Source organism: Dryobates pubescens, chromosome 9, assembly GCF_014839835.1.
Source record: "Dryobates pubescens isolate bDryPub1 chromosome 9, bDryPub1.pri, whole genome shotgun sequence".
Classification (NCBI taxonomy): Eukaryota; Metazoa; Chordata; class Aves; order Piciformes; family Picidae; genus Dryobates; species Dryobates pubescens.
The window spans coordinates 13,483,294-14,636,726 of NC_071620.1; the positions used below are offsets into that span (position 1 = coordinate 13,483,294).

The 1,153,433-nt window shown below is 43.1% G+C and overlaps 6 protein-coding genes and 1 non-coding gene across 22 annotated transcripts; 5 read left to right on the plus strand and 2 right to left on the minus strand.

Moving 5' to 3' along the window:
- The first annotated feature begins 2,546 nt into the window (after positions 1-2,546).
- ARHGAP28 (Rho GTPase activating protein 28) lies at positions 2,547-99,673 on the plus strand. The gene is made up of 15 exons (XM_009909929.2): positions 2,547-2,803; positions 54,789-54,991; positions 62,828-63,045; positions 69,382-69,469; positions 71,284-71,441; positions 78,182-78,347; positions 78,453-78,544; positions 81,637-81,714; positions 86,636-86,798; positions 89,650-89,732; positions 92,222-92,419; positions 93,287-93,430; positions 96,323-96,477; positions 97,086-97,150; positions 99,298-99,673. Exons 1-15 carry the CDS (start codon positions 2,679-2,681, stop codon positions 99,387-99,389), a joined length of 2,028 nt encoding a protein of 675 aa, XP_009908231.2. The 5' UTR covers positions 2,547-2,678; the 3' UTR covers positions 99,390-99,673.
- Positions 99,674-106,874: 7,201 nt separating this feature from the next.
- On the minus strand, positions 106,875-218,365 carry LAMA1 (laminin subunit alpha 1). The gene is made up of 63 exons (XM_009909928.2): positions 218,272-218,365; positions 200,597-200,767; positions 200,093-200,205; positions 191,423-191,665; positions 188,578-188,757; positions 185,773-185,862; positions 184,583-184,700; positions 182,953-183,131; positions 181,860-181,965; positions 180,806-180,966; positions 178,470-178,610; positions 177,357-177,530; positions 175,802-175,903; positions 173,780-173,991; positions 172,039-172,150; positions 170,732-170,842; positions 169,497-169,624; positions 168,764-168,850; positions 167,816-168,027; positions 167,213-167,319; positions 165,496-165,676; positions 163,977-164,113; positions 160,545-160,781; positions 159,403-159,546; positions 158,415-158,594; positions 157,557-157,742; positions 156,760-156,887; positions 155,386-155,506; positions 155,125-155,262; positions 152,854-152,975; positions 151,981-152,067; positions 150,887-151,080; positions 149,473-149,615; positions 147,843-147,941; positions 146,559-146,670; positions 145,610-145,772; positions 142,698-142,908; positions 142,359-142,475; positions 142,112-142,275; positions 140,862-141,000; positions 138,219-138,312; positions 136,145-136,261; positions 133,985-134,167; positions 133,499-133,653; positions 131,300-131,443; positions 129,895-130,028; positions 128,817-128,967; positions 128,181-128,305; positions 126,289-126,439; positions 124,321-124,465; positions 122,357-122,498; positions 120,454-120,568; positions 120,082-120,252; positions 118,885-119,036; positions 118,224-118,409; positions 117,583-117,745; positions 116,598-116,710; positions 115,325-115,514; positions 112,170-112,328; positions 111,120-111,273; positions 110,133-110,266; positions 107,914-108,136; positions 106,875-107,071 (listed from the first exon to the last, which is right to left on the minus strand). Exons 1-63 carry the CDS (start codon positions 218,348-218,350, stop codon positions 106,911-106,913), a joined length of 9,291 nt encoding a protein of 3,096 aa, XP_009908230.2. The 5' UTR covers positions 218,351-218,365; the 3' UTR covers positions 106,875-106,910.
- Positions 218,366-251,485: 33,120 nt separating this feature from the next.
- On the plus strand, positions 251,486-252,638 carry LRRC30 (leucine rich repeat containing 30). The gene has a single exon (XM_009909927.2). It carries the CDS (start codon positions 251,718-251,720, stop codon positions 252,612-252,614), a length of 897 nt encoding a protein of 298 aa, XP_009908229.2. The 5' UTR covers positions 251,486-251,717; the 3' UTR covers positions 252,615-252,638.
- A 131,276-nt stretch (positions 252,639-383,914) lies between these two features.
- Positions 383,915-898,727, plus strand: PTPRM (protein tyrosine phosphatase receptor type M). 16 transcript variants are annotated; one of them, XM_054164442.1, is made up of 36 exons: positions 383,915-384,160; positions 498,003-498,125; positions 537,432-537,697; positions 551,723-551,801; positions 557,207-557,322; positions 574,117-574,291; positions 584,526-584,819; positions 648,476-648,784; positions 650,511-650,620; positions 654,120-654,321; positions 657,886-657,988; positions 686,943-687,216; positions 688,937-688,973; positions 694,752-694,826; positions 715,656-715,788; positions 723,384-723,413; positions 781,290-781,441; positions 784,925-784,999; positions 785,231-785,257; positions 789,580-789,591; positions 790,344-790,531; positions 819,678-819,765; positions 828,392-828,468; positions 831,239-831,275; positions 852,766-852,863; positions 858,297-858,413; positions 869,116-869,232; positions 876,212-876,366; positions 877,199-877,334; positions 878,712-878,861; positions 879,358-879,531; positions 882,189-882,320; positions 885,384-885,509; positions 888,285-888,448; positions 891,594-891,729; positions 897,901-898,727. In XM_054164442.1, the coding sequence occupies exons 1-36, from the start codon at positions 384,088-384,090 to the stop codon at positions 897,952-897,954; spliced, it is 4,614 nt and encodes a 1,537-aa protein (XP_054020417.1). In that variant the 5' UTR covers positions 383,915-384,087; the 3' UTR covers positions 897,955-898,727. The 16 variants fall into 16 exon arrangements, with proteins under 16 accessions (XP_054020417.1, XP_009908227.2, XP_054020418.1 ...); XM_009909925.2 differs by lacking the exon at positions 858,297-858,413; XM_054164443.1 differs by lacking the exon at positions 789,580-789,591.
- A 36,256-nt stretch (positions 898,728-934,983) lies between these two features.
- RAB12 (RAB12, member RAS oncogene family) lies at positions 934,984-965,083 on the plus strand. Its single transcript, XM_009909949.2, has 6 exons — positions 934,984-935,476; positions 952,494-952,554; positions 960,357-960,495; positions 961,007-961,096; positions 962,655-962,759; positions 963,812-965,083. Exons 1-6 carry the CDS (start codon positions 935,233-935,235, stop codon positions 963,923-963,925), a joined length of 753 nt encoding a protein of 250 aa, XP_009908251.2. The 5' UTR covers positions 934,984-935,232; the 3' UTR covers positions 963,926-965,083.
- Positions 965,084-977,562: 12,479 nt separating this feature from the next.
- TRNAF-GAA (transfer RNA phenylalanine (anticodon GAA)) lies at positions 977,563-977,635 on the minus strand. The gene has a single exon. It is a non-coding gene; the product is annotated as a tRNA-Phe (tRNA).
- Positions 977,636-995,052: 17,417 nt separating this feature from the next.
- On the plus strand, positions 995,053-1,115,527 carry MTCL1 (microtubule crosslinking factor 1). The gene is made up of 15 exons (XM_054164119.1): positions 995,053-996,047; positions 1,009,940-1,010,164; positions 1,012,432-1,012,590; positions 1,066,397-1,066,456; positions 1,072,879-1,074,201; positions 1,075,240-1,075,395; positions 1,084,412-1,084,504; positions 1,087,406-1,087,636; positions 1,089,432-1,089,620; positions 1,094,743-1,094,910; positions 1,095,497-1,095,751; positions 1,099,638-1,099,943; positions 1,103,883-1,103,914; positions 1,105,761-1,107,321; positions 1,115,045-1,115,527. Exons 1-15 carry the CDS (start codon positions 995,160-995,162, stop codon positions 1,115,252-1,115,254), a joined length of 5,856 nt encoding a protein of 1,951 aa, XP_054020094.1. The 5' UTR covers positions 995,053-995,159; the 3' UTR covers positions 1,115,255-1,115,527.
- The last annotated feature ends 37,906 nt before the right edge of the window (positions 1,115,528-1,153,433 follow it).

Consider the following 1,153,433-nt stretch of genomic DNA (forward strand, 5'->3'; position numbering starts at 1 on the left):
ATCTACCACCTCTCTGGGCAACCTGGGCCAGTGTCTCACCACACTCAGTGGAAAAAAATTCTTACTTAGATCTAGCCTAAATCTTGCTCATTTATCCTAAATTCATCACCCCTTGTCCTGTCACAACAAACTCTGCCAAAAAGCCTGTTCCCAGCTTTCCAGTCTTCCCCTTTGAGTACTGAAAGACCACTAGAAGGTCTCCTTGGAGACTTCTCCAGGTTGCACAACTCCAGCTCTCTCAGCCTGTCCTCACAGCAGAGGGCTTCCAGCACTTGTACTGTTTTTGTGGCCTCCTCTGTCCCCTCTCCAACAACTCCATGCACCGAGAATGCCAGAGCTGGATCTAGCTCTGCAGGTGAAGCTTCAGCAGAGGGGCAGAATCCCCTCCCTCCACCTGCTGCCCAAGCTGCTGGGGAATGAAGCCCAGGACTGGTTCAAGTCTGCATGTACACGTTGCTGTCTCATGTCCAGCTTTTCATCCCATTATGTACCCTGCTGCACAGCAGCTCCCAGAGGGGCCTCCATGCTACCATGGAAGCAACCATTATTTTATCCTGGGAAACCTGGCTTTTTAAAATATTTAATCCAGGATATGTTAACAGTGTAGCAAGAGCCAGCCCAGAGGCTCTGTATGTTCAAATATTTATGCTTCCTGGGTGAGTCTGGCAAGAAGTGGTGCCAAGTGAGCTCTTATCAGCATGCTGTGCTGGCTAATTTAAAATTAACTTGGGCACTGCCTGCATGAGTCGCACCAACATATTTGACTGAAACTGTCCTGCCCCTCCAGGCAGGACACTGAGCTCAGTGGTGAAAAGGTGGAGATGAGATGAATCCTTTTTATGTCCTTCAAAGCCTGGGTGGCTTTGCTAGGTGGAGAGATGGACAGTTGAATTTAGGCAGCTTTGTACTAAGGAGAGCATCTTCACCCAAGGAGGATGAAAGAGAGGAGCCCGAAGGGCATTTTACACAGTACCTACACTGAGGATGCTGCTGAGGATGTTTCACCCATGTGCTCAGGGAGTTGAGGCTCATAAAATAAAATTATAGAATCACAGAATCATTAAGGTTAGAACAAGACCTCTAAGATCACATAATCATAGAGTGGTGGGAGTTGGAAAGGACCTCTGAAGATCATCTAGTCCAACCCCCCAGCTGAAGCAGGGTCAACTAGAACAAGTTGCCCAAGATTACAATGTCCAGGTGGGTTTGGAAACTCTCTGGAAAAGCCTGCTCCAGGGCTCCAGCACTCTCACAGGTAAGAAGTTCCTCCTTCATCAAGTCAAGCCATCAATCCAACCCTAGGGACATCCTTCCCATGATTTCATAACCAGGACAAAAGTTTTCTGGAATGGGCATTTATCAGAAACATTTCTTGTCATAAACCCCCCAAACACTGAGGAAGTGGGAGAAGAAAATAAAGGGCTGGGTGAGTTGTCTTCTTTTGTCTAAAGAATACTCTTTGAGCATTGCTCGAGCTGGACCCTGTGTCTCTGTAGTATCAAGTGACAGAATGAGAGGAAATTGTCTGAAATTGAATCAGGGGAGGCTTAGGTTGGATAGTAGGAACAATTTCTTTTCTGAAAGAGTGGTCAGGCTTTGGAACAAGCTGCCCAAGGAAGTGATGGAGTCAGCAGCCCTGGAGATGATTAAAAAAACATACAGACATGGCACTTTGGGACATGGTTTAGTGGCTGCGGTGTTGTTAGGCTAACAGTTTGACTCCATGATCTTAGAGGTCTTTTCCAACCATGATTCTTCTATTCTGTGATTTTGGCTATGACTGGTTTCCTTTTGAGAGAAAACCTTTCAATTAGCATCTGAATATCATACATGAAAAAAAAAAAACCACCCATCAGTTAGGAGTGTATTCACAGAATCACTTTGGCTGGAAAAGGACCCTCAAGATTGGGCACGGTGATCTTGAAGGTCTCTTCCAACCTGGTTTATTCTATGTAAGATCATCAAATCCTATTTATGGGATTGCTCCAGATGAACATAGAGTAACATAAACCCAATTCACGCATTTCCCAGTGCCCTCATAATTAGGTACCCAGGCAGAACCAAAGTTCATCAGCTTTCAGGAGAAACCAAGTCCAGTTCCCTGCCACAAAAATGCAGGAAATCAGGATTCCTGCTCCTGATCATTTAAACAGAGCAGAGTTCAGTTGGTTTCTGAACTCCTGTGGGCACTTTTAGCTCACTGTGCTCTGTCAGCCCACGTTTTGTGTTTGAGCAGCTCTCTCCTCTCACCCTGCTGCTTCACCAGCAAATAATGTTACTTGGTTGAACCTAAAGGGGAGGAGGATTGAGAAACTGGCACCTCAAAGAAAAGAAAAGAAGAAAAAAAAGTAAAGAAAACAAGCAAGGAAGGAGTTTTCCCCGCGGTCGTTCGGGTGCCGTGTGGGATTAACTCAGGTTTCGAGTTTCCTAGGTTCGTAGTAACTTCCCCGTTGGCTGTTGGTGGGCGGTGTTTTGGAATATATGCTAATCCAGTTTTCCTGACAGGGAGAGGAGAGCCCTGTGTCGGTTACACGGCTCTGCTGACAGCAACCCGTACCGAGAGGCTGCGACGGAACAGAGGCAGCCCATGGGCTCACGATCGTGACAGGAACTCTCTCACTTTCCCCATCGCCACCTCCCCGTCGGTTTTGTCACCACCGACATGTGCCTATGACACCATGGAGATGAAGGACTCGGGCAGCGTCGTCCTGACAGCCTACCATCCCCACAGCCCTGCCAGGATGGCGGGTATGGAGCAAAGCTTTGTGCAGGACATCCCCGCCGGCCGTTCGCCCACCAGCAGGTAAAGCCTGAGCGATGGGGACTGGTGTCATGTCTTGATGTTTAAGTGGTGTCACTTGTGGCTTTTGCTGGCTGTGTGTCAGCCTGAGAGTGCTTCCTGAGCACTTTAGGAGCACTTTGCTCTTGCAGGTTTCTTGTCTTCGGTGGGGAAGTGATTCAGCCCAGTGCTGCTGGTCAGGACTGGGAGGGGGAAATCCGAGGGCTTATTTTAAATCTTGTAAGTCAACAGATCAGGGCCAGTTTCCTGCCCAAGATACTCAAACAAGACAATCCCTAGGAAAAGAAAAAAGACAAAAAGGCAGCATACGAATGGGGCTTCTGTTTAGGGCTGTAATACAGAAAGTGAGGAGGTCGGAGCGACGGAGTCCGGCGCTGCAAAAGTTGATTCCGGCTTTGGTTGAGAGTGTTGTTTAATTCCTTCTCCATTCACCCACGAGGTCGGGACCAGGCTTTGCCTTTTGGTGAAGCAGCAGTGGCTGCTTTGCACACCCACACGCACACAATGGGAGATCGCATTGGTAGAGAGACCGAGTCTAAATAAGAAAATTCCTTTGGGCTTCAGGAAACTGAGCATTGTCTTCATTAACACAGCCCTGGGTACGTTCACCTCCCTGCTCTGTCAGAATGGGTGGATTTCCAGAGTTGTAAAAAACCAGCAGTTTGGGCGATTTCATTGTTTTGGAAAACACTGACCTTTCTCCTGTGTTGGAGTGTTGCACTTTTCTCCAAAAGACGTGGTGTGAAAGTTCAAATCGTGAAGAATTGAGGAGAGTAGGAAATGTTGACTGAAAAAAGAAAGAGGTCTGAGGAAACTCTCATTATCCCTGCATCCTAAAAAAAAAAAAAAAAGTAATAAAAAATGCTCTTTGCTTCAGATTGTTTATTTATAGCCTGGTAGCTATTTTGTTTTCAGTGGCATTATTTAGGTTAGCTGCATCTTCCTGTTCTTTGTGTATTTCCCCGGCTGTCCCATAAAGATAACTCCTTTGTTCTGCTCAACTCTTGGTGGAGAGCAGGACCAAAATACACAATTTCATGTTAAGAAAAGAAAGACACCCAGTCTGGCTTTTTAGGCGCTGCAAGAATGGCATTTTGCTGCTCAAAACAGAGCTCAGCGCTTCGGTGTTGGGTTACTGGGGAGCATGGCATTTCTTCCCCAAGGGAAAAAAATGCTCAACCAAATCTCCCTTTGAGTCTGGGAGCAAGAACAGAAATAGGGTGGGGTTTGCTCTTTTTTTCTTGTAGGTGTGCTAATTGTTTTGAAAGGCTCTTGAAATTTAAGCTTGGGGTGCTTGAAGGCTTAAATCATATATGGTTAAAAGAAAAAAAAAGAAAAGAAAGAAAAAAGCAGAAGTGCAGATTGCAGTTCCTGAATGAAAACAAACAAGTAAACAAAAAAGAGGATCCTGGTATTTTGATGAGGAACATATTTTGGAAGCTCCTGCCATGAGGCAAAGCCATATGTCTCTCCATATATCGACGTGTCCCTGAGATTTCTGGTCCTGTATCCCCTTTCTCGTCCTCAGCTTCCTGCAGCTGTCTGATAGCAACAGCCAAATCCTGCCATATGGGCAGCCAGTGACCGGCTGAGTTTCCAAAGCCTGTTCAAGAGAGGGATTTTATTAACCCAGCATGCAGCCCTCTGGAATGCAGAATCCATGAAGGCAAATGCTCTCAGCACTTCAGCAAATGGCAAAATAGGCTCTGGCTTAATCCCTACTTCATCTTCTAAAAACTCTTTCCTTGTCCGCCTTTTCTGTACCTGGGGGTGGTGGTTGACAGCCTGCTGAAGAAGAGCCAGTAGTGTGTCCAGGTGGCCAAAAAGGCTAACAGCATCCTGGCTTGGATCATCAATAATGTGACCAGCAAGACTAGTTCAGTGATTATCCCCCTGTATTCGGCACTGGTGAGGTTGCTTCTCAAATACTGGGTTCAGTTTTGGAGCCCTCACTCCAAGAAGGACACTGAGCTGGCAAAGGGTCTAAATCTGAGTAGCAGCTGAAGGAACTAGGTGTGTTCAACCTGGAGAAATGGAGGCTGAGGGGAGACGTTGTTCTCTACAATTACCTGAAAGGAGATTGAAGTGGCTCTTGGTCTCTTCTCTCCATTATGAAGTGATGAAACTAGAAGAAACAGCATCAAGTTGCACCCGGGGAGGTCTAGTATGGATATTAGGAAAAATTTCTTTCCTGAAAGAGTGGTCAGGCATTGGAGCAGGCTGCCCAGGGAGGTGATAGAGTCGCTGTTCCTGGAGGTGTTCAAAATACACATAGACATGGCAATCTGGAACATGGTTTAATGAGCATGGTGGTATTAGGTCAATGGTTGGACTTGGTGATCTTAAAAATGTTTTCCAGCCTAAATGCTTTTCTGTTTCCCCTGCTGCCATCCTAATGCAAGAGGCTTTGCTATAGACTCTTGCCTGGTGTTGCTTGACCCTTTGGGCAGCCACCCCGCACTACAGCATGCTACCTCCTTGACTCTCCAGGAGAATGATGTCAAAAAGCATGCAAGGAACAGACCTGGTGCCCATTTTTCATTTGAGAGCAAAAATAGTAGTGACCCAGAGCTTGACTTCCCACTGATTTCTGTTGAGTTTACTTAGATGTAGCTCTGATGAAGTCCACCCTTCAGATGTTTACCTATGAGAACAGAATCAGTCTTGGATATTAATCTTCAATTCGATAAACATCTAATCAGTTATTTGTCAGCTTAGGAATCAAGATCTTTCATCTTCTTTTCACTCACCAAAATTTGTCTCTTGCTTTGGAGTGATGCTCCCTCGGAATCGGAAGATTAGCTCCACACAACAGAGGCAGGCTTGCATGTGAGTGTCTCTCAGATAATGTTTTCTCTTGAAAACACTTCCACTTTGGAAAATTTCTAAGTAGAGGTTTCTCACAGAAAGGGGAAGCTAATGTAACCTCAGTTGGTATTGAATTGCTCTGCTTCCCACTATGCTGATAAAAAAGAAGGAAAGATGTAAGTAACTGTTGTGAACCTCTAAAGAAGTGAGTAATCTTAAACAGTCCTGCCAATCTAAACACAAAGCTGGGAAGTCCATGGATAGAATCACAGAATCACAGCATGATGGGGGTTGGAAGGGACCTGTGGATGTCATCTATCCAACCCCCCTGCTAAAGCAGGGTCACCCATAGCAGGATGCTCAGTATCACAATGTCCAGGTGGGTTTGGAATCTCACCAGAGAAAGAGACTCCACAACCTCTCTGGGCAGCCTTCCTCAGGATTCCAGCACCCTCACAGCATTTTCTCTTCATGTTCAGATGGAACCTCCTGGTTTCCTGTTTGTGCCCATTGTCCCTTGTCCTGTTGCTGGGCACCACTGAAAAAAGTCTGGCCCCATCCTCTTTCCCCATCCTCTTGCTTCCTACCCTTTAGCTTTTGCTGAGCATTGATATGATCCCCTCTCAGGCTGCTCTTCTCCAGGCTAAACAGCCCCAGGTCTCTCAGCCTTTGCTCCTCAATTAGATGCTTCAGTCCCCCCAGCATCTTTTAGCCTCCACTGGACTGTTCTTTGTCTCTCCTGAACCGGGAAGCCCAGAAATGGACACAGAACCAAAGTTTACACTAATAAAGCAATATCAACACATCAGACACTTGGATTCACATCCATGTACAGCTCTTGAAATGCCAGTCATGGAAGTATCCTACATGTGTGTCTATAACATACACCATCAGTATTAACATCAGAATTAAGTATAGAAGCCATAAAAGTCTTCATACCCAAGTCCAGTGGGAGGACAGCATGTATAAGCTGTTGTATTTTAGGGGATGTTAGCTGGTGGGCTCCAAGGGGGGACAGAAGAAGATGGGCTTTAGCTGCTTTAAGTGGAATATGATCAGAGTGCAATGAAGAATGGGAAATTCATGTGTAGTGAAAGTGGAAGCAGGGTGAAAGTTTGACTACATAATGATTGTAGAATCATGGAATGTCTTAAGGTGGAAGGGACCATAAAGATCATGTAATTCCAGTCCCACAGGCAGGGACACCTCTCACTAGACCAGGTTTCCTACAACCTCATCCAGCTTGATCTTAAACACTTCCAGTGGTAAGGTGTCCATAACTTCTCTAGGCAGCCACTTTCAGTGTCTCACCACCCTCATAGTAGAGAGCTTCTTCCTAATGTCTAACCTAAATCTAGCCTGCTCTAGTTTAAAATCATTGCCCCTTATTCATTGCCAATCTCCAAAACAGAATCCTTGCTTCCAAATTTGCTGTTGGATTACATTAGTAAATTGGTTAAGAAGATGGATCACAAATTCCAGTCATTCTTCAGACCAAGAAAGCATCAGGGCGACTAGAGATAGCTGTACATTAATGTCTTCTCTTCATTCCTTTCTATCTTTCTCTTTTTCTTCCACCTTGCAGACTTATTTAACTAGTTCCACACACTGGGTGAGTCCTGAACACTGAGGTGTTGAGCTCCGGGAGAATTTTCCAGCCAAATCTTCCCTTAATTCCATGAATGAAACTAGCAAGTCCACCTTCCATTTTACTCATGGGGCATCCAGGTCTCTTTTGCTTCACTTGTCCTTTGCTTTTCATGGCTGCAGTTGTTACTTGTGTCTTTTTTAAAATTATTGCTTTGAGAACAGTGTTGGAGAAATCTGTTTGCTTTGCTCAGTCATTAGAGTTACTCTCTGATGCATGAGTGTAGTGGAGAAAGTTCCTGTGCTTGCCTCACTGTTTTTAGTCCCATTTATGAGAGTTCAGGTGACAAGCACTGGTACCAAACATCCCAGAACATGCAGATACTCAGTTTGAGGGTGAAAATGATGATTTTTGTTATACAATGGTCAACTTTTCCATCCTCCTTTCAGAAAATGATGCACTTTACTTGTGTACAAATATTGCTTCTGGATTACAGAGAGGAAAAGTGGGACCTTGACCATATGGCTTCCTCAAATCTCCTTTTTCTCCTGCTAGGAGAAGGCAGGAGGAGTTATTCCTGTGCTCAGAGGAAACAGGCATGACCTCTTAGCCAAATGGCCAGTGAGCTCTCTACGGTAATTATGCAATTAGGGGAGTACAAAGCATTCCTAAGTGAGTCATGCCAAACTTTCCTAGACTCGAGCATGAGACTCAGCGAACAACTCAGCCCATTTGTTACCATATTTACCAGCCAGGAACTCATCCTGCACTGAAAATCAAAGATATTTCCACTGTAATGAGTGGCTTATGCTTACACAGGAGTAAGATAAGAATCAGAGGATAGTGAAAGCATGTTCACGGACTTTCTTCCTGCAGAATAGGGTTAGGACAGCTTTAAAGGGGCCATCAAACTGTTTATACATAGAGTAAATGCTTTTTAAATCAATATTCGTGCCAACCCAAAGCATTCTATGATTCTATATGTCCTGTATATACTGCCAAATCTAGGACCACAGTTAAAGGACAAAGCAGATTTCAACATCACTGAAAAACTCAGTCAATATCCCTTCTCAGCTTCTCTTCCAGCCAAGGGCAAGACTGGAAAATTCCAGTTGCTTCCAGGCTCCTCATGTTCTAGGATATATCCATCCTAAACTGTGGAGTCAGAAAAGAACAGGAAAAATCCTAATTTTTTTGTGTTGCCTTGAGTTACCTGTTTGATTGCTTTCAGGATCCCTGCTCTCCACTCCTAAGATTTGCAGATTTAGGGTCAGTCATAAAGTCATCGTGCTGGGCAAGCATGGCACCAGAGCCTCTTCTTCCTCTCAAGATACAACGGAGATATATTTGGGATGTCAGTGCTTATCAATATCTAAACAGTATGGATCAAGAGGATGGGGCCTGGCTTTGTTTGGTGGTGCCCAGTCACAGGACAAGGGGCAATGACCACAAACTGGAACCCAAGAGGTTCCATCTGGACATGAGGAGAAACGTCTTTGCTATGAGAGTGCCAGAGTCCTGGAGCAGGCTGCTCAGAGAGATTGTGGAGTCTCCTTCTTTGGATAGATTCCAAACCCACCTGGACATTGTGATCCTGGGTAGCCTGCTCTAGATGACCCTGCTTTAGCAGGGGGGTTGGACTGGTGATCCCCAGAGGTTCCTTCCAACCCCCACCACGCTGGGATTCTGTGATGCCATGGTGAGATAAAGTGTCCTGAAATAATGACTGAAAGAAAATGGGAAGAGGAGCCTTTACACCCCAAAATTTGGCTTGTTTTTGTCCCAACAGAAGCAGATTTTATCACACTGAAGTCAGGTCTGAATGTCCTGAGGCTGGGTGATCTGGGTTTATTTTCTGTCAGGGCTGACTGAGCAGCTCATCTGCTCAGTTGTATACAAGTGATGTCAAGAATGTCTTCTAAGTGATGCAGAATAAACAACCTTAACTCTTTTGGATGCTTATCTCCCTCTACAATAAACTTCCCCAGAAGACAAAACTAAAAAGGTGTCTCCTTTTCCACAGTAAATCTTTAAATGACTCGAGCCTCTTTGCAGTTAACTCAGACTCAAAACCTATACAATTAAAATTTTGTCATGTACTAAAAGTGGTAAAAGAAAACCTCACACAACAGTAGGCTAGGAAAAGATGGGGTTGGCAGACCTTGGGATTAAAAAAAGTCAACACATTTCATGGGGGGAATAAAAAAAGCCTTTTTCTTTTAATTTCTAGCAGCTTTCTATGATCTTTAAAGTATATTTTTTTGCAGATGCTAGGAATGATGATTATTAATAAAACACTTACTGGGAGGATGTGTATGAATAAGTCAGACAATAGTGGACACGTTTTTCCTGTAGGTCTTAGAAATACCTACAGAAAGTCCTCTGGGAGCCTCCCCGAGGAATGTCGTATTTATAGCCAGTTCCTCATGTTATGGTTGAAACTGGAGTTGGCTTCTCTGGTTTCTTTTTAGCTTGGTGCTCCCACTGCTGTCTCTGGTTCCTCCATCTGTAGGGCTGATGGAAAACATCTGGCACTGTCCCTTTGATCATTTTGTTTGGTCGAGCATTTAGCCAGCTGCTTCATTCATTTTTAACTAACTCACTTATCTCTGATTACATGAGGGTTGGAGATGACCACCAAAAACAGAGAAAGAGTAGGACCTGAGAGCTCTGAGTGCTCTATGCAGACACCTTCAGATTGCATCTGGCAGGCTGACAGCTCTGACATAATGAACCACCCGAAACCAAGAACCTGGGGGTGTTGAAAAAATTATTAGATATAGCATCTGGGGCCGTGGTCTAGTGGTCATGGAAGTATGGAGTGGAAGGTTAAACTTTATGATCTCAGAGGTCTTTTCCAAAGTTAATGATTCTATGAACCATAAAGTGTTGTTTTTGCATAGTAGGATACAAATAATTCAGTATAAATGCACAGAAAATGTGCAGTGTTTGGAACTGCAGGACACAACTATGGACTACAAGTGAAAGCTCTTGCTAAAAGCACCTGATTAGTGATGAACAAAATCAGAATCACATCCTGAAACAGTGTGAAGTATCCATAGCAAACCATCACATGGACATCCTGTATTTTGGCTAGCAACAGTCCTAGTAGCCATTTGTGGCCCATTATGGTGTTTTGCTATTCTTGGCCAGGCAGCACATCCAACATCATGGTGGGACTATGCCCTTTACAGCCTTCAGGTACCACCATGGTGGGACCATAGAAGGGAAACCAGGAGAATGTCCAGAGACATGTCCCAAGATGGTGATTGAAACTAGGGATCCTGTCTAGTATTTTGACCCTATTTTTGGCCTGCTCCTTTCTCTAGTGGTAGAAACAGTCTCCATCATGATCTTCCAGGTCCTGTTGTACATGCTAGTGACTTGGAAGAGGGAGGCAAAAGGACAGTGTGAGGGGGTGGAGGGAAGAGGGAAGCAAAGGAGGACGGGAGAAAGGAGTACCTGTGAAGGCCCACCTGAGTCTCCTCCTTGTGTGGAAATAAAAGGAGCTGGAGTGAGAAAAAGAAATGGCTCTTAAAGGATATGTAGTTGGGCCATTTACAGATGATCCCCAGGTCCCACCAGACAAATGAAATCATAGAACCATTTTACTTACAAGAGATCATTCAGATCATCCAGTCTGATGTGTCACATCAGGTTTTTTAATAGCTTTTAAGTGGTCATTTTGAAGTCAAAAGCTGAAATGGCTTAAAAGACACTGCCAGAGTCTCTGAGAAGAATGGAAGAAGCAATGGAGCAGGGAGTCCATATCAGCATGGTCATTTGAAGACAGTTATGGTTTCTTGTGTAGGATGCTCTGTGTAATACTCAGCCAGCAAAGGCCTGTGGGATTTTCAGATGTGCAAAATTGTCTAGATTAGGATGTACCTATGCTGGTTGTTTAGGCAGAAGGTGGCTGAACAAAGGACAGACAGAAATCTCCACTGCTAAGCATTGTCATAAAGATTTTCCACCTGAGGACTATACAAGAGTTTTATAACATCTTGTAGAATCACAGAATAATTTGGGTTGCAAGAAACCTGTCAGTGTCATCTAGTCCAACCCCCTGCAGTCATCAGGGACATCCGCAACTAGATCAGGTTGCTCAGAGCCCCAGACAACCTGACCTGCAATGGTTCCAGAGTTGGAGTATCTACCAGCTCCCTGAGCAACCTGGGACATGGTCTCACCACCCTAAAAGTAAAAGAATTTCTTCTCTCTAGTCAAATCCTCTTCCTTTAATTTAAACCCCTCATCCCTAGTCCTGTCACAACAGGTCCTGCTAAAATGCTGTCCCCATCTTTCTTATTGTCTCTTGCCACCAAGAAGAGGCTGCCCCTTCCTTGCTCCTACCTCCCTTCAAGTAGTCATAGAGAGTGATGAGGTCATCCTGGAGCCTCCTCTTCTCCAGACCCCCAGCTCCCTCAGACATTCCTCACAAGTCATGTTTTGTCAACAGCTTTGCTTACAGACCATGATCTGATTATTCAGTCTCTTGTCTCAGATGAAGTACACCTCCTATTTAATAGGATTCTTGCAGAATAAGACATCAGCATGAAGTCACAGATAACTAAAACATTATGATGGTCTGACCTATCTTTGTTTTGCAACATTTCCTGTCATTATTCTGAAGTTTTGAAGACTCAAGTACTAAATATTTGTCTGGATGTAGCCAAAACAAACACAACATCTCTGCTGTAGTCACAGATGAAACATGGAGAAGCATTCTCTGAAGGTATTTTGTGTGCTTGGGTGTCCTTGGCCAGTTCCAGGCCAGATGATGCCTATGCTTTGCTTGTAGTCAGGCACTGCAATGAGCTGCCCTGGTAGGTGGTGGGGTTGCCATCCCTGGAGGTCTTCAAAAAACATGTAGACGTGACACTTCAGGACATGGTTAATGGGCATGGTGGTGTTGGGTTGGTGGTTGGGCTTGATGATCTTAGAGGGATTTTCCAACTTTAATGATTCTATGATTCTTTGTGCAAGGAACTTGAAGGAAACAGTGAGGCTATCTTGATGAACAGAGACAAGGGAAGCCTTTTTACTCAGGATTCCACATTGGGAGTTCTCACTTTTTGGACAAGTGTGGGTAAAAGGAAGCAGGGACAGATAGCCAAACAAAGAGAAGGGTCTTTTAAAGATGTGGAAGTCTTTAGTCTCCTGCTGAAACAATTGTCTCCACCCTGTATAAGGTCCTTCTTCTATCTTCCACACAGAGGATGCATTTCCCCATAATACCCAGTGATACACTGCGATCTTTTGGTGCTTCCTTGCTTGCTTGCTCACTTGCTTCCCTCCTCTTCTCTTTCAATTAGCAAAAACAATGAAACCATGAGAACCTAAGGATAACTGTCCTGGAAATCTGAGATTTCTGGAAGCATTCCTTTATTCTTATTTACATTTGTGCATGTATGATATGTACAAATGGAAAGCATGAAGCTTAAGGCTACCCATGTGATATTGGCAGTTCACAGGGTATAATGGTCAGCTTAAAAAGTACTTATCTCACAGGTCAAATATTAACTGAAATCTTCAAGCATTCAAGCATTTCAAGAGTATTTCTTCAAGCCACTGGGGAGTTGGAGTAGGTGATATCCAGAGGTAGTTCCAAACCCCTACCTTGCTATGATTCTATGGTCTCTTGCCACTGACAAAGAGTGGCAATTAAAAATAAACAGAGGAACCTACTGTGTCAGCTTTTGAAAAAGCTTCTTCAACAGATAGTACATCCATGTTCTACATTTCTGAAGCACACCACAGACTTCAGACTGAAGCCAGCCCAGTGTGTAATCAGGTGGCCAAGAAGGCTAGCACCATCCTGGCTTGGGTCAACAATAGTGATACCAGCAGAATTAGGGAAGTGATTGTCCCCTTGCACTTGGCACTGATGAAGCAACACCTTTAGTACTGGTTTCAGTCTTGGACCCCTCACAACAAAGGCTATTGAGGTGCTGGAGCATGTCAAGAGAAGGGTAATGAAGCTAGAGAAGTGTCTGGAGAACAGAACACATGAAGAGTGGCTACAGGAACTGGTAATGTTTAGCTTGGAAAAAAGGAGGCTGGGGGAAGACTTTCTCACTCTCTGCAACCCCCTGAAAGGAGACTGTAGCCAGGTGGGGGTTGGTGTCCTCTCCCAAATAACAAGAGATTGCATGAAAGGAAATGGCTTATGTTTAGCAGAGGAGGTTTAGCTTCAATATTAGAACCTTTCTAGAGTGGCCAGGCACTGGAATGGGTTGCCCAGAGGGGTGATGGACTCATTGTCCTTTGAGGTGTTCAAGAAACATGTAGCCATGACAGTTTGGGACATGCTTTAATGACCATAGTGTCGTTACATTGATGGTTGGACTCAATGGTTTTCAAGGTCTTTTCCAGCCAAAATGGTTTTATGATTCTGACTTTTGGGAGGGGCATTGACTCTGAAGCTCTTTGGTGTGGTCAAGATGCATTTCATTCTTAATGGACTCCATCTCTTAGAGCTTTTTTAAACTACTGAATGTTTTTTTAGAAGACTTAGCTAAGGCAGTTCTGAAGTCAATTCAACAATGCAGTAAGACCACACAAACCAAACCAACTCGGCTCCATCTATGCTGAACACAAGTAAATCTGCAGTTAATTAGGTGTCATGCACCAATGAGTCGCTGTAGATTGATGTAATTGCCCATTTGTAAGAGGAGTTTATTGTCATAGGATGGCCTTGGAGGCTCATTTTCTCTTTCCAGATTCAAACATGGAGTATAATAGTCATGTGGGTAATGAGGATGGAAGTAATTAACACCATTATTGTGATCAAGAATTCCTCAAGGCACAGCAAGCCATCATTTCCAGAATTAACTTTCTCCTACTTGCAAGGAGACCTCCTGAATCAAGAAGGAGGTGTCTTTGTGTTTTACCTGATTCACAGGCTTTTGGGTTTGGCTTCCAGATGCAGGACACTGAAATCTATATACTGTTGGTATTTAAGACCCAGTTGTGATGTCTATATTCTGACACCTACAGAAGATCTGTATTACAGGCAGGAATGGACCAAAGAAAGCAACGGCAACCAGCTGAACATGAGACAGCATGTGCCCAGGTGGCCAAGAAGGATGAAAGTATCATGGCTTGGATCAGCAATAGTGTGGACAGCAAGACCAGGGCAGGATCATCCCTCAATACTCAGAACTAGTGAGACCACACCTTGAATACTGGATTCAGCCCCTCACTACGTTGAGGTGCTGGAGTATGACCAGAGAAGAGCAACAAAGCTGATGAAAGTTCTGGAGAATAGGCCTTGTGAGGAGTGGCTGAGAGACCTAGGGTTGTTTAATCTGGAGAAAAGAAGGCTGAGGGGAGACCTTCTCAGTCTCTACAACTCCCTGAAAGGAAGTTGTAGCAAGATGAGGGTTGGTCTCTTCTCCCAAGGAACAAGTGGTAGGAAAAGAGTTGCACCAGGGGATGTTTAGCTTGGCTATTAAGAACAGTTTCCACCCTGAAGAAATAGAGAAGCCTTGGAACAAGCTGCCCAGGGAAGAGGTGGAATCTCCATGCCTGGAGGAATAGACATGTAGATGTGTTGCTGAGCGACACGGTTTAGTGTTGGACTTGGCAGTGCTGGATTAACAGTTGGACCTGATGATCTGAAAGGTGTCTTCCAAGCTAAAAGATTCTATGATTCTATTGAAACAGTTCAAAAAACAGTCTAGTCTGACACTATAATGTTCAACAACAAGGTAATAAATCCATGGATTTAGTGAATTTCACCATTACCACGATTGCAACACAGAAGTTCTCAGTGATGATCGATAGCTACTGGATGGTGGGCAAGAGGATGGGGCCAGACTCTTTTTGTTGGTGACCAGCCACAGGACACGGGGCAACAGACACAAACTGGAACCCAGCAGGTTTCAAGCGAATGTGAGGAGAAACTTCTTTCATGTGAGGTTGCCAGTGCCCTGGAGCAGGCTGCCTAGAGAGGCTGTGTAGTCTCCTTCTCTGGAGAGATTCCAAACCAACCTGGACATTGTGATTCTGGGCAACCTGCTGTAGGTGACCCTGCTTTAGCAAGAACATTGCACTAAATGCTGTCCAGAGGTCCCTTCCAACTCCTACATTCTGTGATACCATTTTCTGGGGTGGCCATAAGCAAATCCAGCCTCTCTTTGTCTGTGTCCAGGAGCTGTACAGCAATGTTACCACAGCAGTTTGCCCAAGCCTTGCCACACCATCAGAGCTATGGGGATTCTGGCTGTGAGGAAGTGTCTCCAGCCTGCTGACACAGCTGTAGCTGGAAACCTGAAGGCTGGAATTCAAAGTGTTTAAAGTAATGTTTCAGGACTGATAAGGAAGGGGGGGGGGGGGGAAGTTTGTTATTTTCTGAGCAAGCCACTCTGCTAATGAATAGGCTAGGCTGGGTATTTTCAGGTCTAGGTGAGTAAAGTAAACAGATCTGAATTCATACTGGATTCTTACCAAATATTTTGGAGGGTGGAGGGGAAGCTTCCTCCAACTTACTTGAACCATGATAGCATAGTTCATTAGTTTGTGCAAATCACAGAATCATAGAATTGTTTTGGTTGGAAAAAACACTAAGATCATTGAATCCAACCATCAGCCCAAGACCACCATGGCTAGTAAACCATGTCCCAAAGTGCCATATCCACATGGTTTTTGAACACTTCCAGTGACTGTGGGCCTGCCATCCACCCTGTGCAACCCATTCCAATGCCTGACCATTTCTTCAGAGAAGAAAGTTTCCTAATATCCAACCTAAATCTCCCCTGGTGCAACTTGAGGCCATTTCCTCTTGTCCTATCACTTGTTATTAGGGAGAAGACACTAACCCTCACCTGACTGCACCTTTCTTTCAGGGAGTTGTAGAAAGCAAGAAGGTATCTCCTCAGCCTCCTCCTCTCCAAACTAAATAATCAGAGCAATGCACAAAGGAAAAGAGTGGTACTTGAGTGGTGAGACACTGAAACACATTGCCCAGGGAGATTGTGGATGCCTTCTTCCTAGAGGTGTTCAAGGCTGGATTGGAGAGGACTTAGAGCAGGCTGGTCTAGTGGAAAGTGTCCCTGCCCATGGCAGGGCTTGGAACTAGATGATCTTTATTGTGCCTTCCAACTCAAACCATTCTGTGATTCAATGATTCAGATAGAAAAGCTTGTTGTGATTCAATTCATCATCTGAATCCCTGTAGACTCCAGCAGATGAGTCAAAAGATACAATAGGAATCCAGAACTAGTCTTGATTAATAAATTGAAAGGAGATTTTTTATTTCAAGTTAGATTCCCCCTCCCCCCCATTTAGCTAATCCATGTGAAGCGTGGAATTGGTTTTCCTAGACAACAGAGCCCCAAACACCTTTGATTTCTTCAAGAATAGGCCAGTAATCATCTAAATATCCATCAGAATCTCTTTTCTAATTAAATCACATCAGCTGGCTCAGGAATATGATGACGTTCAGAGGTTGAATTGAGCAGCGTTCAAAGACCACAAATAAGGTGCAGAACCTTTATTCTTGAGCTGTTAGCTCAGCCTCTGGTTTCTGAATCATTTCAGGGCATTGAGCCAGGGCTTCAGTGATGCTGAAAAAGACACTGACCACTGCAGAAATGGGTGGAAAAACATCATTCAGCAGTTAGCTGGATATATCTGCTGAAAGTATGTCTGTAATTCTGTGGAGGAGGTGGTGTTACTAAGAACAGATTGGTTTCTGAGACTGCCTTGAACCCAGCCAGCTGGAGTTAAACCCTCCCAGGCTGACAAAGTGCATTCCTAATTATATCAGTGGAGTGGACAGCTAGATTCAGTTACCTCCTTTGGGACTGCTGGTGATGAGTTTCCATCACTGAGAGAGATTTTGTATTTCATCTGAACCAAAAGGGACCTCAGGCTGTGCAACAGTAGAAATGAACTGGTTACCAAAATAATGTAATGAAATTGTCAATGCCAACAAATATCTAAAGAGTGGAGGGCCAGAGAATGGTGCCTAGTGACAGGAGAAGAGCCAACAGTCACCAGCTGGGACCAAGGAAGTTCCACCTAAACATAATGAAACAATTCTTTCCTCTGAAAGTGATAGAGCCCTGGAGCAGGCTGCCCAGGGAGGCTGTGAAGTATTTTCATCTGGAGAGACTCCAAACCTCTTTGGTGCTGGGCAATCTGCTGTGGGTGACCCTGCTTGGGTTGGGGGTTGGACTAGATACCCCCAGAGGTCCCTTCCAACCTCCACCATGTTGGGATTCTGTGATTTGGTAATACTTGTCAGTAGGATCACCCTAAAGCCTGCAAGTTCATGTCCATAGAAGGGTGACAATGCTGGTGAAGGGTCTAGAACACAGGTCTTGTGAGGACTGACTGAGGGAACTGGGGTTGTTTATCCTGAAGAAAAGGAGGCTGAGAGAAGACCTTTTCACTCTCTGCAACCACGTCAGAGGAGGTTCAAACAAAGTGAGGATCAGTCCTCCCAAGGAACAAGTGAGATGAGAGGAAATGGCCTCAAGTTGTACCAGGGAAGGTTTAGGTTGGACAGTAGGAACAATTTCTTTCCCAAAAGGGCTGTCAAGGCCTGGGACAGGCTGCCCAGGGCACTACTGGATTTCCCAACTCTGGGAAGTATTCAGAAATTGTGTACATGTGATGCTGAGGGACTGGCAGTACTGGATTAACAGTTGGACTCAGTGGTCTTGGGGGCCTTTTCCAACATCAGTGACTCTATGATTCAAAGTAGCCACATCCCCTGAATTCACTGGACACAGCAGGAGAAATGACACTCAACAGATAATCTTTGAAGACTTCAAATAAATTTAAGCTTAGTGTTGGATTCATCTTTGAAATTAGGGAGAGCAGTCTGAATCAGGCACCAACAACTGCAAGGAAAATGATGGATAGTGGGAGGAATTTTTCTCATACCTTTAGAGAAAATGAGTCTTTTGGCCCTGGCCATCTTCACAGGGTCTTACAACATTCACTGACGTCAACATAATTAAGCAACTGGTATAGCTGAAGATAAGAAGCTCAGGATTTCTTATTCTGTGGTTTTCTGTGATGTGTACTTAACTAAAAAAACTTAATTCCACTTTTTCATCATCTGTGACAACCTATAGAATGAGTAATGTCCTACAGTCTGGTCACAGGAGAGTGAATTTAACAGGTTGGAGCAAGGAGGGAACCAGTATCTTCTCCTTGATGACAATGGTTACAAGCTGCAACAGGGGAGGTTTCGGCTGGATGCTAGGAAATATTTCTTCACTGAAGGAGTTATCGAACATTGGAATGGTCTGCCCTGGGCAGTCACCATCCATAGGGGTGTACAAGCTGCGTGTGGACCTGACATTTAGGGGCATGGTTTAGTGTTGACCCTTCAGTACTGGGTCAAAGGTTTGACTGGGTGATCTTTCAGGTCTCTTCCAACCAGATATATTCTGTGATCGTCTGAAAATCACTTGAAGGCAAGAAGTAGCTCTCAGGGATAAACAATGAATGACACATACTGATGGTCAGAAGAATTAAATGATGTGACAGAAAGGGAGGAAGCTTCTTAATCTTCATTATGAATTTCACACTTTGCTGTCACTGCAAAACTGCTGCTTGGTGTCTTATGGTTGAGAGATGTTGATCTTAAAAGTCTGTTCCAACCAAAATGATTCTATGATGTTTGCCTAAGCTAACATTTCTGCCACCGCTGGTCTTTCTCACATGTAAATCATGCTACCTAAAGCCAGAGACATGATACAGTGCTGTGTCATCAGTGCTGTGTGATACAGTATGTGCCACCTGGAAAACCCTGTTTAGAATTATGCAGTGTGATGGGCCCATCAGGTAAGTCCTGTCTGTGGAAAGGGCATGTTTGTTTGAACTGTGTAGGTTACAGAATTGAATCTTTGAATTACAAATGTAACTGACATCTCATAACGCTGCCTCTTAGCAGCAGTATGCTTTGGGCTTGTCTCTCAAGTTCTAGATGTCCCTGCAGCCAACCCTACATCCTTGACAGATGTTGCAGTACTTATTTTTGGTCATTTCACAGAATCATAAAATTGTTTTGGTTGGAAAAGACCTCTAAGGTCATAGAATCCAACTGTCAACCACCAACCACCATGACCATTAAACCATGACCTGAATTGCCATGTCTACAAGTTTTTTAACACCTCCAGGGATGGTGACTCCAACACTTTACCTGGGCAACTTGTTCCAATGCCTGACCATCCTTTCAGTAAAGAATTTTTCCTAATATCCAATCTAAAACTCTCCTAGCACAATTTCAGGCCATTTCCTCTTGTCCTATTACTTGACACTAGGGAAAAGAGATCAACTCCAACCTCCATTCAGAGAGCTATAAAGAGCAAGAAGGTCTCCTTTTCTCCCCTCAGCCTCCTCTTCTCTAGACTAAATAGTCCCTGCTCCCTCAGCCACTCCTCTTAAGACTTGTTCTCCAGGTCCTTCACCATATTTGTGCTCTTCACTCTTTTCTCTTATTTAAAACCTCTTAAATTCCTCACTGTGATGAATCAGTTATTGAATTTCTCTGTAATTTCATTTCTATTGAAACCACTTTGTACATTTGGGGAGGTTTGGATTGGATATCAGGAAAAATTTCTTGCCTGAACAATGGGAACAGGCTGCCCAGGAAAGTGGTGGAGGAGTCACCATCACTGGAGGAATTCATAAGACACAAAGTCATGGTACTTTGGGACATGGTTTAATGTCCACGGTGGTGTTGGGTTGATGGTTGGACTTAATCTTAGAGGCCTTTTCCAGCCTTTATGATTCTATGATTTATTGGACTTTGATGAAAAACAATGAAGCTATCCAAAAGCTACTGAACCACACAGGAAAAATAATGGAGTGGGGCAATTCTGTAATGGTCACTCCGGATGGAAAAAGTGAGCCAGTTCAATGGGATATTTTTCCTATTTAGTACACCACAGTCACTTTTTTTGGATTGCCCTCAGAGAAACACACTTAGGGCTGGAAATATTATCACAAGTTAACACTGGACCCCCCCAAATCCAAACAAAACAATGAAGCAACACAGACTTTCCTTCCTCTTCTGATTGCATCACTGGAACCGCTGCCGAATAGAGGGATTTGGTTTGAAAAAACTTCCTTCTGTGTTTTTTAGAGCGCTGGGTGTCTGCATTCCTGTTCATTTGTATGCTCGATTAGCTGGAATCAAACACAATGATGCAGATCTCCAAGCAGCTATAAAAACTCAGAAGGGAGCAATACTAACAGGGAGAAAAAAAAGCATTCTCCATTGAGACCTTCATGGGAATCGCAGGGCAGAAAGCAAAAGAGCTGACGCAAAATCATGTAGGTGTTTTTCCTTCATGTTATTTTGTCATTGTGCAACTGCTGTGAAGTTTGCTCCTAAGCAGGCTTCAAATAGCCATGTGGACAGGTAAAAGATGTAGTGGTTGTGTCTCTGCTTCATGCACAGTTCTCCTCTGGAAAAAAAAAGCAGCTATATGTTAATGAATCCTGTAAGTATCACGCTGTGTGATTTCTTTTTCCCTCTACCCATGATACTCTCTCTACTTCTGATATTCCTTCTGATTTCTGATGAGCTGTTCTATTCTGCAGGTTCATAATAAATCCTGTAGATTTTGAGGAAGGAGAAGGTATTTTGGTCTTTGCAGTTGATGTTGTACCTTCTAGGGATGAATCATTGAGTCAATTTTGATCTGAGGCAGCGGCTGAAGTGAGTATCAATGTAATTTCTAGGCGCCTAATGTAAGAAGACTGGGGGACATTTGTGTCATTTTATCCACGTTTGCAGAATGTTTAGCTTGTGTAAAGGCAAAATACAGTCAAAAACCTAAGCAAGGAATCTTCCAGTCATTAAAAGAATCAGAAGGAACTCTAAGGAAAGCTCCAAATTTAAGAATAAAGTGGGAAATTAGTCAAGGAAATACCTAAATAGGAAAGAAAACCTCTAAAATCTACTTTTATTACAATTGTGCTTTCATGTAAATGCTATTATTACTCAATCAAGATGGGGGGTGGGGGGGGGCGGGGGGGATTGCATTTGTCTTCTCATCAGACAAAACTTGACCAGCTATTCATTGCCATTGAGATGTGTGACAGCACTGAAAAGAGATCTTGCTGAGTAGATTGACTCTTCCATTACCAAGTAGTGAGGCATAGACCAAAACCATGATGAAAGCAGGAGAAAAATCATGCAAAATCCTTTAGTTGAAGCTTATTTTAAATGATTCTCAACCTGGTCATTTACTTTTGGTGTGGTGCTGTACTTAAATTACTGGTGTAATTGTGCACTTGTTGAAATCAAAGCTGCTGAAAAGGTCTGCAATCACGTTACGTGGAAATGAAAGTTTGTGACCAGAATATTCAATACTGATTGTTGAAATCAAAATAGTGACTCAGAAGTCTGAACAAGTAGTTGAAACACACTGATGTCACTAACCATTCCATCAAAGAAAGTGGAAGAAAATACACGTTCAGACCAGATGTCAGAGATGCTCTTGAAAGGTCAAGCATCTTTTTTGGATGCAACTCTTAAAATCCGTAAGGTGAAATTATTTATTATTTGAGGATTTGAGTTCTGGTTATTATGCTATACAATAAGTAAAGAGGCAAGTCCTACTTCCCTGGAAGTTATGATAAAGAAAGCAGTTTCTTGGTTAGTTGTGACCTCATGCTACGATCCAATGCTTGCCTGATGAAAATGAGATCAGTTTATTTTGCATGTAGAAGCCAACTAGATAACATCTGGAGTGGAAATTCTTGACTTATACCCTTCTACAGTCCGCACCATAGAAAGTTTTCTGATTTTCTCTGCCTCTAAGCACTCTCAACACCCTTTGGTGGACTGGATGCTTTTGACATGATAAAAAATGACCTCAGGTTGCCCCAGGGGAGGTTTATGACAGAGATGAGGAGCAATTTCTTCCCCAAGAGAGTTCTCAAGTCCTGGATGCCTTGGGCTGTGGTGGTCTCCATTCCTGGAGGGATTGAAAATCTGTGTAGATGTGGTGCTGAGGAACATGCTTTAGTAGTAATCTGGCAGGGTTGGGTTAATAGTTGGACTTGATGAGCTGAAAGGTCTCTTTCAACCAAAACAATTCTGATTCTGAAATGGGAAAGACACTAGAGAATTTTAAAATCCATGTGTCTCATACAATCTGGGCCATGGTAGTCATCAGTCAACTTCTTAAATGACAACACAGCATCAGACATCCTCACTAAAGTAAGTATTGAGAAAAGTTTGATTTATTATTGGCCATTTCACTGGCATTACCATTCCTCAAAGCAGGATCCATAACTTTAAGAAAGCTCTTTCAGAACATGTGCTAAGCTCATCTAAAAGTTCTCTCCAAAGCCAGGAGAACATTAATTCAGCCATGAAAGCAAAGACTTGGCAGCCCTTTCAGCTCCTTTTCCAGTTGCTCAAATGCTAAAATGATCACAGACATTTTTTCTTAAGTTTCCCTGCACAAGCCAAATTCATTCACAGCTACAGCACAAGTGACTGCTACAGCCTGTGCAGGAGAAATGCCCTTAATCTGCCTTAATTTAGGATCCCAGGCTCAATCTTGAACCCACAAGCCATGGCAGCAGTACAGAAGTGTAGGCACATGTCCCATCTTGGCTGTATCCCACCTCACCAAGCCCTCTCTGCAGAAAAGTGTCTCTAGCTAGGACAGCTTCCATCCAGGCAGCATTTGGTTTCAAAAACATGCATATAAACCCTGGCATCTGCACAAATCACAGGTGTGAGGAAGTTCTGGAGATAGCTGTAACTGTTCTGGAAAGGAAAAAGTGGAAATCCAGGAGCTGAACTTGAAAATACAGAGTCGCAACTAGAGTGTTGTTTGCTTCCTGTTGCCCACTGGCAGGTGACCTCAGTGGATGGATAAGTGCTGAGCACTACATGGCAGCAGTCTCACTTTACAGAATCTCAAAACCATTTTGATTGGAAAGTTGTCAAGCCCTGGAACAGGCTTCACAAGACAGTGGTGGAGTCCCAATCCCTGGAGGGATTAAAAAGATATGGAGATGTGGTGGTGACCTGGCATTGCTAGTTGAACCTTAAAAGTCTGTTGCAACTCAAATGATTCTGTGATTCTATCTGTAACCAGTCTGAAGACTATGACAGGAAAGCAAAGATACACTTTTTGCTGTCATGACAAATCTGCTCAAGGTTTTAATTTTGGGCTCAGTCTGATCATTATTCAATGCTTTAAAACTCTTTGAGGTGTCCATCTTCAGTCTGGTATCATGTCTCCGGTGCACCGCACCCATTTGTGCATCTATACAAGTGTGTCTTTCTGGTGGTTGTACCTGTAGTTCATCAGCTGAAGTACCCAAGTACTGACATCCAACATTTTAGCCATGTGGACCACCTCACCTCCCCAGGAACACCACCCTTGCTCACACTACACTTCTCCCACCACACAATTTTGCAACTACTGAAAACTTGTGGCCATCTTCAAATAGGTGCTGTGTTTTCTAAGCAGCCTGTCAGAAAGGAAACCAAAATAAAGGAAACCTTTACCTTTTCATCCTCAGTTATAAAACTGGCCTAGGGGATGAAGAAGACAAAGTATAGTTCTGAATAACTAATTAGGTTAAGGTCTTGTATGTCCATATTTTGCCTTGTAGGACCCAAGGCAGTGGCTCTGAAACTGCCAGGTAATTGAATTTGGGGAAAACTTTGACTTTTCAATATTATTGTTATGCTTTGCTTATAGCCCTACATTTATGAGTGTATGTAGTGATAAAGAAACAATATTCCACCTCTAAAATGTAGCTATCTTGGGCATATAAAACCACAACTTGTGCCTGAACTGCTGTCAGGACATGGCCATGGAACATAATGTTCAAGAACTGCAGGCTGTTGATGGTAAACACCATTTTTCAGAGTAGCTGGTACAAAGTACAGCACCCAGGAGGCTTCTTCTTTTGACTCACACCTTCAGTGCACCATCATCATCATTGGATCATTGAATCATAGAATAGTTTGAGTTGGAATGGAATTTTAAGGTCCTCTAGTCCAACTTATTTACACCAAAGATGGTGAGACACTGGCTCAGGTTGCCCAGAAAGTTGGTAGATGACCTGCAACCATTCCAGGTCAGGTTGTCTGGGGCTCTAAACAGCCTGCTCTAGTTGAAGATGTTCCTTCTGACTGCAGGTAGGTGGACTTGATGGCCCTTTCTTATTTGTTTCAAAATTGTAATACTATGGATATGAAGAGCTCTTAATCACAATGATGCTGTGGTGCTGAGGGACATGGTTTGACACCAGGCTTGGTAGAGTTAGATAATGGCGGGACTCAACACCTTAAACATCTTTTCCAACCAAAGTGATTCTATGTTTCTAACCTAAAACATTGTATGACTATGATTGACCACTACATAAATTAATGTTTCTTAAGTTAATTATAAGTTGCCCTCTCAAGTCATATGAATCTCCAGAAAAACAAGATCTCGGGCCACGTTAAACACTTTTCCATCAGAGCATCCAAAGATCATTGCCTGCAACTGCAACCCCTAGTACAGGAGGCTGTTACTGCAGTTCCAATGCTGCTGCCAAGAAAGCCTTTTGAAACACCACCTCTTACCAAATATCTTGATTTTCTCCCCAGTCTGATCCAACACTTTCTATTAGTCACAATCAGCATTTCTTTCTGTTTTGCCAGTGCTGAGGTCAGTGCCAGTTGGTGCACGGACAAGGAGCTGAAGATGTTTGATACAAGGGAGAGTGTTGCAAGAGGAAATAATTGTCAGATAATCATCTTGCAGGACCTGTGTGGAACCTGTGACATTGCCACATGGCTGATGTCCTCCCAGATGAATTTGTGCAAGGGATAGAGGGACTGAGAAAGAAAAGATGAAAGGGAAATGTGTGGACCGCTCTGCGGATGTGCACTTCTGTATGTTGTCCTTGATGAAAACCACAGCCTGGGTATATCATGTTTTGATGGGACTGCTGAAGCCAGAGATTTCTGAATCTTTATAAAAGCCTTGACCTTGAAAGCAAGCAGGAACTTCATTCTGGCTCCTGATGGCATTTGTATTTGACAAGGAGGATGTCCATGTCCCAAGCAGATCATAGAATCCAACCCTTCCACCATGAAGAGGTTGCTCAAGGCTCTCTCCAACCTGGCCTTGAACTCCTCCAGGGAGGGAGCACCCACAGCCTCCCTGAGCAATATGTTCCAGTGTCTCACCATTCTCATTGTAAAGAATTTCTTCCCAATATCCAGTTTAAATCTCCCCACTTCCAGCTTAAAACCATCTCCCCTCATCCTACCACTACAAGCCCTTGCAAAATGTCCCTCCCTAGCTTTCTTGTAGGCTCCCTTCAGGTACTGGAAGGCTGCCATAAGGTCTCCCTGGAGGTTTCTCTTCTCCAGGCTGAAGATCCCAACTCTTGCAGCCTATCTTTGCAGGGGAGGTGTTCCAGTCCTCTGATGATCTTGGCCCTCTTATCCTTGTCATTAGATATATCTTTTTCTCATATCTATTTCTGTTTGAAAGAATGAATGTTGGAGATGGGATGTGTGTAATTCATCAAACATATTCAGAGGCATAATTATGTATAGGAACCCAGAAAAAAGGTCTTTCTTCCTTTGTTGGTGTCCAACAGAATTTTCAGATGTGAAACTGATCTATTTAGGGTTTTTTTTAAGTCCTTTTACTGAAACACATTTCATGATTTACAGCCCCCCTCAATCAATATTGCTGATTAAATTAGCATTACCTAATGGGTGAAACTAGGAAGATATGGTCAGGCATTGGAACAGGCTGCCCAGAGAGGTGGTGAAGTCACTGTCCCTGCAGGCATTAAAAAAAATTTGTGAACATGGCACTTTGGGAGATGGTTTAACAGCCATGGTGGTTTTAGGGTGATGGCCAGACTTGATCTTAGAGTTCTTTTCCAACTAGAGCCATTCTCTGATTCTATGATGCATATTAAATCCTTTAAGGAGAAGTGAATTGGTTGGTAGACCAGTAAAGCTCAGCAAAAATTCATCCCAGTTCCTAAAATAAAGGTTACTGGACAAATTTGAATTTGGCAGCTACTTTTAAAGTCAGATTAGTGAAGAACATCTGTTAATACAAAAATATCTCTGATGCATCACAGTGGTTAAGCTGCAGTTATTTGAGCAGCACTTGGTTAACATCTAAGGGAGAATGTGGAAGAAATGTCTTATATTTGGCAATCAGTAATTCAAGGCTTTGCCTGGGTTTAGACAGAGTTCCTCTGGTTTTGCTCAAGCTGAGCAAAAAGCTGAGGTAATCCTTCAGTCCTTGATGTCTTGCATTCTGGGTTTTCTGTGCTCTTCATAACAATCAACAATCTTTGAGCCCTCAGCACACATCATCTGTTATCAATATTCTTGTTTTGGAGAAGAGAGGCAGGCAATCATTTTAGACTGCAGGAAACCTACCCCCTCACATTTCCCTGGGCATCAAAGACATGGAGCAACATCATGGAGATCATAGGAACAGAGAATGTTAGGGGTTGGAAGGGATCTCCAGAGATTATCAAGTCCAATCCCCCTGCCAAAGAAGGATCATCTAGGGTATTCCACACAGGAATGCATCCAGGTAGGTTTAGAAAGTCTTGAGAGAAGGAGACTCCACAACCTCCCTGGGCAGCCTGTTCCAGTGTTCTGTCACTCTCACTGTAAAGAAGTTTCTCCTCATGTTGAGATGAAACCTTCTATGTTCAGGTTTGTATCCATGAAGTAGAGGAAAGACCCATTTGGTTTGGGATGACAAAGAGCAAAACAGGGAAGAATCAAGGAAAAGGATGTCTTATAAGGGTCACATTTTCACTGCTCTTGAAGGATGATTACCAGCTCAACTCCTTCTTTCCAAGTGAGAACACACTGAAATTCAGAGTTACTAGCAGGTAATCATTTTCATCTTCTTGTGCAGTGGGTTGAGATTAACAGCTCAGTTGGAAGCAAATGGAATCTGTATTTACAAGCAATCTACAATGGAATGCAATGAATACGTACCAAATATACAGTGCTTACAATATTTTACAGATATTTACAATTAACAAACAACACAAAATCCTCCCTGGGCAAAAAGATCAGGGGAACTGTCCCTCTGCCCCCCCACCCCCTGTCCAAAAGGGGGAAAGGAGCAGAGAGAAAGGAGCAGTTAGACTTAACCAAAATAACCCAGCCAAGGTCAGGAGAAGCAGGTTAACCTCTCCTGAGTGAAACCAGCAGCGAAGAGAACCCCCCAGAATGTTTTGGTACAAACAATCTTATAGCAGATACTTCTCCAAATAAATTTGTTTAGAATTATCTTTAGTTTTCCTTTTTGCACCCAATGGTGATTTATTTACATTTTTCTACTTTTTCTGCTTGAAATCTGTAACAGATTTTAAAGGCATAGCCTAAAACTGCCATGTGTTGTCAGGTGACATATAGGGTTTGTTATTCATGCCTTACTCACTGACTCTTCCACCACAGAATTCCAGCATGATGGGGTGTGGAAGGGACCTCTGGAGGACATCTAGTCCAACCCCACTGCTAAAGCAGTGGCACCCACAGCAGGTTGCCCAGGATGGCAATGTCCAGGTAGTTTTGGAATCCCTCTGGAGAAGGAGAATCCACAACCTGTCTGGGCAGACTGCTCCAGGGCTTCAGCACCCTCATAGGGTGCTTTCATTCTTGGCCTTCTTGTTTGAGATGTGAGAGAAATAATAGCTCTAAGGGACAGTAAGTGTCTTCCTTAAGGAACTGTACTTTAAATCCTTGGGATTGGGATATATTGCAGATTCTTTATGAATCACAGAATCATGTTGGTTTAAAAAGACCTCTAAAATCATTGAAACCAACCATTAGCTAACTCTACCATGTCCTCTTAACACCACATCTACTGGTCTTTCAATGCCTCAAGGGACAATGATTCAACCACTTCCCCAGTGACCCTTTCCCCTGAAAGCATTTTTTGACCTTTTCAGTGAAGAGATTTCTTCTAACATCCAATCTCAACCTCTCCTGGCATCCCTTCAGGCCATTTCTTTTCCTATCACTTTTCTTTGGGAGAGAGATCAACCTCCTTTCAGGCAGTTATAGAGAGCAAGAAGGTATCATAGTATCAGTCAGGGTTGGAAGGGACCACAAGGATCATCTAGTTCCAACCTCCCTGCCATGGGCAGGGACACCCCACGCTAGATCAGGCTGGCCAGAGCATCATCCAGCCTGGTCTTAAACACTTCCAGGGACAGGGCCTCAACCACCTCCCTGGACAACCCATTCCAGGGCTTCACCACTCTCATGGTGAAGAACTTCCTCCTCATGTCCAGGTCTCTCCTCACCCTATATCGTTTTATGCAAGAAATAAGATAGGCTTTTGTTGTAGGGAATTGCTAGGAGAATCTAGTCCGAAGTCACCAGATGACTGGAAATTAGGGTGAGAAAATGTTTGTCCAAAGATCAAAAAGCAACCTGAGAAAAAAATGTCTGTGTTTGTAAATTCAGCACAACTCCCCAGTCACGTGGCTCCCCAGACTGTTTCCAGTGTACATATGGCCCTGGTTTGTGGCTATCACTGAAAAACAAACTCAGTCCCTTCCTGTTCACTTACTAGTGGAGGAGATTTTTCTTTTTTTTCCACCAGGCAAGTTCATTTTTCAAGGTGACCTCGGCAGCCAACACCAAGTTGATAAAGAGTGCCGACTCAGCGTATTTGTGGAGCCCGGCTCAGCGGCCGGCACAGCACTGTTGCCAAACAAACCCCTTCTGACCAGCACTGAGAGGGTTTCCCTGTTCCTACGTTGGCCCTGCACATTTTTCAATCCTTCTTTTGTTATGCTCTGTAAACCCTCTTCTCGTGCCTGACTGGTTTTATGTCTCAATGGTCTGGAGGTTAAGTAGTTTCATTTGAAAAACCTCCTATTCTGGAAATTAATGGTCTCCTAGGCAGGGCTGAGATCACAATTAAATCTTCATCGATCATAAGGGTAGGTAGGAAATGTGACAGACCAAGTGCCAAAGCTCAGAAAGAAGGAGCAGATCTCCAGAGACCTTCTTAAGGAAAAGTTTAATCTTTCATGGCATCTGAGGAGCTGATGGGAAGTCTGGACTGCTTGTCCATGAATGACTATCTTCTTCCTATCTACATAGTTGCTCTCAAACACATCACTTATTAAGTTTTAGGGTATTGCTGGGTTTCTACCACGAAAAACAAGACAGATTTGAAGCATGTGTGTTTAATGTATCCCAGTGTTAATGTAAAATCCAGCTTGGAAAAGAACCTCTGCTTTTAGCTCACTAACAGCTGGAAGAGATCAATATATAGAGTCCCTGGAAATAGCACTCAGGTTTCAGAAGAAACCACCACATGATTATGATCATGCCAGTTTAATTTCTGTGGAATAATTAATCTGATGATCATTCTTCCAGTTCCTTCCTTGTAGTTTTCTTTTCATGGTTGCCATATGGTATCAGTTACAGAAGTCCTTAAAGCTATTCCACAGCAGCAGTGACCTGTTAAAACAGAAGACTGCAGTTAGAATTCTATTTAATGGACACCATGGTGGTGTTGGGCTGACACTTGAACTTGTTGATCATAAAGTTCTTTTTCTAATGGAAATGAATCTATGATTCTAAGTGGGGGAAAAAAAAAACCCAAAACATTAAAACCTTTGGGTTTATCAGAAAAATTTGCAGAACTTTTAATTATTATTTTTTAATGTAAGAAAATACAGGCAAAACCCAGAAAAAGCTGAAGCATTTTGTTGAAACATCACCTAAATGTAGTGGTTTGTTTCTTATTTATGCAGACTTAACTTCAACAGAAAAGTGAAGCACACCTCTGAGATTCAACTGTTTGTTGTTGTTCTGAATTACTACAGAAAAAGATTACTGCCTTGTTACAAAATAACTTTAAAAAGGATCTTATTTAGGTTTGTTTTGGTTTGTTTTGGTTTGGGTGTTTTTTTTGCCTAAGACCTGAAAAATCAGTTATTTACACAGCTAGCTGTTCTGCTTCTTACATCCTGCTACAGTAAAAAGCTTAAACATTAGTCTTAAAGTAAAGAAAATCAATGTACGCAGTCATAAAAATGGGGTCAGCAGCAGGCCTGTTTTAATAGAACCATAGAATGTTTTGGCTTGGAAGAGATTTTAAAGATCATCTAGTGCAACTCCTCTGCAGTCAGCAGGGACATCTGCAAGTCAATGAGGTTGCTCAGAGCCCCGGACAACCTGACCTGGAATGGTTCCAGGGATGGAGCACCTACAACCTCTCTGGGCAGCTTGTTCCAGTGCTCTGTCACACTCAAAGTCAAGAAGCTTTATCTTGTGTTCAGATGGAACTTCCTATGTTCTAGTTTGTGCCTCTTATCCCTTGTCCTGTTGATGGGAACCACTGAAAAGGATCTTACCCTTTTCTTTTGACCCCTTCCCTTTGGCTTTTGCTAAGCGTTGAGAAGATCTCCTCTCAAGCTGCTCTTCTCCAGACTAAACAGCCCCTGGTCTCTCAGCCTTTACTCTTCACAGAGATGCTTCAGTCCCTTCAACATTTTTCTAGCCTCTGTTAGACTCTCTGGAGCCCAGAATAGGACACAATACTCCAGAAGAGTCCTGACTAGGGCATAGTAGAGGGGAAACAGAAAATTCCTTGACCGGCTGGTCACAATTGTCTTAATGCATTCCAAGACACCATTGGTCTTGCTGGCCATGAGGGCGCATTGCTGGCTCATGGTGACCTTGTTCACTGGGACTTTCAGGTCCTTTACAGAGCTGCTTTCCAGCAGGCCAACCCCTAACCTGAACTGTGTGATATGAACTAGCATCATTATACCATTTCAGGCAAAGTAATAATAGCTGCTAAGCAGTTTCTGGTCACCACCAACATCATGTAGATTTGTAACATGAATAATTCCACAGTTCACTACCATATTCCCAAGCCACTCTCTTCCCTGAAGTTTGTCCTTTAGAGTACAACCTCCCAGTCCCTAAACAGATCTATAGACAGTGGGAAGTGCCTGGAAGTTGATCAACTTATTCAAGGATTTTTGGAATCCTAAAAATTCACCAGAAGAATCAAAAAAATTACTTTGAACCAGTGTAAATCCTGAAGCAAACCTAACTTTAAGAAGAATCTCTTTGCCCCTCACATAGGCACATAACACTTATTGACTTCTATTCTGTAAAACCAAACCACTACTGGTTTTGCTCCTTTCTGTCCCCTTAGGAAATCTGTGTCTGGTTCAGGAAGTCCTTTCCCTTCTCTTTGCTTTGTTTTTGCCATTTTTTCCCCTTCCTTTCTGTGATTAACTAACAGCCTTTCTTTCCCCTTTATTCTGCTGGAGGGCTTGTGCCATGTCTTTGGAGGAAGTGAAGGATATCAAAAAGCTTATAACAAGAAAGTCAGCTTTTCCTCCCGCATTTCAGGCTGGAGGAATGGTGATGGGAGTGCTGCAGATTTGACAGATCAGTTTAAACATTTCAAAAGGTGAACAAAGCTTTGGTGGAGGGAGTAAAGCTTGACCATTGGATTAGCTTTACATGCTTAAGGGTATTTTAGAATCATAAAATCTAGATGTCCCTGCAAGGAGCTCTCTGTTCTTAATAGATGTTTCAGTTCTTTGTTTTGGTCATTTCATAAAATCATATGATCAGGAATCACAGAATTGTTTCAGCTGGAAAAGACCTCTAAGATGATTGAGTCCAACCACCAACCCAGCAACACCACAGCCATTAAACTGTGTTCCAAAGTGAAATGTCTACATGCATTTTGAACACCTCCAGGGATGGTGACTCCACCACTGCCCTAGGCAGCCTGTTCCAATGCCTGACCACTCTTTCAGGAAAGAAATTTTTCCTACTATCCCACCTAAACCTCCCCTGATGCAACTTAGGGCTGTTTCCTCTCATTCTATCAGTTGACATTAGGGACATGAGACCAACCGCCTCCTCACTTCAACCTCATTTCAGGGAGTTTTAGAGAGCAAGAAGATCTCCTCTCAGCCTCTTTTTCTCCAGGCTAAGCAATTCAAGTTCCTTCAACTGCTCCTCATAAGACTTGTTCTCTAGACACTTCACCAGCTTCATTGCCCTTCTCTGGACATGCTCCAGCACCTCAACATCCTTGGAGTGAGGGCCCCAAATTCAAACACAGGTTTCAAGGTGTGGACTTGCCAGTGACAAGTAGAGGGGGGACTACCACTCTGCTAGTCCTGCTGGCCACACAATGGCTGATTTTAGGTTTTGTTTGATGGCATTAGTGGTAGGGAATTTTTTGCACAGTGGGTGCATGGCTACAGCTCAGAATCACCCTCATATTGCAAGACTTTATCCAATTTGTGGCCAAACCCCAATTCTGGGCCACAGTTCACACAAAACCTGGTGCATGATTTTTCCAGCATTCATTGTCAGGCGTTGGAACAGGCTGCCCTGGGAAGTTCTGGAGTCACCATCCCTGAGGGTATCCAACAAATGTGTAGAGATGGTACTTTGGGACATGGTTTAGCGGTCATGGTGGTGTTGGGCTGGTGGTTGGACTTAATGAACTTAGAGATCTTTTCCAACCTTAATGGTTGTATGATTCTATCATCTAAGCCTCCTGCTGATGGTACCACTGCAAGAAAAGCCAGAAAGGCTTCTCCATAAATATTTAATTTCTTAACAGCTGTACTCTGGCTCACTTCTTCCATGCTGTCATTGTGCTCTGGGTGGAGCAGCCATCTCCATGCAGAGAGCTCTTCATTCATTTGCATCTGGTCATTTATGTGGTTTTTTTTTTCCCCTTGTGCTAATGGAAGGGTCTCATGTCATAGCAGAAAACACATAAACAGGCTTTGCCTTTCCCCAAGCCACCCAACTGGGACTCTTCTGAATTACAGCTCAGCTTAGTGCTGATTACTTTTTTATTTCTCCTCTTAGGGAAGGGATAAAAGGTTTTAAGTTCTGACACAAACAGGAAAACACACTAAGAGGATTTATCCTGAAGGCACAGACTCTTTAAATAGTGATGGAGCAGTGTCAGGCTGTTTCCCACAAGGGCCAGAAGCTCTTTGTTCCCACAAAGTGTATGACTAGAGGCAGAATATCCTATCAGAGGCTGTCAGATAGCTCCCAGAATATTGAATGTAGCGATTATATGCTGAGGGGGGGACTCATCGCCATGAGGAGTATGAAGAAGTTGGGCTTCAGAAGGTCTCTGCTTTACTCCTTAAAGGACAACAGCAAGGCTTTGTTCTGCTCCAAGGTAGGACTTGCAGAATTTATTAAATCAGTAACTTTCAGACCCTGTTCCTTCCCTCTTGTTTTCTTAAAGGAGGAGCGACAGGACAGGGAGCAAGCTGTCAGACTTATCACTAGTGGAATTTTCCAGCTTTACCAGGCAGGAAAGGGGGGCACAAAATAAAGATCCACCACAGAAAAACAACTGGGCATAGTGCAAAGGGAAGAAACTGTGGGATGAGCATGTGCATTGACCCAAACCATAGCAAAATGCACCTCAGGAATCTATTAACATGAACCTCTTTAAGGTTTTATTAACGTTATCAACATGAATCTGTATAAGGTTTTAGTAGCATGAACCCATTTAAGGTTTTATTAACATGAACCTGTTTAAGATTTTGTTAACATAAAGCTGTTTAAGGTTCTAGTAGCATGAACCTGTTTAAGGTTTTATTAACATACATTTGTTTAATGTTTTTTTAATATGAACCCATTTAAGTTCTTATTAACATGAACCTATGAAAGCTTTTGTTAACAACATTTGATTCTGGAAAATGATATTTTTTTTTTCCCCCCTCATCATTTATTCTGTTTTAAAAATATGGACTAACATTCCAGATGGAGCAGAATCTTTTCATCAATTTGGATTAATCACAATTTCCCCCCTTCTCTGTTCCATTTTATTTCAGGTCAGAAATTGGTCTTTTCCAACTTCTACCAACTGGTCTCATGTAGATGTTTACGATAATTCTGTGTATTTCAGCTCAGTGTCATGGCCAGACTCTAACTTGCACAAGCAGAGCTTTGTACAAACCTAAGAAAGAGGAAACTTAGGACTTACATCATTCCATGGGAGAAAAGCCAGGTCGGACAATTTAAGTGATGCCTTCATCCTGATTACATGGTTAAATGAGCTCAAGTGCTTCTACATGCACAAATATATTATCCTAATCCATGTTTTTCCAGTTGTCCTCAGACCTGCCTCGGTTCTACACACTTAGAAGACAGGGATTTGCCAGTAGGCTCTTTCTAAGGGCTACTTAGAAGTTCACACTGAAGGTGTTTATATCTTGTAACCAGATAAAAACCCAAGGCAGCAAGAGACTGGTGGTGAAGAGCAGCTCAAACTGTTTCCCTAGTAGTGAAAAATGGAGATATTCAAAGGAGCTGGGAACTAGGAATTGTCCATGTTGTTTTGAGAAAACTGGGAGCTACTTTGTCATGGAGGCTTAGGGACATGGTTTAGTGGTAGTGGATTTTCTGTAGTGGTGGGATTGCAAGCTCTAGGAGAGCTGCTGGACTTGATGATTTCAAGTGTCTCTTCCAACCTCAACAGTTCTATGATTGCATGGTTTATGTAGTCCAAATAAACACAAAAAATAGACCATCAACCTGGCACTTAAGGACAGGTTTTCTCATCCCTGATGGTGGGATTCTGGGGGATTTCTGTCCTGCTGGTTGATGCTTACAGCTCTGCACCCTCAAAGCAAACATCAGGAGTGTTTGAGGAGTCTGTTTTAGCAGTTCTTGCTCCATAGCAGTTTGCACATGCTGAAGTGGCCAGTGTAACCTTTCCTGTTCCAAAGTCCCCCTGCAGCAAAATATCAGCAGCCGGGGTCATGACCATCACCGCAAACAATGCTCCTTGCCTTGGGGGAAACTGTTCAAGGATTTCTTCCTTTGTTGTTGCCTTTGTAGGGACTGCCTGAGGCCTTCACAGGGGATCAATGGAAAAATCTGAAACAGGCATCAGATGCTGCAGGACAGCACAATATGATGGTCATGGTCCACTTGATGAGTACATAATGGCTTAATTGATTTTGATCAGGATAAAAGAGCAATTACTTTCTTTTTTCCCTTGTCCAACATTAGGAAGAAGTTCTTTACTATGGTAGTAGAACAATGGAACAGGTAGCCCAGGGAGGTGGTGGAGGCCTCATCCCTGGAGACAAGGCCAGGCTTGATGGGGCTCTGAGCAACCTGATCTAGTTGGGGGTGTCCCTGCTTACAGCAGGGGTGTTGGACTAGGTAACTTCTAGGCATCCTTTGAATCCAGTGAATTCTATGATTCTATGGACACTCACTAAAAGGAAATCTGGACAGCTCACACCTCTGGTGATAGCCAGATTCTTGTTTGATACGTTGAGAAAAGAGAGTCAGACCAGCAGGATTATTATGGCATTGCTACTGGGCAGTTCTATTCCTAGCACTACTAGAGTTTCTTCAGCAAGTTGAGTGCCCAGCAGTGCTCTGTCAAGATGGGCTCACAGACATAAATGATCGCTCAAACTGCTCTTTGTGTTTTTTTGTGACTCCTTTTTCATATGAATGGAAGAATGCTGAGGGATCTCCTCTCATTGCTGAGTTTGCTTCTCTTTGTTCTCACATCAGGGCAGGTTTAGGTTGGAGATGAGCAATTTCTTCACCTAAACACTTGTCAAGCCCTGGAACAGACTGCCTAGGGAAGAGGTGGAATCCTCATCCTTGGAAGTGTTGATGTAGGTGTGGCACTTAGGGACATGAGTTAGTGGACTTGATGATCTTGGAGGTCTTTTCCAAGCTAATGATTCTATGATTCTAAGATTATCGTAGTATCATCAAGGTTGGAAAAGATCTTAAGATCATGAAGTCCAACCGATCATCATGTCCAAAAGATGAAAATGCAGTTCAATCAGTGTGTTAAGGCTTTTTCAGGTGGGACATTTTCAGGCAGGTCTTTGCAGTGCAGCTTCAAAGTGGTTCCTAACTCAGAAAGTCTCTGATAGACAAAGAAGGGTAGATGTTTCTAGAAATCTAGAAATTCTCTGGGTTTGATGCTGTTTTAAGATAATGACCAAGTTTTGATAAACAACTCCAAGCCACACTGTATTTTCTTCAACTCTTTTAATGACTTCTCTGAAAGTCTCTTCAAATGCATTATTTTGAGGCACCTTAGGTGGTCAACTGTCCATAAATTATCATAATGATGTGACAGCCACCAGTGTGCACTTGCAGCCCAGAAAGCCAACTGTATCCTGGGCTGCATCAAGAGAGCATAGCCAGCAGATTGAAGAAGATGATTCTCCCCTTCTACTCCACTCTGGTGAGACCCCACCTGGAATGCTGTGTCCAGCTCTGGAGCCCCTGTTACAAGAAGGGTCTGGACATGCTGGGACATGTCCAGTGAAGGGCCACAAGGACACAGAGGTCTGGAACTCCTCTCCTATGGAGACAGATTGAGACAGTTGGGGTTGTTCAGTCTGGAGAAGAGAAGGCTCTAAGAAGACCTTATTGTGGCCTTCAGCATCTGAAGAGGTTCTAAAAGAAAGCTGGGGAGGGACTTTTCAGGGTGTTGGGTAGCAATAGAACTAGGGGTGGTGAGACACTGGAACAGGTTGCCCAGGGAGGTGATGGAAGCCCCATCCCTGGAGGTTTTTAAGGCCAGGCTGGATGTGGCTCTGGGCAACCTATGTAGTGTGAGGTGTCCCTGTCCATGGCAGGGGTGTTGGAACTAGATAATGTTTGAGGTCCTTTCCAACCCTGACAATTCTATGATTCTATTCTAATTATGCAGATTTTTCTCCTACTCAATTACTTTGAATAAACTCTGTTCCATTTTTTTATCTTGAATTACACTGCCATTAAGCAGCCAATTAGTGTTGATCCTGTGGTTCGTGCCGCACAAAACATTCCATTTTCTGTGTTATCTAGACTTTTTCACAAAGGGTATTAGGAGATTACTAAACTTCTCCCTCCCTTTGTTCCCACCTCTGCTGTGTATTCATACATATATTTATATGTGAGCACGAATTCATATGTATGTATATTAACCTTGCCCTTAGGATATTGTGTATTTATGTTATGAAAGAAAAGGAGATTAACGGCACAATGCAACACAAACATTCTGACTTCAAGGCAGCCTTGCAGGAACTCCTGCCAAGCAAAAGAATAAATAGCAGCTCTGTTAACCAAAGCCAAATGTAAAAAGATAAAGCTTGATTTTAGGTGATCAAAATCCCAGAAAACTGGGCAAGCTTAATGTTCACCAGAAAAAGAAGTCCAAGGACAAGTAGTGTGACTGTCTACAGTTAAGTTGAAGGCCCCTCTGAATTAAAACCCTAAGTCAAACCTGACTTTGAGTGCAGGAGCATTTAACCTTCCTGTAAGCTCATAAGATTTGTCCTCCTGAATCAGTGAAAGGCTGGCTCCTGGAGCCTTGTAGCTTTGTCTGGGTGGTCACAAGTGATTCCTTCTGGGTTTGAAGTATAGAATCATTATGATTGGAAGCAAACTTTAGGATCATTAAGTCCAACCAATGTCTTAGTTTTGTAGAATCATAAAACCACAGAATTGTTTTGGTTGGAAGTGACCTTTAAGATGAAGTCCAACTGTTAACCCAGCCCTACCAGGTCACCTTTAAACTATGTCCCTCAGGACCACATTTCCTCAGTTTTTCAATCCCTCCAGGGATGGGGACTCCACTTCTGGGGAAGAAATTATTGCTTATGTTCAACTTAAATCTCCCCTAGAGAAAGTTGAGGCAGTTTCCTCTTGTCATGCCTCTTGTTATGTGGGAGAAGAGACTGCCCCCTACCTTGCTACAATCTGCTTTTCAGGTAGTTATAGAGAGTGAGGTGTCCCCTCAGCCTCCTTTTCTCCAGGTTAAACAACCCCAGTTCCTTCAGCCACTCATCAGAAGACCTGTGCTCTAGACCCTTCAGTCTTTTCTCACATTGAGAGTTAGGTGCTTGGCCAACTTTGTCTTTTTGAAAGCATAACTTGTAGTCACCTGGAAGTCCAGAGAAGATACTCGTTCAAGTAGTGTCTGAATACCAATTCAAAACAAAGAACCAGCGGTACAAGCTTGATTATTCCCCTGTGTTACTGGAAAGCTGTGTATCATCTCTGGTTTGGTTTAAACTCATGAAGATGTGTCAGCCTGTTTGAGATCCTGTGGAAGCATTTTGAATCAATTGTAAGTAGTGTAAATATAGCCCTTGACTGGAAACCTTCCAGATCCAGAAAGCTGCAACAGTTCAGCCAAGATGCATGATAGCAAAAGCATGGATAAGTAATTTGGTGTCCTCCTGGGAAGGATAGCTTTACAGCTTCACAACATTCATAACATGCCTGCACAGTGAACAATCTAACACCATCGCTGAGAGATGGATGAATGCCCACTGAATCCTCACCTCTTATCAGGGATCATGGCTCTTATCTAGGCAGGAGTGGGAAGAGGAGCTTGTACTCACGATGAAAGCACATCAGCAGCTTAGTTGTACTCATTTGACATGAGCATGTGAGCTCTCAGACGTGAGTTACTGTGTTTGTATAGCAATACTGATTACCTTTTAGAAGGTATCCAGCCAAGAATACATCCAGGGTTTCTCAGACACTTCAGCCAACCTCTGTAGGACTTGCACAAGATTAGCAGCTCTGTTAGTCATGGTATATCGTAGCTTTAAGTCACAAACTAGCTCTTGCATTTTTAACCCTCTTCTGGGGCAAAATATCAGTGTGAGTTGAGAAATGACACTTCACCTCCCTCCTAATTCTTATGTGATGTCTCTGTGGTCCTGTTATGATGAATCTCTTGCCCACAGAGTTAATTAAATGCTGCAGGGAGTGTAGTTTGGGTGGTTTAGTGGTTACCAGATTCTCGGTTCTGCTGCTAACTATCCACCTCGTGGTGATTTGATATCTGGGTTCAGACTCCCAGTTGTGACTGAGAACAACTCAACAGAGATTAGAGGCAGTTCTCCAAAGTCCTCTTTCCATTCTCCCAAAACAACCTGGTGCAAGCTCAAAAGAGCTTAGAAAAAGCCAGAACAAACCAGTAAATATCAAAATAGCTAAGGATAATCACTTCCTCTAATACATCACCATCTACAACTAACTCATTGGAGCTGGGACTGAGGTAGGGTTTGGTCTCTTCTCACAAGTAACAAATGACAGGACAAGAGGAAACAACCTCAAGTTGTACCAGGGAAGGATCAAGTTGTATATTAGTAATAAATTCTTCACAGAAAGGGTTATCAGACATTGGGACAGGCTGCTCTGAGTGTTGGTGGAGTCACCATCCCTGGAGGTATTTCAAAGATATGTGAATGTGATGCTGAGGGACACGGTTTAGTGACAATGGTGGAATTGTGAGCTCCAGGCAAGTGTCTGGACTTAATGGTCTCAAAGGCCTCTTCTAACCTTGATAATTCTATGATTCTATGGTTCCGTTCTGTACACATCATTGACAAAATGTGCTGTAGAACTTCCTAGCATGGCTCAGGACCATCCAAAGTTTCTGCTACCCAGCAGAATATGAATGGGCATTTGGTGCCTATATTCAGATGCCTAAGATAATATTGTCCCTCTCTGTCTTGTGAGTCTCGAAACCTTCCTTCCAACAAGATAGACTTCCTCAGAGATTTCAAAGAGCTACATCTTACTCTCCCAGCATCACCATTAAGACATTTGAATTTCCAAAGAGTAATTTGGCTGGCTTCAGCAGGGCTGTTTGGATTCAGAATTACTCCCATCCCTGAGGAACTACAGACAAAAGCATTGTGTCTTGTAAATATTAGTGATCTCTGTAGCTCTCAGAGCTTCAGGAGCTGCAGTATGTTTGAAAAGCTAGCTTGGAAATATCTGGCAGTCTGCAGCCTCCTTCAGAGCACTCATGGATGAAATATCTGAGATAAACCTCAAAAATAAGCAAAAGGAAAAGGGTAGTTGAAGGAAATTGGGAAGCTGCTGTGCATCCATCCATATTAGTCCCATTTAAGAAGTGATTTTTCTTATTCTGTTATTTACTTTTTTTAATGGTCCTTGCCAAAGGAAAAGTGTAACTTAGTCAAACATGTCCAGCTCTCACTGGAGAGTGAGAGTGTTTTGGAAGCATTATGGATTCATTTGGCTCCTTGCCTAGAAAGGCCGTGTTTTTCACAAGCACATCACACTCACATTTGAAGACAAAGTAGGAAAATACCACTTGAAATTTAGGCTGTTGACTTGAGAATTCCCATGAAGATATTACCTCTATCTCTTTATCACAAGCCTAGAAATCACTTTCTTTTTTACACCACTGATTGGAATTGAATACCAAAGTATAAGAAAATGTACATTGTGTTTGCTGGTTTTTTTGGTGGTTTGTTTGGGTTTTGTTTTGTTTTGCTTTCCTTTTCCTTTCCCTCTTTGTTCCTCTGATGAAGACCTGAAAATATAACAAAATAAATCTGATGTTGTGGTCCATTGTTTCCTCTGAGAACTGGGATATCTGATCTTTGGAGAGCTGTGATTTTCTGGTTGGTGTTCACTGTCTGTTACGTTTTCCTCTGTTAAATACAATCATAGAAATGTTTGGGTTGGAAAAGATCTTTAAGATTTAGTCCAACCACTATCTAACTCTGCCAAGTCTGGTGCTAAACAATGTCCCTCAGCACCAGATCTCTGTGTCTTTTAAACACCTCCAGGGATGGGGATTCAATCACTTCTCTGGGGAGCTGGTTCCAGTGTTTGAGAACCCTTTCAGAGAAGTTTCTTCTCATGTCCAACCTAAACCTCTCCTGGTGCAACTGGAAGGCCATTTCATCTCGTTCTGTCTCTTGCTATGAGAGAGAAAATGTTGGCAGAATTTTAGCTTCTACTCTTTGTCTCCAGCTCTGCTCTGTCCTTTCTTCTGGTTACATTTCCCATCATTTGGAGAAGAAGAGACTAGGGGGTGACCTCATTCATGTTTATAAATATGTGAAGGGTGAGTGCCAAGAGGATGGAGCCAGGCTTTTCTCAGTGATGCCCAATGACAGAACAAGGTGCAATGGGTGGAAGTTGAGGCATAGGAAGTTTCATGGAAACATGAGGAAAAAGTTTTTCACTGTGAGGGTGACAGAGCACTGGAGCAGGCTGCCCAGGGGAGTTGTGGAGATTCCCTCTCTGGAGATATTCAAAACCTTCCTGGATGTGTTCCTGTGTGACCTGGTCTAGCTCATCCTGCTCTGGCTAGGGCGTTGGACTGGATGATCTTTTGAGGTCCCTCTCAGCCCCTAATATTCTGTGATTCTGTGATCTCCTCATGACCTCTCACAGTGCCAGCAATGCTTCTAGAGTCACCTGGCAACTCAAGAAGTTCTTGCCAATGTGTTTTTGAAAGTGTTCCAGATCAGTCTTCAATAGGAACCTTCTACTAGCTTGTGCTTTAAATTCAGTTTTATGTTAATTTCATCTTATTGATGTTCTGAATAGGAGAGGTCACCATAATATGCAGCTATTTAAAATGAGTGAAACCCAGTAGACCACCTTTCTTTGGTCTTTTTTTGACCAAAAATAAAAGGAGTGAATTTGCAAGAAATGAGTGGCTCATTGTTTCCCTCAAATATGTAGATCAAAACTCCATTCTAATACAGGTTGGTTTGTAAAGCTTGAAGGCGAAATGTGCACCTCTTTAGCAAAGTTCCATTGATTCAGTAGAACCAAGAGGATTTACTTCTCTTGCCTGGCTCCTTGGGAGTTTTTCAGTATTTATTTCTTCAGAGTGTAAAGTGCCCTGGTTAAAGTGCCCTGGTTACTTTGAGTCAGAGCTTTCTACAAATATTTAGAAGTGGATGGAAAGAAGGGCTGGTGAGTGACTTCATCCAGCCCCTCTGTGGTCAGCACGAACGAGAAGAGAAGAGAAGAGAAGAGAAGAGAAGAGAAGAGAAGAGAAGAGAAGAGAAGAGAAGAGAAGAGAAGAGAAGAGAAGAGAAGAGAAGAGAAGAGAAGAGAAGAGAAGAGAAGAGAAGAGAAGAGAAGAGAAGAGAAGAGAAGAGAAGAGAAGAGAAGAGAAGAGAAGAGAAGAGAAGAGAAGAGAAGAGAAGAGAAGAGAAGAGAAGAGAAGAGAAGAGAAGAGAAGAGAAGAGAAGAGAAGAGAAGAGAAGAAAATTAACCAGGTTGAAAAAGACCTTTGAGATCATAGGTTGCTCAGAGCCCCAGACAACCTGGTCTGGACTATTTCCCGAGATAGGATTTCTAGCACCTCTCTGGATAGTGTGGGCACTGTCTCTCCACCATTAATGTAATCTTTTTCCCTTCTTCTATCCAATCTAAATTTCCCTCTTTTAGTTTAATATTGTTACACTTTGTCCTATAATAATTGCCCTTCTGAAAAGTCTGTCCCCAGCTTTCTTGTAGGCTCCTTCAAATGCCAAAAGGCCACAAGAAGTTCTCCATGAAGCCTTCTCTTCTCCAGGCTGAACAACTCCAACTCTTTCAGCTTTTATTCCTAGGAGAGGTGTTCCAACCCTCTCTCCCTTCCAACCCAAAACACTCTATGATTCCGTGATTCTATGATCTGATAAGGCACTATGATGGCCAGATGCTGCAGGGAAACCTGTGGGAACATCCCCATCAGTGCAATTCCTGTGTGTTAGGTCCCCCCCATGCCACAGTGGTACCACCTTCTCTCTGCAAAGAACCTTTAGCAACTTGCCTCTTTGCTCAGCCTTGGATTTCTGAAAAAAACAAAAAGGGAAGGGAAAGAGGCAGAGTTCAGGGATGGCTGCAGATTAAAGGAGGAAAAGAGAGATAGAGGTACAGAGGAGGCAGCATGTTGCCTGAAATCATCCAGAATAAAGTCAAGCACTTTTCAGGACATTGACAAAAGAGATACCTCATCCCTGGAACCATTCCAGGTCAGGTAGTATGGAGCTCTAAGCAGCCTTAGTCTAAGTTGAAGAAGTGAGTTCTGACTGTAGGCCTGTTGGACTAGATGACTGTGAAGCATCATCTAACCCAATCTATTCTATGAATTTCTTCCCTGAAAGGGTTGTGAAGCCCTGGAACAGGCTGTCCAGAGAAGTGGTGGAATCCCCACCCCTGGAAGGATTTCAAAGCTATGTGGATGTGGTGCTGAGGGACATGGTTTAGTGGCAAACTGGCAGTGCTGGGTTAATGGCTGGACTCGATGATCTTAAAGGTCTTCTCCAGGTTAGATCTTAAAGGTCTTCAGTTGAAGACGCCCCTGCATAGGGGTTGGACTAGATGACCATGAAAGGTCCCTTCCAACCCAAATTGGTCTATCATTCTGTGATTCTCAGATTTTCCATGTTAATCTGTTTTCCATCAGTTTCCAGCTTATGTTTAATTGTGTTTTCTTCAGGTAAAAATAGGAACATGGTGCTTTGAGATGTTCTCCAAGACTCAGCTACATGGTTTTAGTCTTTTCATGTTCTTTATACTGTTTTATTAAGCATTCTCATTAACAAAAGAACTTGGGGCTCATCCCAAAGTATCTCATATGAGCTTCAGCAATGTGCTTGAATGGCAAAAAATAGAATTATGGGCATATATTCATATTTATTTGGCTATAGCATTTATTATTTTCGTGCCTTCTGACTGATTCATTACACCACAAAGTACAATACAGCATGGAAAATTCAAGCTGAGAGGTCAGAATTGCCTGACAGCCAACCGAGAGCGGTCGAGAAAAATCCAACTGGTGAGCAGTCCATTGGCTGATGACACTGTTGTGATTTGTAATCACTTCAGCATTCACAGAACTGCCAAGAAGGATGTTCTGAAGTTAAACAGAAGGGGTAGATTAAGCCAGCAGGGCTGTTGCAATTTATTGTTATCTGAATATCAGCTCCAGGATGATTTTTATAGTGACAATGTGACGTTGCTCCACACTCTGCTGGATGATTTTAAAGTATCTTCACCACATAAACTATTTTTTCAGTAAAATAGATTTAAAAGTTGTGTTCCTTGGCTTTAAAAGTTCAATGTACTCCTTTACATCAGCCCAGTCCTGTGAGTAATACTAAGCACAAAGTTCATGAATTGCAGAATAACACATACGGATTATTTGGTCCAGTTCTGGGCTCCCCAGTTCAAGAGACAAGAAACTGCCAGTGAGAGTCTAGAATAGAATAGAATAGAATAGAATAGAATAGAATAGAATAAACAAAGTTGGAAAAGACCTTTGTAGTAGAGGCCAGAAAGATGCTGAAGCACCTCTGTGAGAAGGAAAGGCTGAGAGACCTGGGGATGTTTAGCCTAGAGAAGAGCAGCCTTAGAGAAGATCTTCTCAATGCCCAGCAAGAGCTAAAGAGCTGGGGGGGGGGGGGGGGGGGGATCGGGTCAAGAGGATGTGTCTGAACTCTTTGCAGTGGTGCCCAGAAACAGGGCAAGGGGCAATGAGCACAAACTGGAACCCAGGAGGTTCCATCTGAACCTGAGGAGAAAATTCTTGGCTGTGAAGGGGATGGAGCCCTGGAGCAAGCAATGGTGGAGTCTGCTTCTCCGTAGAGATTCCAAACCTTCCTGGACATCGTGGTCCTGTGCAACCCGCTGTGGGTGATCCTGCCTTAGCAGAGGGTTGGACTAGATGATCTCTAGAGGTCCCTTCCAACCCCTACAAGTCTTGAATCTATGACAACTGATACCATTCATCCCCAAACTTTAAATCAATACATTAGAAAGTCTCCACATTCATGTTCTGCAGCTCAACCTTTGCCCTCCCATTTACATTAAAACACATTTAAAAGAAAACACAGTAACTCATGAAGATAAGCACTCATGAAAATAAGTACTGCTTGTTTGCTTAGGTCTTGGAGCCTTTGAGGAATATGTAATGGGTAGAATGATGACATTTACTTAAAAGGGTTCATTAATTATAGCAAGGGAGAAAGTAACAGCTGGATTTCAGCTAAAACTATGCACAAAGGAAACTTCAAAGACACGTTGCATGACTTTGAGCTCCTGTTTAGTTTATGTATTTACTCTCTAGAAGTATTTTCCTCCTCAGGAAGCTTACACTTGCAATGCATGGCCTCATTTTGCACCAGAGGAGGTTTTGCTTGGATCTTGGGAGAAACTTTTTCATTGAAAGGGTTTTCAAATACTGGAACAGGCTCCCGAGGGAAATACAAGGAGAACTTCTTGTTGCCTTCCATTACTTAAAGGGGCCAATAAGAAAGATAGGGGTAGACATTTTAACAGGGCCTTTTGTGACAGGACAGGGGGGCATGGTTTTAAACTAAAAGAGGGAGATTCAGACTGGAGAGAAGGAAGAAGTTTTTTACACTGAAGGTGGTGAAACCCTGCCACAGCTTGCCCAGAGAGGTGTTAGATGCCTCATCCCTGGAACTATTCTAGGTCAGGTTATTTGGGGCTCTGAGGAACCTGATCTAGTTGCAGATGTCCCTGATGACTGCAGAGGGGTTGGACTAGCTGAGCTTCTAACCCAAACCATTCTAAGATTTGTACCAAATGTGCAAAACACATCAAACATTTCCTTGAGGCATGGCATTTCCTAAGCAAAATCTACAAGACCCATGCGCCTGTGTGCCTTCTTGGAAAAGTTTGGTCTCTCCTAGACACATGAATTTGTTTCATATATAAAAAACAACTGGACTTAAAGAAGTACCAGCACTACAAAAGCACTTATCAGCTCCAACAATAAAAACATGTTGGAAATATTTCAGATGTTAAACTGTCTGCTCACAAGCAGCTTTGCCTGCTGTAGGCCATGTCTAGATGTTTCTTGCCCTGCCCGTGCTCCCTGAAAATTAAATCCAACATGCACTGCCATGATCTGCTCATGTCCTTAAGCCTTCAGCTTTCAGAACCAGTTTATCCTGCTTCCTCTTAATGTCTATGAAAAGAGCTCTTTTTCCAATTCATTTGGGGGGAAAAAAAAAAAGGGTTAACAGAAGATACTCTTGTTTAGTGTTAAACATTTGAGAATCCCTGCTGCCCTTTAGGAACTGCCTTCTTAGGAGAATGAAGACAAAATAAAGTCTCTTTCAGATGTTGACAGACACATTGAAGCCATGTAGTGCATCAGGCCAATACTGGACTGATGTGATTAACCAGTGTAGAGGAGAGGTCTGGGTCACGTCCCCAAAGGTCACCCTTGCCAGCAGGCAATACCTACGGAGTATGTTCCCTGCACTCCCCTAACTCAAAGACGTTGATTGTGAAAGCCCTCCACATTGAAACACACAGACAGAGAGAGATTCTTTTGCAATCCCCACGTTCAGCCACAGAGGGGTCACAATGTGGCCCTTGTCACAGGCAGGGGACTTCCTTACCACTCTTGAAAAGGTTGTGTAAGAGAAAGCTGAAAAACTCAAGGTGAAAAGCATTTTTAAAGGCTGGCAGGTAATGCTGGCATGCAAATCCCACAGCTGAACCTCCCAGTGCCTGTTAGAACCTTGCTGCATTGCAGATGACTTATAAATAAAGACATTAAAACCTTTAAAGATAAACAAATTATTTTAATGCCTTTAAATCTTATCAGTCTTTTCTCTTTCAAGTCTTGAAATCTTTAAGACTCATCAAACAACTCCTTTTGGTCCAAAACCTGTTTGTGGAGATGAAAAAGCATTTTTAGAAGCAAAGTTAATGGTTAACAGAAGCATGTTTTTGTGGAACACGTAGTTGGTGAAGATGATGGTGAAGGGTCTGGAGAACAGGGCTTGTGAGGAATAACTGAGGGAACTGGGGTTGCTCAGACTGGAGAAAAGGAGGCTGAGAGAAGACCTCCTTGCTCTTTACAACTTCCTGAAAGGAGGTTGGAGCCAGGTGGGGTCTCTTCTCCCTAGTAATAGATGATAGGACAAGAGGAAATGGTCTGATGTTATGCCAGGGAAGGTTTAGATTTGATATTAGAAGAAATTTCTTCACTGAACGGGTTCTCAAAAACTAGGACAGGCTCCCCAGGGAGGCAGTGGAATCCCCATCCCTGAAGAAGTTTAATAGATGCAGAGATGTGGTGCTGAGGGACATGATTTAGCATCTGACTTGGCAGAGTTAGATAATGATTGGACTTGATGATCTTAAGCGTCTTTTCCAATTGTTGTGATACTATGATTCTATGAATGCAAAGACATGTAAAATATTTAATCCCTGTGTTTTCAGGACTAGAACACACACTAAAATGATAACTTCTATTTTCAAACCTATCTTTGTAACAAAGCAACAGGATTCTTATGAATTTGGAGCTCTAATAGGCAACAAGATGAGAAAATGATGAATGAAATGAAGTCCTGTTCTTCTTCTCACTGCAATATTTCTGTTACAAGAGGCTGGATGACACTACCACAAAATCAATAAGGTCAAATATTTTCTGTGCTGATTGCTAGAGAAAGGAGGGGAAATGTAGGATCTAGTGTTTACCACTCACCTAACATTTGCAAGATAATCAGAAACAGAAGTGTGCAGAGGGAATTGGAGGGCTATTGTCTGAGATATACCTCTTTCTGTGACCAGAAGTCACCCAGCATAGAGAGAACAAAACAAATAGGCAGCAAACGGTGCTAGGACAGGGTCACCAGGAAAGAATCTAAAAAGAGAGATCTGGAGCAAGAGTGAACCCTGCTGTGAACTGTGCACAGAAATATGATTTCCAGTTACTGGGCTCTTCTTTTACCTGGAATTTGTACACATGTTACAAAACCACAATTCATTCCTAATAGTTAAGAACAGAGAAAAACATAGTTGTTAACAAAGGGGAATATTAATTTTCTTCCTATCAGTGCAAGCTATCATACCCATTTTCACATGTGGGAAGAGCTGAGCAAGGAGAGGATGGATGTTTGTTGCCAGAAGCTGGTGGACTGTTTTGATAAACTGAAAGATAGAAAGATAATTTTAAAGCACTGTGCTGTTGAAGTCTTCTTAATGTGTCTGAGATGGGCAAGGAAACTGGCGGAGTAGACAAGTCCTGTGAGGAGCAGATGAGGGAGGTGGGGTTGTTTAGCCTGGACAGAAGGTGACTGAGGGGGAAAACCTTCTCAATCTCTACACCTCCTTGAAAAGAGGTTGGAGTGAGGTGGAGGTTGGTCTCGTCTCCCAAGAAGCAAGTGATAGAACAAGAGGGAATTACCTCAAGTTGTACCAGGGGACATTTAGGTTGGATACGAAGAACAACTTTTTCCTCTAAAGTGTTGTCAAGCCCTGGAACAGGCTGCCCAGGGCAGTGGTGGAGCCCCAGTCCTTGGAGGGATTGAAACTACGTGGAGATGTGGTGCTGAGGGACCTGGTTTAGTGGTGACCGGCCAGTGCTGATTTAATGGTTGGACTACATGATCTTGAAGGTCTTCTCCAGCTAAAAATTTCTATGATTCTGTCTCAGTCCAGATCCTCTGCCACTACAAATGCACTCTGCATTTTCCAAGCACTGCTGGCTGGACTGGTGTAAGTGGACAGAAGACTGATCCTACTGAGAGAATGATTGTGCTGTGAAAAGATGTTCCTTTCACCTTCCCCATTCCTATAAACACAGCTAATTGTAGTGAAGCAGGTTCAGGACTTGCTGAATGACATGAAGCATCGTGACCTTAAAGAGTAAGATGTGCTGTCTCTGTGTAAACAAGGAGTAAGTGGTGGGTTTAATTACAAGATGGCTTTACTGTTCCTGTTTGTTTTATGGATTCTTTACTACCCATTAGTTGATTAAACTGAAAACACAAGCCTGATATTAATCAGCCTGTGAGCAATCATTAGGTGTCACTGAACCAGCTCCTCTTGTGGTCTGACAAAGCTTTGCTGTGGGGACAGGATAAGAATTGCTTATTGGATTTGGCTTTGCTTTCCTGAAATCAATGTCTGCTGTCAGACTCTGAACAGCACATTTCTGCACAACATACAGGACATCAACTACAGGGTTAATAGGTTTTAGTTCTGTGTTGCATCTCAACAGCTATATAAACCTATAACAAGGCAAAGCCAAAGTCATGCAGAGCTGAACCCACCTCCTTGTGCCCCATGGAAATACTCTGATTTCTACATTATGTAACCATGATTCTCCTTACTGGCACTCTTTAACCCTTTCTTCTCTGACCAATATCACAGAATCATGGAATGGTTGGGGTTGGAAGGGGTCTTTCAAGGTCATGTAGTCCAACAGGGCATCTTCAACTCTATGAAGCTGATCAGAGCCCTGTACAACCAGAATTGAAATGGTTCCAGGGCTGGGCCTTCTACCACTTCTCTGTGAAATTTCTGTCAGTGTTTCACCACCTTCATTTCAAAAAAATTTCTTCCTTATAGCTAGCCAAATCTGAGTCTTTTGGCATATCTGATATTACAGATGTTCTTTGAGAGCACTGGTTGCCCTAGGACTCTTTTCTCTCTTTTAATTTTCCCCCCCCCCCAAAGACTTCTGCATTTGTGGCTGTTTTGTTTTCATTCCATCTTGAAAAATACTCAACAGGTTCAACTGGCAATTTTTCCTTGGTGACTTAAAGTTCATCCTCCTCTCCCAGTATTTCATAGAATCCTAGAATAACATGGGTTGGAAGGTATCTCTAAAGATCTAGTCCAGCCACCCTGCAGTCAGCAGGGACATTTGTAACTAGATTAGGTTGATCAGAGCCCCAGGCAACCTGACCTGGCGTGATTCCAGGGATGGAGCATCCACATTTTCCATATAAGAACCCAAGATCCCATTTCATTTAAACAACAAAGGAGTTTCCTGGTTACTATTCATCTAACAGCTCTGGTTTTCAAATTTTTTCTAAGAAAATAGATTAGGCCCAGTGAAAACTCCTTTACTTTGATGGTGCTGAAGCCCTGGAGCAGGCTGCCCAGAAAGGTTGTAGAGTCTCCTTCTCTGAAGAGACTCCAAACCCACCTAAACATTGCTGTGCAACCTGCTGTGGGTGACCCTTCTTTAGCAGGAGGGATGGACTACATGGTCTCTAGAGGTTCCTTCCAACTCCCTCCATTTTGTGATTCTGTGATTTTATTCTTGTAAGCACCTCTAGAGACAGTGGAGAGAAAGAGCAAATAAGCCACAAAACCTGGGGGCTGAAAAGGGTATGAAGAACATAGGTGGGAAGGTATGGGGAACATCACCTAGGGGTGATGGGCAAACCTGGGCTTGTGGAACAGTTTCTGAGATAGGCAGGCAGCTTGCTGAGTCAGTGCTCATTCAGCATCCTTGAAAAACAAATCAAAAGTAGTGAAGAACATGCTCTGCTTCCTCAGTAGGGTTTTTTCCTTTTCTTTTCTTTTTTTTTTTTTTTTTCATTACTTTTTTTTTTTTTTCCTGAAGCTGTTTTGAGCAGCTTTGGCTGAAGGAAATGGAGACAACTGCCATTCTCACTTAAAAGCAAGACCACTTCCTCCAGGACAAAAGGCACAGGTAGACGGGTCAAAACAGCAGCTGGAGGTCTTTTCAAGCACACTGAGCTTTTAATAGGCATCTTTGGAACGGTTGCAGAAGGTTTGTAGCAGGCCACATGGACGCAAGCTTCAGCTTTTTAGGGCTGAAGCACCCCTGCCTAAGCTTTCTTGTTACAGGAATTTTACAGAGCTTGATTTAAGCCAGCCTGAGATAAGAAGCCTTCATGTACGAGATCCTCAAGAGATTTTGCTCAGCTGATTTTCCAAATAAGCTCCATACTTTTGAAATTGTTGTAAATGCACATTAATTACCCAGGATCCTCAGATGGATCTGGTGAAGCTGGTTGTCACAGCAGTTGTTGCCATGCTACGTGGTCTGTTTTGCATGTATTTCTTTTTGGCATGGTAATGTTGCAAAATAGCTTTTGGGTTTGTTTGGGTTTTTTTTGCTGTGGGGAGAGAAGAATCAACCCACCAAAGCTCCTGCTTCCAAATATGGTGAACTAAAAAAGGCTTGCTTTGAGCTTACTGAAGTGCTGATAGAGCCAAAGTCCAAGGATCGGTCTGGTGGGGTGCCTGAAGAGCACAAGGGTCATGGCCAAGATACATGCTGGGAGGGCAGGAAATGTTGAAATTCCCTGACCATGACTAAATGAAGGGAGCCAGGGATGCTAACAGGGAAAAAGCCCTCTTCTCATCCCAGCATGTGTTTGATTATGTGTGCTCACAGCCCAGAAGTCAACTGTGTCCTGGGCTGCAACCCAAGCAGCATGGGCAGCAGGTGGATGGAAGGGATCTGTACCTCTGCTCCACTCTGCTGAGACTGAATGGTGTCTGAGGTCTTTTCCAACCTTATTGATTCTGTGATTCTACGACCCCACCTGGGTCAGCGCTGGGTCCAGTTCTGGAGTCCTCAGCATGGGAGGGACATGGATGGGGCCACAGGAGGCAACAAAAATGATGCAAGAACTGGAACCACTCCGGTGTGGGAAAAGGCTGAGAGAATTGAAGTTATTCAGCCTGGAGAAGACTTCAGGGAGACCTTCTTGTGGCCTTTCAGTACTTAACATGGGCCAATCAGAAAGCTGAAGGCAGACATTTTAGCAGGGCCAAGGGGTGATGGTTTGAAACTAAAAGAATGAGATTTTTATTAAAAAGAAGGAAGAAATTTCTTATGCTGAGGGTGGTGAGACCCTGCACCAGGCTGCCCAGAGAGGTAGTAAGTGCCCCACCCCTGGCACCATTCCAGGCCATGTTATATGGGGCTCTGAGCAACCTGATGTAGGTTCAGTTGTCTCTGCTGACTGTAGCCGTGTAAGATTAGATGGCCTTTAGAATTCACTTCCAATCCAAACCACTCTATGATTCCAGACTGGCAAGAGCATTCATTCCTACTGTTGCTGGTGTGAGAACTCAGGGAAAAGGGGCCCCAAACAGTGTTAGAGTGCCAGGAAGTTTTGCCTTTTTCCTTATTTATGTTCACTATCACCTTTTAAACAAAGAGCGCAGCTTTCCACAGCACAAAGCAATTGGCAGGACCTGTTTCCCCTGTCCCCACCAGGTCCCAGCTGAAGGGATGACAATTTCTGGCTGCTTCTCAGGGGTTTAGCTTCTGCTGGTTGAAACCTCTGCTCAGGGAAGCTTTGTAAAATATTAACTCAAGATATTTAAGTCCTGAGAGAATTGCCTTTTTTTTTTTTTTCACTGCTGCTGAGGGGAAAAGAGATAGGCTGAGTCCATAAAACATCAGAAGCTGACATGTCTAGATACATAATTCCAGTAATTATGATTTATCTGCTCAAGTGAGGCCCCATTTGGGGTATTGTGTTCAGTTCTGGGCTCCCCAGTTCAAGAGAGACAGAAACAACTGGAAAGAGTCCAACAGAGGCCACAAAGATGCAGAAGGGACTGGAGCATTTCTGAGGAGCAAAGGCTGAGAGGCCTGGGATCATTTAGCTTGGAGAAGAGAAGGCTGAGAGGGAATCTTCTCAATGTTCAGCAAGAGGAAAAAAGTTGGGAGTAAGAGGATGGGGCCAGAAACATTTCAGTAGTGGCCAGAAACAGGACAAGGGGCAACAGGCACAAAATGGAAGCCAGGAGGTTCCATCTGAACATGAGGAGAAACTTCTTGGCTGAGAGGATACTGGAGCCCTGGAGCAGGATGCCCAGGAGGGTCATGGAATCTCCTTTTGTGAAGACATTTTCTTCCCTCAAGTAACAAGTGATAGGATGAGAGGACATGGCCTCAAGTTGGACCAGGGACTATTTAGGTTGAACATTAGGAACAACAATTTCTCCAAAATGGTTGTCAAACCCCAGGACAGGCTGCCCAGGGCAGTGGTGGAGACCCATCCCTGAAGGAGTTTCAAAGCCATGTAAATGTGGTACTGAGACACACGGTTTATTGGTGGCTTGGCAGTGTTGGGTTAATGGTTGGCCTTGATGATCTCAAAAGGTCTCTTCCAGCCAAAATGACTCTATGACTCTAACCAAGAAGGAATCCAGGTGAAGTAAGGCAACCCTTTGATGATAAGGGAGAGTGCAGCAGTGCAAGAAGCAGCACATTCAGTTGTCTTAATTAAATGGGATAATGTTTATACATCCACTATGAAAATGTTGACAAGGAGGGAAATACTGAAAAGGAAATATCTTTTTTTTTGGGGGGGTGGGGGAGTGTGGAGTAGAAATGTGGTTTTTAAACAAAGGCCTGTTGGCAGGAGGATGCCATAAAGAAAAGGAAGAGAAAGGGAAATTACTTTTGAATTCATTCAGATAACTGATGGCCAGCTGTCTCCAGCTGCAAGAGTCTGCAGTGGGAAAAGACATGAACAAAAGAGGAAGGAACTAACTTCTTTGTTTTGATTCTATCAGTGTATTTAAACCTAACTTGAAATTTGATTTTTAGTGAATCGTCACATTTTTCCTTAAATCTATGACCAAAACACTCTGTTCAGCCATAAAACATGGCTTGTATTAGGAAGAGTGTGGTCAGAAGGAGTAGGGAAGCAACTGTCTCCCTGCACTCAGCACTGGTGAGGCTGTATCTTGAATGCTGGGTTCAGTCTGGGGGCCCTCACTCCAAGAAGGACTGGAGTTAGTCCAAAGAAGGGCAATGAAGCTGGTGAAGGGTCTACAGAACAAATGTGAGGAGTAACTGAGGGAACTTGAGGTTGTTTAGTGTGGAGAAGAGGATGCTGGAAGGAGACCTCATTGCTCTCTACAGCTGCCTGGAAGGAGGTCATAGTGAGGAGGTAGTTGGTCTCTTCTCCCTAGTATCAGGTGACAGAGCAAGATAAAATGGCCTGAAGTTTTGCCAAGGAAGGTTTAGGTTGGATATTAAGAAAGATTTCTTTCCTGAAAGAGTGGTCAGGCACTGAGACAGGCTGACCAGGGCAGTGATGGAGTCACCATCCCTGGAGGTTGTCAAGAAACCTGTGGACATGGCACTTTGAGACATGGTTTAATGACCCTGGTTGTTGGCCTCAGTGATCTTAGAAGTCTTTTCCATGATTCCATGATATTGTTTAATTTCAAAGAAATTTTATTAAGATTTCTTTTATTTTAATGCAATGTAAGAAAAAAAAATCATGAATTATTTTAAAGGGTTTTCCAAGAACAGGCAATTATTTTTCTGAATTAAACCATTTGAAGTTTTGAATTGTTTTCTGGATCCAAGAAGGGTTTGTAAAGTATTTCAAGGTTCTGGAACAATTCTGATTATTTTTCCCCAGGGCAGTTTGCACTGAAGTGTTTCAGCCAGTAAGCACAACTGGAAGGGAACTGAGGCTCAAAGAAGTTAAAATACCTCTCAGTGTCTCATTAGATAGATAGCAGAGTTAGAAGTAGAAATTGCATCTTCTGAGTCCCTCCCTAGGATGAAAAGCACTAAAAGATGGTAAAGAGATAAATTGTTACTTGCAAAACAAATTTCCAGCTTTAAATGTTATAAGCAACAGAGATCACAGCATCATAGAATCATAGAAATATTTGGGGTGGAAGGGACATTTTAAGATCATCTAGTCCAACTCTCCTTCTCTGGAGACTTTTAAAACCTGTTGGCACATGTTTCTGTGCAAACTGTTCTAGGTGACAGGCCAGATGGTCTGTGGAGGTCCCTTCCAAGCCCCACCATTCTGTGAGTCTGTGTGATTCTGTGAATACCACTGCAAGATCATGAAGACCACCATAACTATGCACACTGTCTTCAACATCTTAGTCCCTGCAGCGTCTTGTTCCCTGGCCCATGGCACAGTCACACACGTGAAGCCCTCTTTGTGTGCTCTGGCAGCATGGTCCAAGTTAGCTTGAGAGATATTTTAGTTTTCATCAATATCTCTTTTCAGGAAGTCTGTGTCTCGGTGTCGAAGAATTAACAGGATGCTTTCCAACGAGTCAACATCTCCTCCTTCATTCAGTCGCTCCAACTCACAAGCCTCCATGGACAGCACCTCCATGGAAGACTTCTGGTGTGAAGTGGAGAGCATCAAGGAGAGCAGTGAAGATGCATCTGAAGAAGCAACACTATTGGAGTTCAAACCTGCTGATGGTAAGCACACAAATGCTACTTTGTCCACACACCTTGATTTTGTTTCAGCTCTTTAACCGTGTCCTGATCTTGCTTCCTCTTTTTACCCAGTATGCAAAAATACTAGGCTTGGCCTTAGGATCTTTATAGCTCCATTTCTGAACATCACAGTCAAAGTATGAGAGGTCACTAGAAAGAATAATTCGGTTTGTTTTGTTCACTGGGGCTGTTAACTGGCTTCTGAAGGAAGTTTTCTTGCATTGGTTTGACTTGTGCTTCAGGAGGACAGATATGGTGTCATTCAGGGGGAAAACAAAGAAAAGAAAAAAACAAGAGGTGCTAGATGAAAACTTCATCTCCAGCATAAAAGAAACTAAACCAAAACATATAAAAGGACCCCTAATCTGCTGGAAAGCAGCTCTGTGGATAAACACCTGAAAGTGCTGGTGGGCAACAAGTGCGCCATGAGCCAGCAATGTGTCCTTGTGGCTAAGAATGCAAATGGTCTCCTGGGGTACATCAAGAACGATGGCAAGCATGTTGAGGGAGGCACTCCTCCCCCCCTATTCTGCCCTAGTGAGGCCACATCTGGAGTACTGGGTCCAGTTCTGGGCTCCTCAGTTCCAGAGATACAGGGAACTACTAGAGTCCAGCAAAGGCCCCAAAGATGCTGAAGGGGAGTGGAGCATCTCTATGAGGAGGAAAGGCTGAGAGACTGGGAGTTGTTTAGTCTGGAGAAGAGCAGAGTGAGAAGGGATTTTCTCAATGCTGATCAATATCTGGAGGGTGGGGGTCAGGAGGATGGGGCCAGTCTCTTTTCAGTGGTACCCAGTGACAGAACAGGTAACGGGCACAAATTTGAACATAGGAAGTTCAGTCTAAATATAAGGAGGAACTTCTTTACTTTGAGGTTGATAGAGCCCTAGAGCAGGCTGGCCACAGAGGTTGTGGAATCTCCACCTCTGGAGTCATTCAAAACCAAAATGGACGCCACCCCTGTGCAGCCAGCTCTGGGTGAATCTGCTGTGGCAGGGAGGTTGGACTAGATGATCTGCAGAGGTCCCTCCCAACCTCTACCATTCTGTGTTTTTGTGACCAAAAAATTCATTTAGAATATTGGAATCTTCCATTTTCTGGCTTTTGGTAGGATGTTACAGATGAGTTATGTAAGTCTTGAAGCCCTTAGGACAAGATCATTTGGTGCTATCAGAAATTTCTCTGAGATTGCCCAGTTTAGGTATAACTCAATGAGACATTAGAGATAAATCTTAATATATGAAAGCCTGCATCATCTAGGTTCCTCACTTGTCAAGATTCATTCATTGCTTACACAAATGGTGCTGAAGGTATTAATACCAGAGAGCTGGTGGAGTCACCATCACTGGAGGTGTTTAAAAAGAGACTGGGTGAGGCATTTAGTACCATGGTTTAGTTGATTAGATGGTGTTGGGTGATAGGTTGGACTTACTGATCCCAAGGGTCTTTTCCAACCTGGTTAATTCTGTATTCTCTCTCATTCTGTTAACATTGCCCTCTCTCTTTTTCATAATGCAGTTGGAAAAACACCAACATGTTGCAATGCAGCTTCGTGTTAGAAGCTTTGATAACATCTAGAACATTGCTTCTCATTCTCCCCCCAGCTATGACCCCACTTACATTGTGCAACACAGCATACCAGGTGTTACTATAGGATGACACCAAATTTCTTTTGAGGTCATGACCCACTGATAACAGCTGTAACCCTTCTGTGGATCATGGCCACTGGTCTGGTAACTGCTGATCTTAAGATAGATTTTGAAACAATGGTGTGTTCTTTCCATACAATTATTAACACGTGTGACTATGTGTTTTACTTACCTTGACGTGCAATGGGATGTCATTACATCTGCTACCAGGAAAAAGAGGGAAAAGTGGGGGAAAAACCAACTTTATTAAGCAATCAATCATCATGAGTGTCCCACATAGACATATCTAGCTCAAACCATCTCCATGAGGAACACCTCCCACTCAGTAAGTCCTGGTAGGTCTCTCCTGGAAGCAAAAAGAGAAGACGTCCATTCACCAGATGTTGTGGTCTGCTACGATGGTTATAGTCTGGCTGCTTAAGTCCAAGCTGCACTTCTCTGTGCTGGCCTGTGGTCTCAAATAAGAGTAGGTTGAGGTGTAAAATGGAAACTTTAGGGTTACTTTTATGGGAAGACAGAAAATCAATCAGCCCTAATCAGTCTGACCTTCACAGGCTCACAGAATCAAAGGATGGTGGGGTTTCCTTAATGCAGCCCAAGCTGTCTTTCTTGGCCACAAAAGCACATTGTTGGCTCACAGTGAAGTCATCCACCAGCACCCCCAAGTTGTTCTCCACAAAGCTGCTTTCCAGCAGGTCATCCTCTAACCTGTACTATTGCAGGGGGTGGTTCCTCCCCAGGTGGAGGGAACCTTATTGGGAAAATTCCTGCCTGATCATAGAATCCTAGAATACACTGGCTTGGAATGGAACTCTAGAGGTCATCTATTCCACACACCCCACCCACCCATGCACACATTCCTCCCAGCCCCTGCAGTAAGCAGGGACATCCACAACTAGATCAGGCTGCTCAGGGCCTCATCAAGGTTGACCTTGAATGTCTCCAGGGATAGAGCCTCCACCACATCCCTGGGCAACCTGTTCCAGTGTTCCACCACCCTCACAGTAAAAAAGTTCTTCCTGATGTCCAGCCCTTTGTCCTAGTGCTCTTCAGCTTGGAGACCCCAGAAACAGAATCACAGAATTGTTTCAGCTGGAAAAATCCTCTAAGATCATCAAGTCCAACCATCAGCCCAAGACCGCCATGGCCATTTAACTATGTCCTGAAGTGCCATGTCCACATGTTTCTGGAACACTTCCAGGGATGAGACTCCACCACCTCCCTGGGCAGCCGGTTCTGATGAGGTGTGAACCTCTTGATGTCTCCTATAGACAAGTGTCAACATGAACTGGGTGTCCCTGACTTGTCCAGATGGTCAGAATAACGTCAGATATATGTGAGTTATTAAGATGGTTAGGTTAGTAAAACAAAGCAACACAGGATCCCATTTTCCATGTTCCCAGAAACTTTTGCATCTATTTGCTCACCACTGAGCTCAATCTTCACCACAGTGAACAATCTACAGCAGTCCCATGTTACCCTTTGTCTGATTACACCTCATTACCTAGAACTGGTTTTTTCCCCCTCTGCCCTGAATGAAAAATGAGAGTGGAAGGTACAATGTAACACATCTCCACACTTGATTTACCTTCATACTGTTGTTTTAAACACATATCTCTTGCACACACCCCAACACAGCCAGGCAGTGCTTGTCCTAGTTATTAACTTCAGGAGTATACTCAGTCTGGGATTATAAATCTTGGCAGGAAAAGTGAGTTCTATTAAACCTCTAATAGGATAATACTCCTTGCTGAAGATCAAAACACTGAAAATCAATGTGTAACTCCTCAGGGTTAAATAGATATAAATATTCATCATCTTTTTGAGGTGTTTTTGAGAGGAAGGGCTGCAGAATAACAGCCAGGTATCACTGGTAGTGTCAAAACCACAATCCCAGAATCCCAACATGGTGAGGGTTAGAAGAGACCTCTGGAGATCATCTAATCCAAACCCGCTGCTATGGTAGGGTCAGCCACATCATGTTGCCCAGCATTGCAATGTCCAAGTGGGTTTGGAATCTCTCTGGAGAAAGAGACTCTACAACTTTCATGGGCAGCCTGCTCAAGGGCTCCAGAACCCTCACAACAAAAAATTTTCTCCTCATGTTCAGTTCAAACCTCCTGGGTTCCAGTTTGAGCCAGTTGCCCCTTATGCTATCACTGAGCACTACTGAAAATCATCTGGCCCCATCCTCTTGACCTCCACCCTTTAGCTGTTGCTGAGCATTGTGGATGATCTTCTCCAAGCTAAACAGCCCCAGGTCTCTCAAACTTCAGAGATGCTCTATTTGCCCCAGCATCTTTGTGGCCTCTGATGGACTCTCTTTAGTAGTTCCTTGTCTCTCTTGAGCTAAGGAACCCAAAAAATGGACAAAATACACCAGATGTGGGCTCACTTGGGCAGAACAGAGCAGGTCCCACTCAAAAAAACCCCCAGTGGTGATTTTTACCAGACTACACATGCAAGGACATCATAAAATTGCTATGGTTGGAAATGACCTCAAGATCATTGGATCCAACCATTATCTAACTCTAACAGGGCCACTGCTACATCATATCCTTGAGCACCATATGTAGATGGCCTTTAAAAATAAATAAATAAATCTGCAAACTTACTCTTTTGTTGTCAGCAACTATGGTCAGGAAAGCAGAGAAGGTCATAGGAAGTCTACCAGGGATGAAAATAGAGGCTGAGAAACTCATGGAGCATTTCAGATGGCATTGGTGTGCAGAACTGTGTTAAATCTTGATGTCAGAAGGCTGGGATGCTGTGAGTTATCTGAGGGTAGTAAAGGAACACTTCTTTCCTAGCAACCCCTATGAGAAAAAAGAGAATTACCAACTAGAAGGGACCTTGTTAGAAAGGAGAGTGAGGGTGGCAGAACCATTTGTTCATGGCTTACCTGAGGCTATAAAAAGTGTGGCTCCAGTCTTCAACACCTTCATCAATGACCTGGATAAAGGTACAGAGTGTATCTTCAGCAAGATACTGATGATACCAAATGGGGAGGAGTGGCTGACACCCCATCAGGCTGTGCTGACATTCAGTGAGACCTGGACAGGCTGGAGAGTTGGGCAGAGGAGTACCTCATGAAGTTCAACAAGGGCAAGTGTAGGGTCCTGCACCTGGAGAGGAATAACCCCCTGCACTAGTACAGGTGAAGGGTTGACCTGCTGGAAAGCTGCTCCAAGAGAAAGGACCCAAGAATCCTGGTGGACAGCAAGTTCACCAGGAGCCAACACCGTGCTTCTGTGGAAAAGGCCAATGATACTTTGTGGTGCATTAACAAAAGAGTGGCCAGCAGGCTGAGGAAAGTTCTTCCCCACTCTCCACTCTGTCCTTGTCAGGCCACATCTGTGCCCTGTTCTAGACTTACCAGTTCAAGAGAGAGAGGGAACTACTGGAGAGAGTCTAGTGGAGGTGACAAAGTTGCTGAGAGGACTGGGAGTATCTCTGTGAGGAGGAAAAGCTGAGATACCTGAGGCTGTTTAGTCTGGAGCAGAGTAGACTGAGAAGGGATCTTATAAAGGGTGAAGGTCAAGATGATGGGGTTGGGCTCTTTTCAGTGGTGGCAATGATAGGACAAGGAGTACAAACTGGAAGACAGGATCTTTCACTTGAACTTAAGGTAAACCTTCTTTACTTTTAAGTTGGTGGAGCAGTGGAGCAGGCTGCCCAGAGAGACTGTGGAGTCTCCTGTGGAGACTTTCAAAACCCACCTGGACATTGTGATCTTGGGCAACCTTATGTAAGTGTACCTGCGTTAGCAGTGGGGTTGGACTAGATGATCTCCAGAGGTTGCTTCCACCCCCACCATTCTGTGATTTTATGAAAGAGTCAGAGTGGAGATAACATGTTTTATGTGACACAGGGCTGGCACAACCTTGTCTACCAGAAAGCAGGAATTTTACATGCAGGCCTTTTTGGAGAGCTTTGTAAAGAGAGTGGGCAACTGACAATGAAGTCAGTGATGGAATATGTGAGATGTTTTCATAGAATCATAGATTTGTTAGGGTTGGAATGGACCTCAAGGATCATCTAGTTCCAACCCCCTTGCCATGGGCAGGGACACCTCACACTACATCAGGTTGCTCAGAGCCACATCCAGCCCAGCCTTAATAAACCTCCAGGAATGGGACTTCCACCACCTCCCTGGGCAACCTGTTCCAGTGTCTCACCACCCTCTTGGGGAAGAACTTCTTCCTAACATCCAATCTGAATCTACCCACTTTTAGTTTTGTTCCATTCTCCCTAATCCTATCACTACCTGACACCCTAAAAAGTCCCTCACCAGCTTTCTTGTAGCTCCCTTCAGATAATGGAAGGCCATGATGAGGTCTCTTCAGAGCCTTCTCTTCTCCAGACTGAGCAGCCCCAACTCTCTCAGTCTGTCCTCTCCTAGGAGAGGTGCTCCAGCCCTCTGATCATTCTTGTGGCCCTTCTCTGGACATGTTCTAACACATCCATATCCTTCTTGTAACAGGGGCTCCAGAACTGGATGTAGTACTCCAAGTGGGGTCTCACTAGAATCACTTCCCTTGACCTGCTGCCTACCCTTCTCTCACCCCTATGGCCCAATCCTGTATTTTTCTCTTTGTGTATGTGTGTGTGTGTGTGTGTGTGTGTGTGTGTATCTAACTGGCGAAGTGCAGCAAACGGATATCAATCAACCTGTCTGCATTCCAGTGTCAAGAAGAGGCAATAAAGGGAGAGTGGAAATACCAACCTGCCATTAAAACCAGTGCTGGGACCAGAACAATAAGAGCATTGACTGGTTGTTTCACAGCAGATGAATCCATTTCCTGCTTGACATGTTTATCTGTAATACCCCTTCTTCAGTCAAAACTGGAATGCAACCAGTATCTGGTCTCAAGCAGCACACTGCTGAGCTAGGAATGCTAACAGAACTAGAATGAAGAACCTGTAAATGATGAATCTCAAAATAAGGAACCTCAAAATCTGCTATGTAAAGAGAGATTTTAAAAGACTATGACTTTAAAAAACAGATCAAAAAACAGCAATGGCATCAAAATTTAAAGTTATTAAATGATTTAGAGAAGGTAGATTGGGAGCTTTTCCCCATCCTCTAATGACAGGGAATATTCAGAATGAGAGAAAATTACCTTAAGTTGCACCAGAGGAGGTTTAGGTTGGCTATTAGGAAAAAACTCTTTCCTGGAAGAGTGGTCAGACATTGGAACAGGCTGCCCAGGGAGGTGGTGGAGTCACCCTCCCTGGAGGTGTTCCAGAGGTGTGTGGACATGACTCTTCAGGACATGGTTTAGTGGGCACAGTGGTGTTGGGTTGACTGTTGGCCTCGATGATGGTAGAGGTGTTTTCCAATCTTAATGGTTCTATGATTTAATGTTACAGGTAGTAAACTAAAAATTGGATTTGATGCCAAGGTTCTCAGGGGGGCTGCAGGTGATACTCTCTGGGAAGATCCAGGAATCTTCCTTCATGTTTGATAGAGCCAAGAAAGAAAATGATTTTTCACACAGCGGATAACCTCACTATGGAGTCGGTTGTGGTGTTGAACCAGTTGAGAAACATGTACTGAGTAGAATTCAAGCAGATATTAGTCACTAATCAAGGTATCAAGAAATGCTGGGGTGTGAAGTCCTAGCCAGTCCTTAATTATTACAAATCAGGATCATAGAATCACATAGTCACAGAATTGTTTTGGTTGGAAGAGGTCTTTAAGATCAAGCCCAACCATTAACCCAGCACTGCCAGGTCACCACTAAACCATGTCCCTCAGCACCGCACCTACATGGATTTTCAATCCTTCCAGGGATGGAAACTCCACCACTGCCCTAGACAGACTGTTCCAAGCCTTGACAACCCTTCTTGGGAAGAAATTGTTCCTAATGTCCAACTTAAACCTGTCTTGACATAACTTGAAGCCATTGAACTTGAACCATGCAAGGTTCAACCCATTGATCCATGCAAGGATGGCTGTTTCCACCTCTTCCTCCCTGACCTGATCCTTGCTCTTTAGTGAGCAGCTCTGGATCTAAATCATTGTGTTTTAAATAGGCTATTGGTCTATGAGAAAGAGTGGGAACAGAATCTTCTCAAAGTAAGGCAATGGTCTATCATGCCACCTCCACTCCCCCAGCCCCCTCTTCCAACCTCGCCAGGCCTGCTAACACATTCTCTTCCTTTGCAGAAGGAGAGCTGGAGGCAGAATGGCTGCAAGACGTTGGTCTGTCTACGTTGATCTCAGGAGCTGAGGAGGAGGATGGCCAGGCCCTGCTGTCCACTCTGACCCGAACTCAAGCTGCTGCCGTACAGAAGAGGTACAACACCTACACTCAGACCTTGAGGAAGAAGAACAAGCACACAGTCCGGGATGTGCGAGACATCTTTGGCCCCAGTGACTCTTCTGTAAGTAGCTAAGGCTTTTATGCTTCATTTTGATGGATTCTGCAGGTAGCTCATCAAAGCTCCTACCAGACAGAAGTCTTTTCTGCTGACAATGTACAGACAGCCAACAGCAGTTCCTGAGCTAAGTCCAGACCTTTAATGATGCATTACATGTTGAGAGGAAGAGAGGAAGCTGAATAAAATAGATCATGGAGTCATGAAATTATAGAATCATGGAATCATAGCATTGTTTAGGTTGGAAGGAACTTTTAAAGGATGACCAACTCCCCTGTATTGAGCAGGGACATGTGGTGCTTGAGGACACGGTTTAGCGGTAATGAAACCACTAAGCAGTAGTCATGGGTTTGTGAGCTCTAGGCAAGCAGTTGGACTCGATGATCTCAAAGGTCTCTTCCAACCTTGACAGCTCTGTGATTCTATGATCTTCAACTACAGCAGGTTGCTCAGAGCCCCAGACAACCTGACCCAGAATGGTTCCAGGGATGGGGCATCTACCACCTCTCAGGGCAACCTGGGCCTGGGTCTCACCACCCTCATTGTAGTAACTTTCTTCTATCTATCCAGTCTAAATCTCTTCCCTTTTAGTTTAAATCCTGTCACAACAGGTCCTGCTAAAAAAAATTGCCCCCAGCATTCTTATAGGCCCCCTTTAAGTACTGAAGAGCCACAAGAAGGTCTCCCTGGAGGCTTTTCCACACTGAACAACCTTAAGATAGGTGCAGTTTTGCAACTAACCTGTAATGTGATTTTGTACCCATTGCCAGCCCTCCTCCTGCAATCTCCTATCAGGACAAACATTTACTCCTTCATTTTATTTATTTATTTATTTATTTATTTATCCATTTGGAAACTGGTGAATTCCTCTTGGCAGCTCTTCAAACGTTTTTACTGGCTTCTGGGGACATTTGCTATTTACTCAGCAGCCTCAATGGTGAAGTAAAACTTCTCTAGTGAAGCAAATGGGGCAATTAAACAGTTGCCAGCACAATTGCAGCTGGTGCACTGGTGGTTATTTTGCAGTTCCATGGCGAATGAAAACCTATTAACTGTTCATTTGCTTCATGGCTTCAGAAATGAATCACAGAATCCAAACATGGTGAGGGTTAGAAGGGCCCTCTGGAAATCATTCAGTCCAACCCCCTTGCTAAAGCAGGATCACCCACAGCAGGTTGAACAGGATCAAAATGGCCAGGTAGTTTGGAACCTCTCCAGAGAAGAAGAATCCACAACCATTCTGGGCAGCCTGCTCCAGGGCTCCAGCACCCACACAGCAAGCAAGTTTCTCCTTAAAGTGAAGTGAGACCCCCTGGATTCCAGTTTGTGCCTATTGCCACTTGTTCCGTCACTGCGCACCACTGAAGCAAATCTTGCCCTGTCCTCATGACCTCTACCCTTTAGCTATTGATAAGCATTGAGAAGATCCTCTCACATTCTACTCTTCTCCAGGCTAAACAGCACCAGATGACTCAGGATTTCCTCCTCACAGAGATGCTCCAGACCCCTCAGAATCTTTTCAGTGGTTCCCTGTCTCTCTAAATGAGCATTACCTCTGGTGGTTTCATCCACTTCTCCTAGAGGATAGCTCTAAACTAACCAATTCCTGACTCAACACATTCTGGTTTTGGCTAATGCAGTCAACTGTGTGAGTTCAGTGTATTCTTCACAGGATCACAGAATTGTCAGGGTTGGAAGGGACTTCAAGTATCACCTAGTTCAAGCCCCTCTGCCATGGGCAGGGACACCTTACACTACATCAGGTTGCTCAGAGCCACATCCAGCCCAGCCTTAATAACCTCCAGGCATGAGGCTTCCATCACCTCCCTGGGCAACCTGTGCCAGTGTCTCACCACCCTCTTGGTGAAGAACTTTTACCTAACATCCAATCTGAATCTACCCACTCCATTCTCCCCAGTCCTATCACTACCTGACACCCTAAAAAGTCCCTCCCCAGCTTTCCTGTAGGCCCCCTTCAGATCATGGAAGACCACGATAAGGTCTCCTTGGAACCTTCTTTTTTTAACCCAGATTTAAGTATTGGGGTCTTTTTAACCTCTTGCTTGTGTCCCACAAATAGATCCAGATGATTTCTGTGGGTAGGCCTTCTTTCATGAGGAATCATTGCTCATGTTTGCACGAACCTTAAAAAACTGGTGGCACTTCTTGTTAGATGAGCTCACTTCTCCTGATTCCAAATACCTATAAACCTGAATGTTGAATATGTTTAAACAATATAATATACCTTAAACTTCCCAATAGATTTTTATCATCAGATTAATTGTTGTACCCATTCTTTTGCCTGGTCACATTATTGATCTGGTTTTAACCTTATTTTTCACCTCTTTTCAGGAACTTCAGAGACGTTGCCCTTCAAATCATTATTTTACCTCCCCTTAAATTCATATCACTTACTAGTTGTCCCTCATGAAAGCCCAAAGAAGTGATTAAGGCTTCTAACTCTCCTTCCCACAAAAATAGGTTGCTCTGCAGGGTGCTTACTTAAAGGTAAAACAAACACAGCTGCAGAGCACTCTACCTCCAATGGACTGCAGTCAGATTTTCTTTCTCCAGGCTCTCAAGGTTCTGAACACCCTTTTGGCGTTTCCACCTCTCTCTGCTGCTTCTTATCAGATTTAAAATCTTTGTCCTGATTATCAGGGATAAACACCCTGCTGGGGGGGGGGGGGAGGGAGGAGGAGTGTCTTGTGCAGGCCCTTATGCTCTACTGAGCAAGGAAGGACAAATCTTCTCTAAAGGCTGTTTGAAATAATGCAGAGGAGATTTTGCTTTCCCACCCTGCTTTTGAGCAGGGAAGGAAAGAAGTAAACATGTTGCAAATGGCAAACCAGCCTAAATTGCCTCCCATCACTCCATAATCCTCCTCATCAGGAGGATGGATTTACACCTTCTTCCCAGCAACCTAAGTGCAGAGGGAGCCAAGAGGGATGGGTCACAGGATGGATTACACTCTTCGGTGGCTAATGAGGAAAGAAAAGGTGATTAGCTCACTGGGGTCACTTGAGATGAGGTTTAGGTGACCACTGAAGAGGCATTAATAGCTGTCATCAGAGGGTGGGTAAGAGAGATTTGCCCTGGTTTCTTCTCTCTGTCCGGAAACATGGTAGATGGTAAATGTTTTGCTATTACTGCCTGCTGGCAAGTGTCTGTGTTCTGTGTCAATACATAGCAAAAGGATGCTTTTCCCTCCTCCTTCCTTGAGGTCCATCCCTTCAAGGGCAGGAGTGGACCCTCACCAGCCCAAATGTACTGAAAGAAAGGGAAAAGAAAGCATAGCTCCTTTTGTTGTTTGATGGTGGTTGGGGCTAATTATTCTGTAGCCCATGTGGGAAAGGTGCCATAATCCCTGGCAACAAAATGTAGTCCTGAGGTATCTTATTGCTCTGAGATGGATGTCTTGGTGGAGCAGCTGAGGTACTTCTGCTCTGCTTTAGACAGACCTACACACAGCAGTCATTCTACTGAGCTTGACATTCATAGTCATAGAATGAACTGGGTTGGAAGGGACCTCTAGAGGTCATAGAGTCAGAGAATTGTCAGGATTGGAAGTGACCTCAAAGATCATCTGGTTCCAACCCCCCTGCCATGGGCAGGGACACCTCACACTACATCAGGTTGCTCAGAGACACATCCAGCCTGGCCTTAAAAACTTCCAGGGCTGGGACTTCCACCACCTTCGTGGGCAACCTGTTCCAGTGTCTCACCACCCTCTTGGGGAAGAACTTCTTCTTAACATCCAATCTGAATCTACCCACTTCTAGTTTTGGTCCATTCCCTCTGGTCCTATCACTACCTGACATCTTAAAAAGTCCCTCCCCAGCTTTCCTGTAGCCCCCTTCAGATATTGGAAGGCCACAATAAGGTCTCTTCAGAGCCTTCTCTTCTCCAGACTCAACAGCCCCAACTCTCTTAGTCTGTCCTTATAGCAGAGGAGCTCCAGCCTTCTGATCCTCCTTGTGGCCCTTCTCTGGACACGTTCCAGCACGTCCAGATCCTTCCTGTAATAGGGGCTCCAGAACTGGACACAGTACTCGAGGTGGGGATGGTGATTCCACCACTTCCCTGGGCAGCCTGCTCCAATGCTTGACAATGTTTAATTTGGCCAAGTTACTGACACAGGTTTAATCATCCCCTTCACCACCATAATCCCACCTGAAATTTTAAAGTATTTTTTTAATGTCTTAAAACCTTTAAAGTAAAAATTATGGAATTTGATCATAAAAGCATTCTCCAGTTCTGGGGGGAAAAAAATAAAACAAACAAACAAACAAACAAAATCCTTACAGTCTCCTGGCAAAAGAAGTGCATGTGACTCAAACCCTGTTTGCTCTCAAGTTCACGAGCCATTGAGTGAACTCTCTGAGGAGAGATTTTATTCATGTCCCATTTGACTCTGTCACCCACATAGCTGAGAGGATAAGATTGAATAAAACAACTGCAACATTATTTCAGGCTCCCAACTGGAAGAGCAGCCTTGTCTCCCAAATATCTGGCATTTTTCAGCAGCCTGAATGCTGTTCCTGTGGATGCTCCTCAAGCGGGGAGGACAAAATTGCTGCCCTGAGGCATGGCTGCTTGTTGATAAACAGTCGATTTAGCAATTCAAAGAGCAATTTAAAGAGTAATTTAAAGAGCAATTTAAAGAGTGGCTATAGAGGGCTCAGGGGGCCCTCAGCTGAAGGTTTCACTGGAAAGTTGGAGCTGCTCCATCAGTTTGGGGTGGGGGGAGAGACTGCGGGGGGATGGGGGTGGGGGCGACTGTGGGGGTGTGTGCAGGGTGTGCGGTGAAGTTGCAGGTTTGGGAAAGGGGGTCTCCAAAGCCTCCCACCGGGATGCAAAGTACCACAGAAAAAAAGCAAGAGTGTTTTGGGACGTTGTGGTTATTTTCACTGAGTGCACTTCAGAGCAGTTTCTCCGTTAATGAGGTGGGGTTTTTTGTTTGTTTTTTTTACTCAAGAACATGTAGATAGCATCACGGAATGGTTTGGAATTCATCTAGTCCAACCCTCCCTGAAGTCAGCAGGAATATCTGAAACTAGAGCAGGTTGCTCAGAGCCCCAGACAACTTGACCTGGAGTATTTCCAGGGATGGGACTTCTAACCACCTCCCTGGGCAACCTGGGACAGTGTCTCACCATCTTCAGTGTTAAAAAATTCTTCCTTCTCTCTAGTCTGAATCTCCCTCTTTTAGTTTAAACCCATCACCCCTTGTTCTGTCAGAACAGCCTCTGCTCAAAAGTCTGTCCCCAGCTTTCTGATAGGACCCTTTTAAGAGCTGAAAGTCCACAAGATTTCCTTGGAGCCTTCTCTTCTCCAGGCTGAACAACCCCAATTTTCTCAGCGTGTCCTCACAGCAGAGGTGGGGGGTTCAGCTCTCACATAATTTAGCCACTTAGTCCAAACGCCCTACAGTCAGCAGGGATATCTGCAATTAGAGCAAGTTGCTTAGAGCCCCATTCAACCTGACTTGGAATGTTTCCAGGGATAGGGCATCTACCACCTCTCTGGGCAACCTGGGCCAGCATGTCACCAAACTCAGCATAAAAAAACCCCCACCTTTCTTAAATGAGCTGCTACTACCTCCTGTACTCATGAAAACTCCTAATTTGTCTTTACAAATCCCCAAACTGTAGGGAACAAGGGCAAAGCCACTGCCAGAGACATGGCAGTGCTTGAAACTACCCCCTTGCTTCCAAGCCCTTTCTCTTTTATGCCACACACACTTCCTCCATTTTCACACATTGCAGAATGGTTTCTGGAGCAGAAAGAAATCAATCTGACTGTAGGAAAAGTCTATTTTCCCCCTAAAACTGGATTTGCAGTTCACTGATAAAGTGTCAGCAGATAACCTACATCCAACCACTAATAATTTGCTGGTGCCCAAATCCCCAAAGGCAGCCAACAGCCTGATTCCTGAATGGGAATGTTTCTGAAAGGATGTTGATCATGTGTCTGAGAGTCCTGCAAAAATATTTGTGGATCAAAAGGGTTAAAATCACAGGAGGGACTGTAATCTGAGGAGGACCTTTTGCTTTGCACAGTGAAGTTCAGCAATTTACTTTGCTAATTTCACTTGTTACATAGGAGAGGACTCATTAGTTACAGCAATATGAGTGATCTCAACACAATCTATATCCTCACAGGCTGGGGAAGATGACTTCTCAGGTCAAGCCTGACTATGAAAAATTGACTTTGAGGTATCACAAGAGGGTGTTCAAACTTGTAAGCTGGGGGTGATAATGCTGTTCCTTGAACTGTAGCAGTTTCTCTTTATAGATGTTTACCTGCACTGCAGTCTGATTATTTTTCCTTGCCCATCAGCCGACATTTGAAACAGTTCCAGTGTCACCAGTTCCTTCTAATGGTATCCAGCTTCCTGGGCAGAAGCCAGTCTGGAAATCAGTTAGCTGTGAGTATGCCAACACATAACCAATATTCTCTTCCTTCTAGGAAAATGCTAGACAGAAAGATCCTTGTGTGGTTTGGAGATTAGTCCCCTCTTTCATGTTGCTTTTATTTCCTTATCATTGTTGCCAGTTTATGGTCATGCAGGACCCAAAGTTTCCCATTCAAGAGCATCAGTGTCTAAAAAGTTCTGGTGGCTGCAAGTTTGGGAATGTGAAAATGGATTCTGAACAATATGGAGCAGAATTTGCCCAAAATATATCAGAAATGTATTTTGCTCTTGCAAATCATGACAAGAAAGATGTAATTTTCCTTCTTCTCCAATACTGCAGAAACCATAGTATTAGAAATTAATATTTTTTGCTGGTTCTGCCCCATTATTCTGATCTACTAATGGTGTTATTTTGGACATCTCTGAAAGGCTTTGCCCTGACAGTGATTGGCTGAGCATCTGGGCAGCTGTCAGCAGCCTCCCAAGGGATTGTCCATCTTTAATTGGAAAGATTGGCCAGGGCTTAACTGATGGGATATTAATTCCCAAGTTTCCAGACTAGACCCTTAGATATTTACCTCTGGATATAGTCCCATTTATTTTCCTTGGTTGCAAAAGCTGCTGTGCTGATACCTCATCTCTGCAGGCAGCTGAGCAGATGGAGTACCAAACCAGACCATGGACAGCCTGTGGTCCCAAGTCCAAGAGTGAAAAGAGAGATGAAAAACATCCTAAACAGTTTGGCCATTAGATAACATCTAAGGCCACAGTTCAGAAGCCTTTTCATACCAGACATGGAAAAACAAAGGATGTTGCCAAAAACTGTTCAAGTCCTGTATCTGTAAAGGCAACAACTCAAAGCTCCTGGGCCCTGGACATGTTTGGAAGACATACAATGTTTTTAAGTCAACCCCATATTTCCATTAGTTTTGAATGCACTTGGGTGATGTTAGTCAACTCTTCTTCTTCTGCAGTCCTAGGGGCTGAAATTTCACTTTGTCTCCAATGAAAATTATGATTTTGTTCCAGTTGTGTCAGTGTGGGAAGGGAAAGCTTAAATTTGTCCCTGAGATGTGAGAGATCAGTCATGAAAGCTGGATCTCACGGGTGTTATCACACTGTGGACTCCATGACAATGGGGGGTGGGGGGGTGGGGGGGTTCTGAGCTTGATTGTATTGATTAAAAATATTTTCTTCTTGGCATCCACGAATTTCAGGAGGTGACTAGATTGTAGAGCAGGCCAGCAAGTCATTTTGCAGTGTCTACCAAAATATTCCCGTAGATTGAGTGCTTTTCAAACTGGAATATTGTACATTGTGTCCCGGTTTGGTGCTACACACCTAAACTAACAACTCTGAGAAACAAGTATGTGTCAGCAGATAAAAACACAGGCACCATGTCTTCTGATTTTCAAGAAGTCAACAGTGACCTGCAAAACTGTGCCAACAGCATTTTTCTGTCAGGAACTTTTTAATCACTCATCAGAGAAATGCCACCAGAGTTTGCTGGCCTGGGTAACAAGGATGGATTACAAAAAAACCTTGATGATCCCCTGATAAACAGGAAGCTCCAGCTTGCCTCATTTTTCCACAAAAAAGCAACAAGTTCAATAATCTAAACTGAAAGTTGAGGTTTTATTTTGGAGGGATGGTTTCCTCCAGACATAAGCAGGAACACACTGTGGTTTGCACTGAAATTCCTCTTTGAAACACTTCCTCTACAACTTTCTCAAGATTGTTGTCAGCTTGGTTCAGGGTTTGTTTTGATATCTGTGTTAAATGCAAGCACATGTCCAGCCCTCACATCTAATTTCCCTTGTTTTCAGCTAATAGCTGTCTAGACTGTGGACTAGATAAGGGCAGCCCATCCATAACAGAAGAGCTCTCCTATGAGGTCTCCTTCTCAGAATCCATTATGGTCCTTCCAAAACCTCAAGAATGGCCAAAAAACCAGAGGTTCAAAAAGGAAGACTCTGCTTTGCCTGTAAGTTTGTTCTCCAAGTGTTTCCTCAATTGTTTTTTTTAACAGATTTCCTGCTTTACATTTCCAGCACATTGGAATCTGCTAAGTTATGTTAGTTTCACAGAGACCACCCACTGTGTCTGCTTACCTCTGGTGGTCAACTCCCAGAGAGGCACCAAATCTGATCTGTATGTCCAAGCCTGTTTTTAACTTTGAATCATAGAATCACAGAATTGTTTTGGTTGGAAGAGACCTTGAAGATCATCAAGACCAGTCAACACTTCCAGGTCACCACTAAACCATGTTCCTCATCAACATGGCTTTTCAGTCCCCCCAGACTCCATCACTGCCATGAGCAGCCTGTTCCATGGCTTGACACCTAATGTCCAACCTAAACCCCTTCCAGTGCAACATGAGGCATTTCCTCTTGTCTAATCCATTGTTTCCTTGGGATAAGAGACAAACTCCTACCTCTCTCCAAATTCAGGAAGTTGTGGAGAGCAAGAAGTTCCTCTCAGCCTTCTTTTCTCCAGGCTGAACAACCCCAGTTCCTCAGCTGCTCCTCACAAGACTTGTTCTCCAGACCCTTCACCAGCTTCACTGCCCTTCTCTGGACCTGCTCTAGCACCTCAATGCCCTTCTAGGAGTAAGTGGCCCAGAAATGAACTCAGTATTGGAGATGGGACATCACCAGTGCTGAGTACAAGGGAACAATCAGAATTACAGAATTGCCAGGGTTGGAAGGGACCTCAAAGATTGTCTATTTCCAACTTCCCTGCCATGGGCAAGGACACCTCACACTAGATCAGGTTGCCCACAGCCCCATCCAGCCTGGCCTTAAAAATATCCAAGGATGAGGCTTCCACCATCTCCCTGGGCAACCTGTTCCAGTGTCTCACCACCCTCATGGTGAAGAATTTCTTCCTAACATCTAATCTAAATCTTCCCTCCTCTAGCTTGGATCCATTCTGCCTAGTCCTATCACTACCTGACATCTTAAAAAGACCTTTACCAGCTTTCTTGTAGGCCCCTTTTAAGAAAATGGAAAGCCACAATAAGGTCTCCATGGAGCCTTCTCTTCTTCAAGCTGAACAATCCCAACTCCCTCAGCCTGTCCTCAAAGGAGAGGTGCTCCAGCCCTCTAATCATCCTTGTGGCACCCATCACAGACACATGTATGTAACTTGGGCCAAAAATGCTGCATCAGCCACACATTTTTCAGGTAGACACAAAGAGGAGTTGATGCCACTAAGACTAGGAATAATTTTTATTCCTGGTCTGCTCTCCTATTTTATTTTCCAAGAATTATCTTCCTTTGTTAACACATGGATTTGAAATCTGTTCGCAGATGAAGGGAGGAAAGAAAACCTTAGTCCTGCAGCAGGGCTGATTGTCTCCAGTCAGTATTCAGGAGATGCTAAAGGCAATTTCATCATATCAGTCACCCAGACATACATACAGTGAGCAGTTGTGTCATCATCTGGAATTTTTTTCTGGAAGTCAAGAAGGTCAGGTTTCTATTTCCTCCAGCCCTCACAACTTCCAGTACTGAAAACTGGAGCATTAGGCTTGTGCTTCTGATACCAAACTTCTAGTGAAGGAAATAAAATAGTTGTTGTAAATTATTTGGATAATTTCCTGATTATTGTGATACCTTGTGGTCCTGAACTAATCAGAAGTTTTTACTATCTACACAGATAATTCTGAGAATTATCCATTTGTCCATCTCAGGCACCACCAAGGAGGAAGAACCTGAGATGTTGTTCAGTGTTCCTCACCTAAACTGCAGAGTTGAAAAGAAGGATAAGACAACAAGTAATTTATAACCAGAATGAATTCCCTGTTTGTTTGGGGTTCTTCTGTGGTGAGGATAATGTGATGTCCTGTGGTGAGCAAGAATATCTCTACATTCATCATGAGTTTGGCAAACCAAAGGTTCATCCTTGCTCCTTACAGCAGCAAACCTAAGACCCCAGCCCTCACTACAGTAAACACACACACAAATTGTTCTCTACAAAAGCTTGGACAACGTCCATCTGACAAAGAAGGAAAGCTGGTGACAAACATAGTAGAGAATATGGCACATTGAGTCTCATATACTTGTGCATGCACAATCGATTACTTTTAGAGAGGGCCAGCACTATGCTGGAGAGAAACTAATTTGCATGCAGGATATAATTTTGTGTGCTTGGAATAACACATGAGAAATCACAGAATCATATACACTGGTTTGGTGTGGAAGAGGCCTTTAAAGGGATGTTTTCAGTTAGATCAGGTTTCTCAGAGTCCCATCCAACCTGACCTGGAGTGGTTCCAGGGACGAGGCATCTACTACCTCTCATGGTATTTGTTTTACTTTTTTCCCCATAACACTTCAGATTGTAATGGGTCCCAGTAAAAACAAAACAAAACAAAACAAAATGAAACAAAACAAACCCCAAACCAAACCAAAATAAACAAAAGAAAACAAAAATCAAACCAAACCCACCCACCAACCAAAAAACCCACAAACAAACAAACAGAAATAAAAAAAACCCTACACACTTTTGTTCTGTTACACAGAGTTTCAAGTCACCTACACTCTGAGGGACTGTCCCTCCTTCTCCAAAGTGAGCCAACAGGGAAAAAGTGAGGTCTACACAACTTTGCTATGAAGGTTGGAACAGGCTGGCATAGAGGTCATGGAGTCTCCTTATCTGGAGAGATTCCAAGCCCACCTGGACATTGTGATCATGTGCAATCCTCTGTGGCTCACCCAGCTTTAGCAGTGGGGTTGGACTAGATGATCTCCAGAGATCCCTTTCAAGCCTCACCATGATGGGATTCTGTGATATGTCACAAAATAGCAAGCCCTCTGCATATCCCTGAAGAGCCAACTCAACACCACTGTCTGCAGAGGATTACATGCCATTGCCCCAACATGGCACCAGGATCTGTGTGACTTAGTGGAAGATACCTCAGAAACTAAGAGTCATTAAGTACTTCTAGGTAACTTCAGGACAGCACAGCCTCCTTCGGTGCTGCATTTTGTGACTCCATTGTTGGTAAGAAAAATCATTGGAAAATCATGACACAAGAAAGAAGAGGCTCAACCCCAAACCTTATATTGACACCACATCACATCGTCGTGACCCTGGGAGTCAACCAGCCACCATGGAAAACCTTTGTAGTTCTATTTTTCAAATTGGTTTAGGAGTATTTGTCATTTTTTTTGTTGACAAACATACTTTTTACTCAGAAAAATCTATGTATATAGTATTTTCTTTCTTTCTTTCCTTTCTTTCTTTCTTTCTTTCTTTCTTTCTTTCTTTCTTTCTTTCTTTCTTTCTTTCTTTCTTTCTTTCTTTCTTTCTTTCTTTCTTTCTTTCTTTCTTTCTCTCTTTCTTTCTCTCTTTCTGTCTCTCTTTCTCTCTCTCTTTCTCTCTTTCTCTCTTTCTTTCTTTCTTTCTTTCTTTCTTTCTTTCTTTCTTTCTTTCTTTCTTTCTTTCTTTCTTTCTTTCTTTCTTTCTTTCTTTCTTTCTTTCTTTCTTTCTTTCTGTCTGTCTTTTTTTCCAAGGTGATTTATTGTCTTTGACATCTTTGGACACTTTGCATCATTAGTACCAAAATAGATAGATATTCCTTAGTATTTTAAGTGTCTTACAAAGACTATCCTCCATGTAGTTGTTGTTACATTATTAAGTCTCAGCAGAAGTGGAATTTGTGTGTTCTAGAGGGGAAAGAATCTGGCTTCAATTAGTTATCCCATCCCCTGAACTCTTTTCTCCCCAATTATGATGAACCTTTATTGAAAGATCATGTGCAATGTGATTTAGGAAGTCCTAACCTACTTGATCTAGATGTCCTTTATTCTCCTTACTTTTGAAATCTGCTGTGAGTTTAATTCTTTTATTTTTGTTGTTGCTGTTTGCTTTGTTTTTCCCCTTAATGAGTTTGACTGGCTTCATCTAAAGATCAGTTAAGCCTCTTTAGTCCAAATTTGTTTAAAATAGGGAGAACTGGGCTGAAACCTCCAGAAGAAAAACATTATGAAAGGCTGGGATTTCACTCAGTTCCCCAAAGGGAGGAGATGACTGGTAACACTATTTATTTATATCTCCGACTAACAATTGCTGGTTTAAATTACAATTACATTAAAACCCCAACACACAATACCCAAGACCCACAGTTCTTTGAAAAGTGTGGGTTTCACCAGAACTTTCTTATTATGGCTAAAAATTGTGTTAAGAACTGCTGGATATTTGTTCTTTTTGACATTTGTTCAAATGCTTCTGTCATGACAGAACAGTCCTGGCTCTGGTCCATGGCACTGCAGTTTTGAAGATATGTAGACATCTTCACATGCCCCCAAATTACCAAGTGTCATCTAGGTCAAGTGTACTTGAATAAATTATTCCTTAGCTTCTGGGAACACTGTTTATAAGTCTAAATGCTTCTTGAGAAACACAAAATACCAGTACATTTTCAAGCTGGCATCATAGAATTATTTTGGTTGGATGGTCTAAGATCATCAGGTCCTAATGGAGGTCATTGAGTCCAATCATCAGGACTAAGTGATTTTTCTTCTGGGCTTTTTTTCAGATCTTTAGTTTGTTCTCTTCTGGAAGACCAAATAAATGATCAGTAATATGTAAAGCATATAGGTAGGTGGGTAACACCAAAAAGCTGAACTACACAGTTTAGTTGATTAGATGATGTTGGATGATGGTTGGACACGATGATCTCAAAGGTCTCTTCCAGCGTGGTCTGGTCTGGTCTATTCTATTCTATTCTATTCTATTCTATTCTATTCTATTCTATTCTATTCTATTCTATTCTATTCTATTCTAAAGCAGGCGTGGATTCATCCCACACATGATTGATCACAGAACCATAGAATCACAGAATCAGAACTAGGACGGGGGTTGGAAGGGACCTCTGGACTTCATCTAGTCCAACCCCCTTGCTAAAGCAGCTACTTTGACAGCATTCAAAGATTCTCTGGGAGAATCAGAAGCAGAGCAAGAGCTTGGTGAAACTGGGCACAGGTTTAGGTAGGATATATCTCAGTTGAGTACAGGCACCGAGATCAATACTTTTGCTCCAGCAAAAGTACTCACCAGTCCAGCTGCAAGGGAAGATGATGATGAAGCTCAGATTTAAGTTTCACAGAATCTCAGAATGGTGGGGGTTGAAGGGACCTCTGAAGATCATCTAGTCCAACCCACCTGCTAGAGCAGGATCAAATAGAGTAAATCACCCAGAACACATCCAGGTGGACTGTGAATGCCTCCAGAAACAGAGGCTCCTCAACCTCTCTGGACAGCCTGGTTCAGCACTCTGTCACTCTCAAAGTGAAAAATATTTACCTATGTTTACATGGAATCTCCTGGGTTCCACTTATCTCAACACACTAGGCCAATATTTAGAGTTGTAGTTCAGCTTTTTGGTGTTACCCACCTACCCTAATGTGACTTCCTATCTGTTACAGGTTTAAGATGAATGTCTTGATTGTAAATAAAAGTCTTTGCAGAGAATTTGAAAGTCCAGGGGGCTGAACAGAACATAAGAGATATCTTTATCCCATTCCATTGGTCTGCACAATTTCTATATAATCTGAAGCACAGATTGTTATTTCCTCTTCTTGATTCATTTCCCCCTTTCTCTTCTTCTGACCTTGCTTGCTTGGCTTGCTCACTTCTGTTTGGGTTATGGTAACAACAGTAGTGGAGACCAAAGAGATAATTTGTTAGCTGGCAACACCCCTCAGGGCTTTCTCCAGGCAGGGTCTGAGCGTTCTTGGGTTATATGTATGTATATGTATATGTTTATTACCTTCTGTATTTAGTTTACTTTGGTATTTAATCTATGTTTGTAAATATTGTTTTCATTTAACTTCCAAATTACGAGTGCCTGTGGTTATTTTACCCTTTTGGGGCAAATTCCCCATTCTGTCTGGTGTAAAACCAGCACACCATCTGTGGTAGTTTTAAGTTATGCCCTTAAATTTTTTTCACAGATCTTGAACAGAAAAGTAGTAAAATGGAAATAAATCACTATTGGGTGTAAAAAAGAAAATAAAGATAATTCTAAACAATCCCACTGGAGAGATAAGAAACTTTTTCTCTTCTCAATTTCATTTCTCTTCTCTTCTCTTCTCTTCTCTTCTCTTCTCTTCTCTTCTCTTCTCTTCTCTTCTCTTCTCTTCTCTTCTCTTCTCTTCTCTTCTCTTCTCTTCTCTTCTCTTCTCTTCTCTTCTCTTCTCTTCTCTTCTCTTCTCTTCTCTTCTCTTCTCTTCTCTTCTCTCTCTTCTTTCTCTTCACTTCTCTTCGCTTCTCTTCAGTTCTCTTCGACTTCTTCACTCTCAGAGAGATAGTAACTTGCTCCTGCTTGACCTTGGCTGCATTGTTTCTCTGCTTCTGTCTCTTCTCACTTTTATATAGGAGGATGGGGTGGAGGAGGTCAAGAGGGAAGAGCTCGTAGCTTCCCCTGGTCTTTGACCAGGGGGCATTCTTGTGCTGTTTATTAATTGTAAATATCTGTAAATATTGTATATTTGTACATATTAATTGCATTCCATTGTAGATTGTCATTTTCCCTGTAAACATAGTTTTCATTTGCTTCCAACTGGGCTGGTCTGGCAAATTAAATATTGGGGGGGAGGGGGAGGAATTTCAACCCACCACATTACACCATCATATGTAGGCATATCTTTCACAACAAAAAATGCACCTCCTGTAATACCTGTGCAAATGAAAGGCCTTTGTGCATCTCTGCCACAGAAATTCATTGTTCAGAAGAGCCGTTTTGGACTGACAGAGGTTGGAGACCTCTCTCCTGAAGACATGAAGAAGATTCGCTACCTCTCCCTGATCGAGCTCACAGCCTTCTACGATGCGCTGGGAGTGGAGTTGAAGAGGAACCGCACAGAGAGGGTGCGGGGACGAGGTACTGTCTCATGACATCCCTGTGGTGGACACCCAGGTACTGCTCAGAAGATGTGTATGAGGCTGTGTTTTCTCCTTCTCACATATGTTCTTTTTATCTTCTAAGAAAACGGTCTGTTTGGTGTCCCTCTCAATATCCTGCTGGAGAATGATCAGAAAAAGGTTCCTGGAATAAAAGTTCCCCTCATCTTTCAAAAAGTGAGTAAGACTCAGCTGCAAAGATTCACTTTTCTGTCAGTTGCATTGACAATCAAAAGAATCATACAGTCATAGAAATATTTAGGTTGGAAGAGACCTTTTGGATCTTTGAGTCCAACCATTAACCCAGCACTGCCAAATCACCACTAAACCATGCTCCTCAGCTCCACATCTACATGTTGTTTAAATCCCTCCAGGGATGGGAACTCCACCACTTCCCTGGGCAGCCTGCTCCAGGGCTTGATAACCCTTTTGGGGAAGACATTTTTCCTAATATCCAACCTAAACTTTCCCTGGTACAACTCGAGGCCATTTACTCTTAGGCCAAACATCACTTTGCTCCCACTGCCTTTCAGGGAGCCGTAGACAGCAGCAAGTTCTCCCCTGAGGCTCTATTTCTTCAGACTAAACAACCCCAGTTCCCTCAGATGTTCCTCATAAGTCTTGTGCTCTAGACCCTTCACCAGCTCGGTTGCCTTTCTTTGGACACATTCTAGCACCTACTTACCAGATAAAAGAAGATGCAGGCATTAAAGCCTTGAAGGTGTCTACAGGTCGTCTGTCCATATGTTCTAGTTTGAAAATCTTGTGACAAGGAGATAGAATTTGCTGCTTTTGTGTGTTTTAGCTATCCTGGGAACATCTTTTGATTTTTGTAATTGCATGATACCATGCAGAAAAATTCAGGAGACAAAGGTCTTGCTTTCTTTTTCCTTTTCTCATTAGACAGCTAGGAAAATTTGGGCTGAGGGTGGGGGGTGAGTACACAGAACTGGAAGAGATGAGTTTGTCTCAGGAGCTTTAATTTCACATGAATTCAAACCTATTACTTAGCTATCACTGGTATCTTCTCATTGAGGTCTGCATAAAAAGAGTCATTTATCAAAGTAATTTCATAGACTCATAGAATGTTTTGGGTTGGAAGGGACCATTGAAGGTCATCTAGTCCAACCCCCCTTGCAATCATCATCAACAGATCTTCATCTAGATCAACTAGATTTGAAGGTACAATGATATTGTCACAGAGTCATTTACACAGACACAAGCACACAGGCTTATATGGACTTGAAACTAAAACAAATTTCCCTATGGATACTGAAAAAATGGGAAGTGGTGTGCAGGGTCAGGGCCAAGACTGATACAACTTGAATATAGACATGACTTTGTAATCAGCTCCACAGCACCACTGTCAAGAGATCATGGGAAATTAGGAGGATCCAACACTGAGGGCATGAAGCAGACTGGTGGCAAAAATCCAGAGCTGTGTGAATAAATGCTAGGAAGTGACTGCATTTTTTTTCATCTTGTTCTAAATGATATTAAATCAAAACTCTTTTTTTTTTTTTTTTTTTTTTTTAAATAAAGATTTGGTATGAAAAGAAATTCCAAAGCAAAATACCTTGGAATCACTTTCCAAACTGAGTTCTCAGGTCCCAGAAATGCCTGTAATGCATATTAGCTATAGACCTTTGCATTGTGCTCCTCAAGGAAGGACTTTAACATTTCTCAGAGGTTAGTTTTCCCTCAAAATACCATTGTCCCCTACACAATCTATCTGCCCTGTTTCCAAATTAGTTGTTCTATAGCAGTGCCAAGCCTCAAATGAAGGGCAGAAAAGCCTAAACTTTGGAGTCCACAGCACAAAAGCACGGACCTGTTAGAACTGGGCCAGAGGAGGCTGCAATAACGTGGTGTGAGGGCTGAAGACCCTCTGCTATGAGGCCAGGCTGAGAGAGTTGGGGTGGTTCATCCTGGAGAAGAGAAAGCTCCTGTGGGCTTCCAGTACTTTAAAAGAGCCTACAAGAAATCTGGAGAGGGACATTTCACAGGGGCATGTAATGACAGGACCAGGGGTGATGGTTTTAACTAAAAAAAAGAAAAGAGAGATTTAGACTGAGTGCAAGGAAAAAGAATTACACTGAGGGTGGTGAGATACTGGCCCAGGTTGCTGAGAGCTGGCAGATGCCCCACTCCTGGAACCACCCCAGGGATTGGATAGGGCTGTGAGCAACCTGATATATTTGAAGGTGTCCCAGCTCGGTCAAGGAGGTTCAACCATATGACCTTTAAGTGTTCCTTCCCACCCAAACTGTTCTACGATTCTGTGATTCTAAAACATTCTCAGTTTTCCATACTCTTCATACTCCGTATTTCAGAATCAGGAATGTTGATCTACATTTTCCAAATTAGTTTCAAGAATACCTAGACTGAAAAATAGTTAATAGTATTTAAGGGGCAGAGATGCGGTGCTGAGGGATGTGGTTCAGCACAAGATTTGGTAGAGTTAGATGATGGTTGGATTTGGTGATCTTCAAGGTTTTTTGCAACCAAAATGATTCTATGATTCTATTTTGAAGTGCTTCTGGGTATTTTAGAATCATAGAATCAAAGAATTGTCAGGGTTGGAAGGGATCTCAAGTGTCATCTAGTTCCAACCCCCCTGCCGTGGGCAGGGACACCTCACACTACATCAGGTTGCTCAGAGCCACATCCAGCCTGGCCTTCAAAACCTCCAGGGATGAGGCTTCCACCACCTCCCTGGGCAACCTGTTCCAGTGTCTCACCACCCTCTTGGGGAAGAACTTCTTCCTGGCATCCAACCTGAATCTACCCATTTCTATTTTTGCTCCATTCCTGCTAGTCCTGTTGCTACCTGACACCCTAAAAAGTCCCTCACCAGCTTTCTTGTAGGTCCCCTTCAGATACTGGAAGGCCACAACAAGGTCTCCTCAGAGCCTTCACTTCTCCAGACTCAACAGCCTCAACTCTCTCAGTCTGTCCTCACAGGAGATGAGCTCCAACCCTGTGATCATCCTCATGGCCATTCTCTGGACATGTTCCAGCACATCCAGATCCTTCTTGTAATAGGGGCTCCAGAACAGGATAGGATGCAGTGCTCCAGGTGGAGTCTCACCAGAGTGGAGTAGAGGGGGAGAATCATCTCCCTTGACCTGCTGGCTATGCTTCTCTTAATGCCACACTGGATACAATTTTCCTGTGGTTTGGTGGTGTTTTTTGGGTTTGGTAGTTGGTTGTTGTTTGGTTGTTTGTTGGGGTTTTTTTAAACTTTTTCCCTTGATTCCCCTCCCCAGTTGCTGCTCAAGCTTGAAGAAACAGGTTTAGAAACTGAAGGAATTCTACGAGTGCCTGGATCAGCCTCTCGAGTCAAGGTGCGTGTTCCTGCCAGTTTTCTGTCTCCTGGACCGTGGACTCCATGGCAAATAACCCAGCACACACCCATTCACACTGCACATAAATACTGATGTGCATAGCTCAGCATTTCTATTTCTACCAGTGAAAGGTCAGGTTGGTTCTTGGGAATGAATAAATCATGGAATACATGCGCTAGGCTTTGTTAATGTCCCACATTAAGAACGGACTTGACATTGAGTCTAGTTTTCACTGCTAGATGTTGAGGGATCCTTTCAATTTATCTCTGTCATCCAAAAATGCTGTGATCTTATCTCTGGTCGAGTTATTTTTCAGAAATCCAGGGTTGCTAGACTGAGTGAACTTCAGATAATTATCTCACTCCATGTAATTTTAACCTCTGTGTCACTTTATATCTCATTTATCTTCCACGATCTTACAATTCCATGTTCCAAGTGAGAGAAATTTGGCTTGCATTCCCTGTTTGGCAGCCTCAACTACTGTATTTTCACAGGCTATGAACACAGGATGATTGGTACCCAACAACCTGACATTATGGTGCAGCAATGCTTGCATTGGTCTCTCTAGACTAACTTGATTCCAGGAGCTGGAAGTTTTTTCTGGGCTTAGTGTCTAGATACTTCCCAGATTTTTGTTTCTTTCTATTCTGGTTTAAGAAGCTTAGAATTGTAGAATTGTTTTGGTTGGAAAAGGCCTCTAAGATCATCAAGTCCAACTGTCAACACCACACCACCATGGTCATTAAACCATGTCCTGAGGTACCATGTCTACACATTTTTTCAACACCTCCAGGAATGATGACTCCATCAGCTCCCTGGACAACCTGTTCCAACACCTGACCACTCTTTCAGTAAAGAAAATTTTCCTAATATCCAACCTAAACCTCCCCTGGTGCAACTTGAGGCCATTTTTTCTTGTCCTATCACTTGATACTAGGGAGAAAAGGCCAACCTGGCTCCAGCCTCCCTTCAGGGAGGAGCAAGGAAAGTGCCTCCTTTTCTGCAGACCAAACAATCACAGTTCTCTCAGCCACTCTCCATAAGATTTCTCATAGTCTATGCCACTTTCTCATCCCCAAGAAATCCAGGCTTGTTTTCTGAAGATGGAGGTCTCAACATTGTGGCATCTATATCAATGCTGGGGATTGCCAAACACTGGAGAACATGAAAAAAGAAAAAACATCATTAGGTGAAATGCAGCAAGACGGGCAGTAGCATCCCAGCTATCTCAGACTCTGTGGTCCAAAAAAAGCTCCCAGAACCTTCTTACAGGAGGGAGCTTCTCATTTTTCCTGCACTTTGAAGCTTCCTTATTTTTTAAAATTGCAAATCCTTAAAGTATTATTCCACACAGTTTCTCCCTCTTCAGGGAGATTACACAGTAGCGTTGTTCTCTAATGAAATTACTTTTCCATATTCTTTCTATTTACTCTGTCTTGCTTACTTCTTATTCACAACATAGAATCATAGAGTCATTAAGGTTAGAAAAGATCATCAAGTTCAACCATCAACCCAACTCCACCATGTCCAATAGCATCATAAAATCATTAAGGTTGAATAGAACTTCTAAGGTCATCAAGTCCAACTGTCAACTCAACTTCACCATGCCCAATAGGATCATAGAATCATTAAGGTTGAAGAAGACTTCTACGACCATCAAGTACAACCATCAACCCAATGCTGCCATGCTTTCTAAACCATGTCCCAAATACCCACCTAGATCCAGAGAGCTGCTATGAGGTATGACTTGACATGTAGCTCTCCCAGACTGGGTGGTAAGTTAAACTGCCCATATGAAAGATTGAAATGATAGGAGGTTTGGCTTCATTAAAATCTCTCCAACAAGCCAACCATCAAGAGAGATATTTTTATTGCAAAGCAGATCCAGCTTTCATCCTTCAAAGCCTTTATATATTATGATGACATTAGGATTTGAGGGCATTCCAATCTTATTTCAGTCGTGTTTGGAGGACAAAAAGACATGTGGAAATGATTAAAAGTTACAATTCTATAAGACAAAGGACAGGAGAAATAAATACAAGTTTTCCTCTGTAATCTGCTTTGTAAGAAAAGGTCCAGAACCAAAACTACTTCATAGTCTGCTGCAGGATTAGTTGTGGTTGAAAAAATATATTGCTAAAATGTGTTTCAAAAGTACTTAGATGCATATATTTATGTATGTGAGCTGGGGGTGTATAAAATATATTTGTGGATATATATATGAAATGTTTAGGTTTCAAAAGTCTTGCTTTTGATTTCCATGGCTTCCCCTCCATTCTCAGCAGAAAAACAAGGAGTAGTTTTTCTGTCCTCTTGTGCTATTGATGAGGTGAGGATTCAATTTCCATAATTCCTGGTCAGGCACAAGGAGAGAATCTGATCCAGGTGTTTGGCTGGGTTACATGCAAAAGATGTGAATCCAGAAGTTCAGATAGCCCAGTTTACCACTAGCAAAAGCTGCTGGTAAAAATGAGATTGTAACATTAGATATGAACTCCTGAATGGCTTTCTATTTCCTTTTGTGTCCATTCCACTTCATTATGTGTGACCATATCTGAGATGTCATTTCCTTCCATTCAGAGGAGCCTGGCAAACAGAATTAATTTTTGAAAGCTTTTCTGTCTGCATGAACCAAACCTTTTTTCAGTGCAGCATTAAATCACATTTCCCAAAAACCTGATCTGAAAGGTGAATGCTTGCTACCATTAATTTTGTCATGAATGGTCTTGCAAAAAGCAGCAACAAATTTCCTATGGATCAGGCAGTGTTGGGTCAGTAATAATTATGAAGGCTGCCTTATTCACAGATTTATGGAACTTAGGGATAAAATTCTTTGTTATCAGGGTACTGGAGCCTTAAAGTAGGCTACCAAGAGAGGGATTTGGACTAGATCATCTCCAGAGGTCCCTTCCAACCCCCACCTTGTTGGTTTTCTGTGATTCTATGATATCTTCACACTGCAATACTGTCCTTCAGTTCTATTAACCCGACACATTTTTGAGGAGCTTGTATTTTCTAAACAGGTTTTGAAGCTAAATTCTGTTCCCACTAGCAACCTTACTGGTTATTTCCCACTCACACAAATCCCAGCACGGTGCGGGTCGGAAGAGACATCTGAGAATTATCTAGTCCAACCCCAATGCTAAAGCAGGGTGCCCACAGCAGGTTGACCAGGATCACAATGTCCAGATGGGTTTGGAATCTCTCCAGAGAAGGAGACTTCACAGCCCCTCTGGGAAGCCTGCCCCACTGCTTCTGCACTGTCAAAGGCAAGAAGCTTTTTCTCCTCTTCAGATGAAACCTCATGGATTCCAGTTTCTGCCCATTGTCCCTTGTCCTATCACTGGGTACCACTCAAAAGAACCCAGCCTCATCCTCATGAACTCCAGCCTTTAGATATTTATATGCATTTATAAGATCCCCTTTCAGGCTGCTCTTCTCCAGGCCACAGAGCCCCAGGTCTCTCAGCCTTTCTGCCTCACAGAGATGCTCCAGACTCTCAGCATCTTTGTAGTTTCCACTGGACTCTACAGTGGTTCCTTGTCTCTCTTGAAATGGGAGTCCAGAACTTCACCCAGGACTACAAATGTGGCCTGATTAGTGCAGAGTAGAGGAGAAAAAAGCTCCTCCTTTGACCTGCTGCTCACATTCTTCTTAATGCACGCCAGGAGACCACTTACCTTCCTGGCCTCGAGAATACATTGCTGGTTCATGATGAGCTTGTTGTCCACCAGCACTCCCAGATCCTTCTCCACAGAGCAGTTTTCCAGCAGGTCAACCCCTCACCTGTACCTGTGCAGAGGGTTATTCTTCCCCAGGTTCTGGACTCTACACTTGGCCATTTTGAAATTCATGGGGTTCACCTCTTCCCAACTCTTCAGCCTGTCCAGGTCTCACTGAATGGCAGTACAGCCTGATGTGGTGTCAGCCACTACTCAGAGTTTGCTGCTGCCACATACCCATGAAATACTGATTAGCCACCTTCCAGAACTAGATCAATCTAATCTGAGCAAAATGTTGACACTGTAGCACCCAAAGTGGTACAATCAATCTGTCTTAGATGTTTCTTGTTTGTTTTTTGTTTGGTTGGTTGGTTGCTTTTTTTGGCTTTTTTTTGGTGTGCATTAAGTGGGGGTTTCTGACAGTCACGGTTTGACACCTTTATTTTTCTGTTAAGTGATTCAACCTTATCATAGCTATAAAGATAAAATCCAATAATATCTCTCCTAAAGAAATACATCTTTCCAAAGACAGAAAGACCTTAAGGTAAAGCTGTTGTTAGGCATCGGAAGAGGTTGCCCAGGGAGGTGGTGGAATCAACATCCTTGGAGGTGTTCAAAAAAACATGTAGTCAATGGCATCCTGGGACATGGTTTAATGGCCATAGTGGCCATACATTGATGGTTGGACTCAGTGATCTTAGAGGTCTTTTCCAGACAAAACAATTCTATGATTCTGCAATTCTACTGAATTGCTCAAGGCCCATGGACTTGGATGCCAACAGACTGTCCAGCAAGTTTCCTGGCAGTGAGGAAGAACTGCCTCTCCTTTGTGATTTCAGGGTCAAAACCCCTAGAGAGTCTTTTAAATGAGAAGAACCAATCCTCTTTAACTGAATTTTCTGTTGCTAGCCCCAAGACATTGCACAAAATTGTCTTGCTTGAAAACGGTTCACATGGGTCACTGGCAGAAATTGAACTGTAGCAAACCAAATTCAGCCTGGGTGGAAAATATCTCCAGGAACTGAATTGATTGACCTGTTGTGAACTCCTCATGGTTGTACTTAAACTACTACTGGTTTTGAGCTCCTTTAATTCAGCCATGGTGTAAACCTGTTGTTTGTAATGAAGTTTCTGAAGTGATGTCAAACTGTTGGGTCAGAAGCAATGATTAAAGGTCAGATGTTCCTTTTCTCTTTCAGAATCTCCACCAAGAACTTGAAGCAAAATTTTATGAAGATGCTTTTGACTGGGACCAAGTACGAAACAATGATGCAGCAGGACTGCTGAAAATGTTTATAAGAGAGCTCCCAAGCCCGCTCTTCACAGTAGAATATCTACCTGCTTTCATCACACTGGTGGAAAGTAAGTGGGAATCAAGTTAGTATGGACTGAACTAGATAAAATTAGAGAAAAGACCTTCAAGACCATTAAGTCCAACCATTGACCCAGCACCACAGCTTTTCTGTCCCTCCAGGGATGCAGACTCCACCACTGCCCTGTGCATCCTGGTTTGGGGTTGACAACCCTTCTGGTGAATCAGTTGTTCTTAATAGCCAACCTATATATTCTGTATGAGAAGCAGGTGAGGGAACTGGGATTGTTTAATCTGGAGAAAGGGAGGTCATAGAATCAATAGTTTTGGAAAAGACCTCAAAGATCATCTGTCATCATCAACCTGTCACCCAACACCTCATGACTACTAAACCATGGCACCAAGTGCCACGTCCAATCCCCTCTTGAACACCTCCAGGGACAGTGATTCCACCACCTTCCTGGGCAGCACATCCCAATGGCAAACAACTCTTTCTGTGAAGAACTTTCTCCTCACCTCGAGCCTAAACTTCCCCTGGTGCAGCTTGAGAATGTGTCCTCTTGCTCTAGTGCTGGTTGCCTGGGAGAAGAGAGCAACTCCCTCCTGCCTACAACCTACCTTCACGTAGTTGTAGACAGCAATAAGGTCTCCCCTGAGCCTCCTCTTCTCCAGGCTAAACAATCCCAGCTCCCTCAGCCTCTCCTCGTAGGGCTTGTGCTCTCACCAGCCTCATTGCCCCTCTCTGGACATGTCCTTGAGGTTGAGAAGTCAGTTTCTTCTGCCTAGTATCAGGTGGTAGATGAGAAGAAATGGCCTCAAATTATGTTAGGAGAGGTTAAAGTTGGATATTAGGAAAAAATTCTTTACCGAAAGAGTGGTCAGGCATATGAACAGGATGCTCAGGGAGGTCATGGAGTCACCACCCCAGGAAGCATTCAAGAAATGTGTGGATGTGGGACTTTGGGACATGGTTTAATGGCCATGGTGGTCTTAGGTTGACAGTTGGATTTGATGATCTTAGAGGTCTTTTCCAGCAAAAACAATTCTATGATTCTATGATCCTAAACCTCCCCTGGTGCAACTTAAGGCCATTTCCTCTTGTTTTATCATTTGTTACTTAGAAGTACACAGGAAAAAAGGCCCAGTACATTGCCCAAACATTTGAATTTTCTGCAAACTTTCCTTTTTTCTATGGAAACCATTTCAGGTCAGGTTGGACAGGGCTCTGAGCAACCTGATCTAGCTGAATATGTCCCTGCTCAATGCAGGAGAGTTGATCTAGATGACCTATAAAGGTCTCTTGCAACCCAACTCATTATATTAGATCTGATTTACTTCTCTTAAGGCTTTTGCTGAGGTTAGAGTTAGAGTATTCATACAAAGAGATGTGTGACCACAGAAAGCACCAGGCCACTGGGTTTTGTTTTCAGTGTACATAACACTCTCTAGCTCAGTACAGTTTGTTCACTTCTCTTCCAGGAAGAACACAGTAGCACCTTCTCATTCTTCCTGATGCCATTGCAAATTCACTTCAGCGAGGACAGAGTGAAACCATCAGGATGATGAATTTGTTAGAAAAATTCATACAGAAAACTTAGGAATTTTACATAAGATTGCAGATAAGTTTTCAGTGTCTCCATGAGGTAAAGGGCACAACAAGGTGAATTCATACTTCAGCCATCACAGAATAGAATTATTCAATGGTGGTTTGGGTTGGAAAGGACCATTAAAGGTCATCTAGTCCAAATTCCTGCAGTGAGCAGGGACATGGGCAACTACAGCAGGTTGCTCAGAGCATTATCCAATCTGACCTGGAACACGTCCTGGGAGGGCTATCCACCACCCTTCTAGGCAGCCTGGGCCAATGTCTCACCACCCTCAGCATAAAAAAAAAATCTTCTTTCTTTCTAATCTAAATTTCCCTCTTTTATTTTAAACCCATCACCCCTTGTCCTGTCACAACAGGCTCTGCTCAAAAATCTGTCCCCAGCTTTCTGATCTGCCGCTTTAAGTACTGAAAAGCCATCAGAAGGTCTCACCAGAGTCTTCTCTTCTCCAGGCTGAGCACCCCCACCTTTCTCAGCCTGTCCTCACAACAGAAGGGTTCCAGCTCTTGCCTCACTTTTGTGGCCTCCTCTGGATTTACTCCACCAGGTCCATGTCTTCACATACCTGAGCATGCTCCTTATGAGTCCCAAGCTGCATGGAGTTAAAATTGCTCAGCTGCCTAGGGAAGACTGAACAGGAGGTGTCTGTGCAGAGTAAAGTAACTTTATTCCCTACTACAGAAACAAGATCCATAACTCACGTTCTGTTTCCTCCAAATGTCAGTTATTCCTCCTGTCTTCTCCACTCCATCTCTTTTAGTGAGCACTGGACAGTTATCAGCTGCTGAAGACATGACATTTTGTCGCTGACAAGAGGCTTTACATTGACCTAGAGTGCTAGATTTAAGACAAAAAATTTGAAGTGATAAGGAATCAATTTCCAATGGCACAAACACTCAGCAAATTATTAAAAAGGATTAATCCAAAACTTTTCAATTTGAAAGAAGTAAAATACTTAGTTTATGTTTATAACCCATTCTGTGGTATCAAGAAGAAACTGGCTGGTACTGAGACATATTGACACATTGCTTTTTTTGAGGTAGAATTTTATGGAGCCTTGTCTCCCCCCTGTGACAAAGAGCCAAAATGATGAGGGGAAGAAAAAGACCACAAAACCCCAACTTACTAAATTGATTTTGTAGTTGGGAAGAAGGCTGTGGTTAAGCACCACCTAAACATGCTCACCTCAACTGAGCAGTGGTTACTGTGCTTCCAGAACTGCTGACCAACAAGGGGTTTGGAACAAACCACTTGCAACTGGAATTTCACAAATACTCCTTCTTTGCATTCTTAGAAATCTCCAATATCAAGTTACAGCTTCAAGCTTTGCACCTGTTGATCATGCTGCTGCCTGAAGCCAACAGAGATACAGCCAAGGTAAGTGCTTCCTTTAGCATCACCTGCCATCTGTGATGCTTGTGATTTTTAAAAGAGAGAGGTGGGATCTTCCTAACAGTTGGTGATGAGACATTGCACTGTGAAAGGATTCATCTGTGTCTTTCATCATTTCCTTGAAAACATGTTCCAATTCCTTGGTTCTCCTTTCTTTTAAGAGCAGTTCAGAAGTAGATGCTGGAGGTGTCAGTATACAGCTCCAGACACCATTGATGGTGCAGCCCATTCCAAAGCTGGCTCATCTAAGTCCCCTCACAGCTCTGAAGGACTTCCAAGGCACTGGAGCAGGCTGGAGGAAGAAGTTCAAACCAAAAAAGCCCTATGGAATGTTCATCGCTAGTGCGAATGTCAGAACCTCACCCTCAGCTGGTTTGCCTCACAAGCCCATGCCCACACCCATGTACTACTTCCTGATACAGACATGGTGGCTATGAGCATTTTGGGTTTTCTTGGGATCTCCCAGATCTAGCTGCAGCTATGTCCTGACCCTAAGAGGCACCATATGCATCTTTGGACTTGTTTCCATGTAAAGGATGAACAAGTGACCTGGGAGCCTCCAGACATTTAACCAAGCCTTCTGCTCACCAGGACCCTGCACAAACCCCATCTCTGAAAGTCATAGAGTGGTTTGGGTTGGAAGGGACTTTAAAGATCATCTTGTTCCAAACCCTGTACTATCAGAAGGGACACCTCCCACTAGTCTCCCAGTTTAGATATAGCTTTATGAGACCAGGTGGCTTCTTCACCTGTATTTTTGCAATCAGAAGAGAAAAGAATAACATAGAATCATAGAATCAATAAGGTTGGAAAAGACCTCAAAGATCATCAAGTCCAACCTGTCACCCAAGACCTCATTACTACTAGACCATGGCACCAAGTGCCACGTCCAATCCCCTCTTGAACACCTCCAGGGACGGTGACTCAAGCTTCTTTGAAGCATTTAGAGGTCTGGCAATGCTCTGTGAAGGATATGAGCTACTTCTTCCACCAAAGACTATATAAGCATAGATCTTTATACATAAAACACACAGTAGATGAGTTGTCTTAATTATTACCAGGCTTCCACACCAAAATAGAAGTGATGACAAAAGTGAATCCATCTCCACTTCCTATCTATAATGAGATGTTAGAAATTTCTCCACCATAGTTCCTGTTTTGTAGTTCCTGGGCTTGTAAAAATGTTTCAAGAGCAATGTCAGGGTACAAAGACCGTGGTTTTAATGCAATGGTGTTGCAAAAGGATTCATTGGCAGCCCCCAGTTCCAACCACAGCTGCAATCCATCCTATTCAGTCACTCAAGGAAAAAACTGAATACAGTGCCCAAAAGGGAAAAGAGTTTCCTTTGACTCTGCCATGCATGTGCAGAAGTGATGTCAATGGACAACCACTGAGCTCTTCTTGATTTCATTATCCCAGCAGAAAAGTTTGGAGGTTGCTGCCAGAAACTTCTCAGATCTTAGAACCACAAAGTCATTTTGCTTGGAAAAGACCTTTAAGATCACTGAGTCCAATTCATTGTCTAACTACCAGTTCATATCACATATGGGACTGGTGTGCATTTGAAGAGAGATAGATTATCCTGGTAATTGCAATATGAAAAGCCTTGGCTAAACCATCAATATGGACACCTTGAAAACTAGGAAGAAATCAAAGGGACCTCTGGAGATCATCTAGTCCAAAGTTCCTGCTAAAGCAGGGTCATCCATAGCAGGCTGCCAAGGATCACAGTGTCCAGGCAGGTTTGGGGTCTCTCCAGAGAAGGAGACTTCACAACCTCTCTGGACAGCCTGCTGGCACCCTCACAGCAAAGAAGTTACTCCTGTTCAGATGGAACTCCTGGGTTCCAGTTTGTGCTAGTTCCCTCTAGTCCTGTTGCTTGGCACCACTGAAAACATTGTGGCCCTATCCTCTTGCCCCCTACCCTTTAGCTCTTGCTGAGCATTGATAATATGTCCTCTCAGGCTGCTCTTCTCCAGGCTAAACAGCCCCAGCTCTATCAGCCTTTCCTCCTCACAGAGATGCATAGCATCTTTGTAGCCTCTACTAGACTCTCTCCAGCAGTTCCCCATCCCTCTTGAATTGAGGAGCCCAGAACTGCACTCAGTGCTCTAGATATATCCTCAGTAGGGCAAAGCAGAGGGGGAGGAGAACCTCTCCTGACCTTTTGTTCCACTGCCACCTTTGTATATCTTTACACCAGGATTCAAACCCTTAGTGCAGACACTCAACTTAATGCATTCGGCATCATACTTTAGGTGGCAGATAATTGATAACAATAACTATTCATTTGTGATTGACATGTGGTTGTGCCAGCAAATATCAGAATTATCCAAATTAGGATGCAACACCCCCCCAATTTCATCTCCAAGTACAAACAGAGCAGGTGCAAGCCAGACAGGCATTTGAAGAGCCTGCAATTAAGAGGAAAACAATTTCCTGAGTCTCAGCATCATGAATCTCATTTTTCTAGGCCTTTCTTCAGTTCCTGAAGAAGGTGGTGGCTAATGAGGGGAAAAACAAAATGAATCTGTGGAATGTTTCTATGATTGTGGCACCAAACCTCTTCATCTACAAGGGGAAACGTGCAAACCAACAAGAAATGCAAGCAGCTGCCACCACGGCACACATCGTGCGGCTTCTGATTCGGTACCAGGACATCCTGTGGACAGTGAGTAATAATGGTTCCCTCTTCATGACTCCAGTACAGAGAAGTATTTTGCTGTCACAGAATACCAGCATGGTGGGCTTTCAAAAGGATCCCTTGAGATCATCTTGTCCAGTCCCACTGCTAAAGCAGGGTCACCCACAGCAGGATGCCCAGGATTGCAATGTCCTGGTGGGTTTGGAATCTCTTTAGAGAAGGAGACTCCATAACATCTCTGGGCGGCCTGTTCCAGGGATCTGACACCCTTAAACTAAAGAAGCATCAGCTCTGCAGAAATCAGAGTAAACTGAACTCCCTAGAAGAAAAAGTTAGCTATTCTTTGGATACTGGCTGGAGTCTTCTATAGCTAGGAGGAGATACAGTGACAAATAGTCCTGGAAGGAGATTTATCTCGACTAAGAAATCTATTGTAGCATGAATTGCCCTCTGGAGGTATTTTATCATAGAATCAAAGTAGTTTAGGTTGGAAGGGACCTTTAAATGTCATCTGGTCCAACTCTTCTGCAGTAAGCAAGGACATCTTCGAGTAGATCAGGTTGCTTAGACCCCATCAACCTGACCAACCCAGAACGTTTCCAGGACCAGTCTGGGCAATATGTCTAGTGTCTCACCAACCCCATAGTAAATATTTTCTTCCTTCTCTCTAGCCTGAATCTCCCTCTTTTAGTTTAAACCCATCAGCTCTTGTCCTGTCACAATAGGCCCTGCTCAAAAGTCTGTCCCCACCTTTCTGATAGGCCTTTTTAGGTAGTGAAAGGCCACAAGAAGATGTTGCTGGAGCATTCTCTTCTTGTGCCTAAAAGTTGCTCCAACACCAAATTTTATTTATTTATTTACTATATCTTCTCAATTCTGGTTTCCTCCCTTTAGGTCCCATCCTTCCTGATTTCCCAAGTGAGAAAAATGAATGAGGCAGCAATGAACAACAGCAAGAGGCAGCTGATGTTTGACAAAGGAGTGAGAAAACTTCTGAGGAGAAAGACCATGGAACGAGAGAGACCTGAAAGACCAGAGGTATACCAAACCCATCATTTTCCAGTGCACTTTTAACCAGCTTCCCTCTTCTCTTATCTCATAAAGTGACCACATGTGGACTGTCCTTGACAATGATCTGTAGAGTGTCAGCAAATGCATAAATTTGAGTAGTAGGATGGTCCATATGGAGTTTAATTGAACTTACCATTCCCTGGTCCAGGCCACTCATCATTCATCTTGTTAGCTTTAGTCTTACAGCTTTGCAGAAAAGAAAATCCAGTTTGGCCTATCAGAAACACCAAAATTGGCCTAAATCTTAAGTTTCTAATGAAATAGTTTGCATTGCTCTTCCTCATACAGTCAGAGGAGAGAGGTGGATAATTCCAAGGAACTCAATACTTCCGAGGAACTCCAGAGTTCCAGGTGCAGATCAGACTTAGGCAAGTCTGATACAGAATTCTTCTTTTGGATGTTGTAAAGCCACCAACTTTTCTCCACTGCCTAGATATGGAATTTGGGAATTTATCTGAAATTCAATAAACACTGAAAATTAACTTATGTACTGGGTGCAACATAGAATTTGGGCAACGAACTGTGTGCAGTATACAGTTTCTACCTTCTATGTAGCATTTTCATGCAGTAACAACCTTCAACAACCTGTAGAGAAAGCCTTTAGAGTCTTCTATGGAGGTTTGAAAGAATGGAGAGTGGTAAATTGGAAGAGGAGCAATCAAGAAACTGGTCAAGACCTCTACAGCCATTGAAGGAGTCTTGGAGAACAAAAGAAATAACAATTAGGAAGGAGTGATATTAAGAGATTGTGAGAACGAGCCACCTCAATATAGAGAAAACACAGAAGGGAACATCTGGCCAAAAACCCAGAAAGACAAATGACAGGCATCAATTGTGGATCTATGCTAATGCCAGCTTTTTGGAGCCTTCATTTGCCAGCACTGACTGAAATATATGGCTGGTAGGTGTGCTGCAGATGGAGACAGAGATGTTGTAAATCATGATGTAGCTGGCTGCACAACTGTGTTCAACCTGGAAGAAACAAAGCAAGAGCTTGTGATGAGTCCCTTAGTGCAGTCATTGCACCTCTGGGAAGACAAGTTCATTGATCATAGTAATTGTCTTTGCATCTAATAAAAAGGAGATTAGCAATGGCAGGTAGCTGAAATATGAGGGATAAATTGGAGACAAACTCTGTTTGGGCAACTGAATTGAATTTTCAGAGCACTTAACAGAGTGCCTGTGCCTCAGATGTTCTACATTACCCAGGGACAGAGATTGCAGAGACTCTTGTACTCTGCTCAGCACAGTATTAACTGGATTAGAACTGGAATGCAAACCTTGCTAATTGATTTATCCACCATTAATCATGGAAGAGTGCATAAACTTCTGAGATGATGGTTTGAACCCAACACAAGGTCAAAAATTAAGAGGGACCATATGGTACTGAGCTATTTTACTGGACATATGCTTTGATCTGGTTGAAGCTACAGCAGATGGAAGCAGAGAACTGGATCTTTATTCTTGAGGAGAATTCCACCTTTAAAAGGAAGAGCAGATATTCCTGATCATTTTAATGTACTTTTAAATAAGCAATTGGGTCACTGACCAATGCTGACAGAAATAACTGGGAAACAAAAAACAACTCAGATAATAAGTTGACTCAAGATCTCAGATAACAAAAACTTGACTCAATATCTCTGATAAGAAAAACTTGGCTCAAAATCTTAGCAGAAAGACCTCCTGACAACAAAAACTTGATTCAAAAATCTCACATAATAACCTGACACAAAATTTCAGAGAATAACTTGACTCAAGACCCCAGGCATCAACCTGACTCAGTATTACCCTAAGCAGTTAAAATTCCAGGGCTTTACTTCATGCAGTGATGTGATACTGACAGAGGAGTTAGTGTCTTTTCATTATGTCTCATTACACTATGTCTCATTACACTATATCCACAAATCTGCATTTCCATGACTGTAAATATAGATTTTGACTAATCAGTTAAATCCAGAATAGGGACATTTTGCAAGCAACTTCAGTGAGACTTGGACAGACTGGAGAGCTGGGCAAAGAGGAGCCTAATGAGGTTTAACAAGGATAAGTGCAGAGTCCTGCATCTGGGAAGGAAAAATAAACTGGACCAATACAGGCTGGGAGGTGATCTGTTGGACAGCAGCCCTGTGGAGAAGGACCTGGGAGTCCTAGTGGACAATAAGTTATCCATGGGACAGCGATGTGCCCCTGTGGCCAGGAAGGCCAATGGTATCCTGGGTGCATTAAGAAAAGTGTGTCCAGCAGATGCAGGGATGTTCTCCTCCCCCTCTACTCTGCCCTAGTGAGGCCCCACCTGGAATATTGCATCCAGTTTTGGGGTCCCCAGTTCAGGAGGGACAGGGATCTACTTAAGAGAGTTCAACAGCGGGCTATGAGGGTGATTAAGGGACTGGAGTACTGCCTTGTGAGGAGAGGCTGAGATCCCTGGAGCCGTTTAGTCTGGAGAAGACTGAGAGGGAAGCTAATAAATGTACATAAATATATGAGGGAGAGGACAGGCTCTTCTCAGTTGCACCCTGTAATAGGACAAGGGACAATGGATGTAAACTACAGCACAGGAAGTTCCACCTCAACATGGGGAAGGATTTTACTGCAAGGGTCACAGAGCACTGGAACAGGCTTTCCAGAGAGATTGTGGAGTCTCCTTCTCCAGAGACTTTCAAGACCTGTCTGGATATGTTCCTGTGTGACCTGTGCTGTATTCTATGGTCCTGCTCTGGCAGTGGGGTTGGACTCAATGGTTTCTGGAGGTGCCTTCCTACTTCTAACATCTGTGATCCTGTGAGAAGAGTTGTAGAACTGGACAGAGCTAGAGCAATGTTCACCTCAGACTGACTGTGCTGCATGTTTGATTTTTAGGGAAGTGTCACTTTTCCACCATACCTGCAGTCTGACATACCCGAGGGAGTGATAAGAGTTTATGCTCCTCTACATTCAAAAGTCTCTATGGCAATTCAACTCAACAGCCAAACAAAAGCCAAAGACATCCTGGCTCGGTTCCACTGCGAGAACAGGTGGGTAAAGCAGAATGTTTTGGATTTTCACTGGACAACATTGTCAGGACCATTCCTGAACAGATTATTCCCTCTTCAAGGCCTCCTTGTGCTGAGTAGAAAAAGACTTCTTGCAAAATCACTAATCTATGGTTACAGTTGTCAAAGAATATTTAAATACCAGTTTCATTTGTTATATTTCACTTGATAATTGGCTTCTCTGCAGAATCAATCCACCTTCTGCTAAGCCACAATTAAAACCATATCATTTATTGACTTGCCATGCAGAGAAACCAGATGGATTGTCTTAAATCTGCCCATGAAATGTTGATACTTTGATTTCTGGAAGGTAGCAATTATTAAGCATTGTGGGAAATGGTTAAATTCTATCTGCTAGTCTTTTCTGCAAAGTCTTCCCACGTTACTGCAAAATTCTACTCTTTACATGAAAAATAAATAGCAGCAGGTTCAGTGCTCTGTTAGGGGTCCTAGCCTTGGATAAATTAATTTCACAGTGGCAAACCCCCCCCCCCCCCCCCCCCCCCCCCCAATTTTTAGCTTAATCTAGATGGTGGCTGATAAAGCAGTGGTTGTTAACAGAATAAAGTGAAGTTGTTTTTCCATCCTAGCCATGGATCGTCACAGAACGTGAGGGGCCAGATCCAAAGTTTACATGAAATTGGAGGAAATATAGGTAGGTCTGATTTTTGACAATTCAGTTCTCAATGTCTTTAACCTCCTAAACCACCTTGGGGCAGTGCTGGGTACCTCTTCTTCTCCAGTATATATCCAGGAGAAGAGCCTGGCCTGCGTCCAGCTCTGGGCTCCCCAGTTCAAGAGAGACAAGGAACTACTGGGGAGAGTCCAGAAGAGGCTATAAAGATGCTGAGGGCACTTGAGCATCTCTGCGAGGAGGAAAGGCTGAGAGGCGTGGGGCTGTTTAGCCTGGAAAAGAGCAGTCTGAGAGGCCTGGGCTGTTTAGCAAGGAGAAGAGCAGTCTGAGAGGGAATCTTCTCAATGCCGATCAATATGTAAAGGGCGGGGGCAAGAGGATGGGGCCAGACTCTTTTTAGTGGTTCCCAGTGACAGGACAAGAGGCAATGGGCACAAACTGGAATCCAGGAGGTTCCATGTGAACATATAGAGAAACTTCTTTGCTGTGAGGGTGCTGGAGCCCTGGAACAGGCTGTCCAGAGAGATTGTGGAGTCTACTTCTCTGGAGGAGATTCCAAGCCCACCTGGACATTTTGGTCCTGGGCAACCTGCTGTGGTGACCCTGATTTAGTAGGGGGTTTGCACTAGAGGATTTCCAGAGGTTCCTTCCAACCCCCTATCATGCCAGGATTCTGTGCTCACAGACTTCCTTCAGCAGCAGTTAAGAAGCAAAGTCTTTATGACTGAAGAAGCCCAAAGCTAAATTTGATCAGTGATTTGTTTTGCCTGGCCAAAGAGGATGAGCAGGATGAGATCCTTAAGGTCTTGCAAAACAACTCCCCATATTCCCACCAATCTCATTCCAAATCTTGACTTTTAATGAGCATCTTCATTCAAGTATTTTTATAATCCTAGATGTTTCAGGGTACCTCAGTGCACTGACTGTGCACTAAAGCACTTATATTGCTTTCACTTGAATAAAATCATCAGGACCCCTGTAACTGCACAAAAGTGTTACCATAATCCTTTGTGTCACAGTAAAGTAACCTCACCAGTTAAGTGGCTTCATCTCCTGGCATAAATGCAATAAAATTCAACAAATCAACTTAACTCCAGAATTCATTGCTTTGTTACTCGATTAAGAGCCACCAAATGCCTCTTTGCATGACAAAGGCAGCAGGGACTCCCCAATATCAATTTCTTCTTCCCAGCCACCACCTAAGGAAACCCTTACATGGCCAGACTTCAGAGGACTCTTTCTTTTTATCCAGCAACTGCCAAAATCCTTGATATTTCTCTGTATCTCTATATTCTTTATATTTCTTTACAAGCTCCTAGACTGGTGAGAACAGATGGTTACAGAGCTACTTTTCCAGCATTTAAAAATAGTGTAGCACCAAAGCCAGAGAGGTTTAATTTCCAGCCCAGTACCAAAGAAATTAAAACCCAAGCCAGACTGTGGCACTTGCACTAACAGTGTTATTAATGCTTCTAAGGAAACTATATTTGGTCATTGTTTGACTAAATGCCTTGTCCATAACCCTGCCTGGAAGTGAATCCAAACAATTAGGGAATCCTTTTGGTTTGGAAAGACCTTCCAGATTATGAAGTCCAACCATTAACCAAGCACTGCCATGTCACCACTAAACCATGTCACTCAGCACCACATCTACATGGTTTTTCATCCCCTCCAGGGATGGGGACTTCACCACTGCCCTAGACAGCCTGTTGCAGGGCTTGACAACCCTATCGGGGAAGACATTTTTCCCAACGTCCAACCTAAACCTCACCTGGCACAACCTGAGGTGTTTTCCTCTTGTCCTCTCAGCTGTGACATGAGAAGAGACCAAGTCCCACCTTGCTCTATCCTCCTTTCAGGGAGCTGTAGAGAGTGGGAAAGTCTTCCCTCAGCCTCCTTTTCTCCAGGCTAAACAACCCCAGTGCCCTCAGCTGCTCCTCAGAAGACAGTCTCGAGACTCTTTGTCATAGCTCTCTTCAAGTAAAATCGCTGGCAAAGTAGCCAAAGAACCCTGCCTGTACCCAGGCAAGATGTGAGATGGGCCCACCAACCTAGGCTGGCCATAGGCAAGTTGGAGATACATTCAAGGATGTTCTAAGGTAGCTCTGTATCATTTACTGATCTGCTTAAACCAACCTATGATTTAAAGCTGTGTATTCCTGTTTCAGGTCAGCACTGTCTGGATCCAGATGCATACATGTTAGATGTTTACCGTGCAAACCCTCAGGCAGAGTGGGTGATAAAGCCAAAAGCAAGCTGAAGCTGAAGGCTGTGGCATACTGGACAAAAGCCAAATGGACAGTGGTGATGCCTGTCATTTTCAGAAGTCCTTAGCAGTGAGGAAACAAAATGGTAGCTACAGGACATGGTTCCTTCCTACTGTACTGTCCAACTGATGGTCTTCATGTACTCCTTTTGGTATAAGCTTTATCACTCCAGCTTCTGGACCATTGGAAAATATCCCATCAGCTGTGCTTTCATATGGATACACTTGTGCCAGTTGGCCCAGGAGTTAAGGAGGATGGACCAAGGTACGGTGCACAGAAAACAACCTGTCACATATGGAATCATTTTTTTTCTTGACCTGGTGTCAGAACATGAATTTTGGGGGAAGAATCCAGTGGCATCCAAGGATGCATGAAACACTACCGACCACAGAAGCATTGTGAAGATGTTCAAGAAGGTATCTGTCAAGTGTGGAAGAGCAGAGCTCAACCTGCTGCAGTGCCAAGACATGGCTGGGTGACAGAATCAAACCATTGTGCTGGAAGTAAACCTGTACAGGGTGCTTTACTGTGATATTTATGTCTCTCAGTCACTCCTCATGAGCAGCTGATGCTGGGGGAGGGAGAGAGGGAGTGAGACTGGAGGAAGAACTACTGTATAGGCAGCTAGACTGCTTGATGTATAGATCACAGTCTTCCAAAAGCATCTGTCTGGATCTGTTTGCTGTGTGCAAACTATTTTCTCCTTCCTTCTGCTGTCCCCACCACACAAGCTTCAAGAGACAAAAGCCAGGTGAGAAGGGGCACAGCTTCCCAGCTCTACCTTTTACTTGACGCACTCAGATTTCAGTCTGTGTAATGCCATAATGTTAATGATGCCACTTACAGCCAGCATTTCTTTTTCTTTTTGTTAACATTATATCTTCATTTTTAACCTAACTAATGTTCTTTTGTTTATTTTAGCTTTAATACATAAGCAACTTTTATACTATTTGGCTGCGTTGAGCAGAGAGATCTTGTATGATACAGCATGGAGAAGGCAAAGAGCTTCCAGTGAGCAGAGGGATTTAATCCTCTTGCTTAACATTTACACATTAATTACTCTTAAAACAAAAGCCAAACTAGGCCCAGTTGTGTTTGGGGCAGTTTACAAACACATCACAAAGTGCAGCTCTATCTACAGATAGTCTCTCGAAACACACTGGCTGACAAGAGAAGGCTGGGCTGTGATGGCTTTGGGAATGCAGCATGGCACATATAAGACCTGATCTTGTTAAAGATGATCAGCAAATGACTACACCTATTCTAGTTGCAGACATCCCTGTTGCTGCAGGGGGGTTGAACTAGATGACCTTTAAAGGTCCCTTCCAACTCAAACCATTCTATGGTTATGTCTCATTTGTCACAAGGATGAGCACCATTGTTCACCTCACCCTCTTGTTTTGGGCTAAAGTTTCTAGAACTGAAGTGTGTTTGTGGTGTAGGGAAATCTCACCAGTTTCTGGAAAACAGAGAATATTCTTTATATCTTCATATCTTACATAAACAAAAATGGGGACTTACGTCTTCAACTGCTCTGCAGTGTCTCCATTCTTGGATGGTGATATTGCACAATGAAGCCTGCTATGAAGAAAGGCTGAGAGAGTTGGGGTTGTTCAGCCTGCAGAAGAGAAGGCTCCAAGGAAACCTTCCTCTGGCCTTTCAGTAACTAAAGGTGTTGATAAGAAAGCTGGGGACAGACTTACTAGCAGGGTATGTTGTGACAGGACAAGGGGTAATTGAAACTAAAAGAGGGAGATTTAGACTAGAATGAAGGAAAACCTTTCTGGCACTGAGGGTAGTGAGACACTGTCCCAGGTTGCCCAGAGAGGTGGTATATTCCCCATCCTTGGAAACATTCAAGGTTGGGTTGGATGCACTCAGAGCAACATGATCTAATTGAAGATGCCCCTTTAGAGGCCACTTCCACCCCAAACCATCCTATGATTCTATGAATTTATCCACAGCCTGATTAGGGATTTATGCTCCTGCTCTGGATGCACCAGAAGAGGCAGAAGCTGGTGCCCTGTTTAAGAGGTACCCACACAGAATTATTCTGAACCAAGCCCTTCAGGAGAACACAAAGCACACCACTCTGCTGAGGAAGCCTGGGACTTGTGATGCTTTGCTGAAGCTGATGAAGACTTTTGACATCTGTAAACCCTGATTCTGGTTCAGAGCTAATCATGTTCTCCAGTAATTAAGGTTCATTATTAGTGCTCAGCAAAAGATCTCAGTATTGAAGCAGTAATTTTACTGATCAGTAAATCAGTAATTCCTAAGGAGGGCCAATCCCAATGTTTCTTTCTCACCTTCTTGAGCTAAAAATTGGTGAAATTTAACAACCATATCCTTTCATTTTCTTTAAACCAGTGTCATTTTAAACTCTCTTTTTTTTTTTCTTTCTTAACTCTAACACATGCATAATTGCAGCCAGGAAAAGACCAGGACAGCTGTCTTATAACATACATTGTTTGTTTTGACAACTATTTATTTAAAGTGTGTAAGAGCCAGTAGGTCTGTTTCAGTCATAAAACATCAACATTTTGTCAAGTGCTTTGTTCCCAACTCCGTTTTAGTTCCCTCTGTGGCAATAAATGACTCTTTCTATGCATTGCCCTTCTAAAACAGGACTAGTACTTTCCTTATAGAGGCAACAAGAGAATTAGATGAGTTAAATTCTGCTTTGGCCTGCAGCCAAACAGTTCCCTCAGCAGATCAGGAGTTCTAAACATCCATCTAGGAAGGACAAACTCAGCAAATGGGAATTGATGTGAGAAGGGCTTTGAATATGAAGAGCACCATATAAATGCTGAGCATTGTATTTATAGCCAAGGAAAGAGCTTTTATGACTGCAGAGAAAGCCTAAATATTAACCAGAGAGTCTGATATGTCATAGCAAATGTCATAGCAAATAACTTTCTACAGTACCTCCAGGTAAGCATAATGATCTTCTACTTCTAGGTCTTGCCCACTCATTTCACTCTGTTCTTAAGGAACAAGTTCTTTACCATGAGGCTAGGGGAACACTGGAACAGGTTGCCCAGGGAGGTAGTTGAGGCCCCATCCCTGAAGGTATTCAAGGTGAAGCTCAAGAGGGCTCTGGGCAGCCTGATCTAGTTGAGGATGCCCCTGCTTTTACTGCAGAGGGGGTTGGACTAGATGACCTTTGGAGGTCCCTTCCAACCCAGACCATTCTATGATTCTTGGTTCAGAGCATCCCATATGTTTGTGCTCCTTTCAGGGTCTGGCCCTTGAAATAAGGGCTTCATCAAAATAAGTCCTGAAATAGATCTTACTGTGTTTTGTACCAGATACAGGGGAGGAGGGGGAGTTGGAAGACTTTTACTACTTCACAACTTGTGAAAGCCAACTATGATGTCATAAAATCCACTCTTTTCTACTAAAATTAACTAATTTCTAAGACATGCATATTAGCAGATGAACTATTTTAAATCCAGCACTCAGCCTACCACAGCAGGGCCAAATACGTGCCGGCTCTGAGGCAGAAGAGTAAAATTCTTTGTGGATACAAAGGGAACTAACGACCCATGTGTACTGTGGTTAGTACTGTTACACATTCAGCTGGTTTGTGGCACACTTCTCTGGATTTAATATGCAGCAAGATGAACATGACTTTTGACGAGGAGGAATGGATCCAAGCTAGAGGAGGGGAGATTTGGATTAGATGTTAAGAAGTTCTTCCCCATGAGGGTGGTGAGACGCTGGAACAAGTTGCCCAGGGTGGTGGTAGAAGCCCCATCCCTGGAGGTTTTTAAGGCCAGGCTGGATGTGGCTCTGGGCAATCTGATGTAATGTGAGGTGTTCCTGCTCATGGTGGGGTGGGGGGCAGGAACTAGATGATCCTTGAGGTCCCTTCCAACCCTGACAATTCTGCGATTTTGTGGTTCTGTGACTGTAAGGTCTCAGCTTTAAGCCTCGTTTCAAAAGGCCGAAGCCTTGTTTGTCCTAACAGCAGTTGAAGGCAAACCCCAGTTATGATGGGATTGTCATCTAACAAAGTAACAAAAATTGGAAAGAAATGAATGAGAAAATGGCAGGGAGAAGCTCATTCAGCAAGATCCAAAGATGCTCTGGGCAGCCTGATCTAGGTGGGGATGCTCCTGCTGACTGCAGGGAGGTCAGACTAGATGACTTTTGGAGGTTCCTCCCAGCCTGGACCATTCTATGATTCAAGCATTTAAGTACTCCATGGTTCTACAAAGGCAGCATTTGGCGTAACAACAGAGAGAGGGTGTAATGGAAGCAGACTGGAATGCTCTGACCTGTTTATGCAGCCAATGCCATTCAAATGTGTGTGCAAATGTGTCTGTGTACAATATTAAACTACCTCACTCTGCATTTTGTAGGAACAAAACAAAAAAAAAACCAACCAAACAAAAAACCTGATTTTGGCTTTGAGGTTTACTATCCCCAAACTTCCTGTTAGCAACTTCCACTTTTCCACCAGGTAAAATGTTTCTCCTTCTAAGAGGCAAGATTTGGAAATGACCACTAAAATAAAATAAAGAGACGTGCTCTAGGATATGGCTGAAATTTGATCCAAATCACGTTGCCTCAATTCCTGCTTGTAATGTGAATCTGATCAGGTCAGACCTTGTGGTTAACAGACCACAAATAGAAACACATTGAATTTCAAGAGCTCTTTTTTTTTCCCTTCCAATGGCTTTCTACTGATGGGTGTCTCTTCTGGAAAATAATCCGATGCCACTACTCAAAGCAAAGTGTTTGTATGTCTGTTTCCATTCCAACCCTCCTTTTGTTGTGTGTTTTGTTGGAGTAAGCCCTCATGTACGTGTATTTGTACAGCAGAATGTGTCCATTGTATTTTATCTGTGGCAAAAATAAAACCAATACAACAAAGAAAGCTCTTCAAACCTGAACATGTGGGGTTGGCTTAGAAGCAGGTGATGGAACACTGCCAAAAAGCAGTGGGGAACCTGTCATCAAATCAGCAACACCCGAAATTAGCTACAAAATGAACCACCTTCTGCCATCCTTGCTCAAGAGGAGTGATTCTTTGTTCCAGGAAGTCTTCTCTTGGAGTGCCTCAATGCAAGGTACAAGATGACACTGCTTGGAATGGTTGGACTTGATGATCTCAAAAATCTCTTCCAGCCTCACCAGTTCTAGGATTTGATGAATCCTATCTCACTGAAATCAATGACAAACTGCTTTGGGGTTTCAGTGGATAGCAGCAGTTTTTCAAGTAGAATAAAACTGACTTTCAAATCACAGAATAAACCAGGTTGGAAAAGACCTTCAAGATCATCAAGTCCAACCTATCACCCAGCACCATCTAATCAACTAAACCATGGCACTAAGTGCCTCATCCAGTCTTGTTGTAAACACTTCCAGGGATGGTGACTCCACCACCTCCCTGGGCAGCCCATTCCAATGGCCAATCACTCTTGCTGTGAAGAATTTCTTCCTAACATCCAGCCTAAACTTCCCCAGCTTGAGATTGTGTCCTCTTGCTCTGAAACTTATTAAAAGAGGACAAAAGCCAAACAGAATTGTAAGGAGTAAACAAAAAATGTGCTAATTCCAAGGGAAAAAAGGAGATGGAAGTGACTTAGAGAGAATTTTGTTTATTACAAAGTTATATTAGAGTGAGGGTGGTGACAAAATGATCCAGGTTGCCCAGAGAGGTGGTAGATGCCCCATAGCTGGAATTATTCCAGGAGAGGCTGGATGGGGCTCTGAGCAACCTGCTTGCGTTAGGGATGTCCCTGCTGACTGCAGGGGGGTTGGACTAGATGGCCTTCGAAGGTCCCTTCCAACCCAAACCATTCTATGATCCTGAAGTACAAGACATGTCTGTTACTGCTCAATGACAAACAGATGTCCTTACTTGAATCAGATCAAGCACATGTTCCCCAAATTTGGCTCAAGCACAACTACTAGAAGACTCATTTCAAAACCAGAAGCAGGCACAGTGGGAAAAGCTAAAGATAGATCTGAGACTTTCAGGAATCACAGAACACCAACGGTGTTTCCAGGTGTCCTTTCAGAAATGCTACACTCCCAAGAAGGATAAATGAAATATTGTTGCCAAAAAACAGTTGTTCCCAAGCCAGACCCAAATGACTTCTTCACCCACACATGAAAGCACAAACAATCTTCCTGAGCTGCAGTGGGGGTCAGAAGCACTGAATATTAAGGCAGAAGGAAAAGGGATTTGAGCTACTAAATAAATAAGAAAATTCTATTCCTCAGAGTGAATCCAGAGTGTAGGGTCCTGCACCTGGACAGCAACAACCCCCTGCACCAGTACAGGTGAGGGAATGATCTACCAGAAAGGAGCCCCAAGGAGAAAGGCTTGCTGGTGGACATGAAGTTTACCATGAGCCACCAATGTGCCCTTGTGGCCAAAAAGGTCAATGGTCTCCTGGGGTGCCTGAAGAAGCGTGTAGCCAGCGGGTGGAGGGGGGTTCTCCTCCCCCTCTACACTGCCCTAGTGAAGACACGTTTGGAGTCCTGTGTCCAGTTCTGGGCTCCTCAGTTCAAGAGGGAGAGGGTACTACTGGAAAGTTTGACAAAGGCTACAAAGATGCCAAGGGGACTGGAGCATTTCTGTGAGGAGGAAAGGCTGAAACACGTGGGGCTGTTTAGCCTGGAGAAGAGCAGACTGAGAGGTGATCTGATCAATGCTCAAGAGCTAAAGGGTGGGGTGCAAAAGGATGGGACCAGTCTCTTTTCAGTGGTGCCTAGTGACAGGACAAGGGGAGATGATCTGCAAACTGCAACCCAGGAAGCTCTGCTTAAATAGGAGAGAAAACATCTTTGCTGTGAGGGTACTGGAGCCCTACAGCAGGCTGCCCAGATAGGTTGTGGTGTCTCCTTCTCTAGAGAGATTCCAAACCCACCTGTACACTGTGATCCCAGGCAGCCTGCTGTGGGTGATGCTGCCTTAGCAGTGGGGTTGGACTGGATGGTCTCCAGAGGTCCCTTCTACCATGCAGTGAGATTTTGTTATTTTGCAAACTGAGACCTTCTAATCCTGCCTTTAGTCTTCTGCTCCCTCTGCTGGACTTTACCCACTGGTACATTTCACTTCTTCGCCTCCTGGCTGGTTTTCCTCGAACTGAAATGCATGAACAACTGAAACTCCATGAAACAATGCAGTTTATTGTATTTATTATGTGGTCTAAAATTGTTGCCTTTTTATAAAATGACCAACACACAATAAAATGAAAAACACTGTCAAGTAATCAAAAGAAAACATACTGTAAACACTGATTAATAAAAATTCCCCCAAGACAAAAATGCCCAGTTAATGCCATTAAGGTTGCAGTGGAGGTATTTGTTGTTTCAGACCTTTGAGTTAAAACACAGACAAGGAGCTTCTGGCTGGGGGGATAAAAAATTACCTGAGTCGGGAAACAACCAGAAAAATCAGAGATGCAGGTTGTCACCAATTCTTCTTTTCATGAGAAACAACAGCTCAACAAAAAACCCTCTCTCTCTCAGTTCCAGGCAGGCTTTGCTGCAGGTCAGCGCTCAGCCCCAGGGCAGGAATGAGGGAAGACTCCGCGCAGGTCAAAAGCTGTGCTGAAGTCAAATAACTCTGCCTGTTGGCCCTTGGTCACCACGAGGTTCCTCAAGCAGCCACGGAATGAGCTCTTGCTCGTGAGGCAGTTTTGCTTCACGTCAGCTGAAAAACAAAAGTGAAATGTTTTGGATCTGCTTCCATGAACGGAAACAACACAAAGATCCAGGGTGCTATCCCATTGCTTCGTTTCCTTCCCAAATGAGATGGAACAATGCCTGAGGAGCACCACGTTCCAGTCACATTTGGATGATGTGGGATGTTCCACCATATGCTGTCAGCTCACCAACAATATGGAAAATGGAAACTAAAATGATCATTATCTTGATCAATGTTTGCAGAAGATGCAAGCTTGAGAAGTGGGTCTGGCATGAATCTTACAAGGTTCAACAAGGCCAAGTGCAAGGTCTTGCATCTCATCTGGGGCAATCCTTGGCATCAATCCAGGCTAGGGGATGAAGGGCTGGAGTGCAGCCCTGATAAGAAGGACCTGGAGATGCTGGACATGAGCTGGCACTGTGTGCTAACAGCCCAGAAATAACTTTTCTGGGCTGATCTCCAGCAGCATGGACAGTGGGTGGAGGGAGGGGATGGGATTCTGTCCCTCTGTTCTGCTCTGCTGAGACCTCATCTGCAGTTCTGGGACCAGCTCCGGAGTCCTCAGTACAGAAGCCCCATCCCTGGCATCATTCCATGTCAGGTTGTTTGCACCTCTGAGCAACCTGCTCTAGATGTCCCTGCTGACTGCATGGGGGTTAGACTGGATGAGCTTTAAAGGCCCCTTCCAACTCAAACTACTTAATGACTCTGTGATAACTCAGTCATGAACTTCAGGGATTGGCGAGTAAGGGGAGGAGGAGAGAAGACAGTGTATGTGTTAAGAGTCATTCTTATCAGACAGTGGAAGCAGGAGGGAAAGAAGGCAAAATAAATATTACTGCACCTACCAGGATAGCCTCCAACATAAATGGGATTGTTTGTATCTGCAGATGTTGACTGGAGATAGGGATTATCAGTCTGAACCAAATTCCCATCAATTATCAGCGAGATGCCATGTTTGCTCTTGCTGGCTTGAAGCTTGTGCCATTTTCCATCACACAAAGAGTTTGTGCCTCTTGGTTCGTAGGCAGCTGTTATTCTGCCAGCTCCGTTGTTGACATGAAACAAAACCTGTACAAAACCAGCCAGATGCCCAGAAGTCAGAACACCCCAATTAATTTGCCCAGAGAAAAGCACAACCAAGGTGGTGCAGAGATTTCCGTTTTCACAGATGTTTGGTAATTAGGCAAAGCTCGTGTTTACTTCAACAGAAACTGTGTCCTCACTGAACCATCTTTAAAATCTAAAGACTTCTGTTTAAGACTTCAGACTAAAGACTAAAACCTAAAAGACTTAGACCTCTCCATGTAATGGCTTGTTGGGTGAAGTTGGTGTGATTCAGTTGGGAAGTCAATGTTTTTTATAAACACAAATCAAGTCATTTTCTGACAGAAGGTGAGACTTCAGCTCTGAAAGGGCAACTAGAGCAGGGTAGATTTAGGTTAGACATTAGGAAGCAGTTCTTTACTGTGAGGGTGGTGAGACACTGGAATGGGTTGCCTAGAGGAGTTGTGGACACCTTATCCCTGGAAGTGTTGAAGACCAGGCTAAATGAGGCTTTGAACAACCTTGTCTAGAGGGAGGCACCCCTACCTATGGCAGGGGCAGTAGAATTAGGGGATCTTTAATGTCACTTCCAACACAAGCCATTCTGAAAAAAAATCCACTGTATCTAACTTCATGGAGAAGGACCTTGAAAGTCCTTGCAGACAATAAGTTGTCCATGGGACAGCAGTGTGCCCTTTTGGTTGAGAAAGAAAATGGTATGCTGGGATGCAGAAAGACAAGTGTGCCCAGCAGGCTGACAGAAGTTATCTTTCTCCTTCTACTCTGCCCAGTGAGGTCACATCAGGAGTATCATGTCCAGTTCTGGACTCCCCAGTTCAAGAGGGATAGGGATATGCTAGAGAGTGTCCAACAGAGATTACAAGGATAATTAAGGAACTGGAACATCTTTGACGAGGAAAGGCTGAGAGGCCTGGGGCTGTGGTCTTATTAATACTTAGATATATCTGAATAGTGGGGGTCAGGAAAAAGGGACCAGACACTTTTCGATGGCGTCCTGTGATAGGACCATGGGCAATGGATACAAACTGGAACACAGGAAGTTCCACTTCAATATGAGGAAAAAACTTTGTTGTGGGGGTGGTGGAGCATTGGAGCAGGCTGCCCAGAGAGGTTGTGGAGTCTCCTCTGGAGACTTTCAAGAGCTGTCTGGGTGTGTTCCTGTGTGACCTGCCCTACGTGACCCTGCTTTGGCAGGAGGGTTGGACTCAATCTCCAGATGTTCCTTCCAACCTCTACCATTCTATGATTCTGTGATAACTGAAGAGAAAGAGAGGACTGAAAGCGCTTGCCAGTGCCAGTGACATGTATTGACTTAGTTCATGTCCTTATTTTTCACAGCAGCAGATGTTGCCTCAACTCTTTGGTGAGGATTAATATGTAAATATTAACCCAGAAAGGATGTCCCAGAGGAACAGTGGTATTTCTTTTAGCTAGGAAGTTCTGAATAGAAAATGAGGCATTTCTGAGAAAAGGAAATACTTAAGAGCCATCAAGAATACATTTTTTATGCAGGAGATGCGTGGAGAACTCTGTATTGATTGTTAAATGGTTTCTGGAGCATAATGGCCAGTAGAAGTAGAGAGTGAGTTAATTGCTCATGAATATTGAGGAGGAGATTACAAAACAAGGTGCTTTGCACATGCAATGATGTGTTTATCAAGGACAAGTGTAGCTCTGTGACAGGAAAACCATTAAGCTACAAGAAATTTGATCTAGCATACAGGGTGTGTACTGCAGGTCACAGTGGCTGCAGACTACCATAAATTACACTAATTAAAACAGAAAAATGGCTTCTGCTAATCTCACACAACAGATGATGATGAGGAGGAAAAACCCTGAAACTGAAAATCTGCCCCAGGCTACTTCTGTCCTGGGAGGTTAGGACATTTTGTCTCCATCTCATTTTAATTGTGGCTATTTAGTGCTACCTAACAACAGTCCTAGCCTCCCAGTTTAAGCAAGCTTTGTAAAATGAGTGTGCCAACAGAGGGCAACCTACCTTGCCATTTACCATCTCCAGTCCAACAGCATCAACCTTAGCACTGCTGACCCCCAGCAGAACACCATGCAGGGCTGTGGTACGGAACTCCAGAGTGATGTTCACATCGGATCGGACTTTGTAACCTTCTCTGACTGAAAAGAAGTTAGAAGCTTCTAATAGAAGACTTGCAATCCACAGGACAAAGCAGAGCACAAACATTGTCCTTGTGAGGAAAAGCTGAGGGACCTGGCGTTCTTTAGCCTGGAGAAGAGCAGACTGAGAGGGATCTTCTCAATGGTGATCAATAGCTAAAGGGTGAGGGGCAAGAGGACGGAGCCAGTCTCTTTCTAGTGGTTCCCAGTGACAGTGCAAAAAGCAATGTGCACCAACTGGAACCCAGGAAGTTCCATCTGAATACATGGAGAAACAGCTTTGGTATGAGGGTGCTGGAGCCCTGCAGCAGGCTTCCCAGACAGATTGTGGAATCTTCTCTAGAGAGGTTCCAAATGCACCCGGACATTGAGATCCCAGGCAACCTGCTGTGCATGACTCTGTTTTAGCAGGAGGGCTGGACTAGACGATCCTCAGATGTCCTTTCCAACTCCCACCATTCTAGCCCCAAAATACCACTGCTAAAGCAGGGTCCCCCACAGCAGGTTGCACAAGGATGCAAGCTACTTCACAGGTGCCTTGTGTCTTTTATCTTCATGCTCTTCAACAGACCATAACTTAACATCATGAACATGGATATTCTCAGCCAAAGAGAGAGGTAGTTCATTTCTTCCCCAGTGCTGGAATCATTAGCTCTTTCATTTGTGGAAGGCAGCTCTTAAACGGCCACTTTTGGATGCATGGAGAGAAAGGGACTCTGAAGTACATACACAGGGCATACCCTCTGTGTGTGAGGAGTCAAAGAATGACACACAGTTCCAGCAAGACCCAAAAGGAGTATGCCCTCATTAACATTCATTCAGCAAGGCACAGCTTTCACTTCATGACACTTACCAAGAGCAGCAAAACCAGTCCCATCAAAGAAAGTCCCTTCCTGTGCTGTTACATAGCATTTGTTCACAGCAAAGATGGACAGAGGGCTCTCGTTGTCCAGTTGCTTGCTGTTAACTGTCATGTTACCCATGCAGGCAGGAATACTGTGAGTCACCTACAAATATGGAAATGATAGAGTTAAGGTACAGTATAAACTGCTGCAAAGATGTTTTGCAACTTCAACAAGGTCAAGTGCAAGGTCTTGCACATGGGCTGGGGTAGTATCAACACAGGCTGGGGGTGAAGGGCTGGGGAGCAGCTCTGTGGAGAAGGACTTGGTGTCAGGAGGTGAAAAGCTGGACGTGAACCAGCATTGTGCACTCACAGCCCAGAAACTAATCATGTCCTGTGCTGCAAGGGGATGATCCTGTCCCTCTGCTCTGCTGTGATGAGGCCCCACCTGCGGCTCTGGAGTCCTCAGCACAGCACTGTTGGAGTGGATCCAGAGGATGCCACAACACTGATGTGAGGGCTGGAACCCCTCTGCTGTGAGGTCAGGCTGAGAGAGTTGGGGTTGTTCAGCCTGGAGAAAAGAAGGCTCCATGGAGACATTATTGCAGTCTTTCAGTACTTAAAAGGGGCCCATGAGAAATCTGAAGAGGGAGTTTTCACAAGGGCATGTAGTGACAGAACAAGGGATGTTGTCTTTATGCTGTGAGAAGCTAGATTTGGATTGGATATTAGGAAGAAAACCTCATTGTGAGGATGGTGCAATACTGGCTGGCTCAGGGTGTCCAGAGTGGTGGTAAATGCCCCATCCCTGGAACCACTCCAGGCCAGGTAGACTGGGGCTCTGAGCAACCTGCTCTGGTTGCCAGTGTCCCTGCTGACTGCAGGGTGGTTGAAACTAGATGATTTTTAAGGTCCCTTCCAAACCAAACCAAGTGATGATGTTAAATACTTCTTTTTGTCCCTGTCAGACAGGGTGCTGAATTAAGTGGGTTTGATGCAGCCAACTTCTTATAGTCCTGCAAAATGTCTGGGACAGCACACAACTCTTAACACTCTTACATTCCCAAGATTCTTCGGCACATAGTCTAAGGGGAGTCCTCCCACGTAGAGCTTCCCTTCCACATCCAAAGTGCTGCCATCTCCCAGAGCACTGACTGCTACTGATTCCTGTCCATCCACAATGATTATACCTTTCCTTTTGACGTATTCTGTCTTTATCTGGGGAGAAAAAAAGAAAAAAAGGACAATGCAAACATCAATCAGTGAGCTGAAACAGCCACCTAGTCATCATCTGCCATAGAAGAAAGAAAGACAATTTGTGAGTGGTTACACTGCTTTGTCATACTGCACTGAGGCATCCTCTTGAAATAGGTTGAGGCCATTTCAGAATGCAACTGAGCAGCTAAACTGCTTCCTTGTCTCCTCAAGGCCAGCTGAATATGAGCCAGCTGTGCAGCCAAGAAGGCCAAGAGCATCCTGGCTTGGATTAGCAAGTGTGGCTAGCAGGACTAGGGAAGGGATCATCCTACTGTAATGGGCACTGATGAGGCTGCACCTCAAATATTGGGTACAGTTTTGGGCCACTCATTCCAAGAATTACACTGAGGTTCTGGAGAAGGTCCAAAGGAGGGCAATGAAAATGGTAAATGGTCTGGAGAACAAGTCCTGCAAGGAGCAGATGAGCGAATTGGAGTTGTTCAGCCTGGAAAAAAGAAGGCTGAGGAGAGGGAGTCTTTCTGGCTCTTCACAAGTCCCTGAAAGATTGGAGAGAGGTGTAAATTGTTTTGGTCTCTCAAGCAGCAAGTGAAACGACCAGAGGAAATGGCGTCAGGTTGCTCCAGGGGAGGTTTAGTTTGGAGATTAGGAACAATTTCTTCCCCAGAAGGGTTGTCAAGCCCTGGAACATGCTTCCTAGTGCAGTGGTAGAGTCCTCATCCTTTGAGAGACTGAAAAGTCATGTAGATGTGATACTGAGGGACATGGTTTAGTGGTGACCTGGAAGTGGTGGGTTATTGGTTGGACTTCATGATCTTAGAGGTTTCTTCCAATCCAAACTATTCTATGATTATTTAAAACTACTAGTTCATTGCCTTAGGATACATCAGTGAGTTTGAATGAGGGAGTACTGTGCTGGTCTGCTGCACACCAGTTGAGCCATCTCAGCTTTTGAAGCACACCCTCTTACACTGTAATTTTGTGATGGGCTGTCTTGAATTTACTGTGACCAAAAAGCTTCCCTCTTCTATCTATTTTGTTATTCATGCCCCTGTGCCTTAATTGCACTAAAGCCATGACTCACATGCAGGTGAGGGACTTTATTTGATGTCAGCCAGTCCAGTCATTGAGTCTTCTTTGGCCTACTTTTAGCCCCACTCAGAATCTTGATCAGGTTCATCTTGAGGTTTCATGAACATTTGGGTTGTTTAAGGGATAAAGTGGTGCAGGAGAGTGATAGCAGCAGATGGCAGAGAAGCATGGAAGTGCTGCTTTCAGCAGCTATACACATTAGCTTAAACTGATTGTAGAACTACTGCAACAATCTCCCCAGCTGCAAAGTGGCGTGACTCAACCTCAATTTCCCCAGAAACGTTCAAGCTTCTGGTTTTATGCCCTGGGTGGGAAAGGCAGATCAGCACTCACATAGAATCTGTTCACTTCTTTTTAAGAGGATAGTGTGAGCTGTAAATCCTGGAGTGTTCTTCCCTTCAGGGTAGTCAGCAGAGCTTAGCTGGGACCTGTCTCTCTGACAGAAGATCACATTAGCTAGGTTTTGCTGTATTTTTCTTCTGCTGATTATATATGAGCAGCAAAAAGAACATTCTGCTGATTATCAGGGTGCCTTGGAAAGGTGGCAGCTTTGTGACATTTTGTCCCACAGAAGCCACTTCTTGGAGTTAAGGCTTCACATGTGGAAAAAGAAAGGGAAGCTTCTCACCCTCACCTGACTTAAGACAAAGTAATGTGGCCAGAGTGGCTTTTAAAACTCATTTAGACATCAGAGTCACTTCTCTTGGAGAAAGCTGTGGTCAGCAAGAGGTGGCCTGCTCACAGTATCACCAAGGTTGGAAGAGAACTCAAAGGTCATCAAGTCCAACCTGTTACCACAGACCGCATGACTAGACCATGGCACCAAGTGCCACGTCCAATCCCCTCAGAACAACTGCTCAGAACAACTGGGCCAGCAGAGGCCCAGAAGCTGGCAGCTTTTGTACTGAAGGCCCTGAATGCTGTGTAACACCTGAAAGCTGTAGCCATGATTTGCCTTCAAACTCTTCTTAGGCCAAGTCTCCATTAATACCAGATGTCTACCTTTCCCATGTTGCATGAACCAAGGAAATGAGGAAGTGCTTCCTTACTAGCAGTGCTATGACATGCTCAGGTATTAAACAAATGGGAGAAAGGGAAAACTCTGTACCCACAAATCTCTTACACACTCAGTTGCAGATCTTTTATGACATAGTGCATAGCTGACCAGGAATCTCCGTCTTTGAAGAGATTCCAAACCTACCAGGACACTGTGATCCTGGGCAACATGCTATGGATGACCCTACTTTAGCAGGGGGCTTGGACTATAAGATCTCCAGAAGTTCCCCTTCTGACTCCAAACATTCTGTGAATGGTCTCTGTGAAAAAAGTCAGTTTCCAGACCTCTCTGCTGGGTTCTTCTCTGGCAAAGATGGCTATTAGCACAGAGTTGGTGAACTACTTTAATTCTAAATAATTTGAGATAGTTCACAGTAGTAGGATGCTGGAATCAATGCATAACTCTGATAGGACAAAGAGTGATGGATTTAAAGTGAAAGAGGGAGATTTAGACTAGAGAGAAGGAAGAAACTGTTTACACTGAGGGTGGTGAGAGACCAACATAGTTTTCCCAGATTGGTGGGAGAAGTCCCACCCACGGAAAACTTTCATGCCAAGTTGTCTGGGGCTCTGAGCAACCTGCTCTAGTTGCAGCTATCCCTGATGACTGCAGGGGTGTTGGATCAGATGACCTTTAAAGGTCCCTTCCAACTGAAAATAACCTGTGAGTCTGTGACTAATTAATGAACATTTTAAAATGAAGTAATTACACTCAAATCCAAGTTACTTGAATGCTTGCTTAAAACTTTGTTACTTTTGCAACACAAAAAACCAAAGATGAAAGGCAGAGAAAAGCCACCCCTGTAACTCCAGGGAAGGCAAACTGCAGTACAAGATTGGTGACTACCTACCGTATGCCATTTTCCGTCATGGATAACCGCAGGGTGAAAAGCCACTGCTTTGCCTTTGCCCAGATCAAATGAGAAGTAGAGCTGTCCCCCATGAAGCTGCAGGGCTGCATAATCAACCTGGTTTTGGTGAGCCATGTAATAAATCAGGCCACTGGAGGCAAAGGTTCGGATATTCAGCTGGATGGAGAGTCTGGAGAAAAAAACCCAACAACTTGGTGTTACTGAGAGATGTTCTGCACTGCTAAGTCTTACTATGAAAAGGAATTTATTATTACAAGAGCCAGAAACACAGGATTTGCATTGATATTAAGAAAGCATGATTTACTATGGCTTTCATGATAGAAATCAGTGCTGTACCCATCAAAGACGGAATAAATGCTTGGCACAGAGTGAGCTGGGCTTTAAGAGGGACTGGCTCAGCTGTTAGTGACCACAGGCTTGCCTACTGCCCCCAGGAAGGAATCAATTCCAGAATAATGAGATGGCATCCATTATTGTTAGCCAAGCTTGCTGGGGTATAATGGGCAGCCTGAGAACAGAGGGAGGCTTAAAAAGGTAGAGGAGCTGACTGAGCCATTTATTATAGAGTTATTAGGTTCAGACTACACAGCATCAGTCCTCTGCAGTGTCCTTATGTCCAATAGTTACAACAGAAGCTAAAAAGGTCCTTTTCTCAATGCCTGCAGAGACTTCCTCAGTTGAAATTACAACCTAAAAGATTCTGATTCCATGAAAGAACTCTAAGTGTTTTGCAGTCTGCATTTTGAAGACCTTGTTGGGAGCCTCTCAAACAAATAAGAGTGGCAGAAAGGTCACATTTTAAGTCTTAATAAAAAAGATTCTCTCAGGAGTCTCATCTCCTTCAGTGACCTGAAGAATGAAACAGACACAGAAGATGGAATTGCAGAATATCCAGTAGAGAGGGTGAGATGTCATCTGCATTCAAGGAACAGAGACCAGCTGGGTTCTGTATGTGGAAAACAGAAAGCAAAAAACATACAGAAGGGACACTGGGGCTCTCGAGTCTGTGGGGAAAGAAAGCAGAACTCTGACCATCAGTTAAACTCGTGATCACAAACCTGAGAAAGCCACATTAATGATATTGTGCTGGTTGTGATACCTTCTTCCACGAGGAACCCACAGAAACCTGAAGTTAGGGACGTGTTCAAAGCTGGTAATGCATGTAAAGCACGCATGAGAACCATTAGTGTGTTTCTGGTAGCTCAATACAAGATAACATACTCTGTGCAGGTATGATTTAGGATATACTCACTTCTTCCTGACAGTGGACTGATTGAAGAGCAGTGTTAAGTGGCTGCCTTTGGCAAGTCCAAACTGATGGGCACCTTGAACGTAAACAGGTAGCTCATCTTTTGCACAAACAACCTGTTAATGGAAGGACTTTATTAAGAATAGTGACGATGTGCCTATGCAGAATATCATAAGGAGCGAAACAAAGTACAGAGCAACATCAACCAGTTAAACTCCCATCCTGAGTTATCTTTAGGCTCAGAAAGCATAGAATCAGAGAACGGTTTAGGTTGGAAGGGACCTTTAAAGGTCATCTAGTCCAATCCCCATGCAGTTAGCAGGGATATCCATCAGGACATGGTTCCAGGGATGTGGGCATCTACTACCTCTCTGGGCAAACCGGGCCAGTGTCTCAACACCCTCATTGTAAAACATTTCTTCTTTCTCTGAAGTCTGAATCTCCTTCTTTTAGTGTAAAGCCATCACTGTTTGTCCTGTCACAACAGGCCCTGCTAAAGAGCCTGTCTTCAAAGATATTGAGATCCTAAAGTGGGTCCAGAGAAGGGCAACAAAGCTAGTGAAGGGGCTGGAGAATGGGTCTTGTAAGGAACAGCTGAGGGAACTGGGGTTGTTTAGCCTGGAGAAAGGGAGGCTGAGGAGAGACTGTCTTGCTCTCTACAACTGCCTGACAGGAGTGATGCTGTAAGGATGCAGGAGTCCCGGAGCAGGCTGCCCAGAGAGGTTGTGGAGTCTCCTTTTCTGGAGAGATTCCAAACCTGCCTGGACATTGTTATCCTGGGCAACCTGCTCTGGGTAACCCTACTTTAGCAGTGACTAGATCATCTCCAGAGGTTCCTTTCAATCCCCACCATTCTGTGAGTCTTTGAACCATATCATACACAAAGCAAACATGCACAGTCCATAGTTTGAAAATTCTCCACAAAGCTCAACTGCATCTTGCTGTTGAACTTTCTTGTAAGAGGCAAAAGCTTGCATGTAATACATACCTTTTTTGTGTCTGCAAGAGGTCTCAGGGGCAGTGGGAAAGCCTGAAGTTCATGGTGAATCTCGATGTCCTCTGGCCGTATGGCTGGTTTGGGCTTCTCTGACAAAAAGCAGCTGTCCAAATCCACGTGTTCATACTTCATGGAAGTGGTGAAATACAAAAGCCTGTGTTTAAAAAAAAACACAACACACCCTACATTTTAAGAATTGAAATCCTAAATCCCTAGAGTTCTCAAGCACAGGAGTATTTTACAGGGTCTTTCAGCAGTAAGAGGAGAAAGGAAAAGAAGTGGCACTGCGGGACACACAAAGATTGGGAAGTGGCAAATGATCTGTTCATGGAACGATATAAACAGACAATAGTTTTGGAAAAGCATTGTCTGTGAATGTAGATGAAATTATAGTAGAAAAAGTCAGACTTTCTGCAGTGTCTCTACACACATTAAAGACATTTTTAATGGTGATTGGAAATGTAGTTGGTAGCATCCATTTCCTGCCTGTTATAAGACCAGATCATCAAGTATCATGTTTGGGTTAAGTTAGAAGCCAGGCACATAGGCAGTGTCATGGAAGAGGTTACAAACTGCAATAATTAGCAATTATGAACGTTTTCCAAACCAGGGCAGCTACTCTTCTGACTTACTCTTTGTTAAAGATAAGGTTGCTGATACAGCCATGAAAGGAGCCAGCCATTTTGAGCCCTAAAATGCCCTCTCCTGCGGGAATGCCACCCGCGTAGAAGTTAGATATATTCATGGGGTTCATTTCTGCTGAAGAACCAAGCCTCAGTTCTGCAGGGTTACTCTCATCCACTTGAACAGTTATGATTCTGAAAAAGATAAAGTAGGAAAAAACATTCAAGGAGTGCCTCAGACACTCATTTGCAAATGAAAAGCATTCCTTTCAGCCTCAAAAACATCCTAAGAAATAAAGACTCCAACACTTTGATAATCCTTTCAATGTCTTAGAACTAGAAGATCTTCTCCTTAGATAATGTTTAGCATGTAGAGTATTGTCAAATGTATTTCTAAATCATTTTGATAGCTCTATTTGTCTCCAATACTATTTAGTATCCTTTACTCAAGTGGCCCAAGATGTTTATGAGAGCTTTTAACTACAGCTTCATCGGGGGCTGCATGCTGTATACAATTACCATGTAAATCAGAACATCTCCATTAACAGCAGAAAGACACAGCCCTGATTGTTCTGCCTAATGAGCTGGCAAGGGCAGTTCCTAGGGGAACAGCAAGCCGACAAAGGCACACAATAATTAACCAGGTAGTACTGTTCAGAGTCACATCTACCTCTTACTCCGGATCAGGATGACAGAGTGTTCTTGTCCATCACTGTATGTTCCATTAGCAGCCTGAAGAGTTACTTTTCTAGTACTTGCTCTATCTCCAGCATTAACATGCACGACAAGCTGGCCATCAATCAGCATGATGGAAAAGAAGGGCTGTGGATTTAAATCAGAAGGTTCGATTTTGACTATAACTTAATTTTCAGCCACTCAGGGTTTAACTAGAGCATACTTTGAACAAAAAACCACACAAAACAAACACAACAAGCAAACAAAACCCAAACACCTCCAAATGAGCTGTAAACAAACTTTTAAATGAAACTCAAAAACTAATAGTGATGTGTTGGTACCTCTGAGAGGGCAAAGCCTTCTAACAGAAAATATGAGAGTTGGGAATTTCTCTGATTGTGAGAAAAAAATCAGGTTAAATTGCAGGTTTTTATACCACCACCACCTCACTCCTCCACTCTGAGGAAGGAAGTAAGAAGGGGCAGATATTCCTTCAAAGACTTTGTCCTTGGATTCCAGGAGTTCTAAAAGTCTACCAGATATGAGAAAGCTGTTCATCTCAAACCCTTCAATGACTTCTTCAGACTAACAGAAATGGAAAACAATAGTCTTTGTGTGCTTCATATGCAGTTTTCCTCCCTGTTGCAAAAAACCAGTTTGAGTCCTAGCAACCATAATAAGTCCCTGTTAAGTGGTCCTTCCCTCTCCTCTGCTACAGCAAGTATCACAGAATGGGTTGGAAGGACATTTAAAGGTCACCTAGTCCAAACTCTCTGCAGTGAGCAGGACATCTGGAACATCTTCAACTACTTGATGGGGTGCTTGGTTGCACAGTTTAGTTGATTAGGTGGTGTTGGATGACGGGTTGGCCGCGATGATCTTGAAGGTCCCTTCCAACCTGGTCTGGTCTGGTCTATTCTATGCTATTCTATGCTATTCTATTCCATTCCATCCCATCCCATTCCATAGTAGATTGCTCAGAGCCCTGTCAAACCTGACCTGGAATATCTCCAGAGATATGTCTTCTACCATTACCCTCTATTCCCCAATTAGCCTCTGTATTTGAGCCTTCTTAAGCCAAATAATTTTTTTTCTCAGTTTTTGCAAGTTAATAGTCATAAAAATCGGACTTGATATTAAAAAATAAAGATGGCAAAACCACATCCAAAGAATTGTTGTTTTCAGTACTTGCCAAATGTGCCTGTCTACGTCGGCGCCTTCCCAGTCCCCTGCTGAGTCCAGCAAGGATGATGCCACTGCTGTTCTTCGTAGCAAAAGTTGCCATCAGTTCTGATTCTGGGCTTAAGGGCTTAGGTACCAACTCAATGTAGCCATTGTTCAAGATGCTCACACTACGAATAGGCTGTTCAGTGAGGAAGAAAAAGAATTACTAACTTGATCTGTATCTGCGACCCAGTAAGAACAAAATATTTCAAGGATAGATTTGATGGTCTTTGAATTTCTCAAGATATTTCACTTCAGCTCACTACATTTTACCACTAACATTATTATTCATTGTTCAATAACAATAAAGATCAAGTCACAAAGCTTAAAAGTCTCCTACCTCCAATACACAGCCTTTTCGTACTCCATAAGAATTTCTAAGCAAGTCAAATGTTGAACGGGATATTTCCAGGTTCTTGATGCATCCCACGTACATTCTACTACTAAGACCTTTCCTGCAACAAAAAAGAAGGCTTTTTTTTTTCTTTGGAATCTCCTGGGTGAAAAGCTAAAGTTGTCTTCACTAAGAAGCAGTGAGACCTGTTTTGAAGAATGCAGCTAGCCCAGTGCAAGTGAAAACAGAGGTAATTTGGGTTTTACTCTCAGCAGGCATGAACTCTAACCTTAAAAGAGTCAGATAACATCATCCCCAAATGGAAACACACAAGCTTGCAGTGCTGTGTGGCCAAGCCAGGTAATTTTCCGGACCTTTATGGTGATGCCTAATTGGGTTGCAGGCTTAAGTTAGAGAAATCCAATGCTGTCCCTGCCATAATCCCTTACAGGCTGCTCTGCCAGCAAATATTAATAAGTCTGCACCTCTGCTATAACTGCATGGAAACAAATATTGTCCTGGAATTTACCTTATTGTCAAGAGCATGCAGACAATTTAATTGGATTTTTTTGGCTATGCTTTTCCTTTCAAAGTGAAGCCACTGGAAGAAATGAGACACTGCAAGTTCAGCAGGGATGTGCTATGCGAAAGTTATAAACTAGAGACAGTCTGTAAAATATCTATTTCTACCTATTCTAAAATACCTGTATCTTCTTGTTGATCTGGTCCAAGTTTCCAAACTGAATTACAAGAAACCCAGCATGCTGGGGGTTGGAAGGGACTTTTGGAGACCATCTAGTCCAACCTCCCTGCTAAAGCTGGGTCACCAAACCTGCTGAGGATACTCTATCCCCTCATCCAGGTCATGGATGAAGATGTTGAACAAGACTGGATCCAGCACTGACCCCTGGGGAACACCACTAGCTACAGGTCTCTGACTGGACTCTGTACCACTGATCACAACCCTCTGAGCTCTGTTGTTTAGGCAGTTCATAATCCACCTCACTGCCTACTCTTCTAACCCAGACTTCCTAAGCTTGCCTACATATATAAGAGGCAGTGTCAAAAGCCTTGCTAAAGTCAAAGTGGACAACATCCACTGTTCTCCCTGTGCCTACCCATTCATTCACACCATCATGGAAAGCTATCAGATAAGTCAAGCATGATTTCCTTTTGGTAAATCCATGCTGGATGCTCCTCATAACCTTCTTTTATTCCATGTGCTTAGAGATGACCTTCAGAATGAGCTGCCCCATCACCTCTCCAGGGATGGATGTAAGGCTGACTGATCTGCAGTTTTCCTTCTTGCCCTTTCAGAAGACTGGAATGACACTGGCTTTCCTCCAGTCCTCAGGTACCTCTCTCATTTTCCATGATCTTTTGAAAATGGAGAGTGGTAGAGCAACCACATCAGTCAGCACGCTTAGCACTTGCAGGTGCATCCCATCAGGGCCCATGGATTTGGGGGTGTTCAGTTTGCTCCAATTATCTACAACACAATCCTCACTGACCAGTGAAGATTCTTCCTTCCATCAAGCTTTTCCTCTTACTTCCAAGCTCTGGGATTCATGAGGGCTGGTCTTAGCAGTAAAGACTGAAGCAAAGAAAACATTCAGTTACTCTGCTTTCTCTGCATCCTGTCACCGGGGCTCTCACCTCATTCAGGAGTGGGGCCACATTTTCCCTGTTCTTCCTTTTGCCATTTATGTATTTGCAGAAGCTCTTCTTGTTCTCTTTCACTTTCTTTGTCAGATTTAATTCCAAGAGAGCTTTGGCCATCCTTGCTGTGTTCCTACATTTCCTGACTATGTTCCTATAATTCTGCCACGTGACCAGTCCCTTTACCCACATATTATAAGCTTCTTTCTCCCACATGACTTTTCTTAGCAGCAATTAAAGGACACACTACCTCACAGCCCTTGATCTTGGCAGACCACCAATGAAGATTGGGTCCTTATCAGAGCGGTTCAGGTCTGAGGCGACCCCAGGAGATTCTCCTTGTTTGGTTTCTTTGTAATTAAGGTTATATGCATCTGTGACTACCAAAATTCCTGCAAAGAGAAGAAACTAAAGATCTGGAGAAAGACACAAATAGACAATCTTCTATTCTGGCAAGCTTGTCTTTAATAAAGGAAAATGTATTAAGTGACTCAAACATGTATGGACAATCTTTTTTTTTTAGAGTGAGTAATTTATTGTACTTCAATCTATTCTGCTAATGTCATTTGTGTTTCTCTGCCAAAACCAAACCTGGAGAGTTCTACAGGAAAAAAAAATAATAAAATCTGAGAACCTGTTAGAGCTATTAGCAAGTATTATTTTTAATGCATAGCTTCCCAAACATAGCCACCAAAATACTGTTTTACTAGGGACTATTAAAACTCAGGACAGAAAACATGATCCTGTGTCCAGAGAAGGGCAACAAAGTTGGTGAGGGGTTTGGAACACAAGCCCTATGAGGAGAGGCTGAGGGAGCTGGGGTTGCTTAGCCTGGAGAAGTGGAGGCTCAGGGGAGACCTTATTGCTCTTTACAACTACCTGAAGGGAGGTTGTGGACAGGCAGAGGCTGGTCTCTTCTCCCAGGCACCCAGCACCAGAACAAGAGGACACAGTCTCAGTCTGCACCAGGGGAGGTTTAGGCTGGAGGTCAGGAAGAAGCTCTATACAGACAGAGTGATTGCCCATTGGAATGGGCTGCCCAGGGAGGTGGTAGAGTCGCCATCATTGGAGGTGTTCAGGAGGAGACTTGATAGGGTGATTAGTTGCATGGTTTAGTTGATTAGGTGGTGTTGGATGATAGGTTGGACACAATGATCTTGAAGGTCTCTTCCAACCTGGTTCATTCTATTCTATTCTATTCTATTCTATTCTATTCTATTCTATTCTATTCTATTCTATTCTATTCTATTCTATTCTATTCTATTCTATTCTATTCTATTCTCTATTCTATCCTATCCTATCCTATCCTATCCTATCCTATCCTATCCTATCCTATCCTTGGATAAAAGATCATCATAGAATGCTGTAGAAAACCCTCAAAGAATAGGGATTCCACCACTATCCTGGGTAGCCTATTCCAGGGCTTGACAACACTCTAGAGGAAGAAATTGTTCCTAATATCCTGAAAGCATTCTACAATGACTTTCAGAGGTCATCTAGTTCAACCCTCCTGCAAGAGACATCTTCAAATAAAGCAGGTTGCTCAGAGCCCCAGACAACCTGACCTGGAACGTTTGCAGGGATGAGGCATCTACCACTTCTCTGAGTAACCTGGGCCAGTGTCTCACCACCCTCACTGTAAAAAAAAAATAATTCTTCCAAATCTAAAATCTAAGTCTGTCACTATTTACACTCTTTCAGTAAAGAAATTTATATACCTGCAGATCACAGAATCATAGAATGGTTTGGGTTGGAAGGGACTTCCAAAGATCATGTTGCCCAGAGCCTAGTCAAACCTGACCATGAATATCTCCAAGAAAGGGGCCTCAGCTACCTCCATGGGCAACCTGTTCCAGCATTCCACTATCCTCATGGTAAAGAGCTTCCTCCTAATGTCCAAACTAAATCTACTCTTCTCTAGTTTAAAATCATTTCCCCTCATCCTATCACCACAGGCCTTTGTAAGCAGCCTTCTTGCAGGCCCCCTTCCCTTGGAAGTAACCTTTCTAAATCTGCTTTTTGTATCACAGATCTGTGGGCAGTATCGTGAACAGTCTCAGAGAGGTTCTTCTAAACCATTTCCTCCCAATTCCATTATCCTGCTTGGTGTCCAATTAGTAAAATTAAAATTGTACCACTAAAGACAAGAGTCACTACATAAAATGAATACAGACAAATCTGGTTTGTTGGTTCTTTTTTCAGCCTGCAGCCTACCTTGTTTCTTGTTGCGACTGAATGAAATTTTATACCACGTCCCGTTGTTGTAACGATTTTCTGTTGTCAGAGCAAGAGGTCCCGAACCCAGGTCAACAGTCAGTCTCACTTTGCCATCAACAAGCTCAAGGGACAGGAAATCTCTCTGTGAGGAAGAAAAAGGAAACCAAAACAACAAAAAAAACCAACCAACATTGAGACAAACAGATTAAATTCCTGAAAGTAAGTTCTTCAGGTTTGGCCTATGGTGAAAGTAAAGTTTGGCAACTCCTGTACCTGGCCCAAGCTATGTTTAGGAAAATCAAGATACATCTACTTCCCAAGGCTGACTTTTGGGTTTGTTTTGTTGTTATTTTTACTTAAATGCATCATTGGTCTTGATTACTCAGCTGAGGAAGGTTTAAATAAATGCCACATTTGCCGTCTTTTTTTAGATGAAGTTGTGACTGTGGTTGGCATGTGATCAGACATGACCATGTTCTTTCTGCAAGAAGCAAAGAGCTTCTTCACACTGTATAAAAAGGCTTTCTCAATTTTATAAAAAAGTGTTCTCTCTGCAGTGTAAAACTTAAGTCAGGTGTCACAGAACCATAAAATTGTTTTGGTTGGAAGAGACCTTGAAGATCATGAAGTCCACCCGCAAACCAGTGCTGACAACTCCACCACTAAACCACTCTGCTCAGCACCAAATCTATATAGCTTTTAAATCCCTCCAGGGAGGATGTGGACTCCACCACTGCCTTGGGTAGCCTGTTTCAGTGTTTGAGAACCCCTTTGGGAAAGAAATTGTTTCTAATGCTGAACCTAAACCTCCCCGGTGAAATTTGAGGCCTCTTCCTCTCATCATATCACTTGTTGCTTGGGAGAAGAGACCAACACCCACTTTCCTTCAACCTCCTCTCAGGGAGTTGTAGAGAGTGGGGAGATCTCCTTTGAGCCTCCCTTTCTCCAGGCTAAACAGCTCCAGATCCTTTAGCTGCTCCTCAAAAGACTTGTGCTGCAGACCCTTTATCAGCTTAGCTGCCCTTCTCTGGACCCACTCCAGCACATCAATGTTCTTCTTGGAGTGAGGAGCCCAAAACTGAACAGTTATTTGGGGTGTGGCTTCATCAGTGATGAGTACAGTCACTGCCATAGTCCTGCTGACCACAATGTTGCTGATCCAAACCAGGATGCTGCTGACCTTCTTGGCCACCTGGGCACACACTGGCTCATCTTCAACCAGCTGCTGACCAACAACCCCAGGTCCTTTTCCACCAGGAAAGGTGGAAATACACCATGCAATGTATTCAGGCAGTTAGTACATACAGCAAAAGAATAATGCAGTGACTCAAAAAATTTGTACCTGATCAAAGTTTTGTCCTCCTTCAGGGAAGGACAACCACCAGCTATGCATGCAGTAAACTGCATGATATGGCACTGAAGGTCTGGAGATGGGTCTAGGTTATATTGCTGTTACAGAGAGTTTTATTTAATTAATTTCAATTCACTGAGTTCCCATCTTACAGATTTAATTCAACAGACCTCTTCAATACTACATTGTCCCCCTGAAAGCTCATTTCCAAAGATTTTATATCCTACCAAGTTGAACAGAACTAGCTTGTGGCCCCTGCTGATTGTTTTTCTTGCCTTCAGTTAAATAATCATGAATTTTAGTCTAGAATTAAAACAAATTATGAAGAATTCCTTTCAATGATAGTCTTGTCCTTTACTATACATAAAGATTTATCTCTGGGGTTCCTGTCTTTACTTCTTTTGCTTATGATGTCAGTGACAGGTGATAATCTACACAAAGACTTGCTTTAATATATGTAGGCTGAAAAAAACCCATGGAGTCATAGAATGGCATGGGTGGGAAGGGACCTCTGGAGATGGAGTTGAACCCCCAAAATAACAAAGAGCAAGAAAGCATCAAGTGATCTCAAAAAAGGGTTTTGTACAGTTTAAGGATCTGGTCTATTTCCTTACAGTGCCATTTGAAGCAAGATACAGAAGCAGCCCATTAGGTGAAAAGGTGCTGAAAAATATGATGATCTGAGTCACTGTTGAGCGAAGTGCCCTCTCCACAACGGAGTATCCACTGCCATCAAAATGGAATGAAGTATCCTCATCCTGTGGGCTACAGAAGCAGAAAACAAGAGTAAAAAATCTTAGCTTAAAAATTGCATTGGTTTGTGCAAGCCCCAGGCATTGAAATTAGAAAGTGTGGAAAGAGACTTGAATCCATGTGATGAATAACTGAACGACTCCAGCCAAAGGCCATTTTCATTACAGAATCTCACAACATCTGCTTTAGCATGCCAGGATTCTGTGAAGAAAAGGTAGCTTTGGGGAAGGATGTATACAAGATAAAAATCGTTCTTTCTGAATACATCAAAACTCCAACGATTCCTTAAGGGAAAAAGCAGTTGTTACAATACACAGAATCCCAGTATGGCAGGGGTTGGAAGGGACCTCTGGAAATCATCTAGCCCAACCAACCTGCTAAAGCAGGGTCACCTACAGCAGGTTGCAGACGATCACAATGTCCAGGTGGGTTTGGAATCTCTCCAGTGAAGAAGGCTCCACAACCTCTCTAGGCAGAGCTCAAGTACCCTCACAGCAAGTAATTTTTCCTTCCTGGTCAGATGGAACCTTCTGGATTCCTGTTTGTGCCCATTGCCCTTTGTCCTGCCCATGAGCACTGCTGAAAAGAGTCTGGCCTCATGCTCTTGCACCCCAACCCTTAGCTCTTGTTGAGTTTTGAGCAGATCCCATATCAGGCTGCTCTTCTCCAGGCTAAACAACCCTAAGTCTCTCAGCCTTTCCTCCTCACAAAGATGATTTAGTCCCCTCAGCATCATTGTAGCCTCCACTCAACTCTCTGCAGTAGTTTCCTGTCTCTAATGACCTAGGGAGCCCAGAACTGGTCCCAGGACGCCAGATGTGTCCTCGGGCAGAATAGAAGGGAAGAAAAACTTCCCTTCACCTGCTCTCCACACTTCAGTTAATGCACCCCAGAAGACCACTGGCCTTTTTGGCTGGCTCACGGTGAACTTGTCCATCAGTACTCCCAGGCCATTCTCCTTGGAGCTGCTTTCCAGTAGGCCAGCCCCTCACCTGAACTGGTGCAGGGGGTTATTCCTCTCCAGATGTAGGACTCCTCGCTGTTGTTGAAAATCCTCTTACTTAAAGCATGTGATGCTTTTATCAAACATGATCCACTAAATGTTTATCAGCAATATAATGCTTGGAAAAAACATCTCAGATAATCAAGCAGCACCATCTGCTGTTTACATGTGAAACATTCTGCAAAAGGGGATATGGTCCAGTATATTTCTTTGCAGTTCCTTCAACATGAAGCAAGTATAGCCTGTAATCCCCTTACAGGGGCTCAGTGGCTCCAGTTTTGTTATGGTTTTATTTTATTGTTTCATTATATTTTTTTACTTTAATTATATTCTATTCTGTTCTATTTTACTGTATTGTATTCTACTCCATTCCATTTTATTTTACTTTATTTTATTTTATTTTTTTACAAGTGCTTTACACTGCTTCTTGCCTTGGAAAGAATAAATTTGTGTTTCTGGAAAGCAAAAGAATTTGCTCCAAAATTGTTTGGTTCACTGGCAGTCCCTACTTTCAATGCATAAACCAGAATTCCTCTGACAAAGTGATTAATAAGTGATAAAATTCCATGAAGTGAAATAATTGACACTGCTGGCACGTGCAGATTAGCGTGTTCAGAACTGGAGCCTAATGATCAATGAAACACTGCAATTTTTCTTCGTTCATTATTTTTAGCTAGGACAGAAATTTATATTCCAGATGTAAATGATTCTAAATCTATGACAAAAGATAAAGAGAACGAGACGAAGTACCTTCCAAAACAGCCATTGCACTTGCCCTCTCTTTCCATGTAGTTCCAAAGACCGATGGATTTGCCATTCAGGGATGCTTCTCCCATGCACCCTTTGAAGTGGGTCACCTTAACAGCAGGAGATTTCTGCCAGACAAGAAATCCTTCATGAATATAATTAACAGCAAGAACTGAGTAAATTATGCTGCGTAATTTTTGCCTGCGTGTTTTCCTTGAACTCTAATGTTATTAGATATAAATCACAATAGAAGAACAACATGTTTTAGCATAACTATTAACAGTGGCCATTTAAATCATAATAAATTAGCTCTGCAGCAAGTAAAAAAGTAAAAATAATGATGTCCTTGACCTACTTAGATGCTTCATGGCATGAATAACAATAGGAAACTAAAAGAAACCATGGAAGAAGGAAAAGAAATCCATGTTCATTGTGTAATATCTATGGAACATGAATGAACACATAGCCTCTCATGGGAATTTCCAGGGAACATTAACTTTAGGATGCTAGAACATCCTTAGAGCATCTTTGCATCAGTGTGTCTTGTGCAACCAATTTGTGGAACTACTTTAAAGTCAAAAGTGTATCTCAAACATAGTAAAAAAAACATTTATAAGATGTCTGCTCTCAGGCTTTAACCTTGATTTGCCCTCCAAGCCCTCCAATAAACATGCGGGTTGATTTGTTAACGTCCAGGATGGTGGCCGTCCCTGGAGAGGTCCCAGACTTAGGTGAAGGCTTCTGGTTTGAGTTGGTTTCCTCTATGCTGAGGGTACCTGTTCTTCCAAACCTGCCAAGCACAATTAGTAATGAATACTTTTACAAATCACAGACTCGTATCATAGAATGATGAATGATTCCAACCCTCTTACCATGGGAAGGGATGTTGTTGTAGATTAAGGGCTAAGTGTTATACCATAAAGATGGAATTCCAGCTGGAGGGGTAGAATGGTTTGGGCTGGAAGGGACCTTAGAGATCATCTAGCTCCAACCCCACTACCATAGGCAGGGACACTGTTGTAGGTTAAGGGTTAAATGTTGTACCATAAAGATGGAATTCCTCCTGGAGGGATGGAAAGTCTGCCCCAAGCGGGAGGCACCAGATCATGTCATACATTATTCCCTTCCTTTTCCTGCAGCTTCACTATTTAAGAGACAGACTTTGCACTCAGCCTCTCTGTCTTGACTCCTGCTTTCGCTTGGGCTATGTGGGTGGGAGGCCCTGCTGGCAGGAAGCTGTTTTTCTGCTGCATAGTGGGGCTCAGTCCATGGGGAGGCCTCCTCCACTGCCAATTCTGGTTTTGTTTTACCTTACTACCTTTTGTACTTTGTTTGCTTTTGTAAATATTGCTGTTATTAACTTCCAATTATGTGCAAGTGTTTTTATCTACTCCTTTGGGGTAAATCTACATTCCGTCCCAAGCTGGAAACTCAACCCAGGACAGACTCCTTCCACTAGACCAGGTCACTCAAGGCCTCATCCAGCCTGGCCTTGAACACTTGCAGGAAGGGAGCATCATGATTAATCAACACATTCTTTTGGCTTCTCTTTATGGGCAATAAAGAAAACTTGTAATGGAGAACTTAGAAGATGGTTGGTGTTCTTTGCATGTTCACTCACTAAATACCTGAACATTTCTACAATACAGCCCTCATTAAAAAAACATTAATAATCCATTTTCCTAATCAACACTTACACCATCCTCATTGTAATTACCTGGTTGCATGTATTCTGTGCCATTTGTTGTTATTGATTTGAAAATCAGGGTATTCCACTCTTGTTGGTCCAGAGCCCAAGTCCCAAAGAAGAGCTACCTTACCGCGACGCATCTCCAGTGCAAGGAAGTCTGTCTGAAAAACAGCAGAGCTAGTTCAAACACACAGCACTGAACATGTAGCTTCTGTTCTGTGCAAATCTCTCCTCTCTTAGTTTAAAACCATCACCCCTTGTCGTATCACATTGGGTCCTGTTAAAAATGTTGTCCCCATCTTTCCTATAAGGCCTCCTTTAAATACCAACTGGCCACAAAAAGATCTCTTTGCAGTCTTCTCTTCTCCAGGCTGAACAACTCCAACCCTCTCAGCCTGTCCGCACAGCAGAGGGGTTCCAGCCCTCACATAATTGTTGTGGCCTCCTCTGGCCCCGCTCCAATAGGTCCATGTCCCCCCTGTGTTGGGGACTCCAGAGTTGGACTCAGTATTGCAGATGAAGTCTCAGCAGAGCAGAGGGGCAGAATCACATTTTTCCACCTGCTCCCCATGCTGCTGGGGATGCAGACTAGGAGACAGTTGTCTCCTCAACTGTGAGAAAACATCTGATTTATGTCCAGCTTTTCATCACCAGCACCCCAAGTCATTCTTCACAGAGCTGCTCTCAATCTCTTCATTCCCCAGCCTGTGTTAATACCAGAGACTGGCCTGACCCAGGCGCTGGAGGTTGCACTTGGCCTTGTTGAACCTCATGAAGTTCACACAGACCTACTTCCTGAGCTTGTCCATGTCCTTTTGAATGATATTCCATCCCTCAGGTGTGACAACCTCACCATTAAGCTTGGTGTCATCTGCAAACTTACTAAGGGTGTACTTGGTCCCACTGTTTATGTCACTGATGAAGGCATTAAACAACACTGGCCCCAGTACAGACCCCTGAGGGATGCCACTGGTCACCAATCTCTATCTAAAGATAAAACTGTTGACCACTACCCTCTTGGTATGATCATCCAATCAATTCACTAACCACCAAAAGGTCCACTCATCAGATCTATCTCTCCGCAATTTAGAGAGGAGGATGTTATAGGGCATAGAGCCAAACACCTTAATAGAAGTCCAGATTGATGACATCCAGAGATCTTCCTTTATCCACTGATGCAGTCACTCCATCATAGAAGAAGGATTCTCATGACATGGGCAAGAGGCAATGCTAAGGAGTCAGATTCCTCTATTTTCTACCTTTGAGGATTTCTGGAATCATCTAAGGGACACAGATATTTCCCCCCCTACTGAACACATTTGTCAGGGGCCTCAATCAGATATTTAGTTTCAAGTAGAAAAAAAAATGTATAAATGGTCATTTAAAAGATTTTATTATCATCATCTTCAGTACATGGATGCCAGAAACTTACCTTTCCATTGCTCCCCAGGTAGAAGAGAAGGTTATCTGGTTCAGCAGTTTTCATGTTGAGTGTCAAGGTGTTGTAATTGGTAGATGAAATCTGGGGTTGGTAGGCTCGAATGCAATCTCTGTCTGCTGACACTGCAACTTTAATCTGGGGGGAGAGGAGAAAATGGAATTTAAAGGAGTCTCAGTGTACACTTATTTCTGGAATACATCCTTAGTTTCTGACCAAGCCATTCGCTGAGATACTTTCATGCCAACTAATTATTGCTGCCTGGGTCAGATCTCCTAGGTTTCACTTGACAAAAAGATTCACAAACAGAGAAGAATGAAATCTGTCATAATTCACTCATTCAATTAGGAGATTTGAAGCTAGGAAAGCAAAACTAATTACAATAAATCTTAGGTCAGAACCCCATATATCACTACAAGCCATTGTAGAAGTAGCAGAAAATAAAGACTCAGAAAATCTATTGCTTTAAACTTTAGTCTTGAAGTGGAGAAATTCCTATTCCTGTTGTCATCCCACAAACTCCTTTGAGTATTGCCTAGGCTGTTGATAAGACATTGATCCAAATGATCTAAATGCAGCCAAACTTTGTATTGTAATAACAGAAAACTCTTTTTAACAAAAGAATTAAATCAATCAGATTCATCCAATATGCCTGGAACGAGTAAACACATCAAGCACACGCTTGCATAAAGGGCACAGGTATAGACAGTTTTTCCCTCTGCTCACAGTTTGATTTGGTTTTCTGTAAGCTCTCAAAATTGGAAAAGGGGATTTTGCTAATAATTTTTTTCACCCTGCCAGGCGCCTCTGTGGTTTATGACATGTCTGACAATACTCCTCCCTTTCTTCCGCAATGGATTCATTAAGCTTCAGTTGACTGTGACAGAGAAGCAATAACCATAAAATTAAAGAGATTTGCAGAAAGAACTGAAAGGTTTTTAATTTCTAAAACAAAAGCCTCCCTGAAGCTTACAATAACATCCTTACATTAAAGCCAAAGGCATACCAGAAATTACTGAGTGCAAAGTCATTTTCAAATTCCCCTCACAGTTTAATGAGGTCCATAGTACAGTTGATTCACTGTTGTAGCCTTCAAGAGGGGGAGTACAAATTTATAAACAAGGATATTTGTCTTAAAGTATTCAAGGAATCACTGAATTGTTTGGGATGAAGGGACATTCAAAAGTCATCCAAACCCCTTGTAGTGAGCATCTTCAGTTAGAGCAGGTTTTGGATGCACAGCAGCTTCTTGCAGGGAACATATGGACATGGCAAGGAAATAGATTATAAATTTATTGATAGAATCAATATTTTGGTAAAGGATGTGTAATGTTACTTGATTTTATACAGAAATATCCCACATCAATCTCTAAAATAAGCTTATAACCATCCTAACAGAATGGCAGCACCGCCTCCTCTTTTCTCTGACAGCAAAGTATCTCTGTGATTGCTTTTTGATGCCATGAATTTGGCTACTTTATATAGGAAGCAAAAGCAAATGGTAAATAAGTAACAAATTAAATCTGGAACTATAATATGTACCAAGAGCCAGTCCTCTTGAACTTCAGTGAGATCATTAAGATTGAGTGAGGGGCCAAAAACTGAACACAATATTTGAGGTGCGGTTTCACCAGTGTTGAGTACAGGGGAACAATCACTGCCCTGCTCCTGATGGCCAATCCAAACCAGGATGCTGTTGGCCTTCTTGGCCACTTAGGCACACTGCTACCTCATCATCAGCCAGCTGTCCATGAACACCCCCAGGTCTTTTCCCCTGGGCAGCTTTCCAGCCACTCTGCTCCAATCCTGGAGCATTCGTGGGGTTGTTTTGACCCAAGTCCAGGACGTGACTCTTGGCCTTGTTGAACTTCATCCCATTGGCTTCAGCCCATTGATCCAACCTGTCCAGGTCTCTCTGTAGAGCTTTCTTTACCCTCAAGCAGATCAACATATCCACCAAGCTTGGTGCCATCTGCTTGGTGCCTCAATCCTCTCGTCCAGATCATTGATAAATACTTTAAATAGAAGTGGTCCCAATACTGAGCTCTGGGGAACACCACCTGCAAACCCTCTAGGTTTAACTCCTTTCATCCCCACTCTTTCGACCTGGCCACTCAACCAGGTTTTTTTATCCATAACTTCTCTGCCAAAAGTGGCAATGAAACCTGTTAAGTCTGAGATGATGGAACTTACAGATGCTGCCTGCTTGCGTGCCTGGCTGATGAGCTCTTTAATTTCAGACAAGTTCCTGTTCAGGCCCTCCTCCAGTGTTTTCAAAGGTTTCAGCCTATCCAGCAAAAGACTTGCTTGTGCTTCAACTTCTTTAACTTGCTTCTCAGCTGTGATTGCTACCAAAACAGAAATGGGATGTTGAGGCAGGGTGAAGGAGCAAGGCAGTGTTCATTACTGAAAGGCTTGGCCAAGGTGGCCTGCTTTGAATCATTATTTACAATGACTTTAAACTTCAGTAAGGAAAATGCATCCTTAAGAGCATCCCACAGATACTATTAAACATCTAGAGCTCCTTCTAGAGGTCTTTTTAAAAAAGTAGCACATTTTAATGGCGTTAGGAGAAACTTTCTGAGTCTGTGAGACTCATATTTAACGTCCGCTCAAACAATATCAAACTGTTTCTGCAAGCAGTGACATTTCTAAAGAGCAATGAAGCAGCAAACTCACCAGCTTTTGATGAATCAGTTAGAAGTTCACTAGTTTTCCTCAACGTGTCATTAACTTGGGACAATGTAGAAGAAGCATTCAGCAGCTTTTGACTAAAAGCCCCAAAGTGACTTAAACTCGTCACACCGCTGATGTTCGAAGACACAGCCAGTTCTTTCATCTCAAGCATGTGTTGCCTTGTATCTGAAACAGTCCCCAAATTTAAAAATTAAATAAATACATATATCACAGTTTTCATAAATATTTGGCAATAATAAATGCTTGGCATAGCAATGAAGTTACAAACATAGAATCATAACATGGTCCGGGTGGGAAAATACCTCAAGGATCATTTAGTTCCACCCCCCCTGCCGTGGTCAGGGACACCTCACACTAACTCAGGTTGCTCAGAGCCACATCCAGCCTGCCCCTAAAATCCTCCAGGGATGGGGCTTCTACTACCTCCCTGAGCAGCCTGTTCCAGCATCTCACCACCCTCACGGTGAAGAACAACTTCTTAACATCCATCTTGAATCTACCCATTTCTAGTTTTGCTTCACTCCCCACAGTCCTATCACTACCCAAACACAGTGAAAACACTAGTGTGGTAGGTTGAAATTTCCCCCCTAAACTACCACACACTAGAAATGTTTCCAGTTATGTTCCTTTCACAGTAGAAAGTTCTGGTTTTGTTTGTAAAAACCTACAGCTTTGTTTGTATCCATGAGTCTAGGAGGGCAGCTCCAAACCAAGACCAGCAGTGTTCTTACTTTGCTTAACTGCTGAATACATCATGGCTTAGACTGGGAAGTTTATATAGACACATATATCAATAACAGAATTTGCAGCTATTTTAATTTCATTTTTGACAGAATCACAGAGTGGTGGGAGCTGGAAGGACACTCTAGAGATCATCTAGTCAAAAAACATAGTGAATTCACGTTTTTAATTGTAGGAAAACTGTTTAATTTTCAGAACCAGTTTGGAATACCATACAAAGACAGAGTGAAGTGATCTTAGAATCACAGACTGGTAGGGCTTGGAAAGCACCTCTGGAAATATCCTAGTCCAACCCCACTGATAAACCAGAGTCACCCACAGCAGGTTGTCCAGGATCACAATGTCCAAGTGATTTTAGAATCTCTACAGAGGAGACTCCATAACCTCTCTGGGCAGCCTTCTCCAGGGCTTCAGCACCCTCACACCAAAGAAGTTTTTCCTCATATTTCAATGCAACCTTCTGTGTTCCAGTTTGTGCCCACTGCCCCTTGACCTGTCCATGGGCACTGCTGAAAAGAGTCTGGCACCATCCTCTTGCCCTCCGCCCTTTAGCTATCAATCAGCATTGAGGTGATCTTCTCTCAGGCTTCTCCAGGATAAACAACCCCAGCTCTCAGCCTTTCCTCCTTACAGAGATGCTCCAGTCCCCTCATCATCTTTGTAGCCTCTACTGGACTCTCCCCAATAGTTCCCTGTCTCCACTGAACTGAGGAGCCCAGAACTGGACACAATACTTCAGATGTAGTTTACCTAGGGCTGACTAGATGGTGACCCTTCTTTGGCAAGGGGATTGGACTACATGATCTCCAGAGGTCCCTTCCAATCCCCACCATGCTGGGATTCTGTGAACTCTAGGTCTTGCCTTTATGCAAATCATAACTCTAGGTCTTGCCTTTATGCAAATCATTATAATAAGGACACAGGGCTGTTGGAGCAAGTCCAGAGGAGGACCACAAAGACGATGCAAGGACTGGAGCACCTCTGCTATGAGGACAGGCTGAGTGAGCTAGGATTGTTCAGCCTAGAGGAGAATCCAGGGATACCTTATAGCTACCTTCCAATACCTTATGGGATTCCACAGGAAGGCTGTAGAGAGACTTTTTGTAAGGGTGTCTAGCAATAGGACAAGGGAGAATGGTTTCAAGCTGAGGGAGAGTAAATTTAGACTGAATCTTAGGAAGAAGTTCTTCGGTACGAGCATGGTTAGTTTCTGGAACATGTTGCCCAGGGAGGCTGTGGATGCCTCCTCCCTAGGGATGTTGGATGAGGCCTTGAGCAGCCAAGTCCAGCTGAGAGGCATCCCTGCCCATGGCAGGCAGGCTGGAGTAGAAGACCTCTGAGGTCCCTTCCAACCTAAGCCATTCTACGATTCTATGAATCATATTCCACTATTCCACTTACCATTAGGCAGTGCTCTTAGTGGCCACAGGGAACCATTAAGCTGGGTAAGAAGTTTATGAGTACCTTCCTGCATCTTTTCTACCTTTTTGTTTAGCCCACTCAATCCAAACAGCAGACCTGTTGGGAGAAACAGTGCTGATTTTACTATGCATAAATAAATACCATACAACCCACACAAACCCTATGAATGGGAATAACAAGCAGTCACTTCAAGGATCCCTTTTTTTTTGGTGATTTTTGAACAGAAAAGGCATTTTACAAGCAAGGCATGTGAAATGAATGCAATATGGATAAACAGGCTCCTGTGAGAACTTGTTCCATTCAAAGTAATCCTTTTTGGCCAATTCTATCAGCCTGAATTTGTAGACAGACGGTAAAGGAAAGGTTAAAAATGAAAATGATTCCATGATTGTGGATTCTTATAATTTTATGAGTTTCTCCATGACAGTGGACTCTTATAACTCTTATGATGTTTCCTCTGTGATATCTGACAGGAGAGTCAAGTGTTTTGCTTTTACTCGTGATCTGTTTGTAGAATCCTCTCACTAGAGATAAAAATATTAGAACAGCAGGAACAAAAGAAGGTGTCTGGTGGATATAAGCTACATGAAATACGTGCATATTTGTAAAAGCCATTGATATTAAAATGAAAACATCATTTTACAGTTACAACTGATCTCTGAAATATTCACTTTTTGCCTAATTTTGTCCAAAATTCTGTCCCTTTAGGGCAAGCGCTGTTTCTACATAAAAACTGTGCTCAAAAAGCTTTTGAGTGGTGCAGACTTTAGTGCCTTGCTGATATTTTTAGAATAATAGAAAACCAAAAGGATTTGGGAATTTGTAGAGGGATTCTGGGCCAAAAGGCACTTTCTAGAGACATTAAAAAAAAAAGGTTCAGTTAGTTACTGTATTTCAGCCTCCTAGAAGAAACAGATAAAATTATTTAAGTTTATCATCCTACATATTTGTGTAATCTAGGATTCATTAGATAAAAATGGATGCATGGATTTTGCCTAGAATTATATTTGTTCTTCCTGTACAGCACAATCTGCAATGATTTAATTAATGAAATACGGAAAAAGAATCATTTAAAGCATTGCTTGGAGGTGATGTCTAGTGAAGGCCAACTTCTTACTTGAAAAAAGTAAAAAACTACATGGCTCCATAATATAATGATCTTAATTGTATGAAACAGTCATAAATATTTGCCCTGGGTTGAGCTAGAACTTAACTAACTCTGTTCAGTGCTGTGACTTCTCAGCTCAGGCTCTGCTCAGTGAGGGCACCTTCTGAAGTTCAGGACAGGTTTGCATAGAAAGTGGCTTCTTCTAGCAATGAGAATGCTGGTGGGGAGAGTTACTGCCAAAGGATGGGCTGCAGAAAGGCTCTGGCTTAGATTTGCTCCTGTGCACACCAAGGGCACTGCCACATTCTGTGCCCCACTTTGGGCTGCAGGAAGTCAGAGGTGGCATCTGCAGGTAGGACAGATGACCTTTGACTGAGCAACAAGGAATACCATCCCATGGGTGGCATCTTCAGGATCAAGCCAAAGGATCACTAGGGTCAAGACTCTTCTTCAATAGCAGGTATCCCAGGAGGACTCTGTCTCTTCTGCTTTTGATACCGACCCATGTTCCTTAATCCAGCTGCAGAATCCAGCTTCTGAATTCAGTTCTGCTGCTGAGTCCAGTCTGGGACTTCCCAGCATCAGTGGAGACAACAGTGAAGTCATTGCCATCAGAGGTTGTGTTCCATATTGGTTTGTATCTCCTTGTCTCTAGTTCAATGGATTGCTCTTTTTTCAATCACAGCTGGTTTAGTTTCTTTCCCATCCCATCAATCTCTCTCCCTTCTTCCCTTTGGGAATGGAGAAGGTTTCATGGAGAGCCTCTGGCACTTGTCTAGAGGTTGTCCCACCCCTAACCCTTGACAATAATCACCTGCAATATATTCCCTCAGCTTATGCTTATTAAAACAAGCAAACAAAGAAATCACAACATAAATGCTCATTAAAAATCCAGGAATACAGAAAAAGAAATAAAAACAGAAAAGTGAACTCAAAAGAACTGACCATTATTTTTTTTCTGCAGATTTTTAGCTTCACTTTGAAATTTGGCGGTAAGCAGAAGGGTTTCTTTTCCAAGAACACTGAGAGACTCATCTGGCTGAAAAACAGAGACAACTTGCCACATGGAAAGAACAGAAATTCATCTGAAAACATTTAAGTATCTGCAGATGTTTACTTTGAGTTACTGCATACTCTCAATATTTACATTAATTCACTTATAAGGCATCAATTAAAAAAATACAAGTTGCAAACAATTGTCCAAGAATGTGACACTGAATCTTTTTGAGTGAATACTAATAAAAACAAAACCAAAACCCCAACAACTGGGAAACAAAACCCCCTACCCAGCACTGAAGGGTCAACACTCAACAATGTCTCTATGCACCAGGTCCACACTCTGCTTGAACATCCCCAGGGATGGTGATTCCACCACTGCCCTGGGCAGACCATTTCAATATTTGATAACCTTTTCAGTAAAGAAATATTTCCTAACATCCAGCCTGAACCTCCCCTGGCACAGCTTGAAATAGTTTCCTCTAGTCCTGTCGCTTGACACCAAGGAGAAGAAGCTGCCCCTCTTCGTTCCAACCTCCCTTCAGGTAGTTCTTCATAGAAAGAGTGATTTGCCATTGGAATGGGCTACCCAGGGAGGTGGTGGAGTCACCATCACTGGAGATGTTTAGGAATGGACTGGTGGGGTGCTTGGTGCCATGGTTTCGTTGATTAGAGAGTGCTGGATGATATGTTGGACTCGGTGATCTCAAAGGTCTCTTCCAACCTGGTTAATCCTATTCTGTTCTATTCTATTCTATTCTATTCTATTCTATTCTATTCTATTCTATTCTATTCTATTCTATTCTATTCTATTCTCGGAGAGCAATGAGGTCTCCCCTCAGACTCCTCCAGACTAAACAACCCCAGCACCTTCAGACACTCCTTATAGGTAATATGCTCCAGGCCCTTCACCAGCCTCCTTGCCCTTCTCTGGACACATCTCAGCACCTCAATATTGTTTCCATAGTGAGGGGCCCAGAACTGAGCACAGTACTCAAGGTGTGTCCTCACCAGAGCTGAATACAGGGGAAAGATCGCCTCCCTGTTCTTGCTGGCCATGGCATTTCTCTCACAAGCCAGGATGCCATTGGCTTTCTTGGCCACTTGGGCACACTGCTGACTCATGTTCAGTTGACTATCAACCAACACCACCAGGTCCCCCTCCAAGCTGCAGCTTTCCAGCCACACATTCCTAAGTCTGTAAGTTACCATGGGGCTGTTCTGACCCAGGTGGAGGACCTGGCACTTGAACTTGTTAACCTTGATACAATTAGCCTTGGGTCATCGGTCTAACCTGTCCAGATTCCATTGTAAAGTTTTTCTACCCTCTAGCATGTCAACACAAGCACCCAGCTTGGTATCATCTGCAAACTTAATGAGGGTGCACTCAATTCCCTCATCCAGATAATTAAAAAAGATATTAAAGAGGACAGGCCTCAGTACTGAACTCTGGGCAGCACCACTAGTGACTGGGTACCAGCCAGATTTAATTCCATTCACAACCATTCTTCGGACCTAGCTACCCAGCCAGCTTTTTATCCAAGTCTTGTGCCAGGAGTTTCTGTAGAAGAATGCTGTGGGAGGCATTGTCACAGATGTATTTCTCCATACATAATGTAGATGACACTTGTGGAACATGGCCCATGCCACCCTTGGGTTTATAATCAGGAAAAGCAAAGAGATGAAAGAGGGGAAATAGAATAATATGAAAGCAATAACCCTAAACTGGTAATTGGTCAGGTCTTCTCAGTCTACCATTGCAAAACCAACATGCAAAGCCTCACAAAGCTAAAGAATGGCAGATGAAACACAAACTGGTTGTGACATGTCCTTGTCTAAGTCAGACCTGTATTTGGGAACAGTTAGATACATGGATAGGTCAGATAAAGAGATGACTGAATAGGAGATGACTCTTCAGCCTGGAGTTAAGAGCAGACTGAGAAGGGATCTTATCAACATTTATCAGTATTTAAAAGGCAAGGGGCAAGGGGGTGGGGCCAGTCCATTTTCACTGGTGCCTAGCAACAGAAAAGGGACAAAGGGCACAAGCTGGAATGTAGGAAGTTCCACCTTAACATGAAGGAAAACTTTTTTTCCTATGAAGATGAGAGAACCCTGGAGCAGTCTGCCCAGAGAGGTTGCAGAGTCTCCTGCTCTGCAGATGTCTCATTCCAAACTTACCTGGACATTGTGATCCTGGGCAACCTGCTGTGAGTAATTCTAAGGATGGAATGGAGTGGGAGGTTTGGAAATTTAAGTCCTATGGGAACATAAGTCAGATGACTGATAAAAGAGTCACGGAATGAAGTCCAGTCAGGTTAACCATACATGATACATTAAAAAAAAAAACAACAAAGAAATGGCAAAATGGTTCCATGGCGCAGAGAAAAGCAAGGTAAAGAAAGCATGAAACCTGATAACATCACTGCTTTGAGAATAGAGACTCAGGAGACAGTAGATCCTAGTTGGTAGAACAGGTTGATGTTCATGCCTTCATCAAGAAGACTCAAATTTCATCAAGCACAAACCAAATTAGAGCAAATATTGCAAAATGGGAAAGATGTTAATTAAAATACTGATGCTGATACTTACTATATCCAAGGGGCCACTGACAACTCTAGATGCATCATCTGCCAAACTCTCTGTTCTTTCAATCACGCTCCTCACGCTGGAGTGGGCGGAGAGAGCAGCAGTTGTGTTCAGAGTCACGTTTCGTACTTGAGACAGGCCACTAAAAAAGAGAATTAAAAAAATTCATCTGTTTTCATGAGAGTATTTTAAGCACAGAGTTCCCTGTCTTCACCTCCAACATGCACATCTTTCCTCAACACAAGATGCCCTCTGAAAAAGTGTTGCCTAAGGGGCTTTAAATTCATTATTTTGAACTGAAAACCAACAAAAATAAAATCAGTTCAAAGGCTTATGTTGATTTTCCCCTGTTTTATTCCTTCTTTTTTAACTGTTTAATTCCTTTTAACCTATTTTTTTCCCTATTTTGTTCCTTTTTTTTTTCCTGTTTCATTCCTTTTAATCTATTCCCTCCCCCGCCCCCCCCCCTTTTGTTCCTTGGTTTTCTGTTTAGTTCTTTTTCAGCTATTATCTTTTCTATTTTGTTCCTTTATGTTTATGGTCAGTTCTTCAATTTGTTGACTTAGGCATTTAAAACAAATAGAACGCATCTCAAGAAACAGAAGAGGAACAGGATTATACATGGAGCTCAAAACTTGTGGCTAGCAGGAGCAGGGAAGTCATTGTGCTCCTGTACTCTGCATTGGTTAGGCCGCACCTTGAGTACTGTGTCCAGTTCTGGGCCCCTCAGTTTAAGAAGGACATTGAGACACTTGAACATGTCCAGAGAAGGGCAACAAGGCTGGTGAGAGGCCTTGAGCACAAGCCCTATGAGGAGAGGCTGAGGGAGCTGGGATTGTTTAGCCTGGAGAAGAGGAGGCTCAGGGGTGACCTCATTGCTGTCTACAACTACCTGAAAGGTGGTTGCAGCCAGAAAGGGGTTGGCCTCTTCTCCCAGGCAACCAGCACCAGAACAAGGGGACACAGTCTCAAGCTGTGCCAGGGGAGGTTTAGACTTGAGGTGAGGAGAAAGTTCTTCACCGAGCGAGTCGTTCGTCATTGGAATGTGCTGCCCAGGGAGGTGGTGGAGTCACCATCCCTGGAGGTGTTCAAGAGGAGATTGGACGTGGCACTTGGTGCCACAGTCTAGTCGTGAGGTCTGTGGAGACAGGTTGGACTCGATGATCCTCGAGGTCTCTTCCAACCTTAGTTATACTGTGACCTGCTGGCTGCTATAAAATCTTCCCCAATTTCTTATTTCTTGAGCTTATCACCTCTCCAGTGCATCTGCAAGTCTTTGGAAATGGGCAGCGTGCTCCTCAGCTCTGTACACCAGGTCAAGCACTCCTCTCACGGACATCTGCATCACCAGCTCATCCACGTGGTGTCGCAGCTTGGTGCTCCATAGGACAAACTCATCCTGGTGGACCTCCAGCTTCTGCAAAACAAAATGGTTTCCTCTTACTTTTTTTCCCAGAGCAAAACACACCTGATGGCATTAAAGAGGATGTTAGAACTTACAGATGTCGAGTTCTTTACATCTTGGGCAAGAGCAGCAGCAGCATTCACTAGGACCTTCCCATCTTTGATGAGTGCAGTTGAGACTTCTTCACCTTCCTCGATGTTTAGTTTTTTGTCCTGTAGCATAAACCAAGTGTGCAAAATCAGCTAGTGCAGAGGAGTTCATATCACAATTTTCTGGGGTCTTTCTAAACAAGGGTCTGGTTTGCTTTCAGTTTAAGGAACTGCAAATACTAACATGTTTAAAGATGTATTATTTTAATGAAGTCTAAAAAGCAGCTTTTAAACCATTTTACACTTCACAGGTCTCATGCAACAACACTGATTATCCAGTCTTACATTTAACTCAGCCAGGTTGCTGGAGATAAGCGGTAACAAGCGACCGGTCTCCTTGATGTTAGTGACAGCCTCATTCACCAGGTCCTGGGCATCTTGCAGTCTGCTGTTTTGTTTTTCTAAGAGCTGCCTTGTATCCTTCTTTAGCTCCCCAAGCTCCTGCTGGGGTTTAAGATACTCCTTCTGAACCTGGATCAGCAAATTTTCTGAACCTCTGACAAAGACAGGAATCAGAAAATAAATGAGCAAAGAAGGAGAAATTTAGGCATGGATTTATTGGGGAGAAAATGGAATCATGTGAAATCCATGTAAATGCATCATCATGTAAAGGTCTGCAATGTTTCTCTAAAAGCATGCATATATATGGATGCTCATCTTACCACACCAAAAGAGACTGCCTGGGGGAAAGAGGAGTAATACAGATCATAAATCTTTGTATGTGGTGACTAGAGGGAAAAGGGATTAGTATCACAGAATCTCAATATGATGGTGGTTGGAAGGCACCTCTAGAAATCATCTAGTCCAACCCTCCTGTTAAAGCAGGGTCACCCACAGCAGGTTGCCCAGGATCACAATGTCCAGCTGGGTTTGGAATCTCTCCAGAGAAGGAGACTTCACAACCTTTCCAGGCATCCCGCTCCAGGGCTCCAACATCCTCACAGCAAAAAAGGTTTCTACTTATGCCCAGATGGAACCTCCTGGGTTCTCATTGCCCCTTCTCCTGTCTAAGGGCATCACTGAAAAGAGTCTGGCTCCATCCTCTTGCCCTATATCCTTTAGCTCTTGCTGAGCATTAAGAAGATACCCTCTCAGGCTGCTCTTCTCCAGGCTAAGCAGCCCCAGGTCTCTGAGCCTTTGCTCCTCACAGAGATGATTCAGTCCCCTCAGTATCTTTGTAGCCTCTGTAGCCTCTACTCTCTACAGTAGTCCCCTGTCTCTCTTGAACTGGGAAGCCCAGAACAGGACCAGGACTCCAGATGTGGCCCCACTAGGGCAGAGTAGAGGTGGGTGAAGAAACTCCCTTGACCTGCTGGCCACACTCTTATTAATGCACTCCAGGAGACCATATGCCTTCTTGAATATGGGGAAAATCTTCCTTCCTGTCAGGCTACTGGAGCCCTGGAGCAGGATGACTAGAGAGGTTGTGGAGTCTCCTTCTCTGGAGAGATTCCAAACCCACCTGGACATTGCGATCCTTTGCAACCCGCTGTGGGTGATCTTGTTTTATCAGGGGGATTGAACTAGGTGATGTCCAGAGGTCACTTCCAACCCTCACCAGTCTGTGATTATGTGAATGTTGCTTAACCTTATGTCATCTCCAGCTCAATCTGTTGTGAGCCATCTGGTAACTTCTGCTCCCTGCAAAATGGACCAGCAAGATGCCTCTTTTCACCAGTTTTGAATTTCCAGCTGCACTGCATGATAATTTCTGCCGAGCAAATGCTCTGATATCATTAACTCTCTTCTTCCATCTGTCAAAGGACACTTATCAGAGAACTTTCAGAAATTTCAATGGAGCCTATAATTGAGAAAGTTAATTTACAAATTCCTTGTGTAACAGCTCAGAAGCTGATGTTGAAAGTCAGAACATTCTGTTACTATGCAACAGTACATTTGGAGGCATATTTTAGTGCTACAAAAAAAGCTATTTGTAGTTCTTAATAAATGTTAAGTCCAAATGATACATTTCTAGTCTATTTTCATGTCCATTTAGCTACTATTTAATCTTCAGCACAAGGACAAGCAGAGGAGTCTGTTCAACAAAATCAGACACGCTAACAACATAAACATTCCACCCTGCCTAAGCACTTAGAGAAAAGTCTGAATTCCAGAATTATTCCACTCTGGTCTAAATCTTTTTCCCTTGAAGCCAGTGTTAACATGCTCACAGCTTTTGGTAGGCTAGGGCAAGCCTTAGTATTTCTGACGCTGGAACAAAAATATTGCTGACTGTTGCAACAGTCAATATTTTATACTGCCAACTCTGGCAATAAGCACTACTAATGATTACAACAGATTTACAGTTTTTAATAGCCTTGAACTGGGAACAAATCAAGACAATGGAACAAAATCTTAAAACAGCTCAGAATGTTAAAGGAAATGCTTTGTTTTCAAAGGATCACAGAACCATAGAATTGTTTTGGTGGGAAGAGACCTTTGAGATCATTGAGTCCAACCATTAACCCAGCACTGCCAGGGCACCACTAAATCATGTCCCTCAGCACCACATCTACACAGATTTTCAGTCTCTCAAAGGATGGGGGCTCCGCCACTGCCCTAGAAAGCCTGTATCAGGGCTTGACAACCCTTTTGGGGAAGAAAACGCTCCTCATGTTCAGATTGAACCTTTCCTGGCACAACTTGAGACCATTTCCTCTCGTCCTATCAGTTTTCACCCAAGAGAAGAGACCAACATGCACCTGGATGCAACCTTCTTTCAGGGAGCTATAGACAGTGAGAAGGTCTCCCCTCAGCCATCTTTTTCCCTAGACCAGTTCCTCCAGGCACTTCACCAGCTTCATTGCACTTCTCTGGACACACTGCAGCACCTCAACATCCTTCTTGCAGTGAGTGGCCTAAAACCGAACCTGGCATTCAAGCTGCAGCCTCACCAGCATTGAGTACATAAAGTTGGGGGTGGTTGATGCCCCTTCCCTGAGGATATTCAAGGTAAGGCTTGATGAGGCCCTGGGCAACCTGGTCTAGTTGAGGATGTCCCTGCTGACTGACGGGAGGTTGGACTAGATGACCTTTGGAGGTTCCTTTCGGCCTGGACCACTCTATAATTACTTTCATTTGCAAATCTTTGTGATACTTACTCAAGTGACAATAAATCTCCAGATCTCTCTCCAAAAGCAATATTGCATAGTAAATAGAGATGCAAAATGAGGTTTTCAGTAGAAGAGGACACTTACTTTAGGACACTGGTAGCATTGTAGTGATGCTGAGCAAAATCTTTCTTGCGCAATGCGTCCACAAAGGCAGAAATATCATCCTGCAGGCTCTGAGACGTAGCGTTTGACAGTGGGAGGTCCAGGCCCAGTGTTTCATTGAGAGACATGGCAACTTCAGCAAGCACTAAGTAGGAGAATAAACAATTTAGTCATAGCATTAAACAAAGGCATACATGTGAACTGTCTGCGCAAACTGCAGCACTTCCCATGTAAAGAGGTGTCATGGACAGATTGCTCTATTGCTCCAAAAGAGGCAAAAGAATAATGCTCACACAATGGATTGGATAGTGATGGAAAGTTTAAAAGGAAAGGCTATTCACAAACTACAATGCTACAGTTACATAGTGATGAGCATAGCAAAGTATATAAAATACAAAGAAATCCACAGTCTAGGCTTAACACACAAGCTCATTAAGCCAAAACTTTACACAAAGCTTCTTTTACACCAGGCAAACCAATTCAGAGCTAAACCTTCCTTCTCCTACCTGGGGTTTACCATAAGCCCCAGGGCTCTTTCTGCCCCCCAACTTCTAGGCTTTTTCAGGCTGGTCAGGCCTCAACTGCCCCTCCACATTTCTCTCTCCCAAAGTGCATCAGGGCTGCACTACACCCCTGCCATGCTGAGGCCAGAATGGTGCAGTAAAAATACCAGAAGATAAGAGAGGTGTCTCCCACGGGAGAAGAGAGGGAAGAAAGGGAAGAGAATAACTTTGCGGCCAGATGTATAGGGATGCAGGATTTATAGGAAGAAACACACTATTTCCTGTGTCCACCCCACTGGGCTGAACACTGTGGGTCTCAACTCTGTGGCCCTCTTAAAGGCAACCAGCCTTAAAGTGCCACAAGAGGTCTTTAAGAGCTGCAAAGGAAATAACCTTCTAAATGATGCAAAGTGGAATTATCTTCAAACCTTTGATGGTTGTATGTATGGTGTCAATAAATCCAGTCAGTTCTTGAGTTTTATTCCTGGTTTCCTGGGTCATTATGTGGAGCTGCCAAGCTTTTTTTAAAAATTGAGATGACTAGAATAAAATCAGAGACAATTTTTGACAGTTCTCCTAAAACACTGCTGAATTCATGACATTTAGCACTTTCCCCCCTCCAAATATTGTTTCCTCTCACAGAGTATTCTCAATGTTTTTCCATGAAGTGAGACCCAGATGATTCAGATATCTCTGATGCTTTAATTACATTGAAAGTTCCAGTTCAAGAATTATGTTGGCAATTATTTTTGTAGTCAAGATCATAATTATCACATTTACATATTTACCAATCACAGAGTTGTTTGGTTTTTTTTAGCTACAACCAAGGCATCTTAAGACAATCTCTTCTGGTTACATCACTATCAGTAATTACAACAGCTAGCAGATTACACACCCATGGTCAGAAGGGTTTAGCTACATACAGCCAGCAAATGAGATCTAACATTTGAAGCATGGTGCCAGTTTTCTACCTACAATTTAAATGTCATCTACTTTTCATGTGGATTTTCAACAGTTTTCTGCTGTGATCATTTTAAACAGGTATCAAAGACTCTTTTGGTGAATATACAGCTATTATGTAATTTAGAATAAACTCCACATGTTCAAACCAGAAGAAAGTATTTCCCTTCTCCAGTTTTAAAATCTTAAATGACAAAAAATCTTAAAGACAATAAGCTTCTGAACTTTAACAGGAACTAGAGAGCAGAATCACAGAATCGTTTTGGTTGGAAAAGACCTTTAAGCTCATCAAGTACAACCATTAACCCAGCGCTGCTAGGTCATCATTAAACCATGTCCTTCAGCCCTACATCTACACACTTTTAAACTCACTCAAAGGGTGGGGACACCACCACTTCCCTGAGCAGCCTGTTCCAGGGCTTCTCAACACTTTTGCGGAAGAATATTTTTCCTAATGTCCAATCTAAACCTCCCCTGGTGCAACCTGAGGCCATTTCCGCTTGTCCTATTGCATGCTACTTGTCAGAACAGACTGACCCCAACCTGACTACAAACTTTTCCTTGAAAATCTCCTTTAAAATAACATAAAGCACTCTACTTGACAGAATTCCACAGACATTAACTCCTCTCCTCAGAAAGACTACAGAATGGACTGAATTCTGTCACTGAACTCTACACTAAATAATTTCTAAGCAGCTCTCTGGCATTTATTTATCTCCAGAAAGGCTAAGAATAAAGCAGCCAACACTCACCTCTTCATGCAGTTGATCAATTCCTCCTGATAAACTCTGAAGGCTTTCTTTTGCAGTAGCTAATGAGTAAGTTGAATTTTCTTTAGGAACTAGAGACTTCTATAAGAAACAAGAAGAAACATACTGTAAAGACTTTGTTGTGTGTCCAGAAAAGTTCTGAGAAGAAAGAAACTATGCACATTCAGATTATTTAAATGTTTTTGAATGACTCACTTGCAAAACACATAAGAGAATATGATCTTGAATAAAAAGGATCCAACCATGCTGTACTTTCAATCAAGTAGAAGAAAGACTAATTTCTGCTTTCCTGGTTTCTCAATCTCTTCATCTCCACACTCTGGGTGGCACAAATTATAGAATCCCAGAGGTTGGGAGGGACCTCTGGAGATCATCTAGTCCAACCAACCTGCTAAAGCAGGGTCACCCACAGCAGGCTGCACAAGACCACAATGTCCAGGTGGGTTTGGAATCTCTCCAGAGAAGGAGATTACACAAGCTCTCTGGGCAGCCTGCTCCAGGACTCCAACGTCCTCACAGCACAGAATTTTCTCCTCATGTTCAGATGGAACCTCCTGGGTTCTAGTTTGTGCCTGTTGCCCCTTCTCTGTCACTGGGTACCAGTGAAAAGAGTCTGGTTCCATCCTCTTGACCTACACCCTTTACTTCTTACTAAGCATTGGGAAAATCCCCTCCTGGTCTGCTCTTCTCCAGACTAAACAGCCCCAGGTCTCTCAGCCTTTGAGAAGTTCCAAGGTCTATCAAACTAAAAGCTTCTGCACTGTTACACACCTGCGGCTCTTCCAGCAGCTTGTCTTGCCAAAACAGCTGCATCCAGGGAATATCTGTGAGGATGACCCTGGAGGGCTTTATTTTTCCATGTTAAAACCCAAGGCAGGGAACCCAGCAGTTCAGGATTTGGGCTCTCCAGACACAGTAAGGCAACAAAAGCAGCCCTGCAGATCTTCTTACCAATAAGAGAAGATAACAGGCTGTATTTGGCTTCATGGTCACCTTAGAACTGCTCTGTATGGCAGTAAAGAAGCCATCATAGACATGTGCATCATGTTTGAAGGCCTGCACTTCACTTTTCTCTACAGTTGCAAAGAAACTTTCAGTATTTCTGTCAAGGAGGGCAAACTTGTGAAAGGTTATTCTTAGATTTCAGATGTTTCAGAGCTAACACCATAATAAGTATGGTTTCCCTGCATGTTTTTAAAGGAGCAACACAAAGGATTATGCAGCAGCACTGTGTCAAATGGGAATTTCCAAGTTTTTTCTTCAGCATGAGGGAAAAACAAGTGAAAAAGTAATGGAAGCTGAAGCTCTTGAGCCTCTTGGGGTAAAGAACAGGAAATTTTCCGAGTTCAAAAACCCAGAATGGGACAACAAGTGTGTCTAACTATGTCAAGGAGTAAAGCAGAAAGCTTTTAAGTAGAAAAATCAGAACTACTGAAGTGCTTAGACCTTCTAGAACCATAAAAAGTGGTTTTTCATGCTTTAAGGGGAGGAAGAGCTGGGAAGGAAGGTTTGCCATAAGCAGCCCGAAAGTGTCCTCAGGACAAAAAAGGCAGGTAGACTGTTTCAGTGTCAGACACTTTCAGTATTTTTGGTATTTGTGAGTTTATTTCACCTTCAGATGCTTGGTTGCATTCTCCAGCTCTGACAATATTCCATAGGGTGCACGGGCAACACCTGTGAGGTTCACTGAAAGTATGGCCTTGCTGAGGTTATCCAAACTGGTTAAAAGGACTCCTGTGCAGTTGTCATCACAAGCTAAATAAACCATTTGAAGAGGAGGAAGAAACATTAGCATTAAAAGAAATCGCCACATCCTGACATTTATTTTGATTCACACAACATGTGCCTTCACCTTTTGAGTTACAAGAGCTTAAGTATAATTTTGAGTAGCCCCTTCATGCCCCCAAAGTGAACCTATTCCAAACATTCTCTTCAGGTTAGAACATATTCAAGCCTGATTGATCCTGCTGGCTATTTTACTGCTTACTATTTAGCTATATCATCAGAAATCCAGGGTGATGCCACTGTCACTCAAATGTTGGGAAGAAAGGACATTCAAGTCTTTAGCAGTGTAATTTCAGGTATTCCTTGGTATTATTTTTTTCACTTACACAAAGCAAAATCATCTAATTATAGAATTGTTTTGGTGGGAAGAGTCCTTTAAGATCATTGAGTCCAGCCTTTACCCCAGTACTGTCAGGTGACAATTGAATGTCTCTCAGCATCATATCTGCACCCTGTAGACTATTTAAGTCCTAAATTCCAATTAATTGTAAAAGCAGATTTCTCTACTTCCTGTGCCCTTCTGCTATCCAGCCCTATCCCAAACGGAATTACATGGCTAATTATTGATGCAGTGTAAGGAATTACATGACTAATTGTTGGTAGAAAATGACTAATTGTTGGTGGAATATGACTAATTATTGGTGGAATGGAGGTCTAGGCTAGAAGGTTGGACTTGATGGTCTTAAAGGTCTTTTTCAACATTAATGATTCTATGCTTCTAAGTCAGTGAAGAATGCCTACAGAACTGGGACAACTCTAAAAGTAGTATTATAGGAACCCCTCATCCAAAAGGTCAAGGACAGAAGGATTCAACACTTTCAAATGAATGAAGTTATGCTACATATGGCAAACAACAAATAAAATAAAATATTCTATTTCCTTACATTTGTCTGTAACCCTAAATAAGCCATTTTAAGGAGTAACTGCTTGTCTGACACCATGATGCCTCCTTGCAGTGACATCTTGATGCCTGCTGCAGTTTGACATCGTGATGCCTGCTGCAGTTGACATCGTGATTCCGGCTGCAGTTTCCTCTATGTTCACAACATGATTGAGGTTGCATCTCTAGGCCTTTCTAACCCCACCTCCTTATTTTACAGATATGGAGTCATTAAGATTTCTTACCTTTCACAGAAAGAACAAGGCCTGACATCATAAAAACATTCAAGGAATGTGCATGCAAATATCACTGGAAGAGACCAAAGCACATTAGGAAAGTAAGGAATTTAAGAGCCACCTACAAACACACTTGTCTTCCACCAGAAGATGTCTTGGCTCACACTCCTCACAGAGCTGTCCTGTCACACCTTGCTTACACAGGCACTGGCCAGTGGCACCATCGCAGTTCAAGTGAACAGAACCACTTGGATTGCACCGACATGGATGGCAGCTGCCACCAGGAACCTGAGGGTCACCATAATAGCCAAGGGAGCACCTACAGAGGGAGGAATGGAGAAGTGAACATCAGGAGAGATCACAGAATGTTAAGGGCTGGAAGTGACCTCAAAACATCACCTAGTCCAACCCCCCTCCTGCCAGAGCAGGATCACTTATACCAGATCACACAGGAATGCATCCAGGCAGGTTTTGAGTATCTCCAGAGAGGGAGACTCCACAACCCCTCTGGGCAGCCTGTTCCACTGTTCTGTCACCCTCAACAGAGACAACAGTGAAAAAAATTTCCTCATATTCACATGGAACTTCCTATGCCTCAACTTCCACCCATTGCCCCTTGTCCAGTCACTGAGCATCACCAAGAAGAGCCCGACTCCATCCTCCTGGCACTCACCCTTTACATTACATATTAATGAAGTCACCTCTCAGTCTTCTCTTCTCCAAGCTAATGAGCCCCAGATCATAAGGGAGATATTTCACTCCTTTAATAATTTTTGTGGCTCTATGCTGAACTCTTTCAAGCAGTTCCCTAAGGTCCTTCTTGAACTGAGGGGCCCAGAACTGGACACAAGATTCCAGATGCAGCCCGATCAGGGCAAAGTAGAGGGGGAGGAGAACCTCTCTCAACCTAATAATCACACCTCTTCTAATATACCCCAGAATGGAACTGGCCTTCTTGGCCACAAGAGCACATTGCTGGTTCATGGTCAACATTCCCATAGTCAACCAATCCACTAGGACCTCCAGATGCATCATGAAATAAGATACTATCTTTGAGACCACTGAGAGGTTTTTAATTGATGGCTTCTTAAGAGTAACAAACTAAAGTCTTTCAGGACTCACCCACAGATTTGCGAACACTGAATATTCTGGGTACAAATATGGCTCATATTAGTCAAACTGTCATTGGAAATAAAAGGAGACATCATGTGTGACTCACCTTTCACAGTACTGTCCTTCATATCCTGGGAGACAAGCATCACAGTGGTAATCTTGAGCACCTTTCAGGACACAAGTGGGACTAAAACTGGAGGAAGAAGCAACAAATATCTGCTAGAACATAAATGGAAGACCATACAAAGGCAGAGAAAACCTTCAGCTACAGGTTAAATACTGCAAACAACAACATCCTTTGCCCAAACTGATGTAGTGCTCTAAAATTCCACCTGAACATAAACAGTTACCTTGAGGGTTGGAACAGGCTGGCATACAGGTCATGGAATCTCCTTCTCTGGAGAGATTCCAAACCCACCTGGACATGGCAATCCTGGGCAATCTGCTGTGGATGACCCTGCTTTAGCAGGTTGATTAGACTAGATGGTCTCCAGAGGTGCCTTTCAACCTCCACCATGCGGGGGTACTGTGATTTGTACTTCAAATTTTTCTTAGAGTTTGCTTTCCCAGTGGGACCCCATCACTGCCTACCATGATCAAGCACCTTCTGGCCTTCCTTTTAAAAGGGAAGACAGTAAGATTTGAATGAGGAATGAGACCCACAAATGAAACTAAAACATGCCAGAGCAATTTACTGTATTATCTATAAAATATTCTATGAGGCTGATCTACTCTGGGAGAAAAAAAATATTTCTCTATTTAGATAATCTTTTTATTTTGCAACCTCAAGGAGTTACCATCAGCTGTGAACAATTCACCCATTTCCTAAAACAGGTAAAGTTCTAAAAGCCTTAAAAATTAAGGATGTGTATTGATAACTAACTCCTCTTTTCAGGGTGTTAGGGGAGGAGGAAGTGAGACACAGCACAACAATTTCAGAATGATAAAAGGTACATTGGATTTAGTAAACTTTGATTACCTGACAGGGTTGGCTCTGGGACAGGCACAAAGGGAGCAGTCGTTGATGGATCCAAGCACTCTCCCGTAGTAGCCTGGGGCACAAGCACTGCAGTAATCACCGACTGTGTTATCTCTGCAGTTCTGAGGCACAAAAGGGGATTCAGACAGTTTAAAATCACCACGAACAACAAGAAGAACTTTGTCTTCCCGGCCCCAGTCAATAAATGGATACAATTTCCAGTGATCATCACTGTGTGTCACTACACATTGCACAGCATCCTCTGAGTGGAAGAACCTTTTGTGCAAAAAAAGTAAGCAGAATTCAAGCATCTTTTCTTCTCTGTGAGTGCCCCCTCAGGCAAAGCTGACAGAAATTCTGTTCTAAATTTCCATTAAGGTTTATATATATCTGCTGCTATTAATCCAGGCCAGGAAATCACAGTGAAGAGCCAAAAATTCTCAAGCCCCACCCTCAAGCTAACAAAACCAAACTAACAAAACCAAAATAAACCCCACATAGAACAGCAAATAAGCAAACACACCAAAAGCCAGAAGTTTCAATATTTTAGCAAATGCATTTGAATGTGACAAAGCAAGGAACCTCCACAGTCAGAATTCACAGACACTTATTAATTTGTCAGCAGTACTGAGCTGCAAGCACCGCTCTTATGTTACACCACTAAATTGCAGCAAGAGGAAATGACCTCGGGTTGTGCCAGGGGTGGTTTAGGTTGAACACTAGGAAAAATTTCATCTCCAAAAGGGTTTTCAAGATCTGGAACAGGCTGCCCAGGGCAGTGATGGAGTCCCCATCCCTGGGGGGGATTGAAAAGCCAGTACAGATGTGGTGCTGAGGGATATGGTTTAGAGAAGATCTGTCAGTGGTGGGTTAATGATTTGAATTGATCTTGACGATCTTTACCAACCGATGTAGACCCTCAGCATCACATCTACAGGGCTTTTATTATGTCCCTTCAGGCATGGGGACTCCACCACTGCCCTAGGGCAGACCCTGACAGGGTTTGATAACACTGTTTGGGAAGAAACTGTTCCTTATTTCCAAGGTAAACCTCCCCTGGCATCTCTTCTGCCTATACTACTCAGCTGGAAATGTCAAGTAGTAATCTCAGCACATAGGTGACTTGTCACCCTACCACAAGCTGAGAGGAAGAATGACTGGTAGTCACTAGTGTGAAAGACCTTTGTGTTTTGGCCTTGGAGAAATGAGAACCAGAGCTGTTATTCATGAGATACAAACCTGACAGCGAAAGAATGGTTTTAAAAAGCCTGAAGGACTGAGGAATTCACTTTGAAAACTGATCTGAAGAATGAATTTAGCAGAAGCTGGCTTTGAACTAACCAACAGCACCGCAGAACCATCAACTCACTGGAAAAACAAAGCAACTGAAAAGACTAGGAAACAATACTGAGCCATGCCAGAGAGCAGACTTAATGTCCCTTATTTAGAGTTGAGAACTTGCCGTCCACAGGGCCATCAGCCCACAAGAGAGAGGCAATGTGTCAGATGTGGCCCCTCTTTGTATCCTTAGGTATAAAATGAGAGAGCTGAGCAAATTAACTCACCCGAAGTGTATCCTTATACTACTTAAATCCCTGGGAGTTAAAAGAGCTTCACTTAAAGTTACACAAAGAATTTGGCTTGGACCAAGTCCGTGGTATGGGTATGGCTTAACAGGTTCCTTTAGCTCCTCGTGGGACTAAGCAGACCTTTGCCAAAAGCCCAGAAAGTGATCACAAAGAAAGATAAACTGAACTTATACATTAATTATTTTAAAAGTGCAATTAAAACTTAACTAATTGATGATTTTGGAGATGTTTCTGCCCCAAAAGCTTGGTAACTTTACTGTATGGACCCGAAGGGAAATACTACTCAGATTTCCCATTTTTTAGAGTGTGTGTGTGTGTAAATTATACTTTATCCAAATAATCATAGAGTCATTTTGGATAGAAAAGACCTCTTAGATCATCAAGTCCAACCATTATCTAACTCTACCAAGTCTGGTGCTAAACCATGTCCTTCAGCACCACATCTCTGTCTCCTTTAAACACCCCTGGGGTTGGGGATTCCACCACCTCCCTGGGGAGCCAGTTTCAGGTTTTGAGAACCCTTTCAGTGAAGTAGTTTCTTCTAGTATTCAACCTAAACCTCCCCTGGTGCAACTTGTGGCCGTTTCCTCTCCCATATAATTCTTCTGGAAACTCCTTCCACAGTCTGCTGCCACTGTAACCTCAGGTGAAACCAGCAGAAGAATATCTAAATTGTACATACCAAGCACTTCCCAGTTTCCTGATCACAGGTTTCACTGTGGTTGTTGCACTGGCACGGCACACAAGGTGCTAACAGAGCATGAGGCTCTTTCACACCGAGCAATGTGTGCTTTCCTCTGTAGTATCCTGGAGCACAGCTCTGTTTGTAAAGGAGCAAAATTAAAAGATATATAATCACAGCTCTCAAAAGCTACAAACAGTTTTTAAGGCCATTTAAGTAACTTTTATGATCTTGCTATTAAACACACAGAAGATTCTGTACCTGACAGGACAATCCAGCATAACCAGTAGGACATCTACATTGCTCCACAAGGTGAGCTCTAGCTCTGTCCTGGTGAATTTCTTCAAACTTCACTGCAGTTTCCAGTGAGATATTTGTAATTCTACAAGACAGAAGCAGGAGAGAGTGTGAACATCTTAGAGAAGTCCTAGTACCAAAATTGAGATCCAAAATTGAGATCTAAAGTTGGCCCAGATGGCAAATCACATTCTGGGCTGCATCAAAAGAAGCATGACCAGTAGATCCAGAGAGGTGATTCTACCACTTTGCTCTGGTGAGACCTCACTTGAATTACTGCATCCAGGTCCGGAGCCCTCAATACAGAAAGGACATGGAGCTGATGGAGCAGCTCCAGAGGAAAGACATGAAAATAATTAGGAGGTTGGAGCACCTCTGCTACAAGGACAGGCTGAGGGAGCTGGGGTTGTTCATCCTAGAGACCAGAATGCTCCAGGGAGACCTAATCACCACCTTATAGTACATGAAAGAGGCCTTCAAGAAGGCTGCAGACAGACTTTACACACGCCTGCCGTCATAGGACTAGAGGCAATGGTTTTAAATTAGAGAAGAGTAGATTTAGATTGGATGTTGAGCACTGGAACAGGTTGCCCGGAGAGGTGGTTGAGGCCCCATCCCTGGAGATATTCAAGGTGAGGCTCGATGGGGTTCTGGGTGACCTGATCTAGTTAAGGATGTCCCTGCTCAATGCAGGGAAGTTGGTCTAGATGACCTTTAGAGGTCCCTTCCAACCAGGATGATTCTATGATTCTGTGCTTCAAGGTCAGGGCTATCACACATGAAACTCCGTCCCTGGTACCATTCCAGGTCAAGTTGGACAGGCCTCTGAGCAATAGAATCTAGCTGAAGACAACCTTGCTGAGTGTTGGGGGGGGTTTGACTAGATAACCTTTCAATGTCCCTTCCATGATGAATTATCTCTCAGGGCCCCCTTTTCCCCATGCAAATGTCCTAACAATATCCAAAGATTCTTTTCTTATTTATGGGATTTCAGGACCTTCAACAAACAAAAGCACATCAAATTAATAGGGGTTGATTCCCATTGAACTGCAAAATTTGATCATGCAAGAGTATTTCTGCCTCAGAAGCACTAGACAGAAATACATCTGCTTTGTCCCACAGATTTTTGGACAGAACTAACAAGCAAGTTGAGAGCTTCTGAATCAAAAATATCTCCAAATCTGGAGGTGGAACCAGAATTATTCACAGCAATTATAAAAGGGCATTTAGAAATTGCTCTGATTTGAGTGAAATCTTTACTGTATTGCTCAGCTGGAACTATTTCTAGGTTAAATTAAATGCAATATAAGAAGTAAATGCGATCAGAGATTGCTCTACCTGCTTTGCTGAAGTCCTTGGCCATAAGCTGCCTTGATAAGGATGTATTCCACATTGCTTAGCACAGACATGAAGTCAGAATGTAAGACAGGCTCTTCAGACACAGAGTTAAAATACTTCCAAGAATCCTAGGGAAATAAAAGACATTATTAAAATCATGAGTGTTAAAGCTAACTTCATAGAAAAGAGTCATAGAACTACTTTGATTGGAAGATACCTTTTAGATCATCACGTCCAACCATTAACCCAGCACTGCCAGGTCACCACTAAATCGTGTCCATCAGCACCACACCTACATGGCTTTTAAACACCTCTAGGGATGGGGTCTCCACCATGGCTCTGGGTAGCCTGTTCCAGGGCTTGGCAACCCTGTTTGGGAAGCAACTGTTTCTAATGTCCAACCTAAGCCCTCCCTGGTGCAACTTGAGGCTGTATCCTCTTGTCCTATCCCTTGTTACTTGAGAGAAGACATCAATCCCCACATCATGCACCTCACTCTGACCTCCTTTCAAGGAGCTGTAGAGAGCAAGAAGTTCTTTCCTCAACCCTTCCATCTGAACACAAGGAGAAACTTCTTTGCTGTGAGAATGATGGAGCCCTGTAGCAGGTTGCTCAGAGAGGCTGTGAAGCCTCCTTTTCTGGACAGATTCCAAACCTGCTTGGACACTGTGATCCTGAGCAACCTGCTGTGGTCAGCCCTGCTTTAGCCGGCAGGTTGGACTAGATGATCTCCAGAGGTCACTCTAACCCCTCCCATACTGAGGTTTTGTGATTTCCACATCAGTGTTTTGACTTACCTCCTTCATTTCTACTTCCTTGTCAGTTCTTACTCCATTTTCTGGAGAAGGGACATCTACATAGATAACCAACTTGCTGGTGTGACCTCCTTTCATCAGGATCTGTGGCTCAAAGTTTGATGTTCCAAAGCCATCCAAAGCATAAAACGCAGCAGTGTATCTCAGCTTCCCTCCATAGGCCATGAGCTGTTTGGATAAAAAAATTATTACTTTTATTTATTCCAAGGTTACAGTTACTCTCTGAAAATAATTCAGCATCAACAGAAGGCTTGAAAACTGTCAGTTCACTGAAGAATTGGCAATAAACCACAAAACCTGACTTGAACTCAGCAGTTTCTGCACCAAGGTTAAATGCATATTTCTAGAAAGTCATCTCAGTTTCCTCTTTTAGGCCCTTCCAAGGTGTGCACTCCATTTTCATTTAATTCTTAAGCAGCAGGGATTCCATGTTCTATCTACTGAAATCAGCATCAAGGTTGAAACCTCTTTCAGGATTCTAAATTAAAACAGAATACATCATCACTTGTTCCTCACCATACAATGTCTGCAGGGCAACATGGTAATTAAATGTGGGTGTTACCAATTTGCAGGGTCAGGAAAAACCTCATTAGGAAAGGGTAATGCAAAGCCATTGTTTGTGTTTGCTATAAATCACAGAATGCTTCAGGTTGGAAGGTGCCTTTAAATGTCATCTAAGCCAATCCAAATAAGATCAAGCCATTGAATACTTCTAATTGACCTACCAGAAGAGAACTAGCACAGAATACAGAGACAAAACAACTGTTATACAATAAAAAAGTGACTGCTAGACAATAAAGAAATAATCTACAAAGCATTCTAATTATTTAGTGATCTTACCTGGTCTCCCTGAAACTGCTCTGGTAACCTCCAGTAAAATGTTTCTGTGTTTAAATGTTTTCTGACTATGGCAGCATCCAGTAAAATATCAGGAAACTGAGAAAATACTCCTTCCACTGTTCCAGTCAGGTTACTCTGAGCTACCACATGCAGAATGGACTGATCTGGAGTTAAGGTTATCTACAACACAAAGAGTAAAAGAGACATTCAACAAAAATATTCTCAGTGTACTATAGAATCATAGAATGGTTTGGGTTGAAAGGAACTTCTAAAGCTCATCTGCAGTCAGCAGGGACATTTGGAACCAGGTGAGGTTGCTCAGAGCCCCAAACAGCCTGTCTTGGAATGGTGCCAGGGATGACATACCTCTTGGGGCAACCTGGGACATCATGCTCAGTGTACAAAGATTCTTCCTTCTCTCTAGTCTGAATCACCCTCTTTTAGATCAAAACCATCACCCCTTGTCCTGTCACAACAGCCCCTGCTTAACAGTCTGTCCTCAGCTTTCTGATTGGCCTCTTGAAGTACTGAAAAGCCACAAGGTTTCCATGGAGTCTTCTCCAGGCTGAACAACCCTTATTCTCTCAGCACGGCCTCACAGCAGAGAGGTTCCAGTCGTCGCATCATTGTGGCCTCCTCTGGCCCTGCTCCAACAGGTCCATGTTTCTCTTCTGCTGAGGACTCCAGAGCTGGACCCAGGACTGCAGGCAGGGTCTCACGAATGCAGAGTGGCATCATAAACACGCAAACCAAAAGACTGGGAAACATGTTTCATTGCATTTTGTTACAAAAAGCAAAGAGTGAAAAGCAAGGTTTCAAAAATCAGACTAAGACCACTTATCATCTGCTTTTCTTTTTGTTCTCCCATATGCCACTGCCTCTAAGGTAGTCATGAATCACAGCAGTGACCTTCGGCATATCACGGTGGCACCTGACCTGAGGGTAACTCCAAACTGTACCTTTATATTCATCATGTCACTTTACTTACAGGAATTCTAACATGATCTTCTAGTTCTGAACAAGAGGTGGATATCCCAAAACAGAAGCACGGAGTACAACCTAATGCATTGTCAGCAGACAGGGCAAAAGTTCCAGGTTTACATTCACTGCACTGTAGACCAAATACATTTTCCTGGAGGAAAGAAAAACAAACCACAGAACATCACACTTGTGTTACTTTGCTAGGTGAATAAGAGATGTTTCTTCTGGCAAGAAAAACTGGGTGCTATGTAAGATTCTTAAGAGCAAGTCAATTATTATAACTATTCTAAGTAAGATTCTCAAGAGGAAGTTAATGATTGTAACTACTCCCTTTTACTATGCAGTGCATTATTCTTATCGTTGTTTTCCAGTGCTGTTTGTTGGGGTTTTTTAATTACGAGCCACAGAACATTAAAGCTGAACTCATGGATCTGAGTTTTCTAGCAAATATTGACAGCTATACATTTCCATTTAAGACAGAAAAACCCGAGGGTTTTGGTTGTTCTGGGGCTTTTGTTTGTTGTAGGCTTGTTTGTTTGGGTTATTTTTGTTTGGGTTTGATTGGTTTTGGTGGTTTGTTTTTTTGTTTGGTGTGCTTTGTTTGTTGTTTTCTTGGGGAGTGAGGAGGAGAGGTTGGTTTTGGTTTTGTTCCCTCCTTTCCCATCTGGAAATGGGGCTCTGCAAGCCAAAGAAACTAGTCAGCATGAATAGGAATCAGGGAACCGATTCCCTGACCTGGCAGTGCTGGGTTAACGGTTGGACTTGATGACCTTAAAGGTTTTTTTCCAACCAAAATGATTCTATGAATGGGGGGTAGGAGAGAAATTGCCTGGTATAATCACAGGAATTTTTGAGGACAGAAATACCAATGGCATTTTGGTATCTCTTCTGCCAACAGCTGTGTTGTGTCACGACACTCCAAAGTGGGGAGCACTTTCCCACAGTTTTTAACCCCATTAAGTGACAGTTAGACCTGTTTAGAACTGACACAGGAAATCTAAGGGTGATTTAGGTGTACCCAAAAATGTCTCAAAGAAGGAATGAAGGCTGCCTTTTGAAGTCCTTTCCTCCATAAACCCTCCATGTTTTTTATGTGATAAAGTCCAGAAGACCCTAATGCTGTCCCCAAATGGTCTGAAACTTCAGTACCTTGCAGGCACAGATGCCAGTGTCTTCTTCACAACTACAAAGTTCTTTGGTGTCATCACACGTCTCTGCTTTGGTTCCACTCAAATCACAGTCACAGGCAACACAGTCTGGGTAGTCCCTGTAGCCAAAAGCACACTTGGAACAGTCTGGTCCTCCAAATTCAGCTCTGCACTGGCATTGACCCGTCAGTACATCACACTGGAGATCTGTTGAACCAGCGTGGCTACAGTTGCAAGCCTTGGATGAAAAGAAAATTCTTCATAAATAGCAGACCTTTAAAATCAATTCTGTTACAAGACAAACCGCATATTAAATTGAGAATGGCCCTTGAAACTCGATGTTTGTCAACAGTTACCATGTAAAATCAAAAGGGAAGAGCATCCACAAAGAAATGGGGCTATTTGGTTTGTGTTTGAACAAAAATATGCATTTCCAGTGTGTGGCAGAAAGAAGCTTGGTTGATTCCTAAATCTGGGCTGGGAATCCAAAGGAGTTGAAGGAATCTTGTTCCAGAGCAAAAAAAACCCAAAAATATCCAAAAGATTTTATTTTAAATGCTGAGTATTGAATACAGCAAGTAAATGAAAATACTGTTCTGGAAATGTTGGATGACAGAAATCTGTAAGAGCAGTAATTTAACAAATACAATAGATACAAAAATCTTTACCAGTGATTTTAAGATTTCAGGGAGGCTCTACACTTTACTCTAGCCTCATTTCCTATTTGACAAGGAAGCAAGAATCTCAGGGCATCCATTGTAGCTCAGTACCAAAGCAACACTGCTCCCTGGCAGAGCACATCATTCATTAGGCAATCAGTAATATTGCAAATATTTAAGGTTAAGGTGGATGTACTCAATTTGTCTATTTTGTTTTTTTTAGCAGAGTACATCTAATCTTCTGTCTTTATTTCAGATCTGTGGTTACTTAACAAGTCCAGTTTTGCCTTGTGGTTATTTTTAACAGTGCAGATACATTCCATCTATCACCACTTGACTGAACATTTCACCTGAGCTTTCTTTCCCCACTGCCTCTTTAAGATGAAAGGTTTTACCTTGTAAAGAACTCTACACAAAGACCCACAAAATCTCTTAGCATCACTATGGATGCTTTAGTGGTTTTCACAAATTTCCTGGTACTCTGTATTAAGCAGTTTTGTACTCAAGGACTAGGAACTCCACTGCCTGTTCCGATACACTTTGTGACCAAACAAGTTAACAATTTTGGTTCTCCAGTTCAAGAGACTGGAGAGAGGCCAGTGGAGCCATAAGTGGATAGGGCTACAGAGAAACTGAAGAGATTGGAGAGACCTGGGGCTGTTTAGCTGGGGGAAGCATAGCCTGAGGGGGAAATCATCTTAATGCTCATCAAGAGCAGGCTGCCCAGAGAGGTTGTGAAGATTCCTTCTCTGTACAGATTTCAAACCTACATGGACACTGTGATCCTGGGCAACCTGCTGTGGGTGGGTGACCCTGCTTTAGCAGGGCAGTTGAACTAGATGGACTTCTACAAGTGCCTTCCAACCCCCACCATACTGGGATTCTGTGGCTTCAACCTGCCACAGCTGATTACATTCAGTACAGTGGTGCAGCTGCTGAGACTGTGACCTGCAGATCACAGTATTGTTTGTTTCATCAAGAAAGTAACTCAACTTAGAGTCGTTCACATAATGATACACTGGTTTGGGTTGGAAGGGACCTTTAAAAGCCACCTAGTCCTACCCTCCTGTACTGAGCAGGGGCATCTTCAACTAGATCAGGTTGTTCAGAGCCCCTCGAACCTGACCTGGAATGGTTCCATGTTAATTACTGTGATGCTGTAACTAAAAGGAATGCTAGCCAACTTAGAAGTGAACAATTACATATTTGATTGATCTTGATCATTGGCAAAAACTGTGGAGTCACTCCATGAAAGGAACACTTCAAGGCAAAGTAGAGGGGGACCAGGACATTTTATTGGCAGAACATTAGGTGAGAATGATCCTGGCTGGTAGCTGACAGAGCAGTGGTTTAGGCTGCATATAAATTGCTATAAATTACTAAGACAGTAAACTCTGAAGAGATATATAGGTCTATTTTATCATCCTTACTCTAAAAGAGAAAAAAGAAAACAATTTCTCTGACTCTTGTACTTGTCAAGTACTTATCAACAAGCACTTTGTGTAATGACAGACCTTGTAAAGTTGATTATATTTGTGGTTTCTCCACTGAAATTACCCATTATGTTCCTGCAGGGCTTTTAAAATTTCACCACTTATAAAATAAAGATTGGCCCAGTGCCAGATCTGTCAGGATTTCACTGCATGAACCTAATTGCATAAGTGGTTGTTACCCTGAGTCAGCATTTTACTGCTTAATCATAAATACTAAGCTGAGACAATGGGAGTCACTGGTTTTATGTTCATGAAACATTAAACCCCCTTACACCATTTTAATTTTAAACATGCAGGAAAGAAGCATACAGTGACTTCCAAGACAAGCTAGATTTTTTGTGCTTAAAGCCATAACATCTTCACTGCTTGAATAGCACAAAAACCGTGTTCCTTGTTGCTAAAAAGCTGGCTCAGCATCATTATTTAAGCAATTAATAAATAAGTTGGAATGTGCTCTTCAAACTGTTAACATGACCTCTGCACCTATCCAGAATAGGTACCTGGATCAATATTTTCAAGACAGTTTTCTTAGATAGTTCCTCAAACACTTTAAAGTCTGATTTTGATGTGAAAATGTTGTACACTTTGAGAAAGAGAAAGAGAATCAAAACTGAGACTCAATACAAAATCATGGTATGGTTTGAGTTGCAGGGGACCTTGAAGATCATAGAATCATAGAATGGTCTGGGTTGGAAGGGACCTCCGAAGGTGATCTAGTCCAACTTCTCTCTGCAGTAAGCAGGGGCATCCTCAACTACATCAGGATGCCCAGAGCCCTGTTGAGCCTCACTTTGAATATCTCCAGGGATGGGGCCCCAGCTACATCCCTGGGCAACTTGTTCCAGTGTTCCACCACCCTCATAGTAAAGAACTTGTTCCTGGTATCCCATCTAAATTTGCTCTTCTCTAATTCAAAGCCATTGCCCCTTGTCCTATCCCCACAGGCCTTTGAAAACAGTAACTCTCCATCATTCTTGTAGACCCCCTTCAAGTACTGGAAGGCTGCTATTAGGTGTCCCCTGGGCCTCCTCTTCTCCAGGCTGAACAACCACAGCTCCCTCAACCTGTCCTCATAGCAGATCGTCAAGTTCCAACCTGCTCTCCACTGGTAGGGACACCTTCCACTAAATGAGATTGCTCAAGGCCCTTGTTCAACCTGGCCTTGAACATCTCTATGGAGGGGGCATCCACAAGAGGTTCTGAAAAAGAGATTCATTCTGACATTAATATAAAGTGAAACGCTTTCAACAGCCATGAATTTTTTTGGTCAGCCAACCATACCTTGCAGCCATGTTTAGGAGAGAGTCCCCAGTGATTTTCTTCACAGAGTTCACATTTTGGACCCTGAGTGTGAGGGGGACAGATGCATTGGCCAGAATCAGCATCACAGTTGTTCTGAGTATGAGCACAGTCACAGGCTGCAAGAGAGACAGGGTAAAATGATTAAATTTATCTTTGCTTTAGCTACAAACAAGAAACTTCAAGACCGCTGATAGAATCATAGAATGGTTTGGGTTAGAAGGGACCTTAGAGATCATCTAGTTCCAACTCTCCTGCATGGGCAGGGACACCTTCTACTAGACCATATTGCTCAAGGCCCCATCCAACCTGGCTTGGCATACTTTTAGGGTAGATAGTACTGTAGTTCTACTTTTCTAAGTTATCCAGTTGATCCATTCCACTAGGAACTCCCTGGCATCCCTAATCACTGAGACATAGATTAAGCCTACAGTGGCATTTCATCTTTATTGAGAGCCTTTTATTTCTTCTCTCTACAACCTGTTTGGTGGCTTACAAAGCATTTTCACAGTGAAGTCAAAGTTATTGTGGAGCTCAGTAGATTTGTAGGAAAAGAAAACTGTATTGTAGAGGATACAAAACTCTTCAGGAGATACAATAATGTTCTTAAGTAGGTGAAGGGATTAATCTCAGGAATTAATGCTTTTCAAGAGTGGCTTAGTGCATAATAGGGATGGAAAATTATATTTATAATTAACTGCTGGAGGAAGCACATATGTACTTAAGAAACTCAATATTATTCTTCCTAAAAACGCAAAAGTTCAGAAAAGTGGGTTGATGAATTGCTTTAATAACATGGTTCGTGGCCCAAGGGATCTTTGATTCTCAGTAAAGACACAGTGTATATGTTCCAACACACAATCCCAACACACAATCTCACTGCAGATCTCATATTATTTGAGGCATGAAAAAAAAGTGTTTGTGCCAGGTTGGAAAAAGGCCTAGACCTTATTGTGTTGAGAAGGGCATCGTGTTAAGATGATAAATTTGCCAGGTTTTGGATGGTATGCTCTCTGTTTGGATAAACATTTTTTTTCTGTACCATGACTAAAAATTGTACACACTCAGGTAATGGTGGGAAACATGTCAGTAATATCTTAAGACAAGGTATTTTATACTTTGATAATAGTTAAATGAAAAAAGGTAAGCATCTGTAAAAGTAGCTCTTTTGCTATTGCAAATAAAAAGTTTGTATTTTCTGTGAAGGACTGAAGGGTTTTATAAAAGAGACAAAGAAGCAATTGAGGAGGATGCAGCATTTCTCTGAGGCAACCTTTATGAGTTGTCATTTCCTAGTCACCTCCTATTATGAGGAACCACACAATAAGCTATCACAGAGATGTTTTGTTCCCTGGTTTAATCAAGGCATTAGGGGATCATTCTATGGATTTTTTTCCCCCACAGTCATCAAAACAATCGACCTCTGCCAGAGTTTAACATCAAATACATTGTGGAAAGAAATTCCTAACAAACCCTGGGAGGATCATGGGTTAGAGCTTACGTGTGCAGCCACCATCCTGGAATGCGTGAAAGCCGTGAGCGCAACGATCACACTTTTCTCCGGTCACTCCTGGTACACAGTGACACTGGCCATGATGGTCACAGTCCCCAGAGACAGAGCCAAACTGACTGCAGTTGCAGGGAATGCAGCCAATTCCAGTAAGCAGCCCATAATAACCATTCTGTTGGACAGGAAGGAGATACATTTGAGCTGTATTTCATACCTTTTTGGAAACAATGCACATTCGTCATTTCTCTCATTTACTTTCCCTGCATTAATATTGGCCAGCACTGTGTGACTGCTGTGGGAGGACTCTCAGAATCCCAGCATGATGGGAGACAGAAGGGACCTCTGGACATCAACTAGTCTAAACAACCTGCAAAAGCACCTAGAGTAGGTTGTCCAGGATCACAGTGTTCAGGGGTTTTTTGAATCTCTCCAAAGAAAGAGACTCAAAACCCACTCTGGTAGCCTTCTCCAGGGCTTCAGCACCTTTGCAGCAAAGTTTCTCCTCATGTTCAGATGGAACTTCCTGGGTTCCAGCTTGTGCCTGTTGCCCCCTTGTCCTGTTGCTGCGCACTATTGAGAGAGAATCTGCTCCCACCCTCCTGGCTTTTGTCATCCTCTTCACTGTTGGTCCTTATCTCTTCACAGTTCCCAACTATATACAAGCATGCACTGCGATGAAGAAGTGAACATTGAAATGTGTTGGCGATCCTCCATTTCAGTGAGAGTGCGTCTTAATACCTGAAGCTATTTTAATTTAAAGACTTCCACGAGGTGAGAGTAGGCTGGGCTGTGCTGATCATGCCCAGATTTCTCTGAATGTCAGTGAAGAACCAGAGCAGAGCAGGTCAGATACCTATGGGACATGTGGACTGAAAAGCATTGAGCTTGGCTGGAACAATGGCAGTAACTGGCACAGTTGTAGTCTCTGAGTACACTTAGCAAAGGCTGGAAACTGCTGCTTTGTACCACCACTGAACATCTACTCATTCTTATAAAAGGCCTGCCTTTTAGCTGAATCAATTTCTTGGGTGTTCAGCCACATGATCTGTTTGTTATCACCAACCACATTCATTTAGATCTTCCCACTCAGACTTCCTTTTAGAGAAGCAGGGCTAAGACCCCTTCAGGTTAGCAGTGTTCAGTTTGGCTTTTCAGTAAGCCAACACGATTGCACACTGCAAGTAAATCACAGAAGCATAGAATCATTTTAGTTGGAAGAAACCCTTCAGATTATCAAGACCAATCATTAAGCCAGCACTGACAAGTTCACCACTAAAGAACATCCCCCAACATCACACCTTCATGGCTTTTCAAGCTCTCTAGCAATGGAGACTCCACCACTGACCTGGACAGCCTGTTCAAGGGCTTGACAGCCCTTTGGGGGAAGAAATTGTTCCTCATGTCTAATCTAAACAGCCCTATTCTGAAGGGTTCTGAGTGAACTACAGAGCCTCTCATCTGCAAAGAGCACAGATCTGTCACTGCAAAAGCCTGTGCAGCAAACTTTGGACGCTGGTGCATCAAGAAGATCCCTCTCTCCCCTGAATATATTTGCTGCTATTCTCTGTATCTGCTCTAATCAGTATCCAGAGATAAATAAGGATGAAGACACAAGAAAATGTAGGTATCATAGACTCACAGAATGGCTTGAGCTGGAAGGGACCTTAATGATCATCTAGATAGAAGGAACAGGCAAATATTTGCTTACCAAGCACTGATCACATCTTTCTCCAACCACATTCAATCTGCACTGACAGGATCCTGTTTTATGATGACAAACACTTGACAGGGAACCATTCACATGGCAGGCACAGGCTAATGTTTGGACAAACAGAAATGAAATTAAAAAAATGATTAATTTATATTTATATGCATCATTATACAGAACTCCTAATTAGGTCTGCACTCTTTCACCACTCTATATCCCACAGATGTTAATAGGCTGTAGTAATAACTGCACTACGTATTTGGGCTGAAAGAGAAAAGAAAAAAAAAAAAAAAAAAAAAGCTTTGGGAATAAATAGATTTGAGACGTTCATTTCCTCCATCCCCAAATGTGACATTCAGAAGTAGGAAATGTCCACCGCAGGTCACTGGAAGGGACAGTGTGAAGCAAGAACAAAGAAGTTCCTGGGATATTAAGTGTCAGACCCTAGGACAACACATCCCTTTCCCAAGCCCATAGATTTCAGCCTGCTTTTGCCAACTCACAACTTGAAGTTTAGCTCTTTCAGCAAAGGACCATACCTCCCCATCCATTCTGCTACACATTTTTTTGTGTTAAGTTTTAAGAGTACCAATAAGAGCTTACCACGACAGTTTTTCTCAACCACTGCATCCCCATAAAACCCATCAGCACATTTTTCACAGTGGTGACCTGCTGTGTTCCCCAGACATTTCAGGCATTGGCCTGTGGAGGTATCACAGTGGCCATCTTCTTCAGGGTTTACATTGCCATTGCATTCACAAGGAGCACACGATTGTCCAGGAATGAGTGGATTTCCATAGTAACCATTAGCACACCTACACAAGAGATTAAGAACTTTATCAGCTGGAATGGGGTCACACCAACCACCCACCCCACCCAAGGGAGTATTTCCTATGGCAATTTTATCTAAAGTGTCTCCTGTTCTATATGCAAAGACAAAATGGAGAGGAAAATTTGATTAGGGATGTGCTCTGTGTGTGGTATTGACAATTCAAGAACAGTTACTTAGAATAGCATAGCATAGCATAGCATAGCATAGCACAGCACAGCATAGCATAGCATCCAATAGAATAGCATAGCATAACATAGCATAGCATAGCATAGCATAGAATAGAATCAAATCAACCAGGTTGGAAGAGACCTTTGAGATCATCGAGTCCAATCTATCACCCAACACCATCTCATCAACTAAACCATGGCAACAAGTGCCCCATCCAGTCTCTTCTTAAACACCTCCAGTGATGGAGACTCCACCACCTCCCTGGGCAGCCCATTCCAATAGCAAATCACTTTCTCTGTGAAGAATTTCTTCCCAATATCCAGCCTAAACCTCCCCTGGTGCAGCTTGAGACTGTGTCCTCTTGTTCTGTGGCAACCAAAGAATAGGTTGGGTTGGAAAGGACCTTTAAAGGTCATCTACTCCATCCCACTTTTAGTCAGCATGGACTTCTGCAACCAGAGCGGGTTGCTCTGAGCTCTGTCCAACCTGACCTGGAATGTTTTTAGGGAGGTCAATGATACAGATACAGTAGCCAAAGCTACGGTACATACCTTTCACACTGAGTACCAGTGTAGCCTGGAAGACAACTGTCACAGAAAATTCCACCTCCTTCACTCAGCTGGCAAGTAGGGCTGAAACTGTCAAGAACATTTATAGCAGTCAGAAGCAATACACAGAGTCACAAGACTTCTGCAAACATTCAGTATCACAGTATCCCAGCATGATGGGAGTTGGAGGGGTCCTCTGGACATCATCCAGTCCAGCCTCCCTGCAGCAGTGAGCAGGGTGCACAGGAACACAATGTCCAGGTGGGTTTAGGATCACTCTGGAAAAGAAGACTCCACAACCTCTCTGGGCTGAAAATAAACTTGTTTTCAAAAACTCTTCTTGACTTTTTTAACTTTAAAAGGAAAGAGCTATCTTCAAAGTTCTGGAGAACTTGGCCCTCTTTCTAGCAAACCTATCCAATTTCTACACCAAGCCCCCTCTTTCACATTGAACACACAGTTGTGTCCTTCTGTTGTTTCTTGAAACACCATGAAAGATAGCTGTGGTTTTGCTGCCAAGTACAAGGAGAATTTGAAATATCACTTTCAACCTTCATGTAGAAATTCTACCAGTCCATTCAGCCTGTCTTGGCTCAGCCTGCCTGGAAAAACAATGTTTCTGTGAGGGAGAAAAAAAAAGTCCTACACTTTCTCTCCTAGGTTTCATGGCATTTTTTCTTTCTCTTACTTTGATTTTGCTGAAAACGCAAAAGAAAATCTGACATAAGCATCTTACTTGTTTGCAGCTGAGCTCAGAGGACACGCACAGGGCTGGCAGTCCTCAGAAGTTCCTTGGGATGGATTTCCATAGAAGCCAGGCAAGCACTGATCACAGGAAGGTCCCGTTGTGTTGTGTTGACAAGCCTGTGAGGCATGGGGAGAAAAATAATAATCTTTTCATATTTCTCTTGATGGCTTCTCAGCCCCTGAGGGATCCCTGCAGGAGTCAGCATGGAGTATAACATTCAAGGAGAGAGCCATGGAGAACAGAGAGAATTTACAAAGTAAGTGGTTTTAGGGTTTTTTGATTTCCCCCCACCCTGAGCTGTATCAACAGATCCTAACTGTTTCTTTCCTACACTTCAGAATAGAATTTACAGCATTAAACCAGTCATGTTACTTGTGATAGAATCCTAGCATGGTGGGGGTTGGAAGGAACCTCTGGAGATCATCTAGTCCAACCCCACTGCTAAAGCAGGGTCACCCACAGCAGGATGCCCAGGATCACAACGTCCAAGAGGGTTTGGAATCTCTCCAGAGGAGGAGACTCCACAATCTCTCTGCTCCAGGGTTCTCACATCCTCACAGCTAAGAAGTTTCTCCTCATGCTCAGATGGAATTTCCTGGGTTCCAGTCTGCACCCATTGCCCCTTGTTCTGCTACCAGGCACCATTGTAACGAGTCTGACCCCTCTCTTTTAGATATTGCAGAGCATTGGTAAGATCCCCTCTCAAGTTGCTCTTCTCCAGCTAAACAGCCCCAGGTCTCTCAGCCTTTCCTCCTCACAGAGATGCTTCAGTCCCCTCAACATCTTTGTATCCTCTGCTACAAAGTAATTTCCTGTCTCTTTTGAACTGGGAAGCCCAGAACTGGACACAGTACTCCAGACGTGGCGCATACATCCAAATCCATATATTTCCCCAAACCACTGCCTAAGTTTGTTCCTTTCAGGAAGTTTTATTGTCATTTGCAGTAAATTTAAGGTTTTAGCATCCGGTATATGGTGACATTTTTACTTTACTCCTGATTGTTCCTCACATGAAATGATCAACTGAAACAAACCCTTTGTGGGAGAACATGTCAATGGAACCCCCTGAACATATTCTGAGGTAAAGAATGAAAAGGAAGAAATATAAACACTTGGTACCCATAGGCTGACATTTACCTATGCTATAAGCATCTCCCACAGCTAAAATGTTCTCCTAAATCCTAAACAGATGCTTAAAATAAACACCTTGAAGGGTGACTTACAAAGCAAACACCATGAATATCACACTCAGTTGCATGCCCATTGCACTTGCAGGGTTGACAAATGCCTCCAAAGAGTATTCCATCCACACGGTAGTAGCCAGGGAGACAGGACTGAGAAGAAACGAGGGGGGGGACAAAAAAAGGAATAGCTTTATGTGTGTTAAAAGTACACATTAAAAGGTTTTCCAGGAGCCCACTTCTGACCACCCACCATCTGACTCTGTGGTAACTGATTCTTCTTTTAACCCTCTTGATGTCACTGCAGCTCTGTTCTGGTGGAGGTGTTTAATTTAGTGCTGGATAAACGGGATAAGAGTTAACTCCATAAAACTTCCATTCAGCCCTTTGTTCCCCAGAGGCAAATAAAAAGTTAAGTTTTCTACAGCTGAAAATGTGAAGTTCTTTATTATGGGCCAATAAACCCCAGATAGCCTCCCCTGCAGAATCATTAATGATGTTGTGGCACAAGGCTTCAGACTGAAATGATATGTCAAAATAACTCCTGCTCTTCTGCTGAGGCTGCTCTGCCTCCCTAATCTTCCATTCACAGATATCTAATATCAACTTGCACAACACATTTGGCCCTTCTGAGATCTTCCAAAGGCTCCCTGCTAAGAGTGTCCTTGTTGCCTCCATAAACCTAATGATATTAAACCAGAAATCAACGGTATGTGATTCAGATCCAGGAAATAAAAGGCTAATACAGAATCTCAGCATGGTGGAGTTGGGAGGGACCTCTGGGAGATCATCTAGTCCAACCCTGTTGTTAAAGCAGGGTCACCCACAGCAGGTGCCCAGCATCACAATGTGCAACTGGGTTCAGAATCTCTACAGAGACTACAGCCTCTGTGGGCAGCCTGCTCTAGGGCTCTAGCACACTGACAGCAAAGAAGTTTCTCCTCATGTTCAGGTGGAACCTCCTGGACTGCAGTTTGTGCCCACTGCTCCTTGTCTTGTTGCTGGGCACCAGTGAAAAGAGTCTGACTCCATCCTCTTGCCCCCTACCCTTTAATTATTGATGGGTAAGGTAAGTTCCACAAAACTTCACAAAGCTTTTCCAGCTACTTCCTCTGCACCAGTGACTTTCTAAAGTGTATCACCATCTTTCAGTGTCACCAAGCAGCATTCAAGGAATGTTTAAAATTCCCATTAGTGTTTCTGGAAGAAAATACTCACAGCAATGTGCACAGTAGGCAACATTTCATCTCAGAACTTACTTCCATGGTGTTAAAATTTCAGACAGCTTGCCCTTAAACTATCTCCAGACAGAAGATTGTTTTGCATACATAAACCATTGTAGAAGTTACCTCACAGGATATCCCTGTGTAACCATGAGGACATTCACAGAATTCCACATCTGGTGCTGAAGAAATATCTATGACATTCCCACTTGCAGTATCCAGGGTCACGGAGTCCAGCCTAGGATCAAGCGTGAGAACATCACATCATTTATTTCCCCAAACTGGATTGGGAGCAGGAAGGTTTGCTTCTAGGTTAATGACACTGCTGAGTGCTGCTCCTTGGCAGTGACAGCTGAGGAACAGCTCTCTGTTGTAAAGGACTTTGATCAGAGTCTTACCACTACATTTGCAGTTCTGGGAGTAGATGTGGACTCCTCCTGTTACTGTGATTGTTACTACCTTTGTTTTTCTTGTGTAGAGGTCTAAAAAAATCCCTCTTTCCACTATATCAAAATGATTTAAATCTTTATAAGCAGTCCAAATAGATGGACACGTTGTCCGGAAACGGACATAAATGTCACCAAATCATCAAGGGCACAAAAGGGCACAGTGAATTTCATATTGAGTCCAGTGTTACTGACAGGAATCATAGAATCACAGAATTGCTATTGTTGGAAGAAAACTTCCAATATCATCGAGTCCAACTATTCAGCTAGCACTGCCAGGTCACCACTAAAACATGTCCCTCAGAGCACAGCATCTGCTCATCTTTTCAATCTATCCAGGGATGGCAACTCCACTGCTGTCCTGGGAAGCCTGTTCCAGGGCTTGAAAATGTTGGACAATGTCCAACCTAAGCCTGCCCTGGTGCAACTTCAGGCCATTTCCTCTTCCCCTGTCACTTGTTACCTGGGAAAGGGACCAATCCTCACCTCACTGCAGCCACCTTTCAGGTAGCTGTAGACAGCAAGATGGTCTCCCCTCAGCCTCCTTTTCTCCATGCTAAACAAACCCAGTTCCTTCCGCCACTCCTCAGAAGATTTGTGTTCCAGAGCCTTCCCTAGCTTCATTGCCCTTCTTTGCCCTTCTTTGGACATGCTGGAGAATCTCAAAGTCATTTTTGTATAGAAGTGATACCAAATTAGGGACTGAGGAAGAAAGACTCTTGGTGAGGCTAAGGGAATCAAGTAAATACATGATGAAGCACTGAAAATTATTCCCTTGAGAGCAATGTTTTGGAGAAGAGGTAAAACAGCCTCGTAAGATCTGATGCAGATGCAGTTAATACTGAGAAGACTATGGAATAGCCAGTTAATCCACTCCAGCCCAATTTTCCTACTGCTCATCTCCCTTAGAGACGAGTGTCAGTAACATTTCCAGACAGAGATGAAAACAAATTACAGCCAACGTCTTTCCTGGCAGGTTTTCAATAGTTAAGGATGGATTAACTTGCCATATACCAAAAGCAGCACACTGTTGAGAATTTCAGAGGCATTTCACTCTAACAAAGAAGCCACTGTAAGAAGCTTTTTATGCAGAGTTCTTTTAAAGGAGGAAATAGTGTCTCCGCTATCAGATATCTTTAAAATGAAAACCCTTTTCCACACATTCCACACGAATATATCTTGGGGATGAGACTGGTTTTGAGAAAATTCAATAAAAAGTGGGGACTTTTTTTAGATATTAACACAAAAGTGCAGGAATATTGCCATTGAAATGCACTTCATGGGCACAGAAATAATCACAGAATGTTTTTGGTTGGAAACAAAAATCATCAATTCCAACCATTAAGCCAGCACTGCCAGGTCACCATGTCCCCCAGCAAACAGAAATACATACATCAACTTGAATTTCTTCCCTCCCTCACCTGTACACAGCTCTTTTGGCAATGTTGTAGGTGGCCCTGATCAGAAGATGGGTCACATTTACCAGCACGGTCATCAGCCTCTCCCTGTCTATGGCTTTTTTGGTGTTGAAGTCTATGAAATTCTCCGACACAAGCCTGACTGTGTTTGAGTACTCCTCGTACGGCTGTAAGGACCAGCCTGCTGCTCTCGTACTCAAAATCTGCCCATTGCCCTGAAATGAAAAGAAAGTGAAACATTTTCCATATTTCCATGCAAATTTTATATAGTAATTACAGGTATTGTTAGATATAGGGTGGCAGACTCCTTTGGGTTGGAAAAGACCTTCAAGATTGGAAAAGACCTTCAAGATCATTGAGTTTAACTCTTAACCCAGCACAGCTAGGTCACCACTAACCCATATCACTTAGCACCACATCTGCATAGACTTGAGCCTTGAGCACAAGCCCTGTGAGGAGAGGTTGAGGGTGCTGGGATTGTTTAGCCTGGAGAAGAGGAGGCTCAGGGGTGACCTCATTGCTCTCTACAACTACCTGAAAGGTGGTTGTAGCCAGGAAGGGATTGGTCTCTTCTCTCTACCAACCAGCACCAGAACAAGAGGACACAGTCTCAAGCTGCACCAGGGGAAGTTTAGGCTCGAGGTGAGGAGAAAGTTATTCACTGAGAAAGTCATTCATCATTGGAATGGGCTGCCCAGGGAAGTGGTGGAGTCACCATCCCTGAAGGTGTTCAAGAGGGGATTGGACGTGGCACTTGGTGCCATGGTCTAGTCATGGGGTCTGTGGTGACAGGTTGGACTCGATCTTTGAGGTCTCTTCCAACCTTGGTGATACTGTGATACTGTGACTTTAAACACCTCCAGAGATGGGGACTCCACCACTGCCCTGCACAACCTGTTTGAGGGCTTAACAACACTTTAAAGGAAAAACTTGTTCCTCTTATCCAACCTAAACCTCCCTTGGTGCAACCTGAGGCTGTTTCTTGTCTTATTTGCTGCCTGGGAGAAGAGACCAACCTGCACCTCTCTCCAACCTCCTGTCAGGGAGCTGCAGAGAGTGAGAAGGTCTCTCCTGAGCCTCCTTTTCTTCAGGCTCAACGACCCCAATTCCCACAGCTGCTCCTCACAAGACCTGTGCTCTAGACCCTTTACTAGCTTTGCTGCCATTCTCTAGTCCTGCTCCAGCACCTCAATAATTTTTTTGTCTTTTTTATACATCCAGATCACAGAGGAGAAAAAAAAACAAACACCAAACCCAACAGTATTTAAATTAGATTTCTTGCACTACAAAGTAAGTAGACGGTCTATATTTTCCATGGCTTCAGAAGGGCCACAACCTCATTTCTCTTTTGCTTCAGAGACTGCAGAAATAACTGATTTTCTTTTGGAAAAAAGTTATATTTCACACCCCAAAGTCCTCTAAAAACCAGAATGTGTTGCCTCCTTTGTTCTGCTAAGTATGTATTTACAAAATACTGCTTTCCTGGAGGTTCTTGTCTTGAGCAGAGCTTTACTTTTCAACTGCACCACAAACCCAGAGAAGCAGTCAGCAAGAACGCTCATCTGTTTTACAAATCAAAGTCCTTCCAGCTTATTGCAGCACCTTCAGTAAATGGAGCGTTGTATGTTTGGTGATGAACTTCTCAACTCTTGACAGATAGTTTAAAATTTAGATATTTACCCTTTAAAACTAATCTCTTATACCTAAAATTGCACACAAGTGGATTGGAAAAATCAGAGAAATGAGTAGTAACAAAATCTTGGTCATGACTTTTAAGAAGGGACTTGTAGAAATATTATTAGAATATTTTTTAACCCCTTCATACACTTCTAATAACATCTGAATAGAATCAGAATTGTTTTGGTCAGAAAACATCTTTGAGATCATGGAGTCCAACCGCATCTTTGCTGCCAACTCTAGTACAAAACCATGTCCCTCAGCACCACACCTCCATGGCTTTTAAAAACCTCCAGGGTGCTGAATAGTTGAATAAAAGCTGAAAAAAAAGCAATAAAGTAAATCCACCTGAATGATGACATCCACGCTGGAGACTATATCACTGTCCACACTCTCCATAGGAATGTCATAAGATACTGTGTACTTCAGGTCTCCACCAAAAGCTGTGAGCTGAAATGACAGAGAGCAAAGTCTTACCAACACAATAAGCTCCAACCAACAAGAAGTGGTGACATGAGACAGTCCAGTGTCCAAATTACAGGATTATAGGGCTTACAAACACCACTTTCTGGGGAAAAGTTTCATGTGCTGTGTCTGTCAGCACAGGGACAAGTGCTGGCTTGATGCTGTGTGGGTGGGGAAAGGTAGCTAAAGGCTCTCCAGACTCATATAAATGCCCTCATTCAGTGATATACCTACAGGGCTTTCAACAAGCACCAGAGGTTCACACTAAAGCCATGGCCAAGAGGCACAGCATGTTGGAGTTACATTCACAGAAGCCCAGTGTGGTGGGAGTTGTAAGGCCCCTTCTCAAGAAGGTTCACATGAAGCAGGTTCATTTTCATTGCCTGTGTCACCATCCTAAGATAGAGAGCTGCACAGGCAAAGAGGCTGGATTGAAATTAAAGTTGAAGCTGAAAAAGTCTCTTTACTTGACAGTTGTTAAGTCCACAGCTGAAGTTCTGAGTTCAGTTCTGGGGTTCTTAGTACACAAAGAGATGGACACCCTGGAAAGAGCTCAGGAAAGGGCCACTAAGATGATTAAGAGCCTGGAACATCTTTCATATGAGGAGAGACTGAGAGTACAGGACTGTTCAACCTGAAGATCTCATCAATTTATATCAACAACTAAGGGCAAAGTGGAAAGAGGATGAAGCCAGGCTCTTTCCAGTGGTGCCCAGAGGCAGGACAAGAGACAATGGGCAGAAGAAGGTTCCCTTTGCACGTGAGAAAACATTTGTGAGGATGATAGAGCATTTGTACAGATTGCTCAGGGAGGATGTGGAATTTCCTTCTCTGGAGATATCTGACAGCCATCTGGACGTGGTCCTAGGTAACCTGCTCTGGGTGACCCTGCTTGAGCAAAGGGGTTGGGCTAGCTTCAAACTCAACTATTCCATGATTCTGCTGCAAAAGATGGGAGACCCAGAGCTTTGGGTAGTTACAAGAGCAAAATGTAAAGACAAATTAATTGCTTGGATACTGTTAAATGTGAAATGGGAGATGGCCAAGAGGCAGATAAGAGGAATTTAACAGTCCTATTACCTGTATTAGACAAGGTGTGAAGGGTCTAAGCTTTGGAGCCAAAGAGTATGGGGAAGTATGCTTGTTTATATGTGAGCACATAAATTGGGAACAGTCAAGAGAAAAAAAAACAAACCCCAAACCCAAACAAGATATTACATTGTGTCAAGAACAAGCAGAGAAAGAAGTAGGGAGATAAATGTGCTCAAAGAGTAAGAGAAAGGTACTGGCAATATCTGGCCAGGAACACTATGAACACTATAGATGGAGAAGTCTGCTAAAACTGGGCTTTATGTGCAATTTTTAATTACATATTTAGAGCAATATTTTATGAGGAAAACAGTGAAGAAGGAGCTTTGACTCTTAGCTGAGAGCTTACTTTGTTTCCTAGGTATGTCTCAGGTGCTGACCAGTAATAATTGCTTTTCAGCACTTTCACAGCCTCAGTGTTGTTGATACTTATTTGCTGGGGTCCATCAAACTGGCTTCGCTGAGGCTGTACACTCCTTGCATGATACAGGTCAACAACAAGCCATCCAGTCATGTCTGATATCTGCAAAGAAGAAATAGGAATATTAATGGAGTCAGGGTTTGTGTCACTGGGGAAGCAGTCACCAAACTTTACTCCTCTCCAGATACTTATTCAAACTGATGGTTCTGCAACACTTTCATTACCTCAGTCTGACACCCAATACATGCAACTAAAGCACTGCAGGCTTGGATTGTGGCTACCTCTGTATTACATGAGAACAAAAGTATGACTGTAATTTTTATCCTCTCGATAAAATTGTTATACTTATGACCATAGTCTTCTGAGAATTACACAACTTCAAGGGCTTTGAGGTCTCTCATCCCTATTTATAGATAGGGTTGAACTGGAGGAAAGCTAAATCCAGAGGCCCAGAAGAGGGAGCAAGATGACAAAACTGTTTTCTTCTTGCTCAGTTTCATACAAGCCTCTCAGAATTTTGGTCAGTTTGATAAGTTCCTCTCTTTTTATCAGCACACAAAACAGGGGACTAAAGTCTGACCAGTTGTGCAAAGATATAGAAGGAATTTGATACTATGATAATTTGGTGGAAAAATAGCATCCCCTAAGTCCCCTAAAGAAATCAAGTTAAAAGCTCTAATTTCAGAAGAAAATGGTACTTATAATCACTCTGTGCTCTACAAAACAGCACTGGAAATATTGCCAAGCCACTCTGGACTTGCCAGAGTGCAAGGAAACATGTTTGGGTTTATCTCGTCAATGCAAAGAAACAGCACCAGGTCAGAAAAAAATAAATGCTTTTTTCCAGTACATTATCACAGCCTCCACTGCAAACCAGTAGGGGCCAAAGGCTGCACTGGAATGACACACTGACTATGCTAAAGGACAGAGAAAATCCATTTCTCTGTTAGGAGACATGCCAGAACTTGAAGTTGGACACATGTCTAAGAGAACTACAGGACATTTTGCAGCTGCCTGAGGAAAGAATGGACATGGACATACCTGAGTGATGGGCCACGGTAGGCTGTCACAGACATCAGAAACCCCAAAGCAGAAACACTCTGTGCAGCCCTGAGGATTTCTTTCTTGTAAATTGTAGAATCCTGGTTTACAGAGATCACAGTTTTCACCCTCTACATTTTCCTGTCAATGGCATACAACATTTGGTTCGCATCAGCATTATTATGGCAACAAATGCAGAGGATTAGACAGGATTTAGGCATAACAACACTCAGAAGGTAATAAAAGAAAACAGATTTCAGCACAGCAGGATTATTGAATAAGACTCAGAGCTTTAAAGTAAAACTGACTGGAAAAATTCATCAGAATTTGCCAGCTCATCAAGATCTACACATGCTCTGGCAAAGCCTTCATTGCAGAGAGGTTTCAGCACATGGGCAGGGTTTGAAAAGGTTCTGCTAGCTTATCACTCCATTTGTCTGAAAACCTGGAATTTGTAGATTGATCTGGAGAAAAGTTGGCATGTTTACTGAAGGCAGATGCTCTACAAACAGCACAGCTCACCTTTAAGACCAGGCTCCTGGAGCAATCAGTCAGCTTCAAAGAATAGCAGCATGGCAGGACTTGAAGAGACACTCCTGGACTGGATAATCTCCAGAGGTCCCTTCCAACCCCTACCACTCTGTGATTCTGAGCACTTGCTTTCTCCTAGATTCAAGTTATGTCTGATATTTTGGTTCAGATAAATAATGCAAAAGGCCTAAGAAGTGTCAGAAAAATTGTCAAACAAACCATTTTTTTAGCTCCTCCATACTGCCTCCACTCTTGGCAACCAGTCCATAAATACCACCTAACATTTGGCTCAGAAAAGTAACTGTAACTGCTTTAAATACTGACACAGAACTTTGTAATAAAGTTCGGCAGAACCTACAGCTGCAAGAAATTTCAAGGGGTTTGGATAATTACCAAAACTAAAAGAATGCTACAAAAATGTTCTCAATTAAACCTTTCTTATAGTTTGCATTTTGTAATCAAATAATTAAATCTTATTTCGTATTTATATCTAATGCAGTTGTTCCAACAAGTCTTTCCAAACTCGTGTTATTTCTTCATGCAAAGCAGATGTTACAAACATATCCTTTCACAGAATCCCTGCAGGGTGGGAGTTGGAAGGGACCTCTGGGGATCATCTAGTCCAATCCCCCCTGCTAAAGCCACAGCAGGATTCCCAGGATCACAATGTCCAGGTGGGTTTGGAATCTCTCCAGAGATGGAGGCTTCACAACCTCTCTGGGCATCCTGCTCTAGGGCTTTGTCATTCTCACAGGCAAAAAGCTTTCCTTCATGTTTAGGTGGAATTTCCAGTGTTCCAGTTTGTGTCCTTTGTCCCTTGTCCTGGCCATGGGCATCACTGAAAAGAATTTGGCCCCATTCTCTCAAAACCCACCCTTTAGCTATTGATCAGCATTTAGAAGATCCCCTTTCAGGCTGCTCTTCTAAACAGCCCCAGGTGTCTCAGCCTTTCCTCCTCACAGAGGTGCTCCGGTCCCCTCAGCATACTTGTAGACATGCACTGGCCTCTCTCCAGTAGTTCCCTGTCTCTGCAGAACTGAGGAGCCCAGAACTGGAACCAGGACTCAGGATGTGGCCTCACTCAGTCAGAGTAGAGAGGGAGGAGAACCTCCTTCCACCTGCTGGCCACTCTCTTCTTTATGCACGCCAGGAAACCCTTGGCCTTCTTGGCCATAAGAGCATGTTGATGGTTCCTGGTGAATTTGCTGAACACCAGCAATTCCAGGTCCTTCTCCCTGGACCTACTTTCCAGCAGGTCACCCCCTTACCTATACCAGTGCAGGGGGTCATTCCTTCCCAGGTGCAGGGCTCTACACTTGCCCTTATTGAATGAACTTCAAGAGGTTCCCCCCTGCTCAACTCTTGTGTGGCCCATTATTGTGGAAAATAATGTATCAGTAATTAACAGAAATACTAATTTGAGGCTGAAGGGAGAAGAGGGGAAAGGAGGAAAAGAGAGGGGGGAAAAGAGAGGGGGGAAAGAGAGGGGGGGAAAAGAGAGGGGGGAAAAGAGAGGGGGGAAAAGAGAGGGGGGGGAAAAGAGAGGGGGGAAAAGAGAGGGGGGAAAAGAGAGGGGGAAAAAGAGAGGGGGGAAAAGAGAGGGGGGAAAAGAAAGGGGGAAAGAGAGTTATCATGCTTTTCAGTACAGAGAACAGTTAATCTGAAGCTTTAGGTCATGAGGTGCACAGTTATACCTGGCTACTTGCTACAAAAGAAGTGCTCTCTCTAGTTAATAATTCCCTTACTAAGGTCACAAATCAATACACAGATTCTATCTGACCTAAAAATGACAGTTTAGTACTCACTTTGCAAAGACAAGGCTCTGTGCATGGATCTTCATTAATGCTCCCAACCAGGCTGCAGTTACAACGCAAGCAGTTTGGAAAGCCCCGATACCCAAACGCACAGCGATCACATTTTTCTCCTGCAAAACCTTCTCTGCACTGACACTGACCTGGCCAAGTCCCTTGAAAAGTAAACACAGAGATACAAATTAAAAAGAACAGAGAAGGCAGTAGGATGGATTCAAGGTAATTTAGCATTCCTTTTTTAATCACACTCCATGTTATGTTCCACTCAGGCACATGGAAAACATCTCACCGCTTTTATGGCTTAGTGGTGGATTGTGTAGAGCAGGACAGTGGTTGCGCTTGATGATCTCGAAGGTGTTTTCCAACCTAAATGATTCTGTTTCTTTGTGGTTGACTACCAGCAACAGGACTAGAGGAAATGGTTTCAAGCTGTGCCAGGAGTGGTTTAGGCTGAATGTTAGGAAATACTTTGCTGAAAGGGTTGTCAAACATCACAATGGTCTGCCCAGGGTAGTGGTGGAGTCACTGTCCCTGTAAGTGTTCAAGCAACTTGTGGACCTGGTGTTTAGGGGCACGGCTTAGTGTTGACCCTTTGCAGGGTCAAGGGGTACATGGGACGGCCTTTGACACCTCTTGCAACCAGATGTATTCTGTGGTTCTGTACTGCTCTTCTTCGGACCTCCTCCAGCACCTTAATGTCCTTCTTTGAATGAGAGGCCCAAAACTGAACTCAATATTTGAGGTGTGGCCTCACCAGTGTCCAGTACAGAGTGACAATCACTGCCTTAGTCCTTTCCTACTGATAACCAACAAATATTGATCCTTCACATTGTTTCACAGAGTTAGAGCCCACAATCCCCACACAAGAACACATTCAGGGATCTAACAAACCTCAAATTCCTAGAAGTGTATGTCTCACCTCACCTTCCTTAATATTGTTTTGAAGTAGCACTTAACTGAGAGCCATTCACAGGCTCCCTCAAACCTCAGTGTCTAGAAATATACCCAGATGTGAATCTTAGAGGACAGGAGCTTCCCACTCCCTTACCACGCTGTGAGTCTGAATGGTGCTTGTCCTTAATGCAGTCAGAACTCATGGAGCCAAAGGGGTTGCAGCCACAGGGATAGCAGGGATGGTCATCATAGGGAGAAACCTGCAAAACAAATGTTCTCTGTCAAAGCCTCAGATTATTTCACTGGAAAAAGTAAAGTTACATCTGTTTCTTGTCCAGGACCAGCAGAATTTAACACTTCTCCTATGAGGACAGGAAAAGAAAACAGAGGTCATTTATCCTGGAGAAGAGAAGGCTCCAGGGACATCTTCTTGTGGTCTTTCAACACTCAGAGGGGCAGATCAGAAAGATGGGGTTGGACTTCTTATCAGGACCTGTTGTGACAGGACAAGGGGTAATGGTTTTCAGCTAAAAGAGGGAGATTAAGGCTGGAGAGAAGGTAAAAATTGTTTACACTGAGCGTGGTGAAACCATGGCCCAAGTCGCCCAGAGAGGTGGTAGAAGCTCCATCCCTGGAAACATCCAGGGTGGATATCCAGGAAATATCCAGGGTGGATAGGGCTGTGAGAGAGCTGCTCCAGTTGCAGATGTCTCTGCTCACAGCAGGGGGATTGTGCTAGATGACCTTTAAAGGTCCCTTTCAACCCAAACCATTCTAGGATTATATGAACTAATGAATGACGGCTGCAAAGGGTAACAGACATCCAACAGAAGTCCAACATGACCTGGAATGTTTCCAGAGATGGAGCTTCTACCACCTTTCTGGGCAACTTGGGCCAGGGTTTCACCACACTCAGCACCAAATTCTGCCTTGTCTCTAGCCTAAATCTCCTCTCTTTTAGTTTAAAAGCATCACCATTTTCCTTGTACATTTCCACACTAGACTTCAGGTTTCATCTCTTTTTTTTCCCTCCAATAACTTGACCCACCCCTCCATGAAACTGGGCAACCATTTCTTCTCTGAAAGTTTTGGCAGTGTCATCTATAAAAAAATATGAATCCTTTATAGATCTCATCTATCCTGCAACTGATAAAAAGGTAAATATTAATGACAATGAACTCAAATGTACATCATCACACCATGTTCTCATTCACCAAAGCATCAAAATGGCATTTTCCAGGTCTTACATTGTGTGGTCTGAAATATCCATCAGCGCATGTTTCGCAGTTGATCCCAGCAGTGTGTTGAGTACAGTTCAAACAGACACCACCTCCTATGTACTGTCCATGAATGTCCATGCTCCTTTTTTGCTCTGCAATGCTCTGGTTGTAATAACAATCTTCTGCTTTGTTATGACAGTTGCACTCTGAGGAAGAATGGAAAATAAACCAGATTTTTGTTATTATTGTTTACGTTGCATAACAATTCCTAGAACGCTAACATTCCTTAAAGTGGAAAATATAAGTAGAAGAGGCTATCAATTCATCTCAAAATGTGGTGGTTTGTTTTTTTTTCCCCTCCCCTTTAACCATGCTATAGAACTTGGCAGTCTTGATACATTTAATTTTCTAGCGAGTAAGCACATTTCAAAACCTCTGTCACTGTAACTGTTCTGCAGACCTAAAACAATCCCATCAGGCTTGATATCAATAATGATATGAGCCTTCAGCAATAATTATTCTTTAATTTTCTGTCCTCTGCATTAATCAGCCTAATTCTTCTCTTGGTTGTCTTATATACAAAAAAAATATGAGCAGTCAACAATGCCAGGACACAAGTGTGACACTGATTTAGATTAGAGGATACTTTGCTCCAGACAGTCATAGAGTGACACAGAATCATAGAATCATTTAGGCTGGAAGAGACCTTCCAGATCATCAAGTCCAAACATTGCCATGTCCCCACTAAACCATGTCCCTCAGCACCACATCTACACAGCTTTTCAATTCCTCCAGGAATGGGGACTCCACCACTGCCCTTTGCAGCCTGTTCAAGAGCTTGGCAACCTTTTTGGGGATGAAATTTTTCCTAATGTTCAACCTAAACCTCCCTCTCTTGTCCTCTCACTTGTTACATGGGAGAAGAGACCAACACCCACCTTGCCCCAGCCTCCTCTCAGGGAGCTGTAGAGAGTGAGGAGATCTCCCCTCAGCCTCCTTTTCTCCAGGCTGTGCAACCCCAGTTCCCTCAGCTGCTCCTCATGAGACTCCTGCTCTAGACCCTTCACCAGTTTTGTTGCTCTTCTTTGGACACAAAACATCTTATGGACATTCAGGCTTATGACAAGACCCCAACTAAAACCAACCTTTTTTTTTTTTCATTTTGGACTGTAGATTTAATCTATTAGGTTCTTAACTTTCTACAGCATGTGCATCAGCAGTACAAAGAGAAAGAACTAGCCCTAGAAATACCTTCAGCCATAATGGCACTGGTTAAATCAATCTGTCAGGTAATCTAGAAGCAAATGGCCAATAGTGTGTCTCTTTCACACCACCTGTGATCTGAACAGTGTGGCTATATAAAAGGATTAATCTAAATCTGATATTTTTTACAGGACTAAAATCAACCCCCAGGTCTCTTTGAAAATGAGATTCTGAAAACTTTACTACATGCTTGAAATGATCTATGCAGTTATGATAAGAAGTAGGTCCTCTACCTTCTACCTCATGAAAACACTTAATAGTTTGTAGATTTTCCTTGGCTACTGGTATAGACCTTTGTTTTTCTCCTTTGGTATTAGTGTAGATCTGTATAGAAAAGCAACCTCAAGCAAGAAAATAAGCATTTTGAAACATCTAAACTTCTGCACATACTTACTCTCACATTTGTTCCCAGCAGAAATGGTTCCTGGTCTCCAGGGTTTCTGGTGGTAGCCTGGACAGCACTTGTTGCAGCTCTCTCCACATGTGTTGTGCTCACACTGGCACTGCAATTTCTAACAATAAAAAAGGTCACTTCTTTAAGCTATCCATTAAAAAATATATATATTTTGATACATGCTGTCAAAAGTCTGCCTCCAAAAAAACCATCAGGAATCACAAATATCCCACAATCAGCACCGGACTGCTCAACCATGTTGTATCAGCTATCGGGAAGTAGTCTTTCTACAAAAGAAGAGACAAATCTCTGCTGCAAGACAGGTTGTTACTTGTTAAGCCTCTTAAATTGTTTCAATTTAATGCCAAATAAGAAGAACTTACTTCAAGAAAGTTATGTTACCAGAGAGCCAGGTAAGACTGCACAGAAAGGGAAGAAAACTATAGCATGCAATTTAGAATTATAGAATCCTCTTGGCTGGAAAAGACCTTTAAGATCATTGTGTTCAATCATTATCTAACTCTACCAAGTCTGGTGCTAACCATGCTCCTCAGCACCACATCTCCAGTTTTTAAACACCTCCAGGGATGGAGATTCAACCTCGACCATGGGGAGCCTGTTCCAGTGGTTGAAAACCCTTTCAGTAAAGAAATTCATTGTAATGTCCAATCTAAACCTCCCCTGGTGCAACCTGAGGGCACTTCCTTTTGTCCTATTACTTGTTACTGACTCCCACTTGGCCCCTTTCATGGAGCTACAGAGCACCAGAAAGTCTTGCCTCAGCCTCTTTTTCTCCTGGCCGAACAAGCCCCATTCCTTCAACTCCATCTCACAGGAGCTGCTCTCCACACCAGCTTCTCTTAAGACCTGCTCCAGCACTTCAGTGTCCTTGGAGTGAGGGGCCCAAAACTGAACCAACCATATCACAGAATGTTAGGGCTGGAATAAGTCTTGAAAGATCACATTGTCCAACCCCCCTGCCAGAGCAGGATCACCTATACCAGATCACACTGGAATGCATCCAGACAGGTTTTGAGTATCTCCAGAGAGAGAAACTCCACAACATCCCTGCACGGCCTGTGAAATATCTTTTAGCCTCCTCTGTCTCATCCTCCTTAGGCAAAATCATTTTTTTCCTTTTAATTAGAAAAGTTGCTTAGTGAAATTGAATTAATGAACTTGAAGTATACCTTTGTGACTTCATCCAGAGGACAGCTTCGAGCGTGGCCATAACAAATGCACATGCCACCAACAGAGATGTCCTTTATTGAATAGTAGTACTACAGAGGGGAAAAAAAGGAAAAAAGAGTTAAAAAATGGATGAATAAGAGACTTTCACATGCATTTACATCTTCCTACTTACTCTGGAAAACAAAATACCAGCATTTGACTATACTGTGTCTTAAAAAATAAAAATACCTGAAAACAAAAGAAGCTTTGACTTTCTGCCTCCTTGGGGAAAACTTCCAATTTGTGATTTTTATGTTGGCTTTTTTTTTTCCCTCTCACGTTTTTTAACTCACTTGTACAAAGTTGACTTTTAAGTAAGCATGCACAGCATCCTCAGCTTCAGGAAAGACCACCAAGTATGGCCTCAGCCAAAATTTACTTGTACAAAACTCCTTTTTCCACCCTCTGAGACACCATGAAGCATAACTAATTCATATATTCCAATTTTGGTCTGAAGAGTAAGAGTTTGTTTTCCTAAAATAGCAACTCTCCCTTCCCTTAAAACCAGTTTGTGCACTCACTTCCAGGGCAGCTCTTTGCCACCAGTGTGTTATTCTATCCAAATTCTTTGGTTAAAAAAAATCAGTGATACAGCGGAACAGAACCCAGGTGGTGAGCAACATACACAAGGATTTAATTTTCAAGGCAAGGAAGAGGCAGGAAATGACCATCTGGGTTCAGTTACAGCTGCAGTATCAACATAGTTAGCCTGTTGGGTGTCCTGGGAAGTATCTACACTACAGGGAGATGAAAAAGAAACGCTTTTTGAGGATACTTCTAAGGAAAGAGTTCAAGTCACTCTCAGACCTAATAACCCTACAGTCATCTGGTTCAGGGAGAGGAGATGGCCCTGGGTGGTCAGACATGCTGCCTCCCAGGCTGTTATTTCTTTGAAGGATCTTGAAGCTGGAGCAAACTACCTTCTTTGACTCCCTACTAAGTTTTTTCAATGTTTTTAAATTTATTATTTAGTGTTTTAATATTAATTTGTTTTCCTGTTATGGGCTTGAATGATTTGGAGACTTCTGAGCAGGAGGTCCTTAACTATGGAGAAGGAGGCAAAGTCTGAGAAAAGCGGGACAAAAGCAGAGCTCCATTTCTCACTGTGTTCTGTTCCCTGCTTCACCTCCTTTGCCTTGTTTTCTTAAAACTCAAAGTCTGGCTAACCGCAGCTGTGTGCAGCTTGAAGCTGAATGGGAGGCCAACACTAAGCAAATGCCTCACAGAAATAAATAAATAGAAGACAGAAAAAAAGGTGCTGCTAGAAAAGTTCTCTAGCAGCTCTTTTATAAGACTGTGTACAAGAAACTAACAAAGTGGGTACCAACAACAACTCAATGTGAAATCTTCAAAACACAACCTAGAAAGCTGGAATGTGGTGATCATGGTTGAAGATGATTGCACAAGACACAAGGTGAGATACCAGGATTTGGGAGCCCTGCCCAATAAGACTCACATCTTGAAGATGTGCAGATTTTCATGCAAAGCTGAACTAAGTAGTGCTTGGTGGGATAGTACTAAGCAAGACCTATATGGGGCATGCAGAACAAGCAGACCGTCCCTATTTTATGTTTCAGCTATGCTGCAGCTGAAAGGATAGTTCCATAACCAAGGTTAACCTTAAAAGTACCCACCAAACCCTGACCAAATCCCTGTTCCTTCCTCCTTTCTGCCCTCAGTAATCAGACCACATTGAAGCGTTGTCAACACACAAGGATCACGTATATCAGAGAAGTCACAAATTGCAAGAGCCCTGTGGCTGTACAAAGAGTTGGTTGTGGATGTTCTTTAAGAATAAGAGCTACAACTCATCAGAAAGTTCTGCCTTCTAGGAAAAAATGAAGGCACTGATGTCCTTATGAGTCTCAGGTAAATGAAGGCCAAGACAGCAAAACACCAAAGCAGAAATACTTCAGAGTACTTCAGTCTTGGTAGGTACTGGTATTAAGGGCTCCAACACTGAATTTCTGTGAGAGTTTGAAGAAGTCAGTTTAAGTGCCTACTGCCTCAGTTTTCTCAGTTTAAAAATCTGACAAGATCAGTCAATACTCTCAAAATTCTAATCTGGGTGTTTTACATTAGTTTACAGGCTTTAAAACAACTGACTGCAACAGACTTTAAAAAAACAAAAACAAACAGAAGAACAAAAAAAACCCTCATAAGACATCAAAAATCATAGCAGCAAAGTCAACACATCAAGTATTTGTATGAACCTTTGTGGTTAGAAGAGACTTCTAAGATTCTAGTCCAACCATTATGTAACTTTACCAACTCCAGTGCTAAACCATATCCCTCAGCACCACATCTCTGCCTCTTTGAAACAACTTCAGGGATGGGGATTCAGCCACTTGCCCTGGAGAGACTCTCCAGTCTTTGAGTAGCCTTTCATTGAAGAATTTTCTTCTAGTATGCAACCTAAACCTCTCCTGGTGCAACCTGAGGCATCAAAACTCATAAGAAAAATCAAAATTCACAATGGCACGGCTGCCAAATAGTTATTTTTATGAATCAGAGCATTGGGTCCTAAAATCCTTGGTATACCAGAAAAGGTACGGCAGTAGTTGAATGAAGAGCAACCTCAAGTGACATTTCCAAGAGCCAAATCACATTTATTTTGCTGACAAAGCATTATAAATAGCATAAGCAATTTACACAAGCAAATAAGGCAAAAAGCAACCAATTAAACAGTCTCTAAAAAGCATTTTTTGGAAGTTTTTTTCTGACAAAGTATCACACTGAATATCATTTATGAAGAATCCACTTACCCTTCTGGTGACAATGGGGTCTAGTTCTTTTGGATCATTATGGCTGAGAGTCATGAGGTCAGCATTAAGAGTTCGGATGCGCTGCAGTCGCAGGCGAATGTATCGTGCAGAAGTGAACTCCAAAAGCTTCTGTGAAGGATCATCAGCACTGGGCCTACCATTGATCAGTGATGTGTGAATCTAGAAAGAGAGACTGACTTAATCACAAACAGTATAGGTTGGGGACTGACCTGCTGGAGAGCAGTGCACAGGAGAGGCACCTAGGTGTCCCGGTGGGTAGATGGCTGACCATGAAGCAGCAATGTGCCCTTGTGGCGAAGAAGGCCAATGGCATCCTGGGGTGTATTAGAAGGGCTGTGGTTAGTCAGCCCAAAGACTTTCTCTTTCCCCTCTACTCTGCCCTGGTGAGGCCATATCTGGAATATTGTTTCCAGTTCTGGGCCTCTCAGTTCAAGAAGGACCTCAGGGAACTGCTTGAAAGAGACCAGTGCAGAGCCACAAAGATGATGTAAGGAGTGGAACATCTCCCTTATGAGGAAAGGTTGAGGGAGCTGGGGCTTTAGCTTAGAGAAGAGGAGACTGAGGGGTGACTTCTTTAATGTTTGCAAATATGTGAAGGCCAGCTGTTGGGAGGGCAGAACCAGGCTATTTTCAGTGATCTCCAATGATAGGACAAGGGGCAATAGGTGAAAGCTGGACCACAGGAGGCTTTACATGAACATAAGGAAAATATTTTTCACTGTGAAAGTGATAAAACACTCTAACAGGCTGCCTTCTCTGGAGATATTCAAACCCCACCTGGATGTGTTTTTTGTGATCTACTCTAGGTGATCCTGCTCTGGCAGGGATTTGCACTAGATGATTTCCAAGGTCCCTTTCAACCCTTAAAGTTCTCTGATTCTGTCTGCTAATTGTGATTAATTTCCAATAACAAACATCTTAGTGTAAGAATAAAACCCACAGAACTTCATATTGTTTTCCAACAACACAGCACAGTTAGTTAACATCTCATCTACTTGCAGTGTTCCCTCTGACTGCAGGAGGGGTTGGACTAGATGATCTCTAAAAGGCTTCTTTCAATCCAAAGCATTCTGATTCTATGATAAACTACCTGGAATTCTTCTCTTCCCTATCCTCTACCTGCAGGCAGAATTTCTGCTCCCTGACTCACACAGTTGAGAAACCAACACTCCTGGCTCATCATAGTCTCAAGTCTCCCAGACTTGTGAGGGGATTGCATGAAGAGAAAAACAGTATCAAGTTTGTCCTGAAGTTCCATGGTCTTCCTTCTTATGCCTTATTGAGATGGAACATGTAATTTTGTCCATAAGCAAAGGTTTTTCCCTTCAAGTATTCTTTAAAGGCCATCTAATCCACCCCCATGCAGTCAGCACAGACATCTGCAACTGCAGCAGGTTGTTCAGAGCCCCAGACAACCTGACCTGGAATGGTTACAGAGATGGGGCATCTACCACCACTCTTGGCAATCTGGGACAGCATCTCACTACGAACCACAGAAAAAAATACTTATTACACTCCAGTGTAAATCTCCCTCTTGTAGTTTAAACCCATCACCACTGTCACAACAGGACCTGCTAAAAAGTCTGTTTCCATCTTTCTGATAGGTCCCTTGAAGTACTGAAAGGCCACCAGAAGGTCTGCCTGGAGCCTCCTCTTCTCCAGGCTGAAAAACCTCAACTCTCTCAGCCTGGCCTCATAGCAGAGCCCATCACTGTTGTGGCATCCTCTGGCCCTGCTCCAACAGGTCCATGTCTCTTCTGTGCTGAGGACCGCAGAGCTGGACCCAGCACTGCAGGTGGGGTCTTAGGAGAGGGGAGCAGAGGGGCAGAATCCCCTCTCTCTTCCAGCTGCCCATGTTGCTGGGGATGCAGCCTAGAATACAGCTAGCTTTAGCCCTCCAACCCAAGGGTTTTCTGCTTTATGTAGAGAGACAAGTTTCTCTGTCTCTTCCTGATCTGTGGGGCATATATTTACATCACTGCAATAAACATTTGAATGGAGGGCATGGGACTTGATATTACTGAATTTCTTTGGCATTTTCTTGCTGAAATGTATTTTTAAGTTTATGTGAAGGTTTGACACACTTTAGCACTTTGCTGCATCCATTCCACCAAGGAATAAAAATATATTGGTTTCTATTAAGCTAAGTGTTACCAGCACGAGGTAACACTGCATTTATTATCACGGTCTTACATTATAGCATTCAGAGTAGAATAACTACTGCTTTTAATGTATCATTTCATTATGTGGCTGCCTCTGAGCAATAAATTACACAAGTACCATGAATAGAGAGTTGGTTAAAAGAAAGCACAACCCACAGAGAGGCTGCACAACTTGTAGCTCTTTTAATTATGCTCCATCCCTGAAACAATGCCAAGGCTTGTTTAGGAGTACCAGCTGTGCCCAGCACTTCTACAGTGTTCACACTTTATCTCACACAACCAGGTGTTCCCAGCACAGGGGGGTTCTTTATTACATCAAAAGCCTGGCAAAACAGAGCCACTCTTAAGAGTCTTTCTGGATAAAGCAACTAATAATTCACAGCTAATAGCTACTGTCAAATTATGCAAAGAGAGAGAGAGAGAGAACAAAGAGTTTAGTAACAGGGAATGTAGAGCCAAAGACATGTTTCATCCCAACATTTAAATGTTAGCTATACTGGTACATGATGCAAAGATAATATCCTTAAAGAGGAGTAACAGATTCTCTGGTAGTGTTGAAGGTGATCAGCTCTACCTGTAGCCCAAAACTGTTTGGATTGCAATTTTTCCATCACTATCACCCCATGCCCTTAGAGACCCCAAAAGTGCAAAACCAAACCCACCTCTCCGTGTTCCAAGGGAACCAATCTGGAATAGTAAGAGGTGCAGATCACTTCATCATCTCTCTTGTAGGTTGGTGGCCCAATTCTCGGTGTTATATTATAACGAGTTAAACATTCAGTGTCACTAATTGCATAGTACTGCCACGGTCTGAACTCGGTGCCGTCTATGGAGCGTTCCAAAATCCAGTTTCCAGGTCGTGGAGCATTAGCAGCTTTGATAATGACATAGGCCACTTGAAAGACCTCAAAAGAAAATGCAAGAAGAAGAATTTAACACTTCATTATGCTGCAAAATACCACTAGAAGCCAACTGGGTACTAAACTTCTATATTAAGTGCAGTTTATAAATGGTTTGCCTGGAGTTAAGGGTAAAATGTGGTCAATGTAGGCAAAATTTGGTGAATCTAGCTAAAATTTCTGCACAAAAAAGGGACAGTCTAATCTTTTACCAGCAGAAATGAGTATCATTTCTTGCCAAAACTCTGAACATTACAAGAAGACAAAACAAACAAAAAAGAAGATGAAATGTAGTCAGTGCATCACTTAAATATGTCCCTGAAAGGAGGGGCTGGACTAGATGACCTTTAAAGGTCCCTTTGACCTTTAAAGGTCCCTGCCAACCCCAACCATTCTATGATTCTGAGTTAATGCAATAGCTGAAATCTATATCCATATTGTACATTGAAGAATTATGTGGGTATCACATTCTTTCTATGGGAAATGTGGTATTTAGCTATTCTGAATCACTGAGTGCTTCAAAGAAGTGGGTTGTTGGGTTGGGGTTGGGTTTTTTTCCTTCTCAAAGCAGCTATAGCCCAAACAACTCTTTCTTTCACATTTTAGCTGGGAGCTTAATCCTCTAAGTAACAGCATTTCTGATAAGCTTTTTACATTAAAAATCTCTACATTCCATTCTGTGCTAAAGTTATTTTAGCAGAAGGTCATTTACAGACACTTCTGTAAGCACAAAATAAGATGAACATGAAAATTGTGAGCAAAAGGAAGCTATTTAAGAATAGTAGCTCTTAAGATGTGTACTCTCTAGCAGTTATCTTGACTAACTGCGACAATCCTGGGCCCCAAATTAAATCCTCATCCACTGTTCAACACTTCTGTGAGTAGGGAGGTAATGAACTTTGTATCTCTTTCTAAATGACCTTGTAGTGGTAGCTGGGTAACAAGCTACAGTATTAGACACCAGCACTGAAGTGCTCTTAATACAAAGCTGCTGTCCTCTTCCTTACCTAACACCTACTACATCACTTCACTTTAAAAGGCTGTCTCTAAAGATTAGTAAGATTTCTATAAAGGAGTTTTATGTTTTATAAGTACTACAGAACCATGGAATACCAGGATGGTGGGCATTGGAAGGGACTTCTGGAGATCATCTAGTCCAACCAGTCTGCTAAAAACTGGGTCATCCAGAGAGGGTTCCCCAGGATCATAACGTCCAGACAGGTTTGGAATCTCTCCAGAGGAGACTCCACAAATTCTCTGGACAGCCTGCTCCAGGACTCCAGCACCCTCACAGCAAAGAATATTCTATTCATATTCAGATGGAACTTCCTGGGTTGCAGTTTGTGCCTATTGCCCCTTGTCCTGTCTCCAGACAACACTGAAAAGCATCTGGTCCCATCCTCCTGCTCCCCACCCTTCAGCTCTTGATGAGCATTGGGATGATGCCCTCTCAGGCTGCTCTTCTCCAGGCTAAACAACCCCAGGTCTCTCGGCCTTTCCTCCTTACAGAGATGCTCCAGTCCCCTCAGAGATGTTTGCAGCCTTCCACTGGACCCTCTCCAGTAATTCTCTGCCTCTCTTGAACTGGGGAACCCCGTAGCATCAAGCCACACTTAAATAAAAAAGCTGTACTATTCTACCAGCTCAGGGGTTCATATCCCTACTTGAGCAGGCTTCCTTGTCAGCTGTGATACCTATCTCCATATGTAGTATTAATACTGTTGAGCTTCAGTTAGGCCACTATCAGTTCTTCCAGACATTTTAAACACCTTTTATTTTTACATTTGGGTGGATACGTTTTGTTTTTTTCTGCAATACAGATTAAAGGCAGAACAAGATTAGCACTTGACACATAAAATCAGATTTCAACCTTGTGAAACAGGTAAACAAATACAGAGAGATAAAAAAATAACTGTATTGTGCACACTGTTCACAAAACTATTTTGGAAAGGAAATGTTAAGTGAACAGAGCTTTGCTTAGGACATCTTGCAGACATGAGAAAGAAAAATAATTGGTGATATTTTAAAGTAATTCTTATTTATGAATTAAATATATAAATCTTATATATATTTATATATAAATATTAGTAAGTATTTAAGTAATACTTATGTTTAAATTACTAAATTTAACTGTCTTATTACCCATTAAATTTATTTACTTACTTATTAAATTTAACTATCTCAGCTTTCTATTAAAATCAGATGCAACTTAAAGCATGATATTCACTTGGTCCAGATTTATCATTTGAGAGATACAAATGGAACATTTCCATCTGTCCCAATAAATAGGAACACTTCCACAAACTGAGGATTTTGTCTGTGGTTCTATATGACATTCCATCAGTGCATAGCCTCACAGCCTTAGAGACAGAATTTCTCTGGGGTCTGTCATCCTCTGTTGTTCAGCACAATCTTAAAATGGGATGAAAGTGCAGTGAATATCGTCCTGGTTTGAGCTAGAGCAGAACCAGTTCTGGTCAGGGATCTGACTTCTCAGCCCAGTCTCTCCTCAGTGCCAACAGTACCTTCTGAAGTTTAGGGCTGGTTTGCACAACCAGTGGTGGCTTCTAGCAGAGAAAACACTGATGGGAAGAGTTCCTGCCAAGGGGTGGGCTGCAGAAAAGCTCAGGCTTATGCTTGCTCCTGTGCAGACCATGGGCAGTGCCTCATCTTGTGCCCCACCTTGGGTGTCATCTTCAGGATCAAGCTGAGGGATCACTAGGGTCAAGCCTCTTCTTCAATGGATGATGTCCAAAGAGGAGTCTGTTGTGCCTTTGATCCTGATCCATCTATTCCTGAATGCAGTTCCAGAGTCCATCTGCAGAATCCTACTGCTAAGTTCAGTCTGGAACTTCCCCAGTGCCTGACCCCAGGCACTGTCGTCAGTGATGACAATGGTGACAGTCACGGCCATCAAGGGTTGTGATCCATATTGGTTTGTATCTCTTTGTTTCTGTTTCATTGGATTGTTCTTCTTTCCATCCCAGCTGGTTTAGTTTCTTTCCCTGCCCATCTCTCTCTCCTTTATTCCCTTTCTTTTCCCTTTGGGAATGCAGAGTGGTTCACAGGCACTTGTTTGGTGGCTGGCCCTGCCCTGAGCCTTCAGAGTTTTCACTAAAAGAAGGCCCCTTTTAAATAAAACCTCCACCATGCCAGCTAAGTAATAACAATTTTAAAAAGGCTAAAATACCTGCTTTTCAAGAGAGGGGAACACAACTCAGACTCCAAGTCAAGCACCTGCATTCCCTACACAGAACCAGGATTTCACTGGTTCAGACAGTGGTAGCTGAGTTCTGTTTCTATTTCACACTGGGTTGTGCACAAGCAGAATCAGAGGTATCACCATTTATCTACCCCTAACCTGAAGACACTTGTAGGTGACAAGAGTCACTTCTATGGGGATTTTCTGTATCACAGAAAAGTACTTTCCTAATTTCAGTTTTATTGACTGAACTTAAGAACTGCTACATACCTCCAAGCTCTAAGTCAGACATTTCCCTTAAATACCAAACAGATGCAAGACTGGAACCTAATTTCCCCCCCCCCTATGTCATAGTAGAAAAGTCTCCTCAAACACCCATCGCTGTCTTTTATTTATTTCTTTTTCCTCTCCACTTGCTGCCATCAACTAAACTACTTCCCTGCTTATTACACAGTTGGCTGAACAACAAATGATCTACTTTTGATTACATTGAGACATTTTTTTCAAGACCTATTCAAGTCTGCAGCTGATGTAGCTGGTTTTAAATCCAGTTTCAACTAGTAACAATGAGCTATCCTTCATCACAAACTAACTGCAGCCACTGCTGCAGAAATAGAAGATAGCCATGAGAGTATGCAACTCAAATTCCTTCTAAATATCAAGCTTCTTTGTGAAGGGAAAAAAAAAAAACCAACAACAGTTAAACATAAAAATATTCAGTACAGCATTCCATAAATTAAATCTTTTCAAGTCCACTCGCTCCCCAGAAAAGCAGCAGTCATGTTTGGTATATATAGGGATTGATTTTTCCTGTGTGCATGCAGATAAGCAATGACTGAAAAGAAATCCTTGACACTATGAATGCAAACAAGGCATTCAAAAATCATTGAATGGTTCTATAAACATTCAAGTATGCAGAGAGTAGAAAAACATTGCCTTAGAAGCATAGGATAGTATAAGTTGGAAGAGACTTTTCAGATCATCAGGTGCAACCTCTAATCCAGCACTGCCAAATCAATCACTAAACCATATCCCTCAGCACCACATCTCCATCTCAATCCCTCCAGGGGAACCTGGGCAGCCTATTCCAGGCCTTGACAACTCTTTTGGGGGACAAATTCTTCTTTATGTCCAAGTTAAACCTCCTCTGATGCAACTTGTTCCTTGAGAAAAGTAACCAACCCCCACCTGGCTCCAACCTCCTTTCAGGGAGCTGTAGTGAGCAAAAAGGTCTCCCCTCAGCCTCCTTCTCTGAAGACTGAACAGCCCCAGTTCCCTCAGCTTCTCCTCACAAGACTTGTGCTCTAGACCCTTCACCAGTTTCTTTGCCCTTCTCTAGACCTGCTCCAGCACCTCCGTCTTCTTCTTGGAGTTAGGGGCCCCAAACCAAATCCAAACATCTGAGGTGCAGCCTCAGCAGTGCTGAGTATGGAGGTACATCTTTTCAGTGTCCACCAACCAGCCACCTGTTAAACTTGAGCTGTGTGGCAAGAGCTAATGATTTCTGCACTTTAATATGACTGTGGAGCTTTCCCAGAACTCACTTCCTTATTGAGCTACAAGGGTAAAAAGGTGAAGTCAAAGCCAGTTAGTAATTCCCAAGTAGCCATACATTAAAAGTGCCATTTTACAGGTGTTTCAACCCTGACTGTAAAGATCGACCAAATAAACTTGTATGGAAGAATCATCTCTTCATAGCAGCAATCACAGAATCATGAATCAGGTTGGTTTGGGTTGGAAGGGACATTTAAAGGTTATTTAGTCCAAACTCACAGCATTATTTAGTCCAAACTCACAGCATTAAGCAGGAACATCTGCCACTAGATAAGGTTGTTCAGAGCCCCAAACAACCTGACCTGGAATAGTTTTTCAGTACTTAAAGAGGTCAATAAAAAAGCTGCAGACAGGCTTTTTTGCAGGGCAGGGAGATTCACACTAGGGAGAAGGAAGAACTGCGTTATGTTGAGAGTGGTGAGACACTGTCCCACGTTGTCCATAGAGGTGACAGATGCCTCATTCTTGGAAAGATTCTAGGTCAGGGTGGACAGGACTCTGAGCAAGCTGATCTGTTTGAGTATGTTCCTACTCACTGCTGGGGGTTTGTACTAGGTGGGCTTTAAAGGTCCCTTCCAACCCAAACCATTCTGTGATCCTGTGCTTATCTAATCTTATTCTAAAGTCTGCACTATTTTAGATTGTGAATCGTAAAAAGGTTGATGAAACAACTGCTCTAATTCTCAGCTGTTTGTGCTCACTGCAGGGGGGTTGGACTAGATGACCTACAAAGATCCCTTCCAACTTAAATCATTCAGTGATTCTGTAAATAAGTACCAAAAAAAAAAAAAAAAAAAAAAAAGACCAGATAGTCAGTCTTCACATCACAAATCATAAAAGGGTGTGAATATAGTCTAAATTCTGGCAAGGAAAGGTAAATACATAGAATACATAGAATACATAGACAGTAAAGGACATCTTTGCTAAAGTACTTGACAGCTTTCATGCACAGAGCTTGACATGCAAACAGTGCTAAAGATACACTGCAGGTACTGACTTCCAGCAGGAATTTTGAAGGCCTTACAAGAGTATTTCAACTCATTCTCAAGGATATTTATGAAGTAAACAGTTCCTAAAATCACTAAGGTCCTTCAGAGACTTTTCTTTTGTTTTCATTACTTACGCTGACTGGCTTGAAGTCAGCACACCAAGTCAGCTCTAATAACTCATTGACTTGAAGCAGTCTCTATTAACCAAATCCTTTCTCACAGCACAGTAATTTACATTCAGTTTGCATAGCACACCCCCCCCCCCCCCCATGCCTTTTCTCTGGAACTCCAAGGAAAACACAGAAGAAAGGCCCCTTTGGGGTGGAAAAACTTTTCAAATTGAATTAGTGAAACTAAGCATGGGTCAGGGGAGGAAAGATATGTACTTGGTGAAACACAACAGCACTAAGCCTGGAGAAGGAAAGAGCTAGAGGGCACCTCAGCTGGTGTTTCCAAAGTGAGAATGTTCTAGGATAAAAACTAAACCTCTCCTCCTCTGTTTTTCCTTCCTGCTTGTCCACTTACAAACCAAACAACTCTTCCAACAGGAAGCTCCTATCCTAACCTTCTGTCTCTGACAAAGATTCCCTGTGATTATTTCCCTAATGGTTCTGCTTTCTAATTAAAGAGGAAACCTCATGCTTAATTTAACTTGCGCTTCATTTTACAACATGAAACTTAAACTTTCTGGCTTAACACATAAAATAACTTTCAGGCAGGGTCCAGAGATCTTGCAAAAGCTTGCTTCAAACTATACACCAAGTATTTCTAAGCAACAAGAGCTTCTTCCAGAGCCTGGAAGCATGCCCATACCAATGACATTGAGCTATGATTTTCAAACACTGGCCAACGCATAGGTCTTCTCAAAGATCAGTAAGGAAAAGCCAAGAAAAACACATCTTTTTCACAAATCATTTTGTCTTTTCTTGGAGCAGGGTGGGAGACTTCTGGTTCTTCCATGGCAAACAGACATACTAATAAATCAGCAAATATTTTGAACAGCTTAGCATCGTCCAGTGTAAGGATGAGGAAACCCTCCTAGCTTTACCATAATGTCCCAGGAGGGAGAAGCCAACTTCTGCCCAGACAGCTCCAGCCTGTCCAGAGTCAGAAATCACTGGTTTAGAGATATAATCCCTAAATATTCAGAACTGAGAGCAAAAATTCATAGGATACAATACAGATCATTTCTTCCCAGTGTTCTTTCCAAAAACACCATGCTCAGAATCAGTCAGAAGCACAGAAAGTGGCAAATCAACTTTACCCCATTTTTTGTGCACTTTTCTTATCCCTGAACTGAGGCAAGTCTGCTTCCAGGGTCCTGAAGATCCTGCAAGTGAACTTTCTGACATTTTATGTTTTAATCTCACCAATATTTTGCATTAGCAGCTTTACATATTTAATGCAAATATGCAAAAATAGTGAGACATTTAAAGAGAAGAGTTTAACTTAAGATCTACTGTGACATAACTGACGTGAATACAACAACCCTCCAGTTACTAAGCTCCTTCTCTCCTCCTCTAAAACTCAGTATCAGAGTTACAATACCTACGGATCAAAGGAGTTCGTATTTGGGAGCATAATGTGCTATGTCCTCCTAAAGCAAATCACAAATCTTTCTCAGTCACACACATACAACTGTTACTGTGCCATGAATTCCAACAACCTGGGGTCTATGAACTTATAGACACAGTCCCTTACACTCCAATCTGATTGGAATGTGTCAAGGGTTCAGGGCTGAGCTACCCATCAGATAAGTGCCAGAGGCTTTCTATGAACCCCTCTGCCATCTCAAAGGGAAGACAAAGGGAATCTCAGAGAGAGAGATGGGCTGGCAAAAAGATATAAATGAGATGGAATGGAAAGAAGAACAATCTAATGAAAGAGAGACAAAGAGATACGAATTATTGGAACCCAACTCCTGATGGCAGTAACCACACCACTGTCACCATTGATGTTGAGGGCAAGCACTGGGGGAGTCACAGACTGGACTCAGTGGCAGGATTCAGAAGTTGGATTCTGAAACTGTATTCAGGAACACATAGGTTAGGATGGAAGGCAGAAAGGACAGAGTCCTCCTGAGACACCACCCAGTGAAGAGGCCTCACCCTGATGATCCCTCACCTTGATCCTGAAGATGCTGTCCATGGGATGGAATCTCTTGTTGGCCAGTAGAAGGTCACCTGTCCTGTTCTGTCCTGTCCTCTCCTCCTTGCAGGTGCCTCTGACTTCTTGCCCCCCCCCTCCCCCAAATGGGGCACAATATGCGGCAGTGCCCTTGCTCTGCACAGGAGCAAGTTTAAGCCAGAGCCTTTCCGCAGTGCAGCCCTTGGCAGTCTCTCTCCCCATCAGTGTTCTCAATGCTAGAAGCAGCTGTGCAAACCTTCCCTGAACTTCAGAAAGTGTTGTCACTGAGCAGAGATTTAACTGAGAAGTCAAAGACCCTGGACAGAATTGGTTTTGCTCTAGCTCAAACCAGAGCAAAATGAAATCTTCAAGATGCTCTTGAATCATAACTGAAAAATATATCTGTTCAAAATTCAATTCATATTGGCTTTAACTACCCATGTGTAACTATGTGCTGCTAAATGGTTAACTTCTAAATACCCTAGCACAGAAGAACTGCAATCAATTGCACCAGTTTACATCCAACACAAAATAAATGATGCTCACCTAAATGTTACTCACCTGCCTTAAATCCAAGGTGATGGTGACCCAGTGGTACTGCCTCCCATTCTGAATGCTGGGACTTTGCCACCAGTTATTGGTACCATCGATTGCACTGGAAATTGGATGCTGCTCTGTTTTAAAGCAAAAATATAAACACCTTGTGAAAATACCTTATTTTCCCAGACCCAGAGGGTTTAGTTCACACTGAGCACAATTTCTTCCTATGATAAAGAATTAGAAGCTGAAATCCAGCCTTCAGACAAAAAGACTGGAGTTGACAAAGTCACTGACTGGACTTTGTGGTGCTCAATAGCAGCTGAAGGGGCTATGTCAGCTCCTTCCTCAAACAGTTTCACTCATGTAGGAGACAGACTTAAAAGTATTTGACCCCAGAAGACCCCATATTCATGAGGAATGGTCAGAAAGAATGACAGAACCACTGAAACAAACAAACAAACAAAAACAACTCCCCCCAAAAAAGAAAGAAACAAACAATAAAACCAACAACCAAATGAGACTTGCCTTTGGGATTGGGACTGCGGTGGTCGCAGACACGGCACTGGGCATTGCGGAGGGGCCGTCCCGGGACGTGCTCCACCAGTTTGCAGAACATCTCTGGTCCCTTCTCCCCACAGGTGGCATTGGTGGAAATGTGAGCATTGCTGGCCAGGTTCAAAATGGCAGGGAACAGGCCTTGAAGGAGATAAACCATTATCAGCCCCATCACAAGGTAAGCAAAATACAGACATGAGTGTGACAGACAGATCTCTGAATGTACGATATGATCATACCACATGGACAGCAGCACTGCAGTCCTGTCTGTCCCCACTCAAACCCAGGACTCTGCTTCAGCCTCACATGGGTCCCCCCACCTTGTACATGACCCCATTTCAATCCTTCCAGGGATAATCACCCCTGTCTAAGGGATGCTGCAACTGGGCTAATAATGGACCTGCTATTTCACTCCACCTTCACATTCTTCAATTAGATCAGGTTGTTCAGAGCCCCAGACAACCTGATATGGAACGGTTCCAGAAGTGGGGAATCTACCACTGCTCTGGGCAACCTGGGCCAGTGTTTTACCACCATCAGTGTCAAAGTTTTCTTCCTTCTCTCAAGTTTGAGTCTTCCTCTTTTAGTTGAAAACCATCACCCCTAGTCCTGTCACAACAGGCCCTGCTAAAGATTGTCCCTATCTGAGCCCCTTTAAGCACTGAAAGGCCACCAGAAGGTCTCCCTGGAGCCCTCTCTTTTCCAGGCTGAACAACGCCAGCTCTCTCAGGGCTTCCACCCCTCTTATCATTTTTATGTCGTCCTCTGTCCCTTCTTCAACAGGTCTGTATCTCTCCTGTGCTGAAAACTCCAGGACCAGACCCAGCACTGCAGGTGGGATCTCATCAGGGGGGCAGAATCCCCTCCTTCTACTTGCTGCCCATGCTGCTGGGGATGCAGCCCAGGATACAGCTGGGGCTGTGTAGCATGGGAAAGAGCAGCCTGAGAAGGGATCTCTTCTCAATGTTCAGCAAGAGCTAAAGGGTGGGGTTCAAGAAGGTGGGGCCAGACTTTCCAGTGGTGCTCACTGATAGGACAAGGGGCAACAGGCCCAAACTGGAACCCAGTAGGTTCCACATAAACATGTGGAAAAAATTCTTTGCTGTGAGGGTGCCAAAACCCTGAAGCAGGCTGCCCAGAGAGGTTGTAGAGTCTCCTTCTCAAATTCCAAACCCCTACAGACACTGTGATTCTGGGCAACCTGCAGTGGGGAATGACCCCCCTTCAGCAGAAGGGTTGGACAAGATGACCTCCAGAGGTCCTTTCCATTCTGTGATTAGCCACTGTAATGGCTATTTCTACTTTTTACATTTGGCTCTTCTTTTGAATCAAGTTCCATTTGCAAAAGCCTGCCAGAGCTGTAAAATAATCAGCAGATTATCCTAAAAGCGAGTGGTTAGGAGCCTTTAGCAAAAGAAATCTGTTTTACAGATAGCATGAGCTCATCTCAGGGTCTGGTGTGGAACAGACTTCTCTCTTATGACTGTTCAGGCTGCAGTACAACAGAAAAAAATGAGAGGTTTTTGTCTGTTTGTTGGTTTGTGTTTGTTTTGTTTAGTTGGGTTTGTTGTTGTCATTGCTGTTGTTGTTTGTTTGCTTGGGTGTTTTGGGGTTTTGTTGGTGGTGTGGGTTTTTTTTTAACCTTACTGTGTGATGGGAACCACACTCTAGTGCCCTGAAAAGAAAGTAAAACTTATTCTCAAGTGTGTTAACAAAACAGTCAAGTATTAAGACAAATTATTCTATTCAAGTTGATGCTGATGAGGGCTGAGGAGCTGCACTGCTGGAGAGATGCAAACTGCCAAGAATTCCCTGGGATAAGAGGCTTAGAAAATTGACTGTGGAAAGATTGAAAGGGTTGTTTACTCAGTCTGGAAAAGAGACAAAGAAGGGTGTGTGATAACAGCCTTTCAGGTAACCAAAAGTTATAATCAAGATGAGAGAAAATCAGGAATGCAGTAAAGAGGACTAAAAACATGTAACTTGTAAAGGGATAATGCACCAGAGAAGACTTGTCAGGGATTTTGAGCAGTATCCCACACTGGAAAGACTTTGGAAAAAACAAACTTCATAGGTTCTTTCATTGTGGACTTCTTTTATTGATAACTGTTTGAATTAAGCATAATATTCCCCAGATATAAGGCAGTAAGGGAGAAACAGAGAGTAGGTTTTAGAAGATAATCAAAGTGGCAATTACTGGGTCATGTACTTGTATCACAAGAACCCCATGAAATGTTCCAGACCAAGGGGAAGAGTGGCTGGAAAGCTGCCCAGCAGATCTTCTGAGGACAGTTGAGGGAACTTCTCCTGTCTAGCCAGGAGAAAAGGAGGCTGAGGGGAGACCTTCTCACTCTCTACAGCTCCCTGAAAGGAGGCTGTATCAAGGTGGGCAGCAGTGTCCTTTCCCTAGTAACAAGTGGCAGAATGAGAGGAAATGGACTCAAATTGCACCACTGGAAGTTTAGGTTGGATATTAGATGAGACTTCTTCAGTGGAAGGGTTCTCAAAAGATGCAGAGACACAGTGCTGAGAGATGGTTTAACACAAGAGTTACATAAGGGTTGGAGTTGATTCTAAAGGTTTTTTTCCAACCAAAGTATTTCTATAGTAGTGGACTGTCATGGCAATGAGGCTTCATTTTAATCTTAATTAGTTTAATCTGAACATTGCAGATGAAAGTTTGCAGTGGTTCTGCTAATAAAACCATGCTTCTTAACTAGCTCCTGTAAACTCTGTGCTAGCAGGAATTTTCCTTTCAGCAGGGCTAGAGAAAAAATTGTGATCAGTTCTCCAGACGATTCCTCTTGGCTTGTTCTAAGCTAATTGTGAAGCTTTTAAAGGGGTCCATGATGCAGCATATTTTTAGGCAGTGTCTCCACAAAGTGCATTATAATGCAGTTTGAGTGCTCTATTCTAGTTTTCTTGCTGACTCTAAGAGAAGGGAGTTAGCGCTCAAATAGCTGCTGTTAGAGTTCAGCCGTTCCAACCCTTTCATTTTAGGGAAATCAACCTGAATTTTCATTGGGATTTTGATGCAAGTGTGTAGAAAAGGTTAAGATGGGGACAACTGATGTTAAAGTATCTTGAAGGTGAATCTATTGAGCAGGCAAGGAATCTGAACACAAGCTTGATATTTAGTAAACTCATTTAATCCCAAACATGAATAAGACAGAAGAATTAAGCCAAATCTGAACACAGAAAGCCCATTGTTGCTGCACACATCAGCTCTTTATGTTGGAAATCACATCTACTTTGTTCACTGCTTTATTACACTCAGAAAAGAAAAAAAAAAAAAGGCAAAAATACTTAGGGGTGGAATCAGGCTGTTGCTTTGCTGAATGCTTCCAAGTTGCTCAAAGAAATTTAGTTGGGAGTCTTGATGGGGTACACTGATATACAATCCAGAAAATGTTGTGACACCTTCTGGCCACAGTGCTTGGCTTGCTTCGGATAATATTCTGTCTTTATTTCCCAACAGCTTTTGTCTCCTGATTTCTTAAAAATCCATCAAACAGAATCCCAGCACAGTGCATGTTGGAAGGGACCTCTGGAGATCATCTAGTCAAACCTTCCTAAAGCAGGGTCACCCTCACAGGTTGCCCAGGATCACAATGTCCAGGCAGGTTTGGAATCTCTCCAGAGATGGAGATTTCACAGCCACTCTGGGCAGCCTGCTCCAGGGCTCTGACATCCTCAGAGGTCCCTTCCAACCCCATCACTCTAGGATCCTGTGGTTCCAAGACCATCTCTTCCTCAGAACTCACAAACACACATCATATAGTGACTTTGTGGAGTATCCTCTGAAGATTTTCAAAACCCACCTCAATGTGTTCCTCTGTGACCTGCTCTAGGTGACTCTGCTTTGGCAGGGGATTGGACTAGATAATCTCCAGAGATCCCTTCCAAGCCCTGACGTGCTATGATTGTCACAAGACACATTCTCACACTGGCAGTAGCAAGGATAAGGATGCAAAGACATGAGTCAGTGTGCAAATACCTAACACTGAAGGAGCTTGAGCAACTGATTTGCAGCCTTATCTGGAGATTCCTACAAATGAGCTATCTTGCTTCCCCAAGGAGTGCACATCAGCCATGACAGCCTTCCACTGAACTTCTAACACTAGCTTTTACAATTTGGTATAAAAGGTGTGGAATTTGTGAATTGTGGAACAGCCTAGGTTGGAAGGGACCTCAGAGATCATCTACTCCAACCTTCCTGCCATGGGCAGGGACACCTCTCAACCAGATTTGGTTGCCCAAGACCTCAATACTCTTTATCATGCCTTTTCAAAATATAAACATAGAATGGTTTGGGTTGGAAGGGCCCTCCAAAAGTCATCCAGTCCAACTGCCCTGCAGTGAGCAGGGAAATCCTCCCACTGGATCAGATGACTCAGAGCTTTGTCAAGCCCGACTTTGAATATCTCCAGGGATGGTGCTTCAGCTACCTCCCTGGGCAGCCTGTTCCAGTCCTCCACCACCCTCACAGTAAAGGCCTTGTTCCTAACATCAAATCTAAATCAACTCTTCTCTGATTTAAAACCATTGCAGGCCTTTGTGAATGGTTCCTCTGCAGCCTGCGTGAGCCCCCTTCAGGTACTGGAAGGCTGCTCCCCCAAGCCTTCGCTTCTCAAGGTTGAACAACTCCAGCTCCTTCAGCCTGTCCTCATAGCACAAGTGTTCCAGCCCCCAGCTATGTTTGTGGCCCTCCTCTGGACCCACTCCAACAGGGTGCCCCTTATCCTATGACTGTGTGAAGTCTGTCTGCAGCCTTCTTGCAGGCCTCCTTCAGGTACTGGAAGGTGGTGTTTAGGTCTCCTCAGAGCCTTCTGGTCTGCAGGCTGAACAACTCCAGCTCCCTCAGCCTGTCCTTGTAGCAGAGGTGTTCCAACTTCCTGATTGTTTTCATAGCTCTCCTCTAGACCCACTCCATCAGGTCCATGTCCTACCTGTGTTGAGGGTTTCAGAGCTGGATGCAAAACTCCAAGTGAGGTCTCACCAGAGCAGAATCAAGTGGCAGAATCCCCTCTCTCAATTTGCTGGCCACGCTTCTTTTGATGCAGCCCAAGACACCATTAGCCTTCTGGGCTGCAAGCATACATTGTTGGCTCATGTTCAGCTCCTCATCTACCAGAACTCTGAAGTCCTTTTCTGCAGGGCTGTTTTTTCTCACCTCACCCCCAAGCCCATATTGATACTGAAGTCTGTGTATCTTTTCCATCAAGTCTTCTTCCAAGGATTGATTTTTTTTTTCCATCCAGTGTTGGCCTGCTCAAGAATTCACATCAAAATTGTCACACCAAAGCAAAAGAGCCACAAGTTGACAGATGGGCAGGCTGCCAAGGAACAACAAACCTGCCAGAGCATGAAATTAGGTCATTCTTGTTCACCCAAAGCTTTTTGCCCATGTTGAAGAGTCTACATTGTGGTGTTTGTTGGTTTGGGGGTTGTTTTTCTTCTGTGAACTCTGAGATTGCTTCACCCCTTAAAGGGTAGGAGGCATGAGGATGGGGCTGAGCTGTTCTCAGTGATCCCAGTGACAGGACAAGGGTAGTGGGCACAAACTACAACCCAGGAGATTTCATTTGGACTTAAGGAGGAACTTTTCAGGGTGCTGGAGCACTGAAATAGCCCAGGTTGGTCATGGAATCTCCTTCTCTGGAGAGATTCCAAACCCACCTGGATAGTGTGATCCTGGGTGACCTGCTGTGGGTACCCCTGCTTTAGCAGGGAGGTTGGACTAGATGATCTCCAGAAGTCCCTTTCAACCCCTGCCATTCTGATTCTATGACCTGGGCTTGCAAAGAATTTTAAAGGTTTAGTGGTTTAAGCAACTTCTGCAGTACAACCCAGTATCACAACCAAACAAAAATGTTCTTTTCCCAAGCAAAACTTAATTTTCCCATGTAAGTATAAAGGGCCTCTTGACACAACCAGCATCTCCTTGGGATCATAAATGAAGTATTACAGCAATAGCTGCCCTACAAAGGAACTTTGAAATGCATTTTTCACTTGATTCATTCATGCTCGTTATTCACCAGTCATCTCATAGAATCATAGAACAGCTTAGGTTGGCAAAGACCTTTAAAATCAAGTTCTCACTACAAGAAGGACTTTCAGGTGCTGGAGCAGATCCAAAGTAGGGCAACAAAGCTGTTAAAGGGTCTGAAGCACAAGTCCCTTGAGGAGCAGTTGAGGGAACTGGAGTTGTTTTATCTGGAGAAAAGGAGGCTCAGGGGAGACAACCTTGCTTTCTATAACTCCCTGTAAGTAGGTTGGAGCCAGGTAGGGGTTGGGCTCTTCTCCCAGGGAAAAAGCAGTAAGACAAGAGGAAATGGCCTCAAGTTGCTGCAGGGGACATTTATGTTGAATATTAGGTACAATTTCTTCCCCAAAAGGGTTGGCAAAACCTGGAACAGGCTGCCCAGGGCAGTGGTGGGGTCCTCATCCCTGGAGGTATTTAAAAGCTTTGTAGTTGTCACACTGTGGGACATGGTTTAGTGGTAGATTTAACAGTGCTGGGCTAACATTTGAATTAGCTTCAAGGTCTTTTCCAGCCTAAAAGATTCTATAATTCTAAGTCCAAATATTAACCCTGCACTGCCAAGTTCACCACTAAACTGTCCCTCAGCATCGGATCTGCACATCTTTTAAATACCAAATCAAAAGTTATTTCACTTCCCTCATTCCAAAAACTGGGTGGTTTTTCTTTCCACTTTCCTAATATAAATGAACTGTCTAAATATCACAAATTGCAGCTGCCTTAGATGAAGTTCAATTTATATTTAAAATAAGTGGAATTTTCAGCATGGGTTCATTAATGGAAAGTGTTTTTGACACAGCAGGGCTACCAGCTCTCTTATTTTACATTTTTTTTTCCTCAGACACAGCAGAAAAATGTTCTCATTCCAGCAGGCACAAAGCCATTATCAGGGCACACACAACCCTGTATTACTGCCAGATCTTCCTAGGGAGGAGGAGGGAGCAGCTTGAATGGAGCCTGAATGGAGCTGAAAGGATTTGCAACTGTGTACACCAAAGACATGCAAAACCTGATCATTCCCTTATCTCTACTGACAAGATTTTGCAATCTGATTTCAATGGTTAATTGGGAAGCAACCTCTGTAGAGTTTTTCTGCTCTATTTGACAGTAAATGCCTTCATGAAAGCCAAAGGCATTTGTGTCCTAAGGTAAAGTCCTGAAAAAGTATGATTCTTAAGGACACAGAAATAAATAGGGGGGAAAAAACACCAAACTGAAACAAAACACAATCATTACTGCAAACCTTGTTAGAAGATCTTTTGTATATTGCCCACCACTGCTGCATAACTCAGGCAGCAGCATGGGACTTTAATCAAGTGTCTTGAAAGTATTTTGCCTTTGGCCTGAAAACAAGAATTTTGCATTTCAGCCCAAAGGGCAAATTTTAAAGAAAAGTCTAACAGAGCAGGACTGAGAGTTCAAGTAATTTCAGATCAAATTCAGCAATGTTACAGTACTCAAAAAAACCCCCAACAAACTCAAAACCCAAATCCCACACAGAAACACACCAAAAAAACCAACCAAAAAAACCCAACAAACCAACAACCAAAAACCAAACAACCAGAACTACCGAAAAGAAAAAGCCAAACTCCCACAAAATACTGAGAGAGACATTTAGTATCCTACCCTGAAACATCTCAAACCTTTTGGCTTAATGACATTCATCGTCCTTACGAAAAGGTAAGGAGGAGCTGCTCAAGTTTCACAGCTAGATTGTATCATCATCACTTTTCCACGAGGAAAAACTTCTTTGTTGTGAGGGTGCTGGAGCCCTGGAGCAGGCTGCCCAGAGAGGTTTGGAGTCTCCTTCTCCAGAGACCTTTAAAACCCAAGTGGATGCAATCCTGGGCAGCTTACTTTCTGGGCCACCCTGCTTTAGCAAAGACAATCCCCAGAGGTCCCTTCTAACTCCCATCATGCTGGGATTCTGTATCATCAATTGATGCTATGTGGTACATAGAAGGGTTTCTCTCCTTTGGGGCAAGCATCCTGACCTCTTCTCTGCCACTGCACCACCGAGATGCTCTTTCTTACCCTCACTGCAGCGGGATTTTCAGCCTTCCAGAGATACTGAAGCTTGGATTTGTCCATTTACAACCATCAGCTGTGGCAGGACAGCAGTAGCAGATCCCTTACACCAAATACCCATGAGTAGAAAGCTTTTGAGCAATCTGACAGTGGAATAAGCTGCTCAGAGAAGTGGTGAAGTCTCCATCTCTAGAGGGATTTAAGAGTCATGTGGATGTGGTGCTGAGGGACATGGTTTAGTGTTGATCTGACAGGGCTGGGTTAATTTACCAGAACAAGAGGACACAGCCTCAAGCTGTGCCCAGGGAGGTTCAGACTGGATGTTAGGAAGAAGTTCTTCATAAGAAGAGTGATTGGCCATTGGAATGGGCTGCCCAGGGAGGTGGTGGAATCACCATCACTGGAGGTGTTTAGGAAGAGACTGGATGGGGTGCTTGTTGCCATGATTTAGTTGATTAGATGGTGTTGGGTGATAGGTTGGACTCGATCTCAAAGGTCTTTTCCAACCTGGTTAATTCTATTCTATTCTAATGGTTCAAATCAATGATCCTAAAGATCTTTTCCAACCAAAACAATTATGATTCTGTATCACTGCAGCTAAACATCAGTGTGGCAACCTCTGACCCATGCCAAGCAATCATGAGTTGTATCTGCTGCTTCATCACCATCTTCAGATCATATGCCATCATTCATTGCTATAGAAATATCTACTCTCCTTTAGTCATCACAAAATTCATCTTGAAGTTCCAGTCACATACAACTATTTCTCAGAGCTTGAAATAAAGCAGCCTCCTCCACCTCACAGAAAACCCGCACCCTGTTTTATAGAATCATTTCTTCAGTTAAAAGTGTCCCCATTACAATATTATCCAACATGCAATGAAACTGAGATGTCCCTTGGGTGACCACTCTCCAGTGGCCATCCATTTGACTAGTATTTGCATTCACTACATGCCTTTAGGAGTCACAAACTCACTATGGAGGACATTGCCAAACACATTGTAAACCAACTTCAAGGAATATAAATCAGGATAGGGCTTTGAAGAATTTATTCCTGCGAGTTTTAGCTTAAAATTCATGTTTACTTCTAAAGCCCACTTCAGTAACCAGTTCACAGCTGTGCACTAGCAAGATAAATTTAGTGTTTCCAAAAGTCCTGGTCAACTTTTTGTGAGGTTTATTCTTAATATAAAAATAACCCCAAAATAAAACAATCCCTTAAACACTTTAGAAACAACTGTACAAGCTAAAGCTAGTCCTGGACTGTCATGGATTCAGTGGCCAGATACTCCTAGATGGATCTGGAATAACTCTGAGAAGTCAGTGAAGACTGGCCAGGTTCCATCCAGCCTGGCAGCAGTTCTGCCCTGTGGTGGGAGTTGTGGAGGAGAACCAGGCTCAGCCAGGCTCTCCAGCCTACCATCAGCCAGGGCATCCAACTCATCAAGTTCTCTCGCTAACCCAGCACTGTCAAGTCCACACTAAATCATGTCCCTCAACACAGCTACAGGGCTTTTATTTTTTTCATTTCATCTTCCTCCAGGGATGAAGACACAACCACTGCCCTGAGCTGCCTGTTCCAGGGCTTGACAGCCCTTTTTGGGGAAGAAATTGTTCCTAATATCCAGCCTAAACCTCCTTTGGCGCAATGTAACTTTGGTGCATCTTCTTACCTTATTACTTGCTCCCTGAGAGAGAAGACTAATCCCCACGTGGCTCCAGCCTCCTTTCAGGTAGTTGTAAAGAGTCAGGTCTCCCCTCAGCCTCCTTTTCTCATACCTAAATAAGTCCAGTTTCTTCAGCTGCTCCTTACAAACCCAGTTCTTCAGACACTTCACCAGCTTCATTCTCCTTCTTTGGGCACACACCAGCACCTCAACACCCTTGGAGTGAGAGTGTCAAAACTGTACATGCACCCAGCTTATCCACCACCATGGGCTGTGATTGAAAAGCTTTGTCTTGCTCACATCCATGTAAATTAAATGAGGGACAACTCAGGTCTCTGCTCCAGGCCTCCCTGGCTAGGCAGGTTCAGGCCACAAACTGTTCCAGAAGCACCAGTCACTACTGAGTTTGTTTCCTCCTTCCCACCCAAACAGTTCTTGATCAGGTGATTTGTGACAGAAGACAAAATGCCTGCTGTGCTTTCAGAAAACAGAATCCAAAAAAATATCAATAGTCATCTAAGTGAACATCACTGCTGGCTCCAATGTCCATTTATGCTTAATGGAGCTTAAATGGTTGAACTCCAAGGTTTATTATAGTCAGCAGGACTTGTGCTTTGTGAAGAGGGACATCCCCAACTAGATGAGTTGGGGATGTCCCTGCTTACTGCAGGGGGACTGGACTAGATGAACTTTGCAGGTCCCTTCCAAACCAATGCATTCTATGGTTCTAAGAGCTATGATCTTGCTATTAAAGACTTCTTGCTTCATCAAGGTCACAAAGGAAAAGAATAAAAGTATAATCCAATCATTAAATCAAGACTGTAGAAGATGTTTTGAATTGCCCATATGAGTTCTGCATGATCCTCTTAAAGCTTATACCAGTATGATGAGAGGCAGTGGACACAGACCTAGCTTCAAGGTCATTTTGGAGCAAAACAGCAGTAAAAAATGCAGGCAGAGCCAAAGGGAAAATAAAGTTTCCACTTCAGAAAGAACATTTTTTTAAAGAGCTTTTCAACCTCAATTCTCATGCAGGAATCAAGAGGTGGGGGATGGATCTCTCAACAATGAGCTCACAGCAAAGAATTGCATTATGCTTGCAAAACAACTCCCAGCTCTGAAACTTCAATCAGAAAGAATTGGTTGGGGAATATCTCTGACAGGGTCAGAGATATTAAATGGCAGTTAAAAGTCATCAAAAACAATCAAGTTAGATGATAGACCAGAAGGAATTGCTAAAGGATGAAATCTACTCTGCCTACACAAAGCAGCAGCGGGACCATCATAGCCTTGCCTGGAAGGAAAAGCCAAGACAAACCAACCCGAGTCCATCAACCCACATAAGTTGCTGCTTCACACAGCCTGCAATGTTGGACCACTTTGGGTAGGGCAGTGGGTGAAGCTGCTTGCCCTGCAGCTCCCCCTCCTTCCAACAGCCCTCTGGGCTCACACAATCATTAGAGCAGAAGTGATTCTGGAATCATAAAATCATTATGTTTGGAAAAGACCTTTCAGATCATCAAGTCCAACTGATAACCCAGCACTGCCAAGTCAACAATAAACCAGGGTCCTCAGCGCTACATCTACACAGCTTTTCAATATCTCCAGGGATGGGGACTCCACCACTGTCCTTAAGGAGAGCTGTACCCATACCCTAGTGCCCAGAAACACCACATAAGTACATATATAAAGTACCACTTCAGTACATATATAAAAGGAAGTTTGACTGATGTGCACCTAAGGTTTATGCCAACAAACCACAACAATCCAAGCTGATCTAACCAATCTCATCTCAAAAAGCTTCTCCAACACACTATTTCTGTTGGGTCATCAAGGGATGCCTGGAGGACAGCAAAAAGATGTGGAAGGCAGGCAAATTCCACCTGAAGATCCTGTGTCAGACTGCTGTAAATACCAACAACTGATTAACGCATGCTGATAGCCCTGAATTTCTAGAGATGCATTTTCTAAGCCCTCAGGGAATGGAGAAAATATTTATGACACTTTTTTTTTTTTTTAATCTTAGTCTTCTATCTACTTAGAATGCTTTCACGGGATTTTTCTCTGCTACATACCTTAGTAGTCTGAGAAAAGAAACAGTATGTGGTTTGTTGATGCTGATTCTTTTCAAATAAGAGAGTGAAAAAAGACATTCAGGACTTTCTAATCAAGATCAAGCACAACCTTTCCCCCACAGAATGTCCAAATTATTCTTTACAGATTCCCAGAAAAGTTTCTTGCAGTTTTCTTCTCTCCCATCCTCAAGTCAAGCCTTGATGAGGAAAGTTTGCACCTAACAGAGATTCATTGCCTTTTACATTGCCCTTTTTGCACTATAAATTCATTTTCACAGAACCACAGAACTTCAGGGTTGGAAGAGACGTCAAGGATCATCCAGTTCCAACCCCCCTGCCATGGGCAAGGACACCTCACACTAGATCAGGTTGCTGAGAGCCACATCCAGCCTGGCCTTAAAAATTCCACAGACGGGTTTCTACCTGCTCCCTCGGCAACCTGTTCCAGTGTCTCACCACCCTCATAGTGAAGAGCTTCTTCCTAATATTCAATCTGAATCTACCCACTTCCAATTTTATTCCATGCCCCTATCACTACCCAACATCCTAACCATTTTAACACAGTTGAGCCCCATTTTTTAGTTAATAAAGGTTCTTCCACAGAGCTTTGCTGGGGTATGCCTAGTCCTGAAGCCCAACTGAGAAGCAGCTGCTGCAGCTCCGTGTTCCCAGGACCAGTCTGGAGTAAAGCTGAGCCTGTATTTCCAACAGGCATATACACATAATGCAACACATATACACCTGTCCAGTGATACCAAAGATAGAACCACACAAATGACACCACCAGGGGTCTTGTCCTGCGCCCTGCTCCAGCTAATCAGGATGAAAACCCACAAGCAGAAAGATCAACCTCTATTGTACTCAACACATATCCATTATGGATCCCCTCAGTTATTAATCAGGATATCCAGCCAACCTCTGCCGCATAATTGGCCCTGGAACTTCTTGTCCCAGTTGCCTAATGCAGACATAGATACATGCAGACAGATGTCTTGGCTGGCCCCTAGACCTCCAGTAGTTGCTTTTGATCTCCTGCTCCCTCCAGTATCACAGAATCACTTTGGTTGGTAAAGACCTTTAAGCTCATAAAGTTCAACCTATTATTTAACTCTACCAGTCTGGTGTTAAGCCATGTCCCTCATCACCACATTTATGCATTCTTTAAACACCTCCAGGGATGGGGAGTCAACCATCCCCAAGGGGAGTGTGTGAGAACCCTTTAATGAAGAAACTTCCAATATCCAACCTAAACCTCTCATTCTATCACTCATTACCTGGGAGAAGAGACCAGCCTCCACTTTGCTACAACCCCCTTTCATGAAGAGGATAGAAGCCTTCCCATTTTCCTTAAGTCTTTGTTGCTGACCTCATGGAAACAAGCCATTGGCATACACCAATCTATGATGCAATATGGCAAAGTACCTATGACTTTTTTATTTTACAGCTCAGACAGAAAGCATTTTAGGATGCAACATCCAGCTCATATTCCAAGTGTAAGCAGTCTTTCTTCTTTGAAGATCAAGACTTTCTTGGTCACAGAACTGACAGATCCAATTCTTTAAGTCTGGCTGTAGCAGGGCAATGAAAGGTGTCAGAGCTACCCATCTAGGCTTCTAGACTAAAGGCCAGATCAGAAAAGAAAACCAAAAACCAACACAAACAAATCAAACCCCAAAAGGACTGAAATACCTTCCTGCAAAAAGGTGTCATACCTACAATAAAAGCACATCACCTCTGAGGTGGAATTTACCATCCTGAATTAGACACCAGAAAGTCCTTCTCCACTAAGTGGAAGAAGCAGTCATTCTGGTTAGAGTGCCAGGTCAACCCTGTAAAGAATCCAGGAGAAGCAGGTGAAATACAAAAGCATCTTCTCTTTAATTCAGGCACCTGATTGCTGGTTGCAACAAGAGGAAGGTCTGTATTTGGTCATCCTTCCATCTTTGTGCGCCGCAAAGACCTGACTGCTAACTACATCATCAGCTTTTTTTCTTGCCCATGCTCCTTCTGCATCCATTAACCTCACACTCTTGGCTGCACAGTAGCTCAGTTTCAACTAGAGGTTTAGAGAGATTACACACACACACACACTTCCCCCTCCCCTGCATTACCTACCATGGCAGCTTGGTAATACAGCCCTTTATTCAGAAGTTGGAGATGCGGGTTCAAACCATCTCAGTCTAAGGAGATTAAGCTAAATCTCCCACTTCCTGGGCAACTGCTGGAACAATCTGATTCCTAAACAAACCACCTCAGTTATGTGGTCCTAATTTGTATATTAGTCATAGCCCAAGCATACTTAGTAAACCAGACTCTTGAAGCAAGGTAGGTTTGAAACCCAGATGATAAGGGTGAGAATTATCCATGCTCGGATCTGAACAGCACCTCAGGCACTTTCCTGGGGCTACTCAATCCCCTGAGCATCAGCACTTAAAGACTGTCAATTCCAAAACTCAGTGTAATTAAAACACATTCCAGAGGAGCAAAGCTACTACATAAGCTTCCAAAAAAGCTCTCTGCTTCTGAGGTTGTAAAGTAACTCATTTAGATCCTGACACTAGTGACACATGCCGAGAGAACTTCTCACTACAAATACCTGAAAGGAGGTTGTAGGTAGGTGGGGGCTGGTATGTTCTCCCAAGTGACAGGACAAGAGGAAAAGGTCTTGAGTTGCACCAGGAGAGGTTTAGGTCAGATATTAGGAAAAAACCCTTCCCTGAAAGGATTGTCAAGCCCTGGAACAAGCTGCTATGGGAAGTGGTTGAATCATCATCCTTGGAGGTATTTAAAAGACAGAGACATGGTGCTGCGGGACATGGTTCAGCGGTCGATTTGGCAGTGTTGGGTTAATGATAGGACTCAATGATCTTAAAGGTCTTTTCCAACCTAACCTATTCTATGCTTCATGAAGAACTGCTTCATTCGTTCATACAAGAGACTCAACTTCTAGTACTGGATTAATAGTTGGACTTCATGATCTGAAAGGTCCCTTCCAGCCAAAATGGTTCTACAGCTCTCTACCTGAAAATGCAAACCCAAAGTCTCAACATGTTGAGGACACTTTACCAGAACACCTGCAATTAAAATACCAACTACATTTTATAGGTATGCAGATATTAATCTGTAGGCTGAAAGAACCAATTATTAACCTTCAAAGTTAGTCAGTGCAGTGACTTTACTGTTCTGTGTTGCTCTGTAGTGGACTTCAGCACTTTGACAGACTCTTGCAACCATCCTATGTTCCAGTTTCCTCATTTGCTGACAGAACAAAAGCAGGAATGAAGAAAAAGGAAGAGGAAGGAATACCTGTGGCTGTTTAGGCTGGAAAAGAGCAGACTAAGAGGGGATCTTCTCACTGCTTATTGATAGTGGAAGGGCAGGGTGCAAGAGGATGGGGCCAGACTCTTTTCAATAGTGCCTAGTCAAAGGATAAAGGGCAATGGGCACAAGTTGGAAGCCAGGAGGTTCCACCTGAACTTCCTCTGTGAAGGTGTTGGAGGCATGGAGCAGACTGCCCAGAGAGGTTGTGGAGTCTCCTTCTCTAGAGAGATTCCAAACCCACCTGGACATTGTGATCCTGGCCAACCTGCTGTGGGACCTCCAGAGGTCCTTTCCAACCCCCTCCATACTTTGATTCTGTGAAAACAAGAAATGCTGACATTTCTACCAAGGAACTCTCCATGGGCATGCCATGATCCTGTCCCCCAAAACTTCTCCAATGCAACAGCTCAAGAAATCTTTCTAGCCTCACCACAAACCATGCTTTAACATCATCACAATGATTACAAGTCTGAGCTTCAGCTGTTTACTTTCCACAAAAGCAGCATGGCTATTCTAATCTGCATCACATTCCACACATTGTTTTAGGATCAGTTATCTTGAATCCTGGGTTTTTCAAGGCAGTTACCAACTAGAAGGGTTTGTTGCTCACTGATTCCTCAGATCTGTGTTCTCAGGCTGAGAAAAAACAGTTGTATCAACTTAGTCTAAAAGGAATAATGTTCTTATGACCTGATTTTTCAACTAGAAAATACAATTATGAATTTTAATCAGCCCAGGAAGGGTGGCTCAAGAACAATCAAGTACACTGGTATCTTCAAATCTCTGACAGAAAAATATGCATCCTATTAGGATGCCTTTAACAATGTGAGCTACTACATAAAAGCTGGAGTATCAGCACTGAAAAGCTGCAGCAGATGACTGCAGTAAGATCACAGCATATGAAAAAAAAAAGCATTTTGTCACCTACATTTTACCAGCTTTGGGAGAATGCCTACCTTTTAAAGATGTGTGCTAACACAGAGTCAAGTAGGAGTTAGTAGGGAATTAAGGTTATTTAGTGGGCATAAGGTCAAAAATCATTAAGGTTGGAAAAGACCTTTAAGATCAAGTCCAGACTTCTACCCAGCCCTTCCCTCACCACTAGACCATGTCCAAAAGTGCTATATCTACTCATTTTTTAACACCTTGAAAGATGGTGACTGCACTGTCCCCCTGAACAGTGTCCCACCACTCTTTCAATAAAGAAATTGTTTCTAATACCCAATCTAAACTTCCTCTGGCACCACTTGAGCCCATTTCCTCTTAGCCTGTAAGTAGTTCCTTGGGAGATGAAACTGACCCCCACCTCACTGCAACTTCCTTTCAGGTAGCAATAGGGTCTCCTCTCAGCCTGCTCTTCTTCAGGCTAAACAATCCTTCAGACTCTCCTCATGAGACATGCCTTCCAATGGTATTTTACAAAAAAATGGTACCTTACCAAACAAACAAAAAGAGTAGTAAAAAGGGAAATTTGCACATTTTTGTCCTTTTTTTTCATTTCTAAGACTCAATTTTCATAATCAAGGTATAGTGTCATTATTTGCAGGCTGAAACATATGGACTCAGGAGTTTACTTGAACTACATTGTGTCCTCTTTACCTGGTGAATGAAGTTTTGTACACACGCTGGTATCAATAAACACATTCAGATGCTAATCTCCCACACTACACCCATCTCGAACACCGCACTTCACCACAACGAACACCAAGTCACACATCTGCTCAACACATGCCTTCCAACCATTTTCCATTCCAAACTTTGTTTAACGGAGCCCTAACATGCCTGAGGACTAGGGAGTAAGGAGCAGTAGAAATTCTGCTGGTGAGCCTACCAGGAGCCGGACAAAAGTAAGAGCGTGCGGCGTCCACACCTCACAACCCAGCATGGCCAGGGAAACGCTGGTGCTAACTCCAGGCTCACTGGGAAGAGCCAAGTTAGGGCACTTTGAACAAAGAGGATGCGTGCGATGGAAGTTATTGGCAAAGCTAGAACTCGCCGGAACCCGGCTGCCGTGTACTGGCCAAACCCACGTGTGAAAAAGAGAAAACTTCGCTAAATTACTTCCATCCTGCAAAGTGGTTTTGATCTTAACTCCTTGAAATAGAGTTGAGCCTGGTTTATATAAGCATGAGGTATCCTCAAGGTCCGCCCGCTCCTCTCCCTGCTCCGGGGGGGCAGCGGTTACCTTTAACCCTGCTCCCCCCTGCCCCGGGGAGCCGAGCAGCCCCTTCCCCCGGGTTTGAGCCGCTCCACGGCGTCTCTCGGCTCCCACAAAGGCAGCAGGCGGCCCCGGAGAGGCCGGGTGGAGTGGCCCCCGCCGCTGAGGGAGAAGAATAGGCTCCGGGAGGGAAGAGGAGAGGAGGGGGGACGAGAGTCTGCAAAGTGTGGGGGTGAGGGGAGAGGAAAGATAAAGGAGACGGAGGCGTGGAGACACCAGCCCCGGTAGCACAGCACGGACCCCTACGCCGGTTCGTCCCTGCTGCACCCGCACCCCCCGAGCCCCGCACTCACCTCGGGGCTGGCTCTGTCCCGGCACCCCCAGCAGCCAAGTCAGGGCCAGCAGCAGCCACCACCGCCCGCTACTGCCCATCGCTGCTGCTGCCGCCACCGCCAGAGGGATGGAAGGAGGGACGGAAGGAGGTTACCGGCCCGCAGCCTGCCTTTTATCAGCTCTCTGCCCGCTCCGCTCCGCTCCGCCCCCACACCCACCCACACACCCACCCACACACCCACCCACACACCCACACACACACACACCCACACATCCTGCCATGCACCCCTCACACGCACACCTTCGCACATGTACGCACTCATGCACACACTGTTACACATATATGCCCTCACACACCCCTCAGATATGAACGTACACCTTCCCATGCACGCATCTTCACATGCATACGGTCACACCTCCCCTCACACACATCCCCCCCACGCACACCCCCTCACACCCACACACCCATGCGTGCCGTCAGACACACCCCCGTCACACGCACACCCTCCCTCATACATGCACACACACACTGCTTCATGCACCACTCTTCACATGCACACAGCCTCTCTTACACACACCCTCACACACACAGGCTCACATACTGCCTCATGCCCCCTACTTCACATCCACACAGCCTCTTACACACATGCTCACATATACCCTCACATGCACTCTCTTACACATGCTTTCCCACACACACTCCCCTTGACACACACTCTCACACACTGATACCCACCCCCTCACACACACATGCCCCTCACACATTGCCTCAGCCCCCCAACTTTACAGTCTCATAAGCACAACGTCACACGCACACCCTCACACACACTCTCATACATGTACGCACAAACACACACACACATATGCATTCCCTTCTACACCCACTCCCCTCACATGCATCCCCTTACACTCCCCACATGCACTCACACACACACATATCATAGAATCATGGAACTAGAATAGAATAGAATAGAATAGAATAGAATAGAATAGAATAGAATAGAATAGAATAATTAACCAGGTTGGAAAAGACCTTCAAGATCATCGAGTCCAACCTATCACCCAACACCATCTTATCAACTAAACCATGGCACCAAGTGCCTCACTGTCTCCTCTTAAATACCTCCAGGAAGGGACTTCAAGGATCATCTAGCTCCAACACCCCTGCCATGGGCAGGGACACCTCACACTAGATCAGGTTGCTCACAGCCACATCCAGCCTGGCCTTAAAAACCTCCAGGGATGAGGCTTCTACCACCTCCCTGGGCAACCTGTTCCAGTGTAATTACACCCACGCTCATGCACATCACACACACATCCTCACACATGCATTCACATGTGCATACCTTCACACCCCCACTCATACACATCCTCCCACACACACCCTCACATCCACACACCCTCCTACCCTGACACATGCACCCTCTCACACATGTAACCTCACTCATACACATAAACCTTCACAGACACATACACAATCGTGTGCCCTCACACATGCACATCCCCACACATACACCCTCACACACACATCCTCACATGTTCAGGAACCCTGTGCCCCACACCATGTGTATCCATCACTACAAACCCACCCCTGAAGCACTTGCATCCTCAGGTGATGCGCAGCAGCCTTAGATGTTTGGCATGTGCAACAAGTCCAAGTCTAGCACCTAAAGCTTCCTGGAAAGCTGTAATTAATGATCCAGGACCTCATTCCTGTGGTGATAAATCTTCAAGACTCCACTCCACATAAACAGGTTCACAGATTAACAAATTGCATTGGGTTAGAAGGGACTCTCAAAGGTCATCTTGTCTAGCCCCCCTGCAGTGAGCAGGGACACCTCCAACTAGATCAGGTTGCCCAGGACCACATCGAGTCTGATCTTGAATGTCTCCAGTGACAGGGCCTCAACCACATCCCTGGGCAACCTGTTAGCAATATTTCATGACTCTCATTGCGAAGACCTTCCTCCCTATGTCCAACCTAAGTCTACCCTGCTCCGGTTTCAAGCCTTGCCCCTTGTCCTATTGCACAGGTCCTTCTCAACAGTCCTTCCCCAACCTATCTATAGCTCCCCTTCATCTATTGAAATGTAGTTATAAGGTCTCACTGGAGTCTTCTCTTCTTCAGGCTGAGCAGCCCCAGTTCTTTCAACCTGTTCTCATAAAAGAGGTGCTCCAGCCCTCCAGCTCCAGCTTTATGGCCCTACTCTGGATCTGCTCCAGCAGGTCCATCAGCCATGTTTGTTCTCTCCTCTGTCACTAAATGAAAAGCTTGATGACTTTTGTCCCATAGGAAGTCTTTGCAAGTCTTTAATGACCAGTTGCCTCTTGAAACTAGCATGCAACTCAGTGAACTGGGTGTAGAAATTCCTAAAGATAGAGACATTTCTTTAGCACTTCAGGGAAGTTCATTCCTGGTTTAAGGTTAGTCAGGTCCCAGAGGTCATATCTACAGTTCTCCTTAATGAATGTTTCAAGTCGGTTGCAGCAAGCAATGATATTTTCCTGGGGAATAAAACCTGCATGCCCAAAATAAATGGAGGGAATTTCAGTCTCTCAAATGCGAATCTCCACTATCAACATATGCTGCTTGGATTTTGGAGCCTAGAAGAAAGATGGAGACAGACTGACAGGACAAGGGGTGATGATTTTTCAACTGAAAGAGGGAGATTTAGCCTAAATAGAAGATGTTTTTTACAGTAAGAATGGTGAGACACAGGTCCATGTTGCCCAAAGTGGTAGAAGAAGGTCCATCCCTTGAACCATTCCAGATGAGGTTGGTTTGGGCTCTGAGCAACCTTTCTAGTTGAAGATATCCCTGCTGACTGCAGGGGTTGTTGGTCTAGGTACCTTTAAAGGTTCTTTCCAACACCAAGTTGTTGGCTGGTTGTTTTCACTGATTATAGTATAGAAATTCAGGAAAAGCATTTTACATGATTTGCAAAAATTAAAGCTATTTCTTATCATATAACTTGGAGTTATGAGTTATGCCTGAGGGCAAAGAAATTTTTGTATTCAAAATAGACAAAGAGGAAAAATCTATGGGTCAAGGAGAAAAAGGTGAAAAGTTTCTGCCCTAAAACCTTATCAAAGTCCTTCAAGGCTGCAAATAAATAATCCTCCACAATTGTCCCTTCCAACAGCTCTGTCCCTTGCTCACACCAGGAACTTCTTAAATTTCAGGACAAAGCAAGGAGGAGGAAAACAAAACATCTGTGGACAGAAAAGTCAACACATTTCAATGTGTCATTTGGTCTAAAATCATTGAGGTCGGGTTAAGGAATCCTCTGTGAGGGATCATGAGTACCAGCTGGGAGTCAAGTACAAAGGAAAAGGGAAGAGGGAGCATCTGTGCAGCAGAAAATCCTGCCAGTTTATAGCTTGGTAATGAATTTAACTGTTTCTCCAGCAAGCTGAAGAGCACTGCTGCACATCTATGCAACATTAACTGTCAGCTTGTTATTACACACAATAGTCCTCACCGGGGTGTCCCACAAGTTCTAGAGAATGTACATTGAGATCCAGCTCTGGATTTTATCATTTGAGTCAATTATTAGAGGCTAATTAACCATCTCCATACAATTCATAACCAAAATATACACACTGAATTTGTCTGCAGGGCTATATCTGGTCATAAGGAAAAATTTCTTTCCTCTATATGTGCTGGAGCACCGCAGCAGCAAAGTACTGCAGCAGGCTTCCCAGAGAGGTTGTGCAGTCTCATTCTCTGGAGAAAATCCAAATCCACCTGAATATTGTGATCTGGGGCATCCTGCTGTGGATGACCCTGCTTTAGCAGGGGGTTGGACTAGATGATGTCCAGAGGTCCTTTCCAACCCCATCACACTGGGATTCTGTGATCACAGGTTTTCAGAGTCCATTATAATCTCCAATTTCATTTGAGTTTGTTCCTTCATGGGGAAGAATATTATTGTGTTTCCTGTCATTTCTTCTCCCACAGTTCATCAGTTTTACAAAGTACCAGGCAATGAAAATGATCCCTGGTTCAAGTCAGGGCACCATGAATATAATCCTACCCACAAAATATGCAAAGATGTGATTACAGTGAACTTCTTAAAGTCTTCTTTTCTCTCTCACTGACTTCCATGAATTACAATTGCCTTGAGGATTTTATGTCTCAGTGGCAAAGGAATGGAAAATCCTAATATTGAGGATGATACAGCACAGTGAGCAGTTAATCTACCCATCTGTGGCTAACAACCTGTGCATAAAAACATTGCCTTTCCCAAACCCAGGCACTAGGGAGAATTCTAACTGGAGAAAGCCCAAATATGCAGAGTCTGAATGGAACCACTCTGCACCTAAGTAAACTCCAAGTCAACACCAAATATGTTTTTTCAGCTTTTGTCTGTGTCCCTGTGCTTAAGGCAGAGCTATTGTGTTGATGGCAGGTTCCCTTCAGGCCCCTCAGGAGCTTGAGGTCACCTTTGACCCCAGAGGGCAGCAGGGGCATGCAGAGCTGTCAGGGGTGATGTGCTTTTCCTCATCCATAGCATTTAATAACTTGATGTCTCACCATCCTGATTTACCACTGATTCCACATTCAGTGATCCTTTCTCTCTGCATATTGGGGCATTTTGTGCCCTCTCTACAAGAAGGACATTGAGATGCTGGAGTGTATACTGGGAAGGACAAACAAGATGGTGAATGACAGGACAAGTCCTTTGAGTAGTATCTGAGGGAAATGGAGTTGTTTACCTTGGAGAAAATGAGGCTGAGGAGAGACCTTATTGCTCTCTACAACTCCCCGAAAGCAGGTTGCAGCAATGTCGGGGTCAGTCTCTTCTCCCTGCTAACAAGTGATAGGACAAGAGGAAATGGCCTCAAGCTACATCAGGGAAGGTTTAGGTTGAACAGAAGAATGACCCCAAAAGGGTTGTCAAGCCCTGGAACAAGCTGCTCAGGGAGTAGTGGAGTCCCCATTGCTGGCAGGATTTAAAAGCTGTGTAGATGTGGTGCTGAGGGACATGGTTTAGTGGTGACCTGGGTGTGCAGGGTCAGTGATTGGACCCAATGGTCTGAATGGTCTCTTCCAAACAAAATGATATGATTCTATGATTTCTACAATGTGAACACCATTGATGGGACATCTGATGGAACTGGAGTAAGGAGTTTGGAACAGAACACTGATACAACAGTCAGTAATCCCACCCAGAACTACACTTAATGGCTAAATAAGGTTTTTATCAGCATCTCTAATGTACAACAAAGCAGTGGGTTGGGGGGGCTAGGGGGGGAATTTCTGCATACATTTGTTCTTCAATCTCCCTCTGTGCTTCATTATCTCATAAGCACCACCCAAGTGTTCTGAAAAAGCTCTCTGGAAATAATTGTCACTTGTAATCAGAGAGGAAAAACTATTCAGTAAACTGCCTGCCTGCCTGTAATAAACATTCAGCCACTGCTGAAAGCTGGTTTAGATAATGCTTCAGTTGTTCCCCAGAACCCTTCAAGTTCTTTTTTCTCTTTTCCTCACAGAAGAATGTCCAGAGGTTAATAAATCTGAGCTGTGACAGGCCATAAAGAGAAGCAAATTCAAAGCAAAAGGCCCTTCACAGCACACCCTGCCCACAACTTCCCCTCAACAGACACACCACCTCTGCAGCTTGACAGGCTGGAAATGAAACCAAAGGGAAGAGGTGCAGGCCAGGGCATCTCCCACGTCCCTCCTGCTGTTCCTCAGCTGGTAGCCTGACACTCTGCTTTGACAACAAAAGACTGTGCAGAAGGACTTTGGGATGCTGGTGGGTGAAAAGCTGGGCAGGAGCCAGAAATGTGCTCGCAGCTCATAATCAGTCATGATCTGGGCTGCAAATCCTCTGCTCCTCTGATGAGGACTCCAGAGCTGGACCTGGCACTGCAGATGGCCAGGTCCAGCTCTGGAGTCCTGAACACAGGAAAGACATGGACCTGTTGGAGTAGGGGCAGAGGAGGACATAAAATGATCAAAGGGATGTGAAGGTGTGGTAGGTTGAGAGAGGGCTTAGCTCTCCCTCCTCCACAGAGTAAGAAACCACAACTAGCCCAGTCAAAAGAGCAAGCTATATATTTACAAGCATATATGGAAAGCAGGTTATATATAACACAATATATACAGGTATTTACAATATATACACAGAAATATTCAGCAAAGAGAAATAACACAACAAAAATCCCTCCCTGAGGGAGGGATCCCCTCCTTGCAACCCCCTCTCTCCCCCCCTACCTCCCTTTTTCCCCAAAAAGGGGTTAGAGAGAAAGAAAGGCAAGTTACTAAGGAAAAAGAGTTATTAGTAAGCTTCAAAAGCCCATGCAGGATTAGTTTTTGCTTATCTGAAGGTCAACTCCAGCAGTTCGCAGAGAAGCAGGCAGGGAGAACAGGCTGATCACCCAAACTCCCCAACTCCCAAACAAAACTGAACTGAGGAAAAAAAAAATTCCAACTGCTTCACAATCTAAAGGTGCATTTTTTTGTCTATCAACCAAGGAAATTCGTTTAGAATATCAGAATGTTTTGGTTCTAGTACCGAAAACATTTAGCCAGTGTCTCAGCACTGTTTGTCCTTAAAGGCACAGTGTCAAACGGTCACAGAAGGCCACGCTGAGAGAGATGGAGTTGTTCAGCCTGGAGAAGAACAAGGCTCCAGGAAGACCTTCTTGTGGCCTTTCTGTACTTACTTCAAGAGGTCCAAAAGAAAGCTGCAGACTTTTTAGCAGGGCCTGTCGTGACAGGACTAAAAGAGGAAGATTCAGATTAGAGAGAAGGAAGAAAATTTTGACACTGAGGGTGGTAAAACACTGGCCCAGGTTGCCCAGAGACCTAGTAGAAGCCCTGACCCCTGAACCATTCCAGGTCAGGTTGTTTGGGGCTCTGAGCAACCTGATCTAGTTGAAGATCACAGAATCATAGAATTTGTTAAGATGTCCCTTCTCACTGCAGGAAGCAGGAAGAATCCTACTGATTTTCTCCAAACTGTTCTTGGCCTAGTGGAAAAGACTTATGGGACTTGAAGGATCCTAATAGACCACTTCCAAATTTGTATTAGGGAGAAGAAATATTTTAACTTATACAACCAAAAAATCTCTTACATTGAAAAAAACCCTTATGTCATCAAGTCCAACCCTAAACCCAACACTGCCAAGCTGAGATGTGCAATCTGAATAACATTTTTATCTGGTGCTCCTAACATCTCAGATAGATCTGAGTGGATAGAAAGCTTACAAAATAATGTGTGAGAGCAGATGAAAGTCTGTGACAAAATTTTCCTTCCTTATTGTTATGAAAAAAAATGTAATAGGTGTTAATCAGTTAATCATGCCCTCTGACTTTTTCTTCAGTGAATTTACATTTCCTCTCAAGTGCAGTCAGGTGTGAAGTTGGGAAAAGACCTGCAGGACTTCAGCGTTGTTCTGGTGGTTGAGCTTTTAACAGCAAGTGCTGAGATTTTGCTGCTCAGAGACATGTAGGTTCAACAAGGCCAAGTGCTGGGTCCTGCATTTGGGTCATAACAATGCCCTGCAATGACCTGGGGAAGAGTGACTGGAAAACTTCCTGGCGGAAAAGGACCTGGGGGTGTTGGTTGGCAGCTGGCTGGAGATGAGCCAATGTGTGTCCAGGTGGCCAAGAAGTCCAACAGTGTCCTGGCCTGGATCAGTAATAGCATGTCTGGCAGAAGTACAACAGTGATTTTCCCCCTGTACTCATCACTGATGAGTCCACATCTCAAAGAGTGTTCAGTTTTGAGACACTCATTCCAGGAAGGACATTGAGATACTGAAGCTGGTCCAAAGAAGATCAATGAATCTGGTGAAGGGTCTAGCACACAAGTCTTCCAAGTTATGGCTGAGGGAACTGATGTTGTTTAGCCTAGAGAAAAGGAGGCTGAGGGGAGACCTTCTAGCTCTCTACAGCTCCCTGAAATGAGGTTCAAGCCAGGTGGGGTTCAATTTCTTCTCCCATGTAACAAGTAGTAAGACCAGAGAAAATGGCCTCAGTTTGCACCAAGGGAGGTTTAGGTTGGACATTAGGAAAAATATCTATTGAGAATCATCCCTTGACACAAGCTTTTAGGGGGAACCCCCTCTGCCGGGGGTCTTGTTCCTGTATCCCTCTTTGTTGTAATATTTCTGTAGGGGGAAACCCCCTCTGCCAGGGGTCTTGTTCCTGTTTTTGTTTCTTTGCTGTATATTTCTGTATATATTGTGAATTTTGTATGTTTGTGTACATAAATTCCCTGAGTGGGTCATTGCTTTGTAAATACAGCGTTACCCTTTTGCTTCACCGGCTGAGTTAGCTGTGGTTTCTCCTTACTTCTTCTTAGTGGGGGAGGGAAAGCTGGGCCTTCTCTCTCAACCCACCACACCCAGAAAGGTTGTCAAGGGCTGGAATCTACTGTCCAGGGCAGTGGTGGAGTCCCCATCCTTGGAGGGATTGAAAGCCGTGTAGATGTGGTGCTGAGGGGCATGGTTTGGTTGTGAACTGGCAATGCAGAGTTAAAGGTTGGGTTCTATGATCTTAAAGGTCTTTCTAACGAAAACAATTCTGTGATTCTCTATACCAACCTATTGCAAACCTGTGTTAAAAGAAGGCATCTTCCTGTGAGGTTAACAAAGTGACATCTCCTTTTCTTTATAAAATATCTACTGATCATGTGAGAAACAAAACTTGAGAAGGCAGAAGGTGAAAGCCAAGAGCTTAACTATGTGACATTAGTCCAACTTGCAGCACAATGAACATCTCAGCTCCAGCTGTCTTCTGCAGCTTTGGCAATGAAGTCATTTATTTATATAGTTAAACATCAATTTGATGTCAGTTTTAAGCTGCTGTCATAGAAATTTGCCCTAGAATGTAAATCAAGAAACAATTTAACTTTATTAATGTGGGAGGAAATATGTGCATAATGTGAGCTATTTTTTTTTCCATCTTAACTGCCATTCCTGCCATGGTAGTTCCTTACACCTCTCTGGAAAGCCATTATTAGTTGACTGAATTATTTACCAATTTAAGTTTTCAAGGAATTAGCCCTGTCTGCAACTGAAACCACAAACCAAGAAAGAATCATAGAATCATAGAATAGAATCATAGAATCAATAAAGTTGGAAAAGACCTCAAAGATCATCAAGTCCAACCTATCACCCAAGACTTTATGACTACTAAACCATGGCACCAAGTGCCATGTCCAATCCCCTCTTGAACACCTCCAGGGACAGTGATTCCACCACCTCCCTGGGCAGCACATTCCAATGGCTAACAACTCTCTCTGTGAAAAACTTTCTCCTCACCTCCAGCCTAAACTTCCCCTGGAGCAACTTGAGACTGGGTCCTCTTGTTCTGGTACTGGTTGCCTGGGAGAAGAGACTAGCCCCCTCCTGGCTGCAACCACCCTTCAGGTAGTTGTAGACAGCAATAAGGTCTCCCCTGAGCCTCCTCTTCTCCAGGCTAAACAATCCCAAAAAACCCAACAACAAACAAGTCAGGTTCTGGACTTCAGGAATGGTAGGAGAGTCCTGTGAGTTCACAAATTGTGGTTTCAAAAGCAGCACTGAGTCTTCCTGTCGGTGAAGGTGAATGTGCCTGCCTGATGGATTTCAAATGAATTTTCTCAAGTGTCCTCTGAACTTCCAGCAATGTGCTCTCATGGCCAAGAAGATATCCTGTTCTTAATAGAAGAGTATGGCCAGCAGAGGTAAGGAGCTTTTCCTCCCTGTCTTAGTGAGACCACATCCAGAGTCCTGGGTCCAGTTCTGGGCTTCCCAGTTCAAGAAAGACAGGGAACTACTGGAGAGACTCCAGAATGCCCAGGGGACTGAGGCATCTCTGTGGTGAGGAAAGGCTGAGAGATCTGCATTATGTTGAGCCTGGAGAACAGACACAGAGGGGTTCTTCTCAGGCAATATGTAAAGGCCAGGAATCAAGAGGATGGGACCAGACTCTTTTCAGTGATGCCTGGCAACAGCACAAAAGCCAGTGGGCACAAACTGGAACCCAGGAGGTTCCATCTGAACAGGAGGAAAAACTTCTTTACTCTTCATAAAGAGCCCTGGAGCAGGCTGCCCAGAGAGGTTGTGGAGTCTCAATTTCTGGAGAAATTCCTAACCTATCTGGACATTTTGATCCTGGGCAACCTGCTGTGGGTGACCCTGCTTTAGCAGAGAGTTTGGACTGAATGATCTCCAGAGGTCCCTTCAAAACCACACCATTCTGTCATTCTGTGAAGAAAAGGGACAATGTAATCTGGAAGTCTTTGTGCTTCACCTTCCTAATACCGTTCAGAGAGATTTTATGCTACTCAATCATTACAGAATCACAGAAAACATCCGCTTGGAAGAGACCTGAAAGATCATTCAGTCCAACCTTCTACCCAATTTAGAGTCAGTCCTAAACCACGTCCCTAAGCACTAGCTCCACACCAATATATGGAATTAATATATGGAATGGAAGTAGAGTTAATGCTTGCATTTTATAACTTTAATATTAATTCTGAATTACTTGAAGTGTTCAATTTTTGAATTCAATACACTTACATTGTGCTAACTACAGCTAGTTACTGAAGATGCCTCTGCTGACTCCAGGGGGGGGCTGAACCAGATGACCTTTAAAGGTCCCTTTCAACGCAAACCACTCTGTGATTCTATAAGCTGGTCTTTAAACTGTGTTAAAAGAATGCCCTAGCTTGGAAAATAGAGGAAATCAGGTTCCCTATTAATTCATAAATAAATATGGGCAAAAAGGACAAGTTCAAAGGGCACTGTCATTTTAATTGCTCTAAATTTCAGTTTCAATGACTAGAATTTATTTTTCTGATTCCCTTTCTCCCAATCTAGTGATCTACAGTGCAAAGCCAGTGCTAAACACTACTGATTCCAACAGTTGCCTTTGATGTCTCTTTTGTGCTGTGCAAACAAATGCTCATCAGTGAAGAAGACTTTTGAACATCTAGTGAGGTATCTGCTGTACTTGAAAAAGAATTGCAATTAAAAATTCATGAGAGGCTGGAAATGTTTCCAATCTGAATTGCTTAGTGAGAAGAGACAACTGTGTCTACATAAATATTATAAACTTGATGGATGGATCATCAGGCCCTGTTTGCTAAGGTAGTTGTTTCTGTGTAAACTCTATTGCTGATTAGAGGTTTGTTTTGGAGAATGAGACACAAAGCAAATCAGTTTAATGAGGGGAGAGCTTAGGAGGTGAGTGCTGACTTCAATCAGGAAATGACTGAGTTTAAACAAAAGAAAATATTATCAAACTTGAGTTGATGGCCATCTACAGCCACATTGTAGTGCTGGATTTATCAGTCCTGGATTCAAAGCATCACAGAATCCCAGCATAGTGGGGGTTGGAAGGGACCTCTGGAGATCACCTAACAGAGCCTCTCTGCTAAATCAGGGTCACCCGCAGCAGGTTGCCCAGGATCACAATGTCCAGGTGGCTTTAGAATCTCTCTGGAGATTGAGACTCCACAACCTCCCTGGGCAGCCTGTTCCAGGGCTCCAGCACCCTCACAGCAAAGAAGTTTCTCCTCATGTTCAGATGGAACCTCCTGGGTTTCCCCTTGTCCTGTCACTGGGCACCACTGAAAAGAGTCTGGACCCATTGTCTTGCCCCCCCCCCCCCCCCCTTTAGCTCTTTCTGAGCATTGAGAAGATCCCCTCTGAGGATGCTCTTCTCCAGTTTAAACAGCCCCAGGCCTCTCAGCCTTTCCTCCTCACAGAGATGCTCCAGTCCCCTCAGCATCTTTGTAGCCTCTACTGCACTCTTTCCAGTAGCTCCCTGTATCTCTTGAACCGGGAAGTTCAGAACTGGACCCAATATTCCAGGCATGGCCTCACAGGGCAGAGTAGAGAGGGAGGAGAACCTTCCTTGAGCTCTTCTTAATGTACCTCAGGATTATTGTTTTTGAAAACAAAAAATGCAGTAATTGAATTTAATGCAATTTCACTTCTAAGAGCTCTTCTGCTTTGGTCAACTCTGAAAATCTTGATCCACATTGAAATCTTCAGCAAGCTCCAGGTTTTCCTGATTTTATCCTGCAGTAGTACAATATCCCCACAAGATGGCACTGTAAAACTGCAAGAAAAACTCTTAACTCCTTTCCTTCTAAAGCCCACTTGAACGTGCTGCGCAAAGCAATGCCACCTGTATTCCATAGCAGAGCCTCATCCACCAGCTCACTCCTTACCGGCAACTTTGATGCATTTTTCATGCGTTTCACCAAGCAAACCAGAAGCCCCAAGTTCAGTTTTACACAGACCTTGCTGCTGGTTGCCTCAGGCTGGGGCTTGTTCACGGGACCCAGTGGGAGCCTGGCCAGTTCTGGATGCTTCAGGCAAACAAAACAGTCACTCTGATGGAAAAAATGATGAGACAGGCTGTCTGTAGGGAAGTTTTGCTGCTCCTGAACAGTTTAGCATTAGCTTTTTTTCATAAAGCTTGCATGAATCAGAAAATCAGTGGTGTGGACTGGAAGGAGATGTAGTTCAACCCCCCTGCTAAATCAGGGTCACCCAGAGTATATTGCCCAGGATCACAATGTCCAGGAGGGTTTGGAATCTCTCCAGAGAAGGAGACTCCAAAATCTGTCTAGGCAGTCTGCTCCAGGGCTCTGGCAGCCTCACAAGAAACAAGTTTTTTCCTCATGTTTAGGTGGAAACTCCAGGGTTACAGTTTGTGTCCATTACCCCTTGTCTTTCACTTGGCACCACTGAAAAGTGTCTGGTCTCATCCTCTGGTCCCAGACATTGATAAACACTGAGAAGATCTCCTGAGATGAGATTTATAAATTTATTTTTCACCTGCCTCATGTAACTTATTGACTGCATGAAGGTCCTCATCAAGCATATAGATGCCTGAAGACTGATGGTATCATCAATCATATTCCACACTCACAAAATCATAGAATGTTAGAGGTTGGAAGGGACCTCTGGAGATCATTAGGCCCACTGTCAGAGAGGGATCACCTAGGGCAGGTCACACAGGAAGGAATCCAAATGTGTCTTAAAAGTCTCCAGAGAAGGAGACTCCACAACCTCTATGGGCAGCCTGTTCCAGTGCTCTGTCACTCTTACATTAAAGAAGTTTTTCCTTATGTTGTGTTTGTGTACATTTCTCCTCATCCTATCATTGAACACCACTGGCCCCTTCTTTACACCTAACCCTCAGATAATTCTAAACATTTATAAGATCTCCTCTCAGTCTTCTCTTTTCCAGACTCTGTTCTCCTGATGGTATTTCTATAGGAAGGAGAGTCCACAGCAGGTTGCAGAAATGTGGGTGCAGGAGCTCACACGCAAGGTTGAAAATGAATCTGAGGACAATGGCTACATTTAAGGACAAGTTGTCTATCTTTAGCTTCATCATTAGCACTGTATCTTTGAAGAACAAAATAAAAATTACTTTTGTGGAGCCTTTTATTCCTTCAAAATTGAATTCCTTCCACATTTCACAGAATCACAGAATTGCCTAGATTGGAAGAGGCCTTAAAGGTCATCAAGTGCAATCATTAGCCTAACACTAACAAGTCTTTGACTAAACCAAGTCTCTTAGCACTACATCTACATAACACAGCTACCTCCCAAGGATGTGGACTCTACCACCTCCCCTGGTAGCCTGTTCCAGTGTTTGAAAACTCTTCCAGTGAAGAAATTCTTCTCATGTCCAACCTAAACTTCCTTTTGCTCAACTCAGGCCATTTCCTCTTGTCCTATTGCTTTGTATTTGGCCAGAGACTGGCCCCCACTTCACTCCAGCCTCCTTTCAGAGAGCTGTAGAGAGAAGGTCTCCCCTGAGCCTCGTTTTCTCCAGACTAAACAATCCCACTTGCCTCAGAGAGTCCTCGTAAGACCTGTTATCTAGACCCTTCACCAGCTTTGTTGCCCTTCTCTGGACCTGCTCCAGCACCTCAGTGTCATTCTGACATTGAGCTCCTCCTGGCACTGTAATGAACAGGTTTATTGTATTCTACAAGTTGGATGCCTTGGAAGTCCATGGATTTGATCACTTTGCCAAGGAAATGGGCTTTACTTTTATACGTTCTTTGTAATATTGTGCAATACTGACTAAACAACAAATTCCACATCCCTTTCCTGAGGCAAATCTTTCATTAAAATCAGTTTGAACTTCACCACAGAACAAAAACCAAACAAACAAGGGAATAAATGACCCTGGAGTTTGAGATTACCATGTGCCAGACTTTTCAGTAGAAGCTGCAGGGAAACCAATGAAATCTAGAATACTTGGGCCAGTTCTAATCTCCCTGGTTCAAGCACAGGGACTTGCTGGAGAGGGTACAGCCAAGGGCTACAAAGAGGAGTAGGGGTCAAGAGCATCTCTCTTATGAGCAAAGATGGAGAGAGCTGGGTCTTTTGAGGCTGGAAAAGAGAAGGCTGAGGAGGGATCTCCAAAATGCTTTGAAATACTTCCAGGGTGTGTGTCAGGAAGATGTGACCAGACTTTTTTCAGTGGTGTCCAGTGACAGGACAAGGGGTGCTGGGCACAAGCTAAACATGAGGAAGAATTGTTTTGATGTAAGCACTGGAATAGGCTACCCAGAGAGGTGATAGTCTCCATCTCTGGAGACATTCAAAACCTGCCTGGATGTGATCTTTGGCCTTCACAGCAGGGTTGGACTTGATGATCCTCAGGGGTCCTTTCCAACATCTACCATTCTGTGATTCTGTGAAATCCAAAGAATTTTGGTTGGGATCAACTATTTTCCTGGCAGTAAATAATTAATAGGCAACTGTTGCTAAAAAAAAAAAAAAAACAAAACAAAAAAAAAAAAAACAACAAAAAACTGTCAAGGGAAGCTAAAAATCTGTTCCGTTTAAATTCAAACTTGTCTCCTTTTTCCCCTTTTCTCTTTCATTATCATTCTGGGGATTTAATACATATTTTAAAACACCTGTCTTTAAAATAAAGTTAATTTTCATGCCCATGAGAATTGGCTCCACACTAGGAAAGAGCCTTTCCAAGAACATCTGAAACACAGCAGCTATCATGACAATTTTCAATCAATCATCCCTGGCTGGGAGTCTCAGAGGAAGAGAAACTAAATGATGATTGAATTATCCTTTTATCTCTAAAAAGGATCTTTCTGAATCAGGACTGAGGCACTTGGAGGAAATAGGTTTGGAGCACTTATATTTCTGTTGTCACGATTCCCCCCTGTTCTCTGAAGAGACAATGTACCAAATTTCAACTTTATGGATGTGATTTCACAGGGCAGAGGTAGAAAATGGCCTCTGACTCAATGAGGGAGTTGACTTACAGGGTAGTAGTAGCCTTATGCCAATTAAATTCCTGTTGTAGAAATGCTGGACATGTAGAAATATACCCAAGTGAAAAACAAAGTGGGAACCACCAGTTTGTCAAGGATACAAGCCACATAAACTGGGAGATGCACAGCTAATCCAGGAGTAATTCCTCTGAAAGAAAGGTCACATGTACTCAACAGCTCTGCTCTCAGCTCCCCAGCCACACTCATGCCATCGCATAGAGCACATCTGTTCATCCTGTTCCTTCTCTGCACAGACTTTGCCTTCCTCTCCTTCAGAGGCAGAGGAGGAAAAACTAGCTGTAACTGGAGCTGACTTAAAGGCAGACTAGATGCTGCTTCTGGGCTTGAATTACCTTCTCTTGTCAGAGCACACACACTCAGCACCCTTGGCAGTAACTCTCCTCATCAATGTTCTTACTGCTAGAAGCAGCCACTGGCTGTGCAGTCATGCCCTGAACTTCAGAAAGTGCCAGAACTGACCAGAGACTGAGCTGAGAAGTCAAATCCTCAAGCAGAATCAGTTCTGCTCTAGCCCAAACCACGGCAAAAGTTTATTTTTGAGTATGTTTATAAACAGCACCACCTGTTTTGGAGACACCAAAGTAAGCACCATGGCTTTTCAGCTGTTCAAAACAAGGTGTGGGGCCAAGATTTCCTAAGGCAGTCACAATCCAACTAGAAGAGCAAGAAACACAGTCAGAGCTAGTGATGGGCCATGCCATAAGCCACTTACTGTGGCTTTTCAGTACTTAAAGGGGACCTATAAGAAAGATGGGGACAGACTTCTGAGCAGGACCTATTGTGGCAGGACAAGGGGTGATGGTTTTAAACTGCAAGAGTGAGATTTAGACTAGAGAGAAGCAAGAAATGTTTTATGCTGAGGGTGGTGAGACACTGTGGCAGGTTACCCAGGGAAGTAGTGGATGTCCCATCCCTGTTTTGCTACGCTGAAGTGCCCATTCTTCTACAGTTTTTGCAAAGGCTCCTTCATGCTCTATGAGGATGCTCAGTGATATAGAGAGGAGCAAGCCCTACACCAAGCCTGGTTCCTACACTCCAGTGCCATTTGTGTGCTCCTGAAAAGTTCTTTGCATTTATACTTGAAATGTTTATGCTGTGATTCCTTTTCCTAGATGTGTCAGGAACTAATAGTCTTTCAGTTAATAAATTCTACCATGTACATTTAATAACTTCAGCATTCTGGGCAAACCTCTGTTCACTGAAGAATCAGAGTCACACATTTCTGCCAAAACAGCTGAAAAAAAATAACCAGTGGCTGTTCCACAGTTATTCACCATGGAATTGTCAACAGAGAATTTAAATAAAAGGAAAATACCTGTTTGATGATAACAAACTGGGAAGAATGGCTGGCACTTTGTCAGGCTGTGCTGCCATTCAGTGAGACCTGGAGAGGCTGAAGAGTTAGGCAGAGGGGAAAATCATAAGGTTCAACAAGTGCAAGTGTATAGTCCTGCACCTGGGGAGAAATAACCTCCTGCACCAGTACAGGTAAGAGGTTGACCTGCTGGAAGGCAGCTCCAAGGGAAAGGACCTGGGAGTTCTGGTGGACAACAAGTTCACCATGAAAATGCAATGTGCTATTATCATCACCAAGAAGGTCAACAGTGTCCTGGTGTACATTAAGAAGAGCGTGGCCAGCAGGCTAAGGGAGGTTCCTCTCTACCACTGTGCTGCCCTAGTGAGGACACAGCTGGAGTCATGGGTTCAGTTCTGGTCTCCCCTGTTTGAGAGACAGGGAACTACTGAAGAGAGTCCAGTGGAGGCTACAAAGATTCTGAGAGGACTGGGGTGGTGGGGAGGGAAGGTTGAGAGTTCTGGGGTTCCTGAGCCTGGAGAAGAGCAGCCTGAGAGGGTATTTTCCCAAAGTTCAGCAAGAACTAAAGGGTGGGGTGCAAGAGGATGGGGTCAGACTCTTTTCAGTGGTGCCTAAAGATAGGGCAAGGGGCAACAGATGCAAACTGAAACCCATGAAATTCCATCTGAACATGAGGAGAAAGTTCTTTGCTGTGAGGTTGTCAGAGTCCTGGAGCAGGCTGACAGAGAGGTTGTGGAGTCTCCTTTTCTGGAGAGATTCCAAACCTGCCTGAATATTGTTATCCTGGTGTGGTAGGTTGAGAGAGGGCTTAGCTCTCCCTCCTTCACAGAGTAAGAAACCGCAGCTAACCCAGTCGAAGGAGCAAAGCTACATATATTTACAAGCATATATGGAAAGCAGGTTATATATAACACAATCTATACAGGTATTTACAATATATACACAGAAATATACAGCAAAGAGAAATAACACAACAAAAATCCCTCCCCCAGGAGGGATCCCCTCCCTGTAACCCCCTCTCTCCCCCCCTACCTCCCTTTTTTCCCCAAAAAGGGGTTAGAGAGAAAGAAAGGCAAGTTACTAAGGAAAAGAGTTGTTAGTAAGCTTCAAAAGCCCATGCAGGATTAGGTTTTGCTTATCTGAAGGTCAACTCCAGCAGTTTGCGAAGAAGCAGGCAGGGAGAACAGGCTGAAACCCACACTTCCCCAACTCCCAAACCAAACTGAACTGAGAGAAAAAAAATTCCAACTGCTCTACAGTTTAAAGTTGCATTTTATCTACTCACCAATGAAATTCGTTTAGAATATCAGAATGTTTTGGTTCTAGTACCGAAAACATTTAGCCAGAGTGTCCCAGCACTGTTTTGTCTTAAAGGCACAGCCTCAAACGATCGCACCTGGAAAGCCTGCTATGGGTGACCTTGCTTTATCAGGGGGCTTAGACTAGATGATTTCCAGAGGTTCCTTCCAACCCCTGTCAGTCTGGGATTCTCTTACTCTATTCAGACACAGTTTTCTATGAATTGGTAGACAAGGCTCTTTCTAGTGTCAGACGGCCAGAAGAGATGATGTGATTGTAGGAGTCTGTAAGAAAGCTCCCTCGGTTTTGACATCAAGATAAGCATGGATGTTTAAGATGCAAAGCTAGAGGGTCACATTCCAGCTGCATATTAGCAGCTGCAGCTTCCAAAATAGACACAGTTGACTGACATCTCTTCTGAATTTGGCCCCTTGTTGAGAAAACATTTTGACTCCTCAGAATACAAAACATCTTCACACTGTCACAGGTGCTCCTGAGTGATCTTAATGCAACAGATCACATACAGAATATTATTTCATTGTAGAACAGAAAAGTGTTAAGAGTGATGTGGAGTTATCTTGCATGGGTTTTGGAAAGAGTGGCCACCAAAAAGAGATGCAATGGGAGGTCTGGGAGGTCATGGTAGCATTTAGCACTGTTTTTTAAAAATTGCATTCTTCATGTCTGAAACAAAGCTCATCTGTCAGCACTTGTTTTAGAAGCTCCAAAAATGCCTAAATGCCTCAGGAGGTTAAGTGTTGATCAGGGGATACTCTTGTCTTCATCACTCAGTCAACTCTGATGTTAAAAAAACTCATGTTGCTAAAGCTCAAGCCTCAGCTGAGCTCTCCAGAGGGAATTATGGAGCATATCAAGGGTATGGTTGAGAGTCTAGCTGGAGGTCTTCAGCTTGTGCTACTTCCCAGGGGTTAGAACTGGCTGCACTCTTATCCAATGCCTTCATCAGTAATGTGGATGAACAGAGTGGACCTTCAACAAGTTTGATGATAATACAAGACTGGGAGGAGTGGTTGACACCCTGTCGGGCTGTGCTGCCATTCAGTGAGATCTGGACAGTCTGGAGAGTTGGGCAGAAGGGACCTTCATGAAGTTCAACAAGGACAGGTGTGGAGTTCTGCATTTAGGGAGATATAACCCCTTGCACCAGTACAGATAAGAGTTTGACCCTGCTGGAAAGCAGCTCTGAAGAGAAGGAGTCCTGGGTGGACAACAAATTCACCATGAGCCAGCATTATGCTCTTCTGGCCAAGAAAGCTATTAGTGTCCTGATATGCATTAAGAACATCATGCATGGCAGGTCAATCTATCTTAGTGAGGCCACATCTGGTGTTTTGGGTCCAGTTCTGGACTCTCCAGTACAAGAGAAAAAGGGAACTACTGGAGAGAGTCCAGTGGAAGCTACAAAGATGCTGAAGGGACTGAATCATCTCTGTAAGGAGGAAAGGCTGAGAGACATGGGGCTGGTTATTCTGGAGAAGAGCAGCCTGAGAGGGGATCTCCTCAATGCTCAGAAAGACCTAAAGGGCAGGATGCATGAGGATGGGGCCAGACTCTTTTCAGTGGTGCCCCATGACAGGACAAAGGGCAACTGGCACAAACTGGAACCCAGGAGGTTCCATCTGAACATTAGTAGAAACTCCTTCACTGTGAGGGTGATGGAGCCCTGGAGCAGGCTGCCCAGAAAGGTTGTGTAATCTCCTTCTCAGGAGCGATTCCAAACCCACCTGGACATTTTGAGCCTGGGCAACCTGCTGTGGGTGACCCTGCTTTAGCAGGTAGTTTGGGATGGATGATCTTCAGAAGTCCCTCCCAGCACCTACCATTTTGAGACTGTGAGATTATTGCTGTGGTGTATTGCCTAATTATCTTTCCTTTTGTTTTCAAAAGCTATAAATAATAGAAAGGAACAGTTTTCTTCGAGCTCTACATGCAAGTTCTGTTCACATCAGAGTTCACCCATTCTTGAGAAGCTGGTTAGGAAAAAACATTCTCTGCAGCACAGTTAGATGCTGCCATGCTTAAAACACAGAGGAGATCAGCGAGGCTTTCCTAACAAGAACAAAGTGGTGAAGAAAAACTTTGTAGGGTAGGAAATGAGAGTGAGGATTTTAGTCTATCCCAGCTGGTGCCCTCAAAAATCAGTAGTGCAGAGCTGGGCTTATTGCATAGCAACAGCATCTCTTTGAAGATTCGTTGTTATTTTTGCAGCAGATGTTGCATGCTGCACGTAGACAACTCAAATGGCAGTCTCTCTTCCAATGCTTGTCAGTGATTGCCTGGGTGGCTCCATAAGTTATCTGGATATCTCTTCTGGAAGGACATTTTATGGTTGTGTACCACTGTTAATGGAGAATTCCTCTTTAATTTATGGCTTCTACCTGTACAGTTGTTTGTTTTATATTTTTATCTTCTTTATTTATTCAAAGCATTTGTTTGAAAACTAATAAAGCATGTAAGCATTATGGCAACAGCTGAGATTTGTGGATGCTATTTTACTGGGCAGAGTTTGGCCTAGCACAAATAATGTCTCTAACTACTCAATTCCTGTCCTTCCCTGGAGACATTGAGTCATAGAATTGTTTTTTGTTGGAAGAAACCTTTAAGATCGTGTCCAGCCACTGCCAGGTTAACACCAAACCATGTCCCTCAGCACCACATCCAGAACGCTTTGAAACCCCTCCAATGATGGAGAATCTCCATGTCATCAGAAATTATCCATATCAAAAACCAAGATGCCAAGTCCAGTGCTTTCCATTTCACTCACATCCATGTTTGTACACATCATTTTGCTAACTAGAAACAGAAAAACATACTTTTGATGTTTCTATAGGAGACCTTTCAATCCCATCTTCAGCAGCAGGTACCTCAGAGGAAGACAAAGTAATATCAGATTGGCAGGCCCTTTGGCTCTCCTGCAGTTTGCAGTTCCCTAATTCTCAGTACTTTACTGGTTTGAGATAGAGCAGAACCAGTTCTTGTCAGGGATGTGACTTCTCAGCTCAGTCTCTGCTCAGTGACAGCACATTCTGAAGTTCAGGGCAGGTTTGCACAGCCAGTGACTGCTTCTGGCACTAAGGACACTGGTGGAAAGAGTTATAGCCAAGGGGTGGGCTGCAGAAAGACTGGCTTAGGCTTGCTCCTGTGCAGACTAAGAGCACTGTCATATCTTGTGTCCCATCTTGTGGGGGAGAAAGCCAGAGGTGGCACCTATAGGGAGAAGCAGACTAGAAAAGGGACCTTCAACTAACTGACAAGAAATTCTGCCCCATAGATGTCCTCTTCAGGATCAAGCTAAGGGATCACCAGGACCAAGTCTGTTCTTCAATGGATGGTGTCCCAGGAGGACTCTGTCCCTTCTGCCTTTGATCCTGATCCCTGTGTTCATGAATCCAGCTCCAGAATTGGGCTCCTGAATCTGGTTCCCATCTGCTGCTGAGCCTAGTCTGGCACTTCCCCAGTGCCTGCCCCCAGCATTAGTGGTGACAATGGTGATGTCGTTACCATCAGGGGTTGGGTTCTGTATTGGTTTGTGTCTCTGTGTCTCTATTTCATGGGATTATTCTTATTTCCACCCCATCTGGTTTAGTTTCTTTCCCAACCTATCAATCTCTCTCCCCTCTTCATGGAGAGCCTCTGCCATTCATCTCGTGGCCAGTCCAGCCCTATCCCTTGACAAGCACCTACAACCTGGGTCAGTCTCCAGGGTGTGAGGTAGTTTCTAGTCTTTAACAACACTGGCAGGTGAAATCTTCCTGAAAATTCCATGTAATTCCCAAGCCCATGTGTTGCTCTATCCAAATCCGTAGCCTCCCTTTCACTGCCTGTAGTCTTGTCATTCTCTCTTCCTGCTCTTCTTACAAGGTTAACAATTCAGAATAGCTTTGAGCAGCACAAACCAACTCCCTCCCTGGGAAAATGCTGATTCAGGATAATAACTGCTCACAGGCAAGTGTAATTAACAGGATAATCCTGCAGCTTTCCTTTGCTTACATTCACCTTTCCCCTCTTGTTTAGGATAAGGCCTCGTTCAACAAAAGCTCCAGCTCCTATGTGAGAGGGCATATCCTTGACTTTTCATCATCTTGGATTTTACTTACTGGTGTTATGTGGGGTTTTTTTTCCACTTGACAGGTTGAAAAATGCATTACAGCTATTTTCTCTGATGCTTCCCTTATCACTGTGGGCCTTCCTCAGGCTAAGTCTGCTCAACCATTTGATTTTGATTCTGGAAGCAATGTTAAGGCCATTAGCTGTGTCCACATAAGGATGCTGTTATCGAGCCTGACACGCTTATTAATCATAAATTCAGCAGACATCCTGCTTCAGTCTTTCCAGGGTCTGCTTATGCTTCATTTGTGATGGAAAGTGAGGGTTTGGGGGAAGGTAGTGTGTTTTTACATCAGTATTTATGTCAGGTAGGAGAGGGTGTTCACTATTTCCATATTGCTTTCTACCTGAGGAAGAGCAATTAGATCTCCTCCACATGGATCACATGTAGTTGCACAGAATCATAGAATGGTAGGGGTTGGAAGAGATCTCTGGAGAACACCTAATCTACGCCCCCAATAAAGCAGGGTCAGCACAATGCCCAGGATTACAATGTACGCACAGGTCTTGAAAGTCTCTCTGGGAAGCCTGCTGCAGGGCTCCAGCACTCTGAAAGTAAAGTTTTACCTCATGTTGAAGTGGAACTTCCTGTGTAGTAGTTTGTATCCATTGCACCATGTCCTATACAGGCCACCACTGAAAGGAGACTGGCCCTTTCTTCTTGATACCACCCCTTCAGTTATTTGTAAACATGAATAAGATCTCTCAGTCTGCTCTTCTCCAGCTTAAACAGCCCCAGGTCTTTCAGCCTTTCCTCATAAGATGGATTTTCCAGTGCCTTTATCATAGTCACTCCTCTGTAAGACCTAGTAGATCCCTGTCCCTCTTGAACTGGGGGTCCTAGAACTGGACCATGCACTTCAGATGTGGCCTGACCAGAGCAGAGCAGACAGGGAGGAGAACCTCTCTCAACCTGGTGGCCATACTCTTGTTAATGAACCTCAGGAGACCATTTGCTTTCTTGGCCACAAGGACACATTGCTGTCTCCATGGATAATTTATTGTCCACGTTGTTTTCTTCAGAGTGAGACAGTGAAAAAGTGCAGTTTGAGAAGTTCAAGATCAGGTGGCCGTAGACAAATGCTCACTTTGCCTTATCAGTGTGGGATCATCTTCATTCCTTTGTCACCATCTATTATCCATTATTACACCAGTATCTCAGCACCATCATTCAAGGGCTAGGTAAAACCAGCATAATAAGAAATGTTTTTCTTGATTCTCCATTCCATCAGCAGCTTTTGAAAAGAGGGTGTCAAAAACCTATGTTTTCCCAAAATGTTACCTGTCTAAATCCATAGAGTACTGATGGCTTCCAAGCTGCTGGGTAAATACCTCAGGAAGATTCTGCATGTGTATTCATTTTGGAGTTGCCAAACTGATTCAGTTAAGACGTGTAGCATTTTTATACACTGAAGGGAGGTGAAATGCTGGCCTATGTTGCTAGATAGGTGGCAGTTGTCCCATCCCTGGAACCATTCCATGTCAGGTTCTTGGGGCCTCTGAGCAACCTGCTCTTGTTGAAGATATCCCTGCTCAGTGCAGGGGGTTGAACTTGATGATCTTGAAAGGTCCTTTCCAACCCCAAACATTCTGTGATTTTCAGGTTCAGCCAGGATTGATTAAATGGTTTACAAAGTTCATTAACCTTGGAAAACTTGAATTCAGTTCCATGGGGGAGTGAAGGAAATGGACTGTAACCATCTGTGAGCATCTCCTAGCACATTGCTCCGAGCCCACCAGCCTAGGTTATGTTTGAAACACAGGATCATAGAATGGTTTGGGTTGGAAGGGACCTTTTAAGGTCATCTGGTCCAACCCCCCTGGAGTCAGCAGGGACATCTTCAACTAGAGCAGGGTGCTCAGAGCCCCAGACAATGTGACCTGGAATGGTTTCAGGGATGGGACAAATACCACCTCTCCGGATAACCTGGGCCAGTGTTCTACCACCCTCAGTATAAAACATTTTTTTTCCTTTGATCCAGTCTAAATCTCCTTCTTTTAGTTGAAACAATCACACCTTTTCCTGGCATAACAGGCCCTGCTTATAGTCTGACCCCATCTTTCTTATAGACTTTAAGTACTGAAAGGCCACAAGAAGGTGTCTTCTCTGTGCTGAAAAACCCCAACTCTCTCAGACTGACCTCATAGCAGAGGGGTTCCAGCCTTTGGATCATTGTTGTGGCCTCCTCTGGACCTGCTCCAACAGGTCCAGATCATTTTTGTGGCCAAGACTGCACCCAGCCTTGACTACAGAAGAGATTTCATATCACTTGGAGAACCAGTGGCTGCAACTTTTCTGGTTGCATTTTCCTTTGATTGCCTACATTTGTTCAAATCCAATGAACAAAAAGTGAAATGCAGCGAGGCAGAAAATGTGTTGATCAGCACCAGAGATGATGTGAAGCCTGTGAATAGAGCCTCCTGAATTATGCACATTCAGGGGAGTTGAAGGCAGCAGAGAGAAGGTTGGATTTAAGACCACAACAAGGAAAGAGACAATGAGTCACCAGGTCCAGTTGCAAGATCTCACATATCATAGAATGATTTTCATCATTTTATTGAGCCTGGTCTGTAGTAAATTTCTGTGAGAAGTAAAGAGGCTGGCACTGTTCTTTAAAATCCTCTGGAGATATTGTTCATCATCTTTCCCAGTTCAGAAAAATAAGACTAGAATATAAGTTAGAAATAAAATACTCCAACCCATACCCTCCTGCCCACCCCAATTCAACCTCCTTTCTCTTTTCATTTAATTCTTCAATTCCAGTATTGCCATTTCTCTTCCTTCAAACCACACATTATTTTCCACCTTTTTGAAGAGTCATAGAATGGCTTGAGTTGGAAGGGACCTCAAAGATCACCTAGTTCCTAATTCCCCCTGTCATAGGCAGGGACCCCTCCCACTAGATCAGGTTGCTCAAAGCTTCATCCAGCCTGGTTTTAAACACTACCTGGAATGAGACTTCCACAACCTCTCTGGGCAACCCATTCCAGTGTCTCACCACCCTCATAGTAAAGAACTTCCTAATGTTTTATCTAAATCAACTCTGCTCTAGTTTCAAACCATTGCTCTCTGTCCTGTCACCACATGCCCATATAAAAAGTCCATTCCCAGCTTTACTTCAGGCCCTGGTGTTAGCTGGCCTGGCCACACAACAGAGCATCAATGCTCACCTTCACAGCTGCTGAATGTGCCATTGCTCTGCCTCAGGTGGAATCATTATCTACAATATCCTGTTGCTTCACGATTCAATAAGTGCTGAAACCCTGTTGTTGTACACCACCATTAATCTCTTGTGATGTTCAGGTACAGAATAGGTTCATGTTTGATTCTCTCTATTGGGAAGCTGCTCATTAGAGGTTGTCAAAGAGGATATTTGATGGCTTTGGGGTGGGCCTTTCTTCTCTTTTCTTTTCTCTTTTTGCCTCTGTTTGAACTTGAAGATCTCATTTTTCTGTTTGATTTGTTCGGGGGTTTTTATTAATTTAAGGTAATTTCTTTATGCAAGTTGCTTTTCATCTGCTTTTTTTTCACCTTATGCAAATGAGCAGATCTGTGTGATGCCCTTAGCATCTTGGTTCAGATCTCACCACCCTCTGTCTGACCATACAGTGACTGATATTATTTCTTTACTATGAGGGTGGTGAGAGACTGGAATAGGTTGCTCAGAGGAGTTGTGGGTACCTGATTCCTGGAAGTGTTGAAGACCAGGCTGGATGAGGTTTTGAGCAACCTGGTCTACTGGAAGCTGCCCCTGGCCTATGGCAGGGGGGTTGCAAACAGATGATCTTTAAGGTCTCTTCCAACTCAAGTCATTCTATGATCTCATAGGCTTTCAAATATCACTGTCATGTGAACAAAACCTGGATGCATTGCTCTACTGATTGCTTGAGAAGTGCTATTTGTTGGTTCAAGCCCTTTGAAGCTAAACATCCAATGTTTCCTCCAGTCAGAGCTTGGGAATGGAAAAAACAAGCTACTGTCAGTGCTGAGTCTTCAGATGTCTACCCTTTCATTTGATAATGTATCTGATGAATCCCAAACTCAGACACTGCTATGTGTTTTGAGGTGCTTTTTTAGGTCCTGGTTTATCATTTAACAGGGATATGAAGCTAAATGTGGAGTTTCTTCTGATATCAGCAAAAAAAATTAGAAGTCATGGATCTGGGATTAAGGCTTTACAGAAGCTCTGACTGAATTATCTAACTTCCTATTTAGCAATCATTATGGTAATGGACTCTGCATGGAAATACCTAAACCTCTTCCTATTAGGTCACATTGATGATTTGCAGTTCTGATTTGCCAAATTTCATGAGGACTAAGATAAAAAGGACTCGTGCTTTCAGCTGGAGAAGGAGGTATTGATTTTACCCACAAAATCAGGCATGAAAAAGCTAATTAGCTGGGGTTTGATCCCATTGCTAAAACAAGTTTACAGCTTCCCTCTGCCTTTGTGCCTTAAGATTGATACAACAGCATTTTGCCAGGGTGGCCAAGAAGAGCATGAGCTCCCTGGCTTGGAACACAAATAGTGTGGTCAACAGGAGTATGACAAGGATTATCTGCCTGTACCCAGTGCTAGTAAGGCTGTCCCTTGAGTCCTCAATTTAATTCTGGGGCCCTCAAAACAAGAAGGACATTGTGGCCCTGGAGTGTGCCCAGAGAAGAACAACAAAGCTGGTGAAGGGTTTAGAGCAGAAGAGTTCTGAGGTATGGCTGAGGGAACTGGGGTTGTTTAGCCTGGAGAAAAAGGAAACTGAGAGGAGACCTTCTGACTCTGTACAACTACCTGAAAGAAGGCTAATGCAAGGTGGGTTGGTCTCTTCTCCCAAATAAACAGACAAACAAACAAAAAAGCCCCAAACAATTAGAAACTGCCTTAAGTTGCACCAGGGGAGTTTTAGGTTCAACATTAGGGGTTGTCAAGCCCTGGAACAGGCTTCCCAAGCCATCAGTGGAGTCCCCATCCCTGGAGAAAGTTAAAAGCCTTGTAGACTTGGTGCTAAGGACAAGGTTTAGCGGTGACTTAGCAGTGCGAAGTTCATGGCTGAAGTTAATGATCTTAAAGGTCTTTTCCAACCTAAATAACTCTGAACTATAGTGGGCACAGGCTGAACAGGAGTGATACCACAGTGCAGGACCTTGGGTTGCCTCTGTTAATGTAGGCAGAGACACCAGCTCCTTGATTTGTGCACACAGAGGGAAATTATGGCAGAAGTAGGTGCTGACCAGCCAGGCATTTGTACATTTTCTGGGATTCCAAAATACTGCTGCAAGTTTTCAGACAAGAACTAAAACTTCCTGTAATTCCATGTAATGTGAGTCACTGCTGGGAGCTGACTACCAGGAGGCATCAAGCCTGTCATTTCATATCTACATACACACACAACCCCAAACATCTTTTTATTCCATTCCATGGATTGTTTGAGCTTGTATTCTCTCAAGAGGTCTGCAGAAAAGCTTTGCCAAAGCTCTTGGATAATAAACCCTGGTACAACCAGTTATCCATCTCTAGGTCCAATTCTTCATGGGTGAGGCAATCCAGCAGTTCCACATGGGACCTTAACAAAACATTCCATCAAAGCTCTAGGGCCAGCCAGACATTAATGGCTGTTAACAGCACCATAGTTAAACACAAATTAACAACAAATCTGGAAGTGCCTTAAGAATTATTCCCCGTCCTGTGTCACGTCTCATAAACCTCAAATTATCTTTAAAATCTGACTTAGTATTTCAGAAGAGCTTCAAGAGCAACAAATCACTACAAAGCAATTAAAACTATTCAAAATTTGTTTGCTTAACTTGAAGACCAGGAGGTATCTTTGACAGTCCGTATGGCACTGACACTTTCCAACCTCTTTATTCACTGCAGAGGAAAGAAGAGGACAGGAGGAGATGGTTCAGTAGGTGCACTTGGATTTGTAGTGAGTATTTCTTCTGCATGACTGTTGATTTCTGCTGGACTCAAAAGAATTTAACTCTTTTTAGCAAAGCATCCTTCCTCACATCCAACATCAAGTATCCAGCCCTTCCCAAGAAGAGTTAGGTATAGGGTTAGGGTGGGGATTGGTGGGAACTGGAAGGCACCTCTGGAGATCTAGTCTAACCCCCCTGCTAGAGCAGGGTCACCAACAGAAGGTTGCCCAGAATCACAATATCCAGGTCAGTATGGAATGTCCCCAGAGAAGGAGACTCCACAACTTCTCTGGGCAGCCTGTTCCAGGGCTTTGTCATCTTCAAAGTCTAGAAGGTTTTCCTCATGTTCAGATGGAACCTCTTGAGTCCCAGATTGTTTCTCTGGCCCCTTGTCCTGTCTTCAAGCACCATTGAAAAAAGTCTGGCCCCGTCCTCTTGCACCCTGCCCTTCACCTCTTGCTGGAGGCACCTAGAGTACTGTGTCCAGTTCTGGTACCCCTAACGCAGGACGGACATTGAACTGCTGGAGTGGGTCCAGAGGAGGCCACAACAATGATCAGAGGGCTGGAGCACCCACCTATGGGAGCTATGGGAGCAGGTTGTGAAAGCTGGGGCTGTTAAGCTTGGAGAGAAGAAAGCTCTGGGGAGACTTCATAGCAGCCCTCATGTACAGGAAGGGGGCCTAAAAGAAAGCTGGAGAGGGACATTTTGCAAGGGCTTGTAGTGATAGGATGAGTGGAAATGGACTGAAGCGGGAAGATACAAGATCTAGATTGGATATTAGGAAGAAATTCTTTCTAATGAAGGTGGTAAGACATTTGAACAGGTTGCACAGGAAGGTTGTGAATGCCCTCTCCCTGGAGGCATGCAAGGCCAAGTTGGATGAAGCCTTGAGCAATCTGGTCTAGAGGAAGTTGTCCCTGTCCATGGCAGGGGTTTGGAACTAGATAATCTTTAAAAACCCTTCCAACCCAAACTACTCCTCCAGGATTCCTCCATTACAACATCAGAATTTGGTTTTGCAGGAGAACAGAATTCAGGTGTAGTGTATTGAACTGGCTCTGGTTTCATTAAAAGCCTGACTGGATATTTTATTAAAGCCAAAATTCTATGGAAAAGTGATTCTGTAATGATCTCAACTTTTCTTTCAAAGCAACTCCTCTCTCTGGCTGCAGACAAAACCTTGAACATGTTTCTCAAGTGGAATCTAGAGACTCCAAACTTTCAGGCAAATAAAAGAGCCCCAGAGATGATACATTTCAAATTTAAAATTCCAGATCTTTGTGAACTCATCTTACAGTTATTGTTTGGGGCTTTTTTTTCTGTGTATGTTTGTTCTTCTTTTGGATTGTTTGGATGCTTTTTCTTTCAGGGCTGACAATCCTTATTCCTTTAAAAAACAACAACCAAACAACAAAAAACCCACCATAAAATCTAATCACCAAAAAATACAGCCTGTCTTTTTTGTCAGCCTACTAGTTCTTTATCATTGCTAAAAAGTGCCATTTTTCTTCTTTTATTAGTTAAACTACAATGTCATTCAACACATTTTAGGTCATTAAATCCCCCCTCTTCCTCTTCCCCCCTAATATTTTTGTTTAATCCATAATTATCACATAATGGTAGGGGTTGGAAGGGACTTTTGGAGATCATCAAGTCCACCCCTCTGCTAAATCAGGGACACCCACAGCAGGTTGCCCAGGATAACCGTGTCCAGCTGAGTTCTGAATGACTCCAGAGAAGGAATCTCTCTGGGCAGCCTGTTCCAATGCTCCACCACCCCCAAAGTCAATAAGTTCCTCCTCATGTTCAGATGGAACTTCCTATGGTCCAGTTTGTGCCTACTACCTCTTGTCCTGTCACTGGGCACCACTGGAAAAAACCCACACAACTAGGCTGTGTCATGTAAATCCCTTTGATTTGGGTTTTTCTTTCCTCCTGCCCAACTTGCACTGAATAAAATTAATTTCCACTTTCTGCTGAGCTATGTTGACACAGGTCAACGTTTCTCTTGCCCAAAGGAATCAATCCATCCTCACATCGCAGCAGGAGAAAAGGGAGCTGAAAAGTGTTTGAACAAATCCAATCCAGGCCACCAGCAGATAATGAGACTATTTTTACTCAGAGGTTTAGTTCCTAAGATGTCCGGATGAGGCCACTGTGGGTTTATTATCCCAGCTTCAGGAAAGGAATTGAATTTGGTTACCTCAGAGTTTCCCAGCTCCACAACTGTGAGCGTGCCCCACAGGCTGTTTTTCTGCCAGAGAACAAAGAAAAGGAAACAGTTATTTTTTGTCCTACACGGAGCAGTGACGGTACTCATGGAGGCAGGAAGGGAACTGGACAATGAAAGCTGCAGATGTGGAATTTCATTTCTAAATCCCTTTTGCTGCTGCTGCCTGACACAGGCAGTGGACATAGAGCAGTGGAATAGCAGGAGATGCTGTGAGATTGAAGCAGAACAAGGATTTTTGTTTGATGGAGAGCCCTGGGTGAAGCTTTCAACAGCTCAACCTAGACTGTACTGGGCCGTATTACAGGCTCCATTTCAGAGAAGGGTACAGAGGACTTTGGTTGAGTCACATTGTTATGAAACAAGGATTTTTGTGTAGACAGCACGGAGGGACATGGTTTAGTGGTGACCTGGCAGTGCTGGGTTAATGTTTGGACTCAATAATCTTACAGGTCTCTTCCAACCAAAATGATTCTATGAGAGCCTGGACTGAGCTCTGCCAAGTCCCCAGGCAGTGAACTCTAATGTGTTTTGGAGATGGGGACAATGTTCGTGTCCAAAAATATCTGGCCAGACATGGGGGAGACTGGCTACAGAGAGACTGTGCTTCCTTTGTGTTTGGTTTTCATTTGTTGCTAAAAGTAATCTCCAGAAGAAAGAGCTCTGAAGCAACCATGGGGACATGGGTGTACGTGCAAGCCCAGCCTTGGGGAGGGACACTCGCTGCTAGGCAGAGCTGTAGCAAGTTTCTTGTCTCAGAACTGTGCTTAAAAGAAGGGAAATACCTAATGTTGCAGATTGTCAAAAGGCTTTTTTTCTGCACTTTGCATTTGCCACTAAAGAATCCCAGGATGGTAGGGGTTAGAAGGGACCTCTGGAGATCATCTAGTCCAACCTGCTTGTTACATCAGGGTCACCCACAGCAGGTGGCCCAGGATAACACTGTCCAGGCAGGTATGGAATCTATCCAGAGAAGGAGGGTCCACAACCTCTCTCAGCCTGCTCCAGTGCCTCAGTTACCCTCAAAGTCAAGAAGTTTCTCTTTATGTTCAGATGGAATCTCCTGTGTTCCAGTTTGTGCCCACTGTCCATTGTCCTGTTGTTGGGCATCACTGAAAAGAGTCTGACCGCATCTTCTTGATCCCCAGTCTTTAGATATTGAGAAGCATTGAAAAGATCCCCTCTCAGTCTTCTCCAGGGTAAATAGAAGGCAGTGCTTTGTTTAGATCTCTTCAGGCTGACAATTGCTGTGTTCTACCAACGTCTGAGCAGACAACCCAGTAAGGACATTTCCACCTGCCTGGGCTGAAGGCCCATGTTTCAGCCTTAAGTTCTTCTGTCACATAAGGCCAAGTTTTACCTACTGTTGGGTTTCCTCCCCACAGGGAGCTCTCTGCCATTCTGGGCAGCATGTTTGGCTGATGGTTAGCCAAAGTACTGAGTTGCAGCTTGATCCTGCTCTTTCCTCCTCTCACAAGCAAATGCAGCTCTATGAGGGACCCAAAACTTAAAAGTAAGCAAGGACTGTTTGGATTGGCTCCAAGGAGGTTAACTGGAGTGCCGCATCTCCCAGCCTCATGCATCGCCCTTTAGCATCTGAACTAGCCTAGGTTTAGGCTGGACATTAGGAACAATTTTTTTCACTGAAAAGGTTGTCAGGCATTGGAACAGGCTGCCCAGGGAGGTAGTTGACTCCCCATCCCTGAATGTCTTTAAAAGCCATGTAGATGTGATGTTTGGGGATATGGCTTAGTGGTGGACTTTGTGGAGTAGGGTTGATGGTTGGACTCAAAAATCTTGAAGGTCTTTTCCAACCTAAATGGTGCTATGATTCTACAATTCGGAGTTGTAAGGTGAGATTCGCTGAAATTAGGTGCTGGGTAGAGTATACCAATCACAAGATCTCTCAGGCAGCACCAAAGCAACTCCATCACTATGGATCTACTGGAGAGGAAAATCCTTGAGAATCTTGTGCTATTTGCTGGAGTTGCAATGGTACCTCAAGTTTTTGTGTCTCTTTTCTTTGTGTCCCTTTGAGTTTAGATTCACTGTGTATTCCTGTAACAATACAATTTCCTTCTGTCAGCAGAGACAGCTTAAGTTGTTGACAGGTATTACTATACCTCACGGTTTCCTTCCTCTCCCATCAGTCCTTCTGTCCTGGACTTCAATGTCATTTACAGCTTGAGTCATCCAACTGCTAGTCCAGAATAGCCCAAAAGACTGGAAAGCTCATGGTGAAAGGGCCATCAAGTAGCTGCACAAAAAAGAATCAGGCTTTCCAAATCTTGCTGAGAGATGTGAAGGTAGCCAAGGACATTTAGGACAGAGTAATTTGGGCAGAACTGCGTGGTGTGGGTACTCACACTTGACAATGTGGGTGGTAAGCAATCATTCGAGTGGGTGGAGATGCCACTAGAAAATGTCACTGCTGCAGTGAAGCCACCCTTTGTGGCAAGAAAGAGGTCTACCCTCACCACAAAGGGGATAGAAAACTTAGTGCTTTATATGAGCATGAAATTATTGTGGGTGTGTGTTTGTTATTCTTTTTTTAACCAAGCAGAAAATAAGGACTCACATGAATGTTTGGACTCTATGATCTTAGAGGGCTTTTCCAACCAAAATAATTCTATGACTCTATGAAAATTTTTTACCAACATTTTTACAGTGTGCAAGATTTTTTTTTTTTTTGGATGGATTGGAAACTATTTCAGTGAAATGAAGAACATCAGAACAAAAATGATTGGGAAAATGTCCTTTAGTTCTGAACTGGGAAGGTGGTTTCTTGTTTTCTCCTTCAGCTTTGCTTGGTTGGTTTGTTTTTGAAGTCACTCTTGTTAATTGTCCTGCAGCCATGGTATGTACCAGAGAGCCAAGAAAGCTGACATGGAGAAGTTATATACAGCATCCTTGTGACCTTTCTGCAGTGAAGATACATAGCTGTCCAATAAAGCCCCAAGCCAAATGACAGGGACAGCTGCCTCATGGCATTCGGTTTGAATTGAACAGGTTTGCTCACAAGTGAGGAGCAAGTATTTCATTACAGACTGTGCACCAAGACCAACATTACCCCCCAAAAGTGAAACTTTCCCTCAGTAGCTATGGAAACTGAACCGATGGACTGAGATGCACTTCACAAGCTCCTCCTTGTCTCCTTGCTTTGACTTTCCCACCTCCTGCAAGCTGTCAGACATCCTCTGTTGGCATTTACATGTTGATGTAAGACTTGCAAGGGAAGAAAAACCTCATTTCGTCTCCCAGGAGGGATCCAGGGTGTTATGGGAACTGAGAACTCCAAGAACGAGAGACGGAGAAGCATGGGTTTTCTGAGGAAAGGTCCAAAGTTGCCTGCCTGGGAAGATGCTCTTCTGGCAGGGAAAGAGCCCAAGTCGCTGCTGAAACGAGGGTTGCGTTATGTCAGCTTGAGCCTCATCATGAAAGGGATGACCAGCACACCTGACTTCTTGTGGGGACTGCCTGAGGTGCAGAAATTGAACCTTTCCCACAACCAGCTGGTGGTGATTCCTCCTTCGCTGGGGAAACTGGACAGGCTGGTAGTGCTGAACTTGGGTGGAAACTGCCTCAAGTGCCTGCCTAAAGAGATTGGGCTGCTGAGGAACCTGAAGATCTTGTTTGTCAACATGAACTGCCTGACAGAAGTGCCAGCAGAGCTCAGCTTGTGCAGGAAGCTGGAGGTTTTGAGCCTCTCACACAACTGCATCTCCCAGCTGCCTATGAGCTTCACTGACCTGACAAATTTGAGGAAACTCAACCTCAGTAACAACCGCTTTGTGCAGATTCCCCTCAGCATTTACACGCTGAGGAACTTAGACTTCTTACACCTAGGATCCAACAGGCTTGAAAACATTGCAGAGAGCATCCAGTATCTGGTCAATCTGCAGATCCTCATCATAGAGAATAACAACCTACGCACCCTGCCACGGTCCATCTGCTTCCTCACCACTCTGGAGTTGCTAAATGCTGATTACAACACCATACAGACTCTCCCAGATGACCTCTACCTGCTGCACCGGCTACCACGCATCGCCTGGAACCCAATGGACAAAGGTCTCCACATTGCCCACAACCCCTTGTCCCGGCCCCTGCCTGAGATCATAGAAGGAGGGCTGGATGTCCTCTTCAACTACCTCAGGGAGAAAAAGGAGCACCACTGAGGTTCCACTGAGCTTGGGATTAAACCTGTCATTAAGACTTGGTCATATTGGAACATGTTTCACCTCCTAATGCTTTGATTTTGAAGACTGTGGTTGGTTTTACTCCTGCCCGAAAGAGAGCAAGTAAAGTACGATGGTCTTGATTCAGCAGGTGAAGAGTAAGCTTTCCAAAAATAGCCATCTCTGTAACTTTCATTGTTGGCAGGTTTGGGCTTGCTTTCCACCCCCACCCCCTCCCCAAAACAAAAAAATCCCCCCAGAAGGTTGTGATAAAATATTTGTTCTTTGTTTGACAGAAACAAATTAAAGAGAGTGCTAGAAGCGGAGCAACATGGATTTGCTAGCTACTGGGTTGGAGGAATATTAATATCAATTGGATTTACTGCATGAGGCTGGAGTAGCACTTTGAATCCTGCTCACTTCTTCACAGGCAGAAAAGCTGCTGCATAAACAAACACTGTGATCTAAGTGAATCTCAAGGAAAAATGTTTAATTTTCTTTGGGTATTGAATAGATCCTGGGCTATATTAGCTCACAGACATCATTTTACTGGCCATTTTACTGGCCAGTTCAATAGTGTTTGGGTTTTTTTACCCCACAGCTTTACCCTGGCCTCTATAGATTGCAAGGAAGTTCACCGTTGATGAAGGTTTCTCAGTTCTTTGGGAGAAGACCACAAACTTTCCTTAAACTCCCAGTATCCCTCCTGAGCCAAGCAACCTTTCCTATGGAGCCTCCAAGTATGTAACCAGCATTGCACCACACCGTATGGGAGCAGCATCCATAAGAAGAAGAGAAACAAAAGTGAGTCCTCACTCCTTCACACAAAGGATGTCAGATAAAGATGCTCATCAGTAGATGAACTACTGCCATCCATTCCCTTTCCTGCATCCCGGAGTTGTACTTTACTCGGGTCTCCTAAAAGTGAAATAATTCTTTCAGGAAAAGCAGCACCAAACCAATCATCAGTCTGAGTAAGAGCTTAAAAATCTGAATTCTTATTTACTGCAAGGGTGGCCAGGCATTGGAACAGGTTGCCCAGGGAAGTGATGGAGTCGCTGTCCCTGGAGGTGTTCAAAATATATGTAAACATGGCACTTGGACATGGTTTAATGGCCATGGTGGTGGTAGGCTGATGGTTGGACTCGATGATCTTAGAGGTCTTTTCCAAATGAAACAACTCTATGATTCTATGCTTTCTGTGATTTTCAGCAACAGCCAGTCAGGTCTTATATGGTATCTCATACTGATCTTCTGTGAATGTCCCTTGTCAAGTTTTTATCTGGTAATAAAGAGGTGATATGAAGGAGATGTTAACGTATACAACTAGTTGGGTTTTTGTTTCCTCACATCAGTATAAAATAGAATCATCTGGGTTGAGATAGAATCATCTGGTTGCTTGCAATGGCAGAAAAATCAGGAATGAACCCATAATTCTTGAGCTAATTAAGAGTATCCAAAGCTATTTCCTACCCTGTGTCAACCCTCAGGAATCAATGATTTCCTCAAAATTGTGGACAGCTGATCCTGCGTCTAATGGACAAAACATGGCTCGGTGGATAATTTCTTCAGCACAGGTAGGGCCAGCCTGATGAGAGCAGGTAATGGTGTAGTTCATAAGTATGTGCAATTTGCCCATTGAATGTAGCAATGGAGAATTGATGCTCGTGGAATAGTCCACCCCTGCCTGATATTTTATATTACATTGGGGGGCGGGGGGTGTTCTGTTTCAGTTGTTCTCTGAATCAAGGATTTCAGTATAACTCCCAGGAATTACAGTTTCCAAGTCTAGGACAAATCTTATGCATCTAGTAAGCCTTTTCTGAAGGGCATGTTTGCTTGAGCATTGAGCAAACAAACCCCCAAATCAAAGAAACATCAGAACACCATTATTTGGTGACTATTTCATTTCACATGTGCTTCAAATGCAATGATATTTCAGCTTTACATGTGTTTATTTCAGCTCTGCAATGAGATTTATAGCAAAGCCCCAAGTTTGGTAATGAACAAGACGTCTGATAAATGAACGCGCGATTCAATTAGCCGCAAGAAATAAAGCTGCAATTATTTATAGAAACACCAACAGAGAACTCTTGGAGGGGATTAGGCACAGATTATTAACTTTCCTAAATGTCTATTCCATATATCCCTTCAAGTCTGGCATTCGTATCAGCAGTGCTTTGCAGGGAAATGAGATGCTTGTGGTATTAATCACCTGAAAAAGAATTTTTCCACGTGGCAATATCTCCAGGATTAAGCGACACTGGATAGCCTCCTCCGATGTGTTCGGACTGGAGGAGGTATGCAGTGACTCACGTGGAAGATGTAAGACTGGGCTGCGAGGATCCCACCATGGAGGGGGGAGAAATGGAGCATGAGTTGAGAGAATGGTCTCCAGACAGGGGATTAAAAGGCAAATTGGACATAATTAAACACGCCTGGGAAAGCAGTTATAAGATGAAGTGCAATACCAATAATTTAAAATTCAATTATTCAATTGAATAATAATAACCTTTTACTCAGGCTAATAAACCTTCATAAGCATACAGAAGACACAGAGAAGTCTTTCCCTTTTTAAGCAGAATAATAAAATTCATTGACTAAATGGTGTTGTAATATATAATTCAGATTTCACCATTAAGAAGATAATTTCTACTGAACTGCTTTGGTCTTTCTCTCATTCCTCAGTTCAGACCATTAATAGCTGTCTCAGAGAGACAGCAAAGGATCTCACTCAATGAAAGGTAGCATTGGCTGCGCCAGGGGAGGTTTAGGTTGGATGTGAGGAAGAAGTTCTATACAGAGAGAGTGATTGCCCATTGGAATGGGCTGCCTGGGGAGGTGGTGGAGATGCCGTCATTGGAGGTTTTCAGGAGGAGACTTGATGGGGTGCTTGGTGCCATGGGTTAGTTGTTTAGGTGGGTTGGATTGGTTGATGGGTTGGACGTGATGATCTTGAAGGTCTCTCCCAATCTGGTTTATTCTATTCTATTCTATTCTATTGTGGATTCCTCCTCTGAAAAGAAAAGGCTGTATATCACTGTTAACACATAGAAATAAGCATGAGAGGTAAATGGTTTAATGGGCATGGAGGGGCTGAAGGCTGGACTTGATGATCTTAGAGGTCTTTTCTAACCTTAATGATTTCATGAGTCTGATTCTATGAGATAGTTATTTATTTGCATCTGAGAGGGAGCAAGCTAGGGAAAACAAGCAAGAGGTGAGGGAAGGAGACAGAAAGCATGATGTCACACATTTGCCTTATGTTTGAGCAGGGCATTAGCAAAGAATTGGAGGATCTCAACATTGTAATCTGATATTAGCTGTGGAGATGACAGAAAAGGAAGGAGCTGGAAAGCTGCAGGGATTGTGGTCATCTCTCTTCATATATAATAACTGTGTATTAAATGATCTGATTTTTTACTTTTAACCTTTAAAAGCACTGCATGAGGAATGTGACACTTGTACTCACTGAAGCTTTAACATCCTAAGAGTCACAGCATCAGCTATTTTTGTTGTTATTGGTAGTGGTATTCTTCAAAGGAATGGAAAAAGTGGGATCCACCTGTGGCTGCTCTCTTGGCAGGGTGCTTTTCTGTGGCTGTCACTCAGAGAAATTCTCAGAGAGTGTAGAAATATTCTTGATGTGGATGAACCAAAGGCAAAAGCACAAGAACAAAGTGGAAAGAATATAGCCAGCGGCCAAGTGGTTGGAATAAATGTCATTTACAGCAACATGCAATTTTCCCCCCAACTATCATCAGATATACTGGTGGTGAATTTGGTGATCTGAAAAGAATCATACAGAATCCTAGCAAGGTGGAGCTTGGAAGGAACCTCTGTACATCATCAAGTCCAAGCCCTCTGCTAAAGCAGGGTCACCCAAGGCAGGTTGCCCAGGATCACAATGTCTGGGCGGGTTTGGAATCTCTCCAGAAAAGGAAATTCCACAACCTCTCTGGGCAGCCCGCTCCAGGGTTCTGACACCCTCACAGCAAAGAAGTTTCTGTTCATGTTCAGATGGACCTTCCTGGGATCCAGTTTGTGCTCTTCTCAGTAAGTCATTTTCACATTTGCATCAGTTTAGTATAGTCTCAATCTGGTCTGACGTGAGCATTGCTTTTCTTTTCACAGTGTTGCTGGTGAGATGAGTCACCAAACTGGGATTTCTGGAATGTTCTCCCTCTCTCCTGTACTCCACAAAACAATGTTTGACCATTCCAAACAAGACCTAGGCTGGTGTCTGTATCCAACAACAAACACACAGCAGAAACCCCCCAAACTTGTCTTGCTGCAGCTCATACTTGAAATAGTATATTCAAAAATATCAGATAAAGAATAAGTATAAGAAGGCCTAGATGGAAAAGATTGCTGCTTTACATGCTACCACTAGACATTTTTGCCCTTTAGCAAGAAGCCAGGAGAGCAGATACAGTTTCTTCTAGACAAGCTGTCTACATTTTCCCATTAATTGTTGCCTTTCTCATTTGTCCTCTTTCCCTCTATTATTGTGTTCTCTCTTTTCTACTGCTACTCACTCTGCTTCCTTCTTCTTTGTTTGTTTCATCTCTTTGTTTCTTCTTAATGACTTTCGACATTTCTAATGAAAGTTGACTGATGCCACTTCAACTCTCCTTTCCTGAATCTGCCCTCCAATACAAGTTAATCATTAGCAGAAGCCTGTCTTCATCAACTACATGGGGGACAACAGCAAGAACAAACAAAACAAAATGAAGAAAGAGGAACAAAGAGAAACAACAAATAGAATAAGTGAGAAATTGTGAACATGCCTCAGGAAGCAGTAACTACCCCAGTGAATAGAATATAGTTTGCACTGAGTGGAACTGTTCTGGTCTGGGATAGATCAGAATCAGTTCTGGCCATGAATGTGACTTCTCAGCTCAGACTGTGCTCAGTGAGGGCATTTTCTGAAGTTCAGGACAGGTTTGCACAGCCAGTGGCTGCTTCTAGCAGTGAGAGCACTAATGGGGAGAGTTACTGCCAAGGACTAGGCTGCAGAAAATCACAGGCTTAGACTTTCTCCTGGGCACAGGAAGGGCACTGCCACATCTTGTACCCCACCTTGTGGGGCAGGAAGTCAGAGATGGTTTCTGTTAGGAGGAGAGGACAGGCAGGTCACTCTCAGCCCATGTTGGTGCAAGTGGTTCCATCTCATAGATGTCTTCAGGATCAAGCTGAAGGATCCCTAGAGTCAAGCAACTTCTTCAATGTCCAGTGTCCAAGGCTGACTCTGTCCATTCTGCCTTTGTTCCCAGTTTGTTCCTCTATGCCTTTCCAGAACCCATCTCCTGAATCCAGCTACCATCTGGTGCTGAGTCCAGTCTGGGACTTCTGCAGTGCCTGCCCCCAGCATCAATGGTGTCAATAGTGATGTTATTACCATCAAGGGGTTGGGTTGTACCTTTTTGTCTCTCTGTCATTGGATTGCTCCTCTTTCCATCCAAGCTACTTTAGTTTCTTTTCCAATCCATCAGTCTTTCTCCCTTCTTCCCTTTCTCTTCCCTTTGGGAAGGCAGAGGGGTTCCTAGACAGCCTCTGGCACTTGCCTGAAGGCCAGCCCAGTCCTTACCCTTGACAAGCTCATAAATCCTCAGTGCCCAGTATGATTCTAGATAGATATTATGAAGTGCTATAGCAAGTGTTAAAGACAGAGGAGTATGTTTATGTAGAACTGTGAACAAGCAAGAAGTCTTGTCCTCACCTGACTTACTCAGTGACCAGTTAGTGTTGGATTTACACTTGACTTGATCATCTTTAAGGTCTCTTCCAACCGAAAACATGCTGTGATTCTCCAGAGCTCCCCTCCCATTCCTAGTGAAGCTCTACATAAATCCACTTCCTGTTACCTGTATTTTGGAAGTGAGGAATAGAATACAGAATAGAACACAGAATTAACCAGGTTGGAAAAGACCTTTGAGATCACCAAGTCCAGGAATTTTGGTCCCCCTGATTGTCATATACATAGAATTATAGAACGGTTTGCGCTGAAGGCATCTTTGAGGGTCATCTAGTCCAAATCCCCTACAGTAAGCTATGGAGTGATTTAAAAGCATCTAAAAGCAGGGACAGATCCTCTTGTCTAGCTCCAGATTTTACCACATGTTGTAGGCAGTGAGATTTATCTCTAGCTCTCTGTTTCTATTGTAAAAATACACCTGCCTCACTCCTTTCCTCCTGCATGTAACAGACTCCTACTCTTTGGTGTCAGTCCTTCAAAAGGGAAGGTGTAGTCTGAGCCCAGAGCCACGATGCATAGCCACAATGACAGTGTCTTCACAGTTGTGCTGGTCACAAAGAGCTCCTCACTTCAACTGCAGAACAGGAGAAGAAAAGATAGGATAAAGGAGGAGAAGACAGGTGTTAAGAAATGTGTGGACATGGCACCACAGGACATGTTTAAATGGTCATGGTGTTAGGCTGGCAGTTGGACTCAATGATCTTAGAGGTCTTTTCCAAGTGAAACAATTCTATGATTCTATGAACACAAAACCTCTTCTGCCTTCATGGAGAACCTCCTGTTTTAGGAGCCATAGAAGCTCAGAGAGAGATGTGAACAGACTGTGACAAGTTATTTTAAAGTCCTTTTTCAGCCTGACACTACAGAACGTATATCAAACCACTGCACAGTATCACCGAACAAATGCAGTTAGAGCCTCATTACATAAAAGCAGGCAAATAATGTGACTAGAAGGGCATTTTTAATACATTATACTCGTTACTTGGTAGTTTGATGTCAAATACATGAAATATTAAGCCAGATATAATAATGCCTCTAGTAATGTTAAAAATGTTCACATTTTTAATCTGGAGATCTCACTGATGAGCCATGATTGCTCAACATCCTAGAAGGCAGCTCTTGAAATTATGCTATCCCCTGTGGCAAGTGAAGGACAGATCACAGACTTCACGGAAGGAACATTTTCCTTTTCCCTGATGAACACAGGGATTTACATTTCAGCCCCTCCAGCAAGCACAGTGACTCGTGATACCATCTAAATTAGTGCCACCTCATCAGCTGCACCCAGGGTACCTCCTAAATTAACAAGTAATACATTTAGGAATCCCTGAATTAACAAGCAATACATTTAGGAATCCCTGAAAGGCTTATTATCTCTTGTCCAATATGTAGTGAGGTGGGTGTTGGTCTCTTCTCCCTAGTAGCAGGTGATAGAGTGAGAGCAAATGGCCTGAAATTGTGCCAGGGAAAGTTTGGACTGGATATTAGGAAAAATTTCTTTCCTGAAAGTGTGTTCAAGCACTGCAATAGGCTGCCCAGGGAGGTGATGGAGTCATTGTCCTTGGATGTGTTCAAGATGTGTGGACATGCACTTCAGGACATAGTATAATGGCCATGGTGGTGTTGGGTTGGTGGTTGGACTTGATGATCTTAGAGATCTTTGTCAATCAAAATAATTCTATGATTCTATGACTGTATCTTATAATTCCTGACACAGTGTACCACCCCTTCTTTGAGTGGAAGATTCCCACAGGTTAATAGGACATGTAGAGATTCGCTGCTGTCTTCCCATTATACTCTTGCACCTGCAGAGGAATTAAGGTCAAATCTTTTCTGCAGGGCCACTCTCAAATTCATCATCACTCAGCCTTGCACTTTCCATTATTGAACCTCATGAAATGCTCCTCACCCCACCTCTCCAGCCTGTCCAGGTCCTTCTGGGTGGCATTCCATCCTCCAGTCTTATCAACCTCACCATCCAGCTTAGCATCATCTGCAAACTTGCTGAGGGTACACTCAGTCTCATTGTCTATGCCATTAATGAAGCCTTTGCTCCTCACAGAGGTGCTCCAGTCCCCTCAGCATCTTTGTAACCTCCCCTGGACTCTTTCCAGTGGTTCCTTGTCAGTCCTGAACTGTTGAGTCCAGAACTGGACACAGGACTCCAGATGTGGCCTCCCTAGGGCTGAGTAGAGGGGAAGGAGAACCTTCTTCTGCCTGCTGGTATAAAAGTAGGTGCTATATTCATAACTTCATCTTCAGATAAAAGAGGTTTTTCATTCCAAGGCTGAGATATTTGCTTCTGCATCCCAAGCCCACTTGGTTGTTTTAGATCCCTAGGCTGCTGCAGTCATCTCTGAATTACTTGTGTGCTTCTGTGTCACCACCACTCAGGACAGCAACAGAAAACACCACAGGGAGAAGAAATGCTGATCTAACCGTTCCCGTTGGGAAGTAGCTGCTTGTTAATATGCTCTTGGGCTGTCACAGGTTTTTACAAAACTGGAAACTTGTGCAGCTCTTGTCTAAGAATTTAACTCACTTCTGACAACACACATCAGCAGCTGGAGTAGCTGGATCTGCTAAGAGTTTCATACATCACCCCAACTCTTGTTTGATTTCCTCTGCTTTCTGCTTCTAACACAGAGCATGCCTGTAGCACCAGGGTCCTGTTGCTTCAAAAGGCTTTATTTGTTTGACCTCAGTATCATAGAATCATAGAATGAGGGAATCATCCTATTTGGAAGAGACCTTGAAGATCAGCAAGTTCCACTGATAGCCCAGTACTGCCAGGTCACCAGCAAAACTTATCTCTCAGCACCACATCTACATTACTTAGAACCCCCTCCAATGATGGGAACTCCACCACTGCCCTGGGCAGCCTGTTCCTGGGCTTGAAAAACTCTTCCATGAAGAAATTGTTTCTAATATACAAATTAAACCTCCACTGGTGCAACCTGAGGCTCTTTTCTCTCACCCTGTCACTTGTTACTTTGGAGAAGAGACTAACCCCCACCTGGCTCCAGCCTCCCTTCAGGTAGGTGTAGAGAGTGAGAAGGTGTCCCCTCAACCTCCTTTTCTTCAGGCTGAGCAACCCATTTCCCCAGGCAGTCTTCAGAAGACTTTTGCTTTTGAACCTTTACCAGCTTTGCTGCTCTTCTTTGGACACTCTCCAGCCCCTCAATGTCAGATGCCATTGTTTCAAGCAAAGGGTTTCTGGCAGCAGAAAGCTGTTTCTAGGCAAACTGGACCCCTTCAGGCATTTGCTGTGACAAAGGCAACTGAGACACGGCCAGGTCATTGCCGTCAAGGGTTGCAGGCATTCCTCACTCCCCCAAGGCAGCTCCCACAGCCCTGTTTCCTGAGGAGACCTAAGTGAAGTGCAACTACTTTCCCTCAGCAGGTGAAAGGAAAAGCGAATGTTCAACCTTTTGACTTCACAAGGAATGTCCTTCACTTTATTCTGGTAATTTTATTGTTCTAGCTGAAGTGACTTGCATCTAAGAGCTTTTGATACTATTCTTAACTGTAGCTAATAAGCACTGCATGAAGATGTCCATCATCATCATCTTGAAAATGGGTGGCCAAGACTTTCCACAACAGGAGGGTTGGGGTTTTTTTCAGACTCATGAAGACATATATCATATTTCCTTTTGGAGATACCTTCCAGCTGCTCAGTGAGGTGACAAAGAAACAAATCCATCTGCAGCTTCTCTGTGCCTCCTTTTGTGCAAAGCCACCGTTTGCATTCTAAATATTTTAACAAAGACACATTGAGCTCAATTTAACCCTGTGACTTTGGTGAGCTGAGCCCAATGACTTTGCAGAGGCAAATACAGAGCTGAGTCTTGTTTTTTGATGAAGCTCACAAGAACAAAGAACTCTCTCAAAAATTGCCACTGTGGGACCTCAGCCAGCAAGAGGCCCATCACCAAATAAGGGGAACTTGTTATCACTCTTTGATTTTAAGTATCTGTTGGCTAAATATGCACGAAAGAAGCTTCTCTTATTTGTAACAGACAATCTTGTTGCATCTAGTTTTGAAAGAACAAAGGCTCCACTTCCTGGTTTTGAAGGTCTCCCTAACTAACTTCGGATTTGAGATTGAATTCCAGAATGACCAAATTTGATTTGCAGTGAGAGGACGATCTGCAGATATTCCTTATCTCAATGCAAATGTGAATTAGGAGCCTCAGTCAACTTTGAGTTGACTCTCACAAACTCCCAGAATTCAATTTCCTGAGCAGGAGACAGTATAGATTAGTTTGATTTATAGTAAATTCCAACCCTCCTGAGGTGGCTACTGCCAGCAGTGTCTCCTCCTTCAGAGCTTTAGATCTTAAAATATAGGAATCAGATACTGAGGTTAATAATTAATGTGAAGCTTCAATATCTGCTAGCTGTTCCAATCTTAAGTAATCATATCAAGTTCCAAGGAGCCAAAAAGGAGACAGAAAGAAAGTCACAAACCCCATGTCCTCGATGATGCAGCGTATGTGTCCTACCTCAGTGGTTCAAGTACATTAGGGATGGATGTGCCTTAATTCATTATCAGTAGACACTGGGATTCGTGTTCTGAACACATGCTAGAGCTGACTTCCATTCTTAGAATTCATTTCTCTTCATCACAATTTTTATCTCTTCCTGATAAATTCCGATTTAGACCCTGTATTGCAAAGATTAGGTCTGCAATAGGAAGCCTTGTGGTGGTTTTAGGCTATGCCTTTAAAGTTTAGTTACAGATTTCGAGCAGAAAAGTAGAAAAATATAAATAAATCACTACTGGGTGCTAAAAGGAAAACAAAAGATTATTCTAAACCAATTCCTTGGATAAATACCTAGAATAAGATGAGCCATACTATAACAATTTTCCTCTCTACTCTTCTGATCTCTGGCTGTTTTGTTTGCTCAGGAGAGATATGCTTGTTTGTGGCCTTGGCTAAGTCTAACCCATTGCTTTCTCTCCTCTCCTTTCTCTCTTGGGACAGGGGGTAGGGGGGTGGTGGTGGAATGGCTTCCCTGGTCTCTGACCAGGGGGATTTTTGTGTTGTTTGCTAATTGTAAATATCTGCATAATATTGTAAATACTGTGTATTTTGTACATATTCATTGCATTCCATCTAGGAGTGTAGATTTTGCTTGTAAATACAGCTTCATTTGCTTCTGAGTTGGTCTGGCAAAGTTAATGTTGGGGGGGGAACTTCAACCCACCACAAGCTTTTTGAGTTTTGCCAGCATCTACTGGCGCAGAATAGTCTTCAAAAGTCTTGCCTCTATGCATCTTCAATGAATCTAGCAACAGCAGAAGAGGATGGAGAGGACAGCTTGGAGGCCTGCAAACGAAGAATGAACTAACACCCACAGCAGGTGCATTGCAGGGATTTGGTAACACATGGGCAGAAAGAACAGGTGCCTGAGACATAGTATAATGGGGAAAATTAATAGATAGTGGAGTAGGTCAAGAAGACTCTTTTGTCTGCAAATATTTTTGACATGGAATGTCTTAGTATGGAGAATTTTTTAATGGGACATATTAAATACAAGATCATTTGGGCTAACAATGTCAGACTACCCATCCTGCGAAATGTCCTTAAGGACCTAAGCTGAACATCCAGAAAGAGGTGGCAAGGGTCAGAGCTGGGCTGGCCACTACATGACTGTCAGAGGCTGTCTATGAAGCCTTCTTCCTTCCCAAATGGAAGAAAAGGGGAAGAAGGGAGAGAGCCTGATGGGTTGGGAAAGAAACTCAGCCAGCTGTAATGGAAATCAGAAGATGATGTCCATGGGATGCAATCCCTTGTTGGTCATTTGAGGATCCCCTGTCCGGTCCACTCCTCCCCACAGGTGCCACCTCTGACTTCATGCCCCCAAAGTGTAGCACAAGATGTGAGAGTACACAGGAGCAAGTCTAAGCCAGAGCCTTCCTGCAGCCCAGCCCTTGGCAGTAACTCTCCCCGTCAGTGCTCTCATCATTAGAAGCAGCCACTGGCTGTGCAAACCTGCCCTGAATTCCAGAAAGTGTCAGCACTGAGCAGAGTCTGAGCTAGGATATCAAATCCCTGACCAGAATGGGCTCAAACAATGATAGGAGGTCATAAGACTGCTAATGGGTCAAACTTCCGTTCTTGCTCCATCCTAGAAATACTTTTGGGGAACTCCTTTAAAAAAAGAAGGATGTTTGAGGAAAGGCTGAAAATATTAGATGCCTAACCATAGATCTGTCGATTACAGACTGAGATCCAGCAGAATTGCTCGTGGAGAGCTACACCTTCATTTTATGAGCTCTGTTAGGTCCAGGCTTTAGAAAGAGTTTTGAGAGCTCTGATGAAAGGTGTTTAAATAGACGTCATAGAAGTATAAAAATATTTTGGTTTGGAAAAGACCTTTAAGATCATTGAGTCCCAACCACCAACCTAAGATCACCATGGCTGTTAAACCATGTCCCAAAGTACCATGTCCACACATTTCTTGAGCATGGTGACTCCAATACCTCCCTGGGCATCCTGTTCCAATGCCTGAGCACTCTTTCTTAATATTCAGCCTAAAGCTCCCCTGGTACAATTTCAGGCCATTTTCTCTTGCTCTATCACCTGATATTAGGGAAAAGAGATTGACCTCCACCTTACTACGACCTTCTTTGAGGTAGAAATATCATAGTATTTATTAGATTGTTCTATTCTAACTGCTTCTGATAACACAATGTCTATAAAGTCATTCCAGAGATGGAATGAAAGGACTGTGCATAAAAATACATATTGAAACAGACACCGGATTTGCAGGAGTAACAGAAAGCTCTTCTACAAGGTGACAGAAATACATTGCAGAGGGGTGACTGGGCAGCAGCTGTTTGGTTGCTCACACTTTCATGATGCCTGTCTTGCTGATGGACTGCTTTATAATGGACTGATCTTTCATGAGGTCCTGCTATGGCAAGAGAGGGAGAACCTTTGGCTTTTATTTAATGGGCAATGTCTCTAACAAGGGCAGTCCAGAAGTTATATTTTTTCAGGAGATCTGTCCTCATATCTGGGCATGAAGATTGGGCTAGAAGTAAAGGCTGCCTTCCATCTTGCCCTCCTCTGCTCAGAGATACCCAGGGGCTCTCAGATCTGCTGCCATTGCTGCAGCAGAGCAAGAGACAGCTGAAAGCAGGTTGCTTTCATAGGGAAGGATGCTGCAGATGGCACTGTTGCTTTAGCATCCTGCATCCATCTCTCTCGTTTTTTTCATTTCTTTCCCCTTTGTGGGAAGTCCCAGGTACATTTTTCCTTCCTACTCTCCCTCCTTATGAGAGATTTTACCCTATTTTCTGTGATCAGGTCCACTATGATGCTGCAGTTTGTCGGTGTAAGCATCACCCCACATTCACCCTACTCTTACCACCACCTCCGCTCCCAGCAGTTGCTTTGTGTAAGGGAAATCTTATATTTGCATGATAATTTATTCCCCTTGGTTCCTTTCTGTGTCCAATTTAATTACTTTGTAACATTTCAGTCGTGTTTTGCTCTGCTGTTAATAGCATGATGGGGAAGCTGGGCACGTTCCTACCCATTCTTTTCACTTGGACTTTTATCTCTTTCTTTAACTTTGTCTATGTGATATTTTAGTGTGCTTTAGTCATCCTGGAGGCCTCGATGCTTATCTCCATTTTTAACACCAAACAATTATTTAAAAACTAATACTGAGGTGTTCAAAAGATGTGTGGATGTGGCACTTGAGGACATGATTTAAATGAACCAGGTGGTCTTAGGCTGATTGTTGAACTCAGTGACCTTAGAGGCCTTTTCCAACCAAAACAATTCTATGATTCCATGATTCTACTTTTTTTCCCTTACCCCTTTCTTGTAATTTTGGTATTAAATTAACTCCTAGATGATATTAAATTAATTCCTAGATGTGTTTTAATTAGCCAGAGGGTTAGGAATTAGATTAGGTTTAAGATTTAGGAAGCAGGGAGTGGAATGGGTTGCTCAGACAAGTTCTGGGCACCTCATCCTAGGAAGTGTTGAAGACTAGGCTGGATGAGGCTTTGAGCAATCTGGTCTAGTGGGAGGTGTCCCTGCCTATGGCAGGGGGTTTGGCATTACATGATCTTTAAGGTCCCTTCCAACTCAAGCCATTCTATGATTCTATGATGTACCACTAGAGCATATGCATGAGTGGGCTTTTTAGTGCCCTACACCAAAAACTTCCACAAAGATCGACCAGCATCCAGACAACTGCAAATTTATGGGAAATATAGTCATTAAATAACAAACATGAGGAATTGCAATCACTTTATGTCTACCTTAACAAAGGTAGACCAAAACATGGCTCTGAAAAAGCATAAATTTGGTGCCAAAATGCATACCCTTGGTTTGCTTGGTCACCAAGCCTCAGCGTTTGGCATCATTTCTGCCACAAAAGGGGTCTGAAATTCTAGGTTCAGGAGCTGAGTGTCCTGCAAGGAGAACTGGAGCTGCTTAGAACCTGGAGCTGCTAATGGGAAACCTCAGGCACTGAGTGGTGTATGAACTGTACACCTCATCTCTGGTCCTGCTGCCTGAGCCAAAGATGAAGGTAAGATCTTCTGTGCCCCTGAATGCAGCTGGCAAGGTTCTTGTCTGAGGGCATTGACCCACAGTTGCTCTTTACTTGAGCATGGATCATGGTTTTTCCTTGAAACATGGAAGAAACGTGGCCAGCCGGTCAAGGGAGGCGATTCTGCACCTCTGCTCCTCACTAGTGAGACCTCACCTGTAGTGCTGGGTACAACTCCAGAGTCCTAAGCACAGGAAATACATGAACTTGTTGGAAAGGGACCAGAGGAGGCCACAGCAATTTTGTAAGGGCTGGAACCCCTCTGCTGTGAGGACAGGATGAGAGAATTGGGGGAAAAGAAGGGTCCGTAGAGACCTTTTAGTGGCCTTTCAGTACCTAGAGGGGCTGATCAGAAAGATTTAGACTAGAGAGAATGAGGGAATTTATTACACTGATGGTGGTGAGACACTGGCAGAGGCTGTCCAGAGAGGTTGTAGATGCCCCAGCTGGAACCATTCCAGGTCAGGTTGTTAGGGCTCTGAGTAATATGCTTTAGTTGCACACGTCCTTGCTGACTGCAGGGGGCCCTTGAAGGTTCCTTCCCACACAAAACTTTCCATGATTCTATTTAGTCCAAGAAGTAGGTACACTTCCCCACAGGCAGAGATTGTTCATATGTATTTTCACCTCTTCCTGTAGAAGTGGTAGAGATAGAAAGGTGGCTTTCCCCTGACTTGGGAACCTGGAGATCAGAGTCTCCTTGGGTGGCTGAAGCATTGCTCTTCTTTGGACTCTAGCTTCCCGGCACTTTGGATCACAAAGGAGGTACTTTGTAAAGGTGCCACCAGGATTAAATTACTGAGTGCTGAGTTAAGGAGAAACTTTCTTGTGAGGGTGCTGGAGCCCTGGAGCAGGCTGCCCAGAGAGTTTGTGGAGCCTCCTACTCTGGAGAGATTCCAAACCCACCTGGACGTTGCAATTCTGAGCAATCTGCTCTGGGTAACATTGCTTTAGCAGAGGAATTGGACTAGATGATCTCCAGAGGTCTGTTCCAACTCCTTCCTTTTAGCTATTCATCATCATTGAAAAGATCCCCTCTTGGTCTTCTCTTCTGCAGGCTAAAGAGCCCCAGGTCTCTCAGCCTTTCCTCCTCACAGAGATGCTCCAGACCCCTCATCACCTTGGTAGCCTTAGCTGGACTGTCTCCAGTAGTTTCTTGTCTTTCTTGAACCGGGGAGCTCTCTTGAAGTGTTCCTTTTGTTTGTTATAGGAGTTAAGTGATGCTAAGCAATTTAGGGAATGAAAGAGCTGTGATTAGGTTCTCTTTCAAGTTTTCACAGAAGTGTAGGAGTCTTCCTTAAAGCACAAAAACGTTCGTCCCCTTCAGGGCAAAAAGAGTTGCCCTTTCGTTTGGTTCTGGCCCCATTTAGAATCAAAGTAATTTTTACTGTGAAAGGAATCTTTAGGGGGAAAAAAAAAGGGGGGTGGGGGTGGGTGGGGGTGGGTTTGTAGGAGAATAAGCAGAGAAGGAAAGTACAAAGCAAAATAAATGCCAAACCTGTAGACAATTATGGAATCCTGACTCACATGAATATTAACTGGAACTATCCACATGAGTAGATGTTGGAACAGCAAATCAGTATCTCATAGGCTTGCTTTTGTTTGGAGACAGCTGGAAAACAATGTATTCTTTAATGACATATGCATGTTAATACAAATTGTATGCTCTCTGCTAATCTAATACTCATGAAATGAGCACATCCATCATGGAAATTAAACAATAACTTCTTCCTTGAACAAATTCTGCCATGAATATGTGACAAAAATAATTAAGAGACAATGTCAATTGGCTAGAGCTCTATCATAAGAGGATGGTCTCCACTTGTGAGATTAAAGAAATAGAAGCCCAAGACAAATCATGGCTAGTTATAAAATAAAGTCTCAGTCATCTGTTTTGGTTTTATGGTTTGGGCTTTGTTTTGGGGGGGAGGGGTTTGGATTTGGGTTTTTTTTGTGTGTGTGTTTTTTTTCTTTCTTTCTCTTTTTTTTTTTTCAAACTAGGAGACATCTTCTTTGTCAATACTTTATTATAATGATATTGTTTCCATTAAATCAATTAATTCATGGATGCTTCAGACAATCCTTCTCTATAATATTGTAGAAAATCTGGTTTGAGACCATTTTTTTTCCCCCTCCTAGCCAATAATCAGCTCTATCCATACAATAATAATTTCTTATTAATGTAGAATATATTTTTCAAGAAGCAGGCTATTTGATTTCTTTCTATAGCAAGCCAGACATGACAAGACATGCTTTGAATATATCACCACCCACTCATTTCTCTACCCACGCCTTCCTTTGGCAATGTCCATAAGAAAGGAATAAAATAAGTATTTCTGAGCAGCGAATGCTAATGTTTAGTTTCCTAGAATCATGGAATGGTTTGGGTTGGAAGGGACCTTTGAAGTTCATCAAGTCCAGCTCCTGTGAAGTCAGCAGGGACACCTGCAACTGGAGCAGTTTGGTCAGAGCCCCAAACAACCTCACATGGAATGGTTCCAGGGCATGGGCATCCATCACCTCAGGGCAATCTGGGCCAGTATTGCACCTCCCTCAGTGTAAACAATGTCCTCCTACTCTCTAGCCTAAATTGCCATCTTTTAGTTTCAAACCATCACCCCTCGTCCTGTCACAACAGGCCCTGCTAAAAAGTCCATCTCTGGCTTTCTGATTGGCCCCATTAAGTGCTGAAAAGCCACAAGAAGTTCTCCCTAGAGCCTTCTTCTCCAGGTTGAACAACACTAACTCCCTCTACCTGTCCTCACACCAAAGGGATTCCAGCCCTCATGTCATTGTTATGGCCTCTTCTGGGCCCACTCTAACAGTCTCTCCTGTGCTGGGGGCTCCAGAGCTGGACCCAGCACTATAGGTGGGGTCTCAGCAGAGTGGAGCAGAGAGACGAAATCCCCTCCCACCACCTGCTGCCCATGCTGCTTCAGATGCAGCCCAGGACATGGTTGGCATCTGGGCTGTGAGCACACATTGCTAGCTCATCCCAGCTTTTCAGCAACCAGCACCCCCAAGTCTCCACAGGACTGCTCTTCATCCCTTGATACCAAAGGCTGCCCCAACCCATGCACAGGACCTTGCACTTGGCCTTGTTGAGCCTCATGATGCCCACATGGGCCCAGTTCTCAAGCCTGCCCAGGTTCCTTTTTCTTCAAACACAGGAAAATGTTGATTTGGTTCCTGTTTAATCTCAAGCTTTTCTTCAGGGCAGAAAACACTGGCATTTTTGTATTACTTTTGGCTATACTGGATTTTGTCACCTTTTCTTCATCCTTGGTGAATGAAGTGAGTCATCTCCTGCAGTGCAAAGATAGGCAATGTTCTGCAAAAACAAAAAATGCCCACCAGCCTCTGGGATCCTGCCCAGAGCTGGAAGCCACTGTTTAGCTCCCAATTCCACCAAATCTCACTTATGTTTTGTAGTAGTTCCCAGGCTTTGCCTTAGACCTACAGCTACTATTATAGAATCATAGAACTGCCAAGGTTGGAAGACACCTTTGAGATCATTAAGTCCAGCTACTTGCCTAGAGCTCACAATCCTACCACTACTGCTAAGTTACTACCACTAAACTGCATCCCTCAGCACCACATCCACACATCTTTTAAAACCCTCCAGGGATGGTGAGTCCAACACCTCACTGGGCAGCCTGTTCCAGGGCTTGATAACATTTTCTGTGAAGAAGTTTTCCCTAATATCCAATCTAAACCTCCCTTGGCACACCTTGAGCTTTTTTCCTCTTATCCTGTCAATTGTTGAATGATAGAAAAGACCAACTCCCACTTTGCTCCAACCTTCTTTTCTGAAGACTGAACAACCCCAGCTCCCTTAGCTGTTCCTCATAAGATTTGTGTTCACAGTCCTTCACAATTTTGGTTGCTCTTCTTTGGATGCACTCTAGCACCTCAATGTCTTTCCGTTCTAGAAAACCTCCAAGTTTTAGTTCCTGATTTTCTGAATAATTTAAGAGAGATTTAAGAGAGATTTAACAGAGACATTGCATGGGTTTGCTTCACATGGATCCAGAAATCCATACTGAAATTTTCCAAAGCCCTGATGTGATCAGAAGTTCTAACACTGAAGAAGTCAGGGACCTGCCTATGAAAAAAACAAGCTCATTTTGCTGTCATAGCCTAAGGACATCAAACTCTGATTTTCCATCTCACAAGGAATCTTGCTACCTATGCTCAATTTAAGCTGGTTGCACACAATAGCTGAGGAGAAACCAAGCTGGAAACTGTTAGAGCTTGTTGGCAAAGACATTCCATCTTGAACAAGAGTTTCGTGCACCTGTGAAAGCCATTAGCAAGAAACACCTTATGGAGATTCCTCACCACTTCTAGGTGACCATGCAGGTGCTTCTGAATGTTTAGATGGGCTCTTTTGTGCTCCTTTTTTATCTTCTCATTTCCTTTTGTGTGCCATGGTATTGCTTCAACAGCAAGAGGAAAGGGACCTCCCACCCTAGATTAGTTTCTGAGCTAATCTGTGAGCTAGGTCAAACTCTTCTTTCTCAGGGTCACAGCAGAGGAGAGAATTGAGAGATTTTAAAGGTGAGAGCTTTCAGCTTTAGGTACAAGAATAGAAAGGGAAGTAGTGAGTACTCTAAATTGTGCAGGCAAGCAACTCTGGCTAATGGCAACTCATACTTTCAGACCCCATTACCCTCATTAAGCTCCTCAAACATAGGGATCTGGCAGACACAAGTCCCAGCAGCTTCCAGAGTATTGATGCTAGTTGCAATTTGGACTCAAATCCAAGATGAAGTTTACATGCAAGTTGAAGTATGGATGAACTTTCTCAAGATGTTGCAAATGTTCTGGTTGATCAGGTTGGACAAGGTTCTGAGCAACCTGATCTACTAGAAGATGTCCTTGCTCCCTGCAGAGGAGTTGGATTAGATGGGCTTTCAAGGTCTCTTCCAACCTAAAGGATTCTGTGATTCCATGATGATATCACTGCCATTAGCAATAAAGACTTTAGGTTTGGGTAGGGTTTTTTAGATAGCAGTGGCTACACAATGAAGGATTTGACTCCTTATTGCTTTTCATATTGACATTGTCATTACCTGAAGCTATAAAACTGCATTTTACCTCTTTTAGAATGCAGACCTAATATTGCTTTCATTTCAGTTAATGCCTAAATTGCTATTGACTATGTTGAGAAAAGCTCTCTGCCCCTATATGTTTAAGTACTGTACTGTGATTGCTTCACTGTATGGAACAGTGTTTGCAATGCAGGAGTTAACAATGCTTTTTATATAGCTGTATTTACCCTAAACTGATGGTGGCTGTCATCCCATCAGGCTTGTGCTGCCATTCAGTGAGACCTGGACAGGCTGGAGAGCTGGGTGAAGCTCAACACGGGCAGGTGTTGGGTCCTGCACCTGGGAAGGAATAATGCACTGATGAACTGCACCAGTACAGGTGGGAGGGTGACCTACTGGAAAGCAGCTCCATGGAGAAGAACCTGGGAGTGCTGTTGGACAGCAAGTTCACCAGGAGCCAGCAATGTCCCCTCATGGCTAAGAAGGCCAATGGTTTCTTCAGGTGCATTAAGAAGAAAAGTGTGGCCTGTAGGTTGAGGGAGGTTCTCCTCTCTCTACACTCTGCCCTAGTGAGGCCACATCTGCAGTAATGTGTCTAGTTCTGGGCTCCACAGGTCAAGAGAGATAGGGAACTGCTGGGAAAAAATTATAGAATCACAGGGCTGCCCAGGGAGGTGGTGGAGTCACCATCCCTGGAGGTGTTCAAGGGGAGATTGGACGTGGCACTTGGTGCCATGGTCTAGTCATGAGGTCTGTCGAGACAGGTTGGACTTGATGATCCTTGGGGTCTCTTCCAACCTTAGTTATACTGTGACACTGTGATACTGTGATAGAATCTTAGAATAGTTTGGATTGGAAGTGAACCTAAAAGATCACTCCCCCTGCCGTGGTCTGGGACACCTTCCACTAGACCAGGTTGCTCAAAGCCACATCCAGCCTGGCCTTGAACACCGCCAGGAAAGGAGCATCCACAAAGTCCCTGGGCAACCTGTTCCGGTGTCTCACCAACTTCACTGTAAAGAATTTCTTTCTGACATCCAGTCTGAATCTCCCCTCCTCAAGCTTCAATCCATTCTTTCTCATCATTGTAAAAAGCCCCTCCCTAGTTTTAATTTAGGCCCCCTTCAGGTACTGGAAGGCTGCTATAAGGTCTCCCCAGAGCCTTCTGTTCTCCAGGCTGAACAGCCCCAACTGTCACAGCCTGTCCCCATAGGTGAGTTTCTCCAGCCCTTTGCTTATCTTTGTGGCCCTTCTCTGGACCCACTCCAGCAGTTTTTCTTGTGCTGAGGTCACCAGAACTGGGTAGATGAGGTCTCACAGGAGCAGAATAAAGTGGGAGAAACACCTCCCTCGTTCTGCTGGTCACAGTGGAGTCCAGTGGAGGCTACAAAGATGTTGAGAGACTGGAGCACCTCTGTGAGGAGGAAAGACTAAGAGCCCTGGGGCTATTCAGCCTGGAGAAGAGTAGACTAAAAAGAAATCTTCTCAATGCTGATCAATAGTTAAAATGTGGAAAGCAAGATGAATCATTTCAGTGGTGCCCAGTGATGGGACAAGAGGCAGTGGGCACAAACTGTAACATAGGAAGTTCCATCTGAACATGAGGTGAAAGTTCTTTCTTTTGAGGGTTCTGGGCACTGGAGCAGGCTGCCCAGAGAGGCTGTGGAATCTCCTTCTCTGAAGATATTCCAGATCTGCCTGGATATTGTGATCCTGGGCAGCCTGATGTGGGAGCCCTGCTTTAGAAGGGGTTTGGACTAGGTGATTGACAGAGATTCCTTCCAAACTTCACCATGTTAGGATTCAGGGATTCTGTGGTATATGAAAGGCAAACTCATAATGCAGAAAGCCTGTGGTCAGTGGTGACTATATGAGAAATTAAATCACCCAGTTTACATTACCCTAATAAACACGCAGATTCTAGCTAGAATTAAGAGTAAAGCGAGCACTGTCTGTGGATTTATGTTGACTCGCATGGATTACCTTCTCCTTTATAATGTGAATGCAGCTTTTATGAACTGAAAAGCAATTACAGTCCTCCAGGTTGATTGAAGCTGTCACAGAAACTGGGACAAGTCAAAGCTTGAAACTCATTGGCAAAGAGGCTTTTAAAAATATATCCTTGCTTATCTTAACTCATATTCTGCCTTATTTGATAGGCTGAGGCTTTCACCTCTGTGGAGAAAAAAGATGTGGAGCATCATGTTTTGAAGAATGTAAAGAAATTTAATAGAAGTCTGGAATGACTTTCATAAAAATGAAAAATTAAGACTGCATGGATTTTGGTCCCATCTCTTAAGGAATAGTATTAAAATAAATAAATAAATCAATCCACCTACTTCAGGTAAATTAATTGTTGTCAGTTTGGATTCTGAGTTTTCTCAAATCAAATCTGCCCACTCCAGAATGATCTGGGGGTGTTGATTGACAGCCACCTGAAGCTGAGCCAGCAGTGTACCCAGGTGGCCAAGAAGGCCAACAGCATCCTGGCCTGGATGAGAAATAGTGTAGTCAGCAGCAGTAGGGAAGTGATTGTCTCTCTGGACTCCGCACTGGTGAGGCTACGCCTTGAGTACTGGGTTACGTTTTGGGACCCTCACTTCAAGAAGGATGTTTAGGTGCTGGAGCATTTCCAGAGAAGGGCAACAAGGCTCATGAAGGGTCTGGAGAACAAGTCTTGTGAGGACTAGCCAAGGGAACTGGGATTGCTTAGTCTGAAGAAAAAAGGTAGCTAAGGGGAGATCTTTTCACTCTCTACAACTCCCTGAAAGGAGATTGGAGTGAGGTTGGGGTTGGTCTCTTCTGTCAAGTAACAAGTGATAGGATGGGATGAGATTAAATGGCCTCAAGTTGCACTAGGGAAGGTTTAGGTTGGATATTAGAAGAAACTTGCTTTTCTGAAAGCAACTGCTGAAACAGGCTCCCCCAGGGAGGTGGTTGAATCCTCATCCCTGGAGGTGTCCAGGAGACACAGAGTTGTGGTGCTGAGGAACATGGTTTAACACCAGGCTTGGCAGAGTTAGATAATGGCTGGTTTTGATGATCTTAAAGGTCTTTTCCAACTAAAGTGTCTCTGTGATTCTATGAATCAATAAATGCTTTTGAGTTTCTATAGATCATGCAAAACATTTGTTGATGTTCCACACAGCCACTGCAAAGAGGCAAATTAGTTCACACAGTATCATTTGTGCAGACAGAGCAAGCATATATTTGGCATCATGAACATCAAATAATTTATTATTGAAGTCATAGGGCATGAGCAGATCAAGCGCCTGGTAACAGAGACAATATTTCTTTGTTCAATTTGCTTCAGAAATAAATATGCTGTCTAGCAGATAAAGTGGAGTCACAGCATAATTTAGTCAACATAAAAAAAGCTCACACACACTGGAGCTAGTTATCTACAGACTTCTACATCTCCAGCTTCCATTTCCTGAGAAGATCTGGTTTATGCTGCTGCTGCCAAGATCAAGGACAACCACACAACACTGAACTGCTCATTAGCATGGGCAGCAGTTTACCAAAAAAACCCACTCAAGCACATATATACTAGAGAATACCAGGAGCTATTATTTCCACCCATCTTTGGTGTGACAGTCACTGCTCAATCATTCAGTCACTGCCATAGTTTCTCTTGTGCTCTGCGCTGGGGAATGCACCTGAATCATAGAATTGCTTTGGTTGAAAGAGACCTTGAAGATCATTGAGTTCAACTGTTAACCCAGCATTGCCAAATGCACCACTAAACCATGTCCCTCAGCACTACATCAACATGGCTTAGAGATCCTTCCAGGGATGTGGGCTCCACCACAGCCTAGGCAACCTGTTTCAGTGCTGAACAGCAGTTTCAACCTAAACCTCCCCTGGTGTGACTTGAAGGTGTTTTCTCTTGTCCTATCACTTGTTACTTGGGTGAAGAGACCAATCCCCTCCTCATTCCAACCTCCTTTCAGAAACACATTCCTCTGTGTTTCTCCAGGCTGAACAACTCCAGTTCCCTCAGCTGCTCCTCACAAGAACTGTTCTCCACATCGTTCACCATCTTCATTGTCCTTCATGGATTCAAGCACCTCAGTGTCTTTCATGGAGTGAGGCGTCCAAAACTGAACCCAGTATTTGAGGGGCAGCCTTGCCAGTGTTGAATACAGGGGGAGAATCACAAACCCAATTTTCTCCCTCCTTTAAAAAAAATAAAATGGAAAGAAAATAAAATAATTTCCTCAGCAGCTGAAGAGCTCTCACAGCAGAGTTGGGAATGTCACCCATTCCCTTCCTCCCTCTCTCCCTCATAAAGCTGTAGGCTGACAATTAGGGCATGCCCTAAGACATGAGACACTCCTCAAGCTTAGGGGTAGGAGGGAGGAGATTGCTTTTGAGAACAGATCTTCTGCTTCCACAAAGAGGTCACTAACCTCCATGCCAATGTATAAAGAGACAGTAAGCACCCTCTGAGTTGCATAGCTCTTTCTGAAAGACTGTCCATACCCACATGAGGTGGTGACAGGCTTTAAACCCTGCGAGAAGAAAACACTGGGAGTCCATTCACTTCCTCTAAGTCGATGCACAGTTCTGCTCACAAATGTCTGCTCTGCCTCCTGGTCTAGGTGGTTCTCTTAGATCCTAGATCCACATGCTCATCCTACTGAGAACCTCCAGGCACTTCCTTGCTGTGTTGCAATACATAAGATGGGATGAGGGCTCAAATTGTCCATGCTCCAAGCCAAATAGACAGGATGCAACCTGTGCTCAGACACAGTACTTAATCTCCAGAAACTGGCAGTGCAGAAAATATTGATGTTCCTTTCCTCTCCATTTTGTTGCACTAAACATCCTCCCTGGATTTGGATCATTATCTCCTGGTCATTATCCAAATGAATGCTATGGATATGGATCAGGAGTTTAGGGCAGTGGTACAGAAACAGGACTCTAATTATAACTAGTTCCACTCAGTTTTGCAGGATTTGATAAACTTTTGCTTTTCTTTCACCCTGGATAGTTGAATTTCCCACGTGAATAAATCATTTTGAAGAAGTATGGTATCATAGAAAGGTTATACCAGAAGGGACTTTCAGAGGTCAAATAGTCCAAGCTTCTGCTACAAAGCAGAAGAGATTTCAAAGTCAGATTAGGGTTGCTCAAGGGCCTTTACCTGTCAAGCTTTAAAATCCCCCAAAGATGGGGTTTCCACAAACGTTGTTGGCTCCAGGACTCAAATGCTTTTGCTGTCAAGAAAACATTTTTTTTCTGTCAAGTCCAAGTTTCCCTTGATGCGATTTGTGTTGCATTTCTCTTTGTGTCTCTGTCAAGGGTTTGGTTGCCTTCTCTCTCTCTGTAGGCATCTCTCCTTTTAACTATCTCTTCTGAAAACAAAGCAACCTCAGCTCCCTTCCCCCCAAGTGTTGTGTCCTCCTGCTGCCAGCTACTCTTATGTCCCTCCACTGAATTTGGTCCATTTTGTCCATGTCTCTCTTGGACGAGGTGGCCCTGGTTTACTGAAGGAGTGGTCAGGTACTGGAATAGTTTGCCCAGGGAAGTGGTGGAGTCACCATCTCTGGAAGTGTTCAAGAAATGTGTTGACGTGGCACTTTGGGGCATGGTTTAATGGCCATGATTTTCTTAGGTTCATGGATGGACTTAATGTCTCTTCCAACAGAAACAATTCTATGATTCTATGATTTAGTATTCATATGCAGACTTTCCAGTGACATGTCCCTGAAGACCTTCAATGTAAGGACTTATGAGGCTCTGGGCAACTTGATCTAAAGATGTGCCTGCCAACTGCAGTGGGATTGGACTAAATGAAACAGGAGGATCTCCTCAGAAGCAAAGAGGTTTCTGTATCCGTCCCTTCAATCCAAACCTGATGCAGCACCACCTTCTGTAGAGCTGGATGAGCCTTCAGGCACTCAGCAGTATGAAAGAGTATTATTTTCAGCACTGATTGATCCCTTCCAGAACTGGAGACATTCAAGGTCAGGCTTGGTTGGGCTCTGAGCAACCTGCTCTAACTGAGGATGATGGGAGTTGGACTAGACAATCTTTAAAGGTCTCTTCCAACCCAATGTGTTCTAAGATTCTCTGTGGAGGGGACTTACCATAGAATCGTAGAATCAGTTTGGTTGGAAGAGACCTTTCAGATCATAAAGCCAAATTAACTGTTAACCCAATACTGCCAGGTCACCACTAAACCATGTCCCTCAGCGCATCTCACCAGATCTTAGGTGTTCCTAATTCATTCTGCAGGCACATACATGCAGATTTGCTCACACTTCTTTCTTCTCTCTTCCCTCCTGCATTTTTTTTGTTTCTTCATCCCTCCCCCATATATTCTGAATTGTAAAATGCTTCATTTTCTCGTTCAGTGCAAAACTGCTTTCCATTTACTCTTGCTCCTCTACTCCAACCTTTTGCTTTTGAATAGAGAGATTTTAAATTTAGATAGTATTTTTTTCAGCTTTATGTTGTTTTAGAGAAAGAAAGAAAGAAAAAAAGCCTCTCCCAAGCTATTATTTTAGCTTTTAACTATATCATAATAATGTGGGGGGTTTTAAAACCTCAAGCTTTTTTTCTTTCCCCTCTGATTTTGCATAAAATAAACCTCCAGCTTTCTTCTCCCTCACAAAGGATAAGAACGGCAGAACTCCAGGAGTATACTCAGCTGATGCTATGCCGCTTTGCAAGCTTCCCTCATTCAAAACCATTTACATCTGCAGACTTCAGCATCTTTATCACCCACATTTCAGAACCTCTTACTGTTGTCTCTAGAGGTTGTCCCCATTCTCACCACAGGAGAGTTGAGAGGTATGAGAAATTATCTACCATTAGCATCAACACAAGCTATTATTTGGTGAACATTTAGGAGTGGGATGCCTGAGGAGGTTGCTCTCAACCATTTCTGAAGATAGGCAAAAGAAGAGCAGAACAGGTCAGCACAGGCTGTGTGCTTTCTGCTCTGCTCACACTGACAATAGAGACTATGCAAAGCTTTATTTCCCTTTTCATTCTTTTAAGTCTGTGCTCATGACTGGACAATTGTGCCAATGTGAACCTTGTGAGGTTCAACGAGATCAAGAGCAAGGTGCTGCACCTGGGTCAGGGCAATCCTTGGCGTCAATCCAGGCTGAGGGATGTCCAGATGATGAGGAGCCCCGTGGAGAAGGACTTGGGCTTGCTGGTGGATGAAAATATGGACATGAGCTGGACATGTGTACTCGCAGGCCAGAAGCCAACAATGTCCTGGGCTGCATCCAAAGCAGTGTGGGCAGCATGTGGATGTAGGGGATTCTGCTCTTCTGCTTCACTCTGCTGAGACCCCACCTACAGTGATGGGTCCAGCTCTGGGATCCTCACCACAGGAGAGACATGGACCTGTTGGAACAGGGCCAGAGGGGGCCACAGCAGTGATGAGAGGGCTGGAACACCTCTGGTGTGAGGATATGCTGAGATAGTTTTTTTGGATTGTGGTGGTTTAAGCCTTAACTGGGAGTTAAGAGCTCAGATTGGGGCAAGGCTGAGACTCTCTCCCCTGCTCCCCCCTCCTCCCTCCCAACAGAGAGGGGAAAAAAAAAAAGGAAAGGAGCAAATACACCAAACAATAATTTGGAGTTGGCTTGGAAGTAGAGAGGTAAAGAGTTTTCTTTAAACAATATATATATATGTACATATATATATATATTGCAATAACAGGTAAGGTTCACAAGGGCAAGGAACAAGGGAGGGGAACAAAGAAGAATACAAAACCAGTCTCTCTCTGAAGAGGCGCGGAGGCAGCAGGGAGAAGGATCAGGCCCCACCACGTGGCAGAGCAGCAGGAAGGCAGCCGCAGTAGCTCTCATCCAGGAGAGGCAGGAGCCAAAAGGAGCCCTAATGGCTGCAATGTCCTGTTTTTTATACCTTAGCTGGGCAGGGAGAGGGGAGTGGAGCAGACTCAGTTTCCCAGGGGGAAAATGCCCTGCAGGCAGGGCAAAGCACTTGCAAGCCCTCCACCCTGTTTTTTTTTTTTTCCAGGATGGGCATTAACCCACCACATGGGTATGAAGAGAAGGCTCTGGGGAGACCTTCTGGTAGTCTTTCTCCACTTAGAGGGGTTGATCAGAAAGCTGGAGACAGACTTTAGCAAGGGTTGTTGTGACAGGATAAGGGGTGATTTTTTGAAACTAAAAAAGGGAGATTTATATTAGAAAGAAGGAAGAAACTGATTACACTGTGCACAGTGGACCCTGTCCCAAGTTGCCCAGAGAGGTGATAGATGCCTCATTCCTGTAACCATTTGAGGTCAGGTTGTTTGGGGCTCTGAGAAACCTGCTTTAGTTGCAATGTCTGTGATGACTGCAGGGGCGTCAGACTAGATGAGCTTCAAAAGTCTTTTGTTACCCCAAACATCCTACAACTCTATGATGCTTTGTTAAATGATTTAAGGATTTTTTTTTTTGGTTTGCTCCCAGGAGCAAGCCCTTGCCAAGTTGGTAAACACAACAGTACTTCTCTTTAAGGATTTCCAGCAACAGCTCTCAAATGCTGGTTGGTGACCATGATCTCCTCAGCACCTGTCTCTCTCACTGCTCACTCTTAAAGCAGGAACATGGTTATCACAACATGGAAAGAACAAATCTCCCCCTTCTGCCCTCCCCTCATTTCACAATGTGGCATCTAAGAGCTGAGTGACTCTCACTTAACCCTGGTGAATTGATTTTTGTCATAGTTTTAGTCTTCCAGATCACTTTTGCAATGGAGAAAACAGATGCTATTTTAGACTGAAAGATGAGACTTTCCTTTAGACCTTCAAACTAAGTGTGGGTTGTGCAGCCAGAGGGTTTAGGAGCACCAGGAATGCTGGTAATAAAAGGATAGCGTGCAAGAATAAGTGTTTTTAACCTCTAAAATGCTTACTTATTTTCTGGTTTGCCCTCAGTTTATTATGAATGGAAAAAAGCTACTGCTCTTCTCGGAAACCCATCAGTCACACTGGAGCCTGATGAGAGACGTGGAGCTGTTTATCCTGGAGAAGAGCAGACTGAAAAGAAATCTTCTCAGTGATCATGAATATCTAAAGGGTAGGGGGCAAAAGTATGAGGCCAATTGTTTTTCAGTGGTGCTCAGCAAGAGGACAGGCGGCAGTGAGCACAAACTGAAATCTAAGAGGTTCCATCTAAACAAAAGGAAAAACTTCTTGACTTTGAGGGTGCTGGAGACCTGGAGCAGGCTTCCCAAAGAGGTTGCAGAGTCTCCTTTGAGAGATTCCAAATCTGCCTGGATATGACCCTGTGCAGCGTGCTGTGCTGTGGGTGTCCCTGCTTTAGCAGGGTGGTTTGACTAGATGACCTCCAGAGATCCCTTCCAACCCCTACCATTCTGTGATTCTGTGGTCAGGTCAAAAGATACCTTTATAAAAATGAAATAAATTAAGTCCTTTCCTTGAAGTCACAGAAAAGTTACACATTAAAAAACCCCAAACAGAACAACCAACCAAGCCCCCTCCCCACCAAACCAGCAATGTCCAAGCCTGCTCACTCTCACAGCTGCTGGAGATAGATACATGTGTTCCTGCTCCATTTGACTTACATGTGGGACTGTGGCAAATTGAAAGGAAAATCACATCGAGTTCTACCAAGTCAACCGGAGAAATGTTTTGTGTCTCCTTAAATGCATCCTTTCTCCTCATTTTCAGCCAAAGAGAGGACCACAGCTGTTCTACTATTGTCAGTGTCATGCATCATCTTCTGCCAGAGAGAGTTACCTCGGAGGAGCTGCCCTTTGAAATACCGATCTGCTGCTAAACATTAAGCGCCCCTCCAGGGCATTTCTAAATGGTTGCCCTAAAGGTGGGAGATCAAACCAGCAATACATTCCTCTGTCAATCCGAAGGGATTTAGCCAGTTTCAAAAAGTATTAATTTGCTTTGCCACAGGTTTTCCACGAGGTTCAAGCAATGTCATTAGCACTAATAAAACTGTCATGGTTACAACATTTGGGATTATCTCCGATATGTAGTCCTCATTTGTGTACATTATGGAGAGGAGTGAGAATGTTTACAGAAGCATTAATATATTGCCAGCAGTGACAATTACACCAAAAAATTGCCTGTTGTCAGGCCCAGATTTCCAGTTGCTTTTCACTTTTTGTTCTTTTCAGGGGTTTTGGAGTGGTTTTTCTTACACATGAAGCTTGATTTTGGGGATGGGAGGGAGTAAATAGGCTGAGAGAGATGGGGTTGTTCAGCCTGGAGAACAGAAGGCTGCAAGGAGAAATTCTTGTGGCCTTTCAGGACTTAAAGGGGTTGATCAGAAAGCTGGGGACAGAATTTTCAGCAGAGCCTGTTGTGACAGGACAAGTGGTGATGGTTTGAAACTGAAAGAGGAAGATTCAGACTAGAGAGGAGGAGGAAATTTTTTACACTGAGAGTGGTGAGAGACTGCCCCAGGTTGCCCAGAGAGGTTACAAGGGGCCTGAGTAATCTGCCCTAGTTGCAGATGTGCCAGGCTAGCTGCAGGTGGTTTGGACAAGATGACCTTTGGAGGTTCATCCCAACCCAAACCAATCTGTGCTTCTGTAATTCTATGACTTTATAATTGCATTATTGCCTGATTCTATGGTTCTCTGATTCAATGATACCATAATTCCATAGAATCATAGAATCATCTGGTTGGAAAAGACCTTAAGATCCCTGAGTCCAACTATAACCTAACATCTCCTTGTACACAACTTTAGACTATGTCCTTGACTCCCCATTCCAAACATCTTTTAAAAACCTCCAGGTGTGGTGACTCCACCACTTCCCTGGGCAGCTTGTTGCAGGTAAACATCTTCTTTGATGAAGAAATGCTTCTTAACATCCAATCTAAACCTCCCCTGGTGCAACTTGAGGCCATCTCCTCTCGTCCTATCACTTCTTTCTGGGACAAGAGGCTGGTCCCTGCCTCATTCATGTATCTGTATAGAGTCAGAAGATCTCCCCTCAGACTCCTCTTCTCCTGACTGAATAACCCCAATTCCCTCAGCCTCTCCTCATAGGACTCTGTTCTCTGCATTTATTGGAAATAAATAAAATAAAAATAAGTTGTCCTTTGGTACTGGTCTCCTGCATTTTTTCAGTGCTTCATCCTTTCTATCCCCTCCAGCCTGTTGCTCACCTAACATCATTTCAAACTTCAGAACTCCACTGAAATATGACCAGCTTAATGCCAGCATTATTATTTTTTTTTTGGTGACCTAAATGCCATGTGCCCTTTTGATGCTTTCTGATTGCAGGAGGTTAAGTGGTGACCAAATAACTACGCCTTCACAACATCTCCAGGAGGCTCTTTTAGCCTCCTGCAGTCAGATGCATTTTCTGAAATCTTCTCTTAGCCCCATTAGCTGGTGAGTGATAAAGAGCCATGGTCTGAAATACAATTTCTTACTTTATGGATGCTAAACTCTGTCAGAAACAGGTGGAGGTTAGTGCTCTGGGAAACAACAACAAGAAGAAGAACAAAACCCACAGCAGTTTAGTGATGCTCAATGTAACAATTTTTGGAAGAAGCTTCCTTTCATATTCAGAACCATTTCCTATTTAAACAAGCTGGTACATTTAGAAGCATCCAGTCAATGATCAACCACTTCTCTGGAGCTACTAACTGCTTCTCAGCCTTCTTGCTCCCAAACTACACATAGCAATGTCCTTGGCAAAATTTGGTAATATATTTTTACCTTTTTGCCAGAAACACAGGAGGTTCCACTTGAACATGAGGAGAAAATTCCTTCCTGTGACTGCTGCTTGAGCCCTGGAGCAGACTGCCCCAGAAGGGAACTGGAGCATCTCTGTGAGGGGGAAAGGCTGAGAGACCTGGGGCTGCTTAGCCTGGGGAAGAGCAGCCTGAGAGAGGATCTTCTCAATGCTCATCAAGAGCTAAAAGGTGGTGGTCAAAGGGATGGAGCCAGACTCTTTATGGTGGTGCCCAGTGACAGGACAAGGGGTAATGGGCACAAACTGGAACCCAGAAATCTCCAGAAATATGAGGAGAGGCTGAGGGAGCTGGGGCTGCTTAGCCTGGAGAAGAGGAGACTCAGGGGTGACCTTACTGCTCTCTACAACTACCGGAAGGGAGGTTGTAGACAGGCAGAGGTTGGTCTCTTCTCCCTGGCAGCCAGCATCAGAACAAGAGGACTCAATCTCAGGCTGCACCAGGGGAGGTTTAGGCTGGATGTCAGGAGGAAGTTCTATACAGAGAGAGTGATTGCCCATTGGAATGTGCTGCCCGGGGAGGTGGTGGAGTTGCCATCACTGGAGGTGTTCAGGAGGAGACTTGATGGGGTGCTTGGTGCCATGGTTTAGTTGATTAGGTGGGCTGGATTGGATGATAGGTTGGATGCCATGATCTTGAAGGTCTCTTCCAACCTGGTCTGGTCCATTCCTATTCTATTCTATTCTATTCTATTCTATTCTATTCTATTCTATTCTATTCTATTCTATTCTATTCTATTCTATTCTTTCTTTCCTGTGAGAGTGCTGGAGCCCTGGAGCTGGTTGCCCAGACAAGTTGTGGAGCCTCCTTCTTTGGAGGGATTCCAGACCTGCCTGGACTTCGTGATCCTCAGCAAGCTGCTGTGGGTACCCTTGTTATAGCAGGGGAGTTGGACTAGACGATTTCCAGAGGTCCTCTTCCAACCCCCACCATGCTGGGATTCTGTGAAGTGTGTTGTGGTAAAGAAGAGGATTATCATTTGGTAGAATTTCCAGGCTTTTTATCTACTCCCTTTTCCTAAATTGCTAATGCTTCTCCAACTATTAAAGCCTCAATGGCTTCTGTAAATGCACTTTCTGATTATGTGACTTATGCTATGCATTTGGGACCAAAAAGAAGAAGAAAAAAATAAATAAAGAGAAAAGCCTAAGTGAGTTATGTCACAAATTGCCTTTAGTGCTTCCAATCTCGACTATCACATTCATGGGCACGTTGTTCCAGCATCAAGAAAAGAGTATTATGAAGTCTTTAGAGAGGTAAATGAATTAGAGTCTTCTTGCAGGTGAGATAAGGTTTGTGGGTGGGAGTAGCATAATTTGTTAGACCAATCATAGCTGGTAAAAGTTGACAGAAAGGGCTTGTCCTCCAGGAAGATGATTTCTGGTTTCCTACTTTGAATTTTTCTAGGAAAGAGCATCAAATTTTATCTTGTCCACGTTCTTTGACTGTCACAGTTTTAGCCATAGTGACACAAGGTACTTGAAAACCAAGCTGCAAAGTACAAAATAAATAAAATGAAGAAATGAGAGGAGATCTAAATAAAATGAAGAAACGAGAGGAGATCTTCAGCCTGCAATGGTTTTGGACATTCCCAACTTGGGCAAGTCCACTGAGGTTTCAGTACAGAATCATAGAATAATAGAATTATAGAATCATTTTGGTTGGAAAAGACCCTTAAGGTCACCAAGTCCAACCTATTACCCAACACCTCCGTGGCCAGTAAACCATGTCCCAAAGTGCCATGTCCACACATTTCTTGAACTCCTCCAGGGACAGTGACTCTGCTACCTCCCTGGGCAGCCTGTTCCAGTGCCTGACCACTCTTTCAGTAAAGAAATTGTTCATAATTTCCAACCTAAACATTCCCTGATGCAACCTGAGGCCATTTCCTCAGGGAAGGGAGAAGAGACTGACCCCCCACCTCACTCCAACCTCCTTTCAGGGAGTTGTGGAGAGCCAGAAGGTCTCCTTTCAGCCTCTTCTCCAGATTAAACAACCCCAGTGCCCTCAGCCACCCTTCACCAGCCCTGTTCTCCAGACCCTTCACCAGTTTCATTGCCCATCTCTGAAACCCTTCCAGCACCTCAATGTCCTTCTTGAAGTGAGAAGCCTGAAACTGAACCCAGCACTCAAGGTGTGGCTTCACCAGTGTTGAGTACAGGGAACAACCCCTGCCCCGGTCCTGCTGACCACACTAGTGCTGATCCAAGTCAGGACGCTGTTGGCCTTCTTGGCCACCTCGGCATGCAGTGGCTCATGTTGAGTTGCTGTCAACCAACACCTCCTGGTCTTTTTCTGCTTGGTAGGTTTCTAGCCACTCTTCCCCAAGCCTGAAGCATTGCATGGGATTTTTGTTACCCAAGATGTAGGACTGTGTGGAGCCAGTCTTTATAAATGAAGGACTGTCTACTGCAATGCTGAGAGGAAGAAATCACTTTTTATCCAGGTCTTCTTCTTGTAACACCAGAGGACAGGAGAGGAGACAACCAGCCTCTGCAGAGCACTCCTTTGTGAGGCTTCCTGCATAATTTTACCCTGGCTGGCTGGATCCTTTCAAGGAAGGATATCTTGGCAGACATTTCTCTCTCCTTCACGCTTCTGTACAGGATTTAGCGAGTCTTCATTATTCGTACATGTTACGCATGGGACTTGACAGGGATGTTTTCCCCTTACAAGTTAAGAAGCTCCACTCTGTCCTTCATTTCTTCCACACTGCTCTGCTCTTCTTTAAACTCCATTTTTAATCTTTTTCCTTGTCTCTTTCTCTCCTTGTTTCCTGTATTTTATCTGCTTCCCCATGAGCAAAGTTGCTACTCTATTGGTTAATATATCTTTAATATGTCTTTAAAAGTAGCAGGGATTTTTTTAATTTTTTTTTTTTTTCCTGGCTCCAGGATCATCTTCCCATTGCTCCTGAATATATTTTGCTGCTTGTCCCAGAAGCACAGAAAGTAAAACAAAATTCAAGTCAGGTGGCATAATTAGGCCACAATTTTATTAATAACAATCATCTGGGAACAGCGGTTAATAGCATGTGCAGTATAGGTCACAGTCTCTTCCCTAATTGTTTTCACCTCCTTGAAGGCTGTTCCTTCCTTCCTCTCCACCTCACTCCCTATCACAGAATCATAGAATGACTTGAGTTGGAAGGGGCCTTAAAGATCATTTGGTCCAACCCCCATGCCATGGGCAGGAACACATCCCACTAGACCAGGTTGCTCAAAGCCTCATCCAGCCTGTTTGTAAACACTGGAATTCTTCTTTGCTGCTTTCCAGGGCTTTCCCAGCCTAATACTAGGACTTTCTAATCGTACAGGGACTAAAAGACTAGGAAAGTTATACAGTTTCCTTCCATAGCTTTGCTTTCCACTGTGCTCTCATCTGATTTGGCTTTATCAAGAAAGGTATCAGAAGCCTCATCAGATAAAGGTCTGAACTGCCTGATGAAATAGGCCAGTCTGAACTTACCCTTTCTGAGGAAACATGGAAAAATTTACCCTGTATCAATCAAACTGGTTATGGAGGAAAATTACCCAAGTCCTCAAAATGTGGTAATAATCATATCAGACTAGAAACCTGTCTGGATACAAATCCCAGAGTAATCTAGGTGTGAGGAGACCATCATATCTTTGCTGTTTTCAACCTTCCTTGCAATTCTTTTACCAAATTCATGTTGGAATCACCCCTGAGCCCCAAGCAAGCAGTGTTTTCCTGAAGCAAGATAAAGGAACTTCCTACCTGGTTGTGATGAAGTGGGTCTGAGACAGGAAGGCAGCCTGGGGAGGAGTAGGCTTGCCCAGCTGCATCTGTATCCATGCATATCTTGCTGTGCCCATGGCTCAGTAGGAAGGAGTGAGTGGACTCGAACTCCACAAAATTACTTTCTCCCCAAACAAAAATACATGGCTTCAGCAGCTGATCTTCCAAATCCTTATCCTGGGGCCCTTAACATGAGAAAAACATGGACCTTTTGGAGCACATCCAGAAAAATTATCAGGAGGGTGGAACACTTCTGCTGTGAGGACAGGCTGAGAGAGCTGGGGTTGTTCAGCCTGGAGAAGACCCTGGGGAGATCTTGTAGTGGCCTTTCAGCACTGGAAGAAAACCAGGGACAGACTTTTTAGTAGGGCCTGTCGTGACCAGACAATGGGTGATGGTTACAAACAGAAAGAAAGAGATTTAGACTACATAGAAGGAAGAAGTTCTCCACTCTGAGGGTGAAGAGACACTGGCACAGGTTGTCCAGAGAAGCTGTGGATGCTCCATTCCTGGAGCTGTTCTGGATCAGGTTGTTTGGGGCTCTGAGCAACCTGCTCTAGCTGAAAATGTCCCTGCTAGCTGCGGGGGTGTTGGACTACATAATTCTTAAGGTCTCTTCCGACTCAAACCGTTTTATGGTTCTATGATCCCTAAAAAAAACCCTCACCAAACCCCACGACAACATGAGTCTGGCAATGTTAATGAGAGCAGAAGTTTGGGTTTGCAAATGTCTTCTTTCTCAGATGGAATTGAAACCATCTGTGCAAACAAATATGGAAAGTTTGCAGTAGAAGCAGAGAAAAGAGGGGAAGAGAAATGTGAGAAACAAAGCAGTTTGGGCAAGGTCATGTAGGCAACCAGGGGCAGAGGAGGAACTAATACCTCCAATCTCCTAATTCCCCATCCTTTTCTGCTGTCATCTCAAAATGTTTTATTTCAGGCACTTGTTATTTGCTGGTCTCAGTGGGGTCAAATTGGACCAGAACGTTTCAATGAAAAACAATCATTTTTATGTTCCAAGAATCATTGTGAACAATCCTGCAGCTGAGGTTTCCCGGGTAATCTGCAGCTGTTAGGCGGAATGAAAGTTTGCTTTAAGTGCCTGGCTGCTGAAATGTAAGAGTGAAAGATGACTTCAGAGAGCCTCAGGAGCAGCTCAGGCAACATGTGTCCTCCCACAGCCAGAATAAGGCACATGGTAAAAAAAAAAGAAAGAAAAAGTCATAACTTTTTTTTATTAGGCTCTGTCCTCTACTTGTGGGATTATTGCCTTCACTGTCAGCTAACTCTAAAACCATTTTTTTCTCCTTTACACACTAATTACAGCCTTGTTTGGGGAAAGTAACATAGCTGGGGCTGCAAAAATACTCCACAAACCCTCCCAGTACCTTCAGATACCTTGTTTAGATAACCTTAATAATATATTTGGCTCCTAATCACAACACACTATGTCAGAACACTCCAGCCAGTATGGCAACAGTGGTTTAGGAATGAAAACAAGAGATTTAACTGACTATTGATCCTTGCGTGTAAAAATATCAGGAGGCTCTTTCAAAGACATGATGATGTTTCATCAGTCTGTGGGGTGGTTTTCCTTACTGTATCTGTTGCACTACATAAAGGACATTGAGGTGCTGGACTGCATTCCAAGAAGAGCAATGAAGTTGGTGAAGGGTCTAGAGCACAAGTCTTGTAAGGAGCAGTTGAGGGAGCTGGGCTTGTTTACCCTGCAGAAAAAGAGGCTGAGAGGAGACCTTCATACTCTTTACAACTCCCTGAAAGAAGGTTGGAATGTGGTAGGGGTCCGTCTCTTCTCCCAAGTAGTAAGAGAGAGAACAGGAGGCACTCGATGATCTCTGAGGTCTTTTCCAACCTTATGGATTCTAGGATTCTATGAAATGTTCTCAAGTTGTGCCAGGGAATGTTTAGTTTGGACATTAGGAAAAATTTCTTTCCCAAAATAGTTGTCAAGCCTTGGAACAGGCTTCCCAGAGAAGTGGTGGAGTCCCCATCCCTGAAGACATTGAAGCACCACATAGATGTGTTGAGTGCCATGGTTTAGTGGTGATCCAGCAGTGCTGGGTTAATGGTTGGGCTTGATGATCTGAAAAGTCTCTTCCAATCAAAACAATTCTACTGTTCTGTGTGGGTGAGATGGGTGCCCATTAAGTTAACTGTTGGAATTGATCTTGAAGGTCTTTTCCAACTTCAATTGTTCTATGAATCTATCATTCTGTGTGTGTTAGGTCTGCAAAAGATGGCACAATTGTAGAAGTATCATAATGATGAATGGATTGTCCTAATTGGTATTAAAGAATATTTATGAAAGCTTGACTAAGTTAAAAACTTTAATGTCCAGAGACACTTGGGTGATGATACCCAGGGAGTCCTGTTAGCACTGAATTGATGTAGGAGCCAGCAGTTGCCGCACAGTGAAGAAAGCTGAGATGTAACAGCAAAAGTGAAATGCTCACCTTAGGTTTATGATACTGAGAGGTAGAAATCAGACTGTGTTCTGCATGGTCTGAATTACAGATCTCCATTTAGCTGGGTGCCACAGACCTGCTGTTACAATTATGTCTGTGATTACCATGCTGCAGAGTGTGCAGTGCATTGTAAAGCAGTTATTTGTGCCATACCTCTTTGCTTAAGGCAATAATAGATCAGCACTTACATGGAAGTCAAAGGGAATTGTTATGCCTCATTACTTGAAAGAATTTTCCTTGCAATAGATGCAAGTGGAACTCAGAGAAATTCAAGTTTCTCCCTGCAATTATTCAGTGGGAACTTGCACACCAATCTCCAGAGAAGTTTTTCTTTTGGAAGAACATTTTGTTCCTTCAGTAGATAGTTCTGCACAGCTTCTGTTCAGAATCTTGGAAATCTTCACCCACATTTAGGAGCACTTAGTTCCAAACTGCACCATGCAGGACAGCAAATTGCATCTCCCTCTTACAAAGACCTGGAATATCATTGCCTTCACTTGCTCTCCCCTAATTTGTTTTCTGTAGAGGTGGACCATAAATTATAGAATCATAAAATGGCTTGGGTTGAAAGGGACATTCAAGATCATCTACGCTGCCCAGAGCAGTGGTGGAGTCCCCATTCCTGGAGGAATTTCAAAGCCATGTGCTGAAGACCACCACATACTTCACTGCTGGACCTGGCAGTGCTGGGTAAACAGCTTAACTCAATGATCTTCAAGGTTTCTTCCAGTCAAAACAATTCTATGATTCTTGGTTGCATCAAGTGAGGCTGGATGGAAAGCTGTGTGGTAATAAGTAGCCCTATAAGTAACACTTCAAATGTTACCCAGGCTTGCCAAATTTCTCTGCAAGGTCCTTCTATCTCTTTCACTAGCGGAAAAAGCATTTAGCAATATTTGGCTAAAAATACAATGGGGAAGTTTTGGGTTAAAGTCTCTTTATTCAAAATTAATGTCTCATTAACTCTGATCTAAAGCAACTGTACCCTTGCTTCCTCAATATTATTTATATTTGACAGAAAGCAGCTGCAAGAGACCTCCTTAAGTCCACTGATGCTTATCATGACTGGTGGGACTATTAATTCACCACGGTGTACTTTAATGTACTATAGCATTTAGAAATGGCATTTTGGATGAGCAGTAACATTATTTTGCACAATTAACCTCTGGTTGCCTTCCATATCAGCCTGTTTGGAAGAAATACCATTTAATGCTGGGTTGTGTCCTAAATTACACTGGGTTTGGTGCCTTCTTTCTAATGGGTTGCCCTTTCCTTCAGAGGGTAGTCACACGGAGTGAATTGTAATAATGCTTTATCGTCCTTGTGATGCAACTCTATAAATCACAGAGATAGAAGGGGACGAACGCATTCTCCCTGATCCTGACCACAGCTTCTAAAATCCCATTCTATGTCACAGAATCACAGTATGTTAGAGGTTGTAAGGGACCTCCAGAGATCATCAACTCCAACCCCCCTGCCAAAGGTGGATCACTGAGGGTAGTCTGCACAGGAATGCAACCAGCTGGATTTGGAAAGTCTCCAGAGAAGGAGACTCCACAACGCCCCTGGGCAGCCTGTTGCAGTGCTCCACCACCCTCACTGTAAAGGAGTTTTGTCTCATGTTGAGGTGAAACTTTCTGTGTCCAAGTTTGTATCCATTGTTCCTTGTCTTATTACTGTGCACCACCAAAAAGAGATTGGCCCCATCCACTTGACACCCACACCTCAGATACTTATTCACATTGATTAGATCTCCTCTCAGTCTTCCTTCCTCAAGATCAGAGCCAGGTCTCTCAGACTCTCTTCATAGGGGAGATGTTTAAGTCCCCTAATCATCCTCATGGCTCTCTCCAGCAGTCTCTGTCTCCCTTGAATTGGGGATCCCAAAGCTGGACACAATACTACAGGTGTGGTCTCACTGCTTCTGCAGACAACCAAATGAGACACTGAAGGAAAGCTTTCTCCTTGAAAATGAAAATTTGAAAGATATAAATCATTCTGCCTTAAGAATCTGTGCCAAAGACTAAATCCTTCAGTTTTGAGCCACCTTAAGACAAAACTACATTTTAGGCTGTGCCTTGAATATTGGGTTCAGTTTTAGGCCCCTCACAACAAGAAAGACATTGAGCTGCTGGACCATGTCCAGAGAAAAAAGTCTGGTGGAAGGTCTGGAGAACAAGTCTTATGAGGAATGGCTGAGGGAACTGGGGTTGTCCAGCCTGGAGAAGAGGAGGCTGAGGGGAAACCTTGTTGCTCTCCGCAATTCCCTGAAAGGAGAATGGAGCCAGGTAGGGGTCAGTCTCTTCTACCTATTATCAAATGACAGAATGAGAGGAAATGGCCTGAAATTGTGCCAGGGGAGGTTGAGATTGAAAATTAGAAGCAATTTCTTTCCTGAAAGAGTGGTCAGGTGTTGGAACAGGCTGCCCAGGTCCCTGGAGGCATTCAAGAAATGTGTGGACATGGCACATCAGGACATGGTTTAATAGCCATGGTGGTCTTAAGTTCATGGTTGGACTCAATGGTTTTAGAGACCTTTTCCAGCCAAACCAGTTCTATGCTTGTATGAGTTGCTGACCTGCAGTTGTGTTCTGTCAAAAGGCACCAAACTCTTGGCAGAAGTTGAGGTTGCATTTTCTTAGCATAGGTTTTAGTGCTCTCCTGGAAGACTCAGAATCTCGTCAAGGAGAATCGTTCTGTAAGACTACAACGAATAGTTATAATCTGCCTTTTTTGTTTTGTTTTGTTTGTTGGGTTTTTGGCTTTGGGTTGTTTTTTGGTGTTTTTTTTGCTAGGAGATTTTAAAATGAAAAGTAACTCAGCTGACTGTGTTATTATCTCAATTACAATAATGCATCTGAGATCGGAATTTAGCCCAAATCCTTTTTTGCCAACACTTTATACTGTTAAAAGGAATGGATTTGGCTCACTCAAATTATGCTTGCTGTTGTTTCCTGCATAACTTCACCAGAAGACTATCAGAGTTGTGTGTGTGTGTGTATCTCATCACAGAACATGGCCCAAGGGTTTAGAGCTCCTAATATTTACAAAACAGATGATGTACAATTTGCTGACAACAAATATATAGCTTTAATACTGCGAGGCTTTAAAAATTCATATTCATGCCAGGAGACAGGGGAACAGTGGAAGTTAAATGAGTAAACTCTTCTTTTTCCACACTGGTATTTTGTGGTGGAGTGATAGGATTCAGGTAACTAGTTCTATCTGGGTACCTCATTGCCTTGACACATCCAAAGTTATGAACATTTTCATGAGAACATGCTTTTAATCTCTTCCTGCCTCTTGCTAATCTTCTAATCATAGAATGATTTCAATGGGAAGGGACCTCAAAGATCCTCAAATTCCAATCCTCCTGCCATGGGCTGGGACACCTTCCACTAGGCCAGATTTCTCAAGGCCCTCTACAATCTGGTCTTCAATACCTCCAGGGAGGGGGAATGCACAATCTCCCTGGGCAACCTGTTTCAGTGTCTCACCAAACTCACTGTAAATGATTTCTTCTTAATACCCAGTCTAAATCTGCCCTCTTACAGCTCAAAGCCATTCCCTCTCATCCTATAAGTACAAACCCGTGTGAAAAAATCCCTCCCCAGCTTTCTTGTAGGTCCTCTTCCAGTACTGGAAGGCTGCTATACAATCTCTCTGGAGCCTTCTCTTCTCCAGGCTGAACAGTCCCAACTCTCACAGTCTCTCCTCACAGGGGAGGTGTTCCAGCCTTCTGATTATCTTTGTGGCCCTCCTTCCTTACCCGCTTGAACATTTTGATGTCCTTCTTGTATTTGGGGCACCAGATCTTGGACTGATCTTGGACTACCATTTTCACTCATGTGTGAAGATATTTCTCTGGCACCTGAGCTGCATAAAATCTTTTGTCTGTGATTTCAAACAAGCTTTAATGTGCCCCCAAGTTGTTCAGTTTATTCAGTATTTGCAGATGTGCAAATGAAAATTCACAAAGGAGCAAAGAATTGTTCCAAGGCCAGCCCTTGTATGAAAGGAAGAGGTTCAGAAACAAACAGGTTTTTTCCACTCACCTACACCTAGGAGAAAGTTTAGATTTACCTCTAGTAACCCAGAGAATAATCTTGGTTGATGAATTCCACCATGAGAAAGCTATCCAAGGATTTGATTTTGCACTGCACAGATGTCAAATGCTGTACAAGGGCAAGGTTAAAAGACATGTGTAGGATGGTCAGTGTGGGAGGACATAGGACAGCAGGAGAAGATGCACACTGGATGTCTGCCAAGCCTCTTGTGCCTAGCAGGAAAACTACAGGCACTTCAGATACCTATTAATATACTGAGCAGTGGACTGGCATATACCTGGCATCATAAATGCCCAGTGCCTGATCATTTGTTATGTTCTCAGCATATGTGAGTAAAAGCATCTCTGGATGGAAAGACTTTGACTCCCCATGGAGAACACCAGGTCAGGTTAAGGGTTGACATAATGGAAATCAACTCTGAGAAGAAGGACCTGGCAGTTATGGTGAACAGTGAGTTCAGCCATGGACTAACAATGTGTTCTCATGGACAAGGACAGTGGGAGACCACTGGGGAGCAGTGGGGTGCATTAAGAAGAGTGTGACGAGCAGGTTGAGGGAGGGTCTCCTCCCCTCTACTCTGCCCTAGTGAGGATATACCTGGAGTCCTATGTCAAGTTCTGGACTCCCCAGTTCAAAAGAGACAGGGAACTACAGGAGAAAGTCCAGCAGAGGCTATGAATAGGATTAAGGGACTGGAGCATCTCTGTGAGGAGCTGTTTAGCCTGGAAAGAATAACCTGAGAGGGGATCTGGTCAGTACTGAGGAAGAGCTAAATGATGGTGGGCAAAAGAATGGGGCTACACTCTTTTCAGCAGTGCCCAGCAACAAGACAAGTGGCAGTGGACACAAACTGGAACCCAGGAGGTTCCACCTGAACATGAGGAGAAACTGCTTTCCTGTGGGGGTACTGGACACACCTGGACATTTTGATCCTGGGCAATGGGCTGTGGGTGATTCTGCTTTAACAGGGGGAATTGGACTAGATGATCCCCAGAGGTCCCTTCCAACATCCACCATACTGGGATTCTGGTACTTTGCACAGCAACTCACTCTGATCCTGCAGACCATCTGCTCCCATGGGGACATGACAATCTTTTGTACCATGTGGCTCTGAAAAGGCAAGGATGCTCCTGAGGTTCAGACATGGAAGTGGGGCTTGGGAGATGGAGTGAAGGCTGCACCTTGTGCATGCTGGATGGCCTTTGGCAGTATACTGAAGGCAATGACTTCTCCTTCTTGGTGTAGGTATCTTCTCTCACAGGAAGCAGACGTTGCCTGGTGATGAATCCCACAGGCAGCGTTTCACATTGATGCAGATGATGAGATGCAGTGTAAGATGGCAGTGAGAAGGAACCCCAAATCCTTTGGGGCTTCAGTATTTGCTCTCTAGAATGGCATCATAGATCACATGGAAAGACATGTAATGAGGAAGTAATATCCTAACTTCTGGATAACATGACTTCTAGGGCAGTGACTTCCAATAAGTAGAGTTCATTTATTTTTCTTCTGGTGTCCTCCACAGAAAAGAGAATAAATTAAAGGCCTCACATCTTTTCATTTCCTAAAATTCTCTGTGTGAGATTTTTACCTCCAAAGATCATTAGAGCTAATTCTCTCTTACTATGCCTTTTATCACCCACCTATGCCACTTTTCACATTCATCTTCCATTTTCATGCCCCCTTTCTTCTCATGGCTTTGCCTATCACTTCGGGAGCATGTTCCTTGGGGTTAACTTCTGAGCAGTGAGCTCCAGTGCTGCAGGAAGGTGACCTGCCAATAGGTTTGGGCTTAACTGAAAAAAATCAGCAAACAACATGACCATGACAGGATTGGTGCTTTGAAACCTGCACAAAGAGTTTGGGACTCAAATTCTTGGTGCCAACACAGCGCAGATGTTTGTGTGTGTGGCAGGGGAAGAAAGGATTTATCTTCAGATGCATTAATGCACAAAGAAGGAATAAAACCCACAATTTTTGTACTGTTTACTGAAATAAATAAATAAATACATGAGATTAGTAAGGCACAGAGCATAATCTGTGGACCAGGGGGTTGAGCTATGTTGGCTTATTAGAAAGAGAGGAGGAGGAAAAAATAGAACTTGTTCTAGTATAGAAGAGTCTCTCATGCTGCTAATCAATTCAGTGGCCAAATTTGCTATTGTGATCTGATGGTTGAGCTCTGCCAGCTCTCGTAATTATCTCTATTCCTGTTCTCCATTAGTGGCCTTTTCAAAGGATGTGAGTTTTCACAGTGTCAGATCCTGCCATGCAGAGAATGCCACCCCATCCATGTGTGACGAACATAACGCAGCAGAAATGCTTTAACAAACGGAGCAGTGGGAGGTGGAACACGATGGTGACGTGTTTCTGGACACCAGGGTTATGGTTTCCTAATGGGTGACCTTTCCTCCCTTCATATCCCTTTCCTCATAGATTATGGTGTGGCAGTTCCATGCTAGCTCATTAGCTGTGGGAAAAATTAGAGTAAGTGAAAAGATGAGGAGGTATTTAGATATCCACAGCTGACAGGTAGCACAAAAGTGCTGGAAAAGCCAGGGGACTCTGGCCAACCAGTGAGGCTGTTTATTGTTCTCCTGAACACAGAATCACAGAATGTATCTGTTTGGAAGAAACCTTAAAGATCATCCAGTCCAACCCTTGATGCAGCACTGAAGGGTCAACACTAAACCATTTCTCTAACCATTTTGATTGAAAAAGGCCTTTCAGGTCATCCCACCCAACCACTAACCAAGCACTACCAGGTCACCTGGCTCATATTCAACCAGCTGTCAACCAATACCATCAGGTCCTTTTCCACCAGGCAGCATTCCAGCCTCTCTGCCCCAAGCCTGGAACATTCATGGGGTTGTTGGGAAGTGCAGAAACTGACACTTCACCTTGTTGAATCTCATACCACTGGCCTGGGCTTATTGATTGTGCCTGTCCACATCACTCTGCCAAGCTTTTCTCCCCTCAAGGAGAGACATGCTTTCACCCAACACAGTGTCATCTGTGGACTTACTGAGTGTGCCTGTCACTCAGATAATTGATAAGGATATTAAAGAGAACCAGTGGCAACTGATTCCTGAGGAACACCACTAGTGACCAGCTGCAAACTGGATTTAAAGCTCTTCACCACCACTCTTTGGGTCTCTCCTTCCACACAGACTTTCAGTCAGTTTTTCCCTTTCTCTTTTCACAAGGTGCTGCTGCAGTCAAAGGCATCACTCTGGCAGCCCACAATCCTGAGCGTTGGTGTGGTTCTTAGAAGTGCTGCCCCAAAGGAGCAATATTTTCAGATATAAACAAAGCTTGGAGAAGCCACAGGACAGAGCTGTGGAAAGACCTGCTGTGGCTGAGAGTGAGCAGGTGATATAAAAATCAAAGACAGAATGAAATGTCTATTTTAACTGAGGGCATACGAGCTGCTTTTCTAGGAACTAATGAGTGGCTTGGGGACATTATAAAGACACACACACATGCCAGGCACAGCAGTTAAGAAATGCAACATCACATGCAAGATGTAAGAAATAAAACATTCTCCTAGTTTGAGCTGGAACAGAACCAATTCTGGTGAGGGTTTTGACTTCTCATCTCAGTGAAGGCACTTTCTGAAGTTCAGGGCAGGTTTGCACAGCCAGTGGCTGCTTCTGGAGCTGAGAACACTGATGGGGAGGAGTTGCTGTCAAGGGCTGGGCTGCAGAAAGACTCAGGCTTAGACTTGCTCCTGAGCACACCAAGAGCACTGCCAAATCTTGTGCCCCACCTTGGGGTACATGAAGTCAGAGGTGACACCTGTGGGGAGGTGTGGACAGGACAGGTGATCACCAACCAACCAACAAGGGATTCTGTCCCATAGATGTCATCTTTGGGATCAAGCTGAGGGAGCACCAGAGTCAAGCCTCTTCTTCAACGACCAGTGTTGAAGAAATACTCTGTCCAATCTGCCTTCAATCCTTATCTATGTGTTACTGAATCCAGTTTAGAGAATCCAGATTCTGAATCCAGTTCCTGTTTGCCACTGAGCCCAGTCTTGGACTTCCCCAGTGCCTGCCCTGCCAACACTAGTGATGACAATGGTGATGTCATAGTCATCAGGGGTTGGGTTCCATATTGGTTTGCATCTCTTTATTTTATTGGATTGCTTTTATTCCAACCCATCAGTCTGTCTCCTTTCTTCTTTTCTCTTCTCTTTGGGAAAGCAGAGGGGTTCATAGAGGGCCTCTGGCACTCATCTGGTTCTCAACCCAATCCTAACCTTTGACAAACATAACAGTTGAAAAAAGGAGAAGTACCACACTATTAAAAAAAAATATTAAAAAATGCTTTGAATTTGAGGAAAAAGAAGCATAACACTGAAAGTCCAGATGATTCCCAAGAGAATCTGATGATTAACTGGCTAAATCAGGACATCTGCAGGATGCAGGAATAATAGAAGGAAGTGGGAGTTTTGGCGACCACTTTTATAATTAGCAATTGTAATGATCTTAGCGGTGTCCTTCTGCAAGAACTTGAATATTCATGCTGAGGCACACCATTATGTTGCAGAGCTTTTGGTAACTGTAGCCACTTGCAGACAGTCAAGCACACACTCAAATCAGGAAGTCAAAATGAGTGCTCCAAATACTTTCTGTTGGAAATTGGGAGGAAAGCTGTGATTAGCATGCAGTGAGGTGGGGAAGAGAAGCACGGCATCCAAGAGCTCCCTTGGCATTTTTCACTTCCTAAATAATTGCAGAATAGAATCATAGAGTTGTTTCATCTGAAAGAGAGCTCCAAAAATTTTGAGTCCAATCACCAAACTAAGAACACCATGGACATTAAGCCATGTCCCAAAGTGCCATGTCCACACATTTGCTGAACACCTGCAGAGATGGTGACTCTGCCACCTCCCACATCAACCTGTTCCAGTGCCTGACTACTCTTTCAGGAAAGAAAATTTTTCTAGTATCCAATCTGAACCTCCTCTGCACCATTTGAGCCCATTTAGGCTGGATGTTAGGAAGAAGTTCGTCATAGAAAGAGTGATTGGCCTTTGGAATGGGCTGCCCAGGGAGGTGGTGGAGTCACCATCACTGGAGGTGTTTAGGAAGAGACTGGATGGGGTGCTTGCTGCCATGGTTTAGTTGATTAGAGAGCGCTGGGTGATAGGTTGGACTCAATGATCTCAAAGGTCTCTTCCAACCTGGTTAATTCTATTCTATTCTATTCTATTCTATTCTATTCTATTCTATTCTATTCTATTCTATTCTATTCCCTCATATTCTATCACTTGATGCTAGGGAGAAGAGACCAAGACTCACCTCACTCCAACCTCCTTTCAGGGAGTTGTAGAGAGCAATGAGGTCTCCCCTCAACCTCTTCTTTTCCAGACTAAACAACCTGGTTACCTCAGCTGCTCCTCATGTAAGACTTGTTCTCTAGATTCCTCACAGTCATCATTGCCCGTCTCTGGCCATGCTCCAGCACCTCAATGTCTTTCCTATGCTGAGGTGACCAAAACTGAACCCAGTATTTTAGGTGTGGCCTCACTGGTGCTGAGTACAGGCTTCTGTGGCTTTGCTCTCCCTCGTTTAAATTTCCCACGGCTGACAGCACCCTCCAAAGCAGGCACACGAGAAGACAGCCCTGCTGGTCCTTGTTGTCTGCCAAGGTCCTCCTCATTGCAGATTAAATTCAGACTCGACCCAAGCAAGTGCAAAATACATCCAAATCTGTAAAATCAGATCTCCTCACATCAGGTCAGGCTCTAATGAAAGGCACCCAATGTAGCTGTTACTATCTATAGTAAGCCAAACATCCATACATTTCTCCTGACTGAATGCTAAGGTTTCATAACAGCCTAAGCTGAGTCTGTAGGTCATGCAGTGGTATTTGCAGCCCTCCTTAATTAGAAGTTGACTGGATACAGTCTGACTGGTTCTCAATTTTAGCACCTTCACAAATAATCCAGACACATGCCTGGCCAGCTTCCTCTACACTTTCTCTATGCTTGTGCCACAAAGAAACAAAGATAGATGAGATACATCATCTTTGCAGAGAAGCATTTAGACTAAAGTGGCAGAAAAATGGACTCCCACCTACCCACTGACAGATCTGGCACCCTCAAAAGGTTGCATACAGCTAAGCAAATTGGGGTGATGTAAGGAAAAATGAGTCCTTTTGCTCTCTTTACTCACTAGAAGAAAGCTCAAATAAACTCCTGTTGACAGGCTGGAGAGTTGGGGGAGAGGGGAACTTCATGAAGTTCAACAAGGGAAAGTTTAGACTCCTGACCTGGGGAGGAATAGCCCCCTGCACCAGTCCAGGTGAGGGATTGACCTTCTGGGAAGTAGCTTCATGAAGCATGACCTGGGATTGTTGGTGGACAAGTTTGCCATGAATCAACAATGTGTCCTCGAGGCAAAGAAGGCATATGGTCTCAAACCAAGAGTATGACCCTCAGGTGAAAGGAGGATCTTCTCCATCACTCTGTCCTAGTGAAGTCATATCTGAAGTACTGGGTCTAGTTCTTGGCTCCCCAGTTCAAGAGAGACTACTGGAGATGGTCCAGTAGAGGCTGCAAATATGTGGAGGGGACAGGATCATCTCTGTAAGGAAGAAAGGCTGAGAGACCTGGGGCTGTTTAGCCTGAGCAGAGCAGCCTGAGAGGGGATCTGATCAGTGCTGGGCGAATAGGATTTTGACCTTTCTCTGAGTCAGATCTAGGCTTCCTATCAATCAGGGATTAGACCAATTTTGTTTGCTGAGCTCAAGCAATGCAGTGGCTACCCCTAGAGAGTCTGATCATCACCAAAATCCTACACTGATAATCAATATTTACTTTTTCTTTTCTCCTCCTTAACATGAAACTGTTGTCATACAGTCCCTTGTGGTACCCTATTTCCCAGCTGATCCATGCTTTTCTAGATTCCTTGCACACAAATTTCCACAGTCTTCAGAAAATACCATGCCTTGTGAAGTGCACTTTGGGGAAACATGTCAGCTTTCTGACACAGAGAGTGTTTCCATGGATGAATGTCCAACGGTGGACTTGGCAGTGCTGGGTTAATAGCTGGACTTGATGATATTAAAGGTCTCTTCCAACCAAACAATTCCATGATTCTATGTTTCTGCCCCAAGCATCTCTGCCAGGATGGAATTGGCACTGCTGATTGTTTCTCCTTCAGAGGCTGGCTTTGCCTTCAAGAGCTCAAACAATGCTCTGCCCTTTGGATAGCCGTTGTATTAATTTAACCACTCCTCTCCACTTCACCTTTCAGCCTAGCATTCATTTCCATCACTGTCAAGATGCTCCTCAAGCTCCATCAGTGTGAAGTTCAAGTGTCTAGAGGTCCCACTCTTACCCTGGGCTGGCCTCCAAGTCTTCCAGGTGTTGAGATATTTTTAATGCTAGCACACAACACGTCTTTTTAAAAGCCACCTATCCAGATGGAGGGAGTACTTCTCCTTCCTCTCTCATTTGTGTACCACTATATGCCACTGAGTTTAACTGGAAGAACAGTTAAAATCAAACTGTATAGCCAAATGAACCCAAAGTAAAGAAGGTTTATTGTGTGTGATAAAAAAAATAAATAATTATTTAAATTGGACAGGAAGTCAAAAAATTTAATGCTTTATTGAAGGCTCTCATGTCCCAAGCCACTGCAGACCACTCTTCACAGAAGGATCTTAAGTAGCTTTCTGTGTATGGGTATGTTGTCCTTTCCCTCTACTCTACCACAGTGTTCCATCTGGAGTCCTGGGTCCAGTTCTGAGTTTCCCAGTTCAACAGAGACAGGAAACTACTGGAGAGAGCCCAGTGGAAGCCACAAAGATGTTAAGGGGACTGGAGAATTTCTGTGAGAAGGAAAGGCTGAGAGACCTGGAGCTGTTTTGCCTGGAGAAGAGCAGTCTGAGAGGGATCTTCTCAATGAGGATCAATATCTAAAGGGTGGGGGACAAGAGGACAGGGCCAAATTCTTTTCAGTGCTCCTCAGTAACACAATAAGGGGCGACTAGCACAAACTAGAACCCAGAAGTTTCCATCTGAACATGAAGAAAAACTTTCCTGTGATGGTGACAGAATCCTGGAGCAGGCTGCCCAAAGAGGTTACGGATTTTCCCTCTATGGAGAGATTCCAAACCCACCTGGACATTGTGATCCTGGGCAACCTGCTGTGGGTGACCCTAGAGGATCTCCTGAGGTCCCTTCCAACCTCCACCATACTGGGACTCTGTGATCTGCACAAAATCTGGCATGTGTTAAGGTGCCTCACCAGGTAGGCGGAGGAGTCTTTGCTTTAGTTGCTTCTTCTTCATTAAGACTGTAGAATTTTGGATGCAACCTTTGACTCAAATGAGCGACAGTCTATGCTGCAACTTAGGACCTAGCCTCCAGAATCTGCTTTTGGAAATCCAGACGCATCTGTGGAGAGGAAATGTGTGTAAAACCATGGACTGTCAGAGATAGGAGCTACTCAAAAATCCCTTTTCCCCAGCATATTAAACTCCAAAGTTTTGTATTTGCTCATATTTGCAGATGCACATTTTTCATTTGGCATTTGTGGAATATTTACACCTTTAATTCTACAGTAAATAGGAGTTGGGTGTTCTGGATGAAGTTGGACATTTTGGACTGCATTCATCCACACAGATTTGCAAACAGCAGCGGCTGGGCTTCTGAATACTGATGTGCTGATACTGGGGGAGACAGCTCAGGGACCACATTGCCAGTTCCTGCCTTACATGAAAGTCAATGAGTAAATAAATTAGCAAGAAGGGGGTGTGGGGATTGTTTTTCTGGAAGGATTTTCTCTCTCTCTCTCTTTTTTCTTTTTTCCTTTTTTTTCTCCACTGAGATAATATTTGTGCAGAGCAGGAAATAATCCACAATTTGCATGGATGGCCAAGCTGTGAAATAACCAGTTTGCCCTTAGACTGACTCATTGTGGCCTCTGAAGTCCCATCACTCAGAGAGGCCCCTTCTCCTCAGACAGATGGTGGCTTGTTGGGCAGGTCACTAGGAAGGAAAAGGAGGAGCATCCTGTCTGCACACATTTCCCCAGAAGAAAAGCTTTGCTGGCAAAGGCAGGAAAGATGCGTTGCAGTGATAGCTCTAGTGTTTATTGTTCCATGCAATATGGCCAGGGATTTGGAAGTCACTAGCTAGGTAGAAAGTCATTGTCTTCTAGAAAATGATAACAAATGGATCCAAGCTGATAAATGGCTTTGCCTATGTGTAGGAAGATGAAATAATTCCCAGAATACACTGCCCAGGAACACCACTCTGCAGTGAGCACCTGCAAGTGGGTAGTGCTCAAAAGCTGCAGTAAGTGCCACCAATCTCTCAGATAACTTCACTGTGGGAATAATAGGGTGTTGACAGTTCCACACATATGAAGGTGCTTATTTGCTTGGCTTGTTTGAAAGGTCTCTCTCCAAGTCATTGAATCACAGAATGGTAGAGATTAGAAGGGACCTCTGAAGATCCAGTCCAACATACAGGTCAGTACTACAGGTTTTTGGTGAAGGATTCTATTGCTGTTTTAGTTTGTGCTGCTATTTGTCTGCTCTCCTCCTAAGTTAAGTACTAGGAGATAGAAAAAGCAAGAGAAGTGACAAAGAGATTTTTGTGAGGGTTATGACATTGCTTCCACACAGAATGACAGGGATTAGAAGAGACCGCTGGAGATCATCCAGTCCAATCGCCCACAGCACATTGCCCAGGATGAGAATGTACAAGTGGGTTTGGAATCTCTTCAGAGAAGGACACTCCACAACCTCTCTGGGCAGTCTGCTTCAGAGCTCTAGCACCCCCACAGCAAAGTGCATTTTCCTCATGTTCAGATGGAACCTCCTGGGTTCCAGTTTGTGCTCACTGCCCCTTGCCCTGTTGCTGGGCACCACTGAAAAGAGTCTGGCCCCAACCTCTTGCCCACCACCCTTTAGCTATTGATCAGCATTGAGAAGATTCCCTTTTAATCTGCTTCTCTCCAGGCTCAACAGCCCCAGGTCTCTCAGCATTTCCTTCTCACAGAGATACTCCAGACCCCTTGCCATCTTTGTAGCTTCCTCTGGACACTCTCCAGTAGTTCTCTATCTCTAGTGAACTGGGGAGCCCAGAATGGGACACAATACTCCATGAATAATTCTGATATCATACATCTCATAGGTAGACACAAAGCAAAGGAGACATGACCATGGGATACAAACCTCAATGGAAGGCTGCTATTACACGTAAAGTATGGGTAATGTAACAAAAGCCAATGAGTACAGTGGGACGCCTGCACTTACACACAACACACTTGGGGATGGCTCTTCTATCCCACTGACTGGGAACACTTCATAAAGTCACTTTGCCCAGAACAAGATGTTTTTTTCCTACTGGCAACCACTCTAGCACATACAGCTGCTTCCTTGTGATGGTTTGATAAAGGGTATTTTAGCCCTGGGAAGGCTCATTTACTGGAGCAGAAATATCAATAAGGCATCACTTTAGGTAATGGTCATAGAATCTCTTAGGCTGGAAAAGACCTTTATGATCATGGAATCCAGCCATTAACCCAGCACTACCAAGGGTAGGTCACAGCAATATAGGTCAGTGGGTGAGGCAACGAATGAATTACCCCTCATGGGTAATTTAACTCCCTACATGGGCACACTTTGGCCAGGGAGTGAAAAAATGCTTTAAATAGGGAGAACCCATTGATTCCAGGGTAGTCTTCTGCACAGATAAGCAGGAGATTGGCACATCAGGGTCAAAACATAATTTTTTGCTCCTCAAATTGACATCTTTTAAGAGAGAGAGAAGGCAATGGGAAAGCACCGTCCTTGATTGCCTGACAGGAATGTATCTAAGAGCTCAACTGGGAGAATATTTCAGGGTAGATGCATTTAAAAATGTATATGTATATATAGTATTGCCTATTCTATTTGGAAATTGCCTATAAACATGGTTTTCCAAGTCTTTCTGTCACTCCAGATGATTTACAGTGAGTGAAACCTCAACTCTCAGCCCATTCACAAGCAGCTTCTTGCACGTTTCCCCCAAAGCAAGTCAGTCTGATCACCAAGATCACATAGTGTGTCTTCTTCTTGCTTCAGCTGGGTAGCTCTTTGATTCAGGCGTTGCTGGGGTGGGTGTTTTGGGTTTGTTTTTGGGGGGGATTGGTTTTTTTTAATGTGAATATTAATTATTCCTTTGAATTTTAACATTCTAGTACTACTTGATGCTGCTATAATAGCTTGTGCTGCTTCGGCAAATATTTGTGTGCAGTTATTAGCTGCAGGAAGATGTGGGGTGTGAAAAAAATAGAAGGAAACGCAGAATTCCTTTCAAAACTACAGATGAATATTCATAAAAGCATGGCAGCACTCTGATGTTCAGGCTTGTTCATTCATCCTGAGTTGGAGGGATATAAGCTGAGACATGAGAGCAGTTAAATGAGGACCAAGGGAGATTAAGTTCTAAGTTGGAAGATGATTGTAAAACTCCTGGACATTTTGGGGCCGCAAAGCCTTTATCAAAGATGAGAAAATTCCACTGGGTGTAATGTGAGCATGCTGAAGAAAAACAGCTCAAAAACCCGAGGATAGTTTAGGATTGAAGGATGGAAGGGACCTTAAAGATCATCTAGTTTCAACCCCCCCATGCTGCGAGCAAGGACACCTTTCATTAGACCACGTTGCTCAGGGTCTTATCCAACTTGCCCTTGAACACCTCCAGGGAGACGGCATCTGCAGCCTCCTTGTGAAATGTCTTTCTACATCCATTCAGAATCTACCCTCTTCTCCCTTACAGCCATTTCCCCTCATCCTATCACAACAAGCCCTTTTCAAAAGTCCTTCTTGTAGGCTTCCTTCAGGTACTAGAAAAGCTGCTATAAGGTATTCCTGGAGCCTTCTCTTCCCTAGGCTGAACAGCTCCAACTCTCACAGGTTGTCCCCCTAGAGGTGGTGCTCCAGCCCTCTGACCATCTTCCTGGCCTCTTCAGGACCCACTCCAACAGTTCAATGTCCTTCTTGTGTCAGGAACACCAGAATCAGATATTCAAACACAAATTACTTTACAAGCCGTGGCCCACCACTGCTTTGCAAACAGGAGTGTATGAAGGGTGCTGAGATAACAGAAATTTTAGTGAGCTTCATTTTACCTCAGTTTTGAGGGCCCACATCTAAGGGGGCAACATGGAGACACAACAATGGGTGGCCCAAGTGCTTTAGAGGAAAAAAATGGGGAAGAAACCATATGTCCCAGCCCTGGAACCATCCAGATGAGGTTGTTCGGGGCCCTGAGCAACCTGCCCTAGTTGAAGATGACCTTGTTGACTGCAGGATGTTTGAAGTAGATGACCTTTAAAAGTTACCTTCCAACCCAAACCAGTCTATGGTTCTATGAATCAGTTAGTAGATTGCTTTCACAGGGGATAACTAACTTGACCAGTCAGAAGCACACCTCTAATGGCAAAGCTACTCAGTGTATAGACCTTAATGCTGGAACCATCAGCATTTTGAGCCTCAAGTGATAAAGGTGAAATAGCTGTGAAATTATTGACCTGGTTAAACCTCTTAGAGACTAGGAACTGGGGGAATGTCTAATAAAAGCTTTCCACCTCAATAGAGTTGCCAGAAAATGAGTGGTTCCTATTTCTCCTGCATATGGGGGACTTGTATCATGGCTGGTAAAAGCAACAGTGTGGCCAGCAGGACCTGGCAGTGGTTGTCCCCACACATTCAGCACTGGTGAGGTCACATCCCAAACACTGGCTTCAGTTTTGAAGCCCTTGCTCCAAGGACATTGAGGTGCTGGAGCAGGTCCCGACAAGGGCAACAAAGCTGCAGCAGAGCAGCTGAAGGAACTAGAGTTGCTTAGTCTGAAGAAAAGGAGGCTGAGAGGAGACCTTCTCGCTCTCTACAACTCCGTGAAAGGAGTTTGGAGTGTGGTGAGGGTTGGCCTCTTCTCCCAAGTAACAAATGACAAGAGGAAAGCACCTCAAGTTGCTTCAGAAGAGGTTTAGGCTGGACATGAAGAAGAATTCCTTCCCTGAAAGGTTTGTCAAGGCTTGGAACAGGCTTCCCAGAGCAGTGGTGGAGTCCCCACCTCTGGAGGGATTAAAAAGCTGTGTAGAGGTGATGCTGAGGGACACTGTTTAGTGATGATATTACAGTGCAGGGTTAATGGTTGAACTTTATGATCTGAAAGGTATCTTCCAACAAGACAAAATGTAGAATTCTAGAGCATCTTCACCTCCACAGCCCAAAGATGGAGCAGGAGCACTCCAGAGAAAACCTACCTCACCTTTTCTTGTCCTGGAAATCTTCTGTATCTGCAAGAGAAACTGCTGCAAGGGCAGAGGCACTGAAAACAGGAAGCAAGCAAACAGATTAACAATGAGGAAACCATCAAGTATAGAAGGGCAGGTAGAACAGCTTCAGAGAAAAAGCATGGAGAGCTTTTGAGTTGGGTGCTAGTTCAAAGAGATTCTTTGCTCACTGTTCTACGCCCCTTGTTGTTGTTGCTTTTGTTTTTGATTCCTGCTGTAATTGGGGGAAGCAAATCAGAACACATCACTTATTTTCAGCATGAATTTTCCTTCCTACTGGTTAACACCGTGCAAGTTAACCTCTTTAGAAACTGAAGGAAAGCCAGTCACTGTCCTCCACAGAGGAGAGCCATAAGAAGCCATTGATCTCCCTTATGTAACCAGCACAGTGATAAAAAAGTCTCCAGACTGTATTTGGACCTTGTTATACCCTGAATTTAGAATCATAGAATCATTAAGGTTGGAAAAGACCTCTAAGATCAAGTTCAACCATTAGCCCAACATCACCAAGGTGCCACATCTGCAAATTTTTTTAACACCTGCAGGGATGACGACTCCACCACCTCCCTGGGCAGCCTCTTCCAATGCCTGACCACTCTTTCCAGGAAGAAATCATCCCAAATTTCCAACCAAACCCTCCTCTGACACAACTCCAGGCTATTTCCATTCAGAATGAAGCTGCCTGAGGCCTCTGTTTCACTCTGTTTCATCAGCTGGCATTTTGAAAGCTGCTTTTCCACTACCCTCAGTGAAATCTGCAATAAGTCAGTCATTCTGCAGGAGACTGGGCATGTTAAAAATAAAAATAAGGGTCTTCTGAGATCCAAAGCTGCAGGCATGAATTGAAGCCTATAGATTTGGACCCATGTCTCTCCTCTATCCTTTCCCTACAAGATTAAAGGGTTTGCATTTTAGGTTCTAGTCTATTTAAGTCTGAAGAGCGCAGGGAAAGGTACCCCTTCATCTTGCCTCTTCACACAACAAACACTGGATGAAGTTCACACCGCAAGTGTTGGCACTTGAATCTCTTTCTCACTAGCAAAAAGAGATTAAAAGTGTGTCTTTGGCACATCCCATCAGAGGATTTCTTTTTATCCCTTGAATCAACAGAAGCTTTGGTTCACAAAGCATGGAGGCAGGTGTCTCTTTTACCTCATGCCCATATATCATCCCCTCCATCTTCAGAAAATGGTTCTTTAGCTCTCTCAAGGATACACAGCACTTAGCTAACCATTTGTTTCTGCTTTATCTTGACAGGTCCAAACCAGAATAACATTAACCCCAGGATGCAGGACTCAGAATCACCTACACTTTTATTATTATTGTTATATAGATGATAGATTGCATTAAGTAATCCACACAATATCATGCTATCAGATATGAAGCAGTGCTCCTCTCCAAGGTTATGTTTAGCATCTCTTAAAATGTAGTTTTTCCATCAGAAACCTCTGGCTGTCCAGAAGGAAGCACCACTGAACTACAAATTCTCTTATCTTTACAAAAAGCCTTGTTTGAGATAGTTGCACACATATTCCAAGGCTTAGAAAGAGCCATTTGACCTTCTGTCCCTTCCCCTAGTCACTCGTTTATGGTTGTGACACTTCCAAGCCCATGATGGGAGGGCTGTTTAAGGAGGTTTGCACTCAACTAGCCAGTGGAACTATGGAGCACATGGTAAAGAATTGCTTCTTTTGTTGGCAGCGTTTATTGCTCGAGTTGAAGATTATGTCTCGTGACATCTTTCCTTGGGCTGACAGAAAGATCAAATTGTAGGTGCTGTGCTCTAGTCTTAGCTGATAAGACTAAACACTGCTCCAAAGCCATGTTGTGCTTCCACATTAACATTGTCTTTCTGCAACATAAGATACCTGGCCCTGGACAGGCCTGAGAGTTGGGCACAGGGGAACCTCCTAAAGTTCAACAAGGACAAGTGTAAGGTCCTGCACCTGGGGACGGATAAGCCTGTTCAACCAGGAGAGGTTTGACCTCCTAGGAATCTGCTCACAGGATAAGGACCTGTGAATGCTGCTAGACAATAAGGTACCCACGAGGCAGCAATGTGCCCTTGTGGCCAAGAAGGCCAAAGGTATCCTAGGGTCCTTTAAGAGAAGTGTTGCCAGCAGGTCAAGGGTTGTTCTTCCCTTCTCATTTGGCCTGGGGTGAGACTGCACCTCGAGTCCTGGCCTCCTCAGCTCAAGAGAGACAAAGAACTACTGGGAAGAGTCCATTAAAGGCTGCAAAGATGCTGAGGGGACTGGAACATCTCTATGAACACGAAAGGCTGAGAAAGCTGGGTCTGTTTAGCCTGGAGAAGAGCAGTCTGAGTGGGGAACTTCCCAATGATCAGCAATATCTAAAGGGTAGAGGAACAAAAGGATGGAGTCAGACCCTTTTCAGTGGTGCCCAGCAACAGGACAAGGGGCAACAGGTAAACATAAGAACACAGGAGATTCACCTGAGCTTAAGGAAAAACTTTGAGGGTGCCAGAGCCCTGGAGCAGACTGCCCAGTGAGGTTGTGGAATCTATTTCTTTGGAGAGATTCCAAACCCACTTGGACATTGTGATTCTGGGCAACCTGCTCTGGGTGACCCTGTTTTAGGAGGGTTGGACTAGGTGATCTCCAGAGATACTTTTCAGCCCTCATCATTCTGTGATTCTGTGATATGGGATATCTTACTACAGAGACGTAATTCTTTTGGGGTTTCTTAAATTTTGTGGAGCAGAGCAGAAATTCCCTGCCCTGTTCTTCCAACAGTGACACTTTAGAAGCAGCAAAGAGCTGGCTGTTCTCCTACACCTGTTTGTTCCCCTTTTCTTGTTTCTTTTTCTTTTTAGCTTTTTTTTTTTTTTTGCTTATGTATTTTTCTTCCCATTCACTTCCACACTTGTGCAATTGCTTGAGAGTCAACCTTTGCCCCCTACCTACCTCAAAAACCTGTTGTTGGGCTCTCAAATCCTCAAGCACTACAAGAGGAAAGGCTTCTTTTCTCAGCTAAATTAACACCAATCTGCTCTTGTTAGTGTGACGCTCTCCTGAGAGCAGCCATACAACCTCTTCATTTCCTTTCCCCCTTCTCTTACTGCTTCAGAAGTAGCACATCCTCACACCAGAGACACTTGCATGAATCAATTTGCAGTGACCAGCTTAAAAATCTCTCCTGGGCCACTCTAGCCGCTTTCATTTGGAGCTGTACCGTGAGAAAATTGCTGCCCTGTGATGGCTGTGAAGGCAACTTGACAAGGGATGGAGGTGAAGTGCTTGTGTTGGTGTGCCGTGCTTGCTCCTCAAGTCACCTCCCACAGCCTCTGTGGGAGCATCATCAGGCCTGTTAAGCACATCTCAGATTAGTCTTTTATATGATCCTTCCAGTCCTCTTCACACACACTGTACATCTGGACATTTGTGTAGGCAAGTGGTCTGATTTCTTCCCTCAGGATCGGTTTCATGCTGGCAATCCTTGCCAAACTTTATGCAAGCTATGGGTGAAATCCTGCCCGATCTAAAGCCAACAGCAAAACTCCTATGAGAAGCAGAGTCCAGACCATACTGCCAGTTTTCCCCACAAGGAAAAGCCTTCTTACCCCTGTCTGGAGTGCTTTCTGTTGAAAGATATTCCTTCCTCCTGGAGGAAAGGCTGGAAGGCAAGCAAAGCAAGCCCAGCATGAAGAGGATCTTAAATGTGATGTTAGTGCTTTTAAAGACGGTCTTCCTCCTTGGAAGGTGTGCTGTAAGCCTAACTGCCAGGTGAAAAGCTCCTAGAGGTATCCTCATCATCCCCAGACTGATAAAACATGCTGCATGAACTTGTGGATCAATTGTCTCTGATTTTGCCTCCAGTGAGTATTTCTCAGAGAAGAAATAAGCTTAAACTCAGCAGCTCAGTCTGGATGTCATGCCTGGAGAGGAGGAGCCATCTAACCTCCTGGGTGATTATTCTTTAAACCAACTAAACAAACAACAAACCCACAAAAAACCCCAGGAAAAAGTATGGGCTCTTTTTCTCTTTTACTGTAGCTTTCATGGATAAAGCAGTTCCTGACTGACCTTCTTGTCAAGCTGCTGCACCAGCAGCTCCCCAATTATTCACTAAATGTCTCCAAATCATTTGGTGTGTTAGAGATGATTTGCAGCAGGCTACATACTCCAAGCTAGTACATCTCAACGGAGACATTAAAGTCTTCGTTGCCATAGTTTTGCTGACTCTTTCATCATTGTGTTTTATTGTTTCTCTACACCAAAACTGCAAGTAAAACAGAAGCTTCTAAGATATTATCTTCCTGGCTCTCAAATATATCTGGGGCAGAGGTAGGTGAACCTCAATATAGACAACAGAATTTTAGGAGACAGAGAAATTTCTGAGGTTTCAAACCCAAAAAGATGATGTAATCATGGAATCATTTTGGTTGGAAGAGACCTTTAAGATCATCAAATCCGTACATTTTTACCAAACACTGCCAAGTCCACCTCTAAACCACTTCCTTCAGAGCCACATCCACCTGGTTTTTAAATCCTTCCAGAGATAAGGCTCCACCACTACCCTGGGCAGCCTGGCCCAGGGCTTGACAAACCTTTGAGGGAAGAAATTAATCCTAATATCAAACGTAGACCTCCCATGGTGCAACTTATGGCTGTTTTCTCTCATCCTATTGCCATGCTGATAGTAACTGATCTCCTTTGGCTGCAGACTGTTTATTCTACAATCATACAACCCTTTAAACTCAGAGAAGTTGATTTGGAGCAAGAGATTTTTGTGCCTGATCCTTACTCTCCAGTAGGGATAAGTGGTAGTAAATATCTCTTTTTTCCCCCCATTGTTTAAGCTGTGGAACCACATACAAAAAGCTTGAACTCTCCACTCTTGAAGCAATTTAAACCTTTGGGTTTCTTTGAAGCCACATAGTCTCAAACAATATCAGAAATACACCTGCTATGAAGGGTGGACTCTCCCACTCCCTCTTGTCCATCAGATTGGCTTACTGCAAGAAAATCAGACACAAGAAAATCTCCTGCATGTCAGACTTCTAACAGAGCAATGAATTCTCTTTACAGCCAGAGCATTAATAACCACTGGTGATGCAATAGTAAAAGCTCTTCCCTTCAGATCACCAGTTCATGAGTTTTATGATCCTGAAAACCAGGCATGCTTGCAAATGATAAAACACCACCTCTGTTCAATCCGACTCATTTTCCTCCCATGCTCCTTAAAGGTGAATTTTAACAAACGTGTCAATGTTAGGGGGTTGTCATTTGTCTGCCTTCTTCTGCTACAGGAATTTTTTATTTGAAATCATAATGTTCCTACTCTTTAAAATTTAATTTAATATTCATCAGAGCAGCAGCAAAGCTACCACTACCTAACACTGGTGACAGGGTAATAAACCCCCCAAGATCTTAATAGAAGGACCTACCATCATCTGCCGATACCATCTACAATGACATTGTAGAAGAGAATCCTGGAGAAAAGAAGACTCTATGGAGACCTTATGGAAGCCTTTCATTACTTAAAGGGACCCATAAGAAAGGTGTGAACACATTTTAACAGGGCCTGTGGTGACAGGACAAGGGGTGATGGTTTTAAAATAATAGGGGGAGATTCAGGCTAGGGAGAAGGAAGAAATTACTTGCACTGAGGGTGATGAGACACTGGCACAGGTTGCGCAGAGAGGTGGTAGAAGTTGTGTTCCTGGAACCATTCCAGGTCAGGTTGGGCTGGGGCTCTGAGATGAGAAATGTGCTTTAGTTGCACATGTTCCTGCTGTTTGCAGTGGAGTTGGGTTAGATGGCTTTGAAAGGTTGATCTTTTGATAGATTTGTGACTGTGATGAGCAATCTATGATTTATTTAAACATTAAAAAAATAGAACTTCCAAAATAAAACAACAAAATGTTTGTCTGAAAAGACAGAAGCTAAACACTCTGCCCCTATTTCCTCATTCACTAATGCATTCCTCAGTTCTCTTAATAATTTCCTTTGGGACTCTGAGACCAGATGTAACCACTTGCTCCATTTCAGAGTGTTTCCCACCTGCTCTACACAGGCTGAAGATACAAGCTGGTGGAAAAAACCCAACCAAGCCACCTGTAGCCAGCTCAAGTAAGCTGTTCTGGCTGGCTCCAAAATGATAACTACCTGTATCCTATGTCTGGCCTGGAATTTTGTCCCAGCAATACCATGACAGTGGTGAAATCAAGCCCTTGCTGTTAGAACTGTGTCAAACACCTACTGATCATAATTGTAAAGTGAAGACTGACAATGGAAAAGGAATGCAGTCAAAGGCATGTGAGACATGTGTGTGCAATGTGTTTGTGGGGTTTCACATATACTTATCTGTTCCATCTGAGGTGTTTAGGCAAGTAGCAAGTATTCCTATCTGACCATCATTAACCAACTTAGTTTTGATAGATGCTGTAGTAGGAATGTTTATTGTTGAGTTGAGTATTGATTTCATTCCAGCCTGAGGCACAGTGAGATTTTTTTTCTTTTCTGACTTCTTTCACCTGATGCTATGCTGACTCAAGTAAGTGGAAATTCACCATGAGTTTCATAAAGTCCTTAAAAGCTTTTCAAGAGACTGCCTGACAAGTGGTATTCTGTGATTTCATAGAATCATGGAATGACTTGAGTTGGAAGGGACCTTAATGATCATCTAGTCCAAATCCCCTGCCGTGGGCATGGACTCCTCCCACTAGAATCATAGAATATATTGGGTTAGAAAGGACCCTCATCTTGTCCAAACTCTATGCAGTGAACAGGGATGTCTTTAACTAGATCAGGTTAAAAAACTAGACCAGGTTGCTCAAAGCCTTATCCTGCCTGATTGTCAACAATTTGATAGATGACACATCTACAGCTAATCTGGGCTATCTGCTCCAGTATCTCATCGCCCTCATAGAAAATAACTTCTTCCTAATGTGCATTCTATATCTAACCTGCTGTGGTCAAAACCATTGCCCCTTGTGTTATTACCACATGCCCTTATAAAAAGCCTATCTCCATCTGTCCTGAAGTCTCCTTTCAGGTACTGGAAGGCTTCTATACGGTCTCTTCTCCAGGCTGAACAGACCCACCTCCCTCAACCCTTCCTTGTAGGAGAGGTTTGTTTCTTTTACTGTTATTAGATCTGGTTCCTGCAATCCACCTCTGGTTGTGGCTTAAGTTCATCAGGTAATTATTACTTTGTACAGACTTACTTGAAAAGGGTGGATTCAGGCATGATTGTATCTGCAGTGCCTTCAGATCGGGTTTTAGGGTTGTAGATCTCTGAACTAACCACAAATACTGTTAGGGAAACCCCCCAAACCCCAATACTATTAAACACAGGGAAACTTCAAAAACAGCAACATATGGTACATATGTAACTACTAAGAAGCAACCACAAAATCCTTTGTGTATCTCCATAAATCCTTAATCCAGGGACACCCCAATAAGAGAGCCCCTAAATAACCTTTTAATAACAACAGCACACGAAAGAACAGGCTCCATGTTCTCTGATCCATTTGAAGGCTTCTTCAGTGTTTGCTTCTAAACCAGGAGGAGCAGCAAGACCCAGGGCCAAAATGCATGTGCACCTGTCTAATCTTCTGCAATCTTTTAACAACACCATACTTAACCATTTCTGGCATTCAGGCTCAGGTCTAGGCAGGCAAGACTTAACATGATCAAATTTAAGCAGATAAATTGTATGTTCACTTCAGGACATGGTTTAAAGACCACAGTGGTTTTAGGTTGATGATTGGATTCAATGATCTTAGAGGTCTTTCCCAACCAAAATGATTTTATGATTCTATTCTATATCAAATGGATCTCCAGTGGTTGGACTCTATGATCTTAAAGGTCTTTTCCAACCAAAATGATTCTATGATTCTGTGATTCTATGATCTTCTGCAAGAATATGTATGAGATGAACTAGATCTCCCTAGATTCTGCAGTTTCAGGAGGTAGAGAAGGATTAGGCAGGTACCAGAGGAAATGAAAGATTATCTGATATTTGATAAACTGTTCTATAACAACCTCAAAAAAATATCATACACAGAAAATGCTTCACTTGGCATTTCCTTGCTGTGTTCTTGTGAGATATCCAACTGGGCAGGGACTTCTGCTGACACCTTTATATCCCCCCAAGTACTGGTTCCCTCTTCCTGTGACACAAAAGAAGCACAGACAGCTAGTGGTGGTAGAAAACATCGTCATTTTTCAGATATCAAGCTACCAGGAGGAACAGATCATAACAAGCTCCCCTTGTTCCTAACTAGAGTAGCAAAAGCGTGAACCCCTGTGTGCGCTTCATGCAGTTTATTTCTTCAGGGCTCCAGGAGCCGTTTCCATCCTTTGGTTTATTTCATGTTAAGGCTGCAATTTTAGAAGCAAGTGCTCAGGTGTGAAGATAAAAAGGTAGCACAGGTCCTTGTTTTTGACACTGGAAGTGATGAGAAAGAGCAATAAGAGCGGCAAACTCAGTAGCAAGCATCAAATCCATTTTGCTACAGACAGATACTGGCTTTTTCCCTTTAATCATGGGTGATGAGCCTACATAGAATCATAGAATTGTTCTGGTTGGGAAAAACCCTCTAAGATCATTGAGTCCAACCTTCAACCTAACACCACCACAGCCTTTAAACACATCCACAAGTTTCTTGAAGTCCTCCAGGGACAGTGACCCAACCACCTCCCTGGGCAGCCTGTTCCAACACCTGATCACATTTTCAGTAAAGAAATTGTTCTTAATATCTAATGTAAACCTCCCTTTGTGCATCTTCACGCCATTTCCTCTCATTCTGTCACCTGATCCTAGGGAGAAGAGGCTGACCCTCACCTCACTGCAACCACTTTTCAGAGAGCTGTAGAGACTGAGAAGGTCTGCTTCGTTTCCTCAGACTAACCAACCCCAGTTCCCTCACTGTCTGCTCACAAGACCTGTCATCTAGACCCTTCACCAGCTTTGTTGCCCTCCTCTGTAGTCACTCCAGCAACTCAATGGCATTCTTGAAGTGAGGGGCTCAAAACTGTACAAGTAAGTGTTACAAGAATTCTGCTAAAAAAGTGAGGTTCCTAAAGCTCTACATAGAGGTGTGTAGAGGTTGGACCAGGCTGCCTGGAGAAGTGTGGAATCTTCTTCTCTGGAGACTTTCACTATCCCCTTGGCTATATACCTCTGCAACCCGATCTAGGCATATTTGTGTTGGCAGGGGGTTAGGACTAGATGATCTCCAGAGGTTTCTTCCAACCTCTGTCATTTTGTGATACTGTGTTTGGACAGTAGTTTGTTACAGAGGTAGTTCCACTACTGGTATGTTTCTTTCTGTGTATCCTAACTGGACCTCAACTTGCCTTTAAAAGAAATAATCAGTTCATTTCAGACAAAAACTGGAACTTCTTCAATAAGGGTTGTCAATGGTTAGGTAGGGCTGGGCTGGCCACTGGACAAGTGACAGAGACTGTCTATGGACCCCTCTGCATTCCCAAAGGGAAAGAAAGGGAGGAAGGGAGAGAGACTGATGAGTTGGGAGACTGATGAGTAGGGAAAGAAACTATACCATCTGGAATGGAAAGAACAATCCAATGAAACAGAGATTAAGACATAGAAACCCATATCCAACTCAATCCCTGATAGCAGTTAGGTCATCATTGCCTTCACTGATGCTGGGGGCAGGTGCTGGGGAAGTCCCAGACTGGACTCAGCAACAGATGAGAACTGGTTTCAGGGATACAGGAATTGGAATTGAAAGCAGAACAGAGTTCTGCTGGGATGCTAAGCATGCAAGAAGAGGCTTGAGCTTGATCCTGGTGATGTCTCAGCTTGTACTTGAAGATGTTGTCCAAGGGAAGGACTCCCATATTGGTTCACTTGAGGGTCACCTGTCCTGTCTGCTCCTCTCTACTAGTGCCACCTCTGACTTCCTGCAGCCCAAGGTGGGGCACAAGTTGTGGCAGTGTCCTTGGTCTGCCCAGGATCAAGTCTAAGCCAGAGCCTTTCTGCAGCCCAGCCCTGGGCAGTAATTCCACATTCTCAGTGCTAGAAGCAGCCACTGTGTGTACAAACCTGCCCTGAACTTCAGAAAGTGCCCTCACTGAGCAGAGCCTGAGCTGAGAAGTCACATCCCTGAACAGAACTGGTTCTGGTCTAGCTCAAGGCCAGATAGGAGGTAAAAGATGGAACAATTCATTTTATTAAACCCACACTTCCAAGCATAGGAATTAGCCACTCTGAAAGCAACTGATTTGCTTTAAGTGAAGCTGCCTGTCCCATCCTTTAAGTGATGCAAACTGGCTTCTAGTCAGATGTCCACCGAGAGGCGTGCAGAGAAAGCAGGGAATGATTTTTGGAAGCAAAGATGGTTGCAAGGCTTTCAGCCTGCCAAATCAGGTGGGAAATGATGTTTCTGCTGTGACTGCCAGCTTTGTCTCTTTCCAGTCATGACAGAAACACCCCAAAGTGACAAGACTGATCTCCACGGTTCGTGGAAATGCAGGTATTTCAGATATGAGTCACCTGAAGTGATGGCTCAAGCACTCCTGGCTGCTTACTATGCCATTAGGCAACTCATTACCCCAGCAGGTCTACCTGGAGAGCATGCTTACAGTCATTTCTGCAGGCTTCTCCTGTGGTCTCCTGTCAGATGGGATGGGATAGGGATGCAAAGGTCTTCTAGCTTCCTTGGAGATTACTGTCTAAAAAGGGGAGATGTATTCAGGCAGTACTTTATCTTGAGGGAATGCAGTGTTCTGCTTTTGGCTGGGATGGAGTTAATTTTCTCCATACTAGCTGGTGCAGTGCTGTGGTTTGGATTTGGAATGAGAACAGTCTTGATAACACAGAGATCTTCTAGTTGTTCCTAAGACAAAGACTTTGCACCTTCTCATGCCCTAATAGAAAGGTCACAAGAAGCATGACCAGCAGATGGAGAGAGGTGATTCTGCCACTCTGCTCTAGTGAAACCTCACCTGGAGTACAGTGTCCAGCTCTGGGGTCCTCAACACAAGAATGACATGGACCGGCTGGAGAGGGTATGGTGATCAGGTATTGGAACAGCCTGCACAGAGTGGTGATGGAGTCACCATCCATGGAGGTATTCAAGAAACATGTGGACATGGCACTCCAGAAAATTATTTAGTGGTCATTTTGGGCTTAGGTTGAAGATTGGACTTGAAGATCTCAGAGGTCTCTTCCAAATGAAACAGTTCTATGATTCTATGGGATCTTCAACAACCTAGTCCAGAAGGAAATGCTTGTGCCCATGACAGGGGGTTGGAACTAGATAATCATTAAGGTCCCTTCCATGCAAATCCATCCCATGATTCTTTGATTCTATGAAAATGGGGTCACATAGCAGTTGTTTACTTAAAGCAATTTCACAACCAAGCTAAAAATCATTGCATTCAACTGCATTAAAGCTGTGCCAGGAACCAGCTTTTATGAGCTAATTGTAAATACTGTCACAGATTTGTTGTGATCTTAGCAGTCTAAGCATCCTAGACATAAAAATGCAGAAGGCAGTTTGCTTTCACATCATTGTGTTTAGACCATTTTCAGTCTTGTATCTAATTAAAGAAGTAAATGCAGGTACCTCACTAAATAGCACTTCCTCTGTTCTGCTGGAAAGGGATCAATATCTGTATGATAACATATATGTGATATATATACATACATTGAAGGACTGATTTCTTATCTAAATTGTTACAAAACCTGAGTGGCCCTGTATAAAATGAGGAGTTGGGTGTTACTCACATGTTCCCCAGAACATCAGCAAAACACATTAAACTGGACTTCAGTATCCCCCTTAATAGTATTCCTGTTGCTAGGAAACAGTTCTCAAGACCCCGTAAGCCTTGTCTTTGGGCCTGCTTTCAGACTTTCCTCAGAGCTCTGGCATCCTCAAAATTGCCTTTCCATTTTTCATTGTCTTTTCTGCTATTTTTCCACATTTGTTTGTTTGGGTGGGTTTGTTTGTTGTTTTTCCTTACAAAACCCAGCTCTGTAAATGAGAAGATGAAGATTGTGTGGCCAGGCAGTGGTACAAAACCACAGAATCATAAAGTCATAAAATTGTCAGGGTTGGAAGAGACCTCAAGGATCATCCAGTTCCAACTTTCCTGCCATGGGCAGGGACACCTCATACTAGATTAGGTTGCTCAGAGCCCCATAGACTCACGGAGGTTGGAAAAGACCTCTAAAGTCATCAAGTTCAACCGTTAACCCAGCACTGCCAGGTCACCAATAAGCCACGTTCCTCAGCACCACATCTACACAGCTTTTAAATCCTTTCAATCATGGTGACTCCACCACTGCCCTGGGCAGCCTGCTCCAATGCCTGACCAGTCTTGCACTAAAAATATTTTTTCCTAATATCCAGTTTAAACCTTGCCTGGCACAGCTTGAGGCCATTTCTTCTTGTCCAATCAGTAGTTACTTGAGAGAAGACACCAAACTCACCTCACCACAACCTTTCTTTGGGTAGTTGTAGAGATAGATAAGGTCTCCCCTTAGGCTTTTCTTGGAGCTCTCCTTACACACGAATACTATTGGGGTGCCTCAAATATATGTCTGGAAAAACTTTTTACTCTCAACATTTGTCCTGGGATGAGCGCTTAGTGTGGATGGGACTACTCAGGGAATATTTCCACTTTCTAAGTATTTACTGAAACATCTGTATTTCTGTCTCACATGTAATGATTTCCTTCCCTGCACTGGTGAGGTGTTTATTGCACCTACTTCCAGCAAGGTGAAGCTTAATTGGAAGCCTTATTGATTTATTTGAATCATGGAATGATAGAGTCATAAAATCATAGAATCATAGAATTATAGCATCATAGAATCATGAAATCATTTAGGTTGGAAAAGACATTCAAGATCTCCAGTTTAACCACCAACCCTACTCTACCTAGTCCACTACTAAGCCATATCTCCATTCACCACATCTATATGGCTTTTAAACACAGTATCATAGAATACATTGGGTCAGTAGGGACCCTTAAGGATCATCTTGTCTGATCCCCCCACAGTGATCAGGGGCATCTCCAACATGGACAACACATTTGATGCCCTTTTAGATGATTTCACTCTGCATGTAAGACTCACCATGGATTTACTAGAAGGAAAGGACACTAGGTCCTCTTGCTTATCAAGCTTATAAATAGATTGTACAGTTTATCTTTCAAATATCCTCACCAAGCCAAAATGGTAATGATAGCTCTCTAATTATTAAAATGCATTGCTAGCTGGGCTTGTTATCGCCTCTCAAGGATCAATGAAGGGATAGGCACAGTGGATTTGATGACAGGGTTGTTTTAGTGGCTCTTGTTTGACAAAACACAAGTAAGGAGGTGGTGAAAAGGTCGCAGAAGGTGGCAAAAAGGGCGAATTCAGCGTTCTGCTCTAGAAGGTACTCCTTAGGTATCCTCCAAAGAGGTTTCTAAAAAGCTAGTCTGAGATATAAAAAAAGCCCAAAGCTTCTAGACTTACCCTATTTAACCTTTTCCATATCCCTGATTCAACACAATCTCCAGATACACATTGCCAGGACACCTTTCCCTCACTGTATCAAACTTCTGACCTTGCAGTTGTTGTAAGTCAATCACAATAACACGTCCTGCTGTTCCATGTTATAAATAAAGGGAACTTGCTCATCAAATGCCAAAGAGCCTCCAGCACTATACAGCCTGAGCCTGCAGTTCTCACACCTTCATGTCTGCCACTGATCTAAGGCTTTATTTATACTCCTGATGGCTTCAGATCCTTTACATTCACAAGGGGAATCCATAAATCAAGATTCACCCAAATTAATTAATGGGTGTAGACAGAAAATCAAGTGTGAGTGGAGAACCAAAGGACTGTAATCCTGCAGGCTAGAGTGCAATCCTTGAAAGCTTACTCAGTGGAAAACTTGTCCCCCTAACTACCTGAATCCTTGTCTCTATGGAATCTGTAACTTCAATGCTACTGACAACAATTGTTGAGTAATTTTCAGTGTTCTTTCTTACCCTGCCCTCTCATGAGGTTGGATTGCTTCAGCTGGGCTGTAAGAATTTCCTTCTGTGTCTTGCATACTGCAGTAGATCACAAAACTTGTCACTTTCCCCTGTCACTTTGTTTTCCCACATTGAAATAAATCTGAAAAAAATGGGAAGAAAACAGTTGGATTTGGATTCAACTTCCTGCAAGAATCAGGGAGAGAGTCTGATGGGGTGAGAAAGGAGCTAAACCAGTAGAGATGGAAAGAAGAACAATCCAATAAAACAGAAACAAAGACGTACAAACCAATATTGAACCCAACCCCTCATGGCAATGGCATCACCACTGGCACCACTAATGCTGGGGGCAGGCACTGGGGAATTCTCAGACTGGACTCAGCAGGAGATGGGAACCAAATTCAGGAGCAGGATTCTTAAACTTAATTCAGGAGCACATGGTTTGAGATTGAAGGCAGATGGGACAGGGTCCTCCTAGGACACTGGCCATTGAATAAGAGGCTTGACCCTGGTGATCCCTCAGCTTGATCCTAAAGCTACTGTCCATGGGATGGAATCCCTTTGTTGGACAGTTGAGGGTCACCTGTCCTGTTTGTTCCTCCCCACAGGCACTACTTCTGACTTCCTGCACCCCAAGGTGGGGCACAAGATGTGGCAGTGTTCTTACTCTGCACAAGAGCAGGTCTAAGCCAGAGCCTTTCTGCAGCCCAGTAAGTGCTAGAAGCAGCCACTGCAGGTGCAATCATGCTCTGAACTTCAGAATATGCTTTCACTGTTCAGAAACTAAGTTGAGAAGTCACATCCCTGAATAAAATTGGTTCTAGTCTAGCTCAAACCAAGACAATCTCACTAATAAGTGTTATTTTTTGTGTTGCTGGTGAGAATGCAGGATGTGAACTCATAGACATGCTGCAGATCATGGTGAGCCCAGAAGAGAACTTAGTAAAATAAATCCATCCTAACATAGCACAGCCTTGTCATGCAGATCCTGCTGTTGCTGACAGCTACCCTTCAGTGAATTCAGAAACTGCCCAGTATAGCATCAAAAAACTATCGGCTTTGGATTTTACATCCAAACCAATGCACTCCCTGAAAACCTTGCTTTCAGAACACCATTGCTCCAGTTGTAAGGCTGCTGGTGGGTGAGGTCATTAAGAGGACAATATATTTATAGGCCAGATAGAGCTTTAGCCAAATCCTTGTTTTACTGTGGAGGAGCTGATCACAACTTCATCACTTGAATTTGCTTGGCTGTCATTCATTATGATATGCACACCAGTCACTCTGGGCCTGGTGACAAGGCTAAATAATGCCACAGAGAAGAAGTCTGAGAGATGTACTCCAGCTGTCCCCTGTCCTGCATCCTAAATATATCTCTTCAGCGGTTTGGCTGGCTTAGTTTCCAGGAAGACAAGCAAAGGGTTAGCTTTATATCTGGCTAACAAACTGAATGGGCAATAAATGAAGGAGGGCTTCTTGGGGGAAAGGTTGTTATTCACAACACAGAGCACAGGACTTAAGAAGTGGCTTTGCTGTCCCCATGTATTGAGTTAAAAAAGATATTTTGGCAAAGCATGATAATCCTGAACAGGGCTTTTTTTTCTTGTTTGTGTTATCCTCTTTCAAATCCTCAGGAAAACTCTCCTTTCTCAACCTGCCTACAGAAATGTGGCAACAGTTTGTATTTGCTGTGCTCAGAACAGTGTCCATCACGTTGGTGGGGAAGGTCCTCCTGCCTTCTTACACTCCCCATTTCCATCTGATCCCTAAGAAGCAGCGCTTAAAGCTCTTGAGCTAGGGAGATGTCTCACTGTTGAGGGTTTGTGCAGGAGATGTTGGTCCAGGGTTAAAACTCTTAGTTCCAAGTTCTAGATTATCAAGGTTTCTTCATTGGTATTTATGGCAGCAATAGACATCTTCATAGATTTACAGGCTGCATCAAGTGAGAAGAGACCCTCAAAGGCCATCTTATTCAACACCCTGGGCAACATGTTACAGTATTTTACCACTCTCATTGTAAAGAACTTTCTCCTTAAGTCCAACCTGAATCTACCCTGCTCCAGTTTCAAGCTATTGCCCCTTGTTCTATCATTACAAGCCCTTCTATACAGCCCTTCCCCAGCCTTTCTGTAGGGTCCCTTCAGATATTGAAATGTAGCTCTTAGGTCACCCCAGAGCCTTCTCTCCTCTGGGCTGAAGAGCACAAACTTTCTCAGTCTGTCTTCATATGAGAGATGCTCCAGCCCACTGATCATCTTTGTGACCGTCCTCCAGACCTGCTCCAGCAGGTCCATGTCTCTTTTGTGCTGGGGGCCCCAGAGCTTGCCAAAGGGTCAAGGCACATCTGCTCCAGCCTGCTCTTGACTTTCTCTTTGTTAGTGATTGCTTTGGGCATGGGATTGACAGGAGGAAGAGGGAGAGGGAGAGGGAGAGGGAGAGGGAGAGGGGGGAGAGGGAGAGGGAGAGGGAGGGAGGGGGAGGAGAGGAAGAGGGAGAGGGAGAGGGAGAGGGAGAGGGAGAGGGAGAGGGAGAGGGAGTGGGAGAGGGAGAGGGAGAGGGAGAGGGAGAGGGAGAGGGAGAGGGAGAGGGAGAGGGAGAGGGAGAGGGAGAGGGAGAGGGAGAGGGAGAGAAGATGTGGTGGTGTTGTGTTGAAGGTTGGACTTGGCAATCTTAGAGCAAAACAATTCTATGATTCTATATAGTAAGCTGGACAAAGAGTGTTGATCAGAAACAAGAGATATGGAATTGATTTGAATCTTTCAGGTATGTCAGGAATTATGAATCAACTTTGGAATCTCATTACCATCACGGTGACGAAAGTCTTTGGGCTGATGGTGTTAGGACTTCAGGCTTTAAGGAGCAGTCTAGGCAGGAGAATTAAGAGAAGGCACATGCCTAGGACTTTGTCACTGTGTACTAAAGCTGGGGAGCTTGGCATGACTTGTGGGTGTTGCAACCCCCACCTCTCACTAAGACCCGATACTGTGAATTTCCTCCACCTTGCATTTCCTTCTCATTTTGCAGTGGGCCTGGAGCAGGGCCAACTCTGCTCCTTGGCCAATCCCAATGGCATTTGTGTGTCCCTGTCAGAATGACAGAGCTGAAGGAGCCCTGCCTGTAGATTTGCACCTCCCATCACTTTTGCACGCTGATTTTTTGGACCTGTTGTCCCAAGTAGCACAGCTTCTGCTGGGCACTCTGCCACAAATCCTCTCTCAGGTGGAAAGCAGCAATTAATTCTGCTCAGCAGAGCACTTATTTGGGAAGCATGGCTGCTGGGATGATCACTGGACAAGAGGGCACATTTTATGCTGTCCCTCAAGGCCAGAAAACCTCCAAATCCTCAATAATAATCCCAAAGAGGATATGTTGGAAAATCTGACTGAAAAAGATGTTTTTCTTTCTAGATGACTTTCCTCTGTAGAGCATTCGGTTTAACAAGGAGAAGCTCATTCAATTCTGGAAGCAGAGGTGGCCTCTGGACTCCTGTGAGCTTCTTTTGCTCAAATGAATTGGTTCAGTGAGGCAGCTTCCCAAGCCTGGAACTCATTCCTTTGAACTTTCACACTTTGTGAGCCAGTAATTAAAGATATTAAAGGGAGAGGTTGAGGGAAAGCACAATTGCTTGGTTTTTGGTTGCTTGCTTGTGTTTGCCTGGAGTTCAGCCATGGGGAGTGTGATCCTTCTGATGTTTGAAAGAAAGCAGACTATAAAATATCCTATTGCTTTTGGCTCTTGGCTTTCTTAGTTGCAGACCATATTACTTAGCAGGAGGAAAGGAAGCCCATGGCTTTCAATTTGGCACCTAGCTCTTGGCACTTATGCAACCAGCTTTTAGGACAGACTGTTGCATTTTAACCGTTTCCTCCGATTGCTCAATTATCAATCTGTCTTTATCATTCACATTTCAAAGCAGGGGGTGAGGTGTTGACCAGCCCTGTTTTCACCACAGATTCAAAGCTGATTACCTCTTTGGGATCCTCATAATCTCCATCTCTGAAACTAGTTCTTTCCTTCGGCATGGTCTTGGTTGTTTTTCTTTCTCTTGGAGGTCCTTTGTCTGGGGTTATTACTTTGGCTGTCTTAATAAGCAAGAGCCATCTGGAGACATGGTTGACCGAGTTTGCACCTGCGTCTACATCTGCACTGTCTGGCCATGTCAGGTGGATGTTCACTTAAAAGATCCATCTCAGTGTGAAGGAAAAAGGAAAAGAAAAGGGAGGGAGTGTGTAAAATTGTTATTCCTGCCTCCCCGCAACAGCAGGTGCACCAGATGGCTCACCAAGTAATTAGGGTGAAGAAGCAGTGTCAAGACTTCGTGTGGTGTGGTCTGTGACTGATCATCAAATCAAATTCTTTATCAAAGATGGACCTCCCTGTCTCTCTCTCTCCCCCTCTCTCCACTGGCACAATCGATACGCATTTGAAATGGCACATGGGATCTGCTTCCTTACATGCAGGTGCCTGGAATGCAGACAGAGAAACCTGGTCAGGAGACCATCCTTGTTAAGCAACCATCTGTCCTAACAGACTGTCCCAAAGCATTCCCAGCCTGTTGAGTAGTTATGTTTCATTTTATTTGAAGACCATCTTCCCTAAAAAAATATTTATTTTTTTTCATCTCCTTAAGTGGTTACCTAGAAGAAACGTTGCCATGCAGTGTATAAACAGCACAAAGCTTCCTCATGGAGTTCTGCTTTGGCTGCACAACAGGACCTCAAGCTGGTTTAATCTACAGACCTAATTATTTTTAAAGCTTCTTGTATTTTTTTTCCCCCTTTTCTTTGTTTTCCACTGTGTTATCTCTTTTAGATACAAGGTGAGACTTGCTGCTGCTTGAGTCTGCTGGGCAGATCTACTAGGTGATGACTGACATTTTGAGTATCAGAATTCTATCCCCATGTCTCAGCCTGGAGTGTCCCATCAAAGAACCACTGTATTCAAGATCAATAGGAGCCAGCAAGGTGCCCTGGTGGCCAAGAACACTTTCACATAAAGAAGAGTGGCCAGCAGGTCAAAAGAGGTATTTCTCCCCCACTACTCCTCCCTGGTGAGGCCACATCTGGAGTATTGTGCACAGTTCTGGACTTCCCAGCTCAATAGAGATGGGGAACTCCTGGAGTGGAGGCTATGGGAATGTTGGAAGGACTGGAGCATCTCTGTGAGGAGGAAAGGCTGAGATACCTGGGACTGTTTAGCCTAGAGAAGAGCAGCTTGAGTGGGGATCTTATCAATGTTGATCTAAAGGATGGGGGTCAAGAGGATGAGGCCAAAATCTTTTCAGTGTGCCCAGTGATAGGACAAGGGGCAACTGGCACAAAGTGGAAATTCCATCTGAACATGGGGAGAAACTTCATTTCAGTGAGGGTGCCTGAGGCCTGGAGCAGGCTGCCCGGAGAGGTTGTAGAGTTGTCTTCACTGGAGAGATTCCAAACCCACCTGGACATTGTGACTCTAGGCAATGTGTTGTGGGTGTCCCTGCATTAGCAGGGGGGTTGAACTAGATGATCTCCAGAAGTCCCTTCCAACTCCTATCATTCTGTCATTCTGATTCTTGCATGGTCCTCCATTTTTAAAAGGACTGCTGCTGTCCTCTTCACCTATCCTCCCCTCTAACTCAGCTGAAATAACCATTCCAACTACCAGAGTGTTCACCCCTGTTTTTTGTGACCTTGTCATGGAATCATAGAGGTTGGAAAATATCTCTAAGGTCATCAAGTCCAAGAATGAATCCAACACTGCCATGGCCATTAAACCATAACTTGAAGTACCATGTCTACACCACCTCTCTGGGCAGCTTATTCCAATGTCTGACCACTCTTGAAGCAAATAAATTGGTCATAATTTCTAATCCAAACGTCCCTTGGTTCAACTCGAGGCCTTTTCCTCTTGTTCCCCACTTGAATCCATACCCAGGGACCTCTGTACCATTCTGGCACCAATGGGAGCAACATTGTTGGAGACCACAACCACTGGTGAGCAGTTTAATAACATGCCTACGGTTTTAAATGCCTCTCCAAGGCTATTTCTGTTTATGTTCTAAGCTGTGTCTCTTTGTCACACAGCATTTCATCAAACAACTACTGCAAAGCAACACCAGATGAAAAAAGGAGAAGCCTAAAGCCGAGCTATCAGCTGGCTTCTCAGACAATCATAGAGTAGCAGGGGAGCCTCTGCACAAGGCTTAGATACTCCAGGATAAATTCTGTGGGAAGGAAACTTCCCTGTACAAAGACCTTTTAACAGGACAGTAGAATACTGGGTTAGGATTTGAATCTCCAACAGGATGACAAAATAACTGCTGGAGATTCAAATCATAGAATCTATGATTTGAATTCCATGATTCCAGGATTCTGTGATTTGAATCTCAGGCAGGTGTTTTGTTGCCCTGCTGGTACTGCCTACAAACTGCATAATTATTTCTTTTTTTATTTATTTGTTTATCACCATGTTTTGTGGTTGGTAGGGTTTATTTTGTTTTGTTTTGTTTTGTTTCCCCTCTCCATCCCGAGATATTCTGAGCTCTGTGCTTAACACTGGTGGAAGATTTACCTTTATGAGCTTGTGAAAAACCAGTCTGTCGCTGAATGTTGTCTGAAAGGGAAGCTGTCACAGAATCATAAATGGTTTGGGTTGGAAGGGACGTTAAAGATCATCTAGTTCCAACCCACCCCCAGCCATGGGCAGAGACATCCTTCACTAGACCAGGTTGCTCAAGCTTCATCCAACCTGGCCCTGAGCGTCTCCAGGGAGGGGACATCCACAACCTCACTGGGCAACCTGTTCCAGTGTTTCACCACCCTCACTGTAGAAAATCTCTTCCTAATATCTGGTTCAAATCTACCCTTTTGCATCTGAAATCCATTCCGTGAGGGCTACTGTAGAGTAGGGTTTTGTAGCCTGGAAGTACTGCATGAACATCTGATGTTGAACCCAAGGAAATTCTGCAGAACTTGCAGCAGTATATAAATCTGAAACTAGGATTTTTAATTACAAATAAATAAAGCAGCTCTTGTAGAATAGGGGAGTCATAGAATTGTTTTGGTTGGAAAAGAACTCTAAGATCCATCTGTCCAACTGTCAACCTAAACCCACGATGGCCATTAAACCATGTCCCAAAATGCCGTGTCCACAGATTTCTTGAACACCTCCAGGGACAGTGACTCCATCAGCTCCCTGAGCAACTTATTCCACCCTTCCAGAAAAGAAATATTTCTTAATATCCAACCTAAACCTCCCCTGGCACAATTTCAGGCCATTTCCTCTCATTTTGTCACCTTATACTAGGAAGAAGAGACCAACCCTCACTTCACTGCAACCTCCTGTTCTATGTCTGCTGCAACTTTAACTGTTTCCAGAACAGATTCTGGATTGTTTTTCTAAACAGCTGGAGTTTACACCATCAAATATATCTTCATTGAAACATGAAAAAAAAAATCTGTTTTTTAAATTCCCCCAAATCTTTATTTTCCTCTAAGAGGCAGCCTAGAAACTTTTCTCAGCTTTAGTCTGCATGTTTGCCTTTGCTTCTGTAATATCTTCATAGGTCCGTGAAAACAGCTTCTTTTCCTCCTGCTTTTGATTACTCCTGGTTGGTAAACAATGCAGATTAATTGTTTTCTGTTGTGGCAGAAACAAATGTGCTTCTTATTCACAAGTAACCTTGGTGGTGTCAATAGGGGGACTAACAGCCCTGGGAACGATGCTCTTAGCCAGCTGCACTGTCAGAGCTACAAAGAAAGACCCTCTAGCTTAGGTAGATAAAACTAGGGCAGAGAACTAAGCCACGGTCCAAGTCTCATATTCAAATTTATAGGTAATTAAGTCAAAATTCATCTTTGAACTTATTTCCCTGTTTTTATAAAGCTCATAAATGTTTATGGAACATTTGAGGAGCTGCTTGTTTTCCTGCTGTATAATAATTCAAAGAACCGCAGAATGCATCGGGTTGGAAAGGACCCTTGAAGGTCATCTTGTCCAGCTCCCTGCAGTGAGAAGGGACATCTCCAATTAGATCAGGTTGCTCTGGGCCCCATCAAGTTTGACCTTGAACATATCCAGGGATGGGGTCTCCACCATCTACATAGGCAACCTGTTCCAATGTCTGAGCACTATTTCAGGAAAGAAAATTTTCCTAATATGAAACCTAAACCTCCTCTGGCACAATTTCAGGCCATTTCCTCTCATTTTATCACTAGAGACAAGAGACTGACACCCACCTTGCTCCAACCAGCACCAGAACAAGAAGACACAGTCTCAAGCTACACCAGGGGAGGTTTAGGCTGGAGGTTAGGAAGAAGTTCTACACAGAAAGAGTGATTGCCCATTGGAATGGGCTGCCCGGGAAGGTGGTGGAGTCACAGTCATTGGAGGTGTTTAGGAGGAGACTTGATAGGGTGCTTGGTTGCATAGTTTAGTTGATTAGGTGGTGTTGGATGATAGGTTGGATGTGATGATCTTGAAGGTCTCTTCCAACCTGGTCTATTCTATTCTATTCTATTCTATTCTATTCTATTCTATTCTATTCTATTCTATTCTATTCTATTCTATTCTATTCTATTCTATTCTAACCTCCTTTTGGGGAGTTGTAGAGAGCAAAGAGGTCTCCTCTCAGCCTCCTCTTCTCCAGACAAAAATCTTCAGGAAGTTTGCATCATGTTGTATGCCTTGGGAAAGCACAAACATGCTCTTAGTGATGAGAGGAAGAAGGGCACTTAAATCCTAGCATAGACATCTTTTACTCACCAAAGTATAGAAGGACTCGGAGTAATTTAACTGCTTATAAAATGAAGCAAATGGATATATTTGCACTGGTTGATGATGGAACACAACAAAAAATGCTTTCATTCTGCAAATGTTTTCTGTGATATGTTTGCAAACAGTAAAACAAAAGAAATAGCAAAATGATACCATTAATCTATTCATTTGGCTCTGTGGTAATGTTTCCTCAAATCAAATTTTTCCCTAATGACCTATTTGGTGTTTTGCATTATCTTTGAAACAAATCATCTATTATTTTGGTGCTTTTCCAGCCCTTAGAAATGTGTCTCAGCACTTCAGACATAGATCACAGAATCATAGAATGGTTTGGGTTGGAAGGGACCTTTAAAGGTCATCCAGTCTGAATCCTTTGCAGTCAGCAAGGACATCTTCAGCTAAAGCAGGTTGCTCAGAGCCCAAATCATCTTTAACCAGAATGGTTCCAGCGATGGGGCATCTATCACCTCTGGGCAACCTGGGATACAGTCACACCACTTTCAGTGTAATCAGTTTCCTCTTTCTCTCTAGTCTAAATCTCCCTCTTTCAGTTTAAACCATCACCCTTTGTCCTGTCACAACAGACCTTGCTAAAAAGTCTGTCCCCAGCTTTCTTACAAGACTCCTTTATATCCTGGAAGACTGCAATAAGATCTCCTGGAGGCTTCTCTTCTCCAGGTCATTTCGTCTCCTTTTATCCCTAGAGACAAGAGACTGGCACCCACCTTGCTCCAACCTCCTCGCAGGGAGTTGTAGAGATCAATGAGGTCTCCCCTCCACCTCCTCTTCTACAAACTAAACAATCCTAGTTCCCCCAGCTGCTCTTCATAAGACCCTTCACCAGTTTTGTTGCCCTTCTCTGAACCTTGTCCTGCATCTCAATGCCCTCATAGTGAAGTTCCTGAAATTAAACACAGTTGCATTGCACCTTTCTTGGTTTGTGTATTATTGTTGTTGGTGGTTTTATTTCTTTTATTACTGTTGTTATTTTCTGTGCTATTAAACTCTCTTTTTCCTGATGTCTCCTCCATCTGACTGTGACGGACTAAGTTGGCAGCTCTGTGGTGTGTAGCTGCCTGCTGGGTTAACCTGCAACAAGTTCAAAGTCCAATTTTCAGTAGCTAATCGTGGAATATTGTGATCACCTTGGATTCAGACTAGAGCACTGGACCAGGCTGCCCAGAGAGGTTGTGGAGTCTCCTTCTCTGGCAATATTCCAAACCCACATGGATATTGTGGTCCTGGACAATGTGCTGTGGGTGCCCCTGCTTTAGCAGTGGGGATGGACTAGATGATCTCCAGAGGTCCCTTTTAACCCCTACTGTCCTCTGATTCTATGACTCTGTGAAACATGTTTTCAACAAATTCATGCTGCAATGTGAGGTTGCCATGCCAAAATCTTGAGCATATTTGGATCTAAAAGCCAGCTGTGCAGAGTAAAGCTCTGTTCTGAAACTATGGTAGGATGTGGTCCTCTGTGGACTCAGCAGAATATTCTTGCAGCTCTTCTAATTAAAATAATAATTATGTGGTGTCTATTAAAATGGAATTCCAAATGTAAGCCTCAAGGTCAAATGGCTTAGAAAACTGAAGCTTTCTGCTCCCTTTGTAGGAAAAAAGAACAAGATGAGACAGTTCTGGGCAGCTTCATTTACATAAATTACAAATATTTATTGCTGATAATTCCATCTACTGGGTTCTGCTCTTCATCTGGAATCTTTCTCCATAAGTGATAAAAAATGATTGCTCCTGCACCCCAGAACTGGTCATGTCTTCACAGAATCATAGAATCACAGAACTATTAATGTTGGAAAGTACCTTTAAGACCATCAAGTCCAACTGTTAACAGCACTGCCAGATCACCCCTAAACCCTGTCCCTCAGCACCACATCTACAAGGCTTTTAAATCCCTCCCACAATGGGGACTCCAGCACTTTCCTGGACAGCCTGTTCCAGGGCTTGACAAACTTTTTGGGGATGAAATTTTCCCTAATGTCCAACCTAAACCTCTCCTGGTGCAACTTGAGGCTGTTTTCTCTTGCCCTACCACTTGCTACTTGGGAGAAGAGACCAACACCCACAAAGCAGGGGAGGAAAACTAGTAGAGTAGAAAGAGATCCGTCAGAGGGTACATAGTCTTGGGACTGAGGAAATTCACAGAATCATAGAACTGTTGAGGTTGGAAGAGACCTTAGAGGTCACCAAGTCCAAGCATCAAGGACACACCGTCAAGAGAGTTAGGAGGCCTTTTTGGGAAGACAAAGCCAAACCAGGACAGGAAATCACAGAACTGAGCCCAATTAGCTGCACGTCAGAGTAGATGCTGGTGAAGTGATTTTCCTCGAACTGAAGCAGTATGGTGGAGGATCAATCAATCAATTTATAAGCACCTCGAGGGTAATAACAGTCTAGTGAATGTGGATTTGTCAAGGACAAATTGTATCAAACCAATCTAATTTCTTCCTTTGACAGGGTAAGTGAATAAGGGGGAAGCAGTAGATGTGATATATCTTGACTTCAGTGAGGCTCTCGAGTCTCCTGCATCGCATTCTCGTAAGCAAATTAAGGCACATGATTAAATCATTGCAGAGAAGGCTCACAGCTGCCTGGGAAAACAAAATCAAAGAGAAACGATCAATGGTTGGTTGTCAAACTAGGAGGACACTGAAAATTGGGTGGTTTTGAGACTAGGACTATCCAGTCCTTTGCTGAGCAGTGGCCTGGATGAGGAGGCTTTTAAATTCAGAATAGGCGTCAGAAACTGGGAAGTCGTTCCAAAATCAGATGGTGGAAATTTGATAGAGGCACATGAAATCTACAGAATCACAGAACACAGTGGGTTGGAAGGGATCCTTAAAGCTCATCTTGTCCAACCACCCTGCAATAAGCAGGGACATCTCCAACTAGATCAGGTTACCCACAGCCCTATCAAGTTTGACCATGGACGTCACCAGGAATGGGGACACAACCAATTGCTAAAGAACCACAGAATCATAGACTGATTCAGGCTGGAAGGGACCCTTAAAAGTCATCTAGTCCAACTGGCCTGCAGACAGCAGGGACATCTTCAACTAGAGCAGATTGTTCCAAGCCCTGTCCAACCTGACCTGGAATGATTCCAAGGACAGGGCATGTACCATCTATCCAGGTAACCTGTTCCATTGTCTGACCACCCTCAGTGTAAAGTTTCGTCCTTCTAAATAGTCTAAATCTCCCTCTTTTAGCTAAAAAAACATCACCCCTTGTCCTGTCACAACAGGTCCTGAGTCTGTCCCCAGATTTCTGATTGGCCCCTTTAAGTAGTGAAAGGCCATAAGAAGTGCTCCCTGAAGCTTTGTCTTTTCCAGGCTGAACAGCTCCAGCTCCCTCAGCCTGTTCTCACAGCAGAGAAGTTTCAGTCCTCCCATCGTTCCTGTGGCCTCCTCCAGCCCTTCTCCAACAAGTCCAGGCATGTCTTTCCTATGCTGAGGACTCCAGAGCTGGACTCAGCTTTGCAAGTGGGGTCTCAGCAGAGTGGAGCAGGAGCAGTGGGGCAGAATCCTCTCCCTCCACCTCTTGCCCACACTGCTGGGGGTGCAGCCCAGGACACAGCTGGGTCTGGGCTGTAAACACACATTGTCGGCTCATGTCCAGCTTTCACTCACCAGTACCCCCAAGTGCTTCTCTACTGAATGGGAGAAATGTTATTTATACATGGAATGTGGGAAAAACAGGGTGGAAGCAGGATAAGACAGAAAAAGAGTTAGAAGTTAGAGGGAATGTAGACAGTGGCAACACTGTTGGAAAACATTCTTTTTATTCTCAGATATATTGGTTTTCATTTTTAAAGGGTAACAGCTTCTACGTGGCTCTAGGGACACTGCTTGAGGGATGAGCTGGACAAGATGACCTCCAGAGGTCCTTTTAAGCCTCAGCCCTTCTGTGTTCATGTGCAAATCTAGCTATTCTTGAGCCCAGTCATACCTCAGTTAGAATCCAGTTTCAGCCTTCAGGCTATGGGAGAGATGTAAGCAAATATTAAAAGGGCAAAAGGAAGAGAAGATAAATGATAGAGGCTTGACAAATTTGATGTTTGAAGTAGAACAAAAGTGAAGGATGCCACTTCTCTCTTTTCTCCTCTTCTATTCTGCCTGAGACAGGCCACATTTAGAATGCTGGGTCCAGTTCTGGGCTACCCTGTTCAAGAGGGACAGGAAACTACTGAGAAAGTCCAGTGGAGGTTAAGAAAAAGCTGAGCGGCTGGACTATCAGTGTGAAAAGGAAAGGCTGAGATCATGAAGAAAAGAAGGCTGAGAAGGGATCTCTCAATGATGATCAATATCTAAAGGGTGGAGGTCATGAGGATGGGGGCAGACTCTTCTCAATGGTGCCCAGCTACAGGGCAAGGCATGACAGGCACAAACTGGAACCCACAAGGTTCCATCTGAACATGAGGAGAAACTTCTTTCTTGTGAGGGTGCTGCAGCCCTGGATAAGGCTGCCTAGAGAAGCTAAAGAGTCTCCTTCTCTGGAGAGATTCCAAACCCACCTGGACATTGTGACCCTGGGCAACTTGCTTTGGGTGACCCTGCTTTGGCAGAGGAGTTTGACTAGATGACCTCCAGAGGTCCATTTTAACACCTATGATGTTAGATTTCTGTGATCCTGTGGTTTTTTGTTTTTTTTTTTCACACAGGACAGTATGTGTCCTACATCTTCCTAGTGCCAGACTTACAAAGTAACTGACTATATCCCTATATCTATTCAAGGTGAGAGTTGACAGGGTTCTGGGCAACCTGATCTAGTTGAGAATGTCCCTGCTTACTGCAGAGGGGGTTGAACTAAATGATCTTTAGAGGTCGCTTCCTACTCAGACCACTCTATGATTCTACAAGGTAATATTTGAAAATTTGGGGTTCAACAGACTTCTGATACAGGTTTGTTTCTGTGTCATTTTGTCATGTCTTTCAAAATGTGGATACTCTTTATTTCTTTTTGCAGCTCACTTTGCTTACCAAAATATTTTGGAGGTTGTTGTTTTGGCGTTTGTGGTAGATTAAGGGAAATTAAGAGTTAATTGGTATAACCACAAAGAGAGTCCTCCAAAAGCTAGAGAGAGTCCTAAGGGGATGTACAATCACATCTGAGAATCACAGAATTGTCAGGGTTGGAAGGGACCTCAAGGATCACCTAGTTCCAACCCCACTTCACACTACATCAAGTTTCCCAGAGCCACATCCAGCCTGGCCTTAAAAATTTCCAGGGATGGGGCTTCTACCACCTCCCTGGGCAACCTGTTCCAGTGTCTCACCACCCTCACAATGAAGAACTTCTTCCTAACACCTAATCTAAATCTCCTCTCCTCTAGGCTGGATCCATTCCCCCTAGTATTATCACTACCTGACACCCTAAAAAGTCCCTCACCAGCTTTCTTGTAGGCCACCTTCAGATAATGGAAGGCCACAAAAAGGTCTCCTCAGAGCCTTCTCTTCTCCAAACAATATGTCTCAGGATATTTTAAATCATTAATCTATTCTGTTTCCTGATATTGTCTATTTAACTCCTCTCTCTCTCTTCTCTTCATCTCTCCAGTCGGGATGCACTCGCGTTATCTCGTGTGGTGGAGATGGCTTTGGATGGCAGGAAAGTTCCAGCTGTGCTATTAAGCCAGGTGAAGCCATGGTAGGCTTGTTCTAGGTAGGGGGGCAGTTTTGACTTGCTCTTAGGCATGCAGAAGCTGAGGACTCTGGAAGGTTTTGGCTTGGTAGGTCCAGGTGTAAGACTGAGCCTTGTTTGTGAATATATTCGCTCTACCTGAATACCTTTTGTATATATTTGTAAAGAGAATTTCCATTGAAACTTCCGATCCAGTTGCACGGCATTTTCTTTTAATTTTTAATCCCTAAAGAAAAGTAAAATATCTTTTCTGTCCTTTTGCCCTGAGCAGCTCATGGCTCAAAACCAGGACAGGGTGGTTTGGTTTTTTGTTGTTGTTTTTTCTTTTTTTTTCCCCCCTTTTTGTGGATTTCTTTTTGTGTGTGTTTAGAAACATCTCTAGACAGATGAAACTCTTCTCTTGATGTTGGCAACTAAGACTTAGAGAAAAAGAATAAGTTCATGTGAAGGGTGGTTGTAGCCAGGAGGGGGTTGCTCTCTTCTCCCAGGCAACCAGCACCAAAACAAGAGGACACAGTCTCAAGCTGCATCAGGGGAAGTTTAGGCTCGAGGTGAGGAGAAAGTTCTTCACTGAGAGAGTCATTCGTCATTGGAATGGGCTGCCCAGGGGGGTGGTGGAGTCACCGTCCCTGGAGGTGTTCAAGAGGGGACTGGATGTGGCACTTGGTGCCATGGTTTAGTCATGAGGTCTGTGGTGACAGGTTGGACTTAATGATCTTTGAGGTCTCTTCCAACCTTGGTGATTCTGTGATCTCTCTCTGCTTGGGACTTTGTAAATTTTCTAGTGTTTTCTTCTCCTTTCTTCTGCCTATTGGAGCAACACAGGTAAACTAAATGAGTAATGCTAGTCAAGAAAACACTATGGCTTTGTAGAAGAAAAAAACCTTGAAACATTTCCAGAACTGGAGGCAAAGAATTTATTGTTCCTGCTGGAACCCAGAATAACTACTGCTTTGTGTCATCATTTTATAATCCTTGTCTGTCAATAAACATAACTGTAGCGAGCCATAAAAATGATACAAGCTCAGGCAGGCAACACTACCCTGGTAAAACAAATTTATGAGCCATATAATATTTTTAATCCTATTACAGAGATGACCTCAAAACCCAGAGCATTTATCTAAGCCTCTGTCCCCTCAAGGAGCACACGTGGAGATCAGATAAGGGAAACCTGCTTTAGAATCATGTTGATCTTGGGTTGAGGTTGGGCAACAAGAGGGAGATAGGGTGGGACGGTAGATATCTGTCTGCAGAAAAAACCCAGCTCTGATAGTGCCTGTCTCCTATCTAGCACAGAGTTGGTCAAACTCTCTTGCAGACTCAACATGTAGCTGTTCATCTGATAACACAAAATTCAGTACATTGTATTTTTTCCCCTTCTCCCCATCAGTTACATGCCAACGATTATTCCAGTTCCACCATTGATCCACGATGACTTATCACAATGGGGAGTCATTCTGTTTACTCTGCCTCAGAAATCTGGGAGATGTTATTTGATCTGCAGCCTCCATTAGACACAGCAAATACATTTCCTTCTCTATTGTTTCATCTTATTAGTGAGACATGGCAATGACACTGTCTGCTAATTGCTACCCAAGTAGAGCTTTGTGCCTTGTTAATTTGGACTAAGACATTTTCCCCACATAACACAGTGTGGATATTTCTAATAGGGGAAAGACAGGTAGTTAATTGGTATCTAGAGTATTATGCAGGCAAATAAAAACTTGACTGATAATCAGTTTTTCTCTGATGGAAGGGTCAGCTCTTGTCACTGGTTTCTACGCTATCCTTTTAATGCTGCAGTGTATAAAGTCTTAGCCTTGTAAACAATGCTGAGATCTGTAATGGCTATCAGAGGAACACAAGATGCTGCCTGCAATTTGTAGTGGATTAATACAAAGAAATACTTTTTTAAACCTCAGTAAGGCATTCTCCTAAAGGTGAAAACCAGCGGGGGTCCTAGGTCAGTGTTAGCACCGAGTCTATGTGAAGGTGTGCAAAACATCAAGGCAAGACACATGAGCTTAACGATTCAGTTACAGGATCCACCAAATAGGAAGTGAAAGGGGCTAGAAAGATACATATTGTTATTGTTTGGGAAGCCAGGAGAGCCGGTCTGGCAACAGAGGTTCTGCTTCTAGTCCTAGTCTGTCATGTAAGGGAGGAATATTTGACAGCCAGTCTTTGAGTCCTGCAAAGAGAACTGAAAGTGCAAAGAGAAGAATTTTCTTTCACCCCAACTATTCATAAATTCTGTTTGTTCTTGGACTCAGACCCAAGTCCTTCTGCAGTGCCTCATCAAAAATACAGGTTGATGTTTCAGTTCTTATTTCTTATGTATACCAATGTCCTCTGCTGCACCCACCAAGGTACAGCTCAGGCAAAACAAGTGATAGCTCTTACAGGGTGAGAGCTAATTCTTGAAATAAATGTCCAGAGACAGCATTCAAACCTCCTAAACTGGGAGATAATAGAAGCATTCTGATCATGAGGAGATGTATTTACATACCTGCACTTGTAGAAGAGATGTATTGAACGTAATTCTCTTTCTGCAACTCGGAGGTTTGTGGAGAACTGGCATCCTGAAGCCTCCACTAGAGGCAGAGCCATGAGTGTGCAGCATCTCTGAAGCAAGGACAGGACTTTTGGACACAAGTGCCTCCATTGGAGACAAATTTGATAACCACATGGAATGCTACAAACCGCATTCAACGTTTGTCTGTTGGCTTGTGAGAAAATATTCTGGTGTCACTGCTCATTTTATTCAGATTTCTGTATCTGAAGAACTGCCTTCGGACAAATAATCAGTTAAATATAGCAGCTGAAAACAAACCCCAGCAAGACTACAGCATCAATTCATTTCTTAGACATGGGAATGGCTCTCTGGATAACAACCAGAAGCAGCCAGGCAAGAAAAATCACTAAATTCAGCACAGCCTGATGACAACTGAACTCTAGATAGATCTTCCCAAAGAACTACAAGGAAACTATGTGTGGTCTTAATCATGTGAGATGGGATGGGTGTGCAGAGCTCAGAGAAGCACACTTGCTCGTACTCTTCATTCTGCCTAATGTTGATCCAGCATGCAGAAGACTGAGGAGTTCCAACTTCTCAAGCACTGCCTGAACTTAGAGATGTTGTCTCTTTAAAAAATCACACATCCATCAGAAAATATTTTGCCTATATTGCTATAAGAATACCTATGACTGAAAAGGGGGGAAGAAACCTATCAATTTGTCCCTCTTCTCTCCCAGTTTGGGTAGGGTTTATTTTTTGGTGCATTTGAAAGCAATCTGTACATTGTCTGCTACAGTGTTTGCTCAGTCTAGTCACTCTGTTATCCTGGGGAGAAGGAGCTAAGGGAGGGGGTTGAGTAAAGGAAAGGAGAAAATCATCACATAGCAAGAAAAGAAGGAATTAAAAAGAAATAAGATAATATGATTTTTACATATAAAACCCCACAGACCCACAGGTATTTGTGGCTGCACCTAGGGAAAAGGATAAGGACAATGTTTTAATTGACTGGATTTTGAGCTAACAGCTCTCGGAGAAAGAAAGAGCAGTGACAATTTTCTCCCTGCAGGGAAGGAAAACCAGGAAAGAATCTTCCTCCCTGCTGGGGCTGCCATTCTGTGCCTGGGCTGAGATGTGCAATGTGTTACACACAGCCTGGCCAAAGGAACTGATGTTCTTCTCTGGCAAGTCTGCCGGTGAACGAGCAAATGTCCTCCCAGTCTGTTCCCTTCCCTTCTATGTCTCAGTGCAATTGTTCAGTTGGAGGATTACAGGTACTGCACATGTTTAAGAAATTGTTAGCTGATTGTTCCTCCTTCCCTTCCTTCTGGGTGGGCAGTTCTCATTTTTCATTCTGTATCATGTCGTGTTTCCTCCTTTGAAATCTAATATTGATGCAGGAAGAAAAAATGAAAATGCCAATTGTGTAAAGCTTTGATTTATTGTTATTGTTTCCCCTCACCTTGAAAAGAAAACTGTAGGGTGAATTTTATCATAGAATTATTAAGGGTGGAAAAGACCTCCAAGATTATCAAGTCCAACCTTCTACCCAACAATTCCAAGACCACTAGACTGTGTCCTGAAGTGCCACATTACTCATTTTTTGAACCCCACCAGGAGTGGTGACTCCACCACCTCCCTGGGCAGCCCCTTCCAATGCATGACCACTCTTTAAGTAAAGAAATTCTTCCTAATATCCAACCTAAATCTCTCCTGGCACGGCTTGAGGCCATTTCCTCTTGTCCTGTCATTAGTCACCTGGGAGAAGAGGCCAAAACCAGCTTCAATACAGCCTCCTTCCAGGCAGGTGCAGAAAGTGGTAAGGTCTCATCTCAGCCTCTCTTCTTTAGGCTAAACAACCCCAGCTCCCTCAGCCTCTCCTCACAAGATCTGCTCTCCAAACCCCTCACCAGCTTACTTGCCATTCTCTCTTCATGCTCCAGCACCTCAATGTCTTATACTGAGGTGCCCAAAACTGAACCCACACTCAGGGTCTCACCAGTGCTGAGTACAGGGGCACAGTCACTTCCTTAATCCTGCTGGCTGCACCACTTCTTATACAGGCCAAGATGGTGTTGGTCTTCTTGGCCACCTGGGCACACACCGGCTTGTGTTCAGCTGGCTGTCAACCAGTACACTTCAATTCCTTTTCTACCAGGCAGCTGGAAGAGGACCCAACTGCTAAAGTGCTACTGAGGATGGAGAAAAATGCAACTCAACAAGAGAAGTGTTGATAAGCTTTTTTGAACTGCATCCACACAAACTCTTTTTGTCACATCAGCTCTTGTGCTACCAGCTACCTAAAAATGCCACCTTGACATTCATTTCACAAAATACCATTTCCCAAACATGTTTTCAAAACTTTATTTATGATTAGGGAGGGGAGCTGGAGATGTAACTTGTGATCCAGACTAAATATTTTTTTTTTTAGTTCACCCTAAACTGTCATTTCCACTGAATTGACTAAAAGAGACTGAACATGTAAGAAGATAAAAAAGCTGTTTTCTGCAAACAGCTCTGTGTCTCAAAGGCAAGCTGGTACTAGTCTGTACCAAGATGCTTAAAAAAAAAATAGGTATTTGTATTATTGCAGTATTTCTTCTTTGGAAAAGGTAATTTCATAAGGGATTTATAAGTGATGGAGGCTTCCAGAGTGGGCAGGAGGTAGAGCTGATTCCAGATATCTGTTTAGATCTTGATATGGCCAAAGGGGTTATCCACTCGCCAAGCAACAGAGGAGATTCCAGAGTCATCCATTAATCCCTTTTCCTTTTGCAAAAATACCTGGATTTGGATGTTTTCAAAACTCAGATGCTAGGGCACATTTTGATTACCTAAAGTTAAATCATAGATTCATAGAATTTTTTAAGTTGGAAAAGACCTGTAAGATCATTGAGTCCAACCATCAACCCAGCACTGCCAACTTGACCATTAATTCAACAGCTCACAGGGTCCAAAATGTGCCTCAGCTCCACATCTACATAGTTTTTCCAATGTCTCCAGGGATAGGGAGTCCACCACATCCCTGGGCAGCCTGTTCCAAGACTTGACAATCCTTTTGGGGAAGAAATTGCTCCTAATGTCTAACCTAAACCTTCCCTGGTGAAACTTGAGGCTGTTTCCTTTTGTGCCATCACTTGCTACCTGGGAGAAGAGACTAACACCCACATCACTCCAACCTACTTTCAGAGAGATGTAGAGTGAGAAGGTCTCACCTCAACCTCCTTCTTTCCAGGCTTAAGAACCCCAGCTCCCTCAGCTGTTCTTCACAAGATTCTTATTTTCCAAGTGACCAATGAAGCAATACAGCCTAAGAAAATGAGGTGAGGGGAAAGAAGACTGAGGAGTGGCAGGTTTGGTGGCTGTGTCTAAGACTGACACTGATGGATCAGCTTTGGGGTGTTGAGACCTGGCTTGCCCTCTATCTCTGTAAAGTACTCAGCATATTTTGTCCCCTGTGAACTGTTGCATTAATAATTACTTTGGCTTGTAAATCACAAACAGCCTTAAGCTCAGTCCAGTCAATATTTAACCGGGGTCAGGAGGGAAAAGATGGTGACACTCCAAGCCCTGTCCATATGAGTTCCCAAGCTGTGGGGTTAATATCTCAATAGTGGGGCAGATCCCACAATCCCAGCTTGGTGGGGGTTGGAAGGGACATTTGGATACCATTTAGTCCAACCCCCCAGCAAAAGCAGGGTCGCCCAGAGCAGGTGGCCCAGCATCACAATGTCCAGGCAAATCTGGAATCTCTCCAGAGAAGCAGACTGCAAAACCTCCCTGGGCAACCTGCTTCAGGACTCTGGCAGCCCTACAGAAAAGAAGTTCCTACTCATGCACCCAGATATTCACAGTATTTTAATAACTTCTTTTTTTAAAATTTTTTTTCCCTCCTTTTTATTTTTTTTTTTCATTAGGACTGAAATGGTTAACAGTGAAAATAATTTAAAACTCTTTCTTTGGCTCCAGATCTCTTCTTCGGTGCTCTCTGTGGACCCAGGCCAATGTAAAATTCTTGTTTATCATCCCAAGGTTGTTCCTTGCAAGAGCTGAGATTAGCAAAGGTGGTTTAGAAAAAGATCTTTGACCATAAGTGTGGGAAATAGAGTGCTGCAACTCTTTGTTCAAGATGAGTTGGGCCATACTTGTAAAGATTATATGCTATTTAAGAAGACTCTGTTCATCTGACATACATTTCAGGTAATGGAAATCATTATTCAGGAAAAAAAAAAATAATCCAAAAAAGGAGAAAATGAGGTCTGAAATAGTGATCTGTAATCCTGGCTTTTGCAGTGCAAGTGTAAAGCTGTAGGAAAAAGATGTGATGATACACAGGATTTATAAGCCACTGGAAAGAGGGGATGGTGAAGTAACACTCACAGTAACAATTGGTGCCTTTACAATGCTCATCACAGGAAGATGAGGATGGAAAAAAGAATGTAATGCACTTTAACAATCAGCGATCTTTAGAATGGATATTCCGAAAGGCATCTTCCTGAAAGAATTCCCCCCATAATGGTGAAGAAGGAGGGAGAGAGAAATCATAGAATCATAGAATTGTTTTGGTTGGAAAAGACCTCTACAATCATCAGGTCCAACCGTCAAACTAAGACCACTGTGGCCAAGTGTCCCCGTGTCCCCAAGTGTCATGTCCACACATTTCTTGAACACTTTGAGTGACAGTGACTCCATCAAGCATCCTGTTCCAATGTCTGACTGCTCTTTCGCTAAGTACATTCTTCCTAATATCCAGTTTTAAATTTTAAAGTAGTTTCCATTTACCAAGGAAAATGTTAGTGGAAGGGCCCAGAGCACAAGTCCTGGGAGGAATGACTGAGGGAACTGGGATTATTCAGTCTGGAGAAATGGAGGCTGAGGGGAGAACACATTGTTCTCTACAGCGACCTGAAAGGTGGTTGGAGCAAGGAGGGGGACAGCCTCTTCTCCCTCATGGCAAGCAACAGGACAGTTGACCTGGTGCTTAGTGACACAGTTTAGTGGTGCTGGTGCGATGCCAGGTTGAAGGTTGTACTAGCTGATCTTGAAGGTCTCTTTCAACCAAAGACATTCTGTGATAAGGTAAACAAACAAACAAAGTAATATCTGCTCACTATTTTGCAACTATTAAGAACAAATGCACCAAAATTCTTCAAATACTTTTTAAAATTAAAATGTACAAGGGCAATAAATATGTTAAGCTCCTTTGTTGTTAGAGGTCAGCACAGACTAAAATCCTGGATTGCTGAACAAGCTTAGAGTCAATATTGGTTTTTGTACTTCCTAAACTCTTTAGCCCATGGTTATGTATTTGTGAAGCTGCTGTTTGGAATTTAATTCTGCTGGCAAATCCTGTTTAGAATCATAGAATCACAAAGTTGTTTCAGCTGAAAAAGACCTCTAAGAACACCAAGTCCTCAACTCAGCACCACCATGGCCATTAGACCATGTCTCAGTGACATGTCTCCACACATTTCTTGAACACCTTCAGGGATGGTGAGTCCATCACCTCCCTGGGCAGCCTCTTCCAATGCCTGACCACTCTTGCAGGAAAGACATTTTTACTATTATCCAACCTAAACCTTTTCTGACACAATTTCAGGCCATTTTGTCTCTTTCAACTACCTGATACACTACGGAGAAGAGACCGAACCCTACTTTACTACAGAGAGTTACAGAGGGCAATGAAATCTCCCCTCAGCTTTCCATTCCCTAGACTAATCAACCCCAGTTCCCTCAACTGCTTCTCATAAGATCTGCTCGCTAGACCCTTCACAAGCTTTTCACAGCTAAGATGATTTAGTTCAGATAAAATCCAGATAAACAGAGACATAGAATAAAGTTTGAGTTGATGATCCTCAAGGTCTTTTCCCAGCAAAACAATTCTGTGGTTTGAAGGTTGGGGGCGGGGGGGGAGCATTCATGGTGAGGGGAATGTGGGCGTGTAAGGAACATGCAAGAATCAATTAAAAGCACAATGAGTCTATGGAGACTTTGTTTACACTTCTTCTCCTTGGCATGAAACTTTCTAATGAAGGAAATGTCCTATAAATTCAAGGCTAAGTGCTGCTGGAGTGGAGAATGCATTATGACTCCAATCTGAAAGACCAACAGATGTTTTAACTTCTGTCAAGAGGATGAAGCGCAATTGGTTTGAGGCTGGCACTATTAGTAGGTGCTTGTTTACATGTTGGTATTCTTCAGGAAAACAAACATTAACCTTGACACAATGATGGAAACTGAAAAAAAAAAAAAAGAAAGAAAGAAAAAGGGGGAAAAAAAGAAAAGGAGTGACTAGCTGAGCCACTCCATTTCCTTTCAAGGTGCAGCAGCAGCAGGAGACGCCTTCCTGTGTGACACCCAGAGGCTAGAACAATAGCACATGTGGAAAAATGGTTAAATTGTTACCTTTTTTTTCAGTCAGTGATGAATCTCTGAAACAATGAGTGTTCAGAGCTAACTTCCTCTGGCCTTCTCCCTCCTTCCTCCTCGCCTCCCACCCCCCTGGAAATACATAGAAGAAACTTATAGACGAGTGTATGGTCCTATGCCTGGGGAGGAATAACCTCCTGCACCAGTACAGGTGAGGGGCAGACCTACTGGGAAACAACTCCACAGAGAAGGATCTAGTAGTGCTGGTGGACAGCAAGTTCATCACGAGTCACCGAAGTGCCCTTGTGGCCAAAAAGGCAAATGGTCCCCTGGCGTGCATAAAGAGTGCGAGCAGCAGGCGTGCCCTGCTGAGCCAACATTCGGACTACTGGACCCTCCAGGGAGAACTGGGCTTCCTAATTCAAGGAAGATGAGCAAGTACTGCAGAGAGTCCAGTAGAGGGCCATGAAGATGCTCATGGGTCTGGAACACCTCTGTGAGGGGGAGAGGCTGAGAGAAATAGGGTTGTTTATCCTGGAGAAGGAGTGAACTGGGAGGGAATCTTCTCAATGTTCAGCAAGAGCTAAAGGATGAAGAGCAGGAAGATGGGGCCAAACTTTCCAGTAGTATCCAGACTCAGGACAAATGGCAATAATCACAAACTGGAAACCAGGACATTCCACCTGAAACTGAGGAACTTTACTTTGCCGTGAGGGTGCTGGAGTCCTGGAGCAGGCTGCTCAGATAGTATCTCCTTATCTGGAAAGATATCAAATCCACCTGGACATTGTGATCCTGGGCAGCCTGTTCCAGATGACCCTGCTTTAGCAGTGTGGTTGGACTAGATGAACTCCAGAGCTAGGTCCCTTCCAACCTCCCACCATTGTGTGGCTGTTGATTTGTACAGACATTGAAGGGACTAAGACCAAGAGGCCAAAATGGAATCAAAATGTTGGAAAACACAGAGAGTATGATTCCAGAGCCAAGCAGTGGTAGTCCTGCTTATGTCAGTGCAGTGTTGCTCTAGTAATCTTCAAGTGTATATAATTAGTAATCACTACAGCCCCAGTAGCCTCCCAAGCCAACCCTCAAAGGTCTGCCATCTGATTTCCATGGTAGGTGACCTTTTAAATTGATTCTTCACTTTTTCTGTGGAGGTGTGAAGGGACAAATATATAATAGGTTTTTTACTCTAAGTTTTTTTTACTCTATTCTTCTGCTGCTCAGGCTGAGGTTCTAGGTAGCACCTGATATTTATGGTTTTTTTTCAACATTTTTTTGAGGGTCTGATTCTCTTCTGCAGCATCTGGCAGATCCCTGGAACCAAAGAACAAATCCTAGGCTCCATTCTTTCCAAAATAAACATGATGCAAGCAGGCTCCAAAGCCACCTTCTGTCAATTTACAAAGTAACCCTGTATAAGGAACTGGTTTGCCACATCTCATTTCCCATTTGGAGCATAATGTTTTGTTAGCTTAGAGGTGCAAAAGACTCAACAGCAGCATGATTAGGCTCAAACTGGCAACGCTTCAGCATTCTCTCATTAGAGAAGAGAAGAAGCATTCTGACTGCTTGCTGTGGTTCAACACCAACTGGCAACTAAGCCCCATGCAGCTGCTCACTCCCACACAGTAGGATGGGGAGAAGAATCAAAATCAAGCAGAATCAGTGAGCTAAGAACAATTTACTAATTGACATAAAAATAAAATATTGTAATAATAGTAATGAAAAGGTAGATTAAAATAAAAAGCTGAAATTAAACCCAAGAAAGACAAGTAATGCACAATGCTGTTCATCACCTGCTGAATGATGCTCAGGTAGTTCCAGATCAGTGATCTTCATAGTCAACTTCCCCCAGTTTATATACTGGGCATGTTGTCCTATAGTATATAATATTCTTTTTATGGTCTGGAATATTCCTTGATATAGTCTGGAATATCCCTTTGGTCACTTTGGGTCAGCTGTTTTGGCTTTGTTCCCTCCCACCTTAGAATCGCAGAATGCATTGGAAAGGACCTTTAAAAGTCACCTAGTCCAACCCCCTTGCAGTCAGCAGGGACATCCCCAAGGAGATCAGGTTACTCACAGACCCATCAAGCTTGACCTGGAATGTCTCCAGGGACTTCCACCACCTGCCTGGACAACCTGTTCCAGTGTCCTGTCACCCTTATAGTAAAGAATTTCTTCTTAAAGTCCAATCTAAATCCACCCTTCTCTAGTTTAAAATTATTGTCCTTTGTCCTTATTGTCCTTTGTGCTAGTGGGCAACCTGCTCCGGGTGACCCTGCTTTAGCAGGGGTTTGGGCTAGCTGATCTCCAGAGGGCTGTTCCACTCCCCACCTTTCTATGATTCTGTTATAGTTCAGTGACAGAAAGTGCACCTTAGTTACTGACTAGGTTGGTAAGGTGGTGGTGTTTTTTTTTCCCAGTAGCTTAAAGCGAGCCTTTAGCACTGCAGTAAAAGCTGAAGTTAGTGATCATTTTCTCGGATCATATCTGTTTGATAGTGGTTTTGAGGAGCACAGAAGTGATGTAGGGGCTCAGTTCCACTTTTCATGGTTACACAAGCTGCCACTGAAAAAAAAATAAAAAAATGCTGAGGAAGGAAAGCAAAACTGTGCCCCAGAGCATGGAGAGGAGGATATCCTCTTTTCCGCTGGCCATACGAGGATGACAAACTGCACAGGATGTGGCTGAAATGGCCTTGCCAGTGACAACAACAATATAAACAGTGATGAGAGAGTCTGGTTAGCATGCAGAGCAATGTTTTGGAACCATTAAAAGTGAAGGATTTTCCAGACAGAAATATCAGCTGGTCCACCTGAGAATCACCTGAGCGCAGCGTTCAGTGTGCTGCTTGATCACTTCTGGTTGTAGCTCTCAAACAAATAAAGAAAAAACTGAAGAAAAAGATTTATTTTGACCTTGTTTTTTTTTCCACTTACACCATTCTAATAAAAATGCTCAGAAATTTTTTTCCTTCCCCATTTCAGAACAGACAAGCTGTTAGTTGGAGTTTTGCTTGTTTTCAGACACACCTCCAGCATTTCCTTGTTTCTTGCCAGTGTTTCCTGCACTGCCTGCTTCACTTGAAGATTGCAGAGCAAAGCTAAAAGGTTGCTCTGCAATTTGTGACCTCCACAACTTTTGTAAACAAGGGCATGGGAGGTTTCAGAGGCAGCAACTTTGGAGTTGCTGCATATTAATTGACTCATTACTTTTCACAAAAATAATGACCCCTGCTAACATCCTCTCTCACGTGGCCTTCTTCAGACTAAATTCTTCGCCTGTCCTGATGGGTTGCCCCATAAAGTGCACGCCAGTCTGATCAGGTCTCTAATTCCCATTTGTATACAACTCTTTTGTCCGCTCTCTTCTGGTTCCTCTTTTTCTTTATTCTTGGCCATCCTTTGCTTTTTGTGCCTCTGCAGCTTCTCTTCCATTTAGAAATATCATGGGAGCAACAGGGGTTAATGCCAGCACAGAATTTCTTGATGCCAGAATTAGGAAGCTCTCCTCTGGATGGTATTTTTCCATTATTCACTATACAAAGTGCTGAAGCAATACCTCAAGGAATGTGTTTTGGGATTTTTATTATTAATTTTCCTTGCATCATCCTCAGTTTCAGCTGATCATTGATTTCTTCCAAGCCAGGATTCAAATGTGCTGGACTCTGTTCCTTCTGGCTCCTGCAGGTCTTTTGACTGCCATCTGACCAGAGCCCCCATAGATTTCATCTGTTTTCACTCCAAATCCTACTTCTAAAATGTAAAATGATGGCCTGTAGCCAGCATGTTGCCTTTTACTCTTCCTGTGGCCCAGACCTCAGTTAAAGATTTAACAAAAAAAAAAAAAAAAAGCTCTGTTTCAAGCCAAATAAAACCTAAAAGTTTTCCCCAAATGAGAATGTTGAGCCTTTCACAGGCAGCTTGTGCACCCGTTGGCAAAATCTAGCACAAGCTTTGCTCACATAATAGGAAAAAGCTATTTAAGAACATATATATATATATAAAACCTATTTCTGGAGCTTCCAATTGTTGCCTTTTTGCTTTTAACACCTCTTATTTTATAAAATCTACATGGAAGATGAAAGCAAATGGGCCTTTCAGACCTTCTGGGTTATCATCTCTACTGTGCACGGAGGGCAGAATAGCAGCAGCCTCTCACAGTTCAATGAGCATCAGTCCACTCAGATTCCACTAGCAAGCACATAATCCATCCTCACTGGGCTGTATGGAACTGTCCTGAGTTTCCCCATACTTATGGAAGATCCTCATCTTCGAAAGCATTGACAAGTTCAAAAGAACATCTGCATGTTGTAGAAGAACATCTTCATGTTGTAGAGGAGCATCTGAATCTCTTAGAGGATCTCCTGAATCTCATAGAGGAACCTCTGCATCTTACTGATAATATATATAGCTGTAGAGCAGTGTTGGCTTTGGAACCTCAAGATCAGAGCCCCCATTTTAACAAAACACTGAGATCAAGCTGGGTTTTCCTCGAAGGAACCTGCTAGTTAAAACCCAGTGGGAGTAGGGGTACTTAAAGTGGATTACCTTCACATTTATTCACAGAATCATAGAATGGTTTGGGTTGGAAAGAACCTTAAAGGTCATCTATTTCTGTTCCCCCTACCAGTGGCAGAGACACCTCCTACTAGACCAGGTTGCTTCCGGGTCCCATCCAACCTGGCTTTGAACACTTCCAGGCTTGAAACCTCCACAGCTTCTCTGGCAACCTGTTCCTGCACCTCACCACCTTCATGGGGAAGAATTTCTTCCTAATGTCTAATCTCAATCCACCTTCTTACAGTTTGAAGCCATTATGCCTCATCCTGTCACTACATGCCTTTGTTACAAGTCTCCTTCCAGCTATCCTATAGCACCCTACACATATTAGAAGGCTGCTAGAAGGTCTTCCCAGAGCCTTCTCTTCTGCAGGCTGAGCAATCCCACTCTGAGCTTCTGTCTGCTGTGGACACAACTTTACAGGGAGAAACTCAAAGGAGGTTTAGGGTGGAGGAGAGGACAAACTCCTTCCTGTACAGTTCTCATCAGTGTGGTGAGTGTGTGTGCCTGCTGGGGCAACACAAACACAGGCTGGGTTTCTCCCAGCCTGTCAGAGAGCACAATCCTGGATGTGCTACTGGAAGAGATGATTCAGAAGGACTCATAACTCTAAATCACTGCTGTCTGAATATATGACACACGCTTGGAATGTGTGATGCATAAAACTGATCCAGCTGGACAGCAATTTGAAACAGAAGATGGTGAATCCTTTATTTCTCTGATGGCTTTGGGAGAGGATGGATTTGCTTCTGCTCCCAAACCACAGGCTTCTTCCCTTCCTCCTTAATTCTCAAAACATCTTGCTTGGCATAGATATTCAAGAGCCACTGCTGCAAGACTAAGTGCAGCTCATGAAAAAAGCCACAGCAGTTACTGCTTTATACTTTAGGACACATCCATTGGATTAGGGTTATTTTTGGTTGGTTGGGTTTGTTTGTTTGTTGATTTTTTTCCCCCCTCCCATTCCAAACATTTTACCTTGAGCTTGTTACATTCACCAAAAGATATTAAAAATTTCTTTCTCTTTTTCTTTTATTTTTTTTGTGGATTCTGGCAGACACTTTGGGAGTCTCAGCACCAGCAATATTAATGCATTGAATTGGAGCAAAAAATGTTCCTCAGTTTTCTGAGTGCACCTGGAACCACTCAAGGTCCCAATTACAGCTATTTCCTTGGAAGTTCAAGGGTGGCCTTTAATTCAACCGAGGGGCAGGCTGCCAGCTGCTGTTTGAAGCCCAGTATAGCAATAGTAGGTAAGGAAGAAGTTCACTGAGAAGAGCATGGCCAACAGGTTGAGTGAGACTCTCCTTCCACTCTGTTCTCCCCTAGTGGGGGAATACCAGGGCCAATTCTGTGCTACTCAGTTCAAGAACTACTGGAGAGAGTCCCACAGAGGCTACCAAGATGCTGAGAGGACTGGAGCATCTCTGTGAAGAGAAAAGACTCGAGAAAAGACTGAGACACCTGGGGCTCCTTAGCCTAGAGAAGAGCAGACTGAGAGGGGATCTTCTCAATGCTCAGCAAGAGCTAAAGGATGAGGGGCAGGAGGATGGGGCCAAACTCTTTTCAGTGGTGCCCAGACACAGGACAAGGGACAATGAGCACATACTGGAACACAGAATCACAGAATTATTGAGGCTGGACTAGACCTCTGAGATCAAGTCTAGCCTATGACCTAACACCACCACATGGACTAGACCATGTCACTAAGTGCCACATACAATCCTTCCTTAAACACCACCAAGGATGGCAACTTCACCACATCCCTGGGCAGTCCATTCCAGTGTCTAATTACTCTTTCCATGAGAAAGTGCTTCCTAACATCCAACCTAAGCCTCCCCTGGCGCAGCTTCAGGCCATGCTTTCTTGTCTTGTCACAAGTTGCCTGGGAGAAGAGCCTGACCCCCACCCTACTACAACTTCGCTTCAGGTAGTTGTAGAGTGTGAGGTTCCATATCAAGATGAGGAGAAATCTCTTTGCTGTGAGGTGCTAGAGCCCTGGAGCAGGCTGTCCAGAGAGATTATGAAGTCTCCTCCTGGAGAGATTCCTAACCCACCTGGACATTTTGATCCTGGACAACCTGCTGTGGATAACCCTGCTTTGGCAGAGGGGTTGGACCCACTGATCTTCAGAGTCCCCTTCCAACCCCTGTTATGCTGGGATTCTGTGACATGAGCCTTCCCAGGCCTCTGTTTCTGCAATATTTCAAATGTACACTAACATATGTACAGAATAAGATGAAACGTGAAGTGGGGAACATGAAAGTTTATGTGACCTCCATTGGTGTTCTTGAGGAAACCAGGATAATGCCACCACAGCAGTAAAGGCTCTTTTCTTTTGTGTTTGGGGAAATTGTTTCTTGGAAACATTTGTTATCATGAAGTATTTCACCTGAGACATTCTCAATAGGAAAGAAAACGTTCCACCAGCAGAATGGCTTTAATGTGGCATTGCCCTCTCAAAATGAAACATCTTAGGGTTGTTTCTATAGTAATGAGCTGCACCAGAAAAAAAATACAGCCTGAGAATGTTGGGGGGAGGAAGAAACAAGAGCTGCTGCCCTACTCAAAGTCAATGAATTACTGAATGCTGCTGACAAAGAAGTAAATGGAGGGGATGTTGTGGTTTAGAAGACACATTCATACATTTGAGAAACTCATTGCAAGTGGAAGTCTCTGGTCTCTAGATGTGCCGGTGACTGGCTCTTTTCTGTTTCAGTGCACAAATTAGAGATGCTTCCTAGGGTGTCTTGGAGACAATTCCAGATTTTTGGCAAATCCATCCTGAGAACCGTGCAGCATGTCAGAACAAACCAAAATTAATTCACATCGTTAAGATTTCATTTGTACTGTGGTCACCTCACCTTCCTGCTCCTTGTTTTTCTGCTCTTGATCCTCTGATTCATTCTTCTGACATTATTTCTTTCCTTTATAAGCCATTAATTTTCATTGTCTTGGAGCCTAGAGTATGCTGGCTCGCTTTCCACTCCAGCTCTGCCTTCTTAGTCGTGAACAGCTTACATAAAACCGGCTGCACTAAACAAAAGCCCTTAGCTGACTAGGTACAGCAGGGGAAGAAGAAAACAGTATTAAAAAGCCCCACACAACTGCAATGAAGATCTTGCACTGCTTTCACAAGCATTTGAAAGACAAAAAATGCGTGACAAGTAAAATAAATCTGCCCTGGTTTGGGCTATAGCAGAAGCAATTCTGTTCATGGATGTGACCTCTCAGCTCAGGCTCTGCTCAGTGATGACACTCTGATGCTCAGGGCAGGTTTTCACATCCAGTGGCTGCAGTGAGAACACAGATGAGGAGAGTTACTGCCAAGGGCTAGGCTGCAGAAAGGCTCTGGTTTAGACTTGCTCCTGGGCAGACCAAGGGCACTGCCACATCTTGTCCTCCACCTTGGGCTGCAGGAAGTCAGAGGTGGCACCTGTGGGGAGGAGCAGACAGGACAGGTGACCCACAACTGACCAAAAAGAGATTCCATCCCATGGACAGCATCTTCAGGATCAAGCTGAGGGATCACAGGGGTCAAGCTTCTTCTTCAAAGGCCAGTGTCAAAGGATGACCCTGTCCCTCCTGCCTTCAATTTTGATCTATGAATTCCTCAATCCCTTTACAGAATCCAGCTCCTGAATCTGGTACCCATCTACTCCTAAGTCAAGTCTGGGACTTCCCCAGTGCCTTCTCCCAGCATCACTGGTGACACTAGTGATGTCATTGCTATCAGGAGTTGGGTTCCCTATTGATTTGTATCTCATTGTCTCTATTTCATTGGATTATTGTTCTTCCCAACTGAGCTGGTTTAGTTTATTTCCCAGCCCAAGAGACTCTGCCTTGTTCCTCTTCTCTTCCCTTTGGGAAGGGAGAGGGGTCCATAGAGAGCCTCTGGCACTCCTCTGTTGGCTGGTCCATTCCTGACCCTTGTCAAAATATGAAGGAAAAATAGGACAAATGGTACATTTTTTATTAATCGAGGGAGATGGTAAAATAAATACTCTCCAAAGTCTTTCAGATACTTTCCTCCAGACACTTTCTTCCCAGTATTTTAAAGCTTTTCTCTTTCCTTTCCACAGCCAAGTAGAAAAGTATCTGTGATACCTTGTCTTTGTGAAGAAAAAATAATATGTCTCAGATAACTAGACCTTCAAAATATCATGAATAAGCACTTAAAAATGTCTCACCAGCTGAAAAGAGAAAAAAGCTAACCTAGATCAGAAATGGATCATTCTCAGAGTTTGTGGTGATTAACACCTTATTAAATCTTAGAGAAAACATCTCTAAGAAAGCTTCTGCCACCTTTATGCAGGCTTAATAATAACTTGCTCTGAAAAAGAGAGAAGTCCCAGCTGGAAATTAGGGAAGGATCATACTTTGCACTCTGTTTAAGTGTGTCAAAGCCAGAGCCAATGGTAGCAGAACTTTTGAGATGCTATTTTGGGCGATTTTGAATATTCGTTCCGTTTGGAAGAGAACAATTTAATAAGCATGAGTCATCATGGATTTGTGAGAGGTAAATCGCCTCAGACAAATCCCAGTGCTTAATGAAATAACTGTTGGGTATAGACACAGCCAGCAGGTTTAACACATTGGGATATTTCACAAACCTGTAGCCGGCTTGAGGCACGGATGGATTACTGTGCCGTGATCTCTTCAAATATAGGACAGGTAATAAAGTAAAGTAAAATAAAATGCACTGGGAAAGGAACATGAGGGAGGTGGAAAGCAAATTTTTGTGATTACAAAGGCCTTAGCATTTTCAGAAGAGCAAAATCTCTGCTGAGATCAATGACTTTTCATATTAGTTTATGGACCATTTTAAAACTGATGGCTTCTCATAGAGGTTCGTGAGCTTTTTGCCAGCAGCTTCAGGTTGTGATCTGATCACATGATCAATTTATAGAGTATATGGATCTTTTAGGATGATCTTGCAAGCACAGTCAAAACAGAAAGAAAACAGAAAGAGAGAGTAAAAAAGCATCTTATTGTGTAAAATCATCCATTTAATAGAATTATAGAATCTTAGAATCAGAGATTCAGAATTATAGAATGATAAAAGCTTAAAACTGTAGAATCATAGAATGATTTGGGTTGAAAGGAACCTTAAAGATCTTCTGGTTACAACCCACCTGACATAAGCAGGGACACCTTCTACTAGACCAGCTTTCACACGGTTCCATTCAACCTGGCTTTCAGCATATGCAGGATTAAAGCCTCCACAACTCTGGGCAACCTGTTCCAGTGTCTCACCACCCTCATGGAGAAGAATTTCTTCCTAAAGTCCAAATCCAACTTCTTCCACTTTGAAGCCATTGCTCCTCATACTGTCACTCTGTGCCTTTGTCAATTCCCTCTCCAGACGTTCTGTAGCCCCTTCAGATATTGGAATGCTTCTGTAAGATCTCCTCAGAGCCTTTTCTTCTCTGGGCTGAACAACCCCAACTAAGCCTGGTCTCACAGCAGAGGGCTTCCAGCCCTCCCATCATTGCCATGGCTTCCTCTGGCCCCAGTCCAACAAGTCCATGTCTCTACTGTGCTGAGAACTTCAGAGCTGGACCCAACACTGCAGGTGGGGTCTCAGCAGAGCAGAGCAGAGGGGCAGAATCCCCTCTCTCCGCCTGCTGCCCATGCTGCTGGGGATGCAGCCCAGGACACAGTTGACTTTCTGGGCTGAATATTTTGATAGAAATCAGGCTTTTGAAGTGATGAATCATTCCAATCACATCTGATTTCCTAATAGATTGAGACAAAGGCTTCATGTCCACACGAAGCAAGTTTTTCCAGGTACACACATAGCTAACCACAGCTACAACAGCTGCAAGAATGAGTTTGAGCCATCCATATGTGTTCCATTTCCTTTTGCTGCTGTTGCCTGTTTTTTGAGGGCATAGGAGCACTGTGAATCAAATGCTGGTGATGGAAAAGGCCATTTGAAAAAAAAAATCAATTTACAACCAAAGTCTGGATAATTTGAAGACCTCCAGTGAGAGATTCACACTGTATATTTTTAGCTGTAGGTGACCTGAATCAATGTCTAGTGACATCTCAAATATACAGAGGCTTGACTCCCCGACTCCCCATGCTCTGTACTGGCTGAAGGGGGTGGTGTGAATGTCTCTTTAGACTATTCAGTGCTCATTAGTGGGGAAATTAGGTTTCTTAAAGTGTATGAAAAGTGTTGTATATATATCCAACAAATAAAATCAAACTTGATAATGTTGGAGGTAAAAGTTTGAAGTGGAGAGTTTCTATAAATACAGAAGGGGAAAAAAATGCAGAATCATAGAAACATGGAATTGTTTCATTTGGAAAAGATCTGTAAGATCATCGAATCCAACTGTCAGCCTAAGACCACTGTGGCCCTTAAACTGTGTCCTGTATTGCCATGTCCACATGTTTCTTGAACATCTCCAGGGATCACAGTATCACTAAGGTTGGAAGAGACCTCAAAGATCATCGAGTCCAACCTGTCACCACAGACATCATGACTAGACCATGTCACCAAGTACCATGTCCAATCCCCTCTTGAACACCTCCAGGGGTGGTGACTCCATCAGCTTCTTAGAGTCATAGAGTCAATCAGGTTGGAAAAGACCTCAGATATCACCAAGTCTAACCTATCTTGGGCAACCTGTTCCAGTGCCTGACCTGCAGAAGAGGTTTCTGTGAATTAGGGCTATTTTTACTAGTGCTGATGTACTGAAATAGGATTTTTCAGTATGTTTTAAATGGCATTATGTGATTATTAAAAGTAATACATTAAAAAATGGACTGATCAATCCATCATCTCGCTCATTTAATCATTGTCTTCGCTTTGATTGATGTGAATCATGAAGGTATGAAAGTATCAGCATTTGAAAAATGAGGACTTGGAATTTTGTTCTTTGTGATAAGGAAAGTAAAGGGGAAGGGAAAAAGAAAGGGGAAGGGAAAAAGAAAGGGGAAGGGGAAGGGGAAGGGGAAGGGGAAGGGGAAGGGGAAGGGGAAGGGGAAGGGGAAGGGGAAGGGGAAGGGGAAGGGGAAGGGGAAGGGGAAGGGGAAGGGGAAGGGGAAGGGGAAGGGGAAGGGGAAGGGGAAGGGGAAGGGGAAGGGGAAGGGGAAGGGGAAGAGGAAGGGGAAGGGGAAGGGGAAGGGAAAACACAGAAGAAAAAAGACACCACTGTGATGCCTGTGTTATAATCATAGAATAGTTGATGATATTAAAGGTATTTTCCAAGCAAAAAACTTCCATCATTCCATGATTCTGTGAATGTTTTTTGTCGGAATGGATCCTTGAAGGTCATCTAGTCCAATCCCCCTGCAGTCAGCAGAGCTATCTTTGACTGCCTCAGGTTGTTCAGAGCCTCATCCAATCTGTCCTGGAATATTTCTGGGCATAAGGCATCACCCACCTCTCTGGGCAACCAGGGCCAGCGTGCCACTACCCTCAGTGTAAACAATTTATTTCTTCTTTCTAGTCTAAAGCTCTCTCACTTTAAACCCATCACCCTTTGCCCTGTCACAATACACCCTGCTAAGAAGTCTGTCCCCAGCTTTCTGATCAGCCCCTTTAAGAGATGAAAGACAAGAAGTTCTCCCTGAAACCTCTTCTTCTCCAGGATGAACAACCCCAACTCTGTCAGCCTGGCCTCACAGCAGAGAGGTTTGAACCCTCTGATCATTTTTGTGGCCTCTTTTGGCACCACTCACCTTGGTGAAGAGGACACAACAAAGTTGTTCTGTCCACACTCCAAGCTCCAGGTCTTCCTTCAAATAACACTTAGAAATCTAAAATTACAGACTTGCTTTGTTTGGAAGAAAATTAAGACCATCAAGTGCAAACATTAACTCAGTACTGTCAGGTCACCACCAAACTACATCCTTCAGAACCACAGCTATAGCGTCACATCACATACAGCATCACATCACACACACGACATACAATTGTGTCCTGATCCAATTCTGAGACTGCCCTTAATGAATAAGTTGAAGCTGGAAGAGGGTAGGTTGAGGCTGGGTATTAGGAAGAAATTCTTTACAGTGAGGGTGGTGAGACAGTGGAACAAGCTGCCTAGGGAGGCTGTGGATGCTCCAACCCTTGAAATGTTCAAGGACAGACTGGATGAGACCATGAGTAACCTGGTCTAGTGGAAAGTGTCTCTGTCTATGGCAGAGGGGGGTGGAGCTAGATGATCTTTGAGGTCCCTTCCAAGCCAAACCACTCTATGATTCTCCTTGGATAAAAAAAGGAAAAAAAAAAAAAAAAAGAAAAAAGAAAAAAAAAGAAGGGATACAAAAAATAAGCAATGAAAACCAGCAGGAGGCAATACTGAACCCAAACCATCTGCTAATTTTTGTCAGTGCTTTAAAATTGGAGACTAAGTTATTCAAGAAGCCTTCTGCCACCATGCCACTTCCCTATTCTTTCTGTGGTGTTCTTTCCTTTTTCTCAGCCTTGCATTTGCAAACAGCTAATCATAATTTTTCACTGGTGTTTTCTTTCCAAGTAGAACTTTCACTGTTCACAGAACTTAGCATTTGAATTCTGCTGGTCCTCTGGAGGTTTGCTTTCATTTTCCCCAGTAAAACCTTGTTCTGTCAATATTGCCCCTTGGTGCTGCAGGAAGAAAACCCCAAAAGTTCTGCTGAGAATGGTCCTATTTGTTTACAGCGGAGATTTGATTACCTTCTAATTTCCTAACATCGTCTTCAGTTAGGAATAAATCCAGATTATATTGGCTCTATTTTGTATGATTTTGTGGATAATGTCTTCCCTACAGTCTAAGAAAAAACTAAACAAAACACAATTTGTACTTTTCTTGCAGTTCTGTGAAACATTTCAGCCACTTTAATCCAATTTCTCGCATATATATTTTTCCCAATCTTTTACTTGGGACCAGGTTTTAATGATTCCTTTCCTGGAATTAAAACTTCAGCACACAAGTTGAAATAAAGAAAAGACAGGCATTGGACTTATTTCAATTCTTTCTGAGCACGAGCGGTGAATTTATTTAATCATTCTAGCTGCAGAAGGCTAGATTGACTACAAAATTTGTTGGGGGAGAAGAGACGAGGAAATATGGAATGAGAGCCTCAGATATATCCTCAGGCTACTTAAGGGAAGATATAGTCAAAGAAGCAAACAAATGAAAAGAAAATTAATTCAGATATCTGTGGGTACTAAAACATGTTACTGCTTCAGCTCTAATATATTCCTTTGCACACCTGATGCCTTTCTGTCTGCATTTCTATGGAAAAGGAAAAAAAAATATTGCTGAGGTAGTTGTCCTTTTAAAATGTAACAAAACTACTGCTTTATTTTTTTTAAATACCTAAAATCCATTAAAGTAGCTTCAGTGTTATCTGAAATGCAGCCCTGCTCTCCCAGCTTTGAACATAAAGCATGGCTGTTACGCTAGAACCACTTCTCATATAGCTTTTTCTTATAGAATCATAGCAGGAAGGAAACAGACTGTAACCATCACAGTATCACAGTATCACCAAGGTTGGAAGAGATCTCAAAGATCATCGAGTCCAACCTGTCACCACAGACCTCATGACTAAACCATGGCACCAAGTGCCACATCCAATCCCCTCTTGAACACCTCCAGGGACGGTGACTCCACCACCTCCCTGGGCAGCACATTCCAATGGCCAACAACTCTCTCAATGAAGAACTTTCTCCTCACCTCAACCCTAAATTTCCCCTGGCACAGTTTGAGACTGTGTCCTCCTGTTCTGCTGCTGGTTGCTAGAGAGAAGAGACCAACCCCTTCCTGGCTACAACCACCTTTCAGGTAGGTGTAGAGAGCAATGAGGTCAGCCCTGAGCCTCCTCTTCTCCAGGCTAAACAATCCCAGCTCCCTCAGCCTCTCCTCATAGGGCTTGTGCTCAAGGCCTTTCCCCAGCCTTGTTGGCCTTCTCTGGACACGTTCAAATGTCTCGATGTCCTTCTTAAACTGAGGGGCCCAGAACAGGACACAGGACTCAAGGTATGGCCTAACCAGTACAGAGTACAGGGGCACAATGACCTCCCTGTTCCTGCTGGCCACACTATTCCTAATGTAGGCCATGATGCCATTGGCCTTCTTGGCCACCTGGGCACACTGTTGGCTCATGTTTAGGTGGGTGTCAATCAGTACCCCCAGGTCCCTCTCTGTTTGGGAGCTCTCCAGCCACTCTGACCCCAGCCTGTAGCTCTGCATGAGGTTGCCATGGCCAAAGTGTAGCACCTGGCACTTGGATTTGTTGAATGCCATCACATTGGACTCTGCCCATCTGTCCAGATGGTCAAGGTCCCTCTGCAGAGCCCTTCTACCCTCTAACTGACCAACATCTGCTCCCAACTTGGTGTCATCTGCAAATTTGCTGATGACTGTCTCAATCCCCTCATCCAGATCATCAATGGAGATATTAAAGAGATTGGGGCCCAGCACTGATCCCTGGGGGATGCCACTGGTGACTGTCCGCCAGCCGGATGTGGCACCATTCACCACCACTCTCTGGGCTCGGCCCTCCAGCCAGTTCCTAACCCAGCACAGAGTGTTGTGGTCCAAACCACGAGCTGACAGCTTAGCCAGCAGTTTGCTATGGGGGACGGTGTCAAAGGCCTTGTTGAGGGCTTCTACCACCCCTCTGGGCAATGTGGGCCAATCTCTCACCACCCTAAATGCAAATAAATTCTTCCTTCTCTCTAGCTTAAATATTCCTCTTTTATTTTAAACCCATCACCCCTTGTCTTGTCACAACAGGTGCTGCTAAGAAGTCTGTCCTCAGCTTTCTGATCAGCCCCTTTAAGAGCTGAGAGACAGCAAGAAGGTTGCCTCTGCAGCTTTCTCTTCTTGTAACATACTTTGAATGAAATACATTCATTTTGATTCACAAAACACATTTCATTATCTGATTTCAGATATGCCTGCTTCAGGGGAGAAACTGAGAAGTGTACTTCTCCTCTGTAGCTCCACCATAAAGACTGGGACACGTTTCAAAATTTACTGTGCCCCATGCAAACCACTCACAATGAAGGCTGCATTTCCACATCCATATTAAAGAGAAGTTGGCAGACATTTACACAGATCCCCCATGTCAGAGGAGTTGTGTCTGCTGACAGCAGAATATCCCATGTTGGTCATTCAGTATTGTTAGAGAAATAAACTAGACTCCTATTAGCACAGTGAACATCCATGGGATTTTTCCTCCCCCTTTCATACAGTCAAATTACATAAGTGGAATAAATTCATAGAATCACAGAACTGCCTAGGTAGGGAAAGATTGTTAAGGCCATCTGTGGCCGTTTGACGCTGTGCCTTTAAGGAAGGGGCACACTGGCTAAATGTCACGCCATCAAGTATAATCATTAACCTAACACTGACAAGTGCTTGACTAAACCCTGTCCATCAGCTCCACATCTACACAGCTTTTGAAGTCTTTCAGGGATGGGGACTCTACCAGTGACCTGGGCAGCCTGTTTCAATGAAATTCTTGGTAACCTGGTTCTTATACAGATGTGTTTCAATTGGAACAGACCACTAAGATTTTTGAGTCCAACTGTCAACCTAACTACACTACGGCCATTAAACCCTGTCCCAAAGGGCCATGTCTACATGCTCTAATAAGTTGTTATGACCCTGATAAAAATTCAGCAAAACTACAAGGAGTCAGATTATTCCTTCTGTGCCTGTTGAATAAAATCAACCAACCAACCAAGCAACCAAACAAACAAAAGGGAAAACAAACGAACAAACAAACAAAAACCCACCATCACCAAAAAAACCCCAAATAACCCCAAACAAAAAACCCAAAAGAATCCAAATATTGCTGCATTAAATAAATTAAAGAAGTAAATAATATAGTTCAATAAATATTGATGAGCAGGCAAAACATAACCCATTCAGAAGCTAAGCACAAAGCATATTCCTATGCAAATAGGTACCAACTAGTTTTTTATAGATGTGGTGCTGAGGGACATGGTTCAGCACCAAACTTGTTTGAGTTAGGCAGTGGTTGGACTCAATGATTTTGCACATCCAATACTTGGTTCAGGTTTTGGCCCCTCACTACAGGAGAGACATTGAGTTGCTGTGGCATGTCCAGAAAAATAAGAGTAACAAAGCTTGTGAGTGATCTAGAGACCAGGTTTTATGAGAGGTGGTCAAAAGAACTAGGGTTGTTTACTCTGGTAGTGGGACGGGAGTCAGTCTCTTCTCCTTAGTATAGGGTGGTAGAATGAGAGAAAATGGCCTGAAATTGTGCCAGAGGAGGTTTAGGTTGGATATTGGGAAAAATTTCTTTACTGCAAGAGTGGTCAGACATTGGAATAGGTTGCCCAGGGAGCTGATGGAGTCACCATCCCTGGAAGTGTTCAAGAAACGTGTGGACATGGCACTTCGGGACACAGTTCAATGGTCATGGCAGTCTTAGGTTGATGGTTGGATTTGATGATCTTAGAGGTCTTTTCCAACCACAACACTTCTATGGTTCTGTGATCTTAACGGTCTTTTCCAAGCAAATCAATTCTGTGATTGACCCTGAATCAAACAAGGGCTTCTTTTGTATGTCTCATGCCAAGAATTAAATAGGATTCTCTCTGCCCCAGCATCCTATAAGCAAAGTCCCACCAAAATATTTTCCTTCAGAAAAAAGAAAAAAAAAATGAAAGAAAGAAGGAAAATGAGAGTCTGGTTCAAACTCTGAATACATGATGAAAAGAAGCTCTTGGGAAAAAAAAAATATTTATACTCAGAGAAGAGTCATTAGGCTTAACTTCTGTTAAAGGAGCAGTAGAATGAAATGCAAGTAATTAAGGATGGAGGCCAGTGGTTACGTGTGATAAATTATTTGGCAGTGGTGATTTGCTTTAAAGCATCTCCCCTTAAGGAGGTGTTTGTTATTCTTGAAAGCTTTATCTGGGAACAAGGAGAGGCTTGAATAGGAAGCTGGATTTAGTAAACGGAACAAGCCACTAAATGATTTAAAAATAAAAAAGTTGTGTGCATTTTTAAACATGCAGTGTCACATCAATTTTGCAAAGCAATTGCTTGGTGCAATTATTGTGTTTGTTGTCACTCTTCAGTTATGACTAAATAACTCCTAACTTCATCATTTCCCCTTTTCAAGCAGATTGCTGCTATGTAGAGAGCAGATTTCAACTTTTTTTTTTTTTTTTTTTTTTTGTTCCTCCTTATGAAAAGAATGAAGAAATTCAGATGAGATGTTTGGCTACCTGTTACTGACATTTGGCAAGCTTTGAAATTCAGTCAGCAGAGAGACATGAAGCAGATCAGTTAACTCATATCCAGCTGTCAAAAGTGGTCCAGCTACTGAGCAGAGAGCTGGCATTCTCAACCCATCAGAAGTATTTCCTTTTATCTAGCTACAAATAGATTCTATTGAAGAAGTCTACCAAAGGTTGAGGTTCTTACTGATATTGCACAACTTGAGAATGCAAAACATCTTCTAATGCCCAGAGTAACTTCTGAATAGACAGTGCTCTGTGGTTATTCTCCTCTCCAGCACAAATTCCATCATTTTGGAGAAAATTTGGTCACAGGGAGTGAAAGTTCAGTCTCAATAATGTAAAAGGAAACAATTTTTTTGTGGACAGGCTGAAAAGTTACATGCAGAGGAACTCATGAAGTTCAGAAGAGGCAAGTGGGGAGGAATAACCCCCTCTACCAGTACAGGTGAGCAAGTGACGTGCTGGAAAGCAGCTCTGCAGAGGACCTGGGAACCCTGGTGGACAAGTTCACCATGAGCCAGAACTGTGCTCTTCTGGACAAGAAAGCAAATGGTGTCCTGGGGTGCATTAAGAAGTGTGTGACCAACATGTCAAGGGATGTTCTCTTCTCCCTCTACTGTGCCCTAGTGAGAACAAATCTGTCTCCAGTTCTGGGCTCCTCAGTTCAAGAGAGACAAGGAACTACTGGAGAGAGTGCAACAGAGGACCATGAAGATGCTGAGAGGATGAGTGTCTCTATGAAGAGGAAATGCTGAGAGACCTGGGACTGTTTAGCCTGCAGGAGAGCAGCTCGAGAGGGAATCTTCTCAATGTAAGCAAGAGACGAAGAATGGCAGTCAAGAGAATAGGGCCAGACTCTTCAGTGGTTCCCAGCAACAAGACAAGGGGTAGTGGACAAAAACCGAAACTCAGGAAGTTCCATGCAGTAATCCTAAAACACTGGGAGGGGAACAAAGAAAGATATAGCTCTATTTTCTCTACTAAAAATAGCTTAGATTAAGCAATACTTCCCCCATGTTTTATTCCGTTCAATACACAGAGTAGTTTTCAGAGCATCAGAATGAAACTCAAACAGCTTTTGAACTATTTTAGCATATCTGGGAATGCAGATGTTGCCTTAATTCTCTTCAGAAAAACACTGGTGAGATCATCTTCTAGGCATGAAGCCCATGATTTCTTCCTTCGTGTTTGCTTACCACAAAATGGTGTTCACCCTCTCTCTGTGTCTTTGGAAATAGAGTAGGTGCCAGCTGTAGATTTTGGAGAAGACATTCTACACTTTCTTTCCCAAAAAAAGGCATTTATTTCTTTACCATGTAATATCTTCTTTCACCATAAAAGATGAGGAGATTAGAGCTAGGTGAGGGTTGGCCTCTGCTCTCTAGCAACAAGTGACAGGGTGAGAGAAAATGGCCTCAAGTTGTATCAGGGGAGGTTAAGGTTGGAACTTTCTTCACTGAAAGGGTTCTCAAACACTGGAACAGGCTCCTCAGGGATGTGGTTGAATCCCCATCCCTGGAGGAGTTTCACAGAGGCAGAGATGTGGTGCTGAGGGACGTGGTTTAGCTCCAGACTTGGCAAAGTTAGATAATAGTTGTACTCAATGATCTTAAAGGTGTTTTCCAACTAAAGTGTTTCTATGATTCTATGCTTCTGTGACAGGTTTGAACTCTTTTGTCACATTCTTTAGGTCTATTAAGGCTTGCATTCCACTTCCTACAAAAAACAAACGCCAAACATAAACTACCAGATCTCTGAATTTGAAATGTGTGAGTCATTATTTTAATGACTGAAGTAGCAAAGATAATTTTCTTCTTGGCTTCTTGAAGAAGAACAATGTGTATTTATGATCTTAAAAATACAACAATGATTTTATAGGTAAGGAAGCTGTTGGAAAGAAGTAAATAGCAAAACATTTGCTACTTATAATAGTCTGTTTATGGAATAGACATAGTATTTTGTGAGAAAATTAATGCATTTTGGAAATGTCTATTTTCAACATTTTCTAGAATAAAAGCAAATTCACTGTACCCCTTGGGAAAAAAGAAATGTTTCTCTCTTTTTTTCCTGAAATATTCCAAATTTCATTAGGAAGCAAACAAGAAAACTTCTATCCTCCCCAAAACCAACCAAAGAAAAAGCAAGAGAAAACCCACAAACCAAACTAAACAAAACCCAAATAAACAACAACAACAACAAAACAAAACCAAAATACAAACAAACAAAAAGCATAAATAAAAATAGAAAGGATTGTTTGATAAGCTAGTTGTTAGCCTAAAGTGAATTTGGATTCCAATCCTTCTTCCACAACATGTCTCAAGATGAAATATTTATAAATACAGGAATTACAGCTAAAGGTTCCGTCCAAACTGCCTTTGAGCACTCCAAGTTTGGAGCTGTTGTAGTTTGAGCTGGGTGCCCCCCTGGTGCATTCACTTCCTGTGTCCAGAAGTCCAGCCCAGAGGGATGGACACAGGAAATTGTGTATTTCCTACCATAATTCTTTGCACCACTATAAGATCCAGTGCGGAGTCTGGCACTTCCTCTTTCCTTCCCTCTCCGAGACTTGGTAACTGGGGGAGAGATCTCCCGGCCATGGGCCTGACTGGGCCCAAGGCCACAGGGGGATGGGCAGTCTCAGGCCTGGCCAGCTGAGACTAGCCCAGCAGAGGGAGGGGGAAGAAGGAGCCCTGGGGGTTTTGGATGCACCCTCAGGTGGGGATGGGATCTTTCTTTGTCACTGCGCTTGGGGTTTTATGTAACATTCACTGCTTTCTATTTAAACTTTCATCACTTTTGCAATCCGTTTGTCTGAGTCGTTATTTCTGCCTGTGGTGGGGGGGGGACCTGCCCCAACCCATTACAGGAGCCTCCACAACTTCTCTAGGCAACCTGTTCCAGTGTCTCATCACCCTCACGTGGAAGAACTTCATCCTAAATTCTAATCTCAATCTAATTTATTCCAGTTTGAAGCCATTACTCCTTGTCCTGTCACTACAACAATGTCCTTAAAAGTGATTTAGGTGCAGACTTCAATGCAGACACTTAACGGTCACATGATCCTATGACCCTTCCTTTATTAGTTTTCCTCTTGGTAGCCTGAAAAGCAGAATCAATTCTGCTGCCAAGTATTTTTCCTGTAGCTGAAAGAACTTGGCTTGACTCTTTGGTGGTTAAACTGGATTTTCCCCCACCTCCAATGACAGATTTTTCCAAAGTATACATCAGAAGAGATGCCTGCCAAGTCAGACGATATAATCATATACACCTGTGGAAGAGAATACTGGATATTAGGGAAATGATGATACCTCCACAAAAGGGTATAAACCCACAGTATTATAGAACTCTCAACATTCAGGACAATAGATGGCTCCCTTCTTGCTTTGTTGTGTTTTTTTTTTTTCTCATCTTCTTCCATCATTTGGGTTGGACACGATGATCTTGAAGGTCTCTTCCAACGTGGTCTATTATTCTATTATCTTTTTGCTGTGGTATTCTCTTCTCATCTTCTCCTTCCATCTTCTTGCAGTGGTTTTTTACACCAACTGTAGCTCCTAGCTTAAAGGCACAGCCTAAACTGTCACAGTTCCAAACCATGACCAACTAGCTGTGTAATGGGCAGTAATGTATACACTGTGTGCTATCAGAAGGTGATTATCCCACTAGCATAAGGCCACAGGTGAGCTTTTAAACTCCCACCATGCCTGTGTGTTTAGAAGAGGTTCAGAGGAGATGAACTTGAAATAGCATCAAAAGTGAGAGCTGTGGCATGCTGGCTCTTGGGTTCTGAACCAAATTGAGTTGGGCTCATTTAGGAAATAGTGGGATATTATTAGGAACCTTTTCTTAGAGAAGACAGCATCACAGCTCCAAGAAGTAAAGAAGGGAGAGAGAATAAAGAGATGACAGAGCAAGAGGGAAAGAAAGCTAATCACACAATCACAGGATGGTGGGGTTTGGAAGGGCCCCCTGGAGATCATCTAGTCCAACCTCTCTGCTAAACCAGTTACCCACAGAAGGTTGCACAGGATCAGAATGTCCAGGCAAGTTTGGAATCGCTCCAGTTACAGGGACTCTACAACCTCTCTGGGCAGCCTGTTTCAGTGTTTTGCCATCCTCAAACTGGAGAAGTTTCTCCTTATGTTTAGTTGGATCTGCCTCTATTCCAATTTGTTGAAAAAGCAAAGTTAATATATCCTTAAAGCTGTAGCCTTAAAGAAAGTTAATACAGCCCTACACAAAGTGGTCTTTTGGAGAGAAAGTTGGGAACTGATCATTCTGGTTATGTCTAAACTGGTGATCTCATGTGCATCATCCTGTAATGAAGTACTGGCCTTTAATATTTAGATTGGATATTAGAAAGAAATCCTTTACAGTGAAGGTGATGAGACACTGGAACATGTTTCCCAGGGACATTGTGGATGCCCCATCCCTGAAGGTATTCAAGGCAAGGTCTAGTTGAAGATCTCCCTGCTTATGGCAGGGGGGTTGCAACTAGATGATCTTTAAGGTCCCTTCCAACCCAAACCACTCTATGATTCTGTGATTATCCACTAGCTTCTGCACACTTGGCCTTCAAAGTAAAGAAAGGTTGTGTAAGCAGAAAGGTGTGACATCACACGGTGGTTGGTTGACTGCTGAGGGATCAAGAGACCATGCCAGGACCTTACTGTTTAGTGATAAATTATACACACCCAGCGAGAGATGTAATACCCATTCCTACACATGTTGTTTACATGGTAGCACCAGACAGCAGAATCCTTCACCCCATGCTATCACAAAAAAAATAATGTACTATAACAGTCTCAGAGGTATTAAAAGAGGAAAAAAAAATATATCCAGAGATTGTTGATGATGATTAACCTGGAAAACAGGCCTCAAAATGTAAAATCTTATTATCTGTACCTCGAAGAGTGGTTCAGTGCTGTGAGTCATTATGACTCTAGAGCAAATCCTTGTAACATTTCTGATAATGGTGTTTTGTCTCTAAGAGAGCAGAGAAAGGGGAGAAAATCAACTATTTTTAGTCTCTGACCTGAGAATATTTTGGACAAAAAGCAGGTGCAACTCAGAGAGGCCTCTTTGAGGTTTGTTCCCAGGAAGGGACTCAGTTGGAAAAGTCAGCATGGTGGTGCTTCCATCCCAGACCAACAATTCCTACAGGTATGCCTGAAGTTCCTTTCAAGTTCCACCATACCACACCAGGAAGATAAAGGCAGATTTCTTCATGTAAGCATGGAATTGAAGGTTTAATCTGTGACCTTTAGAAGAGCTCAAATTTGAAATGTAAGTTTTTAGGAGCTTCAGGTAAACCTCATGAAGTTCAACAAGAGCAAGTGCAAGGTTCTGCATCTGCTGGAACAAACCTCACTATCAATACAGACCGGGGAATGAGGTGGTAGAAAGCAGCCCTGTGGAAAAGGACTTGGGGTGCTGATGGATGAGAACCTGGACATGAGCAGGCAGTGTGTGCTTGCAGCCCAGAAGGTAAATCACATCCTGGGCTGCAACCAAAGCAGCATTGCTAGGTTACCCAGGGAGGTCATTGAGGCCCCTTCCCTGGAGATAATCAAAGTGAAACTCAACGAGGCCCTGGGCAGCCTGATCTAGTTGGGGATGTCCCTGCTAACTGCGGGGAGGTCAGGCTAGATGACCTCTGGAGATCCATTCCAGCCTGGAGCATTCTATGATTCTGTGATTCTATCATTCTTCCCTTTTATCTCCATCTACCATTAACAGGTTCCTTTTCTTTCTCCCCGTTCTTACCCATTTTCCTTCCTTCCATTTCATCCTTGTTTGCATCTTTTTCATTTTCCCTTACTTTACTTGTATTTTTTTTCCAAAGCCTTTTGATCATCTTGTCTTCTCAGCCCCTCAGTTCTTCACCCATCTGCATTCCTGGGCTGGATCAGCTTTTCCTTCTCTTCTTCCTTACTATGTTCCTGCTTCTTCAGATGAACTAAACCTTATTCCAACAGTCCCAGGGCCTGATCTCCAGCATAGCCTGTAACATATATTAGTCACTCTTCCTTAATGAGCAGATTTGGATAGAAACACAGTGTATGGCTAGAAGGAACAACATAGAAAATGGGGAGATAAAAATCAGTTGGATGAAAATGAATTTAATTACATTATTCTTATCATTGTATCATCCAAATGCTCATTTGCTTTGACAATCATTTTCTCTCAGCGTGTGTGACAGCTTAGCCATATACTTCATGTACAGCATTGTCCCTCATTTGTTATTAAAGAGCAGCGCAAGGTTTGTCTAATTGAAACCAGTTCTGCATTCACCCAGCAGGAATTGGATCTTCAGAGCAAATTATTTTGCCAAGAGTGTCTGCGCAGATCATGTATCCCTGTAACTGTTTTAATTATTGCCCTCTAAATAAGCTTGGTTTGTGTAGTTGTGTATAAACAGCAGAAATATACATGAATAGGATAGGATAGGATAGGATAGGATAGGATAGGATAGGATAGGATAGGATAGGATAGGATAGGATAGGATAGGATAGGATAGGATAGGATAGGATAGGATAGGATAGAATTAACCATGCTGGAAAAGACCTTCAAGATCATCAAGTCCAACCCATCACCCAGCACCATCTAATCAACTAAACCATGGCACCAAGTGCCTCATCCAGTCTCTTCTTAAACACCTCCAGTGATGGTGACTCCACCACCAACTTCTGCACATCAAATAATTTGCTCACTTCCATGTGTTTCCAAGTAGTGTTTCTGCTTTGAGGCCTCTCATAGTTTCTTGAACTTCTTATTCTCTACCTTCTGTACTGCAGGAACTGCACATTTCCAAACCCTCTGGTGATGTATGGAGACAGAGTGGTTTGTAGATCAAATTCATACCCTTCAGATTCTGCTGTGCCAGAAAAAAAAGGGAATTTAACTTCAGGAAAGAAATTTCTCCCAGTTCAACTTGGAAGAATCAACATCTATAGGTGCTTTGGCAGAACTTTCCTAGTGTGTCTAGTATGCCTAGATGGCCAAGAGGGCCAACAGCATCCTGGCTTGGATCAGTCACAGTGTGGCCGGAAGGCCTAGGGCAGTGATTGTCCCACTATACTAGACACAGGTGAGACCACATTTCCGATACTGGATTCAATTTTAGACCTTTCACTACAAGAAAGATATTGAGGTGCTAAGCCAGGTGCAAAGAATGGCAATGAAGCTGGGGAAGGGTCTCCAGCACAAGCCTTGTGAGGAATGGCTGAGTGACCCAGGGTTGTTTAGATGGAGAAAAGGAGGCACTGGGTCCTTCTTACTCTCTACAATTTCCTGAAAGGAAGTTGGAGCAAGATGGGAGTAGTGTCTTATTCCAAGAAACTAGCAATATGACAAGAGGAAATAGCCTCAAGTTGCAGCAGGGGACATTTAGGTTGGGTATTAGGAATGTTTTTTCCCCTGAAAGAGTGTTTAAATCCTGGGACAGGTTTCCCAGGAATATGGTGGAATCACCATCCCTGGAGGAGTTTAAAAGCCATGTAGATGTGGTGCTGAGGGACGTGGTTTGGTGGTGGACTTGAATGGTGGGACTTGATGATCTTGGAGGTCTTTTCCAATCACAATGATCCCAAGATTCTATGATTCTATGGTCTCTACACTAAATCTGCATGAGGGGTTTTTTGTCAGCAGCTGAGGCTGATCAGTCTTTTTCCTCTTCCCTGAACAATTCTTAAGCAACGAAGTCCTAGTCTCTTCCACACAGCTAAATAACACTGACACTCTGTGTTCAATGATGATGAAAACATCACTGTTCATGCAAATACGTCATTCTCCCACTTAAACCTGTCCACAACTGGTCCTTGAGAGTGAACCAGGAGTCGTGGGTCACCTAAAGTTATTAGTCACAACTGTTGATTCTTGGTACTTTGCAGGGAAGCATTAAGTATCTTTTTCAAGGAATTCAGTTGCTGAGGATACTATAATGTAAACTCAGAGTATCTCCTCAGTCTGCAGTACATAGCAGACCTCTTCATTTGATAACAGTACAATCCACTCCATGGAAACATCTGAAAGAAACCCCAACCTTTTTCCACAGTTTGCTGCAGTCTTTCCTTCTATGCATGAAAACTTTTCTTTGACCATCAGATAAGGCTTCTGCAAACTGTATGAATGGCATCCATAACATTGATTTCTTAAAGTCTTTAAAATGCTCTGCATGTTATCAACTGTAATTCATGATAAACCCCATACTACACTTACAGGAAGGACACAGGAAAGCTTGTCTTTACAATGACACTGAGCGAGACACTGACAAGTTTCCAGTTTTCACCCAATTAAGAGCTTTAGAACTCTAAAGTTCTAAACTTAAATTTCTCTGGAATTTAGTGAATTCATAATGGTAAATATAAGTTGAGTTCATCAATGACAGGGCATATAAATACACAATCAAGACTTCCTGTGTCTTCATCTGTGTCTGGTAGGGTGCTCTCCTCCAGTAATTATTTTCAAATGGGCTGAATAAAAAGTCCCATGAAATACAAGTGATCATACAAAATTGGGAGGTGTGTGTGACCCACTGTCAGGCTACACTGCCATTCACTGAGACCTGGAGAAGCTGGAGAGTTGGGAAAGAACCTCAGGAAGTTAATCAAGGGCAAGTGTAGAGTCCTGCACCAATACAGGTGAGGAGTTGACCCACTGGTAAGCAGATCCCTAGAAAAGGACCTAGGAATGCTGGTGGACATGGTAGGTACAACTGCCATCACAAACATCTGAACATGAGAAGAAACTTCGCTGTGAGGGTGCTGGAGTCCTAGAGCAGGCTGCTCAGAGAGGTTATGGAGTCTCCTTCTCTGGAGAAATTCCAAACCCACCTGGGCAGTGTGATCCTGGGCAACCTGCTGTGGGTGACCCTGCTTTAGCAGAGGGGGTTGGACTAGATGATGATCTTGGGAGGTCCCTTCTAACCCCCACCATGCTGGGATTCTGTGGTAAGCCGACCATTTGTATTCCAAACATCCTTTTTATCTTAGCTACAGATAAGTTTGTTTTCTGTATCTGTTGCAATTGTTTCATCATTTCATAGGTCCCTTTATTCTGGGTTTCTGATTGCTCTCACCCTTCGTGCTTTCCCCCTTCATTAGTGCTTCTGTTACATGCTGGTTTGCTTCTGAACTGCACCCTTCCTTTCTTTGTTTCTTTGCTATATTTCTCCTCCTTTCTTTCCCTCACCTATTGTATTTTTCCTAGAGTCTCTTCAGAGAAACTGAATCACAGAGAGGAATTAAGAAAAATGAGAAAAATTGTTCCCAAGGGCATCAGGAGCGGCTCAGAAATGTTTGCTTCTCAGTAAAACCTCAAATGTTCAGTGAATGTGAGAGACATTTTCTGTTACCTTTATGTAAGACTGAGACAACTCACACAGCCAGTGGTCTGCTATTGTGAAGTCTGGTGGCCACGTGAGCTGCAACAGAGTTAAGAAGACGCAGAACATTCGTGTCTAAATGGTATTTACAAAGGTCAAAATAGAACTTGGGATAACTGAAGATCAAAGATTTTGTTTTGGAGAAATTCTCCTGAGCTGAGCTAGACTAAAACCAGTTCTGGTCAGGGATGTGACATTTCAGCTCAGCCTCTGCTCAGTGAGGGCACTTTCTACTTTCTGAAGTTCGGGGCAGGTTTGCATGGCCAGTGGCTGCTTCTGGAAGTGAGAATGCTGATGGGGAATTACTGCCAAGGACTGGGCTGCAGAAAGGCAATGGCTTCTGGACACAGCAAGGGCACTGCCACATCTTGTATCCTACCTTGGGGTGCAGGAAGTTAGGGGTGGCACCTGCAGGAAGGAGCAGACAGGACAGGGGACCCTCAGCTGACCCTCAGTTCCATCCCATGGATGGCATCAACAGAATCAAGCTGATGGATCACCAGGGTCACAGAATCAACCAGATTGGAACAGACCTCCAAGATCATCAAGTCCAACCGATCACTTTAGCTGCTTCTTCTATGGCCAGTGTCTCAGGAGGACTCTGTCCCTTCCACCTTCAATCTCAGTCCATGAGTTCCTGAATCCCTTTCCAGAATTCAGCTTCTGAATCTAGTTCCCATCTGTGGCTGAGTCCAATATGGGGCTTCCCCAGTGCCTGCCCACAGTAAAATCACTGATCAGAATTAGTTCTGTTTGGGATGTCACTCTGGAGCCATAAAAATTCATAGAATCATAGAATCCATCAGGGTGGAAAAAAACCTCTAAGATCATCAAGTCCAACCCTCTACCCAACACCTCCGTGACCACTAGACCCTGTCTCAAAGTGACACATATACTTATTTTTTTAACATCTCAAGGGCTGGTGACTCCACCACCTCCTTGGGCAGCCTATTCCAATGCCTGACCACTCTTACAACGAAGAAATTTTTCCTAATATCTAATTTAAACTTCCCCTGGTGCAGCTTTTAGCCATTACCTCTTGTTAGTTACTTGGGAGAAGTAATTGTTTGAGAGCTGTGACTAACATTGCTATGTTAGCCCTTGCATTGTAGCTAAGCTGGTTTGTTTGTTTGTTTGTTTGCTTGTTTTTATAAGGGCAGTGGTTTTGCCCCACGACACACCTATAATTCCCACTAATCCTGGTAAAACACCCAGATCTACCACACTACAGCTTTGTCGTGCCTAGAATTCCCATTAACTTTAATGGAAGTCCTGCAGAAAAAGGGCCAGCAGGATCAGCACTCATTTCAAAAAGCAAAGTAACGTGTAATGATTCACCACGTCTGCAAAGCCTCCCTGACTTGTACTTATCACGCTTTTCCTTTGGTAATCAGTCCTGCCTCATCAGAAGGGTTATTGAAACTGGTGAGAGGAATCCATTTCAGCATTGTGCTTCAACTCAGACATTTGTGTCCAGCATAACTCTTAATTTAGGCTTAATAAAATAATTTAACAGTTAGTAGAAAATTGATTATTAAATAATAGATTATTTTATTATTTTTTAGCACAGTAGCCCAGGGAGAAGGAGAATCAATACCAGTTGTGGCCACAATGAATTTCAAGTTATCATTCTCAATGCCTTTGACTAATCAATGGGTAGCTGAATTCCTGCTAATTTTGTTATGTGGAACTACCTCAAAAATGTCGCTGCATGCAAATAAAGTCACTCTTTGATATGTTTTTGCTCTTCTCTCCCATGCTCCCTGCTTGGCCTCCTCAGGGCCACTCTATTTAAATAAGCTCCCACTATTTTCAGGGGAATGACTTGCTAAAGGGAAATATTTGTGTCCCTTCACTGGACATCTGCTGTTGGTATGAAAGCGATCAAGAGGAAAAAATGATGGTATGAAACACTTTCAACTTTCACGCCTCTTTATCTTTCTGCACAAGTGAATACCACCAAGAATTCAGTCGTGTCTAAAAGATATTCCTCCCCTTCAGAGAAAAGGAGAAATAATACAAAATAATCAGAAAAAAGACTTAAATAAGAGAAGCAGATTTTACATGTGAACTCTCCAACTTTGTAGCACCTCCACTGACCCAATATTAATTACAACCAGGTCCTGCACTTGCATCACAACAACCCCATGAATACTCCAGGCTTGGGGCAGAGTGGCTGGAAAGCTGCCTGGTGGAAAAAGACCTGGGGGTGTTGGTTGACACCAGCTGAAGAGGAGCCAGCATGTGCCCAAGTGGCAAAGAAAGCCACCAGCATCCAGGCCTGTATTAGTAATAGCGCAGCCAGCAGGACTAGCGCAGTGATTGTCCCCCTGTACACAGCACTGGTCAGGCCGTGCTTTGAATACTGGGTTCAGTTTTGGGACTGTCACTCCAGAATGACATTAAGGTACTGGAGTGAGTCCAAAGAAGAGCAACAAAGCTGGTGAAAGGTCTGGAGAATAGTTTGTCTGAGGAATGGCTGAGGGAATTTGGATCATTTAGCCTGGAGAAAAGGAGGCTGAGGGGAGACCTTCTTGCTCTCTAGAACTCCCTGAAAGGAGTTTGGAGCAAGGTGGTGGTTGGTCTCTTCTCCTTAGTATCAGGTGGTAGAATGAAAGGAATTACCTCATGTTCCATCAGGGGACGTTTAGGTAGGACATCAGAAGAAACTTCTTCATTAAAAGGATTTTCAAAAGCTGCAATAGATTTCCCAGGGAGGTGTTTGAATCCCCGTTGCTGGAGGTGTTTCAGAGAGGCAGATATGTAGTGCTGAGTGACACGGTTTAGCACCAGAATTGGTAGAGTTAGATACTGGTTGGACTTGATGATCTTAAAAGTATTTTCCAAGTGAAACTATTGTATGATTCTTTGATTCTATGACCTGAAAACCAAACTTTGGTCAAGTATGTCTGGAGATGGCTTCTAAAGGGAATTCTCCATCTGACAGGAGCCTGCAAAGAAACTCATTCTGAAAAAGGGTTTATTGATGCAGAGGGATAGACTGGAATATTTTTATCTCTGCTGGTATAGCTCAATGTATGTTCCTGCTATTATGTACTAAATGTTAATTTGTTTTGGAGCAATTACTTTATCTTGGAAGACTGAGAAGTTCTCTCACTTCATAGTACTCACCTCCTAAAGTTTGATATTTTTTGGTCTCATTCCTTGACATGGCTGATTACAGAAGTACTGAAGAGAAAGAAGAGCAGCTTGAAGTTCGAATGAGTAAGGGAGAGGTAGAACAGCAAGGAACTTTGAAGACAATGAAATTAAGCCCAAATTTGTAATAGAAAAGGATGTTAACTCAGATGAATGACAAGATCAAAGCAACGAGTGACAAAGATGATATTACAGTCTGTATTTGCACAGGCTTTGAAGACTGAATATATGAATATTTGCAACCATTTGCATTTGATCAGTGCTCTGTTCCTGTTTCTCTCTGCTCCTGACCAATCTTGTTCAGCTATACACAAATCTGAAGGTTATACACTCTCACTTGGCATAAGTAGGTGTTTGTTTAACAGTATTAGGCATTTGAACTCTTTTGCTCTTGTCTCCTGTATGTACCTCTTGATAACATTGACAGAGACACAGCTAAGGACAAACACATTTTTGGAGAAGCTAAGAACAAGTAGTAAAAGAATAATACAATCACTAGGGTTGGGAAAGACCTCCAAGATCATCAAGTCCAAACATTAACCCATGGACTTATCACTGTGGACCTGCTTGGTCACCAGCAAACATGATCCTAATCCTGTAGATTTGGAAAAAATGTCTTCCTCAAAAAGCTTTTCAAGGCCTGTAACAGGCTGCCCACCTGCCCACCCTGGAAGGACTTTAAAGACAAGTAGATGTGGTACTGAGGGACATGGTTTTGTGGTGGACTTGACAGTGCTGGGTTAATGGTTGGACTCAATCTTAAAGGCCTGTTCCAACCAAAACAATTCTATAATGCTATGATTGTTTCCCTGGTTTCATCTGAGACAGGCCTCATCACCAGGAACTTGCATCATAATCTGGAGCCTTGGTGAATCTGGCCATGCTCTCCTGGCCTGTCCTATATACCTTGCTGGGGCTAGTGGAACAGACCCCTGTCCTGTGTCGTGCTGGGAAGTGTTGCTGCACTCAACTCCTTGCTCTTCACCCCTTAGGAACAGCTAAACTACTCTGTTCCCTGATAGAAGGTTCAAGTTTGAATGGCCTGCTTCTCACATATGCCACACAGCTATAAAATATCTCTAAGAGAAGAGTTTGAAGTTTTTTATTCTTTGTAGATTATTAAATGTATTAGAATTCTAAAAAATTGCTGAGAATCAGAAGACAGGATTTGGCTTGCAGACATCAAATTGCATCAAACTCAACCTGGTATGAGGTACGAGTTCTTCCTTGTCCATACAAATCACACATGTGGGTAGAAGGAGATTATGTTGATCATGGAATGAAAACCTTTGCTTCCAGCAGAGAGACAGCATCGCATATAGAGTTAAATTTTTGATGAGTTTACAAGCTTCTGCCTGCCTCAGCTATGCTCTGTCTTATCCATGTGTGAGATTATGAAATAGTTATTCTTCACAATGCAGTGATTTATTCTTAGGCTGGAACCAGCAACAACCATTTCCGCACAGTATTAACTGTTCTTGGTGCTCCCCTCCTGGCATTCAGATCATAAAGGTCCCTCACTGTTTTCCCTAGATACTTCAGACCTTTCTTTCACCTATCTTTCAACCATTTTTGATTAAAGATTGTTTCTTTCTTGTCTCTTAAATACTTTTAAAAAGTTAAAAATATGAATGTGTTTTCTATGTCAAGTCCCAACCATGCTTAAATATCGAGGCCAGGAGAGGCCATGTAGAATTTCCTCAGCTATCAGACAAAAAAAAAAGTCAGTTTTTACTAGTTGGAAATAAAGAGGATTTGGAATTTTATTGCCACCAAACTTCAGAGTGATCCAGTGAAAAAGGCAACGTGTTCTTGGTACAAAATGGATTGTTATAGTAGCTTGCACAAATTATTAGTACTAAAAAACACCCAAACAAGCTAGCAATCATGTTACAGAACCACAGAAGACCAGCACAGTGGGGGTTGGAAGAGACCTCTGGAGATCATCTAGTTCAACCCCTATGCTAAGGAGAGTCACCCATAACAGGTTGCCCAGGATCACAATGTCCAGGTAGGTTTTGAATCTCTCCAGAGAAGGAGACTCTACAACCTCTTTGGGCAGCCTGCTCCTGGACTCCAGCACCCTCACAGCAAAGAATTTTTAGCTCATGTTCAAATGGAACCTTCTGTATTCTAGTTTGTGCCTGTTGCCCCTTGTTCTGTCACTGGGCACCACCAGAAAGAGTCCAATCCCATCTTCTTGACCTCTGCCCTTTAGATATTAATAAGCATTGATAAGATCCACTCTTTTTCTTTCATTATTCATGACACCATGTGATGGGGAGCAGCCACCATTGTGACTAGCCCATGTCAGAGCCAAATGAACAATCAGAGATCAATCCCAGTGTCAGCAAACCCCAGCAGCAATAAGCTGGAAAGATGATAAGCAGGTAACGGAATATTTTGTCTGTGGAAACTTTGGCATCTGGTTTAGCTTGACCTTAGATTCCAAAGAGCTCTCAGTTGTTCCTCAGAGGCAGCGAAAGATGGGGTATAGGGCGGAAGTGATCTTTTGAGGACACTAAAAATGCACTAGAAGATTTATCCAGAGCACTACATTTATCACAGAAATCTCTCTTCAGGAACAAATGAAACCTTTTCAACATCCATGGATACAAATATGTTAAACAGGAAATAATTGAGTATAATGCAATCAGCTAATCCTGGTGCACAGACAAACACTTCTGTATTATTTTTTATTGCTGAAGGATTTGACAAAAAAGTCACAGTGAAAAAGCAAAGAGTGTCCGTAAAAATATGGGTGAGAAGATCAAGCCACCTGAAGGTAAGTGAACACTGGCAAAGGAGAAGATATTGCTATGTATTTAAGAAGAAATCTTTTAGTTTGGTATCTTTGACCTCAAGTGATCATGTGATTTGTCCTGAGTGAGCAAAGACTGTCTCTGGGATTTCACTGTAGCAGAGAAGCAGCTTTGATGAAAACAGAGAATCCAAATTGCTGTCTATCTCCTAACAAAGCAAAATCACAGAAAACCACAGAATCATCACAGATTGGTTTGGGTTAGAAGGAACCTTTAAAGGTCACCTAGCCCAACCCCCCTGCGGTCAGCAGGGACATCTGCTACTAGAGCAGGTGGCTCAGAGGCCCAAACAACTTGACCTGGAATGGTTCCAGGGCTGGGGCTTCTACCACCTCCCTGGGCAACCTGAGACAGTGTTTTACCACCCTCAGCATAAAAACAAACATACCAACCAATCAACAAATGCTTCATTCTCTCTAGTCTGAATCTCCCTCTTTCAGTTTAAAACCCTCACTCCCCATCCTGTCACAGCAGGTCCTGCTAAAAGGTCTGTCCCCAGCTTTCTTCTCAGCCTCTTGAAGTACTGAAAAGGCACAAGATAGTTTCATCCAAGCTGAACAACCCCAATTCTCTCAGTCTGTCCTCGCAGCAGAGGGGTTCCAGGCCTCTGATAATTTTTGTGGCCTCCACTGGACCTGCTCCAACAGGTCCATGTCTGTACTGTGCCAAGTGCTCCAGATCTAGACACAGCACTGCAGATGGGGTCTCAGAGAAGCAAAACAGAGGGACAGAACCTCCTAGCTGTATTTAACTAAGAAAATGTGCCTCTGTCCTGGGGGAGGGGGTGGGAAAAAAAAGAAGTTTCTTTTTAATCATATTTCAGTAGTAAAGTCACTGAAAGATTCATGAAGCTTTTCTCTCCTGTCTTTAGAGAGTGGGACAGGGAAAATCATTCTTGACCAACTACTTTAGAGTGCAAAAATAGGTCTGAGATGTGTGTTATCTCCTGCTGATCCCAAAGGATCAGGTGACAGTCCTGTGGCCAGCATTCTTGGCCACTTAATCAGCATTGTCACAGGTCGAAGCAAGGCAGGATGTTTGAGCTTTCCTCCAGTATTTAAATAGGAGTCTTCACTGGTCTATTTGTGCTGTAACATGAGCAAGAGAGTGTTCCTGCTTCAGCTCATTATAGGAAGGGTGACTTCATGCCACAGATTAGGCAGGATGGCTTTGAGGTCTTAGGGAATTTGAGAAATGTTTACTTGTTCTCATGCCAGTGATATAGAATGAACAGGACTGTGGATATCATTAGTGCCTTAAAGGAAAGGTGATAGCTAAACAGATAAACACAGTATATATCTCGCTGGTAAGAATACATATATATATGCATGTATGTATATATGTGTATATGTATGTGTGTGTGTATCCTAAATATTCCTTGTCATTAGTCAAGAACTCTTTCCACATTACAATAAGGATGTGTACCTCAGAACTCTCTAATCAGTCACCCAGTCACCCAGAAACTTAGGAACTTTCTAAAAATCATCTCTCAGAAGAAGCTCAGAGATCTGGAACATTGGAAAAGATCCACAAGAAAATGATTAGCAGGGAGAGGGCAGGGGAGCCAGGCAACTTTGTGTAATAAGCAGTGTGATTATTTGGATTTTAGAATCAAGTTGTTTAATTTCCCCCCAGGAGGATATATACAAATTCTGTATTGCCCTGGTTCGAGCTATATTAGAACCAATTCTGGTCAGGGATACGAATTCTTAGCTCTGACTCTGCTCATGAGGGCACCTTCTGAAGTTCAGGGCACATTTACACAGACAGTGGCTGCTTCTAACAGTGAGAATGCTGACGGGGACAGTTACTACCAAGGGCTGGGCAGCAGAAAGACTCTGGCTTAGACTTGGTCCTGTGCAGACCAAGGGCAGTGCTACATCTTGTGCCCCACATTCGGCTGCAGGAAGCCAGAGGTGGCACCTGCAGGGAAGTAGTGGACAGAACAGGTGACCCTCAACTGACTAACAAGGGATTCCATCCCACGGATATCTTCAGGATCAGGCTGAGAGATCACCAGGGTCATGCCTCTTCTTCCATGGCTGCTGTCCCAGGAGGATTCTGTCCATTCTTCTGCCTTTAATCCTGATATGTATGATCCTGAATTCTTTTCCAGAATCCAGCTCCTGAATCCAGTTCCCATCCATTGCTGAGGCCAGTTTGGGACTTCCTCATTGCCTGCCCCCAGAACCAGTGGTGCCAATGGTGATGCCATTGCCATCAGGGGTTGGGTTCCATGTAGGTTTGTATCTCTTTATCTCTGTTTCATTGGATTGTTTTTCTTTACATCAGAGCTGGTTTAGTTTCTTTCCCAACCCATCAGTCTCTTTCACTTCTTCCCTTTCTCTTCCCTTTGGGAAGGCAGAGGGGTTCATAGGGAGCCACTGGCACTTGTTTGGTGGCTGGCCCAGCTCTGACCCGTGACATGTATTTAAAAATAAAACAAAGACCCTCTCAGGAAGGCTGACCATGTGTTTCCTGTTTATGTGCATAAAAATCCAGAAAATAGTTATTGTATCTTCCAGATTATTTTCCCCCCAGTTCCACGTCCCATTCTCTTTAGACCTTTCAGCCCCCAAACTCTCTGAAGGCATCCTTGGAATCCAACCATTAGTGAACCTGTGCTCTTTTATCTAGTGTTTTCTTGATGCTCTAGTACTTTTTTGTAGCGTTACCTGTTTTATCCATTGTCTGGTACTAAACTGCAGCAAAACACAGCTAACAAGTCCCAATCAGTCACACATGATCTGTGCTTTCTATTGTTCTTGTTGGTTTAGCTGTTCCCTAGATCTCAACTGCTTCTTGGATTGACTGGAATTGAAGCAAGATCGCTCTGTCTGTGAAAGTCAAGCACTGTATCTGTAACCACACCCTGCACTCCACACAATCCAGTGACTTTCTGCCTCACCTTCACTAAGTTAACACTAAATAGCTGTGGATATAGTCACACAGTTCTCAAAGCCATTACAAAGATGGAGTTGAGCATTTATGATGCTATCTCTGAACACGATACTTCACCCTGTGGTCTTAGGATTGACTTTGGCTGATCAGAGATGCAATATTACCTGTGTCTTGACATTGTGAACCCCACAAGAAGTCATCTTTGGCATATGCATTGGTTTAACTTCTCATTTCTGGAAATTTAGTGACAGATCTACTAGAAGGTATTAGGACATTCACTTGTTGGACTAGGGCCAGAGGAGGCCACAACAATGATGCAAGGGTCAGAACCTCTCTGCTGTGAGGACAGGTTGAGACAGTTGGTATTGTTCAGTCTGGAGAAGAGAGAGCTCCTGGGAGTGTTTCTGGTGGACTTTTAGTACTCTGAGAGGCTGGTAAGAAAGCTGAGGACATACTCTTTAGAAAAGCCTGTTGTGACTGAGAATTTTAGACTGAAGGGAAGGAAGAAATTTTCCTGTGTTGAGGGTGGTGAGACACTGGCCCAGGCTGCCCAGAGAGGTGATAGAAGCCTCAGTCCTGGAACTATTCCAGATCAGGTTGTTTTGGCACTCTGAGCAACCTGCTCTAACTGCAGAATGCCCCCGGTAGCTGCAGGGTGGGGTTGGACCGGATGACCTTTAAAGGTCCCTTCCAAACCAAAACATTATATGATTCTATGATTCCAAGACACATTTTAAAGTTAGATTTACTGCAAGTGAAATGACTTTTCATGTAATTTTATATTTAATTTAAATTTAATTTCAAATTACCTTTCTTTAGGTTTTTCTAACAGCTTTGTACTTAAAATGTAGAACTCCCACAGTTTCTAATTTTCAGAAGCTCTAACTGCAGCTTTTAAAGAACATAAAGTGTGCATAAATTATGCAAGCAGGAAAAAAATATAAAAGGTAAAATAAAACAAAATAAATCAGAATTTTTATTGCAACATGCCCCAGGCTTTTGGGGATTAAGGTAACGTTTTATGGTAAGAAGACTGGGAAGTTCCAGGCAGCTAATGAAGGACGGAAATGCTCACAAATCAAAAGTCTGACGTCAGGAAGCACAACAATTAATGTTATTCTGCCCTCTCGTGTTAACTTTTGAGGTAGCTGCCTTAATTCCATCACCCCTCCTCCCGCCCCTCCACCCCCTTAAAAGTTCGTGTCCTTTGGTGAAGATTGCATCACACAACAAACGCATCAGCAGAAACATAATGGAGCAGTGTCCTGACAACAGCATGGCTGGGCGATTGCAGGAGATGATACAGCTGCGTGCCTAAGCTTGAAGATGATGTATTATGTGTAAAAATAATACAAAAGATGCACAAATCGTTGATGTTGTAACTCGCACGACCATGTGGGGGGATGGAGAGAGTTAAGACCTCGCCTGAAATGAGCGTGAAGCCAGCTAATATATGAGCAGCAGAGAAAACAGAGGACTTGTGCTGTAGAAAAATGAGAACCTAGAACCTGGGCTTTATATTCATGTTTGCCACCTCAAAGCCTTAATTGCAGTGTTACCTATAGGCTTGTTTTTACTACTTTATTTTAACACTCAGGGAACAAACGAGCTCTAAATCTGGCTACACTTGCACTTACAATGAAAGGCTTTCATTGAAAGTGACAGCCAATGAAAATGTTTCCACCTCTAGAAGTCCAGTTTAGAACTAAATGGCTTTAAACCCACAAAAAACATCCTTGAAGTGTCTTGGACACCAGGAGCCAAAGTCCCAATGTGAAAAAGACTGTCAAACAGCTATATTTCCTCCATGACATAGAGGTAAATACCACAAGTTGCAGACTGCAATAAATGAAAGGTGCCTGCCATTTTAACATGATCTTCCTTCCATCACTCACTATCAAATTCTGCCAATTGATTATGCCATTTGTCACTCACAGGAGTAAAAGCTGTGACCCTGCTTTCAGCTGTGGGATCTCCAGTGGGTCCTTCCTACCTCGCAACCCACTCCAGAGGAGCAAAGGGTATTTGCTAACTGAGGGCTGACCAAGACACCTAAGTTTTATTATCAGAATATAAATGGAAAGCAATTCAGTGAAAACACAGTCCAGAGAAACCTGGTTGCATTTGAATTTGGTGCCCTCAAGTTGTATCAGGGAAAGCTTAGGTTGGACATTAGAAGAAAACTCTTCACTGGTAGAGTTCTCAGACACCGGAGGTGCCCAGGGAGGTGGTTGAATCCCCATCCCTGGAGGTGTTTCAAAGAGACGTGGTGTTGAGGGATATGGTTTAGCAACAAACTTGGTAAAGTTAGGTAATGGTTGGACTCAATGATCTGAAAGAAGTTTTCCAACTCAAACGATTCTTTGATTCACTTCAACCCTCGACAGTCAGGGCAGGGCTTCTACACGGTTTTCACGGAGGACTTGAGTAGCAGCTTCAAATTAGTTGCTCCAACACACTCCAGATCTCCTGTCAAAACAAAATAAAACGATTATGAATAGGCATCGCTTTTCTCTTTTCTTCTATTAATCCCTTCCCGGTCCTGGTGTCTCAGGGTAGCGCTGGGGCAGGGGGGAGAGAGGCAGCTTCCCTCAGGACCCCGTCCTGGCTGGGCAGGTAACCACTGTAGTCTCCACTTCTTCTCCGGCAGCTTTCACAGTGGCAAAGTTACCGAGGATCGCTTGGCCGGGATTTTTCTCTATTCTTGAAATTTATTTATTTCCCCTGCTTTTTCCTTCTCTTTACCCGATGCTTCGGGAACTTTTTGACATAGTCCTGTCAGGCGTGGAGCCACCTCCTCTGCGAACAAAGCCACTTTCGCGACAGAGAAAAACGGAGGGTGGAGGGTAGGAGACGGGAAGCTTTTTCCTCCGTAGGCGACAAGCGACAGGCGACAGCCGTTGCCCGGAGCCCTGGCCGCGTCCAGCCCGCCTCTCCTCGCCCTCTAGTGGGGCAAAGCGTCGGCGCCGGCGGCTGGGCGTGACTTTCCTCCGCTCCCTCTAGCCTGCCGGGGGGGACCGAGAGTCAGTCAGGGAGCCGAGCTAAACCGGGACTAACGGCGGTGCTGGGCGAAGAGAGTCTGGGGTTCCGGTGTTCCCCCTTCCCTGACAGCCCACCTCAGGGCAGCGGGGAAGGCGAGCGGTGTCCCGCGCGGACCCCCCGGCTGAAGACAGCGGCGCAGCTGAAGGCAGACGGACAGCCCCAGGGCGCTTCGTAGCCTTTTTCTACCCCCTAAAGACCCTCGTCTTTAAAGCGAGGAGAGGGGGAAAGAGCTCTGCGAAGGGGATCAAGGGGGGAGTCCGGCTCCCCCCACCCCCTCTCTCTTCCCCCAGTGCCTGGAGAGGGGGGCGAGAGAGGGGAGCCTCCTACTTTGGCAAACACTTTGGCACTTTGCTGGATCCGGAGCAGGAGAAGGTGGAAATATGGGGAAAGTTGGAACTTGCTTGGTTACTTTGGCTGGACTTTTGCTGGCAGCTGGAGCGGAGACGTTCACAGGTAAGGAACCGCTTCGCCTGCCCTGGGGGCCAGACAGCTCTCCCGGGCGTGAATAGTTGGGGGTGATGAGGGGAAGCGCTGTCATTTCGCATTCGGTTGCCTTTTGGTTTGTGGGGTTCTTGGTTGTTTTTCTTTTTTTATTTCCCCGTCCTCTTGATGGGGCTGACATCGGAGCTGAGGAGGAGGAAGGGAGGGAAAAAAGCGTCCCAAGAAGGTGGAGAGGAAAGCACCGGGCTGCGCCGAGGGGAAAGACGAGGGCAGGGCTGGAGGGACGGGCAGGGCTGGAGGGACGGGCGGGACTCGGCATTGCTCCGACGTTTCGCCGACTTTCCGAAAGTTTCCCGTTGCCCCGGCGAGGGAAGAAGACGGGATGAGGTGGTGAGGAGTCACCAGGCCCTCTCTTCTGCCCGGAGGATGGGCAAAAGAGAGCTTGCCGTACTTCCTCTCTGCCCTCCCTGCCTCAGTTCGCCGCTTCTCCCCCTTCCTCCCAACTCGCCCCCCGCAGCTCTCTGCCCTTCGGGCTGCCCGGAGGTAAAGCCCTGGCCTCTTGTTTTCTGCATCCCCCCAGATCATCACCTCGGAGGGCAGAGTGTGAGCTGCTTGAGTCTGAGGGCTGTCAGGGTTCACATCCAGCGAGGAACCCGGCAAAACGCTCTATCGACAGCGTTTTTCTGTTGCCTGAAGTCCAAGAACTGCTGCTGGTGATTATAGAATCGTTTCGGTTGGAAAAGACCCTTACGATCGAGCCCAGCCATTATCTGACTACTAAATCTGGAATGGACACCGATCTTGGTGTCGAGTCCTCTCGCCTACACCCCTGTCCTATTTCTATGTTGAAGAAACCCGTAATTTTAGACAGAAATTTAGGTTGTGAAATAGTTCCGCATGCTTCGCTGCAAAGAGTAACTTCAGGGGTATTTTTTCTTTGTTTTTGTTCTTCTTGTTTGTTTGTTTTGTCCCTGACATGAAGTTAGTGAAAAGCACATTGAATTGAAGACAGCTGGGCTTCGGTGCACAAGAAGTCTGCTTTGATCTGGGGGGAAGCGATACTTTCGACTGCGAGAGTTATTTATATTCTGTATGTTACGTGTTGCTTCTTTGCATCATTGTAGCCAAAACCAAGTTTTATGGCCAAGAATTGCAAGTCTGCTTTTACACTTTGTCAAGATTGGGAAAAAATCTGGGTTTATGTTGAGTTGCAGGGAGATTTTTTTTTTACAGATATGCAGCTGCATTTCTCCTCATTTCTCTCCAGTATTTTCACTGTGGATGAGACACAAGATTCCCAAGCAGAAAACTGTTTTGTGCCGAGGTGATTTATAACAATGAGGAAATGTTTGTCCAAACAGTCCTGAATTGTGTACCTGAACTCATGTATATTAGCCCTATAACTCCTAAGCATTAGAAGTCAAGCTTCAGACTTCAGCATGAGATCTTGCTTTATTAAGATAAATCCATAACTCATTGCTGACCTGCATGAACTGCCTTACTTCTTGTTCCAAGTTAAGCTGAGGCAACCATTCCTCTCCTGGATGCTTAAATAACTTTAACGTGTGCCACACACTGATGCTGTACGAAGGGTCAGCGTTCAAGTGCCATTCATGTTGCCAAAGAACAATCCCACATTAGTCTTACATTTGTATCTGCTGTATTCATTTCCATTGAAAGAGCTCTGACATAAAACATCATTCTGAGATGACCTGTGCATGGTGTTATTCCAGAAACGCAATTCAAACCCTTCCCACGCACAGAAAAACAGAAGCTGTGATTTACATACCTCAAAGCATGGCATGAGATGCAGAACCTGGCCTCCCTTTTTCCTCTGTGTATGTCTGAACATGTGTGTTAAACATTGAACATGAAGACTATTTCTGATCCTGCACATAGAGGCTCTTTTTTTTTTTTTAATATTGATTCCTGGAATAAAATTGATGAAATTCCCATTTTTGTACTTCTCCATGTTAAGTGTGTGCCTGGGAGTAATTTTATTTATTTTTTGTTTCCTGGGGGGAGGGGGGAGAGGAGTGTGTGTGTATGGAATTGCTTTTGTTAAAAGCTTGATGCATCAGTGTCATAGAAATTAAATGCCAGGAAAATCTGCTCTTGAGTTGGGTAGTCACCTCGCATAGTAGCTGCCCCTTGTTGCAGGTGGCAGTTAAGTGGCTTAACCTATAATAAAGTGGAAAAACAAACAGGAGGAAAAGAGAAGAAACAAAATCCAACTCCACACATACTCTAAGCAAAGAGTAGCAGTGGGTGAGTTAAGTCATTGCCAGCATTTAGAATCCCATTTTTATTTTTACACTTTCCTAAAATGATTTGGGTTTAGAGGTTGGGTTTGAACATTAGACTCGGCTATTGTTTCTTAGTTAGAAAATAATCTTACTATAAGATCAGATCTTGGCTTTATAAGGCCTGGGAGCTTTCAAGTAATCTTTGCAAAGCAGCTTAACAGTTAAAGGCTCGGAGAAAAATCTCAATGTTATTAACTAAGGAATTTCAAATTCTGGATTCAGCAGTTCAAGGAGCAAATGGTTTGAAGAATTCAAACTGATGTTACTAAAAACATTGTCTTAAGTACAGTGCAGCTTAATTTATTTTAAAGTAGCTGGGATCATTCTGCAGGAGTATTTTTTTGCTTGTATTTGTGGGGTTTTCCTTTAGTTTTTTTTTTTTTTTCTGAGAAGAGGTGACATGCCAAATTCAGCTGATGTTTGCTTAGAATTCCAAAGGAAATGTTACTGACTGGGTCCATGGGAACCCCAAAAGCTGATATGACACAAGTTCCTGTCCTACAAAATGCCACCTGGCTCCACCGTGTTCCTTCTGCCGTCTCCTTGGTAGATTATTCGAGCTAGGGAGAGCAATCCACTCCTGTGAGGGATTGAGGGCAAACAGAGAGATGGGAAAAGTTAGAAGGCCAGTTGTAAGACTAAATGTTAGCCCTTCAATAAAATGAAGGGTCTGGGTGAAGTGAGTTCTGTCAAATACCCAAGCAGGGAAGGCAAGGAGATGCGGACTAGAAGCGGGAGATGGTGGTTTTGTGAGGAAATCGTGGTCGGATAGATGTAAAGCTGCACACGGCTGGAATGCTGACATTGGTGCCGCTTGCTTGTCACCTGAATCGGGCTGTGGGAAGGGCTGTTGTTAGGCTGGTAGGTTCTCTTTTTGCTGCAGGAAGCCATGGGGTTGTGTATCGACACCCTTCTGTAATACTGGTTTGCAAAGTCTTAGTTTTCCTCTGAGAAGGGATGAGTGCCTGTTGCAGCGAGAAAGATACAGATAGAAAGACGGAGTAAAGGTGCTTGTAGGAGGCTGCTAACATCGAACCATGCTCCAGGGCTATTGATGATCCTGAGGAGAACAGGAGGAAAAGCTCTGCACGAATAGCAAAAATTACTCTTCCTATTGACTAGTAAAGGTTTTACACACAGAATAATAATACTAAAGCTGTTTTGTGGATTCAAATCACAAAACCCTGCCTCCTGAATAGGTATCGTGCCTTAAATACCTCTATTTTTGGAGGCAGCCATTCCAAAAAAAAACATCCTCTTTTCCACTTTTGGAGGTAAGGAAGGAGCTTGAGACACTGAAGTTGAAACTTACAGTGCTGATACTGATAGCTGATGACTGTGGGAAAGAAGGAGAAAAAGAAGGAATATAGGTTAAGTCTACATAAGTCCTGTCCAAGATGAAATGAAGCTCCTAGCAACTGGGACAATGTATAGCAAAAAGCCCTACAGTATCTTTTTTTGTATCATTAACTGTGTTTAAAGAGATTTCTCAGAGTATTCAGTATCTCCAGAAATCTTTGATAGCTCTTTTGGTTAGTTCATCAGCAAAGAGCTTCAAGGTTGGTTCTCGTTCATTGTAACAAATTCTGCTTTTGCTTGCATTGCTTATTCCACCTGTTTTCCTTCCTCTCCACCCATCTATCAAATATGTATTCCCATGCTTCCTAAGGGAAGTAACATATGCCAGGGAAAACTTGGCTTTATTAGACACAGTTGTCAGTTCATCAACAAAACTGTTCCAGTTACAGTTTGTAAAGTGGATTTGGCCTCACTAAGAGCTGTGGGGAGATGTGCTCAAATCAAGCATTTTACTGTCAGGTTAGTGACTTGGTTTGTGTTTTACGCCTAAAACTGCTCACAGAATCCCAGCATGGTGGGGATTGGAAGACACCTCTGGAGATCATCTAGTCCAACCCCCACTGCTAAAGCAGGATCACCCACAGCAGCTTGCCCAGGATTGCAATGTCCAGATGGGTTTGAAATCTCTCTAGAGAAGGAGACTTCACAACCTCTCTGGGCAGCCTTCTCGAGGGATCTAGCATCCTCACAGCAAAGTTTCTCCTCATGTTCAGATGGAACATCCTGTATCCTGTTTGTACTCATTGCCCCTTGTCCTGTAACTGGGCACCACTGAATAGAGTCTGGCTCCATCCTCTTGCTCCCGACCCTTCAGCTACTTACATGCATTGATCAGATCCTCTCTTAGGATGTGCTTCTGCTGGCTGAACAGCCCCAGGTCTCACAGCCTTTCCTTCTCACAAAGATTCTCCAGTCCCCTCAGCATCTTTGTAGCCTCCACTGGACTCACTTCAGTGGTTTCTTTTCTCTCTTGAACTGGGGAGTCCAGATCTGGACACAATACTTTAGATGTGGCATCACTAGGGAAGAGTAGTGGGGGAGGAGAAAAATTTTGTGTTTAAAATAGTTCAGCAAATTAATGGAAACATGCTGAAGAATCAGCTTCTACATATGGGGTTTTTTTCCCTCTTTTTTCTTCACTATTTCATAGAAACAGGTGAAATAATTTGTGCTCCCCAGCAAAGTGAGACACACAATAGAAAGCTTCAGGTGAAAATGAGAGTCTGGGTTTTGGAAGTGGCCCCATTTGTCTAAAAAGAATTTATGTATTGTGTATGTGGGTTGAATTTAAAAATTTTCTTTATTGAGCTATTTTGGTCTTGTTCTGGTGTGTAATTTTGGAGAAAATAGTGTATTCAGTGCTCACAGAAGTTGCCAGATTGACAGCTCCAGAGAGCAAATCCTCAGGCAAATCACATGTCAGAACAGAGTAAGCTCAGGAACCTCATCTCACTAACATCATCATTTTTGAGTGTAGTTTGTATTGCTAATTTCAACCAGGGCAAAATCTCAGGTGCACATTTGGGGGAACAAAGTCCAGTCATGTTGTGGGGTCACGACCTGTGACCCGATCCTGGATTTCACAGGTTGCAACTTTACCCCTCTCAAGTGGTGTTTCTTTTAGGATATTTATTGTGTTTAACGCTTGTTAGTGTCACTGTCAGGCACTTACTCGAGGTTTAGCTACACCACTATGTTTTAAAGGTGTTTCAACAGAAAACAAAATGCAATTATAAGCATTTCCACTCCTCCATTTATGGCTCCTGTGTAAGGAAGTGAAAGTAAATTTTTCCCAGAAATCAATTATTGGTTGGTGTGTGCATGAATGCAGCTGAATTATCTGCTCATTCTCTGCAAGGAAAAATTAAGACTTTCCCTTTTATTTCTTTTGATTTTTGCCAATAACTTCCAGATATATGTTTCTGATTTGTCGCATTTTCCACTCCTCAGAAAGAATTTCAAGAAAGCAAAACCAATTTATACCGTGTGGTCATGTATTTAGGGGAGAAAAAACGCCCCCACAAGTCTAGCAATAAATTTTCCTGTCTCTCTTTATTCACCCCATGATGCTCAGATGCTTCTCTCCGATTTTCCTGCTGCCTTCATAAAATCAGCTTGCTGTGATCTGCTGCTGATCACTAGGTGTAGCTGCATCTCCAACTCCCCTTTTCAGAGCACAGACAGAGGAAGGGCTGTAAACTGGAGAGAGGAAAGGCTGTAAACTGGGCTTGATGAGAATGAGGAGCTGGGGAGGTGTGAAAATCCACCATGGATTTTTGGGACCTAGGGAATTTGAATTTATTGGTGGCTTGTTTGCAGAGGTTTGATTATAACACAAATCAACTTTTAATTATTTTTTAAAAGGCTGAGTTCAGTATCTGGGTTAACATTCAACAGAGGGGTGAATGAATGCTCTAAATAACAAAAATACATTAAAAATGCATGAAATGACAAAAAAAATACAATTCCCGTGTGATTTAAATGCAACTTATTGCTGTAGGGGTCAGATAAGGTTATATCTTATCACAGAATCACAGAGTCATTTTGGTTGGAAAAGACCTTTTAAAATCATTGAGTCCATCCATCATCTAGTTCTGCCAATTCTGGTGTGAAGCCATGTCCCTCAGCACCCCATCTGCATGGCTTTAAAATACCTCCAGGGGTGATCCTGCTTTGGCAGAGGGGTTGAATCCAATGATCTCTGGAGGACACTTCCAACCCCTAACATTATGATTCTATGGGGTTTCAACCACTTCCCTGGGAAGCCTGTTCCAGTGCTTGAGAACCCTTTCAGAGAAGAATTTTCTTCTAATATCCAAACTAAACCTCCCCTCGTGCAACTTGAGGCTGTTGCCTCTTGTCCTGTCACTTGTTACTTGGGAGAAGAGACCAACTCCCACCTCACTACAGCCTCCTTTCAGGTAATTGTAGAGAGTGAGAAGATCACCCCTCAGCCTCCTTTTCTCCAGACATGCATGACATGAGGAACAATTCCACCTTCAAAAGGGCTGTCAAGCCCTGGAACAGGCTGCCCAGGGCAGTGGTCGAGTCCCCATCCTTGGAGGGACTTAAAAGCTGTGTAGATGTGGTGCTGAATGACATGGTTTAATGGTGACCTGGCAGTGCTGGATAAACAGTTGGACTCAATGATCTTAAAGGTCTTTTCCAGCCTAAATAATTCTGTGACTCTATGATATTTATATATATTCATAAATAACATTACACTTAATCATATTTTTTTTTTCCCCTGTGAAATGATGCAATCCCATCATTTTTCCAGTCTGTATTTGGTTTTCCCTTTCCTTCTAACTCCATGTGCAGTCTGGCCTGTTTCACAGAGCAGCAGGTTTTGTTACAGTAGGGATTTTATGAGGGGTAGATTGGCTCTTTTTTCCCTCTCCTTTTATTTTATTTTTTAATCTTCTTTACAGTTAAGTGATTATAAAGCTCTTCTCAGCACTGTTTTGTTCATCACAAGAAACCTGGTTGTGCTCTGGAATAACTCATAGCTAATTACCTTTTTCATCACTTCAGCTCTTCATCTTGTAGGAGAATGAAACAGAGGACCACACAGCCCAGTTAGGGTAGGTTTTGGGGGTTTATTTTTGTTTGTTTCTTTTAGCTTTACAGCACACATATTTTGGGGACCTTTCCAGAAAGATCACGCTTTATCACCCTGAATTTTAACATCTCTTTCAATCCCTAACTTTAAAATCAGGCATCATTTAGACTCTTATTTTGGATAGTAAAATACCAGATAAAATGCTTCTATTTGCAGCCTTTTGTTTTAATTCTATAGGGCATAAAGTGAGGCTGAGGAGGTGAAAGAGCTGTTTAGTTGTGCTGCTAAGATTCTAAGGTAAGACTAAGGAGGATATTACAGGAGATTTTTTGCACCTTCAGGTGGATGGATAGTGGAGTAGCTATGTCTTGAGGTTTTCATAATTAAGATCTTCTTACAGGTAAATGGAGAGGGACTTTTCATATTTGCTATTCTGGTGATTATAGACTAGACAGAGTAAATAATTTAACAGAATCACAGGATGGTAGGAATTGGAAGGGATTTCTGGACATCATGTAGACCAACCCCTCTAACAAAGCAGGGTCACTCACAGCAGATTGCCCAAGATCACAGTGTCCAGGAGGGTTTGAAATCTCTTCAGAGAAGGGGAATCTACCGCCTCTTGGGGCAGCCAGCACTGGGGCTCAGGCACCCTCACAGCAACTAAGTTTTTCCTCATGTTCAGATAGTATTTCCTGCATTCCAGTTTGTGCCTGTTGCCCCTTATCCTGTCACTGGGCACCACTGAAAAGAGTCGGGCACCATCTTCTTGCCCCTCACCCTTTAGCTCCCCTCTCAGGTTGCTCTTCTCCAGGCCAAAGAGCCCCATGTCTCTCTTGCTTCCTCCCAGGTTTATATCATGAATTGTATTTCATGGAACTTTCTGTTCAGCCCATTTGAAAAATAATTACTGGGGGAAACCACTCAAGACAAATAAAGACATAGAAGGGAGGTACTTTTAGGGACCACCTAGTCCAACCCCCCCCCCCCCCCCCCCCTACCCCCTGCTAATGTTGGGTCCCCCAGAGCAGATTGCCCAGGATTGCAATGTCCAGGTGGGTTTGGAATCTCTCCAGAGATTCCACAACTTCTGTAGGCAGCTTGCTCCAGGGCTCCGGCACCCTCACATCAAAGAGGTTTCCATCCATGAGATAAGCATTTCTATTCTTGTGTATATGCTGCTAATCCGTGGACTGAGTTATGCCCGTGTCTTCAAATTTTGGTTATCAAGGCTATGTAGTTCCAGAGGTATGCAGAGGAAAATAATTCCCGAAGAAAAGAATATTACATGAGTTACTCTGCTTGAGATCTAACCTAAAGCAATTCACATTGTCCTTTACCTGCGTAGGAATTCCCACTTATTTCGCTACTTCTATCAGAAGAAATTCTTTCCCATGAGAGGTGAGGCACTGGAACAGGTTGTCCAGGGAAGCTGTGGAGCCTCTAAGCCTGGATGTGTTCAAAGCCAGGCTTGATGGTGCCTTGAGCAACCTGGTGGAGTAGTAGGTGTCCCTGCCCATGGCAAGTGGGGTGGAACTAGATGATCATTAAGGTCCATTCCAACCCAAACTTCCATGATTCTATGATTTTCCTATTTGTGGCTTTTAACTGTTTTAATAAGCACTTGAAAACACTTGTAACTCAACTGCCACCTGCACAAACTGTCAGACCCCAGATAGGACACAACCGTTACCTCCATAGTTGTGTGGTGTAGTTGCTGTCTCTTCTTAGGTGAAAAGACTGCTTTGATGATCACTTTTCTGCACATTATTGCTATTTTAATAGTGTAAGATCTCTTTTACTTAACTGTTTTTTTATTTGTTGTATAATCTTAAGCAGGAAATTATTTTCTCTCGGTGAAACCTGGAAATTTTTCCCACATTGGAATGAGGTAGCCTGCCGTGAATCATACCACTGGAGAACAGCATAACAAAGACACAGATATTTTGCCTCCTGTTGTGATCACCATTTGCTTAGTGATCAGGACTGATCTCCTATACAGCTGTGGGAGACGGGGGTGAGGATCTTCACAGTGGTCTTTTGCTTTGTTTTGGTCTGTAGGACCAAAGATGACAGTTCAGCCCTCCCCACGTTCTTTAGAACCCTCTACAGAACTCACTTGTCACAGCTTGTAACCTCACTTTTCCCTAGAAAGTCAACAGTTCCTTAGAAGCTGTGACACATTAAGGAGGTAAAGACAGTTGTGGACGTTTCCAGGAGGTACAGCACTTGTTGGGGTAGTTCTTAGTGACTGAGAATGGTTGTAGCTGGCTTTTTTCTCTTTAATGTTACCTTCTCTGTGTTCTGCAGAGGAGATGATTATTTCAAAGCACCTCATTCAACACTTGAGTTCGGCACTTTACATAGCACATCACTTAAGCTGTTTTTCATTTTACCTTCTGCAGAGACAGCTCTTACTGAAGTAATTCCTCAGTTATATAAGATAAACTGTGGTCCCAGTAATAATTTTAAGGCGTTGTGCAAAGGATGCTCTCTTGATGTGTCTGAGTGAGTGAAGCTAGTGAAGGGTCTAGAGCACAGCTGAGGGAACTGGGGTCATTTAGCCTGGGGAAAAGGAGGCTGAAGGGAGACAAATTCACTTTTGCAACTCCCTGAAAAAATGGTTATAGTGAGGTGGGGTGTCAATCTTTTCTCCCAAATAACAAGTAATAGGACAAGAGGAAACAGCCTCAAGTTACAGAAGGGGAAGTTTAGGTTGGACATGAGGAACAATTTCTTCCCCAAAAAGGTTATCAAGCCCTAGAAAAGACTGCCCAAGAAAGAGGTGGAGTCCCTGTTCCTGAAGGGATTTAAAAGCCATGTAGATGTCGTGCAAAGGGACATGGTTTAGTGGTGACCATTCTATGATTCTATGAGAGGTGTCGTCTTTATTCAGTCCCGGCTTAGGAGAACATTGCAAATCAAACATCCAGAAGCAGCTTTTTTTTGAGGTTAGTTCTGTGAGTGTCAGGGGAAGCCAACAAAACCAAAACACAATTAAAGTTAATATTTATTTAAAACCTTAGAGGTTGAAAATAAGGAACGGAAGCCGGTGTGTTGCCCAACATTTTTACCTTCTGTTTGTAATGACAGCAAAGCAAATGGATTGAAGAGCAGGTATAAAGTTCATGAGGTGTGTTTTATTTATCTTTCCTTTAAGGATTGTTGTTAGAATTGCCTACATAAATCCAGGCTAGTAAAGGATTGATGTGAATTAGCCCAGCTTTTTCACTTGGGGCTTTGGAAAACACTGGAGTTTGTTTGCTTTATTTATTTAAGAGTGTTTGAGACAAGCACACACCCTTTAGAGCAAATAGGCATTGAAATTGCATAGGGCCCAGGAGCCCCAGACAAGTTGAAATAGGCTCTTGACAAATAAAAACCTGGCAGCAGCATCAGCCATGGGCTGGGGGTTGAAATGAATCTCTCAAGACACTTCAGAGCTGGATCTGTACATGTACAATTGCTTAGCAGAAAGTCAGTTTGCCCACTACGATTTCTTACTTCTTTGCATCCTGAATATTGAGGACTAGAAGCTTTTAATGTGGGCAACATTTACAAGACCACAAAAAGGTGTGAACCTAAAAAGCCATAGAAAACCCTTCAGGTTGCAGCCCACTGCTAAAGATAAGGATTATCCATGCTGAGAAATGACATGGAAATAGCCCCTTAAGAATAATGTTTCCCAGCTGCTTCTGTTGTATTTTCAGCTGTAGACAAAGATGCTGCTGTGCTTTCTGGGTTGATTCACTGATACATCCGTTGCTGCATACACACTTTGGAATTACTCAGCCATACCTCCCTTTGTCATGTAGTGAAGTCTCAAACTGTAGATAGTAATTCTGTGTTAGGAATAGGGGTGGAGCCTTAAGTATTTCATCAGTTCAAACTGAGATGTTCAGATAATGACACTCTGGGTTTGATCTAGCTGTGATGCCAAGATCAAAGAACCACAGAATAGAAGGGACCGGAAGGGACCTCTGGAAATCATCTGGTCCAGCCCTCTTGCTAAAGCAGGCTGCCCAAGACCACAATGTACAGGCAGATTTGGAATCTCTCCACAGAAGAAGATTCCACAATCTCTCTGGGCAGCCTGCTCCAGGGCTCTGGCACCCTCACAGAAAAGCTTTTCCTCCTGTTCAGTTGGAACCTCCTGAGTTTCAGTTTGTGCCTGTTGCCCCTTGTCCTGTCACTGGGCACCACTGAAAAGAATCTGGCCCATCCTCATGACATCCACCCTTTAGGTATTGCTGAGCATTGAGAAAATCCTCTCTTGGGCAGCTCTTCTACAGGCTAAATAATCCCAGGTCTCTCAGTCTTTCCTCCTCACAGAGGTGCTCCAGTCTCCTTGGCATCTTCATAGCCTCCCCTGGACTCTCTTTAGTAGTTCCTTGTCTCTCCTGAACTAGGGACCCCAGAACTGGTCCCAGTACTCCCAATGTGTCCACACTAGGGCAGATAAAGGAGAGAGGAGAACTTCCCTCAACCTGCTGGCCACCCTCTTAATGCATTTCAGAGGATCCTTGGCCATCTTTGCCCTGAAGGCACATTGCTGGTTCATAGTGAACTTGTTGTCCATCAGCACTCCCCAGACACTCTTTGGAGCTGCCTTCCAGCAGGTCAGCCCCTCACCTGTACCAATGCAGGAGGTTATTCCTCACCAGGTTCAGGACCCTATGCTTGCCCTTATTGAATTTCATGAGTTTCCCCCCTGCCCAACTCTCCAGCCTGTCCAGATTTTGCTGAATGGCAGCACAATCTTCTGGTTGTTTCAAGTGGAATTGGGGAATGTAAATTTTGACCTTGTTCTGGCATCAGTTGGGAATTACTTCATAGGTTTTGGATATATGGGATGGGTTACAGTTTAGACTTCAACACAGAAACTTGTATTTTGAAAGTTGCTGCTTGCCTGTCAGTTCTGTTGTCTTCTGAAGTCAGTTTCTGATGTGAAACCCAAACTCAAGGAGTTTGTAATGAAAACTGTTGGTAAATTTGAAGATCTCAGTTTGAAAATGAATATAAACTCACTGCTTCCTGAATTGGACTCCAGTAAATCTGTTTCAGTCAAGTAGCATCTGACAGTCTTGTTTCCTTCAAATCACTGCTTGTATTGGGTGAATCAGAGTTTTGCAAACCACAGTTTGGGAACCACGCACTTGCAGTGAAGAAATAGCACATTACCAGAACACTCCCTGCTCAAGCATTCACCAACTGCAGACTGCTAGATCTGCAGCAGTGCAAAATTAATTTGGGATTGTATGCCAGGAATAGATGATGTGGCTTTCAGGACCTTTGGGAGCAGAACTGCAAAAACCCTGGGATCTATGTGCTTGAAACTGGCAGTGAGCAAATGCCTGCCACTCACCAGCAGCCCTATTCACATGATTCCAGGGCTTTGACTCCACACAGTGGTCTAGCAATAAAAGAAAGAATTGGCCAATTACAGTAATCTGCCAGAGCTGTGTACTCTGGAATTTTGTGCAGAGTAAGAGGGAGAGTTCCTACCTGCTCTCAGTTCCCTCTAAAATTATACTTTAGTACCAGCTACTCTACTGCAAATGACATATAGAGTTAACAAAGTTGTTAACTGCCAAGCCACTTCTAAGAATATGCCACTTCTCCACTTCCCTCTCCACTTCCTTTCCTGTGCTCATGTCTACTCCTTATCACTATGTTCCACAAAAAAGAAATTTTTTTGTTCCTTCTTCTGCCACCTCCATCCTTTGAGAATCTCTGACTGAAGTGAGAAGAGAGAGGAGACAGAAGGGTGGTGGCTCTGAAGAGGACATCCTGAGGTAGTATGGGTCATTTTGTTGTCTTTACACTTTGGGGATCGATATGCAAGTTCTGAGAGCTTCTGAGGAGGCTGAGACAGAGGCATGGAGATACAATACCTGCCTGCCTGAGTGCTATTCACTACAAATTAGGGGGCTTGCCTTTTTAAAATTAGTTTTCCTGAGAGAATATAAGACTAGAATGGTCCAATGGCTGTGATGACACACATGCTAGCCAAACGTGCTTATAAGTACTGTGAGTGGGGTTGAGCCTGGAGAAGAGAAGGCTCCAGAGAGAACTTCTTGGGGCCTTTCAGTACTTAAAGGGGCCTGTAAGAAAGATAGAAACAGACTTGTTAGCAGGGCCTGTTGTGACAGGACAGGGGGTGATGGCTTTAAACTAAGACAGGCAGGTTTAGACTAGAGATAAGGGAGAAATTTGTTACCCTGAGGATAGTGAGACACTGGACCAGGCTGCACAGAGAGATGATAGACATCCCATCTGTGGAAGCATTCCAGGCCAGCTTGTCTGGGGCTCTGAGCAACCTGATCTAGTTGTAGATGTCCCTGCTGAATGCAGGAGAGTTGGACTAGATGACCTTTAAAGGTCCCTTCCCACCCAAACCATTCTGTGATTCTACATTTAAGTCTTTGCTCTGATTGTGTTCACAATGAATACTACAGCAACAGCAGGAAGCGCTGGTGGAGAAGGAGATGTTGGAGCCTGATCTAGATTTCAGACCAGATGGATGTTATTCATAATATTATTTGGGTGTGAATGGTTTCTACTAGTGTGAAGTAAACTGATGATTACTTGTTTGCTTGCTTGTTTTTTTCAAATTGAAAGGAATTAGTAATCCTGGAACCGTTTGTACAAATGCAAGCATAAAACTTGTGGATGAATGCAGTAGGTTTAGGGCATACTCTGAAAGGAATTCATACATGTGGAACCCCTCTGTTCTGAGGACAGGCTGTAGACATGTAGTGACAGGACAAGGGGTAATGGCTTTGAACTGGAAGAAGCTGGATTGAGATTAGACAATAGGAAGAAACTCCTTCCCAGGAGGGTGGTGAGGCATTGAAACAGGTTGCTCAGAGAAGTTGTGGAGGCTCCGAGCCTGAAAGCAACCTGGTCTAGTAGGAGGTGTCCCTGCCCATGGCAGATGGGTTGAAACTAGATGATCTTTAAGCTTCATTCCAACCCAAACCATTTTTACCTGCACAGCCTGCCTTTGAATTCATCTGGAGTATTTTTCTGTGGACAAAATGTCATCAAGTAGTATGAGAGAGGTGTCAGCTTTTCTAAACCTTGTGAGCACTGGTTATGGGGAGAAGTTTAGTTAGAGTTTTGTCTTCCCTATATCTGCTTTTTTTCTTAATAGATACAGTATTTATTCTACATCTAAAGATTTAGAACATGTTTAATCCTTTATTCAAATATATTTAAATGTATAATATCCAAAATGTGGGTTAGCTTGTGTTTTGTCTATGCTGCCATGTTGATTTTGGCTAAGTTAGGTATGCTACTAATGCTCATGCAGTGTGTTCTGTGCTGCTACTGCATAGATTTAGCAGTTAAAACTGTGCTTTAGGATTATACTTAGTGTGCAGATTATTAATGTGGTTTGTGTTGATGTCCTGGTTTGAGCTAGGGCAGAACCAGTTCTGGTCAGGGATGTGACTTTTCAGCTCAGTCTCTGCTCAGTGAGGGTACTTTCTGAAGTTCAGGGAATATTTGCAGACAGTGGATGCTTCTAGCAGTGAGAGCACTGATGGAGAGGGTTACTGCCAAGGGCTGGGCTGCAGAAAGGCTCTGGCTTAAATGACCAAGGTCATGTGTTCCATGTTGGAGTGCAGGAAGTCAGTATTGGCACATGTGGCAAAGAGCAGCCAGGACAAATGACCCTAAACTGACCAAGAGATTCCATCCCATTCAGGATCAAGCTGAGAGATCACCATGGTCAAGCCTCCCTTTCAATGACCAGTGTCCCAGGAGGATTCTGTCCCTTCTGCCTTTGATCCCAATTTGTGTGTGCCTGAATGCCTTTCCACAATCCAGCTCCTCAGTCTGGTTCCCATCTGTTGCTGAGTCCAGTCTGGGACTTCCCCAGTGCCTGCCCCCAGCATCAGTGGTGACAATGGTGATGTCATTGCCAACAGCTGTTGGGTCAGATTTTGCTTTGTATCTTTGCATCTATTTCACTTTATTATTGTTCTTTCCATCCCAGCTGGTTTAGTTTCTTTCCCAAATGATCAGTCTCTCTCCTTTCTTTCCTTTGGGAAGGGAGAGGGGTTCATAGAGCTTCTGTCACTCATCTAGTGGCCAGCCCAGGCCTGACTCTTGACAGTTCCCTTTATGAGCAGGGTTCTGGCCACACTCACATCATTCTGTACAATACAATATACCTTCTACTGTGCTGAAACTAAAGTGATCTCCTAAAGTATTCAGTTTGTCACTCCATATTGGGAGCAGAAGATTCCTTCTTAATCCCTGAATGGCTGATGTCTCTGCTGGAGTGTTAATAGATAGTCTAATTTGTGAGCTAAATTAGTAATTGTATTATGAGCCTAAACCTTATTAAGCCCTTTGTGTAGAATTAGATCACAGAGCTTTGGGAAGCTGTATAGTGGTTGTGTTCTGCCTCCTGTCTAACAACAGGAGCAAGTTTACTGGCATCTTTTCTTCAGAGATGCATAGCTATGAGACTGCAGATTGTTTTCTGCTGTTTTTTTCAGTATCAACAAAATCTCTGTTTGAAAAGCAGGGTGGCTTTGAGGATAGGTTAGAAGTTGGAAGGAGAGTCTTGGATACCTGAAAGAAGGAAGATTCTGTGTTCACTTGAGGTGAGGCTATGGCTGGGAATACAAAAAAGCATACTCTGATGTTGTGTACACAAAGTGTGCAGAGGTTCAGCTATGTGGGAATTGTTGGAATCATAGAATGATAGGGGTTGGAAAGAACCTCTGAAGGTCTAGTCCAACCCCTCTGGCTAAAGCAGGATCACCTACAGCAAGTTGCCCAGAATCAGAATGTCCAAGTGGATTTTGAATCTCTCCAGAGAAAGAGACTCCACAACCTCTGTGGGCAGCCTCCTCCAGGACTCTGACACACTCACAACAAAGAAGTTTTTCCTGCTGTTCAAGATGGAATCTCCAGGTTCTATTTTCTATCCATTGCTCCTTATCCTGTCACTGGACACCTCTGAGAAGAATCTGGCTCCATCTTCTCGATTTCTGCCTTTCAGATATTGATGAACACCAAGATCTTCTCTGCTCTTCTCTAGGCTCGACAGCCCCAGGTCTCCTACCCTTTCTACCTCACAGAGATGCTCCAGTTCCCTCAGCTTCTTCACAGGGTTTAATAGACTATCTCCAGGATATACCTGTCTCTTAAACTGGGGAGTCAAGAACTGTACACAGGACTCCAGATGTGGCCTCATTTAGGCAAAGTAGAGGAGTAAGAGAACGTCCCCTGACCTGCTGGCCATAGTCTCCTTAATGCACCCCAGGAGACCCTTTGCCCTCTTGGCCACAAGAGAACAATGCTGGCTTATGGTGAATTTTTTGTCCACCGTCACTCCCAGGTATTTCTCTGCAGAACTCCGTTCCCACAGGCCAACCCCTTCACCTCTACTGGTGCAAGGGACTCTTCCTCCCCATGTGCAGGACACTTGACTTTGTTGAAATTCATGAGATTCCTCTGTGTCCAACTCCCCAGTCTATTCAGGTCTCACTGTGTGGCAGAACATCCTGATGATGGGCTTCATGGAAAGGTTTTTAAATGGCTGCAGTTACATAACAAGATGATGATTCTGCGGAGGTATGTTCCTGTAGGAGGTCAGGTCGGTGAACTCTTCAGTTTAACAAACCACTTGAGTTAGATTTTTGTTTGTTTGTTTCCAGAAATGTTCAGTACCCACCTAGAGATGGAGGATACTTCCCTTATCTCTTAGTTGTGCTGCAAGGTTTCATAAGCACTTCTCATGTTCCTGTGCTAATCTAGATGGGTCAGCTGGGACTATTTTCAGAGGTGATTCATGCTCCCCACTCTGATTCACAACAGAGTCAGACACCTAATGCAGCCTGGTCCTAGATGGAGCCGATTGCCTCCAGCAATGGATCTGTGGGGCTTAATGGATTTTGACCATCACCAGCAGTAAATGTTTATGGTGGTGTGAAAGATGGCTGTGGACTGTTGTGCTTTTGATACAGGAATATTGTGTCCGTGGTCAATGGTTTATTTTCAGAGGAAGTATTCATGGCTACTCGATAAACTTTCCTGTGTGTGCAAGAAGTAGAATCGCAGAATGGAAGGGGCCTTTGGAGATCATCAAGTGTTACCCCCTTGCCAAAGCAGGATCACCTAGGGCAGGTGATGCAGGAACGCACCCAGACAGGTTTTCAGTCTCTAGAGGAGATGCTACAACCAGTAGCATCAAATTTTACTCTATACACAGCAGCACTCTAAGGTGTTGTAAGAAACCACTCTTGTTTTACACCTCAGGCTGTCAGGGACCTATATTTAATGGTTTTGCCTTTTTGCTATTATAAACTAAGGATATTTGAAATGCATTGAAAGTGAATGAAAATAACAGGATTTATAGCTTGTATCACCTTGTTTGATGAGTGAAAAACTGGATATGAGCTGGCAATGTGTGCACACAGCCCAGAACCAGCCATGCCCTGGGCTGCTTCACCAGTGGCATGGGCAGCAGGTGGAGGGGGGGGATTCTGTCCTTCTGCTCTGCTCTGCTGAGACCCCACCTGCAGTGCTGGGTCCAGCTCTGGAATCCTCAACATAGGAGAGACATGGACCTGTTGGAGTGGGGCAGAGGATGCCACAACAATTATGTGAGGGCTGGAACCAAGCTGCGGTGAGGTGAGGGTGATAGAGTTGGGGTTTCTCAGCCTGGAGAAGAGAAGGCTCTTGGGAGACCTTAGAGTAGCCTTCCAGTATTTGAAGTGACCTAGAAGAAAGTTTAGGACAGAGATTTTAGCAGGACATGTGACAGGACAAGGGGTGATGGGTTTAAACTAAAAGATGGAGAAAAAAACAAACAAACATTTTTGACACACTAGCCTAGGTTGCCCAGAGAGGTGGGCAACCATTCCAGCTCAGGTTGTTTGGGGCTCTGAGAAACCTGCTCTAGGTGCAGGTGTCCCCATTCAGTGCAGGGGGCATTGGACTAGATGACCTTGAAATGTTGCTTCCAGTCCAAAACATTCCATGATAGTATGATTCTATGTTCTGATACTTTTAAAGAGCTTTTTGTTTCTGCATCAATAAATACTTCCATGTCTGTCCTGAGAGAGAAAAGCCAGAGGCTTCTGCGTTGTTCTGCTCCATGCAGAATGGTTCTCTCAACCTTCACGCTCTGTATTTATTATGTTCCTACGAATCAAGCAGTTAAATATCATTGCCAAGATTTAATTGGCTTCAGGTGCATCTGTGGAAGCCTGTATTTGTTAGGGGGTTCTGTGTAGCTCCCAAATTGATTGTCAAGCTTCTGAAAGTGTTTTTGGTAGGTGAGTAGTTTTTGAGAGAGTTTTTGTATGTTTTACAATAGCTTGAGACCAAAGCTGAAGAGCACTTCAGTCTAAATTTCTGTTCAAGGGAGGAAATCATGCTCTTTATCCATCTTTTGATAACAAAAGCAACTCACAGTGGCTAAGATTTGAAGATGGAATAATGCTGGGATGTGGGAATGATTTGGCAGGGCAAGGAATGACAGACACAAACTTGAGCACAAGAAGTTCCATCTAAACATGAGGAGGAACTTTTCTAAGGGTGACAGTGATTGAGTCTCCATCTCTGGAGTAATTCAAAACCCACCTGGATGTTTTCCTGTGTGATTTTTCTTTAGGTGACCCTGCCTTGACAGGGGGGTTGGACTTGACCTCCTGAGGTCCCTTCCAACCCCTACCATTCTGTGATTCTGTGGGTGACAGAGATCAAGAGCTGTTGGCTTACTTTGTCAGAGATGTGGTTGGGAGCGTCATGATTGTACCAAACCAGAATACTTCACTCTGCCCACAGGACATGGAGCAACGACCACAAATTGGAACCCGGGAGATTCCATCTGAACATGAGGAACAAATTCTTTGCTGTGAGGGGGTGAGGGCCCTGGAGCAGGCTGCCCAAAATTGGTTGGAAGTCTGCTTCTCTGAAGAGATTCCAAACCCAGATAGGAATTGTGATCCTGAGCTGTCTGCTCTGGGTGACCCTGCTTTAGCAGAGGCAGTTGGACTAGATGATCTCCAGAGATCCCTTCCAAGCCCCACCATTCCTTCTTCCTCCCTTAGCTTTATAAACTGAGCATGATATCATATGATCTGGGATATCCTGTTGGTTTGTTGGGATCAGCTGTCCCAGCTGTGTGTCCTCCCAACTTCATGTGCATCCTCAGCCTGCTTGCTGATGAGGTGAGGACCAGAAATATCCTTGACAATGAGGAGGAACTGCAGTAACTAAAGCATTCCTGAGTTACCAACACTATTTCCACCACAAATCACAGAATCATTTCTGTGGGAAGAAGCCTTTTAGATCACCAAGTCCAACACACAGCCCCATACCATCTACTGGGAAGAGAATTAACCCTGTCTTGGTTAAAAACAGCGTGCGGTTTGAGCAACACCTTTGTCTGGTTTGGAATGAGGGTATCTAGGAAAAGAGAGTCTTCTGGGTACTTAAAGAGCAAATTATCTGTCCCCCATTAGGTTTAGCCCATCCAGCACGAGATGGCAGACCAGTGATTGAAGCCAGGAATGAATACCTGGGGCTTTGACTGACTTGTATGGGATGCTTTTTACTCTATTTTTTCTCCCCTGCAAATAAAGTTTTGTGATTATGAAGGAGAGGATGGGAGGACAGCTGTGTGATAACTACCTGCTTCATAGTGCTAATTATGGTATAGATTACATATTAATAGGGAACTCTCTGGGAATCTCCCAGTGGGAGGTACAGGAAGGAGTTGTTTCAGAAGCAGGGAGCAATGGAGAAACCTTGTGCATGGCAGCATGGGAGGTGGAACGATTTGAAGTTGGGAGAGCAGCAGCTCTCCCAAACCACATCTTGCCTCATTTTGCCATCAAAGAAGCTAGAGCTGTGCTGGCTCTGAAAGAGCATGGAGCTTGGGAATGTGTGACAGAAGTTTTCCAGGGATTACTGTGTTACAGGAGGATGAGACCAGACACTCTCCAGTGGTGCTCGATGACATAAGGGACAACAGCCATGAACTGGAACCCAAAAGGTCCCATCTGACCATGAGAGGAAAATTCTTGTGAGTGATGGATGGAGCCCTGTAATATTGGGTGACCACTCTGGGTGACCCTACTTTAGCAAGGTGGTTGGACTAGGTGATCTCCTGAGGTCACTTCCAACCTCCCCACTCCGTGATTCTGTGATTTTTGTCAAACGTAGGGAGGGCTTGTGCATGGACACAAACTGTGTAAGGGCTTTGCAGACTAAGAACTTTTCAAGGTTCATTTAGTTGGGATGCTTTTCTGCTTAGACTTGCTTATGGTCTCCTATATTGCATTTATGTGGTGGGAGTTTGAGAGCTGTGGCCTTGTTGTTTATTCCTGAAGGAGGGAACACTTGCCTACTGCAAAAAAAAAAGAGGTGGGGGGATGAGTGGGGGGAAGAAAAAAGCATAAGTGTGCGGTTGTTATGTTAAATGAATTTTAAAGCTGGTGAGAAGAGGCATTCAGAGATGAGAACGCTTCGGGGGAGGAGAAACGAAAGTGCATTGAAGCTGTTTCCCCTCGAGGGCTTTAGGCAGGATGGAGAAGTGGTGCATACTGAAGCCTTGTTTATAGTCTTTCACTTACTGTTAATAAACCAGGGATGTTCTAAAAGGTTTCCATAATTAAAATGCAGTCCTTGAGTGTAGTGCATTTTCAGAGGGGTCTAAAGCCTTGCTGCCTCTCAGATTGCTTAAATCATTATGTATAAAAAAACCTGCTGCAGTGGACTTCGTGTTTTGAAACTGCTTTCAATCAGGATGATGTTAGAAATGGTGGATATTGAATAAATGAAAACAGAACTTATGAGCAAGCTGATAACAGCCAGATGAAGATGAGCCAGCAGTGTGCCTCGGTGGCCAAGAAGGTCAACAGCATCCTGGCCTGGACCAAGAATAGTGAGGCCACACCTTGAATAATAGATTCAGTTTTGATGCACTCACTCCAAGAAGGACGTCGACATGCTGGAATAGGTCTAGAGAAGGGCAGGAAAGCTGGTGAAGGGACAGGAGAACAAGTCTTGTGAGGAGTGGCTGAGAGAACTGGGGTTTAGCCTGCAGAAAAGGAGGCTGAGAAGAGACCTCCTCACTCTCTACAACTCCCTGAAAAGATGTTGAATTGAGTTGGGGGGTTGGTATCTTCTCCCATGTCACATGGCAAGAGGAAATGGCCTTATGTTGCACCGGGGGTGGAGGTGGTGGTGGTTAGGTTGGGCATTAGAAGAAACATCTTCCCTGAAAGGGTTCTCAAAGGCAGGAACAGCCTCCCAGATGAAGTAGTTGAATTCCCACCCTTGGAGACATTTGGAAGCCACAGAGATATTGTGCTGAAGCACATGGTTTAGCACCAGCCTTGCTAGAGTTAGGTAATGGTTGGGATCAATGATCTTAAAGGTCTTTCCCAACCAAAATGACTCTGTGATTCTGTGGTAAGTGTACAAATTGCCTAGTTAGTAACTAATTACCAGCACACAGAATTTTTATTTATTTTTATTTTTTTTCTCCTTAATTGGCTGAATATTAAGAAATCTGGTTTGCTTCTGGAAAACAATGAGTTGTAATGGTCTGGCAGAATTTCCTAATGAAAAAAAGGAAGGAGGAAAAAAAAAAAAGGCACAAGAATTAGCATAATAAATAATTATTGCTTGCAGGGTTTTTTATTGTTCAGATAATAAAAACGTTCAAAAGCAAACCACTTGAGTAGAAAGTAATTGCTCTGACAAGCACCACACAACCAGCCTTCACAATGAAGTCAACCTTCCCTCAATGTCAACCTGATTTGCTCTCCCCAGAAATGCTTCCTCACATTATGGAAATATGCTTTTTTCTTTCTCCCCCCTGTCACCCGAAAAGAATAAAACTCCAGGCATCTAATTAATCTTGTCTGACATTTGATTTCGTACTCAGGTTAAAACCTGAGACAGGTGGGTTTAGTTTTCCCCCCTCTCCCTCAATGCATGACCACAGGCAAATCTCTCCATTAATGTCAAGCCGTATCTGTGTGTCTGTGGCTCTGCCACATGTCAGTCATTAATGCATTAACGTTGTTTGGGTTTGATTCATAGTCACCAGTTTTCTCATCTGGATGGCTTGGTAAATAGAGAACCAGGAGGTTTCAGCTCTACATCACAAGCATTTCACCTTGACCCTCCCTGGGAAGGAAGGTGAGATCCACAGGAGAAGGATTAGAAGTTGTAATTTGTAACACAGGGAGTTTCCAAGTTGATGCCTTCAAGGAGAAGAAAACTGATTTGGATTTGACATTTATATTGATTAGCAGTGCTCTTGTTTAAGAACTTCTACTAATGCCTGATTCTGTTACCTGCAGGAGTTTAGTCTTGTTGGTGGCAGGATTGTTTCTCCAGAGCACACAGAAAAAACCTTCATAACACCAGTTAGGTGCATTATGGGGATTTTGTTTTCTGAGATCCTAGTTAATGGTTTCTGCCAGAGGCAGCAGACAGCCTTTGGAAATGTGGTGGTTTGACCTTGTGTGCTAAACCCTGTGAAACTCTGCTGTACTTTTACATGCTTCAGCACTACAAACATTTAGAAGGATACAATTAAGAACTGAGGGCTAAGTACTTATCCTAGTTTGAGCTAGTCCAGAATCAATTCTGTTCAGGGATGTGACTTCTCAGACTGACTTGACTCTGCTCAGTGAGGGCACCTCCTGAAGTTCAGGGTAGGTTTGCACAGCCAGTGGCTGCTTCTAGCACTGAGAATGCTGATGGGGGGGGAGAGTTACTGCCAAGGGCTGGGCTGCAGAAAGGCTCTGGCTTAGACTTGCTCTTGTGCAGACCAAGGGCACTGCCACATCTATTGCCCAGTGTGGGGTGCAGGAAGTCAAAGATGGTACCTGTGGGAATGAATGGATAGGACAGGTGATCCTCAATTCATTAACAAAGGATTCCATCCCTTGGACGGTATCATGGTTCAGTTGATTAGGTGGTGTTGGATGATAGGTTGGACATGATGATCTTGAGGGTCTCTTCCAACCTGGTCTGGTCTGGTCTGGTCTGGTCTATTCTATTCTATTCTATTCTATTCTATTCTATTCTATTCTATCAAGAGAAAGGAACCACCAGGGTCAAGCCTCTTCTTCAATGGCTGGGGTACGAGGGGGACTCTGTTCATTTTGCCTTTGAGTCCCATCTGTGTGTTCCTGAATCCAATTCCAGGACTGACTTTCTGAATCTGGTTTCCCTCTGAGTCCAGTCTGGGACTTCCTCAGTGTCTGCCTCTGGCATCAGTGGTGACAATGGTGATGTAATTGCCATCAGGGCTTGGGTTCCATATTGATTTGGATCTCTTTCTCTCTACTTCATTGGATCATTGTACTTTGGATCCCAGCTTGTTTAGTTTCTTTCCCACCCTATCAGTCTCTCCCTTCTTCCCTTTCTCTTCCCTTTTGGAAGGAGGAGGAGTGTTAGTTGTCTAGTGGCCCTAACTTCTGGCGGTAATAGATTCTGTTTATTCTTAAAAAATCAGACAGTGACCATCTGAAGCAATTTCATAATCAAAAGTAACAGGATGAAATATATTTTCATGAGCATAGTTTCTGTATTAAAAAATCCTCATGTGTACTAGATCAAACAAAAATGTGTACATGTATAGCTTTGATACATAAGCCAAATTGGAGATATATAAATACTACATTACCAGAAGTAAATTGGCAGATACTCTCAATGAGAAATTTTCTTATGATGATGAGCACTACATTGAAACACTCCCAGAAAGGTGCTAGATGCACATTCCAAGTCAGGTTGTTTGGGCTCTGGGCAATGTGGTCTAGTAGAAGATGCCGCTGCTCAGTGCGTGTAGGTTGGACTAAATGACCTTTAAAGGTCCTTTAGAACCCAAGCAGTTCTATGATGGTATGACTGAGTAGAGGGCTACCTCAAACATCACTTAGTTTTGAACACTGACAGATAGAATCTGATACTGGGGGAATTAATATTTAGACCTAAAAAAGAGAGAGGCTTGAACTTCTGGTGACAATGGGTATCACTCCTTGTGCTGGTGCTTGGTTTAGCTATCTGCTTGTAGTCTCAAAAAGGTAGCTTCACCCAACAGAGATGGGAGATGAAGCCAGGAGATGAAACTGCTACTTGATAAACCAGTCTTGACTGGCGTTGTTGCTGGCAGCTTTTCCCTGGACAGCCACTTCAAACCCCCACCATTCTTTGAGCAGTGATATCTCTAGAGAAGTTTGTGGGAAGGAACAACAAGCACAAGCATGTTTTGTTTCTACAGAGGAACTAGAGTTTATTATGCTGTGTTCAAAGATTTTGGTTTTTTTACAATTCATTTCACTGTTGTTCACTTCCATTTCAGTTGAGTACTCTTCATTCCAAGTGCTGTAGAAACCTAAACCTTTCTTTTTGTCTAGAGACCAAATTAAGTAAGACTCAGAAGCCTGACTAGACATGGTTTTGACCCCAGGCATATTGTTATTCCCAGGAGTATGGTCCATTTGAAACTCATCTACATAAATGTTCATTCCTGTCCTATTTCCTTATTTATCCTTTGAACAATAAATTTTGTTCTTGCCAGAAATGTGCTAAGTAATGACGTGACACATGCTGGTCATTTCCAGGGGATTAAAGTTCATGTTTTCAGAGAATTCTAGAGTTCATAGTCACAGTAGAAAACATCTTGCCAGTCATCACTGAGCAATCAAAAGGTTGTGGGTTACTCTGTGGTGAAATTAATTACCATGTCAGACTTCTAATTATGTGTTGGTGTGTTACAGCTGAGATCTCACTGATGACTGGTATAAGAGTGTGGGTTCTTTCTTTCTGTGTTTCTGGAACCTTAGTATAGAGTTGCAGAATGATTTGGGTTGGAAAGGATGTTTAAAGGGCATCTAGTCCAACCCCCCCCTGCCCTGAGCTGAGACATCAGCAATGAAAGCATGTTGCTCAGAGCACTGTCCAACCTGGCCTTAAATCTTTCCAGGGATGGGGCATTTACCATCACTGTGAGCAACTTGAATCAGTGTCTCACTGCTCTCACATGTACAAATGTCTTCATTTGTTTTAGTCTCATTTGGTTTCAAACCATCACTTTTGTCCTGTCACAAAAGGCCCTCCTTAAATGTCTGTCTCCACCTTTCCTATCAGCAATTTGAAGTAATGAAAGGCCACTAGAAAGTTTCCTTGGAGCCTTCTCTTCTCCATGCTCAACAATCCCAACTCTCTCAGCCTGTCCTCACAGCAGAGGGGTTCCAGCCCTTGCATAATTGCTGTGGTCTCCTCTAGTCCATGTCTCTCCTGTGCTAAGGACTCCTGAGATGAACCCAGCACTGAAGGTGGGTTCTCAGCAGAGCAGAGGGGTGAAATATCCTCTCTTCATCTGCTGCCCACTCTGCTGTGAATGCAGCCCCAAACAAGGTTGGTTCTGGACTGAGAGCACACATTGCCGACTCATCCACAAGCAGCCCCAAGTCCTTCTCCACAGGGCTGTTCTCCATCCCTTCATCTCCCAACCTGTATTAATACTGGAGATTGCAGTGACTCATGTGCAGAACCTTGCACTTGGAGTTGTTGACCCCCATGATGTTCACAGATCCCTTCCCTCAGGCATGTTAACCATGCTGCTCTGACTAGTGTCATCTGCAAACTTGCTGAGGGTGCACTTGATCTCAATATGAGATTGATGAAGTTGTTAATGAAGATGAGGACATTAAACAGTACTGGTCCACAAAAAGTAGAATTCTATCAGCTCAGCAGTGGATTCTAAAGGTTCTGTAGATTCCAAACCCAAGGATCTATATTCTAAGTACATTTCTTACACTGTTTCAACTGCATAGTGGAGGCTTTTGGAAGTTCTTGAAAGCATTGCAGAAGGATTCTTAGTTCTTTTTCTCTGGTTACTGCTGGTTTAACTAGCAATGTGGTAATTTGGTCTTATTAGGGGATAAAGTGCAGAACACTAAGTATCATGCTTCAGGATTTAGTTGTAGAATTGTAGAGTTATTTTGGTTGGAAAAGACCTTTAAGATCATAGAGTCCAACCATTATGTGACTCTGCCACATCTGATGCTCTGCATCACATCTCTGTGTCTTTTCAACACCTCTAGGGATAGGGATTCAACCACCTCCCTGGGGAGACTGGTCCAGTGCTTGAGAAACCTTTCAGGGAAGAATTTCCTTCTGATATCCAAGCTAAACCTCCCCTGATGCAATCTCAGGCTATTTCCTCTTATCACTTGCTGCTATGGAGAAGGGAACCAAGCCCAACTGGATTCAGCTTCCTTTCAGGGAGTTGTAGAGTGCATAGTTGATATCCCCTCAACCTCCTTTCCTCCAGGCTGATCAACCCCTCTTTCCTTGGCTGCTCCTCACAAGACCTGTTCTACAGACCCTTCACCAGCTTCATTGCCCTTCTCTGGACCCACTCCAACACCTCAATGTTCTTCATGTAGTGAGGGGCACAAACCAGTGCCCAGTACAGTGGAACAACCACTTCCCTGGTCTTCCTGGCCCCACCATTCCTGGTTCAGGCCATGTAGCTCCTATTTTCATTTATATCTGTGTGCATAGAGAGATGGGCACATAAGTTCCAATTCTAACTTTGGATTCAAAGCAAGACAAAAATAAGTAGTGTTAGACACCACACATTACACATTAACATACTTGCTGTCCTTTTTGCTCCAGTAGTAATTATGGCTAATTGATGAAGGGTCTATTGGAGGTAGGTGTTTTGAAACCTAGTTAATGCTGCTAGAGTGTGAAGTTTCAAATTCTGGCCAATTTTACAGTGGAAAGGGCTTTAGACAAGACGATCTCCAGAGGATCCTTCCAACCTCCACCATGCTGGGATGCTGTGAACTGTTTTTTTGGTTGGGCACCCAATGGCATGAGCAGTTTTCTATCCAGCAGCTTGATTTTCTCCTGTTGTGGATGCCCAGTTAATTTATCAAGTCCTTATCTGGACATTTGGCATAAGTAGGCATTGTGTTGTTTCTGTCTTTGTAACAAGATTCTGTAACACTTTGCACAATCTTTAAGATCAGGAAACTTTTTATTTTAAAATTTCAACACCCTTCTCAGTGGACAACCCACTGTGCTTTTAATTGGGCATGAAATTAAAATAGATTTGTTTACTCAGTTGGTGTTATCTGGCCTGTCAGTACTGACAAAACTACTTGAAGCAAAGTTTGAGGCTAATGCCTTGCTCTTCTTTTCTTTCTGATGTCCTCCAGAAGCAATAGTCATTATAATTTAAAAACTAAAGCAAAGAAATAAACTAATCAACCCCATGCAGTGAAATTAAAAAGTAGACTCATTGATGCTCAATCCCCTCCTTGATCAGGCTGTATCACAGAATGTTAGGGGTTGGAAGGGACCTCTAGAACTCATTGGGCCCAACTTCCCTGCCAAAGCAGGATCACCTGGTGCAGGTTGCACAGGAACACATCTTTGAAAGTCTTCAAAAGAGAAGACTCCACAACCTCTCTGGGCAGCCTGTTAAGTGCTCTGTCACTCTCACAGTAAAGAAGTTTCTCCTAGTGTTAAGATGCAGCCTCCTGTGTTCTAGCTTGTACCCATTGCTCCTTGTCGTATTACTGGGCACCACCAAAAGGAGATTATCACCTTCATCTTGACACCCACCCCTCAGATTTTTTTCTTTGGTAAGATCCTCTCTCAGCCTTCTCTTCTGAAGACTAAACAGCCCTAGGTCCCTCTGTCTTTCTTCATAGAAGAGATGTTCAAGTCATGAAATCATCCTTGTAACTCTCTAGCAGATCCCTGTCTCTCCTGAATTTGGGAGCCCAAAACAGGTGTGGTCTCACTAGGGCAGAGTAGAGGGTGGGGAGAACCTCCTTAGACCTGCTGGACACTTTTCTTGCTGCACTCCAAGGTGGTGTTGACCCTGTTGGCCACAAGGTCACATTGCTGTCCCATGGAGAACTTGCTGTCCACTAGGACTCCAAGGTCTTTCTCCATGGAGCTGCTTTCCAGCAGGACAAACCCTAATCTGTACTGGTGCCTGGTGTTTCTCCCCAGATGCTGGACTATGCACTTGTCCTTGTTGAACTCCAAGAGGTTCACCTTTGCTCAGATCTACAGCCTGAATGTACAAAGCAAGTAATGGTTGTTTTGCAATTACCTGGTAGATCTGCATATATGATGATCTGAGTTGTCACTGTCATTGTAGGAGACATGAGATATGTAACTGTACAATACACTGTTGAACTTCAGCTATGCTCATACTTGTTTGAATGAAGTAACACTGATTTGCATTGTTAAACTGAATTGCTACAGCTCTGAAAGGACTTCATGAACTTTAACAAGGGCAAGTGTAGCATCCTGCACCTGTAGAGGAATAACCTTCTGCACCAGTACAGGCGAGGGGTTGACTTCCTGAGAAGCAGCTCCAAGAAGAATGATGCTGGACAACAAGCTCACCATGAGCCAGCAATGTGCCCTTGAAGCCAAGAAGGTCAAGGGTCTCCTGAGGTGCAATAAGAAAATTGTGGACTCCAGGTTGAGGGAGGCTCTCCTCCCTCTCTAGTCTGGCCTGGTGAGATCACATGTGGAGATGTGGTGTGCATTTATTTCAGGGCTCCCCAGTACAGCAGATACAGGGAACTACTGGTGAGAGTCCAGTGGATGCTACAGAGATGCTGAGAGGGCTGGGGCATCTCCGTGAGGAGGAAAGGCTGAGAAACTTGAGGCTGTTTAGCCTGGAGAAGAGCAGAATGAGATAAGATCTCAGTGCTCAGTAGTAGCTAAAGTGTTGGTGATGAGAGTATGGGGCCAGACTCTATTCAGTTGTGTCCAAAGACAGGAGAGTGAACACAAACTGAAACCCAGGTGGTTCCATCTGAACAAGAGTAAAAATGTATTCTCTGTGAGGGTGGTAGAGTCCTGGAGTGGGCTGATCAGAGAGATTGTGGAGTTTTCTTCCCTGAGGAGTTTTCAGACTTACCAGAACATGTGATCCTTATCAGTCTGCTGTGGGTGACCCTCATTTAGCCCCAGGGTTGGATTAGGCAGGCTTCAAGAGGTCCCTTCCAACCCCTAGCATGCTGGGATTCGGTGACCTCTATTTTCGCTTTAAATGTATGAGTTCTTCAGGCAAATGTGGGGAAACAATTTAGTGTGATGTTCTTTCACTTCTTCAGTGAAAAGTACTTGTGGTGGATCTAAGTATAGTGATTGAACCCTGATTTTAGATCTTCTCTCTGTGATTGTATAATATAACTGGTTTAATTCTACAGTGTAACTGGTTTGATTGGTCTTGCATTCCTTTGTGGCTGTGTAGGTTTATGTGTGATTAATAAGATGCCTCAATTTGAGCTGGGTTGAAACTCTATCCTTGGAGATAGTCAAGGTGAGGCTCAATGGGGCTCAGGGCAACCTGATATAATGGAGGTGTCCCTGCTCACTGAAGGGCAGTTGGACTAGATGACCTTTGGAGGTCCTTTCCAACCCAAACCATTCTATGATTTCATGGTTTTGCATATAGCCTTTTAAAAGGCCTGAATTATTTAAAGTAGATTTCTGCCTTTTGTAGAAAATACCCTTATATATTAAGGCTAAATTATAATTTTGGCTTTAATTATTTATTAATTCCACAGCAGAATTCCAGTGGCTCGTTGGTTTTGCTGCAGATGCTAAACATAATGTAGTTAAAAGCTCAGAGGAACCATAAGATCATGATCTGTGATCTCCTGGGCAGAGACCAAGAATTGCTGCTGCATGAATAACAAGTAACACTGCACCTCTGGTTCCCTTTTGAACATACACTGACAGTTTGAGAAATACAGTAAATGATCCTGCTTTTTGGATCTGTCTGCTCACCAGATGAAGATGTAAATTCACACAATACTGGCTGCCAAGAGGTTCTTGAAGGCCTGGGCATGTGAAATAGCAGCATGGACCACCAGTGCTTGCAGAGCAGAGCAAACAGCTCAACTTGTAGGTATTGAAACCACACTATGAAAACTATCTACCCAATGTTTGTGGTGCTTTGTAATTGAAATTTCCTTTATGGGGATTTTTTGGATGTATCTTGTGTCATATTTTATGTCAGATTTTCAGTCTATGTTAGGTTTATTATATTCCATTTCTTAGTGCCTTCTGCAGAAGATTCCAGGGAATCTTTTGAGTTGCTCAAAAAGATTGGTCTTTTCCAACCTGGTTAATTCTGTGATTTCCAGTCTTCCATATTGAAAAGGCATAAGTATCTCTGTCCTTGCCATCTATTTCTGTGGGATGTAAACCAAGTTTCATTAGAAGTATGTACAATTTCATAAAACCCTCTCAGCCTGTACTGCCCACTAGAGCTTCAAATGCTCTTCTGCTGTTTGTAGATTGGAGTGATCTGGGGAGATAGCAGAAAAATGAGCTTAATTCTTGTTTTAATTAAACAAGACTTATATTGGTTATGAAGCTCCTTGTGCAAATCATCTGCTGCTGAAGTATATTTTTACCAGTCTCATTTAAATTATCATGTTTGATATCACTGCCTTGTAATGCAACTACTGTGACTTAGTAATTTGCCACTAATTCTTGATTAACATAATGACAGGAAGCTTTAATGAAATCAGGCTAATATTAATAATTTGCTATGGGTTTGGTACTGTGCTGTGGAGTATAAAAAGTTTGTTGTGCTCATGTTCTGGTACACAACTTGCTGAGAGCAAAGAATCGCAGAATCATTTGGGTTGGACCCAAATGACCTTCCAGATCATCATGTCCAACCATTAACCTAACACTGCCAGGTCACCACTGAACCATGGTTGAGCACCACATCCGCATGGCTTTTAAACCCCTCCAGGTATGGGGACTTCAGCACTGCCTTGGGCAGTCTGTTCTAGTATTTTACCACTCTCATTGCAAAGATCTTCCTCCTGATCTACAACCTAAATCTACCGTCCTTCGGTCCTTCACCAGCCTTACTGTAGGTCCCCATCAGATACCAAAATGCAGCTATAAGGTCTCCCTGGAGCCTTCTCTTCTCCAGGATCCAGGGATGCCTTGTAACTACATTTCATAACCAATCTAAGCCCCTCCTGATGCAACTTGAGGCCATTTTCTTTAGTCTTACATCTTGTTATTTTGGAGAAAAAAACCTACCCTCACCTGGCTCTAAACTCCTTTCAGGGATCTGTAGAGAGTGAGATTTTCCCCCATGCCTCCTTTTCTCCAGTCTAAATGACTCCAGTTCCCTCAGCTGCTTCTCAGAAGACTTGTTCTCTAGACCCTTCCAGCTTTGCTGCCCTTCTTTCCATCTGACCCAGCACCAAAATGCCCTTCTTGGAGTGAGGAGCCCAAAACTGAACCCATTACTCAAGGTGTGGCGTCACCAGTGCCGAGTATAGGGGGACAATAACTTCCCTAGTCCTGATGACCACACTATTGCTGATCCAAGCCAGGATGCTGTTGGCCTTCCTGGACACCTGGGCACACACTGGCTCATCTTCAGCTGGCTGTCAACAAACACCCCCAGGTCCTTTCCTAATGGATAAACTTCCAGCCACTCTGCCCCAAGCCTGGATCATTCTACGGGGTTGTTGTGTCCCAAATGCAGGACCCAACACTTGGCCTTGTTGACTCTCATCCTATTGATCTGTCACATTTTCCTTTTCTATTTTTTCCCCTAACTGTGTCCAGATAAACTGAGCCACTTCTTTGGAAAGTAAATTCAGGGAAGGTACAGTTAAATCACTCACAGCTGGTCTTAATTATAACTGGATTATACCTAGTGATCTCTGCATCGAACAGTAGAAATATGGTTTAGAAAGTTTTTATCCCTGATCTGCCTTGGAATAAAATCTCTTTGTTATTTCTGCTCTTTGTCTTAAAGTGTTTAAGGCAGATAAAAAAGTCAGTAAACAAAACAGCACCCCTTGCTGTTGTGAGCACCTGTCTTGACTCTAAAAGAGACAGAGATAAGAGTTTATCAAAACTACTCAAAGATGGCAATACCTGCAATGCAGTTAACCTAAATAAAGCATGATGAAAGCAGTTATGAAACAGTTTTGGCCATAAATGGTTTAAGGGTTGTGCTTTTTCCATCCTGGAGTAGCTGGTGTGACTGGGCACACAGCCCACGAGTCGGTACCGAGTTTCCAAACAACGATGGTCAGGAATCTTCTGAAAGCTTGAAAATGTAATTGCTGTCTTTATGGATTTTATTTTATGTGAAGTTTACATAGCAAATAAAGAATTTTTTTGGTTGTTGTAGCAGCCTTAATGGAGAAGGAGCTTAATTATTGATAATTTACAGGGGTGGAACACAGGCTGGATTTCACCCGTGTAAATCTGCTGCTGCCGTAGCAACAGTCGGAGTGTGTCATTTAGTGCTTAGGCTGTTTGTGGACTATGCAAAATCATAATTACAGAAAGAAATGTACCAATGTAGAGGCCTGAATTTAGATGAGTTGTGCCTCATCCACTCTTGAATTTTTTAGAAGGGATATACTTGCCGTGAGTGTGTCTACCTCTCAAGTTTCATGTCCCTCAGTGTTTTCCGTGTGTAAGGGAATCGCTGATTATTGTTTAGGAGATCTATACCAAGGACATGGAGAAAAGGAGCATGGAAGCAGATATAAAGCCAGAAAGATGTTGTTATTACAGAACCATGAAATGGAGAGAGTTGAGTTCATTTACAAGTAGTGGGATGTTATTAGGAACTTTTTAATAGCAAAGATAGCATCATAGCTCCAAGAAAGGATAGAGAAAAATGAGAAGACAGGTCAAAAGGGAAAGAAAACTAGTCACAGAATCACAGGATAGTGATTGGGGTTGGAAGGGACCTCTGGAGGTCATCTAGTCCAACCTCCTTGTTAAAACAGAGTCGCTCAGAGTAGGTTGCCCAGGATTACAATGTCCAGGCTATTTTGGAATCTCTCAAGTTTGGAAGAATAATAAGAAACTTGAAACACACTAAATACATTGAAGAAATCTCAAACTATTTATGTGAATGACAGTCTACAGAAGTGTTTGAGCTTTATGTAGGTGGATGGGATAACCGTGGACTTGTTTGAGTTGGAAAAGACCTTTAGGATCCAACCATTGTCTAATTCTCTCAGATCCAGTGCTAAACCACATCCCTCAGCACCACATCTCTGTATCTTGTCAACACCTCCAGGGATGGGGATTCAAACACCTCCCTGGGAAGCCTGTTCCAGTGTATGAGAACCCTTTCAGTGAAGAAATTTCCTCTAATATTGAGGACTTGAGGCCATTTCCTCTTGTCCTGTCACTTACTGCTAGGGGGAAAAGACTGACCCCCACCTCACTGAAGCCTCCTTTCAGGGAGGTGTAGAGAGTGAGAAGTGTTGCCTCAGCCTCCTTTTCTCTTTTAAACAGCATCATTTCTCTCAGCTGCTCCTCAGAAGACCTGTTCTCCAAATTCTTCCACAGCTTTGTTGTCCTTCTCTGGACTCACTCCAGCACCTCAATGATTTTCTTGTAGTGAAGAAATAAAAAACCAAGGCATTTTTATACTTTATTCCCTCAAAATGGTTGCAATTAAGCACACTGTATAGTCAAATGCCATCACAGAGGTTAAAACAGATGTCACGAGTTAAGGAGAAATAAGAATGATGTTTTTAATGCCAAGTTGGTTTTAGAAGTTGATAAGGAGTTGATGTAAAAGGAAAAATAGTGACTGTTAAGGTACTACCTTTTAATCTGCTGCTCCAGTCATAATGTGCTCAGCAGTGCTTCAGATTTGTATTGAGCACAGCCACGATATCTGTAGAGACTTGACATGGTGGAAAAGCCTGGAAGTAATATAAAAGCTTTACTGTGCCCATCTCCTGAAGCAGTTTGGAAGAGAAGAGGGAATTTATTATTTAGATGTTTATGAACAGGATGAATGTGTGAATGTGCAGGGGAAAAAAGAAGAAAGAGCAATTGAATCGGGTGGTGGTGGTGGTGGTAACCTGCAGCTTTACAAGGCTGGTGGTTGCTTTTTCTTGCATCTTAAATTAAGCTTGGAGTCACAGAATCACATAATGATGTGGGGGGTCAGAAAGGAACTCTAGAAATCATCTAGTCCCACCCCCTGGTTAAAGCAGGATCACCCACAGCAGGCTACACAGGATCATATCCAGGCAGGACTGGACTCTCTCCAGTGAAGGAGGCTCCATAACCTCTCTGGGCAGCCTGCTCCAGGGATATGGCACACTCATAGAAAGGAATATTTTCATTCTGTTCATATGGAACATCCTGGCTTTGAGTTTGTGCCAACTGCCCCTTGTCCTGTGGCTGGGCACCAGGGAAAGAGTCTGGCTGCATACTCTGGACCCCTGTCCTTCAGATATTGGAGTATTGGCAAGATTCCCTCTCAGGCTGCTCTTCTCCAAGCTAACCAGCCCCAGGTCTCTCAGCCTTTTCACTTCACAGGGATGCTCCAGCCTCCTTAGCATCTTCATAGCCTTCACTGGACTGTCTCCAGTAATTCTCTGTCTCTTCTGAGCTGGGGAGCCCAAAGGTGAACCCAGTAATCTAGATATGGCCTTACTAGGGCAGGGTAGATGGGGCAGGAGAACCTCTATAACCAGCTGGTCACACTCTTCTTGATGCACCCCAGAAGACCCTTGCCCTTCTTTCCCTAAGGACAGATTGCTGTCTCATGGTGGACTTGTTGTCCACCATCACTCCCAGGTCTTTCTCTACTGAGCTTCTTTCCAGCAGGTCAACCTCTAAGCTGTACTGGTGCAGGGGGATATTCCTTTTCAGTTACTAGTGCTTAGGGTAATAGTTTCTATATGCTAATGAATAGAAAACAGTCTGAGTGTCTTCAAGTCTCACGTTTGTTTCCATGACCTGCATGTTTGCTGGTAGGAGTTGTTACTAAAACAGATGACAGGTTTTGCTCACTGCAGTGTGTGTGGGAAACCCACTATGAAGTGGCATAGGAAAAACAATGCAGGATGTGATACATGGTTTGGGAATCTTATTTTTCAGCTCCATCGTGAGCATTGAGGTTCAAAATTCTGATTTTGGGGTTTTAATTGCTCAGGGATGGATTATTCCATTGCACTTGGAGAAACCAAAATAGGTCTCTTCTTCTTGTTCCTTTTTTGGATAATAAACCAGGGAAAGTTGTACTTTCATTGCAAATCCATGAAAATTATGAGAGATCTGGACGTAGTCTGTAAGTTTTAGTGCCTAATGAGTTGCCCACTGCATTCTTTTTAATTTGGCAATTCATTTTGTCTGCTTCAGTAAACTCCAAGGTTTAATATTAACCCTGGTTTTATCTCCAGCACTACATAAAACTGCAGGCTGACTAAAAGCTTCTGTGCTGGAATAACAACATTTTGGGGGCTTTTGGGTTGTTGTTTAGTGTTGCTTTTTCCTCCCCCCCCCCCTCTCTTTTTTTTTCTTTTCCTTCTCTCTTATTTTATTTTTTTTCTTCTGTATTTATTATTTTTCACATTTTTCTCCTCTTTTACTATTTTTTCCTCCTCTTTTCCCTATTTTTTCTTTATCTTCTTTTTCCCCTCTTCCCCTTTTTCTTGTTAATTTCTCCCCATTCTCTTTTCTCTCTCCTTTTTTCTTTATTTTTCTCTTTCCCACCTCTCTCTTTTAATTTCTTTCCCACTTTTTTCCCTTTCCCCACTTTCTTCTTCCTCCCTCTCTCTTTTTTCCTTCCCCCCACCTTTTTTTCCACTATTTCTCCCCTCTTCCCCCCCCCCCCCCACTTTCTTCTTTTCCTCTCTTTTAACTGGGAAAAAAAGAAACAAAAACAAACCAACAAAGCAAAGCAAACCAACAATTTATTGGCAGATGCAATGAGTTAAGAACTACTTTGGCTTCCCTGAAAAATCCAAATTTGGTAAAATACCCAAACAGAACAATCTCTCCCTGCCTGCCCACCAAACTCCTTGTGTTATTAAAATTATCATTACAATTGTGTTATTAAAGTTAACTTGCAAAATCTCTAGTGTGAGCTATAGAAAATGGAGCTGCTTGCTACCCAACTCTGTAACCCTTATTAAGCTTTCCCCATCCTGCAAAGGCAACAATGCTGAAATACAGGAGAGGCTGCATTAAATCCTTGGCTGGCAGTTTTGTGGGGGATTGAGTATTGAAATGCAGCAAAGCAAATAATGAAGGCATATGTTTACCTATAACTCTTTTTTACCTTGGGAGCAGGATTAAATAGGAACAGTTTGGTTGTTGTCAAATTCTTAACAGTTGCTTTCAAGCATGAAACAGTCCCCGGGCTCCCAGAGGATTTACTTAGCAGTTTGAATAGAGAGGTCTTTACTGCTAATGGAACTGAGATGGCAGGCTTAAGCAATGGGGTACTTTATAGCCTCTTTAGCCACTTGAGAAGATGTAACATCAAATAGCTAAACTCGCCTTGGTCTCCATTGGTGTTGGGGAAGTTGCACAAAGATTGGGGAATAAATAATTCAGAGCAGTGTGAACGTCTTGATGCCAGAGCTTTGCAAGTATCTAAAAGCTTGATGCATAGAAGGTTTAGTACCAAGAGATAGGCCTGAGCTTTTGTGTGAGCTTTGCTCTAGGGAGGATTTACTGATGATTCAAACCCAAAATAAACCGGTAGGGATTGAGTGAGGTTTGTACGGAAGTCTTTAAGATGCAGAAATGTTCATCATGAAAAGGAATACGTTATCTTTGTGGGGATGGCTTGAATCATTTCATCATTTTTTCATGTGAAAAAGTTGAGGTTTATCAACATTTGAGTTGTTTGGAGTCATGGAAACTCCATGCCTGGAAGAGTCAGGGCCTTGAGCAGCATGGCCTAGTGGGATGTGTCCCTGTACCTGGCAGGGGGCTGCAACTAGATGATTTTTAAGATCCCTTCAAACCCAAACCATTCTATGATTCTATGTTTGCTGTTGAATTCCCTTACTTACAATTTCTGATGAATATTGTTTAACAAGATCTTTACTAAATCACTGTTTATACACATTTCTTTAATCTGATTGTGGATATTTTTGTTTCTGTTTTGTTGTTGTTGCTGCTGCTGTTGTTTCAGAATTTTGTTTTTTGTTTAAGGTTGTGTCTGGTTTGGGGCTCACCAGTTCAGGAGAGACAGGGAAGTACTGGATAGAGTCCAACAGAGGCTACAAAGATGTTGAGGGAACTTGGAGCATCTCTGTGAGGAAGAAATACTGAAAGACCTGGGGCTGTTTAGCCTGGAGAAGAGCAGACTCAGAAAGGATCTTCTCAGTGATGATCAATAGCTAAAGGTCAGGTGTCAGGAGGGTGGGATCAGACCCATTGCAGTGGTGCTGTGTTATAGGACAAGGGGAACACCAAGCACAAACTGGAATTAGAACATCTTCAGATGATATTTCCATCTGAAGATGAGGAAAAAATTCCCTTTGAGGGTGCCTAAACCCTGGAGCAGGCTGCCCAGAGAGGTTGTGGAGTCTCCTTCTTTAGAGAGATTCCAAACGCACCTGGATATAATGCTTGCTGCCCCTTATTCCGTTGTTGGGCACCACTGAAAATACTCTGGCCTCTTGAACCCTGTCCTTTAGCACTGACAACATCCCCTCTCAGTCTTCTCCAGCCTAAACAGCCCCAAGTCCCTCAACCTTTCCTCCTCACAGAGATGCTCCAGTTCCCTCAGCATTTTTGTAGCTGCTGCTAAACTCTCTCCTTTAGTTCCCTGTGGAACTAAAGTGGGCATAGTTCTCAAAACAACTCCTTTTTCTCACTGCATTGCCCATTGGATGTAACATGTTATTTTCTCCCTCCTCATAATATATTTGAAAAGCTTTGTGTTTCATCTTGGTAGATGAGTTCACAGTTTCCATGGAAAAAATGGCATAATGACGTCCACTTCCCACAGCCTCTGGAAAAATTAGGACCCATTGGTAGCTTTTTGTCACTTGGTTTTTTTTGGTCATGGCTTCCTTCAATTAACAAATCCATTTAGTGCCCTCTCACTCTCTCGCAGTGGAAGCAAAGGCATTTTTGTTGAGGTCAGCAGACCTCACCCTGAGGTATTATTACATTTGCTTGCCTCTTAAAAAGGAATATCTCTTCAGGGACTTCCTTAGCTAAACTCTGAAATGTTCTTGGGAACCTAAAGATTGTTCACCTCCTGTTATCTGAGAAATGGTGTGCTTACAGCTCTGCTCATGTTCTCAGGCACAGCCAACGTTTACAGGCTCCTCTTCCTGTCTAAGAGAAAGGCAGGACCTGTTTTTTCAGGCCAAACAGTCTTTTCCCACAACACTGTGAAGTGAAGCACAAGAGTCCTGAAATCAAGAAAATGAAATGGGACAGGTTTGTTCTGCTTGAATCTTTTGGGAAACAATGCAGGAAGGAGTTTTGTAGCTGTTTGCTAGTATCCCTGCAAAGTGTTTGGGGTGAATTCCTTGTGGTCTGGAGGTTTGGAGAATCTTGCAGTCAACTGGAACTTAGGAATGTGGAAGATCACAGCAAGTTGGAATTTCCACAGCTGAGTTGAGTGGATTTGCAGCTGGGTAAATGATGAGATGGCACAGATGATAACAAAACTAATATTCACAAGATGTTGACAAAAAGAATCTTAAGGCGAGTTTAGATTAGAAGAGACCTTAAAGGTCATCTAGGCCAACCTTCCTTCCATGGGACACCTTCCATGATACCACACTGCTAAGAGTCCCAAGCAACTTGACCTGGAATGTCTCCAGGGATGGGGATTCTACCATCCTGGGCTGGTGTCTCACCACCCTCAGTGGAAAACATTTCTTTCCACTACGGAGCTTAAGTCTTACCTCTTTTAATTCAAAACCATTCTCTCTTGTCCTGTTACAACAGGCCCTACTAAAAAGTCTGTCCCCACCTTCCTTATTGGTCACTTTAATTACTGAAAGGCCACCAAAAGGTCTTTTTGGAGTCTTCATTTCTCCAGGCTGAAGAACCAAACCCCTCATTGTAAGCTTCTGCTTAGAAGGGAACACCTTCAACTAGACCACATGGCTGAGAGCCCCATCCAGTCCTACTCTGAACACTTTCCGGGAGGAGACACACAGATATTATTTTAGCTAAACATCTAGATAATGTTTTAGCTGCTGTGAGAGAACATACTTAGTAGAAAATTCATTTTCTTAAAGACACATAGACTTCTGAAATCTTTCTCTTACAAGAGCTCGTATTAGACTGGGCAGCTGAGTGACATAATCCTTCCAGACCCCTTGATGTTTCAGATTTTCATACTTGTAAAAGAGGAACTAGGAGGAAAGTCTGAAATCCTCTGGTAGAATTCCAGCTGTACATAGAGAGGTCATTGCAGTGGGGATCAAACTGTGCTGAAAGGGACTTGGCTGATTCAAACATAACCACCTCTGAAAGAAATTGGAGAGGTGGATGCTCTGCAGCATTAACTAACTAAAACAATGAGTATTAGCTGGATTATGACCTATTCCTTGCTCCTCTCTCTGTAGATTGTTGGTGTCTGAAGGTTACCAGACATGTCCTGCTCATACTAGACTGGATGAGTCTTTCTATTTCCCCAAAACACAATAACACAGAGTTCCTGTGTCTGCCAGTAATGACCAATTAGGGTGAAATCCTTGTTTACTGGTCTTGAGCTATTGCAGGGCAGACTGAGTCAGTGTTGAGGTGTGGGTTTTTTTCCACAATAAACCTCTTAATATCTCTCTCATGAAGGAAGGATCCTTCTAGGCTTCCTGCATTACAAGCGTGTCACAGGAAATTTTGAGCTCAGGGTCACCCACACTAAAAGGTAACCAGCTAGATGAGCTTGCTGCTTCCTTTTTGTTCCTGGTGTCAGTGTTTATTAGCAAGGGATTTGAGGAATAAATGGTCACTTTGACAGAACTCAGGCTTCCCTGTGTGGATCTATTGTTGCTGTTTGTATTTTGCATGCATTTATCAAATATTTTATTTGAAGAGTCTAAGGGAAGAAAGTTTCAGGGATGTCTTTCATCTGTGGTTTCTACAACCCAGTGTTACCTGGCTCATAAAGGTCAATGCTATCCTCAGGCACATTAAGAAGAGTGGCCAGCAGGTTGAGGGAGGTCCTCCCACCCTCTACTCTGCCCTAGTGAGGACACATCTGTAGTACTGGGTCCAGTTCTGGGCTCCCCAGTTCAAGAGAGACAGGGAACTACTGGGGAGAGGCCAGTAGGGGCAAACAAACATGTTGAAGGGACTGGTGCATCCCTGTGAAGAGGAAAGGCTGAGAGACCTGAGGATATTTAGCCTGGAGAAGAGCAGCCTGAGAAGGAATCTTCTCAATGCTCAGCAAGAGGTAAAGGGCAGTTGTCAGGAGGATGGTGCCAGACTTTTTCAGTGGTGCCCAGTGACAGAACAAGGGGCAATGGGAACAAAATGGAACCCAGGAGGTTCCATCTGAAGGTGAGGAAAACATTCTTTTTTCTGAGGGTGCTGAACTTGAGCTTAAGGAAAAACTACTTTGAGAGTGCCAGAGCCCTGGAGCAAGCTACTCAGAGAGGTTGTGGAGTCTCCTTCCCTGGACATATTCCAAACCTTCCTGGACATTGTGATCCTGGGCAACTTGCTGTAGGTGACCCTACTTTAGCCAGGGGTGTTGACTAGATGAACTCCAGGGGTCTCTTCCGACCCCCACCATGCTGAGATTGCGTGATTTGTTGCTCAGCATTTTAATATCCCTTGGGGAAGACCGTATCTTAAAATAAGAGACTTATTTTTTCCCCTCTACACTAATATTTATCAAAGGTTCCCACTGGCATATTAACAATGCTAAGGAGCTCAGGAAGTGGGTGTTGCTTTCTCACATTCATACTCTATCAGCCATCACTCCTTCACCATGGAAATAGGGAATTTCCATAGCTCTTTGTCTTTGAACCTTCTGGTGATTAGATAAACATGTGTCTAAGGATGTCTCGGTGAAGCAGAAATTCATGTATGTAGGACAGCACTTGCAGTGTTGGAAGCTGCTCAAGCTCATGACAGAAATCCAGAGGGCACCAATTAGAATTCTACTAGTTGAATATGTATAACCTCCAAGGCTGACCCTTCTTAGAGCTTTTTTGTTTTCTCTGTTTTATTGCTTTAACAGTATCCACACATTTGACCTCTGCATCCTATATCAGAGATTTACTGAAGAAAAATTGTGCTTTAGTGGTCTGTACCCTTTGCCAGCAGAGATATTGTGGAGATCTGGACAATCAATATAATTTGCTGTGGTGAAAAGCTGATTTTCCTAGACAAGAACTTTCCCCCTGTTTAGGGCTTAGACTGAAATGAATTTACAAACAACAGCAAAAAAAAACAAAGGCTAAGAGATCATGAACTGCCTGTTAAAGGCCAGTTTCCTTCTTTTGTTTGTCTTTCCTTTCAAAGGAAGCTGATCTGGCTTTTGGATTATGGAAATGTTTGCATTTACATTGGAGATTGTATTACCAGAAGGTACTGGGGGTGTTGGTCTCTCTGCCACCTTACCTAGGTGTAGCTGTTTCTACAATTATGTCCTCCCCAACCTCCCAGCATAACCTATGATTAGGTAGTTAACTCCTCCCTGCTCTTCATACATCTCCTTTGGCCTCAGTGTTCCATGAAGAGCACAGAATTTGCTGATTATCTGGGTGTTTTTGAGTTCCCTGGTTTGTTTTTTAAATGTTACTTTTAATTCATAGCAGTAGTGGTGGGATCATGAGGTCTAGGCAAGTGGTTGGGCTTGATAATCTCAAAGGTCTCTTCCAACCTTGGCAATTCTGTGTTTCTAATCATTTTTTTCCCCCAGTTTTTTCCTTCCTAGCATGGAGGCCCTCATTCTTCAGACTCAGCTTTTGATTGTAAATACAAGTTTGTATGGGTTCACCAAAATACTTCTTTCAGAGAATTATTTGATTTGGAAGGGACCATAAAGGTCATTTGGTTCTCAGAAGATCAAGTTGTTCAGAGCCCCAGACAACTGTACTTGGAATAGTTCCAGAGATGGAGCATCTACCACCTCCCTGGGCAACCTGGACCAGAGCTTCACTTCCCTCAGTGTAAAAATATTCCTCCTTCTCTCTAGCTTAAATCTCATCTCTTTTAATTTAAACCCATTACTCCTTGAGCTATCAAAACAGGCCCTGCAAAAATTATTGTCCTCATCTTTCTTCTAGGCTCCTTTTAAGTACTGAAAGGCCACAAGGTCTGTCTGGAGTCTTCTTCAGGCTGAACAACTCCAACTATCTCAACCTGTGCTCACAGCAGAGGAGTTGAGCCCTCCCATCATTGCTGTGGCCCCACTCCAATAGGCCCATGTCTCTCCTGCGTTGAGGACTGCAGAGCTGGAGCAAACATTGCAGGTGGGGTCTCAGCAGAGCAGACAGGCAGAAACCCCTCCCTCCACCTGCTGCCCATGGTGCTGGGAACATAGCCCAGGACACAGTTGGCTTCTGGGCTGTGAGCACACATTGCTGCCGTGTGTGCATCTTTTCAAACACCAGCATCCCAAGTCCTTCTCCAGAGGGCTGCTTTCCATCCCCCAGCCTGTGTTGATCCTGGGGAATGCCCTGACCCATGTGCAGGACCTTGCTGTTGGCCTTGTCAAACCTCATGAGGTTCATCTTCCTTTATTAAAATAGAAATGTAAATAAATATTATTTTGCATTATAATAGAAGGGTAGATCCTTTATATTCTGATATGGGTAATGGATCTGCAGTATTGGATGCTTTTCCCAGCGTTCCTCATATAGAGAGGCCAAAGCAACTCTGTAAAGCTGACCCTGGTTACATCTTCATATATTGAACCATGGAACTTGAAATGATTTTCTGGTTTTTGAGTTCCTTAGCCCTAATAAGTGATCAAAAGCAGTCAGTAACTGACTCAGGCTCACTGGACTGTGCTTAGTAACACAGCTGGCTGGTTTTAACCATCTTCCCCTGGAATTTGACCAGGGCAATGCAAGAGAAGCAGATGAGGGTATGTGGAATGATACTGATGTGATTAATACTGATACAATTGTAACATAAACTGGCTCATAAGCTTGTACCCTGCTGTCCCCCAGCATGCTGTTTGAACACAGAGGTCAGAAAGCTCAGCCGCTATTTCTTCTCCCAAGTAACAGAACAAGAGGAAATGGCCTCAAGTTGCCCCAGGGGAGGTTTAGATTGGACACTGGGAACAATTTCTCCCTCGAAAGGATTGTCAAGCCCTGTAGCAGACTGCCCAGGGCATTGGTGGTGGAGTCCCCAGTCCCTGGAGAAATTTAGAAGTTCTGTAGATGCAGTGCTGAGGGATGGTTTAGTGGTGACCTAGCAGTGCTGGGTTAATGGTTGTGCTCAATGATCTGAAAGGTTTTTTCCAACCAAAATGATTCTATGAGTCCATAATTAAGGATGGATTATCTTGGCTGTACACTCTGTTTATGTAACCCTTGAGTTAGAAGTGAAAGCTTTAGCTTTGCCAGGCACATTGTATCTGCAGCTCGCTGTCCTAAGTGGGGAGGTTGCTATGACGGCTCTGCTTGCTGCCCTCTTCAGTCCCTCCATGTAACACTGGGACTTGCTTCTCCACATTTAACCACCTCAAAAGGCTTCAGAGGCAATGAGCTCCTGTTAGCTGTGTGAAGCTTCGTGACTGAATAGAGATTCACATTGGTGCCTGCCAGGGGAACCAGCTGCTGCAGCAGCTCAGCTGTAGCCTGGCTGGCTGTGTGGACACCTGGAACTGTCATTGCAGGAATGCTTCACAGATGATGTGATAAAGGGTGACCCTGCTTCAGCAGTGAGGTTGGACTAGATGATCTCCAGTGGTCTTTTCCAACTTCTATCAACCTGTGCTAAGATATGATAATTTGTGGCAGGAAATCCTCAGTTGTTTCCCACAGCAAACAGTGGCGGATGAAGCCAAAATCCTAATTTTCTTCCTTTCACTTTGATAAAATTCAGATACCCAAGTTCAAATTAATTTTTTAAGTGACATGTAAGGAAGAGGGCTTCTGAGAGAGACAGTTAGGTATTTTATTGTTGGATTTTCTTTCTTAGCTCTTTTTCATGTGTTGAACATTCATCCCTGTACTGAAGGCAGTTCTTAAGCTTGTGTATCTTAATGCTATTAAATGAATTATTGTTTGTATGGGGAGTTGATGAAGGCTGTTTTGCAGTGTTTAAGGTCATTTGCCTAAAGTTGCAAGTTGAAAAGTATGATTAGCTGGTTGGTCTGGCACTGCTTATTATATAAACACAGATAGGGGGAACTGTGATTATCTCTGACTCTGTGACAATGTAGGGATTATATATTTCCACAGAAGTTAAACAGAAGAAAACAGCAAAAAATATTGATAGAGGGTTAGAGGGGCAAGTTGGAGGCTGCTGGCATTCCTGTCAAATTGAATTTCTTTAAAGATCACAGGGTGATTCCCTTCCCACCCCGAATAATAAGAAAACTAGAAATGCTGAATTGTGCACTATTTTTTGTATGAACAGAACTAATTCTGGATTAGTGGAGGTAAAGGTCAGCTAAACTCAGTTTCAGAGTTCAGTTTCTCTGAAGCTAGATGATTTAGGCAGTATCTGAACTGAAGTTTTCATAGAGGACTCAACATTGTTGAAACTCAAACTCAGGAAAATATTAGCTAAAAAGACTTCTGCCCCCAGATGCTGTCTCAGAATTAGACGTGTAAGCCAAAGTTACATGAGAGTTGTGATGCTACTTTCATCAGGGTTAAACTCCATCTGATAAGAGATCTAAATGGTAGGTTGTTCCCTTTCTGTTGTGAGGGACACAAAGTGGAGGAGATGAGTTACAGATTAGCAGTGACAGCAGCACCTCAGATCTTTGCCACACTGCAGCTCTGTGGAGCTGCTTTCCAGCAGGACAGCCCCTAACCTGTGCTGGCAGACAGCATCAAAAGCCTTCCTGAAGTCAAGGTATAGGACATCCACTGCTCTTCCCTCATCTACCTGTTTGGTCAGAGTGCCATAGAAGGCTATCAGCTTAGTCAGACAGGATCTCCCCTTGGTAGCTCCATGGTGGCTACTCCTGACAACCTTCTTGTCTTCCCTGTGGTTAGGGATCACCTCCAGGATGAGCTGCTCCATCTTTCCAGGGGTGGAAGTGAGGCTGACTGGTCTGTAGTTGCTTGGGTCCTCCTCCTTGCCTTGCTTGAAGACTGGAGTGACATTTGCTTCCTTCCAGCCATCAGGCACCTCTCCTGTTCCCCATGACTTTCCAAAACTGATGGAGGGACCTTCAGCAACAGTGTCAGCAGCTCTCTCATCACTCATGGATGCATCCCATCAGGCCCCCATGGATTTGTTTGTCTTTAGCTGGTATAAGAGTCCTGACCGACCAGCAGAATGTCCACATCTCTCCAGTTCTGCTCCCTTGCTTCTAGAGGCTGAGGTTCCTGAGGGCTGGTCTTAATGAGTAAAGACTGAGGCAGCAACTCTGCATCATCAGTTACCAGATCTCCCATCTCATTCATTACCAGGCCCACTTCTCACCTGCTCTTCCTTTTATCATTGACATATTTGAAAGAGTAAAGGAAGTTAGTTAAGTACTTGTCCTTTTTTACATATTTACCTTTATTTCTCACAGAGGCACAGCAGAATTCCAACAAGTTGTTCATTTACTAAGGCAGGTGCCACTTCTCTAGCTCAGAAGCCAAACTTGATTTTGGAGGTACTATGAGGGCTTACAAAGGAAATCTGTTTAAATAGAAGACTTCAGAAAATTTTGAGGTTAGTTGCTGAAATAATCACCCTTAACATATTTTTGGAACAAAAAATTACATCAGTGGACACACGATTATTTCTGTGTACTTAGAAACAAAGCTAGCTATTAACAAATGCCTGTCACAGAATCAGGGAGTAGTAGGGGTTGGAAAGGACCTCTGAAGATCTAGCACAACTCTCCTAGAGTATCCTTCCTACCCTTTTTCTGAACCAAAATTTATTGTGAGAGACTGCCAAATTAGGCATTGATTATGGAATTTTCTTTCTAGAATGACATAATTTAATATATTGGCAAGACAGCTTGTCTTTAAGTTATGAATTTACTTCAGTGTTTCTACTACCTACACTTTAGACAAAGAGTAACTTTTTTTGTGCAATAGTATTGAAATAGCCAAGCCCTTTCCACAAATTCAGTGGGATTTTAGATGGTTCTTATGCCAATAACTTTTATTCACTCTTGAATTTCATGTCATCATTTCATTTAAGTCAATACACAGAAGACCTTACTTTCAAAATAAGGTAGCTTCAAATCCAAAAATCCATCAGTTCATCACAGCTACTATGTTATGTTTTGATTTCTATGCTCCTCCACTGCCACTCTGCTTCACCTTCCAAAAGCAACTCCTAGTTCCCTCTACACCATCCTCCACCCTGCCTAAACAGCTCCTGCTCCACCACCACCATTTTTGCACCCATCCCAAAGCCAGGAGCAAGACCCTCACCAGCCAAGAGGCCACACAGAGGAGCTCAGCCCCAGTACAAAGACCCAGCCAGCACCCGTGGAGGATATTGGAGGAGTCATCAATCACTGCCCTAACAACCGGGGGGCCACCAGGCCCCCCGGCCTTTGTTGTCACCACCACCATCACCCAGTGTGCACCATGGGCACTCACCAGCGATGAGAGGAGGATCCTCAGCCCAGAAGGGCTCAGCTTAGGGCTTCTGCCCTTCCTGGGGGGAATTAAATAGGGGAGTGGGTGGGGAGGGTCAAGTGGCCACACCTGGGGTGGGAGGAGACTCCAACAGAGCCCAGGTGCTCTGGGTTTTGAGGAGAAAAGGGGGAAAATGGGGCAGGTGAGGGACTTTCAGGGTGTCAGGTAATGATAGAACTAAGGGGAATGGAACAAAAAAATAGAAGTGTGTAGATTCAGATTGGATGTTAGGAAGAAATTCTTCACCATGAGGGTGCTGAGACACTGGAACAAGTTGCCCAGGGATGTGGTAGAAGCCTCATCCCTGGGAGTTTTTAAGGCCAGGCTGGATGTGACCATGGGCAACCTGACCTAGTGGCAGGGGGATTGGAACTAGATGATCCTTCAGGTCCCTTCCAACCCTAACAATTCTATGATTTTATGACCTGTTTGAGTCTTCTCGTTAGATTCTGAAGTAGGTCTGGCATTGTCAGACCCATAGACAAAGGCATTCACACACACACACACATTCAAATAGGCAAAGCAAGTACATGCCAACCCAAAAGTAATCCTGGAAGCAAGGGTCCACCAGAGGCTACTGCTTTTCCCCATTGCAGCTGAGCTGGTCAGAGGTGGCTAGGGGGGATTCTTAACATGCCTCGTCGTGAAGGCAACCTGTCCCTCTATCACAGCTGCCTGAGCTCCTGGGGAGAAGTGTCCCCTTTTATTGTGGTCCAGCTCCTTGTTCCCGCATGTTTAGCCAGAATATGGAGGAAGAGGTGCCAAACTCCACCTCTGCATACATAAGAGTGAAGGTTCCTGTGCATCTGCTAGGTTTGGGGAAGAAATAGGCACTGGAGGGGTTGTTACTCAAGTCCCAGCTGGCATTTCCTTGCATGCTTTCCTAATCAGCCTTGCTTTCAAGACTCACTCCTGCCAGTTCCTTATCTCAGAGCAGCATGTTTTGCCTACACAGTGGAGAATATTCATAGGCCAGCAATGGACCATTTCCCAATTAACTCATTCTAATACATGCTATGTTAACCTGTCATAACACAATGAGGAAACAGAGTGTACTGGTAGCAAGTTTGCTGATGACACAAAGCTGGAAGGAGTGGCTGACAGGCCACAGGCCTGTGCTGCCATTCAATGAGACTTAGGCTGGAGAGTTTGGCAGGAAGAAATGTAATGAAATTCAGCAGGGACAAGTGTAGGGTCTTGCATCTGGGAAAGAACAACCCCATCTATCAGTATAGGCTGGGGACTGACCTGTTGGAAAGCACCTCTGAAAGGAGGTTGTAGATCGGTAGGCACTAGTTTCTTCTCCCAAGTAACTAAAAAATACAAATACAAATACAAAAAGGTTAACTTAGACTAAGAAAGAAAGAAAAAAAAAAAATAGTCCCAGCATTGTGGGGGTTGGAAGGGACCTCTGGAGATCATCCAGTCCAACCTCCCTGCTAAAGCAGGGTCACTCACAGCAGGTTGCCCAGGATTGCAATGTCCAGGTGGTTTGGAATCTCTGTGGAGCGGGGGACTTCACCACCTCTCTTGGCAGTTTGTTCCAGTAAACTGCAGCCTGTCCTGATCTGCCTATTTCTTAATGACCATCCTCTTCTGGAAAAGTCTTGGGAGATCTTGAATATTTTCCATCTCTTTTTGAAGGTCACTGTTGTATAGTTTTGCAGAATCAACACATTTCAGAGCTGGACATCCCTCTGCTAAACCAGACTACAAAAAGAAAAGTGGTTTTCTAAGTAGCTGACTCCAGATAAATGTTGGTGCTTCCCATCTCATGCCTCCTGCCCTTCCCCCTAACAAATCAGTTGCCAAATCCCTGGAAACCAGCTAGTGTAAAAAGCAAAGAGAATAGGAGTGAGCTGATGAGTCACTTTGCGGCCAGTCTCACATGACAGCTTGTTCAAGAGCTGTGTTACAACATGAAGTGGAGACAACTGCAAGTAAAACATGGGAAGGAGGTTCTGGCTGTGAGAGCATCAGCCAGAAAGATGACAAAGAACAAGGGGTAGAAGAATAATGAGAAATGTAATGACCTTGGTAAGAGAAGGAGTTATGAGAGTGTAGATTTATGCTTGCTGCTTTTAGGAATAGACTTTTTTTTCTTATTAGCATGGTAAATGCACTACCTATAAGAAAACCAGAAGGAGAAACTAAAAATCCAATTGAAAGTAGCCTAACAACTACAAAACAAAGGAAAAGCTCAGAGAGGAACCAATAATTAAAAGCACTAATTGGGGGCACTAAGCCCATCCATTAATAAACCTACATCAACAAAGTAATCAGCAGATTAAAGTCCAAATAATGAAAACATTAGGCCTGCAATACTAATTTAAAGCACTAAATGAAGCAGAGGAGGCATTACTGTTGTCTCTGAAGATTCACTCACTGTATATGTCCTCAAGAATTAAATAGAATTTTTTAATAATTAAAGAGCTTTTAGTGGCCTAGGTGGGGGGCAGGGGGAAAGTAGTTTCATCTCTCTGTTTTGTGGTTCAATTTTGCTGAATAACCGTGGACTGGTTATATTCCATCCACAAACAAGATCAAAATGTAGATGTCCTAGTCTGAGCTCTGGTCCGGGTTGTGAATTCTCAGCTCCGTCTGTGCTCAGTGAAGTTTCTGAAGTGCACTTTCTGAAGTTCGAGGCAGGTTTGCACAGCCAGTGGCTGCTTCTAGCAGTGAGAATGCTGACGGGGAGAGCTACTGCCAAGGGCTGGGCTGCAGAAAGATTCTGGCTCCTCTGGAGAGGAGCACACAGGACAGGTGACCTTCACCTGGCCAACAAGTGATTCCATCTCATGGACAGCCGCTTCAGGATCAAGCTGAGGGATCAACAGGGTCAAGTCTCTTCTGCAATGTCTGGTTTCCTAGGAGTATTCTGTCCATTCTACCTTTGACACAACACATGTGTTCTTGAATCCAGTTCCAAATTTCAGCTCCTGAATCTGGTTTCAATCTGCTGCTGAGTCCAGTCTGGGGCTTCCCCAATGCCTGCCCCCAGCATCGGTGGTGGCAATGGTCACGTCATTGCCATCAGGGGTTAGGTTGGATATTGGTTTTTTATCTCTCTGTCTCTGTTTCATTGGATTGTTCTTATTTTCACCCCATCTGGTTTAGTTTCTTTCCCAACTTACCAGTCTCTCTCCCTTGTCCCTTTTCTCTTCCCTTTGGGAAGGCAGAGGGTTCATAGAGAGCCTCTGGCACTCATCTAGTGTCCAGCCCAGCCCTGACCTTTGACAATAAGCATCCTAGTGAGGAGCAGATTCAATACCTCACTGAATTACTCTTAGTAGATGATGTGGTCGCTCTGTCAGAACTATAACAGAGTAAGAAGGAATAATATCTTTTTTGTAGTTCACAGTTGTATTTTGACTAATAAATGTTTCCCAAATACAAATGTTTCCCAATACAAAAAGCTGAAAGAGTATGAAAGGGAATTAGAGCAAATAATGGATGAGTCTTGAAAAAAAACCTTGACATTTGTTATTTTGGGGATGATAATTTCAGTAAACAATTACTGTTACTGCTGTATTAGATGGACAGATTAACCAAAATGCAAGGACACATTGCAAGTGTTCTACTAATTTACCTGTTGAATAAAAAAAAAGAGGGGAGATGAGGTTTTGAAGCAGTAAGATGTTGCCTTAATTAAGTATCATAAATTACAGGATTTCTGATTTAAGGCCTTTTTAATAGTTTAAATGACAGTGTCACTCTTTGGGGTTTTTATCCTTAAATTTTTAATGTGACCATAAGTTTTACACATATCTCTTATAGAATCATAGCTGGTTGGTTTGGGAGGGACCTTAAAGACCACCTAGTTCCAACCCCCGTGCTATAGGCAGAGGCACGTCCTACTTGACCAGATTTCTCAAGGCCCTGTTCAATCTGGCTTTGAACACTTCCAGGCTTGGAGTCTCCACAGCTTGTCTGGGCAGCCTGGTTCAGTGTGTTCCTCTCCCAAGCGAAGCAAAAACAGCCGAGATCAGAAGAGAAGAGAAAGAATTGTTATGGTACAGCCCATCTTATTCTAGATATTTACCCAATGCATTTGTTTAGAATAACCTTTAGTTTTCCTTTTTATACCCAATAGTGATTTATTTATATTTTTCTACTTTTCTTCTCAAAGTCTACAACTAAATTTTAAAGGCATAGCCTAAAATCACCACACAGTGCCTCACCACCCTCATGGGGAAGAATTTCCTCCTGTGTCTAATCAAAATTGAGTTTCTTCAAGTTTGAAGTCAGACACTCCATGTGTTTTTAAGAAGAGTTCAAGATCTTAGGTTCACAGAGTCACAGACTAGTACTGGGGTTGGAAGGCACCTCTGGAGAACATCTAGTCCAGTTCCCCTGCTAAAGCAGGGTCAGCCATAGCAGGTTGCTCAGGATCACAATGTCCAGGTGGGTTCAGAATCTCTCCAGAGAAGAAGACTCCACAACCTCTCTGCACAGCCTGCTCCCGGGCTCCAGCACCCTCACAGGAAAAAATGTTTCTTTTTACGTTTACATGGAACCTCCCAGGTTCTAGTTTGTGGCTGTTGCCCCTTGTCCTGTGACTAGGCATAATTGAAGAGAGTCTGGCCCCATCCTCTTGCCTCCTACCCTTTAGCTATTACTGGCACTGAGAAGATCCCCTCCCAGTCTACTCTTTGCCAGGATAAACAGCCCCAGGTCTCTCAGCCTTTACCCCTCAGAGATGCTCCAGTCCCCTCAGCATCTCTGTAGCCTCTGCTGGCCTCTCTCTACTATTCTTTTTTTCTCTCTTGAACTGGGGAGCCCAGAGATGTACACAGGCCTCCAGATGTGGCCTCACTAGAGCAGCATAGAGGGTGAATAGAATCTCCCTTTTCTTTGTGTCAGTGTTTAGTATGCATGGGTTTTAGTCCTACAGCTGCTAAACCAAAGTAGACTTCATATACAAAAGCTGTTCTGTTTGGGGCCCAGTGCTGAAGCACATGTTTGGTGATCTTTCACAACAGGACGTTGTGTGACTGATTCATGTACTGCAAAGGGAAACCACGAAGCTTCCCTCTCTATTTTCATATCTTTCTGTGATTCCAGTGATTGCCTCAGAGCCCTAAATCCTCCTGTGTCAGCAATTAGCAGTAGCAGTGTTTCATTAATCCATCAGATTTCTGATGCGGCACATTCTAAGACTGGGAGATAATGGAGAATCATTTGTTTAAACCTCAGGATTAGGCTCTGATGCATCAGGCTGTGGTGTGGCAGTGACAGCATTGTTGGTAGAGCTGTGAACTAAAGCAGATTTGGAGCTGATACTCTCAAATCTAGTGGCAGCTTTGTTGTCTTGTACCTTTAATTTGGTAAATAGAAAGTGCAACTTACTTACATCTAAGTAACAGCTGTGGGGTTTGGATAGCATTTATATGGTGTTCCTCAGGGCTCAGTTCTGGGGCCACCTCTGCTCAGCATCTTTATCAGTGATTTGGATGAGAGCATTGAGTGCACCCTCAGTGAGCTTGCAGATGACACCAAATTATGTGGGCATGTTGATCTGCAGCAGGGCAGGGAGGCTCTGCAGAGAGATCTGGGCAGGCTGGATTGATGAGCTGAGGCCAATGGGATGAGCTTCAACATGGTTAAGTGTCGAGTGCTTCACTTGAGCCAAAACAACCCCAAGCAATGTTGTAGGCCTGGGGAAGAGTGGCTGGAGAACTGTTCAGTGGAGAAGGACCAAGGGATATTGGTTGATGGCCAGCTGAATACAAGACAGCATCCTTGCTTGTACTGGGAATAGTGTAGCCAGCAGGACTTAGGGAAGTGATTCTCCCCAACTGCTTGGCACTGGTGAGGCCACACCTTGAATACTGTTTTCAGCCTTGGCCTCCTCATTACATGTGGAGCTTGTCCAAAGAAAGCAGCTAAACTGATGAAGGGCCTTGAACACATGTCCTGAGGAGTGTCTGTGGGAATGGAAGTTGTTTACTCTGGAAAAGAGATGGTTGAAGGGCAAACCCTGAAAGCAGATTGGAGCGCAGTGATGCTGGTCTTTTCTCACATGAAACAAATGAAAGGGCAAGAAGAAATGGTCTCAAGTTGTGCCAAGGGAAGTTCAGGTTGGATACTGAGAAAAATTTCTTCACAAAAAAGGTTACCAGGCTTTGGAACAGGCTGCCTGGTGAGGTGGTGGGGTCACCATCCCTGGAGCTAGCACAGTTAAAAGACACATGGATGTGGTGCTGAGGGACGTGGCTTAGTGGCAGTAGCTTAGCAGTAACAGTGGGATTGTGAACTCTAGGTGAGCAGTTGGACTTGATGATCTCAGAGGTCTCTTCCAACCACTGCTAACCTCAACAGTTCTATAACTCTGTATTTCATGTCATATGACTCAGTTAATACACACAGTTCCCTAAATATCTGTTTACCCAAGTTAAAATAAATCCAGTTCCACAATGGAACTGTTCAAAGTACCCAGAGACTCTGAACTTACCACCAACCATGTTGGAAGCTCCTTGTAGGATTTCATACATGAGCAAGAAACATCATGGGCAATGAATTTAAAACACAGCCATGACACATCTGCTATCACATTCATACTGAAAGGTTGTTTTTTCTTTTCAGAGTTAATGCATCTAGGTTGTTGTTGTTGTTATAATTATAATCAGAATTAGATTATTATTATTATTATTATTATTAGTGTTAGTGTTAGTGTTAGTGTTATTATTATTGCTGCAAAATGCATTTGAAATGCCTGGTCCTTACAAAACACAGGAGTTATACTAAAGCCAGAGGGATTTTTAGAGTCCCCCTAAGCTTTTAGAAAGGGCTGTTTCATCTGGGTGCTAAGCACAGGCTTTTCACAAGGACAACTCTTCAGAATGCTGGCAGTTAATTTAATTTTGAACTTAGGCAGTGTATTGAACTTCCAAATTATTATGGCCTTGTATTCTAGAGACAAAAGAGGATTTAAAGGGGTTTTCTCTTTTCAACTGAAGGGTACTTTCGTAAGCACAGTAATGGCTGAAGCGATCGGCCTGGCAGTCATGCTTGGCTTGTATGTGGGTCAAGGAAAGCTGGAGAGGGATCACATAAGATTACACTGGAGATCTGGTCAATGCTTATCAGTATTTAAAGGGCAGAGATCAAGGGGATGGGGCCAGAATCTTCTCAGTGGTGCCCAGTGGCAGGACAAGGAACAATGAGCACAGAGAGGAACCCAGGAAGCTCCACCTGGGTACAAAGGAGAACTTTGCTGTGGGGGTGCAGAGATCTGGCCTAGGCTCCCCAGAAAGCTTGTGGAGTCTCCTCTGAAAAGGTTCCAAATCCACCTGGGTATTATGATTCTGGACAAGCTGCTGTGGGTGACCCTGCTTTAGCAGGGGGTTTGGATTATATGATCCTCAGAGGTTCCTTCCACCCCTCACCATACTGGAATTCTGTGAATGGCAGATGGCAACTTGTCTACAGTATAATCACAACCAGACAGAAATGAGCTCTAATTTACCTGTGTCAACAACATTAGGTCCATTATCAAGAAATATCAAAACCGTCTTTGACTGACTGCACACTTTGGAGAGATTGTCCACTGTGGCCAGAAAGGTTTTGCCTACTTCTAAAGCTCAGAGTCATACAATCATTGAATCTTCTAGGTTGAAAGAGACCTTTGAGTCCAGCTGTTGACCCAACACTGCTATATCACCATTACACCATGTCCCTCAGCACCACATCTCATCTCTCTTCTGCTGAGCTGATTATTACTGTATGCTACACGCAGGTGGAAGATTGCAGAAAGGTGATGTTCATTTGCAGCTTTTTTGTGTGGGCACTAAAAGTCCACCATGGCAGCCCTCAGTAGCTCTGTCTGCATATGTCTGCCCAGAGGCCCATCTTCACTATTACCTTGGGGACCAAAACATGTTTAGTAGATTCCTACCCCCAGCCCCAAAGCTTTTCAATTCCATTCCACGTGATGGCATTTGCAGAGCTCTTTGCAACAGCCCTGGGGATTTCTCTGACATTAAAAAAAAAAAAAAAAGAAAGAAAGAAAAGAAGAAAGAAAATTGCTACAGAGTGACCTTTTATTAACTACAACCTTCAGCAACTGCTCAGAGAGGCTGGGGTAAAATTTGTACCGTTGCATTTTAAGTTCTACGACTGTTAATGTGCCCACTTATGTGCTGCCTGACTATAATTTTCCTAGTAAGAATGCTTAGCTAAGGCTTTGGAGAGACTTCTTGGTTGTCCTGGGGAATAGCTGACTAAAAATAATATGTTTAAAAATATGGTGTGTTTTTTTTTATAAACTAATGAACAAACAGGAAAAGTAAAAAACCCAGCAGAATATTTTTATGATCAGAATCTGTGTGGAGTGGGAAAGCTGGCAATGTTGCTTTCCACTGGACTGAATTTAAAAAAGCTGTATTTCCACTTTTGGCTCTTTGAGATCCTTTCTTGGCTTCACTGATGGGCATTTGACGGACAAGAGTGAGAACTTGCTTTCATTTCCCTCTCTACTCTGCCCCAGTTTGGCCACAGCTGGAGTACTTTGTCCATTTCTGGGCTTCCCAGTTCAAGACAGATGACAAACTACTGGAGAGAGTCCATTGGAGGCTGCAAAGATGCTGAGGGGACTGGTACATCTCTGTGAGGAGGAAAAGCTGAGATGCCTTGGGGCTGATTAACCTGGAGAAGAGCAGCCTCAGAAGGGGTCTTCCAAATATTCAGCAATCTATAAAGGGCAGAGAGGAAGAGGTTGGGGCCAGCAACAGGACAAGGAACCCAAAAGGTTCCATCTGAACATGAGGAAAAACTTATTTCCTGTGAGGGTGCTGGAGCCCTGGGCCTGGCTGACCAAAGAGGTTGTGGAGTGTCCTTCTCTGGAGAGATTCCAAACCCACCTGGACATTGTGATCCTGGGCAACCTGCTGTGGGTGACCCTGCTTTAGCAGGGTTTGGACTGGATGATTTTCAGATGTTCCTTTCCAACCCCTACCATTTTGTAATTCTAAGAACTGAACAATTTACTGTTTACTTTCATCTTCTGGGGCTTTCTCTTCCTTTCAAATTAAACTATTTTAGTGTCATAAGATCATTGCAAATTCATCTGACCTGAGGCAACTTGGATGTGGTCAGCAATGATCATACTGTTGAGGCAGAAATATAGTTATGGTGGGATGAGAGTGAAGCTGAATTACTTTTAAATCTTAGATTCTATTTCTGCACTTGGGAATAATCTACTAAATAAGAGTCTTATTACACATAGGCAGCAGAATCTTATCTATAAAGCTATCAGGCTTTAAAAATAAAGTTTGTCTCTGATGGATGGTGAATCAATAATCTTCTGCTGCATATGAAGTGTTCCATAAAGAAGCTCCATCTTAGAGTAAACGAAGATTAGTCCTTCTAGGAGAGAAAATTTTGTGCCATAAATCATTGAGGCTTCTTAGTTCTTTTTCCCCACCCATGCCCCCCTGCTCTGATCCTTTCTCCCTTCTTCCCCATAGAGAATATTATGGTGGTGGAGGGAGAATGGCTATCCAAGCTGTGTTACCCCTTTTACACTCGATTTGTGACATTGAGGCACTGTTGGGGAATTCCTTAAAGGTAATTTTGTCTTTGAAACAATCTTTCCCTGCCCACCCTCACAAATCTTCTCACCCTACTTTACACTGAGCAGGGACATCTTCAAATAGATCAGGTTGCTCAGAGCCCCAAACACAACCTGATTGGGAATGTTTCCACTGGGGATAGGGCATCTAACACCTCTCTGGACAATGTGGACCAGAGTGGCACCACCCTTGGTGTAAAATGTTTCTTCCTTCTATCTCCACAGGGTGCAAGATGTCAGATTCTTGCTTTAAAGCACATGGAAAACTGGGAACAAGTCACCAGGGCTGATGTGTTCCTGTCTGTTTTCCTTCTCACCTATTCTCTCTGTTCTTAAATAACCATGAGGTCATGAGGTTAAATTACCATGAGGTCTAGTCATGAGGTCTGTGGTGACAGGTTGGACTCGATGATCTTTGAGGTCTCTTCCAACCTTAGTGATACTGTGATACTGTGATACCAGCATGTGTTTGCCGGGGCTTTGGTGGTGTGTTGACAGAGGAGGACACCTAATTTTGCAGAGTAGGATTGGCCCATGTTGGAACACAATCTCCAGTCCTCAATATGTTGCACATAAAGCCCAAAAGATTCCAACATTAATCAGTGTTGTATGGATATAGAAGTTGGGTAATGATAATGTTGTAAACTCACTCTAAGTGAAAGTCTTTGGTGGGGACCTTAAACAAAATGCAGTTCCTTGAATCACATGGAATTATGGGGTTTGAAAGGGATATCTGGAGTTCACCCCCCTTGCCTAAGCAGGGTCACCCACAGGTGTTTGCCCAGGATCACAGTAACCAGGTGGATTTGGAATCTCTCCAGAGAAGGAGACTCCACAACTTCTCTGGGCAGCCTGCTCCAGCACTATCACAGCAAAGAGATTTTTCCTCCTGTTCAAATGGAACCTCCTGGGTTCCAGTTTGTGCCTGTTACTGATTTGATTGGGTTAACAAGGCAGGAATTAAAAAAAATATAGTCATCTTTATTTTTCCCCAAAACCCCACTCCAAAATTAGGTGTAAAACTTCCTAGATTATTTACAGGCACTATCTGTTTGCAAATTCTACCAGGATGCTTACAGGCAACTTCAGTACAATTTAGAGAATTCAGAGAATGGCAAAGGCTAAGCTACAAGCCCAGGCGAAGGGGAAGGCAGTTTCGCACCTTGGACGGCAATTTCGTGCCTTTGTCTTTCCGCATTCAAACCTCTGCTGATGGAGATGGGGGAAGGGGCTTTGGAGCACACTGTAACAGTTACACCTTGTTCTGTCACTGGGCACTGCTGTGTTGCTCATCTCCTATAGTGAGTACACAGCCTGTTAAGTCACCTCCTGTTCATCATCTCCTTACTTGGTATGAAACAGGAGAGATGAAGCGACATGGAGAAACTGAAGCATATTTCTGTGTCTCTTTCTTCTCATTTGTAACTGTTTTGATCGACTTTCTCTCCACTATTGCAGTACTTTCTTACTGACAGTAATGACAGTGCTTCATCTCTCTGGTTTACATTTCCATTAGGACTTCCTTTCAAATTCGTGCCCATATTTCTCTTTCATGGTCAGATGGTCATTTGGGCCAACCACTTCCAGTCAGTCTCTTACCTATCATCATCAGTCTGAGTGAAAAATGGGGCAGGTTGGCATGCTGGAATGTCTGTCCTCTCTTGGGCTGTGATCCATCCCCCAGAACACTTCTAATCATTGCTTTATCAGTTGAAAAAAAATAAATGTATAGTCTTTATTTTTGAAGGCTGTGAGTCACTTCGAATTTCAGTTGCTGAATTTTACATTGACAGGAGGCAGATTGCAGTGAAGACCGTAAACCGACAGTTTAGGGCAAGCATGCTCTTGCCTGAGGCAGTCAAGGCTGTAGCCCACTCCATCCTTCCAACTTAGGACATTCACCCCTCCTGAGGTTCCCTGTCCTTTCTGATGATAGATTGAGGAAGACAAGTAGCACATGGGTAGGCAAACACCTCACCCAGGCACTTGGTGCCATTTAACAGTTTCTTCCTGCATTTGACATTTTCATTTCCCATCCTCACCTCACTCATCACTAACTGTTTGGGTCTTGTTTGCTGTACACAACACTAATAGAGAATGACAGAAGACAAATATGAGCTCCATTACTCATTTTATATGCTGGATATTCCAGAAATATTACATAGGATGCCTTACCAGCTGAACCATGAAGAGAACACTTAAGATTTAATTGACACTGACCTTGTGCGACCATCATTCAGGCTAATGTGGAGGGGGTTGTTGTTGTTGGGTTTTTTTTGCTTGGATTGATGTTTGATTGTTTGTAGCAAAACATTGATACCCAACAATGTGCAGATAGTCAATTTGCTGCCCTATAATTTCTTTCTGACTTTACTACTGTCACAGTATCACTGTCATCCAGACTCTGAAGCTGTGTTAGAGGAGGTTTAGGTTGGGCCTGAGGAACAATTTCTTCCCCCAAAGGATTGTCAAGCCCTGTAACAGGCTGCTCAGGGCAGACCTGGAGTCTTCACCCCTGGAGGTATTTAAAAGCTGTGTCGATGTGGTGCTGAGGGACATGGTTTAGTGGTGACCTGGTTGCTCATGCAGGGTTACTGGTTGGACTTGATGGTCTTTAAAGGTCTCTCCAATTCTGTTTTATGATTATGAAGCCAGAGAAAAAATTGGCATTATACAGACATTGCAGGCATGTCCCTCTTTCATTTCTCTCTAATCCAGCCTTCTTGACAATATGAGAATTCTCATAACATCTATTATCACACTGAGAAATTAATTACACTGGCTTATGAAACTCTGCTGACCACTGTGACTGATTTGCCTCTCCAACTTTATTTTACGGCTAGAAGCTGCCTGTAGAATCCTATCTCTGTCCCTAAAGGATCTGGCTGTTGCATGTTTGGTATTCATGCAGAAGAGCTGGTAATTGAAAATACTAAAAGGATTATCATGAATATTTGCAGAATCATCAAATCATGAACTCATTTAGGTTGTAAGAGACTTTTAAGATCATTAAGTTGAACTGTTAACCCAGTACTTCTAAGTCACCACCAAAATGTGTCCCTGAGCACTACATCTGCATGGCTTTTAAATCCCTCCAGGGATGGGGACTCCACCACTGACTCGCACAGCCTGTTCCAGGGCTTGACAACACTTTTGGGGAAAAAATTGTTCCTTGTGTCTAGCCTAAATTTCCTCTGGTGCAGCTTGAGGCCATTTATCTTGTACTATCACTGACCTTCTCTTCAGTCCAATCTCCTTTCAGGTACTTATAGAGAGCCAGAGAGCCAGGAGGTCGCACTTCAGCTTTTTTTTTTACCTTTTCTCCAGGCTAAACACCCCCAGTTCCCTCAGTCTCTCCTCACAAGACCTGTTCTCCAACCCTTGACCAGCTTCATTTCCTTTTTTTGGAGATTCTCCAGCACCTCAATACTCTTGGAGTGAGGGGCCCAGAACCGAATCCAGTATTTAAGGTTCAGCCTCATCTCTTGAGTTTGAAGCCATGCTATGCCAGATTCCTTCAACAAAAAAAAATGGGGAAAGGTTATTATTTCATAACCATCTCATAAATTTTCCAATTTTTCTGCTACTTAGCTACAATACATTATTTAGAACATAAAAGATATTAATTTGAAAGCCTGATCTCTAGAGATAAGGCAGCTTTCCTTTCTAATAACCCGTTTAATGTACAGGCTGCCTAGCAAGACTTTTGTAGATAATATTTCTGATTGCATTAAAATAATTGCTTCACTCAGGTTGTACTATTCCACACATTTGTACTCTGAGGAGGAGTACATGACAGGATTTAGACTTCGTAAGTGATGTTACAGCACCAGATTCCTATGTGGAAACTGTGAATTTCTTCTGGTTCATTATTTTTGCTTTAGTTCTTAGCGTATATGTAACAAATTTGCCACATGCCGTGAAGGTATCGGATCTTCTTTGTGTTGATCTTTTGGTTTCAAATGTGTCCCACTCTAGCGTTTCTTTGTTATTTGATTACAAGCATCAATTAAAAAGATATCTTTTTGTCTATGAGGTACGTTTCCTCTGCTTTGCAGGGGGGTTGTAGAATCATGGAGTTAGAAAAGACCTCCAAGATCCTAGAGTCCAATCATTAACCCAGCATTACTAAGTCCACTGTTGAGGGCAGAATATTGTATGGATCAGATAGAATCATAGAATAACCTGAGTTGGAAGAGACCTTAAAGATCATCTGGTTCCAGCCCGGCTGCCATGGAGAGGGACACCTTGCACTAGACCAGGTTGCTCAGAGTCTCATCCACATTGGGGGATTTTCAGGCATGAGGTGACCACAGCTTCTCTGGGCAACCACTTCCAGTGTCTTACCACCCTCACAGTAAAGAGATTCTTCCTGATGTCTAGACTAAATCTACCCTGCTTTAGGTTAAAAAATGTTGTCCCCTGTCCTGTCACCACTAAGGCATGCATCCTTCTCTTGATGACATGATTGTATATTTAACTTCCAGGAAAAAATAAAATCTATTAACAAAAATTACCCTTTTTCTTAGCTGAATCATATTTGGACAAGAAGGTGACACCAGTCCATGTGAAAAAGAGAATTCTGGAGGAGACAACAAAAAACAGGTGTTGCTTTATCCTCAGGGAATGTCAAAAACCTTATTTTTCTGTAGGTCTTTGGATCATAGACTGATTTGGGTTGGAAGGAACCTTTAAAGATCATGTAGACCAGTCACCCTTCAGTCAGCAGGGACATCTTCAACTAGAGCAGCTTACTCGGAGCCCCATCCAAACAGACCTGGAGTGATTCTGGGGATGAGAGTACTGCCACCTCTGTGGGCAACCTGGGACAGCATCTCACCACCCTCGGTGTAACAAATGTCTTCCTTCTCTCTGGTCTGAATTTCCCATCACCCTTTGTCCTGCCACAATGAAGAACCATTTTAGTGGAGTTTTCCCTGTGGGATACTGGAATGAAATGCAGACTGCTCCTAGTTCAAATGGTTTCTTTGGTTGCTGCACTTAAATATTAGTGAGGTGTCTGACACTTTTTCCATCACATGGGTGGGATCCAATGTCCCAGTCTTCTCTTCCACAAATAACTCACTACCACAGAGTTATAAATTGGCTTCTCTCTTCCCTAGTTTTTCCTTGCAGCTAAGAGTGAGGCAGAGTGGGTTGGTGTAGGCACTAGGGACCAAATATGCCAAAGAAGCAGATGAAAATTAGCCTTGAGAAGAGCAGACTGGGGTGGGGGGGGAGGGGATGTTCTCAATGTTCAGCAAGAGCTAAAGGGTGGGGGACAAGAGGATGAGTCTAGACACTTTTCAGGGGTGCCCAGGACAAGGGGTAGCAGGCACAAACTGGAACCCAGAAGGTTACATCTGAACATGAGGTAAAACTTCTTTGTTGTGAGGGTGCTGGAGCCCTGGAGCAGGCTGCCCAGAGAGGTTGTGGAATCTCCTTTGGAGAGATTTCAAATCCGCTTGGACATTGTGGTCCTGGAAAACCTGCTGTGGGTGCCCCTGCTTTAGCAGGAGAGTTGGACTAGATAATCTCCAGACTGCCCTCTTAACCCCACCATGCTGGAGTTCTGTGAAAACACATAGAAAGGATGGAAGGTCAGCATCTGGTGTGTGATACACAAGTGACCTCCTGGGTCTACTGCTCTTCTGCTGAGGCAGTTTCAGTTTTCCAGCCTGTGTCAAGGCTGCTCAGTTTTAATGCACTTCCCAGCTGATTTCCAAGCCATGTAGGCAGTCTAAAGATGAACTAATTTCTTGAATGGCATTTAATCAGTAAAGATGAAAAATCAGTGTTTCTGAAAGAAATTACTCACTGTTTGGTGCCATCTGTGTCTTTTATAGACCCGAAAATATTTGGCATAGTATCTTTTTTCTTTTCAATTGCAACTGCAAAATGATATCAGAGGAACAGAAAGTGTTGTTTGGGGTGGAGTTTTTCGACTATATCACAGAATTTGCATTCATATAAAGTGAATTTCTTTGAATCATCTATCAGGATGGTTGGACTAAACAATCTCCAGAGGGCCCCTCCTACCCATATCATCCTGTGATTCTGTGATCTTTGCATTAAATGCTCTTTTTATACCATCATTTCCTAGGATGTGGCTGAAGATGGTGGGTTTGGATCTTGTCATCTCTTCTCTTAACACACCCTTTCTGCTAGAAGGGTATGAAATTGTTTAAGGTGCACCACCAGGGGAATCATCATTGAGAGATGTTCTAATTATTATGTATGTATCACTACTCTCAGAATCCCAGAGTATCAGCACAATGGGGGCTGAAAGTGACCTCTGGAGATCATCCAGTCCAACTACCCCTCTTAAAGCAGAGTCACCCAGAACAGGTTGCCCAGGATTGCAATAACCAGATAGATTGGGAATCTCTTTGGAGAAGCAGACTCTCTGGGCAGCCTGCTCCAGGGCTTCAGCACCCTCACAGGCGGGAAGTTTCTCTTCATGCTCAGATGGAACCTCCTGGGTTACAGTTTGTGCCTGTTACCCCTTGTATTGTCACTGGGCATCACTGAGAAGAGTCTGGCTCCATCTTCCTAGCCTCCCCCCTCACTTTAACTCTTGTTGAGCATTGAGAAGATCTCTCAGGCTGCTCCTCTCAAGGCTCAACAAGAATCCAGGGGGCTCAGCCTTTCCTCCTCACAGAGATGCTCCAGTCCCTTCAGCATCTTGGTAGCTTCCTCTGGACTCTCTCCAGTAGCTCCCTGTCTACAGGACTACAGATATAGTCTGACTAGAGCAGAATAGAGGGGGAGGAGAACATCCCTCAGCCTGCTGGCCACATTTTTCTTAATGTACCCCTGGATGATGTGCCATTGACAAAAGATACTAAAATTCACTGAGTCAAATTGCTTTAATTCACATTCTGAGCAACCTATTCTAGCTGAAGACTCACTGCAGGAAGTTTAGACTAGATGACCTTGAAATGTACATTGCAACCCAATCCATTCTATGATTCTTTGCTACTAGATGGGTTTATGTGACATGTGGATGCCTCTTTTGCTGATTCATAATTCAGGTAGAATATTTACTTTTGCTGCTTCTTCCGCTGTTCAGAAGGAACTCAATTTTTTGATCATTTATGTCACAGATCAGTGCTAAGAATACAATGGTGGCCAAGTCAGTGACATTGTTTTGTGTGTCAGTCTCCCTAAACAAGTTCTAAACTATTGCACTTGTCTATTTTTGAATAGTTTGTAGTGAATTATTCACATTCAAATGTAGGTAAAAACTGAAATTAAAAAATGCAAAAAGTTAGAATCACAGAATCATTTAGGCTGGAAAACACCTTTAAGATCAGATCACTGAGTCCAGCTGTTAATCTAACATTACCAAGTCTGCTGCTGAACCATACAGTTAGGCACCACATGTACATGCCTTTTAAATACCTCCAGAGAAGATACAGAATCACAGAATTAAGCAGGTTGGAAAAGACCTTCAAGATCATGAAGTCCAACCTTTCACCCAACACCATCTAATCAACTAAACCATGGCACTAAGCACCTCATCCATTTTAAACACTTCCAGGGACAGCAACTCCACCACTTTCCTGGGCAGCCCATTCCAATGGCCTAATTATTCTCTTTCTGTAAAGAATTTCTTCCTAACATCCAGCCTAAATTGCAAAATTGTTTTAGAATCACAGAATTGTTGAGGTGGGAGGGGACCTGAAGGATCATCTAGTTCCAACCACCCTGCCATGGGCAGGGACACCTCACACTAGATGAGGTTACCCAGAGCCACATCCAGCCTGGCCATAAAAACCTCCAGGGATAAGGCATCTACCACCTCCCTGGGTAACCTGTTCCAGTGTCTCATCACCTTCATGGGGAAGAATTTCTTGCTAACATCCAATCTGAATCTACCCACTTCTATTTTTTTGTTCCATTCCCCTTAGCCCTAACACCCTTAAAGTCCCTCACCTGCCCCATTTTCCCCCTTTTTCCCTTCAAACCCCAGAGCACCTGGGCTCTGTTGGAGTCTCCTCCCACCCCAGGTGTGGCCACTTGGCCCTCCCCACCCACTCCCCTATTTAATCCCCCCCAGGAGAGGCAGAAGCTCTAAGCTGAGCCCTTCTGGGCTGAGGATCCTCCTCTCATCGCTGGTGAGTGCCCATGGTGCACACTGGGTGATGGTGGTGGTGACAACAAAGGCCGGGGGGCCTGGTGGCCCCCCGGTTGTTAGGGCAGTGATTGATGACTCCTCCAATATCCTCCACGGGTGCTGGCTGGGCTTCCTTCCTGGGGCTGAGCTCCTCTGTGTGGCCTCTTGGCTGGTGAGGGTCTTGCTCCTGGCTTTGGGATGGGTGCAAAAATGGTGGTGGTGGAGCAGGAGCTGTTTAGGCAGGGTGGAGGATGGTGTAGAGGGAGCTAGGAGTTGCTTTGGGAAGGTGAAGCAGAGTGGCAGTGGAGGAGCATAGAAATCAAAACATAACATAGTAGCTGTGATGAACTGATGGATTTTGGATTTGAAGCTACCTTATTTTGACATTAAGGTTTTCTGTGTATTATGTCTATTGATATAACTTTTTCCAGAAATATCTGAATTTAAAGGTGATTGTTTCATCAACTAACCTCAAAATTTTCTGAAGTCTTCTATTTAAACAGATTTCCTTTGTAAGCCCTCATAGTACCTCTAAAATCAAGTTTGGCTTCTGAGCTAGAGAAGTGGCACCTGCCTTAGTAAATGAACAACTTGTTGGAATTCTGCTGTGCCTCTGTGAGAAATAAAGGTAAATATGTAAAAAAGGACAAGTACTTAACTAACTTCCTTTACTCTTTCAAATATGTCAATGATAAAAGGAAGAGCAGGTGAGAGGTGGGCCTGGTAATGAATGAGATGGGAGATAGGGTAACTGATGATGCAGAGTTGCTGCCTCAGTCTTTACTCATTAAGACCAGCCCTCAGGAACCTCAGCCTCTAGAAGCAAGGGAGCAGAACTGGAGAGATGTAGACATTCTGCTGGTCGGTCAGGACTCTTATACCAGCTAAAGACAAACAAGTCCATGGGGGCCTGATGGGATGCATCCATGAGTGATGAGAGAGCTGCTGACACTGTTGCTGAAGGTCCCTCCATCAGTTTTGGAAAGTCATGGGGAACAGGAGAGGTGCCTGATGGCTGGAAGGAAGCAAATGTCACTCCAGTCTTCAAGCAAGGCAAGGAGGAGGACCCAGGCAACTACAGACCAGTCAGCCTCACTTCCACCCCTGGAAAGATGATGGAGCATCTCATCCTGGAGGTGATCCCTAACCACAGGGAAGACAAGAAGGTTGTCAGGAGTAGCCACCATGGAGCTACCAAGGGGAGATCCTGTCTGACTAAGCTGATAGCCTTCTATGGCACTCTGACCAAACAGGTAGATGAGGGAAGAGCAGTGGATGTCCTATACCTTGACTTCAGGAAGGCTTTTGATGCTGTCTCCCAGTACAGGTTAGGGGCTGTCCTGCTGGAAAGCAGCTCCACAGAGCTGCAGTGTGGCAAAGATCTGAGGTGCTGCTGTCACTGCTAATCTGTAACTCGTCTCCTCCACTTTGTGTCCCTCACAACAGAAAGGGAGCAACCTACCATTTAGATCTCTTATCAGATGGAGTTTAACCCTGATGAAAGTAGCATCACAACTCTTTCATGTAACTCTATTGCTTCTCCTCTTCCCTTCCTGGAATTGATCTCTAAATAATGAATGTTTAACATACTTTTGTTTTTTTTCTTTCCTTTATTAGAAGGGGATGTTTGAGCTCTGCTTATGAAATGAGCAAGTGTTCCTTAATGTTATAAGCAGTTTAAGCATATGCTAGGATATGATGCAAGATGCTTCTGAAAGGAGAATTTTTACATGAGTCATCACTCTTACAGCAAAATGGCAACCAGTTAAGAAAGGACATCTGGAGTTGTTCTCTTGCTAGTGACCTTCACTTTTTCCTTAATGAAGATGATGTGCTTCTCAAACACATCAACAGCTTCCAAGTAGGGCAGGTCTTGCTTGTCACCATTTCCAGGCAGGGATAAAGAAGTTTTGTCATTGTTCCAGTGCCAGCTTTGCTCATAAAAATCAGGGTTTTTTAAACACTTTTTCAGTAATGCCGGGCAGCAATAGTATAAGAACAGGTCTGCCTGAGGGAGGGATGGACTGCTTTCAAGGGCAGAGACTAGGATGAGGGGTTTTTAAACCAGAGCAGGGTAGATTGAGATTTGCCAATAGGAAGCAATTCCTTCCTTTGAGGGTGGTGGAACACTAGAATAGGTTGTCCAGGGAGGTGGTGGAGACCCCACACTTGGAGACCTAGAGGGTCAGGCTTGATGGGGCTCTGATCAACCTGATCTGGTTGGGGATGTCCTTGTTGACTGCAGGGGGGTTGGAGCAGATGGCCTCTACTGGTCTCTTCCAAACAATCCATTCTGTGATTCTGTGGATGAAGATAATGTTTCTGATCTTGGGAGGAGGGATCAGATCTGCAGTAGTCCAACCTTAAAATGCTGTTTTTGTTGGAGAGAAATCCAAACATATGGTGGCAGGAGATAAGGGATATGAGAACAAGGGAAATCTTTAGAAGGGGAGAGCTTTGAGCCCCTCTTTGTTATTTTGACAAGGCTTTTTTTTTTTTTTTTTTTTTTTTTACTTCTCACAACTTTTGCTCTGGCATCAATTTTGTATCCAAACCAGTCTTTTTCTGCCATCAGCACAGATCTGAGGCAAATGCAATCTGTGGTACCAATTCTTAATTGTCTTCCCTCCTGGGGTTTCCTTCCTGGTTTATTTTACTCTTTTCCCTGGCAGACTGACAGAGTCATCTGCTTCCTTCTCCATCTTAAGACAGCTGAGCTGTGGAGGTATAGTTAGTACTATACTAGTGGGTGGAGGATGGGACTATAGAAGTGCTTTGGATGGTTGTCAGGAACATGTTTCTCCCTTATTTATTTTCTTTTTATTTAAATTTTCTAAGGAACATTGCAGTCTTGTGCTGCAAAGAGATGCAGCTGTACAGGAGAGCTAAAGAATGGTTGGGATTGTAAGGGTCTTTTCATGGACATCTAGTCCAACCCCCTGCAGTTAGCAGGGACATCTGAAACTAGAGCAGGTTGGTCAGAGTTCCATTCAAGCTGGAATGGAATGGTTCCAGGGATGGGGCTTCTATCACCCTCACCTAGCTCAGCATAAACAATTTTTTTTCTTCTGTCTTATCTAAATCCTCTTTTAATTTAATCCTATCAGTCCTATCCTGCCACAACAATCACTGGCGAGAAGTCTGTACCCATCTTACTCCCCCTTTTAAGTATTGAAAGGTTACAAAAAGATCTCCCAAAATATGATCTCCTGAACTGCAGATAAAAAGACAAACTCCAGTATGTGAACTTAGACAGGAAGACAATAACCTGTTTTTCATATATACATTTTAAGTAAAAAGAGTTAATAAATAAACTTACTTATAGTTACTGTGTTGGATCTGATTTCCATTTCTCTTGAAGAGGGAAAGGGTAAAAGGTCCTATAAAGACATGAAGTGTGTTAAAAGAAAGTAAGCTTAAAAAAAACCCCAATAAATAAATTGAAAGCCAGAAGTTATTAAAAGGTGCCACTATCATGAATGGAAACTTTATGGACAGATTAAATTGGTTTCACTGAGTGCCTTTTGTTATACTTTATCTTGTCACAGAGTGTTCCTCTAGCATAAGACTATAGAATTGTTTAGGCAGGAGAAAACCTTTAAGATCATAGAATCAATAAGGTTGGAAAAGAACTCAGAGATCATTAAGTCCAACCTGTCACTCAGGACCTCATGACAACTAAACCATGGCACCAAGTGCCACATCCAATCCCTTTTTGAACACCTCCAGGGATGGTGACTCAACCACCTCCCCCGGGCAGCACATTCCAATGGCTAACAACTCTCTCTGTGAAGAACTTTCTCCTCATCTCAAGCCTAAACTTCCCCTGGTGCAGTTTGAGAATGTGTCATCAAGTCTAACCATTAAACCAACACTGTCAAGTCTATCACCAAACCATGTCCCTCAGTACCACATCTACATGGCTTTTAAATCCCTCTGGCAGCCTGTTCCAGGGCTTGACAAGCATTTGGGGGGGGGGGGGGGGGGAGGGGGGGGGGAAGGGGTGTGGGGGTGTGGAAATTGTTCCTAATGTCCAACCTAAACCTCCCCTGGTGCAACTTCAGGCCATTTCTGCCTGTCTTCTCTCTTGTTACCTGGGAGATGAGACGAACCCCTCACACTATTCCAATCTCCTTTCAGGGAGCTGTAGAGAGCCAGAGCATCTTCCCTCACCCTCATTTTCTCCAGAATCAGTAACTCAAGTTGCCTCAGTTCCTCCTCATAGGACTTGTTTCTCCAGACCCTTCACCAGCTTTGCTGCCCTTCTCTGGATCCACTCCAGAACCCTAATGTTCTTTCTGGAGTGTGGGACTTCATTGTAGTCAAAAAATATAGTTTAATTCTGCTGGGAGACAGAGTTCTACTTGTTTCCAAATCTGCACAACTATCGGGAGAGAAAAGAATGAGTAATTCTATTGTTCTCTTGCAAGTGGCTTTTTCATCTTTGGTCAAGACTACAGTTGACTGTAGATGAAAAAAGAGTTTGTGCATATTCTGGGCTTTTTTTAGTCTGCAGACAATAAACTATTTCTTGGCCAGCAAGATTTTCAATAGGGAAATGGTGTTTGATTGTTTGAAATGGTTCCCATATATTCCATTGGGTCAGAAAATAGAACACTGGAATTTTGAGACAGATTTTTGGGTTTGAGACAATGTTGTAATTCAACAGCTTCAGCTTCTGTGACAATAAAGCTGATGAAGGGTCCAGAGACTCAGTCTTATGAGGAGCAGTTGAGGGAACCAGGATTGTTTAGTCTGGAGAAGAAGAGGCAGAGGGGAGTTCTCATTGCTCTCTACAACTTCCTGAAAGGAGGCTGTAGTGAGTTGGGGATTGGTCTCTTCTCCCTAGCATCAGGTGATAGAATGAGACGAAAAGGCCTGATGTTGTGCCAGGGGAAGTTTAAGTTGGATATTAGTAAAAATGTCTTTCCTGCAAGAGTGGTCAGGCATTGGAACAGACTGCCCAGGGAGGTGGTGAAGTCACCATCCCTCGAGGTGTTCAAGAAATGTGTGGGCATCGTACTTCAGGATATTGTTTAATGGTCAAGGTGGTGATGGACTGGTGTTTGGACTCAAAGATCTTAGCGGTCTTTTCCAACCAAAACAGTTCTAGGATTCCATGATTCAAAACTAGTGTAGGGTGCTTGAAATTGTTTTTGGGCTTGGGCTACTCAACATCATTTGTATGCTGCTGGGGAAAAAGGTGTTGTCATTACCAGGATTTAGTCCCAAGTGCCTTAAAATTTAATCACTGTAAAGTTCGATATCTAAAGTAGTTAGTCAATATTTCACCGAGCTTAGAGGAAGTTCAGAGCTACAAGATTTTAATGAATTATTGAATGCTACTTGCAGGAGATGGATTTAAATAAACTAAAAATACTTCCCCCCTCCTTCATATTTTTTTTTTTTTTTACCTCCAGAGTGCTTTGCTCTGTTAACAGGAGCTTGAAGTATCCTAAGGCTGAAAGAGAGTGGTACAGAAGTCACTTCCCAGGCAGGGTTTGTCTCAGAATTAGTTGGAATGATGGTATTAAACATGCAGAGACTTTCAGGGCTACATGTAAACCACATGGCACTTCATGAATTATTCAGAGTAGCCCACAGGTATAATTACTCAGAGAAGTGAAAATGAAGGAAATTATTTCCTATAAATGTTTGCTTATTCAGATAATTATTGTACTGATTTTTACACAGTTCTCTGAGTGCTACTCACACAAGGCTTTTGATGCTGTCTCCCTCAACATTCTTGTAGGGAAGTATAGGAAATGTGGATTAGAGGAGTGGACACTGAGGTGGATTGAGAACTGGATGAAAAACAGAGCCCTGGGGTTGTGATCAGTGGTACAGAGGCTACTCGGAGGCCTGGAGCTTGTGGTGTTCCCCAGTGGTGAGGATGAGGTCCAGCCTCAGTCAACACCTTCATGACTGACTTGGATGAAAGGATGGAATAGATCCTCAGCAAATTTGCTTGTGGGAGGAGTGGCTGACACCCCATCAGGCTGTGCCGCCATTCAGTGAGACCTGGACAGGCTCAAGAGCTGGGCAGGGGGGAACCTCACAAAATTCAACAAGGACAAGTGCAATGTCCTGAACCTCAGGAGGATTAACTCCCTGCACCAGTACAGGTGAGGGTGTGACCTTCTGGAAGGAGAAGGACCTGGCAGTGCTGGAGGATAGGAAGTTCACCATGAGCTAGCATGGCAAGAAGGCAGGTGTTTTCTTAGAGTGCATTAAAAGAGTGTGGCCAGCAGGTCTACTATTCTGCCCTACTCAGGCCACATCTGGAATACTGCATCCAGTTTTGGACTGCTCACTTCAAGAGAGGCAAGGAGCTACTGGAGAGAGTCCAGTGGAGGCTACCAGCAGAATCTCTGTGAGGAAGGAAGTCTGAGATACCTGGGGCTGTTTAGCCTGGAGAAGAGGAGCCTGAGGGGGGGATATGAATATCAGCAATATCTGAAGGGCAGGGGGCAAGAGAATGGAGCCAGACTCTTTTCAGTGGTGCCTATGGACAGGACAAGGGGCAATGGGCACAAAACAGAACCCAGGAGGTTCCATGTGAACAGCAGGAGAAAATTCTTGTTATGAGGGTGTCAGAACCCTGGAGCTGTCCAGAGAGGTTGTGGTGTGTACTCCTCTGGAGAGGTTCTGATGCTGGGCAACTTGCTGTGGGAGACCCTGCTTTACCAGGCGATTGGACTAGATGATCTCCAGGGGTTCACTCCAACCCCCACCATCCTGTGATTCTGTGTAATGTATGTGTACTTAGCATGAGTTTTCCTTGTCACCTTAAACCCACGGATGGTGCATGAATCATCTGTGTTAGTATTCCTTCACCAAACTACATATTTTATTTCACTCTTCTGTGCTTTCAAACAACACCTTCCTCAATTTATCTCAGAGCACAGATGTGCCACACTCTGACACGAGCCATGACGCATCAGAGAATTTCAGAAAGGTGTCAAGGTGAATGAAAGTGAGGTTCTCCAAGCTGCCATGGATAAAATATGAGTGTCAGCTCTGGAAAAAGAGAAGACCCTCTGCATGAAGCAGAATGGCAGGGAGAACAAAATGGATTTATGTCTCATTCTGCAAACAGCAGAAAAAAACATCTACAGGGGTTCTTTCTAATGTGAGTAGCCCCACTGAATAAAAATAATCAGGTTTGGTGTTTAAGTTAAAAGTTCAATCCTACAGTCACTCCCAAAACAAGTGCAAAACCTATTAGAGCTTTCTCTGCTTTGCAATAGCTGGTGTGGACAAATGGCCATGTTGCTTCTTACCTTATGGTGTCAAAAGCACTGTAGAAAAACAGGAAGATGATTTATGTGTGTGTGTATATATATTAAAACCATTTTAGCCTCTGTACTCTGTGCCTTTTACATAATTTCTGTGAATGACAAGAGCCTGGAACTGTCATCATATTTTATTCAAGTACATCAAAATGCCAGAACCAATATTTAAACCAATTTCATAGAACCACACAAACCCTATGGTTGGAAAACACCTTTAAGGTGATCAAGTCCAACCATTATCTAATTCTACCAGGGCCACTACTACACCACATCCTTGAAAAATCACAGAACAGTTTCTGTTGGAAAGGTCTTTAAAGGTCATCTATTCCAACTTCCCTGCAGCAAACAGGGACATCTTCAACTAGAGCAAGTCGTTTAGAGCCACAGACAACCTGACCTGGAATGGATTCAGGGATGGGGCTTCTGCCACTTCTCTGGTTAACTTGGGCCTTTGTCTCATTACCCTAAATGCAAACAAAATCTTCCTTCTCTCTAGTCTGAATCTCCGTCTTTTAGTTTAAAACCATCACTCCCTGTTCTGTTCAGAAATCTCAGAATTTAAGTGTCCTGGTTTTACTTCTTTTGAGGCACTGTCTTCTATTTGCAGATACAATACATCACAAAACGTAAGTTCTTCACTTAACAATATCAAGCCCCCCAGTTCAGTCTGGTGGGCAAGTAACCAGTTTATTTCTTTTGACCTTGTGTGTGAAAGTCAGACATCTTCCATAACCTAATTGTTTAGGCTTCTCCAGTTGATAAGGGCAAAGAGTATTTCAGGGTCTCACATCTCACTTTTCTTGGCTACTTTTCATAGTATTGGGTCAAATACCTAATGAAGTGTCTGTCCTCATTATAGAGAGAGTGTCAGTGACTAACCTAAGCAATGACTTCAGGGATGAAAACCAGCAAGAGGTTACATTGGTATTTTTGCAGCTCAAGCCACTGGGAGTCCTCTTCAGATGCAGTACTGCAGGTGCACAGTGACACCATCAATGCTGTCATAGAAGACCTTGGTGGATTCTAGGAAAGCAGACATAAATAGGTGCTCTGAACTTTCTCTTCCTCTGCCCCTGCCCCTCCAAAGCTTGAATTAAAATGTGGTTATCATGCAATTCTGTGTTAGTAACTTTTGATGCAAAAAAAGGAGCATATCTTTGTTTTAGATATCTTCTTCCAAATAACAAGAAACAGGACAAGAAGAAATGGCCTCAAGTTGCACCACAGGAGGTTTACCTTTGACATGAGGAAGAATTTCTTCCCCAAAAGGGTTGTCAAGGCCTGGAACAGGATGCCCAGGTGGAAATGTCTCTGGAGATATTTAAAAGCTGTGCAGATGTTGTGCTGAAGGACATGGTTTAGTGGTGACCTGGCAGTGCTGGGTTAATGGTTGGACTTAATGGTCTTCAAAGCCTCCCAACAAAAACAGCTCTGTGAATCTATGATACTTTACATGTCGGTGTCGATACAGACTAGTGAATAATTCTTTAATTATGGGGAATGTCAGTAGCAAAAAGATCAAATTAATAAGGACACAAAATGGACTCAGAGAAATATGTTTCAGTGCTGAAGTCTTATCATAAGTCATTCATCGGTTGGTAGTTGATATGTGCTGGTCTATAAAAATATTACCTGTTGTGGTGGGTTGAAAATATCAAAGTACAAAACTATTCAGTTCAGTGATTTTAAAGTGACTCAGAATCTTCAAAAGGCAAAAAGAAGATTGATATTGCAAAATCAGAGAATCACAGAATCACTTGGGTTGGAAAAGACCTTTAAGATCATCAAGTCCAACCATTACCTCATTAACTTTCATAAGTAAGTGAAGGGTGAGTGTCAGAAGGACAGAGTCAGGCTCTTCTCAGTGATGTCCAATGATAGGACAAGGGGCAGTGGGTGTAAACTGGAGCATAGGAGGTTTCATGTGAACATAAGGAAAAACTTTTTCAGGGTGAGGGTGATTGAACACTGGAGCAGGCTGCCCAGACAGGTTGTGTAGTCTCCTTCACTGGAGACATTCAAAACCCTCGTGGATGTGTTCTTCTGTGACCTACTCTAGGTGACCCTGCTCTGGCAGGGCAGTTGAACTAGATGATCTTTAGAGGTCCCTTCCATCCCCTAACCTTGTGTGATTCTGTGATTATCTAACTAATGCTGATACTAAACCATGTCCCTTAGCACAACAATGGTATGGGTTACCATGCTGTAGTCCTCATTCTTTTCTGTTGGTTGAGACGGTCTCAGTTGCCCAGAGGTAGAATTACATCCCCTGTCTCAGAGAGAAGATGTCTTTAGCTCTCCATGGCAGAAGGATGGCTGCCAGACACAATGGTACATTTCTGCCACAGCAAGTATTAGGTAGAGTAGCACTGAAAGCAGCAATCCTGCAGACTTTGACAGAAGAGAACATAAACAAGGATCAAAACAGGCTGCCTGATAGAAATCCATCTAGCTCTTACATCTTTACCTCATCAATTATAAACTGCTCATGTTTGTGTTCAGGGAGCTCAACAGCCCCCTGTGATGCATCCTCCACCCTCTGCTGTCTTCTCTCATTCATACAGACAAGCTGGTGCCAGCTTCCATCACGGGGTGAGGAGAACTGGGGATGACAGTTTGTGTGACAGTTTATCCATCTCTGTTCACTCCATAAACCTGTTTTTAAGTAGATGGCTGTCATCTGACTTGGATATGAAAATGTGAATGTAAATAAATAGAAGAGTTGCAGGATTTCTGCCTGGCAGTGAGGTCCTGGGACCTCTTGTAGGAAGACAAAAAAAAAAGGAAGAAAGTTTGCTTTAGCTGCTCTGGTGAGACCCCACTTGCAGTGCTGGGTCCAGCTCTGGAGTCCAGCACAGGAGAGACGTGGACCCATTAAAGCAGGTCCAGAGGAGGCCACAACAATGATCCCAGAGCTGAAACCTCTCTACTGAGAGGGAGAATTGGAATTGTTCAGCCTGGAGAAGAGAAGGCTCTGGGAGACCTTATTTCAGTCCTTTAAAGGGACCTAGAAGAAAGATGGTGATGATGTTTTCAGCAGGGCCTGCTGTGACAGGACAAGGGCTGATGAAATTTAGACTGGATAGAAGGAGGAATTTTTTTGTTTAGGTTGGAAAAGACCTATAAAAGACCAGCCTTCAGCCCAACATAACCATGGCCAGTAAGCTATGTCCCAAAATGCAATGTGCACACATTTCTTGAACACCTTCAGGGACAGTGACTTCACCACCTCCCTGGGCAGCCTGTTCCAAAGCCTGACCACTCTTCCAGGAAAGAATTTTTTCCTAATCTCCAACCTAAATCTCCCCTGGCACAAATTCAGGCCAATTCTTCTCATTCTATCACCTGATACTAGTGAGACGAGGCCAACAGCCAACTCACTCGAACCTCCTTTCAGGGAGTTGTAGAGTGAGGTGGTCTCCCCTCAGCCTCCTCTTCTCCAGGCCACACAGCCACAGTTCCCTCAGCTGCTCCTCAAGAGACTTGTTCACTAGACCCTTCATGGTCTTTGTTACCCTCCTCTGGACACATGCCAGCACCTCAATGCCCTTCCTGTATTGTGGGACCCAGAACTAAATGTGGTATTCAAGGTGTGGCTTCACCAATGCTGAGTACAGGGGCACGACATGGGGAAGGATATTAGTAAAGTGATTTTTCTGGAATGAGTGATACTTTATTTTTCTAGCACTGTTTTCTAAACCCCATTTTAATCCAATCTCTTATTTTCATCTGAGTTGATCAAATTCCTCAGCAGCATTTTACAAACCTCTCTGTAAAAATTCCAGGGCTAAAAATTCACTGGTGCGTTAGGACACAAGCAACAACTTAGATGTGCATCTCTAAAGTACAACAAAATAAACTCCAAACCTTCATTTGAAACACGTTGCTAAGATTAGAAAAAGAAAGAAAATAGTGTCTCAGTTCTTTTCCCTAACTAAAAAGCTTCAGGGAAGAATAAAAGGTATTTAAAAAATGCAAGGTATGAAACCAGCTTTTTAGATGTTTCTGAACTCTTAACAAATTGTGAAAGTTCCTCCTTAGGCATTAAAATCTTGTCATGCCTTGGTCTGGTACCTCTCATTTGTCCACTTCTTTTGCTTTCCTCTTCACTTTAACAAGCAATCACATGTGCACCAGCTAAATGTCTGATAGATCTCCAGGCGAAGCTACGTTGACTTGTGTGGAACTGACTTTAAAAATATTTGATGGAACATTGCTTCAGTCTCTGAATACTTGTCAGCTTAGATTTATTACAGCTGCTCCCCTTCCAGAGATGTGCACTTTGCTCCTTGGGGACCTTTCTTTCTCTTTTGCTGTATAGTCCCAGCTATCGTAGTGTCACAGCCAATCAATTATTCACTTCCACGCTTGGAGTCCAGCAGAACATTGGTAACTTATCACCAGAATTTCCGGATTGTTTTGCTCTTGTCTGTAGAAATAAAGGAGTTTTTTGGGGGGATTTGTTGTTGTTTAATCCATTGTATTTTTTTATTTGTTGTTTTGTTTTTAAGTAGATGAGTGCATGTTACTTTTCAGTAATTTGAGGAAAATAATGAAGTTTCAATTAAGGTCAGGCTTACCAGGGCTCTAAGCAACCTGCTCTAGTTGGGAATGTCCCTGCTTACGTTAGGGCTGATGGGTTAGGAAAGAAACTTAACCCACTGGGATGGAAAGAAGAACAATCCAATGAAACAGAAACAAAGAGATACAAACCAATATCAAATCCAACTCCTGATGGCACTGACCTCACCATTGTCACTGCTGATGCTGAGGGAAGACACTGGGAAAGTCCCAGACTGAACTCAGTTGCAGAAAGGAACTGGATTTAAGAATTGGATTCAGGAACACACAGATCAGCATTAAAACCAGAAAAGAGTCCTCCTGCAACAGCAGCTACTGAAGAGGCTTGATACTGGTGATCCTTCAGCTTGATCCTGAAGACATCTATGCGATGGAACTCCTTGTTGAGGGTCACCTGTCCTGGCCACTCCTCTCTGCAGGAGCCACCTCTGACTTCTGCACTCCAAGATGGAGCACAAGATGTGGTAGTGCCCTTGGTCTGCACAGGGGCAAGTCCAAGCCAGAGCCTTTCTGCAGCCCAGCCCTTGGTAGTAACTCTCCCCATCAGTGTTCTCACTAGCAGAAGCAGCCACTGGGTGTGCAAAGCTGCCCTGAACTTTGGAAAGTAGAAAGCGCCCTCACTGAGCAGAGCCTGAGCTGAGAAGTCACATTCCTGAACAGAATTGGTTGTGGTCTGGCTTAAATCAGGAGTAAATTTGCCAGACCAGCTCAACTGGAAGCAAATGAAAGCTCTATTTACAAGCAAAACTACAATCTACAATGGAGTGCACTGAATATGTAAAAAATATACAATATTTACAGCTATTTACAATTAATGAACAGCACAAGGATCTTAATAGCACCTCCCTTCCTGCCCCCCCCCTTACTCCCTTGTACATAACAGGGACAGGAGACAGAGCAGAGAAGCTAGAACTTAGCCAAAACAATACAGCCAAGGTCAAGCAGAAGCACAAAGTTAGTATCTCCCAGCCTGAGGAAGCAAGAAGAGAGAGAAGTTGTTTTGCAAACTAAATCTTATGGTGGATAACTCTCCAATGTTTGTTTAGAACTATCATTATTTTCCTTTTCACACCCAGTAGTGATTTATTTACCTTTTACTCCTTTCTGTGAAAAATTTTAAAGGCATAGCCTAAAACTATTACAGAGTAGTAGTAGCAATAGTCAGAGCAGAGGAACCTTTCACTCTTCGTGGTCAGTGTTTCTATTTAGAGCTTTCCTGAGTGAAGCCCCACAGAGCTGGTCATTTATCGCGTTACAGTAGACTCAGTTAGCACCAGGAGGTCACCTAAATGCTCTTTCAAGAATCTTTTCTTATTTTCTCAGCCTTGGAGTAAAAGAATCAAAGTTGACTTGTAACCAGCCCTTGTCAGAGAAACTGCGGCTGACAAACTTGAAGCCGGTTATGATCATGACACACAGCACTCAGCCAGTCCCTGCATCATAAGCAATTGAGATTTGGAGTGACCCACTTTCCCTTTATTTAGCAAATTCCTGGTTTTCTTTGGTTCACACAAAACTCACTGAAAACTGAGGGTTTGGTAACTGTTTGGGGGGTTTTTTGGTTGTTTTCTTTTGGTTTTTTGGAGCCAAATGATTTTGATGGCAAATAGGTTCCTCTGTATTTTTCTTCAGGTTTACAAAATGCTCTAGGATTTTATCACATATAGCATACAGGCTATTCTTTTTCCCTTGGTTTGACTTCATATCTTCATCAAATATGGTTAATTCAACTGTTTCAGCCCACAGAGCAAATCTGAAGTGAGTTGGAAGAGAAGGAATCAGATTTTGCATCAGATCTTACAGTCTGTAAAGCTACAAGTAGAATGTGCTGCTGAAGGATTGGGCCAGACTCTTTTTGGTGATGCCCAGCAACAGAACAAGGGACAGTGAGCACAAACTGGAGCACAGGAGGCTCCATGTATTGTTTAGCCTGGAGGAAATGAAACTCAGAGGAGACCTTGTCACTCTCTACAACTTCCTCAAATGAGGATGTACTGAGGTGGGTGTTGGTCTCCCTAATAACAAGTGATAGGACAAGAGGAAAAGACCTCAAGCTGTGCCAGCAGAGGTTTAGGTTGTGTATTAGAAGGATGTTCTTCACTGAAAGGCTTCTCAAACACTGGAACAGGCTCCCAGGAAGACCGTTGGATGCCCATCCCTGGAGGAGTTTAAAATCCACAAAAATGTGGTGCCAACACGCATGGTTTGGCACCAGACTTGGTAGAGTTAGGTAATGGTTGGGCTCAATGATCTTAAAGGTCTTTTCCAACTGAAACTGTGCTATGATTTCATCTTTAAATCTGAAGCCAAGGTAAAAAGGGCCAAAATATTTTTAAGGGTAATGTTGCCATCTAGAAAAGTGACATATCACACACACACACAGAATATCACCAAGGTTGGAAGAGACCTCAAAGATCATCGAGTCCAACCTATGGGTATTTCCATATTTTAAAGTGTGAATAACTGTGTATCTCATGAAAGCTGCTTATTTGTGCTTCATTCCAGTGTATGAGCAGGTACAATGAACCAAAAATGTTTTTTCTAACAGTTTAATTTCTCTTGCTGAATGGGTAGAATCATAGAATGCTAGATCTGTTGAGGCTGGAAGAGACCTTTGAGATCATCAAGTCCAAGTGCTCGCCTAGAGCTCACAATTCTCTTACTACTGCTAAGCTTCTACCACTAAACCACATCCCTCAGGACCACACCTATATATTTAGTCATGTAGTGGGGGGGTTGCCTGCAGAGCTACCCCAGCACAACTTTCATCCTTGTTTTTTTCTGGAGGGTGTGCAGAAAGCATATTGCAATGTCTCACACTGAGCTGAGTCCCCAGTTGCAGCCATTTCTGTATTTCCTCTGTGTACTGGTTGAGAAATTGGCAACAAGTGAGAAATTATGTTGATTACGTTGAAAAAAAGATGTGTTTTATCCCTGCAGCTGAGTTGCAGAAGCTAGCTTAGATGTTTAGCCAGCTAAAGATCCCTGGTTGTACTTAAGTTCTTGTACATCTTTCCCTTCTCCCTGAGAGCCAAATTTAAATCCAGCACTCGGGGATATCATGGGGATTTGTACACTTGCTGGTGGATTGGGGTTCCATAAAACAATGAAAAGATTATGCTTATCCCTTCTTACTCCTTCTGTAACAGATGTAATATTAATACTATATATATATTTAATTTTTTTCCTTGAGTCACTCAGCTCTAATCCAGTGCAAATTAACTGAAATTAGAAATTGTCTGTATTTTAGCATTTCAGTGCACTTCAGGCAAGAGAACACAGCTGACTGATTATTTCTGGTAGAAGTCAGTTAGATAGGTATGCTGGGGACTCTTAGTTTTTGGGGCTTTTTTGCATGCAATGTAATTGCTAGCCACTGGAACAGGCTGGCCAGGTCAGTGGTGAGGTCACCATCTATGAAGAGATTGAAAACCCATGTAAATGTGGAGCCGAGGGACATGGTTTAGTGGTGTCTTGACTGTGCTAACAGTTGGACTTGATGATCTTAAACATGTCTTTCAACCAAAATGATTCTATGATCCTGTCTTCTTTCCACATAAACTGCAGTATTCCTTTGGTGATTTACTTTAGTTTTGGTGATGCAGATCACTATATATATGTTGGTTTAGGTGCTCTCTTAATGGTATGAAAAATTCCGTCAATTGTGGAGACTTTTTAGTAGCTAAATTGTCAGCAAAGTTGTCTCTGGCAGCTTCCTACACTGTTCTCCACTGTACAGGATAGAAAACATACTGGGAAGGGAAATGAGAGTGATATTGCCATTATTTCCAGCTGGTGATCTGGTCCAGATTAAGTCTGATTATAACATCTCACATGTACATTACATTTCTTAGATGCTCCCAGTTGGTTGTAACTGAAAAGCCTGAGATACTCCATTGGAGCTCAGAGAGATGAGCAGGGTCAGCTAAAGTTGCTCATCTTTTAAATCAAATCAAATTATGCATGTCTTTTGATCATTCAAGAATTATCTGTGAGATTGTATTTTGTGGTATGTATGAAAGGGAGCGTTGCCCTCAAAGAGACAACATTTCTCTTCTGTCATTGAATCCATTGCTTAGATCACAGACATCAGCACAGACACAGCATGATGACTAGCATAAACCATTTAATTACTGTCCTAAATTTCCAAGTTGGTCTGTAGATGACTTAATTCATCAGGAGCTAGAGTGAGATCAGCAGAAAGGCTGGTACAAGAGGAACAGGGATTTGGAACTCTGCAATACTGGAATGCTTCCCTGGATTTACTTTTTTTTTTTTTTTTTTTTTCCCTAGAGGATTTCCTTTAGAAGGAAAAAAATAAGTATAATTTTTAATATGTCTTAGAAGAATATTTGTACAATGATATTAACTATCATTAGTTAATGGAAAAGACCTTTAAGTCTGAGTCCAACTGTTAACCCAACAGTAGCAGGTCACCTCTAAAACATGTTCTTCAACACCACATCTACATGTCTTTTAAATTCCTCCAAAGATGGGGACTCTACCACTGGCCTGGGCAGCCTGTTCCAGGTCTTAACCATTATTTTAGTGAAGACATTTTCCATAATACCCAACCTATACCTCCCCTGCTGCAACTTGAGGCCATTCCCTCCTTTCCTATTTCTTGTTACTAGGGAGACTTGACTGCACCCCACCTGGCTCCAACATTCTTGCAGTGAGTTTAAAGAGTGAGGTGGTCTTCCCTCAGCCTCCCTTTCTCCGGGCTAAACAACCCCGGTTTCCTCAGCTTCTCTTCACAAGACCTGTTTTCTAGACCCTTCACCAGCTTCTCTGGACTCACTCCAGCACCTCAAAGTCCTTTTTGGAGTGAAAGGCCCAAAACTGAACCCAGAATTCAGGTTGCAGCCTCAAAAACAGGAACCAGTATTTCCAACCTCTGTGTCCTGTGCTGAGAAGATGGCTATGTCCTTGTCTTCTTCTTGTAATAGGATTGTGTATATGTTTAGTGAATGCTTCAGAATAATCCCTTTTATTATTTTACAATATGATCATATTTCTTTTTAAATGAACAACACGTATGTTTAACATGCATTTCCCCAGAGTCACCAATTTCTGTTAAAGCTATCAGGGTGTAATAGCATTGGCAGGAAAGCTCCTTTTCTTCTTTAAACCCTTAGATTTAATCCCTCCAAGCAGCAAGCAACATGCTGGCCGGAGAATTAACTTCAGATTGGAGATAAAGAAGAGGCCAAAGTTAATGACAGCCACAGAAAGCTGAAAGATATAATGTAAGTGGGAGAGCAACAGCTTGCAGAACAGGTTGCAGTATTTGCTTTGTGAGGAATAACTAGTGCAAAAGAAAGTGTGGTTTCCGTGTTGACAGAAAAGCACATTTTCTGGTAAACAGATTTTTAAACTAATTTTCCTGTGAATATGGAGGAAATAAGTTCCATGGGTTGTGTTTGGGATGATACTGGTGAGCTGTTTGACTTCAGAATGATAAATAGCAATGCAGTGTGGTGGAAAATTGCAATGGTCAGGCTTAAAGTTTCTATTTCATATGATGAGATACTCACATAGAAAGGAAATTGGTTTAATGGGAAAAGAAATGAACCATATTTTCCAAATGTTTTGAATTTCAAGAATTGTAACCACTTAGAGTGGAACTTCATCAAGTCCATCCATTAACCCAACGCTACCAAGTCCACCACTAAACCATGTTCCTCAGCTCCACATCTACACATCTTTTAAATCACTTCAGGGATGATGATTCAAACCCTGCCCTGGGCAGCCTGTTCTAGGGTTTGACAACCCTTTTGCAGAAGAAATTTTTCACCATGTAAAATCTAAACCTCCCCTGGCAAAACCTGAGGCTGTTTCTTCTCATTCTATTGTTCTCATCCTTCCCTGTTACTTTGGGAAGAGACCATCCCCATTTCACTCCAAACTACTTTCAGGTAGTTGTAGAGTGACTTGAAGCATGTTCCCAGAGAGACATGCAATAAATATTCTCTGATTGAGTTCTGATTAAGTATTTTCAGTCCTGTTTCATCAGATGCTTTAGAACCTCATTGAATGCCTAAAAAATGATGTGATGCCCCCAAACATGCCAGAAATTAAAGATGATGAGTCACACAGAGATTCATAGCTGCATTGAAAAGGTGAATGTCTTCCTGTAATAATTTAATTGAGGTAATGTAAAATATTTTATTCTAATAATCTTTTGCACTCCATTGCACTGAAAGTTCAGGAGCTTTGTCCACAGTACTGTGCTTTTTACTGAGAATAAAAACAGGGCTTTTGTATCTTAATAGTTTACACAGGGTGTCCAGGTTTGCTGGAAAATGCATCATAAATAAATGCTGCATTTTAAAGAAGAGTCAGAAATTATCTAAAACAATGGCAGAATTGAATCAGCAGCATTGAAACCTCTTGGAAAGGGAAGCCAATACAGTCTTGGGGGTTAAGTAGGGCAGTGTATTAAAACAAATGCAAGCGATCAGTTCCCAGCTTTCCCAGTCTCAGCCAGCAGACTAGATCAGGAATAAGCAGTGAGTAAGAAAACACTTTAATGACAGAATCCTCTTATCTTGGAAACCAAGTAATAAAAAATAGTTATTATTGTCTGGATGCTGCTAGCATAGCCTTGGCATTAAGTACAAGTAGGAATCTGCCTCTTTAAAGAGTAGATGAGTGCTTCAGTGCCACATTGGCTAGGAGGGAAGAAACTGAGGCTTTGTTTTGTGTATACCTCCCTAAGTGGTTGGAAAGAAGAAAGGCAGAAATGCTACTTCAAAAGAGTTCATTAATATTTTTCATATAAACTTTCAATGTCAGCTTGATCAAGACTCATACTAAAATAGTTATGATGAGTAGAGTTGATAATGGAAGATTGGTGTGGTCTGTGTGTTAGGAAATTCAGAATATTTGTATTGAGGAACAGGCTTATGGAATTCATAAGATCTTCATTCATAAGATCTTCATTCTGTTCAGAATGATGTTTGGGAAATATTCCCAGGCATGGCATAAGCTTCCTTATGATTTCTGATCAATTCCACAGAATCCCAGCATGGTGAGGGTTGGAAGGGATCTCTAGAGGTAATCTAGTTGCAGCCCCCTGCTAAACCTTGTTCCTCAGCCTTTAGTTATTGATCATCATTGAGAAAAACCCCTCTCAGTCTGCTCTTCCCCAGGCTAAACAGCCCCAGGCCTCTGCTCCAGTCCCCTCATCATTAGTGTAGCCTGTGCTGGACTCTCTCTAGTAGCTTCCTGTGTCTCTTGAACTGGGGAGCCCAGAACTGGACACAATATTCCTGATATGTCCTGACTGGGACAGAGTAGAAGGTGAGGAGAACCTCCATCAATCTTCTGGCCAGACTCCATAGAGTGACGAATATTTGCTTCTCTTTGGAAAGTCCCCTTACAGTGAGGATTTTAAGCTCTACTAAGCAATGTTGAAAAGAATTGAAGATCAAAAGTTTTTTTTCACAGAAAGTTTTGGCTGCAGAAATTGTCTCACAGCACTCAGTCAATTTACCTTCAGATAATATGGCAGAGTTCATGTTTTTTTCCTCTCATTACTTCAGCCTTTAGATCTCAATTAAGCAAAGTTGTTTAGCTGAAGCATATTGTGATGTAGGCAATGGTGGCAAAACAATGATGCTCTTTAGAGCCTAAATAAGCTCGTGTTTATCCACTGCGTTAGTAGCGTGGAAAGATTTGCTTGAAGGACAGAGGGAGCTATTAGCAGAGTCTAGGTTAAGCAAGATCACCTCATCATCAGGACATGTTGTGTACCTTGCTATGAATGACAGCACTACCAGTCCTTTGCCTCTTTGACTTAAATGCTGTGATTCTTGTTTGCAGAGTTTGTGTGATAAGGAAACAGAGATGTTCAGAACTGCTGATTCATAGATTCATGGGCTGGTTTGGGTTGGAAGAGACCCTAAATATAATCTGGTTCCAGCCCCCTGCCTATGTCTTCCACTAGACCAGGTTGCTCAAGGCCTCATCCAACCTGGCCTTGAACACCTCCAGGAAGACCCTGCAAAGCAGTGAGGCTGGGGTGGGTGAAAGCTTTCCTGTGGTGGGGATCCCTCCAGCCAGCTCCACCAAGACAAAATTTATTGCCTCCTACCCCTCAAAACCCCAAGTCAAATCAATAAAACCAAACATAAAAATAGACACAGAGGAACATCTCAGGCTACCTAGGTACTTCATCAACCCAGAAGAGGTAAACAGCAAAGTGCACACTCATAGGACAGTGTGGGAAGGTGGAGATAGATCAAGAGATGGCCAAAAGCCGGGTTCTTCCTTCCCACTTTGTCTCCCCTCTCATGTGATGGGGCAAGCCCTAGTGTGTTCTGAGATCTTGAAGTGATTTTTGTAGTACGGGAATCCCTCTAAAATGTTTACTTCCTTATTTCTTCCAAAGCATAATTATTGCTTCATTAGCAAACCACAGTCATGAGAATTTGCAGTGGGTGGCCAGTTAGCACTGGTTTCCTTGTTTAATCATCAACTGAATGTTGTAGTTATACAAACAATTTGCTTACTTAAATGGCTAAAACTGCTTGGAGATGTTCAAATCCATTAAATCTTTTGGATGACATTGAGTTTACCAAAGCACATCTGGTGTCCTGCATGGGCTTGTGTGGGAGGCTCTAGGGATTTTGCTCTATGTGTCCCCACAGATTTGATAAAATCACAGAATGGCTTGTCTTGGAAGAGGCTTTAAAGATCATTGTGATCCAGAACTTCTGGCATGGGTAGGGATATCTTCAATTAGGCCTTCAACCTGTTCTAGATGCCTCTGCTTTAGCAGGAGGGTTAGAGTGGATGAACTCCAGAGACTGCTTCCAACCTTCAGCATGTTGTAATTCTGTCATTCTGTTCAAAACATTTCCTCATGGATACATGAATAAAATGCTCAGTGATGGGACATCATTATGGTGATATGATTTTCAGTAATGGTGCTAACTTGCAGAATAACAACATGAACAGTCATGATGCTACTTGGGAGACAGCCCATTTCATGTACTTGATGTAGCCTGTGGGGAAGTTCTTTCATTGCTGCATGTGATGAAGTTTTTATGTGATGAAAATTATGATGTGGCATGCTACATGTTGGTGGGTAAAAAGCTGGACATGATCCAGCAATGTGAGCTCACAGCCTGGAAGCCAACAGTATCCTGTTCCCCTGCAGCATGGGCAGCAGGCGGAGGGAGAGGATTCTGCCCCTCTGCTCTGCTGAGACCCCACCTGCAGTGCTGGGTCCAGCTCTGGAGACCTCAGCACAGGACCTTTTGGAGTGGGTCCAAATGAGGCCACAACAATGATGCAGGGGCTGGAATCCCCCCACTGTGAGGACAGGCTGAGAGAGTTTGGGCTTTTCAGCCTGGAGAAGAGAAGGCTCCAAGGAGACCTGTTTGTGGCCTTTCACTATTTAAAGGGGACAATAAGAAAGATGGGACAGACATTTTAGCAGGGCCTATAGAGAGAGAGGACAAAGGCTGATGGCTTGAAACTAAAAGATGAGACATTTAGATTGGAGAGAAGGAAAAACCATTTTACTTTGAGGGTGATGAAACTTTGGCCCATGTTGCCTAGAGAGGTGGTAGTTCCCCCATCTCTGGAACCATTGCAGGTCAGATTGTCTGGGGCTCTGAGCAACCTGATCTAGTTGCAGATGTCATTGCTGACTGCAGGGAGGTTGTACTAGGTGACCTTTAGAGGACCCTTCCTCCCATACTAGTCTATGATCCTAAATCTGAGGAGTTTTCTGACATTCAATAAAGAAGACTTCAAAGAAACAACCACTTGAATTCCTACTGATCTAAGTGGCTTTGGCTTAATTTCATCCCTTCAGAAGTCAGCAAAGTGACTTTTACATCATTCTTCTTTCAATTTTTGAAAAGAAAAAGTGGTTTGTGCTGACAGTTGCCTCCTAAAAGTTGCCTGTTAGTGTTGGGGTTTAGTGTTGCTAGGTAGTCATAATATTTAATGTTTTGTGTGATATATCTAACATTTTTGTGCGATATATTGGAAAGCTGCTACTGCGTAAAAGTTGTCCACACTGTTTGCTAAGTTGTGCAAAACAATGTTGACAGAAATACTGAGGTGACACTTATTAAAACTGAAGACCATGAGAAATGTTTATTTTTAAGATAAACTCTGCTTCTGCTTGAATCCTTCTCTGTGTTCATACAACACTGGGAACACTACTAATATCTGGAGTTTCAGGCATCAGCACTAATTGTGTACTGATTTAATTACTTGATTGTTAGTGTTGACATTTAATGGGATAATTTAAAACTCCCAAGAGAGCAGCATGACTTCTTGAGCAGACCTATTTATCAATGCCTTATAGTGCACCTTCCAGAACCTGCTTTCTTTAAGACCACAGCTGCAAAATGCAAGCTTTTTGAGATATAAATTATTGGGCCACTTTTTTGTTGTTGTTGTTGGTTTTTTTAATTATTATTATTCCCTAAGCAATTTTAATGCTTATTTTAGTCACTCTGATAATATCATAGGTACAATTTAGTATTGAATGTGGACTTCTCAGATAATAAAGTCCACCATTCTTCTCGTACCAGCTTGTCACTTAAAGTTGAGTCTCCATGTTGAGATGGAACTTCCTGTGTTCCAGTTTGTATCCATCGCCCCTTGTGCTATCACAGACCATCACTGAAAAGAGACTGGCACCTTCTTGACACCCACCCTTCACATACTAATAAACATTAATAAGATCTCTCTGTTTTCTCTTTTCCCCATTATATAATCTCTACCCCAAATCTTCTGAGATGGGCAGTACTCCTTAAACTGGAGAGCTGAGATGCAGCTTCTTGGAGTAGTTTACTCAAACCCATCCCTGCAGTAGATGCATCCATAAATTACCTTTGCTGAGTACTGCACCTTTCACTTGCAGCACTCACCCAGCTCATTTGAGTTCTAAAGCTTCATGCATATGGCTAATGCTTTATAGCATGTGCCAAGAATCCTGGCACGTTTCCCATCACTAACCCTCTCCAGATGTTAGTCTGGGTAATTATGTCAGACATCTCTCAGCTTTGGTAATGAAATAGTGCTGACAAATTCCTTGTTTGTATTTCTATGGATCATCCTTCAGCCATGGAAATGACCCAGTTAAAACTGCCTAATCAATGGGCAGAGAATGAAATCTTGCTAAAATTAATAACCAGCAATGGTGCAATTTGCATAAAGGGGAGGAATATGGAAATGCAGGATCTGGGAAAAAACCCTGTCTGTTACACTGTATATTTTGGTCCTCTGCTTGATAAAGATGCCCTTTCAAGTATTATATATACATATAGTCAAGCATTGGAATAAGTTGCTGAGGGAGGTGGAGTCACTGGCCCTGAAGCATTCAAGAAATGCATGGACTTTGGGGCATGGTTTAATGGCCATAGTGGTGTTAGGTTGAACATTGGACTCAATGATCTTAAAGGTCTCTTCCAACTGAAGCAATTCTATGATATGTATGATTGAAAAATCAATATCATGTAATACTGGCTGAGTCAAAACCTCTTCCACAAGGTTGACTGAGCCCTGGAACAGGCTGCCCAGAGAGGTTGTGGAATCTCCTTCTCTAGAGACTTTCAAGACCCATCTGGATGCATTCCTGTTTGGCCTGCTGTAGGTGATCCTGCTTTGGCAGCGGCATTGGAATCGATGGTCTCCAGAGGTCCCTTCCTACCCCTACCATTCTATGATTATTTGAGCTTACTGTGAAGAATGTGTTTACATGAAAGGTGGATCTCTCCAGCAAAGAAACAGTCCAAGGCAGCATCTGGTTGCTGAACGAAGGGTTACATTTTGTGCCCTTTTATTAGGCCAAACTCCTTTAGCATTTCTTTGTAGAACACAGTGCTGAGGGTCTTGCTACTGGTTCTTCTGCTAGGAGCTTGGAAAAAGCATGATTTGTCTTTATACTCCAGTCTATATTTTTTCATAGTCTCACCCTCCCAGTGGAATGGAGATGAACAAATTTATGAGTATTGGATTGTTTTAATGGCCATAAAACCTTGCTTTGATGAATGTGAAGTACATAGGAAATACTGAGCTGAGAATTGAGAAAGTCATATTCTTGACCACTTGCAATTTTCCTACCACTTTTAACACTTCCATAGAATCATAGAATGGTCCGGATTGGAAGAGACCTTCAAAGGCCATCTAGTCCAACCTGCCGTGCAAGGACATCTTTTACTACATCAGGTTGTTCAGAGCCCCATCCAGCCTGATTTGGAATGGTTCCAGGGATGGGGCTTCTACCACCTTTCTGGGCAACCTGGGCTAGTGTTTCAAAACCCTCATTGTAAAAACTTCCTTTCTTCTATCTAGTCTAAATCTCTCTCAGATTAAAACAGCAAGAAAGTCTTCCCTAACTTTTCTCCAGGCTAAACAACCCCCAACAGAACAAAAAGGAGCTATGTTGATGTCTGATACCTCTTAACTAGAACATCAAAGACATACCTCTGCTCCTGATTCCTGCCTCTTTTTAGGTATTACATAATTTCTGAATAAATTTTGGATGGATCACTTGAAAAGTTTGCAGAGAAGCCAGTCACAAAGTCTTCAGCTTCTGCTCATATCAGTTTTCATTGATTCTATGATATAAACTATGAGGTGTAAGAGAAACGCTTCACTGTAAAATGTTTCCTCGTGTGAACTTGTAAAATAACCTGCTCCAGGAATGTGATGCAACTATCTCAATTTATTTTCTAATGAACTACGTAACAAATTGATAGGATAATTTGTTGCGTCTAAAATGAGAGATATTTGCTGAGTGCCAACAAAATACTTGAACTTAAAGCCCTGTGATGCCTTAAAATTGCAGGTTGCAGCACCGGCAGACTGTCCTGTTGCAGATAGCTATGGTAAATACTTGTTTACAGATCTGCCTTCAGCAAGAGCTTCAATTCATGTTTAATTATTAAGAACAAATGAGTCCCCAAGGAGATGTCATGTATTTTGTTGTATCTGAGATGATCTAGAGTGCTCTTCTAATTAATTCACTTATTTCTTCTTATATCAGCTACATTCATACATAGGCAACATCAGTATTTTGTTTAGAATCAAATAAAGTTTGATTTTTTTTCCCCATTAGAAATAAGAGGCCACAGTGGATTGAATCATGGTCACAGAAGCTCAAAATGGTGGAGGTTGGAAGGGACTTCTAGAGATTGTCTAGTCTAATCCCACTGCTAATGCAGGGTAACCCAGAGCAGGTTGCCCAGGACTGCAATGTGAAGGTGGATTTGCAACCTCTCCAGAGGAAGACTCCACAAACCACCTTGGGCAGCCTGCTCCAGGGATCTAACACTGTCACAGCAAAGACATTTACATTTTTCCTCATGTCAGATGGAATTACCTGGGTTCAGTTTGTCTGTTCAGTTTCACCTGTTTCCCCTTGTCCTGTCACTGGGCACCATATGAAAGTGTCCAACTCCATCCTCTTGCCCCCCACCCTTTAGATATTGCTGAGCACTGAGAAGATCCCCCACCAGCCTGCTCTTCTCTAGGTCTCTTAGCCTTTGCTCCTCACAGAGATTCTCCAGGCCAGTCTCAACTGGTCTCTCTTCAGTATCTCCCTGTCCCTCTTGAACTGAGGAGCTCGGAACTGGACCCAGTAATCCAGATGTGGCCTCAATAGACCAGAGCAGAGAGGGAGGAGAACCTACCTTGATCTTTTGCTGGTCACACTATTTTAAGAAGAGTATTTCTTGGTCAGCTGTAAACTTGGTGAAAGTTGTGCATAATGTGTCTGGGTGTTGTGTATAAATTTGCTAGTATCACTTATTTTAGAAATAATAAACAGTGTCACTGGAGAAAGTTCTTCACAGAGAGAGCCATTCGTCATTGGAATGGGCTGCCCAGGGAGGTGGTGGAGTCACCATCCCTGGAGGGGTTCAAGAGGGGATTGGACGTGGCACTTGGTGCCATGGCCTAGTCATGAGGTCTGTGGAGACAGGTTGGACTCGATGATCTTTGAGGTCTCTTCCAACCTTGGTGATACTGTGATACTGTGATTGGTTGCACTATGCATCAATTCTTCATTTAAACCTGGTTTTACATAAGAAGAAATACTGAAAACACGGGTGCTTGACAGTCTTGTGTCTAAAAACCCAACATCTAATGTGGCAGTTCAGAAGCCCAAACCTCTATTTAGTGAATCTGTACCAGTGCAACAGATTTATGTTGTAAAACAAATCTTTCATGAGCATTTGATGATCAAGTTAAGTACTGATTCCCTTCCATAGTACTGCTTTGGTTTTACTCAAAAGAAAATATACAGAGCATTTATTAGAAAAGCTGAAACACCACCTAAACCCAAACCGATCAACTCCATTTCCAAACAGAAGGATGATCATTATTTAGAAGAGGGTGCATCCTCCTCCCTCCCTCCTCAACCCCTTTAATAACCTTCGTGTAATCCTTTAATCCTGTAAGCTTTTATCTGGGGCTTTGCGTATATTACCAGAGCAACTTTCTTTCATTACAACATCATCAAAGAATGGGTTGCTGATGTGCTCTAGTGCACAGGGAGTGTTAGGATTTATTTATTTATTTAAAATACAGTCCCGGAATCCCATCATGATGAGGGTTGGAAGGAACCTCTGGAGATCATCTGCTCCAACCCCCCTGCTAAAAAAAGGGTCACCCACTGGACTTTGCCCAGGTTCACAGTGTCCAGGCCATTTCATAATCTCTCCAGAGAAGGAGGCTCCACAGCCTTCTTGAACAGCCTGATCCAGGTCTCTGTCACTGTCACAACAAAGAAGTTTTCCCTCATGTTCAGATGGAACCTCCTGGGGTCTTCTTTGTCCCTATCTCCCTTTGTTCTGTCACTGGGCACCACTGGAAAGAGGCCCCACCCTCTCACGCAACAACCTTTAGCTATTGATCAGCATTGAGAAGATCCCCTCTCAGTCTTCTCTTCTCCAGGCTAAACAGCCCCAGGTCTCTCAGCCTTTCCTCCTCACAGAGATGCTCCACTGACCTCAACATCTCCATAGCCTGTCTGTATTAAGCTGGGGAACACAGAACTGGATCCAATCTTCAAAATAATTCCTTTCTGTCCCTGCTTTGCTGCTGGATGTAACATGTTATTTTCTCCCTCCTTCTCATGATGCATTTAAAAGGCTAAACATTTCTTTCAAATGTTTTTCCACAAAAACTGTAGTGTGGAGTAACTTCAGGGTTCCTAAGCAATGTCCTGTAACTCACTTTATTAATTTATGGTCTAAGAATTATTTCTTTTTGCGTGCAACACGCTAACCTTCTGCAAGTTGCCAAGACAGGAGGAACAAATGACAGGTGGAGTCTCACCAGAGCAGAGTCACAAGGGTCTGAATCCTCATGCTAAACCTGCTACCCAGGCTGCTTTGGGTGCAGCCCAGGATTATGGGCTGGAAGGACACATTGCTGGTTTACATTCAGCTTTTCACCCACCTCCCCCCTCAAGTTCTTCTCCTCTGGGCTGCTTTATCAGCCTTTCATCTTCCAGCCTGGACTGATAGAGTGAATTGCTCTGATCCATGTGCAGGACTTTTCACTTGGCCCTTTTGAACCTCATGAGGTTCACATGGGCTCACTTCTCCAGCTTACCCAAGTGCCTCTGGATAGTTTGTATAACAGTATAAGGATCATTTTCATGACAAATCTTTAAACTGTTCATTGGTTGTAGTTACTTTAAATAAAATGTGCAGACTGTTTGGGATTTTTTTTTATTAACTAGGTTGGAGTTAGCAGTAACATCCAACTGTCACTTAATAAGCTGTAAATATTGGGTTTGTGTTTTAAAACAGCTGCAGTGTTGGCTTTGTATAAGTTGTCTCAGAAGAATCCTGGTGTGGGTAGACTCCAGCTTTTACTTCAAGACTGGTTTACAGATTATTCTTGTATGGAAATATATATATATATATAGTCATTCTCCCCTACAAATAAAAAGACTGGGGAGATGTCTGCAGAACTGCTGAAGCCTTTTCCCAGGTTCTTCTTGCTCTCACCCACTGACAGCTGGGGAAGGCACCGAGGAGTATCTCTGCTTCTCACCCTGAGGACACTCATCTTTGGAGAGATCGATTCAAGCTTTTTAACTACCTCTCAGCAACCTCTCTTCTCTGTGAGGAGTGGTGGAGGGAAGTGGTGTTGTTTAATCTGGAGAAAAGGAGACTGAGGGAAGACCTTGTTCTTTGAAGGAAGGTTGCAGCAAGTTTGGGACTGGTCTCTTCTCCCAGATAAGAAGCTACGAGATTAGAGGAAACAGCCTCACATTACACCGGGGAGGATTAAGTTGAATATTAGAAAAAAAAAGTCTTCCCCCAAAGAATTATCAAGCCCTGGAACAAGCTGTCCAGGGCAGTGGTGGAATTTCCATCCCTGAATGATTTAAATGTTTTGTAAATGTGGTGCTGAGTAACGCAGTTTACTGGTGTCCTGGCTGTGCTGATGTGTAGATGTAGTGCTGAGGGATACAGTTCACTGGTGACTTGGCAGTGCTAGGTTAACAGCTGGACTTCATGATCTTTGAGGTGCTTTCCAACCTTAACAATTCTATGTTAATTTTAGTTCAAGTTTAAAATAGTGAGGTAGTGATTTGATGTTGTTGCAGTGCAGTTGTAAGTCATGGCAGCTGAAAAAGATACTTGTTGGTTTTATTCTCCCCTCCCCCCATATTTTCTTCTTTCAAAAGCTGTATTTCAAAGCTACTTAAAATAAACTTATCTAGAGCTACACAAGAGAAAGTTGAAAGGGAATTAAATGAATAAAAATACATTTTTATTCATTCTAATAATAATTATGATTTTATCTGTCATCAGTCTCAGTGGTAGGCTTGACAAATTCTCATATTTCTCTCACAATTTCTGAGGAAATGTAACTATTGTTTAAGAAATGCTGAATAATCAGTTTTAGTGCTTGGTTCTTTGGATCTCCCTTTCTTTTCTTAATTTTTCTTGCTAAGAAATGAAGGTTTTGAGGAGTAGCATTTCTTTTTATGTCCACTAATATAAGTATTGGTGTCTGAGCTCCATCGAGAGTTTTGATATTTAACAGTGTTGAGATGAACTCACTTATTTAAACTGCTGGATTTTACTTCCATAGTGCCAGAGTTGTCATAGAATTTTTCCTTCTAATTAATTAGTTATTTTTAAAGACATCTTAGATTTGATATTAGGAAGAAATTCTTTACTATGAGGGTGGTGGAACACTGTAACAAGCTGTCCAGGGAGGTGTTGGAGGCCCTGAAAATATTCTGGGGCTCTGAGCAAACTGATCTAGCTGAGGATGTCCCTGCTTACTGTAGCAAGGTTGGACTAGATGACCTTTAAATGTTTGTTCCAACCCAAACCATTCTCTGATCTTTATGTTTCACCCTCTCCTGTTCTTCATAATCAATAGGTCAATTCCTTGATATTTAGGGACCTCAGCTCCAGGAATTAAGGAGAACTGCTGTCTGTGTTGGTGAGGGACAAGGAAGAAATACTGTCTGCTCCTCACATAGAAATAAATACATCCAAGAGAACTTACTGGGTTTTTCCCAGTGAAAATTCAGCACATTTTACTTGCAACATAGACTCCAAGGACTGATCTTGTTAACCAATTCTGGTGTAATGTGGAAGCTAGATAATAAAACCTTCCTCGTGCATGTTTTGTACGAGGAATTGCCCTATCTGTTGGATTATGGAATGTACTGAAATGGTATGCATGCAATGGAATGCAAATTTGCAATGGAGTCTAAATATGATTTATTTAATGGAAAATATGGAAATGCATAGAGTCATAGAATGATTTGGGTTGGAAGGCACCTTTAAGATCAGCAAGTTCCAATACCCTTGCCATCAGGAGGGGCATGTTCCACCAGACCAGGTCTAGACAGTCCTTCCCTCTCCAATCTGGCCCAGAACACCTCCAGGGAAGAGGCATCCACAGTCTCCCTGGGCACCCTGTTCCAGTTTCTCACCACCCTGACTGTAAAGAATTTCTTCCCAATATCCTGTCTTTATCTAACTTCTACCAGTTTAAAGCCAATCCCTCTCATCCTATCACTACAATTCCTTGCAAAAAGTCCCTCTTCAGATTTCTTGTAGGCCCCCTTCAGGCACTGGGAAGCCACAATAAGGTCTCCCTGGAGCCTTTTTTATTCTAGGTTGAACATCCCCAAATTCTTGTAGTGTGTCCCCATAGAGGAGGTGCTCCAGGCCCTCCTGTGGACCTGCTCTAAAAGTTCATGGATGCAGTACTCCAGGTGGAGGAGTCTCATGAGAGCAGAGTAGAGGGGGAGAATGACCTCACCTGTATTTCCTGGCAGGATGGAAAGGAGGCTCTTTAGCCTGGTGAAGACTGAAAAGGATTCTTCTCAATGCTGATCAATATCTAAAAGGTGAGGATCAAGAGGATGGGGCCAGACTCTTTTCAGTGATGACCAGTGACAGAACAAGGGGAAAACGGGCACAAACTGGAACCCAGGAGGTTCCATCTGTATTGTTAGTTTGAATAAGGGGGGAAAAAAAGGCTAGACTATTAACTGCACCAGCAAGTTTCCCATCTTTGATGGAAAGAATTCTGAAAAGTTTCTGAAGGTGCAGAGATGAGGCAGCAGCTCTGTCAGGTCTCAGTGGTCTGGTCTGACTGACAGCTGTAGAGCTTCTCAAACACGTCCTGACAGTTACACAGTCTGCAACACAGGGAACCGTATTTTAAGTTTGCAAAAAAGTACAATGTGACATTTACAAGGTTTCTGAGCAGAAAAACCTCAGGGACAAATTCAATCTATATTTCCTTTATTTCATCCCAGCTTTCCTTAAATATATTGTCCAAGTTGTTCTGATGTCTCCTTTACTGATACAGACCTAATGCCTAGGAACTACCTTGTCACTTTGAGGCTGCCAGAAGCTTTCAAAAAAAAAAAAAAAAAGCATTTTTTGCTCTGAAACATGAAGTGTTTTCCTGCTGGTGAAATGACATTACATCTCCAGACTTTCTTCATTCATCCCCAGCGTTACCACCTGCTGTGGAAGGTTAGATCTGAGTCATCCCCCCCTTAACGGAAACTTGACAGTTCATTTCAGAGGTTCCTTTTTGTCTCCAATTTCCAAGCAGAAGGTAGTGTGCATTCAGAATTTTCCATCAGAAACAGAACAAAAAATAATATTTCTCAGAATTAGTCTGTCATAGTTTTCAAGCATCAGGGTCGTTAAGCAATTCTCAAGTGACATTGTAATTACAGAGTGCAGCCCCACTGATTTTATACTAAAGGCTGAAAGAGCTGTTCCTATTAAAAAAGACCATTTTCAGTTCCTTGCAACTCTCTCAGCACCCTCTCTTTAAAGCATCCCTGCCTAAAGCACACTTTTACGTGGGGTTCCTTCACAATTCCAATTCTGATTGACTAAATAAGTTCCCATTCCATAGAGAGGTTCATATTCAAACAGCAGACAGAAGAAATTGCTCCACATAAACAGTTAGAAAAAGCAATTAAGTAAAATCATATATTCTCCCACTGGGTATTTCTTGGGTGACCAAAGTGATGTACACAGTTGAAAGCAGGTCATGATAGCAGCACAGACACTATGGAATTGTTCTGGTGGAAGAGACTTTAAAAGATCATTGAGTCCAACTGTTAAGCCAATGCTGCCAGGTCACCACTAAACCATGTCCCTCAGCATCACATCCATATATAGAAAATTACAAAGAAACTGCTTTGTTAACTGGATTTTATTTAACTCTGCACAACCTGTTCCAGTCTTGACAACCCATTTGGGGAAGAAATAGTTCTTAGTATCCAAATCAAAGCTCCCCTGGTGAAGCTTAAGGCCATTTCCCCATGTCCTGTTTTTTGTTACCTGGGAGAAGTGACCAGTTCCCACCTCAATCCAGTTTCTTTTCAAGTAGTTGTAGAGAGTGAGAAGGTCTGTCCTCAGCCTCCTTTTCCCCAGGCTAAACAACACAATTCCTTCAGCTGATCCTGTCAAAGCCTGTTCTTCAGACCCTTCAGCAGCTTTGTTACACTTCTCTAGACATGCTCTAGCACCTCAATCTCATTTTTCAATTGAGGAGCCCAAAACTCAACCCTGCATTCCAGGTGTGGTCTCAACAGTGCTAAGTATGGTAGGACAACCACTACCCTAGTCCTGCTGGTCACGCTATTGCTGATCCAAGCCAAGATGCTGTTGTCCTTCTTGGCCACCTGGGCACACACTGGCTCATACTCAGATCCTTTTCCATGACACAATTTTCCAGTCACATTTCCCCATGCCTGTAGCATTCATAGGGGGTTTGTGTCCTAAATGTGGGAACAAACACTTTGCCTTGTTGAACCTTATCCTATTGGCCTCAGCCCATTGCTACAGCCTGTCCAGGTCCCTCTGTAGTGCCTCCCTCACCTCAAGCAGATCAACACTCCTTCCCAACTTGGTAACATTTGCAAACTTACTGAGGATGCCCATTGTCCTTTTTGAGGTGTTTGATTCATTATAGTCTTTTTCTTCCTCAAAGTTCTGATAAAGCTTTAATAAATATTTTTATCAGATCCAGGTTCAATTACTTTATTTAAAATAGAGATGGTAGCAAGTGTTAGTTACATTGCACACATTTATTGTTGCTTTCAGTATCATGGGACTTATTCTGAAGCATTTTTGGCCTTCAGCTTCTTTATCATAATTGTGGAGCGTTCGTTGGGTTTTGATGGAGATGGATTTAGGCTCTTTATTGAGGGGATGTTTTTCATGAGGCAGGGGTGGTGAGCAGAAAGAAGGCATTGAAATTCAGTAATGTGCATAATTCATCTATCATAATTTAACAAATGGAAAAGACCAAGACAAGCTGCCATCCATCACAATTATTTAACTGCACTCTAGGGTGAGTTAAATTACATTAAACAACTTTTGGCTTGGCAGATTCAGAGAATTGTATTGAGCAGGTTGCATCTTCTCAATCAGTTACTGCTGCTGCTCAGTGATTTACTGGTTTGACATTTGTTACAAAACATTTAATTGGAACTAGAGATTTTTCAAAGCTGTTTTCAAAACAAAGTTGCGTGGATAAAGCATTTTATGTGTCTAGCACTTAAATAGTGGCAACTAAACCTAAACTGGAAGTGGTATTACTGCAAGTCTGAATCCTAGGATCGTTTGGGTTGGAAGGGACCTTTAAGATCATCTAGTTCCGACTCCCCTTCCATGGACATGGACACCTCCTACCAGACCAGGTTGCTCAAGGCCTCATCCATCTTTGCTACAAACACTTCCAGGTTTGGAGCTTCCACAGCTTGTCTGGGTAACCTATTCCAGTGTCTCACCACCCTTATGGGAGAGAATTTCTTCCTAATGTCTAATCTGAATTGAGCTTCTTCCAATCTGAAGCCGTTACCCCTCATCCTATCACTACATGCCTTTGTGCAAAGTCCCTCTCCAGCTGTCCTGTAGTCACTTCAAATACTGAAAATGTCCTTTAGAGGTACCTCCTTGCTCCTTGGATTAGATGCTGGAAAGCCAGGAGCTTAAGGAAAGAGCTTTTCTCATTGTTGTGTCCAAAGTCAAGGGGAGGTAAATCCTACTGCAGTCCCAAATTCTTCAACCCTTAGGTTAACCCTTTGGCAAGGCCCTCTGTGTTGCGCCTCACTGAGACGAATAAACTATTGTATGTTGCTCATATTATAGTTTAACCAAAATAAACTTTCTCCACGTTAATAAGAAACAAGCTAAATAAAGAGGAAAATCCAGTTAACCAAGGAGTTTCTTTGCACTTTTCTACATATGGATGTGGTGCTGAGAGACATGGCTTAGTGATGACTTGGTAGTGCTGAGTTTAGGTCATTTATTAGCAAAAAAATCCCCCCCCAAAGGGGTTTTCCAGCCCTGGAACAGGCTGTCCAGGGCAACAATGTAATCTCCACCCCTGGAGGGGTTGAAAAGCTGTGTAGATGTGGTGCTCAGGGTCATAGTTTAGTTGTGACCTGGCAGCGCTGGATTAATGGCTGGGGCTGATGATTTTAGAGGTCTTTTCCAACCAAAATGATTTTATGATTCCATAATTCTGTATATGTCAATAAGCTGTTTAATCATATTCCCATGTATTGTTTTATGTGAGAAAAAGCTAATACCTTTTTTTCTGAGCTCTGATACTCCACAAGAGACTTCCATGGAAGAGAAGTTCTGGCACTCTAATGCTGAATTCCAGTGCTGCACTGGCTGTTGTGCACAGACCATGTTTGCAGCTCATGGATTGACGTGTTGTGGCATTAACTGCATGAGTGCTGTCTGCGTTGTGGAGCAGTTAACTCCTTTTAGTATTGTTCTCTTCACTGTTCTTCTTTCTACTCTTGCCCATGCTCCTCCATTAATTCATCTTGTTTCTTTCTTTGAGGGGTTCATCTCTGGTGCTTCATTTCTTTTCTCCATGCACATCATCTCCAAATTTTTTTGTCATTTATGAATATTGATTGGATTATTTTCTTTCCTTTGCAGAACACCAATGTCTTTGCCTTCCTCTCCTCTTCCATTGGTTCTCACATCATCTGCTGGTGTTTCTTTGTAGAGCACATTTGAAATGCAAAGTCCCATCCCTGCTGTCATGCTAAAATGAGTGTTCATGCTGCAGCCTTTCCCTTGGCTTCCCTTCTTCACTTAACACTTTCTGCTGTCAGCTTCTGTGGTGTATCACATTTCACATAATCACAGAATGATGGGGGGGGAGGGTGAGAATGAGACCTCTGGAGATCATGTAGTCCAACCCTGCTGCTGGAGCAGGTTTACCTACCTACTTAAGGTCTTGTAGCTGTGGACAAGATCTGTTCCGTGCCCCTTAGCTAAGGGACTTCTTTCACATGCTTCTCTTCATTCAAAACTCATCGTCTGTCTTGACACTGAGATTATGTACAAGTAATTAGTCAACTGATTAGGATGAGTAGCAGTGAAAGGCAGCCTAACATGATACTAGTTAGAGGGCTTTTGGCAGTGTGGTGAAAGATGAACAAAGATGACCTCGACAGGCTGGACAGATGGGCAGAATCCAATGGTATGAGATTTAACACATCCAAGTGCCAGGTTCTGCACATTGGCCACAACAACCCCATGCAGTGCTACAGGCTGAGGTCAGAGTGGCTGGAGAGCGGCCAGGCAGAGAGGGACCTGGGGGTACTGGTTGATGGTAGGCTGAACACGAGCCTGCAGTGTGCCCAGGTGGCCAAGAGGGCCAATGGCATCCTGGCCTGCATCAGGAGCAGTTTGGCCAGCAGGAGCAGGGAGGTCATTCTGCCCCTGTACACTGCACTGGTTAAGTCACACCTTGAGTACTGTGTCCAGTTCTGGGCCCCTCAGTTTAGGAAGGATGTTGACTTGCTGAAACATGTCCAGAGAAGGGCGACGAAGTTGGTGAGGGGTTTGGAACACAAGCCCTATGAGGAGAGGCTGAGGGAGCTGGGGTTGCTTAGCCTGGAGAAGAGGAGGCTCAGAGCAGATCTTATTTCTGTCCTACCTGAAAGGAGGTTGTAGGCAGGCAGAGGCTGGTCTCTTCTCCCAGGCAACCAGCACCAGAACAAGAGGACACAGTCTCAAGCTGCGCCAGGGGAGGTTTAGGCTGGAGGTTAAGAAGAAATTCTACACAGAGAGAGTGATTGACCATTAGAATGTGCTGCCCAGAAGGGGTGGTGGAGTCACCATCATTGGAGGTGTTTAGGAGGAGACTTGATAAGAGTGCTTGGTTGCATGGTTTAGTTGATTAGGTGGTGTTGGATGATAGGTTGGATGTGATGATCTCCAACCTGGTTTATTCTATTCTATTCTATTCTATTCTATTCTATCCTATCCTATCCTATTCTGTTCTATTCTGTTCTGTTACTGGGAGATAGGCCTTAAAGGCAAGGATTTGCAGTTAGCAGTAAAGGATTTACAGTACTGAAGCTGCTCTTGATTTAACATCTGTGAGAATTGCTGCAGTAGACTAAACTTGAGTTCATGGAGATGTTGTCTTGAGATTCTTCATGAGTGGTGTGCCTTTTCTAAGATCATGAAGCCATATTTATGACTTCAGTTTTGGTTGCCTGTCCAGAGAAGGAGTCTCCACCTCTCTGAGCAGAGTGATGCAGGTCTCTGGTACCATAACAACAGAGTGCTGCAGGTCTCTGGCACCCTCACAGGAAAGAAGTTTCTCCTCATGTTCAGATGGAACCTCCTGGGTTCTAGTTTATGCTTATTACCCCTTGTCCTGTGACTGGGCACTGTTGGTAAGAGGTGGGCCCCATCCTCCTGTCCCCCACCCTTTGGCTATTGATGAGCACTGAGAAGTTCCCCTCTCATTCTGCTCTTCTCAAGGCTAAATAACCCCAGGTCTCTCAGCCTTTCCTCCTCACAGAGATGCTCCAGACCCTTCAGCATCTTTGTAGCTTCCTGTGATCTGTCTTCAGTAGCTCCCTGTTTCTCTTGAGCTGGGGAGCACAGAACTGGACATAGTACCCCAGGTGTAGCTTCGGCAGGGTAGGCTGGGGGTGGAGGAGAACCTTTCTCAACCTGCCAGCCTTACTCTTCTTAATGCAGCCCGGTCTACAAGGTTAGGGAGTGTGTAGCTCCATGTAATCTCAAGCTGTCTTTTTCTTGTGCTGCAACATTTAAGTGAGTTTAGTACAGACTTCATCCTCTTATAAGCAAAAATTGGAAAGAATTATTTGATATTACTGCTAGTAGTGCCCTGTTCAGCTGTCAGGAAGACTCAAGAATTCACTCTTGGGGTCATATGAGCTTGGGCACGTCAATGTTGCAGCTGGAGTGGTTTTAATGCTCTCAAATGTGGGTCTTTCTCATAGTCGATCAGACCTTGTGAAAATGTCAGAGGTTTCCAAAATCAATTATTTCTTCTCCCTCTGGGAGGAGGTTGTGGACGTGATGAATGAAATAAAGTGTTATTTATTGCAAGAGATAATGACTAAAAATGAGAAGAAAAAAAAAAGTGTAGCAGCTACCTACATTTAAAAATAGAAAGTTATTTATACCTGTAGCATGGTGAAAGTCTGTTGTGCTGCCTGAATTTGGGAAGCAGAGCTGGGGTTCAGCTTTAGTGATAATAATTCAAGACTTTACTGATGAAGTAAACTAATTACTTATGTCACCTAATTACTCAAGTCACCATCCCTGGTCATGTTCAAAAATTGTGCAGCCATGGCACCTCAGGCCATGGTTTAGTGGGCATGGTGGTGTTGGGTTGATGGTTGGACTTGATTTTAGAGGTCTTTTCCAACCTTAGTGATTGTATGATTCTATGTGTTGAAGTTGCCTGATAGAGGTATTTGACTGCTTCATCGCCATGATATTTCATGCAAGTCAATTTACTGAGCATCAAGATATGGAGGTCCTGCTCTCTCCTCATCCAAAGCATTGTGTTGACAGCAGGAACCAAAGCAAGATGAGTTTTTCCATATAGGGAAAGGCTGAGAACTGGGATTGTTTAGGCTGGAGAAGAGCAGACTGAGAGGGGATCTCATTAATGCTGATCAATAGCTGAAGTGTAAGGGCCAAGAGAATGGGGCCAGATTCTTTTCAGTGGTGCCCAGTGACAGGACAAGAGCCAATGGACACTAAAAAAAGGGATCCAGGAATTTCCATCTGAACAGGAGGGAAAGCTTCTTGACTTTGAGGGTAACTGAGGTGCTGGAAGTCTGCCCAGAGAGCTGCTGGAGTCTCTTTCTCTGGAGAGATTCCAAACCTGCCTAGCCATTGTGAACCTGAGTAATCTGCTATGGGTGACCCTGCTTTCACAGGGTGACCCATTCAGCCCCCACCATGCTGGCATTCTGTGATTTTCCTAAATTATTGACTGATTAGCTGGAGCTGTATCATCACCTAAATGGGGTGAGATGCAGCTGGAGCAATTCATAGTCACTGTGTGGGAAAATTCATACACACTAACTTTAGAAAGAAAACCAGATGTGTTAATAACCTTTCTCACCTGAACAAGAACCCTCAGAACAAGAGAGGAACTGTACACCAGAGACCCTGGAGATTGAAAATAGAAAAGGAAAAACAAGGATGCAGGGAAAAACCAGGATGCAGGAATTCTTCTATTAGCTGCATGGGCTTCAGTATGTGAATTCTTTCAGTGTGTACAGTTTTTCTGTGGTATTTGTTCTGAAATGTCTCAGTGTACACATTAAAATTCATAGCATAAACAGCTGTTTAATTAGAGGATAAACTGTTTAAATTTATAGGGAAAAAATAGAATTTGTGAGACAGGATGATAACAAATGAAATGAATCCAAACGTATCCTGTCTGGATTTGTATTTGCTCCATACATTGATGAAGTGGAATATAAATCTCAGTATATACAGGGTTCAGTTTCAGATCTCTCACTGCAAGAAGGACATTGAGGTCCTCGAGCAGGTCCAGAGAAGAGCAGCAAAGCTGGAGAACAGGTCTGGTGAGGAGCAGCTGAGGGAATTGGGATTGTTTAATCTTGTGAATAAGAGGCTAAGGGGAAACCTTCTAGCTCTCTTTAACTTCCTGAAAGGAGGTTGGAATAAGGTGGGTGTTTGTCTGTTGTCCCAGCTTACAATAATTAGGATGAGAAGAAACAGCCTCAAGTTTCAGTACTGGAGGTTTAGGTTGGATATTAGGAACAATTTATTTCCTGAAAGGGTTGTCAAGCCCTGGACCACACTGCCCAGTACCTGTGGTGGAGTACCTGTCCCTGGAGGGGTTTAAAAGCTGTTTAGATGTGGTGCTGAAGAACATGGGTTAGTGATGGATTTGGTAGTACTGGTATAATGGTTGGACTTGATGATCTTAGAGGTCTTTTCCAACCTAAATGGTTCTGTGATTCTGTATTTTTGTCCAGATCTAGACTATTGATGTGTAGGAGAAGGGTGTTTTCGGATAGCTATAGGCGGGAGAAATACAAATCCCATGTTTGCATTATTGGTTTCATGGAAATATTTTGTGATTGTGGCATCCTTTTTAGAGTTTGTTGGGGGTTTATTTTGTTTTATTGTGGTTTAGCTTAAAAGCCTCTGAGACCAGCCAGCTCTGCCTTTGTTCTTTACTTAAAGCCAGAAGTGTGTTGTAAAATAGTCTGGATTCCTCATCCGAGCTTAATACGCCGTTATCTAACAGGATGCACTAAGTGTTCTGCCCCAGCTGCGGAACTCATCAGGCAAATGGAAAGATTAGCCCTGAAATCAAGCTTCCAACTTTTATTTCCTCACAATCAATACACAAGTAAAGCACGTTGGATTTATAATGATATTGAGATTGACTGCTTAAATCCTTTTTAAAGTTCAAAGCTGGAAACAGCTTGTGTGTACGAGCAATCCACAGTAGAGTTCCTAAGTAGGGGTTTGTGATAAATAAGTGAAATTGGGTTTGACTGAAATGGCCCATCAGGCCCATATGGGTTTAACAGGAAGATTTCAAGCTCAAAAAAAAAAAGGCAGAGATTTGGAGAAGCATCAAGCATTGGTTTCACAGCACCTGAGATTGCTTTGTGGAGTCTGTCTTCTGGGAGACATAAAGACAAGCTGCTCATTAAAAATGAGCGGCACCAGGGAGAGTGATGGAGTTTCAAGTACACTTGGGCTCTTTTAGCTCAAAAAGTTCAAAGGTGAAGGATCATATTGGTAGATGAAAAGAGTGCTGCCAGGTGTCTCAGTGAAATCTCTTTGTATAAACAGGTTATTAGAGCACATTTTTGACAACAGGAGAAAATCAAACCAAAGCAAAACTAAATACAACATCCTGATTTGAGCTAGAGCAGAATAAGTTGTGGTCAGTGATTGGATTTCTCATCTCAGTCCCTTCTCAGTGATGCCACTTCATGAAGTTCAGGGCATGTTTTCACAGCCAGTGGCTGCTTCTAGCGGTGAGAATGCTGATGGGGAGAGCAGAAGAGTTCACAGCCAGTGTCTGTCATTCATCTAGTGGCCAGCCCTAACCATTGACACCAAAAAGAAAAATGTCCTGATAATTGGGTGAAATTATAGTTAATTTATCAGCTGGCAGAACTGGATTTGATGAAACATGTTATCTTCAGTCCTGCTGTCTGGTAACTTGATCATCAGTTTTAATTGTCTATAGAAGCTGTGGAAGATGGGGGAGAAATGATCCTTGGAGCACATTTTGAAGACATTTTATGCTGTCATGGAAATCCAGCCATGGTGTCCCAAAGCCTGTTGTGGGCCCATCATCTTAGAGCTTATTTTGACCTGTTCCAAGATTTTGAGCTGTTTTCCATTGTTGCATTTGCTGACTGTATAGAAACATCGTGATACTGGGCTTTCAATCAGAATTAGGGTTCTTGATATAATCTGTGCTGATGAGAGACACAGTTATATTAGTTACATTGCAATTGAAAATATCAAAAGTTTTGGTTATTCTGTGTTCAAAACCTATAAAATATAAGGATCAAACTGACAAAAATCTGTTAATGTTTTGGTAGCTATATCTCTGTTACAAGGAGAGGCTGAAAGAGCTGGGGCTGTTGAGCCTGGAGAACAGCAGCCTGAGAGTGGATCCTCTCAATGCTCAACAAGAACTAAATGGTGAAGGTCAAGAGTATGTAGTCAGACACTTCTCCGTGGTTCCTGGAGACAGGGCAAGAGGCAATGGGCACAAATTGGAACCCAGGAGGCTCCATCTGAAGATGAAGAAGAACTTACCTGCTGTGAGCTTGCTGGAGTCCTGGACCAGGCTGCCCACAGAGGTTGTGAATTCTCCTTCTCTGGAGAGATTCTAAACACACCCTAGCTCCATCTGAATTGTAAATTGGCGTAGTAAATATCTTGAAGCAACATAGTCTTTTGTCCTAGTCTTGCAGTATGAAATTCTGGTAAGTATGGAAAGCTGGTTTGCTTAGTGAAAACTTTTGTGACTCTTGGTACAGCCATAGACAAAAGAGGAGTGGCAGCTTAATGTGTGGCTTGTTCTTGCCCTCATTTGTGTCACTTCATTCATGGCCACCCCTTACAACATCTTTATGGAGGGAGTGGGGTGTGTGTATCTGAATGACACAACTTGAATAAGGCTGAAGATGTTGGCCTTTAGGAATTATAAGAAAAAAATAAATAAATAAAAGACTACTTTAAAAGCTGTAATGAAAGTACCCTACTGAAAATCAGATTACACTACAAATAGGAATTTTATAGCTTTGTGAGCTGAAGGGCTTGCAGTGCTGGTGGCAGAAAAGGTGTCGCTGTCTTTGCTCATGCTGGACTTTCCCTAAGACTTAGAATGGATGCAGCATGAAAATGTTTGTCCTCATGACAAACAAATTCCAGTGCAGTGTTTCATAAATGGATGGTTGAGACATGCTGTGGTATGGGATCATAATCATGGTCTCTATGATGGTATCTTAGTTTACTTTTAAATGGACTGAAGCACGGGCATCATCAGACCATTTCTTATGATGGATTCTGGCTACAAGGCATTGTTTCAATCCCTTCATCCCAGCTGGGGGTGGTGAGGAGGGTGGGGAGAGGAGAGGGTGAAAGGCTGAATATCCCTACCATGTTTTTTCCCTTCTTTGTGAACTGCATTTTCTTTGTGCAGATTCTCCAGTATATCCATTTCTTTCTTGGATGCCATCTGTGGAGTTTGATATTGTTGCTCAAATGCCTTCCACTGCTCTCCTCTCCCCAGGACAAATCTTTCTGAGACAGCTCTCCTGTGCTGTATTTTGGTGAAACGTAAGATGTTAAGGTACTCAAGTGACGTGAAATGAAAAGGAGTAAGCAGTTTTTAGGATAATCAATTAAAAACCCCCACAACTCTAGTTAATGTCTCACTGAACTGAAGTTACTGAATGCAGACAGCTGTCCTCTTTCCTCTTGTTGAGGATCAAAACAATCACTTCTATCCCTCCTAAACACCATATGAAGAGATTAACGGTGAGTGATTCCTGAACTTCCCTTTGTGAAGGCAGCACTTTATCTAAGGAAGCTATTTAGGATTTTGCCTCTAGGCTCTGGTATCTCTACAGGAGCAAATGAAACTGGGAAGAAAAAGCAATTATTGAGTCATTTGGGTCACAGGAACCCTCCATGAGTGCTTCAGGCTTGAGGCAGAGTAGCTGGAAACTGCCTGGCAGAAAAGGGCCCTGGAGTGTTGGTGGACATCTGTCTAGGTATGAACCAGGTGGCCAAGAAGGCTAACAGCATCTGGACCAATGTCAGCAATACTGTGGCTAGCAGGATCAGGGAAGTGATTGCCCCCCTGTATTCAGCACTGGTGAGGCCACACCTTGAAAAGTGGGTTCAGTTTTGGGGTTCCCATTAAAAGAAGGACATTGAGCTGCTGGAGCATTTTCAGAGGAGGGCAACAAAACTGGTGAAGGGTCTGGAGAAGAGTTTTCTGAGGAGTAGCTGAGGGAATGGGATTGTTTACTCTGAAGAAAAGGAGGCTTGGGGAAGACATCTTCACCCTCTACAACTATCTGAAAGAAGGCTGGAGTCGGTGGGGGTTGGGCTCTTCTCCCAGGTAACAAGCAACAGGACAAGAAAGGCCTCAAGGTGCAGCATGGGAGGTTTAGGTTGGACATTAGAAAAAGGTTCTTCACTGAGAGAGTGGGTAAACCCTGGAACAGGCTGCCTGGGGAAATGGTGGAGTCCCTATCCCTGGAGATATTTAAAACCCTTGTAGATGTGGTGCTGTGGGACATGGTTTAGTGGTGATCCGGCAATGCTGCATTAACAGTCGGACTTGATGTTATTAAAGGTCTCTTTGAACCAAAAAATGATTCTATGATTCTATTTATTATGTTTAGATATTTTCTTATTAACTCCAGCTGCATGTGCTTGGGCATGTTTTGGTGATAGCTGTCCTTGGAGAGCTAACAGGAAAAGTGAAGGTAAAATTGCAATAAAACCTAAGTGAGGATAAACACATTATCCATAATAATTAAATTAATAAGGGCAGCTTCTGTTACCAACATAAGAAATCACAAACAGATGTTGAGTGGAAAAGAGCTACCTATGGTATGTGTTTGCTCCCTTGGCTGACAGAAGGTGAAGTGCTGCAGAATGACCTCATTCCTCTCTACCTGAAAAGAGGTTGTAGTGAGGTGGGGGTTGGTCTCTTCCCCCTAGTACTGGGGGAAAGAATGAGAGGGAATGGTCTGAAATTGTGCCAGGGAAGGTTTTAAGTTGGACATTAGGAAAATTAGATGTTAGGAATGGTCAGTCATTAGAACAGGTTGCCCAGGGAGGTGATGGAGTTATTGTCTCTTGAGGTGTTCAAGAAATGTGTGGACGTGGTGCTTCAGGATGTGACTTATTGGCCATGGTGGTCTTAGGTCAATGTCTGGACTTAATGATCTTAGAGGTCTTTTCCAGCTGAAACAATTTTATGATTTTGTTATTCAAGTGTCTGCTGGATGGTTAATGTGTGGTTGAAGTATGGGCCAGGAGGTAAACTACTTTCTCTGCCAGGCAAGATGACCGAATTTTTTCACACATATAATAAAGGGCTTTTGTGCACTCCTGGGTGGCAGCTATAAAAATAAATTAAGTGAATCCTTCAATATAAACTATATAAAAGATGTGTTCAGTTGCCTTTTTGTTTTTCTCAGGAGGCTTATTCCACTGCCAGGATATCTTTTGAATTTTTAATTCTGTTTTAAGTATGTGAGAGGAAGATCCTTCTGTGGGTTATTTGTAGGTCAAAGCTTTATGTTGAAATGTTTTAGGCAGTTTATACAAAAGACTCCTGCATTTTGAAGCAGGGTTTTGTCATGCATTTGTGATAAACAAGATAGAAAACATCTGGGAAATCTGCCTTTGAGGTTTGTCTCTTCTCCCAGGCAACCAGCACCAGAACAAGAGTACACAGTCTCAAGCTGCACCAGGGGAGGTTTAGGCTGGATGTTAGGAAGAAATTCTTCATAGAGAGTGGTTGCCCTTTGGAATGGGCTGCCTGGGGAGGTGGTGGATTCACCATCACTGGAGGTGTTTAGGAGAGACTGGATGGGGTGCTTGGTGCCGTGGTTTAGTTGATTAGAGGGTGTTGGATGATAGGTTAGACTCGATGATCTCTAAGGTCTCTTCCAACCTGGTCTGGTCTATCCTATCCTATCCTATCCTATCCTATCCTATCCTATCCTATCCTATCCTATCCTACCCTACCCTACCCTACCCTACCCTACCCTACCCTACCCTACCCTACCCTATTCTATTCTATTCTATTCTATTCTATTCTATTCTATTCTATTCTATTCTATTCTTATCATAGTTTTGACCATGACAGGTTGAGTCTGCTCTGAAATGCACATACATCACCTGTCTCCCTTTTGCCACTAGTGTGCCCAGTGTGACCATATAAAACTGTAAGTTAATGACAAGGATCAGGGCTTTGCTGGCCACTAAACAAGTTCCAGAGGCTCTCTATGAACCCTTCTGCCCTCCAAAATAAAAGAAAAAAGGGAATAAGGGAGAGAGAGTGACAGGGTGGGGAAGAAACTAAATCAGCTGGGATGGAAAGAACAATCCAACGAAATAGAGACAAAGATAAAACCAATATGGAGCCCAACCCCTGATGGCAGTGATGTCACCATTGCCGCCACTGATGCTGGAGGCAGGCACTGGGGAAGTCCCAGACTGGACTCAGCAGCAGATGGCAACCAGCTTCAGGAGCAGGATTCTGAAAAGGGATTGAGGAGCACACAGATTAGGATTGAAGGCAAAATGGACAGAGGCCTCCAGTGACACCAACCATTGAAGAAGACACTTGACCCTGTTGATCCTGAAGATACCATCTGTGGGATGGAGTCCCTTGTTGGTCAGCTGAGAGCCACCTGTCCTGTCCGTTCCTCCCCACCGGTGCCACCCCTGGCTTCCTGCCTCCCAAGGTGGGGGGCACAAGATGGAAATCCCAGCATGGTGGGGGTTGTTCTTTGGAGTTTGTTGATTTTTCTCTTAATTTTACTTTTTCCCCCAGGGCTTTGTGCTAAAGTCCAGTAACCCAAATTCTGAGTTTTCCCTCAGTATCTATTAGGCAAGTACCATGTTTTAGAACACATTTTATTTGCCCAAATGTGGGCTGGTTTCCAAGGAAAGCTCAAGCTGACAGGTCTGTCTTCCACAAAACACAGCTTCATTACAGTGTCCCCTGTCACCAAAAGGGAAATGTTTTTGGAGACATTTGTGTAGATTCTGTTTCTGTCAGGTAAGAGGAAGGGGAACAGAGAGAACAATTGTAAATGTTTTATGAACATTCAGTGAGCTTTTGAAGTCTGAGAAATAGCATCTTTAAATGTGTATCCCAAACGATTATTTTCTGTGTTCTGTCACCGCCTGTGACATTGCTGGAAATGGGTCTATGAATTTGGAACTCTCTGGCATCCTCATGCCACCCTTTAAACATATGTTCACAGAATCATGGAATCCCAGCATCCCAGCGTGGTGTGGGTTGGAAGTGACACCTAGAGATCATCTTGTCTAAGCCCCTGCCAAAGCAGGGTCACCCACAGTAGGTTGCACAGGATCAAAATGTCCAGACCATTTTGGAATCTCTCCAGAGAAAGAGACTCCACAACCTCTCTGGGCAGCCTGCTGCATGTCTCTGACACCCTCAAAGAAGTTTTAACTCACATTCAGGTGGAACCTTCTGGGTTCCAGTTTGTGCCCATTGCCCCTCATCCTGTGACTGGGAACCACTGAAAAGAGTCTGTCCCCATCCTCTTGCACTTCAGCTCCTGCTGAGCATTGATAAGATCCCCTCTCAGGCTGCTCTTCTCCAGGCTAAACAGCCCCAAGTCTCTTAGCATTTCCTCCTCACAGAGATGCTGCAGTCCCTTCAGCATCTTTGTAGCTTCCACTGGACTCTCTCCAGTAGTTCTCTGTCTCTCTTGAACTGGGAAGCAGAGAGCTGGACAAAGTATTGTAGATGTGGCATGGTTTGGGCAGAGAAGAAGGCGAGGAGAACCTCTCCCAGCCTGCTTCAAATAAAACTTCACACACGCTAGGATAAATACAGTGTGTTCTTTATCCCCTTTACTTTAAATAGTTGCTTTCATCTTAAAATCTGTTCTTTGTTTAAGCTCATACACTTTTTTGAGATCCAAAGAGACTTAACTAAATAAAAATAGAAGTCCACAAAGAAGGGCTACATTCAGACAATGACATATTTGTATTGAACTGGATTTGGATGGTTAAATAGATAATTGCAGTTGAAAGACTCGTAGGTTCTAATAATTGTGTTGCATCCTGTGAATTTGTCAATTCAATTCCTCTCAGGAATCCAAAAACATCTATAAAATGCAGCAGAAGCCAAAGAATCTTGATAAGATATGTGTCTCCTGATTTACTTATAAATATTTCAGTTGGTGCAGAATTGATCCCTTACAATGCAGTTTGTGTATTTAAAGTGATTAAACTGTATAGCAGTCAAAGTGTGTTTTGATTGTTATTAGAAAGTCTGATAGCAAAAAATGGGCAGATTCTCTCAAGTGGGTGAGCTGATTACCAACATTTGCCCATGTTTCAAAACAGTGACATTATAAGAGATGATAAAGGCAACAAATAATTATTCAGATTTTACCATTTCTTCTTCATGTCATATGTAGACAACTTTTTATCAAGTGGAAATCTTCTACAGTAAGAGTTTCACAGGTAGAAAACAGAGAAGGTGCTGCAGAAGAAGGCTTGAGAAGCTCAATAGATACTGAAAAGTTACCAGCAGGACAAAGAGTTGGTTCTTGCCCTCTAATCTACTCTTTTGAGACTCCACCTGGAGTACTGCATCCAGTTCTGGTGCCCCCAACATAAGAAGGAAATTGAACTGTTGAGCAGGTCCAGAGGAGGGCCATGAAGATATTCAGGTGGCTGGAGCCCTCCCTACATGCACAGACTGCAAGAATTAGGGCTACTCAGCTTGGAGAAAAGAAGGCTCGAGGGAGACCTTAAGGATGCCTTCTAGTACCTGAAGGGGGCCTCCAAGAAAGCTGGGGAGGGACATTTTACAAAGGCTTGTGGTGACAAGATGAGGGGGAACGACTTTAAGCTGGAAGAAGCTAGATTTAGAATGGATATTAGGAAGAAATTCTTTACAATGAGGGTGTTGAGATGCTGGCCCAGTTTGCCCAGGGAGGTGGTAGAAGCCCCATCCCTGGAAATGTTCCAGCTCAGGTTGTTTGGGATTTTGAGCAACCTGATCTGTTTGAAGGCATGCCTCCTGAGTGCAGGGAAGAGTGGACTAGAAGACCTTTAAAGGTTCTTTCCATCCTAAAGCATTCTATGAAGAAATGAAATTATTTCATGTACAAATAATTTCTCTTGATGAGTTCATGCTTTTGAAGTTCTTCTCATGAACCTCAACTGTACACTGGGACTCACATTAGGAAGGATGAACTTCAGTGAGGCAAAACTTGTCAGATATAATCACAGGATTGTCATCCAGTTCCAACCCCCCTGCCATGGGCAGAGGCACCTCGCACTAGAGCAGGTTGCCCACAGCCACATTCAGCCTGGCCTTAAAAACCTCCAGGGATGGGGCTTCTACCATCTCCCTGGGCAACCTGTTCCAGTGTCTCACCACCCTCATGGTGAAGAACTTCTTGCTAATGTCTACTCTAAATCTCCTCTCCTGTAGCTTGGGTCTGTTCCCCCTAGTCCTATCACTACCTGACATCCTAAGTAGTCCCTCACCAGCTTTCTCGTAGGCCCTCTTGAGATAATGGAAGGCCACAATAAGGTCTCCTTGGAGCCTTCTCTTCTCCAGACTGAACAGCCCCAACTCTCTCTATCTGTCTCCATAGGAGAGGTGCTCCAGCCCTCTGCTCATCCCAGTGGCCCTGCTCTGGACATGCTCCAGCACATTTATATCTTTCTTGCAATAGGGATTCCAGAACTGGACATAGTACTCCAGATGGGGTCTCACCAGAGCAGTGTAGAGGAGGAGAACCACCTCTCTCTACCTGCTTCTATTCTACTTTCTGATAAGATTTTTTGTAACACCATTTACACTATACCAAGAAAAATGAGTTGTGGTTGTTAGAGGGTTTTTTTCCCTTTCTTTTTCTTTTTAAGCTAAGTTTTGTCTATCTCCTATTTTAATGCAGCTTGGCAAGGTTCAGCCTGCTGTGCCTATGGCCAGATAGGAAGGATGATGAATAGCCCTGGAGTTGAGCTTTGTTTGAACAGCTGCAGAATTCACTTTAATATGGACTGAAATCTCCATGACAAGGTTTATATTTGTTTTCCTGAATAGGAAAGATGTCATTCTGCACTGGAGGGAAACATCAAAGAAAAACAGGAGTTTTGTAACCCTGTGTTGTTCTCCTGCTAAAAGAGAATGGTGTAAAAAAGCAGAAGAAGCATCCTCAAAACAAAGAGAAAAGCAAAGTTTCTCTGGGTTTTTATGGATAACACGAGATTCGATTCTTCTGAATTCCTGACACCAAATTTTCCCCTGTCCCAGCTTGGGATCCTTTCCAAATTACTTAGAGAAGAATGGAGGAAAGAGAGGTCATAATATTATTTTCTTTTGTAGAATGTGAAGCTTTTTGAGGTAGATGTGATGTATCATACCAGAGGTGCTGATCCCACCAACATAAAAAACTGGTACCTGTTTGCATACCTCAAACATCTAGTTCTTCCCTTACTGCGAAGAAAAAAACCCAAGAGGCATGACTGGGGCATGGAAGTGTTTGGTTTTTGTGAAGAATATTAATCATTCCATCTTTGGAAGTACTTAGATCTATTTTTTTTTGCTGGCTTGGTTTTGATACATCCTGATTATTGTGTTACAGGACAGAATTTATCTGCAACTCTAAGTATGACCTTGACAAGGAGGTCAAGGGAGGTTCTCCTCCTCTTCTACTCTGCCCTACTCAGTCCATGTCTGGAGTATTCTGTCCAGTTGTGGGCTAAAACAGGGAATTACTGCAGAGAGTCCACTGGAGATCTCTAAAAATGCTGAGGGGATGGGAGTATCTCTGTAAAGAGGGAAGGCTGAGAGACCTGGGGCTGGTTTAGCCCGGAATAGAGCAGCAGAGATAACATCTTCTCAATGCTCAGCAATATCTGAAGGGCAGTTGTGCAGGTGCAAGAGGATGGGGCCAGACTCTTTCCAGTGTTGCCCAGTCACAGGGCAAGAGACAAGGAGCACAAACTGTAATCCAGGAGATTCCATCTGAACATGAGGAGAAACTTACTTGCTGTAAGGGTGCTGGAGCCCTGGAGCAGTCTGCCCAGAGTGGTTGTGGAGAATCCTTCTCTGGAGAGATTCCAAACCCACCTGGGCATTGTGACCCTGATTCTGCTGTGGGTGACCCTGCTTTTGTAGGGAGTTTGGGCTAGATGATCTACAGGGGTCTCTTCTAACCTCCAACATGTTGGAATTCTGTGATTTTACCCTTGGGACTTTGTTTTGATGACAAGAGGGAAATGTTAATTAATAAATGCAGAATCATTTGGCTTAAAAGATCTGTTAAAACTCCCCAGCTACACTGAGTCATGTGGCTGTTGTTAGGATTAGAGATTCAGAGCCCATTACCTGCCCCCCTGGCTGAATTTCTCTCTTTGTGTTTCTCTGACAGGTTCCTGTACATTTGATGAGCCACTCAGTTCCTGTGGCTACAGTCAGTCTGATGATGATGATCTCAACTGGGACCAGGTGAACACACCGATAAAGCCCTCCTCATCTCAAGGGATGCCATCAGGTTGGTCATCAATTTTGCTTTCCTTTTGACATTAGCTTAGGTCCTTTTTAGCATTCCTGACATTATACTATTAAAATGTTGCATTTACTGTGCTTAAAAGACAATTTGATACTATTATTTAATGTACTTTGTGCACTGCATGGGGTTGGACCTCATTTCAGGTCAGCAGCCCTTGTACTCTGCTGAACTAAAGATATATTTATAGAATTGTGGAATCACAGAAGGGCTTGGATTGGAAGAAACATTAAAGATCACCCAGTTCCAACACCCCTGGTATAGATACAGACACCTTCCACTAGATCAGGTTGCTCAAGGCCCTGTCCAACCTGGCCTTGAACAGCTTCAAGGATGGGGCACCCACAGCCTCCCTGGGCAACCTGTTTCAGTGTCTCACAACCTTCGTTGTAAAGAATTTCTTCCTACTATCCACTTAATATCCACTTCTCAAGCTTAAATCCACTCTCCCTCATTCCATCACTACCAGCCCGTGTTAAAACTCTCCCCCCAGCTTTCTTGTAAGGCCCCTTCAGGTACTGGAAGACTACTATAAGGTCTCTTTGGATCCTTCTCTTCTCCAGGCTGAACAGCCCCTGTCACCAGAGGGAAGGTGCTCCAGCCCTCTGATCATATTCTAACACTACAGTCATTCCTTTACCACTTAAGGCCCACAGATGCATAAACTTTTTCCATTGGTTATTCCTTTTTCTTTTTCTTTTTCTTTTTCTTTTTCTTTTTCTTTTTCTTTTTCTTTTTCTTTTTCTTTTTCTTTTTCTTTTTCTTTTTCTTTTTCTTTTTCTTTTTCTTTTTCTTTTTCTTTTTCTTTTTCTTTTTCTTTTTCTTTTTCTTTTTTTTTTTTAAATCTTGGCATATTAAGAGTTTCTCTTCCCCTATGCACTGATTTCCATCCCCTGAGGGGATGATTACCCACAGCCCACCTCAGCATCTTCTTCAGCTTTTATAGACTAAGCCTCCAGCAGTTATTGTCACCTAAAAGTAGCCAAAACAGAAGGAACACTCATAAAACCTCTGGTTGGAGCATTATAGAACTTTTGGGAAAAGCACAGTCTAGAAAAGATTGCCCAGCAGCTGTCCAGCTTAACTGAGCCTTTGAATTTAGTATAAATATATCCAGAACACCTAAAAGCATTGAAAATGGATGCCCTGGTGTTCCACATCCATTTAATTTAGTTCTCTAAAGCACCTGTCATGTACTTTGACATCTGTGTAAATTGTCTTTAATAGTTGGTTGTCTCATGAAAATGTTCCTCCCTTATTTTTAGGTAAAGAAAGTAGGAGACAAGTATAGGAATCTCCAGAAGTCAAAAATTTCTTCTCCAAAAGGGTTGTCAAGCCCTGGAGCAGGCTGCCCAGGGAAGTGCTGGAGTCACCATCCTCAGAGGGAGTTCAAAGCCATATAAATGTGGTGCTGAGGGACATGGTTTAGTGGTGATCTGGCAGTGTTAGATTAACGGTTGGACCTGATGATCTAAAAGGTCTCTTCCAACCAAAACACTTCTATGAACTGAAGTGCTTTCTCCTTCATCACTCTGATTCCTCTGGCAGAGGTAGGACTCCCAGCTTCAAGCTGAGCATTCATTTTGCTTGAGTCATGGCACTTGGATCATCATACTAGATTGAGTTCATCATCCCAGATAAAGGAGGTTCTTGCAAATTCCTTTTCAAACTGGCTTCTGTCCAGTGGTCTTGGCACATACTGCTAACAATTTTCTGGACTATTTCATTAGTGCTTAATATTGTTTCTCAAGTTGGAGCACACACACATAGTTTATCAGTCATTTTGGCTTGCAGTAGAAGATATACATTCCTTTTCTCCACCATGCCACTGGAAATTCTCTTTCTCTTCCAAATTTCATTCATTACTCTCCCCAGTTGGGTTTTGTGAAAGCAGTTATTATGTTTTTCTGTCTTGGCAGCCAGGAGAGGTTCAAATCTATGTTCTTTCCTGTGATGACCACAGGCTTCAGGATGTTCTGGCCTGTTTTGGTTTCCCAGGGGCAAGAGTCCAGACTAGGGACTGGTATTTTTATGGAAGCAAAATGAGATCTGTGTAACTTTATTTATCAGATGTCATACAAGTCATTTCTTATTTGTCTTCCTGCCTTTTTTATCAGCAGACCAAAATAAAGTTCTGGTGATCAAGTGAAAAAGGTATTATGTATGGTAATAAATTGTATTTAGAGTTTAGGGAGTTTGATTTCTGCCCATAAAGGAAGTGAAATATGCTTTGGGAGTCTTGGGTCAGAAGATGAACGAGTTAGTCTGAGGAGGGCTGCGGATATTGGTGCCTTAAAAGGTCAAAAACCCCTTGGAGAGGGAATGAAATGCTTGCTTTTTGCAAATCAGATGCTGTGTGTCTAAGGGCACGCTTCAGTCAAGTGGGATCTAATATTTCCTCATAATTTAATCGAGACATTATTTTCCTGTACTTGTTCAAAACATCATCTTAATGATTTTAATTAGTTTTTGGGGTAGCCTTGGCCCAGAGAGTTCCACGATAAGCTTCAAAAACTGATTTCAAGTAGTTTGTCAGCAGTTTCTGAGCTACATATTGCAGAAAAAAATAACTTCAGATGCTAATGAAAAGAATGTCTCAGATTAATGGTTTGTGGGGAATTGTTGGCTTAGAAGCCAAATGCTTGGTACAACAATATTGTAATGCTAGACTGAAACAAGAGCTCTCAGTTCGGTAGTCCCTTGTCAGGAGCAAAAAAAATTAACGCACATAACATTCCTAATTTCAGGCAATATGCTCCAGTGAGTGAGCTGATGTCAATATACAATGGTTTGTGTAATCTGGTGGCAGTCAGGGAGAAGCCCAGTAGTTGTGGCATTTGATTTATTTTAGTCTGCATGAGGCTGTGCAGAGCAGAGCTCTGCTTCAGATAGATAAATATTTTGGCTTGATGTGTTATTTCAGCGGGACAAAAGACATGTCATGTGATGTTCATGTATATCTGTGTGTGCACATTCACGCACACAAGACATCTCTACCCCTTGTTGAACATAAATAGGTGATTATGAAATCTGGTTTTAGATGAAAATTAGCAATTTGCATCAAAGATAATAATAAAAAATGTTTGATTTTGTTTTGGTTTTTGGTGGTGTTTTTTTTTCAGTGAACTTTAATCCTAGTTGGATTGTTCCTGTGTGTCCAGGTTACAGCTAGAGCAGAGCCAATTCTGGTCAGGGATTTGGCTTCTAAGCTCATCCTCTGCTAAGTGAGGGCCCTCTCTAAAGTTCAGGGCAGGTTTACACACCGGTGCTGCTTCTAGCAGCCACTAGCAAGACTGATAGGGAAAGTTACTGCCAAGGCTTGGGCTGCAGGAAATTGGCTTGGACTTTCACCTCTCCTGATCACAAGCACTGTCATATCTTTTGCCCCACCTTGCAGGGCAGGAAGTCAGAGGTGGCACTTGTGGCATGGATGGGACAGGACAGGTGACTCTCAACTGACTAACAAGGGATTCCATCCCATGGATGGCATCTTCAGGATCAAACTGAGGGATCACCAAGATCAAGCCTCTTTTTCAATGGCTGGTGTCCCATGAGGAATTCTGCCTTCAATCCCAATCCACATGTTCCTGAGTCCTATTCTAGAATCTAGCTCCTGAATCTGATTCTTATCTGCTGCTGAGTCCTGTCTGGGACTTCCCCAATGCCCACCTCCAGCATCAGCAGTGACAATGGTGACAACATTGCCAGTAGGGATTTGGTTTGGTATTAGCTTGTATTTCATTGCCTCTGTTTCATTGGATTGTTCTTATTTCCATCCCCAATGATTTAGTATCTCTCATAACCCATCAGTCTCTAACCCTTCTTCCCTTTCTCTTACCTTTGGGAAGGCAGAGAGCCTCTGGCACATGTCTAGTGGCCAGCCCAGCTCTGACCTGTGACGCTGTCATAGAGAAATGCAAAGCCATTGCTACTAAAGCAGGCAGGGTGCTAGCTCTATAATTTTTGTGATAAATATAAACATGACCTTTAAGGAATCACAACTAATCTGCAATTGCATTAAACAGACCCAAACAGCAATGACACATATATATTTCTGTAGATATTTGGATGGATTAAATGAGAGAGGTTAATCCACTGCTCTTCTGTTTGGAGTGTCCTTTGACTGAGGGAGGGTAAATGCTGTAGGAAGAGCAGCTCTTCCTTTTCTCAGCCTCTATCTGTTCCAAAAATGTCTGTTTATAAACAGTGTCAAACCTATAATTATAGAAACACTTAGTTGTTATTAATTCCATCTTGCTTTGGCCTACAAAACATTTACAGCAGTTAGATATCAATGTGTAGCTATAACACATCCTTACAATTCACAAGCTGAAGAATTAATATATGTGTAAATAAAATAGATAGGCACATGTATGTGGGGATGCCAGTTTGATACTTGAGAACAGCTGGCACATAGCAGTGAAGAGAAGAGAAGGAAGGGTCAGAGCTATGAGTTAGGGGAGTCAGGAATAGTCTGAGGAATTAGTAGCATAAGATTTGACTCACAACTTAAGTACTGGGTTCAGTTTTGGGACCCCCACTACAAGAAGGACATTGAGGTTCTGGAGGGAGTTCAGAGCAGGGCAGCAAATCTGGAGAAAGGTCTAGAGAACAGGTCTTGTAAGGAGTGGATAGGGGAACTGGGGTTGTTTAGCCTAGAGAAAGCGAGACTGCGAGGAGACCTCACTCTCTACAACTCCATGAAAAGAGATTTTAGTGAGATGAAAGTCAGTCTCTTCTCCCAAGGATTAAGCAAAAAGATGAGAAGAAAGGACCTCAAGTTAGGTGTTAGAAAGGACCTCTGGAGATCATCTAGTCCAGTCCCTCTACTAAAGCAGGGCCACTGAGATTACAACATCCAGGCAGGGTTGAAATCTCTTCAGAGAGGGAGACTCCACAACCTCTCTGGGCAGCCTGCTCCAGAGCTCCAGCAACCTCACAGCAAAGAAATTTCTCCTCCTGTTCACGTAGAAACTGCTGAGCTCCAATTTGTGCCCATTGCCCCTTGTCCTTTCCATGGGCACAGCTGAAAAGAGTCTGATCCCATCCTGTTGTCCCCAGCCCTTTAGCTCTTGCTGAGCACTGGTCAGATGCCCTCTCAATATTCTCTTCTTCAGACACAACAGCCCCAGGCCTCTCACCTTTTCCTCCTCACAGAGATGCTCCAGTCCCATCAGCATCTCTGTAGCCTGTGTTGGACTCTGTCCAGTAGTTCTTCATCTCTCTGAGAATGAGTAGCCCAGAACTGGGTACAATAGAATCACAAAATACTCTCTATGTAGGAGGAACAGCATTTTTATCATGAGTATCTACTCTTCCCTAATTCTTAGCAGTATCTATGCAGTGTCTGCAGAAATTGTGTGCATTCTTTCTATTAATTAGTGTTTAAAATGGCATTTTGATGCCTAGTTAGCAGGCATGCAGAACTAGGAGATATTCCATGAACCAAGATACTGTTCTAAAGGATTATTTAATGTTATGTGATGTGGAGTAGTTGTGTGTGGGGAAAAAAAAGTGCTTTGTTGTTTAATTGTATGTAGAAGAGTTGTGATCTGTTTTGAAGAGAGATAAACCTTAAGTGATCAGTTGGCATATCTATATTAAAGCCAAATGTGATGTCCTACCACATAAAATTGTGGTATTTTTGGGTTTGACAAATATTTTATCATGAAGTATATTTTAGCACTGCACTGTGTTTGTGTTTCAGATTACAGTTTTACATTCATATGCCAGAGAATTCGATATATTTCCTATTCAGTGTTGCTTCTCCCAGGTTATTTTAAGTAGATGCACCTTTAATTCTCCTGAATATCATCCAGAGACAATGCAAAGTGTTGTCATGGTGCAGTGGTTGCACCATCTTTACTGTGTCCAAGTTACATCTGCTTCATTGAATTTTCTAGATCTGAAGCGCTGCTCTGTGAGAAATGGAGGCTCAGAGCAGACCTTCTCACCCTCTACAAGTACCTGAAAGGAGGTTGGAGTGATGTGAGGGTTTGTCTCTTCTAAGTAACTAGCAATAGGACAAGGGGAAACAGACTCAGGTTGCAACAAGGAGGTTTAGGTTGGATGTTAAGAAAATTTATTCCCTGAAAGAGTTGTCAAGCCTTGGATCAGGGGCAGTGTTGGAGTCCCCATCCCTGGAGGGATTTAAAGGCCATGAAGAGGTGTTGTCATGGGCCATGGTTTAGTGGGGACCTGGCAGCGTTGGGTTAATGGTTGGATTTGATGATCTTAAAGGTTTCTTCCAAGCAAACCAATTCTATGTTTAGCATTTTGTTACACATCCAGGTAACAGATGCAGACATCAAGGACAGGCCTCTTTTGCAAGCAGCTCCAGCTCATGTTAACACATTTAAGCCAATATTCAATTAACTGTGTAAGCTACTACCAGTTGCTGCTTGTATGAAACAACAGGGTCAGCTTGAGCAAAGCCAGATGGCTTTTTGCTGGGGTTATCTCCTTTAAAATCATACCTAAAGACTTAGTAAGCCTGCACTGGACAGTTTTGTTCAACAACTAAAATAATCAGAGAATCATGGAATAATTTTTGTTGGAAAAGACCTTTAAGATCATTGAGTCCAACCACTACCTCCCTCAGCCAAGTGTGGTGCTAAACCATGCCCCCAGCTACATCTGATTATTGCTTGCTGTGACAACTTGCATGTATCTTATGGTCACCGAATCACAGAATCACCAAGGTTGGAAGAGACTGCAAAGATCATCAAGTCCAACCTGTCACCACAGACCTCCTGACTGAACCATGGCACCAAGTGCCACATCCAATCTCCTCTTGAACCCCTCCAGGGATCATCCTTGACTTAGAGATTTCAGCACCTGTCACAAATATTTGGGTTATTACAAATACGGAGCGTCCAGTGTTCTTGCAAAGAGAAGTACAAGAACCAGAATCTCTGGTTCTGAATTGCTGACAATGTTCTTAGTTTGCTGAAAAAGGCAACTAGACAAGATACTTGACTGTAATTTGCCTGTTTTTAATAGATTTCAAACAAAATGATGGGGTTAATATGCTATGGATTCACTTAATTTTGTCATAGATTTTGCCTACATTTTATGTTGCCTATTTTGCCTATTTTATGTTGCCTGTTTTAATTTCACACTCTTTTCTTTTTCTGAGGAATGAATATAAAGTCCATAGTTCATGTAAATCCCAATGTAGATGGCTGGCATTCAGATTTCTATTTGAAAATACTTTATTTAGTATTTATACCATAACTGACTAGAAGGATAATATTTGTTCTGTTTTCTTACATATTCCAGCAACCCTCTGATTATAGAAAATACTTTATTTAGTATTTATACCATAACTGACTAGGAGGATAACATTTGTTCTGTTTTCTTACATATTCCAGCAACCCTCTGATCATAGAATCATAGAATGGTAGGGGTTAGGAGGAACTTCCAGAGACCATCAAGTCCAACCCTGCCAAAGCAAGATTACCTATGGCAGGTCACGCAGGAACACATCCAAATAGGTTTTGAAAGATTCTAGAGAAAGAGACTCCACAACCTCTTTGGGCAGCCTGCTCCTGTGCTCCATCACTTTTACAGGAAAGAAGTTTTTTCTCATGTTGAGGTCGAACTTCTTGTGTTGCTATTTGTATCCATTGTCCCTCATCCTATCACAGAACACCACTAAAAAGAGACTAACACCTTCTTCTTGACACAGATATCTTCAGATATTTGTAACCAGTAACAAGATCTCCTCTAAGTCTTCTCTTTTCCAAACTAAACAGCCCCAGGTTTCTCAGGCTTTCCTCATCAGACAGAGGCTCTTGTCCCTTCCTCATCCTCATAGCCTCCGTTGCACACTCTCTAACGTATCCCTGTCCCTCTTGAACTGGGGAGTCCAGAAATTGACACAATACTTCAAATGTGGTCTCACTAGGACAGAATAGAGGGGGAGGACAACCTACTTCAACCTCCTGGCCACACTCTTCTTAATGCACCCAAGGAAACCATTGGTCTTCATGGCCACAAGGGCACATTGCTGTTCCGTTGGTAACTTTTTGTCTACCACATGTATTGTCCTAATGTTTGAATGCAAGTGGCAGTGAGAGGACATGCTATGCTAGAACCCACCAGTGGCTGATACAGGTTTGTTAAACATATTTGACTGGAAAATGATAATATGGCAAGTTAAGGCTCATTTAATGTTTGAGGAACTCTTCTGTGGAAGTCAGAGACTATGAGAAAACTGTGGCAATTCACTTATTATTAAACCAGAACGTTCTCAAAGCTACCTGAGAAGCAAGATTGGCTGCTGAGGGTGTTTTAGTGTCTCACCACATAGAGCCATACTCATTTACCTTGCTGCGATTACATACTCCTGCTGAGGTTACATATAACACCTGCCATAATATATGCTGAGAAGCAGCTCACATAATAAGCTAGACGCTGGAGCTGGGTTTGAAATAGATTTCTTGACAGCAAAAAAATGTAGAGGATTGCAAAATTTTACTGTTAGACATTGAAAACTCAGTCTCCCTCCCATCTTCTACCCATAGAGCCAAACATTGTCTTGCTGATTAAATGCATCAGAGTCTTGTTTCAGGTTTCCCTGCTAAACTACGGGTAGAAGAACTCTGAATAGCTGGGCTTTGGGTTGTGTGTTTGTAATCCTTCCCCAGGGTGTTTATGAGGAGTTCTGTCAGATGAGGTAGGAGTATCCCAACAGGAGAGAGGGAAAGTGCTTCATGTTGTGAAGCCAGTGCATCATGATTTAAGTATTTTATTAAGGACTCAAGACAGCTACCTTTGCATACCTTCTGGGGAACTAACATTTCATAGAAACATAGAATTGTTTCAGTTGGAAAAAAACCTCTAAGATCATTGAGTCCAACCATCATTTCTGAGACCATCATGGTCTGAAAAAGAAAACTTCAGTTACTGCCGGTGGAAGCTCTTGATTCTGGAAAGATGACACAGAATGTAAATTTTCCTTGCTGGAGATATGCCTGAGACATGTAAATGTACCTCAGAAAATGTACCTTAATCTAGGTGGTTTGGGACTCCACAGCAATATAAATGAAGTGTTTTAGAATAGGGTTCTCTAGGTACTCAGTTGTTACCAACCATGCCATGGGTAATTTACTGTTTCTGCTCCCATTTCAGCCGACTGGTATTAGGTAACAGAACAAATTTTGTGCCTGTTTGTCTGCTTGTTTTCTTCTACTGCAGAATGTAAATAACTTGCTAATTTGAGAACTGTGGCCAGTAAAAATCATGTGAGGACTTTAGCCAGCAGAAGACCTGGGCTGAGAGGGAATCTCAGTGCTGATCGATAGCTAAAGGGCAGGGGGTCTAGAGGATGGGGCCAGACTCTTTTCAGTGGTGTCCAGTGACAGGCAAAGGGGTGACAGGCACAAACTGGAACCCAGGAGGTTCCATCTGAACAGGAGGAGAAAATTTCCTGCTGTGAGGTTGCTGGAGCCCCGGAATAGGCAACCCAGAGAGGTTGTGAAATGTTCTCTGGAGAGCTTCCAAAGCCACCTGGACATTGTGATCTTGACCAAGCTGCTGTGGATGACCCTGCTTTGGCAGAGGGGTTGGCCTAGGTGATATCCAGAGGTCCATTCCAATCCCAGCCATTCTGGCATTCTGTGGCTGTGAGTAAAAGTGAGTCTGAAGGTACTGCACTCACTGTACTGCAAGATGGGAAGGAAGGAGAACAATCAGAGCATTCCTAAATAAGCTCTTTCTTGTTTAGTAATTAATGTACTGTAAAAAAAAAAGTCCAATGCTTGTCCCATTAGATTTATTCTCATTCATCCTGCCCTTTAGAAACTAATAAAGAGTGGATCAAAACTTCTCCTTAAATCTACAGGCTTTAAAGTGTGCAACAAGACTGCCTCCATTTCAGGGGCTAGGTCAATTATTTCCTGTCTTAGAATTTTATTTAGAAGGTTTTTTTAGAGTTTTAAGACAGTTCCACATGACAAGACCCCAGTGATAGTCACCATTAAAATACCAGCCAGCTGGAGATGGACTCCACCATTCCTCTTTAGGAGATAAAAGTTATGATTCCTCAGGGAATCATCTTCTTGGCATATTATTTTAAAGGCTTTTTGTTGAAATTAAAGAGGGAATTCTTGTCTCAATTAGATTTATGGGAGATTTTTTCATCCCTTCTTACTGAGCTTAATTTGTTGGCAGGCATTGATGACTGATAGTATGTTGTTAGCAGCTCGAGCTGTGACTAGAGTAAGAGCAGCCAAAAAGTCATTGATTTGAGTGATTTGAGGCAGAGGTCATTAAATTCTGCATCAGAAAGCTATTTGGCAAACCTGACATTCATGGGATGCTTGTTCGTTGGGCTGAATTAGAAATTACTCTGAAGTATAAGACAGTGATAGAGTCACACACACACAAAATGAGAGCATGATGGAGCCTGGAAGGGACCTCTGGAGATCACCTAGTCCAATCCTCCTGCTAAAGAAGAGTCACCCACAGCAAGTTGTCCAGGATCACAATGTCCAGGCAGGTTTGGAATCTCTTCAGAGAAGGAGACCACAACTTCTCTGGGCATCCTGCTCCAGGGCTCTAGCACTTTCAGAGCAAAGAACTCTTTCCTTATGTTCCTGGGTTCCAATTTGTGTTTCTTGCCCCTTATCCTGTGACTGGGCACCACTGACAAGGGTCTGACTCCATCCTTTCCTCACATCCCTTCCCACCCCCTATGCCCCCACCCCATCATTGACAGGATCTCTTCAGTTTGCTCTTCTCCTGGCTCAACAGCCCCAGGTCTCTCAGCCTTTCCTCCTCACAGAAATGCTCCAGCCTCAGCATCTTCATAGCCTCTTCTGGACTCTCCAAAGTTTCTTGTCTCCCTTGAACTGCAGAGCCCTGAACTGGCTGCAGCAGTCCAGATATGGCTTCACTAGAAAATCTTCCTCATCAGTGTCAAAGCCAGGACAGTGTTCCAGCTGAAACAGTATTTTGATCACAGTTTAAGAAGGATGTATTTTTAGCATCTCCTTTTGTCTTCCTTCTTTTAGCAGAGAACTGTGTTGTTGAAATTATGTCATTAACCTTAACAAAGCCTTGTAGGAAGTTTGCTGTTTGATATTTTCAGAGCTGCAGTAGAAGTGTGCTGGAAAATGTCTAAATTTTTTTTGCAGACTGCAGTTTCTTCACTTGGCATTTGTGTAATGCTGTATTTACAGAAAAGTGGTAGAAATGTCTATATATAAATGTTGCATAAACAACATTTTTTTCAGCAGAAGTCATGGGTTCAACCAAGAGCAGCACATTTAGGAGGCTATGTATCACATCTAGAACTTCTTTAGGAGGCTATGTATCACATCTAGAACTTCTGCTTGCCATGTGCTTTCAAGCATCTCTAGGTACCTATGCTTTCTGGACTGTGATCGGCAGGATGACTGAGGTGATTTTCTCCCTCTCCTCTTGCTCTCATGAGACCCTGCATGCAGAACGATGTCCAGCTTTGGAGCCCTCAGCACAAGATAGACATGGATATAATGGGGCAGGGGCAAGGGAAGTCACAAATATGATCCATGGACTGGAAACCTTCTGCAGTGAGAACAGACTGAGAAAGTTGGGGTTGTTCATCCTGGAGAAGAGAAGGATCTGGGGAGACTTCTAGTACTTCTAGAGCAGCCTTCTAGTACCTGAATGAAGCCTACAAGAAGGCTGGGGAGGGACTTTTTACAAGGGCTTGTAGTGATATGACATTAGGAATGGATTTAAGCTGGGAGAGGGAAGATTTAAACCAGACATTAGGAAGAAATTCTTTACAGTGAGAGTGGTAAAACACTGGAACAGGTTGTCCAGTAGGTTGTGGATTTGCCCTCCCTGGAAGGGTTCAAGACCAGTTTGGACAGGGCCTTGAGCAGCCTCGTCTAATGGCAGGTGTCCCAGCCCATGGCAGGGGGGTTGGAATTAGATGATCTTTAAAGGTCCCTTCCAACCTAAACTATCCCATGATTCTATGACTTCTGTTCCCAAGTTGAGGAAAGGCATGTGGCAGTATGTCATGTGACTGCAGAGGTGAGTTAATATAGAAGGAAATAGCCTGGATTCTGTTTTGTCTTCCTAGAGGCAATCAGTTACCCCACCATATCAGACACGATCTTAATTTCCTTATGTATGTTTCTCAGAGTCAGAGAAGAAGCAATTAAAATGCTTTCATTAATTGCATGAGCAGAATTAAATAGCTCAGTACTTTTGTTCTTGGTGTTGAAGCAATACAGTTATTTCCCTCACCAGCTGAAATAATGCTGCCTTCATCTAGAAGTCACAACATTTCTAATCAGCTGCATTTCAGGAGCACAAAGGAAGAAAAAGAAATACTGTCTGGACCTCATTGAGAAATTAATGATGTACAGAGCTGTTTAATTATGAGAAAACAGGTGCAGGTAATTATCCAAGTCATAATGTTGCAGCAGCTAATAACATCAAATATTTGTGATAATTGCATGCCAGCAATTGATCGCAGCTCTGTGCTCCTCACGTGGAGCAGAGTTGAAAAGCACTTTTCAATATGCTTGTAGTCATCTGTGCACAAGGAAGAAAAGGTGAGGAGACACTGGTCCAGGTTGACAGAGAAGTGGTGGATATCCCATCCCTGGAAACATTCCTGGTCAGGTTGGATGGGGCTCTGAGCAAGCTAATTAGTTGAAAATGTCCCTGCTGACTGAAGGGGGCTTGGACTGTGTGACCTTTAAAGGTTTCTTCCAGACCAAAGAGTTTTGTGATTCTTTGAGGCCAAATCTGAATTGCTGGATCCAGTTCTGGGCTCCCCAGTTCAAGAGAGCTAAGGAACTACTGGAAAGTGTTCAGCAGAGGCCATAGAGAGGGAACTGGAGTATCTCTGTGAGGAGGAAAGACTAAGAGACCTGGGGCTCTTTAGCCTGGAGAAGGGCAGCCTGAGAGGGGATCTTCTCCATGCTGATGAATAGCTAAAGGGTGGAGGTCAACACGATGAGCCCAGACTCTTTCCAGTAGTGCCCAGTGACAGGATGCAGACTACAACCCAAGAGCTGGATGTGAGAAGAAATGTACTTGCTCTGAGGATTACAGAGCTCTGGAGCAGGGTGATCAATGAGGTTGTGGAGTCTCTTTCTCTGGAGAGATTCTGAACCTGCCTGGACATTGTGATCCTGGGCAACCTGCTGTGGGTGACCCTGCTTTATCTGGAAGGTTGGGCTAGGTGATCCCCAGAGGTCCCTTCCAACCCCTACCTTGCTGAGGTTCTGTCATAATGGATTTACATTTGGTGTAGTCTTCACAACTACACAGCACCTGCAGGATGACTTTATTTCCCTTTTGTTACACATCTATGTCATTTAACCTTGTCCAGGTTCTCCTTTGATTTCATCATTCTCTTCTCCTCCAAGCTGTACTGGAAATGTCTCCAGCTCTTATTTGCCGTTCTGTGTATTATTAAGGTTTAGATGAGATATATCCTTTTCTATCAAGTCATTCCCCTTTATAGCTTTATTTTCACTAAACAGCAGTGATATTCTGACTCAACAGCAAATGAGTCATAAAGAAAATCTTTTCCAAAATGGTGTATTTCTGGAATCTGAAATCTGTAATTCTTATGACCTAATGAAAGATGTTTAGCAATATACAGATGAAACGATACAGACATAAATAAAAAGTTCTGTGGGTTTGTTTCCCATTAATGAATCTGCCTTGGAAGTTCCAGGAAAGAGGTCCTCTGAGATATTTTAATTACCAATATCACTGTCATTTAAATGAAAATACTCTTGGAAATGCTCATTCTCTACCTGTAATGGGGCTATAAAAGTTGATACTGCAATGATGCTTCAACGACCAGAATGCTGCTATTTATCTGTTGTGTCTGGCAAATAGAGTTTGTCCTACTTAAGGGTATGTGCAAAGTCCTCTGGAGAGCCATGAAAATGATCAGGGGGTTGGCATACCTCTCCTACAAAGACAGGCTGAGGGAGCTGGGGTTGTTCAGCCTGGAGAGGAGAAAGCTCCAGGGAGACCTAATAGCAACCTTCCAGTACCTGAACAGGGCCTAGAAGAAGGATGGAGAAAGACTGTTTACAAAGGCCTGTAGTAATAGGATGAGGGGCAATGGTTTTAAATTAGAAAAGAGTAGATTTAAGTTGGACATAAGGAGGAAGTTCTTTACCATGAGGGTGGTGGAACAATGGCACAGGTTTCCTAGAGTGGTAGTTGAGGCCCCATCTCTGGAGATATGCAAGCTGAGGCTCAACAGGGCTCTGGGCAACCTCATCTAGTTGAGGATGTCCCTGCTTGCTGTCACATCCCCTGAAGGATTACAGGATATCAGTGTTTTGGGTTTTTTTCACCTTTTGCCTATTAAAATATTTTTCTTTATGTTTGTCCTCATTTAAGCAGAATTTGATGATAGGTCTAAGAAAGCATTAATATCTATGGCTTCATATATTCTTACTCTGGCTAGAACCACACTGATGGCTCTCAGTCCATCTGCTGAGCCACAGGATACTCTGAGCAAGGTGATTGCCTTTGCTTTGAAAGGAACACACAGAATCCTAGAAATTTAGAATCATTAACATTGGAAATTTTTTCTAAGATCGAGTCCAACCTTCTACCCAGCACCTCCATGACCACTAGACCACCTCCTGAAGTGCCACATCTCTTCATCTTTTGAACACCTCTAGGGATGGTGACTCTACCACCTCCCTGGGCATCCTGTTCCAATGCTTGACCATTCTTTCAGTAAAGAAATTTTTCCTGGTATCCAGTCTAAAGTTTCCCTGGTGCAGCTTGAGGCCACATGAGGAAGTTTGCTTTTGCCGTCTTCCACACCTGCAGCTGCATTACGTATGTTCAAAACAAATGATGTTATAATCTGCTTTTGTCCCAAGGTCTTCTTCAATATGAAACACAAAGCTTCCTGCTTGTTTTCAAGCCAAGGGCAAATTGTGAAAAAGCATTTTCAGAAAATGAAACCATTTTCCATCCATTTTCCATCTATTTTGAGGTTGTTAATTAAGTGCGAGCAGCAGTGGATGACACCAAGTTTTGCCCTCATCTGATGTTCTTTGTCTGCAATGCTAAAGTTTGTTATACAAGATGTGTTAATTACAGCACAGTAATTAAAGTATAATTATTGGTTTTCTTTGTTCAGTACAGTCTATTCGATGGTTTCAAAAAGCTTTTTGCCTCAAATATTTTCATGGTCTTTCAAAAAGAGAAAAATCTCTTTGTCAGAGATGAAATATCCAAATGCATTTAATGTGTCTTTTGGGAAGAGAAGTCATAGAGTCATCAAGATTGGAAAAGACCTCTAAGATCATCAAATCCAACTGTCGACCCATACTGCCATGACCACTAAAGCATATCCCAAAGTGACATGTCTACATGTGTTTTGAACACCTCCAGAGATGGTGAATCCTCCACTTCCATGGGCAGCCTGTTCCAGGGCTTGCCAACTCTTTCTGTGAATAAATTGCTCCACATGTCCAAACTAAACCTACCCTGGTGCAATCTGCTGCCATTTTATCTCATACTGTCAATTGTTACTTGGAAGAAGAGACTGACACCTGCCTCACTCCAACCTCATTTCAGGGAGTTGTAGAGAGTGAGAAGGTCTCCCTTCAGCTTCATTTTCTCCAGGCTGAACAAACCTTCGAATTCCTGACCACAATATTTTATTATAATAAGATGAAAAATCCTGGTGGATGTTGTGAGGACATCATAGTTAGAACTGGAACAACAAGTTGATTGTTAATATCTGGGACTAGAGTCTGAGGCTGAATGATGGTTTCTCCTGTTCATCACTATCAGGAATTTCACCTAAACCTCCTTTTCTTGTGCTGGGCTAAATAGATACAAATACTCAGAAGTGAAGTTCTTATAGGCTGTATTTTGTGAGTAAAAGTTTCTTCATTATTCATCCCTGAGGATGATTAAGCAGAATGTGAACCTGCCTTCTGGGGACATGCTGCCACCTGGGGACATGCTGCCACCTGGGGACATGCTGCCACCTGGGTTTAGTGCTGACCCTTCAGCCTTGGGTAAAGGATTGGACTGAATGATCTTTGAGGTTTCTTCCAATGAGGAAACTAAGTCTAGTTTTACTTTGCCGTTCCAAATGATTTGTTGTGACCTCTGAAATATTTTACTTTGAGACTCAGGTGTCAGGGAATGTGTGTCTGAATTTTATTCAAGTTCCTTTAGGAGAAGGAAAAGATTTTGGGGATTTTTTGGGTTCCTTTACAAGGAACATGCACTCAGACAACAGTATTTTCCAAGTAAATGTTTTACTTTATGGAATCATAGAATACAGGTTAGAAGGGACCTCAAGGATCATCTGGTCCAACCTTTCTTGAGGTAACCTTTCTTGAGGTCTAGACAAGATAGGCCAACCCCTGTCCAGATGAATATTAACAAGGTCTAATGCTGTGGACTCCATCACTTCTCTGTGGGGATCATTCCAATGGCTGATTGTCCCTGTGAAATATTTCTCCTCTGCTATCCACTTGGAATTGGAGGAACTTGCATCCATTACTCCCCGTCTTTCCCCTTTGACTCCTTATTAAAAAGGAGTCTCCATCTTCTCTGTAACCAACCTCTAAACCCTGTAACATCACGAGAAGGTCTCACCTGAGCCTCCTTTTCTCCAGGGTGAGCAAACCATGTTGTCTCAGCTTCTGCATTTCCACCTGATGCGTTGCTTAGCAGATGGTGTATTAATGGTAGCTAAAACAATTCTTTGCCCATTTCAAGGAACAGAGTGCGACAGAATGTTATGTTACACCTCAAGGTTATTGAATACTCAGCATTTAAGAAATGTCTCCTGAGAAAAGACCTTTCCTTCCTTCTCTCAGCCTGGTCTTTTTTTCTTTCCCCTTCTGTTTATTTAGCAAAAAATGGAAAGGGAAAAGTTTGTTCCTTTTTTTAATTAAAAGAAGGGGGGGGGGGGGCGGGGAAGAAGCCCAGAAGGTGGTCTTAATAACAAGATGTATTTTGTGGCTCAACAAATAAAAAAACATATTCCCTCAACACCAGTTGCTGACCTCCGTGTCTTTATGCCTACTAATGCCAAATATTGCTTGTTACTGTGTAGCAAACAGACTTTCAGCTTCTGGCTTCAGATAATAATGATAATAGAACAGTAAACCACACATAAACATCTTCAACGAGCTTGGGTTTAATATTCCTGTTAAATTTGTTGTTTCTACTCAACACTAGTATGTTCTAAGTTCAGCATTTGGGCTCAATATTATTACATTAAGAGTAGGGTTCTACTTATCAGGGAAAAAATAATAATCAAGGACACATTAATTATGACTAAAAAGGTGCTATTTGTTTCCTTCCCAGAAAAGAAAAAAAAAGGGCTCTGTATCTCATTTTTGTGGATATCACACCCCCCATTTGGGTGCCTGTTCTGCAAGAATTGACAATGACTGCCCTTGTTTCATGCCTGTCTTCTTGCACACCTGGTGCAGAAGCTTGCAAATGTGAGAAATAAGGCCGGGGTTGAAAAAAAGTGACATTCACCACTGATGACTCTTTGGGAGAGTCATTTATAGAATCACAGGATTGTTTTAGTTTGAAAAGACCTTTAAGATCATCAAGTCCAGCCATTATTTAACTCCACTGAGCCTGGTGCTAAACTATATCAGCGCTACACCTCTGCAGCCTTAAAACACCTCCAGGGATGGGGATTCAAACACCTCTCTGGGGATCTTGTTCCAATGGTTGAGAACTCTCTCAGTGAAGAAGTACTGAGTACATTATCATACAAAATAACTGCAAATGCTATGTACCATGGCCCTCTTATAAGCTAATTCCTCCTTAGCTGGCACTAGTAAAATCTACATCATCATTTATCCAAAGCTGTCATGTGTTTTAACTGAACGAGTAGCACCTCATCACAGCCAGGAGGCCCTGTGATACTCTGCTTAATTCACAGAAAATCCAATTGACCTGCACAGGTTAAGTGGCTCACTTAAGATAATGAGTCAGTGGCAGAGTGCAAATTAAAGCTGAGAGGTACTTACACCAGTTCATGGTTCCAAATGGGACACCTGTACAGCTTTCTGTTCTCAAACACTAATGCTGACTCAAAGTCTGCAATCTGTCTTTCACTCAACTTGCTCTAGATGAACATGCTTTGTCAGAGTGGTTGGACTAGATCAGATTACACCAGGCTAGATATTAGGAAGAACTTCTTCCCCATGGGGGTGGTGAGGCACTGAAACAGGTTGTCAGAAAAGCTGTGGAGGATTCAAGCCTAGAAGTGTTCAGATCCAGGCTGGATAGGACCTTGAGTAGTATGGTCTAGTAGGAGGTGTCCCTGCCCATGGTAGCAGGGTTGAAACTAGATGATGTTTAAGGTCCATTTCAGCTCAAGACATTCTATGTGTCTATGACTAGATCACCTTCAGAGGTCACTTCCAACCTCCACCAGCCTGTAATTCTATGATTCAAACTTTCATTACAATGAAAACAGCCTTCATGAAAGAGATATTGGTATAACAGAAGCTTCTTATAATAGATATTTGCGCTCATTGTTGAATAATTATCCTGAAGAAATGCAGATGTTCCTGCAAAAGATTACAGATGGCTTCAAATGTTGTGTATCTTTCTCACTTCAGTGAGCCCCAGGTTGCAAATGACTCACAAGTTTCTCTTCTCATTAGTACGAGGCAGGAAAACCTCCTTCTTATGCTTTACAGAATTTTCTTTCAGAAAGCCTGAACTACTCTCCTCCTTACCTGGAGAGAGAACTTGGTGGCATGTGCTCCAGATTTGAGGGTTCCTCTCCATTTTACATTGCAGTCATTCATAAATGTGGCTAGGCTGATTGTACTTTCCCTAAATGTATATTTTAAAATTTTTTAAGTGTTATCAAGTGATGCACATTTGTGATTATTTTTTTAAGGGATAGACTCAAGGTAAGGAAAAAGTTCTTCACTGAGCGAGTCATTCGTCATTGGAATGGGCTGCCCAGGGAGGTGGTGGAGTCGCCGTCCCTGGAGGTGTTCAAGGGGAGATTGGACGTGGCACTTGGTGCCATGGTCTAGTTGTGAGGTCTGTTGGAACAGGTTGGACTTGATGATCCTCGGGGTCTCTTCCAACCTTAGTTACTGTGATACTGTGATACTTGGTGCCATGGTTTAACTGATTAGATGGTGTTGGGTGACAGGTTGGACTCGATGATCTTGAAGGTCTTTTCTAACCTGGTCTATTCTATTCTATTCTATTCTATTCTATTCTATTCTATTCTATTCTATTCTATTCTATTCTATTCTATTCTATTCTATTCTGTGAGATTGTATCTGGCAATTGTAATTTCCATGTTTCTGCTACCAGTGGAGGACTATGAAGATGTTGAGAGCACTGGAACATCTCCGCAGCCAGGAAGGGCTCAGACCTGGGGCTGTTTAGAATGAGGTCATCCATAGAGGGGATCTAAAGCGTGGGGGTCAAGAGGATGGGGCAGACTCTTCAGTGGTGCCCAGTCACAGGACAAGGGGCAGTGGGTACAAACTGGAACCCAGTAGGTTCCATTTGAATGTGAGGAAAAAATTCATCACTGTGAGGGTGCTGGAGCCCTGGAGCAGGCTACCTGGAAAGGCTGTGGAGTCTCCTTCTCTGGAGAGATTTCAAACCTACCTGGACATTGTGATCCTGGGAAGCCTGCTCTGGGTGACCCTGCTTTAGCGGGGGAATTGGACCATATGACTTCCAGAGGTCATTGTGAGCATTCTGTGAGATTCTCTGATTCCAGGTCTTAGATTTTAGAGACCAAATCACTGTGTCTGTGTAACTGGGCACCAGTCATGCCTTTCAGCATCTTTGGTGATGATTTGCAAGACTTGGGAATCTCTTCTGATCTAGGAAAAAAAAAATAAAAATAAGAAGACAAAAAACTTGAGGCTAAAAGCTGCAGAATATTTGTATGAAGGTCTATGGAAGAACAAAATAGAAGGCTAAGGGAAAATGTATAAATTACAGAGCTTGTGGCAGACTGTTCAACAGAATTATTTCCACTGGATATTCTATTAAAATGCCAAGTATTTGTTAAAAATAGTGAATGTTTATATTACTCTATTATCATCTTAGCTGAGCCTTGGTGACACATCCAACCCTAAAATATTACTTATCTGTGCTGAAGTGTTGGAGCCATTGTTATGTAATTATAGTGCTAAGTATCCATTCTCATTATCCTCAGAGTTCAAGGAAATAAAGGAGGAGGAGTGAGGAGTGCAGGTTTCTCTCTAGGTGTAAGTAGGATCATAAAATCACAGAATTGTTTTGGTTGGAAGAGACCTTTAAGATCAGTGTGTCCAGCCATCAACCTAGGATGTCCATAACAATTAAACCATGTTGCAAAAATGGTACATCCACACGTTTCTTGAACACCTTGAGAGATGGTGACTCCACCACCTCGCTGGGCAGCCTGTTCCAATGCCTGACCACTCTTTCAGGGAAGAAATTTTTACTAATATCCAATCCAAATTTCCCCAGCACAATTTCAGACTGTTTCCTCTTATTCTATCACCTGATACTGGGGAGGAGAGACCAGCCATCATCTCACTCAAACCTCCTTGCAGGTAATTGTAGACAGCAATGATGTCTTCCCTAGCCTCCTCTTCTCCAGACTAAGCAATCCCAGTTTCCTCAGCCATTCATCATAAGACTTGTTCTCTAGACCCTTCACCAGCTTTGTTGCCCTTCTCTTGATATGCTCCAGCACCTCAATGTCTTTCCTGTAGTGAGCGGCCCGAACTTGAACCCAGTATTTGAGGTGTGGTCTCACTAGTGTCACGGGGAAATCACTTCTTTACTCCTGCTGTCCACACCATTCCTGATACAAGTCAGGATGCTGTGGACCTTTTCTGGCCACTTGAGCCCACTGCTGGCTCATATTCAGCTGGCTGTCAGCCAACACTCCCAGGGCTTTTTCTGCTAGGCAGCTTTCCAGCCACTCTGCCCCAAGCCTGTAGCAACGCATGTGGTTATTGTGACCCAAGTGCAGGACCCAGCACTTGACCTTGTTAAGCCTCATATAACTGACCTTGCCCCATCAATCCAGCCTCCCTTCCTTCAAGCAGATCAATGCTCCCACCCAATTTAGTGTCATCTGCAAACTCATCTGCAAGCATACAGTAAATTAACTAAATGATTCTGAGTGATATAAAAGGAAAAATAAGTAGCTCATATTTTCTATCCTGGCTGAGACAGATGGAATATCCTAAATAACAGCAGAGTGACAACATGTTTTATGCAAAAAGAAAAAAAAAAGTTGCAATGAGGAAAAGGAAGCTAAGGGAAAAGATGGATTTCAATCTCCCTGTGGATATAAGTTAAATGCTAGAGAATTTTAGTTATTTCTCAGATATGGTCCCTCTTAAAGTGCAAATGGTGTTTTCTAACTGCTTAAGCATGTGCTATATTGTTGTAGGGAACAAAATACTTTCTCCTTTCCTCCTCAAGGTTGATTAAAAAGTAATTTCCTGGTAATGATTTTTTTGGGGCAGCTGAGGACCCTTAAGCAATGTTTTTAGTAGTGTCTCAGAAAATCTTCAGTGTTTTCAGACTTCTTTTCCTTCTTTTTTTTTTGTTTTTTAATGAACTGAACTAGTTTATTACTCCTTAAAAAATAATTTAAAAAATAAAAGAAATCCTTCTAGCTGCCATGAAAATAAAAAGAATGCTACAGAGATTAACTGAAGGGCTGGTATTTTGGCTCAACCATGTTTTTTTCATCTGTTAGGAACTGAAGTAAGATTTTAAAGGTATGAAATACTGGTGATGTTGATTGGTTCACATTAAAATTAGCTCATCTAAAGCATTCTTTCCACATGTAGTTTAGTACACATTACATCTTTCCAACTGATTTAGCTCAAAAAGCCAACTGTATCCTGAACTGCAACAAAAGATGTGTGGCCAGCAGATTGTGAGTGATGTTTCTGGTGCTCTACCCTGCTCTAGTGACACCCCACCTGGATTACTTTGTCCAGCTCTGGAGCCCAAAACACAAAGCAGACATAGACCTGTTGAAGAGCGTCCAGAGGAGGGCCATAAAGATCATCAGAGGGCTGGAGCACCTCTAAGGATAGGCTGAGGCAACAGTTTTAAACTAGAGAAGGGTTGATTTAGATTGAGCAATACTTTTAGCCTCCAAGAAGGATGGAGAGAGAGTGTTTACAAAGGCTTGCAGTGATAGGGCAAGGGTCTCAAACTAAAGAGTAGATTTAGATTGGATATCAGGAACAAGTTCTTTACCATGAAGGTAGTGAACACTGGAACAGGTTGCCCAGGGAGGTAATTGAGGCCCCTTCCTTGGAGATATAATAGGTCAGCAGGGCTCTGGTGAACCTGATCTGGTTGAGGATGCCCCTGCTCACCGCAGCAATGTTAGACTAGATGACCTTTGGAGGTCCCTTCCAACCCAAACCATTCTATCAGTCTGATTTAGATTAAATGTTAGAGAGTTCTTTACTGTGAGGGTGATGAGACACTGGAAAAGGTTGTCCAGAGAATTTGTGCATACCTCATCCCTGGAAGTGTTGAAAACCAGGCTGGATGAGGCTGTGAGGAACCTTATCTAGTGGGAGGTGTCCCTGCCCATGGCAGAGGGGTTGAAACTAGATGGTCTTTAAGGTCCCTTCCAACTCCAACCATTCTATGATCTATGAAACAAGGCAGTAAGAGCTCATCTACCATTGACACTTTTCAGTCATTGCTTTTTTCCCTTTCCCTCTATGACCTCTGTGAATTTTGCTGCTGAAATACATGAAGAGGTGACAGACTATTATAGAAGGATGAGTGGAAGGAGTGCATTTATAAGACTGGACTGATTCATTCTGGCTGACCTCCATTACAATAATGCTATCAGCCAATCCACCTACTGAAGTGATAATGAAGTAGAAGTAATTAGGTTTTAAATAAAAATCTCCCTCACATTATTCTTTCAGGAAATTAACTTAGATTGTGTTAAAGCTTAGTGAGTTTTACCCCCTATATCATGACAAGCCTTATCAAAGTGATGAGCAAATAGTAGGAATAGCCTAGATCCATTTATCTATTAATTGTTCAGCGTAAGACAAAGTCTGTCGAGCCTCAGACTGCACTGAAAATCAAGTTGGAATGTTATGAAATGGATGACGTTGCTGCCTCATTGGAAAGTTTCCTTGCTTTTTAAAATAAGAACATTTCAAATGATTAAAAACCTCCCTTCATCTCTAGAGACTTACATAAGAGAGGGAAAAAGAGGATTAATTTCCAACAGGCTTTAGTTACAAAAGTTAGTGCAGACTTGAAACAAAATGCAAACAGCGGTGCACAGCCTGCTTGGGCAGGGCAAGGCAAAGAATTCCTTCTGTGCGTGAAACCAGAGTGTGTGTTCTGTAGGTAGCTGTTTGCTCTGTGCTTCACATAGCAACTTCTGTGTCTCAGCAGGCAGTTCAGGGATATTTGATTTTTAAAATCTATCCAGAAATGTCTTTAAAAGGATTTGTTGATGATCAGAGAGCTGGAGCATCTCCACTACTGGGGACAGGCTGCAAGAGTTGGGACTGTTCAGCATGGAGAAGAGAAGGCTGCAGGGAGACCTTAATAGCGGCCTTCCAGTATCTGGAAAGGGACTTTTTACAAGGACTTTTAGTGGTAGGATGAGAAGGAATGGCTTTAAGATGGAAAAGGGCAAATTTAGACTGGATATTAGGAAGAAATTCTTTACAGTGTGGATGGTGAGACACTGGAACAGGTTGCCCAGTAGCTTGTGGATTCCCTCTCCCTGGAAGATTTAAGACCAGGTTGGATGAAACCTTGAGCAACCTAGTCTAGTGGAAAGTATCCCAGCACAGGGCAGGTGGATCAGAACTAGATTATCTTTAAGGTCTCTTCTAACCCAAACCATTCTATGATTCTATGATTTTATTTTGATTGTTTTCAATATGTTCTTTTGTAAAGGTGTAACATGTGAAAAGGAATTGCTGACATCTGTGAACTAAGCATGCATTCCCTTCTCAATAGACCATTTCAGCTTTCCTTTTGTCTTCAGAGGCTGGTGTGAAGGGGTAGAAGACAGATGACTTGGAAACATTAAAGTGGAAAAGAGAGACTGAGTGAGTGACTGAGCAGTGCTCAGTGCTCAGTGTTCAGATTAATCCAACAGATTAAGCAGACAGTTGGGGTTGTCTGAGGAGCTGGGCTTTTCACTGTGCTTCAGAGAGTGGGTGTTTCTGATGGGTGCTTTTCCTTGTAGGTTGTTTTCTACCTTTTCTGAAGAAGGGACTTAAGGCTCTTAAGGAAGCTGGAAGAGCAAGCATCTGTTTCATCTTCCAGACAAACTTTAATAATTGTATTTACAGTACCAAGCACAAACACAGGTTTGGTAGAGAATGAATAAAGAGCATCCCTGAGGAGAAGGAGTTGGGGGTGCTGGTTGATGAAAAGCTTGACACACACGAGCTGCAAAGTGCACTCACAGCCCAGAAACAATCATGTCCTGTGCGGCATCCCCAGCAGGGTGGGCAGCAGGTTGAGGGAGGAGATTTTGCCCCTCTGCTCTGTTCTGCTGATACCCCACCTGCAGTGCTGGGTCTAGTTCAGGAGTCCTCAGCACAGGAGAGAAACAGACCCATTGAAACAGGGTGAGATTTGGCCACAGCAATGATGGGAGGGCTGGGATCCCTCTGCTGTCAGGACAGGGGGAGAGAATTGGGGTTGTTCAGCTTGCAGAAGAGACAGCTCTGGGAAGACCATAGAGCATCCTTCCAGTATTTAAAGGGGGCTACAGGAGAAACAGAGACAAATATTTTTACAAAGTCATAGACTGACCAAGGGGAGGAGTAATGGTTTCAAACTAAAAGCTGGGTTGAGATTAGACATTAGGAAAAAATTGTTCCCCATTACAGTTGTGAGGCACTGGAACAGGTTAGCCAGAGAAGTTGTGAGTGCTCCAACCCTGTATATCACAGGATCACAGGATGTTAGGGGTTGGAAGGGACGTCTGGAAATCATCAAGTCCAACCCACCTGTCAAGGTAGTTTCACCTAGGGAAGGTCACACAGGAACATGTCCAGACAGGATTTGGATGACTCCAGAAATGGAGACTCAACCAGCTCTTTGGGCAGCCTGGTACAGTGCTCCATCAGCCTTAAATTAAAGAATTTTCTTCTCCTGTTTAGATGGAACTTCTTACGTTCAAGTTTGTGACTGTTAGCCCTTGTCCTGTCACTGAGCATCACTGAAAAAAGACTGGTCCCATCCTCCTGACACCCATCCTTTATTTATGAACATTTATGAGATCATGAAGGTTCATGAAGATTAGGAAGGACATCGAGACACTTGAACGTGTCCAGAGAAGGGCAACAAGGCTGGTGAGAGGCCTTGAGCACAAGCCCTATGAGGAGAGGCTGAGGGAGCTGGATTGTTTAGCCTGGAGAAGAGAAGGATCAGAGGTGACCTCATTGCCCTCTACAACTACCTGAAAGGTGGTTGTAGACAGGAGGGGGTTGGTCTCTTCTCCCAGGCAACCAGCACCAGAACAAGGGGACACAGTCTCAAGTTGTGCCAGGGGAGGTTTAGACTCGAGGTGAGGAAAAAGTTCTTCACTGAGAGAGTCATTCGTCATTGGAATGGGCTGCCCAGGGAGGTGGTGGAGTCGCCGTCCCTGGAGGTGTTCAAGGGGAGATTGGACGTGGCACTTGGTGCCATGATCTAGTTGTGAGGTCTGTTGGAACAGATTGGACTTGATGATCCTTGGGGTCTCTTCCAACCTTAGTTACTGTGATACTGTGATACTGTGATACTGTGATGAAATAATTCCATTTCTTCATAGAATCACAGAATGTTTTAGGATGGAAGAATCCTTTAAAGGTCTTCTACTCCACCCTGCCCTGCAGTCAGTGAGAACATCTTCAACAGGTTGCCCAGGGACTCAAACAACCTGGCTTTGAATGCTTACAGTCATGAGGCATCTAGCACCTCTCTGGGCAACCAGGGCCAGTGTTTCATCACTCTTAGTATAAACAATTTATTCTATCCAGTCTGAATCACTCTCTTTTAGTTTAAAACCATTACCCCTTGTTCTGTCACAATGGGCTCTGCTAAAAAGTCTGTCCCCATCTTTTCTCTATGCCTCTTTAAGTACTGAAAGGCCAAAAGAAGGTCTCCCTGGAGACCTCTTTTCTCCAGGGTGCACAACCCCAACTGCCTTAGCCTGTTAGAATAGAATAGAATAGAATAAACCAGGTTGGAAGAGACCTTCAAGATCATCGTGTTCAACCTATCATCCAACACCACCTAATCAACTAAACATGCAACCAAGCATCCTGTCAAGCCTTGTCCTGAACACCCCCAGCGACGGCGACCCCACCACCTTCTCGGGCAACCCGTTCCAATGGGCAATCACTCTCTCTGTGTTCTCACAGTAGAGGTATTCAAGCCCTTGCATCATTGTTATGGCCTTCTCTAGATCAGTCTTCCCCCTTCATAATTACTCATGTGCCTTAATATTTAACATCTGTATTAAATTCTGGGATAGAAAAATAAATTTTCAAGAGTTTAAGTCGGTGTTATCCAAACCTTTCTGGCTTGAACACTGCTATCAATCTATCAAGCCTTAACTTTCTTTATGGGCCACCAGCCACCCTTAATCTAGAATTTAAGTGAAAACACCATACTGGATGGTGCTCAATATGGTCCTGCACGGTTCATTTCCTCTAGGCAATTTGGGAGTTACAAGTCTGCAGAGAAATGCCTAAATATTGTTGGGAAAAGTCGTTTCAGGACATAGGAGTCTGAGTTCTGCTTAATTAATCAGCACTTGCTTCTTGAGGCAAGGGTGAGTTCAGTTGCTCTACTTCTATGCAATGTGTATTTAAGTGCCAATAGCATTTTACAGCTTGCAGCTACTGTACTTTGTTGACAAATTAGCTTTGACCAAAAAAAAAAAAAAGAAAAACCACATCAGCTCTAAGGTTTCTATATCACTTAGGTATTTTGGATGTTGTCTGTGTGAATATAATGACTTTTCAATTAACAATTTTTAAATAAGCTGTGAAATGTCAGGTTCCTGCTGTAGCAGCAACTCAAACTCCAGCAAGCATCATGCAGAAATATTATGCATGCACTTTCTCAATTTTTAATCCCATTGAATCCAAATTAAGTAGTATTTAAATGCTTTCCTGAATGGTACTTAAGCACATTGTTATGCCCTTGTGTTAATTATAGTCTTATGCTTTCCTTCTTGGTAAAACCTCCAACCCTGTTGTTCTTTTGAGTGACAGTCTAGTTCTTGGGACTGGGAGTCATGGAAACTGGAGAGCTTATTTTGGTGATGGATCAGGACCAAACTACCTTTAATGAATCTGTAGGAGACCAGAACTTCAATAAGGTATATAAATGTCCTCCATGAGACTGCACAGGAGAAAACAGGATATATAGTCCCATGGGAGAGGTATGTTAACTTCATTAACTTCAACAGTTAAAAGATTTAGGAATGTTTCCTGCTATATTTAAGGTGGATCCAACTGCAGAATAACTAGGATATAGCAAATGGGGACAGCTCATTGCTTTTTACAGCTCCCTGAAAGGAGGTTGTAGTGAGTTGGGGGATCAGTCTCTTCTCAATAGTATAAAGTGATAGAACCAGAGGAAATAGCCTGAGATTGTGCCAGGAGAAGTTTAGATTGGATAGAATGAAAAAAAATATTTACTGAAAGAGCGGTCAGGCATTGGAATAAGCTGCCCAGGAAGGTGTTTGGGTCACCACCCCTAGAGGTGCCCAACAAATGTGTGGACATGGCACTTCAGGACATGGTTTAATGGCCATGGTGGTCTTAGTTTGATGGTTGGACTCCATGATCTTAGAGGTCTTTTCTAGCTGAAACAATTCTGTGATTCCATGACATAGCCATAGTAGTACAAGACTTAAATCCAATTCCATCTGGGGCTTGGGAAAAAAAAAAATCTCCTTAAAGGAAGGAGAAGTGAAATTCCCACTTTATCAGTCTGCAGATAGCTTTGGAAATCCTGCCTGTTTCCACAGTGAAGGAACTTACTGTTTGAATAAACACAGATAAATTGGCAGCTTGCACATTGTTCATTATTTGTGGTGTAGTCTGTGACGTAATCTCTTCTAGATAAGAGCCTTTAAAGATAGCTTTACTGTGGTGGTTAGCTTGTCTGGAATAAACTGGCTGAGAGTAAGTCTTTTCTTCCTGGAATGTCAAGAAGGTGTTTTTTGCTTCAGAATCATAAAATCATAGAATTGTTTTGATTGGAAATGACCTCTAAGATCCAACCATAAGACTGCCACTGACATTAAAGCATGTCCCGACTTACTGTGTCCACACATTTCTTGAACACCTCCAGGGACGGTGACTCCACCATCTCCCTGGGCAGCCTGTTCCAATGCTTGACCACTCTTTAAGGGAAGAAATTTTTCCTAACATCCAACTTAAACTTCTCCTGGCACAATTTCAGACCAGTTCCTCTTGTTCTATCACCTGATACTAGGGAGACATCCACCTGACTCCAACCTCCTTTCAGGTAGTTGTAGAAACCAGTGAGGTCTCCCCTCAGCCTCCTTATCTCCGCACTAAAAAAGCCCAGTTCCTTCACCTGCTCCTCACAAAACCTGTTCTCCAGACCCTTCACCGGCTTTGCTGCCCTTCTCTGGACACTTTCCTGCAGCTCTGTGCTCTGTGTCCTTCTTGTAGTGAGGGGCCCAAAACTGAACACAGTATGTGAGGTGCAGCCTCACTAATGCAGTCTCACTGCCCTAGTTCTGCTGGCCACGCTGTTCCAGATACAGGCCAGGATGATGCTGGCCTTCTTGGCCACCAGGGTACACTGACAGCTCATGTTCAGCTGTATGTTAACTGACACCCCCAGGTTCTTTTCTGCCAGGCAATTTTCCAGCCAAGGTGAGATTTCAACTTTATGGAAGTCACAGTTAAGGCACTCTTTCAGCAAACACAATCTTTATGCCTTAAGTTATTTTCATTATTTAATTTGTCAGGTACTGAAACTCTTTGATGTGACCCTGTCATAGAAGTTAGACATTGGGTAACAAATACTTCTGTACTCTTCAATTTGGAAAATCAAGTAGGAGAGAAATCTGAACTTCTCTCTACTGTTGATAAGTGTAACAGGATCCCTAAGAAAAGAAAACCAAAGTTAAATGTTGTTTTAGACGCCAGTCTGCAGAAAATGGTGTAGGCTGCTTCTGTGGCAAAAGTGTAAGTGCATTAAAAATAGAAAGAAACCCTGAAGCTTATCCTTTGAGGCTTAAACCATCTTGGAGTTGCCATAAGGCTCAAGGGTAAAGGTCCTGAGCCATCCTGTTGTTCCTCAGCTAAACATAGGCCCTGAATGTGCCTAAATATTTACTCAACAAGTCTTACCTAAGGTCTGTGAAGTGTTTCTGTGGAGGAAACATACTCTAAATGCTCATCTAAAATAGATTGTAGTTGGAAAAAGCCAACTACTTGTGTTTTGTAGATTTAGTGAGTGATTCAATCCAGAAAAACAAGCAAACAAACAACATATAGAAATATTTTTAGGGAAGTGTCTCTGACTCTGTTTATACTGTTAAGCTTCTAATTTCTGAGCAGGATTTTGTACTTGGAAGTAAAACAATTGAGATTATATATGGTCCACACTAAGAGAGCTTTAAATTATAGTGTTAGATGAGAAAAAGGTGTTTGCTTTGCCTTAAATGAGTAGGTTAAACACTACCCTGTAGCCTAATGTAGATCTGTGGAGTTGTTTTGTTTTCATTCTTCCCTACTCTTTGATAGAAAAGGTAGGTTTCTTAGTTCACACTCATGGAAACAGGAGTAAATTACTGCAGTAACAGAGTGACCCTTGAGGCTAATATTCTTCTGAAATTACCAATATGTCAAACAAGATATCAGAAGGCTTCTTCTTGTTGTGGGATTTAGTGCCACAGGCAATACAGCAGTGTTTTGCTATCTCTTTCACAAACAATCAGACATTTGAGTGGAATCCAGAAAGTGGATGCCATTTGCATGTGTTGTCATACTCCAGACCCTAATCTGTAGAACACTTTACTAGCAGCTAACACACCTGACAGTACTGGAATCGTAGAATCATCAACTATATCTATACTATAACTATAGGTTGGAAGGGGCCCTAGAAAGTCATCTTGTCCAGCCCCCTGCATTGAGCAGGGGTGTCTTTAACTAGATGTGTTGCTCAGGGCCCCATCAAGTTTGACCTTGACTGTCTCCACAGATGGAGCCTCCACCACGTCTCTGGGCAACCTGTTCCAGTATTTCACTACCCTCATTGTGAAGATCTTCTTCCTTATGTTCAACTTAAATCTACCCTCCGGTTTAAAACCATTGCCCCTTGTCCTGTCACTGTGAGCCCTTCTAAACAGTCCTTCCCCAGCTTTCCTGTAGGACCCCTTCAGATACTGAAATGCAGCTATAAGGTCTCCCTGGAGCTTTCTCTACTCCAGGCTGAACAACCCTAACTCTTTCAGCCTATCTTTGTAGGAGAGGTGCTTCAGCCCTCTGATCATGTTTGTGGCTTTCTCTGGACCACTCCAGCAGGTCCATGTCCTTCTTGTATTGGGCACCCTTTAGCTGAACACAGTATTCCAGGTAAGGTCTTACCAGAGCAGAGTGGCAGAGTCACCTCTCCCGATCTGCTGGCCATGCTTCTTTTGACAGCCCAGGATGTGATTGACCTGCTGGGCTGCAAGCGCAAATTGTTGGCTGATATTCAGCTTCTCATCCACCAGCATTAAGAGGACAATTTGCCTTCATCAGTAGGAAATGGTGGCAATATGCTTTCCAAAGACAATTGTGTGCAGAAAGTACAGTGAAAATCTGCTGTTGAATGAAAAGTAACCTATTGCTGGGGTGCTCTGAAATCTGGAGGGATATACATAGGTATGATTGCTAGTCAGACATTAACCCAGCAACCTAAAGCTGAAACAAAATTGAATTTCTCTAAGAGTTGTAAAGCTCACTGTCTTTGGACCTTGAGAAGCTTTTTATATTAACCTCTGTGTTTAACAAACTTTTCAGGCTGCCATTGGGAAGGGAGAAGGGCACCGGTAGCTCTTGACCCTGTTCTTGGAGATGGCTCTTTTCAATCAGGGTAACGTGAAGGATCAGCCCATGTCTCCTTCTGTTATATTCACTTCCCCAAAGCTTTTACCTGAAGAGTAACTGCTTTACTCCAGGAGCTCCCCTGAAACATGCTAAAGCTGATTTCTGCTTACCTCCTGAGTATTGTTTCTTAAATGCTGAGTTACATGGTTGAATAGGTTACAAAAATAACAACTAATGTTAGTGCAGGTGCAGCAAGGAGACTGTGCTTAAGAAAGAAAGGAGACTTTCTGGACTAGAGAACACATTGTTGGCATGTGCTGGTGTAATGGGTTGGGGCAGGTCCCCTCCCCACCACAGGCAGAAATAACGACTCAGGCAAACGGATTGCAAAAGTGATGAAAGTTTAAATAGAAAGCAGTGAATGTTACAGAAAACCCAAAGCGCAGTGACAAAGAAAGATCCCATCCCCACCTGAGGGTGCATGCAAAACCCCCAGGGCTCCCTCTTCCCCCTCCCTCTGCTGGGCTAGTCTCAGCTGGCCAGGCCTGAGACTGCCCATCCCCCTGTGGCCTTGGGCCCAATCAGGCCCATGGCCGGGAGATCTCTCCCCCAGTTACCAAGTCTCGGAGAGGGAAGGAAAGAGGAAGTGCTAGACTCCGCACTGGATCTTATAGTGGTGCAAAGAATTATGGTAGGGAATACACAATTTCCTGTGTCCATCCCTCTGGGCTGGACTTCTGGACACAGGAAGTGAATGCACCAGGGGGGCACCCAGCTCAAACTACAACATGCCACCCCTGTATTTCATACCATAATCTTTGCACCCAAACACATCATCAGATCAGAAAACTTCTGATGACATGTCCGGCGAAGTCCACATCTTCATCTGGGCGTCCACTCAAACAGTCTCTCATTCAGGCTCAAGTGTCAGTCCATTCCAGTTGTTCTTCCTCATGTGATGGAACCTCCCAGCGACGCAGTCCTTCTCCTGCAGTGTGAATTCCTTGTGGACTCCTTGGGACATTCTGGTCACCTGGAAATACCTCACAACTTCTCAGCCAAGCCTTTACTCTCATATTCAGCGGCAAATTCTCCACCCCTGGGGCAGGCCAGTCGGAACAATCTAGCTCCACGACTGCCTTTTTCAATCCATCCAGGGTGCCGCAGCCAACCGCTTTCACGCGGACCAAAGCTACACGGATGCATGTCAGAGGCACTCCGCACCCCCCGGCTGGGCGCTCGCGTACCGAGGCAGGACAGCATCCGGCTGCACAACCTCCACCCCCGGAAGAGGGAGGAGCTGCGCCACAGCCCGCTGAAGAAGCAGGGAGGCGGAGCCAGGTGCTCGGCGCCATTTTCGGAACACGTCCGAAAACACCAGGGAAAGATTTACAGCTGCCGCCGCCGCCTGAACGCAGCCCGGCTCGGGCGGTGCCGCCGCCGCCGCTTGAACGCGGCCCGGCCCGGCCCCCGCCGTCTCTGTCGCCGCGATGCAGAGTCCGAGTCACCTCCAGCAGTCGCTTGCCCGCTCGCCGCGGGTGTCCGCTCCCCGCAGCGGCCGCGGGCCGACCACACTCTGCTTGCCGCTGCCCCTCCTCCGCTCCCTGCCGCTCCGCAGAGAACGAGGAGAAGGCAGGTCTCGCCTTCTTAGGCTACTCGAGCATTCTTAAGCTACCCTGGGCAGAAAGTCACAGAAAGAACCACCCCTCGCTGTTCCCAAACAACAGGAGGGACTTCCATGCCATCGACCACGCACCAGCTATCCTTCTGCAGTCTACCGGAGTTCACACAGTCGCCCCGGTAACACAAAACCTGAGCCCCAACTTTCCAAACCCAAACCGACGCCCAGAACTAAATTTAAACTCTCCATCTTTTGCAATCCGAGCTGCAGTTGGCCCCACGTTGGCGCGCCAAAAATGTAATGGGTTGGGGCAGGTCCCCTCCCCACCACAGGCAGAAATAACGACTCAGGCAAACGGATTGCAAAAGTGATGAAAGTTTAAATAGAAAGCAGTGAATGTTACAGAAAACCCAAAGCGCAGTGACAAAGAAAGATCCCATCCCCACCTGAGGGTGCATGCAAAACCCCCAGGGCTCCCTCTTCCCCCTCCCTCTGCTGGGCTAGTCTCAGCTGGCCAGGCCTGAGACTGCCCATCCCCCTGTGGCCTTGGGCCCAATCAGGCCCATGGCCGGGAGATCTCTCCCCCAGTTACCAAGTCTCGGAGAGGGAAGGAAAGAGGAAGTGCCAGACTCCGCACTGGATCTTATAGTGGTGCAAAGAATTATGGTAGGGAATACACAATTTCCTGTGTCCATCCCTCTGGGCTGGACTTCTGGACACAGGAAGTGAATGCACCAGGGGGGCACCCAGCTCAAACTACAACAGCTGGTTAGTTTTATCATAGAATTTTAGAATTATTTTGGTTGGAAGAAGCCTCTAAGGTCGTTGAGTCCAACCATCGAGCTAAGACTACCATGGCCATTAACCCATGTCCCAAAGTGCCACGTCCATATGTTTCTTGAACACCTCCAGAGATGATGACTCCTCCGTCTCCCTGAGCAACATATTCCAGGTATTTCAGTGGCAAAAGGCAGTTATTTCAGTGACCAATCCACTGTGAATGCCAAGATGTAATGAAATGCAAACTGATCTATAAGCAACTTGTGGGAAAATATGGGTTGTAGTTTTACTTGCTGCCCTCACTCCATGTGTGATTATTACTGTGGAGACCAATGGAAGGAGTCAAGAAGGATTTGGAAGGAGGAAGAATGGGAAAAATAGAGGGATAAAGAGATAAGAGACACACATCAAGTGTAAAGAGCTGAGCACTGCTGGTGTGACCCTGCCTGAGGCCTGGTCATTGAAGTCTATCCTGTGTTCATATTAAATCCTATTTCTAACCATGGTGTGTGTGTGGATGCACTCTCATCTTCAATGTGTGTATGAATGCCCATGAGATTCAAACCAGGCTAACCAGAGAAGAGTAGAAATTATTTAAGTTCCGGAAGATGGTAATTTTTGTGGCTTCATCTAGTTCTGCTCCAACAGGTTAATACCCTTCTTGTGCTGAGGACTCCAGAGGTGGACCCAGCACTGCAGGTTGGGTCTCAGCAGAGCAGAGTAGAGGGGCAGAATTTGCTCCCTTGACCTGCTGGCTATGCTTAGGAACAGACAAGGTGAGGAAGCAGCTGTGAGCATATCCCTCAGAAGCAGGGAAAGATCCTTTGTTCTAAACAAGTTTTATTCTGTTTGTGAGGTTGAAAACTTCATCTTATTTTCTTGAAAAGAGAAGGACATGCAAAAAATGCTCCTGAGCATATTGTCATTCTGTGTTTGATACAGGAGGTAGTGGTTCAAGGTGTCTTCTGATTATTTTTTGTATATGTGGTATTGACACCAAACCAGGCCAGAGATGATGAAAAAAGGGGAGATTTTCCTGTTGACCCAGAGGACAGGTGGAGTTTGTTGAAAGTTCCTAGTGTGAAAAGCAGGTCTGGAGGAAACGGGACTTTGTTGCAAAAACTCAGTTGGGCAGTAAAGGTATTTGTTTTTCAATGGCTCTATTTTTTCTCTGTCACACAACAGAATCTAAGTTTTCAGACAGAAGAGAGTTCCTTCAAGTTTATGTTCTAATAAAACATTACTTCTTCAAAGTCCTTCTGGTAGTTTTTGGTGTGTTCACTTGAAAGAGACGGTGCAGACAGGTCTGGCTCAAAGCCCTGGCATCTTTGAGATCCAGTCATAGCATTAAAGTTAAAAAAAGTTATAGCTGGTGAAAGGTTATGAGGCCATCTTTGAAGAAACCCAGCTGACTGCATGATGAGGACCCTTGAGATTTTGAAGAAGATTTTGTGTTTCATTGGCAGGAAGCTGTCTGTTGTGAGTACATTTTATAAATCAGTTTACTCTTTGAACAATTTGTAGCTAAGTCCTTTCTGTCTGTAGAAGCTGCTGGTGGAGCTGCCAGATCATATTGTTTTAGACCAGACATTGGGTGAGGGATCTTACAGAAATTAAATCAAAGAAGAACGTTGTCCTGAACCAAATATGTCTCTTTGAAGCCCAAATAGAACACTGCCTTGTGACTGGGCTGCATCTAAGAAGTTGCACAACTAATTGGAGACTGTTTACCCATGCTGCACTCAGGCTCCCTTATCAAACAGAGGGATAGTTACCTTGTTGTTGCATTTGCCTTAGATTCATACAAGTCATGTTTCCTGTTAAAAAGAAAAAGAAAAATTAAAAAAAGAGAAGAAGAAAAAGACAAAGAAAAAGAAAGAGAAAGAGAAAGAGAGAGAAAGAGAAAGAGAAGAAAGAGGAGAAGGAGAAGGAGAAAGAGAAAGAGAAAGAGAGAAAGAGAGAAAGAGAGAAAGAAAAAGAAAAAGAAAATTCCAGTTGCTTTTATCAGCGGAACTGCAGTTCAAATGTGATTCCTGTGCTTCAGAAGGTTTTACATAAATCCAACATTAATTTATCTTTGTTCCAAATCAACAATATTCTGTACTCACAAAGCTGAAGCTGAGAGAATTATGTGCTCTTTAAAAGCTCTTTAACTGCAGGGAACATTAAAAACTATGAGCTTTAGCTTTCCCTTACATTAAGGGGAAGGTGCTCCAGAGGTCTGGGCTTGGAAGGGAGCTCTGTAAATCACCAAGACCAACCACCCTGCTAAGGCAGTGTCACCCAGGTCAGGCTGCCCAGAATGGCAATGTCAAGGTGGGTTTGGAATGTCTCCAGAGAAGGAGACTCTACAAACTCTCTGGGCAGCCTGCTCCAGGGCTCTGTTGTCACAGGCTGGAAAGAAAAATAATTTGTCTTCCAGAGTCATCAAATGGCAGTATCATAGAATCACAGAACCATTTTGGTTGGAAAAGAACTTTAAGATCATTGAGACCAGCCATTATCCAGCTTTACCAAGGGGGATGCTAAACTGTTTCCTGCAGCATCATGTCTCTGCCTCTTTTAAACACCTCCAGGGATGATGATTCAACCACCTCACTAGAGAGCCTATTCCAGTGTTTGAGAATGTAGAATAATCTTTTAATATCCCACCTAAACCTCTCCTGGCACGACTTGAAGCCATTTACACTGTCCTATCACTTGTTTCCTGGGGGAAGAGACTGCCACCCAACTGCCTACAACCTCCTTTCAGGAAGCTGTAGAGAGTGAGAAGGTCTCCCCTCAGCCTCTCTTTCTCCAGGCTAAACAAACCCAGTCCTCTCATCTGCTTCTCACAAAACCTGCTCTTCACAGTCTCCACCAACCTTTGCCCTTCTCTGGAAGTGCTCCAGCACCTCAATGTCATTCTCATAGTGAGGGACCCAAAACTCAGCCCAGTATTCAAGATGACACCTCACCAGTGCTAAGTATAGGTGGACAATCACTGCCGTACTCATGCTGGCCACACTATTTCTGATGCAGGCCGGGATGCTGTTGGCCTTCTTGTCTACCTGGGCACACACTGTGTAATATTCAATAGGGCAGCAGTGTGTAAGCAATGTATAAGACTGATAAAAAAGCAACACACTTTCTTAGCTCACTAGTCACATTATCATCCTGCATGAAAAATGATCCCACATTCAGTTTCATTGTGTTTGACATTCTGAGGCTAAAAAGTAGCTCTTAACAAGGTGAAGTGACATGGTGGAAACTTGCAGACGTGACTGGGAAATCTCTCTTGTGCCATTTCCATCAGTTTTGTAGGACAATGCATTGCTTTTCCACTTGTCAAATATATTTTTTTGCAAAGCAATACTTCATTTCTTTATTGCAGTTTTGGTGTCACTTTATCTTCAGGGCATCTCTTTTTGTGTGTGTGTGCACAAAGCTTCAGTTTCCTCTATAACTCACAAAAAAATTTCCACTGATGCTAATGAGAATCACTGGGATGTTCAATTGCTTATTTCCTCTGGAGCAACTCTAGACTCTATTTTCTTTTTTCAAGTCTTACATTTTCTGAGAATGAATATATTAATGAAGCCAGTATTAGCTGAATGCCTGCTGAAGGATTTTGCAGTGGGGAGTAAACAGCAACAGCAACTGTAGAAAATGCACCAGTTTGTTGATATAAACCTTCTGGGTGAAATGGTGAAGTATGGATGATTTAGCAAATTCATGGACCAAAGGAGCCTGAATTTAATGGGTGCTGTGCAACATCAGCTACCTTGGATTTTCTTCTCTGTTTGATTTCAGTGTGTGCTATCAAACTACTGTGTTTAGTGCCTAAACATAGACTGGAGCTCTAAATTCAAATAAATCCTATTTACATGTTTTGATTGAGGAAATGACCTTCATCCATGTGTTTAAACGTGAAACTACATATAGGAAAATTAGTCACTTTAAAAGGTTATAGTCATAACCTTTTATGCACTTGCTATCTCTTCGCAGAATCCCAGCATGGTAGGGGTTGGAGGGGACCTCAGGAGATCACCCAGCCTAACCTCTCTGCTAAAGCAGGGTCACCCACAGCAGGTTGCTCAGTATCACAGTGTCCAGCTGGGTTTGGAGTATCTCCAGAGAAGGAGACTCCACAACCTTGCTGAGCAGCCTGCTCCAGGGCACCCTCAAAATCAAAAAGCCTTTCTTCATGTTGGATGGAACTGCATGGGTTCCAGTTTGTGCAGATTGCCCCTTGTTCTATCTTTAGTCACCACTGAAAAGACCCTGGCCCTGTTTTCTTGACCCCCAACCCTTTAGCTCTTGATGAACATTGAGTAGATGCCCTCTCAATATGCTCTTCTCCAGGCTAAACAGCCTCTTCTATCAGCCTTTCCTTCTCACAGTGATGCTCCAGTCCCCTCAGAATCTTTGTAGCTCCTGCTGGACTCTCTACACTAATTTTCTGTCTCTCTCAAACTGGGGAGCTCAGAACTGGACACAATACTCCAGATATGTCCTCAGGAGAGCAGAGCAGAGGGAGAGAAGAGCATCCCTTGACCTGCTTGTTATGACTGAGTACTGAATTGATGATAATTTTATGTGTTTTCTTGTGGAATCTTTGTTCCCTGGCAGATAAGTGTCTCCTGGTAGATACATCAGAGAATAGTGGCAGCTATTTTTCCTATTTCTCATCATGTGCTAGGTACCAGATGCTTACCAGCAGTAAAACTAACCAGCAAATCTGAACGACATCCTGCTGCTTAATTTAGTTCTCTTTAAAGATTCATTTTTCTTACAAAAAGGAAAGCAGGATTTGTTCTGTTTACAGTGACATTCTCTGTACTTTTTCACTTTCAACAAAGGAGTTCCAGACAGATTTTCAAACCAGACTGAGAAAATTCCTCTCCTTAAGCCACTGATAATTCTTCAGATGGTTCAGTTGTACAATGCATACTCTTTTAATCACGATGCTTTAAGTTAAATAGTTCTTTAAAAACCCTATTCCCTAAATGTTTTCTTAAATAGTTCTTAAAAATATAATTATCTCAAAGACTATTGGTTTATTAGTAGCTCTGAATATAGAATTGGTTGGGTTATCAGGAAGATACTGGTTTGCACTTTTAAAGTGGCTAAGAAAAGATGAACATCTTTCTGTGGTGTTCTCACAGTAAGATTTTTAACCATAGAATGCCTTGAGTTGGAAAGGGCCTTAAATATCATCTAGTTCCAACTCCCCTGCCATGGGCAGGGACACCTCCCACTAAACCAAGTGCTTTAGGCTTCAAAGCCTCAAGCCCAAACCTTTGACCCATGTGTCAAGGATTAGGGCTAGGCTGGCCACTCAATGAGTGATAGATGTTCTCTATCATTGCCTGTCCCTTCTTCTCCATGAACTTCTCTAATGTGGGTCCTCCCCATGGGCTGCAGCTAATCAGAGCCTGCTCCTGCATGGAATTCTTCTATGAGGTGCACTTCTTCACGAACAGACTGCTTTGCTGCAGGTCCCTTCCACAGGGTCACAAGTCCTGCCAAAATCCTGCTTCAGACTGGGCCTTCTCTCCACACAGTCTTAGGTCCTGCCAAGAGCCTCCTTCAGTGTAAGATTTCCAGTGAGGTCACAGCATCTTTCAGGCCCAATGTGGTGTCCTCCATGGGCTGGAGGTGGAGATCTGCTCCACTGCGGATCATGTGATTTGAGATTAAATGTTTACTAAATAAAATTAACTCTTGGTAGAAGCAAAGGAAACATTATTTATTTACTTTTTTAATGATGTTTTAATTACAGCTCACTGTATTGGGGAGAGGAAAATAACATGGTGGAGAAATTCAGCTAGTGACTTTGTTTTTCAGGTTCTTTCATGTTGGTGAATACATCTGGGAGATATGCTGGACAGAAAGCTCACCTCTTGATGCCCCATCTGAAAGAAAATGATACCCATTGTATTGATTTCCACTATTATATTTCAAGCAAGAGTGGATCTAGCCCTGGCACTTTGAATATCTACGTGAAAGTTAACGATGGACCTATTGGTAACCCAGTTTGGAACACCTCTATCACTCCTACTTGGGGCAGAGCAGAACTGGCAATAAGCACTTTCTGGCCCAATTTTTATCAGGTATGCTTTACTTTATTTTTTTTTAATTTTGATTCTCATCATAGTCATCTGGTTCCTAGTCATCATTTTGACTTGAAATCAAAATATCTTTCAGCATATTTTGTTGATCTTTAATTATGTTTTTATAGGTGATGCTAATTGGGTTATACCTATGCAAATCACGGAGTTATAGAATGGTTTCTGTTGGAAGGGACCTTAAAAATCATCTAGTTCCAAACTTCCTGCCATGGACAGGGACACCTTCCACTGGACCAGGTTGCTCAAGGCCCTGTCCAACCTGGCCTTGAACAGTTCTAGGGAGCCCCTTCCCTGGCATCCACAACATCTCAGTGTCTCATCACCCTTATTGTAAAGAATTTCTTCCTAATATCCAATCTAAATCTACGTTCCTCCATCTTAAATCCACATCCTCTTGTCCTATCATGCAAAGCCCTTATAAAAAGTCCCTCCCCAGCTTTCTTGTAGGCCTCTTTCGGGTACTGAAAGGCCAGTCTAAGGTCTCCCTGGAGCCTTCTCTTCTTCAAGCCAAACAATCCCAATTCTTGTTGATATGTAGTTATATATTTTTTTTATAGATGCTGCTAATTGTTTGGGGTTTACATATACAAGTCACAGAATCATAGAAAGGTTTGCAGCACCTCACCACTGTTGTGGGATAAGAATTTCTTCCTGATGTCTAATCTAATATCTAATAGGGGTGCATTTGTACAGTTACATGTATTTATTGAGGCATGTGAAATGTATGCACACAGACGCAAGCTTTAAATGGGCATGAAATAATTATATTGAAACAATTGAGGTATTTTGCTACTGATTTCAGTCAATTGCCTCTGCTTCCCTGTAATAAATTCACTCACTTTTTCAGTTCATTAGAAATGCTGGAATTGAATGCCAATAGATTTTATTGCACTGGAGTCCTCAAGTTTGATTTAGATCAGCAATACTTGTTGCTTTACAACCAGCAGAATCCTTTGAGTCCTCAGTTTGACTCCTCAGTTTGAATGCAATATCCATTTGTTCTGTCTGATTTTAAACACAAATGTGAAGTAGCAATTGTCAGGATGGGCTTCTGATTGCATCCTAAAGATTTAAGGAGAATTTCACTTGACAGTTCCTTAGGGTGCTGCTTTTCTGTAGGGAAATTTACAGATTATTTACTATTGTATTGTAGTTCCAAGCTTTTTTCTCCTTCTTCCCACAAAAAAAGGAAAAAAAACCAAACAGTTGACACAAGGAAGTAATTTGGTGTAGTAAGAAGAGACTGGTAAATCAAAGACATTATTGAGGCTTCTTTCATCTTCACCTTCACTTTGGAAAATTTGATTTCATTTTGTTTCCTGTGCTGAACGTTGTCACTATGGTTGTGGTTTGAAGCTTTCTGAGGAAAATTCACTCCCAAAGATGGGAGTTATTGACCTCCCTAGGAAGTACAGCATTGTCATTTCACAAGGTTGTCCCAAGGGACTGAGCGACAACATCTTAATTCCATCCTCTTGGAAATCTGCAGTACAATTTCCTCATTCTGCTGGTGATGTCTGGTTTCTCTTTTTGCTTGTTTTCTTGCTTTCTCCTTTTTCACAGTTTGTTTTGGGGGAGGCAAAACATCTGGGAGAAGGGCAATAAGAGGACAGAGGGAATATGTGAATCCTATGAGAATGTGCATCCTAGTTAGGTGAGAGCTTAGATGATTACAGGTGTGATGGAAGGAGGCAAAGGATCCATCCAATGCATTTCTAGCACCAGAGCTGTTCCCTGAGCTGCAATTAATTTGATTCCTAAACCAACCTCTCTTGTCATGAATCTATGTGTTCCTTTTGTAACTTCCAAAACATTCAAGACTTCCTTGCAAGGACAAGTCCTGTCTCTACAACTGTCTGAAAGGAGGCTGGAATGAGGTGGGTGTCAATCTCTTCTACCTAGTATCAGGTGATAGAATGAGAGAAAAATGGCCTAAAATTGTGCCAGGGGAAGTTTAGATTGAGTATTAGGGAAAAGTTCTTTCCTGAAAGAGTAGTCAGACATTGGAATAGGTTTTTCAGGGAGTGATGGAGTCAGCATCCCTGGAGGTGTACATGTGGAACATGGCATTCCAGGACATGGTTTAATGGCAATCGTGGTCCTAGGTTGATGGTGGAACTCAATTATCTTGGAGGTCTTTCCAACCAAAGCAATTCTGTGATTCTATTCTATGATTTTCTAAGGCTCTATGACCTTATTGAACAAAATTAAGTTCATTAAGGAGATCTTTAAGGAATTATAACTCTGAAATTATAGAGAACCATAGAATCATAAAGGTTGGAAAAGAGCTACAAAATCACTAAGTCTGACTGTTAACTCAGCACTGCCAAGTCCACCATTAAACTACATCCCTAAGTGCCACATCTACACGCTTTTTTAAACATTCCAGGGATGGTAACTCCACCACTCCCTTGGGCAGCCTCTTTCAGGGAAGAAATTGTTCCTAATATTCAAGCTAAACTTCCCCTGGGACAACCTGAGGACATTTACTCTTGTCCTGTTGCTTGTTAGCTGGGAGAACAGGCTTGGCCCCACCTCACTGCAACCTCCTTTCAGGGAGTTGTAGAGAGGCAGAAGGTCTTCCCTAAGCCTCCTTTTTTTCCAGGCTGACCATCCTTAGTTCCCTCAGTTGCTCCTCAGGAGATCTGTGCTCTAAACCCTTCACTAGCTTCATTGCTGGGTGGTTTGTTTGTTTTTTTTGACCTGATCCAACACCCCAAACATCCTTCTCATAGTGAGTGACAACATTTCAGGGTTATAATCTTTATACAGCTCAGGATTCTTTCCAACATTGTGGTGCTGGTCTCTATCGCTGCTGATTTGTGGGGGGAAAAAGAAAAGGGAACGAAAATGCCTCTCCCTAATGGCAACTGACTGGAAATTCAATTGTGCAGAGTGGATTAGATTGTGGAGTGAGTTTTTATCCAACTTCTAACGATGTACTTGTTTAAATCACATATTGTTATCACATGTATGCAAAGCGTTCCAAAGATTTAATAATTAAGAGTATTTTGTTCTCGTAGCACCAGTTAGCCAAGCTTTTTAATACCTTTCATGCAGGGTCTCCATTTCAAATTGACTCTTTGGAAGTACAGTTGCTGAACAGAGTAGTTAATTTCTTTTAGTCTGTGCTTTTCCTTTTACTAAGTAATTTTTTTGTGTGCGGGTTTCATCCCACATGAAAACTGCACCACTTCTATAAATCACAACCGTAACCTGCGCATAACAGCACTGATTGTAGTTTAATTGCTGCTTATTTTAACTTAAATTGTCAAGTATTCTGGTGATTAAGGATATATTTAATTCCATAATTAATGGTCTTCTAAGTGCTGCTGCTTAACATCTGCCTTTCACTTTAGGTTCTATCTACACTGCAGTCCAGTTCCTGATTACAGTTATAGTTGCACTAACAGTTTCAAGCTGCCAAACCCCTTCTCAGGGTCAAAGATTATCAGCACAACTTGGCCTTTTCTGCTGTGTCTCCTGGTCTCCAAGCTATTTGTTTCAAAGTAGCTGGGATGTTTCTACTGGAGCTGGTTTTATTTTTGTATTATCAAACCCCTTTAGGAGGTGTCCCGTGAGGGAACATTGCTTTCCTCTTTTGATTATGGGCCACAGCAGAAATGGTTTGCTTTGCTAAGCTCTTGTCTGCTTGATATACCTTAAGCAAGAGCATCAAGGAGTTTATCACTGAAATGGGGGTCAGTCTCTTCTCCCAGGTAAGAAGTGATAGGATGAGAGAAAATGGACTTATGTTGCACCACTGGAAGTTTAGATTGGATATTAGAAGAAACTTCTCTGCCATGTTTCTCAAACAGTGGAACAGGCTTTTCGGGGATGTGGTTGAAACTCCATCCCTGTAGGTATTTAAAAGAGGCAGAAGGACATGGTTTAACAGAATACTTGGCAGTTAGATAGTGGTTGCACTTGATGATCTTAAAGGTCTTTTCCAGCTGAAATGATTCTATGACTCTCTAAGTAACAGGACAAGAGGAATTATCCTCAAATTACGCTGGGTGAGGTTTACATTGGATATTAGGAGAACTTTCTTCCCTAAAGGTTTATCAAGCTCTGTAACAGGATGCCCAGGGAAGTAGTGGAGTGCCCATTCCTGGATTGGTTTAAAAGCCATGAAGATGTGGTACTAAATGGCATGGTTTAGTGATGACTTGGCTGTGCTGGCTTAATGGTTGGAATTTATGATCTGAAAAGTATCTTTGAACCCTTAAAATTGCATCATTTTTTGATTCTATTAAAGACATCCTGCAAACAAAACAAGGCTTCAGAGAATTGCTAAGACCTTTACCCTCCTCCTTACCTGAACAGAATTAATTTTTTAAACAGAAAAAAAGGAGGATCAAGTACAACATAGATTCTTGTGGGTAGTGGTGAATTTGGTTTTAGATTCTTGGGGAGTCTTTGGAGATTGAGAAGCTCTTAAATTGATGCTTTCAGGTACAAATCAGTCCTAAAGAGGTTGCTTCTCTGCTAAGAAGGTGTAGGTGTTTTGGGAGGTATTTCTATTTTCCCTAGTCTTGTGATATTTTTGTCCTCATTTAGATCTTTTAGCAGGAGGAAAATCTGTTGATTTCAAGGTTGTTTTCTTATTTTGTGTGTTTTAGAATGGAGAGTAATTTTTCCCCCCCTTTTTTCCTACTTAATGATTCTGAGACCAATTAGTAGTATCCTAGTTTCCTAGTTCTGTGATTTTAAGTATATTTTCTGCTTTTAAAACAGTTTTGGAGCTTTATAATATGCAGAATGCCATTCTGAGTGGTTGAGTCTGGTGAGTGGTTTGCATTCCTTGCTTCTAACCGTGCAAACAACCAATTAGCACAGCAGCATGACAAGTTACACCCTGCCCCCCTCTCAGTTGGTATCTTCAGAGTTATTTGCTTTTTACTTTGCTGGGAGTCAGGCATGGCAGCAGTGAGATGAAACAAATCTTGATTAAATAAAACAATCAACACCATGGTTTGTAAAACTAGAAATGGGATTGAAAGGATTAAAAATAGCTTCCAGTGGAGTGGTGCTGCTCTCTATGCCACTGCACCTTCTTTAAACCTTAAATTCCTAGGAAGCTGGAATGAGAAAATGGGGTAAGATCCTGGTAGTAATTCCCAATCTTTCTGAGTAAGGACAAAAAGGAATCATAGAACCATTGAAGATGGAAAAGAAGTCTAAGATCATCAAGTCCAAGCCTCCATGATGACTAGAATACGTGGCACTAGACTAGAAGTGACACATCTACTCATTTTTTTAGTACCTCCACCACCTCCCTGGGCAGCCTCTTCCAAAGTCTGACCACTCTTTCAGGGAAGAAATTATTCCTAATATTCATCTTAAACTTCCCCTGGCACAGTTTAAGGCCACTACCTCTTGTCCTGTCATTAGTTTCTTGAGAGAAGAGACCAACACTCATCTCAATATGATTTCCTTTCTGGTAGATGTAGAAAGCAATACAGTCTCCTCTCAACCTCCTCTTCCTTAAGCTAAATAATCCCAGCTCACTCAGATTCTCCACATAAGACATGCTCTCCAAACCCCTCACCAGCTTCATTGCCCTAGCATTATATGCTACCACTTCACACTGAGATGAGATTTACTCTTTACCATTCTGACATTTTCCCCTGTAAATTAGGAGTTTAGGGAATAAGAAGCCATAGATCCAACCTGCCTTTTCAAATCTGGACTTAAGCTTTCATTTGTTTCATAACTTGATTTGTACATGCTTTGCTCAGAGCCTGGCTCATGCAATGTGCTTAAGTCATTGAGCTGGGACAGGGAATTAAGCTTCTTGTGCAGTAAAGGTCAGGGTTACATGCTCATGTGTGTGTGTCGTATTCAGCTGCACACGTACGGTTCAGAATAAACGTTGAAATACATATTGCATTTTGACCCTGTGCCAGGCATCTTAAATAACTCTTCTTCATTGAGTTGAGTGATTTGGGAATAGTTATTTTGAGAAGAATATTCCAGGGCAAACCATATATCTAAACAGGGGGGAAAAAGAACAGCCTAGAAGTGGCCAAGAGAAAGCAGTGAGTGGGTTGTCGGGGGTTTTTTTGTCATATACACAAGGTTCTGTTATTTCCTCCCATCCCTTGTTCCTAAAACAAGAAAGCTTCTGGGAAATCAGTAGGAAAATGTAAATCAACAACTGATTTATTAACTAAAAGTGAAGAATAAAATCATAGAATTGTTTTGGTAGGAAAGACCTCCAAGATCATTGAGTGCTGCCATTAACCCAGCACTTCCAGGTCACCACTAAACCATGTGCCTCAGCACCAGATCTACACAGCTTTAAAATCCCTCCAGGGATGGGAACTCCATCACACTTACAGGATGCCCATTGCAGAAAATGTTCCTAATATCCAACCTAAACCTTCCCTGGTGCAACTTAAGGCCATTTCCTCTTCTCCTATCACTTGTTACTTGGAGAAGAGACCAACCCCCACCTTGCTACAGCCTGCTTTCAGGCAGTTGTAGAGAGTGAGAAGGCAATCCTCACCCTTCTTTTCTCCAGGCTAAACAATCCCAGTTCCCTCAGCCACTTCTGAGAGGTGCTCTAGACCCCTCTTGGCTTTGTTGCCCTTCTTTTGACATGCTCCAGCAATTGTGCACTTGTTAGATAGGACAGATGGCGCTCAACTGACCAATAAGGGATTCCACCCCATGGACAGCATCTTTAGCATCAAGCTGAAGGACCACCAGAGTGAAGCCTCCTCTTTAATGACCAGTGTCGCAGGAGGACTCTGTCAATTCTGCCATTGACCTTGATCAATGTGTTCCTGAATCCAGTTCCAGAATCCAGCTCCTGAATACGTTTCTCTTCTTCTGCTGACTCCAGTCTGTGACTTCCTCAGCACCTCATTTCCTTCTGTGCATCAGTGGTGACAATGGTGACATCATTGCCATCAGGAGTTGGATATTGCATTGTCTCTCTTTGTCTCTGTTTCATTGGATTGTTCTTCTTTCCATCCCAGCTAGTTTAGTTTCTTTCCCACCCCATCCATTTCTTGCCCTTCTTCCCTTTCTCTTTCATAGAGAGCTTCTGTCACTTGTCTAGTTGCCAGCTCAGCCCTGACCCTTGAGGGCCTGGAACCTCCCTTTATGTGGCTCTGACAAAGCAGTAGTCATTGTGATCATACATTGCTGATGAAGCAAGTAGTCCTGGAATTAGTCAAAAGCAGAACTCAGCCCACAGGGGTAGAAGGCAATGCCAAGTTTCTGGAGGGAAACCATGCTTAACACCTAGTGAAATCAAGACAAGGAAGTGGTGAAGCCTAACAGGCAGAGAAAAGAGCATGCTGTGGGCAGTGCATGGTGCATACAGGATTGCAGCCTGGTGCTAAATAGCTTTCTTACTACTCCTTTCTCTCGTGTTTTTGCCAAGTGCTATTTTTAAGCTGTGTGAAGTGGAGAGTGTTTATATTAGGTACAATCTAGCTTTTGACTAAAAGCCTTGTAATTTTACCCCGACAAAGGCAGGAATTTACGATGTGAGGTTGTGTAGCAACAAAACCTGTTTATTTCCATTGTTCTTCAGAACACAGAAGTTATCTTGAGCTGCACATTTTTCAGCAGTAAGCATTTCTGCTGCTGAGCAGCCCCTCTTTCTTTGTTCCTACGTAGCGAGGGGAAGTGTCAGGAATGAAAAGCTAATTTTGCTCTTCACTGAAGCAGGGAGGATCAGGGACAACGCAGGGCTAAACTACTTCCCTGGTTCCTGTTTGGCATGCCTGCCAGGGGGAGAATGGAGTAAAAGAGCTTGCAGGCAGAGTTTTTTCCTGAGCACATGAATTCAGTGTTTTAACCGGTTGTTTCCGGGCTGATAAGGTGGTGAAATAATAGGAGCAAAAAAAAAAAAAAAAAAGAAGAGCCTGAGGGCAGCCCAGTCTGACGTTGCTTGAGTATTGTCTTTGTTTTGACTGATGTCTTTTTTATATCCTGAAGTTGTTGCATCAGCTATGAGGAAAAGCGAAGTTTGGAGGTGGGAGTAAAAATGTGAGCTTTTACAAGAAAAGCAGCTAAACCATGAAATTATGGGGGGGAACCAACAAAAAAGATCAGAATCATAAAATGGTTTAGGTTAGAATAGACCTTAAAGATCATCTAGTTCCAACCCTCCTGCTATTGGCAGGGATACCTTTCACTAGACCAGGTTGCTCAAGGCTCCATCTAACACAGACTTGAACACTTCCAACAAGGTGGTGTCCACAACTTACTGGGGCAACCTGCTCCAGTGTATCACCACCTTCTGTTAAGAACTTTTTCCTAATATCCAGTCTAAATCTCCCCTCTTCCAGCCTAAAGCCATTCCCCTTCATTCTATCACTACAAGCCTTTGTAAACTATCCCTCCCCAGCTCTCCTGTAGCCCCCTTAGAACAGAATAGAAGAGAATTAACCAGGTTGGAAAAGACCTTTGAGATTGTCGAGTCCAGCCTATCACCCAACACCATCTAATCAGCTAAACCATGGCACCAAACGCCCCATCCAGTTTCTTCTTAAACACTTCCAGTGATGGTGACTCCACCACCTCTCTGGGTAGCACATTCCAATGGCCAATCATTCTCTCTATGAAGAACTTCTTCCTAACATCCAGCCTAAACCTGCCCTGGTGCAGCTTGAGACTGTGTCCTCTTGTTCTGGTGCTGGTTGCCTGGGAGAAGAGACCAACCCCCACCTGTCTACAACGTCCCTTCAGGTAGTTATAGACAGCAATAAGGTCTCCTCTGAGCCTCCTCTTCTCCAGGATAAGCTTGTTACAGTTTTAACACTCCCACCCTTGTTTGTGGTAGTGGGGAATATCAGTCTTTTTTTTTTTTTTCAAAATGCCACATCCCTTCAGGTACTGGAAGGCTGCTTTCAGGTCTCACTGGAGCCTTCTCCATTCTGAACAGACCCAATTCTTACAGTCTGATGTGAAATAAATTTCTGTGTTTCATTTCTAGTGAAACTCCTAGTAAAACTGGTTCAGACCTGTCTTGACACCTCTAATATCATAGAATCATAGAATGGCTTGAGTTGAAAGGGACCTTAAAGATTATGAAGTTCCAACCCCTCTGCATCCCACTGCATCAGGTTGCTGAAAGCCTAATCTTAAACACTTCCAGGGATGATGCACAGTATGAACTTTTAAGTTAATTACTGGGTTAGGAGAGGTGCCATGAGGGTAGTGAATCACTGCAACATATTGCCCAGAGAAGGTGTGGAGACTCCTAAGCCTGGAAGTGCTCAAAGCAAGGTTAGATGGGGCCCTGAGCAACCTGGTGTAATAGGAGGTGGTTCCACCATTCTGTGGTTCCACCATTCTGTGGTTCCATGATTCTGAGGTTCCATGATTCTGAGTGTTTCTAGGCCCATTCCTGAGCATGGTCCTTATTTACTAGGCTGCTCACTTACTACAAGTGTCATGTGAAAGATCAGTCTTCTTTTTACTGTAAAATAGGAAATAACTTAGTTAAAGAGTTATTTAAATCCATAATCTTCATTTATTAACTTAAATGATAACAAAAAGTATATAATTATGTTTGGATACAGCAGTTGATAGTATTTGAAAACCCGTGAATAGAATGGGTATTACAGAACCACAGAACAGTGGGAGTTGGAAAGGATCTCTGGAGATCATCTAGTCCAACTCCACTACTAAAGCAGGGTCACCCACAGCAGGTTGCCCAGTTTCTAATGTCCAGGTGGGTTTGGAATCTCTCCAGAGAAGGAAACTTTGAAGATGTTCTGTGTCCAGTTCTGGGCCCCTCAGTTTAGGAAGGATGTTGACTTGCTGGAACGAGTCCAGAGAAAAGCAACAAAGTTGGTGAGGGGTTTGGAACATAAGCCCTACGAGGAGAGGCTGAGGGAGCTGGGGTTGCTTAGCCTGGAGAAGAGGAGACTCAGGGGTGACCTTATTACTCTCTACAACTACCTACAAAGGGAGGTTGTAGACAGATGGATGTTGGTCTCTTCTCCCAGGCAAGCAGTACCAGAACAAGAGGACACAGTCTCAGGCTGCACCAGGGGAGATTCAGGCTGGATGTTAGAAAAAAGTTCTATACAGAAAGAGTGATTGCCCATTGGAATGGGCTGCCTGGGGAGGTGGTGGAGTCCCCATCACTGGAGGTTTTTAGGAGAAGACTTGACGGGGTACTTGGTGCTGTGGGTTAGTTGCTTGGGCGGTGTTGGATTGGTTGATGGGTTGGACGTGATGATCTTGAAGGTCTCTTCCAACCTGGTTTATTCTATGTATTCTATGTATTCTATGTATTCTATGTTGTGTCACTACTAGCTGTGGTGTCTTTTTCCATGTACTAAAAAATCCATATTTTGTGTGAGAAACTTATGATCATTAAAGCTGATATGAGCTTGGCACTTGCTTTTCATGGACATATGATTAAGCTAGCAATATTTCAATTTGTATTACTTTTCTTTGGAACATGCCCTCTTTAATGACAATAATTGTAATTTAATACTGTGTCCAGCTGGCAGTTTCTTGAATCATTGCCTGGCTTATTTGTGATAATGACGTTTTTGGAATGTTATCTAGAGATCACAGAATTGCAGCACGATGAGGCCTGGAAGAGACCACTGGAGATCATATAGTCCAAATCCTGTGTTAAAGCAGGGTCACCCACACCAGGTTGCCCAAGATCAAAATATCTGTGTGGGTTTGGAATCTCTCCAGAGAAGGAGACTCCACAACCTCTCTGGGCAGCCTGCTCCAGGGATCCAAGCTCCTGCAGAACCCTTTTGTCTTTTGGACTTTCCTTATTGCCATCTTGTTGCTGCCAGGTTCATCTTGGGGCAACACTGGCTGTCAGTTGAAATGTTTTTGTAGAGAGGAGACAAAACTAAAATGAAAAGACGTTATTTTCTTGTCACTCATGTAGACTTAAAGTCATATTTACAGCAATTTCCAGTGAGATTAGGAGAAATGGCCAGGGGCTTAGAAGATCATAGAATTATGGAATCATTTTGGTTGAAAGAGACCTTTAAGATTGTTCAGTCCAACCATTAACCTAACACTGCCAGGTCACCACTAAATCACGTCCCTCATCACCACATCTACACAGGTTTTCAATTCCTCAAACTATAGTGATGCCACCACTTCCCTGGACTACTTGTTCCAGGGATTGACAACCCTTTTGGGGAAGAAATTATTCCTCGTGTCCAATCTAAACCTCCCCTCAGGTTCATCCTGAGTTTCCTCTTGTTATATTGCTTCTTACTTGGGAGAAGAGTCTGTCCCTCACCTCCTTTAAGGTACTTGTATGTAGTGAGGCCTCCCTTCAGCCTCCTTTTCTCCAAGCTAAACAGCCCAAATTCCCTCAACCACTGCTCACAAGGCCTGTCCTCCAGACCCTTCACCAAGTACACTGCCCTACACTCCAGCACCTGAATGTCTTTCTTGTAGCGAGGATCCTAAAATCAAACACAGCAGTCAAGTTTTGACCTCACCAGTGCCGAACAGGGGGACAATCACTGCCCTACTCCTGCTGGCCACACTATTGCTGATTGAAGCCAGGATGCTGCTGGCCTTCTTGGCCAGTTGGGCACACACTGGCTCATATTTGGCTTAGTATTGACCAATACTCCCAGGTCCTTTTCCACTGGACAGCTTTCTTATATCTGAGAAAGACAGAATTGAAGGCAGACACAGGAGCTGGTGGGAAATTTGCTCACCTCAAGGTTTATTTTAAGTCCAGAATGGGTGCTCTGCCGGTGTTTATTCAGCACCAGGAAATGGAGGTAGGGAGCCATTTGTTTTCCTTGTGACATGTTTGCATTCAGTATCATTCTGCTGAAGTAATCGCACTGAAGTAGATGGTTTGTAATGTCCTTCTGCAACTGCTTCAAGGTTGAGCACAGCATAGGTGTGTAAAACGGTTTCTAAACTTTGTCTTCCTCAGTTTAGTTCCTGGGACTAGTTAGCAGAGGTAAGTAGAGTTGACTGAATAAATCACAACCTGGATCTGAGGGTGAGGGAACTGGAATTATTTAGGCTAGAGAAGAGGAGGCTGAGGGGAGACCTTATTGCTCTTTACAACTCCCTGAAAGGAGGTTGTATTGAGGTGAGTGTTGATCTCTTCTCCCTAGTATCAGGTGATAGAACAAAAGGAAATGGCCTGAAGGTGTGCCAGGGGAGGTTTAAATTGGAGATTAGGAAAAATTTATTTCCTGAAAGAGTGGTCAGGCATTGGAACAGGCTGCCCAGGTGGAGTCACCATCCCTGGAGGTGTTCAGGAAATGTGTGGACTTGGCAATTCAGGACATGGTTTAATGGCCATGGAGGTCTTAGGTTGGTGGCTGAACTTGATCTTAAAAGTCTCTTCCAAACCAACTAATTTTCTGATTCTATTATTCTTGAGTGTTGATTTGGAAATGTACCTGCTGACATTGCTGGGGTGTTTTTGTCTATTCCACAGAAACATTCTTGGGATGTTCAAAGCTCAGGCTGCCAATGTTTGGAGAGGTTTACTTTGCGGTGTGCTTAAATCAGGTGACAAGAACGGTCCATTTATTTTGTGCCCTATTTATAGGCATTAAACAAACCACAGCAAATGGATCTGCTTTGCTTAATTCACTACATTTGGCAGAAGATTAAGAGCATGGAAAAGACATTTCTTAAAAATAGGTATGACTTTGATGCCATGCAAATCTCTGTGCACTGCAGAGCTGTAACTTTAAATCCAAGCAAGAGTTTACTTTACAAGACAAAGAACTGAAACTAAAATATGAATCTGAAGATTATTATTAGGTAACTACTTTGGCAGACTGAAAATTGGAGGGATTTGGTTATTTCTTATCATGATGACTCTCATAAATCTCTAAGAATAGTACAAATACAAAAAAAAAAGAAGAAAGACAAAAGAAAAAAGAAAGAACAGCATACTTTGAGAGGTTTGGATTGTACTGTTTTCACAGAATCACAGAATTGTTGGGGTTGGAGGGGACTTTAAAGATCATCTACACCAAACCATCTGCTGTGGGCATGGACACCTTTCACTAGACCAGGTCACTCAAGGCCTTATCCAACCTGTCCCTGAACAACTCCAGGCAGGAGGCATCCACAACTTCCCTGTGCAATCTGTCCCAGTGTCTCACCACTCTCACTGTAAAGCATTTCTTTCTAATATCCATCCTAAATCTGCCCTCCTCAAGCTTCAGTCCATTCCCTCTTGTGCTATCACCACAAGCACACATAAAAAGTCCCTTTCCAGATTTCTTTTAGGCCCTTTTCTTGTACTAGAAATTTGCTATACAGTCTCTCCAGAGCCTTCTCTTCTCCAGGCTGAGCAGTCCCAACTCTCACAGCCTGTCCTCATAGGGTTGGTTCTCTGATCATCATCGTGGCCATCCTCTGGACCCATTCCAACAAGTAGTTCAATGCCCTTCTTTTGTTGGGGGCACTAGAACTGGAGAGAGTAGTCCAACTGGGGTCTCATGAAAGCAGAGTAGAGGGGGAGAATCACCTCACTCATCCTGCTGGTCACACTTCTTCTGAAGCAGCCCAGAATAAATGGCTGGCCTTCTGGCCTTCAACATTGCTGGTTCATGTTGAGTTTTCCATCAACCCACACCTCAAGTCCTTCTCCTCAAGACTGCTTTCAAGCCACTCCTCACTGAGCCTGTATTTGTGCATGGAATTGCCCTCACTTAGGTGCAGGAGCTTGCATTTGGCTTTGATGAACTTCACAAGGTTGGCATGGAGCCACCTGCCAAGCCTGTCCAGGTCCCTCTGCGTGGCAGTTCTTCCCTCCAGTGTGTCAGCTGGACCACAGAGTTTGGTGTCATCTACAAGCTTGCTGCCAGTGGACTCAACTCTACTGTCCATATTGCCAACCAAGATGTTAAACAGATATTTCATGATGTTCTCAACATGTTAAAAAGGTTGACACATTTTTCCATCACAGAATAATTTTATAATCCCTGTGTTACAAAGCTGATAACTAAAATCCTCTTCTTCTTTTTCTTTTCCTTTTATTTTTTTTTCCCTCATGCTTCTCAGGTTGTTTTTGAAGTGGTCACTTTGGGTCACCCAGGATATGTGGCTATCGATGAAGTGAAGGTTTTAGGACATCCATGTAGTAAGTACCTGTCTGCTGTTTTAAAGCCATGCCCTAAAAAGAGTGTGCCACTATGTTTCAATAAACATGAAAGCAGAAGAGAAGGAAAATGTCAGAAAACAATGTCACTGCTAGAAATACAGGCTGAGCGTGTACAGAATGTTCTAGCATCTGAGTACTGCACCTTATGGGCTTTAAGAGCATCTCTTGTAAGCACCTTGTGTACAGCCCTTGGCATGAGCCCCAGACCCTAACCAAGCTGTTTAATGACACTTTCATAACAAAAATCATCAAGATCAAGCTGCGCCAGGGGAGGTTTAGACTGGAGGTGAGGAGAAAGTTCTTCACCGAGCGAGTCGTTCGTCATTGGAATGTGCTGCCCAGGGAGGTGGTGGAGTCACCGTCCCTGGAGGTGTTCAAGAGGAGATTGGACGTGGCACTTGGTGCCATGGTCTAGTCATGAGGTCTGTGGAGACAGGTTGGACTTGATGATCCTCGAGGTCTCTTCCAACCTTAGTTATACTGTGATAGTGTGAAGATTTGTTGATGAGTTTTCTGTCTGCAACAAAATGTCACTGCAGCCACCAGCTAAGACATTAGTGAGAGCAGATGAACAGCACAAGATCTGAATACACATGGGTTTTCTTTTTCCAGTGCATATGAGGAAGAAAACTCAGATGTTTGAGGATTGAATCATGCTGCATGAGATGATTTAGGGTACTTGTCCAGGATAAAGGCTCAATTTCTGCACTGTTTTACTTCCTCATGTATTTATCTCATTATTAAGGAAATGCAATGCTTCATTATCCTAAATCCTTTTAAGAGGATGTAACTGAACAGGTGAATTAGCTATACAATTATATCATACATTTGCTGTTTGTTAAATAAGATGTATTGAGATCATACATGGCATTGTAGGTTATAATCTTATTGTCCAATCTTGGACTTTTTGGCCAAGAAGTCCAATGGTCTCCTGGGGTGCATTAAGAAGAGTATCATCAGCAGGGTGGAAGAGGTTTTCCTCTCACTGGACTCTGCCCTAGCAAGGCCACATCTCAAATACAGGAGCCAATTCTGGGTTTCCAAGTTCAAGAGAGACATGAAACTACTGGAGAGAGCCCAGTGAAGGCTACAAAGATGCTGATGGGACTGGAGCATCTCTGTGACGAGGAAAGGCTGAGAGACCTGGGGCTGTTTAGCCTGGAGAAGAGCAGACTGAGAGGGGATCTTGTCAATGCTTATCAATAGTTGAAGGGCAGGGGACAAGAGGATAGGTCCACACCCTTTTCACTGGTGCCCAGTGACAGAACAAGGGACAACAGGTACAAACTGGAACCCAGAAGGTTCTGTCTGAACATGAGGATAAAATTCTGCCATGTGAATTTGCCATGAGGAAGAACTTGCCACGAGGCATCAGTGTGCTCTTGTGGCCAAGAAGGCCAGTGGTCTCCAGAGGTTCATTAAGACAGGTGTGACCAGCAAGTCAAGGGAGGTTCTCCTCCCCATCTACTCCACCCACATCTACTCTACTCACATCTGGAATACTGGGTCCAGTTCTAGGCTCCCCAGGTCAAGAAAGAAAGAACTACTAGATAGAGTCTAGTGGCAAAGATGCTGAGGCACCTGGAGCATCTCTATGAGGAGGAAAGGCTGAGAGACCTGGGGCTGCTTGGACTAGAGAAGAGCATCCTGAGAAGGAAACTTCTCAGTGTTGGTTAATAGTTAAAGGGTAAGGAACAAGAGGATGGGGTCAGATTCTTCTTAGTGGCAGGACAAGAGGGAACAGATGCAAGCTGCAACCCAGGAGGTTCCACCTAAATGAAAAGAGAAAATTTTGCTGTGAGGGTGCCAGAGCCCTGGATCAGGCTGCCCACAGAGGTGGAGTCTTCTTCTCTTGAGAGATTCCAAACCCACCTGGACATTGTGATTCCAGGGAACATGCTGTGAGTGACCCTGCTTTAGCAAGGAGGTTGGGCTAGATGATCCCCAGAAGCCCCTTCCAACTCCTACCATACCATTCTGTGAAATGACTGTCTGGGGGAAAAGACACCGACTTCTGTGCAGTAGTTTAACTTCCTCTTATACACTGTTCTGCTTGTATGCATTCCTTGGGGCTTGCAAGGAAAAGCTGTGATTTAAAATAAAAAGTGTTTTATTGGTTAGCACCAGAGCACCTCATAAAAATAGTTTTAGTGTTAGTGGCAAGAAGACTCAGACATTCCTTCACATGCAGAGACATTTATGCAGAATCAGCAGCTGTTATTTCTGAATCACTTACTTCTAATAAACACAACGGGTCTCATGTTGTTAGACAGCATTTGTGCTGCTGTGTTTCTGAATTTATGTCTTTGCTTCAGGTGGGAGAAGCCTAAAGCAGCACTTTATCAGCTTAATAATTTTGGTTGTACAGATTTTGAGAGGTTTGATCTGTGCATTTGTACCAATCATTTCTCCCAACCTGCAAGTACTGTTCTTCATGTGGAGATTGAGTTATACCTCACAGCGTGTGGAGTTCTAACGTGGCAGTCCTAAAATGCAAAAGCTTTAATGAAAAACTCTTTGATGAAGTAATTAAAATGTTAGGAATTAAAACATCAAACCAGTTACATTGTCTAAAAAAAAAATCCCCAAACAAATAAACAAAAAAAACCCACCCACAACAGCAACAAAAAACCCCACCTTGAAACAGTGTGAAAATTGGAATAGAGCTACTATGTGTCTAAAACAGTGCAAGACTGGTGATGTTATTCTTTATATATATTTCCAGGAAAAATACTTTGGGAATTATTAACTCCTTAAACCAAAATTGAAAGGGAAGGCAGTTGTCAGGGCAGTTAAGGACAAAGATCTCCAGGGATGGGGCCTCAAGCACCTCCCAAAATGGGAGATGTAAGCGTGTAGGAAGGAAAGGAATGGGTAGTTGGTTGAGGTTTGTCTTGAATATGTAGAATCATAGAATCAGAGTGTTTTCTGTTGGAAAAGGTCTCTAAGATAATTCAGTTCAAGTGTCAACCCCAAACCACCATGTCCATTAGCCATGTCCCAGACTGCCATGTCCACACATTTCTTGAACACCTCCAGGGATGGTGACTCCACCATTTCCCTGCGCAGCCTGTTCCAGATCCTGACCACTCTTTCAGTAAAGAATTTTTTCCCTAATATCCAACCTAAAACTTCCCTGTGTGTGGTTCTCTTTGTTCATAAAACTTAACACCCCTCTCCACTCAGGCCATGCCTGGTAATTCAGAATTGCCATTTCTCCAGTGTTCAGAAAAGCTGAGGAAAAAATGAGTGGGGTAAAATAATGACTGAGAAGTAGAGAACGCACAGAATACCATCACAGTGAGAGCTGAAGTGACCTCTGGAGATCATCTAGTCCAACCCCCCTGCTAAAGCAGGGCCAACTAGCAGATTGCACAGGATCACAAAATCCAGCTGGTTTTGGAACCTTTCCACAGGAGACTCCACAACCTCTCTGGGCAACCTGCTTCAGTGATCTGGCACCTTTACTTTAAAGAACTTTTCCCTTATGTTCGCATGGAAGCTCCTGTGTCCCAGTTTGTGGCTGTTGCCCCTTGTCTGTCATTGGGCACTGCTGAAAAGAGTCTAGCTCCATCCTCTTGACTTCCACTCTTTGTATATTGATCAGCACTGAGAAGATCAAGACCACTCATAACTCACTGAAGAATTTTTCTGGATAGTCAGACATCTGATAGGCAAAGTGGCTGAGTTCACCCCAAAGTCTGACTATCCTAACTTGGAAGTGTTTAAGAAAATAAAATTGCAGTAAGGGCTGATACCACAAAGAAATTCCTCTCTTAGCTATTATTTTAGGAGTTGTTATTCCATCTTCTCCTCCTTACATTGCCTTTCTCTAGACATTTAAGCAATGTTTTCTTGAATTCTAATAGCTGGTTATTTATAAATTCCTTAAAACTGTGATTTCTCCCAGTGATAAAGTCTTTTAAGAAAACGTCAGCAACACTTTAAATGCTTGTGAACCTCTGCTAGACAGTGTATGTTTAGTTTGCCAGTTTACTGTAGGTGCTAATATTTGATGTCTGAAAGCAATGTGCTGAGCCTGGCTTATCTGCTAGCACAGACAGTACAAAAACTTCCCCTAGCCTGTGGTAGGATTTGGATGGTTAAGGAATGCTGCCTTTTCAAGGAGGAATTCTGGATGAAATTTCTTGATTTTTCTCTGCCATATGGTTAACTCTTTCCAGTAAAACAAAAATACACAGTCTCTTTCCTCATTCAATGGACACAGTTCTTTTAGGAGTATCTATTTTGAGACCCACCTGCAGTGCTGGGTCCAGCTCTGGAACTCCCAAAACAGGAAGGACCTGAAACTGTTAGGAAGGGTCCCAGAGAGGTCAGAAATGTGATTAGAGGGCTGGAAGACCTCTGCTATGAAGACAGGCTAAGAGAGCTGGGGTTGTTCAGCCTGGAGTAAAGAAGGCTCCAGGGAGATCTTATAGTGGTCTTCCAACATTTGAAGAGGACTACAGGACAGCAGCAGAGTGACTTTTGACAAAGGAATGGAGTGACAGAATGAGGGATAATGGGTCCAAACTGGAAGAGACTGGATTGAGTTTAGATATTAGGAAGAAATTCTTATGAGGGTGGTGAGGCTCTGGAAAAGATTGCTAATAGAAGTGGAGCCTCCAAGTATACAAGCCAAAGGCAGGTTGGCAGGGGCCTTGAGTAACCTGGTCTAGTAGCAGGTGTCCCTGTCCATGGCACAGGAGATGGAACTCAGCATTGGTGAGGCCACACATGAAATATTTGGTTCAGTTTTGGACCCCTCACTATGAGAAGGACATTGAGGTGATGAAGCATCTCCAGAGAAGGGGAATGAAGCTGGTGAAGCATCTAGAGCAGAAGTCTTGTGATAAGTGACTGAGGGAACTGGAGCTGTTTAGCCCAGAAAAAGGGAGGATTAGGAAAGACCTTCTCACTCTCTACAACTTTCAGAAAGGAGATTTTATGACATGAGGGTCATTCTCTTCTTCCAAGAAACAATCAAAAAGATGATAAGAAATGACCTCAAGTTGCAGCAGTGGAGGTTTAGGTTGGATATTAGGAAAAATGTCTTTGCTGAAGAGTAGTTAAGCCCCAGAAAAGGCTGCCCAGAGAGGTGGTAGACTTGCCATCCCTGGAAGTGTTAAAAAAAATGTAGATGAGATGTTAAGGGATAGAGTGCCCTGGAAGTGTTGGATTAATGGTTTGATTAGAGGCCTTTTCCAACTTTAGTGATTCCATGATTCTGAGTTGTGGAGTAGGGATACAAAAGAAACCAACCTAAAAATCTAACGTCTAGTCAGCGATTTGAACCTTTCAAAGCAGGACTGTTTCATTTGGTGTGTTATTCACACTCAACACTTCCACAGTGCATAACTAAATCCTTTATCCTCTCTCAACAGCAAAAACTCCTCATTTCTTGCGTCTTCAGAGCGTGGAAGTCAATGCAGGACAGTTTGCTACTTTTCAGTGCACTGCCAATGGTGGAACAGACTCAAGCGACAGACTCTGGTTGCAGGTAATTTCTTTCATAACGCACTGAGATCTGAGGAGATGGGAGTCCATCACTCTGAATGGAATGTAGAAGACAAATGTCTTCATTTAAAGAATGGGCAGAAATAATTTCATACCCAAAGGAATTAAAATAAAGATGCTCTTGTTGAATTGGAAAGACAGAATTATAGTCAAAAAATATACAGGGAAATGCAGAGCACATCAATGCTTAACACCTCATACATGTAGAGTATACATGAAAACCCCCAAAACCTTCCACCAACCAGACTAAACCACAAGCCCCAGTGCTCTTTTAAGTCTGTCATATGTTCCCCCTTCCCCCACCCATCAAGTCCCACACACCACCCCCTTGCCTCCTTCGATGAAGAAGGCTAAAATTGTGCAGTAAAAATTATTCAGGCCTCTCAAGGCCACAGCCAGGCTTACTCCCCCATGTTTACCAGATAGGGACACCCTCCAGAAAGCTGAAAGGAGAGAGAAAAGAAACAAATTCTGTCTTGCTGCCAACTTATAAAGAGCAGAATTATGGGATTGAATAACACAACTACAAATTCCTGGGTACACCTCCTGGACTGTCTAGCCCCTGGAGGACTACAACTTGGTGGCTTTTTTAAAGGAGGCAAAAAGCCTCAAACTGCCATGACAAAATGCTAGAGCTGTCAATTCCATCATTATGAGATTTTATAGATCCTGTGAACTCCTGTGTAGTTGGTGCTCTGTTGTAGGAAGTAATCCTGGAAGATTTTCCTCTCTTGTTTCCCAAGGAGGAATACAGGACTTTTTCATAAGTCTATGCTGGCTAACTGCAACATGAACCATCATCATTTTCTGGGCTTGTCTTTTACTCTGTCTAGTAATTTCAGCTAAATCTGTGTTCTTTTTAAGTCTGGAAAACACTTCCAGTACTTCCCATGTTCCCTCTTTTTGTACTTTAAGAGAGCCTACAGGAAAGATGGGGAGAGACTCTGTCAGGCAGTGTTGTGGTAGGATGAGGGGTAATGATTTTGAAGTAAAAGAGGGAAGATTTAGATTATATATTAGGAAGAACTTCAGTGTGAGGGTGGTGAGACACTGGAACAAGTTGCCCAGGGAAGTTGTGGATACCCCATTCCAGGAAATATTGCAGGGCTTGACAAGGCTTTGAGCATCACAATTTAGTTGAAGATGTTCCTGCTGAGTGCAGTAGGGTCCCTTACAACCTAAACTATTCCATGATTTAATAAAATCTGTTCAAATCTGGTCTGCTTTATAGAGCCAAAAAATCTCACCTATGCTCACTGAGTCAATTTTGGGTTTTTTACTTATTCAGTTACTCAGTTTCTAGATGCCAGATCTTGACTTAAGGATTGTCTCCAGCTCCTTTCAGTAAAGTCAGTCTCAGAATCACAGAATGCCAGGTTGGAAGGGACCCCCAGAATTATCTGGTCCTGCCTTGATCCATGTGTGTAACCTCCACAACCATGCATCTTACTTCATCAGTTTTAATATTGGGGGTGTAGGTTTAACTGCTGTCTTACTGCCATCATCCCAGAGTTGTCTGTTCTCTACAGCAACCAGTAGTCTGCATTTGGACAGCAATAGGGACAGATAAGCATCTAGGTCTCTGTGCTTTCCATACATGAAAAGCAACGTGCTAGAATTGGTGCATTGTGAGAAAGCCATGAAGATGCCTAAAACAATGCATGAAGACATCAGTCAGATGAAACTGCAGTGTATGGAGAAGAAAGGATGGAAGAAATTGATGCAGTAATTGCTGGTGGGGCTTATAGAAGAAATTTTTGTGGTTTAAAGAATTTAAGGCTTTTACTGTATCAAGTGATAGAATGAGAGGAAATGCCCTGAAATTGTGCCAGGGGAGGTTTATGTTGCATATTAGGAAAAATTTCTTTGCTGAAAGAGTGGCAGGAATTGGAACAGGCTGCCCAGGAAGGTGGTGGAGTCATCCCTGGAGGTGTTCAAGAAACATGCAGACATGAGACTTTGAGACATTGTCCATGGTGGTCTTAGGTTGACACTTGGACTTGACGATCTTAGAGACCTTTTCCAACTGAATCAATTATATGATTCAATGAGGCCCATGAGGCAAAATTTCAGCAAGCATTTTGGAACTTATATAATTTTGACAAATTAGCTGAAGAGTCATAAAAAAACTAGCACAGAAACAAGTTAAGTAAAACCACATGAGAAGCAAGGACTCTTATTTATCTGCATATGTTTATCTGTCTCTCTATATAGGTCCTTCCTGAAAGACGCTGTTTTTATTTGGTGATATATGACTTTCTACATTTGAAAAACCCATGCAAATGGGGATTCTCAACCTCTGTCCTGGCAAAAAGCTGGTATTTCTTCAACACTCCAGCCCTTTCCAACCAGAATTACAGTGCTGAGTTAGTAGAATTCACATCCTGTCTTTCCTAAGCCTTTGAAATTTTCTGAAAGAATAATTTGTCCAGTCATAAAAAGAAGTTTATCATGTATGGGAAAACAAGGGGTTGCCATTTCATTATCATAACCTTTTAGGAACCTTTGGACTTTTATATATCTATATCTATATCTATATCTATATCTATATCTATATCTATATTTATTTATATATATATATATATATATAAAATTGAATGTAGAACTCAGTGTAGGGAAATCCTGGTTGCATCCAGCTTTTCCATAGGATAGTAGAAATCATTTTTAACTTTTTTCCCTGTGGAATTCAGGACACCTTTACATTCTTTTCAAGCCTGGAATGTGATTTCTTTATTTCAGAGATGAAATATCCATCTAGATTTTTATCTTATCATTTTGTTTGGAAGAGACCTTTAAGATCATCAGGTTTAACTGCTAACCCAGCACTCCCTGGTCACCATTAAACTGTCTGTCAGCACTACATCTACAGAGCTTTGAAACTCCTCCAGAGAGGGGGGCTGTACACTGCCCTGGGTCTAAGCACTCTTTATTGAGAGTCTTTTCCTAATGTCCAACCTAAACCTCCCCTGGCACAACCTGAGACCATTTCTTCTTGATCTATCACTTTTTCCTTGGGAGAAGAGACCAGTCTCCACTTTGCTCCAACCTCCTTTCAGAGTGTTGTGGAGAGTGAGAGGGTTTCCCCTGAGCCTCCCTTTCTCCAGGATGACCATCCTTAGTTCCCCCAGTTCCTCCTCAGGAGACTTGGGCTCTAGACCCTTTACCAGCTTTTTTGCCTTTCCCTGGACACAACCCAGGACCTCAATGTCCTTTCTGGATTGTGAGGCCCAAAACTGAACCTGGTATTCAAGGTGTGTCCTCACCAGTGCTGAATACAAGGGGAAAATCACTGCCCTGGTGCTGTTGACCACACCATTGCTGATCGAAGCCAGGATACTGTTGGCCTTCTTGGCCAGTTGGGCACATGCTGGCTCATCTTCAGCCAGCTCTCAACCAACACCCCACAATAATAAAAACTCAATCTTCTTACCAGCAGTATCAATTCCAGAGTATCTTTGCTGAGCTTAGTTAAATGATTCCTTGTTTATTCATGATGATGAGATATTTTTCTCTGTGGATGAAGGGTAAGAAAGTACTGACAGATTGACTTTTTGGGGTGTTTATCTTCCTGCAGAACCACTGTTTATTTTTTTCCTGCCCATATAACTGCAGGTCCCTCTGGTAATCACTCCAAGGTTGTGTAAATTCCAGATGTGCCTTAGTGTAAGAACATTTTCAAAGTTAACAGCATCTCCTGGTTGTCTTGGATTTATTTTTCTGCTTGCTTGCCCATTTCCACAGATGTCTGCTGCTGCTTACAGTAAGACTGAGCAGACAGCTCCAAGTGTGGGATGCTGCAAACTAAGGCTCTGAGCTACAGTTCCCAACTGGATTAGCTGTATTTTTGTGTTCTGGGTCAGTATAGGGTAACAAATCCCTAGGCTTTTCTGTTCTCTATCAATCAACTTACACCATCTGGTTTCATGGTATGATCTTGAAGAATTTTGTTGCGCCTGCTTATGGCATCCCATGACACTGCTACAGGACCATGATTGCAATGTAGATATCTATAATAGTCATCAGAAAACAGGGTGTCTTCTGCATCATACAACTGGTTAAATGCACCTTAAAGGTTCTTTTGCTCCCAGTAACAGTTGAACCAATATTCAGCTGCAAAGCATCTTCACAGAAGTCATTCAGATTTACACCAGAGCCAGAATAAAATGTAAACCATTCTCTGGAGATATTTTTGCTGGGGCTCAGGTAAAAGAGAGTCAGGGTTTAGTGGTGTTAATGGGCCATGCAACAAGTTCACTAAGAGACCAATGGTCTCCTGTGGTCCAGTAAGAAGAATGTGGCCAGCAGGTTAAGGGAAGTTCTCCTTGCCCTTTACTCTGGCTTAGCAAGGCCACATTTGGCCTACTGTGTTCAGTTTTGGGCTCCACAGTTTAAGGGAGACAGGGAACTACTGGAGAGGTTCCATCAGAGGCTACAAAGATGCTGAGGGGACTGGAAATCTCTGTGAGGAGAAAAGGCTGAGAGACCTGGGGCTGGTTAGCCTGGAGAAGAGCAGCCTAAGAGAGGATCTTCTCAATGCTAATGAATATCTAAATATAATATCAGTATCAATATCCAAATAATATCAATATCAATATCAATATCTAAAGTGCTAGGGGTTAAGAGGTGGGTCTAGACTCTTTTCAGTGGTGCACAGTGAGAGGACAAGGGACAATGGACACAAGCTGTAATGCAGCAGGCTCCACTTAAGCCTTGTGCTCTAAACCCTTCACTAACTTCCTTACCTTTCTCTGGACATGCACCAGCACCTCAAAGTCCTTCTTGAAATGAGGGCCCCAAAACTGAACCCATTATTCAAGGTTCGACCTCACCGGCGCTGAGTACCAGGGTGACAATCGGTTTCCTGGTCCTGCTGGCCACACTATAGCTGATCCGAGCCAGGATACTGCTAACCTTCTTGGTCCCCACAGGGTGAGTGGGGGAGCTAGCTAGTACAGACCTAAGAGTAAAAATTTGCTGAAGGGATGGAAATAACAACAGGGTCTCAGGATGTCTGACAGCTGCAGTGAGAAGCAGCATCAGACTTACCAAAAGCAAGAGACTAATGGGTGCTCTCTGACAGAAGAGAAGAGAGTGGAATCTTTCATACCTGTGGTTTCTGCATGCAGAACATGTGCTACTTCATTTGCAGCCAAGAAACTCAGAACAGGAGCATTTTAATGACAACTCTACTCAAATCTATGTAAACAGTTTATTACCTGTTAATAAGGGATTTGGCTTTTCCTCTGGTCTTTCCTGACAGATGTCTGTCAGGGTATGTGGGGCATTTTTATGTATCTTCAGTAGTTATTTTCCGAAGGTGTGAAGAGTATGAAAGATTTTATTCCACTACATACAAACCCTGCATGCATTATTTATTATTTATTCAAAGGAAGAGATATAGTCCTGTGTCAGAGGGAGTTCTGGAAAGCAAATTGTTTTCCTTCCAAATACACAATCACACATAAATGAGAGGTATCAAAAACATCCTTCTGAGAACATGGAGCCAGTGCAATGACTCCTGGCAAATCAGGAAGATAAAATATATTTATAGGCTCTACAAATTGTTTGTGTGTGTGTCTGCATGTGCTTCCTTATGTAAATCTCACAAAGTATCCCAGGAGGTAAACTGCAATCCTGGGGTTTCAGAAGAATTTTTTGTTATGCTGCAAACTCTCCAAGGCTTTCACATAATTCCTGTTTTCATTGCTAAGTCTAGAAGCACTTGGGGAAGAAGCTGCTTCAACCAGTTTTGAGTTCTAAGCTAATGAAACAGTATTTTACCTGTTAAAACTAAATGGTAGAATCATAGAATTGTTTTGGCTGGGACAGACCTTCAAGATCATAAAGTCCAACTGTTATCTAACTCTACCATGTCTGGTGCTAAAGCATGTCCCTCAGCACCACCTCTACATGGTTTTCTCCAGGGATGAAGATTGATCTCCCTCCCTGGGGAGCCTATTTCAGTGTTTGAGAACCTTTTCGGTGAAGAAGTTTCTCCTACCTAAAGCTCCCTTGGTGCAACTTCAGGACATTTCCTCTTGTCCTGTTACCAATTACTTGGGAGAACAGACCAAAACTCACCTCACCCCAACATTTCAGGGAGTTGCAGAGAGCCAGACAGTCTCCCCACAGTCTCCTTTTCTCCAGGCTAAACAATCCTAGTTCCCTCAGCCGCTCCTCAGAAGACTCTCTCCATCCCCTTCACCAAATTTGTACACATGTAACAAGTTAGTAACATGAACATCTGTAAACAACGGGAATTGTACAAGGGGACAGGCCTGCAAAAGATGCTTTTTTGGTTATTAAAATAAACAGTTTAGGTTAGCAATCAATGCCTTTGGGTACTACAGGAGTGCAGGAGATCATTCTTCTGTTCATAAATAGTTCAGTCTTCCAAGACTGATCAGACCATCGTGTGCATAGATATCATCTTGAGTCCGTTGACTTCAGAAGAACTTTGATGACATCAATCAACTAAGATTTTGCCAGGACTACACATGTTCTAAGGTGTGTGCATCCTGATGTGGATCCTGTGTGTCCCTCTGGATGTCCAAGTCCCTCTTTCTGCTAGAGCTTCCTGCTTGGGTTTCTTCTCACCTTGCTGTTCTTCCTTCTCTGATCTTAAGGACTGTCTTCCTGTTTGATGTGAGTGTTGAACCTTTGCTGGGGTGAATATAAGTTTCTATACTTTGTGTTGACATTGAGATCAGTTTTGCTGTTTCATTGAATTTGTTTTCATCTCAACATGTGGATCTTGTCTCCTCTTTCCTTTCCCCCTTCTCATCGGGGAAGGTCATTGGGTGCTAGAGCTTAGCTCCAGATACAGGCTAAGGTTAGACAGGGTGCAAAGTGAAATACAAGAAATTCCACAGGGCACAAGCTGAAATGCAAGAAATTTCACTTAAACATAAGAATAAAAAGATAATTTACAGTGTTCAAACACTGGAGCAGGTTGTTTGGAGAGGATAGGAAGTCTCCACCCTTAGAGGTACCAAAATTGTAGCCGGATGCAGTCAAGAGCAGCTTGCTGTAGATGACTGCTTTGAGCTAGGGTCTGGGACTATGTGAAATCCTTTCCAAGCACAGTGACTTTGTGGTCCTGAGATATTTATAAATCACTGTTCTCATCTGTTGCATTTATCAGCTTCACTGGTAAGGACATAACAAAACAGAATTTCTCCTCCTTCCCTATCTACCCCATACATAATTCTCATTTGATGAAGAGAAGTTGTTCTGGGATTACCTTTATCATTCTAACCTTGTTGATATTCTGGTCTCAATTTGAAAGTGAAGCAACCCAAATTGTGTTCTCTTTTCAAGAAACCCAATGTGATGTGTTTAATCTTCCAGTTATACTGAAGCATTAAATAATACATGATGATTACCAAACTGGAGGTAATGGAGCAGCTGACCTGTGCCACAGGTGGCTGATTAAACTCAGATTGCTTTTCAAGAGTTTGTTAGATATGCTGTTCCTGGACCCAGAAGACTGCCTTGATATGAAGCACAGTTCAGCAACATCAAAATCACTTAGGGACACATATGAGTTAAGTAATTGGTGAAGTAAATTCAATCAGCTTTCAGTGCTATGCTCTTGGACTTTTGGGAGAAAGAAAGTGACCTTTACAGTGAATACTGTGCTTAAAAATGTACCACCTTACTACTGGGAGGTATCATCTTCAAATTGGAGTTTAACAGAGGTTTCGGGTTTTTTTAAAGACCAAGGGCTGTTGAAGCTGTTTTGAGGAAAGCAGAGTCAAAGTAAAAATTAGATTAATTGAAACCCAAAGACAAGGTGTTGGAAAGAAACAGGGAGGTGTTTTGGTGATGGCAGCTGTTAGACTACATGACCGATTCAGTAGCCAAACCCTGTGAGGAGAGGCTGAAGGAACAGGGGTTGCTTAGCCTGGAGAAGAGAAGGCTCAAGGGAGACCTTATTGCTCTCTACAACTACCTGAAAGGAGGTTGTGGACAGGTGGGGGCTGGTCTCTTCTCCCAGTCAACCAGCACCAGAACAAGAGGACACAGTCTCAGGCTGCACAGGGGAGGTTTAGGCTGGATGTTAGGAAGAAGTTCTTCATAGAGAGAGAGAGATTGCCCATTGGAACGGGCTGCCCAGGGAGGTGGTGGAGTTGCCATCACTGGAGGTGTTTAGGAGGAGACTTAATAGGGTGCTTGGTGCCATGGTTTAGTTGATTACATAAAGTTGGATGATAGGTTGGACACAATGATCTCGAAGGTCTCTTCCAACCTGGTCTGGTCTGGTCTATTTTATTCTATTCTATTCTATTCTAACAAGAGAACACAGTCTCAAGCTGCGCCAGGAGAAGTTTAGGCTGGATGTTAGGAAGAAGTTCTTCACAGAAAGAGTGATTTGCCATTGGAATGGGCTGCCCAGGGAGGTGGTGGAGTCACCATCACTGGAGGTGTTTAGGAAGAGACTGGATGGGGTGCTTGGTGCCATGGTTTAGTTGATTAGAGAGTGTTGGATGATAGGTTGGACTTCATGATCTCTAAGGTCTTTTCCAACCTGGTTAATTCTATTCTATTCTATTCTATTCTATTCTATTCTATTCTATTCTATTCTATTCTATTCTATTCTATTCTATTCTTCAATGAAGAGAAGGTAGGAGATGAGCACACTGATTTTCAACTCTCCCGTTACTTATATAGAAAAGTGAGACAAATGCCTGCATCAGTGTACTTTGCATTGTGTGTATGGATGGAAATTATGCTAATAATTATAAAATTATTTGGGTTGTAAGGGACCTTTGAAGATCACCTAGTCCCTGTTGACTGTGGAGGGGGTTGACATCTTCATCTCGATTAGGTTGCTCAGAGCCTTGTCCATTTGACCTGGAATGTTTCCAGGGATGGGACTTCTACCACTTTCTGGGCACCCTGGGCCAGAGTCTCACCACCCCAATGTGAAAAATGTCTTCCTTCTATCTAGCCTAAATCTCCCTCTTTTAGATTAAAATCATCACCCCTTGTCCTGTTGCTACAGGTGTCTCTGAAAAGGTTGTCCCCCTCCTTCTGACAGGCTTCTTTTAAGTACTGGAAGTCTGCAAGTTCTCCCCAGAGCCTTCTCTTCTGCAGGGCTGACAACCCCAACTCTCTCATCCTGTTCTTACAGCAGTAATCAGCCCTCAGTTCATTTTTGTGGCCTTCTCTTGCTCTACTCCAATAGGTCCATGCCTCTCCTGTGCTGAGGACTTCAAAGCTGGACTCAGGGCTGCAGATGTAGTCTCACCAGAGCTGAGCAGAGGGGCAGAATCCCCTCCCTCCACCTGCTGCCCACACTGCTGGGGATGCAGTCCAGGAGATGGCCAGCTCTGGGTTGTGAGCACACTGCTGGCTTAAGTTCAATTTTTTACCCACAAGCACCCCCAAGTCTTTTTCTGTAGGGCTGCTCTCAAGCCCTTCCTACCACAGCCTGAATTGATACTGGGGGCTCCCCCAGCCCTGGTGCAGGATCTTACACTTGGCCTTACAGAACCTCATGAGATTCACATGAGCCCACTTCTCCAGCTTGTCCAGGTCCCTCCTGGGACTGACTCCAGAACACACAATAAATTTTTTGTTTGCTTTCTGTATGTTTAATTGTGTCTTCCAGTAGTTGTTACTGCATAATATTTGATAACATCACTATTTGATGTGTAACTTTAGTAATCTTTTATGATATTACCTGGCAGCTCTGGGCTGCATTTGGGCTTAGTCATCCTGAAGAGATGATGTGATTTGAAGAAAAGGCTCAGTTACCTATCACACAAATACTGAAAGCTGAAATCTTCCTTGAAAGGTGAAATAACAACATTTTGCTTGAATGCCCGTGAGTTACACATGCTGAGTGCAATTCCAATAGTAATTCCAAACAGGACAATAATAATCTTTTTTTTCCATCATGGCTACATCACTCAAATGAAATACACTTGTTAATGTAGAAAGATGGAATAAAAACAGGCTAATCACAGGATCTGTGGTGCTTCTAATCTAGACTGACAAACAGTTGTTTGGGTTATGAAAGCAAGTCTAGAAATCCAGAGGCAGAGCTGACTGTCTTCATTACTGGGATCCATACTCTGCAAAGCAATTTAGTTGAGGTATTAATTACTATCTGATTTGGATTTTAGACATCTTTTAAACAAAATTACTTCTGGTGCTGCTGATGTTATTTGAGATCACTCTGGTGTGACTCTAATCACTGTTTTATAATTGTATATATTTGAATGTGTGATAACAGAACTTTCCTGTGTTCAGTTTGGGGCTTCTCATTACAAGAATGAGACTGAATTGCTGGAGCATGTTCAGAAGGGCAACAAAGCTGGTGACAGGTCTGGAGAGCAGGTCTTACGAAGAGCAGCTGAGAGAACTGGGCTTGTTTAGTCTGGAGAAGAGGAGACTGGGGAGAGACCTCATTGCTCTCTACAACTCCCTGAAAGGAGGTTGGAGTGAGGTGGTGGTCAATCTGTTCTCCCTAGTATCAAGTGATAGAAGGAGAGGAAATGGTCTCAAGTTACTCATAAGAGATTTAGGTTGGATATTAGGAAAATTTTGTTCATTGAAAGAGTGGTCAGGAATTGGAATAGATAGCCCAGGGAACTGGTGGAGTCACTGTTCTGGAAGGAGTTCAAGAAATGTGTGGACATGCCACTTAGGGGCACGGTTTCATGGCCGTGGTGGTCTTAGGCTGAAGGCTGGACTCAATCTTTGAGGTCTTTTCCAACTGAAACATTTCTATAATTCCGTATGAAAAGCTGCTTCATCTACCTGTTGGGCAAAAGTAGATGAAAGAAGCCTTGAGAGTGATTGATGCAGTAGTAGTGCTGGATATGTTATCATTCCAGAACTCCATTCTCTTGGAATTACTTCTGTGGTTGTACTAAAAGTATTTCTGAAAGGTTTAATATATATCTTATTGCTGCTAAATTGCCACTCATTGAGAAGACTTGGAGTGTAGTTCATTGCCTAAAATAGACTCTAAGTTTAATTTAAATAAGCATCAACCTATTTCTTTTCAGTCTAGCTTGCCTAAAAAGGAAAAATAATGTGCTTTTTAAAGTGCTTAAAGCTGTCTCTGTATTCATTTAATATGCTGGTGCTAGGAATATGGATTTTTCACGCCGAGTATATCTCGAGGTTAAATTAAGACTATTCTTTTTATATCCCTATACATTAAATAAGATGTTGGTTAATAGAAAATTTATTCTTACAACTGACTTCCCAGCTATCTATTTTCATTAGCTGCATTAAATAGCTTGTTACAGTATGTGTATTTATGTTGTTCCAGAAGCTTTCCCTGAACACTTGAAAACACGAGGGTTGCTCAGCAGCCAGTGGAATCTGTTATTTGCATTTTTTTATCTCGGCATCTTTCAGGCTTTGTTTTATGATTGGAATTCTTCTGCTCTAGGAAAGATGGATGGCTCTGCCCTGGTAACATGGCCATTGTAGTCCAAGCAGGTCTGACGTGTCCAAGCAGTGTCCCTGGCTGTGCTGTGTTAATGTCTGGAATTGATCATCTTAAAGACCTCTTCCAGCCAAAACAATTCTGTAATTTTAGGATTCTCTAGCACTAAATGACTGTAGCAGATTCCCTTTTTCAAGGGGTTATGTGTCCTGTTTGCACAGTTGCAGAATCACACTATCACAGAATGGTGGGCATTGGAAGGGACCTCTGAAAATCATCTAGTCCAAACCCCTGCTAAAGCAGGGTCACCCACAGCAGGTTGCACAGGATCACAAAGTCCAGGTGGATTTGGAATCTCTCCAGAGAAGGAGACTTCACCACCTCTCTTGGGAGCCTGCTACATCACTCTCATAGGAAAGTAGTTTCTCCTCATGTTCAAGTAGAACTTCCTGTGTTACATTTTGTGCCCATTGCCCCTTGTACTGTCACTGGGAACTGATGCTGAGGGGACTGGAACATCTGTGATGAGTACAGACTGAGAGACCAGGGACTATTTAGTCTGGGGAAGAGCAGACTGAGAGGAGTTTTTTTGATGCTGATTAATAACTAAAGGTTGGGAGTCAAGACGATGGGGACAGACGCTTTTCAGTGGTGCCAGTGACAGGACTAGAGGTTATGAGCACAAACTGGAACAAAGACTGGACCCAGTACTTACCTTCAGGCTAGATGTTAGGAAAAAGTTCTATACAGAAAGAGTGATTGCACATTGTAATGGGCTGCCTGGGGAGGTGGTGGAGTCGCCATCACTGGAGGTTTTCAGGAGAAGACTTGATGGGGTGCTTGATGCTGTGGGTTAGTTGTTTGGGTGGTGTTGGATTGGTTTATGGGTTGGACGCAATGATCTTGAAGGTCTCTTCCAACCTGGTTTATTCTATGTATTCTATGTATTCAGAGGAACACCACCAGCTACAGGCCTGGTATTTGAGCAGTTCCCTTTGTTCACTCCTGGCAGTTTATATAACAGCCCATACTGGATTGTTCAGGATTTCTACTGGACATTGGGATGAATGAGGGGAACCAATCTGGGAGAAGACCATCTTCTGTGTAGGGCCATTGACAAGTGTCCTTGCATCATATCTTTTCATGGTCTTCTCTCTTCGTGGGCTGCAAGTTAAGGAAGAAATTCTACTGCTTTGTGACATTGCTTAAGAATCCCTTCATCTCCTCTCTTTAACAGCCTGCTGTCACCTTTCATAGAATCATCATAGAATCATAGAATCAATAAGGCTGGTAGAGACCTCAAAAATCATCAAGTCCAACATGTCACCCAAGACCTCATGACTACTAAACTATGGCACCAAGTGCCACATCCAGTCCCCTCTTGAACACCTCCAGGGATGGTGACTCCACCGCCTCCCTGAGCAGCACATTCCAATGACTAACAACTCTCTCAGAGAAGAACTTTCTCCTCACCTCGAGCCTAAACTTCCCCTGGTGCAGCTTGAGACTGTGTCCTCTTGTTCTGCTGCTGGCTGCCTGGGAGAAGAGACCAACCCCCTCCTGGCTACAGCCTCCCTTCAGGTAGTTGTAGAGAGCAATGAGGTATCCCCTGAGCCTCCTCTTCTCCAGGCTTAACAACCCCAGCTCCCTCAGCCTCTCCTCATAGGGCTTGTGCTTGAGCCCTCTCCCCAGCCTTGTTGTCCTACTCTGGACACGTTCAAGAGTCTCAGTGTCCTTCTTAAATTGAGGGGCCCAGAACTGGACACAGTACTCAAGGTGGCTTTGTTGGCTATAAACAAAAAGAAATAGTTCTAAAAATATTTACATGGTTCTTCTAGTTGTTTCCTAATGGTAAAATTCAGGATAGAGGTGTCCTGCATGGAAAGGTGGATGTATCCTGCAGTCTGGAGTGCAGACAGGCTTCTTCACACTCTAAATGAGCTGAGCTAGTTTAGGCATTGAAATTAATCAGCCTGTGGCAGCATGTTGTTCCCTAGAGAAGAACTTACCCTAGTTCTTAGCAAGATAAAACAGCCTGTGTAAAGTTTCCTCATGTTGTGACAAGGAAAAAGGAAAAACTACCATGGGTGGATGGAATGTAAGCCTGAGGTTAGGCCATGAGCAGTCCTGAAAGAGTCTGAAAGCTGCAGAAACATACTATAAAACCAGGTGAGTTGTAACTGGTCAGTAGCTCTGGCAATCAGGGTTGATCAGTTATGGTCTTAGGTAAAGAATAACGTTCCTTTTAAAATCATTGCTACCCTGACATCCTGGTCTGAGATAGAGCAGAAGTAATTCTGCTCAGGGATTTGACTTCTCTGCTCAGTGTCAGCACATTCTGAAGTTCAGGGCAGGTTTGCACAGCCAATGGCTGCTCCTAGCAGTGAGAAGGCTGCTAGGGAGAGTTACCGCCAAGGCTAGGCTGCAGAAAGGCTCTGGTTTAGACTTGCTTCCATGCAGACCAAGGGTACTGCCACATCTTGTGCCCCACCCCGGGCTGCATGAAAGCAAGAGGTGGCACCTGCAGGAAGGAGCAGCCAGGACCACCCTCAAGTGACCAACAGGGAATTCCATCCCATAGGCATTACCTTCAGGATCAAGCTGAAGGGTCACCAGGATCAAGCCTCTTCTTCAATGGCCAGTGGCCCAGAAGGACTCCATCAGTTCTGCCTTTGATCCTGATCTGTGTGTTCCTGAATCCAGTTCCAGAATCCAGCTCCTGAATCTGGTTCCCATGTGCTCCTGAGTCCAGCATTGGGACTTCCCCAATGCCTGTCCCCAGCATCAGTGGTGGCAATGTTGATGTTAGGAGTTAGGCTGGTTACTGTTTTGTATCTCTCTGTCTCTATTTCACCAAATTGTTTTTATTTCAATCCCAGCTGGTTTACTTTCTTTCCTACCCCATCAGTCTCTCTCCCTTCTTCCCTTTGGGAAGGCAAAGGGGTTCATAGAGAGCCTCTGGCACTTGTTTGCTCACCAGCCCAGCCCTAACCCTTGACACCAGTTCTTGTTTCCTGCTTTCTGCAACCATTCCTGCTTGAAGGATCCTACAGTGACAAAACCAGTAAAAACAGGAGTTCTGAAATAGCAATTGGAAATATTTATTTCCAATTTTTGTTCTTGGTAACTGCTGTCAGAGAAGCCAGTTTAGCAGCAGCTCAGAACTGTAAGGATTTTAAGGAGCTGGCAATTACCTGAAGTAATTCTCAAGTGATAATTTAAGAGTAATTTTTTTAGACATGATAGTAGAATGTTCTTTGGAGATCTTAAAAGCATTTTTTCTTCTTTTAAATAAGGTGTACCTCACCCATGTTTATTTCCAAAGAGGAAGTAACTGTTACTGTGCATGAGAATGAGTATTAGTGTTATTGATGCTGGGTTTTGGGCATTAATGGCGTGATTAACTTTCCCTTGATTTTGTGATTTATGGATTAGTTTAATATCATGTGGCTGGTATTGGAAACTCTCTGCTTATAACTGGTATTTTAAGAGCACTTTCAGAACAGTGACAACCTAAGGGCATAAAATGAGGTCACTAATTCTCAGATGAGTCTTACATTGTGCTGGACAAGCCACAAACTCAAGGGCAGAAAAACAGACAGCACTATTTGTGTTGATGGTTTATAGAAGCTCAGCAGTGTACAATCCTTGCCCTGATTGCAAGTCCTGAAGTCAGGAAAACCTACTAAAATAACCAGTGCCAGGAAAATCTCCTAAAAATAACTATTATCTGGCCAGCAAGAACAGGGAAGTGATCCTCACCCTGTACTCAGCCCTGGTGAGGTCACACCTTAAGTATTGTGTTCAGTTTTGGACCCCTCACTGTAGGAAGGATATTGATGGGCTGGAGTGTGTCCAGAAAAGGGCACTGAGGCTCATAAGGGCCTGGAGCACATGGCCTGTGAGGAGTGTCTGAAGGAGCTGGGGTTGTTCAGTCTGGAGAAGAGGAGGCTGAGGGGAGACCTCATTGCTCTCTACAACTACCTGAAGGGAGGTTGGAGCGAGGAGGTGGCAGCCTCTTCTCCTTGATGACAAGCAACAGGACCAGAGGAAATGGTTTCAAGCTGCACTAGGGGAGGTTTAGGCTGGATATTATGAAATATTTCTTCACAGGGAGGTGTATAAAATATTGGAATGGTCTGCCCAGAGCAATGGTGGAGTCACCATCCCTAAGGGTGTTGAAGCAGAGTGTGGACATGGCGCTTATGGATGTGGTTTAGCGTTGACCCTTTAGTGCTGGGTCAAAGGTTGGACTGGATGATCTTCAAGGTCTCTTCCAACCAGACATATTCCATGATTCTGTGATTCTAGCTATGCCTTTCTGAAAAGGTAGTCTTCTGGGAAGTTCTGGTTGGGGTTCTCCAGTTTCTCTTGATGTTTTAATAATGGTTGTAGCCTTCAGTTTGAAATATGTTTCTGTGAAAAGTGTGTCTTTCTTGGCAGATGTGGAGACAAAGAGAAAGTGGAGACTGAGTATTCTGGTCTTCATGGTCCCTTAAAAGAAATAGCTGTAAATTAGAGAGAAGGAGGCTGAGGAGAGAGTTCATTTTGTGAAGCTACCAGAAAGGAGGTTGGAGCCAGGTGGGGGTTGGTCTCTTTAGTAAAAACTGATAGGATGTGAGGAAATGGCCTCAAGTTGCACCAGGGGAGGTTTAGTTTGGACATTGTAAGACACTTCTTCACTGAAAGGGTTCTCAAACACTGGAACTGGCTCTCCAGTGTGGTGGCTGAATCCTCATCCCTGAAGGTGTTTAAAAGATGCAGAGATGTGATGTTGAGGGATGTGGTTTAGCACCAGAGTTGGTAGAGTTGGATAAATGCTACACTTGCATAAAGCCAGCCAATTAAGTAAATCCTACATGCTCTTAAATCTTTCTATTAGTTCACAGAATCACAGAATCACCAAGGTTGGAAGAGACCTCAAGGATCATCAAGTCCAACCTGTCACCACAGACCTCATGACTAAACCATGGCACCAAGTGCCACGTCCAATCCCCTCTTGAACACCTCCAGGGATGGTGACTCCACCACCTCCCTGGGCAGCCCATTCCAATGGCTAACGACTCTTTCAGTGAAGAGCTTTCTCCTCACCTTGAGCCTAAACTATAAAGGGTTGAAAGCAGCTGTTCCAAATGGGTGGTCACCCACTGGTGATGAGTGGCTGAACTGTCAGTGAAGTCCCAGTGAAATCTCGCACAGCACAGGTGCCTGTAAAGTCACACACCGAATTCTGTTTCTACCTTCCCTCTTGAGGAAGTCCAGAGAAACAGAATTGATTCTCAGCATGGGTTTTGTTTCAGGGGTTTCTCTGTTTGTTTGGGATTTTTTTTGAGTATGACTAACAATAATTTTTTTTTCTTCTCCTAGGGCATTTATGTAAGGGATGCACCTTTGAAGGACATCAAAGTGCCCAACTTCCGCCGGTTTATAGCTTATTTTAGTGTGGTAAATGCCACGAAGAGGGACGCTGGCAACTATCGCTGCATGATTCGGACGGAAGGAGGAGTTGGTGTCTCCAACTATGCAGAGCTGATAGTCAAAGGTATTTCCACCAGAAAAAGCAATATTTGCATGCTCAGTGTATGGAATGAGGACCTGCAGTTGCTAATTCAGTAAGACTGTCACCCACGGCCTGTTTAAGTCAATAAGAGGTTCAATAAATGGACTTTCTTTGTGTAAATCTTAGCAGTCTGTCCAGCTGTAACAAGGGATTGAGAGAAGCAGCCAGGGCTAATGAACTAGTTATTTGTTGATTGCTGTTTTCAATATTTCCTCCAATTGCAGTCTTTAGAATTAGATCATAGAATGGTTTAGGTTGGAAGGGACCTGAAAGATTATCTAGTTCTAACCCCCTTGCCATGGGCAGGGACACCTTCCACTAGACCAGGTTGCTCAAGGCAACCAACCTGGCCTTGAACACCACCAAGGAGGGGTTATGCATGACCCCCCTGGGCAACTTGTTCCAGTGTCTCACCACCCTCATTATACTGAATTTCTTCCTAATATCCAGTTTAAGTCTCCCCATCTCACTTCAATCCATTCTCTCTTATACTGTTGCAACAAGCCCTTGTCAGGGCTGGAAATGGATGAAGTTGTTCTGCATCCTCTCTCTCTGAATTTGAATATGACCAGTGATGAAAAATTGAGGCAGCAGTGATTGCTGCAGATGTTTTAAAGATGTTTTGGTGGGTGTTTGTTTGTTTGTTTGTTTGCTTGTTTGTTTAAGGTATGAACTTAATGCTGGCAATTTACCTTCATAGTGGGGATTCTGTTCTAAAAATACATATTTACTGCAAAATATGTAAATGTAAGGAAAAGCTTCTTTACTGTTAGGGTGCTGGAGTCCTGGGTCAAGCTGCCCAGAGAGGTTGTGGATTCTCCTTCTCTGGAGAGGTTCCATACCCACCTGGACATTGTGATCTTGGAAAACCTGCTGTGGGTGACCTTGCTTTAGCAGGGAGATTGCACTAGATGCCCAAGGAGGTTGCAGCTAACTAGGAGGAGGTTGCAGCTAACCAGCGTATGAAGATAAGACTGAAGAAATAGCTGTATGAAAATTCAGATCATAAAATGGTGGGGGTTGGAAGGAAACTCTTTGGATCATCTAGTCCAACCCTCCTGTTGAAGCAAGGTCACCTAGAGCAGGTTGAATGAGCAGATGAGGAAAGAAAGAAATAGGGTGGATGAGATAAGGCATGGTGGAAAAAGATGAGGTTATTTCAGTCCAAGCACAAAAAGGAAATAAAAGATACCCCAAAATGGAGACCTAGCAAATTCAGAAAAGAAAATGTGGACTATGAGCCCCAAAGGGAGTGATGAAGCATCCTTCAGACCTAACACCACTGAAAATGAGCAAGAACAGTGTGTGCTTGAAGCAGTCTTGCAGCATCAGTGACAGGAGGTAAAGGAAGCTGAAGATTTTATGGGGTTTTGGTTTGGTTTTGCTTTTTTCCTCCTTTTCAATGTCTTTAATTCAGGGTGTTTAAATTTATTAGTGCTCCTTTGGCTGTGTGGTAGATGAAATTACAAAGTGTATCATTAAAGAATTTGTGCTTACCCAGGTTGTTCTTTGCACTGGGCACTGGGAACAAGTGGATAGCCTTGGGGTGTAATCCCATTAACTACTTGTAGAGTGGCAAAGTAATTATGGTAATCCCCATTGCCTCTACTGGAGCTTTTACAAGACCACCTGCAGGTCACTCCTTCTGACCTAAAAAAGCTCTTATTTTAAACATTGTGCTGTAAAACCTGGGATGACTATGCTGAAATAGCAGCATTAGTGGCTAATTAGTAAATAGCCTTTCTTCTTGATGGCTTATAATTAAGAAATTGCACTTTTTTTTTCCCAGCAGCTTCTCTGCAGCACTGGATAGTGAACATCAAAGATAGGGGGTGCCTTTCAATGCAGATATATATATAGATGGGTTTCTTATCCATTACCATCAGTAAATCAAGAAAAAAAATGCATTTACCCCTATGCTTTTGTACACTTGGGAATTACTGATGGCTTAATACTGCATGTAGAAACAGTTGCGTAATTATTCCCTGCTCTTTGTTGCAAACAATGAATCTAATTCTCTTCTCATTTACTCTTGTGTAAGTAAGCTGACTTAAGAAGAATTTCCCTGGAATTACATTGCAGGGATGACACTAAGAACTGGTTAGGCCACACCTTGAGTCCTGTGTCCAGTTCTGGGCCCCTCAGTTTAAGAAGGACATCGAGACACTTGAATGTGTCCAGAGAAGGGCAATGAGGCTGGGGAGAGGCCTTGAGCACAAGCCCTACAAAGAGAGGCTGAGGGAGCTGGGGTTGCTCAGCCTGAGGAAGAGGAGGCTCAGGGGAGACCTTATTGCTCCCTACAACTACCTGAAGGGAGGCTGTAGCCAGGAGGGGGTTGGTCTCTTCTCCCAGGCAACCAGCAGCAGAACAAGAGGACACAGTCTCATGCTGCACCAGGGGAAGTTTAGGCTTGAGGTGAGGAGAAAGTTGTTCACAAAGAGAGTCGTTAGCCATTAGAATGGGCTGCCCAGGGAGGTGGTGGAGTCACCATCCCTGGAGGTGTTCAAGAGGGGATTGGACGTGGCACTTGGTGCCATGGTTTAGTCATGGTCTTGGGTGACAGGTTGGACTTGATGACCTTTGAGGTCTCTTCCAACTTTGGTGATACTGTGATACTGTGACAGGAGAGTAAAAGTTTGGAAGTTAGAGGCAATCAGATCTTCACACTTGACGTGCTCTTGCATTCTGGTTACTGGAGTTGTAACTCTCAATTGCAAACAAAGTAAATCCTGTGTTAGAGTTGGGATTTATTCAAAATAGCTACGATTCTGTGGTTGTTTTTTCACTTGTTTGTGGTTTTGTTTGTTTTATTTTGTGTTTTTTTATTGATTTTGAGGTTTTGTGTTTGTTTGCTTGGGTGTTTTTTTTTTGGAGTTCTTCAGCCTGGAGAAAAGATTCCAGGGAGACCTTTCAGTACTTAAAGGAGCCTATAAGAAAGATGGGGACAATTTTTTTATCAGGCCTTGTTGTGACAGGACAAGGAGCAGTGCTTTTAAGCCTAAAGAGGGAGATTTAGACTAAAGAGAGTTTTTTTTTTACACTGAGAGTTGAGAACTAGCCAAGGTTGCCCAGAGAGGTAGTAGAATCCCATCCCTGTAACCATTCCAGGTCAGGCAATATGGGGTTCTGAACAACCCGATCTATTTGCAGATGTCCCTGCTGACTGCATGGTTCTTTAAAGGTCCTTTCCCACCCAAACTTGTCTACGATTCTGTTGTTGCTTTCGTGTTGGAATGTTTGCACACCTCCCTCCAACATTCCTTCTATTTCGTTGTAAACATAGTTTCACTAAATAGAAAGTTACTCTTAGGTAGATTCCAATCCCTCTCTTATGCAACCCTCTTTAAATTTTTTATTACTACTATGATGGTGCTGTGTGGCACTGGAGACCAAGTACCAGAACCTTTAAAATCAGCAGAAATGTTGTGAGCATCAGGTGTTCCAAACAAAACCTGCTATCATAGAATCATAGAATGGTTGGGGTTGGAAGGAATTTCCAAAGGTCATCTAGTCCAATGTCCTCTGCAGTAAGCAGGGACATCCCCAACTAGATCAGGTTGCCTGGAGCCCTACTTTGAATATCTTCAGGGATGGGGCCTCAACCACCTCCCTGGGCAACCTGTTCCAGTGTTCCACTGCCCTCATGGTGAAGAACTTGTTTCTAACATCCAATCTCTTCTCTAGTTTGAAGCCATAGCCCCTTGTCCTATCATTACAGGCCTTTGTAAACATCCTTTTTGTAGGCCCCCTTCAGGTACTGGAAGGCTGCTATTAGGTCTCCCCACAGTCTTCTCCAAGCTGAACAACCCCAACTCCCTCAACTTGTCCTCACAGTGGAGGTGTTGCAGCCCCCTGATCATTTTTGTGGCCCTCCTCTGGACCCATTCCTTCAGGTCCATGTCATTTCTGAGGGAATAGGGATGAAATCTTGATGGGAGATATGCAAAGAAATGCCTAGTGGTCATTTCCCCCCTTTCTCTCTCTCTCTTTTTTATTTTTTTTAAATCTTTTTTTGCTTGTACCTTCTTTACCTTATCTTCTTTACTTACCTGAGCAGATACTGCTTTAGCAAGGTTTAATCCATATGGAGAAGGCGGGGAGGGGGAAAGCAATTAAAGAGCTGTCAATTAATCCCATGTTATCTTATTAAAGAACTGTAAACATGAATATTGTCTAGTTAATGAGCAAAAAGCTTGTCAGTGAACAATTAGTCTGGCCTTAAACAAGAAGGAAAAAGGATTTTGTTGTTGTTGTTGTTGAGAACTTGTTTTTGTTATCTCATGTGATTCTTAGAGGGTGGTGAAATCAAGTATTGATGGCTCTATTTAAATCAAACCTGAAGGGGAGGTTTTCAATTTCCACAAGTGTTTGCTTTGATAGGCAACTGAAAAGACAAGTGCCTTGTCATTGTGTGTGCTCAGACTACACAGGATCCTCGTCTAAGTTTGTCAGGGAATTGGATTGAAATGTCACTACCTAATGGGAGACATGAAATTGGCCTTGTCAGATCTCCCACTTATAGAAAAAAAAACAACCAACCAACAACAAAACCCCCCAAAAACAAACCAAAAACCCCAACCAGCAGTTTGTGTCTAATAGGTGACGTTAAAGTAATCAAACATTGAGCAAAAGGAAAAATAGGAGGGTGGAATAATTACGTGTATTTGCTGAAGTAAATTAGGCTTCTGCATAGGATCCCCAAGTTGGATTTTCCTAACAGTGGGCAGATCCAACACAGATTAGATTTAGGAGAGCAGAATGAGCCTGTCTGAGCAGACATCAGATTATTGCAGAGTGCAGACTGCTTATTGAGTTCAAACAAGGTAAACCCAGGTGTCAAACTGGTTAAAAGGAGTTTTGTGTGGTTTTTAAGTTGAGGGCACAGCAAGGTAGCCATCTGTAACGTTGGCAGCTGAAATGTCTCCATCTTTCCAAATGGAAGATTTAAGACCGGGAGCAGAAACAAAGTGCTTCTATACCTCTAGAGAAAAGGATTCCTTCTGGAGGGCAAAATCATTTTGAGATCAAGACACAGAAAATATTAACAATCACTTCTCTGTGGCATCAGTTGTATTGTAGTATTGTTTTGGTTGGAAAAGACCTCTGAGATTGAGTCCAGCCATCAGCCTAACACTATCATGGCCATTAAACCATGCCCTGAAGTACCATGTCTACAGGTTTTAGAACACACATTTTGAAATCTCATCTGTAGATGAAATATACACAGGTACTTCACATCTGTTTTCTCTACCAACTGACATTCCCTGCTGGATCCATCAGTCTGTTCATATCTCAAGCTGCAACTGGGGAAGTTTAGGCTCAAGGTGAGGAGAAAGTTTTTCACTGAGAGAGTCATTAGCCATTGGAATGTGCTGCCCAGGGAGGTGGTGGAGTCACCATCCCTGGAGATGTTTATGAGGGGATTGGACATGGCACTTGGTGCCATGGTCTACTAGTCATGAGGTCTTGGGTGAGGTTGGACTTGATGATCTTTGAGGTCTTTTCCAACCTTGTTGATTCTGTTCTGTTCTGTTCTGTTCTGTTCTATTCTATTCTATTCTATTCTATTCTATTCTATTCTATTCTATTCTATTCTATTCTATTCTTTTCCCCAGACAGTGCTGCCGTTAGTACCTATTTTCATGGGTTATCTGACAATTCCTGTCATGAACTCCTGCTTCCAGGTGTTCATGTTTTGGTAAACTGACTTCAAGCTGATATTATCCTGTGTGGATGTGTGCCTCAACCTGCAGGCTTTGAGACGCCCTCCAGCCAAAGCACTTGAGATAGTTCAACCATCTTAGCAAGCTGTCTGCAGGAAGGCACTGAAGTCTCTGGGCTTCAAAGAAGGGACTTTTTTCTTCTTTTTTCCAGAAAAGCAACAGCTGTGTCATGAAACCTGGATTTCTGTTCCTTGGAAAATTTGTTTATGTAGAATCATTATGGTTGGAAGAGACCTTTGAGATTGTCAAGTTCAACCGTAACACAGTGCTGCCAGGTTCACCACTAACCGTGTCACGCAGCACCATGTCTATATGGCTTTAAATCCCTCCAGGAACTGGGATTCAGTCACTTCCTGGAAAGCCTGAAAAGGAAAATCACTGAATGGAACTGGTTCTGTTCTAGCTTAAACCACAACAGTGTTTAACTCTGGCTCTCATATTTATGAAGTGACTGGTTAAAACAGGTATCATATTTGTGATGAAATGTTCATTTTATGCAACCTCAGTCTCTGGTAAGATGACTACTATTAGTATTAAACTAAGTTACTAATAGATCTCAAAGGTCTTTTCCAACCTGGTTTATTCTATTCTATTCTATTCTATTCTATTCTATTCTATACATAGGCTTTGCTGAAATAATGCTGCTTATGTTAACCTTTTGCACTGTGGTCACAAAAGAATGAAAAATATGCCCTGAGGGCTCAAAAGACAATAAAATACTGCTTGTTTCAAGTGCTTGTAATATTTGCAATGACTTGGTGTAACCACTAACCTTAGTGACCTAACTCCTGAGTCCGCATTTTGAACGGCACTTCAACAGCCCTTTAGTAGTGTTTGAAACTGGAAAGTAATTAACTGTTCTTTCAGCATGGCTAAGTAAATGCCTCAGGATGCTCTATAAACGTTTCATTTCATGTCTTGGTTCACAAAACAGCCTAATGATTTAAATTGATGCTAAATCATTTTGAGTTGAGTCAGAACTGTTTTCAGCCGTGCTAGCACTGCACGAAGCCATAGTTTATATGCTTAAGGATTTCAGTATGTGTCTAACCAGGAGATCAGTTTGCCAATGTATTGTCACATAACAGCATTTTCCTTAGTGCTTTGAAAATATAAACAATGTTTGTTTGTCTCCTGGAATGCACCACAAAATACAAAGCTAATTTTATGTCTTTTCTAATCAGTAATGATTGTTATGAAATTAAACGCTGGAGAATTTCTTCAATATTGAGTCCAAACCTTAACCCAGCACTGCCAGAAACCATGTCCCTCAGCACCATATCTTTTAAATCCCTCCAGGGATGGCGACTCCACCACTTCCCCTGAGCAGCCTGTTTCAGGGATTCACCATTTTCCTAATATCTAATTTAAATCTCTCCTGGTGCAGTTTGGGGCTGTTACCTCTCATATGGTCATTTATCTTGGGAGAAGAGACCAGTTCTTACCTCACTACAATCTCCTTTCAGGGAGTTGGAGAGAGCAAGGTCTCCCCTCAGCCTCCTTTTCCCCAGTCTGCTCTTTACCAGACCTGTTTTCCAGACCATTCATCATCTTCATTTCCCTCTCTGGATGCATTCCAGCACCAAAGTGTACTTCTTGTAGCGAGGGCCCCAAAACTGAACATTTAAGGTGTGGCCTCACCAGTGCTGAGTACAGGGATACAGTCACTTCCCTGGTTTTGCTGGCCACACTATCCAAGCTAGGATGCTGTTGGCTACCTGGGCTCATGCTGGCTCATGTTCAGACAGCTGTTGTCCTGCATTCTCAGATAGAGATCTTTGGAGATATTTTGGATTGCTGCCTGCTGTAGCATGCTTTTCATGAGAACAAATTATCTTTGTGAAGCTGTCAAATAAATATACATATGCATTTTAACCTTGTGTTTGCTGCTTTATGATGTTGTATTGCAGCAGTTACAGATTGCACCAATGAGTATGATGTTGCAGTATTAATTAGAAACACTGTCTGAGGCGTTGCTAATCTGCAGTGTACTTAGTGCTCTGAGAGTTGAGTACTCTCTGTGTAAATTAAAAAAGGTAACTCAGTATAATTATGTGTTTGTTAAAACAGCAATTCTGCTATTTCTCAGGATGCATTAGTACTTATTTCCAGAGTTCCCATCTCCCTTGTGCTTCTTTCTTTTATGTTCTTTGACTTTGAAGTCCTTGAGAAAATGCTGAAATAGATAAATTCAACTCCTTTTCTGTTTGACTGCCCATATCTCAACAAATTGGGAAGTGGTTAGCAGAAGAGAATCTGAATCTGCAGCTTTGGGAAAGCAGGTGTTTGGTGTTCATTACGTATTCTGGGTAGCCTTAAGAAGATGGCAGTGTTTGCTGATAGATATGTTAAGAATATTGGATCAAACAGTGCCTTATTGCAGCGGCCTGGTTTCATTCTGCTTGAATATATTTAAGCAATGGGATGGTGAATTTTATGCAGATGTGAAGCATGAAAGAGCAGAGTAATTTCCTGGTTAATCAATAGGGGAAAAAATGAATTTGCTATTTACTTTTATAAAAGAGATGAAGTCTGCAATTTATTTCAGCAATCCAATTTAAAATGAGATGTCCAACAGGTAATAAATACAAGTGGGTTTAAAATTTTGCTCACTTTTGAAAATATTTGGAACCCAAATATCAGGACATCACACATACTTGCTCTGTGAGAGAGCACTGCTGCTCTGTGGTAGTTAGTGAAAATAAACCATTGTGTGAAACAAGAGCCAGACTCACTGTAAAGACTCAACAATTCCCCCAGCTCTCATTTAGAAGCTCTCTCTGTTTAACCAAGATATAAGACTTGAAGAAATACTACATTTATTCTGCTTACACAGTCTGGAAATGTGAAAGCTGAGTAGTACAGTCTGTGAGAAATGTAGAAGCTTTAGGTAAACCTTTCTGAAATGGTTGTCTAGCCCTGGAACAAGCAGCTCAGTGAAGTGATGGAGCCCCTATCTCTGGAAGAGTTAACAAAAATGTGTAGATGTGGCACTCAGAGGCATGGTTTAGTGGTGGATTTGGCAGTTCTTCATTACTGGTTAAACTTGATTATCTTGGAGGTCTTTTCCAAACAGGTAAAACTTACCCCCCATTTAGGCTCAAGGTGAGGAGAAAGTTCTTCCCTGAGAGAGTAATTTGTCATTGGAATGTGCTGCCCAGGGAGGTGGTGGAGTCACCATCCCTGGAGGTGTTCAAGAGGGGATTGGACGTGGCACTTGGTGCCATGGTCTAGTCATGAGGTCTGTGGTGACAGGTTGGACTCGAAGATCTTTGAGGTCTCTTCCAACCTTCGTGATACTGTGATACTGTGAAAATGATTTTCTGATTCCACAATATGAGTTAAATTCATTGTGTTTTCATGTAGGAATCGCTAAAGAAACACAGTATCAATTCTAACTCTAAAATGGTCACTTTGAGTAGGATTTAAATTGGAAGTTAAAATTTTATGTGCAATATCTAGCATATAGGTCAAAGGTCAGGGCTGGGCTGGCCACCAGATGAGTGACAGAGGCTCCCTGTGAACTCATCTGCCTTCCCAAAGGGCACAGAAAGGGAAGAAGGGAGAGAGGCTGATCAGTTGGAAAAGAAATTCAACCAGATGGAATGGAAATAAGAAAAATCCAATGAAACAGAGACAGAGATACAAAACAATATCCAACCTAATCCCTGACGGCAATGATGTCACCATTGTCACCACTGATCTCTTGGGCAGTCACTGGGGAAGTCCCAGAATAGATGCAGCAGCAGATGGGAATCAGATTCAGGAGCTCAGTCCTGGAACTGGATTCAGAAACACACAGATTAGGATCAAAGACAGAATGCACAGAGTCCTCTTGGGCCACTGGCCGCTGAAGAAGAAGCTTGACCCTGTTGACCCCTCAGCTTGGTCCAGAAGGTAATGTCTATGGGATGGAATCCCTTGTCTTGGTCACCTGTCCTGTATGTTTCTCCATGCAGGTGCCACCTCTGATTTCTTGCACCCCAAGGTGGAGCACAAGATGTAGCAGTGCCTGTGGTGTGCACAGGAGCAAATATAAGCTAGAGCCTTTCTGCAGCCCAGCCTTTGGCAGTAACTCTCCCCATCAGCCTTCACACTGCTAGAAGTAGCCCCTGGTTGTGCAAATCTGCCCTGAACTTCAGAATGTGCAGTCACTGAACAAAGACTGAGCTGAGAAGTCAGATCCCCGACCAGAATTGGTTCTGATCTAGCTCAAACCACGACAAATAGAATTCTAGTCATGCTTGGTTTGAAGTCATATAGTGCAAAACAAAACCATCATGTTAAAATCTCCAAGCGCATTAGCAGAAGGGTTTGTGTATTACAGTTTATTGGGAATAAGTTCATTGTTTCTGATGATTTCTTCACATCTATATTTTTATTCAGCCTTCACCTCTAATACAATACCAATCCCATTGGTTATTTGAATGTTATAGAAACAGAAAAAATGCCACTGTAATCACTGCTGCTTTTTACAACTTCTTGTCCTTCAGAGCCACCGGTTCCCATCGCCCCACCTCAGCTGTCCTCAGTCGGTGCAACTTACCTGTGGATCCAGTTGAATGCCAACTCCATCAATGGAGATGGACCCATCATTCAAAGGGAGGTTGAATATCGAACTTCAAGCGGCAGCTGGTATGACATCCAACCTGTGGACTCCACAAGCTATAAGATTGGACACCTGGATCCTGACACAGAGTATGAAATCAGTGTGTTGCTAACAAGACCAGGTGAAGGAGGAACTGGCTCTCCTGGCCCAGCTCTCAAAACAAGGACAAAATGTGCTGGTGAGTACTAAAAAAGAAATGTTGTAAGCATCTTTCTAGGGTTGGATATTCTCTTTCCATTGTAATCTGCAGGAATTTGGACTGAATGCTTTTAAGCTATCAGCTATGATGACCTTGAAACCAACCATTGGTGCCAGGGTAGGTTGTAGATGAAATCGTGCCTCTGAATGCCTTGAAGTGGCCAGTGTAGAGTGCTGGATAAACAATTTTTGCTCTCAGGTGTGCCCTGAGCTCTCTCCACTTCATTACATCCTTTTCTTGCCAGTGTGTGTTTAGGTTTCTGGTTAGTTCATTTTTTGGGGTTATGTTTTTCTTCACAAAAATGTTGTTTGCTTTGGATAGAGTTTCATCTTTCTACTTTTTTCAGTTGGGTATATCAAACTCGTGGTTAAAATGGAAAGAGATCCTGTGTGACAGCAAAAGGATGGAGTGTTACATCTCAATTAGCAGCTGAGATTTTCCTTTCCTGAGTGACTGAGAGAGTGCCTTTTCATTAAAATGAGCTAGTGTGATTTGTGATGCTGTGTAGCAGCCTTGGCTCCTGGTTTGGATGTTGTAATTAATAGTGCTGACCTATGATGGCAAAAAGACACAAAGTAAACATATTATTCCAAAGCAATTGTACAGTAATTTTCAGGAAGAGTGGCACTGATATTAATTTGGGATTCAGCTGCTCAGAAATAATAGAGTATACTGTGACCTGGAATATTTTTATATCGTTAATATTTCCCCTCCTAATATTTTGAATCTTCTTTCTGCTGCTGTGAAGTTGGTGGAAGATAGAAAGTGAGGAAATTAGACTAAGGGAATGGTATTAGCTTATTGATCCTAATCCTTTGAAGACTGATTTAGGTGTTATTTGTCCCTTTTAATGGTGTATTTCTATTGAATATGCAAGTAAAGGGTTTTTTTTGTTGAAGTCTCATGACAACTTAGCAGGGGCTAAGTGGTGTTTAAGTTAAACTGGTTGGTGTGGTGTGAAGCATAGGATGAAATAGTTACAGTAAGGATCCCTGTGTTGGTTTTGGAGATGCAACCTTGTACAAGTATTAGCTCTTAGGGTTGGGGTTTTTTCCTCCTTTCATTATGAAAAGATGTATTTAATGCAGAATGCCAAAAAGCACTACTGTGAAGTTTAAGTAATCACAGAACTGTAGAACCTTTTTTTGATTAGATCCTTAAGATCATTGAGTCCAGCCATTATCTAACTCTACTAAGTATTTAGTATTTGTAAGATGTTCTTTACTAGACTAAAATAACTTCAGCTTTGTCAAAAGTGAGGCATAACAATTCATTAGACCTCCCTTCAGGAGGGTTTCTGGGTCACTATGACCTTCACACCAGTACAAAATCATGGAATCATAAAATGGTTTGGGTTGGAATGGACCGAAAAGGTCATCTAGTTCCAACCTCTCTGCCATGGACAGGGACACCTTCCACTAGACCAATGGATATGTCTAGACATGGTCAGTACATTTGTAATACACAAATACTTCAGTTACTGTACAATTAAAGTATTTGTTTTCCTCATAATTTGATCATCTGCTTATATAGTTTAATAATGTAATATTGGACTGGGAGATAAGGTTGGGAGAGCTTACTGTGGTCTTTCAGTACTTACAGGAGGCCTGTTAGAAAGCTGGGGACAGACTTTTTATCAGGGCCTGCTGGGATAGAACAAGGGGTGATGATTTCCAACAAAGAGGGAGATTGAGACTAGATAAGAGGAAGAAACTGTTGAGAATTGGTAGAAGCCCCATCCCTGGAACTATTCCAGGTTAAGTTGTCTGGTTCCCTGAGCAGCCTGCTCTAGTTGCAGACGTCCCTGCTGACTGCAAAGGGGTTGGGCTAGATGACCTTCAAAGGAAACATTCTAAAAATCTATTCTAAAATAGAAGGGAAGAAGACAGTGGATTGAGATGGAGGCACCTTAATAAGTGAAGCAAGAGCTGCACTCACAAGCAAACCCAAGTAAGAAATACATTCGTTGTTTCCCATCAATAGGCAGATGATCAGTAGGCTATTCCTGGGAAGAAGGACTTTGGCACACAATGCTTACTTGAGAAGACAAACACCACAAGAGTGAGCATACCCATGGTTTACAAAGAGATTGTATGGTCTGGAATAGCCCTACAGTGAGGTGGAGTCAGCTGTCATAGAATCATAGAATTGTTAGGGTTGGTAGTGGCCTCAAGGATCATCTAGTTCCAACCCCCCTGCCATGGGCAGGAACCCCTCACACTAGATCAGTTTGCCCAGAGCCACATCCAGCCTGGCCTTAAAAACCTCCAAGTCCCTTCTTCATCCCTTTCATCCCCTTGTCCACCTCCAATTTGTTCACTGGAAGGATGAAAAGGGAAAAACAGAGCCTTGAGGCTGTGCAGGCACTGTTGAGCAACGTTAAAAACATCAGTGTGTCCTCAACCTTGGTTTAGTCACAAATCCCAACCACTGCACCATACAGGATGTTAACACCATCCCTGTTAAACCCACTAGAGAGAAATCCAAGGAGAAATCCATAGAGAAATCATAGAATTACAGAATTATTTTGCTTGGAAGACACCTTTAAGATCATTGAGTCTGACAATTAACCCAGCACTGCCAAGTTACCACTGAACCATGCCCCTCAGCACAAAATCTACCTGTTTTTTTAAACACCTCCAGGGATGGTGACTCCACCATTTTTCCAGGCAGCCTGTCCCAGGGCTTGGCAACCCTTTTGGGGTGAAACCCCAACATTTTTGACCAAGAAAACCACACAGGTTTTGGTCTTTTCAATGATATTCCATTTGAGTATTACACTGCGCAATCAGCCTCATAAACCACCGTGAACTGGAACTGTTTTATTACCCGATGTCTTGTAATACATCAGCATTATTTGTGTTTTCATTAAGCTAAACAGTAACCATCTCAAATTAAAAGCAGAAATGGTGGCTAACTGAAAAATTTAAACTGAATGATGATCTTAAATCTCTCTCTACAAATTGGCTTTTATTTTTGTTTGATGTAGCAGACGATCCTGCTTTGAAGGTGCAGTGGTTATTGGTTAAGTGTTAGCAAGTGACATGCTAATAACTGGCCCAAGGGCTTAAAAGGGATGCTGATAAACTAATGATGGTATAATTAAGCAGGGTGGAAGTAAAATAATGCCAGTCTCCAAAGCATGCCACGGAATTAATAAAAGAGGAATCTTTAAGAGTCATTGCACCTTTTTAATTACTGCCATAATTGTATGTTGCTTTCCAGTTCCCTTGGGGTCTAGCAAACCACTCGGAGACCTGAAGCACTGCATTACACATTCAATAATCTTAATAGTTAGCCAAAGCATTTGAAACATGTTTCCATTTTAGCAAAATGAGATTTCAGAGGCTTGTAACAGACAAGTCCTAGCTGTAACTTCTAGTAAATAAAAGCATCTATAATTAGAATGCAAAGAAATGCAAATGCAGCCCCCTCACTGGAGCAGTTAGATACCTTCTAAAGCGTTTTGCTTCCTTTTCGTGAAATATAGTACATGTAAGTGCTCTTGCAGTGTAATGTTCAGGGAAGCCAAAGAATTGCATTCAGGTTTGAATTAGATTTAACAGAGAAAATGAAGTTCAGATTTGAAAAGGAGAAGTTTCATGGATTTTGGCCATTGAACCACAGCTGAGTTAGAAAAAAAAGATTTGTCATTTCAAAGTCTGAAATGATAGAATGTTGTAATTCCTTCAGTTGGAAAAGGCTTTTGAGATCATTGAGTAAAACCATTATCTAACTCTACCAAGACTAAACACAGAATCACAGAATCAACCAGGTTGGAAGAGACTTCCAAGATCATCAAGTTCAACCAATCACCCAACCCTATCTGATCAACTAGACCATGGCACTAAGTGCCTCATCCAGTCTTTTCTTAAACACCTCCAGGGACTTTGACACCATCACCTCCCTGGGCAGCCCATTCCAATGGCAAATCACTCTTTCAGTGTGAAGAACTTCTTTCTAAGTTCAAGCCTAAACTTCTCCCTGCACAGCTTGAGACTGTGTCCTCTTGTTGCCTGGGAGAAGAAACTGCCCCCCACCTGGCTACAACCACCCTTCAGGGAGTTGTAGACAGCAATAAGGTCTCCCCTTATGTCCCTCAGCACTACATTTCTGTCTTTCAAACACCTCCAGGGATGGGAATTCAATGACCTCCCTGGGCAGCCTGTTCCAGTGTTTGAGAACCATCACATGGAGCACATTCCACTTCCTGCAAGATGGACAGTCTGCATCCCCACCTATATGACATTCTGAATACTCAATCATCTTTGCAGCTAGTCTTCACTATTTTCCACCCTCCCATCTTCTTTTTTTTATTAACTCTGTAGTTAGTGTCTCCCTTCTTCATTGTTCACATCATTGCCTATCTTGAATCTCAGCGTTCCTTACTGCTTATTTCCATGCCCTTGGGACCTTTTGACTTTTTTGTCTAAGAAAAAAGGAAGCAACTTTGTGTCACAGGGAATGAAGTTTTTCCTTCTTGTTGCTATACTTTGGATATCTGCCTTTGAAAGAGGTTCTGGGTTTTTTTCAGCCATATAACAAAGTCTTAACATCAGATAGTTTTGTGATCGTAAGAAAATGTCAACTTGGAGACATCATAAAGGTTCTTCTCTACTGCCCTTAGAACTTCACAGCTGTCTCAGAAGTTTGAACCAAAGTTGTGCTGCCATGTTGTCTCTTCTAACCCTCACATCACAGATGTCCTGAGGAGGAGGGTTACAGACATTGCACCATCTTAGTTTCCACGGAAAAGAAGTTCGTTGGTGTTTCTGAAGTCACCATCCCAAACCTGAAACTGTAATAAACTTAGTGGGCAGTTGCACTCAGTTTTCAGAACAGGAAGTCCACAGTTAACTTTCATTTCATGCATGGTTTTATTGGGAAACTACATTGCCATTTTAATGGAGATTTGAAGTGAAGGATGCCTACTCTATCACACTTTCTCCTAATGCTTTTCTGATAAGCAAATCATTCCCTTGAAAGGTCCACTTTCTCATAAGGGAAAAGCTTTACTAAGCCTCTCTGTTCTTTATTAATTTCTCTGATGTTGTCTTACAGAACAGTCTTCCCTTGTAGTATTGGAGACCTTGAGTCAAGAAAAATAAAAATAATACAAATTCTTCTCTGTAAAAAAAAAAAAGAAAGGTTAAAATCTTTTAATCCAGTTCTCTTCCTCTTCATCTCAGTCTAAAATTCCTCTCTGAGAGACTTCTAAGTCAATGAAAAGTGGAGGAACCAAAACCAAACAAAAAAAAATCCCACTAAATGACAGTAAATGCAGCTGCAAGAAATCAGAAACACAGAAAGATGGGGGTTGAAAGTGGAGATCTGTAGATCACCAAGTCTTACCCCCTCACTAAAGTAGGGTCACCCAAAGCAGGTTGCCCAGTATTGCAGAGTACAGGTAGGTTTGGAATCTCTTCAGAGAAGACTCTGCAACCTCTGTGGGCATAATGTTTCAGTTCTCCATCACCCTTACAAGAGAAGTTTTCCTCATCTCCAGATGGAACCTCCTGGCTTGCCTCTCACCCTGTAGATATTGTTAAGCCCTGAGAATCCTCAGAGATCATCAAGTCCAAGATCCCCTCTGTCTTCTCTGCCACTCATATCTTTAAGAAAGGCAGTAAGGAAGACCTGGGGAACCACAGGTTGGTTCACCTCAGCATAATCCCCAGGATGGTGATGGAATAACCAGTCTTGCCAGGCACACAAAGCACAGGACTGTGATCAGGAGTAGTCAGCATAGATTCTGACTTTAAGAAAGAAAACTGTTGGGAGATCCTAGCAATGCTTACAAATACTTAAAAAGTGGGTATCAGAAGGATGGGGCCAGTCTTTTTGGTGTTGCCCGAATTTGAGCACAAAGTTGAACATGGGAAGTTCCATGTAAACATGAGGAGGAACTTCTTTATGTTGAGGGTAGTGGAAAGCTGCAACAGGCTACCCAGAGAAGTGGTGGAGTCTCCATCTCTGGTGTCATTCAAAACCTGCATAGATGCCATCCTGTGCAACCTACTCTAGGCGAACTTGCTCTGGCAGGGGGGTTGGACTAGATGATCTCCAGAGGTTCCTTCCAACCTCAGCCATTCTCTGATTCACAAACATTCATTCATGCTTGAACCCAATAGTCTTCTGTGATGAAATTATCCTGGACTCTGCTTTCACAAGCAGGGATGTATCATGATCTCTCCACCATACTCTTGTCCTTCCCTGAGGGTGTACAAAGAATGAGGTATACCGTGATGGAAAGACTCTTGATAATAGACAAAAGTTTGAGTTCCACCACATTATGGATGCATCTTCAGATTTGTGGATGCCAATGATGAGGAAAAATAATCATTTTCTTTCAGAAATGTTAACATTATCAGCACATCAGCCCTTTCATCCCAAGTCTGTCTTTACTTTGCTGGTCAGTTCTCCCTTCCGTGAATCTTCAGCTTGAAGATTCACTTTTTCCTAACATCCAGAACCAAGCAAGCTGGTATCATATAGACATTATTAATCCCTACACTTTTGTGTCTTGGTCAGTCCTTAAATAGGCATTTTTGGTTCAGTTAGACCATACAGAGTCTCATGGGTAAAATAGAATATTTTCCCTCTCTACTACCTGAACAGGACAACAGCAAAACTGCAGAGATGAAGGTTTATTGTCCTTCTCTCTGACATGGAGCATATAGGAAGTGTAGGCAAACTTTAGTTATAAGGACATAGAGTATGAAGCATGACTATCCTGAGGAGCTCCTCATTACAATAAGGAGAAGCATTTAGGATTCTTTTCTGACAGTTACAGCTGGAATAATACAGGGGTGGAAATTAAGTGTTTGTAAAAAGAATTGCCAGATAGCGCTGTCTCTGGTCATGTGAAAGGTAGTCATATAAATGGACACTTAGCTCTTCATTAGATTCCCATTTCAAAACATTTGCAGAGGAAGAAATTAACCTTCTCTGCAGACAAATGAACCTTCACCATCTTACAGCAAACCTGGGAGGTAAAGTTATTAATTTCACATCTGCTAGGCAGAGGGAATGTGAAGAAAACATAATGACCCTTGAGAGAAAGCAGATTATATCATTTCTCCTATGACATATCTCCATCTCCACATTTGTTTCAGTTGCTTATTAATTATAAGGATAAGCTCCAAAAACCTACATACTCAAATAATTGTTTTACTCAGCTTTAATTCAGGAAGAATTTCTCAGTACAGAGTGAAAAATAAAAACAGCAACACAAAAGGTCCAGCAAGGTGTGAATATTCTGAAAACTGGTATGTGAGCACCTTTAGTAGGAGTGGTAAATTGGCTGTGCTTACGATAGGACATTCCATAGTATAATTATTTAGTGTGAGGTGTCCCTGCCCATGGCAGGGGGGTTGGAACTAGATGATCCTTGAGGTCCCTTCCAACCCTGACAATTCTATGATTCTATAATTCTCTTCTGAACAAATTGGACATGAACCATTCCATGCTTTGGATCTCTCTTTCCAGAAGTATTGCTACTGCAGATGTAAATGAGAGCATCACTACTTTATTGGTAAAGTCAATTAGGAAAAGGAAGAAAGGGAATGCTCTGGGCATAGGTGTGTTCCCTGTGAAGTACCTTGAATTTATCCTCAATTTTATGCTGACAATTTTCTCCCCACATCAGTTATTCCAGATTTCACTGAATGTCAGAATCCCAGAATGGTAGGGGTTGGAAAGGACCTCTGGGGATGATCCAGTCCAAACCACCTCCTAAAACAGGGTCATCCAGAGCAGGTTGCCCAGAATCACAATGTGCAGGGTGGTTTGGAATCTCTCCAGAGAAAATGACTCCAGAACCTCTTTAGGTAGCAGAGTCCACTGTGCTGGCACTCTCACAGAAAAGGCGCTGTTTCTCATGTTCACATGAAACCTTCTGAGTTCCAGTTTGCCTGATGCTGGGCACTAAGAAAAACAGGCCATCCCCAGGTAATTCTTCACAGAAAGAGTGATTGGGCTCCCCAGGTAGGTGGTGGAATCACCCTCCCTGGAGGTTTATTTGATTAGGTGGTGTTGGGTGATAGATTGGACTCGATGATCTCGAAGGTCTTTTCCAACCTGGTTGATTCTGTATTCTGTAATTTGGTCTGGTATCCAGATTTTATGTTAGGCTTCAGCTTGCCTGCCCTAAGCCTCCTGCATGAGGACACTGTCTCTCATCTTGTGAAAGTAAATGTTGGCAGAACTGTATCAGGGTCTGGAGAACAGGTCTTGTGAGGAGCAGCTGAGGTATCTGGAGGTTGCCTAGTCTGGAGAAGAGGAGGCTGAGGAGGGACTTTCTCACTCTACAACTGCCGGAAAGGAGACTAGTGAGGTGAGTGTTGGTCTCTTCTTCCAAGTAACAAGTGATAGAACAAGAGGAACTGGCCTCAAATGGCAAACTTTGAAGTTTAAGTTGGATATTAGGAGAGAATTCTTCACTGAAAAGGTTCTCAAGCACTGCAATAGGCTCCCCAGAGAGCTGGTTGGATTCCCATCCTGGAGTTGTTTAAAAGATGCAGAGATGGGGTGCTGAGCACTAGAATTGGCAGAATTAGATAATGGTTGGACTCAAATCTTTTCCAACCAAAATGATTCTATGATTCTATAATTAAGCTGTCTTTCAATATATATCATCCTCTGAGCACCCTTTTTATGAATTTAAATGTGTTAAAAACTACCTGTTCCTTTAGTTCATCCTTCTTCACTCTGAACTTGGTCGAGTTTGCAGTAGGCAAAAGAGAGACTTTTCTGTTGCGAAAGGCACAGTTCAATTTTATCCATTAATTCATCTTTCTGAACTTTCCAAAAGCCCCCCCAGAGGTGTCTTGGGCCAGAAATTTTGCAGCAGAAAATGATGTTTATAGTGGACTGTTATATTTTAGTATTCTATGTATGAACAAATGCATGTAAAGCAGAGAGGCAGTAATAAGTGTTTACTCTTGAGATGCAAAAGTGTCCTTTCATATCGAAAAAATTATGGTCTCTTGAAACAAAAATCAAACTGTCAGTTGGTCTCTGTTTTGACTGTTTCAGCAGATGTTTTGTTTGCAATTAGCTTAAAAAAAATACTAATAAAAAAAGGATCACCCAAAAATATTCAGTAATTTACTTAATGCTGCTGTTGTGCAGCATTGAATGTGAGAGGATGACCCAACATGTAACTGGTGTATTTGGTCAAGTAAACGAAAAAAGAACCAGAAGAAAACAAAACAAAAACCCCACAACTTTTAATGACCTCAGCATAATTATAGATGACTTTGAAACGACAACTGACAAAAATTGTCCTATAATTAAATTTCCATTATAAAAGTTTCATCCCTTTTTCCTTTTTTGTCTGACATGTAAGGCTAGATTGTGAAGAGTATTCATTTATAAAAGGAAGAATTAGAGAGCTATAATTTATAATTTGGGGTAATCAATGAAAGCATTTCTTGTGTCAAAAACCCTTTCACTGACAAATAGCATTGCATTGTTATTTGTTTTAAAAAGAAGCTAAGAATTCTTGCTTTCTTTTTTAAATTTTTATTCACATCCTGTAAAATGAGCTGAAAAATTCTGTTGGCTTAATCAAGTCTTGCAGTAATTCAAAGTAATATTATGCAGATAGAGCTGAGCTTCTCAGTCTGCTTTTATTAACATTACATTTGCTTCTGTCTGTTCCTAAGACTGTTCATGAAAACGTAGGATCTTTCTAAGGTCATCTCACCAAGGTTCTGCTTAATCTTGGGCAGAGCTGTCTCTAGTACAAGTGCTCTTCTAAGGAACAAGTCATAGAACAAGGGGAAACAGCCATAAGTTGCACCAAGAAAGGTTTAGGTTGGACATGAGAAACAATTTCTTCCCCCAAAGGATTTTCAATCCCTGAACCAGGCTGCCCAGGTGATGAGGCCACTAGAGATGAATGTAGATATGATGCTGAGGGACATGGTTTTACTGATGATGCTGGGTCAAAGGCTGAATTTGATCATAAAGATCTCTTCTAACCAAAATGATTCTATTATTCAATTCAAACATCACAGGTGGGTGATGCTTCTTCCTCCCACCCCTTTGAGCTCCATGCTTACAAAAGTATTTTGTGTGCTTTTGCCATCACTGTAAATTAGACAGAAACCACTCACTGCATGCTGATTTCTCTTACTGTACTATCTTTTATTTAAACAGAGTGTATGTGCCATTAGTGCAAATTTATTCTGCTACAGTGACACAACCTCTGTGGAGCATTTAATGTACAGTATCATACTGAGCTCCTAAAATAACTGACTTGAAAATCGGCTATTTTCATAAAGATAATTTTCAGGAACTGCCTACTAAAATTCAAAGCAATCATTTACTTCTCTGTGTACTAGCACATTAGTCTTTTGACTTACAGACCATGGCTTATGAAAGCAGCTGGTCTTAATATCTTAAATCTATCAGAGAAATGCCATTTTTACATTCATTTTCCTGCTTTACAATAGCTGCTACTCAAATGCTCCTGCACGATGCTGAGGCCAGTTTATCCAGTTCTTTAATCTCTCCAAACTCATTTCTGCATTGATTGTTAAAACTCTGTGGACTGCAGTTAGATAATATCTTAAGATTTTCTTCTGCATTTGGAGCTTTATAGATCACAGTTCTCCAGTGTGTCAGACTGAATTTTTATCCTTAAAATCATAAAATTGTTTAGCCTTAAAAAGACCTGCAAGATTCACTAGTCCAAACGTTAATCCAACACTAACAAGTTCACTGCTAAATCATTTCCCTAGGCTGATTGGCCTATAATTTGACACTTCTCCTATCAAGTGATAGGATGAAATGAAATGGCCTCAAATTGTGCCAGGGGATGTTTAGGTTGGATATTAGAAAAAATACATTACTGAAGTCAGGCATTGGTCAGACATTGGAACAGGCTGCCCAGGGAGATGGTGGAGTCACCTTCCCTGGAGGTCTTAAAGAAACATTCAGACATGACACTTTGGGATATGGCTTAATGGCCATGGTGGTCTTAGGTTGACAGTTGTACTTGGTGATCTTAGAGGTCTTTTCCAACCTAAACAATTCTATGATTCTATGTCTTCATATCTTTTAGATACCTTTAGGGATGATGGTTCAACTGCTCCCCTGGACAGCTTGTTCCAGGGCTTGACAATCTTTTTGGGAAAGAAATTGTTCCTAAGGTTCAGCTTAAACCTCATGTTGTGCAGCTGTTTCCTCTCATCTTGTCACTTTCTCCTTGGGGAACAGACCAGTGCCCATGAATTCAGAGACTGGAGCCATCATCTGTTACTGAGAAGTTTTAAGTGGCCCTAGATATCTTCTGTAACGATTGTGATGTAATACCAGTCAATTTGACAGAATGAAATACTGAAATGGCAGGGCAGTGAACTGTTCTGCTGTTGCCGTGTCTGAAAGATGCATGAAGAAGACAAAGGTAGCCCTCAGAGAACTCTGTGAGCACATCACAGATCTCCATAAACATTTCAATTTTTCTTTCAGAGAGGATTGCTTAGTGTCATGATCAAAAATGGGCACATTGACAGTTGGAGCAAATCTTGGATTGTGCATGAGTGACAACTTTATATATTTACAGCTCACAATTCTAGGTTTATTTTTCTGAGCACAGGTAGCACTTCCTTCTTTTTTTCCTTTTTTTCTTTTTTTTTTTGCACAAGATTATTTCTGGCCCAAAAGTGGCATTGGAGCTATAAACTGATATTAAACTCAGGACAAGATGAACTGTATGTGCTATGTATTTGTTTGTTTGTTTCTGCTCATTGTTATCATTTATGAAAGTTACACAAATGGTTGGTAAAAGAGTGATTAAGAAATGCACATGACAAATATGACATGGTGCTGAGGGACATGGTTTAGTGGTGACCTGGCAGTGCTGAGTTATGGTTGAGCTTGGTAATCTTAAAGGTCTCTTCCAACCAAAATGATTCTGTGGTTCTCTGTTCATGGATGTCTTCAGGCATATACTTGCTTGTGCTATTTTTTGTGCAAACACCAAAGTTAGGGTATGGAAAACAGGGTTTTTTGAGGAGTGGTTGGGGGAATTGGGGTTGTTTAGCCTGTATAAAAGAAAACTGAGAAGAGACCTTCCGGCTCTCGGCAACTACCTGAAGAGATATTGGAGTGAGGTGGGGATTGGTTTCTTCTCCCTACTAACAAGTGATATGACAAGAGGAAATGGCATCAAGTTGCACCAGACGAGGTTTAGGTTGGACATTAGAAGAAACTTCTTCACTGGAAAGGTTCTCAAACACTGGAACAGGCTGCCCAAGGAGGTGGTTGAATCCCCTTGTGGAAGCGTTTAAAGATGCAGAGATGCGTTGCTGAGGGACATGGCTTAGCACTAGACTCAGTGGAGTTAGATAAGGGTTGGACTCTGTCTTAGAAGTCTTTTCCAACTACAATGACTCTGTGCTCCAAGAAATTTATGGTTACCAAATTAATTCAGAAGGAAGTTGCTTTCAAAGTCAGTTGCTTGACTTTGACATGCAGTGGCTGATGCTTGACTACAATAAAACCCATTGAATACCACTTAAAGCAGTAGTGAATATCTTAGGTTTCTTCATATTAAATGTAAGTACTCAGTCATTTTTAAAGAAACTTGAAGTGATATCCTGGGTAGTACATATACAGGCATATGGTAGTAGTGTAGAACTAGTACAAGCAGTGTCAGGATAGTGAAAAATTCATCATGAATTAAAACCAGAATTTTGTCATACTATAGTAAAACTATGTGAAAGGGGAAAAAAATGGCCTCTTTTCAGTTCTAAGTCTCCATGGATTGGAAAAATCATTATCTTTCCAGTTTAGGAGAAGAAAAAGTGCTTCAGTGCTGTTGCAGATTTATTGGAGGATCTACAAGTCAGAGTGGATCTAGAAATGAGACAAACTGCAGGAAGACATAGAAACAGTCACGGGTCAGGAAGCCTTTACCTGCCAGGGCCTAAGACTTGCACAGACTGATCCAGTTTGCAGCCGTATCCTAACTTTGCATGTAGAGAAAGAAAAAGGGCAAAAAGCAGAACAGCTTTTGTGTGTGTGTGGTGATCCACAGTCTCCTGTGAGGAGGAAAAGGAAAAGGAGTAAGCTCATTTCAGATGGAAGCATTCTGGATGAAGATCAGGAGACCCTTGAGTCTGTTGCTTTGGCAAAAGTTAAACTCATTAATCCCATCCAACCTTGGCCTGATTTTTTTTTCCTGATTTCCAGAATTTTCTTTTGCTTATATCCATGGAGAAAACTTCTTTCCTCCTCATTAACTTTCCCCTTCTATTCATCATGTTTGACACCAGTTTTGGGAGCCTTTTGTGTATAAACCATATTACAAAATAGTTTAGGTAGGCGTAATTCTGAAAAGCAGAGTTGATAAAGCAGCAATTCAAATAACAGAAGAATTATTTCTTAGCTAATAATAAACTCTTGTTGAAGAAGAAATTCTGAGGCAAGTCCATGGTATTTATAAGGAGTAATCAGAGAAGCAAAGAAATGTCTCCTTATACAGGGAGACTAGGTACTAGGGTAATAGGTAGCAGCAATCTGGTTATGCTGTACAATTGTTTTTACACCATGCTGTTGAATTCAAGTCATTTTAGTTTGGAGAAACTAAACACAAGCCATTAAGGCTAGGCTAATTTTGCCTTCTGTGATCAAAGCTGGAAAGATTTTGTCAATATTTTCATAATAAACTATATTCTGACTTTGCCTCAGAATTGCTGTGCATAATTGGAGGAGATGCTGTGGTTCCTTAGACATCTTAATAATAGGGGAGACAAAAAACATTATTCCCATAAGCTTATTTTCTAAGGTGGTATGGATTCATAATTGAGAATTACTTCCAGCTTTTCCATGTGCAGTTCAGAACTGTGCTTGTGGGTATCTCGGGTAGCTTCTGTAGTCAACATGGCAAGATGAGCTGATTCAGAGCAGTATCCAAACAAAGTGTTCTTATCTTCTAAAAGAATCTTGGTTTTACTCATATTTTAAACTCCTCTTGTACATCTTACCATCTTTCCAGTGATGATGAAATGCTTTTGGGGAGACTAGTCTCCCCAACATCAACACACAAGTCTCTTTGTGGGTAAAGATAATACATTCTAGGATGAAGGTAATATTTACTGCTCCTATAAAATATCTGAACTGTCCAGGCTATCAACACAGTGATACTGTCAGTCCTAATATCCGCTGATGAAGGACTAAAATCAGCTGTTATCTCCCCCAAAATGCTCAGAAGACCATATTTTAAACCTCACTTTTAGACCATTGTTGATTATGTTCTGTTACAACATGACTTTTTGTGTTCTTACTCTGAACAGAGAAGATTAAATCTTGTCTTTTTAATCTTCCAGACTCTATCCATTCATTTTTAGATGAGCCATTGCCAAGGTTAAAGTGTAATAACACGTTGACTTTTCCTTGCTCTCAATGGCTGCTTCAAGGATGATGCCATTTATTATGTCAGTGGAGTTCAATGTTGTCCAAACATCTAATACAAACATGGAAATTTCCGTACCAGAAACCAAAAATTTAACATTCTGAAGTTAGTTGCTGTGGCTTTTATGTAACTGGTTTGAAACACCAGGGAGTTGTGCTGCTTAAGAATAAGCTGACAGCAGTGATGTTACAGGCAGAGTTTTGTGTCCTAGAGAAAGGGGAAAACAGTTTTCTCATTTTATCCCAAAGACTGGCTATATTTGCTTAATATTTTTATCAGTTCTTAATGGGGATAAGGGGTTGTTCACATGGCCTTTATAGTTACATTTTGTTTAAAAGGCTGAATTAGGGGATTTTTAAGGTCTCTTCAAATTTGAGCCACTCTATGCTTATATGAAATTGGACTCCAGAAGAAAATGTTTCAAAATTACAATAGTCAGACATTGGAATAATCTCCAAACAAAAGTAGTGGATTCCCTTTTAATGGATAGTTTAAGACTCATTTGACAGGGTGCTTGACCGTCTCATTTAAACTACACTATCACCTAGAATGCTTGGATCAGATGATCCTTGGGGTCCCTTCCAACCTGGGATTATGGGAAATTATATTTCTGAATATCTATGTAAAACATTGTTGTAGGTTGGATAATAGGAGGAATTTCTTTACTGAAAGAGTGGTGGGGCATTGGAAGAAGCTGCCTGTGGAGGTGGTGGTGTGTGGTTGTGTTCAAAAAATAAGTAGATGTGGCACTTGAGAAAATGATCTAGTGGTCATGGAGGTGTTGGGTAGAAGGTTGGATCTGGTGATATTTGAAGTCTTTTCCTACAAACATGCTGGAACCTGTCCAGAGAAGGGCCATGAGGATGGTCAGAGGGCTGGAGCACCTCTCCCATGAAGACAGACTGAGAGAGTTGGGGCTGTTCAGTCTGGAGAAGAGGTCTCCAAAGAGAACTTAATGTGGCCTTCCAGTATCTGAAGGTGGCCTACAAGAAGGCTGGTGAGACACTTTATAGGATGTTGGGTAGTGATAGGACGAGGGGGAATAGAGCAAAACTAGGAGAGGGTAGATCCAGATTGGATGTTAGGAAGAAGTTCTTCCCTATGCGGGTGGTGAGACACTGGAACAGGCTGCCCAGGGAGGTGGTAGAAGCCCCATCCCTGGAGGTTTTTAAGGCCAAGATGGATGTGGCTGTAGGCAACCTGATCTAGTGTGAAGTGTCCCTACCAGTGTGTATATTTTGAGTATTGGGGTTTTACAGACAGTACAGCTGAATGATCAATATTTGTTACAGTTACAAACCACTCCTAGCCAAAACAGATTAGAAATTGCAGTGCATGTACTGAGATGACTGACTTTTTATGTTAAGATATTTTGATAGATCCAAATAATTCTTCCTTTAAGCTTAAATGGCAACTGGAAGAACAAATCTCTGATTTTAGCCACACACTCTCCAAACCTGAGGAGAGAGAGAGGAGAAGACAGTTAAACAAATGTGTAGGTGACTGAGAAAACAAATGATACAATGGAAGAAGTAACATGTGTAGGTGAGTGAAAAAACAAGTGATACAATGGAAGGAGACATAAAGATGCCTGAACTCCTCCTTCCCTACTAAAATACATAGTAAGTTCAGTAGATTCAAATCTGAAATGCTTGATCTTTTTAAAAACCACATTGTGAATGTTTATCAAATTATATTATTATTATTGTTGTTGTTTTTATTGTGGATTCTGGATATCTTCACAGGAGATATATGAACCTGTTGGAGTGGGTCCAGAGGAGGCCACAAAATTATCACCTATAGCCCATTATCCTGCAAAGATGGCAGGATCTGGCCCCAAGATCTGGACATTTTGTCTTCAGTCACAGAATGACAGGGGTTGGAAGGGACATCTGGAGACCTAGTCGAACCTCCCTGGTTAAGCAGGGTCACCACAGCAGGTTGTCCAGGGTCACAAAGTTTGGAATCTCAGCAGAGAAAGAGACTCCACAACCTTTCCAGGCTGTGTGCTCCAGGGCTCCAGCACTCTCAAAGTGAAGAAATTTTTCCTTATGTTTAGGTAGAACCTGCTTGGTTCCAGTTTGTGGCTGTTGCCCCTTGTGTCCCATCACTGGTCACCACTGAAAAGAATCTGGCCCCATCCTGTTGATCTCCACCCTTTATCTATTGATCAGCATTGAGAAGATCCCCTCTCAGGCTGCTCTTTAGGCTAAATAGTAGCCCCAGGTCTTTCAGCCCTTGCTCCTCACAGAGATGCTCCAGTTCTCTCAGCATCTTTGTAGCTTCTGCTGGACTCTCTCCAGTAGTTCCTTGTCTCTCTGTAACAAGAGAGCTGAGAACTGCATACAGAATAAAGATGTTTGGCCACAAAAATGACCACAAAATGTTCCTAGAATTAGACAACTCCAAATCAAGCTGGGATTTTGGAGCTTGTGCTATGAGCAATTGCATCTCTCCTTCTACTTTTTGGAGCTAGAAATGTATCTGAAGCTTTGGCTAAGTGATTCTTTCAGTTGTGATCCATTGTCCTTGGCCAACCAAAGCCTGCTGAAGTCTCTGAAGGGAATGCCAACCAACAAGGGAGGCAAAGCTCTTTTTTTGTCCTGTGGAGGAATTATATTGGGTACAGGCCCCCCTCAGGTACTTCAAGCTGAATTGTCCTGTGAAACAGATCAGAGGAAGCCCAAAGGGAATACTCTCAAAAGAATCAAAGGAATGTGACCATCCTGCATCTTCTGGTTAATCTTCCTTGTAAAATAAAGAGCTACTTCAGAGTTGAATTTGATCCAAGAAGCTCTTGACAGTTTTTTTTGATGTCTTTTCAAACTAGGGAGGATTTTTATTTTAACCTATAGTTTCAACATTGAGAGGACATCTGTCACTGATGCATATGTGCCATTTGGCTTCTCTATGATCTCAAAAAAATTGTAAAGTGTTTTTTGAAACTTCTGGTGGTGAACTTTTCTCTTTAGCTGGATGACACTTTCATCAAGCCATCATCCAAGAGTAAAGTCATTTAGAATATAACCAGGGTGAATTGTGAACTCAGCACACATTGATCTGCAATAAATCTAGACAAAAGCAATCTCATCTTCAGGAGAGCACTGACTCCTCCAGGGACTCAGATAAACACCAAAAGAGACAGAGCAGCTCCTTCAGAAATTAGATTTAGAAAAATGAAAGCTGTATTTCCACAAAGGTTTCCAGAGGTGCAGCATCTCTTGGATTATTCAGCGTTAATGACTTTTTCTTTCCACCCCTAACCAGAGATACTGCACCTGCTCAAATGGTGCTAACTTCAGCACGGAACCATTCCTATATGCAAAGGAGTAGCTGGGATAAAGAGGAAGTTCTTTAGAATGGGAATGGTAAAATAGTTGAACAAATGTCCCAGGGATTGGGGTTGAGGCTCTCTTCCTGGACACATTCAAAATCAGACTCGATGTGGCGCTGGGCAACCTGATCTAGTTGGAGGTGTCCCTGCTCACTGCAGGGGGGCTGGACAAGGTGACATTTGAGGGTCTCTTCCAATCCAATGCATTCTGTGAATCTGTGATCCAGTTAATAATATTGTAGCTGACCACAACCCCATGTGACCCTGCATACAAGGAGGGTCTACTGGCAGCCAGAAGCATTCTGGAATTCAGAGCACATTTACAAAGGGAGTAAGCTGAAGAATTTGGAGGTTAGCCAGGAGAAGGCACAGCCTCAGCTTCTTGGAATATGAGAATGTTAAATCAGCAAGGAAAGTCCCTGGTAATGAGAAGTCTTTTAGGAAATAGTTCCTGGACTGGTTTCAACTAGTATTTTTGCAGAAAAACATAAGGAGGAGTATTGGTTTCCCAAAGGGTTGGATTCCAGCCCCAGCACATATGCTTTCCCATAATTTTTTCACCAGTTCCATGGTTTCTTTAGAAAAGCAGAGCTGAGAAGTATCATGCGGGTAGCTGAAAGGACAAGGAGATTCAGCTGTAATTTTTTCACTAGAAAGACACAAGCCAAGATACTTGCATGGAGTTCTTTTCCTTTTTTACAGACCAGTTTCCTTCAGTCTTCCTGCTTTACCTTTGAAAGTCAAATTGGAAGAGGAGGAGTCAGATAATCAGAGAAAGCTATTTTTGGTGTCTAGTCCTCTCAGAAAGAATCATGAAATCGGTATTTTAAAAGGAGATGAAAAGAGATTTTCAGCCTATATAAATCCTATTACCATGCAGATCTATAGTGAAATTTCTCTTATGTCATGGATTGAAAGATCTTTTGAAGACACAGAAGTGCTACCTTGTCCTTGCTTGGAAAAAAAGGTTGCAAATTTATTCACCCACCTTTTTATGGAACCAGCTTGTGCTATAATAAGTAACTGGATCACCAACAGGTAGGAAGAGCACTTGCAAATCTTAAATGCCATGGATTATATCCTAAATGGTGACTTGTGTGGAGATTTGCTGTCAAGATACAACTATATGGAATAGAGCTGTAACATGTGGGAGTGTTGATAGCAAAAGGAAAAAAAAACCAATGTTTGTAACACTTTGCAAGTCACCTGATCATAGCATGGTAGGACCTCTGGAGATCATCTGCTGATAAGCCCTTCTGATAAAGCAGGGGCATCCACAGCAAATTGCCCAGGATTGTCCAGGTATGTTTGGAGACTCCATTCAACAACTTCTCTGGGCAGCTTGCTCTGGGGCTCCAGAACCCTTACAGGAAATCTTTCCTTATGTTTAGGTGGAACTTCCTGTGTTCTGCTTTGTGCTCATTGCCTCTTGTCCTATCACTGGGCACCACTGAAAAGGGCCTGGCCCCATCCTCCTCACTCACACCCTTTAGATATTGAAAAGCACTGTGGAAGATCTCTCCTCAGTCTGTTCTTCCCAAGGCTGAGTGGAATGGAATGGAATGGAATGGAATGGAATGGAATGGAATGGAATGGAATGGAATGGAATGGAATGGAATGGAATAGAATAGAATAGAATAGAATAGAATAGAATAGAATAGAATAGAATAGAATAGACCTGACCTGACCTGGTTGGAAGAGAACTTCGAGATTGTTGCATCCAACCTATCATCCAACACCACCTGATCAACTAAACCATGCAACCAAGCACCCTATCAAGTCTCCTCCTAAACACCTCCGATGATGGTGACTCCACCACCTCCCCAGACAGCCCATTCCAATGGGCAATCACTCTCTCTGGGTAGAATTTCTTCCTAACCTCCAGCCTAAACCTCCCCTGGCACAGCTTGAGATCAGCTCCAGATCCATCAGCCCTTCCTTCTCACAGAGATGTTCCAGTCCCTTCAGCATCTTCATAGCCTCTGCTGGCTTCTCTCCAGTACTTCCTCATCTGTTTTGAACTGGAGAGCCCAACACTGCATCCAGGACTCCAGATGTGGTTTCACTAGGGGACTAGTAGAGAGGACAGCCTCCCTTAGTGTTCTGGTCTTCATCCCAGGAGACTGCTGGCCTTCTTGACCAGAAGAAAATTGTTACACCATTTCACTTGGCAAAGTCCAACTTTATGCTTACAAATGAAGTGATTTCAATCCAGGAGTAGCTTGCCCTATGAAAATGGCAGTTTCATCTAGAAAAATTGTCTGAATTATTTCATCCAAGTACATTTTAACCACAGCAATATTTTCCACATCTTGGCCTGATAGTACCACATTGAAGCTAAACTCCTCTGAAGTCCATTTGCTGAGATGGAAGGAACACATGATTAACTTCAGATGTTGGTATGTTTTCCCTGATGGCTGCTCTGTGGTTTGTAGAGCTGCAAATGTTTCTCTCCTCATAAAAGAAGCAATTCCTTAGCTTTAATGGTACCTATAGTTAAGTGTGGTTCCAAAACACATAGCACTAATGATGTAGAAAGGAATTATGCTGCATGACTTCCACTTGTGTAAAATCAATCTGTGACGTGGTTGTGGATCTCTGTCATCCTGTGCTTTCATGATTTTACTGTGCTTGATTCCATCACCAATTTGTCATTTCCTTTTAACCAATAGGTGTCTGGGAAATTCATGTTGTGTGATGCTTTCCTGGCTAATTTCATGGCTGTACAGGGTTGGTGCTGAGCTGGCAATACTGGATGGTGAGATGGATTGAGAACTGGCTGAAGGACACAGTATAAAGGGTTATGATAAGTGGTGCAGAGAGGTGCAGAGAGGTGCAGGTCTGGAGGACTGTAGCTAGTGGTATTCCTTGGGGGTCTGTACTGGGAACAGTCTTCTTCAACATCTTCCTGAAGGAAAACTTTTGTGTCTGAGAATGACAGAGCTCTGGAGGAGGCTGCCCAGAGAGATTGTAGAGTCTCCTTCTCTGGTGAGGTTCCAAACCCACCTGGACATTTTGATCCTGGGCAGTCTGCTCTGGAAGACTTTACCAGGTGGTTGGATCTCCAGAGGTCCTTTTTAACCCTTGTGATTCTGTGACTGCAGACAAAAGTTCAGATCCTGGGGTCAGATACTGCCTTCTGTACTGCCTTCTCATAGCTGTTCCCAGAGTAATTCACATCACTGTGAGAAAATTTGGACTCTGATCACTAGTAGGTGTCAGAAATACCTGGGCTTGTTTTTAGAGAGTGTGTAAAGTCCCTGGCAGTGGAGTCAGTTCACTAGGGCTCTGTTTTCCATTAATATTGTCCCCAGCAATGGCTAAGAGACCTCATGAAGTCTTCAAGTTTAAAATTGCCCTTAGAGACCCTTTTGCATTTTCATTTTTTTGGTAAATCAGGTAGTTTTAGAGTGATTAATGTGGGGAAAAATGTTTAATGAGTTGCTCCTCTGTTTAAGTAAGGCACAGATAAGTGATTTTATTTATTTATTTTGCCTTGACATCTTTGATTTACAGACCTCCATAAAACTTTGAACAGCCTTACAGCATCATCCAGCACTCTGCATAATGCCTATAAGCCTGTTGAGAAGAGGTTTGCTCAGGTACCTGCTGAAGATCTCATAGATGTAATTGATGGAGCCCTAGAAATCCCAGTAGAGAAACCCCCATCCTGGTGATTTACAGAAGGGTTTAAGCTGTGTCATCTAGACCAAATCAGATAGTGACACTTTGGGAATTACAAGTGTTGTAAATCCACATGATTCTTGCTCAAGTGTATTCTAGCAGATGGTTCAGACCTGGGCTAAATCCTGCATAAAATAAAGGAAGGCATACTGGTACATCTCTGTAATTTTGGCTTAGTGCAACACAAGACTTCTTAGACGACTTCTTTGGCTGTCTCTGGTTCAAAGCATGAGTTAGTGGCATGTGCTGACCAACTATGGGAGACAGAGAAAATGGACTTGTCCTAGGAGTAGACAAGAGATCAGATTTTTATTATCACAAGTTAGATCATAAAATGGTTTGGGTTTGAAGGGACTTTAAAGATCATCTGGTTGCAACTCCTCTGCCATGGTCAGTAACACCTTCTACTAGACCAGGCTGCTCAAGGCTGTGTCCATCCTTTGTCGAACAGTTACTAGGAAGGGGCATCCACAACTTCCTTGGGAAAGCTTTTCCAGTGTCTCACCACCCTCACTGTGAACTGATCCTAGGAGAAGAATGTCTGTAGGCTGTGAGCTGGGCTAACAATTCTTGCTAAGATTAGAAAATGTGCTCTGATTTTGGCAGTTCTGTATTGCATTCTTATTGTAGCACCTTGGGTGAAGTATAGGAGGTCTCAGAGCTAGGGCAGGCCTGCAGAAATGTCATACCAGGGCAGGCCTGCAGAAATGTCATTCCCTGCTGTGGTCGTTTGAGGCTGTGCCTTTAAGAACAAACACTGCTGGAACACACTGGCTAATGTTTTTGGTACTAGAACCAAAACATTCTGATATTCTAAACGAATTTCATTGGTTGATAAACAAAAATTCAGCTTTAGATTGTGAAGCGGTTGGAAAATTTTTTCCTCAGTTCAGTTCGGTTTGGGAGTTGGGGGAGTTTGGTGTTTCAGCCTGTTCTCCCTGCCTGCTTCTTCTGCGAACTGCTGGACTTGGCCTTCAGATAAGCAAACACTAATCCTGCATGGGCTTTTGAAGCTTGCTAACAACTCTTTTCCTTAGTAACTTGCCTTTCTCTCTCTCTAACCCCTTTTTGGGGAAAAAGGGAGGTAAGGGGGGGAGAGAGGGGGTTCCAAAGAGGGGATCCCTCCCTGAGGGAGGGATTTTTGTTGTGTTATTTGTCTTTGCTGTGTATTTCTGTGTATATATTGTAAATACCTGTATATATTGTGTTATATATAACCTGCTTTCCATATATGCTTGTAAATATATAGCTTTTGCTCTTCGACTGAGTTAGCTGTGGTTTCTTACTCTGTGGAGGAGGGAGAGCTAAGCCCTCTCTCAAACTACCACACCTGCCCATGGCAGGGGGGTTGGAGCTAGATGATCCTTGTGGTCCCTTCCAACCCTGATTGATACTATGATACCAAGAGGAGGGAATGCAGCAGAGCCCACAGTAGCACAGAACAAGAGACCAGGGACTGAGTGCACTCTCAGCAAGTTTGCAGATGACACCAAGCTGAGTGGTGAAGTGGACAGACATAAAGGGGCAGGATGTCACCCAGACAGAATTGAATGAGCTCAAGAAATGGGCCCATGTGAACTTCATGAGGTTCAACAAGGCCAGGTGCAAGGTCCTGCACATGGTCAGGGCAATCTGCAGTATCAATCCAGGCTGCAGAAAGAAAGGTCAGAGAGCAGCCCTGTGTAGAAGGACTTGGGGTTGTTGGTGGGTGAAAAGCTGGACATGAGCCACCAACGCACACCTACAGCCCAGAACCAGCCGTGTGCTGGGCTGATCCCCAGCAGTGTGGACAGCATGTAGAGGGAGGGGATTCTGCCCCTCTATTCTGCTCTGATGAGACCTCACCTGCTGTGCTGGCTCCAGTTCTGGAGTTCTCAGCACAGAAGAGACATGGACCTGTTGTAGTGGGGGCAGAGGAGACCACCACAAATGATGTGAGGGCTGGAACCCCTCTTCTTTGTGGACAGCCTGAGAGAGCTGGGGTTATTCAGTCTGGAGAAGGGAGACCTTCTTGTGGCCTTTCAGTATTTAAAGACACTTATTAGAAAGCTGGGGACAGACTAGCAGGACCTGTTGTGATAGAAGAGGAGGTGAAGGGTTTAAACTGAAAAAGAGATATTGTTTACCATGAGGGTGGTGAGATACTGTCCTGGGTTGCCCTGAGAGGTGGCAGAAGCCCCAGTCCACGGAAACTTTTCAGGTCACGTTTGACAGAGCTCTGAGTAATCTGTTCTGCTGGAAGATGTCCTTGCTCAGTGCAGGGGTTTGGATGAGACCTTAAAAGGTCCCTTTTGACCCAACCCATTCTATGATTCATCCTCAGGCCTCAGTTTCAAAAGACTGCTAATATCAGGGATTTGCAATAAACATGATACAAACCTCAGGCCATGTTTACTCTCTTTACTGCAGAGTAATCACAATAGTATGAATAACTCCATGGGAATAGTTTCCTCATGTGAAGGTTGTAAGAATCTATGCATTAATCATTGGTCATAATTGTTATTCATTAGAACCATAGAATGATCTGGGCCAGAAGGGACCTCCAAAGGTCATCCAGTCTGACCTCCCTGCAGTCAGCGGGGACATACCCAACTAGATCAGGTGGCCCAGGGGCTTGTTGAGCCTCACCTTAAATATCTCCAGGGTCTCAACCACCTCCCTGGGCAACCTGTTCCAGTGTTCCACCACCCTCATAATAAAGAACTTCTTCCCAACATCCGATCTAAATCTGCTCTTCTCTAGTTTGAAGCCATTGCCCTTTGTCCTGTCACTGCAAGCTTTTGTAAATAGTCTCTCTCCATCCTTATTGTAGGCCCCTTCAGACACTGAAAGGCTGCTATTAGGTCTCCCTGGAGGCTCCCTGGAGCAGTACCAGCTCCCTCAGCCTATCCTCATAGCAGAGGTGCTCCAACCCCCTGATCATTTTCATGGACCTCCTCTGGACCCTCTCCATCAGCTCCATGTCTTTCCTATATTGAGGGCTCCAGACCTGTATGCAGTACTCCAGGTGAGGTCTCACCAGAGCAGAGTAAAGTAGGAGAATCATCTCTCCAGGTCCGCTGGCAATGCTTTTCTTGATGCAGCCCAGGATGTGATTTGCCTTCTGGGCTGCAAGCACACACTGCCTGCTCATGTCCAGTTTTCATTCAGCACACAAAAATTGCTTCCATATGGTAAAGCCTGGTTACAAAGCGGCATCCAGATAAACTCACGCTGTGAGATCTTCTAGTTATTCTTCATACCAAAAAAAAGAGAAGTTACCTTGTGTGTAGAGCAAGGAAATGTCATAGTGTGCTTTATTTATTTATACTTTTAAATAAGTTTATGTTAGTGCTAGTAGAAAGAGATGTTTTCAAAGATGTGGTAGAATCACAGAATCATGAGTTGGAAGGGAGCCTCAAAGGTCATCTTGTCCAACCTCCCTCCAACTGGATCATGCTGCCCAGGGCAATATTGAGGCTGATCTTGAATGTTTCCTGGGATGGAGGCCTCAACCACACTCCTGGGTAGCATGTTCCCTCTAGATCAGGTTGCTCAGGTCCCTTAAGTGTGATCTTGAACATCTCCAGGGATGGGGCCTCCACCATACACCATTATGTATATTCTGGGTTTAGATGTTGGTAAGGAGTATCAGACAACTGGGAACAATTTTAAGGAAGGGAAAAACTAAAGCATAAAAAATTTAGTCACAGAAAAAGGGAAACCACCAGTGAGAAACAGGTGAGAACTGGGAAAAAATGCACTTTTACTTTGTGCTTCATAAAGTTGATTTATGTATCAGTAGCAGAATGGATCCTGAAGCAGCTCTGTGCTTGCACAATACCCTTAGACATTAGACAGAAACTTCAGGAGCTGCAAGTTCTTGGAATGGTTGGAATGGATGATCTTAAAGGATTTTTCCTACTTAAATGATTCTAAGAATACAGACATTCTGCAAAACTTTATAGCCAGCTCTTCCTAAACCACACATTTACCCTAAGAATATAATATAATATAATATAATATAATATAATATAATATAATATAATATAATATAATATAATATAATATAATATAATAGCTACAATATAACATCACAGAATGTTAGGGGCTGGAAGAAGCCTCAAAAGATCATCTAGTCCAAGCCTCCTGCCAGAGCAAGATCACCTATACCACATCACACAGGAACACATCCAGGCAGGTCTTGAATATCTCCAGAGAGGGAGACTCCACAACCCCCCTGGGCACCTTGGTCCAGTGTTCTGTCACCCTCACAGTGAAAAATTCATATTCACATGGAACTTCCTGTGCCTCAAATATATAAATACTGTACAAATATTATGTCATTAATAACAAATACTAGCATATTAATCTGTTCTTTCTAGACAAAGCACTTCTAGTTTAAAAGGATTTATCTACTTAGGATTGCCAAAGTCTGTCCTCTTCTAGTTTTTCAATAGATCAAGCCTGCGCTGGAAGGGTTCAGACTCTTTTGTGCAAGCAGAACCCTCATGAGTTCATACAGTCTTTACAGATATAAAACAACTTCAGAAATTCCAGTAGAGGAAATTATGTGGTGATTTCCTTATCTTTTCCCTTTTTTTGTTTGCTTTTATTCCTCTCTGCTCTTTAACTGCAAATATGATCATTAACCAACAACTCCCTGCACAGGCTAAGGAAAGAAAGAAGTTTCCAAAGGTAGTATTATGCCTAAACAGTAATTACAGGGATTCTAAAAGTAGTAGCTATGTTATATAATATTTTCTGTAACATATTTTAGCTATATTGTTACCTAATGCTATAGTTTTAGCTATATATTGCAGCTATATAACATAAAATTAGTAGCTATATTATATACATTGAAGGAATTATATTCAAGGCTAAAAAATGAGTACTGTGTTTGGGTTTTGATCCCTCACTTCCAGAAGGACTTTGAGGTGTTGGAGCATGACAGAGAAGGGCAATGATAGTGGTGAAGGATCTGGAGACCAGGTTATGTGGGGAGTAGCCAAGGGAACCAGGGTTGTTCAGCCTGGAGAAAAGAAGGCTGAGGGGGACCTTATTGCTCTCTACAACTTCCAGAAAGGAGGTTGAAGTGAGGTGGGAGTTGATCTGTTCTCCTTACTAAGGAGTAATAGGACAAGTTAAAATGACATAGAGTGTCACCAGGGAAGGTTTAGGCTGTACATTAGGAATAATTCTGTTCCTGAAAGGGTTCCAAAGCCCTGGAAGAGGCTGCCCATTCCCCATCTCTGGAGGGATTTAAAAGCCATGTTAGACACGGTGCAGAGGGACATAATTTTGTTGTGGACCTGGCAATAATGGGTCAATGGTTGGGCTTGATGATCTTCCAACCAAAATGATTCTAATGATTCTAGGCTTTGCCACAGAATGTGAAAACCTGAGCTGGCTGCCTGTGAGCTAGCTGATGTCTAGAAATCATAGGCTGTTTGCCTTCTCAGCCAGCCACAGTGAGAAGAAAATCTAACCCAGGCTAGATCCCACAACCCTCATCTGAGGTGATTTGGTGAAATGTTGTATCTGTGGACTCTTGCATATGTCCCATCTAACCTGAATTATAATTCCTTTCAGCCTCCTGCAAAGTAGTGGCACAAAATCTAGGGTTGTATGGGGCTTCAAGTGAGCTGTGAGATCCTTCTTAGCCATTTGAATTTAGTCCTGCAAAGAAGGAGCAAGTCCTCAGAGATGTTTCAAACTCTAAAAGCCTTTTGTCCTGAGGAAGAGCCAGATTCAAGCATTTTCCATTCTCAAAAATAGCCTTCTTTGGTTAAAAGAGAGTCTTGACAAATCTCTCCGCTAAGCAATGGGTTCTAAATGGTGTCAGAAGTATGATGTATCAGGATTATAGTTCTAGAGGTCTGAGCAGAAGTTTTTGGATTGCCAGACATGGTGACAAACCACAGAACACCAGGAATGTGCTACTTAACCATATGTCTCTTCTGTGCCTCTCTCAACCTGGGAGAGTTGGATTTGCCCTATTAAGACAGCAGACTTTCATTCTGCAACTGCCTAATATTGGATCTGAAGTAGAATGATCTTGCCCTGAGCATCTTTCTAATCCCCAATAGCTGTTGATGACCACATGGAAGCACCATTTAACATAGAGCAAGAGACAAAGGTCTCTGCAGAATACAATGATGTTTCCTAAACCTGTTATGTCAAGGACACGGTTTAATGGCTGTGGTGGTGCTAGGTCAGTGGCTGGACTGGATGATCCTGGTGATCTTTTCCAACTGAAATGATTCTATGATTCTGTGATCATGCAGTCAGGTTTACCTCCAGTACTGGGTTAAGAAATCCAGAGAGATAGGAAATGAACATTAAACTGATTTCTGTAATTGTTATGTCCTGCATAGACAGACTGCAGCAGTTAAGTTGAGGGGCAAAGGCAGATAATGCCCAAAAGCATTTTAATTTTTATAGCTTCTGAACTAATAGGGGCATGCTGTGACTCTGGGGCATATTAACAAACTAAAATCCCTACTTGGATGAACCTTATAATACTAACTCAACTGTGATGCAAATTTGGTAAGAAAATAAAGCATTTTAATTATTAATGCTGTCAAACGTCTTTGTAAGGTTCAGAAAAGAGACAGAATTTCAGTGCTGCTCTGGAATATTTTTGCAAGATTAGCTGCCATCCATGCCTGGTTATGCAGATTGCAAAATTCTTAGATGGCTTATGCCCTGACAGGGCCCCTCAGAGCATCAGTTTTAGTACGGAGATGAACTCTGCAATATAGGTGAACAGTTTTCAGCCTGTAATGATTTGAATTGTGGTAAATCAGCAGAGGAATACTGCACAATCACAGAATGGTGGAGGTTGGAAGGGATGTGTGGAGATCGTCTAGTTCAAATCTCATGCTAAAGCAGTGTCATCCCCAGCAGGTTGCCCAGGATCACAGTGTCCAGGTGGGTTTGGAATCTCCAGAAAAGGAGAATTTGTGGCCTCTTCAGGCAGCCTGCTCCATGGTTCCAGCATCCTCACAGCAGAGAAGTTTCTCCTCACATTCAAATGGAAGCTCCTGGGTTGCAGTTGGTGCCCATTGGCCCTTGTGCCCTGTCATGGGACACAACTGAAAAGAGTCCGTTCTTTCTTGTCCCCCACCTTTTATCTCTTGCTGAGCATTGGGAAAATTCCCTCTTAAGCTGCTCTTCTCCAGACTAAACAGCCTCGGGTCTCACAGCCTTATCTCCTCATAGAGATGCTCCACTCCCTTAATTATCTATCTCTTCCTTTGGACTGTCCAGTAGTACCTTGTTTCGCTGGAACTGGGGAGTCCAGAACTGAACACCATCTTCCAGATGTGGCGTCACTAGGGCAGGGTGCTGGCTGTGCTCTTAACACACTCCACGATCCCTTTGCCCTTCCTGGCCACAAGAGCACACTGCTGACTCACGATGAACTTGCCTACCAGCACTTGCAGATCCTTCACTGCAGAGCTTCATTCCATCAGATCATCACCTGCCCTGTGCTTGCTTATGTTGAACTTCATGAAGTCCCTCTCCACCTAACTTTCCAGCCTGGTCAGGAATCACTGAATAGCAGCACAACCAGACAGGTTGTCTGCCACTCCAGTGTCATCAGCAAACTTGCCAAGGGTCCACTCCATCCCTTCATCCAGGTAACTGACAAAAGATGTAGAACAAGACTGGACCCAATACTGATGATCCCTGGGGGACAGGAATTGTGTAACAAGTCTTTGCCAGCTTAGTGAGGTGCTGATATCGCTGCCACGTTAACTACAACATGAGCTCGTCCTCCTACGTATCATGGAAATTGCAGACTCTCAGATGTGTACAGTGGGAGGTTGACAGTGAAGTCCTGCACAATGCAAACTAGATGTCAAAAAAAAAATCAATAAACAGCTGCTGACACACTGTGGAAAATTAATGGGTGAGGAAGAAAGGTGGTGAAATGTTTCATTGTTAAGCTTAAAAGAAAGTTTTTAGGATAAGTTCCCTCCCCCCCCCCCCCCCCCCTTGCTTTTTTTTTTTGTCTATATATATTGTGGTTAGGAAAGATCTGTAAAGAAAAAGAGAATCCTCTTCACGAGGCATTGTGTTCAGGAACAAATATTATTTTTTAACTAACTTTTAGACTAACTTGTTTTCCAAAGTGCATGTCTGTCTTTTCCATGGAGAAACAGGAACAGAAATAGCTTTTGGTTCCTTTCATAGCTTCACTCCTTTCTTTGTCTTTTCCCTCCAATCCGGTAAAATCTTCTCTGCTTTTTTCCGCTGTACAAAAGTGATGCGGCACCTATTCGGGGCTGTACTTTGCACAAAAGCTTGAAGACCTTGAATGTAGACATGTGTGAAGGTATATGGCTCTGAAAGCAGATGGTACTCTCAGATTCAGATTGTGGAGCTTTACTCTTAGCTCATGTTACACAGCCACGTGGAGCCAAAAGAGGAACATCTCTGAGTCCTGCATGTACAACTTGAGCAGGGTTTCTAATCTTCTCAACCAAAAGTTGAGAGCAGACTTGTCTTATGGCTTCATGCTGTATCAGCTTCAGCCTCAAAAAAAGCAAAATTGAGAGGTGATTTGTTCTTCTGAAATGCTGTTGGAAATAGCTAAAGGGATGATGATGAAAAACCTCACAGACAGAGTAGCAAGACATGCTTGGATAACTCATTCTAGCAGGCAAGCACATTAATAACCTGCAAAGAACAATATAGATGTTCCCTACCACATTTCCTCCAGTCACATGGAATTGCATATTGTGATGGGAAACAAAATTCTTCTTTGTTCATGAATCTTAATATTGATAGACTCCAGAACTGGACCAAACACCACAGGTGGGGTCTCAACAGAGTGTGGCAGTCTCTGCTAGAAGACTTCAGGTATCAGTAGAGACCTTTATTTAGACAAATAAACTGTACAAAGAACACTTAACTGAGTCATGCTCAAGGGAATTGTGTGGCTATACTTATTGTTTCTGCATTTGTAGGAATTTTCAGATTTTGCTCTTTGCTTGCATAAGTGAAATCTTGATTGGTTGGTGCAGCAGCATCTTCATCCTCGTCTTGCTCCTGTGGAAGGCAAACATTTGTGTTCCATTGCTCTAAAGTACAGAAGTATTACAGAGCAATTAGAACTGCGGGGATAATTGCCTCTTTCAAGCCCATTATGCCTCAGTTGTTTACTTCTAAGCAAGGTGTGAAAAGCTGATATCAAACCAGGCAATCATCAAGGCAAGAGCTCGATGGAAGTGAACCCCTTGCTTTGCTTGTGGGTTCTGAGTGAGGAGTTGTTTTATGTATGAGGAGTGAGTCTACAGTCAGGCAAGTCTCTAGATCTTGTCAAAAAAACCCACAAACCCTTCTGCTGTGGAAAATATACACCATTCCCTGTGGCTGTTCAGTATTTATGTTGCATCCCAATAACATCTTGCTCTGAAGCCAGAGAAAAATTGTCAATTACAAATACCCACTTGCATGCTCTGGTAACCAGCCAGAGCCTTGAAGAAAAGGGCTTTGCTCATCTCTGTCCTTCACATTTCATTCCTAAGAATGTTGTGCAGTTTCATCTGCAAAACTCATTCTGATAAGCTCACTGAACTGCTGAAATTGTCTCCTTTCAATAAATCTACAATTACACATGTTATTTAGAGCATCCACTGCAGACTAAATCACAGTATGAAAGGGCAGAAAATGCATGTGCAATAACAAGTCCAATGTGTATGGTTCCTTCCAAGCTGACCCCAATCACTGAGAGAGAATGTCTTGCAGAGCATTCACGGCACACGCCAGCAAAAATAACATGGGGTTATTCACAAACCCTGTTAGTATTTCCCTTATTTCTTTCTTAACAGTAAAAAGAGAGTAAACTTCTTTCTTAAAGATATTAAGTGTGGCCAGCTGCTTGAGGAAAGTTCTTCTTCCCCTCTATCCTAGTGAGCATCACATCAGGAGTATGGGGTCCAGTTCTGGGCTCCCCAGATCAAGAGAGACGAGGAACTAGTGGAGAGAGTCCAGAAGAGGTTACAAAGATGATTAAGGAACTGGACCATCTCTGTGAGGAAGAAAGGCTGAAAGACCTCTGGGTGTTTAGCCTGGAGAAGAACAGCCTGAGAGGGAATCTTCTCAATGCTCAGCAAGAGGATGGGGCCAGACTCTTTTCAGTGGTGCCTGGTGATGGGACAAGGGGCAACGGACACAAACTAGGAATTTCCACCTAAACTTCCTTGCTGTGAGGGTACTGGAGCCCTGGATCAGGCTTCCCAGAGAGATTGTGGAGTCTCCTTCTTGGGAGAGATTCCAAACCTGCCTGGACATTGAAAACCTGGGCAACCTTCTGTGGGTGACCCTGCTTTAGCAGCAGATTTGGAATGAATGATATCCAGAGATCCTTTCACAGAATCACAGAAGTAGCCAGGTTGGAAAAGACCTTCAAGAGCAGCAAGTCCAACCTATGACCCAACACTTTCAAATCAACTACCAACCCCTACTAATTTGTGATTCTGTAAAGATTGTCCTGGAGCAAAGGTACCTCTGGAGTTTAGAGTATGGAGTTTTGTGAAATGTAAATGCAAGCAGCTGAGCAGTGAAAAACATTTCCTTTGTGATCATGACTTCAGGTGAAAAACGGACAAAAAACCCCAAACATTTAGGTTTACTAGATGGTACTCTCTGTCAAAAGGGAAAGGCTGGAACGCAGCCTGCACACAGACTGTGGAAGACAGGATTTGGTGCTGAGATTGTCCCTTCCAAGACTGTGTTATTGTCCTTTGCCCTTGTGATATTCTCAGATGCAAGGGACTTGCAGAATTAGAGAAGTTTTTTGATCAAATTGGATTAAAGACTGATACAGCAAGGACTTTTTATTCCAAAGCCAATATATGAGACATATTTTTTTAACTTCATTGGTATAACGTGAAGTACTTTTAATCGGCCATCGGAATGGAAACCAAAATGATCAGAATCTCTCCATATCAAAATCTGTACAATCCTTTATCCACTATGTGAAAAGAAATGAGTTCCAGATAAGACAAAGTTATCTAAGAGATTTGTCAGTGATCTGTGGAGATACCTTTCTTCAGAGATTAAAAATACAGACTAGATTTATTTTTTCCTCCCCACACAGAGGGCATTGTATGTGTAACTAATATTATCTGATCTTTCACTTACTCTTTGCCATCTCTTTATCTGAATCTCTTCTGCATTCTCTGATTTTGTCTTTCATTTTACAGAGATCATAAACAGGATACAAGTGTTGTCATTTAATTCTGTATGTATTTAGCTCCTAGCTTAGTGGAATATTAACATGTTCACAACAAGCCAGCAATGTGCCCTCGTAGACAAGAATGCCAGTGGTTTCCTGGGATGTATGAAGAAGAGTGTGACCAGAAGGTCAAGGGAGGTTCTCCTCCTCCTCTACTCTGCCCTAGTGAGGCCACATCTGGAGTATTGAGTCCAGTTCTGGGCTCCCTAGTTCAAGAAGGACAGGGAACCCCTGGAGAAAGTGCAGGGGAGGATACAAAGATGTTGAGGGGACTGGAGCATCTCTGGGGTGGTTTAGGTCAGAAAAGAGAGGACTGAAAGGGGATATTCTCAATGCTCATCAATATCTAAAGGGTAGAGGGCAACAGGATGGGGACAGAATCTTTTCTGTGGTGCATAGTGACAAGACAAGTGGCAATGGGCATAAACATGAACACAAGTTTTACCTAAACAATGAGGGCAAACATTTTCTGTGAGGGCACCTGAGCCCTGGAGCAGGCTGGCCAAAGGGGTCATGGAGTCGTCTTCTCTGGAGAGATTCCAAACCCACCTGGACATTGTGATTCTGGGCAACCTGCTCTGGGTGACCTTCATTTTGCAAAAGTGTTGGACTAGATTAGAGATCCCTTGCAACCCCTACCATCCTGAGATCCTGGGATTCTAGGAATAATTATTTAATCTAGATCATGATTGTTGTTGTTATTATTGTTGTTGGGTTTATTATTTTAATTATTTTTATTGCTGTTGTTGGGTTGTTATTTTTAGTGTTGTGCTGTTGAAAACTGCCTAAAGCATCTGTTCCCTTTCAAAAGATGATTTACTTTCTTTTAGCCCTGAAAGGTTTCTATCAGTTAACTTACCTTGTTGCTTCCCCCTCCCCCCCTTTATTTCTGTTTATACACAAGTCCATTATCCTCTCTCTCAAACCAGTGTTGCATTTTAAACCAGTCAAGTGAGGTGACTGGATGTGGCAGTGCATGTGTGCACAGAGGTTGGAAAGAGTGATACAACTGATTCCTTGTGTTTATCTTCATTATCCTCCTTCAGTTTGGGTAGCTGGCCATTGAGGAGATAAGTAGTGGGTCAAGACTTTAATAAAATTGAGAGTTATTAAGCGTATTAAAGGTCATTGTGGTGATTTTTTAATACCTAGTCTGGAAGGAGAAATTATTACTGTCACTCTAATGCAGTACCAGCAGGGATGTACAGCTTAAATAATGGAGTAAAGCAACGTGTTTAAAGTAGGTAGTAGTGAAAAAGTGTTGCTTGGGTTTTTTTCATTCCTTCTTATTTGTCACACACCATTAAACATCTCCTCCTCCAGGCTAAACTCGGCATCTGCTACTTTGGCCTACTTATCAACAGAAATGAAACTTTTATTGGCATGACATCATTACATTTAAGCTTCTTTAGAAGATGAAGTATAACAACTTGTGGAGTTGAGGATGCTATTTAATATCTAGGTGGATTTACCTCCTTTTAGAAGAGGGAAGCGATGACTGGGAAATGATAACTCAAGTTTATGCACCCCTGTGTGCATTCTCCTGCTCCCTTAAAGATGATATCCCAAATTTTGACACCAGAGTGGCCACCAACTTCACCTTGAGAAGAAGTGAGACTAACCAAGCATAAACAGCAAGCAATTAGTGATGTCAATGTGTACACAGGTTTGAGAATTAAGGATTTATAGACATCAGAGTTGGATTTTAAATCTCCTGAAGCTATTGCTTAGATTTAGTGGCAGATTAAAACAAAACATGTAATGTACAGGTTATTGCCATTGTTGTGATTGTTTTTAAAGCTTCAAATGCAAGATGGTTTGGTGGGTTTTTTTTTGTGTGTGTTTGCATTTTAGGTTTTTTTTAAGCTAACATTAAAATGTGGTTTCTGGAGCACAGTACTGCAGGTACAATTCTGAAGCTACAGTCACAAAATATGCTTCAGATTGCTGCATTCCACCTGTCAGCCTGGAGCTCTCAGTTTTCCTTGTTCATCACATGCTGCAGTCTCAAAGGAGTCCATAACATTTTCTTCCAAATGCTGATGTCAAGTATTGCCAATGGGTAAAGCTACATTTTCCTTTCTCTAGTTTCTTTGGAAGACCTGGATAAATAGAATAGAATAGAATAGAATAGAATAGAATAGAATAGAATAGAATAGAATAGAATAGAATAGAATAGAATTAACCAGGTTGGAGAAGACCTTAGAGATCATGAAGTCCAACTTATCATCCAATACCATCTAATCAACTAAACTATGGCACCAAGCACCCCATCCAGTCTCTTTCTAAACACTTCCAGTGATGGTGACTCCACCACCTCCCTGGGCAGCCCATTCCAATGGTCAATCACTCTTTCTGTGAAGAAATTCTTCCTAACATCCAGCCTAAATCTCCCCTGGCACAGCTTGAGACTGTGTCCTCTTGTTCTGCTGCTGGGTGCCTGGGAGAAGAGACCAACCCCCACCTGGCTACAACCTCCCTTCAGGGAGTTGGAGAGAGCAAGAAGGTCTCCCCTGAGCCTCCTCTTCTCCAGGCTAAGCAACCCCAGCTCCCTCAGTCTCTCCTCATAGGGCTTGTGTTCCAAACCCCTCCTCAGCTTTGTTGCCCTTCTCTGGACATGTTCCAGCAAGTCAACATCCTTCCTAAACTGAGGGGCCCAGAACTGGACACAGTACTCAAGGTGTGGCCTAACCAGTGCGGTGTACAGGGGCAGAATGACCTCCCTGCTCCTTCTGGCCACACTGTTCCTGATACAGGCCAGGATGCCATAGGCCTTCTTGGCCACCTGGGCACACTGCTGGCTCATGTTCAGCTTACTATCAACCAGTACCCCCAGCGGCCTTTCTGCCTGGCCACTCTCCAGCCACTCTGACCACACTACATTGCACTACATTTCAGAAGGTGGGCATGGGATGGAACACCTGATGGCAAACTTCTGCTTAGAAATAATAATAAAATGTGTTGGGTTGGACATGTAAAGGTCCACAGAACAGCTGCAACTAGGGCAGGTTGCTCAGAGCCCCAGACAACCTGACCTGGACTGTTTCCAGGGATGGAGCATCTACCACCACTCTGGGCACACTGTTCCAGTTTTCTTTTTTAAATATCTCAGGGTTTTCTGACTATCTCAGGAGTTTTAAGAAGAAATTCTATTCAATGATGAGATGTTGACTTGAATTTCCAAGGAGCTCACCTAAAACAAACCCCATTAGTAGCCGAGAGCTCTGTTTCAACATAACAGTGCAATACTGATATTTTAATATTTCTTGCTAGAAACTATGACAAAAATCCAATTGACCAACCAACTAACCAAAATGTGAATACATTGTTTAGTATCTTTTTTTTCCATTTGTTTGTTACCATAGTTGGTTTTTATCAGGTCCTAGAATGGATAGATTCTCTAGAAGCCTTCTGTTCCTCCCCTGTCCCAAAATATCCTATATCCTGTTGGTTTTGCCATCTTTTTTGCCTAGCTTCCTGAGAGATCTCAAAGAAATGAAATTTTATCATTTCTTTATTATACCTATTTTCTCTCTCCCTTCTTCTTTCTGTCCAATTTATTCTGTTAATAAGTAGCCTCACTGTTGATATTTTGGCCTTATTTCTGCCTCTAATTTCATAACACGGGAATGTTCAAAAGAACTGAGACAATACTTCAGTCACCTAGATGTCCATCCCAAGCACTTCTCCTTTTCATTCAGCTTTCTCTTTGGCATTATTTTCATCATAGAATCTGTGCCAGTTCTGCTGCATCCTACTGATTCCTTCTTTGTGGCCAGGTGTCTCTTTGCAATTTGATCAACTTTTTCGTATGACTAGGACATTTAGCCCAGAGAGGTGGTAGATGCCCCATCCCTGAAAACATTTCAAGTCAGGTTGTTTTGGGCTCTGAGCAACCTGCTTTAGTTGCAGATGTCCCTGCTCAGTGCAAGGGGACTAGACTAGATGACCTTCCAACCTAAACCATTCCATGATGTTTTCTGAGCAGAAGTTTGCCGTTAACAGATTCTATGATTCTGTGTTTCCTTGTTTGAAAGGACAGAATATTTTCCACTTGAGATTCTCACATTTTTCTGATGGACAAAATTAAGGTTCAGGCAACAACTTGGTTAACTGTCATCATCTTTGCTCTAAAGATGAAGAAATCTCCTTTTGAAGGTTGAGAATTTCATAGGTTCTAAAACAAATGCAAAAAAAAACCCAAACAAAAAAAAATCCAAAACCAAAGCACACAAAAAATCTCAGAATGTAGAAAAGTTTATGAAAGATTTGGACTTTATTGCATAGGTGTCTGTATCACTCTGGACTCTTGGGCCTTGTTTAATATGCACCAAGTACACTTCTTCTGCATCCTTTCCCCCTACCCTCTCCCTTCTGTGTTACAGTATTGATTTTCTGCATTATTCAACAGAAATCTGTCAGTCTGACCAACCAGGAGCTACTTTACTGGCAGAGCAGAATAGAACAGAGCATCATGTTGTTACAGCTTGCATGATTTCTGTTTTACACTGTAAATTGAAGGAGTAATGACCTGCCTGCCTGGATTCAGGAACATCTATGCCAGGCACAATGAACTCTGCATTTTTCTCTTGCTGAAATGGAAATGTGTATTTCCATTAGCAGTGTAAATGACTTGTATATGATTTGAAGCGTGTGTGTGTGTGTGTGTGTGTGTGTGTGTGTGTGTATCTCCTTAGGAAGGTATATATTTCCTTCATTATATGCTATTTGCTGTTTCAGCATGTAAAAGTCATCTCTTATCTACTGATTTCCACAGAATATCCATATAAATGGAGAATATCCATATACATTCCAGAAAATGTCCATATAAAAGGCTTCAGGATATTGTAGAGCTAGACAGAAATGAATAGCCAAGACTGAGCTGGTTTTTTTATTATTGTTGTAGTTTTTCTGTCTCTTCCCCATTTGGGAGTCATAATATGCCATTAATGAATGAAAAGTGGGTTACTCTATTCACAATAGGAAAAAAAAGTGCAGTGTGAATATATTGAATTTTCTTTCCCAGCTTTAGCATTATCAGTGGAACTGGAAACAATACAAGTTTGTCACACTTAAATAAATGGCATACATTTATTTTAGATTGATATTTTCAGTATAAGAATGATAGGTGTGAAGAAGTAAAATAACTTCTTTGGAAAAGGAATAATCATGAAGAAAATGAGGAATTGGATGTTATGGGGAGGAGACAGGGGAAAATAAAAAGAGCTGTAGGCAGATAGAGCCCTTGTAATGGAGGCATTGAGCCTTCAGATTCTTCTGGAATATTTCTCATGAAAATAACCTCACAAGTTGTTTTAAATTTTCACATAGAAGTCCTCTTGTCTGTGTTTCCAACTGGCAAGGGTCACAAAACTCATACATATATTCAAGTGTCTGTCTTTGTTCAGAAATAATTAGCAAAACCAAAGGGTTTTGTCAAAGAGAAGACAAAGTTCTGGTCCTTAGCTGAGTCACTGAAATTTTGAGTCAATTAAATCAGACCAGTGTCATCTCCAGAAATACAGTTATCTTCTTGCTCCCTCTGAAAATGCCCCATTTGCTCTTCAAATGTACAATGGGCTGATGGTGATAATCTACTGAAGGGTAGTGGGATAAGAATTCATTTGATCTCCTAGAGGTCTTGTTCATCTCGAGCTGTGCCAGGGGAAGTTTAGGCTCAAGGTGAGGAGAAAGTTCTTCGCTGAGAGAATCATTAGCCATTGGAATGGGCTGCCCAGGGAGGTGATGGAGACACCATCCCTGGAGGTGTTCAAGAGGGTATTTGACATGGCACTTGGTGCCATGGTTTAGTCATGAGTTCTTTGACGATGCGTTGGACTTGATGATCTTTGAGGTCTCTTCCAACCTTGGTGATTCTGTGATCTTTGAGGTGCCCTGCATGGTGAAAAGCATCCTCATGTGTGTCTAAGAATCAGAAGAGCTTTTATTCATAGGTTGCTTCAGCAAAATGTTCTGTATTTGACGAAACCAATTCTGCTCTTAAATCACAGAATTGTCAGGGCTGGAAAGGACTTCAAAGATCATCCAGTTCCAACCCCCTGGAAGGGGATTACTGGTACAAGTTTTCCACTTGGACACATGAAAGAAGACTTCTTCTGAAATGATAAAGCATAATGGCTGTTGCAATACTTTTTACAGGATAACACTGTGAAGTGTTTGTGCAGCAGCTGACTATCATCATGGCCCTGAAGTATAGGAGGAAAATGAGCTTGAGGAAGAACATGACATGCCTAGGGCAGCTCTAGAATGGTGACAAACAATACATCTCTAGAAAAAGCTGTAAACAAAAAAACAACCAGAGGAGAGACAGCATTGATTTACACATAGAACAGTCAAGGGCTGAGGGTGAGGAACTGAGATGAAGAAAATAATTAGTACAGGCTTAGTGAATGAGGAGGGAATTAGGAGGATATTGAATGTGGAAATAGGTAGGGAAAAATTAATATGTCCCCATGATGAGGAGGTGAAAGATAATAAAACAATGCTTGCAAAACTAAAACAAAAAATCAGACAAAAACATCTCTCAGAGTAAAACAACAAATGGAAGAAGGTAGTCAGAACTATTTCAGGCATAATATGAGAAATGTGGAGGCCACAGAGGATTTTATTTATCCAGAATAACTCAGGCATGGGGACTGTCAGAAAGCCAGGGCCTGAAATCCAGTTTTGGGAATAACTTGTTGACAGAGCATCATAGAATCATTACAGCTGGAAAAGACCTCTAAGATGATCAAGTCCAACTGTCAACCAAGCACTGCTATGAGCACTGTTCCAAAGAGCCATGTCTACATGCTTTTGAACATCTGCAGGGATGGTGACTCCACCACTTCCCTGAGAAGCCTGCTCCAATGCTTGACCTTTCTTTCAGTAAAGAATTTGTTTCTGGTATCTAATTGAGGAGAGAACTGATGTTGGTTGAAAGGTTGAATATCCAGGGACTTGAAGGGAGTTGGTGTGAGGGAGCTTTGACTTCTTTCTTGTTCTGCAACTGGAAGAGTTCTGCTCTTTCCTTGTGTACTTCTGCCCCTGGAATTAGAATAGAAGAGAATGCAATTAGAATAGAATAGAATAGAATAGAATAGAATAGAATAGAATAGAATAGAATAGAATAGAATAGAATAGAATAGAATAGAATTAACCTGTAAGGTCTGTGGCTTGTAATTCTGAATTTGTTGTCTGACCCTAAACAAGTGCTTGTTCTTTTTTCCTCTCCACTTCTATATAAGTAATTATTTATTTATTGTTTTCATTAAATTTTAATAATTACATGAGAGACTAGCTAACATTTTCCTTGACACATGTTAATGGCTCCTTTACATCTTCATCTGCTTGAAGGTAATTGATGAAACCTACTGGAAATTAAGGCTGTAAATTTGCAGATAGGGATTTCAGTCTGATCAATATGTTGCTGGTAATGTTAACAGTTTACTGTTTTAAAATGCATTGGCTAGAAGTTGGAGAATCAGTGTCTGGAAATGAAACAGAGGTGTCAGGTTTGAGAAGAACATTGCTGTCATGATGTCTGGAGGCCAGTGGATTGTGTCAGTGAGTGGTACAGTAATTCTGTCAAACATGGTGTGTGAAGAACTAATGAAAAAGTCAGAAACATTAATTCTTGCTTGTGAGCTTAAATCCTTCAATACCATGTCCTGGTTTGTGCTAGAACAGAACCAATCCCATTCAGTGACATTAGATACTGTGCTGAAAGCACATAGATTAATCCAAAATGCAGTTTCTAGTTATGGTCGTACAGAAGTAACGGCAGAAAAGGATGGCCTCCAACTCTGTAGAGCTTTGCAGCTCTGGTGGTGTGGAGAGTTCAAGTCTGGCCTCAGGTACCACTGATCATTTTAGATGTCAGCTGCCTATTTCACACTACAGGCTACACATCTTTGGAGCTATCTTTCTGTAAGTCTCACTTCCTCTCTCGTCTTGTGATAAGAGGAGGTGTTGTAACATGATTTTGGTGTTTGATCAGCCTAATCTTCCCCTACAAGGAGGTACCTTGGGGCCACCCCATAATTACCAGCTCCCAGTATCACCAGATGTGTCAGCAGCTGCTACAAGTCTCATCTACAAATTGTGGGAAATACCAACAGAGAGATCATACAAAAGATGCCACATCTTTAGTACAGAGCTCCATTAGGCACCCAGTTCACCTTGTTCTGTAGTAGTACCTTAGAGACCTCTGACAACAAAGCCATGATTTCTTAGAGTAATTCTCACTTTATATTTCATAGAATCATAGAATCATTAAGGCTGGAAAAGACCTCTAAGGTCAAGTCCAATACCACCATGCCCCCTAAGCTGCTAATCCATGTCCTGAGGTGCCATGTCCACATGTTTTTTTAACACCTTCAGGAGTCATGACTACACCAATTCCCTGGGCAGCCTGCTCCAATGCCTGACCACTTTTTCAGTAAATAAAGTTTTCTTAATACTCAACCTAAGCCTCTCCTGGCACAATTTGAGGCCATTTCCTCTTGTCCCATTGCTTGCTCCCTGGGAGAAGAGACCAACACTCACTTCACTACAACCTTCATTCAGGTAGTGCTAAATAGCAATAAGGTCTTCATGCAGTCTTCTCTTCTCCAAACTAAACAATCCCACCTCCCTCAGCTATTCCTCATAAATCATGGTCTTCAGATCCTTGACCAGGTTCATTGCTCTTCTGTGGACACTTTACAGCACATCAGTGTTCTTCTTCTATTGCAACAGCCAAAGCTGAATGCAGTACTCAACCTGTGGCCTCACCAGTGCCCAGTACAAGGGGACAATTGCTTTCCTACTCCTGCTGGCCACATTGTTCCTCATACAGACCAGGATGCTGTTGGCCTTTTTGGCCACCTCAGCATACAATGGCTCATGTTCAGCTGGCTGTCAACCAACACTCCCAGATCTTGTCCTGCTGGGCACCTTTCCAGACACTGCCTCAAGCCTATAGCATTGGCTGGAATCGTTATGACCCAGGTTCAGGACTCAGTACTTGGCCATGTTGAACCTCATACAACTGATGCCAGACCATCAATCCATCCCGTCCAGATCCCTCTGCAAAGCCTTCCTACCTCTGAGCAGATCAACACTCCTGCTCAATTTAACATCATCCACAAACTTTTTGAGGGTGCTCTCAATGCCCTCATTCAGATCCTTGGTAAAGATACTAAATGAGAGTGGCTCCAAAACAGAGCCCTGAGGAACACCACTTGTGCCTGGCCACCAACTTGATTTAACTCCATTCACCACCACTCTCTGGGCTTTGCAATCCAGACAATTTTTTTATCCTGCAAAGACTACACCTGTCTAAGCTATTTCTGGGTATCATTGACTATTCAGTGGACTGCAGTGAATTGAAAAGAGGAAATATACTGATATTTCCATGCCTTCTAGAAAGAGAAATCAGAAGTGGTGTTCTTCTGTTTTACCAGTAGGCTTGCAAAGAAAAGATTGCATGTAGGGAATGAATACTGTTATTGTGGCTGTATAGCTTTAACTTCAAGAAGTGGTGATGTCCTTTTGATGATCCAGTTAGGGTCTTAGACTCCCTGGATAACCTTGAAATTCATCATGAAATCTCAGACTTCAACATTCTTTATTCATTTGCTGTTTCATTTTCCAGTAGGGCAATCTGTAAACATCATGACTTCTCTTTTATCACATGTGGAGGCTGTATGATTCACCGGCATTAAATCTTTTGCCCAGTGAATAAATGTGGATCTGATATTTCATCTCAGAGTGACTAGTGAGCTGAACAAATGTGCTCCTCATTGGTAAAGGAAGTTGACAACCTTCTACCTTGCAGAAAAAAATGACCAAGCAAAACTGTCTTGTTCACAGAAACCAAATTGCTCTAGGAAAATGACATGGCAGATTGAAGGAGCAAATTTGTTATCACTATGGTAGGACAGCCTCATTGTTTGACAAACACTATGTTCAGCTCTGGTGTCCTTGGCATAAGGAAATGATGGACCTGTTGAAGCAGGTCTACAGGAGGCCACAAAAATGATCCAAGTGCTGGAACTCCTCTGCTGTGAGAACAGGCTGAGAGAGTTGCTGCAGATTAGAGTGGAGAAGAGAAGGCTCTAAAGAGACCTTCTGGTAGAAGAAGGGAGCCTACAAGAAAGCTGGGGAGGGACATTTTACAAGGGCTTATGGTGACAGGATGAGAGGGAATGGCTTTAAGCTGGAAGAAGTTAGATTTAGACTGGATATTAGGAAGAAATTCTTAACAGAAGGTGGTGAGACACTGGAGTAGCCTTAAAATACTTAAAGGGGGCCTACAGAAGTGAGGGACATACTCTATCAGTGAGTGTAGAGATAGAATGAGGGGTAACAGTTTCAAGATGAAAGAGGATATACTTTGATTACATATTAGAAAGAAATTCTTCACTGTGAGAGTGGTGAGACACTGGCACAGGTTGCCCAGAAAGCTGGTAGATGCCCCGTCCTGGAACACATAAAGGATGAGACTGAATGGGGCTTTGAGCAATGTGATCTAGTGGAACATGCCCCTGCCCGTGTCAGGGCTGTTGTACCTAGATGATGTTTATGATCCCTTCTAACCCAAACCATTCTAGTCATCATATGGACTTCTGAGGTGTCTGCTGGTCCCATTCCAGACTCCAAGATTCCAGCAGTTTCATAAAAACTTATCAGAAACAAAGCTGTATGTTCAAGTCTTTGGTCAACACATATTAAATTTATTACTTGGAATTAAAGCATTTCTTACACTAGCTGTTCTACATCAAAATGTATACTTAGGTATCAAAGCTTCTCAGTGTCCTTTTAAGATGTTACAAAACATCCAAACCCTACAATAAAAAATCACAGAAACTTTTCACTTTGTGAGAGCTAAGGAATCATCAAATATTTAATGAAGTGGATGCTGACTGTGTTTAATCATGCTAGGAATTGGTATGAAAGATTAAAGAACCATCATGCAGGGTAAGGGAAAACCATTAAGTGAAAATATATGCTTAAGAAGAAAGATGAATTGAAAACTATTTCAAATGGGCTGGGTTTTGGTGGTGTGTTTTGGTGGTTTGTTTTTTTTAAGATTCAAGGGCCTCAGGTCTTCTGTAGATACAAGGGCCTCTAGTACTTTCTCTTCTTACAACTAGTAGTTTGCAAGCAGTTTGCAGGCACCCTGGGCAATAAGCTTGGCTTAGGTATGTACCATTGTAATTTATCTTTGGTTGAAAGGATAGATTTATTTCTCCTGCACTCACATGGCCAAATTCAGCCCCTGGATGTATACATTAGGTGTCAGGTTCCTGCACCAAGATGACAGAGTGTGTTTTCCTATAGGCAATGTTTCACTCCCAACACAAGATTGAGATGGTAGCCTGTGGTCACAAGGTGAGCCATTTGCCATCTGATGAAGTTGTTTTTATTTTGGCTGCAAGTGAAAGAAACACATTGTATAAAGTAGAAGCAGTTGGCAAAGGAAAGGAAACCTCAAGAATTACCACCTTTAATTTTTCCATGTGCCCCAAGCCACAAATGTTTGATTTATCTGAAGGACTTCTGCTCCCCTTCACCCTCCGATAGTACATTATACTACATTACTCAAAAAAAAAAAAACTTTCTTTACAGAAATAATGTGAGACTCACAGTATAACAAGTGTTTGGAGTCTTCTATCCATATAATTCTCTGATTAAAATAATTGCTAATTAAAGTTGGTAATTAAAGATTTTTCTTTCTTTCCTTTTCAATGATCCTTCCATAAAGAAGATGTTTTCCTTTTTCTCCTCTGGAATCTGACAGTTTCCATCCCTTAAACTTCAGCATTGTCTTTGCTGATATTTCATTCCTCACAATAGCAAGGATGCTCACCTGGTAGTGCTCAAGGTAGCATCAACCCCCCTTTCATCCCCAGCATTGAGGAATGTCTCTTCCTACCATTGCAGCTGTTCAGAGCAATTATGCTTGGAACATTGAGCTGGCTGTGATCTGCAGTCTGCAGTAGCTTGGAACAGTTCTAGAGATCAACGGTCACATGAAGAGCCTGATTTTATTCACCACATGTGTTATCAGTAAATATCTCATACGAGATCACAGAATCACATAATGGCTGGGGTTGGAAGAGACCACTGGTCCCATCTGGACAGGCTGCCCAGGGAGGTTGTGGAGTCTCCTTCTCTGGAGACTTTCAAAACGCACCTGGATGTATTCCTGCATGGACTACCCTAAAGTGATCCTGCTTTGGCAGGGGGGTTGGACCTGATGATCTCTTGAGGTCCCTTCCAACCTCTAATATACTGTGATACTGTGATCTAGTCCAACCCCCTACATGGTCACAAAGAGCAGGTGATAGGAGGAGAGGAAACCACCTCAAGTTGCACCAGCAGAGGTTTAGGTTGGACATTAGGAACAATTTCTTCCCCAAAAGGGTTGTCAAGCTCTGGAAGAGGCTGCACAGGGTGTTGATGGAGTTCCCATCCCTGCAGGGACTGAGAAGTCCTGTAGGTGTGGTGTTGAGAGACATGGTTTAGTGGTGACCACATAGTTCTGGATTAAAGGTTGGGCATGATGATCTTAAAAGTCTCTTCCAACCACATGTCTATACTTCTATAACTCTGTTTCATTTGTCTCCATAGTATTGCTCTGTTCATTTAGTTGTACCTATTTCCCTCTTCATGTAAGAAACATCTTTACTTCAAGATAAGGACAAATATGTCTATTTTTATAATCAGAAAGAAGTTGCAAATTCTGCTGGAGCAAATGGGTTTATTTATTGTAATTTTAATAGCTTTTCAGTTTTAATGAGAGTAAAACTGTTAATGACAACCTACAGTCTCATAGGCAATCCTATGGTCTGCTGAACATCCTGTAAAGAATAATGTGTCTATAGTAATAAACTTTTGGCTTTGCTTTTGTCAAGGGATTGTAGCAACCTCATGAACAAAAGGATGGAATCTGAAGTCATTGAAAACTGCAGATGGAATTATTGCCTTATTTTATGTGAATTCATTTATCTGTGGGTCATGATTAACTCCTGTGAAGCTGACAGAAACCTCCCAAAGTTTTGTTCTGCCATTTGTAACTGACTTCATGGATGTGTTTTTTAACACTTTGTACTGCAAATATATCTAGAGAAATTTTGAATAGATGATTTGACATAGTGTGGCCAGCAGGAGCAGGGAAATCATTGTGCCCCTGTACTCAGCACTGGTTAGGCCACACCTTGAGTACTGTGTCCAGTTCTGGGCCCCTCAGTTTAAGAAGGACATCAAGACACTTTAATGTGTCCAGAGAAGGGCAATGAGGCTGGGGAGAGGCCTCGAGCACAAGCCCTACAAGGAGAGACTGAGGGAGCTGGGATTGTTTAGCCTGGAGAAGAGGAGGCTCAGGGGAGATCTTATTGCTGTCTACAACTACCTGAAGAATGGTTGTAGCCAGGAGAGGGTTGGTCTCTTCTCCCAGGCAACCATCACTAGAACAAGAGGGGAAGTTTAGGCTCAAGGTGAGGAGAAAGTTCTTCACTGAGAGAGTCATTCACCATTGGAATGTGCTGTCCAGGGAGGTGGTGGAGTCACCATCCCTGGAGGCATTCAAGAGGGGATTGGACAAGGCACTTGATGCCATGGTTTAGTCATGAGGTCTGTGGTGACAGGTTGGACTTGATGATCTTTGAGGTCTCTTCCAACCTTGGTGATTCTGTGATTTGGAGATTCTGTGAATAGGTGCTGTGCCTTAGATCTCCCTCTGCCTAGAAGGCAGAAACTCCATAAGCTACTGAAGGGCCTTGAACACAAGTCTTAATGAGGAACAGCTGAAGGAACTGGTGCTGTTTAGCCGTCAGAAGAGGAGGCTGAGAGGACACCTCATCACTCCCCGCAGGTACCTCAAGGGGGTCAGTCGGTTCTTGCAAGTAACAAGAGATATACAAGAGGAAATGGCCTCATGGGAAGATTTAGGCTGGATATTAGGAAAAATGGGAATGCACATGGGAAGGTTTAGGTTGGATATTAGGAAAAATTTCTTCAGAGAAATGGTCGTGAGGTTGCCTAGAGAAGTGGTGGAGTCATCATTGTTGGAAGTATTTAAAAGACACATGGATTTGGTGCTCAGGGACATGCTTTAGTGATAATATCTTATTGGTAGTGGTGTGATTGTGAACTCCAGTTAATCAGTTGGACTTGATCTGAAAGGTCTCTTCCAACCTCATCAGTTCTGTGATTCTCTGATTCTAAACTAGGTTCATCTGATTTGACTTAGCAGCTTTTGTCTGCTCTTTCTTCATAAGCACTTAACCTACTAAATTAAGCTATCAGCTAGTGTTGAGGTTTTCTGATGAGACTTCTGGCACTTCTGCATCTTATCAAACAGATTAACCTGAAGCATTCTCTAAGGGTCTCTTAACGGCTGTCAGAACAACCAAAGGTCTCTAGCATTCATGAGCTCCTTCATCATCCTTCATCTGTTTGTGGTAGGTCCCCTTTGCATCCCAGAAGCAGCTAAAGTTAGTTGGAGCCTTTGTTCCTCTCTCCACTTCTGGATGCATTTTGCCAAGGGCAGCTGAGACACATGAAGAAGACCAAGAGTGTGTTTTCCTGTTTGTGGGAGCCAGCAGCTTTACTACACCTGTCACTCAGGAAATAAGACAGCAAGGATGAAGATTTTTGGGATGCCTCTGAAGCATAGGACTTTATGTCTATCATAATACCAGGCACATGCCTATGGAGAGTACTGTGGTGAACATCTCTTCTGGGGTTCAAACATAATCTTAAATGGGAAGGATGAGAAGATCCTGGAATGGGCTGTTCAGGGTAGAGTCACCATCCCTGGAAGGTTTTATGCATGTGCAGATATCCTGCTGAGGGACATGGTCCACATGGTCCAGCGGTCACTTGTCAGTGCTGGATTAATGGTTAGACTTGACCTTAAAGGTTTCTTCCAACCAAAATGGTTTTATGACTCTATGAGTCTAAATTAAACTTGAAATCTCCAAATAAATAAGGACTAGGAAAAAAATTGGTAAAAAAATAATCTCTCGGAGGTCTGAAATTGATGTGCTTTAAAACTTCTTGAAAGTTCTGACCATGCAAACTCCCCATTTAATTTAATTCTTAATTAAAATCATTATTCTGTAGCATATCTAATTAACTATTTAGCAGGAGTAAAAAATGCCTGTGTCTTTCGTAATTTCACAGACAGGGAGAAAAGCAGTTATCATAAGAAAGATGTTCTGTCTTGGATACTTCCTTTTCACATGTCTCCAGTAGTCTTTTGTAACTTTCACAAATAATATTGTTTCAATTACCATGGTGTCATGCTGCTAGCACTGATACACTTCAAAATGATTGCTTTCTGCCCCAATAATCAATATACTATGATTTCATCCAAAATCAAACCACCACCCCCCAAAAAAGAATAATTCTGTAGTGCAAAATCTACTGTCTATTTTATTCTGGTGTTTATGGAGGTCTTAATACCGTGCTCGTCCTTCAGGGAAGTCTCACGTGTGCCTGGATCAGACCTAAATATTCAAAATCCAAATCCATCTCTTATGGATTGACCAACCTCCCTGCAGTCAGATCAGGCTTCTCACAGCCCCAGCCAACCTGACCTGGAATGTTTCCAGGATGGGGCATCAACCACCTCTCTAGGCAACCCTGGGCCAGTGTTTCAGCACCCTTAGTGTAAAAAATTTCTTTCCATAGATCTAATCTAGTTATTCATTTGCAAACCACTACCCCTTGTCCAGTTACAACCACCCCTGCCAAAAAGCCTTTCCCCATCTTTCTGATTGTCCCCTTTAAGCACTGAAATGACACAATAAGGTCTCCTTAGAGTCTTCTCTAGGCTTTCTCAGCTTCTCCTCCCAGCAGGCGGCTTCCAGTCTTCTGATCATTTTTGTGGACTCCTCTGGATCCAGTCCAACAGGCATATGTTTCTCTTGTGCTGAGGACTCCAGAGCTGGACCCAGAACTGCAGATGGGGTCACAGTAGAGCAGAGCAGAGGAGCAGAATCCCCTCACTCTACCTCCTGCCCACACTACTGCCAATCTGCCCAGGAAACCAGCTGGTTCTGGGCTGTGAGCGCATGGCTGCTGTCCAGCTTTTCACCCACCGGCGTCCCCAAGTCCTTCTCCACAGGGCTGTTCTCCATCCTTTCACCATGTGCTGGAACATGTCCACAGAAGGACCATGAGGATGATCAGAGGACTGGAGTTCCTTTCCTGTGAGGACAGGCTGAGGGAGTTGGGTTTGTTCAGTTTGGAGAAGAGAACTCTCTGAGGAGACTTTCTTGTAGCCTTCCAGTAACTGAAGGGGTCCTACAAAAAAGCTGGTGAGGGACTTTTTAGTACATCAGGTAATGATAGGACTAAGGGGAATGGATCCAAGCTAGAAAAGGGGAGATTTAGAGTAGATGTCAGGAAGAAGTTGTTCACCATGAGGGTGGTGAGACACTGAAACAGGTTGCCCAGGAAGATGGTGGAAGCCTTATCCCTGGAGGTTTTTAAGACAAGGCTGGATGTGGCTCTGAGCAACCTGATGTAGTGGAGGGTGTCCCTGCCCATGGCAGGGGGCTTGGAACTAGATGATCCTTGAGGTACCAACCCTGCCAATTCTGTGATAATAGGGATTGCCCCAAACCAGGTGCAGGACCTTGCACTTGGTTTTGTTGCACCTCATGATAAAAACAATATCTCATCAGCAGCTCTGCTCTGTTCTTCCAGATGAACTATCCAAAACAGAGTTCTGAATTCACAACCCTATTTACAAGTCAGTGAAATTAGTTCCTCCAAACATGCCATGGTTTAGAAGGCAGTTGTGCTACTGGCAAGTTTACACAGCCACAAAGCAGATGTATAGGTGTTGAGAAAATTCTGGCTTAAGTTGGTTTTACATTAAATGAATATTTCTAGATTTTGTGTGCCTATGTATATCAAATCCAGCATACCATTTTTGTGTGCATGGAGGTTATTGACAATAGTAAGCACTATAATTCAAGATTAAAACAGATGACCCCTACAGTTTCCAAAGCATCAGGTTTTCTGCTGTCACCATCTCATTTGATTCAATTCTAAATTACAAATAAGAGCTTAGATTTCTTATCACAGAAATTTTCATGCTTAATAGGTGTGATTTATCTCTTTCTGAATTTTTCCTATGTTTTAAAAGCAAACTGTTTGAAAACTTTATTTTCCTATTTAAACAGAGACACTTCTGTAGCCATTCTGTGCCCAAAAACTTTGGGAGCTGATGATTTTGAGCTGTTGTAGGTCCTTATGCCTTGGAGTTTCGGAGGTTTCTTCCATTGTTTTTACTCTCTCCCTAATTAGGGTAGGAAAGATGAGCCTTAAAATGAAAACCTGGGCACTCTGCAACTTCTATGTAAACCATTAGCCTGAATTTTTCATTTCATAATCATGATAGAGACAGGGGAAAGGCTGTGATGAGAAAGTCCTGATCTCAGGGTCCTTTTCCATCTGAAATGATTCTATGGTTCGTAACAGATGTCAGCAATTTATAAATTCAAATTAGAGTAACTTATGAATAGTGGTTGTATAGCACTTGCCTTTTTATTACTTGGAGTGTGACCTTTTTCAGAGTAGCAATTATTTTCCATTAGTTTGGTTCAATTGGGAAAAAACAATGCCTAATGGACTTTGAATCTTGGGTCACTGGTGATAGAATTAGGCAGTTTTCGGATTTATGTAATTGCCGTCATACGCAGTTCTGTAATTTGTCAAACCAGCTTATATCTGGTGGACTTTTACCCGTCACTCTCTCTGTTTCCTATGAGCTGGGTGGTAGAACAGTGACCTGTGAAGCTGGGTTATGTCTCCACAGTGAGGCAACCAGCAGTCTTTGACCAGTGACACTGTAATCCAGTCCTATGCCCTCTCCTTCACTCAGGATTTCAGGTACTTTAGCAACCTCCCATAACCTCCACCTTCCTGAATATTTGATGGCTGCTTTATGTTCTTCCATGTCAGTTATGGTTCTGGCAGAAATGCACAGGTTCTTTAATCCACTTGACAGGACCAAATTTAGAAGAGGGGAAAGAAGCAAAAGGACCAAATGCAAAGTGACCTGTAGTGATTAAAGCAGGGGATGCTGCAGGCAACGCAGGGAAATGTAGTCCTGATGAATGATTCATCTTTATGACTAGAGAAAGGAAACAAACCACAGAGACTCAAGACCATGTGTGGGAGAGAGGCACAGCTTAAAAGAGATAAACCACACTAGCCTAAGCAACCTGGGATACACAAAAACATCTTTATTGTCCTGTTTTCTTCTTTATTCTGTGCTTCTATTCCTTTGTCTGCTATTTATGTCGGTAGTATCTTATATTTCTGTATCTGAGGCAGACATCAAATTCCCAGGTATATGCATTTTTGGGGCAATCATAGGACTCTTAAATTTTATGAGGAAAAGGAGAACTAACTTAGAAGCAGTTTACCATCCACTACACACTTTTCCCCCAGCTCTTCTCCGTTCTGCTCCACTGGAAGTTTCTTTCCTTCAAAGAAGTGTGTCAGAAGAAAGGATGTGATAGTTCTTCTTTATTTCAGAGTATAGCAGCATCAATTACCTTCATTAGCAAGCATATTTCTGATGTTTGCTTTGTACAGGGCATGGTAAAGCAGAGAAACTGGTGGCAAGTAATTTCTTCCGCTGTCACAGTAAAATTCAAAGAAATCTACCAGGGAAAGTCACAGAATTGCTTTGGTTGGAAAAGACCTTGGAGATCATCAAGTTCAACCATTATCTAACTCCACTGAGTCTGGTGCTAAACCATGTACCTCAGCACCACTTCTCTGTGTCTTTCAAACACTTCCAGGGATGGTCTTTCAAACACCTCCCCAGGGAGTCCATTCCGGTGGTGGAGATCCCTTTCAGTGAAGATGTTTCTTCTAATAGCCATCCTACACCTCCCTGGTGCATCTTGAAGCCACTTCCCCTTGCCCTATCACATTTTACTTGGGAGAAGAGAGGGAACAATCTGGGGGAGCTCTTCAAGATATTTTCTAGATGATGTGCTACAGTAGGGAGAAAAAGGCTGAGTACATTCAACCAACAATGTCAACAGCAGGTACTCTTAATATATGTACTATTCAAGAGCTCTAATGTACAAAGATATTATGTGTAGTTTTCAGAGGGAATGACAATCAGCAAGAAATTATTAGCATCATAGAATCATTAAGTTGGAAAAGACCTCTGAGGTCATGAAGTCCAACCTTCAACCCAACATTACCCTGACCATTAAGCTATGTCCTGGAGTGACAAATCTACACATGGCATACGGTGCTGAGTGACATGGTTAGTGGTAAACAGTGCCCTGTTTACAGTGGGATTTGATGATCTTTTTCACCCTTAACATTTCTATGATCCTATGATTATTAGTCACAATTAGAAGGTGACTACTGTACAAAAATACATATCCTACTGTATATAGAGAATGGTTTGCCAGGCTAACATGTCATAGATGTATTACAGCTGCTTCCAGGAAAATGGACTAGAAAAAAGGATATTCCCTCATGTGAGAACTTTTTTCTGTTCCCATGTTTTGACCACTGAGCAGAAGAATGTTTGTTAGGATAATGCTATTTCCTCTGTTCATGGTGTATGGTCAAACTCTATATGTTCTTCTCATCATGATATTTAATTATGCCCCTGTACCACCTCTTACTCTATCTGGAAGTTTCTCTGTTGGCTTTGTGTTAATAGATGGTTTCATGCTCAGTGAACATGATAACTGCTGCAACCATGTGAAGAAGGCACATCAGGTGGCCGTAAGAGCAATGCTTCAGACCTCAAGCTCTCTTTGCCTTGCTTGTGGTTTTGCAAATATGAGAAGCATCTGGGCTGCATGCTGTGTAAATTGGTCTAGAAGTCTGTCACTTGTGCCAGCTTCTGAAGGGTGCCACAGGTGTGGAGTTACGTGACGGGGTAAAAGTGTCTCTGTGTCAGATCAGGTGCACTGGGGGAGGGTTTGAGTTGATATCAGGAAAGATTTCTTCCCCAAAAACGTAGTCAAGCCATGAACCAGGCTGCACAGGGAAGCTGTGGATGCCCCCTCCATGAAGGTGTTCAAGGCCAGGTTGGACACGGCCTTGAGCAACCTGGTCTACTGGAATGTGCCCCTACCCGTGGCAGGTGGGGTTGTAACTAAATGATTATTGAGGTCTATTCCCATCCAAACCATATAATTCCATGAACATAGGTCATTTGACTCTAATTTTCCTCAAAGATCCTTTTTGATCGATCTGCCAATGGTAGACAGGGACTGACCTGCTGGGGAGCAGTGAAGGGGAAAAGGACCTGGGAGGTCCTAGTGGACAGGAGATTGACCATGAGCCAGCAATGTGCTCTTGTGGCCAAGAAGGCCAATGGCATCCTGGGGTTTATTAGAAGGGGTGTAGTTAGTAGGTCAAGAGAGGTTCTCATTCTCCTCTAGTCTGTCCTGGTGAGACCATATCTGGAGCATTGTGTCCAATTCTGGACCCCTCAGTTCAGGAAGAACCTCAGGGAACTGCTTGAAAGAGTCCAACACAGAGCCACAAAGATGATTAGGAGTGAAACATCTTCCTCATGAGGAGAGACTGAGGGAGCTGGGTCTCTGTAGCATGGAGAGGAGGAGACTAAAGGGTGATCTCATTCATATTTACAAATATGTAAAGGATGAGTGCCAAGAGGATGGAGTGAGGCTCTGCTCAGTGATGCCCAGTGACAGAACAACGGGCAATGGGTGGAAGCTGAGGCACAGGAAGTTCCATGGAAACATGAGGGGAAAATTTTTCACTGTGTGGGTGACAGAACACTGGAACAGGCTGCCCAGGGGGCTGTGGAGTCTCATAGTGATTCTTGTGCGAAGTATTTCTTGCAACCTTTAATTTTTCATTGATTTACATATTCACAGAGGTGCCTGGGGTGAAGTTGGGATAAATTGTCACTGCCATACATGTGAAGCGCAAAGTATATGTCTATGCTCTTTATTTTTTCATTTCTCAGTTAAGAGGTGTGCTTCCTTCATGAAAAAGAAAGAGAACCTGAAGAACCCAACACCTGTCTGTCTTTCAAACTCTCTAGAATTAGCTTGTCATGAAATGTAGAACTAATGTGTAGTTGTAAAAACCACTGCCAGCAGTTTCCTCACTAGGGGCTGATGGCTAAGTAGATTTAGGAATGAAAGGGGTTATTATAAAGTGATTACTGAATAGCTAGGTATGTCATTTTAAACAAGCAACCAAAGCCTGAGTTGCAGATTTGGAAGGTAATCTTGTTTGTATCCTTCATACTTAAAAATCTGATTTTGATTATGGAGGAGTAATCACCTAATGTAAGTAATTTGACAAAAACCTATATTGAATGGTGTTTTTCTTCGATTCTCTATTTGAATAATATCCATATTAGAATTTAAATGACTCACCACTCTGAGTGTACCTATAAAATGACAACATAAAGAAATATTAGAGTCAGTTTGCATTGGCTCAGATTTAAATTTTGTTATCGAGTGAAAAGTTCATATCAGCTGTCACAGTGAATCATAGAATGCTCTGGGTCATGAAAGAAAACATATAGAAACTACTAACTTTAAAAGGCTGTTATTCATAATTAAAAGAGGAGTTCCTGTTGATTAACAGGGTGTTACTGATGATTAACAGGGTGCTATTGATGATCACACTCATATATTTTTCATCTTTGAATGTCAGTCTGAAGACACACACCTTGTGGGATATGTGTAGCCAAGAATTGGAGAGAAAGCGATGAAAAAGGGTCATAGAATCCTAGAATCCAAGAATGGTTTGTGTCGGAAAGGACTGCAAAGATTATCTAGTTCCAACTCCCCTGCCATTGGCAGGGACACCTTCCACTAGACCAGGTTGCTCAAGAATTTGTCCAACCTGAGCTTCCAGAGAGGGGACATCCACAGCTTCTCTGGGCAACCTTTTCCAGTGTTTCACAAATCTCACTGTAAAGAATTTCCTCCTGATACCCAGTCTAAATCTACCCTCCCTCAGCTTCAATCCATTCCCCCTTGTCCTATCACTACCAGCCCTTGTAAAAAGTCTTTCCCCAGCTTTCTTGTAGGCCCCCTTCAGGTACTAGAAGGCTGCTATAAGGTTTATTCATCTGCAGTAAGCAGGAACATCCCCAACTAGATCAGATTGCTCAGAGACCCATCAAATCTAATCTTGAATGTCTCTGGGGATGTCTCTAATCTTGCAGTATTATGTCACAGAATCACCAGATGACAAGGGTTGGAAGGGCCAAGTTCAAGGTCGTGTATCTGAATCCTGTACCTTTACAGGTTGCTTCTATCCCAAACCATTCTGTGATTCTATAGTCATAATGACAGCAGGATAGTTTGGGAGATGATCACTTCTCTCTTTTGCCCAGTAGGTTGCCAGCATCTTTGGAAGGAAAAAGGGGATGACTATGAGTACATCCTATCAATGAGAACCTTCCAGCTCTCAGATTCTAGGAAGTGGTTTAGTCCAGAGACAGAAACCTGTTTAGGGTGAGGTTGCCCTGAGATGTGCTTCTTTACACTAAAGGCTTTTCCTCATGACAACTTCTCCCATCTGTGACTCAGTGGATGCTGATGATGCTAGTAAAGGTACTGGGAGAAACATGAAGGCAGCAGCTCTAGGGAAATTTTACAGCAGCATTTCAGTATCCGAAGGGGGCCTGCAGGAAAGCTAGGGAGGGATGGTTTACAAGGACTTGTAGTGATAGCACGAGGGGCAATAGTTTTATACTAGAGCAGGGTAGATCTAGACATAAGGAGGACATTCTTTACTATGTGGGTGGTTGAACACTGGAACAAGTTGGCCAGAGAGGTGGTGGAGGCCCCATCTCTGGAGATATTCACGGTCAAACTTGATGGGGCCCTGAGCAACATGATCTGGTTAAAAATGTTCCTGCTTACTGCAGGGGGTTGGACAAAGTGGCCTTTGAGGATCTGTTCCAACCTGATGCATTTGATGCTTTTCTGATTCTTAGTCCTGCCTCTCAGTGCTCTGAGCCAGCAATAACTTGGAAGGGTGCAGAAATGATCTCCGTACTGCTCATAGTTATTATCCTGATGACTTTAGGGTACATACATGCTCATGGTCATCATCCTTCATGGGCATTTTCATTGTGAAAGACAAATGAATATGATTAAAAGGATATAATTAAAAGAAGAAGGGAAAAAATTAAACTAGGAAAATAATTTAAAAATTAATATAAGTAAATGAAGCCATTTTTTCCACCCCCCAGAATTTGCCCAGAGAAAAACAGGCATAGTCTGGTTCTCAGCACATAATCTATATTACAAAATTGATTACCCCTTCCTTTTTCATGTTTCAGGTGACTATCATTTCAGTTTTGCTGTCTCATAGCTCTCTCTCTCATTAGAGCTGAAGCTCTGCGGGGCTTGCATCCCAACATTTTTTAACATGTCAGGGAGTACGTTTAGAAGACTGATAGAAGTGGCTGCTTTTCTGTGGGAGGCATCTATTTTTGCAGAAGGGGGGACATGTTCTTATGGAAATCCTATTAGCAAGGAACAGTGAATGATTAGTAGGAATTTTAAATACTATAGCTTGAAATCTTTCCAGGAGATGCTGGGTGTCTTCTGTGGTCATTTTCCAGCACTCTTAGAACGTGGGTTTGACTTAAAACACAAGCAACCTGCTTTGAAACTTGCTAGCTTGTGGAGCTTCCTTCTCCAAACCCACCTGGACATTGCAATCCTGGGTAACCTGCTCTGGGTAACCCTGCTTTAGCAGGGGTGTTGGATTAGGTGATCTCCAGAGGTCATTCTAACTCCTCCATTCTGTGATCCTGTGAAACAAAACATGTCTTAAGTTGTCTGCTGAATCATACATGTAGCCCTGACTTATCATGTGGAATCAAGTCTGAAGTGTGTATGTGCTTATGGTCTCCAACACTGCAGTATGGGTGTTCCTGGAACATGAAAAAGGGCCTCACCAAGTTTGACTTTGAATGTCTCCAAGAATGGTGTTTCTACCACCTCTCTGGGCAAGCTGTTCCAGTATTTCCATGAAATTGTATGCAACACCCTCTGATGGTGATGCTCGAGCACTATGACTTTACTCAGAGTGAGCTGATGTAAAAAGATATTAAGTGATCTGAACAAGACTGCTTAGGCAATCTCTGGCAATGTCTGTACATTTAATGCCCTTTAATTAGCTTTTGTGTTTAAAAGAGGTGTAGTGGATAATACAGAATCACAGAATGCACTGGGTTGAAGGGACCCTCAAAGGTCATTTTGTCCAACCTCCCGTCAGTGACTGGGGACATCTCCAACTAGATCAGGTTGCTCAGGACCCAGTCAAGTTTAACTTTGAATGTCTCCAGGGATGGGGCTTCAACCCCAACCTTAAATCTGAAATGATTCAATTTTCATCTTAAATTTGTGTATTTTCTTATCCTGCGCAGGCTTTATTTCCTTTGGAAGGACAATAATGTCCCATCTGGAATTTAAACCACAGGAGTTGCTACAGAGCTAACCCACACTAATAGTTTGCCTAGACAAGGCGTAAATTCTTCACTGCAGTTGTTTCAGATGTCTTTCCAATAGTATCTAACACATACCAGATGTCTGCAGCCACTGGAGTATCATGGAGAAAATCCCCATGATATTGCTTTCCTCATCTCTTGTTTCAGTAGGTCTTGAAAAACAAAACTTCATGTCAGAGTTTTCCTTCCAAACCCATGTTTTGATGACCAACAGCAGGATGCTAAAAATATACCTAAATAACCCCTCCTCTGATTCTGAAATTGAGTTCTGGGGGAAAATAAATAAATAATTTTTTAAAAAGGCATTGTACTTGTGGTAAGAAGTAAAGTGTGAAGTTCCAGAGAAATGAGCTGTGAATTGCAGCTGCAATGGAAATTGATCCTGTCTGTCAGGCTCTGCTCCATATTCTCAGAGAAAACAGAGCAGAGCAGGGAAGGAGCCAAGATCATGGATTAAATGGGATGCTAAAGTGCCAGGGGCTAGAGCGGGGCTGGCTGGTCCCTCAGGTCAGAGCTGCAACTGTCAGGCATCACTGCTCGATACCCTGCTGAAGCTGGCAGAAGGAGAGCAGGATGAAAAATGCTGCAGGCACCAGCAGGGGAATTGGGAAGAAGTACCTGGCTCAGCTTCAGGCATGACAGGCGGTGTGCTCCACTGGGATGAAAAACTCTTCTCTATGAATCAGTAGATCTTCTCTTCCCTTTTTACCTCATGATTTGTACCAGCGAGGCGTAAGAAAACACCTGGAATACTGAGAATTGTAGAATCACAGAACGATTTGGATTGGAAGGGACCTTTAAAGGTCACCTACTCCAGTGCCCCTGCAGTCAGTAGGGACATCTGCAACTAGAGCAGAATGTTCAGAGCTCCACCCAACCTGACCTGGAATGTTTCCAAGAATATGGTATCTACCACCTCTCTGGGAAACCAGGAGTGTCTCACCACCCTCATGGCAAACAATTTCTTCCTTCTCTCTAGTCCAAATATCCCCCTTTTTGGTTTTCTTACAGATCCCCTTAAGTCCTGCAGGGCCAAAAGAAGGTCTACCTGGAGCCTTCTCTTCCCCAGGCTGAACAACTCCAACTCTCTTAACATGTCATCACAGCAGAGGGCTTCCAGCCCTCATTTCATTTTTGTTGTGTGTCCCCCTCCCACCCCCCACCCCCCCCCTTATAAAACAGAAGTTCAGTTCATCTGAAAACTGCAGAGTGAGTGAAGAGGTCTGGCCATGGAAACTCTGCAGATTTGGAATCTACCCAGTGAAAGAGATTCCACAATCTCTCTGGGCAGCCTGCTCCAGAGCTCCAGCACCTTCACAGCAAAAAATTTTCTCCTCATGTTCAGATAGAACCTCCTGGATTCCAGTTTATGCCTGTTTCCCCTTTTCCTGTCACTGGGCTCCACTTCACGTGTTGCCCCATCCACTTGCCCCTTTAGATATTGATCATCATTAAGAAAATCCCCTGAAACTGTCACAAGGTAACAAGAAGTTTCCAGGGTTCAGTAGCAGAAGGTGCCAAGTTCACAGAATCACAGATGCAAGGTAGCAATAGGAGACCATTGCTATGATGGCAACCTTCAAATACTACCTGAATAGTTAGTGCAGCAGTTTATCTGTAGAAGCTTGCTTTTTCCCTTCAAGTTGGGAACTTACCATAAATTTACCATGCATACTGATAAAACATCTTGTAGAAGTCAGCTAAATGAAGTCATCATGCTAGGGTAATTAATTCAGCTTCCCCTTTTAAGCCACAGTCATTAGTTGTTCTTCAACAGTTTTGTTTCCCCAAGTATCCTATGTCCTTCATGATGAAGACCATATGCTTCCCAGTGTATCGAAGGTGAAAAACTAGGCTTTCAGAACCATATTACATTAAATATTTCCTCTGGGGCATACAACAGTATCTCCAGAGAAGCTCAGTGCTAACTTGATCAAATGGAAACTTGTTTCTCTATTTTTTTTGCTGCAATAACTGCTATTTTTCATGACTGTTTGATTTTTTTCATCCAAAAAATTCCATTGACCCCAGCATTTTCTTCTGGTTGAAAGCAGACATGTTTCCTTCTTCCTTGGTTATTGTATGAATTAACTGAATCTGTCTCAAAATTGCCACATATTTGGAGTGTGTAGGTCTGTTATGACTGAGAACTATGTAGAGCAGATGACAACTGATGTCCTCAGGTCTGTAATGAAATCATATCTGCTAAATGGAAGAAGAGTGGCATTCAAAAGAAAAAGAAAGAAAACAAAGTAGTGACACCTCTGGAATTAGTTTTCTTTGCTGAGAGGAATAGTAAAGCATCATCTGCTCCACTAACCATGGCCATTTTGAGAATGTATGAGTAAGGCTGAGGACACAACATGGGTAAATTCTTTGGAGAATAGGCCTGTGTCTTCAGAGGCTCTTTCATGGATGAACCTGCTTGGAATATTCACCCTCACTTTTTCAGTGGACATCCTTCATAAACCAGCAGTTATCCCACTTGGTACCCTGTATATCGAAAATCAGGTAGGAGCCGAGTAGCTTATCTGCTACTGCAGATTAGAGAATCAAGTCAGGAACCAAAGCAACCAGGGTATTTGCTTTGCCTGATGAGCTTTATCCTCTGAATATCAACAAAAGCTGTATTGTCTTCATCTTTTACAATCTAATCTCCTTCTTCCCTTGTCTGTTTTGTTAGAAGTGAAAATGTGTCTGTCATTCTCTCAGAAATTACTTCAAGATTTAACTAGAGGGCTAACTTGTACTTCTTATGAAGATAACATGACATAAGAATATTTTCCTCCTGGGCAGAAGTCTTGGATAGGTTTTGATGCAGGGTTTTTTCTGTTTTTTTTTTTTGGGGGGGGGAGGTGTCTTTTTTTTTTTCCTTTTCTTTTTTTTTCAACAGCCACTTGATTTAAGCTTTAAAAATGCTACAGATTAGTTTTATGTCTCTAATAAAATGATGTCTCAGCTCCCTGGTGAATTTATGGGTGTGCCTACTGTGGAACTAAGCAAGCTGTTCCTTATTCCTGCACCTAAGAGCTTCCTTCAACTGCTGAGTGTTGTATGTCAGGGTCACCTCAATTTGTTGATTTTCTAGTCCTATCTAGCCCATTCATGAAATTTATGTCTGTGTTATACAGAAGTAAATGGAATTATAGGATCATAGACTCATTTTGGCTGGAAAAGACCTTCAAGATAAGTCCAACCATTAACCCAGCACTGCCATATCACCACTAAACCATGCCCCTCAACACCACACCTATGCAGCTTTGAAGCACCTCCAGGGATGAGGACTCCACCACTGCCCTGGGCAACTTTGTCCAGAGCTTGACAACCCTTTTAAGGATTAAATTTTTCCTCATGCCCATTATAAACCTCCCCTGGGACAACTTGGTTCTTCTTGGTTTAACACTTGTTTCTCGAAAGAAAAGACCAACACTCACCTGACTAAAACCTCTTTTCATGGAGTTGCAGAAAGCAAGAAGGTCTCCCCTCAGCCTCCATTTCAGCAGGTTAAACATCCCAAGTTCCCTCATCTACTTCTCACAAAACTTGTGCTTTAGACCCTTCTCTAGTGTCATTGTCCTTCTCTGGACCTATTCCACCACCTTGATGTCCTCCTTGTACCACAGTGCCCAAAACTGAGCTTAGTATTCAAACTGTGGCCTCACCAGTGCTGAGTACAGGAGGACAATCACTTCCCTGGTCCTGCTGGCCACAAAATTGCTGATTACAGGCCCAGATTTTGTTGCCTTTCTTGGCTACCTGGGCACACACTGGTTCATTTTCATATGGCTGTTGATCTGCTGAGCCCTCAGGTTCAGCTCTCCAGACACTCTTCCCCAAGTCTAGAGCATCACATGGACTTGTTATGACCATTGTTTAAGGAAGACATGAACATTTACAGAAGATGTGAAAAGCACAGGACTTGTCAAGCTTTGAAGTTTGCTTCTCATTGATCTTAATTGTTGTATCAATAGAAAATAAACTAAACAACCCAAACAGCAGGATCTTTACTGGGGTATCTGAGTGTGGAAGCACATAAATGGTTCTATATTGATTTTTCCTTGGCAAGGACATTTTCACCAGTCAGCCTACTCACTGGGAAGGAGACCAGGATTAGATCTATCATTGAATTTATTTGGCTTTGCCTTTCTTTTTGTTTTCACCAGTTGGTAACCATTCTGTATTGGTGATTAACACTGTTTGGGTGCTGGGAATTACTACCAAAAAACCCCCCACCAAAACCAACCATATAGTGGAGGACTGAATGGGGACACAAAAAAAAATGTACCCTGCTGTGTAGATGTTAGAAAGAACAAACAATTTCTTAACACCTTTTCTTCAAGGAGTTAAGATGAATAAGGTCTTTGAACAAGCAATTCAAGCATGCCAGGATTTTATTAAAAACTAAGAAGATGAAATCCTGTGTAAATTGTTTAGAACATTCCCAGTGAAGACATGTTGATTAATAAACATAAAACAGGGAAGATGCATATTAATTTGTTTACGTATAAGAGGCTCATTAAAAGTCTTCTAAGCATTTAACTAGTGAAGCAGTGGATGAAACCAGGCATTGTCTTTAATCTTGTTGAGGGCTGCAATATGAAAACCCCCAGATAATTGCTAAATGAGTATAATAGCTCCATTAATGACCATGTTTTGAAGATGTGCAGTCTGTCTCAGCTCAGCGATTGTGATTTTGCTGTAATTTGGTGGAAATTTGGGTTCACCTTTATATCCGAAGTGCTGCAGACCAGTAGATATGAAGAAAACTTAATTTCATCAACCACAATCTTTGATTCTTTTTGTCAAGGATTAGGGCTGGGCCAGGCACTATAGGACCAAAAAATGCTCTCTATGAAATCACTTTGTCTTCTCAAAAGGAAATTAAAGAGAAGAAGAGAGAGAGAATGAAGGGGTGAGAAAGAAACTAAATCAGCTGGAATGGAAATAAGCACAATATAATCACATAGAAACAAAGAGATACAAACCAATAAGGAACCCAGCCCCTGATGGCAGTGATGTTGCCATTGTCACCACTGATTGTGAAGGCAGCTACTGGGGAAGTCCCAGATCGGACTCAGAAGCAGATTGGAACCAGATTCAGAAACTGTATTCTGGAACTGGATTCAGGAACAGACATATTAGAATCAAAGACAGAATAGAGAGATTCCTCCTCAGACACTGGCTATCAACCCCTTGGCTTCACCCTGCTGATCCCTCAGCTAGATCCTGAAGATGCTGCCCATGGGATGCAATCCTTTGTTGGTCAGTTGAGGGTCACCTTTCCTGTCCCCTCCTACCCATAGATGCCACCTCTGACTTTCTACAGCCCAAGGTGGGGCACAAGATGTGGCAGTGCCCTTGGTCTGTGCAGGAGCAAGTCTAAACCAGAGACTTTCTGCAGCCCAGCCCTTGGCAGTAACTCTCTCCATTAGCATTCTCAGTGCTAGAAGCAGCCTCTGGCTGTGCAAACCTGCCCTGAACTTCACAAAGTGCCCTCACTGAGCAGAGACTGAACTGAGAAATCAAATCACTGAACAGAATTGTTTCTGGTCTAGCTCAGATCAGGACACTTGTTTATAGGTAGCCGTAAGGTCCTGGGCATGATTTTGTTAGATGTGATTTATGGCTGGTTGTCGAGGGGGGGATCTCCAGGGAAGCACAGACTCATAGGATATTGGTTGATGTACCTCCTCTTGCTTTTTGGTTCTTTGCAAACCCACTACTACAAACTGAGGTATTTGCACTGTTTATATCAGATGTGGTTAACAAGAAATAAAAAACCAAAGAAGAAGAAAGAAGCTGTTAACAGCTAGCTCTTGTGGAAAAAGAGCCCTATGGACTGTTTGAAAGGAATTAAGATATTAACTTAATGTCCTGAGCAAATGGAGATTGAGTAATTGCTTTCAGTCTCACTGCAAAACAAATGAATCAGAAATAGCTGAGGAACCTCCTAACACTGTTTTTATTGTATAAACAGTCCTAGGAGAAAATCACCACGTATTTGAAAGTTGTCCCTAAAATTACTTTCTCTTTTCAGGTGCTTGTTTTGTGGAGGATTTTTCTCTACAAGTGTTAAAGTAAATTTGTTTGTATTTGGAGATAATTCTCTTTTTTTGCAAGCAAGATAGGTAAAAAAAAAACCCAAATACACATCATTTAAACTCATCTCTTACACTTGAGATGAAGCATTAAAAGTTTCTGGTATTTTGTTTGCTCTTCATTTTTCATCAAAGGCGCTCTCCTATTCTAAATGTGGTTTAGGTTTTATTCCCCACCCCCCGATTTTCAGAGACCTGTACTTTTTATTGTCATTTGCATGGTGAGAGATAAAGCACTTAATTTCTGTTTCTGCTTATACATCATGTTCATAGACCTGTACAGCTTCTTATGTCTCTTGTTGTTTCCTATTGTAGTAGGAATAAATAATCACACCTGAATTTTGTTGGTAATTTTGCAGATCCAATGCGTGGGCCACGAAAACTGGAGGTTGTGGAGATCAAATCCAGACAAATCACTATTTGCTGGGAACCATTTGGATACAATGTCACTCGCTGCCACCGATACAACCTCACGGTCCATTACCGGTACCAGGCTGGAGGGCAGGAGCAAGTGAGAGAAGAAGTAAGCTGGGATACAGAAAGTTCACATCCCCAGCACACAATTACTAATCTATCACCATACACAAATGTCAGCATCAAATTAATACTAATGAATCCTGAAGGACGGAAAGAAAGCCAAGAACTTGTAGTACAAACTGATGAAGATGGTGAGTTGTTGTGTTGACATGTTGCACACACATGCTGCCTGATAGTCAACCCATCCTTCTGTGGAAGTGCATGCTCTATTTTCACTAACATCTGTGACAGGTTTTCTATCAGCTTCACCAATTTTGAGGCATTAAAGAGTCCATTCAAAATATTTTTAACTAGATAAAAAAGAATAAAACCATTATAATATAATGATTTACATAACCTATAACATCACACATCCTTTAACCCTTTCTTCATTAAATTCATCACTTTGGCTTGAACTATGCTTTGCCCCTTAAAAGTTCCAGTATCATTGTGGAGAAGGTGATTATCCACAGTATCCTCCTGTAGGTCTTCTCTATAGATTGATATGCTCAATGCTAAATATTGATTGATTTGCAGTTTCAATTTCTCTAGCTTCAGCTTTCCAACCACAGGAGAGTGCTGGCTGCTTATGCAGACAATATATTCCAAATACAGACATGGAAAAAAATGCAGATATTCCCTTTCTTTTAGTAATTTTCAGCTAATGCAGCTATTTTAGATTTTTATTTTTAATTTTGTCTTAGCAATACTGTGATTTGAAGCATGGACAGCAGAACTGGCTACCATGTCTCTGTAATGCTCTAATAATATTGGATGATAAGTTTATACCACCCTCCTATGTCCCCTGTGATATTATTATGATTGTAAATGCAGAGTTTACTAGAGCTCTGTTAGCTACACCACGACAATGGGTCTTCCTTGTTGAATTGGTTGTGCATTGAGAATTAGTTGCCCTTTCCAGAACACTAGAGAGGTATTGCCCCTTAGTGCCCTCTACAAATGTACCTTTAGTTTATTGACCTTGCTTTTAGCCATTTTGAAACATTCAGAGAAATCTTACCAAATGACTGGCACTGCTTTATACAACAGATTTGTCCTCTTCCCATTTTTAGCCTGTGCAACATGGAATGGCTTTGCATACCCCTCTACATCAAGGATCAGTTTACAGAATCACAGAATGGGAAAGGATTGAAAGATCATCTAGTCCAAGCCCCCTGCTAAAGCAGGGTGACCAGCCAACTCTTTATAAAAAGCTCATTTGCCTTTTTTTTTCATCAATAGTGTTTTACAGGAAAAACGTCACATTCACCAGTTCCTTCTTACGCTGAAGATGGTGCACAGGGAACCACAGAATCATAAACAGTTTCATTTGAAAGGGGCCTCAAGGGTCATCTAGTTCGAACCTCCTTGACATGGACAGGGACGTAGATCAGGTTGCTCACGGCCACATCCAGCCTGGTTTAGAACGCTTCCAGGCTTGGAGCCTCCACAGCTTCTCTACACAGCCTGTTCCTGTGCACACCCTTGTGGGGAAGAATTTCTTCCTAATTACTAATCTCAATCCAGCTTCTTCCAGTTTGAAGCCATCACCCCTCATCCTGTCACTACATGCCTTTGTCAAAAGTTCTTCTCCCTCTCTCCTGCAGGCCCTCTTTGAATACTGGAAGGATCCCCTTCAAATACTGGAAAGAACATGCTGGTTTCTTAACATCTTGTTAAGGAAGATATTTCCTTGACACTGTCTCCTTAAATAAATCATTCTTCTCCTGAGCCACCCTGGCCTTTGCTTGATGCTTGGGAAAATAATAGTGGGATGTTTTTTTCTGCCTCCACAGAATAAATAATAAGCAGATGGTCTCCTCCTGAATTTATTTCTCAAACCAGCATTTCGGGGTTTTTCCTTCTTTTTTCTTTTAGTCCCAAGTGCTGTGCCACTGGAATCCATCCAAGGGAGTACCTTTGAGGAGAAGATTTTTCTTCAATGGAGAGAGCCAGTGCAAACATACGGTGTGATTACTTTGTACGAGGTACCTGCATTTTGCCATGTTTTAATTTTTATGTGGGTTTCTGTAATTAGGAAGAAAATTAAGTGGGTACTTTTTTCCCCCCAGTTTATGTAAAATGAATCTTCTTGTTGAAGACACCAACACAAAGTCATAACATCAAGTTTATGATGCAGAAGTCAATTACTCAGGATTCAGTATATCCCTGGCTTAGTTGCTTTAAAAAACTGTTGATTTTAGAGCCATGTGATCCTGCTTTTTATCTAGAAATATGGATCAAATATTTAAAAGATTGATAGATCTTGGTGATAGTTTTAAATAAAATCAGAGATAACACAGTGGTGACAGGGAGCATCATCACATTTAGGTGATGATATGATGATGATTTCTGTGAGATAAGACCCATTACAGGAAGCCCATTGTACCAGAAACAAGCAGGCATAATTAAAAAGAGAAAAAACCTAGCATGTTTTAAATGCAAATTCAAGCAAATTGTATGTTGCTAGGTGGCTCAAAATCACTGCTTTTTTCTCCTGTGGAACCTCTCCCTGAATACCTTTTAGAAAAATTGACAAAAGACTGCAGAGATTAAGCTGTCAGACAGTAATCACTGTTAAGCTTCTTACCTGACCTTACTACAAAATTGGTATTGAAATGCTTTGTTTAAATAGCAACAACAACAAAGGAAAAAACACCTCAATGAGACACGGTGTAAAAGAAGAGTTAAACTGAACAGTAACCTATTGATAGTGTTTTGAAAACTATTTTATTGTAAGATGATAAAATGTTATGAAAAATTGTGAATTTGTTCTTTTATAAAGCTAACTAGCCTCCAGCTCGTTCAACAGTCAGCCCTCTTCAGGGATCAGAATGTTTTAGTTAAGATGTTGATGTTTTTGTTGACGTTAGGCTGTACAGACATAGAAACACACAATGGTGGATCACTGTCCTGGTCTGAGCTAGAGCAGAACCAGTTCCGGTCAGTGATTTCACTTCCCAGGTCATTCTGCTCAGTACCAAAACCTTCTGAAGCTCAGGGCAGGTTTACACAGCCAGTGGCTGCTTTTAACAGTGAGAATGCTGATGGGGAAAGTTACTGCCAAGGGCTGGGCTGCAGAAAGGCTCTGGCTTAGCCTTGCTCCTGCACAGACCAAGGGCACCACCACATCTTGTGCCCCACCTTGGGGTGCAGGATGTCAGAGGTGGCATCTGCAGGGAGGGGCAGACAGGACAGGTAACCCTCAGCTGACCAACAAGGAATTCCATCCCATGGATGATACCTTCAGGATCTAGCTGAGGGATCAGCAGGGTGAGGCCAATAGGTCTGAGGAGGACCGTGTCCTTTCTGCCTTCCATCCCAATCCATGTGTTCCTGAATCCAGTTCCAGACGCAGCTTCTGAATCTGGTTTCTCTCTGCCACTGAATGTGGTCTAGGACTTCCCCACTATCTACCCATCCCTTGAGGTTTTTTGACAAGCTCTGCAGCTATTCAGACACTTAGGTTTTTTGACATGTAGTGCATGCACTGTAACTTGCACTTAACAAATATCAAATATATCAGCAAACTGATGCAACCAAACTGTCCTTTCTTTTAAAGACACCAAGTCAGTTGAGTCAGGTGGATGGGTAAGAACAGACACATTGTTGCTGAAAGCTTGTCTGTCATTACTTTTTCTGCCCTATTTTTTTGCTTAGAACTCTCAAATGATAGAATCATAGAATGTTTTGTGTTGGAAGTCCAGTCCCTGTTTAGGGCATAATCCCCCCTCAGCGTAATTAAGGCTCTTACAGTTTAATTGATGAATGGGGAGTTGTAAAGGATCTCCCTATATCTACTGAAATAATCTTGGGGTTTATCTAAATGGTATCAAAGGTTTTATTACTAATTTTCAACACTTCATTCATGTTATATGTAAAAATCAATATCCATTAAGTCAGAGGCTATAGGAAATTACATCTGTTTAAGATGTTTAATGCTAAGGCAAACATCATCCTGGCTTGTATCAACAATATTGTGGCCACAAGATAGACAGCTGTACTTGGCACTGATGAAGCCACAACTTGAGTATGGGATTCAGTTTTGGACCCCTCATTACGAGAAGAACATTATGGTGCTGGAGCATGTCCAAAGAAGGGTAACAAAGTTGTTGAAGGATCTGGAGAACAGGTCTTGCAAGGAATAGCTGAAAGAACTGGGGTTGTTTAGGCTGGAGACAGAGAGGCTGAAGGGAGACATCATTGCTCTCTACAACTGCCTGAAAGGAGGCTGGACCAAGATAGGGGTTGGTCTCTTTTCCAAAGTAAGAAACAACAGGATGAGAGGAACTGGCTGCAAGTTACACAGGGGAGAGTCAGATTGGACATGAGAAAAAAAATAATCCTCAGATATGTTTGTCCAGCCCTGAACCAGGCTGCCCAGGGCAGTGGCTGAATCATCATCCCTGAAGGTATTTGAAAGCCAGGTAGATGTGATGCTGAGGGACATGGTTTATCAGTGGACTTGATAGTGTTGAATTATTGGTTGGACTCAATGATCTTAAAGATCTTTTCCAGCCTAAAGAATCCCATGACTCCATGATTCTATATTTCAATGTATTACTCTGTGGGTCTTCTTAATTATAATGATATAGAATAAATATAGAAAGAAAAATCAAATATCACTTTATATTCACAAGAATGTTGGAATTATTCACATGCAAATGAAACCTTAGGAAGAAAGGATGAATAATTTTTACTTTTGCATCTTTTTAGTGGATTTTTAATATATTTTTAAATTCTCATCACAGCACATGGAAATGAGTAATTAATAGCAGAAATCTAGCACAAGTTTTGCTGTGAACTTGCATTAACGTTTCTAATGAAAACTAAAAATACTGTTTGAATCAAAGAAGAGTCTTGAGGATACAATGTAACTCTTGCATGTATTACTTAACACTTTCTCGCTCCTCCAAATGAGAATCTGATCTAGGTACAATATAATAACCCAAGAAATTCCATATTAGCAATTAGAATATCTTAAGCTTCAGATTAAAATACCAGCTTTACCCACTTGCTGGAAAGTTTGTCTTAAGCTGCCCTTATCGTCTTCTGTTGTGCAAAGTGTAATTACAGTGAAGTCAGCTGGAACTGGGGGCTACACCGTCTGTTCTTCTCTTATCTGTTTTTAACCTGGTTGTTTTGGGTTTCTTATTGATGCTGATTGAAACTAACAGTAAGATGAATTCAAGACGTAACACTGCACAAGCCAGCATCTTGAAGGAATTATTGTAAGCCTGAGCTCGTCCTTTGGAGTTGTAATTGAGCTGCCTCTAAGTCTCAGTATCTATCAAAGTAATAACTCATCTCAGTTATGGCTGAGTTTCTGTGTCCCTTCATGGGATTCGGGATTTGAAGAGTATAAGAAAGTAAGATAGCTTATCATAAAATGTCTGACAGCGCATACATCAGGAGGGTTTACTGGATAAAGATGCAATCTCTGTCCACCTGCTCAAGGCAGTTGATAACTTTCTCATTCTTTTGCAGATCACCTACAAAGCAGTCAGTTCCTTTGACCCAGAAATAGATTTATCCAATCAAAGTGGACGTGTCTCCAAGCTGGGAAATGAAACACACTATCTCTTTTTTGGACTGTATCCTGGCACTACCTACTCCTTTACCATTAGAGCCAGCACAGCTAAAGGCTTTGGACCTCCAATCACAAACCAGTTCACCACAAAAATATCAGGTACTTGGTTAAAGATTTTTTGGGGTTTTTTTTTATTTTTACATCTATATAAGTATATTTAGAATCATAGAATACACAAGGTTGAAAGAGACTTCTAGAGGTCATCCAGTCCATCTCCCCTGCAGTAAGCAGGGACATCCCCAACTAGATCAGGTTGTTCAGAGACCCATCAAGCCTGACTTTGAATGTCTCCAGGGATGGGGAGAACTAGTAAAGAACTTCTTCCTAATGGCAAATCTACCCTTCTCTAGTTTAAAACCACTTGTCCTGTCACAACAGGCTCTGCTAAAAACATTGTCCCCATCTTTCTTATAGGTTTCCTTTAAGTACTGAAAGGCCACAAGAAGGCCTGCCTGGAGCCTTCTCTTCTCCAGGCTGAACGGTTCCAACTCCCTCAGCCTGCCCTCACAACAGGGGGGTTCCAGCCTAAGAATAATTTTATTTAACATTATTTCAGATGATTGTTTGCATCTCCTTTAAGATACAAGCAACAAACTGACAAAAGAAATTATATGAAGATGTCAAAGTGACATGTAGTAACATACCTTATATGTCTTAAATGCTTTAATATCAGATAGTACTTTGAAATTCCCATTCACAGCTGTAACTTGCCACCTAAGAAACCCTATGAATTATGTGCCTGCAGACAGTGCCAGCTGCTCTTGCAACATTTAGCATAGGGTTTTTTGGACGTGAGGATGAGGGTTTCATTCAGAGCTTAGTCAGCCTTGACATGATTCTAAATTAGTACAGTAACGGTGCTGGAAAATCTCTTTAATGAGCCATGAAGAATTGAGAGCAGAGCAGAAATACTCCATGTCTACCCTCACTTAGGAAGTGTAGCTAACTGCCAGCCTGTGTATGCTCCTAGCAGGCACGTGGATTGAGGTGGATATGAAACTATATTAGACAGGAACATCAGGGCTAGTGCTTTGCAGATAAGAGCAGCACGACTCTGTCACTTCTGCAGATCCATGAACAATATCTTAAAGTCCTCCCAGAGGCAGAGGAACATTTTGTTTCTCTTGCTGCTGGGATGCAGTGCTTTTACATCCTCTCAAATGCTTATGTAATTGATGACAAAGTGTTGTGCAAAATCACAGCTGAAATCTCTTTGCTCTTCACTTCTCTACAGTCTTCTTGGGAATTAAACTGCGAGTTGAACTGTGGCCCCCTGATAATATTTATAGAAAATTGCCTTACCTATTTGTGGTCAGCTTTGCTCTTCAGAAAGGATAAAGAAAAGCATTTGGATGCAATCTCTTTCTCTTTTACTCTTATTCTATGTATTTTATTCCCGTTATTCATTTTCTGTTCTCATTAAATTAAAAAATACATAGAATACATAGAATACATAGAATACATAGAATAAACCAGGTTGGAAGAGACCTTCAAGATCATCGCGTCCAACCCATCAACCAAAATAAAAATAAACTAACAGGTTTTAAGCACAAACAGAGTATTTTACTTTATCTTATCATAGGCAAGGGTAGTTAATGAAGGGTGGAAATTATTGCTAATACAAATGTTTGTACAGACTGAAAAAAAAAATAAAGAAATTGCTAATTTTCAAGTTGAAAAAGTTATTCCTTCCAGAAAGTCTAAACACTGATCAGTAGGGAAGAGGTTCACTTTCTAACCTTTTTCCTACACTGAGCAGAAACTGTCAGAAAACAATTTTCTGACAAACAAGTCTTGATAAGCAGGACTGGGTGCTCCACATAAAGACAGTATCAACCTCTAGGCTTCTCTAGCAAACTGAACAGCTCCAACAAAGCAAGATATTTCTTCCCCAAAAGAGTTGTCAGGTCCTGGACGAGGCTGTCCTAGGGAAGTGATGAAGTCACCATCCCTGCAAGACTTTTAAAAGCCATGTTGATGTGGAGCTGAGGGACATTGTTTAGTGGTGACCTGGCAGTGCTGGCTTAATGGGTGGACTTGATGATCTTAAAGGTCTCTTCCAAGTAAACCGATTCTATGATTCTATGAGTTAGGATGGCAGAATCACTCCTTATTAGAGTGAGGAAGGAGTCTGTTGATGAGGATCTGCACATCTGGGAGTAGTGCTGCATTTGTCCTTTTCTAATCCTTTTCTAAGATGTTGTCCTTTTCTAAATCTGATATGTCACCAACTAAAACTCATCAGTGTGAACAGACCTGGCAGGCATGCCTGGGAATGAGACTAATCTCCAAGTGACCATATGAAGAGCTTCTCCAAGCTGTCTGATCTGCATTGTCACTCACTCCTAGCTTTGTTAGTTATTGTACTAACAGAGGATGTTTCTGACTTGTCCATGGGTAATTAAAAACAGTCTGTTGATGAAGTTAAGGTGGACACTGAATGCATATTTTTGAATATCATTAAAAAAACTACAGCTGAATTTTTAGCTGTTGAATATGGTGCCCTCTTTGCTGGACCCAGCACTGCAGGTGGGGTCTAAACAGAGCAGAGGGGCAGAATTCACTCCCTCAACTTCCATTAGTTTTATATCACCATTAACAAGTGGATGATAAGGACACAAAAGACTGCTAAACCACCAATCCAGGAAGCAGCCTTCCATTCAAAATAAGGATGAAAGTGCCACTAGATGACAGCACTGAATGTAAGAGCAACAGTAGAAGACAATACCTGAGATATCATTTGTTTTAATCACAATTCTAATTCCCTAATGAAGACAGAGTATGCAAGAGTGCTATGGAGTGTGGCTTCACACTAAGAGAAGCTCTCATAGCAATAATCCTGCCTCATTATTGTTAATTAGGGCTGCAGTGGGCCAAAGACAGTTACAGCTCCAGTTAAAATTCCAGGAATGACCAATTTCTGAGGGCACATCAGCCACTGACACACTGGGAGAGCTGGGCTTCAAAAATGAGTATCACTTCTAGGGAGTGTACTTCTGTACTTCTAGGGAGATCTTATAACAGCAATCTAATACCTGAAGGGGACCTACAAGAAAGCTATCAAGAGACGTTTTACAAAGGCTTGTGGTTATTGGATAAGGGGGAATGGATCTAAGACAAACGAGGGTAGATTTAAACTGAATATTAGGAAGAGATTCTTTACAGTGAGAGTGGTGAGACGCTGGAACAGGTTGCCCAGGGAGGTAGTAGATGGCTCCTCCCTGGAGGTGTTCAAGGTCAGGCTGGACAGGGCCTTGAGCAACCTGGTCTAGTGGAAAGTGTGCCTGCCCATGGTGGCGGCAGGGGGAGGGTAGAACTACATGATCATTAAGGTCCCTTCCAACCCAAACCATTCTAAGATTTAATGATTACTCTTTATTTCCCAGTCATGGATTTTCAATGCTTTCTTCAAACTTCCTCCTCCTAGTATCTGTTTCCTGTCTTGAAATTGTCTCTGAGCTGGGATTTCTTTGTGGTTTTGTTTTTCTGAAGTTATTTAACAGTTGTCTTACTCTTGTGTGGCAACAAAAAGCATCTTAAGACCTATAATATAGTCTTTATGTTTGAGGAAGTCTTTAAAATCACCTATTCAAATGAAGCTACACATCTTAGAAGAAGAAAATACAGGAATGCTGATTATTTTTGCCTCTTTTCTTATTCTAGCCCCCTCGATGCCACCATATGAACTTGAAACACCTTTGAATCAAACTGACAGCACTGTGACAGTCTTGCTGAAACCAGCACAGAGCAGAGGAGCTCCTGTCAGGTATTTGGAGGCGGGGGGAACACTTACAGAATTAAACCCAAACTGATTAATTTCTTGAACATGTTTTCTGGGGATTTTCTACACAGCAATCAGTGTCTAAATTCGTGTCTGCATTAGCTCTAATTAAATTAAATAACTGGAGAAAATGAAAGTGCTTTGATGTCGAGTGCTTGTGTATTGTTTAAAGGATTTGATCCAGATGCAAGTGGCTTGTTCTTTGAAGATAAGGAACAAAGCCATAGTTCTGTTGTGTGGGTGGCTTCTTTAAGGTAATTGCTTACTGCAGTGTTATAAGTTCAAGGGCATATCACATTTTTTATGCTGAGCTACTGTCTTTAGTATTCCCTCTTCTTGTTTACTTCACAGATTCAAGATAAGCAACTCTTAGTTAGCCAGTTTAAACAATACACATTGCAACAATCAGAAAGTTTTTACATTTAATTGACCATCATGGCAGAAATAGGGGGGAAAAAAAAATCAACCTGTAAATCCAGAAGCTCAGATTCTACACCAGTTAATGAATTCCCATTTTGCAAAGGTTTATTTTACTTACACAGCGATGTGAAAATTGCTTAGAATAAAAGATTTCATTGAAGGGAACAGAGGAATGGTTAGATTATTTTCAGAGAGAACCAATAATGAGATCAATATTCTAAATAAATTAAAATCCAGATAATTAAATTACAAGGTTTTTTTCAGAGATTAGGATGTTTTTCCTTGTGGCTAATGATGTATCATCCAAAAAAACCCCACCCCAAATTAATTCTCTTGTTGCTCTTAGGAGTTTCCCCCTATAGTGCATGACTGCCAATTATTTTCATCAGAATACTAAGATTTTTAGGGATTTTGTCTAGACATTCTCTGGAACACCTCACCTGTGAAGACAGGATGAAGGGTTTGCTCATCCCGGAGAAGGGAAGGCTCCAGGGAGACCTTATAGCAGTCTTCCATTATTTGAAGGGGGATACAAATGAGCTGTAAAAGGACATTTGACAAAGGCATGTAGCAACAGGATGAGGGGTAATGGCTTCAAACTGGAAGAGGCTGGGTTGAGATTAGACATTAGGAAGAAATTCTTCACTATGAGGGTTGTGAAGCACTGGAAAAGGTTGCCCAGAGAAGTTGTGGAAGTGTTCCAAGCCAGGCTGAATGGGGCCTTGCTCAGTTTGGTCTGGGCAGAGCTGTCCCTGCCCATGGCAGAGGGGTTGGAACTAAATAGTGTTTGATTTTCCTTCCAACCCAACCCTGTGAACTGCAGGTATGGTACATTCATAGCTGCATGAGTGAAAATAAACATTCTTTGAGTTTCTTCAGAATATTCAATGTTTTATGTAATTAAGTCTTTTCACTGTACAACATATTGTTGCAGTATATATTGTATGTATGCAGGTCTACATTTAAAGAATGCCATCCTTTGGATCATTCAGACATTTTAAATAGAAAATGTCACATTCTGGGGCAGTCTGAATCAACTGAGAAAAAAAGCCAGAAAGTGATTAAAGCAGCTTTAATGAAAGTGATTTAGCAGATTAAATTAGAGACAGAATGATACTTGTCTTCCTTTATTTTACAAACCGCTATTGTAGTCCTTCTGAATTCAAGCATCTGGATGAAAACAATGCCAGTTAAAGGAGTATAAACACAACATATTGGACCATTAATAAAAAAAAGCAGTTTCATTCCTTTTATCTGCATCAGGAGCTAAATACAATCAGCTCCTCTAGCAGCACTGACAGACCAGAAACTTCACTGACAAGGGAAAGGAGATAGTTAGGAGATTAAAGTGTGCCAAATAAGGTGATGAGTGGTTAGGGAAATAGAAGGAGAGATTTAAAGTAACATGAAGCTGACAGATGAATACATAGCAGCAAATTAACCAAGGTCCTTTGCAACAGGTCTTAAAATCAAACGAATGCCGAGTGCAAACTCACAGTGTAAATATTGAGTGAAGCAGAGAGTGATAATTAAAGTAAGAATTTAATATTTTTAACATCAAGCTCTCCAGCATAGCTGGCAGAACACCTTCAGCATATAGATTTCATCCTTGTAAGCCATATTCCTTGGGTGTTGGAGATTTAGTCATACTTCATTTATGCACAGCACTAAGCAAGATGCCTTGTCTATTGATTGGGCTACAACTGCTGGCTGGGTTAATGCAGATCTCTGAAACCGCACTTAACTTGCAGTGTAAATGATTGGTGTTGTTTTATCGATCCACACATCAGCCATGTCACATAAAATTCTTAACTTCTTGAGATGGATAAGGAGAGCACAAATTCTACCACTCAAGTCCACAAAGCTAGGAACTGAGGTTAGTCAGAACTCCAGCTTTTTTCTTTGACTAAATTGTTTTTCTCTACTTAAGTATGAATAAAATTGGCATTCCATACCTCATTATATCTAGGGAGGAATAATCCTATGTATCACTACAGGTTAGGGGTTGGCCTGCTGGAAAGGAGTTCTGCAGAGAATGATCTAGGAATGCTGGTGGACAACTTCACCAAGAGGCTTCAATGGTCTCTTATGATCAAGAAGATCAGTGCTCACCTGTTATAAGAGGAGTGTGACCAGGAGATTGTCAAGGGATGTTCTGCTTCTTCTACTTTACCCCAGTATGGCCACATCTAGAGACCATTTCCATCCATTTCCATCCAATTCTGGGCTCCCCATTTCAAGAGAGACAGGGAACTACTGAAGCGAGTCCAACACAAGCTATGAAGCTGCTGAGGGGACTGGAGTAACTCTGTGATGAGGAAAAGCTGAATGATCTGAGGCTATTTAGCTTGGAGAAGAGGAGACTGATAGTAGGTCTTCTCAATACTCAGCAAGAGCTGAAAGGCAGGGGTCAAGAGGATGGGGCCAGATACTTTTCAGTGCTGCTCAGTGATAGGACAAGACAAGGGCACAAACTGGAACCCAGAAAAATTACTTTGCCGTAAGGCTGCTGGAGCACTGGAGCAGGCTGCCCAAAGAGGTTGTGGAGTTTCCCCTGCAGAGATTCCAAACTCACCTGGATCCTGAATTACCTGCTATGGGTGCCCCTGCTTTAGCAGGAAGATTGGATGAGATGGTCTCTAGAGATCCCTTGAAACCCCACCATGATGGGATTCTGTGATTATATAGAATTCCCACAAAACCACCACAACATAAAACCAGAAAGCAATGCTCAGTGTTTCAAAGTCGATTCAAAGAGCAGACTAGATAGAAACATTCAGGGAGATCTGTTTGCAATGATAAAGTAGACATTAATCAGAAAGGCCAAATGGCAGCCCAGGTTTTTTTTAGAATTCAGAAGACTGGACATGATTAAAATGTCTTTTGTCAGAATTTTAATACAACCAGGACTGCTCACTTTCTCTTCAGTTTATGGTCCAGCTTGTTCTAGGGCTGTGGCTCTGTTTGTTTCAAGGAGATTATTTCAGAATTATCTATGTTTAAAGCAGGAATGCCTTCAATAATGATGAATGTACAGCCACTCTAACAGCTGGCTAAGGCATTTTGATTTTTGGAATCATTGTCCTTTGCAAGGTTTGGCTTATTTTAATTTAAGCTATAGGCTCTGTGGAATTTGTGTAATATATTTCTTACTGTGGATGTTCTTTTTTTTTCCTTTTTCTTTTTCTTTCTGTCAAAGATGTGTGTATCTGTCAGTAAAAATCATATAAAGGATGTTGATGTGCTGGAGCATGTCCAGAGAAGGGCAACAAAGTTGGTGAAAGTTCTGGAGAACTAACCTTACAAGAAACATCCGAAGAAAAGGATGCTAAGGGGAGATCTTCTCACTTTCTACAACTCCCTGAAAGAAGGTTGTAGTGAGGTGGGGGTTGCTTTCTTTTCCCAAGTGATAGGACAAGAAGGAATGGGCTCAGGTTGCACTAGGAAAGTGTTAGAGTTGACCTAACACCACCGTGGCCACTAAATCACATTCTGAAGTGCCATGTCTACATGTTTTTATCATACCTCTGGGGACAGTGATTCCACCACCTCCCTGGACAGCCTGTTCCAATGCTTGGCCACTCATTCAGTAAAGAAATTTTTACTAATATCCAAGATAAACTTGCCCTGGTGGAACATTTGACCATTTCCTCTCCTTCTGTCACTTGGTACTAGGGAGAAGTTACCAACCCCACCTCACCACAATCTCCTTTCAGGAAGTTACAGAGCATGAGGAGGTCTCTCAGCTTCCTTTTCTCCAGGCTAGACAACCCCAGTTCCTCTAGTTGTCCCTCATAAGATTTGTTCTCCAGATCCTTCACCAGCTCCATTGTCCTTCTCTGTACAGGCTCAGGCACCTTAGTGTCCTTCTGGAAGGCAACACCACCCAGGCCTCATGATCTGTTTCTCACATTACTCCCCATTAAACCCTCCCAGCCATTTAGTGCCCCATTCAACCACCCTTCCTGCTTTCATAGATACCACAGACATTTGATGCTTTCCTTTTACAATTGGGTTTTTCAGCCTGGAGAAGGTTCTAAGGCAACCTTATTGCTACCTTTCATTACTTAAAGGATCCTGTAAGAAAGATGTGGAAAATCTTTTTAGCAGTCCTCTTGTGACAGGACGAGGGGTGATGGGTTTAAATTAAAAGAGGGGGATTTAGACTAGAGAGAAGAAAGAAACTTTTTATACTGAGGGTGGTGAAACACTGTCCCAGGTTGCTGCTCCATCCCTGGAAACATTCCAGGTCAGCATGAACAGAGCTCTGAGCAGCCTGCTCTAGCTGAAGATGTCTCTGCTGTCTGCAGGGGGTTTCAACATGACCTTTAAAGGTCCCTTCCAACCCAAACTGTTCTATGATTCTATCACTATGGTTAGAAATTCAGCCTAAGTGAGATTTGAAATGGGAGAGTGCTGCTTTGCAGAATAAGAGGAGTGTTCATGTTCTGGGTGGGCAAAGACATCACAACAGCACATGCAAAGCATTGCAATGGGAGAGCTGTCCTCTTACACTTCCTACCTATCAGGTTATGTAGTGGGAATTTCCTTTTCTTCCCAGAGACATTACACAGAAATGCAATGATGAGGGGGAAAAAAACACTCTCACATCAATGCAGTTGAGGAAATACCAAAACTCTACCTTAACTAGTAAAGATTTGGAAAGCTTCCCAGGCAATTGAACACTAACCTTTGGCCTTTCAAGAGCTCCCTGCTATAGCAGTCTAGATATTTGGTATATTTATAATAAAGAAATTATTATCCTGAGATAACGTTCCTATACATGCTCAAGTAGCCTTAGTAACTTGGTAGCATGCTGAAATATCATGTTCAAAATAGAGCCATTTAATACTGTAAGACCTTAAAGTCTGAAAAGCATGAAGGGAACTGACTGACCATTCTTTAATCTGCCCACCACAAGCATCCCTTCTATCTTGTAAAGATCTGTAAACATAAAGGCTTGAGTTGTGTGCTGTAGGGTCAGCTCCTGCCTGCTAACTGTATTTCCAAATCATAGCTTTACAACCTGTACAGCAGCCAGTAAACTGTTTTGAGGATGGCTGTGATAGAGAAGGGACAGGGGTTTTATTAATGCCCATAATTGTCACTTCTTTATAGCAACAAGTATCATTATTTACAGCAGAAAGGGTCAATTTCAGTTTCAGTGAAGGAACAGGACACTAATTGCTTATGCTGTAAAAATGCTGTAATTCTTTTTTGTTATGCAGTAGAACTTGTCCTTGGATTTTTACTGTAGCTTGAGGTAGAATTTATGGTATGTGTTGCCTGGGTGTGCAGCTTCCCGTGCCCAAAACTTCCATGGCCCTTTTACTGTGACTTCTCACATAGTCCCTGGGCAAAAGCAGCATCGATTCTTGATTCCTTCAAGTAGTAATTTGTGTCACTGAGAACCCAGCACATAATGCTATCTGTCGTTTAGCAATGTGATTAATAATAATTAATCCATGATAAATAAAGCAGACTGTAGCAAGCCCGGAATGAGAGAAGGAACAGATGATTCCATATCTCTAAAGAGATTATTTTTCAGTTTTATAACTCAGGGATACTTTCTCATGGGCTTTGGTTGTAATTAACAACTGAACAATTTGCTGCACTGTTACAAGACTGCTTTGCTTATGGTTGTTTTGGTTTTTTCATAGAACCATAGAATTATTTTGGCTGGAGGAGATCTTTGAGATCATTGAATCCAACCATTATACCGTGGGCCCATTGCCCACCTCAGGCTGAGAATAGGAGCAGTGCAATACCACCATTACCTCAGAGCAGCCCTCCAGGGTTGTAAAGAGTTTTATTTCTCTCTCCCACTGAGTATGTAGGGGCTCAAGTATATTTCTGGGCACTTGCCTTGAGAGAGGGAGAGGGAGATGTTTAGTTTAGGGACCATAATAAAAGAGTTCTGGACATGGCTGGAAATCACTGAATTCCATGATTTTTAAGTGTCTTCAGTTTATAGATATCTGAGTTCAAATGCAGAACAACTAGAGCACTCCTGGGGTGAGAGATGATGCTGCCTGTGTTCACTGGAGTGAGCCAGGGATTTGTTTTCATTTTCCTGTGTGCTGTGGAAGGATTGAAGGGGGAGGGTGAGTCAGCTGCATTTCCCTGAGTGGCTGTTGAACAGGATTATGTGGAGATGTTTTAAAGTCATTTTCTCCTGGTGTGTATCACAGTAGCTTTATGTTTGTGGCCACAGTGCTGAGTGACCCATTCTGAATTCCTGCAAAACTGTGGTTAGGAATTGTCAGGCACATCTCACCCATAACTCTCTGTGGGAGCTTTCACTGGTGATCTTACTGTGAATTATGCATGTCCCCTTCCCATGTCCTTAACACCCATATGAAATTAAATTTTCCACTCTGACTTATCATCTCACTACAGTTCTTTTGTTTTCCTGGATGTTTGTATCTCATCTCTCGAGTGCTGGATGCTGAAGAGAGATGTCTCAAGTTAAAACTATGAAATCACTTATACTTCTTGATGCAATTTGACCCATTTGACTCAGAAAGAACTCAAGTCTATCTTGCAGGTCCATAGTAGACCTTCGTCCTGAAGCCTTGCCCATGTTGCACATCATAGAATTCTGAAAAGACCTTAAGATCATCAAGTCCAACCATAACTTAACATCTCCCTGTTAGACCATGTCTCTAAGCACCTCATCCAAACATCCTTTAAACACTTCCAGGGACAGTGACTTCACCACCTCATTGGGCTGCTTATTCCAGTGCCTGAGGCCATTTCCTCTCATTCTATCACCTGATACTAGGGAGAAGAGACCAACAGCCAACTCACTACAGTCTCCTTTCGGAGCGTTGTAGAGAACAATATTAAGTAAAATTAAAGGACACAAAAAAACAAAGAGGAAGACAAACTATAGGTGTGCTGCAGAGTGAAACACTGTCATTTCCCATCCTGGGTGCTGAAGGAGTGTTCATTTTACTGAGTGTTAACAGGAAAACTTTCTCTCTGCTCATGTAAGTAGGAGAGGGAATCACTGGCATTTACAACAAGCATCATGACTCTAAAGCATCTCTAAGTAAAAGCTAATCTGCTCAACTGGATTACATTAAGTGACATAAAGAAACATTAGAGTCACTTACTGGGCTCTACAACTGAAAGCAGTGACTCTTTAGTCAGGAGCTGTATAAATGACTTAGCCTAAAAGAGCCTCAGAGAGCAGTAGGGTGAATGTCTGAGACATTATGAAAATGTTGAATTTAGGGAGAAACTACCATGGGGTAATCAGAGGAGGGCGAATGAATTATCCGTGTTCTCACATCTAAAGCTGAAGCTGTTCTCAAGATTAGCCTGGTCAGGCAGCAGAAGCACAAGGCCAAAATCTCATCTGTATTTAACAGTTCTGCTAATCCTGAACTGTGCAGAATCTTTTATCTACAGCCAGATTTCCTGTGGGAAGAGCTGCACAGTGTCACACTGCCAAGGCTTCTATACTACCTAATCCTGCCAGAGCTGTTCTCAGCATGGGGAGGAGGAAGAGTTATGCCTTCCCTGACACAAGAGAAGGTCAGCCTTGTATTTATCCACACAAGTCCTGACAAACTGGGGACAACACCACAAAACCTGACTAGTTTTCTAGATCTGCACTGCAGGATAGAGTGCCCTGTAGAGAAGAAAGGATGAAAATGAGCAGAGACAGTAATCTCCATTTCCAAATTCCTGGACCAGGACCCACTGCATTTAAACTGTGGCAAGAGATGATAGCACTGGGACACAAGAATTTTGTAGTGGTAATTTCTGCTGTGGTCCTGTTCTCCCACAGCAGAGCTGGTTGGAGAAAATGTGTCTGTACCTCAGTTTTCTTTTCCATTGCAACTGAAGCACAGGCACATCCTGCTTTCCACCAAGTGGGTGTTATTGTCTTCTTTCAAGGGACAGACAACAGAATGAGAAGAAATGGTCTCCAATTATACAAGGGGAGGTTTAAGTTGGATATTAGAAAAAAAATTTCTTTACTGATAGAGTGATCAAGCTGCCCAGGAAGGTGGTGGAATCACCATTCCTAGAGGTATTAAAGTGTTTAGGACATGATTTGTTGAGCATGATAGTGCTCAGCTGATGGTTGAGCTTGATGATCTTGGAGGTCTTTTCCAACCTTGATGATTCTGTGATTCTAAGCTTCCCATGAAAGCAAAATTTGGCAGAAGGAGAAAATGGACAGACAAGACTGCACAAGACTGCATCCTAAACTACTGCAGCATGCTTATTTGAGCGAGTCTATCTGTGCTCCAAGCTGTATTCCCTGACTGAATAGCTGAAAAACTTCATCTCCTCTGTGAGTGCTTTAATGAGCAGTAAACAGTTTTCAAGCTTGGCATCAAAAAAACCTGTTGAAGTTGGCTTGTGTATTCACTCAGCTGCCTCAGCAAATATTTTCCCTTCTGTGCTGCACACAAACAGCAGGTTGCAGAGCATCTTTGAAAAGGGGAGAAAAGAAGCATTCTCACTCTACTTAGAAAGCACTCATTTTAATGCATTCACTTAATTGCCCAGCCCAATACAGTGGAGAGTTTCCAGTGCACAGCTCTGTAGGACACAGAAAGATCTCATTCTTTTATTGTTTGTATTGTGTTGTTAATCCATTAGCTGTTCTCTTGCTCTAAATACAGCTCTGCCCAGTAGAGCTACATCTGGAGTTCTGAGCCCAGTTCTGGGCTCCCCAGTTCCGGGCTCCCCAGTTCCAGAGAGACAGGGAACTACTGGGGAGTCCAAGCTAGGCTAAAAAGATGCTGAGAGGACTAGAGGATTTTTGTGAGGAGGAAAGGCCTGGGGCTGTTTATCCTGGAGAAGAGCAGCCTGAGAGAAGAACTTCTCAATGCTCAGCAAGAGCTAAAGGGCAAGAGTCAAGAGGATGGGGCCTGGTGCCCAGTGATGGAACAAGGGGCAATGGGCAACAACTGGAACCGAGGAGGTTCCATCTGAACATGAAGAAATACTTCTTTGCCATGAGTGTGACACAGCTCTGTAGCAGGCTGTCCAGAAAGGTTATGGAGTCTCCTTCTCTGGAAATTCCAATCCCACTGGGTATCGTATCAATCCATTCTGAACATCGTACAATAAGAAGACAATAGTGTGTGGGTATGTATGTGTATATATATACATACTTTTTTAAAGTACTTGAATCTCATACTTCTTATGATGTAGATTTGTAGACGTGTTGCTGAGGGACATGGTTTATTGGTGGACTTGGCAGTGCTGTGTTGATGGTCAGACTCGATGATCCGAAAGGTCTTTTCTAACCAAACTGGTTCTTTGATTGTATGATCCTGAGTCCATCACACTCAGAAGCAGATCTCCAACTTGCAAGCAGTGGTGAGCTTTCTTTGAATATCAGAAGGTCAGGCATACACATTCAGAAATTCTTCTGTTGATTCTGATGAGATGGGCTGTGTGATCTCACGGGTTGTTGCATATTGGTTTGCATGTGCTCAGGCTCCTGGAATTTCCTTTTGTTCCTTCCTCACTGATCTGTACTTTAGTACCATTGTGCCTGACTATTTTCTCTGCAACAGATTGAAAAGAAAGGATCAATCAGCTCTGCCATGGCTTTCAGTTAGGAATATTTTCTTCAGATCCCCTCTAACTTCATTCTTTTTTAGACTAGATTATTTTAGACAGTTTTGCTTTCTTTAATTTCTTTTAATCTGTGAGAAGACTTCATTCCTTTTTTCCCCCCATGCTTTTCAGTTGTTATATAAATTGGCCTTGGCAACCTGAAAACTGATGAGTTAAATGGTGTAATATTGCCTTATAAAAGCACCTCATTTGCTGTACCAAGATATTTTTATCTCGTATTTATGAACTTATCATTTTTTCCCTGTGTTCCTTTTAAAAAGAAATTAAGCAAAGAACATAAAGCTGATTAAGAAGCTTTGAAATGGTTTTTGGATTGTTCCAAGCATCATAAATGTAAATTCATTGGAAGTATCTTTTCTGGCTCGGTACCAAAAATATATTGCCATACTTCCAGCAGAATTGGTTGAACTATAAAACATTGTTAATAGAAAATACAGCCCTTCAGACAATAAAAATCTTATTTTGTGATATAATGACACATTTTAGCCTGCAGGAATATATAAGGCTGATCAGTTCCTATAGTTTACTGCTATGCATAGGATTCCAATGTCATATTATTAGATTTGGACTAACTTGAGCTCATGTTTGTGCTTGTGTCCCTTTCTATGAAGTCTTTGGTATTTCATTTGATTCCACACTCAGGTAAATAAAGCACAGGAACAGAAATGTATTTATTAAGGAGTCTTAAAGTAATTTATGTTCCACTGCTGGTGGTTGTTTGTTTATTTGTTTAACAAAGAACTTGGCTTTCTAGGATGGGAGAACTACATTTCCTACCAGTTTGGCACTGAAGAAATGCCAGTCTGTCTGAATCTAAGTTTTTTAGAATCAGCTGTTAGCTCATATCTATTTTTATGCCATACAAGGTGATGATCTTGCAGACTGTTTATGAGAGCTAACCTTGCATTCTAATTGCTGCTTCCTTGTGCTTGTTACATATTTCTAATTACTAAATTAACATGAAAGAAAGAAAAAAAGACACCAAGAAAAAAAAAGCCCACATAAAGAAATTTTGAAATTAGGTAAGTCAGAAAAGTCAGCAGCAAAAATCTTTCATCTTGACCTAATTTAGTTGCAATTCTGTGCTTGATGGTATGATTAATAACAGGTGGCCTTTTAGGGAGCACTCAGCTTGAGTCTAATGTTCTAGTTGTTCTTTTATTATCCCAAACCTCTCTAACTAAAGGAATTTTTCACCCTGCCCTTTGTTTACAATATGAGACTGTAATTGAGTTCGTATTTCTCACCCAACCTTTCAGCTGTAATTAATATTTTATTATAGAAGATTTTATCACTAAATAGCCTCGCAGCAGGGTATGGAGCCACACGCACAGGTCCCCACACACATGTATGCTCGGGAAGGCGATAGAGACTTATTGATGCCAGGCAAGTTCCATGTAATGAGTTACGGTTGAGAGGGCACAAAACACATTCATGGTACCCAGCTAATAATCCAAAGCAATTTAGGACTGATCTTATCTCAATCAAAGCAGGACAAAGAGAAATTAAAGTTGCACGAATGAAATATTCAACGTGGTGTTATTATATCAAACGTGTGACACCTAACAAAAATTGTCTGTGCAGGACCAGCTATTATCTGCTTTCATTATTGTATTTTATGAGCAAGAACAGTTTAGGTCATATGCTTTTTGTGCTAAGAGTTACACGCTGTTCTCTGAGCCTTGCTAAGCACCGACACCTCCACAAAGTGACAGATGTAAAAATCTGAGCATTTAGGTTGCTACACTATTTGTTCTTTAAACTGAGATAACCCCAATTGCCTTCCTTAACTGCACTGCATACTGAGTGAGGAGGTTTGTTACTTTATTCTGATGCAAAGAAGGTGTTTTCAATGCACTTTTGAAAGATGGAGGCAAGCTTATTGTGGAAATAATTCTAGAATCATAGACTGGGGTGTGTTGGAAGGGACTTTTAAAGGTCCAGCAGTCAGCAGGGACATCTTCAACTAGAGCAGGTTGTTCAGAGCTCCATCCAACCTGACCTGGAATGGTTCCAAGGACTGAGCTTCTACCACTTCTATGGGCAAATTGGGCCCATAGTTTCACCACTCCCAGTGTAAAATGTTCCTTCCTTCTCTCTAGTCTGAATCTCCTGCTTTTAGTTTAAAACTATCCTGCCACAACAGGCCCCACTAAAATGTCGACATCTTTCTTATAGGCCCCTTTATGTACTTAAAGTTCACAAGAAGATCTCCCTGGAGCCATCTTTTCTCCAGGCTGAACAACTCCAACTCTCTCAGCCTGTCCTCATAGCAGAGTAGCTCCAGCCCTGGGATCATTGTTGAGGCCTCTTCTGACCCTAGTACAACAGGTCTGTCTCTCCTGTGTTGAGGGCTTCAGACTTGGACCCAGCACTGCAGATGGAGTCCCAGCAGAGTGGAGCAGAGGGTTAGAAACGCATCAGTGATTCTGAGTTTACAGTTTAAATAACTGCAAACCAGACTGGAGATAATTATTTCTTAAACTTAGATAATTTTGATTATTGGATTTTTTCATTATAGAAGTCTCCAACATAATGTGCAATTAACTGGCAGTCCTGTTCCTTGCAGAGTCACTCTTATAGTGAGTAATTCCATCTTCCTCAACACAGAACTCTGTTTTAGAGATTATGAGGAGCTAAGCCTCTTCCTATGGCCAGAAGAGGAATTAGAGCATGCTTCTGGCTACTGGCAATTGTGCTGCTGTAGGAAAGATGGCCTAGAAGATGCAGCATTTAGGCTTGATGTGGATGAGAACATGGTTTTATTTCTGGTGTGAGAAGGGGCAATCTGTGTAGCTTTCTGACAGTCAGTGTATCCTGCTTTCTCCATTCCTAGTTCTAAAATCAAAATAAGTGGAAACAGCATCTTCCTCTCTAAAGGAAAAGAGATCTCCATGTATGATTGTGAACAACTTGGTCATGTTGAGGAGTGTCATAAGAAGCAGCTGCATGTATAGCTAACAGTCTGGAGCGAGTTATTTTGGTTTTCTACTCACTTCTTCCATGATGCTCACCAGAAGATCTCAGAATAGTGGCTTTGTAGCACATTTTGTGCAATTATTATCCAAACAGCCTAATTCATTCATTTGAAAGCCACATTGTGATCAGACTACAAAGGATTTAGGAAACATCCCTGGTTTATACTGCTGTGTAGTGAAGTCAGTCTCAAAACCCTGGAGAATCCAAAGCCTTAGGTTAGTTCAGTTTAGACCCGCATCATTTAAGTTAGTGGTATTGCTGCTTGGGCTTTAAATTAAGAGAATAAAGCCACACAGAGTGAGATCAATAGTATCTGGTGTCCAGAGGGATTAAGCCCTTACACTCAGTAGAAATAAAAGTTGCTCACTGGTGAAATGAAGAAATAAAGTGCTCCTTGGCTTGTGTGTGCTCTACAACATATCCAAGGTAATGAAAATTTCTGGAAGATAGCTAAGTTTAAGTTTAAAATCTGATTTAATCTACTCTTGTAAGAAAACGAGGCTTATGTATCATACAGTTCACCTCTCTGTAAGTTCCTTCTTTCCTTCCTTCCCTCATTATGGATCTCTTGGAAATTTTCAAGCATGTATGAAATGTTGCATAAATACTGAGTTTCTCCCACATCTTGGAATCTCTGTGTGCAGAGGAAAGACCCAGGTTAGCATCTATGCTGAAAGATTGGCTGTGTGCCAGTTCATTTCATTTGCTCCATCAGTGGAGAGCTACAATTCATGTAGCAGCAAGTCCATATGTAGCCCAGAAGTAGCCACAGCATGTTGTCTCCTTTTCAGGCAATATTTGGGAGCTGCTAAAAAGAGTAGAGCATATTGAGGGTGGGAGCGGAGTATCACAGATGATGTGTAGAATATAGATGTGATTACGGGGTGTTCTTGAGGACACAGTCTGAACTTCTCACTGTAAAACTAGCATCTTAGTCTATTTATAAAGCTTTGAACATCTTTTGAACAGGAAATTCTGCCTCAACATGAGGAAAAACTTCTTTACTGTAAGGGTGATAGAGCACTAGAACAGGCTGCCCAGAGAGGTTGTGGAGTCTCCTTCACCAGAAATTTTCAAGGCCTGTCTGGATGTGTTCCTGTGTGGTCTGCCCTAGGTGATCCTGCTTTGGCAGTGGCGGTTGGACCTGATGATCTCTGGAGGTCCCTTCCAACCTCTAACACTCTGTGATTCTGTGATGATCTCTGGCAGTGTCTTCCAATGCCTACCATTCAATGATCCAATGACCTTCTTTTTCAAGGGGCATTTGAAGAACCCAGTGCTAGGTCAATGTAAGTGGGATGTTGTCCCACATACATGAAAGAAGTATCAGCAGAGAAGTTTTATGTTTGCCAAGAAATTAATGTTGCTATACCTATTAAAAAGAGTATCAGCTTATCTATAGCCGAGTCGTTTATGGAAGAAACCAAGTATCAGGTCCAAAAATGCTCAGTAGACCCTCCTGAGTGCAAAGAGATCTTGTAGCAGTCATTCTTGGATAAACAACAACTTCTTCTCCCAGTCTTCTAGAATATATTATAGCATTTCATAGCTGTACTATGAAATTTCATAGCTATACTTTGAAATAGAGTAATTTTACAAATTGCATGTTTGTAAAAGGTATTTGATTTCACAATATAGTTAGAAAATGTAGTTATAAAATAATACAGTTATGAAATCAAACATCTTTTCCAAAGATATTGCATGCAATTTATAAAAAAGTAGCTAAGTTGGTGAAAAATGCTTTGCTTAAAGCAGATCTATGTTGGACAGACTTTGTTTTCATTTCTTCTTTCCTGCTTTTTCTTTCAAAAGTTATGGCACATCTCAGCCTGGTTTCAGTATATTATCTATTCCTTAATTTTTATTCTACTATTCATCCAGCTCCGGAGCCCTCAGCACAAAAAGGACATGGGTCTGCTGAGTGGGGCCAGAGAAGGCCACAACAATGATGTGTGGGCTGGAACCCCTCTGCTGTGAGGACAGGCTGAGAGAGTTAGGATCGATCAGCCTGGAGAAGAGGAAGATCCAGGGAGACCTTTTTGTGGCCTTGCAGGACTTAAAGGGGACCTGTAAGAAAGCTGGGGACAGTCTTTTTAGCAGTGCCTGTTGCAATAGGACAAGGGATGATGGTTTTAAACTGAAAGAGTGAGATCCAGTCTTGAAGAAAGGAAGACATTTTTTCCGCTGAGGGTGGTGAGAGACTGGCCCAGGGTGCCCAGAGAGGTGGTAGATGCCCCATCCCTGGAAACATTCCATGCCAGGTTTGATGTAACTCTGAACTATCTGCTCTAGTTGAAGATGTCTCCGCTCACTGCAGGGTGTTTGAACTAGGTGATCCTGAAAAGTCCCTTCCAACCCCAAACATTCAAGGTCATCAAGTCCAACCTTCTACCGAGTATCTCCATGACCACTAGACCATGTTCTGAAGTACCACATCTGCTTGTCTTTTGAACACCTCCAGGGCTAGGTTCTGCCACCTCCTTGGACAAGGTATTTCAATGCCTGGCCACTTTTTCACTACAGAAATTCTTCCTAGTGTCCAGCCTAAATCTCCCCTGGCATAGCTTGAGGCAGTATTTACAAATGTCCTTACAGTCTCTTTGTTCTAAAGACACAAAAACGCTTAATACACTGCCAAACCTCACTTGCCACTTGCAGTCTGTATTCAGTAGCAAGATCTCATTGATATTGTATGGATCACACCAGGGCTTATCCATAATCAAACATGTCTTTTACTTGTCCAGCAAATATACAATTAAGAGCTGAAATAATTTATGATTATAGACCCAAAGATGTTATTTACACCTTTAGAAAATGACTGTGAAATCAGCATGAATCAGTACCATGTAAAGAGGCTTACATTCGGGGTTCATTTTGCACTCACTTCATTCCATGCAGAAGTGTGGAGAGTTTCTAATGCATGACACTCATGTCAGCATAAAGTAGTAGCCAGTGCCCTAGACAGTGTAGCTAGGGAAACTTTATTTTATGATTAAGGAATTTCATGTGTAAAAATGTCCTTGTCATTCTGTTTGGCTTAATTCTGACCGCTTTTTACACTTGTAAACCAGTATAGTAGTAACACTCTGTAATAGGTTAGCACAAGGGCTAACCTGCTCCTTCTCCCAACGTGAAAGTGAGGGGGAAGGTAACACACAAAACTTTGGGTTCAGGTAATGAGATAAGAGTTCAATATAACATAAGACCTATACTAAATTATATGACCCTGCTCTGGCAAGGGGGTTGGACTCGAAGAACTCCAGAAGTCCCTTCCAACCCCTGGCATCCTGTGATCCTGTGATAATCACAATGCCTCATTACCTTAGCTAATGATCTAATTAATCTAATAATACAGTGCATGATTACCTTGTCTTAGCCTATTTGCAGAAGAAGCACAATGAAAAAAACAGCATAAAACAGAAAAACAAAACCAGTGCTACCCCACACCTACAGGTCACCATCCCTGCAGAAAAGAGCCAACACCCAGGAACCCAGAACCCAGAAGCAGAAACCAGAACAGGAAGCCTCCCATGTTGCAATCTGAACTTCAAGCCCCGTAATATTTTGCTCCAGTTAGCACTTTCATTTTTGAAGCTGGCATGACTGCAGTGTGGTATGCTTCCTTATGAGGAGAGACTGAGGGAGCTGGGGCTCTTGAGCTTGAAGAAGAGGAGACTAAGGGGTGACCTCATTCATGGTTACAAATATGCAAAGGGTGAGTGCCAAAAGAATGGAGTCAGGCTCCTCTTGGTGATGCCCAATGACAGGAGAAGGGGCAATGGGTGGAAGTTGAGGCATAGGAATTTCCATGGAAACGTGCAGACACTGTGAGAGTGACAGAACTGGCAGCTGGAATAGGCTGCCCAGGAGTCTGCCTCTCTGGAAATATTAAAAAAACCCTGGAGGCATTCCTGTGTGGTCTGGTATAGGCGATCCTGCTCTGGCACGGGGGCTGGACTGGATGATCTTTCAAGGTCACTTCCACCCCCTAACATGCTGTGATTCTGTGAATAACAGCAGCAGGTTCAACTCAATCCGTGACATATTCCCAACTGGGAGTGATGGGCAATACTACTGCCCTACACTCTGCATCAATATTAAATAATTAGAAATAATTAGCCATGAGGCTGTATAGCCAGGGAGAAGAAAAAAAATTAAATTAAATTAATCAATATTTATAAAAGATTTGGGAGGTTGAGAGGGTTAAAAGAAGAGTTTTGATTCTCTTGTCATTCTGTGGATTTCAGTTAAGAGCAGAAGAGACTCTTTTGCCACAGATATTGTTGGTATTATGACTTCCCACCACTTACAGATGTTTTGATCAAGTCCTTCTTCGCAATTTTCATACACTGTTCTAATAGTAAACGAAGAGTTGCCTTGAATAAGGGTAGGTCAGCATTTTGAACCATTTTGAATATTGAATTTATTGATTTTTGTAAAGGATGGACTGGACAAAGGTAAAGCCACAGTCTGTCAGCACACTGTATGTTGTGTAATGGAATACAACTTATCTACTGCTGCTTACATGTTGGAAATCTTTTATTACCCTTTGAAAACAGAAATATTAGATCTTTAAAAGATTCTTTTGTTTGTTTGTTTGTTCTCCTCTCTCTATTTACTAAAACAACAAAGTTATATTCTGAGTCATCATGTAAGACAACTTAATCTAAAGGCAGAAATATTTTGTGAATCACAGAATCCCAGTATGGTAGGGGCTGGAAGAGACCTCTGGATATCACCTAGACCACCCCCTCTGGTAAAGCAGGGTCACCCACAGCAGGTTGCCCAGGATCAAAATATCTCAGTGGATTTGGAATCCCAGAGAAGAAGGCTCCACAACCTCTTTGGGCAGCTTGCTCCAGGGCCCCAGCACCTTCACAGCAAAGAAATCTCTTCTCATGTTGAGGTGGAATGTGTTCTCCTATGTGCCTGTTTTACCTTGTCCCATCACTGGTCACCACAGAAAAGAGTCTAGTTCTACCCTCTTGCCCCTGCCCTTTAGCTATTGATCAGCACTGAGAAGATCCCCTCTCAGTCTGCTCTTCTCCAGGCTAAGCACTCCCAGGTCTTTCAGCCTTTCCTCTTCACAGAGATGATGCAGTTTAGCATCTTTGTAGCCTTCGTGGCCTGTGATTACAGAGCTGAAGATCTGCTGGGCATTCTCTGCCCCTGATGGTGTGCTTAGATTCTCTAAAACAGCCAATCCACATAGTAGGAAATACACCAGAAAATTAAATAAGCTTTGTCATCAGGACTAGGTGGCACCACACTGGCCATTGGAAGGTGGAATGAGCATGCATCATTGTCTCCTTTTCCTTTCTTACAGATTTTCTTCTGAGAATTTTTGGAGCCCAGGCTCTGATGTCTCCCTTAAATCCTAGAGAGTCCAAAGTCACAAAAAGAGAATTTTTTCAGTTCTTCTGTGTTTGGAAAATACCTTTAAATCCATGATGAACATAAAGCATAATTAAAGCCATCTCTTTACCACTTTCAGAGCCTATCTGACTCTTCTACAGCAAAGATATTATGTAGCAAGTGTTTTTATTCTTGAGGGAATTGCATACATTCTAATCTTCATCCCTGGAGACTGTCCTTGAAGGGAAGATCAAGCAAAGTGTCTTCAGCTTCCAGTGACAGGATGCTCCCCATGTGAGAACTGTGGGGATTTCCTGTAAAAATCCATAGGAATTCTAAGGAGAGGTTTGCTTGGATGTATTTTTCCCTGGAAAATCCCCTTTGTAAATACTGACTTTTAAGTCTTTGAGACTGTCCATACAAAAGAGTTGGGCAGTCACAAAGCAGCTTAGGAGTTTTACATTAAAAGCCAGATACTGTTCCCCAATGGACTTGGGCCTGTGAAGATAAAGCTTATTATAACACCTGAGAGTTTACATTTGGCAATACCTCCAGGGGCTGAACCTAAGCTCCCTTATCTCCTCCTTTACAGCTGTTTAGGTATTTCTGCTTTGATTGATCTCAGAAATAGGGCCCCTTGCATGACAATGGAGGTGTTGTGTAATATTAGTCCCTCATGTGCTCACTCCAGGGCTGATTCTGAAAGATTTATGGCTTTCTCCAGTCTGATTTTCCCCATGGGCTGGAAATGTCAGGTACTAGTAACAGCATTTCTTGAGAAGGAAGACAGACTTTGCTTGAAGAATCTAACCAGGCTTATCTCTTAACATGCAAAGCCAGTAAATAAAGCCAGGTATGGAAAGAGAATCATTCTATTCAAGTTCCAACAAGCTGCTGGCAAAAACTATTTTCTTAGTCCTTTCCCACACTATGGGAGCACCTGCCAAAGATGGTGGAAGTTTGCCTTAACCCTCCTGACTTCAAGTAAAGATGTGATCAAAAAGTTACAGGGATTGAAGAGTCCCTTCATTCCCAAACATATACCTTTTACACTGGAATGTCAAGAACTTGAATGTGAACAGTTGCAAGAATGTTGATGTCTTCTGTGTAATATTTGCAACATTGCCTAGCTCACATTTTCCCCCCATTATGAATTAGATCTTATATCTTTAACAAAATCCAAATCTTTGTTACCATTGGTACATTAAATTGGAAGTTTTGTTTAGTCTGTTTTTCTTTACTGTTAAGTTCTGTATTTTCCTATCAGAACCTTAAATTCATCCAAGGTAGGTTGTGCAAACTTCCCCCTCCCCCCCCCCCCCCCCCCCCCCTATTTTAGAAGCTGTAGCAGGCAAGGCTGTATTTTGCTTAAAGCCCATAAAAATCTCCAATATCCTCAAAATAATGTCCCTGAAATAGAGAGGGCTTCCTAGAACAGGCTTTTCCATCCTTAGTGAACAAACTCATTTGTCCTTTTGCTAATTAAAACCTCCCTGGTTTTACATCTACTTGATAAACTCCAGTCACTTTGAATCACAGAATCACAGTATGCTGGGGTTCGGTAGGGACGTCTGGAGATTATCCAGCCCAATTCCCCCTGCTAAAGCAGGAGCACCCACAGCAGGTTTCCCAGGATCACAATGTCCATGTGGATTAGGAATCTCTCCTGAGGAGACTCCACAACCCTTCTGGACAGCCTGCTCTAGGGTTCCCACTTCCTCACAGCACAGAAATTTCTCCTCCTGGGTTCTAGTTGCCCCTTGTCTGGTACCTGGGGACCTGGCCCCTTCCTCTTGCCCCCCATTCCTTCAGCTATTAATCATCATTGAAAAGATATCCTCAGTCTCTTCTTCAGGCTTCTTCTTCCCATTCCTGGAAACATTTCAGGTTAGGTGGGATGGGCCTCTGAGACACCTCCTCTAGTTGAAGAAGTCTCCACTCACTCTAGGGGGGTTGGATTAGATGAGCTTTAAAGGTCCTTTCCAATCAAAACAATTCTATGATTCCATGAATCTCTGTTTTCATAGATTTATAGACTCACAGATTCATACAATGGTTTGGATTGGAAGGGCCATTAAACATCATCTAGTTCCAGCCTCCCCACCATGGGCAGAGACACCTTCCACTAGACTAGCTTGCTCAAAATCTCATCCATCCTAGCCTTGAATGCTTCCATAGAGGGGACATCCACAACCACCCTGGGCAACCTGTTTCAGTGTCTCACCATCCTCACTGTAAAAGATTTCTTCTTTCTCCAGTCTAAATCTGCTCTCCTCAAGCTTCAATCCATTCCCTCTCATCCTATCACTACAAGCCTTTGTATAAGTCCCTTCATGGCTTTCTTACAACCCCCCCTTCAGGTACTGGAACACTTCTATAAGGTGTCCCTGGAGCCTTCTCTTCTCCAGGCTGAAGAATACATTTGGTCTATATTATGTGTTGCTAGAGCTCCTGACTCACTGGCAAAGCCTGTGGAACTGATATGGTGAGACACCTGATAAATCAGGGACTGTCATCATCACCTTGGTTTAATGCCACCCATAATAAATATACAGACTCTTGCTCAGTAGGAAGAAAGTTAGTGACAATTTCTTGTAGCTGTCTTCTATTTCTTGCCAACTAAATTATTAATTCCTGTCCTTTAAAAAGTAATTTCCCTCTTCCATTTCAAGATATGGTTCACCTTTAATTTCTAGTAGTGTAAAATGTTAATGCATGGGTTGAATTGCAATAATCACAGGATCATAGAATCATGGAATCGTTGCAGTTGAAAGAGACCTTCAAGATCATCAAGTCCAGCCCAGCACTGCCAGATCACCACTAAACCATGTCTCTCAGCATCACATCTACAATAATCTAGTGCAATATAAAGTTTTACAGGCTTTGTACATTTTCTAGGGGAGAAAGGGGGGGAAAAGCCTTTTTTTTTCAAGGATAATAAAAAGAAAGATCTTGGAGGTGTTCTAGTTTTGAACAGTTGCAGCAACCCAGAGGAAATAAGAAATTTCTGGAGAACTGAGGCACGAAATATTTCATTGCCCTGCCAAGGATAACACATAACAGTTGTATGATGGTATTCAAAGTTGTGAGGTGCTAGAATGGGTTGCCCAGAGAAGTTGTGGAGTCCTCACCCATAGAAAAGTTTATGGCTGGGCTGGATGAGGCTTTGTGTAATCTGTTCTAGTGGGAGATGTACCTGCCTATGAAAAGGATGTGGGACCTAGAGGATCTTTGAGGTCCCTTCCAACCCAAACCATTCTATGGTTCCATGATTCTAAGACTAGTAAGTAAATTAAGGCAATCTTAAATTTGGGTCCTTACACCATTTTTCTTCTATAAAATACATTCTTAAATAATACTTATGGTTATGTTCTTTAAAAAATCATTATGATTTCATTTAGAAGTATCAGGGCCACTGAGGAGAGAAAAAATAAACCTGATAGTTCAATAACTAAGCAGTCTAGCTTATTTTTCCCTTGTTTTCAGCTTGGAACTAGTTTTAAAGATATGTGTCTTGGTTTGAGCAAGAACAGATCTAAATCTTGCAGGGATTTGACTTCTCAGCTCAGCGACAGCACATTTTGAAGTTCAGGGCAGGTTTCCACAGACAGTGACTGCTTCTGGAACTGAAAACACTGATGGGGAGAGTTACTGCCAAGGGCTGGGCTGCAGAAAGTCTCTGGCTTAGACTTGTTCCTGTGCAGACCAAGGGCACTGCCACATCTTGTGCCTTACCTTGGGCTGCATAAAATCAGTGTTGACACCTCAGGGGAGGAGTGGACAGGACAGGTAGCCTTCAACTGACAAACAAGGGATCACAAACAAGGGATCCCATACCATGGACGACATCTTCAGGATCAATGTGAAGGATCATGAGGGTGAAGCCATGATGTTCATGGCCAGTGTTCAAGCAGGACTATGTCCATTCTGCCTTTGACTCCATCCATGTGTTCTTGAATCCAGTTCCAAATTCCAGCTTCTGAACCTGGTTCCCATATGTGGCTGAGCCTAGTCTGGTACTTCCCCAGTGCCTGCCCCCAGCATCAATGGTGGCAATGGCAATGTCATCACCATCAGGGCTTGTGTTCCATGTTGGTTTGTATCTCTTTCTCTCCTTTTCATTGAATTGTTCTTCTTTCCATCTCAGATGGTTTAGGTTCACAACCCATCAGTCTCTCTTCCTTCTTCCCTTTCTTTTCCCTTTGATAAGGGAGAAGGCTTCATAGAGAGCCTCTGGAACTCATCTAGTGACCTTTGACATTGGTGAATTGAGCAAGCATTTCATTGGGAGTCTATTATTCCTCTCAGGTATTAATAGGATTTCTTGCCTGTTTGAAGCTCCTTTTCCACACCTTTACATTTCAAAGAATAAAGTCTTCTGACCTGTACACTGAAAAATTGAAATCTACCCTACAGTGAAAGGTGCCAAAATCACATTGGTATTGGTAGAACTTAGATTGGTCTTTCTGAAGGAAGCAAATGTAATTTCAGTTGAATTCATGTTACACAGATCTACTACAGAATTCCAGTTCATTGGGAATTGAACACAAAACCTGCTTTTACCTGGACTGAAATTTGCTTTGGCATCAAGGAAGGAACATGATAATTATTTTTAATGTAGCATACAAATATTTCAAATTTGGGGTTTAAAAATGGTGTCTGAGAAAAGGGGAAAATTAATTTTTTCGGCAACTTTTTGTTTTAACAATCCCAAAATAGTCCCAAATGTGAATGATTATGCAGAGATATGGATCTGAACATAATTAAGACTGTAATTTTGGTTAGAAATTACACAGACCAGTCTGCTCAGATATTTACTGCTTGAATTAAAAATGGTCTGTCAATGTCTGCTAAATAGATTGATTTTTTTTTCAGACACAGTTAAAAAAGAGACATGACAGAACAAAGAACACATGTTAACACAGGAATCAGACACCAAGGACAGTTAGATAAATGAACTAAACAAATCAAATGAAGACTCAAGTGTATATCTCCTCTTAAGTACATGAAATGATGAGTGTTAGCAACTTGATGAATCAGGACATTATTCCACAGTTCTGGAATGCAGGAAATCAAATTTTACTCAATTGAAGTCTCATTCAAAGTGACAAGATATTTTTCCAGGAGGATAGAATTATCTTATTGGATATAATCATGGACTTCAGGATTCTTAATACAGATGTCTTTAACATTTACAGTCTAGTTATTTATGAATTGTGATCTGTAAATACACAATTACACTCTGTCAAGGGTCAGGGCTTAGCCTGCCACTAAATGACTGCCAGTGGTTCTGTATGGACACCCCTGCATTCCCAAAAGAAAGAGAAAAGGAAGAAGGGAGAGAGACTGATGAAGTGGGAAAGAGCCTAAACCATCTGGGATGAAAAGAACAAAACAATGAAATAAATACAAAGATGCAAACCAATATCCAACTCCTGGTAGCAATGGCATTGCCACTGGAAATACTGATGCTGGGGGTGAGCTCTGGGGCAGTCCCAGACTAGATTCAGTAGCAGAGTAGAACCAGATTCAGAAGCTGGATTCTGGAATTGGATTCAAGAACTCAGAGATCAGGACTGAAAGCAGAAGGGACAGAGTCCTCCTGGGACACCAGTCATTGAAGAAGAGGCTTGAACCTGGTGATCCCTCAGCTTGATCCTGATGATGCTGTCCATGGGTTGCAATCCCTTGTTGGTTAGTTGAGGATCACCTGTTCTTTACCCTCCTCTCTGAATTCCTGCAGCCCAAAGTAGGACAAAAAATGTGGTTGTGCCCCTGGTCTGCACAGGAGCAAGTCTAAGCCTGAGCCTTTCTGCAGCCTAACCCTTGGCAGTAACTCTCCCCATCAGCTTTCTTGGTGCCAGAAGCAGCCACTGGCTGTGCAAACCTGCCCTGAACTTCAGAATGTGCTGTCTCTGAGCACAGACTGAGCTGACAAGTCAAATCCTTTGGCAAAATTAGTTCTGATCTATCCCAAATCAGGACAAGCAAACTCAAACTCTTTTCCAAGTAGGCAGTTTTGCTGCTGCATATTAAAGGAAACAAGTTAAATAGTAAGAATGAGAGGAAGCTTTTGATTGTAATTGGGATAAAAATTCATCAGCAAGATGATCTCATCCTCACAATTGTAAAACATACCACTCATAAAGTTCTGTCAGGTTCCCCTTGACCCAGGTATCCAATAATGTGTTAATTTACATCAATGTGTGGAAATTGGGCAGCAGAGAAGATTTTAGTTATTTTTCATTAGCACTTGGACTTTGATAAAGGGGAGCAGAAAAGAGCTGCTTGACCTTTCAGTGCTTAAATTATTAAAGAGCAAATAGATTGAAGGTCTAGATGCTTGCAAATCTAATTTGCCTTGTGGAGTAAGGATGAAAAGACATTTTGAGTTTGAAATTGCTCCAGTCAACTTAGTTCTTTCTTTAATGTATCTGAAGATGAATAGATGGCAGGCATTTCAAAAGCAGTAGCATACAAGAAGTCGGGCAGGTGGTGCAACTGAGATGAATTTGCCAGGGGAAAAGGAGCACTTTAGTGATAGATTTGTTTTTAAACTATCTGAAACCTTTAATCACTGAGGGAAAAATGGAAAGACCCCTCATTTCAACACTGTTGGTACAGGTATTACAATCAAATCATAGTATCTTGTGTGGTCTGAGGTCCCTCTTCTATTCAGTTCTGCTGTGATAAAAAGGGTGACAATACTTTCCTGAAGGCAACAGCCAGATGACTTCGTTTCCCATCCATCATTCTTTACTGAAAATGAAGGATTCTTATCTTTGCTGTGGTACTAGGCAACTGTACCCTGCTTCACTACCTTACTAGGAGAGATGTTTACATCACCTTCTCCTTTTTTTCCCAATCCTCCATTTAACTTCACCAACAGTATTTATTGCAGATTCACTGGAAATTAGTAGTTAGAGAAGGCTACACACTCTTCAAAGTAGTTTGCAATCCCAGTTCTAAGCAACTGTGTTTTCTACTAGAAAATCACTGGCTAGAATCATATGAAACATCGATTTGGGGAGACAGCAATGTAGATATTTTATAGCTGATTTTTTACAGATCAGTATCTTAGGATCAACACAAAGTCACCATGTATTGACTTTCATTTGTGATATAGCATGGAATTCATCAGCTAATGAAAAGCTTTCTGCTTATTTGTAGCATTTGTTGCACTGAGCTGCCCAATGTGCAGACAGCGGCCTTCAAGTTTACCCTCAAGATATTTGTTGGTCTCCCCAGCTGCACCAAACTTCTGTATGGTTAGATTTCTCCTTGGGGTTCAGCATCATCCCACTTGTGGACATCTACATATGAGCAGAGTATTCAGTCGTTATAGTCAGAGGAGCGTAGAAAGCAATTAATTTGACCCAAAAGTAGACAGCTCCTTGTCAATCAGATCTTGTTTCTTGTACTGACTAGCTCTGCAGTGACTGTAATGGGAGTTTACAGATGTACAGACTTCTTCAAGAAGACACTTAAATTTAAATGTCTACACATTAAGCTAAATCTCCACCCTGGTGAAAGTCCAAATCACTCAGAATCAGAGGTATTTACTATTCTTGGTGTTAATTTTTTGGGCATAGAAAATACAGCATCTGCTACTGGAGAAGATCAACAAGATCATTGTGATTCTATGATTCTAATATGTCTGTTAAAAACCCATTCCTCTCCCTCTTGATGATATTCAGCTATGAAAGCTCTGCAGACCTAGTCATAGAATGGTTTGGGTTGGAAGGGACCTTTAAAGATCATCTAGTCCAACCTTCCTGCAGTGATCAGGGACATCTTCAACTATACCTGGTTGCTCAGAGCCCTGTCTAAACTCACCTTGAACAGTTCCACTGATGGAGAATCATTCGAGCACTCAGCATTATCTAAATGTACAAAGGCAAATCCAGGGTAGAAGCAGTATGTTAGTGTAATTGTGCAATGAGGTGGTGAGGATCCAGAGAGTGTGAGAGCTGGAGACCACAAAGCAGCTTGAGAGGTCCAGCAGGTGCAGGAGCTCACTGTCTATAATATGGCTTGGTGACTGCAAAAAGTCATCTCTCTTATTTCTAAACTAGGATTGTCTTCAAAAGGGGAATTCTGGAGCATGTTCAAAGAAGGACAATGAATCTGGTGAAGGGTCTCAAGCACAGGTCTTGTGAGCAATGGATAAAGGAACTGGGGTTGTTTAGCCTAGAGCAAAGGAGGCTCAGGGGAGACCTTTTTCTCTACAACTCCCTCAAAGGATGTTGGGGTGAGATGGGTGTTGGTCTCTCCTCCCTAGTAACAAGGGACAAGATGAGATGAAATGGCCTTAAGCTGAACCAGGGGAGACTAAGACTGGATATTAGGGAAAAAATATCTTCCCCAAAAGGGTTGGCAAGCCCCAGAGCAGGCTGTTCAGGGAAGTGGTGGTGTCCCCACCCCTGGAGGGGTTTAAAAGCTGAGTAGATGTGGTGCTGAGTGACATGGTTTAGCAGTGACCTGGCAGTGCTGACTTAATGGTTGGGCTTCATGATCTAAACCTGTGTGACCTACCCTAGGTGATTCTGCTTTGGCAGAAGGGGTGGACTCCATGATCTCTGGAGGTCCCTTCAAACCCCTACCATTCTATGATCTTTTTGAACCAGAACAATTTTGTAACTCTATGAATAGCTGTAGCTGTGCAGTGATATAGCCAAGCCAATAAACCCTGTTGAGTCCAGACCAAGACCTGCTGAGCCTCATTCCAAGTGTCCCTATAATTTGGGTGAAGCCTTTCATAAACAGAGTTATCTGCCTACAGAAGGTGGAGGGGGAGCAATATATCAGAAGACTATTTTGCAGTCTTTAATACAGTGGATATTTCATCCTTAAGAAACATACCTTATCCAGAGACTGCTTCTTTTTATGCAGGATCAACTCAAAAGACCATAAATTGTTATTAGATATTGATGATGTGTAAATGTGGACACATTGCTGCTTTAACATCAGTTACTGATATCGAGATTCAAGATTCTGGAGGCAAATACTGAGTAAGAATCACTGGTCCCCAGTGAAGCAATAAACTTACAAGCCAGTCTTCTTTAGAGACATGGACTTCCCACTCCACAAATTCAAAAGCTCTGACTCAGGGTTTTACAGCAACTGCGAGAGTAGAATGATTACACTGTTTGCATGCACAGCAGAAATCACAAGTTCTTTGTTCCTGCTGGAATGTCCATAACACCTTTACAGTGGAGAGGGATGGACTGGTCCCAGTAGGTCCCAGCACAGCAAAGAACTCAAGTGCAAAATGACTTGCCTTGCAGAATGCAGAAGAACTTTAAAACAGGGTTATCTCCAAGAGGTTTTAGAAGAGCTTTGCTGAGAATAACTTGCAGCAAAGATGTTTTATTCTTGCTCTGTAAGAGTCGGTATGCCACCAACGTTTTAAAAGGCTGTAATTCACTCTGTGCGTGCTTTTACAAGTAGTTGTAAAGTCAACACTTAAGCAAATACTGTTCCCTGTCTTGTTGTAATTTATTTCTTCATTTTTATCTTACATGTTTATTTTATTTTGACAAGGTAAACACATTAGAGAATGGAATCTATAGCTTAATACTTACTTTCGTGGGCAGCAATAAAGCTTAATTCTACATTTTAGCACTAATCAAGAAGACTTTTTCTGTGCAAGGGTTTGTACAAGAAACTAGTCTTTGCATTTGCCATAGGAAACACTGCAATATGTGTATTGTTAATTTTGTTTTTCCAACACAACCCCAAATTTATCTGAAAGCAGGAATCTCTTCCACAAATTCCTGCACCTGAATATCAAAAAGACATTTTTTTCCCATACCATCATAGAATGGCTTGAGTTGGAAGGGACCTTAAAGGTCATTTAGTTCTAACCCCTCTGCCATGGACAGGGACACCTCCCCCACTAGACTAGGTTACTCAAAGCCTCATCTAGCCTGGTCTTCAACACTTCCAGGGATGAGGCATCCACAACTTCTCTGGGCAACCTGTTCCAGTGTGTCATCATCCTCATGAACCTCTTCCTAATGCCTAATCTAAATCTACCCTGCTCTAGTTTAAAACCATTGCCCTTTGTCCTATCATTACAAGCCCTTATAAAAAGTCCCTCTCCAGCTTTTCCATAGGCCCTCTTCAGGTACTGGAAGGCTGTTATAAAGTCTTCTTGGAGCCTTGTCTTCTCCAGGCTTCCCAGCCCAACTCTCATAAGAGAGATACTCCAGCCCTCTAATCATCTTTGTGGCACTCCTCTGGACCTTCTTCAACAGATCCATGCCCTTCTTGTGTTGGGGACTCCAGAGATGGATGCAGTATTTCAGGTGAGGTCTCAAAGAACAAAGTAGAGGGACAGAATCACCTCCCTTGACCTGCTGACCATGCAGCTTTTGATGTAGCCCAGAATACGGCTGGCTTTTTGAGCTGCCAGCACACATTGCCAGCTCATGTCAAGCAAGTGTTTTTTTTTTCCTTTCAGTTCTATTTTCCATAAATACTGGTGTGCTGTTATGGTTGCAGAATGAGTTAACTGTCCATGTCTCAAAATAACCCATGTGTGTCTTGTCTTCTCTCCATTTTCTCTTAGTGTCTATCAAATAGTTGTTGAAGAAGAACGCCCACGGAGGACCAAAAAGACAACTGAAATCCTGAAGTGCTACCCAGTGCCCATCCACTTCCAGAATGCCTCGCTGTTGAATTCCCAGTACTACTTTGCTGCGGAGTTTCCAGCCAACAGTTTACAAGCTGCTCAGCCTTTTACTGTTGGTGATAACAAAACCTACAGTGGTTTCTGGAACACTCCTCTTCTTCCTCACAAGAGCTACAGCATATATTTCCAAGCTGCTAGCAGAGCCAATGGGGTAAGTTATGGGACAGGTGTGGGTTTATATTTGTGTATATTTTTATTTGTGTGTAAATAGATAACTGGCACCAACGAGCAAGAGGCCCAGTTAAGAGAAAATGAAGTAGCTGTGAATTTTAACAGGCTGAGCTGATAAAAATAACAGTTTTCTTAGCACAGTATTGCTTGATGATTAAAGGTTACCAGAAAGAGGAGGGGAAAACAGCACATTTTGTCAGCAGTGACTGGGCAAAGTAGTGCTTTACCATTCTGTCTTATTATGGAGTACTTCTCCAGAGCCCTGTGTCCACTTCTGGGCTCCCTAGTTCAAGAGAGACAGGGAACTACTGGAGAGAGTCCAGCAGAGGCTACATAGATGCTGATGGGACTGCACATCTCTGAGAGGAGGAAAGGCTGGGAGACCTCGGGCTGTTTGCCCAGAGAAGAGCATCAAAGTTCATCAGTATCTAAAGGATAGGGTGCAAGAGAATGGGGCCAGGCTCTTTTCAGTGGTGTCCAGTGACAGGACAAGAGGCAAGGGACACACACTGCAACCCGGGAAGTTCCATCTCAACATGAGGAAAAAGTTCTGTGTGTGAGGGTGCCGGAGCCCTGGAGCAGGCTGCCCAGAGAGGTTGTGGAGTCTCCTTCTCTGGAAAGATTCCAAACTCACTTGGACATGTCAATCCTGTGCAACCTGCTGTGGGACACCCTTCTTTATCAGGGGCACTAGGTGATCTCCAGATGTCCCTTCAGCCCTCACCATGCTGGGATTATACAAAAGCTGTACAGTAAATGTCTTTGGCCTTTTTTCTTTCTTCTTTTTTTAATTCCTTTTATTTATTCTTTTTCTCTGTGTTTTTTATTTGTTTGAGGTTTTCTTGGGTTTTGCTTGGGTTTTTTTTGTTTTGATTGTTTGTTTGTTTGTTTCCTTGCTTTGCAAAGTGTTGTGATTTCTTTTGATAAGTTTAAGACGGACTTGATTGTGGATTTTATCATGTCTGCCTCAGCCTATCCAGTCCCATTACCTTAGTTTTTAATGTCTCAGTTTCTCATGCAATTGTCCTGACTGAATTAGTAACCATTTTTCCCCCCCACTCTTTCTGCAACCCGTAACAGAAAAGTAAGTAGATGGAACTGCAATGAAAAGAGTGTAAAAAGGTCTTTGCAGATCATGTTTCATAGGACTAATTCTTCCTGGAATTGTTTTTCATTTCCTGGACAGACATACCCAGAGCCCTTCAATTCTTGATAAGCTTTGGCTGTCTGTGCTGACAGCCTGGAAATGTTTTCTGCCAGAAACCATAATGATCCCTCTTTCACAGTGCTCTGAGAGTGCAGAAATGTGAAACACCATTGATTATTTTTCCTTTCTCAAATTGTCTAGCACGATGCCTCAAACCATACTATCTGTAAGAAAGAGAGAAATCTCCCAAGGTCATTTTGATGCCAGAGGAAAAAAAGCTGGAAGTTTTTCTGTGCTTTTATAAATAACTCTCACATACTTTCTTCTTTTAGAGGAATCCTGAGTGCAATGTTTATATACCATCCCCAAGCAGTGTTTGTCCATATTATGAAAGCACATTGGAGTTGCTTAATAAGCAGTTAAATAAGTAACAAGCCACATGAAATGGGCACTTCCCTGACATTTTTATCAGTGTTTTTAAGAATAGAATCATGGATGACTTTCTTTGCTTCGAAACACAAAGTGTGACCTTTTTCCTCTTTATTTGACACAGGAAACCAAAATCGACTGCGTCAGGGTAGCCACAAAAGGTATGTTTGTATTATATCATGTATTCTGTATTTCAGCTTGCTGACCTTTCCTTTATGTGGTCTTTGCAAACCTGAAGAATGTATTTTTTATTTCTAAAAGGGACTGCTGAACCTATTACAGAATTTACAATGATTCATTTGCATCTCTGGCTGAGACTTAGGAAGTTTGTTTGTTTGTTTGTTTGTTTGTCCTAATTATTGTATTAGTCATTTGTAGCTGTCTACTTGAACACAAGGCTCTTAAAATATATCTATATCCTGTGGGTTTTTTTATATGGTCTCACAATAAATATTTTGGGCTAAATATAATAGAGATGTAAAATTACCAATTGCAGGGTGGGTGCTAGCTGCTTGTATATCTATAGTGAAAAATTGTCCCTTACTCCTAAGCAATTATCTTACCTTAGTTGCTTTGTAAAAGGAAAAGTGGAGAAATAACTTTCTTCATTTTCACAGTACAGATCCTCTGTCTTTACAGGGCTGTCAGCACATGATGCTAACATTGGTGAGAGCAGGTTTGTATAATTGAAGCAGCGATAGCTACAGGTTTGAGCCCCAAACAGGGAAAGATAAGAATGCTGCTGATGTGTGTTGCTTTGGAGGCTAGGACCTGTCGTGGTTATCTTTGTATTCTCACCTTGTTAGTACCTCTGGCTGGTGGCAACTTCAATGCCTGGAAAAGAAGTGATGGGTTAGTATGATTATTTGGAGATAGACAAAGTACTGCTAGGAGTAGGAGCGGGTAGTAACACTGTGTAGTTTGGGCACCTGCTAAGAGTATTCCTTGCGGCATATCATAGAATCGTTAAGATCACTGAGCCCAACCATTACCTCACTCTACCAATGCTGGTGCTAAACCAAGACCCTCAGCATCACATCTCTGTCTGTATGTCTCATGGCAACTATCCCTAAGTTAACTGATCCCATTGTTTCCTTCATACATAGACTTCACAATTCACAGAATCACAGGACAAAGGGTGGAAGGGACCTCTGGAGATAATCTAGTCAAACACTCCTGCCAGAGCAGGTTCATCTAGAGCAGGTTGCACAGAACAGCATCCAAGAAGGTTTAGAATCTCTCCAAAGTCACCATCACCATCTCTAAATTTAAACAAGAGGAAGGAAAATCTCACTATTTAAAAGTAACAGAAATTCTAGCACATAGCTGCCTCTTTTGAAAGGCTGGATTCTCCCTAAAGTGACAAATACTTTTTTTTTTCCTTCTTTTTTATGATTTTTTGAACTTGTTTCTAGTTTGTCTTTTAAAGCAGATTTAATTGTAATTTATTAACTGTCTGCTCACTAAAGCATGGAAAATTTTAAAATCATAGAATCAAAGAGCATCTTGGACTGGGAGAGACCTTTAAAGGTCATCTAGTTCAGCTCCCCTATATTAACCAGGAACAACTAGATCAGCTTGCTCAGAACCCCATCCAACCTGACCTGGAGTTTTCCAAGGATGGAGCATCTACCGCCTCCCTAGGCATCCTAGGCAAGTGTCTCAGCACACACAAAAAAAAATGTCCAAATCTCCCCTTTTTTAGTTTAAAACCATCACCCCTTGTCCTATCACAACAGGCCCTGATAAAAAGGTTATCCGTATCTTTCTTTCAAGCCCCTTTAAGTACTGAAAGGCCATCATAAGGTCTCCGAATAACTAAAGCAAAATGCAAGATGAGAAATTAATTCCAGGTTCATCAGGAAACTAATGCTGTTGCTTTCCAAGTAGCTTCAGTGATACCAGGAGTGCACTATACTACCTCAGAAATCCGAACAGGTGATAATAGGAATGGATTTTAAATTATTTGAAGATCTGCATTCCTAATCACTAATGGATGTTCAACTATTTCAACTACTTGACAGACTGAAAAAATCTCAATGTCTCATTTGAGAAGTGAGAATACCTTTATGGATTGGAATGGCTCCCATAGCAACAGGCTACTTTGAGCTAACCCATTTGGCAATAGAGATGTGAGAAATTGAGCTTTTATTTTAAACACATCTCCACACATTTTTGGTTTGAAGGCATGTAGAAAAATTCTTTATAATACCTTTGTGAAGCCTACAGAATAAGGAGAGTTGCTGTTGGGAAGACTTGAAAACCAGAGGTGTCCCTGATGGCATTTGCAGTCCCTGGTGCAAAACTTTCTTGGAGGTCTTCTGCAGATCATTGATTTCCATCCTTATGGACTGACTGTCTGTATTATTGTTTTAAGTTCTGTTACTTTATAAAAATACAATGGAGACCATGACATATTGTAATAGCTCTAACTTGAGAGAATAACAGAATCATTTGGTTGGAAGAGACCTGTGAGATTGTCAGGATCAACAGTTATGCCCAGCACTGCCAGCACCATTAACCATGCCCTTCAGCACTACATCTATATGTATTTTAAATCCTTTCAGGGATGGTGACTTCACCTCTGCCTTGGGCAGTCTGTTCCAGGGCTTGACAACCGTTTTGAGGATGAAATTGTTCCAAAGTCCAACTTAAACCTCCCCTGGTGCATCTTAAGGCCATTTCCTCTTGTCCTAACTCTTGTTCCCTGGGAGAGGAGACCAACCCCCACCTTGCTCCAAGTTCCTTTCAGGTACCTGCAGAGATCAAGAAGGTCCTCCTCAGCCTCCTTAACTCCAGGCTAAACACTGTAGCTACTTCGTCCACTCCTCAGATCCACTCCTCAGAAGACTTGTGTTCTAGAAAAGCAGACTTCAGTGTCCTGTCACATATAGATGGAAACAGCATAGTGAAAACAGCAAAACCCTTATTGTCTGTGGGTCAGAAGATTTGTCTTCAGTATAAGCACAGGAAAATAAGCTGCTTAAGCTCCATCATGTGCTCATCGTGTCCATCTATTTATCACAATGCTTCTTACAAATAAGATTGCAAATGCTCTCCAGTAGAAATCCAGTTTTCAGTCACTAATAACATTTCTTAAATGTTTGTGTTTTGTGCTTCCCCTTATCTTCAAAAGTTCACATTTTGTGTTTTTTAAAGGTGAATTGATGTGCTTTAGGCCATTCATTTATAAAACTGCTGCCCAGAAATATTGTGGAGTGTACTTCTCTGCGGAGATTCAGAATTCTCCTGAGAATGATCCTGGGGAACCTCTTCTAGTTGAACCTACATTAGCAAGGGTTCGGACTAAGTGTTCTCCAGGAGCCCCTTCCAATCCCTACCATGCTGGGATGGAACTAGATCAGTGAATCACAGAATCACAGAATATTACAGGGTGAAAGGATCTTCTAGAGATCATCTAGTCCAAAACCCCTGCCAACCAAAGCATGATCACCTAGGGTAGGCTGCACAAGAATGCATCCAGATGGGTTTTGAGAGTCTCCAGAGAAGGAGACTCCACAGCCTCTCTGGGCAGCCTGTTCCAGGGCTCTGTCACCCTCACAGTAAAAAACTGTCACCTCGTGTTGAGGTGGAACTTCCTGTGTTCTAGATTGTACCCATTGCTCCTTGTCCTGTCATTGGGCACCACTAAAAAGAGACCATCACCTTAATCCTGACACCCATCCCTCAGATATTTATAGACATTGATAAGAGCCCCTCTCAGCCTTCTCTTCTCCAGACTGAACAGCCCCAGGTCTCAGTTTTTCTTCACAGGAGAGACGTTCAAGCCTCACAATCATCCTCATAACTATCAATTTGACTCTCTTCAGCATATCCCCATCTCTCTTGAGCTGATCTTTGAGATATCTTTGATGATCTTGTGATGATCATCTCTTGAGATGATCTTTGAAGTTCCTTCCAATTCAAACCCTTCTATGATTCTATGATAATGCAGGTGCTTGCTGTCCAGCATGTGCTCAACCGGTACATGCAAAACTGTGTTGCTGGATCAGAGACAGGTGCAACAGATATTTTCTCATTCCATCAAGTATATTTTCAACAAGCTCAGTTTGTAACATTGTTTCAAATGGTCTTAGATTATGACCATTACCTTTTCACAGATGAGACCTTTGTTAAATGTAGTCTTCTAGAGATCATATAAAAATCCTGACTGCAATGATTTCAAGTGTAATTTAGTATCAGAATACTGGACTTTGTAGAACTGAAAGTTCCCTTCCTGCTTCTGCTGAAGTCTTTGCTACTGTCTTTGCTAGAAGAATCAGGCAACATGTTCTTGTAATTCAGTCTTCTCATCTTAGTTTTCCCTAGAGAAAGGCTTCTAGGACCTCAGTGACTATTTGGTGTCTATACAAATGTGGAGACCTCAGGGCTTCCTCTCCCATTATTTTTTACAAGATAATTAAACAAACAAACAAACAAAAGTCATGAAGAGGTTTTTGTACCAGCGGTAATGAAGGTTGTCGTATTTTGCTTGAAATATGGTTTTCATATACCTACTCATTCTGCAACCTAAATGACTCTAAAATCTCAGCAGACGAAGCTGAAAACCTTCCAAAACTCCTCCAAGTTTATTGCTATCAGCTTTGTGGTGATTGGTGATTTATATTAAGACTCTGTTTCCTGCTTCTACTTACAGCACTGTCTGGATAGAAACATCTTGGTTATCTCCTAGGAACTCGGTTCTCAAGGGGGAGACATCATTGTTCTAATTTTGCAATATTGGAAGGCTTTCATTAATTATGAGAGAGAAAGGGATATTATAATATTTTAAATCGAATAGCAACAGCGCTCTAGCAGCTACTATCAACACTGAATTTCAGTGTTGCAGAGGGATCTTTCCAAATATTATGCAGCAGCAGTTTTGAGTTTAATTGTCTGCAGATGGTAGATGATCTATTTTCCTCACTCGTTGCCACACTCCTAATCGCACCCAGGCTGTTCTATGTAAATGAGCGATCGTTCATATAATTTTGTCCTTAATTTTCCAATATTTTTTCCTTTGCATCATTCTCCAGCTGCATCATGTTGGATCTGACCTTTTAATTTTTTAGATTTTTTTTTTTTAATATCCCTTAATATGTATGTATCATGCTGTGCTTAACCGTTTAGAGGCAATATAGAACTGCTGGCAAACAAAGAAATATTAATTTTTATTAATGTGAGATGAGTTAAGAGTTGTCTATACCAGTCAGTGATTGTCACGTTTCAGATAGAAAAGCCTTAATACTTCAGGCACACAAACACACACACACAAAATCAGTTTCTGTATCTTTTTCTTGTCTTAGTGGCAAAATGTGGACTTGAAAGTCAGGCTTCATAACTTATGTAGATAGCTAACTAAAAGCATGCCGACTTGCAGTGGTCATTCCCTATGTGCTGGAAGTTAAGTGTATGTGTAGTGTATGTGTTTTAAGAACAAAGAGACAAGTAGGTACAAGAAAAATTCATCTTAACTAGATCAAAAATAGCTCGCATGAAAATCATCTTTCAGAAGGAAAAATGTGCTATTATGAAACAGGAAAACAAATTGTGATACTAGCTCAAATTACCTGGAGGAGTTAACACTAGAGTATGGATGACAATTAATTTTGACTTAGAAAGCTCAGTGCTGTGACTTGCATAGGCAAAGAGTATCCACTATTACATTATATGTAAATAATGTGCTTTGAGTCCTCTTCCTGAATGAAAGTCACATACAAAAGCTTATTAATTTGCAGAATAACCAAACTAACAACTCAAGATGAAAAGCAAAGTTGTGAGAGGTTTTTTGGGTTTGGTTTTTTGTTTGGTTTTGTGGTTTTTTTTAATGACAAGTGCAGACAATAAACAATTGATCAAGATTCTTCTTGCTGGCCTAGCTTCAGTCTGGCTTTTTTTTCCCTCATGCATGCTGACCTGGAAATCTTCCTTTGCCTTAGCTGCGATAATCGTGACTCAGCTTACAACACCATACATTCGCATCGCCCCTGCTGCAGGCGACGACCAACTAACAGGTCAGATGTTCAAGTACAGACAACTCATCATGCCCATTCTCTCTCATTTCCTTTGGCTCCTTTTCCTTGATGGTTTCTCCATTCTCTGCTCATAAATAGTGTTCTATGTTGAAAGTTTCTGTTCTGTTTCTAGATTTTTCTGCTGCCCCATTCAGTTAAAATCGTGTGCTTGGCACCAAAATGTAGACACACATCTGTATGTCCAACTCCGCTGCATGTGCCCATTGTGTGTGTGATCTGTGAAACGTTCCTTCAAGCTCAATGTTTTGATGAGATCTAGTCTTGCTCTATCCATAAATTGAATGTTAGTTTGAATATAGATAAATATTTGTGTACTTGTTTATTATTTTTCTGTGCTGTTAGGTTTAGACACTTGAATTTCAAGACAATTTAAGTTCATGAGCTGCATGTCTAAGTTAGGACAAAGGTCTTGGATTAATGGATTTCATTTTCATGCAGAATGTTGGGAGGATCATATTTTCTGGCAACATTTCAGTACACAAAAAAATTAAAGAAATACAATTGATTTCTTTCAAATGTCATAGTTGAGTTCTAGGATTAAAACATAGCAATGTAGTATGTGGTATATGAAGAGAAACAAGACTGTAAGGTTTTTAAGTTGAATTGGCAAAGTAAACTCAGCACTTGAGCCCGTTGTTAGGCTGTATGTGTCCTGAAGGCCAGACAATCTTCATGATCTTGGGGAAAAGACTCATTTTGTCAGAAGACAAACACATGCATAAAGCCTTTTAAGGGATTTGGAAATCTCATTATTTTCAAACAGAAGCAAAAGCATTAAAAACAGTAGAATCTAAAGTGAGTTTTGTGGGATACATAACACAGGAAGTTAGGCCTAGTCCATCACCATTTAGTATGTGATAAAATCTTTGCCTTTTTCAGGAATACTGGCAGAGTTCCTCAGGAAGCATGGAAATGTTGCTGCCAGGGTGTCTAAGGAGGAGAACTTCAGATCTGGATACCACTATAGTCAATAAGAGACAGTTAAATTCTTCAGCTTAAGATAAGAGGATCAGTGACACATCTACTATAGCATTCTAGTCACAAAGAAGAGTGGTCCACAATGCCAAATTTCCCATGTCAATCAAGACAAAATTGTTGCTTGTATATTTGTGTTATATACTAACATAGGAACTAACCAGAATAACATGTTTAGATGGTACCAGGATGGACTAGCTCATTGTTAGTGCTGCTTCTCAGAAGCTCTGTCTACAAAGAGTTTTATAGCCCAACTATTTTTTTTAAATTGAGAATACAAATGCACCTTTGAAGAGACAAAGAATATCTGTTTCATATCCTTCAACTTCAACTAGTTTTGATTTCCTTATCACAAGGTTTGGTTGGACTTGATGAGCTTAAAAACTCTGTTCAAAGGAATTCTATGCTTCTATAACTAAGATTTCCCATATGGAGAATTAGATGTATTTCTGCTCTTCATTTTATAATGCAAATCTGGATGACTATAGGAACCACTGGAGATATAGGTAGTGTAGGACTGGAGCCCCTATTACAAGAAGGATATGGATGTGCTGGAACATGTCCAGAGAAGGCTCATGACTATGATCAGAGGACTGGAGCTCCTCTCCTGTAAAGACAGATTGAGAGAGTTGGGGCTATTCAGTCTGGAGAAGAGAAGGCTCCAAGGAGACCTTATTATGGCCTTCCAGTATCTGAAGGGGGCCTACAAGAAAGATGGGGAGGGACTTTTTGTGGTGTCAGGTAGTGAACAAAACTAGAAATGGGTAGATTCAGATTGGATGTTAGGAAGAAGTTCTTCCCCATGAGGGTGGTGAGATGCTGGAACAGGTTGCCCAGGGAGGTGGCAGAAGCCCCACTGCTGGAGGTTTTTAAGGCCAGGGTGGATGTGGCTCTGAGCAACCTGATCTAGCGTGAAGTGTCCCTGCCCTTGGCAAGGAGGTTGGAGCTAGGTGATCCTTGAGGTCCCTTCCAAGCCTGACAGTTCTATGATTCTAGGACAGCCAGTGAAGTACTTGTTGCTTTGTCACTGGTGGTTCATAGAATTGGTACTCTGTGTTTTTTTGTCAGGTCTATAACTTCAATTTCTGTTCTGCCAGAACAGAAAAATCTGTTCTACCAGAAACTAATTTTTATAGGGGAAAAGACTCAAGTTAGACCTCAAACAGCATCTATGGCTATTCATGAAAGGTACCAAAAAGCCTCTGCAACTCTCATTACTCTTGCAAACCTATCTCACAGTTTGAAAGACTGTGTGATCTAAAGGAAAGAAGCATCTTCCTCCTCCTCAGCTGTCACAGCTGCATTATGGAGTGAAAAACTTCACCCACCCCATGACTGGTCTCATGGTAGCAAAAGGAATATTTCTGCAGAGACATACTGTGTAGGGATCCCTTAGGTAGACTTCTGGACTTCAGGTCAGTACAGCAGAAATGGTATCTGCAGTATCCATGAGAAATCCAAACATCTTCTAGGAGGTTTATATGAGCTGAAGTGGACATAAGGAACAAAATGATGCACATTCTAACCACCCTTTTCTCATTCTAAAGAGTGGGGACTGGGCCAGCTCACCAGACAAGCGCCAGAGGCTCTTTATGAACCACTCTCCCTTCCCAAAGGGAAGGAAAAGGGAATAAGGAAGAGAAACTGTTGGGTTTGGAAATGAACTAAATCAGTTGTGGTGGAAAGAAGAACAATCCAATGAAATAGAGACAGATACAAACCAATATGTGAAACCAGTATGTCACCACTGATGCTAAGGTCAGGGAGTGGAAAAGTCCTACATTGGATTCAGTGTCAGACAGGAACCTGATTCAGGTGATGGATTCTGAAACTGGATTCAGGAACACATAGATTGGGATAGAAGGCAGAATTGACAGTGTTCACTATGAGCACAGATCATGTTCCTGTAGACAAGAAGGTCAATGGTGTCCTGGGATGCATGAAAAAAAGTGTGACCAGCAGGTAAAGAGGGATTCCTCTCCCTCTCCATGCTATCCTAGTCAGACCACATCTGGAGTACTGGGTCCAATTCTGGGCTTCCCAGTACAAGAGGGACAAGGAACTACTGGAAAGCATCTAACAGGGGCTACACAGATGCTGAGGGGACTGTAGCATCTCTGTGAGGAGGAAAGGCTGTGAGACCTGGGGCTGTTAAGCCTGGAGAGGAGCAGAGTGAGAAGGAATCTCATCAATGCTCATCAGTAGTTAAAGGGTAGGGGGCAAGCAGACGAGTCCAAACTCTTTCCAGTGGTGCCCAGTCACAGAACAAGAGACAAGGCACACAATCTGCAATCCAGGAACATGAGGAGAAGCATCTTTGCTGTGAGGATGCCCAAGCCCTGGAGCAAGCTGCCCAGAGAGGTTGTGGAGTCTCTGTCTCTGAAGAGAGTCAAAACCCACCTAGACATTTTGATCTTGGGCAGTCTGCTGTGGGTGATGCGTGGGGAGCTGGCCTAGATGATCTTGAGAGGCCCCTTTCAACATCCACCATGATGTGATTCTGTGATGATAGTCCTCATGATAGCATCTTCATACTTTCACAAACAGTAGAATTGAAAGCATGTCAAAGGTTAACAAAAAAGCTATCCCATACACAAATGGCTGTATATTCTTAACTTGAAAGTTACAATCCATGCTTTTAAGAAAGCCTGAAATCACTTGCAATGTGCTTCAGTGTTTGTCAGAGATAGTCCACGTAATAGGTTTAAATTGGCCACATTTGGTATTCACTTGGCCCTCATCTATTTTGTTCTGTCTGCATTCTGATAAAACATCATGCTTGGAATTATGATTAGGGTGTTCATTCTTTCAGGCATTTTCTTAATTGTTGAAATATGTCTGAGCTACTTATATTTAAATTAAAGTATTTCCATTTGTGATGTAGTGGAGCAGCCACTACTTCACTGGATATTATTAAGACTGATTTCCATAGAACACCCTTTTTACTACCCACTGTTAATTACCCGTGCAGCTGGAAGGAAGAGTTCTGTGTTGTACACTCTTCAGAGATTAAATTCGCCGTACAAATCAGATACAACAGGAAATGTTGGAAATTTTGTACAGTAACTGATATTTAAGAACTGGGAAGAAGTGGCAATGTTAAAGCTTAAAAGATTTTGACTCTGCATACCTTAAGGTCTGCTTGAGCAGCATATTTTACAACCAAGCTAAAAGCAGTCATAAAATAACCCCAATTGGTTTCTTCTCCCCTGATTAAGTTAGAAGCATAATAAAAAGCACAGATTTATTCAGGTGTGTATTCAGTGCCTTGCAAGATTTATTGCTGGAGTCTGGGTCAGATTCTGCTCTCAGTCATTCCAGTGCAGAAGTGAAAAAAGCCAGCTGAAATTATTGATTAAATCACAAACTCATTGAAATTTTTAATTTTTTATTTATTTTTTTTTAATGACAAGGGAACTACTCCAGACTTATGCTGGATCCAGTTTCTTTATTAACACAAAAACCAAGAGCATGAATTTGAGAAGGAATATTTTCCTACTTATCGAGTTTCTTGTCTTTTCCAATGCATTTCAGGTATAGAAACACAGACTGGACAGACGTTCCCATTCATTTTTCTTCATCCTTGAACCACATCATGTTGATTTAGATGTATTTTGACATGCTGAAACTTGAAGTGTCATTTTGGGGAATGGACAACCCACAATTTCAAAGAATCATAGAATACACTGGCTTGGAAGGGACCTCTAAAGCTCATCTAGACCGAATCCTTTGCAGTAATCAGGGACATCCCCAGCTAAGTCAGGCTGCCCCATTAAGTCTGAAGAGCCCCATCAAGCATGAGAGCCCCATCAATCATGAGAGCCCCATCAAGCATGAATTGCATCATTTCCTAGTTGAGACAAGAGTGCTGCCTGTAATAACAAAGCTATGTGCAGATACATCTATCTGCAGGTTGAATCCACCATTTTAGAGTTTTATTCTTCTCTTGCTATGTCTAAGCAGTGGGAGCTGTGGGTAGTTATCCATGGTGTAATGTCAAAGCCATACTACGATGAGGTTTCAAGGCCAAGTGACAAGGAGAGAGGACTGAGAATGGATCTGATGCTGCAGAAGTTAAATTCTAAGCATGCTTTACATGATGGCCCTAGTGATTGCTGCACTGACGGTTCAAGGATTCTGGGTCTCTTGCTCAGTTGGGCAGAATACAAAGCAAGAGGAAATCTTCCTCCTTTCTGCTGCACCGAGTGAATGCATTTCAATGGGCTGGAGTGTCACTTATGATTTATTGCCCATTTTTGTTCTTTTATGTGTTAGATTTGTCATTTTTGCAGTGACAGTTTCATCTATAAAACAGTATAGTTACAAGAAAATGTTAAGAGGATACAGGAGTGCCATGGGAGCTCCTGTTTCCTTTTCCTCCTTCTATTTTTTTCCTTGCACAAATGTCAGGTTTTCTGTTTTTAAGACAATGCAGCCAAAGCATCCAGGATTTTAAACATGAGTACATTTTCCACAGAGCACCTGAAGAAGAGAAGAAGTTAAACAATTAGACAAAGACAGCCTTAAAGTAAGGCTGATATCAATTCACACATGATGAAATAACCCACAATATAAATACAAGCCCTTTCCAGATGTATACAATGGAGAAGCTGAGCTTCTGAGAAGTCAGTTACCAATGTGATTCTCTTAGTCACATTAAGTACTCCATGTTTTACAGTAATGGGAATTCCTACAAGATTTTCTGCAGCTGAATTATCAGTTTAAATTCTGAAAGTATTCAAGAACAGAGAGGATAAACTGCAGGAAAATCATATCAGCAGTTCTGCTCTGAGCCTTGATATTGGTCAAGTTATGGCTTCAACATGGGTATCACCAGAGCCAGTGATGTTACAGACTTGGGACAGGAACAACTGGAGAAGATCCCACGATCTAGAAGATCAGTTTTCCCCTACTCTTTATGAAAGACAAATAGCCTGCTTAGGTGTGTTATGCACTGTAGAAGCTATTTATCTTCTATTCAAAGGAGTTTAAAAACTGGTTGCCACAGATAAAACACTCAGACATTGAAGGAGCTGTGCTACAGCCCTCAAGTACACAACTGATTGGGAAATGTGAATGTTCCAACCTGTAGCTGAAGGAAGGATAGGATTCAAAGAGTCAGTATCCAATATCTTTTTTGAACAGACAGAAACAAAATTCAACTTAAGCCACTAAAGAGGAGTCTGTTGAGTTTACTCTAGCTTAAAAAAATCATCTATTTGCTCAGTAATGTGTGATCTTAACACAGGGATATCTGTGAAGCTCTTCGAGGTTGAATTGGAGGGGAAGACACTTTCCTTTAATCTCATTCCAGAGAATGGAAAGATGAAACCCAGTTATGAAAATAATATGAATGAACCCACCAGGATGACCTCTTAAACTGAATTCTTCACTGCCATCTGGATAATAGTGGTCAATGTCACATCTAATCCAAATTTTTTCAACAGCAGCAATCTACAGAGAAGCAGAGAGTATAAAACAAGGCAGTAGATTTTTGGGTTTGTTGTTTGGTTTGGGTTTTTTTTAGAGCATAGTCGTGTGTCAGGGAGTGTGTCATTTCATTTCTGCATAAAAAAGATATGTACCTCTGATTTTTGCTTTCAAAGCAGAATATGTTTTGCATGTACCACAATGAAAAATTAAGGAGAGACAAGGGAAGTGAGAGAAACTCAGAGATATAATTAGTATCCAAAAAAACCTGCAAATTTCCATGTTTCCCATCTGTAGTTATTGACTGTATTCAGAAAATGCTAAGCAATTAGAATTTTAATTTGCAAGAAAATGTGGGACCAGTTGTGGGGAAAATAACCTACAGTTCTTAGGAAATGCAAATCTGGTGTTTGCATCACTGGGGAGTTAACAGCTTCATTACTGACCTGCAGGAAAGGATGGAGTAGTTCCCTCAGCAAGTGGGTTGATGATACTAAACTGGGAGGAGTGGTTGACACTGTTAGGCTCTGCTGCCACTCAGCAAGACCTGGACAAGCTGGAGAGTTGAGTGGGGAGGAGCCTAATGAAGTTCAACAAGGGCAAGTGTAGGGTCCTGCCCAGGAAAGGAATAACTCCCTGCACCAGTACAGGTGAGGGGTTGACCATCTGGAAAGCAGCTCCAAGGAGAATGCCTCAGAGTGCTGATGGACAACAAGCTCACCAGGAGCCATCAAGGTGCCCTCATGCCAAGAAGGCAAACAAAGTCCTGAGATGCGTGAAGATGAACATGGCCAGCAGGTCGAAGGAAGGTCTCCTCCGAGTCTACTCTGTCCTAGTGAGGCCACATCTGGAGTACTGGGTCCAGTTCTGGGCTCCCCAGTTCAAGAGACACAAGGAACTACTGAAGTCCAGCAGAGGGCTACAAAGATGCTGAGGCAACTGGAGCATCTTTGTGAGGAAGAAAGGCTGAGTAATGTGGGGCAGTTTAGACTGGAAAAGAGCAGACTGAGGGAGAAATCTTCTCATCTAACGCATAGGGGGCAAGAGGTTGGGGCCAGAATCTTTCAGTGGTGCCCAGTGACAGGACAAAGGGCAACAGGCACAAAGTGGAACCCAGGAGGTTCTAGCTAAACATGAGGAAAAAATTCTTTGCTGTGAGGTTGCCAGAGCCCTGGAGTAAGCTGCCTGGAGAGATTGTCAAGTAATCTTCTCTGGAAAGACTCCAAAACTACCTGGACATTGTGGTCCTGGGCAACCTGCTGTGGGTTGGACTAGATGATTGCCAGAGGTCCCTTCCAAGCCCTACCATGCTGTGATTGTGTGATTTTGTGTAAGCTTTTTGAGGGTTATATTTAGCACTTTTCAGTTTGCTGTCATTGAATCAGCTTCCAGTTGTGAGTAAATGTGTTGATAATTAAAAGTGATATGAAAAGAACTGACTAGAAAAATGCCTGTTTAAGGCGTTCTTAATCATATAGGACAGATGGACAGTTTTCTGTAACCCCTTAAAACATACAGGAAATATACCAAAAAACACCCCTGAAATCAGTGATAACCGTTCAGGGGTGGACTTTATTCTGGTCCCAGTAGTAGAATCTTGGTTCATCCAACATTGCTTCAGTTTGGACAGATATTTTTTTTATTGGCAACACTGTAAACATTGATGAAATGTGAACAAAAGAATTGCTGCGCTGTATTGGCACAGAGTTAGAATGCTGTGGATTTATTTTTCCTTTCTTGTGCTTTCTCTTTTCCAGTTCCTCTAGCCAGCCTTCCTGCTCTAATACAGTGTTAACTCTGGAAATGTTTTACAAAAGAAGGGAGGTTGTCTTTTATTCTGCTTTTCATACCTTTATCACAAACGCATTTTGACCTTTTCATCTATCTTCAAATTACTCAGGTGGTACATTCCTCATCCCTGAACTCATTCCAGGGTGATGTTGGATGGGGCTCTGAGCAGATGGGGCTACTGATCCAGTTGAAGATCATAGAATCATAGAATCAATAAGGTTGGAAGAGACCTCAAAGATCAAGTCCAACCTGTCACCACAGACCTCATGACAACTAAACCATGGCACCAAGTGCCACATCCAGTCCCCTCTTGAACACCTCCAGGAACGGTGACTCTACCACCTCCCTGGGCAGCCCATTCCAATAGCTAAAAACTCTCTCGGTGAAGAACTTTCTCCTCACCTCCAGCCTAAACTTCCCCTGGAACAGCCTGAGACTGTGTCCTCTTGTTCTGGTGCTGGTTGCCTGGGAGAAGTGACCAACCCCCTCCTGGCTACAACCACCCTTCAGGTAGTTGTAGACAGCAACAAGGTCTCCCCTGATCCTCCTCTTCTCCAGGCTAAACAACCCCAGCTCCCTCAACCTCTCCTCGTAGGGCTTGTGCTCGAGGCCTCTCACCAGCCTTGTTGTCCTTCTCTGGACATGTTCAAGATGTCCCTGCTCCCTGGACTAGATCACCTTTGAAGGTCCCTTCCAACCCAAATCAGTGTATGATTTTATAATAGGTAGGTAATGAGTAATGACAAGTAAATTCTGAGAGTGTGATTGATTTTGAAGGATTTTTGAATAACCCCTCATAAGAGTTACAAAGTGGAAGGGGGCTGATAGTGGAAATCACCAGGAATGTCAGCCTCCTCTATGAGCCAGTGGCAGCATAGGCCAGCCATGGATCTACCACTGGGATTCCTGTACTACATTATCTTTCTGCCCTGTTTCATTCTTCCTGGTCCTCACTGACTTTCCATTTGGAACTGCTCATTAATGTTCTTGTAGTTAAGTCAGGAAGATCAGAATACAGTACTTCACTCCACTGCTTCTTCCCCATAGCTTTAGCTTACTCAGTTCCCATGCTGGATATGATCCCTTGCATTCATAGATGGAAAACAAAACAGTTGTACTTGTCTATGCCAAGAACATTGAGTTCTGTAGCTGAGTTTCACTCTGAGTCGGTCAGCTACAGAAACATTTCTCTGATCTGACTTCACATCTCCTCTGCCTAGTAGAGGCCAACTGAGACTACTAAAGCCACATTTTACCTCCCCTAAAGAAGGCAGAGTCCTTTTCAGGCTTCAGATCCACACCTTTCCTGTTGGCACACAATACTTGAAATAAACTTTCAGGGATTTGTGGTATTGCTTGATGCTTTTCAGCACAGGTTCAGTAGTAAACTTGGAAAAGTCAACCAGAGGTCTCCTCAGTGACAGACTAAGTTTAAATGTCCTTGGTGAGGGTGATGATAAGCTATCTGCTGTTTCTGTAGGAGTGGCTAGAAATTGGTGCTGACTTGCTTAGAAGAGGTTTTCTGTCTGAGCATGATCATTCTGGACTGATTGCTTTCAGTTCCTTAGATCTAATTTGTGAGAGTCACTCTTCTGCTGTGAGTACTGTTGGCTTGAAGTTATGTAGAGAAACATAAAATCAAATGGTTTAGGGATAAAGGTTTCTGCTTTCATGCATTTTACATATAGGGCTGCTGCTTCACAGAAATCAGATTTATAAAGTGCTGTTGCACTTTCAGCGGCTCCAAGTGGGACCTTTTTGACATAGCATCAGCTGATACCTAACCCAGCCTTTCAAGGTGCTGAGACAGCTGCAGTTCCAGCAGCTGGGGCCTCTTTTTCAAACCTCCTTATCCTTATACAGTAGGAGACCTACATGTATGCAGAAAATGTAAGGCAAGTATGTTCTCATTGTGCCCCAGCCAACTTTCTTGATCAGAAATGTGTATCTCATTAAGTTGTATGATCTTTGATGTGTCAAGTTGGGTAAAGAAGCCCAGTTTCTTCTATTCCTAGCCCAGTTTCTTCTTTTCCTTCTATTTCAGGAGGATTCTGCCTTTTATTTCAGTATTGAGTCTGTCATTCAGATACAGCACCATGACCTTTTTCTGTGTTGACATAGAGTTCTGTGATGTGCACCATTGTGTCAGCTTCTTTGGTGATGCAGTAGCCAGGCTTTTTTTTCTCCATAAAATAGACTAAAGTGTGTGTGGGCATCATTTAGGTTCATTTTAAAGCTTAAAGTTCCAAAGAATAGATTATTTTTTTTTCCTTGGGAAATTGTTTATTTGCAAGAGGGAAATACACCATGTTGGTATGCTCTGTAATTTATGGCTGTGGTGTAGCTTTTGAGCATGCTTTAAACATCCCTTCATGATCTCAAAGATATCAAAGAGTGAGGAGTTACACTTTCTTTTCTCCAGTAAGAATCTCATTTTATGATTTTTAGTTATTTAAATTTCCTTGATTAAGAGAAAAGGGGAAAAGAAGAACTATAAGAAAAATTGCCAAGAGCAAGGTCTGGCCTGGCCATCAGAGGAGTGACAGAGGATCTCGATTAAGCCCTCTGCATTTCCAAATGGAAGAGAAAGGAAAGAAGGGAGAGAGACTGATGGTTTGGGAAAGAAACTATTTATCTGGGTTGGAAAGAAGAACAATCCAATGAAATAAAGACAAGAAGATGCAAACCAATATCCAACCCAAACCACTATGGCAATGATGTCACCATTGTCACCACTGATTCCAAGGGCAGGCACTGGAGAAGGCAGAGGCTGGTTTCAGCAGCAGGAACCAGATTCATGAGCTGGATTCTGGAACTGGATTCAGGAGCACAAGGATCAGGCTCGAAGGCAGAAGGGACAAAGTGCCCCTGGGACACCAGCCATTGAAGAAGAGACTTGACCCTGGTGATCCCTCAGCTTGATCCTGAAGATGCTCTCCAAGGAATGGAATCCCTTGTTGGTCAGTTGAGGGTCCTGTCCACTCCACCCCACAGGTGCCACCTCTGACTTCCTGCAGCCCAAGGAGGGCAGTGGCCCTGGTGTGCACAGGAGCACCTCTAAGCCAGAGCCTTTCTGCAGCCCAGTCCTTGGCAGTAATTCTCCCCATCAGCATTCTCAGTGCTTGAAGCAGCCATTTGCTGTGCAAACCTGTCCTGAATTTGAGAAAATGCCCTCACTGAGCAGAGACTGGGGAGAGAGGTCAAATCCCTGACCAGAATTGGTTCTGATCTAGCTCAAACCAGGACAGAGGATGATGGTTTCATTGCAAAGGAACAAATGACTCGTTTCTCAGGGCTTGCAGCATGTTTTCCTGTAAGTCCTTATTTTAAATAGCGCAATCTCCAGAAAAATCCTGTCTGAGGAGCCTGGATTAAATTCCTGTGAAGAAATAGATTGTGGTGAGACCAAAAGATGTGTGTCAAACTGGGAACTTTATTTGGTTTAGGCATGAATGTTATTATTCCTGACAACCCAAAACACAGATGTTTAACAGGAAAAATCTTTTTGCTCACATGCACCAACATGAATCATCCACCAGTGAGAGATACAGTTGGTTTGGTAGGCAGTTAAATGAGTCATATTCATCAGTGAAGGAGTTCTTTGCATTTCTTTTCATGCAGTTGTTTGTTGCCTATATTTACATTTTCATAAAGAATATCACAAACAAAATTAATAATTCATAATTATTGTTGCACAGCAGAGCCTTATTTTGATGGTCTCTTCTTCTTCACAATGATTTCTTCACAAGGCTGTTTTTTTGCTGGGTTTTTTTCCCCTCCTTTTCAAGAACACCAAAGAAACAATGTACCAAATCAGCATGGCTGTGTTATGAGAAGTACAGCAGGCATTTTTTAGGCCAGGAAGATCTGTACACAGCAATATATATTGCACCAATGAGCATAAATTACAGGGAAGACACTCTCCTGCTGAAATCTAAGTGCTGTTTGAGACAGTAGTGTGCTCAGGTAGCCAAGAAGGCCAACAACATCCTCATCTGGATCAGGAATATTGTGTCCAGCAGGAGTAAAGAAGTGATTGTGCCCCTATACTCGGCCCTGGTGAGATCACACCTTGAGCATTGGGTTCAATTTTGGGCCTCTCACTACAAGAAGAACATTTTGTTGCTGGAGCACATCCAGGAAAGGGCAACAAAGCTGACAAATTGCCTAGAGAACAAGTCTTATGAGGAGCAACTGAGGCAACTGGGCTTGTTTAGCCTGGATAAAAAGAGGCTGAGGGGAGATCTCATTGCACTCTACAGCTACCCAATAGGAGACTGTAGTGAGGTGTGAGTCAGTCTCTTTTCTCTAATATCAGGTGATGGAACAAGAGGAATTGCCTGAAATTGTGCCAGGAGAGATTTTGGTTGGATATTAGGGAAAAATACTTTACTGAGTGAGTGATCAGGCATTGGAACAGGCTGCCCGGGGAGGTGGTGGAGTCACCATCCCTGGAAGTGTTCAAGAAATGTGCAGACATGGCACTCTGGGACATGGTTTAATGCCCATGCTGGTCTTAGGTTGACAGTTGGACTCAATAATCTTAGAGGTCTTTTCCAGTCAAAACAGTTGTATGATTCTTTCTCAAACATTCAAAGACAATGTTTAGTGAGTGTCAGCACGTCGTAGGAGGAAAAAAATAGGATAAAACCAGGATGCATCGATTTCAACACTTAAATGGCTCCTGCACTCCACAAAACAGAAAGAAAACATAATCTCTGCCCCGTGCTAAAAGCAGTTTATACATGAGTGATTCCAAAAGAAGCCAAGGACAGAAAGCAAAAAAATAAAATGCTTTGAAAAGAGAACTAAAGGAGCCCTTACTCTGAGGGATTTACAAAACTAATATATTCAAGGCATGGAGTAGAGAGGGGAAAGTGAAAAACAAAACAAAACAAAACATAAACCCAACAAACCACCACTGATCAAAACCACCTTCTGTCACAAATTATACCCTGCCCAATGCCACCACCTCCTAACTTCTGCCATATGGACAAAAAAGCAGCGCAGCTTCGAAGGAGAGCTGGGAATGCTGATTTGAAAGCTAACAATGAGGAAGGGGAGGGAGAACTTTTTCCCGTAGCTGGAGTTTTACCAGGAGTAATAAAACAAAGACTTTGTTAGCAGAATACATGCTGGCTAGCAGATGAGGAGTGAGTGCCAGTCACTTACAGTATAAACAGACTAGCCAAGGTGGTAATTCATTTCATCTACAAATGTGTATGTGCTTTGGGTTTTCTCCAAGGCAGCCACAAACCCTGGCATCTGGCATGAACTCAGAACTCAAATAAGAAGCATCTTGGACTGGCTTCTTTTTTCCTAACACCAAAAATGCTGCTGCAGCCTTTACAATGAGGGTACACTTTTCTGAAGTCTTGGGGCCGATGTGGGTTAGAAGTGCTAAGGAAGCTTCTACAGGCTTCTACAGGACACTGAACTTTTTGCACTACTCTTCCATTCAGGTGTATTTTGCTGTCTGAGATATAGGATTGGAATTCCTGTTGATTTGTTGATGAGGTTGTGGAGTCTCTATCTTTGGCGACTTTAAAAGCTGCACAGACAGGACCTTGTGCAACCTGCTCTAAATTAACCTATTTTAGCAGAGGAATTGGACTAGGTGATCTCCACAGATCCCTTCCAACCTCTACCATTCTGTGGCTTGGTGATTTGACCTACCTTTGTGAACACCTTATTTCATACAAATAGCACAGAGATCTTTGTGTGCTTTCTTATTTCATCACACTGCATTTTATCCCAGCCCTTTCTTTTTAGCACTTCTGCAATTCCTAACTTTATCTTTATGAGCCTTTACTTCCTTCCTAGAAAGACCATAACTGTCATCCATACAAGCTCTGTCAAATCAAAGAAGAGCAATGAAGTTGGTGAAGGGTCTGGAAAACAAGTCTTGTGAGGAGCAGCTGTGGGAATTGGAGTTGTTTAGCCTGGAGAAAACAAATCTAAGGAGAGACTTTCTTGCTCTCTACCACTCTCTAAAAGGAGGTTGCAAGGAGTTGGTGGTTGCTTTCTTCTCCACAGTCTCAGGCTGCACCAGAGGAGGTTTAGGCTGGAGGTTAAGAAGAAATTCTACACAGAGAGAGTGATTGCCCATTGGATTGGGCTGCCTGGGGAGGTGGTGGAGTCACTGTCATTGGAGGTATTTAGGAGGAGACTTGATAGGGTGCTTGGTTGCATGGTTTAGTTGATTAGGTGGATTGGATGATAGGTTGGATGTGATGATCTTGAAGGTCTCTTCCAACCTGGTCTATTCTATTCTATTCTATTCTATTCTATTCTATTCTATTCTATTCTATTCTATTCTATTCCCAGTGAACAAGCAATAGGACAAGAGGAAACAGGCTCATGTTGCACCAGTGGAGGTTTGGGTTGGATATTAGAAGAAAATTCTTCACTGAAAGGGTTGTCAAGCCCTGAAACAAACTGTCCAGGGAAGTACTGGAGTCCCCATCCTTGGAGGAATTTTACACATGTGTAGATGAAGTGCTGAGGGACATGGTTTAGTGGTGACCTGGCCGTGCTGGGTTAAACAGTTGGACTTGACAGTCTTGAAAGTCTCTTCCAACCAAGACAGCAATTTGCTTGGCTCATTCACTGAGCAACTAGTGTTAGCTTCCATTTCAATGAGGAACAGTTCTGATGAAGCTTTCCTATCTATAGCCTCCTCACAGGAGGATGTTTTTTATGCAGTTAGGAGGTTGATCAGTAACACAGTGCTTGTGCCTTCTGAGTGAGAAAGGAAAGGGAAATTTCCCACCCAAGGAAGTGTCACAATCGCTATGATCTTAATACCAGACCTGGATATTCTCAAGAGAGAGAGGATTATTTTTTTTACCTGCTCTTCTAACCCATGGTACTGAAATAGAAATTTCACTGCTTGAAGTAATTTAAGAATTCACAGTACAGCAAACACTAAATATTAGCAACTAAAATATAATTCTCAGTCTGAACAGGTGGTAAGATGGCAAGAAGTGGATGAGTAATCATGAAAATTCAGAAAAGGAGATTGCATTATTAAGAAAAAGTTGATGGAATAAGTTCTGGGAGTCAAAAATAGGTGAAATTAAATCTTTAGGTGTGTCATGGCTGCTACTTAAAAATATTATCACTGGATCTTGCAAGGTACTAAACAAAATGGGAGCCATGAGGGAAAGTCATAAATCAGGCCAGCTGAATGCCATTTCTTCTAAGTGAAGAAAAATCAGATTTTTCACATTTTAAATGGTGCTGTAGGGAAAACCACAAAAAATGGGCAGTAAATAAGTAAAAGGGAAACTGGAATCACTGAGGGTAATCAGAAAAGTAAATAGCTAAGGGTTTGTAACCAAACAATGTTACTGTCTTATACTTTATTTGATGCAGGAAGGCTGTGGAAATACTTTGCAGGGTTTGTGGCACCTTGGGGTTTATCTTTAAGTGTATCTCTGCTTCTCAACTCTGGGCAGGAAGCACTCTGCTTTATTCTCATCAAGCAAGGACTTTCCAAAGTCAACACCTTTCTAAACTGGCAGGAAACAGTTTCCATGCCCTTTCATTTTTGAATCAGCTCCCTTGAGCTGTCCTGCACTCACTGCTCTTTGCTGACCTGTTGCCTTTCTAGTGGTACACCACGATATACACACAGTTTGGTCTTGATTCTTAGTCCACTAGCTCAGACAGTCTCGGCAGGAAAGCAGAAGCAGGGTTATTGTGAAAGGTTTAAAGTCAGGTTTCAGTGTACAAGGATAGAATCAAAAGCTTAAAGGTAAAAAGAACAAATAACCCACAAATAAGTGACCAGGTCCGGTACTGTGAGGAAAATGCAGTGGGGTTAGCTCAGCTATTGGAAACAATATGTAATCTGTTGCTAAAACCCAGTCTTTTAACTGGAGGTAAGAACTCCACCAATCTTGTAGCTCTATATTTTTCAAAGCTCCAGGGTGATCAAGGAAATTAAAAATTACTATATCAGAAAAATGGGTTAAAACCACAAGAATAAATAGAATAAATCACCAGAACTGTTATATCATGACACAAGCTAACAAAGAAAGATTATATTTCACTCAACATTGTTAGTACATGTCGTAGAATCATGGAAATGTTCCAGATGGAAAAGACCTTTAGAGGTCATGGAAAAGACCTTAGGGTCATGGATTGCAACCATCGACCTCAGAGCACCATGGTCATTACACCATGTCCCTAAGTGCCATGTCTACACATTTTTTAACAATTATAGGGACAGTGACTCCACCACCTCCCTGGGCAGCCTGTTCCAATGCCTGACCACTCTTTCAAGTAAAGAAATCTTTCCTAATATCCAATCCAAACCTCCTCTGGTACAACTTTATGCCATTTCCTTTCATCCTATTGTTTGATACTCAAGAGAAGCAGTGTCAGTACGGCAGAGTAAAAGAGAAACCAGAACATCATTTTCTTAAAGACTTGCAATAGGAATTTCCCAAATCTCTCTTGAAAGTGCACAAAGACATCTGAAAGTGCCAATTGACATTGCAGTTTATCAAGTGGAAAAATGGATTTTGTAACTCCTAGCCTGAACCACCTCAGTCCCCTCGCACACGGCTCACCTTTCTCTCCATGGTGCAAGTGTGATTGCCTGCCTGGCCACAGGTTAAAAGTCAGTTAAGAAGTAATTATGAGGTGAGAGACAAATACTCCTCTGGATCAAAATCTGCTTCTCAGACAGAAAACAGAGAGAAGTAAACTGCCAGCTTTCATTGTAGATAATGCACTTGAAGGTTTAGTATTATCTGCTTCACAGTGTGTCTGCTAAGTACATGGAAGCACTGGTGAGAACACACCTCAAACGTTGGATTCAGTTTTGGGACTCTCACTTCAAGAGGACCTTGAGGTGCTGGAACAGGGCAGTAAATCTGGTAAAGAGTCTACAGCTCAAGTCTTCTGAGAAGCAGCTGAGGGAATTGGGGTTGTTTTGCCTGGAAAAAGGATGCTCAGTGGAGACCTTACTCACTACAACTCCTGAAAGGAGGTTGGAGTCAGGTGGGGGTTGGTCTCTTCTCCCAAGTAATAACTGGCACAACAAAAGGAAATGGTCTCAAATTGCAACAAGGGAGGTTTAGGTTGGACATGAGGAAAAATTTCTTCCCCAAAAGAGGTTGTCAAGCCCAGGGCTGTGGTGGAATCCCGGTCTGTGGAGAGATGGAAACCCCATGTAATTATGGAGCTGAGGGACATGGTTTAGTGGTGCACTTGTCAGTACTGGGTTAGGAGTTGGGCTTGACAATCTCTAAAGTCTCTTCCAACCAAAATGAATCTACTATTCATTGAAGAATAGAATTTGGAAGAAACCAGTCTTAGAAATTGCATCTAATAACATAATGATCCTTGCTTGCTTTGCACTCTTCCTTTACTGGGTTTTAGATTTAAAAGAGGACTGTGAAGTCTTTTGCATGGCACTTGATTCAGTGCTTCCTGTTTGCAAGTTCAACTCAATAGCTTCTTTAGCATGAAGATGCTCTAGATGTCTTCTAAATCATAGAATCATAGAATTGTCAGGGTTGGAAGGGATCATCTACTTCCAACACCCCCTGCCATAGGCAGGGACACCTCACACTAGATCAGGTTGCTCAGAGCCACATCTAGCCTGGCCTTAAAAACATCCAGCAATGGGGCTTCTACCACCTCCCTGGGCAACCTGTTCCAGTGTCTCACCACCCTCATGGGGAAGAACTTCTTCCTAGCATCCAATCTGCTGCTCTTTTGTCCACTTTGAAGATTGCAGCAATATAGAGTTGATTATATAGGGATAGATAGGTGTATATATATATATAGAGAGAGAGATAATTGCATATTATACAATATATAGTGCAATATTTTATATATAATACAGTCTAAATTATTTATATATGGCAGAAGGAAAATACAAAAAGAACTGTTTATGACAGCATTTTATGCATCTGTATTGAAGAAAATACAGAACCAGATTCTAAAACTTCTATTCATGCTAAGAATTATACAAATTTGGGATTGGTTATTAGCAGCAGGGTGTCTTGCTGTTGAGCTAATATTCTATTTGGACTGGGCACAGACACAGGCAGCAGATCGTTTTTGACTCATACAAAGTACCATGGCCAGAATTATCTAAAGAACCTGGTTCCTGCAGTTACCTCTAGAAGTATTTTAATCAAAGGTTATCACCTCTCTGGCAACAGTATGGATTCCCAGTTCTTCTCTGGCATTCATAGAATCATAGTATCATAGAATGGGTTGGGAGGGACCTTAAAGATCATCTATTTCCAACCCCCAGTAGTAGGTGCCTTGAGTGGAGGTACCTACTACTAAACCTGGTTACTCAAAGCCCTGTCCAACCTGGACTTGAACACCTCCAGGAAGGGGTAAGGACTTTTGAAGGTGGAGGCCAAAAGTATGAGTGTGGGCACGTGGTACTCATCATCTTAGAAGATTCTGGTTACAGCTTAGAAGAACCACAGGAAATTGGTTTCATGTAAGTTGATCACTGATTTGCTTTCTTCCCTCCCCCCAAAAATAAAAAGGTGAAGAAACAAGTAAAATCTAATCACAGAATCACAAAGGTTGGAAGAGACCTCAAAGATCATCAAGTCCAACCTGTCACCACAGACCTCATGACTAGACCATGGCACCAAGTGCCACATCCAATCCCCTCTTGAACACCTCCAGGGACGGTGACTCCACCACCTCCCTGGGCAGCACATTCCAATGGCGAATGACTCGCTCAGTGAAGAACTTTCTCCTCACCTCGAGTCTAAAGTTCCCCTGGCACAGCTTGAGACTGTGTCCTCTAATTGAGGTGTTCAAAATCTTTCGTGAAACCCAGGCAGTGAGATAGGAAAGCGGTCTTAATATATTACACTTTTAGTCTTCACTCTTCCTTCTCCCAAAAGCTCCATCAGGAAAGTGATCCATAAATACCTGTGTCCACCTTCTGGCCTGGTGCCTTGAATGGTGAATGCTGTCATGATTTTATTTAAAAAAAAAAAAAAAAAAAAAGTGAAAACAGAGTGTCCATAAAAAAATATAAAATCAGTTTAGTGTATTGAATTCCTTAACCAACATTTTTCTTCCTGAACTCATTTAGAGGAGGAAATGGATATTTCATCAGACATGGATTTGACGTTCCATCACATTATACAGTAAACAGTACAAACGATGTTGGGGTTTTTTTTAATGGAGAAGCTGGAAGAGCTAAGGCAGTAGCTGCTGTAAGGCACTGGTTATCTCATTTAAACAGATATTAAATGTGGGTGCCAGTGGTGTGATCATCAGCTGCTTCCCACTTTGTGAATAAATTGCTTAGAAGGAGTCTTTTTGCCTACCAGATGTGACCTAGATTCAGATTTCCAAAGGCAAAAAAAAAAAAAAGAGAGAAAGAAAAAAAGTCTATTGTGTAAAAAAACAATTGCTGGTAAAATGCATGGTAAATGAGCTTATCTCACTTTTCCAGGTGTTTAAGCTAATATGTTATGGAATTACAGCTTCATTTATGAAAAATAATTGAGGAGAATGTTCCAGCAAATCAAATTTGGATAAAGGCTTAGGATAGTTATTGTGGTGTTAAGCAAGTTTCTAAATGGCAGGAAGAAAAAGGAGCCAGCACAGATAATAGAAATGTGTGAATCTCTGCGGAGAGCCTCATGAAAGGGTCAAGGCTGCCAGTAGTATCCTACCTGTGCTGCGTTCATGCCAAATGTCATGGAACAATATGGAGAATCACATCACAAAATTCCAGCATGGTGGGGATTGGAAGGGACCTCTGGACATCACCTAGTCCAGCCCTGCTGCTAAAGCAGGGTCACCCACAGCAGGTTGCCCAGCATCACAATGTTCAGGTGGGTTTGGAATCTCTCCAGAGAAGGAGATTCCACAACCTCTCTGGGCAGCCTCCTCCAGGGCTCTGGCACCATCCCAGCAAAGTGTTTGCTCATGTTCAGATGGAACCTCCCAGATTCCAGTTTGTGCCCTTTGCCCCGTGTCCAATTGCTGGGCACCACTGGAAAGGATCTAGCCCCATCCTCTTGGCCCTCACCATTTAGGCACTGATCATCATTGAGAAGGTCTACTCTTGGTCTTCTCTTCTCCAGACTAAACAGTCCTAGGTTTCTCAGACTTTCAATCTTAAAGACATTCTCCAGTCTCTTCATCATGTTTGTAGCCCTCTATCAGACTCTAGCCCTCCATTGGACTCCCTGTCTCTCTTAAACTGGAGAGCTCATAACTGAATGCAACACTCCAGCCTTGGCCTGACTAGTGCAGAGTAGAGGGGGAGGAGAACCTCCCTTAACCTGCTGGTCACTCTCTTCTTCATGCATTCCAGGATGCATTTGGCCTTCCTGGCCACAAGGGCACATTGCTGGCTCCTAGTGAACTTGTCCACCAGCACTCCCAGGTCCTTCTCTGGGGAGCTGTTTTGCATCTCTTTTCCTGTCACAGTGTGTATGAAAGCGGGTTGTTGTTGGTTTTATTTTTTTTTCCCCTTAAAATATTAACCATTGGTATCTATTTCAGCAGGATAAATCTAATGGCATTGATAGATTAAATGTATAAATGTGGAAAGAATAACACCCTGGTTTTGTTTGTCTTCTCCTTTCACTGATTCCGTAGGGGCTGCCACCCGAAAACCAGACCCAGAGCCTGAGAAGCAGACGGACCACACTGTTAAAATTGCTGGAGTCATTGCAGGCATCTTGCTGTTCGTCATAATATTTCTGGGGGTCGTGTTGGTAATGAAGAAAAGGTGAGCAATAAAGCATAGATGTTTTTTATGTGCATATTCATATCACAGCATCTCCTCCAGCAGTTCCCAATTTGATACTGGGAAAAGTATCCAGCCACCTTCAAGACCTTTGGCAGAGGGATTAGGAAGCACTGCTTCCTCCAGCTCCCACAGATTTGTTAGGTTTTTCTAAAACCACAGTATCTGTTTCATCCCACGATATTTTCTATGAATTAATCTTTGTTACAGAAGGAAAATAATTTGAGGTTAATGGTTCTAGCACTTTTTGCATTAGTACTGCATGATGGGCTCTACTAATAGAGTATCTCTATCCTGAGAATGAGTCTCCACTCTGTTCAGCAGATCAGCTGAAAGCTACATGTAGTTTCCTCCCTGAATGTGACAGAAATCCTCAGTCAAACAGGAGTTGGAGATAAAGTAATTTGTGCTAAGAATGGGGTCTGTATTTTTCTGCATAAACTTCATTCCCTGAAAACATGAAAATGTGATGATGGTACTGAACGTTTCCAGATGCTGGTTCAACACACACACACACACTGAGATTGTTTTGCTTTGGCTATCAGCTGAAAACTTTTACAACCTTATAAATGTAAAACTTTCAAACCTGGTTCCTTTCTCAACACTGTGAAAGGAAAAATAATAAAGGAGAAATTACCTGGTAGCTAGGGAGGTGGCATGGGTAAGGGAAAAAAAAAATCTGTGTGATGATAGAAGCTAAGTCCAGATTGGGAGAAATTCATTAGAATTAAGGTTTAAGGTTGTATCCTGAGTGATGTGAAATTTGCAGCCGTCAAGGTGGGGTTGGGATTGTGTGAGAGCTATGCAAGAGGACTGGTCATGAATTCTCCTTCCACCTCTGCCATGGTCTTATTGTCCCATAACCTCTCACCTCCTTGCCATTTGCTGTCTTGTCCCCTTATCTTCCTGGGAGAGCAAGCTTAGCCTGGTTTTGCTCATGCCAACACTAGGTGATTTAATTGTACGTTAACTAGTTTGGCAGGTCTGAAATAATCAAAAGCTCTGAGCTGCCTGAAGCTCTTGCAGGCTTTGAAGAGCAGAGGTGCACATCTCAAGAGGCAGCTGCCTAACAGTGCCTCAGGGCAGGCAACAGAAGTAGCTGTTTCTCACTCCCCTTGAAGACAGGAACAGGGCCATGAGTTAGAAGGGCTCTGTGCAGAGAAAGGTGAGCTGTGGCCAGGGCTGAGGGTAAGGTCATGACAAGAGTTAGGTAAAGCACTTAAAAAGCTGATTTATGGAAGAGATTGAGACTTAGGCCCCAGGGTAAGTCTGACAGGGACAATGAAATTGGTCCAGTAACCAGATCTCAATAAAGTACAGTGTAGTCTGTTCTGACTTTGCAGTGCCTTTTTTCTTCCCACTCTTGATTTCTTGCATCATTCATGCCTTCAATTTTAACAGTTGAACTCCCAAACTCTTCCCTGGGGCCAGACACAGCATTCAGCATGCAGGGAGGAAGGCTTTCTGGTGTTGTCTAGCCAATCCTTCTTCACACAATTCCTGACAGGTCTTCATCACTCTCTCTCTTCCCATTCTGAGCCTCTCCTTAAGCGTTTGCACCCAAGGCAGAATATATTCACCCAAGGGAGGTGAGATGTTCTTAATCTTGAAAGGAGAGCATTGCAAAGTGATCCAGATACTTTCAAAGTAAATAAGGTGTCAGGGTCTCTGGCTAAATGGATGCTACACCAGCTCCTGGTTCTTTCTCTAGGGAAAAGCTCTTTGATAATCTAATTCTTAGAGGCAGGAAGGCTCAAATCCTGAGTGTTTGCATGTTAATACAGAAGGATACTTGATCCTTTCTCTCTACTACAGCACAGTAATTATTATTCAGACTAATTCTGTTGTTAGAAGAAAAGTGCATTATGTGAGCTTCTTTAGAGTTTGGAATAATTCTGCTTGTGACAGAGATGAAAGCACTGAAAGTACAAATCCAGGACCTCTGTTACCAAATACCCACGATTTCATTGTGTAGCACAGAAGGAATGATACCAATAACTTCAACACATCCCAGAATGGTGCCGCAGCCTCGAACAAAACAAACTGTGGAAATGAGTTGAAGTGAATACTAAGAAGTCTGAATGGTTCATCTGTGTAACAGGATGTGACTAGGCTTTAATGAGGGTTTCAGGAGGGAGGTAGATTGTGTCCCAGACCTCTAAAGCAGATGCTGTAGCCTAGAAGGTCTTGAATACAATCACACTCATGACTGAAGCAAAAGATGAACCGATTATTCAATAGATTGTTATTGGTGCATTAATTCACTGCGCTGCAGAAACCCCTATGGTTTCACCTTGCTTCAGTTACTGTGTATACATTATGCATTTGAAGAAAAATGTATAAATCATTCTGCAAGCTCAGTCTAACCACAGCATTTTTGTAGTTTTATGATACTTTAGGTGCTACTTTGTGAAGCAATCTTCTCAAGCTGACGTGCTGTTTGATTGCAGCACTTGATCATTAAATTTCATTTACTTTATCAAGAGTTTTACTGGAGTAAAGATCTGAAGGAGAAGTAAAATAGCACCTTGTCACTCAGTGGCACCTTTCCTCTGAGAACAACTTTCCTCTCACCCACTATCACATGCAGACTGTGGGCTACAATGTTTGGTTTCTCCACCCTGGGTCTATGTGCTCTGACACTTGTCTTGATTGGAGATAGCTGCAGCAATATACCGTTCATACTCTACTATCTGTCTGTTATTCTTTCATGGAAATAAGTCCTTGTAGAATTGATCTCCAGATCTCACTAGTAGATTAAATTTACTCTGTCTCTGAGGTTTCACAGTGCTTAATTAATTTAATTTCAAACAATTTCTTTCCATTGTCAAGAACTTTGGGAAGTGGTTTTACTGTATGTGATAATCATGACTTTGTCCAGTGTATTCCTTCAATAGTCACCTCATTTCATCCAGCAGCCATTTCTTCATTGCCAAGTACCAGAGGTTTTCATAATCAGCTTCTTGGACTTTTGATTCAGTGGCCAGGTAGACAAGACCAACATTCAAAGCAGAGTTTTGAGTGCAGTGCAGACACAGTGAAAATCAAAACAGTAGGTGGAGAAGTCAGTAGTCACTAGGTATCATTATTAGTGTCACTACATAGTGATCTTCTCAAGTAGTTATAAACTGGGTCACAGAATGATTAGTTGGTCCAACTATTCAATGTATGGTGTGGAGTCACTAGTGAGAGTAGGAACACCATGGGCTCTAAACCATTTTTTTGTGGGGACACTTAATCTTTGACTAAAATAAACCAGATTTGGATGTCCCCTGGGTCAGGAAAAGACTGGTAGTGCTTTCTTGGTTTTCTCCCCTCTTGATTGTTCCGAGTTCTTTATTTGTTCTCTTTTCTTTATCCATTCAACCACATCCCTGGATAAAAATGTCACATAATGTAGACCAGAAACCTACAAACCATTCCTAATACCAACATGGTCACATCAATGAGGTCACTCTTCCCTGTGAAGTCAGAATACTGCCAGTAGACTTTGTTCTCCTCAGCTGTGCTCTGAACCTCTCATGTAAGAGTTAACATCACTGCAGTGGAAAGCAGTAAATGTGTGTCCGCATTATTGTTTCACCATAAAGTGGATTTTGAATCTGATTCTGAATATTAAATCTCAGGCAAGGTGCTTGATCTTTGCCAGTCTTTGATATACCTGCATAGGACTTTATGAAAAATACAAAATAAATAAAAAATGCAGCAAGCAAGTTCACCTTTTGGTCAGCTTAAAGCAGAGCAGTGAAGGTGAGAGAACTGTTCCCACAACCTTTAGAAAAGAAACAGCAATTAAATCAAGACTTGGAAAGATCAGGACCTTACTGCTCTCTCTTTTTAAAATTTTTTTTCTTTCTCTTTTTAAAGTTTTGTTTTTCTTTTATATTCAGTTCCAGCCAAGTTTACAAAATATGCAGAAGTTGAGAAATTAGGTTTATTGATCTAAGGTTTAATTAAAGGCATATATGTCTTTGGGGCAGATGTTTCATTCAGGGCCACCATCTTGCCGCTGCAGTGGGAGCACAGTAAGGAAGAGGTTATTAAAATTTAATGACCTTGGCTTCTGCTTCAGCTGTAGGATGGAGTTTTTCTGATCATTGCATTTTTCTCTGGGAAGGAAAAAAAAAAAAAAAAAAAAGAAAAAGAAAAAAGGAAAAAAATATTTTCCTGATTTTCAGTTTTTCTTTAATTTCTGTTTTCACCTCCCTGTGCTTGAGCTTTCCAGTAGTTTCTAACAAGTGCAATTGTGGCATCTTTTTAACTCTGAGTCTTTGGCTCTTGGCAGCGGATGAGGAAGGCTTTTGCTGGACTGGGAATGCATTGCTTGCATTCCCTGGAAGCAAGTCCAGGCTGTTCAGTCATAAACCTTTGTCAATGGTTTTAAGTAGTTAGGATAGAAATTGGAGATAACAAGGCTGAAGGAACTCTGGTCTTCTCCCAGTGCTACCTCTGAACTTTGTTTTTCTCTCTAGCCAAGCTACAGAAGAGAGGTGATTAAATAAATCACTGAGGTAATGATACAAGTCCAGAAGATTTCCCTTCTACTGGAACAATCTCATGGCCAGCTGTGTTGATTTTAATAAATTTTATGGTGGGACCTTATTCTACAAGTGGCATTTAGCATCTTTATTTATGCCTTCAGTCCTGAAGGATATAAAAGCACTTTATATTCTCACTGGATACAGGAAGAGTTTATTGACATGAAATAACCTCTCTAGTGGGAAGTGACTCAAGAGCCATGCACAGAAGAAAATGTAGCCAAGGTTGGCCACATTCTTTGGGTCACTAAGAGAAAAACAATTTTCATATGCAGAGAGAGAGGAAAGTTGATGCATTATGCAGGACATAAAGTGGAACTTGTCCATATTTCTTGAACTTCTTTTCAATTATAAATGTTGGGTTTGCATCTGGCCTGAGGACTTGCAAGTCAAAACCTTTCTGTTTCTGTAGGTTTTAAATTTCTTCTTTTTACCCACTTTTGTTCAGTGTATTTGTGGGAGTCAAAACCCACAGTGCTCTTTTTAACAAGGACTTTTCATATGAAAAATTCCACAATAGTAACAACACCGAATCAGCTGCAGCTTGAGACACTTAATTTTTCTCATCTTAAACAAATTTCTAATGGCACATTTATACAGGTTTCTAATGGGACATTAATGCAATTTTTTTTTAATAGGATATTTACACAAATTAAAGCTCCTGGATCTTCAGCTTTTCTCTCTCTTTTTTTTTTAGAAGGAATAATTTATCTCTATAATATATTTGGCATAATTCTGCCTATAGGACCCAGCAGTGCTTCACTGATGAATTGTACTTATTGTTGTTCCTCAAGTTATTATACATCTTTTAGAAGCATGAGCATATTTGTACTAATTATATTAAATCTCTGTTGTGGCAACATATGGCAAGAAAAAGGGTTGGCAGTGTCATGAGATTCTAAATGAAAGTGAGAGAATGAGTAATTCTGAAAAGAAGGGCAAGGGGGGATAAAATAATGACTGAACCAGAAAACAACCCCTTGCTAATAGAGATGAAGGGGTTGATGGGGTCTGATCCTCTTTACCTTGCTGAAGGCAATGGGATATTTGCTGGTGAAAGAAGCACAGAACTGTGTTGCAGCTTTCCCCTATCTCCACTCTTTGATAGCTTTTGAAGCTCAACTTTAACAGGTGCACATTTTGGCAGATGTGCCCCATGATTAAAGATTCAGCATCCAGCCTCTTGTGTTTGAACAATACTGTTTGCATCAGAAAAAGAAGAGGGAAAAAAAGGGGGGGGGGGGGGGGGGGGAAGACTAAAAACTGGGAAATCTTTCCAACTGCACCTTCACACAAAAAAAGATGAGACAGAAAATTTGATGAAAGCCTGGTGTTCAAAGGGGTGCCTGAAGCATGTAGCTGGAGGCAAGTTAACGTTAGTTATAGTCCTTTGCAAGGGCTGTTTACATGTTTCCTCTGTAGTCAAAGGGCTGGATGCACGTGCTGCAAAAATTAGAAATGCCTACATGGCTCCCCTCAGTCTTTTGTCTTACCAACATGTGAATGATACTTGATGCTATGCTCAGAGATGTTTTAAGGTGTTCCAGCCTCTTTTTAATTGCAGTCGAAAATAGAATTCATTTAGGTTAGAACTTGCCCCTTTTGGAAAGTTGCAGTCCTGCTTGTGGTGAGCTCTTAACTAAGGGAGCAGGAGATGAGGATCACAAAATGGTCAGAGGATGAAACCCCTCTGCTGTGAGGACAGAAAATAATCTCAAACAATCTTAAATTAATTCAATTTTTGTGCAGGAGCACTTGTCCTATGAAGACAGTCTGAGAGAGCTGGTGTTTTTCAGCCTGGAGAAGGCTCCAGGGAGACTTTCTTGTGTCCTTTCAGGATTTAAAGGGGCATAGATGAAAGATGTTTTTTATCAGGGCCTGTTGTGACAGGACAATGGATGACGGTTTTAAACTAAAAGAGAAAGATTTAGATTGAATATAAGGAGGGTGCTGCTGAGGGTGGTGAGACACTGGCCCAGGTTGCCCAGAGAGCTAGTAGATGCCCATCCCTGGAAACATTCCAGATCAGGTTGGACAGGGCTCTCAGCAACCTGATCTAACTGGAGATGTCCCTGCTTACTGAAGGGGTTTTGGACTAGATGACATTGAAAGGTCTGATCCAAACCATGGTACAGTTCTAGGATTCTATGTAAAGCAGAAGATCATAGCTGGAGGGCTTCTCTACTTTGTGCTAATGCCTGAGTGGATGACCTGACTGCGCAAGAGATGATGGACAAAAGACTGACACTGAGTCCATATTTCATATTTGATGATGCTAGATCTCCAACTTATTCATTGTGACATTCACATGGGCAGAAAGAACAGAGATACAAGATCAGTTGTGTTTTTTTCCCTCTGCCCCATGGGGAATTGCTACCAAAATAATTTTATCCAACAAGGATAACCTTTTGATTTGTGTGGCAAGAAGTAATATTTTTCCTCAGAATTTTAAGGGTTATCAAAAAAGTTGAGATAAGCTGTGGCCATTATTTTTTTCCCCTCTACAAACAAGTTTTGTCCTGTCAATGGCAGAAATTATTTCACCAAGTAGAAAGGTGAAATATTCTACTCTGACAGGAAGAGAAGCTCCTTAATCCATGTTCTAAAATTCTTCACTGTTAAAAATTTAGCACCCTGTTAGAAGTTCCATATCCTTACTTTTAATGCAGCTGAGGGGTAATCAAAGGTGTTCTATCCCTTTAATTGGGACCATTTGTGTGTGTAGTATATGCAGAGATAAATATACATTAAATATCTAACAATGCTTAGATAGTAGGTGTACTTTAAGGTGGTTTGATTTATTAGTTGGATATGCATTATGTATTGTATTGTTTAAAGTTTGATGGAGATTGGATGTGTCATCTCTCTGGTCCAGACACGTTGCATGAGATACTCAGATATGCATTCTTGCTACCTTTCATTTGTGTCACCAGTTCTGGTCTCAGTTTCATCTTGATTTTTCATACATTAATATTTGGCTTTTCTTTCCTTCCATTTCATCTTTTCCACCACTGCCTAATCCTTCCACCATCATGGCAGAAGAAGCTATCACTCCTACACTTATTACCTGTAAGTAACTTCTTTGGAGATACACTTTCTGCCATGTTGTTCCATGCATAAGTAGTGAATGCTAATATTGAACATTCCTGAATCAAAGCAAGCTTTGTAAAAGTTTAAGCAAGGTAAAAAACAACCTGGTCAATAATGTCATGAAATATTTAGCCTTATAGTGGTTTCTTACACCTCATACTGTGCATTGGAGTCCTTTGAATATCGCTATGTAACAAACTTTCTTCATTGAAAAGTGGTATGTATAAATATCACTGCCATGCCTGTGAGAAATTTTCATGCCTAAGTAACTATTTTGTAGAATTTATTTAGTGGTTTCCTTCTCATTTGTTTTGTGGAGAGTGCAGCATTGGTTAGACAGGTACAAGCATTTCCATTTGTTGCTGTGTACATATTGCTGCTTTGTTGTGAATAATGACCATGCAGAAATGTCACAAGTTACCATTACCAGAGTGAATTTCAAAGGAGAGAGTGCTAAAAAAATTTAGAAAATATGAGGGCAAGATGAAGCATAACTTTCAGTAAGTAATAACTTTTCCTTTTGATACAGTCCTTAGTAATACCACTTCATGATTCTTTATTTACCCAAAGCCTTTGTTTCACTCCCTGCTGTCAGCAGGTGATGAATGCAAAGAGTTCTTCTGTGAGTTTAGCAAATCCCTTTCTGAAACTAGGCACCTTTTCTCACTTTTCAGCTACAAGGAGTACATGATAGGTTTTGGATTAGCAAAATATTAGGGGTCCTGGTTAGTCACAAAGTGAGATCCAGGGGGACCTTGACAGGCTGGAGAGATGGGGCCGTGCCAACCTCCTGAGGTTCAACAAGACCAAGTGCAAGGTTCTGCATATGGGTCAGAGCAATCCCAGGCACCAATATAGGCTGGGCAGTGACTGGCTTGAGAGCAGCCTAGAAGAAAAGGACTTGGGGTTGCTGGTGGATGAGAAGCTCAACATGATGAGCTCAACTGTGATGAGCCACCAGTGTGCACTTGCAGCCAATTGTATCCTCGGCTGTATCAAAAGAAGTGTTGCCAGCAGGTCAAGGGAGGTGATTCTCCCCCTCTACACTGCTCTCATGAGACCCGGAGTACCGTGTCCCATTCTGGAGCCCTTATTACAAGAGGATGTGCTGGAACCTCTCTGGAGCAGGGTCACGACGATGATCAGAGGGCTGGAGCACCTTTCCTGTGAGGGCAGGCTGAGAGAGTTGGGATTGTTCAGTTTGGAGAAGAGAAGGCTCTGAGGAGACCTTATTGTGGCCTTCCAGTATCTGAAGGGGGCCTATGAGAAAGCTGGTGAGGGACTTTTTAGGGTGTCAGGTAGTGATAGGACTAGGGGGAATGGATCAAAGCTGAGGATGAGGAGAGATTTCGATTAGATGTTAGGAAGGTGTTCACCATGAGGATGGTGAGACGCTGGAACAGATTGCCTAAGAAGGTGCTGGAAACCCCATCCCTGGAGGTTTTTAAGGCAAACTCTGAGCAACCTGATCTAGTGTGGGCTGTCCTTGCCCATGGCTGGGGTGTTGGAACTAGATGATCCTTGAGGTCCCTTCTAATCCTGACAGTTCTGTGATTCTGTGAAAGGGATTTAAGGATAACAAGCTGGTGAAGAGTCTGTCCTATGGGGAGTGACTGAAGGAACATGGATTGTTTAGTCTGGAGAAGAGGAGACAGAGAAGAGACTTCATTGCTCTCTATGGCTACCCTAAATGGGCTTGTAGTGAGGTGGGGGTCAGTCTCTTCCCTCTAATATCAAGTGATAGAATGAGAGGAAATGGCCTGAAAGTGTGCCAGGAGAGATTTAGCTTGGATAACAGGAAAAAATTCTTCACTGACAGAGTGGTCAGGATTGGAACTGGCTGTCCAGGGAGGCGGTAGAGTTACCATCCCTGGAGGTGTTCAAGAAATGTGTGGACATGGCACTTCAGGACATGGTTTAATGGCCATGGTGTTCTTAGTCTGACAATTGGACTCAATGATCTTAGAGGTCTTTTACAACCAAAACAATTCTACGATTGCTGACCAGCAGCAAAAAATCAGTTGTCCAGTAGATACCTGTCTTCTTTAAGGCTCAGGTTTAAAAATCATTGGAAACTAGGAGATATTTTTCTGTAGTTATAGAAAATATTCCACTTGCATGAGCTGTAGTACTAAGTTACAGTGGGATAATCTCAAAAGAAAGACATTCCAATAATGTTTTTAATTAAAAAAGCAATATTAAGTGTCTCATGTTGCCATGTAGTTGCTCTTCAAACATTTTAAATACCTTTTCCAGTTAGAATCATAGGATCACCCAGGTTGGAAGAGACTTCCAAGATCATCCAGTCCAATCTATTAATATATATTAAAAAAAACCCAACCAACAAACCAAAAAACCAAACAAACACCACCACCACCACCCCAAATGTTCATTTCTAGACTTCATGAAAGATTTAGTAAGTGTTTTTCTAACTTGAAAACTTGTTAAGCAGATCCAGGCTTCAAATGAATTCAAGCAACTAAAACATACACCTCACAAACGAAAATCCCTAAGACTTCTGAGTCTATGGAAACTGCTCATTTAAGTGGTGATTCAGATTTCATATTACAACATTTGACACTTTACAGAGAGTGCAATATGTTTAGACTGCTTTTTAAAGCACTGTATTAATGTAAAGGTCAGGGAAAAAATTATCTCTTCAACATATACAGTATTTCAAGTTTTGTTGGGGTTTTTTCCCAAGATGAAAAGTCCACATTTTTCTTGAAACAGGCATTCAACAAAGCCAAAACCTCAGTTTGGGAGCATTTAAATATTGTTTCTAAAATGTAAAAAAAACAACCCCAAAACATGTAAAAAAAAAAACCCAAAACCCTGTCAAAAACCCCCAACAAACAATATGTCATTGCCATAATAATTAATATATTTAAATTAGTATTTTAATTTATTTCATGTCTCAAGGCAAAGTCAAAAAACCAAAATGGAAACAGATGCAACATTAAATGACATACTTTTATTATTCAAGGAAATTGTATTCTTTCTTTTTTCTCTCTTTCCCCCTCCCCCCCCGCCCCCCCCCTTAATACCCAAAAAAAAATAGTTAAAAAAAAAAAAAGAAAAGGAATTGAAGCTTTGCAAACAGATTATGCTATCATGGAGACTGTTGACAGTGGATGGAATAGGGCTTCTCTTATTATTTATAATGCTCTCACAGCAGCCTCACAGAAAGACCATGATACAAATTCAGTAGCTTTGCAGCCTGGGTACATTAACTCCTCCAAATCGAGCTAGGCAAAAAGGAGCCTTATGAAGTTCAACCAGGGCAAGTGCAGGGTCCCACACCCAAGGAGGAATAACCCACTGCAACAGTACAGTAAAGGGTTAACCTGCTGGAAAGCAGGTTAACCCTTTAGAGAAGGACTAAGGAATGCCAGCAATGTCCTCCTGTGGCCAAGGCAAATGGTTTCCTGGGGTGCATGAAGAACAATGTGACTGGCAGGTTAAAGGAGGTTTTCCTCCCCTTCTACTCTGCCTCAGTGAGGTCACATATGGTGTGCTGCATCCATTTCTGGGCTTCTCAGTTCAAGAGAGACAAGGAACTGCTGAAGAGAGTCCAACAGAAGGATATAAAGATTTTTAAGAGACTAGAACAGCTCTCTATAATGATGAGGAGAGGCTGAACGACCTGGGGCTGTTTAGCCTGGAGAAGAGCAGCATGAGAGGGGATCTTCTAAATGGGCAGGATCAAGAGGATGAGGCCAGATTATTTTCTGTCATGCCCAGCAACAGGATAAGGTGAACAATCTGGAACCCAGGAAGTTCCACTGAAACATAAGAAAAAAATTCTTTCTCGTGAGAGTGACAGAGCACTGGAGTCTCTTTCTCTGGCAAGATTCCAAACCCACCTGGGCACTGCAAACCTGGGCAACCCGCTGTGGGTGACCCTGCTTTAGCAGGGCATTTGGACTAAATGATCTCCAGAGGTCCCTTCTAGTCCCCACCATTCTGTGATTCTGTGGAAAGAAATTCTGTGGAAAGAAATTGTGTGATTTTGCCCTTGCATCACTTTGTTCCCTCTCTGGTGAAAGAAAGGCAGTAAGAGCCCTGAAAAGAGCAGACAAGATCAACCCATAATAGGGGGAAATATTTTGGACCAAATTCTCCACCTCTTTATGCACCACAGAATTACACTGAAATCAGTGGAAGTCTCAGATGAATGCAGAATTCATTACTGCGTTATTTTTAGCTGAGGAAGTCAGTGTGGATTATAAAATGTTCTATATTTTGAGAAACATAATTGGAAATACTCTGCCACTGCTAATTTACCACTTTTATACTGAGAATCATATTCAGCTTTACTGATTAGACATTGTAAATTCAAGCTGAACCATCCAAGGGACCGTCTGAAATAGTTACTATTGTCTTGCGTGCTGTGGGCTTCTTCTCCTTGTGGTAGACTGCAATTTCTGACACTTCTAGATCCATCCCAGCATTAGGAAAAAAAAAAAAAAAAAAAAAAAAGAAAAAGGAAAATAATTGGAGGTGCTTGGAGCTGCTGCTGAATCATCAGAGGTGGACCTACAGCTGGGCATCTTCGGCAGAGAATTATTTCATCATATGTTTACCAGGTAGCCAGCCAAGGGATGTTACAGAGATGAAATTGAGTGCTGCTATTGAACATAGCAAGTTCCATCTAAATATGAGGAGGAACTTCCTTACTGTGAGGATGGTAGAGGACTGGAACAAGCTGCCCAGACAGGTGGTGAAATCTCCATATCTAGAATCTTTCAAAACCTGCCGGGACGCCATCCTGTGCAACCTGGTATAGGGGAGTCTGCTCTGGCAAAGGGGTTGGATTAGATGACCTCCAGAAAGCTCTTCCAACCTTTGTCATTCTGTGTGCTTCTTTGTAAGGGGCTTAAATACTTTTACCAGCTCCTTTCCTCCCACTCTTTCTTTCCTGAGAACTGAGGCATATAGTAATCTTTCACCTCAGTCAAGCAGCAGATTGGGGTTTGTTTGGCTGTAGTTAGTCATAGAATCACAGAGTTGTTAGAGTTGGAAGGAAACTCAAGGGTCATCTAGTTGCAACCCCCCTAAAATGGGCAGGGACACCTCACTCAGATCAGGTTGCTCAGAGCCACATCCAGCCTGGCCCTAAAAACCTCCAGGGATGGGGCTTCTACCACCTCCCTGGGCAACCTGTTCCAGTGTCTCACTCATGGTGAACAATTTCTTCCTAAATGTCCTGTATGAGTCCCTTCATTGTTAATTCCAGAGCAAATGTAATAGTGCTCATCAACTCTGCAGCAAATCTTTTGACTTTGCAATTGATTCCATGTGGGGGGGAAAAAAGAAGAACGGAGATGGTGGTGTTAGTGCCACTTGCTGGTGTTTTCAGCATGATTACTTTCTCCTGATGTGGTTTCTCCTGGGCAAAACCCGTGCAAATACTGGCCAGAGAAGGAAAAGGAGGTTAGTGTATTGTGTATTTACAGTTAAATGAACTAGACAGGTGTGTTACTCAGGTGCTGGAGTGTGTCCAGAGAAGGACAATGAAGCTGGTGAAGGGTGTAGGCCACAAGGTTTGTGATGAGTGCCCAAGGGTATTTGGGTTCTTCGTTTGGGAGAAAAGGAGGCTGAAGGGTGAACTTCTCACTCTCTACAACTCCCTGAAAGAAGGTTGGAGCATGGTAAAGGTTGTTTTCTTCTCCCAAGTAACAAGTGATAGAACAAGAGAAAATGGCCTCAAGTTGCACCAGAGAAGGTTTAGATGAGTAACAAATTCTTGGCAGAAAAGGAACAGGCTGCCCAGGTAAATGCTAAAGTTTCCATTCCTGGAGGGATTTGAAATCTATGTAGAGGTGGTGATGAGCAACATACTTCCCTGACTTGGCAGTCCTGGGTTAATGGTTGGCTGTGATGATCTTAAAGGTCTTTTCCAACCAAAATGATTCTATGATTCTTCGAGGAGCACAACTGTGCTGACTGATGACCATTAACTTCTATATTTGAGATTTTCACTTTGATAAAGTTTCTCTCCTTGCAGGTCATTGGTCATTAGTGTTCAAAAACCTTGTGGACATGGCCCTTCAAGACATTTTTTTAATGACCATGTTGGTCTTGGATTGATGGTTGGACTTTTCCAACAGAACAAATTCTATGAGGTGCTAACATAGCTTGATTTGTACAAATTCATGCATCAAAGAGAGTGAGTGGTTGGACCACCTGAGTTTACTTGAGGAGCTGGCACCTAATGGAGAGTTTGGTAAATTCAGTTTTTGGGGGTAGAGAGTTAGATCATAGCTGTTGCAAGTTGCTTTCAAGAAAAGACTTCATTACATTGCTATGAGTATGACGTACACTCAATTAAAATGCAAGGTAGTGAAGGTGGATTTTGATGTTGTCCCTCAGTTTGAACTTGATCTCAAAAGGGTATGCTTTGATCATTACTAAACTTAAGTACTTACTCAGCAATGATGATGCACAGAAGGTTGATGTGTGATGTTATTTTACTTTTGTGTCTGTTCATGAGTCATTTCAGTTTCTGAAAGGTACAGTAGAGAAACAGGAGACAACTGTTGCCCAGTATTCTTCTAAAATAGTCACCACATCAAAATCTTTATGTTATGACTGTGTTTGAGCTGTTTGATGTGTTTGATGCATTAGAGGATGCCTGTGATCGCCTCTGAATCTTTAATTTAGCAGCGATACATAGACTTGGATCACAGAATCACCTAACCCAAAATAATCCTGAGTTTCTGTAATTGTTATTGTAAGCCAGACTTGAATGATTTGGGGATGTTCCTTGAGTTTTGATGTGTCTGGCTAAGTCTAGAATGCCAGCATATTGAAATCTTTGTGTAATACACAGTGCCCAAAATAGCAGGGAGCGTGTTTTACTGAGTCACCATCACTGAAAAATACATTTGTGTGCTGTGTACCATATGCTTTGCGTGCAGAGGTGTGATATGTAGCTTTCATGAGGAGCAACAAAGCAATCTCAGAATCAGAATTTTATTTTTAATTAAAATACCACACCATATTAAAAAAAAAAAAAAAAAAGAAATCTGGAGTCATAACTGATTATACTGAATCCTTGTGTCTTCTGATTCTTCTGAATCTGATTGTATTTCTTTATAGCCAAGACTCCAAGTCCCATTTTTTGTAGAAAAAAACATAAATTGCAAATAATCCTTAACACTCTGACCACCAGTAAGTAAATCCTTTTTATTATTTATTTTTATTGTTTTATTTGCTCTTTCTGAAATATGTGAGCCTCCCAGGGCAGTATTCTGACCTTATGGAATAGCTTCCTTGTGGTGCAAGAGAGATAGATCCCTCATGTGGAGAAGTAGCTGTGCATTTGTTGCCTATCTTGAGTTTAGTAAAGATTTTGACACTGTTTCACAGAATCATACAGAATCACAGAATCACCAAGGCTGGAAGAGACCTCAAAGATCATCAAGTCCAACCTGTCACCACAGACCTCATGACTAAACCATGGCACCAAGTGCCACGTCAAATCCCCTCTTGAACACCTCCAGGGATGGTGACTCCACCACCTCCCTGGGCAGCACATTCCAATGACGAACGACTCTCTCAGTGAAGAACTTACTCCTCACATTTCCCACAGCTTTCTCCCAGAAAAACTGGCTGCTTGTGGCTTAAGTGTATGCTTTGGTAGGTAAATAAGTGGTTGGATGGCCAGACACAAAGATTGGTGGTGAATGGAATAAAATCCAGTTGGTGGCTGGTCACTAGTGGTGCTCCCTGGGGCTCAGTATTGGAGCCAGTTTCCTTTAAAACCTTTATCAGTGATCTGGGGATCAAGGGCACCCTCAGTAGGTTTGTAGATGACACCAAGTTGGGAGGGAGTGTTGATCTGCTTGAGGGTAGGAAGGCTCTACAGAGGAATCTGGGCAGACTGGATCAAAGGGCCAAAGCCAATGGGATGAGGTTCAATTAGGCCAAGTGCTGCATCACAAAACTCCATGACAGCTCCAGGCTCGAGACTGTGTCTGGAAAGCTGCCTGGTGGAAAAGGAACTGGGGATGTTTGTCAACAGCTGGCTGAACATAAGCCAGTGTATGCCCAGTTGGCCAAGAAACCCAACAGCATCCTGGCCTGTAGCAGGAATAGTGTGGTCATCAGGACCAGGGCAGTGATTGTGCCACTCTACTCAGCACTGGTAAGCCCTGCATTGAGTACTGGGTTCAGTCTTGGGCCCCTCACTATAAGAAGGGCATTGAGGTACTGGAGTGCATCAAAAGAAAGACATTGAAGCTGTTGAAGTATCTAGAGCACATGTCTTGTGAGGAGAGGCTGAGGGAACTAATGTTGGTTAGTCTAGAGGAGAGGAAGCTGAGGAAGCTGAACCTTCTCACATTTTACAACTACCTGAATGGAGGCTGGAAACAGATGGAGGTCAGTATCTTGAGCCTAGTAACAAGTGATAAGACAAGTAGAAATGGAGTCAAGTTGTGCCAGGGGAGGTTTGTGTTGGATATTTGGAACAATTTCTTCCCTGAAAGGTTTGTCAAGCCCTGGGACAGGCTGCCAGTGCAGTGGTCGTGTCACCATCCCTGAAGGGGTTTCAAAGCCGTGTACATGTAGTGCTGAGGGGAGTGTTTTTGTGGTGACTTGGCAAAGCTGGACTTGATCTTACAGGTCTCTTCCAGCCAAAACCATTTTATGATTCCATGATTCTATATTTTCTGGGCATTTTTACATACTCATTCCAAGTTGCTTTTCTCGTAGGGAAACCCACAGTCATTTCTCAAACTACCCAGACTTTTCACACCTAGACTTTTCTAATTCATAGAAATGAGAGTGAATGTGTGGAGTGAGAAACCCTGATCTGGAATGTGCTGTGAGTGTGGGCTTTTCAAAATAAGTGAGTAGCAGAGAGCAAGCAAGGTGAAGTCTCAGAAGTGACTGATTGGTATGCTGGTCACACCATCACACTCAGTTACTGTCCTTGCTCCCTCAGTGTCGAGCAGTAAATTTGCAGATGAGCCAGGTTTGGAGATTTTTTCTGTCCTTAAAAGGGCAGTTTCACATTACACTGTTTGTTTTGAGAAGGTATCTGATATTTAGTCTGAGGACCAATGTAACTGTAGGAAAAATACATGGTTATGCAATCTGGAGATGACTTAGAAAAGCTTTGTCTTGCTTTAACATACAGGGACTTGAACACTGGGATTGCTTTTAGAAACCATGGATTCCATATACTCTTGTAGGATAAGCCTGAAAACCTGTGTTTATTACATACAACACTGAGACATAATCACAGAATCACAGAAACATTCAGGTTGGAAAAGACCCTCAGGATCACCAAGTCCAACCAATAACCCTACTCTGCAAGGTGCACCCCCAAACCATATCCCCAAGCACCACATCCAAATGACCTTTAAACACAACCAAGGTTGGTGACTCAGCCACCTTCCTGGGCAGCACATTCCAATACCTGACCACTCTTTCAGTGAAATTTTTTTTCCTAACGTCCAGTCTAAACCTACCCAGTCACAGCTGGAGGCTGTTCCCTCTTGTTCTATCACTAATAACCTGTTGGACTTGATGATCTTTGAGGTCTCTTCCAACCTTGGTGATTCTGTGATTCTGTGATCAGCACCAGCCTCTCTACAACATCCTTTCAGGTAGCTGTAGACAGTGATAATGCATACATCTGGGAGACAAAGAGAGGATAGGGACAGAAAGTACTAAAGAATGTACCTTTGGATTTGAGGTTTTGTTATGCTGTGCCATATTCAGTCTTGCTCAATTAATGTTACCAGTTTACCAGGGAGGACTATAAATCAGTGGATGGAATTAACTCCTTGATTAACCTGTTGACAGTAGTTGATTAGTGGAGTGGAGCATCTCTCTTACATGGAAAGGCTGAGAGACCTGGGGTTGTTTAGCCTGAAGAAGAACAGAATGAGAGGAGATCTTATCAATGCACATAAACATCTAAAGGATGGAGACTGTGAGAATGAGTCTGGGTTCTTTTCAGTGGTGGCCAGTGAAAGTACAAGGGTCAGCCAGCACAAACTAGACAGGAGATTTCACCTGAACTGAAGGAGAATCTTCTTTACTTTGATGATAACAAAGCATTTGGCCTGGCTGCTCGGAGAGGTTGTGCAGTCTCCTCTGAATGCACTCAAATCCCGCCTAGACATTGTGGTCCTGTGCAACCTGCTGTGGGTGTTCCTGCTTTAGCAAGTAAGTTGGACTAGATCATCCTCCAAGGATCCTTCCCACCTCTACTGTTCTAAGATTTTATCATTCTATGATTAAACTAAGGAAAGATTGAGTCTACATGATAATTATTTGCACTGGGCACTATCTTTTCATTTTCATGGGGAAAATGAGGTGTGCCAATTTGCCTCTCTTTTGCTTACCTAAAAATTTATTTTGCTTATGTTTGGGAGGGGAGAGAGGGTAGCAACAGAAAATAGTAAAGAAGGTATCTTTGGATTTGAGTTTTTGGGTTGCTGTCTCATATTCAGTCCTGCTCAGCATTACCAATTCACTAAGGTGGACTGTCCCTTCTACAGAACTATGGAAGGAATTAATTTCTTTATTAACCTGTTGACAGTAGTTGACATCCTGTTGACCTCCTTAGTATCAAGTGACAGAGTGAGAGGAAATGGCCTGAAATTGTGCCAGGGGAGGCTTAGGTTGGATATTAGGAAACACTTTGTTATGGAAAAAGTGGTCAGGCATTGCAACAGGCTGCCAAGAAAGTGGTAGAGACACCATCCCTGGAGATGTTCGAGAAACATGGCACTTCAGGACATGGCTTAGTGGCCACCATGGTGTTAGGTTCACAGTTGAACTTCATGATCTTAGAGGTCTTTTCTAAATCAAACAATTCTATGATTCTATGACTGTAGCTTCATAAAACATTTAGTTCCCAAACCAGGCAATCTTGCTGTCAGTCACAGTCATTCTAGGCACTGAGATGTTGCCATCTTCTACCATTGTTGTTGAATTAGACTTTCAAAGAGGGTAGAAGGTGAATTATTTTGATTAACCCTAAGACTTTTCCTTTGAGGAAAAAAATTGTGGTTTAGCTGCTTTTTTTACTCTGAATTACATTTTCTGTATACCTGGATACCTCAAAAGTGACTTCAGATTCTTTAATTTTAAATATTAGGATAGAAAGCAGAGGTTTTTTCCTTATTTGAATCTATTTATTGTGCAAGAGGGGAAATGCCATTGGAAACTCATTTCCTCTAAACCCCTAACCTGCCATTAAACTTTGTGTGTCACCGCAAATCCGTGAACAGTAAAGAATCTACACTGTTTATTAAGAGCAAAACTCACTTCATAAGTTATGTTGCTAAAGATGTGTTTTACTTTCCTAAATGACTGAAGTGTTAGCTTCCAAAATAACTTAATGAAATATTGACCTGGTCAACAAAAGGTATCTGCAAAAGGTGAGACTAAAAGGAATAAGGTGAATGTTACTCTTCTGGACTTGAGGAGAACAAGCAGCAAACCAATGCTTAAAATAAAATGTGTAAAAGAAATCATACAGGGAATCTAGCCTAAAACTTTGCTGCAGTGAGCCACAGGCTTCATCACTTCTGTGATACAGATAAGAACAACTGTAATAAGATGCTCTCTGTTGAGTGATGTCAGCACAGGGCACCGAGGTGTCATAGTCATTAGCATTGTAATAACGTCCGTTGACTGATTAGATTTTGGCTTGAGCTCCTTATCTGTAATTTTTTCTCTGACCCCTGAATCCCATGGGAGATCCTTTGGCTGAAATACCTTTGCTAAACCTATCTGCAGGGGTTATGGCCAGGTTAATGATAATCCACCTCACTGTAGTATGTGTCAGCCTTGACTCTTAATTTCACAGTGAAAATGTCCTAATCTTGGCTGCTTTTCCTTCTGCTTTTCATTTATATTCTTACATACAGTATCCCTTAAGTTCCCTTGTAGTCCAGACTGCAAGATTCCTGGAGAGAAGAACAGTGCCCATGGCCTTTCTGTAGTGTCTAGCTGACCCAGATCATGATTCATTTCCTAATTTTTTCTTTCTGACACTTATCTTGGTCATTGCTTTCCTGCAATGAATTACATAACAGGTTGCCCAGAGAGGTGACAGATGCTCCATCCCTGGAAACATTTTGGGTCAGGGTGGACTGGGCTCTGTGCAACCTCATCGAGTTGTGTCCCTGATGGCTGCAGGGGAGTTGAGTTGGTCCCTTCCAAACCAAAACATTCTATGATTCTATGAAATCTGTCACCAAAGATAAGGAACCATATCTCAATTGCTTTCTTAGAATCATAGAATGGTCTGGGTTGGAAGGGACCTCCAAAGGTTATCAAGTCCAACCCCCTCTGCAGTAAGCAGAGGCATCTTCAACTATATAGGTTGCCCAGAGCCCTGTTGAGCCTGACGTTGAATACCTCCAGGAATGGGGCCTCAACTACCTCCCTGGGCAACCTGTTCTTCTACCACTCCTGGTCATTCTGACCCCCTGCCTCCATCTGTGACAGTCTGTGCAAAAATTCTATCTCATCAAGTTCCCTCCTAATTTCAGGGTATTAGCCCACATGCAAAATACAGCTAGGAAGATTGCACCAGCTGTGAAATTGAGCCTCCTAAAAACTAAACAAACCAGGGAACAGAGGAATGGACTATGCCACGTGCTTACAAATCCAGCAAAGCCTGGCATTTCATCAGTCCCTGACACCCTGTTGAGATATTAAAATCATAGCTCTATTTCATTTACAACTATGCAAGAAAGGTTTTATTATTACTGCTGTTAGGATTAGACTGTAGCTTTTAGTGTGTGCTACAGAGAGAAATCTATAGAACTGCCAAAAAAGTTTTGCATAACACTCCAGGCTTGGGCCAGAGTGATAGGAAACCTGCCAGTGGAAAAGGACCTAGAGGTCTTGGCTGACAGCTAGCTGAAGATGAGCCAGCATGTGCCCAGGTGGCCAAGAAGGCCACCAGCATCTTGGTCTCTGTCAGCAATAGCGTGGCCAGCAGCATGAGAACAGCAATTTTCCTTCTGTACTTGGCACGGTTGAGGCTGCACCTCAAATGCTTGGTTCAGTTTTGGCCTCTTCACTCCAAGAAGTAAAAGAAGGAGAAGGTCCAGAGAAGGGCAGTGAAGCTGGTCAAGGGTCTGGAGAAGAGGTCTTGTGAGGAGCAGCTGAAGGAACTGGCGTTGTTCAGCCTGGAGAGAAAGAGGCTGAGGGGAGACCTTACTGCTCTCTACAGCCCTCTGAAAGGAGGTTGGAGTGAAGAGAGGGTTGTTCTCTCCTCCCTAGTAACAAGAGATAGGACAAGCAGAACTGGCCTCAAGCTGTTCCAGTGGAGATTTAAGTTGGACAGTAGTAAAAAGGTTTTCCCCAAAAGGTTTGTCAAGCCCTGGAAAACAGACTGCCCTAAAGGGATGTAGTGTTGATGTGATGCTGGGGGACGTGGTTTAGTGGTGACCTGGCAGTGCTGAGTTAATGATTGCACTTGATAATCTTAAAGGTCTATTCTTTCCTAAATAATTCAAAATTTCTATGTTTCTATAATACTGTTCATTCATTCTTGTGCCAGGCAGCCAGCACCAGTAATCTCAAAACAAACAAACAAAAAAAGAGGTAGCATTTGGAGCAGAGCAGAGTTTTGTAGGGCTTGTGCTATGAAATAGCTGCTCCTGTGAGTTCTGAACTAGTGAACATTAAAAACGCACACTTTTCTTTCTAGCAGCTGAAGCTCAGCACAACTTCTGCATTTGATCTGAGATCCCTTGGTGAGACATTGAACCAAATGCCAAGGGGCATCTAAGATCTGCTCAGTTCACCTGCAAAAGAAGTTATCTTCCCTCCTTCCTTCTCATTCCCTGATTCCTCTGATCATGAAGACACAAGTTAGAGCTACCAGAGGCATCTCTGCCTTGGCAGAAGGAAATGCAAAGCAAAGCATTTGCTAGCCTGTGCATTTTACAGTTGTGCAGCAATGAGAGGAACAACTGGGTTAGAGTAATTATCCCACACTATATCTCCCATTAGGAAGTGATCATGTGTTTTCCTCCTCTATGGTGATGTCAATAGCCAAAAGTGGGTCTTCCAATATGTATTTGTCCAACATGTTGATATTTGGTATAGTATGCCTGCTGGGTAGAGGAAGTTATGGTTTAGGAAGGATAATGGTTTAGATTTAGATAGATTTTAGTTTACTTAAAGATGAGTACTGGACGACATTTTAGGTATAATGGAATGTACTTTGCATTTCGTGGTCCTCCTTGGTTTAGATTTAGATAGATTTTAGTTTACTTAAAGATGAGTACTGGATGACATTTTAGGTATAATGGAATGTACTTTGCATTTCGTGGTCCATGGAAGGGCCACTTCAAATTGACTAAGATCACAACTTGGAGTGCACAGTTGGGCTCAATGGTCTCAGAGGTCTTTCCTAACCTTAATTACTGTGATTTTCAAAAGCAGTTGTAATACTGAATGGTTTGTATTGACCGAGACTTCTAACTTAAGATGATCATGTTTATGATATGTCATAGAATAAGACCCTTATCCTCAGCTGCTACATCCAAGTGTTACTGGCAGTAGAAGTTTGCTGTTTACCAAGTAGGAAAAAGTCATGTCTCCATTGTAATATTCTGTAGAGAGGTATTTCAAACTAAGAAGAGAAAACCATAAGGATATTGATAAACCAAAGGGTTTACATCCTGTATGCTTAAGAAGAATAAACGCAAAGAACAGGGTACACTGATTGCATGCTGAGCCCTAATAAAGGCTCCCAGCAAGAAAAGGTTTATTTTTTAGCTGAATAGGTTACTGTTGTTTCAGCTATCTTTTGTTGGGACACAAAACACTGTACACTTGTTTTGAGGCAGGAGTTCTGCGCATTCATAGAATCACACAATGGTTTGGGTTGAAAGGGACTTTAAAGATCATCCAGTTCCAACAACTCTACTGTGAGCAGGGGTACCTTCCACTAGTTCGGGTTGCTCAAGGCCTTGTCCAGCATGGCCTTGAACACCTCCAGGGAGGGGGTATCCATGACCTTCCTGGGCAGCCTGTTCCAGTGTCTCACCACCTTCACTGTATAGAATTTCTTCCTAATATTCAGTCTAAATCTGCTGTCCTCCAGCTCCAGTCCATTCCCCCTCATCCTGTCACTAAAAGCCCTTCAAGCCCTTGTAAAATGTCCCTCCCCAGCTTTCTGGAAGGCCACTGTAAGGTCTTCCTGGGACCTTCTCTTCTCCAGAATGAACAATCCCAACACTCTCAGCCTGTCCCCAGACGGGAGGTGCTCCATCTTCATGGCCTCATCCAGACCCTGGAAAATCATGGAATTTTCTTGTCCAATTCTCAGCTCTGTCCATTTCTTACTCCTTAAATCCTGCTGCTGTTGTCTTCCTTCCAGTTCCCTTTGCTCTTTCATCACTATTGTGTGTGCCAAGCTCTTAAGCCTCCTTTCTCATTCTACTGACCACTTCCTTTTTCAGGATTTTCTTTTTCCTCTGCTCCTCATTTTCCTTACTCCATTCCTTTAGCCACTTTTCCTTTCCCCTTCAGATACTATATTGTCTGTCCTATGCTGAAACATAATTCCTTAAAATTGCCTTGTTTTTATTCTCTCTGCTCTACTTTGTCTCCTGAGACTTAGTGCAGGCTGCCCAGTTCCTGCATTTGCTCCTGCTTCATGTCCTACCTCTCCTCAGAATCTGTAGAACAGAAGCAGAGGCAAATCTGATCTGAGAAGCTCAGAATATCCTTCTCTTACTGCACAATCTTTTTGTATAATTCTTTTTATTATTCATATCTACTAAATTGCTTTTGGTTAGATAGACTTACTCTCTGGGGACATTTAACATTGCTCTCATGGCAAAGAAAGCAAATGGTATTCTGGGGTGTATTAAGAAGAGTGGGGCCAGCAGGTCAAAGGGAGGCTCTCCTCCCCCTCTGTTCTGCCCTGCTGAGGACACATCTGGAGTACTGAGTCCAGTTCTGGGCTCCCCAGTTCAAAAGTGACATGGAACTACTGGAAAGAGTCCGATGGTGGCAATGAGGATGCTGAGGGGTCTGGATCATCTCTGTGAGGGAGAGACCTGGGGGGGTTAGCTTGGAGAAAAGCAGCTTGAGAGAGAATCTTCTGAATGCATATAAATATCTAAAGGGGGGAGGTTTTGAGGTTAGGACTGGGCTCTTTTCAGCGGTAGCCAGTGATAGGACAAGGGGCAACAGACACAAACACAGGAGGTTTCACCTCAATATGAAGAGACACTTCTTTACAGTGGGGGTGACAGAGCACTGGAGCAGGCTGCCCAGAGAGGTTGTGGGGTGTCTTTGGAGATTTTCAAAACCAGCCTGGATGTGTTCCTGTGAGGCCTGCCCTAGGTGAGCCTGCTTTGGCAGGTGTTTGGACTCAATGATCTCTGGAGGTCCCTTTCAACCCCTGACATTCTGAGATTTTACATTTAGAGAAGGAAAAAAATTAAGCAGGTGGAAATGATCTCACCACAGAGGTCGCAATATAGCCTCCATTAGAAGAAGCGTACTTCTAATTTCCTAATATCCAATCTAAACTTCCAGGATTTATCCAATCTAAACTTCCAAGGGAGGTTTAGATTAGATATTAGGAAAGCCAAATTTCCTGAAACAGTGGTCAGGCATTGAAACAAGATGGCCAGGAAGGTGGTGGAGTCACCATCCTTGGAGGTATTCAAGAAACTTGTGGGCATTGCAGTTTGGGACATGGTTTAATGGCAATGGTGGTGCTGAGGTGGATGGTTGATCGATGACCTCTGAGGTCTTTTCCAACTGAAGCAACGTTATGATTCTGTGATTCAACACCTGCAGCACCATGTGCTTCCTTATGTCAAAACAAGGTGTTGCTTAGTGTATTAAGAAATGCTTTTCATTTTATGATTGCCTGTTGCTCTCTGAATCATAACCTCTCCTTGCTGCTTTAATTTAGGAGAAAAAACCATTAAACATAGCTAGTTTCTGAAAGTGTTTGCTGCGTGCAAGCTTTAATTAAATCTACACGGAAAGCTTTAAAAGAACAAGAATCAAATTAATTGCAACAAGGACCGTGCATTTATTTCCGTGACAGCCTGCTGCACGTTAGAGAACAGGCAATCTGTGTTCCCTTAGCTGAATTAGTAAACTCAATATCACTTTTCATTAGCGTGGTAGGTCACTGACATGTGTCTTCAGCATGACACTGTTTACATCTTCCTGACCTCACAAACGGGCTCTCGTCCAAATGGTTTGAAGGAGTGGGAAGTTGTAACCCAGTGAAGTGGAATAAACTGGGCTCTCCTTTCTGCATCGGCGCTTCTCACCAGTTCCCCTCCAGACTGAGCTTCGTAATTAGGCAGGACTTTAATTAAGGCAAATCCAGACAATGCAAATAGGGCAAAAGGATTTACAGCTGATTATGGTTCTTACAGCATACCTGAAATAAAATAATTTCCCAGTGTTGTTATTAGCTGGCTTTTTAACAACATGCAGTCTAGGAGCAGAAAGTGTTGCTTACAGCAATGCTGATATAGGCTGGGCAGTGACTGGCTTGAGAGCAGCCCTGAAGAAAAGGACTTGGGGGTGCTGGTGAATGAGAATCTCAGCATGAGCCACCAGTGTGCACTTGCAGCCCAGAAAGCCAATCATATCCTGAGCTGCATCAAGATAAGTATAGCCAGCAGGTTGAGTGAGGTGATTCTCCCCCTCTACTCCACTCTGCTGAGACCCCATCCAGTTCTGTAGCCCCTGTTATGGAAGGATCTGGATGTGTTGGAACCTGTCCAGAGAAGGGCCACGAGAATGATCAGAGGGCTGGAGCACCTCTCCTGTGGAGACAGATTGAGAGAGTTGGGGCTGTTCAGTCTGGAGAAGAGAAGGCTCCAAGGAGACTTAATTGCAGCCTTCCAGTATCTGAAGGGATCCTACAGAAAAGCTGATGAGGGACTTTTTAGGGTGTCAGGTAGTGATAAGACAAGAGGGAATGGAGCAAAACTAGAAATGGGTAGATTCAGATTGGATGTTAGGAAGAAATTCTTTACCATGAGGGTGGAGACACTGGGACAGGTTGCCCAGGGAGGTGGTAGAGAATGTGATCAGACTCATTTCAGTGGTGCTCAGTCACAGAACAAGGGACAGTGTGCACAAACTGGAAACCAGGAGGTTCCAGATGAACATGAGGGAAAACTTCTTTGCTGTGATGATACCAGAGCCCTGAAGGAGGCAGAGAGATTGTAGCGGAACACTGAAACAGGTTGCCCCGGAAGGTGGTTGGGGCCCTGTCCTTGGAAATACTCAAAGTGAGGATCAACAGGGCTGTGAGCAACCTTATCTAGTTGAGGGTGTCCCTGCTGACTGCAGAGGGGGTTGGACTTGATGACCTTTGGAAGTCCTTTCCAGCCCAGACCATTCTGTGATTCTGTGATTGTGGAGTCTCCCTGGAAAGATTCCAAACCCATCTGGACATTGCGATCCCTGCCAGCCTACAGTGGGTGACCCTGCTTTAGCAGAGGGGTTGTCTAGATAATCTCCAGAGGTCACTTGCCATAACACAAAGCTCATTTTTCACTGGTTGTACACCTCTGCTCTGTGGTTCTGCCTGTAACAACCTTGGGAGTTGCTCTGCAGACAGAGAGTGATGGTTTCTACTTTAGTTGCTCCCCCAATATGCAAAGCAGGTTTAATTATATGCTGTCCAACCCTCTCTGCTACATATTTTTCCACTTGCTGGCTCTGGCTGGAATGCACACATTCTACGTGCAGAGGTTGCTACTAAGTGTACAGTGCTCCTGGAAGCATTTATGGCTAATCTTGCCCTCAGCATGCATAATGTAGCTAAGGACTAATTAAAGGTTAAAGAAGAGGGAGCCGTCTTTTCTCTGCCTTAGGAATAGAAGAGTGTGTTCTGCAGGGGGTCAGATGCTGCTTTCAACTGCACAGGATTGGTAGGATGCTGCAAACCCCAACTACACAAGATTAAAATTAGGGATACTCCAGGTTTTCTCAAGCACCAACCAAGAGCTAATAAATCACTGTCTTGTGTTGGGTAGTAAATTAGCTGCTTTACTGTGTTCCATGTAAATATGTAATGCTGCAAGGCATACACGTGTAGAATGTAGATTTGATTTCATCAGGGATTTTTTTTTTTTGGAGGGTCTTGCATCCTGACTTCTGAAGATTTTCTGTGGTCCTGTAGTTCATTTTGATGTTAAAAATATAAACTTAGTTCTGTCAAAATAATAAAGTCACCACAAACATCCTTGCCTTCTCTCAGCCTCGAGTAATGGCTGATTAAAGCAGATTTTGTTTACTTCTAGCTATTGACATCACTCTACCATGAAACATAAGAGAAATGAGCTGCTAAATGACAGAGCTGTGGTGGCAGAGAAAATCTTGGCTGTTCAGTGGAAGTCTACCTTTGCATGGCTACTATTTCCTCACCATTTCCAGAGATATTTTAATACTTCTGCAAAGACTTTCACAGCAGAACAGACTATAACTTTGAAATTCTTTGAGCTCATCCTTCCTGAAATCCTTCTTTCCTATATTCTTCCTGAAATATATTGAGTGTGACCAGTGAGCAGCAGGTTGAGGGAGGTTCTCCTTCCCCTTCTCTCTGCCATAGTCAGGCCACATCTAGAGTGCTGAGTTCCAAAGAGAAGAAACTACTGGACAGAGTCTACTACTGGACAGAAGGTAGAAAGATGATGAGGCAACTGTCACAGCTCTGTGAGGAATAAATGTTGAGAGCCCTGGAGGTGTTTGGCCTGGAGAAAAGCAGACTGAGATGCTCAATATCTAAAAGGCAGAAGTCAGAAGAATCAGGCCAGGAAAAAGGGCAATGGGCACAGGAGTTTCCATATAAAAATAAGGGGGAAATCTCCTTTCTTGTGACAGTTCCAGAGCCTTGAAACAGGCTGCCCAGAGGGGTTATGAAGTCTCCTTTTCTTGAGAGATTTCAAACCCTCTTGGACATTGCAATCCTAGGCAACCTGCTGTGGGTGACCCTGTTTTAACAGAGGGATTGGACTAGATTTCCAGAGGTCCCTTCCAACCACTGTCATTCTGTGCTTCTGTGATTTTTCCTGGCATAAAATTTAATAATAGAAATTGCTTTTAAAATAAATTTCACAATGGGTAAAGGAAACTGCATGGGGATCAGGAGATCTGGTTTCTACCACCAGATGAAAATTCTTAAACTTTTTGGTGCTTTCTTCTCCACATTAATTAAATTTTGACTGCTAATAACTGCTGCACAATGACTGGATCAGGGCTGTTGGATAATAAGAGAGGCCAAGTGCTTCATGAGGGGTTTGGAGAACAAGTCTGGTGAGGAACAGCTGAGGGAACTGGCATTGTTCAGCACAGAGAAAAGGAGGCCTCCTTTTTCCCCCTCCATAACTACCTGAAATGAGGTTGGAGTGAGGTGGGAGTTGGTCTTTGCCCTTTAGTATCAAGTCACAGGACAAGAGGAAATGGTCTCAAGTTGCATTAGGGCTATTTAGATTGAATATCAAGAAAAATTTCTTTCCTGAAAGAGTGGTCAGGCATTGGAACATGCTGCCCAGGGAGGTGATGGAGTCAACATCCCTGGAGGAATTTAAAAATTGTGTAGTCATGGTACTTCAGGGCACTGTTTAGTGAGGCTTTGTTGTGATGGTTGGATCTGATGATCTTAAAGGTCTTTGCCAACTTTAATGATTCTACAACTCTGTGTTCCCTTTATCATCAGCTGGATATGAGAAAATTCAGTCTTGGTGTTTTTCTAAAGAGGAAGCTAGCTCTGCCTGATTGTTGGACTATTAGTACCTGAAAATGAGTGATGGAGACATCACCAGCTAAGGTTTAGCCATGTACACTTGCAGAAACACATGTTCTCTTTTTGAGCAGCCCTTGCAGAAGCACCAGGGGAGGTGTAAAGTGTTTTCTCTAACACCAGCTGCTTTGACGCTTGAGTGGCTGCAGAGCTGCCTCTTTCCCATGGCTGGAAAAATCAGCATCCAAGCTTTGCTGCTTAAACTCTCCTGTGTGTGGATCACTGTTTTGAAAACAAAGAAACAAAGACACAAAAAAACCCACAAAACAACAATGACACAAACACAAAAGCAAACAAAACCCAACACCACAAAAAAACCCCACCCAAACCCAAACAAAATAAACCAAACAAACAGACAAAACCCAACACAAACCCAACACAAAACCAACACAAAACCAACCAACCAACAACCAAAAAACCCACCAAAATAAACCCTGCAAAGCCAAACCTAAGTTATTATTTAAAGCCCAGGTACTTCAGTAGAAAGTTCCTTGGGTAAAGGTATGGAAGATGGAAAAAAAGAATAATCTAACAATTTAGCATCTCATGATTTTCAGAAATGCATAAATAAAATAACTGAGCCTACTAAACCACTTAGAGTCTAATCATTTGCTGCCTGATGAGACGTCAGATAGCCACGGGGTGAAAATAACACGGAAAAGGTCATATGATTAAATTAGCTGCGTTCAGACAGGCGCAACTTACAAAGGAGTTTTGCTGTGATTAAAGAACATCAACAGTAAGTCAAGCAAATGAGATCAAATAGGTGACCCTCAGAAAGGGAAATTAACCTCCACCATAAATAAAAGGTTACTGCCCACTACAAGTCCTCCAAGATAGGCTGCTCGTGGTTAATCAAATCTTTCACTTCCAGCTATGGACTCTGAACACATAACTGCCTTCCTAGATTTTACAGAGGAATGCACATCCTTAATATAGGATCCAAATACTGGCATTTATTTTCCCTTTCTTTTTAACTCAATGCTGCTTTTTAGTCACACAAATAATGCCTACTGAGATCCTACTTCTCATCTCATCAACGTCAGTGATTCCATATTTTGTTATAAGTAAATTCAGCTGAGGAGTGCTGGGTTCTCCACCACTTCATTTTTTATAGGTGTTTCCAATCTCTACATTACTGCCTAGTGGCTTAAAAGTATTGAGAGCAGGTTGGCATTTTGGTCATGACTTTTTGATGTTTGTTTTATTTTCCTTCTGTAGATGTTCTTGGAGTTTACTTTTTCATACTGTGCCCTGCAGAGTCAGAGTGTAGCAAAGATCTAGGCTGAGTTTACAATAGGGTTTTCATAAGAGATCCTTTCAATTTGACTAATCATGGAAAATCTAGACTTCTGTAGTCAAAGCAGTTCTCTTTCTCAGAGTGTTCATATGGGTGTGGAAATGCAGTGGTCCAAAATATAAGATGTAAAACCCTATAAAAAGTCACTTCATGTTATTCTTGTGCTTGTGAATTTTCTGTGGATCAAAAACTGCTCCATCTTTCATTCTCTGAGAGCCAAGAAATGCACATAGGTTGGAGTAGCCAGAAATGAAAACACAACAGGAAAGGTCACTGTCTTGTTTCATGATTACTGAGTAGTTATCAAAAACTCAAGGCTAAATTGGCCTAGCTTCATCTTCCCCACATCTCATTAGCCTCCTCAGTACCTCTAGGATTTTCATATTGGGAACTTCTCCAGACATAACAGAATCACACAAAGGGGGAAGGGGGTGGGGGGGTGGGGTGTGTGGTTGGAAGGGAGATCTAGTCTTCCCCTCTGCTAAAGCAGGGTCACCCACCGCAGGTTGCCCAGAATCACAATATCCAGGCAGGTTTGGATTCTCTCCAGAGAAAGAGAGTCTACAACCTAATCTCTCTGGGTATCCTGGTCTAGTGCTCCAACACCCTCAAATAAATATTCATGCAGATCTTGTGTCTTTGTGACAAAAGGAATCTCCATCCACATTAGTCATCTGATGTCATTAACGACTTCTATTTGGTGCTGAGAAATGTCAACTTTGCAGATGCGATATTGCACTGTAGCAGAATGGCTTTGCCTTTATAAGGAAACACCACAAGGGCTCATGATGCTTTTATTTTCTGGGAAAACCTTATTGTGGCCTTCCAGGAATGTCCTGCCCAGGGAGGTGGTGGAGCCACTGTCCCTGGAGGTGTTCAAGAGGGGATGGGATGTGGCACTTGAAGCCATGGCTTAGTTAGTCATGAGGTGTTGGGTGTCAGGTTGGGCTTGATGATCTCTGAGATCTTGTCAAACCTTATTGATTCTATGATTCTGTGATTCTATGATTCTATGAAAGGGAGCCTCTAAGAAAGATTGGACAGACTATCAGGGCCTGTTGTGACAGGACAAGGGGTGATGGTTTTAAACTAAAAGAGGGGAGATATAGACTATAGAGAAGGAAGAACTTTTATATTCTAGGGCTGGTGAGATACTGGCCCAGATTGCCCAAAGATGTGGTAAATGCCCCATCCCTCTGAGCAATCCTCTCTATTTGAAGATGTCCCTGCTCACTCCAGGGGTGTTAGACTAGATGACTTTCTAGGTCCATTCCAACCAAAACCATTATGTTATTCTATGAAACCTATGTCCATGCTGTTTGCTCAGTATCAGCTAGGAGAACACAATGCCATGGTTTGTCCTATTCTCTGCAGGCTATTTTATTGTATTGTGTCCTACAATAATACTGTCACCTATAAAGAAAAAAATCTCTTTACTGATCTGTCCAAGGTCAGTGAGAAGGACAATCCTAGTTTATGTCATATGCATGCAAGCCAATGTTTAAGACAGATTGAGTAGACCAGCAAATGTCCTAGAAGTTCAGATACAGTTAGTTCACCCTTGCAGTAGCTGCTGAGAGTGATTTGACATCTGTACTTTGTAGTTTCTTCCTTCTGGAGCATGTGATTGTGCTTTGATAGCAACCCTTAATCTATTATTAATGCAGTTGTATGTAGATCAAAACTGAAGATCCTTAGTCACATCAGAAAGTCATGCTAGTCTATTTTTATATCATTTGAGGATGTATCTGATGTGAAGGAAATGAAGTTCTGGAGTACTGATGTCAGGTGTTCTGTATCTCTGTTCCTCTGTGCAGGCTGCATTATGAAGCTCTGTTGGTATTTGTGTACCTGTGCATTGCCAATAAACCTTCTCAGTTTTTGTCCCAAGAATGGAAAGCAAAAATTCTCTACTTTGAGGATGACAGCATTGGAACAGACTGCCTAGAGAGGTTATGAAGTCTCCTTCTCTGGTCAGATTCCAAACCCACCTGATTGCAGTCCTGTGCAACCTGCTCCAGATGACCTTGTGCTAGAGTGCTTCAGGGAATTTCATTTCCCTCACTACATGAAGGACACTGAGGTACTGAGACACATCCCAAGAAGGGCAATGAAGTTGATGAAGGGTCTAGAGGACAAGTTTTATGAGGAGTGGCTGAGAGAGCTGGAATTTTTCTGTCTGGAGAAAGGAGGCTAGATGGAGAGCTTCTCACTCTACTGAAAGGTGGTCGGTGTGAGGTGGGGGCCAATCTCATCTTCCAAGTAACTAGTGATAGAACAGGAGGAAACAGCCTCAAGTTGCAGCAGGGGAGGTTTAGGTTGGATATTAGGAATATCAAGCCCTGGAACAGGCTGCCCAGGTCAGTGGTCGAGTCTCAATCCTTGGAAGGATTTAAAGGATGTGTACATGTGGTGCTGAAGGATGTGGTTTAGTAGTGACTTGACAGTGCTGTGTTAAAGATTAGCTTGATGACCTTTCTAATGGTCTCTTCCAATCAAAATGATTCTATTATTCTATAATTCCTATTCTGTTTGTTACAAGTCTCAAGACAAAAGGCATGCTGGAGCATGGCCAGAGAAGGGCCATGAGGATTATTAGAGGGTTGGAGCTCCTCTGCTGAGAGCAGACTGAGGGAGATGGGGCTGTTCAGTCTGGAGAAGAGAGGGCTCTGAGCAGACCTTGTTGTGGCCTTCCAGTATCTTAAGGGGGCCTACAAGAAAGCTGGTGAGGGACTTTTTAGGGTGTCAGGTAGTGATAGGACTAGGGGGAATGGAACAAAACTAGAAATGGGTAGATTCAGATTGGATGTTAGGAAGAAGTTCTTCACCATGGGGGTGGTGAGACACTGGAACAGCTTGCCCAGGGAGGTGGTAGAAGCCCCATTGCTGGAGGTTTTTAAGGCCAGGCTGGATTTGGCTCTGAGCAACCTGACCTAGTGTGAGGTATCCTTGCCCATGGCAGGGGTGTTGGAACTAGACGATCCTTGAGGTCCCTTCCAACCCTAGCAATTCTATGATTCTGTGATTTACAGCGTACCAGCATTACTGCAGGAGACAACTGAAGCAGCAGATAGATACCAAACAGAAAGACATGGAGTTGCAACTCTTGGTGTTTTAGTCCCTAACACCATCCAACGTGACCGTCTGTTATTACATTCTGCCTTTGCAAATCAGAGGGAACAGGACAGTGTTATGTTTCCCTCACCATCAAGTCAGATCCACTCCTAGACAGTGTCATATCTTTTTTTTACTTCTACTGGAACATTTCCTATGGTAGCTAATTTACCAGTGAAATACAGACATTTAAACATGTCAGCTGCACTTCTTTTTTATACTTATATGCATCTTGGAGTTTATTTACAGATGGCATCTTTACGTTTATATCTAATGGCCATTAAAATTTCCCTGGGCCTTATTTCTTTTGAATGTCTCTTTACCAAGCCTGTCAGCTTTTCATCTCCACAGCTAAAAATAAATGTTTATACAGAAATCAGAAGAGATTGAAATTAGAGGTTGATTCACAAATAGAAGGGGAGAAAAAAAAAAAAAACATAAAAAAGAAATTACACAGCTCATTAATTATTCCATGGACACTTTTGTTTGTGGGAGTGGTGCCTTGATCATCTATTTAATTTATTTTATTTTTTTCTTCAGTCCTGAAGGAAGTCGAGGAGCTGAAACCACAAGATTAGAGGGAAACAAGCCAAAGCTGCACATTGCATTTAGTCATAAGAAATACCACTTTCTGTATTGCTCTGAAAGAGGGATTGCATATCCACAGCTGGAATTTTTGCTATCCTTTATTGTAGCAGCAGCAGCTGCCATTTTTCTATTCCATAGCATTAAACCAACCCATAATTTTGCAGCAAATTCTGCCAGAAATGTGCATGTGAATACTGATATTCCATACTGAACCTAGTTTCTGAGTCTTTACTTCTGGGCAGAATGTGCAATGCTAAAGGAAATGACATTTTCCTGTTGATGTGGCACCATAATGGTAGGAAAAAAATCATCCTCTTGTGACATTTTCAGGTAGAAAATGAATTAATGAGGAGTGAGAAGGATGAGTAGTTCCCAAGTAAATAACAGCAGAGCCATAAGGAAGGCAAAGAGCACTGTCCTTCAGCCCCTTAAGTGGTCCTGCAGTTGAAGATGATGTTTACCTTCAGAAAAATGTATTTTTCATAGCATTATTTAGTTACATGTGATAAAAAGTATAAAAGTGTGATAGAGGAACCCACTTCTGAGAGTTAAGTTGATGTAGCAGTATAAAAAGGCTGCATTTCTGGGACAAATTCTATTGAGGAATCTTGAAAGAATGACGTTTCACAAAGAAGATCAGCTAGAGAGCAGCATTCTGTATGCTATTCACATAACAAAGTGTTTGAGCCAAATGTTTCCCTCAGCCTTCAGATGTTCACATTTAACATATGTGTGCTTTGTACATGCTGCAGTTCTTAGAGTCAATATCCAATCTTCATGCAAATATAGAATAATAGAATTGTTTTGCTTGAGGGAGACCTTTAAGATCACCAAGTCTAACCCTTAACCAATACTGCCAAGTCACCACTAAACTGTGTCCTTCAGCACCACATCTACAGAGCTTTTAAAAACCTTGTAGGGATGGTGACTACACCACTTCCTTGAGCAGCCTCTTCCAGGACTTGAAAACACTTTTTCCTAATGTCCAACCTAAACCTATCTTGATACAACTCGAAGCCATTTTCTCTTGTCCTGTCTCTTGTTGCTTGGGAGAAGAGACCCCCCACCTGGCTCCAACCTCCTTTCAGGGAGTTGTAGAGTGAGAAGGTCTCCCCTCAGCCTCCTTTCCTCCAGGCAAAACACCACCAGTTCCTTCAGCCTCTCCTCGCCAGACCTGTTCTCCAGACCCTTTGCCTGCTTCACTGCCCTTCTCTGGACACACTCCAGCAACTCAATGTTCTTCTTTTAGGGAGGGGCCCAAAACTGAAGCACATTTCCTCCAGGGACAGAGAATTCTCAACTATCAATACTTTACCTCATTGCTATTTATGAAATTTTCTCCTTTTTTTTTTCCCCTATTGTGATAGATGCAGCACTATTTCAGGCAGCTAATGATTGCTCTCTCAGATGCAATTATGCCAAACAGATCTAAGCCAAACAAATCAGAGCAGTGGCTGAAGCTCGTGTTCAGCCAGCTCTTCAGCCGGTTACCCTCAGCAGAGGAACAGACCATCTTTCTGAAGAGATGTTAAATTGCAGAAAAGCTGAATCCAGCTAGAAGAAGTTATTAAGGAAAGCAGCCTACCATGGCAATTTTGTAGTACTGGTTTGTTTTGACACCAGCTATTTTTCTCTCAATAACTGTCAGTGAATTCATGTTCACCTGATATTTACTCTCCTCGTACAGTTGGCAGTTAAAAGGCTATTTCCAAAGTCAGGTGGCTGTATCTCATTTTCCAGCTATACTTGCTCCTCATTCCTTATCCTTTTTGTTTGCCAAAGCACCTCACTTTCCTTTGCAGACAATACTTGGTGATATGGTTAAGGCTGCAGCGTGTTCTCACAGAGATTATTCTCTTTTTTTTAAATTTATTTTATTTTATTCTGCTGCTTGGAAAACAGTTGTTTGAAGACCAGTTGCATAAATGTTATTTTCACATCAAATATATTTTGTATTTCTTATGTCAGCCAAGTGGAAACTGCATTTTTAATACAGCATTTTATTTGGGTGTCAGCAGATGTATAACAAACAGAAGAGAACTCCAAAATGAATCAATTTATGGTGTTTCATAAATTTACTTAATTCCACACTCAGCACCTGTCCTATTAGCAAGTAAGAAAGCAAGGAGCAGGATGCTTTCCATCCATTCTTTTGTGAACTACAAGGGCATAATATGATGGAAAAAATATGCACAAACTGCTTCATGATCAGAAGTTCTTTGGCCTGTCTAAAGTAGCAATGGTTATTTATTAGGGCTTATTTCTTTGGTGGGATTGTAGCAGATGAGCTGCTTTTTGCCTGCTCAGTCTGAAATGAAGAGTAGGCAAGAAGAAGTTGCTGCAGCTGATACCTCCCCACCTCTTCCATCTGCTGCCAGTCAGTGTGGAGCATCTGTCCATGGCAGAGCCTTTGGGTGTTTCATTTACAGGGTTTATTTTGTGGAAAGAAGTTTTTTTCCCCTGCTGTGTTAATAACATGCATTTACAGTGATGCAATGCACAGTATGATTCAGAAAATGACCATAATCAAATTGCTTGATCTCATTGAGGATGAAGACATGTAGACATGGTGCTGGAGGACATGGTTTAGCAGTGGGCTTCATAGTGTCTGGTTGATGGGTGGACTTGATGATCTTAAAGGGCTTTTCCAACCTGAATGATTCTATGATTCTATGATATCTGAGCATCAAAGGTTCCAGACTAGTCATGCTGTTCCTCAAGTCCACATTTTGTGGTGACATCAGTACTTAAAGGAAGAGCCAGTATAGTGCTTTCTGCCCACTCTATGCCTTTGTATTAGTACAGAATCACAGAATCATTTTGGTTGGAAAAGACCTTTAAGATCATCAAGTCCAACCATTTAACTAGCCTGCCAGGTCCACCACTAAACCATGTCCCCCAGCACCACATCTGTCTGTGCCAGATCCTTCTCCATGGAGCTGTTTTCCAATAATGATTGTAATGATTAAGTACTGATGGACTTAATCTGAAACTGGAGATGGGATTCTGAAGCAACCAATTGTGGCAACTGATAATAATGCAACCACATTATTTCTCGTTGAGCCTGAAAGTGCTGCTGGCCATTGCTCTGAAGTCTTTGTTTTCATTTGCAGAAGAAAATTACTCTCAAAAGGTGCTCCAGGGCATATTTTACTCTGTGCTGGATGTTGATATGCTCATAAATGTGTAATCTGCATTGTGAGCTAGTGATACGTTAATGCCGAGTTCATAAGATTAATCGAGCCACATGCTGTCTTGTGATTCTCTTAATACAGTTTTGAAGAGCATCAGCATTTTCATGCTTTTAATTTGCAAATGACCCTTGCATGGCAATACATTATGTAAGCAGACAGCTCGCAAGATATTTTCAGGGTCTATCATCCAGATCCTGCTGCAGGTTTGCTGCTTCTTGACCTGTCTCCACTTGTAGTCCCCAGTTGCTATAAACTTATTAAAGACGAACGTGCACTGATCTTTATAAATTGCAGTATTTTAAAGGAAATGCTCAACTCAAGTAACTTTTTGAGTAGATCATCAATTAGGGGGTATTTTTTGCCACCTCTTTAACTGCACTTTATATCCAAGCCCCCAAACTTCATAATGCAGCACTTGATGCCTTGTTCAGCATTAAATTGCAGAATCCAGGAAAACAAGCAAACAAGCAAACAAACAAACAAACAAAATGAGAGCTGCTTGCTACTGCAGTTGGTATAAAAAGGTGGAAAAAAATATATACATCACCCATTGAAAAAAAAAATGCTTGTGAACATATTGTCTATATAAAATATGGATTGTGTAATTTTAATGGGGGAAAGAGGATTTGCAGAAGAAATTTAATTTATTTGGCTATTTCTATTTTTGGATAATCTCAAAAACCAACTCAACAGTGTCAATTTTCCACAAAATACTTTAAGACACATTGGAGGTTAAAAATTCATGCATGTGAAACAGAGGAGGCCTTCATTAAAATGGTGCTATTAAAGACAAAATAAAAGTGCAAAGGCCAAATTTACTATTACATTCCAATTGCTTTGGGATACTTTGGAGATTCGAATCAGCCATTAATTGGACTTAACTGCCCTGTTAAGTCAATTTTATATCTGTCTTCCAGTGGTAAAGCAGAAAAATACAGCTGGCATTTATATATACATCTATATCTTAGATGTAAAGTATTTAAGTGAAGACATGGCTGTGATTCCTATTGTCAGCTGCAAAGATAATGGAACTACAAGCCCTGTTCTAGTATCCTCCCAGACTACTGAGGAGTAAGAAGAGAATTTCCTTAATTCCTAGAAGAAAAATAGCCAACTTAGTCATGAAAGGGCTAAATCACATCTTTGCATATATCCCAAATCCACATTACTCCTTCAGTGCAGGCAAAGCATGCTGAATGTAGAACCAAATATTGAACTTCAGTGAGCACATTTTGGAGCATCACCTTGTTCCATTAGAGCTGGATTCCTCTTTGGGTTTCTATTTTACAGTGTTACTAAATCATCAAACTCCCTTCACTTGTTGTCTCTGGCCATATGACCTGGCAATGTCCAAGGCCAATGGCATCCTGTGGTGCGTTAAGAAGAGTGTGACTTGCAGGACAAGGAAAGTTCTCCTCTCATTCTACTCTGCTCTAGTGAGGCCACATCTGGAGTACTGGGTCCTGTTCAAGAGAGACAAGAGAACTACTGGAGAGACTCCAAATTTTAAGACAGACTAGGAAGGAAAGATTACTCACTGAGTCCTGGACTTTGGTCACAACAATCCCATGCAATGCTTGGGGAGCAGCTGCTGTAAAGCTGCCCAGCAGATAAGGACCTGGGGATGCTAGCTGACATCCTGGCCTCTATCAGAAATGGCATGGCCAGCAGGAGTAAGGAAGTGACTGTGCCCCTTTACACAGCACTGGTGAGATGGCTCCTCCAGTACTGTGTCCAGTTTTGGGTGGTGCAGTGTAAGACATTGTGCTACTGAAGCAGGTGCAGAGAAGGGCAGTGAAGCTGGTGTTCCTTGCAGGCTTTCAAACAACCCTTCATTATACTCCTCTGAAGCGATCTATTTGTTGTTGGCTTATGTCTATAAATTTGTTCTTAGTAAACATACTGTCATTCTCTCTACAACTACCAGTAAGGAGGTTGTCATGAGATGGGTGTTGGTCTCCTCTTCCAAGTAACTAATGATAAAACAAGAGGGAATGATGTACCAGGGGGAGTTTAGTTTGGATGTTAGGAAATCTTTTCTCACTGAAAGGGTTGGCAGACACTGGAACAGGCTGTCTCAGGGTGGTGGGCACAAGCCCTATGAGGACATGCTGAGGGAGCTGGGGTTGTTTAGCCTGGAGAAGAGAAGGCTCTGGGGAGACCTTCTTGCTCTCTACACCTACCTGAAGGGAGGTTGTAGCCAGCTGGGGGTTGGTCTCTCCAGGCAATCAGTGACAGAACAAGAGGACACAGCCTCAAGCTGCACCAGGGGAAGTTTAGGCTGGATGCTAGGAAGAAATTCTTTACAGAAAGAGTGATTGGCCATTGGAATGGGCTGCCCAAGGAGGCGGTGGAGTTACTGTCCCTGGAAACATTTGAAAAAAGACTGGATGAGGCACTTAGTGCCATGGTTTAGTTGATTAGATAGTGTTGGGTGATAGGTTGGACTTCATGATCTCAAAGGTCTTTTCCAACCTGGTTGATTCTGTGATTCTGTGGTTGAGTCACTATCCCATGCTATGTTTAAAACCAGTGTAGATGTGGTGCTTAGGGATATGGCTTAGTGGTAGGCTTGGTAGTGTAGGGCTGATGGTTGGACTCAAAGAGAATGACATTCAAGAGAATGTGTGTTCAAAATAAATTATTTTATGATTCTATGAAAAGTGGAGAAAAAAACCCCAAAACTATCACACAGAGGAATTCTAGTGGCTGGTACTGAAGTTGAAAGTATCCTCATCAGATTATTTTGCAATCATCTCTTTAGCATAGAGGCACTCTTCTGAGACAGAGGAAAAGTGTGTGTTGGGGGGGGAAATCTTCAAAAATCTTCAAACAGTCTCTTTAGTTATTTAACCTGCTGCTGCTATTTTGGCAGGAGCAGAACCCAGACAAGTGCTAGCATTGGGCTGTGGATGCCGAACAGCGAGACAACAGTGAACTCATTTCTGCTGCTTTTTGGTGTCTCCTAATCTTTATTGAAGATGTGCAGATTAGAGAATTAATTCTATTTCTTTTCCTCCCCTTCCTGCTGTGTGTATGTGTGTGATTGTTGTTGAAACTCACTCCTTCCTGCTCCTCCCAGAGGTTCATTATTTGCTGACTACCTAGCTGTGACATTTTTGGATTGGTAGTCACTCACTACACTTTGGGATATGTTTTATCCCTCTTTTGTGTGCGCTGAATAGCATGGTAGGGTGAATTGAATCTTGACATTTTGAAGTGAAATAGGCCTGTTTTCTTTTTCAAATCCCTGAAGTTGTTTAGTGAAATGCTGCAGTATGGGCTGCTTCTTTTTTTTTTTTCTTTTCTTTTTTTTTTTTTTATATATATAAATAGAAAGAAGATCAGTTTTGAGAGCACAATGCCTGCTTACAGACTATGGAACAGTGGAAAAAAAGGATGAGCATACCTTGATGTCAGGAACAATTTTCTGAGGGTGGGGGTTGGAAGGGAGAAGGGGAGAAAAGGGAGGTAGAGGAAGCTTCAGAAATAGAATCACAGAATCATTTTGGTTGGAAGAGACCTTTAAGATCAACAAGTCCAACCATTAACCCAGCACTGACAGATCACCATTAAATCACTTTCCTCAGCACTACATCTACATGATAATGCTGAGGGGAATGGCAGCATTTCTGTTATGAGGAGAAGCTTACAAACCTAAAGGTTTTGCCTAGAGAAGACTGACAGGGGATAATTTCAATATATATAAATATCTAAAGGATGAAGGTCACGAGGATGGGGCTGGTCTCCTTTCATTGGGGGCCATGGATAGCACAAGGGGCAACAGGCGCATGCTAGAACACAGGAGTTTACACCTAAACTTAAGAAGCAACTTGTTTACTTTGAGTCTAGTGGAACTGTACCAAGCTGCCCTGAGAAGCCATGGAGTCTTCTTCTCTGGAGTGTTTCCAAACCCACCTGGACACCCTCCTGTGCAACCTGATCTCGGTGTGCCATCATTAGCAGAATAACTGGATTAGATGGTCTCCAGAAGTCTCTTCCAACCCCTACTATTTTATTATTCTACATTTTTTTTAAGTCCTTCCAAAAATGGTGACTCCACCACTGCCCTGGGCAGCCTGTTCCAAGTCTTGACAACCATTTCAGGGAAGAATTTTGTCCTAATATCAAATCCAAACCTCCCTTGGTGCAACTCAAATAGATGAAAGGATTGCTTTCAGCCTAGTACCTGCTTCATCAATGCAGTGTGCCAGCTGAAAGGTGGTATGGTAAGAAAGGTCAATTTCTGTAGTTCAATTAAAACTTGTCTGAAGTTGTATTTGCACTCAATTCAGAGCAGGGATTGGATTGGAAGTTCCATATCTATACATCATCTTCAACCTATTCATCCATGTATGCTGATTTATTCTTTTCATCCTGAGTTACTTTTATTCCTTTGAATTCCATCAGTTCTTTGTGATCTGTAATGCTCAGGTCTAGCAGTAGAGATAGCCATGGTCTTCAAAAAGATTATATGAAAACTTCAAAAGATACCTAATTTCTGAGGTTGCTTGGACTTTACTGCTTCTAGCCTTACTGCTGCTTTTATGAAGTATTTTTCCTGCTTTTACTGACCCAAACATTCCCCACTTAAGAATGACTGTTTATTGAATTTGCTTGTCAATTAGAAAAGCATTCTAGCCAAAAGAGCAAAATCCAATGAGCCTTCTTAACTGCTGAGAGTTGTAGAATTCCAAGAACAAAGTTGCATCATCTGTCAAGATCCCTATATACTAAGCTATCAATGATAAGGCAAGACAAGATGGTCTCAAGTTGAACCAAGGGGGTGCTAGGTTGAACATGAGTTAAAAAATCTTTACTGAAAAGGTTGTCAAGCCTGTCTGGGGAAGGAGTGGAGTCACCATCCCTGGAGGGATTTAAAAACCATGTAGATGTGGAGCCAAGGGATAAGGTTTAGTGGTGGACTTGGCAGTGTTGGGTTAATGGTTGGACTTGATGACATTAAAGGTCTTTAACAACCAAAATGATTCAGTGATTCTGTGATACTATGGTTGCATTCAGAGCCATTTGCTGAGGAAATGCAGTTTGGGACTATCTGAAACAGACAATATTAAAATTTTCAACTTAAGACTTGTAGGGTGTTCAAGGAACTTTGTCCCCCTAATCATTCATTCATCACAGCCATGCCAACACTCACACACAACATAGGACACCAAAACACCACATACACAAATAGGACATTAAATGAAAGAGCTTTTTGGCAATTTTTCCATCTTTCAACTAGCTGTGAGGCGCTTAGGAAACTGCAGGATCCCAAGGACTTTAGAACCACCCAGGGAAAAAAGAAGGCTATGATGTAAAGCTTTATCTGTGTCACTCTCTACGGCAAGTCTATGTCCAATACAACTAACACCACTTCAGTCCACACCCTGCTAGAAATTAAGTAGTGAATGGATGTACAGCACAATGTTCATGTTCACATTTACAACAAATCCAGATGATTTTTTTTTGTTGTTTGCATCTGTACTGATACAAATCATGTCTGAAAGTGTTAAGATAAAGCCATGGCTCTGGTCCTGCCATTCTTTTGAGATATGGCCAATTAAATCATAGCGCCTCCAATGTTTCTGAACAATAAATAAGCACTTGTGACTTATCTGTTGCAATGATAAATGTCTACATTTGCCTTGCTGGAACATAAAAACTCCCTTCAGAGCTTCCTGTACATTTTGCACCAAGACTTTAGATTTGTAAATCATTTGCTCCAAATGAAATAACAGAGAATGTGTTAAGAGTTTTGTTCAGTTCTGTAAAAACTCTAAAAGAACTGGAAACACAGAATCACAGAATGGTGGGGAGTTGGAACAGACCTCTGGAGATCATCTAATCAAGCCCTTCTGCTAAAGCAGGGTCACCCACAGCAGGTTGCCCAGCATTGCAATGTCCAGGCAGATTCTCCAGGAAGGAGGCTCCACAACTTCTCTGGGCAGCCTGTACTAGGGCTGTACTACCCTCAGAGGAAACAAGTTCCTCCTTGTGTTTAGGTGGAACTAGTCTCCCAGTTCATGCCCATTGCTCCTTGACCTATCACTTGGCAACACTGAAAAGAGTCTGACCTCATCATCTTACCTCCTTCCACATTAGATATTGATCAGCATGCAGAAGATCCCCCCATAGGATGCTCTTTACTATACTAAGCAACACAAGGTCTCAGCCTTTCCTCCTAAGATATGCTTCAGTCCCCTCAGCATCTTTGTAGCCTCCACTGGACTGTCTCCAGCAGTTCCCTGTTTGTCCTGAACTGGGGAGCCCAGAACTGAATGCAGTACTCCAGATGTGGCTTCACTAGAGCAGAATGAATAAATGGCCTTAATGAATAATTCAGGTTTTTAGAGAACACTCAATAAATTTTAGCTATTATAAAAGCAAATCTTCTAAGAAAGGATTTGAGGTGCAGTCTCCTAAGATGTCTTGAGGATTTATTCACACACCTCCCACTTACATAGTTACCAGTGCAAGATTTCCACTCATTATCCCCAAATGTCAGTGGCAGAGGAGATTCACAATTTTTTAATAGACTTTTATGAAGGGGGGGGGAAGAGAAGAATTACAATATGGTCCTAGAACACATTTAGGTTTATGGAATGAATTAGTTCCCTGGGAAAGGTTTTAAAGAGAAGCCTTAAGCATCATCAAATTAGATATGTAATGGTCAAGTCAGTTAACTGTTTATTTGCATATAATGTGAGTTTATGGTTGGAAAAGGTCAGTTAAGAGGACAGATAAGAGAAATATAGGACTCTTAGATATTCATATAACATAAAATGTTAGTATAGTACAGTATAATATAGTATAGTATATTACATTATACAATGTTATATTCTATAATAAAACATTATCTTTTATATTCTTTTCTTATCTTATCTTATCTTATCTTATCTTGTCTTGTCTTGTCTTGTCTTGTCTTGTCTTGTCATGTCATTAGCCCTAGTAATGTAAAAACAGACACACATACCCTTATGCTTATTGCACATACAAATGAAAATAATTTGACCCATCAGTAAAACAAAAACAAAACAAAAAAACTTTTTTATCTCTAATCTAGACTGCCAAAAAATAAATGAATTCTGCTGTTTATTCCATTAGCTTTCATATTTAATTGCCTACCTAGTCGTCTGTGGACATAATGTTGGCATACTCTGTATAATACGATACAGTCTCATTTTAAGGGCATAATGAACTTCAGTTTCTTAAGTGGAGTTTATATTAGGTGACATTTTCCTTGTTGAGAAAATTGCCTTTCTCTGAGAAGAAGCTTTATGGCAAAAGATTAGAAATCTGAGTTAATTTTGTCAGGTCGAGAAAAAATGTCTGCAGCACTTACAGACAGGAAGCCAGCTGGATGCTCTGATGCTAGATTCCTACAGAAGAGGCTAAAAAGAATTCTATTATTTCTTCAGCTCTCTTCACTGTTCCCCAAAATGACAAAAGGACCCCAAAAGCACTGGGAGAGACAAGAACTTCTTGGGCACTACAGGAAATAGGACTTGCTTTTGTTGTTACTGTTTAAATTAGACATTAAAAAAAAAAATCCAGCTATGGATTAATTGGAATCCATCAAACTGTTCCTCATAAATTTCCTCTCAACATTTGGAGTACAAATGTTGAAACAACCCTTCAACATCATTCAGAGATAGAAATGCTTCAAGCAGAATCTTCAAACTGGATACTTTATTTGCCTTTGTCTCTTCTGAAGACCGTTCTCACAGAAGTTAAAGGTCTGTCGATTAGAGCATGTCACTTAGAAGAGCATGGAAATGCCAAGGATTTCATTATTGCTGTTCTGTTGCCACAACAATTGCTGTATATTTAATTCCTCTCCTAAAAGTAGGGCAAGGAAAAAAAAAAAACTGGTAAGTACATTCAGTGTGACTTACAGCAAGATTCAGAGGTGAACTGGACAGCTCTGTGGATTTGAAGAATATTAAAATTGTTAAAATCCAGGTGTATAAGCAATGCTAAAAAGCATTTTGTAAGGGATGTATAACTTGATATTTCAAGATTTAGAGCAATTTGCTGCCAGTTGGGGGGCTGGAAAAAGGATTTTTTAGCACATCTGCATTTTATGATATACCTTAGACTTCCCACAATTTCACAGAAACAAGATACAAGACCAGTTGGTCTCAAGTGACCTGGGGGTGCTGATTGACAGCTGCCTAAACATGAGCCAGCAGTGTGCCCAGGTGGCCAAGAAGGCCAACGGCATCCTGGCCTGCATTAGGAATAGTGTGGCCTGCAGGAGCAGGGAAGTCATTGTGCCCCTGTACTCTGCATTGGTTAGGTCGCACCTTGAGTACTGTGTCCAGTTCTGGGCCCCTCAGTTTAGGAAGGACATTGAGAGACTTGAACGTGTCCAGAGAAGGGCAACAATGCTGGGGAGAGGCCTTGAGCACAAGCCCTATGAGGAGAGGCTGAGGGAGCTGGGATTGTTTAGCCTGGAGAAGAGGAGTCTCAGGGGTGACCTCATTGCTCTCTACAACTACCTGAAAGGTGGTTGTAGCCAGGAAGGGGTTGGTCTCTTCTCCCAGGCAACCAACACCAGAACAAGGGGACACAGTCTCAAGCTGCACCAGGGGAAATTTAGGCTCGAAGTGAGGAGAAAGTTCTTCCCTGAGAGAGTCATTCGTCATTGGAATGTGCTGCCCAGGGAGGTGGTGGAGTCACCATCCCTGGAGGTGTTCAAGAGGAGATTGGACGTGGCACTTGGTGCCATGGTCTAGTCATGAGGTCTGTGGTGACAGGTTGGACTCGATGATCCTTGAGGTCTCTTCCAACCTTTGTGATACTGTGATACTGTGATACTGTGATTATGGCAATATTTATTGCTATGATTAATGAGGTTCCCATTACTAACAGCTGTGATTCTGCCCTTTGTGGCTCTGCTGCTCATCTCCTGACTATAAATTTCCATAACCTGCATCTCATTTTGATTTTTCTTTTAATAATCTAAGTAACTTTTATTCAGTTACTAGAACCTGTTCAAATATTTGCTTTTAACAAGGATGCTTGAATCATGTGCTCACAGATGTAATCATAGAATCATGGAATGATTTGGGTTAAAAGGGACCTCAAAGACGACCACCTAGTTTCAACCCCTCTGCCATGAGCAGGGACACATTCCACTAGACTGAGTTTCTCAAAGCCTCATCCAGCCTGGCCTTGAAGGCTTCCAGGAAGGGGGCATCCACAGCCTCCTTGGTCAACCAGTTCCAGTGTCTCACCACCTTCATTGTAAAGGATTTCTTCCTAATAGAGTCAAAATCTATCCTTTTCAAGCTTCAATCAATTCCCCCTCGTCCTGTCACTACAAACCCTTGTAAAAACCCCAGCCCAGCTTTCATGTAGGCCCCTTTCAGGTACTGGAAGGCCACTGTGAATTGGATCTCTCAGCCTGTCCCCTTAGGGGAGGTGCTCCATCTTAGTGGCCTCCTCTGGATCCCTGGAGAATCATGGAGGTGTTTTGTCCAGTTCTCTGCTCTATCTCGTACTTGTTTAACCCAACTGTTGTTGTCTTCTTTCCAGTTCTTTCTGATCATTTATCACTTCTGTGTGATAAGCCTCACCGTCTTATTCCACTGACCACTTCCACACCACACAGCTTGGTGTCATCTGCAAGCTTCTTTTTTTTACTGGCGGATGTTCATTACAAAAGCAAAAATCTCCTCTGACATTTAGGGGGGAAATAATGTACTGACACAAACCTCCCTGCAACAAAAACTTGAATTCCCACTTTGGAGACCCCAAATTAGGCTTCTCTTTCATTTAGCATCCTACTGTCTTATTTAATATCACAACAGGTTAAATCTACTCAGAGATTCCTTTCCTGGTTCATGATGCTAACGTGATTCAAGATATGTTAGCTTGATGTGTTCCAAAATGAGCCAGTTTATCTTTAGTTTAGCCTGTGATCAGTGAAGAGAGCACTTTTCCTTTGGGAGCTGAATGCAAAATAACTGAAGCAGATTGAAGTTGGCAGTGACTAATGAAGCCTTGTGAAGGAGTCAGGAGTCAGTGGGTTACTACATAGGGATGGATTGAGAAGAGAGTAACAGCAGCCTCTTTGTTGAGTGTATGCTGCCTATTTTTTGGTTGTTTGTTTGGGGGTTTTTGTTTGGTTGATTGGGGTTTTTTGAGGCTTTATCAGTGATTCTGTGAAGAAAAATCTTCCCCAGAAATGGGAAAAAAAAATACTGATGTATATCTCTGAAACACAGACAGCCACACACACATTTGTTGCAGTGGAGATAATTCCAGGCTTCCATGTGTAATGAGCCAGCATGGTTGCCTAAAGGTGTTGTACATGTTAATAATTTTAATCAGTCAGACAGAATTTATGGAGCTACAATTCCAACTGAAATTAGCATGAGTTAGAGCCGCAGTCATTTGTTTCTCTGAGTGTTCTCCCTACTTTGCTGCTTTGATAATGTGCCCTCTTGTCACAGAATCCAGCACAATAAATCAGTTGTAATGCAGCCTGCTCTGGGACTTCTACACAGAGCATTACTACTGCAAGCAGGGAGCACTGCAGCCTGGTATGCATTTGCTATACATGTAAGAGCTGAGAGTTTGAAGCAAAGGTTGAAGGAGGAGAAGGAGTATTCCAGCCTGGCCTCAGAGGAGCTGGAAAAGTGGCAGAGACAATACCAGGAAAACTTCTGCCTCCAGCCAGCTGACCCAGGTCAGAAATAGCTGCAAACTGCTTCTGCTTTAAACTTGTGATTAAATTATGTGAATTAATCATAGAATCGGCTTGGTTCCAGGAGACCTTGAAGACCATCAAGCCCAATCATTAAGCCAGCACTGTCAGGTCACAACTAAATCATGCCCCTCAGTACCACATCATGGCTTTTGAATCCCTGCAGGGATGGAGACTGTCACTGCCCTGGGCAGCTGGTTCCAGGCTTTCACAACCCTTTCGAGGTACAGATTGTTCTAATGTCCAACATCAACCTCCCCTGATGCAACCTGAGGCTGTTTTCTCTTGTTCTATTGCTTACTTTTCCTAATCTCAACAAGGTTTGAAGCAGGATGGAGGAGGTCACACCCTGAGAATGGAAAATGCCCTCCTTATGCAATATTTAGCTGTGCTTGGTGCTAGAGGTTGTGTTGATGCAAAGATCCATCACTGGCCACAATTGGCATTTTTCAGGGTTCTGCAGCAATTCTTAGAATCTTATAATCATTTTGGTTGGAAAAGACCTCAAGGGTCATCAACTTCAACCACCAACCCAAAATCACCATGTGCCCACTAAACCATGTCCTGAATTGCCACGTCTACACATTTTTTTAACACCTCCAGGGATGATGACTCCACCACTTGCCTGGGCAGCCAAGTGACCACTTCCCTGAGCATGACCACTCTTTCAGTAAAGAAATTGTTCCTAATGTCCAACCCAAACCTCCCCCGGTGCAACTTGAGGCCATTTTCTCTCCTCCTATTGCTTGTAACCTGGGAGAAGAGACTAACCCCCATCTGGCTGCAACCTCTTTTCAGGGAGTTTTAGAATGAGACGGTCTCCCTTCAGCCTCCTTTTCCAACCCAGTTCCCTCAGCTGCTCTGGGTAGGACTTGATCTCCAGACACTCTACCAGCTTTGCTGCACTTCTCTGGAACCACTCCAGCACCTCAATGTCCTTGGAGTGAGAGGCCCAAAATTTAGAAAACTGCTGTTGTTTTGCAGTGGTTTCGTTCCTGAAGAATTTGTTTATCAAAGCCTTAATAGTAAATGAAGTCTTTAAGACTTTTCCTTTTATTAGTTTTTATTTTAATGTGTAGACATTTTTTGACATTTGAAATTATAGACTTTGATTTTTATAGACATTTTCATTCTTAGCCTTTTTGGTTTTTTAAACATTTAAATCTTTAGTCCTTTTATTTATTTAGACATTCTATTTTTTAGACTTTTTTTATTCCTTAGACTTTTTCTTTTAGATTTTTTTTTTTTTACTTTTAATTTTTTAGATTTCTCTTTTAGACACTTAACTTTTTAGGCTTTTTGTAGAATTTTGGGGGTGTACACATTTTATTTGTTAGACTTCCTACTTTTTAGACTTTTTACTTTTAGGTTTATTAATTTTTTTACACATTTTATTTGTTAGACTTCTTACTTTTTAGACTTTTTACTTTTAGGTTTATTAATTTTTTTACACATTTTACTTGTTAGACTTCTTACTTTTTAGACTTTTTACTTTTAGGCTTTTTATTTATTTTTTTAAACATATTCTACTTGTTTAGACATTTTAAATTTTAGACTTTTTAGGTTTTAGGCTTCTCGTTTTTAGACCTTTTATTGTTCTAAACTTTTCTTTTTAGACATTTTAATTTTTAGGGTTTTGCTATATTTTTTTTTAGACATTTTGGGGTTTAGACCTCTTATTTTTCAAACTTTTTATTGTTCAGACTCCTTATTATTCAGCCTCCTTAGTATTCAGACTCCTTATTTTTCAGACTCCTTATTTTTCAGACACCTTCTTTTCCAGACTTCTTCTTTTTCAGACTTCTTATTTATCAGACTTCTCCCTTTTTAGACTTCTAATATCTTAGGCTGAAAATAATCCCAGGCATTTTAACTGAAACGCTGTGAATCAAAGCGGTTCAAGCTCTCCACAGCCGATAGCTGTCCCAGCCTCTGCACGCAGAGAGCAACAAGATTTGTGTTTTCCACCTCATTAAACTGACAGCAGAAATTAGTCCGCGGTATTAAAACCTAAAAAGTTAAATTACAGCTCCACGCGTCCTTTATGCAGTGGGGTGTGTGGAAGATGTTGGATTTTAATGTTCTCCATAATGGAGAATTTAAATTGCGGTGTTTGTCAAATCTCCCATCTTTGTTTCGGAGTGGAATATTAATTACCCTTTTAACTAGGAGAGGTAAATAAAATGAGCATCCACTGCCTGCCTAGGGGTAAATTGCAGATTACTGACAACGTGACGTGGCGTGCTAAATGTCAGTTTTGTCAAACAAATTTAGAGGAACAGTTAAACTATTAGCTTCCCGTTGTTACAGGGTTTTTTCTTGCACTGAATGGCTGTTGCTAGCAGCAGGGGCACTGTACCATATGGAACACGAAGGGAGCTAAATTGAATAAGCCAGATGAATGAGGAGATAGCACTACAGACGCACTCAATTAGTTTATAACTGTCTATTAACTTCTGTTGGTGGTTTTGAATAAACAATAGATTAACCATTACAGCCCTCCTTGTCCTGCCTGGAACCAGTGGGATGATGGCATGCAGAGAAGAAGGAGCCCAGCACTTTCTTCTTTATATTTTTTTACCTCCTGCTTCTTAATGACTTGTGCAGAGCTGGCAGGACCTGCAAGTAATAAAATGCATTAATTCCAAAGTAGCAGCTCAAAATATTTCAGATGTGGTATTGCATACAAAATAGTTCTTTGAATAAAATTACCCTCAGCTGCTCAGTCTATTTCTTAGGAGCTGCTTTAGTAGCAGGGAAGTCCTAGTATGGCTACAAGGACACTGAGGTGCTGGAGTGCATGCAAAGGTCAGTGGAGCTGTTAAAGAGTCTAGAGAACAAGCCTTGTGAGCAAAGGAAAAGGGAACTGCATCTGATTAACCAGGAGAAAAGGAGGCTCAAGACAGATCTTCTTGCTTTCTACAGCTGCCAGAAAGGAGGTTGGAGAGAGGTGGGCATCAGGCTCTTCTCGCAAGTAACACGCAACAGGACAAGAGGAAATGGCCTCAAGTTGCACCAGGTTTAGGTTGGACATGAGGAAAAATTTCTTTCTTAAAGAAATGTTTGTTGTTGTCAAGGCCTGGAAAAGGCTGCCCAGAGTAGTGGTGGCATCCCCTTTCCTGGAGGGATTAAAAAACTGGGTAGATGTGGCACTGAGGGACATAGTTTACTGGTGAAGTGGCCGTGCTGGCTTAGGGGCCGCACTTGATGATCTTAAAGGTCTTTTTCAACCCAAATGATTGTATCATTCTAACTTTATTTTGAATCACTGTCCCAGTGCAGTGCTGAGGGTCTGCACATCTCTTGAATCATCTTAAAATGAGTTGTTTCAGATATTTTATGACACTTAAATGTTAATCTTATTTTTAGCCTTCTTGAAGTTTACCAATTAACACTACCTAGTTACACAGGTAAGACAGTGTCCTGGTTTTGCTGGGGCACAATCCCAGGCCAGCCACGGGCTGAAGGCCATTAGCAGTTCTGAGTAAGCCAGGACAGCTGACCTGAATTGGCTACAGGTGGATCCCAGGCCATCAACATCACAGTTTAGCGCCACATATGGCCTAAACATGGACAAAAAGGTTAATATTGGGGAGCAGGTGCTGGGGACCCAAAAGAAGGCTGGGAACATGGTACTTGAAGAACTCATGACATTAATCCATAGAAAGCTGGGCTCTATTAGCTGTCTTGTTCAGGAATAAAGTTGCTTGAAAATGCAAAGACTTTGTTTTCTGGTCCAGGCTTCCATTTAAGTAATGACACTCATCCTACGGAAAAACCTTTAATCTGTCAGCTGAATGCAATAGTTTTCTCCATCTTCTGCATACTCACACAGGGCGATGATGAGCTTCCTGCTCACATCTTTCCAAGATGCATTTTAGTGATGAGTGAAGTGGTTTCTGTCCTTCCTCTTCCCACACACATTTCACAGGGAGTGATATAAGTTTTAATTAGTAAATCTCCATGAAACATTTAAAACTCCTCAGGTGAAAGGAGCAATGTTAATAAAGTGGAAAAATAGCTTAAGAGTCTTATGTTGTGTGGGAACATGATCTTCATGGATCAATGTAGTAGATGGTAGAGACAAACTAGGACTGCAGGGGAGAATTAAGATGTCCTATCAGTAGCAGGCTACAATGTTAATATATTCCTATCCATATGTTATTTTGATATCTTAAAAAACAATATTCCAAATCATGTTAACATTTGTCTGCTTCTGATGAAGCAATTATTTTTCTTTAGCTACACTTGGGAATGGCAGTAACTGAAAAACTTTCCCTAATTTCAGAAAACAGCTATCAGAGTAGAGGGAATGGTGTTCTAGTGCCCCTTAAAAATCTGCCCAAACCTAGGTCCTAACTGTCCAAACCAAGTGTCCATTTGTAGCTTGGATATTAGGAAAAATGTTCTTTACTGGAACAGTGGTCAAGTATTGCAACAGGTGAAGGTGGAGTCACCATAACTGGAGGTTGTGAAAAAAATACATAGACATGATACTTTGGTTCATGGTTTAATGGCCATGGTGGTGTTGGGTCAACAGTTGAACTCTACCTTAGAAGTCTTTTCAAACAGAAATCATAGAATCATAGAATCAGTCAGGGTTGGAAGGGACCACAGGGATCATCTAGTTCCAATCTTTCCAGAGAACCAGAATCCACAGCCTCTTCAGCCAGTCGGATCTAGTGTTCCAGCACCTACAGAGTGAAATAATATTATTGTATACTTTCATAGAAATGGTATTATTAACCAATAAATTCTTGAGGGGTGCAGAATCATTTATGGACCTCTTCCAAGTTTTAAAACAGAGGTACTGCTTTCTTTGCTACCAAATTCTGCTAGTTTGGGTTTGTTGTTTTTCTCTTTTTAATAAAGAAAGAGCAATTTTCCTTGCTGCCATCACAGTTTACATCCTGTCTCTGTAAATAATGAGTAGGAGAGTAAATTTTAGCACTACCATATTACATCTTAGCAACTTCATGGCTGTTCATTGTTATTAGAGAAGTGAAGAGGAATAGTTTGTTGTTTATCAACACATAATCCTGATAGTCCTCTTTCTGGCTTCGTTCCCAGCTCCCTGCACTTTAGACAGGTCTGTGTATCTCTATAGAACTCAATGTACTTAGGATGCTACATGACTACTATGAAGTGTAACATTCCAGTATCTCTGATGTACTGGGCTGTGCATTGTATAACTATCATTGCTGTTAATTCCAAATACCACCTGGTGGATATTTTTAACCGTGACACAGTACTATAGATCTTTGTGATATTGCCTTCTCAAGAACAACTCAGTGCCTTGCAACCCCTGTTAATAACTGTAGTATTCTTGTAGTGGATGATTTCATCAGGGGAAGTGCATTGACACTATGCACAGCTTTCACACTGTTTGCTCAAAAAGGAATTTTACTGTGCAAGGTTAGTACAGAAGCTTCAGATTTTTCCCTTTCCAGGGATAAAAGATGTACTTTCTGTCTTTCTGTAAAAGTACAGATCAGGGGTTGCTCTGCTGGAAAGCAGGTCTGCAGAGAAGGACCTGTAAGTGATGGTGGACAAGAAATTCTCCATGAGCCAGCAATGTGGCCAGGAAGGCCAATGGTTTCCTGGGATGCATTACGAAGAGTGTGGCCAGCAGGTCAATTGAGGTTTTCCTATCCCTCTACTCCGCCCTACTCAAGCCACAACTGGAGTCCTGGGTGGAGTTATGGGCCACTCAGTTCAAGACAGAGAACTGCTGGAGAGTCCAGCAGAGGCTGCAAAGATGCTAAGGGGGCTGGAACATCTCTATGAGGAGGAATGTTTGTGAGACTAGGAGCTGTTTAGTCTGGAGGAGATCAGACTGAGATGGCATCTTTTCAATGCTGGTCAATATCTAAATGGTGGAGGTCAAGAAGACAGAGCCAGATTCATGGGATGGGACAAGGGGCAACAGCTGCAAACTGTAACCTGAAAGGTTCCATCTGAACATAGGGTAAAATTTCTTTGTTTCAAGGGTAATTGAGGGTCTGCAGCAGGCCTTTCCAGAGAGGCTGTGGAGCCTTCGTATCTGGAGAGATTCCAAACCCACCTGGACATTGTGATCCCAGGCAACATGCTGTGGGTGAGCCTGCTATAGCAGGGGGGTTGGACTAGATGATCCCCAGAAGTCCCAACCCCTGCCATTCTGGGATTCTGTGATTTAATGTCGTATTTTGACAGAAAACAGAATTAGATTTCAGAAAACAGAATTAGATTTGAGAAAACCTTTAAGGCGCTCATTTTCTCTTTGTGTTTCTGTGACAGAGATGTAGACTTAAAGGTAGCATGGACCCATGCAATAATTCTGATTCTTTAGTCTTTGGATTATCATAATGCTTGTGGGTGGCAAAGCTCTGAGTGAAAATCCCATATTATATGCATTCATTAACATTCTTTTCTAATATTATTGAGACTGTAACACTTCAGGGTTTTTTTCAGCTGGATCTGTATTAGAAATATTTAAAGAAGCTTTCCTTGACACCTTTCTTAGATCTTTTAATTAAGAAAGCCTTTGGTGCTAATAAGTTCAGATTTGCCAGAATTAAAAATGAAAGTACCTAAATAGGTATTTGAATGTTCTCATGTAAAGCCATCAAGCTCTATCAGCCACCCTTTCCACATCAGGCCCTAAAGTGGGTTAGAACATAGAACTGTTTTGGTGGGAAGAGAGCTTGAAGATCATAAAGTCAATTAATCAATTTTCCTTGCCATACAAGCACTGTATCTGATGATCTCCAGAGGTGATGATGAGCCTGTGAATATAGAATAGAAGACTCCCAACACCCATATCTGCTAAGAGATTAATGGGTGCTAGACAACTTTGTAACTTGTTTCTTGCCCCATTCCTCTGCATGGGATCAGATTGGATAGAGGGACATACTCCTTCTCTACTTTGCCCAAGTGAGGCCACATCTGGAGTAAAGGGTCCAGTTCTGTACTCCCCAGTTCAAGAGAGATAGGGGACTGCTGGAGAGAGACCAGTGGAGGCCTCATAGATGCTGAGGGGTCTGGAGCATCTCTGTGAAGAGGATGGCTGAGACACCTGGGGCTGGTTAGACTGGAGAAGAGCAGACTGAGAGGGAATCTTCTGAATGTTCAGCAAGAGCTAAAGGGTGAGGAGCAAGAGGATGGGGCCAGACTGTCTTCAGTGGTGCCCAGTGACAGCACATGAGGCACAAACTGGAACCCAGGAAGTTCCACCCAAACATTAAAAGAAACTTCTTTCCTTTGAGGGTGCTGGACTGCTGGAGCAGGCTGCCCAGAGAGGTTGTGGAGGTTTTTGTCTTAAATTTGATTGCCAGGGTAGTTGTGGAGTCTCCGTCTCTGAAGAGATTCCAAACAGTCTGTACATTGTAATCCTGGGTAACCTGCTCTGGGTGACCCTGCTTTAGCAAGGGGTTCAACTAGATGTTCCCCAGTGGTCCCTTGCAACCCCCACCATTCTGTGATTCTGTGACTCTGTGCAGCTGCAGACTGACCAAATAACATCAGCCTCACCAGGTTTTGGCTGGACTGCTCTCTCCTGCAGTCACAGTTTAAGATTACCAGAAGTCCATATGTCACTGCGCTTCCATTCCCAATTAGATGATACCCATGGCTTGGGAGAACATTTGAATTGTTTTTCAAGCTGCATGCTTCTGAGGACCCCCTGCTTAGTGCCTGCCTTCCTGCAGGGTGCACTTTTAAATAAGTGCACTACCAAGAGCAGTGTGTTCTGTGTGCATTTTCATACATCCCACTTGTTATTCTCCCCACCTTAAGGGGATGGCCCAATTTCAGTTGCCCCTTAGGAAATAATGAATTTCTTCTTCACATGACTGCGTATTGCTTAGCTGGAGATTTTAGTCAGTGACTTTTGCAGCACAGAATTTTCTTGTGGAAGAAAAGGAAGATAGAGCCCTAAAAAAGGCTGCTTAAAACCCTCTGCAGTTGGGTATTTTGGACTGCTGAGGTTTAGGGTCTAGAGCACAAGAGGAGCAGCTGCAGGAACTGGGATTATTCAGCCTGGACAACAGGAGGCTCAAGAGAGACCTCCTGTTCTACCACTCCCTGAAAGGAGGTTAGTGAGGTGGGGATTGATCTCTTCTACCCATTTCACAGGTGATAGGACAAAAGGAAACAGCCTCACATTGCACCAGGAGATGTTTAGTTTGGACATTAGGGGAAAATGCCTTCCCCAAAGGGTTTTTCAACCCCCGGAACAGGCTTCCCAGGGCACTAATGGAGTCCCCATCCATGGAAGGATTGAGAATTTGTGCACATGTGGTGCTGAGGGACATAACTAGTGGTGACCTGGCAGCCCTGGGTTAATGGTTGGACTTGATGATCTTAAGGTGTCTCCCAGTCAGAATAATTTGGATTTCAAAACTCTTGAAGGAGGGATTTGCTTGAAAAACAGAAAGGCACAAGATGGAGATTGAGTGTAGGAAAGGCTTAAAATAAATTATCTGTGAATCTGTGAATGCTCAATACCAGCACCGGCAACTGTATTATACAGGCTGATGCCTGGACTGGAATACAGAGGCAATAATTCTTTTGTTCAAGCAAGGAAGCATAGGACTGTGGTTCAAAAGTCAGCACGAGTGAGGAATGATGTCTTGTGTAGAAAGCAGTGTCTCCAGGAACTGAAGTCCATCACATATTTATCTATCTCCCAGAACATATGTGGCAGTACAATGGAATTTTTCATCAGCAATAATCCTGTGGCTGTTTGTCTTCTGTTCCTGGGGAGCAGCAAGGTAATCACAAAATGGCAGGGCTTGGAAGGGACCCCTGGAGGTCATCTAGTCCAACCCTCCCAACAAAGCAGATTCACCTAGAAAGGTTGCATAGCGTGCTGTCCAGGCAGGTTTTAAACAAGTCCAGAGAAGGAGGCTCCACCACCACTCTGGGCAGCCTGTTCCAGTTCTCTACCACCCTCTAGGTAAAAAAAATTATCCTCATGTTTACATGGAACTTCTGTGCTTAAGGCAGTGTCTGAGTCCTATTAGATTAAGCCTATCAAAACCTTTGCTATTGGTTCTGCACTACACCGCTCAGTATAGTTATGTATTTACATACATGCATTCATGAATATAATTTAGTCAATACATACAGAATATTTACACATATTTAAACAGCAAATATGCTAAAGATAATTCCTTCAAGCACTGCTTTGGAGAACCTTAAACAATTTATTTTGACTGTATTTTATATCCTTATACTCACAAAGCCAAGTGTCTTAGTTTCTGTCCACTGAGAGGGAGATGTATGCAGAGATCTAAATATTTCCTATACCTAAAACTGTCACATGTGCTATCACTGCTTTTTATTAACTCGAGCCTAGAAGTAACTTGTTGGACTCTGCAGAAATCTGGGAATCTGCTTCCTCCACATCAGACAAATTTTCTAACCACATAGTGAAGATAACAACTTACAGCACATAGAAAATACCTGTCTGGTACCCAGGTCAACCTCAGGTAGTGCTGCACTGTGGGGTTTCAGATTTTCTGTTTGTGGAAGGAATCATATATGTGAGAGATTTACTTTTAAAGACACTTGTCTGGTCATGGTTAAGGAGTTTAGAATCTCACAGCAGTGGTTACTGGGTGTGGAGGATGATGGAACTATCCTATAATAGACATATCTGCTGTACAGCTCTCTAATTCCTCATGTTCTGAAAACAAGGGGAAAATGTGGTGTGGGGAAAATGATCCCAAAACAAATTTGCCTTGGTTTAGTGCTGCCTCTTTTCTCAGTTTGAGAAAGCAGAGGGATTTTGGGCACCTACAGTTCACACCACCCTTGGGAGTTTGAGGTTCTACTTAAACCTGACAGCTATGGGATGAGAAGGTGTTTTCTTTTCATCATTAGCCAGCTTTTTCTAAAATGATAATTAGTCTCAGGAAGAGAATTTCAAAATCTGTCATGAATGTGTTTCTCTGAAGAGCTTTCATGTTGTCTGGCACCACATATCACACCGGTCCCTCCTCCTGAGCAAGCCCTGGTGTTGTCTGCTGAGTTCTTTATTCAGATCCTATGATAATATGATGGGGGGGATGGGGGGATGGGGGGAAGAGAAGAAGAAGAAAAGCTGTTGAGACAAAGGGGAAGAATGGCAATGTCAAATGCAAAATACCTTTTGAACAATAGATTATAAATATGGTTTTCTTGTACCATGGGCAAAATCTTTTAATACCCATCCCCACAATACTATGAAGGAGATAAATCTGTCTGTGAGCCCAGAATGACACACACATCTTTCACTCATCTAAATTGTTCCTTTTAAGTTTTAGCTCTTAAAATAAGATTCGGTGTGTATATTCATTTGCATACAAAAGAACCTTGGTTCTTGTTAACTTTAGCTAGGTAGAAGGGCAGATCTGTGAACAAAGCAACAGCAACAAAAAAGTCCAGTGTCTGTGTAAATGTTCATTTAGTGCTTTTAATAGAGTTAACAAAAGTAAAAATCATCCTTTTTCTGTGGGCTCCCCAGTTCAAGAGAAACGGGGATCTACTGGAAGGAGTCCAGCAGAGGCTACATAGATGCTGAAGGGACTGGAGCATCTCTGTGAGGTGGAAAGGCTGGGAGATGTGGGGCTGTTTAGTCTGGAGAAGACTGAGAAGGCATCTTCTCAGTGCTGCTCAATAGCTAAAGGGGGGTGGGGAGAATAAGGGTGGCAGACTCTCATCAGTATTGCCCAGCAACTGGACAAGAGACAAGGGGCACTAACTGCAGCATAGGAGGATCCATCTTAACATGGGGTGCTGGATTCATGGAGAGTGGTTGTAGATTCTCCTTCTCTGGAGAGATTCCAAACCCACCTGGACATTGTCATCCTGGGCAACCTGCTGTGGGTTACTGTTTAGCAGGGAGGTTGTACTAATGTTTCCCAGAGGTCCCTTGCAGCTCCTATTAAGCTGGGATTCTGGGGTTCTGTGATTTATGTACCATCAGTGTAGCAGAAGTTAATGCAACTCAAACACAATAGAAAATGGAACATTTCATCTTCATTAACATGATAATATGTCTGTTGTTAATACCATATTAGAAAATCAAAACATAATTTGCCTTTTTTTAAGGGGAAATTATCACATTCCCATTATGCAGTTCAATGTGAATACAACTAGACCCCTAATGAAAAGCATTATTGATTGCAATATTTGCACAGTCTTCTGCTTAAGTTAGAAAAGTGGTTGAGTACATGCAACAGGGGAAAAATTTACAAACAAATAACTAAAAAAAATCTATTTCTATCTGAATATTGAATTATGTATGCAATGTAATTTAAGTAATATGTGTGTAATTTTACTAGTATTCAGTTCTGGGCCCTTCACTAGAAAAAAGGATATTGAGGTGCTGGAGGGTATCCAGAGAAGGGCAACAAAGGTAGTGAAGGGTCTGAAGAACAAGTCTTGTGAGGAGCCACTGAGGGATTCTTCAGCCTGAAGAAAAGGAGGCCGAGGGAAATGTCATCACCCTCTACATCTCCCTGGAAAGAGGCTGGAGCAATGTAGGAGTCAGCCTCTTCTCCCTAGTATCAGAATTAGAGTAAATAGCCTGAAATTGTGCCAGGGAAGGTTTGGTTTGGATGTTAGGAACAATTTCTCTACTGAAGGGGTGGTCAAGCATTGGAACAAGCCACCCGGGGAAGTGGTAGAGCCACCATTCTTGTAGATGTCCAAGAAACGTGTGGATGTGTCATTTCTGGGACATGGTTTAACGGCCATAGTGGTCTCAGGTTGACAGATGGACTTGATGATCTTGAAGGTCTTTTCCAACAAAAATACTTCTATGATTCTGTGGCTCTGTGTAATTCTCACAATTATCACAGAATCACAGAAAACATCCAGTTGGAGGAGACCTCAAAGATCATCCAGTCCAAACTTTGACCCAGCACTGAATGGTCAACACTAAGCCATGTCACACAGTATCACAGTATCACAAAGGTTGGAAGAGACCTCAAAGATCATCGAGTCCAACCTGTCACCACAGACCTCAATACTAGACCATGGCACCAAGTGCTGCGTCCAGTCCCCTCTTGAACACCTCCAGGGATGGTGACTCCACCACTGCATTAGGCAGACCATTCCAATGTTTTATAACCTTCCTATGAATAAATATTTCCTAGCACCCAGCCTAACTCTCTCCTGGCACAGCTTGTAACCATTTCCTCTAGTCCTGTCACTTGCCACCAAAGAGAAGATGCTGCCCCTTCTCACTCCAGCATCCCTTCAGGTAGTTGTAGAGAGCAATGAGGTCTCCTCTCAGCCTCCTCTTCTCCAGGCCTGAACAACCCCAGCTGCCTCAGACATTCCGCGTACGCTGTGTGCTCCAAACCCTTCACAAGCCTTGTTGCCCTTCTCTGGTCGCGCTCCAGAACCTCAATGTCCCTTTTGTAGTGAGGGTTCCAGAACTGAACACAAAATGACATATGATGTTTTTTTGTCTGCCTTAGAAGACCCATTGCTGAAGACAGGAAAACCATCTCAATTGCAGACAAGGAATGTTTCTCTGTTAAAGGAAAAACAATTAGAACAAAAATATGGGGGGAAATGTATAAACACAATAGATAGGGATGAAGTCAGTAACATTTGGAGGCTTTCTTGTACACTTCTTGTGGAGAGCTTTTATTAAATTGCATCCTCAGACTGAGTGCTGCTCAGTAAATGGTTTTTAAATGAAAGCATTTTCCCCAAAATAATGAGTCTTCTTTTAGCATCTCACAGCCAGCCACACTAGATGGGCAAAGTAATTAATTTTGGAGTTAATTAATCCTGCTGGGTATATCATAAGTAGCTTAAACAATGCAAACAGGTGAGTGATTTGAAGTGTCAGAAAAACAGATAAGGTATTTACATCCTGTTTTGTGTATAATCTGTGCAGGGATTGTTTATGCAATAAAAAATTGCATCAAATTTTGGTGTAAAAGTCCACCAGGCTGTGACGGTGGCCAATAATGAACATTTAGATGAATACAGGAACAAAGCAAAGATGCAGTCGTGCAGTCACTGTCCTCTGCTCAGCTCTTGATCAGTTTTTCTTTTCTTGATATATATTTTTAGTATCTCTAGAGTCCTGTGGTGATGTGTTCCATAATCATGTGCTTTCTGGGAAAGAATGTTCTTTTATTTATATATATATATATTTATATATATATATATATATATATTTATATATATATATATTTATAGATATATATATATCACTGAACTTTTGTCTTCAGAGAGTAACTAGAGTAACTAATAGATTTCTTTCTTCTGCTGTTTGTGAAGTCATTTAGATCCAGTGCTGTGTGTAGTTAGTATTACTTTCATAGAATCATAGAATGTTAAGGGTTGGAAGGAATATCCAGAGATCATCAAGTCCAACCCCCCCGCCAAAGCAGGATCACCTAGGGCAAGCCACGCAGGAGTGCAACCAGATGTATCTTGAGAATCTATAGAAAAGGAGATTCCATAACTTCTCTGGGCTGCCTGTTCCAGTGCTCTGTGACTCTCACTCTAAGGAGGTTTCTCCTCATGTTGAGGTGGAACTTTCTGTGTTTCAGTTTGCATGCATTGTCCCTTCTATCACAGGACACCATTGAAAAGAGACTAGTACCTTCTTCTTGACACCCACCTTCCAGATATTTATAAACATAATATGATCTTCTCTCAGTCTTCTCTTTTCCAGACTGAACAACCCCATATCTCTCATGTATCAATTCATCTCTGCAAACACTGGATTTTATCTTAAGTGACTATCCAGAGAGATAAAGCTGTAAACTTTTAACCCTAATTCTATCTTTTTAGATACCAATTAAAAATTGTATGTGATCCAAATATGTGTGGTCCAAACAATACTGTCCACAATAAGACCTTACTGTGGCCTGTCAATGCTTAAAGGCAGCCTACAAGGATGCTGGAGAAGGAGTTTTTTACAAGGATATGTAGCAATAGGACTGAAAGAAGGTAGATTTAAATAAGATGTTCTGAAACAAGATTGTAGGTGATGGAGGTTGGTCTCTTCTCCCAAGTAACAAGTGATAAGAAAAGAGAAAATGTCATCAGGTTCTGCCAGGGGTTGTTTAGGTTGGACATTAGGAACAATTTCTTCTTGAAAAAGATTGTCAAGCCCTGGAATAGGCTGCCCAGGGCAGAGGTTCCCACCCCTGAAGGGATTTTAAAGTCATGCAGATGTGGTGTTGTGGGACATGGTTTAGTTATGACCTGGCAGGGCTGGGCTAAGGGTTGGACTCGGTGATCTTAAAGGTATCTTCCAACCAAACCAATTCTATGATAATGATGTGAAGTTCTTTAGTTTCTTGAATCTTGTGTATTTTGAGCCTCCCAGGGATTGAGAGATCCAAGGAATGAATGAGTTGCAGAGACTGCAGCTCTGCAGCACTTTTAGCAATACCTGAAAACTGCAGATGTAAAAAGAAATGTTATGTTCAGCTCAAGTTTGCTTGACTAAGTCCAGTGGGTGTTTTTGTTCGCAGTACAAAAGTCTGGCTGGTATCGTTCTCTTCCTCTAACAGTTGTTTCGGTTTTGAACTTTTCCCAAAAGACCTATTTCCAGAATTAGATTCAGATTCAGAAGTACTGTGCAGTTGTTAGTGTCATAAAAACAATCTGCTATATCTTGGTGATGGGAGTAAAACCAAAAAGGAAGGAAATGAGAAAATGTTGCTCTAATTTCTTTAAGAAAATTAGCTGACTGCTTAAAAATTTTGAGTTTCATGTTCTGGGTGCAATAAGCAAGACCTCTGGTTGTTAGTGTAAGCAAGAGCTCTGGGTTTCCTTGGGAAAGATGCAATTTCTACTGTAAAATAAATTCCCTGTACCAGCAGATGCTTGAGATGTGCACCCTACAGAGCATGACAGTAATCACACTGAGTGGCTGGTGTCATACATGTCACCTTATTGTGGATTTAAAGACCAGCAAGGGAAGGCCACTATATACTGCACTTTCCTAGCTTTAGAATCATAGACATGTTTGGGTCAGAAGTGACCTTCAGAGGTCCTCTAGTCCAACCCTCCTGCAGTCAGCAGGAACATCTGCAAGCAAATGGGCTTCTCAGAGCCCCAAAAACCTGCCCTGGAGTGGTTCCAGGGATGAGGCATCTGCTACCAATCTGGGCTACCTGGGACAGGGTCTCACCACCATCAGCACAAATAATCTCTTCCTTTTAGTTTAAAACCATCAGCCCTTGCTCTGTTGCAACAGGAGCTGCTGAAAAGTCTGTCCCATTGAGTACTGAAAATTGTCTCCTTTAAGTATTGAAAAACTGCAATAATAAGGTCTCCCTGGAGCCTTGTCTTCTCCAAGCTGAACAACCCCAACTCTCTCAGCCTGTCCTCATAGCAGAGGGCTTCCAGCTCTCTGATCATTATTGTGACCCTCCTTAGTGCGTATGCAGTGTCCAGATAACAAATTGGGATGATAACTGCTTAAAGAGAAGCTGCTGATTCCATCTTGAAGAGGGGGAAGCCTTGTGAAGAAACCTGCTTCTGCATCCCTTCCTGAAGCATTGCTTTAGAGCCAGATTGTCCTGAATTGTCTTTCTGAGCATCTACACAGCCATGGAATCAAATAAGTTCAGTTTGTGATTGATGGATGTAGTTGCAGTGATCACATTCTGATGGTGTCATTGTCAGTGCTCAGGTTGTGGTTTCAAAACCCAGCTGTGCTGGGAGTTGCCCAGTGGTTGGCAGGTGGTAGGAGTAGCTGCAGATGCTTTTAAGGCTAAAAAGGATCAGAAGAGAAGCCATCCATGACTTATTGTGTTGTCGAATGAGCTAGAGGTAGAAAGAGGAAAAGATAGAGTCATTTCATGTTATCACTTTGGCAAGCCTGTCCTTATAAAAGACTTCTACTAAGTTGTTCATTCACTAGGAGATGCATCTCAGATTCTGCTTTACAGAATCACAGAATATTAGGGGCTAGAAGGGACCTCCAAAGATCATCCAGTCCAACCCCCCTGCCAGAGCAGGATCACATAGAGTAGGTCACACAGGAACTCATCCAGGTAGATTTTTAAAGTCTCCAGAGAAGGAGACTCCACAGCCTCTCTGGGTAGCCCATTCTAGTGTTTTGTCACCCTCACAGAGAAAAGGTTTTTCCTCGTGTTCACATGGAATTTTCTATGCTCCAGCTTGCACCCTTTGTCCCTTGTCCTGTCACTGGACATCACTGAGGATAGCCTGGTTCCATCCCATGGGGACGTTCAGATGTGGCCTCACCAGGGCAGAGTGAGTGGGAGGAGAACCTCTCTCTACCTATTGACTACATCTCTTCTAATACACCCCAGGATACCACTGGCCTTCATGGCCGCAAAGACGCTTTAAGTGATATATTACTCTTTTGTTACAATTAGATATGGATGAGGAAGAGACCAAAGGATTCAAAGCTTAAAGAGTTTTGTTTTACTTACGGTATTTGAGTGAAATTTTACTCTCTGATATCTTAGAGTTCAGACTAGATGATCTACTGGTCCCATCTGTGTTTATCCAGTGAAGTAATCTCAAGTCTACAATGTCTGTGGAGCACTTACTTCTGTGTAAAACCCATCCCTTGAAGATACTATGCAGAATGAATCTGAAAAACTTTAAAAGTCTATAAACAAGGACTTAGAAAAAGGCTTGGTCTAGAACAATCACAGGCAACAGAGGGTGGGATCCACCATCATCAGGGTCACAGATGTCTCACAGAGGTTGAAGGAAAAAAATCAAGAATTTTGGACTTGTTATTTTGTGATGGTGGTTAACATTAGTCTGGAGGAGGCAGTGAGCTTTCTGTTTTGACAGGAACAGACAGGTCTGAAAGAAAAAAGAAAAAAAACATAGGTGTGTCCAAAACACACACAGCTTAATGAATCACTATTATAGTATCAGAATCAAGATCTTGCCTCTGACAGCCCACTCCTGTTGAGAAGCAACTCACTCCTATGACTAGTTCTCCAAAAACTGAGCGACAGAAAGTAATCTTTAGAAATGCAAGTCCATTCTAAATGTCACTTGCTTGTGCAAAGTGTGTTAAGAGGTCAAATGTGTGTACAGTATCATGTAATTAGCTGTATTGTGTCATGTCTCAATGAAACAGCTCCAGGCAGTTCTATGTGTGTGAAGTGAAAATTGTTACTTATTTTTTACAGTTTCAGTGAAATCTACTCTCCATCCTTTGTATTTATGCATTTCAAGAGATGTGGCCTAGCTGATGTTAGCTTTGTGTCCTAGTAGCCCTCTTCACAGAATCACAGAATACTAAGGGCTGGAAGGAACCTTAAAAGATCATCTAGTCCACCCCCCCTGCCAGAGCAGGATCACAGGAACACACCCAGGCAGGTCTTGGATATCTCCACAGAGGAAGACTCCACAACCCACCCTGGGCAGCCTGTTCCAGTGTTCTCTCAGCCTCACAGTGAAAAAAAAAAAAATTCTCATCCTTATGTGGAACTTCCTATGCTCAATTTCCACCCCTTGCCTTTTGTCCTGCCATTAGGCATCACCAAGAGTGTGTCTCCATCCTCTTGGCACTCACCCTTCACATATTTATAAATATGAATGAGGTCAGCCCTTAGTCTTCCCTTCTTCAAGCTAAAGAGCCCCAGCTCCCTCAGTCTCTCCTCATGAGGAAGATGTTGCACTCCCTTAACCATTTCTGTGCCTCTAAGCTGGACTCTTTCAAGAAGTTCCCTGGTGTCCTTCTTGAACTGAGGGGCCTAGAACTGGACACAATATTCGAGATGCAGCCTCACAGGAGCAGAGTGGAGGGGGAAAAGAACCTCTCTCGACCTACTAACCACACCCATTCTAATACACCCCAGGATGCCATTGGCCTTCTTGGCCAAAACAGCACATTGCTGGCTCATGTTCAACCTTCCATCCACTAGGAGCCCAGGTCCCCAGGGATCCCCAAGGATTAAGGTTCTGCTCACCCTAAGTCAAGGCACTGCCAACCATCCCTTGATTATGAGTGTGTGCAGTGAAATTTAAATTTCCAGAAATGCAAAATGATTGTAAATGTGTTACTTCAGTATTGTAGTTTGTAACCACATTAGTATCTAAATAACATGATACAAAGAGTGTAAAGACTGTCTCCTCATTAAGTGTTGTTTTGTGCTTTTTTTCTTTCCTTTTTTTTTTTTCTTTTTTTCCTCAACATTCATTCCTTAAGAAAATTGGCTAAAAAAAGGAAAGAGACATTGAGTAGCACACGGCAGGAAATGACAGTGATGGTGAATTCGATGGATAAAAGCTACACTGAGCAAGGCACCAACTGTGATGAAGCTTTCTCTTTCATGGACACTCACAATCTAAATGGAAGATGTAAGTTGGTGTTTTTTTTTCTTTTCTTCTCTCTCTCTCTTTATTTTTTTTTTCTTTTTTGGAAGGCGGAAGAAAGGTGTAAATGGTTTTTAAAATATTCCTCATTACTCAGTCATGGAAAATCCATGAGACCCAAAGTATCCCACTGTGCAGTGCATTACAGTATGTATTCGAATGAGCAAGACAGTCAGACATCAAGAATAGGCTTCTTTAAAAATAATAAGGATAATTGAGCTTTTTTCTGCCCATCCTTTTCTTCTGCAGAAGAGCAAAGACATTACTGAAACAGCTGTAGTTTTACCTTTCTCCAGTCCCTATTATGTTACAAATTTTATGTCCCTCAGGCTGCCCCAAGTCCTTCAAATGCTTCCCCTGCTCCTTTTCTTCTTTCTTTTTCCTCTCCTTTTTTTTCTGTTTTCCTTTGGCAAAATTTATCTTTGCATGTCATAACCTAATAATTGTGATCTGATTGTCTTTATGATTTTTCCAACTCTAGACGACGCTCTTTCTGTTCCTTGTGCAAAGGAAGTACTTGGCGGAATTGTCTGCTCTGCAATTTCATGAGAGGTTCTCTAATATCCCAGGTCTTCTTCAATCTGCCTTGACAATAAATAAAATTTGGCATTTAACATTTCCTGTACTATAATTTTAGCCAAGGACTCACTCCTGTCTGGGGGTTGGCCCTAAGCAAAGACCAGGAAAAACAATAGCTTCATGTAATTGTTAGAAAGAAGGGAAAAGAATGGCTATGTTCAAAACTCTTGTTTCTTTTTCATAGTTCTTAAACAACCTCAGGGTTGTTTTTTTTGTCTACTAGTGTTTCTGAGCTTCTTCAGAATTTGTGCTAAACTGAATTTTGTTTCAAGTACTAACATAGTGTGAGGCCAAACTCCCACTCTTTAATAATATGCTTAGGAACTTGCCTTTGACAAGCTCAATTGTACAAACACTCTGTAAGGTTTATGCAGTGAGACTTCTCCCGGCAGCGTTAGGCTCAGAATTTGCAATGTTAATTTGTGTTTGAGTTACTTTTGAAATGGCTTTGAAATAGGCCTTTCAATATCTGACTTGCCTTTAGGGTGAGAATATATCCTTGCAGTTGAGATTGCTTACTCTGTGAAGAGATCAAGAGGACTGAATTCTTTTTCCATCATCATGATGTAGTTTACCAAAATAATTACTGAATGGTCACCACAACCAAAGAAGCTACAATAAGTTCCTGAGACTAAATCCTCTCTATATAAACCATCTTAAACCAATGTAAAACTGATTAGCCATAGCAACTATTTTATACCACTTGAGGGCCAGAACCTCAAATTAGACTTCCAGAAGAAATGTGGACACCAGAAAAAACAGTCTGAAGTCTTTTGGACTAATCTTTGTGTCAGACCTTGCATTCAAGAGATTTAGAACATTTCTGCTTCCTATGGAAGTTTCTTACACTGTCTGCATCCTGTATCTAGACAATTTTATTATTTATTAGCTTGCAGCATCCCTAACCTCAACTAATGTCTGTATCCAAACCCTAAGGAGAACAACTCTGTTCTTTCCATCTGGCAATTCAGGAGACAAAAATCAAAGAAAAGTAGTCTCACATATTACAACTTAATGTAACTTCCAGCACTGTTGAAGCCAGTTTTCAGATAAATTGATCATAACAAAGGCTGGCAACTGTATTCCCTAAGAAGATCAACAAAAAATTGTATGGATGAAAGCCAGAAGAACGAATCTTGCTCCTCATCCAGCAGATCCTGTCTTCCTCTGCTTCAAAAATTCCTCTAACTATAGAATCATAGAATCATTTTGGTTGGAAGAGACCATCAAGATCATCAAGTCCAACTGTTAATCCAGCATTGCCAAGTCGCCACTAAACCTTGTGCCTCAGTACTACATCTACAAGGCTTTTCAATCTCTTTAGGAAATGGGACTTCCCTGGGCAGCCTGTTCCAGGGCTTGACAACCCTTTTCAGGGAAGAACGTGTTCAGAGTGTCCAACCTAAATGTCCCTTGGTACAATTTGAGGCTGTTTCATCCTACTGTTTGAGAGAAGTTTAGTAGTCATGATAGAGCCAGTGTGATGTTTGGACTTGATGATCTTAGAGGGCTTATCCAGCCTTAATGATTCTATGAAGAGACCACCACCTAGCTACAATCTCTCTTCAGATAGTTGCAGAGAGTGAGAACATCTCACCTCAACCTCTTTTTCTCTAGGCAAAACAACCCCAGTTCCCTCAGCTTCTCCTCATAATGCTTGTCCTCTGGACCCTTCCTGCTTTTCTTTGGACACACTTTAGCCACTCTGTCTCTTGGTATCCAGGACGTTCTTGCACTTGCTGACTGAATTTGAGCTGTGTAGACAAGCAGCTAAGGCTGAATTTGCAATGAGCTTAGTTTGAAAGCCTTCAATAACCCTTTGGCTGAACATGCTGTGGTTAGAGTCAGCCTGTGGAATGTGTCTGTGCTTCCAGTGGTCATTCATGTGGTCTTTGTATACCAAGGAGCTACCTGAACTTAATTTGCTGCATTGGGCTTTCCCATAAGTTTTAGAGATGATTGAATACCAGTGACAGCTTTTGATCTTGGTAACCAAAGTAAATACTCAGAGCACAGTAGTATCTGTGTAGATATTATCCACCTGTCTGAATGAATTAAAAAAAAAAAAAAAAAAAAGAGAGAGAGGGTAAAATGATCTTTAGCAGAATATTTGCATTGACTATTTACAGTATTATTAAGCACATTTAGTAATTATTAAAGTTTCTGTCAAAAATACCTCTTCTTGTCGTGATGTCCTTACTCAGGCATCACCAGTCAGTCTAATCGTGCACTTTAAGAAGCATATTTGTCATCACCGATCAAAATGCTTTTTCTGATGACAGCAAAGGGCAACAAAGCTGGTGAAGGCTCTAGAGCACAAGTTTTCTGAGGAGCAGCTGAGGGAACTGATATTGTTTAATCTGGAGAAGAAGAGACTGAAGGGAGGCCTTATTGCTCTCTCACAACTCCCTTAAAGGAGGCTATAGTGAGGTAGGGGCTGGTCTCTTCCCTCTAATATCAGGAGACAAAATGAGAGGAAATGGCCTGAAATTGTGCTAGGGAAGGTTTAGGTTGGATATTATGGGGGAAAAAAAAAGCAAAAAGAAACACAACAAAACTTGACTGAAAGTGGTCAGGCATTGGAACAGGCTGCCCAGGGAGTTGGTGAAGTCACCTGGAGGCATTCAAGAAACATGTGGGCATGGCACCTCTGGGACATGGTTTAATGGCCATCATGGTCTTAGGTTGATGGCTAGGCTTGATGATCTTGAAGGTCTTTTCCAACCAAAACAATTCAATGAGCTCTTTCAAAGCCTGATTTTCCCTAGGTCCTGATCCTAGATGCCACAACCACAACAGGATGAACTCTAAACCAAGTCAACCACATCCCTCAGCTCAACAGCCCTGTATCACTGCACTGTCTCTAACTGGCTTTGTTTCTCTTTGCAGCTGTATCTTCACCATCTTCATTTACAATGAAAACTAACACACTGAGCACAACAGTGCCTAATTCTTATTACCCAGGTAACCAATTTATTTTTTTCTTGCTTTCCACCCTATATGGCCCTTTTCACAATGAAAGCATATTTAATTATGTTATTATGCTTCTTGCCTTAGAAATTTAATGGGCACATAAGCAACGTGCTGGTTGCTTGCAGTAGCTTTCTGAAAGCAAACGCGGGAACGTTTATCAATCATTTACTCTTCTCTCTCTTTTTACCTTTCCTGCATTGACCTGCTTATGATGTATGACAGATCCATTTGTGCCAACTGCAATTTTAGGTGAGAACATTTCCCTTTATCAAAGTTTAACTCTCAAGTAATTTAGAAAGTCACAGTTCTCGGGGGTACAGGCAATAGGACACAAAGAGCTGGAGTTTTGTGTCTGAAAGGAGGGGTGGAAGGCTTGACAAAACTGAGGATGCTATGGACAGCTATCAGACTTGATTGCTACTGTCATAGTGCAAGTCAGGGGAGAAAAGAGAAATAAACTAAACAAGTGGATTCATGAGGTAATGTTTATGCATGTATTTGGAGTGACACAAAAGAATTTGATTGTTTCAGCAACTGAAATATTTTCCTTCATTTTTTTTCCTCCCCCCCATTCTATCTCAGAAATGAAGATGTCTCTTCTGAAATAAAGAAATAAATGTATGTTTTTCCTAATTACACTACTCATGATACAATAAAAATCAGACAAAGCACACTTTTGGCTATTCCCTAGCTATAATTTCTCTCTCACAGTACCGCACATGCTTATCAAAGTGAAGATTCAGAGGAGAGATGGTATTGTGAACAGCAAAATGACACAACACTCAGGGAATATGATTTATTATGCATCAGGTGCCACAGGAACAAAATAAACCAGTACAACTGTAGGTTAAAAGCATCTGGTGGAAATATTTTATACTTGAACTATGAATTTAAGAAAGTCCCATGTTGAAGAGAGTGAAGTTTCTGCAGCGTGAAATCAATAAGCATGAGGCACTATTGTATTTGCAATGCTTAAGTAACTCTTTGTGATTTGCATTAATTTACACCTCCTCCCCATACTAACTTTAATATTAACAGGGAGATATCTCTATCTCTCTCTGTCTCTTTTTTTTTTTTTTTTAATAGTAAGTGAAAACATAAATGTGCAAAACTTCAGACTATAAGTGTGCAAGAATTCAAAATCCAGTGTCAAGCCTATTTATCTACTCTTTTTACAACTGATACTTTTACAATGAACATTTTCCTTTCTCCACCTTTTCCTTCCCTGGAAAAACAAAACAAAGCAAAACAAAACAAAACAAACCACACCAAAGCTCCCTTTAACTGATTCCTGCCCTTAAAGTTAAACAAGTTTAAATAAAACTAAAGCATGTAAAAAGTAGAAGTTCAGGAAGGTGATCTTGAAAAACTTGTTATTGCGAGGGAATATTTAGCGCAGCACATTTCAGTGCGGTAACGTGGAGAGGGAACTTGCGTGTTTTTATACATTATGTAAATCTGGGAGAAGGTAATGATAGTAACAATGAAATAATCTGCATGCAAATGAAATTTGCAGCACCTTTTAACTGCCTGAGATGTTAGATTATTTTCTTCTTCTTTTTTTTTTTTTTTCCTTGTGTGCTTTAGCATTCATTCAACACTTCATCCCGTAGATGCTCTTCCTGACCTTGTGGTTGGGCAAGGAGAAAAGTGCTATTATCAGGAGAACAACTTTGAGATTTTTTTCTATCAGCATTAATTTTTAGTTCATGGTTTCTCTATTTATTTTTTTTTATGATTCTCTGCTATAGAATAAGAGTGGTGAAATTATTTGTTAGCTTTTTTTTACCCCCACCAGAAATAATCTCTAGGCAGATATCAGACAAAGACACGCTGGGGAGGAAAAAAAAAAAAAAAAAGAATTCTTGCTTCTCCTAAGTCTGTAAAATCCTGAATTAGTTAGATGTGCATTTTATGAGCTACTACAGCATCCTCTGCTTGCTCATGACAGAAAAATCATCCAGTTATTTCACTGTGGACAATTAATATTTTTGTAGCCTTACATGTTTAAAAATTTAGCGACCTTTTATGAGTGATGTTCCATTCAGTCCAGGCCTATCTCTTTAAAATATTGTTTATGACTATAGGAATAGTTTTTTATCTGAGATAAATCAAATTAGCTGTGTTTGAATTGGTAGAAGAATAGAGCTATTAAACTATGCTGGGGTTTAATTGCAACTGATACCTGTTCTTGCTGTCTGACAATGTCCAAAGGTGTGTTTAGATTGCAGGGTCAAGCCCACAGTTAGAAATAAATTAAATTTTCAGTGTGACCTCCTGGGAAGGGGACAGGACTGGTAAATGGTTGAGTTTAGTTTCCAAAATTTACTAGAAAGGCCACAATATACTTACCATTTCCAGATTTATGGCAATGCTCACCCTGGAGAAGAAAAGGCTCCAGGGAGAGATTATTGCGGCATTTTAGTATTTAAACGGGCCTATAAGAAAGCTGTGAACAGACTACTTTAGCAGGGCCTGTTGTGACAGGACAAGAGGGGGATGGTTTTAAACTAAAAAGGGAGATTTAGACTAGATAGAAGGAAGAAATTGTTTATGCTGAGGGTGGTGAGAGCCTGTCCCAGATTGCCCAGAGAGGTGGTAGACGCCCCATCCCTGGAAACGTTATAGGTCAGGTTGTTTGGGGCCCTGAGCAACCTGCTGTAGTTGCAGATATTCCTGCAGTAATATTGGACTAGATGACTTTGAAAGGTCCCTTCTAACCCAAATCATTCTGTGTTTCTATATCAGTGGACAAATTTATATTTGCTGGGCCTGAGTGTGGGACATGTTTGTCTGATATCAGCCTTGTACTGAAATTGGAGAGTCACAACCCAGAAAAGATGCTGGGCTAGCTTTCCGGATACCATCTATGCTATGAGTTCATATAACTAATAAATGACTATATTACTTAATATGCGTTGCACAGCTCTATGGGAATGAGTAAGTGGAGAGTAGAGCAGCTGCAGCTGTAAGTATTTAAGCTGGACAAACTATTGCATATGAACACTGCATCTGGAAAAGCTCAGCTTTTAAAAAACGATGCTCACAGGCAAAGCAAAAAGCTGTGATATATGTGTCTCCTAATGTACCATCTAAACCAAGCATTTAAATTTAAGGCAATTTTGAAAGATCATTTCCAAAGAGGGAAAAATTGTATTAATGCAGCTTTAAGAGAGAGAGAAATGCAGAAAGGAAAACTAGTCTGAAACAAAGGAGCTCCCAGGAAGGAGATTCGAGTAATCTCTTGGGTGGTTGGATTAGAAGACCTCCAGAGGTCCCTTACAACTTTTACCATTATGAGACCTGTGATTAAATTGCTGCTTTCATAGCACAAGACCCTACTACCTGAAAATGCTGCCATCATCTTAGTTACTCACAGTCTGTAGCTGGGCAAAAAAATCCCAAAGTTTTCTAACCTCTTTCTAAAATCAAAATAAGCCACCCAAAAAAATCATGATCAGCTCTCTACACCTTTTTGTCTTTTGTGTCATAGCCACCTTGTAGTTTTCAGGTGCCATTTCAGCAGTGACATACTGTACCTACCCTTGTATACCACACTTCATGCCATGCATCCCAAGGTGCTTTGCAGTACAATTTTATCACACATTAGACAAATGTCAACAAATTTTATGACAGCAAAAGTAGTGAAATGCTCCTGCTCATCCCCATAAATTTTTCTCTCTTATTTTTGGATTAGGTTTAATTCACATTTCATGTTGACTGCATCCTTGCTGAGAACCAGATTTCATGTGTCTTAGTATCAGTGTGAATGGAGAGAACCTAAAAATCATCCTTGAAATGTGATTTGTGGAGCTTTGTGGCTTTAGGATCAGTTTTCAGTGGTATAACTACGACCAAAATCTCACTTTTACTGTGGTAGTATTTTTGGTAGGCACATCAGAATCTGGGAAATTTTGATCCAGAGTATTTGTGGAACTTTCTGTTATATCTAACTTACAAATATGGAAATGATACTTTAATGCTTCCCTTTCATACAACATATTTTACAAAGTAGTTTGTTGTTTTTTTTATCACAGTATTTTTATAGACCCTTTCCTCTGTTTAGTGTGCAGCCAGTGAGGAGTGGTTTGAGTAAGTTAAAACACCACAATTATAATTTCAGTTAAACTCTTTGAGATATGTAAAATTATTTGGATACGTAGAATAAATATTTCTGGTGACACATGGACCTTAGAATTTAGGCTGTTTGTTGGTTTGGGGGTTTTTCTCTTGTCAAGAGACAAAATTCCATCTAAGTAGGAAGAAAGTCTTGTTGCTTCCATAGGTAGAGTGAATTTTCACATCTGCTTGTTTACTAGTGAGTGTAAATTCTAATCTCAGTTGCATCTGTGTGAAGTGATTCACTCTAAGATTCACTCTAGTTTCAGTACATTTAATTCAGACTGAGAAACTGAGATCAGAATCTGACTCACTTAGGAAATCACTCTGCAAACACTAAATTACGAGCATAAAATTATCTGTCATTATTAATGTAGTACTGTTGCTTATGCCCTGTTTCCTTTTTCTCCTCCTCTTTTATTTTTTTCTCCTGATATGTATCCTCTTAAAAGTGCCAATCAATGGTAAGTTGCCCATTTGCCCCATGGAAGAGATGTGGAGGGTTGGGAGAGTATGTGTCTCATCAGAATTTTAACCAGCCCACTGGGTTCTCCTGTTTGTTGGCTTGCATGTCAGTTGACACATAACATTCCATGCCTGATGTGGTGGCTCATGACATATACCATGGTCCTAAAGCATGTTCAGCAGTCAGTCAAGACATTTCTCCTGATCAGATGACCCTTTGCACTTGTCCTCTCGTAGTTCATCTCCAAATGTTGTATCAGATCTACATTACCATTGCAGTCCTAGCTTGATGAAACCATAAGCCATTTCGTGCATCTTTTTATTTTGCTCACTCCAAACATTTGCTCTAAATTTGCCCTGTAAAATATAGCACTTGAGTAATCTGAGTACAAGTCCAATTTCATTCCGTGGGACTTGTTGAAGTTTCAGCATGAAACTTCAATGCAGTTTAGAACCAAGAGCCTCATTTAAAACCTGTTTGTAATCAGCTAGCGATAGTCGAAACAACGTTAGAGTTTGGACTGCTCTGCAATGCTTCCATTGTAGAACCATGGACTTTGCCTCATTCCAATCAGTCTTGCAATTTCCCTGTGTAAACTGCTCCATGGATTTATTGTTCTGGTGTAGCCTTCACAGACTGAAGCAATACTGATGGTGTCAGATTTCTGCCATTCCTCTAGAAATCTGTGTAACTTCTGTTTATGTCAGTAAGTGAAACGAGCCAGGACATGATGAGGTACTCTTTTTCTAGATGAAACCCATACGATGGTCAGTGACACAAGCAGCCTGGTCCAATCCCATACCTACAAGAAGCGAGATCCAGTGGATGTGCCCTACCAGACCGGACAGCTTCATCCAGCCATCCGCGTAGCTGACTTGTTGCAACACATCACCCAGATGAAGTGTGCAGAAGGCTACGGATTCAAAGAGGAGTATGAAGTAAGTGTCAGGTCTAATGATCTGATTATTGTGGCTTCTGCACTGTTGGCTTGATCTGTCTGCTACCTGTACCACAGAACAGGGAGAAATAATTGGTCAACCAAGTGAAACAAGGTATGGGATGGTAAAGATCATCTCTACAGAGAGTAGATGTTCTGATTGTAACTTGGAAGAATGAGGAGTGAGTCATAAACACCTTTCTTGGTAACCTCTGCCTAATTCTAGTTGTGTAAAGCTGTAGGCTTGCAAAAATAAAACAAAACAAAGCAAAAAACATCCAACAAAACCAAACAGGTTCACTAGTGCTTCCCTAGAAATTGCCATATTTTCTTTCTCCTATTAAGAATACAGCTCTTTTTCCAAAGTTCTGCATCACAGATTGTCTAATCACAGTTGCCCTGTAACATGACACTAGCTTGGAAATCAAGTTCTACAAGCAGTATTTATTGGAGTAATAGTATTCATCATGGAAAGGAAGGTCACAAATCTTCAGGGGAGGTTTATAGGGCTATAAAATGTATTTGGTAGTGCCTGATCCATTTCCCACTAGCTGGAGGCCCTAATCTTCATTATTTTTCGTATTAACATAGTCTCCATTTCCCCCCCTCCTTCTTTAAAATTCAACTTCTGTTTCATTGTTTCATGCTAGAGTGATCTGTTCCTCCCTGTTATCATCTTAGCTTTAAATGTCATCACCACTGCATAGAACATAGAATCATAAAATGGTTTTAGTTGGAAGGCACTTTAAAGGTCGTCCAGCCCAAGCTCCCATGCCATAAGCAGGGACACCTTCTACTAATCACAGAATCACAGAATGTCAGGGGCCAGAAGGGGCCTTGAGAGATCATCCAGTCCAATCCCCTGCCAGAGCAGGATCACCTATACCAGATCACACAGGAACACATCCAGGCAGGTTTTGAATATCTCCAGAGAGGGAGACTCCACAACCACCTTGGGCAGCCTGTTCCTGTGTTCCATCACGCTCACAGTGATTTTTTTTCCCATGTTTACATGGAACTTCCTAAACAAGGAACTTCCTAAACAAGGTTACTTAATGTCCCATCCAACCAGGCATTCAACAATTCTAGGGACTGGTCCTCCAAAGCTTCTCTTGGCAGCCTGTTCCTGGGCTCTGTCACTTCCAAAGGAAAGTTTTGCCTCATGCTCAGATAGAACCTTCTGTATTCCAGTTTATGACCTTTGACCTAGTTCTATCGATGGACACCACTAAAAATAGTCTGGCCCCATCCTTTTGTCCCCCTACCCTTTAGATATTGCTGAGCATTGGGAAGTTCCCCTCTTGCACTGCTCTTTTCCAGGCTAAACAGCCCCAGGTCTCTCAGCCTTTTGTCTTCACAGAGATGCTTCAGTCTCCTCAGCATCTTTCTAGCCTCTATTGGACTCTCTTCAGTAGTTCCCTGTCTCTGAATCTGGTACACCAGATGTGAACTCGCTGGGGCAGAATAGAGGGGGAGGACAACCTCCCTCGATCTGCTGGCCACAAGGGCCAGTGGTAAACTCGTTGCCCAACAACACTCCCAGGGCCTTCACAGAGCAGCTTTCCAGCAGGTCAACCCCTCACCTGTACTGGTGCAGGTTGCTACTCCTCCCCAGGTGAGGGACTCTACCCTCATCCTGTTTGAACTTCATCCAGTTCCCATCTGCTGAACTCTCCAGCCTGTGTAGGTCTCACCAAATGACAACACAGCCTAATAGCGAGCCAGCCATTCCTCCCAGTTTGATATCATCAGCAAACTTGCCGAGACTCCACTCTGTCCCTTCATCCAGGTCCATACAGATCATTGGGATGAATATGTTGAACAAAAGTTCTCAATCAAAAGACGTTCTTTTCATTCTCTCACCAGAAAGGAGGAGGACAAAGGGGTTGGACAAGATGACCTTTGAGGGTTCCTCCCAACCTGATGCATTGTACAATTCTATGACAATTAGGCAAAAGTAAATCAAATGACTTCCAGAGTGTAGGGCAAGCAATGGTTTCTCTTTTGGATATCCACAGTTGTGCCCTATCCTGGAGGCTCCATATAATGTGCTGAAGTTTTAAAGGTAGGAAATTATGTAGGTAGTGTGGGTCCTTCATGATGACTCCTAGAGTTCCTAGTATATTGCTGAGTTTTTACAGGCATGCATGTTATTTGCATTTTTCCAAGAGATAGTGATGTATTGAAGTTTGCTCTGTGTCATGCCAACTCCATCTTATAATTGCTTCAATATGTAATTGTTTAAACTGGTGCTTGTAGTATTAAAATCCAAAGCCCATGCTCCAGGCCACATCCAAAGTCACTGATGACATTTCTTGTCCCCCCTAAAACGTAGAAAACAATTTATTCCAGGAGGAGCTAATCACTTGTCAACTTCCATTTGTGTGGCTGACTTAAACAAGGGCTTTTTCACGCCACTGTTCTTTGGAAATGATAGAATTGAAAATTCTTCTCTTTGGAAAAGATTTTCTCGTTAGCCAAAACCTTTTATACCAGCATTAAGCCTAGAGGAAAGCTACAATTAATTTGTTTCAAATTAAAAAAAAAAAAAAAAAAGCCTGTAAAATGGAATTTCTAATGTAACCAGTGGCATGACTTTTTAACTACAGTGGATCAAATGGTGCTGCTGAGAAACAGTTTCCAGGAAAATCACTTCATTTTGAGCTTACCACCCTGATGAATGGCATTTCATTACAGACAGAAGACGTAGTCATGACTGATGCCAGGAGATGCAGTATATTAGGGTGCAGTGTGTTAATATTAACTGCAAAAGGGAACCTGATGAAATTCAGCGAAGGCAGGTGTAGGGTCCTGTGCTTGGGGAGGATGACCCCTACACCAGCACAAGTGAGAAGTTGGATGCTGGTGGACAGCAAGTTCACCATGACCCAGAAATATGTTCTTGTGGCTAAGAAGGCACTTTATGTCCCGGGGTGCATTATGAAGAGTATGGCCAGCACTTCAAGGGATGCTCTTCTGCCTCTCTACTCTGCCCCAGTGAGGCCACATAGGGAGCGCTCAAACCAGTTCTGGGCTCCCCCAGTTCAAGAGAGACAGATAGGGAACTACTGGAGAGAATCCAGCAGAGGGCACAAAGATGCTGAAGGGTCAGAAGCATCTCTGAGAAGTGGAAAGGCAGAGACCTGTGGCTGTTTAGCCTGATGAAGATCAGACTGAGAGGTGATCATCTCAGTGTTGATCAATACCAATGATCAATATCAATGGTGGAGGTCAAGAGGATGGGGCCAGACTCATGGTGCCCAGTTACAAGACAAGGGGCAATAGGGGCATACTAGAACCCAAAAGCTTCTATCTGAACACGAGGGAATTTTTTGCTGTGATGGTCCAGAGTGCTGGCACAGGCTGCTCAGAAAGGTTTTGGACTCTTCTTCTCTTGATTCCAAACCCACCTGGACACAATTCTGGACAACCTGCTGTGAGTGACCATGTTTTAGCATGATCTCTAGAGGTCCTTTTCAACCCTTACCATTCTGCCATTGTGTGAATAGTAGCAGAGAAAATAGAGGTAAAATTCTGCAGCTGCTCCTGAAAAAGTCCTGTATATATATATATAAATTGTTTATAATGCAACTAAACCATAATTAACCATGTCTTTGAGGGTTATGTTTTTTCCCCCTGAAATACTGTAAGGTTTCCTGCATATCACCATGAATACTGGCCAATATATTCTCTCACTTTGGAGACTGTGAATCTTTGTTTACACTGCTGTCAGGTTGATACTCATCCTCTTTACAAGGTTGAACAAGACAGCGAAAGAAACTTCTCCTTGTAAATTGTCAGAAGGATAACTGTCCAAACGAAGAGGAAGAAGTAGTTTGGCAGGGGATTTGTTTTGAATGAAGTCTCCTAGATTATCTTTTTTTACTTTTACAAAACAGCAGGATTATATAGTCTCACAAAAGAAAGAGTTTGATTCAGGAGAAATTCATACAGGATTCACTCAAAATAAATCTGCTGAACTGAACAGAAAGTGAAGTATCACATTACCCTTTAGCAGCACTTCCGAGGAGTGGAAGGATTTACTGTCATGCATAGTTTTAAGTGCTTTAAAATAAAACTTAATAATCAAGAGTCCACCCTTCTCAATAATTAGGGCAACAGTTCACAATTTAAGCACACCTGTGTGGTTTTAAGTCCCATTGACTTCAAGCTCGATGAAGTAACATAATTACCACAAAAAAAGCTAAGGTTGAAAAGACATCTTGAAGCAACAGCAAGCTGGTTCTTAGTCTGCATTAGGATTACCCACCTGAGAAACTGAGTAACTTTAACTCCCAGTATATGGGGGCTTGGGGGAATACTGTAGTTATACCCTGTTGTTCTCCTTCTGGAAGGAGCTGAGATACTTGAGCTCTCTTACTAAATAGGCTTTGGTTGAATCCTTCTGTACTTGGCACTGGTGAGGCTGCACCTTGAATACTGAATTCAGCTTTGGACTCCTCACTACAAGAAAAACATGAGAGGTGTTGGAGTGGGTGCAGAGAAGGGCAACAAAGCTGGTGAAGGGTCTGAGGAACAGATCTTGTGAGATGTAGCTGAGGGAACTGGGGTTGTTTAGTCTAGAGAAAAAGAGGCTGGGGAGAGACCTCACTCTCTACAACTCCCTTAAAGGAGGTTGGAGCAAGGTGGGATTTGGTCTCTTTTCACAAGAAACAAAGAATAGGACATGAGGAAATGGCCCCAAGTTGCACTAGGGGAGGATTAATTTAGACATTAGGAAAAATTCCTTCCCAGAAGGCATTGTCAAGCCTGGAACAAGCTACTCTGGGCACTGGTGAACTCACCATCCCTGGAGGAATTTAAAAGCTGAGCAGATGTAATGCTGAGGGATTTGGTTCAGCAGTGGACTTGGCAGTGCCAGGTTAGTGGTTAGACTCCATGTGAAAGGTCTCTTCCAACCAACCTCATTCTATGATTCTATAAACAGTGGCAGGCAACCATCCCCAGCCTGTCCCTGTTCCTGTGAAGGCTCCTGTTCCTTAAAGCAGGATCAGGCCCTGGGTGTAGCAGCTCACCCTCTGATTTTTTTTTGTCTAGCTCTGCCTGTAGAACAAAACCAAACACAGATGTCTTCTGTGGCACATCAGCCACATGTTCACTGCCTGTTTTCCCATGCATTTCTGTGGTGTGGAATCAGTATGGATACTTCTCCAAGCTGTGGACTCAAATATGTGCCTTCATTTGCAGCCTGATGGAGTGAGAATGATGGGAAGGGCTTGCACAAAAATTCTTAAACTTGGGGAAGGTTCCACACGGCTAGTCTGCAGCATTTAAAATCCTTTCTGTCCCCTGTCAGACCCTGAAGAAAGGAGAGTTTCTGTCTTGTTTCCGCAGTGTTAGACTGACAATAACATTTCCCTGTGTCAAGGGTTAGGGCTGGGCTCTAGATGAGTGGAAAGAGAAAGGGAAGAAGGGAGAGAGACTGATGGGGTGATTAAAAAGCTAAACCACCTGGGATAGAAATAAGAACAAAATGAAACAGATAGAGATACAAACCAATATAGAACCCCTGATGGTAGTGACATCACCGTTGTCACCACTGATTCTGGGGGCAGGCACTGGGGAAGTCCCAGACTGGGTACAGCAGCAGATTTAGGAGATGGATTCTAGAAGTGATTTCAGGAACATGCAGCTCAGGATTGAAGGCAGAAAGGTGTCTTGATCTGGAAGTCAGGAGGGAGACACAGATCTTTTGAGCATTCCTGTGAGTGTAATTAAGACAAAACAAGGCCAAATATCAAAGCAAGACTACTTATTACTTACAAATAAAACAGAGAAAGACGGAAAAGGAAAGGGAGAGAGAATGGAGAAAGAATGGGAGAGATGGAGAGAGAAAATTGCCACTCCAGGATCCTTCTTCAGCAGGGAAGGGGAGAGACATTCCTGGGCTGCTGAAGATGGTGTTCTGCTGTCATTCTGGCTGATGTTCCTCCAGCTAGTGAAGTCATGGGTGATATTCCCCCAGCTTGTGATGGTCCCAGTGATGTTTCTCTCTTCTTAAGCAGACATAACTCAGGATTTTTATACTGTTCATGGTTCATTCATTGTAGCTCCACCTGGCCCACACCCTTGTTACATTACAATGCATACCAGACTTCTAGGGGTCTCTCAGGGGGTTTACAGGGGTGCTACTGAGTGATCTCAACCCCTCTTTGCCATCCACCACACCCCCAGGGCAATTGCTGTCTTGGTGAGCAGAGCTGACACATCTGGTGGGTCATTCACAATAATCTTTGTTGAGTCACTTCTCACATTTTTAATGTAATCATCACATTCACAAGGTGATTTGCATGTTCAAGAGAGGATTTCCTCAAAGGGACAGAGTCCACCTTGGACACTGACCATTGAAGTAGAGGCTTGACTCTGGGTGATCCCTCAAGCTTGATCCTGAAGCTGTCTGTGGAATTCAACACCTTGTCGGTCAGTTGAGGGTCACCTGTCCCATACCCTCCTCCCTGCAGGTGGCATGTCTGACTTCCTGAAGCCCAAAGTGTGTGCCACAAGTTGTGGCAGTGCCCTTGATCTGCACATGAGCAACCCTATGCCTGAGCCTTTCTGCAGTCCAGCCTTTGGCAGCAACTCTCCCCATCAGCATTCTCAGTGCTTGAAGCAACCACTGGCTGTGTAAACCTGCCCTGAACTTCAGCAAGAGCCCTCACTGAGCAGAGATTGAGCTGAGAAGTCAAATCCCTGTCCAGAACTGGTCCTGGTCTAGCTCAAAAGAGGACAGCCTGCTTTCACTTTCACAAGGCCATAAATGTATAGATGAATGAAGTCAGTTCATCTCCTCCCTAAACAGGTGAATTAGCCTAATGGAGGCCAGCATAGCTCGGTGTAGCTAAGGCAGAACCAGAGAAATTCATCAATATCTTATCATTTTAATTAAGATCTATTTTTAACCCTGGTTTTGGATCAGTAGAAATTGGTTTATGTTTAGTGTAAATTGGTTCTTTGCCAGATTATGTTTAGTTGACATAAGACACTTCCAAATCGATTTCAGAGTGTCCACACAGGAGCTTGGACTGGTTTAACAGAATTGATTTGAAAACACACCTTTAATTAAACCAGTGCAACTTTGTGTAGATAAAGCTCTGCAAAATCAATTTCACATTATGTTCCATGACAGGGAGCTCTGAGCTTCCATTATCTCAGACCCAGAGGTTCCTTTGAAAAGCCAAGATTTGCAAAGGGTATCCTGCTCAGATCATCCTCACTTACTGTCACTAACAGGGCTGTGTCAATAACAGAGCTTAAAAATAGGTTACTCCATGTAGCTTTGACTTTAAGGCTTTCCCCCAACTGTCTCTCTCTTCAAATGCATGCTTTCTCAAGATTTTGTGGCATTTAACTGTTTCAGTCTGTGGTATTTAACTGTTTCAGTCAGTAGATGGTTTTATACTTGCATTATTAAACAAGTGCTATTGCTAATAGAGTGAAGTTTTATACTATTTTAAACTGTACTGATTATGCCCCTTTCATTCTGTGTGGTCTCCCCTTTGAGAGGTTGCACTAATGTAACTATTAATCTCCAAATCACTGCAGTTAAAGAGATAGAAACCTATGAGGATACAAGCTCCGAGCCCCCGTGGAGGTCAGGAACATGAACTATATTATAGAATCATAGAATTGTCAGGGTTGGGAAAGATCTCAAGGATTATCTAGTCTTAACCCCCCTACCATGGACAGGGACACCTCACACTAGATCAGGTTGCCCAGAGCCACATCCAGCCTGGCCTTAAAAACCTCCAGACATGGGACTTCCACCACCTCCCTGGGCAACCTGTTCCAGTGTCTCACCACCCTCATGGGGAAGAACTTCTTCCTAACATCCAATCTGAATCTATCCACTTCTAGTTTTGCTCCATTCCCCCTAGTCCTATCACTACCTGACATCCTAAAAAGTCCCTCACCAGCTTTCTTGTAGACCCCCTTCAGATACTGGAAGGCCACAATAAGGTCTCCTCAGAGCCACCTTCTCTCCAAACTGAACAACCCCAACATTTAATACTGGGTTCAGTTTTGGACCACTCACTACAAGAAGGATTTTGAAGTGCTAGAGAATGTCCAGAGAAGAACAAGAAAGTTAATGAGGGGCCTGGAAAACAAGTTTTATGAGGAGCAGCTGAAAGAACATGGGTTGTTTAGTGTCTTGACAGCAGGTCATAGTGAGGTGAAGGTTGAGTTCCACTCTTTAGTATCAAGTGATAGAAGAAGACAGACTCAAGTTGTGCCACAGGAGATTTATATCAGGTATTAAGATTTATTTTTTTTACTCAAAGAGTGGTCAGACATTGGAACAGGCTGCCCAGGGAAGTGGTGGAGTCACCATACCTGGAGTTGTTCAAAAACTGTGTAGCCATGGCACTCCGGGGACATGGTTTAATGGCTACAGCAGTGTTAAATCAACAGTTGGACTCGATGATCTTATAGGTCTTTTCCAACCAAAACAATCCTATGATTCTATAAAAAGTAATAGATAATTCAGATTTGGAAATGAGTGTTGAGAATAACTGGGGGGATGAAAACAATCTTCCTAGCAATGTATTCATTGAAATTAAACTTCAGAAGATATGCAGGTAGATGTGCTATCTGTGAAACCAATTTTTTCATGCAGTGTACTACTGAGCAGTGAAATATTTAGGGTAAACAGACTACAATAATAGAAATAGAAGATGGTTTTAAGAACGAAAATAGGAAATGACCTTTCTAAAACCAGCAGAAATACTGTTTCCAGTACTGTTTCCCCACCCCATTCATATTCTCAGGGGACAGAAGGTATTGTAGAACACAACAAACCTGGAAAAAGTTTTCCCTTCACTTAAGGTTTTGTTTGCTCCAGAACACTGATATTTGTCTGACCTAGGTATGAAGTCCAATAAAGATTCTCTTTTCCACTGTCCTGCAAAGACTAGAATCCTGCCCCTCCAACCCAGACCTCCAATTGCAGTTTTTCATCCTCTTTAGTTCCAGCTGGAAGACAGATTTGCTGCCATGTAACACTTTCCAACCCCTGTTCTGAAATCTTGAAATTAGAAGGAAAACTAAGAAATTTGTTGATGTGCTCTTCATATAGCTTTTGGCAGGCCCCAGCTGGTGCTACTTTTTCTGCATATGTTCCCTGAGACTACAACTGGCCTGTCTCACTTCCATCCTGTACATTTTTATCATGGTTTTTTTTTTCCTCTGGTTTTATTTGATATGCTGCAGCACCAGCTGAGACAGTCAATAGCACAATGCGTGCAGGATATTCTATACCCCACAAGACACAAATTGCAAAGAAAGAAGAAAGGCTCAGGAACATTGGGTGGGAATGGGGGCATCAGTCCACAGTGTAACTATGGGAAGGAGAACATTTGCAGCCTCCAGGTAATTCTTTGCCTCTAGTTTTTGTAATAATAAGGAAGTGAATTAAAGTTTGTAGATGTAACAGAAATAGAAACAGCCATAAAATAGTGGGAATTTGTCCTGTGAAAATAGTGTGGGAAATTATTGGCAATATTAGCCTATAGATACTTTTTTGTGTGTGTGATTTTTCCTCTCTTTATGTGGGGTGCAGAACAATTACCTGAATGCCCAGGTGAATCTTTAACACTGGGAAGTTGCAGTGTTCTGGTTAGAGGCACATGTTACGTAAATGTGTTCTCTGCCATGCACAATGAAAGGCAACCACAGCTAATGGTGATACAGAATCATAGAATCATTTTGGTCAGAAGAGATCTTTAAGATCATCGGCTCCTACAGTTAAAGGTCCTTTGTGTGACACATGTATTTATCCTTTATCAAGGAGTATGCTGCACTCAGCACCTCCAGGAGTGACTCCATCACCTCCCTGGGTAACCTATTCCAATGCCTGACCACTCTTTCAGCAATTGTGGGTTTGGGTTGTTTGTTTTTTTTCCCCCTAATATAAAATCTAAACCTCCCCTGGCACAATTCCAGGCCATTTCCTCATGTCCTATTCCTTATTTCTTGGTAGAGGAGACCAATTCCCATCTCACTCCAGCTCCCTTGAGGGAGTTGTAGAGAGTGAGAAGGTCTCCCTTCAGCCTCCCCGCTTCTTCAGAATAACAATCCCAGTTCCTTCAGCTGCTCCTCATAAGACCTGTTCTCTAGACCCTTCACCAGGTTCATTGTCCCTCTCCAGACCCACTCCAGCACCTCTATGTCCTTCTTGGAGTGCGGGACCCAAAACGGGACAGTGTTTGAGGTGTGGCCTCACCAGTGCCAAGTACAGGCACAATGTTGCTTCCTTATTCCGGCTGGCCACACTATTCCTGATCCAGGCCAGGAAGCTGTTGGCCTTCTGGCTACCTGAGCATGCTGTTGGTTAATGTCCAGACAGTAGTCAACCAGCACCCCAGGTCCTTTCCTGCTGGTCAAATTTCCAGCCTCTCTGCCTCAAGCCTGTAGCGTTCATGGGGTTGTTGTGACTCAAGTGCAGGACGCAGAACTTGGGCCTTGTTAAACCTCATACAACCAATGTCAGCCCATCAATCCAGCCTGTTCAGATCCCTTAGCAGAGCCCTTCCTGTCCTCAAGCAGATCAGCACTCCCACCCAACTTAGTGTCATCTACAAAGTTAGGGTTTAGTTTCAGATTTAGCAAATCTGTGTGTCATTATGGGCTAGTGAACACCACAGTAGGAAACTGAATAAGGCCACTGAACTTATTTTCACTCATAACGTGTGTTTCCAGATGGAAGTCCACAAGAATAGTTTAGTGCTCAGCCACAAGTTGATAGGTCAAACTTTCTAAATGCTGATGACAAATATGAGTGGGAAGAAAGAAAGGTTTTGGAGACAGTGCAGGCTATCTGCTGCCTATTTGCACCAGACTGAGTTATTAATTATTCAGGTAAGGCATTGAATATTTGATCAGAATCTGTAATCCCTTCTTCAGTTAACGTATTATTTACCTTTGAAAACTGCTGATGTACCACCCTTTTCCCATTGCACCTGCAAAAAAAACCCCCAAACAACCCCAAAGTTGTCCAATTTATGTGCAAGGAATAATATATCGTGCTTTAATGTTCGAGGTATTATTCATTACTTCCTATTCCTACAAGCCTCCTTAGCTCCTTCATATTTTATTAGTGCCCTTTAAAAAGACATTAAAAAAAATCAGTCATGTAGTTATTCCATTTTAAATTATGCAAATGATGTTAAATGCAATTATAATCTATTCTTTATTAATTATATATGCACCTGATGTGTTTTCTGTGGATTGTATTTATTCACTACAAATAATTAAGCGTTTTAGTCCATTGCTGGTTTCCTGACCGGAGCGTTACCGCTGGCTGTTTGTCAAGTGAAAGGAGCATTTTTTCCAAATCAAATTAGCATAATTTAGCTATTAGGAGTTTTCATTTAGCAGCAGTTTATCCACAGCACACCTAAAATATACATTATTTTCTCTAATGCATTTATTTTAAATAAGTTTAAATAGCCATTATAAATATTTCAGGCAATGAAAATTTGTATTCCCCTGTAGCCTGTGATTCAATGCCTTAAGAAGTTTTCTAGCTGGAACTCAAGACTCCTTCTTGCAGAGTTCCTTGTTGTCTCAGTGATGCCACTGCCCACAGTCTTTTGGGGTTCCTGCTCTCTTCCAACTGCTTAGCTCTGTGTCCATCTTATTAACAGTAGGTCCCCCTGGGTCCTCACCAAGTCATCAGAAAGGTGAAACAGCCAAACAGCCATGAGAAGACATAGGCATCTTGGTCAGGCACAGATGAGCAGGGCACTTATGGGATAAAACTGGTCCCCAAGCCAAAGGTGATGGGAAGACTGTTGGGAGTCCTGATGAACAGCAAGTTTAAAAGATGTGTAGACATGGTGCTGCAGAACATAGTTTAGTAGTGGACTTGGACATGTTGCATCAATGGTGGAACTTCATGATCTTAGAACTTTCTTCTCATCTATGATGCTATGATTCTCTAACTGAGGACCTTTACCGATACACAAGCTGGGGCTGTTCAGAAGCATACATAGCTGTGGCTTCCTTCTGCTAACATGCAGTCTGCACTAAAGGGCAGTATCAGCTCCTTTTAGCAAAATTACAGATTTTTTAATCTCTATCCTCCCCAAATAGTAGCAAGGTTATCTTCTGAAAAGAATGTCTCCTAGTACCTAGTCTCCTCTGAACAGAATGTCTGGTGGAAGCTTCCATGCAATGCAGAATTGGTTCCTATAGTGAGCATGAAGCTGTAGCATGTGATTAGTCTGGGAGAAGGCAACAGGAACACTTAGATGCTTGCACAGTTGACTAAGTGACAGAGATTAGACTTTTGACATGAGAAAATATTGCCATTTGGGTTCTTTACAGTAAATACCTGCACAGGAACAATCTCTGTGCTTTTCCTTTACCAAGAGTGACAAAAAAAGCAACAGAATTCCTGTATGGGGTTAAAAATGTTGAAAAGGTAGGTCAGATCCTGTATCTCCTACTCAGGAAAGAACAGTAAAAGCAGCCACCTGCAACTGCACTTGAATAGTTAGGAAGGAAATGAGGTGACTTAAACAGATGGGGAAAAGCTGGTCGCGCAGAGCTCTTTTTAGATTTCCATGTCTTTCCAAGATCCTCTGAATCTAAGCCTGCCTGTCAAGTTAAGACATATGCTTTTGAATCTTGAGAGAGAGTCTGCATACAGCAGTTCTTCAGTCTTTTGTGATACCAGTGTTGCTCTTCCAAGGGCTGTCAACCATTACACATTGCCAAAATGCTTTAGTGGGTTGTTTACTTGAAGAGTGTTTCAGAACATTGTCCTCTGCATGAGGCTGTGATATCAGCTGAGCTTTGTTCACTTAGCCTTGATTTTCATCTGCACCTCTTTCTGTTTGTCTTTGGTGTCGCTGGTCAAGTTGGACAAATAACTACAGTAAAACCCTGTCTTTTCCCTTTGTGGGTTTGCTCATTCATGTTAAAGCTCCAGATGTTATGTTCTTTGTAAACAACCTTCTATAAGATTGGCATGATAAACTATGCAGATTCTATGAGTAAGGAAATCCTTCAAGTGTCACAGAGCCGCTTCATCAGCTCCTGTACCAAGTCTCTACCTTGTCTCCTGGACAGTGAAATATCACATTCCTGTCTGCTGTAACATTTCCTTAGGGTATTCAGAGCCATGCCAGGGATCAGTATTACTTCTGCAATGCTAACAGCAATTACTCATTATTCCTTATAATGGAGGGAATCAGGAACACCAAGCAAAGCTATTGAGCAGCAGCTTTAAAGTCTACAAAAGGAAATATTTTTCACCCAGCACATAATTACATTGTGGAACTCATTGCCTCAAGATGCTGTGAAGCCCAAATTATAAATGGGTTCAAAAATGGGCTAGACAAAGTCATTATTAAACACAATGGCTGTGTGCAGTCTCCAGCTGAGGAAGAGATTGCTCAGGACAGCCATTGATTGCTAGAAGCTAAGTGGGTATGCTGGGGAAAGATTAATTCTCTGTTTGCTCTATTCTTCATACTTCTTTGTAAACATCTGCTACTAGTACTGTTGTTGCAAAAATAATGGTTTGTATGGACCTCTGGTTTGACCCAGTATGGTTGTTAACACACATGAAGAAGAAAATTAATCAGCACTTCCACATATAGAAAGCAAACAATGTGATGAGAAATGGTAGTATTTTCGTTAGGGTGTTTTTATATATATATAGGTAGTAGTCAGTTTATACAGCACACAAAGAGCTATTTGATGCTTTCTAGTTCTCTTGCTTTAGTAGATGTTTTCCTGCTTGTTCTTGTTTGAGCTAGACCAGAACCAGATCTGGAGAGAGATTTGATTTCTCAGCTCAATCTCTGCTCAGTGAGGGCACTTCCTGCAGTTCAGGGCAGGTTTGCACAGTCAGCAGCTGCTTCTATCAGAGAGAATGCTGATGGGGAGAGTTATTGCCAAGGGCTGGGCTGCAGAAAGGCTCAGACTTAAGGTGGCTCTTGTGCAGAACAAGGGCACTGCCAGAACTGGAGCCCCACCTTGGGCTGCAAGAAGTCAGAGGTGGCACCTGCAGGGAGGAGAGTACAGGACTAGTGACCCTTAACTGATCAACAAAGGATTGCATCCTATGGATATCATCTTCAGGATCAAGGCTGAGGGATCACCAGAGTCAAGTCTCTTCTTCAATGGCTGGTGTCCAAGGAGGACTCTGTACCTTATGCCTTCAATCCTGATCCACATGTTCCTGAATCCAGTTCTAGAATCCACCTCCTGAATCTGGTTGCTATCTGCTTTTGAGTCCAGTCTGGGACTTTCCCAGTGCCTGCCCTCAACACCAGTAGTAGCAATGGTGATGTCATTGCTGTCAGGGGTTAGGTTTGCTCTTTGTATCTCTTTTTGTCTGTTTCATTATACTGTTCTGATTTCTATTCCAGATGGTTTAGTTTATTCCCAATCCTTCAGTCTCCCTTTTTTTTTTTTTCCTCCCTTTGGGAAGGGATGGGGGTTCATAGAGATCCCCTGTCACTTGTCTAGTCACTAGCCCAGCATTGACCCTTAACACTGATCCACTGTCTTGTCGTTGGGCTATGAAATGCAGGATGATGATGCTGTAGAGGGAAAGAAAAAAAAAGAACAGATTTGTTTGTAAGTGTTTTCATTTAAAATGCATGTAGCTGCCCTGCTAAAGCCTAATCCTTGAGCTTTTATTCTGAGCAGTGGTTTATTCTGCAGAGAACCTTGTTTACATTAATGAGGCCCTTTCAAGAGAATCGTGGTACTTACAGTACATGGAGGCAGTGGAATTAAACTCCTGGTGTGGGCACTAAACCAGTTCTTGCTTTTGGGAGAGCAAAGGGGGACGGTTAATATGAATTTTGAAATTAAACAAGTCGACCTTCCAAACCACACCAAAACATTTGCTTTGGGGTTGCACTGGGGAAAACATTTTAAATCTAAGAAAATTTGGTGTCTGGCTGCTTTCCTGATAGCTTTTTACACATTTCAGTTTTGCCACTGACTTTTTAATTGTCTCTTACCATCGTCAGCTTGAATTTAACATGTTGATGGTTACATTGTGAATTGTGTCTATAGAAACGACAGTAGCTACAACATACAAAAACCTTTGAATCCAAGGAAAATCACATCAATTGCTCATGCTTTGTATATGTTTAATTGCAGATCTGATTAGAGATTGACATATTTTCCCTCCATTTGTCAGCTCTTTGCACAGCATTTGTGTTTGTTTTACTGGTGTTTACTAAGCGCATATATCGCTGGCACACAAAGAAAGCTATAAAAAGGCCAGGCTGTCTGCAGCACTTCAGGCTTTGCTAAAGTTTAACTCTTTTGTAGATTGCTATTTATTCCTCGGTGCTGAAACTATATGTCTGTCAACTTATTTTTTCAGGACACTCATTCTGCCATACATCAAGTCTCAACCATTGTTGAAGCTAATGTTATTCCTGTTAACATAACAGTATCTTTTCTTGTGATTCAAGTATGTTACATGGTAATTACCTTAAGTATCCTATAAGGGATCAGCTTGGACCTTTTCCCTGGGAGGTGGTAGAGCCACCATCCATGGTTGCATGGTTTGGTTGATTGGGTGGTGTTGGGTGATGGGTTGGACGTGATGATCTTGAAGATCTCTTCCAACCTGGTTTATTCTATTCTATTCTATGAAGGTGTTCAAAAAAGGTGTAGACATGGCACTTTGGGACATGGTTTATTGGCCATGGTGATGTTGGGTTGACAGTTGGTCATGATGATCTTGGAGCTCTTTTCCAAGCAAAACAGTTCTTTGATTCTATGACCTAACTCACTCTTCATCATTTTATCTGGTTCACTTTGGAGCATAGAACCTGATAGCCCTTTTAATAAGTTATCTGATAAATACAGACTTTATTGGATTGCTTTAAACAAATAGTAATTGGCTTACTGAGAGACAGATGCCTGGAATCTTTGTATTGTCTTGTAAGGGAAATATTTATATACAGACCCAATGTTTTTAAAGTTTTGTTTTATGGAGGGATGCAGAGAATAAAGGCATCTGCTGCTATTCAACAGAGCTTTTATAGTGTTGGCTTGCCTCAATTAATCTAGTGTGAGAGCAGTGTTCTAATGAAAGGAAATGTAGAATAGAAAAGTAGAGCTGCAATGTATATAAATCTTGAGATGTCCACAGAGAGCTGATAAATTGCTGTATTTTGCTCAGTTTATGCAAAAGAGAAAATGAAGAAGCAGATTGCAAAAACCAAAATTATGCACCAAGTTGTTAAGCCTCAATCTTCATTATAGAAGAATTGTTGCAATGCTCATCAAGATCATAATCTGAACAAATAAGTGGCTAGATCCTGCCCTCAGTGGTCCTGCATGTCAGGACAAAAGCCACAGAATCATTTACTCTGATCTGGTGGGACCTCACCTAGAGTACTGAGTACAGTTCTGGAGCCCTCAGTATAGGAAGGACATGGACCTGATGGAGAGGGTCCAGAGGAGGGCCACAAAAGTGATCAGGGGTGTTGGAGCACCTTTACTATGATGATAGGCTGAGGCAGCTGGGGTTGTTCAGCCTGGACAAGAGGAGGCTCAGGGAAAACCAAATAGCAGCCTTCCAGTACTTGAAGGGGGGCTACAATAAGGATGGAGAGAGACTGTATACAAAGGCCTGTAGTAACAGGACAAGGGGCAATGGTTTCCAACTAGAGCAGAACAGATTTAGATTGAGCATTAGGAACAAATTCTTTACTATGAGGGTGGTGGAACACTAGAACAGAATGTCCAGGGAGGTGGTTGAGGCCTCTTCCCTGGAGATATTCAAGGTGAGTCCCAGTGAAGTCCTGGGCAACCTGATCTAGTGGAGGATCTCAAGGCGAACTGATTGCTCCTTTCCTGTTCTTAAAGCTGTGAATTTAAATTATATTTTGCTTTTTTTTTCTCTCTCTAAACCTTTCTGTGTTAAGTTTCTTATTTCATAATTCACTTGTCACGTGGAGTTTGTCACTATTCACTTAGCTCCCTTACTCCATAAACAACTCATCTTCATGTCCTCACTGTGTTGTCATTCCAAAAAAGACTGTTCTGTCAAACAAAACACTGGCATGTTGCTCCCTACCCCCTTTTTTTGATTTGTTTTTTTTCGTCCTGGAGTCTGTTCTATGAGAATATTATATTTGGTTCATTATTTTGCTCATATTTGTGCATAGAGAAAATAAAATGCTTAAATGTTAGAGTAGAATATATGTCCTTGTTGCATGTCTGCCCAGTAAGTTACTGGTGGCAATCAGATTTCTATCTCTGGTGTTATTGCTAGAGATTGACGGTTTTCTGCTAGGCAAATCCTTATTTCACATGCAGAATATATTCTCTGAATGTATGGGGTGTGAATGGTAATCAAGAAAGACGTTTTTGCACCTAAACATGAGGAAAAACTTCTTTCTTGTGAGGGTGATGGAGCCCTGGAGCAGGCTGCCGAGAGAAGTTGTGAAGTCTACTCTGGAGAGATTCCAAACCCAGCTGGACTTTGTGATCCTGGGTAATCTGCTGTGGGCGACCCTGCTTTTAGATGATCTCCAGAGGTCTCTTCCAACCCTTAGTATTCTGTGTATGATTTACACTAGGCCATTCAGATATCTCCATTGTATTGCACAAGGTGAATATAAGTGTAGAACTTTTCTCAAAGATCTTTGAAAGTTTCTTTCTCAGACATCAGGAACATTCTATTGATCTCATGCAAGCTCTTGTGGACACGTTCCATAGCAAAACTGTTGCTTGTGGATGGCACGTTTGTACTTCCCCATCGACAAAATACTAGTATCACACAACTGATGCTAGATTAATGATGCAGAAATTCTCCTCAAGTGACAGTTTTCAGAGGTGCCTTTTGCCCCACACTGGTTCATAGGTCAGAGTATTTCCACTTCACATTATCCATGAGATGAGCCTGGCTCTTCTTAGCAGCCTGTGATTCCATGCAGTGTATCTTAGAATAAACTGTCTGGTTTTCATCCTGATTGGTAAATTGCTTCAGGGATACCTTCCATGGAATTAGGAAGTGCTGTGTATACATTTCAAACATCAAAACAGGACAATTCAGGTTGGTGAGCTGCTGCTGTTCATTAGTGCTCCTAACCAGGCACTTTTTGTCCTAAGGAGTAGTCTTGGGGCTGGTTTGACATGCTGCTGCCTGTCAGTATGCAATGAGCATGCTAAAGATGTTTGGGTTAACAACTGACAGAAACACTTGTCATCATTGTCAATCCCATTACTACTGCTACTATTTTTATGCTAATTATCTTTTATATGCTCTTAAATACTCCATATTATTCTTTCAGCAGTTTCTCAGAGAGGTATGGAGTCGTCTAGGAGCAACACTAATGTTTTTATAATGTTCTTACCCACCCACTCCTTCCCAGTAAGTGTGTAGATGTCCAAAGGGAAGGTGATTGGCAGAAAGCAATTAGAGAATGAGAGTCTGCAGAGAGATGTCTGGGAAAAGGAAGCAGAACTTTAAAAAGCTGGAGCCAGGAGTTTTGAATAGTGAAGCAGCAAGAGCTACTATCACTATAGAAGCACTCAGTGACTATACAGTGACACACAACTGCTTTCCCCAGACAGAATGCATACATTGAGAAGAGTGTGACCAGCAGGAACAGGGAGGTTCTTCTCCTCTGCTTTGCACTAGTGAGGACACATCTAGAGTATTCTGCCAAATTCTGGACTCCCCAGTTCAAGAGAGAAAAGGAACTGACAGAGGTAGTACAACAGAGGCTACAAAGATGCTGAGGGGCCTGGAGCATCTCTGTGAGCATGAAAGGCTGAGACACCTGGGGCTGGTTAGCCTGGAGAAGAGCAGCCTGAGAGGACATCTTCTTAATGCTGATCACTAGCTAAAGGATGGGGGGGCAAGAGCATGAGGTCAGATTTTCATAGGTGTGCAGTGACAAGACAAGGGCCAAGGACACAAACAGGAGCACAAGAGGTTCCACCTTAAAATGAGGAAAAAAACTTATTTCCTGTATGGGTCCCAGAGCCCTGCTGCAGGTTGGTCACAAAGGTTGTGGAGTTTTCTTCTCTGGAGAGATTCCGAACCCACCTGGACATTGTAAGCCCTGGCAACCTGCTGTGGGTGATCCTATTTTAGCAGAGGTGTTAGACTAGATGATATCCAGAGGTCCCTTCCAAACTCCTCCATGCTGGGATTGTGAGAGTCTGTGAACTGCATACTCAAACAGGCACTGGGATCAGATGGCAGCCAGGAAAAGTGGGAAGTAGATATGTAGCTTTAATAGGAGGAATTTTTCTTTGGTATAAGGAAAATGATGGGTTAAAGGTCAAGCCTAGAGGAATAATTGTCTTTTTATATGCTGACAAATACTGTATTTGCAAACAAGCAACACAGACATCGAGGCACCAAAGTTTCCTGTGAAGATCCAGAAATGTAGTGTCCCAGCACAATGAAGGTGACCTTTGTTAAAAGTCATCACAAGCAGACCTTGATCTATCTTAACCTGACCTACTACTCTTAACTTCCCTTGAAAACTACTCTCTTATCCACTGGGACAAACAACAATGTGCAAAATATTACTGTTCCCTCTGTGTAGTCTAGCTTTTATCTTGTAGTTTAATATGATGTCACTGTGGCCCTGTAGCAGAATTAAAATCTTACGATGTGAGCTTTGTTTCTCTCTTATCTTCTATCCAAACTCTATTAGCTAGAGCAGCCTAGATAGACTCATGAAAACCCTCGAGGCTCACTTAGTGAGCAAAATCTGAGGGGTGCTTTATCACTCCTGAAAGGTTAGATCAGCTGTGTGTACATTACAACATTGTGGATGAAGATAGGAGGAGGTTTGTTCACGTCTCCAATTCAGCATTTATTTGCTTTCGGTTTGTTCCTCCACATACTGTTTTCTCTTGCTTTGGGGAATTTTAGTATGCTCAAGGTTTTACTGAATTGTGTGATTTTTAAAATTAGAAACAGCTTGTCTTTACAGGGGATTTGAAGATGTTATCAGGTTTCCTATGCTTGGGGCAGCTGATAATTTAAAGAGTCAGACAGTTCTTGCAAATTCTGAGCTCAGCACACCCTCTCAATTACAACAATTTATTCAGATAAAATCAGGCATAAATATTACTGAATTAGCTAGAAATGTGTTAGAAGTCACCTTTCTTAGCAGGATTAAAGATTCATAGAATTATTTTTTTGGAAGAGACCTCTAAGATAATCCAGTCCAACTGTTAAACCAGCACTGCCAGATCACCACTAAACCATGTCCCTCAGCACCACATCTACATGGCTTTTAAATCCCTCCAGGGGTGGAGGGATTTAATCTCATTCTCTCTCTGTATTTTGCTTTTTCATGTATTTTTCCTGTGGTTTTTTTTTCCTTCTTTTTTTTTCCTTATTTCTAATTATTTTCCTTATTTTTAGTTCTTTATTTCCTTTTTCCTCTCTTTTTCTTTTTTTCTATTATTTTCCTTTAAAGCAATTCAAACTCCTTAGTATAGGGAAAAAAAAATGTAGTTCTTGCCTACCTATTTCATATCACATTGTACCTTGATTCTATGATTCTATGATTTCATTAGCTCTTTGAAACTGTTCCCTGGAGCAACTATTTATTACTTTTAAAGTAAATCAAATATCATGATGTTAGACTCAGAAAAAAAAATAATATTTCCATCTCAACATGAGGAGAAACTTTTCTCCTGTGAGGATGACAGAGCACTAGAAGGTTTTGGAGTCTCTATCTCTGGAGAGATTCCAAATCTACCTGGACACTGTGATCCTGGACAACCTGTGGTGGTGACTGCTTTAGCAAGGAGGTTGGATAAGGTGACCTTCCAGAGGTTCCTTCCAGCTCCCAGCATCCTGGGTTTCTGGGATTATGTGAAGCCTCTGTTTATTCACTTTATATTTATGGCCATTACACTCATTTGTGTTGCTGAAGTTCATTGTCTCTTTGAAATGTACAAGGTGTGGTGGTTGTGAACAAAACTCTTAATTACATATTGTGTTAAAATAAAATGAAGGAGAAACAGGGCACTATCAAAATCCCACATGCTGTACATAAAACCTATTTGTTAAATCCTTCCAAAGCAGGACACCTATTTTCATAAGAGGGAATAAGCACTGCTTGAGACCACCCTTTTAGTTTGTTGACACACAAGTTAAAAATATTATTTCCTGCATATTAGTTACAATGCAAGTGTGCATATTGTGCCTAGAGGGTCATTCCTGTAATAACAATAAAACCTAAGGATCATAAAATCCTATCAACATCCTATATTTTTTTCTGCTGGAGATAAATCAGGAAGATTAATGAGGTTAAGTTATTGCTATCAAGTATGCCAGGGAATAAGTTTCTAAATTAGAATTTTAATTGTATGTTCTCTTGCAGCCCTCTTAGTAATTCACATTTCACCATATTTCTCAAATCTTTCCTTATATGGAAGTCTTAAGGAATTTTAGAGGACTGAAAGTAATGGAGTTTTTAAAACTTAAGTAGGTAAAATGAAAGTGACTCTGAAAGCTGACAGAAACTAGGTTATCTATCAAACTTTTAGTCTGCTTTACAGAATCTATGAAGATTGCTGGGAAGAAGTTCTTTACTATGAGGGTGGTGAGACACTTGAACAGGTTGCCCTGAGAAGCTGTGGATGTCTCATCTCTAGAACTGTTTAAGATGAGGCTTTGAGGGATCTGATCTAGTGGGAGGTGTCTCTGCCCGTGTCACAGGGGATTGGATCTAGATGGTCTATAAGATCCTTTCCAACTCAAGCCATTCTATGATTCCATGAATCTCACTGGTGAACTTCAGTGTGGCAGTGTCAGACACCAAAATAGGAAATGACATTGACAGATCTCAGACACCAACAAATAGGTGAATATGAGAAAAAAACACAACCAAAAACCCCAAAACAACCAAAAAACCAAACCAAAAACTTGCAGATAAGATTATATAAAAAAATACGGACATTAATTCTTCATTAATTGTTTCTCCATGATACTCTTTCCTGCAGTATTGTCATAGTTTAAGACCAAATGACAGTTGGTCATTGGAGACTAAATGTACTCAGCTACCAAAATATATCACGCATACATGTAACATAACGGATTACTTCCCTGCTCAGCAGAAGAGACGATATGGTCAGGGAGACACATTGTATGGGTCTTTGTGGTGGTTCCAGCCACACCATGTGTTTTGGTGGTGGTGGGGTTTGTTGTTGTTGTTTGTTGGGGTTTTGTTGGTTGCTGTGTTTGGGGTTTGTTTGTTTGTTTGTTTTAATTCCATATTCAGACCTAGGTCAGAGTAACAGACTGGTAAGTTCTTTGGAACTGCTGAAGGCAGTTTACATTGATTAGATAGATGTTCACATTGGCTCTTGCAAGAGATACTTTTCAGGGGCAGGTATAGTGAAATGTTTCTTTAAATTCCATTATTTGAAAACCAGACATAATTCTCAGTGATTGAAGCTGACAGAGAAGTTTTTCTGATGGTGAATATATTCTCTAGTGGCATTCTGTCATCCATAGATGCTTTCAGTGACCAAAGCGATGACTGAAGTAGAAAAGCTGCTTGCGCTGCCATCAGTGAAATCATTTACTACTGCTCACAAACTCTCAGGGTGATCTATTACTTGCAGGTGATGCATTTTCAATGATAAAATCTTTCCTCAAAGTTGTGAGAAGATTAAAAATGTTCTTTCATTGCTTGGACCTCTCTGTGGGTTTCTTTCACTTATCTATCGATGATGATTCTTAATTCCTTAACAACCTGAATGCTCAGTTATCACCAAGCCGAATGTGTTTGCTTCCATTTTCTGTTTAAAAGAACAGTTAATGTGGTTAAACAACAAGAGCATACCAGGTTCTGAATGCTGTGAAGCCAATGAACTGACAGATTTACTGTACTCCTAAATCTTGCACTGCTCATTAAATGAGCCTGAAGGTCCTTGTCCTCCAAACGTTTATGGACATGATTAAAATAAAAAGTGTATTTACTAGAGTCTGTAAATACAAAGAACAGTCTAACACCACACTAGGCTCTTAACTCAGTTTAATGGATGCCTTCTTGTTACCGTCTGTAATCTCCACATATAAAGTGGGCACAGCAGGAGTAAGAGGTGGTATATTTAAGTAAAATGATCCATATATCTTCACTACCCAGTTCAGGGCATTTTTAGCTATCTAATTTAGCTGCAACTCAAAGGACTTGTGGTAGAAATGTTGGTTTGTGCTGTAGCTAATCTAGGTTAGAGAACAACCGCCACTAGGACCCCCATTAATTGTCTGGTCTGGGCTAAAGCAGACAATGTGCATAACTCTACATGTCTCTTTAAAAGAATTTTAGAGGCAGTTTTAACTTGAATAGGTCAAATTACTCATTTTGCTAAAGTACATCTTAATCTGGGTATCTAGAAATAGCAATGGCAAAATGGATGTTAACAGTGGAGAAATTCTGGGTCAGTTTGGAGCACCAGCCGTCATAACGAGTCATACATTAAAAATAAATCCACAGATCAAACTTAAGGCTTTTTACACAGTGAAATAACCATTTCTTTGTACCTGTGAATAATAATCTTGCTTATTAAGTAGGCAGGGAAAGGTCTGTGATGTCCATAACTTCTCATTTCTTTGCTCATAAGAGCTTGCATTTGGTAAACGACATCATAGGAGAATACACCGTTGTCACCTAGCAACTATGAAGTGGTTTTTGAAGAAGTTGCTGCTTGGCTTTGGACTAATAATAAAAATAGTAATTGCCCTCAACATTTTACATTTGTAGATCTTGAAGTGCTTACAAAGATGCATTATTTTTTGCTGTCTTTAATTGGAAGCATGACAATCCAGACTGGGAAATGCGTTGCCAAAAATGACAACCAACAGAGCTACAAATTGTGTCCTGAAGAACTTACCCTGTTCTCCACATTCCAGCCCCAGCCTCTTCAAGCAATACTTCTTTTTTTTTTGTTTTATTTTACAGATCCCTTCCAATATTTTTTGGTCTCATGAATATTCAATGAGGAAAGGGAATAATTTTTTAAAAACTGTATTTGCAATGATTATCTCCCCCTCTCGTTTGAGATATTGCAGTTATTTTCTATTTGAGGGTCACTGTGAATTAGCCCTTGGCAAATATTTAATTTTTAATGGAGACCACTGCAGCATTGAGCTAAAGCAAGCAAAAGCTTCACATTCATCCTAAAGCTTCACATTCATCCTGAGATGATCTTGCCACTGCATCACCAGCCCATCCTCATGCTGCAGTTCTGTATAATTCAGGTTATTTTAGAAACTGTTTAATTCTGATTATTGAAATATTTTCTAATGCCAGAATAACAATTGACATTGCAGACCCAAATGTCTGCTGTGACAACCTGAAAAATATTTTACTTTTCAAGTAGGTAACAGGGGTTCAGTAGCCAGGGTTTTGTGTGATTTGAGTTAAGGAATCACACAGAATCCCAGCATGGGGGGGGTTAGAAGGGACCTCTGGAGATAGACTAGACTAGACTAGACTAGACTAGACTAGACTAGACTAGACTAGAATAGAATAGAATAGAATAGAATAGAATAGAATAAAAAAAAAATTAAAAAAAAAAAACAGGTTGGAAGAGACCTTTGAGTTCATCAAGTCCAACCCATCATCCAACACCATCTAGTCAGCTGAACCATGTCACCAAGTACCCCATCAAGTCTCCTCCTAAACACCTCTACTGATGATGACTCCACCACCTCCCTGGGCAGCCCATTCCAAAGGCCAATCACTCTATTTAGAATTTCTTCCTAACATCCAGTCTAAACCTCCTGTGGCACAGCTTGAGACTGTGTCCTCTTGTTCTGGTTGCCTGGGAGAAGAGACCAGCCCCCTCCTGTCTACAATCTCCCTTCAGGTAGTTCATCCAGTCTTGCTAAAGCAGGGTCACCCACAGCAGGTTGCCCAGGATCGCGATGCCCAGGTGGGTTTGGAATCTCTCCAGAGAAGGAGATTCCACAGCCTCTCTGGGCAGCCTAATTCAGAGCTCCATCACTATCAAAGAAAAGAAATTCTTCCTCATGTTTAGATGGAAATTCCTGCGTTCTAATCTGTGCCTGGTGTTCCTTGTCTTGTCTCTGAGCACCACTAAGAGGAGTCTGGATCCATTTTCTTGTTCCCCATGCTTTAAATATTGACCAATGCATATTGCAGAAGATCATCAGCAATGAGAAAATCAGATCAGCAAACTGAGAGATCCCCTGTCCGTGTGTGCTTCTCCAAACTAAACAGCCCCAAGCTTTCCTTGTCAGTGAGCTGCTCTCTAAAACAAAATTTTACTTTAAATTATTTGAGAAGTGCCCTACACATATATTCATTTCTCCATTGCCCTTGCCAGACATTTGGTGGAATGAAGCTGTTTGGGGACATATTTCTTCCTAATAGTCCCCACTTTTAAGAAACTTTTAAGGCTGAATTTGAATGAATAGCCACTAGGATAACGCGTGGGCTGCTGTGCAGCAGTCTCCCCAGAGAGCAATATGTTGGGAAAGACATTAAAAAAAATTCAGTAATGAAACATTTATTTCTCACAAGTAAGGAAAGATCTTGACAGATCATCTGTTACGAGGTATCTGCTCTGTTCTTCTTCTCTTGTGGGACAAATGGGATTTTTCCTTATAATTCATGGTGGATTATCATTCTGTTGCGGTTTCTGTAATGGCAGCACACAGGGAATTTAGGAAATGACACTCCAGCTGTCTTTTACAATAACTGTTTCTTTTTATGCTTTTGCACTGTAATGCCTCTTCCTCCAAATTATCGCTCCTGTACACTTCTCCCTGCAATACAGACAGAATCACAGACAAGTAGGGGTTGGAAGGGATCTCTGGGGAACATCTAGTCCAAGCGATACCTGTGTGTATCCCAAAATGAGTTAAAAAGAAAAATGGATCTACATAAATCCCATCTATTTTGCCACTGTGCTTTTTGTTTCATTCACTAACATTGATAAAAATCCAAAGGAAAACATGCATCTGGAGTTCTTTTTCTAGAATACATTTTTTATAAAGAAAATGAAGTCAAGCTGCAGCAGCAGGAAACGTAAATCTGTCTCCTGGATTTTCTTTCTGTGTGAGGTTTGATATATATTTATTCTAAAGGACAGAATTATCTACACAGCAGACATGTTATTAGGAAATATTTTATCTGCAAGGCTCATTAAGCTTATCATTGTTTTCAGAAGTTCCAAAGAGGTGGGAGAAACTGAACCCACACATTAGCAGATGAGAAGCAGACAAGCTGCCCAAACCACTCTATCTTCCCTGCATCCAATCCTGCGCAAATCTTTCCCCCTTGTCTCCAGAGATTTACTTTAATTGATTGGTTTGAATCAATTTTGCACAAGTTCATTAGTAGGACAGGGAGAAGTCCCTAAGAATGTGTTCAGGTTCTCTGTATTTCAAGGTGTAGGTTGGAATCTGTATCAGCAAGACATGTAATGGTGAGTGAATTAAATCCAAAGCTACTTGCTGGGTAATGACTTATGGATCAGTCCTGTGGACTGTTCTCTAGCAGAAGGACTGTAAGAAAATGATAATTCTCTGTAGTGTATCCAGTTCCCTGAAATGCAAGATCATGAGGAAGATCATATAATGATTTGGGTTGGAAGGGACCTTTAAAGGTCATCTAAGTCCAACCTTCACGTAGTCAGCAAGAACATCTATAACTAATGCAAGTTGTTCAGAGTTACATCCAACCTGACCTGGAATGCTTCCATGGCTGGGACAACTACCACCTCTCTGAGCAACTTGGGCCAGTGTTTAAGATAATCAGGTCAAGTTTTAGACCAGATGAATGATTAGTTTGTTCTACCTTTGGAGTTTTGTTGCTGAAAATCTCCAGCTCCATTTTGCCTTTGACTGTGTTTAATGGCTCATCATCCAGAGCTGTCTGAGAATTAAGTGTGAACTTTGGAAGAAACGGAGACATAGGTCTTTGGCCATGGAGAGCAATTCCACATGCAGTTCAGTCTGGCTTTTTCCATCCACCCTGACCTAGGGGTGCTCTGGAGGGTGCTTGGGGTGGGGGTTGGGGAAGAGACGGGAGGGGCTTGCTTGCTTTAGATGCTGTTGGCAGATATATAATCAAATCATGCTTGATGTCTTTTCGGCAAACAGCCACAATGCTGTAAATCATAGTAAGATTTATAGAGGGTTCCACTTCTGTATCCTGGCAGGAATCTGTGTTTCTCAGAGCTGTACCCAACAACAGTAAGCTATGATTAAGTAGAAACTAATTTATGTTAGTGGGCTTTAAGTTGGAAACCTGCTCTCTGGTGAACTTATTAAGAGATAATTCATTTTAGACATTGAATGTGCCTGAGTTCCATTGACTTCAGCATGAGATCAGGGGTTTGTTTTGACTTTTATGCTCCTTGATAATGAAAATTGCAGGGATTTGAACAACCCATTTCAGGTGTGATGACAAAGTGCACTAATGGTAGTCCATTTAACAGACTGTTTTATTTGTGTTTAAAACCACTCAGAATGTACCAAGGTCTTGTAGAAGATACAAACTTCCAATGTTTTCCCTGCATAGTTTGGGGTTTGGCCATTTCGATCTGCTGCTGCCAGAAAACTAAATCCTGGACCTTCATATCCCTCTTGAGTCAAAAGATTCAATCTGCAAATGATTCTAGTAGAAATATCAAACTGTGAGTTATGACAGATATTATCCTGACAGGGATCCACTGCTTTATTTGTCAACTAAATATTTTTAACCAAAAAAAAATAATAATTCAGCACAAAATGTTAAAATTACTTAAAGACACAACATGTATGTGGAAATGCTCTGTTAGACCACAGAATGCACAGGACAGATAGGACATAATAACCTGCTTGTTGCTCTTTTGGTATTTTGTGTGTTTTATTAATGGACAAATATGGAGAATCATATAATAGTCTGGGTTGGAAGGGACCTCTGAAGGTCATCTTGCCCAGCCCCCTCCCCAGTAAGCAGGAGCATCCTCATCTACATCAGGCTGCCCAGACTTTTAACATCTTCAGCTTTCTTATCTACATTAAATGCATTAATTACAGCAGAGAGTTTGAGTGAATATTAGATCATGCTTTTTACAAAATCACAATATTTTCATTATCTGACAAAACAATCATCTTGGTGGCATGATAAAACACCCCACATATGTGCCAGTTGAATCCAAATGGGTGTTTTTTAAAGCCTATATAAGTTTAGATCCATGAGGTCATGTGTCAAGAACTACTTGAAGTCTGTGGATACATCAAAAATAAAACAGTAACATGTTAGTACAGTGTGTAATTCTGACTCAGGTACTGGAACAATTCCAACACTGACGATGAAGGTCTTTCTTCTTCATGTCCCTATGAGATACTTTTTAGTAAGGGCCTGTTGCAACAGGACAAGGGGTGATGGTCTTAAACTAAAAGAGAGAGATTGCCCAGAGAAGTGGTAGGTGCCCCATCTCTGGAAACATTATAGGTCTGGTTTTATGGAGCTCTGAGCAGATGTCCCTGCTGACCACAGGGAAGTTGGACTAGATGACCTTTAAAGGAATGCAGCTTTGGAAAGATTTGTTAGCACTTCACATCCAAATAATTCTTCTTGCTATTGCAAAGATAATCTCATATTAAAATGTAGGCAATATCTAAAATAGGTAACATCTGGAGCTCTGTACAAAGAGCGTTTAAACAGGAGACTCTCCCTGGAGGAAGCACCAGGGAGACCTAATAGAAGGTACCTGAAAGGGGCCTACAAGAAGGATGGAGAGAGACTGTTTAAAAAGGCCTGGAATGATAGGATGAGGGGCAATGGCTTCAAACTAAAGAGCAGATTTAGACTGGATGTTAGGAAGAGGTTCCTTACTATGAGGGTGGTGGAACACTGGAACAGGTTGCCCAGGGAGGTGGTTGGGGCCCCATCTCTGGAGATATTTAAAGTGAGGCTTGATAGGGCTCTGGGCAACCTGATCTAGTTGAGGATGCCCCTGCTGACTGAAGAGGGGGTTGGACCATTCTACTATTCTATGATTTTAACTCAGTAAATGAATCATTTAAATGTCAGTTCTGCAGCAATACCTTCAAGTACTGTCTGTCTTCTCCTTGGTTTCAGCCATAAGCTAACTGTTGCTAAATGCTTTTCTTAATGCCACTTTCTTTCTATTTTTAGAGTTTCTTTGAAGGACAGTCTGCACCGTGGGATTCAGCTAAGAAAGACGAGAACAGAATGAAAAATAGATATGGGAATATCATTGCATGTAAGTGTTGACAACATTATTGGGGACTGTGTTAACTTCCCTACAGAACTAGGTAAAAATGACCACCAGCCTCATGCTAACATCAGGCTTATGTTCCTTGTCTCCATTTAAGAAGATAAAAGTGAGGGAAGATGATACTTTTATTTTTGGGGGGGTTAGGTTTTGGTTTGTTGGGTTTTGGGTTTGTTTTGGGGTTTTTTCAGAGAAGACTACCAGATTTAATGTGTTTTCTCAACTAGCCTTCTGTATACCTTCCTCTTTGGTGCAAATATTTGGCTGAGGGAGAAGGAAATATTTAACCAGTATTCAGTTCTCACAATTTCCAAACTGCTTCTGGTGTCCTAGTGAAAGAGTATCCACGATCACATCTGTACCTTGATATTGGTTTATGGATATTGCCCCCTCCCTGAAGATGTTTAAAGCCAGGTTGGACAGGGCCTTAAGCAGCCTGGTCTAGTAGATGATATTCCTGCCCATGGCAGAAGGGTTGGAACTAGGTGATCTTTAAGGTCCCTTCCAACCCAACCCATTCTATAATCCTATGATATTGTAGGGTGGACAGCACTGCTGTTTAAGAATTCTGCTATAACAGTGACAGCTCTCCTGACTTACCCTCTTCATGCCTGGCAGACTCTAAGGAACAAAAAGAAAATCCATATGTTTTACTTTAAAATGCCAAGCCTGATAAAGATTGCATGTCCTAATAATCAAATACCTTGAGGAGATGATAATATGACTTGTAAGATTGCAGAACATTGTAGCAAGAGATACTGCACATGAACATGGGGGCAGAAAATCCATCTTCAGTAAAGTTATATTCTTATTTACACACTGGTGCTGTTGCACTTAAACAGTCAGTTCCCAGGGATCATCTCTAGGAAGGAATCCCCTCCCTCACTGTTCCTTCAAAATACAAGTTTAAAATACAAATTGTATGTGTTTCTACCAACCAGCCAGATAACCATGGAGCAGGTATGAGCAAAGAAATAGAATCATAGACCATACAATTGCTTTGGCTGAGCAGGATGATCAAGATCAAGTCCAACCATTGACTCAGCACTGCCAAATCTCCACTAAACCACGTCAGTCCGCACCACGTCTACACGTCTTTTAAATCTCTCCAGGGATGGGGACACCACCACTTCCCTGGGTAGAATATTCCAGGACTAAGGGAAGAAATATTTTCCTAATATCCAACCTAAACCTTCCCTGGTGCAACCTGAGGTCCGTCCTTGCTTGATAAGGAAATTCAGTCTTGTAGGGAAGTGTAGCTATCATGATGGGTTTATCAAGAAGACAAATTAGCTGATATGATTTTGCTTGTTTCCTTCCAAGCAATCTTTAATGTGTTAAGCTTATTATTTTGTGAGCATGTAGCAATACATTAGATAATTATTATAATTTAAGTGAAAATACTGAAGGCATAAATAAGAATACCAAGAAGTTTTATGTGACTTGATGATCTTGGAGATCTTTTCCAACCATGGTGACTCTGTGTGTGATTCTGTAAAATTTTATTTCCAGTCCAAGTACACAACAATAGATCTTCTCTTTAGTCAGGCTTAGTGTTAGCAGTCCCCCCCTTTAATGTCACAGAGTCTCAGAATCACAGAATATATTTGGTTGGAAGAGACCTTCAAGATCATCCAGTCCAGCCTTCAACCCATCACTGCAGTGTGAACACTAAACCATGTACCTAAACAGCAGGTCCACACACTGCTTAAACACCTCCAGGGATGGTTACTCCACCACTGCCCCAGTCAGACCCTTTCAGTGAAGAAATATTTCTTAATACCCAGCCTAAACCTGCCCTGTGACAGCTTGCATCCATTTCCTCTAGTCCTCTTGATTGCCACCAGGGAGAAGAGGCTGGCCCCCTCTTCACTCCAACCTCCCTTCAGGGAGTTGTAGAGTGCCATGAGGCTTTGCCTCAGCTTCCTTTTCTCCAGACTTAACAACCCCAGTGCCCTCAGCCACTCCTCACAGGTCATGTGCTCTAGGCCCTTCACAAGACTCCTTGCATTGCCTTATACTTAGACACCCTTTGGGTGAGGAAAATAGATGATTATCAGTTCTGTAAGCGTGAGGTAATGAAGTGATAAGTAGCCAAGGGAAAAATAAGGAAAAGTTATTAAATACATAAATCAATGGCAATTACAAAGGATACTGAAGGCTTTCTGAGAGGGCAAATATAACTCAGGTCATTTAGACCTCTACTTACTTTGAATGTCCTCAGTATTAAGCAAAGAAAGGAGTTGGGTGGTGTTCTTAGCAGTAACACTTCCTATTTCTGTGGCTGTGACAACAAAGGTAACACCAGTTCAAATTAAAATGCTTTAGTCTTAAAGTCAGTATCTTAAAAGAGAGGCTGAAACTACCCACAGTTTGTCATCTCTTAAATACTTGTATGCAATGGGGTAGATAGCAGTTTGATTTATGTGGTTTTCTGCTGAATAAATGATCACTTCTCACAGACTATAAGAATATAATTTTAGCAATCAACTTTTGACAACTTGTCCCAAATACTTCTGTATTATACTTGTTTTAAGTGTAAAGTGCTTTCACAGTTGGACTTGATGGTCTCAAAGGTCTTTTCCAAACAAAACAATTCTAAGATTCTGAGATTTTAATAAATTGCCCTTTTATGCTGTGCTTAAAGCCAAATATATGATAGCTCAGATGCCATGACTATGGACACATTATAATGAAATGTCTTTTTTTTTTCCTATTAAGCAGTTAATGTAATTTTTTTAATCCACTTATCCTCATTGTTTACATTTTCCCCAAGATACTCTTTGTACATTATTGCCTTTGTACACATTATTGTCCTCTGAGGGAACTAAAACAATATCACCAAGTGGCCAGCACTGCAGGAGCTTGTCAGAGTGGCAATATGCTCTACATTCCCCAAGCGTTGTGCATTTAATTGGCTACAAGCATGCTCTACCCACCCCACGAAAGTGGCTTCGGCTCATGAGCCACTCTATCAACAAGCTCAGTCATGATTACAGCTCAGTCATCCACAGAAGACATGATCCTTCTGTACTGAACATGGAAAGCTTTGTGTTCTTAGAATTGTGGAATGGTTTGGGTTGAAAGGGACACTACGAAGGCTGTCATTCCAAAATCCTTGCACTCAGCAGGGACATCTTTGACCAGGTTGCTCAGAGCCCCATCCAACCTGATCTAGAATAGTTCCAGAGATGGAGCTTCTACCAGCTTTGGGCAATCTGGGACAGTGTCACAACCCTCAGCTGTAAAACAATTCTTCCTTCTCTCTAGTCTAAATTTCCCTCTTTCAGTTCAAAACCAACACCTTTTGTCCTGTCACAACAGACTCTGCTAAAAAGTCTGTCCCCATCTTTCTTATGTACATACTTTAACTACTGAAAAGCCATAAGGTCTCCATGGAGCCTTCTTTTCTCCAGGCTGAAAAACCCCAAGTCTCTCAGCCTGGCCTCAGCAGAGAGGTTCCAGCCCCGCAGTCATTGTTGTGACTGTCACTGGCCCCACTCAAACAGTTCCATGATTCCAGAGATGGACTCAGCACTGCGGGTGGGGTCTGAGCAGAGTGAAGCAGAGGGGCAGAATCCCTTCTCTCCACCTGCTGTGTATACTGCTGGGGATGCAGCCCAGCACAGAGTTTGTTTCTGGGGTGTGAACACACATTGGCACCTCATGCCCAACTTTTCGCTCAGCAGTATTCCCAAGTTCTGCTCCTCAGGGCTGCTCTCAATCCTTTCATCCTCCTTGTATTAATACTGCAGATTGCTGTGCCCCAGGTGTAGGACCTTGCTCTTAGCCTTGCTGAACTGCCTGAGTTTCACACAAGCCTACTTCTTAAGCTTGTCCAGGTCCCTCTGGATTGCATTCCAAACATAGGTGTGAGTGTGTTTTCTCATTAGGAACTAAAACTGGCATGAATCAACTAAATGAGTAAATTTTTAGCTATGAAAAAATCTGTTTCTGTCATAAATATGTAGAGTTATGCATAGATTTTGGTAGAATAGAATCTATCCATTTTTCCTCAGGAGAGTTCTGGAAGTAATTTTGGAATAGGAGGGGTTCTGTATTTAGGTAGAAGTGCAACTCAGTATTGACTAAATGAGAAGATACTATTGATCACAGCTTTTAAAAGCAGCTAAAGATTTTAGGTGAGGCAGCAAGGCACGTCCCAAGAAAGGGTCATTGGCCAGACATGTTAATCAACCAGCTACTCATGGGGCTCATTAGAGATCACAGTCTGTGGGCTGGCATATACATGCTGTAGTTAATGCTTATATTCATCATCTGTTACCATTTTCTTCAAAGGCAAATAGATTCTAACATAATTTGAAAGCTTGAGTGATCAGTGCAAAGTTAAGTTTGATCTCCTAGTAGAAGGGTATCAAAATAACAATTACCTGGAAAAGAAAGAGTTTGAAAGCTTCAAAAATTGTCAAAATCAACTGAAGTATAAAGGGGAAAAATACCCTAAAATTCTAGAGAATTAACCTAGAATCTATTGAATAGTCAACATATGGCAGTAGTGGGTTAATGGTTGGATGTCATGACCTTAAAGGCCTTTTCCGACCAAAATGTTTCTGTGTTGGAGGAATATGTGGCTTGTGTGCCACTTAGGTTTAAATCTACTTGACATAAGCACAGGGATAGACACAGAAACATTTAATTTTGTCAACTGAATATTTTTTTTCAAATTAAGAAGTGTTACCACTCAGTGAGGAGTTAAGTGGCATTGTCAAAGCAATGAAAAAGGGGCATCACTGCAAGTAAATGGGTATTGAACAGTCCCATTACCTCCAGAATTCCCTGAAATAGTGAATGCAGTGCCAGAAAGGATGCATAGGAAAAGGAGAAAAGGTGAAATGATTGTTTAAAGTTGTAGGTATGATGTAACTTACCTAGTGTTGCCCAGTCTGAAGCAACCATTCTTGCAATGGAAGAATGGTGTAAATTTTTTAAAAACATCAAAACACAAAGAAAGGTAAAGACAAGACAGCACTGAATATTGTTCAATTGCATAAACCTAAAATCACAGAATCAGAGAAACATTCAGGTTGGAAAAGACCCTCAGGATCACCAAGTCCAACCAATAACCCTATTCTATAAGGTTCACCCCTAAACCATATCCCCAAGCATCACATACAAACCAACTTTAAACACATCCAGGGTCGATGACTCAACCACCTCCCTGGGCAGCACATTCCAAGGCCTGACCACTATTACCATGAATTTTTTTTTCCTAATGTCCAGTCTAAACCTACCCAGTTGTAGCTTGGGGCCATTCCCTCTTTTCTATCACTAGTTACCTGTGAGGAGAGACCAGCCCCAGCCTCCCCACAATGTTCTTTGAAGTAGCTGTAGAGAGCAATGGGGTCTCTCCTCAGCCTCCTCTTTTTCAAATCAAACAGCCCCAGCTCCTTCAGTCTCTCTTCAAAAGATTATATTCAACTCACCTCAATCTCACTTATTATTAAAGGGCAATTGAAGTTTGTTTTGCTCAGTATGGAACACATTTCTGGGCTGAATCACAGAATCATAGAATCATATAGGATCTTAGAATGCTCCAGGCCAGAAGGGACCTCCAAAGGTCATGCAGTCTGAACTCCCCACAGTCAGCAGGGACATCCTCAACTAGATCAGGCTTCTCAGGAACTCCCTGAGCCTCACCTTGAATATCTCCAAGCAAGGGGCCTCAACCATCTCCCTGGGCAACCTGTTCTAGCATTCCACCACCCTCATAGTAAAGAACTTAAGCAAAGAGCAGCACAGTACTTGGATGAGCACAGCATGGTGGAGACAGACCAGCATGGGTTATGGAATACTCACATCTCTATACATTTTTAATCCTGGAAAAGTGAATTTACAGGCTGAAAAGGCTATCTTGATGAACACTATTGATTTGAGTATTCCAACACATTCGGAAAAACTCCTTCTTGAAGACTGTTGGATAGAATTGTCACAAGAAAATGGCAAAGAGTTATGTGGAACTAATTCATCTTGATTCACTGTATTTGGCTTAAAACTGTGCCCTTTCCATCTTCCATGTCATCTTCCCAGGGAAGAAAATCACAGAATCATGGAATGGTAGGGTTTGGATGGGACCTTTGGAGATCTAGTCCAACTCCCCTGCTACAGCAGGGTCACCCACAGCAGGTTGCCCAGGATCACATCTAGGCAGGTTTGGAATCTCTCAAGGGAAGGAGACACCACAATCTCTTTGGGCAGCCTGTTCCAGGGCTTTGGCACCCTCACAGCAAAGAAGTTTTTTCCTCAGTTTTAGGTGGAACTTCCTGTGTTCAGATTGTTCTCTTTGCCCCTTGTCCCATCACTGGACATCACGGAAATTGACCTGGCCTCATCCTCTTGTCCCCCACCCTTTATATATTGCTGAACATTGAGAAAATCTCCCCTCAGTCTGCTCTTCTCCAGGCTAAACAGCCCCAGGACTCCCACTCTCTCTTCATGAAGGTCTGAAATTTCTAGTCCCTGAGACCTGGAGCATAAAAGACCATGAGATAAAGACTTTGCCTCTTCCTTTCTTCCTCAGCCACTTGAAAACCTCTTGACTTGTAATCCCAAACCAATATTATTGTAAGAACCACTTGCCCTGTCCTTCCTCTCCCATAATGTGGGCCAATATTATATTACTGAGGATGAGGTCAGGTTTTTAAGCCACTTGATGTTCTTTCATCCATTCATTATCTTTTAGGAGTTAAGGTTGCTTGGGTTTTTTAGAACATGGGTGGCAAGTTTCAAGTGTTTTAATGCTTATTTACATTTACAACAGAATAATGACAGTAACAAATGTTTATAAGCACTTGCAAGTAATATTAACTCAGCTAGCAAGCAGCATTTAAACACAATAATATACAGGTATCTAATTAGCAGGAGTAACTTGTAAATGATGCAGCAGTGAAGTGGCTGTTTACCATCTCTCTATCCTTGAGATCATGCCCTCAATTTGTTTCAACAACTTGTGCAACATGGTAGAAAAGCCATTGCATTTTGTTAGTTTTGAACCAAGAGAATCAAGAGGGGTAAATAAAGTCTAAAAAAAAATAATAAAAAAGAATCAGCTTCATTAGCATGCAGAGATTCATTTGGGGGGCACATTTAGAATCATAGAATTATTAAATTGGAGAAGACCTCAAAGATCACAAGTCCAACCATCAACCCAATATCACCATGACCACTAACCCAGGGCCTGAAGTGCCATGTCTGCACACTTTTTGAACACCTCCAGGGATGGTGACTTCACCACATCCTTGGACTAGCCTCCAGCACTTCTGAATCACTGCTGTGGTATCATAAAGGAAATGAGGCAGCTGACAAGAAATTAATTCATGCTATAGCGGTTTGGGCTGGAATTTGGAAAACAGAGCTGGAAAATGTTTACATCTTCCTGGGTAGATATGGATGGCCACAGTGGAGCAAAATTCAGTGACAAAGCCATTATCTGACTGCTTGGGTTTCATCATCACTTCATTTTGCTTTCTCCCTTGATGAAAGCATAATGAGCTTCCTTCACAAACTGTGAGGTGGCAGTTTTGTCTTGTAGAATGACTTTGGCTTGTTTTGAGTAGTGGCAGCAGCATTTCCCAATGGCTAAACATTTGACAACATAATGCTATTTATTTTATTGACAGAAGGCGGGGAGGTGGGGGAAGTGTCAAGGCAAAAAATCCCCGCGTGATTACAATGGATTTCACACTAGAAATATTAAGGCGTTCAGGCTGAAAATCAGAAGGGATTTGTACCTTCTGAATGACTGAAATGAGGATTAAGTGTAGATACGATGTTTTTGCAGACAACATGGTGAAAGGTCTATAGAGTAAGACTTCTGAGGAGCGGCTGAGGAAACTGGGAAGAGGAGACTGAGGGGAAATCTCATTGCTGCCCACGATTCCATGAAAGGATGTTGCAGTGAGGTGGTGGTTGATCTATTCTCCTTAGTATCAGGGGACAGAAAGAGAGGAAATAGCCTGAAATTGTGCTAAGGGAGGTTTAGACTGGGTATTAGGAAAAATTTCTTTACTGAAAGGGTGTTCAGACATTGGAATAGGCTGCCCAGGGAGGTGATGGAGTCACCATCCCTAGAGGTGTTCAGGAAATGTGTGGACATGACACTCCTTGTTGTAAATGACAAAGCCATTTAAAATTTGATTAAAACCAATTTTATTTTGAAAAGAGCAATTTAAGGCAATAAAAGGCAAGCAAAACATAATAATAGCAAAGGCAAATAATATAATAAAGAACATTTTATAATAAAAGGAAACATCCCTGTCTCACTTTTTAGTTCCATATTCTTATTTAGCCCATCCATACTTCTGCTTTAGAGTTTCTGCTTTAGAGTTTCTCTTAATCAAAATCACCTGATTGACACGAATTATTACTCCACTCATCACACTTCTGGACATGGTTTAGTGGCCATAGTGGTCTTATGTTGATGGTTGAACTCAATGACCCTAAAGGCCTTTTCCAACCAAAACAATTCTACTATTCTATGACTCTAAAACAAGCTAAGGGTTTTGTTTGACTTCAAAGTAGTATTTTGATGAAAGCTTTGTTACTGGATGTGGTCTTAATGATTTTTCTTTTTTTCTCTCCATTTTTCCTGTTCCAGATGATCACTCTCGAGTGAGGTTGCAGCCCATTGAAGGAGAAACGAGTTCCGATTACATCAATGGGAATTATATTGATGTGCGTATACTGCTGAAATCAACAAACCTAATGTTGTGTTCAGTCAGAGAGGCAGCTCTTCTTATTCTCACATTATTCATAATTTTTAATAGATATCACAGCTAATATCAGCTGCTAAATATTGTTGGTAGGTGTTATCTTTGGAAGCCAGGTGCACACTGAAGGGGGGTGGGAGGGGAGGAGATAAGAGCCTCAAAGGTTTTGTCCATCTCCAAATGAAAGGAGCCTCTCCTCCAACTGCCATTAGATTGAAACCTTGCCAGCACCACTGTGTGGCTACTTTGCCTACTGGTGCTTCTATGGGCTAACAAAATGTTATTTTCACTTTCTGTCAACAGCTTGGCATCACTCCACATTTAAAAGAAAGCTGTTTGCATATTAATGTGACAAAACTCTGTAATGCCTAATGCAGAGATTTGCAATCTCTTGTCATCTCTGCACTTTTAAGTCGCCTTCAAAGTATATTCTGCAGCTGTTAACCAGTAGTTCTAATGCAAGCAAGGCATTTCATTAAATATGTAGGCTGTTTAATTATTGAAGGTGGCTTCTTTGTTCATCCTGCAGTGTGTTAACTTAATGTTTTACATTAGAATAAATTCTTTAAGAGACAAGGTGGTTTTGGTTGACAGAATGAACTCGAAAGTAGAATTGGAAATCATTAGAAAGTCAATAGTATCTAAAGCCAGATAGGCAAAGGTAATCTTGCTGTTTACATGAAGTGCTGGATGTTAGGCTATGGAAAACAAGTGTTTCTTCATAGCAAACTGTGCCTGATAAAGCTTTCTTGTTCAGGTGTAGTCTTTAAAAAATGGCGTCACAGTTTGCAGTTTAGGCTTAATCACCAGTATGAAGCAGGAACGTAACTGATGTTTTTCTCACTGAGGAGCTAGATCTATACAGGAAGAGTAGGTACCTCTGTTGCAACAATCTGAAGTTGTAACGTTCTGAAGAGATCTCCTTCTATTGATTTTTATCAGCATGTTCAAGAACCATTCAGTTACTCTCAAATTTCTGCTCAGTCCCTTGTTGTTCGAAAGAATAACACATGCACCAAGAGGTAAGAGCACATATGGATATACATTTAGTTACATATCCCTCTAAACTCTGAATGGAATAATCACTCATGAAAGAAATGAGGGAGTTCATATTGTGAACCTAGATTTGAATTTGCTTTCACACTTTCTCTAGCACTGAGGATTGTTCTCAGGTTTAGGCTCTTTTGTGTGTCAGATTTTGACCTGATTCCAAAATACCAAAAGATGTGAAGAATAAGGATTTGGGCCATAAAGTCTGATTTAATATGATAGCTGTATGAGGTAGCTACACAGCAGTGTGTGGTTTTTTTTCCCTTATTTATGGAAGTACAGGGGAATGGAGAGATTGTGGTCCTAAAAGAAACAATGTCTGAGAAACAATGTCTGTCTCCCCTTCATCTTCAGCGGTGGAGGACTGAAGACACGTTCCAATGACAGCTCTACCACAAAACACAATATTTTTTGTTTGTAGTCTTCTTAGTCAGGTTTCCATTACAAATACTTGGGTTTCTACTACAGAAACAGCTGCAGTTTTACTCTGGCATGCAGTTACTAGCCCAGTTGGCAGAATAAACATGTTCAGAAGGGATGTAACCATCACAGAAACTAGGAAATTTTCTTGGATAAATGAGAGAGGAAAAATGACTGTGCTGTATGGTTTTCCCATGTGGATTTTTCACTGGGAAACTTAATTGCTTGATCCCAGCTACTGGGGATTTTAGATAACACATAGCAGAGGAATAAAAAATCAACCCAGTGACTATCTGAACACTTCTTGCTTTATAGACTCCCCAGTGTTATATCAGTGCCATGCAAAGGAATCAATTCTGCAATTCTTTTTGTTCTTCTTGTAATACTCAAGGTATCCTCAGCTGTTTTGGCTCTTTCCCACCTTGCATCACTCGCTCTTCTACAAAGAAATTGTAACGGCATGAAAGCCACAGCTCTGAGTTCTTCCTGTTAATGACTGGCAACCATTATTAAAAGATTAACATTTACAAAACTGAGCTTATCAACATACTAGTGTATGATCTAAACTTTTAATGACCCTTCCATCACATCAGAAACTCAAATACTGTAAAAATTGCATTGTTCCCTGTCAGCAGCCTATTCTATGCTGCAAAGAATCCATAGGGTATTCATCTTTATTACATGGCCAACTTAAGTTGCTCTTGTCATCAGAGAAAAACAGAGTTGGTGTATTTTCTTCCTATAGGTGTCAACAAATGTATTTACACCAAGCCATTTACTCAAAGATTTCACCCTTTTTACTGTTCAGAAATAATAAACAGAGTGGACAGAGTGAGCATCTCCCCCACCCTTCTGGATGCAAACCCAGCATTCTCTAGCTGTTAAAAAAAATGGATTGGCTTTGCATTCAATAGCTAGGAGGTATAGCTCAGCTTTCATGAGCATCTAATGCCATTACCTCCAAGTGCTTGAGAGGGTTTCACGCTGTTCATTTGCAGCAAAGCCAACAAGGGACTGAAAGAACATATTACTGCTGTCCCCTAATGTACAGGGCTGCAACTTAAGTATCTTGCAGAAAACACATTTGGTCTTTGTTCTGCTTCTCCTGTGCACTACCCTCACTGAAAAGAACTTTTTAATCTAATACATTATCTCTATCATAGTGATTTTTACTGAATAATACTTTAAATGAAATTTTACAGTTTATTTTACTTATATGTGTGTGTTGGTTTTTTGTCTTGTTTTGTTTTTTCAATTTCTTTTAGGGTTATCATAGACCAAATCACTACATTGCTACACAAGGTAAGTTTATTACCCTTTCTTGTTGGTTATATGATGCTAAAAGGTTTTGTCACTTGGATTACACTTTATACTCTTTGATGTGGGCTCTTGCCACAGTCAATATCCAGGACAGAGCAGGCTCAATCACTTAGGTATAAAGGACCAAACTGAATTATTACCTGATTTCCTGGTATGTCAAGTAAGCCGTCCTTTACCTTTGTGCTCAAATAGGTTTTGAATCAAAAAAAGCAAAATATATGTTTTTTGGCAGAGGTTATTCAATGTGTTGTTACTCCTGAAAGATAAAAATAAGTTGTGGTAGAAATAAACATTCAGAAAAAATGTTCAGAGGTGTGTCATGTGAGTGGATGTTAATTGTTCAATGGTAATCAGGCATCAGGTCCTTAAAATACAAAACACTTCAGTTAACAAATTTTAATAGAGGACCCAAAGACACTACACTTGCAAAAGGATCTAGAGAGACAATTCTACAGCCCATCATTTAAAAGTTGGCTTGTGAACAACAACCTAATCATTTGTCAACAGCCAAATTCATCTCCATTTTGTACTTGTCCTTAAAGACATTATCTGGCCATTCTGATGCATTCTTATTTATTTTTTTGGTCAAGTTCAGAACATAAGGGGTGGGAAAGATCACAGAATCACAGAATGGTCAGGGTTGGAAGGAACCTCAAAGATCATCCAGTTCCAACCTCCCTGCCATGGGCAGGGACACCTCACACTAGATCAAGTTGCTCCGAGCCACATCCAGTCTGGCCTTAAAAACCTCCAGGCATGGGGCTTCCACCACCTCCTTGGGCATCATGTTCCAGTGTCTCACCACCCTCATTGCAAAGAACTTCTTCCTAACATCCAATCTGAATCTATCCACTTCTAGTTTTGTCCTATTCCCCCTAGTCCTCTGTGTGTCCTGAGTCTTCTGGGACTGTGTCATCATAATATTGAGCAATATTCCAGTATCCTAGCCACACTTCAATAGCACACATGTGGAAATTTGATTATTCCTCCACTGTTTGGAGGGAAGATTCTCTGTAATAAGTATTCTATGGGTAAACATTTGCCCATGGATCTGAAGAAGCTGAGCTACACCTATGTGCTTTATTTCAACACATGCCCAACCTTTCCAGTGAGACAGCTGGAATACTGGTTTTAATATACTCAAAATAATCTTGCCATGTTTTGGATTCAGAGGTCATATGCATTTTCTAATTACTTTTTTCAAAGCAAAGAAAATGTTGGCCATGTCAAATGGGAGCTCTTATTGTGATTCTAGCTGTCCCATAAGTAGCCCAGAATCTAAAAGCTCCAGTCCCTCCAGTCCCAACTTCTGCTAGTTGGAAGATTTCATATCTTCTGTCACAATGCTTTCACCCATCTGTCCTTCAGACATCAACAGTCCCAAATGAGGTTCTGCTTTGTGTCAGATGATGGTGGGGCAAGATGAAGATCTTCTATCTAGAATCACCTCACTCCTGTCAATATTGAAGTTTTAGACTGGAATTAGACTTTGTGATCTTAGAATATAAGCCATTTAACTGTGTTGTTTCTTCCACTTACCAACCCACCATATTCTTCAGTCCACAGTCTTTCTACAGGTAAGCCAGACAAGAAAACTGGGATAAAAATGCAGCATTTATTAATTCCCTTTGGGCTTTTACATCCTCCTAAGAGGAAATGGATTGTTCCCTTTTACCTTTAGCAAATGATGCTGCTGGTTTTCATCTCCATTGAATCCTAAATAAAAAGATACAGAATTTCACTTGGCATTACTAATACAACTGTTTTCATCAGGAGGCTCACCAGATGATCTCCCTGACAGGTTTCTGATACACAAGCAAGTTTAAATGTGGCTTTATCACCCCTTATAAACTAGATTAGCAAATGTCAAACTTGGTTTTTCATACTTTTTGCTCTTGAAGCCAAATACATAATAATGTATGAATAATGAAGGTCTATGTACCAGATCCACCAGAAAGTCCCAACAGTTTCTTTGTTACATGTTTTGCTTAATATGGTTCCAAGAAGTACCCAGTCAAGAGAGGAGCAGAAACAACTCTTTGAATCATAGAATAGTTAGGGTTGGAAGTGACCTTTAAGGGTCACCTAGTCCCACCCACCCTGCAGGCATCTGCAAGCAGCGCAGGTTGCTCAGAGTCCTAACCAACCTGACCTGAAATGGCTGCAGGTTTGGAGTGTCTACTACCTTTCTCTGTGACCTCTGTCCATATCTCACCACATTCATTTCTTCCTTCTATCTAGTCTAAGTCTTCCCCTTTTTGTTTAAAAAAAACAGAAGTCTACAACTACCTAAAGGGAGGTTGTAGCCAGGTAGGGACTGGTCTCTTCTTCCAGACAACCAGCACCAGAACAAGAGGACACAGTCTCAAGCTGTGCCAGGGGAGGTTTGAGCTGGATGTTCGGAAGAAGTTCTTCATAGAAAGAGTGATTTACCATTGGAATGGGCTGTCCAGGGAGGTGGTGGAGTTACCATCACTGGAGGTGTTTAGGAAGAGACTGAATGGGGTGCTTGGTGCCATGGTTTAGTTGATTAGATAGTATTGGATGATAAGTTGGACACAATGATCACAAAGGTCTCTTCTAACCTGGTTAATTCTATTCTATTCTATTCTATTCTATTCTATTCCATTCCATTCCATTCCATTCTAAAACCAAACTCCTTGTATTGTCACAACAGACCCTGCTAAAATGATTGTCCCTCCAAGCCTGGAAGTGTTCCAAGCCAGGTTGAATGTGGTCTTGAGCAAGCTGGTCTAGCAGGAGGTGTCCCTGCCTATGGCAGGGGGCTTGCAACTAGATGATCTTTAAGGTTGCTTCCAACCTGAACTGTTCCATAATTCTATGATCAGTGCAGCATGACAGTTGAGCTGCACGTGTAATTGCTTCAATGTCTACTTTACATCGCTCTTTAAATAATTTTCCCCCTTCTCCCATTTCTCCTCCACCGTAGCTATCTCAGGAGCACACACCTATTGTTCTTTGAAGGAAAATGTCATTATGTTGACTCAGCCTCAAATCTCTGAGGAGTCAGAATGATTGATATTTAATTTTCCTATGTTCTTCTTAAGCAGCATTCAACACATCAAGTGTTAATGAGCAAATATAATTGTTTGAAGGGAAGAAGTGGCAAATTTAATCAGTTTGTAATAGACTTCCAATCTGCTTTTAACAGAGCTGGGAGTTGCATAATCACCTGTTTATTAAAGCGTTTCTGTCTCCCATACTAACCAGAGTTTGACATAGACAGGCATCTCTCCACCTTGGCATTTATACCGTCCTGCAGCTAAATTGAATTAGGGGGAGAAATATTTTTCTAAAAGACTTCTGTAATTGAGGATTTCTCAGCTAATCATGAAAAAAAAAAGAAAGGTTTTACTTCCATTTTAAGAATAGCACATAAAGAGTGTGCATTTTCATTTATATGATTAACATCAATTTCCCTTGATGTGATCAGTCTAATGTGAGTGGTAGAATGAAATTGCAGCTAATGAAGACTTTTGGTGATCTGCTGTAATTGGCATCAACAGATGGGATCCACACCTGAGTCACCATGATTAAAAAGAATCTCTCTTCAGAAGGCAGCATACTGGGTCATGCAGAACCAGCAAGCTGCTGCAATTTAAAACTCTCTGTGTTGTTTTATGTAACTCTTGTTCCCATGGCTATAATTTTTTTTTTAAGAGAAAAAAAAAAGAAAGAAAGAAGGAAAAATAGTAGAATTTGTACTCTGGTTCCATTTACTGGAAACCAGTGTTTCTGTTTTTATCATGAGTTAAGTAATCAATTCATTTTAACCAGGTCCTTTAATGAAAGGTTGAATATCTGTATGGTAGTTAGACACACTGTTTCATGCTAACAACACTGTTGATAACCAGCTGAAGGTGAACCTGTGTGTGCTCAGGTGGCCAAGAAGTCCAGCAGCATGCTGGCTTGGATCAGCAATAATACGACCAGCACTACCAGGGAAGTGATTGCCCCCCTGCGCTCAGCACTGGTGAGGCCACACCTCAAATACTGGATGCAGTTTAGGACCCCTCACTCCAAGAAGGACTCTGAGGTGCTGCAGCATGTCCAGAGAAGATCAAGAAAGGTGGTGAAGAGTCTAGAGAATAGGAGTGGCTGAGACAACTGGGGGTGTTCCGCCTGGAGAAAATGATGCTGAGGGAACACCTTCTCACTCTCTACAACTGACCGAAAGAAGGTTGTAGCGAGATGGGGATCAGTCTCTTCTCCCAATTAACAACTGATAGGACAAGAGGAAACAACCTCAAGTTGCACCAAGGGAGGTTTAGGTTGGATATTAGGAAAACTTTCTTTCCCCAAAGGGTCGTCAAGCCTTAGAAGAGGCTGCCCAGGGAGGTGCTGGAGTCCCCATCCCTGGAGGGATTTACAAGCCAAGAGACATGGTCTGATGGTGACCTGGCAGTGCTGAATCAATGGTTTGACTTGGTGATCTTAAAGGTCTTTCCAACCAAAACTATTCCATGATTCTATTTTAAGAAGATTTGTGGAAGTACTTCAGAACATATCTTAGTGACTGCAAAAACAGTTATTCTTGAAAATGAAGCAGCTTTAAATACAAAAGCCCAGTGTAGCCTTTCAACTACTTTCTTTCTCCTTTTTTTTTTTTTTTTTTTGCTGTCTGTATGCAGCTGTAGAGCAGATGCTGAAACATTTCACTTTGGGTATTGCTGATTATGAAGACAGACATCAAGTCAAGTTTCAGCCAGGGGGAGTTTTAAAGTTCTGAAAATAAATATTTTGAATGGAAATGTTTACAGCCTTCACTAGAGCAGCATAAACTTGCCACCATAATAACCACCTTCAGATTCCTTCTCTTTTCTGCAAAATATGTCTTTTTCTTCCACACACCACCGTATATGTTGTGTGAACATGTTAATAAGGGCTTTCAGAAACAAAAATACATTTTCTTTCAAACTGGAAGTTTCCTTTCAGGCATCTGAACAGAAATATTGCTTTGAATAATAACACTCTTAACTTTCTTGGCATGCTTTTTGCTGCTGTTGTTGTTTTTATGTTGCAAAAAAAGTTGTCAGAGCTACAGCAGTGTGGAAGCTCCACAGTTCTCCTCACACAGAAATTTCTGCTGCCATGGTTTTAGCCTCCAGATGAAAATTAACATTTGAAATTACTTCAGGGAGGATTGCAAAACAACAAAGGGAGATAGTTCCACACAATACTTCAGCTTTATAGATGCTGTCATTCTTGCAGGTAGTCAGGATGATTTCCTGAGATAGTCAGGATGATTTCCTGAGATAGATAGATGTATGATGTGACTGAATTCTATATACCTACATTAATCTTCCAAGATTCAGTTGTGTTTGATGTTGTGTTTCTTAATCATCAAACCCTTAAAAAAGTGGTGGAAGCTGTTTGTCTTCAGTGAAAATGATACACTTATTCTTCAGCACTGTGTTGAATAGCTGAGGCTTTTGAAACATGTCACAGAGTTGCCTAGATTGGAAAAAGACCCTTAAAATCATTAAACCCCATGATTAGCCCACCACTGACCATGCCATATCCCTAACGCTATGCCTCCATGACTCTTAAATACTTCCAGGGATGACAACTCCACCACTCCCTGGGCAATCTGTTCCAATGTCTAATAGACCTTTCAGTAATGAAATTCCTCCTAATAGAACAATAGAATAAACCAGGTTGGAAGAGACTTTCAAGATCATCGTGTCCAACCCATCAACCAATCCAACACCACCTAAACAACTAACCCATGGCACCAAGCACCCCATCAAGTCTCCTTCTGAAAACCTCCAATGATGGTGACTCTACCACCTCCCCAGGCAGCCCATTCCAATGGGCAATCACTCTCTCTGTGTAGAACTTCTTCCTAATATCCAGTCTGAACTTCCCTTGTCACAACTTGAGGTCATTTGCTCTTGTTCTATCAGTTGTAACTTGTTTGATATTCAGCTGTTTTCCAATAGTGGTAGCAATCACAGAATCACAGCATGTTAGAGGTTGGAAGGGACCTCCAGATATGATCAAGTCCAACCCCTCTGCCAAAAGCAGGGTCACCTACATCCCACACAGGAATGCATCCAGGCAGGTTTAGAAATTCTCCAGAGAAGACTCCACAACCTCACTGCACAGCCTGTTCCAGGGCTCTTGTCACCCTCACTGCAAAGTTTCTCCTCATGTTGAGGTGAAACATTCTGTGTTCAAGTTTGCATCCATAAGCAGTAAAGAAGTTCCCTTTTATTCCTCATCCAAGTGCATACAGTAGTAATGCACCCTTTATGTACAGAAGCAGTATCTCCAGATTACATCCTGAAGCAATATGCGGGTTGGATTAGATGACTTTTGAAGGTCCCTTTCAATTCTTCTTACCATTTCCCACCAAAGGCTGAGGGCAACAACTCCAATATTTGAGTATCTTTTTTTAAATTGATGCTTTAACTAGTGTTGAGGGCAAAACAAGACAGCATGTAGTAAAAATTGGTAACTATAGAAGTCAACATTTTTTTGAACCACATTAGAGAATCACAGAATCCAAGCATGGCAGGGGTTCAAAGGGATCTCTGGAGACCATCTAGTCCAACTCCCCCTGCTAAAGCAGAGTCACTCACAGCACGTTTCCCAGGATCACAATGTCCAGGTAGGTTTGGAATCTCTCCAGAGAAGGAGATTCCACAACCACTCTAGGCAGCCTGCTCCAAGGTTCCAGCACCCTCACAGGTTCCTCATGTTCAGATAGAACCTCCTGAGTTATAGTTTTGCTAGTTTTCCCTGATCCTGTCCCTGGGCACTACTGAGAAGCATCTGGCCTCATACTCTTGACCCTCATCCTTTAGCTATTGCTGAGTATCGAGAAGATCTCCTCTCAGGCTCCTTTTCCCAGAATAAACAGCCCCAGGTCTCTCAGTCTTTGCTCCTCACAGAGATGCCCCAGCTGCCTCAACATCTTTGTAGCCTCCACTGGACTCTCACCAGTAGTTCCCTGCCTCTCTTGATCTGGGGAGCCCAGAACTGGACTCAGTACTCCAGGTGTGGCCTGACTATGGCAGAGTAGAGGGGCAGAATTTCCTTTGACCTGATGGCTACACTTTTCTTAATCCACCCTAGGAGACCATCAGTGAAGCCGAATGATAAAACAGGAGGAGATGCAGCAACATGCAATTTGTCAGGAAAATCATGTAGTCCAAACACCTTTTCTTCTGTGAGGTGTATTTTTCAGCTGCAGGAAGCTTGGCAGTAGGTGTAAGAAAGCTTTTTGTCTTCTCATTTGCTGGGGAAAAAAATGTTAAAAGAAGAGTATAGCAGATTTACAAAGAAAATGTATTTCAAGAAACAAATAAGGCAGATTCTTTTTTGCCTTGTCACCATATCTATCTGTTGGGGGGGAAATTTCAACCCACCACAGAGACCTGTCATATTTTCTCTATTCTATGTCCTTTGGTGGCAACTGAAATCTCTGTATCCATATGGCCACCGATGCACTCGGCAGTCTGGGTGATTTTGAAGCACAGCCTTCTAAAAAAAAATTAAAATACAGGCTTACTGGACAAATTTCTTTCCCTTTCTATCTGAATTCTTCCCTGAAGTTACATATTCAGATGTAGACCTTGTGGAGATTTCCCATTGCTGCTGCTAAATGTCACTCTGCTGCAGGTACACTCATTTCATTGTCTTGACTAAGCACCAAGACACTTCACATCTTAGAATGGCGTCTCTTGCATTCAGTGGACATCAAATACTGCAGTGTACCAAAAAACATGATAAAAATTAGAATTAAAAGTTTAGCCTTCCCCTTTCCCACCTGACATGGCTAAAATTGTAGAATCGTGGAATCATAGAATAGTCTGGGCCAGAAGGGACCTTCAAAAGTCATCCAGTCTGACCTCCCTGCAGTCAGCAGGAACATCTCCAACTGGATCAGGCTGCCCAGGAACTCCTTGAGCTTCACCTTGAATATCCCCAGGGAAGGGGCCTCAACCACCTCCCTGGGCAACCTGCTCCAGTGTTTCACTGCCGTCATAGTGAAGAACTTCTTCATGGTATCCAATCTAAATCTGCTCTTCTCTAGTTTGAAGTCATCGCTCCTTGTCCTGTCCCAGCAGGTCTTTGTAAACAGTCTCTCCCCATCGTTCTTGTAGCCCCATTCAGGTACTAGAAGGTTGCTATTAGGTGTCCCAAGATCCTTCTCTTCTCCAGGCTGAACAACTCCAGCTCCCTCAGCCTATCCTCATAGCAGAGGTGCTCTAACTCCCTCCCATTTTCGTGGTCCTCCTCTGGACCCTCTCCATCAGGTCCATGTCCTTCCTGTATTGAGGGCAAAATAACCAATGAGCTCCCAAAAATAATAGGGCTGAGAGAATTTGTTGTCATGCAGATTGGATTTTTACTGGAATTATCTTGAAGAGGAAAAATACCCAAAACAGTTCTAGTTGTTAATGACCTTCACATGTGTCTTGATCTGACTAATATTTAATTTGACTGTTTCTGTGACTAATGAAAAAAATCATAGAATGCTTTAGGGTGGAAGAAATCATAGAATGCTTTAGCTTGGAAAGGACTTTTATACATCTCATCCAAACCCTCTGCACTGAGAAGGGACATCTGGAGCTAAAGCAGGTTGCTCAGAGCCCCATCCAACCTGATCTGGAATGGTTACCAAAATGGATCTTCTACCACCTCTCTGGGCCAGAGTCTCATCACCTTCAGTATAAAAGAATTCTTCCTTCTATCTAGTCTAAATCTCCCCTCTCTAAGTTAAAAGCCTCCATCCCTTGTCCTGTCACAACAGGCCCTGCTAAAAAGATTATCCCCATCTTTCTTGTGTACTCCCTATAAGTACTGAAAGGTCACAATAAGGTCTCCCCAGACCCTTCTCCAGGCTGAACAACTCCAACTCTCTCATCCTGTCCTCACAGCAGAAAGGTTCCAGCTCTCATGTCATGTTTGTGGCCTCCTCTGGATGCTTTCCAATGGGACCATGTGTTTCTTGTGCTGAGGACTCCAAAATTGGGCCCAGCACTGCAAGTAGGGTCTAAGCACAGCAGAGCGGAGGGGCAAAATCCCCTCCCTCCACCTGCTGCCCACACTGCTTTGGATGACGACCAGGATGCAAATGTCCCAAATTGAATGCACTGAAGTTCTCTAGCCTTAAACAGAAACATATATGATGAGTGAAGTATCTCACTCATGAGATACTTATCAGGATAATAATTTATGACAGTTTCATATTTTCTTGCATTTTTACTTATGCTTTAAAGCAGATTAAATTATCTTGTGTGTTCATTTGGGTAAAGTGTTTATGTTAATGGACTTGAACTCCCGGCACAGGCTTAAAAGAAATACATCTGAATATCTTACTCACAAGCATGAGCAACATTCCTTCACACCCAGGTCCTTGGAGAAAAATGAAAGAAGCAAGTAGCCAAAATAAACTCATATTTTTGAGCCAGAGAATAGTGATGATTTCATTATGTCCTCATGGTTATGATTGACTCAACATGAAAACAGAAAGTAGAAATTGGAAAGATTAATTAGGCTCTTTTGTCCATTCCCTGAAGAATCTACTACTGAAGGGGATAAAATGATTTTCAGCTTCTCATCCATCATGAGAATTGATTCTTCACTACAAGTTGATATGTAGAGCCCAGTCCAACAGGTCAATTACCTAAGATTTTCAAGTTGCAAATATTACAGGCAGCATGTTTTCTGCAAATAAATATTTGGTATGTTAGCTCTTCCCAAGCTCAGATGGACAATTTAGAATGAGTGATTAACAGGTATCAGTATTTCCATGATGTAAATCACTTTTACTGAGAAGAATGTACAAATTAGAAGCTAAATCAACTTTCTTCTTGGAAAACATTGATCCTAAACCAAAACTTTCTGTGTGCCGCTTTCACAAAGACAGTTCAGGTTCAAACTGTGGGCACTGTGAGCTCAGATGGAGAGCAAATACCTCAGGCTGCTATCTGATCTTATAGAATCATAGAATCATTAAGGTTGGAAAAGATCATCAAGTCTAACTGTCTGAATCAATTTGGACTTGTATCTCACTTTCCCAGATGAGTCACCTACTGTTCTCCTGACCTGCTTGACTGTAATTAAGCAATTAAATGTCTGAAGGGCATAGAGAGAAACTTCTACACTGGTTGGCTGGGGTTTCTTTTAATTTCCTACATTTAAAAAGAAAGATCAGCATTTTTGAATGGTGCAATGGTGGCCATGAGGTGGCCAAGACCACCAGCAGCATCCTGGCTTGGATCAGCAATACTGTGGCCAGCAGCACCAGGAACTCCATTGTTCCCATGTACTCGGCACTGGTGAAGCCACACTTTGAAAACTGGGTTCAGTTTTGGGTCCCCACTACAAGAAGGACATTGAGATGCTGGAGTGTGCCCAAAGAAGGTCAACAAAGCTGGTGAAGGATCTAGAGCACAAGTCTGGTGAGGAGTGACTGAGGGAACTGAAGTTATTTAGCTTGGAGAAAAGGAGGCTGAGGGGAGGCCTTCTCACTCTCTACACCTCCCTGAAAGGAGGTTGTAGTGAGGTAGGGGCCAATCTCTTCTCCCAAGTAATGAAAGATTAGGCTAGAGAAAATTACCTCAAGTTGGACAGGAGAAGGTTTAGCTTGGATATATTGCTGCCCAGGGAAGTGCTGGAGTCCCTATCCCTAGAGGGATTGAAAAAACATGTTGTTCTGGTACTGAGGGACATAGTTAAGTGGTGACCTGATAGTATTGGGTTAACTTGATGGGGTAGAATTGATCATCTTTTCCAACTGAAACAGTTCTATGATTCTGTACGTGACCTATGAACTATGGAGACAGCTTTAATTGCCTTCAGCTTTGCCTAATCTCAAGCGAGCTGAACAAATTTGGACCACTTTTATTGCTGGCAGTTCATCTGCTGCCATTCTACAGAACTTCTGGGAGTAGCCTACAGGTGTTATGGGAATATGCTATTTATTTGGGGGGGGGAGGGAAGGGGAATTGTGTGACATTTACATTTTATTTTGTCGACACAGAACAAACTGAGCTAGAATTGTAAATTTTGCTGCAGAGAAAAGGCAATCAATACAGGTGTAACACTTTATGAGATGGAAAGTTAGCTGGTAGCATTAGCTGTAATGTTAGAAAATCATCTTAAACAGCACCTGCCATCTGGTTTCAGATTTTAAAACATAATTGATAAATTGCATTTTTTTCAGAACATGATGGAAATAATAATGTGGAGCAGGGACAGGGTAAAGATTATTCAAAAGTGGCTTGGGAGGTGGCATATGGATCTGTTGGAGAGGATCTAGAAGAGAGACACAAAGATGACCAGAGGCCTGGGGCACCTCTTCTATGATGACAGGCTGAGAGAGTTTGGACTGTTCAGACTGGAGAAGAAAAGGCTCCAAGAAGACCTTATAGAGAGCTTCCAGCACATGAAGGAGACCTATAGGAGGGCTGGGGAGGGTCATTTTCTATGACTCTATGATTTTGAAAGGGCTTTTAGTGACAGGACAAGAAGCAATTAAACTAGAGCAGGGTAGATTTAGATTAGGCATTAGGAAGAGGTTCTTTCCTGTGAGGTTGGTGGAACACTTGAATGGGTTGCTCAGAGAAGTTGTGGATGCCTCATCCCTGGAAGTGTTTAAGACCAGACTGGATGAGGCTTTGAGCAACCTGGTCTAGTGGGAGGGCAGGGAGCTTGGAAATGGATGATCTCATGTCTCTTCCAACTCAAGCCATTCTATGATACTGTGGTCTTTCTGTATTATGCCAAGCCAGATCATTGGTTCCTGTTTTCTGTCAAGGAATGTTTGGGTTGTGACTGTGTGTGGCATGAATATCTTTTGTGCATTCATGAGCATTTCATATGTAATGTCCTGGAGCTCCAGTCTCAGACTGGAATTTCTAGATGGTACCATAATACAGATCAAATAAGGCACAGAGATGTGCACAGGGAGTTGTAGAAAAATTAGGTCTTTCCTGAACCTCCTTTTATCCAGGCTAAACAACCCCAGTTGCTTCAGGTGCTCCTCACAAAACCTCTTCTCCAGGCATTTCAGCAGCTTTGGACCTGCTCCAACACCTCAACATCGTTCTTGTAGTGAAGGACTCAAAACTGAACACAGGAGTCAAGGTGTGTACCAGAGTACACGGGGACAATCACTGCCCTAGTCCTGCTGGCCACACTGTTCCTGATCCAAGTCAGGATGCTGTTAGCCTTCTTGGACATACGGCAACACTTCTGTCTCATGTTCATCTGGATTTGGACCGATAACCCTAGGTCCTTTTCTGCCAGGCAGTTTCCAGCTACTCTGCCCCAACCCTGGGTTATTCTATTGCTTTTTTTTTTACCTGAGTGCAGGACTCAGCATTTGGCCTTCTTGAACGTCATGCAACTGGCTCCAGGCTAGCTGTCCAGGTCCTGCTGTAGAGCCTTCCTACCCTCAAGCAAATCAATAGTCCTTCCCCCTCAAGTGTCTCACAGCTAGCTATGATAAACCCCACTCCATTCCAAACTCCCAGCTTAATACAGAGATGCTAAAAAACACATCCCCTTTGAGTAATGCCAAAATTGATTATTCCAGCCAATTATGTCTTTAATACTGCTCTTTTACAAAACTGGATAATCAGTTTGAAAACACTTTTTTATTTGTTTGGTTGGTTGTTTTCTAAGTGTGTGTATTAGATGCACACATCAGTTATGGGCTAGAGCTGGATCATTTCTCTTACTCTTGTCTCCTCTGATCCTGTTCTGCAGGGATTCTGTGCACAGTCATAAAGTTTTGTGGGGATGTGGTATTTGTACTCTGGAATATCATAGAATCATTAGAACTGTTGAGGTTGGAAGAGAACTTTATGATCAAGTCCAAACAGCTCACCTTAAATTCTCAATCCCACAGCTACTGCTAAGCCTCTGTCACTAAACCATGTCACTCAGCACCACATCCACACATCTTTTAAATACCTCTAGGGATAGGAATTCCACCGCCTGCCTGGGCAGCCTATTTCAGGGCTTGATAACCCTTTCTGTGAAGAGAGTTTTCCTAATAGCCAAGCTGACCACCCCCTAGCTCAATTCCTCTTGTCCTATGGCATTTTCTCTGTTTTAATGGTACAGATCTAGCTAGGCTGGAACAGTGCACATCTCTGTGCCTTATTTGATCTGCATTATGGTACCATCTAGACATCCCAGTCTGAGACTGGAGCTCCAGGACATTACATATAAAATGCTCATGAATGCACAAAAGATATTCATGCCACACACAGTCACAACCCAAACATTCCTTGACAGAAAACAGGAACCAATGATCTGGCTTGGCATAATACAGAACAACCACGGTATCATAGAATGGCTTGAGTTGGAAGAGACACGAGATCATCCAGTTCCAAGCCCCATGCCATGGGCAGGGACACCTCCCACTAGACCAGGTTGCTCAAAGCCTCATCCAGTCTGGTCTTAAACACTTCCAGGGATGAGGCATCCACAACTTCTCTGAGCAACTCACTCATGTGTTCCACCACCCTCACAGCACCAGAACTGGCACAGTTAGATAATGGTTGGACTTGATCTAAAAAGTGCTTTCCAACCAAAACTATTCTGTGATTCTGTGTTCCACAAACCAGCAGGACTGTGTCTCATCACCTACCATACAGTGTAAACAGTGTGTTACAAGCCAAATGTATTTATGCCCTTTTTACATTTAGAAAGAGATGGGAGAACATACATGTCAGCCTTCTCCTTTCCTTCATCCCGGGAAAGATCCAATGCTGCCTTCTCTAAATATCAGAGGAGGTGCTGCTGTAGAATGCCAGCCAAAGCATGGGACAGTCTCGTGGGAGCTATAGATAAAATTCCTTGTTGCACCTCAGTCACTTGGCAATTTAAGCCTCATTGAAAGCTAATGGGACTTGAAAGCACTTGGAAAATTTCATTTTGTGACAGCCAATTTTCACATAGAGCAATGTGCAGATGGCAGAGCTTGCTGACTGGCCACCTCCAAGCAGGTAAGATTTAGTTTCTGCTTGAAAATCAGCCAATTACTATTCTCTCTGCTGTCCTTTGGCTGATAATGAGAGAAAGCTGTGTTTTTTTCCCAGAGAAGAACCTCTTGCACTGGGCAGGATTTATCCATATAAAGGATTTCAGCTTGCTTTTTTTAAACAGGGTTTCCACCACCACCACCCACTGCTTCCCCCCCCCAACCCCTGAAATGTCAAGCTAACAAGATTCAGCCAGATGCATTTCTTATTGACAATCCATCTACAGGGAGGAAATAATGAAAAGCAGCATTTACATTCATAGCTCAGCCCTGATTAACCCACTTGAGTATTGCTGAGGTGACTTACCATGGAACAGTGTTGCTGCATACTGGGGTTTGTTTTGCATTGTAAGGTGGTATTGTTGCAAAAGGTCAAAAAAACTACAATAACAACAACAACAAACAAATGCTGGGCAGCTTATAGCTCAAATACAGGTTCTGCATATATCCGAAGTACACAGTGTATTCAGAAGCCTGGGTTAAAACAGCTGTTAGGAGAAACAGAACATTTTTTATTTGATTGAATTGAGTTGTGGTAGAATACTTCTTTACAAATCACAGAATTGTCAGGGTTGGAAGGAACCTCAAGGATCACCTAGTTCCAACCCCCCTGACATGTGCAGGTACACATCACAATAGATCAGAACACTAAATAGTGTTCTGTCTTATCAGACTGAGTTCATTACTGCCTGTGAAAGTGGTTCATCTCTAGATCTCCTACCAAGGAGGAATCAAATCAGGTTTAAATCTGGTGGGGAGGGTTTTTTCCAGCCCTCACATAAGAGCAGCCACAGCCTCTGGCTTTCTTCTTTAGGCTGGCCTAAAAGGAAACAACCTCAATGGAAGTTCCTCCACAGCTTTGTGCATTTGTATTGTCTTGATCTGCTTGAGGATAGGGAGACTCTACAGAAGGGCTGGGGCCAGTTGTATGAGGTTCAATGAAGCCAAGTGCCAGGTCCTGCACTGGGTTTGAAGCAACCCCATGAACGGTCCAGGCTTGGGGAAGAATGACTGGAAAGCCACTGGGTGGAAAAAGTGCACCCTAATCTTACACTCCTTAGTCTACACCTGGTCTCACAGGGAGCTGTTAAGGTTTACATGGCTGCTGACCCCTGATGAGCTTCTCATGAGGTAACTGGGAGGCTGGCAGTACAGAACACTGATGAAAACTTGATCACATAATGATGTGCCTGCAAACTCCTGTTGATAAGATCTTTGGCACGTTGCCTTATTGAGTAGGGAGAAAAATTATATTTCAGTTAAGGGAGATGTTCCCCTGCCTGCAGTCAGTGATATTTATAGTTTAAAGTAACATTTGGGGGTTGGACTAGATGACCTTTAAAGGTCCCTTCCAACCCAAACTGGTCTATGATTTAGCTGCAGTTTTTTACATAACTTTTTCTGAGTGTTTTGTCCTTACCTCAGAATCTTACCATGATTAAAAGAGCAAAAACCATGCACTTGTGGATTATCAGATCACTGACTGGCAGGCCATTAGTAACGCTGCAATTTTGCTGCTTCTGGTGAAATTCTCTGGTTACCCCACTAACAGCTGGGCTGTCCCATTTAAGAGGTTCATTAGGAAAAGGAGAATTGCTGAACTTGAAGTCTGTTCTCCCTGTATTTTATTTTATGTTTTATCTCTGGTTTTATTGCTTTAATTGGTGTCTTCAACAATTTCTGCTACAAATTGGTTTGGACTCTTTTTGACAGTGGCAGTTGCAAGTGGAATCATTACTTTTTGGTTGGGCTTTTTAGTGGTTTTTTGTTTGGTTTTTTTTTTTTTTTGGTTGTTTGGGTTTTGGTTTGGGTTTTTTTGGGGGGGGTTGTGAGGGATTTTGTTGTTGTGTTGATATTGTGGGTTTTGTTTGTTTGTTTTCTTCTTTTGTTTGTTTTTTGTTTGGGTTTGTTTGTAGGTCTTTTTTGTCATGTACCCATATCACAGAACCATAGAACCATTTAGGTTGGGAAAAACATTTAAGATCATCAAATCCAACTGTTCACCCAGCACTGCCAGGTTACCACTAAACCATGTCTCTCAGCACCACATCAACACAGCCTCTCAGTCCCTCTAGGGATGGTGATTCCACCACTTCCCTGGGCAGCCTTGGCAACATTTTTGGGAAAGAAATGTTTCCTGATAGCCAAACTAAATCTCCCCTGGCACAACTTGAGGCCATTCCCTTTTCATCTTTCAGTTGTCACTTGGGAGAAGAGGCCAACAACCTCCTCATTCCAACCTCCTTTCAGGTAATTCTAGAGGGTGAGAACGTCTTCCCTCATCCTCCTTTATTCCAGACTAAACAATCCTTATTCAATATCTGTTAATAAGAAATCATTTATTGTATCTCAGGTTCATTTTGAAAGGATTATACATAGCAAAGAGTAAGGTTTAAAATGGTGCTCCCTCAATGCAGACATAGTTGTCCTTGAGTGGTCAACAGTAAGCAGCAAGTTTTACTTTGGTAAAAAGTGAAGGCAGTTATTGCTACTACAAAGTGCAGTAACCATTAGGTGAGGAGACCATTTTATAACCTCTTCATGCAGGGTGGATGTGTCTCCTCGCTGGAAGGAGGTTTATTGCACACTTTTCAAGATGGAATTTAACTTCTGTAGATACAAATCTTGCATCTTGTCAGTCCCTTGCCTCTATCAACACATGCTAACAGCTACCACTGCCCAGGCACTGTCCCTGGGGAGCCTTTGGAGCTTCAGGGTATCTGTTCATTTTCTGCACATTCCTAGGTTTAGTATCTATCACTGAAATTGGTCTCAGGTGGACTAAACATTAGCTTGTGGATCTAACATTCTACACTAGAAAAAGGGTTTAGAAGTGATTTGTTCCTTGTTTAAGCTGCGTGCTTTTCTAGAAATCGAAAAATGGCCTGTAGATTTACAAGTCCCATCTGAGCAAGTGCTGGGCACATTTCAGGCATCAGGTTTTACTTGTTTCTTTGTGCGTTTGCTTGCTTTCCTACAGCTGAACACTTCTATCCTGCATCAAATTGATCACACACCCCAGCAGCAGTACCACTTGTTAGAACTGATGCTAAGGGACATGGTTTAGCACCAGACTTGGTAGAGTTAGATAGCTGTTGGACTCAGTGAACTTAAAGGTCTTTTCCAACCAAAATGTTTTTATGATTCTATAACTAAGCCTCACAGTAACAAGCAGAAATGGAGGCTCTGGAAAGCTCTGTGTGCACAAGCAGCAGCTTAGGAATTCAAACCATTCTTAAAAGCTGCAGGATTTTCCATTTCCTAATGTTTGCATTCCCTGAGCAGCAACTAACAACTGCTGGTAATCCAGCTAATGGCTGTGATACATACAACTGATCATTTCTATGGAGTCTTTTCAATAATGCATTTAATTAGCTTGGGGTTTGGAGGGTTGATTTCTTTTCCTTATTTTTTCCCTTTGCTTTTCATCCTCTGTTTGCAGTGTGTTGTTGATGTCTTTTTTTTCCCCCTTTTCTTTTCTTTTTTTCCCACAGCAGAGATCTTTGATCCCACCTAGTACATTGTGTAGCTAATGGGGTGCACTGCAGGCTTACTGTTAGGCACCACAGCTCCTTCTCTTCATAGCTTCTCCTCCCGCAATGTGACAACTGCTGAGAGTAACCTTCCTGCCTATAGTGCACACATCTGTTAACTTGATGCTTATAACAATTATAGGCCCTTTCTCTCTTTACCTTAAGCCTCTGGAATCAAATTGTTCAGTCCTTCATGACAATAAATCCTCCAACTCTCCCTAGCCCCTAATGCTTTTCACTTCTGGTGGGAGACAAGTAATAATTTATTCATATGTCAAGAAATTAATTTTAAAAATGTCAAGGAGGGAAGAAAAATGAGAGAGAAAAGAATTACTTTCTGAGACTTTGAGGTAGGTTTTCAGGTATAGGTTTTTGGGTTTATTTTCTTTTGGTGTCCTGAATGTGAAAGAAGTTTGGAGGTTACATGTAAGAGTTAGGGAAGAAGAGGGAAACTGAGGAGAGCAGGAAATCCTGCCAAGCACTCTTAATTAGTATTGTCTTATCATTTGGATAGTAAGATGGAGGAGAGCATAGCACATTTCTTCTAGAAGAACAATTGGAATCAAGCTTGAAAGCCTTGTCAAAGCTCAGTTCTTTCTCTGGCCTGAAAAATTGTATTGCCTTTTCTTAAAGACAGATTTTTCTCATAATGTTTTATTTTCTACTTTTCTTTAGAAGAATGACAAATTCATAATCTTTAGGAAGAAATCAGTGATCAGGATCTCTCCCCACTTGTAATTTGTGAAGCTGAAATGTAGGACTCTTCAAAATGATGAGACAAATTGGACTGTCTGTAGGGGAGTAAGGAAAAAAAGGGGTTGTGGGGGGTGGGGTGGAATAAATTGGTCCAGGTTATCCCAGAGCTATCAAAAAGAAATGAGTGTGACAAAATAAGGTCCAACCATCTTGTATCTCAAGTGAATCTGTAGGAAAGCAGATTGAAATAATAGGACATTGAGACACTTGAACGTGTCCAGAGAAGGGCCACGAGGATGATCAGAGGGCTGGAGCACCTCTCCTATGAGGACAGACTGAAGGAGTTGGGGCTGTTCAGTCTGGAGAAGAGAAGGCTCCGAGGTGACCTTATTGTGGCCTTCCAGTATCTGAAGGGGGCCTACAAGAAGGCTGGGGAGGGACTTCTCAGGATATCAGGTAGTGATAGGACTAGGGGGAATGGAATGAAGCTGGAGGTGGGGAGATTCAAGATGGATGTGAGGAGGAAGTTCTTCACCATGATAGTGGTGAAGCCCTGGAATGGGTTGTCCACAGAGGTGGTTGGGGCACCCTCCCTGGAGGTGTTTAAGACCAGGCTGGCTGAGGCTCTGGCCAGCCTGATCTAGTGTGGGGTGTCCCTGCCCATGGCAGGGGGGTTGGAACTAGATGATCCTTGTGGTCCCTTCCAACCCTGACTGATGCCATGATACTATGATACTTGACCCAGAAGCTATATCCAATCCCATGTTACTAAAACACAAATGAGCTAAACTTTCACTACAATATATATTAATTATCTTACTGTGACAATCAAAATTGCAATTGGACCATGCCTGTATTACATCTGCAGGACACTTAGAAGTAAAATACTTATTGAAAATTTCCATATGGTGGAGAGTGATTCAACTCTTATTACAGTTCAGAATGACATCTCACAAAAGTTCTGTGCTGTAAAAGGGGAAAAAAAATATGTCCAGTTTTGTAGCCACAACTTCATCTTGAATTTGGTCATTTCAATATCTGTAGGTTTATATCCTGCTGTTATTTCTGCTCTGAGAACTTGTGATGTTTCTTGTGTTCCAGATTCTTGATGTTTTAAATGTTTTCTTCTCCTGTTGTATGAACTACAAATAAAAGACAAGCTCAGTAACTATAGGGAAACTGTATTTGGAGCATATTTAAAAGCAGAAAAAATAGAAGGAAGAATATATAACTTATTTAAGTGGTGTGAGCAAATTGTGGGTGATTAAATTATCCTTTGAAATTGCTGAAAATTAATTTAAAACATTCAAAAATTTTAGGTCATTTCCATCTATTTTCTTAACCTTTACTCCTAAATAATTTATGTCATAACTATGATGTTATTTGCCTAATGAGCTGGTTTTGACTTCCTCATATCACAGAATCACAAAGTCACAGAATAACAGAATATTTTGGGTTGGAAGGGATATTCAGAGATTATCTAGTCCAGTCCCTCTGCCATGATAATATGTAATAATATAGTAATTTCTTTTCACTAAGTACTTGACTTTCCCAGTGAAAATTTCATATTCAAATGTAGCTCAAAAGTACCAAGTTGTGGATGCCAAACTACCCAAATCTGTCAATGTATGGTTTTGGAATGTTTTGAAAGTGTTGGTTTCTTCACTAGAGGAACATTTAGGCCACTATATTATCCATTTGTCCTCTAATTATTTGATTTAAAGCATTCCTCTAAATAGCCACTAACTGCTTACTCAGTGTGGCAGTTCGGTAATGGATTCAGTATGGATGTTAAGCTTACAGTCGCAGACTCATAGAATGGTTTTGGTTGGAAGAGACCTTAAAGATCACCTAGTTCAAACACCCTTGCCATGGGCAGGCACAACTTCTTCTAAATCAGTTTGGTCAAGGCCCCATCCAACCTGGCTTTGAACCCTTTCAGGGAGGGGATATCCACAGCATCCCTGGGCCACATGTTCCAGTGTCTCACCACTCTCACTGTAAATAATTCCTTCCTAATATCCAGCCTAAATCTGCTCTCTACCAGCTTGAAGCCATTCCCCCTCATCCTATCAGTAAAAGCCCTTGTAAAAAGTCACTCTCCAGCTTTCTTGTAGACTCCCTTCAGACATCTTCAACTAGAGCAAGTTGCTCAGAGCCCCATTCAACTTGACCTTGAATGTTTTCAGGAATGGGGCATCTACCACCTCTTGGGACAACCTGTAAGGTTTTCTGATAGTATTTTACCTAAGGTATCTGATAGTTCTTTACATTTATTTATTCTTATTGGCTCAGTGATTTTAATGCAGTGGTTTAAAGCTGAGGTGCACACTGAACATGAAGGGTAAGACATAGGCTGGAAACAGGCATGACCAGGCATATGCAAAGTGGTGTGGTTGTTCTTCTCAGAATGGTTGTGGAGTGTCCTTTTCTGGAGAGATTCCAAACCTGCTTGGACACTATCCTGGTCAAGCTGCTTTACCAGGGTTGTTAGACTAGATGATCCTCAGAGATCAGTTCCAACCTCACCATTTTGTGATTCTGTTCTCAATATTCTGCAATTCTGTCATATTTTCAGTCACACTTCCCACGGACTGATGCCCAGATTAATCACAACACCAGAGAAAGCCCTTTATGTTCATCTACATAAGGCTGTTGGGGAAAGCTCTGCAGAGGATTTGGCTGCTGTGGCATGCCAGGGTTCTTCACCACTTTCCTTGCTGTTTTGCAGAGTGATGCACTGCAGCACAACACTGTAACTTCTGTCTTACTTTGGGAAGTACAATTTAGGAGCTGAGGTAATTTGATGGATAGTGTATACTAAGAAAAAATATTAGTAACCAAGAAAGGCCACACAGTCCACAGAGGCTCATTTCATTCTGAAAACACCCTTCCTAGTTTATCTTCCAATCGTTAAGAGAAAGACTAATGTTATCCATTTTTTATAACTCCACTTTTGGGTATTAGGGAGATAAATACCCAAATGTTGGAGAACTAACTTTCTTTCAGAGCACTATTTCAGGGAGGAAAACATCCCCCCACACCTGAATGCAGCTAGGTGGCAGGAAAGCAAATAAGCTGACCCTAAATGAAAAAGACATTGATAGCGATAGGATTATATGTGTATAGTCACAGTTTCTCAGAGTTCCCCAGAGACCAGCTTCCTGTCATGAGATGTTCAGAGAGTAACCTTTCATGTGATTTATTGTTTCAGGACCAATGCAGGAGACAATATATGACTTCTGGAGGATGGTGTGGCATGAAAACACAGCCAGCATAATCATGGTTACTAATCTCGTAGAAGTGGGAAGGGTAAGTGATTTTTGTACTTAAAAAGATGAAAGACTTCCAAGGTGTTTGCTTTTGGAAATTAAAGAGCAGACCAACAAGATGCTTATACACTGAGAATGGTGCATAAAATATTTATGACTGCCTGTGCTGAGAGGTTCATTATCAATTATTTTTAAACATGCCTTGGATGCTGGGCTTTGATAACATTAGCACAGTGGGGAAAAAAGGGAGAAGATAAAGCTGCATTCTGTAGAGCACAGCCTGCAAAGACTGCAGAAGAGGGAAGGTGTCCAATCTTTGTATGTATCTCAACATTGAGTTTCTATTAGGGGAAACTAGGGAATCAGTTACAGAACAAGGTGTGGAGTCATCTTTCTTTTTTTAATTGAGAGGATGTAATTCTGAAACAGATTCCTGAGAAAAGGAGTTAAACTATGAAATTGCAGCTGCCTCATACTGTGTGGCCAGCAGATGAGAGGTGATTCTGCCACTCTGCTCTGGCCAGGCCTCCCATAGAGTGCTGTTTCCAGCTCTGAAGCCCCCAACACAAGAAGGACATGGACCTGCTGGAGCAGGTTCAGAGTAGGGCCGCAAAGCTGATCAAAGAGCTGGAGGCCCTCTCCTGCAAGGTTGGGCTGGGAGAGTTGGGGTTGTTCAGCCTGAAGAAGAAAAGCTCCAGGAATACCATTTAGCAACACTTCAATATCTGAAGGGGATCTGCAGGAAGGCTGAAGAGGGACTGTTTAGAAGGGCTTGTAGCAATAGGACAAGAGTCTATGGATTTAAACTGAAGTAGGATAGTTTTAGGTTAGACATGAGGAGGAAGTTCTTTACAATGAGGGTAGTGAAATACTGGAACAGGCTGCCCAGAGATGAGGTGGAGGTCCCACCCCTAGAGACATTCAGGGTCAAACTTGATGGGGCCCTGAGCAGCGAGATCCAGTTGGAGATGTCCCTCCTTGCTGCAGGCAGGTTGGACAAGATGGCCTTCAAGGATCCCTTCCAACTCAATGCATTCCTGGACTCCCCAGATGTAGAGGGACAGGGAGATACTAGAGAGTCTAATGGAGGCTACAAGGATGACCAAGGAACTGGAATATCTCTCTTATGAAAAAATACCTGGGGCTGTATAGTCTGGAGAAGAGAAGACTGAGAGAGAGTCTTATTAATGTTTATAAATATCTGAAGGATGGATGTCAAGAAGAGGGGGCTGGTCTCTCTGCAAACTGGAATACAGGAAATTCAACCTCAACATGAGGGAAATCTTCTTTTGTATGAGGATGACAGAGCACTGGAGTACTGGCCAGAGAGGTTGAAGAGTCTTCTTTTCTAGAGACTTTCAAAACCCACCCAGATGCACTTCTGTGTGGCCTGCTATGTGATCCTGCTTTGGCAGGGGAAGGTGGACTCATGATCTCCAGAAGTCCCTTCCAACCACTGCCATGCTATGATTCTATGATTTTCCTAATTCAGTCTGGTTTGTTCGGGTTTTCCTTCCTCTAAGCTTTCTGGACTGAAACACCAAAAATCTTTACTCATTTAGATACTAAGTTTGTTGACCAGGAAGTCTTCTTCAGGAGCTGAGTAGTAAAAGGGAAGCTTGAGTTACCTGGCTGATACTGTGTACTTTTCTTTCTGTGCTTTATAACTTCTAAAATAAGCCTCCTACTCGAGTCATTATGGCTAATTTTGTTTGCAGCAAGTATTGAATGGAACCATTTTCTTTGTTTCTCACAACTGTCAATAACTGAGGATTTAATCTACTGCTTTGTCTATGCAATAGTGTCTTGATTCTCATCTGGGATGTTTTATTCAAGAAAATTTGCTTGGGAATTGGGCATAGAGCTTGCATTTAAAATAATAAAGAAAAGAAAAAAAAGAAGAAGAAGAAAAAAAAAGCCAAAGCAGCTCACTGCTTTTATTGCAGCTACTGCAATCAGTGTAAGTCGAAGCGTTGACTTAAGAAGTCATGAACACATACCTTGGTGTGAGCCACACGGTTTTAAGAGATGATTGCAATTTCATGCTGGAACCGTGGCTGGTGCCCCTCTGCCCTGTGGCAATTTCCTGAGCAGAGAGAACACTGATTTGTGGTTGGACTTGATCTTAAATGTCTTTTCCAACCAAAATGATTCTATGTTGCCATTACTCTGTGCCACTATGAAGTGTAGCCAGCAGGTCAAGGGAGGCGATTCTCCCGCTCTGCTCCACTCTGATGAGACCCCACTTTGTGTACTGCATCCAGTTCTGGAGCCACTATTACAAGAAGGATATGGGCGTGCTGCAAGGTGCCCAGAGAAAGCCATGAGGATGATCAGAGGGCTGGAACACCTCTCCTATGAGGACAGACTGAGAGAGTTGGGGCTGTTCAGTGTGGAGAAGAGAAGGCTCCGAGAAGATCTTATTGTGGCCTTCCAGTATCTGAAGGGGGCCTACAAGAAAGCTGAGGAAGGACTTTTTAGGGTGTCAGGTAGTGACAGGACTGGGAGGAACAGAGCAAAACTAGAAATGGGTAGATTCAGGTTGGATGTTAGGAAGAAATTCTTTACCATGAGAGTGGTGAGACACCAAATGCCAAATGAGGTGGTAGAAGCCTCATCCCTGGCAGTTTTTAAGGCCAGGTTGGATGTGGCTGTGAGCAACCTGATCTAGTGTGAAGTTTCCCTGCCCATGGCAGGGGGGTTGGAAGTAGATGATCCTTGAGGTCCCTTATAACCCTGACAATTCTATGATTCTATCATCTCCTTTTTTAGCAACTCCAGTTTCACAATCTCAATTTACTCTTCTTTCTGTCCTTTGTTAGCTGTTAATATACATCCTGATGTTTAGATGTCAATGTGCTCAAGCCTGCCAACAGATCAGGTGCCAATATTATTTATAGATATAAAAAAGATGGGATTGGTGACTGCAATTAACACCTGCTGCAGGAACATGTGTACGACTAATAGTACTGACAAAAAGAAGATCATGGAGGCTGCTTCAAAAACTCAATCCCCTGAGCAAGGAGGAAGGTGGAAATAGTTGGATGATCCCATATCTATTCAAAACAGCTGGGCTGGCGAGAACAGGAAGCTCTCCAGCAAATCTTTTTTGTTAAAGCCTTATGCATGTTGATAAGTACCCAAGTACACAACTTAAAAAGGGATGTGCTCAGGCTGTGGATAAACAAGCCTTAGAACAAAAACATCATACAGCCTGAAACCGTACAGTTTTCCTCAAATCAGTATTTTAAAGCATCAGTTAGAGCAAACTGTCAGGTATGAGCTGGGGAAATGCTGGTTTTGGTGCCAGTGTTGGCAGCCTCAGCCCAGAACAATTGGCTACACAACAGTTTGAGCCACCACAGAGATTTCTTCAGGGTGCAAGAGTCCTAGTGGGACACAGATCTATGGCTTTGTTGTTTCTGGCAGTGGTAGAAACAATTTTGTTTTCACTTTCTCTGGAGGCCAGAGAAAGGTGAGATCAGAGAGCAGAAATGAAATGAGCTGTCAATGGAAATGAGATTGTGTGAGCCCCAGAATGATGCAGTCACTCCTCCACCGGTGCTTCTGTCCTGCTCCCAGAGCTGGAACCATCCTCAACAACAAGGAGGCATATTAGAAGCACACCATCTGTCCCACAACCCCTAACACAAACTTCGTGCCACCTTGTGGAATCACAGAATGGTTTGGGTTGGAAGAGACCTTTAAAGGTCATCTAGTCCAATCCCCATGCAGTTAGCAGGAACATCTGCAAGCAGATCAAGCTGCTCAGAGACCCAGACAACCCTGTCTTGGAGGTTGTTGCCAGGAATGGGGCTTCTCCCACCTCTGTGGGCAACCTGTGCCAGTGTTTCACCACCTTCATTATAAAACCTTGATTAGTGATGATTTTAATGAACCTTTTGGTAGCATTCCTGCAGGGCAAACTTTGTAACCTTCCCAGCCTTGAGGTTTTCCTTTTCTGTTGGCAGTGGATTTATCCATTTTAATTTTTAACCCTCTTGACTCATTGTAAGCTGAGGAGAAAAAATCCTTTCTATTTTCTGGGAAATGGAGTATCTATTTAACGTGTTTGCTGCACAGAGTACATCCTTCATGAATTAATCATCGAGAGGGTGTACATGTATTTGTTTACCAGGACTGGCTGAGCAGTCATTAAATCAGAGCTAGGAACTAGCTTCTTGCCCTGGAGCATTATGCAGCAGGACCGTTTTAATTGCGGATGGAGGAATCACCATGAGGCTGTCCCTAATGCAAGCACCTGCTGCAAATGACTTGGTCCCCACATTACCCTCCAGCAGGGTCTGGGTACATCTGCCAATAGCTGTCATTATCTGAGGCACACTTGTCAAAACCATGCATCCCTTTAAGCTCTCGCGTGTTCCAGCCAGGGACCCTTGTCAGTGTTGCTGGCACCTGCAGACTGCCGTGCACCTGGTATTTAAATGGCAGGGAAATGTGTTTTTGATTGTTTTCTCTCTTTAATGAACCCACCTAAGGGACATGGAGTTCTTTCTCTGGTAGCCCCTTACCCACTCGCTCCCATTTACGCGCCTTCTGTGGAAATTCAGTGCTCGCTCACGCTGCTACACTAATCCATCTGCCACAAGCCTTATCACAAAATCTGCAGGGCTCCCCAAGGAGACTTTTGTACTGGTAGTTTAAGCTAATGATTTCTAAACATATTTAGTCAGTTTTATGAAGACCTCATTAGGATGTGACTGTTTATTAAAAATCTAAATGAGGCCTCGCAGTCATTTAGTAAAATCAGCGCTGGGTTGCATGAACGGTTCTTTGGTAATGGGTGATGAAATGGTTTTTAGTTAAGATTAGCAAGAATCAGAGTTTTCCAAAATACCCACTAATGGGTAAAAAGCAAAGCCAAGGCTCATAAAAATATATCAGGGTGACTGCAAGCTGTTTCTAAATAATGGATTTTGGATTGTACTGATGCAAGAGGCCTCCTTCTTCATGTTTGTAAGTGGCAGAGGAGGTGAAGATGGTGATGTCATTTCAGACATCTTTTCCTGAGAAATGTGGCATAATCTGATGGAATATTGCAGAAGAAACAAAACTTTTTACCCCACCAGTGTAGGGGTGATTGGAAAAATTCAGTTATAGAATCAGTCATTTTAGTTGGAAGAGGCCTTTGAGGTTGCCAAGTCCAACCATTAAGCCAGCACTGCCATGTGCCTCAGCACCAAATGCACACAGCTTTTAAATCCCTCCAGGGATGGTGACTCCACCACTTCCCTGGGCAGCCTGTTCTAGGGCTTGACAACCGTTTTTGGAAAGGTTACTTGGGAGAAGAGAGTGACCCACATCTTGCTACAACCTCCTCTCAGGAAGTTATAGAGGGTGAGATCTGCCCTGAGCCTCCTTCTCTGCAGACTGAACAATTCAACTGCTCCTCAGAAGACTTGTTCTTTAGACTTTTCACTAGCTTCTTTGCTCTTTTTTGGATGTCCTCTAGCTATTGGAGAATGCACACAGTACAACACCTTGCTTACTCCAAGATACTGCTCTGGACTACAAACTTCCAAAGACAGAGCTGGATCCTTCTGTGGAAAGCAATGGGAACTGGACCAAGGTCCTTCTATGTTGGCCAAAGTCTCAAATTGCTTCTTGAAGTATTTCAGTGTTTGCATGTATTGACACATGTCTTTGCTCCTTGAAGAGTTACATTAGAAAGACTCAGAATGTATTTAGTTGTGCCATCTAGCTGTCACCTCCATCTTTGCTCTTGTTGGGCTGGTGCTGCTACTTGGTTGGCAGAATCAAACCTTGGCATGTCCCATCATTTGTTACGTGTCAGCAGTCACTTTCTCTCTCCATGCCTTGTTTTTTGCTTGAGGCAGAAGAAATTTAGTAATACATGATTAAAAAAGTGGTGACCTGCACTGATGAAATTCAGTGGAGGTGATTGATACATAAATGTGCTACAAAGACTCGTGGTTGTCTATCATGCTTTTAATGTGAGAAAGTATTTTGGGGGAAAAAAAAAAAAAGTCAAATCACTGGAAATAATGATAAAAAATAAAACCTCACCCCAGGAGCATAGTAATTACAGTAATTAGAGTTTCTCAATTATTATACAGAATTAGAAAACAGACAGTGCTAATAGTGTTAATAAGCACACAAAAGACCCTTTATTTGAAAGGAAGCAAGGTCGACTACCACAGAAGGGATGTGACCCAAGCAGAGGAATGAAGGTCAGCCACAGCGTGGTAAATAGCCACGATGCATGCACACGCACCATAGCGCTGCTAAAACAGCCTCTTGCTGCTCTTTTACTTCCCAGGAGTGTTGTGCTTACCCGGTAGCCATCTCACACTCCTCCTGGGTGGGTTTTCCTTCCTTGTGCTCTATGTACACAGGGAAAAAGAAAGAAAGCAGCAGTGGCTTAGCTTTTCTTTGGTGGGCCTGCAGTTGACATGTTACATGCATGATGTTCATCTCCCTTGCTGCAAAAATGTTGATGGCTTCAAGTTTTCTCAGAATCACAGGAAAACACAGAATGGTGGGTGTTGGGAAGGAACTCTGGAGGTCATCTTGTCCAACCCACCTGGTAAAGCAGAGTCACCCGAAGCAGCTTACCCAGGATCATGTCCAGGAGACTTCTGAATCTCTCCAGAGAAGGAGACTTGTGCTCTAGACCTTTCACTGGTTTCACTGCCTTTCTTTGGACACCCTTCAGCATTTCAATATCCTTCTTGTAGTGAAGGGCCCAAAGCTGAACCCAGTATTTGAGGTGAAGCCTCACCAGCACCCCTTACAGGGAGGCCATCACTTCCCTATAACTGCTAGCCACATCTTCCTCAGATCCATCTGATGATCCATTTCTGTCACAGATAGACACTAGACATCCAAGAAAAACTGCTACATAAATCCCTGCCCAAAGACTTCATTCTGAATACATATTTCAAGAACCAGCAAAGACAAAGCAGCATGTGGCTGTGTTCAAAAACCATGCAGATGTGAGACTCTGGGATATGGTTTAGAAGGCATGGTGCTGTTGAGTTGATGGTTGGACTTTATGATCTTAGAGGTCTTTTCCAACCAGTAATGATTCCATGATACTGTGATAAAACCTGCAAAATTTCCAGTGGACTTGGGACCTTTTCATAGAATTAAAAAAAAAAAACAAGGACAGTTTTTTCACAGAGCTATGATAAAGTTTTGAGAATCTTCCCTGCAGAACCCTTTAATAAACAAAGGTAAATTCAAACTGTATTTAAGATTCAGATCACCCATTACAGAGCTACCACAGAGGTGAAACTCCCAAACTGTTTCGACACATCTCACACACGGCACATTTGTATTTATAAGTGGAAGAACACTCAATCTAATTGAAACTGCCTCTAAATGCAATAAACCAAATTACCTACCTTGGAACTAGTTCAGGACAGTGGCAGTTGTGCTCCTTGGGAGGTGTGCCAAAGGTGTTTGTAAGCATACTGGTGACTAAGGTCTCATTTAACTTTTCTACTGAAGGAAAGAAACCACATTTTATAAATGAGAGGGAGAAAGGTTGCTACATGAAACCCTTTCTCTGCAGCTAGGTAATAATCATCTCAGCTTCTCAAACCTATAAATAGTGTCCTTGAACATCTAGAGAAGTTTAATTTCTTATAATCATGTTTATTCAGAACATCTGGGGCCTGTTCATATGGTACATATATGTCATTTTATATTCTGTGGTGATATTTTCAGTTTCACTGTAATTCCAGTAGCTCTTATTGGACAGAGTTTATGCTTTTACAGCAATCAATGAGAAAAGCAGAAAATAATCATAATTTGTAACTATTGTTAATCCTTTGAGTCAGTGGACCCTTCTGGTTGGCAAAACAGATTTCAGCTTTCTAGTCTTCTAACCATTTGGCTTTACTCCACTAGGGGTAGCCGGGGTGGGGGGTGGGGGGGTGGGGTGACACACTTGGTAAAAGGAAAAAAGGGGGAAAAAAGCTCTTTTTCTTCTTGATTCTTTGCAATCATTTGATAAAGATTCCTGCAGATTAGCAACATTAGCATCATCAAACGGGACATCAACCTACAAGCCTTCAGCACTTTCCCATGCCACTCAAAGCAGCCGTGGTTTCGGCTCTCAGGGGTTTGCTGCGTTCTCCTTTCCAGTAAAAGCTAGGTTTCAAAGCACGTTAATCAACAGAGATTAATATCTTAATGCTCACTAATCCAATTGAGATAATTCACTTTGAGAAAGAAATAAAAGAGGTTTAAGGATACACAAACGCACTGACCCCCTTGTTGGGCTGGCTGCTGAAATGGTGCCAAAGTGTTGTTTGTAAAATGCAGTTTGCAAAGAGGGCTTCAAGTCCTTCTTTGAAATGTCAGGACTAGCAAAATAGCTTCATCACTGCGGGTCTCCTCACCTCAGCAGCCTCATGAAATGAATTTCTCTGTGAAGGAAGGAGTAACCTGGAGGCACTGACACAGTTTTACCTTACCCAGTAGAGTAACATATAGAGCTTTCTATCCTAACCTAGATGATCAGGTTTTAGAGCCAGAAGGCAATCCTCTAACTTGGTGGTGCTCTGTAGCTCAACTAATGTCATGATTTTGTTCTTGGAACAGAAGCATAGTTCAGAGCACAGGCTGTTCTGCCCAGTGCAGGCACATCAGGTCCCTGGAGCACAGGATCTGAGCAATATGCCCATAATTTCACAGTTGTGTAAAGGATTAAGACAGGCTTTGAGGAGCTCCATTTAATCCTGTAACCATCCTTCATCTTGGCACAGAACCACCTTTCTCATGTGTTCTGTGCTCAGCCTTTTTTTTTTTCTCCAGGGCTATATTCAGATGTACAAATTTGCAGCCCTTTTTAACAACCAGTGGGAGACAAAATTGCCTAAACATAAGCAGTGAAATAGAGGCAACCCATATTCTTGTTACAGAATCACAGACTGGTAGGGGTTGGAAGAAACCTCTGGATATCATCTAATCCAACCCCCATGCCAAATGCAGGGTCACCCACAGCAAGCTGCCCAGGATTGCCATGTCCAGGTGGGCTTGTAATCTCTCCAGAGAAGGAAACCCCACAGCCTGTCTGGGCAGTATGATCCAGGGCTTCACAACCCTCAAACTGAAAAACTTTTTCCTTCTGTTCAGGTGGAACTTCCTGAGTTCCACCTTGTGCCTCTTTCTCCTGTTGATATTGGCAATGGAGGCAAGAACTCTACCACAGCTTTACCTTGGGTTACCTTTAGCCTAAAGCAATTTTTCTAGACTAATTCTTTTTCACAGCTGAAGAAAGGTCACACCATGGGTTTGGCCAGTCAGTTTCATCTCACCCAACTACCAGGCTGATGGTTGCTACCAGTACACCTTAAGCATAAGGAACTGCAACAGTCTGCTGAGGGAAGTGGTGGAGTCCCCATCCCTGGGGGGATTTCAAGGACACGTAGATGTGGTGTTGGTTTAGTGGTGAACTTGGCAGAGTTGGATGAACAGTTGGACTTGATGATCTTAAAGACATCTTCCAACCAAAACAATTCTATGATTCTAAGATCAAAGGGAGCACAGCCATTCCCTCTGGTGGAAAGCATTTGTGTGTGGCTACTAATGGATATTCCCAGAATGCCATCTCTTCTGGACAAAAGCTGAATGAGAGCACATCCACCATGCAACCTAAATTTGCTCTGCTAGGTCAACATAGGGCAGCAGAAGGTGGAGAATTATACCAGCTCTAAGGCATCACTGGGAGAAGTTAGGCTAAGATGGAGACATCTCTTCCCCTCTGAGAGCTGTGAACAATAACTTCTAGCTGCATTTATACAGGCTTATTTATCTGATGGTGCTGAGGAGTATCTTAAATGTTACATTTCTCTATGCTCCTCCAAACCTCCTCTAGAAGACTGCAAAATAAAGTATAAATCAATTAACTGCCTTGCTCAAAAGCAAACGAAGAAAATGAAGAAAAGAAAGATTAGGTTTTATCTTCTGTCAAAGGTTGGTTTATACCTTTTAAAACATTCTTAAATCACAATATGTTGGGGCTTTCCATTTGAAAAGTATTTAAATAAAAATTCTTCCAATTATTGGATGTCCTTTTACTTCAACTCAGCCAAATAGAAGTCTGTGATGTTATCCAAGCTATGCCTGTAAAATCCATTAAACATTTTTCACCAGTGAGCTTGGTTGGCTGTTTCGTTTTATATCCCAAAGGTTCCACTTCAGAATTTATGTCTGGCCTATCATCATCACTTAGTTCAGGATTAATTTTAAATTAGAATGTATAATACTGCTCTTCACTAACGACAATCCAAGCAGCGCGTTGCCAGTTATATCACCTCTTTGCTAAGAATATTTCAGAATCAAAGGAAATTGGAAACTTGGAATAATCACTGTTATTAAACTCTTCTGTACGAGCCACAAAGTGTATTTCACAGCCAGCTCACATATTAATTCTGTAATATTCCTCCTATTCCAAACCTCTAAGTAAATTAATTACTGTCCTGGCTTTCATGCCACCTTGAGCTAGATGTGTCACGTTGCCAAATGGCTAAACAAACAGGCACCTTCAGAAGCCACAGTTTGTGTTCATTAGCCATTTACCACCTGCATTGTTCGCTATATTAAAGAGCAACAATGGTTTTCCACCTCCGTTTTTAATTCTGAGTTCCTCACATTTAGCCTCTTTTGCTGGGAGGTGGAAGTAAACGATAATCATCTCCAAATTTTGAAGATTATTAGTAAAACCAACGTGTTTGGAACATTTGGGCAGCGCACCTCGGGAGGAATAGATTAAACCAGAGCGGTTTCATTACATCTCTGGCAATCACCCCTTTATCTCATCTTGCGATGAACATCTGTATTTTTTGGCACGTCGTGAGGCTGTAAATGTGGGGTGTATCTGAACAAACTCTCCATCAGAGTTCTGCTCAGATGAGATTTCAGAATTACGTTTTCTCCTTTGTGGGTATTTACTGCTCTGGTAGCAACTGCATGGGGAAAGAGAGAGAGAGAGACAGAGAGAAAGACCTAATTCATTTAATATTCAGTTCTGGATTCATGTATCAATTATTTAGCTAAACCTTCTGTTACTAATTTTTCTTTGTAAAACATGTACCAAATGTTTATAAAAAAGGGAAAAGATTCATCTAGTTACAGTAGCTAAAGCTGTGCTAAAAATTGAACAAACATATGTTACCAGCAGAGTTTCTCATATTCGATGAGTAAAACCATACTCTATTTTGTTGCAATTGTCTTTCCTTGTACAAACAGAGGCCCCGATCCAATAAACATTTATAACTGTGATTTTGGTTTACACTGCTTCAGCTTGTTCTGTCTTTAAGACAGTTCTGCATTTGTTTGAGAGGTTCTGGAGGAGATGGGAGACTGCTCCTTAAGCATTTATTTGACTTTTGGCTCACCAGGAGTGCACAGAGTTCTTGTGTCTAAAGCTCAGCATAAATTCATAGATTAGTGATCTGGTTGGAAGGGGTCCTCAAAGGTCATCTTATTCATCCCCTCAGTGAGCATGGACACTTCTAACTACATCAGGCTGCCTAGGATTACATCCCTGGGCAACCTGTTTCAGTATTTTACCACTCATAGTAAAGAACTTCCTCCTTACGTCCATGCGTGTGCAGCAACACTGCAGAACAAGATCCAAAAGTAGGAAATAAGCTTGAATTGAAAAAAAAACACTTGATGAGTTTTTTGCCTCCTCCCAGTTAGTGAATCATTTAGTGTCAGTCTGTGGCTCTGACTGTGGCTTTGGCACCATTACAGCCTCTGTTCCACTTGGAAGAATTTTCAGGAAATAGTGTTGTCATGGATCCTTCTGCTCAACTTCAATCTGCTCCATGTCCAAAACCCCCTGTGCATCAGAGTAAGAAATCCCCAGCTGGCCAAGCTTCATGAGGCCACAAAGGCTCTAACTGCTATGTAACATCCACCAAAGCTTCCCTAATTGTTCCACTGCATCATCTTAAATAAGGTTTAAAAAAAAGGGTGGAAAGAAATGTGACAGTTGAGACATAGAAGATGGGAACTGTACTCTTCTAAATTGGTCTTTCTAAATGTCTCTTGTTCTTAGTCATAATCCAGACTGTCTAGACCTACCAAGTTAGAAACAGGCGTGTTTTCCTTCAATGCTGAGCAATTTAATTCAGCCAGCATTGGGTGTATTTTTCCCTGACTGTTTATTTCACTAAACTAGAGCTCTTTGGAGGATGGCAGGCACCCATCAGAAGGAAATGAGGCTAAAGTTAGCAATAAAGAGCAGTGCTGCTCCACAGTGCTGAGAGAACTGGGGCTGTTTATTCTGGAGAAAAAGGAGGCTGAGGGGAGACCTTCCCCCTCTCTACAACTCCCTGGGGGCTGTTCCTTCTCCCAAGGAACAAGCAGTAAGACAAGAGGAAATGGCCTCAAGTTGTGCCTCAAGGGAAGGTTTATGTTGGGCTTGATCTCAAGTTTCACAAGGAGAGGTTTACATTGGACATGTGGAACAATTTCTTCCCCAAAACAGTTGTCAAGCCCTGGAACAGGCTGCCCTGGGAAATGGTGGAGTCCCCCTTCCTGGAGGGATTTAAAAGATATATGGATGTGATGCTAAGAGACACGATTTAGAGGTGGAATTGGTAGTACTAGGTTAACAGTTCAACTTGATGATCTTAAAGGTCTCTTCCAACCAAAGCAATTCTATGATTTTATGACCAGCATCACCACTGCAGCTTCTCCATTCCTATGTGTGTTGCCTGTCTTCATGTGATTCAGGTTCTATCTATGGAAAGATGTGAACAGGCCAGGAAAAGGGAACTGGTTCCAGAGGTGGGGTTGTTAGTGAGCTTCTTCCATCCAGAGGCAGCTGCATGGAGAATCAAAAAATTCTCTTAGCCATGGGAAGGAAAACCCTAATTCAGAGAATCCCCAGCAATGACTATAGCGACCTGGCCAGAAGGTCAAGGGAGGAGTCTTCCCCTACCCGTGGTGACATCCCACCTGCAGTGCTGGGTCCAGCTCTAGAATCCTCAGCACAGCAGGGAAGAGGATCCAGAGGAAGCCACAACCATGATGGGAGGGCAGGAAGCCCTCTGCTGTGAGGACAGGCTGAGAGAGTTGGGGCTGTTGAGCCTGGAGAAGAGAAGGATCCAGAGAGACCTTCTTGTGGCCTTTTGTCACTTGCAGGGGCCTATTAGAAAGATTGGGACAGTCCTTTCAGCAGGGCTTGTTCTGTCAGGAGAAGGGCTGATGGGTTTAAACTAAAAGAGGGGACATTTAGACTAGATATAAAGGGGAATTGTCTTATGTTAGGGTTGTGAAACACTGGTGCAGGTTGCCCACAGAGGTCTTAGAAGCTCCATTGCTGGAATCGTTCTAGGTCAGGTTGCTTGGGACTCTGAGCAACCTCATCTAGTTGCAGGTGTCCTTGCTGACTGCAGGAGGGTTGGACTAGATGACCTTTAAAGGTCCCTTCCAACCCAAAACATTCTATAATTCTCAAAAGATCCTTTTGCTGGCCTAAGGAATGTGAACAGTGTGAATTTTCTGGATTACTTGAACGACAGAGGCAAAACAATGAGCATTCCTCTACCAGAGGATTTTTGGAATTACATCCAAACAAGATAAGATCTGAATAAATACCAAAGAGATGCAAAAATAGATATCACCAACCACAAAACTGCTTACAGCAATGTTTAGTGCTTTTGAAATGGTTGTTCACTGCTTACAGCTGATGGATATGTCATAGAGATGAGTACATGTTTGCCAGAGATCCTGTTTTTTGGGAACCCTGGGGTTAGTCCTTTACTGGTGGAAACATTCTCATCCACACTGACACCCTGTCAGCTTGCTGGGTGGTGAGCACAGTGGGTCTTGCTACCCTTGCCCCTGGTACAGGAGTGTTGAATAGCCCTGGGAATGTTCATTGTCCCAGCTCCAAAGCTCTTGCTATGGAAGGGAACTGCATAACATAGCGTTTAGCAGTTATCCTCAAACCATGCTTAAAAACAGATGAAATGAGAAGAATATAGAGACTTTTTTCTTAGCCAATACTAACGTGGTTACTAGGTCTGAAGACAAGCATAGAGAAATACATAAAAACCTGCTTATAGTTACCTTAACTCCAGTTCTGCTCCAGGAGCTTTCCACCAGCTGGGTAAGCAGAAATAAGCTCTTAAGATGCTTGTGTAATTTTGTGGCTGGAAGCCAGGGCTTAGGACCAAGCTATCCGTTTTCTCTGAAGAGGATCTTGATGTGGAGCTCTGGTTTTTGCAGCCTTTTAACACAGTACTATTCAGATTTGAATTTTCTCCTGATAAAGCATCCTAAAAATGGCCAGAAATACCAACCTTGCCTGGGCAAGCTTTATTTTTTCAGACAATGTTACTACTTTGATGTGGCAACACTCTTCCTTCTGTCCAGTGATTATCAGCTACATCACTTGAAACAAAATCTGAGGGAAGTATTTTCTACCTGGCAGGACAAAGTTTGCCTCCCTGCATAATCCTTTACATAGTAAGCCTGAAGTGTGTATAAATAAATGGTCTGAATCAAACCATGCATTGGAGTTTTCACGGTGTGTTTCTATGCACGTTCATCAGTTTTATCTTCTGCTGAAGACTAGACAGGATGGCAGTCCAAATATTTTGGCATGATAATGGCCTTGAGAAATGCTCCATCAGATGTGAAATTTAACTACTTTTTTTTTTTCCCCTATCAGTTTTCCACTGAATATTTGAAGTATTTGGTTAGTTTGGGGTGGGGTTTTTTGCTCAACCCATTTAACTGTATATGTAAATAAATCAGTAGATTTACACAGGATCATTTTGATTGGAAGAGATCGTTGAGTCCAACCATTAACCCAGCACTGTTAAGTCCACCACTAAACCATGTCCCTCAGCACCACATTTATACACATATTAAAAGATCCATTTTAAGTTTTCCCTTCAGTGAAAGGAAGAGACAAACCATTCCTAGCAGCAGATGTGTAACAGATGTTCCTCCTAGCACATACTGCACTCCTGGATGATGGCCAGGTGCAGTGGTGAAAGCCTAGCTATTCCCATGGTAAAGCAGAATAAAAGAGAGATGTAAGTTATGTGTTAGCTTCCCTGCCCACCACCTTGTCCTCACAAATGGGAAGGAGGAGAAAGTTTTTCAGTCTCTCAGCTATTTACAGCAGCATATACAGTCCCCGCCTACTTTTAAAACCAGATTTTAACATCTTCACTACTGTGAAGACCATCCTGCCTAGACCACACCAGAACTCAGAAAATCTGAAGTACAAGTGCATAAAACACAGGATGAATTTGACAAGGATGTACAGCTCCAGAATCCTAATGAAGGGAAAGGAAACTTATCTCACCTAACCCCAGCCATGAAGAAGCCAAACTCCTAGGGGAAGGCAGCCACAAAATCATAGTATCATAGAATCATAAAATAGGTTGGGATTGAAGGGACCTTTAAAGTTCATCTAGTCCAGCCCCCTGCAGTCAGCAGTGACATCTGCAACTAGAGTAGGTTGCTCAGAGCCCCAGACAACCTGACCTGAAATGTTTCCAGAGGTGGGCTACCTCCTACCTCTCTGGGCAACCTGGGACAGTGTGTCACCACCCTCAGTGTAAAAAATTTCTTCATTTTTGCAGTCATCTAGACACTTCTCTTAGTCAAGAAAGATAGAGGCACCTCTAAAAAGGCAATTGTCCTACTCATCATCATTTAAGTGAGGTGAATCCCACCCATAGGGTTTGGGATCACCTAGTGAATTGAAGTTAAAGCTCAGACATAAAGCTCATCTATTGACTTCAAGTGTGGAGTTTTACAATTTGACCTCTCATCGGTTCCTGTGGAAAGTTAGGCTGAGAATACAGATAACTGTCTAACAGTAGAGAAGATTCCTTCCTGTCTGAAAATCACCTTTTCATTTTCAAATGTAGGGAGATATTTTTTGAGACAAATCACCAACTAGTGGTTGGGGAGGAAAAAACCTTCTGGTAGTGGTTGTCCCTCTGGGCACACCATGTGTTGGGCATCACAGGAAATGAGCAGCAAAGTAGTGCAGGGTATGAATATCCCTTGTGGTTGTCACACATTTACCTCTGCTTTCAAAACCCACAACAGGAATCTCACCTGAAACTCTGAAAGCTGACTTAAACAAAGAGGAGATGATGTCCCTTAGAACTTGAATCACCTGCACCAGCAGAAAATGGGGCTGTTTTGCACATGATTGTGTTTTAAACCAGTAATCATTACCCAGAATACAGAATGGGCTCAGCATGAATCCTCTGAAATAAATTAACCTCAATTTCTTTTGTGTTTTGTTTTGAAAGGTCAAATGCTGCAAGTACTGGCCTGATGACACAGAGATATATAAAGACATTAAAGTTACCCTAATAGAAACAGAGCTCCTGGCTGAATATGTGATCCGAACGTTTGCAGTCGAAAAGGTAAGTACCAAAATGCTGTTTGTTTGGGGTTTTTTCTTAAATACAGTGGTATCTGCCTCAGTAACTTAGATACGTACTCAGCATGGGGAAGTTCTGTCTTTTGACTTGGCATCTCGGGTTTGTAGGGGGTTTTTTTGGGTAAACGACTGCCGCCCTCTTATGGCAGATTGTGGTTTTCCTGGAATTCCTCAGCTTTTCTGCGTTTTCCATCACTGTCAGCCCCTGCCTTAGTTAAAAAAAAGTGATGTTCCTTGCCTAGGAGAAATCGAAGCCTCCCTCCCAGCAATCAATTGAAAACCACATTCGTGCTGTTTTCCCATCTCTTGCTCCCCATAGTCATTTTCTCTCTATACCAGAGGCACCATTCTTCAGAAGTTTGTGGTGGAGAATACTGTTATGTGTTGGACTGGTGTGTTCCTGGTCTGCAGAGACCAACTTGAAACAAACTTAATTTTCTACTTAAGGCAATTTCATTTTGTATGTGTAATCTGTCTTTACACAGAGAGTTCCACTGGATATTAGGAAGAAGTTCTTTGCTACTAGGGTGGTGGAACAGTGGAACACGTTGGCCAGGGAGGCAGTGGGCACCCCATCCCTGGAGACATTCACAGTCAAACTTGGTGGGGCTCTGTTCAACCTGATCTAGTTGGGAACGTCCCTGCTCACTGCAGGGGGGTTGGACTAGAAGGCCTTTAAAGGCTAACCCAGTGCGTTCTGTGATTGTATGATTCCCATCAATGTGTGGTATTGCTGTTTGTCAGAATAGTGCCATAAGTCTTTTTGATACTCAGTAGATCCAGTAGCTTTGCCAAAGAGCTTATGATATATGCACAACATACAGTTAACAAGGCACTGGAAGTGAGAAAAAGCAGGATCAGTCAGTGGTAAAGAGTGTCAGGCACTTTGTGTCAGTTCAGGGGGTTTAGTCACATTTCATTAAAGGACAGAAGTGTTTTAATTGTGTGTATCAAGACTCGAGATGGTGAACAACGAGGAAAGGGAAGATTTGATATTTCTAATGGCACACTGAAGTAACATTCTTCTGGTATCACCATGAGGAGATTTTTATCTAATTAGCTTAGAAAACTTGTTTTTATTTAGTTGCAGTTCCTGTGATATGGTTCTCTCTTGTGGGAAGAATTTTTGCTCTCTGCAACTACCTGAAAGGAAGTTGTGGCAAGATGGAGGTCAGTCTCTTCTCCCTAGTAACAAGTGATATGATGAGAGGGAGTAGCCTCAAGTTGCACCACAGAAGGTTTAGTTTGGATAGTAAAAGAAACTTCTTCACTTAAAGGGTTCTCAAGCACTGGAATAGACTTCCCAGAGTGGTGGTTGAATCCCCATTGCTGGTGGTGTTTGAAGGTGACAGAGAAGTGGTGCTGAAGGATATGGATTAGCACCAGACTTGGCAGAGTTAGATCATGGTTTGGACTTGATGGCGCTAAAGGTCTTTTCCAGCCAAAATAGTTCTATGAGTCTAAGAGAAATGTCTCCATTGTGTTGTCCATTAAACTTCAAGATTGACTTTTGCTTCTTTTATGCCTTATAATCCCCAGTTTGCTGAAGCCTTGGAGCTCTACTAACAATAAATTAATACCTAAAATATAGATAAGAATGTGAAAAGTGAGTCTAGTTTAGGACCAGACTTGGTTGAGTGAGATAATAGTTGGACTTGATGATCTGAAAAGTGTTTTCCAACCAAGATGATTCTGATTGTATGATCTTTAGCATCTAAGAACCCTGAACCCAGCTAGGGGGTGACCCAAGTTGAAAGGTCATAGTAGATGACTGCCAGAAAGGCCACCCAACATCCACACTAACAAACAAATTGGAGTTTTCTACTGTTTTATTTATTTACTGATCCAGTTGAAGCTGTCCCTGCTTACTGCAGGGGGGTCAGACTGGATGAGCTTTTAAAGGTCCATTCCAACCCATTGCATTCTATGATTCTACAATTTTAATACTTAAATATGCATCAACACAGCAACCTGAGGGTACTGACGATGGAATTCTGTGGTTTGAATGAACTGAAATCTTGCATCGTGTTTACCACTATACATATTCTACATCAACTGCACCCAAGCCTGTTGTTTCCTTGCATTTAGATATTTTTAATAAACAGATGAGAGACAGTGGCTACACTTTGAAGTAGATAAAGCACTGGTTGGTTTCTATTCTGCAAATTTTAAGCCCGTGCTTTGATGTTAGCTTTTCACTTCTTAACTGGGACTGGAAGGGGGGGGGGAGGGGGAGGAGGGGTGAGAAAAGAAAAGACCGAGAGGATTTTACAGTTGAACATAACCAAACTGTCTAAAATAAGTGCATTAGAACAGACAGAGATAAAAGGCACTAAACATTTTATTTCTTACAGGGGGAGGGAAAAAAAAATCTCCATCTGAAAAGATTTTATTTAGACACTGCTTTTTAACAGTTGGTAGTTTTGCAGTAAGCCTCTAAAAGCAGTGTCAATGTAACTTAGGTAGAATGTAGGGGTTTTATTTACCCTATGTTCCATATTTTTTAACTCTTCCAATGGTATTGGAAGGTCAAGTCTGTACATCTCTTCCACCATAATTCTCTCTATATTTGTGATCCTCTGGGACTGATACTTCTCAGGCTAAGGCAAGCTGTGTCATGAGACACAGTCCACCCTAGCCAAATCTGAAGGTAATAGCAAGTGAAGCAGACATGGTATTCTGGGACATGAATAGTGGGCATAGTGGTGTTGGACCAGATGATCACAGAAGTCCTTTCCAACCTTAATGATTCAGTGATTCTGTGATTCAACTTTATCTCGGTCCAGAGAGGGAAAGAGACTCGGCTCTTTTGAATATTCCTGTGTTATGAAATTAGAGGCACAAACGAGGCCAAAATATCAACAGCTAGACTATTTATTACACACATGAAGTAGATGGATCAGAAGGAGAGAGAGAGAAAATAGAGAGTAAGAGGGAGAATAGGGAGAGAGAAGAGGAAAGGAATTATATTACCATACCCCTCACCCCCCAAGACAGTTTGGATATGTGGAGGAAGGGTGCTGCAGCTTTGGCTGTAGAGAAGAGGTCATTGCTGTCCTCTGAGCAGCCTCTTCAGCTCTATGAATTGCAGCAGGCAGAACTTAGGACACAGCGAGAGGGTTCCTCTTGGTCTGCTTCTTCCAGGCTACGTGGTGGTGTCTCTGTCCTGGTATTCTCTCCGTTTTTCTTCAGAGCAGCATTGCCCCAGTCTTTTCCTTCTCTCATGTTTTCCTTCTCAGTGGCATTGTCCAGGTCTTTTCCTTCTGTGCTTTTCTTCTCCTGTGTTTCCCTTCTACTCAGCCAGTAGTTGCTCAGATCTTTTATACAGTTTTTTAGGTATGTATATTCCAGAGAATATTGATAGCATTGGCTGTTTCCAGGGCAGCTGCAGTCTGGTGGGCAATTTAATCTATACACCTTCCAGAGTCGTTATCCAGTGACAACTGCCCAATACACCTCAGCTATTGTCTGGGCAAGCAGCAAAGGTGATTTTATCTTTGTTGAGTCACATCAAGAGAGACAAGATTTAGTCTCTCACAAACCTTCAGAAGTCCCTTTTGGTAATCTATTCAATTGGTGGACGAACATCTCACACCTGCTTCTAAAGTATGACTTAGAATTTTATTTGCTTGGAGTTAAATTGGTTATTTATTTTTGTGTTTGTTTGGATTTTTTAATGGCTGTTTGGTAATTATTGAGAAGTAGGAGGATAATGCTAAAAAAGCTGACCCCAAAATTCCACTCTGATCCTGAAGACCACCTCCTAGATGTGCTTTCCATTGCGCACATCAGCAGTTCTTTCAGAGCGGAGCTCATTTATGGCACAAGAGCTAAGTCAGATGAATTACTCAGGTAGTAACACACAGGAGCACCAGAAGTATTTGTGGCACTTTTTAACATCCCAGGGTTTGTTAGCAATGAACACCATTTTCTGTTTGTTTCAGCTGGGAAATAAAAAAAAAAAAAAAAGGATAAAACTTCAGTCTTTCTGAGTGGAGCACATGCTTTTATGATTCATGCAGTTGTGCTGCTATTTTGGGGTTAGAAACCAGCAGGGAAGCTACAGACATGAAAATCATTCTTTTGTAGATATAATAAGCAAACTCATTACAAAAGTACCCTAGATGCAAAACCTTTTCTTAGGAGCTGAGTGTTAGCAGCAATAGACAAAAATGCAGTCAGCGTGACAAAGATCATTTCACAGAACCATAAGATCATAGAATCATTTCAGTTGGGAAAGACCTCTAAAATCATCAAGTCCAACCATCAATGTAAGGTCATCATGGCCATTACTAAACCATATACTGAAGTGCCTTGTGTATACATTTCTTAAACATCTCCAGGGACTGTGACTCCACTACCTCCCTGGGCAATCTATTCCAATTCCTGACTACTCCTTCAATAGAGATTTTTTTCTGAATATCCAACCTAAACCTCCCCTGGCATAATTTCAGGCTATTTCCTCTCATTCTATCACTTGTTACTTAAGGAGAAGAGACCAACCCCACCTCACTACAACCTCCTTTCAGGGAGTAGTAGAGAGCAGTGAGGTCTCCCTTCAGCTTCCTCTTCTTCAGACTTTTCTCTGAACCTTTCACCAGCTTTGTTGCCCTTCTCTGGACACACTCCAGCAACTCAGTGTCCTATACCTGATGCCCAAAATACACAGGATGTATGCTGATCTGCCCAACATAATTTTGGAGGGGCACTTGACTTTCTTTTCAATCACTTGAAAATCAAGCCATGAAGAATGCCTGTGGGGTACTCATTTCAGTCCTCAGTTTTCATAGTCATGGTATTACGTTATTGAATGAGATCTTTGTTTCTTGAGGGATTGTAGACAGTTGTTATGAGCAATATAGAAGGGTCTGGGACATGGATGGCCCACCTACACACAGCTATTTAGGGAGCTGGAGATCTTGCTTATGGTAGCAGAAAGATCTGTTAACTACCACACTCTAAAATCCCCAAAGTACAAATACCAAATTGTATTTGATTATGTCAGCTTTATGGACAAGGGCCTGTGAGTCTTGGTGGACAGCAAGTTTACCGTGAGCCAGCAATGTGCTCCTGTGTCCAAGAAGGCCAGTTGTCTCCTGGGGTGCATCTAAGGACAGTGGCCATCAGGTCAAAGGAGTTTCTCCTCCCCCTCTACTCTTCCCTAGTCAGGCCACATCTGGAGTATTGAGTCCAGTTCCAGGCTCCTCAGTTCAAGAGAGGCAGGAAACTACTAGAGACAGTCCAGAAGAGGCTATGAAGATGCTGAGGGGACTGGAGCATCTCTGTAAGGAGGAAAGGCTTAGACACAACAGGTGGACCAAGAAGGGATCTTCCCCATGCTAATCAATATCTAAAGGGCAGGGAGCAAGAGGATGGAGACAAACTCTTTTTAAGTGGTACCAAATAATATGAAGAGGGGTAATGGGCACAAATTGAACTCAGGAGGTTCCGCCAGACCAGAAATAAAAACTTCTTTCCTTTGAGACTGATCAAGCACTGGAGCAGGCTGTCCAGAGAGGTTATGGAGTCTCCTTCTCGAGAGATTCCAAATCCACCTGGACATTGTGGTCCTGGGCAACCTGCTGTGGGTGAGCCTCCACTATGCTGTGATTCTGTGTTTGTTAGGCTATCTTAAAATGCAAATTACCTTGTCTATTCCTGGCTTTCAATGTTTTATGAATTTTAGGATTTCAGGTAATTTCTGTTACAAAGGTGTGATCTCAGTCTCCCACTAATGCCACATATGGTCTTCATCTTCTCCCTTGTCTGCCTGTTTATGCCATGTTTTCCAAGAGAGATGAGCGTTGTTATTCCTCTGATCAAATGCCCTGGATTCAGAGACCCTCAGTCTGAGGTGCCAGAGCATCAGGGCTAAAAGATACACCAAGTTCACTCCAGTCATGGAACACTGGCTCAGCCAAAATTTCTCAGCCATGGAAAATCCTAGGCTCTTTTAGCTTGCAAGTCAGGAATAAATTAAGAAGTTTAGATTAGTTCATTGTGCAAAGTGAGCTAGACATTTTATATGCAAACCAGATCATGACAGGAAATACATCTTTAAGAAGAAAAACTGTAAACCACCAGTTATTAATATCACTGACATTTAGTCCAGCCTAGACATGATATGTCATAATTTTGCTGTTTGCTTATGAAATATGTATGATGGCCTCTGGTCTGTGGGTTTGTAATGAGAGCAAAATACTGGCAGCTCCATTTTTAGAGGGGGAAGAGGAAACACAAGCACTAGGAAATCAAACTTAGCATGCACACCTCTAATATCCAGTCTGCTCCAGAAAGTCACATGGGAAATTACTTAACACAACTGGCTCCTCATTCATACTTGTCTCACCATATCTATGTCCCTGTAGACTGTGGGACATGACTTGAAGGGTGAGCATGTGAAGGGGCTACCAGCTCAGCCCCCATGACTAGAGGATTAGAGGTGCCAGAAGATTTCTTATTCAGCTGTTTCCTTCAGACCAATGAAGGAGACAAATGATAAGGAAAATTATGCTGAAGCTGTAGTTCACTGAAGTCAGCAACCAAATGCCTGTGGAGAGCTGGGGAAGGGTGGGGTGGGGGGAGGGGAATGTCCTCTGTACTGTATGTCCATGGCCTTGCTGCTGACCTGCTCTGTGATCATGGCACTCATCATAAAGGCACTGTGTTCAAAGCAACCTAGTGCTTAAATATAGAGATGAGTAGCTACCTTCTTGCCAAGAGTTTCTAACTAATCTAGTGCTAAATTAATCCATTTTGTTGCAAGGCTTTGAAAGCAGTTGATACGTAACCTTTGAACTCGCTCTCCTGTGATGAGGAAGCTCTCCAACAGCCAGTACAGGTTGTATCAGTAGGGGGTGGACGCTCTTCAGCAAGGCTCAGGCTTTTGAAGTTCCATCCTTACAATGTCTCTTGTCCAACTTCTTTCACAGTGTAGTTTGGTGGGTTTTCTCTTTCAACAGAGAGGTGCTCATGAGATTCGAGAAATCCGGCAGTTTCACTTCACTGGCTGGCCAGACCATGGTGTCCCATACCATGCCACAGGCCTGCTGGGATTCGTACGCCAGGTCAAATCCAAGAGCCCACCCAACGCTGGACCTCTGGTTGTTCACTGCAGGTAGGCAGAACTTTACTGAAAGGATTCTCAAATACTGGAATAGCCTCCCCCAGTGTGGTGGTTCTGTCCCCATCCCTGAAGGTGTTTAGAAGATAAGGAAATTTGGTGCTGAGGGACATAGTTTAGCACCAGACATGATAAGGTTAGATCATGGTTGGACTCAACGATCTTAGAGGTCTTTTCCAACCCAAACAGTTCTATGATTCTAAAATAAATCCCTCTGTTGTGTTGCCCACTAAACTTCAGAACCCACTTTTGCTTCTCTTCTACCATACAATCCCCTCATGGGTTGCTGAAGCCTCTGAAGCTCTACTCATGATAACTTAAAACCTAAAATATAGGTAAGAATGTGAAAACTGAGTCTGAAATCCTGCACATGCCTGAAAGCAAGGCTCAATTTCAGTAATCATCCCACTGATGAAATACCTGCAACATGGACCATTACACTTCACGTTTTCCAGTGCTCTGCTGAATGTTGATAGGGAGACAATGTTTTTAGCAGAACCTGTTCTGACAGGACAAGGGCTGATGTTTTTAAACTAAAAATGGTAGATTTAGAGTAGATAGAAGGAAGCAATTTTTTACACTCAGGGTGGTGAAATACTTGCCCAGGTTGCCCCAAGAAGTGGTAGATGCCATGTCAATGGAACCATTCCAGGTCAGATTGTTCGGGGCTCTGAGCAACCTGATCTGGTTGCAGATGTTCCTGCTCACTGTGGGGGTGTTGGACTAGATGACCTTTAAAGGTCACTTCCAGCCCAAGACATTCTATGATTCTGTGATTCTATTATTCTGTGATTCTATGACTAACTATGCTCTTCTCTTGCTTTAGTGCTGGTGCTGGCAGAACTGGATGTTTCATTGTCATTGACATCATGCTAGATATGGCAGAAAGAGAAGGTGTTGTAGACATATACAATTGTGTGAGAGAGCTTCGATCTCGGAGAGTTAACATGGTGCAGACTGAGGTATTGTTAATCCATTGGAACACTGCTTTGTGCTTGGCAAGCAAAAATAGTCTTCTGACCTGTAAAACTAAAGCCCCTTTGTGGCTGGCACCATTATGTCCAGTTCTGAGCTCCCCAGCTCAAGAGGGAAAGGAAACTACTGGAGAGTGTCCAACAGAGGCCACAAAGATGCTGAGGGGACTGGAGCATCCCTGTGAGGAGGAAAGGCTGAAGAGACCTGAGGCACTTTAGCCTGGAAAATAGAAGTTTTTGAAGGGATCTTATCAATGCTAAGCTATATGTAAAGGGTGGAGGTCTCAATGATGAGCCTGGGCTCTTTTCACTGGTGGCCAGTGAAAGGACAAGGCCAATGGGTGCAGACTGGAACACAGAGGTTTCACTTGAACTTAAGGAAAAACTTCTCTGGGGGTGATGGAGCACTGGAACAGGCTGCCCAGAAAGTTTGTGGAGCCTCCTTCTCTATAGAGATTCCAAACACACCTGGACATGATCTTGAGCAACCTGCTATGGGTGACCCTGCTTTAGCAGGGCAGTTGGATTAGGTAATCTTTAGAGCTCCATTCCAACCCTATCATGCTGGGGTTCTGTGATTCGGAAAGTAGATTATTCAATCATACACAGAAAATAATCCAATGCAAACCTGAAGAACCACTGCCCAAACAAGTGCACAGCTATTCTGCATTTAAGGTTCACAGTGACTTTTAAAAGAAAGCAAAGTCATGAGTGTTTCCTCTCCAGGGAAGATTTATTCTAGAGTATATCTTGTTGAGGCTCAGTTGCATGATAGAACCTGTGCTATCTGTGCAGAGGACTGAGGAACTGGGCAGAGGAATGAGGAAACCAGAAATGAACTGAGGAGTTTTATAGAGTGTTACTGCATTCCTGTTTGTTCTTGTGACTAATTTCAGTCAATCCTTTTGTATTCATTTCTAAATGAATGGGATAAGGTTTTATGAACTGCTATTATTCTTTCTGGTCTTGCTTCAGTAAAGTCTGAGAGAATTAGTGACAACGTTCTCACAAGTCACAATTGATAGGATAAGAGGCATCAAATTATATCAGGGGAGGTTTAGGTTGGACATTAGGAAAAAAGTTCTGTACCAAAAGGGTTATCAAACACTGGAACAGGCTGTCCAGGGAAGTGTTTGAATCACCATCCCTGGATGTATTTAAAACCCTTCTCTATACGGTGCTCAAGGATTTGATGTAGCATTAGCCCTGGTAAAGTTAGGCAATAATTGGACTTGATGATCTTAGAGGTCTTCTCCAACCATGAAGATGCTGTATTTCTGTGAATCACATCACTTGTTTTGCTTTTTTTCACTAAAATTCTCTTACCACATTCTCTGTCAATAATAATTTTCCTTGCTTTACCAGGAGCAGTATGTCTTCATCCACGATGCCATCCTGGAAGCTTGTCTTTGTGGGGACACATCAATCCCAGCTTCCCAAGTTAGGTCTGTGTACTATGAAATGAATAAACTGGACCCTCAAACTAACTCCAGCCAGATCAAAGAGGAATTTAGGGTAAGTTGCAGCTGGTGTTACCTAGAAGCTACACAATTAAATTATACAAAGAGTTTTGGTGAAGTACCTGCTTATAACTAAGTAATTTAAGACAGCTTGCTTATAACCAACCGATTTAGGGCCAGACGTAGGAGGGAAAGACTGCCAAAAAATCCTCCTCCTAGTAAAATCCTCCTTTTCCTCAAGGGAAGTATGTCAGTTCCTCTCACTGTCCTCTCTCCATAAGGCAGGTTTCCTCTGCCAGCTGTCTTTGAGGTTGTTTTTTCCACATCTCTATGCTGACAGGATTTGGGTTTTTTGGTTTGTTTGGTTTTTGTTTGGTTTTGGGTTGGGTTTTTTTTGCTTCCAAAGCCTGCTGACTGAGATGTGTTTTCATTTCTCTGCATACTGATTCCTGCTGAAGCTGAATGCCGACTTGATCCACCCTTAAATATTTTGGGATGCTTTCCCCGCTGTGGTAATTTCTCTGTTGTATTTGTTTACTCTTTTTTGAAAGACTTTAAACATGGTGACTCCAACTCTGCGTGTAGAAGACTGCAGCATAGCTCTTCTACCACGGAATCATGAAAAGAACCGCTGCATGGATGTTCTGCCTCCAGACAGATGCCTGCCTTTCCTCATAACAATAGATGGGGAGAGCAGTAACTACATTAATGCTGCCCTGATGGATGTAAGTCTCCTCTACCTCATTAATAATAAAGAAAAAGGGAATAAGCAGCCCTTCAAAACTGAGCAATGCCCAAAAAAAGTGGAGTCAGCATAAGATGACCAAAATCCTTCTAGCTTGTTTCCCCCCCAAAAAAAAAAAACACAACAACATGGCACAAAATCTTTAAACTCCCTAGTACATTTAGGATCCCACATATGTCATAGCCAAGGTTCCAATGCTGTGCTCCAAGAGCAAGTCAGGGAGTTCTGAAAAATGAAACCTGTCTGCATTTCTCCCTAGTGCTTGAATTTTTAACCATCTGGCCTAAAAAAACCCCAAAAAAGTAGTTACCTGTTGGGACACCAAGGCAGTGGAACAGGATAATAAGGTTTGCATCAATATTTCAGTTCCCTTTGTTTCTCATTTAACCAGTAATTAACAGAAAAAATAATTGTCTGTCAGCACAAGACAGTACACAGGCTATTACTTCAGCCTTGTTGTTTATTTCTGTTGGAATTAATGGTTCCTCTTCATGTTTGTGTGGAAATGCTTTTTTTCTTTCTAATGCATCAGTGGTGATTCTGATACTGCTAATAGAATACCAGTAAAAAGACACTTAAACTGCCTTTACAGTCTGTGGATACTTATATTCTACCTCTGACAATTTAGGAGTATAGTAATTGCAATTCTCAAACACATAAACAACAAGAAATGAGAGGTTAGCAAAGACTGAACACATTCTAAATGGTCTTTTGGAAAAGTGAAGCTGGAGTAATAACAGTTTGTAGCAGTTTTTGCATTTCTTCCCTTCCAAGTTCTCAAAGTATTTTCCTAAAATAAGCCTAAGTTCAAAACCTCTCTGTAAAAAGGTAGATGCATTATCTTTCTGTTTATCTAGCTGAGACAAAAGTTGAAGTGGCTTCTCTAGGTGCTCAGAGTAGGTCAAAAACATTTCGTGTTAGAACAGAGCTTCCTTGATCTGCAGTTTCCAACCTTGCCATTAATTGTCTTCTTTCCTTGAGAGTTCAGTTCTGTTTTCTTCTGTAAATTAAATGTTGCTCAAAAAGAGCAGTGGCTCAGTATTTGCTTTGAAAAGACTTCCCTTCTTCACTGCTGAAACAATCAGCTGGATCTAAAAACATGTCTTGACAAAAGGCTCCAAGAGATGAGGTTATTTGGGTTGCTTTCCAGCTGAAGCTCTCTAGCTAAGCCTCTGCAGCAACTCTTCACTGATGGACAAGAGCCCTTTGAAGGGTAGCAAGCAAAGTTTTCAGTACCAGGATGAGTTTGACAATCACTTTCCCTGGAAAACAGGGTTTCTAAGTGAGGGAGTCAAGGAAAAAATTTCAGGAACCTCTCATCTGCATAAAACTTCCAAGGATTGGCTGGATAGGTAGCCTGAGGCACATGAAATGAGACTAAACAAGACCAAGAGCCAGGTCCCCTATGCATGGGTCAGGACAAACCCCATGCATCACTCCAGGCCTGGGGCAAAGTGTTTGGAAACTGCCTGGTGGAAAAGGACGTGGGGGTGCTGGTTGATTGCTGGACATGAGCCAGCATAAACCCAGGTGGCCAAGAAGGCAAACATCCTAGCTAGGATCAGCAACAGTATGGCAGGACTAAGGCAGTGATCATCCCCCTGTATTGAGCACTGGTGAGGCTGTGCCTTGAATACAGGATACACTCTTGGATTCCTCCCTACAAGAAGGACATTGAGATGCTAGAGTATGTCCAGAGAAATGCAGCGAAGATGGTGAGGAAATCTAGAGCACAGGGCTTGTGAGGAGAGGCTGAGGGAAGTGGGGTTGTTTTGCCTGGCAAAAAGGAGGCTCAGGGGAGAGCTTCTTGCAGAAGGGTGGCTGGAGCAAGGTGAAAGTTGGTCTGTTCTCCCAAGAAGCAAGAGAAAGGAAGAGAGGAAATGGCCTCAAGATGCACCAGGAGAGGTTTAGGTTGAATATTAGGAAAAATGTATTTACTGAAAGAGTGCTTAAGCCCAGGGCAGTGGTGGAGGGGTGTACAGCACAGGTAGATGTGGTGCTGAGTGGCATGTGCTGAGTTAAAGGTTGCTCAAAATTTTGTAGCGGTTGTACTGGAGGCAAAGACCTCTGATTATTTGACTCCATGCCTGTGGCATAAGACATACTTTACAAATACAATACCTGCAGAGGTTAGATTTTGCCCAAATACATTTTATTAATATTGAAGCTTATAAGTTGGAGAAGAGGAGGCTGAGGGGAGACCTCATTGCTGAAAGGATGTTGTAGTGAGGTGGCAGTTGGTCTCTTCACCCTAGTATAAAGAGATAGAACAAGAGGAAATGGCCCCAAGTTGTGCCAGAGGAAGTTTAGGTTGGATATTAGGAAACATTTCTTTACTTAAAGAGTGATCAGGCATTGGAACAGGCTGGCCAGGAAGGTGATGGGAGTGTCCCTGGAGGAGTTTAAAAAACATGTGGACATGGAACTTCCAGACACAGTGGTGTTAAGTTGATGGTTGTACTCAACGATCTTTGAAGTCATTTTCAACTGAAACAATTCTATAATTATACAAGATCTGGGGAAAAGGCTGAAAGCAGTGTATAATTATAAAAATTAGAAATAATCCTTTCAGTTCCAAAGTTTTAGGGGCTAAATGGATTTCTCTCTTTTTCTCACCATCTCATTATTTCTTTGCAGAGCTACAAGCAACCGTCTGCTTTTATAGTTACACAGCATCCTTTACCAAATACCGTCAAAGATTTCTGGAGACTGGTCCTAGATTATCACTGCACCTCAATAGTTATGCTGAATGATGTGGATCCTGCACAAGTAAGTCCAGAAAACTGCTCCATTCCAAAGAGCACTGCTAAAGCCTTGGCATTTCAGAAGAGCTTAGGACATAATTAGTTTCATAAAACAACATTAAGTGCTAACACACTAAAAAATTGACTTGTAGCTTGTAGACTCATAAGGAAAGAGGAATAAATCAGACCAGCAGCAGCATCTGGTGGACAAGTTCACCATGAGCCAGCAACATGGCCTCGTGGCCAAGAAGGCAAATGATCTCTTAGGGAGCGTTAAAGAGTGTGACCAGTAGGTCAAGGGTGATTCTCCTCCTGCTCTACACCACGCTGGTGAGGCCACACCTGAAGTATTGTACCCAGTTCTGGGCTCCCTAGTTCAAGAGAGACAAGGAACTACTGGAGAGAGTCCAGCGAAGGCTACAAAGATGATGAGGGGACTGAAGAAGACACACCTAAGTGCATACACCTGTAATTCATTCTGATAAGGGAAAAGATACTTTGGAAAGGGTTGCTAAAACCTCCAAATGATGGTTGTAGGATTCTGACTGAAGTCTGAAACACAGTATTTATAGCCAAAAGTCGTAAACAGAAGCCAACAGCTATTCATTACCCTGCCTGAAACCAGTCAGTGGCCTTGGTCTGCTTACCAGGGGATCAGTGTTCCCAGTGGGGAAATCCATGTTATGTTCAGCACAAAATGACATTGTTAGCAAAGAGAGAGGAACTAAACAAGGCTGGGCACTAAGTATCCTTCAGAAGAGAAAACAAGGCAGCGAAATGTGTGAGAGGATGCAATTACCTCACAAAAGAGTTGTGCATGCTATACATGTTCCTTAGAAAATTGGAAAACAGTACCTACTGGTTTAGCAATTTAATCACTGGCATTAATCACTCAGCAACCTACAACCTGGCTCTCAGCGGTGCAGTTCCAGGTCCTTACACAGATATCATTTCCTTGGCTGCCACACGCTGCACCAGCCCTATGCTGGAATAAGGTGGTGGCAATCCAGGTTCTTACTATGTAAATATTTGCTAATTATTAGTTAAGAGCACTGTTGCTTGGGGGTTTTCTTATGGCAGGCTGGATGCCATTTTCATTTGGGATACGCTCAAGAATCATTTTAGCTTTGTTTGTTGCATACACTGAAGAAAAATGCCTCCTCCCTCCCTCCCTGCCCCCCCTTTTGCACATGAAGGATTTGTTTTCAAAACACACTAATCTCCCATTTTGTCTTTCTAAAGGGATGTGCAGGAATTCCACATACTGTTTTAAAAGGCTGAATTTCTGATTCCAAACCCTTTCCATTGTCTACAGGGAGCAAAATAGAAAGACAAAACTTTTATTCATGAGCCTGAGATTATTTTCTGAGTGAATAAGGAAAGACTCGGGGGAGTCAGACTGTTAGGGACTGCTGAACAGAGGGTTTTTAATTTGTGGGCTGTGTTTTGAATTTACAATAGTGCATGGCTATTTCCAGCATTTATTAGCCTTGCAGGCTTTTAAAAGCTATTGGGATATGCAGCTAATGCACCTGCCTCTGCAGTATGTTAAAGCTTTTCCCTCTTAATGTAACAATCTTTTCATTAGGAATAAATCTCCCAACCCTTGGAGCACATAGAAGTGGAGAGAGGGCAGAGCTTATTAAAAACACTCATTCCATCCAGATCTATTAATAATTACTCTTATCATTGTTATTTCTGTACATACGGAGTGTTTACAGTTCTGTTCAGATATTAGACCATTTCTGTGGATTGTTATGCTCTGTTGGGAAATGACATTCCACCCTGCACGGCATCTTCGACTTCAAGAGAGTCGCCGGCATCACACACACATGCAGAACACACGGGCCTTGAATGCTTTTGGTATCTTGAGAGCTGGAAAAATCTTGGCTTCCCAAAAGGAGCTCCAGCAAAGAGCTCTGCTTATTCTCACTTACAGCTTTTGCAAAGGTCTGTGATAACAAGTATCCCTGAGTGTTTGAAAGCCTTGCACTAAATCGTACGTGTCTAAAACAATCTGAGCATTTGCATTTGTTATATAGGTTATATTTTGACACTGCCGTATTTCATAACAACAAAAAGTTGTGCAAGATTGAAGCAATATTTGAGAAGCAATTTGCTCAGCAGACTGAATCTAGGGGGAGTTTAAGATAAATGAAAAATATATTTTCCTCCTTGAAATTTCTGGGTTTAACTTGTTAAAGTGAACTCCTGCAAATCAGACCCTGTTCTCTTCTTAATTGATGTAGTAAGTGATTATGTTTCCCTAAAATGTAGTCATCTCCAAACGGCTTTGTGGAGGACTAAGTGTTATAGGAAATGCAAAACAACATCTGGAGTAAATGTGATTTGTCAGCTCAGCTCTGGATCAGCAACAGTCAAGGCAGCAGAATGAAGACCACAGCTGTTTTACTGAATGAAATGAAGTTCCAAATCTGACATCAATGCTTCTGCAAGCAAACAAAATTTCACAAGTTCATACTTAATTTTGGTGACTGCAAAAGCTACATGCTTGAGCTGCTGTAAATATCCTGGGGGGTGGGGGAGAGTTGGAAATCATTAGGGGTTTTATGGAAAAAAATGCACAAGCAGAGACTAGCTTTGAAAAACCTCCTTGCAAAGTGTTGATTTAATCTTTAAAGTATTAACACGGATGATAATTGGTTCCTGGGTTAATCCATCATGGTATTATTAGTCACTAAAACTGTGCAAGATAATAGTAATATTACTTTGTGATCTTTAGATACCTAAGGAGTGATGTTTTCTGTGCACTAAAGAAAGCAGAACTGCTATTTTTGGGTGGCATTCATAATATGAAATGGAGCAGTTATTGAAAAATGTAAAGCAATGCTGATGCTAAACGGCATCGTCAGTCATGGATAATGAAACAGACGTGGAAGTTGAGTCCTGAGTTTGGAGAATTGATGCTCCCTTCAGAGTATTAAAGCACACGGTGTATTTTATGAAGATATTTCAGGAGAATTTCAGTCATAAATGGAGCACAAAGAAAGATCTGGGAACATTTAGAGAGGCAGCGTGAAATTCAAACTCATTAACTCTCTCCTTTTGTGCTTGTGATTTTCTATAGCTCTGTCCTCAGTACTGGCCAGAAAATGGAGTACACCGACACGGTCCTATTCAGGTGGAGTTTGTATCAGCTGATTTAGAAGAAGACATAATCAGCCGGATATTCCGAATTTACAATGCAGCCCGGGTATGGATGCTCTCTGCAAAACAATTCTGTCTCAGCAGAGGACTTGGCTCTACTCAGATCACCAAAAATAACCAAACTCACATGGAATTGTAGAAGCGTTCCATTTGGAAAAGACCTTTGAGATCATCAAATCCAACTGTTAACCCATTCACTGCTAAACCATGTCCCTCAATGCCACATCTACACAGATTTTTCAGTCCCTCTGGGGACTGTGACTCCACCACTGCCCTGGGCATCCTGTTCCAGGGCTTGACAACTATTCTGAGGAAGAAATTGTTCCTCATGTCCATCTAAATTTCTCCTGGTGCTACTTGAGGCCATTTTCTCTTGTCCTTTCACTTGTTACTTGGGAGAAGAATAGAATAGAATAGAATAGAATAGAATAGAATAGAATAGAATAGAATAGAATAGAATAGAATAGAATAGAATAGAATAGAATAGAATAGAATAGAATAGAATAGAATAATAGACCAGATTGGAAGAGACCTTCAAGATCATCGCGTCCAACCTATCAACCAATCCAACCCACCTAATCAATTAAACCATGGCACCAAGCACCCCATCAAGTCTCCTCCGGAACACCTCCAATGATGGTCACTCTACCACCTCTTCAGGCAGCCCATTCCAATGCAACCCCCACCTGTCTCCAACCTTCTTTATCATCATTCTCACTTTTCACCTTATGTAGAATAGAATAGAATAGAACAGAATAGAATAGACCAGGTTGGAAGAGATTTCTTTGATAGCAAGCTAGGTAACCGTTGTACTCAATGGTCTTAAAGGTCTTTTTCAGCTGAAATGATTCTATGATTCTGTAATACTCAGTCACACCATAATCAATGAGAAAGAGCCTCCTATGTGTAATTAAAGTCAAAAACATTTTAATGCATATCTCAGATGTGTTAAATGCAAATGACATAAATGTAGGATTCACGTTGTGCAGTAGCCAGGAAATGCTAAAATCAGTCCTCTCTTCAGCAGTTTGAAATTAGCCGTCTTGTATATTTGTACCTTGTATCATGTGAAGAAAGCTGTGCACCAATTCTAGGCATGGTTTTCAATACCAGTCCCAGGCTTTTAATGAAGGCCTTGTCTCAGTAATCACACTTCGTAATATATGTGGGACAACTACATTCTCATATCCAGCCATTGTGCTTCCATAAAGTTAACAGAAGACTACGTGGGACGTGTCTTTTAAGCTGAGTGGAAAAAAAGATTCTACCCCTGACCATCCTCTTCCCAGAGGGAGGGAGCCTTTGCAAGAGACTGGTATTGATCACAGCTACGAATGAGCTGCAGTCCCCACTGAAGAGTCACAAAATGCCCTGAGATCCCATAGAATCACAGTATCATAGAATGTTTTGACCTTATAAAAGTTATCTAGTCCAATTCTCCCTGCAGTGAGCATGGACACATACAACTAGAGCAGGCTGTTTAGAGCCCCAGACAACCCAAGCTGGAATGATTTCCAGCTGGAATGAGGTATATACCACTTCTCTGAACAACCTGTGACAGGGTCACACAACCCTCACTGGAAAAAATATCTTCCTTCTGTCTAGTCTTTTAGTTTAAAACCATCACTCCTTGTCCTGAGAGCTACCTCATCCCCTTGGTTTCAGACAGAACAATGAAAGACCCCCCCAAAAACATGTTAATATCCAAATGGAGAAGCAGATGGTAAATAGCAAGATATTTCTTTAATACTACAAAGGTCTTGCACTCACAATGGATGTGGCAACACAAACCCACAATCTCCTTCAGCATTGATTTGATCTGGGTATAGCTGATGTGCTTTGGGAAGAGGAGGTCATGAGCTGAACGAAACCAGCCAGGAAATCAAAAGATTCCAAATTTTGACATAAAGCAGGCAAAACCCACTGAGGACCATATCTAATGCTCCCTCCACTTTGGTTTATTCCCCTGTCTTGTTAAATTTAGATCCTCTCTACGACCTCTCACTCTAGAGACAAAATTGCGTTGCAACATTTTGGAATGCTGCCTGTATTTAAAGTGGCACTGAACTGCCCTTTACTTTGCCCAGATGTGAAAGTGGCAAATCCTAGCCTACAAAGCCAGCTTTCATGTGTGTGTTTATTATGCCCTGTTTCAAAAGACTGTAATTTTCTGCCACTAACACTTGTTCTGTGCTCCTTTTTGATTTTAAATCACCATAAAGCAACTGCTTCAGGAACGTGTCACCCAGAGGGGTACTGACTGCTGCAGGAGCACACATTAAAATAAAACGTAGTTAGATTTTTTTATATATAGATATATATAGATATATATATATATATATAAAAGCCAGAATCATCTGAGGGTTTCATTTGTTTTTTTAAATGCTTCCTGCTTCAAAATATTTTGAGAGGTTTTGACCTTTCTGGTAAAAAAAGTAAAAAAAAAAATAAATAAAGCAGAAGCACACAAACATTCTTCAAAATGCTGAAGCATGTAGGAAAAAAACCAAAGTATGTAATTGAAGTTGTATTGCTACCAAGTTCCTGCTATGATATTAATTCATTATTTGCTTGATCCTGCAGCTGTAGCATTGCTCTATTCTTGTCTATTTGCATAGCACTCTGTTTAAAACCTCCTGTGCTAATAACTCCGCTGGAAATGAAAAGCTGGAGCTCCTCAAGGGCAGTGGAAATTACATTAATAGTTTGTTCAGGGGTGAGCTGCTTGAACAGCTTCTCCTCGGCAATACCAAACAGCTCAATTTATGCACCCAAAAGTAACGCTGCCCTTTTTCCTGCTTGTTGGCTCAATCTCTTGCAGCCCCAAGATGGCTATCGGATGGTGCAGCAGTTCCAGTTCCTAGGATGGCCTATGTACAGAGACACTCCGGTGTCTAAACGTTCCTTCTTGAAGCTCATCCGCCAAGTGGAGAAGTGGCAGGAAGAATATAACGGGGGAGAGGGACGCACCGTCGTGCATTGCTTGTGAGTACCAGGAAGAGAGGAGGACAATATCTCAGAGGTTTGTGACAAATTTAAAATGATCTGTGAAGAGGCATCCATCTCATCTGGACCTGGATGAATAATGCAACTGCTCACTTTAAAGCTTTATTGATTTAAATTCATCCAAAGGATCAATCATAGAATGCTTTAGATTGGAATGTCTCCAGGGAAGGGCCACGAGGATGATCAGAGGGCTGGAGCACCTCTCCTATGGAGACAGACTGAGAGACTTGCGGCTACTAAGTCTGGAGAGGAGAAAGCTCTGAGGAGACCTTATTGTGGCCTTCCAGTATCTTAAGGCGACCTACAAGAAAGCTGGAGAGGAACTTTTTAGGTTGTGATAGGACTAGAGGGAATGGAGCAAAACTAGAAATGGGTAGATTCAGATTGGATGTTAGGAAGAAGTTCTTCACCATGAGGGTGGTGAGACACTGGAACAGGTTGCCCAGGGAGGTGGTAGAAGCCCCATCCCTGGAGGTTTTTAAGCCTGGATGTGTCTGTGAGCAACCTGATCTAGCGTGAGGGATCCCTGCGTATGGCAGGGGGGCTGGAACTATATGATCCTTGAGGTCCCTTCCAACCCTGATAATTCTATGATTCTATGAAAGGTCATATAGTCCAACCCCTCTGCAGTGAGTAGGGACATCTTCAACTACATCAGGAGGAAGGAAAGATGAATTGTTGGTGGAGTTTTTTTCATAGATTCATGAGGTTTTCTCTCTTGATGGACCCCTGTAAAAGGATGATGGGTACAAGCTAGCTCTATTTTATATAAAGATGTCCAGTGACTTTTGCAAATGGAAAAGGTACATGTTTGTTCAGAGTAAATCAAAATTACACCTTCAGGGAAGCACACCTTTTACTTCTAGACACAAGGACTGTAGAAATAAGGAGTATTAGAAGGCTTATTCCTCTTCCAGACTTAAATGACAGAAGTAAAGGTGAGGTGATAGGCCACTTATAATGATCCTGTAGTTCACTTAACTTTTCCTAGTAATAGCACATCATAAAACTGTAGTTTCATAGAATCATTTTGGTTGGAAAATATTTTTAAGAACATGAAGTTCAACCATTAAACCAGCACTGCCAAATTCACCACTAAATTGTCACTCAGCACCATGTCTATGTGTCTTTTAAATTCCTTCAGTGATGATGCTACCACCAATTTCCTTGACAGCATTTTGCAGGGCTTGACAACTCTTTTGGTGAACCCTGTATTTCTGGCCTCCTGTGACCTCTGTGCTCCTCTGGGACAATCATCCACTTGTAACATCATCCACACTGTCACTTGTGATGTAGCTTAACACTGGCACATGCTGCTTACCCTCTTTTAAGCCAACCTTTTGAGACCAAGTCTTCTGAGACTGCCATTGCATCCCTCTTCCTCTAAACATGCTTTGAGGTGCTACCATGGTGGAGAAGGGGGATGATAATAGGAAAAGCACACACTGACACTCTTCCAAAAGTTGGGACCCAGTGTTAGAACAATGGAGGAAAACCTAAGAGTACATTAATTCCCACTGTCACTGACCTTGAACAAGTCATTGCTCTCCAGTTTCCCCATCTGTAGAATGGGGATAATAATACTTTCATCAAAGGAGCATTGTGCAGTGTGATTAATTAATGTTTTGAGATCTTTAGCTGAAAAAAAAAAAAAAAAAAACAACCCACACAGCAAAAAACTTTTGAAGTGCAAATTACTGTTATCTCTGAGGTGGCTGATGATATTAAACAGTTGTACAACATCACACCGTGCGTCACTTCCAGGCGGTAAAGAAAGAAGCAGCTTCTAATATAATCCTTTTAAATGACTTTATTTTAATTAAAATTCTCAAAGAGTCCCACAATATCAGGCAATGTTTTGGCAGCAGAGAGCATTCTTTTCAGGCTGCTGGGATGTGACAGATGTGCGATGTTGTATCTCCCTTTGAAAATCCACCGTTTGCGAAGCTGGTTTGAAAGACCTGCTCCCTAACTCGTCCGCGCTCTGGTAATTATTAAGGTCTTATTATTTTCAGTGAAGCACAGCCTAAAGATTCTGATTAGAATAGCTGTAGAAATAATAGGGCTTCCAAAAAGAAAGAGATTCTCTTCAAGATTAAAAATAACCAGGGATGAAGTATTATTAAATACTGTATTTGATTCTGCATGTGAACGTTTGTGCCCGGCTTCTTTGTTAGCAAGTCACTTCGGGTTCTCATCCTCTGATGCCGTGGGTGGAGGGGCACTTTTAAAAGCAGTCATTGCCAAGGGAATAGCACAGCCCCACCTAGTGCCACGTTGAAGGTGGAGCCACCAGAAGGGCTCCTGCACCCAAGACATTAGGCAGTTTTGCTGTTCCTCTGAAACACTTTTGAGTCCAAGAGGAAAGCACCAGGATCTAGAATAAAAGGAATGCCAGGATTCACTTTCTCTTTCTTCCTTCAAAACACTTTTGGGTCCAGGAGGAAAGCATTAGGATCCAGAATAAAAAGAACTTGAAGATTCTAGATGATCTTTTCATGTCCCTTCCAACTCCTAAGGTTCTGTGATTCTGTAATCCACTTTCTCTATAGCATTTCACTGCAACCTCGTGGGTTTACAGAATCGCTGTCACACAATCATCATGGTTGGAAAAGACCTTGAAGATCTTCTAGTCCAACCATTACAGTACAAATTGTTTCCATCCCTAGAAGCATTGGTTGGACAGGGTTCTGAGCAACCTGATCTAGTTGAAGATGTCTCTGCTCATTAAAAGAGAGTTGAACTAGATGACTCTTAAGGGTGCCTTCCAGCCCAAACCATTCTATGAGTCTATGATTCTATGAATCTAAAAGTACCTTGTCGTTATTTTAGCATCCTCTGTGCTGTCTCAAGCGTTCACTGAAGGGTGGTGGAAAACTCAGATGCTCAATTCCCTCCAGGCTTTCAGCCTTCTGAATTCTGAATCATAGCTTTCAGATCTTTCAGCCCATTAATTCCAATTGAAAAAATGCATTCTGCCTGGAGTTCATCAACCTTAGAGGGCAGGAACCTTCTCTGGTTTCTCCCTGCTGGAACTTCTGCTTTCTGTAACCATCCCTGGTGCTGTAAGAACTCGTCAGATGGAGTCAATTCTCACTGAGCCATTTTCTCACTTTTATTGCAGGAATGGAGGTGGCCGCAGTGGGACATTTTGTGCAATCAGTATCGTTTGTGAAATGCTTCGACATCAGAGGGCTGTTGACGTATTCCATGCTGTGAAGACACTGAGGAATAATAAACCCAACATGGTGGACCTTCTGGTATGAGCTTTTTAACTGCACCACTAAACAGAAAAATTTTCTCTTTTTTTTTTTTTTTTTCTCAGAAGGCTCAGTCAGATTTCCAGGATTTGCAGTGGGAGTTGTTCACAAAGCAAGCAAGTCATTTTCAAAGGGGATAATGAAGTCACTTCACTTACAAGAGTATTTTTGCACTGCTTTCTTCCCAAGGAGACTTTGTCTCTCTTCATTTGAATTTTTTAAGAGTTTTAAACTTTCAGCCGCACATCCTTATTAATTTTCTTTTCTAGCAGGCTGAACCAAGTGGAGAGCAGCCCTTGCAGGGGGAGAAATAATAGTTATGTAAAATGGAATGCCAGATTTTCAAATTATATATTTTATAAATAGCTTAATCGCCTAATATTTATCAAAGCCCTGAATTTCAGTTTGACATCCAGAATATTGCATTTAATTACGGCTGCGCTATCTCGCAGAAAGATTAAAGAAGTTCAGAAACAAGGGCCCATGTGCAATTATTTTCCTGGAGAGTGTTTTATGAGCTTATTTGTTTATTTATTTATTTATTTATTTCTGAAATGGAGGCTGGCTGAAGTGCCAGCTGCTATGGCACAAGAGCTGCAGAACAGCTGAAACCAGCAGGTTCTCACACTCCAGTGGGTAGCTCTGTACTTGGAGAGGGGTGGAGCGTGATGCCCTGTTCTGAAGACTGGGCTATAAAGGACAGTGGTTTACAACATCCTGCTGTAGAGGTGGCTACTGAAGAGGCAGATGGATTTGATTTAGCATCATAGGCAAGAGGAAGCAGCATTTGGGCAGCTTCAGGGATGTTAAACTAATGCTAAACTGATTTTTATAGAATCACAGAATCAATTGTTTTGGTTGGAAGGACCCTTTAAGGTCATTGAGTCCAAATGGTAACCCAGCATTGCCATTGATACTAAATCATGTCCCTCATCACCATATCTGCACATCTTTTAGATGTCTCCAGGGATAGGGACTCCACCATTGCCCTGGTCAGCCTGTTCCAGGCCTTGACAACCCTTTCAGTGAAGAAACATTTCCTATGGTACAAACTAAACTCCCATGGTACAACTTGAGTCCATTTCCTCTTCTCCAGTCACTTTTCTTTGGGAGAACAGATGGACCCCTGCCTCACTACAACATCTTGTGCTCTAGACTCTTCACCTTCTAGTGCACCTTCATAGCTCTTCTCTGGACACACTCCAGTACCTCAGTGCCCTTCTAGTGGGAGGCCCAAAACTGAATCCAATATTCAAGGTGCACCCTCACCAATGCTGAGTAGAGCGGCACAATCACTGCCCTGCTCCTACTGGCCACACTGTACCTGATACAGGCCAGGATGCTGTTGGCCTTCTTGTCCACCTGGTCATATACTGGCTCATCTTCAGCTGGCTGTTGATCAAAACCTCTGGGTCCTTTTCTGATGGGCGGTTTCCAGCCATTCTTCCCCAAGCCTAGAGTATTGCATGGGTTTGTCTTGACCCAAGTCCAGGACGCAGCACTTGGCCTCATTAAACTCATACCATTTGCCTTGGCCCATCAGTCTAGTATGTTCAGATGCTTCTGCAGTTCCTTCCTACCCTCAAGCAGATCAACATTCCTGCCCAACTAGGTGTCACCTGCAAACTTACTGGATTCTCTTGTCCAGATCATTGAGAACCAGCCCCAGTACTGGGGAACACAAGTTCTGGTTAAGCAACTTTGAGCTAGTCCAGCCACTTGTAATTTTTGGACAGATTCCCCTTTCTCAGATGGAAGATCTCTCTAACACCTCAGATCTGGGTGTGAAACACACAGGAGAATGGGCAGAAAGCAGGAGTTTCTGCTGGGAGGCTTTCAGTCCGTATGTAGATGGATAGGGCCATCCACTGCCCTACCACACATACCACTGTGCCTCATCTGTCCCACAGAAAACATCTCCCACTACCTTCTCCATCACATCCCTCTCATCTATACTACCTGTGAAATCCTAGATCCTCCCCTAAACACTGCCCTGGCCAGGCTCAGGGAAAAAAGCCAAATGTTGCCAGCTGTGCAGTACTCCAAGGTGATGAACCAGTGGTGTGGAACTGTGAAACTTGTGTCAAGTGAGAAACTATAAAGCTTCTGCAGTGGTGGGAGGGAGCAGCTTAGTTGGCTCCTCTTCCTCTAGTTTATATTCTCAGGAGGAGAATTGTCACGCTGTGAACCATACATTTTTATTTCCCAGATATTAAGAAAAATGTCCTACTTCTTCATTCAGGTGGTATAGTTTAGAGAGAGACTTGGCAGGCCTGCTGTTCTCCCTTCTCCCAGAGCTGAAGTCCACAAAACTCACTGATCTCTCATGCATTTATTTTAGCGAAATAAAAAGGAAATTACCAGTGTGAAGATGTTCAGCTGAAGAAAACACTCTCTATAAATTCCCATTTGTGACACTTCTCCAGGTGTAGGTTTGTCAGGCAGCTGTCTCCATGTTCCAGCAGAGAAACTTTTTTTTTTTGTCTTACTCAAAAGCTAAATGCATTATTATAAAATATAAAAAGAGCATTCAGTAAATTGAGGATGGTTTTGTGAATGCCTCAATGGCATTGAGAGGCCTTGTGAGGCCTTTTCATTAGGAGATTTCACAGCACTTTGTGCAGGAGACCACTGTTGTTTTCCTCATTTTAGAGACAGAGGAACAAAGATGGGACAATGAGGATTTTCCCCAGTAACACATAATTCACTGAAAAGCAGAGTTTGAGCCACATCTCTTCAGTCTTGCCTTGATACTTTGTAGGAACAAATATTTGAATCAGCTAGGTTTCAGTTTCCATGTAGATTGGTTCACCGTAAGCAGACCCATGCAGAAAGACTTGAGAGTCCTGGTGGACAAGTTCACCATGAGACAGCAAAAAGCCCATGTGGCCAAGAAAGCCAGTGCTGTCCTGTGGTGCATTAAGGGTACAGGCAGGATTTTCTTCCCATCTCCTCTGCCCTGGTGAGGCTACATCTGTAGTACTGGGTCCAATTTTTCCTCTCCAGTTCAAGAGACAAGGAACTACTGAAGAGAATCCAACACAGGGCTAGGAAGATGCTTGGGGGGTCTGGAACATCTCTCTGAGGAGGAAAGACTGCTGAGCCTAGAAAAGGGAGCCTTAAAGGGAATCTTCTCAATGGTCATCAACAGCTAAAGGGTGAGGGGCAAGGGGATGGGGCCAGACTCTTTTCAGTGGTGGCCAGTGACAGGACAAGGGACAATCGTCATGAATTGGAACTCAGAAGATTCCACCTGAACATGAGCAAAAATTCTCTCCTGTGAGACTGTCAGAGTCCTGGAGCAGGCTGCCCAGAGACGTTGTGGGGTCTCCTTCACTGGAGACATTCCAAACCCACCCAGACATTATGACTCTGCACAGCCTGCTCTGGATGACTCTGCTTTAGTAGAGGGGTTGGACTAGATGACCTCCAGAGGTCCCTTCCAACCCCTACCATTCTGTAATTCTGTGAAAAAGGGAATCATCAGGACACTTGAGCTCTTTTCCTGATTCTTCTACTATCTTTATCTTTTATAACTTTTCTTGTATTAACGTGTCTTTGCCTCAGTTTCCATATCTGGGAAAAAACAAATGAGAACAATAATATTCATTTATCTGTGTAAAATTCTGTGGTAAAAGATTAAATGCTCAGAATTATAACAGTATTACACACACACACAAAATAGTTTCCAGATTGCTTTATCAATACCTTTTAGGCTCTTTCTGATGAGATGAAGGACAGTATTTATGGTCCATGCTTACAGAGTCATCTCTGCATTTCATTGAACCCTTTGATTTTCCTGCAAGTGTAAAAATCTGAATGTTACATCTATAAAATATGGAGCTATGAAATTCCTCAGCTATCATACAACACTACCAGATGAAATTACAAAAGGTTTATTACAGAATGCCCAAAGCCTTCTTATTGGACCTACCAATAGGTTTTCAGGATGGAGGAGTGGAGGGGAAATAAATATACCTTTCTGCACCTAGCTAATGTAAAGAGACTTTTAATATCCACCACCAAGGGAATAATGAAAATGTACAAAGGACACACATGAGTGGACACAGTGGGAAATAATGTATGACTGCTCCTAAAGACAGGTATTTGATTTCCTGAAAATGACAGTTATTCTGCTGGATCTGTAAATCAGAATAAAATGAGTGCAGAAAAATGGAAATGGATGAGTGGCTGGTCTCTTGTTTTGATTGGTTCTGTAGTTATAGAATAATTTTCATTTATTTGGATATATATATATATGCAATAAAAGCAGAAAAGGAATCATTTACACCATTCTTCTCCCTTCCCTTTCTTCCTTTTAATTCTTTTCTCATTCTGAAGAAGGTACAAGCAGCTTGTGGAAGCTCTGCAAGACCTTCAAGCTTCACATACATCTCAATCATAACTTAGGTGATATGTGCACCTAAGATTTGTTTTCTTGAAGTGACAGCTCTGAAGAAAAGAATTCAGAAATTCTGTATGCTCATTAATGGCTTTTTGATTGTTGTGATATTATTTGGGCTCTTACATGTTAAGGTGGAGTCTCCTCTCTCAGCTAAAATGTGACCTAAAAGTCAGAAGCAGAGGTCAAAAGAGTTAATTCTTTACATGTGTTAATGAAAAGGAAACTGTAACTGAAGTGCAATTGTAATCTTCAACTTTCTTTAATGTTGGGAAGGTGAAAGCTCAGTCTGCCAGATAGTGAAGTCTGGTTTTGTTCCTATATGACAGTAAATGCTTAGTTATCATTCATTAATCATTAATTAATTAATTGCATAAGAGAAAGAGGCATTTTCATAAGCCAAAGATTCATAGAACACAGACCTACTATCTCCTTCAGCTTTTTTATTTCATTTCAATGTGTACTATTGCTAAATATTCATAGAATGGTTTGGATTGAAAAGAACCTTTAAATGTCACTGAGTCCAACTCCTTTGCAGTCAGCAGGGACATCTTCAACTAGATCAGGTTGCTCAGAGTCCTGTCCAACCTGACCTGGAATGGTTCCAGGGATGGAGCATCTACCATCTCTCGGGGAAACCTGGGCCAGTGTGTTACCACTCTCAGCACAATAAGTTTCTTCCTCCTCTCTGGTCCAAATCTCCCTGTTTTAGTTTAAAACCATCACCCCTTGTTTTGTCAGCAGGTCTGTGTTTGAAGCACGGGGTCAGTACCTGAAAACCTGGGTAACAGAAGAGCCGCTAAAGAGCTTATTCATCTCCATTAGCTGCTAAAAATTAATTGGAATGAATCCTGTCGAAGAGAAGGCTCTGAGGAGACCTCATAGTGGCCTTCCAGTACCAGAATAGGGGCCTACAAGAAAGCTGGGGAGGGACTTTTTATAAGAGCTTGTGATAGGACAAGGGGAAATGGATTTAAGCAAAAGAAGGATTATTTACACTGGATATTAGGAAGGAATTGTTTACAGTGAGGGTGGTGAGACACAGGAACACGTGGCCCAGGGAGATTGCAGATGTCTCCTCCTTATAAGCATTCAGAGCCAGGTTGAATGGGATCTTGAGCAACCTGGTCTAGTGGAAGGTATCCCTGCCTGTGACAGCAGGGTTGGAAATAGCTGATCTTTAAGGTCCTTTCCAACCCAAACCATTCTATGATTCTGTGATTAATTTATCTTAGGCCTAATCCTACAGACCTGTTGAACTGGGAAAGGAGAGTATTTGTGGTGTGGGTTTGGGCTGCATGTGCAGGAGGAACAATGAGCAGCTCTTACCATGAGATGTAGGGAAGTATGAATGACATGAATATAAACATTATGACCTGGGAAGTGCTCGACGCTGGGTCTATATTTAGATAAACTTTTCCAGGGAGGAATTTCAATAACTTCAGTTCTGCTGAAGTGCTACATGGACATTTTGACAGATGATAGAAGGGTTGAAAGCCAATTTGTTTACTTGCAGTCAATTCTTCCCATACAAGTGTTTTAGAGCAGCTAAATACGCATCTAGTATGAGCAGCAGAGTAAGTTACTATGTGTGATGTCTATTGTCTGGCTAATATAAAGATTTTCTTATCTGAATACAAATTGGATTTGCAACCTGGTTCCCACTGACAACAGCTTGATAGTAAATAATTTTAACAGAAGAGAAATATTGATCCCCTTAATTAAGTTCCTTCAATAACTGACTTTGTGGCTTTCTTCTGATTTTGCAGGATCAATACAAATTCTGCTATGAAGTAGCTTTGGAATACTTGAATTCTGGCTGATGGTGTAAACAGCACAGGCAGCGTTCCTGCTTCTCACCACCACGAACAAAGCAAAGCCGCTCCATGATATCTATGTAAAATGAGATGACAACTTCTCAGTGTTCTGCTTCTACTGCTTTGTCTGATTGGCTCTTTTGAAGAGCCCAAAGAGCTGTTTCTAAACCTGCTTGCACTGCCCGTTTCCCACTAGGATGCCGCCGCTTGACACCCATCTGAACGTCCACCACAACCACACGGCAGCTGTCGGGCACCACCTGCACCCATGGCCATCGAGGTGGTGAAGCAGCACGGTCCTCTGGTGAATAAGAGAGCACAACAATATTCTTACGAAGGGATTTGTACTTTTCTGTTCTCCTTGCGTTGCCCGTTCCCGTCACAGCCTCGTGTCCGTTTTCTGTTCCGTGGAGAATGCTGTCTGGCATTTTGGATACTCTCTGATTTATTTTTCTTTTAGTTATATTCGTATCCTAACACATAACAAATGAACCATATGTAGCTTATCTGAACTAATGGGAAGACACATACCAAATCGCGTTAACTTCTCTGTTGGAATTCCTATCCGTTTCGTACTGTTTCAGAGGGAGCATCTTGGACAGAAGGACAGAGAGAAAATGGAAAATACAGAATGCTCAGATTAATATATCCAAAGTCTGTTGTTTGTTTATGGTTTGGGCTGTTTTTTCTTCTTTTTATTTGTTTATATTGTAAATATTTTTTTGATTTAATCAAATTATTTATTCATTAAAATGAACTTTTTTTTTCCTTTTTTTCTTTTTTTTTTTTTTTTTGGTGAAGCACAGTGAGTGACAATCATTTTTATCAAGCCCTCGAAATGCTTACTGTATGATAGTGTAAACATTTGTTTACCTTGTATGGATTCTCAGCTCAATAAATAATTACATACATGATAAAAATCTCCTTTCATTTAATACCTTTTGGCATCGGAGAGCCTTCAACTAAACCTCTTTTCAGAGCTGGAAAGCACTGAGCTACCTGCGGAGCATCTTTATTGTGTGATCCAGTCTTGATCCAGACAATAGTTGTGCCATGCCAGTACAAGAGGTGAATTGTATCACCAACAATGCACATGCACAAATGTAGAACCTGAAAATTGCCCTGAAGTGAGGAAGAGAGGATGTCGGGCTTGTTCTCTGCTCAGTGTTTTCATGCATTCCTTGCCAGCCCTGAACAGGACCTGCAATTCCCTGCTACAAAAGAGGTGATGTGGAAAAACATCTTTGCTGTGAGGGTGCTGGAGCCCTGATGCAGGCTGCCCAGAGAGGCTGTTGAGTGTCCTTCTCTGAAGAGATTCCAAACCCACCTGGACATTGTGATCCTGGGTACCCTGCTGTATCCAGTGGGTACCCTGTGGGTGACCCTGCTTTAGCAGGAGGGTTAGGCCCCCACCATGCTGGGATTCTGTGATTCCATGTTTGTTCTTGAGAAGAACAACTGCTGTCAGGGGGAAATGATTCCTCACATGAAACACAGAATCATAGAACCACAGAATGCTTTGGGTTGGAAGGGACCTTTCAAGTCTGTATAGATCAACCCCCCTGCAGTCAGCTGAGACATCTGCAACTGGAGCAGGCTGGTCAGACCCTCATCCACCCTAACCTGGAATGTTTCCAGGGATGGGGCTTCTACCACCTCTCCGGGCAACTTGTGCAGGTGTTTCACCAAAGATATAATTACTGAAATGACTGGAGGGGTTAAAAAGTGAGTCAACCCCCTCTGTTATTAGGGCTGTTAACAGTACTACCAGTGGCCAGATTCACAGCATTAAAGCTCTTGCTCATCTTGCCACTTCCATGACATTTGGGTAGTTCCTCTTTCTCCCAAGAGCTTGATCATTTAACAGGCTGGAATTTCCCTCATGTTCATGGATGCAGTGAAGAAGCGAGGATGGGGTATGAGGCAGCAATGGAATAAGCCAGCAGTTTGCACCATCTGCTGGAACTGCAGAACTTTGTCTCACCTAGAAGTGCCATGGAGACACTGCAGACACAGCAGCTGCTCAATCCTGAAGCCTTCCAAAGCTATATGGGAAATCCAATGCAAGGAAGCAGCAAACCACATTATTTCTGATCTTTAAAAGGATCTTTTCATGTTCTGGCCATCAAGGCATGCAGATGTGGTGCAAAGGGCCTTGATTTAGTGGGGATTTGGCAGTACTGGTTGGACTTGACAAACTTGAAGGTCTCTTCCAACCTGAGTGATGCTGTGGTTCTATGATCTGGAATGAGTGCAGCATCTGTATAAATCTATCGGTCAAAATGTTTTGGTAGCTCTAAATATAAGAGATCCAGCTTTGACAGAATGACTCACAGCCTGACAACTACCAGTCCAAACCCACTGCAAAATTCAGGTCTGAAGACACGAGGATGCATTTTCTCTGCAACTGGAAAACTTCTCTTTTAAAATGGCTTTAAAATGTAGCTGCCAGGTACCAGCCGTTGCTGCAAATTGCACATTGCTGTAATTGCTGAACAACTTACAACCCCAAGCCTGCGAAGAGAAAGGGAAGTCCCAGACTAGACTCAGCAGCAGATCAGAGCCAGATTCAGAAATTGGATTCTGGAACTGGGTTCAGGAACACATGGATGGCAATTGAAGTCAGAAGGGACAGAGGTCTCTTTGGACATTGGAAGCTGAAGAAGAGGCTTGACCCTGGTGATCCCTCAGCTTTCTCCTGGAGATGGGATGGAATCCCTCATTGGTCAGTTCAGGGTCAGCTGTCCTGTCCTCTCCTCCCTGCTGGTGCCAACTCTGACCTCCTGCACCCCAAGGTGGGGCACAAGATGTGGTAGTGCTTTTGGTCTGCACAGGAGCAAATCTAAGCCAGAGCCTTTCTGCAGCCCAGCCCTTGTCAGTAATTCTCATCATCATCGTTCTCATTGGTAGAAGCAGCCACTGGCTATGCAAATCTGCTGTGAACTTCAGAAAGTACCTTCACTGAGCAGAGACTGACCTGGCCAGTGGTGGAGTCACCATTCCAGAAGAGAGAGAAAAGCCATGTAGATGTGGTGCTGAGGGACATGGTTTAGTGGTAACCTGGTTGGGCTAATGGTTGGAGTCACAGAATCATAGAATCATTTGGATTGGAGGGGACCTTAAAGATCATCCAGTTCTAAACCTCCTGCCATGAGCTGGGGCATTTTCTACTACACCGGGTTTCCCAAGGCTCCTTCTATCCTGGCTTTGGAGATTTTGATGATCTTTCAGCTCATATTAAGCCAATGGTCAACCATCACCCCCAGGTTTTTCTCTGCTGGGCAGCTTTCCAGCCATTCCTCCAAGGATGGAGTGTTCATGGTGGTGTTGTGGCCCAAGTGCAGGACCCAGCACTTGGCCTTGTTGCATGTCATCCCACTGGCCTCAGCCCATTCATCCAGCCTGTCCAGATCCCTCTATAGAGCCTCTCTACACCCTAGCAGATCACCACACACATCCAACTTGGTGTTGCTTGCAAATTTGCTAAGGGTATCCTTGATCCTCTGGTGCCATGATCCTGCCTCCACTCCAGAATTATTGACAACGAATGCCATAAAACTCCATCCCACTTCCCTCCCATTCCTGTCACTTCAGAATGTGATGCTTTTGCTAGGTATTATGACTTGAGATAGTTGGTAAGGAGGAGTGAGGCTGGAAGAAGTTGTGATCTATAAACATCCAGTCATGATTTTGTTCGATATAGTTGATAATACTCAATTCACAACAGCACAGATAAGGTAGACTTTGACAACAAAGAATGAGAGAGATGCTTGCTGTAGCTTGTCCAAAGAAATGTGTCAGGGGAGATTAATATCTCTTGTTCCCTGACAGTCTCTCTAAGCAATGGCATTTTTACTCCTCAGACTCTGCTGTTGATGTGTTTTCAGTAGCAGATAGAAGACACTTAATTGTATCTCTACAGCCATGATATTTGTAGTAATTGGTTGGGGTTTTTGTGAAGATGTGCTCAGGAGCCACAGTTAAAGCAGAAGTCTCACTCATGCTGGATACAGGCTAATACTGCTACTAGGCCTGGGTAAATGCAATCAGAACTCCTGGTCCTACAAACATTTACATCAATATCCTCTTGTCTGGTTCCACTTACAAAAAATAAAACAAAAAAAAACCCAAACCCAAACCAAAATAACAACAACAACAATTCAATATTCACACAAAATTTGCATCTGAGCTCATCAGTCTTTCTACATGTCATATCACACGATCCCAGCATGGTGATGGTTGGAAGGGACCTTTGGAAATCATCTGGTCCAACAGCACTGTTAAATCAGGGTCACACACAGCAGGTTGCCCAGCATCACAATGTTCAAGTGGGTTTGGAATCTCTCCAGAGTAAAAGATTACAATCTATCTGGGCAGCGTGCTCCAGGGCTCTGGCACCCCCAGAAAGATGGTTTTCCTTATGTTCAGATGTAACCTCCTGGCTTCAAGTTTATGCCTGTTGCTCCTTGTCCTGTGACTGGGCACCACTGAAGAGTTTGGCCCCATCCTCTTGTCCCCTCCACCCTTTTCTGTTGACAAGCATTCAGATGATCCAATCTGTCTGCTTCCAGGCTCAACAGCCCCAGCTCTCAGCCTTTCCTTCTCAAAGAGATGCTCCAGAACCCTCAGCATCTTCAGAGTCCTGTGTTGGACTCTCTCCAGTAGTTTCTTGTCTCTCTATATCCTACTAAGAGAAATCCCATGTATGCACACACTGAATATCATGAAGCACATGTGTGGTTCTGTGACATGAGCTAAATTTAAGCCTTTCTCCAAACAAGATAAAAGGAAACCTTTTCATCCTACTACTTCTTCCCTGCCTGTACCAATCTCTGTTGAGATCTAGCAGGAAGAAAGCACATGCACAAAACTGTATCTCTTTCAGTGACAATAAATGAATGAAGTGTTATCAATCTGCTTCCTGCCTTCTTCAGGCTGCCTCAGCTTGACAGCCAAAAGGATTGGTAAGTGAGTGCTGTTGTAATTGCTTTGAATAAAAGCTTCTGATATATTAAACTGCCCTGTCTTTCTAGCAGCTGACAAAGCCTGCTGGTCAAATCGAGCTTCCCTCTCCTTCTGTTGGCACTCCTCCTTTTGTTCCTCTGGCCTCACTGCCAGTGTCCCCTCTTGCCAAATCCCTCTGATCCACATTCTAGATATCTTGAGTCCACTTCAAGGATCAGTCTGTGATCATCCTGAGTTTGTTCTTCTGACAAGCAGTTTGGGCAAGCGTGTGTTCTCCAGTAAAGGTTCTCTTTCCTGATGACAGCGTTGCTCTCTTATCTGCCATCCCATCACATCTGTCAGCAGCATAGCCTGGGGCAGAGTGTCATCTGCTGGGGGTGGGTACAGTTTTAGTGGCTCAGGTGGTTTTTATCTTCAATGTTTTTAAACCCTCTTCTCTTCTAAAACCTGCTGAGAGCCCTCCTGCTCAACACATGTACTTGTAGCCTGAGGTTTCAATTCCATTTCCACTCCTAGGAAGAATTAGACACCTTCCCCTACCTGGTACTGCTGGCACAACTGCAAATGATCATAGAATCATAGGATGCTTTGGGTTGGAAAGGACCTTTAAAGCAGGGACATCTTCAACTAGATCAGGTTGCTGAGAGTCCTGTCCAACCTGACCTGGAATGGTTCCAGGGATGGGGCTTCTACCAGCTCTCTGGGCACCCTAGGCCAGTGTTTCACCACTATCACTGTAAACATCTTTTTTTCTAGTGGATCTAGACTCACTTAGTCTAAAACCATCAGTCCTTGTCCTTCTGCACTGTGAGCACACATTGCCAGCTCATGTCCAGCTTTTCATCTACCACTACCTCCAAGTCTCTCTCCCCAGAGCTGCTTTCAATCCCTTCATCCGCCAGCCTGTTTTGATACACAGGATTGCCCTGACACGGGTACAGGTACAGGACCTTGCACTTGCCCTTGTTGAACCTCATGAGTTTCTCTTCAGGCTGCTTATTGAGCTTGTCCAGGTCTCTGGATGACTTCTTGTCCCTCAGGCATGTCATCCAAACCATGGTGTATGGTGTCATCTGCAAACTTGCTGAGAGTGCACATGATCCCGCTCTCTACATCACTATTGCAGACATTAAACAGTATGGGTTCCGGTATGGAACCCTGAGGGACAGCATCCAGAGGGTGTTGACCATTAACCTCTGAATGCAACAACCATCCAACCAGTTCATCATCCACTGAACAGTCCACCTGCCATCCTGTGCAACCTGCTCTAGGTGAGCCTGCTCTAGCAGAGGAATTGGACTAGATGATCTCCAGAGGTCCCTTCCAAACCCTATCATTCTGTGGTTCTGTAACTGTGTTACTCTAAATTCATCTGTTACACTTCATCTGGTCTAAGGAGATGTACTTTAGTCCAGCCTTGCACAAAAAGTGACTAAACACTTTTTGTAACCAAACAGGAGAATATTACAACTTAATTTTCCAGAATCAGCTCTGTCAATGTGTTGAGGTCATGGTGGTTGCCTTCGAAAGACAGTCAGGCAAGAGTAGCATCTTCCCATTAAAACTGATGAATGGCTTCATGATTTGGCACTAGATGATTCAAGCACACAAATTAGCTTCAAATATTAATACATTCAGCAGCCAGTCAGCCAGTCTACAAGTTCCAGAGTGGTCATGGGGGAATTTTCCTTCTGCTTTCAGGAAATCTTCATAGCCATGCTCAGCAAGGCCTGGAAGTCCATCAATCAGCTAACAAAGTTGGCAGCTGTTAAAAGGATCTTCATTTCTCTCTGGAAAGGGAAAAAAAAAAAAAAGAGAGAGATTGAAAAATAGACTTGGCCAACTTCCTGTGTCTACCAGGTCCATCAGAAAGTTGTATTTCAAGTGAAACATACATGCCAAGACTTCCATTCAGTCATTAAATTGCATTCACCCCACTGTGACTCCTGCTAGGAATCTGCCTATCCCCAAACTGTTTTCCCTTAGAGACAGAGATGGGGTGAGTTGTTCTCCAAGGCATTTCCCTGCCACCACAGGTTGATGTAGATGGTGTAACAAGAGGCATCATCACCTCTCCTGCCCTCTTGCATGTTTTACACCTAAATCCTTTCGAGATGGATAAACCTGATGGTCAGATTTAAAGTAACTTGCTATATGATAGTATGACTTAAATAACTGGGGAAATCATAGGATCATAGAATAAATTAGGCTAGAAAAGGCTCTTAAGATCATTGAGATCAACCAGGGACCCACAGCTGCCAAGTCACCACTGAACTATGTCCTTCAGCATCCTTCAGCACCATATCTACACACCTTTTAAAACACTTCAGAGGTGGGGACTTCACTACTGCCCTCAGCAGCCTGTTTCAGCCTTGGCAACACTTTTGGGGAAGAAATTCTTCCTTATTTCTAACTTAAACCTCCCCTGGTGCAACTTGAGGCTATTTCCTCTTGTCCTATCGCTTGTTACTTGGGAGAAGAGATTGATCCCCATCTCACTACAACCTCCTTTCAGGTAGGTCTCCTTTGATCCTCCTTTTCTCAAGGCTAAACTGTCCCAGTTCCTTCATACACTTCTTACAAGGCTGGTACTCTAGAACCTTCACCAGCTTCATTGCCCTTCTTTGGACCCACTCCAGCACTTCAATGTCCTTCTTGGAGTGAGAGGCCCAAAACTGAAACAAATTTGGGTTTCATATATGTATGGTTTAAATTCAGCAGGAAATGAAGCACCATAAAGCTGCTTTAACACTAGTATACTACTATTACTACTACTGCTGCTACTACTACTGAGGGTAATAATAATGGCTTTATGGTGCTTAACTTCCTGATGAAGTTAGTAGTAGTAGCAGCAGCAATAGTAGTACAACAACAGGGACATGGTGTTATGCACTGGACTTGGTAGTGTTAAATAATGGTTGGAGTTGATGATCTTTTAAAGGTCTTTTCAAACCAAAATGATTCTATGATTCCACAATTATAGGAGAGTTTAAATATGAGATGATCTTACCAGTTAATGAGGATGAAAAATCCCACAGAATCACAGAATCATAGAACATTAAGGGTTGGAAAGGACTTCCTGAGATCATCAAGTCCAATGCCCTGATAAAGCAGGATTACCTAGGCCAGGCCACATAGGAACACATCCAGGTGGGCTTTAAAAGTCTCCAGAGAAGGAGAGTCCACCTCTCTGGACAGCCTGTTCCACTGCTCTGTCACTCTCACCATAAAGAAGTGTTAAGGTGGAACCTCTTGGGTTCCTTGTCCTGTCACTGGGCACCACTGAAAATCTCTGGATCACTTTAACTCTTTCCAGTTTTCAAGTTTTTTTGACATTTATGCATTTGTTGAGCAGCGTAAGACTGATGGTGACAGAGTTGAATGTGAACTTGGAAGCCACTCTGTCAGTGTAGCATATCACCAGATCAAACAATCTAAAAGGATGAAAGACATTACCACACATGGCTCATTGTGTGAAGCAATTATGCTCTTTGTACTCACTTAATTGACTGGTTGTAGAGCTTCAAGAAACACTTCTGGTGAGGGAATGTTTGGAGAAAGCCTTCAGCGGCGAGAACAGAAGCCAAGCTGACTGTTGCAACACAACCCAGATAAGATTGCAAATATAAATTCTGTGTTCAACAGGCAGAAAATGTGTTTATAATTTTATCATTGTACTCAAGACTTCCTAACAATTTATGCCTTCGTCGAGCCTAAATAAATTTTCTATACAGCATATGGCACCAAGCTGAGCCAATCAGGAGGCTCCACTGATTGTGCTCCGAGTGCTACAGCAATTTCATGAATGATGCAATATATTTTGTCAGTAAATGTATAGATGGAGAAGCCATTAACAGCATAAATCAATCCTCATTGCTGTATATGTTAGCATACTTGTTATTGTAACTCACAGGTGTGAAGCTCTAAACGCACTTCACATGATGATGAGGTATGTGCAGCCAACGTGACTTGGCTTCCAGAAGGTGTTTAAAAGTACTGGTCCATGGGGATGGGCTTGTTCCACCACAGAACTTGGAATTAGTTGCATTGCTGCTATAGGTCAACAGTAGGCTGAGGTAAGCCAGGCCCTGCTACTCAAGTAGTTCCTTAACAGTACTGAGAGGGGCTCAGGGGTACTAGCACATCCAGGACATGAATACATTTACAGACCTTGACTCTTCCATGCCCATGCCTATGCTGAATCACACAGAATCACAGTATGGTAGAGGTTGGAAGGGATCTCTGGAGATCATCTAGTCTAACACCCCTAATAAAGCAGTGTCACCCCATATGAGGTTGCCCAGGATCCCACTGTCTAAGCAGGTTTGAAATCTGTCCAGAGAAGGAGATTCCACAACCTCTCTGGGCAGTTTGCTGTAGTGGTCCAATACCCTCACAGCAAAATTTTTCCTCGTAGAATCATAGAACTGTTTCAGTTGGCGAAGACCTCTAATATCATCAAGTCCAACCATTGACCTAACACCATCATGGCCATTAAACCATGTACCAAAGCGCCATATCCTCACATTTTTAACACCTCCAGGGATGGTTACTCTACTGCCCCCCTGGGCAGCCTGTTCCAATGCATGACCACTCTTTCTGTAAAGAAATTCTTCCTAATATCCAACCTAAACCTCCCCTGGCACAATTTCAAGCCTTTTCATCTTCTTCTGTCAGTTGATACAAGGGGAAAGAGTCCAGCCACCATCTCACTATGAACTCCTTTCAGGTAGCTGTAGAAAGCAATGAGGTCTCCCCTCAGCCTCCTCTTCTCCAGACTAAACAACCCCAGGTCCCTCATCCATTCCTTCTAAGATTTGTTCTCTAGATCCTTCACCAGATTTGTTGCCTTGTGTTCAAATGGAACCTCCCAGGCTCCTATTTGTGCCCATTGTCCCTTGTCCTGCTGTTAGGCACCACTGAATAGGGTCTGACTCCATCCTCTTATCCCTCACCCATTAGCTATTGCTCAGCATCGAGATCCTTTCTCTGTCTGCTCTTCACAAGGCTAAACAACTCCAGTCTCTCAGCCTTTCCCCCTCATGGAGATGCTTCTGTCCCTTCAGCATCTTTGCAGACTCTGCTGGACTCTTTCCAGTAGTTCCCTGTCTCTTTTGAATTGAGGAGCCCAGAACTGGATCCAGGATTCCAGATGTGGCCTCACCAGAATAAAACAAATGGGAAGTAAAACTTCCCTCAACATGCTGGTCACGCTTCTTAATGCACCCAAGGAGACCATTCACCTTCTTGGTCACAGGGCCACATTGCTGGCTCCTGGTGAACTTGTCTACTTGTTACCCACAGGTTAAGCTAAATCCTCTGGGACCAGAGGTGTGTATCTGCCCCACACTTGATCTCCACACTGAAATTCAGATGTGAAGAGCAACGTAACATATTCTCAATTTAAACAACTGATTTTTACACCCCGTCAGGAAGTGTACAGTGTACAAGATCGTTTGTCAGTGTCACACAGGTTGTCAGAAGAACACAGAGAAGAAAGCCACTGGAAACAGCAACTGGCAAACAGCTCCAGCCTTGCTGTAGTTTGAGTCTGGAATATTAGGAACTGAAAGCTTTTTAGGATGTTTTTCCAGACAGACCTGGCTGTGGGTTAGTTTATTATAGAACAGACCTTGCATCAGCCAGCACTACAGAGGACACGACATGCTGCCCCACAGGCAGCTCCTTCAAGCCCTGAAGCCACTGCCCTGGCCTCCTCTCCTACCAGAACAACAGCGCTATAAAACAGAAAGCAAAAATGTCAAGAGAAGCTGCATGCCCTCTGAAGGCTGTTAGTAATAAACAAGAGGAAGCTCCCAGCAGCCAGGCCAGCACAATGAATCCCACCTTCAGCCCACTTACCCAAGGCTTTGTTTTCCCTTTGCAGGGTTCATGCCATTCACTGTTACTCTTCTTGGCTCCCTCCCAATTTATTTTCCCGGCAGCTATGGAGGGAAGAAGTAGCACTCAAGTTAAAGTCTCTCTCTCTGCAAGGTACCACAAATCACCTTCAGCTTCTCGTTTACATTACTTGTGTGGTGCTACTATTTTGGGCTTAAGTTCTTTAAGAACAATTCTTTCACCTAAGCACATCCACATATATCTGTTTTGATCTGGATTTTTGGCTTTTAGGAAAAGGGCAACAACCTATGAGCAGCCTAACTCATTTGTATTACTTGCTGCCTGGACTGCTCTCCATAGATTTATTCAGAAATCAAATTGTGCCTTCAGATATTTCTTCTAAACATTTTTTTTTCACAACAGCATTTCCACCCCACATCACACATACACACACACCCCCCTCAAGCTATTCTATTCCATAAGCAAGGTTTTTCTTTCTTGTTTGGAAGGAGAACCAATCACCACCATCATCTTCAAATGATGAGAAGGGTTCAAAGCTTGGCCTGAAAAGGAAAGGCAACAGGGGAAATAAAACATTGGAAATTTTCACAGAAGACATGGCAGGCACAAACTCACATTTCTGGTGTAACTTCTATGAAGCTTAGGCTAATATAGTCCTGGTCACTGTAGGGGGATGGATTTTCTAAGCCCAAACCAATCTATGATTCTAAGCAGCAGCACCATCTTGCTCTTTTATATAAAACCCAGTCTCATAAATATTTTTTCCCAACAGATATTGACTATACTTTAGGAGTTTCAAGAGATATCAATCTTCAAAGCCCAGCTTTCATCACTGAAATACATTTACAGAAATAGCCTCTCCTCTAGTTCCCTCTCTCATGGGTTAAGTAGCTTTGAGCATTGAACCGAGGGTGAGGAAGAGGAAGGTCAAAACTACGAATCTTCATAAGCACACTCTCCCTCCCTGTATGGCAGAGTGTTTGTAGTTGATGCCAGCCTGCTAGGCTGAGAGAGTGTCGCCAATGTGAGCATGGTGCTCCTTTCTGTAAGAACTTCTCAGAGTATCTGACAGTAGCAGAGCAGCTGAGCTCTTCAGTGCTACCCCACTGCCTGAAGCTACCTGCCCTGACAAAGCCTTCAGTCCATGCCATAGGGAGCCAACCAGCAGCACCTCACCAGTCACTGAGCCTAAAGCAGCCGCAGGGAGTATCAGATGAAAACCATGACACTGCCATGCACATTCTGGGGTCACAAATTCCCTAGTGAATCATAGACTCATAGAATTGTTTTGGTTGGAAGAGACCTTTAAGATCATCAAGTCCAACCATTAAGCTGGTATTGCCAAGTCACCACTAAACCATGTCCTTCAGTACCACATCTGCATGGCTTTTACACACCCCTAGGGACAGTGATGTTTCACTGCCCTGGGCACCCTGTTCCAGGGCTTGACAGCCCTTTGGGGGAAGAAATTTTTCCTAATGTCCAACCCTGGTACAACTTGAGGCCATTTAATCTTGTCCTATTGCTTGTTACTTGGGAGAAGAGTCTGAACACTACATTGCTCCAACCTCCTTTCAGAGAGTGGTAGAGAGCAAGAAGGTCTCTCCTGAGACTCCTTTCCTCCAGGTTAAACAACTTCAGTTCTTTCAGACAATTCTCTACACTGTCTTGTGCTCTAGACACTTCACCAATTTTGTTGACCTTCTTGGGATATGCTCCAGCACCTCAATGTCCTTCCTGTAGTGAGGGACCCAAATCTGAAACCAGTATTCAAGAGGTACAGCCTCCCCAGTGCCTATTACAGCGGGGGGATCACTGTGGTAGAAGTGATGATGCATCCTTCTGGTGAGCATCTGGTGCTGGCACCTACTTCCCACTGTCACACATGCTTTATCCTGCACTGTGGGGCAAGAAGAAAAGCTTCTCCTCTCACATGCAGCCGCGCAGGAAACACTTCTGCCTCTCTGAAGGGTGGCTCTGAATGACAAATGGCACAAGCCAGGAATTTTGGCAAATTAAAAACTGTAATTTATGATGCTGCATAATTCTAGCTGCTTAGCAGGTGTGACATTATGTGCTTATCTGAAAGCCAAAAGAGGTAAATCGGGTGAAAATGTGTTTTGTAGGAGGTTGTTAATCAGAAAGGACCACCGGCTCCTTCAAACCCCAGGTGTTTTCTCCCAGAGGGCTGTGCCAGCAGCAAAGACCTCCCAGCCCCATGTGTTCAGGGCTGCCCATAAGGACTGTTCACCTTCTTGGGTTTGGCAGCAGCTGACAGATCTTTATCACAGCAGCTCTTCCTCTGAAACGTTCAGCTCCTGATGCCTTTTCCCCCAGCAGAAGAGCTGATCACCGATTCTCAGCAGGAACTGGCACAGCTCCTTGGCTTATTCACTATGCTACAAAGAGCTGCTGAGTAAAGTGATTCTGGAAAAAGAGAGAGAACAACAGTCTGGAGCCATTCCCACCCAGTGTCATAGCAAAGTTCATCAGCCAGGAGATTTCTTTTGTGTCCAAAAAGAATAACATTAATCTCCGTAACAGACGAAAATTCGTCTCTCAGTGTGCTGAGGTTTTCCTGTGGCTCACGATTGCTACTACACTTGCTCAAAAACCTAAAAACACCTTAAAAAAAATGGGTCACAGAATTATTGTAGTTGGAAGAGACCTTTAAGATCACCAGGTCCAATCATTAACCCAGCACTGTCAGGTCACAAATAAACCATGTCTATCAGCGCCACATCTTCAAGACTGTCAGAAAAGAAATTGCTTCAACATGTATAAAGGAATAAAGTCCCTATTCAGGGCTACAAGTGGCTTAATTCAAAACACTTGGGAGCAAATGTTAATAATATGAGTGAGGGAAGGAATTGTTTAGAAGGCAGAAAAACCTGATGTTGACATCCTGTTTTAAAGCATCAAGGACTCAGGGGGCTGCCCTGGGCTATGTCACACACAGAGCCTTCAGCTTGATTTCATCACCTTTCATTTCTTCAGGTTTAGGACACAAATAATAAAAAGATTATACCTACTTTATTATTTAGTCAGTCCTTGGAAGCTTGTAGTACAGATGTCATGTGCACAGCCATGAGATATTTTTAATTCAGCAGCAGTGAACAGAGGAGAAAATAAAGCAAGGCGTGGTATATAAACTGCTCCTTACTCCCTTCTCCTGGTACTGAGCAGGGAAAAGCACTGCCACCCACCTGGCTTCTCAGAGCATGTTGGTTACCTGACTGAGTGTTTTCATGGACTCATAGAATTACAGAATCAGAGTGGTTTAGGTTGGAAAGCACAACTAAAAGCCATCTAGTCCACCCCCACCCTGCAGTCAGCAGGAATATCTTCAACTATATCAGGTTGCTCAGAACCCCAAACAACCTGACCTGGAATGGTTTCAGGGATGGGGCATCTCCCACCTCTCTGGGCAATCTGGGCCACTGTTTAACCATCCTTAATGTAACAAATTTCTTCCTTCTCTCTAGTCTGAATCTCCCCTCTTTTAGTTTAAAACCATCACCCCTTGTCCTTTCACAAGAGGCCCTGCTAAAAGGTCTATCCCCAGCTTTCTTACCCTTTAGGTACTGAAAAGCCATAGTAACATCTCAGCTTCAAGAAACAATCTTTCCACTAGGTGCAGCTTACCTGAGAGCTGGGAAGAAGATGCTAATTATTATTGAAGAGGCATAGAAATGGGAGTGAAAGTCAGTGCAACAAAGCTGTATTTGAAGGTTAGTTACATTAGCACTCTGCAGACAGGATCTTGCTGTGACATGATATGAAACACTCCTGGATACTCCTTAAAATACCCTTTATCTGGGCTATGTGGGTTGTGTTGTTAGTATTTCTTCTCTTCAGTTCTCATCTTTACAGGTCTCTGCTGGCTACTCATCCTTCCTAGCAGAGCAAGGCTGTCAGACAAGGCAAGCTGTAAGGCAGAATCAAAACTCACAGCCTGGCGTGTCCCTAGTTGGGCAATAAGATGGGCTGAACTGGCAGTCATCTGGTCGAGGTCTCCCCTCATTCTCTGCACCAAGGTCCATTGCAGCCCTGATGTGTTTCCTTCCCTTTCTCTCAGTGTATTAGAATCACAGAGTCATAGACTCATTTTGGTTGGAAAAGACCTTTAAGACCATTGAGCCCAACCATTATCTAGTTCTACTAAGTATGGCGATAAACCATGCAGATGTGGTGCTGAGGGACATGGTTTAGTGGTGACTTGGCAATAGCAGTTTAATGGTTGGACTTGATGATCTTAAAGGTCTCTTCCAACCAAAACAATTCTATGGTGCCATGGTCTAGTCATGAGATCTTGGGTGATAGGTTGGACTTGATGATCTTTGAGGTGTCTTCCAACCTTGGTGATACTGTGATGCTGTGTGATATGAGTCTATGCTTCACTAGCATAGTGTCTTTTAAACACCTCTTGGGACAGGGATTCAACCATGTCCCCAGGGAGCCTGTTCCAGCATTTGAGAACCCCTTCAGGGAAGAAGTTTCTTCTAACATCCAACATAAACTCTCCCTGATAAAACTTGAGGTTTGGATTTTCATGGGGTGTCCAGGATAGGGGGAAATGATTCAGTGTGAATTGAGGCTGAAGGGAAATTCATCCTCCTACTAATGCCTGCTCATATTTCTAACTCAGTTGAATCTCCTAATTTACTGCCACCTTCACCTCTCATAACAGCTCCCAAATAGGGTATGAAATATCAGTGAAAAGAACACTGGATTTTGGAGAGCCCAGAGCAAATATCTCCTTCTGATTTTATTGTCATTTATTTTTTTGAACTTTCTTTCTCCCCTTCCTTCTCTCCCCGCCACCCCCACCCCCCGCTTTAAGTCCTTGATTCAATCCTCGACAGTTTCTTTGCAGCTCAGATGGCTCCTCATTTTTCACACCAGATTTTGTGACACACTGTATCAAGTACCTTACTGAAAGCTCAGAACTGCGTAATCAATTTCATTCCCATCATCCATGAATTCAGTAATTCCATCAAAAAATAATCTAGCTTGGGTGGTATGATTTGTTCTCTGTGAACCTGGACAGATTTTATTTTTTTCACTGGGGGTTTTCTATCTCCCAGACATGTATGGAGCTCTTTCCCCCTTAATATTCCATTCCTGAACCACAGACTGATATTAGAGTCACCAGAAAGCACATTCTGACACCCGTGGCAGGTTAGGAAGAGGTTTCAGGATCCTTCCAGCCATTTTACTGTGGGACAGTGGCAATCAGTAGAGTAGATTTCAAAGTGATGTCCTACAACATATGGGGAATCTGCTGGCTTTGGTCCTGTCATTACATGGATCCAAATTTCTGCTTTTCAATGGGATGAGGGAACAAAACAGAGCAATAAAACAAAAAACCTTACAGAATTATAGGATATTTGGGGGTGGAAGGGACCTTTAAAGGTCATCTAGTCCACCCCTTATTGCACTGAGCAGGGACATCTTCAACTAGATCAGGTTGTTCAGAGCCCATCCAACCTGACAAGGAATGTTTCCAGGGATGGGACATCTTCTACCTCTCTGGGCAACCTGGGCCTGTGTTTCACCAGTCTCAATTAAAAAAGAAATAGTTTTTAAAAGCCTTTGTTCTATCTAGTCTAAATCTCCCTATTTTAGTTTAAAACCATCAGTGACAAAACTCATGGGTTGAGATAAAGACAGTTTAAGAGCTAAAGCAAAGCTGCACTTCCCATCAGCAGACAGTTGTTCAGCCAGCTCCATCATTCATAACAGTGACTTGGGAAGAAAAATGTCATCACTGTGAATGTTTTGTCAACCAGAAGACTCAAACAACTTGGTACCATGTAAATGCAGTATCTGGAGAAAGAGGTCATGACTATTAAGGGTTCTTTACTAAACTCAGTCTTAGGAGAGGACAGACTTCAGGGAACTGGAGTTCCAATTGGATGTTGGAACTAGAAGATCTACTCTCAGTTCAAGAGGGACAGGGAGCTACTAGAGAGAGTCCAACACAGAGCCACAAAGTTGATCAAAGGAGTAGAACATCTTCCTTATGAGGAGAGACCGAGGGAGCTGGGGCTCTTTAGCTTGGAGAGGAGGAGACTGAGGGGTGACCTCATTTATGTTTATAAATATATAAAGGGTGAATGCCAGGAGGATGGAGTCAGGGTCTGCTCAATGATGCCCAGAGACAGGACAAGGGGCAATGGATGGAAGTTGAGGCATAGGAAGTTCCATGTGGACATGAGGAGGAATTTTTTCACTGTGAGCGCAATGGAGCACTTGAACAGGCTGCCCAGGGGGGTTGTGGAGTCTCCTTCTCTCAATATATTCAAAACCTGCCTGGATGCATTCCTGTGTGATCTGCTCTAGGTGATCCTGCTCTGGCAGGGGGCTTGGACTGGATGATCTTTCCAGGTTCCTTCCAGCCCCTAACATTCTGTCATTCTGTAATTCTGTGATCTTTAAGGTCCCTTCAACATAAACCATTCTATGATTCTATATGATTCTGTGAATTGTGATCACTATTCCTCTTGAAATGCAGGAAGAATGAAGGTTCTATACATCTTCTTTGGATTACTTTCCAGCAGTTTGAGGTATAAGATAAGAAACTCACTCTTAGAGAGCAATTCCTACAGCACTTCCCAATCTTGCACATACCTGGAGGCAGATGCTGCAGCACAGTGTGGACTTAACAGCTCAGGTCATTGTTGGCTTGGGGATCACCATGGTGCAGTCTCAGGAGTTTTATTGGCCTTATTTCTCTTCCCCATTCCATTTTTCAGTGAATGTTCTGATAGTCTAATCACCACATGGTTTGCATTTAGCTAAATTTTTGCTTTGCATGAGCCATCTTAAAGTCTCTTTTAATGTGCTGTAATCAAGAACTGATTGCATGATGCCATGGGGGACAGAAAAGGTTGCAAACAAATGGTCTGTAACACATACCTTAACTCCTCCTTTTGACTTGCTGTTTCCTAGTCCCAGTCCAGATTTTTTTTTCCTGTATGTTGCTGGGAATCAGTCAGCTCCAAAAGCACCTCAGGCACAGCAGCTAGAGCTTGGCAGTGCTTGAGGTGCAGGGAGAATGGAGAGATAAGAAAGGGAAGGGGAGAAAGATGCATTTATTTCTCAACTGTTATAATAACTGAAAGAAGCTGGGCAAAAGGGTCAAAGCTTCACATGAAAAGATCTGTTAACATTTTTATCCCAAAGGAATTTTTTCTTATTACTCCAAGATCAGAGATGGTTCATATGCACTGCAGAGTCTATGGTCACAAACCACATTCATGCTGAACAACCATTTTGATTTCTATAAGCCATCTCCTTCTCATAGAGACACTATCAACACCTGCATGCAGACCATGGACCTCAGCCCAGCAGGAGTTCCTAAGTTGTTAATAAATCTCATTTAGCCTCCCCAGCTTCTGCTAGGAAGTTGTGATTTCCAGTGTAAATAACAAAGTGGTCTATACACACTGTCTGTGAATGTGTCAGCGAGAGCACAGAACTGCCTGATGCCTGGGCTGGTGTTTGCTTCAACTTTCTGTAAAAGATCCCCACTGGAAAAGAGCTTGAGAGACCTCTTCCTAGGAGTGAGCCATCAGAAATAACACCTTCACTCCTCCCTACCAGTCAGATTCTCAAAACTCACGTTTTGAAGCTCTTGAATAGTTCTGCACTGCTTAACTGCACAGCCCAGCGCATTTCACTGTCCACTTTCTCTGCACCTCCCCACTTAGGTTAAAGCATGTGGCTGGAAAGCTGCCTGGTGGAAAAAAACCTGGAGGTGTTGGTCGACAGCCAGCTGAAAATGAGCCAGTAGCATGCCCAGGTAGCCAAGAAGGCCAACAGTATCCTGCCTTGGATCAGCAAGACTAGGGCAGAGATTGTCCCCTGGAGTGGGCACTGGTGAGGCCACACCTCAAATGCTGGGTTCAGTTTTGGGCCACTTACTCCAAGAAATGTCTGGAGCATGTCCAGAGAACAACAAAGTTGACAAAGTGTCTGGAGAACAAGTCTTGTGAGGATTGGCTGAGGTTACTGGGGGTGTTTAGCCTGGAAGAAAGAAGTCCCAGGGGAGACTCTCTCACTCTTACAGATCCTTGAAAGCTGTTGTAGGAGCTGAGGGTTGGTCTCTTCTCCTAAGGAACAAGTGATAGGATGAGAGGAAACAGCTTTAAGTTGCACCAGGGGAGGCTGGACATTAGGAAGAAATTCTTCACTGAAAGAGTTGTCAAGCCCTGGAACAGGGTGCCCAGGGAACTGGTGGAATCATCATCCCTGGAGAGATTTAAAAGCCATGTAAATGTGGTGCTGAGGGACACTATTTAGCATTGACTTGGCAGTGTTATGTTAAGGTTTGGACTTGATAATCTTAAAGATGTCTTCCAATCAAAAACATTCTGTCTGAAGGGCAACAGAAGCATCCTCCTGAGCCTTTTGAGGATCTCCACAGGGACAAAGAACTTTTCTAGTCCAGGATGAATTTGGTTTGTTATTCCCTCTGGCCATTCTTTCCTAGGTCGTGGCCTCCATTGGTCTTCATGCCCAAAGATAAGAGTTTTTCTCAGGAAAGTGCAGCCAGCAAAGCCTGAATTTCTCCTTTTATGTCAGAAAGGCTCAGGGCTTGAAATTATTAAAGGTGATTAGTCTGACCACTAAAGCATTTACCACAAGCTTGCCAACTGGATCCCATCTGATTTCCGTCAAGGAAAACAAAGCAAACCACCATTTCGATGACTTAGAATGAGGTGCTGATTTATATTTATTTCAGTAGAAGATTTAAGCCTTTTCAAAGAGGATAAAGTTCCACTGAGACTGAGTGACAGATCCCAACATAAGAAGCTTTAGCATTTTATTCATTTATAAGAATGTATTTGTATTCACTGTAATGTGTGACAATTCCAAATAACCTTTTTCTCTCTTTTTTTTTTATTTTTTAATGTGCTTTTATTGAAATAGAAGAAATATGTTAACAGAAGCCTGTACTCAGAAATCCAGTATTTGCAACATATTTTATGCAAATAGCTGTCCTTCAAGGTTACTCTCTGGTGTGCAAAGTTGGGGAGAGAGCTCTACAAGTCTTGCTAGGGTATAACACCAAATCTGCAACCAGAGGAAAAAGGGAGATTAAGCCCTGGCTTTACTTTGGTCTAGCTGATAACAATGCACTCACCTCATTGCTGACCACCTAACTTGGGTTGAACTAGGTCTGCTGGCATTAAAAACTCTTTCCCTTGCAGCTATTCCAGTCTAGTCTAGTCTAGTCTAGTCTAGTCTAGATTAGTAGTATAGTATACTATACTATATAGTATAGTATACTATACTATACTATACTATATTATTCTAAACTAATATTGAACCCCTCCGAACTTGCACCATGCCTCCTGCTCCTGCTCCCACCAACTTTTCATAGAATCATAGAATGGCTTGGGCTGGAAGGGACCTGTAAAGGTCACCTAGTCCAACTCCCCTGCAGTCAGCAAGGACATCTTCAACTAGACTAGGCTGCTAAAGCCCCAGACAACCTGACCTGGAAAGGTTCCAGGGATGGAGCTTATAACACCTCTCTGGGAAACCTGGGCCCATGTTTCAACACCCTCAGCATAACAAATTTCTTCCTTCTCTCTAGTCTACATCTCCCTCTATTAGTTTAAAACTGTCACCCCTAGTTCTGTCACAACAGGCCTGCTAAAATGATTGTCCCCATCCTAAAAAGAGCATTGAGTTCAACCACTGACCTAGAAGCACCATGGCCATCAATGATATCTTGAAGTGCCATGTCTACATGTTTTTGAACACCTCCAAAGATGCTGACTCCACTACCTCTGTGGCCCCCTTTAAGTAGTGAAAAGCCACATTAAAGTCTCCCCAGGGCCTTCCCATCTCCAGGATGAACAACCCCAACTCTCTCAGCCTTGCCTCACAGCAGAAGTGTTCCAGCCCTCACATAATTGCTGCAGCCTCCTCTGGCCCTGCTCCAACATGTCCATGTCTCTTTTGTGCTGAGGACTCTAGAGCTGAACCCAGCACTGCAGGTGGGGTCTCAGCAGAAAGGAGCACAGGGGCAGAATCCCCTCTCTCCACCTGCTGCCCACTCTGCTGGGGATGAAGCACAGGACACGGTTGGGTTCCAGGTTGTGAGTTCACATTGCCAGCTCAAGCCCAGCTTTTCACCCACCAGCACCCCCAAGTCTTCACAAGGGTGCTGTTAGCTGTGCTGCAGTTTATGTCTGAGTAAATCTGAGGGACAAGTGTGAAAGGCTAAAATCTCTCATCCTGCTCTTCAGAGTTGAAGAACTACTGTACTGAACATCATTACTGCAGACTAAAGTCATCCTGAGAAAAATGAACGGAAAACAGGAAGAAACCAACATCTTGAATAATGACCCATAGCTTGAAAAGAGCATTCATCACCCTACAGATAAATGTACTGAGGTTAGAGAACACTGGGGATGTTCAGCAATTCAGAAGGAGATCTTTTTAAAGGCAAAAAGAGGAGTAATTGGTCCCTGACATTCATATTTATTGTTATTGTTGCATTTAGTATTATTATTGAGCATTTCTGTCTCAGAATTTCCTCTGTGGTACCTAAAGAGCACAATGGCAGACACTACAGGAAAGCTTAAAATAGATATTTTTAACTACCGAGGATGTGGGGAAAAAATAGAAGCTAATTGCAGAAAAACAGCCACATCATCTTTTTTTTTCCCCTTTTTTCTTTTGCTTTTTTCTTTCTTTTTTCCCCTTAGATGCCAAGCTTGATCACCAAAGGAGAAGCCTCCAGAGGGGACTGGAGGATGACATTTCCATTGTGTGACAGCTCTCCAGGCTGTGACATTTGGTTGGACTCGATGATCTTAGAGATTTTTTCCAAGCAAAATGAGTCTACAGTTCTATGATTTGTTGCTGCTCCTGTGTACAAGGATAAAACCAACCCATGTCCATTGTGTCAAAGTCCTGGCTTTCCACATCCAACACCTGTGCTGGGAACTCTGGGTGAGGGCAGGGCTGCCCTGGGGCACTGGGCTCTGCTTTTGTGTTTTTCAAGCCTTCAGAAAAAAACTGAAGGAAACAGATACCTTCCTGTAAAACATCTGACCTGTGAAGCTGCCTGTTTCCCATCTGATAAATGAACAGCACATCCTAACCAGCTCTAATGGGCAGGATACGGGTGAGTGGCTCAAAATTGGTATAAGAATAGGAACAAATGGAATGGAGTGAGGGACAGGGGAAATGCCCATTTGAGGTGCATTTTTTGTCACAAGAATAGAGATGGATTTCTCTAAGCATGGTGTTATCCCCTTTTACCCCCACAGCAGGATTTCTGGGGGGGGAGGGTGATGCCACTCTGATTTGACAAGAATGAGAATGAATCAGAAATGGAAGCCAAAGCAAAATGACACCAAAGGTGTTTAAAATTCACATCCCAAATATCTTCCTCCCCTTTGCATATTTACTCCCTTGATTGGCATTAGCATGCAGTCTGGTACCCAGTGAAAGCACAGCCTAAGTTCATCAAAGATAACAAGTAATTCTGAGTAATGACTAAATGGCATTCCCAGGTATCTACTTTGAAAAAAGGGAAATGAGTTCTGGTTGCAATTACCCGATGCGGGCTCCATATACAAAGCCCAGCATTTATGAATATCGAACAAGGCTCTATTTGTGTTAGGCAAGTGTCAGTTTACTGCTCTAATGCACACAAAAAAACCCACCCCAACAACAACAAAAACACACACACACCCCCAAAAAAACATTTGTCATTATCACAAGAACTGTTTGTTAAAGCTGAAAGGAGATAAATCATTAATAGGGATGTCATTTATTCATTACAGTTAAAATATATATATACCCACTTGTCACTTGGATGAAGCTACTTTCTCTTCTCATCTCAGCTTATTGACATCAGAGATGAAAAGAGCTTCCTTGCTGCATTCCTGTTGGAGCTTAAAGCCTTTACAATGGTTTATTGATGAACTAGTATTTTGAAAATCAAGACTGCTGAGGCTTAAGATTGTAGTGACAATTACATGGTGTTTTGTTGCGAAGCTAACAATTTGCACGGGATTGATGATAGCTTGACATTAAGCAAATAAAGTATTATTATTGTAATTTAGCAACACATTTCATTGAAAACACTGCTTTGGACCAATGCACAGGCATCTACCACATTGCTATGATATCTCTTTCATGCTAAAATGCAACTGCTTCAATACCATTAAGCCTGACATTTGTACGTGCACAATGCGAAGTCAGAACTGCCAAGTTCCGTAGGCACTAAGACACATAACTTTTTCCAGGGCAGGAATCACAGAACCACAGAGTAATAGAATTGTTTTGGCTAGAAAAAACCTCTAAGATCATTGAGTCCAACCACCAGCCTAACACCACTATGGCTATTAAACCATGTCCCAAAGTGCCATGTCTATGCATTTCTTGAATACCGCCAGGGACAGCGACTCCACCACCTCCCTGGGCAGCCTGTTCCAATGCCTGACCACTCTTTCAGCAAAGAAATTTTTCCTAATATCCCACCTAAACCACCCCTGGCACAATTTCAGGCCATTTCCTCTTCTCCTATCACTTGATACTAGGGAGAAGACACCAACCTCCAGCTCACTACAAACTCTTTTCAGGTAGTTGTAAAGAGCAATAAGGTCTCCCTTCAGCCTCCTTTTCTTCAGACTAAACAATCCTAATTCCCTCAGATGCTCCTTCATATATGAGTTCTAGTGCAGATGATTTAAGTGTTTGAAGGGACTTGTGCAGCTGCACAGTTAGAGGACTTTTGTCAGGCATTGGAATAGATTGCCCAGCAAAGTGGTGGAATCACTGTCCCTGGAGGTGCTCAGAAACTGTGCAGACATGGCTATTTGGGACATGGCTTAATGGCAATGGTGGTGATAGGTTGACTGTTGCACTTGATGATCTTAGAGGTCTTTTCCAACCAAAACAATTCTGTGATTCCATGACTGACCATGAAAGACTTTCTAAGGATGTACGTGGTAGCACACAAGCCTGAAAGATGAAGTTACTACATGAAGAGACTTTTCACATTATTTTAACCTATTTATTGCTGATTCCACTAATAGCTAGAGCCTCACTACAAAACCATCAGCAGCCAGATGCATGCCCATATGGCCAAGAAGGCCAGTAGTCTCCCGGGCTGCATTGAGAGTACAATCAGGAGGTTGAGGGAGATTCTCCTCCCCCTCTACTCTGCCCTACTCAGGCCACATCTGAAGTACTGGGTCCAGTTCTGGGCTCCCCAGTTCAAGAGAGACAAGAAACTATTGGAGAGCATCCAGCAGAGGCTATAAACAGGGTGAGGGGACTGGAGCATCACTGTGAGGAGGAAAGTCTAAGACACCTGGGGCTGTTTAACCTGCAGAAGAGAAGCCTGATCAATAACTAAAGTATGGAGGGCAAGAGGATGGGACTGGACTCTTTTCAGTGGTGCCCAGTGATAGGACAAGGGGCAAAGGGCACAAACTGGAGGACAGGAGGTTCCAGCTGAATATGAGGAAAAACTTTGCTGTGAGGGTGCTGGGGCCCTGGAGCAGGCTGCTCAGAGAGATTGCAGAGTCTCCTTCTGCAGGGAGATTCAAAACCTATCTGGACATTGCAATCCTGGGCAACCTGCTGTGGGTGACCCTGCTTTAGTTGGGAGGCTGGACTAGATGATTTCCACAGATCACTTCCAGCTCCTACTATTTTCCCTTGAGCACAAATCTTCATCAACATTGGCTTTGAATTACACCTCTCAGTTAAAACTGGGCATGCTCTGGTGGCACTCCTCATCTTTAATAATGAGAAAAGTCTCTGGTGCCCTGTCAGCTGTCTAGGAACATAAACTCCTCACATAGTGGGGGAAAAAATATTGCCTCTTCTAATGCTGTTTAGCAGCATGACATCCTTCCAGAGACTGCCAGATCTAAGGAAATACAGCACACTATGATAAACCCCATGCACCTCCATAACCTAGTATTGCACTGGGGGCATCTACAGATTAATGATACAGATCTCACAAGATGAAATACACTGCAAAGCTGTTGCTTTAACACCCTGAGAATATTATTCTCTGGTGGCTAAAGTCAAGAGATTATTTTCTTTTAAGGAGTGTTTTTCTCAAGCAGGTATCTGTTCCTCCCATCCATACAATGTCTCTGAAAGCAATGAGTGCATCTCCACAACTTTCCTCCTTTTTCTTTTTTCCCTATTGTGGTTTTCCGTGAGTCGGTCCTGATGCTGTTACTGTGTTCTGAACGAGCCACTGTTTTGTGCTTTATCACTTAAGACTTTCAAGTATCATTACCTGAGTCACTGGCTGTAAATTTCACAATATTGCAGTGACACAGTGGAACACCACAGATTAAATTTATTGTGGTTTTTATTTTCATTTGTATTGAATTCACTCAAATAGATAACTTTTCAGTATGTACAGAGATTGGAATCATGGAATCATAGAATGGTTTCAGTTGGACAAAACCTTTAAGATCATTCAGTCCAATCACTAATCCAGCACTGCCAAGTCACCACTAAACTACGTCCCTCAGCACCACATCTACAAGGCTTTTCAATCCTTCCAGGGATAGGGACTCCATCACTTCCTAGGCATCCTGTTCCAGGCCTTGACAACCCTTTTGGGGAAGAAAGTGTTTCCCATGTCCAACCTAAACTTTCCCTGGCACAACTAGGTGTTCAAGAGGAGATTGGACGTGACACTTAGTGCCATGATCTAGTCATGAGGTCTGTGGAGACAGGTTGGACTCGATGATCCTTGAGGTCTCTTCCAACCTTAGTTATACTGTGATACTGTGATACTGTGAACTTGAGGCCATTGCCTCTTGTCCTACTGATGGTTATCTGGGAGAATAGATTAACTTCCATCTTGCTACAACCTCCCTTCAGGGAGCTGTAGACAGTGAGATGGTCTCCCCTCAGCCTTCTTTCCTCCAGGCTGAACAATCCCAATTTCTTCAGCCACTCCTTATAAGATTTCTGCTCTAAAGTCTTCATTGTCTTTCTTTGAACATAAGGAAAAACTTCTTCCCTTTGAAGGGCAATACAAAAGAAGCCAACTCAGCAACAAGAGCCCTTTATAGGAAATCTGGACAGGGACTGCAAAGCAGAACTTTTAGCCACCCTGCTTCACAGGGAGCTGTAAAGAAGACTAGGGAGCCTCAGGAAGTAAACACTTCAGGATCTGTAAGTTTCCTGGAGCAAACTCCCCATTCAAAACACCACTAAACTTTAGGAAAGCCTAGATCCAATTTTACAAGGCTTAGGGCCATTTCTTATTAGAGCTGTGAAGACCAGATACAAATCTCTGTCCAAAATAGTAATCTTCTTATATTTCATTACTAGCCCCACAAGCCTCTCAGAAATGTTCTCTATCAGAACCATCCTAACAATGGGTTGGGGCTAAGCTCTCTCTCCCAAGTTCAGTCACAGCAAACCTGCTAAGACATTAAATCTGCTTCTGCTTTTGATTTATTAGCACTTCCTAAGCCCTTCCAGTTAGGTACTGGGTCTCAGGCAGCAGCTAGCAGCTATGAGAGAAGGAAAAAGAGAATCTAGCATCGCACCTCTGCTATGGCTGATGAGAGGAGCACTTCATTTCAGGACATGTTATCTTAAGCTGCTGAAAAATAGTTGAAACTAATCTGTCCTTTTGCCTTGCTATGAACTGGATGGTGTATAACAGCTGGGAGCTGGTAACTGGCTACAAGGGCTCTTCTGATCCATATAGGGGGAAAAATATCAAATATTTAAGTGAATTAAAGCTGTATTTGAACTAATCCGTTTGATTTCTGTCCTCACATAGACCAGAAGGGCTCATGTGTTGTGGCCTTCCAGTATCTGAAGGGGGCCTACAAGAAGGCTGGGGAGGGACCTCTCAGGATATCAGGTAGTGACAGGACTAGAGGGAATGGAATGAAGCTGGAGGTGGGGAGATTCAGGCTGGACGTGAGGAGGAAGTTCTTCACCATGAGAGTGGTGAAGCCCTGGAATGGGCTCCAGGGAGGTGGTTGAGGCTCTGTCCCTGGAGGTGTTTAAGACCAGGCTGGATGAGGCTCTGGCCAGCCTGATCTAGTGTGGGGTGTCCCTGCCCATGGCAGGGGGTTTGGAACTGGATGATCCTTGTGGTCCCTTCCAACCCTGACTGATACTATGATACTATGTGGGCAGTTACTGACGGGCAGCCAGCAGCCATGAGTAACAGATGAAAAGCAGATAAGGACAGTTTCTCACTTTCTCCTCTGGGTTCCATGTGCCCTGGCCTGTTCAGCAAGAATGGAGGATTCAGATGCTTACCCTGTTTCTTCCAGTGTGCTGTTAAATTTGCAGTTAAGCTCCAAGGGGAGTTTAACTGGATTTGACTAGTCAAGTTAGGCTGGTCTCTGCATTTTGGGTGTCCAAGGCAAGAATAGTCCTGTGCTTGAACTGTATAGATCTATGCAATGTGTCCTCAAAAACAGTCACTGCCTTTAAAAGAACTGAAGTCTGGTTTAGCCTTTGCTACAAGCAGGGAAGTTCTGTTTTCTGACAGAAGGCTATGAAGGGCTACAGAGAGCTATGATGATGAGGGGACAGGCGCATCTCTGTGAGGAAGAAAGGCTGAGAAACCTGGAGCTGTGTAGACTGGAGAAGAGGAAGACTGAAGGGGATCTTCTCAATGTTGATCAATAGCTAAAGGATGGGGGACAAGATGATGTGGCCAGGCTCTTTTCAGTGGTACCCAATGATAGGACAAGGGGTATTGGGCACAAATTGGAACCCAGGAGGTTCCACCTGAACATGAGGAATAAGTTCTGTGAGGGTGTCAAAGTCTGCCCAGAGGTGAAGTCTCCTTCTCTGAAGAGATTCCAGACTCACCTGCATGTGATCCTGTGCAACTTGCTGTGGGTGACCCCGCTTTAGCACAAGGGTTGGACTGGATGATCCAGAGGTTCTTCCAACCCCCACCATTCTGTGATTTTGCATGATTCTCTGGTAATAACCTATGAGATGAAGCACAAAAATACAAGTTTGGTGCTTCATGTCCAGAAAAGTCAGTGTAGACCCCTTGAGACACAGCCTTTCCTAGTAGTCACTTCTGACTGTATCTTTATAAGATTATTTTTGCACACATATTTTACCAGGTCTGTATTTTCTGCAAACATATTCTCTCCCCACACTTCTGCACAAGTGCAGATCTTTGTTTCCAAGTAGCAAACTTGTACATAGGTCAAGTTACAGCTAGGTACATAATTTTTGTAAATAAATGGGAGCTTGCAGTATGCTGAACTTCCTTTCTCTTATTCTGAACAAACACACAATTAACTTATCACATGTAGGCCTGACTATTACTGTTACATCCTAGTTGCCTCCAGAATAAAAGAACCAAAATTAATTCATATGGTGTTGTCAGGGTGACTAAACCACTTCTTCTCAGCTTCAACAGCACCAGGCACAGGTCGGTGCCAGTGAACTTCCTCCCAGTCAGAGCTCAGTGACTGTTTTTAGAGCCAACTCTGGAATATTTTACTATTTTTGTTGTTAGAGGGCCATCTTGTGGTATATTTTGCTAACAATAAATGATAACAAAAACCCCACAAAGTCTCTGGTGCTTTCGCACCTCCGATGTATCCGCTCTTCCTTTTGAAAGGGAAATAACCTCATTTTGAGTTGCACTTCTGGGTCATATTTGTTAGGGACTGGAGAAGAGAACCTATTTCTGAAAGGGTTTGGAGTGCAAACAAATAGCTATCATTTACAGCACAGAGTTTTCCCTTCCTTAACAACTGATGCATTGATCAAAGCTGGAGGCAGGTGGCCTTGCTTTATTAATGTGATATATAGATTTTTGCAGCCACCAGCCATTAAATATTGGGGAAACCATTCAAATACCTGTGGTTACTGGAGTTACAAATCTTTAAAAATTAGCTTCAAAAATAGGCAAAGCACACACTGAACTGGTATTTGGGATGCTGCAGATGGCAAGACTTTTCCAGTGGCAGGGTTATTTTGCTTCACACTTACTTAAAATTACTGGTTCCAAGTCTGTTGTTCACTGGAAAAAAATGGACCCAACTGAACTAGAATCAATAACCAAACCAGAAACTACTTTGAATTTTGGTAGATTTCCCCTTCCATAAGATGTAAATCTTCACACAAGGCTAGATAGCAAAATAATGCAGCATGCACAATGCTACTGAGCCTTTCACTCCCTTTCACTTCAGGACATGGTTTAGTAGGCATGGTGGTGTTGGGCTGGTGGTTGGATCTGATGACCTGAGAGGTCTTTTCCAACCCTAATGGTTCAGTAATTCTCCAAAGAACCAGTGTTTAGAGGGAAAACAAAGTCTTTACATAAAACAGAGTGCCTCTATGCATTGAAAGTTATGTCTTCACAGCTTTGAGCAAGACCCTACCATTCATCTTGTATGTATATAACCATTCTCTTGTCCATTATTAAGCTACAATTATCTATTGTCCTCTCATTGAAAGGAAAACTGCACCGGGTAGCCAAAGATCATTAGTGGTCCACCCTCTGCTATCAGTGAAGTCAGTGAAAATTAAAAGGTAATTATAGAGGGTCTTTGGAATAATCCACAATGACTAACATCTCTTCTAAAAAAAAGTCAGGTTCACATTTCAAAATGCACAGCCTTAAGCAGTTGCCACTGCAGAATTTTAGTCAGTCTTCTCTGCTTATCTTCTCTCACATCTGTTCTACATAGGCAATGGACTTCTGTAAAAAGGAGGTCACAAGACAAGGGCTATTTAAGAGTCAAATGGGGAAGCACAAAGAAGAGGAGCAACAGAGGGGTGAACCCTGAAGAGAAACTGCTCTGGGACACAAACTGGAGAGCAGACAGACATGATTCCCAGAACAACACTGAATATTTTTAGCTTAAATGGTAGTGTTCAGATGAGTGTGACCAGCAGGTTGAGGGAGATTCTCCTTCCCTCTACTCTGCCTTAGTCAGGACACATCCAGAGTACTGGGCCCAGTTCTGGGCTCTCCAGTTCAAGAGACACAGAACTACAGGACAGAGCCCAGCAGAAACTACGAAGTTGATGAAGGGACTGGAACATCTCTGTGAGGAGGAAAGGCTAACAGACCCAGGCTGTTTAGCATAGAGAAGATCACCAAGAGGTGATCTTATCAATGCTCAACAAGAGCTAAAGGATGGGGTTCAAGAACACGGGGACAGACTCTTTTCAGTGGTGTCCAGTGACAGGACAAAGGGCAACAGGCACAAACTAGAACACAGAGGGCTCTATCTGCTTCCTTACAAACTCCCTGCAAGTCAGAAGCCAATAAACTGAGAAAAGCTAGCCACAGACCAAATCACAACATTGCTCTGTACTCTTCAGTATACTTCAGCCATATCTCCACATCCTTCTAGAAGCATAGATACAAAAAATGAATGTAGCTATGAGCTATGAAACAAGAAGACTGCATTCTAGTGATGCTGTTAGAATTGATAGCTGCACTGGCAAAATTACTTCACTAGTCTCCTTTGCTCCTTCTTCCCAAAACTTAGCGCTAATGCCTGATTTTGAGATGACTTCCAACTCTTCAGTTCACTCATCTCATAAGCAAGACAAGGCAATACAGACGAACCTGAGGTTGCCCCAGAAGGACAGCATAACCAAGACTACACACCAAGACAAAGTAACCATCTGAGAAATACTCAGGCTGGCTCAGATTTTCTTTTCACTGGTGCCAGTGGCAATAGGTACAAACTGGAGCACATGGAATTCTGCTTCAGTGTAATGTGAAACTTCTTTCCTGTGAGGGTGCTGGAGCACTGGAGCAGGCTTCCCAGAGAGTCTCTTTCTCTGGAGAATTTCAAAACCCACCTGGATGCATTCATTCCTGCGTGGCCTGCCTTAAGTGAACCTGCTTTGCCATGAGGTTTGGAGAGATGATCTCCAGAGGTCCCTTCCAACTCCTATGGTTCTGTGATTCTGTAATGACTCCTAAGTACAGACATGGCTTTTTGGAATCACAGTTCTTTGGACTGGGTAATTGTATTTAAATAGGTAACTAAGCCCTCTCTTTAAAGCTATTTGTATTCATTATCTGCTTCCTACTGGATCTTTATGTTACCTTTAACCCATCCAGGCAAAGATTCTGTATCATCATCTACACAATTGATTTTAAAAAGAGCGCAGAAGTACTTTAACTATCCCTTTGGAACCTGCTGGAGACACCCAGCTCTGTCAGCCTGGTGATCAGTTGCACATCAAAGCCTCTCAGTAATCCAGTTTTAAATCTCTATGCTGTGCACACTTCTTTTCCCACATGAATCACATCTTTTATTCAGCAGGTGCCCTATTACATCAAACCCACCAGAGAAATCCAACACTGTATCAATACAACTGCCTTGTTCCATCAGATGCACAGTTGACAATAAAATAAACATGGTGAGTTTGTTTGGAAAGAATGCCCTACCTCCCATGAAATGTTGGTTGACAGTTGAAATTTATTATTTTCTTTTACACAAAATTTATTGTTTTGTTACTTTGTGTGGGGTTTACACAGATAAGTAGATCCCTGATTTTCCTCCAATTTCTCTAGAAACAACCCGTCTTCAGGTTTCCAAGATAATTTGAAAATTAGCATTATTTAATGCCACTTGAAGAAGAGTTTTAACAGAACATGAATTATTGGTGTAAATATATTTAATTTGGGAAGATGCTACTAGTTTTCTCCTTTCTGCATTCCTTAGGCAGAGAAAAGGTTGCCCAGAGAGGTAGTGGAGGCTCCATCCCTGGTCTGATCCACTTTGATCCTTTACTGTGAGGGTGGTGGATCACTGGAACAGGTTGCCCAGGGAGGTGGTTGAGGCCCCTTCCCTGGAGATATTCAAGGTGAGGCTTGACAAGGCCCTGGGCAACCTGGGCTAATGGAGGATGTCCCTGCTGACTAGATGACCTTTGGAGGTCCCTTCTGGCCTGCACTAGTCCACGATTCTGTGATTCCATGATTCTGTGATTCTCTGATTCTATGTCCCTGCTGACTGCAGGGGGTGTTGGACAAGATGACCTTCAAGAGTCCCTTCCAGCCCAATGTAGTCTGTGAATCTAGGATTACTTGATCCTAACCATGCTGAAAATTTTTATTCTTCTATTTCTCCCCTTCCTTAATCTGCAGTTGCATGTACGGAATTAGCAGGTAATGAGATAAATTAGTAAGGATTGAGTGCCAACTGTGAGAACTCAGCTCTTCATGTGTTATTTAAAAGACAATAGACTTTGAAGATGTAGTAAGACATTTAGAATGATAAGGAGCATCAGAGCTATAGTGAGATTAGAAACTTTTAAGTGAACCTTAATTATATTTTTCAATTTTCAGTAATTGCCTGCCCATAAATCCCTCCTGTACCAGTCAGACCAGAATACAAGACAGCTTTTTGTGTCTTCCTTTCTTAAAACACTGGGAAAGCTTTTTTGCAGGATTTTCTTGATACCTTTTCTTTACCTTGTCAGTAACCAAGGGCTCAAAGCTAAATAGCCAAGGAAATGCTTCTCTTAATTACATAACATAAGCCCTCTGACATATTTTTAGCTTTATTGTCAGTTGTTCAGATTACACTGGGAAGCAAAAGGCCTCAAATTCAGTTTGATACTATGAATAATTCACAAACTTCCACTTACTCACTCTGTAAGAGGCTGTGAAGCTTGCTGCAGTGAACAGGCAGCATCTAGTGGTCTGGAAATGCATAAACAGTTCAAGTTCTTAACAGTTCCAAGTTCATGGTATAAATATTTCATGAGCTGAAAGTATTACAGAATCATAGAGTCATGGAAGACCTTTAAGGTCCTTAAGTCTGACCATTAACCTAACACTACCACATCCACTGTTAAACCATGTCCCTCAGCACCATATCCATGTCTTTTAAATGCCTCCAGGGATGGGGACTCCACCATTTCCTTGGGCAGCCTGCTCCAGGGATTGACAAAGCTTTTTTTCCTAAAGTGCAAAGTAAACCTACCCTAATGCAATTTGAGGCCATTACCTCTCATTCCAGAAGGTCTAGGGAGGTTCTCTCTCCCTCTACTCTGCCCTGCTGAGACCACACCTGGAATACTGTGTCCAGTTTTGGGCTCTCCAGTTCAAGAGAGACAGGGATCTGCTGGAGAGTGTCCAATAAAGAGCTATGAGACTGACTGGAGGACTTGAATTCATCTCTCCTGTGAGGAAAGACTGAGAGAATGGGGGCTGTTTAGTCTGGAGAGGAAAAGGCTGGGGGGGTGGGGGGTGGTGTCTTACTAACATCTATAAATATCTGAGGGGTAGGTGTCAGGATGAAGCGGTCTCTTTTTGGTGGTGCACAGTGATAGCACAAGGAACAACAGGTACAAGCTAGAACACAGCGGGTTCCACCTCAACATGAGGAGAAACTTCTTTACAGGGAGGGTGACACAGTACTGGAACAGGCTGCTCAGAGAGGTTGTGGAGTCTCTTCCTCTGCAGACTTTCAAAACTCACTTGGATGCATTCCTGTGCAGCCTGCCTTAGGTGACCCTGCTTTGGCAAAGGGGTTGGACCAGATGATCTCTAGAGGTCCCTTCTAACCCCTAACATGCTGTGATTCTGTGCTGTTGCTTTATCCTTGGGAGAAGAGACCAACCACCACCTCACTACAACCTCCTTTCAGGTGGAGAGCAAGAATGTCTCCCCTCAGCCTCCTTTTCTCCAGCTGAGTAAACAATCCCAGGGCCCTTGTAAGATTTGCTCTCTAGGCCCCTCACCAACTTTGTTATCCATCTCTGGACTTCTTCTAGCACCTCAGTGTCCTTCTTGGAGTGAGGGGCCCAAAACTGAACCCAGTACTCAAATTGTGGCCTCACCAGTGCCAAGTACAGGGAGACAATCACTGATCTAGTCCTGCTGGTCACACTACTGCTGATACAGGCCAGGATGCTGTTAGCCTTCCTGACCACCTGGGTGGATGCTGGCTCATGTTCAGCCAGCTGTTAATCAACACCCCCAGGTCCTTTTCCACCACACAATTTCCAGCCACTCTTCCCCAAGCCTGGAGTTGTTGTGGGGTTGTTGTGATCCAAGTGCAGGACCTGGCATTTGGCCTTGTTGAACTTTAGTTTTCATATGTGGTCATGCCTGTATGGATTGTCTGTCTCATAGTTCATAAGCAAGTTTTGGTAATGTCTAATGCATGCAGGCAATGCAGGGCAGATTGTAAAAGTAGCCCAACATTGGATCACCTTGAGACCCTATCTATGCAGAGACACCCCATGGGGAACTGCATAAATAGCTCCAGTTGTACATAAGCCATAGATCAAACAGAGCAGTGTTGCATCATTCAAAGAACTGAAACTTCAGCTGAGCCATGAAATCCCTCAACAAATAATATGATCTGAGACTCAATCTCAGTTGCTGAGAAAGTGAGATAAAACAGGATACACAGTTTCAGCTGACAACCCTGTGTATCCAGATGGTATAACCCACTCACAGAATCACAGAGTATTAGGGGTTGGAAGGAAGCTCAAAAGACTCCACAACCTCTCTGGGCAGCCTGTTCCAGTGTCCTGTCACCCTTGCAGTGACAAAGTCTTTCCTTATGTTCACGTGGAACCTCCTATGCTCCAGCTTTCACCTGTTGCCCCTTGTCCTATCACTGGACATCACTGAGAAGAGCCTGGATCTGTCCTCCTGACACTTGCCTTTCATGTATTTATAAACATTAAGGAGGACACCTTTCAGTCTCCTCTTCTCCAAGCTAAAAAACCCCAGCTCCCTCAGCCTTTCCTGTGCTACAGAAGATGTGAACACAAGAGACAAGTGTGAGAATCACAAGATCCTACGTGCAACCCATTCCTGGGAAGGACGTTGATTGTATCAACAGAGCTAAAATACATACAACCACAAGGACTCAGCACACAATCCACCAGCTGTGCTGACCAGAAGATTACAGCATTGATAATTAATGTTGAGGAACAGTATACACCACACCTTGTGATCTGCACGATTTACGAAGAGCTGAGCAATCCTGAGGATCCATCAGTTACAGATGGGTTACAGCAAGTGTCTTGGGGAACATTGTAATCCCAGAGGAAGGACCTGGGGGCGGGGAACAACTCAAAACAAAAGGGTTATCATTATAATGCTCTACTTGACAGACAATTTTACTCTTAGTGATGGATTTTCCCTTCAAATAACTAATTAAGGCACCACAGCAAATCAATTAAAAGAGGGTGGGGTGACAGGAACATGCAAGAAGCCTTGGGATTGATTTGCTGGGTTCTTTGGGGTTTTCAAGATTTAGACCATTCCAGTTGTTTGAAGAGCTGCCCATATTTGTGGTGCTGAAAATGAGTGACAGTTGAGAAAAATCTTAGACTATTTCTAGTTCACTTTTTTTGTTGTTTTGTGGATTTGTTTTGTTCTTGACATCACAGCCTTCCTGTCACACTGTCTCTTGGTTCCTCAAGAAAATTAGCTCTGGAGAAAAATAATTCCAGTGTGGCAAGGAGTTCCTATATGTAAAGTCCAACTTGACATTCCCATGTGGAAATTCCTTAGCTCATGAATGATAGTGAGGATCTAGAAAATGGGACCAAATTTTCTCAGATGTCCCTTAGTTTCAGCTGTCTTCAAATCCGATGTTCAGAGGAATCTGCATCTACAGGTGGATCTCAGCTAAAACTGAATCCTTCCTACCTCTAGAAGTCAAGCCCTCATTTTTTGCCACCTGCTCTTGCTGAAAAATCTGGATCATGTAAATTCTAGGTCCTCAGTGTTTGGAGAAGTAGAAATTTCCTCCAAAATTACAGTAAGCAACACTCATCCTGAATGTTTTCCTTCACATGATTTATGATAATACTTCCTCTAATTCAATTTTTAACTTTGCTTGGAATTTGAACAACAGAAATTATTCTTTAGAAAAGGTCCAGTCCATGCCTAGAAGCAAGTGTATCATCCTGAAGTAAACATACTAGGTTTGGATTTGATAGTGAAATCCACACCAGCCAACAACAGAATCATCTGTACTGCTGTACAGAGAGGTGTCCACCTATGGCTGTGGTCTATTTGAGTGCTTGAAGGTCTCCTTCACTGGAAACATTCAAACCTCTCCTGGATGAGTTCCTGTGTGACTGGCTCTAAATAGTCCTGATTAAGTAGGGGTTTTGGACTATATGACCTTTTGAGGTAACTTCAAACTTCAAACATTCTGTGATTCTGAAATTCAGGGGAGACCCCACCATCCCTCCCAGGAGGGACAGCTCACATTGGGCTTCCAAGAAATGCCTGATTGTACAGGCTCCCAGCACACAAGGCCAGAGTCCACCATGGACCACCTCAACAGTCCTCTCTCTACATTGGACAGATATGGATTTGGTAGGTGGATCATTTGGTGGATGGGGAATTGGTTGGATGGAGTTGGGTGGGGTTAGATCCTTGTGTATTGGGAGAGGCACTGACATGTCTGAAGACTGGCAAGCTCAAAAGTGCAGGTTTTGTCCCAGCCCTGATGGAGAAGGGTGGGAACGGACTGGGGAAAGGTATGAATATGTATGTTTGACGTCTATGTAAGTTCAACTCGTGTTGTTATGGTGTGCCTCGAGTAACCCTATTATGCGCCCTGTGCTGTTTTGCCTTTATTTTGTGATAAACTGTTGTATTTAACATTTAGCAGTGAGCTCGTTTTTCACACAACTGTTTCTAGTGTATTCACTTTCACATCTTCTGCAGCAAACTCTCCTCCTTTCTCATCCTTGAGCAACTTATTCTTGTTACATAGGCTGTTTTTCACACAAGCTGTTAGCTGGTAGCTTCCCTAGTATTTCACTCTACTATTCAGGCTTCTACATAAATATAATAAAGCAAACAAAATATAAACAATAATAACAAAGGCAAAGAACATTTTATAGCAAAAGAAAACATCCCTGTCTCACTTTTTAGTTCCATATTCTTATTTAGCCCATCCATACTTCTGCTTTAGAGTTTCTGCTTTAATCAGAATCATCTAATTGACACGAATTATCATTCCATTCATCGCACTTCCCACCCAAAGCATTATGTGATGTAACGCTTCGGCCCGTCTCCCAGCCCTAAGGCCGCGGGGCCGCCCGTCCCGCAGTTTCTCGGGGCACACAAGCTAGAGCCGGACAGGCGTGGAGCCCAGGACGGAAGGACGGACGGGACGGACAGACGGGCAGGCAAGAGGCCGTTCCCCGCCCCCGGCACTGCGGCGCGGGCCACGGCTCCGGCGCTGTAGAGGGCGCTGCGCGGCCCGGGCCGGCGCAGGGTTGGGCGCGCCGCTCCCGGCGGTGGCGGCGGCGCAGTTCCCGTTCCTGTTGCTGCTGCCGTTCTGTCGGGCTGGGCCGGGTGCAGGGCCGGGAGTCGACGGCCGTGTCACGTCCTCGCTGCTCCTTTCTTCCCTTTGCTTCTCAGTCGTCGGTGCTGGTGGCGGGGAGGGAGCGCGGGGCGCCAGCGCGGCGCCGCATGCGTCGCTGATGGAGCCGGGCTCAGGGCTGCCGCAGCGCAGGTTGGGGGGCGGCGGGTTGGACCTCGGGACGGGTTCGGCTGGCGGTTCGCCGGCTCTCTCCGGGGGACAGTCCCGCCGCAGGAAGCAGCCGCCGCGCCCGGCCGACTTTAAGCTGCAGGTGATCATCATCGGGTCGCGGGGGGTGGGCAAGACCAGCCTCATGGAACGTTTCACCGACGACACCTTCTGCGAGGCCTGCAAGTCCACCGTGGGTAAGGGAGCCCGTCGCGCCCCGTCCCGGGGGAGGGGGGCTGTCCTTGTCCCGGTGCCCGCTGTGCCCACCCTGCTGCAGGGGCCTGGCCGTAGAGAAACGAAGCTCAGTGTGGCTGCGTCCTTTCCTGGCCCCACTCCCACCTTCCCCCGAGTGTGGGCCCCTTCCCCACATGCCGGCCGCCGGCTTGCCCCTCAGGGGCCTCCCGGGCTTCGTCCCCTTTTTGGGGTGTGTAGTGGTCCCCGTGCCAGTCCTCTTCCCACCCATCATCAGAGCAGGGTTGCTTTGCCCTGGGTGGGTTCCTTATCCGTGTGGGAATTCGTGGGGTTTATGTTGAGAGAGTCCTTTGGTGCCAAACTTTCCTGTTCTTGATGGAAAGATCATGGAGGTTCCAGTTACCTTTGCAAGTCTGGGTAAGGTGTTGGGGTGCCCTGTTTCAGCCTTACTAACAAACCCCCACAGTTTAAAAACAGTTAGGGATGGTTGATAAAACATGGTACTGTGCTCAAGTCTTAGCTGTTGTGAGTAGGGAAACAGCAATATTCTGGAATTTGAAAAGCTGCCCAGTGTGTCTTCAGTGTAGTCAACGGGACTTAAAATACTCTTCCAGACCATAGTCTGATTAACTCCAGATTGCTGTTATGCCTTCCTCGAGAACCCCCTTGTGATGTTAGAGATGAGGAATTTAATGTTTCTCAAAGAGTAGTACCTCTTGAGCATGCTGTGTGTTTTGCTCCTCACTCAACTAACTGTGGAGAGCCACCTCCTAGCTTTGTAGTATGCAGTCTTATGATTTAGGCATCTCCGCAGGTCGTGAGGTAATTTAGTGCCTGCCGTCTTTCAATACACAGGTGTGTAGAGGTAGGAAAACAAGCTGATTAGTCGGCGTCATTGTTGGCGTCTTGTCCTTGGAGTTGAACTCTTTGAGTATGGCAGCAAGGAGGTTGTTAAGTCTGTGTCATGGGAAAATAGCTTAATTGTAGCTTGGAATGTGAGGAAACTTAGAGCACCTGATGGAAAGTGATGGTATTGCCCTTTCGAAGCTGAATTATTCCTATCCAAAACTGCTTTCCAAGTGACAAAATAACACGCAGTGCCTCTTCGTTGAAAGTTAATGTGTATTTTATCAGTTGTTTCAATCTTTCCAAGGTTGTCTTAAATTCCAAGTCTGATAGTGCAGATCACTCATAGTGTTGATATTATTTTTGGTTTGAAGTTGATAGCCTTGTAGAAGTTAGACAGTAAGAGACATATCAAAGGCATTAATCCTCAAGTGACCTGGTGTGATGAAGAAATGCTGGTGTCTTCCATAGATGGGCAGATGTAATTAAATGTATAGTCCAGTTGAGGAGATAGAATTGGAGTGTATTCTTTATGAATTGTTCAAGCCTAGGTATTGTTTTGAACTCACATCTTCTTTGCATTGACCTACGTTGAGGGTTCCTTTGAGGCTGAGCTCTGTCACTAGGGTCAGTTTCCTGAAGTGAGAGGAGATGCTCTAGACCCCAGTCCAGACTTCCAGTCTGGTTACTTGTAAGCAAAACCGATTTCCTAGATAAATGAGGCAGTGACTGAAGCAAAGAAGCTTCCTTATTTTGGAAAAGAAACAGGAAATAAACAATGGTGTGCTGCTAGACAGAAGATTACATAATGTTTGATACACAAAGTGTGCCAACATAAAGCAGTATAGGGAAATTAACTTGTGCCAAAACACATGTAGAGTTGACAGTAATGGCATTCTTTCAAGGTCCTCTGACTAAACTTGAGAGCTGCTGAGATTCCCCCAGATCCCTTGGCTGCAATGTAGAGTATGAAGAAGTACCTCTGCTGTTTACGTTTCACAGAGATTGAAAATAACTCACGCTCCAAAACAACCCGAGGTTAGACTTTGAGAGCTGAAATCATCAGGCTCTTTCCTTGCCACCACTGCAGTGGTTTGCAAGAATTAGAAGTGGAGTGAGAATGTTTTGAAATGCTGTTGAAAAATCTGTGACTGATCCAGTTGCAGGAGTTAGCTAAACTGAAAATTCCTTGAGATGCAGTTTGAAAAGGCTAAAATTTGCTGTGCCCACCTTATATTCTGAAAGCTGTGTTTTAAATGGAATGCTGAATATGTATGTTTACCTCCTCATCTTGATATTAATGCTCTCAACCTTGATTTTATACTAAACCTGTAGAAGTACAGGCCAAACAGAACATTTAACACCTTAACCTTTTGTATGGCAGTGTGCAGGCTGCTCAAAGCTCTTCTCCAACCGTGGAAGACCTGCAGATGTCCCAAAACTTGGTCTGTCTCTTAATTGCTGATTTAGCATAGCCATGGAATTATTAAGGTTGAAAAAGACCTCCAAGATGATCCAAGTCTGACCCTTAAGCCAGCTCAGCCAGGTCACCACTGATCCATATCCCTCAGCACCACAGGTCTTCTGAACACCTCCAAGGATGAAGACCCCACCATAGCTCTGGGCAGCCAGGCTCAACAACCCTTTTGGTGAAGAAATGTTTCCCAATGTCTCATCTCAACCTCCCATGGTATAGATTGAGGCTGTTTCCTCTTGTCCTATTGCTTGCTTCTTGGGAGAAGAGACCAATCCCTACTCAGCTACTACTTTCTTTCAAGTAGCTGTAGAGAGCAAGGAGGTCTCTTATACCTGCATTACTTCTGTAACAATACATACTTGCATTCACAGAACTGGTGATGAATTTAGCTCTGAAAACTGTGATTTCTGTATGCTATAAGTCTTGCCTGTATCCTCAGCAGCTGAAATAACCTTTTCAAACACTGTAAAATTAAAATCCCCAAATTCTGGCACTTTATATTGCTCAAGACAAGAGAAAGTATAAAGATGTTGATTTGGAGCCAGGTTCTTAAATTCTTCCTAGCTTTGGGGCAACTTCTGTGAGAGTAATCCTTTTCTTCAAAGCTGTTGGGCTTTTATGGACTTGTTTTATGCCAGCTGTCTGTATCCACCTTCCCTCTCTTGAGCCACACTTCAAGGGGAAGAAAATCCCCTTTTTGAACCTTGGTAGTCAAATTCCATCTTTTTTAATGGTTTTCACTGGGAATGCTCAGGACAAACAGATCCCTGTTGTGTAGCTGTGCAGCTGTCAGTGCCACTGGGATACAGCCCCGCACTGGGAAGAAGGTCCAGTATGGACACTGACAAATGCCTGTAACGCTGTGTCATTGAAAAGTGGAGTGTTTCTGCTGAGCAGCAGGGTGGATTCAATTAAGGAAGACATAGGATTTTAATGCTAACATAAGAAGACCACACTGCCAGATTGGTAAAGTCAGTTCTGTAATAAAATCACATCACAATGTCTTCAGCCTCATCTCCGATGCTGAAGTTCTTTGAAAGTGTTCAAAAATAGCTTGGCAGATTTCAGCGTGGCACACGATGTGCTGCTGTTGATCTAAAATTCTTTTGATGTATTTATTTTGGGCTGCCAGTTGCATAGAATATTGTGTCTGCTTCATCTGCTATTTACATAGTACTGAGAGTGCTCAATATGCTCAAATATTTACTGATGGTGGGGGTTTTTTGCATGTGGTTGTTGTCAGATGAGGAATAGATGTTGCTGTTTCCAATTTTTATGTGCTAGGTCAGATTGTTTCTTCTTACTCTTAGGTTATGACTTGGTTTTATTGCTTGTTTGGGCAAAGAAATTGTTTGTAAACATATTCCTCTGTATCTGCAAGGATGTAAAATGACTCTCTTCATGCCAGTGTTAAGTCCAGAGTAGTTAAGGTAACTTCTGTAATGGACTAATGCTTTTGCCTCATACTAGCTTTGACAACAAGCTTAAATATATGTTTTAAAGTAAAATTTGATCTCTATTTATGATTTGCTACCTGACCCTCATCTACCTGTTACTCACACAGGAGCAGAATCCAAAACTATCACTTTGAGGTTTCACAGGCCTTTGACAATTAAAAACCAAATTCAGCATGAAAAAGGATGATTTCCCAAAGGTAGTGGATAAATACTCATCGTGAGATGATTGGAAATTGAGTGGTGAAGGAAAGGTGCTTGCTTTTGGTCCCTCTCTTCCCCTACTCCCCCCCACCTTACCCCATCCCAAGTTGTTTTTATCCCCAGAGAAATGCATCTTAATTCAGATATCCATGGAGGTGATGTTATATATTGATTCTTTTTAAATGGTGCTCTCTTGTATTCTTTTCATTAGTCACTTTAATAGTGAAAGGCCTGGATTCTTTTTCCACTGTCTATCCAATCACTGCTCAGTCTCACAGTTGTCTTCATCCACCAAATCTTGACATAGGCTCATAGAATGTTTGAGTTGGAAGGGTCCTTAAAGATAACCAAGTTCCATCCCACCTGCCATGGGCAGCAACATCTTCCACTAGGCAGGGTTAATCAAGGCCCCATCCAACCTGCCTTGGAACACTTCGAGGCATGGAACACTTCCACCGCTTCTCTGGGCAACCTATTCCAGTACCTCATCATCCTCCAGGGGAAGAATTTCTTCTTAATGTCTGTTCTCTATTGAGCTGCTTCTGCTTTAAAGCCATTACCTCTCATTCTGTCACTCTGCCTTTGTAAAAAGTCTCCAGCTGTTTTAGCTTCTTCCAGTGTCTCTGCTATTTTTCTTCCATGACAGATCTACACAACTCCTGTACTCAAGAGCACTTCCCATCTGTCCCATTTAGCTGCAGGCATTGCGCTTCTCTCCAGGTTTTAATCTCTGAACCTGAGGTTCCTGCTTATCCAAACCTGAAGCCCAGCACTGACTCACCTCTCAGGTAGCTGACTCTCCTCCTCCCTCAAATCAAGCTGAGTTCCGTGGCTTTTTTTTTTTTTAAGTGGTACATAAAGGTTCTGAGGCCTCCCTTTATCCTTCAGATCTTTTCCACCAGCTCTGAAAGCATCCCAGGAGAGAGGCCTTGCCCTTGATAGTATCAGAGCAGTTTAGGTGCCATGTGCATTGCTGTATCCTTTAACAGCTGTTCACAGGAAGCTACTTCTTGTTGTAAAGTCTTAAGCTTCCTTCGCTCCTGGTTTACAAGCAAAATCATAGGGAGAACTACTCAACTAAGCCTGGAATGGAAAGGATTGTTATGGATCAGGATAGGAATGCTGTGACCTGTGATTTGTTCAGTACTAATTGTAGCCTGTGGGATCCACATCAGTCACATGCAAATGCATTGCTGTGCAAGGCTCCTTTGAGAGGCTACATTGAGAAATGCTCTTTGACCTTGTGTCACCTCACTTTGATCTTACTGTGAAGTGGTTGATGTTGTGAAAGTTGGGCACTCATTAGATTTATAGAGCTCTGTAGCTTTTCCTTCCATGCAGTCTTTTCCCTATCTATTCTCCTAAAGTGCCTGTGTCTATGCAAAATACCTCATGTTCATCAAATAATAATAAAGGTGAAAACTTCATTCTTGTCTTTTCCCACAGCAATCTTAAGGAAGGCTGCTTCTTCTTTTAACATATGTACACATATGAGATATATAAGTATATGATTACATATATGTATATACACACACACATACACGTTTGGGGGTTCTGTCCCAATTCAAACCCTTTCCTCATTCCCTATCCTTAAAAATGTGGACTGAAACCACAAAATTTTCATTCCCATGAGCTTGTTGTATAACACAGGTTTTGACTTAAAAGTATCAGCCTGCTCATTTTGTAAGTATCATTTGGTCATTTTTCAGAACCACCCTTTAAGCTGCTCCTTAATTTTTTTACTTTATCACTATTTAGTCTCACAAGCATTTGTAAATGTGGTATGTGGATTATTAACCATTTGAAAAACACTTTTTAAAGTAAATTGCCCTATCTTTTAATGCCAAATTTAGTAATTTGCTGTAATCTCAGCTGAATTACAATCTACATCAGATTCTCAGATAATCATCCTGACTAGAAGAACATTTCACTTTTTGCCATGCTCATACCTGCCTGTGAGTTCTTTCTGACAAGCATCATTCATTTTAATTTTTCTCTAAAGATTTCTTTTCCCCTTGCATAAGCTGGAACTGAATATTTAGTTAGAATGGGGAGAAGGGAGAAAGGGTAGAAATAGATATTTCTTCCAATAGAATGGAATTAACCAGGTTGGAAAAGACCTTTGAGATCATCGAGTCCAACCCATCACCCAACACCATCTAATCAACTAAACCATGGCACCAAGTGCCTCACCCAGTCTCTTCTTAAGCACTTCCAGTGATGGTGATTCCACCACCTCCCTGGGCAGCCCATTCCAATGACCAATCACTCTTTCTGTGAAGAATTTCTTCCTAACGTCCAGCCTAAACCTCCCCTTGGCACACAGCTTGAGACTGTGTCCTCTTGTTCTGTTGGTGGTTGCCTGGGAGAAGAGACTAACCCTCACCTGGCTACAATCTCCCTTCAGGTAGTTGTAGACAGCAATAAGGTCTCCCCTGAGCCTCCTCTTCTCCAGGCTAAGCAACCCCACCTCCCTCAGCCTCTCCTCGTGGGGCTTGTGTTCCAGACCACTCACCCCTGTTGCCCTTCTCTGGACACGTTCCAGCAAGTCAACATCTTTCCTTGACGGAGGGGCCCAGAACTGGACACAGTACTCAAGGTGTGGCCTAACCAGTGCTGAGTACAGGGGCAGAATGACTTCCCTGCTCCTGCTGGCCACACTATTTCTGATCCAGGCCAGGATGCCATTGGCCTTTTTGGTCACCTGGACACACTGCTGGGTAATGTTCAGCCTACTGTTAACTAGTACCCCCAGGTCCCTTTCTGCCTGGCTGCTTTCATGGAGTTGTTGTGGCCAGCACTTAGATGTGTTAAAATCTCATGCCCTTGGACTCTGCCAATCTGTCCAGCCTGCCAAAGTCCCTCTGCAGAGCTCTCCCACCCTCTTAACAGATCAACACCTGCCCCCAGCTTGGTGTCATCTGCAAATTTATTGATGATGGACTCAATCCCCTCATCTGGATCATCAGTAAAGGTATTGAACAGGGTGGGGCCCATCACTGATCCCTGGGGGACACCACTAGTGCCTGGCTGCCAGCTGGATGTGGCACCGTTCACCACTTCTCTCTGGGCTCAGCCCTCCAGCCAGTTCCTAACCCAGCTCAGAGTGCTGCTATCCAAGCCATGGGCTGACAGCCTGGCCAGGAATTTGCTGGGGGGGACAATATCAAAGACCTTGCTGAAGTCCAGGTAGACTACATCCACAGCTTTCCCCACATCCACCAGGTGGGTCGCTTGATCATAGGAGATCAGGTTGGTCAGGCAGGACCTGCCCTTCCAAAATCCTTGCTGGCTGGGCCTGATCCTTAATTTGTAAATTTCAGCTGATAGAAATCACAGAGTGGTAGGGTTTGGAAGGGACTTCCAGACATAATCTAGTCCAACCACCCTGCTAAAGCAGGGTCACCCGGAGCAGGTCGCCCAGGATTGTGCCCTGGGGGTTTTGAAGGTCTCTACAGAGACTTCACAACCTCGCTCTGGCAGCCCGGTACAACGCTTTTGCATCCTCACAGGAAAGAAATTTATCCTCATGTTTAAGTGAAACCTCCTGGGTTCCACTTTGTGCCTTTTGTCACTTGTCCTATTCACTGGGCACCACTGAAAAGAGCTTGGCACCATTCTCTTGACCCCCTTCCTTTAGATATTGATCAGCACTGATAAGAGCCCCTTTCAGTCTGTTTTTCTCCAGGCTAAACACCCCCTGGTGTCTCAGCCTCTCCTAGACGGAGATGCTCCAATCCCTTCGGCATCTTTGTAGGCTCTGATGGACTCTCTCCAGTTGTGCCTGTTTTTTCTTGTTTGGGAAAGCCCATAACTGGATGCAATACTCCAGGTGTGGCCTGACTAGGGCAGAGTAGAGATCTGCTGGCCACACTCTTGTTCATGTACCCCAGGATACCATGGGCCTTCTTGGTCACAGTGTATTGCTGGTTCATGGTGAAACTCGTCCATCAGCACTCCCAGGCCCTCCTCTGCAGAGCTGCTTTCTCTGGTCAACCCCTCACCTGTAATGGTACAAGGGGTTGTTCCTCCTTGGCTGCAGGACTCTACGCTTGCCCTTGTTGAACTTCATGAGGTTCAGCCCCTGGATTTTATCAGCACTGCAGAAGTGCCAGAGCACCTCATAGTCCCCAGTCAGTGCATGTATGAGAATACATAATAAAGCAACAGGCCAAGTGAAGAGGCCACTTGAATAGTGTTGAACACAGAGTGCAGTTTGCAAAGGGAGTGGAATGCAGCTGTCAGACTCCATCTCTGCTGTGAACAGCTGAACATGTCAGTAGCAAAGGGAAAGAAAAAGTAGGGCCATATGATTCTGGGTTCTGGACTTTCTTATTTCTTGCTGGGAGCTTAAATGTTGATGTCATGAAAATAGTGTGTGTGCTATGCAGAATAATTGTGGGTTTAGCTACACCACACCATGGAAGAAACATTTTACAGTGCCTTTCATCACAAAGATCCTGAAATCTTTATTAAGTCTCTTCACTAGGCTGTCCTTAAAGAAGAAAGAAGATGAGTATTGCCAGCAAGTATTCAATACCCACACTTCTACAACTGTTTTTTCCTGATATTCCAAGGGGTGGGAAATGAGACCCAAACAAAAAGGCTAAATTCAGTCTCATTTTGAAGTTGATTCTGCCTTTTTAAAATCTGGAGAGTGCTGCTCAAGAAATAAGTTTAATGTCACCTCATGCTCCATTTTCCTTTCAGGTCAGGTAGCTGTAGCTCGCTATGTTTTCCTGTTCTGTAATCAGGAGTTTTGAAAATAAGCTTTGTTTGTGAACATACAGTCAGCCATATTTCTCCCAAGCTCCCTCCTACCTTATTCTGTTTATCAAAAATTTTGGTGCATGCTTTGAACTTGGTACCCTAAATAGCGTCAAAACCCCTACATTTTGTGACTTGTACAAGAATATAAAGGCATTTTAATTTCCTCTGTTCCTGTTGAGTTTGGATGTAGCAAGCATCTGAGGTGTTGAGAAGCTGATTTAAAAAGTCACCGACAGGTTCCTCAGAACTCCTTTTCATTACCTTCAGAACTCAGTGCCTGCATGTATATATACTTGGGGTTTTTTTCCTCCTGTTGTTGGTGTATCTGTTTCGTTCTGGTCTGTAGCACAGTTGCCAGTTGAGCTATGGGTACACTTTTATTTTAGGCAAGCAGTCTCAAATGTCTGTGTGTTAATCATTCTGGAATTACACACTGAAGCTTTATGCCCAACGTACTTTACCTGCCTCTAAAATCATCCTCAAACTGCTTCTTGTCTGACTAACCTTTAATTATTCCAAAGATCTTCCTAAAATCTTTGTAACACACAGTTTGAAGAAGGTATTTCCACTTTAGAGTGTTTTAACATCTACTGTGTGTCCTACAGATTCGATTCAATTAAGATACAGTGGCCTTGGGTTTGTTTTTATCTCTTGAAGCAGTTTCTGCAGTCTTCCCCTCCCCCCAGCGTGTAGTTTTTTGTTTTACTTCCTTCCTCTCCCTTGGTAGAAACAAGTAACAAGGATCTTGAGCTTCTTTTCATTGATTTCAGCAGTATTTGGATGGGTGTAAATATTGTATTTAGTTACAGACCAAGGGTAACAAAGATGCTTCTTGCTTGGAGAAGGATGTGACCTCAATCATATATATCACCTCAGGTCATCAGTGGTAGTGGAAGTAAAACAATTTGGCTGTATAATGCTGTCAGATGTCCAAATTAAATCAACTGTGGTAGGCTTTGAATTGTGTATCTCCTCTAATGCTTAATTAGTATATGGCTCTGAATTTTAAAACTGTGTTCCTATGAAAGTGGTCTGATCATTTTTTTTTCCCTGATTTTATTGGTTAGATACAAATCACTCATAGGCCTCTGAAAATCAAATCTCTGGGGATTGATTTAAGTGGGAGGGGGAATTTTTTTGTGTGCTCTATTTGCATCTGTTTCCCTAGTTCTTCCTTTAACTTCACTCTCAGGAAGTCTTGGTCACCAAAAGGTCACTCTGTGTGCATTAAGCAGAACAGTTTCCACTTCCCTTTTCTGCCACTTAGGCAAAAAATAATAATGCTACTGAAAACAGATGCAAAATGCATGGAGAGAAGTTTCTTCACTATTTGTTTTACTTCTAAACAAATTGTTTTAAAGAGAGAGGCGAGCCCCAGTTCTGTGTGTTTCCGTTTGTGCTTTAGGAGATAATTTCTACTTCCTCTTTGGGGTGAAAAATGAATATGTTGTAATCTGTCTGGGCAAGACTTCATTTTTATTGGATTTCAGTTTCAAGCTTGGAACAGCCTCAGGCTTGGTTCAGTGACAAGATACGTCACCCTCACCGACTTGCCCTTATCTAGAACTTCATTAGTGCACTTCTATTTTGAGTGGCTGTTCTCTTTCTTTTAAGGCTGTTTATTTTTGAAAGCAGTGCAGGCAGTCCGCTGAGCTGTGTCTTTAATACGCTTTAAAACCCCCTTCTATTCTCACACTCTTTTCCCTAGGAGAAGCCAAAAACCTTGTTTCAGTTGAGCACATGTTGTAACAGATGTTCTCCTTTGTATGAAATGTGTTTTTAATTACAGAATCCCAGCATGGTGGGAGTTGGAAGGGACCTCTGGAGATCATCTGGTCCAACCCCCTGTGAAAGCAGGGTCACCTGCAGCAGGTTGCCTGGGAATGCAATATCCAGGCAGGTTTGGAATCTCTCCAGAGAAGGAGACTCTGCAACCTCTCTGGACAGCCTGTTCCAGGTCTCTGGCACCCTCAGAGGGAAGAAGTTTTTCTTCATGTTGAGATGGTTTAAGCTTATACCTGTTGCCCCTTGTCCTTGCCATCCTGGGCAACCTGCTGTGGGTGACCCTGCTTTAGCAGGGGCATGGGAATAGATGATCTCCAGAGGTCCCTTCCAACCCCTACCATTCTGTGATCTCTGGTTTTGTGCCTTTTTCTTTAGCTCTTACATGTGTATGGGATGTGTGTTTGGATTTCTGAAAAAGGCCTTTCCAGATTAAAATGGGGGTCAAAATCTCACACCCAAATGCACAGCTTTTAACTCGTAGAAAGGAAAGCTGTTATCTTGATGTACTCATGATGTGAGTGGATTAATTGTAGAAGAACTGAACACATTCACTGCCTGTGGTCCAGGTGAGCCTGATGTATAGAGAGAAGGCCACCCTCATGGGAGGGGAGATTGTGGTAGGTCTTCTTGGTTGCCGTTACACCACCGTGACATGACAAAGGGTACAGCCATAAGCACGTGCCCTTTTTGGCTCTGTGGCATACATACATTTGGGTTTTCATTGACAATAAATTAGCCAGCAGGCATTTAAAACATAAACCAGGTAGCATGTAAACCAGGAGTACTCTGACAATGTTGTAGTAGCTAGAGAGCCTTTTAAAACCCTTTCTGTGTGTAGTTTGGATCTCATGCTGTTGTCAACAGCAATTATTGATTCCTCTGGTTTATTGAACTATACATAAATCTGTGCCCTCAGTTCTGTTTGTATAACAAAGGACACAAGGTGCTGAAGTGACTTGCTATTAGCTGTTGTTGACTTATTTTTAGGGGATACCTGCTGTAATTGGAGGTGTTAGGGAACAGAGAGAGTGCTAGTAGCATGTTATGCCAGGGCTAGTAAGTCCTGTTGGTCAGTGCACACATTGAAGCCCACCACTGTGCAGCTCTACAGCTTCAAGGCTGGAGCAGCCTCTGAATGCCCAAGTTCATTAACCTTGGGTGTTAGTTGTGTTTTGGGATCTGACTTAAGGGAGTGGTAACTACAAAAGGACAGCCAGAGTCCTGCACAGAATTCTGACCATTTGCTTGTGCTTATCAGGTCTTAGAAGCAGGTTTAACAAGACTGAGAGGGTCAGTCACATCCTAGGCTTTATCCCTGGCAGCAGGGAGAGGAAGGGGATTCTGCCAATTTACTCCACCCTGCTGAGACCCCACTTGCAATGCTGGATCCAACATGCAGCCATCCCATGTGACCTGGACAGGCTGAAGAGCTGGGTGCAGGCAAACCTCATGAAGTTTAATAAGGACAAGTGCAGGATCCTACATCTGGGGAGGAGTAACAACATGCACCAGTACAGGTTAGGGGCTGCCCTGCTGGCAAGCAGCTCCATGGAGAAAGACCTTGGAGCGCTGGTGGATAGTAAGTTGTCCATAGAACAGCAATGTGCCCTTGTGGCCAAGAGAACCAATGGTATCCTGGGATGCCTCAAGAAAGGTGTGTCCAGCAGGTCTAGGCAAGTCCTTCTACCTCTCTACTGTGTCCAGTTTTGGGCTCCCCAGTTCAAGAAAGAGAACTGCTCTAGAGAATCCAACAGAGAGCCACGAGGATGTTTAGGGGACTTGTGCATCTCCCCTATGAAGAAAGAATGAGATCCCTTGGGCTGTTTAGCCTTGAGAAGACTGAGAGGGGATCTGATCAATGTCTATAAATATCTGAGGGGTGGGTGTCAAGTGGAGAGGGGCAAGCTCTTTTTGGTGGTGCACAGTAATAAGAGAAGGAACAACAGATTCTTGAACTTGAACATAGAATATTTCACCTCAACATGAGGAGAAACTTCTTTACAGTGGGGGTGATAGAACACTGGAACAGGTTGCCCAGGGAGGTTGTGGAGTCTCCTTCTCTGGAGACTTTCAAAACCCACCTGGATGCCTTCCTGTGCAGACTACCCTAAGTGATCCTGCTTTGGCAGGGTGGTTGGACCTGATGATCTCTTGAGGTTCCTTCCAACCTCTAATATACTGTGATACTGTGATCCAGTGCTGGAGTCAGCACAGGAGGGAACTGGACCTGTTGCAGCTGAGCCAGAGGAGGCAACAATGATGTGAGAGCTGGAAGCCCTCTGCTGTGAGGACAAGCTGATAGAGTTGGGGTTGTTCAGTCTGGAGAAGGGAAGGCTCCAGGGAGACCTTTTTGTGATCTTTCAGTACTTAAAAGGGTTGATCAGAAAGCTGGGGACAGACTTTTTAGCAGGACCTGTTGTGACAGTTGATGGTTTTAAACTAAAAGAGGGAGATTTAGACTAGATACAGTGAAGAATTTTTTTCCACTGATGGTGGTCAGACACTGGCACAAGTCTCACGCGCAACTGGGACTCACCATAACTAGGGTGGTTGAAGCTTTCTAGCAGTCATCTGCATTTATAACAGGTTACAGAAGCCTCATCCTTGGGAACATTCCAGGTCAGGTTAGACAGAGCTCTGAGCAATCTGATCTAGTTAAGGATGGCCCTGTTCAGTGCAGGGAGGTTGGACTTAGATGACTTTTCAAGGTCCTTTCAAACCCAAACCACGTATCTTGCTTAGAAGAACTGTAAATTCAATGTTTGTGAAAAGAAGGAGTTTAAAGAGTTTATCAAATATTGCTGTGCTATTACCACACAGTGCTCTAAAACCCCACCATCTCCTACAATCAGACTTCATATCTTCTCTATCTTGTGCTAAACAGTCATGCTTTTAAAAAGCTGTTTGCAATCATCTTGCTGAAGAATGGGATTTTTTCAGCAGTTGGTCCAAATTTTCTGTTCTACAGCTGCAAATATGAAGAACATCTAAGACTGGCTTAGTGAGTTGAAATGTGCCATTGTCTAAATTTCTGTCATGGTAGACCCGTAAATGTTTGTTATCTCCAACAGTGGAAAGAGTTGATTTCCTGATTAACTTTCAGAGGCTATTAAGTTTTTCCTCACCTTTTTTTAGTAGCTGGAGTCATTGTATGGACAGCAAAACCTTCCATTTAGATAATTTTTATTGTCATAAATCAAACCCAATAATTTGTTTTGTTGAACCTTTTCATAATTCAAGATGAGGCTTGAAGTGGAAGTGGAAAACAAATCATCGTGTTGTTGTTTTAATTAAATTACTAATTTGTACGGAAACTCAAAGCACTACCTTTGGCCAGGTCTCTGGTGGAACACAGTAATGAAACCTGACAGGCTCAGGAATTTGCTTCTTCATGTGCAAAAAGGAAAGCTGCCAGATACTTTTTTTTTCCTTCAGTGCTGGCAGACGTGAAGCTTTTAGTATTGTGCTGATGCCTGCAGAGCGTCACTAATTATGAAAAGCAGTCGAGCAACCTTTGCTTAGCTCTGGTGAGCTGAACTTTGGTGTTAAATGATTCAAACAGTTCTGCAGAAGAAGGGGCTTTTCCCAAGCTGTTATTGGTTTGCTTTGTTTGCTGCAAAATTTAACGGTAGGAAAATGTTTCATAGTGTGACTTTGAGGTGGTTAATAGAAAGATCTGCCTTTGAAATAATGTCAACAGCAATCTTATTTCAAAACCATCTTTTAGCATATAGACTCTTTCCCACTTCATTTCATAGAATGGTTTGGCTTGGAAGGAGCAACAAAGATCATGTAGTTACAAACCCCCTGCAATGTGCTCCTACTACATCAGGTTGCTCAAGGACCCATCCAACCTGGGTTTGAAAACTTTCAGACTTGGAGCCTCCACAGCTTCTCTGGGCAACTTGTTCCAGTGCCTCACCACCCTCATGGGAAAGAATTTCTTCCTAATGTCTAGTGTCAGTTTCCACTTTGAAGCCGTTACCTCTCATCCTGTCACTCCATGCATTTGTCAGATGTCCCTCTCCTGTTTCCACTTTCAAATATGGGAAGGCTGCTCTAAGGCCCACCTAGAGCCTTCTGTTCTCCAGGCCAAACAACCCCAACTCGCTCAGCTTGTCCTCACAGCAGTGGTGCTCCAGCCCTGTGATCATCTTCGTGGCCCAACTTTGGACCTGTTCTAACAGGAACAGTTCTATGTCCTTGTGTTGGGGGCTCTAGAGCTGGACCCAGCACTGCCAGTAGGTTCTCAACAGAGTGAAGCAGAGGGGCAGAATCCCCTCCCTCCACCTGCTGCCTGCGCTGCTTTGGGTGAAGCCCAAGACAGAATTGGCTTTCTGGGCTGTAGGCACATACTGCCAGCTCATACTGAGCTTCTTACCAGCCAGCACCTCCAAGCCCTTCTCCTCAGCACTGCTCTCTATCCATTCTCCACCCAGCCTGTGTTTGTGCTTGGGATTGACTCAATTCAGGCACAGAACCTTGCACTTGGCCCTTGATGAACTTCATGAAGTTCACACAAGCCTACCTCTCAAGCCTGTCCCAGGTCCCTGTGGATCACTTCCCTCCAGTGTGTCAACCACACCACAGCATGGTGTCATCTGCAAACTTGCTGAGGATGCCTGGATTCCACATGAGACTTAATATTTTTTGTTTTCTTCTGTCAACACCTTGACAGATCTAACTATCTTTAAAATCATTTTGGAATAAATGCTAAGCCAAAAATATGTAACTGCTTTTCAGGATGCAAAATGTACTTACTTCCTTTTATTCCTTTTCTTTTTTCCTCTCCCCTATCTAAATTTTCAGGAGTTTTCAAAAGCTTTGCCGAAAGGCTAAGTCCTTTCTGTCAGAGTCGCAATCCAGTCTTGACTACTATCAACAAGGACACTTGGCTGTAACCAGGGGTATCACAGTATCACCAAGGTTGGAAGAGACCTCAAAGATCATTGAGTCCAACCTGTCACCACAGACCTCATGACTAGACCATGGCACCAAGTGCCACGTCCAAGCCCCTCTTGAGCCCCTCCAGGGACGGAGACTCCACCACCTCCCTGGGCAGCACATTCCAATGACAAATGACTCTCGTCTGTGAGGAACTTTCTCCTCACCTTGAGCCTAAACTTCCCCTGGCACAGCTTGAGACTGTGTCCCCTTGTTCTGGTGCTGGTTGCCTGAGAGAAGAGACCAACTTCCTCCTGGCTACAACCCCCCTTCAGGTAGTTGTAGACAGCAATGAGGTCTCCCCTGAGCCTCCTCTTCTCCAGGCTAAACAATCCCAGCTCCCTCAGCCTCTCCTCATAGGGCTTGTGCTCAAGGCCTCTCCCCAGCCTTGTTGCCCTTCTCTGGACACATTCAAGTGTCTCGATGTCCTTCTTAAACTGAGGGGCCCAGAGCTGGACACAGTAGGAAAAGAGACATTTTTTGCTAGAGAAAATAAACCCCTTTTTTTCTCTCTTCACTTTCATCCTAGTCCTTGGTATGCAGTTGTACGTGAAATAGTCAGTGTTTCCAACACTCCTTCACTTCTGTGTGAGTTTGTGTGCCAGTCTGAGCCATGTTCTCTTGTCTTTTGATTTCCCCCTCTTGATTTAGCAATGTTGGGAGGTGATGGCAGTCAGAAGGAAGAGCTGAAGCAAAAAAATAATCTTCATACACATGAAGAAAATTAACTCAATCCTGACCAAAACCAGCACATCTACAAATGTTGTGATGTTCTAGGACATTTATACCCTGAAATACTCTTGTAGTCGAGGTGGTAATCTTTGTATCCTAGGTATTGTTTGACCATAGTATGTCTTAATGTGTTGATGACTAGCATCATTTTCTAGAAGTAAAATCTTTCTGTATAGGAAGGTGTCCATGGTTCTGTCCTTGATATTTGGCATGCATTCAAACTGTGGCTGGAGTTTTGAGATGATGGATAAAAATACCATGCAGGTATAAAACAAACATTTTAAGTCTCTAAATCTAAGCAGTCAGCTAGTAGACATTTACTGGAATTAAGAAAGTGCTGACTAACTTCTTCATAAAGCAACTACAGCTCCAGCACTTCTACTGCAGCACTTTACAGATGCTAAGCTGGAAACCAGATGTGTCTGGTTCCCACTTCACAGGCTGCAAAACTGATGTGGAGGGACTGGTTTTGCTCCATGTCCCCAGGGCACCTGTGCCACCTAGAAGTAGAGCCGGCTTGTTCTTGACAGTCTGAGGTGAGGAGGGGAAAAACAAACGTTCTGTGCCTGTTGTTGTGCTGTTACGTTGGGTTTAGCTGCCGCTGGAAGTGTTGCACAAAGTGGAAGGTTTATGTTGTGACGCTGCCAAACTGTGTGGCTCACAGAATGGGTGTGTCAGGTCCCCATTATGTTCCTGAGGTGACCCATACTGGTGTAAACAAAGCAGAACAAAACAAACAACAAAAAATTTGAACCTTCATTACTTTTGCTTCTTATTCCTGCTTTTCTGTTCACTGTATTTTATTTATAGGTGTTGATTTTAAAATCAAAACAGTAGAGCTAAGAGGAAAGAAAATTAGATTACAAATCTGGTAAGTAAAACAAACATGCAACCAGCAGTATGTTTTAATTTTTATGTTCTGGCATGAATTAATATGCTTGTCTAATACTATTAACTGTTATAAGCTGGTTTAGCTCTTGCTCTATTCCTCTTCTCCTCCATGCCCACTGGACTTAAGCAAAACCAAATAGCTGTTAGATTTTTTTATGAAGGTGAAGGAGGAGAAGGATAAAGGTAGAACTAGGATGTGAATGTTATTCCTGAAATGTCAGTGCATCACAGAGGCCTCAGCAGGTTTTCCTAGAAGAATGACATCACCTACACAAGAAATAGATTAGGAGTTCTGCAAGCAACAAAAGGTGACAAAAGTTGTGAAAGGTTTTATTTTCTGAACTGTTGAAGACTGGCCCTCAGTGTAACAATTCTAAAACAACTGTGAAACAGTGCTGTTTCTTTGACATGTTTAATAACTTTAAAGTGAAGAGCATTCAAGACCCAAGTAAGTTATATCCACTCTAAACAGCACTAAGAAGTGAAATGGTCCCATACATACCTGAGCTAGTGCCCATGTCCTACTACAGAAGATGGCTCAAAAACTGAGCTGAGCTTTTCCTTTCTGGAGTAGGTCACATGTTTCCTCATTACGATTCTCCATGTCAGTGATTAAAACTATTGTTATTGTTTAGAAATCATTGAGCTTAAAAGCTCCTTTATTTTTCAGGGTAGTACAATACGTAAACATTGTTATGAGAGAATAAACCAGCTATGTTCTGTACATTAATCTTACACAACTACTACACAGAGGCTTAGCTTTGGGTTACTAACAGTGCCTGATGCAGAACTGGCATTGTAGCTAAACTGCTAAGGCTTCTAACAATGCATAAAAGGGGGTAAGAAAGCTCTAAATTATTGGTTTGTTACACTTTGGGGATATTCTGGTGGTTTCTCATCCTTAACTACATGGACGCAGTGAATTCAGCTACTAACTCCTCTTGGCAGGTCACCATCAACTGTCTGTCACACCATGTGTCTGTCTTGCTTCCCTCTGAGTTAACTGCTGCTTCATCTTTGGTATCACCAGTCACCTAACACTTGAATGTTAGTGGCATGTCTTCACCCATCATCTGTCCCTGTTTGGAAACCTGTGACCACAAGGCTGGCAGCTGAGCCAGCAGTTGATAGCCAGGGTCTGCTGGAGCTGACAGAGGTAACAACAAATTCTGATATGGAGATGCTGCTGATGTGAATTCTTGCTGTGAAATGTGCTAAAGCTTATCAAATAATTTCTGCATGATGAATAAATACCTTATAGGGGAGATGTTTTGTTGAAAAAGAGATGTTTAAACCATTATTTTCCACATATTGAGAATATGCTGGGTAGGATCTAGGATATTTTTACAGCTGAAAATCGAGAGGGTCCTAAAATGTGGACGTTGCTGCTGTGTGAAACTCTGCTACAATGGTGGAGAAGCACACAATGCTAAGAAACAATGTTTGAAAATAGGATTAAATCTTAGAACATACCATTCTGCTCCTACATGTTAGGCTTCTTAAAATGCTGTTACTAGACTTAATCAGAGTTATATCAAGATAGTTTGGGAATTAAGTAGGCACTTACTTTGCTGAATTATGTTGTGTATGTTGTTGGGCCTTTATAAACCTTTATTATCATAAAATCTGTTATTATAGCATCTTAAAATCATTTAGGTTGGAAAAAGCCTTTAAGATCTAGGCCAACCATTAACTCAACACTTCTAAATCTGCCACTAAACCATGTCCTTCAGCACCACATCTACATGTTGTCTAAATCCATCCAGAGATGGTGACTCCACCACATCAACTCTTCTCCTATTCCCTTGACTTTCAGTCAGAAAACAACCTCCTGCTCCTTGGATTATGAAATGATTGAGCAGCACTGAGGACACAAAGTAGTGTCCATCTTTTCTTTGTAACACCTAGAACAGTGGTAGTGCCCCTTGGGCTGCCAGAAGTAGTAGATACAGTAAATCTGCTTCTGCAGATTGCAGTTCTTGGTTGAAACAAGCTCATATATGCTTTTTCAAAGCCTGAAAACTAGGCTAAATAATAGGAACCCTGCTCTCATGCTTTAAAGCCTAGGTGTGTCTGTCTCCTCTTGCCTGAATCATCTGGGCACTCAGATGACATAAGGAGGAGTCACTTCTGGCTTCCCTTTGGAGAGGATCTGGTTGCTGGAAGCTGTGGTGTCCTAGAGAGCCAGAGGGGCTCTCTGGTATTCCTACAGGTTTAACATGCAAGGAAGTCAGCCATCTGGCAAGAAAACAGTCTTGGTTTCACAGAATGGTGAGGGTTGGGAAGGACCTCTGGAGGTGTCTAGTCCAGTTCCCTTTCTAAAGCAGGTTTGCCTAGAGCAGGTTACACAAGAATGCATCAGAGTTCCAGATTTGTTTCTGAAGGTTGTTTAAATTGGTGCATTTTCATAAATTTTAGACCTCTTGCCTTTTCTAGGGTAGTTTGTTGTCTTGGAAAACCTCTGGCATGAGGATTAGTCTGAGGAAAAGACCCCCTGTCTTGGACTAGAACAGAATGTAATTCCTTCTGTTCAGTACCTGTGAAATAAATTACTTCATATGTTAAAAGTTCTTAATAAAGGAGGACAAAAGCTCAGCTAGAAGTAACCTCTAAAACAACCTAAAAACATGTAAAAAAGTATTGTCTGTAGGCTCCATAAAAGCACAAAGCATGTGAAAATGTTAAATTAGTGTTAAATTTTTGATTGTTTCAAAATAGTGCCACTTCACACCACGACTTCTAAAAGAATTAATCTAACCTGAGAGCCAAAGACAGTTTTCAGTCTGTTCCACATGTTTGTTTGAAGCAACTTGTATTCTCTAGGTGTAGAGAATTCCAAATGGTGGGAGTTGGAAGGAGCCTCTGAAGGTCATCTAGTCCAGCCCTGCTCTGCTTTAGGAGGGTCACCCACAGCAGGCTGTATGGGATTGTGTCCAGGTGGGTTTGGAATCTCTCCAGAGAAAGAGACTCCACAACCACTCTGGGCAGCCTGCTCCGGGGTTCCAGCACCCTCACAGTAAAGAAGTTTTCCCTGGTATTCAGGTGGAGCTTCCAGTGTTGCAGTTTATGCCCATTTGTCCTATTGCTGGACATCACTGAAAAGAGTCTAACCCTATCCTCTTGACCCTCTACCTTTTAGATATTGATATGGATTGAGAAAATCCTCTCCAGGGTAAACAGTGCCAGGTCTCGCAGCCTTTTCTCATTACAGACATGCTCCAGTCCCCTTAATATCTTTGCAGCCTCCTCTGGATTCTTTCCAGTAGTTCCCTGTCCCTTGAACTGGGGAGCACAGAACTGGATATAGTACTCCAGCTGCCTGGCTAAAGCAGCATAGAGGTGGAAACCTCCCTTGACCTGCTGGCCCCAGTCATCTTAATGCACTTCAGACCACTGGCCTTTTTGGCCACCAGTGCACATTGCCATCTCATAGTGAACTTCTTGTCTGCCAGGACTCACAGGTCCTTCCAGAAGAACATTTCTATAGAATCCAAAATATCCAGGCCTATTTTAATTAAGATCAGCTGTATTTGTATTGTATTTTATGCTGTCTGAAGTAGTGAGATTGTGACAAGTCAACACTTGAAAGTGGGCTTTGTGTGGTTTTGATTTGCTTTCATTTGGTGTGATGTTTGTTGATGTTTTCAGAGTGGTGTCTGCTTTCTGTTTTGGAAACAGAGACAGAGTCAAGCAGAGGGGTTTTATTCTTACAGATTCTAGGTGGTCAAGGAGTCACACACAGCATGTTTATGATTTCAGTTTAGTTACTTTTCCACTAGAACAATTTCTTGATGAAACCAACTTAAGAAAACCACTTTTAGCATTAAAAAGGGAATAATCTATTGCTGGGGATTTTTGTTTCCAGTGATGCTAAATCATTGCTCAAGTTGTAGCAATTTATAATTTGGACTTGGGGATTTTTAATTAAATTGAACTGACTTATATGATTATGTTGATTCTGACCAAGCAAATAAATACCTAGCTGTACACAGTCACTTATGAGTAATGGTAGCCTGGTTAAATAATGTTCATCTCATCTTCCAGTGCTCCCCTTAGTGTTTTAACAGCAATCCTTAGTAAAACACTCCTCAAGTGTAGTACATTGATGAAAACACCATAACAAGTTTAATTCCTCCAGCACAACACATGAAAGGAAGACATTTGAAGTTAGGCTTTTTAATATCAGCTCTGTGTTAGGGGTTGTCATTTTTAGCTCGATATTGGAAGAGCTTTTGCATGTTTTCATGAAAACTGAGATAGCATCAGGTAGAAGATGAGATTTTTTCCATCTGAAAGATCAATTTGTTCCTCTTCTCAGCCTGTAGCTTATTTAGGTATCTTGGACTTCTACTTTGAGCTTACTGCAGAAGTAGTTTGCTAATGTTCACCTAGCTGTTTGAAGGACAGTATAAATGTGATGTTAGAGACTATGAACGCAGCTTACTTTCTTCTCCTTTCAAAGGAACAAGGATTAAAATACCATCTTCACAATCAGAAACCTGTGGACTGGTTTCATTTAAACTTGTGCAGCAATAGAGGTGTTGGTTGTGTGAGTCAAAGAGAAGTCAATCCCTCAAAGCAAGGCAAAGAAAGTCCCCCTTAGCCCACGGTAATTAGCGTGACTGGCAGGAGACAGTTGGTGGCCATCTGGCCATTTAACACATGTAGTGGGCAGCCAGGCTGTCCGTGGCTGTTTTAAACTGCATGTGATGTGACTCAAACAGCCAGTAAGCCAGACTACAAATTGTGTGATGTTTGGGTGAAGGACAGGGAGTGCAGGTCCTGAGGGTACAGCAGCCAGAAGAGTAGCAGCCCAGGAACATTCCAAACTTCTAAAGAGCCTGAGGATGCTGTGGCATGAGGAGAGGTTGGTAGTGCAGACTGACTTGGAGATACAACACTTTAGCAGGCAAGAAATGTTGAGTTGGACATAACTGGAATGGCAAAGCATCATGTTGTGTGGGTGGCTCCATCACCTACCCAGTCAGTGTTGCTGACTGTCTTCAGCGGGGGTAGTTGAATGGCAACATGTTTATTTCCCCTCTGTTCTTCCAGTGTATGAACTGAGTGGTCTGGTAGCGCCTCTGTGATGGAGCTGCTCAAGGTCCATAGCACTGACCTGAAGGCACTGTCAGGTGACTGAAATAGCCCCTTTATTTCTGTCTTTGTAGGGAAGTAAGATACTGTTGAATCACTTCAGTTGGAAAAGACCTTTAAGATCATTGAGTCCCACCGTTAGCCAGCTCTGCCAACTTTGTGCTAAATCAAGTCCTTCAGCACCACACCTCTGCATCTTCTAAACGTGTCCAGGGATGGGGAATTCAACCTCCTCCCCGCTGAGCCTTTTAGTGAAGAAGTTTATGATGTCCAACCTAGTCCCCCCCTGGTGCAACTTGAGGTTGTTTCTTCTCATCCGATCATTTATTACTAGGGAGAAGAGACCAGCACCCACCGCCCTACAAGCCTCCTTTTAGGTAGTTATAAAGAGTGAGAAGGTCCCCCCTCAGGCACTTTTTCTCCAGGTTAAACAAGCACAGTTCCCTTCGCTGCTCCACGCAAGGCTTCTGCTCTGGACCATTCACCAGCTTCATTGCTCTTTGCTGGACCTACTCCAGCATCTCAGTGTCCTTGTTGTAGAAAAAGACAGAGGGAGAAGACCAGATAGCTAAATAAATAAATAACTTTTGTTGGTTTTTTCTCTCTATTATTCTGCCCAAAGCTGGGATTGATCATTCTTCCACATCAGGTATGCCTTTACACCTGCCATCCAGTCACATCTACTTAATGATGGAACTGAATGGATCCCAGCCTTAGTCCTCTTGCTCAGTAGGTTGGAGTAGCAACAGATGGCAGAGGCTGCTTGACAGGTTCATAAGCACTAAAGCAATGTTATCCATATGTGGAAAATCAACGGTTTGTACTAAAATGTCTAAATCTTTCCTGGAATGAACATCCAGAGGACCTTTCACAAATCAAACCTGACCATATCAAAGAAGTGATGGAAGAGAAAGTAGAATAACTTGCTCTGAGTGATACTTACTTATGTCCTTTCAGCTGCCAGAACTTGTATTACGTTAATAAAAATGTCTCATTAGTGGTACGAAGGCAACCAATTAACCATCTAAAATGGTGTGAAATACTACTAGAGCTTGGCCTTACTGAAACAAGCTACATCTTTGCTCCTTCTGTGGGCTCCTGAAGGTTTGTATGAATTAAATTCTGTGCAGAGGATGGGATTTGAACAGAAATACACATGGATGCAACAGGAATTTGTTCTCTTTTGCCTCATTGCAATGCCCTTGGCTTGCAGCAAAGCATGAGTCGGTATTTTTTCACAGGCTACGAAGCTGAGGGTTCAAATCTTTCTCTAGTGGGCACTGTTTTGTGAAATCACTAGCAAAGATTTGTGGCTGTCAAGTATCCTTGTGGTAATTTCAGGAGGCACTTAAATACCTTTAAACCTAGTTGAAATTCTTAAAGCTTTTGTGAAGAGTAACACAGGTGTGTGGTGTTCTATTCTACTGGTGGTTGTGTGCAGGCTTCAAAAGAATGAATTATTCAGGACAATCAGCATGGGGAGTTCTTTGTGAACATGATATTATTTATTTTTTGGTGACAAGTGTTTTGGGTCTCCATTGTTAATCTCATTCCCAAATTCATCTTCCTTCTCCTTTTGTCTAAAATGTGACTGTTAGCAAGAGAGTTCCTATTAAACTTTGGAGACCCAACACACATGCACACATTTCCCTCCATCCACTCTTAGTTTGGGTCTATCTTTTGACTTGCTGTAATGGTGAAACATCAAAATTGCCCATCGAGCTGAACTCAAGCAACAAATACTTGATGGCTTTGAAGCATCACATAACTAACTTTCCAGTTGGGAAACCAGTCACATTTTAAGACTTAGGGTATGCACTAGTTATGGTTTGGGGTGGGGTTTTTTATAGCATAACTGCCAAAAATCATCCTTAAGCAGGCTTGATGAAATGATTTAAAGCAGCTCACAGGTTTTCATGGTTCAGTTAAAAAATAACTCTTTTATCTCATCTACACTGGAATAGAAGCTAGTGGGGGCATCATGGTGTCCCTGTTGGAAAATCATCCCCAGTGTAAGTACAGCCTGTCCAAGAAATCTACAAGGCTGGAAGTGAGAGTGGGAATGTTATGTGAACACTTCAGATTAGCTGTAAGTGTGAAGGCCAGCTATCTGCTTTTGAAAGCCAGAGCACACAGCAGTTGCTCACTCTCTTCATTCACTTCTGCTCATAGCCTCTTCGTTTAGTTTCAGAACCATGACCAAATTGCTCTGGTTGATGCAAAAAGGCTCTGAACACTCAGCTCATAACAATCAGTGCATTGCTTATTATATAGCTGGGTGTCTGGCTGTGGTTGATAAGCATGTCTCCATCTCCTCTTCCCTTTTTTTGTTTTTTTCAGGGCTGTTAAAACAAAACCCAACAAACCCCAACACCACAAACCCAGCTTCATCTGCTGATGCATTTTCATTGGACAGCTTCATTCTTAGAACTGTGTGGTGGCCTTTCTTGGTGAAGTTAGTATGGGAATAAGGACTGCTGGTAGAAAAACTTTTAATGATTGAAAGTCCTGCTCCATTTTTTGGGCCTAAAATTCACACAAATTAAAGTACATTCTACACTGAGTATTTCCTAATGAGCGTGTTTGGGGTGGGGGGAGGATGTTTGCATTAAAATGTAAACCAATTTATTCTGTACTTCACAAATTGATGAAATGTTTGTGCCAATGTTTGCTGCTGCTTCTCAGGGACACAGCAGGTCAGGAGAGATTCAACAGCATTACCTCAGCTTATTACAGAAGTGCCAAGGGAATTATTTTGGTGTATGATATCACCAAGAAGGAAAGCTTTGATGATTTACCAAAATGGATGAAAATGATTGATAAGGTGAGCCATAAATACTATCTTTTTATATGTGTGTGTTGGGTTTTGTCCCCGCAAAAACACTCTGTAAGACTTTCAGTAGCATTGATACAGGATTATTAATGCCTGCTAATTTTCCCTAGATTCTTTTAGTCAGGATTTAACAGTGTGCTTTCATTGCAAAATGGTTGTCCCTTCCTGTTTCCTTGAACTAGAATCATCCCTGTTCAGAGCGGCACTGGAAATCTGTAACATTTTTCATTTGCCTGTGCACTGGGGAGGAAAAAAAATCTTGATTTCCTGTGTGTGAAGTCCTGACATCCATCCATTCTTAGATGAACTTGACCAGCTGGTTCTCAAGGGATGTTTTTAAAACAGAATGTCAAAACTGATGCTGAAAATCTTTGAAATAACATTTAGGCATCTAAACTGTGCTGCTGTGGTTCTTAGTAGGAGAATTGCCCTTTTCCAATACTACTTACACTACAAAATCTTACTATTTTGAGTTAGTTACCTAAAAATGTTTTAATTGCAGTACGCTTCAGAGGATGCAGAGCTTCTATTAGTTGGAAATAAACTGGACTGTGAAGTTGATAGAGAGATTACTCGACAGCAGGGAGAAAAGGTAAGAACGGGTCTAACCAAATTCTTACCTACTCTTAGAAGCAAAGCTGCTGTGGCATTGCAGCTTCTGGTCCATGGCTATTCTTGTGCAGATGGTTAGACCTGAGATCTAACTTAAGTAGTGGTGGTCTGTCAATATCCATGATACTTACTTTATGGACTGCAGTTACCTGTTCCTGCTGGAGCAGGGTGTCTTTGATCTAAAGAAAGGACCACAGAAATTATCAGAGAGCTGGAGCATCTGTCCTGCAAAGACAGGCTGAGAGAGCTGGGGTTGTTCAGCCTGGAGAAGACAAAGCTCCAGGGAGACCTTAGAGCGGCATTGCAGTACCTGAAGGGGGCCTATAAGAAAGCTGGGGAGGGATTGTTTGCAGCACAAGGACAAGGGGCAGTGGTTTTAAACTAGAGTAGAATAGCTTTAGATTGGACATTAGGAACATTACTGTGAGGGTGGCAGAATACTGGAGCAGGTTCCTCAGGGAGGTGCTGGAGGCCCCATCCCCAGAGATACTCAAGGTCAGTGTTGATGGGGCTCTGACCAACCAGATCTAGTTGTGGATGTCCCTGTGTACTGCAGGAGAGTTGGACTAGATGACCTCTAGAGGTCATTTCCAACCCTGTGCACCCTATGATTCTATGATTTTAGAAAGAGTAAATTACACCTTAGCTTACAGGACCCCACTCCTTATTGGGCTCTGAAACAGACACAGTGAAAAGTTGAATAAAACGTGGAGATACCTCTCCTCAGGACATCTTTATAAGCCTCCTTCTAGTTGTTTGCTTTTCAGTAGTATTTTAGGACTGGTAGCAGCCCTGCCTGATTAACTCCAAAAGTGCTGAGGAACCTGACAATAGAGGATATTTTGGCATGACACTCATAGCAACATTTTGATCAAGACAGTATGAGCATGGCCATACCCAAACATTTTCCTTGAGCTATCCATCATGCATTTGGAAGTGAAGCTTTTTCCATTAGAGAGTCAAGGTCTGTCTTAGGTCTGTCTTCCCAACAAATCATGCCCCAGCCTCTACTGGTCCATGGGGTTGTTCTTACCCAGATGCAAGACTCTGCACTTGTCATTGCTGTATTTAATTACATTTCTCCCTGCCCAACTTTCCAGCCTCTCCAGGTCCCTCTGAATGGCAGCACAGCCTTCAGGTGTGTCAGCAGCTCCTTCCAGTTCTGTGTCATCAGCAAACCTGCTGACAGCATGCTCTGTTCCCTTATCCAGGTCACTGGTGAATATATTGAATAAGGTTCCTCCAAAAAGTTCTTACTGTTTGGCAGCACTCCACATCGACTCAAGACTTGAATTTCTCAGCTTTGAGTCTGGAAAACACAGCACACATTTCCAGTAAACCAATTTTAAGTGAAAATAAGCAATACAGGGCAAAATTTGTTGTGCCTTGGCGGTTCGGGGTTATTAACCGATTTAGCCTTTAGTCACAGATTTGGGGAGAGTTGTGGGGTTTATTTAAAAGGTTTCAGGAGGTATATTTGCTGTTTGTGGCTGCCTGGTTTGTGTCTTCACGTAGTTCTGTATGTTTCCTTCCATCAGTTTGCACAGCAGATAACTGGGATGCGGTTCTGTGAAGCAAGTGCCAAGGATAATTTTAACGTGGATGAAATATTTCTAAAGCTTGTTGACGACATTCTGAAAAAGGTAAAACATTCAGGTGGGAGTTCCTGTGACCACATCATTGGGCACAGTCTGATGACTGCAGGTACTTGTTGGGAGGATGTAGAGGGTGAGGGCGCGCAGTCAGGTGACGTTTTTGGTTAATACACAGCGGCCACAATGTTGTTCACAGACTCTGCTGTTGAATTTGTTCCTATTTTCTCTATTTCCTCGTTCTTCTAACTTCCCTCTCTGTCAGCAGCTCACTGTACATTTGCTTGCTTTCATTTGTGGGCAGTTTTGTGGTTGGTTGGTGTGGTTGGCTTAGGAAGTGGCTTTATTTCAATAGCATCTCCTAACTTGTGTGAAACAAGTTCTTAACGCAACTTACTCAAGTGTAGTTCCCTGATAAGAACCAAAATATCCCTAAGTGGAGGCTTTGGCTGACAGAAAACCCTTGAAACAAGCTCTTTGTGCCAAGGTCTCTGTAGATGGCAAACCATGTGCTGGACTACATCTGTGTGGCTAGCAGGTCAAGGAGGGTGATTCTGTCCCTCTGCTTTGCTCTTGTGAGACCTCACCTGGAGTACTGCGTCCAGCTCTGGAGCACACACAGAAGGATCTGTTGGAGAAGGTCCAGAGGAGGGCCACAAAGATGAGCAGAGGACAGACTGAGAGAGTTGAGGTTGTTCAGCCCAAAGAAGAGAGGGCTCCAGGGAGACCTTATAATGGCCTTCCAGTACCTGAAGGTGACCTACTGGAAAGCTGTATCTGGGACTGTTTGTAAGGGCCTGATAGGACAAGGGACAGTGGTTTTAAACTAGAGCAGAGTAGATTTAGATTGGACATTAGGAGGAGGTTCTTTACAATGAGGGTGGTGAGACCCTGGAATGTGTTGCCCGTAGAAGTTGTGGGCAACTTGATGACTGGAAGTGCTCGAGACCAGGCTGGATGAAGCCTTTGAGCAACCTGATCTACTGGAAGGTGTCCCTATCCATGGCAGCGGGGTGGAAACTGAATGATCTGTTAGGTCCTTTCCAATTCAAGCTGTTCTATGATTCTATGACTGTTAACAGGTGATTTTTCTTTTCTTTAAGATGCCACTGGATGTTATAAGAAATGAGTTGTCCAACAGTATCCTGTCCTTGCAACCAGAGCCAGAAATCCCACCAGAACTGCCTCCTCCAAGGCCACACAGCCGTTGCTGTTGACTTGTTACTCCACACAGAGTGAAAAATAGAAGCACAGGAGGGCAAAGGAAGTATCTGTACTACTCTGCACTACAATCATTTGGCAGTTTCTTGTTGCACTTTGTTATTCGAGTCAGAGCTACACACTAACTTGTAAATATGCAAATACGCAATCCTGTGTAGGATTCAGCTATAACATTCAATTATTCCCCTTCCCCCTCCCCCCCACCATGATGATGGCTCATTCATTGCCCCAGTGTTATAAATACTGTACAGTGGGTGGGGGGTTACCACACTTCCAGTTGGGGAGGAGGAGGAGAAATTAAATCTATACCTATTCTTGACATAAATGTTGTAATAGTTCTTTGTTATTATAAACAGGCAGAAGCTCTTCTGGTATGAAGATAAGTATATGGTGCTTTGCTAACTATTTTAAAGACAAATTTTTTTAAGAACAGAGGACTTTATGTACAAAGCTTCCATAATCAATGTTATGTTTCCTTTTTAATGTAGTGAAAACTTTCTTCTGGCTGTTGCATCTTCTGCTGACTGGATTTATCAAGAAGCTAAGTTTAAATTGTTCTTTCTTTTGTGGGTTTGTTTGGGGGTTTTTTTGGCAGTCTTTTTATTTATTGCATTTTAATGCTGCACCCCTCTCTTTATGTACCAAGGCATCACATCTGGTGCAAGACCTAAGATTGCACTCTGAAGTAGCATATATCATTTTCTTCATAAGCCTGAACTCGGTTGCAAGAATTGTTAAGTTTCAATAAAAGAATTGAGGTATAAAAGAAGGTATAAAAAAAGCAATGCTGCTGTCCTAGACAAATCCCTTGAAAAGAAAAATAATTCATATGGTAACATTTTCCTGTGTTAAGGAATATATATATATATATATATATGTCTGTTTGTCTGGACATCTGTCGGGTTGGGAGGGCAGGGGAGAAGGGAACCTAAGGTAAAATTCTTTTCTTCCCTACTTGGTGGAAGTGATTCCCATACAAACAAATAACTCTGTTGGGGTTTTTTGTCTGATAATGAGTTTGTGAATTCTATCTTTGGGTATATCTTCTTTTATTAAAATGCACTGTTTAGTTTAGCTGTGGTAAATCAGTAGTTACATATTTGAATAACTTGGTGTGTCCTGAATGTTGTGGTATTGAGAAAAAAAAAAGAAAACACATACACAAAAAAAATCACAACGTTGTGGTCTTTCTAAACTAATGAAGTGCAAATAAAATTTTGTATTTATGGCTGGCATTGGAACTGCACCTGTTCTTAGAATGGCAAGTCTCACACGATGGCCAAGAGGCAGAATCTGGAGCAGCGCTTGGTTTAATTCTGTTAGGATTTCATTTCCAGTCTGACGGTTCCTGGAAGTGCAGAGAGAAGAGCAGCAGACCTTAGCTGTTCACCTTGATCGCTGCTGTGTTGGGGGAGCAGCTGATGACGTAGCCCAGCTGATAGCTTCAAATAGCATGTGACTGCTTGTCAGGCTGTCTTAGCAGGCAGTCAGCAAATGATTAATTACACTGGCAACACAAGTATGAACCAGAACTTTTCACACTACAGCTTCTCTACTTCTCATTCTCTGGTGCTGGAACCCATTTTGCCACTTCGGCCACTCTTGTAGCCAGAACACTGGCACTGACCAGTACGGTAATACCAGTGACTTAAAACAGCTTCTCTCTTTTCTGGAAGGGAAAATAAAAAGACACAACAAACTGTTAACATTTTAAAAGATACATATTTATTCAAAGGATTAAAACAGAGCTCTTACTTCAACAAGTGAGCTCTGACATTGTGAAAACACCACCATGCAGGTGTTTACCACACTTGGATTTCAACTGACAACCTAAGGAAGCATGGTTGATATTTGTGCTTATGTCTTCTGCCACCCTGTGCCTAAAGAGTTTGCTTTTTTAGGTAGTAAACTTACGGTTTACTGTCACATTGGTGAGAGAAAATCAGTTTCTAAAGCACTTGTAGGACCTCTGATGGTACTGTGGGCAAGAGCAAGGAAGGGAAAATGGTGGGAAAATGAGGTTTACCTTGAGAACCATTTTATTTTAGCTGATTTGGTTTTATTTGTACTTAGAAACTTGTGATTTTTTTTTTCCTGCAGTTTTTGACCTTAATAAAAAATTAAGAACTTTGAATTAGATAAACTTCCTTTTTTTTGTAATTCTGTGCTGTCTGTATATAGGTGGATTGGGACCCCAGTCTCTTGTACCAAAAATTAAATACTATTGCCTTTGAGAAAAACATATTTATGTACGAGTGCTTGAATGTATTTGATTATTCACTGGAAATCATAAAAAGTGAAGGAAATCTGTTTGCTTTGTATCCATTATACTGTGACACTGAAGAGGGGGTTTGTCTCCTAATTTTAGCTCTTCAACTTATGAGTCAAAAAGAAAAAGTTAATTTCTGTCCTTGCTCTGCCTGGCCACAATGTGGAATGTGAGGTGTGGAAAGATGGGGCCAGAAAGAAATTGCTCTTGCTGCTCCACTGCCTCATGCAGAAGTTTCTTAGATGTCAGCAAGGGTTGGGCTGACTGCTTGGTGGACTTCTTGAACAGTCTGCACAACCATGAAGAGATCACAGCATGGAAAAGCAAAAAAGGAAGATGAGCTTTAAGTCTGTTCTGCCCTGTGTCAGAAGATTGCTGTTCTTTAGGAGCCCTGGGTAGGGCAGCCCATTCCCACACTTCAGGAGCTATGAAATTATTTCCTTCTCATGCCCAGTATGTTCTACCACTAAACTGATCAGCTGCTGCCAAGGTCCTCTAGTCACTGGTGGTTTCTTCATGCTGGGGAAAGTACACTAGAGTGTCTTGTGCTAAGCAAGCAGATGTCACAGGAATGTCAGAAAGAGGATAGTAACATCTACCCCAAAGTAGTGGTGGTTTCCTGACTTCCATGAAATAACAGTAGCTAGATCATGGTCCATTGAGTGGTGGTTAGGATTTAATGCAGCAGGTTCCTGAAATCAGATATTTTCAGTGGTTTGTCCACTTAGCACAGCATCTTCTGCCACAACCAAAGTTCATGTGGCAGAAGACTGATACAATATTTGACTGTGTCCATAAAGTGTTAGAGCTGCCTGTGATGGACATGGAACCAGTGGGTTGATTTAACAGATCATTTCTTCAGAGGTGACCAGAAGGAAAGTAGGAAGACTGGAAGCTTCTCTTTATGAGAAAGAGTGAGTCACGATATGGAAAAAGCTGGAAACCCCTGGCTCACCAGGACACCTGGAATTATATACTGTTGTGTTGTGTGTGCCAGAGGAGTAGTGGGAGTCCCAGCTTTCACCAGATGTTCTGCTTCTTCAGAGGAGAGACACACAATGTCAACATTTGGTACTTCTGATGAAGGAGGATGTGACAAAGGAAAAAAGACTGGAAGTGTTTTGTGGAGCAAAATTAGGGCTGTGGGTTTGTGCTGCCCTTGATGGAGCTTTCAACACTCCCCCAAACAATCAGAACTGCATAAGCTGGAAAAGATATTTTAAGATCAAGGCCAACCATTAACCCAGCATTCCAGGTCAGCATTAAACCATGCCCCTCAGCACCATGTCTACACACCGTGAAGTCCCTCCAGGGATGGGGGGCTAGTCCTAGCACTACCCTAGGCAGCCTGTTCTGGGGCTTGATAATCCTTTCAGGGAAGAATTTTTTCCTAATGTCCAACCTAAACCTCCCCTCAAGACATAGTTTAAGGATATTTCTGCTTGTTCTATTACTTGTTACTAGGGAGAAGCGACCAAAACCCACTTTCAGGGGAATCTTAGAGAGTGAGAAGGTCTCCCCTGAACCTCCTTTTTTTCATGTTAAACAGCCCCAGTTCCCTCAGCCACTCCTCATGAGATCTCTTCTCTAGAACACTCACCAGCATCATTGCTCTTTGGACATGTTCCAGCACCTCACATAATCACAGAGTGTTGGGAGGTCAGAAAGGACCTTTGAAGATCATCTAGGCTAACCACCTTGTTAAAGCAGGGTCACCCAGAGCAGGTTGCCCAGGATCACACTGTCCAGGTGTGTTTGGAATCTCTCCAGAGAAGGACACTGCAACCTCTCTGGGCAGCCTGGTCCATTGCACCCTCACAGAAAGGAAAGTTTTTCCTCATGGCAATGACATAAAGGAAGTCCTTAATGTCCCTTGTGTGGTGAGGGGCCCAAAACTGAACCCAGTATTCAAGCTGCAGTTTCACCAGTGCATAACACAGGGCCCCAATCACTGCCCTGGTCATGCTGGCCACACTTGCTGATCCAAGCCAGGATGCTGTTGGCCTTTTGGGCCACCTGGGCACAAGCTAAATTGTGTTAAGCTGTCAGCCAACAGCCCCAGGTCCTTTTCCACCAGGCATCTTTCCAGACACTCTGCCCCAAGGCTAGAGCATGGATGGGGTTGTGAAACAAGTGCAGGACCCAGTCATGTTGAACTTCATCCCATTGGCCTCAGCCTGTTGATCCAGCCTGTCCAGAGCCCTTAGCAGAGCCTCGTTACCTTCAAGCAGATCAACATTCCCACCCAACTTAGTGTCCTCTGCAAACTTACTGAGGGTGCACTTACTGCCTTGTCCAGGTCATTGGCCCCAGAACTGAGCCTTGGGGAACACCACTGGCAACTGGCCAACAGGATCCAATTCCATTCCCCACTGCTTCTTGGGCACAGCCATGCAGCTAGTTGCTTACCCAGGAAAGTGTCCACCCATCCAAGCCATGAGCAACCAGTTTCTCCAGCAGGAGGCTGTGGGAGGTGATGTCAAAGGCTTTACTAAAGTCCAGGTAAACAACATCCACAGCTTTTCCCTCATCCACTTTTTCATGTCATAGAAGGAGATCAGGTTTGTTAAGCAGGACATTGCTCTCATGAAGGTGGGAGTGATGGTAGTGCTGGTGAAGCAAAGAATCAGAGTTGTCAGGGCTGGAGGGGACCTCAAAGATCATCTACTTCCAAATCCCTGCCATGGGCACTTGATCACACTAGATCAGGTTACCCAGAGCCACATCCAGCCTGGCCTTAAAAATCTCCATCAATGAGGCTTCTACCACCTCCCTGGGCAACCTGTTCCAGTGTCTCATCACCCTCATGGTTAACAACTTCCTAACAACCAATCGGAATCTACCCATTTCTAATTTTGCTCCATTCCCCCTAGTCCTATCACTACCTGACACCCTAAAAAGTCCCTCTCCAGCTTTCTTGTAGGCCACCTGAAGATGCTGGAAGGCCACAACAAAGTCTGCTCAGAGCCTTCTCCTTTCCAGACTGAACAACCCCAACTCTCTCAATCTGTCTCCATAGGAGAGGTGCTCCAGCCCTCTGATCATCCTTGTGACCCTCTGGACACGCTCCAGCACATCCTTATCTTTCTTCTAACAGGGGCTCCAGAACTGGACACAGTACTCAAGGTGGGGGGGTCTCACCTGAGTGGATTCTTTCCTTGTAATGAGAATGGCTCATTGCTATGGGAGCTGTAGTTTCACTCTGGGGAGAAAAGGCAGAAATGTTTGGACTGTTTCAAATTACTGCAGTAGTTTATGCAGATTCTTGATGGTGCTGATGGCAAATCTTCATTTCAAATAGTTTAAGTGGCTCAGCTGAATTGTTCAGGTTGGAGAAGACCTTTAAGATCATCAAGTCCAACTGTTAAATGTTAGTCCTTAACATTCTTTGTTGAAGGATGTAACACCAGCTGACCCTAGTTTTGGCAAAGCTGAGTTTAATGTGGCCTGTTATTGTCAGAATGGGCAGAGTTTGTCCACTTTGCTTTCTGGCTTAGAACATTTCAAACAGGCAAAATTCGAGGCTCCATGTAGTACAGTGGTCTTCACTGCAAGCTGTAAACAGCCTCAATAATGAAAAGCCAAAGTGCCAGAGCTCATATTAAGCTGAAAGAAGAATCTTTGGAGCGCTGCAAGGTTCTATGGTTATGGTTTGAGTCCTGTACAAGGGCTGTTGCAGGCTGGCCATTAGGGGTCACTGAAGCTCCACCGCTGCAGGATCTGGTACCTGTCTTGTTGGATTAGCAACTGCTGCTTCCTCCTCGAGCAACTCTCTCTTCTCAAAACTGCTTTTTTTCCAAAGCAGCAACTTAAAGTCTAATAGTGAGCTTTGAGCACTAAAGATGTAGTCAAAGAAATGCACAAATGCGTGGTGGTGTTGATACAAGGAAGGAAGTATTGAAGGATTTAAAATAGACACATCTCATTCTGAGGGCAAAGTTGTATTTGCTTAAATATCTTTCCTGGCAGAAAGGATGGTTTTAGTTGACTCTCAGGCATCTGTATGATAGCTGCAATTTATTTAGTTGTGCTTCTTGAGGATTTCCTTTGATGACTTGCTCAAAAACTGGTAAGAATCCAGTGTGATTTGTTACTTCTCATTCTATCAGGACTCATAACACCTTTTTTTTTTTCACTCCTAGAATTATCCCTGACATGTTTTCTTTGCAGCATTTCTTAATTTAGGTGGCCACGGGTTAAATTACTTTTCCATCCACCTCTGGCCAAAATGAAGAGTGTTTTTCCTTAAAACTGTGAAGATCCAGCTTTAATTCTAGGTACTTCAGAGGTCAAATTCTATCCATTATTCTCCAAGGGTGCTGTTCTGTCTGCTGAGTAACCTGATCTAGTTATAGATGTCTCTGCTTGGACAAGATGACCTTTGAGGGTCCATTCAAACCCAATGCACTCTGTGATTCTCTGATCCTATTAAAACAAAGTTTGATGTCAGGCTGGGTCAGTGCCAGCCCTTGTGAAAGATTCCAGCTTTCCATAGATCCTCTCAGATAGTTATGAAACGTTTGGGGTTTGTTTAATTTATAATTCTACCTTTTTACTTCCTGAAGGCGATTTTGGTCTCTTAGGGAAAATCCTGTTTGAATTTAGTTCTGGGTTTGATTGTGATGGGGAATTAAGATGCTTTTTAGATTAAAATTGGTATGTTTTGTTCCAAGCCAGAATTCCTTCTCATGTTCTCTAAAGCCCTTTCAAGTTTCATGTAAGGGTTATGAAGTCTACCGTGTGTATCTATCATCCAGAGGTACTGGGATAAGCTTGAGAAGTGTGTCCATGTGAACCTCAACAAAGCCAAGTGCAAGGTCCTGCACTTGGGTTGGGGCAATCCCTGATGTCAGTCCTGGATAGGAGGTAAAGGGATGCAGAATAGCCCTGCAGAGGATTTAGGGGTGCTGCTGGGTGAAAAGCTGGACATGAGCCGTCAATGTGTGCTAACAGCCCAGAAGCCAATCGTGTCCTGGGCTGCATCCCCAGCAGCATGGGCAGCAGGTGGAGGGAGAGGATTGTGGTCCTCTGCTCTGCTGAGACCCCACCTGCAGTGCTGGGTCCAGCTCTGGAGTCCCCAGCACAGGAGAGATGTGGACCTGTTGGAGCGGGGCCAGAGGAGGCCACAACAATGATCCTAAGGCTAGAACACCTCTGCTGCTCCTCTTCCTTCTCCTGTTCCTGAGGACTGCTTTCCTGTTTGTTGTGATTCACTGAGCTGGTTATAACTTTCAATACTTTATGTTGCCATTGGAATCAATTTTGGTGTTTTATGAAATTTATTTTCATTCCAGCCTGTGGGTCTTCTCTTCATGATCCCTCTTCTTGACTGGGGAGGGCCCATTGGGTGGTAGAAAAACTGCTGCCTTTAGCCCTGGATATGAGCTAAACATGGACCTCTAATAAAGATGGGGATAATCTTTTCAGCAGGACCTGCTTTGGCAGGACAAGGGGTGATGGCTTTAAATTAAAAGAGAGAGATTTAGACTGGATAGAAGCAAGGTAAGACACTGACCCAGGTTGCCCAGAGAAATGGTAGAAGCCCCATCCCTGGAACCATTCCAGGTCAGGTTGGATTGGGCTCTGATCAACCTGATCTAGTTGAAGATGTTCCTTGTTCAGTGCAGGAGGTTTTGACTCAATGGCCTTTAAAGGTCCCTTCCAACCCAAACCATTCTGTGATCCATATGTAAAGATAGGTTTCATTGGAATTGTCCAAGCTGGCATGAAAAACAGGAGGGGAGGCACCTGAAGATTCTGAATTGCAGAATTAACCAGGCTGGAAAAGAGCTTCAAGATCATCGAGTCCAACCTATCACCCAACACCATCTAATCAACTAAACCATGGCACTAAGTGCCTCATCCAGTCTTATTTTAAACACTTTCAGGGACAGTGACTCCACCACCTCCCTGGGCAGCCCATTCCAATGGCCAATCACTCTCTCTGTGAAGAATTTCTTCCTAACGTTCAGCCTAAAGTGCAAAATTGTTTTAGAATCACAGAATTGCTGAGGTTGTAGGGGACCTCAAGGATCATCTAGTTCTAGCCCCTCTGCCATGGGCAGGGACACCTCACACTAGATCAGGTTGCCCAGAGCCACATCCAGCCTGGCAATAAAAACTCCCAGGGATGGGGCTTCTACCACCTCCCTGGGCAACCTGTGCCAGTGTCTCACCACCCTCATGGTGAAGAATTTCTTCCTAACATCCAATCCGAATCTACCTATTTCTGTTTTTTCTCCATTCCCCCCAGTCCTAGACATCCCAGAAGTCCCTCACCTGCCCTATTTTTCCCCTTTTCCCCCTCAAATTGCAGAGCACCTGGGCTCTGTTGGAGTCTCCTCCCACCCCAGGTGTGGCCACTTGGCCCTCCCCGCCCACTCCCCTATTTAATCCCCCTCAGGAAGGGCAGAAGCCCTAAGCTGAGCCCTTCTGGGCTGAGGATCCTCCTCTCATCGCTGGTGAGTGCCTATGGTGCACACTGGGTGATGGTGGTGGTGACTACAAAGGCCGGGGGGCCTGGTGGCCCCCCGGTTGTTAGGGCAATGATTGATGACTCCTCCAATATCCTCCACGGGTGCTGGCTGGGTCTTTGTACTGGGGCTGAGCTCCTTTGTGTGGCAGTTTGGCTGGTGAGGGTCTTGCTTCTGGTTCTGGGCTGGGTACAAAAATGGTAGTGGTGGAGCAGGAGCTGTTTAGGCAGGGTGCAGGATGGTGTAGAGGAAGCAGGGGCTCCTTTGGGAAGATGAAGGGGGGTTAAACTAGATGACCTTTAGAGGCCACTTCCAACTCTGGTGATTCTATGATTCTATGACTCTATGATCTACTTCAAATCCCCTTGCCATGGGCAGGCACACCTTCCACCAGACCAAGCCAGCATCTTTACAGGCATATGACTATAGTTCTTTCTTAGAAGAAGCTGCAGCTGCCCTTGATGGGGTTTCTAGTGTCATGGTAGGAGGGAAACAAAAAAAACTCAGAGCTCTGATAACCCCTGGGAGAAAGAGGAGACCACAACATGCATCTGCAGCCAGTGATGACCTCTGCCTAAGGACATGGCTTTGTTTGCTCCAGTGCGGCTTCGATTGTTGAGAACAGAGAAGTGGAAGGGGCTGCTCGGGCCTCTTTAACTTAATCCCTCATGATTATAGGCATAAAATAGAGGCTTTTCTCCCGCTGCCATCCTTTAATATGCAAGGATTAGGAGAAAATGGGAAAACGGTAGGCAGTCTTGATGCTAAACTTCTTGTGCGCCTGAGTGGCTGAATTGTAGTGGTACAATGGATTTTTCTTCCCAGAATTGGTTATTGCTTGCACTTATTTTTTTGAATTATTGATACCTTCAGTATGCTGTGGCAGTAAGTTATGCCTCAGAAGGATGCACTGTGGGGAAAGAAAAGTGCTTCCCTTTCATTTGCACCTATCATCTGCTAATTCATTTCACCCCTGGAGTTCTCTTACCAGAAGAAACAGCTGAGCAATCAGTTCCTCTTTATTTTTTTTCTGTGCTTATTGTCATTTTAAGATCCCATATCAAACATTTCTATCAGTCATATCATTGCAGGCTTGATGAGTCCTAGTATCTCCAAGAGTTTCTGTTTCAGAAGCTGTTTTATACCTCTAAACATCCTTAAGGCCCTCCTCTGTATAGGTTTTCTGGTTCTTTTGTTTTGTTTTTTCCAGGAGACCAGCACTGCCTTCAAAACTATGCCTTCACTCATAGAATCATACAATAGTTTTGGTTGCAAAAGACTTCTAAGATTATTGACTCTAACCATTCTCTAACTCTACTATGTCCTTCACCACATCTCTCTGGCTTTTAAACACCTTCAGGGATGAGGATTTAGCCACCTCCCCAGGAAGCCTGTTCCAGGGCTTGAGAACCTTTTCAGTGAAGAGGTTTCTTTTAATGTGCAACCTAATCCTCCCCTGGTGCAACTTGAGGCTGTTTCCTCTTGTCCCATTACATCTTCCTTGGGTGAAGAGACTGACACACACCCCCACCCCCCACCTTGCTACCACCTCCTTTCAGAGTATTGTACAAAATGAGAAGGTCTCCCTTCAGCCTCCTCTTCATCATGCTGAACAACCCCAGTTCCCTCAGCTGCTCCTCCACAGACCTATTCTTCAGTCCCTTCACCAGCTTTGTTGTTCTTCTCTGGACCACCTTCAACACCTCAATGACTTTTTTGGAATGAGGAGCCTAAAACTAAGCACAAGTACTTGAGGTGCAGCCTACCCAGCACTGAGTACAGGGGTATGACCACTGCCCTGGTCTTCCTGGCCACACTGTTGCTGATACAGGCCAGGATGCTGTTGGCCTTCTTGGTTTACACAATACCGTTTAATCAGTAATTTGTTCAGAGAAGGACTTTTCCTTTCATCTCATGGCATCTTAGGATCCCTAAGCACCTTCAGTGAGGGATGTGGTTGACTGACTTTTAAAAATCACAGAATCCCAAGCATGGCAGGGGTTGGAAGGATCCTCTGGAGATCATCTAGTCCAACCCCCACCCCCTGCTAAAGCAGGGTTGCCCACAGGAGGTTGCACAGGATCATGTCCAGCTGGGTCACCTACACTTAGATCAAAGTGAAAAACAGAAAGTCTCTGTCCACAAGCCTGGAAAAGTGTGCACTCATGTTTCAATGGCAAGAAGAAAACCTGAAAGAAACAGTTGTGAACAAAAAGTGCTCTTCAAATTGATTCTCACTTTGCTAACTCTAGTCCTTGTTTGTAACCTCTTGCTCTCTCTTGCTGCACCTGGGGTGAGGGATGCTGGGGCTATGTATAAAATGCCAAGCTGACATCTTGAATTACAAAAGGCAGGGAGGAAAACAAGATCTGATTGTGAGATGAAACCACCCACTCAGAAGATGCTCTCCAGTGCAGAAGTAGTAACCATGCATTACTATCTGTAACTGTAAACCTTAGCTAGTGGAATGTTGGATCTGTAACACAATGGCTGTCTAGAGAGGCTGTGGAGTCTCCTTCTCTAGAGAGATTCCAAACCTGCCTGGACACTGCCATCCTGGGTAACCTGCTGTGGGTGACCCTGCTTTATCAGGGATGGTTGGACTGGATGATCTCCAGAGGTCCCTTCCTACCCCTTCCCATGCTGGGATTCTGTGATTCTGCAAGCAGACTGTATTATCCTCCCAGCAGTAGCCCGCAGCAGCTGGCATTTGCATTCTCCCCTTATTCAGTTCAATTCCTGCCTGCACACAGGGCAGTAATTGCAGTTTCACAAAGCTCAGGTTAATGAGGAAATTGAGTTTTATGTCTTTCTGGGTCATAAGATACTGATGGGTTAAATGTGTTTGGGTAGGAGAGATTTAAATCATGGCAGTTATGCTAGGACTCAGAGGATGTTTAGATTCTGCTGCATTGAAGATGTCATGGAGAATGGAACCCAAAGGAGGATGGAAGAGAGTTATCCTCACCAGTTCAACTTCTCTTTTCTGAGTAAATGGACACAGCATGCAATTAGATCAGTGCAAAAAAGAATTTGGGGTTTTCTGAAATAAAATGAGCCTTTGCAATGCATTGCACATCTAAATGAGACTCATATCAGTGTTTGAGAGACAAAGGTTTAAAACAGGATTTTGTCTGATGCAGGGGTCCAAATGAAAATGGGACACTTGCCTTCAGGAGCTTCCCCATCTCTAGAGAGGTCAGAAAGCAGTACCTGGAGAATCTGAGTTACCAGCTTTATCAATAGGCATCAGGGCTGATTAATTGAATTATCCATCTAGTTCTAACCTAACACCACCTAGAAACTGAATTCCCACCAAATTAATGTGGGGGAATGGGGGTGGGGTGTTGTACATTTCAGTTGTTAAAAAAACCTTAAGCAAGTCAGAGGTTCTGGAGAAAGTCTAACTTGTTGCAGCACTGCCTTGAGAAGCACTACTGAAGCCACACTTCAAATACTGGGTTTGGTTTTGGGGCCCTCACTCCAAGAAGGACATTTGGATGCTGGAGTGTGTCCAGAGAAGGGCAACAAAGCTGGTGAAGTGTTTAGAGTACAAGTGTTAGAATACATAGAATACATAGAATAAACCAGGTTGGAAGAGACCTTCAAGATCATCGCGTCCAACCCATCAACCAATCCAACTCCGCCCAAGCAACTAACCCACAGCACCAAGTACCCCGTCAAGTCTTCTCCTAAAAACCTCCAGTGATGGTGACTCCACCACCTCCCCAGGCAGCCCATTCCAATGTGCAATCACTCTTTCTGTATAGAACTTTTTTCTAACATCCAGCCTGTATCTCCCCTGGCGCAGCCTGAGACTGTGTCCTCTTGTTCTGGTACTGCTTGCCTGGGAGAAGAGACCAACATCCGTCTGTCTACAACCTCCCTTCAGGTAGTTGTAGAGAGTAATAAGGTCACCCCTCAGTCTCCTCTTCTCCAGGCTAAGCAACCCCAGCTCCCTCAGCCTCTCCTCATAGGGCTTATGTTCCAAACCCCTCACCAACTTTGTTGCTCTTCTCTGGACTCGTTCCAGCAAGTCAACATCCTTCCTAAACTGAGGGGCCCAGAACTGGACACAGTACTCGAGGTGCGGCCTAACCAGTGCAGTGTACAGGGGCAGAATGACCTCCCTGCTCCTGCTGGCCACACTGTTCCTGATGCAGGCCAGGATGCCATTGGCCCTCTTAGCTGCCTGGGCACACTGCAGGCTCATGTTCAGTCTACCGTCGACCAGCACCCCCAGGTCCCTCTCAGCCTGACTGCTCTCCAGCCACTCTGACCCCAGCCTGTAGCTCTGCATGGGGTTGCTGTGGCCAATGTGCAGAACCCGGCACTTGGATGTGTTAAATCTCATGCCGTTGGACTCTGCCCATCTGCCCAGCCTGTCGAGGTTCCTCTGCAGAGCCTCTCTACCCTCCAGCAGATCAACTCCTGCCCCCAGCTTGGTGTCGTCAGCAAATTTACTGATGATGGACTCGATGCCCTCGTCCAGATCATCAATAAAGATGTTAAAGAGCAAGGGGCCCAGTACTGATCCCTGGGGCACACCACTGGTGACTGGCTGCCAGCTGGATGTGGCACCATTCACTACCACTCTCTGGGCTCGGCCCTCCAGCCAGTTCCTAACCCATCTCAGTGTGTTCCCATCCAAGCCATGGGCTGACAGCTTGGCCAGGAGTTTGCTATGGGGAACGGTGTCAAAGGCCTTGCTGAGGTCCAGGTAGACTACATCCACAGGCCTCCCCACATCCACCAGGCGGGTCACCTGATCATAGAAGGAGATCAGGTTGGTCAGGCAGGACCTGCCCTTCCTAAACCCATGCTGGCTGGGCCTGATCCCTTGGCCATCCTCTAAGTGTTGCGTGATTGCAAAAACCATTCCCAACAGCACTGCTGAAGCCCGGGATTGAACCAGGGACCTTTAGATCTTCAGTCTAACGCTCTCCCAACTGAGCTACTTCAGCCCTGCTGTGGAAACTGGGGTTGTTTAACCTGGAGAAAAGGAGGCCCAGGAGAAACCACCTCGCTCTCTACAAACTCCCTGAAAGAAGGTTCTAGTGAGGTGGGGGTGGTCTCTTCTTCCTAGTAACTAGCAACAGGACAAGAGGAAATGGCTTCAAGTTGTGTTAGGGGTTGGACACTAGGAAAAATTTCTTCCCTGAAAGGATTGGAAAGTCCTGGAACAGGCTGCCCAGGGCAGTGGTGGAGTTGCCATCGTTGGAGGTGCTCAAAAAGAGTTTAGCCATGGGCGCTCTGGGATGTGGTTTAGTGGACATGGTGTTAGGTTGACAGTTCAACTCAATTCTGGAGGTCTTTTCCAACCTTAATGCTTCTATGAATAAAAGAGAGAAACTGAAATAAATGTTGTTCTTTTAGCATATGGTCAGCCAAGGGTGCTCTCTCCTAATGACTACTAATTATTTTCTAATAATATTTCCATCAGCAGGATGGATGTTTCTGAGGGAATGACCCCACGACGGCTTGCAGATGTGACATAGCATAGCCAAAGACTGTCAGGAGTGTATGCTACACACCCAACAATGCAGTTCCAAGTGGTGTTGGGGCTGCATTTTAAGAGCTCTTTTGAGTTCCTAGACCTCTTGATGAAAATCAGAATTCTGGATGTTGCAGGATTAGTCAATGGCAAAACCCAGCTGGAAGGTGATTGTTTCCTGCCACTGAAACTGTGGGTGGAGATCTGAGTTCACATCCTTACTTGCTAACTATTCCATGTTCCTGGCCAGGGAATCATTGGGATTGTGATCCTGAGCCTGTTCAAATAACCCTTTAATAAGGGTTCTGGTTTCCTCATTACAGACACAGATTTCAGATCTGAGGTTCTGGTGTCTCCATAAGTCTTTCCTAGGCTCTCCATGATTATATTAGCTCATGGCTCTGGCTCTGAAGAGAGTGTAATTTCATCCTCACATTTCAAAAGGTTAATGTCTTCTCATTAGCGATAAAGGGTCACATCTCGTGGCTAAAATAAAGTAGTAACTTACATGTGAATTTCCAACCCATGTGAGCAGTGGAAAAATGGAGAGGAGTGGGAAGGAGTCATCACATCTTATACTTAACTCATCTAAATCTGGGTGCTTTAAATTAGATTCCTCCACCAAGTGGAGTCAGGAGGAGTCATCTCTTTCACTGTTAGGAGAGCCAAGTGATAGTAGGCTCATAATTTATTTATCAAACTAGATTATGTATCTAGCACCATGTAAAGCTGCTGTCCTGCCTTCTTCCTAGCCTTTCAATTTCTTAGGCTGCTGACTGATCCTGCTGAACTTTGAGTACTCCACAATATTTTCCCTTGAGCTCTAGACCAACAAGAATCAACAAAGAAGCCTGGAGAAAGCAGCAAATGAAACATTTTCAGGAGTTCCAGAGATTCTCTATGAACCCCTCTGCCTTCCCAAAGGGTAGAGAGAGGGAAGAAAGGAGAGATACTGGTGGTTGGGAAAGAAACTAAACCAGCTGGGATGGAAATTAGAACAATTCAATAAAACAGAGATGCAAACCAATATGGATCCTAGCCCCTGATGGCAACAACATCACCATTGTTACTGATGCTGGGAACAGGCATAAGAGAAGTCCCAGAGTTGACTCAAGAGCAGATGGGAAATTGATTCTAGAGCTGGATTCAAGAACACATGGGTGGGCATCCAAGTCCAAACAGACAGTCCTCCTCAGACACCAGCCAGCAAAGATCCCTCAGTTTTCTCCTGGAGATGATGTCCATGGAATGCAATGTGTTGCTGGTCAGTTGAGGGTCACCTGTTCTGTCTGCTCCTCCCTGCATGTGCCACCTCTGACTTCCTGTCCCCCAATGTAGGGCACAACATGTGGCAGTGCTCTTGGTCTGCACAGGAGCAAGTCTAACCCAGAGCCTTTCTGCAGCCCAGCCCTTGGCAGTAACTCTCCCCATCAGTGCTTTCAGTGCTAGAAGCAGCCACTGGCTGTGCAAACCTGTCTTGAACTTCAGAAAGTGCCCTCGCTGACCAGAGACTCAGCTGAGAAATCGAATCCCTCACCAGAACTGGTTCTGCTCTAGCTCAAACCAGGATAATTTGGAGTAAAACTCTCAGCCAACATGAACTACAAGAGCTTAATGAGTGAAATTGGCCATGCACTTAAATATTTGAGCTGAAGGACTGAAGAAGGTCATGATTTGAAGACCTAACTGGAAACAGTCTAATCATAATGGCATAATTCTAGGAGGCAAAGGTGAGACTCTCAGGGTCACGTAAGTATGAGCTATCATGGGAAGGGCCACCAGGCCCGCAGCACTCACAAGCAGTGTTCCCTGTGGGACTCTAAGGTCCCCACTGCTGTAACAGCCTCTCTGCCATTGACTGCAGCAGTCCAAAGTTTGCAGCAGCCTTTAATCTGAATCCAGCTAGAGGAAAGGTGCTGCAGGTCCACCTAACCATGCAATAATGGCAGCTTTGATTACAGAGTAGCTCTTGTCAAAAATAGAAGACCTTGACAAGTGAGGCCAGGGTGTGATTAGAAGAATGACAGGCTTTCCTGAAAGCACAGTGGAAAACAAAAACACAAAGCACCTGGAAACCCCATTGATCATCTATTTCAATCCTGATGGCCAGCTACATCCAAATGATCTGCCCGGAGCCATCACAGCCAAATCCACAGCAAAGGACACCACATGGATCAGCAGCAGACATCAGAAACATTCCCAGAGGAGAAAAGAGGTGAGGAATGTACAACTGGTCTTGTTGCTTCTCCTTTGGCAAATGACTGGACTGCAGAAACCCTAATTAGGTTTCTGTCTTTAAAATGTGCTTTCCACTTGCTCCCTGAGGTTTAAAAATAATGGAAAGAATTCCGTGATTGGTGACACTCTCATTTGTACCAAATTGGAGTGGCTTGTTGGTTTCACATAGTAATCATGTCTCCTTTTCTTCTTGACCTTGCACCAGGGCACTGTACTCTACCAGCACCCTCCTGGGCAGCAGCCACATCCCAGAGACACAAACCATCTCCTTGATGGCAGGAGTAAGTTTCTTGTCATGTGTGGATTCACATAGTCTTTGGAACCCTTCAATCAGATTGCCTGTAGGCCATCTCCCATCTTTCCTCACATACACAGCCTTTGGAAGGTGAGAACGATTGTGCTTTTGAGAAGAGCTTAACTTTATTTGCTGTGAACTAAACGAGATTCAGGGGGTCTGGGTGGGAAGGATGTCTATAGACTCCTTCGCTGCTTGTGGGCAATGCTGTCCTCTGACTTGGGAATCTCTCTGCCTTGAGAAAAAGGGCCACAAAGATGCTGAGGGGACTAGAGCATCTTTCTGAGGAGGAAAGGCTGAGAGACTTGGGGCTTTTTAGTCTGGAAAACATAAGAACAAGAGAGGATCTTCTCAATATCTGAAGGGTGGAGGTCATGAGGATGGAGTTGGGCTCTTCTCAATGGATAGGACAAATGGTAATGGGTACAGATTAGAACATGGCAGGTTTCACATGAGTTTAAGGAGAAACTTCTTTCTTCCCCACCCCCAGAGGTATTTAAAAGTGGTGTAGATGTAGTGCTTAGGGATATGTACTTATCAGTGTTAGACTAATGATTGGACTCAATGGTCTTAAGGCTCTTTTTCAATCTGGGTGATTCTGTGATTCTTTACTTTGAGGGTGAAGATATCTGGAGCCGACTGCCCCAAGAGGCCATGGAGTCTCCTTCTCTGGAGAGATCCCAAACCCACCTCAACATTGTGATCCTGGGCAACCGCTGTGGGTGGTCTTGCTTTAGCAAGGCTGTTGGGCTAGATGATCTTCAGAGGTCCTTTCCAACCTCCACAATTCTGGGGGGGGGGGGGGGGGGGGGGAGGGCGGCGGCGGCGAATCTTGTTTTTCCCATTCACAAATATAATTTCTTTATCATTGTCCTACACAATTGATTGGATAAATGGCCAAAAACCCCACAAACCACCTGCTAGTTTTTTCAAGTGGAATGTGTGGATAATGTGATTTATTCCTGTACAGTAATTGGGTATGTTTGTGGTTAAATAGTCCCTAATTTGAAAGCATCTCACCTGCTTTTGCTATGGAAGCCACAGAACCATAGCTATGTGCTGTGTTTCTGGCAGTTTCAGCTCTTCCACAGAACTCAAGCCATGGCCATATATTCCAGTTAGCTTAGGCTTCAGGCTTTAAAGTCTCAGTGTGAGTAATGAAGAGAAAGCAATCTGATTAGCTGTTGGAGCTGACTGAAAGGCACCTTCATTATGAAGGACCCTAAGAAGAAAAAAAAAAAAATCCCAAATGGATTAAAAGTAAAATAATAATCATGGTATCAAACAGCATAATAAAGCAAAATGTCTGCATTTCCCTGAAATGAATATTTAATGGATGCCACAATGATGTACATGGCTCTATGCTCTTCTAGTTTAATGATCTTTACCACAGCTTGAAGTCTTTTTGTCTTGTCCCTTTCCACTGACATCAGCTGGAAGAGACAGAGATGAAAACAAGGGTAATTTCCCCATGGTCGTTGCTTGGCACTATTTCTGCTTTGCTCAGCCATGAGCTGAGGTTTAAAGGATGAAGTGCTGTCACTCAACCCACTTCTTCCCTCCACCCCTTCTCACCAGGGTTAACCACTCTGCCAGTCACCAAGGAAACATGCGGCTCCTTTGCCCATCTCACTGCCACCTTCCAACCTCATGTTGAGAACGTCACCGTAATCTCATTAGGAGGGTGAATTTGCCATTGAAGCTTGAATTCCCATAACAGGAGGGGAGTGGACTAATGCAATTAAGCAAATTACCGTTTTGAGCCATTGCATGGTGTCTGGCTAATGCCATGAGCAAAAGACTAGGTAGTTTTATTCCTCTGGTAAAAACACTAATTGACAAACAGTCTCCTGTGTTATGTTCAGGGAAATGCTGTAGTCCTGTGCTAGTTTTAGGCTATGCCTTTAGAATTTTTCAGAGATCTTGAGCAGAAACTAGTAAAATATAAATAAATCACTATTGGGTGTGAGAAGGAAAATAAAGATAATTCTAAACAATCCCCCTGGAGAGATCAGACTAAGACTAGTTGTACCAAAACACTCTCTTTTCTCCTTGCCTCTTTGCTATGGAGAGATATTAACTTGCTTCTGCTTGACCTTGTCTGCATTGCTTTGGTATTAACATTCCTCTGCTCCTTTCTCCCTTCTTTTGTACATATGGGTAGGGAAGGGAGTGACAGAAAAGGAGAAGCCAGTAGCTTCCCCTGGACTATGATCAGGGTGGGTTCTTGTGCTGTTTGTTTGTTGTAAATATCTGTATGTATTGTAAATGCTGTGTATCTTGTACATATTAATTGCATTCCATTGTAGTTTTGCCTGTAAATACAGCTTTTTATTTGCTTCCAACTGAGCTGGTCTGGCCAAGTTAATGTTGGGGGGTTGGAGAGGGAATTTCAACCCACCACAAGCCCTCTTTCAGCTGTAAACATCTATAAATCATAGACTGGTTTGGGTTGGAAGGGACCCCAAAGATCATCTGGTTCCACCTTTGTGCCACGGGCAGGGACATGTCCTGTGATGTGAAGATAATTGTTCACTTGACCAAACTCATGAATTTCCTCCTTTTCTTTTTCCCCAGTACTCCCATCCTGCTGACTCTAATTATTTTTAGCAGTGTAACATTTAATGCTTCTAAAAGTAAAGAAGATAAAACCAGCACATTTTGGGTTGCTTCTCTCTTAGGGTGACAGTGGTTCCCAGATCACAACAAAACTCCTCTTGGCTTCAGATCTTGTTTTGACATTTCTTAAGTGCCACAACTAACCATTTTGCCAATTTTTCTGGCGTATTTGCTAATTCTCTAGAAATGTGGATCATTAAATGCCCAAGGCAGAGCTTTTCTGCCTTTTGTTGTAAGGTTTCGAGGCTAATCCAGGTCCCTCCTCCCTCCTTCCCCGTGCCAAGTAAACAAAGCTGCAAGAGCAGACTGTAGTGAGAATCAGGAACCATCAATCTTTGAATTGATTCCTGGCACGTGAGTTTTGAAGGCAACCTTTCCCTGGAAGAGGGGGAAGGAAACAGCAGTCCCCTCCTGTGGATAATTCTGCTGTCTCCATCACACCATTTCTTCCTAAGGAGGTGCAAGATGGAACAGCAGGGTCAGGATCCAGGAGCTTTTTATTCCTATTGATTACTACAGAGGCTATGCTGCTGCTTACTTTGCTGTCTGCAATTTCCATCGGGAAAGGCAGGAACAACAAGTAGGCAGGAATAGAAAGAAAGGCCAGATCCAGTCAGGGACTTCCCCAGTGCCTGCCCACAGCATCAGTGGTGACAATGGTGACATCATTGTTATCAGGGCTTAGGTTGGATATTGGCTTGTATCTATTTGTCTCTGTTTCATCGGATTGTTCTTATTTCCATCCCAGCTGGTTTAGTTTCTTTCCCAGCCCATCAGTCTCTGTCCCTAATTCCCTTTTTCTTCCCTTTGGAAAGGGAGAGGGATTCATAGAGACCCTCTGGCACTTGTCTGATGGCCAGCCCAGCCCAGCCCCTTGACAGAAATGTTAGCAGTAGCTTAGCATCAAGTAAGGAGTGACATGACAAGAGGAAATAGGCTCAAGCAGAAGTTTGGGTTGGATATGAAGAATTTTTTTTCCCCTGCCAGGGTTGTCTAGCCCTGTAACAGGCTGCCCAAGGCAGTGGTGGTGACCTAGTCCTGGAGAGATTTGAAAGCCATGTAGATGTGGTGCTGAGGAACATGATTTAGTGGTGGATTTGGCGGTGATAGTTTAATGGTTGGACTTAATGATCTTAAAGGTTTTTGCAACCTAAATGATTTCATGATTCTGATTCTGTGATTAGAAAGAAAGCTGGAGAGGGACTGTTTACAAATGCATGTAGCACTAGGACAAGGGGGCAAAGGTCTTAAACTAGAGAAAGGTGGATTTAGATTGGCTGTTAGGAAAAAGTTCTTGACTATGAGAGTGTTGGGGCACTGGAACAGGTTCCCCAGGTAGGTGGTGGAGGCTCATTCAAAGTCAGTCTTAGTGGGGTTCTGGACAAGCTGATCTAGTTGCAGATGTCCCTGCTCACTGCAGAGAGGTAGGACTCAATGATGTTTAGAGGTCCCTTCCTACTCAATGCATTCTATTATTCCATGAAGTGTGTTTTAGTAGAAGTTATTGTGCTGCTACAAATCTTCTCCTGCATAAATCCGTTTGCCACCAGGCACTACAGTCAGAAGAAGTGAGAACACGAGTTATTACTAAATAAGGGCACTGGTTGTGCTCTTTGCTTTATATAATCCATGGTCTCCATCCTAAGCTACTTACAAAACAGATATTATGTCAGCAGCATCCACAGTCCCAAAGGACAGTGGCATCTTAGCATTTTTTTTCCTGAAGACACAAGTACCTTTAACAGAATCGGAACCGAGACTATCTGTCCCAAGCTTGAGGACAGGCTTAGATAATTCAGTGGTCTGAAGAGTGTCACAAAGCTGTGTTGCAGTGGTCAGACTCTGAGCGGAGCTGATACCAGAGAGAGAACCCAACATTTGCTGAAATAGAAAACAGAGGACAAACAAAGTGGGCTCTGTGCTGTGATGACAACAGCCATACAGTTTGGATTAAAGTATTTTAGTATTTATGGTGTCAGATTAGATAAGGGGGGGAGGGGAGGGGGGAGAAGGAATTAGTGTTTTAAAATATCATTCTCCCCAGCACCACCCCGCCCACCAGTATCATTGCAGAATAGAACCAAGGGATGAATTTTTTTCCATGTGTAAGTTCTTATGTAACATGGCTCTGAAGTAGTCATGATTTGCCTATTTGGTTCTTTTGCCCTTTTATCATGTTTGGATTTAAATGTAGCCTTAATCCTGCATACCCTGCTTGGAAAAGCTGAGGTGTGTAATGTATTGTATAGTATTACATGGAAGGCTTTGCTTTCTAGTGTGAGGCAACCTTCAGTTAACTATACATCAGTGGAAGGCGTCCTTGCCTATGGCAGAGAGGTTGAACTAGGTGATCTTTAAGGTCCATTCCAACCCAAACCATTGTATGATTACAATTTTAATTCTTAACTTTGGACATGATATTTTTGTTTGGATCCTATTCTTCATTTAATACAATGTGCATTTCAAATGTGGGCACTAATCAGGACAAAGAAATCCCAGGAAACAATAGCACCGTAATTTGTTATCACTTACTAGATAAAACATGCAGTAGCAATGCAGATTTATGAACCATCAACAGGAACCACAATAAGCTCGAGAAGTGGATCAGTGTGAATGTCAGGAGGTTCAAACAGGCCAAGTGCAAAGTCCTCCACCTGGGTTGGGGCAATCCCTAGTGTCAATCCAGGCTGAAGGATGAAGGGATGGAGAGCAGTCCTGTGGAGGATTATGGTGCGCTGATGGGTGAAAAGCTGGACGTGAGCCACCAATACGTGCTAACAACCCAGAAGCCAACCTGTCCTGCATTGCATCCAAAGCAGTGCAGCGGCAGGTGGATGAAGGGGATTCTGCACCTGGTGAGACCCCACTTGCAGTGCTGGGTCCAACTCTGAAGTCCTTGGCACAGGAGAGACATTGACCTGCTGGCGCAGGTTCAGAGGAGGCCACCACAATGATATGTGGACTGGAACACCTCTGCTGTAAGAACAGGCTGAGAGAGCTGGGGTTGTTCAGCCTGGAGAAGAAAAGGCTCTAGGGAGACCTTCTTGTGGCTTTTCAATACTTAAAGGGGGCCCAGAAGAAAGCTGGGGACAGAGCTTTTATCAGAGCCTGTTGTGACAGGAGAAGCGGTAATGGTTTTAACTAAAAGGGGGGAGCTTTAGGACAGATAGAAAGAAAAAAATCTTTTACCGTGAGGGTGGTGAAACTCTGGCCCAGGTTGCCCATAGAGGTGGTAGGTGCCCCTTCCCCAGAACCATTCTGCATCAGGTTGGACAGGACTCTGAGGAACCTGCTCTAGTTGCAGGTGTCCTTGCTGACTGCAGGGGATTTTGGACTAGAAGATCATTAAAGGTCCCTTCCAACCCAAACCATTCTGTGATTCTATCACTATGCACATGTAAAAAAGAGAAGCTTTTTCTTCAACTATACTTAAGAGTATTTGTTTCAGTTCACAAATTGAAATAGATTGTTTATTTACTGAATGAGCAGGGACCCCTGAACACACCATTAATACCATTTTTGGTGGCTCTTGTTGTGTTTAGGTTGTACATATGTTGTGTATCTGTCTCCTCCTGCAATCAGCAGTCCAAGCATCCTGATGTATTGAAATCAATCTTTCCTGCTCATACTTCTCCTTGTGTCAGGGTAATTAAATACCTGATCATCAGCTTCTGCTTCTTCCAGGGCTGTATTTTTTGTTCCTTAATAGTGATGGGTGGAAGTTGCATTTCCTCAAAAATCATCAATTTATCAACTGCTTGTGGAGCCTTCTCAGCTGCAGGAGATAACTGTGGGCTTGCCTAAAAGTTGCTGCATAATCCAGAGCTTGGCTGCCGCACCGGGATGCAATGACGTGCCCCACATTTGGATGGGTGTGTTGGAGAGGCAGTTCCATGTGGAAGCACAGGCAGGGAAGCAGGCTTCAGTAATCAGCTTTCCTGAGCTCTAAGAGAACAGCAGATGCACTGAGGACAAAGCAACTCCTAAAGCAGCATGGGCAAAGTATTTGTAAGAAGTAATTGTCTGGGATTTTCAGAGGCGGGCGGGGGGGGTGGAAACCATAGGGAGCAGCTGTCTCAAAAACCAGGCTTAAATCAAAACCAGCTACAGCTTTGAAGGGAACTGGCATTAAAGTCAGAGGTCCTAAAGGTTTAGCATCAACTGGAGGTAGATTAATTGAAATTACTGAAAAGAGAGACAAAATAAAGAATACAGCATGTCTGCCCAAGGCATCTTAGGAGGAATTGAAGTGGGAATGAAAGAGAAATTTAGAATTTAGTTTCTGTTGGGAACAGCCTCTTTAATCATGGTTAAAAAAGAAATAGTTGAAGAGGTGCTGAAAAGAAATAGTTGAAGAGGTGCTGGGGCCAGGAGAAAATAATTGAGTAAGAATGAAGCACTGTGGAAAAATACTGACTCCCTAATTGCTAAATTTGGCACAGATATATCTGGGAAGGTAATCCTGGTGAAGGTTTGCTGTAGTGGGGTATTGGATAGTGATCAGAGGTATGTCTGTGTGCAGAATCTGAATTTTTTTCCCTGCAGCTTTCTTCAGCCAGCTCTATCATTAGAAATGGATAATTTATACTCTTCCAATACTGATGTTCTGCTCAGTTTAAGGTGACACTTTCCTTGCAGGGTATTCAAATTGCCAACAAACAGGCGTCATATTAGTCTGCCTCCTTGGCTTTTAAAAAGTATTTCCTAAATCTGGGACATATTTTTGATGTTGAGGTGATATCAAACTATATCTTACAATGAGTATATCCAGTAATATGTATCAATTTCAACAACCAGGGAGGTGGTGGAATTGCCATCCCTGGAGGTGTTCAAGAGGGGATTGGACATGGCACGCGGTGCCATGGTCTAGTCATGAGGTCTTGCATGATAGGTTGGACTTGATGATCTTTCATGTCTCTTCCAACCTTGGTGATACTGTGATACTGTGAACCAGAAACTGTGGAAAGCATCTGTCTTCAGCAGGTGACAGGTATATGACCTATCTTATAGACAGCGAGACCAAGTGCACCATTGGCAAGCTTCAAGATGATACCAAGCTGAGTGGTGTGGTTGATAAGGCTGAAGGACAGCATGCTGTCCAGAGGGACCTGGACAGGATGGAAAGGTGGGCTAAGGACAATCTCATGAGCTCCAACATGACAAAGTGCAAAGTCCAGCACACAGGTCGGGGGCTCAATATCAGTATGGGCTGGGGGATGATGAGATTCAGAGCAATCCTGCAGAAAAGGACTTGGGGGGTACTGGTGGACAAGAAGCTGGAAGTGAGCCATCAATGGGCACTTGCAGCTCAGCTCCGAACGCCAATGCCATCCTGGGCTACATCAAAAGCAGCGTGGCCAGCAGATTGAGAGGTGATTCTGCCACTTCACCTGGAGTATGGTGTCCAGCCAGCTCTGGGCCCCCCAGAATACAAAAGGACACAGACCTGATGGAGTGGGTTCAGAGGAGTGACATAAAGATGATCAGAGGGCTGGAGCACCTCTCCTGTGAGGACAAGCTGGGGGATTTGGGGCTGTTCAGCCTGGAGAGGGCTCCAGGGATACTTTATAGCTGCTTTTCAATACCTGAAGCAGACCTTCAGGAAGGCTGGGGAAGGACTATTTTGAAGGCCTTGTAGCAACAGGATGAGGGTCAATGGCTTGAAACTGGAGCAGAACTGATTTTGAGTACAGGGAGATGATCACTGCCCTGGTCCTGCTGGCCACACTATTGCTGATACAGGCCAGGATACTGTTGCCCTCCATGGCCAACCCCAGCACACTCTGCCTTATCTTCAGCTGGCTGTCAACCATTGCTCCCAGGTTTTTCTCTGCTGGGCAGCTTTCCAGCCACTCTTCCTCAAGTCTGAAGCATTCATGGGGTTGTTGTGACCCAAGTTCAGGACTTGACCTTGCTGAATCTCATGCAGTTTGGCCTTAGCCCATTGATGCATCCTGTCCAGGTCTCTCAGTAGATCCTCCCTACCCTCATGGAGATCAACACTCCCTCCCAGCTTAGTGTCATCTGCAGACCCACTGAGGGTGCCTCAATCCCCTCATCCAGATCATTGATAATGATATTAAAGAGATCTCAGTACTGAGCCCTGAGGAGCGCCACTTGTGAATGGTTTTGATAGATGCATGCTGGTTTATCCTTACACATGGTCTGTATCAATGTATTTTTGTCTTCGTTTGTTATTTTAGCTCCATAACCATCAGTGCTCCCTTAGGTCTCTGATCCTGCCCATTATAAGCTGGCTGTTCTTAATGGTGTCATTGGAGGAGATCTCAGATAGGGATTTGAAATAGGAGAAAATAACAGCTTAGGCTTAGGCTACTGTAAGCTGGGCTGGCTTGGGGTCAAATTCGCATTTAGACTGAGCCTCTTCCCATCTTCTCTAAGTAATTGTAAACTCTCCCATGCTTCAGCCATGAAGAGAATGTTGGAAGCCCTGCACTGCCAGAGACTGTGCCTTATGCTGTGTGAGATGCATGATAGCTAATCTAAGTCGTTGGGCTTAGCATCTACTTTTCATAATCATTTGTGCAAATACAGCTCAGTTATCAAATGTCTGCATTAATCACACAAAGGCTACCAGCACTGCCAAAATAAATGGGTTGTCAAAGGGTTATGTCTGATTATTTGTATTATTCAACCAACACACAGCCCTCCTATTATGTTAAGAGCCGCACAAGCCTGTTCAGAAACTGCTCCAGCACCAGGGAGGTGCAGGAGTAATTTATGCTAGGGGAAAACAATTGGACATTACAAGCAAATAAAAAAAAAGAAAGGGAGAGGAGAATGAGGGTGGGCGTGACAGGCTGTGACTGCATATTCCTGTGAGAATGCTCAGGAGGGAGTTTTAAGAGAAGGAAAAAATGGTTTGATATAAATAAATGAGAAATGTGATAGCAGTGATGCTGGCTGGGCATTTGCCTAGCCCAGGGGATATTTCTGTGGCATGTGCTTAGCTGGCATATTAGGGTCTTACTCTCATTTCATATCGGGGTCTTAGTCTCATTCACACCACGCCTATTTACACCACCCTCAGAGGGATCTCCAAATGGCATTGTGGAGGACAGAGGAGGAACACAGCCAGAAGACTACAGCTGGTCCCATACCACACCCATCTGCCAGCTGCACCCAGGCAGGCACGTGCCTGGTCAGGGTTACTGGGACTGCATTTCTTTGTCATTAAACACTTCATGCTGCCAGCACAACATAAAGGGATCTCGGTGTGACTGAGCATCCATCTCATCAGTAATGTGGCTTGCTGCTGCATGTTTTCAGTTCCACAGTGTGAGCATGGATGTCAGTAAATCACTTTATTAAGGTGCCTGTTTCAGCTGGTGCTGCCTCTGAACACAAGGGGTAGCAAACTTCACTGTATGTGAGGTTCAGGGAGATTTCATTTCGATGTCAAGAAAAATTTCTTTACTGAAAGAGTGGTCAGGCATTGGAACAGGCTGCCCAGGGAGGTGGTGGAGTTACCATCCCTGGAGGTGTTAAAAAACTGTGTGGACGTGGCACTTTGGCGTGTGATTTAATCTGCATGGTGGTGTTGGGCTGGTGGTTGGACTTATCTTAGAGGTCTTTTCCACCTCAACCTGCCCTGGATAAATAGAGCCTCAGAATAATTAAAGGCCCATGAGGTGGCAGAGTGACCTCAGAGAAGAGAGAGGGTCACAGAGAAGATACCTGGGACATTTATGTCCTTGTGTTCTGTGCATCTTCCTCTTGAAATATAGATTCTTTAAGGGGCAAGTTGAGTTTTGGTCCTCTCTAGGAGCTCGTGGCCAGTGATACACAGCAGTATAAGAAGACATCATAAAAATAAGGCATTTAGGAACAAAAACTTTAGTGAAAAAAGAAGGAAAAAAACCCCAACCACACCATAAAACAGGAAAAAAAATATTTGTGTATTTGCAATGTAAAATTTACAAGGCACACACAGGAAACTAGACTTTGTCAGGCACCCAAGTGTTTCAGATTAATTCTCCTAGACATTTCCCAGCCTTTTGTGAATGTGCTCCTGTTTTCCACCTCCCTAATTCCTTTCCCCTCCAGTGCAAAGAAGCCTGGCACTGTCTCTCTGCTATTGTTTTCAGAAAAGTGGCTTATCTTGGGCCATGCTTTTTCCTTTCATTTTCCTTTTGAATTGAACCGTTCTGTTCATGGGACAAAGTCAAAACAGGGGGCTCATAAATTACTACAGAGCAGTTCCCCTTTCATCACAGGCATAAAACTCATTGGAAATCTAATAAGTGAAGATGGAATTCCCATCAGTTCTTGGAAGTTCTAACCAAAACCAAGTGAGAGCGGCAGGCAATACAGTAGAACAAAACAACCTTTCTGATATCTCCCATCTGGGGCAATGTTTTTAATATTTCCATAACAATTACTCTTTCTCAGGATGGAATACAGCAACTGCCACCTCTTTGACTCTCCAGACCTCTGGAAAAGGAGGATTGCTTGAACTGACCAGCAGTGTATTGCCGAAGAAAACACCAACTGAGAGTACAGTGGGGTAGGAAATCCTGATAATGACAGAATCTCAGGTTGATACAGGTTGGAAGGGACCTCTGGAAACCATCTGCTCCGGCACCCCTGCTAAAGCAGGTTGCACAGGATTGTGTCCAGGTAAGTTTGGAATCTCTCCAAAGAAGCTGACTCCACAACCTCTCTGGGCAGCCTGTTCCAGTGCTCTGTCATCTGGGTTCCTATGTGTGCTTGTTGCTCCTTGTGGGCACCACCGAAGAGTCTGGCCCCATGCTATTGGCCTCCAGCCTTTACCTAGTGATTAGATTGATAAGATGATGAGGGACCCAGTGATGCCAATGGGTGCAACAGGAGCTCTATTTGTCATGGAATCATAGAATGGTTTGTATTAGAAGGGACCTTTAAAGGTCATATAATCCAACCCCCCTGAAGTCAGCAGGGACAGCTGAAACTACAGCAAGTTGCTCAAAGCCCCATCCAACCTAACTGGAATAGTTGCAGGGATGCAGCTTCTACCACCTCTGAGCAGCCTGGGCCAGTTTTTCACCATCCTCACTGTAGACAATTTCTTCCTTTAGTCTAAATCTCCCCCTTTTGGTATAAAACCATCACCCCTTGCCCTATCATAAAAGGCCCTGCTAAAAAGATTGTCCCCATCGTTCTTCTAGGTCCCCTTTATGCAGTGAAAAGCCACAGTGAGGTCTACCCAGAACATTCTTCTCTTGACCCACCCAACAACAGCAATAAACTCATGGGGTGGGTGTCTCTCACCTCCTCCTTACTTGGGGGAGGACCACATCAGGATGGGGAGGTCTGTCCCACCGGCTGAGGATGGGGGAGGGGTCTGAGGAGGGACTCTGATTTCTTCCCCCTGTCCCCAGGTCCCCAGCCCAGGCTAGCCCTGGGGTGCTGAAGCCACACATTCCTGTGCTTTCCAGGCTGGCACTGCCTGGTGTGATGCCAAGGGGCTGCTCCTGGTTCTTGAAGACCTGTAAATATAGCTCTGGTTCAAATATTTTTTTTCCCACTTCTGCAGCCTTTGCAAAGCAAGGATGAGCTGTTGCATCCTCCTACAGCAACATCACTGTTGCTGCCCATCAGGATAAATCCGTTTTCCCCACATCTACTGAGACAAGCAGTCCCAGCATGCCAGCATGGTCCCAGCTCTAATCCAAGCAGGTCCCACATCATCCAGACCAGACTGGGACCTCCAGAACTAGTGCCTGATCTTTGCCACCCTGCATTGCTGGCGCCTAGTGCCCTCAAGCTCCAGCATTCCCTGGGCCTTTTTGTGCCTTTACTTTGTGCCCAGATGGGTGGAGTGTGGGGACTCACAGGCACCCCAGGGTGCTGCTCCCACCCCATAGACCCCATCCCTACCCCCCACCCAAAAAAAACCAACCCAAAAAACCAAAACAAACAAAACAACAATAACAGAAAAGGAAAAAAAAACAACAAACAGACAAAACAAAACAAAACACAACAAAACAAAACTAAACTAAACAAAAACAAACAAAAAACAACAACAAAAAACCACCACCAAAAAAAATCCAAACAAACAAACAAAAACCTACAAAAAAACAACCCTGGAGCTACCCGTCCACATGGAAATGACATGAGACTCCCAAAGATTTCATGAGCTTTACTACTTTGGTGTGACAGATAAGGGACCCAAGGGACCCACCGCGGCTTGTCCAAGGTGCCTGCTGGAGGAGCCAGAAACATCCTGGTTGCTGCTCTGCTCTTTACCCATTAGGCTGTGCCTCTTTCCCACGCTTCAACCTCTCCTCCCCTGTCATTCACTCTCCGGGTGCTTTGCAAACGGCAAGGGCTGTAATTCCATACTCCCCTTAGCTCCCAAGGGATGGATCCGTGCCTCTTAGAGTTCAGCCGCAGCCAAAAACTTGCTGATTCCCTCAGCCCCGCTGCCTCTGTCTCTGCTTTGAGCAAAGAGATAACGCGGCGGCTCGGCGTTTTTGTACTGCCGGTCTCTGGAGCGAGGATTTTCATGAAGCCTGAGCTCAGAAATAAATATGAAACAACAAAACAAGGGCAACGCTACACAGCTCACAGCCAGGAAGTGAAAATTTCTCCCCAAAATGAGACTTTCTGATAGCTGCGTCCACTACTGGAGTCCTCAGTGCAGGAGAGACGTGGACTTGTTCGACTGGGTCCAGAGGAGACCATAAAGATGATCAGAGGGCTAAAGCACCTCTGTTGTGAGGACGGGCTGGGAGAGTCGGGGTTGTTCAGCCTGCAGAAAAGAAGCCTCTGAGGAGACCTTAGAACTGCCTCCCAATATTTGAAGGAGGCTACATGGAAGCTGGAAAGGGACTTTTCTCAAAGGCATGAAGTGACAGGATGAGGGGTAATGGCTTCAAACTAAAAGAAGCTGGATTGAGATTAGACATTAGGAAGAAATTCCTCCCCACGAGGGTGGTGAGGCACTGAAACAGGTTGCCAGAGAAGTTGTGGAGGCTCTAAGCCTTGAAGTGTTCAAAGCCAGGTTGGATGGAGCCTTTAGCAACCTGCTTTAGCAGGAGGTGTCCCTGCCCATGGCAAGGGGGTTGAAACTAGATAATCTTTGGGGTCATTCCAACCCAAGCTAGGCTGTGATGCTGTGATTGTGTGAAGCAGCTGGCAGAGCCGCCCTTGGAATACAGCGTGCGGAGAAACTAGTTCGCAGGGAGCGGAGCCGGCGGAGCCTGGCTGCTTGTCAGAAGGGGCGGATCCTGCGCACGGGCGGGCACCGGAGCGGCCCCGGCAGCCGTGGGTCTATTTCAGGAGCCGATCGGAGGCGGCGGCGGCGGCCGGAGCCGGGGGGACTGGGGCAGGGGGCAGCCATGGGTTAGCGGTGCCGGAGGGCTGAGTAGAGGAGAAGGAGGAGGTAGGGAGGGTTTCAAGGCAGTCTTTGCCTGAGGTTGAGGTGGGGAAAGGGAGGTTTTTATTTTGGGCTGCATCACAACTTGAGCTGCATCAAGCTGAGGGAGGCGGAGAGGGGAGCGGGAGGAGAAAAAGGGGAAGGAGGAGGAGAAGAAGGAGGTGGAGGCGGAGGCTGCCACCGGGGGATTTGGGCTCGTTTTATTGAAACAAATCAGTGCTCGAGAGAAAGCGGCGAGGAGGAGGAGGAGAAGAAGGAGGAGGAGGAGGAGGAGGAGGTGGTGGTGGTGTGGGGGCAGGAAGAGTGGGCTCGAGAAAGAAAAGTGTGAGGGCTGTGTCTGGGAGAAGCAGAAGTGATGAGAGAGCGAGCGGGGAGGCTGGAGAAGGCTGCCCGTCCTGCTGCTGTTGCTGCTGCAGCACCCCCGCGGCCACCGCTGCTGCCCCGCCGTCCCCCGCCCGCTCCATGGAGGCTCTGAACGGACCTGGACACAATCCCGGTCCCGGTCCGGGACCCGGCGATGCTCTGCGACATCCTTCTTCTCCTTCACCCGGCCACCACCACCCGCACGCCGAGAAGAAGAGGCTGCACCGCGCTCCTTCGCCCGCCAGACCCTTCCTCAAGGATCTCCACACCCGCTCCGCCGCCGCCACCGCTGCCAAGCCGCCGCCCGCACCCCCCAAATCCCCCGGCCTCTCCAGCCGGCCTCCTCCATCACCGCACCCGGGAGCCCACCCGCCGACCGCGGGGCTCCTGGCAGCACCGGGCCGCCTCTCCCGCCGCCCCACCGCCCCAGGGGGCAAGGTCGCCGCCGCCGCTGGCACCGCCGCGGGCAGGGCGGGTGCCAAGGCCTCCCCCTGCGCTAAGAGGGCGGCCCGCGGTCCAGAGCTGGGCCCCGGTGGTCGCGGTGGGGGAAGGCAGCCCGGTAGCGAAGGGGCCCCGCCGCCCGGTAAGGGTAAGAAGGGGAAGCGGGTCTCGGCGGCAGCGGGCAGCGGCCATGCGGCGGCGGCTCTGGCCCGCGTGGGCCACACGGACAGCAGCTCCGACCTGTCTGACTGCCCCTCCGAGCCGCTTTCCGACGAGCAGCGCCTGGCCCCGGCAGCCAGCAGCGACGCCGAGTCCGCTACCGGCTCCAGCGACCGCGAACGGGAAGCGCCCGCCGCACAACCCGCCTCCGAGCCAACCGGCACCGGGCGTGGGGCTCCGCCGCTTCCCGGGACCCGCGGGGATCCGCTGCCCGTGGCCCCGGGTGGGGGGGGAGCGTCGAGCCGCGGGGAACCGGCAGCGGCGGCAGCCCCGGAGGAGCTGCAGCGTGAAGTGGAGGAGCTGCGCTCTGAGAATGAGTACCTCAAGGTGAGCATCGCCAGAGAAGAGCAGCCTTGGCCCGGGAAGGGAAGGGGGGAGGCAGCGGGAGCAGCACAGTCCCCTCTTGCCCGGGACTCTAGGGTCTGTGCTGAGGGTGGGACACTGCCGGGGTAAACCTCCTCCCCCAGAAAAAATGTTCAGTTTCGCCCTAAATGGGACAGGAAGAGGCCAGCCGTACTCCCCCGCGATGAGCAAATGTGCAATTTCATCCCAAAATGGGGCCAGACCCTCTCCCCCGCAATGGACAAATGCCCCATGTCACCCCAAAACGGGACAGGGTGAGGCCAGCCGTGTTCCCCTGCTAAAGGAGGCTAGGGCACGGCTTAAAGGCAGATAAGGGATTTAAGCTTGAGGTCACGGCTCCCTGTGATCAGGTTTGTGGATGAGCCTAAGTCTGGTGCAACATGTACTGTGACAATGTGATGTTTGGTCGGGGTGGTGGTAGCTCAGCAAACCTCAACTCGCGATAAAGCTCCTGGTTAGCAAGACCTTGCTTTCCAGGAACTGTTTTCCTCGGTGTCACCTTTGAAGTAAAGGCAAAGAAACGGTTTCCCTCGTTTGATGTGGAAAGGATAAGAGTGGGATGTTGTCTGGTTGTTACTTTATTGCTGAAAAGAAAGCCACTGGTGGTGAGATGCTAACAGAGTAACTAGAGTGACAGTTTAAAAGTGTTGTTGCATCACTGTGCAGGTAGAAAAAGTATGTTCATCCTCAGAGAGGGAGGTGGAAGAGCTAAATCCAGGCATGCTCTGAGCTGGGTTGACCTGGGAGAACCTTTAGTTGGACTTGCACTTACAATCTGATCTTTTTGGCACAGCAAAGAGGCTGTAAAGATCTATAAATAAGAGAAACTGAGGTAATCCTGTAACTGCAGCTACTGTCCCGGTTGACTCTGTTGCTGGGTGAGGACAGTTTTGTTCCCTGATTGTGGAAACACCCTGTTGTCAAGCAGAATAATGAAGATGGAAATCCGTGGGAGTTTTGCTCTGATGAGGACTGGAGTTGGGTATAACCTTTGGACAGAAATACAGTGAAGATATTGACTAGACTTGTTACAAGGAGTTTTGGCTAAAGGACTAGAAAGGACATTCAGCACAGCAAAAGGTTAATTGCAAGGTTCTTAGCTGGGTCTGGTGCTGCTTAATGAACTGGGAAGAGAGGAGCAATGATACAGCAAAATTTTCAGGTGACATTAAGGGTTGTGGTGTCTTGTCTTTTTTTTTTAATCTTAAGTCATGCCTAGCAAAACCCAGACAGAACTTAATCATATCCTTAACAGACCTAATGAATAAAAAGTGAAGGCAGAGGATGGGAAATAAATCTCAGGTGTTGAAAATCTGAAGCATTTTGGGAGAGGGGAAGGATGGAGTGTGGACTTTTCTAGGGTTTAAATGTGTTGTGTTCACTCAGGAGCACCATGAGAGATGGAGCAATGAAAATCTCGGCTGAGCCTAAAACTGCAGGCAAAAATGATTTCATGTTCCAGTGGGAGCTGAACAGAGAGTGACAAAGAAAACGTTACAGTATTTTATAGATCTGTAGCTGTTACACAGACCAGTGGGTGTACCTGAAGTCCTGTGGGCACTGCTGGTCATCTAGAAAAGGAAAATAGAGAACCTCACCAATAAAAATCATTGGTGCATAGAGAAGCTTTTATAGTGCTCGTTGGATGGAGGACTCCAGAGTGCGTAAGTGAGATGTAATGGTCTATAAAATGACGAGAGAACCTTTCTCAGAAGCTTCTGTTCAACTTAAAAGCCCAGAAACAAGAGGCTGTGTAATGAAAATAGAACTGATAAGGGGAATTGCTTTAGGAGTGGGTGAATTGGCACCACTATCTCAAGCCATGGAACTCAAAAGCCCAGGAGCATCTCCTTGCACTAAGATTTGCCCAGTTGTAATCTCTAAACTTTAACCCATTATGATGAGCATGATTGTTTAGCCTGGAGAAGAGGCGGCTCAGGGGAGACCTCATTGCTCTCTACAACTACCTGAAGGATGGTTGTAGCCAGGAGGGAGCTGGTCTCTTCTCTCAAGCAACCAGCACTAGAACAAGAGGACACAGTCTCAAGCTGTGCCAGGGGAAGTTTAGGCTTGATGTGAAGAGAAAGTTCTTCACTGAGAGTCATTCGCTAGTGGAATGTGCTGCCCAGGGAAGTGGTGGAGTCACCATCCCTGGAGGTGTTCAAGAGGGGATTGGATGTGGCACTTGGTGCCATGGTTTAGTCATGAGGTCTGTGGTAACAGGTTGGACTCGATGATGTTTGAGGTCTCTTCCAACCTTGGTGATACTGTGAAAGTGTTTTTCAACTGTAGGAAACTGAAAAGTAGTTTGTCTGAATTATCCAGCACTGTCCACTGCGAGGGTGCCCCACCTGATCATGGGACCTGGGTGACATTGGCAAGTCCTAGGTAAAGAACTCTCTTTTACATCATTTCAAGCTTCTTGCTCTTCTTATATATTTTCAAACTTCTCACTTCAACAGCATCTTCAGACCTTTCACCTTGATGTCTTCATCTACAGCAACGGTGTCCCAACCTGTCTTTGATTTGGATGAGGACTCTTTCAGGCTACATTTCTGAGACCAGCAGGATAATCCAGGCTGGTTTCTTTGGGCTCTGTGTCCACTTCTAGTGGCCATGTCCTGGTGCTTGGAAAGCCATGAGCTCACACTGTCACCTACTCTGACACTCTGACCTTCTCTCCTTGGGTACCACCCATGCGCGTGAAGTCTTAGCAATTCTGGTGCTCTCTCAAAATGATTGGAAACAGCCCATTCGAAGCAGAGCTGTCAGGACAAATCCCAAACTTAATTCTGCTTTCCTAGGGAAACCTATAAAACTCTTCTGCAAATCAAAACCATAGAGTTGCCCAAGTTGTTGACTCATGGATTTGCTCCTCCTGTTATTTCACAGAATCCCAGAATGGTGGGGGTTGGAAGGGGCCTCTGGAGATCATCTAGTCCAACCCCCTACTAACAGGTTGGTCTACAACACAGTTCACTTGGTTGGGGTTGGAGCGAGCTGTGTTTCTCCTTTAACTGGAGGGGGCTAAGGGACAACAGGGAAGCTGTCAGCTGTATATAGATAAATGATGAGATAAATCCCAGCAGAAACTGTTAATTTCCTGAGCATGGCCATATGCCCAATTTCATAGTTTTCACTCCTTTTTTCCTCCCTGCAGCTGGAGTGCAACAGAAAATGTGCATCATTTTAAAGCCTGCTTCAGGGATATTTATTGTTCACACAGGAAGATCTTTGGAATAAACTCTCAAGGGATGTGGTAGATTCCCCTACATCAGGCAGTTTAAAGGGCCAGCTTGACAGAGTGCTGGGCCATCTCATTTAAACTGTATTCTTACCCTGAAAGGTTGGACTAGATGATCTTTGAGGTCCCTTCCAACCCAGTGTTATATGAATCTTTCATGTATATTTCATGTGTCTGGGACACAGATTATAGAACCTAAAGTGTATACGTGTGTGTGTGTATATATATATATATATGCACATAGATTTGATGCTAAGGATTACTTGAGATGAAAGAGCTACCAGAAAAAAAAGCCAAACCAAACACAATTGTTTGGTTTAATTCTACTTCAGAAATGCTAGAAAGTCTTCCAGAATGCTCTGTGGAAGCCTTTGCAAAGCAGGTTGTTGGCAAACATCTCAGAATTGATCAGGCATTGGAATAAGCTGCCCAGGAGTGGAGTCACCATCTCTGGAGGTGTTCAAAAAGTGTGTACATGTGGCACATCAGGACATGATTTAGTAAGCAGGGTGGTGGTGGTTTGACAGTTAGGTTTGGTGATCTTAGATCATCTTGGTGATCTTTTCCAGTCTTAATGATTCTATGATTCATACACTGTCAGACAGATCTGCAGGGACTGTGATTTTAGCCTAGGTAAGACTTTGGCTACAGAAGTAGCCAACTACCTGTGAAGTGAATCCTGTAGGTGAGGTGGCTGAGGAGAAATGTTTACACTGTGAAGTCTCTCTTCTGCCTCTTTGAAATTTCATTGTTGATTTCTGTTTCTTGTCTTTCTTGCATAAGTTGATCAACCTGGGAAAGAGAAAGTTCCAGGGAGACCTTGTTTTGTTCTCCCAGTACTTAAAGGGAGGCCTATAGGAAAGCTGGGGACACATTTTAGTGGGGCCTGTGGCAACAGAACAGGAGGTGATGGTTTTAAATTGAAATAGTGGAGACTTAGGCTAGAGAGAGGGAAGAAACGTTTTACAATGAGGGTGGTGAGACACTGGTCCAGGCTGCCCAGAGAGTTAGTATATGCCCCATCCTTGTAAGCATTTCAGGTCAGGTTGTATGGGGTTCTGAGCACCTGATCTAGCTGTAGATGTCCCTGCTGACTGCAGGGGGGTTGGACTAGATGACCTTTAAAGGTCCCTTCCATCCTAAACTAGTCTATGATTCTTATTTCAGCTACCTATGGGGGGGATCTTTAATACTACAACAGTGTTTGTTGATGTGTAAGATAGAAATTCTGGTGTGGTGACTGACTGTGGAGCCATGAAGTCATCAGTAAGAACTGGTGGTGGAAGGTGAAGTTACAGTTGTTGCTAGCTGGTCCTGTTGGTAATAGCAAAATGCTTCCCAAACAAGTGGTTGGTTTTCAGGATTAATTAAAGTGTCCAGCATGTGGAGAAGTGTCACATGCTATGCGAGTCCTCAGGAAGCTTTGAAAGAAGCTCTTTGTGGTGTAGAACCCTCTAAAGACTGAGGCATCCTAAAGAAGAGGGCCTGAATTTCAGCAATTAAAAATGTTCTTGCTTGATCTGGGCCAAAGTTTAATTCAGCCTGGTTTAATTACACAGACGTGCTAGCAGAAACAGCAGTGCTGCCTGAGTCGTGACAGATGCCCCCTTTCTCTTCACATCGTTCACAGCTACAGTGTGAAATCAGCCTCCTACATGGAGGGTTGGCCTAGATGGTCTCCAGAGTTTCCTTCCAAGCCCTGTCATGCTGTGATTCTATAAGGTGTGAACTCGATACAGCCCTTAAATCAATCCTGGTGCTTGCTCTGCTTTGCTTTATTGGAACTTGTCTCAACACAAAGAGGTGGTCAACATGCCCAAAATGCTGCTAGGGCATGGACTAGCATGAAAATGGATTCTCAAACATCTTTGATTTGTTAGATGATCTTCTTATTTATTATGATGTTTTTCTTTATTCTTTCTATATCCATTTTTATCTGTGACATATGCTGGGGATAAATTGAGTGAGGAACCACTCCAGGCTCCTTATTCTCTGATACATTTAAAGTATGTTCACCTGCGATTGAAATCACTGTGCATGCTGTACAAGGTTACACTGTGTTTCTCCACTCCCCTGAAACTATAGATCTTTGTGTCCTTGTAACTGTAGATCTCAGGTCCATAGGATGAACTCATGAGGATTAATCCCACTGTTTCTTTTCTTAACCTGCAGGGAATTGTGTATGACAAAGGGTTTTTGTAGAGCAAAAGAGGATGTGAAGTGCTGGGATCAATTTTATTCTGTTTAGTGGGGGCTACTGTAGTTAGCCAAGCACAGCTCATTCCCCCATCTCTGCTTGACATGCTGCTTTTCCCACTTGGTGACTGCAAACAACAGAGGTGATAACCCTACCCAAGGCACAAAGCCCATATGGCTGGAGGGATGGTCAGCTGTCAGGAGGGGGGAAGAATAGCAAGGCCATGTGCCTCCTGAGCCCCAGCTGTGTCTCTGTCAACTGCTCTGCTGCCTGGAGGGGATTAGCTGTATGATGCATCAGGTATTAGTTTTTTTTGGTGGCCCTCCATAGGTGATACCAATGTGGTACCAGTCAGATCATGCAGCTATGGAATGGTTTGGGTTGGAAGGCACCTTTAAAGATTATATAGTCCAGCCCCCAGCAGTCATCAGGGACATCTGCAGCTAGATGAAGTTGCTCAAAGACCTGTCCAACCTAACTTGGAATTGTTCCAGGGACAAGGCATGGAGGTGGTAACCTCATTGGGCAACCTGTTATGAATGTGGATGACTGAATGGCTTCAGCCACCCTAGCTGAGGAAATGTGTTGGAACAATACTGGGGCTAATGCTTGAATGAAGCAGAAAAGCTGCCAGGTGCTGCTCTCACTCTTGGATCCTACAAACTTTACCCAGCCCTGAAGTCAACAGGTTCTCCCAGACCTGTGATTTACCTTTTTTTTTGCCTAGTGATCTTGTTTTGGTGTTCAAAACTGCAAACAACATCAGATCAGCACACAGCTTGTAGTTTGGTTTGAGATCAAGCCAATAAAATGAGGACCCCGGGGACTTTGGGTTCATTAACATATTTTGCAAGAGGCCAAAATAATGATTTGTGCTTTATCTCCCAAAGTCTTTGAGAGCATATTTATCCCTACTGCATCTCTGCTGTGAAGTGATATGGGAGATGTTTACTCCTGAGCAGCAGCATCTCCTATGTACAGACAGTTTGAGGTATTGTCAATACAAAACCCAGAGATTATGTCAAATCACAGCTCATGAATCTTGGATTTATCAAGGACTTTCTAAAAGTTCAGGATTTGTCAGCGTTACAGCACCTACCCACTGTTATTTCCACCTCTCCCCTCCCTTCCTCACTCTCATTTGGTTTGATGTTTACTAAATAAGCTATTTAGGAGATAGTTGGCATAATAGATAAATGGGACTTTTGGCTAAATTAATAAATACTTAGATTTTTTTTATGTAAATTGAATTTCTTCCTTCATTTGCATTGAGTGCATTATAACAACAATGTGGCCAACATGTCAAGGGAGGTTCTTCCTCTCCTCTCCTCTGCCCTAGTGAGGCCACGTCTGGAGTCTTGGGTCCATTTCTGGGCTCTGCAATTCAAGGAAGACAAAGAACTACTGGAGAGAGTCCAGTGGAGGCAACAAAGATGCTGAGAGGACTGGAGCATCTCTCTGATGGGGAGAGACCTAGAGATCTGGGGCTGTTTAGCCTGGAGAAGAGCAGACTGAGAGGGAATCTCTTATTGGTGATCAATATTTAAAGAGTGGGGGTCAGGAGGTTGGGGCAAGACTCTTCTCAGTGGTGCCCAGCAAGAGGACAAGGGCCATGAGCACAAACTAGAACACAGGGAGTTCCAGCTGAACATGAGGAAAAGCTTCTCTCCTGTGATGGTGCTGCAGCCCTGGAACAGGCTGCCCAGAGAGGCTGTGGATTCTCCTTCTCCAAAGAAATTCCACACACACCTGGACACTGCAATCCTGGGCAACCTACTCTGTGTGGCCCCGCTGTAGCAGGGAGGTTGCACTAAATGATCTCCAGAGGTGCCACCTTCCAACACCCACCATGCTGGGATTCTGTGATTTTCTTAACTAATGTGCAGTTTATTGGGCTGGAATGTTTTTGTCTTCCTATTTTGTGGATGTTTCCAAGTTGCTGTACAAATTCTGGACACGAATGTGTTCTAATTCACTGGAGCCTGAAGATTTTTCAGTTTGCTAATATCCATAACAGTAATAAATTCATTATCCATACATCTCTTATGTGATTTTTCTGCATGTAATTTTTCCCTAATGGCAATTTCCAAAATTTCTTTTTATTATTTTTTTTCCTTTTGACTTCTGGTTGGGTTCCAGTTTTTACCCTCTAGTCACCCTCTTGACTTAAGAGGTTTTTTTCTATATTAGCTAGTAATTATCATCTTAGTCAGGGTAGATCAGCTGTGCTGATGCCCATACCTCTGCCTTTCTATGCAGTTTAAAGGTCTTACTCTGGGATGTATTTCATCTGGCCCCTTGAACAAAACATCCCCATGTCCAGAGGACTCAAGAGTAATAGAGCACATTATGATGTACTCTTGGAGCATAGGTCTCTAGTTTATTTCAAAAGGATTCCAGTTCTTGTGTGCTCTGTGGGATGAATGGTTGTGCAGTTGGTGAGGGTGGTTGGAAAATTAACTTTCAAACCTCATTGGGGATCTCAACCAGACTGGCCAGGTAGACAGAGTGGTACAAATATTCCTAGGTGCTTCAGTGGGAATGACTCATATGAACATGGGTTGCTTAGTGCAATAGCTGCATGGCCTGACTCTCTTTCTCTCTTTTTCTTTTTTTTTCTTCCTAAAGAATCCTAAACAAAGGCATATTCCTATAATTTACCCTTAATTATACTTCATTATAAAGGAAATCAATAACAAACAGGCATGACATCAGTGAAGGTATTAATGACACAATGGCATCTCTACTGACAGGCAGGTCTTCAATTTGCACAGTACAGATGTGAAATGACCCCCTTAGTATGTATTTGGGCTAGGCAGCAATGTAAACTGGAAATAGGCATTCCCCTTCCAGCCAGTTCACCAGACTGGAAGGGAAATGGTGAATCCTGTTGCTTTTGCACTGAAGTCTAGAAGAATCCTGCAAATGGAGCAGTGATTTAAGTGTGTTCTTGTGTTCATGCAACCACCCCATGAATCTGAGATGCGTTACCCTTATTAAACCCCAAATGGCTTCCATTTGCTCCTCCTGATGACCAAGGTGACATCTGGAAAGAGAAGCAGTTTAGCTTTTTTCTAAACAACATTCCTTCTTCCAGGGCTCTGCCTGGTACTGTTCTGGCTGAAGGTAGTAATGTAATTGCCATGAAATTAAAAGGGATCCAGAGGAAACTCTCATCCCCTGCAGCAAAGTCAAGCTTCTTAGGCCAACACTTCACCTTTTAATTGCCACTTTGGAACGCTGGAACAGGTCCTCCCTGTTTAAGGAAAGGAGCACACTCTCCATTTTTTGATGAGGGATGGCCACTTTCTTACTAGTTTGCTTTAATTACTCTTAAGTACCTATTCTGATTTCTTTCTTCGGTTTTACAACGTTAAAGTCTGTAGTAGGAAACCCACAATCTCTTGTCATAGAATCATACACTGGTTTGGGTTGGAAAGGACCTTAAAGATCATCCAGTTCCAACTGCCCTGCCATGGGCAGGGACACCTCCTATTACAGCAGATCGATCAAGATCCCATCCAACCTGGATCTGATCAGGTTAGAGCTTCCACAGCTTCTCTGGGCAATATGTTCCTGTGTCTCACCTCTTGAAAGACCTTTAATTGTCACTCACAGTGTCTGACTTTGGAATTTTTAAGGTTTTGGGACGACTGCATTGATTTCATTAATGCTTAAACATATTTTCCTCCAAGGCAGCAGGACTGTCTGTTTAGGAGGTAGGACCATCATAGTTTCAGTTGTAATTTCCACTCCTCTGGGTCTTCAGCTTAGCTGCTTCTGTTTCCTGTGTGCACATCACTTTAGAAGAAGAGCTTAAGCTGTCCTGGTTTTGTAGGTTTCATCATAACAGCTCAGTTAACAGAAGGTTTCAACCTCTACTCCAGACTCACAAGTACCTACCAAGGAGAATAAGCTGTTACGAACCGGAAGCACCTATACCTTTGCTGCTGGTTTTGTGGCCTCTATCAAGAGCAAAATAATGTCTTTACTGTACCTAGTAAAAGAGTATCCCAGAAATTGTCATACAAAACCTGAACCATGTATTGTTTCCGTATATTTTGGTGTTTCAGGAGTGACATATTCCTGTACATGTGTGTATGTATGCATATAAATATGTATATATTTCATATACAAACCCAGGGTTTAATATTGTTACTCAAAAAGACTTAATCTGTCCCAGTTGGGGTTTTCCTTCCCAGCCTGGACAGACTCTGCAGATCTAAGCCCCAAGCACTGCAGTAATAGAGCAGAATGTATGGTGGTTTCTCCTCCTTAGATGGTCAAAATTGCCCACGCCCTAATTGTGTTTTGGCGCATATTGCTGTGCTTTGAAGCTCATCCAAAAGATGCTGAATTCCTAGATGCAAGGAGGTCTGATTTCTAGAGGAAAGTTTGGGGAGCAGACAAAAATTAATTGTGGAAAAGAAACTCAGTTCAGTCAAAAAAACCCAAACCAACTCAAACAAACAAATAAAAAACTGAGAGGAGATCTGTGCAAAGCTTTAAAGTACAAGTTTCTTGATTGTAGCTTAAATTTTCAGTGTATCTGAAAAATTGCACTACAGAAGAGCAAGTTGTGTGTTTATAACCAAAAGCACAGACAAGCATAACAAAATTAATCACAGACTTGCAGTCAGAGATCTGCTGTTAAGGGAGGTCGAGAGAACTTCAATTTTCCTAGAAGTAAAAGACATGTATCTCCTGAAATATAGCTCATGACAATCCATGTAAGTCTTTAAGGAACTCCTTTGATCCTCTGTTTGCGTTTGAGTCCCTCAGATTGACTCTGAAGACTGGGAGACCTCCCATGTCCACTGAAAGGATTTGGGAATGTTCAGGTTTGATGAGTGGTTTGGAGACAGGGTTATTAAAATCAGTTTCACTTTCAAATTTGGTTGTAATAAATGATTTGTAGTCAAATACTGTGAATTACTTGTCTTTAGAAGCTGACTGGATTGACTAATTCCAAACCCTGATACAGATAAGGAAATTTGAGATCACAGAACTGTCAGAGTTGGAAGGGACCACAATGATCAAACCCCCTTGCCATGGGCAGGGACACCTCACACTAGATCAGGATGCTTGCAGCCACATCCAGCCTGGCCTTAAAAACTTCTAGGGATGGGGTTTCTATCACACCTCCCTGGGTAACCTGTTCCAGTGTCTCCCCATGCTCTTGGGGAAGAACTTCTTCCTAACATCCAATCTGAAACCACCCATTTCCAGTTTTGCTCCATTCTCCCTAGTCCTATCACTACCTGACATCCTAAAAAGTCCCTCACCAGCTTTCTTGTAGCCCCCCTTAAGATACTGGAAACCCACAGTAAGGTCTTCTTAGAGCCTTCTCTTCTCCTGACTGAACAACCCTAACTCTTTCAGTCTGTCCTCACAGGAGAGGTGCTCCAGTCCTCTGATCATCCTTGTGGCCCTTCTCTGGACACGTTCCAACATGTCCATATCCATCCTGTAATAGGGAGATGATCAATAACATTAAAATTCCTTTTAATACACAAAATGCCATCACTTAGTTCTTAAATATAAACATCAGATTGTAAACCAGATCCCATTAATTTCTTGATGACAGATGTTTTCCTTTAGTGTGGATCTGTGCTTCAAAATTCTCCACTTACAACCCAATTATTAAGCTGCTGTTAGCATTCTGAAGATTATATTAAAAAGTTAATTGAAATAACAAGCCTTATGCTTACCTAAAATTTGACTTATGCTGCTTCAACTAACTGTAGCTGTATAAATACTGGGTGTTTTATATGTGGATAGGGTTTTGGTAGGCAGAGCACTCTAGCCATTGCTTTGAGCAAACTGGTGCTTGGCAGTTGGCTTTGCAGGGCTAGCTTAATGGTTGGACTTGATCTTACAGGTCTCTTCCAACCCAAACAATTGCATGATCTAGCAGAAGATGTTCTTGCTAAGGCAGAGTGGTTATATCTACCTGAATGGGGCCTCCAAGAAAAATAGAGACTGTTTACAAAGGCCCGCAGTGACAGGATAAAGGCCAATTGCTTCAGACTAGAGCAGAGCAGATTTAGATTGGATGTTAGGAACAAGTTCTTTATCATGAGCCTGGTGGAACATTGGAACAGGTTGCCCAGGAAGGTGGCTGAGGTCCCTTCCCTGGAGATATTCAAGGTGAGGCTCAACAGAGCTCTGGGCATCCTGATCTAGTTAAGGATGACCCTGCTTACTACAAAGGGGGTTGGACTAGATGACCTTTGGAGGTCCATTCCAACCCAAACCATTCTATGATTCTGTAATCTTTCATCTACTCCAACCCAAACCATTCTGTGAATTATGAATTCTAATATAACTATGGAAACAAGGACTAAAATATTCAGCATGTCTTCTGGTCTGGACTGTGCTCAAAGACAAGAATTGTCCCTCATCTGTAACTAAAACTTCAGTGGAGCAAGATGAATGCAGAGGGGGGAAAAAACATAATTGTCCATCCAGTTATGCCATGGGAAGGGGGAATGGTTGAGAGGACTACCAGGAGGCTGTAGGCAGACACGTTCCTGGAAGGACTGGACATGGATAGTCCAGCCTGGAGGTGGAACTTTTCAAGGAAGCCAACTGCATAGCAGTGTCTTCTCCACTTCATCTAAGTGTAAAACAGTCTCCAGCCATCCTTGGTATTTCAGTAGTCATTTGAAGGTCTGGAATGAGTGCAGCTAGCCCTGGTGCAAGTTGTCCTTGAATGTTTTTAAAGCTGTGCATATCAGATGCAGTTTAAAAAGAAAACAATCCCCAAATGAATGGGGCACTTCAAATATTCTCCTCCTGGCCCATTTTCTGCATTCCCCCTCCCCAGCTTTGTTTAAAGTAGAGTCATGTTTTTCTTCTAATGCAGCAGTTTAATGTCTTGTACACCTGTGCCTGGGAGACCTTCGTAAGAATTTTACCTCTGGAACTTCAGTCATGCACAGATTAAACAAATGGGAATCACAGAGCTTATCCTGTTCAGCTGTAAATCTTTAAATCTGACTTTGAAGAGCATGTGCTGTTCATAGTGTAACATGGATTTGGGACAGTTCAAGATGGCCAGAGATGAAAGACCAGGTTATTCCCACAAGCACAGGTTTTCTTTTGTCCTTGTGGTTCTCTTAGTGCAATGTGTCTGCACGCAACAGAAATCCAGTTTCTCCCACACCCAACCCATCTGTCATTAAGCACATTCAGGGTGGAAGGCTTTGTTGGGACAGCATATTCATATGGAGCTGTTTGGTACTTGGCATAAAGATTCATTGATATTTTCAAGGTGCAATTTCATTTTTAGGAAGTGCTGGTCCCTAGAAAGGCTCATCACCCAGTGATGCTGAGACAGTAGGTTCACTGTAGTCTAAATAAAGCAAACAATTGGTTCAGACAGTGTCTCACAAACCTGATTTTAGTTAGAATCATTCTGTGAACATAGGCATCTTCAACCAGATCAGGTTGCTCACAGCCCTGTCCAACCTGAGCTTGATGTTTCCAGCAACTCAGCATCTACCACCTCTCTGGGCAATCTGGGCCAGGGTCTCACCTCCCTCAGCATAAAACATTTCTTCCTTCTCTCTAGTCTAATTCTTGTCCCTTGTCCTGTCACAAAGAGGCCCTGCTTGAAAGGGCTTTTTTCTGTTAGGAAAAAGTTCTATACAGAAAGAGTGATTGCCCATTGGAATGGGCTGCCTGGGGAGGTGGTGGAGTCGCCATCACTGGAGGTTTTCAGGAGGAGACTTGATGGGGTGCTTGGTGCCGTGGGCTAGTTGTTTGGGTGGTGTTTGATTGGTTGATGGGTTGGACGCGGTGATCTTGAAGGTCTCTTCCAACCTGGTTTATTCTATGTATATTCTATGTATATTCTATGTAAAGTCTGTTCTTATCTTATCAACTCCTTTAAGTACTGAAAGGCCACCAGTAAGTCTCCCTGGAGCCTTCTCTTCTCCAGGTCAAACAACCCCAATTTTCTCAGCCTGGACTCACAGTAGAGGGCTTTAGTAGTAAACTTTGTAGAATAGGGTTAATGGTTGGACTTGATGATCCCAAGGGTCTTTTTCAACCTGAATGATTCTGTGGTTCCAGCCCTCACATCATCTTTGTAACCTCCTTTGAACTTGCTCCAACAGGACCGTGTTGGAGATGGTAAAATGAAGGTGTTCCTAGTTTCAGGAGGCAGACAAGCATCTGGTCTGTTTTGAATTATTAAAGCAATTGTAAAACATGTAACAAGGGTTCATTAATTTAGTTTAGTGTAATTAGTCAGTGCTGGGATACAACTTACGCTGCTTGGACTTCTGGAGCTGCACATTGCAATCTGGTTCCCTTCATTAACGCCGGATCCTGGGGAGCGTGTTTCCTATTTTGCTCCCACGGGTGAGATTTGGAGTTATGATGGAGCACTTTTTTCCCTTCTTACAGGATGAGCTGGATGAACTTCGGGCTGAGATGGAAGAAATGCGTGACAGCTATTTAGAAGAAGATGTTTACCAGCTGCAGGAGCTGCGGCGAGAACTGGACCGGGCAAACAAGAATTGCCGCATTCTGCAATATCGTCTCAGGAAAGCGGAACAGAAGAGCTTGAAAGTTGCACAAACAGGCCACGTGGATGGAGAGCTCATTAGGAGCCTGGAACAAGATTTAAAGGTGGGTGAGGGATTCAATATTCACAGTGAACGAGAGCAGACGGGGATTTGGCTGCCTGCAATGGGAGGGCGGGAGACACATGAAGCAGGCAGTAGTTCTCCAAACATCAGGAGCAATTTCCTTCCTCGGCAGTGGACAGCAAATATGCAGCTTATCATCATAAAAAGATGTGTTTAGTGAGTTAAAAAAAACCCACATGTGCTTGGATTCACAATGAAAGAGATGCAGTCGAGTTACATTTGTGCATTGGAAAGATTTAAAGGGGTTTGTTTTATTGGGTTTGCTGGAAACCTCAGCTCTGCAAAACTGTAGGCAAAATCTGATACGCTTTCCCCAATTCATCTTGTTTCTTTCCTTTTCTCTTCTTGCTTATGCCAAAAAAAATCTAGTCAAAGTGGCATTTCATAGTGCCTAATGAGTTACTCATAATGGAAACAGACTGCTCTAGTATTTCATATAGAGGATGAAAGTGCTAGTCCCATAAACCCCCAAATTCCTGCAAAAAATTATGCTCATGTTGAAACAGTTCTGACATTCCTCAGAAATGGTTCCATCAAATCTAAGCCTTGCATAGGCAGGATGCTTACCTACATGGCATGGTCTCTCCTAATATTGCTGTCTGGTAGCTGTTTTGGAAATACCTTCTGTAATTCTACTTATCACTAGAATCATTAAGCATTTTATACTTAAAAAAGAAAACAACCCAACCAAAGAAAAACCCTTCTGAAATGGGAATGATTGGTTCCCAATGCGAACATGAGAGTGATGCATGGAGTCATCAAACTCTCAGACTTCATTTTCTCTTTTATGACAGAATAGAATCACAGAATGGTCCAGGCTGGAAGTGACCTCCAAAAGGCATCCAGTCTGACCTCCTCACAGACAGCAGGGACATCCCCAACTAGATCAGGTTGCCCAGGGCCTCATTGAGCCTCACCTTGAAAATCTCCAGGGATGGGGCTACAACCACCTCCTTGGGCAACCTGTTCCAGTGCTCCACCACCCTCACAGTAAAGAACTTCTTCCTGACATCCAATCTAAATCTTTTCTATTTTGAAGCCATTGCTCCTTGTCCTGTCACTGCCAGCCTTTGTAAACAGTCTCTCTCCATCCTTCTTGCACACCCCCTTCAGATACTGGAAGGCTGCTATTAGGTCTCCCCAGAGCCTCCTCTTCTCCAGGCTGAACCCCAGCTCCTTCAACCTGTCCTCATAACAGAGGTGTTCCAACCTCCTGATCATTTTCATGGCCCTCTTCTAGACCCTCTCCACCAGGTCCACACCCTTCCTATACTGAGGGCTCCAGACCTGTACACAGCACTCCAGGTGAGGTCTCACTGGAGCAAAGTGGCAGTCACCTCTCTGGATCTGCTGGCAACACTTCTGATGCAGCCCAGGATGTGATTTGCCTTCTGGGCTGCAAACACACACTGTCTGTTCATGTCCAGCTTCTGTCTGTTCATGTCCAGCTTCTCATCCATCAGCACCCCCAAATCCTTTTCCACACACAAATGATGATCTTATCATACTGGAAATGATACTGTGCTCAGTAAAAATCTGGTACATAGATTCAAGTGACAGAGATATTGAAGTGTTTTAGTTTGCTGGCTTTTGTTTTGCTGACTTGCTGTATTTCAGCAATTCATATTATTTGCCTGATGAATCACCTTTCCAAATGGGTTTGGAGTAGCAGGTTTTTTCTTGTTAGGCTGGACTCAGGAAACCTAAGGTAATACCTGTTTCTGTGCTTTCATATCACTCTAGCTCTGTTGTGATTGCTGCTAGAGCAGCACATTTAGGGGGATTGAGACTGCTGCATGGATGTGGCTTTGATCGATGACCTGTCAGCTTTGCAAGACAATTCCTCATCTTTTGTTTTATGGATGTGATATGCTGAGGCTTTGATGTGAGGGTTTGGTATCTACTTATGTCACAGGCTCACAGAACCACTGCGGTTGAAAAAGATCTTTAAGATCACCGAGTCCAAGCATTACCATTTCCTCCTGCTGTTCTTGACATTGTCTTAGCATTATGTAGAGAGAGCTGGAGATAGGTAATCAAATAGATTTTCATCTTGGATTTCTTTATTAGAAATTAATATTCATTTTGGTACTTGGAAGGCTTGGAGTGTTTCATCAACAGTCTTATAATTGAATTAAAAATCTCTTGGCTGGCTGGGGTTGTAAGTACGCTTCCTGCTCCAGGAGATAATTCTGTAGCTGTTGCTTCTTGTAGATCCTCTTCATGCATTTGTACTCTTCTCATCAGGTAGCCAAAGATGTTTCTGTCAGACTGCACCATGAGCTGGAGAGTGTGGAGGAGAAACGCGTTAAAGCAGAAGATGAAAACGAAGTCCTGCGGCAGCAGATCATTGAGGTGGAAGTATCCAAGCAGACGCTGCAAAATGAGCTGGACAAGTTAAAAGAGGTAAGTGACCATCAGCAAAGCCATGCCAAGCAGTGTTGCTGGGGGAGAGGGGCAATTTGACACGCAAGCATCTTAGACTAACTCCTACATGAAATGCCTACTGATATTGCTTGCACAGTTGCCCAAGAGGTCTCCTCGCCTTTGTTGTGTGTCCCAAATGAGTTGGTAGTTTAGAAACAATAGAGAGAGCCAGTGAAACAATGCTGGGGCTTGTGTCCAGGGCTTCTCACAGGGCTTCTGTCCCATTTCAAACTGGCTCCTCAAAGTCTGTCTTCCTAGTGGAGCGAAACTACCTTTGATTTGACTCCAGCTAGCTCTGTCTCTCCACAGACTGGGACTTCCACCTACTTGAGAGTCAAATGAGGTATGCGTGACTTGTCTGAGAGGGCACTTCAGATAAGCAGGCCGCCGCTGTGGCTGGTGCTGCTCAGTGGTTACAGTGGGAGCCACCAGCATGAGTGAGGCAGCAGGAATGTACTTTGTAATGTATAAAAAACATTGTACTTCATGTGCAGCAACGCTGTTGAGGAGAGGGATCATTTCAACTGGAGTTGACACATGGTCACACTAGGTGATGTGATTCAGATCCTTGGAAGTGAGCAATCTGAGGAGCAGGGGACAGTAAAATCCAAACAGTGAGCACTGCTCTTTGCTCACTGCACATCCTGAGCTGCAGCAGGATTTCTTTTCTGTTACCAGTACAGCAGACTGGCAGCTTGCAGCCTCTGCTCTGTTTTAAACCAGATTGAGTGAGATAGAGCATTTAAACATAATGAGGTAAGGCATTTATCCTCTGAGCCCTGGTCAGATTTAGAGAGCTGCTGCAATTATGTGTTATTTTAATCTCTCAAACATTGCTTGCAAGTCAACTGGTACAAAGCCTGACTCAGTTTTATAAGGACAAGCCCTATTTAATTCCTCTGTGCTTTTGGGTTATGAGGAGTCCAGTGAAAGACTTTTGGAGCATTTTATACCTAACAGCTGATTAATATCAGTGTTACTTAGATAATGTAGGAGCCTGGCACAAAAGATAAAGACTACATGATGTTTTAGCTGTTGCCCTGCTTTCTGAGTGCTGTTTGTTAATGTTGTGCTTGATGGATGTGGTACCATGTTTCAGGTCTGTGGTCTATGTACTATACAAAAATGGCATGTCATCCACAGTGCCAAATGTGTTGCTTGTGTTTGATTAGCACCCATGTCCACTAGATACTGCTTGGTGGTCTTTGGGATTAAACAGTTTGAGAAACCAAATAGTGGTTGAGCATTGAGAAAGAAACTGGGCCAGCAGTTCTAACCCTAACCAGGCTGAATTTACCCTGCTTCCCCAAAAGGGCTGTTTACTCCCCCAAAGGGTTGGTTGTCAAGCCTTGGAACAAGCTACCCAGGGAAGTGATGGAGTCCACCTCCCTGAAGGGATCTAAAAGTTGTTTAGATGTGGTGCTGAGGGATATGGTTTAGTGGTGACCTGGCAGTGCTGGGTTAACAGTTGGACTCAATGATCTTAAAGGTCTTTTCCCACCTAAATGTTTCTATGCCTCTTAGGTTGCTACAGCCTCACAGAGAAGGGAAGCACAACTGACTCTGCTGTCTCTCTGCTGCATTTCAAGTCATAACAAACCCTCACTTTTGAAGCAGACTTTACCCCATAAGAGGCAAAAGCTGGAAGGGAGCTAGGGAAAAAGGGGAAAATGACAGGTAGAATGGGATCATTCATGCTGATCTGGAAGCACAACAGAGTGTAAGATGTAACATAAGAAGTTGTGGGAGCAGTAGTAGAGATAATCTGCTTTTCTGTACCATGAGTGGTGGTTTCTCTGAGAGTCAGAATTTCACGAGGTCACAGTAGGTGATAAGATGAAGGTTTGTGTCTTTGGCAGGTCACACAAGGACAGAGGAGCCAAAAGTTGCAGAAACACAGTACTATACACACCAGTTAAATTTGTTGCAACACCATTGACATTGCCGGGGGGGGGGGGGAGGGAAGAAAAAGTAAAATAATATTCTTGCCTCAAGATGTGTTCAAATAACTACCAGAAGCAGTTCCTCTTTAGGAACATTTAATGCACACAGAGCTCTCAAGGAATGCATTATAGACATGCCAGAGGGAACACTAGTTCTTTAGATATCAGGAGACAAGTGACCCAAAGGCCATGTAGCTCTTTCCCAATTCACTCTGACTGTGCATTCTGTCTATCTGAAGGCTGACACTTAGAGGGAACATCTTTCCCATCCAGTCCTGGAGCGTTGCCCAAGACCCAGTTAGGCAGTGGTAGCTCTCTGAAGTAGCTCACTGTCACCATATGCTCGTTTTCTGTAATATCCTGGGCTATTCTCAGCCCTTTTCCTCCATCATCTGATCAACAACAAGATTTTCTCACATCCACAGTCATGTTTATTGCTTAATTCAGTGCTTTCTCATGCTGTACAATTCCCTGGGGTCCCCGCAGTAGATGGCATCTGTGTTGATTACCTTTAATGTATTTTGAATGCTGAAATATCTTTAGGACTCCTTTCTTAAAGCCACCTTCCTTTTAAAATCATAATCTTTGGAAGAATTCCTAGCATTCACCAGGGCTATTATGTATTCTTTCACCTATTTATGTCTCCTGTGATACTTTCAGTAGGAGTTTTTTGGTGTGAAATACATACAGAGCTGCTCTGTCAAAATAAAATTCCAATTCCCTTTAAAAGAAAAAAAAATTCACTTTTGACTGGGAAATTAATTTTGCTCTCCTCCTGCTCATTTAATTTGAAGTTGTTGTATTAAGTAGGTGTAAGATAGGCTTTCATTTTTCTTATCATAAGTATCATCGCTTGGTGTGTTTCAGCTTTGCAAATAAAAGCAAAGTTAAAACAGAGAGGAAGAGTGAAGAGAAGTCACTTGCCCTGTACTTCACAATGTTCTTACCTCCTCTTCTGCTGCTGTGTCTTACCTCATGCATTTCCCTCCCCCATCCCAGATGCTGCTGGGTTACTGTTTCATGACATGAACCATAGAATGGTTTGGGTTGGAAGGGGCTTCTAAAGGTGACCCAGTCCAATCCACCCTGCAATGAACAGGGGCATCTGCAAATAGATCAGGTTGCCCAGAAGTCCATGCAGTCTGAATCTGGAGTAGTTTCAGGAATGGGGTATCTGCCACCTCTCTGGGCAACCTGGGTCAGTCCTCACCACCCTCAGCATAAAAATACCTTCCTTCTCTCTAGTTTACATATCCCTCTTTTAGTTTAAAACCATCACTGCTTATCCTGTCACAACAGGCCCTGCTGAGAAGATTGTCCCCAGTCTCACTTAAGTACTGAAAGATCACAATAAGGTCTTCCTGGACCCTTCTCCAGGCTGAACAACCCCAACTCTCTCAGCCTGCTCTCGCAATAGAGATGATCCAGCCCTCAGATCATTTTTGTGGCCTCCTCTGGGCCAGCTCCAACCTCTGCATGTCTTTCCTGTGCTGATGCTGTCATGATTTCAGAAGCTTTTGCATCAATTATCAAAACCACATCTAGACTCTTTTTTGTTCTGGTATCTCCCAGATACTCCCCCTCTCCAAAACACTCTGGTTTTCACTGATTGTTTCAATAAGGAGCACTCAAATCATTGCTGAGTCACTTAAAGGTTTTTATGATGATGCCACCTCTTTCCCTTCCCCCCCTCCCCTTTTTTTCATAAACATGCTCCAACCCTCCAGCTCTTGGGAGCATTTCCTGCAGCTGTGTTTTGAGCTAAGAAATGTATTGGTAAGGATTTTTAACCAATGCTGATGGATTTTATCCAATTCTGATGTCTTTCAGTTAGACACCAGTCTTCTCTGAAAGACTTCATCAAAACCCTTATGTTCAGTCCTCTTAGCCAAAAGGTTATACAGTGCTTTTCTTTCCCATAATACTTCTTTTTTTATATATACATATGTGGCTAGTTTATTGCTGTGTAGGTTCATCACCCTGCTATTCTTGCCTGAGATATTTCCACTGATTCTTTTCGAGCCAGCAATGTGTTCTTGTGACCAGGGAGGCCAATGGTGTCCTGGGGTGCATTAAAAACTGTGTGGCCAGCAGGTTGAGAGAAGCTCTCCTGCCCCTTTTAGTGAGGGCACATCTGGAGTACTGAGTACAGTTCTAGGCTCCCCAGATCGAGAGAGGCTGGAAAGTAATGGAGAGAATCCAGTGGAGGCTACACAGATGCTGAGGGGACTGGAGCATCTCTGTGAGAAGACACTATTCAGTGGTGCCCAGAGACAGGACAAGGCACAATGGGCACAAACTGGAACCCAGAAAGTTTCTTCTGAACATATTGAAAAAAACTTCTTCACTTTGAGAGTGACCAATCACTGGAGCAGGCTTCCCCAGGAGGTTGTGGAGTTTCGTTCTCTGGAGAGATTCCAAACCCACCTGGACATTGTGATCTTAGGCAACCTGCTGTGGGTGACCCTGCTTTAGGAGGAGGGTTGGTCTAGGTGATCTCCTTTTGAGCCCATGCCATGCTGGGATTCTGTGATACTTCTTTCATCAGGCAATAAGGTTTTCTCTCTAATATTTTATTAACTGTACTTTATTAACTGTATTTTATTAGCCATAACAAGTTCTTTCTCCTTCAGTCCTCACTTCAGCTGCTGCAGCATTGAGCTCCACTGATGATTTCTTTTCATAACTACATTCACCTATTTTTTCCTTTTTTTTTTCCTACTGTGAACTTTTCCACTACTTTTGGCCTTCCTTCTAATGCCTTTTTTTTTAATTGCATTCTCCATCAGAGCTTCAGAGTTTTCTACTGCCGTGAACACTTCTTTGTCACATACCTTTGTGAAATTGTGATGTCTCTAAGAACTGGCCATCTAGGAATTTGCTAGGATTTTTGGTGACTTACCAAAACTGCTAGTTCCATATAGATTTAGAGGCAGAGACAATGCATGTTCACAGATTTGCTAAGTACATATATCATTGCCAAGTCTTATTTGCCTTTTTTTTCCTCCTGTTGTCTAGGTTATTAATGCCACCATTTGAGTCAACAGGCTGCTAGGAGAGAAAAAATTACTCCATCACTAGCAGATTACTTCAGCAACATCCCTGCAACTGTCATTTTCCCCTTCCTGATGTTCTAATTCAGCTCATGAGAAGCACTGATATATATTATTTAATTTGGGAAATCAACAGCATTCAGAAAAGTCTTTCCCTGTTTCCTTTGCTTACAACAGTGCAAAACCCTTACCACTTATCTCCTGAGAATCTACCATCCAGAACTTTTCTCAAAGGTTTGATAGTAGCAAGTGGATTTTCTCTAAGATCAAAACATCCTTAACCCAACATCTGACCCTTCTCAAATGGCATTTCCTTGGAGCCACCAGGGTATCTTTAGGGAATGTCTTTCTTACATTTTCTCAGCAAAGATGCTTCACAACTAGATGATCTGTTACTAGTGAGAGTTTAAACAACTATGAAATCATGGCTTGGCAAGTGTTGGGTGCCTTTGTCATAGAATGATTTGGTTTGGAAGTGATTTAAGGGGCTTTTAGTAAAACCTCCCCACAACTAGATCAGGTTGCTCACAGCCCTGTCCAGCTTGACCTGGAATGGTTCCAGGGATGGGGTTTCTACCATGTCCCTGGGCAATCTGTGCCAGTGTTTCACCACCCTTGGTGGAAAAAAAAAATCCGTGGAAAAAAAAAATCCTTCCTTCTCTCCAGTCTGAATCTAACTTCTTTTGGTTTAAAACCATCACCCCTTGTCCTGCCACAAGATGCCCTGCTAAAAAGATTGTTCCTGTCTTGCTTATAGGCCCCCTTTAAGAAGTGCAAGTCTGCAAGGTCCCTCTAGAGACTTCTCTTTTCCAGGATGAACAACCCCAACTCTCTCAGCCCGTCCTCACAGCCCTCACATCATTGTTGTGGCCTTCTCTGGACCTGCTCCAGCCTGCAGCTTCTAAACATGTATTTTTGTATTCTTTGCCTGGGTTTGGCATAGTGAGCCAGAGATGAGAAAGGGGCAGGACCATGGCAGCACGGATGCTGCTGGGGAATGGTGGCCCTGCCCAGATGGACAAAGAGAGGGGAGGATTAAGGTCAGGGGTAGCAGCTGCTGAAAGATTTTATGTGAGTGCTCTGAAATGGTTTAGCAAGAAATGAATGAGAATTGTGTAACTGGGAAGAAAGGAGCATTATTGTGTGTGGAACGGCTGCACCCAGCAGGTGACAAGTCTCTCTTTATAGATGCTGAAAGCAGAAGGACTGCAGGGGGATCAGCCAGAGGTGTTGCTTTCTCTCTCCAAGGATCTTTGATGTGGCAACAACACTCCCCATGACACTGAAGTTTTCCTGGGCAGTTCCTAATTCCAGTTGCAATTATTTGTGCTTCACACCTTCTGGATTGTTGTGACTGTTAGAGGCATGAGTGCAGTTCTCCTGGCATGTTCACTTGGGAAATCTCTTCCATGGTTGAAGAACCATGGCTGTGTCTCATGTTCAATGGTGTTTTCACAAAGAAAGGCAGAGGAGGAAGTAATGAAATTGTGTTTGCATTCATTTCAGCATGAGAAGAGACAAGTGCAAGTGTTAGTAATGTCTCAAACACATCTCCGTAGGCTACAGACTGAGATGAAAACCAGTACATAAATGAACTCCACAAAGAAGGACCAGGGAGTCCTGGCGGACAAGTTGAATGTGAGCCAGCAATGTGCTCTTGTGGCCAAGGAGGCCAATGGTCTCCTGAGGTGCATTAAAAAGCGTGTGGCCAGCAGGTTGAGGGAAGCTCTCCTGCCCCTTTTAGTGAGGCTGCATCTGGAGTACTGGGTCCAGTCCTAGGCTTCCAAGTTCAGGAGAGACAAGGAACTACTGGAAAGAGTCCAGCAGAGGCTACAAAGATGCTGAGGGTACTGGAGCATCTCTGTGAGGAGAAAAGGCTGAGAGTCCTGGGGCTGTGTAGCCTGGAGAAGAGCAGACTGAAAGGAGATCTTATTAATGCTGTTACTGGTGCTGATCAATATCTAAAGGGTGGGAGTCCAGACTCTTTTCAGTGGTGCCCAGTGACAGGACAAGTGGCAACAGACACAAAGTGGAACCCAGGAGTTTCCATCTGAACATGTGGAAAAACCTCTTTGCTGTGAGAGTGCCAGAGCCCTGCAGCAGGCTGCCCAGAGAGGTTGTAGAGTCTCCTTTTCTGGAGAGATTCCAAACCCAACTGGACATTGTGATTCTGGGCAATCTGCTATGTGTGACCCTGCTTTATCAGGAGGTTTGGGCTAGTTGATCCCCAGAGGTGCAGTCTCCCATCACCCACCATGCTGGGATTTTGTGACATGGAGCATAATACATGCAGTGGATGGTTATTCCAATTGGAGATCACTTTTGTCTCTTTTCTCTCTGATGTAAATACATAAATATAGGGTGGAGCAATACACAAGCGGTGAAGGAATTATTCTTGGTGAAACCACATGGTTGTAGAAAATACTGCCCATGTGTTCATGAGCTAGGACTTCCTGCATGGTAGTTAAGATGGCACATGCTGTTCTTCAGCCATTTCTCAAATGAAATTGACTTAGTGGGGTGAAAGAGGGCTATGCTGTGAAAAACATGTGATTTTTTTGTAATATATGACTTCTCTTAGTTACCAAAAAGCTTAAATGATGTGAATTTGCTAAGAAACAAGGCAAAGAGAAGACTTATAAGCTATAGATTCAAATCACATTTAAAAGGCTGAGATGTCCATGTTAAGTCTGTAACCTTCCTTAGAAGTTATTGCTTGTGACAACTATAAGTCAGGAAGTCTCGTGCAATAATCATGACTAAAAACATTAGCTGCATGAAAGCTTTACTGCAGCACCATTTTGTCTCCGGTAGCTTTTTTCCCTCTGATAAATAATGAATTGGTACCTAAACCACAGGGAATGATTTCATTATGGCATTTCAGGAGCTGCATTGACAGTGAAGTGGTCTGTTCAGTGTGGAGACCAACAAACAGGGTGGAGGGAAGGTGTGGAAATGGATCTGCCTCAAATCAAAACTATAGAATCACAGAATGGTTTGGGTTGGAAGGAACCTTTAGAGATCATCTACCCCAACCCCTAACCCCCCCAAAATGCACCTGGAGTATTGTGTACAGCTCTGGTGCCCTCAATACAAGAAGGGCAAGGATGTGATGGAGCAATTCCAGAGGAGGGCCACAAAAATGATCAGGGTGCAGGAACACTTCTACAAGGACAGGCTGAGGGAGCTGGGACTGTTCAGCCTGGAGAAGAGAAGACTCTGGGGAGAACTAATAGCAGCCTGCCAGTACCTGACAGGAGCCTACAAGAAGGCTGCAGAGGGACTGTTTACAACAGCCTGCAGTGATAGGACCAGGGACAATGGTTTGAAATTAGATAAGAGGAGATTTAGGTTCACAGTTAGGAGGAAGTTCTTTAATATGAGGGTGGTGAGACACTTGGAAAGGTTGCCCAGGGAGGTGGTTGTGGCCACATCCCTGGAGATATTCAAGGTCAGGCTCAACAGAGCTCTGGGCAACCTGATGTAGTGGAGGATGCCCTTGCTTATTGCAGGGGGGGGGGGGGTGGACTAGATGACCTTTGGAGGTCCCTTCCAACACAAACCATTCTATGATTCTATAACTTCAAGAATCAAAGTACCTTAATTATTTTTTTCTCCCAAGTAATTATAGCACACATCTTCTAATCCACTCTCCATCTTTATTTTTAGGCATTTAAAACATAGATTTACAGAGAAACACCCCTCTGAAATTATCAGAATGTTCTGAGCCAGTCCCTTATGCTTATAAATCCCCCAGCAGAACAGTATCTGCATCTGAATTCATGATTTGCCAAGTAAATTGTCACCAAGCTCCAGCTAGTCTCTATTTGCTCGATATTTTATTTGTCCACCCTTGCCAGCAATCATCTGGCACTGCTTCCAGGTCCTGTTACAATGTCTGATGTGATAGGTTTTGAGAGAAAGTAGCAGTGACTGCTCCTCAGGTCTAGAGTTTTTTAACTTTCTGTTACTCAGCCTGAGCTGAGCCTCTCATCCCAGGCATAGGCTTCCTCTTAAGTCACTTCCTTCATGGCCTCACTCCTAAATACTGATCCTCCACTAACCTTTCCATATAGAGAAATCTTGCTTAAGTTATTATCTTTGCAGCAGGAACAATGACCTCCCCTAGCTGCATGATTGTATAGAGTGTAGGGTACGGTACCTAGAGAGGAATAGTTCCCTGCACTGAAAAGCTCCTCCACAAAGGAGGACCAGGGAGTCCTAGTGGAAGACAAGTTCACCATAAAACAGCAATGTGCTCTTGTGGCTAACAAGACAAATGATGTCCTGTGGTACTTTAAGAAGGCTGCCAGGTCAAGGCAGCTTCTCCTCCCTCTGTGCCCTGCCCTAGTGAGACCACATCTAGAGTATTGTTCTAGAGCCCCAGTTCTGGGCTCTCCAGTTCAAGCGGGACAGGGAACTCCTGAAGAGTCCAACAGAGGCTATGATGGTGCTGAGGAGACCGAGGCATCTCTGTGAGGAGGAAAGGCCAAGAAACCTGGGGCTGTTTAGCCTGGAAAAGAGCAAACAGAGAGATCTTCTCAATGCTGATCAATAACTAAAGGATGGGGGCAAGTTGATGGAGCCAAACCCTTTTCAGTGGTGCCCAGTGATAGGACCGTGAGCCCAAACTCAGTGAGCTGGAGCCCTGGAACAGGCTTCCTGCAGAGGTTGTGGAGTCTCCTTCTCTGGAGAGATTCCAAACCTATGTGCTGTGAGTGACCCTGCTTTAACAGGGGAGTTTGGATCTAGGTGATCCCCAGTGGTCCCTTCCAACTTCTACCATGCTTGGGTTCAGTGAATTGAAATGTTCCCTTAGTTGTGTATTTTTCTTATGGTATAGCAGAACCCTTTCAGTAGCTAAAAGGCTGTTGCTCTTTCCATAAGAGAGAGTGGCATAGAGATAACCCCCATGAAGCTCAAGTTGTCTATCAGTCTCCCCATCCTCCACACAGTTACCAGAAATAACCCTGCTGTTGGTCACATGGGCTTCAGCAGTGACAGTGCAAACAAACTGTAGCCTCTGTGACATCTGTATAGAACTCTCCTGGGAAAAAATCCAGGCTTATTTTTCATGCCTTCCCTTAACCTACCCCCAGCATCATTAAAAGTTTGCTTCAGCAAAACCCTATTAAAAATGGGCAGCAAATCCTTCAAGTGTTGGGGGGGGAGGGGGTGGCAATTAGGGCATGCTGTTTATGTTCTAAGTCACATTTCAACTGGTGCAGAAGTCCTCGATGGAGACAGTACCCTTTGCTTTCCTTGCCAAGATGTGGGCAAGACTTTGTGCCAGGGCAAGCAAATTTTGGCAGTATGCTGCTGTTCTGTGAGCAGAAGCTTGGACTAAAAGCTGAAATATCCACTGTCGAGTGTACACTGAAGTTAATTAGGAATATTCCTCATCTTTCCTCTGTTTGGCGAAATTCAAGTATTCACCACCTGGCAACTATTCATATGGAAGTGTCATATGGTGTTTGTAGGGGACATGGGTACCCAGCACTCCTGGTTTAAGCTAGACCAGAACTAATTCTGTTCAGTGTTTGGACTTATCAGCCAGGGGCTTCTTCTAGCAGTGAGAGCACTGATGGGCAGTTACTGTCAAGGGCTGGGCTGCAGAAAGGCTCTGGCTTAGACTTGCTCCTGTGCAGACCAAGGGCATTGCCACATCTTCTCCACCTTGAGGGACAGGAAGTCAGAGGTGACACCTGCAGGGAGGGGAGTGAACAGGAGAGATGACCCTCAAGTGACCAACAAGGGATTCCATCCCATGGATGTCATACTCAATACAAAGCTGAGGGATCACGAGGGTCAAGCCTCTTCTTCAATGGCTGGTATCCAAGAACTCTGTCTATTCTGTCTTCAATTCCAATCCACATGTTCCAGAATCCAGCTCCTGAATCCAGTTCCCATCTGCTACCTAGTCCACTCTGGGACTTTGCCAGCGCCTACTCCCAGTATCAGTGGTGACAATGGTGACATCATTGCCATCAGGGCTTGGGTCTCTGTTTTGTTGGATTGTTTGTCTTTCCATTCCAGCTGTTTTATTTTTCTTTCTCAGCCCATCAGTCTCTCTCCCTTACTCTCTTTCTCTTCTCTTTGGGAAGGCAGAGGTTCAAAAAAGCATCTGTCACTCATCCGGTGTCTGACCCGGCCCTACGCCTTGACATCAGAGCATTCCTCTTTCAGAGATGTCTCTGAAATGTCTGAAAAATATCAGAGGGGTCTCTCCTCACTTTCCTCCCAGGACTTGGAGGAGCCAGTACAGCTCCTAAAATGGATCTGACTTTGAGTCTGTCAGGGAGCTCCAGCTGAAGGGGAAATGGGGGCTATAAACCTGTGAAGAAGGACCCTCATTTGGCAGTCAGTGCAAGCTTGGTGCCACCAGTCCTGCGAGGCTCAGCTTCCCTGCCACACTTTGGCTGGCTCCCGGTGAGCAGACTCCAAATGTTGTTATCTCACATCGCTGGTAATTTCATCCCCAGCATCTGGATCTCTGGGTAGCAGGATGGAAAATAGGAAGAGGCAGTCTGTCAGGGTGAGAAAGAGTAACATGGTGAGATGTGGAGTTCCATACCAAATTTCCTGGGTTGCAGGTGGTTTGGTTGTGGGTTTTTTTTGGTGGGGTGATGCTCCATGTAGGAATATGCATCACATCAGGGTATTGGTACCTACAAGGATGGCACTGTCCAGAAATGCTTAGGCAGGTGAAAAAAAATCAGAGCTATTGATTTTTGTCCTCCTTTGAAAGGGTTAATTGATTTTTTTTTTCTCTTATCAAATTAATTATTTAGGCTTGCTTCTCTAGCTCTATTTTTAAAAGGAGAAGGTAGCTTATTGCTCAGATCACTTACAAAGTATTAACATCACACTACTCTAGCTGTCAGAGGATGAAGGAAGGGGAAAGTTCTGACCATCGTGGCAAGTTTAGTATTGCCATGTTTCAGCACTGTGCTTTCTCCCTTCCCTACACCTGCCACCATGCTGGTAAGCATGGCTCTGCTGCTCAAAGCCTTACTGCCAGGCAGCACAGCCTGGTGGTGCATCACACGTCACCTGGATCTGTCAAGAAGTTCTCTCTTCCTTTGGAAAGCCAAAATGGAGTTGCTAGTGGAAGTAGGTCAGGCAAAGGCTTTAAGTGGCAAAGATGTGGAATTGAATCACAGAATCCTAGAATGGTAGGGGTTGGAAGGGACCTGTGAAGATCATCTAGTCCAACTCCCCTTCTAAAGGAAGCTCAGCTAGAACTGAGCAATTGGGAGTCTTCAAGCAACCTCAAGCACATTTTCCTGCTTTGTGTAAATAACCTCTTTCCTTTGTGCCACAGATGGGAATGTTTTCGCTCATCTCTCTAACCCAATGTATGCCAAATTTGGTGTCATGTGCAGGACTTCAGCCCCTTTCTTATCCCTATAGGGGTGATTCCCACACCCCATGGATCTCCACGGGTTTTGCCAGCTGTTATACCACCAGAGACCTCACTTCAAGGCTATCATGGTTTTCCACCCCATTCCTACATTCAGTCTGCTGAGAAATTCCTGGGAAGGAGTCTGCTCTGTAGGAGGAGGCACACTGAAATCTTTGCTTGATTTGAGTATATGTTTGTGCCTTGTTGTGAGAAAGCCTGAAGTTTCTCTGAGTACCCATAATGGTGGTTCCTTCATGATGATATCAGCCCCTAATGGTACCTTACCTCTGATTTCTGTGTTTCCTTTACTTTTTACTGTGTATTTTGTTTTAAGATGAAGGCATGAACCTAAATGAATACAAGAATTGCAAGATATTCTTACCTGAATGTGAAAATTTTAGGTCTTGCTCCAGTGGAGCTGAGGAGAGTAAATTGTGTTGATATTTAGGGACATCACCATAATGTGTACGTGGGCAGGAGGAGCACAATGATCCATCTGAGATTGCCAGATGTACATATTGGTCTATTTAAGGCCTCTTTCTCAGGGATTGCTCCAAAATAGTTACAGTCCAACCTCTTCTTCTGCATGCTCTTGCTGCAGTCAGCTGTGCCAGGAGAAACTGGGTCTTGTGCAGAGATTGGTGAAGGCAGCTCTCCTCACCATCACTCTGTGCAGGGTTCAAGATAAATTCCCATCCCTGAGTTCCAGTGTGTCAATACATCAGAGCTAGAAATGATTAAATGGCAGATTGAAATCTGAATGTCTTCAAACTGCTCTTCTCTTTAATGTTTTTCATCATATATAATGCATTTTTCTATCAAATAAATAATTGAGGATTGTTTGTTCATCTTTCTGTTCAGTTTTCAAGAGTGATCCTTCATAGAGTCACAGAAAGGCTGGGCTGGAAGGGACCATTAAAGGTCATCTAGTCTAATCCCCCTGCAGTCAGCATGAGCATTTTCAACTAGATCAGGCTGCTCAGAGCCCCATCCAACCTGACCTGGAATGATTCCAGGGATGGGGCTTCTACCATCTTCTGGGCAAACCTGGGCCAGTGCAAAATGTTGCTTCCTTCTGTCTAGTCTAAATCTCCCCTCTTTGTGTTTAAAAGCATCATCCCTTTTCCTATCACAACAGCTAAAAAGATTGTCCCCATCTTTCTTCTAGGCCCCTTTAAGTAGTGAAAGGTCACAATAAGGTCTCCCTATAACAAAGATGAGGACAGACTTTTTAGCAGGGCCTGTTGTGATAGGACAAGGGATGAAGGGATTAAACTGAAAGAGGGAGATTTAAACTAGAGACACCAAGAAGGTTTTTTTCCACTGAGGGTGGTAAGACACTGGCCCAGATTGTCCAGAGAGATGATAGAGGCCCCAGCCCTGGAAACATTGCAGGTCAGGTTGGACAAAGCTCTGAGCAACCTGCTTTTAGTTGTAGATGTCCCTGCTCAGTGCAGGGGGATTGGACTTTTAAATCATTCCTTAATTCTATGAAGAGGAGCATTGTAGGGATGAGCTTTGCTGGTATGGACATATCCTTCATGTCTTCATGGATGCTTTCCTTAGAATCACAGAACGTTAGAGGTTGGAAGGCACCTTCAGAGATCATCAGGACCAACCCCCCTACTAAAGCAGGATCACCTGGGGTAGTCTGCACAGGAAAGCATCAAATGTGTCCAGAGATGAAGACTCCACAACCCCATTGGGCAGCCTGTTCCAGTGCTCCATCACCTCACAGTAAAGAAGTTTCTCCTCATGTTGAGGTGAAACCTTCTATGTTCAAGCTTGTACCTGTTGTTCCTTGTCTTATTATTGTGCACCACTGAAAAGAGATTGGCCAGAAGCAAGAGCAAAGGCTGTGGATATGATACCCCACAAGTATCCACAAAGGATACTCCACAAGCATACAGAAGGTCAATAGTTCTCCAAAGAATCTGGTATTAACAGAAAGATCTCTGTAGCATTGCTACATGATTTTTCATAGCGAGCACAGACCAAGAGAGAGAAAAACAAAGTCTTTTCATACATTATCTTCAGTTTCCTAAATGAACCAGCACATATTTCTCAGCATATAAAGACTGACACTGCTCTCCAGGATTCACTCAGTGTGCTTACTAATAGAGGCATTTCTACAACCAAACCTGACAGTCTGTTAACTGGTTTTAAATGTAGGTGTTGATTGGATTCTGCCACCTTCCTTCCAGGTCTTCAGCTGACATAATTGAAGGCGATGGGAGCATTAATTGGAATGCAAAGGTTGTCATTCTTATCATATTGCAATCTGGTCTTTAAAATTGAAGCTGTCTTTTCATCCCTTTCCTGGCCTGCAGCTGATTCTGTTCCTCACTTGGTCACTTGAGCTCTTGCTCTGAGGTCCTGGAGTTGAGTATTACTGAGAGAAGAGAAGCTGAAGATGAGATTTCCGTTTGGACCATAAGAAGAGGAAATAGTTCAGATAAATCACCCACCCCCAAGGGTTTATTTTAATCCTGTCTCAAAAGTGGGAACTGCTGGGTGAGGAGGATGTGGCAGTAACCCCTTGGAGACTTGTGATGGCGGGGGGAGGAGGAAGAGAAAACTTTGCAATACTTCTGGTTGAGATTTGGTTTTTCTTTTTAGGGACTATTTCTGTTGCAAGTGCTCATAGTTGATTATCCATAATCAAGACTTTTCAAACAGAGCTGTTAGGGAACTAGATCATCTCTCACATAAAGGAAGGCTGAGTGACATGGGCCTGTTTAGCCTGGAGAAGAAAAGGTTGAGGGGTGATCTTGTCAGTGCTTATAAATACTTAAAGAGCAGGGGTCAGAAGGATGGGGCCAGTCCTTTTTCAGTGGTGCTCAGTGACAGCACAAGAGATAATGGGCACAAACCTGAACACAGGAAGTTCCACCTAAACATGAGGAGGAGCTTCTTTACTTTGAGAGTGGCAGAGCATGGGAACATGCAGCTCCAAGAGGTAGTTGAGTCTCCTTTTGAAGGTCTCTGGAGACTTTCAAAATCTGCCCTGGAAGCCATCCTGTGCAACCTGCTCTAGGCAAACCTACTCTGGCAGGGAGGTTAGACTAGTTGATCCCCAGAGGTCCCTTCCAACCTCTACCATTCTGTGGTTCTATGATTAACAATAAAATTTCTGCTGTCCTTCTGAAAATCTTCATGAAGAACTAAAGATTTTAAACCAGATTGGCAGGTTGGCAGTCACAAGCAGAATTTTACCCTGTATAACTGCTAGCTGAAAAGAGATGAGGCATCACTGAGGATTTATTGACTGTCTTTTTTCTCCATTAAAACACAGGCTATTATTTTCCAAGGAAAGGCTTACATTAATGAAATCATTAGTGACTGTGCATTTAGAGTTTAGGGTTTTTTTGACAGGACTCTTAGCTATCACACCCGGGCAAGTCAGACCTCTGTAGCATGCAGGGCAATGACAACTTCCTCTTTGATGGGAGATGGAGAATTTGGCCAGCAGTGAGCAGCTGTCAGAATGATCATAGCTGCCCGCAGTTCTTTTATTTTTAAGCTCATGGTGTAGTAGTTCTTAGGCTTTTTGCCTCTCTTTTTTTCTCTTTAATTGCAGACCTAGTTGTTTGGTTTTGTTGCATGACTGAATGTGTGTTACGGAGGCAGCCTTGGGGAGTGATGTGCTGAAGAAATGCAAAGTGAAATATCACATCACTGCCCAAGGAGGAAAAAAAAATCAGCCTATTGTTGAGTTTTTAGGACTTTAACATTCAGTTCATGCAGATTTTGAAATATGGAAAGATATGTGTGTCAAATTGAATTGAATCTGATTGCTAGCCAGTCACACGTGGTATTCCCCAGGGCTCAGTACCAGGGCAAATTCTCTTTAATATCTTCATCAGTGATCTGGATGAGGGGATTGAGGGCAACCTCAGTAAATCTGCACATGAAAACAAGTTGGTAGGGAGTGTTGATATCCTTGAGGCTAGGGAGGCTTTACAGACAATAGAATAGAATAAACCAGGTTAGAAGAGACCTTCAAGATCATCACGTCCAACCCATCAACCAATCCAACACCACCTAATCAACTAAACCATGGCACCAAGCACCCCATCAAGTCTCCTCCTGAACACCTCCAATGATGGTGACTCCACCACCTCCCCAGGCAGCCCATTCCAATGGGCAATCACTCTGTCTGTGTAGAACGTCTTCCTGACATCCAGCCTAAACCTCCCCTGGCGCAGCCTGAGACTGTGTCCTCTTGTTCTGGTACGGGCCGCCTGGGAGAAGAGACCAACATCCGTCTGTCTACAACCTCCCTTCAGGTAGTTGTAGAGAGCAACAAGGTCACCCCTGAGTATCCTCTTTTCCAGGCTAAGCAACCCCAGCTCCCTCAGCCTCTCCTCATAGGGCTTATGTTCCAAACCCCTCACCAACTTCGTTGCCCTTCTGGACTCGTTCCAGCAAGTCAACATCCTTCCTAAACTGAGGGGCCCAGAACTGGACACAGTACTCGAGGTGCAGCCTAACCAGTGCAGTGTACAGGGGCAGAATAACAGTATACAGGGGCAGAATGAGAGAGACCTGGATTGTTGGGCTGTGGCCAGTGAGATGAAGTTCAAAAAGGCCAAGTGCTGCATCCAGCAACTTGGTTCACAACAACCACATACAATGCTCCAGACTTGGTGAGGAGTGGCTGGAAACTGCCTGATGGAAAAGAACCTGGGGGTGTTGGTCAACAGTCAGCTGAACATGAGCCAGCATGTGCCTAGGTGGACAAGGAGACCAACAGCATCCTGGCCTGTATCAGGAATAGCATGGTGAGGAGGAGTAGTGAAGTGATTGTCCCTCTGGTGAGGCCACACTTTGAGTACTGGGTTCAGTTTTGGGCTTCTTATTAGTGGAAGGACACTGATATGCTGAAATGGGTCCAGAGAAGGGCAAGGAAGCTGGTGAAGGGTCTAGAGTACAAGTCTTGTGAGGAGCTGCTGAGGAAACTGGGATTGTTTAGCCTGGAGAAAAGGAGGCTGTGGAGAGACCTTGTCACTCTACAACTCCATGAAAGGAGCCAGGTGGGGGTTGGTCTCTCCTCCCAAGTATCAATTAATAGGAGAAGAGGAAACTGATCAAGTTGCACCAGGGTGGATTTATGTTAGACATGAGGAAATATTCCTTCACTGAAAGACTGGTTAAGCCCCAGAACAGCTTGCCCAAGGAAGTGGTAAAGTCACTATTCCTGGATGGATTTAAAAGATATGGAGATGTGGTGTTAAAGGACATGGTTTAGTGGTGGACTTGGCAGTGCTGGATTAACAGTTGGACTTCGTGATTTTAAATATCTCTTCCAAGCAAGACAATTCTTTGATTGTAACCTGGTGACTGTACTTAGGTATTTACAAGGGCAATAGGGGAACTAGGTCCCTGAAGGTGCCAAAGCTCTGACTGCTGTGCCCAGGTCTGGAGCCCTCAATATAGGAAGGACATGGACCTGATGGAGCAGGTCCAGAGGAGGGCCATGAAAATGATCAGGGGGTTAGAGAACAGGCTGAGGGAGCTGGGGTTGTTCAGCCCGGAGAAGAAAGGCTCTGGAGAGACCCAATAGCAGCCTTGCAGTACCTGAAGGGGGCCTATGAAAAGGATGGAGAGAGTTTATTTGCAAGGGTCTGCAGTGACAGGATGAGGGGCAATGGTGTTAAGCTGGAGAAAAGCAGATTTAGATTGGGTGTTAGGAATAAGTTCTTTACTATGAGGGTGGTGGAACACTTGAACAGGTTATATTCAAGGAGATATTCAAGGTGAGGTTCAATGAGGCCCTGGGAAGCCTGATCTAGTTGGGGATGTCCCTGCTGACTCAGGGAGGTCAGACTGGATGACCTTTGGAGGTCTCTTCTGGCCCAGACCATTCTATGATTTCTGGTCTTGGAGATGTTAGGTAAAGCAGCATCTGGAGCTTGCTGTTTGCTGAAGCAGACCTTCAGAGAAAAGCTGTCTAGTGAACTTTTTGTTTCCTGGTCCTGAAATCTCAGCATGGGATGAGGTTTGGTCATCAGCAAGAGTACAAACCTGTTCTGCTGAACAGACTGTATTCCTTGGCATAGACTGACTGTTCTTGCTATGAGCGGAGATAGCCTCTTATGATGATGACACATCTGAGGGCACCAGCCAACTCACCAGCTTCTGCCTTCGACAGCGGATGCTAATTCATTTGTCTGCCAGGAGGAATGGGTTAGAATCCATCTCCTTTTCTTTCTTTGCCCAGCATCGGGAGGATCTACATGTATAAATGTTCCTCTTACAGAACAGCGGCCTGGTTTGCCTGGGGCAGCTCATGATGCTTCTGCTCTTTGGTGGGTTTGGGGCATTTGCTAGATGAAGAGACACTGGATGAAAATTCCCCTGTGTCAGCAAAAGCATGGCTTAATTCTCTGAAGATTCCCTGGCTTTCTGGCATTGTACACATTCTTTGTGCTTTGCCTCACAGTTGTCTGCAGAGTTGTATAATGCTTTAGGTTGGAAGGGACCTTTAAAGGTCATCTAGTCCAACTCCCCTGCAGTCAGAAGGGACATCTGCAACTAGAGCAGGTTGCTCAGAGCCCCAAACAGCCTGACCTGGAATTGTCCCAGGTATGAGGCACCTGCCACCTCTCTGGCCAACCTGAACCAGTGTCTCACCATCACATTTTTTTTCCTTCTAGTCTAAATCACCCCTCTTTTAGTTTCAAACTATCAACTCATGTGCTATAGCAACAGGCCCTGCTAAAAAGATTGTCCCCATCTTCCTTATCAGCCCCTTTAATTACTAAAAGGCCTCAATAACGTCTCCGTGGAGCTTTCTCTTCTCCAGGCTGAGCAATCACAACTCTTTCAGTCTGTCCTTACAGGAGAAAGGGAAAAAGGGAGAATACTGGGGTGCTCAAAGTTTTAGAGCCTAATGGTACAAAGAGTAGAACTATGGAAACAGAACAGCTCTCTTGGATATAGAATATGATAAAAGGCATCAGCATAATGATGCTCAGCAGAAGTAAGTGAGTAGCAAAAAAGGAATGTCATTTCAATTATGCCATAAATTCACTTTCAGCTGGCACAGACAGCTATCAGAGGGCAGGCAGAATTTCCTCCCTAACACTCTGGTTTTAATTTGCAGTTGTCATTTTCCCTTTGGTGCAGCAGAGGTTGGAAGTCACCTTCCCCCTTGTTTTTTGTTTTTGTTGGGGTTTTTTTGTTTGTTTATTTTGTGTGGGTTTGCTGTGTTTTTTCGCTATGCAGTTTATTTGCCTGGAAGCATTCATCTGCTTGTGTTATTCATTCCCTGCTCTTCTTTTTTTCCCCCCTTCTTTTTCTTTTTTTTTTTTTCTATGATATGAATTTCCTGTGATGATCTCATGATGTTTACAGCATTCCCAGCGATGGCATACACAGAGCTCCGTGTCTTGTTTTCATAGTTGGGTGTGGTAGGCAATAGCTACATCCAGTGAGCTCCATCTGCACAAGGCAGATTAGTGCTGTCAAGCTCAAGGACTGTCTCCAGAGAGTTCCAGGGGGATTTAAACACTAGCAAGAAAAAAAAAAATTAAGTTAATAAAGAAGAAAGAGCATGCTGAATATAAATTTAATCTGCTATTGATTACTATTGCAGCTACTGCGAAGAAAATGGCCATTGAGGAACAAAGCAGGAATGTGCAGGGCTGTGGCATACAGAAGAATGTCTAGTGCTCTTAAATGGAATTTTAGCCACTCAAAGTCTAAGTAGCTCCTTCACATATAAAAAATTCAAATAAGAGATTTCAGAGTGCTTAGTGACATTTGGTAATGTATTTGGGGCTATCAAAATGTTCTGAGCTGGAGACCCTCACTGTAATTCAAACTAAATTCATAGAATTACAGAGCTGTTTTGGTTGGAAAATACCTTTAAGAACATTGAGTCCAACCATTCTCTAACTCTACTAAGTCTGGTGCTAAACCACATCCCTCAATACCATCTTTTTCGCATCTTGTAAACACCACCAGGAATGGGGATTCAGCCATCTCCCTGGGAAGCCTGTTCCTGTGTTTGAGAACCTTTTCAGTGAAGAAGTTTTCATCTAATAGCCAACCTCAATCTTCTCAGGTGCAACTTGAGGTCATTTTCTCTTGTCCTGTCTCTTGCTACTAGGTAGAAGAGGCTGACTCCCACCACATTCCACTCTCCTCTCAGGAAGTTGTAGAGAGCGAGAAGATCTCCCTTCAGCCTTTTTCTCCAGGCTAAACAACCCCAGTTCCCTCAGCCACTCCCCATAAGACCTGTTCTTCAGACCCTTCGCCACATTTGTTGCCCTTCTCTGCACATGCTCCAGCACCATAATGCCTTTCCTGTAGAAGGAGACGTTATGGACTTCTCTATGTGATTTACCCCAGGCTTACTAATGCAGAAAAGTGACCACAGGGTTATTTAAAACATATGCTACTTTGTCTTATTTGTCTTATATGTTTTGTCTTGCTTGCTGTTCCTGGTCTCTTTAGTAAAGACAGCCATTGAACTTTGAGGCACAGCTACTATGAAGCCAGAGTATTTTGTCCTGGGGGTATCTTTGAAAGCAGCTTTACATTTTATTTTGGTTTTCAGGTTAGAATTAACATATGTCTGTGGCTAAAAAGTTCCTGCCTTGTTTCTCTCTCCTTTTATTGACAGTGCTACAAATCACAGCTTGTAAAAAACAACCTCTGTTGTTAAAACAAGTGGTGCTATGACATGCCTGAGGAATAGGATGCCATTCAGAGGGACCTGAACAGACTTGAGGCCTGTGTGAACCTCATGAGGTTCAGTAAGACCAAGTGCAAAGGTCCTGCACCTGGGTTAGGGCAATCCCAGTGTCAGTCCAGGCTGGGGGATGAAGGGATGGAGAACAGCCCTGTGGAGAAGGAATTAGGTGGGTGAAAAGCTGAGCATGAGGCAGCAATGTGCACTCACAGCTCAGAATCGAACATGTTCTGGTCTGACCTCTAGCAGCGTGGGCATCAGGTGGAGGAAGGGAATTCTGCCACTCTCCTCCACTCTGCTGAGACTCCACCTGCAGTGCTGGGACCAGCTCTGGAGTCCTTAGTACAGGAGAGACATGGACCTGTTGGAGTGGGTCCAGAGGAGGCCACAAAGATGACGAAAGGGCTGGAAGTGCCCTGCTGTGAGGACTGGCTGAGAGGGTTGTTCAATCTGGAGAACAAAAGGCTTCAGGAAGACTTTTTTGTGGCCTTTTAGTACTAGTAGCCTAGAAGAAAGATAGGGACAGACTTTCTAGAAGGGCCTGTTGTGGCAGGACAAGGGATGATGGTTTTAAACTAAAATAGGAAGATTTAGACTAGAGAGAAGGAAGAAATTTTTTCTGGTGAGGGTTGGTGAGACCCTGGCCCAGACTGGTCAGAGGGGCAGTAGATGCCCCATCCCTGGAAGCATTCCAGGTCAGGTTGTTTTGGGCTCTGAGCAACCTGATCTAGTTGCAGACATTCCTGCTGACTGCAGGTGAGTTGGACTGGATGACCTTTAAAGGTCCCTCCCAACCCAACCCATTCCATGATTCCATGATCTTTAAGCTGCTGTCATTTCTCCTTGGTGTTTACTGCAGAAATTTTAAAAAAAAAAAAAGTGTTTCTGCTGCTGCTTACTTTGCTCCCCCAGGCCAAGACAAAGTGACTTTTATGCTGGCACAGAGAGCTGCCCAAGGCAAGCTATTACAGAAAAACTTGCATAAACAGGTCACCAGTCTGTGAAACCCACTGCTACGTGATTATCACCAAAGGGCAAGGATTTTGAGAGACCCAAGGGAGACCAGGCATGAATCTGGATGAAGTGAGCAACCAGACCAGCCATATGAGTGCAGACATCATCACAAGTTTTAGGAATGAAGGCAACACTGGAGCTGAGATTTGAGCGCACATCAAATTCGGAGATTTATCTGGGGGTAGGTTGAAGGGATTTCCTGCAGCAGCTGCTTCTTTTGGGCACCTTCATGATCATCCCCAGCTTGCTTCCCAAAGGGAACATGTAGGTGTCTCTCTCCCTCTGATGTGCACAGCCTTGTTAGAAACATACTCATTGAAGCTGAGAAGCTTCACAGCCCAAAATCCCTTACAGAGGGGATTACATCTGAATCAGCCCTGAGTTGAAACTCCAGTCTCATATTCTTCCTTCATCTGAGGTATTAAAAACCCTCATTCAAATATCAAAAGTCCATTTCTCTCCTGCGTTTTGGCATCCCTTTTAGGTTTGTTACTCTCAATACAGCTGCCAGACACGGCTGGCTTTTCTTAGGTGATGCTTATCTTCTCCTCACTTGGATTCAAAATAGTAGATCCTAATAATGCTGTTGCTTATCTAATTTGTCTCTAGCCAAATAAATTAAATTTAAGTAGGCTGTATCATCTTGCTGCTTCCTGATGGGGTTTTAAATGGAAACTACTATATGAACATCTACTCAGTAGTTCAACCAAAGTATTTGTTTTATTTTTTTTAATGTCTTCTCACAATGGCAAATGAAGGAGAGATAATGTTACAGCATTTCTAGGAAGCCTCATAGTCCAGTTTTTCACTGGTGCTTTAATAAGGCTTTTTAGCAAGGTTTAGGCTATCATCATGGATGTCTAAGCTTAATCCTGACTGTAGTACAACAGGATTTAAGGCTGTACCTTCCCAGCAGAGCTGGAGTAAACAGGATTTGTGTGGGTAGGTATCTGAAGGCAACAGCTGCAAAACATGTCTGTAGGTAGTTGTAGAGCATGTGGGCAGCAGCTTCATGGGGGGCTTTGGGGTCATGCAGGAAAGGAGCTGCTGCTCAATGCCAGGCTCAGGTCAGCCTCTTTCTGCAGGATATGAAGGGATGGACACTTGTGGGAGAACCACATCCCAGTAGGAACTGCTTTTTGTGCTGGGATTGAAGAATCTGGATCTGGTGAGGGGTCAAGCTCTATGCAGAGATACGTGTAGTCCTTTTCCTTGATCACTCAAATGTGTTACTAAGTGTCCTCCACGTTTTCCAACCTTTCAGACATGAGGTTATGTAAAAGGCCTTGATCCCATCTTTACACTTACCAGAAATGTAGGAAAATAACATCAGGCAGGAGCAGTATGACCAAGGCATAGGAGTTGTTCTCACATGGGTGGAAAGTGGAAGGAAGGTATGAGACAGGCCAAGTGGTGGGGATACAGGTTGTTGACAACACTGAGGAAGTGAAGGGAGACAGGAACTCATTCTATGCCACCACAGCACTGCTTGTTAAATTCAGCCCAGGAGATTTGGGGGTTTCATTACATCTTTATTAATTATTATGCTGAAGTTCATAGTGCCCTGGGTCAACTTGAGGAATTGACCAGTGGTAGCTTTCCTTAGCTTAGAATCATAGAATGTTTTGGGTTTCGAGAGACCTTTCAAGATCATCTAGTCCAACCTCACTGTGGTCAACAGATACATCTTCAACTACACCAGGTTTCTCAGAGCCCAGCCCAACCTCATCTGGAATGTTTCCAGGCAAGAGGCATCTCCCACCTCTCTGGGCAACATCTGCCAGTGTCTCACCACCATCAGTGTAAAAAAAAATCCCTTCTATCTACTCTGAATCTACCAATTTTTAATTTAAAACCACTTATATCATCCTGCTAGCATGCAGAAGATGCAAGTGACCTACTTGTCCATCTCTCAGTCAGTGCAGGGGGCTGGAGTCAGTCAGACTCACTCAGTGACATGGTGTCTGCCTGAGGCCATGTACTTAGTAGGTTGGTGCTGGTGAGGCAAGGACTGCTGCATGGTCAGTCCCTGGGAATGAGTGAGCATCCATGCAAAGGCAGCATCCACCCTCCTTGAAGGATTACTCCATTAGGAGAGGCCTGCATAACAGTAGCAGCAGGTTCCTTCCTTCATCCCGCATCTATCACACAGCATTGATGTTTGCACCCAAAATGGCCCCAAGCCCAGGCAGGAACCACTTTTCTCTGCACTAGCTGGGAACTTGGAAACAGGGACAGTCTTGAAATGAGTGTTTTGTCTCTCTTTGTGGGTAGGATTGATTTAGAAATGCTTGCAGATGTGAAAGAGTAGGCAGTGTCATGGAGGATATGGGAGCTGAAAGCTACCTGAGAAGGACTTAGGTGTTTGTTTGAACACACCTCTCTTTGAACTGAGTTAGACAATGAGGGTAAATCACTGGTGGCTGGTTAGTGGTGAGACTCAGTTTTGTTCTTTTGCAGGAATTTGGTAAGCTTCACGTTCTTCTTCTGACTCATGTTCTTTGTGTTCAGTGGGAATTCAAGTGGTGGATGGAAAAGGTAATGTGGGGAGGACTACCAAAAAGCTGAAAGAGGCAGCAGAATTGAAGGTTTGAACTTCTTTGGAGGCTATTGCTTTGAACTAATATTCCAAAACATGGAATTGTAGAATAGCAGTTGCTGACCAACACAAGGCTCTTTTGATCCTCTGGTAGATGTTCTATCTCTGTGCAGAGAAATCATGCGTGGTCTTCTCTAGTTGAGTGCTGAGATGTGTCTTAGATACCCACAGAAACTCCAGTGACAACTGTCTGGAGCTGTTAAAAGACTTCTCTTTCTGGCATGCCCATCCCTTAGACCTACACAAACACACAGACTATTCATCCCGAGATACAGATATGTATATTCCAGCAGATCTGTTACAGTATGCAGTGGATGCTTAAACAAGAAATTCTTGAAGAACTGGAGGTGGGAGGTCTTCAATATTTTCCATAGTAAATGTTAATGTATGTAGCAGACAGAAGGAGTATTATACAGAAAAGTTAATGCTTTCACATTTTTCTGGTGCTGACCTATGGCAAGGAGCCCAGCGTTTGCATTATTTCCATCATGGGTTTCTTCATCATGGAGGGGTGAAAGGAAAGAATAAAGAGATTTCAACTCCAAGCCATTTGTTCCTGTGGAAGTATGATTTAAAGTGAAAACCTCTTTAAAAGTAGAATGGAAACAAAAAAAAAAAAATCAAGATCTGGGGAAGGTAGAAATAGTTTTTGATTATCAATAAGACTTCTAGTTAGAGATAGATACACCTACTCTTTCTTTCTTTTTTCTTTTTTTTTTTTTCTATCAAAGACTATTCTAAAATCCTAGGATCATAGAATGGTTTGGGTTGGAATGGACCTCCAAAGGTCAGCTAGTTCAACCCCCGCTGCAGTAAGCAGGGGCATCCTCAACTAGATCAGGTTTCTCAGAGCCCTGTGGAACCTCACCTTGAATATTTCCAGGGATGGGGCTTCAACCACCTCCCTGGGCAACCTGTTCCAGGGTTCCTCTACCCTCATGGTAAAGAACATGTTCCTAATATTTAATCTAAATCTGCTCTTCTCTCATTTGAAGCCATTGCCCCTCATCCTACAATTGCAGGCCTCCGTAAACAGTCCCTCTTGCAACCTTCTTGTAGGCCCCCTTCAGGTACTGGAAGGCTGCTATTAGGTCTCCCCAGAGCCTTCTTCTCTCCAAGCTGAACAACCCCATCTCCCTCAGCCTGTCCTCATAGCAGAAGTGCTCCAACCCCCTGATTTTTCTGGCCCTCCTCTTGAACTACTCCATCAGGTCCTTCCTGTGTGGAGGGCTCCAGAGCTGGACTCAGTACTCCAGGTGAGGAGCAGAGCAAAGTGGCAGAATAGACTAGACTAGACTAGACTAGACTAGAATAGAATAGAATGGACCAGGTTGGAAGAGACCTTCAAGATCATCGCCTCCAACCCACCATCCAACACCACCTAATCAACTAAACCATGCAACCAAGCACCCCATCAAGTCTTCTCCTAAACACACCAATGATGGCAACTCCACCACCTTCCTGGGCAGCCCATTCCAATGGGCAATCACTCTCTCTACGAAGAATTTCTTCCTAACATCCAGTCTAAACCTCCCCTGGCACAGCTTGAGACTGTGTCTTCTTGTTTAGGTGCTGGTTACCTGGGATCTAACCTCCCTAGATCTGCTGGTAACATATCTTTTGATGCAGCCCAGGATGTGGTTTGCCTTCTGGGATGCAATCACATACTGCCTGCTCATGTCCAGGTTCTCATCCATCAGTACTCGCCTAGTGCTTTTCTTCATGGCTGCTTTCTATTGCCTCATCTCCCAGTCTGTGTTAGGTTCCACTACAAAGGGATTTTATTTTCACTTTATGTGGCCCAAAAATATCCCCAATACTTCCCAGAAAAGGCAGAAGACAGGTCATAAAGACTCTTCAGTTTAAAACGGAGGCATGCGGTGTCTGTTTTAACAGCTAATGGGTAATTTTCTAAACCACTGGTCGTGGTATGGCTGAAATTGGAGCAATGATCAACTCTCTAATGTTTTCCTGAGAGATGCAGTGGAGTGTAAATATAATGCAGAGGAAGATTTATGCCATGAAGACAGAGTTGTTTACAGGTGCACACTAAAAGGGATCATCAAAAAGTCTTACTCAAAGCTTCTGCGTAGACTCAGACTGTGGGCAGGTCTCCTACATCTGTGTGAGTCAGAGAATACATTGCTAACTGTGAAAAGGCAGCAGCGTTTGCAGTCTGTCTCTTGCAATGTTCTCCTGGATCACAGCTGCAGCACCATTCTCCCTGTAACAGACTCAGTTTTCTAATTTAGTGATGATAAAGTACCTCTGTAAACAAAGAAGTTTCGTGCTGGCCTCCTGCCCAGTGAAATCTGGAAAATAGCTGGTTCCTTCTTTGGTGCATTAAGAAGAGTGCAGCCAGCAGGTTGAAGGAGGTTCTTCTGCCCCTTCACTCTGCCCTAGTCGGGCCACACCTGGAGTACTGGCTCCAAATGTGGGCTCCCCAGTTCAGGAGAGACAGGGAACCACTGGAGAGATTTCAGTAACTGAGGAGGAGGAGGAAGAGGCTGGAGCATCTTTGAGGAGGAAAGCCTGTTCTTCCTGTGGAAGAGCAGGCTGAGAGGGGATCTTCTACAATGCTGATCAATATCTCAAGGGTGGGGGACAAGAGGATGGGGCCAGACCCTTTTTATTGGTGCACAGTGACAGGACAAAGGGCAATGGATATGGACCAGAACACAGGAGGTTCCATCTGAACATGAGGAAAATCTTGTTTCCTATGAGGATGCTGGAGCCAGCTGCCCAGACAGGTTTTGGACAGATTCTGAACGCACCTGGGCACTGTGATCTTGGGTAGCCTTCTATGGGTGACCCTGCTTTAGCAGAGGGGTAGAGCTAGATGATCTCCAGAGGTCTCTCCAACCCCTACCAGTTTGTGAGTCTGTGGTTCTGCATTTGATTCAGTTGGTTTTTACATTCTGGTGGAAATTGTTCCAGCCATTTCCTGAAAGTTGTGTGTAGCCAATATGTTAAGATCAGCGGATGTGGTTTGAATCACATGTTGACCTGTTTCCAAAACATGTCTAACTCAAGGAGGCCCTTATGCCAAAAGAGCAGAAACAAACAAATCCATATCAGAGACATGTACAGTGTTTATAGAAGCAGAAGGTGTGTTTTGTTGAGTAACACAATATGAAGAGTCTTGATGGTGCCTTTCCTTATGTGCACAAGACACCACACTCACTTGAATGTAAAAGCACTAGACGCTCCTCCCTGATGCAGACTCTCACATGTCTGCAGAAGCCTCTCTGCTACCTGAGACAGGGGTTTACCAAGGTGTGAACATTTCATAGAATTATAGAATGTTTTGAGTTGGAAGAGACTTTTAAAGGTCATCAACTCCCCTGAAGTCAGCAGGGACATCTGCAACTAGAGCAGGCTGCTCAGAGCCCCATACAACCTGACCTGGAATGTTGCTAGGGATGAGGCTCTTACCACCTCTCCAGGCAACATGGGCCAGCATTTCACTACCCTGTGTAAAAAATTTCTTCCTTGCATCTAATCTGAATCTCCTCTCTTTTAGTTTAAAACCATCACCCCTTGTCCTGTATCAACAGGCCCTGCTAAACAGATTGTCCCCATCTTCCTTATAGTATTCGAAGTACTGAAATACTGCAATAAGGTTCTCCAGATGCATCAACCCAAACCCTCTCACCCTGTCCTCAGAGCAGAGGTGTTCCAGCCCTCAGATCATTTTGACCCTCTCCAACAGGTCCATGTCTTCCCTATACTGAGGACTCCAGAGCTGCACACAGTACTCCAGGTGAAGTCTCAAATGTTCCCAGAAGGAACAACATAGAACAGAGCTTTCAAGACATATTGTGGGGTTATTGTGGTGGCTTTGGGCCTTTTTGCTCTTCTACTAGATTGCAAAACCAGAAATATGTGTCCTGTTATTTGATGAGCACATGCCCCCACTGTGCTTGCTCTTCTTAGAGGAACAGGAAAATCAGTTGGCTCTTGGAATTCCTCCTTTTGGAAAATGTGTAGCATGATGCTCCGGTTATTCCAGCATTGCTGCTGCGTAAGTGGTGTGTTTGACGCTTCCAGTGCAGCAGCTGTTGATGCCTTCAGCTGAATTTTCAGTACTAATGAGGAAAAAAATTGTCTGTGTAGGAAGCATATTTTTCCAGATCTCTTCAGACTTAGCAGTCAGTTGGAGTAATGAAGAACAGATGAATGTGAGCAGCATGGGTCATGAAGTCCCCTCTTAGTCAAGCAGCTTTTCTTGGAGCAGTTGTCCACAATGCCTTTAGAGACTCAACGTGCTTTGGATAAACTAGATAAGCAAAAGTCACTTAAGCTCAGAAGAGAAGTTTGTGCTGTTCTGGTTGGTTTTAGCAGTTCATGTTTGGGTGTTTTCTGCTTAATTAAAGAAAAAAAAATGGTTAGTGTTGACTTTCAGCACCCTGTTTAGCACACTATGCAAACCAGAGGTGACCAGCTTCTTCCTCTTCATACAGGAGTCTGAGCCAGCTTCCTGGTATGTGGGACTGCACTCACTAAATGCATTGAAAGAGATGTAGCTCTTATACTGCCTTGATTTGCACATTTTTGTGTTGTTCAGTGCTGCTGTTGATTCCTGAGAGCTGGTTTGCATCCCATTATCTAACTAGTAAGTCTGGTGCTGAACGATGTCCCTCGGCACCACATCTCTGCATCTTGTAAACACCTCCAGGGATGGGGATTCAACCACCTCCTTGGGAGGCCTATTCCAGTGTTTGAGAACAATTTCAGTGAAGAAGTTTCTTCTAATATCCAACCTGAACTTCCCCTGGTGCCACTTGAGGCCATTTTCTTAAGAAGTTAGATGTTAGCTCAAGGGTCATTATGCTTGTTCCTATTGCATTGTATTAAGATATACACATATCTTAAAAGCTGACGGAGAAGGTATCAGGTTGAAGGAGAATCCACAGGTAATTATGAGCTTCATGTTCTTGTGACACTTTCATGGCAGCAGGATCTGTCTGTCTTTTCTCTGTAAATCTCTTCTTTCCCTCCTGAAGTCTGGCAAACAGCTTCAATTTAAGCATCAGAAGATGCTGCTGCTGACCGAGCTCCTTAGCAAAGTGTTCATTTGGGGTAAATGCTGACCTCACCAAAGTCCAAGTCTGAGTCCAAATGCAGTGTTCTTCATTTACTGCTTGGCATAAAACCACACAGACAGAAATACAGGCTCAGCTGAGATTAAAATTAACATCAGAAAGTGGTTGGAGAGATACTATCAAGTTCTACCTTAGCATCCAAACAGCCAGCTCTGACTTTACATCTGAGGTGTGAGTTGGTCCATGCTTACTGATTTGAGACAACAGATTAAATGGAATGTGGATCCAAAAATAACCACTCACATGCACTCAGACCTCCTTTCACAATTCAGAATACACTGGGGTTTTATGTTTTAGAGTGTTCTCGTTGGCTAGAAGAACACAGGCATTGCCTCTCTGCTCAGATCTAGGATTGTAACTGCTCTGATTGAAAACAGGCACCAAAAAAATGACAGGAAAGTCCTAAAATGGCCACAAAACTTCATATTTGAGGTCTGAAACTAGTTTATTTTTGGTGGGAGTGAGGAGAAGACTTCCTGGCTGGGCAAACTCACCATGTGAAATAACTGTCAGGGTTCTTACCCATTTCTCTGAAGCAGGTGGTGGTGTCTGCAGCAGAGATATGGTACCAGAAGACGGATGGATGACTTGATTAGTCTCTACATCCTCTTCTTACATTTCTGCTAGAATGATGTTTGCATTTCCAGGCATTCAAGGACAATCTGCTGGCCTGATATGGACCCATTCCTCTGAGAGATATAAATTGGTCAGGGCAGGCCAGGAGAGTCCATCCCAGTTCATGTATTTGTGATAAGCTTTTGCCAACAGTGAGGCTTTCCTTTGTTCTTACTGATTTGTATTCAGCATCTTTTTTTCATTTGTGACGGAAGAATGATCCCATCTGAAGAACTCTGTATTGGTCACTCATTTCACAGCTGTGGCCATGGTTTTCTTTCTTAATAATGAGTGCAATTATCACCAAGTGAGGCATGTTCATGGTGGGACTTCACAGCTTGGCTGGCTTGCACCTTTTCTATCTCATGGGCATGGTACAATTTTTATTCTTCCATTTGCCGTGATAGCTTACAGTTATCTTTATTGCTTTAAATCCCCCAAATCTGACCAGTTCTAGCATTAAAATTAGATTACCTTACTTTAAAATAATAAGATCATCAACAGAAAACCTGTTTGGGGAAAAGGAACCATCAGAATAAATAGCCAATTTTCACAAAGAAGACAAGACAGATGGTTCATTCATTAGCAGCAGGCTCCTGAAATGCCCTCTCCTGCTTTTCCTTTATTTCATAGCTGAGCAGCCCTACTGTTTGGTAGATCAGTGTCTGTTGCTGGTCTTCAGGAACTTTAAATTGAACCCTATGGTTGCACAGTATTCCATGTGCCAGCGTCCTTCTGTTAGGTGGGTTGATATTAATCAATCATCTCTGACAGGGAAAACCCCTGGGAATCCAGAAGGAGCTTCAAGGGCCCAGACCAGTGTGGGACTGATGTCAGACATTGGTCCACAGATAAGAGGGAAGAGTGTTTTGCTATTCCTGTGATGTGGAGATGACAGATGTTTGCAGAGAGCAGGGGCTGATCATTTCCCTACCAAATGTTGGGACTGAGTAATGCACTGCCTTGCTTTTCCAGAAGTGGTTGAGAAGAACTGGTTGGACATGGAAGAGTGGGTTTAATCATGGACTAGAGCAGCAGCAGGTTTAGAGTAACCTCATGAATTGCTGGTCAGAGGGTTACTTCCAAGTATAAACCCGATTTAAGTGTTTACTGTCAGATAGCCCTCACCACTGTCATGCTGCTCATGCCACTTACAGAAATCTCTGACTGATGCTGCTTTTGTCACTACATTGACCTTACAACTCATCTTTTGTTGAGGTCTTCCCTAATGGAGGTTTCTAGATCACAGACCTTTTCTTTCCTGAGCTTCCCTACTCATTCATTTCCAGATGAAGAGAATGACCCTTTTGAAAGGGTGTCCTTAGCCTTGCAGCCTGGCCCACTGGGATTCAGGCTCTGCAAGTTCTTGTGAAGCCACTGGTGGCAACTAGTAGAAGTGACTTGAAAAAGACTCCTTCACCTGAAACAGCCTTTCTTGTCTCATTCCAGAACTGCAGGTCAGCAGGGACACAGAGGGTTGCCAGAAGGAACACAGAATCATAAAATAGTTTGGGTTGGAAGGGACTTTAAAGATCATCTTGCTCTAACACCCCTGCAATGGACAAGGACCTCTTTGAATCATAGAATCATTTTGGTTGGAAAAGACCTCTGAGATGTAAGGGAACTGAGGTTGTTTAGTCTGAAGAAGAGGAGGCTCTCTACAACTCCCTGAAAAGAGGTTGTTTTGAGGTGGAAGTTGATCTCTTCTCCCTTGTATCAACCAGGGAAGGTTTACATTGAAAGTTAGGAGAATTTTCTTTACTGAAAGGGTTGTCATGTGTTGGAACAGGCTGCCCAGGGGGAGATGGTGGAGTCACCATCCCTGGAGGTGTTCAAAAATATGTGTGAATGTAACATTTCAGGGCGTGGTTTAGCGGCTGTGGTGGTGTTAATTCAAGGGCTGGACTCAATGATAGAGGTCTTTTCCAACCAGACCAATTCTATGATTCTACAACCATCGAGTCCAACCTTCCACTAGACTAGGTTTCTCAAAGCCCCATCCCACCTGGCTTTGAATGCTTCCAGGAAAGGAGCACCCACAGCTTCACTGGACAATCTGTTGCTCCTATCCCCATGCCTGTTTCTCTGCATGAGTCTTGATACCATCAGCCGCTTCTTCTGCTGAACTCCTCTTGGAGCTCCTTGCCTTTGGTCAGAGCTTGCAACAGAGAAATCTGAATGATTCTGAATGCAGGACACAGCTGAGAGTAGCTCCTCAGAGCTGTGTTTTCAGGGGAACTCCTTATCTATGCTGCTCCTTCTTCTCCTCTTCTCTCTTCCCTCTTTTCTTTAGTGTTTCACATTTAAGAAGATGACAGTATAGAACTCCATAGGGGAGCAGAACTGAGCACAGTGACCATAGCAGAACTGGCACATTCCCAGTTTGACAGAGCTTTGAACCAACTTCATCCCTGTTGGCAGCAGCTGTACCATGGCTGGCTCGTGCCAGGTTGCACCTGTTAATGCTGATGCTGAATTTGTCTGGTTTCCAGGATAGCTGCCATAATGTGACATGATAAATGGAATTTCAGTGTGGGGGAGCAGCAAGGGGAATCAAAGAATGAATTGTGACAGCTATTTGTGCAACTGGGAAACCATCTGAGGTATATTTATTTGCAATACCTGCCTGCTTTTTCAGTTATGCCAAATTGTACACTGATTTTATCCTGGGATAATAGAGTTTTCCCAAAAGTGGTGTAAGACAATTACACAATGTCAAATGGTCTTTTCACGTCTATTGCCTGGAGAGAAATCAAGTGACCGTAGCAATACCTGTTATTCTACCTATAATATGCAGATCTTTTCAAAATCCAGATTTAAAGGTTAATCCTTGTGAAGATTTAATCCTTGCAACAACCCTGGGAGCTGAACAAACTACAGCCCAGAAATTAAGGGATACAAAAAATGATGTTGAATTAGAGCTCAACATCCTTGCTTGTGTGGGCTGTTTCAGTTGTCTGTCTGTGTGGGGTAGAAAGAGAGGTGTAGAGAAATTGAAATCATAGAACTGTTTTTAGTTGGAAGAGACCTTTAAGAGACCACCAAATCCAACTGTTAACCCAGCAGCGACAAATCCACCATTAAACCACATCCCTCAGCACCACATCAACATGTCTTTTCAATCCCTCCAGCACTTCCCTGGGGAGCCTGTTCCAGGGCTTGACAACCCTTTTGGGAAATAAACTGTTCCTAATGTCCAGCTTAAACCTCCCCTGCTGCAACTTGAGGCTGTTTCCTCTTGCAGGATAATCTGCCTGTGACCTCTCTTGCAGACTAATCTGCTTGCTCTGCTCCAAAGTGGGGGTAGTCTCAGGACATTTCTCTTCCTTTTTCTATGTGTCTGTTTGACCTTTGCAGCTGAACTTTCAGGTAATGCTGGCTGTGCAGCCTCTTCAAGGTTCTGTAAGAAGGTCTCCATGTTTTAGGGGTTGTTTGCACCCTAAATACCCAGTGATAGGGAAGAAGAGAAAAATCAATATTTATTTTCTTCATTTAGTGACTTTTTACAACTGTAGACAAAGATCCACAAGCATCCAAGGGTAAAGAGATTTAAAACTCTTGGTTTGGAGAAATTTGCATTGGCAGCATGGGGACCAGGTTACTATATTGCCAGTTATCCCTTTTTGTTTGGGGTGCTACGGCATGCAACTAATTCCTCCTGTGGGTGAGGACAAAGAGGCTTCAATGGAGGCTGAAATCTCAGCTAATTCTTCTGTGGTGAGGTGCTGACAGACAGAAAAAGCAAGAGTAGGAAGTAAGGAAGTAAAATTGAAACATTTTTGAAGAGCTGAAAGTACCAGCCTGAAAATACCAGCCATCTGACAGGAGATCCTAAAAATACACCTCAAGACTTGAAGGGTTTTCCACATTGAGGTTTTTCTGTTTTCATTTTGAGTAAGTCTGACATAGCCAAGTTAAAATATGTATGAGCCAAGGATAATGTTAAAAACTATAACCCATTAAAAACATTGCACCATCATACCCAACATATTGATGCAGAAAAGGACTGGTTGGGGTTTAGGTTCTCTTTGTGGGGGTGAAGGCTTTTGAACCAAAAGATCTGAAAGGAAATATTTGGGCTATGAAAGCCTCAATGCATTTGCCTTCATTGTTAAAATCCAGTCAAAGGGAAAATTCTGCTGCTGCAGATTATTCCCACCTAGTTTCTTGCTTGTGAAACAGATCCAGAAGTGCTGCTCTGCACTGGGAATGTGTTAATGCAATGACAGCACTGGGAACATCACTCCCTCCAACATTTGATGTTATTTCCAGTCTCCAATGCTTTTGATATTAAAGCATTATTATTATTATTATTATCAGAATTCCCTGTCTTTCCAGGAAAACTGGGGAAGAGGAGCAGCTGGTTTAGAGAAAAGCTTCTCATAACTGCTTTTTAACACATCTAATTGAAGCTTCAGTGACAAGTGGTACTCCTCAGGGCTCCATACTGGGACTAGTGCTGTTGTCTTCCTCAGTGACACAGACAACAGGACTGAGTGCACCCTTACAAAGCTTGCAGATGACACCGGGTTAAGTGGGCTGGTTGGCATGCCTGAGGGACAGGATGACATCCACAGGGACCTGGACAAGCTCATGAGCTGGGCCGATGTGAACCATATAAGGTTCAAAAAAGGCCACGTGCAATGTCCTGCACCTGAGTCAAGGCAATCCTGATACCATTCCAGGCTGGGGGATGAAGGGATAGAGAGCAGCCCTGTGGAGAAGCATTTGGGGGTACTGGTGGCTGAAAATTTGAGCATGAACTGGTAACGTGTGCCCACAGTCCAGAATCAACCAGTCCTGGGCTGCATCCAAAGCAACGAGGGCTGCAGGTGGAGGGAGGGGATTCTGCTCTGCTCTGCTGAGACCCCACCTGCAGTGCTGGGTCCAGACTTGGAGTCCTCAGCACAGGAAAGACATGGACCAGTTGGAGTGGGGCCACAGGAGGCTGCAACAATGATGTGAGGGTTGGAAGCCCTCTGCTGTGAGGACAGGCTGAGAGAGCTTGAGTTGTTCATTCTGGAAAACAAAAGGCTCCTGACATCTTCTTGTGACCTTTCAGTATTTAGAGGGGCCAGTAAGAAAGGTGGGGACAATCTTTTTAGCAGGGCCTGTTGTGACAGGATAGGCAGTTTGAAACTAAAAGAAGGGAGATTCAGACTACAGAGAAGGAAGAAAATTTTTTCTGGTGAGGGTGGTGAGACTGTCCCAGGTTGCCCAGAGAGGTGGTAGAAGCCCCATCCCTGGAACCATTCCAGGTCAAGTTGAACAGGGCTCCAAGCAACCTCCTTTAGTTGCAGATGTCCCCTCTGACCGCAGGGAGGTTGGACAAGGCGACCTTTAAAGTTTCTTCCCAACCCAAAACATTCAATGGTTCTGTAGTTCTGTGATTGTATGACTCCAAGTATGATCAGCTGGCAGCTTGGACTATTTTCAGCAGAGACTTTGCAGACAATAATTGCAAAGCCTCTTCCATTCCCTCAGCTCCCACCCTGGGCTTATCTCTTCAGCCTTGCCCAGCAAGCATCCTTCCATCACAGGTTTATTGTGCGACTGAATATTTCAACTTGGGGTCTTGATGAATGCATCCAGTGTTCCTTATGAGAGCTGCACAGTCTGACATGTCAGCTGGAGGAGAGGCTCACGGGTTAAATTCACACTTACTATGAAAAGCCACATAGGAGTTAGAGGTCAGAGGAAAGAAGGAGGCCCCTAAAGAGAAGAAAAGCAGAGCCAGAGGGGAGCATGTCATTCAGGGGAGCCGTGTGACATCTGACAAGTGTGCAGAAATATTGGGCTTGACCATAATGGGGGCTGTGATTCTGCTGGTGGTGCTGAAGTGAGGTCAGAGGGGTGCCTCACATGACTAATAATGAACCACTCACACCAGTGTGTGCAGCACCACTGTGGAGCCTGAATAGCTGCAAACACTTTTCTCTGCAGCTGTAAAATTGGTTATTCAATTTGGGGGTTGTTTTTTTTGTTGTTGTCCTCTTTTTTATATTATTTTTGTCTATTTGGAGGTAAAAAAATTTTATTTTACACCTCATCAGTGCTGAATGGTGCTCCAAAAGTTGTATTTTTAAAGAGAAACCCTGCTGAATCATTTGGGAGGAACTTCAGAGCCTGCTTCATTCGTCTTGCAGTATCTGCAAGGCACTGCTGGAATCATAGCAACAAGCAATCCAGAGGGTACATGATACTGTCCAGGAGCCCAGTGGCAAAAAAAATGAGGTCAAAACCAAGAAGGATCTTTAAGCACCAGTCAGAACCAATCATTTGCTGTTCCTAAAGTGTGAGTAGTTTTATAATCTGGAAAATGGGAGAAGTTTTCAGCTAAGTATATTCCTTTTAGTGAAAAAAAAAATAAATGATGATTTGTTCCTCTTAGAATTTAAAATTACAACAAGTTTTCCTTCAGTTTTTGTTTTAAAGGTAGACCATTTGCCTAAAACCTGCCAATGTTATGTTGACAGTTAGGGAAATGAATAAGTCTGATGAGGATACATCCAAATGAGTTTGAGTTGTAAGTCATTAAAAGTAATTCTCTCAATAAGAGTTTTGTTTCACTTAGCTCTAGATCTACTTTGACATCAAGTTTGTTTTTCTCCTTCTGGGGCACAAACAGCTCTCTCCAGTTTTGCCATGCAAATGAAAGCACGTTAGAAATTCACACTTCAGTTGCATGCAAAAGAAAGAGAAAATAACAAAATCAGATGAGGAAATTAGGTGTTGTTGAGGGCATTTAGGGTAGCCAGGAAGAGCTTTTCTAGTGGTGGCACTGGTGAACTGAGTACTATAATACCAGGTCTCTTTAGTGACTTTGTAGATATGCAAGAGTTGAACAGTTGTTTGTTTTCATTTATTTTTTTCAGGCTGTTTCTGTAGATTGCAAATTTTTTCCTGCCTTTCTTTTTTTCATTTAGCTTTTCCTTTTCCTCTTTCTTTTCCTTCTCCTCCTCCTTCTCCTCCTTCTCCTTCTCCTTCTCCTTCTCCCTCATCCTCTTCCTTTTTCATTTTTTCTTTTTCCTTTTTCCTCTTTCTTTTCTTTTTCAAGGGTCTTTCATCTCTGAGGACTTTCACTTCCCACTCACCCATCCCAATATACAGTGTAGGGTCAGGGTCCAACCACTTGACACGCGCTGTGTGTACTAACTTGTGCCAAATGAACACCAGGAGGTTCTCTAAACCAAAAACAACAACAGCAACAAAGCAAACAAAAATCCCCAAACAAACAAACAAACAAAAACTCTCATTGTACATGTGTGAGGCTCCTTCAATTTTCAGGACAAAGTTACTTCATCTCCTGCTTTGTATTTAGAGCCAAACAGCTGCAAAAGGTGGGAGAGAGTGTGATGGGAAGGAGACCTGAGCTCTTACAGGATAGTAAATGATGGGGGTTGGAAGTGATCTCTGGAGATCATTTAATCCAATACCCCTGCTAAAGCAGGGTCACTCACAGCAGGTTGCACAGGATCAGAATGTCGAGTTGAGTTTGGAAACTCTCCAGAGAAGGAGAATCCAATCCACAACCGCTCTGGGCAGCCTGATCCAATGCTCCAGCACCCTCACAGGGTCTGGGGACTTCCATATTCTCAAAGAAGCAAAAGAAACTCACAGTGAGCTTTCTAACAGACTAGAAATGCGTATTTTATTGAGATCCTTGATAAATTCTGTGATCATATTAAATTTTCGCTGCTCAGCAGCAGCCACACTGGAAGGTAGGTCCCAGAATCACAGAATTGTCAGAGTTGGAAGGGTCCTCAAGGGTCATCTAGGTTCAATCCCCTACCTTGGGCAGGGACACTTTCTACTAGGTCAGATTGCTGAGAGCCACATCCGGCCTGTCCTTAAAAACCCCCAGGGATGGGGCTTCCACCACCTCCCTGAAGCAGTTTCATTCATATATCATTCCATAGGCACAGTGTGGCCCCAGGTAGCCACCATGACACACCTACTTCAGGACAACAGGGAATTCAAACAAAACATTTCTTCTGCTGTGAGAATCCCCAAGGCAGGCCATGGTGCTCCTACTTTAAGCACTGACCCTACAGAGCCATGTGAGATGAGGTGGGCCTTCAGCTTAAAAAAACAGCTTATCCGTGAGGAAGTGTTTTTCCAAGGGATTGAGCATGCAGAAATAAAGAGCAAACAGTGAATTAAGTGGTGGAGAGAAACAGGTTTTGTGTTTTAATTAGAAAAATGAAAAGTGTATGAATTTCCCTGTTGTAATAGTTTCTGTCACCTGAGAAATAATGATCTAAAAAAAAATTGCAGGTCTCTGGCAGTCCTTCCACTGGACCATCATTATTCACTCTAATGCATACGTATTATTCATAGTCATTAATCTTGGGCACCCAGACTAGGATAAAGTCTATTCTGCTGTTAGTTGGAATGTTTGAGCTCAAAAGCTCATCTACCAGTGTAGCTCCATCTCTAGAGGGGCTTAATGTGGTAGATGTGATTCTGAGGAAGATGGTTTAGTGGTAGTCTTGGCAGTGCTGGGTGAACAGATGGACTTAAGGTCTAAAGATGATGGTTTACACTTTGTTATTGCCAGGAGAATAACACCTTTTGGATAACTTGCTTTGACCAGTGCAGCTTGCTTTGCTGGCCAGGAAAAAGATGTGAAGGTTTATCAAATCCCCTAAGAAATCTGCACTTCCTGTTTCTTTAGTCCTTGTTGTCTACACCTCAAAGGACACTAGAGGAAGGGGGGGTGTTGGTCTCTTATTCCTAGTGTCAAGTGATTAAATGAGAGGAAGTGGCCTCAAGTTGAGCCACAGGAGATTTAGATTAAATATTAGGAAGAATTTCTTTCCTGCAAGAGTGGTCAGGTGTTGGAACAGGATGCCCAGGGAAGTGGTGGAGTCACCATCCCTGGAGGTGTTCAAAAACGTGTAGACATGGCACATCAGGACATGGTTTAATGGCCATGGTGGTGTTAAGTCAGCAGCTGGACTCAATGATTCTAGAGGTCAGTTCCAACTGAATCAGTTCTGTGATTCTATGAAATAATCCTAGATTGATATTCTTGCCTTCAGACTCAATATGGCATCAGGACATGACCTGATCATGTCCTTTCATCATGCATCCCTGCTGCCTGCCTTTTAATCATAGGAGAACAGCAGTAGACATGGATTAGTGACTGTTAGGTCCCTCTCCCTTGTATGCTGTCTGTTTTCCTACAAACCTCCATTTCAGAGATGAGAGCCTTACCTTGCCTGAGGCCTCCAGGCATTCCTGAAGTTCATGAAAATGTGGGGGTTTTATTTTTGTTTTAAATCATGTAGAAAGCAGAGATTGGTGTGATTTGGGCACTGAGTTATGTTCCGCAGTGGTATTTGATGTTCAGCCATTTGTATATGGCTGAATCCTTGTACATAATATACTGATTTATAGTCCAAAAAAGAGTGCCTCCTTTGGTTTTTGGTCAAGAATTCTAATTAAAAGGTACTTCCCCTGTTATGTTTTTTCCAGCCTGCAGCACCCAGCATTTCTGCTTTGCTCTTCCTGAGTGCTTTGCAAAGCTTTCCACATATGAAGAGGTTCTTTGGAGTAGGTAAATCAAATACAAAGCACATGAGGGTGTTCCTGGTCTGATATACTTCAGCATGAAAAGTACCCAGAGGTTAGAAGGACTTTGGAGTTACTGTCTCAAAATGATTTTTCCAAAGCCGATTCTTGAATCATCTTCAGACACCTCTTTTAGTAAGCAGCAATATCAACAAGCTGTGCACATAAATTCCCTGTAATTTATGTGTTTGGGGGATGGTTACAATCAATGACACACAGACTGGCATCAGCTTTCAGAGATTTGTAAAGTCAACACGTGCTGCTCACCTTCAGCATATTTCATTCTGTATTTGGGATTGGATGTGCAGTGGCACAATCCAGAAAGCTGGAGTGGGATTGCACCATTTGGTCAACAAACACGTATTTTACAGCAAGTATAGAAAAGTACTAAGAACTGTGCCAGTGTTTCCCCACCCTCATTGTAAACAATTTCTTCCAAAAGTCTCCAACTGCAGAGATAGAGCCTGTTTGTTATGTGCCACCAAGAGCATTTAGAAAGCAAAACCACTTGCCACTTAGCTGGTGGTCCCAACTTCAGGACATCCTTAGAATCACAGAGTCATAGAATGGTTGCAATTGGAAGGGACATTTAAAGGTCAACTAGTCCAGCTCATCTGCAGTCAGCAGGGACATCTGCAACTAGACCAGGCTGCTCAGAGTCCCATCCAACCTGATCCAGAATATTTCCAAGGATGGGCCTTCTGCCACTGCTCTGGGCGACCTGGAACAGTGTCTCACCACCCTCACTGGAAAAAATGTCTTCCTTCTGTCTGTTCTGAATCTCCTTTTAGTTTAAAACTATCAACCTTTGTCCTGTCAAACAGGACCTGCTAAAAGTATTGTCCTCAACTTCCATATCTTACTGAAGTACTGAAAAACTACAATAAGTTCCCCCTGGAGCCTTCTCTTCTCCAGGATGAATAACCCCAACTCTCTCAGCCTGTTCTCATAGCAGAGGAGTTCCAGCCCTTGCATCACTGTTGTAGCCTTCTCTAGCACTGCTCCAATAGGTCTGTGTCTCTTTTGTGCTGAGGCCTCCAGAGTTGGACCCAGAATTGCAGATGGAGTCTCAGCACAGCAGCAGAATTGCCTCCCTCCACCTGCTGCACCCAGGGATGCAGTCCAGGACACAGTTGTCTTCTGGGCTGTGAGCACATGCTGCCAGCTCATGTCTTTTCACCCACCAGCATCCTTCTCCACAGAGCTGCTTTCCAGCCTTTCATCCCCCCAGCCTGTGTTAACACTGGGGATTGTCCCTGCCCATCACATTTATTTTCATTTGCTATGTACAGGGCTGTTCACACAACTTCACCAACTGGTTTTACTATGAAAACACAGCTTTTGCAATTAGACTTCCTCCTAACAATTTCTTTCCCTCCTGGCCATGCCATTTTCATCTGCAGTTGGGTTTGTAGGCAACCTAGAACTATTTCTCCCACAAGGGTAACTCCTACCCCACAGAATGTGTTGGGAGAGAGGATGGATGTCACATCCTACTGCTGGAGGATCATTTGCTACAACTCAACAAACAGGAGCTGTGTCACCTTCTCACCACTTGTGTCTACCCTGGCCCAGGCTTCACCATTTCTTAATTACAAGTGCTATATTCTTGCTTGAATTTCATTCCTCTGATTGATGGTCTTGCTCATTGTAGCAGAATTAACATTATTTGTTCTTGAACTATGGCTTGCTGAACAAGCATGTCTTGGGGGTGACCCATTCACCTGCATTAAATGGCATGTAGGAAAGTGTGCCACAGGTAGCAGCTATGTGAAGTTCATAGATGAGGTTCTATCTGAGGTTCACACTTGCTGCCTTCTTGCTCTATTTCTGTAAATCCTCTTTTCTTTTTTTTTTCCCAGAGTGCAGTGTCCTTAAAATTATGAAATAATAGACAGGCAATGAAGGATTACAAAGACTATCTGGGACATGTTTGATGAGGATCATTGCAGTTGGCCTTTAATCTCTCTGCTTCTTTAGAATTTGATTTAATACTTGATAGAAACAGCAAGTTGCTCTAATCCAGGGGAGATTGAATATACTTGTACTTACTGTTTTCTGCTCAAGAAAAATTCTTTCCATCTCCAATGTGGTAAAAAAACAACAAACCAACAACAACACAGAACAAACCAACAGTCCTGTGGCTGTTGGTTTATTAAGGCAGATGTTGCAGAGCTCTGAATATCTTATGTTTAGACTGGATGTTAGGAAGAAATTCTTCATAGAGAGAGTGATTGACTGTTGGAATGTGCTGCCCGGGGAGGTGGTGGAGTCACCATCATTGGGCGTGTTTAGGAGGAGACTTGATGTGGTGCTTGGTGCCATGGTTTAGTTGATTAGGTGGTGTTGGATGATGGGTTGGACACGATGATCTTGAAGGTCTCTTCCAACCTGGTCTATTCCATTCTATTCTATTCTATTCTATTCTATTCCATTCCACTCCATTCCATTCCATTCCATTCCATTCTATTCTATTCTATTCTTTATCTGCAGAAATACTTAAAAAATACTCTTTTTAATTTTTTTAAATTATTGTTGTATAAGGTTTGAAATTTTTACACCCATGCCTTGGACACGGACAGAGAGTGCAGAGCTGTGTGTTTTCTCCCTGCACTAGTGCTGTAAATTGCTGCGGTAACCTCCTGACCTGACTTTTCATTTGCAGCCGTTTTGGAAAGAGCTTGTTGAAGAGCCAAGCCTAATCCAAGTGGTATGTGCTCTGCTGACTCTGCCTGAGCCCTCTAATTACCTCATTAGTGTTAGACTGGAGCAGACAGCCCGTGAAAAATCTGCTGGGCACTACAGACACACAGAAACAGACCTGTCCTGCACTTGCTTGCCAACAGGAATACTACTCATCCTCAGCCACCCAGCAGAATGACAATCACAGAATGATGGGGGTTGGAAGGACTCTCTGGAGATCATCTAGACCAACTGTCCTGCTAAAGCAGGGTTACCCACAGAAGGTTGCCTAAGATCACATCCTGGTGGTATTGAAAGTCTCCAGTGGAGACTCCACAACCTCTCTGGGCAGCCTGGTCCAGTTCTCGTTCATCCTTAAAGGAAAGATGTTTTTCCTCCTGTTCAGATGGAACTTCTTGTGTTCTAGTTTGTGCCCACTGCCCGTTGTCCTGTTACTAGGGACCACTGAATAAAGTCTAGCCCCATCTTCTTGATCCCTGCCCTTTAGGTATTGATCAGCCTTGATAAGATCTCCAGCCCGGTGCCTATAGTCCAGTTCAAGCTTCAGCATGCTGAGAGAGAAATGGTGTCCATCACTAAGAGGGTGGGCACCAACTGGGGCTCTCTTCTCCACCTCTGGACAAAACAAGCATCATAAATCTCTTGGAGAAGATGAAACAACTTGTAAGATGTTTTTAAGCCTTTTTTTGTTGTTGTGCTCCTGATGACACTTACTGCAGCAACCTGAGCAAATTAGACAACTGCTAGAGAAAGAAAACCCTTGAAGACATCCCCCAACATACCTGCTGTGCCATCCCCCATCCACATCATGCTGTTTGGCACCACCCAAGACTAAATGTCGATTGCCTGTAAACAGAGGTGAACTGCCTTTCCCTCTTCTCCCTGAACAAATCCTTTAAATCCCAAATAGTTTCTGAGAGACTGCAGGAAATGTACTGCTGTCACGTCATGAAGGTGGCATTTGGGAGCTGCTGGTGAGCAGCTGACCAGGGCCAGCTTTAGGAAATTGGACTGCAGGCCAGGTAGAGCTCAGGGAGGGGGATTGGAGAGTACATTCCTAAAGGCAGGAAATATGAGAGCATTTACTGCTAATCAATGCACATGCAGCATGGCATTTCCAGTAGCAGATTGTCTCCCTCTTTCTTCAAGGCCCCTTTAAGTACCAGCAGGCCACAATAACTTCTCTCTGCAGACTTTTGTTCTCCAGAGTGAACAACCCCAATTTTCTCAGTGTGGCCTCGCAGCAGAGAGGTTCCAGCCCTCTGACCATAAGTGTTCCCTCCTCTGGACCTCGTTCAACAGGCACATGTCATTCCAGAGCTGAGGACTCCAGAGCCGGACACAACACATACTGAATGAAATGATGCATTTTGAGCTGAGCCAGCCCAGCTATCTCACATCCACCTGCAAGCTGCCGTCTCACCTTCCAGTGCTTCAGACAGCAGGTGCAGCCCTGCTGTTTCCCTCCCCCAGCACACTCCCAGATCTGTCACACCAAATTATTTGCAAACAGCAAGCCAGCTAATGTCACAGTGGTGTCAGTCTGCATGGGAAGGGTGCTGGTAAGCTGCGAGAGACAACCACAGCTGCCTGTTAGTAGTAAGAAGCAAAAGAGGCTCCTCCAAAGCCCCTATTCATAAGCTGAGCACAATAGAATAATGTGGCGTTAGGGAAATTGAAGCTGATGCTGAAAGCTAGTGTGCTTTGCTGGGGTTTTGTGTTGTTGATGTTGGGTTTGTTTTTTGTTTTGTTTTGGGGTTTTTTTTTACTCAAGAGATGGCTTTTGTCCTGAACCATAATGCTTATGATATTTCAGACATGGCTTTCTTTGCTAGGTCATGTGAGTGATGGATATCGTGGTGTTCAGAGGGTTCCGGTAAACAAAAGGCACATGGGAATGAGTGCAGATAGAGATCGTGTGCGTCAAACCCAGCTTTATCAGGGCTCTCTGAGATTTGTTTTTCAAGGGCCTACAGCAACTGAAAAGCAATTAGAAGTTCATTGTGTTCTCCAGTTCCATTAACCATCCTGTAGATACGTACAAGAGTCCGCGTGGAGAAAGCTACCTCTGTACTTCTCTTACAACTGTAAGAGAATCATAGAATCAAGAATGATTATGGAATCATATAGTTAGGGTTAGAAGCAACCTTTAATGGTCATCTAGTCCAATCCCCTGCAGTAAGCAGATATATGCCCAACTAGATCAGGTTGCTCAGACCCCCATCAAGCCTGACCTTGAATATCATCAGGGATGGGGCCTCCACCACCTCCCTGGGTATCCTCTTCCAGTGTTCCACCACCCTCATAGTAAAGAAATTCTTCCTACTGTCCAGTCTTAATCTGCTGTTCTCCACTTCAATATAGAAGCATGGGAGAGCAGCAAAACAAAACTTCTGTTAGATGCTTGGGATTTAGAGAAACTTCTGCCCATCCTAAAGAAACAGGTCCTGATCATATTGTCTCAGTGCTGCATTGTTCAAAGAGTGTATTCACTGGTGTCATAGAATCATTTTGGTTGGAAAAGACCTTTAAGACCACTGAGTTCATCCAAGCAGTTTCAGAGTGACAGAGCTCTTCACAAAGGGTGTTTTGTCTACCAGACTGGGCAAGCAGGGGTAGCACTGAAGCAGTGAGATAAAGAGGTATGATGCTCCCCCTTGATGGGGTCTGGTGAGCCCAAAGCTGCCACAAAAGTTGAGAGGGAAACTGCCTGCTGTGACCAGTGGAGATGGATTAACATAGAGGAGAAGCACAGAGGAGGGGCACAGAGATTTGCTTTTTCATCCTGTGCTGTAATCTTCCCATGCTCTTTTGTGTTTTCATAGCAAGATTCTGGTAGCAGGGGTGGTAACTTCTGTGAGAAGCTGTTGGAAACATGTCTGATGGAGCCCAGTGCCAGCCAGCTCCAAGACAGACCTGCTGCTGGTGAAGGCCAAGGCACTCAGCAATGGTGGTAGCACCTCTGGTATAACTTATTAATAGGGGGGAAAAAATCCTGTCTCTGGTGAGAGAAGTGAGAATATGTGAAAGAAACAACTTTGCAGGCACCAAGACTGGTAAAGAAGGTGGGGGAGGAGGTGCTCCATGTGCTGGAACAGAGATTCCACTGTAGCCCATGGTGAAAACCATGCTGAGACAGCTGTCCTCATGCAGCTCATGGAGGTCCATGGTGGAGCTGACATCCACTGGCACAGTGCCTGGAAAACACTTGCAGTGAGGCATTCCTGAGCACCAATTAGCGATGCAGTTAACTAACGCTGGTTTACATCACTTGAGGATGAATCCACTTTCTGACCATCTGTTACAAAGTGGATCTGGTTTTCTTCTGATTCAGATTCATGCCAAGGTGAATTACCTTCATTTAAGCCACTGGCATTTCTTGGAGAGTAATCACTATCAAAGAGTTGGACTATTGGCACGATCTCCAGTCACATACCGTACAGCAGAGATTATGCCTCACAGAATGGCAAAGGATGGGAGGAACTTCTGGAGACCATCTAGTCCAAGCCCCTTTGATAAAGCAGGGTCACCCACAGCAGGTTGCCCAGAATTACATCCAGGTGGGTTTGATGTCTCTCCAGAGAAGGAGACTCCACAATCTCCCCAGGCAGCCTGGTCCAGTGCTCTGCGACCCTCACAGGAAAGAAATTTTTTATCATGTTCAGATGGAACCTCCTGGGTTCCAGTCTGGGCCTGTTGCCCCTTGTCCTGCCACAGGACACTCTTGAAAAGAGTCTGGCTCCATCCTCTTGAGAAGATCCTCTCTCAAGCTGTTCTTTTTCAGGATAACCAGTCCCAGGTCTCTCAGCCTTTCCTCCTCACAGAGATGCTCCAGTTCCCTCAGCATCTTTGTAGCCTCTGCTGGCCTCTCTCCACTACTTCCTTGTCTCTCTTGAACTGGGGAGCCCAAAATTTGACGCAATGTTCCATATATGACCTCACTAGGGTAGAGGAGAAGAAACTCCATTGACCTGCTGGTCAAAATCTTCTTAATACCTTCCTGGATGTTTTGTTAATTCTTGAACATGCGAGAGCTCAACATCATGAAGATGACTCTCTATGAAATGCCAAAGTGCAGCTCTGAAGTTGTTAGCCTTGCAGAAACTGGAAAAGAAGGCTGAGGGGAGACTTTATCACTCTCTACCTGAAAGGAGATTGTAGTGAGGTGGGTGTTGGCCTCTTCTCACAAGTCACTACTGATCAGACAAGAGGAAGTGGCATCAAGATATGCCACAGGAGATTTGAGTTGGACATTAGGAAAAACTTGTGTACTGAAATGGTTCTCAAAGACTGGAAAAGGCTGCCCAGAGGAGTGGTTGAATCACCATCCCTGGATGTATTTAAAAGCCATCTAGATGTGGTGCTGAAGTATACGGTGTAGTAGTGGCCCTGGTGAGTTAGGTAATGGTTTCACTTGATGATTTTGAAGGTTTTGTCCAACTGTAATGATTCTGTGATTCTTCATCTACTGCTGTACATAGAGCTTGTGGATTTGGTCACTCAAGCATACATGTTTAGAGCACTGCCAGATGTCTCTCAGGCAGTGTTTTCTAATGAATGCAAATGCAGATGGTGATTATCCATTTCAAAGTGATCGGTAGTGAGCCATCATTGGGCACAGAGCATTATTTATACAGCTCATCAGCCCCAGTGATGCTCGTACACATCACAGTGATAGAAAGTGCCTTCAGGGCTGGTCTTTCCAAGCTAGCCTCTCTGTTTTCACATGGCAGACATTGTCACTTCAACAGCTGACGACTTGATTTTGCAGGTTCGGTTTGATGCGCAGCTGATAGCAAGCCCACACTTGCCTGCAGGTGCCAGACTGCACCCAAAACAACTTGCTCCTCTTAACAGCAGTGAATAGAGTGCTGGCAGCTCCTAGGGGCTCTTGGTTCTTTCCTTCTTATTTTCTAAATCCTTCTCAACTACTGTCTGTTCCCAGCTCTAAGCTCATCCTACTCTCAGCTTGCCTCAGGGTGGAAACTTGGGGCATAATAATGTGTTGCATGTATGATTGCTCTTAAATGTTATTTCTGTGTCTCTGATTTCAATGTGTTGGCTCCTGCTTGCTCTTCCCCACCTGCACAGTCTTGCTCTCACCTGCTCAGTTTGCAGGACCTTCCTTGGACCATTGTCACAAATCATCTCTTCCTCTCTGTGCTAGGGTCCTAGGAGAGCGAAAAATCATAGAAATTGTTTCAGTTAGAAAATAATTGTGTCTCTTCCTGCTGTTAATGCTGTAGTCACTATATCCCATAATCATTTGGGAAGAGCTTTAAACACTGAGTAATGTATTACCCCCACAAATTAGTTCTCTTTGGTACCTGAGAGATGTGGTGGCAATCAAACTGCAGCACAACTGTGAAGGTATGTGGTAGTTTGAGACTGGGTGCCTTTAAGAAACCACAAAGTTTAAGACATCCAGAGGCTAGAGAAGTCCAGGAGGTAGACTGGAAAAGTGTATTTCATTCCCATAAGCCCTGCATCCCTATAAAACCAATCATTTCTGCATCTCTGCTTTTTTTTTTCCCCTTCCCACTCTCCAAGGTTGCCAAGCTGAATTTTTCTGTGTCACAGTGGTGTGGTATGGAGGGTAGAGAGGCTTGGGGCAGGGCATGAAGGCTTGGGTTTGTTGGCCTGGTTTAAAGGGAGGTTTGTGTGAAGCTCTGGCTAAATGAGCTTCTGTGTTAAACCCAGACTATGGATTCTGCATATTTTGTATGCTTTGTACTGGCTTATGTAGCAATGAATAGCATTTCCATTTAAATTTTCCAATCCTATCCAAACCTCTGCATGAGCATTTTTCTTTTGCCCCTTTTGGAAGAAGCAAAAGAGCAATCTGTCTCGCTCTAAACTAAGGCAAAGTAGAAAATGTCCTCTTTTCTAAAAGACTATGATAACTAAAGGACTAATAACATCTTCTTTAACCATCACTGAAAGATGGTTTGGAAGACAGCCAACCCTGGTTGGTCTCTTGAGTATAAAAACTAGTATAGAAATGTTCCTTCTAGCATTAATTTCTATCAGCTTCTGATGTTGATCTGTACATCAAAGAGAAATGCTCCTTTATTGCATCATTTTACATTTCAAATAATTTAAGCTTGTAGCATGTTCCACCTACTTCTTGCACCAGCAGCCTCTGCACATAGTCCAACTGAAATATCAGCTCTACTGGCTGGTGTTTCATTGGGTCCCACAGTGGTGAAATGGAGATCATAGGATGGTTTGGATTGCAAGCAACCCTTAAAGCTCATCAAATCCAAACCCCCTGCACTGAGCAGGGACACCTGCAGCTAAAACAGGTTGCTTAGAGCCCTGGCCCAACCTGACCTGGAATATTTCCAGGGATGGGATATCTACCACCTCTCTGAGCAACATGGACCAGAGTTTCACCACTCTCAAGGTAAAAAATATCTTCCTTGTATCTAGCCTAAATCTCCATCTTTTAGTTTCGAACCATCACCCTTTGTCCTGTCATAACAGGTCCTACTAAAAAGATTGTCCTTGCCTTTCTTGTGGGCTCTAAGTCCTGAAAGGGCACAAGAAAGTCACCCTGAAGCCTTCTCTTCTTGAAGATGAACAACCCCAGCTGCCCCAGCCTGGCCTCACAGCAGAGGGCTTCTATCCCTTGGCTCATTTTTTTGGCTTCTTCTAGATTCCCTCCAACAGGTCCATGTCTTTCCTGTGCTGAGAATTCCAGAGCTGGACCCAGCACTGCAGGTTGAGTTTCAGCAGAGTAGAACCCCTTCCCTCCACCTGCTACCCATACTGCTGGGGATGCAGCCCAGGACATGGCTGGTTCTGGGCTGTGAGTGCACACTGATGGCTCATGTCCAGCTTTTCACTCACCAGCACCTGTAGATCCTTCTCCACAGGGCTGTTCTCCATCCCTTCAACCCCCAGCCTATGTTAATACAAGGGGTTGCCCTTATCCATGTGCAGGACGTTGCACTTGGCCTTGCTGAACCTCATGAGATTCACAAGATCTTTCCTTACTGTTGTGTAGGGCTCAGGAAGTTTTGGCCAGGCAGTCTCTTGTTTCCATGCCTGTGTTTCTAGTCCTCCACTGACATGTGGGAGGGAAATTTCTCCCTGTAATCCACTAGTAGCCCCCAGAGGTACATATCTCATTCATTTTCCGACGCTGAGCACAGACTCAGCCTAAGGTTTAGTCTCTGCCTTATGGAAATCTGAAGCAATCTCCCAGCTGAGCACTGATCAGAAGGATCTCCTTACGCATATCCAAACATACACATATCCAGTGTGAAACTGCTTAAAGCAAGGCTCCATCTGGGGCAATACCTTACTAACTTGTTAGTCTGGTTCTGTGAAATATATTTTTTCAGTGAGGAGGAGTAGAACTTGCATCTTCCAAAGTTAGATCACTGCCTGCCTCTTTCTCAGCCTGTCATCCACATCTTCTACCTAAATTTTAATTGTTCCCACTATTTTCCATCTGTTATCCTGTACAACAGAGCAAGGGCTCCATTACTTTCTCTTGTACACACATCCCAAGCTTGTGTATCTTCTGCCTTGTCAAGCTGGATGCGTCTAAGTGTGATATCCACCTGATCTCCAGTAGGTTTTCTGCGGTGCCCAGTGATAGACAACAGGCACAAACTAGAACACGGGAAATTCCACCTAAACATAAGGAAAACTTTCATTCATGTGAGTGCTGGAATCAGAGAGACTGTGGAGTCTACTATGGTGAGATTCCAAACCCACCTGGACATTGTGATCCTGGGCAACCTGCTGTGGGTGACCCTGCTTTAGCAGGGGAAATTGGGCTGGATAATCTCTAGAGGGTCCTTCCAACCCCTATCATGCTCTGTAACCTTTTGCCAAGAGGTTTTTAAGAGCTGGCACAAAGTTCTTTATTCCTAGCCTGATTGGAAGCTGTTTGCTACAGTCATGCATTCAGGCCTCTACAGAGTTGGGCAGACTCATCCCTGACTCTAAGGACTTCTAAATTAAATGCATTAAGTGCACAACCTCATCTTGCCCAGGCTATAGTCTTGCTTAACATCACAAGGAAAAGCAGTCGCTGTGAGGGCCAGGGCTGTGCCCCATATCTCTTCAGCCATAGTAGAATAAGCTGCAAAGAGAGGTTGTGGATTGTCCTTCTCTGCAGAGATTCCAGACCCACCTGGATGTTGTGATCCTGGGCATCCTGTTGTGGATGACACTGCTTTAGCAGGGGGTTGGACTGGATGACCTCCAGGGGTCCCTTCCAGCCTCCACCAGCCTGTGATCCTGTGATCCTCTCACGGTGGCCCATCTTGTGTGTCAGGGCATGATGCTACTGATTGTTGACTGCTCTCAGTTCCATACCTTCTTCTACAATAACACCACATTTAAAACAAAAAAAAAAAAAATGGAGAAAAATGTTTATCCTGGCTAAGCTCATGTAACAAGTTCTCATATGGTGTTTTTATCACTTAAAGTCTTTTTTCATTCAACTCTCAGTATCCAAGAGGGAACGAAAAAAAAAGGAGGGAAAAAAAAAAGACCAACATTTGTCTTCCTCAGCTTCATTAGTCAGAGAGAGTCAGTGGATTAAAGCAGAGAGCAGATTAGCAAAAATAAACTGTGGTATGTCTTGGGCATATGGTGCAGCACATGAATGGGTTTTAACTACTGAAGTGAGGCTAGCAAAGAGTGGAAGGAGAGGTTTGTCTTTGTGTGCAATAATTATCGTTAGCAGTAGCTGCATAGCTTCAGTCACAAACCACAGGGCCACAGAAAACTTGCAGTTGGGGTTTGAATGAGGTGTGTGGGCTTGTCCCTGAGCTCACGTTGTGTTTTCTGCCAGCTGATGGTTGGGCATGAGGCTGGATTTAGCTATATAACAGGATGCATCTCCCTCCCTTCATTTCCTGTTCACTGGGCTCATGTTTTCCAGCACTGGTTAATGAGACTGGGAGGGAGTGTGGCCAGCAGGTCAAGGATGGTTCTCCTCCCCACCTACTTGGCCCTAGTCAGGCCAGATCTGGAGTGCTGTCCAGTTCTGGGCTCCCCATTTTGAGAGAGACAGGGAACCACTGGACAGAGTCTAATGGAGGCTACAAAGATGCTGAGGGGACTGGAGCATCTCTGTGAGGACAAAATGTTGAGACCTGAGGCTCTTTAGCCAGGAGAAGAGCAGTCTGAGAAGGATCTTCTCAATATTTATCAATATCCAAATGGTGGGGGACAAGAGGACAGGAACAGACTCTCTTCAGTGGTGCCCAGTGATAGGACAAGGGGCAATGGGCACAAACTAGAGCACAAGAAGTTCCACCTAAACTTCAGGATAAACTTTTCTGTGAAGGGTACCTGAGTCCTGGAGCAGGCTGTCCAGAGAGGCTATGGTGTCTCCTTCTTTGGAGAGATTCCAGACCTGCCTGGACATTGCACCTGCTGTGGGTGACCCACAGGGGTGTTTGGGGGTTTGGACTAGGTGATCTCCAGAAGACCCTTCCAACCCCCACCATGCTGTCATTCTGTGATTTTGAACACAGAAGCCAGTGCTGGTCCCAGCACACTACTCCATCACATGAACCAGAGGGAAGGCATGCTGTGGGCAAGTCCATGACAGCCCAGGCTTTGCCTCAGCTGGAAATTGTCCCCTGCAGAGCAAATATAAAGAGAGGCAGTAAACAAAAGAGGCCACAAAGTCAGGATGATTGCTGGGGAGTATCAGCCTCCAGCCACAAACAGAGCAAAACAGCTAACTTGGAATTCAAATGACTGCAGATTCAAGCTTCCCACTTCTCCCCCCACACCCCCCATCTATCATTCTGCTCTGCTACTTCAACCTGCAAAAATCAAATGTATACATTTTCTAAATGGACCCAGGTCACACCAGTTTGAACTTGGTCCTGAGACACAAGACACTGCAAACAGCAGTAACATCTTTACTGTGTTCCACCTCCCACTTCTCAGGAAAATTCTGCTTTTCCATTTAGGTGCTGACAGGCTTCTGAAAACCAAGCAGTGGTGATGACATCATTTCCATGTCTTTAGAGAAACTGCTTATAAAGGGATATAAAGTTTTGCAAAGCCACTCCAATCTGATCTATAAAGTAAATTATTTACCTGGAGTCTTACCTGTTCTTCATGTGGGCTCCTCAGTATGTTTGCTAGCATGGATTTACCAATAATCATAGAATTGTTTTGGTTGGAAGAGACCTTTAAGGTTCTAACAAAGTCCAACTGTTAACCTATCACTGTCAAGTCCGCCAGTACACGTCCCTCAGCACCACATCTAAACCACTCTGAAATCCCTCTAGGGACGGCGACTCCACCACTACCCCAGGCAGCCTGTTCCAAGGCTTGACAACCCTTTTGGGAAATAAATTGTTCCTCATGTCCAAACTAAACCTCCCCTGGTACAACTTGAGGCTGTTTCCTCTTGTCCTATTGCTTCTTTCTTGGGAGAAGCTACTGACCTCTACCTCGCTCCAACCTCCTTTCAGAGTTGTAGCAACTGAGGAGGTCTCCCCTCAGCCTCCTTTTCGATAGGTTAAACAACCCCTGTTCCCTCAGCTGTCCCTCACAGGCTTTGTGCTCTGTGTAATCTTACTCCACATAGCTTAAACATGCACATCCTTCCCTGGCTTTTTGGGGAGCCACTTTCCTCTGGGTTTCCCACAATGTGTTTCACATCCATTGAGTAACATTCTTGGACTTCTGCCCTGGATTAATCAAACCTAAATCGTTGCCCCATGCAAAAAGAAAGTTTTGCCAAAAAAAAAATGTGGTGGTCCAGAGAAGAGTAACTAAGATGTTTGCTTTCCCCTCTGTGAACTTTTAACTAATTTTATATTTTTTTTCTCTCTCTCTCTCTCTCTTTTTTTTTCATTCTCACCTTCTGGGATTTTTGGTGAGAAATTTTGTACAGTGGAGAATTCACCGACAATATCCTGATCATCTTGGGTTTTTAACTGATTGTCATGAAAAATTAAATCCCCAGCTGCTCAGGAGGATATCCTCACTTTGTCCTAAACGACTTTTGTAGCAATAAGCCTGCCAAACTTGCAAGTTTCGTGTTCAGCTTATCAATAACTCGGTGTTGCTTCTCTTGCAGAGTTCCCTGAAGAGAAGAGGCAGCAGAGAGATACACAAAGAAAAAAAGACATTTACCCAGGTATGGTTTTCATGGTCAAAATCACATGATAAAACTCTAGATTTCTTTTTCTGGCTTCTGACAGGGCCATCAGGCACATTAACTAGAGTGCAATTAGGCCTTAATCTACTGAGACCTCCTAGAGATAATGTAGAAGCAATTGAGGACACGCTTATGATCTCTAAACCATGCAGCTTCGCTATCTGTAGATTCAGGCTGTGGTTTTTCTAGACAGAGAGAAAAATCACCTTGCCTCACAAAGTAATTGGATCACGTCTTAGGGACTAACTAAATTTATACATGGTGCCAAAGATTTTGTTCTAATGAGCATCTTGGCAGGCAATGCGGTTTGCACGCTGCAGTGGCTTCTCTTGAGCTCTCATGTCACAGGCCAGGGTTTGATCCCTCATGAACTTCTGCTCCTCCTAGCTGAGACATGACACAGACCCTAAGCTACCCACTCACTCTCCTTTTGGACACTGGTTTTACTGGAATTCTGTAGGCTGATCCTCCTCAGGGAAGTGGCCAGCCGGGTTTCCTCTGGTTTTTGTGTTGACTGTAGGAGTTAAAGTTTTTTCCCAGCACCCGTGTGGTTGCTGTTTATAGCTGGAGAGATGGGGATAGTGTTTCACCTTCCAGAGACAGGAGCCAAATGTGACATGATGTCTTTGTTAGAGAAGGATTGAGCCTTCCCTGCTGTCCCCCTCAGCAAGCTCAGTGTACACAGCTAAGACCTACAGGTTGTCTGAGACAGTGGAGTCTTAAAATCCACTGATTTGCAATAATGACCATAATAAATGGTTGGAGCAGGGCCAGAGGAGGGCCACAAAAATGATCAGAGGGCTGTCAGCTGAGGTTTGTGGGTGGCACTGTTCTTCCTTTCCTCATTCCTGGAAATACAGAGCAGTGCAAAGGGAATGGATTCTTTTGCTTGCTTCCTCTGTCCAAATCCAGGCATTAAGATCAGCTCTGTTTTGCCTTGGAAAGCCTTAAAAAGGGCTTAAGAATATTAGCTGAGCAACCATGGGTCATCTGCTTGAAGTGATGCCTGAAATTTTCCCAGGGGAAAGGAAGGCTTTATGCTGTACACACATCGTAACTCCTGCAAGTAATGGATTTGGGTTTGAAGAGGAAAACCATTGCAACAGCGCTGTGCGAGCTGCCCAAGCTGTTTTCTTCAGCAATTTTTTAGGCTAGGAAGGTCTGAGAAGCACCTTCCTAGACTGACATGGTCCAGCACATGCAAGCTATCTCCCAGCTCTGGAAAGTCTCCAAAACCAGATATCCATTCAGAGGGTTGTTGAGATCAGAGCATACCACAGCAAGTGCCTGACCTGGTGAAAAATAAACATCAAACCCTGGGGCATGGCCCAAAGGGATGGGTGAGGACACAGCCCAGGAGGCTCAAAACCCTGCTCTTCAGGGATACCTAAATACCTAAAATAAGTTCAGATGCCCATTATGTGGCCAGTAGGTTAAGGGACATTCTTTTCCCCCTCTACTCTTCTGTGGTAAAGCTGCACCTGGAGTACTGTGTCCAGTTGTGAGCTTCTCAGTTCAAGAAGGACAGGGAACTACTGGAGAGAGTCTATCACAGGCTTCAAAGATGATGAGGGGCCTGGAACATCTCTGTGAGGAGGAAAGGCTGAGAGACCTGGGGCTTTTCAGCCTGGAGAAGAGCAGACTGAAAGGGGAATCTTCTCAATGCAGATCAGTATCTAAAGGGTGGAGTCATGAGGATGGGGCTAGGCTCTTTTCAGTGGTGCCCAGTGATAGGACAAGGGGCATTGGGTGCAAACTAGAACACAGGAGGTTTCACTTGAAGTTAAGGAGTAAATTCTTGGCTTTGAGGTTGCTGGAGCACTGGAGCAGGCTCCCCAGAGAGGAATCTCCAGACCTACCTAGATGTGATCCTGTGCAAACTAAAGCTATACCTGTGCTAGCAGAGGGGTTGGACTAGATAATCTCCAGAGGTCCCTTTCAACCACTACCATTCTGTGATTCCATATATTGTGAGTGAAAAGCAGGTACAAACTCAGATACTCACAGATACATCCAGCAAATGGCAAAATTGATGTTTTTACTTCCTGAGAGCTCATGAAAATTAGTTGGGACATCACAGTCACCGTAGGGCCCGCTGAGTAAATAACGCCTTATGAAATTGATTGTCTTGAAGTGGTGTAAAAAGCAGAACTCGTAGCAGCACTTGCCCGCCTCTGGCAGTATTGAAGAAAAAAAGTTTTTGTCCAGCAGAATTGCAAAACGGAGCCTCTTGGGAAATACCAGGCAGCAGGCAAACCACAAAGAAAAGTGGTTCTTCAGCGCAAGGTAGGAGTGCCAGATGCTTGGGTGCTGGTCGTACTGCCCTGTCGTCAGATTTGCAACCCCAAAGCTGCTTTCCCCATCTTCTGCCTGGCCGCTCCCTTGAGCCGGTGGTGGTGGTGCTAGAGGAGATGGCGTGGGTCTCTATCTATCTTTGTGTCTTCTTGCCAGAAAAGAAATATCATCTTCTGGGGAATTTTTGATCAGCTCTTCATTCTCATCACATCCTTGAATATTATGTAAAGAATTTTAAGTTCGTTCCCTTCTCTTAAATTTCATTTCGTTTATCTCCACGTTCTGCATTTGTCTACATTAGACCTCAGGCTCTGCAGGGAGGGATCTGGGGTTTTTCTTTCTGCCTTTTTTCTTCTTTTTTTTTTAACTCCCCATTAACATCCCTCTGAAGTGCCCTGCAGAGCTGCAATGTTATTGCATGCAAATAATCACCCTCAGTAATCATTAATTCCCATCTATCCCTAATGATCTCTTTAAGTCCGTGACTAGCACTGTGAGTGGTGGAACATTTTTGCAGTGCTGTTCCTTCTCTTCTTTTTATACCATCTGCCCCACCTACACCTTTTAGGAAAGCACATCCTGGATGTGAAATACAGCCAGGCTGTGCCATAGCCCAACTTTCAGCCCTTGGGACTCAGGCCTCTTATTCCTGCAAAATGGTGCAAAGACTCTATTCTCTATTTTTTTGTTTAACTTTTCATTTGTGCTGAGTAGCAAACTGTTGTTGATTTTGGTGATTTAGCCTCTCCTGAGTTTGTTTTATATGTCAAAACTCCACTTGACTGTGAGGGTATCTCACCCTCTTGTTTCAATTTGGTTTCAACTGATCAAGAAATCGCTGATATTTCTGAACACAAAGTTTCAGAGGGTCAGATGCATGAAGGTTGGAGTCTTACCCTTCTGGCATGCTTAGACCTGGCTGATAAATCTCTCCTGGCAATTCTTTTCCTGTGGGGGGAAAAAAATATTTAAAAGCTGTCTGGGGAATGGGATTTTCAGTAATCACATTCCCTGGTAGAGAAACAGGGAAGATCTAGAGCTTTCTCAGCTTTCCAGATGGGCTCTGTGTTACGGAGGTGAGATTAACATCCCTCAGCTCTGTTGTCTTGTGTGAGGCTTGTGTCTGTGTAACAAAAAAGAACCTAGAGACAAAACCTAGCAATAAAGTCATGCCATTAAAAGGAGGGAAGGTGGTTTTGTCCTGCTCTAACAACGCTAACTCTACAGATGCTTTGAGTCACGCAGCGATGCCCAGCAAAATCATTGGGGCCCTAACCCCAAAACCATCAAAGCCTTTCCCTTTTCTTCAAAAGCTTCAAAATGTTGTCCCAAGTGGGATTTGGAGACCCTTTTTTATATTATTTGATGACAGCGGGTGTCAGACTGGAGCCACCTCAGCCCCCTGTGTTGGAGCCACCCCCCAGTGCTCCCAGTCAGGGGAGGGGGGCTGGTCCTTCCCTATGGTTATCCATCCAGCTGCCAGCAGTCAGGGAGGTGCCAGAAGCACTGGGAAAAATGCTGGTTTAGAAAGGTAGAATAAGGAAAATGTCAGATGTGATTATTTCCAAGCTATTAACAGATAAATAACTAGACTGGCGTGGTGACCCTGCTGGTGAGCTCTGACATGCCTCACTGGTTTGGCTGTAGCTTCCCTTGTGATCTTTATATTTCCCTAAAAGTTGTGGGATTAAACTGATTCTCAGTGATAGGAAAACCAGAGGGAATGTATTGTGTAGCCCTGACCAAAGATTTTGCTTTCATCATGCAACTTTATTCTGCCAGAGCAACCAAAATTCAGAGTGGCTCCAGTGGAGGCTGGATGGAGTTCTGCCAGGTTTTCACCTGATACTTCATTTGCAGTCACAAAGAGAAAAACAATCTGCAAATACTGGTGTGAAAAAGAGAAGGGTGTATGTGAGGAGACAATAAAGAGGTAAAAAAGGCCATCTTCTGGAGGCTCTGCTTCTAATCAATTGGTTGCACCTCAATTGCATTCATAGGAAACTCACGTTTCTGGTGCCAGAAACACAATGACTGAAGTTTTGATCAGTCAGCTGATCAAGTTGTGTTTGGCTCAGAAACTGAGCAAGGATTTCTGCTTCAAGAATTAAATAATCGTGGACTACTGCAAGGTCCTGCATCTGGGTCAGGGTAATCCCAAGCACTGATATAGGCTGGGCAGTAACTGGCTTGAGAGCAGCCCTGAAGAAAAGGACTTGGGGGTGCTGGTGGATGAGAAACTGAACATGAGCCACCAATGTGCACTTGCAGCCCAGAAAGCCAATTGTATTCTAGGCTGCATCAAGAGAAGCACAGCCAGCAGGTCAAGGGAGGTGATTCTCCCCATCTACTCCACTCTGGTGAGATACCACCTGGAGTATTGTGTCGACTTCTGCATCTCCTATTACAAGAACTAAATGGACATGCTGGAACATGTCCAAAGAAGGGCCATGAGGATGATCAGAGGTCTGGAGCTCCTCTGCTATGAAGACAGATTGAGAAAGTTGGGGCTATTCAGTCTGGAGAAAAGGCAGCTCCCATGTGACCTAATTGTGGCCTTCCAGTATTTTAAGGGGAACTACATGAAAGCTGGTGAGGGACTTTTTCAGGGTGTCAGGTAGTGATAGGACTGGGGGGAATGGAGCAAAACTAGAAGTAAATAGGTTCAGATTGGATGTTAGGAAGAAGTTCTTCACCGTGAGGGAGGTGAGACACTGGAACAGATTGCCCAAGGAGGTGGTAGAAGCCCCATCCCTGGAGGTTTTTAAGGCCAGGCTGGATGTGGCTCTAAGCAGCCTAGTGAGGTGTCCCTGCCCATGGTAGGGGGCTTGGAACTAGATGATCCTTGATGTCCCTTCCAACCCTAACAATTCTATGATTCTATAATTAGTTTTGTAAATGCTTTGGGTGTTGGGTTTTTTTGAAAGCCTGCTCTGGGTGAAGAAGGAAAGTCAGCCATGGTTTCTTCTGGACTGGTTTGCCATTATTAGGAACTGAAACAAAATGATGCTCATGAAAGGTAACAGTGCTCCCCAGACTGAAATGCATTTTCCATAGATAATTGCATATATGTCCACACAGCCTCCCAACAATGAAAAAATCTGCCCTCTCAAGAGATCATCTTTCAAAGCCTGCCTTCCATTGTGCTGCTAATGCTGATAAATGTGTCTCTTACCAGGCCAAGTGCCCGGATCTCCATGACAATCCACGAAAGTGATTCATGCAAAGAAATTGTTCATCGGCTTTAGAATTTACTTAACCTCGTGTCTTACTTCAGCACAATGCAGGCTGGAATTTCCCTTTGAGTTGAGGCACAGCACTCGAAAGTGCCCAAAGCACGAACAAAAAAAAATCAAATGTCTCATTCAATGCCCTGGTGCTCCCTCAAAAGCACAGGCTTCAAGAGGGATGGTTTTGGATGTGATCATGGTTTAATGATATTTCTTTCTTCCCTTTTTCCCATGTTTTCACCAATCTCCATTGTGAACAGTTGTTTGTATCAGAAACAGTGGTCACAGTCTGGTCTGCACAGCAGCAGAGACAATGGTGTGCATCCTATTCCAAAAGCACGTGTAGGCACCCACTAATTAATAAGAGTAATTAAAGTCTTCACTCTGCAAGGCAACCATGATGCTTGCCACACTATTTGAAGGAGTCTCTGATTTGGGATTGTGATGAGCAAATCCACCAGAGTAGGCTTTGTTTTGTGATGCTAAAAGGGAGCAAAAGTATCTTTAAACATCAACAGAACAGAAAGTGCCAAAAAATTCACGAGCCTTTTCATCTGAGTCATTATTTTCCACGAAACTTGCTTGGGTTTTGAGAGAAACAGAGCGTTGTGCTGGCACTCACATCACTGAACGCTTCCACAGGCACAATTGATTCATTTTTTTTATCCCCCTCTTTAACTCTGGTCAAGCTGCTTTGCCAATTTAACCAGAACAAGCCATGAAATGGGTCGACTGTGTGGTTTGTGCAGCTCCGTGTCTTGTTTGTGTACTTAACAGAGGGTAGGGAGGTGGAAAGTTTGTGAATTAGGATACTGACTGTGCTTCTATTACAATTTAATCTCTCTTTTTTTGGTGGGGGGTGGTTATTCTTGGCAGGAGGACAGTGCTGATTTGAAGTGCCAGCTCCAGTTTGCCAAAGAGGAGGCAGCATTGATGCGTAAGAAGATGGCTAAACTGGGGAGGGAGAAAGATGAACTGGAGCAGGAGCTCCAGAAGTACAAGTCCATCTATGGAGATGTGGACAGTCCCCTGCCTACTGGGGAGGCAGGTGGACCACCCAGCACCAGGGAGGCTGAGCTGAAGCTTCGTTTGAAGCTGGTGGAGGAGGAAGCCAACATACTGGGCAGAAAAATCGTGGAACTGGAGGTGGAGAACAGGGGGATTAAAGCTGAGATGGAGGATATGAGGTGCCAGTATGAAAAAGAGTGTCTCAGCAGGGACCACATTTCAAGCATTCCTACCTCGCCCTATGGTGACTCCGTGGAGTCAGCCACAGAGCTGCGCCGGCACCTGCAGTTTGTGGAAGAGGAAGCAGAGCTACTGCGGAGGTCGATCTCCGAAATTGAGGATCACAACAAGCAGCTAACCAACGAGCTGAACAAATTCAAGTTCGAGCCAGGCCAGGAGCCGGGTTGGTTGGATGAGACGGCGTCCAAGTGTGGTGGGACCTTGCAAGAGGAGCTGAAGTCAGCTAGGTTGCAAATCAACGAGCTGAGTGGGAAAGTGATGAAGCTCCAGTATGAGAACAGGGTCCTGATGTCCAATGTCCAGCGTTATGATCTTGCCTCTCACCTGGGCCTGCGCACTTCCAGCCCTAGGGACAGTGATGCTGACAGCGATGCTGGGAAGAAGGAGAGTGATAGCGAAGAGGGTCGTCCACCTCAGCCAAAGAGAGAGGGGCCCATCGGGGGTGAGAGTGACTCTGAAGATGTTTATGAGAAGACATCAGGTTTTGGGAGTGGGAAACCATCAGAAGTCAGCGACCTGTGTTCCGCTGAGCTCATCAGAGTGAAAGAGGACACCGAGTCACTGATTAACATCAAACGCGAGGCAGAGCGGCTCGAAAGGACCGTGGAGCGCCTTATCACCGACACGGACAGCTTGATTTATGATGCCAAGGTGCATGTAACCAGCAGCCCATCCACCCAGCAGGACCTCAGAAGTGGTGAAGAAAGAGAAGGCAAATATGAACCAGAGCTTCTGGACACGGTCAACACCAGGATGAAAGCTTTCCGGAAGGAGCTACAGACCTTCTTGGAGAAGGTTGAACACATTGGAGAGGGCCTTAAGGAGCAGATGGAGGACCTTTCCCCTCTTCCACATCTCACGGAGTCTTCCAGTTTTCTATCCACGATGACATCCATGTCCCGAGACTCTCCCATTGGTAACCTGGGGAAGGACTTAATCACCGACTTCCAGGTAGGTCAGCCCCTTGTTTGCCTTCTCTCTATTTATCCTTTCTCCTTCTTTCTGGCATTGCTACCCTAGAGCTAATTTTCCTCCCAGCTGCTTTGTTATGATTTCAGATCCGCGATGTATTAAAGTGTGTAACGTTAAACACTTTATAGGTTTTGTGATTTTAGTTGTGTTTCGGTTTGTTTTGTTTTGTTTTAATTGTTTGCACAACTTCTTCGATTCAGAGGTGGTTCCTCGTGGCAAAAACAAAACAAAAAATAAAAGAAAAGGGAAAAAAAAAAAAAAAGGCTAATCCACTGGCACTGTAGAAATCTGTCTTCTTTTTTTAGTCTGTAACAGCAGTGTTTCCCTGTGAAAGAGGAGATTAATTAAAACAACCCCCCAAAATATAGAAATCCTGATGAATGTCAATCAGAAGCCTTGCTAAGAAATGTGAGGAGGTCTTTATTATGCTCTCTCGTCAAAGGGTCAGGCGTGTTCTCAAAAGCCTTGCCAAAAGAACCCAACCGAACGCAGTTTTCTAAGTGATGTGTTTTGAAAAGCCTGCTTACAGCTCACTCCCCTAAGCGAGCAGCGAGTGAGAAGCTCTGTAGCCAACGAAGGACTGCCTTGCCTAAAGCCTTGCCCATGGGCGCATGCCTAAACTGCCACCACTGCCACACTGGATATGGCTTTTCTGCACAGCACAAGTAAGGAAGGAAGAGCCTTGTGTCCCCCGTATCCTTCATGACTTGTACGCTTGCTGTTGGTTTGACTCATGCATCCTCATTGCATGCGCCTCATAACCAGTGTTTGCATTCTTTTTTCCTCTCTTTTTCTCTTTTTTGCTTTTCAGATGTTTCAGCCCATCATTTTGCTCATCCTCATTTTGGTTTTGTTCTCTTCACTTTCTTATGCCACTGTATTTAAGTTGGTTTTTCTGTTCACGCTTTTCTTTGTCTTGTAGTTTTTTCAGTCGTCTACCTTACCCATTTTGGTTTTCTTTATTCCCTCCTGTCCTTTTTTTATTTTTTTGTTGTAAACCGCCCATGCACCTAACAGTCCAAACTGAGGGATCAGATGGCGTGGCAGCTCAAACAAGATCGTGGAGAGGAGCAAGAGATTCACCAGCAGCGAGCCACCACCGACCCACACCGCAGAGCTGATGGAGACATTAAACTCTACAGGCCAGGAGACAAGGGCTGTTTCAGTCTAGAGGTCAGCACAGCAGCCCACCTTACTCACTCCCTCCTGCTGCTTTAGCCAGGAGATGAGTAACAGGAGCCAGGGGTTGGGGGAGTAAATTGGACCAAATGCAATGCCCTTCTTGTGAAATTTGTGGTTGACCTCTTTTCCCCCCTTTGCAGTTTCAGAGAAGCAAATTTGTCCTGACTTTGGGCTCATCACCCTGCTCCCAGTAGCTTGGCAAAATGAGAAAATTTGGCTCAGGGATCTGCTACAGTTGAGTAATCAAAGATCGCTGGAGGAGCTGTAATCCCTCTTGTGAGATCACACTTTCAGATTTCACCTTTTTTGGATATGTTAAATCTGGAAGGTCTATGGACAGAGATCGCTTTGCCTTTTGCCTGGCAGTAATCTGCACAGGAGAGAGTTTGATGCTGGTGTGCAGGGTGTTCCTCAACAGGGCCTCCCAAAAAGACTTATTTAAAGCAGAATTCTCCCTTGTTTGGGTTGTTGAGTACTTATCCATTGTCAAAAACATCAATCCATTTTTATTTCAATCTCCATCCATGCAGAGGCCAAATCTGCCTCAGTAAACATCTCCTTAGCTGCTTTCTTGTGAACATAGGTTGTCCAGACACTACAACTGGTCCTGAAGATAAATATTTCAAATGCCTCTCCAGAAAGGTGAGCTTGGAGCATTGAAAAACTTTTCTGCTGGCCACTGGGAAGCCAAATCCTCCTTGAATCTGTAGTGTTAGTGAGGGAAGACTTTTAATATGTTTTTGCTTCTAAAACACTAGAAAGCAAGGTAAGAATGAAAAGCTTCAGGGCAGCTGGTAGCCAAGTAGCACCATTCTGTAATGAATACCAAAGGGAGACTGGACTTCATCTTAACACAGGTAACTCTTTGCTGATTTGGTTTTGTTTGGTTTAATTGATCCTGACAGTGATGGGTTTTGGTAGTAGTAGAATAATTCATTTGTTCAACAGCTTCTCCTCCAACTTTTCAGTTTTACCTGTGATAGTAAACCTCAGGAAGGATATCTGATAAACCCAGGACACCTTAAGTTTCTCACTGAAAGGTGACATCTTTCTTCCTCAGCTGTGAAATGGAATCATGAGATAGAGAAAATTTATCCTTCACTGTGGTCCCTTGTGCAGGTGTATTGGTCAATAGTTGCTAGAATGTTTTGGATGGGAAGGGACCTTGCAGTCACCAGGGACATCTTCAACTAGACCAAGTTACCCAGAGCCCCAAATAACCTGACCTACAGTGTTTCCAAGGATGAGGGTTCTACCATCTCTTTGGGCAACCTGGGCCAGTGTTTCGCTATCCTCAGTGTCAAAAATTTCCTCCTTAGGTCAGAAATATTTACAATATTTCTGTTTAAATTCTGTCATCTTTTTCAGTCCCTCCTTATCTTAGGTCAACCTCATTATTATATTAAGCCCTGTGTATGTGACCCCTCTGTTAAGATTAGGGATTTGGGTCACTTTGGCACAACATCTGTTTTGTCCTCTCCCAGAATGGGATGATGTGTACAGCAAACTGTGTTTAAACAGAGGCTGGGTAGTTTTCTCACCATAGCTTGACAAGGAACAAGCCAGTAATTATAACCAAAGGTAGAGAATAGCCAGCTTAGGTCCAGGTGTGCTCAAAAGATGAGCAAGGCTGGGGCTGAAGTGACCTAACTGGAGCAAATTGTTGGAGACCAAGATGTTAGTTTCAGTCAGGTTTAATTAGCCAACAAAGAACATTGCACAGCTTTATGCTAAAACTTTGCTGTGGGTGGTCAGCCACTTGAAATCTTATAGCCTATTATTATAGTCAAACCCAAGTGAAGCAGAAGATTCCTCCAAACAACTTTGTATTGTTAGTCCTTTAGTTTTTCATTTCATACACTGTGCTAACACCACCCACCATTTTTTGGTGTCAGATGAATGAACTAGGACAAAAATATTACTCAAATACCAAAGGGATATTTTTTTATTACCACAGAGATTTGAGATGGAACCTCCAATCATTCAGTGCTCACAGCAGAGATGGCTACACCTTTCTAAGCTGTTATCTGCTTTAACTGATGAAGTGAAAAAGTGGATAGCACTGAGTGATGATCTTCTTGCTGTGTATGGACTTTGAGCATGAGAACAAGACATTTCAGCAAGGCAAATGCTTTGTTTTTTTCTTTTAAGCAAGAAAAGGCATTTTTTCTAAATTCATTTTTCCAAGCTGAATTTTAAATTATTAATTTTTTTTCCAAGCAGTGCTGAGCAGCTCTCATTTAACCATTTTCTTTTTCCCCTGGTTTTAAAAATGAGCCTCAGAGGAGCCTAATTTGTTTGATTAAACACAATAAATGTGGACTGACTTGTGCTTAAAACTACCCTGTAGCCTTAACTGTAAACATCTGCCTTTGTTTGGAGCTTCACACTGCAGTTGTTAGTGCAACAGTATTATTAGAATGTATTTGCATATTAAAGAGGTGGGTTCGAGTCACAGACCAAAGGAAATTATGTCTTGAAATTGCCTTCAGAGTAGGGCTTTGTTTTCTTGCTGAAACAAGCCATTCAGCTGCTGTTGCCGGAGGATGGAGCCCATTGGGGTGGATGTTGGATCCATTATTCATGATCTGAGCAGAGCTGGTTTATGGTGGGAGGGGGAAATCATTCTTTAGCATCTAAAGAAAAAGTGAGGGAACAAGTGAGAACTGCCCTAAAAGACAGGGAGGAACTAAAAAAGGTAACACAAATGTTTCATGGAGCAAAGGACACAAACCAAAAGGTTACTATGGCAACAAATGGTAACCAGTGGGAAAAATGGTTAATCATTTTTCATCTGGAGAGTTTTAGCCTTATTCCCAATGGAATATCCATAAACAAAAGCCAGCTTCCTTAAGCTGTCTGCTCCTGTTTATTTAGAAACAAGAAAACATTCTGGAGAAGAAAAAACCCACTCTTTTAAGTATAGTTTGTTGCACTGTTTGATACCTGACGCTCTAAAATGGAGCTGTATCTCCTAGCTCTGGGTGCTCCTTCAGAGGGCATCAGTTCTATCCTCACCTGAGTAAGAATTTGTCAGAGCCATAACTGCGTTTCAGATTTGGACTGCTTTCATACCCAGCTTTTAAAGACTCAGCATCATTTGGGTTCGTGTTAGAAAAATGCCACAAAATCTCTGATACTTCCAAGTTATGGAAAAAGACCCAATGAAGCAAACTCACTTAAAAGGAACAATTGTCACTAGAGAATTAAAACAAATGCAGATAGGGTAGAGAAGGTGAGAGCACAGCTTAAGTTTTCCACAAGGTCTAGTATTAAAGCTGGAAGAGATCACACTGGAGATTAATTTCTTCTGGGCCATTTTCAGTCTCTTTATTCATTCCCTTTACTCATCATGCCCATGAAAAATATCAAACATCTCTATTACTCTGGGTTAAGTGTGGACCAACCAGACACAGTGATGTACAAGTTAGGTAAGTCACTTTATTACTTCTTTGAAGCAAAACTTCTGTATGGACTCATTTTGGACACACGAGGAGAATTTTGGGCTCTATTTTGAGTGTTCTGGTTTTAGCTGGTGTTGGAAGTGTCTCTGTTCCTTCTGTGCAGTTTTCCTATTCATGATCCAACAGCTCCAAGACATGTGCTGAAAATTTACACAGCCTTTTCTCCTGATTTAAAGTTTTGTTTATTCAGAAAGAAAACAGCAAATCTTTTATACATTGTGATTTTATTAATTTCTCCTGAACAAATAAGATGCCCAAACCAAACCATCCAATGGGGACCACATAGAAAGTTGCATCTCTTTAGCGTCCTCCATTCCTCCAGTGTGAAATTGTGGGAAGAAGACAAACAAACTGGTGTTGCCCATATTCCTTCCCACCAAGATTAGGGGCAGCAGGAATAATTTACTTTGATGAATTGTATTCTTCCTTGCTATGCAAGCTTCCATAAAGGTTGACAATATAATGGCTTCAAAGATGCTTTATGATGTAAATCTGGTTATCCCAGGAGTCCTAATGAACTCAGCGAGACCTTGTGTACTATCCATACAATGAGATGGATTTGTGAAGACTTGGAGCAAAGTGTTCTGCTTTTTCCCCAAATCAGAGACTATTCTTATAACCACAGACAAATAACCACACAACTGCCTGTTGGACACCAGCAAGTAGAATAGATGTCATTTATCTTTAAGGAGTGAGGAGAAGAGTACATCTTCAGAAGCAGCTTCCAAGAACTCAGTTAGATGGGTATTACATGAAAAAAAAAGTACTGGAAGTTCGTGTCTGGTTTGGCTGATTGTATGCATGGGATGGTCAGCCATCGTCTGTGAAAAAGCAGCAGTGTGTGATCAAATGCACATTTCAGAGCATTGCAACATAGGTGTAATGAGGAGTGAACAGCATAAAATGCTCATCTTTTGGCTTCCTGGATTTACATACCAATGCAGGAGAGCATCTTTCTCCCCTGCCTCTTTAGGCCTTATTTTGCTCCATGCCTTCTGGAATTAAAAATGTCTATAAAGAAAGATTTTAATGAATTTTGATGTTCACAGTTGTTGCCTATAAGCCAATGGAGTTTGTGGGCAAAATGGGGTTGTCACTAGCTATGGTAAAATGGAGAAAACAGAGAAGGAGATTCCAGCCATACCTTAAGGGGCATGGCACTCATGTGGAAACAAGTCATGGCAGAAATGTGGGATGGGGTGAGCAGGAAAGTAACAAGTAAAGCTGAGAGGGGCAGAAAGGGTAGTGAGAGAGTGGTGGTGAAGCCCCCAAAGCATGGATGACTTTTCTCTGCACATCCTCTTGAGGTAAAGACAACGGCATGGATTAGCTTTTCCTGGCATGATCACAGGTGAGAGAAAAGGACTTGGCAGAAGGATTTGGCACTGCCTGTCCAGAAGGATGGGAGTGGAAGTAGATCTGGAAGTGTGATAATTGGGACATGTGGGAAACTGTCAGTTGGTGGCGAGCTACGGATGAAGTGTTTCTGTGGTGTTGTAGCTCAAGCTCGTAGTTCCCTTTACATGGTGTTTGTATGTCTTGTTTGAGTGAGTTTGTCTGTTCCTGTGGAGTTGGTGTGTTGTGCAGTGGCCACCATGGTCGGGGTGTTTTCCATTCCTTGTGTAGCACGTCGCTTAATGAGGACAAAGGGAACAAAGAATGGAAGTTCAGAGGTTAATGGAAGTTCAGAGGTTATCAGTTTCTGTGTCCATTTTGTAGTAGTGTTGTTTTCCAAAGCACAACAGTTGTGCCACAAAGTACACCCTGCTGAGTAGATGATAAGGACCTGATTTCCACTCATATACATAGAGATATATTCCCCTAAATATAGACACAGAAACATCCATCAGTGGAGCATCAGGTAGTACATGTACAGATACCACATGATACATTTCCACATACCCTTCATTTACAACCCAGATGTTCAGCAGCAATCTATTAGGTACTTAAGCAGCCTTATCTCCTTTAATCTGAGCAGTACAAATCCCAGTGTGTCTGGCAGAAAGGATGTTATATGAAATTATTGACTATGAAGAGTTCCCAGGTTGCACTGGAAGGGAAAAGATACATTCATGTGTTAACTGCTTTTCAACACATTGACTTTACTGATTATAGAAACCTATCAACCTTAAAGAGGCAAAAGATCTGCACTGTATAATGTGCATGTAATAGTCTTTCTACCTTCATCATGTATTTAATCTCTTCCTAATTCCAACAGTTGCCACATAATCCCAGCACCCAGGTTAGGTTTATGTGGGCTACAGGTTGATAAAAAAATTGAATGGGTTAATAATTTCCTTGTAGTAATTTTTCAGGCTTATGGTGTTGTCCATATATACCTAACTAGGTATATTAATGCAATTAATACTAGTCTGAAGTAGAAAATAATTTGATCTTTTAGCAAGTCCTTGTTCATTGGGAAACACAAAAGAGAAATGAATACTGAAAAATTCAAACCTTACCTTCCTGGTGACTTTAGCTGCTCCCATCCAGGCTCCAGTTTTTCAGGAATCCCAAGAATCATAGAATCGTTTTGGTTGGAAAAGACCTCTAAGATCATTGAATCCAACCATTGTCCTAACACCACCATGGCCATTAAACCATATCCCAGAGTGCCATGTCTACACATTTTTTAACACCTCTGAAATCCAACAATATTTCTGTTTAAATATATAATCATGTGACTGTAAGGAGAGTGAAGATCAGTGATTATTGCCCATGCTGCCATCTTGTATCTGTTTTCATCAGATCTGTTTTCACCAGGCCTCGAGCACAAGCCCTACGAGGAGAGGCTGAGGGAGCTGGGATTGTTTAGCCTGGAGAAGAGGAGGCTCAGGGGAGACCTTATTGCTGTCTACAACTACCTGAAGGGTGGTTGTAGCCAGGAGGGGGTTGGTCTCTTCTCCCAGGCAATCAGCACCAGAACAAGAGGACACAGTCTCAGGCTGCACCAGGGAAAGTTTAGGCTCGAGGTGAGGAGAAAGTTCTTCACAGAGAGAGTTGTTAGCTGTTGGAATGTGCTGCCCAGGGAGGTGGTGGAGTCACCATCCGTGGAGTTGTCCAAAAGCAGACTGGACATGGCACTTGGTGCCATGGTTTAGTAATCATGAGGTCTTGGGTGACAGGTTGGACTTGATGATCTTTGAGGTCTTTTCCAACCTTATTGATTCTATGATTCTGTGAACTTTGCATGATTTTGGCCTATTTTGAATTCATAGCAAAAAAAACCCAACACAAAACAAAACCAAAAAACACACACTGTTGTACAAGGTACATTGGTTCTTACTTGCCCTAATCCTAAAGATGCTTGATCAGAATAAAACAATGCAGAAATTTATGATAAAAGCAAATTTTGCTTCACTTAATGAGAAAATTAAAATTATCATTTACAAGTGATTGTGCCAAACTAGCAAATCCCATGGCAATCCCTTTCTAAATTTATTTATGAGCTGAATTTTGGCCTTGTGCAACACTGAATGTTTGCAGACACATTAAAGCCTAAGATGAAATTGATAAGGCAGATAATGTTCCCCTGGTTGCCTTCTGTGTATCTCTCAAAGGGCTGGAAGTGTCTTCTCCTTGGGTACAGAACAAATGTGCACAAGTCAATAAGTGAAACAAGTGAAAAAGGAACTTTATTAAGACCTAGACAGACTGGAGAGTTGAGTGGAGAGGAACCTCATGGAGTTCAAGGGCAAGTGTAAGGTCTTGCACCTGGGAAGGAATAACCTCATGCACCAGTACAGATGAGGGGTGAGCTACCGGAAAGCAGTTCTGTGGAGGAGCCTGTGAGTCCTGGAAGGCAGTGGCCAAGAAGGCCAATGGTGTCCAGGGATTCATTAAGACTGGGGCCAGCAGATCAAGGGAGATTCTCCTCTCCTTCTACCCTGCCCTAGTGAGTCCACATTTGGAGTATTTGGTCCAGTTTTGGATCCCTCAGTACAGGAGAGAGAGTCCAATAGAGTCTGCAAAGATGATGAAGGGAGGACTGTAGCATCTCTGTGAGGAGGAAAGGTTAAGAGACCTGGGGCTGTTTAGCCTGGAGAAGAGCAGACTGAGAGGGCATCTTCTTAAAGCTGATCAATATCTAAGGGGTGGGGGTCCATGGGGCCAGACCCTTTTCAGCAGTGCCCAGTGGCAGGACAGGGGCAATGGGCAATAAACCACAACACAGGAAACTCCATCTGAACATGAGAAGATTTTTGGGATACTTGCATCTGCTTTATCTCCTCCTTCCCTGGAGGGAAAAAAGAGAGTCTATTCCAGTGACAAATAAGTTTTGAATAAGCAAAAGTCTCCCAGGAAGGGCTGCCACAGCCTGAATAGCAGCAGCAGCTGGTCTAGCTCACAGGAAGCAGGAGGAGTGCCCAGAAAGAGGAGATGAGTGCCAGGGTTGATGTTGGAAGGGAAATAGCAACTCAGCCCCCAGGAGTGGTCCCACAGCCAGCATTGCATCATTGCAGCTGCTGAGATTGAAGTTCACTGGACTTCAGCCAGCAGAGAATTTGGGATTATACTTCAAAGCCTGAGGTGATCCCTTCTTATTTTAAATGAGTGTTTACTCTGGGAAGTGGGAGTTTGGTGCTGTAGTGGTTTCTGTGGTCACACATGAAGAGGACAACATCTGTCCAAGCATGACCTTTGGATAGGCAAACCAGTGAACGACACAAAACAAATAGCATGGTAACTTTTGGTCAAGAATATAAGCACCACAAGATTAATTAGCATAGTATAAATAATGAGGTCTGACTTCTTGTGTCTGCGTTTTTGAATTAAGCAGCTTTCAGAAGTAAAGTGAATGCCAAACTTAGTGAGAACACAAAATAGAAACTGTGAGAATTAAAACAGTATTGGACCTGAAAGAGGAGATACTTAAGCATCTTGGTCAGAGCTCAGGTTCTCACAGCTTCTCACCATGGCGTTTGTGGAGTACTTATTTTGAATAGGAATCATAGAACAAAGTTGACTTGTGCAGAGTGCTGTCCTGTATCTCAAGAAAGAGACTCAGATGCTCAGTTGGTTTAATGAACCTTATCCCATTAACTGCCTAATCAGAAATGTGGCACATGAATAAATAATTTGGTTCAATATTCATTAGATGCATCTTCTGCAGAGATGTTAAAATTTTATAGCTTTGATGGTCATAAATACTCCACCAACTATGTGCTCCTGTAAACTGGAGCAAACATCACTGACATTGTGCTGTCTCAGCTACTCAGGTGCAAACCCAGAGCAGAGGAGCCCTGAAGGGAATATCCAACATGTAACATCAGCATCCCAACATCACTTTTCAGAAGCAAGCAATTCCCACACACTTGGAGGCCCCATCCTTGGAGACATTCTATGGTTCAGGGTGCTAGTGTTTTGTTTGCACGCTGTGCTTTGGTTTGAACTGTTGATAACCATGAGTCGTGCAGATGTCTGTCCTGAGGTCCTTTGCTTTTTGTCCTTGATTTTTTAATGCCACGGGGACACGTTTTCTGCTAAACCTATCCCTTTGTCCTGCTGATCAGCTCAGGGATTCCCATGTTTTACCTGTACAGAATATATCGATACAGGAGCTTCAGGCTCAGCTTGAGCAGGAGACGAGACTTCACCGAGAGGAGCAAGAAAAGTTTACAGAGAGGATCATCCAGGTAAATACGAAACCCACCTCCTGGGACAGATGTGTGACCATGATGTGTGGTGTGGACCTTGATTCTCAGGACCATGGGCACTCATGGATGTGCTCATTTGACCTCGTCTGAGTAAATGAAGAATCTGGAAGGTGGGGAAATGTAAACTCAAGCCTATTCTGTCACCTTGAATCTGGCTTCCCTGCTTGGTGGAGAACAGGTCTTGTCCTCCTCTGTGCAGGGGAAATCAGAGTGGAGATGTGAAATACTGCATGGGGAATTGCATCAGCCCCTTCAGCTCTCAATGAGGTGGATCTCTGGGAGCACAGTTTGTCTCTGTGCCTAAATCAAGCCCCTTCTAGCCCAAAATAAATCCAATACTTCTCTGAAGTCAGAGGAGTTGCAACCAACATACAAATCAGGACTGTTTTGTGTCTCAATAGCCCATTCTTCCAACCCTCTAATTCATAAGTGGTGAATCTTTTGAAGACTGCAGTAGATTAGTCCATCATTTTGTGATCTCTAGCTTCTAGAGTGAAAACAAAAAAATACCTGTGGTTAATTTCTGCAAGCTGTTTGTTCCTAAGCTGAGGATTTCTTTTTGAATTTACTTCATTCATTATAATGTTGCACAGTGTAAAGCATTTTCCCTTGTGCCACCTAATCTCATTGTGCCCAACTGGTATCTCCCCAGTTTTTTCACGAGTAGCTTTAATTTCCAGGTGATCTCCACAGGAGCTTTCTCATGGAAGCTTTTGCAGGCAATCACTAAATTGATTTCCTCCCTAGTCACTTAGGCCATGAAGACTTTTTGGAAGCTCTGCTTGCCTCTTAAAGTTCTTTTCCTTTGCAATAGCTCTCAATTGAAAAAACCCAACAGAATACTCTACGAAGTCACCTCCACCAGGGTCTTCTGCAAGAATTTGTGACCCTGGGGACTTACATCATAAGAGCCTATAGAACCAATGAAACATGTAGAAAAATCAAAGCTCCCTATTCCTGTTGGCAGTCAGCAGGAACAGAAGAATAAAAGCATCTTCTGGAGTCTTCATTTTTTCCAGATTATGCCCATCCTGTTGATATTGTTCCTTTTTCATCACCTTCCAGGATTTCTGGTGGAAATGACTCAGATCTTTGCTGTATTGAACCATAACTTTGGTGGCACAACTGAATCAACACAAAACTTATTTGTTTCTTCCCATTAAAATGAAACTTGAAATAAGCCCCTTTTGGGGTTTTGGTCACTATTTCATTTAGAGAGACATTTTGTGACATGAAATCGAAGTGTGCCAGCAGTGTACCATCTCCGCATCTCTTCTTAAGGGCTGCATATATGAGTTTGGAGCCATTATAGCTGATTTTGGTCCAGATTACTTTGAAGCTACATTTTAAACCAAACTACTGTAAATAATTTTAATTGTGAATTATTATTTTTTTTTAAGCATAGTAACATAATGTTGAAAATTTGTGTTATTCCAGAGCACGTCATTTAAAGGGTATGAAAGTCATTAGTAAACCATCCAGTCTGGACCAGGAGCCTGTGTCAGAAGCATCTGGATGTTGCTATGCAATTCAGGCTTTTGTTTCTTAGCAGTAGTAATTGCTAGAGGATGTCTTGAAGAATCATCTCTGAAAGTATTCTTCATTCCTTTGTGAATGTTGTTTGTTGCAGGGTACATTGGTATGGTTTAAATTGTTGTGGTCATCAGTGTATGGTGGCCTTCATAGATTTCATCATCTATGGAGCCATTCAGCAAAGGGCAAGGGTGGAAAATATTAGAACTACCTGCAAGCGGTGGCTCTGTACTCATTTTCCATCTGCCTTCTTTTAATCAGTGTAAACCACAGCTTGCTTGAAGTGGGAAGTCTATCTCATCTGATATGAGATGTTGTACAGCTAACTTGTACAAGTGATGTTGGTCATGCCATGGTTTGATTTGGACCTACAGAAGGAGAAGTCATGTTTAAACAATAAATGGTTCAGGTGGCCTTGTGTTGAAACAGATGTAATTATAGTTGTGCTCCAAGGAATGAGCTTTTATTGGTGCTTCTAGTGCTGAACCTGAGACACGCTGAGTGTTGATTTGCAGTTCCTGTGTCTGCTCCTGATCTGGTCACATCAGAGTGAGAAATTGTTTACTGTAAGTCTTTTAGATGCCTCCAAGTGTCAAGTGTGAGAAATGAAGGACCAGTAGTTGTATTTGAAATGCTGGATGTGGTTTGTTCAGAAGCATTGCCCTTCTAGAACCAGAGGGAGATGTAACCACAGTGGAAAGAATGAGTCTGAGGATCATGTAAGAAGCAGGGGCAATATCTAGGTTGACTGAAGGGCAGCTGTGGTCCCAGCTTGTAGGAGTGGCTGCATCATTGGAGGTGTTCAGGAGGAGACTTGATAGGGTGCTTGGTTGCATGGTTTAATTGATTAGGTGGTGTTGGATGATAGGTTGGACACGATGATCTTGAAGGTCTCTTCCAACCTGGTTTATTCTATTCTATTTTATTCTATTCTATTCTATTCTATTCTATTCTATTCTATTCTAAATGCCTTTAGCAGGTGTGATACCTGCAACAGTGTAGGGTGGAGGCTGTGCTGGGAACACACCGCAGGGGTACAATCAAGAGAGGGAGGAGAATACATGTTGTATGAAACATTTAAGCAGCAGAAGAGGTCTTGTGCACTTTTAAAGCAGATATCCAACAGGTTACTTGGATATGGTTATCTAACCAGAGCTTAATTGCTGCTGTCCTCTTCATTTCAACAGTCAAAACTGCTGAGGGACTTGCTGAGCCAAACTCACTTGCTGCTCACTACTGATAACAAATCAGAGATTTTAGTTTGTCTAACCCAACAAAGCACAAAGTCCTGGAGGCACTGTCCCAGGACACTGCCCTATTGACATGGTGTCTGTCATTCCATTAAAGCTGGAGGAGGAGCATTTGCAGACCCTGCGGAGGAAAGACTTGGAAGTGCAGAGTTTGACTTTGCAGAACAAACTGGAGGAAAAGACCTGGAGCCAGGAGAAAAACCTTTTGCAGCAAGAACTCAGGCATTTCAAGCAGGACACCTTTTTCCTGTATGTCAAACTGAAGTGGCTACTAAAACACTGGCGGCAAGGCAAGCGAATGGAGGAGGAAGGGGATGGCACGCTAGAGGTAACTGTCCTGCCTTATTCACCCAATGAGACTGCAAGTGGTGAGGTGCTGGGAGGTCCCCTCTTGAAGAGTAGACTTTAAATATGTTGTAGCAGCAGCAACTTGGTAATTGCACATAGATGAAAAGGAGACTCAAGTTAACTATGAAGCCTTTGTTCTTGTGTTTGTGCTAAAGAATATTTGGTGTGATATGTTACAGAGCACCCAACTTCACATCTAAACCCTTAACCTCTGCAAACATTTGGTCCTGAAAAACTCTCTTACAATAAATTAAAATTTAATGTGGCCTCAAATATATGACTCCTGAATAATTTTTGGAAAGGAAAACAAAAAAACCCATTTGCAAGCTTGACATGTTAGGGGTTGGAAGGGACCTCAGGAGATCTTCGAGCCACAGCAGGACCATAGAATCTATCACAGGTCACACAGGAATGCATGCAGATAGGTCTGGAAAGTCTCCAGAGAAGGACACTTCACAACCTCTCTGGAAAGCCTGTTCCAGTGCTCTGTGACCCTCACAGTGAAGAAGTTCCTCCTCATGTTGCAGTGGTATCTCCTGTGCTGATGGAGTCAAATCTGTTTAGATGGGTTGGGTGCTGTTGTGTTTCTCATGGTGTGTACAGTGTGTTGTTTCAGCAATACAGATGGAAGGAAGCTCTGCTTGCATGTTGACAGAATTATGCAGCTTCTTGTGGGAACTCAGAGTGAATCATTCCTTTTTTGTTCCATTTCTCCATGCACACGTCTATCACTGCTGGGAGTCATCACAGTGATTTTCCAAGTAGCAACTAAATTAAGACCAGGAGTACAGAACAACCTGGAATCCCCAAGATGACACATCTCAGCAGGGGTGTGATTGCCAGCCAACATGCATTGTAAAGAAAGGTGCTGCTACATCATGTTGAGTTGTACATCCAAGATTGTCATTTGGTGTGGAAATCTTACTTAAGTCTTTGTCCATTCTGACATTTTGTACAAAATCCTTGAGAATATACAGATTTATTTTGCAGATCCATGTGATTCTGAAGCTATTTGCTAAGGCAACTAAATAATTTTTCTCCTGATCAGTAATTTCTGATCCTTACTTACCCAGTATTTTTTCAGTGTTAACTGCATTTGACAGCACAAGTAACCTTTCAGGTCTAGCAGGAGTATGCTGTAGTTGAACACTCCAGTGCTTTGTATTCTTAGATAAAGGAGGGATGAAAATCTTTGCCTTCATATGTGGTGATAATGAAAACCAGAAACAAGAGATGAGTAGCTATTTAGAAATAATTAGCTTCTACTTTATTTCAGCAGGACTAATTTGCCTCTATCTAAACCAGCTCATCTTCTAATAGCAAAATAGCTTTCATTTTTTCACTGTTTGCATTTTGTGACTGGTTAATGTAGAATCAGTCCTCCTCCAGACATTGTTGGAGTCATGTGCTTTGCTCATGTATCAGAGGACAAAGTGATAGGTTTGGATACTTCCTGAACTTCATCTCTTCATCAGATGATACACCAGTGTCTTGTGCAGTTTTTCATCAAGGAATGATGGATTACCTCCATCATGCTACATGATGCCCATCTCCCCAGCTGCATGATCTCTCACTGTGCAGGCCTCCACAGTGTTGTGCTCACAGATGCAACGCGTCATACATCACCCAAAGATCATTTCCTGCAGCCTACAGAATAGAATTCAGTGTGTCCCACCATGGAGGTTCAGGGGAAGATAAATGGTCCCTCCTCCTGAGCCCTTCAGTACATTTCTGTCCCCTTGGAGTGTTGATGTGTCCCACCTCTTCCATTTCAGACTGAGCACCCCGAGACCCTCTCAGACTTTGGTGTTCCGTCTGAGCAGAAGGCAGATGATGCAGAGCGAGATGAGGAGGAAGAGGATGTTGTGTTTCCACTGACAGATTTCTCCCAGCGTCCCACCACAGAAAGCACTGATCACGGACCACCACTACAGACTGCAGAGCTACTGCAGCAGCAGAAGCAGGTACTACACCAGTTGTACATCAGGGAATGGAAACCAGGGCAGGGGGTTTCCAAGGGAGTTCATTTTCTTCTGCTGCTGTGGTAAATCACCTAGAATCATACTTGCAAAAATACTTCTGGCCACACAGCAATTACAGTGGGCTTCATCCATTAGATTTATATTTAATCAGGAGCCACGTGATTGCTGTTCTCCTGCTGGCAGATGCTATCAGTGAAAAATCCCATTTCCTCTTGTGGCTGTTTGCCCAGAAACATCTATCAGTATGTGACGGTTTGCAGAATTAACATGCTCCTCTTGCCTGAGCACATCTATTGTATTCTACTGTCAAGCTTTTAGCAAGAAGAGGTGGGTTTATTTCCTTTCAATAATTTAAGAAACTAGCACATGTGTTTACTCTTTCCTTGGAGATGGTGGGAAAACAATGGGAAAGTTCCTTCCTGTCACTGGGCTTGTTTTCTAATGCCTAAAAGCAAATCACACTGACTTTTCCCTGTGACACCTCCTGTGCCCTGTCTGTGTGTCTCGGAGCATTGCCACATACGCCAGGTTTTTCCTTTCTACAGTTAAATGCCAGCAATCCTAATGATAATAAACACAAACATTCAAAGTGGACAGACTCCAGGTTTCTAGCAGGATGGGTGCACTCAGAGCTGCAGTCAACAGCTCAATGTCAACATGGAGACCAGTGACAAGTGGGGTAAACCATTGCTGGTTTACATCTTTGTCAGTCATGTGGACAATGGGATTGAGGCACCCTCAGCAATATGCAGGAGACACCAGGCTGTGTGGTGCAGTTGACATGCTGGAGGGAATGGATCCATCCAGAAGGATTTGGATGGGACTGAGAGGTGGGCCTGTGACAACTTCATGAAGTTCAATAAGGTCAAGTGCAAGATCAATCTTAAGCACAAATACAGGCTGGGAAAGGAGCAGCTGGAAAGCAGTCTTGAGGAGAATGACTTGGGGGTGTCAGCTGATAAAATACTCAAACATGAACTGGCAATGTGCTTTTGCAGCCCAGAAGGCAAATCATGTCCTGGAATGCATCAAAAGAAGTGTGACCAGCAGGATGAGGGAGGTGATTCTCCCCCTCTACTCTGCTCTTGTGAGACCTCACCTGGAGTACTCTGCCCAGTTCTGGTACCCCCAGCACAAGAAGCACTTCAGACTGGTTGAGTGGTAGAGGCGGGCCACAAAGATGATCAGAGGGCTGGAGCACCTCCCCTATGGGGACTGGCTGCAAGAGTTGGGGTTGTTCAAACTGAACAAGAGAAGGGTCCAGGGAGACCTTATGGTGGCCTTCCAGTACCAGAAGAGGGCCTACAAGAATGATAGGGAGGAACTTATTACTAGAGCTTGTAGTGATAGACAAGAGGGAATGGATTGAAATTTCAGGAGGGCAAGTTTAGACTGGATACTAGGAAAAAGTTCTTTACAGTGAGGGTGGTAAGACACAGGAACAGGTTGCCCAGGCAAGTCATGGATGCTGCCTCACTGGAGGTGTTCAAGGCCAGGCTGGATGAGGCTTTGAGCAACCTGGTCTAGTGGAAGGTGTCCCTGCCCATGGCAGAGGTGTTGGACCTAAGGTACCTGCCAACCCAAATCACTGCATGAATCTATGATTCTGCAGCTTCCCTAAGCCCACAGATGGGGGAGGGTAAAATTAAAAATGCTGTCTTTATGGAGTGTTTGGGATGAGTGTTGAATCTGGAAGTCTCCAAGGTTTACACCTGCCAAAGAGAGCCCTGAGTTGCTGGTTTTGCCTGGCAAGCTCCAAGATGAAATGCATTAGCACTTGTTTCACATTAGGAAGGAAAGTTTAGTGGACGCAGCGGTGTTGGGTTGATGGTTGGACTTGATGATCAGAGGGCTGAAGCACCTGCCCTATGGGGACAGAGGGCTGAGAGAGTTGAGATTGTGCAGCCTGGAGAAGAGAAGGCTCTGGGGAGACCTTCTTGTGGCCTTGCAGTACCTGAAGGGGACCTGCAAGAAAGTTGGAGAGGGATTTTTAACAAGAGATTGTAGTGATAGGATGAGGGAGAATAGCCTTAAGCTGGAAGAAGGGAAATTTAAACTGGATATTAGGAAGAAACTTTTTGCAGTGAGGGTGGTGAGACACAGGAATAGATTGGCCAGACACGTTGTGGATACCCCCACCCTGTAAGTGTTCAAAGACAGGTTGGATAGTGCTTTGAGCAGCCTGGTCTAGTGGAAGGTGTCCCTGCTCATGGCAGGGCAGTTGGATCTAGATGATCCTCAAGGTCTCTTCCAACCCAAACCATTCTATGATTCATTCCATGATCTCAGAGGTCTTTTCCAACCTTAATGATTCTATGACCCCTTCCAGAGTATCCATCTCCTCTGCCTCTCATCAGTTAGCATTCTTTCACCCCTTTCCCTTCTGCTGTGTCTCCATTCCTCCACACACTGGACACACAAAATTCCTAGACAAGTGAGATGTGTACTTTGCACCCAGCCAAGTGCCTCCAATCACAACAACACAAAATTAAATGCAGCTTGTTGAAATGAAGGCCTCAGGGTTTATCTTCTTTGTTTTTTTCTCAAAACAATTTCACTTTCCAGGCAGGGTGAGGAAGTCAGCAGCAGGCTGAAAATACAAGCCATTAAATATTAACATGAAAGGTTAAAAATAAATGTGGGTTACTTCAAGTTACCGTAAGCCCTTTCTTTTTTTCTGACCTACTTATCTCAGCCACTCCTAGACTATCACAAAACTTCCTTCCTAATGTGAAACAAGTGCTAATGCATTTTGTCTTGGAGCTTGCCAGGCAAAACCAGCAACTCAGGGCTCTCTTGGGCAGGTGTAAACCTTGGAGACTTCCAGATTCACCACTCATCCCAAACACCCCATAAAAACAGCATTTTTATTTTCCACCCCCCCATCTGTGGGCTTAGGGAAGTTGCAGAATCACAGACTCATGCAATGATTTGGGTTGGCAGGTACCTTAGAGATCAACTAGATCCAACCGCCCTGCCATGAGCAGGGACACCTTCCACTAGACCAGGCTGCTCAAAGCACCATCCAACCTGTCTTTGAACACTTACAAGGCGGGGGCATCCACAACGTGTCTGGGCAATCTATTCCTGTGTCTCACCACCCTCACTGCAAAGAATTTCTTTCTAATATCCAGTTTAAATTTCCCGTCTTCCAGCTTAAGGCTATTCTCCCTCATCCTATCACTACAATCTCTTGTTAAAAATCCCTCTCCAACTGTCTTGCAGGCTCCCTTTAGGTACTGCAAGGCCACAAGAAGGTCTCCCCAGAGCCTTCTCTTCTCCAGGCTGCACAATCCCAACTCTCTCAGCCTGTCCCCATAGGGCAGGTGCTTCAGCCCTCTGATCATCAAGTCCAACCATCAACCCAACACCACTGTGCCCACTAAACCATGTCCCAAAGTTCCCTGTCTAAAAGTTTTTTGAACACCTCCGGGGATGGTGACTCCAACACTTCTCTGGGACTCCTGATCTTTCTCTTCATGGTGTTGTCCCTTACCTGGTTGCTGGGGCACACTATGGAAAGTATCATGCAAAGAACTGGCCAGTCTCTTGAGCACAGCAGGAAACCTGGTCAAGGGCAGGAGATAAGGAGGCAAGTTGGGTTGGTGGCACAGTAGGGGAGGGCTTGCTGTAAGTCAGCATTTCTATGTGTGTAGCAAGAGGTCAAGGACAATAGCTTCTGGAAAAAGAAAGAGGTTTGGTTCAGCTGAGTAGAAAGGGTGAGATCCCTGTTGGATGGTGTAAGATCAGGGATAAGAGTTTAAGCATCTGTGGTCCAATGGAAAAAGCATTACCAAACAATACAATTGTACTGTTGCTGGTCAAGAAAATCCCTAATTAGGTCTTTTAGTGCTCACATGATATTTGTTTTCAAAGTTTAGCTATCAGAAAAGCCCAAAGGAAAAGTAATTAAGATCTGGGAGTGCTGGTGGGCAACAAGTTTACCATGACCCAGCAATGTTCCCTCACAGCCAGGAAGGCCAATGGTGGTTTGCAGTGCATTAAATAGAGTGTGGCCAGCAAGTTGAGACAGGTTCTCCTCTCCCTCTACTCTACTCTAGTGAAGCCACATTTGGAGTATTGTGTCCAGTTCTGGGTTCCCCAGTTCAAGAAAGAAGGACCTATTGGAGAGAGTGCAGTGGAGGCTACAAAGATGATGATGGGACTGGAGCATTTTTCTTATGAGGAAAGGCTGAGAAGCATGGAGGTGTTTAGGTAGGAGAAGACTGAGAGGGGATCTTCTCAGTGCTGATCAGTACCTAAAGGCTAGGGATCAAGAGCATGAGACCAGACCCTTTTCAGTGGTGCCAAGTGACAGGACGAGGCCAATGAGCACAAACTAGAACACACGGAGTTCATCTGAACATGAGAGAAAACTTCTCTCCTGTAAGGGTGCTGTAGCCCTGGAGGAGGCAGCCCAGAGAGGTTGTGGAGTCTCTTCTGAAGAGATTGCTAACCCACATGGACATTGTGATCCTGGGCAACCTGCTGTGGGTGATCCTGATTTAGAAGAGGGGTTGGCCTGGATGATCTCCAGAGCTCCCTTCCAACCCTCACCATGCTGGGATTCTGTGAAAATTATTTACATTGTTGTGTACAGCTTCTTCTAGGGCTTCACAACCCTTGCAGTGAAGAAATTGTTCCTAATGTCCAACCTAAACCTCCCCTTGTGCAATTTGAGGCCATTTCCTCTCATCCTGTTGCTTGTTACCTGAGAGAAGAGACTGACCCTTACCTTGCTACAACCTCCATTCAGGGAGTTGTAGACAGCGAGAAGGTCTCCCCTCAACCTCCTTTTACTCCAAACTAAACAACCCTTGTTCTTTCAGCCACTCCTTACAGGACTTGTGCTCTAGACCCTTCACCAGCTTCATTCCCTTTCTTTGGACTCTTCTCTGAATACCTGCAGGGATGGTGCCTCTACCACTTCCTTGGGCAGAAGTAGACAGAGAAGGCATCGCTGTTCTTAGCATTCTCATGCAAAAGTTAGGCCAGAAAGTTTCTGTTCCATGCAGTGGGCTTGGAGGCAGATTTTTCCTCCTAAAAAACGAAAGTGGAGGCCGAAGCCATCCAGTGCTAACATTCTTTTGCCTTATTGTGACAGGCGAGTGAGAATCGGAAGCTGCTGAACGCTCTGAAGGCTCTGCTGGATGAGTTCCGCTCGGAGCTGCGGGATGAGGAGCGCGAGCGCCAGGGCCGCCAGCAGCAGTATGCCTTGCACAAGGCAGCCTGGGAGGTGGAAATGACTGAGCTGAAGTGTCACCTCCAACAGGTAATGTCCTCCACAAGCAACACCAGTAAAGAATGGCTGAGGTGCCCTGTGAAACAGGAAACCTAAGGCAGCCTAAGGCTTGTAAGGTAGTAGAAGCCCCATCCCTGGAGATTTTTAAGGCCAGGCTGCATGTGGCTCTGAGCAACCTGATCTAGTGTGAGGTGTCCCTGCCCATGGCAGGGGGGGTTGTAACTAGATGATCCTTGAGGTCCCTCCCAACCCTGACAATTCTATGATTCTATGATTTTACCCTGATGACTGAAAGCTGCCCGTGAAGTTTGACTGAAGCTTTGCCACTTGAGTTTCCTCTTGGATTCCAGTATGAGTGCTCATGGAACATAGATGAGGACAAAGGAACTGAACCTCTTCTTGCTGTATTTTCTCAGAGGAGTTGGCTTGGTATCAGCTGCAGTAATGGGATAACATTTTGAGCAACCTGGTCCTAGCAGAAGCTGTCCCTGCCCAAGGCAGGGGGATTGAAACTAGATGATCTTTAAGGTCCCTTCCAACTCAAGACATTCAATGACATCTTGATCATAGAATCAAGAATGTTTAATGTCCTTCTAATATTTTGTGTCAATTCCAGCTGGAAGGAAAGAGTGAGAACACCTTGGGAGAAACAGGCCTCACTTCCGACGCAAAGGGAGCCTTTAAAAGGGAGAGAGAGGAGCACAAGAAACTTCTGGCTGAGAGTCATGGTGTAGTGATGGACCTTCGCTGGCAAATCCAGCACAATGAGAAGAACTGGAACCGGGAGAAGGTGGAGCTCCTGGACAGGCTTGACAGAGACCGGCAAGAATGGGAGCGTCAGAAGAAGGAGCTGCTCAGGCGGATAGAGCAGGTAAGGAGACGCTTTGGGAGAGAGAGTCACCTTGGGATACGGAGTGTCTGGCTGCACATATGAGGCATCACACCATTAGTACACTCAGACCAAAGTCAAGAAACTGTACTACAAAGCAGCACAGGAACAATTTTGCTTCTTTGGCTACATCAGTGTTTCTCATACTCCAAAACAATTTGCATGCACAAGGGAGTAAAGGAAAAATGCTCATAAGCCCTGTAAAAGACCACTTATGAGAAATCTGATGCAGGTTAAAGGCCATTTCCTGCCTCAATTCAATTACCCTGGGCAGACAGAGTCATATCGATTCCTCCTGTTTGAAAGCTTTTGTGCACCTCTTTGTGCTGAAGCACTCAATCCCACACGCAGGGTTATTCAAGGTTTGACATCCAGCTTCCTGCCAAAAAAAAGTCTCTTCATCTGTGAATCAGCCACTAAAGATGCAGCTGCTCTGACTGCTCAGTCTCAACTGGATTCTTTTTCTCTAACAAAGGAACCTGGAGGTTGACATAGAATCATAGAATCACTTTGGTTGGAAAAGATCTCTAAGATCGTGGAGTCCAACCATTGACCCAACATCACCATGGCCATTAAGCCATATCCCAAAGTGCCATGTCTACACATTTTTTGAACACCACCAGGGATGGTGACTCCACCATTTCCCGGACAGCCTGTTCCAATGCTTGACCATGCAGAGCTCTGACTGTAAACAAATAAGCAGCTATCAATAATAAACAGTCAGAAGACACTTCTGACCATTGTCACTTGAATTTTGTCCACATCTCTGCTATCATTTGCAAATCTGATAACTGAATGCCTTGTTTTTCATGGCTATCCATACTTTCATGTGCTTAGTCTTAGAGGCAAATTATGTCTAATGAATTTATTATCCAGCTGGAAGCAATAGAGAAAATAAAAAGATTAATGAGGGCGAGTTGATATTCCATTTTTGATCGACCATTGTTCAGCTCTGAGTCATGCATTCCAGGAAAAGTGAGAATAACCAATTGTGGCTCTTCAGTTAACTGAACATATTCTGTCCTTAGAACATCAGAGATGAAAGGGAACCAGATTTGTGTGTGCTCTTCTAGGGCACACTGCACTTGAATGAAGTACAAGTGGCTTCACAAGTTGATGACAGCCTGGTGAAGCTTAGAATCATGGCATGGTTGAGTTGAAAAGGACCATTAAAAGTCATCTAGTCTAACACCTTCTTCAGTAAGCAGGGACAGCTTCAACTAGATTACGTTGCTTACAGCCCAACATGGTTTGGAACATTTCCAGTATTGCAGTTCTCCCACCCTAAGTGTAAAAAAATTTCTTCCTTTTCTCTAGTCTAAATCTTTCAGTTTAAAACCATCTCTTCTGTCACAACAGGCCATGCTAAAAAGATTGTCCCCATCTTTAGGCCCCCTCAAAGTATTGAAAGGCCATAATAAGGTCTCCCAGCTTCATGACCAGTTTCTGAAAGGGTTCTTTATTTGTGTCTCATGTACAACAACAAGCTAAAGGAAAGACACCAGGCTATAAATATGATGAGTGCAAGACAAAACTTCAGTTTGAGCCATGGCTGTTAAACCCACAGAGATGCACTTGGGAAAATCCTGTACCCTACAGATAGGTCTAAAATTCCTGGTAATAGTGGAGGTCTGAGTGGACAGTGACCAATATGAAAGTTTTCCAGACCACAAGAGGTTGTTTTTGAGCTTCTAAATTTAGAAACATCAAAAAATGTTAGTCTGGACTTTTTTTTATTCCCCATTTATATGAGGGGGTTTTTGTTTGCTTCATGCAGCTTTTTGAGCTGCCCTTACAATGCAGCCCAATAGCACATCTACTAAGGGAAAACACCAATGCCTGTGAGCTTGTACTTCTTCATCCAAATTAGCTGGTGTCCAGAGTTCAGTAGGACAAGCTGCTGAGTTCTCTATGGCTTGCCTGAGCTGGTTTCTACCTATTGAGTTTCAGTGGCCAAATTGCATGCTGTGGATTCTTGATGCGTGCTGGGAATTGAATAACCTTCAGGACATGTCCCAGTATACAAAGGGAGTGGACACATAGAGTCATTGGTACCTCTTTGGATGTTTATGCTGCTGGCCCTGTCAGTTGTATTTTTTAATATTAATCTCTTCAGTATATCCTGAATAACTTGAGGGACTTAACCTGGTTCAAAACTGCATTTTCTATTCCCTGGGAATGGGGCACATGGAAGGAAGGAACAGAGAAATTCCTGTTAATGTCACTTAGCCTTCAATTCTCATTAAACATCACATAACCTCTTAGTGTCATATTGGGAGAGCCAACAAAATAGCTCTTAACTAGTCCTAGAGCTGATTTCTTCTGCTACTACCCCATGAACTCTATGCTTCAACTACATATTTGCTGTACAACAGAGTTGTACTCAGAATTAGTAAGAGATGGGGGAAATAAAAAATATGATATCAAGCTCATTTCAGAGGACTAGATCATAGAATCATAGGTTCATTTTTGTTGGAAAAGCCCTTTCAGATCATTGAGTCCAATAACTAACTGACTCTGCCAAGGCTGATGCTAAGCCATGTCCCTCAGCACCACCTCTCTGCCTCTTTTAAACACCTCCTGGGACTGGGATTCAACCAGTCCCCTGGGGAGCCTGTTCCAGTGTTTGAGAACCTTTTCAGTGAAGTAATTTCTCCCTAATATCCAACCTAAACCTCCCCCGGTGCAACTTTAGGCCATTTCCTGTTGTCCTATCACTTGTTCCATGGGAGAAGAGATCAACCCTCACCTACCTCCAACCTCCTTTCAAGGATTTGTAGAGAGCAAGAAGGTCTCCCCCTCAGCCTCCTTTTCAAGGATGATCAGAAGTAGCATTTGAAGTCTTGGCTGCTTGCCTGCAAAGCTTCATAACTGCATCTTTGCTTACAATCAAACATTTCCCTGTGTGATGGGAAGCTTCCAAATATTTGCAGGCTTTTAGCTGAATATCCTCTTGGGCTGCAGTCATGCCCTCCTTTATATGGAAGTAATTAGTTTATCTCCAAAGTCCTTCTCCCCAGGGATTTTCTGTGTGTATTCCATGTATGGCAATATGTAGAGGATGAGAGGACTACACCAGTGTGTATGTTTGAAACACAGAGTCTAAGAGATAGCAGGAGCACGTGTGCCAAATTTCATGCTCATGTTTTTCGCCTGTCTGCTTTCACACAGCTCATGAATAAAGCACGTATGGGAAGAGGGAAGCTCCCACCAACGTATAAAATATATACTACACTTTTACTCTGGGTATGGGAATACTGCTCTCATATGAAAAAAATAAATAAATGTTGACCTACTTTTCTCAGAGCTCAAATTGGTTTTTTATTTTTTCTTTTTTTAAGTACACTGTCACTTTGTTTTCCCTCAGAGAATTTCCCTCTGCCCTGCTCCTGCAGCTAATTGTGCATGAAGAGTGCTGGCAAATATTTAAAACAAATAATTAAAGCCACCAAATAAATAAATAAACAACAAATATTTATAGATATATATATATTTATAGATATAGATTCATAGAATGGCTTAGGTTGAAAGGTCCTTTAGAGATCATCTAGTTCCAACACCCTTGCTATGGGCAAGGACTCAGCTGCTCAAAGCCTCATCCAACCCAGCCTTGAAAACTTCCAGGGAGGAGGCATCCACAGCCTCCCTGGGCAGCCTATTCCAGAGTCCCACCACTCTAATACTCAAAACCCCATGAGTAATCAAATCAAAGTCATCCCCCTTTTGCAGAATGACCAGCAGAGCAAAGCGACATCCCTGGAGCCAGGGGGTGATCTTGTGGTGCCTGGCTCCTGGGGAAGGATGAGTTTTGCAGAATGCTATACACTACACCTATAACTCCTGTTCCTTTTAATTTGCTTGTCTCCAGCTTCAGAAAGAAGTGAGCCCACGAAGAGGCGGTGGTTTTCTGTGTGACCAGAAGGAGAATAACCATCGTCCATTCACAACCCAGGGGAACCTCCACGTGCCTCGTCTGATGAGCTCAAGATCCTACTCTGATTCAGACACCATTCAGTTTGATGACAGGTCACTGTCCAAGCTAAAGGAGAGTGATAGGTGCAGTGCCACAGAGAACCTCTTCCTGGAGTCACTGTCTCTCAATTCCCCTGATGAGTCTGACGAGCACCGGTCCCGGCAGCCGGAGCGGGAGAAATTCCTGACCGGATTAATGGAGGTATGAGATCTTCTGTCTTTTATCAAGCCATTGTGTTGTCTCCTGTGTCAGATCTGGTGCAATATCCCTGCTAAAGGAAGTGAGATATTGGGTCACAAGCACTGTTTTGAAGGAATTTGGTGTGGACCAGATTTCTTTCCTTGTTATGAGCTGCTTAGACCAGTGTCAATCACCCAAAAAACTGGGAGCCAGCCCAAAGGTCCCAAAGATTACCTCAACTTGTGGTCATTCTTCTTATGGATGATAGCTGTATTTGGCACAACATATTGGTTTAGAAGATCTTCAGTCTCTTCCAGATGTGTATGTGAGGAAAGATGGGCTGTATTTTGTTAATAAAGCAGTAAGTGTTGCAGAGAGATGCTTCAAAGAATCATGGAATGGTTTGGGTTGGAAGGGACCTGTAAAGGTCACCTAGTCCAATGCTCCTGCAGTGAGCAGGAACTTACGGTTATTTCATTGTTGTTGCCTTCTAAATAGATTAGCATGAGTAAGTGAAATGAGTTGTTAAAACCCCAAAGTTACTCTTCATCAGCAAAGTACCTAGCCTATGATCACAACCTGAAGATGTAAAACACAGTGCTGAGAGATGCTGTTGGGCCACAGCAAATGTAGGATGTGTCCTGATAAAATCTACACCACTACAGGCTTCTGCATATGGGTTAGGCATCCAGCTTGTGCTCTGGGCAGGTACATACTGCCTGAGTATACACATAATAACAAATTGGGAAGCAGGAGCTTCCCAGTAAAAGATCAGAGAGTCATGAAATCATTTCAGTTGGAAAAAACCTTTAAGATCATCAAGTCCAACCATTATCTACCTCTACCAAGTCTGGTGCTAAACCATGTCCTTCAGCACTACATCTCTGTGTCTTTTGAACACCTCCAGGGATGGGGATTCAACAACCTCCCTGAACAGTCAGTTCCAGGGCTTAATAACCCTCTCAGTGAAAAAGCTTCTTTTAATATCCAAATCTAATATCCAATATGTGCAACTTGATGCCATTTCCTCTTGTCCTATCACTTGTTACTATGGAGAAGAGATGATCTCCTGTGATAGGACAAGGGGCAATGGACACAAACTGGAACACAGGAAGTCTCACCTCAGCATGAGAAGAAACTTCTTTACTGTAAGGGTGATGGAGCACTGGAATAGGCTGCTCAGAGAGGTTATGGAGTCTCTTTTTCTAGAGACTTTCAAGACCTGTCTGGATGCATTTCTGTGTGACCTGTTCTAGGTGATCCTGCTTTGGTGTGGGGGAATTTGACTCAGTGATATTCAGAGGTGCCTTCCACCTCCTACCATCCTATGATTCTCTGATTCCATGATCCCCGTCTCACTCCAGCTTCCTTTCAGGTAGTTGTAGAGTCAGAAGTTCTCCTCTCATCCTTCTTTTCTCCAGAAAATGTATATATGTACTCAGGCTTGAGAGTTGACCACTAAGGAAAAGAGTTTGTCAACATGTTGGATCTCAAGCTCCTTACAGGACCAGGTTCAGATTTGACTGGAACATGAGTGCTTGTGGAATTTTGACCCAAACATCTGAGATTGTATAATATTGTTATTCACCTAAAGGGCTGGAAAATCAAGTTCCAAGAAGAAGAAGAGAAAAAAGATTAAGGGGGGAAGAAATGTGAGCATCCTTACATTTTAAGATACCTGTGTTCCAGTTCCTCTCACAACTGTATGGCTCTCACTGAGGATCCCATCTTTATTATTTCTTAATTTTTATTCTACACAGGTCCAAGTGCTCAGTGAGGAATGTTAGTACCAGTGGCAGGTTATGTGTTTTGTGTTTAATTTTGATTCCTGTTGTCTTCCCTTCAAGCTCAGCCTGATATTTCAGAAGGGAAACATTTATTCCCTTTCCTGGTTTTCAGCTATTGCCTCCATCAACAAGTGTGTTGGCAGCAAAATTTGGTCTTTGGTGGTATTTGTTAGCTTCTTTTCTTCAAAGCATCATTTAGTGAATCCTGGGCAGAGCCATTTCCCCACAGAGGGTTTGCTGAAGCAGAACTGATTGGAGTTTAACAAATAGCTGATTTGAGGATGCACAGAGACAGCTGCAGCCTGCTGACAGTTCCTCTCCACTGCATTTTCTTTGTGGTACTAACAGTAGTAGAAGTTAATAATGGAATCATAGAATTATGGAATTGTTTTTGTTGGAGAAGACCTCTGAGATCATCAAGTCCAACCATTAATCCAGCACTGCCAAGTCCACCGCTAAACCGTGTCCCTCAGCACCACATCTACACAGCTTTTAAATACTTCCAGGGATGGGGAATCCACCACTGCCCTGAGAAGCCTCTTCCAGGGCTTCACAAACCTTTTGGGGAATACATTTTTCCTAATGTCCAAACTAAACCTCTCCTGGTGCTATCTGAGGCTGTTTCTTCTTGTCCTGTTGCTTGTTACTAGGGAGAAGAGACTGCCCCCCATCTGACTCCAACATCTTTTCAGGTAGTTGTAGAGAGAGAGGGATGGTCTCCTCCCCTCAGTCTCCTACTCTCCAGACTAAGCAGCCCCAGTTCCCTCAGTGGCTCCTCAGAAGATGCTTCGCCATCTTCATTGCAATTCTTTGGACACTCCAGCACCTCCAATGAAGGGCAACAAAACTGCCAAAGGGTCTAGAACCCAACCTTCAACCTGATGCTCCATTCAGTTAGATCAGATTTTCTTTGCAGTAACTCCACTGAAGCCACCAGAGTGAAAGCAAGGGGTATCAATTTACTCCAGGTTTTAATTCTGACTCTGGATAAATACCAGAAAGGTATTTGCTGAGTTAAGAGGTGCTCCTTTTGAATTGTCACAACTGGAAATCCACTTCTGTGTTAGTCATGTCCTTGAGTTCTTGAGGCCAAATAAAATTAATAGCTCCTGATACTCTTTATGTTCCTGATTAGATTTTGCATTCCCTATAATTTATTAGAAATAGAAGCAAACAATTGAAAAAAATAACTGTAGAGCAATTGCTTCAGAAGTATCTATTAAGAAAAACAACTCATTATGGGAATTGTCAGAGGCAAATAATCACTATAACAATAACTTAATGCTGTTAGCAAGCTGTAGGTACTGTCCTCATGAAACAAGTCATGATCAACATGCAGATTTAATATAGCTAGGTTAATGAGCTTCAGCTGGGGCATTTGTTGGTTCCTAGAGAACACATACTGCAGTCTTATGTCAAAGGACCTTCTTACTCTATACAATGGCTTGAAAGGAGGTTGTAATCAGGTGAGGACTGCTCTCTTCTCCCAAGGAACAAGTGATAGGTCAAGAGGAAATAGCCTCAAGTTGTACCAGGGGAGATTTAGGTTGGACACTGGAAGCAATTTCTTTCCCGAAAGGTTGTCAAAACCTGCAACAGGCTGTCCAGGGAAGTGGTGGAGTCCCCATCCCTGGAGGGACTTAGAAGGTGTGTAGATATGGTGCTGAGGGACATGGTTTAGTGGGAGACGTGGTAGGGCTGGGTTAATGGTTGAATTCAGTAACCCTAAAGATCTCTTCCAACCAAAACAATTCCTTGATTTTATGATTCTATCTCTTATTTCAGCGCAGCCAGGTCTCTGGCAGATTAGCTCCACAGAACAGATTTACTCACAGCTATGGGATCCAAACCAAGATATAGAACACACAGGAAATCACATGGAAAAACTCCTTCTGCAGCTTCCAGTTGGGATTGCACAGGACTCTGAAAGCTCAGAGCTGTTGTAGATTTGACATGGGGGCTTTCCCTGTGAAGTAGTTGTCCTGGTGGGATTGTCTATTCTGCTGCCTGTTGGAAAGGAATTCAAGATTCCTCCAGAGGGAGAATCTGCCCCTTTTTAGAGATAAACACACTAGTGAGCAGCTAATGAGAAGTGAATGGCAAAATGACCACCAGATAATGCCACCAACATGCTCAGAGATAACTTACCCTGTTTGTTTCTCTTTTTCTTCAGGAGGAAGACACACACAAAGGAAACCTTCAAAGGTGAGTAGAACTTACAGGGTAAGTTCCAGAGATCTCTGGAGCCTAAGCCACAGACCCACAGCATAGCCCTGGTTCCTCCTAAGGTGCCTATGAACCAGACTAATGGATTTAGCAAGGGATTATTTTGTCTCAGTATGCTTCTGTTCTGCTCTGATGGACTTGGGCCACATTCAGCTGGGGTGCACAAAGATGAATCCTTATGCAAGTTTGTGAAGCTGCAGTTTACACTGAATGCTGTGCCTACTTTCCCAAGTAGTTCAGACCTGTAGACACCAATATGTGGAGGAAAACAGCTGGCGCTGAGGACCTGACATAGAATCATAGAATTATTTGGGTTGGAAAAGACTTTAAGATCATCAAGTCCAGCTGTTAACCCCACACTGCCAGGTCCACCACTACACAGGTTCCCCACAGAATTTGTGGAGTATCCTTCTCTGGAGACTTTAAAGACCTGTCTGGATGTGTTCCTGTGCAACCTGCACTAGATTCTATGGTCCTGCTCTGGCAGAGGGGTTGGACTCAAAGATCTCCAGAGGTCACTTCCAACCCCTAACATCCTGGGATCCTGTAAACCGTGTCACTAAACATTACATCTAAATATGCCCCTGCATGTCAGGATATTTTACTTTGGATTAGTTCTGGTATGATCCCATGGGTTGAATAGTCACCTAAGCCACAAGTACATAAATTGTGCTTTTGGAGTGCATCTTCCAGCTTGCTTCTATCCCAAAGGAACTCAGCCCATGCTCTTTAAGATTGTCCCTTGATGCAAACCAGAGCATTTGAATAGGAGCTTTACTTCAAAACCACATTTGTAATGTCACTTGAACTCCCTAACACAGATACACCCTAACTGCAGCTCATGGTCTTGATTGAAAACTCACCATGTGATTCTCCTGTATCCTCCAGATCACTCATACATAAAACCCACTGCCTGATGAATCCTCGCCTACCCCAAGTTCCCTTATTGAACCTACCTTAATAATTAAAGAATTTTTTGGGAAGGAAAAGACCTATAAGATCATCAAGTACAACTGTTAACCCAGCACTGACAATTCCACCACTAAACTATGTCCCTCAGCACCACATCTGCATGGCTTTTAAATCCCTCCAGGGATGGGGACTCCACCACTGCCCTGAGCAGCCTGTTTCAGGCTTTGACAACTCTTTCAAGAATGAAATTATTCCTAATGTCCAATTTAAGACTCCTCTGGTGCAACTTGAGCCTATTTTCTCTTGTACTATCTGTTAGAAGAAGAGGCCAGCTCCCACCTTTCTACAGCCTCTTTTCTCAGGTAGTTGTAGACAGATAAGGTCTCCCCTGATAACTAAATACAGGCATGTTTGAGTAGTCTCATTCAGAAAGCTTCTTTTTTCGTTTGCTTTGTACTTAAAATGAAGCAGCAGGACAACTCAGTTGGATGCCCATAGTTTCTACCAAGAATCCTGCTTTGCTTGTCACTCACTTTCTGTGAATGATATATTTCTGAAATGCATCCTACTACTCCATATTTCAGGCATTTTCCAAGCAGTAATCCAGCTGAGAGCAGTAAATTAAAAGCCATCAATAAATCATTTGGTGCTTCTAATGGCACATCAGGAATGCTTGCATTGCACAGCTGCTTTAAAGGTTAGTCCCAAGAAGGGTTGGACCAGATGATCCTTGAGGTCACTCCAAACCTGGTATTCTATGATTCTGTAGCAAAAGGGAACTCTAACCAAAGGTAGGACTGAAGTGGTTTTATATATAGGCAGGTAGTGAAAGCTGGGTTTCCTGAGTGATTTTGCTGCTGAAAATAAGAGTTTCTGAGCCCTTGTGGTGACTAATTTGTGTTCCCCTCTCCAGGGCGATGTCTGTCTCTTCCATGTCGGAATTTCAGCGCCTGATGGATATTTCTCCATTTCTACCAGAAAAAAACTTGCCTTTGTCCAGCAGCAAAGATGACATAACCCCTCCCCTGTCTCCTGATGATCTGAAATACATTGAGGAGTTCAACAAAAACTGGGATTACAGTAACACTAGGAACCATGGTGGGGCCACTGAGAAGCCTGCAGAAGGCTGGGCAGAAAGGACAGAAATGGGGAAAGCCAGCAACGATCCTCCTTCAGATCCCTTTCAGGCCTCATCATGGTACCTCACCACCAGTGGCACCATGACAACTAACACCATGACCAGCCCGGAGCACTGCCAGAAGCAGCCAACAAGGAGTCACGGTGTAACTGACAAAATGGGGGTTCGGGTCTTCCACAGCCCCCCGGTTGTGCGCAGGTTTGATAACTCGGTGATAGCTGGCAGTGAAGGGAAGAACCAGGCCGAGACAGATTTCCTGTTCTCTGTGACCAAAGCTATGGGGAATGTCACTGAGACAAAAGGTGCTTCCTCAGATATGTTTGGGAGATGGTCGTGTGACCTGGCCAAACACCACAAGGATTTTCTGGAGGGTGGTCTTCATCCTATTGAGCGTCCTCTTTGCACTACTGTGGGTTTCGCCTCCCCCTTGCACAGCTTGGAGATGTCCAAAAACATGAGTGATGACATGAAGGAGGTAGCTTTCTCTGTCCGTAACGCCATCCGCTCCAACTCGAGCTCAGCAGAGCCTCAGTTCAAGGACACCGCCTGTCAAACCAACGGGATGAGGACGACAGGGACGCAGACCACCCAGACGATCAGCGTCGGCCTGCAGACCGAAACCCTGCGCAGCATCACCAGCAGTCCACACAAGTGTCTGACACCAAAGGGGGGGTCCACGCCTGTCTCGTCACCATCCAGAAGCCTAAGGAGCAGGCAAGTGACCCCCGTCATCGAAAAGGTCCAGGCTAAGTTTGAACGCACATGCTGCTCCCCCAAATACGGCTCTCCAAAGCTGCAGAGAAAAGCCCTTCCCAAATCAGACCAGCCCAACAACCGGGCTTTGCCTGGCACACCTCAGAAAGGATTCAGTGAGTCTGCTTGGGCTAGGTCAACCACTACAAGGGAGAGCCCTGTCCACACCACCATCAACGATGGCCTCTCCAGTTTGTTCAACATCATCGACCATAGCCCCATCTTTCACGACACCTTTCAAAAATGCCCCAGGTCTAGCAGCCGGTCCAGGTCAGCAGAACCCAGACCAGAACTGAGCTCGTTGCAGGAGCCATGTCCAAACACCCGTGGCAGGTCACCCAGTCCTCTCCGGTTGGGAACAGAGGCACAAAAGGAAGATGGGACTGAGGTGACGAGTATCAGGCAGGACTTATCCGCTCCTCCAGGCTATACGCTCACAGAAAATGCTGCCAGGATCTTGAATAAGAAACTTTTGGAGCATGCCTTAAAGGAAGAGAGAAGGCTACCTTCACACAGCCCACCAAATCTTAGCAATGACAACAGCACAGGAGAAACTGTCAAAGTAGATCCAGGGTCCATAGAGGTAACGAGTTTGTTTGTTCTTCCTCCCATGGCTAAATGCACTCTTCTTTGAACAAATGCATTCTGAGGTCTCTTGTAGCCCTACTGAGTATTTCCAATGGCTATCCTAGTCCTGTCATGGTACTACTAGCAAGTTCCAGTCATGAAAGGACTGGATTAGTCACTGAAGAACTCATTAAAGGATTGAGTGTCTTATCCTGACAGCTTATCAGGTTTGAAAGCATCAGAAGAGCTTTATCCTTCACAGGATAAAGATGCCTTTATAGGATAAAAATGGTTGTCCCCTGAATGTCTGGGATGAGGGCTTTCTGTCACAAAACACACCACATGTTGCACATGCTCTAGGGACTTCAGGGTTGAGTAAATTTCTTTTTTGTGGTGGATGGAAAGGTAGACAAGGGTGTGAACAAGTTTATGTGAAAAGTAGTCTCTACAATACCCTGAAGTAACACTTCAGGGTCTCCAGGATGACTTTTCTGGATGTATCTGGTTAAGTTTGTCTTGGGTCTGTGAATGTGATTACATGGAGTGATGATTGGTACTGGCCGTTGCTGCCTCACAAAAATAAGAATAAGGAAAAAAATGTAGTCAGCTGGGGTATGTCCTTGGGGTTCAGGATCTCATTATTGATATTTTGCTGTCAGCAGCGATCATCTGTCTCAGCAAGTATTTGGTACAGTAATGCTCTAGAGCACTCAACAAACAAGATGGTGTGATGATGGACAGGAACTTTCAATTACCATTGCCTAAGCTTCCTGTTTCTGCTGAACCTTTGTGCCCATGAGAGAGTTGCCCCGAGGAGGCCTGGAGAAGCTGAATTATGGCCAGCAATATTATTATGAATTATGCCTAGCTGAATTATGCCCAGTGGTGCTGGTCAGTGCTGTTCCCCATGGCAGGGGTAGGAGCACATCATTCTCTCCTCCCCATGCTGCCCCTTTAACATCCTGATGTTTTGGTGGGCCCAGGCCACAGGGCAGCAGCTCCTCCTTGCCTCAAGATATCCCACCTTGGCCTCACTGGGCTGACTTTTACCACTTCTGCCTCAGATATCCTCAAGGGATGGTTCAACCCCCATTTTCTAACTCAATTTTTTGCTTGAAGGAACTGTGGGGACCCAAGAGCTGAGACTTTTGGTCTGCAGTTTGCTTTGCTCTTGGGGGTGGTTCTTAACGGCCAATCAGTTCCTCTTTTGTCAGTGGTGCTCAGAGGACATGATCTTTTTTACCTCAAAGGATCCAAAGCTGAGGATGTTTTTGGTCTGTGAAGTCTGAACAGATATAAGTAGAGAAGTTTGTGCATGTGGAAAAAAACCAACATGTGGACATTCTAAATAACAGAGAATGAAAGTGGGCTTTGTGCACAAAGCTCAGAGTGGATGAAAGTGGGAAGCAGCCTCATTTATCTATCCTTGTATTCTATCCTTAGGTTGAAATACTGGGGATGCCCTATCAGTCCTTATCAGAAAGTGTGTTGTACTCTCACAGGTTTCCACTCAGCTTTGCCTTCAGGGCATCCCTGGAAACCCTTGATTTCCTCCTGCATCTTTTAAATGCCTCAGCAGATTTCAAGTAGCAGCAAAGGGATGTCATCTCACATCACTGGATGGCATCCCTCGTCACCACAAATTGCTGTCAACAAAATCAACTAGTGTTGGGCCCCGAGTTTGATGCATAGAGAGATTTGGGTCAATGCTGTTTAGCAAAAACTCATTGACCACCATCCTGGCAGGAAAATTGCTCCTCTTTGTGAGATCTTGTGAAACTTTTGAGTTCTGAGCCTTAGAGCTGTGATTTGTTTTTCCCTTGCAGCTTTTACTCAGTTGTTACAACTGTTGTGGTCATTATGATCTTTGGGTGGTCCTGTCATGTGCATTGAAAAAGAAGGTTGTGGCTGTTCACACAATGAGCTTAGCTTTTCCTAGGTGAGGTGATGCTCTACAAGATGTGCTTCATGGAGCATGGGTTGGATGCTGAAAACAAAACCACAAATAAGCTGAGACTCTGCAGGTGCCTTGGGTTATTTATGGCTTACACTGGGCACACAGCACACTTGGTACAAAGCCAGACACAGCAGTTCAGTGATGATGATCTTGGAGGAAATAGGTTGTGCTTGGAGCTGCCCCTGCCACCCTCCTGCAGTTCCCTATGTTCTGCTTCCTCTTCACCTGTTGCTTTCTGGCCAGGACAAGTGACCTTCTTACCATCAAAATCCTTCTTGCTCCTACACTCATGGCACAGTGGATTAATGACTTGTAGACTTGCATGAAATACCTCTTGGTGGCTTTCGTTTCACTGGAGCTTTGGGGTGGTTCAGTTACATAGTTTCTTTCATGTTCCTGCTGCAGATATTAAGTCTAGTTCATATATTATATATATACATATTTACATATGTATGTATGGGGGCTGTGAGTGTATTTGCATACAGAGGGCTAATAACTTTATGATTTCTAACTTGCCCAGAGCTGCTTACAAGCAAATTCAAGTGTAGCCTGCTAAGTGCTAATTCATTGAGCCCCTATCTTACTTGCTTATCATGGGATTTATAACTATTCCTATTAAAAATGCAGATTAGCAGTACCTAGCTAACAACATAAGAGCTGCATGAACATTTCTCTTCTATGACTAGCAAGGGAGTAAATCATAGAGGTCACACAACAGACCTGTGCTGGTGGTGGACAGGCTCATTTCTGGAGACAGCAGCGTGAATGAACTATCCCAAACAGACCTGTGGAGGAGAGGGCAGCTGTACAGTTCAGCATCTTAGAGGGAATGTTAACAAGAAGGGATGGGGCTGTAAGAACTAGAGGGCTTTTATAGAATCATAAAATCACAGAATTATTTGGGATAGAAAGGTCCTTTAAAGGTCACCTAATCCATTACCCTCTGCGCTGAGCAGGGACATCTCCAGCTAGATCAAGTTGCTCAGAACCCAGTCCCACCTGGCCTGGAATGGTTTCACAGATGGGGCATCTACTACCTCTCTGGGCAACCTGCTCAAGTGCTTTATTACACTCATTGTAAAAAATTTCTTCCTTCTATCTAGTCTAAATCTTCTTCTAACCTCAAACTCTTGTCCTGTCACAACAGGCTCTGCTAAAAAGATTGTCCCCATCTTTTCCCCCTTTAAGTACTGAAAGGCCACCATAAGGTCTCCCTGCAGCTTTCTCTTCTCCAGACTTTAGTCTGAATCTCCCATTCAGCATCAGTGCTAAATGGGAACATGGAAGAAGGGTGAGGCACAGGGCTTTCATGAAACCTGAGCAACATGAGCAAGAGCAACACAAAATACTGGTCACCTTTTCACTTGTGGATGATATCCAAAGCAGAAATTATCTCTTGCAATCAAACAAAGTGGGGGAAAATGCAGCTTTATTCCTCTTTCACAGCAACAAGGTTTATCCCTAGCTCTACCCAAGGTAGGCAAAGGATGAGAGATGATTTCTCTCCTGAGTAGAAATGTTTGGTTTGTTTAATGCTATGTCCACTGCTGAGACTGTGCTAGGATTGTAAAAGGTTGGTTTGTTTCCTTCCTTCCTTTCTATATCGTTTCCTGCTGGTGGCTTATCTTTTCTTTCTGACTATTAGTTTCCCTGTACTAGCAGCGGTAACATGATCTGAATGGGTAATAAATTCCGGAGACTCCTTCCTGAGACACGAAAATCTTCACTAAAAAAAGTAATCATAATTGATTAAACCATTTTTTTCCAACCTACTTGCTTTCTTTTTCTTTTCTGTCTGTTCTGTCCAGAACCAAACTGTCTTATTAACTACCCCCTGGGGACTCTAACCCTGCCTGCCTCACTGCTGTAAGTCCTTTCTACCTTCTTTCCAGAGCTTTCTGAAAGCAATCGTGGTTGAACATGTGGGTTAACAAAGGGATCTAAATGTCCACAGATCCAGAGGTATCAATACACACTCAGCATCCCTGTGGGGTCCTTTCTATGTGACATTCAGGAAGCCCTCAGGATAGGAGCCCATCTGCCATCTCCTGCAGCAGCACAGGCAATGGAGAGGTCACACTTCAGTCAAACTTGGTGCCGTTGGGATATTTTGTTAAACTTTACCAAACTGGGAAAATTTAAGCCCAGTGTAAAAGGAAAATCAAAAACCCTGGGGAGGGATTCAGATCTATAATAAATACAATGGACAGGGCTGGGAAGAGGGGCCATCACCAGTCCACATCTGATGACCACTTTTGCTCATGAAGCTGTTCCCAGCCCAGTTTTGATCATGGATGGAGGGAAGAAGCTATGCAGATGTGAGCTGTGATCATCCACTCCACCTCAGAGCCAGAAAACTGATTGATTTATTTTTTAACAGCCACGATGGCTGACAGCCTGGCTTAGGAAGTAGCCTGAAATTGAAGCTGAAATAATTTTCCCCATTTTCAATGTCTGGGCTAAGAAGTGCTGCCTCTCCACCCATACTTCCAAGCAACCTCCAAACTAAATTATCCGGAGGATATTCTTTCAAAGACATTTCTACCTGTGACAGCTACATGTGGTAAGCAAGGAGGGAATTTAAGAAATCATCCCAGTCAGTTTCCTCATCATGACTGAATTTCCTTAGCACACATCCAGCAAGCCACATTGCAGGTCATAGAATCATAGAATCCTCAAGGTTGGAAGAGACTGCTAAGATCATCAAATCTAACCATCAACCCAACACTTACCATGACCACTAAACCATGTCCATGTCATAAACAGACAGCACATTATAAGGTACTCTACTGGCACTTCTTGGCCCTGGAGCAGCATCCCTCACCAGCACAGCCATGTGTTTTGCTGGCCATGTGTGCAGCCCAGATAAGATGAGCTTAACCCTGCCATGCAGTAAAAGCTGACCAACATCTGTGGGCATGCTGGAGAGAGGCTTTTGAACTGGAAGGCAGCAGTGGAAATAAATTTAGTTATCACCATGCTGCCTCTCATTTACTGGTATAAAACTCAGATAAAGCAGCCAGAAGCAAGCAGGGCTATGGAGATATCATTTTAAGCTGCTGTTTGGAAAGAGGCTAAGACAAAAAAGCCCCACAAATCTCATCTCAGAGCCTCTAATTCACTGTGCTGCTCTGCCCGTGAGCACTGCTGGTCACATGGATTTGCATTACCAAATCTGAGCCTAGTGGCCGCTTTCACAGACCATATGTTGCCTCAGGCAGGAGGTGAAGTAAGGACACAGAGTCAGTCTTCATTAGCACCACTTTATACTTCAGCCTTACTGTTTTTTTAAAGAGGGTTGTTGCTGTGAAGTTTCTGGTGCAGAGATGGGGCTGGGGCTGAAGATGCAGAAAGGCAGCAGTGCTGGCCCAGGCTCCACAGCCTCCCTGAGCATAGAATCACAGAATCAGAGGAGACTCAGAGAATGGCAGGGGTTGGAAGAGACCTCTGGAGATCATCTAGTCCAACCTCCTTGTGAGAATCAGACAGTGGTAGAGGTTGGAAGAGGCTTCTGGAGATCATCTAGTTCCACCCCTTTGCAGGTATCAGAGAATGCAGGAGTTGGAAGGGACCTCTGGAGATCATCTAGTCCAACCCCCTTATGAGAATCACAGAATGACAGGGATTGCAAGGGACCTCTGGAGATCATCCAGTCCATCCCCCTTGCTAACACAGGCGCTCCTAGACCAAGTTGAACAATAACACATCCAGGTGGGTTTTGGAAGTCTCCAGAGAAGGAGACTCCACAACCAGCTTCTGTGATGGCTTGTTGATCCCAAAGGCATCAATGTTCACCCATCACAGGGGCTTCTGCAAGTCTGATAATGAACTCTTTCCAAAACACACACCTCCACAAGCTCCATTTCTCCTACCTCAGCTCTGTGTTGTCCAAATTGTCATGTAACATTCATGGCTGGTCCTCCTACTGCCACAGAGAAGTGGCACATCACCTTGTTTGTTCACTGCCAATCATATCATGTTACCTACTCCAATATCCTCCATCCCTAGTCACATTCCTCCTTCTCTGTGTGAAATGGTGTGCTGAATCCTTTCCTTCCTATGGTGTCATCCTGCTGCTGCCTTGGTTTGTCTGCCTTTCTGTGCCAGAGCTTTTCCTTTGTGTTGTGTCATTTCTGGTCTCTCTCTTCATTAATCACCACTTTGCATTATGATTTTGAGACCACTTTCTACTGCACTCTCTTCTCCTCTCCAGCGTGCACATTCCTCTAGGCTGACAAACTCCTTTGACTTGCTTTTCTAAATTCCAAAGCCTGCAGTGAATTTCAGAAGTTTGGCTTTGGTACAAGACCAACTTGCTCCTTCAATCACTCATCTCAATGTAAGGAGAGTTTGGAGCAAGATGGAAAAGCCTAGCTTGGCTATGGGCAAAGTCTATCAATATTAGAAGCAATTTCCAACATGGTGCCAGGGTGAGAAATCACAACTGCAGGTTGTTTGTAATTGCAAGGGCAGGGTAAGCAAGACTGAACAGCAGAAAGTTGGTGGAGGAATAAAAGTCCAGGTTTTTTCCCCATTTCTGTACATGTCATCTTTCATGTACAGTACCACTGAATCCTGTAACTCAGGCTTCAGCAGCTGGCAGTGAGGAGTGGTGGTCCAGAAGATGAAATCTTAGGTAAGCCTCATCTTCTATCCATCTGGAGATCAGCACTACTCCTGTAGTCATTACTCTGTTGCTGACATTTTTCTCCTCTGTGTCGGTTTGGACTCTGAAGGTGACAGAATGAGTCAGTGGTTGACTTCCACCCCGCTTGCAAATGCCAAACCTGGCCTTCTTGCTTTTATTTTTTTTTCACTTACTGTGGTGAATAGTGGATTTTCCTGAACTGTCATGCAAATGTGCTTCCTAGCTCTTTGTTTTTGAGCACAAGGAGAACTGGCAGCCGGAAGTTTATCAGCTGTTCCTGCACATCCCAGATCTTTTACTTTTGTTCCCTCTTTACCTGTACCATAAATCATGGATATAAATGCAGATACCTGGAGCCCACACACAGACATGTTCTTGCTGTCTTGTTCTTGCTGTCAAAACTGAGTTGATCTAAGCATTACTCCTGGTTTAGATACTGACCTTTGCAACACCAGCAATCATGCTGTTCTCATCAGCAGGTCTGGTGCTACTTGGAGTTGATTTAAGATACAATCAAGATTTTATTTCAGGGTTGTGAACCTTGAAGGATCAAATTGGACTTTAAATACAGCTGGTAGGCTGTATAAAAATACCACTCAGCAGTATTCATTCATCACCAGCACTTCCACCTGGCTACCTTGTCTGTTGCATTTGTCCCATGACATGACATATCATAGAATCATAGAACAGTTTGGGTTGGAAGGGACCTTTAAAGGTCTTCTAGTCCAACCCCTCTGCAGTCAGCAGGAACATCTTCAACTCGATCAGGTTGCTCGTAGCCCCATCCAACCTGACCTGGAATGGTTCCAGGGATGGTGCACCCACCACCTCTCTGGACCAGTGTTTCATCATCCTCCATGTCAAAAATTTCTTCCTAATCTCTAGCCTAAAGCTCCCTCTTTTATATTAAACCCATCAGCCCTTGTCCTGTCACAACAAGCTGTGATCAAAAGATTGTCTCTGCCTTCCTTATAGGCCCCTTTAAGTACCGGAAGGCCACCGTAATGTCTCGCCAGAGCCTCCTCTTCTCCAGGCTTAGCTTTAGCTTGAATTTATTTCTTTTTAACTCTTTGTGCACCTAAACAGCTTCTAATGCAAGTCACTAACCACTGTTTTGCTTTCTTGGCTGCCAAGGAACTACCTTGTTCTGCACTAGCCCCATCCCTCCAACCCTGCTTCTCCCGGCCAGAGAGACCAGCGAACCGTCGCCCACCGTCGCGATGGGCTTCACATTCCCCTACTGCCTCACAGTCACAGTCCACCGGAGACCTGACTTCCTTGGAGGAGAGTGGAAGCAAGGAGCCATGGGCAGAGACCGCCAGCCAGGGAGGCGAGCCAGCCTAAATCCATAGAGGAACAGCAGGGCTACGACTCGCCTCGGCCAGGTCACCTGCCAGCTGTGTCTGCCACCCAGGAGAGAGGTCCGCTCAGAGAGGTCCAAGAATGTTCTCAGATACAGCTGCTGAATGTCCAACCTGGGAAACAAGAGGTGTTTCTAGAATGAAACAGTTAATGTGCCTGTAATAACTTAATTAATTTTTTTTTTTCATAGCCGAGAAAACTATTTTTGTCTCCATCTTTTCTACATACAGTATATTAACAACGAAAAAATACAAAAAAAAAAAAAGGTAAAGAAAAATGAAAAAAATGGGGGGGAAAAAAAGGTACAAATGATCTAAAGCAAGGTTTAAAATAAAAATGTAAATGAAGTTTTAAGGGAATTTGGATACGTGCTCGCGCTCTCTCCAAATGCTGACTGCCTTTTGGTTATATTTGCACTGCTACATTTTGAGTTTGGGGGTTGGGTTGGTTTTGTTGTTGTTGGGTTTGGTCGTTGTTTTTTTTTTAGGGGGGGTGTCCCTTTTTTATTATTATTATTTCATGTAAAACTAGGGTCTTAAGTTAATTTTTCTCTGGTTTAATGTCAGTGTTATGAGTTTTTTAAAAGCAAGGTTCTTCAAGAGGCTTCAACTGTCTGAAGCGAGACCTTTTCGAGTAGTGAAGAAAGCCATTTAAGCTAGTTGGCTAGACTGGTATGGATTGAGATGGAGGGGAATACAGGTAAAGCAAAAGAAAAAAAGTGTAAAAATATATTAAAAATGAAGAAAAGGGGGGAGGGGGGAAAGAGAGAGATGAAAGAATGCCTCAGAAAGTCTTACGGAGTTAGCTGTAAAATACACCTACGATACTTGACTTGCATGCCTCTGGGTCCTCGCACTTTAGTGCATGTACATAACTGCTACTGTACCATCACGTCAATGTGAGTCACCCTGTTCCACTGTAATATTGTTGTGAATTTACCTGTACTGTACTTTTATTGTTGGTATTCTTGCATTGACTATTAAAAAAAAAAAAGAAAGAAAAGGAAAAAAAAATACAACAACAACAACAAAAGGCGTTTTTAAATTATTATCAACTCAGCTGGGTACGTGCAGCATTTACCGAGACCTTCCTTCCTGTTGGGAAACCCCTGGAGATCTGTGGGGGTACTGCATTGTAACTGGTCTTGTTGCAGAGTCTGTTGGATGACCATGTGAAGTGGAAATAAAAAAACCCAGACAAACCCCACCTCAGTATCTACAAGCTGCTCGAGTGCTTTGTGATGGTAGGTTTATGATGGTGCTTCCTAGGTTCATGGACTCATAGAGTCGGAGGACTGCTGAGGTTGGAAGAGACATTTGAGATGCCATAGGTTGAGTTTATTCAGAACTATCCTGCCTCCTGCCAGCTTCAAAATGGAGCAAAGTATTGTGGGGCTTGAGACCAGATTGTAACATGTGAGGCTTCCTGTTCCAGTTGCTGATTTTGAGTTCCAGGTTTTGGGGTGTTGGCTCATGTAGTATCATAGAATCAATAAGGTTGGAAAAGACCTCAAAGATCATCAAGTCCAACCTGTCACCCAAGACCTCATGACTACTAAACCATGGCACCAAGTGCCACGTCTGCTAGCCCAGAGCTCACAATCCCACCACTACTGCTAAGCTCCCACTGCTAAACCACATCCCTGAGCACCATATCCACGTGTCTTTTAAATCCCTCCCAGCAATGGTGACTCGTCTCTGAGCAGCATGTTCCAATGCTTGATAACCCCTTCTGTGAAGAATTTTTTCTGAGTATCCAGCCTGAACCTCCCTTGGCACAACTTGAGGCTATTTCCTCTTGTCCTCTCACTTGTTGCATGTGAGAAGAGACCACCTCCCACCTTTAAATCATTCATCTTCAATTCATTTAACTAGGGGAGGGGAAAGCCCCCAAACTCCCCCTTTATTCATAAAAGAAGAAGAGATATTTAAAAGAATCAAGAGATGTGCTGCTGAGGGACGTGGTCTAGCACCAGACTGTACTCCACGATCTCAAAGGTCTTTCCCAACCAAAACTAATCCATAATTCTAAGAATATGACAAAAATCATGGCAAAAACAAATACTATGCTGTCTCCTGTGAGCCCTGGATAAGGCCATGGGAAGGTTTCTAAATTCCCTCACAGAACTCTGTGAAGCATTTAGTCACGCAGAAAGTGGAACTCATCCTCTCATTTCCTCTGAGGCCATACTGCTTATTGCTTTCAGTCCTTTATGGGAGTGGAAACCAGTTGGCTAAGTGTGATATCAAAAATATGACCTGTCCAGTGTTAATCCAAACTTGCGTCTCATCTGCGCTCCACACAGACACCAATAAACCCAGAGCTTTTGTTAAACTGGTGGCTGACACTGAGGAGCAAATGCAGCTGAGAATTCACACGCTTCCAAGAGGTAGAAACCTCTGGAGCTACTTTGACTGGGGCCATCTGTTTGGCCACATGCTTTCTCTGGGAGGCCCAGAACTGCTCTGACTAGTTATCCCATTGTTGAACTGGCTGATTCCTGTTCAATTTCCTTTGCTGAGGCTCATTTGTTAAAGAGCACCATCTGGGATCCCTAGAAACCTTCCTGGTTAGCTCTTTCAAGCAGTAAGTCCCTCACATCTCATCCTGCTGCGTCGTCACTGGCTTTCTAGGAAGCTTAACCCAGCTGTGGAATGAGAACACACTCCCTAGCTCCTAAGTTACAGCCAGCTGAGATCTGACTTCTCCCATATCAGTCAGGAACATGGCTATAGATGTGGTCCTGAGGGACATGGTTTAGCAGTGGCCCAGAAGTTTTGGTTTAGCAGTTAGACTTGATCTTAAAAATCTCTTCCAAATACAATGATTCTATGATTCTATTAACCCAGTGTCACAAAGTTCACCTGTGGGACATCATTATGAAAAGTATCACTTACCCAGAGAGGCACTGACAGAAAGCTACTATTGTCTAATGGCTCTGGTGCCCCAGTCAAATGAAGGGGTGTCCAGTGCTGCAGTCCTGAGCAGCAATAGTAGTGACACTTGCCTTCCCAGCTGTCTCAAATCCTCATTAGTAGCATTTTTTTGAGTGTCAAGTTGAACATCCTGAAGACTGAACACAGTTCTAGGGAGGTTCTTCTTCCCCTCTACTCTGGTGAGACCACACCTGGAATACTGTGTCCAGTTTGGGGCTCAGAGAGTCCAACGGAAAGCCACAAGGATGATTAGGGGATTTGAGCACTTCCCCTATGAAAAGAGACTGAGAGACTTGGGGCTGTTTAGTCTTGAGAAGACTGAGAGGATCTGATAAATGTCTATAAATGTCTGAAGGGTGGGTGTCAAGTGGAGGGAGCCAATCTCTTTGGTGGTGTGCAACAATAAGACAAGGAACAACAGATACAAACTTGAACATAGAAGGTTTCACCTCAACATGAGGAGAAACATGAGGGTGATGGAGCACTGGAACAGGCTGCCTAGTGAAGTTGGGGAGTCTTCTTCTCTGGACACATTCAAAACCTGCCTGGATGCATTCCAGTGTGGACTACCCCAGGTGATCCTGCTTTGGCAGGGGGATTGGATCTGATGATTTCTTGAGGTCCCTTCCAACCTCTAATGTTCTGTGATTCTGTAACTCCCTGTGGGTGGCCACACATTTTGCTTGAAAATCCTCCTGTTGCAAGCAAGACTGCTGAACTGTTGCCAGAATTTCACTTTGGGAGTGGAAGAACAATGTGCAAGAAGTGTTTAGAGGGTCAAAAAAGAGTTGCAATTGTTGAAGAAGACTTAAGTCCCAACTGAAAGATCACTATTTGGTTTCAAAATCTCACTTACCAGGAGCAGCTTTGCAGGAAGAATGAGAGGGGTTGCTGCCTTCTTAAAAGCTCTTTCTGCTAGATGAAGAAAGCTGAAGTTGCAAAGGCATCATAGAATCATAGAACCATAGAATCACTTTGCTTGGATCAAGCCCGACCATCGACCCAGGTCGCCACCAAAGTATGTCCCTCAGCACCACATCTAGATGTCTAATTTACAGTGTCCAAAGCCTCACTTCTACATTCCAAAGTCTTAGTTTTCACTTCTAAAGCCTCAATTTTAGGGTCCAAAGGCTTGGTTTTAGTTTGCAAAGTCTCATTTTCAGGGTTTCATTTTTAGCATTTAGCCCATCATTTTTAGGACCAAACTCCTTGGGTTTTGTGGCCAAAATCCTAATTTTAAAGATGCAAGCCTGTGTTTTAATACCCATAGTCCCTTTTTTATGACCCACAGTTTCATTTTTAGAATCCAAACCTTTAGTGTTAGAGATGAAAGCCTCATTTCTATGCTCCAAGATTTACACTTCAAAGATACAAAGACTCATTTTAAGGGCCTAGAGCATCATTTTCAAGGCCTGAAGTCTGATTTTGAAGGTCCAAAGCCTCATTTCTAAAATTCAAAGCCTAATTTATAGTGACTCCACCACTTGCCTGGGCAGCCTGTTCCAGGGCTTGACAACCCTTTTAGGGAAGAAATTGCTGCTAACGTCCAGCCTAAACCTCCCCTGGTGCAACTTGAGGCCATTTCATCTTGTCATATCACTTGAATGAGCAATGTTGTCTACCAGCAAGTTTATAATGCTGTTCTGGTCCTTGTGACAGCTGTAATTTTCGTTAATGATGCAGAAGAGAATTCAGGTGACTGATTTGTAGCTTTGATGCCAGCAAATACCATTTGCCTTTCAAATCAAGGCTAGACCAGCCTGCAGGATTAGCTTCTGGCCATCCCGAAACATGAAGGTCTGGAAGGAGAAGCAGCTGCCTGTGGCTTGACAGGTAAAGTGCTCATGGAACAGCAGGAGTCCCTGAAACAAAAGCGAGGCAGCAAGTGATAGCAAGAAGGAGAAGGTAGGAATTCTGCAGACAACCTTAAAAAGAATCACATTAATTAAACATCAGTTCCTTTCTAGTCTAATTAACAAATAGATCGACATCTCAAAATATCACGTTTCTTCTGGCTCTTTGGAATCACCAGGGCTTTTATCTTCCAATATAGACACTGTTGGAGTTGGGGGATTCCCTCCCACCCCCACATTATTCCAGCAAGCACCGTAATTACTTAAATAAATCATAAAATAAATGGTCTGCAGTCCATCTAAGGTTATTTTAAAAGCTTCTAAGAGAAAATGAAAAGCCTTTTTAGAAGGTCTGCATCTCAACTCAGTGTCTGTGGGGTATCTGAATTATTGCCTCATGAATAATCAGGGCAGGAGAAGCCTCACAGATTGCCACATAAATTAGTGTAAAAGGGGATATGGATGCCTCTGTCACAGCTCTGCCTAATGAGGTTGAAATAGATCGTTTGGTTTCACCCAGGGGTTTGTGGGCTTTGAGATATCTCCTGGTTCTGCAATGCAGCTGGGATCAAGACCAGGTCTGCTATTTGTGATTTCTCTGCCAGTCCAGACAGCTTTCGGGTGGGGGGGTGGGGGGGGGAGTTGCAGCACCCCAAGGTGTTGGGGTATCCCTCTTGCCACAACACTGCAATATCCATCTGGGCACCATGAGGGGGACCATTCACCCCTTTCTCCTGCTGTATTTCATGCCTCTCTGCAGCCAGTCAATCCCAGTGCTGCCCTCTCCTCTCAACACCAGGCAGACATGGATCCATGCCACCAGTGATGGTCTGCAGCCTCTGAACTCACCTATCCCACAAGACCACAAGGATAGGCTCAAAATACAACGTGGCAATACCACACCATTATTGCAGCTCAGTGCCTGGACAAAGGCAGGGCTTGTATCACCAATAGCGTGGCCAGGACTAGGGCAGGGCTTGTCCCCTGTATTTGGCGCTGGTAAGGCCACACCTTGAATGCTGGATTCAGTATTCAAGCACTACAATAAAGCCATTGAAGTGCTAGAGCACATCCAGAGAAAAGTAATGAAGCTGGTGAAGTGTCTGGAGAACAGATCTGGTGAGGAGCAGCTGAGGGAACTGGGGTTGTTGAGGCTACAGAAAAAGAGGCTGAAGGGAGACCTTCTTGTGCTCTACAAGTCCCTGAAAGGAGGCTGGAGTGATGTGGGGATTGGTCTGTTCTCCCAAGGAACAAGTGACAGGACAAGTGGAAATGGCCTCAAATTGCACCAGAGAAGGTTTAGGTTAGACATGAGGAGCAAGTTCTTCCCCCAAAAGGGTTTTCAATCCTGGAACAGTCTGCCCAGGGAAGTGGTGAAGTCACCATCTGTGGAGGGGTTTAAAAGCCATGCAGATGTGATGCTGAGGGAAATGGTTTAGAGGTGACCTGGCAGAGCTGGATTAACAGTTAGACTGATGATCTTAAAGATCTCTTCCAAACAAAATCATTCTGTGATTCTATGGACCACCCTTCCCCACCACCCCCTTTCCCTTATGTCCCACTCTGTGCAAAAGAAATCTCTGTGCCCACAGAGTTCCCCCAAGGTGTGCATCTTCCCCCTTCTGTTCCTTCCCTGAGTCCCTGGAGCCATCAAGCTCCTCCATGCTGTCTTTGGAAGTAGCACATGTCTTGCTCACTCTTTCTGTTCCCTTGTTTTGACTTCTTTTTATGTAAATCACTACAACCTGCTGGAGCACTGTGAAGCTGCTGAGTACATAAAATTTTCATATGAAATAACAGCTAATGTCTTCACTGCCAAAGTAGCCCAGCCTGCTTTCTGCAGAGGCTTAATGGCTTCAAGCAAAGTCTGCTTCCCTTCCCTGTTTATCATCTTCTTATCCATTTTGCAGGAGTATGAGACATTCTGCCTTCAGGTTTGGGTGAGAGAGACTCGTGCCTTGCTGTAAGTACTTCTAGAATAAAAAAAATAGCATCTGTTGCTGAAAAACACCATATTTGTTCCTTGCAGAGAAGATTTAGGACTTCTCCTCTCATTATTCATTCTTGTTTTGGTGTAAAAACACCTTCAGGAGGTCAGTCTCAGCATTCTCGGGGTGGCGGGGGGGAACATCCTAAGTGTATTTGGTGGTCTGGGCAGGATTTTGCAGGTGAGGGAGGGCTCAGCAGGCTGCTCAGCAGGGCTGGTACAACCTCTTGTCCTGGAGGTGGCCTGAAGAAAGGCAATGCTCCCCGTGGAGTGAGAGTTTGGAGACAAAGGTGAGGCTGGGGCTGCACAGACTCAAAGCAGCTCTACAAAGAAGTCTGTTTTGGCAATCAAGTCCCTGGTTTGGCAGCCGTCAGCGTTTAAGCTGCAGGAGGTGGGTGGCAGAAACACTCTCCTGTTGTGGACAGGGCACCCACATGCTTGGGTTAGTCTTGCCCAGGGTGATGGACTGAGATGTGAGGAGAGAAGGTCATAGAAAAAAAAAATAAAAATGAGAAGCCAGCATAGTTGGCAGCTGCACATAGATGGATATCTGAGTGAGAAGGATCCTATCAAATGTCAACAATAGGTGGTGGGGGGTTTTGTCCTTTTAAATCCATTATATAACTGATTTGGATTTTATTTTTTTTTAGTCCCTACTAAGATAAGGCTTCAGAATAGGTATATATAGAAAAACATCACAGGCTCAGGTATGCTCTTTATGTTCACTCTGCTTCTCTCCACTGTGATCACCTAACTACAGAATCACTGAATGTTGGGCATCAGAAGGGATCTCTGGAGATCATCCAATCCAGCCCCTCTGTTAAAGCAGCACAGCAGGTTGCCCAGGATTGCACTGTCCAAGCAGGTTTGGAATTTTTCCAGAGAAGGAGACTCCAAAAGCTCTCTGGGCAGCCTGCTCCAGAGCTCCAGCATTCTCACAGGAAAGAAATTTCTCCTTATGAGAGAACAGGAGCACATCCAAGCAGTTTTTGACAGTCTCCAGAGAAGGAGAGTCCACAACCTCTCTGGGCAGCCTGCTCCAGTGCTCTGTTACCTTCACAGTAAAGAGGTTTTTCCTCATGTTGACTTCTTCCTCATAATCTCTCTGGATTAGGCTGCAGAAGAAGGAACAGAGTGCAAGTGGACAGGCTCACCCCACTGCTCTCAGTAGGCAGCTCTTTCTCAGCAAGTTTTGTGAGGAGTGGCTGAGAGAAGTGGGGCTGTTTCTTTAGTCAACACTGGAGAAGAGGTTACTGAGGGGAGATCTTGTTGTTCTTTACAACTACCTGAAAGAAGGTTGCAGTGAGGTGGGTGTTCGTCTCTTCCCCCATGTAAGAAGCAACAGGATGAGAGGAAATGGCCTTAAGATGTATTAAGGGAGATTTAGTTTGGACATTTGGAAAAATTTCTGTACCAAAATAGTAGTCAGGCACTGTAACCGGCTGCCCAGGGAGGTGGTGGAGTCACTGTCCCTGAAGGTGTTCAAAAAGCATGTAGACATGGTTCTTTGGGACATGGTTAAATGGCCAACAGTTGGACTCAATGATCTCAGAGGTCTTTTCCAACTAAAACAATTCCAATTCTATGGTTCTAAGATGCTTGGAAACAACTTGGCTCCAAAATATTAAACCCTGCAGTAACAGACAACAAGGCACAATTTTAAGGTGCTGAAAAACCTCCCACTTTACATAAGAGAGGAGTGGTCCAGGTATTTTAGCTGCTAACAATTGCAATGTTAAATGCTCGGCAATTAAGAGCATGAATCTCATTGATTTTCTGCCCAGGGAAGAGAACTTCTATCACAAGCCTCTGACTACAGCTTCAGTCTGTTTGTCTTTAAAATATGTCTTCAGTTCCTGGTGTTGTCTGAGAGGAGACGTGTATTGTGTTGTTCCTCACTCAATTTTTCAGCAAGCTGCATTGGCAGGACAGGAGAGAAAAAAGAAGGTCCACTTTGCATATATGAATGAGAGGAAAACTAATAAAGGCCATGATTTTGTTGCAGCTATTTCCATGACAAAACCAAAGACTTTTGAGAAGGTCTTTTCTTTAGTACAATGTCACTGTGGTTTGTCATGGAAATCACATCTTAGACGAAAAACAAAGCCCTGGCTTCCCAAATTATTCGTGTTGCCTCCAGTCTGTCATGCTTCTGACACCACCACAGCTTCACTTTGAGCACACAAAAAGCAAGTCAAATATATTGTACAGGCATCCTAAATGTTTTACAAATAGGGATTGGTGTGGTCATATGAAAAAAGGGAAAACAAATATTAAATTTCATTTTTAATGATGTGAAAGCACAGCAAAATAGGTGGGAGGAAAAACAGCACTAAGAAGGTAGGAAAGGCAGAATTACCCCCTGGAAACCAGAATCCTGAATTGTGTTTGGTAAATGACAGGCCTGATTCTGATTTCCCTGAGCAGCCTCATAGCTGTAGCTTGGCTGTAGCACACTTTGAGTAGTGCCACTTCATGGGGGATCACACAAAGTTACAGACTTTGCCTGTCTGTAGCACTGACATTGTCTCTCAAAATCAATTCCTGCTTGACTGACAAGGAAATTCTGAGAAGATTGAGCTGTTCTGTGTCGTGTTTTTCCAACAAGCCCTTGAATCTTCAGCAGGATAGATCAACCTGCCAAGCATTCTGAAAAGCACAGTGATATCCAACACAGGAGAAATGGTGGGACACTCTTCCTGAATTATGCCACCACATTGAGAGGTGAGGCAAAAGTATTTATTTCAAACTGCAGCACTCTGGTGTAACAACTCCTCATGTACACAGGTTTTCTACTCAGCAAATAGTTATTGCCTCTTAATAGCACAGAGCTAAATAACTCAGTAAAAACATTTTCCTGCTTAGAAGAATATTTCTGAGCAGATGGTCACCAAGCCTGGGTTATGTGACCAGCAGCCTTCCTGACTCATAGAATCATAGAATTGTTTTGTTTGGAAGATCTGTAAGATCAAGTCCAACCATCAACCTGACATCCCCATGGCCATTAAAGCGTGACCCAGAGTGCCATGTCTACACATCTTTTGAATTCCTCTAGGGATGGTGACAACTCCACTTCCATGGGCAGCCTGTTCCAATGCTTGACCACTCTTTCAGGAGAGAAATTTTTCCCAATACCCAATCTAAACCTCCCCATGCAAACTCACATCAATCCTCAACAAAGAACCAGGAGAACCTCCCTTTGGTGCAGACTCTGTTCCACTGTTCAACCACCACCAGCTCTCCGATCTAGAACTGGTTTATTCAACCAGTCCCACTGCCAGGGTTTCTGGTTTCTCCCAATGGAGTGAGCTACCCTGAAATCACTGCAAGAACAACACAGATAATCCTTCCAGTGCTGGTTCTTCAGGTTAGGCAGAAGCAATTCCAAAATTCAAACAAATGCAGGATAGGGAACAGAGTCAGGAACTAGCCCACTGTTACCTGAGGCTACTCCTGACCTGAATGGAAAAGAAAACACACCACCCTACACCAAAATTAAATCATCATTTGAGCTACTTAGCAAGTTAACTAAATATACTGTGACCTACATAGCAGAAAGTGTTGGATACGTGGAAATACTTCTTATCATGAGACCCAGGACACGCCATAAAAATCCAGCTGAAAAATCTACAGTTTCTGAAGCCTCTTATGGCAGAGAATGGACAAGCTGATGAGGCAGAGTGACATTTTTAACCTCAACAACCATTAGGTCAGGCCTGCAATGATTCTAGTCAGGGCAGCAGGCAATGCTGACAGACAAACTGATGAAGCTTAGTGCATACTGCAGTGCAGACACACTAATTACAGCCTAGAAACAATCATCTGAACAGAGAAGAATTCATTATGTGCAGGAAGTTCCTTGCCAGCTGCCTCGAGGCTGCACCTTCAGGGTTACTATGCAGAAATAAAACCCATTGGGCAGCAAAGTGGGCATTAAATCTTCCTAGAAGCACATCAGCTAAAGATGCATTTCTAAACCACTTTGAAAGAGCTGGTAGAGTCACAGAGGAGAATGCAATTAGATGTGTATGTTCTAAACAGTTTCCTAAAGAAAGACAGATAAGATGCATCTGTTTATCTATAAATTTATTTATCAGTTTCTTTATATATGAATCTATCTATTTATCTTTCTGTTTATCTAGATGGATAGCTAGCTATCCATACCTCTCTCTCTGTATCTGTTTATCTATCCATTTATATACCCATTATCTGTTGATCCTTTTATATATCTATACATCTATTTATCGTCTATGTATCTATCTACCTACCTATCTGGCTATCCATCCATCTATGTATGTATCTATGTATGTATCTATCTGTCTATCTATCTATCTGTATATTTGTCTACCTACCTACCTACCTACCTACCTACCTACCTACCTACCTACTTACCTATCCTTCCAACTATCCATCCAACCATCTATCCACTTGTCTTTAAAACAGAAAGTCTGTTTGATCTGTGCATATCTCTTCATGCCTGTGCATCTCCTTTTACCTCTACAGAAGTAAAGCCAGACCCCTCCTTACCATGGGAGCCTTCACATGGTCTATAGAATGACCTTTCCCAAAACAGGGTAGAGGAGATGTCCTTCAAAACAGCACTGAAGCCACTCAGCTGGACTTTTCCACACCTCTTAGCATCATTTTTCTGTCCCATATCAGCATCACTCAACTTTTAACCACAGACTGCTGCAAAGCTGGTCTGTGGACATTGAAGAGCTGAGTCACCACATCGTATTTGCTCTGCTGGTTTTAACCAGCATTTGTGTGTAAAAGCTCAGGTCAGATTAAGGAGATAAATACAATGCAAAGCTTTAAAGATAAGTTAAATGGACAGTGAAAATTGGTCTTTAATCTGCTTAGGAAGTCTTTGTGATTGAAATGGAGCTTTTTTTCCTTTCCTGCTAATGAAGGACTAGGCAAGACAGTGATTAAAGAAATGTCTGGGGAATAGCACATAAGCCGTGGCTGGTTTTGTTTCTGTCACTTTCCTTTCTAAATCATTTGCAAGGATCAATTTTGATTTCTTTTCCGTATCAGTGCCATCAGCTGAAGCACGCAGACACTATCAAAAGACGCACACGTTGCCTTTCAACCTCCATCACAGCGAGTTTCCCTTTTTCCAGCAGGCATCCGAGTGTGCTACCACGTATATCAACCTCCTTTTGATGCATGTTTGATGCAAATAAGCCTTTGCTTTAGGGAGCAGCAGACCACGAGCTGGCACATACATCAAACAGCCTGCAAATCCTTTCCCCACCAAAGATGTGGTTTATAGCATGCCACTGGCTCGTAAAAACCTAGCACATCTGTCAAGTGCTGCACGGCTACGGGATGAAATGGCCTGAAATTGTGCCAGAGAAGGTTTAGATTGGATACTAAGAAGAATGTCTCTACTGAAAAAGTGGTGGGGCATCAGAAGAAGCTGCCCAGGGAGGTGTTCAAGAAACGTGTGGACGTGGCAGTTAGGGACACCCTTTATAGTCATCACAGTCTCAGGTTGAGAGTTGGACTCGATGATCTTAGAGATCTTTTCCAAGTGAAACAATTCTATGTTTCCATGATTCTATAATGACTTTTGGAAACAGCCACTCATTGCATCAATGGAGTATATGCTCTGCAAAAACCTCTGTGAGACACTGGTATCTTCAGTGGGATATTCAAAAGCCCTAAGAAACTGCAATTACTCCTTCTGAGGGACTAGGAGACAGGGGAAATGGGCACAGATCCCAGTTTAACCCAAGTTGACTGGTGTTTGATGTACAGACTGGATTTGCTGGGGATTGGTTTTAACAAGACAAAACCCAATAGTAAAAAGGCACCAGTGTTCACTGGGAGGTTCTGGAAAGCCCAAGGGCAACCTGATTGGAACTATTCAATCATGAAGGAGGAAGGTGTGACATGAGACAGGGCTGCCCTCAGTTAACCCAGTGTTTTTTGAATGAGAAATGGAAATGAAACTTTTATGTTCCAAACAAAACCACCGAGGCTTTGTGTGCTGAAAATGTGGTTAGAAGAAACAGACACCTAAAAATCATTTTCACTCCTCTCTTCAGTCCTGCCACACTTAGTAGTTCAGAATCTGATTGGTACCATTCTGTGGTTTATTCACTAAGCAGCATGACTAACATTTGTCCCACAATTTGTTTGCCAATCCCCACCTTCAGGAAAGTCTTTTGTGCAGTGGAGACTGGTTTTACGCACAAACAGGACAGGGAACTGCTTGAAAGAGTCCAGTGCAGAGTCATAAAAGTGATGAAGAGAGTGGAACATCTTCCTTATGAGGAGAGACTGAGGGAGCTGTGGCTCTGTAGCTTGGAGAAGAGGATAACATATTTATAAACATGAATGAGGGGTAACCTCATTCATGTTTATATATATGTGAAGGGTAAATGCCAAGAAGAGGGAGTGAGGCTCTGCTCAGTGATGCCCAATGACAGAACAAGGGGCAATGGGTGGAAGTTGAGGCATAGGAAGTTCCATGGAAACATAAGGAATTTTTTTTTTCACTGTGGGGGTGAGGGAACACTGAAGCAGGCTGCCCAGGGGGCTTGTGGAGTCTCCCTCTCTGGCAATATTCAAGACCTGCCTGGATGTGTTCCTGTGTGATCTGCTCTGGGTGATCCTGCTCTGGTAGGGGGGTGGGACTGGGGGTTGGGCTGGATGATCTTTCGATCATCCATGTGTTCCTGAATCAGACAATCTTCCAGCCCCTAACATTCTGTGATCCTGTGAAAACATACCTGATTACACAAGCACACAATTGTCTGTGTGAGTTTGTTGGAGAGGCCAAGATGAAAGGAAAAGTGCCTCACACCTAGGGTGGGGAGTGATGAGGTTTTGCACTGGACATGGAGTGGCCAGGGCTAGAAGGACTTGCCCAGATCCACATCACCCTTCTCCTGGATAAAATACAGCTGTGCTGGGAATCACAGAATCACAGAATGGTGAGGGTTGGAGGGACCTCTGGAGAGCACCTAGTCCAAACTCCCTGCTAAAGCAGGGTAACCTAGAGCACTTTGCCCAGGATCACATTCAGGAGGGTTTGGAACCTCTCCAGGGAATATAGGGAAGGCATTTCTTTCACTCCAGCACTGCTGCAGCACATCATCTCCAGCAGCATAAACAACCAGACACTCCTGGAGACCTCTGTGAACAAGTGGTTGCAAAAATCTTGGAGTCTCTTATGCACGGCTTAGCTGTAGCTGCTACATACAGTGCCTGGTAATGAGGAGCCAAAGAGCTTGACCAGTAATGATCTACCAGGATTTCTTCAGATAGTTTTAAGTCTTCTCCATGCTACAGCACTGTATTTTACCAGGAAATTCTTTTTACACCAGTAACAGAACCTCTGGGCAACACAGTTGTGTTGGGGTGACCTACAGAAGTTCTTAGAATCACAGAGTCATTTGGGCTGTAAAAGACCTTTAACACCATCTAGCCCTACCAAGATCATCAACTGTTGCCCTAGTACAGGAAGAAACTGTGACACTAATTTGAGCAAGAGGAGGCATGAGAAAGGAATTTCTTTGTCTCTCTGCCCTTTTGGCAGTGAGAGAAACAGATTTACAGGGAGCTTTTTGGAACCTGGTCTCTTTGGAAAGGGAAAATCCATAGCTGTTCAGAAAATACATGAATGCAGTAGCAATGCTAGGCAAGGAAACATCCCCTTCTAGTTATTTTCATAATAGAGGCTGGATGCCCTTTAGCTGGCTGTGCCTGAGGACAGGAGTGCTCCTGCCCATTTTTCTGCAGGTGTGTGGTCTCTGTGAAGAAGTATTTGTTTGGGTTTTTTTTAACTTGCAAGATCTAACAATGGAAAAGTTCCAGAGAGCTTGGCAGGTTTGAGCAAGAGAGACCAGGCAGCATCACAGGAAGAGTAAGTAATAGGTGTCATAAGAAACTCCAACTGCTGGAGTTTCCAGGAGCCAAAATGAAGGGTGAAGGTCACTGCCCTGGTACTGAGCTAAACCAGAACCAATCCTGATCAGGTATTTGACTTCTCAGCTCAGTCTCTGCTCAGTACCAAAACTTTCTGAAGTTCAAGGCAGGTTTGCACAGTCAGTGGCTGCTTCTAGCAGTGAGAACGCTGATGGGGAGAGTTACTGCCAAGGCTCTGGCTTAGACTTGCTCCTGTGCACACCAAGGGCACTGCCACCTCTTGTGTGCCATGTTGGGGTGCAGGAAGTCAGAGGTGACACCTGTAGGAAGGAGTGGACAGGACAGGTGACCCTCAACTGACCAACAAGGGGTTCAATCCCAAGGACATCCTCTTCAGACTCCAGCTCCAGGGTCAAGCCTCTTCTGCAATGGCTGGTGTCCCAGGAGGACTCTGTCTGTTCTGCCTGTGATCCTGACCCATGTGTTCCTGAATCCAGTTCCCATCTTCTGCTGAATCCAGTCTGGACTCTGGGTTAGGGGGATAGTTCAATATTGGGGTTTGTGTATAATTTTGTTTTGATTATTTTCTTATTAATGTTATTATCTTTTTCTTTTTATCATTACTGCTTTATTAAACCTAATTTCAGGGGGTGGGGTTTTCAAACTCATGACACTGCTACCATGGAAAACACCTCTCAGTTCAAGCCAGCATCTTTGAGTATTTCCTGGGAGTTGTGGATGGCAAGCTGCCATCTACAGGGATTTTAACACCAATAAGAACTGGCCTCAGTGGTGGATGAGGAGCCTGGATCCTTATGAAAATGTGGTGCTCGCGGGCATGTCACAGACTGGCAGTGATATCAGTCTCAGAGGTGGTGTTGGCCTCTTGCCATCACCCTGCACAATTAAAGGCCAGCTTGGCAAGCAGCAGGGACATTGTCTGGAGCTGTTTGTACAGCAAGTGTGGTGCTGTAGATTGGGAAAGTGAAATCTAGGGTCATTTCAATCTGTTTCCTTATGCTTCCTGCGGCGAGGGTGGGAATAGGTCTGGGTTTAAAACAAGAAGGAGAAAGAAAATAAAAGGTCAGTTGTGTTTAATGTCACATTCAGCTCTGTAGATGACACCAAGCTTTTTTCTGTGCCCAGAAGCCATGCATATATTCATTTGTGTTGAGAAGCAGTCTAAATAAAACAGCTTGGATAGGGGTTTACTGTGGTGCTAGAAGAGAGCCCAGCATCCACAGTGCACTCTTTTATAGAATCATTAAGGTTGGAAAAGACCTCTAAGATCATCAAGACCAACCCTGAACCCAGCATTTCAATGACCACTAAACCATGTCCCTAAGTGCTATGTCCCCACATTTTTTCAATGCCTTCAGGGGCAGAGATTCTACCACCTCCCTGGGCAGCCTGTTCAAATGCCTGACCACTCTTTCAGTGGAGAAATTGTCCCCTAACATCCAATATAAACCTCCCCTGGCACAGCTTGAGGTCTTGTCCTCTTGTCCTATTGCTAGCTACTTGAGAGAAGAGAGCAATACCCACATTAGTCCCATCCTTTCTCAGTTTACCAGGGCCTGTTATCTGCTAAAGATTGTGAAAACATTCCAGTGCTGGATGTCTGGGCACTGGATTCTGCTAGAGGGAAATGGTGGCAAAACTCTTCTTGGAAATCTAGTGCCATTCTAGGAAATGAGAAAAGTTTGATACAGCAGTATCAAAAAATTATAGAATTGTTTTGGTTGGAAGAGACCTTTAAGGTCATCAAGTCCAACAATCAACCCAGCATTGCCAGCTCACCACTAAACTATGTCCCTCAGCACCACATCTGCACAGCTTTTAAATAACTCCAGGGATGGGGGCTCCACCCTGGGCAGCCAGTTCCAAGGCTTGACAATTCTTTTGAGAAAGGAATTTTCCTATGTACAACCTAAACCTCCCCTGGTGCAACTTGAGGCTGTTTCCTCTTGTCTTATCACTTGTTACTTGGGAGAAGAGGCCAATCTCCACCTCACTACAACCTTCTTTTAGGGAGTTTTAGAGAATGATAAGGTTTCCCCTCAACCTTGTCTCCAGGCTAAACAACCCCACTTACCTCAGCAGCTCCTCAGAAGACTTGTGTTCAAATGATTCCTTCACACCTTCTCACTGGGGTCAGGTTCCAATGTCAGGGCACTATTTCAATTTTAGACTAAGCTTTTTAAATCATCCTGATATGGTGACGACCCAGAAGCTATGATATCACAATCATGTTATTCAGCTTTAGCAACAGGAGTCTGCATTCTGCCTTGAAGGATGAGGAGGGCAGAAAGGTTGTGGGTTTAGAGTGCTGTTCATTATTATATCTAATTTTTCTCAGTTTAGTAATAACTGATTTTTCTTGAGTCCTCTCAAATGCCATCCTTGTGTTTCTTCATATTACTTCATTGAAGTTTTAAGCATCCAAGTTACGGATTGAAACAAAGGAAGATAGGAATTGCCTCTTCCTCCCCTTGCCTGATTCCATAACTATGGCAAATTACACTGCTTGAGTTCTAGAAGTCCTGGTAATTCTGTTATTTCTTCCCAGAAATAAAGTTTCCCTTTCTTCCCTAGTCTTAAGCCCTGATTTCCCATCTCATATGTACCTAAAGGACCCAAGAGATTGAGAGACAATCCAGGATGAGGTCCTGGCAGTTTGCAAGGAATAAAGAAACCTGCTCCCGCTGGTTGTCCAGCTGACACCACTTACAGCAGCTCTCTGGTGCTCACAGCAAATCTCTCACAGTACCACAGCCCAGGAACAGAACTCATGCCTGACAGGCCTGATTGCAAGGGCAGAACACAAAACTGCTTGGGCATGAGATGGCACTTCAGGCTGCTTTTGACTTTTGCACCCAGATTGGTCATCAAAGGTGGTGTATTCCACTTTATGTCACATTTGAAAAGAGGAACAACTGTATAAGCTCTGTGAAGTGTCCAGATTAATAACAAACTTCACTGTCCTCTCTGTGGGTCCATCTGAATCCTGAGGTTTAACTGGCACTATGTGGTAAGGATGAGAAGCTCAGGGAATGCAGTGCTGGAGGATTAACTTTGCCTTCAGAGGCTGTGCAGACAGCTGAAGAAGCTGAGATCCTAGCAGATACCTTTATCTGAAACCATTCTTCCCTCCACAGGCCACCTTCTGTTCATCCATGAGTGCATCCATCTCACTCCCACATGCTGGAAAAAGATCCACGACTTTCATCACAAAGCAGTTTCCTATTTCCAGCCAAAACTTCAGCAGTTGTTCTAGTTCTAGGAGAACCTGCATCAGCTCCTTCATTCCTCAGTCCTACCCTTTCAGCTAACCTAGGCCAAGGAGGTACCCAACATTAACAGATGTTGTACTTGCACACCAGTGATAGGACAAGTGGCAGTGGGCTCAAAGTGAAGCACAGGAAGTTCCCCCTGCACATGAAGGAAAAACTTCTTTCCTGCAAGGGTGAGACAGCCCTGGAACAGGCTGCCCAGAGAAGTTGTGGAGTCTCCTTCTCTGGAGAGATTCCAAACACAGCAGGATATTGCAATTCTGGGCAACTGCTGTGGGTGATCCTACCTTAGCAGGGGTGTTGAACTAGATGATCTCCAGAGGTGCCTTCCAGCCCACACCATGCTAGGATTCTGGGATTCTGTAACACAAAGCCCCAGATTGTTTCAGAATCCACACCTAGCATTTAGGACTACAATTAAACTTAGGTTTGATTCTCTTCTAAGCCCAGGGCAGAAGCTCAAGTTCACACATAGGCAAAGTAAAATGCTCATCTGCACCCCATCTTTTACCAGAACACAAACATTTCACATCTAGACCAAGATGCTGGCTCAGGTCAGACATTTTTGCTGTTTTTAAAACATAGACAAACAAATGTCTTGCAAGACTTGATACTCCTAGTGACTTCTGAAGTCATTTACATCTAGGGAAAAAGCCTGTGGGTGAACATTTTTTGCAGAAATTCCTCTGCTAGTTCTACTAAATCACTCACACAGAGAGAGTCCAGCCCAGATACTTCATCTCAGTATCTTTTCTATGCTCCCTGCACATGGGGAAACAAAAGCACCAAGACCAGGAAAGTGCCAGCCATGTCTGCAGGAGCCTCTTACAGATGGAAAGCAAGAGTTGTCCAAGGGTCTCTTCCCTTCCTCACTATATCAAAACATACCCAGAGGTCCAATTCTTCTGCTTATTTTCATCATGTTTAAAACATTGTATTTTGATAAGAGGTATTTTAGTGTCAGAGACAAATGAGAACTGACTTTTAAGGCTTTTTCTTCCACGTACTGTCTCTTAGGGTGTTCACTGTCTAGAAGCCTTGTGTTATTTCAGCCACATTATGCTAAAGATAGCAATAAAGACATATGACAATATCTTTATTAATGAGCTGGATGAGGGTATCAAAATCATCCTCAGCATATTTGCAGATGACACTAAATTGGGTGGAAGTATTGATCTGCTTGAGGGTAGGGAGGCTTTACAGAGGGATGTGAACAAGTTAGATCAATGGGATGAGGCCAATGGGATGAGGTTCAACAAGGTCAAGTGCAAAGTCCTGCATTTGCATTACAACAACCCCATAAATGCTCCAGGCTTGGACAAGAGTTGCTGGGAAGCTGCCTGTTGGAAAAGGACCTGGACATGTTGGTCAACAGCTGACTGACTATGAGACAGTGTGTGCACAGGTTGTCATGAAGGCAAACAGCATCCTGGATTGGATCAGATACAGTGTGACCAGCAGGGCCAGGGCGGTGATTGTCCCCCTGTACTCGGCATTGGTGAGGCCATCCCTCATAAACTGGGTTCAGTTTTGGAGCCCTCCCTACAAGAAGGAAATTGAGGTGCTGAAGTGTGTCCAGAGTAAAGTAGCACAGCAAGTTAAGGGTCTGGTCTGGAGAACAGGTCTTGTGAGGAGCAAAGGGAGCTGGGGTTGTTTTGCCTGGAGAAAGGGAAGTTCAGGGGAGACTTTCTCATTCTCTATAACTACCTGAAAGGAGGTTGAAGCAAGGTGGGGGTTGGTCACTTCTTCCACAGGAAAAGAGGAAGCAGCCTCAAGTTGCACCAGGAGAGGTTTAGGTTGGACAGCAGAGAAAATTTCATGTCTGAAAGTACTGTCAAGCTGTGGAACAGGATGCCCAGGGAAGTGGTAGAGTCCCCATCCCTGGGTGGATTCAAAAGCTGCGTAGGTGTGGTGCTGAGGGACATGGTTTAGTGATGTCCTGGCAGTGCTAACAGTTGGACCTGATGATCTTGGAGATCCTTTTCTTTATGATTCTCTTCCATGATTCCTCAATGCAGTGTGACAACTGTTTTACTATAGTTGGGCCATTTGCCCACTAAATATCTGCTGCTCTGAGGATGAAAGATACTCTCTCAGGGATATAACTTTCCTTTTTTTTTTTTTTTTTTGCTAGTAACAAGAGTGATGAACTTCCACTGCCAAAGAAAAAATGATTCAAACTCCTCCTTGCAGTCAAAGAACTTCAAGGAAATGCTTTGAAGAGCAACGTAGGTTCTAAACTTCTTAAACACTGGTGAAGAGCAATCCTGGTTTTGCAATCAGCTTTTGCAAGTAAGGGTTTTCAGGCTCACCCACACATTCTGAGCCTGTTAGGGCACTGGTTTCAAAGCAAGAGAAACAGGGCAGAATTACAGGGGGAAATGCCATTAAAAACAAAAAATACTTTGATTTTGTTGGGTTTTTTTTAGCAGAGTCAGTGTACTATCAGTTTCCTGCTCTAAACAGAAGGGATTTCTGAAATATTATTAAGATGTCACACAGGCTCTGAGGGCTGGAAATATCAAACCCATAAATTAGCATCACATCAAAACTAATACATCTCTCTATCATCAGAGCTTTCCCCTGTGAACCAGGGACAGGAGAGGGCTTGGTCCCATCGAGGTTAACATCTGGGAAAGCATTCAACTTGCAGAATCCACAAATGACTGGCAGCCCACATGAAATTTGTTATCTTGAATCAATTGGGGATGATGTGGGGGATCCCACAAGGCATATTGTCCTGTTTGGCCTTAAGCCACTGGCTGGAAAATATGTATATTGGAGGTGAAATTGAATTGCATAGATTTGTCTTCTAAATATTCACCATATGCTCTCGTAAAAATAAGTGCCAGCCACGTCTATAAACTGAATTGTTTATTGTGTAGCTGTTTTCTTTAGGCTTTGCTTCAAATCCTTGGTACACAACAGGAGATCTGTAAATATTTGAGTCATATGTGAGATGTGAAATGAGTTTATTCCAGATTTGTACAAAAAGAAGCCTTGACAGCCCAAATGTTTGTTCACACGTTGATTGCTCTGCTTTATGTAATTACAGACATGCTCCTGTCCCTCAGCAGTTTCCATCCTTATCTCTTTCAATCCTAAAGCAATTTGTGCTGCCTCAACTATTGTGGAAAAGGCAGGTACCATCCCAGAAGGGACCTTGTCTCAATCATTAATAAACTGGCAACATGGAAAAGCAACACAGCCTCTTCTCTAGTTAATAACATCTTGTGTGGTCCACAGAAAGCTTGCAAAACCAGCTGAGAATTAAGGCTGCGCAGAACATATGTACAACAGTTATCTGGTAAAATAATAGGAATGATTTAGTACTTCCAGCTGGACTGAGTAGCAAGACAAGGAACTGCAATGACCTTGACACCTTGGCTATACAGTACTAAAGCTAGGAAGAATTTCTGTTGTGAACAGGCTTGGATTATGTCTAGCACCAGTTTCACTTGTCACCTGGCCTCCATGTCCTGTTATATAAAGTTTTGATTTTGTTTGCACAGAAGATCTTGTGTGAGGGGAGAGATGAATGAGAAAGCAAATTAGTGGACTTAATGGTGTAGTGCTTTCCCAAAGCTTGCATCCAGAGTGCTGCAGTATGTCCAGGGACAGATGAGGAACTGGCATCCCAGGACAAGGGCAAGGATAGAATCATAGAATCATAAAAGAATTTGGTTTGGAAGAGACCTTTAAGATCATCAAGTCCGACACTTTCAGTATATGTGACAGAGGCTGGACAGAAAAGGACCATGGGGGCTTATGCTGCCAAGTAAGAGGTACTCCCATGAAGAAGCAGACATCACAACCATTCTTGCAAGTAACAGCTAGAAAAGATACTTTACAGCTCTGCAAAATTCCAGAATTCCAAAGTTTTTCCTTCTGAAACACTGTTAAAAGGCACCTACACAGACTGGTCAGACACTGAATCCACAATGAAAGGCAAATTTGTCTATTGGATGCCAAAACACTGGGTATGATGGCCCAGCTGTGTCCTGGGCTCCATCCCCACCAGCATGGGCAGCAGCTGGAGAGAGAGGGTTCTGCCCTTCTGCTCCATTCTGATGAGACCCCAGCTGCAGTGCTGGGTCCACCTCTGGAGTTCTCAGCACAGGAGAGACATGGACCTGTTGGAGTGGGGCCAGAGAAGGCCACAAAATAATATTTGAAGGCTGGAACCTCTCTGCTGTGAGGATAGGCTATATTGTTCAGCCCAGAAAAGAGAAGGCTCCAGGGAGACCTTCGTCTGGCCTTCCAGTACTTAGGCAACAGCCTTTTTAAGCAGAGCCTGTAGTGACAGGACAAAGGGTGGTGGCTTTGAACTAAAAGAGGGAGATTCAGAGTAGAGAGAAGGAAGGATTTTTTTTAACATGAGCAAAGCAAAACACTGTCCCAAGATGGCCAGAAGGTGGTAGAAGTTCTATCCCTGGAAACATTCCAGGCCATGTTGAATGGGGCTCTGAGCGACCTGCTCTAGTTGCAGATGTTCCTGCTGATGGCAGGGAGTTGGACTAAATGACCTTTAAATGTTCCTTCTAACCCAAACCAGCCTGTGATTCTATTACTCTATACATGTAGAAGATAGATGTGTAGCACATTTATAAATCCAAATTCTAAAGAAGTGTATCATGCTCCTTCCACCATGCTTTCTTCAGGCCCAGGAATGTGCATGTGGAAACCTGCCACTGATTTGAAGTTCAAGTCTCCCTCTTCCGATTACCCTCTCAAAATCCATCAGAAACAGTAAAATGCAGCAGTCACTTTGGTGCAATTATCAAAGAATTTGATATAGCAGGTACCTACTGATCACCTGAAGTCTTTTCTCTTTCCATACTTTTTCTGTTCTTCAGTTTCCCCAGTCAGAGATTCGAAATTCTCAAGATTATGAGAACAAGTGGAGAAAACACTAAAAATGTAATAGTTACATGAATAGCAAAGTGCCCTGTGAAAACAACTGAGAAGAAAAGTTCTCCAGAGTGAAGGCTCATTCAGTGAAAAGAAATATCAAAATCTGGGGCAGAAAGCCAAAAAGCACCAGTCAAGCAAATTTCTCACAGACTTCAAGGCATGCTTCTTCCGAGCTGTAGCCTGTGGGCTAAGCAGAAGTTTGTCTCCAAAAGTTGCTACTTGTTTTCCCAAGTTGGCCATCACTGTCATGCCCCAAAACAATGTTGCTCAGATTAAATGGTATTTGCAGAGGTACTGAGAGCTGTTGACAGCCACAGAAGACAGATTGGTCTTTTAGACATCAACTCAGCTTAGCACCTCCATCATCTTAACAACACTCAGCCGAATATCCAGCATTAGTGAAAAATGAATGGATCCTGTAAGGTGCCTTAAAGACTGCGTGATAAAAATAGCTTTAAAATAGCTGCAATGATAAAATCCTTCCTCAGCTGGATAAGCCATTGCTTTTCTAGCCATGGAAACAGCTGTGAAGGTGGTGTTCTGGACAGATTGGATATGGAGTGGAACTGGGCTTGTTCAGCCTGGAGAAAAGAAGGATGAATCACAGAATGACAGAATGTTAGGGGCTGGAAAGAACCTCAAAAGGTCATCTAGTCCAATCCCCTGCCAGAGTAGGATCACCTAGAACAGATCGCACAGGAACACATCTAGGCGTGTTTTGAATATCTCCAGAGAGGGAGACTCCACAACTCCCCCGGGCAGCCTGTTCCAGTGTTCCATCACCCTCACAGTAAAGAAAATTTTCCTCATGTTTACATGGAACTTCCTTGAAGGTAGACACTCTGGCTTTCAACAACTGCCTGAAAGAGGTTGGGGTGAGGTTGGGATCAGTGTCTTCTCCCAAGTAACAAGTGATAGAACAAGAGGAAACTACTTCAGGTTGCACAGGGGAGGTGTAGTTTGGACATAAGGAAAAATTTCTTTCTCAGAAGCATTGTCAAAGCCTGGAACAGGTTGCCAAGGGAAGTGGTGGTGTCACCATCCCTGCAGGGTGAGTTGTCAATGTGGTACTGAGGGACATGGTTTAGCAGTGGATGGTTTCTAGGTGGGCTGGATGACCTTAAAGGTCTTTTACAGCCAAAACAGTTCTGTGATTCTATTTTGGATACAGGTTAGGAAGTTCTGATCTTCTGGAGATGCAGGAGAAGTAAGGAATTATTCATTGTTTGAAATGAGGTTAGGAGAGCTTACAGTGATCACACCAGATAGCGCTCATCTCCTGAGGTAAGTGTTGGGAACTGAATGATGCAAAATCCTGAGAATTTGAACTCGCTGACTTGGAAACTGAAGAAAAGAAATGGAGGAGGGATAAACCCAGCCCTAGAAGGTGGTACCCTGAACAGTTGTGAAGAGTTGAAAAACATTCACTTAATCTCCTTATTTCCTGCACAACGAGGGCAGGTAGTCTTCGGGATTTGATCAGGAATGCAAGAATAGAATAGAATAGAATAGAATAGAGTAGAGTAGAATAGAATAGAATAGAATAGAATAGAATAGAATAGAATAGAATAGAATAGAATAGAATAGAATAGAATAGAATAGAATAGAATAGAATAGAATAGAATAGAATAGACCAGGTTGGAAGAGACCTTCAAGATCATCGCGTCCAACCTATCATCCAACACCACCCAACCAACTAAATCATGCAACCAAGCACCCTATCAAGTCTCCTCCTGAACACTTCCAATGATGGTGACTCCACCACCTCCCCAGGCAGCCCATTCCAATGGGCAATCACTCTCTCTGCATAGAACTTCTTCCTAACATCCAGTCTAAACGTCCCCTGGCACAGCTTGAGAGTGTGTCCTCTTGCTCTGGTGCTGGTTGCCTGGGGGAAGAGACCAACCTCCGCCTCACTACAACCCCCCTTCAGGTAGCTGTAGAGAGCAATAAGGTCACCCCTGAGTCTCCTCTTCTCCAGGCTAAGCAACTCCAGCTCCCTCAGCCTCTCCTCATAGGGCTTGTGTTCCAAACCCCTCACCAACTTTGTTGCCCTTCTCTGGACATATTCCAGCAAGTCAACATCCTTCCTGAACTGAGGGGCCCAGAACTGGACACAGTACTCGAGGTGCGGCCTAACCAGTGCAGTGCACAGGGGCAGAATGACCTCCCGGCTCCTCCTGAACAATTCAACACATCCAAGTGCTCTCAAGCAAGATTGAAAGCAAAATCTCTGGAACAGGGAGAAGGAAAGATGAGGCAAGAACTGTAGGCTGGCACGCAGGAAAAAGAGATCACCTCAGAAGACTAGTAGATTTGGGCTCAGTTATATTTATTTTCAGTTAAACCTCATTTTGGGTTACCTCCATTGAAAAGAAGAAGGAAAAAAAATCCCCAGCTCTGTAGAAGACCAAGGGACCTGCTCATTTCTGTTAATATTCCAGAAGGTGAACACTATGTGGTAGAAGGTTCTCAGCAACAGCGCTGCCCGTGGAGCAGAAGGTGCACTGGGGCTGCTCTAGCAAATTATTCATGGACAGTAAATAATGTATAATGTGTCTCCATCGCTGGAGAAGTGCACCTTTCTGCTCTGCACACAACATTTCTATTTCAGGAGGCATTTTTATTTTTGTTTGAGTTAGTTCCTTCTTAACAGTATCTCTTTGGGTAAGCATGACCTTGCCTGAGCCTGGAGGGTGGTTTTCACACATCATGTGAACATTTCCCTATCTCATACAAAAGCTGAAAGAAAACAATTTTTCCTTCTGATCCTGTTTCTATTGGGATTTATTATTAAGTCCATATATAACCAGGCTAATCTGTTGACTTTCTATCTACATACATTTTCTGGGGTGGGGGGGTGGAATATTGTCTCCAAAGCACTTTATTCTGCTCGGTGTAGGGGTAGTGTTTGCAATGTCAGTCACAGAGCAGGTTCTGTAGCAGTGGGTCCTGCATCAGCCCCCTGCAAAATGTGCTCTCTGTCTTTGGGAGTTCACAAACTAGGTTATGATAAGTTGCAGCTGGCTGATGAGGTAACAAGTGAGCAATACACCGTGTCCTAATTACAGGAGTTGGCTTGTTTTCGACTTGGCTACTAAAGTAAAGGGAGTTACTTGGAAAGCTGCTGGTCTTCCTACCTCATGTCTGAATCATGTTTATTAATCACTACTGATTTTTCAGTGTGCTTCTCCCCTGGGAGAAACAGAAGATGATCTTTCTCTTTCCCTTTGGCTATGTGGTTTGTAGCCTGGATGACTCAGGGTAAGCCAGGCTGTTTCTACTCCTTTCATTTCAGGTGATGTGTTTAGCTCTGGGCTGGTCTGCAGGACAGAATCATAGAAAAATAGAATGGTTGGGGTTGAAAGTGACCCCAAAGGTTATCTAGTTCCAACCCCCCTGCCATGAGCAGGGACACCTCCTACTAGGCCAGCTTGCTCAAGGGCCCATCCAGCCTGGCTTTGAATGCTGCCAGGCATGGAGCCTCCACAACTTCTCTGGACAACCTGCTCCAGTGCCTCACCACCCACAATGTGAAGATGTTTTTCTTAAGGTCTAATCCAAGTTGAGCTTTTCCATTAACTATTTAGAAACAACCTAGACTATACTAATAGGTACTTATGCCTAAGATTCCCAAGAGCTATTTCATTCTTATCATGTCTTGGGCAAAAGCAGTTGAGAAAATGTGGTAATAGAGTTCATCCAGTCTTTCAGAGGGTGAAGCAAACTTACTTTGCAAACATAACTGTCCTGTAAAGATTTATTTCCAGGAGAAAGTCTCTGAAGTAGTTCAAATACAATTTCAGTAGAGGTTTAGGTTGGATATTAGGAAAAATTTCTTCACCAAAAAGGTTGTCAAGCCCTGGAATAGGCTGGCCAAAGAACCCCTGGAGGGGTTTAAAAGCTGTGTAGATGTGGTGCTGAGGGGTGTGGTTTAGTGGTGGACTTGGCAGTGTTAGGTTTATTGTTAGACTCGATCCTAAAGGTCTGTCTCAGCCTTAATGATTCTATGATTCTCAGCTACATCTTTTTAAAAGTCAGGAAGTTGGTTTTTATCTTTTCTTTTTATTTAGTACATCCAGTGGGAAGGGAAAAGTTATCCAAGAGTGGTTGGGGTTTTTTTATTTAGATTTTTGAGTGTCTTTTTCTAAACAAAAATCTCAGTATCTTCTAAGTCTTGACAGAAATACTTGAGCAGTGCCTGACAACCCTCTGGAATTAAAATGATAACCATTAACAGAGCATGAACTCTAAACTACACTAAATTTGAAATTCCTAGGTGACAGTGAATCACCTAATGAGTTAATCATTTGGATGGTCCCATTTAAGCATCAGGTAAGTAGAAGTTACAGATAAGCCAAGAAATCTTCAGTGGAACACCAGAAAAAAATAAATAAAAAAGGCAAAATGAGTTGGTTTGATTAAATCACTAATTATTTGCTAACAATGATGCACCAGCCTGCAGCTGTACACATCTGGGGTGTTTTCAAGCTTCCAGAGTTGTCTATTTTGAGTGCTATGAAAACCTCATCCCTTGCTGCAGGGCAAACATGCAATTAAAGAGAGTATCACATTCTCATGCTGTCCTTGCTTTCTTACTCTCAAACTGACCTACTTTACTCTTCAAGCCAATTCCTTTGGAAAAGACAGAAGTAACTGGCATGGCTGTTAAGCATCAAATTTAGTTCAAGATAAAAGCACAGCAGATGTTAAAAAGAAAGGTGCTCCTTGCAATAGAATGATGAAGTACTCCAGGTACTTTGGTGGAACTATGCTACAAGAGAATGTTCTCTGGGACAGCTAAAAGGAAAACCAATTAATACCTTAAAATTATCAACTGGAATTCTGATGGTGCCCAGTAGAGATATTTTATACCCTGCTTTTCTTGGACTAAGAAGATCTACTGGATGGGGCCAGACTAATTTCAGTATTTCCCAGTGATACAGGCACAAATTGGAACACAGGATGTTCCATCTGGACGTGAGGAAAAATATCTTGACTTTGAGGGTGCTCGAACAGGCTGACCATGGAAGATGTGGAGTCTCCTCTGAAGAAATTCCAAACACATCTGGATGCAGTCCTGGGCAACATGTTTAAGATGACCCTACTTTAGGAAGGGGCTTGGACTGGATGATTCCCACTCAACACCTACCTTTTTGTGATTCTGTGATATTCCTCCAAACCCATTTTAAAGTATATAGTTCTTCTCTGATAAGTTAGCCATTGGCAAAACTACATTCACAGACTTCAGAAATAGTTCCATCTAAGTCTGTACCACAATCTACCCTCAAGATGGTCAAAGCAAGATTCACAATAAGGATTCAATTTGGTCAAGCATTGAGATTAACAACAATGTAGTTTTCACCTCATGTCTAAGCATTCACCAAGGATAGACATCCCAGTGGAACTTCTACACTGCAAAAGACAGTGAGCAAGTTCAATTAGTGGTGAGAGAATTTCCCTACTTCCTTGCAGCCTACTCTTAGCTTTTATGTTAGCCCTTGTCTCAGCTGCCCCCAAGTGCATTCCCACTCTGCTGACTAGGTGAGAAGAAAACCAAAAGGTAAATGCTCCCTCAAGCTGTTGGTTCACTGAACAGAAATAGTGAAAAGGCTAAAGGTGAGAACACTCCACACACAAATATTAAGACTAAATAGTCTTTGGCCTAGTTCTAGCTTCCCACTCCATGCAGAAAAAAGCCCTTAGCATGGTAGAAATGAAACCTCCTCCTTCATTGTCCCAATTATGTTTCTCTCTTCTCTTGGACTCATTGTTGTGGCTTTAAATTCCTGCTGTGCCTTCAGGCTCCAGCATCACACCTACTCATTAAAAAGAAGAGTCATCTTCAAATCATCTTCTGCAGATGCAAAGACTGTGACTAATAACTTCGTATTTAGTTTAGCATTCCCAACTTTTGAGAGAGTTGGCAGAGCCATCAGGAACTGCTGCTGTGAGCCCTCCATCAAACACTGTAGAAACACTCAATACATCTCGGTATTGTTCATGTTGTCCTTCCTGGCTTGTTCTACCACCTCTACACCAAACCCATCTGTAAGAACATTTAATATACCTCATGATAAACAAGCAGCAACCAGTGAAAAATGTGAATCTGGAAAGATTCTTCTCATGACAATGAGCAACTACTCAACAGCTGAAGTCACTGCGTTGATTCATGTGAGTCAGTCACTGCTCAGCAATGCTAGTAAAGATATTACAACTTCATTAAGTCCCATGGAGGCCACTGCCTTCTAGAAGACTTCCAAGCCCTGACGTGAGGTCTGGGATGCTGTCAGAGAGCTGACATACATGCTGGAGAGAGACTGACTGGTAGCAAGAAAGGAAACCACCTTATCTGATGCGACAAAATCCCTGTTCCGAGGTGCTCGTCAGCAGTTGCCAGATGCTGGCAGTTCTCTCTTCAGAAAATGGCCAGGAAGACATGCAAATTGCAGATGATGAGAGGATATGACTATGACCCTTAGGCCTGACAGTTGATATTAGGCTGCTCCTCTGCTTCTTCTGTCCCCAGCACATTTCTCTCCACAAGGCCCAGTGACACATCTTCTTAGTTTTCACACTCACATGGCAAACTCAACCTGACAGGCAATTCACAGAGAAGTAACACACAAGAATGAGCTTGTACCTGAAGAATGTCAGGATTTTAAGTCAAATACTTTGTGGGTTTGTGCCTCTTTTTTTTCAAGTGCCATTGAGCTTTTGAGTCACTGGACACCACAGAAAAGAGTCTGGTCCCATCCTCTTGACCTCTACCCTTTGGATATTGATCAGCACTGAGAAGATCCCCTCTCTGTCTGCTCTTCCCCAGGCTATAAGAGCCCCAGCTGCCTCAGTCTTTCATCTCCAGAGAGATGCTTTAGGCCCCTTATCATCTTTGATGCTTTCCATTGGACTCTCTCCAGCAGATCCCTGTCTCTCTTGAGCTGGGGAGCCCAGAACTCCAAATTTCACTAAAAGTACTTGATTTGTTTTGCATAAAGAGATGAGGCCATTTGACCAAGGTAAGGACATTATACTGACCTTGAGGGATCTCAGTAGGGTAAAGGGAAGCACCTCATCTGTCTTCCCCTGACTGAGCTCTACCTGTTTTTCCAACGTAATTAACACTTCTAGCATGCACCCCATCAAAAAGTTCACCAATTAATCTCACTCTAATTCAACAAACAACAGTTGTTGCATTATTGGAGATGAAGAGTCTCAATTCATACTGAAATTACTTTTGTGCACTTCACATATTGGCCACAGCCAAGGGTATTTGCCTGAAATATGTATTTATATATAAATATGGAAATCATTCTGAAACATGAAGTCCTAAGAGAAATATCTTACATTCTGAAGTGAAATATCTCCTGGAATGTCTGACAGCATATTGGAAATCCTGGATATCACTTTAAAGCCTGCAGCAAACTCTGATTTAAAGATTGCTCTTCCTGAATATTTCTTTGCTCCTTTCCATCTCATTTAATCTGTCCTTGTAATTCCTTAGGAAGGAGAAAAAAAAATACCCTAAACACTAAAAGCCTATAATTTCATTACTAAAATGAAATACATCAACATAATGTTACCACTGAGGTTCCACCATCCAGTGCTTCTCATTGCCTGAGTGCTAGGTGATCTTATTTGCTAGGTGTGAGCCACTTAGGCAACCATGAGATATGCAAATCCCTTTAGAAATCTGGTTTCCAGCTTTTTTAATCCATGTTTTACAAAGGAAATCAGCGTATGTTATGTATGGAAAACATCTCTGTGTGCCACTCCCTTTGCAGCAAGGGACAAACTGGAATTTCAAGAGGACTTGATTACATTTGCATTTTAACACAAACTTGGGATTTCACTCAGTCAGTTTCTTTTTTTCCTATAGCATAGCAGATATCTGAAGCATGGTGACTTCCCATCATTCAGTTACAGTGTTATGTCACCAAACTGTCCATGGTCTATGGTCTGTGTACTCTAAGTAAGTTTGATGTTGATACCAAACTGGGAGGAATGGCTGTGCTGCCTCAGGGAGTCCTGGGCAGGCTGAAGAGTTGGGCAGAGGGGAACCTGAAGAGAAATAACCCTTTGCAGTCCAGGCCATCACTGCCCATTCTGAGTCTGGCCACTTAAAGACTGTCTTCCAGCTGCTTCCCAGTCCTGTCGTCTCTCCCAGTGGTTTAGAAAATCACACAAACCATCTTCCTTCTCATCAACACCCACAATCATCTCTTAATGTGCTTCTTTCACAGCCCTTTTCACCCTTCCCTTCCCTTCCCTTCCCTTCCCTTCCCTTCCCTTCCCTTCCCTTCCCTTCCCTTCCCTTCCCTTCCCTTCCCTTCCTTTCCCTTCCCTTCCCTTCCCTTCCCTTCCCTTCCCTTCCCTTCCCTTCCCTTCCCTTCCCTTCCCTTCCCTTCCCTTCCCTTCCCTTCCCTTCCCTTCCCTTCCCTTCCCTTCCCTTCCCTTCCCTTCCCTTCCCTCCCCTTCCCTCCCCTTCCCTCCCCTTCCCTTCCCTTCCCTTCCCTTCCCTTCCCTTCCCTTCCCTTCCCTTCCCTTCCCTTCCCTTCCCTTCCCTTCCCTTCCCTTCCCTTCCCTCCCCTCCCCTCCCCTCCCCTCCCCTCCCCTCCCCTCCCCTCCCCTTCCCTTCCCTTCCCTTCCCTTCCCTTCCCTTCCCTTCCCTTCCCTTCCCTTCCCTTCCCTTCCCTTCCCTTCCCTTCCCTTCCCTTCCCTTCCCTTCCCTTCCTTTCCCTTCCCTTCCCTTCCCTTCCCCCCTTCCTTTCCATTTCCCCCCTTCCTTTCCCTTTCCCCCTTCCCTTTCCCCCTTCCCTTTCTTCCTTGCCTTCTCTTCCTCCCTTCCATTCCCCCCTTCCATTTTCCCTTCCCTTTCTCCCTTACCTTCCCTTACCTTCCCTTTCTCCCCTCCCTAACCTTTTCCCCTTCCCTTTCCCCCTTCCATTTTCCCTTCCCTTTCTCCCTTCCCCAACCTTTCCCCCTTCCCTTTCCTTTTCCCCTTCCATTTTCCCTTCCCTTTTTCCCTTCCCCATCCTAGTTTTCCTCCTTATTTGAAATGCACAAACACCTCAGACATGGTCATCTCACCTGTGCACTCTACCCAAGCTTGCTGCTTTCTCTTCCCCTTCTCCTCCATCTGTCCCCACATCCAGCTCCAACCCACTGCTCCTTCCTGGAAGTGCACAAGGACTAGGAGTGGGCTCATTTGCCTCTTTAAACAGCTGCCTTTTAATGAATCCAGGCTATGTGTAAGTGCATGTGATTATGTGAATGTCTGGACATGTGAATGTTGTAAGATCTCCATGGAGTGATGTTTGTTAGCTGTTGAACATTAGTATCCAACTCCACTCTATTCATGTTTCAGGAAACAGAGATTTCACCTCTATTCAGTTACAAACAAAGTGATAATTTCTCAAAGTAAATGTTCTCCTGCCTTTGTCTCAAAATCCCTTTTTAATAGGTACTTTTCCTGTGCCACACACATAAACATGCCAAATCCATTATCTTTAAAAATCTCTTCTGGCAAAAAGATTGGTTTTGGCCTAGCAGGAAGAGCCAGCTAGGTCACATTTCTATTATCATAGACTAACAGAATTATTTAGGTTGGAAGAGCCCTTTAAGATCATCAAGTCCAAATGATAACCTAGCACTGCCAGGTCACCACTAAACCATGTCCCTCAGCACCACATTTACCACTTTGAGATAACTCCAAGGATGGTGACTCCACCACTGCCCTGAGCAGTGTGTTCCAGGACTTAGCCACTCTTTTAGTGAAGAATTCTTTCCTAATGTCCAACCTAAACCTCCCCTGGTACAATATGGGGTTATTTCCTCCCATCTTGTTGCTTCTTACTTGGGAGAAGAGACCGACCTCCACCTCCACCTCACTTCAATCTCCTTTCACAGAGCCATAGAGAGCATGAAATCTCCCCTTGGCTTCCTTTTCTGCAATTCTCTCAGCCACCCATCACAAAACTTGTGCTTATAGATGATGACTCTTATTTCTCTGCTCTGTCTGCATCTCCTCTGTCCTTCTGCTTGTGTCCTTCATGCTTCAGAATTTTTCTAGGATAACTCTCTTTGTTTCTTTCTGGGCAAGAGGTATTGATCCCTGCAATAAACTCAGTCAAACTCTGCATTTAATGCAGTTCAGAGCACATGCAGACAAGAGGAAATAGCATCAAGTTGCACCAGGGAAGGCTTAGGTAGGACATTGGGAAAAACTTCTTGGCAGAAAGGATTTTCAAGCCCTGTAACAGTGTAGTGGTGGAGTCACCACCCGTGGAAGGATTGAAAAGCTGTGTAGATGCGGTGTTGAGGGACATGATTTAGTGGTGACCTGGTAGTGCTGAGCTAATGGTTGGACTTGATCTTAAAGGTGTCTTCCAACCTAAACAATTCTGTGATGATGTGATTCTATAAATGACTGTATAATGAAATTATCCTTTTTCCTGTACACACACTCCTTCACCATAAATATGATGCAGCAGGAATCAGAAGTGACACACCAACTTGAACTACTTCTAGGACAAAGAGCAGGCATTAATAACAGAAGTGATCTGCACAGATTCGTGGAGCTGTAGTTTGCATTTTGTCAAGGAGAAGCAGCCAGGCAAAACATGTCATATTTTCTATCAATGCAAATGAAACCTCTGAGACATGGTATCTCTGATTCTCCTTATCCACAAGCTTCATCAATCCAGAGAGCCCTCAGCATGTGCCAGCAGCCTTAAAGAAAACACGGATGAGGCAATGACACTTCTTTGCATGCAGGAGCTGGCCCTGCCTCACCAAGCAGAGGCCCAATTCATCATCTTCCAGACACTATTTCATACCAACCATTTTGCTGTCTCTTTAATGCATCTGTCTGTTTATCTGTTCTCAAGTACCATCTGCTTGCCCTGCTCTCTCGCGCCGCACATGTTCACAGCAGCTACACCTCCAAGGTGACAAATGAGCAGTCGAGCTAATTTCATTGGGATAAACAAGAAAGCAAGAGCCAGATGGAAAGCCATGGAGAGAGCCAATGTCATGTGGGGGGAGGAGAGAGTGTTTGGAGGAAGAATCACCATAACAACAGCAAGTGCAAAGAAGAGGTTTCTAATCTGTCTCTACCACTAATTACTATGAATATTTTATTCTTGCCCTTGTGGTTTATCCATGTCCAGATCAATGATTTACCGGCAGATGGCTTATTTTGGCTTGATTGTTGCTGGGTTTTTCCCATGAAATTCAATTGGCTTTATTTTCCTGAAGTTTGATGTTTAAACTTTTCATTCTGATTGTTTTTAGCGGATCCTTGTAAGGAAGGAGTGCTTGGAGGAGTTGGATGAATTTGCGGATGTTGCAACGAGCCCATCATTTTATTGCAGATTTAATCACTGGAAGGACACAAGTTACTTGTTGATTATGTTCATTCAGATCTTGCTTTCAGTTTACAGATCAGCTTTTGAATCTGTAAGTTCTTTTCTCTCTACAGCACTTCCCAGTGCTGGCACAGCATAAAGATCTTACAAATAATCCTCATTATGCTGGCAAAGGTCCAGCGGACTTCAAAGCACCCGGATCTCTGTGCCTGTCAAAACCCACTTAACTAAAGTGGTTTAAAAAATGTTTTAGGTGAACCACCACAAAGCTTAATGAATAAGTGTGTGTGTGCAGATGAAGGGCAACTGAGCTGGTGAAGGGTCTAAAAGCACAAGTCTTGTGAGGAGCAGCTGAAGGAACTGGGATTGTTTAGCCTGGAGAAAAAGCTGAGGGGAGACCTTTGTGCTCTTTACAGCTCCCTGAAAGGAGGTTGAAGTGAGGTGGAGGTCGGTCTCTTCTCCCAAGTTAGAAGCAACAGGATGAGAGGAAATGACCCCATAATGCACCAGGGGAGGTTTAGGTTGGACATTAGGAACAATTTCCTCACTAGAAGGGTTTTCAAGGCCTGGAACAGCTTTTCTAGGAAATTGGTGGAGTCACCATCCTTGGAGTTATCTAAAAGCTGTGTAAATGTGGTGCTGAGGGACATGGTTTAGTGGTGACCTGGCAGTGCTGGGTTAACAGTTGGACTTGATAATCTCAAACTTCAGCGATTCTATGATGCTATACAAAGCTTTAAAACAATTTTATACTGCCTGAGCTTGCCTCAACAAGAGATGTATACTAAAGTGAGAAAAGATAGCTTAGACTGACTGAAGGTGCCAGAGCTCTGGACCAGGCTGCCCAGAGAGCTTGTGGAGTCTCAGCCTCTGGAGACATTCCAAATCTGCCTAGACATTGCAATCTTAGGCAAACCTCTGTGGGTGACCCTGCTTTAGCTGTGGGGTTGGACTAGGTGAACTTCAGAGGCCCCTTACACCCCCCATCAAGATGGGATTCTGTGAAATACTTTCTTTTGCTAATATGAACAGATAAGGCACTTTCAATATGTCTAGGTTTTGTACATCATCATATCATTGTTAGGAATTGGTTCCTATATCACAAAGAAAAACAACATGTGAAAGTAACAGGATCTAACCGAAAATGAGCATCCCAGAGCATGATTTCCCTGCTGTGCACATTCAGCAATTACTTCAAGGACCAAGCTGTCTACATCAGAAACTCCTATTTCCTGCTTTTTGGTGGAATACCCAACAGAAAAATTTTCTCCCTTCCCCAGTGGAATATAAGCATTCACTCTGAAGATACAGTTTCAACCAACCTCCTCTAGCCTCTTCCATAAGGAAGCAGTCACTCCTGGCAAGCATTCATTACAAGGATTCCCTTTCAAAGTACTTTTAGGCTCTATGAAGTGCTCTGTTTTCCTCAAGCTGGAGCTATTCTGCTGAATGGTAAAGAATCACACCGTGGGCTGGAAGACTTTGCTCTTTGTCTCTGTTCTCCTACTAAACACATGGTTCTCTATCAGCCTACTCAACCAGTTTGCTTTTGTAATGTTAAACAGCCATGGAAAGATGAAGGCTCAGATCTCTCCTGTATTCCTGTGCATTCCAAGTGTACTCAGTGTTACTTGCATGAGAAGAAGATTATGTGACACGATTGCACGTTGGAGTGGAAGCCTAGGCTTAATAAACAGAAGGGTCTCTTGTCTTCCAAAGTCTAAGTTCCTAAGGTAAAAGAACCCTCATGGGTGAAAAAAAAAAGCATCAATAAAAAGCCTCTAAATGATGCAATTCAATACTCAAAATCTAATCACAGAATCACAGAATGGTAGGAGTTGGAAGGGACTTCTGAAGATTGATTGCATAGTCCAATCCCACTGCTAAAGCAGAGGCACCCAGAGCAGAATTGCAATGTCCATGTGGGTTTGGAATCTCTCCAGAGAAGGAGACTCCACAATCTCTCTGGGCAGTCTGTTCTGATGTTCTGTCACCCTCAAATCAAAGAAGTTTTTGTTTATGTTTAGGCAGAGCCTCCTGTGTTCTAGTCTGTGCCCATTGTCCCTTGTCCTGTCTCTGAGAACCATGAAAAGAGTCTGGCCCCATCCTCATGACCCACACCCTTTGGATATTAATCAGCATTGAGCAAATCCTATCCCAGTCTGATCTTCTCTAGGCTAAACAGCCTCAGGTCTCTCAGCCTTTCCTCATTACAGAGGTGCTCCAGTTCCTTTAGCATCTTTGTAGCTTCCATTGGACTCTGTTCAGTAGTTCCCTGTCTCTCTTGAACTGGGGAGCCCAGAACTGGACACAGTACTCCAGATGAAGCCTCACTAGGGCAGAGTAGAAAGAGCCTCCCTTGACCTTCTGGCTACACTCCTCTTAATGCACCCCAGGAGACCATTTGCCATCTTTGCCACAAAATCTGAAGACCTTGAAGCACACCAGAGCCTTTCCTGGACAAATACAAGGAGCTCTGGAAGGCAACTTCAGCCAGGAATCCGCTGGTGGAGCTCCTGTATTCTGGCAGAAAAACAGCAGGAGAGGGAAATATTTGCTCAACTCAAACACGGGGAGCACACTCGATTTTCAGTAGTACCCTCTCCATCCCTCTATCCAGGTGCTTCTGAGTATGAAGTGTGACCCAGACAGCCTTGAGTATTAGAATCCTTTGACCCTTTATAAGCTTTGACCCCTTTTATAAGCTCTGTTATTACAGTTTCAAACACTCATGTACAGATGGGCAGATCTGCACCTGGTGACCTGCTCACTGCCAAGGTGGAAAAAGTCCACAGAGTCAGCAACAGATGAGTAAGCAGCACCCTGCATACAGTGAAGCAATTGCATAATGTGCAGATGCTCTGGAGAGAATTTGATCTTCCCAGGCTATCAGGATTTAAAAAGAAGTGCACAGAACAAGCCTTATGTGTCTTCAAAAATAAATGCCTCTCCATCTGTACTGTGTCCAGTTCTGGAGACCTCAAGACAAGAAGGAGATAGAGAGGGTTGGAGAGGGTCCAGAGGAGGCTACAAAAATGACCAGAACCCCTCTGCTGTGAGGACAGGCTGAGAGAATTTGGGTTGTTCTTTCTGGAGAAGAGAAGGCTCCAGGAAGACTTTTTTTGTGGCCTTCCAATACTTAAGGGGAGCTAGAAGAAAGATAAGGACAATCTTTTTAGCAAGGCCTGTTGTGACAGGACAAGGGGTGATGGGTTTAAACTACAAAATGGGAGATTCAGACTGGATAGAAGGCAGAAATTTTTCACACTGAGGGTGATGAAACACTAGCAGGGATTGGCCAGTAAGGTGGCAGATGCCCCATCCCTGGAATCATTCCAGGTTGGACAGGACTCTGAGCAACCTGATCTAGTTGAAGATGTCTCTATTCACTGCAAGGGAGATTGGACTTGCGAAGATCCCTTCCAACTCAAACCATTCTATGATTCTATCCCTGCACTAATCTTTCCTTAACATTAACTGTACTTTGTGGAGGATCTCATTCTCATTGTACCTGAAACAGGAGATGATGCATCCTCTTGGCAAGATTAAAGATGGAAATACACCAAGGCAAGAATCTGTGAAAATCTATACAAAAGTTAAAATTTTGTAAAGTTCAGTGTTTTCAGAAACCTTATTTGACTGAGATTTACCTGAACAGACATTACTTCAAACCTGCACAGATCAAAATCCAGAGTACATTCTTAATTATCAATTTTGTTGCATCTCCAGTGATGGATACTAGAAAATCTTCTGCTGCATTTACCAGGTTCTGAAAATGGATCATGCATGTGATTGTGGGGGGGGGGAAACAGCAAAATTTTGCAGTGAGGCTGTGACCCAGAAAGAGAAACCTGCTCCTGCACTTGTGCCATCTCAAACCACCTTTATTAGAGCTCTCTGCGCAAATGTTATCATCCTCTAGCCTGCA

Bases quoted from the DNA above. Each gene is read 5' to 3' on its own strand.
- ARHGAP28 (XM_009909929.2), top strand. From the start codon at position 2,679: ATGGAGATGAAGGACTCGGGCAGCGTCGTCCTGACAGCCTACCATCCC. The intron at 69,470-71,283 runs GTGAGTATGCCA...CCTTGTTTTCAG, and splicing joins AGTCTGGAAATCAGTTAGCT to CTAATAGCTGTCTAGACTGT. The intron at 97,151-99,297 runs GTAGGTCTGATT...TTCCTGTTTCAG, and splicing joins TGAAATTGGAGGAAATATAG to GTCAGCACTGTCTGGATCCA.
- LAMA1 (XM_009909928.2), bottom strand. From the start codon at position 218,350: ATGGGCAGTAGCGGGCGGTGGTGGCTGCTGCTGGCCCTGACTTGGCTG. The intron at 175,904-177,356 runs GTAAGCTCTCAG...CTGTCATTTCAG, and splicing joins AGACATACCTAGGAAACAAA to CTCACAGCTTTTGGTGGAGA. The intron at 165,677-167,212 runs GTAAGCAAATAT...CCTGTCCAACAG, and splicing joins AAAGATGTGATCAGTGCTTG to AATGGTTATTATGGGCTGCT.
- LRRC30 (XM_009909927.2), top strand. From the start codon at position 251,718: ATGGGAACTGAGAACTCCAAGAACGAGAGACGGAGAAGCATGGGTTTT.
- PTPRM (XM_054164442.1), top strand. From the start codon at position 384,088: ATGGGGAAAGTTGGAACTTGCTTGGTTACTTTGGCTGGACTTTTGCTG. The intron at 537,698-551,722 runs GTATGCTTTACT...CATGCTTCTCAG, and splicing joins TCTGGCCCAATTTTTATCAG to GTTGTTTTTGAAGTGGTCAC. The intron at 819,766-828,391 runs GTAAGTGTTGAC...TTCCTGTTCCAG, and splicing joins ATATGGGAATATCATTGCAT to ATGATCACTCTCGAGTGAGG.
- RAB12 (XM_009909949.2), top strand. From the start codon at position 935,233: ATGGAGCCGGGCTCAGGGCTGCCGCAGCGCAGGTTGGGGGGCGGCGGG. The intron at 935,477-952,493 runs GTAAGGGAGCCC...TTTTATTTATAG, and splicing joins GGCCTGCAAGTCCACCGTGG to GTGTTGATTTTAAAATCAAA. The intron at 952,555-960,356 runs GTAAGTAAAACA...GCTGCTTCTCAG, and splicing joins AAAATTAGATTACAAATCTG to GGACACAGCAGGTCAGGAGA.
- MTCL1 (XM_054164119.1), top strand. From the start codon at position 995,160: ATGGAGGCTCTGAACGGACCTGGACACAATCCCGGTCCCGGTCCGGGA. The intron at 1,094,911-1,095,496 runs GTAATGTCCTCC...TGTCAATTCCAG, and splicing joins TGAAGTGTCACCTCCAACAG to CTGGAAGGAAAGAGTGAGAA. The intron at 1,099,944-1,103,882 runs GTATGAGATCTT...CTTTTTCTTCAG, and splicing joins TCCTGACCGGATTAATGGAG to GAGGAAGACACACACAAAGG.